Here is a 1,153,433-nt window from a genome sequence, read left to right as displayed (position 1 = left end):
TCCCCTGCTGTTTCTTTCCCTCTGTTTCTTGCCCTCTGTTTCTCCCCCTCTGTTTCAGCCCTCTGTTCTAGCCCCTCTGTTCTAGCCCCTCTGTTTCAGCCCCTCTGTTTCAGCCCCTCTGTTTCAGCCCCTCTGTTTCAGCCCCTCTGTTTCAGCCCCTCTGTTTCACCCCCTCTGTTTCTCCCCCTCTGTTTCAGCCCCTCTGTTTCAGCCCTCTGTTTCAGCCCCTCTGCTTCTTGCCCTCTGTTTGAGCCCCTCTGCTTCTCGCCCTCTGCTTCTCGCCCTCTGCTTCTCGCCCTCTGTTTCAGCCCCTCTGCTTCTCGCCCTCTGCTTCTCGACCTTTGTTTCAGCCCCTCTGTTTCAGCCCCTCTGTTTCAGCCCCTCTGTTTCTCCCCTCTGTTTCTCCCCTCTGTTTCTCTCCCTCTGTTTCAGCCCCTCTGCTTCTTGCCCTCTGTTTCAGCCCCTCTGCTTCTCGCCCTCTGCTTATCGACCTCTGTTTCAGCTCCTCTGTTTCAGCTCCTCTGTTTCAGCCCCTCTGTTTCAGCCCCGCTGATTCTACCCCTCTATTTCAGCCCTATGTGTCAGTCCCTCTGTTTCACACCCTCCGTTTCTGCCCCTCTGTTTCTCGTCCTCTGTGTCAGTCCCTCCATTTCTCCCCCTCTGTTTCTCCCCCTCTGTTTCTCCCCCTCTGTTTCTCCCCCTCTGTTTCTCCCCCTCTGTTTTTCCCCCTCTGTTTCTCCCCCTCTGTTTAGCCCCTTTCTTCCTCGCACTCTGTTTCTCCCCCTCTGTTTCTCCCCCTCTGTTTCTCCCCCTCTGTTTCTCCCCCTCTGTTTCAGCCCCTCTGTTTCAGCCCCTCTGTTTCTCCCCCTTTGTTTCTCCACTGCTGTTTCAGACCCACTGTTTCTCCCCCTCTGTTTCTCCCCCTCTGTTTCTCCCTCTCTCTTTCAGCCCCTCTGCTTCTCGCCCTCTGCTTCTCGACCTCTGTTTCAGCCCCTCTGTTTCAGCCCCTCTGTTTCAGCCCCTCTGCTTCTTGCCCTCTGTTTCAGCCCCTCTGCTTCTCGCCCACTGCTTTTCGACCTCTGTTTCTTCTCCTCTGTTTCAGCTCCTCTGTTTCAGCCCCTGTTTTTCCCCCTCTGTTTTTCCCCCTCTGTTTTTCCCCCTCTGTTTTTCCCCCTCTGTTTTTCCCCCTCTGTTTTTCCCCCTCTGTTTCTCCCCCTCTGTTTCTCCCCCTCTGTTTCTCCCCCTCTGTTTCTCCCCCTCTGTTTCTCCCCCTCTGTTTTAGCGCCTTTATTCCTCGCACTCTGTTTCAGCCCTTCTGTTTCTCGCCCTCTGTTTCTCGCCCTCTGTTTCACACCCTCTGTTTCACACCCTCTGTTTCACACCCTCTGTTTCTCCCCCTCTCTTTCAGCCCCTCTGTTTCTCCTCCTTTGTTTCTCCACCGCTGTTTCAGACCCACTGTTTCTCCCCCTCTGTTTCTCCCCCTCTGTTTCTCCCCCTCTCTTTCAGCCCCTCTCTTTCAGCCCCTCCATTTCAGACCTTCTCTTTCTCCCCTTTTGTTTCTCCCCTTTTGTTTCTCCCCTTTTGTTTCTCCCCCTCTGTTTCAGCGCCTCTGTTACAGCCCCTCTGTTTCGGCCCCTCTGTTTCTCCCCCTCTGTTTCTCCCCCTCTGTTTCAGCTCCTCTGTTTCAGTCCCTCTGTTTCTCGCCCGCTGTGTGAGCAAGTCTGTTTCTCAACCTCCGTTTCAGCCCCTTTATTTCAGCACCTCTGTGTTAGCCCCTCAGTTTCTACCCCTCTCTTTCAGCCCCTCTGTTTCAGTCCCTCTGTTGCTCACCCTCTGTTTCAGACCTTCTGTTTCTCGCCATCTGTTTCCGGCCCTCTGTGTCAGTTCTCTGTTTCAGCCCCTCTGTTTCAGCCACTCAGCTTACACCCCTCTGTGTGTCCCCCTCTGTGTCAGCCCCTCTGTGTCAGCCCCTCAGTTTCTCCCCCTCTGTTTCAGCCCCTCTGTTTCTCGCCCTCTGTGTCAGCCCCTCTGTTTCTCACCCTCTGTTTCTCACCCTCTGTTTCTCCCCCTCTGTTTCTCCCCCTCTGTTTCTCCCCCTCTGTTTCTCCCCATCTGTTTCTCCCCATCTGTTTCTCCCCCTCGGTTTCTCCCCCTCGGTTTCTCCCCCTCGCTTTCAGCTCCTCAGTTTCAGCCCCTCTGTTTCACTCCGTCTGTTTCACTCCCTCTGTTTCAGCCCCACTGTTTCTCCCCCTCTGTTTCAGCTCCGCTGTTTCAGCCCCTCTGTTTGTCGCCCTCTGTTTCTGGCCCTCTGTTTCAGCACCTCAGTTTCCCCACCTCTGTGTCTCCCCCTCTGTGTCTCCCCCTCTGTGTCTCCCCCTCTTTTTCAGCCCTTCTGTTTCTCCCCCTCTATTTCTCGCCTTCTGTTTCAGCCCCTCTGTTTCAGCGCCTCTGTTTCAGCCCATCCATTTCTGACCCTCTGTTTCTCCCCCTCTGTTTCTCCCCCTTTGTTTCTCCACCGCTGTTTCAGACCCACTGTTTCTCCCCCTCTGTTTCTCCCTCTCTATTTCAGCCCCTCTCTTTCAGCCCCTCTGTTTCTCCCCCTCTGTTTCTCCCCCTCTGTTTCTCCCCCTCTCTTTCAGCCCCTCTGCTTCTCGCCCTCTGTTTCAGCCCCTCCATTTCAGACCCTCTGTTTCTGCCCATCCATTTCAGACCCTCTATTTCTCCCCCGCTGTTTCTCCCCCTCTGTTTCTCCCCCTCTGTTTCTCCCCCTCTCTTTCAGCCCCTCTGCTTCTTGCCCTCTGTTTCAGCCCCTCCATTTCAGCCCCTCTGTTTCTCCCCCTCTGTTTCTCCCCCTCTGTTTCTCCCCCTCTCTTTCAGCGCCTCTGTTTCAGTCCCTCTGTTGCTCGCCCTCTGTTTCAGCCCTTCTGTTTCCCGCCATCTGTTTCCGGCGCTCTGTGTCAGTTCTCTGTTTCAGCCCCTCTGTTTCAGCCCCTGAGTTTACCCCCCTCTGTGTCTCCCCCTCTGTTTCAGCCCCTCTGTGTCAGCCCCTCAGTTTCTCCCCCTCTGCGTCTCCCCCTCTGCGTCTCCCCCTCTGCGTCTCCCCCTCTGTTTCTCCCCCTCTGTTTCTCCCCCTCGGTTTCTCCCCCTCGGTTTCTCCCCCTCGGTTTCTCCCCCTCGGTTTCAGCCCCTCGGTTTCAGCTCCTCTGTTTCACTCCGTCTGTTTCACTCCGTCTGTTTCACTCCGTCTGTTTCACTCCCTCTGTTTCAGCTCCTCTGTTTCTCACCCTCTGTTTCTCATCCTCTGTTTCTGGCTCTGTGCTTCAGCCCCTCTGTTTCAGCCCCTCTGTTTCTCGCCCTCTGTTTCTCGCCCTCTGTTTCTCGCCCTCTGTGTCTGCCCCTCTGTTTCACCCTTGTGTTTCATCCCCTCAGTATGTCCCTCTCTGTGTCTCCCCATCTGTTTCAGCCCCTTTGTTTCAGTCCCTCTGTTTCTCGTCCTCTGTGTCAGTCCCTCTGTTTCGCACCCACCGTTTCTGTCCCTCTCTGTCATCCCCTCTGTGTCAGCCCCTCAGTTTCTACCCCTCTTTTTCAGCCCCTCTGTTTCAGCCCCTCTGCTTCTCGCCCTCTGTTTGACACCCTCTGTTTGATCCCCTCTGTTTCAGCACCTGTTTCTCCCTCTCTGTTTCTTGCCCTCTGTTTCTGTGGCTCTGTTTCTCGCCTTCTGTTTTAGCCCCTCTGTTTCTCGCCCTCTGTTTCTGCCCCTTTGAATCAGCCCCTCTGTGTCTCATACTCTGTTTCTCCCCCTCTGTTTCAGCCCTTCTGTTTCAGCCCGTGTTTCAGCACCTCAATTTCCCCACCTCTGTGTCTCCCCCTCTGTGTCTCCCCCTCTGTGTCTCCCCCTCTGTGTCTCCCCCTCTTTTTCGGCCCTTCTGTTTCTCCCCCTCTATTTCTCGCCTTCTGTTTCAGCCCCTCTGTTTTAGCCCCTCTGTTTCTCCCCCTCTGTTTCTCCCCCTCTGTTTCTCCCCCTTTGTTTCTCCACCGCTGTTTCAGACCCACTGTTTCTCCCCCTCTGTTTCTCCCCCTCTGTTTCTCCCTCTCTATTTCAGCCCCTCTCTTTCAGCCCCTCTGTTTCTCCCCCTCTGTTTCTCCCCCTCTCTTTCAGCCCCTCTGCTTCTCGCCCTCTGTTTCAGCCCCTCCATTTCAAACCCTCTGTTTCTCCCCCTCTGTTTCTCCCCCTCTGTTTCAGTTCCTCTGTTTCAGCCCCTCTGTTTCTGCCCATCCATTTCAGACCCTCTGTTTCTCCCCCCCTGTTTCTCCCCCCCTGTTTCTCCCCCCCCTGTTTCTCCCCCTCTGTTTCTCCCCCTCTGTTTCTCCCCCTCTCTTTCAGCCCCTCTGCTTCTCGCCCTCTGTTTCAGCTCCTCCATTTCAGACCCTCTGTTTCTCCCCCTCTGTTTCTCCCCCTCTGTTTCTCCCCCTCTGTTTCTCCCCCTCTGTTTCTCCCCCTCTGTTTCTCCCCCTCTGTTTCAGTCCCTCTGTTTCTCGCCCGCTGTGTGAGCACCTCTGTTCCTCAACCTCCGTTTCAGCCCCTTTATTTCAGCCCCTCTGTGTTAGCCCCTCAATTTCTACCCCTCTCTTTCAGCCCCTCTGTTTCAGTCCCTCTGTTGCTCACCCTCTGTTTCAGCCCTTCTGTTTCTTGCCATCTGTTTCCGGCCCTCTGTGTCAGTTCTCTGTTTCAGCCCCTCTGTTTCAGCCCCTCAGTTTACCCCCCTCTGTGTCAGCCCCTCTGTGTCAGCCCCTCTGTGTCAGCCCCTCAGTTTCTCCCCCTCTGTTTCTCCCCCTCTGTTTCTCCCCCTCGGTTTCTCCCCCTCGGTTTCTCCCCCTCGGTTTCTCCCCCTCGGTTTCTCCCCCTCAGTTTCAGCCCCTCAGTTTCAGCTCCTCTGTTTCAGCCCCTCTGTTTCACTCCGTCTGTTTCACTCCGTCTGTTTCACTCCCTCTGTTTCAGCCCCACTGTTTCTCCCCCTCTGTTTCAGCTCCTCTGTTTCTCGCCCTCTGTTTCTCATCCTCTGTTTCTCCCTCTCTATTTCAGCCCCTATCTTTCAGCCCCTCTGTTTCACCCCCTCTGTTTCTCCCCCTCTCTTTCAGCCCCTCTGCTTCTCGCCCTCTGTTTCAGCCCCTCAGTTTCAGCTCCTCTGTTTCAGCCCCTCTGTTTCACTCCGTCTGTTTCACTCCGTCTGTTTCACTCCCTCTGTTTCAGCCCCACTGTTTCTCCCCCTCTGTTTCAGCTCCTCTGTTTCTCGCCCTCTGTTTCTCATCCTCTGTTTCTGGCTCTGTGCTTCAGCCCCTCTGTTTCAGCCCCTCTGTTTCTCGCCCTCTGTTTGACACCCTCTGTTTGATCCCCTCTGTTTCAGCACCTGTTTCTCCCTCTCTGTTTCTTGCCCTCTGTTTCTGTGGCTCTGTTTCTCGCCTTCTGTTTTAGCCCCTCTGTTTCTCGCCCTCTGTTTCTGCCACTTTGAATCAGCCCCTCTGTGTCTCATACTCTGTTTCTCCCCCTCTGTTTCAGCCCTTCTGTTTCAGCCCGTGTATCAGCACCTCAGTTTCCCCACCTCTGTGTCTCCCCCTCTGTGTCTCCCCCTCTGTGTCTCCCCCTCTGTGTCTCCCCCTCTTTTTCAGCCCTTCTGTTTCTCCCCCTCTATTTCTCGCCTTCTGTTTCAGCCCCTCTGTTTCAGCGCCTCTGTTTCAGCCCATCCATTTCTGACCCTCTGTTTCTCCCCCTCTGTTTCTCCACCGCTGTTTCAGACCCACTGTTTCTCCCCCTCTGTTTCTCCCTCTCTATTTCAGCCCCTCTCTTTCAGCCCCTCTGTTTCTCCCCCTCTGTTTCTCCCCCTCTCTTTCAGCCCCTCTGCTTCTCGCCCTCTGATTCAGCCCCTCCATTTCAGACCCTCTGTTTCTCCCCCTCTGTTTCTCCCCCTCTGTTTCTCCCCCTCTGTTTCAGTCCCTCTGTTTCTCGCCCGCTGTGTGAGCACCTCTGTTCCTCAACCTCCATTTCAGCCCCTTTATTTCAGCCCCTCTGTGTTAGCCCCTCAGTTTCTACCCCTCTCTTTCAGCCCCTCTGTTTCAGTCCCTCTGTTGCTCACCCTCTGTTTCAGCCCTTCTGTTTCTCCCCATCTGTTTCCGGCCCTCTGTGTCAGTTCTCTGTTTCAGCCCCTCTGTTTCTTGCCATCTGTTTCCGGCCCTCTGTGTCAGTTCTCTGTTTCAGCCCCTCTTTTTCAGCCCCTCAGTTTACCCCCCTCTGTGTCTCCCCCTCTCTGTCTCCCCCTCTGTGTCTCCCCCTCTGTGTCTCCCCCTCTGTGTCTCCCCCTCTGTGTCAGCCCCTCTGTGTCAGCCCCTCAGTTTCAGCCCCTCAGTTTCAGCCCCTCTGTTTCAGCCCCTCTGTTTCTCCCCCTCTGTTTCTCCCCCTCTGTTTCTCCCCCTCGGTTTCTCCCCCTCTGTTTCTCCCCCTCGGTTTCTCCCCCTCGGTTTCTCCCCCTCGGTTTCTCCCCCTCGGTTTCAGCCCCTCAGTTTCAGCCCCTCAGTTTCAGCTCCTCTGTTTCAGCCCCTCTGTTTCACTCCGTCTGTTTCACTCCCTCTGTTTCAGCCCTACTGTTTCTCCCCCTCTGTTTCAGCTCCTCTGTTTCTCGCCCTCTGTTTCTCATCCTCTGTTTCTGGCTCTGTGCTTCAGCCCCTCTGTTTCAGCCCCTCTGTTTCAGCCCCTCTGTTTCAGCCCCTCTGTTTCTCGCCCTCTGTTTCTCGCCCTCTGTTTCTCGCCCTCTGTTTCTCGCCCTCTGTTTCTCGCCCTCTGTTTCTCGCCCTCTGTTTCTTGCCCTCTGTTTCTCGCCCTCTGTTTCTCGCCCTCTGTTTCTCGCCCTCTGTTTCTGCCCCTTTGAATCAGCCCCTCTGTTTCTCATACCCTTTTTCTTGCCCTATGCTTCAGCCCCTCTGTTTCAGCTCCTCTGTTTCTCCCCCTCTGATTCTCGCCTTCTGTTTCAGCCCCTCTGTTTTAGCACCTCTGTTTCAGCCCATCCATTTCAGACCCTCTGTGTCTCCCCCTCTGTGTCTCCTCCGCTGTTTCTCGCCCTCTGTTTTAGCCCCTCTGTTTTAGCCCCTCTGTTTCTCTCTCTCTGTTTCTCGCCCTTTGCTTCAGCCCCTGTTTCTCACACTTTATCTCGTCCTCTGTTTCAGTTCCTCTGTTTCTCCCCTTCCGTTTCAGCCCCTCCGTTTAAGCCCCTGTGTTTCAGCCCCCGTGTTTCAGCCCCTGTGTTTCAGCCCCTCTGTTTCTCGCCCTCTGTTTCTTGGCCTCTGTTTCAGCCTCTCTGTTTCAGCCTCTTTGTTTCAGCCTCTCTGTTTCTGGCCCTCTGTTTCTGGCCCTCTGTTTCAGCCTCTCTGTTTCAGCCTCTCTGTTTCTGGCCCTGTGTTTCTCTTCCTCTGTTTCAGCCTCTCTGTTTCAGCCTCTCTGTTTCTGGCCCTCTGTTTCTGGCCCTCTGTGTCTGCCCCTCTGTTTCACCCCTGTGTTTCATCCCCTCAGTATGTCCCTCTCTGTGTCTCCCCATCTGTTTCAGCCCCTTTGTTTCAGTCCCTCTGTTTCTCGTCCTCTGTGTCAGTCCATCTGTTTCGCACCCTCCGTTTCTGCCCCTCTCTGTCATCCCCTCTGTGTCAGCCCCTAAGTTTCTACCCCTCTTTTTCAGCCCCTCTGTTTCAGCCCCTCTGTTTCTCCCCCTCTGTTTCTCCCCCTCTGTTTCTCCCCCTCTGTTTCAGCCCCCCTGTTTCAGCCCCCCTGTTTCTCCCCTTTTGTTTCTCCCCCTCTGTTTCTCCCCCTCTGTTTCTCCCCCTCTGTTTCAGCCCTTCTGTTTGAGCCCCTCGGCTTCAGCCCCTCTGTTTCTCACACTCTTTTTCTCCCCCTCTGTGTCTCACCCTCTGTGTCTACCCTGCTGTTTCTTTCCCTCTGTTTCTTGCCCTCTGTTTCTCCCCCTCTGTTTCAGACCCTCCGTTTCTCACCCTTTGCTTCAGCTCCTCTGTTTCTCACACTTTATCTCGCCCTCTGTTTCTTCCCTTCTGTTTCAACCCCTGTGTGTCGACCCCTGTGTGTCGACCCCTGTGTGTCGACCCCTGTGTGTCGACCCCTGTGTGTCGACCCCTGTGTGTCGACCCCTGTGTGTCGACCCCTGTGTGTCGACCCCTGTGTGTCGACCCCTGTGTGTCGACCCCTGTGTGTCAGCCCCTGTGTGTCAGCCCCTGTGTGTCAGCCCCTGTGTGTCAGCCCCTGTGTGTCAGCCCCTCTGTTTCTCGCCCTCTGTTTCAGCCCTTTTGTTTCAGCCCTTCAGTTTCTCCCCCTCTGTTTCAGCCCCACTGCCTCTCGCCCTCTGTTTGAGCCCTTCTGTTTGAGCCCCTCTGCTTCAGCCCCTCTGTTTCTCACACTCTTTTTCTCCCCCTGTGTTTCAGCCCGTCATCTTCTCCCCCTCTGTGTCTCCCCCTCTGTTTGAGCCCCTCAGTTTCAGCTTCTCTGTTTCAGCTCCTCTGTTTCACTCCGTCTGTTTCACTGCGTCTGTTTCACTCCCTCTGTTTCAGCCCCACTGTTTCTCACCCTCTGTTTCTGGCTCTGTGCTTCAGCCCCTCTGTTTCAGCCCCTCTGTTTCTCGCCCTCTGTTTCTCGCCCTCTGTTTCTCGCCCTCTGTTTCTCGCCCTCTGTTTCTCGCCCTCTGTTTCTCGCCCTCTGTGTCTGCCCCTCTGTTTCACTCCTGTGTTTCATCCCCTCAGTATGTCCCTCTCTGTGTCTCCCCATCAGTTTCAGCCCCTCTGTTTCAGCCCCTTTGTTTCAGTCCCTCTGTTTCTCGTCCTCTGTGTCAGTCCCTCTGTTTCGCACCCACCGTTTCTGCCCCTCTCTGTCATCCCCTCTCTGTCATCCCCTCTGTGTCAGCCCCTCAGTTTCTACCCCTCTTTTTCAGCCCCTCTGTTTCAGCCCCTCTGCTTCTCGCCCTCTGTTTGACACCCTCTGTTTGATCCCCTCTCTTTCAGCACCTGTTTCTCCCTCTCTGTTTCTTGCCCTCTGTTTCTGCGGCTCTGTTTCTCGCCTTCTGTTTTAGCCCTTCTGTTTCTCGCCCTCTGTTTCTGCCCCTTTGAATCAGCCCCTCTGTTTCTCATACTCTGTTTCTCCCCCTCTGTTTCAGCCCTTCGGTTTCAGCCCCTGCTTCAGCACCTCAGTTTCCCCACCTCTGTGTCTCCCCCTCTGTGTCTCCCCCTCTGTGTCTCCCCCTCTGTGTCTCCCCCTCTGTGTCTCCCCCTCTGTGTCTCCCCCTCTGTGTCTCCCCCTCTGTTTCTCGCCTTCTGTTTCAGCCCCTCTGTTTCTGTGCCTCTGTTTCAGCCCATCCATTTCAGACCCTCTGTTTCTCGCCCTCTGTTTCAGCCTCTCTGTTTCAGCCCCTCTGTTTCTCGCCCTCTGTTTCTCTCCCTCTGTTTCTGGCCCTGTGTTTCAGCCCCACTGTTTCAGCCCCACTGTTTCAGCCTCACTGTTTCAGCCCCACTGTTTCAGCCCCTCTGTTTCAGCCCCTCTGTTTCAGCCCCTCTGTTTCAGCCCCTCTGTTTCAGCCCCTCTGTTTCAGCCCCTCTGTTTCAGCCCCTCTGTTTCAGCTCCTCTGTTTTAGCCCCTCTGTTCTAGCCCCTCTGTTCTAGCCCCTCTGTTCTAGCCCCTCTGTTTCAGCTCCTCTGTTTCTCCCCCTCTGTTTCTCCCCCTCTGTTTCTCCCCCTCTGTTTCTCCCCCTCTGTTTCTCCCCCTCTGTTTCTCCCCCTCTGTTTCTCCCCCTCTGTTTCTCTCCCTCTGTTTCTCTCCCTCTGTTTCAGCCCCTCTGTTTCAGCCCTCTGTTTGAGCCCCTCTGCTTCTCGCCCTCTGTTTCAGCCCCTCTGTTTCAGCCCCTCTATTTCTCCCCCTCTGTCTCTCCCCCTCTGTTTCTCCCCTCTGTTTCTCGCCTTCTGTTTCAGCCCCTTTGTTTCTCGCCCTCTGCTTCAGCCCTCTGTTCCTCACACTCTTTTTCTCGCCCTATGCTTCAGCCCCTCTGTTTCAAATGCTCTGTTTCTCCCCCTCTGTTTCAGCCCTTCGGATTCCGCCACTGTTTCAGCACCTCAGTTTCCCCACCTCTGTGTCTCCCCCTCTGTTTCTTGCCTTCTGTTTCAGTAGCTCTGTTTAAGCGCCTCTGTTACAGCCCCTCTGTTTCTCGCCCTCTGTTTCTCGCCCTCTGTTTCTCGCCCTCTGTTTCAGCCCCCCTGTTTCAGCCCCCCTGTTTCAGCCCCCCTGTTTCAGCCCCCCTGTTTCAGCCCCCCTATTGCAGCCCCCCTGTTTCAGCCCCCCTGTTTCTCCCCTTTTGTTTCTCCCCCTCTGTTTCTCCCCCTCTGTTTCTCCCCCTCTGTTTCTCCCCCTCTGTTTCTTGCCCTCTATTTCAGCCCCTCTGTTTTTCGCGCTCTGTTTCAGCCCTTTTGTTTCAGCCCTTTTGTTTCAGCCCTTTTGTTTCAGCCCTTCAGTTTCTCCCCCTCTGTTTCAGCCCCTCCGTTTCAGCTCCTCTGTTTCTCCCCCTCTGTTTCAGCCCCTCTGCTACTCGCCCTCTGTTTGAGCCCCTCTGCTTCAGCCCCTCTGTTTCTCACACTCTTTTTCTCCCCCTGTGTTTCAGCCCCTCATCTTCCCCCCCTCTGTGTCTCCCCCTCTGTGTCTCCCCCTCTGTGTCTCCCCCTCTGTGTCTCCCCCTCTGTGTCTCCCCTGCTGTTTCAGCCCCTCTGTTTCAGCCCCTCTGTTTCAGCCCCTCTGTTTCTCCCCCTTTGTTTCTCCCCCTTTGTTTCTCCACCGCTGTTTCTCCCCCTCTGTTTCTCCCCCTCTGTTTCTCCCCCTCTGTTTCTCCCCCTCTGTTTCTCCCCCTCTGTTTCTCCCCCTCTGTTTCAGCCCCTCTGTTTCTTCCCCTCTGTTTCTCCCCCTTTGTTTCTCCAACGCTGTTTCTCCCCCTCTGTTTCTCCCCCTCTGTTTCTTCCCCTCTGTTTCTCCCCCTCTGTTTCTCCCCCTCTCTTTCAGCCCCTCTGCTTCTCGCCCTCTGTTTCAGCCCCTCCATTTCAGACCCTCTGTTTCTCCCCCTCTGTTTCTCCCCCTCTGTTTCAGCCCCTCTGTTTCAGCCCCTCTGTTTCAGCCCCTCTGTTTCAGCCCCTCTGTTTCAGCCCCTCTGTTTCTCCCCCTCTGTTTCTCCCCCTCTGTTTCAGCCCCTCTGTTTCTGCCCATCCATTTCAGACCCTCTGTTTCTCCCCCTCTGTTTCAGTCCCTCTGTTTCTCGCCCGCTGTGTGAGCACCTCTGTTTCTTAACCACCGTTTCAGCCCCTTTATTTCAGCCCCTCTGTGTTAGCCCCTCAGTTTCTACCCCTCTCTTTCAGCCCCTCTGTTTCAGTCCCTCTGTTGCTCACCCTCTCTTTCAGCCCCTCTGTTTCTCGCCATCTGTTTCCGGCCCTCTGTTTCAGTTCTCTGTTTCAGCCCCTCTGTTTCAGCCCCTCAGTTTACCCCCCACTGTGTCTCCCCCTCTGTTTCAGCCCCTCTGTGTCAGCCCCTCAGTTTCTCCCCCTCGGTTTCTCCCCCTCGGTTTCTCCCCCTCTGTTTCTCCCCCTCGGTTTCTCCCCCTCGGTTTCTCCCCCTCTGTTTCTCCCCCTCGGTTTCTCCCCCTCAGTTTCTCCCCCTCTGTTTCTCGCCCTCTGTTTCTCGCCCTCTGTTTCTCGCCCTCTGTGTCTGCCCCTCTGTTTCACTCCTGTGTTTCATCCCCTCAGTATGTCCCTCTCTGTGTCTCCCCATCTGTTTCAGCCCCTTTGTTTCAGTCCCTCTGTTTCTCGTCCTCTGTGTCAGTCCCTCTGTTTCGCGCCCACCGTTTCTGTCCCTCTCTGTCATCCCCTCTCTGTCATCCCCTCTGTGTCAGCCCCTCAGTTTCTACCCCTCTTTTTCAGCCCCTTTGTTTCAGCCCATCTGCTTCTCGCCCTCTGTTTGACACCCTCTGTTTGATCCCCTCTGTTTCAGCACCTGTTTCTCCCTCTCTGTTTCTTGCCCTCTGTTTCTGCGGCTGTGTTTCTCGCCTTCTGTTTTAGCCCCTCTGTTTCTCGCCCTCTGTTTCTGCCCCTTTGAATCAGCCCCTCTGTTTCTCATACTCTGTTTCTCCCCCTCTGTTTCAGCCCTTCGGTTTCAGCCCCTGTTTCAGCACCTCAGTTTCCCCACCTCTGTGTCTCCCCCTCTGTGTCTCCCCCTCTGTGTCTCCCCCTCTGTGTCTCCCCCTCTGTGTCTCCCCCTCTGTGTCTCCTCCTCTGTTTCTCCCCCTCTGTTTCTCCCCCTCTGTTTCTCCCCCTCGGTTTCTCCCCCTCGGTTTCTCCCCCTCGGTTTCTCCCCCTCGGTTTCGCCCCCTCAGTTTCTCCCCCTCTGTTTCAGCCCCTCAGTTTCAGCCCCGCAGTTTCAGCCCCTCTGTTTCAGCTCCTCTGTTTCACTCCGTCTGTTTCACTCCGTCTGTTTCACTCCGTCTGTTTCACTCCGTCTGTTTCACTCCGTCTGTTTCACTCCGTCTGTTTCACTCCGTCTGTTTCTCCCCCTCTGTTTCAGCTCCTCTGTTTCTCGCCCTCTGTTTCTCACCCTCTGTTTCTGCCTCTGTCCTTCAGCCCCTCTGTTTCAGCCCCTCTGCTTCTCGCCCTCTGTTTCTCGCCCTCTGTTTCTCGCCCTCTGTTCCTCGCTCTTTGTTTCTGGCTCTCTGTTTCTCGCCCTCTGTTTCTCGCCCTCTGTTTCTCGCCCTCTGTTTCTCGCCCTCTGTTTCTCGCCCTCTGTTTCTCGCCCTCTGTGTCTGCCCCTCTGTTTCACCCCTGTGTTTCATCCCCTCAGTATGTCCCTCTCTGTGTCTCCCCATCAGTTTCAGCCCCTCTGTTTCACTCCGTCTGTTTCACTCCGTCTGTTTCACTCCGTCTGTTTCACTCCGTCTGTTTCACTCCGTCTGTTTCACTCCGTCTGTTTCACTCCGTCTGTTTCACTCTGTCTGTTTCTCCCCCTCTGTTTCAGCCCCACTGTTTCTCCCCCTCTGTTTCAGCTCCTCTGTTTCTTGCCCTCTGTTTCTCATCCTCTGTTTCTGGCTCTGTGCTTCAGCCCCTCAGTTTCAGCCCCTCAGTTTCAGCCCCTCAGTTTCAGCCCCTCAGTTTCAGCCCCTCTGTTTCAGCCCCTCTGTTTCACTCCGTCAGTTTCACTCCGTCTGTTTCAGCCCCACTGTTTCTCCCCCTCTGTTTCTCCCCCTCTGTTTCTCGCCCTCTGTTTCTCACCCTCTGTTTCTGCCTCTGTGCTTCAGCCCCTCTGTTTCAGCCCCTCTGTTTCTCGCCCTCTGTTTCTCGCCCTCTGTTTCTCGCCCTCTGTTTCTCGCCCTCTGTTTCTCGCCCTCTGTGTCTGCCCCTCTGTTTCACTCCTGTGTTTCATCCCCTCAGTATGTCCCTCTCTGTGTCTCCCCATCAGTTTCAGCCCCTCTGTTTCAGCCCCTTTGTTTCAGTCCCTCTGTTTCTCGTCCTCTGTGTCAGTCCCTCTGTTTCGCACCCACCGTTTCTGCCCCTCTCTGTCATCCCCTCTCTGTCATCCCCTCTCTGTCATCCCCTCTGTGTCAGCCCCTCAGTTTCTACCCCTCTTTTTCAGCCCCTCTGTTTCAGCCCCTCTGCTTCTCGCCCTCTGTTTGACACCCTCTGTTTGATCCCCTCTCTTTCAGCACCTGTTTCTCCCTCTCTGTTTCTTGCCCTCTGTTTCTGCGGCTCTGTTTCTCGCCTTCTGTTTTAGCCCCTCTGTTTCTCGCCCTCTGTTTCTGCCCCTTTGAATCAGCCCCTCTGTTTCTCATACTCTGTTTCTCCCCCTCTGTTTCAGCCCTTCGGTTTCAGCCCCTTTTTCAGCACCTCAGTTTCCCCACCTCTGTGTCTCCCCCTCTGTGTCTCCCCCTCTGTGTCTCCCCCTCTGTGTCTCCCCCTCTGTGTCTCCCCCTCTGTGTCTCCCCCTCTGTGTCTCCCCCTCTGTTTCTCGCCTTCTGTTTCAGCCCCTCTGTTTCTGTGCCTCTGTTTCAGCCCCTCTGTTTCTCCCCCTCTGTTTCAGCCCTTCGGTTTCAGCCCCTTTTTCAGCACCTCAGTTTCCCCACCTCTGTGTCTCCCCCTCTGTGTCTCCCCCTCTGTGTCTCCCCCTCTGTGTCTCCCCCTCTGTGTCTCCCCCTCTGTGTCTCCCCCTCTGTTTCTCGCCTTCTGTTTCAGCCCCTCTGTTTCAGCCCCTCTGTTTCTCGCCCTCTGTTTCTCTCCCTCTGTTTCTGGCCCTGTGTTTCAGCCCCACTGTTTCAGCCTCACTGTTTCAGCCCCACTGTTTCAGCCCCTCTGTTTCAGCCCCTCTGTTTCAGCCCCTCTGTTTCAGCCCCTCTGTTTCAGCTCCTCTGTTTCAGCCCTCTGTTCTAGCCCCTCTGTTCTAGCCCCTCTGTTCTAGCCCCTCTGTTCTAGCCCCTCTGTTTCAGCTCCTCTGTTTCTCCCCCTCTGTTTCTCCCCCTCTGTTTCTCCCCCTCTGTTTCTCTCCCTCTGTTTCAGCCCCTCTGTTTCAGCCCTCTGTTTGAGCCCCTCTGCTTCTCGCCCTCTGTTTCAGCCCCTCTGTTTCAGCCCCTCTGTTTCAGCCCCTCTATTTCTCCCCCTCTGTCTCTCCCCCTCTGTTTCTCCCCTCTGTTTCTCGCCTTCTGTTTCAGCCCCTTTGTTTCTCGCCCTCTGCTTCAGCCCTCTGTTCCTCACACTCTTTTTCTCGCCCTATGCTTCAGCCCCTCTGTTTCAAATGCTCTGTTTCTCCCCCTCTGTTTCAGCCCTTCGGATTCCGCCACTGTTTCAGCACCTCAGTTTCCCCACCTCTGTGTCTCCCCCTCTGTTTCTTGCCTTCTGTTTCAGTAGCTCTGTTTAAGCGCCTCTGTTACAGCCCCTCTGTTTCTCGCCCTCTGTTTCTCGCCCTCTGTTTCTCGCCCTCTGTTTCTCGCCCTCTGTTTCAGCCCCCCTGTTTCAGCCCCCCTGTTTCAGCCCCCCTATTGCAGCCCTCCTGTTTCAGCCCCCCTGTTTCTCCCCTTTTGTTTCTCCCCCTCTGTTTCTCCCCCTCTGTTTCTCCCCCTCTGTTTCTCCCCCTCTGTTTCTTGCCCTCTATTTCAGCCCCTCTGTTTCTCGCGCTCTGTTTCAGCCCTTTTGTTTCAGCCCTTTTGTTTCAGCCCTTTTGTTTCAGCCCTTTTGTTTCAGCCCTTTTGTTTCAGCCCTTCAGTTTCTCCCCCTCTGTTTCAGCCCCTCCGTTTCAGCTCCTTTGTTTCTCCCCCTCTGTTTCAGCCCCTCTGCTACTCGCCCTCTGTTTGAGCCCCTCTGCTTCAGCCCCTCTGTTTCTCACACTCTTTTTCTCCCCCTGTGTTTCAGCCCCTCATCTTCCCCCCCTCTGTGTCTCCCCCTCTGTGTCTCCCCCTCTGTGTCTCCCCCTCTGTGTCTCCCCCTCTGTGTCTCCCCCTCTGTGTCTCCCCCTCTGTGTCTCCCCTGCTGTTTCAGCCCCTCTGTTTCAGCCCCTCTGTTTCAGCCCCTCTGTTTCAGCCCCTCTGTTTCAGCCCCTCTGTTTCAGCCCCTCTGTTTCTCCCCTCTGTTTCTCCCCCTCTGTTTCAGCCCCTATGTTTAAGCCCCTCTGTTTCTCCCCCTCTGTTTCTCCCCCTTTGTTTCTCCCCCTCTGTTTCTCCCCCTCTGTTTCTCCCCCTCTGTTTCTCCCCCTCTGTTTCTCCCCCTCTGTTTCTCCCCCTCTGTTTCTCCCCCTCTGTTTCAGCCCCTCTGTTTCTTCCCCTCTGTTTCTCCCCCTTTGTTTCTCCAACGCTGTTTCTCCCCCTCTGTTTCTCCCCCTCTGTTTCTTCCCCTCTGTTTCTCCCCCTCTGTTTCTCCCCCTCTCTTTCAGCCCCTCTGCTTCTCGCCCTCTGTTTCAGCCCCTCCATTTCAGACCCTCTGTTTCTCCCCCTCTGTTTCTCCCCCTCTGTTTCTCCCCCTCTGTTTCAGCCCCTCTGTTTCTGCCCCTCTGTTTCTCCCCCTCTGTTTCTCCCCCTCTGTTTCAGCCCCTCTGTTTCTGCCCATCCATTTCAGACCCTCTGTTTCTCCCCCTCTGTTTCAGTCCCTCTGTTTCTCGCCCGCTGTGTGAGCACCTCTGTTTCTTAACCACCGTTTCAGCCCCTTTATTTCAGCCCCTCTGTGTTAGCCCCTCAGTTTCTACCCCTCTCTTTCAGCCCCTCTGTTTCAGTCCCTCTGTTGCTCACCCTCTCTTTCAGCCCCTCTGTTTCTCGCCATCTGTTTCCGGCCCTCTGTTTCAGTTCTCTGTTTCAGCCCCTCTGTTTCAGCCCCTCAGTTTACCCCCCACTGTGTCTCCCCCTCTGTTTCAGCCCCTCTGTGTCAGCCCCTCAGTTTCTCCCCATCTGTGTCAGCCCCTCTGTTTCTCACCCTCTGTTTCAGCCCCTCTGTTTCAGCCCCTCTGTTTCTCCCCCTCTGTTTCTCCCCCTCTGTTTCTCCCCCTCTGTTTCACTCCCTCTGTTTCAGCCCCACTGTTTCTCCCCCTCTGTTTCAGCTCCTCTGTTTCTCACCCTCTGTTTCTCACCCTCTGTTTCTGGCTCTGTGCTTCAGCCCCTCAGTTTCAGCCCCTCTGTTTCTCGCCCTCTGTTTCTCGCCCTCTGTTTCTCGCCCTCTGTTTCTCGCCCTCTGTTTCTCGCCCTCTGTTTCTCGCCCTCTGTTTCTCGCCCTCTGTGTCTGCCCCTCTGTTTCACCCTTGTGTTTCATCCCCTCAGTATGTCCCTCTCTGTGTCTCCCCATCTGTTTCAGCCCCTTTGTTTCAGTCCCTCTGTTTCTCGTCCTCTGTGTCAGTCCCTCTGTTTCGCGCCCACCGTTTCTGTCCCTCTCTGTCATCCCCTCTCTGTCATCCCCTCTGTGTTAGCCCCTCAGTTTCTACCCCTCTTTTTCAGCCCCTTTGTTTCAGCCCCTCTGCTTCTCGCCCTCTGTTTGACACCCTCTGTTTGATCCCCTCTGTTTCAGCACCTGTTTCTCCCTCTCTGTTTCTTGCCCTCTGTTTCTGCGGCTGTGTTTCTCGCCTTCTGTTTTAGCCCCTCTGTTTCTCGCCCTCTGTTTCTGCCCCTTTGAATCAGCCCCTCTGTTTCTCATACTCTGTTTCTCCCCCTCTGTTTCAGCCCTTCGGTTTCAGCCCCTGTTTCAGCACCTCAGTTTCCCCACCTCTGTGTCTCCCCCTCTGTGTCTCCCCCTCTGTGTCTCCCCCTCTGTGTCTCCCCCTCTGTGTCTCCCCCTCTGTGTCTCCCCCTCTGTGTCTCCCCTGCTGTTTCTTGCCCTCTGTTTCTTGCACTCTGTTTCTCCCCCTCTGTTTCAGCCACTCCGTTTCTCGCCCTTTGCTTCAGCCCCTCTGTTTCTCACACTTTATCTCGCCCTCTGTTTCAGCTCCTCTGTTTCTTCCCTTCTGTTTCAGCCCCTGTGTGTCAGCCCCTGTGTGTCAGCCCCTGTGTGTCAGCCCCTGTGTGTCAGCCCCTGTGTGTCAGCCCCTGTGTTTCAGCGCCTCTGTTTCTCGCCCTCTGTTTCAGCCTCTCTGTTTCTGCCTCTCTGTTTCAGCCCCTCTGTTTCTCGCCCTCTGTTTCTCTCCCTCTGTTTCTCTCCTCTGTTTCTCTCCCTCTGTTTCTGGCCCTGTGTTTCAGCCCCACTGTTTCAGCCCCACTGTTTCAGCCCCACTGTTTCAGCCCCACTGTTTCAGCCTCACTGTTTCAGCCCCACTGTTTCAGCCCCATTGTTTCAGCCCCTCTGTTTCAGCCCCTCTGTTTCAGCCCCTCTGTTTCAGCCCCTCTGTTTCAGCCCTCTGTTCTAGCCCCTCTGTTCTAGCCCCTCTGTTCTAGCCCCTCTGTTCTAGCCCCTCTGTTCTAGCCCCTCTGTTCTAGCCCCTCTGTTTCAGCTCCTCTGTTTCAGCCCCTCTGTTTCAGCCCCTCTGTTTCAGCCCCTCTGTTTCAGCCCCTCTGTTTCAGCCCCTCTGTTTCTCCCCCTCTGTTTCTCCCCCTCTGTTTCTCCCCCACTGTTTCTCCCCCTCTGTTTCTCCCCCTCTGTTTCTCCCCCTCTGTTTCTCCCCCTCTGTTTCTTGCCCTCTATTTCAGCCCCTCTGTTTCTCGCCCTCTGTTTCAGCCCTTTTGTTTCAGCCCTTCAGTTTCTCCCTCTCTGTTTCAGCCCCTCCATTTCAGCTCCTCTGTTTCTCCCCCTCTGTTTCAGCCCCTCTGCTTCTCGCCCTCTGTTTGAGCCCATCTGTTTGAGCCCCTCTGCTTCAGCCCCTCTGCTTCAGCCCCTCTGTGTCTCCCCCTCTGTGTCTCCCCCTCTGTGTCTCCCCCTCTGTGTCTCCCCTGCTGTTTCTTGCCCTCTGTTTCTTGCACTCTGTTTCTCCCCCTCTGTTTCAGCCACTCCGTTTCTCGCCCTTTGCTTCAGCCCCTCTGTTTCTCACACTTTATCTCGCCCTCTGTTTCAGCTCCTCTGTTTCTTCCCTTCTGTTTCAGCCTCTCGGTTTCAGCCCCTGTGTGTCAGCCCCTGTGTGTCAGCCCCTGTGTGTCAGCCCCGGTGTGTCAGCCCCGGTGTGTCAGCCCCGGTGTGTCAGCCCCGGTGTGTCAGCCCCTGTGTGTCAGCCCCTGTGTGTCAGCGCCTCTGTTTCTCGCCCTCTGTTTCAGCCTCTCGGTTTCTGCCTCTCGGTTTCAGCCCCTCTGTTTCTCGCCCTCTGTTTCTCTCCCTCTGTTTCTCCCCCTCTGTTTCAGCCCCTCTGTTTCTCGCCCTCTGTTTCTCTCCCTCTGTTTCTCTCCTCTGTTTCTTTCCTCTGTTTCTCTCCCTCTGTTTCTGGCCCTGTGTTTCAGCCCCACTGTTTCAGCCTCACTGTTTCAGCCCCTCTGTTCTAGCCCCACTGTTTCAGCCCCACTGTTTCAGCCCCACTGTTTCAGCCCCACTGTTTCAGCCCCACTGTTTCAGCCCCACTGTTTCAGCCCCTCTGTTTCAGCCCCTCTGTTTCAGCCCCTCTGTTTCAGCTCCTCTGTTTCAGCCCTCTGTTCTAGCCCCTCTGTTCTAGCCCCTCTGTTCTAGCCCCTCTGTTCTAGCCCCTCTGTTCTAGCCCCTCTGTTTCTCCCCCTCTGTTTCTCCCCCTCTGTTTCTCCCCCTCTGTTTCAGCCCCTCTGTTTCAGCCCTCTGTTTCAGCCCCTCTGCTTCTCGCCCTCTGCTTCTCGCCCTCTGCTTCTCGCCCTCTGCTTCTCGCCCTCTGTTTCAGCCCCTCTGTTTCAGCCCCTCTATTTCTCCCCCTCTGTCTCTCCCCCTCTGTTTCTCCCCTCTGTTTCTCGCCTTCTGTTTCAGCCCCTTTGTTTCTCGCCCTCTGCTTCAGCCCTCTGTTCCTCACACTCTTTTTCTCGCCCTATGCTTCAGCCCCTCTGTTTCAAATGCTCTGTTTCTCCCCCTCTGTTTCAGCCCTTCGGATTCCGCCACTGTTTCAGCACCTCAGTTTCCCCACCTCTGTGTCTCCCCCTCTGTTTCTTGCCCTCTGTTTCAGTAGCTCTGTTTAAGCGCCTCTGTTACAGCCCCTCTGTTTCTCGCCCTCTGTTTCTCGCCCTCTGTTTCTCGCCCCCTGTTTCAACCCCCGTCTGTTTCAGCCCCCCTGTTTCAGCCCCCCTGTTTCAGCCCCCCTGTTTCAGCCCCCCTGTTTCAGCCCCCCTGTTTCAGCCCCCCTGTTCCAGCCCTTTTGTTTCTCCCCCTCTGTTTCTCCCCCTCTGTTTCAGCCCTTTTGTTTCAGCCCTTTTGTTTCAGCCCTTCAGTTTCTCCCCCTCTGTTTCAGCCCCTCCGTTTCAGCTCCTCTGTTTCTCCCCCTCTGTTTCAGCCCCTCTGCTTCTCGCCCTCTGTTTGAGCCCCTCTGCTTCAGCCCCTCTGTTTCTCACACTCTTTTTCTCCCCCTGTGTTTCAGCCTCTCATCTTCCCCCAATCTGTGTCTCCCCCTCTGTGTCTCCCCCTCTGTGTCTCCCCCTCTGTGTCTCCCCCTCTGTGTCTCCCCCTCTGTGTCTCCCCCTCTGTGTCTCCCCCTCTGTGTCGCCCCCTCTGTGTCTCCCCCTCTGTGTCTCCCCCTCTGTGTCTCCCCCTCTGTGTCTCCCCCTCTGTGTCTCCCCCTCTGTGTCTCCCCTGCTGTTTCTTGCCCTCTGTTTCTCCCCCTCTGTTCTAGCCCCTCTGTTCTAGCCCCTCTGTTCTAGCCCCTCTGTTCTAGCCCCTCTGTTTCAGCCCCTCTGTTTCAGCCCCTCTGTTTCAGCCCCTCTGTTTCAGCCCCTCTGTTTCTCCCCCTCTGTTTCTCCCCCTCTGTTTCATCCCCTCTGTTTCAGCCCTCTGTTTCAGCCCCTCTGCTTCTTGCCCTCTGTTTGAGCCCCTCTGCTTCTCGCCCTCTGCTTCTCGCCCTCTGCTTCTCGCCCTCTGTTTCAGCCCCTCTGCTTCTCGCCCTCTGCTTCTCGACCTTTGTTTCAGCCCCTCTGTTTCAGCCCCTCTGTTTCTCCCCTCTGTTTCTCCCCTCTGTTTCTCTCCCCCTGTTTCAGCCCCTCTGCTTCTTGCCCTCTGTTTCAGCCCCTCTGCTTCTCGCCCTCTGCTTTTCGACCTCTGTTTCTTCTCCTCTGTTTCTTCTCCTCTGTTTCAGCTCCTCTGTTTCAGCCCCTCTGTTTCAGCCCCGCTGATTCTACCCCTCTATTTCAGCCCCTATGTGTCAGTCCCTCTGTTTCACACCCTCCGTTTCTGCCCCTCTGTTTCTCGTCCTCTGTGTCAGTCCCTCCATTTCTCCCCCTCTGTTTCTCCCCCTCTGTTTCTCCCCCTCTGTTTCTCCCCCTCTGTTTCTCCCCCTCTGTTTCTCCCCCTCTGTTTCTCCCCCTCTGTTTAGCCCCTTTCTTCCTCGCACTCTGTTTCACACCCTCTGTTTCTCCCCCTCTGTTTCTCCCCCTCTGTTTCAGCCCCTCTGTTTCAGCCCCTCTGTTTCAGCCCCTCTGTTTCTCCCCCTTTGTTTCTCCACTGCTGTTTCAGACCCACTGTTTCTCCCCCTCTGTTTCTCCCCCTCTGTTTCTCCCTCTCTCTTTCAGCCCCTCTGCTTCTCGCCCTCTGCTTCTCGACCTCTGTTTCAGCCCCTCTGTTTCAGCTCCTCTGCTTCTTGCCCTCTGTTTCAGCCCCTCTGCTTCTCGCCCACTGCTTTTCGACCTCTGTTTCTTCTCCTCTGTTTCAGCTCCTCTGTTTCAGCCCCTGTTTTTCCCCCTCTGTTTTTCCCCCTCTGTTTTTCCCCCTCTGTTTTTCCCCCTCTGTTTTTCCCCCTCTGTTTTTCCCCCTCTGTTTTTCCCCCTCTGTTTCTCCCCCTCTGTTTCTCCCCCTCTGTTTCTCCCCCTCTGTTTTAGCGCCTTTATTCCTCGCACTCTGTTTCAGCCCTTCTGTTTCAGACCCTGTTTCTCGCCCTCTGTTTCTCGCCCTCTGTTTCACACCCACTGTTTCACACCCTCTGTTTCACACCCTCTGTTTCTCCCCCTCTGTTTCAGCCCCTCTGTTTCTCCTCCTTTGTTTCTCCACCGCTGTTTCAGACCCACTGTTTCTCCCCCTCTGTTTCTCCCCCTCTGTTTCTCCCTCTCTCTTTCAGCCCCTCTCTTTCAGCCCTTCTCTTTCAGCCCCTCTGTTTCTCCCCCTCTGTTTCTCCCCCTCTCTTTCAGCCCCTCCGTTTCAGACCCTCTCTTTCTCCCCTTTTGTTTCTCCCCTTTTGTTTCTCCCCTTTTGTTTCTCCCCCTCTGTTTCAGCGCCTCTGTTACAGCCCCTCTGTTTCGGCCCCTCTGTTTCTCCCCCTCTGTTTCTCCCCCTCTGTTTCAGCTCCTCTGTTTCAGTCCCTCTGTTTCTCGCCCGCTGTGTGAGCAACTCTGTTTCTCAACCTCCGTTTCAGCCCCTTTATTTCAGCACCTCTGTGTTAGCCCCTCAGTTTCTACCCCTCTCTTTCAGCCCCTCTGTTTCAGTCCCTCTGTTGCTCACCCTCTGTTTCAGACCTTCTGTTTCTCGCCATCTGTTTCCGGCCCTCTGTGTCAGTTCTCTGTTTCACCCCCTCTGTTTCAGCCACTCAGCTTACACCCCTCTGTGTGTCCCCCTCTGTGTGTCCCCCTCTGTGTCAGCCCCTCTGTGTCAGCCCCTCAGTTTCTCCCCCTCTGTTTCAGCCCCTCAGTTTCTCCCCCTCTGTTTCAGCCCCTCTGTTTCTCACCCTCTGTTTCTCACCCTCTGTTTCTCACCCTCTGTTTCAGCCCCTCGGTTTCTCCCCCTCTGTTTCTCCCCCTCTGTTTCTCCCCATCTGTTTCTCCCCCTCGGTTTCTCCCCCTCGGTTTCTCCCCCTCGCTTTCAGCTCCTCAGTTTCAGCCCCTCTGTTTCACTCCGTCTGTTTCACTCCCTCTGTTTCAGCCCCACTGTTTCTCCCCCTCTGTTTCAGCTCCGCTGTTTCAGCCCCTCTGTTTGTCGCCCTCTGTTTCTGGCCCTCTGTTTCAGCACCTCAGTTTCCCCACCTCTGTGTCTCCCCCTCTGTGTCTCCCCCTCTGTGTCTCCCCCTCTGTGTCTCCCCCTCTGTGTCTCCCCCTCTTTTTCAGCCCTTCTGTTTCTCCCCCTCTATTTCTCGCCTTCTGTTTTAGCCCCTCTGTTTCAGCGCCTCTGTTTCAGCCCATCCATTTCTGACCCTCTGTTTCTCCCCCTTTGTTTCTCCACCGCTGTTTCAGACCCACTGTTTCTCCCCCTCTGTTTCTCCCTCTCTATTTCAGCCCCTCTCTTTCAGCCCCTCTGTTTCTCCCCCTCTGTTTCTCCCCCTCTCTTTCAGCCCCTCTGCTTCTCGCCCTCTGTTTCAGCCCCTCCATTTCAGACCCTCTGTTTCTCCCCCTCTGTTTCTCCCCCTCTGTTTCTCCCCCTCTGTTTCTCCCCCTCTGTTTCTCCCCCTCTGTTTCTCCCCCTCTGTTTCAGTTCCTCTGTTTCAGCCCCTCTGTTTCTGCCCATCCATTTCAGACCCTCTATTTCTCCCCCGCTGTTTCTCCCCCTCTGTTTCTCCCCCTCTGTTTCTCCCCCTCTCTTTCAGCCCCTCTGCTTCTTGCCCTCTGTTTCAGCCCCTCCATTTCAGCCCCTCTGTTTCTCCCCCTCTGTTTCTCCCCCTCTGTTTCTCCCCCTCTCTTTCAGCCCCTCTGTTTCTCCCCCTCTGTTTCTCCCCCTCTTTTTCAGCCCCTCTGTTTCAGTCCCTCTGTTGCTCACCCTCTGTTTCAGCCCTTCTGTTTCTCGCCATCTGTTTCCGGCCCTCTGTGTCAGTTCTCTGTTTCAGCCCCTCTGTTTCAGCCCCTCAGTTTACCCCCCTCTGTGTCTCCCCCTCTGTTTCAGCCCCTCTGTGTCAGCCCCTCAGTTTCTCCCCCTCTGCGTCTCCCCCTCTGCGTCTCCCCCTCTGCGTCTCCCCCTCTGCGTCTCCCCCTCTGCGTCTCCCCCTCGGTTTCTCCCCCTCGGTTTCTCCCCCTCGGTTTCTCCCCCTCGGTTTCTCCCCCTCGGTTTCTCCCCCTCGGTTTCTCCCCCTCGGTTTCAGCCCCTCAGTTTCAGCTCCTCTGTTTCACTCCGTCTGTTTCACTCCGTCTGTTTCACTCCGTCTGTTTCAGCTCCTCTGTTTCTCACCCTCTGTTTCTCATCCTCTGTTTCTGGCTCTGTGCTTCAGCCCCTCTGTTTCAGCCCCTCTGTTTCTCGCCCTCTGTTTCTCGCCCTCTGTTTCTCGCTCTTTATTTCTGGCCCTCTGTGTCTGCCCCTCTGTTTCACCCTTGTGTTTCATCCCCTCAGTATGTCCCTCTCTGTGTCTCCCCATCTGTTTCAGCCCCTTTGTTTCAGTCCCTCTGTTTCTCGTCCTCTGTGTCAGTCCCTCTGTTTCGCACCCACCGTTTCTGTCCCTCTCTGTCATCCCCTCTCTGTCATCCCCTCTGTGTCAGCCCCTCAGTTTCTACCCCTCTTTTTCAGCCCCTCTGTTTCAGCCCCTCTGCTTCTCGCCCTCTGTTTGACACCCTCTGTTTGATCCCCTCTGTTTCAGCACCTGTTTCTCCCTCTCTGTTTCTTGCCCTCTGTTTCTGTGGCTCTGTTTCTCGCCTTCTGTTTTAGCCCCTCTGTTTCTCGCCCTCTGTTTCTGCCCCTTTGAATCAGCCCCTCTGTGTCTCATACTCTGTTTCTCCCCCTCTGTTTCAGCCCTTCTGTTTCAGCCCGTGTTTCAGCACCTCAGTTTCCCCACCTCTGTGTCTCCCCCTCTGTGTCTCCCCCTCTGTGTCTCCCCCTCTGTGTCTCCCCCTCTTTTTCGGCCCTTCTGTTTCTCCCCCTCTATTTCTCGCCTTCTGTTTCAGCCCCTCTGTTTTAGCCCCTCTGTTTCAGCGCCTCTGTTTCAGCCCATCCATTTCAGACCCTCTGTTTCTCCCCCTCTGTTTCTCCACCGCTGTTTCAGACCCACTGTTTCTCCCCCTCTGTTTCTCCCCCTCTGTTTCTCCCCCTCTGTTTCTCCCTCTCTATTTCAGCCCCTCTCTTTCAGCCCCTCTGTTTCTCCCCCTCTGTTTCTCCCCCTCTCTTTCAGCCCCTCTGCTTCTCGCCCTCTGTTTCAGCCCCTCCATTTCAGACCCTCTGTTTCTCCCCCTCTGTTTCTCCCCCTCTGTTTCAGTTCCTCTGTTTCAGCCCCTCTGTTTCTGCCCATCCATTTCAGACCCTCTGTTTCTCCCCCCCTGTTTCTCCCCCCCTGTTTCTCCCCCCCTGTTTCTCCCCCCCTGTTTCTCCCCCCCTGTTTCTCCCCCCCTGTTTCTCCCCCTCTGTTTCTCCCCCTCTCTTTCAGCCCCTCTGCTTCTCGCCCTCTGTTTCAGCCCCTCTGTTTCTCCCCCTCTGTTTCTCCCCCTCTGTTTCTCCCCCTCTGTTTCTCCCCCTCTGTTTCAGTTCCTCTGTTTCTCGCCCGCTGTGTGAGCACCTCTGTTCCTCAACCTCCGTTTCAGCCCCTTTATTTCAGCCCCTCTGTGTTAGCCCCTCAATTTCTACCCCTCTCTTTCAGCCCCTCTGTTTCAGTCCCTCTGTTGCTCACCCACTGTTTCAGCCCTTCTGTTTCTTGCCATCTGTTTCCGGCCCTCTGTGTCAGTTCTCTGTTTCAGCCCCTCTGTTTCAGCCCCTCAGTTTACCCCCCTCTGTGTCTCCCCCTCTGTGTCAGCCCCTCTGTGTCAGCCCCTCTGTGTCAGCCCCTCTGTGTCAGCCCCTCAGTTTCTCCCCCTCTGTTTCAGCCCCTCTGTTTCTCCCCCTCTGTTTCTCCCCCTCTGTTTCTCCCCCTCTGTTTCTCCCCCTCGGTTTCTCCCCCTCGGTTTCTCCCCCTCGGTTTCTCCCCCTCGGTTTCTCCCCCTCAGTTTCAGCCCCTCAGTTTCAGCTCCTCTGTTTCAGCCCCTCTGTTTCACTCCGTCTGTTTCACTCCGTCTGTTTCACTCCGTCTGTTTCACTCCCTCTGTTTCAGCCCCACTGTTTCTCCCCCTCTGTTTCTCCCCCTCTGTTTCTCCCCCTCTGTTTCTCCCTCTCTATTTCAGCCCCTCTCTTTCAGCCCCTCTGTTTCTCCCCCTCTGTTTCTCCCCCTCTCTTTCAGCCCCTCTGCTTCTCGCCCTCTGTTTCAGCCCCTCCATTTCAGACCCTCTGTTTCTCCCCCTCTGTTTCTCCCCCTCTGTTTCAGTTCCTCTGTTTCAGCCCCTCTGTTTCTGCCCATCCATTTCAGACCCTCTGTTTCTCCCCCCCTGTTTCTCCCCCCCTGTTTCTCCCCCCCTGTTTCTCCCCCCCTGTTTCTCCCCCCCTGTTTCTCCCCCCCTGTTTCTCCCCCTCTGTTTCTCCCCCTCTCTTTCAGCCCCTCTGCTTCTCGCCCTCTGTTTCAGCCCCTCTGTTTCTCCCCCTCTGTTTCTCCCCCTCTGTTTCTCCCCCTCTGTTTCTCCCCCTCTGTTTCAGTTCCTCTGTTTCTCGCCCGCTGTGTGAGCACCTCTGTTCCTCAACCTCCGTTTCAGCCCCTTTATTTCAGCCCCTCTGTGTTAGCCCCTCAATTTCTACCCCTCTCTTTCAGCCCCTCTGTTTCAGTCCCTCTGTTGCTCACCCTCTGTTTCAGCCCTTCTGTTTCTTGCCATCTGTTTCCGGCCCTCTGTGTCAGTTCTCTGTTTCAGCCCCTCTGTTTCAGCCCCTCAGTTTACCCCCCTCTGTGTCTCCCCCTCTGTGTCAGCCCCTCTGTGTCAGCCCCTCTGTGTCAGCCCCTCTGTGTCAGCCCCTCAGTTTCTCCCCCTCTGTTTCAGCCCCTCTGTTTCTCCCCCTCTGTTTCTCCCCCTCTGTTTCTCCCCCTCTGTTTCTCCCCCTCGGTTTCTCCCCCTCGGTTTCTCCCCCTCGGTTTCTCCCCCTCGGTTTCTCCCCCTCAGTTTCAGCCCCTCAGTTTCAGCTCCTCTGTTTCAGCCCCTCTGTTTCACTCCGTCTGTTTCACTCCGTCTGTTTCACTCCGTCTGTTTCACTCCCTCTGTTTCAGCCCCACTGTTTCTCCCCCTCTGTTTCAGCTCCTCTGTTTCTCGCCCTCTGTTTCTCATCCTCTGTTTCTCCCTCTCTATTTCAGCCCCTCTCTTTCAGCCCCTCTGTTTCTCCCCCTCTGTTTCTCCCCCTCTCTTTCAGCCCCTCTGCTTCTCGCCCTCTGTTTCAGCCCCTCAGTTTCAGCTCCTCTGTTTCAGCCCCTCTGTTTCACTCCGTCTGTTTCACTCCGTCTGTTTCACTCCCTCTGTTTCAGCCCCACTGTTTCTCCCCCTCTGTTTCAGCTCCTCTGTTTCTCGCCCTCTGTTTCTCATCCTCTGTTTCTGGCTCTGTGCTTCAGCCCCTCTGTTTCAGCCCCTCTGTTTCTCGCCCTCTGTTTGACACCCTCTGTTTGATCCCCTCTGTTTCAGCACCTGTTTCTCCCTCTCTGTTTCTTGCCCTCTGTTTCTGTGGCTCTGTTTCTCGCCTTCTGTTTTAGCCCCTCTGTTTCTCGCCCTCTGTTTCTGCCCCTTTGAATCAGCCCCTCTGTGTCTCATACTCTGTTTCTCCCCCTCTGTTTCAGCCCTTCTGTTTCAGCCCGTGTATCAGCACCTCAGTTTCCCCACCTCTGTGTCTCCCCCTCTGTTTCTCCACCGCTGTTTCAGACCCACTGTTTCTCCCCCTCTGTTTCTCCCCCTCTGTTTCTCCCCCTCTGTTTCTCCCCCTCTGTTTCTCCCCCTCTGTTTCTCCCTCTCTATTTCAGCCCCTCTCTTTCAGCCCCTCTGTTTCTCCCCCTCTGTTTCTCCCCCTCTCTTTCAGCCCCTCTGCTTCTCGCCCTCTGTTTCAGCCCCTCCATTTCAGACCCTCTGTTTCTCCCCCTCTGTTTCTCCCCCTCTGTTTCTCCCCCTCTGTTTCTCCCCCTCTCTTTCAGCCCCTCTGCTTCTCGCCCTCTGTTTCAGCTCCTCCATTTCAGACCCTCTGTTTCTCCCCCTCTGTTTCTCCCCCTCTGTTTCAGTCCCTCTGTTTCTCGCCCGCTGTGTGAGCACCTCTGTTCCTCAACCTCCGTTTCAGCCCCTTTATTTCAGCCCCTCTGTGTTAGCCCCTCAATTTCTACCCCTCTCTTTCAGCCCCTCTGTTTCAGTCCCTCTGTTGCTCACCCTCTGTTTCAGCCCTTCTGTTTCTTGCCATCTGTTTCCGGCCCTCTGTGTCAGTTCTCTGTTTCAGCCCCTCTGTTTCAGCCCCTCAGTTTACCCCCCTCTGTGTCTCCCCCTCTGTGTCTCCCCCTCTGTGTCAGCCCCTCTGTGTCAGCCCCTCTGTGTCAGCCCCTCTGTGTCAGCCCCTCTGTGTCAGCCCCTCAGTTTCTCCCCCTCTGTTTCAGCCCCTCTGTTTCTCCCCCTCTGTTTCTCCCCCTCTGTTTCTCCCCCTCTGTTTCTCCCCCTCGGTTTCTCCCCCTCGGTTTCTCCCCCTCAGTTTCAGCCCCTCAGTTTCAGCTCCTCTGTTTCAGCCCCTCTGTTTCACTCCGTCTGTTTCACTCCGTCTGTTTCACTCCCTCTGTTTCAGCCCCACTGTTTCTCCCCCTCTGTTTCTCCCCCTCTGTTTCTCCCCCTCTGTTTCTCCCTCTCTATTTCAGCCCCTCTCTTTCAGCCCCTCTGTTTCTCCCCCTCTGTTTCTCCCCCTCTCTTTCAGCCCCTCTGCTTCTCGCCCTCTGTTTCAGCCCCTCCATTTCAGACCCTCTGTTTCTCCCCCTCTGTTTCTCCCCCTCTGTTTCAGTTCCTCTGTTTCAGCCCCTCTGTTTCTGCCCATCCATTTCAGACCCTCTGTTTCTCCCCCCCTGTTTCTCCCCCCCTGTTTCTCCCCCCCTGTTTCTCCCCCCCTGTTTCTCCCCCCCTGTTTCTCCCCCTCTGTTTCTCCCCCTCTCTTTCAGCCCCTCTGCTTCTCGCCCTCTGTTTCAGCTCCTCCATTTCAGACCCTCTGTTTCTCCCCCTCTGTTTCTCCCCCTCTGTTTCTCCCCCTCTGTTTCTCCCCCTCTGTTTCAGTCCCTCTGTTTCTCGCCCGCTGTGTGAGCACCTCTGTTCCTCAACCTCCGTTTCAGCCCCTTTATTTCAGCCCCTCTGTGTTAGCCCCTCAATTTCTACCCCTCTCTTTCAGCCCCTCTGTTTCAGTCCCTCTGTTGCTCACCCTCTGTTTCAGCCCTTCTGTTTCTTGCCATCTGTTTCCGGCCCTCTGTGTCAGTTCTCTGTTTCAGCCCCTCTGTTTCAGCCCCTCAGTTTACCCCCCTCTGTGTCAGCCCCTCTGTGTCAGCCCCTCTGTGTCAGCCCCTCTGTGTCAGCCCCTCAGTTTCTCCCCCTCTGTTTCAGCCCCTCTGTTTCTCCCCCTCTGTTTCTCCCCCTCTGTTTCTCCCCCTCTGTTTCTCCCCCTCGGTTTCTCCCCCTCGGTTTCTCCCCCTCGGTTTCTCCCCCTCGGTTTCTCCCCCTCGGTTTCTCCCCCTCAGTTTCAGCCCCTCAGTTTCAGCTCCTCTGTTTCAGCCCCTCTGTTTCACTCCGTCTGTTTCACTCCGTCTGTTTCACTCCGTCTGTTTCACTCCCTCTGTTTCAGCCCCACTGTTTCTCCCCCTCTGTTTCAGCTCCTCTGTTTCTCGCCCTCTGTTTCTCATCCTCTGTTTCTCCCTCTCTATTTCAGCCCCTCTCTTTCAGCCCCTCTGTTTCTCCCCCTCTGTTTCTCCCCCTCTCTTTCAGCCCCTCTGCTTCTCGCCCTCTGTTTCAGCCCCTCAGTTTCAGCTCCTCTGTTTCAGCCCCTCTGTTTCACTCCGTCTGTTTCACTCCGTCTGTTTCACTCCCTCTGTTTCAGCCCCACTGTTTCTCCCCCTCTGTTTCAGCTCCTCTGTTTCTCGCCCTCTGTTTCTCATCCTCTGTTTCTGGCTCTGTGCTTCAGCCCCTCTGTTTCAGCCCCTCTGTTTCTCGCCCTCTGTTTGACACCCTCTGTTTGATCCCCTCTGTTTCAGCACCTGTTTCTCCCTCTCTGTTTCTTGCCCTCTGTTTCTGTGGCTCTGTTTCTCGCCTTCTGTTTTAGCCCCTCTGTTTCTCGCCCTCTGTTTCTGCCCCTTTGAATCAGCCCCTCTGTGTCTCATACTCTGTTTCTCCCCCTCTGTTTCAGCCCTTCTGTTTCAGCCCGTGTATCAGCACCTCAGTTTCCCCACCTCTGTGTCTCCCCCTCTGTTTCTCCACCGCTGTTTCAGACCCACTGTTTCTCCCCCTCTGTTTCTCCCCCTCTGTTTCTCCCCCTCTGTTTCTCCCCCTCTGTTTCTCCCTCTCTATTTCAGCCCCTCTCTTTCAGCCCCTCTGTTTCTCCCCCTCTGTTTCTCCCCCTCTCTTTCAGCCCCTCTGCTTCTCGCCCTCTGTTTCAGCCCCTCCATTTCAGACCCTCTGTTTCTCCCCCTCTGTTTCTCCCCCTCTGTTTCAGTTCCTCTGTTTCAGCCCCTCTGTTTCTGCCCATCCATTTCAGACCCTCTGTTTCTCCCCCCCGTTTCTCCCCCCCTGTTTCTCCCCCTCTGTTTCTCCCCCTCTGTTTCTCCCCCTCTCTTTCAGCCCCTCTGCTTCTCGCCCTCTGTTTCAGCTCCTCCATTTCAGACCCTCTGTTTCTCCCCCTCTGTTTCTCCCCCTCTGTTTCTCCCCCTCTGTTTCAGTCCCTCTGTTTCTCGCCCGCTGTGTGAGCACCTCTGTTCCTCAACCTCCGTTTCAGCCCCTTTATTTCAGCCCCTCTGTGTTAGCCCCTCAATTTCTACCCCTCTCTTTCAGCCCCTCTGTTTCAGTCCCTCTGTTGCTCACCCTCTGTTTCAGCCCTTCTGTTTCTTGCCATCTGTTTCCGGCCCTCTGTGTCAGTTCTCTGTTTCAGCCCCTCTGTTTCAGCCCCTCAGTTTACCCCCCTCTGTGTCTCCCCCTCTGTGTCTCCCCCTCTGTGTCAGCCCCTCTGTGTCAGCCCCTCTGTGTCAGCCCCTCTGTGTCAGCCCCTCAGTTTCTCCCCCTCTGTTTCAGCCCCTCTGTTTCTCCCCCTCTGTTTCTCCCCCTCTGTTTCTCCCCCTCTGTTTCTCCCCCTCGGTTTCTCCCCCTCGGTTTCTCCCCCTCAGTTTCAGCCCCTCAGTTTCAGCTCCTCTGTTTCAGCCCCTCTGTTTCACTCCGTCTGTTTCACTCCGTCTGTTTCACTCCCTCTGTTTCAGCCCCACTGTTTCTCCCCCTATGTTTCATCTCCTCTGTTTCTCGCCCTCTGTTTCTCATCCTCTGTTTCTCCCTCTCTATTTCAGCCCCTCTCTTTCAGCCCCTCTGCTTCTCGCCCTCTGTTTCAGCCCCTCAGTTTCAGCTCCTCTGTTTCAGCCCCTCTGTTTCACTCCGTCTGTTTCACTCCGTCTGTTTCACTCCCTCTGTTTCAGCCCCACTGTTTCTCCCCCTCTGTTTCAGCTCCTCTGTTTCTCGCCCTCTGTTTCTCATCCTCTGTTTCTGGCTCTGTGCTTCAGCCCCTCTGTTTCAGCCCCTCTGTTACTCGCCCTCTGTTTGACACCCTCTGTTTGATCCCCTCTGTTTCAGCACCTGTTTCTCCCTCTCTGTTTCTTGCCCTCTGTTTCTGTGGCTCTGTTTCTCGCCTTCTGTTTTAGCCCCTCTGTTTCTCGCCCTCTGTTTCTGCTCCTTTGAATCAGCCCCTCTGTGTCTCATACTCTGTTTCTCCCCCTCTGTTTCAGCCCTTCTGTTTCAGCCCGTGTATCAGCACCTCAGTTTCCCCACCTCTGTGTCTCCCCCTCTGTGTCTCCCCCTCTGTGTCTCCCCCTCTGTGTCTCCCCCTCTTTTTCAGCCCTTCTGTTTCTCCCCCTCTATTTCTCGCCTTCTGTTTCAGCCCCTCTGTTTCAGCGCCTCTGTTTCAGCCCATCCATTTCTGACCCTCTGTTTCTCCCCCTCTGTTTCTCCACCGCTGTTTCAGACCCACTGTTTCTCCCCCTCTGTTTCTCCCTCTCTATTTCAGCCCCTCTCTTTCAGCCCCTCTGTTTCTCCCCCTCTGTTTCTCCCCCTCTCTTTCAGCCCCTCTGCTTCTCGCCCTCTGTTTCAGCCCCTCCATTTCAGACCCTCTGTTTCTCCCCCTCTGTTTCTCCCCCTCTGTTTCTCCCCCTCTGTTTCTCGCCCGCTGTGTGAGCACCTCTGTTCCTCAACCTCCGTTTCAGCCCCTTTATTTCAGCCCCTCTGTGTTAGCCCCTCAGTTTCTACCCCTCTCTTTCAGCCCCTCTGTTTCAGTCCCTCTGTTGCTCACCCTCTGTTTCAGCCCTTCTGTTTCTCCCCATCTGTTTCCGGCCCTCTGTGTCAGTTCTCTGTTTCAGCCCCTCTGTTTCTTGCCATCTGTTTCCGGCCCTCTGTGTCAGTTCTCTGTTTCAGCCCCTCTGTTTCAGCCCCTCAGTTTACCCCCCTCTGTGTCTCCCCCTCTGTGTCTCCCCCTCTGTGTCTCCCCCTCTGTGTCAGCCCCTCAGTGTCAGCCCCTCAGTTTCAGCCCCTCAGTTTCAGCCCCTCAGTTTCAGCCCCTCTGTTTCAGCCCCTCTGTTTCAGCCCCTCTGTTTCTCCCCCTCTGTTTCTCCCCCTCGGTTTCTCCCCCTCGGTTTCTCCCCCTCGGTTTCAGCCCCTCAGTTTCAGCCCCTCAGTTTCAGCTCCTCTGTTTCAGCCCCTCTGTTTCACTCCGTCTGTTTCACTCCCTCTGTTTCAGCCCTACTGTTTCTCCCCCTCTGTTTCAGCTCCTCTGTTTTTCGCCCTCTGTTTCTCATCCTCTGTTTCTGGCTCTGTGCTTCAGCCCCTCTGTTTCAGCCCCTCTGTTTCAGCCCCTCTGTTTCTCGCCCTCTGTTTCTCGCCCTCTGTTTCTTGCCCTCTGTTTCTCGCCCTCTGTTTCTCGCCCTCTGTTTCTCGCCCTCTGTTTCTGCCCCTTTGAATCAGCCCCTCTGTTTCTCATACTCTTTTTCTTGCCCTATGCTTCAGCCCCTCTGTTTCAGCTCCTCTGTTTCTCCCCCTCTGATTCTCGCCTTCTGTTTCAGCCCCTCTGTTTTAGCACCTCTGTTTCAGCCCATCCATTTCAGACCCTCTGTGTCTCCCCCTCTGTGTCTCCTCCGCTGTTTCTCGCCCTCTGTTTTAGCCCCTCTGTTTTAGCCCCTCTGTTTCTCTCTCTCTGTTTCTCGCCCTTTGCTTCAGCCCCGTTTCTCACACTTTATCTCGTCCTCTGTTTCAGTTCCTCTGTTTCTCCCCTTCCGTTTCAGCCCCTCCGTTTAAGCCCCCGTGTTTCAGCCCCCGTGTTTCAGCCCCTGTGTTTCAGCCCCTCTGTTTCTCGCCCTCTGTTTCTTGGCCTCTGTTTCAGCCTCTCTGTTTCAGCCTCTTTGTTTCAGCCTCTCTGTTTCTGGCCCTCTGTTTCTGGCCCTCTGTTTCAGCCTCTCTGTTTCAGCCTCTCTGTTTCTGGCCCTGTGTTTCTCTTCCTCTGTTTCAGCCTCTCTGTTTCAGCCTCTCTGTTTCTGGCCCTCTGTTTCTGGCCCTCTGTGTCTGCCCCTCTGTTTCACCCCTGTGTTTCATCCCCTCAGTATGTCCCTCTCTGTGTCTCCCCATCTGTTTCAGCCCCTTTGTTTCAGTCCCTCTGTTTCTCGTCCTCTGTGTCAGTCCCTCTGTTTCGCACCCACCATTTCTGCCCCTCTCTGTCATCCCCTCTCTGTCATCCCCTCTGTGTCAGCCCCTCAGTTTCTACCCCTCTTTTTCAGCCCCTCTGTTTCAGCCCCTCTGCTTCTCGCCCTCTGTTTGACACCCTCTGTTTGATCCCCTCTGTTTCAGCACCTGTTTCTCCCTCTCTGTTTCTTGCCCTCTGTTTCTGCGGCTGTGTTTCTCGCCTTCTGTTTTAGCCCCTCTGTTTCTCGCCCTCTGTTTCTGCCCCTTTGAATCAGCCCCTCTGTTTCTCATACTCTGTTTCTCCCCCTCTGTTTCAGCCCTTCGGTTTCAGCCCCTGTTTCAGCACCTCAGTTTCCCCACCTCTGTGTCTCCCCCTCTGTGTCTCCCCCTCTGTGTCTCCCCCTCTGTGTCTCCCCCTCTGTGTCTCCTCCTCTGTTTCTCCCCCTCGGTTTCTCCCCCTCGGTTTCTCCCCCTCTGTTTCTCCCCCTCTGTTTCTCCCCCTCAGTTTCAGCCCCTCAGTTTCAGCCCCGCAGTTTCAGCCCCGCAGTTTCAGCCCCGCAGTTTCAGCCCCTCTGTTTCAGCTCCTCTGTTTCAGCCCCTCTATTTCACTCCGTCTGTTTCACTCCGTCTGTTTCACTCCGTCTGTTTCACTCCGTCTGTTTCTCCCCCTCTGTTTCAGCTCCTCTGTTTCTCGCCCTCTGTTTCTCGCCCTCTGTTTCTCACCCTCTGTTTCTGCCTCTGTCCTTCAGCCCCTCTGTTTCAGCCCCTCTGTTTCTCGCCCTCTGTTTCTCGCCCTCTGTTTCTCGCCCTCTGTTTCTCGCCCTCTGTTTCTCGCTCTTTGTTTCTGGCCCTCTGTTTCTGGCCCTCTGTTTCTGGCCCTCTGTTTCTGGCCCTCTGTTTCTGGCCCTCTGTTTCTCGCCCTCTGTTTCTCGCCCTCTGTTTCTCGCCCTCTGTTTCTCGCCCTCTGTTTCTCGCCCTCTGTTTCTCGCCCTCTGTGTCTGCCCCTCTGTTTCACCCCTGTGTTTCATCCCCTCAGTATGTCCCTCTCTGTGTCTCCCCATCAGTTTCAGCCCCTCTGTTTCACTCCGTCTGTTTCACTCTGTCTGTTTCACTCCGTCTGTTTCACTCTGTCTGTTTCTCCCCCTCTGTTTCAGCCCCACTGTTTCTCCCCCTCTGTTTCAGCTCCTCTGTTTCTTGCCCTCTGTTTCTCATCCTCTGTTTCTGGCTCTGTGCTTCAGCCCCTCAGTTTCAGCCCCTCAGTTTCAGCCCCTCTGTTTCAGCTCCTCTGTTTCACTCCCTCTGTTTCACTCCGTCTGTTTCAGCCCCACTGTTTCTCCCCCTCTGTTTCTCCCCCTCTGTTTCTCCCCCTCTCTTTCTCGCCCTCTGTTTCTCACCCTCTGTTTCTGCCTCTGTGCTTCAGCCCCTCTGTTTCAGCCCCTCTGTTTCTCGCCCTCTGTTTCTCGCCCTCTGTTTCTCGCCCTCTGTTTCTCGCCCTCTGTTTCTCGCCCTCTGTGTCTGCCCCTCTGTTTCACTCCTGTGTTTCATCCCCTCAGTATGTCCCTCTCTGTGTCTCCCCATCAGTTTCAGCCCCTCTGTTTCAGCCCCTTTGTTTCAGTCCCTCTGTTTCTCGTCCTCTGTGTCAGTCCCTCTGTTTCGCACCCACCGTTTCTGCCCCTCTCTGTCATCCCCTCTCTGTCATCCCCTCTGTGTCAGCCCCTCAGTTTCTACCCCTCTTTTTCAGCCCCTCTGTTTCAGCCCCTCTGCTTCTCGCCCTCTGTTTGACACCCTCTGTTTGATCCCCTCTGTTTCAGCACCTGTTTCTCCCTCTCTGTTTCTTGCCCTCTGTTTCTGCGGCTCTGTTTCTCGCCTTCTGTTTTAGCCCCTCTGTTTCTCGCCCTCTGTTTCTGCCCCTTTGAATCAGCCCCTCTGTTTCTCATACTCTGTTTCTCCCCCTCTGTTTCAGCCCTTCGGTTTCAGCCCCTGTTTCAGCACCTCAGTTTCCCCACCTCTGTGTCTCCCCCTCTGTGTCTCCCCCTCTGTGTCTCCCCCTCTGTGTCTCCCCCTCTGTGTCTCGCCTTCTGTTTCAGCCCCTCTGTTTCTGTGCCTCTGTTTCAGCCCATCCATTTCAGACCCTCTGTTTCTCGCCCTCTGTTTCAGCCTCTCTGTTTCAGCCCCTCTGTTTCTCGCCCTCTGTTTCTCTCCCTCTGTTTCTGGCCCTGTGTTTCAGCCCCACTGTTTCAGCCTCACTGTTTCAGCCCCACTGTTTCAGCCCCACTGTTTCAGCCCCACTGTTTCAGCCCCACTGTTTCAGCCCCACTGTTTCAGCCCCTCTGTTTCAGCCCCTCTGTTTCAGCCCCTCTGTTTCAGCCCTCTGTTCTAGCCCCTCTGTTCTAGCCCCTCTGTTCTAGCCCCTCTGTTCTAGCCCCTCTGTTCTAGCCCCTCTGTTTCTCCCCCTCTGTTTCTCCCCCTCTGTTTCTCCCCCTCTGTTTCTCCCCCTCTGTTTCTCCCCCTCTGTTTCAGCCCTCTGTTTGAGCCCCTCTGCTTCTCGCCCTCTGTTTCAGCCCCTCTGTTTCAGCCCCTCTATTTCTCCCCCTCTGTCTCTCCCCCTCTGTTTCTCCCCCTCTGTTTCTCCCCTCTGTTTCTCGCCTTCTGTTTCAGCCCCTTTGTTTCTCGCCCTCTGCTTCAGCCCTCTGTTCCTCACACTCTTTTTCTCGCCCTATGCTTCAGCCCCTCTGTTTCAAATGCTCTGTTTCTCCCCCTCTGTATCAGCCCTTCGGATTCCGCCACTGTTTCAGCACCTCAGTTTCCCCACCTCTGTGTCTCCCCCTCTGTTTCTTGCCTTCTGTTTCAGTAGCTCTGTTTAAGCGCCTCTGTTACAGCCCCTCTGTTTCTCGCCCTCTGTTTCTCGCCCTCTGTTTCTCGCCCTCTGTTTCTCGCCCTCTGTTTCTCGCCCTCTGTTTCAGCCCCCCTGTTTCAGCCCCCCTATTGCAGCCCCCCTGTTTTAGCCCCCCTGTTTCTCCCCTTTTGTTTCTCCCCCTCTGTTTCTCCCCCTCTGTTTCTCCCCCTCTGTTTCTTGCCCTCTATTTCAGCCCCTCTGTTTCTCGCCCTCTGTTTCAGCCCTTTTGTTTCAGCCCTTTTGTTTCAGCCCTTTTGTTTCAGCCCTTTTGTTTCAGCCCTTTTGTTTCAGCCCTTCAGTTTCTCCCCCTCTGTTTCAGCCCCTCCGTTTCAGCTCCTCTGTTTCTCCACCTCTGTTTCAGCCCCTCTGCTTCTCGCCCTCTGTTTGAGCCCCTCTGCTTCAGCCCCTCTGTTTCTCACACTCTTTTTCTCCCCCTGTGTTTCAGCCCCTCATCTTCCCCCCCTCTGTGTCTCCCCCTCTGTGTCTCCCCCTCTGTGTCTCCCCCTCTGTGTCTCCCCTGCTGTTTCAGCCCCTCTGTTTCAGCCCCTCTGTTTCAGCCCCTCTGTTTCTCCCCTCTGTTTCTCCCCCTCTGTTTCAGCCCCTATGTTTAAGCCCCTCTGTTTCTCCACCGCTGTTTCTCCCCCTCTGTTTCTCCCCCTCTGTTTCTCCCCCTCTGTTTCTCCCCCTCTGTTTCTCCCCCTCTGTTTCAGCCCCTCTGTTTCTTCCCCTCTGTTTCTCCCCCTTTGTTTCTCCAACGCTGTTTCTCCCCCTCTGTTTCTCCCCCTCTGTTTCTCCCCCTCTGTTTCTCCCCCTCTGTTTCTTCCCCTCTGTTTCTCCCCCTCTGTTTCAGCCCCTCTGCTTCTCGCCCTCTGTTTCAGCCCCTCCATTTCAGACCCTCTGTTTCTCCCCCTCTGTTTCTCCCCCTCTGTTTCTCCCCCTCTGTTTCTCCCCCTCTGTTTCAGCCCCTCTGTTTCTCCCCCTCTGTTTCTCCCCCTCTGTTTCAGTCCCTCTGTTTCTCGCCCGCTGTGTGAGCACCTCTGTTTCTTAACCACCGTTTCAGCCCCTTTATTTCAGCCCCTCTGTGTTAGCCCCTCAGTTTCTACCCCTCTCTTTCAGCCCCTCTGTTTCAGTCCCTCTGTTGCTCACCCTCTCTTTCAGCCCCTCTGTTTCTCGCCATCTGTTTCCGGCCCTCTGTGTCAGTTCTCTGTTTCAGCCCCTCTGTTTCAGCCCCTCAGTTTACCCCCCACTGTGTCTCCCCCTCTGTTTCAGCCCCTCTGTGTCAGCCCCTCAGTTTCTCCCCATCTGTGTCAGCCCCTCTGTTTCTCACCCTCTGGTTCAGCCCCTCTGTTTCTGCCCCTCTGTTTCTCCCCCTCTGTTTCTCCCCCTCTGTTTCTCCCCCTCTGTTTCTCCCCCTCTGTTTCTCCCCCTCTGTTTCTCCCCCTCGGTTTCTCCCCCTCGGTTTCTTCCCCTCGGTTTCAGCCCCTCAGTTTCACTCCGTCTGTTTCACTCCGTCTGTTTCACTCCGTCTGTTTCACTCCGTCTGTTTCACTCCCTCTGTTTCAGCCCCACTGTTTCTCCCCCTCTGTTTCAGCTCCTCTGTTTCTCACCCTCTGTTTCTCACCCTCTGTTTCTGGCTCTGTGCTTCAGCCCCTCTGTTTCTCGCCCTCTGTTTCTCGCCCTCTGTTTCTCGCCCTCTGTGTCTGCCCCTCTGTTTCACTCCTGTGTTTCATCCCCTCAGTATGTCCCTCTCTGTGTCTCCTCATCTGTTTCAGCCCCTTTGTTTCAGTCCCTCTGTTTCTCGTCCTCTGTGTCAGTCCCTCTGTTTCGCGCCCACCGTTTCTGTCCCTCTCTGTCATCCCCTCTCTGTCATCCCCTCTGTGTCAGCCCCTCAGTTTCTACCCCTCTTTTTCAGCCCCTTTGTTTCAGCCCCTCTGCTTCTCGCCCTCTGTTTGACACCCTCTGTTTGATCCCCTCTGTTTCAGCACCTGTTTCTCCCTCTCTGTTTCTTGCCCTCTGTTTCTGCGGCTGTGTTTCTCGCCTTCTGTTTTAGCCCCTCTGTTTCTCGCCCTCTGTTTCTGCCCCTTTGAATCAGCCCCTCTGTTTCTCATACTCTGTTTCTCCCCCTCTGTTTCAGCCCTTCGGTTTCAGCCCCTGTTTCAGCACCTCAGTTTCCCCACCTCTGTGTCTCCCCCTCTGTGTCTCCCCCTCTGTGTCTCCCCCTCTGTGTCTCCCCCTCTGTGTCTCCCCCTCTGTGTCTCCCCCTCGGTTTCTCCCCCTCGGTTTCTCCCCCTCGGTTTCTCCCCCTCAGTTTCAGCCCCTCAGTTTCAGCCCCTCTGTTTCAGCCCCTCTGTTTCAGCCCCTCTGTTTCAGCTCCTCTGTTTCATCCCCTCTGTTTCACTCCGTCTGTTTCACTCCGTCTGTTTCACTCCGTCTGTTTCACTCCGTCTGTTTCTCCCCCTCTGTTTCAGCTCCTCTGTTTCTCACCCTCTGTTTCTGCCTCTGTCCTTCAGCCCCTCTGTTTCTCGCCCTCTGTTTCTGGCCCTCTGTTTCTCGCCCTCTGTTTCTGGCCCTCTGTTTCTCGCCCTCTGTTTCTGGCCCTCTGTTTCTGGCCCTCTGTTTCTCGCCCTCTGTTTCTCGCCCTCTGTTTCACCCCTGTGTTTCATCCCCTCAGTATGTCCCTCTCTGTGTCTCCCCATCAGTTTCAGCCCCTCTGTTTCACTCCGTCTGTTTCACTCCGTCTGTTTCACTCCGTCTGTTTCTCCCCCTCTGTTTCAGCCCCACTGTTTCTCCCCCTCTGTTTCAGCTCCTCTGTTTCTTGCCCTCTGTTTCTCATCCTCTGTTTCTGGCTCTGTGCTTCAGCCCCTCAGTTTCAGCCCCTCTGTTTCAGCCCCTCTGTTTCAGCTCCTCTGTTTCAGCTCCTCTGTTTCACTCCGTCTGTTTCACTCCGTCTGTTTCACTCCGTCTGTTTCACTCCCTCTGTTTCAGCCCCACTGTTTCTCCCCCTCTGTTTCTCGCCCTCTGTTTCTCACCCTCTGTTTCTGGCTCTGTGCTTCAGCCCCTCTGTTTCAGCCCCTCTGTTTCAGCCCCTCTGTTTCAGCCCCTCTGTTTCTCGCCCTCTGTTTCTCGCCCTCTGTTTCTCGCCCTCTGTTTCTCGCCCTCTGTTTCTCGCCCTCTGTGTCTGCCCCTCTGTTTCACCCCTGTGTTTCATCCCCTCAGTATGTCCCTCTCTGTGTCTCCCCATCAGTTTCAGCCCCTTTGTTTCAGTCCCTCTGTTTCTCGTCCTCTGTGTCAGTCCCTCTGTTTCGCACCCACCGTTTCTGCCCCTCTCTGTCATCCCCTCTGTGTCATCCCCTCTGTGTCAGCCCCTCTGTGTCAGCCCCTCAGTTTCTACCCCTCTTTTTCAGCCCCTCTGTTTCAGCCCCTCTGCTTCTCGTCCTCTGTTTGATACCCTCTGTTTGATCCCCTCTGTTTCAGCACCTGTTTCTACCCCTCTGTTTCTTGCCCTCTGTTTCTGCGGCTGTGTTTCTCGCCTTCTGTTTTAGCCCCTCTGTTTCTCGCCCTCTGTTTCTGCCCCTTTGAATCAGCCCCTCTGTTTCTCATACTCTGTTTCTCCCCCTCTGTTTCAGCCCTTCGGTTTCAGCCCCTGTTTCAGCGCCTCAGTTTCCCCACCTCTGTGTCTCCCCCTCTGTGTCTCCCCCTCTGTGTCTCCCCCTCTGTGTCTCCCCCTCTGTGTCTCCCCCTCTGTGTCTCCCCCTCTGTGTCAGCCCCTCTGTGTCAGCCCCTCAGTTTCTCCCCCTCTGTTTCAGCCCCTCTGTTTCTCGCCCTCTGTGTCAGCCCCTCTGTTTCTCACCCTCTGTTTCAGCCCCTCTGTTTCAGCCCCTCTGTTTCAGCCCCTCTGTTTCTCCCCCTCTGTTTCTCCCCCTCTGTTTCTCCCCCTCGGTTTCTCCCCCTCGGTTTCTCCCCCTCGGTTTCTCCCCCTCGGTTTCAGCCCCTCAGTTTCAGCCCCTCAGTTTCAGCCCCTCAGTTTCAGCCCCTCAGTTTCAGCTCCTCTGTTTCAGCCCCTCTGTTTCAGCCCCTCTGTTTCACTCCGTCTGTTTCACTCCCTCTGTTTCAGCCCCACTGTTTCTCCCCCTCTGTTTCAGCTCCTCTGTTTCTTGCCCTCTGTTTCTCATCCTCTGTTTCTGGCTCTGTGCTTCAGCCCCTCTGTTTCAGCCCCTCTGTTTCAGCCCCTCTGTTTCTCTCCCTCTGTTTCTCGCCCTCTGTTTCTGCCCCTTTGAATCAGCCCCACTGTTTCTCATACCCTTTTTCTTGCCCTATGCTTCAGCCCCTCTCTTTCAGCTCCTCTGTTTCTCCCCCTCTGATTCTCGCCTTCTGTTTCAGCCCCTGTGTTTCAGCCCATCCATTTCAGACCCTCTGTGTCTCCCCCTCTGTGTCTCCCCCTCTGTGTCTCCCCCTCTGTGTCTCCCCCTCTGTGTCTCCTCCTCTGTTTCTCGCCCTCTGTTTTAGCCCCTATGTTTTAGCCCCTCTGTTTCTCTCTCTCTGTTTCTCGCCCTTTGCTTCAGCCCCTGTTTCTCACACTTTATCTCGTCCTCTGTTTCAGTTCCTCTGTTTCTCCCCTTCCGTTTCAGCCCCTCCATTTCAGCCCCCGTGTTTCAGCCCCCGTGTTTCAGCCCCCGTGTTTCAGCCCCCGTGTTTCAGCCCCCGTGTTTTAGCCCCTCTGTTTCTCGCCCTCTGTTTCGCACCCACCATTTCTGTCCCTCTCTGTCATCCCCTCTGTGTCATCCCCTCTGTGTCAGCCCCTCAGTTTCTACCCCTCTTTTACAGCCCCTCTGTTTCAGCCCCTCTGTTTCTCCCCCTCTGTTTCTCCCCCTCTGTTTCAGCGCCTCTGTTTCAGCCCCTCTGTTTCAGCCCCTCTGTTTCTGCCCATCCATTTCAGACCCTCTGTGTCTCCCCCTCTGTGTCTCCCCCTCTGTGTCTCCCCCTCTGTGTCTCCCCTGCTGTTTCTTGCCCTCTGTTTCTTGCACTCTGTTTCTCCCCCTCTGTTTCAGCCATTCCATTTCTCGCCCTTAGCTTCAGCCCCTCTGTTTATCACACTTTATCTCGCCCTCTGTTTCAAATCCTCTGTTTCTCCCCCTCTGTTTCAGCCCTTCGGATTCCGCCACTGTTTCAGCACCTCAGTTTCCCCACCTCTGTGTCTCCCCCTCTGTTTCTTGACTTCTGTTTCAGTAGCTTTGTTTAAGCGCCTCTGTTACAGCCCCTCTGTTTCTCGCCCTCTGTTTCTCACCCTCTGTTTCATCCCCCCTGTTTCATCCCCCCTGTTTCATCCCCCCTGTTTCAGCCCCCCTGTTTCAGCCCCCCTGTTTCAGCCCCCCTGTTTCAGCCCCCCTGTTTCTCCCCTTTTGTTTCTCCCCCTCTGTTTCTCCCCCTCTGTTTCTCCCCCTCTGTTTCTCCCCCTCTGTTTCTCCCCCTCTGTTTCTTGCCCTCTATTTCAGCCCCTCTGTTTCTCGCCCTCTGTTTCAGCCCTTTTGTTTCAGCCCTTCAATTTCTCCCTCTCTGTTTCAGCCCCTCCGTTTCAGCTCCTCTGTTTCTCCCCCTCTGTTTCAGCCCCTCTGCTTCTCGCCCTCTGTTTGAGCCCCTCTGCTTCAGCCCCTCTGTTTCTCACACTCTTTTTCTCCCCCTGTGTTTCAGCCCCTCATCTTCCCCCCCTCTGTGTCTCCCCCTCTGTGTCTCCCCCTCTGTGTCTCCCCCTCTGTGTCTCCCCCTCTGTGTCTCCCCTGCTGTTTCAGCCCCTCTGTTTCAGCCCCTCTGTTTCAGCCCCTCTGTTTCTCCCCTCTGTTTCTCCCCCTCTGTTTCAGCCCCTATGTTTAAGCCCCTCTGTTTCTCCCCCTTTGTTTCTCCACCGCTGTTTCTCCCCCTCTGTTTCTCCCCCTCTGTTTCAGCCCCTCTGTTTCAGCCCCTCTGTGTCTTCCCCTCTGTTTCTCCCCCTTTGTTTCTCCACCGCTGTTTCTTCCCCTCTGTTTCTTCCCCTCTGTTTCTTCCCCTCTGTTTCTTCCCCTCTGTTTCTCCCCCTCTGTTTCTCCCCCTCTCTTTCAGCCCCTCTGCTTCTCGCCCTCTGTTTCAGCTCCTCCATTTCAGACCCTCTGTTTCTCCCCCTCTGTTTCTCCCCCTCTGTTTCTCCCCCTCTGTTTCTCCCCCTCTGTTTCAGTCCCTCTGTTTCACGCCCGCTGTGTGAGCACCTCTGTTTCTCAACCTCCGTTTCAGCCCCTTTATTTCAGCCCCTCTGTGTTAGCCCCTCAGTTTCTACCCCTCTCTTTCAGCCCCTCTGTTTCAGTCCCTCTGTTGCTCACCCTCTGTTTCAGCCCTTCTGTTTCTCGCCATCTGTTTCCGGCCCTCTGTGTCAGTTCTCTGTTTCAGCCCCTCTGTTTCTCGCCATCTGTTTCCGGCCCTCTGTGTCAGTTCTCTGTTTCAGCCCCTCTGTTTCAGCCCCTCTGTTTCAGCCCCTCAGTTTACCCCCCTCTGTGTCTCCCCCTCTGTTTCAGCCCCTCTGTGTCAGCCCCTCTGTGTCAGCCCCTCAGTTTCTCCCCCTCTGTGTCAGCCCCTCTGTTTCTCAGCCTCTGTTTCAGCCCCTCGGTTTCTCCCCCTCGGTTTCTCCCCCTCGGTTTCTCCCCTTCGGTTTCTCCCCCTCGGTTTCTCCCCCTCGGTTTCAGCCCCTCGGTTTCAGCCCCTCGGTTTCAGCCCCTCAGTTTCAGCCCCTCAGTTTCAGCTCCTCTGTTTCAGCTCCTCTGTTTCACTCCGTCTGTTTCACTCCGTCTGTTTCACTCCGTCTGTTTCACTCCGTCTGTTTCACTCCCTCTGTTTCAGCCCCACTGTTTCTCCCCCTCTGTTTCAGCTCCTCTGTTTCTCACCCTCTGTTTCTCACCCTCTGTTTCTGGCTCTGTGCTTCAGCCCCTCTGTTTCAGCCCCTCTGTTTCTCGCCCTCTGTTTCTCGCCATCTGTGTCTGCCCCTCTGTTTCACCCTTGTGTTTCATCCCCTCAGTATGTCCCTCTCTGTGTCTCCCCATCTGTTTCAGCCCCTTTGTTTCAGTCCCTCTGTTTCTCGTCCTCTGTGTCAGTCCCTCTGTTTCGCACCCACCGTTTCTGTCCCTCTCTGTCATCCCCTCTCTGTCATCCCCTCTGTGTCAGCCCCTCAGTTTCTACCCCTCTTTTTCAGCCCCTTTGTTTCAGCCCCTCTGCTTCTCGCCCTCTGTTTGACACCCTCTGTTTGACACCCTCTGTTTGATCCCCTCTGTTTCAGCACCTGTTTCTCCCTCTCTGTTTCTTGCCCTCTGTTTCTGCGGCTGTGTTTCTCGCCTTCTGTTTTAGCCCCTCTGTTTCTCGCCCTCTGTTTCTGCCCCTTTGAATCAGCCCCTCTGTTTCTCATACTCTGTTTCTCCCCCTCTGTTTCAGCCCTTCGGTTTCAGCCCCTGTTTCAGCACCTCAGTTTCCCCACCTCTGTGTCTCCCCCTCTGTGTCTCCCCCTCTGTGTCTCCCCCTCTGTGTCTCCCCCTCTGTGTCTCCCCCTCTGTGTCTCCCCCTCTGTTTCTCCCCCTCTGTTTCTCCCCCTCTGTTTCTCCCCCTCTGTTTCTCCCCCTCGGTTTCAGCCCCTCAGTTTCAGCCCCGCAGTTTCAGCCCCTCTGTTTCAGCTCCTCTGTTTCACTCCGTCTGTTTCACTCCGTCTGTTTCTCCCCCTCTGTTTCTCGCCCTCTGTTTCTCACCCTCTGTTTCTGCCTCTGTGCTTCAGCCCCTCTGTTTCAGCCCCTCTGTTTCTCGCCCTCTGTTTCTCGCCCTCTGTTTCTCGCTCTTTGTTTCTGGCCCTCTGTTTCAGCCCCTCTGTTTCTCGCCCTCTGTTTCTCGCCCTCTGTTTCTCGCCCTCTGTTTCTCGCCCTCTGTGTCTGCCCCTCTGTTTCACCCCTGTGTTTCATCCCCACAGTATGTCCCTCTCTGTGTCTCCCCATCAGTTTCAGCCCCTCTGTTTCACTCCGTCTGTTTCACTCCGTCTGTTTCACTCCGTCTGTTTCACTCCGTCTGTTTCACTCCGTCTGTTTCACTCCGTCTGTTTCACTCCGTCTGTTTCTCCCCCTCTGTTTCAGCCCCACTGTTTCTCCCCCTCTGTTTCAGCTCCTCTGTTTCTTGCCCTCTGTTTCTCATCCTCTGTTTCTGGCTCTGTGCTTCAGCCCCTCAGTTTCAGCTCCTCTGTTTCAGCTCCTCTGTTTCACTCCGTCTGTTTCACTCCGTCTGTTTCACTCCCTCTGTTTCTGGCCCTCTGTGTCAGCCCCTCTGTTTCTCACCCTCTGTTTCAGCCCCTCTGTTTCAGCCCCTCTGCTTCTCCCCCTCGGTTTCTCCCCCTCGGTTTCTCCCCCTCGGTTTCAGCCCCTCAGTTTCAGCCCCTCAGTTTCAGCCCCTCAGTTTCAGCCCCTCAGTTTCAGCTCCTCTGTTTCACTCCATCTGTTTCACTCCCTCTGTTTCACTCCCACTGTTTCTCCCCCTCTGTTTCAGCTCCTCTGTTTCTTGCCCTCTGTTTCTCATCCTCTGTTTCTGGCTCTGTGCTTCAGCCCCTCTGTTTCAGCCCCTCTGTTTCTCTCCCTCTGTTTCTCGCCCTCTGTTTCTGCCCCTTTGAATCAGCCCCTCTGTTTCTCATACCCTTTTTCTTGCCCTATGCTTCAGCCCCTCTCTTTCAGCTCCTCTGTTTCTCCCCCTCTGATTCTCGCCTTCTGTTTCTGTGCCTCTGTTTCAGCCCATCCATTTCAGACCCTCTGTGTCTCCCCCTCTGTGTCTCCCCCTCTGTGTCTCCCCCTCTGTGTCTCCTCCGCTGTGTCTCCCCCTCTGTGTCTCCCCCTCTGTGTCTCCTCCTCTGTTTCTCGCCCTCTGTTTTAGCCCCTCTGTTTCTCTCTCTCTGTTTCTCGCCCTTTGCTTCAGCCCCTGTTTCTCACACTTTATCTCGTCCTCTGTTTCAGTTCCTCTGTTTCTCCCCTTCCGTTTCAGCCCCTCCGTTTCAGCCCCTCCGTTTCAGCCCCTCCATTTCAGCCCCTGTGTTTCAGCCCCCGTGTTTCAGCCCCCGTGTTTCAGCCCCCGTGTTTCAGCCCCCGTGTTTCAGCCCCCGTGTTTCAGCCCCCGTGTTTCAGCCCCTCTGTTTCTCGCCCTCTGTTTCTCGCCCTCTGTTTCTCGCCCTCTGTTTCAGCCTCTCTGTTTCAGCCTCTCTGTTTCAGCCTCTCTGTTTCAGCCTCTCTGTTTCTGGCCCTGTGTTTCTCTCCCTCTGTTTCAGCCTCTCTGTTTCAGCCTCTCTGTTTCAGCCTCTCTGTTTCTGGCCCTCTGTTTCTGGCCCTCTGTGTCTGCCCCTCTGTTTCACCCCTGTGTTTCATCCCCTCAGTATGTCCCTCTCTGTGTCTCCCCATCTGTTTCAGCCCCTTTGTTTCAGCCCCTCTGTTTCTCACACTCTTTTTCTCCCCCTGTGTTTCAGCCCCTCATCTTCCCCCCCTCTGTGTCTCCCCCTCTGTGTCTCCCCCTCTGTGTCTCCCCCTCTGTGTCTCCCCCGCTGTTTCAGCCCCTCTGTTTCAGCCCCTCTGTTTCAGCCCCTCTGTTTCTCCCCTCTGTTTCTCCCCCTCTGTTTCAGCCCCTATGTTTAAGCCCCTCTGTTTCTCCCCCTTTGTTTCTCCCCCTCTGTTTCTCCCCCTCTGTTTCTCCCCCTCTGTTTCTCCCCCTCTGTTTCAGCCACTCTGTTTCAGCCCCTCTGTTTCTTCCCCTCTGTTTCTTCCCCTCTGTTTCTTCCCCTCTGTTTCTTCCCCTCTGTTTCTCCCCCTTTGTTTCTCCACCGCTGTTTCTCCCCCTCTGTTTCTTCCCCTCTGTTTCTTCCCCTCTGTTTCTCCCCCTCTGTTTCTCCCCCTCTCTTTCAGCCCCTCTGCTTCTCGCCCTCTGTTTCAGCTCCTCCATTTCAGACCCTCTGTTTCTCCCCCTCTGTTTCTCCCCCTCTGTTTCTCCCCCTCTGTTTCTCCCCCTCTGTTTCTCCCCCTCTGTTTCTCCCCCTCTGTTTCAGTCCCTCTGTTTCTCGCCCGCTGTGTGAGCACCTCTGTTTCTCAACCTCCGTTTCAGCCCCTTTATTTCAGCCCCTCTGTGTTAGCCCCTCAGTTTCTACCCCTCTCTTTCAGCCCCTCTGTTTCAGTCCCTCTGTTGCTCACCCTCTCTTTCAGCCCTTCTGTTTCTCGCCATCTGTTTCCGGCCCTCTGTGTCAGTTCTCTGTTTCAGCCCCTCTGTTTCTCGCCATCTGTTTCCGGCCCTCTGTGTCAGTTCTCTGTTTCAGCCCCTCAGTTTACCCCCCTCTGTGTCTCCCCCTCTGTTTCAGCCCCTCTGTGTCAGCCCCTCTGTGTCAGCCCCTCAGTTTCTCCCCCTCGGTTTCTCCCCTTCGGTTTCTCCCCCTCGGTTTCTCCCCCTCGGTTTCAGCCCCTCGGTTTCAGCCCCTCAGTTTCAGCCCCTCAGTTTCAGCCCCTCTGTTTCACTCCGTCTGTTTCACTCCCTCTGTTTCACTCCCACTGTTTCTCCCCCTCTGTTTCAGCTCCTCTGTTTCTTGCCCTCTGTTTCTCATCCTCTGTTTCTGGCTCTGTGCTTCAGCCCCTCTGTTTCAGCCTCGGTTTCTCCCCCTCGGTTTCAGCCCCTCGGTTTCAGCCCCTCAGTTTCAGCCCCTCAGTTTCAGCCCCTCTGTTTCACTCCGTCTGTTTCACTCCCTCTGTTTCACTCCCACTGTGTCTCCCCCTCTGTTTCAGCCCCTCTGTTTCTCAGCCTCTGTTTCAGCCCCTCGGTTTCTCCCCCTCGGTTTCTCCCCTTCGGTTTCTCCCCCTCGGTTTCTCCCCCTCGGTTTCTCCCCCTCGGTTTCAGCCCCTCGGTTTCAGCCCCTCAGTTTCAGCCCCTCAGTTTCAGCTCCTCTGTTTCAGCTCCTCTGTTTCAGCTCCTCTGTTTCACTCCGTCTGTTTCACTCCCTCTGTTTCACTCCCTCTGTTTCAGCCCCACTGTTTCTCCCCCTCTGTTTCAGCTCCTCTGTTTCTCACCCTCTGTTTCTCACCCTCTGTTTCTGGCTCTGTGCTTCAGCCCCTCTGTTTCAGCCCCTCTGTTTCTCGCCCTCTGTTTCTCGCCCTCTGTTTCTCGCCATCTGTGTCTGCCCCTCTGTTTCACCCTTGTGTTTCATCCCCTCAGTATGTCCCTCTCTGTGTCTCCCCATCTGTTTCAGCCCCTTTGTTTCAGTCCCTCTGTTTCTCGTCCTCTGTGTCAGTCCCTCTGTTTCGCACCCACCGTTTCTGTCCCTCTCTGTCATCCCCTCTCTGTCATCCCCTCTGTGTCAGCCCCTCAGTTTCTACCCCTCTTTTTCAGCCCCTTTGTTTCAGCCCCTCTGCTTCTCGCCCTCTGTTTGACACCCTCTGTTTGACACCCTCTGTTTGATCCCCTCTGTTTCAGCACCTGTTTCTCCCTCTCTGTTTCTTGCCCTCTGTTTCTGCGGCTGTGTTTCTCGCCTTCTGTTTTAGCCCCTCTGTTTCTCGCCCTCTGTTTCTGCCCCTTTGAATCAGCCCCTCTGTTTCTCATACTCTGTTTCTCCCCCTCTGTTTCAGCCCTTCGGTTTCAGCCCCTGTTTCAGCACCTCAGTTTCCCCACCTCTGTGTCTCCCCCTCTGTGTCTCCCCCTCTGTGTCTCCCCCTCTGTGTCTCCCCCTCTGTGTCTCCCCCTCTGTGTCTCCCCCTCTGTGTCTCCCCCTCTGTGTCTCCCCCTCTGTGTCTCCCCCTCTGTGTCTCCCCCTCTGTTTCTCCCCCTCTGTTTCTCCCCCTCTGTTTCTCCCCCTCGGTTTCAGCCCCTCAGTTTCAGCCCCGCAGTTTCAGCCCCACTGTTTCAGCTCCTCTGTTTCACTCCGTCTGTTTCACTCCGTCTGTTTCTTGCCCTCTGTTTCTCGCCCTCTGTTTCTCACCCTGTGTTTCTGCCTCTGTGCTTCAGCCCCTCTGTTTCAGCCCCTCTGTTTCTCGCCCTCTGTTTCTCGCCCTCTGTTTCTCGCTCTTTGTTTCTGGCCCTCTGTTTCTGGCCCTCTGTTTCAGCCCCTCTGTTTCTCGCCCTCTGTTTCTCGCCCTCTGTTTTTCGCCCTCTGTGTCTGCCTCTGTGCTTCAGCCCCTCAGTTTCAGCCCCTCAGTTTCAGCCCCTCAGTTTCAGCCCCTCAGTTTCAGCTCCTCTGTTTCACTCCATCTGTTTCACTCCCTCTGTTTCACTCCCACTGTTTCTCCCCCTCTGTTTCAGCTCCTCTGTTTCTTGCCCTCTGTTTCTCATCCTCTGTTTCTGGCTCTGTGCTTCAGCCCCTCTGTTTCAGCCCCTCTGTTTCTCTCCCTCTGTTTCTCGCCCTCTGTTTCTGCCCCTTTGAATCAGCCCCTCTGTTTCTCATACCCTTTTTCTTGCCCTATGCTTCAGCCCCTCTCTTTCAGCTCCTCTGTTTCTCCCCCTCTGATTCTCGCCTTCTGTTTCTGTGCCTCTGTTTCAGCCCATCCATTTCAGACCCTCTGTGTCTCCCCCTCTGTGTCTCCCCCTCTGTGTCTCCCCCTCTGTGTCTCCTCCGCTGTGTCTCCCCCTCTGTGTCTCCCCCTCTGTGTCTCCTCCTCTGTTTCTCGCCCTCTGTTTTAGCCCCTCTGTTTCTCTCTCTCTGTTTCTCGCCCTTTGCTTCAGCCCCTGTTTCTCACACTTTATCTCGTCCTCTGTTTCAGTTCCTCTGTTTCTCCCCTTCCGTTTCAGCCCCTCCGTTTCAGCCCCTCCGTTTCAGCCCCTCCATTTCAGCCCCTGTGTTTCAGCCCCCGTGTTTCAGCCCCCGTGTTTCAGCCCCCGTGTTTCAGCCCCCGTGTTTCAGCCCCCGTGTTTCAGCCCCCGTGTTTCAGCCCCTCTGTTTCTCGCCCTCTGTTTCTCGCCCTCTGTTTCTCGCCCTCTGTTTCAGCCTCTCTGTTTCAGCCTCTCTGTTTCAGCCTCTCTGTTTCAGCCTCTCTGTTTCTGGCCCTGTGTTTCTCTCCCTCTGTTTCAGCCTCTCTGTTTCAGCCTCTCTGTTTCAGCCTCTCTGTTTCTGGCCCTCTGTTTCTGGCCCTCTGTGTCTGCCCCTCTGTTTCACCCCTGTGTTTCATCCCCTCAGTATGTCCCTCTCTGTGTCTCCCCATCTGTTTCAGCCCCTTTGTTTCAGCCCCTCTGTTTCTCACACTCTTTTTCTCCCCCTGTGTTTCAGCCCCTCATCTTCCCCCCCTCTGTGTCTCCCCCTCTGTGTCTCCCCCTCTGTGTCTCCCCCTCTGTGTCTCCCCCTCTGTGTCTCCCCCTCTGTGTCTCCCCCTCTGTGTCTCCCCCTCTGTGTCTCCCCCGCTGTTTCAGCCTCTCTGTTTCAGCCCCTCTGTTTCAGCCCCTCTGTTTCTCCCCTCTGTTTCTCCCCCTCTGTTTCAGCCCCTATGTTTAAGCCCCTCTGTTTCTCCCCCTTTGTTTCTCCCCCTCTGTTTCTCCCCCTCTGTTTCTCCCCCTCTGTTTCAGCCACTCTGTTTCAGCCCCTCTGTTTCTTCCCCTCTGTTTCTCCCCCTTTGTTTCTCCACCGCTGTTTCTCCCCCTCTGTTTCTCCCCCTCTGTTTCTTCCCCTCTGTTTCTTCCCCTCTGTTTCTCCCCCTCTGTTTCTCCCCCTCTCTTTCAGCCCCTCTGCTTCTCGCCCTCTGTTTCAGCTCCTCCATTTCAGACCCTCTGTTTCTCCCCCTCTGTTTCTCCCCCTCTGTTTCTCCCCCTCTGTTTCTCCCCCTCTGTTTCTCCCCCTCTGTTTCTCCCCCTCTGTTTCTCCCCCTCTGTTTCTCCCCCTCTGTTTCAGTCCCTCTGTTTCTCGCCCGCTGTGTGAGCACCTCTGTTTCTCAACCTCCGTTTCAGCCCCTTTATTTCAGCCCCTCTGTGTTAGCCCCTCAGTTTCTACCCCTCTCTTTCAGCCCCTCTGTTTCAGTCCCTCTGTTGCTCACCCTCTCTTTCAGCCCTTCTGTTTCTCGCCATCTGTTTCCGGCCCTCTGTGTCAGTTCTCTGTTTCAGCCCCTCTGTTTCTCGCCATCTGTTTCCGGCCCTCTGTGTCAGTTCTCTGTTTCAGCCCCTCAGTTTACCCCCCTCTGTGTCTCCCCCTCTGTTTCAGCCCCTCTGTGTCAGCCCCTCTGTGTCAGCCCCTCAGTTTCTCCCCCTCGGTTTCTCCCCTTCGGTTTCTCCCCCTCGGTTTCTCCCCCTCGGTTTCTCCCCCTCGGTTTCAGCCCCTCGGTTTCAGCCCCTCAGTTTCAGCCCCTCAGTTTCAGCCCCTCTGTTTCACTCCGTCTGTTTCACTCCCTCTGTTTCACTCCCACTGTTTCTCCCCCTCTGTTTCAGCTCCTCTGTTTCTTGCCCTCTGTTTCTCATCCTCTGTTTCTGGCTCTGTGCTTCAGCCCCTCTGTTTCAGCCTCGGTTTCTCCCCCTCGGTTTCAGCCCCTCGGTTTCAGCCCCTCAGTTTCAGCCCCTCAGTTTCAGCCCCTCTGTTTCACTCCGTCTGTTTCACTCCCTCTGTTTCACTCCCACTGTGTCTCCCCCTCTGTTTCAGCCCCTCTGTTTCTCAGCCTCTGTTTCAGCCCCTCGGTTTCTCCCCCTCGGTTTCTCCCCTTCGGTTTCTCCCCCTCGGTTTCTCCCCCTCGGTTTCTCCCCCTCGGTTTCAGCCCCTCGGTTTCAGCCCCTCGGTTTCAGCCCCTCAGTTTCAGCTCCTCTGTTTCAGCTCCTCTGTTTCAGCTCCTCTGTTTCACTCCGTCTGTTTCACTCCGTCTGTTTCACTCCCTCTGTTTCAGCCCCACTGTTTCTCCCCCTCTGTTTCAGCTCCTCTGTTTCTCACCCTCTGTTTCTCACCCTCTGTTTCTGGCTCTGTGCTTCAGCCCCTCTGTTTCAGCCCCTCTGTTTCTCGCCCTCTGTTTCTCGCCCTCTGTTTCTCGCCATCTGTTTCAGCCCCTTTGTTTCAGTCCCTCTGTTTCTCGTCCTCTGTGTCAGTCCCTCTGTTTCGCACCCACCGTTTCTGTCCCTCTCTGTCATCCCCTCTCTGTCATCCCCTCTCTGTCATCCCCTCTCTGTCATCCCCTCTGTGTCAGCCCCTCAGTTTCTACCCCTCTTTTTCAGCCCCTTTGTTTCAGCCCCTCTGCTTCTCGCCCTCTGTTTGACACCCTCTGTTTGACACCCTCTGTTTGATCCCCTCTGTTTCAGCACCTGTTTCTCCCTCTCTGTTTCTTGCCCTCTGTTTCTGCGGCTGTGTTTCTCGCCTTCTGTTTTAGCCCCTCTGTTTCTCGCCCTCTGTTTCTGCCCCTTTGAATCAGCCCCTCTGTTTCTCATACTCTGTTTCTCCCCCTCTGTTTCAGCCCTTCGGTTTCAGCCCCTGTTTCAGCACCTCAGTTTCCCCACCTCTGTGTCTCCCCCTCTGTGTCTCCCCCTCTGTGTCTCCCCCTCTGTGTCTCCCCCTCTGTGTCTCCCCCTCTGTGTCTCCCCCTCTGTGTCTCCCCCTCTGTGTCTCCCCCTCTGTTTCTCCCCCTCTGTTTCTCCCCCTCGGTTTCAGCCCCTCAGTTTCAGCCCCGCAGTTTCAGCCCCTCTGTTTCAGCTCCTCTGTTTCACTCCGTCTGTTTCACTCCGTCTGTTTCTCCCCCTCTGTTTCAGCTCCTCTGTTTCTCGCCCTCTGTTTCTCACCCTCTGTTTCTGCCTCTGTGCTTCAGCCCCTCTGTTTCAGCCCCTCTGTTTCAGCCCCTCTGTTTCTCGCCCTCTGTTTCTCGCCCTCTGTTTCTCGCTCTTTGTTTCTGGCCCTCTGTTTCTGGCCCTCTGTTTCAGCCCCTCTGTTTCTCGCCCTCTGTTTCTCGCCCTCTGTTTTTCGCCCTCTGTGTCTGCCCCTCTGTTTCACCCCTGTGTTTCATCCCCACAGTATGTCCCTCTCTGTGTCTCCCCATCAGTTTCAGCCCCTCTGTTTCACTCCGTCTGTTTCACTCCGTCTGTTTCACTCCGTCTGTTTCACTCCGTCTGTTTCACTCCGTCTGTTTCTCCCCCTCTGTTTCAGCCCCACTGTTTCTCCCCCTCTGTTTCAGCTCCTCTGTTTCAGCCCCTCTGCTTCTCCCCCTCTGTTTCTCCCCCTCGGTTTCTCCCCCTCAGTTTCAGCCCCTCAGTTTCAGCCCCTCAGTTTCAGCTCCTCTGTTTCAGCCCCTCTGTTTCACTCCGTCTGTTTCACTCCCTCTGTTTCACTCCCACTGTTTCTCCCCCTCTGTTTCAGCTCCTCTGTTTCTTGCCCTCTGTTTCTCATCCTCTGTTTCTGGCTCTGTGCTTCAGCCCCTCTGTTTCAGCCCCTCTGTTTCTCTCCCTCTGTTTCTCGCCCTCTGTTTCTGCCCCTTTGAATCAGCCCCTCTGTTTCTCATACCCTTTTTCTTGCCCTATGCTTCAGCCCCTCTCTTTCAGCTCCTCTGTTTCTCCCCCTCTGATTCTCGCCTTCTGTTTCTGTGCCTCTGTTTCAGTCCATCCATTTCAGACCCTCTGTGTCTCCCCCTCTGTGTCTCCCCCTCTGTGTCTCCCCCTCTGTGTCTCCCCCTCTGTGTCTCCCCCTCTGTGTCTCCCCCTCTGTGTCTCCTCCGCTGTGTCTCCCCCTCTGTGTCTCCCCCTCTGTGTCTCCTCCTCTGTTTCTCGCCCTCTGTTTTAGCCCCTCTGTTTCTCGCCCTTTGCTTCAGCCCCTGTTTCTCATACTTTATCTCGTCCTCTGTTTCAGTTCCTCTGTTTCTCCCCTTCCGTTTCAGCCCTTCCGTTTCAGCCCCTCCGTTACAGCCCCTCCATTTCAGCCCCTGTGTTTCAGCCCCTGTGTTTCAGCCCCCGTGTTTCAGCCCCCGTGTTTCAGCCCCCGTGTTTCAGCCCCCGTGTTTCAGCCCCCGTGTTTCAGCCCCCGTGTTTCAGCCCCTCTGTTTCTCGCCCTCTGTTTCTCGCCCTCTGTTTCAGCCTCTCTGTTTCAGCCTCTCTGTTTCAGCCTCTCTGTTTCTGGCCCTGTGTTTCTCTCGCTCTGTTTCAGCCTCTCTGTTTCAGCCTCTCTGTTTCAGCCTCTCTGTTTCAGCCTCTCTGTTTCTGGCCCTCTGTTTCTGGCCCTCTGTGTCTGCCCCTCTGTTTCACCCCTGTGTTTCATCCCCTCAGTATGTCCCTCTCTGTGTCTCCCCATCTGTTTCAGCCCCTTTGTTTCAGTCCCTCTGTTTCTCGTCCTCTGTGTCAGTCCATCTGTTTCGCACCCTCCGTTTCTGCCCCTCTCTGTCATCCCCTCTGTGTCAGCCCCTCAGTTTCTACCCCTCTTTTTCAGCCCCCCTGTTTGAGCCCCCCCTGTTTCAGCCCCCCTGTTTCAGCCCCCCTGTTTCTCCCCTTTTGTTTCTCCCCCTCTGTTTCTCCCCCTCTGTTTCTCCCCCTCTGTTTCTTGCCCTCCATTTCAGCCCCTCTGTTTCTCGCCCTCTGTTTCAGCCCTTTTGTTTCAGCCCTTCAGTTTCTCCCCCTCTGTTTCAACCCCTCCGTTTCAGCTCCTCTGTTTCTCCCCCTCTGTTTGAGCCCATCTGTTTGAGCCCCTCTGCTTCAGCCCCTCTGTGTCTCCCCCTCTGTGTCTCCCCCTCTGTGTCTCCCCCTCTGTGTCTCCCCCTCTGTGTCTCCCCTGCTGTTTCTTTCCCTCTGTTTCTTGCCCTCTGTTTCTCCCCCTCTGTTTCAGCTCCTCTGTTTCTTCCCTTCTGTTTCAGCCCCTGTGTGTCAGCCCCTGTGTGTCAGCCCCTGTGTGTCAGCCCCTGTGTGTCAGCCCCTGTGTGTCAGCCCCTGTGTGTCAGCCCCTCTGTTTCAGCCCCTCTGTTTCTCGCCCTCTGTTTCAGCCCTTTTGTTTCAGCCCTTCAGTTTCTCCCCCTCTGTTTCAGCCCCACTGCCTCTCGCCCTCTGTTTGAGCCCTTCTGTTTGAGCCCCTCTGCTTCAGCCCCTCTGTTTCTCACACTCTTTTTCTCCCCCTGTGTTTCAGCCTCTCATCTTCTCCCCCTCTGTGTCTCCCCCTCTGTTTGAGCCCCTCAGTTTCAGCTCCTCTGTTTCAGCTCCTCTGTTTCACTCCCTCTGTTTCACTCCCTCTGTTTCACTCCCTCTGTTTCAGCCCCACTGTTTCTCCCCCTCTGTTTCAGCTCCTCTGTTTCTCACCCTCTGTTTCTCACCCTCTGTTTCTGGCTCTGTGCTTCAGCACCTCTGTTTCAGCCCCTCTGTTTCAGCCCCTCTGTTTCTCGCCCTCTGTTTCTCGCCCTCTGTGTCTGCCCCTCTGTTTCACCCTTGTGTTTCATCCCCTCAGTATGTCCCTCTCTGTGTCTCCCCATCTGTTTCAGCCCCTTTGTTTCAGTCCCTCTGTTTCTCGTCCTCTGTGTCAGTCCCTCTGTTTCGCACCCACCGTTTCTGTCCCTCTCTGTCATCCCCTCTCTGTCATCCCCTCTGTGTCAGCCCCTCAGTTTCTACCCCTCTTTTACAGCCCCTCTGTTTCAGCCCCTCTGCTTCTCGCCCTCTGTTTGACACCCTCTGTTTGATCCCCTCTGTTTCAGCACCTGTTTCTCCCTCTCTGTTTCTTGCCCTCTGTTTCTGCGGCTGTGTTTCTCGCCTTCTGTTTTAGCCCCTCTGTTTCTCGCCCTCTGTTTCTGCCCCTTTGAATCAGCCCCTCTGTTTCTCATACTCTGTTTCTCCCCCTCTGTTTCAGCCCTTCGGTTTCAGCCCCTGTTTCAGCACCTCAGTTTCCCCACCTCTGTGTCTCCCCCTCTGTGTCTCCCCCTCTGTGTCTCCCCCTCTGTGTCTCCCCCTCTGTGTCTCCCCCTCGGTTTCTCCCCCTCGGTTTCTCCCCCTCGGTTTCAGCCCCTCGGTTTCAGCCCCTAAGTTTCAGCCCCTAAGTTTCAGCCCCTCTGTTTCAGCCCCTCTGTTTCAGCTCCTCTGTGTCAGCCCCTCTGTTTCACTCCGTCTGTTTCACTCCGTCTGTTTCACTCCGTCTGTTTCACTCCGTCTGTTTCACTCCGTCTGTTTCTCCCCCTCTGTTTCAGCTCCTCTGTTTCTCGCCCTCTGTTTCTCACCCTCTGTTTCTGCCTCTGTGCTTCAGCCCCTCTGTTTCAGCCCCTCTGTTTCAGCCCCTCTGTTTCAGCCCCTCTGTTTCTCGCCCTCTGTTTCTCGCCCTCTGTTTCTGGCCCTCTGTTTCTGGCCCTCTGTTTCTGGCCCTCTGATTCTGGCCCTCTGATTCTGGCCCTCTGTTTCTGGCCCTCTGTTTCTGGCCCTCTGTTTCTGGCCCTCTGTTTCAGCCCCTCTGTTTCTCGCCCTCTGTTTCTCGCCCTCTGTTTCTCGCCCTCTGTGTCTGCCCCTCTGTTTCACTCCTGTGTTTCATCCCCTCAGTATGTCCCTCTCTGTGTCTCCCCATCTGTTTCAGCCCCTTTGTTTCAGTCCCTCTGTTTCTCGTCCTCTGTGTCAGTCCCTCTGTTTCGCACCCACCATTTCTGCCCCTCTCTGTCATCCCCTCTCTGTCATCCCCTCTGTGTCAGCCCCTCAGTTTCTACCCCTCTTTTTCAGCCCCTCTGTTTCAGCCCCTCTGCTTCTCGCCCTCTGTTTGACACCCTCTGTTTGATCCCCTCTGTTTCAGCACCTGTTTCTCCCTCTCTGTTTCTTGCCCTCTGCTTCTGCGGCTGTGTTTCTCGCCTTCTGTTTTAGCCCCTCTGTGTCTCCCCCTCTGTTTCAGCCCTTCTGTTTCTCGCCTTCTGTTTCAGCCCCTCTGTTATAGCCCCTCTGTTTCTGTGCCTCTGGTTCTGTGCCTCTGTTTCAGCCCATCCATTTCAGACCCTCTGTTTCTCCCCCTCTGTTTCTCCCCCTCTGTTTCTCCCCCTCTGTTTCTCCCCCTCTGTTTCTCCCCCTCTGTTTCTCCCCCTCTGTTTCAGCCCCTCTGTTTCTGCCCATCCATTTCAGACCCTCTGTTTCTCCCCCTCTGTTTCTCCCCCTCTGTTTCTCCCCCTCTGGGTCTCCCCCTCTGTGTTTCCCCCTCTGTGTCTCCCCTGCTATTTCTTGCCCTCTGTTTCTTGCACTCTGTTTCTCCCCCTCTGTTTCAGCCACTCCGTTTCTCGCCCTTTGCTTCAGCCCCTCTGTTTCTCACCCTTTATCTCGCCCTCTGTTTCAGCTCCTCTGTTTCTTCCCTTCTGTTTCAGCCTCTCGGTTTCAGCCCCTGTGTGTCAGCCCCTGTGTGTCAGCCCCTGTGTGTCAGCCCCTGTGTGTCAGCCCCTGTGTGTCAGCGCCTCTGTTTCTCGCCCTCTGTTTCAGCCTCTCTGTTTCAGCCCCTCTGTTTCTCGCCCTCTGTTTCTCTCCCTCTGTTTCTGGCCCTGTGTTTCAGCCCCACTGTTTCAGCCCCACTGTTTCAGCCCCACTGTTTCAGCCTCACTGTTTCAGCCTCACTGTTTCAGCCCCACTGTTTCAGCCCCACTGTTTCAGCCCCACTGTTTCAGCCCCTCTGTTTCAGCCCCTCTGTTTCAGCTCCTCTGTTTCAGCCCTCTGTTCTAGCCCCTCTGTTCTAGCCCCTCTGTTCTAGCCCCTCTGTTCTAGCCCCTCTGTTTCAGCTCCTCTGTTTCAGCTCCTCTGTTTCAGCCCCTCTGTTTCAGCCCCTCTGTTTCAGCCCCTCTGTTTCAGCCCCTCTGTTTCAGCCCCTCTGTTTCTCCCCCTCTGTTTCTCCCCCTCTGTTTCTCCCCCTCTGTTTCTCCCCCTCTGTTTCTCCCCCTCTGTTTCTCTCCCTGTTTCAGCCCCTCTGTTTCAGCCCTCTGTTTCAGCCCCTCTGCTTCTTGCCCTCTGTTTGAGCCCCTCTGCTTCTCGCCCTCTGCTTCTCGCCTTCTGCTTCTCGCCCTCTGTTTCAGCCCCTCTGTTTCAGCCCCTCTATTTCTCCCCCTCTGTCTCTCCCCCTCTGTTTCTCCCCTCTGTTTCTCGCCTTCTGTTTCAGCCCCTTTGTTTCTCGCCCTCTGCTTCAGCCCTCTGTTCCTCACACTCTTTTTCTCGCCCTATGCTTCAGCCCCTCTGTTTCAAATGCTCTGTTTCTCCCCCTCTGTTTCAGCCCTTCGGATTCCGCCACTGTTTCAGCACCTCAGTTTCCCCACCTCTGTGTCTCCCCCTCTGTTTCTTGCCTTCTGTTTCAGTAGCTCTGTTTAAGCGCCTCTGTTACAGCCCCTCTGTTTCTCGCCCTCTGTTTCTCGCCCTCTGTTTCAGAACCCCTGTTTCAGCCCCCCTGTTTCTCCCCTTTTGTTTCTCTCCCTCTGTTTCTCCCCCTCTGTTTCTCCCCCTCTGTTTCTTGCCCTCTATTTCAGCCCCTCTGTTTCTCGCCCTCTGTTTCAGCCCTTTTGTTTCAGCCCTTTTGTTTCAGCCCTTCAGTTTCTCCCCCTCTGTTTCAGCCCCTCCGTTTCAGCTCCTCTGTTTCTCCCCCTCTGTTTCAGCCCCTCTGCTTCTCGCCCTCTGTTTGAGCCCCTCTGCTTCAGCCCCTCTGTTTCTCACACTCTTTTTCTCCCCCTGTGTTTCAGCCCCTCATCTTCCCCCCCTCTGTGTCTCCCCCTCTGTGTCTCCCCCTCTGTGTCTCCCCCTCTGTGTCTCCCCCTCTGTGTCTCCCCTGCTGTTTCTTTCCCTCTGTTTCAGCCCCTCTGTTTCAGCCCCTCTGTTTCAGCCCCTCTGTTTCTCCCCTCTGTTTCTCTCCCTCTGTTTCAGCCCCTCTGCTTCTTGCCCTCTGTTTCAGCCCCTCTGCTTCTCGCCCACTGCTTTTCGACCTCTGTTTCTTCTCCTCTGTTTCAGCCCCTCTGTTTCTCCCCCTCTGTTTCTCCCCCTCTGTTTCTCCCCCTCTGTTTTTCCCCCTCTGTTTTTCCCCCTCTGTTTCTCCCCCTCTGTTTTAGCCCCTTTCTTCCTCGCACTCTATTTCAGCCCTTCTGTTTCAGACCCTGTTTCTCGCCCTCTGTTTCTCGCCCTCTGTTTCTCGCCCTCTGTTTCACACCCTCTGTTTCACACCCTCTGTTTCACACCCTCTGTTTCACACCCTCTGTTTCTCCCCCTCTGTTTCTCCCCCTCTGTTTCAGCCCCTCTGTTTCTCCCCCTCTGTTTCTCCCCCTCTGTTTCTCCCCCTCTGTTTCTCCCCCTCTGTTTTTCCCCCTCTGTTTCTCCCCCTCTGTTTTAGCCCCTTTCTTCCTCGCACTCTGTTTCAGCCCTTCTGTTTCAGACCCTGTTTCTTGCCCTCTGTTTCACACCCTCTGTTTCACACCCTCTGTTTCACACCCTCTGTTTCACACCCTCTGTTTCACACCCTCTGTTTCTCCCCCTCTGTTTCAGCCCCTCTGTTTCAGTCCCTCTGTTTCTCCCCCTTTGTTTCTCCACCGCTGTTTCAGCCCCTCTGTTTTTCCCCCTCTGTTTCTCCCCCTCTGTTTCTCCCCCTCTCTTTCAGCCCCTCTGCTTCTCGCCCTCTGTTTCAGCCCCTCCATTTCAGACCCTCTGTGTCTCCCCCTCTGTGTCTCCCCCTCTGTGTCTCCCCCTCTGTGTCTCCCCTGCTGTTTCTTGCCCTCTGTTTCTTGCACTCTGTTTCTCCCCCTCTGTTTCAGCCATTCCGTTTCTCGCCCTTAGCTTCAGCCCCTCTGTTTCTCACACTTTATCTCGCCCTCTGCTTCAGCTCCTCTGTTTCTTCCCTTCTGTTTCAGCCTCTCGGTTTCAGCCCCTGTGTGTCAGCCCCTGTGTGTCAGCCCCTGTGTGTCAGCCCCTGTGTGTCAGCCCCTGTGTGTCAGCCCCTGTGTGTCAGCCCCTGTGTGTCAGCCCCTGTGTTTCAGCGCCTCTGTTTCTCGCCCTCTTGTTTCAGCCTCTCTGTTTCTCGCCCTCTGTTTCTGGCCCTGTGTTTCAGCCCCACTGTTTCAGCCCCACTGTTTCAGCCCCTCTGTTTCAGCCCCTCTGTTTCAGCTCCTCTGTTTCAGCCCTCTGTTCTAGCCCCTCTGTTCTAGCCCCTCTGTTCTAGCCCCTCTGTTCTAGCCCCTCTGTTCTAGCCCCTCTGTTTCAGCTCCTCTGTTTCAGCTCCTCTGTTTCAGCCCCTCTGTTTCAGCCCCTCTGTTTCAGCCCCTCTGTTTCTCCCCCTCTGTTTCTCCCCCTCTGTTTCTCTCCCTCTGTTTCAGCCCCTCTGTTTCAGCCCTCTGTTTCAGCCCCTCTGCTTCTTGCCCTCTGTTTGAGCCCCTCTGCTTCTCGCCCTCTGCTTCTCGCCTTCTGCTTCTCGCCCTCTGTTTCAGCCCCTCTGTTTCAGCCCCTCTATTTCTCCCCCTCTGTCTCTCCCCCTCTGTTTCTCCCCTCTGTTTCTCGCCTTCTGTTTCAGCCCCTTTGTTTCTTGCCCTCTGCTTCAGCCCTCTGTTCCTCACACTCTTTTTCTCGCCCTATGCTTCAGCCCCTCTGTTTCAAATCCTCTGTTTCTCCCCCTCTGTTTCAGCCCTTCGGATTCCGCCATTTTTTCAGCACCTCAGTTTCCCCACCTCTGTGTCTCCCCCTCTGTTTCTTGCCTTCTGTTTCAGTAGCTCTGTTTAAGCGCCTCTGTTACAGCCCCTCTGTTTCTCGCCCTCTGTTTCTCGCCCTCTGTTTCAGAACCCCTGTTTCAGCCCCCCTGTTTCTCCCCTTTTGTTTCTCCCCCTCTGTTTCTCCCCCTCTGTTTCTCCCCCTCTGTTTCTCCCCCTCTTTTTCTCCCCCTCTGTTTCTCCCCCTCTGTTTCTTGCCCTCTATTTCAGCCCCTCTGTTTCTCGCCCTCTGTTTCAGCCCTTTTGTTTCAGCCCTTTTGTTTCAGCCCTTCAGTTTCTCCACCTCTGTTTCAGCCCCTCTGTTTGAGCCCCTCTGCTTCAGCCCCTCTGTTTCTCACACTCTTTTTCTCCCCCTGTGTTTCAGCCCCTCATCTTCCCCCCCTCTGTGTCTCCCCCTCTGTGTCTCCCCCTCTGTGTCTCCCCCTCTGTGTCTCCCCTGCTGTTTCTTTCCCTCTGTTTCAGCCCCTCTGTTTCAGCCCCTCTGTTTCAGCCCCTCTGTTTCTCCCCTCTGTTTCTCTCCCTCTGTTTCAGCCCCTCTGCTTCTTGCCCTCTGTTTCAGCCCCTCTGCTTCTCGCCCACTGCTTTTCGACCTCTGTTTCTTCTCCTCTGTTTCAGCTCCTCTGTTTCAGCCCCTGTTTCTCCCCCTCTGTTTCTCCCCCTCTGTTTCTCCCCCTCTGTTTCTCCCCCTCTGTTTCTCCCCCTCTGTTTTTCCCCCTCTGTTTCTCCCCCTCTGTTTCTCCCCCTCTGTTTTAGCCCCTTTCTTCCTCGCACTCTGTTTCAGCCCTTCTGTTTCAGACCCTGTTTCTCGCCCTCTGTTTCACACCCTCTGTTTCACACCCTCTGTTTCACACCCTCTGTTTCACACCCTCTGTTTCACACCCTCTGTTTCTCCCCCTCTGTTTCTCCCCCTCTGTTTCAGCCCCTCTGTTTCAGCCCCTATGTTTCTCCCCCTTTGTTTCTCCACCGCTGTTTCAGCCCCTCTGTTTCAGCCCCTCTGTTTCAGCCCCTCTGTTTCTCCCCCTCTGTTTCTCCCCCTCTGTTTCTCCCCCTCTCTTTCAGCCCCTCTGCTTCTCGCCCTCTGTTTCAGCCCCTCCATTTCAGACCCTCTGTTTCTCCCACTCTGTTTCTCCCCCTCTGTTTCAGTCCCTTTGTTTCTCGCCCGCTGTGTGAGCACCTCTGTTCCTCAACCTCCGTTTCAGCCCCTTTATTTCAGCCCCTCTGTGTTAGCCCCTCAGTTTCTACCCCTCTCTTTCAGCCCCTCTGTTTCAGTCCCTCTGTTGCTCACCCTCTGTTTCAGCCCCTCTGTTTCTCGCCATCTGTTTCCGGCCCTCTGTGTCAGTTCTCTGTTTCAGCCCCTCTGTTTCTCGCCATCTGTTTCCGGCCCTCTGTGTCAGTTCTCTGTTTCAGCCCCTCTGTTTCAGCCCCTCTGTTTCAGCCCCTCAGCTTACACCCCTCTGTGTGTCCCCCTCTGTTTCAGCCCCTCTGTGTCAGCCCCTCAGTTTCTCCCCCTCTGTTTCAGCCCCTCTGTTTCTCGCCCTCTGTTTCAGCCCCTCTGTTTCTCCCCCTCTGTTTCTCCCCCTCTGTTTCTCCCCCTCTGTTTCTCCCCCTCTGTTTCAACCCCTCTGTTTCTCCCCCTCTGTTTCTCCCCCTCTGTTTCTCCCCCTCTGTTTCTCCCCCTCTCTTTCAGCCCCTCTCTTTCAGCCCCTCTCTTTCAGCCCCTCTGTTTCAGCCCCTATGTTTCAGCGCCTCTGTTTCTCCCCCTCTGTTTCTCCCCCTCTCTTTCAGCCCATCCATTTCAGACCCTCTGTTTCTCCCCTTTTCTTTCAGCCCCTCTGTTTCAGCCCCTCTGTTTCAGCCCCTATGTTTCAGCGCCTCTGTTTCTCGCCCTCTGTTTCAGCTACTCTGTTTCTCACCCTCTGTTTCTCCCCCTCGGTTTCAGCCCCTGTATTTCAGCCCCTCATTTTCTCCCCCTCTGTGTCTCCCCCTCTGTGTCTCCCCCTCTGTTTCTCCCCCTCTGTTTCTCCCCCTCTGTTTCTCCCCCTCTGTTTCTCCCCCTCTGTTTCAGCCCCTCTGTTTCTCCCCCTCTGTTTCTCCCCCTCTGTTTCTCCCCCTCTGTTTCTCCCCCTCTGTTGCTCCCCCTCTCTTTCAGCCCCTCTGTTTCAGCCCCTCTCTTTCAGCCCCTCTGTTTCTCGCCTCTGTTTCAGCCCATCCATTTCAGACCCTCTGTTTCTCCCCCTCTGTTTCTCCCCCTCTGTTTCTCCCCCTCTGTTGCTCCCCCTCTGTTTCAGCCCCTCTGTTTCAGCCCCTCTGTTTCCGGCCCTCTGTTTCAGCCCCTCTGTTTCTCCCCCTTTGTTTCTCCCCCTTTGTTTCTCCCCCTTTGTTTCTCCTCCTTTGTTTCTCCCCCTCTGTTTCAGCCCCTCTGTTTCAGTCCCTCAGTTTGCCCCTCTCTGTGTCTCCCCATCTGTTTCAGCCCCATTGTTTCAGTCCCTCTGTTTCTCGCCCTCAGTTTCAGCCCTTCAGTTTCTCCTCCTCTGTTTCTTGCCCTCTGTTTCTCTCCATCTGTTTCTCTCCCTCTGGTTTTCCCCCTCTGTTTCAGCCCCTCTGTTTCAGCCCATCTGTTTCTTACCCTCTGTTTCAGCCCCTCTCCTTCTTGCCCTCTGTTTCAGTCCCTCTGTTGTTCCCACTCCGTTTTTCCCCCTCTGTTTCAGACCCTCTGTTTCTCGCTCTCTGTCTCAGCCCCTCTGTTTCTACCCCTCTGTTTCTCCCCCTCTGTGTCAGCCCCTCTGTTTCAGCCCCTGAGTTTCAGTCCCTCAGTTTGCCCCTCTCTGTGTCTGCCCATCTGTTTCAGCCCCATTGTTTCAGTCCCTCTGTTTCTCGCCCTCTGTTTCAGCCCATCTGTTTCAGCCCTTCAGTTTCTCCTCCTCTCTTTCTTGCTCTCTGTCTCAGCCCCTCTGTTTCTCCCCCTCTGTTTCTCCCCCTCTGTTTCTCCCCCTCTGTTTCTCCCCCTCTGTTTCTCCCCCTCTGTTTCTCCCCCTCTGTTTCTCCCCCTCTGTTTCTCCCCCTCTGTTTCAGCCCCTCTGTTTCTCCCCCTCTGTTTCTACCCCTCCGTTTCAGCCCCTCTGTTTCTCGCCCTCCATTTCTCACCCTCTGTTTCAGTTCCCGTTTCAGCCGCTCTGTTTCTCCCCCTCTGTTTCTCCCCCTCTGTTTCTCCCCCTCTGTTTCTCCCCCTCTGTTTCTCCCCCTCTGTTTCTCTCCCTCTGTTTCTCTCCCTCTGTTTCTCTCCCTCTGTTTCTCTCCCTCTGTTTCTCTCCCTCTGTTTCTCTCCCTCTGTTTCAGCCCCTCTGTTTCAGCCCCTCTGCTTCTTGCCCTCTGCTTTTTGACCTCTGTTTCTCCTCCTCTGTTTGAGCCCCTCTGTTTCAGCCCCTCAGTTTCTCGTCCTCTGTGTCAGTCCCTCTGTTTCGCACCCTCCGTTTCTGCCCCTCTGTTTCTACCCCTCTATTTCAGTCCCTCTGTTTCAGCCTCTCTGTTTCTCCCTCTCTGTTTCTCCCCCTCTGTTTTAGCCCCTCGGTTTCAGCCTTTGTTTCAGCACCTCTGTGTCTCCCCCACTGTGCCTCCCCCCCTGTGCCTCCCCCCACTGTGCCTCCCCCCACTGTGCCTCCCCCCACTGTGCCTCCCCCCACTGTGCCTCCCCCCACTGTGCCTCCCCCCACTGTGCCTCCCCCTCTGTGTCTCCCCCTCTGTGTCTCCCCCTCTGTGTCTCGCACTCTGTTTCTCGCACTCTGTTTCAGGCCCTCTGTTTCTCTCCCTCTATTTCTCTCCCTCTGTTTCAGCCCCTCTGTTTCAGCCCCACTGTTTCAGCCCCTTTGTTTCAGCCCTTCAGTTTCTCCTCTGTTTCTCGCACTCTGTTTCTTTGTCCTCTGTTTCAGCCCCTCTGTTTCTCACACTCGGTTTCAGCCCTTCGGATCCCGCCACTGTTTCAGCACCTCAGTTTCCCCATCTCTGTGTCTCCCCCTCTGTGTCTCCCCCTCGGTGTTTCCCCTCTGTTTCAGCGCCTCTGTTTCAGCGCCTATGTTTCATCCCATCCATTTCAGCCCCTCTGTTTCTCCCCCTCTGTTTCAGCCCCTCTGCTTCTCGCCTCTGTTTCAGCCCATCCATTTCAGACCCTCTGTTTCTCCCCTTCTGTTTCTCCCCTTCTGTTTCTCCCCTTCTGTTTCTCCCCTTCTGTTTCTCGCCCTCTGTTTCTCCCCCTCTGTTTCTCCCCCTCTGTTTCAGCCCATCCATTTCAGACCCTCTGTTTCTCCCCTTTTGTTTCAGCCCCTCTGTTTCAGCCCCTCAGCTTCAGTGCCTCTGTTTGTCACAATCTGTTTCAGCTCCTCTGTTTCAGCCCCTCTGTTTCACCCCTGTTTCTTGCCCACTGGTTCTCCCCCTATGTTTCAGCCCCTCTGTTTCTCAAACTCTTTTTCTCGCCCTGTGTTTCAGCCCCTCTGTTTCAGCTACTCTGTGTCTCCCCCTCTGTGTCTCCCCCTCTGTGTCTCCCCCTCTGTGTCTCCCCCTCTGTGTCTCCCCCTCTGTGTCTCCCCCTCTGTGTCTCCCCCTCTGTTTCTCCCCCTCTGTTTCTCCCCCTCTGTTTCTACCCCTCTGTTTCTCCCCCTCTGTTTCTCCCCCTCTGTTTCAGCCCCTCTGCTTCTCGCCCTCTGTTTCAGCCCATCCATTTCAGACCCTCTGTTTCTCCCCTTTTGTTTCAGCCCCTCTGTTTCAGCCCCTCTGTTTCAGCTCTTCTGTTTCTCGCCCTCTATTTCTCGCCCTCTGTTTCTCACCCTCTGTGTCTGGCCCTGTGTTTCAGCCCCACTGTTTCTGCCCCTCTGTTTCTCACTCTCTGTTTCTCGCCTTCTGTTTCTGGCCCTCAGTGTCTGCCCCTCTGTTTCAGCCCCTGTGTTTCATCCCCTCAGTTTGCTCCTCTCTGTGTCTCCCCATCCGTTTCAGCCCCTTTGTTTCACTCTCTCTGTTTCTCGTCCTTTGTGTCAGTCCCTCCGTTTCTCGCCCTCTGTTTCTCCCCCTCTGTTTCTCCCCCTCTGTTTCTCCCCCTCTGTTTCACTCCCTCTGTTTCTACCCCTCTGTTTCTCCCCCTCTGTTTCAGCCCCTCTGCTTCTCGCCCTCTGTTTCAGCCCATCCATTTCAGACCCTCTGTTTCTCCCCTTTTGTTTCAGTCCCTCTGTTTCAGCCCCTCTGTTTCAGCTCTTCTGTTTCTCGCCCTCTATTTCTCGCCCTCTGTTTCTCACCCTCTGTGTCTGGCCCTGTGTTTCAGCCCCACTGTTTCTGCCCCTCTGTTTCTCACTCTCTGTTTCTCGCCTTCTGTTTCTGGCCCTCAGTGTCTGCCCCTCTGTTTCAGCCCCTGTGTTTCATCCCCTCAGTTTGCTCCTCTCTGTGTCTCCCCATCCGTTTCAGCCCCTTTGTTTCACTCTCTCTGTTTCTCGTCCTTTGTGTCAGTCCCTCCGTTTCTCGCCCTCCGTTTCTCGCCCTCCGTTTCTCCCCCTCTGTTTTTCTCCCTCTGTTTTTCTCCCTCTGTTTTAGCCCCTCTCTTCCTCGCACTCTGTTTCAGCCCTTCTGTTTCAGACCCTGTTTCTCGCCCTCTGTTTCACGCCCTCTGTTTCAGCGGCTCTGTTTCTCGCCTTCTGTTTCAGACCCTCTGTTTCAGACCCTGTGCTTCTCCCCTTCTGTTTCTCTCCTTCTGTTTCTCCCCTTCTGTTTCTCCCGTTCTATTTCTCCCCCTTTGTTTCTCCCCCTCTGTTTTAGCCCCTTTCTTCCTCGCACTCTGTTTCAGCCCTTCTGTTTCAGACCGTTTCTCGCCCTCTGTTTCTCGCCCTCTGTTTCTCCCCCTCTGTTTCTCCCCCTCTGTTTCTCCCCCTCTGTTTCTCCCCCTCTGTTTCAGCCCCTCTGTTTCAGCCCCTCTGTTTGAGCTCCTCTGTTTCAGCCCCTCTGTTTCAGCCCCTCTGTTTCAGCCCCTCTGTTTCAGCCCCTCTTTATCAGCCCCTCCATTTCAGACCCACTGTTTCTCCCCCTTTGTTTCTCCACCGCTGTTTCCGACCCAATGTTTCTCCCCCTCTGTTTCTCCCTCTCTCTTTCAGCCCCTCTGTTTCTCCCCCTCTGTTTCTCCCCCTCTTTTTCAGCCCGTCTGTTTCTACCCCTCTGTTTCAGCCACTCTGCTTCTCGCCCTCTGTTTCAGCCCCTCCATTTCAGACCCTCTGTTTCTCCCCTTTTGTTTCTCCCCTTTTGTTTCTCCCCCTCTGTTTCTTGCCCTCTGTTTCAGGCCCTCTGTTTCAGCCCCTCTGTTTCTCTCGCTCTGTTTCTCTCCCTCTGTTTCAGCTCCTCTGTTTCAGCTCCTCTGTTTCAGGCCCTCTGTTTCAGCGCCTCTGTTTCAGCGCCTCTGTGTCTCCCCCTCTGTGTCTCCCCCTCTGTTCCCGCCCCTCTGTTCCAGCCCCTCTGTTCCAGCCCCTCTGTTTCAGCCCCTCTTTTTCTCCCCCTCTGTTTCTTCCTCTCTCTTTCAGCCCCTCTGTTTCTCCCCCTCTGTTTCTCCCCCTCTTTTTCAGCCCCTCTGTTTCTACCCCTCTGTTTCTACCCCTCTGTTTCAGCCACTCTGCTTCTCGCCCTCTGTTTCAGACCCTCTGTTTCTCCCCTTTTGTTTCTCCCCCTCTGTTTCAGCCCCTCTGTTTCTCTCGCTCTGTTTCTCTCCCTCTGTTTCAGCTCCTCTGTTTCAGGCCCTCTGTTTCAGCGCCTCTGTTTCAGCGCCTCTGTGTCTCCCCCTCTGTGTCTCCCCCTCTGTTCCAGCCCCTCTTTTTCTCCCCCTCTGTTTCTCCCCCTCTGTTTCTCTCCCTCTGTTTCAGCCCCGCTGATTCAGCTCCTCTGTTTCTCCCCCTCTGTTTCAGCCCCTCTCTTTCTCCCCCTCTGTTTCAGCCCCTCGGTTTCAGCACCTCAGTTTCCCCACCTCTGTGTCTCCCCCCTCTGTTTCAGCCCCTCTGGTTCACTCCCTCTGTTTCTACCCCTCTCTTTCACTCCCTCTGTTTCAGCTCTTCTGTTTCTCGCCCTCTATTTCTCGCCCTCTGTTTCTCACCCTCTGTTTCAGCCCCACTGTTTCAGCCCCACTGTTTCAGCCCCACTGTTTCAGCCCCACTGTTTCAGCCCCACCATTTCAGCCCCACTGTTTCAGCCCCTCTGTTTCTCGCCTTCTGTTTCTCGCCTTCTGTTTCTGGCCCTCAGTGTCTGCCCCTCTGTTTCAGCCCCTGTGTTTCAGCCCCTCAGTTTGCCCCTCTCTGTGTCTCCCCATCCGTTTCAGCCCCTTTGTTTCACTCCCTCTTTTTCTCGTCCTTTGTGTCAGTCCCTCTGTTCCTCGCCCTCCGTTTCTCACCCTCCGTTTCTCCCCCTCTGTTTTTCCCCCTCTGTTTCTCCCCCTCTGTTTTAGCCCCTTTCTTCCTCGCACTCTGTTTCAGCCCTTCTGTTTCAGTCCCTGTTTCTCGCCCTCTGTTTCTCGCCCTCTGTTTCTCGCCCTCTGTTTCTCGCCCTCTGTTTCAGCCCCACTGTTTCAGCCCATCCATTTCAGACCCTCTGTTTCACACCCTCTGTTTCTCCCCCTTTGTTACAGCCCCTCTGTTCCAGCCCATCTGTTTCTCGCCCTCTGTTTCAGACCCTCTGTTTTTCCCCCTCTGTTTTACCCCCTCTGTTCCTCACACTCTGTTTCACCTTCTGTTTTAGACCCTTTTTCTCGCCCTCTGTTTCACGCCCTCTGTTTCTCGCCTTCTGTTTCAGCCCATCCATTTCAGACCCTCTGTTTCTCCCCCTCAGTTTTTTCCCCTCTGTTTCTCCCCCTTTGTTTCTCCCCCTTTGTTTCTCCCCCTCTGTTTCTTGCCCTCTGCTTCTCGCCCTCTGCTTCTCGCTCTCTGTTTCAGCCCCTCTGTTTCTCCCCCTTTGTTTCTCCACTCTGTTTCAGCCCGTCCGTTTCAGCTACTCTGTTTCTCGCCCTGTTTCTCGCTCTGTTTCTCCCCCTCAGTGTCTCCCCCTCAGTGTCTCCCCCTCAGTGTCTGCCCCTCTGTTTCAGTCCCTCAGTTTGCCACTCTCTGTGTCTCCCCATCTGTTTCAGCCCCATTGTTTCAGTCCCTCTGTTTCTCGCCCTCTGTTTCAGCCCATCTGTTTCAGCCCTTCAGTTTCACCTCCTCTGTTTCTTGCCCTCTCTTTCTCTCCATCTGTTTCTCTCCATCTGTTTCTCTCCCTCTGGTTTTCCCCCTCTGTTTGAGCGCCTCTGTTTCAGCCCCTCTGTTGCTCTCCCTCAGTTTTAGCCCCTCTGTTTCAGCCCATCTGTTTCTTACCCTCTGTTTCAGCCCCTCTCCTTCTTGCCCTCTGTTTCAGTCCCTCTGTTGTTCCCACTCCGTTTTTTCCCCCTCTGTTTCAGACCCTCTGTTTCTCGCTCTCTGTCTCAGCCCCTCTGTTTCTACCCCTCTGTTTCTCTCCCTCTGTTTCAGCCCCGCTGATTCAGCTCCTCTGTTTCTCCCCCTCTGTTTCTGCCCCTCTCTTTCTCCCCCTCTGTTTCAGCCCCTCGGTTTCAGCACCTCAGTTTCCCCACCTCTGTGTCTCCCCTTCTGTGTCTCCCCTTCTGTGTCTCCCCTTCTGTGTCTCCCCCTCTGTTTCTCGCCCTCTGTTTCAGCCCCTCTGTTTCTCACCCTCTGTTTCAGCCCCTCTGTTCCAGCCCCTCTGTTTCTCCCCCTCTGTTTCAACCCTCTTTTTCTCCCCCTCTGTTTCTCTCCCTCTGTTTCAGCCCCGCTGATTCAGCTCCTCTGTTTCTCCCCCTCTGTTTCTGCCCCTCTCTTTCTCCCCCTCTGTTTCAGCCCCTCGGTTTCAGCACCTCAGTTTCCCCACCTCTGTGTCTCCCCTTCTGTGTCTCCCCTTCTGTGTCTCCCCTTCTGTGTCTCCCCTTCTGTGTCTCCCCCTCTGTTTCTCGCCCTCTGTTTCAGCCCCTCTGTTTCAGCCCCTCTGTTTCAGCCCATCCACTTCAGACCCTCTGTTTCACACCCTGTGTTTCTCCCCTTCTGTTTCTCCCCTTCTGTTTCTCCCCTTCTGTTTCTCCCCCTTTGTTTCTCCCGTTCTGTTTCAGCCCCTCTGTTTCAGCCCCTCTGTTTCAGCCCCTTTGTTTCTTCCCCTGTGTTTCTCCCCCTTTGTTTCGCCCCCTCTGTTTCTTGCCCTCTGCTTCTCGCCCTCTGCTTCTCGCCTTCTGTTTCTCGCCTTCTGTTTCAGCCCATCCATTTCAGCCCCTCTGTTTCAGCCCCTCTGTTTCTTCCCCTTTGTTTCTCCCCCTTTGTTTCTCCCCCTTTGTTTCTCCCCCTTTGTTTCTCCCCCTCTGTTTCTCCCCCTCTGTTTCTCCCCCTCTGTTTCTCCCCCTCTGTTTCTCCCCCTCTGTTTCAGCCCCTCTGTTTCTCGCCCTCCGTTTCTCCCCCTCTGTTTTACCCCCTTTGTTCCTCACACTCTGTTTCACCTTCTGTTTTAGACCCTTTTTCTCGGCCTCTGTTTCACGCCCTCTGTTTCTCGCCTTCTGTTTCAGCCCATCCATTTCAGCCCCTCTGTTTCTCCCCCTCTGTTTCTTCCCCTCTGTTTCGCCCCCTTTGTTTCGCCCCCTTTGTTTCGCCCCCTTTGTTTCGCCCCCTCTGTTTCTTGCCCTCTGCTTCTCGCCCTCTGCTTCTCGCCCTCTGTTTCAGCCCCTTTGTTTCTCCCCCTTTGTTTCTCCCCCTTTGTTTCTCCCCTCCGTTTCAGCCCGTCCGTTTCAGCTACTCTGTTTCTCGCCCTGTTTCTCCCCCTCAGTGTCTGCCCCTCAGTGTCTGCCCCTCAGTGTCTGCCCCTCTGTTTCAGTCCCTCAGTTTGCCCCTCTCTGTGTCTCCCCATCTGTTTCAGCCCCATTGTTTCAGTCCCTCTGTTTCTCGCCCTCTGTTTCAGCCCATCTGTTTCAGCCCTTCAGTTTCTCCTCCTCTCTTTCTTGCTCTCTGTCTCAGCCCCTCTGTTTCTCCCCCTCTGTTTCTCCCCCTCTGTTTCTCCCCCTCTGTTTCTCCCCCTCTGTTTCTCCCCCTCTGTTTCTACCCCTCTGTTTCTACCCCTCCGTTTCAGCCCCTCTGTTTCTCGCCCTCCATTTCTCACCCTCTGTTTCAGTTCCCGTTTCAGCCGCTCTGTTTCTCCCCCTCTGTTTCTCCCCCTCTGTTTCTCCCCCTCTGTTTCTCTCCCTCTGTTTCTCTCCCTCTGTTTCTCTCCCTCTGTTTCTCTCCCTCTGTTTCAGCCCCTCTGCTTCTTGCCCTCTGCTTTTTGACCTCTGTTTCTCCTCCTCTGTTTGAGCCCCTCTGTTTCAGCCCCTCAGTTTCTCGTCCTCTGTGTCAGTCCCTCTGTTTCGCACCCTCCGTTTCTGCCCCTCTGTTTCTACCCCTCTATTTCAGCCCCTCTGTTTCAGCCTCTCTGTTTCTCCCTCTCTGTTTCTCCCCCTCTGTTTTAGCCCCTCGGTTTCAGCCTTTGTTTCAGCACCTCTGTGTCTCCCCCACTGTGCCTACCCCCCTGTGCCTCCCCCCACTGTGCCTCCCCCCACTGTGCCTCCCCCCACTGTGCCTCCCCCCACTGTGCCTCCCCCCACTGTGCCTCCCCCTCTGTGTCTCCCCCTCTGTGTCTCCCCCTCTGTGTCTCGCACTCTGTTTCTCGCACTCTGTTTCAGGCCCTCTGTTTCTCTCCCTCTATTTCTCTCCCTCTGTTTCAGCCCCTCTGTTTCAGCCCCACTGTTTCAGCCCCTTTGTTTCAGCCCTTCAGTTTCTCCTCTGTTTCTCGCACTCTGTTTCTTTGTCCTCTGTTTCAGCCCCTCTGTTTCTCACACTCGGTTTCAGCCCTTCGGATCCCGCCACTGTTTCAGCACCTCAGTTTCCCCATCTCTGTGTCTCCCCCTCTGTGTCTCCCCCTCGGTGTTTCCCCTCTGTTTCAGCGCCTCTGTTTCAGCGCCTATGTTTCATCCCATCCATTTCAGCCCCTCTGTTTCTCCCCCTCTGTTTCAGCCCCTCTGCTTCTCGCCTCTGTTTCAGCCCATCCATTTCAGACCCTCTGTGTCTCCCCCTCTGTTTCTCCCCCTCTGTTTCTCCCCCTCTGTTTCTCCCCCTCTGTTTCTCCCCCTCTGTTTCTCCCCCTCTGTTTCAGCCCCTCTGTTTCTCCCCCTCTGTTTCTCCCCTTTTGTTTCAGCCCCTCTGTTTCAGCCCCTCAGCTTCAGTGCCTCTGTTTGTCACAATCTGTTTCAGCTCCTCTGTTTCAGCCCCTCTGTTTCACCCCTGTTTCTTGCCCACTGGTTCTCCCCCTATGTTTCAGCCCCTCTGTTTCTCAAACTCTTTTTCTCGCCCTGTGTTTCAGCCCCTCTGTTTCAGCTACTCTGTGTCTCCCCCTCTGTGTCTCCCCCTCTGTGTCTCCCCCTCTGTGTCTCCCCCTCTGTGTCTCCCCCTCTGTGTCTCCCCCTCTGTGTCTCCTCCTCTGTTTCTCCCCCTCTGTTTCTCCCCCTCTGTTTCACTCCCTCTGTTTCTACCCCTCTGTTTCTCCCCCTCTGTTTCAGCCCCTCTGCTTCTCGCCCTCTGTTTCAGCCCATCCATTTCAGACCCTCTGTTTCTCCCCTTTTGTTTCAGCCCCTCTGTTTCAGCCCCTCTGTTTCAGCTCTTCTGTTTCTCGCCCTCTATTTCTCGCCCTCTGTTTCTCACCCTCTGTGTCTGGCCCTGTGTTTCAGCCCCACTGTTTCTGCCCCTCTGTTTCTCACTCTCTGTTTCTCGCCTTCTGTTTCTGGCCCTCAGTGTCTGCCCCTCTGTTTCAGCCCCTGTGTTTCATCCCCTCAGTTTGCTCCTCTCTGTGTCTCCCCATCCGTTTCAGCCCCTTTGTTTCACTCTCTCTGTTTCTCGTCCTTTGTGTCAGTCCCTCCGTTTCTCGCCCTCCGTTTCTCCCCCTCCGTTTCTCCCCCTCTGTTTCTCCCCCTCTGTTTCACTCCCTCTGTTTCTACCCCTCTGTTTCTCCCCCTCTGTTTCAGCCCCTCTGCTTCTCGCCCTCTGTTTCAGCCCATCCATTTCAGACCCTCTGTTTCTCCCCTTTTGTTTCAGTCCCTCTGTTTCAGCCCCTCTGTTTCAGCTCTTCTGTTTCTCGCCCTCTATTTCTCGCCCTCTGTTTCTCACCCTCTGTGTCTGGCCCTGTGTTTCAGCCCCACTGTTTCTGCCCCTCTGTTTCTCACTCTCTGTTTCTCGCCTTCTGTTTCTGGCCCTCAGTGTCTGCCCCTCTGTTTCAGCCCCTGTGTTTCATCCCCTCAGTTTGCTCCTCTCTGTGTCTCCCCATCCGTTTCAGCCCCTTTGTTTCACTCTCTCTGTTTCTCGTCCTTTGTGTCAGTCCCTCCGTTTCTCCCCCTCTGTTTTTCTCCCTCTGTTTTTCTCCCTCTGTTTTAGCCCCTCTCTTCCTCGCACTCTGTTTCAGCCCTTCTGTTTCAGACCCTGTTTCTCGCCCTCTGTTTCACGCCCTCTGTTTCAGCGGCTCTGTTTCTCGCCTTCTGTTTCAGACCCTCTGTTTCAGACCCTGTGCTTCTCCCCTTCTGTTTCTCTCCTTCTGTTTCTCCCCTTCTGTTTCTCCCGTTCTATTTCTCCCCCTTTGTTTCTCCCCCTCTGTTTTAGCCCCTTTCTTCCTCGCACTCTGTTTCAGCCCTTCTGTTTCAGACCCTGTTTCTCGCCCTCTGTTTCTCCCCCTCTGTTTCTCCCCCTCTGTTTCTCCCCCTCTGTTTCTCCCCCTCTGTTTCAGCCCCTCTGTTTCAGCCCCTCTGTTTCAGCCCCTCTGTTTGAGCCCCTCTGTTTGAGCCCCTCTGTTTCAGCCCCTCTGTTTCAGCCCCTCTGTTTCAGCCCCTCTTTATCAGCCCCTCCATTTCAGACCCACTGTTTCTCCCCCTTTGTTTCTCCACCGCTGTTTCCGACCCAATGTTTCTCCCCCTCTGTTTCTCCCTCTCTCTTTCAGCCCCTCTGTTTCTCCCCCTCTGTTTCTCCCCCTCTTTTTCAGCCCGTCTGTTTCTACCCCTCTGTTTCAGCCACTCTGCTTCTCGCCCTCTGTTTCAGCCCCTCCATTTCAGACCCTCTGTTTCTCCCCTTTTGTTTCTCCCCCTCTGTTTCTTGCCCTCTGTTTCAGGCCCTCTGTTTCAGCCCCTCTGTTTCTCTCGCTCTGTTTCTCTCCCTCTGTTTCAGCTCCTCTGTTTCAGCTCCTCTGTTTCAGGCCCTCTGTTTCAGCGCCTCTGTTTCAGCGCCTCTGTGTCTCCCCCTCTGTGTCTCCCCCTCTGTTCCCGCCCCTCTGTTCCAGCCCCTCTGTTCCAGCCCCTCTGTTTCAGCCCCTCTTTTTCTCCCCCTCTGTTTCTTCCTCTCTCTTTCAGCCCCTCTGTTTCTCCCCCTCTGTTTCTCCCCCTCTTTTTCAGCCCCTCTGTTTCTACCCCTCTGTTTCTACCCCTCTGTTTCAGCCCCTCTGTTTCTACCCCTCTGTTTCAGCCACTCTGCTTCTCGCCCTCTGTTTCAGACCCTCTGTTTCTCCCCTTTTGTTTCTCCCCCTCTGTTTCAGCCCCTCTGTTTCTCTCGCTCTGTTTCTCTCCCTCTGTTTCTGGCCCTCAGTGTCTGCCCCTCTGTTTCAGCCCCTGTGTTTCATCCCCTCAGTTTGCTCCTCTCTGTGTCTCCCCATCCGTTTCAGCCCCTTTGTTTCACTCTCTCTGTTTCTCGTCCTTTGTGTCAGTCCCTCCGTTTCTCGCCCTCCGTTTCTCCCCCTCTGTTTCTCCCCCTCTGTTTCTCCCCCTCTGTTTCTCCCCCTCTGTTTCACTCCCTCTGTTTCTACCCCTCTGTTTCTCCCCCTCTGTTTCAGCCCCTCTGCTTCTCGCCCTCTGTTTCAGCCCATCCATTTCAGACCCTCTGTTTCTCCCCTTTTGTTTCAGTCCCTCTGTTTCAGCCCCTCTGTTTCAGCTCTTCTGTTTCTCGCCCTCTATTTCTCGCCCTCTGTTTCTCACCCTCTGTGTCTGGCCCTGTGTTTCAGCCCCACTGTTTCTGCCCCTCTGTTTCTCACTCTCTGTTTCTCGCCTTCTGTTTCTGGCCCTCAGTGTCTGCCCCTCTGTTTCAGCCCCTGTGTTTCATCCCCTCAGTTTGCTCCTCTCTGTGTCTCCCCATCCGTTTCAGCCCCTTTGTTTCACTCTCTCTGTTTCTCGTCCTTTGTGTCAGTCCCTCCGTTTCTCGCCCTCCGTTTCTCGCCCTCCGTTTCTCCCCCTCTGTTTTTCTCCCTCTGTTTTTCTCCCTCTGTTTTAGCCCCTCTCTTCCTCGCACTCTGTTTCAGCCCTTCTGTTTCAGACCCTGTTTCTCGCCCTCTGTTTCACGCCCTCTGTTTCAGCGGCTCTGTTTCTCGCCTTCTGTTTCAGACCCTCTGTTTCAGACCCTGTGCTTCTCCCCTTCTGTTTCTCTCCTTCTGTTTCTCCCCTTCTGTTTCTCCCGTTCTATTTCTCCCCCTTTGTTTCTCCCCCTCTGTTTTAGCCCCTTTCTTCCTCGCACTCTGTTTCAGCCCTTCTGTTTCAGACCCTGTTTCTCGCCCTCTGTTTCTCGCCGTCTGTTTCTCCCCCTCTGTTTCTCCCCCTCTGTTTCAGCCCCTCTGTTTCAGCCCCTCTGTTTGAGCCCCTCTGTTTCAGCCCCTCTGTTTCAGCCCCTCTGTTTCAGCCCCTCTGTTTCAGCCCCACTGTTTCAGCCCATCCATTTCAGACCCTCTGTTTCACACCCTCTGTTTCTCCCCCTTTGTTACAGCCCCTCTGTTCCAGCCCATCTGTTTCTCGCCCTCTGTTTCAGACCCTCTGTTTTTCCCCCTCTGTTCCTCACACTCTGTTTCACCTTCTGTTTTAGACCCTTTTTCTCGCCCTCTGTTTCACGCCCTCTGTTTCTCGCCTTCTGTTTCAGCCCATCCATTTCAGACCCTCTGTTTCTCCCCCTCAGTTTTTTCCCCTCTGTTTCTCCCCCTTTGTTTCTCCCCCTTTGTTTCTCCCCCTCTGTTTCTTGCCCTCTGCTTCTCGCCCTCTGCTTCTCGCTCTCTGTTTCAGCCCCTCTGTTTCTCCCCCTTTGTTTCTCCACTCTGTTTCAGCCCGTCCGTTTCAGCTACTCTGTTTCTCGCCCTGTTTCTCGCTCTGTTTCTCCCCCTCAGTGTCTGCCCCTCTGTTTCAGTCCCTCAGTTTGCCACTCTCTGTGTCTCCCCATCTGTTTCAGCCCCATTGTTTCAGTCCCTCTGTTTCTCGCCCTCTGTTTCAGCCCATCTGTTTCAGCCCTTCAGTTTCTCCTCCTCTGTTTCTTGCCCTCTGTTTCTCTCCATCTGTTTCTCTCCCTCTGGTTTTCCCCCTCTGTTTGAGCGCCTCTGTTTCAGCCCCTCTGTTGCTCTCCCTCAGTTTTAGCCCCTCTGTTTCAGCCCATCTGTTTCTTACCCTCTGTTTCAGCCCCTCTCCTTCTTGCCCTCTGTTTCAGTCCCTCTGTTGTTCCCACTCCGTTTTTTCCCCCTCTGTTTCAGACCCTCTGTTTCTCGCTCTCTGTCTCAGCCCCTCTGTTTCTACCCCTCTGTTTCTCCCCCTCTGTGTCAGCCCCTCTGTTTCAGCCCCTGAGTTTCAGTCCCTCAGTTTGCCCCTCTCTGTGTCTCCCCATCTGTTTCAGCCCCATTGTTTCAGTCCCTCTGTTTCTCGCCCTCTGTTTCAGCCCATCTGTTTCAGCCCTTCAGTTTCTCCTCCTCTGTTTCTTGCCCTCTGTTTCTATCCAACTGTTTCTCTCCCTCTGGTTTTCAGCCCCTCTGTTTCAGCCCCTCTGTTTCAGCCCCTCTGTTTCTCCCCCTGTTTCTCCCCCTCCGTTTCAGCCCCTCTGTTTCTCGCCCTCCATTTCTCACCCTCTGTTTCAGCCGCTCTGTTTCAGCCCCTCTGTTTCTCGCCCTCTGTTTCAGCCCCTGTGTTTCAGCCCTTCAGTGTCCCCGTCTCTGTGTCTCCCCCTCTGTTTTAGCCCCTCTGTTTCTCATTCTCTGTTTCTCCCCCTCTGTTTCTGCCCCTCTGTTTCTCCCCCTCTGTTTCAGCCCCTCTCCTTCTTGCCCTCTGTGTCAGTCCCTCTGTTTCTCGCTCTCTGTCTCAGCCCCTCTGTTTCTCCCCCTCCGTTTCAGCCCCTCTGTTTCTCGCCCTCTGTTTCAGACCCTCTGTTTGCCACTCTCTTTCTCGCCCTCTTTTTCAGTCCCTCTGTTTCTCGCTCTCTGTCTCAGCTCCTCTGTTTCTCCCCCTCCGTTTCAGCCCCTCTGTTTCTCACCCTCTGTTTCAGCCCCTCTGTTTCAGCCCCTCAAGTTTCAGCCCCTCAGTTTCCACCACTCTGTCTCCCCCTCTGTTTCAGCCCCTCTGTTTCTCGACCTCTGTTCCTCCCCCTCTGTTTCAGCCCCTCTTAGCAGCTCCTCTGAGCTCGAAAACCAACAACTTAAGCACATTCATAGTATTATGCTGATTGTATAACAGGCCTAAAGGGCAGAACAAGCATTTACAAATGTGCATGTATGCAAATACTGCAAAGGGCTTCATACAAAGGAAAAGGAGGCATGTTCAGTGTAGGAAAAGCAGTATTCTCACTACATGGATCTGGCTACCGTTATATGGCTGGAATATACTAGTCAAAAAGTTTATCCTACTACACACTATATCATGCAGATGAACAGCCAATGACAATATGCACACATACAATGAAAGAAACCAATACAATTTAAAGATCAAGCGCAATGCATATGCAGAGAATGAAGAAAATAAATAACTTCTAATGCATGAGAAGAGTTGTGTGCCTAATGGGTAACTCAACATATACATGATAATGCATGTAATGTTTTTGTATTAAGAGGGGATGTTTGGGATAGAAAATACAATCTGTACCAATGCACCTCCCTGCTTACCAGTCAGGTGGCCTCAATCATGGGTGGGGGCTGCCATCTTAAGGCCTGTTTCAATAAAGTCACAGTATAGGCCAGACTAACGTTGTGAGACTTGTACAGTATTGATTTCTGTAATATAGCTCCATTGTATGGGTTGTTAAATCCTTTCCTCAGTATTTAATTAGCATGTGACTACTGAAGTCAGTATTACATTATATCATTAACATTTCTGTTCTCATTATGCTACAGGCATCTCATGATGAAGACTTACTTGGACAGTGTCACCTGCCCTTTGGCTACTTAATCTGGGGAATATGAATGATGGGTAATTGTTTCTCACACATATAGGTTATGAACCCAACCCAAAAACCAAAGATACACCATAAGTTTCTACTATGTGAAGAAGCTGCAATCAATTTACTTCATATGTTTCTGTACGTAGCTACCTTCACAATTTTTTTTAAAAGTCCAGAATTCATAAGAAAATGTAAGTGAAGGTCTTTGACATTTCTAGTAGCTAAAAGGCATGGAGCAGTCTCAGTTTATTTGCATCTCTCACTCTAACCGATGTTCCTCTGACTTGCAGCACTACCAACTCTCAGGTCCAATCCTAACACTGTATTTAAACCTGCTGACAAGTACAGCATTGCATTGTTAGGCAAAGACATTTACCTTGCAGAGGTTTAACATTTATCAATACCTCATCGTATTTCTCCAATTCCCCTCTCATCACTGATCACCAAACCTTCATTCCCCAGATAACATTCATTGCATAATCAACACTAGAGATTTTTCCTCACAAACTTTCAACTTTAGATTCCAACATCCCACTGCCCTCCTTCTGAAGATCCGCACATAGGATTGTTCTGGTCGATCCATGCTTTCAGCCTGATCTCGTCCTACAAAATTTCTTCCTTCCTAATTCACCATTGTTTTCCTCCACTTGTCTAGTCTTTCCTGACCAATGTACATGATTCTTACCACCCCATTCAAAACTTTACCAGCTTCTAGTTTTCTGCCTGGGGAAACCAGCCTTTCCTTCACACAAGCAGCCAGACACCCTTCATCTTCATTGCCTATAAAGAAAACTTGAGGTTTGTCTAAAACATTGCAGTAACAATTAAACTATGTACTGCAACACATGGACAGAGAACCATTACACCAATGACTCATTATTCATTTATGAAGAGAACAGTAAACAATCTCTTCATCTTTTAAAAAAATGTTCTATCAGTTTCCAGGACTACCGTGGGCTGCCTATGTATTATTAAATTGAACTTATATTGTAAATATTGAGAACTTGAAGCAGAGTGGTCTGACTTATAACATCAATTGGCTTCATGACCTTTGGGTATCTAACATCTGAATTCCCATGTTAAATTTTCATTGTTGATCTGAAAACATTCCCAAAAGAATAATCTTGTTTTTAAAACAATTCACTCCTTTTCATTCTTAAAAAGCAGAAGTTAAACAATCCATAAGTAATACATGTTTTGTAAATACACTAACAGTTAAATGAAAGCCTAGCTGCCATAAAAAAAATTGTCAAATTTATTTGGATATTTTGAAATATTTACAACAGTTCATTTTAAGTCACGTAACAGGGTAAATTCAAGTTTATCTGTGTCTGAAGTCACAAACTTTATACATTTACTTTTCACTGCATGCCTGTTGCTATTGTGTTGTACAGACTGAGGAATATTTTCTTCTCATTTATCACCAGGTGACTGCAAAAGGCATATATGTGAAAAAGCAGTATATTTTGAACTGCAATGGATGATACATAAAAGATGAGGCAGCACTGGCACCTTTGGAATACGACTATTCAGCTAAAGTGCCTGTCAAAAATGGTAGTGGGTTCAAATATTGCCAAAATCAAAATAAAATGCTCTCTTGAAAATTCCAGGTTCTGAACTTCAATCTGAGACATGGGAACAAGAAAGAAGCAGCTCTGTTGCAGTTTAATTGCAAGAACTCAGGATAACAAAATGATCCAAAGTTGATGGTGTAAGTTGAAGTAGCTACATTTCTGAAAATATTTGCATAGTCTCAGCATTACAAAGCACAGGAGCATCCAGTTGCACCATCATACAAAAACAGAGATTCTAAAAAGGAATATGTTTGATATGAAACAGCTTTGTGATTGTGGATAATTTGAAAAAAAATAAAGCTGACTCTGGAAAAAGGTCAAATCAATATAAACTAGGAGAACCATTTCTAAAAGTAAAACAACTTCAGAAAAAAATTAAATATCTATCGCATTATTATACAGAATGTGGAAAATAAATATTCCTTTTAACAGTATTACGAAGATCTGCCTCTTAGCAGTTAGTAAACCTTACAAACACTTTTTCAAAAACAAAGGAAATAAAAGTCAAATAGCAAGATGGCTGAAGAATAATTGGCATTACAAAATGACCTTAAAAAAACTAATCAGAAATCCATAAAAAGGGTATAATATGGAATATAACAACATTCGGGCAAAACGCTTGTTTTTGACATTAGAGTAATCCTTTTCCTGAAACTTCCTTTGTATATATTTGCAGGAGAGCAGAATTGAGGTGTGGGAAGTGCAGTTAATTGGATGGATCTCTTCCAAAACATACAAATCCTTCAGTAATCTGCTAAGGAACAAGAGCAGAACTCAATGGAAGGATATTTAGGTGGTAAAGGTCTATTGGCTGAGATTCTGTGAAGTATAATTTTCCGTCGCTCTTGCTGTAGCCAGAAGAGCATCTCCACTTTGTCCCGTTGCATTTTCTCTATATATGGCCGGCCCTATAATCAGAAGTTTGAGGAAACATTATTAAGAGGTAGGTAGCAGAATGCACGTCGTGCACAGGGATTATCACAACACTGCAAAACTGTAAGTAAACTAAAGTAAAAGAATGTCATTTTTAAAAAAAATTCCTTAAAAATATTAGTTTAACCTAACTATTAATCAGACTGTCTTAGAATTAACCTTACTGAATACAACTGGACTGGTTACCCAAAGACCCTGAAAATGCTCAGAAAAAGATTGTAATTATAAGTTTAACAATGACCATTAAACCATTGTTGATTATCATTGTAGGTTGCTAATATCCTTTAATGAAGGAAATGTGACCTCACCTAATCTAGCCTATATGAGACTCCAGACCCACAGTAATGTGGTTGATTCACAACTGTTTTCTGAAATGAACTACCAAGCCATTCAGTCTCAATTGCTAAACAGCCTCAAAAGGAATTATATTGGATCGATCACTTGGCAACATCCAAGAAACTGAAACCAATAATGGCAAACTCAGCCCTGCAAAGACCACCTTACTGACATCTGGGGGCTAGTGCTGAAATTGGGAGAGCTGTGTCTCGGACACTTCAGGCAACACGTGATATAGTCTAGGTGATCTGGGAATCCTCAAAATTGCCTCCAGACCCCATTAAATCTCATGGCATCAGGAGAAACATGGGCAAAGAAACTTCTGTTGATTACCATGTACCACTTGATCCCTCAGTTGATGAATCAGCACTCCTCCAAGTTGAAATATTGAGGGTAGCAATGGCACAGAATTTATTCCGGGTGGAGGACTTCAATATCCACCAACAAGAGTGGTTCAGCAGCACACTACTGATTGAGCTGATCGAGACCTGAAGGACGTAACTGCTTGGTTGGGTCCATGGCAGATGATGAGGGAACAATCTACCTGCCGCACATGCATCTGTCCTGACAGCAATGGTAGATGTCACGATTACAAAGACTTTGTGGAGGCCATCTTCACATTAAAGATATTCTCCATTGTCTTGTGTGTCACTACGAATGTGCTAAATGGGATAGATTTTGAACACATCTAGTAACTCAGACCTGAATCTATGAGGCATTATAAGTCATCAGCAACAACAAAACTTATACAAACACAAAAAAACCCAAAGAACTGCAGATGCTGGAAGTCAGAAATACAAACAAAAATTGCTAGAAAAGCTCAGCAAGTCTGGCAGCATCTATGGAGAGAAAGGTGAGTTAACATTTCAGGTCCGGTGATGCTTCTTCAGAACTTCAGAACAACAGTACAATCTGCAACCTCATGGCTTCATATATCCCCAATTTTACCATTATCATCAAATCAAGAATTAACTCTGGTTAAATGAAAAGTGCAGGACGGTATGCCTGAGCAGCACTAAATGAGCCAAACTGGTGAATCTATAACACAGGATGAGTTACCTGTCAAAAAACATAAGCAGCAAGTGATAGACAAAGATAAATTCCACAACCGATGGATCAGATCTAAGTTATGTAATTTGGCTGCATGCTATCATGAATGGTGTTGGACAATTAAACAACTCACTGCAGGAGGAAACTCTACAATTATCCCCATTCTCAGGTAATGGTGGAACCTAGCAGATCAGTGCAGAAGATAAGGCTGAACCATTTGCAACAACCTTCAACCAGAAGTGTTAAGCAGATGACTTATCTCAGCCGCTTCAGAATGTTCCAGCAGCACAGATGTTGTTGGGGGTTGAATAGCTCAATTGGCTGGACAGCTGGTTTGCTATACAGCGTAACACTAACAGCACAGGTTTAATTCCCACAGCAGTATAAGTTACCATGAAGGTCCTGGTTTCTCAACTTTGCTGTTGCTTGAGATTCGGTGACCCTCAAATTAAATTCAGAACCAGTTACATCTCTCTCTCTCATTTAGAAAGAAGCTCTATGGCCCTCTGAAACTAAGGTCTTCACCTATTCTGATTCATTCAAAGAAATGGCTAAGGAATTGGATGCTGTAAAGGCTATGGGCATTGGCAATATTCTGTCAATAATTTGGAAGATATATTCTGTGAATTTAGCCAAGCATACAGCAACATGCTGGCATCTACCTAGCAATGTATTCAGGTTTGATCTGCCATAAAAAAAGGCAGATACCATCTGATCAAGTATTGGTCAGTTAGTCTACTCTCAATCATCAATAAAGTGTTGGAAGGGATCATCAAGTGTGCTGTGAAGCAACACCTGCTTAGCAAAAAGCTGCTTACTGATGGTAAGTTTGCATTCTGCCGGGACCAGTCAGCTGATTATCGCCATACGGCCTTGGTTCAAATATGGACAGAACAGCTGACAGCAGAGGTGAGTTGAGAGTGACTACCCTTGACATCAAAGTAGCAATATATCATGTTGTAGCTAAACTAGAATACTGTAAAAATAGGAAGCCGGGGAAATGGCTGTGATTGTTGGAAGTCAGTCAGCTCAGTCTAAGAACATCGCTACAGGAATTCCTCAGGGTAGTATCCTAAGCCTAAACATTTTCAGCTGCCGGGTCCATGACCATTCCTCCATCCTTTCACTGTCACTGATTCAAAATCATGGAACTCACTCCCTACATCATTGGGCTGTATCCACACCAAATGGGCTCCACTAGTTTAAGAAAAAGCTCATCACCACCTTCTCAAATACAATTATGGACGGGCAATAAATGCTGGCACAGCCAGTGAAGTCCACACCCCTGAATGAATTACAAAGAAAAATTAGTTGAGTTTAAGTTCCACAAACTGAAAAAACAAAATTACTATGAAAAAAACTCATACACAGTTTAACTAAGATACTTAGCGGAAATAAAGATATATACAATAATATTGCATTTCTTATGTAAGTATCAAAACTAAAGTTAATGGGAATAGGTAGTTACCTCACCACTGGATGGAGTCATACCCTAGTACAAAGAAAGATGGTTGTGGTTGTTGGAGATCAGTCATCTCAGGTCTGGAAACTTTCAGCAGGAGTTTCTCAAAGTGGTTTCTTAGACCTAACCATTTTCAGCTATTCAAAAAAGACCTTCCCTCTATCATAAGGTCAGAAGTTGGGATGTCCTCCAGATTATTCCACAATGGTCAGCATTATCCACAACTCCTCATATGCTGAAACAGTCCATTTCCAAACACCCGGACAATATCTAGGTTCAGGCTGCCAAGTGACAAGTAACATGAATGCCATATTCTGCAGGTAATAACCATCTCCATCAAGAAAATCTACACATAGCTCATTGAAATTCAATGGCGCTACCATCACTGGATCCATCACTATCAAGATCTTGGTGTTACCAATGACTAGAAACTGAGCTGTACTAGCCATGTAAATCTGTGGCTACAAGATCAGGTCAGAAACCAGTAATGGAAATGAGTGATTCCTTACTCCCCAAAGCTCTTCCATCATCTACAAGGCACAAGTGAGAATTGTGATAGTAAAGTCCTCACCACATGAACGACTAAATCTTGAAAAACATTCAAGAAGCCATTCAGGACAACATTCAGGATAACGCAGCCTGTTTGATTGGCACCACATCCTCAAATGTTCACTCCTTCCACCATCAACACATTGTAGCAGTAGCATGTATCATAAAAGTACAAGATTTGAAGAAGCAGAATAGGCCATTCAGTCTATCAAGTCTGATCCACCATTCAATGAGATCATTGCAAATCTAATAATCCTCAACTCAATTTTCCTGCTTTTTCCCTGTTAACCCTTGATTCCCTTACTAACTAAAAATCTGCCTAAAACTAAATATCTCAGCACTGCATATACTTAAGACACCCTCTACATTTCTCTGTGGTAAAGAGTTCCACAGATTCAATAGCCTCTGAGAGAAGCAATTCCTCCACAGCTCTGTCTGAAATTGGCGAACCTTCATTTGGAGATTACTCCCTCTGGTCCCAGATTTTCCCACAAGAGAAAACAACATCTCTGCATCTAAAATGTCAAGTCCCCTAAGAATCTGGTATGTTTCACTATGGTGGCCTCTAAATCTTCTAGTTTCCAATGAGTACAGACCCAACCTACCTACCAACTTACTTAACTTCTCATTATAAGACAGTGCCTCCACACTCAGGACCAGCTAGTCAATTGTCTTTGGACTATCTTCAATGCAAGTATATCTTTTCTTCAAAAAGTGTCCACAACTGTTCACAGTATTCCAGCACGAGGTCTGACTAGTGTGTTGTGTAGTTATAGCAACTCCTGCTATAACTACACAACTCCATTCCCTTTGAAATAAAGGCCACCATTAATTTGCATTTCCTTTTACCTGCTGACCTTGTGTACTAGTTTTTAGTGATTTATGCATGAGGACTCCCAAATCTTACAGCGATACAGCTTTAAGAGGGTTTGAGCTATAGGGAGAAGCTGAATACAATGGAGCTGTTTTCCCTGGAGCATTGGAGACTGAGGGGTAACCTTATAGATGTTTATAAAATCATAAGAGGCATGGATAGGGTAAGTAGACAAGGTCTTTTCCCTTACTTGGGGGAGTTCAGAACTAGAGGACATAGGTTTAGGGTGAGAGGGAAAAGATTTAAAAGGGACCTAAGGGGCACTTTTATCACACAGAGGGTGGTGTGTGTATGGAATGAATTGCCAGAGGAAATGATGGAGGCTGGTACAATTACAACATTTAAAAGGCATCTGCTTGAGTATATAAATAAGAAGGGTTTCGAGGGATATGGGCCAAGTGCTCGGAAATGGGACTACATTAGTTTAGGAGTTGGACCAAAGGGTCTGTTTCCATGCTGTTTTTCTCAATGACTCTATGTCTCTAATAATTTGCTTCTTTATTCTTCCTGACAAAGTGCATAATCTAATTTTTCCACATTACATTCAATTTGTCAGATTTTTGCCAACTCACTTAAACTGTCTACCGTATGTACTCAAGTAATAATCAAAGATTTTATTGCTATCATAAATTGGTGTTTCTACCTTGAAGGTAACTACATCCTCAAAATTGTTTTTGATTTTCTTCAAAATTGTTGACAATTGATTTTCAATTTGTGCTATATCAGAGTAAAGCTTATCCCTCTCTTTGGACTCCCTTAATCTTGCGATTGAAGTACCCCAGTAACCTGTAACATAGAAAAATAGAAGAGACACAGCATTACCACCAAATTTATTCTTGAAGGGTCGAATGCACTGGGATATTTTTATAGGTTTAGACATATTGTGATGTACCTCTGTAGCAGGTCAGAATTGAACCCAGACCGCTTGGCTCAGAAATAGGGACACTACCACAAAAACCATGATGGCCATTTTTATATAAATAAAAATGTATATCCATAAAATTAATTAATCAATACCCGAAACCAGTTTCTCTTAATTGTTTCAGCTATTAGGTAGTTAATGTCCATTAACAGAACCTATTAGATTCTAATACTAGCAATGTATGTAGTCCACATTTTACCTGGATTTGATTATACCTGGATATCCACATTGCAGAATAATGTGGGTATCCAGGTATAATTACTAATTCTCAGCTCCTCCAGGAGAGTATGGTGTTGAGGTCCTCCATGAGTGCAATCCTGAAGAAATCAGTGAATTTATGAGAACTTTCAGTTTTATTGTTGAGTGCAATGTTTTTATCAGTGTGTCAAGCTTGTAATCAGAGCAAGACAACCTAACTAGCCCAGAAAGGCTAAATACATATTTATGCAATGTCAAATTTCTTCATTATGATAAAGAAAATTCCACATTAGTTAAAACAAATTTTGAAATGTTCGTTTATGATGATTAACTTGTCTTACCATTCTCTTATATTTAGCTATCTGAAAACTCCTGAGAAACTTAAAAATAACTTTTATGGATTAATTACCAAGTAGAATGCTGGTAAGTGTGATCCTTGATTTGAAGACATTATGCTTATAGAGTGGTAAAGACCAAAACATTGTTAGAAGGAACTTGGTTACTAGATGTCCATTTGTTGATACATGATTCATAAGATTTAATGAAGGAGATTCTGTTTAAAAGGACAATGAAAATTTCACCCTGGTGGGATGTGGAGAAGAGTTCTTGTTGAAGTGGAAGGAAGTTGGACTCTAAACACAAGACTATATTCTGCTGACATTGTAGTGTTTTTTAATGTATAATATGGAGCTTTCAATTTTGTTGAGTAGTTCATGGGGAATATGTTCTCTATAATTTAGTGTATTAGCTGTCTACTATGTAATATTTGGTCCATGTTGATTTTAATTTGTTTGTAACATTAAAAGTCTTAAAATGTGATATTTTGTTATGCAATTCACTATGTTGGTCATTAGGAAGTTGAATATTCTTTTAAGAGTTGTCATTTTCTGGAAGGATTTTAAAAATAATAATACATTCTTTGCTACAATAGTAAAAATTTATAAGTTTAGACACTTCATGACAACAATCCCGATGTTAAGTGGAAGCAAAATATACAACACTTCTTTCAGTTGAGCAATCAAAACCATCAATGACAACCTATTTACATCACTAAGAAAAAATGCCAACCTTAATCTCAACCAATTTAAGTTATTCACGTACACTCTCTTTAATACTCTGAAATTATTTATAAAGATAGAAAGACAGAAGATTGAATTATAACTGAATTCCTTGGCAAAACCCCACAATGCATACGGATCTGCTCAGTAAAATCTAACACGGTCAAAAAAAACAAATAATTCTTGGCAAACCACACTTACCTAGTACCACTCAAAACTGGAAAACACTTAGAAGTTTCAAAAGACTGATTCCCAATATAACTCAATCCAGGAATGTCACAAACATAATATAGTTCAAACAAAGTTGTTCAAATGCAATTGGAAACCTGTTTGTCACCAGATAGAACAAATCCTGTTTCTGCAGGGTAATGATTTTATGAGACTTTTCATCATTTGTCCTCTCCAAAGCCTACCTTTCACAAAAAATCGATTAGGGTTTGACGCAAATCTCTCAAATTGTTCAAGGTTACTCAAAATGCACTCTCGCTCTTTAATCAGCTTTACAGCTGCTTCCCAGGCCTCCAGAGCCTAAAACAAAGAAAGAAAGGGATGCAGTTCTTACTATTATACCAAATATACTGAATTTATGTATGACCAGTACTATGAATGAGGGAAATAAGTGTGATAATAGTTAGCTTCATTCTTTTTCAGTGTAGAATGTATTTTCGATCACCACGATCCCTGTAGCTACCTTAAAACATGGCCAACTCTCGCCGTTTCCTACCTTGAATTTTATTCTCTATTCTCTTAAAAAGCGCACCTTTGTGGCCTTTCAAGGTTTAATAAGAATGTATTGGGTTATTTCAAGGTTAAATGTGCTTGCTCAGCACAGTAGCACTGTTTTACAGAATCTAGATAAGGTTATGCAACTTTGCAAAAATAAAGTTTTTAATTAGTGAATTTGGTATCTGGACTGTATGATATTAAATTATATTATATCCAGAGTCACTATGGCAATTTCCATAGTGATAGGATACATGCTTAAAGCATTGAGGGCATACTAATTATTTTTGGCACTTAGCACAAAAGGCTTTTGTAACAGACATTTATCTTCCAGTGTCGAATGTGCAAATGCACTAATAAAAATAAATTTGTCTGTGCTCAAAATAAAATCACAATTTAAAATTATGGATCAGACAGTTCATCGCTATAAACGAAGTTATCATTGATCATTTTCCACAGCTCTTTTAACTGAAAGACAATGATGATGAGATTTAGAAGCACGCTAATATTAAACAAAGTCTTCATGACATTGCATACCATGTTCTAGTACCATCTTTGGGTCAAGTGTGGTCCGAATGAGAGGAAGAACTGCAACACTGGGTTCAGAAAAGTCTGAGAGAATATGAATATCAGAGCATTAGAGCACAGCGCTGAAGCAAAATGTAGGAATTTGCTTCGAGACAGGTGTTATAGCCTCAAAAGGAACAATGGTGTAAAGGGAGATTATAGCACACAGATGGCCTGAAAATCATGCAACAGGGATTCTATATTCCACAGGTATCAAATCTTTACAGCATGATGAGTAATTAAGGATAAACTTGGAAAATAGACATCTGGATTTTCAAATGGCCAGACAGTCGTTAAGCCAGTGTAAATAGTACCTTGGTGTTTTGATCGGGAGGGTTTGTGGCTACTGGACCAGATGTGTTGAGTGTGTCCTGCCCAGAGGCAGCTTGAACTTCTACAAGGCTGATGGTGGCATGCAGGATGGAAGTGGAATGTGCAGCAACATCTGGACCATTTTAAGAGGTACTTAAATGTGACTTCTCTTCTGGCTGAATGCCAACTGGAACAAACCTGTCTCTTTATGAGCAAGGAGCATCTGGAGTGAGGTCAAGATGCCTCGTTATGCTGATGTGTTACTGTTGGTGCCGTAATAGAATGTAGTCTGTACACATAACCAGCAGTTACCAAGTGTGCTTGACTTGCCTCTCCACAGCCACCAACTTGTCCACGGAGGAAGCACAGCACACGCAGTGTTGGTGACTCCTCCAATATTTACCCACTGCCTCTGTCAAACCTGCCTACTCCAGTGTCTTCTCGTGCATTTTAATGAAGTTGTTAATTGCCAAGATCAGGGGTCCTCATCTGCCTGAGGCTGAACAGGTGCCTGCTGTCTGGCAGTCCTCAGAGAATGCTCCTGACTGTAAGCAAGCTAAAAGGGAGCATGTCACTGGAGGAGTAGCCAGGGCAGGAGGTGGAAAACCTGTGGTTGGAGGAGCAATTTTGGAGGTTACCAAGGTCAGAGCAAATTAAGCGGAGATGTCACTCTGTCTGCTTGAGCGAGGTGACTGCCTAATAGGCTGTGCCCTGAGTTTCAGCTGGAAAGTTGGAGCAGAGGGTGTGAAGTGTGGCAGGATGGAGCAATCCAACTGGTGGGGAAGGTCCAGTACCAAGTCCAAGGGAAATATTCCCACCCTGACCCAGCTCCAGTTCCAGTTCCTCAGCTCCACCTTGGCCAGCTTCTCCATCTGCCCCAAAGTGGAAACGGACTTCAGAGAGACCACTGATTCCTTCGCCATATGGTGGATGAGACTGGCCAGGGGCTGGGATCTTGCGGCTACTCATGGGGTTTTCAGCCCCAAGTAATGATCACATTAGCTTGAAGCTGAGACATCACATACGAGGTGGTGGTCATTTGGAGCTGTGGTAGAGTTGGAAAGAATGGGCACAGTGCAGGCTAGCCTGGTTTTGAAGAAGGTTTCTGCAAACTACAGAATTAAAGGAACAATGTTGTGAGAATTAACCACTTTCCAGTTCATTACAACATGTCGTGGACAACTGTATTTCATCTCTGCCAATTGATGCTGGAGGTTGAGAAATTTAAAGTTTAGGATATAAGTTTTTTTAGGATATGATTTTTTTTGGAAACAAAATATTGATCAGCTACAATATTGTGAGGCAAAGTTTAGTTCTAAAAGTCCAAGGTAATTAACAGTGATGCAACAGAACAAATATTTTGTGCTAATAAAATTGAACATCGTTACATAACAATGCAGCTCAATATCTCATCAGTAAAGTACTTTACATTACATTGTGAAGAAGAATGCCCATTTGGGAAGTTTGAATAATACACAAAATAGCTTCCATTTTCAAAACATTGGAGAAGTGAACTAGTGTGGAATAATCAAATTCTAAACAGCTGAAATTCCATACAACATTTTGTGTTCCTTATATTGTAGTATAAGTCATTACTAGGGTCTACAATTTAAAGGACACAATGACTGAACACCCTGAATTTTTCAACTGAGAAGAAAAAAATTGTAACTGATAGATTAAACCTGACAAACCTCAATGCTTTTTGAAGTAGCAAATAAAGAGGTGAATAGGGGAGTATCTATGAATGTAAGTTACATAGACTTTCAGAAGGCATCTGATGAGGTTTCTCATAAGATACGGTTTGCTAAAGTTGAAGCTTGTGGGATTGAAGGCAAATTAGCAAGTTGTTGGTGGTAAGAGACAAAGTAGTAATGAGCAAGTGTTGTAAATGGATGGATGTGTCCAGCAGGGTCCACACGGTTTTCTACTATGTGCAATGAAAATGAAAAATTAGCCTGTAAGAAAATCTCAAAATTAACTCAAGAAAAAAAAAGTATTTTTTGGTAGCCAAAATGCATCAAGTTGGTTTTCCACCTCACGTGATCTGAATCTTCTCTAACCTTATGTTTATAAGCATGGCTGAGTTGCTGAGGGATAAGCTGACTAAACACGGTTTTTAATCAGCTCCCTGAAAAAAACTCAGAAGCAGAAACACCACAAGATTTTACAGTGTGTCTTTCAGGATCACAAGTGAGGATGGATTTGGTGAAGAAATCATGTCATAAATGTGATTAATTTGCAAAAGTTGGCAATATCTGATGGATAAACTCAGAATGAAAGAGATCAGTGACGGTGGAGATGGGGCAGGGCAGCCAATGGAAAAATCAGGTCAGATCACAGTGGAACTGTTGATCACAAAAATAGAATTATTTAGTGATGGTAGTGAGGCAGCCCAGCACATTAAGGAATATAAAGTGCTAAGAATGGACGTGTGGATACAGGAGAAGTACTGGATGAGGCAGTCCCATTAGGGTGTAGACACATGATCAAAGTCTGGCAGAACAGAGGAGGTCTTGGATGTCCAATAGCAAGCCTCAGGAAACTGGTACGGTTGCAAAACATTAGGAATGATAATTTTCAAAGTAGTATTTAGTTCTAACTGCTAACTGGCATACTGGAGGCCAAGAAATTTTAAACTCCTCCACAGCAACACTTGGTGGCTAAATCTTGCAACTGCGTGTGGAAGAGTTTATTAAAACCCACCGTCACTGCCAAAAGGCAGTTACTGCATTTCACACGTGTATGTGGCAGGTAAGTTGTGACACATTGAATATACTAGTTAGAGTGTCACCTACAGGTATTATAGATAGATAAGTTTCTTCTATGATGTGATTCTACATTGTATTGAAAAGATTAATGTCATCCAATGCATGTACACAAATTAAATATAAAATAGATAAGATCATTAGCACTCTACAGTTATTTCATTAACAAAACCTACATTTTGAGGTGAACAAATGGCAATTCAGATAGCATTAATAACTGGTATATTTGGAGCAACGGTACATAGATCCATTTCTTTAAATATGCTGTCGTTGACCTCTCCTCAAAGAGTCCCTCAACTCCACAGTCCTTCCAAACTACAGGCCCATCTGAAACATCCCAGGATTCTGCAAAATCATTGAATGTGCTGTCACTGCCCAAATCTACGCCCGTATTTCCTGAAATTCTCCATCCGAATTCACTTCATCAGATTTCCAGCTGTGCTGCAGTACCAAAATGACTCTTACTAAGATCATAAGAAATTTCAAACACAACTATGACAAGGATAAACTTTCCCTGCTCATCCTTCTGACCTGTCTGCAGTCTTTGACACATTGACTACACCATCCTCCTCCAACCCTTTGTCACTGCCATCCAGCTGAATGGATCTGCTCTCAAGTTCCAATCTTATCTATCTAAGTGTATTCAGAGTTTCCATTGCAATGATTTATCATTCTGCTCCTACACAATCACTTCTGTAGTCGACTCCTTGATACCCTGCTATTTCTCCCAAGAAAACACAGCATTAGTTTCATACACATGTTGATGAAACCAAGCTTAATCTCAACATTACTTCTCTAAGCACTTCCACTGCTGCTAAATGATCAATATTGACAATATTCTAATTTTAAAATTCTCATCTTCATTTCCAAGTCCCTCCTTGGCCTTGTCCTTCCCTCTCTCTGTAATCCCCTCCAGTCCCACAACACTCCAAGATATCTGTGCCTCTTGAGCACCCTGATTTTATTTTTGTTCTATTATTGCGGCTGCACATTTAGTCAATGAGTCCCCACGTTCTGGAATTCCCTTCTTATATTTCTCCACCTCATTATTTTGCGTTATTCTTTTCAGATTTCCTTAAAACCTATCCTTATAACTAAGGCCTTAGTCATCTGGCCTGTAGTTTGGTGCCATAATTTGTTTTACAATATTACTCTGAAGTACCTTGAAACGTTTTATCAGATTAAAGATATTAGATAATGCATAGCTGTCGTAATATCAAAAAAGTCAGGGCCCTGCACAAAGTCTTGGTGGCCCAAACAGTTTTGGATGCAGTGAGACTGACTGCAATTTGCTTAAGTATTGTATAGGATCCAGTTTTTAATAAATGCTTAGAAATGTGCAAAGATTTGTTATCAAATCCTAGAAGTCACAGTTGCAATCACATGACTTCAAACCACGCGGCACCAAACCTTAGGGGTAAAAATTTGCAACAACATATTATTTGCATTGTTCTGTCAGGATTTTAGGAGCATGGCGTAATCCCGTGTTGATGTCACAGAGTTGCTCCGCACTGGACATTAATAATACAATGAGTGGAGTTAGAGAGGAGTGAGAGAAAAACACACAGAGAGCTAGGCAGAAGCCTACAAGTCCAGCCATGAGAATGGCAGAAATATGTAGAGAGAAGCATGTGAAACAGACTGACAAGCACAGGTTATAGAATTTATGCAATAATCTTTCAATAACGTAACAGTAAGATTAGAATCTGGCATATGTCTGAATACCATTTAGCGTAGCGATTAGTTTTTGTATTTAATAACTAGTGGCATAAAGAAGCAGAAGTCTGAAGATAGTTCTTGACCTTGCTTTTTCCTTGATCACATTAAGCCACGTAACACGGTGTACAAATCTAGGAAATTTGTGTGTCAGACTTTTTCAGAGGAGCCATGATGTGGAGGTGCCAGTGTTGGACTGGAGTGGACAAAGTTATAAATCACACAACACCAGGTTATAGTTGGACTATAACCTGTTTGACTATTACCTGGTGTTGTGTGATTTATAACTTATTCAGGGGATACAGAGCTTTGTAAATGAGCATTAGAAGGTTCAGCAGATATACCTTAGAAATGCTTAGTGATGTTACACCATAAAACTATTAAAAGCTAGATACACACAAACTTCCTTCAAAAAGAATATATGTAAGCACACAATATTTATGGTAAAAGATGCTGAACCAACTTAAGCCTATTCTATCCACATACCTTTGAAACACGAATTTTGTGTTTAAATGAACTGTATTTAATAGCCATATCAAGACGTTCCGAATCAGGGATGTACAGAGTGGTCCAAATATGTTGCAGTCTATTCTGGATCTCCTCTAGATCTTCTAGGTAAGGTTTCTTCCCAAGCCGCTTCTGAACCTCTACATACTCCTATTATGAGAAGGGGGTGAGATGGGTTTGGAGGAATAATAAAAAAATGCAGATAGAGTTTGTCCTTTTTTTTACACGCACTTGAGGCATTTTTATTAAAGAAACCACAGCATCCTTCATTCAAAAGCTTGGGTTTATCAATTTTATCCCGTTCTGAGCCATTCGGTACTGTAGTTTAATTGAAAGTATTTCCTGCTTGCATTTAGGAGGTATACAGCATTCAATGTTGTAGGGAATGGGACAGGATAAGATTTTCTGATATTCCTTCCAGTGAGGCACCACTGGTGACAGTATGGTTGAGATTACAAATTCACAAATCAACAGTTCAACATGAAGTTACTGTGTATCTAGTTGAAGAAAAAACAATCAGAAATAGTTAAAAAGTCAAAAGGATTTCAGAAAGGAAAATCATATCTAACAAACCTGATGGGTGTTATTTTAACAGATATAGGTGGTAGAAAAAATGCAATCAATATGATGTGCATGATTTTTCACACAGGAGGCTATGAAGATTAAATGCATAATTAGGAAACAATGGAAAACTGGATGAAAACCTGGATTGAAGGAGGGAAAAGGGATACTATGGAGTTATTGGAGTTATTGGAAGCAGTGTGAAGGATTCTAAAGGGTTTGGTTTTCAACTTTATTTTTCATTGTTACATGATGATTTATAAGTTCAATCAGAAACAATGGATTCCATATTTGCAGATAATATTCAGTTTTTAAGAGGCAATGTTAATTATTCTGAAAACTAAAGGGAGGCACAAAACAATACAGGTGTATTGATATGAAGCCAATATTAAACATTGGAAGGTTGAATGAAATTGTTCCAGAGAACTTGTCTCCATTTATCTAAAGCCATAGCTTGCTAACAATCATCTATGTAGGTTTACAGACAATGATCTGTAAACTTAAAATCTGAACTAGCCATTGGGAAGACACATGACAAGAAGAATTCTCACTCATCTTTGGAGGTGATAAGGCAAGAAGTGAATGCTGTTAAAAATGTATATGATTTTATTATTAAAGGAATCCATATTGTAAGGGAATTACGTCAAAACTTTATAAGGTGAAGCCCGAGCTGGTATACTGTGTCAAACTATGTACTCCATATGTGGGAAAGAAAGTCAAGGCTATGTAGAGTGTAGAGGAGATTGACTCGAACACTAACAGAGATGAGGGATTTCAGTTATGTGGAAAGACTGGAGAAGTTAAGGTTGTTCTCCTTAGGTCTAAGATAAGATTTAATAGAAATATTCAAAGTTGTGAAAGATTTTGATTGAATAAATGAGGAGAAACTTTTCAATGACAGAAGGGTCTGTAACCAGAAGACACAGATGATAGGGAAGTCACTGCAGCCTTCCTTTAAAGATCCTTAAAGATACACAGTTTCTTTAAAGGTCCTTCTGTACTGTTCGATTCTATTTTATATACATATAACATGATTTGGAGAAATGTATAGGGTTATGGATTAATGACAATTGTTCACATGGCAAACAAATATCAAAATCTTCTTGTTAAATCTCTGGCCTGTTTTGATGTTATTTCTTTGTAATTCTCTGAGAAATAGCACTCCTAGAGTGCATCAAATGCGGAGTGTGGTGCCAAACAAATCTATTTCTTGAGAAAGCTCTTCTATTACGAAGTAGAGCCAAAATCCTTTCCAACTTTACAGGTCCTTGTTAAAAAATTGAATAGTCAAAACTACCTTAAATTAAGTGTTAATACAATCAAAGACAACAATGTCCCAATTTAATCAGCAAAGATGTAATAACATACATAGTAACAATCTTTGCCAATTACCTTTGACTGCAAACAATAATTTTGAGCAATTATGTATTTAATTGAAAATATAGATATTTTCTAATTAACCTGTTCAGAAATGTTAATACATTTGCTGCAAGTGGACAACTGCTTTTCAACTCTCATCTCTGAGAGTTGATCTTTAAGAACCTGTACCCAAGTACTCTAAGCTAAATGAAGAAAAATGCAGCCTTATGGAGAAAATATATACATATCCCATGAGGTTTACCTAAATTCTATTCCATTTTGTCCTCTTCATACGGATCATTTAGCAGTTTAATTTGAAGTCTCTTAGGGATAGCAACTTGTCGAAACACATATTCACACCTCAGAAAAACTCTACTAAAAACACCTTGATGATTAATTGATCCAACTGTAACTTCTAATTTATGAAAAATAAAAGAGTGCAAATAGCTTCAGCAGTAAGGAGAACGTTATTGATAACTTCAATTACAGCAATTTAAAATTCTTGCATGCTACTATGTTAGTAAGCATTCCCTGAAATGAGAAAGTTTATTAATATTCTGTGCTTGTCATGATTATGACATGTGCTTGAAATATATATAGATTTATTTTACTCTAGGTTATTTCAAGGCACTTAGACCTGCTGGTATATGACTATCTGCATTATAACAGGATGTAAAATGATATGACACAAAAGTCATTGTCTCTCACCTGCAGTGGACAACCTTACCTTGGCAACTGTAAAGGCAAAAGAAAAGAAAATGACCAAACCAATACTAAAATAAAACAATTCTATATTTCCTTTAGCCTTGAAGTTATATATCACAGGTAACTGCAGACAATAAAGAACAAATTTGTAAGGAGATCTCAGCTATCTGTAAGAATAATAGGGTGGTTATGGTAGGAGATTTTAACTTTCCATAGACTGGGACTGCCATAGTGTTAAAGGTTTAGATGGAGAGGAATTTCTTAAGTGCGTACAAGATAATTTTCTGATTTAGTATGTGGATGTACCTACTAGAGAAGGTGCAAACCTTGACCTACTCTTGGGAAATAAGGCAGGGCAGGTGACTGAGGTGTCCGTGGGGGAGCACTTTGAGGCCAGCGACCATAATTCTATTAGATTTTAAATAGTGATGGAAAAGGATAGACCAGATCTAAAAGTTGAAGTTCTAAATTGGAGAAAGTCCAATTTTGACGGTATTAGGCAAGAACTTTCGAAAGCTGATTGGGGGCAGATGTTCGCAGGTAAAGGGACAGCTGGAAAATGGGAAGCCTTCAGAAACAAGATAACGAGAATCCAGAGAAAGTATATTCCTGTTAGGGTGAAAGGAAAGGCTGGTAGGTATAGGGATTGCTGGGTGACTAAAGAAATTGAGGGATTGGTTAAGAAAAAGAAGGAAGCATACGTCAGGCATAGACAGGAAAGATCGAGTGAATCTTTAGAAGAGTATAAAGGAAGTAGGAGTATATTTAAAAGGGAAATCAGGAGGGCAAAAAGGGGACATGAGATAGCTTTGGCAAATAGAATTAAGGAGAATTCAAAAGGATTTTACAAATACATTAAGGACAAAAGGGTAACAAGGGAGAGAAGAAGGCCCCTCAAAAATCAGCAAGGTGGTCTTTGTGAGCTGCAGAAAATGGGGGAGATACTAAGTGAGTATTTTGCATCAGTATTTACTGTGGAAAAGGATTTGGAAGATATAGACTGTAGGGAAATGGATGGTGACATCTTGCAAAATGTCCAGATTTCAGAGGAGGAAGTGCTGGATGTCTTGAAATGCATAAAGGTGGATAAATCCCCAGGACCTGATCAGGTATACCCGAGAACTCTGTGGGAAGCTAGAGAAGTGATTGCTGGGCCTCTTGCTGAAATATTTGTATCATCGATAGTCACAGGTGAGGTGCTGGAAGACTGGAGGTTGGCAAACGTGGTGTCACTGTTTAAGAAGGGTGGTAAGGACAAGCCAGGGAACTATAGACCAGTGAACCTGACCTCGGTAGTAGGCAAGTTGTTGGAGGGAATCCTGAGGGACAGGATGTACATGTATTTGGAAAGGCAAGGACTGATTCGGGATAGTCAACATGGCTTTGTGCGTGGGAAATCATGTCTCGCAAACTTGATTGAGTTTTCTGAAGAAGTAACAAAGATGATTGATGAGGGCAGAGTGGTAGATGTGAGCTAAATGGACTTCAGTAAGGCGTTCGACAAGGTTCCCCATGGGAGACTGATTAGCAAGGTTAAATCTCATGGAATACAGGGAGAACTAGCCATTTGGATACAGAACTGGCTCAAAGGTGGTGGCGGAGAGTTGTTTTTCAGACTGGAGGCCTGTGACCAGTGGATTGCCACAAGGATCAGTGCTGGGGCCTCTATTTTTTGTCATTTACATAAATGATTTGGATGTGAGCATAAGAGATACAGTTAGTAAGTTTGCAGATAACACCAAAATTGGAGGTGTAGTGGACAGCGCAGAGGGTTACCTCAGATTACAACAGGATCTTGACCAGATGGGCCAATGTGCAGAGAAGAGGCAAATGGAGTTTAATTCAGATAAATGCGAGGTGCTGCATTTTGGGAAAGCAATTTTTAGCAGGACTTATACACTTAATGGTAAGGTCCTGGGGAGTGTTGCTGAACAAAGAGACCTTGGAGTGGAGGTTCATAGCTCCTTGAAAGTGGAGTAGCAAGTAGATAGGATAGTGAAGAAGGCATTTGGTATGCTTTCTTTTATTGGTCAGAGTATTGAGTACAGGAGTTGGGAGGTCATGTTGTGGCTGTACAGGACATTGGTTAGACCACTGTTGGAATATTGCATGCAATTCTGGTCTCCTTCCTATCGGAAAGATGTTGTGTAACTTGAAAGGGTTCAGAAAAGATTTACAAGGATGTTGCCAGGGTTGGAGGATCTGAGCTATAGGGAGAGGCTGAACAGGCTGGGTCTGTTTTCCCTGGAGCATCGGAGGCTGAGGGATGAACTTATAGAGGTTAACAAAATTATGAGGGGCATGAATAGGGTAAATAGGCAAAGTCGGGGAGTCCAGAACGAGAGGGCATACGTTTAGGGTGAGAGGGGAAAGATATAAAAGAGCCCTAAGGAGCAACATTTTTCACACAAAGGGTGGTACAAGTATGGAATGAGCTGCCAGAGGAAGTGGTGGAGGCTGGTACAATTGCAACATTAAAGAGGCATTTGGATGGGTATATGAATAGGAAGGGTTTGGAAGGATATGGGCCGGGTGCTGGCAGGTGGGACTAGATTGGGTTGGGATATCTGGTCGGCATGGACGGGTTGAACCAAAGCGTCTGTTTCCATGCTGCACATCTGTATGACTCTATGACACTAACCGGTAATTTAGACTCTTCAGAAATAACTCTTCCTCCATTGACAATTTAAAGATCAAAATTCTAATATTCAGAACAACTAAAACACAATGATATAAGAGTAGAGCCATACACAATGGAAACAAGTATTTACTTGAAATAAAGTGCCCAAATGCCACTGAATTTTCAGAAATCTGATTTTCTCAGTTTTATATCAAATAATATTTGTATGGTATCTGGAACTCAATCAAAGATCAACCTTACTTGATACCAATGGGCTTGGTGTTGTATTGTTGAGTGAGTATCTTATGTTTCAAAATAGACAGTTATCCAAATGGAAGAGTTCATATTGCAATATTTGTTGTACATCATTTTTAACTCACCTGTGGTTTTTTTTGCTCTTCAATGCAAATACATTATTCAAAATAATCATCCTTAACACCTACTTTCAGACATTCCACACACTCAGGTGTGCAACCATGCTTAATCCATAAGACATAGGAGCTGAAATTGGGCCATTCAGCCTATCAAATCTGCTCCACCATTCAATCTTGGCTGATAAAAGTTTCTCAAACCCAATTTTCCACTCTCAGCCCATAACCTTTCATTGCCTTTACAATCAGAACCTATCTATCTCTGTCTTAAATATACTCCATGACCTGGCTTCCACAGCCTTCTGTGGCAGTGAATTCCATAGATTCCAGCTGAAGATTCTCCTTATCTCCATTCTATAAGTTCTTCCCTTTATTTTAAGGCTGTGCCCTTGGGTTCAAGTCTATCCTACCAATGGAAATATCTTCCCGACATCCACTCGGGCCATTCAGAATTCTGTAAGTTTCAATTAGATTCCACCCGCCTCCCCACCACATCCCGCCACCAACCCCCACCCAATCCTTCTAAATTCCATACAGTATAGACCCAGAGTCCTCAAACATTCCTCTTATGTTAGGCTGTTCATTCCTGGTACCATTCTTGTGACTCTCTCCTCTGAAACTGCTCCAGAGGTAGTATATCCTTCCTGAGATATGGGGCCCAAGACTGCGCACAATACTCCAAATATGGCCTGACCAGAAAAGTCATTTGGTTTCATCTTATTGGAACATTTTTAGTAGCTCAAACGTAGTAGCCACCACGTATGTACAACATGGTTTATTCTGTAATATTCTGTGATGCGGTGTGCATACAGAGGAAAATGGTTGTAGAAATATATTGCTTTGAAACTTTTTGGTGCTGGATAAGAATCCAATGTGCCAGGTAGCATGGATATTCTTCTCATGCTCTGAAAATGCTGACCATAAAAGATTGAGTTCCTCCATAACTGTGTGCAGTATTCATACCAGAAATATTCTATTAAACACTTATAGGGTCCGACACATGGTAGTAATATCTGGATTACTCCCAGGGCTACAAGCTAGTTAGGACAGAGCAGATGAATGCATGGCTGAGGAGCTGGTGTATGGGAGAAGGATTCACATTTTTGGATCATTGGAATCTCTTTTGGGGTAGAAGTGACCTGTACAAAAAGGATGGATTGCACCTAAATTGGAAGGGGACTAATATACTGGCAGGGAAATTTGCTTGAACTGCTTGGATGGATTTAAACTAGTAAGGGTGGGGGGGGAGGTGGGACCCAGGGAGATAGTGAGGAAAGAGATCAATCTGAGACTGGTACAGTTGAGAACAGAAGTGAATCAAACAGTCAGGGCAGGCAGGGACAAGATAGGACTAATAAATTAAACTTCATTTATCTCAATGCAAGGGGCCTAACAGGGAAGGCAGATGAACTCAGGACACGGTTAGAAACATGGGACTGGGATATCATAGCAATTATAAAAACATGGCTCAGGGATGGGCAGGACTGGCAGCTTAATGTTCCAGGATACAAATGCTACAGGAATGATAGAAAGGGAGGCACGAGAGAAGGGGGAGTTGCATTTTTGATAAGGGATAACATTACAGCTGTGCTGAGGGAGGATATTCCCGAAAATACATCCAGGGAAGTTATTTGGGTGGAACTGAGAAATAAGAAAGGGATTGGGATTGTATTATAGACCCTCCCAATAGTCAGAGGGAGATTGAGGAACAAACTTGAAAGGAGATCTCAGCTATCTGTAAGAATAATAGGGTAATTATGGTCGGGGATTTTAACTTTCCAAACATCGAATGGGACTGCCATAGTGTTAAAAGTTTAGATGAAGAGGAATTTGTTAAATGCGTTCAAGAAAATTTTCTGATTCAGTATGTGGATGCACCTACTAGAGAAGTTGCAAAACTTGACCTGGCTATTGAGGGAGTGCAGCGTAGATTCACGAGGTCAATTCCTGAAATGGCGGAACTACCTTACGCTGAAAGACTGGAGCGATTGGGCTTGTATACCCTTGAGTTCAGAAGGCTGAGAGGGGATCTGATTAAGACATATAAGATTATTAAAGGATTGGACACCCTGGAGGCAGGAAACATGTTTCCACTGATGGGTGAGTGCCGAACCAGAGGACACAGCTTAAAAATACGGGGTAAACCATTTAGGACAGAGATTAGGAGAAACTTCTTCACCCAGAGTGGTGGCTGTGTGGAATGATCTGCCCCAGAGGGCAGTGGAGGCTCAGTCTCTGGATTCATTTAAGAAAGAGTTGGATAGAGCTCTCAACGATAGTGGAATCGAGGGTTATGGAGATAAGGCAGGAACAGGATACTGATTAAGAATGATCAGCCATGATCATATTGAATGGTGGTGCAGGCTCGAAGGGCAGAATGGCCTACTCCTGCACCTATTGTTTATTGTCTATTGTCTTAGGAAATAAGGCAAGGCAGGTGACTGAGGTGTCAGTGGGGGAGCACTTTGGGGCCAGCGACTATAATTCTATTCGTTTTAAAATCGTGATGGAAAAGGATAGACCAGATCTAAAAGTTGAAGTTCTAAACTGGAGAAAGGCCAATTTTGACAGTATTAGGCAAGAACTTTCGAAAGCTGATTGGTGGCAGATGTTCGCAAGTAAAGGGACGGCTGGAAAATGGGAAGCCTTCAGAAATGAGATCACAAGGATCCAGAGAAAGTATATTCCTGTCAGGGTGAAAGGGAAGGCTGGTAGGTATAGGGAATGCTGGATGACTAAAGAAATTGAGGTTTGTTTAAGAAAAAGAAGGAAGCATATGTCAGGTACAGACAGGATAGATCAAGTGAATCCTGAGAGGAGTATAAAGAAAGTAGGAGTGTACTTAAGAGGGAAATCAGGAAGGCAAAAAGGGTACATGAGATAGTGTTGGCATATAGAATTAATGAGAGTCCAAAGGGTTTTTACAAATATATTAAGGACAAAAGGGTAACTAGGGAGAGAATAGCGCCCCTCAAAGATCAGCAAGGCAGCCTTTGTGTGGAGCCACAGAAAATGGGGGAGATACTAAATAAATATTTTGCATCAGTATTTACTTTGGAAAAGGATATGGAAGATATAGACTGTAGGAAAATAGATGGTGACATCTTGCAAAATGTCCAGATTACAGAGGAGGAAGTGCTGGATGTCTTGAAACGCATAAAGTGGATAAATCCCCAGGACCTGATCAGGTATACCCGAGAACTCTGTGGGAAGCTAGAGAAGTGATTGCTCGGCCTCTTGCTGAGGTATTTGTATCATCGATAGTCACAGGTGAGGTGCTGGAAGACTGGAGGTTGGCAAATGTGGTGTCATTGTTTAAGAAGGGCAGTAAAGACAAGCCAGGGAACTATAGACCGGTGAGCCTGACCTCAGTGGTGGGCAAGTTGTTGGAGGGAACCCTGACGGATAGGATGTACATGTATTTGGAAAGGCAAGGACTGATTAGGGATAGTCAACATGGCTTTGTGCGTGGGAAATCATGTCTCACAAACTTGATTGAGTTCTTTGAAGAAGTAACAAAGGAGATTTATGAGGGCAGAGTGATAGATGTGATCTATATGGACTTCAGTAATGCGTTCGACAAGATTCCCCATGGGAGACTGATTAGCAAGGCTAAATCTCATGGAATAAAAGGAGAACTAATGATTTGGATACAGAACTGGCTTAAAGTTAGAAGACAGAGGATGGGGGTGGAGGGTTGTTTTTCAGACTGGAGGCCTGTGACCAGTGGAGTGCCACAAGGATCGGTGCTGGGCCCTCTACTTTTTTGTCATTTATGTAAATGATATAGATGTGAGCATAAGAGGTACAGTTAGTAGTTTGCAGACGACACCAAAATTGGAGATGTTGTTGACAGTGAAGAGGGGTACCTCAGATTACAACAGGATCTGGACCAGATGGGCCAATGGGCAGAGAAGTAGCAGATAGAGTTTAATTCAGATAAATGCGAGGTGCTGCATTTTGGGAAAGCAAATCTTAACTGGACTTATACACTTACTGGTAAGGTCCTAGGGAGTGTTGCTGAACAAAGAGATCTTGGAGTGCAGGTTCATAGCTCCTTGAAAGTGGAGTTGCAGGTAGATAGGATAGTGAAGAAGGTGTTTGGCATGCTTTCCTTTATTGGTCAGAGTATTGAGTACAGGAGTTGGGAGGTCATGTTGCGGATGTACAGGTTAGACCACTGTTGGAATATTGCGTGCAATTCTGGTCTCTTCCTATTGGAAAGATGTTGTGTAACTTGAAAGGGTTCAGAAAAGATTTACAAGGATGTTGCCGCCAGGGTTGGAAGATTTGAGCTATAGGGAGAGGCTGAACAGGCTGGGTCTGTTTTCCCTGGAGCATCGGAGGCTGAGGGGTGAGCTTATAGAGGTTTACAAAATTATGAGGGGCATGGATAGGGTAAATAGGCAAAGTCTTTTCCCTGGGGTCAGGGAGTCCAGAACTAGGGGGGCATACGTTTAGGGTGAGAGGGGAAAGATATAAAAGAGACCTAAGGGGCAACGTTTTCACGCAGAGGGTGGTACGTGTATGGAATGAGCTGCCAGAGGATGTAATGGAGGCTGGTACAACTGCAACATTTAAGAGGCATTTGGATGTGTATATGAATAGGAAGGGTTTAGAGGGATATGGGCTGGATGCTGGCAGGTGGGACTAGATTGGGTTGGGATATCTGGTCGGCATGGACAGGTTGGACCGAAGGGTCTGTTTCCATGCTGTACATCTCTATGACTGTATGACATGACATGCAATGAGATCCATGCTTCTATTAGAAGTGCATCCACTTTGCATTAAAGTCCCAAGTGCATATGCTGCATCCTTGAATGCTACATCACAAGTGACCAACCTCTACAGTTTATCAAAACTAATAAGGCAGGAGAGGTGCCAGGAGAGTGTTATGCATCATTGCAGACATTCACCCCAAGCATGGCGAAGAAGGAGAAATTGGCGATCTGCTTTACAGACAGGGATCTGGAGGTCAGTGGTGGATGATGTGGTATGGAGAAGGCCATGTCACAAGACTCTGCCAGCCTGGCCCAAGGGTGCCACCCAGGGCAGTGCAATCTCTATCGTCCAGAGGAATGCCCAGCGATAATGAAAGAAGGTTGATATATTTCTCTGTTCCACCAATATAAGTGCCACCACCAGCTTCTGCTACTGCACCCACCTCCCAACTCATGCTACCATGCTTACTATCTTCCCATATCAACATCTCTCATACATGCACATATCCAGCGCTCCCGTGCCATGAACCCTGCATGACCTCTGCACTGCCTACTCATTCATTCACCTGGATTACCGCACCACATTTCCCCCACCTGCACCAGCACAAGAAGTGTATCTCACTCAGACCCTCAATCAAAAGTTATTTTGCTCAATCCCTCACTTTCTCTCCTTTCAAGGGAAAACAGCCTTGAAAGGGCAAGCTGTACATTAACCTCCTCACTCACTATGAGGCGAGGATATTAGGGCAGACCAGAGAATGCTGAGACCACTCAATGTGGAAGCCTCCATGTCCTGGCACTGATGTTAACATGCCTCAACTTTTACCCCTGGGTTACAGCATTACTTCTTTTGGACAGGCCTCAGTGGGGTGTGTAGTGTTCATTGTCAAGAGGCCTGTCCAGCAAACATGCCTTCCTCCAGCTTAGAAGGAAACAGCACAAACACGTCAGAGGATACACCTTGTGAGCAATTCAGTGCCATGCCTCCACCAGCTGGTAAAGGGAAGAACCACACCAGGTAACTCGGAGGACTGTCAGAAACCAAAGACATGTTCAGCCCAAGTTGTTGGTGATTAAGAACTTGATTAAAATGCAGACAGGTTTGTCAGAGGCACTGGACAACCTGGTACAAATGCTGCAGGTTTGGCCCCACTCATTTGCACCATGCTGACTCTAGCATGCAAGCATCTGGCTGCCTCTATTGTCAGATTGGCAGTTGCTATGGACAGCCGGGTCCGGAACTCAGAGTTTGCTGGATTTACGCGTGCATCAGCACTCCATCATTCCACCTGTTGATGCTCAACACCAATGCAAGGAGATAGGGAGATGATGGCCCCAGAAATCTCCTCTTAGGATACACCAGAAGTAGCCAGGCTATCCATCTCCACTCTTCCTTCCACTCTGTGAGATGTCATGCTGAGGAGGGCATACTTCCCTCAAGGCAATACGTCTGGACCGTCCATATAAAAGGACTCCAAGGTCACCTGACCAAATTTCCAAGGCCAACAGCTCCAATGTAGGATAGGTTCCCTACATCCCAACTGCAGAACCTGGAATTGCACTGTGACATAGTGTGAGGGAAAGAAAGAAGATGACATTCTGAGGAACAGAGGATCCAAGGTGTGAAGTGAGCAGCTCCTGCAACCATGTGTAGGCAATGGATAAATCATCAGTTGCTGCTACTTTGGCAACTAGACTCCATTTTTCCAAGTAGGTAGAATTATGACTGCATCATATTTGGCTGATATTTTTGCATCATGGTTGGCCACGGGTGAAGTCCCAGAAGATTGGAGGGTAGCGAATGTTGTGCCATTATTCAAGGAGTGCTGCAAAGAAAAGAACTGTAGACCAGTAAGCTTAACACCTGTGGTGGGTAAGTTACTTGAGAAGATTCTGAGGAATAAGATGTACATGTATTTGGAAATACAGGGTTTGATTAGGAGTAGTCCACATGGCTTTGTGAGTGGGAGATCATGCCTCACAAATTTGTTAGAGTTCTTTGATGAAGTAACCAGGAAGGCTAATGAGGGCAGGGTGATAGAAGTAGTCTATATAGATTTCAGTAAGGCCTTTGATAAGGTTCCATATGATAAGCTGCACTGGAAGGTTAGTTCACATGGAATATTGGGCGAGCTAGCAAATTGGATACAAAATTGGCTTGATAGTAGGAAGCAGAGAGTAATAGTGGAAGGATGCTTGTCAGACTTGAGGTTTGTGACTAGTGGTGTACCTCAGGGATTGGTGTTGGGCCCATTGCTGTTTATTGTCTACATCAATAATTTGGATGAGAATGTACAAAGTAAGTTTGCTGATTGAAATTAAAATGGGCAGAATTGTGCATAGTGAAGAAGATCATCAGAAATTGCAGCAGGAGCTTGATCAGCTGGGGAAGTGGGCTGAGAAATGGCAAATAGACAATTGTGAGGTATTGCACTTTGTAACGTCAAATCAAGGTAGGAGGTTAATTGTGAATGGTAGGGGTTTAAGGAGTGTAATGGAACAGAGGGATTTTGGAGTTCAGGTTCATAGTTCTCTGAAAGTGGAGTCACAGGTATACAGGGTGGTGAAGAAGGCTTTTGACACACAAGTCTTTGTCAGTATGGGCACTGAACATAGAGGTTGGGAAGTTATGTTGCAGTTGTACAGGACTTTGATGAAGCCACACATGGAGTATTGAGTTCAGTTTTGGTCACCTTGTTATAGGAAGGATGTTATTAAACTGGAAATAGTGCAGAAGAAATGTACAAGGATGTTGCCAGGACTCAATGGTCTGAATTAAAAGGAGAGGTTGGACAAGCTAGCACTTTTTCTTTAGAGTGTAGGAGACTGAGGGAGGACCTTATAGATGTGTATAAGATCATGAGAGGCATGGAGATGATGAATGCATTCAGTCTTTTTCCTAGGGTTGGTGAATCGAGGACTAGAGGGCATCAGTTTAAGGTTAGAGGGGAAAGAATAAAAGGGAACCTGAGGGCAACCTTTTTACACAGAGGGTATTACACATATGGTATGTACTGTCAGCAGAAATGGTTGAAGTGGGTACATCATGGATTGAGGATTGGCTGTCTGACAGAAGGCAGAGAGTTGGGATAAAAGGTTCTTTTTCGGAATAGCAACCGGTGACGAGCGGTGTCCCGCAGGGTTCAGTGTTGGGGCCACAGCTGTTCACATTATATATTAATGATCTGGATGAAGGGACTGGGGACATTCTAGCGAAGTTTGCTGATGATACAAAGATAGGTGGACAGGCAGGTAGTACTGAGGAAATGGGGAGGCTGCAGAAGGATCTAGGCAGTTTGGGAGAGTCGTCCAGGAAATGGCTGATGGAATTCAATGTGAGCAAATGCGAGGTCTTGCACTTTGGAAAAAAGAATACAAGCATGGATTACTTTCTAAACAGTGAGAAAATTCATAAAGCCAAAGTACAAAGGGATCTGGGAGTGCTAGTCGAGGATTCGCTAAAGGTAAACATGCAGGTTGAGTCCATGACTAAGAAAGCGAATGCAATGTTGTCATTTATCTCAAGAGGGTTGGAATATAAAAGTACCGTTGTGCTACTGAGACTTTATAAAGCTCTGGTTAGGCCCCATTTGGAGTACTGTGTCCAGTTTTGGTCCCCACACCTCAGGAAGGACATACTGGCACTGGAGTGTGTCCAGCGGAGATTCACACAGATGATCCCTGGAATGGTAGGTCTAAGATACGAGGAACGGCTGAGAATCCTGGAATTGTATTCATTGGAGTTTAGAAGATTAAGGGGAGATCTAATAAAAACTTATAAGAGAATACATGGCTTTGAAAGGGTGGACACTAGGAAATTGTTTCCATTAGGCGGGGAGACTAGGACCCGTGGGCACAGACTTAGAATTAGAGGGGGTAAATTCAGAACAGAAATGCAGAGACATTTCTTCAGCCAGAGAGTGGTGGGCCTGTGGAATTCATTGCCGCGGAGTGCAGTGGAGGCCGAGACACTAAATGTCTTCAAGGCAGAGATTGATAAATTCTTGATGTCACAAGGAATTAAGGGCTATGGGGAGAATGCGGGTAAGTGGAGTTGAAATGCCCATCAACCATGATTGAATGGCGGAGTGGACTTGATGGGCCGAATGGCCTTACTTCCACTCCTATGTCTTATGGCCTTATTAACAAAAAGGCATTTCGACAAATACATGGATAAGAAAGGATTAGAAGGATATGGGCCAAGTACAGGGAAACGGGGTTAGTGTGGATGAACATTTTCATCAGCATGGACCAGTTTGGGCCAAAGGGCCTGTCTCTGTGCTGTAGGACTCTGACTTTATGACTCTATGACATGCATAAGTATGATTTACCTGTTAGTTTGCATTTGATCAGAATTTCTTAGACCAAAGATTTTCAATGCACACAGTTGGCTAATGCCAAAGGGTCACAAAGTGTGTAATGCTCACTGTGTATTTTATCTTCAGTGTATGAGTATTTGTGTGATGCTGTTGCCCTTTCGAGGGCCTCACATCACTTGAACTTAACGCTCCCTCCCTTACAGAATAAAACACATAACCCATCCACTTTGGTCACAGCCACCTTCATTTTCACTGCACATTTGTTATTGAAGCCCAATGGAGGTCAACAGAAGTTGGTCCTCAAACAATGAGTCTCAGGGTCTGCCTCTCTGTCTTGTATTGCCATATGTAAATAGTCCCTTCCTGGTAGCCCTCCCCATAGACCTTGCACTTCCCCAATTCCTGACAAAACTCATCTATCATGTCTCCCCATCTTGTCTTCATCTGCACATACCACCACCCCAGCCCCAGACATATAAAGTAACCATGCCAGTATTGTAATGCACTGTCTCCTTGTGGAAGCCAGGAGTCTTGCTCACCATCAATGACTCTGCTCTCTCGCATAACCCGTTTCCGTGCCATGCTCTATTGTTTCCGCCCCCTCCCCCAACTTTACATATTGAATTGGCCCCTTCAATATTGTAATCCTTTCTGTATTCCAGCAATATCATTCAAGTCAAAGTGGTTAAATACTTTAGCCTCTCTCCCACAGCAACAGCCCCTGACAAACCTTCTTGATTTTTAATGAATGGATCTAGGACTGACCATGATCCATTCTACTGAGTGACTTAGCCAAACAGTTCTGAATGATGAGTGGCAAGACCCCTGACTTTACATCTAACTATCTTCCCACAAAGGTCAGCACAGTGGTTAACACTGTTGCCTCACAGCCCTAGGGTTCAATTCCAGCCTTGGATGACTGTCCCTATGGAGCTTGCACATTCTCCGAGTGTTTACGTGGGTTTTTGGCAGGTCCTCTAGATTTCCCCCACAGCAAAAGATGAGCCAACTAGGTGGATTGTATATGGGAAATTGTCCTGTAGTGTCTAGGGATGTGCAGACTAGGTAAATGAGGGCTTACAGGGATAGGTTGGGGAGTTGGTCTGGGTGGGATTCTCTTTGGAGGTTCAGCGCAGACTCAATGAGCCAAATGGCCTCTCTCTGCACTATGGTGATTCTATGATTCTTCTGTGAACTCTCCTGCTAATTGTACCAGTCCCACATAGCTGACTGGGGCCCAGACCCCAGACTGCAGAGATACAGACACCTGATCTTGACCAATCTACTGACTTTGAGAACGGGTCATTAGTTTGCAGCATATGCAGTGTGTTTGGCATACACACAGCCATCATATGATGCAGGCATGGGACTACCTGCATTGTACGATGTAGCAATAAGTCCAGCCGTGTGACTGATGGCTGCTGACAAGCAGTCTGGTCTTGGGTCTGCGCTAAACTGTACGGTAAGATTGAAATACTGTGGGCCTTAAAAATGTGGTCAAGGGAGCAAAGTACTAGAAGGTGAAGTAGAGATAGTGTGAGCATTCAGGTAGCCACTGAAGTTTGGAGTTTGAGATGCAGTCTGGTCCAATTCATGGGCTGGGTGCCTGTCCCTGTTTGCAAAATGTCCTTGCAGTAGCATTCTAATGATAGGTGCCAATATAGTATTACATAAGTGTACTGTAAATGATATATACCATGATGATGAAAAGTGGCTGGCAAGTGCCTGATGCCTTTTGACCATACAGCATACCATGAGATGTTAGTATTGGGTGTTCAAGATGGAGAGGTGGAGGAGAAATGGTGAGCTGGAGTCACAGGTTCTCATTCTTGCTCTCATGTTGGGAATTATTAGCAACTAGCTTTTATCCAGCAGGTGGTAATATAAGTTAATGAGGTGAGATTAACTAATAATGAAGCTGATAATGAGTGATAAACTCTGTTAATGCATCTCTCACTGTTTGCTCAACATCTGGAATTTCGTTGGAAAATGTGACTTGCTGCTCTCTATGCAATAAAGGTCTCACTCAATTTATCATGCAATTCTTCCAAATTTCTCACAATATCCCACTTTGCTCAGGGCCTAGGAAGATTCTGTATCTTATTTAACCACAAAAACAAGCACCAATACCAAATAGCACTATATGATCCACGTTCAATGGTCTATCGAGCCCCATCAGCTGTTGGCTCTGAGCCATGATGCAGATTGCGAAGCAAACCAACATTTTCTGGTCAATACTCATTAGTCTTCCTCTGGAGGCTTGAGACTATGGAGTCAGCTCCCTAATCCCCTGGACTAGGTCAAGTATACAATCACTTCCTCTGGCTAGCTATCCTATTCCACTAGCTTTTCTTAATGCAATCCCAGCCCAATGTTCACATGGTTCTTGTCAATAGGAACATGCAACATTCTTTCTCAACCATGCTCAAACATACTAGGTTGTCACTTATAAAGCTATTTTAGGTAGCTCTCCTTGTATAAGATAGGCTACAATAAAAAAACGTTTACTGGAAATAAAAATGCTACCTTGTGATTGTGGTTCCTTTCCGAGGCCACCAAGCATTACAGAGTTAATATTCCATGATCCAGCAACAAACTCCTCCTTTTGTTGGCGAATTTCTGCAATTTCCATTTCTTGTTTCCTGTTATAGGAAAGGAAAAAGATAAATTAGATTCTTAGAGCCACAATAATGATTAAAAATAGAACCCATAACAGCCCAGATGTTGGAGTGACATTGTCGGCAAACATGTCAGCAGTCACTAGCATTACAACTCTGAAAAAGACAGCAATGTCAGCACTGTGCACATGGACAGTATAATAGCATTCACTCCCTAACAGCACTGTGGAACAACCTACAGCACATAGCCTGCAGCAGTTGAAGAATGTAGCTCACTGCCACCCTCTCAAGGGCAGCTAGGGATGGACTATAAACGTTAGTTATAGTCTCATTCATGAATAAAAATACAATCACCAGTTACTGTCAGTCATTCTATTCTCCCAAGGAGGGTGTACTAATGACGATCCCCCACAGAAAAAATGAAAGTGATCAGGGAATTCATGAAATCTTGCATTTTTTATTATGTTAATCTTGCTGTAAAACCTTTAAAAAGCTCAGGTGTATCTGGGATTTTAAGTGTACCAAGTTCAGTATTACTGCATTCAGTCTCAACTGTCCACATTTTATAATTATGTAGTGTCAACTTTCTCCATTATGAAAAAATCAGAACTAAATCTAATTATTCAACTAAATCCAATTATAATTATTTATTTTGTTGCAAGAAAATTTAAACTAAAATATGAAATTATTTACTGATTTGTTATTTGTGAGAATATTTCAATATTCAGCCTTTTTATATTCATTCATGGGGACATGGGAGTTGCTAGCACAACCAGCATTTATTGTCCACCCTCAAGAAGGTAATAATGACTGCTTTCTTGAATCACCACAGTCCTTGGGGTCTAGGTATACCGACAGTGCAATTAGGAAGTATCTAGGTTTTGATCTGCCGACAGTGAAATATTGGCAATATAGTCTCAAGTCAAGATGTTGTGTGGCTTGAGAGAATTTGTGGGTGGTGATGTTCCCATGTAACAGCTGCCCTTGTCCTTCTAGGTAGTAGTTTGAAATGCTGTTTAATGAATCTGAGTGAGTTGCTGGACTGCATCTTGGGGATGTATGCATTACATGTCAGTGCTGACTGGAGTCAGTGTTGATAGTAGCGGCTGGGATTGAAGCAAGTGGTTAGTATTCCGAAAACATGCCTGGCCTATGCCTTTCAATGGTAGACAGGCACTGGGAAATCAAGAAAGGAGTTACTCACAACCTCTGCCTGGCTCTTGTAGTCACAGTATTCAAATGGCTGGTCCTGTTGTTTTTGGTCAATGATATCATGCACACTGTTGATAGTGGGGTTCATAATGATGATGTAATGTAATGCCAAGGGGAAATAATCAGATTCTCTCAATTTGAAGATGGTTATTGCCTGGCATTTGCGTAATGCAGATATTAATTGCTACTATTAGTACAAGCCTGGATGCTGACCAGATCTTGCTAAATATGGATATAGGCTGCTTAAGTATCAATATCCAAGGAGCAGCAAATAGTGCTGAAAGCTATGCAATCATAGTGAATAGTTCCATCTCTGAACTTCTTATGAATGAAAGGCCACGAATGAAGCCACTTGAGAAGATTGGGCCCAACATACTATTCCGAGGACCTTCTGTGATGTCTTGAGATTGGGATGATTGACTTCTAACAACCAAAACCTTGCTCCATTGTGTTAGAATAATTTCATCCTAATATGCACTAACACCAATTTCCCAGGGGTTCCTTTTTGCCTTACTTCATCAAAAGCTGCTTTGGCATCAAAGAGAGTCAATCTTATCTTAACTCTGGAGTTCAGTGTTTTTGTTAGTGCTTAGATTAAAGCTGCAATAAGTTCAGGATATGAGTGGCCCTGCTGGAACCCAAATTGAGTGTTAGTTTGTAAGGTATTCCTGACCAAATACTGCTTTATAGTAGTGTCAATCAAAAGTCAACCAACTATACAACTAATTAATTTGGTTGGATTTACTTCTTTTTTTGTGGACAGGCCTTTCGTGAGCAATCTTCTATATTATTAGGTAGACATCAACATTATAGCTGTACTGATCAGCTTCGCTAGGGGCTTGAGCACTAATCTTTAGTAGAGTTGCTGAAATTTGTAAGGGCTCTTCACTTTTGCAATATTCAGTGTCGTCGGCTGTTCCTTGATATCATATGGAGTGAATTGAACTGGCTAAAGACTGACATCAGGAGTTGGCCAAAAAGCTGCTTGCAAACCTCAGCCTCATCTTTTGCACTGATGTGCTGGGCTCTACAATTATTGAGAATGGTAATCTGTGGGACCTGATCTTCGTGTTAATTGTTTAATTGTCCATCACGTTCCTAATTTGATGAGTTCAAAATAAGCACACTTCATAATGGAGAGTATCCTTAATGTGAAGACCACATGTTGCCTCCACAAGAATTGTGCAGTGGTAAATCCTACTAATATTGTCATGGACAGATGCAAATATAACAGATACATTAGCGAGGACAAGGTCAAGTAGGCTTTTCCCTCACCACCTATCGCAGATCCAGTCTAGCAACCCATGTTCTTAGTGACGTGTCCAGCTTTGTCAGCAGTATGGTGATGAGGCACTCTAGGCTATTGACAGTGAAGTCCCCCACCCAGAGTACATTCCTCAGTTCCCTCAACATTCCTTCTATTGGTGTTCAACATGAAGGAGATTGATTCATCAACAGAATGTTAAGGAATGGGTGGTAGGTGGTAATCAACAGATTTCTTTGTCCAGATTTAACTTGATGCCATTAGATAGTATGGTATCTGTCCATATATCACTGTGCCCCCACCAGTGAAGGATTTAACCTGCCAGTATGACACAGGAATGGCGATTGGTGTATCTGCAGCATGCTCTCTAATATATACTTCTGTGTGTCTGATTATGTCAAGCTGTTGCCTCAATGGTCTGTCTGACAGTTTTCCCAAACTGGCACAAGCCTCTACATGTTAGTAAGGAGAACTTAACAGGTTTAACATGGCTAGGTTTGTTCATGTAATTTCCAGTGCAGTGGAGAGAAATGTTTCATTTCTTCTCTTACACATAATGAGTTATATATAGTTATTGTTTATTTAGAGATCCACATTGCTGTGAGTCTGGAGTCATATGTAGCCAGAGCAGGGATGATGGACCATGTAAGACCTCTGTCCCTAAAGGGTATTAGTGATGCTGATGGGATCCTGCATGATTTTGTGGTCACCATTCCAGATTTATAAATTGAATTCAAATTTCACCATCTGCCGTGGCCTCACAGTTTTTGCCTCAGCCTCTGTGTTATTAGTTCAGTGGCATGGCCCCAATGCCATGACCTCACTTTGTGACATTATTTTCGATATTACAGCTGCTGCACACTATGTAATGACATAAGCTCATGTCAGGTTTAAAGTGATGTTGGGTAAGGGATAATCTGTACAAAAGAGATTGCTACATTTTTAGGTTTGTTTCTTCAAGTTCAAAGCTGTGTATCGCTGTTTTGTTTTTGACTGTACAATCTAGCCCGGTTTGATCAGTATTTATAAACAATGATAGTTAATTCTAATTTAAAATATTCTACATCTATGAAACAAATTCCCAACAGAAGCTATTTACTGTTTCAATTCTGTTTCTTGAGCAACAAGTAATTTTATTGCCTCATCTCCTTCGTCCTCGCTGTCATATAAATGAAAGGCAACTCTTAAGTAGTCTGTGCCCTGCAGAAACAAAAGATAAGATTAATTTTATTATATTCTAGCTGTTGACATACATTTCACTGTTTTGTTTCCTTTCTTAGGTGACTAAATGGTTCTGATGGAGGCTAGAGAATTGTCAATATCGAAAATTTGTACAGCTCTAAGAATGTAAACATGTAGAATGGACATAAATCCATTTTGACTGTATTAAGTAGAGTCAAAATTGCATAAAAATCTAATCACTGCCCTTATTATGCTTTAGAAAGTTTCAGTACTGTTATTAGACATGAAGTAGAAAGATTTTTAGAAGTACATCACTGATAATCTATAACGAAATCAGATGTCACACAAGGTGATGAAGGAGCAGTGCTCTAAAAGCTTGTAATTACAAATAAATCTGTCGGACTTTAACTCGGTGTTGTGTGACTTCTGACTTTGTCTACCCCAGTCCAACACTGGCACTTCCACATCAGGTTTATAATGAATGTCAACAAGATTGCATGTATTGCACAAATAATTTTTCATTAGAATGAGCCATGAGTTGTACACTTACAAAAAATTTATTTTGAATATAACAGATATTGTGCAGTACTGAGTGGAGCACAATGGAGTACAGTACTGGTTGTTCTGCTATAACGTGCATTTTGTTAACATGAATTCACTGTAACACGATTTACAAATTGGGGACATTGTTTCTAAATCACAACCTTTTAAAACATGTGTTGGCTGTAATGCGATTACATCGCCAACACTTTACATGCTGTTTCTAAAGCGCAATTTTTTTATAATGCGGAGTTGCACAAGAATGCAACCATCACGTATAGAAGAACTGACTGTACAGAATTACTAAGGACATCAAGTTCCCTTCCAAGCCACATATCACCCTGACTTTAGCCTGAAGTGCTGTTTCTTAACTGACATGGGGTTAAAATCCCTTCCTAAAGGTCATGTAGATATTTCAAAACCCCAAGGACTGCAGTAATTCAAAAAGGAAACTCATCACTAGCTTCTATAGGGCAACTGGAGATGGACAATAAATGCTGGCTCAACCAGCGATGCCCACATGGCATTAAAGGATTTTCACAAATTGAGTGAGTGCTGCACTGTGGAAGATGTCGAAAGAAAGATGTCCAATAAAATTCAATATGATCCAAAAATGGGCCGGGCGCTCATAATGTGCAGCTGAACTGTTCATTGTTTCTGATGCAGGTAGAAAGCAAACTGCACTGTCTGCTTATTCACATGATTGCAGTATGAAACAACCTGTAGAATGGCTGCATGTCTGAGAAGGGGGCTCAAAATCATGAACAGTTGCACAAGTTTAATCTAACCTGTACTACTTCAAACCAGTCTACACCGCCTAAAGGAAAGATATATTTTAATTGGAGCTAGTGCTGGGACTTGAAAACTGTAGCACTGATAAAGCACAGCAGGTCTGGCAGCATTTGAGGAGCTGGAGAATGTTCCTTATGCCCGAAACGTTGATTCTCCTACTCCTCGGATGCTGCCTGACCTGCTCTGCTTTTCCAGTGGCACACTTTTTGGTTCTGATCTCCAGGTTCTCCTTTCTCACTTTCTCCTAGTGCTGGGAGTGGCTGGCGAAGAAAATCTGTTGTGCAAGAAATATGTCAAAGATGCAACACGGGAGGGAGCAGTTCCGAGGTACAGGAGAGATGGTGGAGGATCTTGGGATTTGAGTTCAAATCCCACCACAGTGGGTGCAGTTTAAAATTTGATTCATACATTAGTACTGCTGACCAGGGACAAATCTTCCAGCTCTGAATAATGTAGGCATTAACAAAAAGGTTTGCAAAGAAATTAGAATCATGAGAAATTAGAATCGTGAGAGATTAGCATCATGAGAGATTAGAGTGAGGAACTTCCCGACATTTAAAGCAGAAAGTCACATTTTCCACCCAAAATGAGATCCTTGCTCATGAGACACAAGAGGCCTAATTACATGAATTAACATCTCATTATTAGTTAATCTTGCCTCTTTTAGAGTCATAGAGTCATGGAGCTGTACAGCACGGAAACAGGTCCATCGATCCAACTCAGCTATGCTGACCAGATATCCTAAATTAATCTAGTTCCATTTGCCAGCTTTTGGCTCAAATCCCTCTAAACCCTTCCTATTCATATTCCCATCCAGATGCCTTTTACATGCTGTAATTGTACCAGTCTCCACCACTTCTTCTGGCAGCTCATTCCATTGGTGCACCAGCCTGTGTGTGAAAAGGTTGCCCGTTAGGTCCCTTTTAAATCCTTCTCCTCTTACCTTAAATCTATGCCCTCTAGTTTTGGACTCCCCACCCTGGGGAAAACACCTTAGCTATTCACCCTATCCATGCCCCTCATGATTTAAAAAACTTCTATTAGGTCACCCTCAGCCTCCAATGCTATAGGGAAAATAGCCCCAGCCTTTTCAGCCTGTCCTCATAGTTCAAACACACAAAACTTGGCAACACCCTTACAAATCTTTTCTGAACACTTTCGTGTTTCACAACATCCTTCCGATAGCAGGGAGACCAGAATTGAACGCAGTATTCCAAAACTGGCCGAACCAATGTCCTGTACAGCCGCAACATGACCTCCCAACTCCTATAATCAATGTACTCACCAATAAAGGCAACCATACTAAATGCCTTCTTCACTATCCTGTCTACTTGGGTTTCCACATTCAAGGAACTATGAACCTGCACTCCAAGGTCTCTTTGTTCAGCAACTCTCCCCAGGGCCTTACCATTAAGTGTATAAAGTGAAAGTGAGGACTGCAGATGCTGGAGATTAGAGTCAAGATTAGAGTGGTGCTAGAAAAGCACAGCAGGTCAGGCAGCACCCGAGGAGCAGGAAAATCGACATTTCGGGCAGAAGCTCTTCCTGATGCTGCCTGACCTTCTGTGAGTTTCCATCACCACTCCAATCTTGACATTAAGTGTATAAGTCCTGTCTTAATTTGCCTTTCCAAAATGCAGCACCACACATTTATCTAAATTAAACTCCACCTGTTAAGCCTTGATGAAATTGGCCCATCTGATCAAGGTCCCGTTGTACTCTGAGGTAACCTTCTTGGCTGGCCATTACACCTCCAATCTTGGTATTATCTGAAAACTTAGTAACCATACCTCCTATGTTCACATACAAATCATTTACATAAATGACGAAAAGCAGTGGACCCAGCACCAAGCCTTGTGGCACATCGCTGATCACAGGCCTCCGGTCTGAAAACCTCTACCACCACCCTCTGTCTTCTACCTTTGAGTTAGTTCTGTATCCAAATCGCAAGTTCTGCCTGTATTTCATGAGCTCTAACCTTACTAACGTATTTATTTACAGGTTCTGATATTTCCCACCCGGCAAAAGAAAACTGGATGCCAGAAATTCCTGAAATGAAAGTCAGAGTGATTAAAGTGTCAACTCCAGCTCACCACATGGTCTTCTGGATCTCCACCTTGGATTGCAATCAACAATACCTCAGGGCATGCAACCCATGCTGCACCTTACACAGACTCTGGCATCCACATGTACCTGCCTTACCACAATGTGGTAAGCAGATCTCTGACCCATTTGCAAGATGGATCTGCATTTCAATGCTGCATTTTGGAGCACATGGCACAAGGACAGAAACCCATCTATGGATTGGATCAGGTAGCATCTCAGGGTTCCTCACTTACTCTCTCAGCATTCAATAATTTGTGAATGTGCACAACATCCCAGACTTGCCTTGCCTTTTTGTGCTTTATCACCTCAGCCAGAACTTAAAGATTCACTACTTCTGTCTTGCCTTGCTGTTTAAGTCAGGCAACTTGTCATAGTTAGTCAAAGGGAATAACATGCTGCTATACAGCAATGTGCTACGTCAATCTCATAATGGTGTCATGCGCCAGCACTGCACATAGCAAACATATTGCATGTGCATCAACCAAATGGCTGGATCATAAAATCTAAGATAAACAGTCCTTCAAATGGTAAGTCAAGGGTTTTGTCCACAATCTGTTCATGGGCATGGATAGCCAGCTGGCCACTTGTGGCGGTCAGCTTCAGGGGTCTGTATCACTACAGTCTAGGGAGTGCACCTCAATGAATCCTGCAGGTCTGGTTTAAACAGTCTGGAGAGTTCAGCACAGGCCAGTCAGAGATCTGGCAGTTATCATTTGGGGCTGTCTGTGCAAGTCAGTGAGGTGAGCAAGCAATCATCAGTCCTGGGGGTCTGTCCAACAAAAGTCAAGGGAAATTATTAGGGCCACTGCTGAGATAGAGAAGTGGGGAATCTGAATTCTGTGAATTAGAAGCAGCATCCCAAGATACAGATGGGACAATAATTGTGAAGATTTAAACGAGACTCCACATATGAGGGTGAGCTGTGGGGAGAGATGATTAGCATTATGGTTGGCTTGATTAAACTGTAGGGCTGGTACTCAGGGGGTAATGTTCAGACCTGGAGGTAAATCAAAGTGGTAACTTGCAGAGATTCAGTACTGATGGACTCAACAGGGCGAACTAGAAACAAAGGAGATTTGGCGTGGGGTCTGTGATTACTGATATGAACCCATGACTCACTGTGTCAAGTTCAACCTACATTGCTTTCCTTATTCATGCAATACGTGAATATGCAGTACACATGGAAAACGGCTACAATAACATGCAGTGGCGTCAGTCTTTTGAAAAATCTGTCCAAGCATTTACTTCTTGTAAATGACGAAGCCCTTCAAAAGTTAATTGCATTAATTAAGCACTTTCACTATAGTTGAAGTCATCTGCAATCAGCGCATCCTGCATTTGAAAAGGTTCAAGTCCTATCCACTCCAGAAGTCATAGACTCATAGAGATGTACAGCATGGAAACAGACCCTGGTCCAACTCATCCATGCCGACCAGATATCCCAACCCAATCTAGTCCCAGCTGCCAGCATCCGGCCCATATCCCTCCAAACCATTCCTATTCATATACACATCCAAATGCCTCTTAAATGTTGCAATTGTACCAGCCTCCACCACTTCCTCTGGCAGCTCATTCCATACACGTACCACCCTCTGCGTGAAAATGTTGCCCCTTAGGGCTCTTTTATATCTTTCCCCTCTCACCCTAAACCTATACCCTCTAGTTCTGGACTCCCCAAGCCCAGGGAAAAGACTTTGCCTATCTACCCTATCCATGCCCCTCATAATTTTGTAAACCTCTATAAGGTCACCCCTCAGCCTCCGACGCTCCAGGGAAAACAGCCCCAGCCTGTTCAGTCTCTCCCTATAATTAAAATCCTCCAACCCTGGCAACATCCTTGTAAATCTTTTCTGAACCCTTTCAAGTTTCGCAACATCTTTCCGATAGGAAGGAGATCAGAATTGCATGCAATATTCCAACTGTGGTTTAACCAATGTCCTGTACAGCCACAACATTACCTCCCAACTCCTGTACTCAATACTCTGACCAATAAAAGAAAGCATACCAAATGCCTTCTTCACTAACCTACCTACCTGCGACTGCACTTTCAAGGAGCTATGAACCTGCACTCCAAGGTCTCTTTGTTCAGCAACACTCCCTAGGACCTTACCGTTAAGTGTATAAGTCCTGCTAAGAATTGCTTTCCCAAAATGCAGCACCTTGTATTTATCTGAATTAAACTCCATTTGCGACTTGTCAGCCCATTGGCCCATCTGTCCAGATCCTGTTGTAATCTGAGGTAACCCTCTGCGCTGTCCACTACACCTCCAATTTGGTGTCATCTGCAAACTTACTAACTGTACCTCTTATGCTCGCATCCAAATCACTTATGTAAATGACAAAAAGTAGAGGACTCAGCACCGATCCTTGTGGCAATCCACTGTTCACAGGCCTCCAGTCTGAAAAACAACCCTCCACCACCACCCTCTGTCTTCTACCTTTGAGCCAGTTCTGTATCCAAATGGCTACTTCTCCCTGTATTCCATGAGATCCAACCTTGCTAATCAGTCTCCCATGGGGAACCTTGTCGAACGCCTTACTGAAGTCCATATAGATCACATCTACTGCTCTGCCCTCATCAATCCTCTTTGTTACTTCTTCAAAACACTCAATCAAGTTTGTGAGACATGATTTCCCACGCACAAAGCCATGTTGACTATCCCTAATCAGTCCTTGCCTTTCCAAATACATGTACACCCTGTTGATTCGAATCTGTGTGTGAATTGCATGCAGTTCCCAACTGTGAGAATTCTGATCACAAGCTATCTTGACCATGTCATTGGTCACTGCAGATTAAAGGTAGCCACTCTAATTTAACCGTAAGTGACCTTAACATGGCAACTGCTGACTATAATGCACAAAAATAGTGCAAGATCTCATAGGCTTCCCAGAGAATATCACCTTGAATTCGATGGAAGTGAGAGGCCAACCCAGCACCCGACAAGAAGAGCTACAGCTATACTCTACTCCAGCTCAAAGACAAGATACAATAGCTGGAAATGAAAAGAATAATCAATATAGTATCGAGTCCTGCATACTGGATTGGCAGCATGGTTGCAGTGAAAAAAACCTGGGAAAATAAGATTATGCTTGGGTCCAAAAGATCTCAATAAAGCTTTGAAGAGATCTCACTATCCCATGTCAGCCATGAAAAAAATGACCACGACTTGTCAAAGCAAAGGTCTTCATTACCCACAATGCAAAGGATGGTTACTGGCAAGTGAAGCTGGATGAAAGCAGCAGTTTTCTCACTACATTCTGGATACCATTCACTAGCTAAATTCTGGACACCATTTAGAAGATACAGATGGTTATCAATGCATTCAATATTTCCATTTCTCCAGAAGAGTATGAATGCAGGCAGCGGTTGTACAGGAATCTAAACTACTGTGGATGATCCGCTACTTTATGGATATCGAGCCACAATGAAATCAATATGTTGGCCTTCATAGTGCAAGGATTTGAGTACAGATAGCTTGCTGCAACTGTACAGGGCATTGATAAGACCACAACAGGGGTGTTGTATGCAGTTTTGGTCTCCTTATCTGAGAAGGGATGTTTTGGCAAAGAAGGTTTGCCAGACTGATTCCTGGGGGACTGATGTACAGGAAGTGACTGGATTGGTTAGGACTATATTCATTAGAGGTTAGAAAAACTAAGATCTCTTTGAAATCTATAGACAAGATTAGACAGAGTAGTAGGAATTTCGCAATCACCAGGGAGTCCAGAAGCAGGAATCACTGTCTATGGATAAAGGGCTGATGTTTTATTACAGAGTTGAGGAGGAATTTCTTCACCCGGTGAGCAGTGAGCCTGTGGAATTCTCTGCCACAGGAAACTGTCGAGGCCAAAACGTTGAAACTTTCAAGAAAGATGTTAATTTAGTTTGTAGGACTGAAGGGATCAAGGGATATGGTTAGAAAGCATGACAGGGTACTGAATTCAATGATCTTATTGAATGGTGAAGTTGGCTTGAAGGGCCAAATGGCCTACTCCTGCTCCTCTATTCTATGTTTCTATGAAAAAAGCCATTGCAGATCAAGATCAGTGTCTGTTGCAACTAATGTGAGAGCTTGTCAGATAAACTTGAAGCTGAACAAGAAAAGAAGGCAATTGAAAGGTTTCAAGTCAAGTACATGCACTGGTCAGGCAACTTTGGCCAGCTGGGCTACTCACAATGATGGATTTATGAAAAACCCTCAACAAATAAGGCATGCTGGGAAATTGAGACAAGCCTTGACCAAAGTGGCTGTGCTAATAAACATGCTGCAGAATCCAGACAGGCTGCAGCAACAGACAGACAGTATGTAATTGACCCAGCAGCTGCAGACAATACAATATTCACTCGAGTTTGGAACTGAATATTATCGACCAGAATGCCATCCGCAGACAATCAGAAACATTGAGTTGTTTACCAGACACGAATGGGCACCTTAGTCTCTTATTTGGAGAGGGCTACCTGACATACGTGCAACCAACACCACCAGGAATGGATGCCTAAGGACCATCCTGCCATCAACACGTCAATGCCTAGTTGGATCCGATTGATCAGGGTGACCAAGCCCTGATTGATCTATTGGTGGACAATGAGGACTCTCCCAAAATGATGCAAAGATGTCTAAGTATAAGAATCGTCGCAACACCACCCTCAGGAGCAGTGACTTGAGACTAACCACTGTGAAGAGAAGACACCCTGGAACCTCCCGAAGAAGACAACCAGATGATCATCACCAGGTGGATCAAGGCCAAGATCTAGTGTGGTGGTGTATGATCATCCAGAGTTAAGTTAAAGCACAAGATAATTGATTAGATTGATGGTGTCAATTGTTAGTTTATAGTGTATGTTGTTGTTATAGTACAGGTAGACATTCTTTATCTAAAATCACAAAATCCGAAATCTGAAGTTTTTTTCTCATTAACATGGTTGTTTGGCGTGCAGACAGTTAACTCAACTCCACACCTACTCGACCCACATCACTCAGATGTGACGTAGCAACGTGACCCAGCAGTAGCAGGCATCAGTTTTGTCTCAGTGCTTGTAGTAATCAAAAGTGGGTCTGCTGTCTGGTAATTTTTAAAATATTTTACTATGAAGTTATCATTTAATCCTTTATCGGAAAAATTCCAAAATCCGAAAGACAGCTGGTCCTGAGGATTTTGGATAAGGATTGTCTACCTGTATTAATTGTGGTAAATAAATAAATATTATCATTTTTTACTATTATTGAGAGTCTGCTTGCAGATATGTGTTATCACACTGTGTGGCAGGCACAACACAACTGACAGAAAAAGGGCTTCACCCAGATCTTAACAAGCTGAGTGCTTTGACAGAATGTGACAACCAAAATGTGTGAAAGCAGTGCAAGAAATGCATGAACCAATAGCGCATGAACTATTTAGCCAAGTTTAGATTAGATTAGATTAGATTACTTACAGTGTGGAAACAGGTCCTTCGGCCCAACAAGTCCACACCGACCCACCGAAGCGAAACCCACCCAGACCCATTCTCCTACATTTACCCCTTCACCTAACACTACGGGCAAGTTAGCATGGCCAATTCACTTAACCTGCACCTTTCTTCTCAAAATTGTCATCAGAACATGAACTTCTGTACAAGTTCAAGGCTAAGGCTGGGGAGCAGAATGAGAAACAGCTTCCTCTAGAATCAAGCAATGAGGTGACAACAAAACTAAGGTACATGCCAATGTTTAAGTCACATTGTCGTGTGATATCAGAGACCATATATGGAGAAGCCCTAATACAGGAAAGACAACTAATTGTATCTTCAACCAGGGCATTAACACAGACTGATGCCACACTCAGGCTTAGAATGAATGCTTGGTTATGGTCTTTAATTGTGAACATTTTAATCAATATCTATTTAGGAGAGACAAAATGACAGTGGAGTCTGAACACTTCAAAGTACCTTCCTCCACTTTTATCTGCTGCAAAATTTATGCAAAGAATGTTACTTTGTTTGCAGAGATACTATCTGGATATGAAATACAAACAAAGAATGTAGTTATCCATGTCAACATGCAGTTGAGAACAGCACTCCCTATGAAGACATCTGAGGATGCTAAGACAGCGTATGAAATATTCCACATTCAGCAAGAAGCAAAAGTTGAAATGCTCTAGATGTCATTAACCCAGCAGACATAATGAATTTGACAGAAAAGGTTATTGCTTAAATCAAGCAAATTATATAACTTCCCAAGTGCAACAGGAAACAATGCTGAAAGGATGTCCTCAAAGCATAAAGAACACTTCTGTTACTATAAGTGAGTGTTGGGCATACACAAGTGGGTAATAGAGTCATTATCCCGAAAAAGGTGATAAAAGAGATGCTGATACCTATCAATGTAAGCCATCATGGAAATGAGTTTAATCGGAGAAAGGCAAGAGAAGTGTTCTTTTAATACTTACACCTACTTCTTAGTAAGTAGGTTTTGCATAGTGAAAAATTAATTCACACAAAAACGTTGAGCATTACTGTTAAGCTTTGAATTGGCAAAGACCTTGCATGGTATAACTCAGCTGCTTCAGCCTGAACTGATTTTAAAGAAAAGTGGAATCTTACTTTGCTTCATTCCAATGTCAGATGAAAATTCATCTCCAAACTCAATAGATTTACCCTAAACCCGCATCATTGTTCCAATGAAGAACCTTAGATCTAAATACAAGCTTGTACATAAAACCAGGATTAAAAATTAGAAACTATGAAATTAAATGTTTACCATATTTAAACATATTTTAATTTAATAAATGATAATATTAAAATATCAAGGTTAAGTAAGTGAGTTTGGACATTAAATCTGGGAAAAAACATTTCTATTTTCCTTTGTTTATAATGCATGTATTGACTTGGTTGTAATAAATCTTTGTTTATCCAAAGTGTTTGAGGAAAATGAAATAATTTGGATGAAAGAATAGTCTGTTGTATGCAGGAGCCAACACATTGCAAAAGGACCAAAGTCAGAGATCGAAAGACAACAATACAGCCAATATTTTCCAATTAGTGCTTACATCCAATGAGGCTCTCGATCGAGGATATAGCTCTATAGGGTTTATTCTCTCAAGCATTGTGGCAGTGAAGTAAAAACAGAATACATATTAAAACATCAGTCAAAAATTGAATTTCATCACATTTGGGATTGGTTAGAGTTGTCATTAGTCCTTAATTAATGTTTACTGACATAGTTAAAGAAAAGAGATTTATCAGGGTCATCAGAACACTGAGAGAAGTCACAGAAAGAGAACAATCCTACTCTTTCAGTTATCTCACGTACTTAGCTGTATTTCTGGCACAAACAAAGCACTGTGAACTGCCTTGTTTGCTTTCTTTTCATGTAATGAATAAATCACAATAAAAGATCAGGCTATTTTCTATTTAATTCTGTAGTAATGGATTCTTACAAAAAAGAGTATATTCACTCAGAGCTGTCAAAAGATCATAATGAAGCAGAGTCAATAATTCAATAACATACCTGTATAGAAATGTAATTTAGATAATCTGACACTGAAACAGCATTTCTGGATTCATTCATAAATTTAGATACAGCACTTTCAGCTTCCTGCTTTATTAATAAATATCTGTAATACATTCAAAGAGATGATGTAAGCAAACATGTCAAATGCTTGACTCTCCTCAAATGTTAATTCAAAGTGGCTGCAACTTTTCATTTTTGTTACTTATAGCTACAGTTTTAGATCATTGAATTGTCCTGAAATACATACAGCATCTTAGATACATTCACAGTAATACTTATTAGATTAGATTAGATTACTTACAGTGTGGAAACAGGCCCTTCGGCCCAACAAGTCCACACCGACCCACCGAAGCGCAACCCACCCATACCCCTACGTCTACCCCTTACCTACGGGCAATTTAGCATGGCCAATTCATCTAACCTGCACATCTTTGGACTGTGGGAGGAAACCGGAGCACCCGGAGGAAACCCACGCAGACACGGGGAGAACGTGCAAACTCCACACAGACAGTCACCTGAGGTTGGAATTGAACCCGGGTCTCTGGCGCTGTGAGGCAGCAATGCTAACCACTGTGCCACCGTGCTTACCTTATTTTAGGTAAGATCCCAAGCACTTGATGCACTGACTGAAACTTTAGAATGCAAACATAGTAATTTCAGACTTAGAAGTAATGAGAGAGACAGCTTGTACTAATTCAAATGGGCCTTAAACCACATAGATTTTTTCTGTTCTTTCAAGTAGAATTTGAACATCGTTTGCTCTGAATGGCACATGTTGAACATGTGTGTCTGTTGTGGGTGCAAAAGGGTTGTTCCATCCATGGGAGATAATGATCATAGCCAGATCCTACATGTTGAATAACTTTGCTTTGCAAAGGTACACTATCATAGTGTTCCAGGGAGTAGGAAGCCCCAAATAATTAAATAGGAATCTTAATATGAACCATCCTACAATCTGTTGTTTGACACACTTTCTGTTCATTGTGTTAGTAGTCCCACCTTTCCATGCCTTCCACAACTATCTTTGTACTGATAGTGCCTTAAATCTATCAAACAACTTGTGACAATCACAAGCCTACCCTCAGATACCTGAGCCAGAAATCTCTGCACAGCTGTCCTACTTTGCTAAAGTAGCTTCAATGGAAGGGCAGCAGAAACACCATCTGCATGAAACATGGAATGCAGCCTCAGGATAAAGGAATATTATTCAGGACTGAGATAGAGAGAAATCATTCAGAGAGGTTGTGAATCTTTGGAATTCAGTACTAAAGTAGATTGTAGATGTTCATCATTGGGTATATTCAAGGCTAGGATCAATGGAGGTTGGATCTTTTGGAAATTCAAGGCACACAGTGAACAAGTGAAGTTTAGACTGAAAGTGGACTTCAACCATGATTGCAATCAATGGTAGATCTGGCTCACAAAGTTGAGTGCTCTACTCCTGCTCCTATCTCCAACGCTTGAAGATGCTGCAGACCTCTTGTAGCAGCAGCAATTTTCAACTGAGAAACTGTCAAGTTCCCAATCACAAGAGGCCTGGAACTCACAGAGTTTGTGCAATCATCTTTTTCTGAAAAACAGACCAGCGTCAGCAAACTAAGCAGGCAAATTCTCTTCATACAATATCCTAATTTCAGTGTTTTGATCTGTCAGAAAATCTGGGCTTTAGTATCATGAAAATTAAAGTACATTATACCTGTACCCCTACTAGTTCTTCAACTGTAGATATTCCCAATCCCATTTCCAACTATGTTACATTCTGTCTACTTAAATACATCATCAGATGTTTTTTGAATTATGGTATATAGCATTTGCTTCAATGGTCAGGTGGGATAAATAATTTCAAAGTGTGCTATGCTTCTGATGATGATTATCAACCTAGCCACCCTCATCTCCACAGCTTTGTTCTTGTGGTGATTATCTTCAGTCTATTACACTCATTATGGAGTACTTAATGACATGAAAAATCAACTTCCAAAGCCCTCCACCACCTACTATTCCTTTCCTGTCCCCTGTCCTCCCTCATCCACCAACCCCAACAGTTCAGAGCTCTGCCAGGGGTGCATTAGGATGAAGGTTCAGTGAGTATCGTTGTATTTCAGTTGACCGGTGTGTGAACTCTCATTTAAGACCCAGTAAAGTCAGCCCAAATATTCTGCATAACCAGGAATATGATGATTCATCTTCAGAATGTTACAGTGAGAATTGCTCTTCTACCCAGAATCCTGCAACATCAAACAGTATATAAGGACCAGCACTTTCCCATAGATAAATGGAAAAAGCTCCACTGGCCTGGACGACAGTGCTAGCTCAGATGAACAGCCAGCCAACCTCAGCGAACAACTTCAACCTGGTCAAACGGATCATGATAATATAGATTGGCAAAGAAACCAGGTTAAATACACTGGAAAAGCAACCACTGATATCAGATTGAATGGGGATACGAGGGATTATGGAAATAAGGAGGGTGGTTGTGGGAAGTTGCTGTGGCAGTGAGTCTGCTCTGTTTTCCTGTGGCTATAGCAGGCGTGGCTTGAACAACAGCTTCAGCGTCAGTGAAGGCAGCGTGTTAATTGAAAATCTGAACAGTCCCTGGGACTGGGACCCAGTAATCAGGAGTTGAGACAGTATCCTGGCTATGGCAGGAGCTATAGCAGCAGCGTCTTGATAGATGACTTCGGAGTCGTAAATTTGATGGGTCTTTTCCATTCTCCTGGCGGCAATGTGGTGGCATTGGCTTCGTTAGTGGTGGCATAGTGGGTCCTGTCGAAGATCCTTGTGGTGTCGGCAGTCGGCTGTTTCAGCAATGGCAGAAACATTGTTTTAACTTTTTATAATTTCTGTATTTAAAATGGCATCGGAATATGGTGACCTTTACATTTTTCACTGCTTTTATCAAAATTAAGTGACATAAAATTCCTATAAATAGAATATACTCATTACTGTAAATGATTTGTGCAAATACATAACAATCACAATTACACAAAAAATGATCAAATTTTACATTCAGTTTGAGGAAGAGAGGAGTGGGGCCATGACTAGTATTTTAACTTCATTAAGGACAATTACGAGGGCATTAAAGCAGAGCTACCTAAAGTGAACTGACAAATTAGCTATAGGGGCAAGTCAGGAGAAATGCAGTGGCAGACATTTTAAAGAGTTATTTCAACATACATGAGATATTGGAGAAGATTTGTAGCTCAGGTTGTAAGCTTGCTCACTGAGCTGCTGGGCTTGTTGTCAGATGATTTGTCATCATGCTAGGTAACATTATTAGGGAGCATTGGTGCACTGTCCCATTTGCTATTTATGCATCTTGGTTTGTTATGGTAGGTGATATCATTTCTGGTTCTGTTTCTGAGAGGTTGGTAAATAGATTCCAAATCTATATGTTTGTTTAATGGAGTTCCAGTTTTAATGCCAGGCTTCTAGGAATTCCCACGCAAGTCTTTGTTTAGTCTGTTCCAGGATGGATGTATTGTCCCAGTCAAACTGGTGTTCCTCTTTGTCTGTGTGTACGGACACAAGTGATAGTTGGTCATGTCTTTTGGTTACTAATATCAGGACTTCTAGCAGAAGTTGTTATGCAGAGGTTAGACTGAACGGGCCTTCCCACGATTCAGCCCAAGCTTTGGGTCCGCTATGCGGATGACACCTTTGTCATCAAGAAATGCAACAGAGTCGAAGAAACCCACAAGTATGTAAACAATTTATTTATGAGTATAAAGTTCACCAAAGATGAAGGGAATAATAACAGATTCCCCTTCCTCAACGTTACAGTAGAACAAAAAGCAAATGGAGAACTGCAGACCAGCGTTTACACACACTGACCAGATACTCAACTACAGGAACAGTCATTGCAACACCCACAAATGGAAGACATTATTTAAATAATATTGCAGCATATTGCAGCACCCAGGAACTACGAGAAGCTGAGAAAAAGCATCTACACAACGTATTCAAGAGTAACGGTTACCTGATAAGCACAATCTGCCAATTCCTACACAACAGACTTAAACAGGAAGACACAACACATCCAGAGAGTCTGGCCACCCAACCATACATGAAAGACATTTCAGAGATGATGACCAGACAACTCCTGCCCCGAGGTATCATGGTAGCCCACAAACCTACCATCACACTGAAACAGCTACTGATGAATTTAAAGGACCCCATATCCACAGCCAGCTGTGATGATGCTTCTCCTTTAAGATGGTTGTGTTGTCCTTGTTTTTTTTATCAGAGAGGTCATAAACAGAGATTCCAGGGGGTCTAGGTTTGAAGAATTTTAGGGTCAATTTGATTCTAGCTAACAGATACTGCCTCAGGCAAAAGTCTTTCAAGTTTTTTTAAAAACTTGTACAATGAAAGGGGAATGACCAGTTCTCCCAGCTCAGTTTTTCTCTGGTTTGGTTTGGTTTTAGCAAGCCATCAGTTGTGAAGCTGCTGGACCCAAAGAAGCAATCCATGCTGATCCTTCCCCTGTCTGACATCTCTCCTGTAAGACCCTGTGTTGGACTTTTCCCTTTTTTGCCAAGGGGTGTTTATAGGGGTTGTTGCAAGTATTTGGAACAGCATCATTAAGCTGGGATGAGTTGTTGGGTTTTCGGATAGGTTAAGCTGTTCTGCATTCTGTTTTCTTTTGTTTGTGTTTCATTTGGTAATCTTGTAAATAAATTCAGTTTTGTTTAAAACTAAGTGGTTGGGCCAGGTGCATCACTCCTGGAATATCCACACTGAACCTGCTTAAAACAAATAGCAAAGTTAGGGTATGGAATACTTTCTTTGAGAGCGTCTGGTCTGGTCCATAACACCGCAGAATGAATGTTATATACAAAATACCCTGTAAGGACTGCAACAAATGTTACATTGGACAAACAGGCAGGAAACTAGCCACCAGCATACATGAGCACCAACTGGCCACCAAAAGATGTGACCAACTATCACTTGGAATCCATACACACAGATAAAGAGGGACATTAGTTCGACTGGGACAATACATGCATCCTAGGACAGACTAAATAAAAGATATGTGCAGGAATTCCTAGAGGCCAGACATTCAAACTGGAACCCATTTACCAACCTCTCAGAAACAGAACCAGAAATGATATCACCTACCACAACAAACCAAGACACATAAATAGCAAGTGAAACAGAACACCAATGTTTCACTGGAGGCTCACAGATGACGTTACCTAGCATTGTGATGAAACATCTGAGAACAAACTCACCAGCTCAGCAAGCAAACATACAACCTGAATCAATATACATGGAATAGTGACATTGCAAAAAGATAAAGAAGTTTAAGCAAGGACACATCATGTGTGGTTAACTTAAAAGGTTAAAACTAGTATTAACCTTAAAGAAAAAGAATATAGTTCTACAAAAGTGGATGGCAGGTCAGAAGCCCCACAAAACCTGCAAACGAGGAATAAACAATGATCCATCAGGCAGTGGTGCCACTGACGTACTGTAGGGAAATACGGCAGTTAACATGTAAAATTCCAATCACTAAATCCCTAGCTTGCATCTGCCAGTACTTCTACTGGCCAAAGCTCCACATGGATGATGTAAAGGTTTAAAGAACTTTACACACATGCCAGGTAAACCCAACCCATATTAAAGCCTTGAACCAATGACTCCCATATCACACTGCTATGAATATCCGCATGATTGGGACAAAGGCTTTTTCCTATTTACCATCAGGAATCCCAATAATTCCACAGGTTTTGTTCAATCTGAATTAGTTAATGGGCCCCACGTACAAGGGCCTCTGAAACTATTCAACAAGAGATTTTTAGAAGAGAAGGAGGAAGTCTCCATGTTAGCCACTATAGTGGAGTTCTCAAAGTGACTCTTGTGAGCCTGTGAAATGGCTCAAAAACACGAAAAACTTCCAAATAGTGATTGAAACAAAAAACAGACAAACACGCTAGGATCAGAACTTTTCAACCAGGAATTCATGTGTTAATGCTCCTACTAACACTAGGTTCAGTAGCCCATACAGAGTAGCCAAGAAGCTTGGGAAGTGAATTAATTCAACAAAACCCAGACTGAGGAAAAAAGCAAAAAAGCAAAAGCTAAAAACAATACCATTGCTGAAAAGGAAACAAGCAGATAATCGACCTAGATGACAAAGGTCACAGCAGGAATAAATTAGAGGGAAATGTGAGTGAGGGTCTCACCAATATAAAAGTATTAGTAAACTTAGACTTCTTATTCACCCAAGTAGGTGCAGAATGGAAATTTAACAGGGCTGTTCACTGCCCTCAAGAATTTTTACAGAGACAAGGCAGACTGCACTATCCCAACTCTACCCAATGTGGGTGTGGGAGAGGCCTCTCCAATAAGGCAACATCCCTATTATAGACCAAGAGAACCTGACCCAAATAACATATCAAGGGCATATCGTCAGTCAAGGAGGAGTACTGTCTAGTGCTGCAAAAGTTGGAAGCAGTAGTATAGTTTCCCATTCCCTTAATAAAACGGGAAATCGTGTGTTTCTTGGGGGCATGTCAGTTCTACCAAAGGTCTGCCCCACTGCGCTGCTGACAAATCTATTATAGAAAAGCAGCAAGGATAGTATGGACTGAGAAACGTCAAACTGCTTTTGCAAAACAGAAGGTCACATTCACATTGGAGCCTTGGCTTGCAGCTCCAACCTTTAAACAAGCATTGAAAGTAACCATTGACGCTTGCAACATTGATGAATGTTCCCCTTCAGGAAGATGTATCTTCAAAAGAAAGACCATTCTGGAACTACTCCATTGTAGACAAGGAAACTGTAGATTTATTACTAGCTCTGAAACACTTCAAGATAATATTCCAAGTGGGTAGTGAGAGAATAAAGCCTATAATGACCACAGCTTTTGTTGAAAGATTTCAAGACCTAGAAGGCCAAGTTAATCTTGTTTTATTCATTTTTAATTCTTTCCTTCAACAATGTCACCTGAAAATTAACAACATTATAATGAAATCAAATCTGATTGCAGACAACTTGCCCAGAATCTAGAGACCCAGTTGGAACTGAAGAGGAATTGACCAAGATTCAGAGAATGAATGTGTGTTTGAAAGTGTGCTTATTGTTTTATATATTCATCTCTTTTTCACTCTTTGTAATTAAATGGAAATGAATCCCATTTAATTTTTTCTGGCACGAAAAGTGAGTGGATAATGGGTCAGAATTTCTAAATATGATGGACGTTTTAGTCCCTAATTCTAAAATGTGTTTTTTTAAAAAACAGGACTACTTCACAAATTAGATTTAGATTTATTGTAACGTATATAAAAGTACAGTGAAAAGTACTTTTTCGTGGACTATACATAAAATGTCACAATGCTCTGGCCTCATCTTGAAGCATTGAATATAATGCAAGATTTTACAGCAGTAGAGTTCATTTTATTCTCTTCTTCTTGATAATCACAGGTGCAAAAGAAAATTCTGTGTGGGACATAAGGGAAACACCAACTAAAGAAACTCAAAGAAAACTTTGAATAGGTTGAACAGTGAACTCTTGTGACCACAAAGGTAACAAGGGACTGATGAACCCGTACTCAACAGCAAGTCACCCCCTGCAGGTTATGTCCTAAACAGGAGTTATGTTTTGATTTTTGTCTTAAAGAATACATAAGGAGTGGGATTAAGAAGCCAGCTCCCACTCTACAGAAGTGTGCTAGTGGACCTGAAAATTCACACACGTACCAGTCTGTGTTCAAGCATTAGCATGCTGTGAAAGTCACAATTGAATCAATACTCCTAGTCAGCCATGTAGTATAGATAAAGACCCTGTTTCATTCTGAGTGCTAAAGGTCAGCTAGCCAGCAGGACAACAAAAGGAAGACTTTCTCACTCTAAGTGCTGCAAATGATTTAACAACGGAATCTGGGCAAAGGAACTTCAGACAGCCAACAAAACCAAGAAACCAGCTATTCAACTCCCAACGTTAACACTGCTAGTAACCTCCACTGTTACGGTTCCCAATGGCCAATTGTCTGATCCTTGTGGACAAGTCAGAGACTCATTTTTTAAAAACTTTTATTCTTTTGAACTCACCTCTTTCTAATGTGTGAGTCTATGTAGCATTATTAATTCTCCATACATTTAATGATTAATAAACTGATCTTTTTAATTGAGTCAAGAAAGCCAATTCAACTGGATTCTTTTATATCATAAGTTAATTTGGGCCTGAGACACAGGTGTCCATAAAGGAGGTGTCCTTGATGAAGTAACCTTGTTGCAACCAACTGAGGAGGTGAGTAAATAAAGAGGCACCAGTACATCCATCCTCACCCAAAAACTTAACATCTTATCTGGAATTGGAGAACCTTGCCCAGGGTCTGATCAAAACATGCATTGGTTTCAAATTTTCCAAAATTTCTAGGTACCGGAAGGATTGCATTAAAACTGAAATTGCTGAAAGTAGCAAATATAACTTGTTTATTCAAGTTATATTGCAAGTATTAGTCTACAAAACACAGTTTAAATGGTTTCCACTGTATTTATACTTTTCTTAAATGAGGACACCAATAGTATGCACAATACTCCAGATGTAGTATTACCAGTGTTCTGTATGACAGAAGCATAACTTTCTTCTATCCAGAGAAACAGAAAGCAGAAAACTACAGGACAGTTAGCTTAATATTTATCATAGGGAAAATGTTAGGAATGCTTAGAGAAGTTTAAGGTAATCAGGCAGAGTCAACATAATTTTCTGTAAGGGAAATCATGTTTAACTAATTAACTGCATCTCTTTTAAAGTGACATGCTGTAGATAAAGGAGAAGCAGTGGATATTGTGAACTTGGATTTCCAAAGGCATTTGGCAAAGTGCCACTTTAAAGGTGATTATGGAAATTAAAAGCTTATGCGATATGGGGTAACCTATTGGAATGGATAGAAGATTGGCTAGATGACAAGAAACAGAAAGTAGGCATAAATGGATAATTTTCTATTTGGCCAGATGTAGTGAGTGGCATGTCAGAGGAATCAATGCTGGGGTTTCCACTTCTTACAAATTTTTAGAAATAGGCTGGACAAAGGAACAAAATTCATGGTTACTAAATTTGTCGGTGAAAGATAGGTAAGTAATTAAATTTTGAAGAAGATATATAAGAAAGCTACAAAGGTCTGGTCAATGGACTGTAATTAGGGATAACTTGAAATTGTTAATTTCAGCAATTAGAATGAAAATAAATGGGCATTTTATCTCAACAGTGAGTGCATGAACATGGATCTGGGTATACAATTGCATGTTTGCAAATTACCTGTACACTAGTACAGCAAATAGTTAGGTAAGCTAACGGAATGTTTTATTTATTACTTGAGGAAATGAAAACAAAAGCAAGGAGGTTATGCTTCTGTCGTACAAACACCAGGAATACCACATCTGGAGTACGGTGCATAGTATTGGTCTCCTCATTTAAGAAAATATACAGTGGAAGCTATTTAGACTATGCTTTATAGACTAATACTTGCAATGGAAGGTTTGTCTTTGGAAGAAACTGCACTTTATTGCATTTAGTTCTGGTCTCCATACTATCAGAAGGATGTGGATGCTTTGGAAAGGGTACAGAAAGGTTTACCAGGATGATATCTGGAATGTGGGATTTTAGGTTTGGGAAAAGACTGGGTTCATTTTCACTGAAACACAGGAGATTGATGGGCAACCTGATAGAAGTTTGCAAGATTATGAATGGGATGGATAGCATGGGAAGTATGCAGCTTTTTCCCAGGGTGGATGGCTTAATTACTAGGGGATACGTGGGGGGGCAGTTGCGAGGCAAGATTTTCACACAAAGGGTGATTGCCTGGAATGTGCTGCCAGAAGAGGTAGTGGGAGCAAACACAATAGCAGCATTCAAGAGGTACCTGAACAAATACATGAATAGGAAGGGCTTAAAGAGATACAGAGCCTGTAAGTGAAGACAGTTTTAGAATGGAAGGGCAAAATGTGTCAGTGTAGGCTTGGCGGGCTGAAGGGCCTGGTCCTGCACTGTATTGTTCTCTGTTCTTTGAAAGACATTCTAACAAGGCATTTTAAAAAGTTCAAGATAATCAGGTAACAAGGAAATGTTGGAGAGGCTAGACTTGGATACTTATATTTTCTGGAGTTCAGAAGAGAATAAAGTGACTTGACTGAATCATGCTGAGAGGTATTGACTGGTTGGATGTGATAAGGATGTTTCCTTTTGAGGGAGGATTTAGCTCTAGGGTTACTGTTCAAAAATAAGGTGTCATCCATTTCAGAGAGAGATGAGAAGAAATCTTTCTGAGAAAAGACCATGTTCTTTGAGGGAGAAAGTCTTTGAATAATTTTAAAGCAAAGATAGTTATATTTTTGACACAAAAAAACCCAAAAGAACTGTAGATGCTGGAAATATAAAAAAAATAGTAATTGTTAGAAATTCTCAGCAGGTCTGGCAACATTTATGGAGAGAAATCAGAGTTAACGTTTCAGGTCCAGTGAGGGTTCTGAAGAAGGGCCATTGGACATGAAGTGTTAACTTTGATTTCTCTTCACAGATGCCACCAGACCTACTAAGATTTTCCAGCAATTTCTGTTTTTGTTCCAGGTATATTCTTGTTAAACGAGGAGATGAAAGGTTATCGGTGCTAGGTGGGTATATGGAGAAATTAGATCGGCAATGATCTTATTGAATGGTAGAGCAGGCTCAAGGGCCTAGTGACCTACATTTGCTCCGATTCATATGTCATATGTGTAGAAATATAGAGATAAAAAATTATACTATTTCAAGCGGATTCATGGATAGTAAATTCAAATTATTTTCCTTTGAAAAAATTTCTCCTGCAGTTTCCTAACACTGCAATATTAACACATTCATAATGACTTTTCAAGCCTGTATCCCTGAGTTTCAAAGCAAACTGAAATGACACCCAAACACTACCTTTCAGTCCCAAATTTAGGTTTCAATAATTTCAGTTCAGGATTAATGGCACGCTCCTCTTTGTTCTTGGACAGAATGTAGGATGCAAAACACTTGGAAGGGTGTACATCCACCGCTGGAGAAGTTACCATTGGATCCTAAAGAACAGAATGAAAACATGTCCTGTGATAAGTACCTTTGTACATTTGGATCCATTTTGGATCCATTTTGTAATACTGATTCACTCAAGTCCTTTAACTTTGAGATTACTACCAGTGAATTTCCAAAGCATAACTCTTCCAAGGCAAGCCAAATTTAGAAGTACAGATGTTCACAAAAATTGATTCCCTGCAAGATCTGCTAAATTTAAACTTTATGGCAGCTAGTATTAGTGAGCCACAGCGTACTTCCATGTAGCTGCGGCTCACTAATACTAGCTGCCATAAAATTTAAATTTAGCAGGTCTTGCAGGGAATCAATTTTCGTGAACATGGCCGACATGGAAGTACACTGACAAAAAAAAAATCAAGGAAAACCCAAATTTCACGACCACACAGGCACGTCTTCAGAGCAAATTGTGAACTACAAGTTTTGAGTACACTGATTTAGCCCTCTTTCAGTTTTTTTGAGTGCACCAATTTAAAAAGAGCTAACACCTAAATGTTTTAAAAAAGATTAGATTAGATTACTTACAGTGTGGAAACAGGCCCTTCGGCCCAACAAGTCCACACTGACCCACCGAAGCGCAACGTACCCAGACCCATTCCCCTATATTTACCCCTTCACCTTACACTACGGGCAATTTAGCATGGCTAATTCATCTAATCTGCACATTTTTGGACTGTGGGAGGAAACCGCAGCACCTGGTTGGTTTAATATACAACTATTGCTAAGTTAAAAAGTAAACAATGACAGTTATTAGCTAAAAGACAGATGCAAAGATTGAAAGTAGTTACAGATAAATATACTTATAAAGATAAAACTAAGATCAGTCTCTGTCATTTCAAACTTGGCTCGGTAGAAGATTTTTCTTTGAAGTGAAATGATTGGAGATTTGAAGTCAAAATTCTGCACATGAAATGGTTTTTGTAGTCAAATAATTGGGGAGGTTCTGCCACAGGTGGATTGAGCATACCAGGTTTTAGAATGGAACAAAGGCTCCTTTGTTATACTTTTATGGCATTGTAGGTTCCGGTGCTTGCCAGCCTACTTCAGTACAATAGTGCTTTCGCTGGATTCCCTTCCTCCACTTCTCTGTTGAGAACCCTCTCTCATAGCCAGTGTATTTCAAAATTCTTGTTGCAATTCCATCTAAAATGGTGACTCACAGCTTGTCATATCAGTACCAAAGCAAAATGGATGCTATGTCAATTACAAATGAACCATTGCTCTACAAGGCAAAGTTAATTGTGTTGGAACTTCCTTTTAAATTTGTGTTTGGAATCTCCCAGTTCCCTGTTCTCACAGAAGTTTTGAATTTTTAAACATTTAAACGTATTGTGTTGCCATGGATTAATTAAACTATATATATTTTCCTTTGTTATCAGTTCTGAGATAATATGGTTCAACAGCCTTTGAACCCTCAATGGAACCGACAGTTGTGTGCTGCGCCTACCATCTTGAAAGGACACTTAAGACTTAAAACAAAGAACTGCAGATGTTGGAAATCTGAAACAAAAACGCAGCAAATGTGGCAGCATCTGTGGAGAGAAAGCAGGTTCAATGTTTAAGCTCCTGTGAACATTTGGGACCCTATTGGGTCCAAAACTTTGACCTTGCTTTTTCTACACAGATACTGCCAGACCTGTTGAGTTTCTCCAGCTATTTCTGTTTTGTTTCACTTGAAACTTAATTTAAAGGGATTTTCTTTACAGGTTACAGAGTTTAAAACTCTTGTGACAGATTACTCCTAAAAATCTGCAATATCAGAATTTCACTAACATGTCACAACGTTGTTTTATAAATATGTAAAGATAAAGGAAAAACAAAGCCCTTTCAAGAGAAAAGAAAAATGTGTGTACAGAAAACTTGGAACAGATCATAATGAATATTTAACATTTGTCTTCCAAACAAAATATTTTGCATGCCTGGCGAGTTTGATGGTGAACTATCAGCATTCACCTCCATTAGTTCTACAAAACATACTGCAATGTCAAGACTTAGCAAAAAGATCAAATTAACATGAAAATCCTTAAGATGCAGCCTACTACTTAGTGTACTACCTTGTTCAGTACTGGGATTTCTACCATTGACCCCCCACCCAAATGGTAGCATTCATTTACAGCAATTCCCATGATGTAATTTTACCTTATTCCATTCTCGTGTTGCTGTTAGAAACCCCATAAAAAGTCATACCTTATTTAATCAAACACAACAGCTTTTAATGGCAACATAAATCGTAACTATTGTTGAAATTCCAGCTCTGAACAAAATAATTTTATTCTTGTAGAGTGCTGTTAAATTTTACCATTATGCTTAATTGCTAGACTTTTTTTTTGAAAAATGTATTTTCAGAATATTTTACTTCTATCTTTGCCTCTTGTCTGTGTCCTAATCTTTATTTTTCCTCTCCATGAAATTTTTTTAAAAATCTTTTGATTTTAGTGAAACTCATTTCCTGTTGGTTGTCAGTAAGAATGTTTTAATGTGATCAGCTACTTGGACAGCTTAATACATGCTAAGAATCCACATTAAAGGACGTTATAATTCACTGAATTCATACATAACAATAAATATTTCCTACCCGGTCAAATAATAGATAGTCTTCTGGAATTGTATTCAAAAGCTCCTTATAAATCTCTTGGAGTTCTTCCCCATGGGACAACCCGCTGTCCAGTTCTTTTACCATTTCTGAGTCAATCTTTAAGAAAATTACAAGAAATACACTTACCTCACTTAATTCTCACTTCTTTAACAAATAAACGCAATCAATACCAACAAGAACTTTGAACAGCCTGTTATGGTTATTGAAAAATCAGAGCATTTGCACATTTCAGGTACTGTTACTGCCATATGAAAACTATTATTTTCTCCTTAATTAACGAGATTTGAGAATTCAAAGAAAAAAACAAAAATGACAGAGAAAGAGTTCATAGACCATAAGATGTAGAAGCAGAAATAGGCCTTTCAGCACAATTCAATGAGATCATAGTTCATCTAATGATCCTCAACTTTTCTTTCCTATCTTTTTCCTATTATCTTACTAACTAAAATTCTCAGTCTTAAACATGCTTCATGACCCAAACCAAAATTCTTTGTAATAAATAATTCCTCAGATTTACTATTCTCCATGAGAAGAAATTGCTCCACATCACTATTAAATGGTGACCACTTACTCTGAAATTATGCCCTTTGATCCAAGATTCTTCCACAGAGAGAAATAATCTCTCAGCATCTGCCTCATCAAGTCCTCATCAGTTTCAATGGAACATTGGAACAGGAGTAGGCCATTCAGCCCCTTGAACCTGTCCCGCCATTCAAGGGCATTATGGCTAATCTGTGGTCTACCTCCATAATCAAGCCTTTGGCCAATACTCTTTAATGCCTTTACTTAATAAAAAATAGACTACCTCATATTTAAAATTAACATCTGATCCATCATCACTGTGATTTGTGGAAGAAAGTTCCAAGCATCTACCCCTTTGTGTGTAGAAGTGGTTCCTAACATCATTCCCGAATGGTCTGGGCCTAATTCTCAGATTATTCTAGAATCCCGAACCAGTGGAAATAATCTATTCAGCCTGTTTCTTTCCTGTTAATATCATTAAGACTTTGATCAGGTTACCCCTTAACCTTTTAAATTGTAGGGGAAAAAAAGGCTTAATTTGTATAAAAAATGTAAAGCAAAAACAAAAACTGAAATTGCTGGAAAAACTCAGCATGTTTGACAGCTTCTGTGGAGAGAAATCAGAGTTAACTTTTCTGGTGTATGACTCTTCTTCAGAACCCTTCCTCAGACTCCTCAGTTCTGCGGAAGGATCACTTGACCAGAAATGTTAACTCTGATTTCTCTCCACAGATGGTCTGAGTTTTTCCAACAATTTCTAGTTTTGTTTCTTAATTTGTATAAACCTCTCCTCATAACTTAACTCCTTAAGTCCCAGCGTCATTCTTGTAAACTTACATTGTACTCCTTCCAAGACCAACATTTCCTTCCTAATGTGTGATGCCCTGATCTGTTCGAAGTTCTCCAATTGGGAGTACTATCTGGAAAGTTACCTATCAATCTTTTTTCAGTTGAAATGGATAATCTCATATTTGCTTACATTAAACTCCATCTGCCACAATTTTACCCAGTCACATAGTCTATCAATTCACTTAGTCGATCAAAAGTTTCAGTGAGGTTGCCATTCATTTGTCTAAATGAATTTGTCCAATGAATACAGAACAATTTAACCTCTCCTCATAAGAAAATACTTGGGTTCAATTTGTTAAACATATTTTGGATTGTCTCCAATGCCAAAACATCTTTCATTAAATAAGGAAGTCAAAACTGTTCACAATATTCTAGGTGTAGTGTGACTAGTGCTTTGCATAGTTTTAGCAAGACTTCCCTATCTTTCTACTCTATTTTATACCATGTACTCTATACTTTCTTTTAAATAAAGCTTAGCATTCTATTTGTCTTCTCCATTACCTGTTGAACCTGTATGCGAGCATTTAGTGATTCTTGCATGAGGACACCCAAATGTCTCTATGCAGCTTTTGTACTCTTTCTTCACTCAAATGATATTCAGCTCTTGCATTCTTCATGCCGAATTTCCCACCATATTTTCCCACATTGTATTTCATTTGCCAAGTTTTTGCCCACACAGTTAACCTGTTTATATCTTTCTGCAGACTTTTTGTGTCATCCTCACTACTTGCCTTCTTAAGTGCATATTACAGCCAAATCAAGTACAGAAGATTAATAAAGAGAAGAAAACTTAGGTTAAGATAGTAAGAAAGTAGTAAGAACAAAAATATAACTTAAAAATTGACATTTTTAAACATTTCAAAAACAAGTTATCACCTGTAGGAATGAATCTGTACCAATTTCAGTCATGCCCTTTCTGGGTTAGAGCAGTGGATTTACATTACATTAAGAATTTGCACATTGTTAATAATCTTAACTTTGTGATAAGTACAATGGGCAATTAATGTTTAAATCAAACAAGCTCTTCAAAATATCAGGGAATTATGAATAAAATGTCACTTTCACAAAGCAAGAAATGAAGTAACCAACCAGCAAACTTGAAAATCCATATACATAATTTTTCCTAAACCCTGAACTTGCTGCATGATCTGTCCATTAATTAATGCACGCTTTATTAAATCATTGTTATTTGCTCAGCAAGATCTTATTTAATTACTTAATCAAAAACAATAATAGTTTTACAATGTACAAATACCTCTCCTTCAATGTGATTGTATACAGCAGGATATAGTTGAAGATAGGTTTTGTCAATAAACATTCTGTCTGAAAGTCGAATGTCTGCTGTTCGTGCTACCATCTTTTTGGACACCCTGACGTTGACAGTGGCAGGCTGTGCATGCTCTGTTCCCTTTCGTTGTATTCGCCGCTTTAGTTTTTGTTTTTTCTCTTCCTCCTCAAGTTCCTAAAAAAGACTCTTCTGTAGATTAATTTTCATCTCAACAAATGTAAGTATTCATGAAATTTGTATTAGAGTTTAAATTTCTTTGTTTTACCCTCACTTATAGGCAGGTTATTGAATTGAATCGATTAATTTGGTTTTGGGAAGTAAATTACAAATATATCTTGGGCAAATCAGAACAAATGAACAGATCTTGTACAATTTACTCCTTCAATGTTCATGCAGGGTAAATTATTAAAAATTATCTATTCAGAAGAATAATGCATTATCTTACTCAGTTTACGTCTTCATTTTTAAATATACATCTTGTTAAAATGCTGATTGTTTGGACACAATACATAAAGTAATGCATATAGCGTAAAAAAATTAAAATAACTATTATTTTTTAACTGCATTACACATTTGTCTTGGATATTAGGATCCAGAAATAGCTATTGATACAGATGATTTAGTGATGATTAAATACTTCACAAACCACAAAGTACCAGTTGCTAGGATCATTAAAAGTGCATAGTGTATCTGGCAAGGCTTAAATTAGTTAAGGAGTGAATAGAATTAGTGATGTGTACATGTGCATTAGGGACAAGCAAAACTTTTGCACTTAACTTGGTAAAGGACAATAGTGTTGCAAAGTGGACAAAAAATGCTGGGTCAGCCAGTCATATCTTCATGGCTTGAACAAATTAAAAAATAATTATCTTTTACATGGAACATTGATTCAAATCAGCTAAGATCATAGGAATGTAATATTCTCTCTGATGGTTACAAAGGGCCAATATGATGTGCACTTAGCATTCTCAAATCTGTTTCCAGGCAGTCCAAAACTCCAACATAAAACAGATCCCAGTCTGGCACAACCATCAATTTGCCTCAAGGCTGCAACAGCAATAATTGCTCTGTGGCAGTGGTCATGCCATGAGCACCAAGCCATCCCAAATTTGATGCTGATGGTAGGTAGGAGAATTTCAAGTATCACAATGCTCTTTTGCAAACACGCGTTCATAACTAAAGTACTGGTGGCAGAAAAATGTGCTCTGACTAAAACATTGCAGCAAATCAAAGCATTTAAAAGACATACCTGCAAATGGCACACTGATCTTTCATTAAATGCATCTAACATTTGTTTCTACCAGGTAATTTGCACGTATGTACTGTTATGATTCCTTAAGAGATGGATAACTTTTGAAATTATATTTAAATTTCCAATGATTGACTGCAAGATCACACAAGAATTCAAGATTGAAGACTTTTACTGTAACAAACAAACTAAAAGCAACATTGTTCAAACGCCAGTTAACTGGGAAATTTTAGTCTAAACCATAGAAGAGAAACTCCCCATTTAACTTTCAACATAACCAAAACTCCTAAGCCCTGGATATATGTTATGCTGTCCCTTCTTTATTTTCCTGGAACCTGTCCATATTTATGCTCAGTTCCTGATGGCTTTTCTTCTCTAGCCAGCCAGCTGCTCATCTCAGGAATAACTTCAGTTTACAAAGGAGAACATTTCACTCCAGCTCAAGTTAAGGCTACCAGCCTCCTTTGAATCTTCATTAATCTAGTCTCCTCAATCTGAATGTAAACTCCCAGCCAAGATCTGCATGTTGAAACAACAAACTCATATACTTTCTTTGCTTCAGGTGCAGGACTGGCTGCCTTATTTCCTGTTCTCTGTCTCTCAGATGGCTGCAGATTTACTTATATTTGTGAAGTTCAATGATTATAGATTTCTTACAATGATGTTGTAAGAAACCCATAATCCATCATGTAATTGTGTTTTGTTGACCTCTCTGCTCTCAAAGCCTATCTCCCTGACAATGTGAATCACATATCCTGGTAGAAATAATAATAGGCCATTTTCTTAACACCAAACTCATTCTCTCTTGGAATTAAACTTACAGCTGAAATCATACTTGTTTTTAAAACCTGACAAATTTTACACTTGCCTGTGAGTCTTGCAGACTAACCATTTTCCAACTAACTTTACTAATCTTCTCATTGCCTACAGGTGTGGACATCTTGCACCTTCTTCACACTAAGTCAACCAGGGCACTACTAGCTCATAGAAAGAAGGCGACTGTTAGTTGTTGAGTAGAATTCAGGGACTCCTTCATCCTTCCATCTTACCTTAAATTAAAGAGGCAGTTCCAACAACAAAACAATCTTACAAACATTTATTCATAACAGTACCATCAGTATTTTCTCTTGCGTGTATTTTTTAATTTCCTGAGTATGATCATATGTGAGTGCTTGAATCAGGGGAGGAAGACTTGTTTCAGGATCACTATCTTCTTCACCTGGAGTGGAAGTTTCCAACAGCCTGTATGAAGACAGTAAATATGTGACACAAATTATATTCATTGACGATAAAAATTAAAATGTTGATATTAGAGACATTATATTGGATCTCCTCATTTTTTGTTGACCCGATTACACCATCCTATGAAAGATATGGCAAGGATGTCTTCCCCAGTGCAAATGCAAAATGGGGTTTTTGGTGATGTCAGGTCACTAATTCCCATTGTTTTCTCTGGTCTATGAAACGTGTCTCTCAAACAAAAACATTGATCCAGGTCCAACAATGGCACAGATCAAATGTTGGAGAAGGACAGAATATTTAATCTTCATCCAGACAGAGGTGAAAGTGGTAGAAAGCTAAGAGAGAACATAATCCCAGGCTGAGGGGAAAAATGTTGGTCAGTGGAGAAATAAAGGCTAAGACCCCAACAACATCTCAGGCATGACCCCGAAAGACTTACACTCCATACCTAGCTCTGCCCCTTCCCAACCTGCTCCCATATAGTCATAACAAATGCAAGTACCTTACAAACTGTAAACGTACCCTGGAATGCCATATTCACAAAAATCCCATCCACCTAATAACGACATCATCAGTCAAACAAGATGTGACAATACCATAGCATTAAGAATATAGACAGGGTGGTTAAAAGGGTGTTTGACGTGCTTTCCTTTATTGCTCAGTCCTTTGAATATAGGAATTAGGAAATCATGTTGACTTGTACAGGACATTGGTGGAGCCTTTTCTGGATTACGATGTATAAAAGAAAATTATTAAGCTGCAGAGGGTTCAGAAGAGATTTACCAGGATGTTGCTGGGCATGGAAGATTTAAGTAACGAAGAAAGACTGAATAGACTTGGAGTTTTTTCACTGGAGCATAGGAGGTTGAGAGGCAATGTGATAGAAGTTTATAAAATAATGAGAGGTATAGATGGTATTTGTCTTTTCCCTAGGATCAGGATTTCATGATGAGGGGACACAATTTTAAGCTGAGAGGAGAGAGATTTTAAAAATGACATGAGAGCCAAAGTTTTTTACACAGAGAATTCACGTGTAGAATGAACTTCCCGAGGAAGTGGTGAATGTAGGTTCAATTACAACGTCTGGCTTGGAAGGGTATGGGCCAGAAGCAAGCAGGTGGGATTAATTTAGTTTGGGATCATGTGCAGCATAGATTGGTTGGACTGAAGGGTCTGTTTCCATGCTTTCTGAGTCTATGAAATGTATTTTGTCTTGGTTTCTTTTTATGAAGAAAGGATGAGACAGAATTGACTCGTGATCAGCTCAAAGCTAGTTAAGTAAACAGATTGTGAGGCCTTGGGCATTTTCTAAAATTGGATCAATAAAAGCAGCTTGAATGGGTGAAGTCAAGCTCCCGCAGAACCAGGATTTTTAGTTTTATCTTTCTGCAGTTGCTGGGGTCTTGAAGCTAGATGTGGACACTCTTATTGCTCTCTCGGTTACAGATGAAAGCTGGGGTTCACTTCTGGCTGCTAGAATAGCATGGCAGACAATCATTTTACTGAATTTGCCTTGTGTTTTTGGGATGCTACTATATTGGAACAGTTAATTAGTAATAGTTAATACGTAATTTTGTTAAGCATTTCAATTGAGTCACAGTAAAGCTGAATCTTTTATTTTTATCTGCATTTTAGCTATGGTGTACAAATAAAGTATGTTTTGCTTAAAGTCGAGGAGTTTGACCAATCAAATTGTGTCTAGAATGCTACGTGTTCAAATGAATCACACAGTTCAAGAGTGGGTAGGTGGCAATATTCAAATCTGTCCAACCATAGGGGGCAAGGCTAATTGCAAGGTTCCTAATAGGATTCTTTGGGGATCACTGAAGAAGAGTTCAAAGAAGACACACTTATGTTAAGGAGACAAAGAGTAGTCTCTGAAGTAAATCCACAGAGGCCGTATCCATCACCAAATAACCATTTACTTACACATAAACAGTCCTTGAGTTACTATGTGTTACTACCTCATTCAGAGTTAGCTCCCAGTGTCTCTCTCATGCCCCTTTTTATCTGTCAGCCAGGGCTCCCTGATTGGACTACATTAACAGCCCAATCTAGGAACTCATATTCTATCAGCTCCAGGAAAACATAGAAAAGTTCTAGATTGAAAAGCTGTCAGCGAAAAGCTGGAGCTGTGCCTATGCTATGCCTGTAATTAAGTACTGGAGTCAGGTTTTCAGGGTCCAGTGGAGTAGTGAACCAGAACAAGAGTTGTTAGTGAGATAATCATGATGGACAAACTCTTGAAATGGAGTTTCAAGCCCAGATCAGCAAACATGAAGAATTACAATCCCTTATGAAGTTTAATGAGACCTATGGCCCCCAACTTAGAACATAGAACATAGAACATAGAAGAATACAGCGCAGTACAGGCCCTTCAGCCCTCGATGTTGCGCCGATCAAAGCCCACCTAACCTACACTAACCCACTATCCTCCATATACCTATCCAATGCCCGCTTAAATACCCATAAAGAGGGAGAGTCCACTACTGCTACTGGCAGGGCATTCCATGAACTTACGACTCGCTGAGTGAAGAACCTACCCCTAACATCAGTCCTATATCTACCCCCCCTTAATTTAAAGCTATGCCCCCTTGTAATAGCTGACTCCATACATGGAAAAAGGTTCTCACTGTCAACCCTATCTAACCCCCTAATCATCTTGTACACCTCTATCAAATCACCCCTAAACCTTCTTTTCTCCAATGAAAACAACCCCAAGTGCCTCAGCCTTTCCTCATAGGATCTTCCTACCATACCAGGCAACATCCTGGTAAACTTCCTCTGCACCCACATCCTTCCTATAGTATGGCGACCAAAACTGCACACAATATTCCAGATGCGGCCGCACCAGAGTCTTATACAACTGCAGCATGACCTCAGGACTCCGGAACTCAATCCCTCTACCAATAAAAGCCAGTACGCCATATGCCTTCTTCACTGCACTATTTACCTGGGTGGCAACTTTCAGAGATCTGTGTACATGGACACCAAGATCCCTCTGCTCTTCCACACTACCAAGTAGTCTACCATTAGCCCAGTACCCCATCTTTTTATTACTCTTACCAAAGTGAATCACTTCACACTTAGCTACATTGAACTCCATTTGCCACCTTTCTGCCCAGCTCTGCAGCTTCTCTATATCCCGCTGTAACCTGCCATATCCTTCCTCACTGTCTACAACTCCTCCGACTTTCGTATCATCCGCAAACTTGCTCACCCAACCTTCTAACCCTTCCTCCAGGTCATTTATAAAAATGACAAACAGCAATGGTCCCAAAACAGATCCTTGCGGAACACCGCTAGTGACGGCACTCCAAGATGAACCTTTGCCATCAACTACTACCCTCTGTCTTCTTCCAGAGAGCCAATTCCTAATCCAAACCTCCAACTCACCCTCAATGCCATATCTCTGTATTTTCTGCAGTAGCCTACCATGGGGGACCTTATCAAACGCCTTACTAAAATCCATATATACCACATCTACCGCTTTCCCCTCATCTACCTCCTTTGTCACCTTCTCAAAGAATTCAATAAGGTTTGTGAGGCACGACCTGCCCTTCACAAAACCATGCTGACTATCCTTGATCACATTATTCTTATCCAGATGTGCATAAATCCTATCCCTTACAATTCTCTCTAAGACTTTGCCCACAACAGAAGTGAGACTCACTGGCCTATAGTTACTAGGATTATCCCTACTCCCCTTCTTGAACAAGGGAACCACGTTTGCTAGCCTCCAGTCCTCTGGCACTACTCCTGTCGACAAAGAGGACACAAAAATCAAGGCCAATGGCTCTGCAATCTCCTCCCTTGCTTCCCAGAGAATCCTAGGATAAATGCCATCAGGCCCAGGGGACTTATCTATTTTCACCCTTGCCAGAATTTCCAACACCTCTTCTCTACATATCTCAAAGCCATCCATTCTACTTATTCGTGCCTCAGTATTCATATCGACAACAATGTCCTGTTCCTGAGTGAATACTGACAAAAAGTATTCATTCAGCGCCTCCCCAATCTCTTCAGCCTCCACACGCAACTTCCCATTACTATCCTTGATTGGACCTATTCCTTCCCTAGTCATTCTTTTATTCCTAACATACCTATAGAAAGCCTTAGGGTTTTCCCTAATCCTACCAACTAAGGACCTTTCATGTCCCCTCCTTGCTGCTCTTAGCTCTCTCTTCAGGTCCTTCCGGGCTACCTTATAACTCTCAATTGCCCCTATTGAACCTTCACGCCTCATCTTTACAAAGGCCGCCCTCTTCCATTTAACAAGGGATTCCAACTCCTTATTAAACCACGGCTCCCTCACACGACCCTTTCCTCCCTGCCTGATAGGTACGTACTTATCAACGACACTCAATAGTTGCTCCTTGAACAAGTTCCACATATCAATTACGCTCTTGCCTTGGAATCTACTTTTCCAATCCACACATCCTAAATCATGCCTCAACGCATCATAATTTCCCTGCCCCCAGCTATAACTCTTGCCCTGTAGTACACACTTATCCCTCTCCATCACTAGAGTAAAAATCACCGAATTGTGGTCACTGTCCCCAAAGTGCTCACCTACCTCTAGTTCTAATACCTGGCCTGGTTCGTTACCCAGAACCAAATCCAGTATGGCCTCACCTCTTGTTGGCTTATCTACATATTGTGTCAGGAAACTCTCCTGCACACATTGCACAAACACTGACCCATCTAACGAACTTGAGCTATAGCTTTCCCAATCAATATCAGGAAAGTTAAAGTCTCCCATAACAATCACCCTATTACTGTCACTCTTCTCCTGAATCATCTTCGCAATCCTTTCTTCAACGATTCTAGGACTATTAGGAGGCCTGTAAAAGACTCCTAACAGGGTGACCTCACCTCTCCTATTCCTAACCTCAACCCAAACTACCTCAGATGGCAAATCTTCGTCCATCTTCCTTTCCACCGCTGTAATACTATCTTTGACAAGCAACTTGGTGAAGGCTTGCCCAGAGGAGCACAGCCAGAGACAAGTTTGTAGGACCATGAGAGGCTCAGCTATACAGGAGAAAAGGAAGAAGAAAGGAAAAGCAATAACAGTCAGTGATTCATTAATTAGGGGAATATTAGATGTTTCTGCAGCTATAGACATCACTCCAGTACAGTATGTTGCCTCCCTGGTATCAGAATCAAGGATCACAGATTGGCTTTATGGAGATGAGGAATAACCAGATGGTCCACATTGGTAACAATGTATTAGGTAAGAAGTGTGATGTTGGCCTGCAGACAGAACTTCAGAAGCAAGCTACTGAAAACAGGCAGCAGCAAAACTTCAAAAGTAATAATTCGAGAATAAAGCAGATAAATGCATAGTTGTAAAGCTGATGCAGGAGGAAGGGATTTAGAATGGACACTGGCAGTAAAGATATTGACTTCTGCACAAACCAGATGCATTGCAGCTAAACAGAGCATGGAGTGAATGCTTCTGGGCATTTGGCTAGTGCTGCTGGATACTTTAAGCTAACTCTGCAGGGTCTGAGACCAGGAAATAATATCAGGGAGGAGTATCAGGGTGCACAAAATACTAAGAGAAACAGGCAGCAGTAGAATAGACAATAGTAACATAACTGATGAAGTCTGAGTAAGGGAGAAAAAAATGAAATCTAAATCAGGCTAATATTGTAGGCATGTGAATGCACAGAATATAGTAAACATAATTTATTACCTGCAGGCATAGATTATCATGTGGACTTAGAACGTTGTGATGATAACATCGACTTGACTGAAGGAATGTCAAGTCTGGATGTTAAAAAATTCTGCGGACAAGATATTCAGAAAAAATTGGAAATAAAGAAAAGGAGGAGGTTGCAGTATTGGCTAAGGAGAGCTTTGCAGTGCTGGACAATGATGTCCCAGAGGGTTCAAGGACAGAATCAATTGGCTAAAGTATATAAAAAGTGTGCAATTACATTGCTCAACATACAGACAACCATCTATTAGGAATGTTGTAGAGGAACAAAAGTGCAGAAAAATTACATAAGTGGAAATATTTTAGAGTAGTTCTAATAGAGGATTTGAAACTACTGCAAAACAGATGGGGATAGTCGTAGTGTAAAAGGAAGAGTGGGGGGAGTGTTCATAGATTGTATTCAGGAGAATTCTCTATAGCAGTTCAACAAGAAAAGCAGGCACTGATGGATCAAAGTTCTTGGAAATTTGATTAGTTACGCACATGAAGTAGTAGTGGGGGCAGCACTCAACAGACAATGCTTATAAGGTCTTGGCCAATGGTCAGTGCCAAATCCAGAATAATGAAAATAAACTGGGAGAGCCAATTTCAATGGCACAAGAATGGAGCTAGGCTGGATCAACTGGAACCAAAGGTTGGTGGGTAAAACTGTAGCTGAAAAATGGGCTGCCTTCCTAAACAAAGAAACAGTTGAGGCAAAGTCAAGGAATACTCCCTCAAAAAGGAAAGATCAGGTAAAGAAATACTAATCTCCCTGGATAAGAAATTGATAAAGAAGAAAAGTCTGCTTACGATGCGTCACTTCAAAAATATAATTGAGAATCAAACTGAATACAAACATTTCTTAGGGGAGGTTTGAAAAAAAAACAACAGAAACAAAGAGAGATCATGAGTAGAGATTAACAGGGGACCCTACAGCCTAGTCTGCACCAAGCTCTCAGGCTCTGGGCTGCATCAAGGCCCTGTAGGGGGTATGGTCAATTTTATCATGCCTTGATAAACTCCAAAGAATTAATATGTTTCACATTTTTCAAGTTTTTGCCAAATATCTGAGACTATAATAACATTATAGGATTTAATAATATTTTGGCAAGGAAAGTTAAATAACTTTTTTTAAATTCTAAAATGCTCATCATTCACCTTTGGGTCTTTTCAACAGATGGAATGTCATAACAGAACATGGCAGGCTGAAGCACGTAAAAAGCTTTGACTTCATTGTGCTTCACATAATTATTCATAAAACAATTTTATAGTTTCATAACTAATACAAAAAAAGGATAATTTATAAAATACATATCAATAGTGAATGTTATTCAGGAACTAAAGCAAATGAAACAGATGTTCTAATTAGGTCGTTTTGAATTACCAATCCAACCCCACTCTGTAGCAAACTTAAATAAGCTGTCCCAGCAGCAGCCTCAATAACACAAGCTAACCAAAACCTTATAACATACATAGGGTTCTGAAGTGATTTTAGTGACCTAGTGAGCAGTGCACAGCCTGTTAGGGAAGAAGTAGAGACTCAAAGTTATGTTTTAAACTGATCTTATTGGGGCCAGGAAGAGGCACAATAGTATAGCTCCAGCCATATCTGGCCTTGAACTGCTTCACACAACTGTCCATGTTGACTCCCTGTATTGCACACTCTACCATCAATGTTTCCACTTGCTGGTGTGTAGTTTCTCATCATTGACAGCCAGCAATCATCTGTCATCTGCTTGATGAAGATCAGTGCAAAGCAAATTCAGTTAATCATTATTGAGGCCTGGAGTTCAGTGGAGTTGGGCTGGGGAGGAGTGAAGCCTGAGGATCAGGAGATCTTGTGAGGGAAGAATCAGAGGCAAGAGGAAGAATCAGAGGCAAGGGAAAGGGAGGTATGTGTTTGTTGGTGTCGGGGAGGGGGTCGACATCATGGAATCCCCACATTGTGGAAGCAGGCTATTCAGCCCATTGACTCAACCTTTTGAAGAGCATCCCACCCAGATCCAGCCTCGTATGCTACCCACCATCACCTCCCCCACTCCACCCTGCCAAACCCTGCATTTTCCATGGCTCACCTACCTAATCTGCACACCCCTGGACCCTATGGGACAATGTAGGAGGGCTAATCCTCCAACATGCATAGAACGGTGGGAGGAAACCAGAGCACCCAGAGGAAACCCATAAGACACAGGGAGAACATGCAAAGTCCACACAGACAGTCACCCAAGGCCGGAATTGAACCTAGGTCCTGGCGCTGTGATGCAGCAGTGCTAATCACTGAGCTACTGGAGAAGTGGAGTGGAACCCATGAGAAGGAGACTGAAGTCCAAAGAGGACTTTTGATAAGGGTGAAAGTGTTTTTTGGGACAGAGGAAGATGGACACTTGATGCATTTTGCAGGCTCCCTGTCTGCCAATTCCACTTCCAAATCTTTTTTCTATATATGAGATTAAATGTTCTATTTTTCCTCCCTAAAAGAAGTGAACTGCTTCAGCATATAACTTCGAGTACCAGAACCCTTCAACGTCCTCACCCAAGTCCCATTCTATGTTCACAAGAGTAAACTTGAGTATCAAGATATTCAGTGTTGGACCGTTTAACAAATGGCCAACTAACCTCTCCCAGAGATCCTTCTTAAATAACAGCAGCAATATGTGTGTTGGAGCCTTGTTAATTTTGTGGTTAAGCTTCAGCAAATAATGTGTTCAATATTAAAAGATTAATTAGAAAAAACATGATTCATCAATGCAACTTGCTATTTTTAAGGACTTATTTGATAGTTAAAGGTCAGACAGGTATTGTATATATAACATAAATTTGCTGATAGCTGAAATAAACTGAGGATAATACATACGAATCCTGGTGATGAGTTATAGATTAGAAGAGTCCGTGCTTTTAAAGTGTTTTGCATTTTGCTGAAGGAATGTGTGTGTGCTTATATAAGTGTTATGAGCTCTTATATAAATATCATACAGTTAACTGAATGGTATATAGGTAGTGAGCAGCCTGACAAGCTGGCCTGAGATCAAAGATTGCGAGGTCCAAGAGATAAGCCTTTTTCCAGGGAGACACAAGCAAGTCTTAATAAGCAATTAATCAAACTAGCTATGTGAAAGATAATATGTTTGTGATGTTTGACAGTGGTCATTTGCAGAAGAATAGACTGTGTAAAAGTGCACAGCTGATCTGTATGGAGATGTTGTGAAGTTAGCTAGCTCAGCAGGAGGTTGTCTGATCTCACTAGGTGAAGGTTGGGACAAAGCAGGCTGATCACATGTTTTTTTGTGACCTTCACACAAGTCCATGTAAATGAGATCACTTGACGGGTAAGATTATTGCAGCAGTTTTAAAGTGTACTTTGATTTAATAAACAAAATTTGGTTTAAAAAAATATCCCATAATCCTACTGTACTGTACAGCTGCTCTCTCATAAGGCAGAGAGAGAGAGAGAGAGGGGAGGGGAGTGGTATTGGTTCAACATCAGGGTTACCACACCTCAGACAAAGGGAAAGATTGAGGAGAGTTCTTTATGATAACCTTGGCTGGAACAGGAATTGAACCCAACTGTTGGCATCACTTTGCATTGCAAATGTGTCAGCCAGCCAACTGAGATAGCCATTAACATTAGGGATATGTTATTTTTAAAACTGCTTTGGCTTACTGATGTACAGAACAACCTCGGTCATCCAAACATCAGTTATCCGAATTTCGGATTATCTGAGCAAGATCTCAAAGTCCCATAAAAACACTATTCATTATCTGAACAATAAAGTCATCCAAACAAAATACTCCCCGCCCATTTCATTCAGATAATCAAGGCTGTTTTGTACATAGTAAATCTGGCGGACTACAAAAAAAGGGAATAAAAGTCTCCAATATTGCTGAGTAGGGCAAATTAGTCAATATAGTAGTGCTTACTTCTGGAGATCATCAGTAATTGATGAATATTTTTGATTATTTGTTTCAGATTTTGGGACTTTATCGAAGCTCTGCAAACCTGACGTATATCCATTGGCACCAAGATCCTCTGCAAAAGATGTTCCTGTTCTGAGATTTGGATTTGGTTGCAAACTCTGAAATATAAAAAGTGTACGTTGTGAATTACCCTATTTCTAATTGCTCCCATTTACCTACATTTTCTCTCTGCATATGGTCAAATTAACGGAAGTGATAAGCCTCTCACTATGAGACATTAATATGACATATTTAACTGCTACATTAGAATTTCTAAATCCCAGAAACAACAGGTCAAAACTCTTATAGAGTCATGCAGCATGGAAATAGAGCATTCAGCCCAACCAGTCTATGATGAACATAATCCCAAATTAAACTAGTCCCACCTGTCTGTTCCTGGCCCATATCCCTCCAAATCTTTTCTTTTCATGTACTTATCCAAGTGTTTCTCACCAAAACAAGCCAATTCTGTACCAGTTTTAAACCCCTGACATTTCACTGATTTCAATGATTCCAGAACTAAAAATAGCTGTGAATATGATTTAAATAGCTTCCCATAATGAATGTACCTTTAGATTTCTATGTTGCTCTTGCTGTAGTTCATTTTGCTCCTTTGAAAGATTAGAGGTTCGTACAGCAGCAACTATCAACAGGAGACAATATTAAACATGGTTAGATATTTGTAAAGCATTGAATCCCTACAGTGTGGAAGCAGGCCTTTTGGCCCATTGAGTCCACACCAATCCTTCAAAGTGCATCCCACCTAGACCCAGCCCCCAACCCCTGTAACCCGACATTTCCCATGGTTAACCACCTGGCTTGCACATCTATGGACACTGTGGACAATTTAGCATGGCCGATCCACCTAATCTGCACAATTTTGGACTGTGGGAGGAAACCAAAGCACCCCGAGGGAACCTACGGAGATACAAGGAGAATGTGCAAAGTCTACATGTACAGTCAGCTGAGGGTGGATTTGAACCCATGTCCCTGATGTTGTGAGGCTGCAGTGCTAACCACTGAACCAACATGCCATCCATGATGAACTATGCCTAGGCAGGGTGAAGCCAGAGGAAACTCGGTTGGAGGTCCGTAGTTGTCCTGATGTGCAAATCAGCAGTTCGACTTTGGTTTGGGGCGAAAGACTAATTGAAAGATAGTGCTTGAAAAATATTTCATCAACAGTCTGTTAGATCAGTCAGGCAATGAAGAATAGCTGAGATTTTTTTTAGCAGTTAAGATGTCCTATACCAGGACCAATTAGCAGGATGTGCAATTTCAGTATGGCCAGCATTTTACCAGCAGTAACCAGAAACCATTGTCCAATTAGGGCAGCAACCTGCCTCACAAAGCTACCAGCTGCAAGATGAAGAAAATAGTACTTCCATAATGATGCGTATTAAAAGACCAGGTATGTTTAGTGTAAGGAGACAGGGAGGCAGGCCCTCATGATCAGGGTCAGGATTTTAAATTCACCATCAAACAGCTGGGCCAGGCACATTCATGGTCTATGAAAGAGCTATAAAGAGGAACCATTCCACCCTGAGAACCTACTGGGAGAGAGTTTATGAGGGTAATTTAGTTGATGTACTGTAAGTGCATTTCAAAAAGACATTTTTAAAAATGGCATGTAATAAGCTTGCCAAGGAAATGACGCCCATGCAATAAAAAAAGCCAGGGGCAGCATGGATACAAATGTGGAAACAGACCATGTTGTTTTTGAACAAAAGGAAAAGTAAAGAAAAATGAATGGTGTAGACGTGAGCATACAGGACCTAATTTCAAAACCAAAACCTTAGAATATTGTTAATTATTTACATTGTCAACAGTTTGGAAATGAATGGGCTCCTGAAAGAAATAAAACCACATATCGCTAGGGATCAAGAGGGAAATGGGAGGGTTTGGATTGCTCCACTGGGAACCGGCATGGACTCAATGGGCTAAACAACCTTTTACTATTGTTGTCTGTGACTCCGATTCTGACTCTCATTACACTCCCTCATAAGGCAGAGTTGGGTACTGCAGATGCTAGAGATTAGAATCAAGATTAGAGTGGTGCTGGAAAAGCATAGCGGGTCAGGCAGCATCCGAGGGGCAGGAAAATCGACGTTTCGGGCAAAAGCTCTTCATCAGGAATTAATCACTCTTTAACTTTTAATTTATTTCTACAAAAATTATGTCTTCTCTACTTGGCGGTTTCCCTTTGGGTGACCAATACAGGTGATCCCTGATTCATGATCATCCAACTTACAAACAAAATCCCATATTAATATTAGTTTTAAGGATCCAACATGCAAATATTTGTTTGTACTTACAAATGACTATTTTGTATTGCATTGTATTGTTTTCCAACTTCTGGACAAAACAATTTATGAATGTACAGGAATGGAACCCATTCGTAAGCGGGAGACCGCCGTATTAAAATATTGTGTGTGCAATCCTCATAATGCTGATCATAGCACAGCTGTTAGAATGGAAGCACACTATATCACCACGTGAATTTAAACATCATTTTAAAAATACTTAGGCAGAATGATTGCTAATTGTATACTCATTGGATTTAATTATATCCAGTGGTGGACATATGGGCTTTCACTTGAGCAGATATAAAGTTCACAAACTACAATGGTAGATGAGGTAATGGAGATTTGGTGGCAGCATTGTTATAATGTTTCAGTCTGTAAATAAATATTAGACTAAAAAAAGATTGCCTCCTGTACTATCCAACAGGCTTTCTGGAATTTAAAACTAATCAAAATTCAGAAGAGTTGGGATAAAGATTAGAGTTAGAAAACAGCAATGGCACAGTTTTTGTGCTCAAGGATTTGCCACTGACCTCAAGAAAAGCTGACCACAAAACTTTAGTGATCTTTCCAGTGTGATGTCCCCCTTTCTGATAACAATTGAAATCTTGAGCCAAGACGCAGGGGATAGAACAAAAGCCAGCAGCAGTGGTTTTAGCAAGCAAGTAAGAAACCATTCACGTTGAGGTATTTGCACATGCAAACCAGTGAGTTAAATACATCTATATACATCTTATTTAATTTCTTGTGAAATAAATGATTATCATTGGACTACGGTAAGATTCCCAATCCTGATGGTTTCCCAATTATTATCATAGCAAATTTGAGCCATTGCTAAATGCTTACTTTCCATTTGCCTATGATCAACGGATGATTCAACTTGATGGGGGAACATATTATAAATTTGCGCTTTGTTCAGCTCTGGCATATTTTCATCGATCTGTTAAAAAAAATTATACCCATGTTGGAAGAAAATGGAGAATTCACCTTATATTTAGTTGAACAAAGATATACATTCATATTCTAATAAATGACTAACCTCTTGAAGATCTGTTTCTATAGTTTGCTCTTGCGGTGGTGGTATTTTCTTAGGTCGGCTGAGGTTGAAAAGCTGTTTCATTGAAAAGTTGGCTTCAGGAGACATTGATTTACTAACCATATGCTTATATCTTCTGAAATATTCAATTTTAGAATCTTCACCAACATCATCTATTAATTTGCGTGAAGCCTTGATTTCTCTAGATATCCAACGCTTTATAGTTGGTAAATTCAAACTTTAAAAAAAACATAAAAATACAGTTGAAAACAAACTAAAATCTACTATTTAAATCATTATTTCAATTATGTCAGACTTCTTCTCCTCTCTATAATTTTCTCATTATTCTGATCTGAGCCCATATTTTCAAAATATCAATATATCAAATTCAGTATACAGTAATATATGTAACTAGCAAAGTAATCCCAGTTTCTAGATTGGCAGAAAATCACATGCTGGTTCATTAAATCTTTCATCTAATGATTAGTGCTGCCAGTAACTAGTCTGAATTACAAGTGATTCATGTATCTAGCAGACTGACAACTTAACATTCTGAGAAGTAATTTTGCAAGATCTGTAATTGTACAGATTATAAACCAGTGGGGGAAGAAGGTTTATTAGCAGAGAACTGGCTGAAGGAGAACAAAAAAGATGAACAGATGGGAATTAAACAATAAATACAAGCATCTCTGATGTGAAAAGGAGAAATTCTTCTTACTCACTAAAGTACGTTATGCAGTTTCTGAATTACAGCAGTATTTCTCCCTCCCTGCACTTCTTCAATCTTCCATATTTGTTTATCAGATCCTCTATATTCCATCAACTGCCAATGTATTTAAGCTACCACACACCTTAAAAAATTATAACTCAAGCATCTTGAGTGAATGTTGCAAACAGCCAAACAGTTAGCACACAGTTGCCATGCAAATATGATCAATAAAATTAGAGGAGGAGGAAAGGAAAGGAAAAAAATGTACAGCATGAGTGTTTGAGATACTCATCTTCAGAAACATTAGCACCTCAACAATGATATAGCACAGACCTTTGCACACACTTACCTTATAAATGGTTTCCATCACTTGTGAAAGGCAAAAGCATAAATAGTAATGTTTCTAATTAATATTAAACAGATAACTAAGATTATCTTCAAACAAGCTCTGAGCTAAGATCATTTATTCAACACTCTAGTCACCAAAACCAAGGGAGACATCAAAGCACTTAGAAATTGGTGTCGAGAAGAGTGACAGGGCTCATTCTTGTTGACAATAAATTAAGTTACAAAGAAAGTTTGGAGAAATCTGGGTTTCTCTTCTTGAAAGAGAAGGAAGTACCTGAGGCACGATTTTACAGAAACATAGAATATAGTTAAAGGAATGTGAAAAGCAAATTTAAAATAATTAATTTTAGATTATGAATGGGGCAAAGGGGACAATGGTTCAGAATAGTACATTGTAAATTTAGCATTGGTATCAGAAAGGTCTTCATTAAAAAAAAGCCATGACGTGGAGGTGCCAGCGTTGAACTGAGGTGGACAAAGTTAAAAATTACACAACACCAGGTTATGGTCCAACAGGTTTATTTAGAAGTACAAGCTTTTGGAGTGCTGCTCCTTCATCAGGTAGCTGTGCAGCAGGATTATAAGACACAGATTTTATAGCAAAAGATCATGCATGCAACTGATACGATATATTGAACAAACCTAGATTGCTGTTAAGTCTTTGATCTTTTACAATGGTTTGCAGGTTTCAGTTCATTAATATGAAAATCCCACAGCTTCTCTCAAATCAGATTCTCGAGATAACTTAAGGTTTTATAAAAGGAAAGGGGACCTCTCAGCTCAGACAATGCTTTTCAGGTGTGAGGTTAGAGTCTGTCTGTAACTCAATCTTGAGTCAGATTGGTTCTATTTCCAAAGTAGGAATTTATGAAATGTTACATGGATTGACTTGCCTGCTTTTTGAGCAAAATAGAATGTGTCTGCAATCACTATTCTGCAAATGCAAATTTACCCCATTGACGTATATGTGTGTATGCATGCATGTGAGGGAGAGAGAGACAGAGAGAGAGAGAGTGTGTAAGTGCATATGACTGTGTGCATGTGAGAGTGTGTGTTTGAATGTGTGCGTCTCTTGGAGGTGTATGTGTGTGTGTCTGAGAGAGTGTGCATGAGTGTGTGAACATGCAAGAGTGTGCATGTACTTGTGTGAGTATGTCTCTCAGGAGAGACACAGGATGTGACTGATAGGGTACCCTTCATTGTCCAGTACTTTCCAGGAATGGAGAAATTACATCATATTATTCGCAGCCTGCAACACATTATCGGTGAGGATGAGTACCTCACCAAGACCTTCCCATGCCTCCACTTCTCACCTGTGAACAACCGCCAGACCACTGTTTATAGCAAACTGCCCAGCCTTCAGGACAACATCGATCACAACACTGTACAACCCTGTCATGGCAACCACTGCAAGACGTGTCAGAGTGTCGACACAAATACCTCTAACACACGAAGGGACACCACCCACCATGTGTGCAGCAGATACTCATTTGACTCGGTCAACATTATCTACCTCATAACCTGCAGTCAAGGTTGCCCTGGGACATGGTACACTGGTGAGACCAAGCAGACGTGACGACAACAGATGAATGGACACCGCGCAACAATCGCCAGTCAGGGATGTTCCTCAGTGGTCAGGGATATTCAGCCTCTGATCTTTGGGTGACTGTCCTCCAAGGCAGACTTCAGGATATGCAACAACACAGAATAGCCAAGCAAAGGCTGATAGCCAAGTTCTGTACCAATGATGATGGCCTCAACCGGAACCATGGGTTCATGTCACAGTACAGGTGATCCCACTGCATTATACACTCTCACATGCACACTCTTACATATTCACACACTCGCACAGACTCTCTCTCATACACATGTTCTCTCTCAGACACACACACATACACCCTCCGAGAGGCATGCACATGCCTCTCTCTCTCTCGCTCTCTCTCTCTCTCTGTCGCTCCCTCCCTCCCTCACATGCATGCATACACACACATAAGTCTATGGGACGAATTTGCACTTACAGAATTGTGATTGCACATACATTTTATTTTGGTCAAAAAGTACACAATCCACAGGCAGTCAATCCGTGTAACATTTTAAATATTCCTACTTTGGAAATAAAATCAGTCCGACTCAAGATTGGGTTACAGACAGACTCTAACCTCATACCTTAAAAGCATTGTCTGAGCTGAGATGTCCCCTTTTCTTTTATAAAACCTTAAGTTATGTTGAAAATCTGATTTGAAAGAAGTTGTGTGATTTACATATTAATGAACCGAAGCCTGGAAACCATTCTAAAAGATGAAAGACTAAATTTTTCAATATATCGTATCAGTTGCATGCATGACATTGTGATCTTTTGCTATAAATTCTGTGCCTTATGATCCTGCTGCACAGCTACTTGATGAAGGAGCAGCACTCCAAAAGCTAGTACTTCTAAGTAAACCTGTTGGACTACAACTTGGTGTTGTGTGATTTTTAGCTCCATAAAAAAGCATAATCAACATTTAATATTGAGTTTCAAAGTGGGTCATCAAGCTAATAATCTTGAAATCATTTTTAAAAACAATTAGATAGGACAATAAATGAAATGAATAGATCAATTATGATGATACAAATATGAGCTGTTTCACCCTAATCTGTAACATTGTATCAACTTAATTATTTGTTTTTGATTTGTAGAAATTGAACGTAAATAACTGCCAGCCATCATAAATTGTTAATTGTATTATAACAAAATGTTTTGCAATTTTCATATCTTATTATGAATTTACTAGTTATGCAAACTTTTGTTCCATTGTGTTCGCAAATTATTTTGTATAGTCTGACTTCATGTAACAACCTTATGTAACAAAGCAGAAAGGAATATAAAGAGGAGCATTAAAACAATAAAACTTTGCTTATTTAAGTTGAAAAACTTACTACTTAGTGCAGTCAACTGTGAGCTGAGCCTTCAGTCTACTAAGGTTAGCTTCATCAGTGAAAATGGAGCGCTGTCTCACTACATCCACCATTTGAAGATAGTGAAGGAATAACTGTTCACAGACTGTGATGATATGTGTAGTAATTCGTCGGCTGAGTTCTTTGTTTTCCACGTTTGTCAAAGTAATGTCATCAGATTGGTGCAAAAACTCCTCCCAAAGCATTTTTACATCTGCTAAAATCATTCCTCCCTAACAATAACAATTCCAACTTCAAATTAATCTGTTCAGAAGCACAGTATACTTTTAAAAATAATATTGCATAATTAGTTCAAAAGAGGTACAGCAAACGTTTTTATTAACTGGCACTCATGGGACCAATGTACTGGTTGATCAAATATTCAGGTATTATGCTTTATTCATTTCAATAATTTATTTCTCTTAAATAAACCTTACTGGCACAGAGTCTTCTCATTCGCACCCTCAACTGACAACTTAGACATCATGATAACACAGTAAACCTCCGTATTTTAGGTAAACTTGAGGCATTTGAGATAAATAATTTTTGCCGGTTTATCATAAATGCTGGTTCATATGATGCCAGTTAAAACAAAGTTTGCTGTATTTGCTTTTACTATATTAAAATTGCCCAAAAAATAAACTGGTAAATGCAACTTCTAATGTGACATGGTGAGAAACAAACCAGAAGTCCAATAATTGATCAATGGTTTGTAATGTATTTGCAAGTTTGAGCGATGCAAAATAGTGGAGGCTATGTGATTTCAGAGTTGCACAATGTTGACATTGGGTGAGGGAACACAAGATATTCCCAATCACTCCTGAAGAAGCTCTGAAGAATAGTTATATTAAACTTGAATTTCCCTCTCCATAGATGATGCCAGTATGAGTTTATCCAGCACTATTTGTTTTCATTCCTAATCATCATCCATGAGTCTTATGAGAAATCAATTTTATAGAATGATAACAGAAGGTTCAGCTGTGTTGGTTCTCAAACCCCAACAGCCGACCAACAGTGACAATTTATATTTAAAACTACACAGAAAGGACTGCTATTGATGAGCTGCCAGTACGCATCAACTGCATTATTACGTTCAGTTAAAAATGGAAAGGGGCTGAAGTAATAAGGTCACCAAAATCAAATGATAAAATGAATCTAACATGGAAAGTCAAACATTAAAAAATATGAATGGAATACAAAGACTGTAAAAGCTGGAAATTTGAGTCAGAAAACATAAAAATCAGTGTATGCAGAGAGATCAGGGAATTGATATCAGATTCATATTTTTAACAAGATTGTGATGAAAGACATCATTGGCTGCTGATGCCTATCTGCTCACTCAGCATATGAACATATCCCTTCTTAAAAATAGGAGCACTTACCAGCGCCTGTTGTGTAGCTAAAGAAACTGATGAAACTTCTGTTTTTGCACTGATCCTTCTTTGAATCAATTGACAGAGTTCCTTGAGAGTGGCCGGGGCCGACTGAACATTTTGATCAATAGGAGTTACTGGACGCTTTAACTGAAACACTTCAAGGACATAATCAAAAGTGGATACAAACAATAACAAATTACATGAATTAAGTCCTACAAAGCTGCTCTGCCTTTATGATAGCCTTTAAATACTGCATTTCTACTTGAGTACTTGTTTGATATTGGTACCTTTCAGTGAGTGTTTTTAGGTATTAGCATGTTATACTGCTCCACTTGTGTGTTCTTCATTCAAGCAAAGTCTGTGCATGCTTTCACAGATCATGGCTTAGCACACGAGAATTCAACAGAATACCTGACTCACAATGATTGCACGTGGTAATCTAAAATCATCTGTTCAATCAACTACCTTGAACAAACAATTTATCTCTCAATATAATGCAAAAGTTATTCATGATATAGTTGGCCTATAATTTTTAGGATTCCTATTTATATTTATATACCTTTAACAGGATGATAACTTTGGTTGGATATATTGTTGTCGAGAGTGTGGTGCTGGAAAAGCACAGCAGGTCAGGCAGCATCTGAGGAGCAGGAGAATCAACATTTCAGCCATAAGCTCTTCATCAGATGAAGAGCTTATGCCTGAAACGTCAATTCTGCTCCTCAGATGTTGCCTGACCTGCTGTGCTTTTTCAGCACCACACTCTCGATTCCTAATCATCATCCATGAGTCTTATGAGAAATCAATTTTATAGAATGATAACAGAAGGTTCAGCTGTGTTGGTTCTCAAACCCCAACAGCCGACCAACAGTGACAATTTATATTTAAAACTACACAGAAAGGACTGCTATTGATGAGCTGCCAGTCCTCTGCAGTCCTCACTTTCCCCTAGTTGGATATATTGTTGGAGGTTTCATTACATGAGATCTAATTACTCTGCCTCCAATACTCTTGATATTGGTGATCCAATATGGCCTTCTTCATGGTACTCTGGTTTTCAATAATCATCTCATTTCTGACTGCTTACTGCAAAAACACTCCACTGGCTGTCAAGTGCAGGCTAAGTGCATTAGCCATGCTAAATGTAGTGTAACAGAGATTGGGTCAGGGGTGGGTGGATCTGGGTGGGATGCTCTTCAAAGGGTTGGCGCAGACTCAATAGACTGAGTGGCATCTTTCTGCACGATAGAGATTCTACGATGCAGTTTACCTGTTGCCAAAGTCTAATTACATTTAATGAATAGTGATTCTCGTTCAGTACAGAAACTTGGTTTATATTTTCTATCAGGCTAGTTTGAAAGTCAGGTAAATTGGGAAACTTTATGTACTTCTTAAAATTTTTAACTCTTGCAACAACTCCAGGAAAGCAGGACATGATTTCCAGTGCACTACCCTAGTGAGTCTTAACATTATGACAACTTGCATGACCTCAAGACATCCTTTTAACATAATTTTTCATAATGCACACTTTGCATCTAGTTGTTAAGTTATCAATGATCCTCTTGACAATGACTTTAAAATGAAAACTCAGATTTAGTTGATTAATAAACTGTTCCCAAAAGTATTCCTGAAAATATATTACCTTCAATTCCAAATGTTCCAGTAACCTCAAAACTCCAAGCCTGCATTGTTTGAAATATTTGATAAGCTCAGAATTAGTCTTGGCTATGATGTCCCAATAATTCAATAACCTTTCTAATGATACAATGAGTCTCAATTTCATAATGAGCACTCAAAAATAAACAGCTTTCTTCCATGGCAGTTTTGAGGGGCTAATTTTAGGTAAAATTGCATTAGAATATGGAATGCTATTATAAAACACTTTGGGGCCAGGTTTTTACTGCCAACGCAGGTAGCTTAAGTCAGGGAGTTTTCCAACTTGGTAAACCTGCTCAGATTCCAAAGGTACCTTTGGATTCAATTGTGACTCTGGGGAGAGGGGCTGTGAGAAGGCTTCACTCAGTCCACTTTGTCCAGATGCTTTAGAAGCTATTGTGGCTTCTAGCGCTTGACTTTCATAACCCCTCACCACTCACAAACCTATGACCTCCATGGTTGTGCTTCGCACCCACCAATCACTCTACCACGACCCATCTTACTTCCATACCAGCTCATGCCCTTCATAACAATGCCACCTCTATGGCTACTCATGAATTCCAATCACCCCAATCCCCCATACTCCCCTGTCACTTCCATGCAAACTCAAGAATTTTAAGCTCTGATCGCACACCACCCTCCAGGATATCCCTCCAGACGTGGTGGGAATCACGGAGACTTGCTTGCAAGGCGATCAGGATTGGGAGCTGAATATTCACGGATATACATCCTATCGAAAAGATAGGCAGGTGGGCATACAGGGTGAGGTTGCCTTATTTGTAAGAAATGAAAGTAAATCAATAATAAGAAATGAAGTACAGTCAGGTGGTGTAGAATATTTGTGGGTAGAATTGAGGAACTGCAAAGGTTAAAACAAAACATAGTTGGAGTTATGTACAGGCCTCCAAATAGTAGTACGGAGCTGGGGCACAGAGTACACCAGGAGGTAGAAAAGACGTGTAGAAACGGCAAAGTTACAGCGATCATGGGGGATTTCGATATGTGGGTGGACTGGGAAAATCAGGTTGGTGGTAGACTGCAAGAAAAGGAATTTGTGGAATGTCTACAAGTTGGCTTTTTGGAGCAGTTTGTGGTGCAGCCCACTAGGGAACAGCCAATACTGGCTTTAGTGTTGTCCAATGAGGCAGACTTGATAAGGATGCTTAAGGTGAAGGAACACCTAGGAGGCAGTGATCATAATATGATTGAATTTACTCTGCAATTTGAGAGGGAGAAGATAGAATCAGAGGTAACGGTATTACAGCTGAATACAGGCAACGACAGAGTAATGAGGGAGGAGCTGGGTAGAACTGACTGGGAGAGGTGCCTAGCAGAAAAGACAATGGAACAGTAATGGCAGGAATTTCTGCGAGTAATTCAGGAGTCAGAGTAGAAATTCATCCTGAGGAAAAAGAAGCATGGGGCAAAAGGGATGAGGTAACCATGGTTGACGCAGGAAGTCAGGGATAGCATAAAAGCAAAAGAGAAAGCATATAATGTGGCAAATGGCAGTGGGAAACCAGAGGATTGGAAAGCTTACAAAGACCAACGGAAGGCAAAAAAGAATGGAGAGAGAAGATTAAATATGAGAGTAAGTTAGCCAGTAATGTAAAGGAAGACTGTAAGAGCTTCTTTAGATGTATGAAGGGCAAAAGAGAGGGAAAAGTAGACATTGGATCACTGGAAAATGATGCTTGAAAGATAGTAGTGGGAAAAAAGGAAATGAACTGAATAATTATTTTGCATCAGTCTTCACAGTGGAAGACATGAGCAATTTCCCAAAAATTCAAGGGAGTGAAGGTGCAGAACTGAGTATGGTGGCCATCACTAAGGAGAAGGTGCTAGAAAAACTGAATGGCTTGAAAGTAGATAAATCACCCGGACCAGATGGACGTCACCCCAGAGTTTTAAGGGAGATAACTGAAGAGATAGTGAAGGCGTTATGAAAGTGGTGATCGAGAATCAGGGAGGGTGCCAGAGGACTGAAAAATCAGCAATATGACATCCCTGTTTAAAAAGTGAGTAAGGCAAACAATGGAAAATTACAGACTGATTAGCCTAACCTGGATCATGGGTAAGATCCTGGAATCCATTGTGAAGGATGAGATTTCTGAATACTTGAAGTGTATGGTAAAATAGGACAAAGTCAGCATGGTTTCATCAAGGGGAGGTCATGACAAATCTGCTAGAATTATTTGAGGAAGTAACAAGCAGGTTAGACCAAGGAGAGCCAATGGCTGTTATCTATCTGGCATTCAAGAAGGCCTTTGACAAGATGCCGCACAGGAGACTCCTGAGTAAGATAAGGGCCCATAGTGATAGAGGTAGCATGGATAGAAGCTTGGCTGTCTGGCAGAAAGCAGAGAGTGGGGACAAAAGGGTCCTTCACACAATGGCAGCCAGCGACAAGTGGTGTTCAGCAAGGCTCAGTGTTGAAACCACAACTTTTCAAGATATATATAACAATCTAGATGAAAGAACTGAGGGGCATTCAGGCTACATTTGTAGACGATACACAGCTAGGTAGAGAGACGTAGCATTGAGGAGGTAAGGAAGCTACAGAAGATTTGGACAGGTTAGAAGACAGTGAAAAGAAGTGGCAGATGGAGTACAATGTGGGAAAGTGTAAGGTCATGCACTTTAGGAGGAAGAATAGAGGCGAGGACTATTTTCTAAATGGGGAGAGAATTCAGAAGTCTGAAGTACAAAGAGACTTGGGAGCTCTAGTCCAGGATTCTCGCAAGGTAGATTTGCAAGGTGAGTCAGTAGTTAGAAAGGAAGATGCAGTAATGGCATTTATTTTGAGAGGACTTGAATATGAAATCAGGGATGTACTTCTGAGGCTCCATAAGGCTCTGGCCAGACCACATTTGGAGTATTGTATGCAGTTTTGGGCTCCATATCTCAGGAAGGATGTACTGGCCTTGGAGCATGTTCACAGGAGGTTGACGAGAATGGTCCCAGGAATGAAAAGATGAAAAGCTTCACATATGAGGAACATTTGAAGACTCTGGGTTTATACTTGATGTAGTTTAGAAGAATGGGGAGGGGGATCTAATTGAAACATACAGAATACTGAATGGCCTGGACAGAGTAGATGTTGGGAAGCTGTTTCCATTGGAAGGAAAGACTAGGACCAGAGGGCATAGCCCTCAGGTAAAGGGAAGACCTTTTTGAACGGAGATAAGGAGAAACTTCTTCAGCCAGAGAGTGCTGAATCTATGAAATTTATTGCCACAGAAACTGTGGAGGCCAGGTTATTGAGTAAATTTAAGTCTGAGGTAGATAGGTTCTTGAGATACAAGGGGATCAAGGGTTACAGGCAGAAAGCGGGAGAACGGGGTTGAGAACCTTATCAGCCATGATTGAATAGTGGAGCAGACTCGATGGACTGAATGGCCTAGTGTCTGCTCCGATGTCTTAAGGTCTTTTTTAATTACTATTCATTCAGTATTCACCTGGAGCCATGGGATGGAAAAAATCCTTTTTATTTACTGGATGGGAGTGCTGCTGGCTCTGCCAGCATTTATTGCCCAATCCTAATTAGTTAGAACATAGAACATAGAACAATACAGCACAGAACAGGCCCTTTGGCCCACGATGTTGTGCCGAACTTCTAACCTAGATTAAGCACCCATCCATGTACCTATCCAAATGCCGCTTAAAGGTCGCCAATGATTCTGACTCTACCACTCCCACGGGCAGCGCATTCCATGCCCCCACCACTATCTGGGTAAAGAACCCACCCCTGACATCTCCCCTGTACCTTCCACCCTTCACCTTAAATTTATGTCCCCTTGTAACACTCTGTTGTACCCGGGGAAAAAGTTTCTGACTGTCTACTCTATCTATTCCTCTGATCATCTTATAAACCTCTATCAAGTCACCCCTCATCCTTCGCCGTTCCAACGAGAAAAGGCCGAGAACTCTCAACCTATCCTCGTACGACCTACTCTCCATTCCAGGCAACATCCTGGTAAATCTTCTCTGCACCCTCTCCAAAGCTTCCACATCTTTCCTAAAGTGAGGCGACCAGACTGCACACAGTACTCCAACTGTGGCCTAACCAAAGTCCTGTACAGCTGCAACATCACTTCACGACTCTTGAATTCAATCCCTCTGCTAATGAACGATAATACTCCATAGGCCTTCTTACAAACTCTATCCACCTGAGTGGCAACCTTCAAAGATCTATGTACATAGACCCCAAGATCCCTCTGTTCCTCCACCTGACTAAGAACCCTACCATTAACCCTGTATTCCGCATTCTTATTTGTTCTTCCAAAATGGACAACCTCACACTTGGCAGGGTTGAACTCCCATCTGCCACTCCTCAGCCCAGCTCTGCATCATATCTAAGTCCCTCTGCAGCCGACAACAGCCCTCCTCACTGTCCACAACTCCACCTATCTTCGTATCATCTGCAAATTTACTGACCCACCCTTCGACTCCCTCATCTAAGTCATTAATAAAAATTACAAACAGCAGAGGACCCAGAACTGATCCCTGCGGAACTCCACTTGTAACTGGGCTCCAGGCTGAATATTTACCATCTACCACCACTCTCTGCCTTCGACCGGTTAGCCAGTTTTCTATCCAATTGGCCAAATTTCCCTCTATCCCATGCCTCCTGACTTTCCGCATAAGCCTACCATGGGGAACCTTATCAAATGCCTTACTAAAATCCATGTACACTACATCCACTGCTCTACCCTCATCCACATGCTTGGTCACCTCCTCGAAGAATTCAATAAGACTTGTAAGGCAAGACCTACCCTTCACAAATCCGTGCTGGCTGTCCCTAATCAAGCAGTGTCTTTCCAGATACTCGTAAATCCTATCCTCAGTACCCTTTCCATTACTTTGCCTACCACAGAAGTAAGACTAACTGGCCTGTAATTCCCGGGGTTATCCCTATTCCCTTTTTTGAACAGGGGCACAACATTCGCTACTCTCCAGTCCCCTGGTACCACCCCCGTTGACAGTGAAGACGAGAAGATCATTGCCAACGGTACTGCAATTTCCTCTCTTGCTTCCCACATAATCCTAGGATATATCCCGTCAGGCCCGGGGGACTTGTCTATCCTCAGGTTGTTCAAAATGTCCAACACATCTTCCTTCCTAACAGGTATCTCTTCTAGCTTAACAGTCCGTTTCACAGTCTCCTCTTCAACAATACGGTCCCTCTCGTTCGTAAATACTGAAGAGAAGTACTTGTTCAAGACCTCTCCTATCTCTTCCGACTCAATACACAGTCTCCCACTCCTGTCCTTGATCGGACCTACCCTCGTTGTCGTCATTCTCAGGTTTCTCACATACGCATAAAATGCCTTGGGGTTATCCTTGATCCTATCCGCCAAGGATTTTTCATGCCCTCTCTTAGCTCTCCTAATCCCTTTCTTCAGGTCCCTTCTGGCTATCCTGTATCCCTCCACTGCTCTGTCTGAACCCTGTTTCCTCAACCTTATGTAAGCCTCCTTCTTCCTCTTTACTAGACATTCAACCTCCCTCGTCAACCAAGGCTCCCTCACACGACCATTTCTTTCCTGCCTGATAGGTACATACATATCATGGACACGTCGTATCTGCTCTTTGAAAAAGTTCCACATTTCCACCACATCCTTCCCTGACAGCCTATACTCCCAACGTATGCTCCTCAAATCCTGTCTTACAGCATCGTAATTTCCCTTCCCCCAATTGTAAAATCTACCTTGTTGTGCGCACCTATCTCTCTCCATAACCAAGGTGAAAGTCACAGAATCAGGTTCAGCTAAGAGTCAACTTAGTTGAGACTCAAAGGACCAAATGGCCTCTTTCTTCACTATAGGGTCTCTATGTTTTTAACTGTTTACCTGTAGCTTGAGTCTAATTACATTTATTGAAGAGTGATTCTTGTCCAGTACACAAACCTAGGGCCTGTACTTTCTATCGGGTACATTGTTGTTGGTGTGGAATCTCATGTAGGTCAGAGAAGGCAAGAGTGGCAGATTTCTTTTTCTAAAGAGCATTTTTTAAGCAAATGGGTTTTTATGACAATGTCTATATATTCATCATTGGGCCATTGTTCATACTAGATTTTATTGAATTTCAAAGTTCACTATCTTCCATGGTGGGATTTGAATCTTCGACTCCAGAACATCAATATGGGGATGTGGTTTGCAATCTACTGACATTATCACTACACTACCATCTCCTTCTGCCAACTGAATCCATCATTCATTCCTACACACCTCATAGTGAAAAAATCCTTCATTTAAGAAACCCATTCAAAGCTTTTAAATCTAAAATGATTGATCTTTTATTAAGAAAAACAACTCCATTCATTGTCTCTTTGAAGTATCAAAATGTGAACATAAAACCTCTAATGAGATCATTGTAACCAAGCATTCAAATGGAGAAATGTCAAAGAACTCCACTGAAACTTCATGACCAGATGGAAATGTTTTAATTTATCTAACTTATATATGCTGTATGAAGGCCACTCTTGTGGTGCAGTGGTAGTGAGCCTATCGCTGGACTGGCATACCTGGGTTCAAGGAGCAAGTGAGGACTGCAGATGCTGGAGATCAGAGTTGAAAATGTGTTGCTGGAAAAGTGCAGCAGGTCAGGCAGCATCCAAGGAGCAAGAGAATCGACGTTTCGGGCATGAGCCCTTCTTCAGATTTCTGAAGAAGGGCTCATGCCCAAAACGTCGATTCTCCTGCTCCTTGGACGCATACCTGGGTTCAAGTCTCATTCGTTCCAGAGGCATGTATTAACAACTCTGAACAGGTTCATTAGAAAAATGGGTTAACAAAAAAAAAAAGGCTGTATGAGTCTATATGATCAGAACTCTAAATGCCTTATGACTCTATAGCTCTACAGAAGACGGCCTGCCAATTAAAGAAGTCCAGCATAGGTTTTATTTTTAACTCTCGCCAGCAGTTTCAGCCTATTTTTCTAATATTTAAAGAATGGGTTAGATCAAAAAATCTTCAGATCATGGAAGTTACATATACCTTATTCACCTTTCAAGGGTGTTCTATGTGTTCCATCAATTCTTGACTTACACACTTCAGGTTGAAGTCTTTGCAACAGTCAAAATACAGTCTGTGTGAACTTACATAAGTTGGCAAGTTTAATCACAGAATCATGCAGTAAAGAAGAGGCCCTTTGGTCCATCAAGTCTGCACCAACCAAAACTAATAAGTCTACACTAGTCCCACATTCTAGCACTTGGTCCATTGCCTTGAATGATATTTCAAGTGCTCATTCAAGTACTTTGTTTAAGGTTGTGGGTTTCCCACTTCCCAGATAGTGCATTCCAATTCCCATCACTCTCTGGATGAAAAAAACATTTCCTCAAAACCCTACTAAACATGAAGTTATACCCCTTGTTATTGGCAATTCAGCAAAGGAAAACAGAGGGAAGGTGATGGCCTAGTGGTACTATCACTGAACTGTTTATCCAGAGATGCAGGTAATGATCCTGGATTTGAATTCCGCTATAGGAGATCGTAGAATTTTAGGGCCCTCTTATAGTGCAGTGGTAGTGTCCCTACCGGATTCAAATCCCACCTGCTCCAGAATTGTGTAATAATACCTTTGAACAAGTTGATTAGGAAAATGGTTAAATTGAAGAAAAGGGAAAACAGCTGCTTTCTATCCAGTCTGTTCATGCCCTCATAGTCTTACACATCTCATGTAGGTCCCCATATATTTTTTCTGTGCTAAATTTGCAATTTGAGAGGGAGTGGGTACAATCTGAAGTGACAATATTTCAGTTGAATAAAGGGAAATATGGAGCTATGAGGGAGCAACTGGCCAAAGTTCAATGGTTCAATACCTTAACAGGGAAGACCGTGGAGGAACAATGGCGGATATTTCTGTGTATAATGCAGAAGATGCAGGATCAGTTCATTCCTAAAAGGAAGAAAGATCCCAGGAGGAGACATGGGCGGCCGTGGCTGACGAGGGAAGTAAAGAAACATATAAGGTTAAAAGAGAAAAAGTATAACTTAGCGAAGATAAGCGGGAAAACGGAGGACTGGGAAGCTTTTAAAGAACAACAGAGGATTAGTAAGAAGGAAATACGCAGAGAAAAAATGAGGTACGAAGGTAAACTGGCCAAGAATATAAAGGAGGATAGTAAAAGCTTTTTTAGGTATGTCCAAGGCAAAAAAATGGTTAGGACAAAAATTGGGCCCTTGAAGACAGAAGCAGGGGAATATATTACTGGGAATGAAGAAATGGCAGAGAAATTAAATGGGTACTTCAGATCTGTGTTCACTGGGGAAGACACAAGCAATCTCCCTGAGGTAACAGTGGCTGAAGGACCTGAACTTAAGGGAATTTCTATTTGCCAGGATTTGGTGTTGGAGAGACTGTTAGGTCTGAAGGTTGATAAGTCTCCGGGACCTGATGGCCTGCATCCCAGGGTACTGAAGGAGGTGGCTCGGGAAATCGTGGATGCGCTGGTGATTATTTTCCAGAGTTCAATAGAATCGGGGTCGGTTCCTGAGGATTGGAGAGCGGCTAATGTTGTGCCACTTTTTAAGAAGGGTGGGCGGGAGAAAGCAGGAAATTATAGACCAGTTAGTCTGACCTCAGTGGTGGGAAAGATGCTGGAGTCTATTATAAAGGATGAAATTACGGCACATCTGGATAATAGTAACAGGATAGGACAGAGTCAGCATGGATTTATGAAGGGGAAATCATGCTTGACTAATCTTCTTGAATTTTTTGAGGATGTAACTCGGAAGATGGACGAGGGAGATCCAGTGGATGTAGTGTACCTGGACTTTCAGAAAGCTTTTGATAAAGTCCCACACAAGAGGTTAGTGAGTAAAATTAGGGCGCACAGGATTGGGGGCAAAGTACTAGATTGGATAGAGAATTGGTTGGCTAATAGGAAACAAAGGGTAGTGATTAACGGCTCCATTTTGGAATGGCAGGCAGTGACCAGTGGGGTACCGCAGGGATCCGTGCTGGGACCGCAGCTTTTTACAATATATGTAAATGATATAGAAGATGGTATCAGCAATAACATTAGCAAATTTGCTGATGACACAAAGCTAGGTGGTAGGGTGAAATGTGATGAGGATGTTAGGAGATTACAGGGTGACCTGGACAAGTTAGGTGAGTGGGCAGATGCATGGCAGATGCAGTTTAATGTGGATAAATGTCTGGTTATCCACTTTGGTGGCAAGAACAGGAAGGCAGATTACTACCTCAATGGTATCAAATTAGGTAAAGGGGCTGTTCAGAGAGATCTGGGTGTTCTTGTCCACCAGTCAATGAAAGCAAGCATGCAGGTACAGCAGGTCGTGAAGAAGGCTAATAGCATGCTGGCCTTCATAACAAGAGGGATTGAGTATAGAAGCAAAGAGGTGCTTCTGCAGCTGTACAGGGCCCTGGTGAGACCACACCTGGAGTACTGTGTACAGTTCTGGTCTCCAAATTTGAGGAAAGACATTCTGGCTATTGAGGGAGTGCAGCGTAGGTTCACGAGGTCAATTCCTGGAATGGCAGGATTGCCTTACACGGAAAGACTGAAGCGACTGGGCTTGTATACCCTTGAGTTTAGAAGACTGGGAGGGGATCTGATTGAAACGTATAGGATTATGAAAGGACTGGACACTCTGGCAGGAGGGAACATATTTCCGTTGATGGGGGAGTGCCGAACCAGAGGACACAACTTAAAAATACGGGGTAGACCATTTAGGACAGAGATGAGGAGAAACTACTTCACCCAGAGAGTGGTGGCTGTGTGGAATGCTCTGCCCCAGAGGGCAGTGGAGGCCCAGTCTCTGGATTCATTTAAGAAAGAATTGGATAGAGCTCTTAAAGATAGTGGAGTCAAGGGGTATGGAGATAAGGCTGGAACAGGATACTGATTAGGAACGATCAGCCATGATCATATTGAATGGCGGTGCAGGCTCGAAGGGCAGAATGGCCTACTCCTGCATCTATTGTCTATTGTCTACTGTCTATTGTCGAAAGAAAATACAATCTTAGCTTATCCACCCTTTCTTCATAGCTAAAATGCTCCACCTTCAGCAACTGAATCTCCTCTGCACCTTGTCCAGTACAATCATATCATCAGCTCACTGTCAGAGTCATACTTGCCTGCTTAGAGTCATAGAGTCATAGAGATGTACAGCATGGAAACAGATCCTTCGGTCCAACCCCTCCATGCCGACCAGATATCCCAACCCAATCTAGTCCCACCTGCCAGCACCCGGTCCATATCCCTCCAAACCCTGCCTATTCATTTACCCACGCAAATGCCTCTTAAATGTTGCAATTGTATCAGCTTCCACCACATCCTCTGGCAGCTCATTCCATACACGTACCACCCTCTGCGTGAAAAAGTTGCCCCTTAGGTCTCTTTTATATCTTTCCCCTCTCATCCTAAACCTCTAGTTATGGACTCCCCGACCCCAGGGAAAAGACTTTGAATATTTATCCTATCCATGCCCCTCACAATTTTGCAAACCTCTATAAGGTCACCCCACAGCCTCCGACGCTCCAAGGAAAACAGCCCCAGCCTGTTCAGCCTCTCCCTGTAGCTCAGATCCTCCAACTCTGGCAACATCCTTGTAAATCTTTTCTGAACCCTTTCAAGTTTCACAACATCTTTCTGATAAGAAGGAGACCAGAATTGCATGCAATATTCCAACAGTGGACTAATCAATGTCCTGTACAGCCGCAACATTACCTCCCAACTGCTGTACTCAATACTCTGACCAATAAAGGAAAGCATACCAAATGCCTTCTTCACTATCCGATCTATCTGCTACTCTACTTTCAAGGAGCTATGAACCTGCACTCCAAGGTATCTTTGTGCAGCAACACTCCCCAGGACCTTACCATTAAATGTATAAGTCCAGTTAAGATTTGCTTTCCCAAAATGCAGCACCTCGCATTTATCTGAATTAAACTCCATCTGCCACATCTCAGCCCATTGGCCCATCTGGTCCAGATCCTGTTGTAATCTGAGGTAACCCTCTTCGCTGTCCACTACACCTCCAATTTTGGTGTCATCTGCAAACTTACTAACTGTACCTCTTATGCTCGCATCCAAATCATTTATGTAACTGACAAAAAGTAGAGGGCCCAGCACCGATCCTTGTGGCATTCCACTGGTCACAGGCCTCCAGTCTGAAAAACAACCCTCCACCACCACCCTCTGTCTTCTACCTGTGAGCCAGTTCTGTATCCAAATGGCTAGTTCTCCCCGTATTCCATGAGATTTAACCTTGTTAATCAGTCTCCCGTGGGAAACCTTGTCGAACGCCTTACTGAAGTCCATATAGATCACATCTACTGCTCTGCCCTCATCAATCTTCTTTGTTACATCTTCAAAAAACTCAATCAAGTTTGTGAGACATGATTTCTCATGCACAAAGCCATGTTGACTATCCCAAATCAGTCCTTGCCTTTCCAAATACATGTACATCCTGTCCCTCAGGATTCCCTCCAACAACTTGCCCACCACCGAGGTCAGACTCACCGGTCTATAGTTCCCTGGCTTGTCTTTACCGCCCTTCTTAAACAGTTGCCAACCTCCAGTCTTCCAGCACCACACCTATATCTCAGCAAGAGGCCTAGCAATCACTTCTCTAGCTTCCCACAGAGTTCTCGGGTATACCTGATCAGGTCCTGGGGATTTATCCACTTTTAACCGTTTCAAGGCATCCAGCATTTCCTCCTCTGTAATCTGGACATTTTGCAAGATGTCACCATCTATTTCCCTACAGCCTATATCTTCCATAACCTTTTCCACAGTAAATACTGATGCAAAATATTCATTTAGTATCTCCCCCATTTTCTGTGGCTCCACACAAAGGCCGCCTTGCTGATCTTTAAGGGGCCCTATTCTCTCCCTAGTTACCCTTTTGTCCTTAAAATATTTGTAAAACTCCTTTGGATTCTCCTTAATTGTATTTGCCAAAGCTATCTCATGTCCCCGTTCTGCCCTCCTGATTTCCCTCGTAAGTATATTCCTACTTTCTTTATACTCTTCTAAGGATTCACTCGATCTATCCTGTGTATACCTGACATATGCTTCCTTCTTTTTCTTAACCAAACCCTCAATTTCTTTAGTCATCCAGCATTCCCTATACCTACCAGCCTTCCCTTTCACCCTGACAGGAATATACTTTCTCTGGATTCTTGTTATCTCACTTCTGAAGGTTTCCCATTTTCCAGCCTTCCCTTTACCTGCGAACATCTGCCTCCAATCAGCTTTTGAAAGTTCTTGTCTAATACCGTCAAAATTGGCCTTTCTCCAATTTAGAATTCAACTTTTAGATCTGGTCTATCCTTTTCCATCATTATTTTAAAATGAATAGAATTATGGTCGCTGGCCCCAAAGTGCTCCCCCACTGACACTTCAGTAACCTGCCCTGTCTTATTTCCCAAGAGTATGTCAAGTTTTGCACCTGCTCCAGTAGATACATCCACATACTGAATCAGAAAATTGTCTTGTACACACTTAAGAAATTCTTCTCCATCTAAACCTTTAACACTATGGCAGTCCCAGTCAATGTTTGGAAAGTTAAAATCCCCTACCATATCTACCCTATTATTCTTACAGATAGCTGAGATCTCCTTACAAGTTTGTTTCTCAATTTCCCTCTGACTGTTGGGGGTTACTCGCCATAGTAGTCCCAGCTTCTGACCTGCTCTTTCGGTAACAATATTTATATGGTGAGTCCAGTTCAGTTTCTGATCAACAGTAACCCCTAGAATTCCTTGTACTAGAAAAAACTGGATCTGTCAGAAATAATGTAGAACTCTGAAAATACAACCCTAGGTCTGTGCTTTTTCAACATGATTAAGTATTATGTATATCAGGGTACAGTTTCATGCATATATTCAAGGATGGCCTGCTAAATGCATAATGAGCTCATCTAAATGGGTGGGTTACAATCCTAGAACACTTCCTGTAAGTTCTACTCTGCAGCCACACAAGGATAACCAACAAATGATTTTTAATTCTTTTTTCACCTATCTGCATTACTCCAGCCATTGGACAAATTGTGCAAAATGTTTTTGCACAAACATAAATACTACAAGCAATGGGGATGCTTTATGAGGAAGGGTGTGGGAAATTCTCTTAAATGTCCTAATATCCATACTTCAACCAGCTTCATTAAAGTTGATACTTCGCCATTTTCTCACTACTGTTAGGGAAACTTACCATACACAAACTGCCTGCACATTTCCAATGTTACAACACTGACCATCAATGTCTCCTCTATTTTTTTCATTTGTTGTGTGTGACCCATTTGTTGCACTGCACTGTCCCTTAAAGTTTCCACAAAACCACACATCTTAAAGAAAATGTTTCTTGTGCATAACCTATTGTTCCCCAAATGGTACATTCTGGACTGTTGTGTGTTTGTGGTATACACAGTTTAGAAAGAACAGCTTCATAAGTGTTTCATTGCCTGCAAAATGCTTTGGGACATTCTGACGTCATGAGAAAGGCCAATACAATGTATTCTTTCTTTGTTCCTAACTTCATCTGTATTTTTGCATGCCTTACAGAAATAAAAGGGAATGAAGATACTTTTTGCCATACTACCAAAATATATTTCCATCACAAAGATGTAGGAAACAGTTGCAGAAACCAACATCTATTAAGCCTTACTATCATGTATGGGTACCTGGAGGTTGTTCTTCAACAGGAGCAGCTGGGAAGAGACTTAGAGGTTCCAGCATGTCTTTATATCGTTGGTGTAATACCTTAGCTGCAGCTGCGCTTCGCACCATAGTGCTTGAACCATTTTTATTTGATAGTTTCTTGCTTTTATTTTTCATAACAGTTCCACCAAGACCTTGAATCATCATTGTAGGAAATCACTGTCAAGAGAACATAACCAGAATGTACTTCACATATAAATTTCACTACTTGGCAATATAAAAAAATAAAATATGTAGCATCGTGTTCACACCATCTACAGGTATATCAATAATACTCAGCTCTGGCTATTTTTCACCATCCTCAACTTGAATTGCAATATATGACTATTGTTGAACTTTGTTATACCTGAATTCTATTGAACTACATAGCTCACACGGCAAGACTGAAGCACAATGTTAAGATCTGTTTCAGGTCTTGAACACATATCTAGGTTGATACTGCATGAGTGGTGCAATTTCTGAAGTGTTATTGTCTGAGAGAGGCTTTAAGCTGAGAACCATCTTATTGTTCATATGATATAAAATATTCTCTAAAATTATTGAATAAAAGTATGGGATAGCCACCACAGATCAGGCCAATGGCTATTTTTCCACATCTACCAAACAGATTAACTGGTCATGAATCCTTGCCATTTCTTGGTCCCAATGTATAACTTCAAAATTTCTCTCTTTGTAAACCTCACCATGACTTTGCCCCAGTCTATCTCTGCAACTTCTTCCAAAACATGCCCTGCAATCTTCTAACTGTAGTTTCCTTCTTTGTAGGACATTTGCCTACAGTTCTAGTATTGGATTCTTAATCTATTTTAACCACATTTGCTGAACTATGAAACATGCTTCTCAAATCCTTCAGTCTTATTACCATTCACCCCTCTTCTCAAAACCTACTACATTGACCTTATCTTCAATCAACACCAGATCTTACACTGCTATTTAGTATCTGTTCATAATACTGAGGAGTGCCTTGAGATGTTTACAACGTCAAAAGTAAATGCAAGTTGCAAGTGTTGGAAGCAAGAGAATTTTTTTTATTTGTCACTTCCAACCTTGTTTTTTCAAATCACAAATCATACATCAGTAAAGATGCATTCCCTAGCAATTCCACCAATGCCTCTTCTTTTGCAATGCCAATCTAGCTTTATGTTTCATGATATATGGGTGTCGCTGATAAGGACCGAATTTGCTGCTCATCCCAACTGCATTGAGAAGTGATGGAAGGCTGTCTTATTGAGTTGGTGCAGTACATACTGTAGAGTGCATGTACACCATGAGTGCTACTGGATAGCAAATTTCAAAATTTTGATCCCAAGACTGTGAAGGAATGCTGATATAGTTCTAACTCACTGATATGCTGCTTGAAAGGAAACTTGCAGATGGTGCTGTCATTGTCCTTCTTGGTGCTAGAGATCATGAGTGGTGCTGTCAAAAGAACCCAGCTAAAAAACATGATGAGTTGCTGCAGTGAATCTTAAACATTGTATAGCCAGCTGCCACCATGTGCAGTGGTAGAAAGCTAAATGACTGTTTCACTTGATGGATGGTGTTGATCAAGTTGGCTGCTTTGTCCTGAATGGTGTTAAGCTTTTTGAATATTTTTGGAGCCCAAGAGTATCACATTTTTGAATTCTGCCTTTTAGATTGCAGACAGGCTTTGGGAAAACAGGAGGTGAGTTACTCACCTTAGAATTCCTAATCTCTTGACCCGCTCTTTCAGCAGGTTCCAGTTCAAATTCTTGTCAAGATTTTGATTGTGGGGGATTCAGCAATGGTAACACAATTGAACATCAAGTTTGATTCTCTCTCGTTTGCCATTTGTCAGTCCAAATCTGAATGTGGTCCAGGTCATGTTGCATATTCGCATGGACTGCTTGAGTATCTGAGGATTTGTGAATAGTATGAAACGTTATGCAATCATCAGCAATCATCCCCATCTGAAAATGGATGACCTCACAGAATTTCTGCAACAGTGCCTTGGGCCTGATTTACATGGACTCCAACACTTCTGACCATTTTCCTCTGTCACAGATAGAATTCACTCCAGCGTAGAGCTTTCCCTCGTGATTCCTATTTTCTGCATTTTGCCAGGGCTCTTTAATTACATACTAAGTCAAATACTGCTTTGATGTGAATAACAGTAACTATCTCAGCTGGTGAGTTCAGCAAGTTAACTATTTTTCAATCAAGACATCACTGGACCTTGCAGCACTTGGTGAATCAGTGACCAGGCTATTCCTGTGTAAATGTCACTTGATAACACTATCAACAACACCTTCCATTACTTTGATAGTGATTGAGATGAGGCTGACAGGCTGTATTGGATTTGTTTTGCATTTGCTGGATAGGACACACCATAACAATTTTCCACAACTTCTGCGGCTTAATAATAAAACATGCACAGACCTTAGTTGTGACAACTAATTGTCCAATTTTGCTTCCAAAATCAATTAATGGACAATTAAACCAAAATATTATGAATGCTATTCAATAAACATGTTGTGTCTGAAATTTAGTTACTATGGTATTCTATGGTATTCCCACCATTTCAAAATCACTATTAATTTTGTAAAGCATAAAATGTGTGGTGTGTTTCTGAAAATCTAGGAAGTGGTCATGACTTTATAAATTCAAGGATCACAAAAGCATGGGAATCAATTTACAGTTTATATGCTGACTATATAAATTTATATAAACAGTGCACTGATGTGTGTATCAATCAATATACACACTTTATTACAGTCAATATAGAATTGACTGTTAATGATAGATAATAGGGTCGAAATGTTTATTCTTAGCAATCAAATTAAACTTGATCATTTACTATAATTGCAATTTACCAGACAAACTTCCAACTGTTTTTATTGCACAATGTGGACATCATTACAAAATAACTTTGGTGAGTTTCGTATTCCTCATTCATCCACACAGCTATATACAACTGAGAATAAAGATAGGAAATGACCCCCTCACCTGAGTGCATCTGAAACACACAGTCTTGGCTCTCAGTACTGACAACCCATGTTGCAAAGATGATGTTTCCTCCTTCTCCCTCTGCACTGAGGCAGGAACCTTTCACTCAGCTTTCTCCATCAGTCTCCCTCCGCCGCCCCATTCTCCGGGTATGCGGCGGAAGGATCCCAATCAGTGCGAGGCGCCCGGTTGCCAGGAGACGGCCGTATACAGAGCGCGAGGCTGCCAATCACTCTCACCGAAGGAAGGCCGCAGGTGAGAACCTGCCCGACAGGTAACACATGGAGACATGTCCTTGCTGGTGACACTGACAATCAATCCACTGCTCCGCACTCACACTTTGCGAAAGTCCAGTTTTAATGCGGCACAATACAGAGGGACCCGGACCTCCACCCGCATGCGCACCAACTGCCTTGGCCAGAAGAGGATTTGGGGTTTGGTTTTTTTGGGGGGAGACCTCATGTCCCATGGCGGTTCCTCAATGATCCATGTGCTTGAGTTGGGCCGTTGGGATCTCCTCCCTCTCTGACATTGGGCTGGCTCTTTTCCACGCAGGTCGATGTAGCAGATGGATAGCCTAACTCTACTGAGTATCTGGGTACCCCACTGTGTATAGACAATTACCTACACACCAACTATCTTTCTTGTGCACCTCAATATGCTTAACACTATTATATGCAAATAATTTAATACATAAATTGAGAATTAGCCATTATTTACGTACACCGGTTTGCCCTAAGTCTCTTTAGCAGCACTCAATAGCTTAAAATTCATACTGTACTACAGTTGCATAATCCTTTTGCGTTGTTGTTCGGATTCATTCATTTCTTGGCTCCCGCTGTAAGAGCATAGGGTCCATATTTCGTTTCTATGAGTTCCTTCTTCCAGTGGACGAATTTAACCGAGAGGACAGTGAGGTAAATCAAAATAAACAGGGTGAACACACAACCAGTTGTGACAGATAAATCTGCATGTTTGAGTCCCTGACCCAGAACCCATCCCATCAAATAGTCGATTTCCCGAATACCCTTTTGAATTTGCTCTGTCCGTTTAATAATGGTGGTAAAACCTTTAAGTGCATTTACCAATCATGTCTGGACCTGCTGTAATTTTTCTCGTAAGAGTTCAAAGCCAGTGTTGTAATTTTCCTAATAACCCCCAAAGTTTGTCTGAGACAAAGATCCCCCCCCCCCCCAATAAATGTGTGTGAACTTGACAAAAGGTGGTGTTTTGGATGTTACACGCGAAGGTGCCATACTGGAAGTGTTTTTGGAAAGCTCTGACGCAGTATTCTTCTTTCTCCCTATAGCTACCTGGTGATGTCTGTATTCAAGCTCTTGATTTCTACAGTACAATTTAGAGCGATATTTATCCAGAAACCACACAAGGCATTTTCTGTCATTCTGATGGCAGCTGTTTTGTGTGCAGCCTGTATATTTTCTAATGGAACTTTCACAGTTTTCTCATGGCAACCAGTCTATTAAGGTTTTGACACCTCTCATGGGCATCTGGTCATTAGAATGTGAGGGGTGAATCCAAGTGAGTGTAAGGTCTAAGTGTAAAACTATGTTCCAGGTTGAGTTGTTTTTCTGGATGACCTTTCACAGCATCTCTTTGCGAGCGCAATTCAATCTCTCTACAATCCTGCTGGATTGAGAATGGTAGGTGATGTGGAACCTTTGGCTAACACCAAATATAGTCATCACTGCCTGCATTACCTGGGCTGTGAAATAGGCTCCCTGGTCCAAATCTGCACAGCGGTATCTAGTGAAACGGTGTTGAATTAATGTCCACTGTTGCTTTTGCAGTGTTTATTCGAGTGGGGAATGCCTTGACCCATTTGCTAAAAATACCCCCAATGACCAGGATATACTTAGATCTCCATTTATAGGGTGATAGTTGGCCAGCGTAGATTATTTGAAGGTATGTTCACCATCTGGTTACTTACCCATCTGAACCCTCCTTCATTAGCATACTTTCTCAATTGTTCTGGACACAGATGACATTATTCTGAACATAATTTTTTATGTCTTTTCCCATTTTTGGCTACCTACACAATCCCTTCATTCTGTCAGTCATGGCATCTGTCCCTTGATATCCCTGAACATTGTGCCATTGTTAAATCCCTTGTTTTGGTCCGGGACTGGTACTGCTTACCATCCATTTTTGAAAAAGGGTCCATCCTTGATATTGTACTTGTTATACCAGGCTATACCACTTGCTATACCAGGCAGGGATCATTATCTCCTGTACTTGCTTTAACTCAGCATCACTGCTCTGAGCTTGTACCAGTCTTAGAACTTGGTTTGACTCACAGTGGCGGCATCTATTTATTCTGGAATGGACAGATGGGTGGTGGCTGCCTTGGTTCTCCTTCAAGTGCACCCTGCTTAGCCAATTCATCTCCCCTTATGTTTCCACTTGGGGAAGGTCAATGGTGGGCTGTCACCTTAAAAAACTGTGTATTTGTGGTCTTGGGCAATTTGCAGAATAAATTTGAACAGGGGGGCATACGGTAATGGTTTCACACCTGCCAAGATGAATCCTCTAGCTTCAAATAGTGACAGGAAGGCAGTTAAACCATTGCAGACATAACTGCTGTTTAGAGTGTATGTCTGCTGGTGGGGGAATGTTTTCAGGGTGGCTGACCACGTAGGCTATAACTACAAGCTCCAGCAGCCTGAGAGCTCATTTTGTTGCAGATCTTCAGTGCCAACTCTATTAGGGGTTTGCCTCTGTGGTTCTCCATGTATTTACCACATCCTGTCTTTCAGTCTCCATCCTTCACTGTAGAGGATCAATTTACACATATTCTTACTGGGGTGATGAGGGAAGAATGTCACTGTTCTACTCCCCAGGTTCCCTTGGATCTTCTCCCATTTTGTTTCAGAGCAAAACGTCCATTGGTCCCACTACATGATACTCATGGCGTTCTCCATAACTCAAATTGTTGACTAGGATGGTGGATACTTTGTTACAGGACCACAATATTGTGATCCTGTAACATAAGGGTCCTGTGCGCTTTGCAGTTTTACCTGAGCATACTGTCTTTAACCCTGCCATCCAGCATAAGTTGAATTGGGTATTCATCAGGATGGTTAGGGACTTCAAGCTGATTATGTAGTCAAAATGTTGTACTTCCCAAAACACAGCTAGCACATGGAGAAGCCCTGCTGTACCGGTGAAAGATTCCAACAGGCATGGCTACCAGTTCGAGTTTATTGTGTTGTTCTTGGCGAAGTACAGCTGCCAGTCTGCCATCCATAGCTGCAACTTTCAAAGCAAAGGGAAGTTCTGGGTCATGTATCTGTAGTGCAGGGGCCTCTGCTAGGGACTGCTGTAATTCAGCAATAGCATCTATGTGCTGTTCAGTCCATTCTCATGGGGCATTTCTTTTTAAGGAGGCCAGAAAATTGGGCAGCTTTATCAAAATAGTTCCGACAGTTTCCCAGTAAGCCCAGAAACAAATGCAATGACTTCACTTTCCCTGGGGAGGGGCAAATAGGCAATGGCCTCAATGGGCTTGCCTTCTAACTTGCATTTCCCCTGAGCTATCACAGTTCCCAGATCTCATACTTGTTCTTGGAGTTAACTTTTAGTGAAAGGGTGTTGGGGAGGGTTAACTGTTCCTTTAACAGTATCAAACATTCAGTCCTTGTTTCTTGTCTGCAGGTGGAGATCATCCACGTACTATACCAAAGTTTGGGAAAACTTCTCTAGCCCTGTGATTAGCCTCTGATGAAACATTGATGGAGAATTGTGAAAACCCTGAGGCAAACAAGTCCAAGTGTATTGCTGGCCCTGAAATGTGAAGGCAAATTTGTATTGGCAACATTGGTCTGTCATCTCCTCCACCAAAGTCCATTACTAACATCCAGTCTGGTGAAATGTTTTGCCCGTGAGACCTGCCTCATCATGGTTTTGGAGCTGGTTGCAACTGTTGGTACCACAATTCGGGTGATTTTATATAGTTTCCTGTAATTGATGGTGGGCCATCTGGTTTCTTAACCAGCCATATTGATGAAGTGTTGGTGACCTTGGCCACCTTCCCTTTGGGGAAAGTGTGACTTTGGGTCTGGTCCATTTATCACTCTCTTGCCCTCTATACAACCATTGTCATATTTGTAACTGGTGAACACACTGTTATGCTCTGTGAGAATTGCCTGTGCTGCTGGGTCCTTGGGGTACAAAAGACTCAGGCTAAGGTACAAAAAAATCTTTATTGGCATGGAATGCACAGGGATGTGATTAACTTTTGCCAAACATGTCATACATGCCAAATGGTAGGTAAGCCCCAGGCGGTAATTAAAACCAGCAGCTTTGTTGCCAAATCCCGCATTTGAAGAACCTTTCACATGGGTTATAACTGATTGTGTAGGTCCCCTCCTGAGAAATAAATGTGTGAACCGGTACTTGTTAACCGTAATGGCTGTGTCTATCAAATTTCCAGAGGCAATTCCATTACGGAGTATCAAGGCAAAAAGTGTACCAGAAGAGTTAGTAGCTTTCTTCACACGGTACGGGCTACCCAGAAAGATTCAGTTGGACCAAGGGTCAAATTTTACTGCTAGGCTATATAAGGAGGTTATGGATAGCTTAGGGTATACAACATGTTCAATCCAGTGCATATCATCCTGAATACCAGGCAGCTTTAGAAAGGTGGCATCAGACTTTGAAGACCATCTTGAGAGCATACTGTCAGGATTATCCAAATGATTGGAATAAAGGTATCCCATTCATATTGTTTGCCATTAGACATTCCCCAAACGAATCTACTCTATTCACTTCTTTTGAGTTAATGTGAGAGAGGCCCTTTGAAATTAAAGAAAAATTGACAAGACCAAAGTCCGAGATCTCACACTTAGATTATGTATCGGAGGGGAGGTAGTTCATGTGCTACCTGTCACACCTCCTGTCTGCATGCTACCGGCATCACAATCTGGTGCACTTTGGCCCATTTCTCTTCTGCACTAACCTGCTGTAGTCTCCATTTCTGCCTTGGGATTCTATCTTTCAGATCAAAACCCTCCGGAATATTCTCTGCCTCCTTTTTGGAGTACACATCCACATATATATCTTTTATCATTTTGTGTTGCTGTTGCAAGTCTCTTCACCTTTCACGAGTAAACACTTCTATCTGACCCTCTGCCTGTTCAGACTTTTCCTCCACCATTATGTCAAACAGGGAGTCCACTAACTAAACCTCAACTCCTTCATCTTTCTCTTTACTTTTCACTTCGTGCTGTGACTTATTATAGTGGGATCTGGTTACTACACAGTCTGGGAAAATACCAGGATATTTCTGTTTTAACTCCTCAGTTTCTTCTCCACAACTAGGGATGTCACTCCCACCTTGGATTCTGCCAAATCATTCCCAAAACAAACTGAATTCCTCAAACTGACACACTGTCAATCTCTCCCAGTGTAACTTCCCCAGTCTTGAGTTGGCACTCCAACCTGATCTTACATAGGGGAACGCTAAATTTCTATCTATCTATTCCATAAATTACCACACTCTCAGGTAACACATCAGAGAGAGTGCATATTCGCTCATCCCTTACTATCAGCAACTGTTTAGATCCTGAATATCTCAAAATTATAACTTCTTGTCCGTCTGTCCTTGTTCTTTCCGAGTAAACTTTTCCGACAGGTGTGAATTCTTTCATGAAATCTGCTACTAACTCCATACTCAGCCCCTGCCTAGGCTGCGCACTCTCCTGCAGCTCCTCAGCTCTTGTTGGGGTCTCCTTTACTAACTTCACTAATGCTACTGGCTTAGCTTCTTTTACCACATCTTTTTCCACAGTGCCTTTCTTTAATGACCAGCACTGTGATTTTACATGTCCCACTTTACCACAGTGGAAATACCTGAGGTCTTTCACCTTCTTTCCATTTTTTTGGGCTTTTTTTTAATCCTGTGGTAAATTCTTATCAGTGCTCTCTATTCTTGGTTTCATAACATAAGATGTCCCCTTCTCCCAACTTCTATCCTTCAGAGGACAAAATTCTGGCCGGAAGCTTGTCTTATGCACCAACATGTATTCATCTGCTAATTCTGCTGCCCTTCTCACTTCCTGAACTTTCTGTTCCTGAAATCTTACCATCTCTGGAAGTGAGTTTTTAAACTCCTCCAGCAGAATAATCTCTCAGATTCTTAATGGTCCTATCGATTTTCAAAGCATGCACCAATCTATCAAAATGACTGTGTTTAATTCTTTCGAACTCAGCGTAAGTCTGACCTGGTTCCTTCATAATGTTTCTGAACCACTGTCTATATGCTTCTCGTACCAGCTCATAAGCACTTAAAATAGCCTGTTTAACCTCTTCCTAATCTTGTGACCCCTCATCTGACATAGTGGCAAATACCTCACTAGCTCTGCCTACCAGTTTAGTGTGAACTAGCATTACCCATAAATCCTCAGACTACTCCATCTGCCCAGTCAATTTTTCTAATGAAATTAAGAAGGCTTCAACATCTTTCTCACTGAAATGTGGCAGAGTTTTGATATATTTGTATATATCACTGCCTTCTCTTTTAATCTCCATCCTGTTAACTTGACTTTGCTGACTCAGTTGCAACTTCTCAAGTTCAAATTCTCTCTTTCTGCTCTGATAAGAACCTTCTTTCCTTTTCCTCTCTGTCTTTCTCTCTCCCTCTCTTCTCAGCTAAGAAGCTTCTCTCTTTTTCCTCTCCCTCCCTCTCTCTCTCTGTTTATCTTCTAACTGCACTTTCCTCAATTGTAATTTAAATTTTTCTACCTCTACTGAACATGTCTGTTCCTCTGACACACCTAAGTGTTTGAGTAATTCTCTTACAATTTCAGATTTACTTTTGTGCTTGGTTAAACCCAAATCTAACTTATTTCCTAATTCTAAAAGTTTTTCTTTCCTTCTAAACTTCCTTTGCAAATTTGAGAATCATATTCAAATCCCAGAACTACTTTAGCAATTTTAAGACCCATTTCTCTCACTTTCAATTTAATCAACCACTGAAATTAAACAAATTGCCTCACCTACATTTTATTTAAAGATCTTGGACACTAGCCGCAAGTGTTTAAATATGCTGGGATTTTTCATACCCCCAAATCTATTCAAATCTGTCTAAACCAGTTCAAATCCAGATGACAAGCCCCCAAACTTTTAAGACACGGGTAAATTCTCCTGCTTAATTTAAACCAGCAACACGGAAAAGATTTATCTGTGAAAATCCGAAAAATGAACAACTTTATTTCTTAAAGTATAACAGAGAATAATTAACAAATAACTATTTATAACTCTTTCCTCTAATCTATCTTTTTCTTTCCCTTCTATAATATTAGTTCAATAAAAGCCCCGGTGAAGACTTACCAAAAATTCAAATTTAAAAACCAGCCAGCGGTCGAATCTTCTTGTTGTATCTTCCTCTGTAGATTTGTTCTCCAGGCCAGTGTTGATGTTTTCTCTGTGCAAACTCTTTCTCTAGACAGGTACCCCTCAGAGAGTTCTGACTAACAGCCTACATTTCTTTCGACATTTCTCCCCTAGCTGTTCAATTTTTCCTAGTCTTTTACCCCCAAAGCATCAGATTATGTCATTGGCTTTTAATATTGTCAATATACTAAATTCAAACTTGATTGGAATTTGGTATTTTTGGGAGGTATAATTTAAACTGATTGGCCTAATTCAAATTTGTTTTTGTCTGCAGGCAACCAGCTACCCTAGCTGCTGGACCACATTACATTGTATCTTATTCAGAACACTTGGTGCAGTCAGGTAGTTCTGCGAGCTTTTAACTCTCTTAAAGGTGCTGTACATCCACATCTTCATAACAACTTTCAAAGAACGATACACCTACACCCCTAAGTCTCTTTTTTCAGCAATACTCCCAGGGGCCCACCATTAAGTGTATAAACTTGCGGCTTGACTTACTTTTTCAAAATGTAACACCTCATATTTATCTACATTTAACTCCATCTGGCACTCCTGGTCCATTGGCCCATTTGAGGAAGGTCCCATTGTACTCTGAGAAAACCTTCTTCACTGTCCACTAACACCACCAATGTTGGTGTCATCTGCAAATTTACTAACCATCCCTCCTATATTCACATCCAAATCATTGAAATAAATGACAAAAAGCAGTGGAGCAAACATCAATCCTAGTAGTACATTACTGATCACAGACCTTCAGTTTGAAAAACAACCCTTCATCACTACCCTCTGTTTCCTACATTCAAGCCCATTTTGTGTCCAATTGGCTAGCTCCCCCAGGTTCCTATTTGGCTATAATATTGCTGAAAATTTATGGAAAGGTATTTTCGAGAATGCTTACCTCTGTTTGCAACTATTCCAGTGGCAATTATTTCTCATGTTTCGTTCTGCCTGTTTTACACAAGCGCCAATGTCAGCTGCTGTCAGACCATGAGAGAGATACAGTATATTGAACAGCTTAATCTCAAAAATTAAAATAATGAATGTTCATTGTTCTCCCTCTGAAACAAGAATATTCTTGCATAATTCCTATATAAGCCCTGCATAATTCCTGCTGGACTGCATTACTCTTAAACATATCTTTTGCCTTTCTAATTTGTTTTTGTCTCTGTACGTCACACAATGTAAACCAACCCCCAAGAAACAGTCAGAAGACAATCAACCACAGCCATCCACGTTTGCAATGACTCTCTGTCCCTGCATTGACAATATTTTTTCAATGTACTGTGTTAAATTTACTTTTGTTAATAAATAGGATTTAAAATCTTCATTCAGGCTGTGGTATACTTTGTGTTAGGCTTTTGGGTGATTTTTGAGTGAACGCGAGTGATATTTCTTGCTCGTCTGCCCCAGTGCCACTTTTCTCTTAGGTCCCATTATTTCTATTAAGCGATTTTCTATTCAATGAGATTTCACTCAAATGCAACTACCTATACTTCACAATGTTATTTGGGGGAATTGTACTGTTTCCCAAAGCAGTGTTTACATGGAGGATGACACATAAATAGAATGGGTGGTCAGCCTACTGCCTTCCTGCCAATCTTAACCTAAGTCCAGCCCAACACTTTGATGGCCACACAAGGCATCATCCAGTTTGCGCAACCTTAGGCCGGTTTCTCCTTCTGCTGCAACAGTGAGTGCTGGGGAAGGCAAAATGAAGAAGGCCAGCTCGACGTTCATAGCCTCGGGTTAAAAAGTGCAAATAACGGTAACTGCTTTGGATAGGTACTTTGTGCCCATTGGGCGCACCCTCCCCCCTCCCCATAATGATCGTTCCCCCAATACCCTCCAGACCCAGACAACTGAAGCTCCCCTCCCTAATTGCTTCCTGACCAAAGATTACAGTGACATGTACATTATATATGCATAGATCCTCTCTTCATTGGGGCTGTTTGTGGTATTGGCTGCTGCTAAAACGGAGTTTGCCTCATCCGAGAGCCAAACAGTTTGGCAAGCAGCTAGATGGTGGGAAATACTGTCCCTGAGGAACAACGATTCCACCCTCAGTTCATTAAGTCTGCAAACAATATTATCTGTATTGTGTGGCCACTTAAGTCTGTCTTGAGCCTACTGACTTTTTCAATGGGATAGAGGTTAGGTTTATGTTTAAAAGAGAAGGGAATATGTCCCCCCACTTCTACAAAATTCAGGTCCCACTGACATTTTTTTTAAGATTAAGCAAGAATATTTCCTAGACACAAGATAGTTGAGCAATGACTTTTACCAATTTAGGTAACTTAAGAGTGGAGTTGGGTCCTTTAGTCTAATTTTATTAGTAAAGATGACTCCCAGTATGTGTTACAAAATGTTAACAAATATTTTGACTATTTATTGCGATAGATTATCTGGTAACTAACACATTGTAGTTTGAGATCCCTAGTCTGTGCAAATAGGAAGCCACATTTACTACATTATGACAGCGAATACTTTATACAATATTGTTAAACTACTTTGTAGCCAAAGATCAGAAATGATATTAATGCTCATTAAAAATTAAAGATGTGATGCAGAAGTCAAATTCACAAGTTACTACATGTTCTCTGCCATCACTAAATTCAAAACAATGGCTTTCAAGATCGTTAAATATAAAATTTTGCAATAAAATACATTTTAGACCAGACTTCATTTGAGATTTTATTAAATATAAAACTTCATACTTCATATAAATTTTTATACACGTCAACAATGAAGAATTAAGGTGAGCTTTTAAGGACAGCAAATAGTATAACAACACTGTCACTTTCCATCCCATTTTTGAAAATATTTTAAAAGTTGCTTTCAACCTGACCATTAGCAACTTTTTTTCCTCTGCAAATGTACTGAAGACGACTTAGGTACCCACCCTACCAGTTTAAATTAATACCTTTGTCTAGGGGTTTGCACCTACCTCAGCCTCAAATGAATGCCAGTACAGTAACTGATAAACCCTGTATGGGGTATTGACCACTTCTGAAGTGAATATGTGGCTTGATAAAATATAATTTGGGCCATTTCTATTGTTCATTCCACACAACAACAGAAGCTCGTCATGTTTCTTAAATTCTGTTCAATCCAAGAAATAATGGTATAGATTTAGGGTAGAAGAAAAAATGTGGTTACAAGATATGCCCACAATGGATTCCATCTTAATCTGTTCTAATTGAATTAAATTGCTCCACTTTAAGCATGTAACTATGCACATTCAGGTTTTCTCTCTGCATGCCATCAAGCTGAGGTTTAAGTTCGAAATAGTAAGGATGAAAATCTATCCTATATTAAATAGGGAGATGCTGAATTGAGCTGCAAATTCTAAAAAGGAAAAATAAAACTGTGAATGATTTTAGACATGAATCTTCTACCCATTTCTGAAAAAATGTAAAGACCACAATTAAGTGAACTACGAGTGTTTAGTGAACATATGGAAAGTGGTGATGGGATGGGGTGATGATTAAGACACATTTTGCATTGGTGGGGAATATTCCACAAGGAGAGTCACAGATGAACAATAGCCAATGTTACTACTGCTTAGTCCCTCACAAAAAGTACAGTACTTCAGTATGTATAATTTGCAAGTTATTGGCCACAAACATACTACTGTAAAACAAGAAAAACTGTTTGATTTTAAAAACAGACTAGTCATGTCAGTTAACAGTAAACTTAGCACCAGTGTGACAGTCAGCAGTCTGCAGCAGAAATGAGATTAACAAATACAGCTTTGAAACACTGTTCCAACAAGCTTAAGTCTAAATGTTAAGCAAAACAAAAAAAAAGACATGCATGGATTAAATCTCCTGTAATGAAGAAAATACATAATCTACATCAAAGGTGAGCAGTAATCTACCTGCTGTAAATCACCAATTCTGTTCCAAGTAAGTGGAACATAAACTATATATACACACAAAATAAAATTTATGCAGCAAAACCAGACTAAACATACAGATAAAATGCATATAAAAATACAAACAATTAGTTCTACATTTTAAAACAATGTTGAAGCTATCTTCATGTTTCTACTAATTGTAAAATCCATGAATTGCTCCTGAAGCACCATTAAACCCAAATACAGAAAAGTGAACAGCAAAATATTACTTAGAGGGCCAATGAATACATGCAGTTTGCACAGCAAGGTGTTGCTGAAGATATCAAGTTCCTCACCTATTCTGAAACGGAATTCATTGTTTTTTTTCCTGCAGACATTAAACTCAATGGTTTACCTTCAGTCTTTGCAAACTCTCTCTTACGTTGGCATCCTATATAAAAGTATTCACGTTTTTCTTTTCAAATGTTTTGATTCTCACTTCATAGAAAAATACTAAACTATTTTATAATTCCCTTAAATTTATTTCTGAAATTAGGACAATTAAAACTGACGGCCAATTTAAAAAAAACTGAGCAAGGCCGCAATTATTTAGTAAAAATGCAATATAAATTTAGCTTCAAGTGATATTAAATAACTTCGTATAATTGGGTGGTTTTGACATTTTATATATATATGCGCAATTATTCAAATAGATTTAAGTGATGAACAAACTATTCTACACAGGCAACGTACAAAGATGCAATACAAAAACAAAACAAACACTACAAACCAAAAACATGTGTGCTCCTTTTATTAACCTTCTGCACTCAAGGAGCATGTGATGCTGTAGTACCTGCCGATGCTAGATTATTGAACAGAAGCTTTCGCAAAATGCCGGAATAAAATGGCCCATACACCTGTATATTGTAATTAATAATACAGACAAATTGGGATCCAATCTCCTCGAGTTCAACCTGAATAGGGGTAAGGCCTCCTGGAACAACTGAAACAGTCTTCCGCTGATTTGGCACACTGAGCAAATTTCTAATGTACTGTTCAATCCGATTATCTGAAAATTAAATAAAACAACCAACATAAATATGATAGAAACACAAAGTTGGACCATATTGAAAGACGTTGTTTGGATCACAATTTACACTCTGAATATAAGCTCAGTTGGCTGGTTTGCAAAGCAGAATGATACGAGCAGCACAGGTTCAATTCCTGCAACTCTGAAGTTACTGTGAAAGCCCTGTCTTGTCAACCTCACCCCTTGCCTGAGGTGTAGTGATGCCCAAGTTCTTTGAGACGGTGGCTAATTTCACTTTTGCCACTGACTATGTTGAAATCAAGCCCATTAGCTATTGTGCAAAATGTGCAAACTTAGATTGTTTTAGATTAGATATAATTATGCTTGCTTGTGCATTTGCTGAGTAACAATTTCTCCCTCATCTTCTATTCAGTGTACAGTAATATTACATTAGTAATCACAAAAAGGAAGTCCTACCCACAAAAGCCAAAATTTGCTTTCCTTCCCCCTCCCACTACATGATGTGTACCATTCTTACCATCACCCAACCCAGGCATGATCTTTTAAAATGTATTGTTTTATTTACAGCATTATATATAAAGTCAAAAATCTAATGCATTTCCATTCTCTTTTACTTTTTGATGGGTACGACTTACAGCTGTAGTTATTTTTCGAAAATATGAATGGAATTTTCCAACTTTGATCAAAATTCAGAGTAGGGATAATGTTAAGACATGGAGTTTACTCTGTTACTTAAACCCAAACACCATAAAAGCTTGCCTCGCCTCGTAATCTGTTAAAATATGAGTGACAGAGAACTCCCAAATTCCACTATTTAAAGAAAATAACATCAAGTTGTTTTTAAAACTTTAAAAGTGAACATGAAACAACAACTGTTCATAACTCTAAGGCCTGCTTTCTCTTAACTGCTTACTATCTACCTCCAACTCTGTAACAACATGCTGTTCCAATAAGACACTTATTAAAATGACATCAACTTAATTTCAAAATTCCGTTGTCATCTTCTGTGTCTTTCTTCTTCTGGCTGAAGATCTCCCTGGGTTGTCATCTTTTTTTTAAACTGAGTATGTTTCATATGAAGAAAGTACCTTTGAGAGAGAGTATTTCCTAATTTCCTGAAGAGCATGTTGTAAGCTCTCCCTGCACTTCTGTCGCAATGGCAGTTGCTCTCTGACCAAATTTCTAAATGTCTGTATTTTATACCCCCCAACATCAGATTGTCTCATTGAATTTATTGTTTTGCTAACATCAAACCAAACTCTATTAGGTTTTGGTATCCTGGGGCATAATTTAAACTGATTGGTTAAATTCAAATTGTTGTCAAAACAGAAACCAAAACTCAGGTATCCATTTCACAGCCAAATGTTACATATTTTCAATTTTGCAGTACACTCTGCGACTGCCACCTAGTCACATACAGAGATGCTTGTACTCTCAGTTCAGAACAGCATTCAGACTCTCTTAAAGGTACAGTACACACCTTCAACTTCATAACAATAAAGATTAGTGTAAACTTACACTGGATAGCAAGGTTTTGATTCATGGAGGTATTACAGTTGATCCCTTTTTGCAGTGCAAAAAAGTGTAGGTTTTTCTATTCCTTTTTGGGATGTAGGAGTTGCTGGCTGGCTAGCATTTTTGGCCTCTCCCTCATTGCCCTTGAGAGGGTGGTGGTGAGCTGCCCTTCTTGAAACACTGCAATTTATGTGCTGTAGGTTGACCCATAATGCCATTGGGGAGACAATTCCAGGATTTTGACCCATGATCTTTGAAGGAACAGCAATATATTTCCATGTTTGGATGATGAATGGCTTGGTGGGGAACTTGCAGGTGGTGGTGTTCTCATGTCTCTGCTGCCCTTGCCCTTCTAGATGCAAGAAGTTGAGAGTTTGGAAGGTGCTGTCCAAGGATTTTTGGCAAATTGCTGCAGTGCATTTTGTAGATAGTAGCAGCATTGTGTACTGAGCATTGATGGGGGAGGGAGTGGCTGTTTGTAGATGTGGAGCCAATCAAACAGGATGCTTTGTCCTGGATGCAGTTAAATTTCAAGTGTTGTTGGAGCTGCACCCATTCAGACAAGTGGGGAGTATTTTATTACACTTCTGATTTGTGCCTTGGGGAGTCAGGAGGTGAGTTACTCACTATATTATTCCTTGCCTCTGACCCACTCTTGTACGCACTGCATTTGTATGGCAAACCCAATTGAGTAACCTCATTGGTCAATGGTAACCTCATAAATGTTGATAATAAGAGATTCAATGATGGTAATACCATTGAATGTCAACGGGCAGTGGTTAGATAATCTTTTATTGGAGATGATCATTGCCTGGCATTCGTGTGGCATAAATGTTACTTGCCACTTGTCAGCCAAGCCTGGATATTTCCAGATCTTGTTGCATTTGAAAATGGACTGCTTCAGTGTCTGAGGAGTTGTGTTGAAATTATATAATCATCAGCAAATGCAAAATATACCCATGTCTGAGCGTGTGTGTGGAGGTTTAAACACCAAGTATGCATTTTGTTTATATCTACAGGGAATATCACAAATGTGAATCAGTTAGAAGCTTTGTAAAATCCTAGCTGAATATCAAACTTTGCATTGTTTCAATCATTTACAACATCTCTATTTATCACAGGCAGACTATATATTTTTTTTTAATTGTACTATCTCCTGATTATTTTGAGTATTCAAGTCATTTTAGAGAGATGATAAAGTTGAGAAATTTAGTGGAAATTTCTATTAATCATTTATAGAATGTGTTGCCAAATCCTAATTGCCTTGTAGAAGGTGGTGATGAGCTACCTTCATTATCCACTGCAGTCCTGGATTGTAGAGACACCCACACAGTCCTGTTGGGAAGCGAATTCCAAGGTTTTGACCCCACCAGTACTGAAGGAGTGGTGATGTAGTTGGAAGTCAGGATAGTGAGAGATTTGGAAGGGATTTACAGGTGCCATTGCTCTCAAGTATCCACTGCCCTTGGCTGAAGGGGAGTCATACTGGATTCAAATATGTTAACTTTGCTTCTCTCTCCACAGATGCTGCCAGACTTGCTGAGCTTCTCTAGCACTTTGTATTTGCAGCCATACTGACTTGCTATTCACGGCATTTCACTTCTGCCATGCCATCCTAGCTTACCATTCCATTTAGGTACAATTAGGTATTGCACCTCTTATGACCTCCTTCCCACTGGCATCCAATACTGATCATTTGAAATTTGATTCAGTGAGCTGAGGTAGAGAGCGTAAGAATGAACTGACCACTCAATTTCCATTCTGTCTCTCCCAACCCAGTGTAAAACAAAATCCTGTGACTGTAATTTGGAGTACACTACTTTAAAAGGGATCGTGGAAGTTTACTTGATAATAGCTTTCAAATGGAATTCAATAAATGCATTACATGGAAATTTTGCAGGTTTATGGAAAATAGCAGGGACCGGGACTAGTTAGTTAGTTCTTTTAAAGAGCTAAAGGACTGCCTTCTCTGCTGTAATAATCATGATATTAAAAAGTGTATTTCTTGATTGCTATTGTGGAGTCACCATAAAGAGAGTGAGCTTGGGTCAAGATCTGAATGGAAATTACAGAGCCAACAGTTCCTATAAAACAATGGGTTAAGTTTATTAAACCTTTATGACTTGAAATTGAACTTTCTCATTGCAAAAATGTGTTGTCATTATTCACTTTGATACTTTCAATAAATTCTAGGGCACAGTTAAACTGGGAATTAAAAATGTTTTTAAAATGTTCATATCATCACCCAGATAACATAAAATGTAACATATTAGCAAAATTAATTTTTGTACTTACTAATCAAGGTACGGACAGGATTGCTTTCTTCTGCAATGCTGCAGATCTGACCAGTAAGATTTGTTTGATTTTCATTTGTAAGCACAGAGTAACCCCTTTCTGTCAAAGATTGGTTTATTTCAGAGCAGATCTTTACACTTATAGTCTTGAGTGTTTCTTCAAGATTGAAATTTCTTCACAGCATGATCAAGAATGAAAAAGAGAGACACAGTGGGTCGGGTTAGTATTTTGTACATTGGTTATCAAAATGAATTAATTTATTCTTCAGGTGTTCCATACAGACCAAAATGTGATCTTATAGCGAAATAAATTCTCAAGAAGAGCAGAAAATATTTGGAACAGGGCAAACTAATATAATTCATTTTAATGTCATGCATTTGATCCTTTTAGAAAATCCCTGGATTTATATGAAAAAGCAAAACAAAACTTCCAAGCAGTTCGAAAAGCCAATCTAAAAGCAGGTTGAAGCATAGCTGAGGGGAATAAGGTGATGTGAAAACAGAATGCTACTAAGCAACCATTGCCATTTAGGTTTAACTATAGCATGACATGCATACAAGCAATTCCCAGTATAAAATGTGAATATAACATATACACAAGTGAAAAAGTCATATTTAGACAGTGTAAGAACTGTAATAATTTTAAAGTTGTAGATAGCTTGCTGTGACCAAATCAACCAATAGAATCTTTTGTACATCCTGGATGCTTCCTGTCTCTATTCCTGATGAATAGCACTGCTATTCACTGCTGCCTCACAGCACCAGAGACCTGGGTTCAATTCCCGCCTCAGGCGACTGTCTGTGTGGAGTTTGCACGTTCTCCCCGTGTCTGCGTGGGTTTTCTCCGGGTGCTCCGGTTTCCTCCCACAGTCCAAAGATGTGCAGGTCAGGTGAATTGGCCATGCTAAATTGCCCGTAGTGTTAGGTAAGGGGTAAATGTAGGGGTATGGGTGGGTTATGCTTCGGCTGGTCAGTGTGGACTTGTTGGGCCGAAGGGCCTGTTTCCACACTGTAATGTAATGTAATGTAATGAAGGGCTTTTGCCCAAAACGTCAATTTTCCCGCTCCTCGGATGCTGCCTGATCTGCTATGCTTTTCCAGTACCACTCTGATCTAAGCTCTGGTTTCCAGCATCTGCAGTCCTCACCTTTGCCCTCTTTTATACACCTGCCGAGACAAATTCTATGCACACACAACCTTGTGCATGTAGAATTAAAATGCATTCCAGCATTTAAAAATGCTATAGTTAACTTTATTTTAAGAAAAATAAAGTCCATAGGACATGCAAGGGACCCTTTTAAACCAGATACTTCATGCAGTCTTTGTGGTCTCCTCTCGAGACTTATTCAAAAATGTGCTCGAGATTTCAATTCCACTACTGTGGTATCAACAACCCCTTAATTCATAAAATTGTACTGAAAATAACAGCTTGGGAGCGCCTTATTGCAAAATCAGATTTTGTTTTTAAACAGATCGCTCCCGCCCACCCCCCCACCCCCAAATGTCTTAAATGTTGCATTTATAATCTTAAAAATGTGATTTATAATCTGAAATACCATTTAAAAAAGAAAAATCCCCACGTCAGAGTGGTTAGCAAGGTTAGAGCTCAGGGAATACAAGGAGAACTCACCATTTGGATACAGAACTGACTCAAAGGTAGAAGACAGAGTGTGGTGGTAAAAGGTTGTTTTTCAGACTGGAGGCCTGCGAGTGCCACAAGGATCAGTGCTGGGTCGACTATTTTTTATTGTTTACATAAATGATTTGGATGTGAGCATAGGAGATATTGTTAGTAAGTTTGCAGATGACACCAAAATTGAAGGTGTAGTGAACAGCGAAGACATTTTCCTCAGATTACAACAGGATCTTGATCAGATGGGCCAATGGGCTGAGAAGTGGCAGATGGAGTTTAATTTAGATAAGTGTGAGGTGCTTCATTTTGGGAAAGCAAATATTAGCAGGACTTATACACTTAATGGTAAGGTCTTAGGGAGTGTTGCTGAACAAAGAGACCTTGCAGCGCGGGTTCATAGCTCCTTGAAAGTGGAGTCACAGGTAGATAGGATAGTGAAGGTGGTAAAAACAATGACTGCAGATGCTGAAAACCAAATACTGGATTAGTGGTGCTGGAAGAGCACAGCAGTTCAGGCAGCACCCAAGTGAAGGTGGTGTTTGGCATGCTTTCCTTTATTGGTCAGAGTATTGAGTACAGGAACTTGGAGGTCATGTTGCGGCAGTACAGGACATTAGTTAGGCCACTGTTGGAATATTGCATGCAATTCTGGTCTCCTTCCTATTGGAAAGATGTTGTGAAACTTGAAAGGGTTCAGAAAAGATTTACAAGAATGTTGCCAGGGTTGGAGGATTTGAGCGACAGGGAGAGGTTGAATAGGCCGGGGCTGTTTTCCCTGGAGCTTCAAAGGCTGAGGGGTGACCTTATAGAGGGGTGTGGATAGGATGAATACACAAAGTCTTTTCTCTGGGGTGGCAGAGTCCAGAACTAGAGGGCATAGTTTTAGGGTGAGTGGGGAAAGATATAAAAGAGACCTAAGGGGCAACATTTTCATGCAGAGGGTGGTACGTGCATGGAATGAGCTGCCACAGGAAGTGGTAGAGGCTAGTACAATTGCAACATTTAAAAGGCATCTGGATGGGTATATGAATACAAAGGGTTTGGAGGGATATGTGTCAGGTGTTGGCAGGTGGGACTAGATTGGGTTGGCATATCTGGTTGGCATGGACAGGTTGGGCCGAAGGGTCTGAAGTGGTGTACAGGGATACAAAAGTTTAGAAGACATTAGGATAGATATATGAATAGGAAAGGTTTGGAAGGATATGGGCCAGGAGCAAGCAGGTGAGACTAGTTTAGTTTGGGATTATGTTCGGCTTGGACTGGTCAGACCAAAGGGTCTGTTTCCATGCTTTATGACTCTATGATCCAACTGTCAGAGTGAACAGAATGTCTGGGACTCTTGTTTATATCTGTCAGGCAGGGCTCCCTGATTGAGTATGTTAATCCAGTCCAATCGGGAACTCATTCTATGAGATCTAACTGACTGACCTTGTCATAATTAAATTTCCTAATACTGTTGTGATTCATTTTGTTGGAACATAAATGTTGAGATTCAGTCACTAAAGAGAATTTAACCCGCAAACCCCAATACCAACATATTGATCATATCTATTCTACTGTAAACACATTCAAAGGCAGTTTATGGGAACCAATGCATTCACTAGCCACTGTAATGCACCTCCCTGCATCAAACTCAACTAGAATCAATTGAGACATGAACGCAGATTTTTATCACATCACTAATTTTCCAACTTGAATGTTTAATTTGCAGGGAAAAGTAATTACAGGGTTAAAAGGTATAGATCAGTGTGTGTAGAACCATTTGGACAGCTCTACCAACTAAACATCATAGGAGTGACAAGCTGAATGGCCTTTCACTATGAAGATAACATTGCAGTGTTCAAATCGTGGGATGTGTTCTTTTCTAGCTGATCAAATTTTCATTATTTGCATTCAGATGTTGAAAATAAAAATGGTTGGAAACTTAACATTACTGAAAAGAATATCTGGGTAAAAAGAATAAAAACATGCAGCTTCACTTGTATAAATAGAAATATGTATTAAGAGCATTGGGAGGCCATTCAGTCCCTCGAGCCTGTTGTCATTCAAAAAGATGTTAGTTTCTTTTCCATCTACCCCCAATAACCTTGGACTCCCATGCCTAACAAGCATATATCTACAACTACCTTAAAAAAATATTCGATAACCCTGCCTCCGTTATCTTCTAAGACAGAGGTCCAAAGTTGCACAACCCTCAGGAAAAACATCTAATCAAGTATTCCCTGAAAAAGGTGGCCCCTAGTTCTTGACTGACCCACAAGAAGAAACATCCTATCCACATCCGCCTGGTCAATGCTGTGCAAGATCCTATTTAGTTCAACTAAATCTCCCTTCAATCTAGTGGAAACGAGCTTAGGCTGTTCAAGCTCTCCTTATAAGACAACCTGTTCTATCCAGGTATCAATCTAGTGACTCACCTGTGAAACATACATCTTTTCTAAGTAGAGGAGAGCAAAACTGCACACAGTGAGAGATATAGTCTCATTAATTACAAAACTAAAGTGTAACACCTTACTTTTTCATTCAGTTCCTCTCATAGTAAAGGATAGCATTCCATTAGCCTTCTTCATTACTTGCTGTACCTACATATTAACTTTTTTGTGACTTGTGCAATAGAAAAGCTAGATCACTCTGCACCTCAGAGTTCAACAATTGTTCGGTGTGTAGGCAAAACTCTGCGATTTCAGTCTTCCTGTCAAAGTGAAGACCTTTCCCACTTTATCCTCCACCTGCCAGACCTATGCCCATTTAACTCACCAAATCTGACTGAAACCTCCTGACGTCTTCACAGTATATATTCCTATCTATTTTCTGTGTCATCACAAATTTAGCTATTATGCCTTTGTTGCCCTCTTCATCTAAGTCAGTGGTATAAATTGTAAAAAGCCAGAGTACCACTCTTAGCAGGATTCCACTTGTCACATCTTGCCAATCAGCATCAAGTGCAGCTAGTACAGAATGAAGGCTTAGGGGTTTGTCAAGTATGAGAATTTTAATGGTTAATCTCTTTTTTTAATAAAAGGGTAAACTCGAAAAATACTGAAAGCAACTAATGCAATATTTAAGTAAGATTTTCTGTTTACGTTAAAACGTAGTTACTTTCAGGCTTAAAACCAGGAAGCTCTTTAAACGGATAGTGGCTGAGGTATAGCTCGCTAATTAAAGAGCTGCGTAAAACTAGCTCTTAAAAATAGAGCAAAGCCAACTCATCTCAGTCAAAAGTGGAATAAATACACAGCCTTTACTAGTGGAGCCAGTACTGGGCGTAGCTGGCAAAGTGGAAGACTTGGGTGTTTGATCGTGTGGGAGTTCAGTGAAGTGGGGGAAGGACACTTTTTCATTTCTCCCCTATTTGGAATGCACCACTTCAGTTGCAGGGTGGCAACACTGTTCCCTTTGAAAATCAAGAGTGGAAAAGAAGAATGACATCATAGACTTCATGTAAGCTGATCAACTGGTAAGTGCTTACATTAATTTTCAGTTGTAAGTTGAATCAGCATTTGATATAAATATAATAAATAATAAATTAAAAATAATAAATAATAAAGAACAAATAACTTTGTGACTAAATTAAAACTACATGTAACTAACACACAATGGGGAAATATGGACTACATTCTAGCTGTGTACGCTGGAACTTCTGGACCCAAAATAATCCAAGGGAAACACAGCTGTTGTAAGTGTTGAAAAGTACGAGATCCCTAACTCAGCATCATTATTTTTTAAGGCAGAATTGAAGACATTGTGATACATCAATGGAGAGCACAGCGATAGCTGGACAATTTGTTCCAGCAGGTGGATACACACCTTATGAAATCTGTCTGCCCTATCCTATGTAGTAAAGATGTAACCATAGACGAGTCAAGCAAGGGGTCAGAGAATACTGTAGTCCGGAACTTGAGCTGTTATACTTACCTACCAAGTTTGAGATGCTCACCTATGTGGGTGAAAGTGAATGTCTTTTGGAGGAGAAATTGACTGAGCAGGCATCTTTCAAGGTGAAAGGAGATAATAAAGGAATGCCCTGTGCAAGAATTATGTTTTCCTGTTGTGGTTCTGTTCGCCGAGCTGGGAATTTGTGTTACAGACGTTTCGTCCCCTGTCTAGGTGACATCCTCAGTGCTTGGGAGTTTCCTGTGAAGCGCTTCTGTGATCTTTCCTCCGGCATTTATAGTGGTTTGTCTCTGCCGCTTCCGGTTGTCAGTTCCAGCTGGCCGCTGCAGTGGTCGGTATATTGGGTCCAGGTCAATGTGCTTATTGATTTGAATCTGTGGATGAGTGCCATGCCTCTAGGAATTCCCTGGCTGTTCTCTGTTTGGCTTGTCCGATAATAGTAGTGTTGTCCCAGTTGAATTCATGTTGCTTGTCATCTGCGTGTGGGGCTACTAAGGATAGCTGGTCGTGTCATTTCGTGGCTAGTTGGTGTTCATGGATGCAGATCGTTAGCCGTCTTCCTATTTGTCCTATGTAGTGTTTTGTGCAGTTCTTGCATGGGAGTTTGTACACTACATTGGTTTTGCTCATGCTGGGTATTGGGTCCAAACTACTGGACCTATGACTCACAACACACTTCACATTCAACAGCCAAATATATGAACAAATCAACGGCACACCCATGGGCTCACCCATCTCTGGACTCATAGCAGAAGCGGTAATGCAGAGATTAGAACAAACAGGCTTACTGCAAATTCAAACCAAACTCTGGGTCAGATATGGAGATGACACCTTTGTAATCATTAAAAACACAGAAATAGAGAACACACACCGGCTTATCAACGCCACACTCACAGGAATCCGATTCACTAGAGAGGAAGAAAAGGACAACCAACTCCCATTCCTAGACGTAATGGTACAGAGAACACCGAACAGAGAATTCACCACAAAGGTATATAGGAAAGCCACACACACAGACCAAGTCCTAAACCAAGAAAGCAACCACCCCAACACACACAAAAGAAGTTGCATCAAGATACTATTCAAAAGGGCCACAACACACTGCAGCACACCAGAACTGCAAAAAGAGGAAGAAGAACACCTATACAATGTATTCACCAAAAACAGATACCCGCGCAATTTCATCAACAGATGACCTAAGGGAAAGACAACGGAACAAGGACATGCACCAACCCAAAGGACTAGCCACACTACCATACATCAAGAGCATTTCTGAACTGACAGCCAGAATACTGCAACCACTTGGACTCATAACAGCACACAAACCAACAGCCACTCTCAGACAACAACTCACCAGAACGAAGGACCCGATACCCAGCATGAGCAAAACCAATGTAGTGTACAAAATTCCATGCAAGGACTGCAAAAAACACTACATAGGACAAACAGGAAGACAGTTAACGATCCGCATCCATGAACACCAACTAGCCATGAAACGACACGACCAGCTATCCTTAGTAGCCACACACGCAGATGACAAGCAACATGAATTCGACTGGGACAACACTACTATTATAGGACAAGCCAAACAGAGAACAGCCAGGGAATCCCTAGAGGCATGGCACTCATCTACAGATTCAAATCAATAAGCACATCGACCTGGACCCAATATACCAACCACTGCAGCGGACAGCTGGAACTGACAACCGGAAGCAGCAGATTCAAACCTCTACAAATGCTGGAGGAAAGATCACAGAAGCACTTCACAGGAGGCTCCCAAGCACTGAGGATGTCACCTAGACAGGGGACGAAACGTCTGCAACACAAATTCCCAGCTCGGCGAACAGAACCACAACAACGAGCACCCAAGCTACAAATCTTCTCACAAACATTGAATTATGTTTTCCTCACAAGCACTGAATACTGTGTAAATTTCCAATACAAGACATTTGAAATCTGGACTTTAAAACAAATAAAAAGGATACGAAAAAACTGAATACAGTAATATTTCACTCCCAGAATTTTACTTCAAAAAGTACAAAAACAAGACCTCATCCTTGGCTTTGACCTGACATGAGTCAATGCAGTATCATAGAATACAACCTTAATTCTAGTAACTGATTGAAAGAAATTGATTTTCTACTATATGATAAAAGAGATGGATAGAAAAATCAAACTCACTTGTCATGCATGCCCTCAAGGAGAACTACAATAACTCGCTTTAATTTTTCTGCAAAGTCAGGTAGTCCTGAAATGGTTGCCCCCACCATGTTGTAGATGATCAACATTATATAGGCCACAAGCCTTTGCAGGTTCAGTCTTTGCTGCAGTTCTTGGAGTCGTGATCGATCAGTCATCAGAGTCTAAAATCAAATCAAAGATAGTTCATGGCATTCAAAATATCTTATGTCACTAGTAGTTTCTGTGATCATTTAGTACTACAGAAAAGATATTCTTCCATCTCATTACATGGTGAAATATTTGCAAATTTATTTTCTCCTTCCCACTTCATGATTTTTCCAGACCATTCACCAAATGTAGCTAACATACTATCTCCTGAATCTCTATCAATGCCTTTTGGATCAGCATACGTTCCTTCCTTCCATAAATTCTGCTGCATTGTAATTTGAAATAATTATACAAATAGGTTTGTTGTCTAACACCATGCCATTATGAGGGGGGATTAGGATCAATATTTGTAACTCCCAGACAGTCAACACCTGAACTCGCTTTCCATCCAAATTAGTTACTTATATAGGCAACATGATCGTGATTTGAAAAAAAAGTGCCTAACACTTCATATTGTTAAGACTGTGTTGGAGAAGTCATATTTTCAAAAATCCAAACAGCCAGCAATTAACTGATGAGACTATATTACAAACTTTATTGAAGATATGAAGAGAAATTAAACAAATCAAGCAGCATTAACACCATAGCATGCGTTTAAACTATTAACTCAGTTTTACTTTACAATTCCCTACAACCCCAGTCAAAGTGTTCTTTTATGTTACAAAACTCCTTGAAGCTTCATTCACATTTTCCGATTGAGCAGAAAAAGGTATGCCACAGTCCTCTGGAAGTTACTTTCATACTCCAGTTATTGTTTAACATCAAGTAATGGAAGGATCCCCATGCAATTGGTAAGGGAAGACACTCTGGCCCAATAATAATATGGCAAACCCATATCGCTGATTGTCTTTGTACTGCAACCTATGATCTTGTAAGATGAAACCATATTAGTTTTTAAATGCAATTAACTCCAAGCTTCTTTGTATTGTACACATGTCTAGGTTTCTCAACAATTTGAGAATCAGATGTTTCCCATTTGCCTACAATTAAATTTCTTAAAATTTTATTTCTTAAAATTAATTATATCCTGACAAGAATTATGAATCGGATATTTACAATCAAAATCTCCAAATGAGAATGGTACTACCAGGCACCTAGAAGCAAGTACAAAACGTAATATTTCTCCACAAGAGTGAAAATGAAAATATTTACTTTTAAATATTCTATACACATGATTTGGTCTTGTTAATTCTTTGAAAATAGCAAAATAAAAGCCACCCAGATAATTGGACTTTTTAAAAAACAAAATGCAGCTGTAGAGCCGTTGGTTTATATTGAATTTCTCTGGGTTTAATCTACCCATGCCAAATCCATTATTCAACCTTCATTTTGTTAGGGCCAGAGTACTGGCCCAATTCGATGAGTGATAGTTGGTTCCTCCATGTCACCCTTTCCCTCATGTTGCTACCTATTTCAGCTTTTTGTTCAGCTACGACAAGTGTCCTAGCCATCTCTTCTCATGAGGTATTCTCAGTTTCCAAACTCATCTTGCTGCTTTTTATCCCCCCAAATTGTTACGGTTAAACTTTTCTTAACACATGTATGCTGATCTGCAGCAGTTCAAGCAACAACTCACCACCACCTTCTGAAAAGGCAATTAGGATTAAGCAATAAATACTGGCCCATCCAATGAAGCACACATATCCTGATAAAATTTGAAATACAATTCAGTGGCAGACTGGAAACCAAGATGAACCTGCTCCAAAAGGTGACTGGTTTATTATAATGAATGACAAAGGATCATAGAGAACTGGTTGTGTTTTAATAGAAAGACTGACTGGTAATGGGTGTTCGTGGTGGTGGTGGTGGTGGGGGTGGGGTTGGACGGGGTGGCGGGGGAGAAGAGAGCAAGAAATGCTGAGTGATGCCTAATAACTATCTTTGTACCACCAAATAAATTTGATTGCTCTTTCATGATAGTTAAGTATTTATATTTTAATGACAGTCGTCATGTAAATAAAATCACAAAATGGCAGACTCAAAAAGGAGCAAAGAAGTGTAAGGAATGCTTTGCTATATTATGTGCTTTATATAAAAGACAAACCACCATCAATTGATCACATTTTATTGGAGAAAAATAAAATGCAAAATCAAAAAAAAATCCATCTGCATCTAGTAGATCAAGAGTTGAGCCCATTAGTGGTGTCAGCATAACCATCATAATGCAGGTGTTTGAAGATATTTAAATTACACTGGCACAACAGGAACAGCCAAATATGAATTCCCTTCTAAAGATATGAGAAGAATATTCAGCAAGTTTACAAGGCTAGAAATTTGACTTGGACCATGGCACAAAATGGAATATTAGGCATGGTGTACAATGGGCCTGAAGCAATTTTTCCCATTTTAGAGACAAATTTCTAATTGATAAAATTATTTGTGTAGAGGGAAGTACTTCTTCTACTTAATTTAATTACAATCTTTGCAAATGGATAGTTGAAAGTCTAAAATTTCCATTGCAGTCTGGCCTGGGATGAAGTATTCCTCTCTGGAGATTGCCAATTTGCTCGGTCTGATAAACAAATAGTTTTTATTTAGGATGCGTTCTATAAAATCAAGACTTGACAACCTCATCCCATATTCCAATGGATGGAAGATGATTATAGAAGTTGTGCTGTGACAAAGACACTGGAGAAAGTTTCTGCAGCACCACATGTCAGAGAGGGTATTTTCTCATGACAGCTGATTCCTTGCACATTATTCTTGGTTCCAAAACAATATTGTTTAATGGCAGACTCTCTGATCCCATGCTATTTAAAATGCTATTGCAATTCTCCCGCAAGAGACCGTTCCAATTTTTCTGTCTTCAGGATATCTTTAAAGGCAGCACAGTCTTTTCTTAATAAAATCGTGAACATTCTAATTGTCAAAAGATTTCCCCATAATGATCTGGCCTGATGAAACTTAAATTTTCATCCTCAAATCCTCTGTAAATTGTTGGACCTAAAAGTTCAAAAGATCCTGAAGAGCTCAAAATTTCAAACAGGTTGCTCAAACTCAGTTTCTACAACTTTGGAAAATGTTCCAAATTCACAAGAGTTTCAGAATCTCTTATACAAAAATCATAATATTTACCTCAGGTAAGGGCTTATTGTCGTAGTCCCATTGCAACAACTTCAAATAACCATTGCTTAGCACAGATGATGGACTGAGGGGAAGACTGGAACTCCCGTCAGTATCAGAAGGTGAGGTGTCTGAGGTGGTCATAGATGCCGATACTTCAGTAACAGACTCCTTTAACCACTGAGTTGTATAATCAAGAGCATCTATAAACAGAAATATAAATGTTTGTGGAGAATTAAATATTGCTCAAGTATGTAAATATCCTATAGAATTAAAATGATCTTTAAAGAAAAAAAAAATCACCACCAGCTTTATAGACAACAGTGCCATTTAGTTCAGAAGGGGGTAATGAAAACAATCATCATCAGTAGATTTCTGCCAATTTCTGCATTTCCCACACAGTCCATAAACGGAAATCAGAATGTGTAGAAGCCATCATATATAATAGGAATTAATATTCTGAGGAAGGGTCACTTGACCACAGACATTAACTCTGATTTCTCACCACAGATGCTGCCAGCTTTGCTGAGTTTTTCCAGCAATTTCTGCTTTTGTTCCATTTACAGCATCTGCTGCTTTTTTGGTTTTTACTTTGGAATTAATATCAGGTGGTTCAAAACATTTTCTGAATATTTATTCTTCCCACATCTGCATTATTTATATAGGGTCTATCATCCTGTAGCCTCTCAGCAACACTGGACCTATTAAATTCTGTGGGATATCTTCCCTTTGTACTTATACCAATCAATGTCCCACTTGTGTTTTAATGTCCTTCTATGTTACCTTAAAAATTATTTGCGTTCAAAGTTAGATGTCACTCCTTATCTGGAGGATGTCAAATGCTTTGTCCTTAAGATGAATCCGGCCACTTCCCAAACTTATACATATAAAATGTTCACTCAAATATCTCAAACAAAAATTCATTCTACACAATATTAGCAAGAACCAGAGAGGAAGGACCGAGCAGTGGGCCTTCTTATTTGGTTAAGTATTGTACATTTATCACACATCACTATTAAATCTACTAAAAACTTACAGGGCTGTTTATTGAGATAATCCTGGAACTTGCTTCGCTCGTAATCAACTGAACATTGTTGGATGTGTGGTCGGATATTTTGAATGGTGAAGTTGACCATATCCATTGCCATCAAATCAAGAACATGAAATATCTCTCTGGTAAAGAAATACAAAGCTCACTCACAAAATTAAGAAACAACGTTTTATTAGAAATGTATGTAAGAAAAAAAAAAGTAATGCTTTGGTCCGAAAATATATTGGTCCTCTTTTTAAAAATCAATAATGCTTATTGTGAAGTGGAAACTTTTCAATTTCCGGAATAAACTTAAAACACTTAAAAGAAGCAGCATCTAACTCTATCCTCCCCATTTCACCACCATGCAGACAAATAATTTACCTGAACAATGGAACTATCCCAGTAATTGATTTCAATTTTTTAACATCATCATCCCGAACTGGAGCACAGAACTTTCCCATTAATGTCACAATATATGCAGCCAGTTTATGGATATCAATAGCATTGTGCTCAGCCTGCTGTTTGATTAGATCCAAATCTAGAACCTCAGAGATCTGGTTTCGAAGTCGGTTTTGGCCAGGTAGCAGAAATGAGAGTAGAATCTAAACAATAAAAAAGGAGTTACATAAATTAGAAGGCTTGCTTCTATAATATTAGATGTTACACCAGCAATAAATAATTTCATTTTTTACTTTCAGTTAGGTGGCTTCAACACTTGCCCCACAACTGGACATACATTTGGTAATATTTTTTTTTCTATATTCCTATGCCTGAGCCATCTTCTTGACTAACTTCAGGGATAGTGTGCCATTGCCTTCACTTTGGTGCAGGTTTGGAATAGGAACACTGCTGAAGTAAGAAATGGAACAAAAAACTGGAGAAGTTTAAACATCGTAAGGTTATGCGAATTATGATGAACAAGGGAAGGTGACATCATTAGAGATAATGGAATAAAAAATGATGTGCTCAGAAGGAAATAGGCATCTCTTTGACATTCCCATCATTGCAGTTTATATTCTTACAAATTAACTCCAAATGAGAGACTGAAGGAAGACATTATAGAATTGAAAACCAAAATCAAACAGGAAAGTGGAAACAGCTATGTATTGTTATGGGAAATTAGACTGGCATTGTTGGAGAAGGAAGAAATGCCAAAGATGTAGGACCAAAAGTGACAAGGCAATGGGAGCGGATGAGATACATGTAAGGATTCTGAAGGGACAGCAGAAATTGCAGAGGTACTGGCCATAATCTTTCAGTCTTCCATGGAACCAAACAGCATGCCAGAAACTTGGAAGAATTGATAACTGACAGCACAACAGTGTGGAACTCCAAAAAGATTTGACAAGTTGGTGAAATGGGGTGATGAGGTTCAATGCAGAGAAGTGTAAGTTGACACATTCTGGTAAGAAGAGCACTGAAAGACATAAAACAGGGAGTACAATTCTAAATGGGGTGCAAGGGCAGAGACACCTGGGCCTGTGTGGACAGATTATTGAAGGTGGCAGATCAGGTGGAAAAGACAGCAGTTAAAGCTATAAAATATCCTCTTTATTAATTAGACATAGAGGCCAAGAGTAAGGAGGTGCTGTTGTACAAGATACTGCAAGCACAGAAGGAGGATTATTCAAACTACATAGAACATTACAGCACAGTCCAGACCCTTCAGCCCTCGATGTTGCGCCGAATTGTGAAACTAATCTGAAGCCCATCTAACCTATACTATTCCATTCTCGTCCATATGTCTATCCAATGACCATTTAAATGCCCATAAAGTTGGCGAGTCTACTATTGTTGCAGGCAGTGTGTTCCATACACCTACTACTGAGTAAGGAAATTACCTCTGACATCTGTTCTATATCTATCACCCTCAATTTGAAGCTATGCCCCCTCGTGCTAGTCATCACCATCCGAGGAAAAAGGCTCTCATTGTCAGCCAGTCTAACCCTCTGATTATCTTAAATGTCTCAATTAAGTCACCTCTCAACCTTTTTCTCTCTAATGAAAACAGCCTCAAGTCCCTCAACCTTTCCTCATAAGATCTTCCCTCCATATCAGGCAACATTCTAGTAAATCTCCTTTGAACCATTTCCAAAGCTTCCACATCCTTCCTGTAATGCGGTGCCAGAACTGCACGCAATACTCCAAGAGCAGCCGCACCAGAGTTTTGTACAGCTGCAGCATGACCTCATGGTTCCAAGACTTGATCCTTCTACTAACAAAAGCTAACACACTGTACACCTTCTTTACAGCCCGGTCAACCTCCCAGGCAACTTTGAGTGATCTATGTACATGGACACAGAGATCTCTCTGCTCACTACACTAAGAATCTTACCATTCGCCCAGTACTCCTTCCAAAGTGAATCACCTCACACTTTTCTGCATTAATCTCCATTTGCCATCTCTCAGCCCAGTTCTGCAGCTTATCTATGTCCCTCTGTAACTTACAACATCCTTCAGCACTATCCACAACTGTACCGACCTTCCCGTCATCTGCAAATTTACTAACGCATCCTTCTACGCCCTCATCCAGGTCACTTATAAAAATAACAAATAGCAATGGAGCCAAAACAGATCCTTGCGGTACACCACTTGAACTGAACTCCAGGATGAACATTTCCCATCAACTACCACCCTCTCTTCTTTCAGCTAGCCAATTTCTGATCCAAACAGCTAAATCGCCCTCAATCCCATGCCTCCGAATTTTTGCAATAGCCTACTATGGCGAACCTTATCAAATGCCTTACTGAAATCCATAAACACTACATCAACTACTTTAGCCCCATTCACCCATTTGATCACCTTCTCAAAGAACTGAATAAGGTTTGTAAGGCATGACCTACCCTTCACAAAACCATGTTGACTATCCTTAATCAATTTATTCCTATCGAGAGGATTATAAATCCTCTCTCTTAGAACATTTTCCAACACTTTACCCACAACTGAAGTAAGGGTCACTGGTCTATAATTGCCAGGGATGGGGTCTCTACTCCTTTCTTAAACAAGGGAACAACATTTGTTATCCTCCAGTCTTCTGGTTCTATTCCTGTACACAATGACGACACAAAGATCAAAACTAGTGGAAAGACTAATAACAGTAGGCATGAATTTGGAAGGAAGGTGATAATGGACAAAACCAAAAAGGGATGGATACCTCAAAAATCACCAAGATATACAATCAAAGAATCACCACAGTGTGGAAGGAGGCCATTCAGCCCACTGAATCCACACTGACTTTCCAAAGAGCATCCCATCCAGATCCACTGCCCTATTCCATCCTTGTCATGTTGCATTTCACATGGCTAATTCATCTAGCCTACACATCCCTAGATACTATGGGTAATTTAGCATTGCCAATCCACCTAACATCTTTGGTCTGTGGAAGTAAACCAGAACACCCAGGGAAAACCCACGCAGACATGGGGAGAAAGTCTGTGTGGCACTTGCACAGTTGAACCAGGTCCCTGGCACTATGAGGCAGCAGTGCTAATCATCGAGCCACTATGCCACTCTATATATTCCTACATCCACAAAACAAAATACATGCAAGAAGCGTGACTAAATCATCTGGTTTCTGGATCATTTCAGACCAGCTGCATGACAAAAAATGCATGTTGGAATCCCGCAGAGTTCCTGATATGTGAACCTACATAGAAATTGCCCAGAAGGCCTAAATTCCATGATGAGAAATTCCACTGTTCCCTACAACCCTTTGAATGTCTCTAACTAGGAATTAAAGTCGAAGACTTCAGCCAGACAATTGACATCTCTAACACCCAACCACTCAACTCCTCTCTCCCCGGTTGGCCTGAGCGACTATCTTCCTGACCCAAGCTAACTACTTTACCTTACTCTTCCTAACACTCAAGGACTGGGGACGAAACGTCTGCAACACAAATTCCCAGTTCGGTGAACAAAACCACAACGAGCACCCAAGCTACAAATCTTCTCCCAAACTTTGAACTCAAGGACTAGCTCAGGCCCTTTAAATCTTACCATACATCAGCTGGATGCCATAAACAGAGGGTGTGCCCTGTCTCCTTCCAATTCTATTCCATTCCAAAGGGAATTCTTAATGGACACTATGACCCATGATCAGAAGATCCTGGGTGAAAAAAGAAACTTACAGCAGCAATCTGTCTTCATTGTTGCTGTTCTGGACCTTTGGGCCCAAATGTTTAAAAATCATCATGGAAGATACGACAAATAAATAAGAACAATTGCAAATTGGAACTGCCACATTTGTTAAGATGTAACTGTCAATGGCTGTAAATATGGAAACAAGAACTTAGGGAAATAGTGATATCTTGAACAGTGTCCACATTACAGAGGTGGTGGTGCTGGCTGTGTTAAAATGCATACAAGATAGATAAATTACTGGGACCTGATCAGGTGTATCTCTGAACTTTGTGGGAAGCTAGGGAAGTGTTTGTTGGGCCCCTTGCTGAGATGTTTGCATCATCAATAGTCACAGGTGAGACGTCAGTAGACTGGAGATTGGCTAATCGATGCCATTATTTAAGAAAAGTGGTAAGGAAAAGCCACGGAACTATAGACTGGTGAGCCGGATATCAATGATGGGTATGTTTTTGGAAAGGAATTACATATATTTGGAAAGGCAAGGAATGAGTACACATAGCCAAAATGGCTTTGTACGAGGGAAATCATGTCTCACTAACTTGATTTTTATTTTGAAAAAGTTATAAAGAAGATTGATGCAAGCTGTACACACACATTGCTTATATGAAGTTCAGCATGGTTTTTGACAAAACTCCACATGGTGGACTGGTGATCAGATGAATCCAGGGAAAGGTAGCCAATTTGATATAAAATTAGCTTGCAGATAGGAGATAGGGTGGTGGTGGAGGGTTGCCTTTCTGGAGGCCTGTGACCCACGATATGCTGCTTTTTGTTGTTTATACAAGTGATTTGGATGTGAATATAGGAGGAATGGTTATAAGTTTGTAGTTGACATCAAAATTGGTGGTGTAATGGACGGTGAAGAAGGTTATCTCAGAGTACAATGGGACCTTGAGTTGATGGGCAAATGGTCCAAGGAGTGGCAGATGGAGTTTAATTTAGATAAATGTAAGGTGTTGCACTTTGGAAAAAGCAAATGAGGACAGGACCTATACACCTAAATGGTAAGGTCCTGGGTGTGTTGCCAAACAATGAGACCTTGGAGTGCAGGTTCATAGTTCCTTGAAGGTGGAATCACAGGTGCACAAGCTCATGAAGGCAGCATTTGGTATGCTTGCCTTTATTGGTCAGTGCATGGTGTATAGAAGTTGAGATGTCACAGTATGGCTGTATAAAGATATTGTTAAGCTACATCTCAAGTAGTGTATAAAATTCTGGTCACCCAGGAAGGAAGTTATTAACTGGAAAGGGTGCAAAAAAGATTTACAAGAATGTTATCGAGACTGCAGCATTAAAGTTATAAGAGGAAGTGAGATAGACTGGGACTTTTCCCCCCCGGCGGGAAGGAGGCTGAAGGTTTATAAAATCATGAGGGGCATAGAGAAGGTAAATAGGCAGGATCTTTTCCCCAGGGTCAGAGTATCCGAAACTAGTTCGAGTTAGAAAATCTGATCAGTATGGACGAGTCGGGCCAAAGGGTTTGTTTTCACGTTGTATGATTCTAGACAAAATAATCATGAGTATATGAAGTCAGGCTTAAGGTTTTATAGTTTTTGCTTGAAGTTGGAGTTTTGGAGTTGAAGCTGCCATACACAGTTTTCTCTTTGCTGTTGCAAAAGCTGGAGTTCTCTGTCTCCCTGCTGCTAGATTAGTTCTGTTGGTGTTCCATCTCCTGGACTGCAGGAGATAGCAAGTGAGCAAATCTGTTTCGCTTGATTTGCCTTTGCCAAAGGAGTGTTTACAGGATGCTGTTATATTGGAACAGTTGATGAGTAATAGTTAAATAATATTAATTTGTTAAGTATTTTGATAGAGTTAAAGTTATGCCAATTCTTCTGCTTTTGTTTGTATTTTAAACTGTGGTCTTGGAATAATGCATGTTTTGCTTAAAGCCTACCAATTTGGCCAACTGAATCACATCTGAAACATATCATTTTCCACTTGCCTTGAAGTAAAATAAAACTTAGGGTCTAGGTTATCTTCTTGGGATGTTTAGAGGTCTTTTTTTTTGAGACTGCTATGGACAAGAACAATTGAAGTATTCATTCCTTTACCTCTTTAATTTCTCCCAAAAGCACAAGGGCGTGATGGTATTCAGGTGGATCCTGGTTCAACTGAGCTTCCAGATGGTCCCAGAATGCCTTGTGAACTATTTCTTTCACTTTTCTTGGTAAACTGTATTTAAAAAAAAGTCAGTGGTCTAAGGTGTGATGGTTAACACAAATTTGCATTAATTATTCAGTAATATGTTTTGGCAGCTATGGTCATACAAGAATATTGGGAAGCTTAAATTTTCACCTTAGAAATTAAACAAAATAAAGAGAGAGATATATCAGTTTAGAAATTGGATTGTATTCAGACTGGAATGTAAGCCAGATGCCACGGATGCTGCAAAGAATAAAATGAGGCTGACATCAGAATCACAGCAAAAAAAACGCGCCAATTGTAAATGGGTGGAGAGAGAGAGTCAGGCACTGTTGATCTTCCTCTTCCCATCTGCAATGACTGAGAAGCACTGAAGAGTGGTTAGGTGATAAAATTGAAGGCAAGCTCAGAAATAATTTCAGATGGCAAATTAAAGAATAAAATTCAGCTAACAGACTGCATTTTGTAGCATTGTTTAGGAAAGATTGCACCGAAAGTTAGAAAAAGTTAGTAATAGCTCTTTTTAAAAATAAGCAATATTCAACAATGTCATATAGAAAAGATATATGTACAAAGTCACACTATGTTCAAGTTTTCACACCATGACACAGCAAGCTCGTTTACATTGTAGTAAATAAAAAGAGCTATTACGTCTCTAAGAAATCTCACAATAGCCATTAAATGGAGAAAACAACCTCACGATGTTGGTAAGAAATTAGGCATCAAGTAGCTATGTAGGCTCTGAAAGCAATTTTTAAAAAGAACATTTAATAAGTGGTGTCCATTGATGACAAATAAGCACAACATTAAGTTTCTAGAACGATGTAGTTGACTTCATTGTCAGTAAAATTCAGTCTTGAGACTTGCAAGCAGTTCTCCTCTATCCAGTCTCTGAAGCTTCAGTCACCTGTCACCAACTAGTTCAGAATTTGAAAGGTACAATCGCAGGTCCATACTAAACTAGTAGATAAACTGGCCACAGGTCCAAGGTTCCATAGTTTATGGATAGGATTTGTCCATTCACCATTCCTGTATCTTCAATCTATCATCCCAACTCCACAAGCACTCATCTTGTACATCAACCTTTTATGTGACACGTTAATGAATGCCTTTTGGAAATCCAAATACACTGTCTACTGTTTCCACTTTATCTACCCTATTAGTTATACCCTCAACAACCCTGCTGTATTTGTTGAACAGGTTGTTCTTTTATAAAACTATGTTGATTTATTCTATGGTGTTTTCTAGGTGCATTGCTAAGACTTCCTTAGCAACAGATTCCAGCACTTTCCCAGTGACTAATGCAAGATTAACTGGCCTATTGTTCCATATTTTCTCTCTCCCTCCTTTCTTGACTATCAGTCTTACATTTCCTAACATCCAATCAGCTGGCATCATTTCAGAATCTAGGGAATTTTGGAAAATCATAGCTGTAGACATAGAGCTCTTTTAGAGCTCTATTACATTTACTTTTTCAATATTAATTACCTTCATTTCCTCACTCACACGCATTTACTTCTGATATGTAACTATGTCTTGTGTTGTCAAAACAGCAAATATATATTGGTTGTCTCTGCCTTTTTCTAATTTCCCCTTGACAATTTGTCTTCTTTCTAAAAAGATCAACATTTACTTACCCACTCTTGTCCTTCTAACATACATGTACTAAAATCGTACCGCTTCTAAAAAAAGATTCCTGGCCAATTTACTCATTCTATTTCTTCCCTCTCAATTTTGAGGTGGCTCTTTGTTGGTTTCTCAAACACCCTCATATCCTCAGACTTATTACTATCATTTGCAACATTATAAGCCTCTAGTTTTAATCCAGTACTGTCTGTCTTTCCCCTCTTCAGTAGTTTTTGTTTCTCAGTGAAATGCATTTTCATTGAACACAAATTATATTCTTAAATGTTTTCCACTGTATATTTACTACCATACTTTTAGTCTATTTGTCCAATGAGGCTCAGCCAGCATATGGTTTTCTTTTTATAGATTTACGAAAAGCTGATCAGGCTTAGCATTTATTGGCACTGGTTTGCAGATTGTAGCTGATGGTAATGAGTTCATCACCTGTCATACTGCCGTGTAAAGTGAGAACAAAGTGAACTTCCATTATATAGATCAAGGTGTAGATTAGTAGTTGTTTTCTTGGTGCTATACTTCTGCAATCTTGGGACACTTTAGGAAATGATTTTGCATGGCATAAGGAGAAGCTACTGCAGGAGGAGATGGAGAAGAACAACAATTAAATACACACAAGGACATGGACGGTTTTACACCAGCAATATATTTAACTCAACCCTCTTATGACTCAAGCCAATAATTCTGGCAGCACTTCTCTCAATTTCATCACATAAACAAGAGATTCTTTAGCAAAGACAGCAAGGAGGAAAATGCCACTAATTGTATTTCCCCAGGAGGCAGACATGACCTAGTTATTCATTTATTTCAAAAAAATAAGCAAAAGGTTATTAAACTCTCTGATAAGGACTGTTGTTGTTGTCTGGTGTGCCAATCTTTACGTGGCAGAAGCTGAGCAACAACTCCTAGACACTTCCTTCCATCTCCCCCTGGATCATGACTCCACCGCTGCACATCAAGTCGTTGTTTCCAGGACTGTCACTGACCTCATCTCCTCTGGAGACCTCCCCTTCACAGCTTCTCACTTCAAAGTTCAATTCCCTCCTCCAAACCCAAACAGCCCGATTCTATCTTCTTTCCAAATCCACAAACAGGACTGCCCAGGCAGGCCCAATGTTTCAGCCTATTCCTGCCCTACTTGAACTTCTTTCTTCCTATTTTCACTCTACTTTGGCTGCCATTGACCCATCTTTTCCCTATTTACATTCATGGATCTTCAGATACTTTATGTCAGTTCCATATGTTTCAGTTTCCCTTCTAGTCACCTCCTCTTCACATCTTTATGTCCATCCCCCATCAGAATGGTCTTGTGGCTCACTGAATCTTCTTTGAAAAAAAGATATCTGAACACTCCCCATCCACCATCACTATCCTTCACTTGCAGAGGTGATTTTCACTCTTACTTTAATTCATCTAACCTCCAAGTCAAGGTTGTTGCTATGGCTACCCATCTGGATCCCAGTTATGCCCATCCCTTTGTGGAGTATGTGGAACATTCATTGTTTCAGTCCTACCGAGACTCCCACCCTCAACTCTTTCGCTGATAAGCTGATGATGTTGTCCATGCTGCTTCCTGTTCTTGACTGGAATGGAAAAATTAAAAATCAGTTTTGCTTCCCAATTTCTATTTCTCCCTAACCTACAACTAGTCCATCTTTGACTCTTCTCTCTGCATAACTACATTGTTTCCAGTTCTGGAGTTAGGTGGTCTACCAACCTCCACTATAAACCCACTGAGTCCCATAGTTACCTTGACTATGTTTTTCACAGGAGAAAGTGAGGTCACACCCTACTTCAACAATCACTCCATTCCATTCTCCCAGTTTCTCAGTTTCTGTTGTATTTGTTTCAATGATCCCTCTAACATGCGCTTTTTCCCCCTCAAGGTGCCCCCTTTATTACATATGAGGAGGCCCTCAGCTGTGTCCAACCTTGTTTCTACACTTCCTCCCTCATCCCCTTTCCTCCCTACCAGAATAATTATTGGGTTCCCCTCATCCTCAGCTTCCACACCATCTGTCACTACATTCAAAAAGAATCATCCTTTGCCATTTTGAGCACGTCTAGCAGGGTTCCATCACCCAGCACAAAAAGGACAGGGAAAGATTTAAAAAGGGTCCTAAGAGGCAAATTATTCACGCAAGGGGTGGTGCATGTATGAAATGAGCTGGAAACCGGTAGGATTCCAACATTTAAAAAGGCATATGGATGGGTATATGAATAGGAAGGGTTTACAAGGAATGGGCTAAGTGCTGGCAAATGGGACTAGATTAATTTAGGATATCTGGTCAGCATGGATGAGTTGGACCAAAGGGTCTGTTTACGTGATGCACATCTCGATGAGTGAAAATAATAGTAAAAGGAGAGACAGAAATAAATATTTAAAAAAACACTTCCACTGTCAGCACTGTGCAATGACTATTCTCTGTGACACCCTGGTCCATGCCAAACACTTCATCATTCCCTCTGGGCAACTTTCTATGTAATTGCAGAAAGCCACTTCACCTTCTCCCTCATATTCTCCAGCCCCAGGAAGACCTTCAGGTGAAGCAGTGGTTTACTTGTACTTCCCTCAATCCATTATACTGTATTCACTGCTCACAATATGGACTCCTTTACACTATGTCCAGAAGAATGCCCCAACATTCCAGCTGCTTGCCAATTCAATAAATCATCTTTCTCCCATGTTAACATGTCCACCTTGGCCTGATGCAGTGTTCCAATGAAGCTTAATGCAAGTTGGGAGAACAAAACCATGTTTTCCACTCAGGCACTTTATAACTTTCAGGCCTCAATATAGAGTTCAACAATTTCTCCATTTCTCCTTCAGAACCATTAGCACAGTCTTTTTGGTCTGGGCATCCTCACCATTCATTCCATTCACTGCTTCTCACCTTTTGTCACCAGCCTCCTTTAGTTCAGGAAGAAAACTATCAAACTCAAAAATGTTAAATTACTTTCTTTCTCCATAGATGTTGCTAGACCTGTCGAGTTTCTCCAGTGTTTGTTTTTATTACATTTAATTCTGTTGATTGCAGTCTTACAGGCACGCAGCTACAAATCAACAATGTTATAGATGAAGAACTATGTTTAACCACTAGTTACAGCCAGAAAGGTCATCAGAAAGAGGAGACATTTAATCTTTGGTGTCTGCTGGCTTAGTACCAAGGAATAATTGCTTCTGTGAGCTTCTATAAAAAGGAATGACACCAAAGAAGCACCGAAGTCCAACACACCATGTTCTTCTTTTAATGTTCTCCTGTAGGAGGAGAGAGTTGAGTCATACAGTGGTTTTAGTACTGAATGGCAGAAAAAGATGGAACTCACAGCTTCAAATTTGTACAATGCCAAGTTATATATGGAATAGATCGGTCAATAATAAACATGGCCAATAGGATTTTCAGCAAAGGGAACCTGTTACATTTACCTGGTCTAGGCTAGAAATGCAAATCCAATTCCACAATAAGCAAATGACAGTGGTAAAACAATTACTGTAGAACACAAAGATAAATAGTTGATGGATCTCACTAGTAGCAACCCAAGTACTGATCAATACACAACTCTGACAACCTGTTCATTGACATCAGGGAACTGGTGTGCAAGTTCAGACTAAGTCAACAGCCTTATGACATGGTCAAAGTCAACAGTCAATGCCAGGGTCCTAAGAGTTGTTCTACTCCAGTTGTAAGATAAATCCAACAAGGTGAAAATGTTATAAAGATCAGTAGGACCCCCCCCCAACAAATATTCTGGGCCCAAAGAAGTTTAAGTACCAAATTACAGCAGGCCACAAAGTTTCTGCTGCCTAGGGACTTGTATTCTATACCAATCCAGCCTCCTGGATCCATACTCAATGTTAACTGTCAGCTAGAGAAAGCAAGTTGGTAGCTGCTGACGTTCCAATGATATCGTTATCATAGGTGATCCCAACCATGGAGTCAGGCTCACTGGTCTATAGTTCCCTGGCTTGTCCTTACCACCCTTCTTAAACAGTGGCACCACGTTTGTCAACCTCCAGTCTTCCGGCACCTCACCTGTGACTATCAATGATACAAATACCTCAGCAAGAGGCCCAGTAATCACTTCTCTAGCTTCCCAGAGTTCTCGGGTACACCTGATCAGGTCCTGGGGATTTATCCACCTTTAACCGTTTCAAGACATCCAGCACATCCTCCTCTGTAATCTGAACATTTTGCAAGATGTCACCATCTATTTCCCTACAGCCTATATCTTCCATATCCTTTTCCACTGTAAATACTGATGCAAAATATTCATTTAGTATCTCCCCCATTTTCTGTGACTCCACACAAAGGCCGCCTTGCTGATCCTTGAGGGGCCCTATTCTCTCTCTAGTTACCTTTTTGTCCTTAATATATTTGTAAAACCCCTTTGGATTCTCCTTAATTCTATTTGCCAAAGCTATCTCATGTCCCCGTTTTGCCCTCCTGATTTCCCTATTAAGTATACTCCTACTTTCTTTATACTCTTCTAAGGATTCACTCGATCTATCCTGACTGTACCTGACATATGCTTCCTTCTTTTTCTTAACCAAACCCTCAATTTCTTTAGTCATCCAGCATTCCCTATACCTACCAGCCTTCCCTTTCACCCTGACAGGAATATACTTTCTCTGGATTCTTGTTATCTCATTTCTGAAGGCTTCCCATTTTACAGCCATCCCTTTACCTGCGAACATCTGCCTCCAATCAGCTTTTGGAAGTTCTTGCCCAATACTGTCAAAATTGGACTTTCTCCAATTTAGAACTTCAACTTTTAGATCTGGTCTATCCTTTTCCATCACTATTTTAAAACGAATAGAATTATTGTTGCTGGCCCCAAAGTGCTCCCCCACTGACACCTCAGTCACCTGCCCTACCTTATTTCCCAAGAGTAGGTCAAGTTTTGCACCTGCTCCAGTAGATACATCCACATACTGAATCAGAAAATTGTCTTGTATACACTTAATGAATTCCTCTCCATCTAAACCTTTAACACTATGGCAGTCCCAGTCTATGTTTGGAAAGTTAAAATCCCCTACCATAACCACTCTATTATTCTTACAGGTAGCTGAGATCTCCTGACAAGTTTGTTTCTCAATTTCCCTCTGACTATTGGGGGGTCTACAATACAATCCCAATAAGGTGATCAGCCCTTTCTTATTTCTCAGTTCCATCCAAAGAACTTCCCTGGATGTATTTCCGCGAATATCCTCCCTTAGCACAGCTGTCATGCTATCCCTTATCAAAAATGCCACTCCCCCTCCTCTTTTGCCTCCCTTTCTATCCTTCCTGTAGCATTTATATCCTAGAACATTAAGCTGTCAGTCCTGCCCATCCCTGAGCCATGTTTCCGTAATTGCTGTGATATCCCAGTCCCATGTTCCTAACCATGCCCTGTGTTCATCTGCCTTGCCTGTTCGGCCCCTTGCATTGAAATAAATGCAATTTAATTTATTAGTCCTACCTTGTTCCTGCCTGCCCTGACTGTTTGACTCACTTCTGTTCCCAGCTGTACCTATCTCAGATTGATCTCTTTCCTCACTATCTCCCTGGGTCCCATCCCAGCCCCCACCCTCCACCCTCCCCCCCCCCCACCCCCCCCCCCCCCACCCCCCCACCTCCCACCCCCCCACCTTACTAGTTAAAATCCTCCCAAGCAGTTCTAGCAAATTTCCCTGACAGTATATTGGTCCCCTTCCAATTTAGGTGCAATCTGTCCTTCTTGTACAGGTCACTTCTACCCCAAAAGAGATTCTAATGATCCAAAAATGAGAATCCTTCTCCCATACACCAGCTCCTCAGCCATGCATTCATCTGCTCTATCCTCCTATTCCTGCCCTCACTAGCTCATAGCACTGGGAGTAATCCAGATATTACTACCCTTGAGGACCTCCTTTTTAAAATTCTACCTAACTCGCTGTAATCTCCCTTCAGAGTCTCAACCTTTTCCCTTCCAATGTTGTTGGTTCCAAAGTGGATAATGACCTCCTGCTGGCCCCTCTCCCCTGTGAGAATATTCTGCACCTTCTCTGAGACATCCTTGATCCTGGCACCAGGGAAACAACACACCATTCTGCTTTTTCTCTGCTGGCCACAGAAACGTCTGTCTGTACCTCTGACTACAGAATCCCCTACACAATTGATCTCTTGGAAACCGACGTACCCCTTGTTACATTAGAGCCAATCTCAATACCAGAAACTTGGCTGTTTGTGCTACGTTCCCCTGAGAATCCATCACCATATTTTCCAAAACAGCATACCTGTTTGAAATGGGTATATCCACAAAAGACTTCTGCTCTAGCTGCCTACCTCTCTTACCCTTCCTGGAGGTAACCCATCTATGTGACTGTATCTGAGACTTTCCCCCCTTTCTATAACTGCCATCCATCACATACTGTAGCTGTTGCAAATTCCTCATCGCTTCTATTTGGTAGATAGCACATACTCGTGGCAAAAAGGTAATTATTGGATGCAGTGATCGAGAAACCGATCAAACATTTGTCCTAGATTATATTAATCTACAGGTGTTTTGACATCTTCCACCTCAGCAAGTGAGGAGAATTCTATTCTATTTCTGGTTTGTACCTTGTACATAGTCAAGAGGTTTTTTTTGGAGACTAACACATGAGCCAATCAGAAATATCAACCCTCTATCCTATCTTGAAACCATAATAATATGGATGACCTGATCTGAATTGCCTTCATGTTCAAGGGAAAAAAAAGCTTTAAACTCAAAACCTGAATTTGGATTTTGATATTTTTGGCTCAAATTGTAACAGTTACATGTTTGACCTTTTGCAAATATGAATTTCATTTTCAGAGAGAGAGAGAGAAATAAACCCAAACAGTATATTCAATTTTGATTTTAGCTGAATTGCTTCATAGAGAAAGCTAAACTTCAGTCAAAATGATATTCTAATACATGCTGTTGGGTTTAAACACTTGTGCTCAATCCTGTTAAAAAGCAACATCAATAAAACAAAATGGGATCCATTAGGGTTAAAGAAAGAGAGCAGTACTTAAAAACCAAAACATTTACCAGTTAACTTTAAATCAAGTAACATTTTAACTTTGTCAGGTTTTTCTTTGGAAGGAATTCTGCCTGATAATTTTACACTACTGGGAGCCTAGCTCTAGTGCAGTGTATCTTGTGTTGTCGGTTGCAAGCTAAATGCAAAACATTGAAATGATGCCCTCAAATTGATTTCTAGACACAAAACCACCAGCACGTTGCAGCGTTTGAGAATGAAACTAGTTGCACCACACCCGCACATTTGGCAACTGGTTGTAGTCATTATCTCCAAACTATTGAGACACGAGTCATCTCCGTCATCTAATTTTTGGACTGAAAATATCATCTCATCACAAGATTGTGAGTAACATATTCTGAAAGGAATGGATATGCTTAACATTTCAATTATTATTATTTCATGCCCCCTGAAGAAAACATTCATGTTCAAATCTGAAAATATGAATTTGGCCATTTTGACTTGGAGTGCAATGCTCCATCTATTAACCATTAACAATTTTACATGTAATCACTAGGTAATGACAAAGTAGAAACAGGACATTAAAAACAGTTCTTCTATGAATAGAAATGCATTTCCATCTTAAAACAGTCTTGGATCAACTGAAAAATTGATGTCACACCACTACTTTCCTGAGTTATAATTTACTTTGCTAAGGAGAAAACAAAATCAGAGAAATGTTCACTGAAGTTTTATTGCACTTTCAAATTTAAAAAATAAAAAGTCTGATTTTATTTTTGAAAGTGATTAGTGCAAACAAATAGGTAGTGCATCCACTAAGCAACATTGTGAGCTGCATTTAGACACAAGTTAGCTGCATGTGAAAAGCTGAAATCAATACTGACAAAGCCAGCAGGTCAAATCTAGAAGATGAAAGATCTCTAACTGGTCCCATTTGAATTATATTACAGATAGGTGAAGACATTTACATGCCCATTATCCCAGTTTATGAAAATAAGCAACTTTATTTACCTTTGAGGAGGAAGATCAATTTGCTTCATCTGAAAGTTGCTATTCATAACTATTTCATGAACCAGAGACATATTTGACAACCCTTTTGCAGTCTCCATTAGGACATCAAAAGAACCCGTTTTAGGAGGACTTGCTGCAGTGATAAAAAAAACAAACTATAACAATCCAGACTCAGGAAAATCTTCAGTTGCATATTTCAACTATTTGTATTTACCATTTGTGGAGGAAAACCTATCTTATTCCACTGTTGCCATCCATAATGTAACATTTGCCATTAAAACTTGGTAAGGAACAAGGTGTGGGAACACATATCAGACATGATATGGACTTATTGATTTTCTCCTTCCAAAGTACGTGCTAACTTTGTCTACTATGTGCGACATGTCCAAGAATAGACTTCACAGATCAATTTTCATTCTTCCCATGTTCTTCAGTTTCTCAAAATTCCATTCCTACTCACCACAGCAATGACATATTGTAAGTTTGCTCACTGAGCTGGCAGGTTTGCTTTAAGACATTCCGTCACCATGCTCGGTAAAATCATCAGTGAGCCTCCAGTGAAGCGGTGGTGTTCTGTCCCATTTTCTATGTGTATGTCTTGGTCTCCTAAGGTGGGTGATATTATTTCTAGTTCTTTTTCTCAGAGGTTGGTAAATGGGGTCCAAAGCGATCTGTTTATGGAGGGATTTATGGAGGCCTCTAGGAATTTCTATGCGTGTCTCTGTTTAGCTTGTCCCAGGTTGGATGTGTTGGCCCAGTTGAAGTGGTGTTCTTCTTTATCTGTATGTAATATTAGTGATAGTGGGTCATGTCTTTTGGTGGCTAGTTGGTGTTTATACATCCTGGTGGCTAGTTTTCTGCCTGTCTTTCTGATGTAAATGTTTGTTACAGTCCTTGTATGGCGTTTTGTAAAATGACATTAGTTTTTTTGGTTGTTGGTATAGGGTCCTTTAGGCTCATCAGTAGCTGTTTCACTGTGCTGTTAGGTTTGTGGGCTACCATGATGCCAAGGGGTTGGAGTGGTCTGGTAGTATCACCGAGATGTCCTTGACATACGGTAGTGTGGCTAGAGTTTCTGGGTGTGTTGTCTACTTGTTTGGGATTATTGTTGTGATACAACACACCCAGAAACTCTAGCCACACTACCATAAGTCAAAAACATTTCCTAGATGACTACCAGACTACTCCGACCCCTTGGCATCATGGTAGCCCACAAACAGCTACTGATGAACCTAAAGGACCCTAGACGAACAACCAGCAAAACAAATGTCATTTACAAAATACCATGCAAGGACTAGAACAAGCACTACATTGGACAGACAGAAAACTAGCCACCAGGATACATGAACACCAACTAGCCACCAAATGACGTGACCTACTATCACTAATATCCTTACATACAGACGAAGAAGGACACCACTTCGCCTGGGACAACACATCCATCCTAGGACAGGCTAAACAGAGACATGCACAGGAATTCCTGGAGGCCTTGCATTCAAACCAGACCTCCATCACTAAACACATCGATTTGGACTCCATTTACCAAACTCAGAGAAAAAAAAAGAAATGATATCACCCACCTTAAGAGACCAGGACACAAAAATAGAAAGCAGGACAGGACATCAACGCTTCATCGGAGACTCAATCATGTTACCTAGCATGGTGACAAAACATCTGAAAACAAACCTGCCAGGTCAGTGAGCAAACTTACAACCTGAACATCAACCTGTTACAAATTATCTCAAAAATCACAAATCTAAAAATGTCATTGCCGTTTATGACTAAATGCTCATCTACCCTATCTAAAACAATAAGGTGTGATAGTAGAAGGATTTAGAAAAAAAATCACATTTTTGTAACAGGTATCTGAATCCCACACAATTGGGTGGATCTGCAGCCTATAAGGCTCCCAGGTTAAATTAATATTAGGAAATAGCTCTGTTCCTGACTGCCAACTATCCATGTCAGAAAACTAGTCTCAATTACATAAAAGGAATATTATTCAAAAAAGGAAAATCAAGGTCTCATTGATAGTAGAAATAGTGATCCCAGGAGAGTATAGGGTATCCCTGCGAAGTTAAGATTAAGGCATTCTTAGCTGAGATAACAGGCACCTCATTTTTTAAAATTTGACTTACACTGAAAAGGTGCAAGATTTGGGTATTCTTCATATTGAGCAGAAGAAGAAATTATCCACTCAAGAGACTGGACACAATCAAAAATTCAGGCATTTAATGTTCTGACAACAATGCCAAAGCCCAAACAAATTATATTGAATGAAAAGGTAATTTGAAATTAAAATCCTCTTTGAATTCCAATTTGGCTCAAGTCTGATAATTGATCATATTCCCAAATTAACAGTACAGAGCAGGCAATTCTCTTCATATCTAGTAGGAAATTACAGCAGCACTTCAAATTTATGGGGCCCCTGCAACCTTCTATCCCAAGACAGAAACTGTTTTATTTCTTCTTGTACAGAATAGTTAATTAACTGGAGGATATCCACAGGAGAATATAAACATTAGGCCCCAATAAAAACAACCTTGCATTTTATTTTATACCTGTGTGTGCATTTTTGAAAAATATGCCTAGTTACTATCCGAATCAATGATGTGGTAGACAACATCAACTACATATATTCATGTCTTTCAAAATGTACTGCTCTAAGGTAACTACCATCACAGGGATCTTATGGTGCAGTGATAGTGTCCCTATGTTCCCAGGTTCAAGGTTCACTGCTCTGGAGATGTGTACATCTGTAGAAGATTGATAAGTTTTTTTTTAAAAACCTCTCCATTTACGAGTCAAGAGAGAATTAGATCACTTTAGACAGACTTGAAGAAATACTGGGTTCTCTTCAGTATGAGAATTCCATAACAATGACCTTCAGCCATGTTGGTCATTGAAATCTGAATACTGTTCAGTGACAAACATCTAGGACCTTGAAATAAAAATCAGAAAATGCTCAACATGTCAGGCAGCACCTGTTCAGGGAAAAACAGGGTTAACATTTCAGGTCAATGACCTTTCATCGTTCATATATTCCCCTTGCCATAGATGCTGTTTGATTTGCTGAGTATGTCCAGCATTTTCTGTTGTCATTCTGATTTTCAGCATCAGCGGTATTTTGCTTTTACATTCAGTTTCTTTAGCTACCTATACTGGGATAATTAAGTGGTGAAAATTGCAGAAGATAACAGACAAAGATTACAATTTGCAATATTACTGTTCCCTTAACCCATATGAATCCTATGACACTAATTGGCATTTTGGAGAAGAAATTAGATAAAATTCTTCAGATTTCAAAACCATTCAAAAACACACAGACTAATTGATGCAAACAGGAGTAGTCCAATGGCTAAAACGTATAGGCATGCAATCCGACTGGTTTCTATTGCACTTATATGGCACGGTGGCTCAGTGGCTAGCACTGCTGCCTCACAGCACTAGGGCCCCAGGTTCGACTCCAGCCTTGGGTGACTGTCCGTGTGGAGTTTGCACATTCTCCCATTGTCTGCGTGGGTTTCCTCCAGTTTCCTCCCACAGTCCAAAGATGTGCAGGTCAGGTGAATTGACATGCTAAATTGCCCATAGTGTTAGGTGCATTAGTCAGAGGGAAATGGGTCTGGGGGGTTACTCTTCGGATGGTCAGTATGGACTTATTGGGCTGAAAGGCCTGTTTCCACACTGTAGGGAATCTGATCTAATCTAACACCATAAGAAATAAGAATAGGAGTAGGTGGCCAGCACTTCAAGCCTGCTGCACCATTCAGTAGAATCATTGCTGATCTAACATTCCTCACATCCACTTCCCTGCCTTTACCAGTAACCCTAGACACTTGATCAGTAGAGGGAATCAATCTGTCTCAGCTTTAAATATACACAAGAACTCTGCTTCCACAGCTCTCTGTGGCAAGAAGTTTCAAAGACTCTCCATCCTCAGAGAGGAAATTCCTCCTTATCCCAGTATTAAATTGACACCCCTTAATTTGGAGACTATGCCCTCTGGTCCTAGACTCTCCCATGAGGGGAAACATCTTCTCAACATTTACCCTGTCAGGACCTTTAAGAATCCTATATGCTTCAAAGAAATTACCTCTCATTCTTCTAAATTCCAGTAAGCTGAGTCCCAACCTGTTTAGCCTTGTATGTTGAAAAAAAACTTGGTAAATGGACACCAACTACTTATTACTTAAGGTAAATATTAGGTGCTTCTGGCACAATAAATTAATACAAGTTTGCATTTAACTGAGTAATCACAGAATACATTTTGCAATTATTTTAAAAATGTTGGGATCAAAGACGTACAGGCTGGAGAGCTGGGTTTGCTAGAAGAATCACTACTGAAACTTTGTCGAGCATATTCATAATCACTGGAAGAGTTGACACTATCAGACCGCTCACAAGAGTCAGTGTCACTATTCAATGATTCATCATTCAAGGAATGTTTCTCATTACTGAAAGGCATTTCTCACTGTAAAAACAAAATGAGCTAACATTGAAATTCATTACTTAAAACTGTTCATGGGCAATTTAGATCCATCTTTAACACTTTTAATAGGGATTTTTAAAAATAAGTTGGAAAAAGTGATAAGCATTTGAAATAACATAGATGAATTTAACACAGAGTGGTAGGACAAAAAAAATGCAAAGTGTTACTTGGTCCTCAGGTAAAATATTAGCTTACCTTATGCAGAAGAGTTAGTAGACTTCTAAAATCTAAACAAATTAAATGTGTGAATAGACATGACCAGTATACAAGCAGTGTGAAGCAAAGCAGAAGTCTGACCAAATCATACCAAGTAAGAGGGCAAGTAAAATTATACTTTTCTTGATAAAATAAAAATTAACTTCCTGAGATAGTGTAGAAAACAAAGCACTTCTTTGTGGAACATTACATGAATTGCAGCAGTTCGCTAACATGGCGGCTCAGTGGTTAGCACTGTTGCCTCACAACGCCAGGGACCTGGGTTCAATTCCACCCTCCACCCTCAGGCAACTGTGTGTGTGTGTGTGTGTGTGTGTGTGTGTGTGTGTGTGTGTGTGTGTGTGTGTGTGTGTGTGTTACACATTCTCCCCGTGTCTGTGTGGGTTTCCTCCGGGTGCTCCAGTTTCTTCCCACAATCACAAAGATGTGCAGGTCAGGTGAATTGGCCGTGCTAAAGTGTCCATTGTGGTAGGTGCATTAATCAGAGGAAAAATGGGTCTGGGTGGGTTACTCTTTGGAGGTCGGTGTGGACTTGTAGGTCCGAAGGGCCCGTTTCCATACTGTAGGGAATCTAATCAAACACTGTATATAGGTCAATTCATGATGGTCATAACGACCAAGGTGCTAGTGACTCATGTACTAGGAACAAATTGGGTTTTTTCCTATCTCCCCATCTATTCATTTCCATTTACAGCACTGCATAAACATGTGTTGTCTGTCATTCCTTCCCCTACCACACCCCCATCCCATGACTTTCATTTTTTCTTCATTTTGAATAGCAGTTCTAGCTAATTTTAATTTAAAAGCCATAATCTAATAAATTAGAAAAAACCTAATCTGAGACAATGGGGAGGCAGCACTGAAGGTATTCTCATTCCTGCCATTTGATAGATTCAACGTATTCCCCCCATTTCCTAATACAGCATAGTCAGAACTTATTAAAACTTGCAGGCTTGCTTCTTATATACATACATTACATGAGAATAATAAGGTTGATCATCGGTTTGATCCAAGCATCACTACATTTTTCTCCTCCACAATAGGCCTGTGACAGCTGTTGTTTGTCTCAGTTTAGACTATTACGAATGGGACCAAAGGAAGCAGCCAACAAAATGTCAGAACTGAACATGGTGAACAGGTGAAAGCATGGGTTTGTCACTATCCATATTCTTCATTACAACATTGGAAGATCCTTGGGGCTGGACCAATTATTTTGAACTTTTCCCTTTTTAAACGTACCCAAAAGAACTAATTGTGACAGGATTTTTTAATGCACTAAGTGGTTCGGGTTGGAATGCACTGTATGTGTGTCACAGTGACAAATTTAATCGTGACTTTCAAGAGGAAATTGTATAAGAACCTAAAATAAAACAAATGCAGGGTTGCAGGAAGAGAACTCAGGTGAGGCTAACAGAATTGCAAAAAAAGCTGGCATCAGTTCAATAGGCTGAATAGCTTCCTTTTGTGCTCTACCTATTCTGTGGTTTATCTATTCAATGATGGATGCTACATCCCAAATGGAGAAATAAAGAAGTTATTTTTGCTAATACTGGTCCCTTTTTCCTGTTTGTTCCAGAATGAAAATAATGCTTACCTTTCAAGTTTAGCAGCTTTACAACGGAATAGCAAATCAGTTAAGTGCCTGAATTGAAGTACACCTTAAAAATAAACATAAAATTAATCAAAATACTAAGCCTTTAAATGAAAAGAAATCATATTTGACCATATGAATACAAGAACACAAAACACAGGAATTGCTAGTGGACATACAGACTATCAATAAAACCACAGATGATATAATCTTGGCCTCAAATCCATTTTTCAATTTGTTTCTAATCATCCTTGTCTCCCCTATAATTTAAGAATTTATCTCAGAAGACTGGAGGTTGGCTAACATGGTGCCACCATTTAATAAAAGGGGGAAGAAAACGGAACTATAGGCCAGTGAGCCTGACATCGGTAGTAGGCAGGTTGTTGGAAGGAATCCTGAAGAACAGGATGAACATGTACTTGGAAAGGCAAAGACTGATGAGGGATAGGCAGCCTAGGCCTCGTGCATGGGAAATCATGTCTCATGAACTTGATTGAGTTTTTTGAAGAAGCAACAAAGAGAATTGATATGAGCAGAGTGGTGGACATGATCTATATGGGCTTCAGTTAAATGTTCGACAAGGTTTCTCATGGGAGACTAGTTAGCAAGGTTAGATCTCATGGAGTACAGGGAGAACTAGCCATTTGATATGGAACTGGCTCAAAGGTAGAAGACAGAGGGTGTGGTGAAAGGTTGCTTTTCAGATTGAAGGCCTCTGACCAGTGGAGTGCAACAAGGATCGGTGTTGGGTCCACTATCTTTCATCATTGAAAGAAATGGTTTGGATGTGAACATAGAGACATAGTTAGTAAATTTGCAGATGATGTCAAAATTGGAGATATAGTGGACAGCGAATAAGGTTACCTCAGAGTACAATGGGATCTTGATCAGATGGGCCACTGGACTGATAGATTTTAATTTAGTGGCAGATAGATTTTAATTTAGATAAATGCGAGGTGCTGCCTTTTGGGAAAGCAAATCTTAGCAGGACTTAATGGTAAGGTCCTGGTAGTGTTGCTGAACAGAGAGACCTTGGAGTGCAGGTTCATAGTTCCTTGAAAGTGGAGTCGCAGGTAGTCAGGATCGTGAAGGTGGTGTTTGGTATGCTTTCTTTTATTTATCAGGTATTGAGTTTAGGAGTTAGAAGGTCTGCACACGACATTGATTAGGACACTTTTGGAATACTGCATGCAATTCTGGACACCGCGAAACTTGAAAAGGTTCAGAAAAGATTTACAAGGATGTTGCCAGGGTTGGAGGATTTGAGCTATAGGGAGAGGCTGTATAGGCTGGGACTGTTTTTTTCTGGATTGCCAGAGACTGAGGGGTGATCTTATAGAGGGCATGGATAGGATCGTCTTTTCCTTGGGGTAGGGGAGTCCAGAACTAGGCAACATAGGTTTAGGGTGAGAGGGGAAAGATTCAAAATGGACTGAAGGGGCAACTTCTTCATGCAGAGGATAGTGTGTATATGGAATGAGCTGCCAGTAGAAGTGGTGGAGGCTGATACAATTACAGCATTTAAAAGGCATGTGGATGGATATATGAATAGGAAGAGTTCAGAGGGATATGGGCTAAGTGCTGGCAAATGGGACTAGATTAGGTTAGGGTATCTGGTCAGCATGGATGTGATGGACCGAAGGGTCTGTTTCCATGCTGTACATCTACGTCTATGACTCTGCCTTAAATGTACTAATTTAAGATGTATCCACAGCTGTCAGGTAGTAAATTCCAAAATATGACAACCAGGGGAAATTCCTCTTCACCTCTTTTTTTTCCCCACAGGTAGACCCCTTATTCTGAAATTGTGCCACCCAGTCCTGGATTTCACTATGCACTGAAACATCTTTTCCGCACTACCCCAAAGTCATATATACTTTAATCAGAGTACTTTTCATTCTTCTAAAAATATCCAATAGATATAGCCTCAAGGCAACCCTTTCATCCAAGGACTCAACTCAGTGATACCAGTGATACTTCTGACTGCCTCCAATGCAAGTTCTTATATAAATTCTAAAGTTAAGGGGGCCAAAACTATAACCAGAACAACGTGTGAACTGAAGAAATGATGGTGGAACTAACTGAATGATAACACTAGTTAAAATTGTGGATGGAACATTGAAAATCTCTTGTAAACATGAAAAGTGATCAAAAGGACCATATCTGCATTGTATTTGTGTGCAGTGTAATTCATGATTGAATAACCTTGCCAGTTAGATTCAACTATGGTAGCTGTGCACCAGCTGGTAGAATTCTTTTCTCTGGGTCAGCGGTTAGTGGGTTCAAGTGATACTCCAGGACCTAATCATAAACATACAGGTCAGACCTTCCACTGCATACTGATGGGGTTTTAGATACAACAATGAAGATATTATTTAAAGGAACAGCAGGGAATTATTCTTGGTGTCCTAACAATATTTATTCCTCAAACAATACTAAATAATTGATTGTCCAGTTAGTAGCACATTTGTGTTTGTAGCAGCTTGCTGTGTGCAACTTTGTTGTAACATTTCTGAAAATACAGCTAATTTATGTACTTCTGAAATGCTGTCAATTACTTTGGGACAAACAGATTGTAAAGTGTGGTTTATAATTCTAGTTTTTATTTTTAAATTATGTAAATTCTGACTTATACAAAAACAGTTTAAATGATAGCACCTATCTTGTGTTATCTCCCTTCAGACTCCATCTCCATCAAGCTCGGCTCTTAATTAAGAAAGTGTGTGTACATTTTATGTTGTTTAGCATTCTAAACATTAAATATCCACCAATTTCAAATACTGTACTGCAGTATGGTTCACAAACACGTCAGTACATGCAATTTAGCGTCAGCTCAAGAGCAAATCAGATTGTGCCCACAAATGCAACCATAGCTACAATATCTCTATGTCCACTGGAGATCATATATTTCCAAATCAGGACATCAAGAATAAACATAAATCAAGACCCTGTCAATCTTTCACTGGCTAACTAGTGAGAATGAAAAGTAATGGTGTGATCATTACTGCTGCCCCAATGAACAGAGTTTAGGAAGTAATGATGAAATCAAGAAATCCAGTTTGAAATCCTTCAAGTCTTCTGATTTTTACCATATAATTTAGGAGGTTACTGAGAAACTGTTCATCTCATAGGTCAAGGTCAACAATTTTGAATAACAGACTTTATATGCAGGTGATGATAAAAGATCAACACATTTAAAAAGGGAACAGTTTATTCTTCCATTCCTGGGAATATCAGGCTAGTGTTCAAATGTTCCTGAGTACGCTTAAAGTACATTAAAACAAACATGCCTATGAATACTCATTACACAATATTGCCCCCCCCAAAAAAATTCTGAACGCCAGTCTTTTCACTGTGCCTCTCATCTCTAGTCATTTTAATTGTAAAACATTGTCGAATGCGTGTTTACAGTATTATTCTCTCCAGTTGATTTAATGGTACAGAATAAACATGGTATAAATAAACGAGGCCAGTCAAATTACACATCTTACATCAGCACGCAACTCTCACCATTAATTGATGCCTATATTTACATATTTAACTGCGGAAGAAAATATCATTTTATAATTTGACCTTCCCCCTAGTGAAAGCTAGAGTACCGCCACTGGCGAACTATGCAATTGCAAGACATTTTATAATAAACAGGATGGGTTTGTATTGTTATAAATTCCTAAAGACATTATGACTGACTTAAAGATGGGAACAGAGTAGTGTTTATATAGTGGCGTCTGATCCCCATCGCCCGACCCTTCTTTCTCCCAGACAGTACCCGGTGTTCAACCTGAAAAATACACTCAATATCCATCTGTAAATTTTACTGAAATTCGACTAACAGCAACATATACGATCACTTCCAAATCCGCGTTAAGTTAAAAGTTTAAAAATGACAGTTTTTGGAAGAAATATGCTCTTAACGCCAAATAAAACAGCAAACTGCTTTCGCCCACTCAAGCATGACCTCTGGGGTGTAGAATACTCAAAAGAATTTAACTTTAGAAAGCTGCATCTTGGGCCAACAAAAACTGCTGCAAAGACTGAGTGAAGAAAGGAAGCAAACCAGGATTACTGTAGAAAACCTTCGAGTAGTCGGAGGATTGGAAAAGGTCAGTAAAGGGATACAATGTCCTTTCTCTCTGTCTCTTCCTGCAGTCAGTGCAATAACACGGCCGTAGATGGAGAGCTGGATGGAGCTGTTTTTTAAAGCTCCTCTTTCCACGTCATGCAAACGCTCATGTGATCGGAGGGAGAGACCATAACAAGCCGGAAAAACACACACACATATCAGCAGCACAGCCAGCCTCCACCCAATGCACTTTCGGCGCCAGTGGTAGTGTCCCTCCCTCTGAGCCAGGCGGCCTGGGGTTCAATCTCCACCTGCTCCAGAGGTGTACCGTGACACCTCACCTTCCTCACTCGCTGCACACAGCAGCCTGCAAGGGTCTGGAGCCCGGTAACTCGGGGGTTACAGACGGAGCGCCTGGAACGGTGCAGCGCCGGCTATCGAGCCCGCTTCTGGGAAACCTGACCCGAGTACAATGGGAACGCCGGGCGTCGGAGGACTCATTTAAGGGTCCACTGGCATGGGGGGGGGGCAGACACTGCGGGCAAAAAGGAGACACACCGAATAAGAGGGGTCTCCGGATTAAAGGGAGACACTCAGAATGGGGGGATTCAGGATTAAAGGGTGACACTCAGAATGGGGGGATTCAGGATTAAAGGGTGACACTCAGAATGGGGGGGATTCAGGATTAAAGGGTCACACTCAGAATTGAGGGGGGTTGTAGAATGCGGGCCCCTCCGACTGCCGCTGCCCTGACCGCCCCCCTCCCGAGTGACAGACAATGGCTGACCCCCACCCTTGGCTCCCCTCTGCCAGTTGAGCTTTATCCCCCCCCGACCCCTCTTACCCTGATGCGGAGAGGTTTTCACCAGCACACCCCCCACCTCCCTACGCCCTCTCTGTACGGTGTGTGCTGCTCCTGCAGCTGATGATGATGCTCCTTGCCCCCGCGGGGGTTACCCCCTTCCCAATCCCCGCCCCAGGCTAGTCCTCACCCCCCCCCCCCCCCCCCCCGGAGAGGCAGCCCCTGTTTGTTGACGGATGTGACGTGTGGCTGAAGACGTTACATTGTTGCTAGGAGAGGGGGGCACGTGACGGCCGCCAGCCCCGTCTCCATGGGAACTGACAAACGCTACACACCTCCTCCCCCACCCACGCGCTGAGCTGCCCTCCTGAATCCATCAGCCTCACATCCCTCTCCGAACCAACTGCACCACCAGCCAGCCCTAACACAATGCCACCCACCGCATCCTCCACTAGCTGCCCTTTCGTGAGGACCACTGCCCTCCCATGACACTGTGGTTCCCCTCCTCAGTCACCCCGAGCACTCCCTTCCCATGTTGTAATCCATCTGCTACATTCTTTGTCCTGGTGACCTGTCCCTATCCCTTTGCAGACCTTCTCTTGACAACTTACTTTCTCACATATCTTGGAGACATTAGAAAATTTACATCTTACACACTCTAGCCCCTCACTCAAAATATTGATTTAGATTATACAGGGGGTGGGATCGTCGGCTCAGTTACCTGAATGGCTGGTCTACAATGCAGAGTGATGCCAACAAAGCGGGTGCAATTCACACACCAGTTATGGTTACCACGAAGGATTCTTCTTCTCAAAATCTCCACTCGTTTGAGACATGGTGGCCCTTGGATTCAACCACCAGCAGTCATCCCTCTCTTTCTCTCTCACTCTAATAAGAGAGCAGCTATATGGTCCAGTAGAACTAAAGCAACTTTATCTTTAATTGAGGACTCAGCAGTGGTCCCTGAGACACTCCACTCATTACAGTTTGCCAGCACATAAACTCACGTAATCCTACTCTCTGCTCCTGTTAGCTAATCAAAGCTAATATGCTACACCAGTACCACATGCTTTTATTTTGTTTAGCTACCCTTAATGTGGCCGTTTATCAAATGCAATTTATAAATCCAAGTAGAGAATATACACTGGGTTCCCTCCATTCACCATAGACATTACAGATACTTCACGAAAAACACGTTACTAGATTAATAAAATGTGATTTTCCCTTTCACAAAGTCAGATTGTCTCTGCTTGATCTATGTGATTTTCTAAGAATCCCACTAGAACCTTGTTAATAATGGATCTAGCACCTTCCCTGCAACTGACGTTAAGGCTCTCAAATCTATAGTTTCCTGCTTTCTGTGACTCTTTTTTTTCCTTTGGGGTTCTGCTTTTAATTTAGTCCCTTGCTGCTCACACTCCCTCATCAGAACCTCTTTCCTAGTTATACCTACATTGTTGATGGCTAAGGGGATCTTGACCAGTGCATCCTTCCCCTCCCAGTGAAAGTTTCCCTCTAGTCGAGAGCAGATGTCCCAAATGCACTTTTCTATGTAACAGTAGAAGATGTAACACTTATCTTTTCACCTCCTCCCTTACAAGTTGCCTCCAGCTCTCCACCTTCTCAAGGCAACTAATAATAAGGAATAAATGCTGGCCCAGCCAGTGACGCCCATATTCCATGTGAATAAATAAAAAGTGAAACAATGCTTGTTTTATACTTCTTCTAATGTAGCACATTGGATTTGCAGTTCAGGATGTACTGTCCTCTACACGAGGGGAACTGAACGTAATCAGAAAGGGTGGTGTTAGAAAAGCACAGCAGGTCAGGCAGCATCTGAGGAGCAGGAGAATTGATGTTTTGGGCATAAGCTCTTGATCAGGAATGTGGAGGGGGACTAAGAGATAAATGGGGGGCTTGGGCTGGGGGGAAGATAAGTGGGAAGGCAATAGGTGGATGCAGGTGAAAGGTAATAGTGATAGATCAGTGGTGAAGGTGGAGAAAATAGGTGGGAAGGAAGATGGACAGGTAGGACAGGTCAAGAGGGTGGTGCCGAGTTGGAGGGTTGGATCTGGAATGAGGTGTGCGGGGGATATTTGGATTCCTGAAGAAGGGCTTATGCCCGAAACGTCAATTCTCCTGCTCCTTGGATGCTGCCTGACCTGCTGCGCTTTTCCAACAACACATTTTTCAGGGGGAGATTTGGAAACTAGTGAAGTTGATGTTGATGCCGTGTGGTTGAAGGGTCCCAAGGCGGAAGATGAGGCGTTCTTCATTCAGTCGGTGGACAGCTTTGATTTGGCAGTGGAGGAGGCCCAGGACTTGCATGTCCTTAGGGGAGTTGGAGAGGGAAATGAAGTGGTTGGCCACAGGGTGGTAAAGCTGTTTGGTGCATGTGTCCCAGAGATGTTTCCTGAAACGCTCTGTGAGTTGGCGCCCTGTCTCCCCAATGTAGAGGAGACCACATCAAGAGCAATGGATGCAGTAGATGAGGTGGATAGATGTGCAGGAAAATCTCTATATGTGAAAAAATCCTTTTGGGTCTTGGACGGAAGTGAGGGTTGAGGTGTGGGCTCATGTTTTATACCTTCTTCACGGTAAGGGAAGATGCAGGGTGGGGAAGGTGGATTGGTGGGGTGCGTAGACCTAACAAGGGAGTTGCAGAGGGAATGGTCTCTGTGAATGCAGATAGTGGTGGGGTGGGAATAAGTCTCTGGTGGCAGGGTCTGACTATAGGTGGTGGAAATGATGGAGGTGGATAATTCACTGTATCCGAAGATTAGTGGGGTGGAAGGTGAAAACTAGGGTAGTTCTAGCTTTGTTATGGTAGGAGGGGTGGGGTTCGAGGGTGGAGATGCAGGAAGTGGAGGAGGTGCACTGGAGGGCATTGTTGACCACGTGGGAGGGGAAACTGCGGTCCCTGAAATAGGAGGCCATCTGGGATGTCTTGGAGTAGAATAGCTCCTCCTGTGAGTAGATACAGCAGTGGCGGAGAAATTGGGAGTAAAGGATAGTGTTTTTACAGGGAGGGGAGGAGGAGGTATTGTCAAGGTAGCTGTGGGAGTCGGTGGTGTGGTGCTGGAAAAGCACAGCAGATCAGGCAGCATCAGCGGTGCAGGAGAATCGATGTTTCTGGCATAGGCCCTTCATCAGCAAGGGCTAATGCCCGAAACGTTGATTCTCCTGCTCCTCAAATGCAGCCTGACATGTTGTTCTTTTCCAGCACTACAATCTTGAATCTGATCTCCAGCATCTGCAGTCCTCACTTTCTCCTATTGGGAGTCGGGGTGGGGGGAGGTTTGAAATAGATGTCCGTGTTGAGCCGGTCAGCAAAGATGGATACAGAGAGGTCCAGGAAGGAGAGGGAGGTGTCTGAAATGTGATTTTGAGGTCAGGGTGAAAGGTGTTGCTGAAGTTAATGAACTGTTCAACGTCATTTTGGGAGCATGAAGTGACGCCAATACAGTCATCTCTGTAGCAGAGGAAAAAGTGGGGGGCGGTGCCCGTGTAACTACGAAAGACGGACAATTTCATGTATCTTACAAAGAGGCTGCAGACTATGCAGGTGCCCGTGACTAGCCCTCTGGTCTAATGGAAACGGTAGGATTCAAAGGAGAAGTTGTTGAGGGTGAGGACCAGTTCTGCCAATCAAATGAGTATGTTTGTGGAGGGGAACTGGTTGGATTGGCAGAAGAGGAAGAAATGGAGAGCTTGGAGGCATTTGCTGTGGGGGATGGAGGTATCCATGGCGAAGATGAGGTGTTGGGGCCAGGGAATTGAAAGTTATGGAGGAGGTGGAGGGCATGGGCAGTGTCCCGAATGTAAGTGGGGAGTTACTGAACCAAGGGTTACAAACGGTGTCGAGATATGAGGAGATGAGTTCAGTGAAGCAGAAGCAAGCAGTGACAATAGGTCAACTGGGACAGTCAGGTTCGTGGATTTTGGTTAAGAGGTAGAATTGGGTGGTGTGGGGTTGGCAAACTATGAGGTTAGAGGCTGTGGATGGGAGACCGCCTGAGGTGATGAGGTTGTGGATGGTTTGGGAGATGATATTTTGGTCGGGTCGTGGCTGAGGGGGTGGAAGGAGGAGGTGGCTATAAGTTGGCATCAGGTTTCCGTGTAGATGTGGTGAGCACATTGACCACCTCAACCTGTCTACCCTCTCCCCCACTCCAACCTCTCACCCTCACAAAGTGCGGCCTTCCACTCCCTCTGTTCCAATCCCAACCTCACCATCAAACCAGCGGATAAAGGGGCGCAGTGGTAGTCTGGCACACTGACCTCTACACCGCTGAAGCCAGACGCCAACTCGAGTACACCTCCTCCTACCGCCCCCTCAAACATGACCCCACCCCCCATCACCAAACCATCATCTCCCAGACCATACACAATCTCAATACCTCAGGTGATCTCCCACCCACAGTTTTCAACCTCATAGTCCGGAACCCCGCACCGCCCGATTCTACCTCCTTTCCAAGATCCACAAGCCTGACCACTCTGGCTGACCCATTGTCTTAGCCTGCTCCTGCCCCACCGAACTCATCTTCACCTACCTCAATAATGTCCTATCAAACCCCCCCACCCCCCCCGCCCCCAAGTCCAGGAACTCCCCACATATGTTCCATCACCACCTCCAAGATTTCCGTTTCCCAGGCCCCCAATGCCTTATCTTCACCATGGATATATAATCCCTCTACATCTCCATCTGCCATGACCAGGGCCTCCAAGCACTCCGTTTCTTCCTCTCCCGATGTCCCCAACAGTACCCTTCCACCGACATTCTCATTCATTTGGCCAAACCGGTCGTCACCCTTAACAATTTCTCCTTCGAATCCTCCCACTTCCTCCAGACAAAAGGGGTAGCCATGGGCACACGCATGATCCCCAGCTATGCCTGTCTCTTTGTTGGCTACGTAGAACAGTCCATCTTCTGTAGTTACACCGGCACCACTCCCCACCTTTTCCTCCGCTACATTGATGACTGCATCAGTGCCACCTCGTGCTCCCGCGGGGAGGTTGAGCAATTCATTGGCTTCACCAACACATTCCACACCGACCTTAAATTCACCTGGATCATCTCTGACACCTCCCTCCCCTTCCTGGTCCTCTCCATCTCCATCAATGACGACCGACTTAACACTGACATTTTTTACAAACCGACTCCCACAGCTACTTGGATTATACCTCTTCCCACCCTACCTCCTGCAAAAATGTCATCCCGTATTCCTAATTCCTCCAACTCCATCATATCGGCTCCCAGGAGGACCAGTACCACCACAGAACACACAGATGACCTCTTTGTTTAAAGACCATAATTTCCTTTCCCACACGGTTGAAGATGCCCTCCAACGCATCTCATCCAGTCCCACACCTCCGCCCTCAAACCCCACCCCTCCAACCACAACAAGGACAGAACACCCCTGGGGTTCTCACCTTCCACTCTACCAACCTCCGCATAAACCACATCATCCGCCGACATTTCTGCCACCTTAACCAGGGATATATTTCCCTCCCCACCCATTTCTGCTTTCCGCAAAGACCGTTCCCTCTGTGACTACCTGGTCAGGTCCATGCCCAACAACCCAACAACCCACCCTCCCGTCCTGGCACCTTTCCCTGCCACCACAGGAATTGCAAAACCTGCACCCACACCTGCCCCCTCACCTCCATCCAAGGCTCCAGGGGCCTTCTACATCCATCAAAGTTTTACCTGCACATGCACCAATGTTGTTTACTGTATCCATTGCTCCCAATGCAGTCTCCTTTATATTGGGGAGACTGGAGCCTACTCGCAGAGTGCTTTAGGGAACATCTCTGGGACACCCGCACCAATCAACCCCACCGCTCCATGGCCAAACATTTCAACTCCTCCCCAAATCTGCCCAGGTGCTGGGCCTCCTCCACTACCACTCCTTCATCACCCGACGCCTGGAGGAAGAGCGCCTCATCTTCCGCCTCAGAGCACTTCAACCCCAGGACATCAATGTGGACTTCACCAGTTTCCTCATTTCCCCTCCCCCGGCCTTACCCCAGTTCCAACCCAACAGCTCAGCACCATCCTCATGACCTGTCCTACCTGCCAATCTTCCTTCCCACCTATCCCCTCCATCCTCCTCCCTGACCTATCAACTTTATCCCCACCTCCATCTACCTATTGTACTCTTGGCTACCTTCGCCCCGTCCCCACCCACCCTCCCCACCTCCCATTTATCTCTCCACCCCAGAGGCTCCCTGCCTCATTCCTGATAAAGGGCTTTTGTTCGAAATGTCAATTTTCCTGCTCCTCGGATGCTGCCTGACTTGCTGTGCTTTTCCAGCACCACTCTAAACTAGACTCTGATCTCCAGCATCTGCAGTCCTCACTTTCACCTAGTTGATCCTAATCTTAACACGACCTTTCTCTATTTGGATTTTGCATCTCAAAATCTTTTGTTCGTTAATCTCCCACTTTTTGCCCTATCTTAAACCCTAGTTTTTGTTCTTCCAGCCTCCTCTCCCACTTCTACTGGCTTTGAAACTTGTACATTTCTTTCCAGTTCTGATAAAGGTCATCAACTCAAAACATTAATTCTGTTTCTTTCAACTGATGCTGTTTGACATACTGACTACTTCCAGTATTTTTTATTCACACTTGCTCAAGAAATGCACATTAAATTCTAACAAAAATACAAACTATGAGTGGAACTGTACAAATTGCATCATGCATATAGGAAAGTAACATTCTGGGTTTTGTCATTACTCAGTGGACAGAAACTTCCAGATGACACTTGTTATATTTTGACAAATCTACATTAAATAAATTCAAGAGTTCATTTGGCAGCGCTGTCCACTTTATCCCACCCTTTTGTGACATTGAGATTCAAAAGCCACACATTACATGGATTGTATTACTAATAATAGAAGCTTACACATAGTTCACTCAAAAGAGGTCATTTTTATTATTTGCTCAGCTCTCGTAGCTGTAGGAAGGTCACCAAATCTCTGGTGGTGCTAAGCTAATAGTAATGTGTATAGTTCTTCCAAAAATACTGGAGCCAGCTTTGTCTTATAGCCCCTGTTGGCATATTAACATGCTTTCAGTTATGTGTATGTATATACAGTCATAGGAGTCATAGAGATTTACAGCATGGAAACAAACCCTTCAGTTCAACTCGTCCATGCTGACCAGATATCCCAACCCATCTAGTCCCACCTGCCAGCACTTGGCCCATATCCCTCCAAACCCCTCCTATTCAAATACTCATCCAGATGCCTTTTAAATGTTGTAATTGTACTAGCCTCCACCACTTCCACTAGCAGCTCATTCCATACACACACCACCTTCTATGTGAAAAAGTTGCCCCTTAGGTCTCTTTTATACCTTTCCAATCTCACCCTAAACCTATGCCCTCTAGTTCTGGACTCACCCACCCCAAGGAAAAGACCTTGTCTATTTATCCTATCCATGCCCCTCAGAATTTAATAAACCTCTATAAGGTCACCCATCAGCCTCCAATGCTCCAGGGAAAACAGCCCCAGCCTATTCAGCCTCTCCCTCTAGCTCAAATCTTCCAACCCTGGCAACATCCTTGTAAATCCTTTCTGAACCCTTTCAAGTTTCACAACATCCTTCCAATATGAAGTAGACCAGAATTGCACACAATATTCCAAAAGTGGCATAACCAATGTCCTGTACGGCTGCAATATGACCTCCCAACTCCTATATTCAACGCTCTGCAAATTTACTAACGATACCTCCTATTTTATATAGATGACAAAACATAGTGGACCCAGCACCGATCCTTGTGGCATTCCCCTGGTCAGAGGCCTCCAGTCTGAAAAGCAACCGTTTACCACCACCATCCTTTGTCTTCTACCTTCAAGTCAGTTCTGTATCCAAATGGCTAGTTCTCCCTGTATTCCATGAGATCTAACCTTGCTAACACCAGTTTTCATGAGGAACCTTGTCGAATGCCTTACTGAAGTCCATATAGATCACATTCACTGCTCTTCCCTCATCAGTTCTGTTTGTTACTTTTTCAAAAAACTCAATCAAGTTTCTGAGACATGATTTCCCACGCATAAATCCATGTTGACTATCCCTAATCAGTCCTTGCCTTTCCAAATATGTGTAAATCCTGTCTCGCAGGATTCCCTCCAACAACTTGCCCATCTCCAACATCAGGATTACCGGTCTATAGTTTCCTGGCTTGTCCTTACTACCTTTTTTTAAATAATGGTACCACGTTAGTCAACCTCCAGTCCTCTGGCACCTCACCTGTGACTATCGATGAAACAAATATCTTAGTAAGGGACGCCGAGCAATCACTTCTCTAGCTTCCCACAGAGTTCTTCCCCCGATCAAGTCCTGGGGATTTTTCCAACTTTATGCATTTCAAGACATCCAGCACTTCCTCTGTAATATGGATATTTTTCAAGATGTCACCATCTATTTCCCTACATTCCATGTCTTTCTCCACAGTCAACGCTGATGCAAAATACTCATTTAGTATCTTTCCCATCTCCTGCAGCTCCACACAAAGGCCGCCTTGCTGATCTTTGAGGGGCCCTATTCTCTCCCTAGTTACCCTTTTGTCCTTAATGTGTTTGTGAAAACCCTTTGGATTCTCCTTAATTGTATTTCCCAAAGCTATCTCATGTCCCCTTTTTTGTCCTCCAGATTTTCCTCTTAAGTATACTCCTGCTGCCTATATACTCTTCTAAGGATTCACCTGATCTCTCCTGTCTATACTCGACACATGCTTCCTTCTTTTTCTAATCTAAACGCTCAATTTCTCTAGTCACCCACCATTCCCTACACTTACCAGCCTTCACCCATTTGAATCAGCTGAAGATAGTTTGGCTCTCACATCAATACCCTGGGACTGAGACTGGCCTCCAAGAACCATAACAATTCTCCTTCGTACTAGGTATGACTCCAACCAACAGATAGTTTTCCCTGATTCCCAATGATTCTAGTTTTCCCAGGGCTTCTTGATGACACACTCAGGCAACTATGACCTTGGTGTTAAGGGTTGTCATTTTTACCTCACCTAGGAAGTCAAGCTCTCTTATCCATGTTTGGACTAAAGCTGTAATGAGATCAGGAGCTGAATGGCTCTTGCAGAACGCAAACAGCTAAGTATTACTCATAGTACAAAACTGACTGGCAAGAACCATCTCTGACAGAATCTATCCATCTCTCTCTTGAAATTCAATGGTATTACCATCACTGAATCCCCTGGCTCTCAATATCTTGATGGATCCCAATGATCAAAAACTGAACTGGGCTAACCCATAAATACAGGAGCTACAACAGTAGGTGCGAGTCTTGGAATTCTTCAGTGAGTAACTCCCCTCCTGACCTCCCAAAGTCTGCCATCAGCAGTAAGGCATAAGTCATGAAAGGAATGGAATACTCCCCACTTGTCTGAATGATTGCAGTTCCAACAACTTTCAAGAATCTTGACAAAATCGCCCACTTGATTGGCACTCCATTGAGTACCTTCACCAACAATGCACAACGACAGCAGTTTGTATCATCTACAAAAACTCACCAAATGCTCCCTCAACATTAATGATTTAGATGAGGGAATTAAATGTATTAACTTCAAGTTTGCAAGACCTCTAGTTCTAAACTCCCCCTATCATCAGGAGCACCCTTCCTGTATCTAACCTGTCTAATCAAGTTATAATTTTATAGGTTTCTTTGCAAGCCCCCCTCATTCTTTGAAACCCCAGTGAATACAATCCTAACCAACTCAATCTGTCCCTATACTTCATACCTACCATCCAGGAATCAATTTGGTGAATCTTTGCTGCACTCCCTCTAGAGCAAGAACATTCTTCGTTCATTAAGGAGCACCAAAACCGCATACAATATTCCAGCTGTGGTGTCACCAATGCCCTGTATAATTACAGCAAGACATCCTTGTTCCTGTACTCAACAGGAAGGCCAATAAGGCAGTCTGCAAGACCTGTAGATCCCTACCAGGAAAAAAGATGGTGGAAGCAAATCTACCAGATATGATCTACCAGCAGTGATGACCTATTTTCCCCCAACCATCTCCTTGCACATGAAATAGCCAACCTGACCTAAGCTCCCCCACACCAACCACTATCCCTCCTGATCATCACAACCAGCCACCACATCTCCCTTCTGCTGATCTAGACTCGTCCCAACATCTCTCAATTCTCCCCATTCCCCAAACCTACTCCCATCCAACCTTACCCACTCACCCCAGGCCTCACCCTACCTTTAGAATCATAGAATCCCTACAGTGTGGAAACAGGCCTTTTGGCCGAATAAAGTCCACACTGACCCTCTGAAGAGTATCCCACCCAAGCCCATTCCCTTACCCTATTACTCTACATTTAGCCCTGACTAATGCACCTAACCTACACTTTCCTAAACATTATGGGCAATTTAGCATGACCAATTCACCTAACCTGTACATGTTTGGTTTGTGTGAGGAAACTCACATAGACATTAGGAGAATGTGCAAACTCCACAGAGATATTCGCCCGAGGCTGGAATCAGAACCCAGGTCGCTGCCGCTGTGAGGCAGCAGTGCTGACCACTGAGCCACCGTGCCAACCTTCATTAGCTTATACTGTTATCCCCTAGCTGTATAAATATGGTTGTACAAGTAAATATCTCAGTTGCTATGGCTTCAGAGTCTTTAAAACCTGGAAGACAACAGGAATTGTCATGGAAATACAATGTGGTTTCGATGCTGATTCACGTCAATGCTGCTGCATGGGTCCCTAGTTTATGTTGATCTGCTTCAGCTGAGAAGGTTCCTGGTCTGTAAATTCTGATGGAGAACTTCTGTAAAGGTAAGTATATTTTTTTAATCTCTGATCAGGTTCAGAAAAAAAAGGTTTCCAAATGAGAAACCTGGGTTCTTATATTTACTGATCACTAATCAACTCAGTTTGTACCTTCAACTGGGAAAATACTCTCATTCTCCAGCTGCTGCTTAAACACAAAGGAGAATTGCTAGATTAATAATTTAGACACTAATAAATCTAATGTTTTGCCTAATGTGTTGCTGTGATGTGAAACTTTATACATTTTAGTTCTGGAGCTGTTAGTGTTCCTGGTTCATTCATTGATGCATTCTAGTCAATAGTTCACAGCAGGATCCTTTGACAGCACCTTCCAGACATGCAACCTTTAGCAACTAGAAGGACAAAGGTAGCAGGGAACACCATGACACACAACTTCCCCTTTGAGCCACACACCATCCTGCATTGGAACTATATCACCTTTCATTCAATGTTGCTGGGTCAAAATCCTAAAACTCCCTCCCTCACAATACTGACACATTACATGGACTGTAAAGGAGCAAGAAGGCAGCTCGCCATCTCCTAGTCTTGGGTAATTAGGGATGGGCAACAAATGCTTGTCAGCCAACAAACCTCATGTCCCACAGAAGAATGATTTTTTTAAAGCACTGGCAGTGATGTCAGCATTGGGTGAACCATGACCATAAGAGGTTCAGTTGTAAGCTGAGACAGTTCCTTTTTCCATCTACATAAACACAATCGCATGCTGACCATGAATGACAGAAAGTAACATGAAGTTCTACAAAGTTGAAGCCATGCAATAATCTGAAAGGCAATGAACCAATAAGACAACAATATCAATAGAATTCTTTCACTTGCATTCCAGATTAGGTAGCACCCTAGCTGCAAAATATATTCATGTTTTTCTTTTCATCTTGCATTAGAAATAAAAATGTATCAGAGGTCAAAACAGGAAATTACAGCTCTTGAACAGCCTGTATAAATAGCAGTCTGTGTGACATATAGACAGGGTGGTTAAAAAGGTGTTTGGTATGCTTGACTTCATTGCTCAGTCATAGATTGCTCAGTCGTACAGCATGGAAACAAACCATTCGGTACAACTTGTCTATGCCAACCTGATATCCCAATCCAATCTAGTCCCACCTGCCAGCACCCGGCCCATATCCCTCCAAACCCTTCCTATTCATATAACCATCCAAATGCCTTTTAAATGTTGCAATTGTACCAGCCTCTACCACTTCCTCTGGCAGCTCATTCCATACATGTACCACTCACTGTGTGAAAAAGTTGCCCCTTAGATCTCTCTTATATCTTTCCCCTCTCGCCCTAAACCTATGCCCTCTAGTTCTGGACTCGAACACCCCAGGGAAGAAACATTGTCTATTTATCCTATCCACGCCCCTCATGATTTATAAACCTCTATAAGGTCACCCCCTCAGTCTCCAACATTCCAGGGAAAACAGACCCAGCCTATTCAACCTCTTCCTGTAGCTCAAATTGTCCAACCCTGGCAACATTCTTGTAAATCTTTTCTGAACCCTTTCAAGTTTCACAACATCTTTCCGATAGGAAGGAGACCAGAATTGCATGCGATATTCCAACTGTGGCCCAACCAATGTCCAGTACAGCCACAACATGATCTCTCAATTCCTGTACTCAATACTCTGACCAATAAAGGAAAGCATGCCAAATGCCTTCTTCACTATCCTATCTATCTGCAACTCCACTTACAAGGAGCTATGAACCTGCACTCCAAGATCTCTTTGTTCAGCAACAATTCCTAGGACTTTACCATTAAGTGTATAAGTCCTGCTAAGATTTACTTTTCAAAAATGCAGCATCTCACATTTATCTAAATTAAACTCCATCTGCCACTTCTCAGTCCATTGGCCCATCTGATCAAATTCCTATTGTAATCTGAGGTAGACATCTCCGCTGTCCACTACACCTCCAATTTTGGTGTAATCTGCAAACTTATACATGTACGCATACCTCTTATGCTTACATCCTAATCATTTATATAAATGATGAAAAGTAGTGAACCCAGCACCGATCCTTGTGGCACTCCACTGTTCACAGGCCTCCAGTGTGAAAAACAACCCTCCACCACCACCTTCAAGTCAGTTCTGTATCAAAATGGCTAGTTCTCCCAGTATTCCATGAAATCTAACCTTGCTAACAGGTCTACCATGGGGAACTTTGTCGAACGCCTTTCTGAAGTCCATATAGATCACATCTACTGCTCTGCCCTCATCAATCCTCTTTGCTACTTCTTCAAAAAACTCAATCAAGTTTGTGAGACATGATTTCCCATGCACAAAGCCATGTTGATTATACCTAATCAGTCCTTGCCTTTCCAAATACATGTACATCCTATCCCTCAGGATTTCCTCCAATAACTTGCCCACTATCGATGTCAGGCTCACTGTTCTATAGTTTCCTGGCTTGTCCTTACCACCCTTCTTAAACAGAAGCATTATGTTAGCCAAGCTCCAGTCTTCTGGCACCTCACCTGTGACTATCGATGATGTAAGTATCTCAGCAAAGGGCCCAGCAATCACTTCCCTAGTTTCCCACCTGGGGATTTATCCACTCCTCTGTAATATGGACGTCTTTCAAGATGTTCTAGGAGAAAGTGAGGACTGCAGATGTATCTTCCATATCCTTTTCCACAGTAAATACTGATACAAAATACTCTTCTCCTGCGGCTCCACACAAAGGCCGCCTTGCTGATCCTTGAGGGGCCCTATTCTCTCCCTAGTTAGCCTTTTGTCCTTAATGTGTTTGTAAAAACCTTTTGGATTCTCCTTAACTCTATTTGCCAAAGCTATCTCATGTCCCCTTTCTGCCCTCCTGATTTCCCTCTTAAGTATACTCCTATTGCCTTTATACTCTTCTAAGGATTCATCTGTCTATATGCTTCCTTCTTTTTCTCAACCAAACCCTCAATTTCTTTAGTCATCCAGCATTCCCTATACCTACCAGCTTTTCCTTTCACCCTAAAAGGAATATACTTGATATACTCATTATCTCATTTCTGAAGACATTTTCCAGCCATTCATTTACCTGCGAACATCTGCTCCCAATCAGTTTTTTGAAAGTTGTTGTCTAATACCATCAAAATTGGCCTTCCTCCAATTTAGAACTTCAAATTTTAGATCTGGTCTATCCTTTTCCATCATTATTTTAAAACTAATAGAATTATGGTCGCTGGCCCCAAAGTGCTCTCTCACTGACACCTCAGTCCCCTGCCTTGTCTTATATCCCAAACGTTTTGCACCTTCTCTCGTAGGTACATCCACATACTGAATCAGAAAATGTTCTTGTACATGCTTAACAAACTCCTCTCCATCTAAACCCTTAACACTATGGCAGTCCCAGTCTATGTTTGGAAAGTTAAAATCCCTACCATAATCACCCTATTCTTCTTACAGAGAACTGAGATCTCCTTACAAATGTGTTTCTCAATTTCCTTCTGACTATTAGGGGGTCTATAATACAACCCCAAAAAAGCGATCATCCCTTTCTTATTTCTCAGTTCCACCCAAATAACTTCCCTGGATGTATTTCTGGGAATGTCCTCCCTCAGTACAGCTGTAATGCTATCCCTTATCAAAAGCGCCACTCACCCTCCTCACTTGCCTCCCTTTATGTCCTTGATGTAGCATTTTTATCCTGGAACATTAAGCTGCTAGTCCTGTCCATCCCTGAGCATGTTTCTGTAATTTCTATGATATCCCAGTCCCATGTTCCTAACCATGCCCTGAGTACATCTACCTTCCCTGTTAGGCCTCTTGCATTGAAATAAATGCAGTTTAATTTATTAGTCCTACCGTGTCACTGCCTGCCCTGACTGTTTGATTCACTTCTGTTCTCAACTATACCAGTCTCAGATTGATCTCCTTCCTCACTATCTCCCTGAGTCCCATCCCCCACCTTACTAGTTTAAATCCTCCCGAGCAGCCCGAGCAAATTTCCCTGCCAGTATATTAGTCACCTTTCAATTTAGGTGCAATCCGTCCTTCTTGTACAAGAAATTTTAATGATCCAAAAATGTGAATCCTTCTCCCATACACCAGCTCCTCAACCATGCGTTCACCTGCTCTATCCTCCTATTCCTGCCCTCACGAACTGTAGCACCAAGAGTAATCCAGATATTATTACTCTCGAGGACCTCCTTTTTAAATTCCTGCCTAACTGTCTGTAATCTCCCTTCAGAATCTAAACCTTTTCCCTTTCTATGTTGTAGGTTCCAATGTGGACAATGACCTCTTGCTGGCCCCTCCCCCGTGAGAACATCCTGCACCCTCTCTGAGACATCCTTGATCCTGACACCAGGGAAGCAACACACCATTCTGACTTTTTGTTGCTGACCACAGAAACATCTGTCTGTACCTCGGACTAGACAGTCCCCTAACACAATCAATCTCTTGGAACCTGACATGTCTCTCATTGCATTAGAGCCAGTCTCAATACCAGAGATTTGGCTGTTCGTGCTCCGTCCCCCTGAGAATCCATCACCCCCTACATTTTCCAAAACAGCATACTTGTTTGAAATGGGGATAGTCACAGAAGACTCCTGCACTAACTGCCTACCTCTCTTACCTTTCCTGGAGTTAACCCATCTAAGTATCTGCGACATTTCCCCCTTCCTATAACTGCCATCTATTACATCCCTTACTCTTGTAAATTTCTCAATTGCCTCTGACTGTCTCTACAACCGATCCAGTCAATCTGATAGGATTCGCAACCAATGGCATTTATTGCAGATATAATCCTCACTAACCTGTAAACTCTCCCTAAACTCCCACATCCGACAAAAAGAGCCTATCACCCTACTAAAGGCCAATTTTGCTTCTTTCAATCTACAGACACAGAAAATAGCACTGTCTTATTCCTCTACAAAAAACTGCTCCAGGTTAAATGAATACTTATGGCTAATATTTTAAATTTAATCAAGAGACATTTCTCAATAAAACATATAATCAAGAAAGAACCCACTCTACTCGTTACTGCAGACTTACTGAAAGCCACGCTTAAAATATCCCATTATCTGTTTCTGTGCTGTGACCTCTCCCAAACAGGTTCCTCCAAGATCAGTTGCGAATTTCAGTGTTTGTTCATTTTCCCAGATGCACTCTGATGTCCAGCGATACATGAATTCCAACAGCAAAGGCAGTAAGTGTGCAGGTTCACTGCTCTGTCAATTAGCAGTGTGGGTTTCTTTCTCCTCTGAGTATAGGAGTTGGGGAGTCATGTTGAGGTAGTACAGGACGTTGGCGAGGCCTCCTCTGGAATACTATGTTTAGTTCTTGTCACCCAGTTATAGGAAGGATATTATCAAGTTGGAGCGGGTTCAAAAGACATTTACTAGGATGTTGTTGGGTATGGAAAGTTTAAGTTAGAAAGAAAGGCTGGATAAGCTGGGACTTTTTTCATTGGAGTGTAGGACATTGAGAGGCAATCTGAAAGAAGCTTATAAAATAATGAGAGATATAGATAGAGTTAATGGTAGTTGTCTTTTCCACAGGATGGGAGATTTCAAAACTGAGGAGCACATTTTTAAGGTGAGAGGAGAGAGACTTACAAAAGACATAAGAGGCAGATTTCTTACTTAGAGAGAGATTCGCGTGTGGAATGAACTTCCTGAGAATGTAGTAGATGAAGGTACAATTACAATGTTTAAAAGACATTTGGTTAGATACATGAATAGGAAGGGTTTGGAGTGATATGGGCCAGGCGCAGGCAGGTGTACTAGTTTTGTTTGAGATTATGTTTGGCATGGACTGGTTGGATTGAAGGGTTGTTTCTGTGCTGTGTGACTTTATAACTCTATGAGTCTATGACAAGTGGCTTCTTCAGTCGCACACTAACATATATTGTTACCACACTGTTCTCTATGCTACTCTGCATTACTAGCAAAACTCTGACTTCATATCAGAAGCAAAGGATCTCAGTCTCACCATTGTCCAAAATGTTTCCAATTTAGTACGAAATGAATATGGATTTAAAATGGGAGGGGTCGCGACAGGAGATGTCCAGTTTGAAATATACACATCAAAATACTCACTATAAAATATATATGTTCATATGGCACAGCTGTAGCGTTCCTACCTCTGAGCTGGAGACCTGGGTTCAATCCAACCTGGTCCACAACTGTGTAAGCCCATCTGTGAGGTTGATTTTAAAAAAATCTTCAATAGACACCCCTCATTAAAATTAATTATTAACTTCTGCAGTATTTGAGGTTAGATTGAAATTAGAAAAGTTCAGAGCTTACAAACATGTTCTTTATATTTGAGCCTTCTATCACACATGCATACGTCTATCACATTGGCACATCTGGGTAATGCAGAACCATCAGGGAACGTCCTCCACTAATCTTGAAATACAAAGTTATACTAATACGTTTCCTTCCTCAAAAGCAAATAAACTTTCAAATATGAACACTGCATAATTATAGTCTAATTCATACACAGTAGCGCCTCGACATGCGAACGACTCCGTTCACAAACAAGTCAGTTTACGAACAGTATTGTACGCAAAATTTTGTTTCAATGTACATACGAAATTCAAGGTATGAACGCAAAAAGCCCGTGTGCGACCACGTGGTTTCATTGTTCTGTTTTGCTATGCGCTTGTTGAACGCAAAAGCTCTCGGGCCCCTGCGTGATCTCATTCAGTTCGTCTTTGGCATGTGCGCTTTGAATAGCTGTCCAAGCATTCTTACGCTATCCGAACAATGGGAAAAATTGATTCAGTTCGCGAACTGGGTCCCGGAACGGATTAAGTTCGTAAGTCGAGGCACTGCTGTACAAGTTATGTTCATCAGTTGTCATCCATCATCTACTTGTCACATGTCCTGTGACTATGGGTGTGCAATTTAGCAGCAGATGTGGATTCACTGGGAGCTGCAACCAAGACTTTGCACAGAAGTGCCTCAGACCAAAATGTTGCTTAAAGAAGTAGAAGTGTTGAACATCTCTTTTTTCAGGAATGCAACTCCCTAAAAATGAGGACAGGGGAGCAAAGATGGCCTAAAACTGTTCCATTTCACATCTTTAGCCAGCAGGTCACAGCTGGCAGGAATCCCATCAACATTGATATAAGCTAATCATGAAAAAAAAAGGGACATTGGTCATACACACCTTGAAAGACAATGCCAGAGTCAGTAGACCTGAGAGAAGAGCTGCTTGTCAGTAGAGAGCTGGCAGGGTGCAAAGTTCAGATGGAGGCCTTCAGTGAGGCTCACAAACCTGAGAAGGGTCACTTCGGAGCAGATTACTAATGATCACACATTCACTCGCAGTCACTGTGAAAAAGAACAGTGGAAAGTTGGCATAGGCTGATGAACCATCTCATCAGTAAATTGAATTACCTTCCAAAAGGTGTAATAATCATCTGATGATGTTTCAACTCCACCCCCACCCCCGCACAGCAACAAGCTCACAACTCTCATCAGTGTGTATGCCATCATCATGACCAACACTAATGAAATCAATGGATGACCTCCACTCCTGAATTGTTATTATGCCGAAGTCAGATAAGCTAATCATTTCCAGAGATTTTAATGTAAGACTTGGTGCAGATCACTGGATGTAGGACAGGATCTTTGGAAAGCAAATGATGGCAATTGCAACAGCAATGATCTGCTCTCGCTGAAGCTGAGCAATGAGCAATAGCTCTTAACCAACTACTCAGTTTTCAGTCTCCCCAGTCACAAATCATCCTGGATACACCTCAATTCTATGCAGTGGCATATCACGCACGATATTATAACTAGGTAGAAGGAGTGGTAGGATGTGCAAGGAATGAAAGCCATGTGCACGACACTAATCCTTGGACTGACCACTATATTATCATTTCAAAGTTAAACATCAAGATCTATCTCCTTAGACATTGCCAGATATGAAGGCCCAGAATGATCTCAACATTCAAATAGACGGTAATAGAGTCATACAGCATGAAAACAGATCCTTCTTCCACATGTTGACCATAATTCCAAAGTAATCTATTACTCTCTGCCCGCGTTTGGTCCATATCCCTCCAAATATTTCTTATTCTTGTACTTATTCTTTTAATTGTTGTAATTGTGCCTGCATGCACCGTTGTCTATGTAAAAAAAAGCCCCTTTTTTAAAAAGCTTTCTCTTCTCATCTTAAAGAACGTGGGAGATCATGTCTCACAAACTTGATTGAGTTTTTAGAAGAAGTAACAAAGAGGATTGATGAGGGCAGAGCAGTAGATGTGATTTACATGGACTTCAGTAAGGCATTCGACAAGGTTCCCCATGAGAGACTTGTTAGCAAGGTTAGATTTCACGGAATACAGAGAGAATTAGCCATTTGGGTACAGAACTGGCTCAAAGGTAGAAGAGGTGGTGGTGGAGGGTTTATTTCAGACTGGAGGCCTGTAACCAGTGGAATACCACAAGGATCAGTGCTGGGTCCTCCACTTTTTGTCATTTACATAAATTATTTGGATGCAAGCATAAGAGGTACAGTTATTAAATTTACAGATGACACCAAAATTGGAATTGTAGTGGAGAACAAAGAAGGTTACCTCAGATTACAATAGGATCTTGATCAGATGGGCCAATGGGCCGAGAAGTGGCAGATGGAGTTTAATTCAGATAAATGCGAGGTGCTACATTTTGGGAAAGCAAATCTTAGCATACACTTAATGGTAAGATCTGAGGTCTCTGAACAAAGAGGCCTTGGAGTGCAGGTTCATAGCTCCTTGAAAGTGGAGTTGCAGGTAGATAGGATAGTGAAGAAGGCGTTTGGTATGCTTTCTTTTATAGGTCAGAGTATTGAGTACAGGAGTTGGGATGTCATGTTACGGCTGTACAGGACATTGGTTAGGCCACTGTCGGAATATCACATGCAATTCTGGTCTCCTTCCTATCAGGGCATGGATAGGATAAATAGACAAAGTCTTTTCCCTGCGATGGGGGAGTCCAGAACTAGAGGGCATAGGTTTAGGGTGAGAGGGGAAAGATATAAAAGAGACCTAAGGGGCAACCTTTTCACATAGAAGCTGGTGTGTGTATGGAATGAGCTGCCAGAAGAGGTGGTGGAGGCTGGTACAATTGCAACATTTAAAAGGCATTTGGATGGGTATATGAATTGGAACGGTTTAGAGGGATATGGGCCAGGTGCTGGCAGGTGGGACTAGATTGGGTTGGGATATCTGGTCGGCATGGACTGGTTGGACCGGAGAGTCTGTTTCCATGCTGTACATTTCTATGACTCTATATGGCTCCTAGTTTTGAAATCCCCCATCCTATGGAAAAGACACCTGCCATTCACCTTATCTATACTTGTCAGGAGTTTATAAACCTCTATAAGTTCATCCCTCAACCTCCTATGCTCCAGTGAAAAATGTTCAAGCCTATTCAGCCTCTCCTTATAACTCAAATCCTCCATTCTTGGTAACATCCTGGTAAACATTTATGAACCCACTCCAGCTTAATAACATGCTTCCTATAATAGGTGATCAGAACTAGATACCGTACTGCAGAAGAGGTCTCACCAACATTCTGTACTACTTCAACATGACATATCAACTGCTATACTCAAAGGTCTGAGCAATGAAGGCAAGCAAGCTAAACACCTTCATAACCACCATGCGATGCAAACTTCAAAGAACTATGTACCTGAACCCTAGGTTTCTTCATTCTACATTACCCAAAGCCCTACTTTTAATTGCATAATTGTTTGTTTTATTAAAATGCAATACTTCACATTTATCCAAATTAAACTCCATCTGCCACTCCTCAGTCATTGACCCAATTGATCAAGATCCCTTTGTAATCTTAGGTAACCTTCTTGACTGTTCACTATACCACCAAATAATCTTTCTCAGAGAAACTTTGGAGTCACTTGTGCATAGAGTGCATACACTCTAAACAAGGAGTTGCACATTTTAGCATGATAAAAGGAACAATTTCTTCTCTGAGGATCATGAATCTGTGGGCTCCTTTCATGCAGAGGACTGCGGAGGTTGAATTGTTAACTATATTCAAGGCTGAGACAGAGTCAGGGAATCAAGGCTTAGAGGGAAAAGGCACCAAATAGGAGTTTAGGATTATCAGATCAGCCACAATCTCATTGAATGGCACAGGAGTCTCAATGAAGTTAACAGACCACTGCTCCTATGTTTTGTGGTCACAGCCTTTATGCCTCCCTTTTGTAACCATCAAGATTAGGTTCTGTCAGAGTTGCAGAGGTTGAGCTATGGCGGGGGGGGGGGGGGGGGGGAGGCTGATTATTGGCTGCAGTTGAGAATGTGGTGCTGGAAAAGCACAGCAGGTCAGGCAGCAACCGAGGAGCAAGGGAATTGACATTTTGGGCAAAAGCCCTTCATCAGGAAGGGCTTTTGCCTGAAACGTCAGTTCCCCTGCTCCCCGGAATGAGCTGCAAGAGGAAGTGTTGGAGGATGGGTACAATTACAACGTTTATAAGGCATCTGGGTGGTTCTTAAATAGGAAGGGTATTTTAGAGGGATATGGGCCAAATGGTGGCAAGTGGGACCGGATTAATTTAGCATATCTGCAAAGGGTCTGTTTCCATGCTGTACATCTCTATGACTCTAGGGAAAGCAATGAGGTGATTCAGAAAGCACAAGAAGAGAAACATCGCCTGGACAAGTTTTACTTCAACGTCAAATCATCACTATCCCCAATGACAATGCCTACCAACATCCGCAGGCTTGTCCAACGTGCAAGATCGCAGCGAATTACAATTTAAATTAATCAGACAGCTGGATATTTGAACTGTAAGGGCATAGGGACAGTCACAGCAAAACCAGGGCGTCTGGTGGATACATTTAAGGGGAAGCTAACTAAGTAGAGGAGAGGGAAGTGAATGAAAGGCTTTCATGTTCAATTCATACAAGTGTGGGAGGGAGCATGGATTGGATGGGCCGAATGATCTTTGCTCACACTGTCGCCTAAACTCGAAATCTGAATTCCCTCCGCTCCCAGACCCCGGAACAATGGGCACTGCGAGAGGGACGCTGATTGGCTGTACGGGGAAGCGACAGTGATTGGTTGGACTGGGAAAACATGTCGTCATTAGACGAACCCCGGTGACTGTAATTGGTTAGGCTGGGAAAGGCGACGGTGATTGGATGGACGGGGTGGGCAGCGTCTTTATTTGGTCTGGCTCGGAAGGGTGACGGTGATTGGGCGGAGAGGGGCGGCCTGTGACTGGTTGGACGGCGAGGCTGTGGTGTTGGGTTGCGCAGAGGGGCGGCCTGTGATTGGTTGGACGGCGAGGCTGCGTTTTTGGGTTGTGCAGAGAAGCGGCCTGTGATTGGTTGGACGGCGAGGCTGCGGTGTTGAGTTGAGCAGAGGGGCGGCCTGTGATTGGTTGGACGGCGAGGCTGCGTTGTTGGGTTGAGCAGAGGGACGGCCTGTGATTGGTTGGACGACGAGGCTGCGGTGTTGGGTTGAGCAGAGGGGCGGTAATGGAGACGCTGGTGCTGGATAATGGCGCGAGTACAGCGAAGATCGGCTTCAGTGACAAGCGAGTGAGGTGAGAGCGGTGGTGGAGAGAGGATAGGATGGGTGAAGGTGAGTGTAAGAGTGGGGATAGTGGTCAGGATGAGGTAGGGGTGACAGGGAGGAGGGTGGGGGTGTGGATGAGACTTGGAAGATGCTGGGGATGATGGTCAGAGTCACGTGGGTGAGCATGAGGGTGGGAGTGAGAGTGGGGATGGGAGTGAAGATGAGGTAAGGGTGACTGAGGGTGGGTATGGGGGTATGAGTGGGGATGATGGTAAGTATTCCTGATGAAGGGTTTTTGCCCGAAGCTTGGATTTCCCTGCTCCTCAGATGCTGCCTGACCTGCTCCTCAGATGCTGCCTGACCTGCTATGCTCTTTCGGCACCACTCTAATCTTGACTGCTCACTTTCGCCATGATGGTGAGGATGACAGTGAAGATACAGGTGGGAAGAGCGTTGGAGGGCTGAGTTATGGAGGTGAGTGGGTAGCGGATGGGGAGGGAACACAGACTCCAGCTCCATTAATCTCCTCTGCTGAAAGGCCCAACACATTCTGATCACATCTCCCTTTTCCTCCTGCAGTGTTTTGCCCAACTGCCAGTTCCGGTCCAGGACTGCACGTCTCAAAACCTTCACCTCCAACCAGATCGATGAGATCAAGGATCCCTCTGGCCTGTATTACATCCTCCCCTTCCAGAAGGTGGGTGCCTGGCTTAATTATACTGACGTGGGTTTGTTAATGTGTAAGATTGCAGTAAGCCTTGCTGTTGCATTGTGTTCCTGTGTGCCTGAATGAGGACGAACCTGGGAAGGGGTGGAGGGTGCTACTGGTAACTGCAGTGATTGAGTTAGCTTTTCCAGAGATGGAAAACTTTACTGGGCTCAGGTGGAAATTTAGTACTGGTAACTGGGCAGAGTAACATTCCTCTAGTTACTGGGAATGTGGTAATGCAACATCAGAATTTAAGCATGTAAATGTAATCTATTTCAAGGTAGTGATAACAGTCTAACCTTCACACACTCATCAGGGATTGATTAACTCTGAGTTAGTATATTTAAAACAGGAAAAATGTCATAGGTTAAAAAGCAGACATTGCAGCAAACCAAATTTTCTGTCTGCAACTTTCAAACACAACAGACTAACTGGCAGGTAGAATTTTAACATTGTATGCACACAGTATGTGGAGTCCTTAAAGCTGAGTCTTCTGAAAGGCAAGGTACACTTAGAACAGTCCGAACTTTATATTTGAATTTCCAAATGCCTAATGCTCTATCAAAAATGGGATTTAGATAGTGAGTTGTGTAGCTCAGAATATTGCTAAACACATGGTAGGTTTAATTTCTACTCTGTCTCAGGTAAACCTGGGACCTTACCTCTTCCCCTGGCCCTGAGAGTGGATGGGAATCGGAAACCACCACTGATGTAAACTGTCAAAAAAACTGATCAGATTGAAGCATTGTCAGTCAATGTGCCAAGGCCCTTTTTTCAGGCAAAGTAAACCTGAATCAACGAAAGCCAGCTGTTGATGACTTATTTATCATGTTGAATGTACGCAGAACAGGCCCTTCATCTTATTCAATTCATACTCTGTCAAACCTCCTCGTGTCCTTCTTGGGAGTGCCTCTGTGGAGTTTGCACCATCTCCCCATGTAAGTGTGGGTTTTTGGGTGTTCTGATTTCCTCCCATGTGTAGGTTATGTGGATTGGCCATGCTAAATTGTCCTTAGTGTCCAGGGATGTGCAAGCTACATAGATTAGCCAAGGTAAATGTGGATTTGCAGGTATTTGCTGAGTCTTAGTGGTATTTTCTTTGGAGGGTCTGTGCCAACTCATTCGCTGAATGACTTCTACCAGCATTGTAGGGATTCCATGATTTTGTGCAAAGAGAAGAAAAATGGGACGAGCTAAGTTGTTCCTGCAGAGAGCTGGTATGTTCTTAATAAGCCAGGAGGTCTTCCTTTCGGCTGTCATTGATAAAATATATAATCATTACACAATGTTTATTTAATTCACTTTCTTTTTTCTCTCTTTCATCTGGATAAAATTACTGCCTGAACTATTTTACTGACCATATTGGGTTGTGTAAAACTTTGGAGTATGAAAAGGCAACTTCTGACTTCAATGTCCAGAAATGCTGGTTTTTTTTCATCACTGCATGCACAGTTTACATTGTATTATCTTATAATTTCCCACCTTAAGGGCTACTTGGTGAATTGGGATGTACAGAGGCAAGTATGGGATCACCTATTTGGCAAAGAAATGTACAAGGTAGGTGCTTGCTCATGATTTGCATATTGTGGTGATTCTTACTTTGTGAACCTAACTTTTGATTCTTCCACACTCTGTTTTCCAAGTAACAGTCAATACCAGTGAGTGCCCTGGTGGCATCTGAGATTCCACCTTTGAAATGTAAAAGTCTCTTGCTTGACCACATTCAGCTGTCTTATTCAATAAAGAGTTGCTAATCATTATGTACAAGAATCTTTGTATTCCTTCAGATCCTCAAAGATATGCAACAGCAACAATAGTCTGCCTTAATGTAATGCTTTTAACATAGGAAAATTTCCCCAATGTGTTTCACAGGAGCCCGAGTCAGACAAAACTTGTCACCAATCTAAAAGAACCATTAATATTCAGGGATTTAAAACTTGGTCAATGGTAGGTTAAAAGGAGGTTGTAAAAGTGGAAAGGCACATAGATTTAAATAGAGCGCTGGAGAGTTATGGCAGATGGTATGGTAATTAGTGGTGAGGTGAAGTGAGTGAAGGATGTACAAGAGACCAATGTTAGAGAATTATAAAATTCTTGCGGAGTTGTATCGCTAGAGGAACTTAGCAAGATAGGAATAGTAGGAACGGGATGATTTGAATTAATGAAAAACAATTATAAAATGTTGCAGAGAAGCTAATAGCAATGAGGAAGGATGATGTGCCATGCATTGATATTGTACACTGTATTCTTCTCAAGTATTGTCTTCCTCCTCCTCAAGTCTCCAGTCACCACCCTGTCTCTCAGAACACTCCATACAAACTGCCCCTGAATCTCATTTCTCATCTCCAAAGTCCCTGATAATTGATAAAGATCCCTTTTTCATTGATAAAGATTGAGGAAAGTAATTTTAATATTGCTTTATTTAATATTTCAGAATCCTAGATTAGGTTAGTATCATAGAATCCGTACAGTATGGAAACAGGCTTGTCGGCCCCAAAGGGTCTGTTTCTCTGCTGTACATCTCTGACTCTATTTGCTTTTATTTTATTCACCCCTTAACATGTCGTGCATCTCTATATTCTTCTAGCACAGTCCAACTATTAGTGTTCATTAAGAGCAATACAGACATTTTACTTTGATCAGAAATTGACTAAACTTCAAAAGTATGTAACTGGATACGTACTTGTGAAGGAGATACATAAATGTAACTTCTAAATATCAGTGAAGTCTCCTGGGGAAGTGGGATGCGATCTTCAAGAGATTTCTTTTTCAAGTTAGTTGTATGTATCTTTGAACTTCTAGTTGTATGCTTACAACACCACAATATTTTCACAATAGAGAACCAAATTTATAAAGCTGATTTCTACAGCTGTGTCCATGTTAGTCTGGTGTTAGTCTACAGCTAGTCCGGTGCCTAGTTCTTCTATTGGTCTCTTGACATCTATCGACTCAGTAAGGTGACTGCATTAATTTTTACTGTAACAACCATTGTGTTACAATAGTGTTTTTCTCTCTCCCATTCTTGACAGGTTTTCAAACATGTAAATCAGAGCTAATTTCAGAGACTGTTCTTCACGTGATTTAAACAACTAATAGAGATTTGTCAGGTCATATTTAAATATTTTAAAATTTCTTTGCAGGTGGACTTTCCTGAAACCAATATAATCATCACTGAACCATATTTCAATTTTAACTCCATTCAAGAATCAATGAATGAAATTTTATTTGAAGAATACCAATTTCAAGCAGTCTACAGGACAAATGGTGACCATTTATACTTGCTTTTGTTTCTCTAATAGGGTCAGTTAGTCTCAGTAATAGATTATTTGATACAATTTTAAAACTAGTAATATGATTTTGATATTTTGAATGTATTTTTCAGCTGGGTCACTCAGTGCTTACAAGTATTTTGAAGAAAATAAATCTGAACTGTGCTGCCTTGTGGTGGATAGTGGTTACTCTTTCACACACATTGTTCCTTACTGTCAAGGAAAAAAGATGAATGAAGGTATTTGCAGGTAAATCAGAATAGTAAATCTGTATTTATATTTGTGCTGCTGAGTGACATTGTTAAAACTTTAAATTGTGTTCATTTCAGTAAAGTCAACACTGAAGGTTATTGCATAATATGAATTTTTTTTCCATATTAATTGGTTTCTCAGGTATTTAAAAATGCACAGAAATATAGCTAGTAACTATTGTGTATCTTCTCAGGAGCGGGAAGAGAGAGGTGAGTGGGTCCACTGGGATTGTAGTGACTTCAAAATAATTTTCTTGGGCTACTGAGAAATTGAAACAAAGGTCATCATTTATGCAGACTATAATCCAGCATGTCAATCAGCGATATTTGTGGTTGACCTGCCATTTTGGCTTATTGATGGAACTTGAGGGTCAATAGACATGTTGAAAGGGGAAAATTTAGCATTGTCATTACTGGTGCTATTTCTACTAAGCATATAAATGCATTGCAAGAAAGTATTTGCATTTTCATGGGCTACTACTTCAAGATATTCTTGCTTTATGGAGCCATTAACCTTTGTCAATTGTGGCTGCGATTTCTTTTTTTTTGTTGTTTGTTTCTAGTCTACCTAGCAAGCCCTAGCACTATAGGGTAGGACTTGCTGAATTTGGGGAATAGCTAGGTCTGAATGTTGGTAAGATGCCTGCTTTTGGTTTGTTGAATTCCAACATTGTCCCTCTGAATGTTCGGTGAATTTCTACAGTGTGTCTTGTAGATTGTACACACTGTTGCTACTGAGCATTCGTAGTGGAATGACTGAATGTGGTTATGTTGGATATATTACTGCCAATGGAAAACACAAAATAACTTAATTATATTCTTTTCTCCCTAGGATTAATGTAGGAGGGAAACTACTTTCTAACCATCTTAAGGAAATAATATCCTACAGGTATGGCTTTCAGAGTTATTAGCTTTAAAAAAGAGGTGATAGTGCGTAAATGTATACTGAATAGAGTGTTCTCTGATTTTGTGTTAGAAATTGTTTCAGTTGATAGTCACCAGAAAGATTGGTTGTGAGCAAAGGATTGCTTCCTTACAAAATACCTCAAAACTAATAGTATATTAAACTTATCTCCAAAACACTTTTTTTTTTAAATTTTGTGAAGTCTAAGTATTATACTAATTTGCTAACTAAATTTATAAAAGTCTGCTTTAGTTTGTTTTCTGGGGAATGGGAATGTTTTAAAGGGAAATTTGCTTTTTAGTTATTCATAGCATACCAAGCTAAGTTGTGAAAGGTTTATTATGGCTGTTTGAATAGAGACTTAATGGGTAATATTGTGCTGGAAGATTCTTGCTAATCTTAAAAAGGGATAATAATGAGTATATAAGTAATTGAAAATGACAAGCATATGATTCAATAAGAAATTAAACTAATTACGTAAAATGTCCCGCCTTCCATTGAATTAGAAAGGCGGCAAGTTAAATTTTGCATACCTTCAGTTTACGAATAGTCTCACCTATAATGGTGATGTGAAACCTGATGCACTAATCCTATCCTTGGCACAGTTACTTAGTTTAGTCATGCCTGGTCCTCTTTCTAAACCATAGCTTGGTTTGTAAGGTGCTTTGTTCTGAAGAATCTGACGCACAGAACAGGCAATTTTGTCCAACATGTCTTTACTAGTATTAAAGTTCTTTAGTCCGTAGAGAAGGCACTTTTCATTCATCTTCCATTGATCCTAAAGGCATATTGTTCTATTCCTTTCTCCCTCGTGTACCGACCTAGCATGCCCAATTGCTCTTTCACGTGAATGCCTCTGTGTGCAGTTTGGCCACTCATAGAACAAATTTCAATCTTCTTCTGCGGGCTTTGTTAGGTCTTTTCTAACTTGCAACCGAGGTAAAAGCTGATGATTAAGAGGGTGATTCAATGTGCCATTCCTCATCAATAGCTAATAGTGTGAGAGACAGTTTGCACCTATTGGTTCTCACTAGTTCCCTTGCTAAAGCTGACTACTGGAAGTGATCCACAGAAGAGATTTGGGTTGAGTTTTCATTTTGAGAAGATTTAAATGTGAATGGTTTGTGTGCATTATCAGACTGCAGTTAGGAGCTTTGCTTGTGTAGGTTATCCAGAAAGGCGTAGAGGTATGCAGTGTTCCAAAGGGGTTGTGATTAACGGCAATGCTTGATGTTCTTGAAATGTGTCAAGTCATGTTCTTTGTAAGCCCTGCACCCCTTCAACTGGATGTGTCAAGAAAACTCCAGGATACTATTTTTGAATGAAACACAAAAGTCTTCAGTTAGTTATGAAATAATTTGCTTGTTTTAAAAAAAACTGAGTTTTTGATATCAAGTTCCATGTTTGGCAAATTGAATTTTAAACACTTGCTTCAAAACGTGGTCCATGCAGTGTGTTTAGCACATTTCTGGGGTAGGATATTTTGATAGATCAAATATCCCAACAAATTGGGATCTGTTTTTTGTAATATATTCTATATGTAATGAATTATGTTCTATATTCTAAAATGTGTTTAAATATTTACAAAAGTACCTTTGTATAAATTTCCAATAAATCCGGCTTAAGAATCAAATTTTAGACTGGTAGCAAGTACTGGAGCCATATTATGGTCATGTTATGAATAAAACCAAATATTGTACTTCAGGAGTATTGTATTGCAGAGATATCTAGTAAAGAAGAAAAATAGAGTTTTTGAAAAGATTTGCAGCTTGATTGTAGATTCGTTTGCCAAGTTGGTGTGGTTTTCTGCAGACATTTTGTCACCTCACTAGGTGACATCGTCAGTGCATCTTCGATTTGGTATTGCTGGCCTGTCCAGCCTGGTATTTGTGTGTGTCTGTTTTTTGGTATTTCTGCTTCTAATTCTGAGTGGTTTGTATATGGGGTCCAGTTCAATGTGTTTACTGATTGAGTTCCGGTTGGAGTGCCAAGCTTCAAGGAATTCTCTCTCATGTCTCTGTTTAGACTGTGCTAAGATGGTTACATTGTCCCAGATGACTTTGTGTCCTTCATTGTCCATATGGTTGGAAATGAGAGAGCAGCTTTGAACTCTGTCATAGCAGAAAACCCCCAGGAAAACAGCAGAAACACTGCAGGCATATTCTCAATGCAACCTGGAAACAATCCAACTTTCCTAATGAGCTATGGGAGTCCTTGACATGTGACACGCCACACCTCCCCCATATATGGCCAGGTCTGCAGATCTCATACTGGATGTACTCAAAAGTCCTCATTGCTGTAGAGTGGAAGCAATTCATCCTTGAGTCTGAGGGATAACCTATGAAGAATCGCGTGGAGTCCAAACTAGAGGACATAGGTTTGAGGTGAGAGGGGAATGATTTTAAAAAAAGACCTGAGGGGCAATGTTTTCATGCAGAGGGTGTACTGAACTGCCTGAGGAAGTGGTGGAAATGGGCACAATTACAGCATTGAAAAGGCATCTGGATGAAAATGAAAGGAAGGGTTTAAAGGAGTACGGACCAAATGCTGGCAAATGGGATTCAGTCACATTGGGATGTTTGGCCGGTGTGAACAAATTGGACTGAAGGGTCTGTTTCTGTGTTTTATGCTTCTATCACTCTTTCATTGTTATAGCACGGTGGGAGGCCATTCAAGCCATCATAGCATGGAAACAGAACCTTTGGTCCAACCCGTCCATGCTGACCAGATATCCCAACCCAATCTATTCCCACCTGCCAGCACCCGGTCCATATCCCTCCAAACCCTTCCTATTCATATACCCATCCAGATGCCCTTTAAACGTTGCAATTGTACCAGCCTCCACCACATCCTCTGGCAGCTCATTCCACACACGTACCACCCTCTGCATGAGAAAGTTGCCCCTTAGGTTTTTTTTAATATATCTTTCCCCTCTCATCCTAAACCTATGCCCTCTAGTTCTGGACTCCCACGCCCCAGGGAAGTGACTTTGTTTATTTATCCTATCCATGCCCCTCATGATTTTATAAACCTCAATAAGGTCACCCCTCAGCCTCTTCACTCCAGGGAAACAGTCCCAGCATGTTCAGCCTCTCGCTTATAGCTCAAATCCTACAACCCTGTCAACATCCTTGTAAATCTTTTCTGAACCCTTTCAAGTTTCACAACATCTTTCCGATAGGAAGGGGACCAGAATTGCACACGATATTCCAATGGTGGCCTAACCAATGTCCTGTACAGCCGCAACATGATCTCCCAACTCCTGTACTCAATACTTTGACCAATAAACAAAAGCCGCCTTCACTATCCTATCTACCTGCGACTCCACTTTCAAGGAGCTATGAACCTGCACTCCAAGGTCTCTTTGTTCAGCAAACTCCCTAGGACCTTACCATTACGTGTATTTGTCTTGCTAAGGTTTGCTTTCCCAAAATGCAGCACCTCACACTTATCTAAATTAAACTCCATTTGCTACTTCTCAGCCCATTGGCCAATCTGATCAAGATCCTGTTGTAATCTGAGGTAACCTTCTTCGCTGTCCAGTATACCTCCAATTTTGGTGACATCTGCAAACTTACTAACTATATGCTCACATCCGATCCTTGTGGCACTCCACTGGTCACAGGCCTCCAGTCTGAAAAACAACCCTCCACCATCACCCTCTGTCTCCTACCTTTGAGCCAGTTCTGTGTCCAAATGGCTAGTTCTCCCTGTATTCCATGTGATCTAATCTTGCTAACCAGTCTCCCATGGGGAACCTTGTCGAATGCCTTACTGAAGTCCATATAGATCACATCTACTGTTCTGCCCTCATCAATTCTCTTTGTTACTTCTTCAAAAAATTCAATCAAGTTTGTGAGACATGATTTACCACTCACAAAGCCATGTTGACTATCCCTAATCAATCCTTGCCTTTCCAAATACATGTACATCCTGTCCCTCAGGATTCCATTGAACAACTTGCCCACCACCGAGGTCAGGCTTACCGGTCTATAGTTCCCTGGCTTGTCCTTACCACACTTCTCAAACAGTGGCATCACATTAGCCAACCTCCAGTCTTCTGGCACCTCACCTGTGGCCATCATTGATACAAATATCTCAGCAAGGGGTCCAGCAATCACTTCTCTAGCTTCCCACAAAGTTCTAGGGTACACCTGATCAGCTCCTGGGGATTTAACCACTTTTATGCGTTTCAAGACATCCAGCACTTCATCTTCTGTAATATGGGCATTTTTCAAGATGTCACCATCAATTTCTCTATGTTCTATATCTTCCATGCCCTTTTCTACAGCAAACGCTGATGCAAAATACTCATTTAGTATCTCCCCCATCTCCTGCAGCTCCACACACAGGCTGCCTTGCTGATCTTTGAGGGGCCCTATTCTCTCCCTAGTTAGCCTTTTGTCCTTAATGTATTTGTAAAAACCCTTTGGATTCTCCTTAACTCTATTTGCCAAAGCTATCTCATGTCCCCTTATTGCCCTCCTGATTTCCCTCTTAAGTATACTCCTACTGCCTTTATACTCTTATAAGGATTCACTCAATCTATCTTGTCTATATCTGACATGTGCTTCCTTTTTCTTAACCAAATCCTCAATTTCTTCAGTCATCCAGCATTCCCTGTACCCCTCAGCCTTTCCTTTCACCCTAACAGGAATATAGTGTCTGTGGACTCTTGTTGTCTCATTTCTAAAGGCATCCCATTTTCCAACCATCTGTTTATCTGCAAACACCTGCCCCCAATCGGTTTTCGAAAGCTCTTGCCTAATACTGTGTGCATGTCTGCAACCACTGTCAAAGCGAGTATCTCACCATTGCTATTTCTTGCAAACCCCTGGGGAACCCTGCTCATTCAAATACACCATAAACTGATCAACCTTCAGTCATCTTATCAAAAATCTCTAGCAAGTTAGTTAAACTGGAGATGGCATGGACTCCCTGAGGTGATCCAACACAGATTTATTAATTAACTGGTGTGCACTCTTGAAACTGTTTTGTTTTGTCCCAAATTATTGTTTCTAGATGTTTTCCAACCATTGAATTTAAACTGATTGATCTCTAGTTGTTCAGTTGATTCATATGTCTTTTTTGAATAAAGGGCATTCTGCAGTCCTCTAAAACTATCATAGTCTGAGGAAGTCTGAAAAATTATTGCAAGTGTCTTTGCAATTTTGTTCTCTCTTTCCTCCGTACCCTTGGTTCTTAATTGATGGCTGTGCCTTGTCACCTTTTAAGTGTAGATAGATAATTTGTTCAATGCTGCATCCTCGTTAATTTTAATAACAAGAGACTTTTAGATCTGGTCTATCCTTTTCCATCACTACTTTAAATTTAATAGAATTATGGTCGCTGGCCCCAAAGTGCTCCCCCCCCCCCCCCCCCCCCGCCAACTCCATATCCTGTAGCAGATGTGTAAGGCTACCAGCTTTCTCATAGTAGACATCGAAATATACAGGCCAATAAATTGAGCACAGGGTAGATTTGTTTAAACCATGTAAACCACACAACCTCTAAGAGTCCTGGAGAACACACTATTGTGGCATAGCAGTGAAATAGTACATTGTGTATGAAATGATATAACATTTCTCTCCTTAAAAACAATGCAGCAGCATAATAGAAGATCAAATAAATGTCATTTTCTTTATTATGTTGTTGCAACTCTTGTAATTAAATTTACTCCTGACTCTTAAATGGTAGGAGTGTTGCCTCTAAATCAAGCTACCAGCTGTGCCTCCAAAATATTTGATGCAGAACTGTTGATCATAAACTTGGCGTCTCTTAATGTCTGGAGCTCAGAAGCCCCTTCTGCCTCCTAGTTGCTATCTCTTGAGGTTCCTGCACACATGAGTTCCAACTCAACCTGCAAGCCCATATCTAAAAGAGTTTAAAAGAACCTTCGTAGTAAGCTTTTAGTCTGTACGTAAATAAGCAGAGTGAAGATCTGGTGACTGGAGAGATGGTAGATTTTTAGAGCATCTAAATGTAATTAAGTCTCTATAAAGTAATTAATTATGTATATTTAATACAATATTTCTTTGTGAATTAGCGTTAGCTGCAGCAAAAGAATTTCTGTGCACAGATAGGGAACAGATGACAAAACCCAGCTCCTTTAGTGCTATTATTGACAAATGGATGTAACTGCAATGAGATAAATCTGGTTTTGTTCCAGCCACACCATAGACCTTTCTAACACCAAGCGGGAAGAATGCAGAAAGAGAAGATTCTTAAACTGTGGTAGTACATTTCCTGTGATGTTTATTGGTCAGAGGATTTTCTGTTATATAATAATTAGATATTATAGCATGAAGACAGTTTTTTTTTCTAGTATTCATATTCAGTTAACATTTGTCTATGAACTTCATTTTTACCCATTCTGTTTTTAAAACACAGATAATGATGGTTTATGGTCTGTGTGAATTACAGTTGGGTATCTAGTATTTAACAGTGCAGTGGAGCAAAAGTGGTGGCATGTTGGTATTTGCACTGAGCATGGCTGTACCTTTTGGCATCCTTGACATTTGTCAGAACTGGAAGGAGGGTCCTTGAGTTTTGGCCGCATAAGATGTCCCTTATTCTTAAGGTACTGACAAGGAAGAACCCGAGAATCATTTTGAGTCTTTTTTTTTAAAGTAAGATGGGTTTTATCCAAATAAGGTTTTGAAATTTGTCCATTAACTTCATTTCCAGATTAATTTATAATAAACTGACCACCAGTTGCATGTTTCTAAAGCACCATTCTCAGGCAGTTCACTCATGGATGGGGAGGACTGGTGGCTTAATGTTCCAGGATGCAAATGCAACAGGAAGGATAGAAAGAGAGGAGGGGGAGTGGCGTTTTTGATAAAGGATAGCATTGCAGCTGTACTGTGGGAGGATATTCCTGGAAATACATCCAGGGAATTATTTGGGAGGAACTGAGAAATAAGAAAGGAATGATCACCATATTGGGATTGTATTATAGACCCCCTAACAGTTAGAGGGAAATTGAGAAACAAATTTGTAAGCGGATCTCAGTTATCTGTAAGAATAATAAGGTGGTTATGGTAGAGGATTCTAACTTTCCAAACATAGACTGGGACTGCCATAATGTAAAGGGTTTAGATGGAGAGGAATTTAAGTGCATGCAAGAAAGTTTTCTGATTCAGTATGTGGATGTACCTACTAGGGTAGGTGACTGAGGTGTCCGTGGGGGAGCACTTTGGGGCCAGCGACCATAATTCTATTAGATTTAAAGTAGTAATGGAAAAGGATAGATCAGTTCTAAATTGGAGAAAGGCCAATTTTGACGGTATTAGGCAAGAACTTTCAAAAGCTGATTGGGGGCAGATATTCGCAGGCAAAGAGACAGCTGGAAAATGGGAAGCCTTCAGAAGTGAGATAACAAGAATCTAAAAGTATATTCCTGTTAGGGTGAAAGACAAGGCTGGTAGCTATAGGGAATGCTGGATGACTAACAAAATTTGAGGGTTTGGTTAAGAAAAAGAAAGAAGCATATGTCAGGTACAGACAGGATAGATCGAGTGAATCCTTAGAGTATAAAGGCAGTAGGAGTATACTTAAGAGGGAAATCAGGAGGGTAAAAAGGGGACATGAGATAGCTTTGGCAAATAGTGTTAAAGAGAATCCAAAGGGTTTTTACAAATACATTAAGGACAAAAGGCTAACTAGGGAGAGAATAGGGCCCCTCAAAGATCAGCAAGGCGGCCTATGTGTGGAGCTGAAGAAAATGGGAGAGATACTAAATGAATATTTTGCATTAGTATTTACTGTGGAAAATGATATGAAGATATAGAAAGTAGCAAAATAGATGGTGACATCTTGCAAAATGTCCATATTACAGAAGAGGAAGTGCTGGATGTCTTGAAACGCATAAAGGTGCATAAATCCCCAGGACCTGATCATGTGTAACCTGGAACTCTGTGGAAAGCTAGAGAAGTGATTGCTGGGCCTCTTGCTGAGATATTTGTATCATCAATAGTCACAGGGGAGGTGCCGGAAGACTGGAGGTTGGCTAATGTGGTGCTACTGTTTAAGGGTGGTAAGGACAAGCCAGGGAACTATAGACCAGTGAGCCTGACCTCAGTGGTGGGCAAGTTGTTGGAGGGAATCCTGAGGACAGGATGTACATCTATTTAGAAAGGCAAGTACTGATTAAGGATAGTCAACGTGGCTTTGTGCATGGGAAATCTTGACTCCCAAACTTGATCGAGTTTTTTGAAGAAGTATCAAAGAGGATTGATGAGGGCAGAGCGACAGATGTGATCTATATGGACTTCAGTAAGGCGTTTGACAAGGTTCCCCATGGGAGACTGATTAGCAAGGTTAGATCTCATGGAATACAGGGAGAACTAGCCATTTAGATACAGAACTGGCTCAAAGATAAAAAACAGAGGGTATGGTGGAGGGTTGTTTTTCAGACTGGAGGCCTGTGATCAGTGGAGTACCACAAGGATCGGTGCTGGGTCCTCTACTTTTCATCATTTGTATAAATGATTTGGATGCGAGCATAAGAGGTACAGTTAGTAAGTTTGCAAATGACACCAAAATTGGAAGTGTTGTGGACAGCGAATAAGGTTACCTCAAATTAGAGCAGGAGTTTGACCAGATGGGCCAGTGGGCTGAGAAGTAGCAGATGGAGTTTAATTCAGATAAATGTGAGGTGCTGCATTTTGGGAAAGCAAATCAGATCAGAACTTATACACTTAATGGTGAGTTCCTAGGGAGTGTTGCTGAACAAAAAGACCTTGGAATGCTGGTTCATTGCTCCTTGAAAGTGGAGTCGCAGGTAGATAGGATAGTGAAGAAGGCTTTCCTTTATTGGTCAGAGTATTGAGTACAGGAGTTGGGAGGTCATGTTGTGGCTATACAGGACATTGGTTAGGCCACTGTTGGAATATTGCATTCAATTCTGGTCTCCTTCCTACCAGGCGGATGTTGTCAAACTTGAAAGGGTTCCGAAAAGATTTACAAGGATGTTGCCAGGGTTGGAGGATTTGAACTATAAGAAGAGGCTGAACAGGTTTGGGCTATTTTCTCTGGAGTGTCGATGGCTGAGAGGTGACCTTATAGAGATTTACATAATTATGAGGGGCATGGATAGGATAAATAGACAAAGACTTTTCGCTGGAGTGGAGCAGTCCGGAACTAGAGGATATAGGTTTCGGGTGAAAGGGGAAAGGTATAAAAGAGACATAAGGGGCGACGTTTTCACACAGTGGGTGGTACGTGTATGGAATGAGCTGCCTGAGGAAGTGGTGGAGGCTGGTACAATTGCAACATTTAAGAGGCATGTGGATAGGTATATGAATAGGAAGGGTTTGGAGGGATATGGGCCGGGTGCTGGCAGGTGGGACTAGATTGGGTTGGGATATCTGGTCAGCATGGACGGGTTGGACCGAAGGTTCTGTTTCCATGCTGTACATCTCTATGACTCTATGTCTCTCTAACTCAGTTCAGTGTCATCAGCCTGGACAAGCTGAAGCTCAGGCTTTTGGCAGTGGTTGAGAACTTCATGAACTTACTGAATGTAGTAAAATACACAATGACAGATCTGTCAAATTGCAAATGTAACTATGCTATTTTGAAATATGCAATTAAAAACAAAGTGGAGTCGCAGGTAGGTAGGATAGTGAAGAAGGCTTTCCTTTATTGGTCAGAGTATTGAGTACAGGAGTTGGGAGGTCATGTTGCGGCTTGAAGTTGCAATTATGGCTGCATGAGAACTTTTTTCTTGAGGGTTACTTGACGTCCAGCCCAGTTTCCTTTGAACTGATTTGTTTGACTTTTTTTATGGGATATCGGCATTGCTGGCAATGGCAACAATTTTGTCCATCTCTAATTGCTGTTGAACTGAATGGCTTGCTGGAAAGATACAGATGGGAATTAAGAGTCCACCACATGCTTAGAATATGGATCATATGTCGGCCAGACCACAGAATGATTTGTAATAGAATGAAGTAGTGGGATTTATGAAAACCAATGGTTCATGATCACAGTTACAGGGACTAGCTTTATTAATTTAAATTAAACCAATTGCTATGATGGAGTTTGAACCTATGGCTTAAGCACCTCTGGATGCTCGTGACATTACTATAACACCACTTTAATCAACTTAACAATTTGTAGGAACCTAGATCAGATTCTGTAGTTAGAGTTCAGATAAAACAAATTATAAATGTGGACTAAAAAATTCTGATGGAAAAAAAATGATAGAAGGATATTAAGCTTTGCCAACAGGAAGATTATTGTTAAAAAGTTGAGGTTTTTTATGATTACCATATTTTTGGGATTTAGGGTAAAATGGAGAACCTGTGTGGCTGGTTGTTGTTGGAGACCAAGGTTGTTTCGCTTTGAAGAAAGTGCAAGATTTCACACTTGGAAAGCAGGAACCAGGAATAGCTACACTGCTGTGAATTGATTATGGATCTCCAAGTCCCAGTGGGTTGCTAGGAAAGTTTAATTTTATAAATAATTATACTTTTAACTGCTTAGTTAATTTCAAGAATTCTGTTGCAAATCTAAATGATAGCTATTTCTACCTGGATAAAAATCCAAGGGATTCATGTCTTAGAGATGGAATTTGAGTGGAAAAGTCCATGGTCATTATGAATCAGGTGGCAAGGTGGCTTTCTAACAAGTATCACTGAAATTCACAGACAGGTTCAGTCCAAAAGAGAGCAGAGAGGGCTAGGGGTGGCAAGTCTCTTTTGGTTCTTGACACAAAAATGTTCCTATTGAAGAGATTGAAGTTGTAAACTTCACATATCTTTGACTAAAGGAAAGGATCTACAGGCTAACCCATAACATGCAAGTCAGTTCGAGGATTAGAAATTATCTGGCTAGAAAAGGAAAAGGTAGTTGAAAAAAAGTTCAGACCAGATCTGTGTGGAAGGGAGTGTCTCCTTGAGGGACAAAGTAAGATATGACTGGAGGAAGTTTTTTTTTGTTTTAAGTGTTAATTTGGAAGTTATTTTTGTAGAGTATTCATTGCCTATTAAGTACTGTTTATTCAATGCTGCTTTTCATTTCTTACAGTAAAAGTTGTAAAATATGAGAACTTGTGCGATTTCTTCAATAACTGAGGATTTCAGTGTTTTTTTTAAAGTGATGGTCTGTTTGGGGATCATGACATTAAAAGGTGGTAAATATAACTTGACATTTTAATAGGACATCTGTTTCTACTATCTAACAATTATCATCAAATATGTGATATCAGATACTCTAGTGATTTAGCACATTGTATCAAACAACTTATCAATATGCTAAATGAATAATTTGGATTGGTATTCATTCCCAAGAATATTTGATTGTTATATTGATGATCTATGCCTATTTCTGTTTAATTCAAATGGGGTAAATCAGCTGTGCAAACACTAAAATGTGTTGATTGAGATCTCTCTCTTTAGACAGTTGCATGTGATGGATGAGACGCATGTTATTAATCAAGTGAAGGAGGATGTGTGTTATGTTTCTCAAGACTTCTACAAAGACATGGAAATAGCACAGTAAGTAAATGCACTGGATCTGAGTTAAGCCAAAATATTAGTCAGTTCTGCAGCTTTTCATCTTCACAATTGATCTTAACTTCACCTCAGGGTTCTCATTAGAACTGTCTAATGAGAAATTGGCACAGACCAACCATTGGCACAAAACCACAAGCAAAAAAAAACTCAGCTGCTGGGTACCAACCAACTTAAATGCATTAACATTTGCAAATGCCATATGATCAATCCTTCAGGAATGCCTCTAACTGATGTTGAAGCCCTGTTCTATGATGCAGAGTCATCCCCTTCTGGTGGAGAAGTGGGAGTGTCATCATTAAACATCTACATGAGCAGAAGTCACATCTCCAGGTTATAGTCCAACAGGTTTATTTGAAATTTCAAACTTTTGGAGCATAGCCTCTTCATCAGATGAAATGAGTTTGACTTTGTCCACCCCTGTCCAACACTAGTACCTCCACGTCTACAAGGGAGATAGAGTGGTGGAGATAAACGTTTTGAAAATACATTAGAGGCAAACAATTTAAAAGTTTGTCTTCACCATTAAAAGTAACAGGCGGAATGCTAATTATTCAAAGTTTTGGATTGCTGTGTTTATTTGATGAAGAAGAATGTGATGTGTGTTTAGAAAGTGAGAGGTCATTATTTGTAAATTACTGTAAGCAGGTCAACTGGGTGAAACTGTAGTTGGCAAAAAGTGTTAGTTACTTGAGTTTGATGATTTGAAGACAGTCTCCCATGCAGATGATCCTGGCTGAAGGAAAAGAGAAACCTGTGCAAATTCTTAACACGGAAATATTGGTACCCTAATTAGAAAAGTGAAGACATTCCTTATTCCTTATGTCATTCATGAAATCAGATGAAAATATTTTATTAAATGCATCAGAAGAATAATTGGAATTTTAAAATTTTATCTAGGCTAAAAGGTAAAGCAAACACTGTTATGAGAGATTATGTGCTTCCAGACTTCAGCACAATCAAGAAGGGGTTCTGTAAGGTAAGTTATCTGAATAAGTCATTTTTAACTATCAGTGCACAGAGATGGAACTTTGACATTTCATCTAAACTCATTTCCATCACAACACCGTTCCACTGTTCACCTGAATTATTCACTAACTGCCACTGTTCATCCAGTGCTACTGCAGGGAAGCTAGGAAATGTAATATAATCTGTCAAGTTTAAAATATAAACTAATTAGCACATCAGTGTTTAGGTTGGAGTCCTGGAGACAGCAGTATTCAAAGCATGCAAATACATACAAAGTTTTGTGTGTACAGTTCCCTATTTGAATAATTTCAAATGAAAGCCTCAGAGATATAAGTTTTGTCTAACTTTGTTCATGTTTGTGATTTTTACAGTTGCATGTATGTCAATTACATAAGGATATTGCTATATTGCAGCAGCCATTTATTCATGTAAACATTTGAAAACTTCATCATTTTTCTGATTACTTTGGCTTTGTGTTGCAGACTTCATTTGGAAAATCACTTTTTGTCCTATATGGTTTGTTCACAATGGCGCAATAATACCACAACACAGGACTAATGACATGGTGAACCAGCATCTTGTTTACCAGGTCACACTGCAGATTGACAGAGCTTATATGAATAGCTGACTGCAGCACTATTGGGTCTCGAGCAATCGAACCCTTTTGATATCTGAATAATGTTTGTCTGCCATTGGTGCAACCTTCTTTTCTTGAAAGTGCTTGTAATATCTTGTTCTTGTACTTTAGGCTCACATCTCGATTTAGTGAGGGCTAAATTCCAAATGTTTTATCAGCAATCCATGTTCATTCAGAGAATGAGAAGCTTCAGTTATGGGGCAGATTGAACATGTTCAGTTTCTTTTTGAAGTTTAGATTAGATTAGATTAGATTAGATTACTTACAGTGTGGAAACAGGCCCTTCGGCCCAACAAGTCCACACCGCCCCGCCGAAGCGTAACCCACCCATACCCCTACATCTACATCTACCCCTTACCTAACACTACGGGCAATTTAGCATGGCCAATTCACCTGACCTGCACATCTTTGGAGTGTGGGAGGAAACCGGAGCACCCGGAGGAAACCCACGCAGACACGGGGAGAACGTGCAAACTCCACACAGTCAGTCGCCTGAGTGTTCAAAATCATGTTTTCTATCAAGTATGAACCTCACCTATGATGCTTGGAATCTAGTATTTAAAGTTTCTCAGATTCTTAAATTTATTTTTAAAAAATGTTTAAATTTCTCTCTCTGTGATGTTTACTTTGGTCTGACCTGGTCAGTCCAGACCCATTGTTATGAGTTGGCTGCCACTGCCACTCAGTTGAAGGACCATTAGCGATAGGCAACAAATACTTATCATGTTGGTGATGTTAACATCTCAGGAAAGATTTTAAAATGTTTCTCTCCCCACTCCTCTCACCGTAGTCCATGGTTCTGAGAAACTTTTACTTCTGCTGTTAATCTTTATTCAATTCCTTTTTAAAAACCATTGCCTAGATCTTGCAATACAGGAAGAGGCTTCCAATTCAACTTGCAATATGGATGCAACTTGGAGCCTTAAGGAAGTCCCAACATGTGCACAACCGTAGAAGTGAAATGTCTGAACAGTTTACTTTGCCTGTACTAGTCCATGATTGGTGAGAACCATACAGAATTGGGATTTTCATTGATACTCTAAAGCTGGCTGAACAGTGTAACTTTAAGTAAATTAGTGCGAGTTTAAAACTTGCAGAATTTCTCAGAAGCCACCCAAACTACAGGCAGTATGCACCCTCGCCCCAGCCAGTACCATAGGGCCAGGGAGGGAGGAGAATAGTGTCAGGTAGGGTGAGGCGTTGAATGTTGTGTGTAAAGGGGATTGAGTTGGAGTAGTTACTGTTGGGGAGTTGAGGTGTGATGATTACTGTTGTTGGTGGCATTATGAAGTTTCATAGTTGTGGGCGGTGTTCAAGGTGGGACTGATTACTGTGGAATTATTACTGTCAGGTGGGGATTGGCTGGTGTGATGAGTCAAAGTGGGGATGATCATTGTTCCATGGGTTGGTGATTGGATAGGGGTTCACATTCAGTAAAGAATTGCCACTCGCTGGAAAGTGAATAATAGAAGAATTTGGGACATTAAACTTAACAGAATGCAATCTTAATTGTCATCAAAAAAGGGAAAGGGTGTGGTTTGACTTCCCCCAATTATCCTGCACTGAAGTTGCATTTTGGGTTCATTCCTCATTTCTGAAGGAGCTGGGAGAAGAGGTGCCAGAGAGAAATGTGGAGCTTGGTCTGATCACAAAAATCCAATGGTATTTGCCACTTCTTGAAAGATGCAGTCTTTCATATGATTAGATCTGTCTGCTTCACACACTCATATTGCTTTCCAGATCCATATGTTGCAAATGGTTCTTTTTCCACTTACATTTAGATTGATATTCTGTAGTTCTTGGGAACATTTCCCTATCTACTTTGCCTAAATTCCCCATGATTTTGAACACTTCAAAAAAAAAACTGAACATGTTCAATCTGCCCCATAACTGAAGCTTCTCATTCTCTGAAATAATTTTGTAAACTATTCTGCACCCTCTCTAAATTGTTCATGACCTTCCTAAAATAGTGTTCAGATTGAGGGTTCAACCACACTTTTGTAAATGTTCACAGTCGTTTTGTGAACCAGTTGCTCATCCTGCCCTGTCACGTTCAAATGACTGCATGCATACTCTTGAGTCAGTCTATTCCATAACTCTTGCCATTTATTTTATATTCCTTTTCCTTGTTATTCCTACTAAAATATATCGCTTTACATATGCTGCATGACCACCTATTCCTCAGTCTGTGGCGTCATGACATTGATCATTATCTTTCTCAAAACTCAGTATTTGGAAGTTTCATGTCAACTGCAAATTTGAAGTTGTGTGCTGTATGTTGTCTGGGTCAATAAAATATATCAAAAAAAGCAGTGGATCGATTTGTAACTCCTGGGAAACCTTCATCTACACTGAAAATCAAACATTTGCCTGTACTGTTTGTTGCTAGTAAGAGAACGGTGTAATGTGTTTGAAACCTTCTTTGATATGGGAAATTCTTGAGTTAAGCATTGCAATTTGATCTTTTGAGGCTTGTAAATGCACATTGCTTCCATGGTTACGTAATAGACCTGGAATATTGTTCACCGGCAAATCAGTTTTTTGGGGGTGCAAAGTTAAACTGTTTGATGTAAGATGATCTTTTATGATTATGCTCTGGGCAACTTCTCCAGGATGCAGTGCAGACTAGTAATCAAATACAAAGCCACTGTGCAATTTGCCCATCATCAATCAGGATATTATTATGTTAAGTACTGGGTTTCCTTTAAGCCTTTGCTTACACATCCTCCCTACAGCTGCAAAGTCCTGTTTTGGATTGAATCGAGAGATAGACCATCTGCTCTGATTACCATTACTTTTACAACTCCAAATGGGCATTTCTGTTGCCTGAAGTTGGGATGGTTGCTTTAATATATAGTTTGTTAAATGTTTGAAATTTTAGATGAGAAACAAGATTTCTGATCTAGAAAATTCAAAATAAGTAAAGCATGTTTGATTTTTCAAGGCAAAGTTTAATCAATGATCCTATTCCAATTCATGTTCCCAGCAACCTGTAGCTTCTGATAAACATAACTCAGAACAGAGGCAAGAGGATGAGTTAACTGCTAGGAAAAATGCATGCAACTCAGAAGTAGGGACTCCTTTCTTTTTCATTTTTATTTTCCCTTTTTTAATAGACCAGTGTCTAGTTTGCTTTGACATTAACCTACCAAATGATGCAGCTGGGTCTAACACAACTGTGTGGCGATTTGGAAATTTCCAAATTTCCCAACATCTTTTAGGACTGCCCCCAATTAGTAACTTTGTGCCAGAATTCATTTCTGTAAAGAGCTACCTTATATGTCTTGTATTGTACATGCACATAATATTTTGAGGTTTACTTTAATAATATCTATTCATCTTTACACATAGCTACTATCAAATTCCTTTGACTGTGGCATCTCTACTCTTCAACTTTTCCTTCATCTCGTTTGCAGTTGTCTTCTGGTGTGTTAAGGCTTTGGTTCTTACTCTGCTCTGGATCATCTGAACCTCCTACCCTGTCTGCCTGTTTGCAATTCTCTCCCTTCCTGGACCTTTTATGGTAGTGTGGTAACCACCTCATGGGATGTATATTTAAGAAAACTTTTGGACTCCCGAATAGCTAGTTCAGTTCAGGATGTTGATAATGGATCCCGGATGCACAAGACTAAAGCTTATCCATTCCCTCCATGATGGTGAAGACACTTCTTGTGCTGCTTCATATTTCACATCCAGTTCATGCTGTTAACTGTTCTTGCTTTGGCTGATTCTTTACTTCCCATTCTCTCGCTTGTTTTCTTGCATTGCTTCCTCTAACCCTTGCTATCTTCAGTCTCCATTAGCTCCATTACTTAATGCAAATTATTTGAATAACATGCTTTTTAACTGTGGAAAAGTGCTCATGCTCAGATGCTGAACTTATTCATATTTCTATTTAGCTGTTGACAAATAGCCTGTAATAATCTTCCAAACAGGCAACGTTGCTTTTTTTAAAAATGAATCTTTAATTATATTATAGTTTCTTAATTTTTTTCTCATTTAGCCTCTGGAAGAGATGGTTTTCAGTGGAAAATACAAGACAAGTGAACAGATTCTGCGTCTAACTAATGAGAGATTTGCTGTTCCTGAAATTCTCTTTCATCCTTCTGACATTGGTATTCAGGAGATGGGAATACCAGAAGCAATAGTTCATTCAGTGCAAAGTTTACCTGAAGGTGAGTAGCTTCAGGAATGAAAACCATGTTTCACCTCACATTTTGCATATATATTGTCGGAGTCCTAATCTGCATTCAGGCAGCAGTGAAAGCCACCGGGGTTTAGATAATACCTTTTAACAGCTTAATGCCCTTAGGCACTTCACAGGAGTACTATCATTCAAAATTTGACACTGAGCTGCTTAAGAAGCGATTAGGATAGGATTTGGGCAAAGAGGTAGATTTTGAGAACATCTTAGAGAATAGAGAAACTGAAATGCTTAGGGAGGGTGTTCCAGGGCGCAGGACCTCACAATGGTGAAGCGATGAAAATTAAGGATGCTTAGGAGGCCATAATTGAAGGAGTGTAGGGATCTGAGTTACAAGGCTGTGGTGAAACTTGCAAACAGAGATTTTAATTTTTTTTTGATGTGCTCATCCAACTGCATTATTATAATTTGTATTCAGTATTTAGGTATCTATGATTTCCTTTCATCATGTTCATATCCTATTTTTAAGAAAAATCAAACCTGTTTTTTCTCAAAGCAGAAATGCACCCACATTTTTATAAGAACATCATTCTGACTGGTGGCAATACCCTCTTACCGGGATTCCGAGATCGTGTTTATGCTGATGTCCGATCTCTTACTCCGTGTGATTATGATGTATCTGTTCTGCTTCCTGAGAAGTAAGTTTTGTCGTCGATATACCATGAGTACTTTATTTTAAAAGCATTGCTTGAGCGTGTAGACTGCCTTCTGTGAACATTTTATGCACATTTTTTTTCCTGTTATACTATGCATTGTGTGTGCCAGTTATTGGAAGAACTACTTGACTTTGTCTTCCCACAGTATCTGCTGACACTACTCTATTAAGCTGAAATATAGCCCCAGTATAGGATCCTGTTAGGCTCATTTATAACTCTCACATTTTTCCTAATTTTAAATAGTTTTTAAACAATCCAGTTAGTAGCTCGTCAACATTGTAAAGTGTCTCCTGTGAACATTTTAAATTGTCCTACACTTTATTTTTGGGTAATTAGCTGTGAATTATCACAGAAGTGGGGTTATTACCTCACAGTCATAATGTTTTACAGGGAGATTGGAATGATTCTTACATAAAACAGAATAGCAATAAAACCCACATTCAAATTCTATAATACATGCTAACACAAATATATGAAGGAGATTTCAAGGCTGTATTTATTCTGTGTTATCACAAGTATATTTGCAAGTGTTTGATCCGTATCATTATTGTATACATTGTATAAAAGGTCATTAGCAGAAATATCTGGTGGGATGAAATTAGCTGACAACTTTACATTTTCAAAATGAATGCAGTGCACACTTGGTTGTTTGCCTGATTTTTGCGTTCAAATACCCCTTCATGCTACCTACCCTTCTCTTTTATGATGCTTCCTTGTTGTTTCACTCTAATGACACTGCTGGCTATTATATATACCTGCATCCAGGCACTATCAGTGAAAAGAATGCAGGGTTTCATTCATGGCTCCTTGAAGAACTCTCCCTCCCTCCAGCAAGTGAGTGTACTGGAGTAAAAGGAAAGGGTCATTAGGAAATCCCAGTGAGGAAATAAGGGCACCTGTAAGTGATCTCACTTCCTACAGTCCATATAAGCTTTGTCCCTTAATGCTTGGTATCATTTTGGGGTAAAATACAGTGCATTTCTAGCACTAGAATAGTTCAGTTCTTGAACTGGCAATTCTGCCTTAATGAAATATGCAATTTTCATACCTTTCTTACTGATTAGAGTTGTATTTTGCCAGGCTTAGAAATTTTGCTCTGAAAATGAGAGTCTCTTATGAAAGTCATGTGATTTCTATGATATCATTTCCATGTTTAATGAAGCAGTAACACAAAGTGGTTGTTCTTTCTTGCAGCCCTATCACATATTCTTGGGAAGGTGGAAAACTGCTGTCTGAAAGTTCAGATTTCATGGACTTGGTTGTGACCAAAGATGATTATGATGAAAGTGGGCATTGCATCTGTGAGGAGAAATTTGATATCTGAAACTAAAAGCTATGTAAATTAGAGACATTGAGTTGTTTTTAAAAAAAAGGTGCTGCAGATTGCACTACTGACACTTTGAATAGAGAAAAGGTGTTTCTTATGAAATGATGCTGTAATTATAACTGTTTTATAATAAATTTGAATAATTACCTTAACAGTGATGTGTGCTCATCTGACTGAGTCATTCATTGGGCTTATTCCTGATGGTTTGTCAAAGGCAGTTAATTTATTTGAAACAGAGGTGCCAAGAGTGGAGAGAGGCCATCAGTGAGAACTTCCTGTGTGTATTTTGGGTGAAAAAAACTTGTAATGTCATTCTTATATAAAGTATGTTTATAATTTCACTGCATACTGTAAAAAGTATTTTTTTAACTGTATATCTGACATTTAAAGAATTGTTGAAGTTTGTCCAAATACTGTGTTATAGCATTGCTTTTGAAAATGTGCATATTTTTTCTGTTGTGGTACTATTTTGACATAATAAACACTGTCTTCAAAGTCAAAGCAATGCTGCATTACCTATTTTGTCCTGTTAATATTGTCTACTAATAATTTTGATACATATTGTAAATATCCAGTGCAACTGCTCAGATTTGTTAGGATACATTTTTAACCATAGGAATATAATCCTACGTAATTTGTTGTGTTCCTTGACAGTACCTTCCCTTGGATCAATCAGAAGCTAACCGTTCTTAAAAGTTCCTAAAGTGCAATCTAGCATTTTTTAACTTGTATAAGAAATTCATATCAATGAGACATAAGGTGTGATATTATGTTATGTACAGTTAATTTAAAGTTATTTATAGGTAAGGCAATAGTTTAAACAAAGTGAAGTATTCAAAAAAAAAGTCATTACGTAATTGATGTGATTAGATTAGATTCCCTACAGTGTGGAAACAGGCCATTTGGCCTAAAATGTCCACACGAACCCTCTGAAGAGTAATCCACCCATTTCCCTCTGATTAATGCACCTAACACTATAGGCAATTTAGCATGGCCAATCCACCTGACCTGCACGCCATTGGATTGTGGGAGGAAGCCAGAGCATCTGGGGCGAATGTGCGAACTCCACAGACAGTTGTCCAATGCTGGAATCAAACCCAGGTCCCTAGTGCTGTGAGGCAGCAGTGCAACCCACTGAACCACTGTGCTGCCCATATACCACTAGGCCAATGCCTTTTTTTTTAAAATCTGGAGTCATTTTATACAAGAGCTCTACTTGTCTAGAAGAAAAGTGTTTTATTTGAATTAATTCAAGGGATGTAGCCATTGCTAGCCAGGTCTATATTTATTGCCCGTCCCAAAACATAGTTAAAAGTCAACCACAGTCCTTGAAGTCTGGTTTCATATCTAAATTAGACTGGGTAAAGGTGGTAGATTTCTCTCCATGAAGGACATTAATGAACCAGACACAGTTTAGTACCAATTAATAGTGGCTATGTAGTTATCATTAAGCTACCTTTTTATTCCAGATGGTTACTGAATTTTTGACTGAAGTTTTAAGAAACAGCAAATGAAGAAAAGTAGTATATATAAAGCAGGACAGGTTCTGGCTAATAGAAAAGACACACAGAAAGCAAGGGGTGCCAAAGCAAATTGTAAGTGCCACTGAAAAGAATATGCAGAGAGATTCACAAGGGATATCATTATGATATATGTAATTTTTACAATGTGTATTAAATTGTTTTGGAACTGTATTTATAAATTTTGGATTAATTGAAGCACTCATGTGACCTGTTTGAATGGTTTGATTATTAAAAGGTGGAAGGAAGGCTTTGATTGTTTTAGTGGAAAGGGATGTACAAGATATTTATTTATAGTTTGAGAGAAGATTTCTAGCTCGGGTGCCTGTTGTTGTGGTTCTGTTCGCCGAGCTGGAAATTTGTGTTGCAGATGTTTCGGCCCTGGTCTAGGTGACATCCTCAGTGCTTGGGAGCCTCCTGTGAAGCACTTCTGTGATCTTTCCTCTGGCATTTGTAGTGGTTTGAATCTGCCGCCTCCGGTTGTCAGTTCCAGCTGTCCAGGTCGATGTGCTTATTGATTGAATCTGTGGATGAGTGCCATGCCTCTAGGAATTCCCTGGCTGTTCTCTGTTTGGTTTGTCCTATAATAGTAGTGTTGGCCCAGTCGAACTCATGTTGCTTGTCATCTGCGTGTGTGGCTACTAAAGATAGCTGGTCGTGTAGTTTTGTGGCTAGTTGATGTTCATGGATATGGATCGTTGGCTGTCTTCCTGTTTTGTGCAGTCCTTGCATGGGATTTTGTACACTACGTTGGTTTTGCTCATGCTGGGTATCGGGTCCTTTGTCCTGGTGAGTTGTTGTCTGAGAGTGGCTGTTGGTTTGTGTGCTGTTATGAGTCCTAGTAGTCTGGCTGTCAGTTCAGAAATGTTCTTAATGTATGGTAACGTGGCCAATCCTTTGGGTTGTGGTATGTCCTCATTCCGTTGTCTTTCCCTTAGGCATCTGTTGATGAAATTGCGGAGGTATCAGTTTTTGGCAAATATATATATTCTTCCCCTTTTTTTTTTTTTTGCAGTTCAGGTGTGCTGTGGCCCTATTGAACAGTGTCTTGATGCAACTTTTTTGTGTGTTGGTAGTTGTTTTCGTAATTCAGGACTTGGTCTGTGTGTGTGGCTTTCCTGTATACCTTTGTGGTGAATTCTCCGTTCGGTGTTCTCTGTACCATCACGTCTAGGAATGGGAGTTGGTTGTCCTTTTCTTCCTCTCTAGTGAATCGGATTCCTGAGTGTGGCATTGATGATCCGATGTGTGTTCTCTATTTCTGTGTTTTTAATGATTACAAAGGTGTCATCCACATATCTGACCCAGAGTTTGGGTTGAATTTGCGGTAAGACTGTTTGTTCTAATCTTTGCATTACAGCTTCTGCTATGAGTCCAGAGATGGGTGAGCCCATGGGTGTGCCGTTGATTTGTTCATATATTTGGTTGTTGAATGTGAAGTGTGTTGTGAGGCACAGGTCCAGTAGTTTGAGTATGCCGTCTTTGTTGATAGGTTCAACGTCCTGTTGTCTGTTCTGTATGTCCAGCAGGTTGGCTATTGTTTCTCTGGCTAGGGTTTTGTCGATAGAGGTGAACAGTGCCGTTACATCAAATGAGACCATAGTTTCTTCCGTGTCTATGTCCAAGAATTCCTGTAAAGTGTCTGGATCCGCTGATCATGTGTTTGTTTCTGTTGTAGTTCTTTAGCCAGTTTGTGTGATGGTGTCCCTGGTTGCGATACGATGGGTCTGAGTGGGATGTCGTAGTCCATAGAATCTGGGGGTGGTGTTGCTTTCAGGTTTCATTCTCTGTAGGTCAAACCTGGTTATCTGTCTGTTTTTTGGTAGGTTCCTGTGTTGTTTATCCTATTGATGAGCTGTGGGGTGGGGTCAAACTCTCTCTTTTGGTTAGTGTTGGTATTTGCAAGTAGTTGCGCTTTCTGGATGTACTCTGCTTTGTCCAGGATGACCGTCATGCTGTCTTTGTCTGCTGGTAGTATGATCATGTTCTTATCATTTCTTAGTGTTTTTAGTGCTTCCCTCTCCTTGGTGTTGAGGTTGTGTGTTTGTCTTTTCCTTGTTATCAGGGGTACGATACTTTGTCTCACTGTTTGTTGTGTCTCTTCTGTCAGTCCATTATTTCTGAGTGTGCATTCTAGTGCTGCTAGGAAGTCTGCTGTCTTGGCGTGCCTGTGGTTATAGTCGAGTCCCTTGACCAGTATTGTTCCTTCCGTGTCTGTGGGAGAGGTTTCTAACCCAGGTATGTGTTGTGGTATCCGCTCTGTTGTGTGTTAGTTTGCCATTTTTTTTCTTTTAGTGACACCTTTGTAATCATTAAAAACACCAAAATAGAAAACACACACTGGATCATCAACGCCACACTCGCAGGAATCCGATTCACTAGAGAGGAAGAAAAGGATAACCAACTCCCATTCTTAAATGTGATGGTACAGAGAACATCGAACGGAGAATTCACCACAAAGGTATACAGGAAAGCCACACACACAGACCAAGTCCTGAACTACGAAAACAACCACCCCAATACACAAAAGTTGCATCAAGACACTGTTCAAAAGGGCCACAACACACTGCAGCACACCTGAACTGCAAAAAGAGGAAGAATATATATATTTGCCAAAAACGGATAGCTCTGCAATTTCATCAACAGATGCCTAAGGGAAAGACAACGGAATGAGGACATGCCACAACCCAAAGGACTAGCCACATTACCAAACATCAAGAACATTTCTGAACTGACAGCCAGACTACTACGACCACATGGACTCATAACAGCACACAAACCAACAGCCATTCTCAGACAACAACTCACCAGGACAAAGGATGAGCAAGCATGAGCAAAACCAATGTAGTATACAAAATTCCATGCAAGGACTGTACAAAACACTACATAGGACAAATAGGAAGACAGCTAACGATCCATATCCATGAACACCAACTAGCCACAAAACAATACGACCAGCTATCCTTAGTAGCCACACACGCAGATGACAAGCAACATGAGTTTGACTGAGACAACACTATTATTATAGGACAAGCCAAACAGAGAACAGCCAGGGAATTCCTAGAGGCATGGCACTCATCCACAGATTCTATCAACAAACACATCGACCTGGACCCAACATACGGGCCACTGCAGCGGACAGCTGGAACTGACAACCGGAAACGGCAGAGACAAACCACTATAAATGCTGGAGAAAACATCACAGAAGCGCTTCACAGGAGGCTCCCAAGCACTGAGGATGTCACCTAGACAGGGGACGAAATGTCTGCAATACAAATTTCCAGCTCAGCGAACAGAACCATAACATATTTATTTATACTTGGAAGCAATGGTAGAAGCCTGGGTTCACAGTGGAGATGTGAGTCTCCCAAAGCACCGGAGAAATGTAAACAGCTATAGTGTAAACTATTCGTGAAAAGAGTGTGTGTTGGGCTCAAGAATAACTAATGTATTTCACATTGCTATAGGGAAGAGTGCAGAAGATGCTATTATTGAGATCCGTTCAAAAATTTCCCGACAAATTAAGGAATATCAGAGAACATTTGTACGTAGATGGCAGAGATTTTGTGAACTACCACAATTCGGGTGGAAGAGGGCGACTGTCTGCCGCAGTCGAAGGATTCTTGGAAATTGAAGAGTTGCTTTAGAGGGGGAGAATCCACAGACCTGGCTTTCCTGCTGGCAATGAATATAGGAAATGCCAAAATCTATGGGATTCGCTCAAGGTGATCAAATGACTTTATTGCTCAGCAAAACAGATCAATACTGGATGCTGAGAGAAACTGGATTGTTTGCTATAAAGATTGTAATTTGGTGGAGAATATAGTGTAATGATAAATAGGGTATGCTCCTTTCTACAAAAATGCTTGGTCAGTATGTTTTCAGTAGTTACACTAAAAAAAAAATCTTGTCATCCTTTTCAACTATTAAAAAGAAATTTGAATATCCAGTTAAGTGTTCTATCTTCACAGAGAATGTAACAATATTCAGGAAAGTATGGCAGTCAGTAATAATGTGGATCTTTTGAAAAACGACAGTGATATTGTCAATGGAAATATAAAATGGTGAATGTGTTGAATAATAATGTTGAATCAGTATTTACATCGTGAAGTCAGTAAGCTAGACATTGCAAAGAAACTAATATTGAATTGGAAAGAGGTCCTAACCAAACTAATATATAGAAAAGACTGACTGATGAAAATAAATACACTGAAGGGTGACATTCCTAAGATCAGATCTTTTCTGTCCAATGACCAAAAAGAATTTGATCAGAACATTCTGAATGCCCTAACTACATTCTTCCAAAGTTCTCCTCATTCAGAAACATTACCTTTAGATTGGAATATTATGCAGACCACTCAGCCACATAAAGGTGAGAGAGTGCAGCCAGGTAATTATAGACCTGTTAGCCTAACATCTGTTGCCAGGAAATCAGTAGAGTCTATAATTAAGGATAAGGTGACTGAAAAGCTTTACACATTTCAGTTGATTGCAGTGAACCAACATGAATTTGTAAATGTTAGGTCATGCCTAAAACCTCATTTGAATTTTTTTTTGTACAGGTGACTAAGACATTGAATAGAGAATTCTGTACTGCAGGTGGATTATATGGACTTCCAGAAGATATTTGATAAAGTGCTTCAAAAACTTGTTAGATAAAGTTAAATGCCTTGGAATTGAAGGCTTGAGTAATGGAAGCAGAGAGGGTTAATCGTTTGGGACTCTTTAGTAGAATGTGGGCTACAAGGATCGGTGTTGTGGTGGCTAATTTTCACTATATTTAATCAATAACAGATAGAAGTCCTTGTATTCAAATTTGGCAAAACACAAAGATAGAGAGGACTCTAAGCAGTATAAACAGAAACAGATTTATTAAGGAATCCAGATTTGTCAGGGTGAATAAGTAAAACTAACAAACAATGAGATCATCCACCTTGAACCTAAAAATGATAGAACAGGATACTTTCAGATGCCAAAAAGCAAGAGAGGGTGAAAACCCAAAGAGGCTTGATGTCCATGCACATCAAAGAATCGATTCCTGGGATGGAGCGATTGTCTTGAGGGATGATTGAGCAAGTTGAACCTCTACTCAATCCAGTTTAGGGAAGAGATGTGATCTCATTTAAACATGAGATTGAGTGGTTTTGACAGGATAGACGCGAGAAAATGCTCAAAGCTTGTTATCTTTGGAATTCTGTTTTCCAGCAAGCGAGAGGGGCTTGATTACTGAATATATTCACAGCTGAATTACAGATATTTGATCTTTAGCGGTAGCAAGATGGGGAGTGGAATCAAGGCCACAATCTAACTATGATCTTATTGAAAAATGGAACAGGTTCAAGGGGCTGAATTGTCTATTCTTGTGCCCATTTCTTTCAACCTTAAATGTTCTCTGGTATATGTGAAGTTTAAAAATGCCACTGAGAAGAAAATGAGAGAATCTTTGAGGTGCAACTGCTTCATTTTGAGTTATTCCATAAAAGGTCGGCTTTCTCAGTGTTCTGTACTAATTATGTAAATATATGGGATTGATGTGGGTAAAGGTGAAACTTTTTGATGTTGGGTATTCCACTAATAATGTGAATTACATATATACTTAAATTATGAAATTTATGTATATTTAAGTATATATAAATGAGTTACTGAGTAATGTTTGGGCTGTGGCCAGCTCAGTGAACGTAAAAGCAGTAGACTGGATAGATTTTTATTGTCTTAAGGTACACAAAGACAGGATCTAGTATTGAGATGAATTGATGTGGTGTTCAGTTAGCACTGGGAACAGGAGTAGTACTTGTTTTTAAGGTGTAAGACAAACAGACTTTTACCTATCAATCAAGTAATAGAACAAAAAAAATTCCACTGGAATATAGTTAAATTATGGAAGAGCTGTTATGCTAGGATGTTGCACAATAATTTGATTTTGAAATTAGTACTGTTTTGTAATGATCTGAATCATTTTATCATGTGTACATAGCTAGAAAATAAGTACTTGAAATATAACTTGCCTCATTTATACTTGTTTATTACATCTGGTAAACTAACGGCTAAAAACAGTATTATATACTAAACCCCAGACATACACACGTATTTGGAATTATGATAGACATCAATTTTTTTTTTACTTGCTAATCACATTTGTGGATGTTTTGCACTATCTGAATACTAAATATTTCTGACAACAGATTTTAGAAATTGTCTCTACTTGAAGTCAATAATCTGTGATATGTTCAAGATAGAGTTCTGATTGTTGTATACAATGGAAAAATCAAGCAGTACGTGACAATTTCCAGAAACATGCTTCATGCTTTCCTGTTTTGTGTTAGGAGAAAACAGGTTCAAACTGCGTAATTAAAGCATCTTGCTGTAAAATGTGGGTCTACATGTTCTAAAGTGTTAAGCTTTTCGTTATTGCTTATGTAACTTGAGCGTTGTTGGATTTTAGGATAAGTTACTCCCAAATATAAAAGTCAAAGTGAGAATATTTTGTAGATATTATTCATGAGAATTTACACTTTTTTCAAAAAAAAAGCTTGGGAACATCTTTTACAGAAAGCTGACTTCAATGCACCTTATAGAGATAACCTTATCCTCTCATTTCCAGATCAGATGGATTTTGATTTCAACTTATATTCATCATAACTAAATTGTTTCTTTGGTTTAATTCTAATTAAACCAGAGTAGGAAGCTTACTTCCTCCTGTTCTCCACCTTTCTCCCATCTTCTGCACACATTGATTCTTGCTGACACAGTTCACTGGCGAGCATCTAGAAACTTATTAAACAGATCATTTTTACATAGAAAGTTTTTGATGAGCATGGATATCTATTCTTTTCAAAATATAGATAAACCAAAAATTGGTTGTCATACAGATCTATTCATACCACTGAATCATCTTCCACCACTAGCTGAAAACACAAACCAAACATCAAATTCTGGCAATATTCCTGGTCTGCATGATTCGCATATCTGTATGGTACTAGGGTACTGTGCTTACAGAATTCATCTATTTAGGAAGTTATATTATTTAACGTAAAAGAAGTGTACAAAGAATTTACCTTAAGTGTGTCCTTGCTGTTTCCTGATTACAATAGTGATTATGGTACTTGATTGGCTGGAAAGTGTTTCGAGGCATCTTGTGACTATGAAGTGTTCTATAAATGCAGGGTGTTTTTTGTTCAGTCTTTCTGTAATTGTAGGAACAAGTACTGAAACTGAGTGATACAATAATAAAATTAATTGAACTGATTATTTATACACATTCCTCATTAATTAGGAAGTCAACTCTTCAAACTACTTGGCCAAATACACTCTAAGAAGAATAGAAAGATGTGCTGAATTATTTTGACCCTTCTAATGCAAAGATTTCAGCAGCAAGGGACGAGCTGACCTGACATGTCTAGGTGCTGGGGTCACAAGTATTTGAATAGAAAATTGAGCCAATTTGGACTGGAAGGATTTGAACTTTAATATGTCACTCGGATTGATAAATAAGAATGCTTTTTAAAGAATGATATACAAGATGTTCTTTTCTTAACCAATAAAAGCTAAGTCTCCGGTCTTGGTTTTGTTCCAATTATCTTAGCCTTTGTTATAGTTATTGAGAGAAATTTGTTTCTAATATATGTGCAAAATTGAAACAAAGAATTATAAATCGAATAGGCACAAAGTCAATTACAGGTCATTGTGCTATAACACGTATCATGAACATGAATTTGCTGTAATGTGATTGATGAATTGGGGACACTGTTTCTAAAGTGCAAACTTTTAAAATGCGTGTTGGCTGTAATGTATTTCTAAAGCACAATTTTTCAATAATGCAGAATTGCAGAAGAGTATGACCATCACATTATAGAAGAACTACCTGGATGTCTATGTCAACCAAATAAAACTGTGCTTGTTAGATGTGCAAGGTTCCCTGAGATTATAACTTGAAACTTCCCATGTACAGCTGTCAGTGAAGTTGTCCAACAATATATAGCTCTAGAATGAATTAATAGTTCAACAGACAAAATCACCAGCCTCTCAGAGGATGTCTAGGAAACCCCTGTTCATCTATTACAATTAATACAAGTTCTGGAAAAAACACCAGCTACAAACATATAGACTTTAATGTGTAAAGTAAACTATCTAAAACTGTTAAACAAAACCAAACTGAAATTGCTGGAGCAACTCAACAGGTCTGGCAGCATCTGTAGAGAGAAGACAGTTAATATTTCTAGTCCAACGACCTTTCTTCAGAACTGATTGTAGAGAGGAAAAGGTGGGTTTGTTGAAGATGGGGTGGAGAGTAAATGATAAATTAATTTATCTTAGATACAGACTTGAATTGCAATTTTTTTTTAAAAAATCAAGCAATTAATATTGGGGATATAACATAGCTGTTAACATTTTATTGATTAACACTTTACAAATACTCACATTCCAAGTTTCACATTCCTTATGGTTAATATGTAATTGATAGTTCATGGCATTTGTTAATTATTGGCAAGACAGGGTTAATTCACTCATTGAGCAACTTGTGCCGATCCTGATGGGAAGTTAGTCATGTAAATGCAAATGCAATCCAAATTGATTGCTACACTGTCTTGATTCAATCACAAATTTAGACAATGAAAACTGAGATCTGCCCATGGTTAAGGGTTAATTTGCTGCTCTCAATAAATTTCCAGACATTTACTGCACATGGGGACATTGAAAACACATTTTACAGGGTATATTGTAACACACAACGTCACATTAAAAGTTTTTGCAATTTGGTGTAGAGATGCTAGAGACATAATTGCCAATAGGAGGCATCAATTTCATCTAATATTTCTACTTCCTGTCCTGTTTTCATTTTTACAACAGCTATCAGATGGGACCAGCATTCTTGTAGCTGTATTTGTTAATATTATGGGGAGAAAGTTAAACTGCTTCACAGGTGCAGAGGAATGTAGTGTTAGTACAACAAGGACACAGCATACTGGAGTGAAGGAAGCTGTCCTGTATGCCTTAACTATCCCATAAACCTGTCCTGTTGCCTACAGGAATCTGTGGATGAACACCAAAAGGTCCCCCAAGCTTAATGTTTTGCCACTGATTTAAATTTATTTCACTCGCCAGTATAGGAATTTAGCAATGTAAAATATTTCAGATTAAAACATATAATGATTTATGTTTGATCTTTTTGAAACCCAGCTACAGTTTTCACATTAGTTCCTACATGGCCAGTGTTGCATTTAGTCATTTCTATTTGCATGATTGCATTCAAAGCTTTAAATATGTCTGTAACTCCACATTGTTCTCTATATTGAAAGCCTTTTGTGCTTTCAGATTTGTTATTGTCTTCCAGTCTGCCATATCTTTCCACTTGCTATGAAGACAGCTCGTATGACAATAAAACCCAAGATTAAAGAGGGGGTGCGGGGGAATTAACGGATACATTCCCCACCAACTTTAATGGAAGCCAGTGAGATTTGGATGTTTTAGCCATTCCTGCTGAAAATCGCATGTGGAAATCTGCACCTGGCTTTTCAAATGCGATAATACTTTTAAAAAATTATTAGTAATTTTAAAATCACACTCTGGTCAAATGTTCTAACAGTCAGTTTACAAGGGCTTGCAACATGTTAGCACCTGCATGGCAGACAAGAGAATAATTACCTTCAATTTCTGAATCTGGTCAAGAAACAAAGAACAAATAGAAGCTTTTAGCCCACAAGTGAACTCTTTTTGTTATCTATCTTCCAAGTAATTGTTGACTCATTTTCTGCTCAGATTCAGCTGCAAGATATTGTGACTTCCAAACTTGAAATTGCTTGGTCTTATCTGCATCAGCTAAAAGGACAATTTTTTTTTAGGTTTAAGCACACAAAAACATTAATTTACTACAGTTGTACATTATCAAATATAACTGAAATGAAGGATTATGTTCAAACCTCTCCATCAATATTATGGGTCTACCCCATCTTCAACAGTGAACTTCACTTGAACTTTCTTCTTGAAGCAGAAATAGCCAAACACAGGACCATATGTTTTAGTCAGTATCCTGAAGCTTTGCTCACACTATGACTATAGTCATAAATATAGCCCAAGACAATTCTTTGCTATATTAGACTTTGCTATAAATAGACTTTACTGTCTATTCTATTGCTTGTGGGTTTTTCAGAAAACTCTGCCACATAACAAATATTTTCCCCAGCAATAAGTGTAATCCTCAACATTGACTCTGGATCCCAAGAAGTCTCAAGGCTTCACGTTTAACATGGACAAGGAAACCTCCTGTTGATTACCACGTACCATCCTCCCTCAGTTGATGAATCAGTTCTCCTCCAAGTGTAACAACACTTGGAAGAAGCAGTGGCAAGGGCACAAAATATACTCTGGTGGGGAGTCTCAGGTGTTCACCACCAAGACTGGCTCTATAGCAACACCACTGATAGAGTTGTTTGGGCCCTAGGCTAGACTGGGTCTGCGGCAGGTGGTGACGGAGCCAACAAGAGGAAGAGGCTTCATCTTTACCAATCTGCAGATGCGTCTGTCATGACAATATCAGTAAGAGTGACCACTGCACAGTCCACATGGAGACAAATTCCCACTTTTGCATCGAAAATAAATGCCATGTGTTGCACTATCACCACATTAAATGGGACAGACTTCAAACAGATGTAGCAACTTAAGACTGAGCATCCATGAGGTGCTGTGTGTCATTATCACCAGCAGAATTGTATTCCATCACAATCTGCAACCTTATGATCCAGCATATTTCCCACTCAATCATTACCATCAAGCCAAGGGATCAACCCGGTTCCGTGGAGCGTGTAGGAGGGGATGCCAGGAGCAGCACCAGGCATACTTGAAGGTAAAATGCCAATCTGGTGAAGCTGCCAAACAGCATAAGCAGCAAGTGATAGCCAGTGCTGTGGAAGGGCCTCTTTCCTTTACTCCGCACTCAGGCCGGGGTCCGGGTTCACAGATTACTGTGGTGGTCTCTCTCCAGCAGCCTCTGAAGCCCTGGAATGCCGCACTAGGGGAACTCCACTGGAGAGAGAGAGTGCGCGCTGAACCGAGCTCACTATTTATGGCCGGACCAGCGACCTGGAAGTTATCTCCACATAGTAATCACGACTACCCCCAGTGCCTGGGCGATTCCCTCTCTTGTTGGTGGGACAACAGCCACCTGGTAACTACCCATTTGGGCAGTAACCCCAAGAGAGAGAAAAAGAGAGATCCAGCTGCTTATCCTGGCCAGCAATCAGCCGAGTGGGCAGTTCAAATCACCCGGATGACACGAGAATTATAGTCTGGGATCAGCTGTGAATTCAGCCAGAATTGGTGTACACAGAAGGAACACAGATGGACTCGAATAGGAGTTCAAAATTACTAGTGAACTTTAGCATGGCCAATTCACCTGACCTGCACACCTTTGGACTGTGGAAGGAAACCGGAACACCTGGGGGAAACCCACACAGACACAGGGAGAACATGCAAACTCCACACAGACAGTCACCGGAGGCTGGAATTGAACCTGGGACCCTAGTGCTATGAGACAGCATTGCTAACCACTGAGCTACCATGTCACAATACTGGCAGGCCTGCTGGGAAATTCTGTCTGCACAGATGCCAGGTTGACCAGTTTTTCACAAAAGGTCATTTTCTTTTAAAACTGGTGATTGCCCTGAAACTGCTACACAGCTAAGAAATCCCTCAACCAACAGACCAGATCTGAGCTCTATAGTTCTGCCCACATCCACTTGTGGCTGATGGTGAACAATTAAATAACACTGGAGACATAGACTCCACAAATATCGCCATCCTCAATGATGGAAGAGCCCATCACATCAGTACATAAGGCTGTAGCATTCACAGTAATCTTCAACCACAAGTGCCAAGTGGATGATTCATCTCCGCCTCCTCCAGCAGTCCCCAGCATTACAAATACCAACCTCAGCCAATTCAATTCACTTCAGGTGATATCAAGCAACAGGTGGAGACATTGGATACTGTAAAGGCTATAGGCTCTGATGACATTCTGACAATAGTACTGAAACTTGTGCTTCAGAACTTGCTGCTCCCTTAGCCAAGCTGTTCCACTATAGGTATAACACTGGCATCTACCTGACAATGTAAAAAGTTGGCCAAGTATGTCCTGTACATTAAAAAAGACATATCCAACTTGACTAACTATAGTCTCATCAGTGTACTCTTGATCATCATCAACAGTGCTATCAAGCAGCATCTGTTCAGCCATACCCAGTTCTTTACCTCATTACAGCCTTGGTTCAAACATGGGAAAAAAATAAATTCCAAAAGGTAGACTGATAGTGACAGCTCTTGACATCAAGACCACATTTGACTGAGTGTAGTGTTAAGGACCCCTATCAAAACTGCAATCAATGGGACTCAATGGCAAGTTCTTCACTGGTTGGAGTCATACCTGACATATAGAAAAGATGGTTGTGGTCGTTGAAGGTCAGTCATCTCAGTTCCAGGAAGTGTCTGCAGGAGTCCCTGGCTCACCCATTTGCAGCAGCTTCATCAATGACCTTCCCTCATTCAAAAGGTCAGAAGTGGAGATATTTGCTGTTGATTGCACAATGTTCAGCACCATTCACAACTCCTAAGATATTGAAGTAGTCCAATTTCAAATGCAACAAGATCCAGACAATATCCAGGCTTGGGCTGACAAGTGATAAGTAACATGTGTGCTACACAAATTCCAGGGAAAACCCTGTCTCCAGTAAGGGACAATCTAACTGGCACTGAACCCCCACTATCAACATCCTGGACATTACCATTGACCAGAAACTCAACTGGATGCATTACATAAACAGTGGCTACAAAAGCAAGTCAGACGTTCAGAATACTGTAATGGGTATCTCACCTCCTGACTCAAAGTCTATCTACCATCTACAAGGCACATGTCAGGAACATGATGGAATATGCCCCACTTGCCTGGCTGGGTGCAGTGTCAACACTCTAGAAGCTTGACACCAACCAAAGACAAAGCAGCCCACTTGATTGGTATCATATCCACAAGCATCCACTCCCTCCTTCAATGCTCACTAGCAGCAATGTGTGTACTATCTACAAGATGTATTGCAGAAATTCCCCCAAAATCCTTAGGCAGCATGTTATAAATCCATGACCACATCAATCTAGAAGAACAAAGGCAGCAGATACATGGACCACCACCACTTGACAGTTCCCCTACATGCCACTCATCACCCTGACTAGGAATTATATCAGTGCTCTTTCACTGCCAGTGTGTCAAAATTTTCAAATTCCTTCTGTAAAGGCCACATGCAGCATGTAGTCTGCAATGGTTCAATCCACAAATGATTTTTTAAAAAGTTGCAGAGACCAAGGCAATTTTTTTTTAAAAAAGCATTTATTGCGCAATGATGTTTATGATGTCCATTTTATATATGATTTGAATGCAATAAATGTATTCAATACTGGCTACAATAAAGTTTGCTACCTTTTCCGGAGAACTTCATTTTCCACTAAGTTTAAAGAACAATAATATAAAAATACTGCCGGTGCTTGCAAATTGCATTTTATGGTTGCAACATTTGTTGCTAAACATTTAAAACACAGGTAGCTCTCCTATAACGCGTGTTTATAAATACAATATGGTTGCAAGGCAATTTGTGAATTGTTGAGAAAAACAAAGCGAACCCCTGTTCACTGTTACATGGATTCCATCCCCTGCTGGAGTTGAACAGCAAAACCCAGCCTCAGGATCCTACATCTGCAAAATGCAAATTCAGTGTGTTCAACTAAAACAGGAATGCAATCAGCTCTGCAAGCCTTGAAGCTTATTTTGAAACTGGGAATTGTAATCTACATTTAGGAGGAACTTTATTTCAAACTGTGGGAGAATCTTGGGGAGGACTGGACATCCGTGTCGGCATCACTTGGGCAGTTAGCTCGCGCACTTTCTGGTGAAGAGCATCTTGAAAAGGTACAATGCTGTAGTCGGTGATTTTTGTGTTACAATGTTAGATTTACTCTATTATTTAATTAAAATATATGATTTAAAGATGTACTTAGACTGCGCTATCATTTGTGTTATGCTAATTATTGTGCGTTTAATTTTTACTGATATTTTTAGCGGTTTGCCCGACCCCTGTTTTTTCCATCAGCCCTGTTATTTATATTATGTTATTTTCTACAAAAAGTTGTCACACGGGAACACAACTACTGCGTTATAGGAGAACTACGTGTAGAAATCAAAGTGCTTACAAATAATGTACCACTTTAAACAATGACTCAATAAATTTGCAAGCTTCCCTTTTAAAATATTGACTTGGCATGGATTGTTCTTCAGCTTAACAAGTAGAATATTAGGGACTGACAGGAAGGCAGCTTGAAGTATATAGTGTCAGTGAAGTGATTCTCATTATAAACAGGTACTGTAGATGGCAACCTTCTGGCTAATCGTTTGCAGCAATAAGCGCACATCTTCTTCCAGTTTTATTAACTTTTGGGCTTTTTCCTCCAAAGCTTTTTGGTTGTCTTCATAACTTTTTTCCAGTTCTGTAAGGAAACACAATGTCAACTTGCAATTCTTGAGCAGTTAGATATGAATACACAATTTCTGACAGCAGTCTTATCTCATCTGCTTTACGATTCAATTAGCTAAAATCTTTATTCATATTTAATATTTCAATGTATGAAGAGGAAGATATTGACATTGAAAATAAAATTTCCAAATTGTGCACGCAAGAACATCACCTTGTCAAAGCTATTCAGAGCTGGAGGATGTTAAATCAATGCTACAGATTCAGGTAGGGATCCCTTTTGCTGACACTTGTTAAGTAGTGTGATATGAACATGTGGTCAGATCAAAGTGCATGATCAATACTTGATTAATTTTAACCCTTGCTGACAATATACTTGCAGTACTTAGTGCAACTAATATCAAGTGATTTGCTTTCAATGGAATATAAATGAAAAAGTCACAAAAGCTACAGCTTGATCAAGTCATTTAACCAAACTGGGGAGGGCTTTAGGAGATAGAAAATTCACATCCATAACACAATGCATGGACTGTAGATAGATCAGCTTGTTCAGACTTACTTTATTCCAGAAGGTTCTGGTATTCATACCCTCGGTCCAACCTGTCCATGCTGACCAGATATCCCAACCCAATCTAGTTCCACCTGCCAGCACCCGGCCCATATCCCTCCAAACCCTTCCTATTCATATACCCATCCAAATGCCTTTTACAATGTTGCAATTGTACCAGCCTCCACCACTTCCTCTGGCAGCTCATTCCATATGCGTACCACCCTCTGTGTGAAAACGTTGCCCCTCAGGACTCTTTTATATCTTTCCCCTCTCACCCTAAACCTCTAGTTCCTCTAGTTCTGGACTTCCCGACCCCAGGGAAAAGACTTTGCCTATTTATCCTATCCATGCCCCTCAATTTTGGAAACCTCTATAAGGTCACCCCTCAGCCTCCGACGCTCCAGGGAAAACAGCCCCAGCCTGTTCAGCCTCTCCCTATAGCTCAAATCCTCCAACCCTGTCAACATCCTTGTAAATCTTTTCTGAACCCTTTCAAGTTTCATAACATCTTTCTGATAGGAAGATGCATTGCATTCTATCTTCCTGATAGAATTGCATGCAATATTCCAACAGTGGCCTAAACCAATGTCCTGTACAGCTGCAACAGACCTCCCAACTCCTGTACTCAATACTCTGACCAATAAAGAAAAGCATACCAAACACCTCCTTCACTATCCTACCTACCTGCGACTCCACTTTCAAGGAGCTATGAACCTGCACTCCAGTTACCAGCAGTACCAAGATTGGTATAACACTGAGCTCTGATCAGATGGGAAAAACTCTCTTTAAATCTAACTGCAACTAACATACACATAAAACTTGATTACTTAATTGTACTGCCAGAATAAGAGTAATTAATGTGAAGTTACCACAACAAAATTACTATCAACAAGACTGAGGAGATGGACATTCAGACTTGGCTGTGCTAAGAAAGACGATGTTAGCAGATGTAAGCATTGAAAATTCTAAAGAAATCCGGTGAACTTCACTAGCAATGGTCCAATTTTTGCTGAAATAAAGCATAAAGCACATCTTGCAAAGTCTACAACTCTTAAATCTAGGCACAATCAATTGAAACTACTAACGAACCACTAGATGGCACTTCCCTTTGAGTGTTATAACTGGCAATTTATCAATTTAACTTCAATCTATTGCAATCAAAATAAGATACATGCAAGTCAGAACACAAAACAGTTTTAGATGCATTTATATCGTTCCTTTAAAAGTCTCCTAATCTAATCAGAATGAACTGTTGCTGATAGTAAAAGAAAAAGATCTGTTGCTCATTCGCTCTTTGTGGACAATGTGAATCAGAAATTTTTGTTATGTTCCTGGCACAATGCCTTGTACTACTTTGTTGCTCACTCAGACCTGACCCCAAATTCAGTCCAAACAAAATTTAAACCCTCAATATCAATAGTCACGAAATAGTATCTTCCACTTACTCCAAACATTTTGATGACTGTCAACATCAATGAGTAATTGTTATGCTACTCAAACCAGAAGTAAACAGTACTGTGTTTCAGAATGTAAGGCTGTTGAACAGCTGGACTGAATTCCATCTTATTCTGGATTTGGTACAATACATTAAAAGGATTTTTAGCAATGAAACTGGAGTTTAAGCCATAAATACTTATAGAAGCAGCTTCAGTGTCTTGCTTGAGCATTTTCATATTGTTTGCCCACTGAATCATATAATCACCAGTTTACGTTCAATGTAATACTTACTCTTTAATAACTCAAGTTTCCGACTTGCATCTGATAACAAAGATTCAGCTTCGACCTGCAATAACTTGGCTTTTTTCCGAGCATCAGAAGCTGCATCAGATTTTTTGATGATGGTGTCTTCCACAACGGTGTACTTGCCTTTCAGGACAGTGTCGAGTACCTAGGTTAAAGACAGCACCTTTAAATATATGGTTAAGATCTCACAAAGGATGGGTTACCAACGTAATCTGCAGGATGGCTCTGTCTACTGTATTCATATACTGGAATCAAGAATTAAATGTATAGCACAATAATTAGATCAACAGCTCAAATGGCAGGACATATCTATGTTCAATGAACCTCCCACTCCTTATTTTACCTGGAACCATCCAGAAATGAAATGTAACATATTCACACAGCAATATGAGCTAAGCTCAGATGTTGAATTTCTACACAGGGTAGGAGTACAAAAGGAGAGAATTTTGGATAAGGCAGTGACTTAGAGCCTGAGGAACTGAGAGCAAAGGACTCCACCAGAATTAGGTACCCTCATCTAAAACTCATTAAGCCGCCGCCAGTGGAACAGTCAGGTCCTATCCCCTATCTTAAGGGAGTGTTAAAATCGTGAAGTGAAAAGTACCTGACATAGAACCAGATGCAAGAAATTAAAAGGATGGTGAACCTGCTATCTGCTTTATTTGAAAGCAAAAGGGCTTTCATTTATACAGTGCCAACCAGAATCTTTGAATGTTACAGCACAAAATCTTTCTTTTCCCACCACATACAGAATTTTCATGAGATTTCCTTAAAATCACATTTTGATTTCCAGTGGCTCCTTCCCAGGAACTTACTTATAATGAAGTACAGGGCAAATCAGAGCATCAGTATCCTCAATTATAAACCCTCAATTAAAATTTAAACCCACTAAACTCCAAAAAATTTCCTAGACACTTGTTTTTAAACTGACAAAATCACAGGCATACATTAGAAACAAAAGTTTTATTTTCCCCTCAGAATAAGAGACGAGACAATTCTAAACAAAATAAAAAGCTATCAGCATAAACACTACTTACTGGTGAAATCAAAGCTAATATATTTCCATAACATATTCCTAACAGCTGGAACATGCCAACTATGCATTTCTGATTTAAACTTAACAATTGACAGTGTTCATTACAGTATAATTGACTGCACTGCTCTTCGTAGAAGAGCTCCTGAACACGCACAGTTTTAACATGCAGATTCCAAATTTATTTGTAAGCAACCCATTACCTCAATGATTTTAAGTTTTCCTAGCCTCCAGTTAACAGTCTTCCTTTCATGTGCTTAAAACCGTTCTGTTCTTTCTGCAGCCTTCCTCTCTCTCGCACCTTCTCTCTATGCACCCTTATAACCTTCCTCCATCCAAGTCCACAACCTGCAGCCACTTGCTCTTCCCTACCCTATGCCCATTGTTTCTCTTTGGCATCCATCTCACAGAAGTCAAGGCCCAGAGCCTAGGATTGAAGAGCCTAGGATTACTTTTCCAGAAGATGAAAATGTTCTAGGCTGAAAATATTTAAATAAAGTCAAGACAAAATGAACTGGATTCTAAATTTCCTTTGAACGATCAAAAATGCCTACCTGTTTGGCTTCATCTGCAGTCTGCTTTATTTTATCTGCTGTGTCCCCAATGTTTTCTGCAGTGTGTGTGTTGTCAGTGGTCTTTTGTTTTATTTCATCAATGTCCTTTTCAATCTGTGCCAGGCGTTCAGTTGCATTGTTGAGGCTTTGTTCTGATGCTACTGTCTCGGATTCAATCTAAACAGCATTTAAAACAGCAAAGGTTTTTTTATACTGAAGTACAGGAGGTAAACCAAGAACAACTTATAGTCTTGAAATGCATTATCCAATAGCTTACAAGTCAGAAGTTCAACACAGGGGAAACATTTTCATTTAGACTATAAACCAATATCTTCACATACCCTATTTTGAAGTAGAAATTAGATGTCTAATTTCCTTGCCCATTAGACCACACCATATGAGAAAGAGTGTAATAGATGGTGTAAATGTACGCTAAGGGCCTGTCATAAATATAAACCTTAGCTGAACCACAGCAAAACTGGAAACTTCTTGAATGCTGAAGAAATTTCACCTCTATGAATTTGAGTTTTCTATTGATTAAAATAACGAATGTAAGAAACAACTTTGGCAACAAAATTAGAATGCGTAAGGATGAGAAACATTTATCACTAACACAAGACTGAAATGATTGAGATTGGCGTCTGGCTATAGGCTAGTCTGCACTCAACTAGCATGATTAGCTAATCAATCTTCCTTTTTTTCCTGTTGTACCAAACAAAATGGCACAACATACTAGCCAACTGCAATTTCTCAAGTATCATGGCTTGAGAGCAGTAAATTGATTTGCAATATATGTATACAAAGAGACATTTCAAATTCTTTAATGGTTGAATTTCTTTACTGTCAAACGCATTTGCTTTACATTTCACTGAGATGACAAGTTTAAACAAACAGGCATCCATCTATGAGCATGAAAGGATTACTGAAACAGACAAAACCGTGCTAAAACCAAGGATATGAGAGAGAGAGAGAGAGAGAGATAAAAGACCAGTCTAACTGCAACAGACTGTGCTGTGCATTCCCTGTCAAACAAATATGCACTTAGGAAACTGTAATAGTTAACTTTGCTCCAGTTCTTTGATCTAATCACAGGGGCTACTCTGACTTAGAGTGTGCACGGACTATTTTGTGATCTAAGTGGCGATACAGCTGAAGGCAACGGGTGAAATGCTGGCATTTTATCATGAAACATAAACCTGCACAGAGTAGTTCAAAGCATATGACATTAGCACCCTAATGCATTACTGCTCTGGGTTAGCTATAAATTCACAATTATCAGGTGAAAGCATCAGGGCAGCCTAATAACTACAATAGAATTTTTCAAACCTAAGTACAATCTTACAGAAGAACCTGAACAAAACAATAAGTGGAATAGTTTTGAACCCACAGCCATATTCAAAAAACTGCGAAATGTTTGTTGAAAGATAAGTTTTTAAATTTTTTTTCCCCCACAAATGGTGAGTAAATGCAACATCTTGTTTGGTGTTGCACAGAATGTGAAAATCTCCCAGTTCCTGGTTTGAATCTAGTTAGCTTATTTAGCTGGTGCACTGCAATAAGAGTGTAGAGGGGTTTCCTGTTTCACATCACTGTCTTGTAATCTTTCCATAAAAAGTGTGCACATTGAAACATTAACGAAGGGGTGAACCTGCTGCAATACCTAATACATTTAAATAGCTCGTGATGCCAAGTTCACATCTGAAGGATGGATATCTGCGCAAAGTACCAAAGCCTGCACTAAAATAGTATGATAGTATTTTCAGGGGCTAAGAGTGCAGGAGGGAGAGTGACAACAGTACATATTACACACAAATCAATTCCAATGGTCCAGCACCAAAGTCTTGGGTGGGGGGTTTAAGGGTGAGGGTCAATTTTACAGCAGATTAAAGCTAACATCAGAAACTAAAATAAACAAGCTATTGCAGCACATGCAAAGTTAAAACTATGACAGTTTCCCTACATGCAGAGGGCAATGGAAGAGTAAGGACATCAAAACCTCTATTTAGAGATTCCTTGCAAATGAAGTCCAACTTATCGATATAAGAACATACTGAGGTCAGAAGGTCCTGTGTTCCCTCAATGTCTTCGTTAGCTTGTTTAATTGCTTTCACAGCTGCGTTCTGTGCCTTTTCCGCTTCATCCAAGGCCTCCTTCACACGATCAGCTGCAACTTTAACATCTGTTGCATGGATTCTGCACCACAGGAGTAGCCACGTTAATATAATCAGCCTCTGAACTTAAATTCATTATGCAATTGGAGAAAATTAAAACAGGAGATTTTTCTAATCTAATTTCCATTAAAACATTTGACATTTTTAATTACTGGTGACAGCAATTATTGAGGATACTGACGGATGAAAATGTGAAGAAAATCAATATTGAAAGATTGATTTAGTAATATTTCCAAATTTAAGAAATATTTCATTACTCAGTGAATGAATATGGCTAATATATAGCAGTAAAATGAGAGGACAAATTGTTTCACTCAAATGAGTTCAAAAGGAGATATATATTTTAAAGTAAATAGCATCTACCAGCTGATATATTTTAAAGAAAAAGGATGACGCACTTGGCCTTCCTGGCTTCATCCAACAATGCTTCAGCCCGCTCAATATCTGCAGCACTCTGGTTTAGAATCACTTCCACGTCTGACAGACTCTCCACTCGGTCCCGAATGTCATTGGTCAGGTCCTGAAGCTGCTGAGGAGTGGTGGGCATTTCTAACTTCAGTACTTCATTGGCAACTGCCTCAATGCTCTCCAGATCAGCGCCGTCCTCTGCAGCATGTGCAAAACAACACGGTTGTCTTTTTGGATCAATTAATTTTTGGATAAAAGTAAAATGGATTTCAAAGTGCAACCAACAGAGAAAGGCCAGTGAATTTAAAACATTTTAATCTCAAATGTAATCAGGTTTAGAAACCTAACTTGTGCACACATACTTTGGAAGAGAAAAGTGATCATTTTATGAACTAATGGCTGCCCATGATATGCCAGCAAGACAGATAAGAGCACTTTACCTTATTTGATTGGTTCCTAGCACTGGGTTTGCACTGACAAGTACAATGTGGTTGTTAAACTGGACTGAAAGTTCTCCACAGAATGAGCACTGATGTTATTGAAATGGTTGCACCCAGAACAATAAACAAAACTAAGGAGGTCTGCAATGTTTATCTTTTAAATCTTATTTTCATGTTTTTTGCTACACTATAATTACTGAGATGTTTAATTTTGTTCTATCTTTCTACTTAAGATTCTTGCACCTAATGTGCCACATTGTGGGTGACATCCACATCTCACTGTACTGCTGAACTTTTGCACTGGAATATGCTTGACAATCAAAATTAAAAAGTCAAAATCAAAGAGGGAGTTTGTTTTCTTCCCAAAATATCCAAATGAGATCCATTTCATTGTATCACCTACTTGGTCCTCAATTCTCTCCTTATTTGAGAGGACACTACAACTGGATCAAATTTCCAAAGAGTATCTACCTGCCCAGGAATAGCATCACTATCTTGAGTTTGCTTAAAATACAAGTATGTACTTGATAAGTATGTACCGGTCAGGCAAGGAGGAAGTTGTTGAGCACGGGAGCCATGGTTTACTAAAGAAGTTGAATCTCTTGTCAAGTGGAAGGCAGCGGCTTGTGTGTTAGGGATGAGACATGAAGGCTCAGCTAGGGTGCTTGAGTTACAGGTTGGCCAGTAAAGACCTAAAGAGAGGGCTAAGAAGAGCCAGAAGGGCATATGAGAAGTTGTTGGCAGATAAGATCAAGGAAAACCCTAAGGCTTTCTATAGGTATTTCAAGAATAAAAGAACGACTAGTACAATATTAGGGCCAATCAAGGATAGTATCGGGAAGTTGTGTGTGGAGATAGGGGAAGCGCTAAATTAATATTTTTCATCAGTATTCACACTAGAAAATGACAATACTGTCGAGGAGAATACAGAGATACAGGTTATTAGACTAGATAGAATTGAAGTTCACAAGGAGGTGGTGTTAACAAATCTGGAAAGTGTAAAAATATGTAAGTCCCATGGGCCGGATGGGATTTATCCTCGGATTCTCTGGTAAGCCAGGAAGGAGATTGCTGAGACTTTGGCTTTGATCTTTATGTATTCATTGTCTATAGGAATAGTGCCAGAAGATTGGAGGATAGCAAATGTTACCCCTTTGTTTAAGAAGGGGAGTGGAGACAACTCTGGAAACTATAGACTTGTGAGCCTTCCTTCAGTTGTGGGTAAAGTGTTAGACTAGAAAGGAATAAGTTGATTCGGGACAGTCAACACTGTTTTGTGATGGGTAGGTCAGTCCTCACAAACCTCATTGAGTTCTTTGAGAAGGTGACCAAACAGGTCAATGAGGGTAAAGCAGCTGATGTGGTGCATATGGATTGCAGTAAAACGTTTGATAAAATTTCCCATGGTAGGCTATTGCAGAAAATACGGAGGCATGGGATTGAGGGTCATTTAGTGGTTTGGTTCAGAAATTGGCTAGCTGGAAGAAGATGGATGGTGGTGGCTGAAGAGAAATAGTCATCCTTGCGAACAGTTATTAGTGCTGTACCGCAAGGATTTGTTTTGGGTCCACTACTGTTTGTCATTTTTATAAATGACCTGGATGAGGGCGTAGAAGGATGGGTTAGTAAATTTGTGGATGACACTAAGGTTGGTAGAGTTGTGGATAGTGACGAAGGATGCTGTCGGTTACATAGGGACTTGTTGCAGCGCCAGGCTGAGAGGTGGCAAATGGAGTTTAATGCGGCAATGTGTGAAGTGATTCACTTTGGAAGGAATAACAAAAATGCAGAGTACTGGGCTCATGGTAAGATACTTGGGAGCGTTGATGAACAGAGCGATCTCGGTGTCATAGATCCTTGAAAGTTGCCACCCAGGTTGATAGGGTTGTTAAGGCAGTATACGGCATGTTAGCTTTTATTGGTAGAGGGATTGAGTTTCGGAACCAGGAGGTCATGCTGCAGCTGTACAAACCTCTGGTGCGGCCACACTTTGGAGTACTGCGTACGGTTCTGGTCACCGCATTATAGGAAGGATGTGGAAGCTTTGGAAAGGATTTAGAGGAGATTTACCAGGATGTTGCCTAGTATGGAGGGAGGGTCCTATGAGGAAAGACTGAGGGACTTGAGGCTGTTTTCATTAGAGAGAAGGAGGTTGAGAGGTGACAGTTGAGACATACAAGATAATCAGAGGGTTAGACAGGTTGGACAGTGAGAGTCTTTTTCCTCAGATGGTGATGGCTAGCACAAGGGAACATTGTTTAAAATTGAAGGATGATGGATAGAGGACAGAAGTCAGAGGTAGTTTCTTTACGCATTAGTGGGGACGTGGAACACATTGCCTGCAACAGTAGTAGACTTGTCAACTTCAAGGGTATTTAAATGGCCATTGGATAGGCATATGGATGGGAATGAAATAAAGTAAGTTAGATGGCCTTCAGATTAGTTTGACAGGTCAGCGCAACATCAAGGGTCGAAGGGCCTGTACTATGCTGTAATGCTCTATGAAAGGGGCTTTGATGAGGTTAATGATGGAAAGGCTTTCTGATTTTTGAAAGTACCACCAGAATAAAAAAGCCTTTCCCTTTGAAAGGGCCTCTACTGGCAATGGCACAGTAGTGACTTCAACTTGTTCAAAATCACTGCTTTCAGTTTGAAACATCCACTATTGGTAACAAGGCCATAGTGGATATAAATTTAAGATAAACAGCAAAAGAACAAAGACAGAAGTTAGCCCTGTTTATGCAAAGGATATCTAACACTTGCAAAGTCCCATCAGGAAATGGAATTAAAAGGTTTTGAATGGGAAAAGGGCAGTAGAGGTAAGAGTAACAAGAGTTGGCACAGATTAGGAAAAAATTCTGACCAATAAATTACTGACTACATTTGGCTACATGCCACTTTTTCAGCAACACTGTCCAGAGCGCAGCACTTTTCACTCTTGTAACTACAAACAGTAAGAAAACCAAAGATCCATTGTTACAATAGTAATGCTGAACTCCACTGGTTCCACATGCACAGTAAAAAACAAACCCAGTCCAAAAACATTCAAACTGATCCAGGCCCAAATATTAGTTGCTAGAGAAATTCAGTTTAAAATGGCCCACATAAACGCTATTATTTCAAGCCGGAAGACAAATGATAAATGCAGGAGATGTGCAAAGCACAGTTCTCGGCTCTGAAGTTTGTTTGACTAACACATGGAGAAAAGATTTATTATTCCTCCTTAACTGTTGAAACTATCAGTCAAGCTACCTTTCACCAGCTCAAATCATTAGAATTGTTTCGTTAATCTTCACTGAGAGGTTTCCAGAATGTGCATCAAGCAAGAACTGAGAATATAGAATATTGATCTTGCACAACAAATGCAGATTTTCAAAATACAGTTATGTAGAAAGTTTCGATGAAATCACTGATCTCACAACGGAATTCAGTTCAGTTGAACAGACACTTTGAGCACATCTGGTAATAATAGGTGACAAAAGTCTGTGTGAAGACTGTAGAAGGAGAAGTTGTCACAAAGTGAATGATGGAAGTGTCTTAATGAAACAAAATTTTTTGTCTCACTCATGGTCTGTTCAGTACAAGCATTTTACTTAAAACAACAACCAATGAGCAATGTACTCAGACCTGACTCATTACTCATTATCTGACAAGTTTGCCTTCTATGTACAGCCTAAGTGTGCTACAACATAAACTAGACTGAAAAGGCACCATGGAGAAAGTGAGGACTGCAGATGCTGGGGATCAGAGCTTAAAAATGTGTTGCTGGAAAAACGCAGCAGGTCAGGCAGCATCAAAGGAGAAGGAGAATCGACGTTTCGGGCATAAGGAATGAGGAGAGTGTGCCAAGCAGGCTAAGATAAAAGGTAGGGAGGAGGGACTTGGGGGAGGGGCGTTGGGAATGCGATAGGTGGAAGGAGGTTAAGGTGAGGGTGATAGGCCGGAGAGGGGTGGGGGCGGAGATGTCGGGAAGAAGATTGCAGGTCAAGAAGGCGGTGCTGAGTCTGAGGGTGGGGACTGAGAGAAGGTGGGGGGAGGGGAAATGAGGAAGCTGGAGAACAACCACAAGGGATGAATAATCTGAGCGCCAATTCTCAGATTCCTCCTCCTACCTTCCCCGGAGCATGACCACACCACTGAGAATCAAGCCATTGTCTCCAACACCGTGATTGACTTCATTTCCTCCAGATGTCTCCCCCCGCTCTCCCCTGCCCCCTCCCCCCCCACAGCTTCCAACCTCAGTCTCCCAACCCCGGACAGCCAGTTTCTACCTACTCCCCAAAATCCAAAATCCACAAGGAGGACTGTCCCAGCAGGCCCATTGTGTCAGCATGCTCCTGCCCCACTGAACTTATTTCCTCCTACCTTGACTTCATCCTTACTCCTCTGATTCACTCCCTCTCCACCTACATCCGGGATTCCTCTGATGCCCTGCGACACATTGACAGCTTTCAATTCACAGGCCCTAACCACCTTCTATGCACCATGGATGTGCAATCTCTTTACACCTCCATCCCACACCAAGACGGCTTGAAAGCTCTTTGCTTCTTTCTCAAAAAGCAGCCCGAACAATCGCCATCCACCACCACTCTCCTCCGCCTGGCTGAACTGGTTCTCTCTCTCTCAACAATTTCTCCTTTAATTCATCCCATTTTCTCCAAATCAAAGGTGTAGCAATGGGCACCTACATAAGTCCTAGCTATGCCTGCCTTTTCATGGAACATTTGTTGTTCCAGGCCTACCAGTGTCCCCTCCCAAAACTGCTTTATCGGTACATCGATGACTATTTCGGTTCGGCTTCCTGCTCTCATCCTGACCTAGAAAAATTCATAAACTTCGCTTCCAGTTTCCACCCCTCCATCACCTTCATCTGGTCCATCTCCAACACTTGCCTTCCTTTCCTTGACCTTTCGGTCTCCATTTCTGGCAAAAGTCTATCCACTAATATCCATTAGAAGCCCTGACTCCCACAGCTATCTGGACTACAGCTCTTCTCACCCTACGTCCTGTAAGGACTCTATCCCTTTCTCTCAGCTCCTTCACCTCCGCTGCATTTGTTCCGATGAGGCCACTTTCCAAAGTGGTGCTCTTAATATGTGCGCTCCTTCTCTAACTGTGGCTTCCCACCTACAGTTGACAGGGCTCTCGACAGCGTGTGGTCCATCTCCTGCATCACGACCCTCACTCCCTCCTTCCCCTCCCAGAACACGGATAGGGTCCCTCTTGTTCTCACCTTTTGCCCCACCAGCCTTCACATGCAAAGAATAATCCTCCGCCATTTTCGCCAACTCCAACACGACATCTTTCCTTCGCTCCCCCTGTCTGCATTCTGCAGAAAGCATTCCCTCCGCGACAACCTAGTCCACTCCTCCATCACACCTAACAACTCCCATCACACACGGCACCTTCCCATGCAATCGCAGAAGGTGCAACACCTGCCCCTTTACCTCTTCTATGCTCACCATCCAAGGCCTCAAAACACTCATTTCAGATTAATCAGCGTTTCACTTGTACCTCTTTCAATTTGGTCTATTGCATTCATTGCTCAGAATGTGGTCTCCTCTATATTGGAGAGACAAAACGCTGACTGGGTGATCGCTTTGCTGAGCGCCTTCGGTCTGTACGCAATCAGGTCCCTGATCTTCCCGTGGCTTGCCACTTCAACACACAATCCTGCTCCCACTCCCACATGTCTGTCCTTGGCCTGCTGCAATGGTCTAGTGCAGCTCAACGCGAACCGGAGGAACAGCATCTCATCTTCCGACTAGGCACGTTACAGCCTGCTGGTCTCAACATCGAATTCAACAACTTCAGATGATTATCCCATCTCGACCCCTCTGTTTTCATTCTGCATTGTAATTTTATTTATTTTACTTTTTCTTTTTAAAAATTTTTTCAATGTTCTGTACCTCTTCTTTCTTGATTGTCTCTCTTTCCCTCGCTCCCCACTCTCTCATCACATTTTTTCTCTCCTCTTCCCCCTTTGCTATCCTTCTCCCCTGTTTTCCATTTTGCCTCTGCTTTACCCATCCCCCACATATTTTGTCACATAGCACCACTTTCAGCCGTGGCCATTCACAGCTCCTAATCTCCCTATAATTTCTCTATGTGCTGTCATTATCACCTCTTTATTGCTACCTTTGCTTCTGGAGCCATGACTCACCTTCTCTCATACTGGATTAGTGGTGCTGGAAGAGCACAGCAGTTCAGGCAGCATCCAACGAGCAGCGAAATCAACGTTTCGGGCAAAAGCCCTTCATCAGGAATAAAGGCAGTGAGCCTGAAGCATGGAGAGATAAGCTAGAGGAGGGTGGGGGTGGGGAGAGAGTAGCATAGAGTACAATGGGTGAGTGGGGGAGGAGATGAAGGTGATAGGTCAAGGAGGAGAGGGTGGAGTGGATAGGTGGAAAAGAAGATAGGCAGGTCGGACAAGTCAAGGAGACAGTAACTGAGCTGGAAGTTTGAAACTAGGATGAGGTGGGGGAAGGGGAAATGAGGAAGCTGTTGAAGTCCACATTGATGCCCTGGGGTTGAAGTGTTCCGAGGCGGAAGATGAGGCGTTCTTCCTCCAGGCGTCGGGTGGTGAGGGAGCGGCGGTGAAGGAGGCCCAGGACCTCCATGTCCTCGGCAGAGTGGGAGGGAACCTTCTCTCAGCCTAGTATAAATATTTCTCCTTTTTGATTAGCTTTGACAAAGGGTCAGTTAGACTCAAAACGTCAGCTCTTCTTTTTTAGATCAGATAGATCAGATTAGATTACTTACAGATGCTGCCAGACCTGCTGAGATTTTCCAGCATTTTCTCTTTTGGTTTTTTGCTTTTATTTGATACAAAATATTCGTTTAGTATCTCCCCATCTCCTGTGCTCTGCACAAAGGCCACATATTTTATCAGCAAATCAAGCAGATTGGTGCAATTCAGGACAAAGCAAACCATGTGATTGGCATCACAACTACAAAATATTCATTCCTTCTGCTACCAATGCTCAGAAGCAACAGTCCCTTCCAAACCCACATCCACCACCATCTAGGAGGACAAAAGGTAACAAATACTTAGGAACACTACCACCTGCAAGATCCCTTCCAAGCCACACACCACCCTGACTTGGAAATATATTACCGTTCATTCAGTGTCACTGGGTCAAAATCTTGGCAATCCCTCCCTAATGATGACAGTGTCCCTGCCCAAATGGATTGCAACAGTTCATAAAGCCTGCTTCAATACCACCAGAGTGTGAAGACAGAAAAATTTGCAACTATAAACAACAATCGCAGAAAAAAGTATTTTAGTTAAAAATCACACAACAACAGGTTATAATCCAACAGGTTTAATTGGAAGCACTAGCTTTCGAAGCGCTGCTCCTTCATCAGGTGGTTGTGGAGGACACAATTCTAAGACACGGAATTTATAGCAAAAGTTCACAGTGTGATGTAACTGAAATTATACATTGAAAAATACCTTGATTGTTTTTTTGAGTCTCTCATCTGTTAGAATGACCATGATAGTTTCACTTCTTTCATGTGTAAATCACAAAACCTTTTTAAAAAAATGTTACATTCTTGGGTTAACTGTAACAATTGGCGTCTTCCAGATAAGATGTGAAGATGTTGAAGGTGTTAGCCCGTGTTCCTTGTCTGTGTCATAATGTTTAGGCTGATTCTAATCTTAAAAAGTGAGTTAAGAGTCTTACATGGATTCATGCAGTTTTTGAGCAATGTACAATGTAACTTGTAAAAAAGGTTTTGTGATTTACATATGAAAAAAGTGAAACCATCATGATCATCCTAACAGATGAGACTGAAAAATACCTTAATTGTTTGTTACAGATGAGAGACTTAACAAACAATTCAGGTATTTTTCAGTCTCATCTGTTAGGATGATCATGATGGTTTCACTTTTTTCATATGTAAATCACAAAACCTTTTTTACAAGTTACATTGTACATTGCTCAAAAACTGCATGAATCCATGTAAGACTCTTAACTCACTTTTTAAGATTAGAATCAGCCTAAACATTATGACACAAGGAACACGGGCTAACACCTTCAACATCTTCACATCTTATCTGGAAGACGCCAATTGTTACAGTTAACCCAAGAATGTAACATTTTTTTAAAAAGGTTTTGTGATTTACACATGAAAGAAGTGAAACTATCATGGTCATTCTAACAGATGAGAGACTCAAAAAAACAATCAAGGTATTTTTCAATGTATAATTTCAGTTACATCACACTGTGAACTTTTGCTTTAAATACTTCGTAATCACCTGATGAAGGAGCGGTGCTCCAAAAGCTAGTGCTTCCAATTAAACCTGTTTGACTATAACCTGGAGTTGTGCAATTTTTAACTTTGTACAGTCCAGTCCAATACCAGCATCTCCAAATCAGAAAAATTATTAATATGGTTGTAAATAGCAAAAGCAAATTTCAAATCATGCAACTCAAAAAAGCTTATCATTTGGATTCTACTTCACTGTTGATATTATTTGGTAAGTAATATTACAAAATTCTATTACATAACAGAAACACAGATGACAACAGTTAAAAGTTTAACCTCAATTCTTACGTGTAAGAAATTCTCTGATTTGTTTAATAAGATTTCTTAGGTCTTCATTGCTCTTGTCCACTTTGTCTTTTGTTGCGTTGGTTCTTAACAAGACCTTTTGTGCATTTAGTTTAGCTTCATCTGCTTTAACTTTTGCATCAGCAACCTTTAGAGACACAATATGAGCACTAATTAATGCCACATATAATCAATAAGTGTGTTCAGTGAAATTTCACTTAATTGCATCCACCCAAAACAGCAGCACAAACTATAATGAATCAGAACTGACTAAAGCCGGAAGCAACAAACTCAGATGCAGAAGCAGCAGGACTGAGATAACATCGGGTCTTGAGCTGATGTGTCAAGAAACAAAAATATAAATTGCTGGAAAAGCTCAGGTCTAGCAGCATCCGTTGAGAGAAATCAGAGTTAATGTTTTGGGTCCAGTGACCCTTCCTCAGAACTGTCAAGTAATACTTGTGCCACACAATTGCCAAGTAATGACCATCATCAATGAGAGGATCTAACAATCTCTCCTTGACATTCATTAGCATTGTTGCTGATGAAATCCTCATCAGCATTCTGGAGAGAAATACCATTAACCATAAACTGATCAGGACCAGCCATAAAAATACTGTCGCTACAAGTGCGGCTTAGAGGTTAGGAATTATGCAACAATTTCAACTCGCCTTGTAACTTTGGGGCAGCATGATGGCTCAGTGGTCAGCACTGTTGCCTCAAAGCACCAAGGACCTAGCCTCGGGCAACTGTCTGTGTGAAGTTTGCACATTCTCTCCGTGTCTGTGTGGGTTTCCTCTGGGTGCACTGGTTTCCTCCCACAGTCCAAAGATGTGCAGGTCAGGTGAATTGGTCATGCTAAACTGCCCATAGTATTAGGTGCGTTAGTTAGAGGGAAATGGGTCTGGGTGGATTACTCTTCGGAGGGTGTGTGTGGACTTGTTGGGCCGAAGGGCCTGTTTCCTTACCGTAGGGAATCTAGTCTAATGCCCTCACTGTCGTCTACAAAGGTAGAGTCAAGAGTGTGAAGGAATAATTGCCACTCATCTGGATGAGTGCAGCTCCAACTACACTAAAGAATTTATCCAAGTTAAATCTCCTGCTTGATTGCACCCCATCCAACACCAGTATTCACTCCTTCACCATCAATACAGTAGCAACAGTGTACCAACTCCAAGATCTTTTTTAGCAACTTACCAAGGAGTTCTCAAATTTTGTCCAGGGTTTCCCTCTCGAAACCACTCAATCGCTTTCCTCCTTCCATTCAGACAAGCTATCAAACCTTTGGGCATTTGCCCTATTAACGTCTGATTGACCAGCTGAATCTAATCGAAATAGCCCAAGTGTTTAGCAGGTGAGGAGTGGCGTTTTCTGATTCACTATGGGAATGGGTAAATTACTAATTTTATTGTTCTGTATAACCAAATTATAAAGTCACAGGCAGTGTTGTGGTGAGACTGAGATGGTATAGAGATTGTGTCCAAATCATTATCTGCTGCAATGAATGAGATCCCTAAAAAACAGCATTTATGTTTCAGAGTAAAATTGATTAGTATGATGACAGTACCTATACATTCATAGAATTGCACTGTAAAATGGTTAGACTAGATCAGAGATAGGAGGAGTCGGTCAGTCACCTTTCTCTCCCCCCTCACTGTTTTATAATTATAAAGGCCTGATTATTTAGCTGTCTTTGATAAGTCAACTCTTCCTCCCACAAATCAGGTGAGTCAATCTCTTTTGAACTGCCACCAATGCCAGTATATCCTTTTTAAAACGTGGAGACTAAAATTGCACACAGTACTTCACATGTAGCTTCATGGACACATGTTCAGTTGTAATAAAACTTTCCTGTTTTCAAGCTTCAACTCCCTAGCAACAAAGGCCAAAATTCCATTTGTCTTACTAATTACTTGCTGCAGCTAAATGCGAACACTCGGCATTTCCTGCATGAGAACGGCCCGATCCTCTCCACTGCAGTTTTTCTTTTAGAGAGTGTCTCTCTTCATTTAAGTAATAGTTTGACTCTTTCAACTGAAGTGCATGATCTCACACTTGCCTACTTTAAACTCCATCTGCCAAGTCTTTGCCCACATACTCAAATAAATTATATCCCCTGGCAGATTCCTTGTATCATCATCACAACACCTATTTTTGTATATTGGATATATTATACTCTGCCCCCTTCTCCAAATCATATGGCAAATAATTAAGGCCTGAGGACTGATCCTTTTGGCACTCCATTAATTATGCTTTACCAACCTCCATCCACATCAATTAATCCTGACTTGGTCTCTCATGTGTTGATCAACTCTCAATCCATGCTATCACAATATGGTATTTTCAATCTTTTCCAGTAACATTTTATGGGAGATCTTATCAAACGCTCTCAAAATCTAGATACTTCACCTCTAGTTTCCTCTTTATCAACTCTGCTGGTTATACTCTCAAAGGACTCTAGTAAGTTTGTCAAACATTGTTGAACCTGTTTGATTACATAAATATTTGCTAAATGTTTTGCTATCTCTTCCGAATAATGACCCCTGGCATTATCCCAATGGATGTTAGGCTAGTTTTGATGAAACATGATCACAGACTTGAAACGGGAACTATTTCATTCTGCAGAGATGTTGCCAGACCTGCTGAGTTTCTCCAGCATCTCCCGTTTTTATTTCAGACTTCCAGCAACTGCAGTATGTTGCTATTATTAGTATGATAAAATGAGAAACCATATTTAACAACTGTCACATATAGATTTTATTAAAGTGGCACAGTCAGCGGAAAGAAAAACTCTACAAGCAGAGGACAGCAGTTTTTATTTGGGATGGTGAAATGCCAAAGATCAGTATTGAAATATATTGCACAGTCTGTCAACTGTTTCAATGAGTGCTGTCATGAAGTGTCGGAATCCAGTTCCTAAAGTGAGTATTTGCATCTTCATTCACACATTATAATCACTTTGAGACTTTCGTTCCCTAAAAAAAAAGCAAGCAAGCAAAGCAACAAAATGCTTGATAAACTGCATGTTAGTTTACTTGGCAGCTAACATTTCCAAATGCAAAAACATACCATTTTTGAAAGCTGATCCACTTCTGCCAAAGCATTTAGAATCTCAGTGTCAAAAGCCATGGAATGCTGCCATGCATTATGGGCCAAAGTTACAAGTCCATCACAGCCAATGCCACCACACTTTCTGGTTCCATCATCAGCACGACAGTTTGGACCACCACACTCCGCTTCGGTACATGGCATTCCTGCAGGGCCACCACAAATCTGAGCAAAGAGAGTGAACAGCACAGGTCAGAACATGCACTTCAGAAAAACTGAGTTTTATTCGGTTATGGACAATTGAAGTGCTCTAGTCATATTTTGAAATCCAGGATACAGTCATCTAACACAACAAAACTTCTTTAAAAATGCAGCTTAGATGGAATGTTTTGGTGTTGCTATCAAATCAAATAATAGAAGCCTTGTTGTCAAATTCAACTTATTTTTAACCATACATATGTGATTACACATATTTTGCAAATGGACCACTAGAAATAGCCATTTAAAATAAAATGGCAGCTTAATATGGATCTATAATGCTCTTCTAATGTTAAATCGAACCGGACATATACCTTTTTGCTTAATGGTGAGAGGTCTAGACTTTGCAATTTGTCAGCTAGTTCTTCTAGACTTTGTGAATGTTCTTTTTGCTGTTGCTCAAAGTGATCCTGACTCTGTGAAATCATGTCATCCACCTTTTCACGAGTGCTCAAGGATTCCATCAGTATACTACCAGGATCAGTGGTTGAAGCATTAACTGTCATTTCAGCCTCGACAGATTGGTTAAAATATTTCTGGACACTGTCCAAGGCTCCTACAGAGTATTGCAGAGAATAGAAAACATTAAGTCATGCATTACTTTAAAAGGTGACATTACAAGATTCTGTAGGACAATAGAAAATTCAGTCCAGTAATTACAGTTGTAGAGGGCAGATCTAATCACATCCATTTAGAGTTATACTTAATAAATATATTGCCTTTTTATACTGATGCACTCAACAGAACATTACAGAAAGTGATTAACAAACTACTGAAGTTACACCAAAGCATTATGCAATACTTTCTGGAGCTCTATTTACAAAAGAGAGACATAGGAACACAACTGAGTAACTTATGAAATTGTAATTAACATCCAATAGGTGCTTTAAGTACATTCTCACTATTTTGAAATAGTATGAAGCACTTAACTGTTTACATGGTGTTGTGAAGTCACTTGTATTTCAACATTTCCCACCTCACCATTCAAAATCAGTAAAACCATAAAGTGTGAAGGAAAAAGATAACTAAGTTTTGATATTTGAGGTATCAATGAACTTGTAGATATTAATATATCAGCATTCAATTTTCAATTAACAATCAAATCCTCACCATGGACATCAGAGTTCTTAATGTATTCCAATTGTTCTGCTAACTCATTCACAACAGCTTTCAAACTCTCAGCATCTGTCTGAAGGACACTTATTTCTTGGTCTGTCACATTACTTCGGTCTGCTGTAGTTGCAAGATCTGATTCAATTACAGTAACCTTTTCTGCAAGGTCAAGTACTTTCTTCCTGAAATCAAAGGATTTTAAAACTTAATTTAATTAGCTTACTTCGGACAGCCACAGTATCTAAGACGAGGGTTACATTATCACAACATGCAACATTTAAAATGATGTTACACTTGATTAAATTAAGAAAGTCTGCTTGATAATGACCAAGTACCCATATCTAAATCACAAGAAATGTTTCTATCCCTTCCAAAAATAAACAAAGCTATCCAAAGATAATCCACATTCCATTCTTTACATACAATTATTGAAACTGGTATCCAACGGAGGAGACTCAGCGAAACCACAATATGTTGAATCTTTTAGAATACAAATCATGACACTTTTCATTATCCTATGAAAGATGGCAAATCCCAAATGTTACTAATTCTTTTCCCATGAGCAGCAACATCAACATTCAAGTACAAAAATATTGTGACATCTTGCATGCTAAATCTTACCCCTCAAAAGGGCAAACAGGCTGATCCAAATGAATGCAGCATATGTCAGATGCCCTACTCAAAACAATGAAACTATGTCTACACAACACTATGTAATATGGTGTGTAAACTAAGCTATATTTTTTAAAAATACAGATCGCTAGGCATTCAAAATGGACAAAACTATGACAATATTCCTCTGAGTAATCCTCTGGGATTACTTTTCTTTTTAACAGTGATAGTGTGGTCCAAACTGATATAAATAGCTAAGTAACAATGACTGCATCTGCATTGGGCAAATACAGAAATGGAGGCCAGTGAGTGGAATCAATATTGGTGGATCTTGAAAGAATGAAGATGACAACAGTGTAGATAATCTGATATTTCAAAATAATACATAAAACTCAGAATCAGTAGCTCTGATACAAGAGAAAATTGCTGGAGTAGTGCACCAAATGTGCGAGCTTCAATCGTCAAATTAAGCCAAAAAATATTTATTAAAGCATGAAATCAGCTTCACACAGCTGTCTTGCAGATGGTTATTAAACAACGTTTCCCAGCTGACCTGTTAGGAGTACAAAATAGCCTCAAACTTTCCCTGTTAATCACAACTAGATAAAGACCAATTTAATGAGATTAACTGTAGAGCACAGATGGCTAAACATGAACAAGAATTTTGTTGCCAAAGTGTCTGGCTCAATAAATATGTTCAGTTTCCAAGTCGTTCTTTTGGTCTTTTACCCATGGGAACATCCTCTGGTAGGCAAATGTTCAACTGTATGATTCCACTAGAAAAGAATCTTCATTATTCATTTTTGGCAATATGGCCATCATTAGGAGAAAGACTATGAAAAGAATTACAGAGTGGCCCCACCACTGTTATCTGGTACAAGACCAAAGATGAAGACATTTATTCATGTTTTATCATAGAGTTCATGCTATCAGTCATTTTGACCATAGGGCAAATCTGGCTACGTAAACCAATTGCAAATTCACATGAGTACAGCAACATTCAGATAGTCAAACATCCCCAATACTTGGTAATGCTAGACTCTGGTCTAGCTCTCCAGGCAGTTTTCTATTAAAATGGCAAATGTAAATGAAGTGCAGTCAGCAGCACTTTGTTCCAGTGTTAACAGCATGGAACAGGAAGTATTGGTGTACATAAGGGCAAAAGAAGAACTTAACTCAACCTTAATCTTACTTACTTGGCTTCATCCAAGAGGTTCCCAATACTGTCAAGTGGTTCAGTAGCAGGATTTTCAGCAAGTAGAGTTCGTATGTCATTAATTTTTTCCTGGACAGCACTAACAGTTTCTTGGTAAGGCCCAACTATTCCACTAGCTTTGACCTCATCAGCCTGAGCTACAAGTTGTTTGCTTTGATTAGTCAGCTCTTCAATTTCTTTATCCCACAGTCTGAAGCATGCATGACATGGTTCACAATGAGGGAATGTACCAGAGTACCCTCGAGCGCATTTATCACAACGTTCTCCTGCAATCCCTTCCCGACAGATGCAGTGACCATTGGCTTGGTTACACTGCTGGGTCTCAATACCAAATTCATTACAATCACATCCTGAAAAAAAAAACATAGTAGCAATTATATAAAAGGAGTACTGATAAAAATAAACAAATCAACTCAATGAGAAAGAAAGAGAGTTCTAATAAAACAAAGTCAAAGAGACACATGCAAAACACAATACTGCTCCTTAATCAAATACATAGTGTACACTGTCGTTATGCTCATCCAACCTGCTCCACATGCACCTACAGGAAGAAAATTGGACAGACACAGGATAGTACATCTGGGAAGAAAAAGCATGGTAATCTCAAAGTAAAATCAAAATCTCACTGCAGTCTATATAGGAAACCATTACTAAGACTTAATATGCCTACACTGGATCCGAAAACAAAAGCAAAATTCTGCAGATGTTGGAAATCTGAAGTGAAACAGCAAGTGTTGGGATCTGGAATGGAACTGGATCTGTAAAACCTGACTATCTTATGATTTCATTTCAAATACTAATCAAATTTCCAAAGCAGCGCTCTGAAAGATTGTTTTGATTAATCAACTCTCATTAATCAACCAAAAAGTAGTATTGTTTTAGATGAGAAACAGAAAATGGTTAAATGCAACGACAGCCCATGTGACTTAACTGAAAGTAAAATAGGATTAGAGAACCAGAATTAACATGGTCATTTCACATTTCCATCATAAAAAAAAAGCCTGCTATATTTTGTGTAAGTAATGTAATTTAAATTAGGAACCAGATTATATGTGCTCTACTTCTGGACATTTAATTCAGACTCAATTTAAAAATGGCCGATGAAATAATTGGAAGACACATTGATGGTAAAGGAGAAAGGGAGGACTGCAGATGTTGGAGATTGATGAAGGGCTTATGCCCAAAATGTCGATTCTTCTGCTCCTCAGATGCTGCCTGACCTGCTGTGCTTTTCCAGCACCACACACTCAACATTGATGGTAAAGCCATTTTATGATGTTTATAAACATTGGTATTTTAAACAGATTCCGGATTGAAATGAAAATGCTTGATTAAAATGACCATAGCACTTCACATATAAAGAAATCATACTTCATCTTGGTCTCCTCAACTTGCAATTGCAAGCAAAATCTTCTCTGCACTTCTCCTAGCACAAACAAAATATGATTCACGGAGAGATTACAGTAATATCACGCAATTTTGCAAAATATATTCCTGACCAACATGTGGAGTGGCACAGAAGAAATTCTAGGCTCCCCAAAACAATTAAGTTCTGATAACTAAACATTATGCAGTTTGAGGTCAAACAGTAAAACAGTACTAAAACTATCAACATCAAACAGCACCTATATAACAGTTAGAACAATTAGCAATTTTTGAGATTTGTAGCTCAGGATGATGAGAATTTTGTAAAATTTGTTAACTTGCTAACCTGGAAGGTTTGTTTTCAGACGTTTTGTCACCATATTAGGTAACATCATCAGTGCGAGTTTCCGATGAAGTGTTGTGGTATGTCCTGCCTCTCTGTTTTTAGGTCTTGGCATCTTAAGGTGGGTGATGTCATTTCCATTGTTTTTTCAAGGGAAGGTAGGTGGGATCTAAATTGATGTGTTTACTGATGGAGTTCCAATTAGAATGCCAGGCCTCTAATAATTTTCATGCGTGTCTTTGTTTAGCCTATCCTAGGATGTGTGTTGTTCCAGTCAAAGTGGTGTCCTTCTTTGTATGTAAGGAAACTAATGGTAGTGGGTGGTGTCTTTTGGTGGCTAGTTGGTGTTCATGTATCCTGGTGGCAAGTTTCCTGCTTGTTTGTCCAATGTAGTTTTTTTTCAAAACAGTTCTTGCATGGTATCTTGTAAATGACATTAATTTTGCTGGTGGTATCTAATGAATTCTTTAGGTTCATTAATCGCTGTTTCAGTGCATTAATGACAATAAGATGATCGCATTTCAATGTAGAGTGAGCATCAGAACAGCTCCCCAGTTGCACACAGTTGTTTATATTCACACTAATTACAAAATTCTAGCAATGTTTACTTATGCAAAAACATGCGAAAAGTTAAACCAGTAACTCACCTTTCTGGTCTCTCCTTGCCATGTATGCTATGGTTACCCAACTTGAAATCTACTTCTGTAGAAACTAGTAATCCCTCTCCCTAACTGCTGAGAGAGCAGCAAGAGTCAACCAGATTGTTGAGAGTCTGGAGTCCCATGTAGGCCAGACCAGGTAGGGATATCACATTACCTTCCCTCAAATACATGAGTTAACCAGATGAGTTTTTCCAACAATCAACAATGGTTTCATAGTCACTAGATTAATTCCAAAATTTTATTAAATGCAAATTCCCCTGTCTGTCAGGCCAGTATTTGAATCCAAGTCCCTAGAATATTACCTGGATTAATAGTCTAATGATCCTACCACTAACACCATCATCTCACTAAATAAAACATTTGTGAAGAGACTCGAGAGCATGGTGCTGGAAAAGCACAGGTCAGGCAGCATCTGAGGAGCAGGAGAATAGATGTTTCAGGCATAAGCCCTTCGTCAGGCAAAAGGTAACAGTAGTCACAGGTATAATTAATGCAACAATTATTCTGAAGGGTGTAATGTCATTTTGGTGAACAGCAAGTGGCCAATCAAACTATAAAGGGAATAAAAAGCATCTTAAAATGAAATTCTACTGCAAGACTAGTACTCCTAAACTAGCCTCTTGTTTCGCCATAATAAGAATCCTAAGAGCTCAAATATAGTAGTTTTCTATTAGAGAAGAAAGCTTAACAAAATCATATATAAACAAGATAGAATATACACAATTACAGTGAACACTAATTCATGGTTCTTAACATTAAGTTCAATTGTTACAGGACTACAAATTGTACATAGCATAATTATTGATTTAAATGTTAGGATAGCAAGAACCAACAAGGTAAGGAGGATAATGGGAAGGTTGTTACACAACTTTGGTGCTCTTGTACTGCTTTGAACTAACTCCAAATTTATATTGGAAATCCAAAATCATTGCTGGATCTCTGGCAGGAGTGAAGTCCAGAAAAAAGCTTTCCCAGAAATGATTGTCTTGCTTCACAATGATGGTAAATCCAAACAACAACAAATTAATCTCAAATCTGAACTATTTCAAATCTAACAGATGTTAACTTGAAAGGGAAGAAAGAGATTCTTTCCTCCCTATTCCACCCAGTTAAGCTTCTGACTATTGGATCAACTCTCTGTGCAGGATCCACAGAATTTAAGCCCGCTGCACCAACACAATGTAAATGTGTCGCCGCTTGATCAGAGACCAAACTCAAGCTGCTGGTCCTAAACCAACAATGTATCCAATAATGCTTTGCTGTAATTTAGTAATTATAGCCTCATTGCCTCTTTACTCTTCATAACACAGAGGTTCTAACACAAAACAACAGCAATTCATTATGGCTAAAACTATTGCATGTGTTCATGAATTAGTGTCAAGTAACACAAAAGCAGAATGTTCTGCTTGCTGGAAAGTTTGAAGTAGAAATAGAAAATGCTAAGAATAATTTGCAGGTCAGGTAGCATCTGTGGACAGAGAAAGGTTTAACAGTTCAGGCTGCTGACCTTTCAATAGTTTTAGAAACATAGAAACATAGAAAAATACAGCACAGTACAGGCCCTTTGGCCCTCGATGTTGCACCGATCCAAGCCCACCTAACCTACACTAGCCCACTATCCTCCATATGCCTATCCAATGCCCGTTTAAATGCCCATAAAGAGGGAGAGTCCACCACTGTTACTGGCAGGGCATTCCATGAACTCACGACTCTCTGAGTAAAGAATCTACCCCTAACATCTGTCCTATACCTATCACCCCTTAATTTAAAGCTATGCCCCCTCGTAATAGCTGACTCCAGTTTTGACAGCCTGAGATTTGCTCCCAATGCCGAACGATACCACTGCACTTTCTTGACTGCCCTTTTCAACAACGTCAACTCAGACATGCTCTCATCAGCTGTTTCATTTCAAACTTCTCAACCAGCACTCAGTCGTTAATGCTGCTTTTAGGTGGGAAGGGTTACAAGCTTCAACAGCTTGCAGACCAATGCTCTGCCATGTCCTCCTTCCCCTTCACTTCCCTGATCCCATTTCTGATTCCAAATGATCTGTCCTTTACAAAAGCTTCACCATCATCCAATTATATCCATTGCCACAATAAATTGAGCTCTTCCTCCTTCGGTTAGGATCCAATTACCCACTTCAATATTTCCCCTTCAACTGGACCCCTATCTTCTAGACTTTGCCTAATTAGCAAAGATCACAGCAAATCTCAACGTCTCTGTTCTTAATCATTACCAATCTGCCCCTGAACTTGCAGCGCTCAATTCTCTCAGGGCTTAAAGTTAGGATTGGACAGAGAAACAGTGACTATTTCCAACATTGTCTAAACCAGTTATTTTTGTAATCTTTTCTCGTTGCAGTAAGGCGATGGGGACAAATAGCACACTTTCAATGAGGTCAACCTTATAGTAGCAACACAAGTTGGAGACATGCCCATTATGCACAATCTTGCTGGTGTTGCACTATGTTTCTGACACCAGTGGAACAAATGAATTATGAACATTTACACAATTTCATTAGCAATTACAGCAATGTGACTTTCATCTTTCCTGCCTGGTTAAAGTTACTTCTAACTAGCTTTACCGATTTACAAACGTATGACCACCAGCATGGAATCCCCCAGAGCTCATTTAGGCACATTACAAAATCCACATCTCAGTCTTTGCCACTTATCAAGAAAAGGAAAATCTACATCAATAACTCATTTTATGAAGTGCTAATTAAAGCAAGGAATATTAATCCGAGGGAATAAAATACTTTCCATGACACTGATTGCAATGAATATTCCAAGGCCGAATATAGCTTGCTTAACTGTATTGTGAAGCTCCCTCCATAGCGAGTCTCCCTCAAATTTTACTTAATAGCTTCCTCAGCCTTCACATAAGACCCCCCATAAATTGCAGCGGCTTTTTTACATTTTTCAGACCAGCTACGAATTCACCATAAGAATACTACTTTGGTGTTCTTTTGTGTTGAGTGCTCATGGTCACTTCTGAAAATGGGTTCAATCTACCCGAAAGAATTTCCGTCTATTTGCATCGAAAATGAGTTTATCATGCGGATGTGAAAGCGTAGCATGATCTGCCAAATTTCTACTCACTTTTATGCAAACAATGTCAGCTTATCTATTAGCAAAATATTAACATTTCTCAAAAACGTCCCACACTATTATGTTGCATGATTTAACTTACTTTTGTAAAGAACAGCAGTAACATCGAGACCCGCGCCAATATTTCTTCCTCAACTAATCTAACACCAGAACAACAGGCATTTTTAATTGGTATTTAATTTCTAGGACTTTTTCTGCACAAGTAGTTGCATCATTGAACTCACATAATAAGTGCACTTCAAAATAACTAATTTTGGGTGAAAAACGTGATATGTTTCAATAAAGCATCATTAAACACCAGTTATTTTCATTCCAAATTACATAAAAGCTAGAAGTAAATGCTTCAGTACTTAAGCCAAAGCTGAACTGGAATCTAAAGCGTTTGGCACACTTGCCTTCATTGCTCAGTTTTTTGAGTATAGGAATTGGGAAGTCCTGTTGAGGTTGTACAAGACATTAGTGAGGTCTCTTCTGGAATAGTGTGTTCAGTTCTGGTTGCCCAGTTATAGGAAGGAAAGGGTTCAGAAGAGATTTACCAGGATGTTACTTGAAATGAAAGGTTTGAATGGTAAAGGCTGTGTCGAATCCCTACACTGTGGGAACAGGCCATTCAGCCCAACGAGTCCACATAGGCTGGGACTTTTATCACTGGAGTGTAGGAGGTTGAGAGGCAACCTACTAGAAGTCTATAAAATAATGAGGGGTATAGACTGAGTTAACGTTAGTTGACTTTTCACTAGGTTGGAGGATTTCAAGACTGGGGGCACATGTTTAAGGTGAGAGGAGAAGATTTAAAAAAGACAGGAGGGGCTAAGTTTCTACTCAGGGTGGTTTGCATGTGGAATGATCTTCCTCAGGAAGTGGTGGTTATGGGTACAATTACAATGTTTAAAAGACATTTGGATAAGTACATGAACAGGAAATTTTGGAGGCATATGGGCTGGGAACCGGCAGATGGGACTAGTTTAGTTTGGGATTAAGTTCGGCACATTAGACCGAAGGATCTGTTTCCTGTTGTACAACTCCATGGCTCTGTGACCCTGGACCTGGGCATAGTGCCCTACCAAAACCACATTTGTTTTAATCTAGAATCAAGGCAGTTCCAAAAATAAACAGCAAAAGGAACCAGAGAAGTGCAGGTAGAGGGAGAGTTTTTGCTGCGCTATTTTAAGTTTAAAAAGTGAATGTCGTTTAGATTTGTGCTGTACTTGAAATGGAATTATCACTATAAAATCAGTTAACCCTGTTTAATTATTTACCTCGCTTTCAAAGGAAAATGTGACAGACTTCTGAAAACATTCTAATTGAGAACATCTATGCTAGATTGGAAATTACATAGAACGTGCTAGGACTAAAGATTTTCCTTCCAAATTAGATTAGATTACCTACAGTGTGGAAACAAGTCCACACCAACCCTCTGAAGAGGAACCCACCTAGACCCATTTTCCCTCTGACTAATGCACCTAATACTATGGGCAATTTTAGCATGGCCAATTCACCTAACCTGCACATCTTTGGACTGTGGGAGGAAACCGGAGCACCTGGAGGAAACCCATGCAGACACTGGGAGAATGTGCAAACTCCACACAGACAGTGACCGGAGGCTGGAATCGAACCCGGGTCCCTGGTGCTGGAGGCTGCAGTGCTAACTACCACTGAGCACTGTGGAAAGAAATCGTAAATCGTAAAAATGCAAAATAAGAATTAATCACATTATGTGGGTGCACTTTGTTCTATTTATAACCAGTTTTATTTGTGCTTTTTTTGTCCTTTTTTATTAATCTATGACTACAGGGACAAAAACCCGACAGGAAACTAAACCAATTTTCTAAGAAAAGCAGCTAGTATGTGCACTAAATATTTCACTAATAACTGAAACACAAATAACTTTAACTCAATTACTTCTCTCCCTAAACACTATAGGTTTTGTGACCAAATTGGTAATTTGATCACATACCTGAAATGCTACGTGGTGGGGTTGACAGTGAATGAAGCATTGCAATTCAGCAAAGGGTTTTACAACTCCAGTTTGACCTTGGGGGATAAGTCAGTCTCCAGACTGGGAGGGGATTTTACCAAGCAGGAAAATACTGCTATTTAACAATGGAAAACCGATAAATGAGCAAAAGGAAGTAAGTTAGTCTGAAAGAAGTTCACAGTTTACGCAGATCATTACCATTATGTTGTGGCATTTTATTTGAATGCCTGTTCTACCAAATGTTCAACAGATCAAAGGTTTGTGCAGGAAATGACATCTAATTGTAACATACTTTAAATTTAACAAACCTTAAAAGATATCCCTACATCAGCGTGGGTCATCCGTAAAGGTTCATGTTATTTCTAAATCTTTCACGACATTAAATATCATGAACAGCTGGATATGTTACCACAAATTCACTGCATGGAACTTTAACTATGGGATAATGCTGAAAATTGCTTATTGTAAATGTGCTGCCCCAGTGGAGACAACCAGGGTCATCACGTAGTTAGCTACAAATTGGAATGCAGGGCCAGCTCCTCAGCTTCAAGCAGCCAACGTATGTCTGCAAAGTACCTGCCCTTTGGGAAAGACAAAAATATAGTACTTCTAGGCACACTGATTCAGGTACAAGTACTTGGATAACGGCTAATATGCGCTACCTCAACAAACAATTTAAAATGGGGCTGAGGGGAAAGGTAGGAGCATAGCTAAATTCAAGCAAGTGTATATTGAACATGTATCTATTTCAAAATGATCAATTCATGATTAATTTGGGAGGAAATTGTTTTTGTTAGTTAACTAACACACTGACTTACAGAAGAGATAAAGTCAATGTTGCTTTGTAAACCCCACCAGAATCAGTCAGGACTGCTTGTTTTGAATACTTTTACATGCCTTCACTGCAAACTTCAGGGTAGTATGAAAGCCAGATGTTGCGTGTTTGACCACAGGTCAATCTCTACCATCTGTAATCAAATTTAGTGACATAACACACACTAGGTGGGGATAGTTTGGATGGTATCAAGTCACTCAGAACAATTATAAATCGTCTAAAAGTCTTTTTTTTGTTTAAAAAACTAATAGACCAGGTAATGTGATTGCACATATCCATACATTTTATCAAGTCCAACTTCATTTGCATGTCCATTAAAACATCGTTATGCAGCTACAACTTTCCAAAAATATCAAATTCAAAAAATTTTCTTGTCCCTTAAAATCATCCCTCTAGGGATGATTTATTTGCTGTAAAATTTGATGTTTTTATTTGCTGTAAAAACATTTCAAGTATTACATTGTTGTTACTCATAACATGACAATTCTAGTGCCAAACCCACAATCGGCAAGCCTATCTCTGAAGTGCACAACTTCAGAACTATTTCCACTTTTATATTTTAATTTCAATATAGAAAATAGTATAAAAAGGCAAATTTGCAAATTAATCTTCACATTAACCCAAGAAAAGCAGCTAGTATGAAAGACCTGCAAGATTTTCAAGTATAGTTTTAGCTGAGTTGTTAAATGAATTTCTACTTTATGGAATTATTCTGAGGCAGCACTATTGCAAATGTGTGTGTGTGAAGTCACCTGTGGTGTACTTTAAATAAAGATCCACCAAAAGAATCATTTAAATAATTTTGCACAATGTTATAATGTCAATTTCTTACAAACTTTACAGAAACAGAAAATGGAAAATCTCAAGGTCTGGCTGCAGCTGCGCAGCAAAATCAGAGTTAATGTTTCGGGTGCAGTGACCCTTCCACAGAACTTCAGAAGTTCTGAACTTTTGAGTTTCAGACCTCCAGTTCTGAAGGAGAGTCACTGGATCCAAAATGTTAATTCTGATTGCACTCCACAGCTGCTGCCAGACCAGAGATTTTCCATTTTCTGTTTTTGTTTCTTATTTCCAGCATCTGCGGTTCTTTTGTTTATTTTTCTTCTAAACCTACCTTGTTTACAGCAAGAGAAGGAAGCCAGCTTAGTCTCAGAAGTGAATGGCCATTCCAAATCAGTAATAAAACAAACAAGATCCAACTCTGGTAAGAACAAATTACAGCAGATGCGAATCTGTACTGAAGACACCAAATGCTGGAGATCAGTGGGTCAGACATAATCTTGATGGATTTGAAATGTTAGCGTGCTGTCTCTCCATGGATACTGTCTGACCCACTGAGATCTCTTAAGATCCAGCACCAATATAAAACCAATAAAATTAACCCCATTCATTACTCTGAAGGATGCAGCTCTCCAGTGACCCAATAATGAAACAATATTTTGTTTCTGAAACCTTTTTGGTCTGCAAAGTGGTTTGCATTTATGTACAGATGTCACTAGGCTCAATAAATTAACGTGACCTGATTTTGTAGTCAGGAGTTGCAGCTGGTCATTAAATGGTGCTGTAGTGCACTACTACCTGCCTGTGTCTCTACTCTCTACAAATAAAGGAAAAGTTTGCTACTCAGCAGGCATAAATGCTTATACATTTATCGTGAATAAGGAACAATGCTATATTTGTTACCAAATGCCTTCATGAGAATTAAGTAACTTTCAACCTATGGAGATTGAAGAGGCAGACAGACAAGGGAGAAAAAGGAAGAAATAAGATGGGTGCAGTATAAGAACATCTAAGAAAGTAACCAAGAAAAGATAAATGATATAATCACCGTGAAAGATAGAAGGGGAAAACATGATGAGGTGAGCAATGGAGCTGAGACAGTCAAGAGGAAGGTGGGAGGGAGGACTGGGCCAAGACTAAGTGAATAAATACAGAGGCCAGAGATTACATGCAATGGGATTGGATAAGAAACAGGTGAATGGCAGGAGGATAAGAAAATACTCATCAGCATTGTAATGACTCAAGTATAAGAATCAATTTTGAATCAATTTGCATGTTGTACTGACTACAGAAAGTTCTGTCCTATGTCAATCTCTGAGCGACTGCAATTCTCCTTTAAGTTACTGTTTATTCTGTTTCTAGGTTTAGAAATTTTGGCTACTGTTCCATGATTAAGTAGATGGTATATTCATATCCATTCACAGAATTTTTCTTTGCTAATGGAGAATTATAGAATGTAAACAAGATATAGAAACGGGTGTAGTTCATAACTTATATTTCCCTAACTCATTTTAGAGGAGCTTAGGGTTAACCATACAGAAAAATCCAAATAAGTCTTCACTGACTTTGTGCTACACGTACTAATGTTGGTACATTATACTACAAACCGACAGACTCCCACAGCTACCTAGATTACACCTCCTCCCACCCTGCCCCCTGGAAAAACACCATCCCATATTTCCAATTCCTTCGCCTCCGCCGCATCTGCTCCCAGGAGGACCAATTCCACTACCGAACAACCCAAATGGCCTCCTTCTTCAAAGACTGCAATTTCCCCTCCGACGTGGTCAACGATGCTCTCCACCACATCTCCTCCACTTCTCGCACCTCCGCCCTTGAACCCTGCCCCTCCAATCACCACCAGGACAGAACCCCACTGGTCCTCACCTTCCACCCCACCAACCTCCAGATACATTGTATCATCCTCTGTCATTTCCGCCACCTCCAAACAGACCCCACCACCAGGGATATATTTCCCTCCCCACCCCTATCAGCGTTCCGGAGAGACCACTCCCTCTGCGACTCCCTCGTCAGGTCCATACCCCCCACCAACCCAACCTCCACTCCCGGCACCTTCCCCTGCAACCACAAGAAAGGCAAAACTTGCGCCCACACCTCCCCCCAAGGCCCCAATGGACCCTTACATATCCGTTGCAAATTCACCTGCACCTCCACACACATCATTTACTGTATCCGTTGCACCCGATGTGGTCTCCTCTACACTGGGGAGACAGGCCGCCTACTTGTGGAACGTTTCAGGGAACACCTCTGGGACACGCGCAACAACCAATCCAACTGCCCCGTGGCTGAACACTTTAACTCCCCCTCCCACTCCGCCAAGGACATGCAGGTCCTTGGCCTCCTCCATCGCCAGACCCTGACCACACGACGCCTGAAGGAAGAGCGCCTCATCTTCCGTCCAGGAACCCTCCAACCACACGGGATGAATGTAGATTTCTCCAGCTTCCTCATTTCCCCATCCCCCACCTTATCTCAGTCCCAATCCCTGGATTCAGCACCGCCCTTTTGACCTGCAATCTTCTTCCTAACCTCTCCGCCCCCACCCCCTCTCCGGCCTATCACCTTCACCCTCACCTCCTTCCACCTATCGTATTCCCAGCTCCCCCTCCCCCCCCCACCCTTTATTTCAGCCCGCTTGGCACACCAATCTCATCCCTGAAGAAGGGCTTACGCCCAAAACGTTGATTCTCCTGCTCCTCGGATACTGCCTGGCCTGCTGTGTTTTTCCAGCACCACATTTTTCAATTCTAGTCTCCAGAGTCTGCAGTCCTCACTTTCTCCTAGTTGACGTTATACAAGGAGTCAAATCATGTAATTATGACTTCTTACCCAATCTTATTTTTGCAATTTCAACAGGAAATTCTCTAGAATTCTGGCTTAAGCAGCTGTCTGGACTGAAACACATGGCTGACTCTAAAGTCATATCAAAAGATTTACAGAGATTAAATTTGCACTCTTTTTTTGTAGCTCTGCAGCTAACTAACTAACTAACTTTAAAAAACACAAATGAACTAGCATAATGATGTAACTGGATAATATCATTATTGACTGTTAAATAAAATGTATTACACAGAAAGTTACAATGATATACATTAATACTATAGGAGAAGGGGGGAATGGTAAGATCTTGTAATGTACAACAGAATACACAGAGGTTATTTATTGGCTGCAAAGAGATAAGAAATCCTGAGACAATACCAGGATTAACATTCACCTACCAGCAAAAGGAACGTGAATTTTGCAACAGAAAATGTTCATCTGTTGCATTTATATTGTTAACCTGGATCTTCAATTCCTGAAATTGCCCAACTCTATTTGGGCATAAATATGTCCTGATAGTTCTTGGTTTATGGACAAGGCTGGAAACTCATCTCTTCAGAATGGTATGCATCACCACAGATTTTCACATGGTATTAATTGCAATAAGGGAAAGTAGGATAGAAATCAAAAGTAGGCTAACATTTATCTAACAAAAAAAAAGTGTTATAATGTACATTATATTCCAGTGGATTTGAAATTTATGTCGAAACAAACCCATGCCATTAGCAGACCCCACTATACTCTTACAAACTGGATTTGTCTACCTATTCTCAGTTACACATGTTAACAATCTGAGGTCAGATATTTATGGCTTTGTGTGTAAACAGGACAGTTGGGTGATACTTGGCTGCAGAACATTTGACAAGGTTCACTCTTAAGGAGGATCAAAAAAGCCACTTTGGAGTGAAAAAAAAACACAATTTTATAATTTGGATGTCGATATTAGACCTGATGTGGAGGTGGCCAGTGTTGAACTAGGGTGGACAAAGTTAAAAATCACAACACCATCTCCAAAAGATCAGTGTCATGCAACTGATACACTATATTGAACAAACCTAGATTGCTATTAAGTATTTCACCTTTTAGAAATTGCTTTAGGTTTTGGTTCATTAATATATGAATCCCAGAACTTCTTTCAAATCACATTCTCAGAATAACTTAAAGCGTTTATAAAAAAAGTGACACCTCAACCCAGACAAAGTGTTAAAAGGTGAGAGATTAGTCCGTGTATGTATCCCAACCTGGAGTCAGACTGGTTCTACTTCCAAAGTAGGAATTTATAAAATGTTACATGGATTGACCTGCCTACAGATTGTGTGCTTGTTGAACAAAATAGAATTTATCTGAAATCACAATTCTGCATACACAAATTCTCTCAGACATTGTGCCCCGCCCCCCCCAAACAGGCTTATAATCTGTCACATTCATGCACACACTACCAAGCATACACACAAACACTCACGTGCATGCGCGTGCACACTCACATGCATTCGCACACAAGTCTATGGGTTAAATTTACATTTGCAAATACATTCTATTTTGTTCAAAAAGCACACAGTCAGTCCATGTAACATTTGTAAATACCTACTTTGGAAATAGAACCTGTCTGACTCAAGATTGGGATACAGACAGACTCTAATCTCACACATTTAATGCATTGTCTGGGCAGAGATGACACTTTTTTAAAAAATATAAAACCTTAAGTTATCTTGAGAACGTGGCTTGAAAGGAGTTTTGGGGTTTACATATCAATGATCTGAAACCCGCAACCCATTTTAAAAGAGACTTAACAGCAATCTAGGTTTGTTCAATATATCTTATCAGATGCACGCATGACACGGATCTTTTGCTATAAATTGGGTGTCTTATGATCCTGCTACCTGAAGGAGCAGTGCTGAAAGCTAGTACTTCCAAATAAACCTGTTGGACTATAACCTGGTGTTGTGACTTTTTAACCATATTAGACTGATCATGTACAAACAGAGATGGGCCACTCAGTGCAACTGTTGCTTTTAAACTGGAAGCTCTGGCTTTGAATCTGCCCCAGAACTTGATGGCCAAGAAAGGTGTGCACATAATGTGGCCAAGCAAATTTAGAAACAACTTGCAAACCATCCAACACACTGTAATGGCAGGCAATAAGAGCGCATTCTGGTTAGGCATGTGAAGGAGAGATTGGAGACTCTTATCAGCACTATCCACAGCTCCAGCCTACAACATGCAGATACAGTGCATATTGCTGCAGTGACTCTGACTTCATGAACAATAACAGTGCCACAGGATCGTAGAGAAAACAAAGACAATGTGTGGGGAAATTTTTTGGGGAATTTGCTTAGCTTTACCGGTCTTTCTCGGAAAGAAAGAATTTCTTCTCACCTCAAGTGAGATTGTCAACATCACATGTAGAGGCAAAATATTCTATCATCTGCCTTCTATTTTATTTCCAGTTTTATTCCAGGCAACATCTTTGAGAGCAAAGGAAAGTATTATCTATGGGAAAATGAGCAACATGCAACGTAATGAAGTTATAGCAATGCATAAGTGGTGTAGCATTTTCATTTGGTTCTCTAACATTCGATGGTATTGAGTGGGTGGGCATTGTTTATTTGGGAAAATCTTCCCATGGTCTCTGAACAGCTGTTAACACACAGCCTGACAACAGTTCACTTGCACTTTTGCTCTCAATGCTGAGAGGAGAATGAAAGTCAATGCAGTTAAGTAGGGACTTCCTCCTGACTGCCTTCCATCTCCATCACCCGTGATACCACTGCTAAGGACTGCTCTCAGTCTGCAGACTGACTTTGCAAGAGCAAGTCTCATGACCACAAATTGGAAAGGTTCGTTTTTGAGAGGCAGACAAAGAAACAGAGGAGAGGGAGGAGAGGGAATTGATGGTAAATCATAAGATCTTAAAGCTTCAATATCTCAAACTGTTTCTACGACAAATTTCTCTCAGTCTAACAAATTATTATTTTGCCAGATCTCACATTTGAATTTTGAAACCAGGCCAGGAGGGAAAGTTACAAACAAGAGCTGCTGGAACATTAAGATTCATGTCAAGTTGACACTACATACAAGTACATGTACAAGACAAGCAAATCAAGCAGGAGATGCCAACTATTATCATATTTACTGGAGTTTGACAAGTTTTTCAAAAAATGTAAATAACCCTTAAGATGCTGTAGTGCTGAGCACAGAAATGACCTTACTCGCTTGGTAACAAAACCAAAGGGTTTCAAACTAGAAACTACAAGGAGATCCCAGGGGTACGAAGGGTCAGATTTCTGTTTGTCCAGGCATACACTGAACTTATGGCCTTGAGAATTCTACATTCAAATTTGTTGCGGCTGATGAGAACATGGTTTCAGCCTGAAGTCCTTAGGTTCACGAGTGATTCAGGCTTGACACAGCTGTTACTACTTACATGTCAGAAGATTGAGTTCAAGTCCCTTCCAGAGCACAGACATTGACGATCCTACGTAGCATTGAGGATGCACTGTACTGTCAGAGGGGCCATCTTTTGGATGAGACTTTAAACCCAAAGTCCTGGCTGCTCCTTCGGTGGGACTGCAAAACAAGTCTCTTTTTTTTCAAGAGCAGAGGAGCTTTCCCATGTGTCCTAGTCAATATTCATTTCTCAATTTATTGTTTAAAAGGCTGCTTTTGTTGACACCTTGGAGCATTTCAGTAGCCTGTGCAGAGAGGTTTACATGTGTACTTTTGATTGAAAATCTTGTAGAGTGTCTATAACGCATCACATCTTAACTGGGCTGGCTGCCAATATCAGAAACCACATTTGCTATGACATTATGATGGCTGACATTTTGATTTCAGTGGTGGGGCCCAGTGTGTCAGGAGTTGTGGGGAGAGCCCAATGAATCTAACTGCCTTCTCGGTCAGCTTTGAGCACTTGGGCTCAGCATAGATAAACAGCAGCCGGGTAGGGGCCATCCCCTCAGCCAGACCACAAGGGAGAGGATAATGGAGGGACAAAGGGGTTGGTGGTGGAGGAGTAAAGAGCTCTGAAGAGTCATGCCCGCCTCAAATGATCTCTCTCTCTCTCTCTCCAGAGATGCTGTCAGACCTGCTGTCTCTCTCTAGCATTCTGTGCTTGTTGTGGAAGAGAGGTGGACTGACAAACAGCAGCTCGAGTCACAGTCTTCTTTTTAATGAAAATTGAGAAATGAATATTGATCAGGAGCCTGTGCATGTATGGCTGCAAGGGGCACGCTGGCTTATAAAAGAGATTATCTGGTCATTAACAATTTGCTACTGCAAAATGGATAAGTGCCATGCAAAACTTCCTCAACCACATCGAAGTATTTAAATGGCTGAGAAGTGCCATCCCATTTAAAATGCAAATCTAAAGTAAAAAGCATTTTTGACAATTTTCCATTCAGCAGCCAAGCGGATATCATCTCTGAAGCATCTTCTAACTCTACAGGTATCAAGGTAAATGTTATTAGCAATGGCACCAATGGTGTACATGTAAAAATCCAGTCTCGATGTTAATTTTACAACAAAATATCAAAGTTAGATATAGATGATAATATTAAAACTACTTTTGAACTCAAGCTACTTTGGAACATCAAAAAGGTACTCATCACTTCATTTCTTCCTTGATCCTATCAGATGTGGAAACTTGAAACAAGACCAAAGCACAGTAAAAACAGTGTAGCACAAAGAAACAAAAAGCCCTTTGATTTCTTAAAGATAGAATTTCAAAACCATACATCTTAGCAGAGTGTTTAATGTAAGCAGTTGTGCTGTGGGAAAACTACTGCATGCATCTCAATTACATAAACATCTTGTGGGTTCTTTTATAAATTGAGCTGAAGAAGCCAATTAAGTTTAGTCTACAGTTCAGCGTTGTCCAATGCATCCGACCACTAATCTCTGGAGGCAGGAGACAAGATTGATTCTCATAACAGTACAAAGACAACTCAAGTATTTCCTGTACCTGCAGGTTTTTTTTTCATGAAAAGCAAACATGAAATGTACTCTAAAACTTTGTGCACAATTACTTACTCATACACTCCACATCAGGATCTCCCCAGAAGAATTCTTGGCAGTCACTACATGTGCGCCCTCCAAATCCAGCCATGCACTGACACTGCCCGGTGAACTGTTTAAAAATTAAAATCAACAGCTGACATCATATCCTATTGATAATTATTACTTTTACCAAATTGAAGGAAAAAAGTACAAATTGAGTGAACTGCAAAATACAGGTCTTGATCAACTACTTTTTTTACCTCCATACTTCCACTGCTGACAGATTGTTAGCAATTAGTATCAAAGTTATGCTCAACCCTCGTGTTCCCCACTACTAAAGATTCAAATTCACTTCAGACAGAACCTCCTCATTCAAGCACAGATTGCCTCTAATACCTCAGTCCTTGACAGAGAACTTAAGGAGAAATCATTCCCACTTACAGAAGGATTAAGGAGCCAAGCATGAGGATCTTTAAAAAAAAGTAGTTGGCAAAAGAACTGGAGGTGACACAATGAGAATGTCGTGGTCATGCTGAGTCATGCTGGAATATGGGAAAGGCAAGTTCAAATGGACCTTTCAATAGAGAATTGGATAAGCACTGATGAGAAATCATTTGCAGAGCTATGAGAAGAAAGGTGGGAAAATGGGGCCAGCAGACCTGCTCTTGCAGAGACTGCACAAACATGACCAGCCAAATAGCCTCCTTTTGTGCTGTAATCAATTTGTGATTCTAGGAGATGCAATTCATATTGAGCCTCTGTGTGTAGACCGGGAGGAAAGGAGGAGAGAAGTAAAAAAAGAAAAGCAAATTTCTATCCTATCCTGCTTCCATGCCCACATGCACTCTATTTCTCAGACAAGAGTGATCCAGAAATTGAGCCACTAAGCAGAGTTTCTGCATGTACAGTTGCTACATCCAGGATCAAATAACTCCTTTCAATCCTGGATTAAAACTTTTTGGTCTTCCTGGACTACTCAGTCCTGGACACACTTGCTGAATAAAATTACTAAGCCACTCAAGGGAAGTTGCATTATATGTCTAGCACATAATCCTGAGCTGAATTTTGTGCATTCATTCCTAAATTAATCAAACATTGGAGTTGCAAGTAATTACATGGAGATAGAAGGTGACCTTTTCTCAAGGTCATTCGAAAACCACTTGGTTTGTTATGACATCACAGTAGATTCATGGATAACTCCTTCACTGCCCTCAGAAATTTTAACCATTCTCCATGAGAGAGAAAAGATGATTGATTACATGCAACTTGATATGTTCTATTCCACAGGCAAAGGGCAAAATGAGGAGGCTAACAAATGAACCCATACTGACAGCACCCTTCTACATCACACTTGAGCCATCCAGCTAGCTAACTGAGCTGACCAACCCCTGACATAAAGTGTTAAACATCAGTGATGAGTAAACAATATCATAGATGTGCATCATTAGGCACTGCACCATATCAACCAATCTCCTCACTAAGACATTTACAGGAGGGTTGTTGTGATGCTGCAGCAGTGTCCCTAGCTCGGGACCAGAAGGCCTAGGTTCAAGTCTCACCTGCATAAGACATGCATCAGAACACGTCTGAACACGTTGAATTAAAAACAATCTAAAAAAACTGTATAATTAAGCACTACGCTGTAGCACTGCAAGCCATAGGCATGTATTGTGGTATCGAGATCAACACATTAGAAAGAGTGGAAAATAATGGTGAAGGTACAAGGGCTTTGTCACAGTTTTCCACTTCTGGAGGTACTGGTGTTGGGATAGGGTGGACGAAGTTAAATATCACACACCAGGTTACAGTCCAACAGGTTTATTTGGAAGTACTGGCTTTCAGAGCGCTGCTCCATCATCAGGTAACTAGTTAACTAACTTCCAAGTGAACCTGTTGGAATATAACCTGACGTTGTGTGATATTTAACACAGTTTACACTGAGTGCATTCCTGTTGAGCTTAGAATGTGCAATTAAATGTACAGCTACATTTTCCTCTGAAGGCTACTGGATTATGATGCTACTCCAGAATAAATACTCATTATAAATACAAAATGCTCAGACTACACTTCAAGGATTAACTTTAAGTTATTATTCACTATAATTACTGGAGTGTCAAAAATTACAAGTTTGTGTGGTGATTCTTACTACGAAGAACAACAAAACTCCAGTAAAAATGTTCAACCTTTCAACCACATTTTCAAAACAAAATCCACCCAAGTAGCAATTTTCCAGGAATTTTCTCACCTCATTACAAGATGCTGCACGTGAGTGAATTTCATTACAGTTGCAGAGTTCACAGCCTGTTCCACTTGCTAGTTTCCAAGTATTAGGTGCACACTGATCACACATAAGACCAGTCACATTTGGAAGACACGGGCATTGACCAGTGGTTTGGTTACAATGGCATTCATCTGCAGAAGTGCATTGCTCCTTTACAGTACCCAAGTAATTGCAGACACATTCTAAAAAATAGAAGTTCACAGATATAGTTATTTTTCATTAAACAATTTGTGTATGTATGCTACTCTGAAAGGCAAAATTGCTCTGGAGAAACAAACCATAGATAATCAAACAACTAAGACTTATAAACTGGCAAAGGTTTTGCAGTCAACAATATTCACTGCCGATCTCAAAGAAAGCTGCCACAAATTCATGCAATCTTGGGATTTCCCTATTCCCAGTATCTGTTTGAATCTGACACCAAGCTGAGCACATCTCCAGGCATCAGAAACATCGTCGTCAACAAGTAGGTTAAGTGGTCCATCGCAGTGAATTACTCAGAGTGAATGTTATTTCTGGTCTTGCTGCCCGAGTTCCCAACCCACTATGCCCCTCACCACTTCATGAATCACTTGCAGATACACATGAGATTAAGATATATAAATTTGCCAATAAAATTTTCTAAACGTAATGAATTTAAAAATTTGATCACAAATGAGAAATTTGATATTTTGTAAATGAAAAAATGTTTTCTAAGGATAGTGATACTGTTAACAGTAATTATGAATGAGTACAGTATCAAAGAGTCATACGGATGTACAGCATGGAAACAGACCCTTCGGGCCAACTCGTCCGTGCTGACCAGATATCCCAACCCAATCTAGTCCCACCTGCCAGCACCTGGCCCACATCCCTCCAAACCCTTCCTATACATATACCTATCCAGTTGCCTCTTAAATGTTGCAATTGTACCAGCCCCCACCACTTCCTCTGGCAACTCATTCCATACACGCACCACCCTCTGCGTGAAAAAGTTGTCCGTTAGGTCTCCTTTATATCTTTCCCCTCTCACCCTAAAGCTATGCCCTCTATTCTGGACCCTCCCGACCCCAGGCAAAATACTTTATCTATTTATCCTATCCATGCCCCTCATGATTTTATAAACCACTCCAAGGGTTACCCCTCAGCCTCAGGGAAAACGTTCCCAACCTATTCAACCTCTCCCTATAGCTCAAATCTTCCAATCCTAGCAAAACCCCTGTAAGTCTTTTCTGAACCATTTTAAGTTTCACAACATCCTTCTGATAGGAAGGAGATCGGAATTGCATGCAATATTCTAAAAGTGGCCTAAGCAATGTATAGTTGCAACATGACCTCCCTATACTGTACTCAATACTCTGACCAATAAAGGAAAGCATTCCAAAAGCCTTCTTCACTATCCTATCTACCTGCGACTCTACTTTCAAGGAGCTATGAACCTGCACTCCAATGTCTCTTTGTTCAGCAACACTCCCTAGGACCTTACCATTAAGTGTATAAGTCCTGCTAAGATTTGCTTTCCCAAAATGCAGCACCTCGCATTTATCTAAACTACACTCCATCTGCCACTTCTCAGCCCATTGGCCCATCTGGCCAAGATCCTGTTGTAATCTGAGGTAACCTTCTTCGTGTCCACTACACCTCCAATTTTGGTGTTATTGGCAAACTTATTAACTATACCTCTTATGTTCACACCCAAATCTATCAGAAATCCTGTTACACCTTATCCAACAATGTGTAATTCCAAGGCTTTTGACAACATGGTTAAATGATGTAACTGGACAGGTTTTCGACAGTTCAGTTATTGATAGCAGTCTGGATGGACTTCAACAATGCAGCTGAATAGCAGAACAGATAGCAACATCTGGATTTCCGGGTTTAAATTGTGTGAACTCCAGAAGTTGGTATTAGTTTCAGAGAAATAATGATAGTGAATGTTAACAGTTCCACTATCATTACCACTAGAAAATCTGAGCTAATTATATTGATTATTTGACTTAACAAAAAACTTTAAAAAACATACAATATAATGAAGAACATTAATTTATCCACTTCAGAGTATTCTTGCCATTTAAAACAAACCTTGTGAACCAATGTCAGCCAAAAGTAAAATGTAGTTAAGGATGGTAGTACCCTTCCTGTAGAATATTAAAGGGAATATTGTTCATGTAGATGTTAAACTACAAGGTGTCCTCCTAACCACATTCCTCCCTCAACTAAGACCAAAAGCAAATTAGCTGGCCGTTCAATATTAGGTGAAAACTGATTCTCATGATAACTTAATTAAAAGTGCCTTTAGTTTACAGTAATTCATTTGATGTGAAATTTCTTGCCATTATTCTTGTAAATTAATGTTGATAAATGTAAAGGGTCTATGGTTGTTAGGAGCTAAATCACGAACTATTCTGGGAATGATGGCCATGATCTTCTTGGAGAGCCTCTCCACTTTGAACCAAAACCTGCAACTCATTCTAAAAGATGAAAGACTTAACAGCAATCTAGGTTCGTTCAATATATCATTTCAGTTGAGTGACACTGTAATCTTTTGCTATAAATTATGATCCTGCCCCACAGCTCCCTGATGAAGCAGCAGTGCTCTGAAAGCTTCCAAATAAACCTAATGGACTATAACCTGGTGTTGTGTGATTTTTAAATTTATTCTAGGAATAAAAACGATTGTTAATACCTGCGCTGTTTTTAAATATTTGCTTCTACTGTATTAAATCTGAAACGGTTTTGATGAAACATTGCTGGTTTTTCATGTTAATTAAGCTGATTTAAAAAAAAGGTACCTCACTATCTTTATACCCTCCAGCAGGATGGCTTTAGGTAGCATGCAATGTCTTCTTTTGTTAAACAGCTGATCAGTTTTATAGTGCTGTGTCTGGATTTTTTTATGTTTAACATCTCAAAATATTAAAATGAAATACCAATCAGGAAAAACAAATGAGTCAACCCTTCCAGAATTACCAAGAAATATCTACTGTTGCCAGATAGATTGCTATAGTCTTTCACTTCTATACATTGCAGTGTACTGCAGCATCCAACTATAAGTAAATAATTTCAGGAATCCTTCAGTATTACTCTAACAAAAAAAGGTGCTGATGATTTGCCTTTAAAGACATTTTCAAGCTGACTTCTTCACCCTATCCATTTGGAACCTGTATTAACTGTTAACCAGTATTTGTATTTCCCCCTTCCCTGTGTGTGCAACAGCCTGGGATATTCTGATATATATTAAGGGATTTATTAAATACAAGTTGATGATGCTTTTGAAGCAAATACTCAAGTTATTCCAAAAATGTATTTTATAGAACCTGTACTGACTTCAATTTATACAATTAGTAGCCACACAACACCAGGTTATAGCCCAACAGGTTTATTTGGAAGCACTAACTTTTGGAGCTCTTCTAATGCTTCCAAATAAACCTGTTGGACTATAACCACGTGTCATACGATTCTTAAACTTTGTCCACCCCATCCAACACTGGTTCCTCCACATCATAGCATCTATTTATACACAACTGCTTGAAGGCAAATCACAAAAGAAGATTGGGATCAGAACTGTAACTCAGGTCAAAACACAAGTCATTCAGCTCTTGATATGCACCAAAGCCACCAGAAAAAGACGATGACTAAGAATGGGTGGCATCTGGGGAGAAAACTCAAAAGGGGTCAGATGCCTGCTTGAGAATTACACCTCCAGCTGACCTTCAATTAAACTTTTCCTGAAACAATGACAATAATTAATCTCCTTAACCCCACCCGCACCCCACCTATGCATTTTGTTCTTGCATTTCACTAGTTAAATCGACACTGGGGAGAACAAATTAATGGGTGCTGACTGCTGCATAAGTGTCAACAAGAAAACCACCGAAGCAAACCTCATGTGGCCAGGAATCCTTTGTTAATTACTTTACCATTCTCTTCTGATGTGAAGATCGCCATGGAGTGTTTATGTAAACAAAGCTTTTGTTTTCCCCAGGTTTGTGAATCCATGGGGAACAAACATGTTGATCTGGTGATAAAGAGCAATGACTATTTGCAACTTTGACCTCAGGTTTGGTGGGGGGGGGGGGGGGGGGGAGAGAGATGGGGATGGGAATGGGGGATGGGAGAGGAGATGGTTAAGACTGTGGAAATACCTACCGTCTTCACATTCATTGGGAAAGCAATTTGTCCAGGATATTCAAGATATCACTAATGACATCAAGAAAGAAAATGAGTGGGTGAAGCAAAAATGTAAAAATCACAGACATTTATAGACACTAATAATGCCTCTTTCAGAACATGCATCTTTAACCTAAAAAAGACATGTTTCATTGTTGATTTCCCTGCGGTGGGGGAGCCCAGAACTAGAGGGCATAGGTTTAGGGTGAGAGGGGAAAGAATTTAAAAGGGGCAGAGGGCAATTTTTCCACTCAGAGGGTGGTACGTGTATGAACTGAGCTGCCAGAGGAAGTGGTGGAGGCTGGTACAATTACAACATTTTAAAAGGCATCTGGATGGGTATATGAATAGGAAGGATTTAGAGGGACATGGGCCAAGTGCTGGCAAATGGGACTAGATTAGTTTAGGATATCTGGTTGGCATGGACAAGTTGGACCGAAGAGTCTATTTCCATGCTGTGCATCACTATGACTCTAATTATGTTTTTTTTTAAATACTGCCAAATTGCCCCAGCTGTTGATCAGGACAAGAGAAACTATCGTCAGTTCTGATATAACATGGAGTTCTATTCTCATGCAATTTCCTGTTATAAGAAAATTGCACAATAGCTGTGCTATCTGAACTAATGGGGCTGGAGTCACATTAAAGCCAATACAGGTAGGAAAGTTCACATTCTCCAAATAACCGTCTAAATTCTTCAATTCCGTTAAAGCCAATTCATGTTGAAGAAACAGGCATTATAGCAGAACTGAGTGTACTTGATTAGTAATTTGCTTATTTGAGAAGATTGTTTCCAATGATAAACAAGCTTAATAATCATGTAAAATAAGGACATGATATCACAAACACTAAAACTGGGTGCAGTCTTGCTTTGCACTTTGTGTCAATTGCAAAGTACATGACCATCACTGGCAATACCCGATGCCGTGACCACCATTTAGTATTTCCATGTGAGCAGGTAGAGCTCACAGTTTGTTATTTACAGCAATATTATTTTCCGATTGCTGGATTTTATATGGATGACCATCTATTCAGTTTGGCCGAGATCTTTACTAACAGACCAAACACGATGTGGTACAAAAATCTGAAACATGCAAATCTTGCACGCAGACTGCTGCTCAATGTTACTTAAACCCTCATCAAGGTATAAACAAGGAAAATTTAGCACCAGTGCAATGGACATTCTTGACTGACCCATTACATAAACAGATGACAAAAAAAAACACAAGAGGCTAGAAAGGAATGGAATGAAATGACCACACACCACTGAAGGATCAGGATGTAACAAAATCCTTTAGAAAGTACATAATTCAGCCAAGAAATGCAAAAGCAAAATATGCATTTCATGATTCTTAAGTTCCTGTGTCATTGAAAACATGAAGTATTTCTTACTTTTACAATCCTGTTGCAGTGCCTTGCCATAATAACCAAGCTTGCAGAGTTCACAATGTTCACCCTCAGTGTGATATAGACACTTCAGGCAGGCTCCAGTTTGCTTGTCACATGATTCTGCATCAGTCATGTCAATGTTGTTGCTGCACTGGCACCCCTGACAATGCCCTCTTGTTTCATTCGGATTACCGTAAAATCCAGAAGCACATTCATCACATCGAGCACCTGGTAGAAGTGAAGTACAAGTTTACACAAAATAAAAGTTTGGGGCAATGATATTTAATGCAGATACACAAAAATTACAGCATGGAAGTAAAACAGTTGGTATTGCTGTTAATTTTTTTTAAAACTTCACAGGGGGTGGATATCACTAGCTTTTATTGCCCATGAGAAGGTGGGGAGCTGTCCTTCTGAACCACTTCAGCCTGCGTGACCTGGGTACACCTACAGTGCCATTAGGCAGGGAATTCCAGTATTTTGACAGTGACAATGAAGGGACACTGACATAGTACCAGTGAGGGATGTGTGGGACGTGTTGGCAAATTTGCAGGTGATAGGATGCCCAACTCTTTTGGGGCAGTAAAGATGTTTCGAAGGTGCTGTCAAACTTGTAGGTGGCATACACAGCAGTGCTGTATATGTGTGGTGGATGGAATGAACATTGAAGTTGTCAGATGATACACCAATCAAGCAGGTTACTTTCTCCTGAATGGCATCTGTGTGACACAACTTCAGTATCGAGGATGGTTCAGTGGTTAGCACTGCTGCCTTACAGTGCCAGGGACCCAGGTTCAAACCCAGCCTCGAACGAATGTGTGGAGTTTGCATATTCTCCTAGTGTCCACGTGAGTTTCCTCAAGGTGCTCTGGTTTCTTCCCACAGTCCAAAGCTGTGCAATTTGGGGGAATTGGCCAGGTTAAATTGCCCATAATGTTCAGGGATGTGTAGGTTAGGTGCATTAGTCAGGGATAAAAGTAAAGTAGGGAGAATGGGTCTGGGTGGGATACTCTTCAGAGAATTGGTGTTGACTTATTAGGCCAAATGGCCTGTTTCTACATTGCAGGGACTTTATGATTCAGACTCATCAATGTGTAATATTCAGCAGCAGTGGTGAATATTATCACTTCCAGCCACATGATTGAAAGAAAAGGCCAATCAATGATTAAGCAGTTGAAGATGATCCAACCGAGGACATGACCCTGAGGAATTCCTGCAGTACAATCCTGTGTCTGAACTGATTTGCCTTCAATGACCACAACCTATCCTCCTTTATTCTAAATTCAACTCCAACCAGAAGAGAAAATGCCACACCCCACACCCATAACCCCATTTCCCATACCCAGGTTCCCAATAACTCCAGTTTTTATTGGGTTCCTTCATGCCACATTTGGTTGAATGCTGATTTGATGTCATGGACAGTCAACCCTTATTTCCCTTCAGAAGGTCAACTCTTGTCAGCGTTTGGACCCAGGCTATAATGTGCTCAGGAATTGAGGGTCCTTGATCAAGTTAATCTGTAGCAAGTGTAGCTTTGCAGCACTATAGACAAAACCTTCCATCACTTTTGAAGTGATTGAGTGTAGATTGATGGAGCAGTAATTGGCTGGGTTAGATTCATGTTGCTTTTTTGGGCACAGGACATACCAGGGCAAATTTTTACATCGTCAGGTAGGGGCTAGTATTCTAAAAGCACTGGAACTACTTAGCAATAGTACTAAAGACCATAGCCAAGATGTTGTCAAGATTCACAGCCTTTGCAGTTTTTAGTGCCTCCAGTCATTTCTTGGTATCACAAAAAATAAGTCAAATTGGCTGAAGTCTGGGATCTGCAATGCGAGAGACCTCAGGAGAAGGCAGATAAGGAAAGTTCACTTGCATACGTGGCTGATGATTGTTGCAAATGCACCAACCTTATCTTTTATACTGATGAGGTGTGCTCCCATATTATGGAAGATATGGATAGATATGAAGTCTCCTCCTGGTGGCTTAATTGCTACCATTCAGGACTACACAGCATGGGTCTGACCTGTTGTTTGGTAGAAGTTGAAATGGTTTGCTTCAAGAATATAACTGAAAGGACATTTCACAGTGTCTCATACATCTGTACAATGAAAAGACTTTCTGCTCTATATATTAAACTATTTGCAATCTGGGTAAATTTAGCATAGCTTTACACCATCCTTACATACCTGTGTATCCATCTTGACAGAGGCACACAATATTTTGTGAACTAGGATCCTGGTAACAGCCAGAGGCAAACTGCCGTCCAGTATCTGGACCATCTGGGCAAGGACATGGGCGACAGTGATCACCGGACCCAAGTATAGGGTTCCCATAATAACCTGACATACAGCTACAACAGAAACAAGGAAGTTTTAACAATAGCAGTTTTCTTATTTTAATTTCAAGTAAAATTACTTTTTTTATGAACACTAGTAAGAGAGACAATACCTGTCACAATTATGTCCACTAGTGTGATCTCTGCAGCCCAAACATTCGCCACTTTCTAAGTCACAGTGATCCGTATGTCCATTGCACTGGCACGGACGACAGTTCGGAAATCCCCAGTAACCAGGCTGACACTGATCACACTGCCGACTATAGACCCCTTCTTTGCAGCGACACTGGCCAGTACCAGGGTTGCAAAATTCATTGACTGAACCTTCCAGATGACAATCACAAGCTAGAGCAAATTTTAAAATAAATGCAGTCAGAAATGGTATATATAACTGCCGATCACTTCATTGTCATAGAGTCACAGAGATGTACAGCACGGAAACAGACTCTTCAGTCTAATTTGTCCATGCTCACCAGACATCTCAACCCAATCTAGTCCCACCTGCCAGCACTTTGCCCTTATCCCTCCAAACCCTTCCTATTCATATACCCATCCAGATGCCTTTTAAAAGTTGCAATTGTACCAGCCTCCACCACTTCCTCTGGCACCTCATTCCATGTAAACACCACCTTCTGCGTGAAAAAGTTGCCCCTTAGGTCTCTTTTATATCTTTATCTTTCCCCTCTCATCCTAAACCTATGCCCTCTGGTCTCCCCCACCACAGGGAAAAGACTTTGTCTATTTATCCTATCTATGCCCCTCATGATTTTATAAACCTCTATAAGGTCACCCCACAGCCTTTGATACTCCAGGGAAATCAACATCACCCTATTCAACCTTTCCCTATAGCTCAAATCCTCCAACTCTGGCAACATTCTTGGAATTTTTTTCTGAACCCTTTCAAGTTTAACACCATCCAAGGTCTCTTTGTTCAGCAACACTCCCTAGGACCTTACCATTAAGTGCATAACTCCTGCTAAAATTTGCTTCTCCAAGATGCAGCACCTCGCATTTATCTGAATTAAACTCCATCTGCCACTTTTCAGCTCATTGGCCCATCTGATCAAGATCCCATTGTAATCTCAGGTAATCCTTGCTATCTACTACACCTCCAATTTTGGTGTCTGTAGGGAATTGAGATTAAATATTTTGCATGTACCTATGCAACAATTTTGCACATTTGTTAAAAATCACACTCAATGCCAGCAGTATCTTTGGGAAGCCTAATTAAGAATGGAGTTGAATGGTCCAGGTTCAATCTCATGACTGTTAAGTTAGACTTTCGCAGCCAGAAACATTGATTATTTCCATTTAAGTACCAATGGAGAAAAATCAGCAACTTATACAGAATAGCTAAAAGTGGTTCAGGGGGCAAAGTGACCAAAGAAAACTGATGCCAAGCTAAATAAATAAATAGCAGCCATGACCAAAGGCTAGGTTATATGAAGGACTACAAAGAGAGGAAGAGAAAGGGATGTAGGGGAAAATGGCCACTCAAGCAAGATCAGCAGCAGCAAGAAATTCACAGAAGTCAAGATAGAAGAATGCAAAGTTTTGAAGGAATTCGAAGCTCAAATGTATAAGAATTTAAGTTAAGAATTGGAAGCATTGTATAACTGGATAGAACTGTTGAATGGTGCTGGTTCAAAGGATAATAAAGCAAATTGAAAGTCCAACAACATCATTCCGATCTCTCTTCCTATTTTGACAACATTTTGTATACTCTATGCAGGAACCTTGAAAACAAATGGCAAACTTGGCTTACTGTGCAAGTGAATGCTTCCTCAGCACCACACACTGAACAGTTCCAAAATAACCCCAGGATTTCTGGTCAGGATAGGGATAATAGGATAAATCCTTCACCAATTACACCTGAAGACAGCGATGTTGTAAATGATTGAGGTGGATTATACGCACCATCACTCAACATTACTAGCTGGAGGAGGCACTCTTTTTATTGGAAAAAATACTGCTCTTATCATGATGGCAAATTTTATTTGTTGTATTCAGAGATTATCCTTAAAATCTGTAGACTCTGTAAATAAACTGCGTTCTGCAAAATAAACAGCTCGCTGCAAACTTTGCCTCCAACTTGGTCTCTTGACGCCACTGTGCTGGACTAAAATACAATAGTGATGCTTCGACACGTTACTCATAAAGGATGTCTAAAAAGGGCCTGATTTCACCAGCCCAATAAGATGGGGCAACAAGGGTGCAGAGATCTAAGATAATCAAAAATAAGTGCTTCCTTTCAAAAGTTCTCTGGAACACTTTCAAACGTGAAAGGAGAGCTCTGACCATACCCTTTTATAAAACTGTACTTACGCCGGCAGCCACTAGGACCAAAACCATAAGTTGCAGGAGCACACCGGTCACAGTTACGGCCAACTACACTGGAGCGGCATTGGCATTGTCCTCCATTGGGATTACAAACAGAACTGAGAGATCCCTGAGGATCACACTGGCATGCTAGAGAAACAGAGAATAAATCTACATTAGAATATGCAATTAGATGAAAACGTCACAAGTAGCCAAAGTTACATCTTCAAAACTAAATCCAAAAGTATTCTTCCTTATATTAAAATAAAAAAGGGTGATAAGAAGGGAAATTGGACCGATTAAAGACCTAAAGTACAAATCATGAGGCAGGGGTATGGGTGAAATATCGAGAGAGAACTCTGCATCTGTCTTTAGCAAGATGCTGCCTAACTCTACTGAAAAGGGATAGTTGAGGCACAAGACAGGAGAAAAATTAATAAAAAGGAAGCATAGACAGGTTGTTTTTACTTACTTTAAAAGTGACCTAGATTGGTAATTGCAGAGACTCTGACCAAAATCCTCTAATTCCTTGGTAGACTGGAGAATTACAAACTTTACAGTAACAAAGAAAGGGAGCAAGGATAAGACTCGCAACAACAGGCTTTTTTTAGTTCATTCACCCAGGTTGTGATTCTCATTGACCAGGCCACGGTGGCAGAGTGGTTAGCACTGCTGCCTCACAGTGTCAGAGACCCAAGTTAATTCCCACCTCAGGTGACTGTGTGGAGTTTGCACATTCTCCCCGTGTCTGCGTGGGTTTCCTCCCACAATCCAAAGATGTGGAGGTTAGGTAAATTGGCCATGCTAAATTGCCGGTAGTGTTAGGTGAAGGGGTAAATGTAGGGGAATGGGTCTGGGTAGGTTGCGCTTCGGCAGGTCGGTGTGGACTTGTTGGGCCGAAGAGCCTGTTTCCACACTGTAAATAATCTAATCTAAGTAATCTAATCTTATTGGCTCAGCCTTAATTACGCAGAGGATGGTTAAGAGTAGCAATAGCTCTGAAGTCACATGTAAGCCTGACTAGCTAAGGACAGCAGATTCCTTCCCTAAAAAAAGAAAAAAAAAGTGAACCAGATGGCTTTTCCAATAATAGCTAGACTCTTAATTCCAGACTTTTTGTTTTAAATACAGTCAATTCTGCTCTAATGTGTGTTTCTTCAATGCAAATTGGCTTTACTGCGATTGAAGAATTTACAGTTATTTGCAGAATGCCAATTTTTCTTACCTGTATTGGCTAAAACAGGACTCTGGCCCCACTAGTTTAAATGGAGATTCTCTTATATCGCGAGATTGAGAGAGAATGGGAGTATCACAATATATCAGAACTGACTATTGAATTTGCTTAAATCTGCCAAGGGGGATTTGAACACAGACCCCCAGAACATTACCCAAATTTCTGTACTAATAGTCTAGCGATTATAACACTAAGCAATTGTCTCCCCAGTATTTGTGTGAAAGCCTTCAGAAATTATTCTTTGGGCCAAAATTCATAGTTTTACAAACACAAATGAATGCAGCATTAGAAAAACTGTTTATCAAAGTAGCTTGAGAGTTTTTGATAAGGTAACAGAGGATTGTGTGTAAGGAACTGGGACCTTGCATTTATGTCACACTACAGGTGACCCCACTACACGATATATATATCACTCACACACACACACACACACACACACATCTAAAAGTTGGAAGTTCTACATTGGAGGAAGGCTAATTTTAACGGTATTAGGCAAGAACTTTCAAAAGCTGACTGGGGGCAGATGTTCACAGGTAAACAGACAGCTGGAAAATGGAAAGCTTTCAGAAATGAGACAATGAGAGTCCAGAGACAGTTTACTCCTGTTAGGGTGAAAGGGAAGGCTGGTAGGTGGAGGGAATGCTGGATGACGAGAGAAATTGAAGGTTCGGTTAAGAAAAAAAAGGAAACATATGTCAGGTTTCGACAAGATAGATTGAATGAATCCTAAGAAAAATAGGAGTATACATAAGAGGGAAATCAGGAGACCAAAAAGGAGACATGAGAAAGTTCTGGATTCTCCTTAACTCTATTTGCCAAAGGGTTTTTACAAATACATGAAGGACAAAAAGGGTAACTAGGGAGAGAATAGGGCTCCTCAAAAATCAGCAAGGCACCCTTTGTGTGGAGCCACAGGAGATAGGGGAGATACTAAACGAGTATTTTGTATCAGTATTTACTGTGGACATGGAGGATATAGAATGTAGGGAAATAGATGATGACATTTTGAAAAATGCCCATATTACAGGGAAGGAAGTGCTGAATGTCTCGAAACACATAAAAGTGGTTAAATCCCCAGGACCTGATCAGGTGTACCCTAGAACTCAGTGGGAAGCTAGGGAAGTGATTGCTGGGCTTCTTGCTGAGATATTTATATCATCGATAGTCACAGGTGAGGTGCCAGAAGACTAGAGGTTGGCCAACGTGGTGCCATGTTCAAGAAAGGTGGTAAGGACAAGCCAGGGAATTATAGACCAATGAGCAAGTTGTTGGAGGGAATCCAGAGGGAAAGGATGTACATGTATTTGGAAAGGCAAGGATTGATTAGAGATAATCAACATGGCTTTGTGCGTGGGAAATCATGTCTCACAAACTTGATTGAGTTTTCTGAAGATGTAACAAAGAGGATTGATAAGGGCAGAGTGGTGGACGTGATCTACATGGACTTCAGTAAGGTGTTCGAAAAGGTTCCCCATGGGAGACTAGTTAGCAAGTTTAGATCCCACGGAATATAGGGAGAACTATCCATTTGGATACAGAACTGGCTCAAAGGTAGAAGACAGAGGGTGGTGGTGGAGGGTTGTTTTTCAGACTGGAGGCCTGTGAACAATGGAGTGCCACAAGGATCGGTGCTGGGTCTACTATTTTTCATCACTTTTAAAAATGATTTGGATGTGAGCATAAGAGATATAGTTAGTTTGCAGATGACACCAAAATTGAAGTGGATAGCGAAGAAGGTTACCTCAGATTACAATGGGATCTTGATCAGGTGGGCCAATGGGCTGTAAAGTGGCAGATGGAGTTTGATTTAAATAAATGCGAGGTGCTGCATTTTGGGAAAGCAAATTTTAGCAGGACTTATACACTTAATGATAAGGTCTTGGGGAGTGTTGCTGAACAAAGAGACCTTGGAGAGCAGGTTCATAGCTCCTTGAAAGTGGAGTCGCAGGTAGATAGGATAGTGAAGGAGTAGTTTTGGTTGCTTTCCTTTATTGGTCAGAGTATTGAGTACAGGAGTTAGGAGGTCATGTTGCGGCTGTACAGGACATTGGTTAGGCCACTTTTGGAATATTGCATTCAATTCTGGTCTCCTTCCTATTGGAAAGATGTTGTGAAGCTTGAAAGGGTTCAGAAAAGATTTACAAGGATATTGCCAGGGTTGGAGGATTTGAGCTACAGGGAGAGGTTGAATAGGTAGGGGCTGTTTTGTCTGGACGTAAGAGAATGAGGGTTGACATTATAGAGGTTTACAAAATCATGAGGAGCATGGATAGGATAAATAGACAAAATGGGAACCATAAATAGACAAAGTCTCTTTCCTGGAGTGGGGAGTCCAGAACTATAGACCATAGGTTTAGGGTGAGAGGGAAAGATATAAAAGAGACCTAAGGGGCAATTTTTTCATGTAGAGGTGTGATACATGTATGGAATGAGTTGCCAAAGGAAGTGTTGGAGGCTAGTACAATTGCAACATTTAAAAGGCATTTGGATAGGTATATGAATAGGAAGGGTTTGGAGGGATATGTGCCAGGTGCTGGCAGGTGGGACTAGATTGGGTTGGGATATCTGGTCAGCATGGACAGGTTAGACCGAAGGGTCTGTTTCCGTGCTGTACGTTTCTATGACTACGGGGTGAATTTGCATTTGCAGAATTGTATTTGCAGATACAGTCTATTTTTGCTCAAAAAGCAACAACCTGCAGGCAGTCAGTCCATGTGACATTTTATCAATTCCTACTTTGGAAACAGAACCAGTCTGACTCAAGGTTGGGATACAGACAGACTCTAATCTCTCACCTTTAATGCATTGTCTGAGCTGAAATGTCACTTTTTTAAATTATAAAACCTTAAGTTATCTTGAGAACGTGACTTGAAAATAGTTCTGGGATTTCTACACTAATGAACCAAAAACCTGCAGCCCATTCTAAAAGATGAAAGACTTAACAGCAATCTAGGTTTGTTCAATATATGATTTAATTGTATGACACTGTGATCTTTTGCTATAAATTCTGCATCTTCTGATCGTACCGCACTAGCTACCTGATGAAGGAGAAGCACACTGAAAAGTAGTACCCTGTGCTTCCAAATAAACCTGTTGGACTATAGCCTGGTGCTGTGCAATTTTTGACTTTGCCCACTCCAGTCCAAACACCAGTACCTCCACATTATGTTCTTGTGTTCTAATAATTAATTGTCACTGTTTTGTATTCATTCTTTTAATTCAGTTTTACTTACCCTCTGGCAAACAATTTGAAATGCTTCTTGAAAATTTAAATCCATCCCAGACCAATAAAATCACTGATTCATTAATCTACAAAGCTCTTCAAAGCATTCCTCAAAGATCATGATCCAAAACTGTTCAACTATGCTCTTTAAACAAGCATTGATAACATGCTGATAAGACATCTGAATATTCTTTTCACTGAAAATGTCAAATTTACTGCCCTTAGTTGTCCTTCATGTATAACTTCTTGCTAAGCTTATAAATCAGTTTTATAAAATTAAAACTGCCATACCAAAGCAACTGGAACATAGAACATTACAGTGCAGTACAGGCTCCTCGATGTTGTGTCGACCTGTGAAAACAATCTGAAGCCCACCTAACCTATGCTATTCAATTCTCATCCACATGCCTATCCAATGACCACTTATATGTTTGTAAAGTTGGCAAGTCTACTAATGTTCCAAGCTGTGTATTCCATTCCCCTACTACTGAGTAAAGAAGCTCACACTGACATTTGTCCTATATCTATCACCCTCACAATTTAAAGCAATGTCCCCCTCATGCTCGCCATCACCATCCAAGGAAAAAGGCTCTCATTGTCCAAAATATCTAACCTTCTTATTATCTTATATGACTCAATTAAGTCATATCTCAACCACCTTCTCTAATGAAAACAGCCTCAAGTCCCTCAGCCTTTCAGTGTAGGGTCTTCCCCTCCATACCAGGCAGCATTATAGTAAAACTCCTCCTAGTAAATGTCATGACAATCCTGACCACAACTTTCTAATTAAGCTATTACACCCTTCAATACTGAATTATTTTTAAAAAGTACAAAGCCACAACAGAAGATAAATCACAAGTCGGTGTACCAGCAAAGAAATAAATTCTTCAAAAAAATACATACTCAGCATATTGAAGTGGATGTGAAAAACTACTTTTGAAAAAAACCATAGGTTACAATTTTGAAAGGGTACAATTTTGGCACCTTTTATATTCTTATTCAAATGCTTAACTATTCCATTGTTTGTCCTGACTTATCAAGAGCAATTTGCAGTAATACATTCCATATTCCCTTATCCTTTAAAGAAATGTTCAAAGCCACGATCATCTTCTTTAAGATTTCATGACCAGTCTTAAGTTTATGCCTTTTTGTTATTGATACACTAAACAGCAGAAATAAATCTTTCACTAGTTTTTCCTCCAATCCTTCAAAGTAAAGATGCAATTAAGTCTTCAAAGTCTATGTTTCAATGTCCTTTCTAAACTGTAAATGAGTTCAAACTGTGAACGAATGTTTATACCATATTTATTAAAATCTCTCTTGTTTTCAAATCTAAGTAATTACTGCTCTGGTTACCCCATATTTCTCAACCACCAGCCCACCATGATAAATATTTTGTAGAAAGAATGAAGATAAACATACGTAAAGCTCCTTCGTGGATTATGGAAGAAATGCTAGATAGGATGCCCTTACAGACATCAGTCATTGGAGTTTTAGTAACACTTTGACTGTTCTCCAAGCAGCGGTATCGTTGGAAGGTTTCCCAGGCTTTGTTTGTGACAATCTCACTCAATTCCCCTACAGAGAATATATCCAGTGACTTGCAGTGGGGCATGAGTACAAGCTGGAAAAATATTGAATTAAGAATCAGTTCCTTTGTCAAAATCCATTCTCTTTTAGAGAAGTTCAAAGTTTTACATTTTGTATCATTGGAGATTAAGACTTAAGAGCAATTTTACTTATCTCTGCTTTTCTACAAAACAGAATCTAATAGAACATGCTGACTTCAGCAGGAATTTCTGATTCAATTTAGAGTGAAAAGCTGTAATCTAGGCAAACATATTGTAAGACCTACCAGTTACTTTCACATACATCCGTAAACATTACAACCATACTGGCTTAAAGCTACAATTGTAACTTGTGGCACTTGTAAGTATTAAAATGGAAAAAGGGGTATTGGTACCTGGACATACCAATACATTTTCTGGATTAGTGGTGCTGGAAGAGCACAGCATTTAAGGCAGCATCCAAGGAGCTGCAAAATTGATGTTTCGGGCAAAAGCCCTTCATCAGGAATCCTGATGAAGGGCTTTTGCCCGAAACGTCGATTTTGCTGCCCCTTGGATGCTGCCTGAACTGCTGTGCTCTTCTAGCACCACTAATCCAGAATCTGGTTTCCGGCATCTACCACGCCAATACATTTATCAATTAGATTTACTGAAGTAAATTTTAGATAATATTTATTTATAGACATACATACCGAATCTATGAGTGTATAAGGAGTTTCCATTTCATCATCAGTTGAGTACTTTGTTAACTCTAAACGAATGGTGTAATTAAGTTCTTTCTCAAAGCATACAGGCCGAGGTAGGACCACATATCTAGAGAGGAACATTATGACCAACATTCATAGTTATTCCAATACTTTAGACTGGTGGCTTACTACAATTCACAACATTTTATTTACCTTAAGTTGGCTTTATCCTGTTACAAGTCCACTATGCTACTTCCTTCCAAATTTTGTCAAAGAATATGCAAAATCTAAAACAGTTAACAAGTAAAACAATTAAGTACTTTGATTCTAACCTTGATCCTGATGGCAGAGAAAAGACTTGGTTGTCATCAGCAGGTGTAGTATTCCCACATCGACTGCTGCTGTGAATTTTACCAGGACGGAACACAGTTATTTTTGCTTCTTCCCAGTTTTTTGGTAGCTGAACAGAAGGAGCACATTGCATTCATGTCAATATTACTAACAGTTCTATGAAAGTATTATGGAGACAGCTTACTGAATGAAGATTACTAACCTGAGGTTCATAACGTATCAGCAGATCATACTCCATGGAATATGGGATGTTGTGTACATGGAATTCTAGATACGCTCCTTCAGGAGCCTTTACCAATCCAATTCCTGTCCAGGTTGGAGAATGATTTTGCGGAGACTGGCGCTGTACTATTGTCGCTTCCTGCAATGAAGGAAAGTCATCACGAGTGTTTCAAAAAGTCAGAAAGGACCTCTATACAACTGTCCCTAATCAAAGCTAACTTACAGGACCCAAGGCAGCCTCCTCTGCCTCGTATGTGTAATGATCCAGGGCAATAAAATAAAACCCAGATTCAACTTCATTGCAGCGACGTCCAACCATATGATTTTTGCACGGGCACTGGCCTGTCTCTGCAGAACAGCTGTAAAAGCAAAACCAGTATTACTTCATTGCAACCTGAAACATGCGCATTGGGACTATGCTTAATGGGAGTATTTGGGGGCAAGGAGAAAAGACAGAAGACCGTGTGGAGTACTTTCTCCTAATGGGAGTTGTAGTCTGTTACATTTAAAATTATAATGTCTTTCCATTGGGCACTTCATTAGCAGCAGACATTAAAACAAAAGACAATTTTCCTCCCCCCATGAAAAGCTAACACACTTTTGTTACTATTAAACACACAAAGAAATGAGCACATACTGACATAATTTTTCTCCAACTTACATTAGGACACATGCACAAAATCATCATTTGAACAAAATATAACATCAGGGCTTCTGATAAACAAAGTGGTACAACATCAAGAGTTATCATCTCCAGAATCAGATAGGCATGAGGAGAAAATTAGAGGAACTGAAAGGGCAGCAGAGAGATGATCACATTGTTAAAGAAAACTTGTTTTATAAATCATCATTTTCATATAAGTAGCTATTGGAAAAAGAATATCATTTGGGAGCATTCTTTCAATTGCTATTCAACCACGAGGCAGTTGAACGAAAAGACACTTTTAGAAGCAACTCGCTGTTGCATTTATCACTACCTCCTTTCATCCAAACTGTTGTGGCATTTGAGTGTTCCCAGTTAATCAGTAATCATTTGAACATTTCTTCTGTATAATAAATGATTAAGAAGCCAGCCTTACTCATTGCTGTAGGATCCCCCCAAGTCACAGTCACAGGGGCGACACCCATCAAGATCACTGCTTAATCCCCAGTGCTGCGGCTGTAAAACAATAAATCGATATAGCTTTAAGTATCACATGACTACAGCCAAACTATTGAGAGACTAACTTAATTATGCATGGTCTTAAATCATGTGGTAAATCTAAATAGTCAGTTCATATTCTTCAACTTCATTAAAGTTTTTTTAATATAAAAATCACACTGCCACAAAAAACAAATCTGTGGACTCGGAAATAAACTAGAGAAGCTGTTTTCAGTGACAAATAATTTAAATCCCATGTTCATTATTCCAAAAATAGAGAATTAGCTCAATTTTCTTTTGAAAGGGGCTGAATACTTTCACCAGCTTTGTTGAACAAACTTTAGTAAGTTTTTCCCACCACATTCTGTAAAAAAAAAGTGGGCGGCACGGTGGCACAGTGGTTAGCACTGCTGCCTCACAGCGCCGGAGACCCGGGTTCAATTCCCGCCTCAGGCGACTAACTGTGTGGAGTTTGCACATTTTTCCCGTGTCTGCGTGGGTTTCCTCCGGTTTCCTCCCACAGTCCAAAGATGTGCAGGTCAGGTGAATTGGCCATGCTAAATTGCCTGTAGTGTTAGGTATGGGGTTGATGTAGATGTATGGGTGGGTACGCTTCGGTGGGGCGGTGTGGACTTGTTGGGCCGAAGGGCCTGTTTCCACACTGTAAGTAATCTAATCTAATCTAATCTAAGCTTCATGGAAGAATCAGGTCTCAGTTTAATTGCTGTACACCTCCTGGACACAATACATTTAGGGCTGGGAACTGATGTGTTCACTTACAGGAAAGTACGCTCAGTTTATTTTGATTCTTTGAATAAAATAGATAGGTTAAATCAAGCAAGGCCTTTAGTACTCTATCATTTAAGGAAACAAATTCTCTGGTTGACCTACCCAGATATCAAGAATAAATTTCTGTTAGCGCACTGGGATGAGGGCTCATATACAGAAATCAATGATGCCAGTAGAAAATAAGTATCTGCACTGTAGGTTGGCAAATTTGATGCTAGTTCAAAGATTTAGGATGATAAAACTAACCATGTGTTCCTTGAAAGGTTTAAATTAACTTCAACTCAAAAACCTTGAACAATTTTTGGCATTTTGTCCATTTCTGATTCTGTAGTTTTCTTACCAGACACTGATCACAGTTCCTTCCCGTCACTAGACGCTTACAGAAACAATTTCCCGTTACATCATCGCATGGAGTTCCGCCTGGATGAGTTCCCAAATGGTTACAGGTACATGCTAAGGTGACCAAAATGAAATGTGTCAGCAATGCTCTGTTTTAGTGATGCAGGAACGTTTAAAATTAATTTTGGAGGTGAGTATATGGTTTGTGGGTCATAGAATTTCAACTGCTGTCTGACCGTACCACACCGTAGGAATGAGTGATCAGAGGAAAATCCGGTAGATGTTTGAACTGGGCAGGTCATTAAATGGATCCCTAACACTTCTACCCACACACGCAGAAAGCTATTCAAAAAGAAGGCTTCTACAATGACTGTATGGCTCTGATTATAATTTTAATGTATAGAGCATATGCAATATATTCTTTCCCTAGTTACACTGGGTTTTGAGTGGTCTATCTCTACAGGGCTATTGAAATACCCTAAGCTGAGGCAAGCCTTTTAAGTTTAAGATGTACATGGGGTCAGAATTAACATCCCCAATTCTTCCTAACTTGCAATTTGAGGTGGAGACAGGAGTGGTTTACATCTGCTTGTTTCATCTGTACAGAAGTTAATTAAATTAGCAAAAGTGGTTCGGTCCCAAAGATTGCCATGATATTTGAATCAAACCTCAACCTGGAAACATGTGAGTTTCCTGATTATACCTGCAAACAAATATCATAGGCTCAACAGGCTTTCCATTAACTTCTGCTGAAATTTTTTGTTCAATGTAATTCATGGAATGTAAGCACTGCTGAGCCTGCATTTAGTACCCATCCCTCATCACCCTTGAGAATGCTGTGGTGAGCTGTGTGTTTGAACCACTGCAGTCCTCCTGCTGTAAGTGAATGCATAATACTGATGTGAATGCAGATGACACAAAGGTTGGAGGTGCCGTTGATAGCATCGAGGGCTATTGCAGGCTGCAGCACAACATTGACAAGATGCCGAGCTGGGCTGAGAAATGGCAAATGGAGTTCAACCTGGATAAATGCGAAGTGATGCATTTCAGAAGGTCAAACTTGAATGCTAAATATAGGATTAAAGACAGGATTCTTGAAAGTGTGGAGGAACAGAGGGATCTGGGCATGCAAGTACACAGATCCCTCAAAGTTGCCACCCAAGTGGATAGGGTTGTTAAGAAAGCATATGGTGTTTTGGCTTTGATTAACAGGGGGATCGAGTTTAAGAGCCTTGAGGTTTTGCTACAGCTCTACAAGTCCCTGGTGAGACCACACTTGGAATGCTGTGTCCAGTTCTGATCACCCTACTATAGGAAAGATACAGAGATTTTGGAGAGGGTGTAAAGAAGGTTTACCAGGACGCTGCTTGGACTGGAGAGCTTGCCTTATGAAGAAAGGTTGAAAAAGCTCAGACCTTTCTCTCTGGAGAGAAGGAGGAAGAGAGGAGACCTGATCTAGGTGTACCCCCAAGATAATGAGAGGAATAGATAGAGTCAATAGCCAGAGATTTTTCTCCAGGGCAGGATTGACTGGTACGAGGGGGTATAGTTTTAAGATATTAGGGGAAAGGTATTAAGGAGACGGCAGAAGTAGGTTCTTTACACAGAGAGTTGTGAAAGCATGGAATGTGTTGCCAGCAGTGGAAGCAGAGTCATTAGGGACATCTAAGCGACTGCTGGACATGTACATGGAGAGCAGTGAGTTGAGGGGTGTGTAGGTTAAGTATTAATATTTTACATTAGGATTACACCTCGACACAACATCGTGGGCCAAAGGGCCTGTTCTGTGGTATACTTTTCTACATTCTATGTTCTACTGTTAGGGAAGGAATTCCCAGCTTTTAATCTGGTGACACTGAATACACTGAATTCAAAGTCAGGATGGTGAGTGGCTTGGGCAGGAATTTCCAATTGGTGGTATTTCCACATGTTGCAGCCCTTGCAGATGGTGTTGTGGTGAATTTGGAAGAAGCGAAGAAGCCTTGTTGAAACACCACAGTGCATCTTGTAGATGGTACCCTTTGCTGTTACTGTGTGACAGTGGTGGTGGGAGTGAACGTTTGTGGATGTGCCTTGCCTTGGATCATGACAAGTTTTGTTTTAAGTGTTGTTGGAGCTGCACCATCCAGGCCACTGGGGAGTATTCCATCACACTCGTGTCTTATGGGTGATGAAATTACTTGATGCAGAATTCCTAGCCTCTGACCTGTCCTTCATATGGATAATCCCATTCATCTTTTGGTCAAAATTGAAACTTGGAAGTCATGAATAAAGTATGAGAAGTATGGTGTGTAGCACAATATCATCAGAAGGGTTCAGGATTTTCAGCTACTGCTTGAATAGAACAAACGTATTATACTGACAGGAGAAACTTGGATTCTGTGCTCGTAAGCCATTCAATTTATCAAAGGATATGCTATCAAAAAATTATACTGCTCACTTCTACCTGATTATACATCTTATATGCTTCCTGATCACTTCCAATTCCTTTTCCAGATTCCCAGCACCTACATAGCTCTTGTAAAACATTTAAAATATTTGCGTAGTTTGTGACAAAATGGCCCACATCTTAATTTAATTTCCCCACTAGAGTTATCATAGAAATTCACTGATAGAAATTTAATTAAGTCATTTAAGTCACCAAAGCACTTAACTTTTCATTTCTCTAAACTGATGAACAAACCATTGTATGCTGATCCAATTTCATATAAACACAATCCTACACTAAAATAGTATGATAGCTTATTCTCAATCACACTTGTAAACAGATTTCATGGGAGAAGATAAATAAAAAACATAAAACAAAGCACACAATGTGTATCAATTTTCAAAAATAGTCATCTACTTACACTGGCAACCCAATGGGTCATCTGCACTTAGGCCAAAGAAACCCTCTTTGCAGAGATCACAGCGTTCACCCTCAATGTTGAGTTTACAGCGGCACTGCCCCGCAATGAGATTAGCTGTCAAATCCGTGTAGCTGTCACAGATTCCACCATTTAATGATCCAGCAGGGTCACAGTTACAAGCTGCATTCGCAATAGATTCAAGTAATTTATATATCAAGAGTACAGAAAATTGCATTTCAATTTACTTAAACAAATGTCATCAGTTAATTATATTTTTAGCTCAAAAATGTTTTTGTTTTACCATGACCACTGTTTGCAAGAGTGAATTTGAGCCGAAAGGCCCACATTTGTAAGTTCATATTTGGTTCAGTTGCTATGAATTGTCAGCAAAGTGATAGTTTTCTTTTTTCTTTCTTGGGATGCAGACATCGCTGGCAAAGCCAGCATTTGTTCACCATTACTCATAGACCTTGAGCAGAGTGATTTGCTCGGCCATTTTAAAAGGCTCAAATGCATTATTGAACTCACATGTAGGACTGACTGGGTGGCAACGGTAGATTTCCTTTCCTGCAGGACATTAGTGAACTAAATTTGTTCTTACAACAATGATCGTTTCATAGTTACCATTAAGGAGAAATAACTTTATGTTCTATTTTAACTGCTGTGGTGGACTTTAAAGCTGGGTGTCTAGAGAAAGGCCAGTCAGCCTTGACAGGCCTCTTCACCATTCAGTAAAATCATGAATGATCTGATCGCAGCCTCAGCTCCACATTTCCTGCTAACCCCAAAAACATTTCATTCCTAGATTATCAAAAACCTATCTAGTTTTGCCAATACCTTGTATAACCGAAATATATCCTCTCTAAACAACAACATTCTATTAACTGTTTGAACGACAGAGTCAGAGACAGACTCTTCAGTCCAATTAGTCCATGCCAACCAAATATCCTAAAGTAATCTAGTGTCATTTTCCAACATTTGGCCCATATTCTTCTAAACCATTCTTACTCATGAACCCAGCCAGATGACCTTTAGACGTTGTAATTGTTGTACCTGGACACTAAACAATTGCAATCAATGTATTAGGACACCCAGATCACTCTGCATCTTAAAACTGTGCAATGTCTCACCATTTAGACAATTTTGAAAACACTTTCAGCCAAAATGGACAGTCACATTTTCCCAGATTATACTTCCCAGACCTTGACCCATTCTCATAACATACCTATATATTGTAGCCTCATCTCCCCCCACAACATAATTTTCTACCTTTGTCGCATCAGCAAATTTACCAACCATACTTTCATACCTGCATCCAAGTCATTTATACAAATTGTAATATGCTGAGACTTTGCACTGATTCCTGTTACATACCAGTCGTTACATTTTGCCAATCAGAAAATGACTAATCCTGCCTTTGTTTTCCTGTTAGCTAACTAATCTCCTATCCATATCAATAGGTTAGCCCCTCACAAAGTCAGATGACAGAAATCACAAGCTTTTGGAGTGTAGACCCTTTGTCAGGTGAAGTGAGAGAGAAGCACACAGAGCACAGTATTTATAGGCAGAGAGATCAAAAGATCATACAAATGGTGTGAGTGGAGTGTTAAATAAGAAGTCTCTGCAGGTGATCAAAAGTGTCAGATGGTGTGAGTAAAGTATCTACAGCTGAATAGCAAGTGAAGGTATGGTAATGATCTCTCTACTTCAATTAGTTTCTACAGTTTTGGATTACTGTGGTTATTTTGGTTCGGCCCACCGCATGTGAACCTTATACCTATCATGTTATTCCAGTCATTTGGTTTAACTCCAGCACCATCTTATTTTTTAATTTTTTGTAATCATCTCTCTGTCTCATTTAATCAGATTATAGGTTAACCCTTCGCTTGTTATTCAGCTGTAGACACTTTACTCACACGGCTGACACTTTTGATCACCTTTGGAGATTTATTACTTGGCACTCCACTTGCACCATTTGTATGATCTTTCGATCTCTCGGCCTATAAATTCTGGGTCTGTGCGCTTCTCTCTCACTTCACCTGACAAAGAGCTACATTCTGAAAGCTTGTGATTTCAAATAAATCTGTTGGATTATAACGGGTGTTGTGTGTTTTCTTACTTTGAACTAGGGTGGACAACCCCTCACACCAGCTCAATGACATTTACAGTGACATTAACATGACATCAGCATCTCATCCAGTCCTAATTGTAACAAATATGTGCTTCTTATCACATTGCAAATTTGTTTGTATCCAGATAATTTTGAATTAAGAGTAGGCTTTTTCAAATTCCTTCAGTTCAAAAGTAACGTTGAATTTTCTTAAAGAAAGCTGAACAAAGAAAGTAAACACCTTGAAGCATGTCCCATTCCAAACTCTTAAAAATGCCCTCAAAGAAAAGATCAAACAGATCAATGTCAACCACTCCTTTCACAGATTCTGGTATATCAAATAACAGAACTTACGTTCACAGATGTCACTGGCACGAATACTTCGTTCTGGATGCTGGTAGTAGAAAGGTTTACATTGTTCACAGTGTTGTCCCATTGTGTTATTCCGACAGCCATCACAAACACCACCACTAACGTTACCGGATGCTATATACACAGCCATGTCAAAGTGACATTTATCAGCATGTCCGTTGCAGCTACATCCTGAAATTGAAAATACAAAGCACAAGCTTGTCTTCTCATCTAAGTAGTTCATGGTTCAAGTTAGAATCATTATATATATATATATATATATCTATCTATCAAATTCTCATATGCTTTTAAGGATAAATGGTGGGCCTCTGGCAGCTATTCAGTGCCAGCACACTTGCTTGAGAAGTTTGTTGCCCTAAAAAAAACACAGCTGACAAGGACACACAGATTTACAAGAGAGTTGAAAGAAATGTTTTGGTCTGATCACACTTCTTTGAAGCATCTTAAAAGATTGTATTCTGTTAAAGGGGGAGACATTCAACCAGGATTTGGCAGCTTGAATGCTATTCCATTACAGATCATTATAAAAGTGGTTTTACCGAGAATGGGTGACTCTAGCTGGAATTTAACAGCCATATTTTACAATTTTGGAGAGGGTGTGGTTGGTTTAAGTGAAAGAGGGAGATCAAAACACTTAAGTAACTTTCAACATTCACCAGTGTAAAAATAGCCAAACATGCTCCACAAAATACATTTGTTGCTCATAGCGTGTTTTATTAATTTTTCTATTACCTTTATGTGGGATCTACTGCAAGAGGCACCTTCACGCTCTGGTATGCCACTGATGTAACGTTCATTACTCTGCAAGTCTCAACAGCAGATACCATCAAGTTATGGAAGTAAAATATCAAAGTCCAATGCAGACTTTGAAAGAAAGTCCCAATCATGGTTGCTGGTCAGCAATTGGGTGCAGGGACTAAATGCAACAAAGCATTGCACCAGTTTACTTCAAAATTGTAAAATTCCATCGTTCACAAGAAATTTTGAAGAGATAATTATATTAGAAACTTTGAGAACGCTCATGAGCTGTATTCTGAAACAGCCTATTTCAGTGAGAAAAACGTGACAGCTCATAAATCTAAACAAAATACTGAAAATAAAATACTGAAAATACTGAAAATAAAATAAAAACAGAAAATGCTGGAGAAACTCAGCAAGTCAGGAAGCATCCATCACTGTGGAGAGGGAAACAATTAATGCTTCAAGTCAGACAGGACTCTTTTTCAGTAAATACATAAATCTGTTTGAGATAATTGTATTTTAAGGGGAATGTGAGTGAATAATGTGGCTGGCTAATTGCCAACATCTAGGAAATAATGAGAAACTGCTTGTTTTTGATAAGATTATTGTTTATGAATTCAGTCTAAGAGCTGACTGTTGTGAGCAATATATTTATTTGAAGTGACAAAGATGCCCAACGTAGCTGAATTCCATCAACTGAAATATTCACACAATAACTAAAACTGACCGATAATAAAATATGGTTATGCGAGAGCATCCATTTGATCGGGTATCTAAAGTGAACTTATTTCTGAATCTCTGGGGATGCTCCAGTAAGTTCACTTTGGATAGCTAAATCAAGTGGATAACCATGTAATGATGGATCAGCCATCATGTGAGCATATTAAAAATGTGTCAGCTAAAATATTTACAAAAGTTAAAAACAAAAACAGAAATTGCTGGAAAAACTCAATAGATCTGGCAGAATCTGCGGAGAGAAATCAGAGTTAATGTTTCAGGTCCAGTGATCTTTCTTCAGAACTGATGTTAGCTAGGAAAATGTTTTTTTTTAATGCAAGTGATAGGGTGGTGGTGGTGGTGTTTGGGGACAGGGTGAGGGGGTAAGGATTAAACCATAAGTAGAGGTAGAGCCCATACAGAGAGGGGACAACTGGACAAAAGGAGTGGATAACAGCTCAGGAGAATGAATAGCTTCTAATGGAGCCTGTTCGCAGCTCACAATAGATTGTGTGTCATAGCAGACCATGTGATAGCAAGACCTGGTGCATGAGGTTTGGGTAAGGTTATGGGAGAAGGTGCATCAAGTTCTAAAATTGTAGAACTTGATATGGAGTCCAGAAGGCTGTACCAGTATCCAAGTGGAAAATGAGGTGCTGTTCATCCAGCTTGGACTGAAGTTTTGCTGGAGCACTGTAGCCAGCCCAAGACAGATGTCAATCAGCAAACAAGATGGTGTGTTGAAGTGGCAAGCAGCTGGAAAGTCAAGGACATTTTTGCAGACAGAACGTAGAACAAAGCCATCACCCAGTCTATGCTTCATTTCCCCAATGTAGAGACCACACTGTTAGCAGTGAAGGCAGTAAACTGGGTTGTGTGAAGTGCAGGTGATTTGCTGCTTCAGCTGGGAGGTATGTTTTGGCCCTGGATACTGAGGAGGAATTAAATGGGCAGGTGTTACATCCTTTGTGGTTGCAAGGGAAGGTGCTGTGGGGATGGCTGGGGGAGTTGGGAGTGAAGGACGAGTGGATCAGGGTTTCCTGGAGTAATCCCTTGTCGAAGGCTGACGAGGGAGCAGAGGTGAATGGGTGCCTGGTGGTGCTGTCCTGTTGGAGGTGGTAAAAATGGTGACGAATGATCCCTTGGATATGGATGCTGGGGGGGGATTGAAGGGGAGGACAAGGGGGACCCTATTGCTCTTTTGGGAGGGAAATCAGGGGATGAGGAGAGAAATGTGGGAGATGGGTTGGACCCGGCTGAGGGCCCTGTGAACTACAGTGCTGCGTAATCCTCGGTTGGGATGATATTTTGTCGAAGTTGGCATCATCAGAACACATACAATGGAGACAGAGAAACTGAGAAAATGGAATAAAGTCTTTAAAGGAAGCAGGGTGTGAGGATGTATCATCAAGGGAACTGTGGAAGTTGTTTGGTTGGTAGTGGATATTGGTGGCCAGCCTATCCCCAGAAATGGAAACATGTCAAGGAAGGGAAGGGAGGAGACAGAGATGGACTAGGCATAGGTGAGAACGGAGTGGAAATTAGAAGCAAAATTGATAAACCTTTCCAGTTCTGGATGAAAGATGGAAGCAGCATGGATCATATTATCAATACACTGGAGAAAGGAGTTGAGAGGGAGGGCTGGAGCAGAATTGGAACAAGGAATGTCCCACATACCCCACAAAGAGACAGTCCTGACTGCAGGTACACATGGCTACCCCTTTGACCTGAAGAAAGAGAGAGGAGTTAAAAGAGGAGCTGTTCAGGGTGAGGACGAACTCAGCCAGACAGAGGAACATCCGCAGTTCTTTTGGTTTTTACGTAAGTTAAAATATGTCCACGAAAAGAATGAAGTTTGAACACTACTTTATTCAAGGGATTTGTGGAAGCTAAACTGCAATTGTTGTGCAGCTTTAGCTTTTCAAATCAATCTTGTAGCCAAAATTTGATTTCTCATGTTGTCATTAAGAATCCAATAAAGTGATTATACTGCAATGTATTTCTGTGCATTCTGATTAAAGAAATGAATGGGAATTTATTGAACCTCAGATGTGAAATAGAATGGTAAAAATGATCATATATGTGGGATAGTGTTTCTTAATTGTGGGCTGTGGTTTAGATCACAAAAGGATGTTAGTCCCACAGAACCAAACCACAATAGGAAGAATGTTTGCGTCTTCCTTCAGCAATCTACAGGCAAGGTAGTTGATTACAACCAACTCTACTGTCACTTCACTTGAGGGTGAACTCCTGAGATTGACCCCAAGCCTTTTGGTCTGTACTCAGTGGCTAATGTTGCTGAGTTATGTGGACATGCTGCCTTTTGTTTTATTTTAATGATAAAGAAGGCTACAAGTATATGCTGCATGTAAAAAGGAAGTCCCAAAACGAAAGCATTCATCAACTTGCAAATATTTTGATGTGTGACCCACTTTGGCATGCATTGCTGTTGCGTCCTTCAGCAGGTTTCCAAGGCGCATTATGGTGGAAGTCCTGACATAGCTCACAGTTTAACCCCTTGGTGTTGTGACGACATACACACCGACCATGCACCTGGGAAACAAAATTGAATTGATCGCTTTATGAACTGTTACTTCAAATGACACTTCAGCAACATAAACATTGTGAACATGGCCAAGAACATCCACATTCACTTGACTTAAACACAAGTTAACCACAAACCCAATAATACACTAGATTTCCTGACTGAAAAAAATACTTGCAGCAACACACTCTGAAAGATGTGCTATGGAACCTCCAGATGCCCCAATACATCAATTAGACAGGCTATGTCCAGGAAATCGAAATTTCCAATGGTCAATTGCCTGGTGTCTAAAACCCTCTGAAAATACCCTTGTTATGGACCAGGCCAGACCCTCTTAAAATATTTCAAGAAAGCAGCCCAGACCCTAACTTTTCTCATTGTTTTAAACAGGTGTAACACAGATATTCCAGGAAAGATGCAGCTGGTCAAACCACTTAGTTTTAAACAAAACAGAATTTATTTACAAGATTACCAAGAACACAAACAAGAGAGAACAGAATACCGAATAACTTAACCCATCCGAAAACCCAATAGACTATCCCCACTTAATGATGCTGTTCCAAATACTTGCTACAATCCCCATAAACACCCCTTGGCACAACAGGGAAAATCAAACACAGGCTTTTACATGGAAGAAGGCAGAGAGAGAGAGAGTACCAGCCTGGACCTGCTCCTTTGGGTCCAGCAGTTTCAAAACTCTATTTCTTGCTAATGAAACCAAATCAGAGAAAAACTGAGCTGAGAGAAATGGCCATCCCCCTTTCATTGTACAAGTTCTTTTTTTCCAAAACCTGAAAGCCTTTTGCCTGAGGCAGTAAATGTTAGCTATAATCAAACTAGCCCTAAAACCCTTCAACTTAAGACTTTTCGGAAGCCGTATCTTTTACAACCTCTGAAGAAAAAGTCAAGGACACCATAACCTTATTAAAGATGCAGCATCACATGCTCAACTCTAACGCAGAGTTTGAGTTTTCAGAGGAATCTTGCTTACTTACCCAAATAATTCCAAAATAATAATAATATCCAGGAAGATTATTGTATTGTAAAATGTCCGAGGGATTCAAACCTGTTCCAAGAGTGAGAATTCTTACCATGAAATATGCAAAAGTTCTCTACTATCTGAGATCCTCTTGTATTGTAGAGTTGTTTGTAGCATACTTTTAACCTCAAGTATTATACAACTTGGACCATGATATCACACTGCTGTTGGCTGTGGACAGTGTTTCTACAATCACAGTATATGATCTGATAATATCATAGAATATAAACAGTTTATCTGTAAAGCAACAGGTCATTTTCAGAAAAAGTAGGACATCATACCAGAGCATCAACTCATCAAATAGATGCTCACAAGAAATTCATCAGATAAAGCAGACAACAGAAAAACCCACAGAAGGAAACATTTATGCTAATTAATATCTCATTAATTTTAAACTTGATACTGAGGCAACTGTCACTATAGTATTGGATCATATACCATGGCTGAGCTCACTGAATTATGTCAGTTAAAGATTCAGAATGTGACACAGTTTGGTGATCAAATAGTTTTAAATCTGATGTCAAGTGCTGAAGTGATTCAGAAGACAAGTTTGAATAGGTAACTTAGCTTCCTTCACAGAAACAGAAACTGCTGGAGAAGCTCATAGGTCTGGCAATATCTGTGGAGAGAAATCAGAGTTAATGTTTTGGGTCTGGTGACCCTTCCTCAGAACTCAGTGGTTGGGAGGAAGCGTCACTTGACCCAAAACATTAACTCTGATTTCTCTCCACAGATATTGCCAGACCTACTGAGCTTCTCCAGCAATTTGTATTGGTTTCTAATTTACCATATCCGCAGTTCTTTTGGTTTTTAAACTTAATTTCTTTTGCATCCTAGGAGGAATCCTCAGTACCAGTGAGAGATATCATGTCAAGCAAGAAGCAATCCTCAAACAGTACAACTGATACACTAAATCAGTTGGCTGGACGGCTAGTTTGTGATGCAGAGTGATGCCAATAGTGTAGGTTCAATTTCTACACTGGCTGAGGTTACTACGAAATCCTCTTCATGGTTAAGCAGTCACCAATTGTCTCCCTCTGTCACACAGCCTTCTGGTCCTCTGACTTTACCTTTATCTCAGTCTTTGTAACTATGGTGATTATATCAGTATAATGTCTATAGCTGTTAATATACAATAAACTACTTTTTTAGGAGTCTAAGAGAGAGATTAAGAGGTCTCCTCAACCACAGTAAACTAAACATGACCTTATCATGAAGGTGGATGGTGGCACCAAATCCACTTTCTGCAGAGCAATAATACATAGGAGCCCATACAACACTGATCAGTGGTTCAGATTGCTCATAATACAACCACAACATCCACCTACCCCCATGCCACCCACTTAGATAAGATGCTACTCCCTCACCTACCGACCTTACATATGTTCCTTCTCTCCATAGGTTTTTAATGAGACTTTGTGATATTTAAACTCTTCATTTACTGGAATACAGCACTGTAAAACAAAAGGGATGTGGCTGACCTCCCGCACAGATGCTAAACTAAAAAGGGTTCAACTGAACTGAAGGCACATTGCACATTCGCAAAATGTCTAGCATTGGAACTCAGGCCAAGAAATATAGAGAGTGGTGTGACAACTACAGATCATAATGTCTGATCGTTATGGACATGCTGAAATGTTAATTGCAGTTTTTAAAAAAGGAGATACAGCCAAAGGATGACTGTGATACCACCTGTCTGGAAAGAGACTCAAATGTCACACCTGAAGGTGCCAAGGAAGTTTCAAAAAGGAGAACTGCACTGCAAGCTAAAATATAATTTTGACTACCTCAGACAGTGCACACAATGGTAGAAAAGACAGAATTTGGGTGAGAGACATGTTCGCATCTTCCCCCTTGAATAATACAAGAGACAAAACAAGTTTCAGCCCTGGTCTGTTTTTGTTAGTATGCAGAAGTTCTTGCTTGTGCTGGCCTATGTACCCAATAAACTCATTCTTTCATTAACACAAGAATATCTGGGTGTATGGACCCTTGTAAAACAAATGCATTTGAACTGGGAGAAAAGTACCTCCACAAGGGGAGGGATCCTTCACTCCAATCCAAGGAGATAGGTGAATAAAGAAGGGGAGCCAGTTCAGCCTTCCAAACTCAGGAGCTCGACAATTGTGGGCACCCCACCTGGAACTCAAATAAGCTGGCGAGCCTGAAAATTAGTTGTTACAGGGGACAAAAAAGGGTAAGAAAGTAGGTGTGGGAACACCAAAATCTGGAAACTATTTGGGCCATTATTTTACTTACTATAATCATTAGGTTTCTAAACAAATGCTGTTTAGACTCACATGGGAACAGTTAGAGCAACAAAAGTTCAAAACTCTTACAGCTCTCTCAGTTAAGAGCACCATAAATATTAAACTACTTACCCTCTGCATGGATCAAAATCAAACTGCCAACCTCTATATACACACACTTTTAATAGGCCCAATACTTAAATTAAAAACCAAAATTAAAAATTACTTCTGAATCTTTGGGGAATAACATATTAGGAACAATATGCATTTCTGTACATTTCAGAAATTGACATCTTTTCCTATTTCACCTACAATCATACTGTGGAAGAGGGGAAATGCAGTTCATTCGTCGAAGTTGGAATGATAAGCATTACCAACAATTATTTTGCCTGAAAACTGAATGAGTGTGTATTCAATGTAACATTTCAGTACTACCAAACATCATGACAAAAAGCTGTACACTTTATCCTGAACTTCCCATCAGCAAAACTGGCTGAACAGCACAGTGGCTCAGCAGGCTAAAGCACTACAGTATACAACAACTACACGCAAGCATTGTGTTTTAAGTCACACCACGGAATTAATTATCTCTGCCTTTAAACAGGTGGGCAAACAGGAATCTGAGGCACCAAGAGGGAAGCGAGAAGCAGTTTCTGTCCAAGGGATCAGTATTTGCTCCATCCTATCAGCTGGATCAGGCTGTTAGTGAAGGACTGAAACAGGGTTGATGCCAGTTTTATTCTGCAGCTGGGATACAACTGGGGGTGGGGCGGTGAAGGAGGAGAAGGAAAAGTACAGAATTAAAAAAGGTATTAGTGAAATTACTGCAATGTGTCTTATCAGAAATGAATACATCCAGACTCTAATCTGACCTCTGTAACAGGAAACTGAAAAACTGAGACTTTGTGAACTCAAACTCAGTTTTTGTCTTAAGAACAGGAAATGGCAGAGTCAAGTCAAGGAAACTTTTCATCTGGGTTCAATTAAGCTCAGATAGGAGTTCCATCAAACTTCACTCTGGAGTGGGTCACATTCCCACTTCAAGGCTTGAAACAAAGTTGCAACACTTCACATTTCATAACAGCCAGCTTGAAAGTGCAAGTACGTGCTTTATTGCCATAAAGTAGAATGGAGAAGCCAAAACAGCAGCAAGTACTTAAATGACAGTTCAAGACTAAAGTTGAAAACAAATGTTTGCTTTAAATCAGTAAGTTCAATGTGATTGCAAGTGACTTTTGTACTCACCTTCCCATCCACATCCTGGTCATCAGAATCATGAACAGGAGCACACTCACTAGCATGTCCATAGCAGAAACAATTTCCTCGAACTACCATGTCATAGATAGCATAGTAATATTTTTCTTTGATTTCGATTCGAGAGTCTAGCAAATTGTCACCCAGAGTATGGAGTTTGGTGAACTTTATCCTTAGATTTGTGATCTTCAGCATATCTTCGAGACAAAATATATAATTAAATTGATATCCCTCATTAAAATTAGTATCTTAGAAATAATGAAATTCTTAATTTTCTCAAAAACAGTCAACTTTAATTTTACTAGCCTACATCCATTAATTCTGCAATTTCACTGTATTGCAAGGCTAACAAGAAGCTAAAAAGAAGCAGGTTTTCAAATCTGACAATTTTTATTATCTTGAAAAATGCCTAATGACAAATCAGTAGGTATAGAAATTGAAGTAGATTCGCTGCTCAAACTGAATGCAGCATTATAAATTTAATGCAAAATATACTGCCAATCTTTCCCAATAGTTCTTCAGTTGGCACCTTTGCATAATTTACAATACAAAATTAACAAGTCTGACATCTTCCACCTTTTTGATCAATCAGTCCCAAAATCTATTGAATCTCTAAAAAACTAGTGCAATTGAGGAATAAAAAAAACTGTAGCTTTCTTCCTGAATTCCACAAAGCCAATAAATTTCAAGCTGAAGAACCCCCGCAAGCAGGTCAAGCTGAGGGAAACTGCTGTGCAAGAGAAAAAGTCAACTTAGTCACAGCCAACGGAGCCCCTTTCTCGGTAGATTCAGAACCAGAGTGCTTCCATTGATCAGAAACAAATAGTTTGGATTGAAGTGTAAACCTGGGTGAATCTGTTGTTCATCCAACTCTCATGTATCCTCAAATTCAGTTGAGAGTGTCGGGGTGGGGTGAGGAGAGAGCGTGAGAGCGCGTATGAGAGACATGCAATGCTAGCATAAAAATCATTTTCTCTCTCCATCATGACCGGAATATGCTTATTGTTTCATTGAGATCATAAAAGGAACAGACAAAAATCAAACAGACGCCTGGAAGTTAACAAATTTTTAAAAATCTACAATTTCCAGTTTTCTGCCAAAAACAACATCCTGACGGGGAACATCCGACACTTCTTTACTGTAACCAGGTTATATTCAAGTCAACAGGAAGCATGTAGGGCAGACAGGAAATTATGATTAATACAGAATTATTTACCCAGTTACTACCATCAATAAAGAAACATTACCAGAAAAACAGTTGTTACAATGAAAAACATGTAGAGATCCATGTTAATATTAGCAGGAATATGAATAAATCATTGTTCTGTGTAAATCATTGACAGCAATCAAAAAATTACAGTAATGTTTAGTTCCCATTAAAAGTACTAAACTGTAGCAATATAAGCAAGTGTAGAAATAACACTTACTTTGTATTCTCTGGCTATATGGATCTTCAATTTTAAAGGCTGGATCCAACACACGATAGATAACCTAAAGACAGAAAAGTTGAACTGATAACACAAGTGACATTGTGAGCGCATCATGACCTTGATAATGGTTAGATGTAGGCAATGGAAAATGGAATTCAATGATCATTTTGGTACTTAGATCTGTACTAAGTTGAGCTATGCAGAAAGCACTGGCCAACAATCGCTTGTTGCTAAGCATTTGTTACAAACCTCTCCTTCAGTAGAAGGCTCAATATCAGAGTACCGAGTGTCACAGATAATGTCGTCCACTTTCTTTAATGATCCTGTTGGAATGCCTGGAAAGGACGACTCGCAATCATAAGCATAATACCGATAGACCTGCCAGGTTTTCCCAAAATCAGAAGATCGCTCTATCATCATAGCAGCTGGGCGGAAAGTCTAGAGAGAAAAAGATGCTTTATCTTATTAGCCAAACATATTCAATAATTTGCATGTGGGGAAACATAACTTCAGGACAGGAGTCAGGGTCTCCAACCTATTCAGCCATTTAATTAGATCTGGTCTAATTTCAACTCCATTTAGTTATCTTTAATCCATTTCCCTGATACCTTTACTCAACATGATTCACTGATCTATAGTGAAATTTGCAATGGACTCAACATCAGTTGGGAGAGAATTTCATGTACTTTATTGTCCTTTATACGAAAAACCACTTCGTGATTTTAAGAAAGACAGGTCCTGCTCCAATTTTAAGGTTAATTACATTATGGAATTTCTCTCGCAGGGATATTTATCTCAGAATCCTCTTATTAGATCACCTCTCACCCTTCTGAACAGGAAGAAATACAAAGTAAATATGTGTGAAATTGCTTTAGAATTCAACCCTCACCACCCATAGATGACTGCAAGGCAATGTGAAGAACTTGAACAGCTTTGAATTGGAAACGATCACTGACTAAAGAGCCATCGTTATTTAAGGAATGATACAGTCCTGCTTAGCCATTCTGCATTATCTTCCTTCTACTTTAAAAAAGTTCCATAGATACAGAAGAAAATCTCATTTTGTTCATAGCCACAATGTATGTTTAGACAAATACTTGGTAGATTAATAAACAAATAGTTTGCAAATAAACTGAGCATGCACAATTTTGTATGTAGGAACTTAGAGCCTCTATGGAGTTACATGTGCATCAATTAGTAAAGCAGATCAATAAATTGGTGAAGTTCACATTGATGATCTACAGTTGAAGTGTTCCGATTGAAGATGAGGATTTCTTCCTCCAGGCGTCGAGTGGTGAGGGAGCGGCGGCGGAGGAAGCCCAGGACCTGAACTCCTCGGCAGAGTGGGAGGGGGAGTTGAAATGTTGGGCCACGAGGGAGGAAAGAGGCTTCAGAAATTAACTTGTACTGATTTACTGTATGTGGTTTTGAAATGCTAGATTTCCATTTTGTACAATTCAATACTAATTATCTCACTTATGATCAAGGTATATTTCAAACTTTTTTTTTCAAATGCATTTTATATTGTTGAGATCTTGTTTTAAAATTGCAAAGCACAAGATATTCTCTTTAATAAAGAGAGAGATTAGATAGGCTTATTCCCATCATCTCTATTTAAAGCATCACAACGGAACTAGGGATCACTGTTTAAAGATCTGTGGTTGCCCATTGAAAATATTTCTCTCAAATTTTTGGAAAGGTGGTTGAAGCAGAGTCTTTGAATATTTTTAAGGCAGAGGTAGATAGATTCTTGTTAAAAGAGGTGTTAAAGGGCTATCAGCAGGAGGTAGGAATGTGGATTGGAGCTTAAATTCAGACTAGCCTTGGCCTTATTGAATAGCAAACTGGCTCAAGGGACTGTGTGACCTATTTCTGTTCCTGATTCCTACATGTGTATGCCTTACAGGCAGCTGTACATCAGGAAATGGAAGGAAGGGATTAGTTCATGAGAATTACAATCACTGCAGAAGTGGTAGCTGCAGGCTAGTAAACTTCATCTCAATTTTTAAAAATCAGCCAGTGAGTCAGTTGGCACATTGCTATTAATTTTTCAAAATTCCCTCCATTCAAGGAAGGTCTCATTAGATTGGTAGATGGCAAATGTAACTCTTAATTAAAACAGGAGGGAAACCGAAAGCAGGAAAATATAGGCTAGTTTGCTTAACAATAGACAATAGATGCAGGAGTAGGCCATTCAGCCCTTCGAGCCTGCACCGCCATTCAATATGATCATGGCTGATCATTCCTAATCAGTATCCTGTTCCAGCCTTATCTCCATAACCCTTGACTCCACTATCTTTAAGAGCTCTATCCAATTCTTCCTTAAATGAATGCAGAATCTAATAACATCTGTCATTAGAAAAATGTTAGAAGCTATTACTAAACAAGCTCTAGCAGGACATTTGGATAATTTCGGGGTAGCCGTAACATGGTTTTACAAATGGGGAATCATGCTTCACTAATTTTTTTAATTATTTGAAGAAGAATGTGCTGTGGATAAAGGAGATGTGGTGGGTGTATTGTATTTAGTTGTCCAGAAGGTATCTGATAAGGTGCCACAAAGATTACTGCAAAACAAAAAGTATCATTTTGGAATGAACAGATAATTGGTTGGTTTACAGGAAGCAGTGATAAGGAATAAATGTGTCTTCACCATTTTGGCAAGATTTAATAAATAATGTACCCTAGGGAAGTACCCCACTGGGACCTCAACTGTTTACAATTTATAAGAATGATTTCAATGAAGGCTTAGATGATAGGAGTGCCACACTTACTGCTGAGCTAACAACGGGTAGGAAAATAAGTTGTGAACTGATTAAATGGAGACTATTAAAAGGTAGCCGAAGTGAATGGACAAGGATCAGAGAAAAGATAGTTTCCCAATTGTCCATCTTGGCTAGAAAAATAAAAATAATAATTTTTAAAATAGTGAGAGAATGCAGAGCAAGTATTTTGGAAAGCCTACAGAATGTTATTCTTTATTGATCGAGGAATTGAATCTAAATGTATGAACATTCTGCTTCAGTTGTGCAACCATGTCCGGAGTATGTGGAGAGTATTTATGGAAGAAACCAAAAGGTGCTTGAAGCAATTCAGAGGATGTTTGCCAGGCTAATGTCTGAAAATTGGTGTGTTGTCTTATGAGGAAGGGCAGATGGAGCTAGGCTTGTATTCACTGACGTTTAGCAGAGTAGGTGGTGACTTGATCAAGGAGTCTTGACAGGGCAGATGTTGTTACCCCCAAAGGGAGAATCTGGAACTAAAAGGCCACCGCTTAAAACCAGGATTCATTTAAAATGGATGTTTTGTTTCTCCCTCTCAGAGGACTGAGAGTCTGTAGAATTCTACTTTAATAGCCTTTTCAGGAAGTGTGTCTTGGAATATTTTTACAACAGAGGCGGATAGATTTTTGGTGAGCGAGCTGGTGAAAGGACATCAGTGCAGGTGAATGTGTCAAGTTTGACATATAATTAAATTAGAAAAATGTGGTGCTGGAAAAACACAGCAGGCCAGGCAACATCTGAGCAGCAGGAGAATCGACGTTTCAGGCATAAGCCCTTCTTCAGGAATGAGGCTGGTGTGCCAAGCGGGCTGAGATAAAAGGTAGGGGGTAGGGGAACTGGGAATATGATAGATGGAAGGAGGTGAGGGTGAGGGTGATAGGCCAGAGAGGGGGTGGGGGTGGAGAGGTCGGGGGGTCTTCTTCCTGACCTCTCTGCCCCCGCCCCCACCCCCTCTCCGGCCTATCACCCTCACCTCCTTCCACTGCCCCTCCCCCAAATTCCCTCCCCCCTAACCTTTTATCTCAGCCCGCTTGGCACACCAGCCTCATTCCTGAAGAAGGGCTTATGCCCGAAACGTCGATTCTCCTGCTCCTCAGATGCTGCCTGGCCTGCTGTGTTTTTCCAGCACCACATTTTTCAACTCTGGTCCTCCAGCATCTGCAGTCCTCACTTTCTCCTATATAAGTAAATTAGCCAAGATCTTATTAAATAACAAAGCTGATAGACTTGAGGGGCTACATAACTCCTGCTCCTTGTTTATACATGTGTATGCAACACAGAGTATTCTGTTAAAAAAGAAATTTGGCAAAGAGGCAGTTAGGAAGGGCTGCCAAATTTTACTAAATTGTACTATTCTCAATGATACAGATGGGAAGTAACTAGAGAATATTGACCAGAAGGTCCCTCATTCAATCCCTAGCTGTATTGAAAGCTCCTATCATTTGGTAGAGTTACTATAATCAACATTATTACTTAGTACCAAGGCCAGTATTGGGCTTCTATCACAATTAGCCCACTTCATAAACAGTCTTCAGGCACTCATTGATTATGCAGACACAACAGCAGCCACTCGAGCAAAATATTGGAGAGTGGCCAAAGTCAAAAAGGTATTGAAAATCTACTTGGGAGTAGAAGCTAATAAAAGAACACTGCCACTGAGTTATAATTTACAGAAGAAGGTTTTAAACATCGTAACACCTCAATTCAAAAAAACTGCCCTATGCATGGGGAAAACGTTTTACCTAACATTTTCCCAGTATATTTTGGGAGGCATGCAGATCAAACTCTCAGCATAAGACGTACCCTCAGGATGACCAAAGGTAGCATGGCTGCAGATGTTTCCCCCAGGAGATAACAACAACAGTATGAACAGCACTGCATTGGATATCCACACTGATCTTTATGAGAATAGAATAAAATTAAATCCCTGCAGTGTGGAAACAGGCCCTTCAGCCCAGCAAGTCCACACCGACCCTACAAAGAGTATCCCACACAGACCCATTTTCATGTTAGATTAGATTAGATTAGATTACATTACATTACAGTGTGGAAACAGGCCCTTCGGCCCAACAAGTCTACACCGCCCCGCTGAAGCGCAACCCACCCATACCCATACATTTACCCCTTACCTAACACTACGGGAAATTTAGCATGGCCAATTCAGCTGACCTGCACATCTTTGGACTGTAGGAGGAAACCGGAGCACCCGGAGGAAACCCACGCAGACACAGGGAGAACGTGCAAACTCCACACAGTCAGTCACCTGAGGCGGGAATTGAACCCAGGTCTCTGGCGCTGTGAGGCAGCAGTGCCAACCACTGTGCCACCATGCCGCCCACAAATGTTACTCTACATTTATCCCTGACTAATGCACCTAACCTACACATCTCTGAACACTATAGGCAATTTAGCACGGCCAATCCATGGCATATCTTTGGACTGTAGGAGGAAACCAAAGCACTCCACACAGACACAGAGAACGTACAAATTCCATACAGACAGGCGCCAGAGAGTGGAATTGAACCCTGGTCCCTGGCATTGAGAGGCAGCATTGTTAACCTGATGAAGGGCTTTTGCCCGAAACGTCGATTTTCCTGCTTCTCAGATGCTGCCTGACCTGCTGTGCTTTTCCACCACCACTCTGATCTAAACTCTGGTTTCCCTCTTTTACCGAGCACTGCTAACCACTGAGCTGCCCCATAGTCAGAGATGTACAGCACATTCCAACTGGTCCATGCTGACCAGATATCCTAAACTAATCTAGTCCCATTTGCCAGCATATATCCAATATCCCTCTAAACCCTTCCTATTCATATACCCATCCAGATGTCTTTCAAATGCTGTAATTGTACCAGCCTTCACAAGTTCCTCTGCATGAAAAAGTTGCCCTTTAAATTCTTCCCCTCAGTTATGAAAAGACCCAGAGGACAATAAGCTTGCTTACAGGGAGGCACACTCAAACAAGAGATCTACTATAAGGACAACTAAGAAATAGCAATAAGTTACTTACCAATGTGACATCCTGAAAATGAATTTTTAATAAGTCGATGCCATACAAATACTAACTGAGATTAACAACTAAATTGCAATTGCTTTAGGTGCTTTACATGAAGTGGACTAGTCATCCAAATTATAGTGGCATAACATCACACTCATTTTCTAATTTCAATTTTCCACACTATAAATAACTGTTAAAAGCATTCTTCATGTTTTTCAGGTGGTTGTTTATACAGCAGTCTTTATAGAGTGACCAACTCAAATATAGGGGAGTCTCTACCAAACAGGTAGAAATCGAGCACAAGGTAGACATTTAAATTTATAAACAAACCAAATATTCCTTAAGTGGAGTTTTATAAAAAGGAAATGGAAAGGCTGAATGCCAGTGTAGTCAAGGGAAAGTAAAACTAAAAGCCTGGTAAAAAGGTTAGTAAGATCAACAAGCTCCCGAAATAAACTTCACTGCTCAAAGTAGCAATAACTTCCACAAGTTTAATGCATATAAGCAACTATTAAAAAGTCTGGAAACTCACGTATAGCCAATAATCATTCGTAACTCATTCACACCAAAACAATTCTACTGACGAGAGGTCATTCCATATATTCCTTCCGTTAGTAAATCTTACGAGCTTTTCACCACTAGGACCACTTGTGCAGAACTAACTGTTTACCTTGAAAGTCATGATGAGGTGGGTAAAATGGAACTCAGCTTCCAGATCCAGCTGAAGGGAAACATTTTCCACACCTATGGAAAGGCAAATTTTAAATAAAAAAAAAGACAAAGAAAATCAGGGAAAGCTCATCAGAGCAACTTAAACATGTTACTACTAACGTAAATGGCAAAAACAAGATGCAAATGATATAGAAACTGCAGTACAGAAAACAGACCTTTCAATGTAACTGTTTATACTAGAGTTTATGGTCCACAGAAACCTGCTCCCAAATAAAAACACTAGTAATAGAAGTACAGGAAGCAATAACTTCAAACACACTATAAAAATCAAAGCTGAATTTAAAAAGAAGTAATATCTGAGAAGTAAAGTGACAAAACGATAAAATTTTAAGATGAACAGATTTTGTACGAGTAATTTTCCAATTTCTTTTCCATAAGCACTGATTGACAGTTTTATAGAAACAGAACTTCCTTTGAAGGTGCCAAGAATGCCTCAACAAGCCAGAGTTTTAGTTCTGTGCATGTGTTCAAAAAGAGGGAATGAATGGGATCATGTTCACAATTCAACTGAGATTTAATCTATTCTTCAGAGATTCATTGTTGGAACAACAGGCAAGGGAGGAAAATATACTGTGAAAATATCATAGTGGTAAAGGAATAACTAAACCAAGCACAAATATTGTTGCATTGAAAAACATTTCTATTAAAGTCCTGTAGCACAAAAAGGTACATCATTTAAGATCAAACTTTGTACACTTGACAGAAAACTTATGGAGAGTTATATAAGATAGGCATTAAATCCAAACACAAGTCTGTTTGCTTAGGAACAAACCAGGAGCCATTTACTCAAACTTGCTTCATCGAAAGTTCTAGGTTAATGCTAATTACACAAATGCAGGTCTTTGCTGGTCTGCAATCAATTTAGACACTAAAAACATACATCTTGCTTTTGATTAATACATTTATGGATGCAGGTTTGCTTGCTGAGCTGCAAGGTTCATTTCCAGACATTTCATTACCCTACTAGGTAACATCTTCAGTGGGCCTTAGGTGAAGCTATGCTGAAAATTCCTGCTTTCTATTTATATGTTTGGGTTTCTTTGGGATGGTGATGTCATTTCCTGTGGTGAGGTCACTTCCTGTTCCTTTTCTCAGGGGCTGGTAGATGGGGTCTAACTCAATGTGTTTGTTGAGAGAGTTCCGGTTGGAATGCCATGCTTCTAGGAATTCTCATGCACGTCTTTGTTAGGCTCGTCCTAGGATGGATGTGTTGTCCCAGTTGAAATGGTGTCCTTCCTCATCCAAATGTGAGGATACTAGTGAGAGAGGGCCATGTCATTTTGTGGACAGTTGGTGTTCATGTATCCTGGTGGCTAGTTTTCTGCCCATTTGTCCAATGTAGTGTTTGTTACAGCCCTTGCATGGTATTTTGTAAATGACATTTATTTTGCTCGTCGTCTGTACTGGGGCTTTCAAGTTTATTAGCTGTTGTTTTAGTGTGTTGATGGGTTTATGGGCTACCATGATGCCGAGACCATCAATAATACCCTTCCTGGCATAAAATTCACTAAAGAGAAGGAAAACAACAATAAACTGCCATTCCTAGATGTCGCAGTAGAGCGAACAGCCAATGGGGAACTTCAAACCAGTGTCTACAGGAAAGCAACACATACAGACCAAATATTGGACTACAGAAGCAATCATCCCCACACCCACAAAACAAAGCTGCATCAGAACATTATTACAATGAGCCAACACACACTAGAGCACAGAGGAACTATGCAGAGCATAGGAAGATCACTGATACAGTGTATTCAAAAAGAATGGGTACCCAATTAACACAGTCCACCAATTTCTCAGCAACAAACCCCAACAAAATATATCCAGAAACCCTAGCCACTCTCACCTACATCAAAAGACATCTCGGAAGTGACTGCCAGACTATTCAGATCCCTTGGCATCATGGTAGCCCACCAACCCATCAACACACTAAAACAGCAGCTAATGAACTTGAAAGACCCTATACAGACATCAAGCAAAACTAATGTAATTTTTAAAAATACCGTGCAAGGACTGTAACAAACAATACATTGGACAAACAGGCAGAAAACTAGCCACCAGGACACATGAACACCAACTAGCCACAAAAAGACATGACCCTCTTTCACTAGTATACTCACATACGGATGAGGAAGGACACTACTTTGACTGGGACAACACATCCATCCTAGGACAAGCCAAACAAAGACATGTACAGGGATTCCTAGAAGCATGGCATTCCAACCAGAACTCCATTAACAAACACATTGAGTTAGACCCCATCTTCCACCCGCTGAAAAAAGGAACAAGAAGTGACCTCACCACAGGAAGTGACATCACTAACCCAAAGAAACCCAAAAAACATGAATAGAAAGCAAATATTTTCAGCATTGCTTCGCCTGAGGCCCACTGAAGATGTTACCGACTCGGGTAACGAAACATCTGGAAATGAACCTTGCAGCTCAGTGAGCAAACCTATATCCAAAACCTCAACTTGAGCTACTGATCTTCTCAAAACTCGCAAATATGTTTATATTTTCATACCAACCATACTCACCGTTTTCAGATTGCCACCAGGTATTTAGTCGATTGTGAGCAAATGTTGTGACAACATTCTCAATTCTATGACTTTTTGGATTTTCAGCAAAAACTGTGCGCGAATCACATGAAAAGCACTTTTTTTCTTCCTGAGAAAAAGAAATTGAACATTTTGTACGCTTTCTAGTTTCTTCATACTCAATACATCACAATCTAATTGTGAAATCTCGTCAACAAAATCTGATACATTTAGTATACATGTTTGTTCATATTTTATAGTGGAATATATACTCAGCACCAAATATATCTTGACCCATTGTAAAACAAACTCTCAGTGTGGACAGATGGATCAATGAGGTTTCTGGGGCTCAACTGTTCAGGAGATTTCATGTTTCAGTCATAGTCAATGGTGAGGTAGAAGATCAATTTGAGAGAGGGGGACAGAGACAGAGAGAGGGGGGACAGAGACAGAGAGAGGGGGGACAGAGACAAAGAGAGGGGGGACAGAGACAGAGAGAGGGGGGACAGAGACAGAGAGAGGGGGGACAGAGACAGAGAGAGGGGGGACAGAGACAGAGAGAGGGGGGACAGAGACAGAGAGAGGGGGGACAGAGACAGAGAGAGGGGGGACAGAGACAGAGAGAGGGGGGACAGAGACAGAGAGAGGGGGGACAGAGACACAGAAGTAAAGTTAGGGAAAAAGAGAAGCCAAAAATGAAGCAGCAGTGAAATTTGAAGGTGGGTAGCTTCAGAACCAAGGGAATAAACAGCCAAAGAACTGTGGATGCTGGAAATCAAACAAAAACAAAAATTGCTGGAAAAACTCAGCATGTCTAGCAGCATCTGTGGAGAGAAAGTACAGTTAACATTTCAGGTGAACAGGCCCTCAAATGTACTAACAGTTTGGCCAACCATGACTTTTTCCTACCTTTCTAATAGGTTATGAAAGGGGATCTGCAACTGATGTGTAGTAAAAGGCTACACTTGGCAGCTTGTACACCAAGAATAAGTTGTGTGTAAAGTTACAGAATAACTGTCATTAACCTTGCACTTTGTCACAATCCTGAATGGGAAATATATCTGAAAATAAACTTCTGGTGATTCTTTCATGATAAAGCATTCATAAAGAAGTAGAGTTGTATATCATTATTTTATGATAATGCCAGATACAAGTAACATGATGCCGTGCTTTCAAACTCATTACTCTTACATCTCATTTATAAACAAAACAAAAACACCAAAAGTCTTTTTAAAACAAAATGAAAGCACTTTGAAATCACAAATTATTCTTAGGTAATTGGTGCATGCCTTTTATAACTTTCAAATCACTACAATTTTTAAAAAATCATGAACATGGAAGCCAATTTATCCATCTGCAATCCATTATTGACTTTCCAGCAAATCACATACCATGCAGTTTTCATCTGTCCAGGGGGTAAAATTCAATTTTAGTCAGGGCTCATATTGGGCGGTTGTGGATCAGCTGCCTATTATGTATCCTACCTGATTTACATCTCTAAGGATTTTGATGTTTGATCAAAACAACTGTCTGAAAAGTAAATTAACTGATGTTGTCTATGGAACTTAGTAATTGTCAGGAAAATGTGTAAAATGCAAAATTATTTTGTACTGTCTTGTGCATTTCATTATATTTTTGCAAAACTAAATAAATGAGTCATGGAGTCATAGAGATGTACAGCATGGAAACAGAACCTTCGGTCCAACTAGTCTATGCTGACCAGATATCCCAACTTAATTTTGTCCCATTTGCCAGCACTTGGCCTATCTCCCTCCAACCCTTCCTATTCATATACCCATTCAGATGTCTTTTAAATGTTGTAATTGTACCAGCCTCCATAACCTCATCTGACAGCTCATTCCATACATGCACCACACTCTAGGTGAAAATGTTTCCCCTTAGGTCTCTTTTATGTTAGATTAGGTTAGGTTAGATTACTTACAGTGTGGAAACAGTCCCTTTGTCCCAACAAGTCCACAGTGCCCTGCAACCCACCCAAACCCATTCCCCTACATTTACCCCTTCACCTAACACTACGGGCAATTTAGCATGGCCAATTCACCTAACCTGCACATTTTTGGATTGTGGGAGGAAACCGGAGCACCCGGAGGAAACCCACACAGACACGGGGGAAATGTGCAAACTCCACACAGAGTTGCCTGAGGCAGGAATTGAACCTGGGTCTCTGGCATGAGAGGCAGCAGTGCTAACCACTGTGCCAATATCTTTCCCCTCTCATCTTAAACTTGCACCCTCTAGTTCTGGACTCCCCCACCCCAGGGAAAAGACTTTGTCTTTTTACCCTATCCATACCCTTCATGATTTTATAAATCTCTATGAGGTCACCCCTCAGCCTCTGATGCTTCAGGAAAAACAGCCTCAGTGTATTCAGCCTCTCCCTATAGCTCAAATCCTCCAACCCAAGCAACATCCTTGTAAATCTTTTCTGAACCTTCAAGTTTCACAACATCTTTCCGATAGGAAAGAGACCTGAATTGCACACAATATTCCAAAAGTGGCTGAACCAACATCCTGTACAACTGTAACATGACCTTCCAACTCATGTACTCAATACTCTAACCAATAAAGGAAAGCATACCAAACACCTTCTTCACTATCCTACCTACCTGCGACTCTGCTTTCAAGGAGCTATGAACCTGCACTCCAAGGTCTCTTTGTTCAGCAACACTCTCTAGGACCTTATCATTAAGTGTATAGGTCATGCTCTGATTTGCTTTTCCAAAATTCTTGGGGCGATGGAGATTAAAAGGCAAGGGGAATAAGCAGGAACAGGCGACTGAGTTGGATGATCAGCTGTGATGTATTGGATGACAGAGCTTTAACTAAGTAGGCTCAAAGGGCCGAATGGCCTCCTCATACATCTATTTCCTATGCTAATATAAACAGATCCCTTCTATCCAGGCCCCACAATGTTGCACACTTTTGAAATTGCCTCTCAATTTCCTACATTGCAAAAAAAAAGGCAAATTCTTCTGACCTTTTCTCCTCACAAATTCTTCAGTCCTGACAACAAACTCATTATTCTCCTCTATACCCTCTTTAGTCTTAACTCTCAGTAAATTGGTGACCAGAACTGCACACTAAACACTACCCACAGTCTAGTACTTGGTAAGCAATGGAAAACGTCTATCACCCAAGTTCACCTCTTCACTCTGTCTCCCTTAAGTTAGTGTGCTTGATCACCTATTTGCGAGTTCCACACAATTGATAGATCAGAAGAGGTTAGAAACACTGGATGGAGCTTCTGTGGTCTTGCTAAGCTACAATCTGTATTCCATCAGATTCAAGGACTTATGCAATTTGCTCCATGATCTTCCTTTACATTTGCACTTAGCTGATATAATGCCTTTCAAACTTTTGTTTTCCTATAAATTCTCACTACCTCCCAAGAATTCTTAATGCAAATGTTAAGAGTTTGGCCCCTCCAAGCTTCTTTTTATCGTACATCTGCTCTCCAGTTCTGTGTATCGGAATCCATTCCACCTGATCCCTCAATCAAAACTCTCAAATTCAGAGGGGTTTGGAGTGTTCGATTCTCCTGACATGCACAACCAACCACCATCGCTTCCACTTCTCTTGTCCTCTCACACTCTTCATTCTCCCCCAACCCCTCCCCACTACCAGCATTGCCACCCACTCTCTCTTCACATATCCCAACCAAAGCACCGTTTATGGTCTTTGATGGCTTGGACATACTCTAAACTCCATCTCCCCTCCAACACGTCAATGGTTTACATCTCCTACAATTTCTCCCCTCCATCTCACTCTTCAATCTCTCCCACTCTCCCACTCCTTTGCCTCCCCACTCCACCAAGACCCCCTTCAGCCTCCCCACCCCACCTGACTCCCCTTCAGCCCCCACTCCCTCAAGTCCCCTTTCAGCCTCCCCACCCCACCAAGCCCCCCTGCTCCATTCCCTTCAGTCTTCCCACCCCATCAACTTCAGGCTCCCTGCTCCATTCCTTTCAGCCTCCCCACCCCGCCGTCCTATTCCCATCCCCTCCTCACCCCCCAGCCTCCGCCCCATCCAGTCCCCACCCCTTCACCATTCTCCAGCCACCAGATTGGGTCAATGTAATCGCTGCCACTGCCGTTCATGTCAACCACTCTGTTGACAAAGTAAGAAAAGTGAGGCAGAGGCCACAGCGGCAGCTGCAGGCCCTAGAGGCTGGGACCTAGCTTGGCAATCTGCCTCGGACTCTCCCTTAGGCTCCGCACCTCACAACAAGCCCCCTGGCCATTACTCAAAGATTTCCTTTTTTATATACAAATAGATTTACTGAAGCAGTTCAGATCTATACAGTTTTTGCATACAGAGAAGAAAACAAACATTAGGAACTGATTTCTTTCAAAGTTACAACTCATTCACAGGCACTTCTTAATTATGCTAGGTACTAGGAACTACAGACATGTACCTGAGCCACCAAGTGGTGTCCGATAACTAAACGGACCCCCGTTGCACTTTGGCAGAGACACGTTGGATGGTGTCTTTCCCCACTGCATCTTGGTGGCAGCTGCTCCAAGCTTTAGTGTGTCCCTCAGCATATAGTGCTGGATCTTGGAATGGGCCAGTTGGCAACACTCAGTTGCGGTCAACACTTTCAACTGGAAGACCGACACGTTTTGAACAAACCAAAGAATTTTTTCCGCTAAGTTGGTGGTCTTCCAGATGTAGTTGATGTTTGTCTCAGTATGCATCCTGTGGTACAGACTGTAGAGCAGAGTCCTGCATCATGGAGCTCCTCTGGACAAACCCTGACACAAACTACTGCATCTTTCTCCAGACTTCTTTTGCATAGTGTCATTCCAGCAGCTGTGTGACCGCCTTGAAGGCTGTGTGAGGTGGCACAGAGTGTCCGGGCATTCATGAAGGTTGTCAAAGGTAGACTGCCCTTCTTCCCACCAGTTAAGTGATATCTTAGTGCTTGTTGGAAAGCTCTGGTGATGAGGCATTCTGCCAAATGGCTTGGTCAGTCTGTTCAGGGGCTGTATGGTGGTTCAGTGATTAGCACTGTATGCTCACAGCTCCAGGGAGCTGGGTTTGATTCCAACCTTGAGCAACTGTGAGGAGTTTGCACATTCTGCGTCTCCGTGGGTTTTCTCTGGGTGCTCCAGTTACCTCCCACAGTCCAAAGATGTGCAGGTTAGGTGAATTGGCCATGCTAAATTGCCCATAGAGTTCAGGAATGTGTACGTTAGGTGCATTAGTCAGGGTATATATAGGAAAGGGGAGTGGATCTGGGTGGGTTAATCTTCGGACGGTTGGTGTGGACTTGTTGGGCTGGAGGGCCTGCTTTCACACTGTCGGAATTCTATGACAGGATCCACCCTCTCTTTTTCCCCCCGCAGGGTTGAGGACACTACCTACTGACCACTGCCTGATAGACTTATGGTCAAGGGCGTTTTCTCTCACGACTTTCTCCATAGATGATATGGATGATTTTACTACTTGGAGTGTTCTGCAGCAATGAATCCAGTCCCATCCTTTCGAACATAGGGGACAGGTAGAGCCTCAGTGCATAGTGACACTTTGCATTTACATACCACAGCTTGATGCAGCAACACAGGGAAGTGGCCATCAGCATGAGGGTGGTGTTGCATACATTCTTCCCCACTTTGTCCAGTGCTTTATACATGGTATCCCTTTGGACCGATCCATCTTCAATCTCCAAATGAAATGGAAGATGATCCAGTTGATTACAGAGGCGCCTATTCAGGGAATAGGCCAGACCTGTGCCACACGCACAACACCAAGAGTACCTCTCACCTGATGACTAGGCTTTTACTCACAATGGAGAGGGAGTAGTGCTCCCATCTGCCCAGTTTCTGCCTCACCTTGGCGATATGCTCCTTCGCAGTTTTGGCACACGCCTCAGCACCGCACCCGTCCCCTCCCCTCCCAGTACCTTCAGTAATCTGGCCTGATGGCGAAGGGGATAAAGGATTGATCGGTCCAGTTACAGCAACTTTAAAAGTTGAAACAGATGTGCTTATGTGAAAACACATAGTACCCAGACAGAATTCAAATAACTTTCAGCTTATGTTGACTAGAAGTCTACAAGTGATGCTCAATGCATTGATAGTTATGGAACACCAATGAAAAAGGTTAGCATTGTGACCAGGTTACGGCTGTCAGTAACAATTAAGTGTAGTCATTTCTTCAGGGCATTATTTACATAGCTTCTTGAACAAAGTTTAAAACAGGCATTGTCAAAATTTTATGAGATTCCACCTACAAATAGACAATAAAACAGGAGTGCTGATTGTGTTTGGAAACAATGATTTAGATTAAAGTAGCTACCATATTCCAATTGATTAGACCTATTGCAAGTAAAGCTTTACTATGCAGTTCCTCGAGAAGTTTTTAAAACTGAGTCGCTTGTAAATTCCATGTTACTAAAAGCTTGTTAGTGCTTTAACTACTTTAAACCTGAATTGAAGAAACAAACTGTTTAAACTCAAGAGAAGCTGGACCAGTTTAATGTTTTCCTTCAAGAATTTGGAACTGAAGATTGAACAGCATTATGCAAGTGACTAAACCACAGCCAGCGAAAGGTGCAAATAATGAGGGTGAGGTTTACTTCAGCGAGGTTCGCTTAATACTGAAAAGGAAATAGAAATGTTGAGAATATTCACAACTATCTGCAAAGAGAGAAAAAGAGCTGGGGTTTCAAGGTGAAAACTTCTCTTTGGAAGAGACCAGACTCATTAGTATACAGACACACACTGTTCTTTGGAGCCAGTGCCCTTAATCTGATGAAAGAACTCCAGGCCCACATTTTTGTGGAGCTAGGAAGAAAGCTCATTGAACTGAAATATTAACTCCGCTCCTCCCTTCATTGAGGCTGCCAGATCAACTGAGTTTTTCTAGCACCTTCTAATTTTAGTTTAGATATCCAACATCTTACCGAAGCTGACTGATTGAAATAAAAAGATATATTCATTTATACCTTTGTGCATACAGAACTGGCTTGAAAGCAGGAGACAGAGAAGGGTGGGGGGAGGACAGTTTTTCAGACTGGAGGCCTGTGACAAAAAAAAAATCAGAGCTGGGACCACTGTTGTTTGTCATTTTTATAAATTATTTGCTTGATAACATAGGAGGTATGGTTAGTAAGTTTGCAGATGACACCAAAATTGGAGGTGTAGTGGAGTCAGAGTACAACAGGACTTTGAACAGATGGGCTGATAGACCAAGGAATGGCAGATGGTGTTTAATTTAGACAAATGTGAAGTGCTGCATTTTGGAAAGGCAAATCAGGGCAGGACTTCTAGACTTAATGGTAAGGTCCTGGAGAGTATCGCTGAATAAAAAGACCTTGGAGTGCAGGCTCATGGCTCCTTGAAAGTCAAATTGCAGGCAGAGAGGATTGTGAAGGCAGTGTTCGGTATGCTTTCCCATATTGGTAAGTGCATTGAGCATAGGAGTTGGGAGGTCATATTGCGGCTGTACAAGACATTGGTTAGGCCAATTTTATGAATATAGTGTTCAATTCTGATCTCCCTGCTACAGGAAGGATATTGTAAAACTTGAAAGGGTTCAGAAAAGATTGGCAGTGTTGGATGATTTGAGCTACAGGGAAAGGCTGAAGAGGCTGGGTCCGTTTTATCTGAACCATCGGAGGCTGAGGGGGTGACCCTACAGATCTTTATAAAATCATAGGGGCATGGATAGGGTGAACAGACAGTGTTTTCCACAGGGAAGGGAAGTTCAATACTAAGGGCTAGGTTTAAGGTGCGAGAGGAAAGATTTAAAAGGGACCTAAGGGGCAACTTTTTCAAGCAGACTGGTGTGTGTGTGTGTGGAATGAGCTACCAGAGGAAGTGGTGGAGGCTAGTACAACATTTAAAAGACATCTGGATGAGTATATAAACAGGAAGGGTTTAGAGGAAATGGAGAAAGTGAGGACTGCAGATGCTGGAGATCAGAGCTGAAAATGTGTTGCTGGAAAAGCGCAGCAGGTCAGACAGCATCCAAGGAGCAGGAGAATCGCCGTTTCGGGCAGGAGCCATTCCTGAAGAAGGGCTCATGCCCAAAACGTCGATTCTCCTTTTCCTTGGATGCTGCCTGACCTGCTGCGTTTTTCCAGCAACACATTTTCAGCTTTAGAGGAAATGGGTCAATTCTGGCAAATGGGACTAGATTAATTTGATTGGATTGGCATGGACGAGTTGGTCTGAAGGGTCTGTGTCCATGCTGTACATCTCTATGACTTTACTGTTTTGTATGTTTTAATTAGTTGGGAATCAAATGGAATTCCAATGTAGAGTTAGCACCGGGACAATTGGGCATGTCCTGACCCCTGTCTTCAGCAGTACACCTACAGACTCATTGCCCTCAACAGTCTCCCTGGGTTGTCGTTTTTGAATAAAGATGACAACTTTCAGCACAGAGAACAAGATTAGTACTGGTTCAGTTACTGCAGTAACCATTGGAGATAAACTTCTTTTCAGTTAAAATCATCCACTTAGATGACATCACTTCTCTATTTCCTTGCATGTTAAAAAGAGCAGTCTGCAGAGACAGAAGGCATTGTTACACTGCTTCTGTCTAGGGAGAATAGTCTAGATGTATTGTTCTTCCCCACCCCCCAAAAAACTCCCACTCACTCAGCTATTTGTCATACTTAGCTCAACCATATAATAGCCAGACCTGCTTGTAATTAAGGTGCTAGAACTCTGATTTTAAGAACTAATGGCTTTTATCTAGTAAAAGGTTTGAAGATCAATGTTTTTGCACAGCAATGATTCAATTGATTCTAGGTAATAAGCTGAAACGAAATAGTCACTATATGAAGGCTGGATGCCTTAGAAATTTATTAAATGCAGAGAAGAACTCTCTTCTTTGTAGATGTTATCAAAAGCAAAATTACTTCTACTTCTCGCTTAACAGGATCACTCAAAGATTTATGGTCCAACTCCTTCTTGGCTTCCCTGCCTCTTCTAACTGGAGGGGCATCTATATCATTTTCAACACAAAGCTTTTTTTCTTTCTTTCCACACACTTTACTGCCAAACAAATACAGTTCTGCCTCATAACCTCTCCTTTTGCTTACACTAGTCTGCCCAAATGCTTTCTTGTAGTTAAGTTCCACATCACTTCCTCAGCCAATTTTCCCTCCAACCCATAATTTTTTTTAAAGATCCTGGTTTGTATGAGAGCTACATGCACCATAAATAATTCTACGGATTTGTGCACATTCACCTGAGCAATGAGATGCCGGGGCGGCACAGTGGCTCAGTGGTTAGCACTGCTGACTCACAGCACCAGGGTTCCAGGTTCGGTGACTGTCTGTGTGGAGTTTGCACATTCTCCCCGCGCCTGCATGGGTTTCCACCGGGTGCTCTGGTTTCCTCCCACAGTCCAAAGATGTGCAGGTCACATGAGTTAGCCATGCTAAATTGCCCATAGTGTTAGGTGCATTAGTGAGAGGGAAATGGGACTAGGTGGTTTACTCTTCGGAGGGTCGGTGTGGACTTGTTGGGCCAAAGGGCCTGTTTCCACACTGTAGGGAATCTAATCTTAATGTTACATTCAAAAAGTGACACCTGAAAAAAAATGCAATCCTCTGTATTGCACTAAAGTAAGAGAACAGAAAGAAGTATTTCTATGTGAAGGAATTACTATTACACATCTATGAAAATGTATTTCCATTGTTGACAAACATTAACACTTGAGAAATGCAGATATAATTTTATACCGATCGGTTATTGACTTAATACCTATGAAACAGCTGTGAGTTACTGCCAAAAGCAATCAGCTATAGCAGCAATATCACATCATGCCATCAAACACAAGATCAACTGGAGACAAGTTCCTTTAGGACAAGTGAAGAAAATATCAATATAATCACCATCAAAAGCTGGAGATTTCCATTTCATCTGGCATTTTCAGGTTTAGCATTCCCCATTTAGTTTTCAGCCATAGTTTTCTATAAGCTAGCTATTATAAACTTGAATAAATTATCGCAGAGCATCAGTTTTGCACAAGGTCCACAATTTCATAGACTGATGGCATGAGTGCGAATCTCAGTGTAAAAGCATCTTAAAACTGCATTTACAGCTGCATGCATTGGTCTTTTTGATCAATGCAATTTGATCCACAGCACAATTACAATGCTTTCCACATGATCAGATACAGAAAACATTACAAAGCAATTTTCTTTAAAAGTGATTGTGCAACGGAAATAGCCTAGCAGGTCCTATCAAAGTAACATTTGTTGTATCCCAGACTTACCACGTTAGCACCTGTGCTACATGAACAGGCTAAAGACCAAGCTATTAACAACGACTGGTCATTTAATCTGCAGACAAAGCAAATTATAGGCCTGGCTCCAGTACACCAGTATATTTCTGTAATGTACAGACCTCTGTTTTTTTTCTCTTGCAACCACACTCAAGCCAATCATACCTGAAGGTGACTGACAATGCAGAAGGGCTCTGGCTTATGCAAACCACAGGTGGATGTTGCAGATAGTCTATCTGCACGCCCAATCAACAGGTCTCCTGTGGCTGGGTAACAGCTTCCCTCAGCACATCCATAGCTGAACTCTGGTCCCTGTGCAATAGCACAGTGCCAAAGTATGACTGAAAGACAAAAAGCATGGCAGGTTACAGCATACATTCGCTATTAGGATATATACCACCATAATAGAAGTATAGTGCTCAGAATGAGGCTATTCAGTCTATTATGCCTCTGCCAGCACTCAAAATGTCCAATTTCCATTCCCTCTAATTCCCACCTTCAGCTCAATATCTAGTTCAAAGCATTCAAATACACTAGCCTAAAATGAGACAACACTTTATGAAATTATTTTCCATAATGTACTGTGTTTCATTAAGATTTGTTTTATATTCTCATTAAGATTCCACAGTATGATAAAACACTTGACCATGAAAGCGTAAAGATCAACAGACAGGTTACATATGGAGACATGAGAATGAGTGTTTAAGGGAGGTATCAAAATGCAATGATATTTCTGAATCCCTCCCACAATGCCATCCAGTCAACCAAACTTTCACACAAGTGTGTTTTTTTTGGAAGTTCCAAATTCAGGTAAAATTTCAATATTGAAAGGAAATTGAAGGGATTGAGGGAGCTTTGTTGCTCCACAGTGCTGGTATGTGAGAAACTTCTGCTCTACAAGAGTATATTTTGTTGGTACTCTCATCTCACACATTTAGGACCAATGGGAATCACAGATTGCTAATGTGGCTGCCTTTAAAATAGCTCTTTAAAAATTCTAAAGCTCTGGGAAAGACAGAAGTCTATGAGATCTGTTAAAAGGTATGCTGACAACAGTATCAAACAGAGATACCATTAAAATTTAACTTTAAAAGCCAGTTTTATTACCCGACACCTCTTGAGGCGGGTAGAGGAGAATAGGTCGATCAGTATTTGCAGTTTTCGATGTAAACTTTTTTGAAGTCTCACAGTAAATTATAACTTGGTAGAAAAAGGTTATCGTTAAAATTATCTTGGATTCAGACAACTGATAGAGGGGAAATCCTTTGAACGTATTCAGTACTTGTTCCATTTGAACACAAAGTAAGCGGGATTGTGCGGAATTTATAACGAATAACCATTATGTCTTGCAATAATAATCGTCTGAAAGTTTACAAAAATAATTAGCACTCAGAACACGAGAAATTTATCACTTTAAGTTAACTGATGGGCACATTCCCTACAAATAAAATCTGCGAATTTGGCAGACAATACATTTTAAAACATTTCTTTGAGGAAATTCGCGCTTCGCACGAACTGATGGCTTTTTAAAAAAAATAAGTTAATTGATCTCAGCCGCATACAATAATTTTCTGCTCAATCTCGGAATGTTTCCTGGAGGAACCCACTTTGCCATGCACCATTTGAACGTTTTGAGGGAGAATTTTAAAATTTTTTTCTAAAAAAGACAAACTCACCTAAAACAGTTAAAATCCTGAAGTGGAACATGGTGTTCTAAGTGCCCTCTCTTCACAGGCAAGAAAGCTCTAACTAATAAACGATAAGGAGAGAGTTAACGAAGGAAAAGCGGGTTAAGAGAGAGAGAGAGCCTGGAGACATCCCCCAATAGGGCGAGGCTCCAGCCGCGGGACTCTCGCTAACTCCAAGTGACTCGGACTCTTTCCAACTCTAGCTCCACGAGGGGGGGGGGGGGGGGAGAGATACGCAATACGTGCACCACCCCCAACCAGATTGTCATCGCACCTTCCCATTCTTCCACACACACAGGAACCTCTTTGGTGCCTGAAGACATTTGGAACGTTGACTTCACTGAGTCGTTTTTAAAAAAAAATCAAGACAAAGAGAGTGACTGGAATAAGGGGAAAAGCTCACACTGAACATCAAAGGTTAAAGAAGATCTGGTGAATAACACGGGAAAGGGTCAGAGCTCAGGAGACCATTCAGCTCCCCCCACCCCCAGAAAGCCTAACATATTAAATGCAACATTTAAATCGTTCGCGAGTTCTGACCTTTGTAAGTTATTCACCGAGTCTGCAGCGTGTTGAAGTACTGACTAAATCTCTCCATTCAGTGCTGTTCTGGAATTTAACAATGCAACAGTGTGTCTGACTGGAGAGCCCAAAATGTTTAATGAAACCGAAAACACGAATGTTCGTGGGACACTATTTTCCAATTTTTGCCAGTCTGAGTAACTAGCACTGTATCCACCCCACCCCTCCTCTGATTTCTGTTTTACAGGCAACTAGCTGACCACTTTGATAATGTCTTTAATTATAAACCTCCTCTGTAGAAACATCAAAAGTTTACCAGGGAGGCAGTTCGGCCATTGTATCCGTGCCAACTGTATAACAGCAATCCAATTTTCCGGATCTTGATCTGTACCCTTGTGGATTTCAGCACGTTTTCAAGCATTTACTCGCGGGAATTGAGTTTCAGTGGCTGAATCAGCATTTATTGTCCATCCCTAGCAATGTTCTCTCTAAGCTGCCTGGCTATGCAGGCACACTGCCTCTCCAACTTCTGGCGATCGTGGTACAGGGTATTTACTGCCCCATGCAGACAGAGAAAAAAATTAGGGGGAATGCTGATCCCTAATTGCCCTTGAGACTGTGGTAGTCAGCCACCTTCTTGAACCACTTCACTCCATTTGATGTAGACCCACAATATCTATTAGATTGGGAGTTCTAGGCTTCTGAACCAAGAAGTGACACTGAAGGAACAGTGATGTATTTCCAATTCACGATGAGTTGGCTTGGGGGCGTGGGAGCCTGAAGATGATGAGTGTCTCATGTATCTGCTGATCTTGTCCTTCCAGATGGTAGTGATCTTTGGTTTGGATGGTTCTGTCGAAGGAGCCTTGGTGAGTTTCTGCAGTGCATCTCATAGATAATAAACACTGTTGCTACTGAGTGTACGTGGTGGAGGGAATGGATATTTGTGCATGAGGTGCCAGTCAAATGGGCTGCTTTGCCCGGGATTTCTCGAGTATTATTGGAGCTGTATTAATCTATTGCAATGTTCAATTGCAATCCTAACTTGTGCCTTGTGGACAAGGCTTGATTAGTCAGGAGGTAAATTTTTCACTGCAGGTTTCTTAGTCTCTGATGTGCTCTTGGAGCCACAGCAGATGACTGGTCCAGGTCAGCTTTGAGTTGATGGTCACCTCAGTATGCTGTTATTGGGGATTTCACTGATTGAATGGGGAGTGGTCTGATTCTCATGTTGAAGATTGCCATTGCCTGACACTTGTGTGACACAAATGTTACTTTCCATTTGTCATCCCTAGCCTGGATATTGTTGAGGTCTTGTTACATTTGGACATGGCCTGCTTTCGTCAATGAGGAATTGTGCTGGACATTATGCAATCAACATTCCCACTTCTGACCTTCGGATGGAAGGAAGATCATTTATGAAACAGCTGAAGATAGATGGACTGAGGAACACCTGCAGCTAAATGACTGACCTTCTACAACTACAACCTTCTTCCTTTTTGCCAGGTATGACTCCACAGTTTCTCCATGATACTCATTCACCCCAAGTTTGCTAAGATTTCATGATACCACACTCAGACAAATATAGCCTTCATGCCAAGGACATTTACTCTCACCTCATCTCTGGAGTTCAACCATTTGTCATATTCGAACTCCGGACTGTAATAAGGTCAAGAGCTGAGCGGCCTTAAAAGAAACCAAACGGAGTGTCAGTGAGCAGGTTGTTGCTAAACAAGTGCTGTCTGATAGTTATATCGATAATCCCTTCCATCACTTTACTGATTATTAATGGTAAAACTGATGGGAGCAGTAATTTCCTACTTTTTGTGTACAGGACATACCTGGGTAAATTTTCCACATAGTCTGGTAGGTGTCAGTGTTGTGATTGAACTAGGAAAGCTTTAGGTGCATGTCAAAGTTTGGCGCACACATCTTCAGAACTATTGCCAGAATTATGTGAGAACACACAGCCTTTGCAGCGTTCAGTGCTTCCAACTGTTTATTGATACCATGTGGAGCGAATTGATTTGGCTGAAGACTGGTATCTATGATGTTGGGGTGAATAGTAATTCTGGTTGAAGATTGTACTGACTGCTTCAGTCTCATCTTCTGGTCTGCCATGCTGGACTCCCCTGTCGTTGAGGATGGGGATATTTTGTGGACCCTCCTCCTCCAGTGAGTTGTTGAATTGGCTGCCACCAGTCACAACTGCATGTGGCAGGATTGCAAGGATCAAATCTGATCTGCTGCTTTTGCAACCACTTAGCCCTGTCCATCACTCGATGCAGTTTAGCACTTAATTAGTGTTATTTTGTAACTGCTTTGGACACTTTTCTACAGAAACTCTTTCTGATTGATTACTACACTTGTGAGACAAACAGAAAGGTCAGAGTTGACTTGCAATTCAATGCAATTTTATTCACAAAATACACAAAGACACAAAAAGGACCATTTAGCTCAATGTTACCTAACACCCTGCTCTTTGCAATAAAACTCCCCATTCATCATTAATTATTCTACCAATCACATTGTTAAAACTTTGACACAATCCTTATTTAAACTACTAGGACCAGGTCTTAGCCATGCAGTTAAACCTGGCCAGGCTGTATAGTTGGCTCTCATAAACTTGGTGAAAGTTGGAATTGCATAAAGTCACCTTCTTTCTCTTGCCATGTGTTCAGGGCTCCACTGTTGCGTCAGATTTCATCTTCACTGAAGGAATGGCCACCATTCATCCCTTATCCATCCCTGCTGCAACTTTCCAGAATGTTGTCTTGTTCCTCAGTCAATTGATCTCCCAGGTCAAGGCCACGGCATTCAAGGTAGCCACGGTGTGTCAAGGATGCATCTTTCCATACATGGTCATAGCAGAAGCTGAGGCTTCAGGGCTTATGTTCAAACATCGATTCTCCTGCTCCTCAGATGCTGCCTGACCAGCTGTGCTTTTCTGAAGCACACTCTTTGCTTCAGTGAGCCTGCTCACCATACTCGATTACACAAACCAATCCTCTTTTCGAGGCCACGTCTGGACTAGTCCTTGCCTGCCTTTGTCCTGTGCAGATGCTTTGTGCTTGACCTGTCCTGAAAATCCCATCAAGATAGGATAGTGAAGAAGGCATTTAGTATGCTTTCCTTTATTGGTCAGAGTATTGAGTACAGGAGTTGGGAGGTCATGTTGCGGCTGTACAGGACATTGGTTAGGCCACTGTTGGAATATTGCGTGCAATTCTGGTCTCCTTCCTATCGGAAAGATGTTGTGAAATTTGAAAGAGTTCAGAAAAGATTTACAAAGATGCTGCCAGGGTTGGAGGGTTTGAGCTACAGGGAGAGGCTGAATAAGCTGGGGCTGTTTTCCCTGGAGTGTCGGAGGCTGAGGGGTGACCTTATAGAGGTTTCCAAAATTATGAGGGGCATGGATAGGATAAATAGACAAAGTATTTTCCCTGGGGTCGGGGAGTCCAGAACTAGAGGGCATAGGTAGGGTGAGAGGGGAAAGATATAAAAGAGACCTAAGGGGCAACTTTTTCACACAGAGGGTGGTATATGTATGGAATGAGCTGCCAGAGGATGTGGTGGAGGCTGATACAATTGCAACATTTAAGAGGCATTTGGATGGATATACGAATAGGAAGGGTTTGGAGGGATATGGGCCGGGTGCTGGCAGGTGGGACTAGATTGGGTTGGGATATCTGGTTGGCATGGACGGGTTGGACCGAAGGGTCTGTTTCCATGCTGTACATCTCTATGACTCTAAGTCTGGCTACCCAAAGGTTGCCTCATTTCACGCCTGGCTGTTCAGGCCCTGGGCTATCTGGCCACATAACCTCACCAGGTTAACACCTCATCTTTAGGTCCACATGGTGGTGTTCTTGATTGAATTGGTTTGATCCCTTGCCTTGATCATAATTATAGAGTGGAGGATATGATATTGCAGACTGTCTTGGAGTATAATTCTGCTGCTGCTGATAGTCCACTGTAGATCATTGATGCAGGATGTTAAGTTGCTAAATCTGTTTGAGGTCTGTCCCATCCAACACAGTGGTAGTGCCACACAACATGATGGAGTGTATCTTCAACGAAAAGATGGGATATCTTCTCCAAAAGGTTGGTGTGGTGGTCATTCTTACTGATAAAATGGCAGCAGATTAGTGTGAATGTGGTCAAATATCTACCTTGTTGGTTTTCTCACCACCTGGCACAGAGCCAGTCTCGCAGCAATGTCTTTTAGGACTTAACCAACTCAGTCAGTCATTGAAATCCCCCATCCAGAGTACATTCTGTGCACTTGACACCCTCAGTGCTTCCTTCAAGTGGTGTTCAACGTGGATATATACTAATTCATTAACCCAGGAGGAGTCATACATGGTAGTCAGTAGGATTACCTATTGCCTATACGTAACCTCATATTTGGGACAAAAGTCAATGTTGAGGACTGTCAGGGCAACTCCTAAATAAATATGATGGCGCCAACACTTCTGCTAGGACTGTCTTACATGTGGAAAAGAATATACCCAGGAATGGGCATTGTGTTGTCTGGACAGTTATGTGTAGGGTATGTTTCTGTGGATGTGAGTATGTCATGGCTATGTTATTTGATAGCCCATACAATTTTAGCACTTGCCTCCAAATTTTGGTAAGAAGGACTTTGCAAGGTTGACAGGGCTCAATTTGTTGCTGTTGTTTCTAGTACCTAAGTAAGTTCTGGGTGGCCCTTCCAATTTCACTCTTTTTGAAACCTTTAATGGTTGGTACAACTACGTGGTTTGTTAGGCTGTTTCGGAGGGCATTTAAGAGTCAACCACAATGCTGTCAGTCTAGAGTTACGTGTAGGCCAGACCAAGTAAGGCTGGTACTTCTCCTTCCCAAAGGGGCATTTATAAACCAGATTGTTTTTTATTATTTCAAGAATATCATTAGACCTTTACTTTTACAATTCAATTTCCCCTATTTGCTATGGTGGGATTTAAATTTGGGTTTCTAGCATACTGGCTGGTTCCCTGGATTACTAGTCTTGTGACAATATCTCTACACCAATGAATTTCAGACCCCCACCATTGACCATTCCCCATTCCTTCAACATTCTCAGAAATCATCTGCATCTTTTCTAGTGAGATTGTCTCCTTCCTATAATGCAGTGGCGAGACTGTATGTAATGTTCTAGCTGTGACCTACTTGGTGTTTCTTTTAGGTTCTACATAGCCTTTCTCCTCCTCTATTTTGAGCCTCAGCTTATAAATCAACAGGTCCCAAATGCTTTGTCAATCACTTACTTACCTGTCAATCTTCAAGGGAAAAAAATGAGTACTGTCACTTTGTGCTTTGAAGTTATAAACATTCCAATTCGAAAGAGTTGTGAGACAGAACAAAAGCAGATGGAACAATAAACCATTAAAACATGTTTTGAAATTTGAAAGAAGAGGAAGTCTGAAAGGCATCGGTAAGTAAAAACAGGGAAAATCCAAAGATTCTTTATTTTCTTTCCTTCCTTCCTTTTAATTACGGCCCTGAAATTTGTCTACTTCTCAGCTTTCTGCAGTTTTCATAAACTGGACAAAATTTTGAAGGTAACAGGATAGTCGAACAACACAATTAACAAGGCATACAGAATCCTTGATTTTGTAAATATATACCAAAGGCAGGAGGTGGTGTTAAATCAACTTGTTGAACTTCAGCTGGAATAATATGTTCCATCTGAAGACCATGTCTTATGAATTGGCAGTGAAGGCTGTGGAGAAGTACAATTTGCTAATTAGAGATCGCAGTCTAGATTAGAGTAGTGCTGGAAAAGCACAGCCGGTCAGGCAGCATCTGAGGAGCAGGAAAATCGATGTTTTGGGCAAAAGCCCTTCATCAGGACTGAAGGCAGGGAGCCTCCAGGGTGGACAGATAAATGGGAGGTGGGGGGGGGGGAGCTGGAGAGAAGGTAGCAAAGAGTACAGTAGGTGGATGGGGGTGGGGATGAAGGTGATAGGTCAGAGAGGAGGGTGGAATGGATAGGTTGGAAGGAAAATCGGCAGATAGGATAGGTCATGAGGATGGTGCTAAGCTGGAAGGTTGGAACTGGGGTAAGGTGGGGAAGGGGAAATGAGGAAATTGATGAAGTCCGCATTAATGCCCTGGGGTTGAAGTGTTCCAAGGCAGAAGATGATCCTGGGTTGAATGCCTCATCTTCTGCCTCGGAACACTTCAACCCCAGGGCATCAATGTGGACTTCACCAGTTTCCTCATTTCCCCTCCCCCCCACCTTACCCTATTCCAATCTCCCAGTTCAGCACCATCCTCATGACCTGTCCTACCTGCCAATCTTCCTTCCCACCTATCAACTCCACCTTCCTCTCTGACCTATCACCTTCAACCCCACCTCCATCCACCTATTGTACTCTTTACTACCTTCTCCCCAGCCCCACCTACTTCCCATTTATCTCTCCACCCTGGAGGCTCCCTGCCTTCATTCCTGATGAAGGGCTTTTGCCCGAAATGTCAGTTTTCCTGCTCCTTGGATGCTGCCTGACCTGCTGTGCTTTTCCAGCACCACTCTAATCTAGACTCTGATTTCCAAAATCTGTAGTACTCACTTTCGCCTAATTAGAGATCACAGATACTTTGATAGACTGGAGAAGCTAGTTGGTTCTCCTTTAGTGCAGAGGAGATAAAGGTGAGATTTGCTGGAGGTGTTTACATTTTTGAAGGGTTTAGATTGAATAGACAAAGACAAGGCTGAATTTTACCAAAGTAGTAAGTGTTAGTTCCAAGAGTTTCATGGAAGGTTTCTGTGCATTAGTTTGAACACATTATCTCTGGAGCTCATGTCATTGAATATGTACCACTCAGAAGTGATGAAACACTCACCATTGCTTTCTGGCAGTCACACAGTGGGCATCAAGTTTAAACACCTGCTGTATGTCAAACACTGCCAGCCTGGTCTAAAGTAGCCACTCAATGTTAATGATATAGATGAGGGAACTAAATGTAGTATCTCTAAGTTTGCAGATGACACGAAACTGGGTGAGAGGTTGAACCATGAGGCGGATGCAGAGATAGTTCACTGTGACCTGGGCAAGTTGAGTATGTGGGCAAATACATGGCAGATGAAGTATAATGTGGGTAAATATGAGGTTATCCATTTTCATAGCAAAAACAACAAGACAGATTATTGTGTGAATAGTGATAGTTTGGGAAAGGGAGGGATGCTATGAGATCTGGGTATCCCTGTGCATTTGTAGCTGAAAGTACGTATTCATAGCGAGAGGATTTGAAAGCAGGAACAGGGTTGTCTTGCTGCAATTGTACAAGGTCTTTGTGAAACCACACCTGAATATTGTGTGCAGTTTTTGGTCTCCTTATCTGAGGAAGAATGTTCTGGCTATGGAGGGAATGCAATGAAGGTTTATCGAACTGATTCCTGAGATGGTAATACTTTTTAAAAATTGATTTGTGGAATGTGGGTGTCACTTGCTGGCCAGCATTTACTTGCCCATCCCTAGTTGCCCTTGAGATGGTGGTGGTGACCTGCCTTCCTGAACAGCTGCAGTCCATGTGCTATGGGTTGACTCATAATACCATTAGGGAGGGAATTCCAGGACTGATTTTTGAAGAGTGACTGATCAGTTTGGACTGTTCACTGGAGTTGAGAAGAACGAGGGGTGAAACTGATAGAAACCTATAAAATTCTCACAGAACTAGAAATTTCTTCACCTAGAAAGTAGTGAGTCTGTGTAATTCACTGCCATGATAAAGTGGTTAAGGCCAAAACATTAATGTTTTTAGAATAGTTCATGGGCTAAAAGAATCAAAAGGTATAGGGCAAAAAATGGGATTGGGGGCTGATTGAATGACCACCTATTATCATATTGAATGGTGGAACAGGCTTGAATGGCTGAATGACCGTTTGCTGATCCAATTCTCTATGTTTCTATGTCAGTGTATGGTCCACAGTCTGGAGGAATGGATAGCAATGCTACAAGAAGTTTAATGACTGTCTGCATTAAGAGCCACCACCTAATTAATGCTATTACACACTCTAACTATACTATTGTACCCACCTCCTATGAAACTTCATGGTCTACCACTCTCAGTATTGCACACAGCATTTTCCTTGAATGCTTCCATCCACCTCATTCTCCAAACTACCAACCGTTCATGTCCTCTGTGCTTCCTACTCAATCACTTAGGCCAAACCATAACCTTTCCTGATGACAAAGGACTGACTGACAATAGTCCCTTGTGACTGTCTGTTGCTTTCAATAAACTGCCTAGCTATCTGTCTATGCTTACAGGCAAGGCATGGGGAGGCAGAGATGCTGTGAAGGCGTCCAAAGTGAAGGGAGCATGAAAAAAGCAAGCTAACAGTCCTGAAGTACACACCTGTTTGATGCATGAGATGAGTGCCTGTCGCTGCATGAGAAATGGCCTAGCAGTAGCATTGTGATGTGCTACAATGTGTGGTATTTAAATGCCAAATCATGATAAAAGTGCACTCCAAATGTATCTTTATAATGAGGAGAGACTGGTGCTTTGTTGATGCCAAGTTCCATAGATGGAGAGTGAAAGCAGTCACTGTCCATGGAACATATCCGGAGGTGTTGGGGAATGCTAGTTAACTTAGATGCCTGGCAAAGAGGTGAGTGAGTTTCAGCCACATGCTCAGACTTTCATGTCAGGAGTTGCTGCCATCTATTTCCTCCCCACTGCCTGGGAAAATAGCAAATTGCATATAAATGAGAACATCCTAGAAAATAATGAGATATTAATACGTTCAAATAGGCCACTTGCTAGCTAGATTCTCATCTCAACATTAAAAATTGATGTGGAAATTCGGACTTCTTTCTCTCTGTTGAGAATTTCATTTTTCTGTTTTTGCCATGTTTTACCAACTGACTCACCATTGCCCATGTTGTTCAGGGGCCATGAATGTTCTCCCCATGATTCTGAAGGCTGAAAGGTTGATAATGAGAGTGATTGTAAAGTGAATGGTAAAGAAACCAGGGAAACATGAGGATTTTTGCTTCCACAAAACAAATGGTAGAATTTTGAATGCACTATCAGATAATGTGGTGGAAAACAGATTCAGTTGTAGCTTCCAATAATGGATTGGATAAAAAATGCGAAGGAGGAAAAATTGCTGGGACATAAAGAAGGAGTGGGGGTAACTGGATTTTTGTTGGAGCCAGCATGGATTAATTGAACTAAATGTCTTTGTTCTGCATTGTACTGTTCCATGATGACCTTTCCTTATGCATTTTTGGATTCTCTCGTGAGAACACAAAGAATGCTTACAAATTCGTCCAAAAGTGCATCTGTATGAGGCCTCCAATAGCCTCAGGAGAGGGGTGCCTGTGAAGGAATGGAGAAACTAATTTGTACAGTACTGCAACGTCCTAACTGTGGTACATTTTGTAGAAAATCATCCGACATAACAATGCCAAAAAAAAGTTGACTTCTGCAGTATCCTGGCTATATAGAAATATGAAACAAAACAAATATAAATAGCACAAGGAATGGTATTCATCAGAATTGAATTAACTTTCCCATCCCTTTGAATTGAAGTCAATTTATATAATACTAGTTCTCTCCCACAAAGAAACCAAACGCCACACATACCAAAGCTTTACTGCCTAAGAAACATCAACTAGCTGCATTACTAATCAATTCAAGATACAGATTAGGCATGCATGACATGGATTAACCATATAATTCGAATTGCAAAAACTGACAGCTACAACAGGAAAAGCAATTCATTCGTACGGCTGCAGTTCTCGATTTGAAGTTCACTCCCCATCAATAGCTTAATGTGCACTAAATTACATGTACTGGAATAATCCAAAATGTTTATCTGTATGGAACAGAAATAGGTCTGGCTTGAGTTATGTTGTCCATGTGTAAAGTTTAAATCAATGTTGCCATTAATTTGCCTGTATCTCACTAGCAGATCTTGATGTTTTATTTAGAATGTATTCACCAATGAGGAGATAGCATTAACACTGCTCTCCAGAAGTTCCAGATCCAGAAATTCAAAAGGACAAATCAACAAACAAGAAAGGAAACTTAAAAAGAGCTATCTGACCAATGCTGCCAGTACTTGAGGTCTGGAAATAATCAGCCAGTTGCACTTTGGACTGCCTTTTTCTATAGTGAAGCAGACAATGCACCTCACTGCCGCTTTCCAGGTAATATGTGCATGTGAATGCAAGTGAGTGACTGTAGCTAAATAGTGAAAAGTGAGCTCACTGTCATGATTTCCTGTTTATTCAAATGAATTAATTATGATATACCTTTTGTGCCACAACTGTATTGTTTGGTGACAGCAACTTGTGAATGGGTTCTATTGTGCACTGGGAAATGGTCCAATATTAATCAAGTGGGAGGTTCGGGAGAGGCAGAGACTGAGCATAAGGCCACATCTAATCAGACACGAATGAGGAAATGACAGAGGACAAAAATGGTGTTGCCTTTTTCTGTTATCAGCTGTGGTTCACCAGCAAATTTCATGCAGCTGGTGTTGTGCATGAGTATCTCCGTTGCATTATGGCATTACTGCAGAATTTACATTTTAGTTGGGGACTTAATGAGCCGAATGCACAATGTGTGTGCAGACATGCCACCCCCTTTTTGTTAGCAGTTCACATAGTGATGCATTAAGTGACCCGGTTCAGTGGTCCATTCCCAATAATACTGGGTATTCATTATCACTTTACCATCAATACCACTGTCACTCAGGTCTGTAAATCTGTTTATGATTGTTTGCAAGTGCACAGATATTTTCAGATTCAGGTTGCAACTTTTCGTCACTGTCTCTACCAGATCATTGCTTCTCTAAGTTCTTTTCTGGAACATTATTGAGGGGGGTGTCATGATAGAGTACCTCTGAGTGTGTCTTGATTTCACTTTGTAACATGTAATGCATTGTGTCTCCTCCTCCTCGGTTCCTGCTCTGCTTTCATCACAAGGACATCTATCTATGTGACTGTCCACAGGGAGGACAATTCAGGATGGAACAATGGGAGCAATGGGTTAACCAGCCTGAAAGACATCTTGCAGATTCCATTCTTTGTTGTGTGGTTCAGAAAAGATTTCTCTAATTGCTTCAACCAAAGCTGATGCTTTTGATAAAGTCTATGGATAAAGCTCAAGAACTTGCCCTTTCCATTGTGTAACAAATCATGTATCCACTCCTTTGTTTTCACAAGGCTAACTTAATTCGGGTCCAAGTCCAATTTAAATAAAAACATTTCTGGGATTGCAGCTTTTGTCATTTGGAGATGTGCATGGGGCCAGCAGTCAGAATTTATCGCTCAATTTGAGACGGGGTGTAACTCTGCATTTGCAACTATAAAGGCACTCCCCTGATGCAAGAACATATCACTTGTCACTTGTATAGTATTTGGTCAATTTGGTTAATTATGACATCATTAATGTATATGCTATATGTATTTGTTTACAGTACATTCCTATTTTATATTTTTCATTTTGTGTGAAAGCCATTTGCAAGGTAGCTGGCACTGACAATTTTATTTATTTTTTGACACATATATGCAGTGTTGACCTCTATTTGACATTTATAGAGTTTTTATTTTGGCTTTGCGTTCAGAGAACCAAACTGTGAATCATTTGCAACGAGACATTTGAATTTATCCTGGATTTGTTTTTTCACCTCCAACCACATATGTACATGATAAGGAGATGCAACTCCACTTCAAGCTGGTCTCTCCTTTCTTGCAAAGAGTGAAGAAATAATGAAGTTGGCATACACCATCTGATTTGTGGATTCCATACTGTCGGAACTGAGTTCCCATGGTAAGGTTCTGATTTCCTATCTCTGTCTGGAACTTAGGCAATGTTTGTTGGAGTTTCCTGTTATTTAGCAAAGCCCACGTCACCCTGTCTGACAAGCTCCATCTGCCTCCACTCTGCTCCTTGTAATATTCCAGTGTTGCAATGACTTAATTGTAACTTTTACATACTGGGATTTCAAATGTTCTGCTTTAATGTGGGAATTAATTAAACTATTTCCCATGATTATTCAACTGTTTCCATATAATATATGGGCAGAATGTTAAAAAAAAGTGATGACAAGAACTGCAGTAACAATTGTCTTCCAGAGTTTTTAACATGCTCTTCCCCTTCAGATTTATGATTTACTTGAAAATTATCATACATCCAGTTCACTTGGACGTAAGCAAAATATTAACCCCCAGTTTGTACTGCTAGGTATGTGCTTTGTTAAATTAAAGCACAAAAATTTAGAAACCCTGTCCACTATGTCATTGTGTGGGTTTATAAAATGAATCCACAACATTCAATTACTAATCTTAGGCAGGTCATAGAGAGGAGATACTGTGCTGCACAGTAGGAAGGAAGGAAGATGAAAGAAGGTGTTTTTTTTAAAATATAGAATCCCTCCAGTGTAGAAACAGGCTATTCGGTCCAACAAGCCCACACTGACTCTCCAAAAAGCATCCCATTCAGACTCATCCCCTGACCTAACCATGCAACTCTGCATTTCCCATGGCTAACCCATCTAACCTACACATTCCTGGACATTATGGGCAATTTAGCATGACTAATCCATCTAACCTGCCCATCTTTAGATTGTGGAAGGAAACCATAGCACCTGGGGGAAACCCATGCAGAGACGGCAAGAATGTGCAAACTCCACACAGACAGTCACCTGAGGCTGGAACTGAACATGACTCCCAAACACTATGAGGTAGTAGTGCTAACCACTAAGCTAGCGTGCAGGGTCGGAGAGTCCAGAACTAGAGGGCATAGGTTTAGGGTGAGAGTGGAAAGATGTAAAAGAGACCCTAGGGGCAACGTTTTCACACAGAGGGTGGTATGTGTATGGAATGAGCTGCCAGAGGAAATGGTGGAGGCTGGTACAATTGCAACATTTAAGAAGCATTTGGATGGGTATATGAATAGGAAGGGTTTGGAGGGATGTGGGCCGGGTGCTGGCAGGTGGGACTAGATTGGGTTGGGGTAACTGGTCGTCATGAATGGGTTGGACCGAAGGGTCTGTTTCCATGCTGTACATCTCTATGACTCTATATCTCAGGTGATTGGCTTGAAGTGGGAATTATTTCCCACTACCCCCTTCTATATGGGATGTGAATTATAAAGGGAAATAAAATGTGTTGCAAATACTGTGACTTTAACATAAAAACATAATATAGTTTTGCGAAGACCTAGGGAAGGCAAATATAAAGCTGAAGGAGGAATGTTCAAATGTCTGGCCTCTGGCATGATGCATGAAGTGAGTTTTGAAGATGGAGAATAAGTGACAGGGCAGAAATTTATTTTTTATACAGAATCCCCACAGTGTGGGATCAGGTCACATGGCCCAACAAGTCCACACCCACCCTCCCACCTAGACCCATCCCCCTACCCTCTCCCTGTAACCCTGCATTTCCCATGGCTAACACACCTAACATACACATCGCTGAACACTATGGCTAATTTAGCATTGCCAACCCACCTAACGTTATTAAGGAAAGTAATTTTCAACAAGATGATAACTTGTTGGATGTACAACTACAAAGTGGTGAAGGAAGAGAGGATGATACTCTAGACTAGAGCTTAGGGAGGGAAGCTACTTATGAATGTAAAGAGGTTCTGGAGAAAAGAAGGAGCAGCTTACACTGGAGGGAATCAAAGAGAAGGAGAAGAATTTTAAATGCAAAGTAACATGGAACCAAAAACCACTTTAGGTCAACAGGATTGACAGGACAATGAGCAAATAATTCCCATTACCGAATAACCTAGGGCAGCAGATGCTTAGACTAATCAGATTGTGTGGAGGGTGGAGGATGGGAGGACACTAAGAAGACCATTGACTCTAGAGATAAGAAAGGCATGTGTTAAAGTTTCAGCAGCTCAGCTAAGTATGGAGGCAAGCAATGTTGCTGGGTTGGAGGAAGGGGGATCTGACTGATAGGCAATCTTGTGTTGTTAACAGAATGTGAGCATTGTAAACTGTGGCCTTAGGGGTTATAGCCAGCGAGGAGAGTAGTTAATGGCAAGGGAGAAAAGCCTGTGATTGGAGTTAAAGCACTGGATTCAATCTTGCAAATGTTTAACTGGCAAAAAATAAAGAAAGAAAACTGAAGAAAAAAGAAATCTAAACAAGGACAGCTTGCCCTAAATTATGTTCAGAGGTATTTAATGAATACCTCTTTAGATTTTTGTGTGGGCAGAGCAACAAAGGAAATATTGTCTTCACAGATGTTTTCTATGTGTCTCAATTGTGCTGTCTAGTTCACCAACTTTATATGCTTTGAGTATAATAGATGTTTACAACAAAAAATGTTTTTAAAATATAAATATGTTATTAAGAATCCATAAAACTAATTAATGAAATGCAACAGGCATTTATGGAATGTTACACAATAGTACATGTTGTGCCTTGAACTTTCCAGTCTTTATAAAGCAGCAAGTCATCAAAAAATGACATTATTAATGGAGTATTAGTGCTGAACAGAATTTGCTGGTGCACACTTGCAGACATGGGCAGTGATGTGTCTGTAACAGCAGATGCTGCAGGATGCATCTGTGCACACACTGATGACATCACCATGTCACGTGTGGTGACATCATCACCAGCACCTGTTTCACAGACAAGGGGTTGAGGAGGAGGCAGAGGCTGGGATCCTGGCAGCCTTCAGGCAAAGGCCAGCACAGGGAATTGAGGCATGGTGCAGGCCGGGACTGCGAGTTTCGGGACAGAGGTCAGGATAGGACTCCTTAATTTGCTACCACCTAACCTTTTCCATCTGCAAACACTGCCTCACCACTTCATAGGCAGGTGGGCACTACTTGGAGCCACGTTGGACCCCAGCCCGCATTACTCACCTCCCTCCATCCTATATTAGTTCTGTGTCCTCCAGTGTCATTTCCTTTCATTGCTTCCGTGACACAGGGTTGAGACAAAGTGCATGTGAGCTCCTTGCACGATCTGTTCATGCTGTTTGAAATATGTCCACCATATAATTAAATTGATTAAGCCTTGGTCTTTTTGGGGAGCCTCAGCTCCTCTACCAAGTTCAGGAAGCTGTGACAAACTACAGTCCAGGCATTGAGTTCTTATTTGCTAATCGGGTAATTGGTTAATTTGGTGATGGGTTATTTTAAATAACGTAGAGCTGGGTTCCTACCCAGTGGAGTTGGCTTCCAGAAGGGAAAGGTGAAAATTGATGCTCATACTAAACTTGATTCACAATAAAACCCTTGCAAATCTCTGAGAGTGTTCTGCTGCCTGATTCAATATATGGATAGCTGTGGGTGAAAGATGGCAGCAGAGGATTAACCTTGATCTCTTTCTCGATTAAAGACAGCGGAAGAAAATTCCTGTTGGTGGCAGAAACCTGTTAAAGTTAGATGGCAGAGTCACATTACGGGATCGAGAATTATGATTATCTGTCAGTGTTTTTGGCATTAGAGCCATATAAACTGTAGAAGAATAAGGTGGAAATATTGCTTTGGGTCCCCTCCTATCAAGAAGAAACAAGATATGGTTTCAACCAGGAAAGAATACCTGAAGTATTTTTGAAACAGGATATAATAATCCTGGACAATGAAGGGAGACTGGAGTTTGTAATATGATTTATGGACAGAGTTTCCAAAAAGGATAACTTATTGAGTAAGATTGGCCATCAGTCCATTCAAGAAGATATCATGGCATTTGAGAGATTATATAAAAGGCTAGAAATTTGACATTTTGGACTGACACTTGACAGTTGGTGTGGAATTAACAAAGTGTCACTGAATTTGAAATTTTAACTCTGCTTTCTCTCGAGAAATGCTCCCAGGCCTGCTGAGTTTTTCCAGCAATTTCTGTTTCTGTTTTAGCTCTTCAGCATCCACAAGTCTTTGTTTTGTTTTAGAAATTCCAGAGTCTATTCTGGCATTTAAGCTGTCGGACTGCACACAAATCTCACAAAGACTTAGTATTTGGCCAGTGTTCAATTCCGCGATAATGCTGCTATCTTAAAATATTTTTGAGGAGACTTTAATTTCCAGATATCTTTACAGGACATGTTGGGGATTCTGCAGTGATACAGGGAGTTGCTATGATTATTGACCCTTGTAGGTTGAAGGCAGCCTAGCCACAGGCATCTGTATAAGGAAGAAATTGCAGAAAAATGTTTTGAGAGGGTCACGCCTCCAATAAATTTCTGAATACAAGAAAAATGTAGATTGGGTGAGAACCAACAATGCACAAATCTCAGAAATCCTCAGGGATAAAGGTTCATAGATAAGTAGATGTTTTCAGTGTGATTCTAACTAGCGCTATGTCAGGAATTGTCCAAGGATAAGGAGTCAACTATTTGATAAGAACGAATAGCAAGAAAATATTGCGTAAGTAGCCAAAGATTTAAGTTCTCCCAGGAGTATGTCAGTTACTGATTCATTCAATTGTGCTGTACTAGATAGTGGCTATATCTCAACTGTGTGTGGTATCACGCTGAACTGATATTTAGAAAACAAAGACAAAGTAAACAAAAGTAGGTTCAAAGAATTTGCATCTGCTTTCAATTCAAGGATGATAATTTGTTATCGTCTTCAAAGAGAGTGGTTCTCCTGTGTGAGATTGCAGGACTGCATCATTTCATAAGTACCATTATTATTCAGAGTGTAATATAGTTATTACTGAGTACATCTTTGAGAAAAAGTGAAAGTGCATTCGGACATTGAAAATGATAAAGCATTCATATTTTATAAAGTGGTAAAGTTGCAATTAACAGGATCCAGGCATTATTTTATTCCTTGGAAGAAACCTGGAGTTTCTGTCAAGAGGTCCAAACAGATTGACCTCTGCAGATAGGAGTCTGGCTAATAAGAAGAGGGTTATTTGGAAAGTGCAATTTTCCCATTAAAAAACTAAAGCTGCTGCAAAGCAAACCAGAGTTGTGGATATGAATAGAGATTGTTGATAGAACACATCACAGTGTGATATTGAAAGACAGCACCACACCTCCTTGTCAGTATTCCTTTAACCTGTGGATTTAATGAAGTAGTAGTCAGGGACCTGAAGATATGAAACGGAGATGAGAATGTCTGTTCTGACATTTTGTAGAAATGATGACCAGGTTTGGTATATCCATGGTGATAAGTAAAAAGGGCAGGTGGACTACATTGGACAAAGTCATGGAAAAGTGGATAGGCATAGTCCTTGTGCCACCAACAAAATTCTTAACAGATAATGCCGGTGAGGTTGCAAATACCAAATTTTGGGAGATGGGTGAGGAATTAAGTATTATTTTAAAGCTGCAGAACATCCATTCAGCAATGCTTAATGCAAAAGAAACCTGCAATAGTTGATGAGGTATTGCATTAGACACAATCAGAACCCTAGGTTACAAATAATGCTTGCAAGAGCAATGCAAAAAAAACCTTACAATTGATTGAGCAGTAAAGCCCATAACCATTAATATCAGGACTCAAAATTGCCTTTAATGTTGCAAAATAAACCTCCAGCACGAGAAGGAGCAATGCTCAGCTTGATTCTTTTACATAGCTCATTAGTCTAGAGCACATTCTACACACCTGCACACAGGATAAAACACACAAAACATGATAGAGCAGACCAATGTCATGTTGTATCATCTGCTTGTGAAGCATGTGAGTCAACACTTTTCACTGTGCTTAGGGACATGTGATATTAATAAATCAAATCAAATCTACTGCCTGAATAGCGCTGTATGCCACCTCTAAATTCACCCTCTAACTATATCCACCATTGCCTGGACTGGTTGCAGTTATTGGGCATCTGAAAGGGTAAAACCACATTGGTCGGGTTTTGCTTGGAGAGCAAAGTGGACTTCATTACAATTCTCCAGCTTGCAAATCAGAAGAAATATTAGCATTACTAGCAATTGGGATGTTAGAAGAAAGTCTCAGAGTAAGGATAAAGTCATGTTGATGTTTTCTTCTCTCCTGCTTATCCATGATTACTCTCATGACCACCACCTCTTCTCTGGAGATAAGGTCACATAGTGACCTCTGCCTGTTAGCTGCTGCTGACTCCTGGATTTCACCACTTGGCTTGCAAGTGAAAAGTATGTGGGCCAATTATATCTAAAATATGGCACTAAGGTGTACTACTGTGTGCGCAATGCCCTGTCAGAAATGCCACCTTGGCAGAAATATTAAACCGAGATTCCATCAGCCATACTCAGATTGACATAAAACATATCATTGTGCCATTCCAAAGAAGATCAATTGAGTTATTTACAGTGTGCCAACCAAGAGTTCATCCTCAAGCAATATAAAAAAAAACATTGGTTGATTTGTTGTTTTCAAGCATTTTCTTATGCATTTTTACTGCCACATTTCCAACATTGCAACTTCAGACTACACTTTAGAAAGTACTTCTTTGGCTGTCATATTCCTTAAATAACCGGTTGTCATGAAAAAGCACTATGTAAGTACAAGTCCGATTTCATTCAATATACAAAGCTGAGCTCAGCCAGAGGCCCTCATCCTCAGTCAAATATGTCATGATTGAATACCAGATATTGCGTACAACCTATGAGGCTTGGAATCAAGGTTTTTGAGTGTGCAAGATTGCAGTAAAGCATTTGAATATCAGATGTGAAACCTGACTGTGAGAACATGTTTGGGGTGTGGTGGATTTATCAATATATAAAACATAGAAACATAGAAACTAGTAGCAGGAGAAGACTACATGGCCCTTTGAGCCTGCTTTGCCATTCAGTATGATTTTGACTGACCATCCAGCCACTGCTTTCTCCTCATACACTTTGACCTCTTAAGCCTTATATCCAAATTCTCCTTGAAAACATTCAGTGGTTTGGCCTGAACTGCTTTGTGTAGCAAATAATTCCACAGGCTCACCACTGTCTAGGAGAAGAAATTTCACCTCGTCTCTGTCCAAAATTGCCTACCCCATATCCTCAAACATTGCTGGACACACTGGTCATTGGGAACATCATTTCTGCATTTGCTCTGTCCAGTCCAGTTAGGATTTTAAGGGTTTCTATGAAAATCCCCCTCAATCTTCTAAACTGTACTGGATATAGTCTAACTGATCCAGTCTCTCTTCATACATCAATCTGCCATCCCGGGAATCAGTCTGGTAAACTTTGTTCCACTTCCTTCATAGCCAGAACATCTTTCCTCAGATAAGGTGACCAAGACTTCACACAGTGTTCCAGCTGTGATCTCACAAAGACCCTGTAAAATTGCAGCAAGCCACCCCTGTTCCTGTATTCAAATCCTTTCACCACAAAGGTCAACATAGCATTTGCCTTCTTCACCACCTGCCTGTTCATTTTCAGTGACCAGTGTGCAAGGACATCAGGTCTCATTGCACCTCCCCCCTCTTTCCCAATCTCTCACCATTGATAATAATCTGCCTTCCTGTTTTTGCTACCAAAGTGGATATCCTCACATTTATCCACATTATTCTTCATCTGCCATGATTCTGCCTACGTACTCATCTTGTCCAAATCACAATGAAGTATCTCTGCATTTGACTCACAATTCATTCTCTCTCCCAATTCTGTGTCACCCCAAGATGTTGGGGAGTACTGACCATGTTGGATTCCCAGAGAAGACGCTGGAGAGCTGCAGCCACTCTAATTTTCATGGTGCGTATTAACAGCATCTAGTTTCTCTCTGCTACTAGAGAAATTTGCAACCTGCATATAAATGGGGTAAGATTAAATAATAGTGAGCTGTTAATACTTGCAAATAGGTCACTTCCTGCTCACCAGCGAGATTCTCATCTATGTGTTGATCCCTATTACAGAAAATTGGACTATTTGTCTCGATGTTGAAAATCAAATTTTTGCTATATTTTGACCATTGTCAACGTTGTTCAGGGGCTCGGAAAATTCATTCCCAAGAGTATGAAACTGCTCAGTGTTTCTGCCCTCTAGTGGAAAGGAAGAGCCAGCTAACTTTCCTGAATTATGTTAAAAATCACACAACACCAGGTTATAGTCCAACAGGTTTAATTGGAAGCACACTAGCTTTCGGAGCGACGCTCCTTCATCAGGTAATAATGGAGGGCTCAATCCTAACACAGAATTTATAGCAAAAATTTACAGTGTGATGTAACTGAAATTATACATTGAAAAATTGATTGTCTGTTAAGCCTTTCATCTGTTAGAATACAGTGATAGTTTCACTTTCATGTGTAAATCACAAAACATTTTGTTTAAAAAGTTGCATTCTCGGGTTAGCTGTTAACAATAGTGATAGCTAGACAATATGTCTCCAAATCATTCCTGAATTATGTATCACTTATTCATATGGATACCGATGTCCTTTCATGAACTGCACTGAGAATTTCCTCATGGGTTTTCGGTCACTATTACTTTCACAGAAACTTTCTTTAAACTTATATTCATCAGGATTTCTAATGATCTTCTGAAGCTTCAGTGGTCCAAAATAAAGACCCAATGGGAAATTCCTGGCTAAAATAAAGCAAAGAATATTTTTAAGATGAGAGTAGAAAGACTTAAAAAAAAATTGAGGGCAATTTTTTTACTTAGTGGTTCTTATCTGGAATAAACTTCCAGAGAAAGTGGTGGATGCGTGTACAGTTACAACATTTAAAATAACTCCTTGATAAGTACACAAATAAAAAATATTTAGAGGGATGTGGGCCAAGCACATTCAGTTTCATTCAGTTTGGGGTTATGGTCAGCATGGACTGGTTGGACTGAAGGGTCTGTTTCCATATTCTATGACTATTTAACTTCACACGGTGGAGATCTAAAACACACAAAAACATTCTGAAGGAGGGTCATTGGATTTGAAGCATTAACTCTGTTTTCACTTCAGAGATGCTGCTAGACCTGCTGAATTTCTCCAGCAATTTCTGTTTTTGTGTGTCTTAAGAAATTTCCAGCATTTAACTTTCCAGCATGAGAATGAAGTGGCTGCAAGGTGTTCTTATAGAACTATGAAAGATTGCGAAAGGATTGAAAAAAGTTAAAATCGCAGGAGAATAAGGACTGCAGCTTCAAACTAATGAAAAGATATTTTAAGACAGTGTATCAAAAGCATCTCTAAAAAATATGATAGTCAATACTTGGAACAAACTTCTCTAGGGAATTAGAGTCATAGGATCACTTTGGTCCAACTCGTTCATGCCGAAACGATATCTCAATCTAATCTAGTCCCACCTGCCAGCACCCAGCCCATATCTGTCCAAACCAGGGGTCAGCAATTAATTCTTCCAAGGGGCCACATGAGAAACCTGAGTTGTGTTGGACGGCCAAACCAACAATAAGTTGAACATAATTCTGCTCAGTATTAATTTTCTCCCATTGTAAAAAGTACTAAATTATATAGTTTTGCACTGAAACTTATAATCAAAAGAATAAGGATATTCTGTTACAATAAAGATATGAAATTATGGAGTAGGTCAAATCTAGAAGAAATAAACAGTATAAACAATAATTTCAGTATTTCATTTTATTTTTAACATGTTAATCTCACAAATCAATAATGAAAAGTTGTTTCATTATTGTTCAGTATTACAAACAACAAACAACTCTATACAAAAAACAATAAGTGCTTTTGATGTTTTTCACTTCATTTTACTTGTTTAGTGAGAAAAACCCAGTCTGTTTTGGGCTTGAACAAGTGACTGAAATCTGGGTGAATGTCTGAGGTGGATACGCGAAGGACAGCTGAGAGGTGATCATCAGTGATAGAGGATCTGTATTTGGATTTGTTGAACTTCATCACTGAGAATGTCTGTTCACATATAGAGGTAGATCCAAAGAGGACTAGAATCTTCTGAGCATGCCTCCTCATGTGTGGAAAGTTCTCCTCTTGGAGGGAAGAATAAAAATCAAGCAGTGAGACTGACCTAAGGTACTCTGCCAGAAGTGTGTCAGACTGCAGGTCAATGAGTTCAAGCTGAACATCACTAGGTGCATTCTCCACATCGCATGTAAATGGGGGGAAAAAATCATGTGCATTTTATTCTTAACCATTTTAAAGTCTTGAAATCGACTTGAAAATTCACCATGCAGTGCTTCTAACATAGATGAGTACTTATGGAGGTGATCAGCTGAAGGTGCGGCTTCCTTCAGTGTTGGCAAGTGGGTGAGAATGTTGTCCTCCATTTGGCTTAAGAGAAGCTGCAACTTTCTCATAAAAGCCTTCACCAAGTTGTACCTTTCATGCACTGCAGTTTCACATTTAGTTCATTCCTAAGTGCAGTCACATCAACAGCAAAACCAAGGTCTGCAATCCAGTCTGCATCTGAAAGCTGTGGAATGCCATTCCCTTTCTTCACACAGAAATCTTGAATCTCTTCTCTCAGGTCCCATACACTTTTCAGCACTTTGCCCAGGCTGAGCCACCTGACAGCTGTGTGGTAGCCTATGTCACGATGTTCAGTCTCATTTTCCTCCAAAAGTGCAACAAACTGCCTGTGATTCAAAGCTCTTGCCCTGATGAAGTTAACTATTTTAGTTACAACATCAACCACATGGCTAATTTTTAACACTGACTTACACAACACTTCCTGATGTACAATACAATGCAAAAAGACCAATTTCTGTTCAGGGTCAATTTCTGTCACTTTATCCTGCATTCTCTTTAAGAGTCCAACATTTTTTCCCGTTAGATTTGGACAACCATCTGTTGTCACACCCGCCAGCTTGTCCCATTTTAGTCCCAACGTGTACAAACATGCATTTACCTCCGTGAACAAGTCATTACCAGTTGTTGTTCCTTTCATTGACTGCATGGCTGCCAGCTCCTCTGTGATTTTAAAGTCCATGGTTATCCCATGTACGAAGATGAGTAGCTGGGCTGTGTCATGTACGTCGCAGCTCTCATCCAAAGCCAAGGAAAAAAAGTCAAAGTTGACCGCTCTGTGCTGCAGCTGAAGCTCCAGATTTCTCGCCATGTCCCCAGTCCTTCTCATTACAGTGCATCGGGAGAAGGGCGCATTCTCAAAAGACTCCTTTTTCTCCGGGCATATTAGTTCTGCAGAGTCTAACAAGCACTCCTTAATAAACTCTCCATCAGAAAACGGTTTACTGTTTCTGGCGATTTTGTGGGATATGACATAACTTGTCTTGGAGTGAGCTGACGTTTTGAGGGCTAACCAGCAAGCATCACTTTTAGCTGTTCACGCACGCACATTCACGCGCATGTGCGTCCATACATAAATAAAAAAAACATCCTTTCCAAAACAAAAGCGACACAGTTGTATTGCGTGCATGGCATAAATTTATGTTCTAATTTAAGATTGACCTCATGCAGACCGGACAGGAACGACCAAAGTGCCGGATATAGCCTGCGGGCCGTAAAATCCCAGGTCTGCTCCAAACTCTATCTATTCATATACCCATCCAGATGTCTTTTAAATGTTCCAAACGTATGGACCTCCACAACTTCCTCTGGCATCTCATTCCATACATGCACCACCCTCTGTGTGAAAAAGTTGCCCCTTAGATCACTTCTATATCTTTCCCATCTCACTCTAAACTTGGAAGAGACTTGGTCTATTTACCCTATCCATGCCCCTCATGATTTTATAAACTTCTATAAGGTCACTCCCCTCAGCCTCCGACATTCCAAGGAAAACAGCCCCAGCCTATTCAACCTCTCCCTGTAGCTCAAATCCTCCAATCTGGCAACATCCTTGTAAATCTTTTCTGAATGCTTTCAAGTTTCACAACATCCTTCTGATAGGATGGAGACCAGAACTGCACGCAATATTGCAAAAATGGCATAACCCATGTCGTGTACAGCCACAACATGACCTCCCATCTCCTGTACTCAATAAAGGAAAGCATACCAAATGCCTTCTTCACTGTCCTATCTACCTCCGACTCCACTTTCAAGGAGCTATGAACTTGCACTCTAAGGTCTCTTAGTTCAGCAACACTTCCTAGGACTTTATCATTAAGTGTATAAGTCTTGCTAAGATTTGCTTTCCCAAAATGCAGACCTCACATTTATCTAAATTAAACCCCATCTGCCACTTCTCAGCCCATTGGCCCATCTGTTCAAGATCCTGTTGTAATCTGAGGTAACTTTCTTCGCTGTCCACTACACCTCCAATTTTGGTGTCATCTGCAAACTTACTAACTAGACCTCTTATGCTTGCATCCAAATCATTTATATAAATGACGAAAAATAATGGACCCAGCACTGATCCTTGTGGCACTCCACTGGTTACAGGCCTCCAGTCTGAAAAACAACCTTCCACCACCACCCTCTGTCTTCTACCTTTGAGCCAGTTCTGTATCCAAATGGCTAGTTCTCCCTGTATTCCGTGAGATCTAACCTTACTCACCATTCTCCCATGGGGAACCTTGTCAAAAGCCTTACTGTGAAGTCCATATAGATCACATCTACCACTCTGCCCTCATCAATCCTCTTTGTTACTTCTTCAAAAAACTCAATCAAGTTTGTAAGATGCAATTTCCCATGCACAAAGCCATGTTGACTATCCCTAATCAGTCTTTGCCTTTCCAAATGCATGTACATCCTTGCCCTCAGGATTCCCTCCACAACTTGCCCACCACCGAGGTCAGGCACACTGGTCTAAAGTTCTCTGGCTTGTCTTTACCACCCTTCTTAAACAGTGGCACCACGTTAGCCAACCTCCAGTCTTCTGACATCTCACCTGTGACTGGGCAATCGCTTTCACTGAGTACACCTGATCAGGTCCTGGGGATTTAATCACTTTTATGTGTTTCAAGACATCCAGCACTTCCTCCGCTGTAATATGGGCATTTTTCAAGATGTCACCATCTATTTCTGTACATCCTATATCTTCCATGTCCTTTTCCACAGTAAATACTGATGCAAAATACTCGTTTAGTATCTCCCCCATTTACAGCGGCTCCTTACAAAGGCCACCTTGCTGATCTTTGAGAGGCCCTATTCTCTCCCTAGTTACCCTTTTGTCCTTAATGTGTTTGTAAAAATCTTTTGGATTCTTCTTTGCCAAAGGTATCTTATGTTCCCTTTTTGCCCTCCTGATTTCCTTCTTAAGTATAGTCCTACTGCCTTTATACACTTCTAAAGATTCATGCGATCTATCTCGTCTATACCTGACATATGCTTCCTTCTTTTTCTTAACCAAACCCTCAATTTCTTTAGTCATCCAGCAATCCCTATACCTACCAGCTTTCCTTTCATCCTAACAGGAATATACTTTCTCTGGACCCTTGTTATCTTATTTCTGAAGGCTTCCCATTTTACAGCCGTCCCTTTACCTGCGAACATCTGCCCCCCCAGTCAGCTTTCGAAAGTTCTTGCCTAATACCATCAAAATTGGCCTTTCCCCAATTTAGAACTTCAACTTTTAGATCTGGTCTATCCTCTTCCATCACTATTTTAAATCTAATAGAATTATGGTCGCTGACACCTCAGTCACCTACCCTGCCTTATTTCCCAAGAGTAGGTCAAGTTTTTTTTACCTTCTCTAGTAGGTACATCCACATATTGATTCAGAAAATGTTCTTGTACACACTTAACAAATTTCTCTCCATCTAAACCCTTAACACCATGGCAATCCCAGTCTCTGTTTGGAAAGTTAAAATCCCGTACCATAACTGCCCCATTCTTCTTACAGATAGCTGAGATCTCCTTAGAAGTTTGTTTCTCAATTTCCCTCTGACTATTGGGGGGTCAATAATACAATCCCAATAAGTTGATCATCCCTTTCTTATTTCTCAGTTCAACCCAAATAACCTTCCTGGATATATTTCCAGGAATATCCTCCCTCAGCACAGCTGTAATGCTATCCCTTATCAAAAATGCCACTCCCTCTCCTCTCTTGCTTCCCTTTCTGCCCTGCTTGTAGCATTTGTATCCTGGAACATTAAGCTGCCAGTCCTGTCCATCCTGTAATTACATTTCTGTAATTTCTATGATATCCCAGTCCCATGTTCCTAACTGAGTTCATCTGCCCTCCCTGTTAGGCCACTTGCACTGAAATAAATGCAGTTTATCAGTCCTACCTTGTTCTCTGCTTTGTCCCTGCCTGCCCTGACTGACTCACTTCTGTTCTCAACTGTACCGTCTCAGGTTAATCTCTTCCCTCACTATCTCCCTGAGTCCCACCCCCAACCTTACTAGTTTAAATCATCCCAAGCATCCCTAGCAAATCTCCCTGCCAGTATACCCAGAAGCGATTCCAGTGATCCAAAAATGTGAATCCTTCTCCCATACACCAGCTCCTTAGCCATGCATTTATTTGCTCTATCCTTCTATTCTTGCCCTCACTAGCTCATAGCGCTGTGAGTAATCTAGATATTACTACTCTCAAGGATCTCCTTTTTAAATTCCTGCCTAACTCTCTATAGTTTCCCTTCAGAATTTCATCCTTTTCCCTTCCTATGTCATTGGTTCCAATGTGTAAAATAACTGGGGCCTCTCCCCTTTGAAAACATTCTGCACCCTCTCTGAGACACCCTTGATTCTGGCACAAATGAGAAAACACATCATTCTGATTTTTTGCTGCAGTCCACAGAAACGCCTGTCTGTGCCTCGGACTAGAGAGTGCCCTAACACAGTTGATGTCTTGGAACCCGACATACCCTTCATTGCATTAGAGCTAGTCTCGATACCAGAAACTTGGCTGTTCGTGCTACGTTCCCCTGAGAATCCATCACCCCCTACATTTTCCAAAACAGCATACTTGTTTGAAATGGGGATAGCCACATAAGGCTCCTGCACTACCTGCCTGCCTCTATTACCTTTCCTGGAGTTAACCCATCTATGTGACAGTATCTGTAATTTTTCTCCCTTCTTATAACTGCCATCCATTACACCCTACTTGCTTTTGTAAATTCCTCATTGCCTCTGACTGTCTCTCCAACTGATCCATTCGATCTGATAGGATTCGCAACCAATGGCATTTATTGCAGATATAATCCTCAGTAACCCGTAAACTCTCCTTAAACTCCCACATCTGACAAGAAGAGCATATGACCCTACTAAAGGTCACTTTTGCTTCTTTCAATATATAACCCAGAAAATAGCACTGTCTTATTCCTCTACAAAACACAGCTCCAGGCTAACTTAATAATTATGGCTTATATTTTTAAGTTTAATCAAGAGACACAACTTAAAAAAACATATAATCAAGAAAGAACCCACTCTACTCACTACTGCAGACTTACTGTTAGGCTACACTTAAAAATATTCACTTATCTGTTTCTATGCTGGGACCTCTCCCAGACAGGTTCCTCCAAGGTTAGTTGTGAATTTCACTGTTTGTTAATTTTCCCAGACGCACTCCAATGTCCAGTTATACATGAATTCAAACAACAAAGGCAGTAATTGTGCAGGTTCACTGCTGTGTCAGTTAGCATTGTGGGTTTTTCTCTTTCACTCTCTCTCTCTCTCTCCTGCTTCCTTTGTCTGCTCCTCTCCCTTTGAAATTGCTGGGTTTTTTTCCAAAGTTCCAAAACAAGGCAATAGCATATAAAACAGTAATTGCTGCTCCTAGCATTTGAGGAAATCACCTCCAACACTGAAAATACCTCAAAAAAGGAGTAGCCTGTTACAGCCAGAAATTTTCCCCATCCTCCATCTTGGATTACCCAGACAATTAACTCTGCTAACTGCAAAATGCATCAAATGGTCTCATACATCTGGCAAAGAGGTTACATTTGTGACTTTGTATACATTGGTCCCTTGCATTGTGGGCTGCCTTATGCTTTTAAAGAAAAGGCAACAAGAAAGATAGATAGATATGACAGTTTAAGAAGAAATTCACCAAAGATCCTTGCACAGCACCTTCTGAAGCCATGACCACTTCCATCCAAAACAAGGACAGCAGAATCATTGGAGCACCATTAGCTTCGAGCTCCCCCAAGCTACTCACCCTCCTGACTTTGAAATACATCACTGTTCCTTCATTTTTGCTGGGTCAAAATCCTGGAATTCCCTTCCTACTAGTATTGTGGATCAACCTACAACACCTGGATTACAGCCGTTCAAGAAAGCAGCTCACCACCACCTTCTCCAGGGCAAACATGGATAGGTAATTAATGCTGGACAGTCAGTGATGCCCATGTCCCACAAATGAATTTTAAAAATTGCAAAGATTGTTAACAAGTAATCTTAAGGAAAGAGAGCAAAGTGCAAAGTCATTTTGTCAGGAAATTATGTCAGTTCATGGACATCACAATTGATTAGGGGTCCAATGCATTGACGATACGTTCCTTCTTGTGCCTTTGTAAATGGTTTATTAGCAATCAAATGGAATGTTAACTGTTTGCACGGTGCTCAAAATTGTTGTTTTTATTGCAACCTGTAACTGTACAACCTCCAAATAATGAACATGCTGAATGAATACTCAAGGAAACAACATCTGTAAGTTCAGTTTGTATAAATATTAGTGCTATATTGCTCCAGTGATTGGACTGTGAAGAGCAAAACATTCAAAAAATTTACAAGATATCACATTTCCACATCAATATTAGGATTTTGAAAAAGAATTATACACTTTACATTATGTAAGATTTAAAATCTTTTAATTTTAAAAGTTATAAGGATAAGTGATAATATTAAGGGACAAGATTGAAATTTTCTATGGAAAACAGTCAACATAGTGAGAGAGCTTGCTGTCAATAAATGCTTTAATGCTGGTCACATTTTGTTCAAGGTCAGACAAGTAATCTTCTTTCTCTTTTATTTTCTGATATCCATCTTGTAACTTCTTCTCCAAGGCTGTAAGTGCAGAGAACTAGATCATTTAGTATTGCAAGGTAAATCACTAGTTACAATGTATTGTTCTCGCGATTAGATTATCAGTCAACAGTTTTTATTTGGCCCCAATTGCTGCTGACATTAGTGATGCATTTCCTGTGTCACACCCTGATTGGAGATGGTTCAATCTTCAGAGATATTCATATGGTGCCTGTAGCATTATATGAGGCTATCCAAAGTCTTTGGAAATCCAAGCATTCAATTTTGTTTGCTATTCCTCTTCTTTTGGAAAATTAATAAAGTTTAATAAACTTTTAAGTAAAGCTTCAATCATCTCTGCAATATAGATTTGCATTATACTGTTGAAAATTACCAACATCTTTTCAAACAGCAGCTTGGACACAGCCTGAAGAAAAAGTGAATATTTTTGCAACTTTCACCAGTGAAAATTGAAAAACGGGACTCACAGAAATGAGCACCTCTGCTCATTAAGATACATCCCTAAGGCAATCTCCCACATTCAACTTTAATTCTCCAGTGCTGTTTAAGCTCCATTCGTGACCTAGGAATCCTTGCTCTTAGGTAAGTAGCTGTTTTAACACATGTTCTACCTTCTAAACAAAATGTCCCAGTCAAACTGGGGGAGAAAATAGTTTTGGTATGCTTTTCAAAGTTTATTTGTTTTGGTCCAAGCTTTATGTGTGACAGATAACTTCTAGTCATAGTGAACTATTGGGATCAATCAAATGTACATGGATACTGCTGCCCATTATTGCTGGTTTGATCGTCTTTAAAATGGTGAGAGAATGATTTCTTTAGAAAGAAATCTTGTGGGTGTGGGCTGCGCTGGCAATGCCAATGTTTTTAGATGAGATTACTTACAGTGTGGAAACAGGCCCTTCGGCCCAACAAGTCCACCCCCCCCCCCGCCGAAGCGCAACCCACCCATACCCCTACATTTACCCCTTACCAAACACTACGGGCAATTTAGCATGGCCAATTCACCTGACCTGCACATCTTTGGACTGTGGGAGGAAACCAGAGCACCTGGAGGAAACCCGCGCAGACACAGGGAGAACGTGCAAACTCCACACAGTCTGTTGCCTGAGGCAGGAATTGAACCCAGGTCTCTGGTGCTGTGAGGCAGCAGTGCTAACCACTGTGCCACTGTGCCGCCCCTAGGTGCATGAGCAGAAGATTGATTAAAATCCTAATTTTACATACAGGTCATTCTGCTATAATGCGTGTTTCATCAGTGTGAATTGGCTATAACGCGATTCATGAATTGTAGATGTTGTTTGGATAAGGCGAACTTTCTAGCAATTTTCTATTATCGATCTTCTACAGTGATATTGCATAGTGGGATTTCCTATAGCACAAAGCTGCAGAGGAACACAACTGTCACATTATAGCAGAAGGACCTGTATTATGTTGTCATGCGAACTCTCAGTAAAGATTAGTTAAACATTTCCATACATTACACTATTGTTTTGAAAAACCATTAAGAATGATAAGTCTAATTTTTCTGACATTTAGTATTAACTAAAAATTAAAAATAGATGTGAAGGCAAACAGTGAGAATGAGACAAAGAGTCTACAGAGAGATATAGACAGGTTAAGCGAGTGGGCAAAAACTTGGCAAATGGAATATGGAGGAGTGGAATATTATTTAAAAGGAGAAAGACTGTGGAAAACTGCAACACATGGATTTAGGAGTCCTTGTTCATGACTGACAAAATTCTAGAGTCCACTTTCAGTGGGTAATAGGGAAGGCAAATGGAATGTTGCCCTTTATTTCAAAAGGAGTGGAATATTAAAATAGGGAAGTCGTACTAAAACTATACAAGGCACTGATCACATCATATGTAGAATACTGTTAACAGTTTTGGCCATTATCTAAGGAAAGATACTCTCGAAATGGAGGTGGTTCAGGGATGGTTCGCTAGATTGGGAGGGATTGTCATATGTGGAGTGGTTGAATAGAAGGGGCCTGTACTCACTGGAGTTTAGAAAAATGAGAGGACACCTTATTAAAACATATACGATTTTTAAGGGGCTTGACAGGGCAGATGTGGAGAGTTCCAACTGAGGGAAAGTCTAGGACTAGAGGTCATAATCTCAGAGTAAGAGGTTATTCATTTAAGACATGAATGAGGATGCATTTATTTTCATAGAGGGTAGTGAATCTGGATTTCTTTACTGCAGAGAGCTGTAGAGAATGGATCATTAGAATATTCAAGGCTGAAAAAGACAAATTCTTAATCAATACAGGAATCGAGAGTAATGGGGAAAAGGCAAGAAAATGGCATTTAAGATTATCAGATGATCTCATTAAATGGTGGAGCTGAATGGCCTATGTCTTATTGTCTTACTGTTTAAAACATGTAAATTCTGTCTTTTTCCGCTCTTAGACTGGGGTATTCCCCAAAATCCTTAGCCAGCAATTTCCAAATGCGCATCCACTTCTAATTGGAAGGACAAGGGCAGCAGATATGTGAGAACACCATTAGAACATAGAACAATACAGCACAGAACAGGCCCTTCGGCCCACGATGTTGTGCCGAACTTCTATCCTAGATTAAGCACCCATCCATGTACCTATCCAAATGCCGCTTAAAGGTCGCCAATGATTCTGACTCTACAACTCCCATGGGCAGCGCATTCCATGCCCCCACCACTCTCTGGGTAAAGAACCCACCCCTGACATCTCCCCTATACCTTCCACCCTTCACCTTAAATTTATGTCCCCTTGTAACACTCTGTTGTACCTGGGGAAAAAGTTTCTGACTGTCTACTCTATCTATTCCTCTGATCATCTTATAAACCTCTATCAAGTCACCCCTCATCCTTCGCCGTTCCAACGAGAAAAGGCCGAGAACTCTCAACCTATCCTCGTACGACCTACTCTCCATTCCAGGCAACATCCTGGTAAATCTTCTCTGCAGCCTCTCCAAAGCTTCCACATCTTTCCTAAAGTGAGGCGACCAGAACTGCACACAGTACTCCAACTGTGGCCTAACCAAAGTCCTGTACAGCTGCAACATCACTTCACGACTCTTGAATTCAATCCCTCTGCTAATGAACGATAATACTCCATAGGCCTTCTTACAAACTCTATCCACCTGAGTGGCAACCTTCAAAGATCTATGTACATAGACCCCAAGATCCCTCTGTTCCTCCACCTGACTAAGAACCCTACCATTAACCCTGTATTCCGCATTCTTATTTGTTCTTCCAAAATGGACAACCTCACACTTGGCAGGGTTGAACTCCATCTGCCACTCCTCAGCCCAGGTCTGCATCATATCTAAGTCCCTCTGCAGCCGACAACAGCCCTCCTCACTGTCCACAACTCCACCTATCTTCGTATCATCTGCAAATTTACTGACCCACCCTTCGACTCCCTCATCTAAGTCATTAATAAAAATTACAAACAGCAGAGGACCCAGAACTGAACCGTGCGGAACTCCACTTGTAACTGGGCTCCAGGCTGAATATTTACGATCTACCACCACTCTCTGCCTTCGACCGGTTAACCAGTTTTCTATCCAATTGGCCAAATTTCCCTCTATCCCATGCCTCCTGACTTTCCGCATAAGCCTACCATGGGGAACCTTATCAAATGCCTTACTAAAATCCATGTACACTACATCCACTGCTCTACCCTCATCCACATGCTTGGTCACCTCCTCAAAGAATTCAATAAGACTTGTAAGGCAAGACCTACCCTTCACAAATCCGTGCTGGCTGTCCCTAATCAAGCAGTGTCTTTCCAGATACTCGTAAATCCTATCCCTCAGTACTCTTTCCATTACTTTGCCTACCACAGAAGTAAGACTAACTGGCCTGTAATTCCCGGGGTTATCCCTATTCCCTTTTTTGAACAGGGGCACAACATTCGCTACTCTCCAGTCCCCTGGTACCACCCCCGTTGCCAGTGAAGACGAGAAGATCATTGCCAATGGTACTGCAATTTCCTCTCTTGCTTCCCACATAATCCTAGGATATATCCCGTCAGGCCCAGGGGACTTGTCTATCCTCAAGTTGTTCAAAATGTCCAACACATCTTCCTTCCTAACAGGTATCTCTTCTAGCTTATCAGTCCGTTTCACACTCTCCTCTTCAACAATACGGTCCCTCTCGTTCGTAAATACTGAAGAGAAGTACTTGTTCAAGACCTCTCCTATCTCTTCCGACTCAATACACAGTCTCCCACTCCTGTCCTTGATCGGACCTACCCTTGTTCTCGTCATTCTCAGGTTTCTCACATACGCATAGAATGCCTTGGGGTTATCCTTGATCCTATCCGCCAAGGATTTTTCATGCCCTCTCTTAGCTCTCCTAATCCCTTTCTTCAGGTCCCTTCTGGCTATCCTGTATCCCTCCACTGCTCTGTCTGAACCCTGTTTCCTCAACCTTATGTAAGCCTCCTTCTTCCTCTTTACTAGACCTCTCTCGTCAACCAAGGCTCCCTCACACGACCATTTCTTTCCTGCCTGATCTGTACATACATATCAAGGACACGTCGTATCTGCTCCTTGAAAAAGTTCCACATTTCCACGACATCCTTCCCTGACAGCCTATGCTCCCAACGTATGCTCCTCAAATCCTGTCTTACAGCATCATAATTTCCCTTCCCCCAATTGTAAAATCTTCCTTGTTGTGCGCACCTATCTCTCGCCATAACCAAGGTGAAAGTCACAGAATTGTGGTCACCATCACCAAAATGTTCACCCACTAACAAGCCCACCACTTGTCCCGGTTCATTACCGAGTACCAAATCCAATATGGCCTCCCCTCTGGTTGGACACTCTACATACTGCGTTAGAAAAGCTTCCTGGACACACTGCACAAACACCGCCCCATCCAATCTACTTGATCTAAAGAGCTTCCAATCAATATTTGGGAAGTTGAAGTCGCCCATGACTACGACCCTGTGGCTTCTGCACCTTTCCAAAATCTGTTTCCCAATCTGTTTCTCCACATCTCTGCTGCTATTGGGGGGCCTATAATAAACACCCAACAAGGTGACTGCACCTTTCCTATTTCTGACTTCAGCCCATACTACCTCCAGAGGCAGATCCCCCTCAAACTTCCTTTCTGCAGCCGTTATACCATTTCTAATTAGCAATGCCACCCCCCCCTCCTTTTTTACCACCCTCCCTAATCTTACTGAAACATCTGTAACCAGGAACCTCCAATAGCCATTCCTGTCCCTCATCTATCCATGTTTCTGTGATGGCCACAACATCGTAGTCCCAAGTACCGATCCACGCCTTAAGTTCACCCACCTTATTTCTGATACTCCTTGCGTTGAAGTATACACACTTGAACCCATCTCTGTGTCCGCAAGTAGTCCCTGTCAGTGCTACCTTCTCCACAGGCTCCCTACAGTCTTGGGCATCCTGACACACAGCTAGCTTACTTGCTGGACTACAAGTCCGGATCCCATCCCCCTGCCAAATTAGTTTAAACCCCCCCCGAAGAGTGCTAGCAAACCTACCCCCCAGGATATTGGTGCCCTTCTGGTTCAGGTGCAACCCATCCTGTTTATACAGGTCCCACCTTCCCCAGAATGCAGTCCAATTGTCCAAATATCTGAAGCCCTCCCTCCTACACCATCCTTGCAGCCACGTGTTCAACTGCACTCTCTCCCTATTCTTTGCTTCTCTGTCACGTGGCACCGGCAACAACCCAGAGATGACGACTCTGTCTGTCCTAGCAAGTTCCCCTCCAACCCATTCACCATCCTGACTTGGAAATCTATCATTGTTCCTTCACTGTCACAAGATCAAATTCCTAAAAATCCCTCCTCAATGGCATTGTGGGTCAACCCACAGCTTTGTGGACTGCAATGGTTCAAGAGGTAACTCACCACCACCTTCTCAAGGGCAACTAGGAATGGGCAATAAATGCTGGCCCAGCCAGTAACACCCATGTCCCATGAGTTAATAAAAAAAACTCCACGAGGGCAGCTGTAACTACAGAGGAACCTCAATTATCCGAATGCCTTGGGCGGGGAGTACTTTGTTCAGATAATTGAATGCCGGAAAACACAGTTTAGCAATCTTGTCTGGATAATTGGTTTACACTGCTGGTGTCTTATTTAAAACCCAGCTGCACTCTATGTCAGAGTCAAGAATAGCCCTCATACTCAACCAATAAGGAGGACATAGCCACTTCAAAGAAAGCAAGCTGGAGATCTTCATGGATGATATGGGTGGAGGTGGGGGAGACAACCTCACAATGGCATGCCACTGGAACATGCCAGCCTGGATCCAAATCTCTACACACTTCAGGGCTGTGCCTCAGGTGAAGTGGGATGCATGGCATTCAGGAAGAAAGTCAGTGATCTTCTATGCTCCAGAATGGTAAGAGCCCATAATCTTTTCACTATTATCATACACTCACAGGGTCACTTACTCTGCCACTGCACTTGCCTCTCATCAAGGCTCAGGAACTGCAGCTCTCACTGTTGCATACATCATACGTACTCAACACCTCTCACCCACCTCAGCCCATGTAACTAGTTACCCATGCCTTCCTCTGCAATCCTACTCACTCACTGCGGATTGCAGTGGGTTTCTTTGATTAGGAAGGGAAACTGACATAATCAGGCTGGTGAGCCTGATGTCAGTGGTGGGGAAGCTGTTGGGAGAAAGTACTGAGAGATAGAATTTATTCAGATTTGGAAATGAATTGACTTGTTAATGATAGGCAGCATGGGTTTGTGCAAGAAAGGTCATGTCTGACCAATTTGATAGAGTGTTTTGAGGACGTGAAAAGAATGATTGATGAGGGACAGAATGTTGTCTACATGGACTTTAGTAAAGCTTTTGACCAGATACTGCATGGCAGGCTGGTACAGAAGGTACAGTTTCATGGAATTCGTGGTGAGCTGGCTAGATGGATACATAACTGGCTTGGTCATAGAAGATAGAGAATAATGGCGGTAAGGTGCTTATCAGAATGGAGATCAGTAACTAGCAATGTTCTGCAGGGATGTTATTTATAATATATCTAATTGATCTGCAGGAAAATATAGGTAGTCTGATTAGTAAGTTTGCAGATGATAGCAAAATTGGCAAAGTTGCAGATAGTGAGGAGGATTGTCAAAAGATACAGTGGGATATAGACAGATTGCAGATCTGGGCAGGGAAATATCAGATGGAGTTTAATCCAGACAAATGCATTTTGGAAGATCAAATTCAGGTATGAATTATACAACAAAATAGCAGAACCCTTCAGGGTATTGACATACAAAGGAATCTGGGCATATAGGTCCACAGATCCCTGCCTGCCTTCATTGGCTGGGGCATCAAGTATAAAAGTTGGCAAGTTATGTTAACAGCTGTACAAAACTTTAGTTAGGCCACATCTTCAATATTGCGTGTTGTTCGGGTCACCACACTACAGAAGGATGTGAATGCTTTGGAGAGGATGCAGAGAAGGTTTACTAGGATGTAGCCTGGTCTGGAGGGTTTTGGTTGTGAGGAGAGATTGCAGAGACTCGGATTCTTTTCACTGGAAAGACAGAGGCTGAGGCTCGACCTGATAGAAGTCCACAAAATTATGAGGGCTATTGATAGGGTGGGTAGTCAGAGGCTTTTTCCCAAGGTGGAAAGGTCAATTACAAAAGGGCATAGGTTCAAGGTGAGAGGGGCACAGTTTCTGAGAGATGTGCAGGTGTTGGATGTCTGGAATGCACTGACGTTGGAGATGGTAGAAACAAGCACGTTAGCAATGTTTAAAGTATATCTTGATAGACACATGAACACGAGGTGAACACAGGGATAGAAACCACACTTGAAGAATAAGTCGCGGGACTAAATAAGGAACAGGAATTAGTGCAAGCTGGGTGGGCCAAAGGGCCTGTTCCTGTGCTGTGTTATATTAGTGTATACCTGTAATTCTTTGTAGTTTTTCTTCCAGGTCTTTTGCTAAATCAGCAGCGTCTTGTTGTAGTTGTTCTGCTTTCTGTTTTCCATCAGGTGGAATCTCTTGAACATTGATGTTGCTTAATTTTACATAAGTCTCGTTCATTTTTTGAAATTCCTTCAGTAATCAAAACATAAACAAGCCCTCAAATAAACCGGGTCATTTACAAGTAGCAGATAAAAGTAAAAGACAGTTAAGTGAGAAAAATGGTTTAAATATAAGACAATAGAACCTTAAACAGGCTCCACTGAGCTTAAACATGCTCATTACGAGAGCAACTTAAAACCAATTTCATTGTTCTGTTCTTAATTTATACTCTTCTGCTTACCTTTGTTTCAAATGTTTACGCCTTTCCCCCAAAAGTGGTCTATCTGACTTTGGTCTAACTATTACTTTGTAATAAATTATCATTATTGCTTTTTCCTCCATATGAGTTCAACTTTGGTTTCTTTTCTGATAATTATCATCACTCCTCATTGCTGGCATTGGCCAAATGCACTATCCAGTTGTGAAAAGATAATATGCTAATTGGTTTTTTTATTTTGAATCAACCTTTTCAGACGTGTTAATACACAGCTCTGCCAGAGTAGGACTGAACCCAGATCCTGGGAATAAGAGTCCTCAAGCTTGTTTTGCCCAGATTTGAACAGGGGACCTGTATGCATCAGATGAACAAGATAACCACAGGATACTGAAAAACAATGTTAAATCAGAACTGTTACTTCTTCATCAAACAGAGTCACTGAAATAATGTCACACTGGTGCGATTCAAACCCATACCTCCAGACAAACTTAAACCTAGTCTCCTTAACCATTCAGCCAAACTGCCTGCCATACTGGCATGCTGTACTATTGGGTTTTTTGTATTAAGATTTGCTAATTGTCGGACATGTTCCTTACACACAAGTTAATAAACATCATTAAATAAAAATATAGCTTCTACACATAATATGACTTAATATCACATATTGAAGGTCGTAGCTCCATTGTCTGGACACCTCAGGCCTTTGATGGAGCAGAGAATTTGACAGATGACAGAAAGCCCCAAGTGCAATACAGTACCACACGCCATCCCCTCATCCAGCATGTCACCTGAGTGCCTGCTCCCACTGGCTAACTTGGCCTCAGCTCTGATATCTCAAAGAGGACGTTGTGCCAGTGCTGAAGGAAGACAACTTCAAAGATGCACTTCAGAATACCAGCACCTTCTGGTGGAGTTCTGTGAGTGACAAGAAGGAGGGGATCTAACCAGGATACCAAGTTGTAAAATTGATTTATCTCCAGCAATAAACTTTGCTGATAACTAAGTTTTGAACCTCTGACAAGAATTTCAAAATTGTACTGCTGAGAATAAAACAGAGGGCCTTCTTAAACTGGCCATATTGTGGATGCTGGACCAACACAGGTGACAAACTACAGAGGTCATCACATTAGAGATTGCTAGATATCGGAAGTACAATCTGTGCTTTAAGTGGAAAGTAGGCCATTGATCCAAGTCACTTTTTATGCTCTACACATCACCCTCTGCCTCATTTCACCTAATCTTATCAATGTATCTAACTATTCACTTTTCCTTACATGTTTTTCTAGCTTATTCCTAAATGTGTCAATGCTAGGTGCTTCACCCACTCCCTTTAGGACTCATTCATTGCATTATAACTTTGTCAGAGATAAGATTAAAATAATTACTTGCTCAGCTTCCTCTGCGTGAGCTTTTGCTCGGTTCGCTTTCTCCTTTGCCTTTTGCGCCATTATCTTGTTGTTATCCGTCTTGTTTTTCACTTCTTCAGCTTCATTTTGGAGCTTTGTTACATTGTTCATTAACTGCATTAGAGTCTCAAAAATTGACTCAATTTTCTTATTAATCTGTCATGAGGCGATTAATATATGAAAATATCAATATTATAAGTAGACAAAAATTGCAAATCAATGATTTTTTATTGATCTAAGTTTTAATCTTGCAGGACCTTCAAATTAAAACCTCATTTAAAGAGGTGTATTACAACACTAGCCTGGTAACACAAGAAAAAGTAATATATGGAGAACTGAGAAGAGGAACAAAGTGATTTTAAATGCTAAGAAGGTGTATAAAAAAATGTTGGCAGGTAAGATAAAAGTTAAATGAGAAAATAAAAGTTAAATGAGAAAGATTTCGAAAAGTAAAAAAGCAATAGAATGCTTTAAAATAGGGTGAAACGCATTATATATGGAAAAGTAAATCATTTGCAGAATGAAACAAGGACATATACTAAATGAGCATTTTGCTTCAATTTTCAAAGAAGAGTATTAAATAAGTGTGGAAACAAGTGTATAAGGGAAGAAGATACACTTTTGAGTAAGTTGACTATAGATAGGGGATATTATGGTGGGATTCACATTGGAAAGAACTTTGGGCTGGCTAGTATATATCATGGAGTTCTGGAAGAAATTAAAGAGAGAAGCAGTAATTGATCAGTTGATAGCTCTCTTACATCTGAGTTAGTAATTTGTAGAGTTGGTTCTCGTTCTAAGGGTTGATTGCAAAAAACAAGAATGAGAATCCAATGCAGTACTGAGAGAAGGTTGGACTATTAGAGGAGCTTTTTTTGGAAGTGAAACTGAGACCCCATCTGTTCTTCCAGGTGAATGTAAACAATCTTAAGACAAAATTATGATCCCTAGACTTTGACCATTGTCTTAATTTAGTTGAAACAGAACATTCTTGGATGAGGGATGGTGTGAATTTTTTAGTGGTTTGTTGACTATATTGGTAAAGATTATAATTGATGGGCAGTATTTGATTAAGGGCTGATATCACATATGTACAAAATAGGGAACAGTGAGGACTGGAGTGCATCATGGAGGCAGTGAAGCCCGCAGATGCTGGATGCCGGAGTCAATAGATGTGAAGCTGGAAAAGCACAACATGTCAGACAGTATATGAGAAGCAGGCAAATCAATGTTTAGGCTGAAACTCGTGGTCTGAAACATTGACTTTCCTGCTCCTTGGATGCTGTCTGACCTGCTGTGCCCTCTCAGCTTCACACCTATTGACTCTGGCATGCATCATGTTGCCAGAATCCAAGTTTTAATCTAAATTTGTTAAGTTTCTTGGAACCATTTGATTTTTTTGTTATTATGTCCCTTTGAAGGGCTGCTATGATTTAATTCACTTCATTAGATTTAGTTTGGACTAATTTATTTCAATTGGTCTCAAAAAGAATGTAAACAGGCTCATATGGAACATTGAGATATATAGTTAGGAGGTAGAGATCTGTAAGTTGCCTCCTCTGAATAAACCTACCAAGAGATAGGGGTTGTGACTTGGTCCAAACTTTGCCACTTAGCTTAGATCCATTTAACCTGAAGTTATACCAAACTCTGCTCAATGTGTGGCTGGGGATCTATGTCAAGCCCAACTGAAAATCAATTGTGAGCTTTCACAGCAAAACAGAGAGGAGAAGGCAGCCATTCCTGCTGTATGCAGACTCGGAGATTCTTCCAGGCTGTAAGTCTGAAAGTAGGTGCAACTGTTCCAGATAGAAGGAATGATTGCTTCCAAATCATGAAGTGGAATACTCGTGAGGCCAGAACTCGGCTCATAGGAATAAAGCTTTTTTGTGGTGATTTGAGATGAACAAATCACCAGTAGGTGCTATGCTGCTGAAAACCCATTCAGACATGCTCAGAAGATTGAATGAAGATGACTTTGTTTAGAAGGACACAGAAAGATTCACACTGGCATGGCACCGAGAATGGAAGCTAGATACAGAGATTCCTTACACTGTGGAAGCAGGCCATTCAGGCCATAGAGTCCACTGTTAAATTGCTGGTAGACATTTGCGACTTGTGATGTAGTTTTGTGTGATTTACATATATTTTAGCATAATCTATTTTTAGAGTTCGGGTTTTGTGGGGTGTGGGTTTTACATTTTGTGTGTAAAGGGATTTAATAACGATCTTGTCAGTATTTCTGGAGACTCTTAAACAAAAACTAGTATGCTAGAGATAATACATGGAGTGTTAATGAGAATTGTTTTGCACTGGGAAAATTTTATGAATGAACCGAGTAAATATTGAAGAACATTAGGCTGCTTTCAGTTGAAAAAGTCAGGATTTTTTCTTTGCCTAGGGGAAATACCCACAGCTTGAAAACATATTGGCTTCAATTTATACACATCCTGACTGGATGTGGATGTATGACACAGTTCTCCTGGAGCAAGGAGTTAGTTCAGATAAGTTAGAAATGGGTCCCTCACTAAAATGTTTTTAAAGTTTGAAGTTCCAGAACCTAAGTGTATGTTTAGAGTACTAAAGGGGTTATTTGAAGTTTAAGTTCAGATTTGTGAATATTAAAGGGAAAGGTTATCAAACCCTTAAGTCTAAGGATTGAAAGCACCAGTTAAGTCAAACCAATAGATCTCATGGAGAAGAGAACTCTCTGGTGTTTGAATATCGTAAAGGGATGTTATTGGGAAAGATGAAATTTTGTATTTTACTGTGTGTTTTGAAATTTTTAAAACTGTGTTATATGTAAATAGCTTGGTTTATTCTATTCGATTTTATATTTTCTTCTATTTTATTGTTAAAACCAAATATGCAGGATTGTGTGCTTATCATTCAGTGAGAGACCACTTTGATAAATTCGAAAAGAAAAACAAAATCAGATGTATCAAGCTGGATTTCAGTCTGAGATCTGACTTGTACAGTAATAGCGTCAGCTGGGATCGTAACAAACTTTAAATTCAAGGCTACATATATGCTAATAATATGTATAACTATGACACGAGGGTTTTTGGTTGTGTTAACAACTTAGTAGAGTAATAGTTTTTCTACAGTCACTAACAGTATTTTGTCAATATCAGTTTAACTTTGTTAATGTAAAAATCTTCAAAATATGAGATAATGATATGTGATTCCTTTGTTTTGCTCACTGGGAAATGTTATATTTTCTTAATTATAAATCTCTACAGGAATGAATACACTGATCTTTATCTGCAGTTCACATCACAAAAACAGGTTAATGATCATTATCACTTTACTGTTTATAGGCATTTGTGTTCAATTTGGCTGCCACAATTCCTACATTACACCAGTGCCTGCAGTTTGCAAGTGTTTTGTTGACTGTAAGGTGCATTGGGATGTGTAGTGGTTTTGAAGGACATTATATAACTGCAAATCTTCCTTACTTCATTACCAATGTAACCGAAATGCTCAAAATGTCTAAAGCCTAAGCAAAGATAGTTATAAACAAAAATCAAAATCAAAAACTGAATTGTTGAGCGGCAATTGAAATAATTATATGTAACCACACTATAAATGCATTGAAAAAGAATGTGTTATAATATTATTGCACTCAGTGACTTGAGAAATAATCCCTTAAAGGTCTATGTTAATCCACTCAGTTCTTTTAGAAACATGAAAAATTATTAACTACAGAACACTGTTTAACTTCCTTACTGGCCAAAGTGCTCCCTTGACAACCTTTCCCATTTCCTTAGTAGTTATTAAACAAGCAGTTATCTGCCACCAGTGAAAATGAATCTAATATATTGTTGCTATGACAGCATTGTGTAAAACGAGTCTTTCAAAAAGGGAAAGCAAATTAGAAACAAGACTGTATGGGCAGGACTTTTAGTTTTGGACCAGGAACTGACCTCAGGACCAAACTGGGAACTTGACCCTGTGATATATCAAGAGCCCATAGCGATTTTTGCCTAAATTGTCCAATTAGCACACACCCGTACAAACTAAGCGTTGCAGGCTGCTTCTCAAAGCTGAGAAATCAAGTCCTATGCTGATGGACAGAAGCCTGCTCTTACAGGTAGGGAACAAAAAGAAAACTCACCCATTTGCTTAGCAAATTTGGCAGAACTGAAGCAAAAGCATATGGTCACAATTGTTAGACCATCTTTACAACCAGGAAGGCACCAGGTCCTCAGAGCATCCTCTCCTGCTGACCGTTGATTTTTCTGTGCCCTAATCTGCTCCCAAAAAGCTACCTCCAGACAGCTTTCATGCTCCAACTGCTACTGAGGGCCAACAAGCTGACTGGAAAGTTCCATTCATCCTCTGACAATTGGTGCTTGTGAGTGAGTAGCTGTTCTGTCCCTGCACCAGGTCTCTCCAGGCTGGCTTGAAGGCAGGATGGTACCAATACACTGATGTGCAGTGCAAAGTTAGGTGCTTACCTATTACCATTGTCATCAGGGAAAGAAAATTCTGCCCTATATTTTAATAGAAACAGGAATGCATAAACAAAGTGATTCAGTTTATGTTCCTTTCTAAGAGGATTACAGATTTTTATCAGAATCTTAATCAAGTGGCATGTGCTAACATCTGTCATCATCCTTCCAAATGATAAATTTTGATTGAAAATTATTGCAACGTTTAATATTAAGCAATGGGGTCAACGCATGCTAATGCCTACCTGACTTTTAGTTTTGTCTCTGGGATGAGTGTCAATGACAAACTCAACATTTATTTCCCTTCTCTAATTGCCTTTGAACTCAATGGCTTCTTATACCATTTCAGAACATAGTGTGTTGACCTGGAGCTCATACGGAGTATGATAGGATATTACTAAACCAAATTCAGTAATGGTTTTGTGGTCAGATATTATTAACTGAACTTAAATTCTATCATCTGTCATGAACCTTTGTATTAGCCTGTGCCTTTGGAATACAAGTCCAATAACATATATGATGATAAAGAAATCAAACATCACTTTAAAATCTATACTTTTGTTGTTTATTAATTGAATTGAAGTCCATCCTCCTTACCTGTGAAATTGCAGTATCGGAATTATTTAGATTAACACGGATTCTCATTATTGCATCTGTGACATTTTTTTGCGCTTCTTTAATTTTGTCCAGATCCTCCTGCAGTTCCTCTGGATTTGGGATCTCTTCAGTCACTTTCCTAAGAACACAAACTTGATTGAGTTTTTTGAAGAAGTAACAAAGAGGATTGGTGAGGGCAGAGTGGTAGATGTGATCTATATGGACTTTAGTCAGGCGTTTGAAAAGGTCCCCCATGGGAGACTGGTTAGTAAGGTTAGATGTCATGGAATACAGGGAGAACTAGCCATTCGGATACAGAACTAGCTCAAAGGAAGAAGACAGAAGGTGGTGATGAAGGATTGTTTTTCAGGCTGGAAGCCTGTGAACAGTAGAGTGCCACAAAGATCGGTGCTGGGTCCATTACTTTTCATCATTTGTATAAATGATGTGGATGTGAGCATAAGAGGTACAGTTAGTAAGTTTGCAGATGACACCAAAATCAGAGGTGTAGTGGACAGCGAAGAAGGTTACCACAGATTACAATGGGATCTTGATCAGATGGGCCAATGGGCTGAGAAGTGGTAGATGGAGTTTAATTTAGATAAATGTGAGGTCTGCATTTTGGGAAGGCAAATCTTAGCAGGACTTATATACTTAATGGTAAGGTCCTAGGGAGTGTTGCTGAACAAACAGACCTTGGAGTGGAGGTTCATAGCTCCTTGAAAGTGGAGTCACAGGTAGATAGGATAGTGAAGAAGGCATTTCTTATGCTTTCCTTTATTGGTCAGAGTATTGAGTACAGGAGTTGGGAGGTCATGTTGTGGCTGTACAGGACATTGGTTTAGGCCACTGTTGGAATATTGCATGCATTTCTACTCTCCTTCCTATCGAAAAGATGTAAATCTTTTCTGAAGATTTACAAGGATGTTGCCAGGGTTGGAGGATTTAAGCTATAGGGAGAGGTTGAATAGGCTAGGGCTATTTTCCCTGGAGCGGAGGCAGAAGGGGGGGGGGGGCTTATAGAGGTTTATAAAATCATGAAGGCATGGATAGGGTAAATAGACAAGGTCTTTTTCTTGGGGTGGGGGAGTGCAAAACTTGAGGGCATAGGTTTAGAGTGAAAAGGGAAAGACATAAAAGAGACCTAAGGGGCAACTTTTCACGCAGAGGGTGGTACGTATATGGAATGAGCTGCCAGAGGAAGTGGTGGGGGCTAGTACAATTGCAACATGTAAAAGGTTGAGTATATGAAGAGGAAGGGTTTGGAGGGATATGGGCCAAGTGCTGGCAGGTGGGACTAGATTGGGTTGGGATATCTGGTTGACATGGACAAGTTGGACCGAAGGGTCTGTTTCCATGCTGTACATATTTATGATGTTTATAAGATTATATTTTTGTATTGTATCTGTTGGTCTACTGGATTAGTACATTTTGTGATTGAACAGAGGGGTATGTGACCTGTCTTACAGTCAGTCAGACAGTAAGTCTGAGTAGTTTGATGGTAGGAGGTCAAAGGAGGGATCCAGTTGTTTCACTGAGAGGAAGATGCAAGGGATTTATACTTTGTGACAATGACAGATGTTTAGGAGTCTACAATGGTCTGTGTGCCTCCTAAATTTGCAGAGAAGTGTTGAGTTATAAACAGCAGTGCTATAAGCTCTTGATTTGTTTCTATGATGAAAGGGAGTTGGGAGCAATGATAATTAATTTTCATTCTTACTTATGGCTAGACATGGCTAGATCAGGGACAGGATTGGCTGTTGCAGGTTCCAGGGTTTAAATGTTTTAGTAGGGTCAGAGGTGGGGGTAAAAGAGGGGGGGGTGTGGCTTTGCTTGTCAAAGATAGTATTACAGCGGTGGAAAGGAAGATGGATGAAGATTTGCCATCTGAGGTAGTTTGGGTTGAGGTTAGGAATAGGAGAGGTGAGGTCACCCTGTTAGGAGTCTTTTACAGGCCTCCTAATAGTCCTAGAATCGTTGAAGAAAGGATTGCGAAGATGATTCAGGAGAAGAGTGACAGTAATAGGGTGATTGTTATGGGAGACTTTAACTTTCCTGATATTGATTGGGAAAGCTATAGCTCAAGTTCGTTAGATGGGTCAGTGTTTGTGCAATGTGTGCAGGAGAGTTTCCTGACACAATATGTAGATAAGCCAACAAGAGGTGAGGCCATACTGGATTTGGTTCTGGGTAACGAACCAGGCCAGGTATTAGAACTAGAGGTAGGTGAGCACTTTGGGGACAGTGACCACAATTCGGTGATTTTTAGTCTAGTGATGGAGAGGGATAAGTGTGTACTACAGGGCAAGAGTTATAGCTGGGGGCAGGGAAATTATGATGCGTTGAGGCATGACTTAGGATGTGTGGATTGGAAAAGTAGATTCCAAGGCAAGAGCGTAATTGATATGTGGAACTTGTTCAAGGAGCAACTATTGAGTGTCCTTGATAAGTACGTACCTATCAGGCAGGGAGGAAAGGGTCGTGTGAGGGAGCCGTGGTTTAATAAGGAGTTGGAATCCCTTGTTAAATGGAAGAGGGCGGCCTTTGTAAAGATGAGGCGTGAAGGTTCAATAGGGGCGATTGAGAGTTATAAGGTAGCCCGGAAGGACCTGAAGAGAGAGCTAAGAGCAGCAAGGAGGGGACATGAAAGGTCCTTAGTTGGTAGGATGAGGGAAAACCCTAAGGCTTTCTATAGGTATGTTAGGAATAAAAGAATGACTAGGGAAGGAATAGGTCCAATCAAGGATAGTAATGGGAAGTTGCGTGTGGAGGCTGAAGAGATTGGGGAGGCACTGAATGAATACTTTTCGTCAGTATTCACTCAGGAACAGGACATTGTTGTCGATATGAATACTGAGGCACGAATAAGTAGAATGGATGGCTTTGAGATATGTAGAGAAGAGGTGTTGGAAATTCTGGCAAGGGTGAAAATAGATAAGTCCCCTGGGCCTGATGGCATTTATCCTAGGATTCTCTGGGAAGCAAGGGAGGAGATTGCAGAGCCATTGGCCTTGATTTTTGTGTCCTCTTTGTCGACAGGAGTAGTGCCAGAGGACTGGAGGCTAGCAAACATGGTTCCCTTGTTCAAGAAGGGGAGTAGGGATAATCCTAGTAACTATAGGCCAGTGAGTCTCACTTCTGTTGTGGGCAAAGTCTTAGAGAGAATTGTAAGGGATAGGATTTATGCACATCTGGATAAGAATGATGTGATCAAGGATAGTCAGCATGGTTTTGTGAAGGGCAGGTCGTGCCTCACAAACCTTATTGAATTCTTTGAGAAGGTGACTAAGGAGGTAGATGAGGGGAAAGCGGTAGATGTGGTATATATGGATTTTAGTAAGGCGTTTGATAAGGTCCCCCATGGTAGGCTACTGCAGAAAATACAGAGATATGGCATTGAGGGTGAGTTGGAGGTTTGGATTAGGAATTGGCTCTCTGGAAGAAGACAGAGGGTAGTAGTTGATGGCAAAGGTTCATCTTGGAGTGCCGTCACTAGCGGTGTTCCGCAAGGATCTGTTTTGGGACCATTGCTGTTTGTCATTTTTATAAATGACCTGGAGGAAGGGTTAGAAGGTTGGGTGAGCAAGTTTGCGGATGATACGAAAGTCGGAGGAGTTGTAGACAGTGAGGAAGGATATGGCAGGTTACAGCGGGATATAGAGAAGCTGCAGAGCTGGGCAGAAAGGTGGCAAATGGAGTTCAATGTAGCTAAGTGTGAAGTGATTCACTTTGGTAAGAGTAATAAAAAGATGGATTACTGTGCTAATGGTAGACTACTTGGTAGTGTGGAAGAGCAGAGGGATCTTGGTGTCCATGTACACAGATCTCTGAAAGTTGCCACCCAGGTAAATAGTGCAGTAAAGAAGGCATATGGCGTACTGGCTTTTATTGGTAGAGGAATTGAGTTCCGGAGTCCTGAGGTCATGCTGCAGTTGTATAAGACTCTGGTGCGGCCGCATCTGGAATATTGTGTGCAGTTTTGGTCGCCATACTATAGGAAGGATGTGGAGGCACTGGAACGGGTGCAGAGGAAGTTTACCAGGATGTTGCCTGGTATGGTAGGAAGATCCTATGAGGAAAGGCTGAGGCACTTGGGGTTGTTTTCATTGGAGAAAAGAAGGTTTAGGGGTGATTTGATAGAGGTGTACAAGATGATTAGGGGGTTAGATAGGGTTGACAGTGAGAACCTTTTTCCACGTATGGAGTCAGCTATTACAAGGGGGCATACCTTTAAATTAAGGGGGGGTAGATATAGGACTGATGTTAGGGGTAGGTTCTTCACTCAGCGAGTCGTAAGTTCATGGAATGCCCTGCCAGTAGCAGTAGTGGACTCTCCCTCTTTATGGGTATTTAAGCGGGCATTGGATAGGTATATGGAGGATAGTGGGTTAGTGTAGGTTAGGTGGGCTTTGATCGGCGCAACATCGAGGGCCGAAGGGCCTGTACTGCGCTGTATTCTTCTATGTTCTATGTTCTATGTACTGTGTTTTCTTTTGCAATGGGGAGCAGGAAGGAGGAAGTCATTGTTGAGTTCAGTTTACAGCCTTCCTTATAAATCCATGGCTATCACAGACAAACAAGAGTTTTTTCAAGTGTAGTTTGCAACCTTCTGAGAGGCAGACAGAGCAGAAAATCGAAGCAGCCAGACCTACATCTGAGGCAGAGATAAAACTAACTCTTGTTCACCATGCAGAGCATGGATAGGCAATTGCGCTCAGATAAAGGCCAAGTTCATGAGGATTTAAAGAAAACTGGAACATCTACTTGGCTAAAGGAAGGACTGTAGGTTGCCCAACTCGGAAAATAAGAAGCAATCAGCTGACAGATTGAGGCTGGGGACAACTAGGAATTATTTATTAAAGGAACTGGGGAGTGTGAAGTATGTGAATTTAAAATAAACTGTTTATTTCTGTAGTTTCAAGTGTAAGTTGCTAACTGCACGAAAATAATGTTTAGTCAATAGTAATTCTGTTGTCATTTGTTACACAAAAATTTTAAATCTTAAAATCTTGACAGTATTCTTTCAGTGAATATGTGAAAGTTCAAATCTCTTTTAAAAAGATATCTGTTTCTCCATAACAACTTACTTGAACATTTGTGAGCTGCTCATTTCAATTTTCATCGGATTTGCTCAATTTACATGGTGTGACTGAGTCCTTGTCCCATATTTGGCTTGTAGTTGGGAATTTCTCAGGTGGGGCTTTGAAATCACATGTAAACAGCCTTAAAGGACTAATTTTAGGTGAATTCTGGGTCTCTAATTCTACTCCTTTATCTTATTGTCTTAAGGCCTATTCCTTAGAGCTATCTGATCTAAGTGCTTTTCCCTCTGTTGTGAAATGCCTCATCATTTTGGCCAAACTTTTAGTCTGCTAGTAAGCTACAACATTTCTGCAAGATAAAACTTTAGATGGTTTCTGCTAAAATGACTATATTGCAAATTATTTAACTTGTTGTTGACATCTTTGAGCAATACTGGCTCTTTGAAGACATAACAGTTTTCCATGAATGACTCATCTATCTAAATGAGTAACAGGAAAACAAAATACCATTTGAAAAGTCATATTTTCTGTTTTCTATGCACCACATTCACAAAGAATTTTGCACAAAAACTTGGTAGTCGTCTTGTTGGTCTTGGAGCATGATTTTTGCTTTGGTGTATGTCGTATGTGGGAGATGCTGAGTTCAAATCCCAGACAGGCCCTCATGTAATTTCTCTCGCTTTCTGATTCACGGGTGAAGATTTTTATCTGTAGAATTCCTTACTGCAAAGGGCTCGCGAGGCTGGGTCAATAAGTATTTTCAAGGCTGAGATAGATTTTAATCAGTAGGACAATGAGGAGTTATGTGGAAAAGTCAGGACAGTGGGGTTGAGAATGTTCAAATCAGCCATGATCACATTGAAGAGTGGAGCAGACGATGGGCTGAATGAGATAACAAGGGAAACATACAACTCCTTTCCTCCCCATTCTTCTCTAGCTAAGGTTGGGATATCACTGTTTCAACAACTATGGGAATATGTACACAGTTTGGAGCAGAGGAATATTCTAAATAAAAAGTGAAGTGGCTATAAACTGTCAGTTGATGAATGCAGAATAACAACTAAACAAATGAGTTTAAAAAAATCTCTACATACACTGTTTTCATTGCACGTATCAAAAGTGTCTTTGCTTCTTCAGACCACCGGTTCAGATTTTCCAATTCTTTCTCAAGGTCTTTAATTTCAGAAATAATGTTCTGAATTTGTTTGCTTTTGTTCACCAGTTCTTCCCAACTGATGGGTAACTTGATGGAAAGAACATGATTTGCAATTTTTTCAAGATCTTCAGGAGAAACACCGTCAGCTTGAATAGGAAGAGGAAGTGCAAAAATACAAGTTGCTTTGCAAAAGAAATATGGAGGACACATTTCTTAAACAATTTGAAGCAGAATTATGACTTTAAACTGCACTGTCACTATTTGTAATCAATGGCCACTTTGACAGAGGGTCCACTTTGGTGTAATTCACACAAGCTTTTATTTTCTGCAGTGAATGAAGCTGGGCTGATATACCATGATATAATGACTGAAATACCAATTATGACAGAGCAGGCTTGCCAGTTAATAGACAAAGCAACTTTGCAAACTTACAAAATAGTGTAACATGTTCCACGCCTCCATTGAATACATTGAAACATAGATGAATTAGCCCAATTAGCCCATAAACCTTTTCCTTTCAACTTTTTACAAATTACAGAGCCTACTTGCTCCACTTAATCTGCAGAGCAAGTCAAACATTCCTCAGCCAAATGAAGGGGTGTACCATTTACTCATTGCAGAAAATTTGCCTTCCTTAGTTTGACATTTTTAATGCTGCAGCTGGAACCAAATTCTTCTCTATAACACTTGATTATCTCTGCAATTATTCTTTTCTCCTCTTCAATTTCAGCTTGTTGGTTCTCCTTGTCATCCTTTCTCCTGTCATTTTCACTTATCTCCCTCCTTTGACTACTTGACTACTGAGTACAGTTCCACAGGTATTCCTGCTTGTGATAACAATTGAGTGTTTTAATGTCAAGAAAAGGCAAAGACTGCAACAAGGAAGGAAAAGGATGAAGTACCTGAGAGAAACTCTTTCACTTTATCAATGATGGCTTTGGTTTCTTGCTTTTCCTTTTCAAGTTCATCTTTAGACGTAGCTACCTTATCAGATAATTTATTTGCCTTATCCTTAGTTTCCTGTGTCATGTTTCTGAGAGAGTCAATCTAGAGAAAACGAAAGGCTCATTATGAGTACAAACATTTAAAGTCTTTATGCTTACAGAAATGGTAACTATTTATTTTTAAATTAATTCATGGGATGTTGGCATTGCTGGCTTGGCCAGCATTTATAACTAGAGAATCAGCCATGTTGCTGCATCTTATGAGTCACACTTAGATCAGGATGGTACATTTGCTTTCCTAAAGGACATGAGTGAACCAGATGGGTTTTTAATAGCAGTCAAATATTGCATTCCATGGTTAACATTAGACTGGCCAGATTTATACTGAACTTCAATTTTAACATGATGGGATTTGAACTCAGAACTGCAGAATTTTAGCCTGCAGTTGTGGATTACTAATGCAGTGACATAACCACTTCACCATCACCTCCCCTTGAATATCAGGCAGTTCTTTATAAAAACCTGAAATTTTAAAGCATTTACCGTGCTTATTGCATTCTGCAATTTTTCTAAGAGATCATTCATCTGGTTTATTGTTTCATTATTTCGTGTGTGTGCAGAATTTGCCAGGGTCAGAATTCCAGTACAGTTTGAGGCATTGCATCTTTGATTTCCAAGCCTGTCACGGCATAGAGCTCCATCACATTGACTTTCATTACAAGATATATTCCCTTGTCCTCCACAAATCTACAAAATTAATGAGAGAAAATTTAAAACATGGTGTATCATATGGTAACTGAAAATGGAAATGAAGTTGGTGTCTTGAAACATAGTGTCACAAATATTCATTGTTGTTATTTCTGAGAAGGTGCCATAACAGATGGATTATGTCCAATAAGGTAGAATCTCAAAATGTCATCAATACTATCACAGTCAATCCTCTCCACTTCTACAGAAAATGTCTACACTTTCTTTTGTGCAGTCTAAAAGTAGTGTTTAAAACTCTTTTCTCAATCTGTATTTTACACATTATCTTGAAATAGTGCGGGCTTGATCACGCTGAACATTGAGAGTTAGAGAAAAACAAGAATGAAAGGCTAATGTGTCTTGTATGCATTTTTTTGGCACCTGGGAAAGGAATCACGAAGCATAACATAAACAACAAATATATTGGTGCATTGACAACTACTCAAAATTGGATAATAGTGTAATTTTAAAAAGAATTACCTTTCCATGTTACTTCAGTACTGATAATATTTGATATTATCAAATTCACAATTTATCACTGCAAAGAAAGGGTTTCTGCTATTTTGAGCATATTGACTACCTCGCCAAAATTGCTGAATCCAGGTTATCTTTGAATATTGCCCTATTAATACTTAAACTGGGATAATGTTTATGGATCAGGTTGCTAAAGTTAAGGAAAAGAGACATTGAAGGACTGAAGGGCAGAGAAGAGAGACAAGGTTAATTCCTTATTAAAAAAAAGGTCTGATTTATGAGAAAAGTGTTGGAGAAATAAAAGGATGTCAAATTAGAAATTGTTGGAGAGGTATGTAAGATTAAAGTGAATGGCAAAACTCCAGTAAGAATAATGCAAAAAAAATGGGAATGATAAACAGGGACACTACTCAGTCAGTTTGAGATAATTTCAAGACCGATATGAGGAAATTCCTCTTTGCAAGTACCAAGCAACATTTCCAAATAGAGCGCAGTCCTAAAAAGAAACAAGGATTGGATATATTCACAGATGCTCTGCAATGTTCTCAGAGAGAGTGCAAAAGTAGAATATATGTTTCAATGTACCATTCACAAAACTGTACCATAGTCATGAGAAAAGGGGAGCGAGGTGTCAGAGATGGTCCAGGTCCTCCCACTTCCTCCAGACCAAAGGCGTAGCCATGGGCACACATATGGGCCCCAGCTATGCCTGTCTCTTTGTTGGCTACGTAGAACAGTTGATCTTCCGTAATTACACCGGCACCACTCCCCACCTCTTCCTCCACTACATTGATGACTGCATTGGCGCCACCTCGTGCTCCCGCGAGGAGGTTGAGCAATTCATCAACTTCACCAACACATTCCACCCTGACCTTAAATTTACCTGGACCATCTCTGACACCTCGCTCCCCTTCCTGGACCTCACCATCTCCATTAGTGACGACCGACTTGACGCTGACATTTTTTACAAACCCACCGACTCCCACAGCTACCTGGATTACACCTCTTCCTCCTGTCTCTTGCAAAAATGCCATCCCGTATTCCCAATTCCTCCACCTCCGCCCAGGAGGACCAGTTCCACCATAGAACACACCAGATGGCCTCCTTCTTTAGAGACTGCAATTTCCCTTCCAACGTGGTTAAAGATGCCCTCCAACGCATCTCGTCCACATCCCGCACCTCCGCCCTCAGACCCTACCCCTCCAACCGTAACAAGGACAGAACGCCCCTGGTACTCACCTTCCACCCTACAAACCTTCGCATAAACCAAATCATCCGCCGACATTTCCTCCACCTCCAAAAAGATCCCACAACCAGGGATATATTTCCCTCCCACCCCTTTCCGTCTTCCGCAAAGACCGTTCCCTCCGTGACTACCTGGTCAGGTCCACATCCCCCTATGACCCACCCTCCCATTCTGGCACTTTCCCCTGCCACCGCAGGAACTGTAAAACCTGCGCCCACACCTCCTCCCTCACCTCTATCCAAGGCCCTAAAGGAGCCTTCCACATCCATCAAAGTTTTACCTGCACATCCACTAATATCGTTTATTGTATCCGTTGCTCCTGATGTGGTCTCCTCCACATTGGGGAGACTGGGCGCCTCCTAGCAGAGCGCTTTAGGGAACATCTCAGAGACACCTGCACCAATCAACCAAACCACCCCGTGGCCCAACATTTCAACTCCCCCTCCCACTCTGCCGAGGACATGGAGGTCCTGGGCCTCCTTCACCGCCGCTCCCTCACCACCAGATGCCTGGAGGAAGAACGCCTCATTTTCCGCCTCGGAACACTTCAACCCCAGGGCATCAATGTGGACTTCAACAGCTTCCTCATTTCCCCTTCCCCACCTCATCCTAGTTTCAAACTTCCAGCTCAGCACTGTCTCCTTGACTTGTCCGGACTTGTCCGACCTGCCTATCTCCTTTTCCACCTATCCACTCCACCTTCATCTCCTCCCCCACTCACCCATTGTACTCTATGCTACTCTCTCCGCACCCCCACCCTCCTCTAGCTTATCTCTCCACGCTTCAGGCTCACTGCCTTTATTCCTGATGAAGGGCTTTTGCCCGAAACGTCGATTTCGCTGCTCATTGGATGATGCCTGAACTGCTGTGCTCTTTCAGCACCACTAATCCAAATTTCCTTGTGTCCCATGCCTTCTTACTTTCAGAATGAGCTTACCATGGGGAACCTTATCAAAAGCCTTGTTAAAATCCATGCACACCACATCCACTGCTCTACCTTCATCAATGTGTTTTGTCACATCCTCAAAGAATTCAGTAAGGCTTTTGAAGTATGACCTATCCCTCTCAAAGCCATGCTGACTACCTCCAATCAAGCTATGCTATTCCAAATAATCATAAATCCTGTCTCTCAGAATCCCCTCCAATAATTTGCCTATCACTGACGTAAGACTGACTGGTCTGTAATTCCCAGGGTTATGTCTATTTACCTTCTTGATTAAGGAAATAACATGTGCCACCCTCCAATCAATGGGTACTACTCCAGTGGACAGTGAGGATGCAAAGACGTAGCAATCTCTTCCCTTGCTTCCTATAGTAACCTTGGATATATCCTGTCTGGCCGAGGGGTCTTATCTTCCAAACATTTCAGCACATCCTCCTTCTTAACATAAACCTGCTCAAGCATAGCAGCCTGTTTCATGCTGTCCTCACAAACGTCAATGTCCCTCACAAACGTCAAGGTCCTTTTTGAGAAATTCGCATTTTGGAGATTAAAAAGCCATTGTCTGTAATTATCAAACTCATAGATAATGAAGCCAGATGGGAGAATAGAAAAATTGTCTGTATTCAAATAAGTTGTGGCAGAACTGATGTTATGGATTTCTGACTAGAATGGAAAAGGTGCATTTGGACATGGACTGCTTCCCCATCTGAGGATTCTGATGGAGGGAAAGTAATTGACAGAATAGTTGACGATGGTTGAGCCAAGGACATTACCCTGAGGAACTCCTGCAGAAATGTCCTGGAACTGAGATGACTGATCTCCAACCACAACCATCTTCCTTTGTGTCAAGTATGATTCCAACCAGTATAGAATCTTCCCTCTGATTCCCACTGACAAGGGTCCTGAATCTAAATAAAGGGAACTATGAGTTATGAAGCAGAGAGTTGTAAACCTTACTAAAAGGGTTGACTGTGGATAAGCTATGTTTCATATTTTTTTTAAAAATGTGTGCATGAATTATTCATGTATAATCAATTATTCTCATTTGACACACAAAGATAGAGAATGGACCAAACATGGCTTCCAAAATAAGTTAGAGTAGTATTAGATTCACAGAGTGGACGATGTCAAATTTCAAGAAAAAATAGCAAGCCTGATAATTGGGAGGATTTTAGAATTCAGCTGAAGAGGACAAAAAGCTTGATCAAGAGGGGGAAACAAAGGATGACAGTAAAATTGCAGGGAACATAAATCTGACCATACGGGCTTCTACAAATGTGAAGAGAAAAAGATTAATAAAAATAAATATGTAACTTACACTCAAAAATAGTGGAAAATATAATAGGTGACAAAGAAATAGCAGAAGGTTTGAATGCATGTTTTGGTTCACAAACAGGACACATTTAATCTCCCAGAAATGTTAGGGAACCAAGAGTCTAATGAGAGGGCAGAATTGAAGGAAATTAGTATTATGGAAAAGAAATGATACTGAAGAAATTAATGGAATGAAAGGCTGACAAATCACCAGGGTCAGATAATCTACCTCTCAGAGTAGTAAAGTAAATGGCACTGGAAGTACTGGATACATTGGTGATTATCTTCCAAAATTCTACAGACTCTAAAGTGGTTCTGATAGATTGGAGGTTAGTAAAAGTTACCCTATTTCAAAAGGGACAGAAAGCACAAACAGAAAATTACACAAAAATTAGCTTAACATCAGTACTGAATAAAATGCTTGAATCTATTATAAAAGATGCATTGACATAACATTGAAAGCATCAGCAGGCCTGGACTAAAGCCATCATGGGTTTATGAAAGGCAAACCAGGTTCATCAAATCTACTGGAGTTTTTTGAGGATGCAACCAGTGGAATAGATAAGGGAGAACCAGTAGATGTGTTGTACTTAGATTTTTCAAAGGCTTTTGATAAGGTCCTTCATTAGAGGTTAGTGACTGTGGATCGAGAATTGATTAAGAGACAGGAAAGAGAGATTGAGAATAAATGGATCCTTTTCCAAGTGGCAGGCAATGACAATTGGGGTACCACAAAGATCATTATTTGGACTCATGCTATTAATAATATATAAATGACCTGCCCAAAAGAATCAAATGCAACTTTTCCTAGTTTTCTGATGACACCAAATTGAGTTAGATTGTAATTTGTGAAGAGAATGTAAAGAAGCTTTACGGTAATTTAGGAAAACTGAACAAATATGTGGCCGATGCAGTACACCATTCCTATGAGGTTATACACTTTGGTGTGAAAAAACAGAAAGGAAGAGTATTATTTATTTGGTGATGCTTTGGAAAGTGTGGATCTACAAAGGGATCTGGCAGTCCTTCTATTCCAGTCAGGAAAGTAGACAGGCAGGTGCAGAAAGCAATTAGGAAGGCACATGGTATATTGGGTCTCATTGCAAGAGGATTTCAGTTTAGAAGTAGGGCTATCTTACTGCAGTTATACAGGGACTTGGTGAGGCCACACCCAGAATATTTCATACAGTTTTAATTTCCCTATCTAAGAAATTATGTGCTTGCCACAGAGGAAGTGCAGGAGAAGTTCACTAGACTGATACCAGAAATGACAGGATTGTTTGATGAGGAGGGATTGCTTCAATTGGGTCTGTATTCACTAGGGTTTAGAAGGATGCAAGGGGATCAGGATGAAACACAAATTCAAATCTAGGTGTGCCTAGACTAGATGCAGGAAAGATGTTTTCCTTGGTTGGCAAGTCTAGAATCAGGGGACATAGTCTCAGGACATGTGATAGACCATTAAGACTGAGATAAGGAAAAGAATTTGTCACACAAAGGTAGTGAACCTGTGGAGTTCCTGAACATAGAGGCTCTGGCAGCCATGTTACTGCATATATTAAGGAAAGAAAAATAATGTTTTAGATTTTGAAGGTATAAATTGGCATGCAAAAAGAATTAGAGGATCATATTGAATGCAGGCATGAAGAGCTGAATGGCCTAACCCTGTATTTCTGTGTCTCTATGATTTCAATTTTGTTAGGGCACCTTGATGGCACATTTGGTCAAATGTTGTGTAAATGTCCAAGGCTGTCACTTTACCTCTGGAATTCTGGTCTTTTCTACAAGTTTGAACTAAAGCTGTAATGAGGTCAGAGGTTGAATGAGTCTGGTGAAATCCAAAGTCAGTGTATAATGGCTAAGCAAGTGTTGCTTGATAGCATTGCTTATGACACCTTCCATCACTTATATCCCTCATGGACTATGGCTAATTATCGTTCATTCAATTTGACATTTTAAAATGAATATTTTAAAACCATGGACCTAATTTTCCATTTCTGATGCTGAGTGAACCCAGGAGGTCCAAAAAGAAGACTCATGAGGCAATAATTTTTATCTTAACTGTTGATTCCTGACAGACACCCTGGTGTGACAAACATGGTAGATCATGACCTGATACTCATGGAGACTGGTGTCAAGCTTGCTGTTTAATTCAATATTCTATGACAATCCTCACTAATAGATGCAAGTCAACAGAAGTTGCTCACAGAGCAGTGGAAGAAATTATGTGCTTTGCTCGACAGTATATTTTATGAAAGGTTTTATTCTGAAAACTGTAATTACATTCATTCGTTTGATAAAACAGGTTAAGTGTTTTCTGAATAGCTGTTTATTTGACAAATTTGAGTACTTGACATAAAATCGTTTTTCAAAGCAAAGTTTAATAATTGTGTTTGATTGACAGTTTTATGAGCTTCTAGGAGATGTAAATTTTTCATTAGGAGCTTAAACAGCATTTTTCTTACTTTTCAAAGCATTTCAAAGAAAAAAAATTCCAATATTATAATATGACACGAGTTCTGTGTATAAGGTAAGTGGCATGGAGGGACAACGGGTGATATGGGAACATATGGAAAGAATGTAGCAGAAGCATAGATTATATAAGATGTTATTGAGGCTGCATGGAGCAGGCATCAGAGATTTGAGGAGGGTTGGAAAGGCCATGGGTTCGGAGAACTGCGTTGATGTCTCGTTTGTTTTCCAGCCGGTTATCCTTGATATCTAGCTGTCACTGTTCCTGCCTCAGACTTCTCATGGGCTGTGACCATGCCTCTAACCTACCTCCAATTCTGGAAGATCACATTTTAGATGAATGAATTTGAAACCATAACATCAGGAAATGACCAAACTCTTGCTTCCTGATTTGGAAGGGAAGATACTGTCCCATGCCTCATTGATGTACTTGATACAGGGGGAACATACTTGATTGCAATTATAACATTATTTCATTGCCATTAGCAGATGCCATTAGTGAAGACTAAATAATGTCAAATATCGATCTTAGATTTCAACATTTAAAGAACAGAACAAAAGTATTTGTACAAATTAATTTCTTCTTTTTTCAGATCATGTATAATTTAGTCCATGATGTATAAATGGGAGACTGGAACAACATGTCAAGGAATTAACCAAAGATTGAGTGTGTTATAATTGATTATTGTTTAATGAGACAGGGTCAATTGCTAATCTCATTCTATTGTATTTTGCGGAAGAGTGATCACAACATGATAACATTTTCTATTCAATTTGATATTTATTCTATTATTCAAGAATTTGAACACTTCTGTAAAATCTTCTCCTAAGCTTCTCTGTACTAAGGAGTAGAGCCCCAGCTCCTCCAGTCTTACCACATAACAGAAGTTTTATATCTCTGGCAATATTCAAATAAATCTCTTCTGTACCCTTAAATTATGGACCAGTGCATCTTTCCTGGAAATGTTTCTTTTAACAGAAGTAGAACTCACCTTTAGGATACTCAACTCCAGTAGTTTAGTCTTGTTGTTTAATGCATGGATTTCATCTCTATTGATCAACATTGTTTTGTTTAACAAGGCAGCTGCCTTTTCTCTTGTCATATTTGAGTTGTTCAACACCAGTTCTGAATCATTCACTTTCTGTTGTGAGGTTTTGGAATTCTGATAGTATTTGTTAATGTCTTCAAAGTTACCTGTGAACAAAAGGAAAAGATTCACCTCCATTTCTCGTACTGAACATAATCTTTGACCATACATTTTAAGACTTGTGTATAATCCGATGGAAATGATATGCTATTTGCTGAGTGAGCTGAATTATTTTAAGTTATTAAAAATTAGAAAATGCTTCTGTACTCTCTCACAGAGTTATGTTCTTGTGCACTTCAACTTAATGAGGTGTTTGATTACAGTGGTCTTCCCAAAGCTATTGTGCTCATCAAGGTAGATTTTTCACTTCACACTCTATATATTATTTGATCAGCACAGCGTAAGATATTTTAACTTCTAAATTTTGATGTTCCCTGAAACTTCAGTGCCTACTTTTAGGAAGATGCTTTATAATTAATATTATTTGGATGACTTGCGTTTTGAATGGTTGTGGAAAAAAAATTTTTTCTGCTTTGTGTACGTACCTGGAATGGTTTCTTAAAAGTTTAGGGCGGACACTGAGGATACTTTTTTTATCAAGGCTTTTTAGAAATCATACACGTAGTGATAACTGTTGCTTCGCTGTAGATCCTGCTGGGGTTATTTTTGAACAGTGACTGGTACGGAAATGTTTTTGTTTCATCTAGTTCAGGAGGAAGCCTGCTAAGAACAAGTTGGGTTGAGGGAAAGCTTCCTATGAACACATTGTTTAGCTGATCTCTCCTACTTCTGAAAAGTAAACCCTCTTTATCAGTTCAGGGTGCAAACTTTTGAAAGAGTAATTGAAAGAACATCTCAAGTCTCTATTGCCTGTGCAAGCAATGTCTGCAAGAATTCAGAGACATCTTTCTCTTGAATAATTTGACTACATATGTCAGAACATTAAGGCAACAGACTCTGGAACATTATAAGTTTTATGTTTTTACCTTCAAGAATAACCCATCAATCAAAGTGTTTTTTGTTTCAAATCCCAGTCTCTGCAGCCAAATCTATTTTCTTTTCCCTGTTTTCCTGAAGACTATCTGAGTGTGTGTTTGTGACTGTTTTGTATTTACAGGAGTAAGCATTTATACTTTTAAGTTACTGACTGTATCTTTATTAAAAAAGTTTTGTTTTTTAATAAACCATGATTGTATTTATTAAGAAACTCAGTTGATAGGTCTTTTTGTTTATAACCTAATATCGGCAAAGTATTTAATCAGTCACTTTGCTATCTGCATTTTCAATGTATGTTCCTATTATGAAGCAGTGGAGCTAGAGCAATGGTGAACTTCTCCAGCCTCCGTTCTAAAAATACAATCAATGAATACAGAAAGTAGGCAAATATGGCAAGTAATTAGGAAGGCAAATGACATGTTGATCTTCAGCATGACAAGATTGGTGTCCGTAAATAAGGAAGTCCTGCTACAGTTGTACAGGGCACTGGTGAAACCACATCTGGAATACAGCGTGCTGTTTTGGTCTCTATTTCAAAGGAAGAATGAGCTAACACTACAAATTGGATTATGAAGATTCACTAGATTGGTTCCTAAAATGAAAAGATCATTCTATAATGACAATACTGTGTAACTTGGATCTAAACTCTCCAGCACTTAGTCGAGTCATAGTGTCATCAAGATGTACAGCATGGAAACAGACATTTTAGTCCAAGTCTTCCATACTGACCAGATATCCTAACCTAATCTAATCACATTTGCCAGCATTTGGCCCATATCCCTCTCAACCCTTGCTATTCATATACCCATCCAGATGCCTTTTAAATGCTGTAATTGTACCAGCCTCCACCACTTCCTCTGGCAGCTCATTCCATACCACCTTCTGTGTGAAAAAAGTTTCCCCTCAGGTCCCTTTTAAATCTTTCCCCTCACCTTAAACCTATGCCCTCTAGTTTTGGACTCCACTACCCTAGGGAAAACACTTTGTCTATTTTCACTATCTATGCCCCTCATGATTTTATAAACTTTTACAAGGTCACCCCTCAGCCTCCAATGCTCCAGGGAAAATAGCCTCAGTCTCCCTATAGCTCAAACCCTCCAACCCTGGCAACATCCTTGTAAATCCTTTCTGAACTCTTTCAGGTTTAACAACATCCTTCTTGTAGCAGGGAGACCAGAACTGAATACAGCATTCCAAAAGTGCCCAACCAAATTCGGTACCAGCCATAACATGACCTCCTAACCCCTATTCACAATACTCTGACCAATAAAGGCAAGCATATCAAACACGTTCTTCACTATTCTGTCTACCTGTGACTCCACTTTCAAAGAATTATAAACCTGCACTCCAAGTTCTCTTTGTTCAGCAACACTTCCCAGGACCAGATGACCTCACTGAAACATATAATATTTAAGTTGGGCTTGCCAGGGTATACACTGTTACTGGGTAATTTAGAACTTAGATGCCCAGTTTCAGGGTAAAGAGTAAATTATTTATGTCTGAGATTAGGAGAAACTTCTTCAGTCAAAGCTTTGGAGTTTTCTGCCACAGAGGGTCATCTGTGTTACGTCATGGAAAATACTGAAGGCTGAAATAGACTTTTAATTTCTCAGAGAATCAAGGGATATGGGAAGGAGGTGAAAAAGTAGAGCTGTTGCACATGATTAGACATGATCACACTAATTAATGAAACAGTTTCAAGAGGCCATATACTCTACCCTGACCTCTTTTTATGTATTTATTTCTTTCCTTGTATCTAAGTGATTGGTTGTTCGTGATCAGATTTCTGTTCTTTTCCAGAGTCAAGAGACATGAATATTTGATGGAAATGACAGGGGACATTTCGCAAATTGGGAGCTTTGCTTTGATTTAGGGAAAGACATAGATTGCATGGGTCATTTTGCAGCAACTTTTATTACATGTTACTTTACATCAAATAAGCAATGGAGTTATGTATCCTGACCAAAGTTTCCCAAAGCATAAGGAAGAAAAATAATTTCATAGGTTCCCTGGTTTCCAATGGCATGACATTTGAACAGTGTGACAGTGGTGTCACATCAGGTATTGCCTTGATGATATAACCTTGATGACATCACCTTGACAGCTATACTGTATAAGCTGCATTTTAAAAGATTGGCAGACCTTTTTTGTAAATTAAGTAACCATCTTCTCTGCTTCATTGTGGGACAGGCTAAAAGTAGACAAGTCTCATTGACACCGTCATTATGGTTCGTTGATTTACTTTTCAAACACAGAGGCTCATTTTGGCTGGTTGAAACCACAGTGGGTAAAAAAGATTGCTTATTAGATTAACACAACACTGCATTTGGACAGTGACTCAACTTTTCATGGGGATCACATAAAGGGGGCCACCTTTGTACACTGAAAAATGAACAAAATGAACAAAAATCAAACAAGCTTTCACCAGAGTGAGTCCTGCAACTAAAGTCATCAGACTTAGCAATCAGCTAAGTATGGGTGGCACGGTGGCACAGTGGTTCGCACTGCTGCCTCACAGTGCCAGAGACTCAGGTTCAATTCTCGCCTCAGGCGACTAACTGTGTGGAGTTTGCACGTCCTCCCAGTGTCTGGGTGGGTTTCCTCCCACAGTCCAAAGATGTGCAGGTCAGGTGAATTAGCCATGCTAAATTGCCCGTAGTGTTAGGTAAGGGGTAAATGTAGGGATATGGGTGGGTTGCGCTTCGGCGGGGCGGTGTGGACTTGTTGGGCCGAAGGGCCTGTTTCCACACTAAGTAATCTAAGTAGCCAATTACCTAACTGTAAGGCCTTGCATTTCTTTTGGCCAACTATGGTACTCCTTTATGAAGCTGAAGTAACCCTCTAGATATTGCCTCAGGCCAGCTTTGTGGTGGGGTTAGGCACCCTTTGTTGGGAGGAGGGTCATCATATGCTATATCTTGTTCCATCTTCAAGTTCACCTGAGAAATTCATATCGGGTGTAAAGCAACTATAAGAACTTTCATGGTTTCTTAGAAATCTTATGTTTTCAAGACATTCACCGCAGCCAAAGGAACATCTCAACCAAGAAACATCAGGCCTGCACCCAAATAGAGAATGAGTTATAATTTTTATAATTTTTTTTACTATTACCTAATTTTCTGTGCAAGGGGCAATGTAGGTGCATTGACTATGTGAGACCACATTTTGTTCTAGTGTGTGAGAGAAAGAAAATAAGTTTATTTTTGAAATCCAAAAAGCTCCCCACTAGACTATTAAAATTGAATCAATCTCTCCAAGGGCAAAAAGATTTATTGACACATATATTGGTCATGGCCAAAAGAAAACAAACACCTAAAATTTACCCGTGATAATGAAGAATGTTTTAAATACATTAAATTAATATTAATATTAATATTAATTTTCATAGCAGTGAGTTTGCAATAATTAACCTTACAATGAAAGTACAATGCAAAATCAGCCAATTGAGACTGGTATTTTCTTGTGTTTGTATTCTGTGTGAACCTCCTACTGTCAGAAATCATCTGCATATCTTTCTATTCCTTTCCCTTTTATGAAATTATCTGTTTCCCTTCAAATGCATGAAGTAGTTCTTTAAAAGGGTAATGGCCAAGCCTCACAAAACTCTTAGAATTTGTGTTGCATTAGTCATTTAAAATATCATCAGCTGGAATACAGAAATAGCTGTAACTGTGGGACAAATTTTCCACAAATTCCAGAGCACACCACAGAGTATTTCTGTTGTGGAGAATATGATGGAAGAAGTTGAGGATCTCAATTTCTCCACCCAAACTCAACATTTCTCATTTTCATGGGAATGGGATCGGGGGTGGGCTGTAGTTTGCATAAACACAGTTCCCAGAGGCATTGTGCCTTTTAAATGACCACCTACTTCCATGAAATTGTACTTTGGTAACTGTCTGGAACCTGGAGTGTGGAGATTGGACCAGGTAAGAGCAGGTCCATTCTCATTTTGCATTTCTTTTGGCCAACTATGGTACTCCTTTATGAAGCTGAAGTAACCCTCTAGATAACCCTCAGGGCAGCTTTGTGATGGGGTTAGGCACCCTTTGTTGGGAGGAGAGTCATCATATGCTATTTAGGACTATTAACAATGGAAAGGATTCTGCATAACTCCCTTGGAACTGTCCAACTTGTGAAGTTATGAATGAAAATACATTTTTGAATGGAGTGCAATCTGTAATTAAGTATTAGAATGAATTTTCCTCCTACGTGGATGTATATTCAATTAGTTGGCATGACAGGTGAAGGGGAAATGGTAGTCGGTGGAACTAGGCTCTAAGTCGGCAGGGGGAGATAAGTTGGCATATGGATATAAGGGGACTATGGATTATATAAAGGGCATTAGTGTTGGTATAGTGGGACTAAGGGAGTGTGTGTGAGAGAGAGAGGCAATATCAGGGGTGTGCCTTGGATGAATGTTTAATTTGTTGCCAAGCCTTTATGACCATTATGACACCTTTTCAATCCACTTATAGGCTGCTCCGGAAACAGACATCGGCATTACAGGGCACACCTGCAACTAGTTGTGAAAGGCTGCTGCAAGGACACTTTGTACCCTTGGACAGGCAACCAAATGAAGAGTTGGATCAGGCAGCATCTCAGAGCTGCTCACTCACTCTCATAGTGTTTGCTCACTTAACATCTACCTCCATATTTGCAACATCCATATCTTGCATTGCCATCTCTGTCAGCTTGTTGGCACGACAGCTAGAGCCAAATTCACTGCTAATTTTATTAACCAAATAGCCATGTCAAAAACTGGTGGGGTCTAAATTTTGGACCAGTTAATGTTGGGTGGTTGTATTGTCTGTCAGGCGGTCCTAGTATTGTCAGTCATGGTCACAGTCTCCACACAATTCACGGGCTTGGCCACAATCAGTTATCTGCCTGGGACACTCATGATCAGGGAATCTATCTGAATGCAATCCAGGGAAATGGGGCAACAATCTGTCCTGTAGGTCTATACAAAGTCAACCACTGTTATGTGTCATCAGTCAGGGAGCTGCAAACATAGAGGTCTGGTTGGTCATGTCTAGCGGCTGCCTTTTGAAGTCAGACAGAGGTTTGGGGTGAATAAAATCCTGGGGTACATCTGTCCATCCTTCAGCAGGGCTTGAGTCTGGCTTGTGTGGGAAGTCGAGAGTTCTTTGCAAAAGAGGTGAGAAAGTACAGGCTGTGGAGTTTGAGGGGGGAAGGAGGAAGGTTAAGCACAGGTGATTGAAGGTGTTTAGGTGGGAATGTGGAGGAGAATTGGAGGGCCATGGGTAGGGGAGGAGGCATTGGTGGTAGTGGGGTTATTGGCCACGAATCCACTTTTAGCAACTAACTGATGGGATATGTTCAGAGCATGTCAGTGAAAGATCCAGTGGTTGGAAAACTAACACAGTAAAGAGACAAAGGTTCAAAACTAAGAAGAATGATAAGCAATTTGACCATTTTTTTTCTTTTACCCTCACCCATAGAGCATAAATGTCGCTTGCAGACTTCACCAAAGAAAGTACCTTGAAGCAACACAAAGTTCTGCAAACAATCAAAATTGACGTAAGCATTTCAGAGAAAACAAGATGGACCCAAATCTGATGAGCAATATATCTGAAGTACCTCTGAGATAAGATATGCTTCGTAAGTTAGCTTCTGTTCTGCACAGCTGATTTTCAAGGACATTGGTAAATAACACAGTTATGGTTTAACTACAGAATAAATCAAGTGTTTCGCCTGCCTGAGGCTTGTGACAGCTGTTTCATCCATGAGTGAGGTGTAAAGCAATTGTGAATATTTTACAACATCACACTACTCAACGTGCTGGTAGTTTGTTGTCAACTACTAGAATGGAAAAAATGTCTTGTCACAAATGGGTCTATAAAAATGCTATAAATATAATTCAGCTGCCAGAATTCATCTAAATGTGAGGCAGGATAGGAGGAAAGAACTATCTTATTTGCAATACTCAATGATAATTTCCATATCAATAGTCCATCCAAATCTCAATTTTGAAATTTGGTCATATTTTGCTTGCATCTAATTTACTAGGCCTTTCATTAGCAAAAACATTAACATGATTGAAGAAAGTACTGTTCAGTTATCATTTTAAAAAAAGATGGCATGTTAAGCTCCTTTCTTTGTGTCAGGAGTATCACATTTTGTTTTAAGGCTGATCTGGGGTAAATGCAGCTAACAATTTAATTAAAATGATTAAATGAACTTTAATAATTAAAAGGCAGACATTTCTGGGAATAGGTTTTAGCTAATCTCAATTTTCTCATTGGTGAGAGCAATGAACTAAAACAGGTATGTGTTCTATAATAATGTCTTCATACAAATGTTGCAGAGACACAATTTGTATGTGTTTTAGATAATTAGATTAAGTAAACCAATTTAAAAAGCTTGTTGATCACTTTCTCAGGTCAAAATCCCATAACTCCCTTTCTAATAGGACTTCAGAATACCTAACTGAAATGGACTGCAGTGCTTCAATCAAGTGGCTTACCACTAGCTTCTTCTATATTGAGAGATGGGCAAAAAGTACTGTACTGGCCAGCCAAGACTGTATATTGTGTAAAATAAATAAAAACATTTGTGTGATAACCATTGTTTTGCACTGCTCTAAGCAGACCTGGTTTACTTCAGGCAGTTAAAGAATGAACATCCCTTAAGGTTAATTACTTGGACATTTCAGCATACAATTGTAAAACATGTGGCTATTTCAATATATTACTTTAATTTTAATAATGATCATTTTAATCATCTAAATCCAGTATTCAGTTAACATGGGAACACAGCACAGGTATGTTATTTAAACGTCTCTTCCAATGGTACACTTACCACTTGCATTAGCTATTGTCCTGGAGTCGATTCTGAATCTATTCACTTTCTGACTGAGCTTGTCAATTTCTTCATTCAAATCATCAATATCTCGGTTATGCTGCTCAGTGTTATTTGAAATGTTCAAGTGTGTGTTGATCTGCATTTTGATTTCCCTGAATAACAAGTTTCAAAAAGATTAACACATTGTCTATAGTTTAGTTGTTGTTTAATAATTATCCAACTGTATTTTTATTTCATGGATGATAGTTTGGAATCTGTGTCACATTAGGACTATGTGCTATATTCTGTCACTAGTTTCTTTACATTCATCTGGGGCTGCTACCCAAAATCGTAGATTGGGATTGGAACCCAACTACAGTGGAATTTAATTTAACTAATAGCAAGAAAATTATTAAAGCTCATCTGATCTTCAACCATTTTCTCCAGCTTCCCCTCAATACGACAGCTGAATGGTTGATGTTTCTTATGGATATTTGAAGTGTAGGCAATAAATGGATTTTCACATGTGTTACTTTTAATGATATTTCTTTATGCTGATTTTGCTCCCCCCACAATTTGAAACAGGGAAAAATCCACCTGTACCAATTGAAAAATGATGGAATATGAATTTACCATTCACACTTTTATAATTATGTTTCTGTTCAAAAACTATTTTCCACTCCAATAGTGGAAGAATAGACTATTCCTGAAAACTCATGGGTCTTTGGTTCCAGTGTAAATACGATGTTCCTCCTGTAAATGATAGTCAGTGTTGACCCCACCGAAGTTTGTGGTCTCAGCAGGGGACGGGGTGGTGGTGAAAAAGCATGAATCTACATTGGCTAGGCAACCATCCAAGGTGCCTTCAAAACCCTGGGTGTGACTACATATGCTAGCTCACCAAGATCTTGAGCTGAGGAAAACTGGGTGATCCTGTGCAGTGGCCATGTCACAGACACTAGTTAGGGCGGAGGATTTCTCCAGCCCTCACACAGCCTTGGGCGTGTCAGTACTAGTTGTATTCGGGTCCCAGCCTAATATGTAGTGCTTCCACTGCACTCTGGCCTTATGTATAAGAAGGATTATGGATATTTGATTCTAGTTAATGTTATTGTCAAACAAAACTATATTCTTAAAACATTCAATGTAAATCATTTCATATTAACTGCTGAAGTATTGGCAGTTAGTTTGTCATCTCTAGCTCATACTTCACCTTTCTTTTTATATATTGAAACCATGTAGAACATTTCTCACAGCCTGCAAGTATTACAGAAAGATGCAATTACCTTTGCCTCCAATCTGAATTTATTAAAATACTCCACAAACCAACTGCTAGAGGGCTGACTTTTAACCACGAAGGTTTCTACCACATCACAACATTATGGTAGACAAAGTTCAAATGGAAAAATCAAAAGAACTTTGGGTTTTCCTGCTATGTTATAATGGAAAGATGCTGTTGCATGATGTATCCCAAATAAAACTGACAACTAGGTCAGAACTTGTCTGCAAATGCACCAGCATGTCAAACTGGGCTTCTATCCATTTCAGTCACTGGCATAGACACAAATGTTAAATTGCCTCTTGTTAAAGTTAAGATTGAAGTCTGTGATTTAAAATAGTCAAGTATCAATTATTGCGATCGGAAGTTAAAATAAATACTTTCTCCGTACAGCTAACTAAATTGAAGAAAATTACCTGATTTTGTCAAAGTAATCCTTTGTCTTTTCAAATTCATCCGGGGAAGCAACTGAGTCATTTAACTTGTTGGCAACTGCAGCAAATTTCTTTTCTAACTTTTTAAGCCTTTCATCATAGGAAGGCCCCGGAGTTTGTCCAGGCACGAAGTTGGTCTTGTTGATCAGACTTTCAGTGGCTCGGATGATGGAACATATCTCTTCATCTATCAGCTTAAAGCAAGGATGACACCCTGTGCAATTTGGAAACTCCTTGCAGTAACCCCATGCACACTTGTTGCACTGTTGCCCTGTTACGCCTTCACGGCATTTACAGGCACCTGTTGTCTTGTCACATGCAGGCCTTTCTGTCCCTTCCAAACTGCAGTTACAGGCTACATGGAGAATATTGAAAACATTTATTATTTAAATCCATTCACATCTTAAATAATTCTGAATAATGTTTTTTTTAAACAGCATTGCATTACGCTTTGACAATGAAATGCAGAATCCACCAGTTCTCATTAACTTGATTGAGTGTTTTGAAGAAGTAACTAAGAGGATTGATGAGGGCAGAGCAGTGGATGTGATCTATATGGACTTCAGCAAGACGTTCGACAAGGTTTCTCATGGTAGACTTATTAGCAAGGTTAGATCTCATGGAATACAAAGAGAACTAGCCATTTGGATACAGAACTGGCTCAAAGGTAAAAGATAAAGGGTGGTGATGGAGGGTTGTTTTTCAGAATGGAGGCCTGTGACCAATGGTGTGCCACAAGGTTTGATGCTAGGTCCACTGCTTTTCATTATTTATATAAATTATTTAGATATGAGGTATAGTTAGTAAGTTTGCAGATGACACCAAAATTTGACATGTAATGGATAACCAAGATTACAATGGGATCTTGATCAGATGGGTCAATGGGCTGAGGAGTGGCAGATGGAGTTTAATTTAGATAAATTTGAGGTGTTGCATTTTGGAAAGGCAAATCTTGGCAGGACTTATATATTTAATGGTAAGGTCCTGGGGAGTGTTGCTGAACAAAGAGACCTTGGTATGCAGCTTCATAGCTCCTTGAAAGTGGTAGATAGGATAGTGAAGAAGGTGTTTGGTATGCTTTCCTTTACTGGTCAGAACATTGAGTGTACGGGTTAGGAGGTCATGTTGCAGCTGAACAGGACATTGGTAAGGCCACTTTACAAAGATGCTGTCAGAGTTTGAGGCTTTGAACTATAGGGAGAGGTTGAATTGTTTTCCCTGCAGCGTCGGAGGCTGAGGGGTGACATTGTAGACGTGTATAAAGTCATGAGGGTCATGGATAGGATAAATAGACAACATCTTTTCCCTGGGGTGGAGAAGTCCAGAACCAGAGTATAGGTTTAGAGTGAGAGGGGAAAGGTTTAAAAGGGACCTAAGGGGCAACCTTTTCACACAGAGGACAACGCATGCACGGAATGCCAGAAGAAGTGGCGGAGGCTGGCACAATTACAACATTTACAAGGCATCTGGATGGTTATATGAATAGGAAGGTTGTGGAGGGTTTTGGCCCATGTCCTGGCAAATGGGACTAGATTAATTTAGGATATCTGGTCAGCATGGATGAGTTGGACTGAAGGGTCAGTTTCCCTGCTGCACGTCTCTATGACTCTAATTAGAGGAAACGGGTTGAGAACTGATACACATTTATCTTGGACAGCTAAAACTGCTAAAAAGTGATTGTGATATTTTGCAGGAGAGACAAGTACATGCATATGTTTTTCAAGTACCCAAACTGCGTAAGTTTATTCTGGTTTGCGTATATACATACTGTCCCAAATCAAAGGCATAGTCCACTGGAAATCAAGCCTTAATTTTGTTCCATTCATTCATGGGATGTGGGCATTGTGGGCAAGGCCCGTACATATTGCCCATTCCTAATTGCCCAGAAGGCTCAGCCACATTGCTGTGGGTTGGGAGTCACATGTAGGCAGTTTCCTTCCTTAAAGGACATGAGTGAACCAAATAGGTTTTTCCCACAATTGACAATGGATTCATGGTCATTATTACTTTCTTAATTCCAGATTTTTATTGAGTTCACATTCAATCATTTACCAATGCAGGAGACAAACCTGTGTACCCAGAACATTACCAGGGTCTCCAGATTGACAGTCCAGCCATAATACCACTTGGCCAGCACCTCCCCTTCCACAAAGTTTCCAAAATTGTGCTGAATGTGAAAGTTCCCAAAATCCCAATTTGCACCTGACTAACTGCTATCCGAGATAAAAGTGAAGCATACCAGGTTCCTTCAGTAACAACACAAAATAACTCTTTAGTGGGACACTTTTTAAACTTTATCAGGAACAGGAAAAGAACATGATTTCTATTTTATGTAAACTTTATCCCTTTAAAGACTCCCCTCTTTACACACACTGACACAAAAGAAAAAAGAATAAATATGTAGTGAAAAGAGAAAATGGTCAGAGGAATACAGATCTTTATCATTACTCCAATATTGGAGAACTAGATGTGGTGTTTTTACAATCTTTTGTTCTTTACTGAGGTGTCAATGTTACCAGCACAACAATCTGATCAGTCTATAATTTACTGGTTACTTGGTTGGATCAGGCTCTTTCTTCACATCTTTGCATTCTAGAATGATTGATTTCTTTCAGTGTCTCTGAATGTAGCTGTTCTGCTCTTTTTTTCAGGTCTCCTTGCTTGTCTCTGATTTCATCTCCTCAGAGTCTGTGCTGAACTGCCATTCGAACAATCAAGGCTTGTTACTACGCTGAGTTCTCCTGAACCCATAACAAATAATGCTACTTTGGCTGGACCCAATGTAACCTCAAAGTAACGTTCAACGTAACCTCAAAGTGACGTTGTTTCACAAGCACCAGTTAGATTTCCTCGTTTCCCCCAAATCTGCAAATAACTCCATATACTTACTATCTTTCTCAAAGCAGTGTTTTCATTTTCAGTCTGTCGACCAAAACTAAAAGGTGAGGTCTCTTACAATACATACACAAATGGCCACAAGAGGGTGCTATTACACTCCTACCTACTTTATGAAGAGGTTACATGTCAAGTTCCATACAACTTATTATACCTCTCTCATTTTTCATGGATTTACAAATCAAATTTAATGACTCGTTTCTTATTCCTCACAAACTTTCTGAAGGAAAGGAACTTAAGTAATCTAGGCTTGAATTTGAGGAGTTTTCTCTGACAAACACTGATTATGCCCTGACTTTTAACTAAAATTTCCACTTCATCAGAAACATTTGACTCTGATCTGAAATGGTTTCAGGTACAATTTGTGTTGGAGGAAATATTGGTATTTACTCATATCCAGCCATCAAATCATCAGACTAATTTGATTCTTCCAAACTCCTCCTTTTCCCTGGACCAGTGAAGGTAAATCATTATTCATATGTACAAATCTAGTCTCACCTCTATTAGATATATTGAGATAAATGTGTGCAAGGACCACATGCATTCATGATTCTTCAGGATTAGCCACTTCAATCAGTTTATGATCATGACCTTTTGGTGAAACCTCAGACCTATTTCTCTTACTCTCCCCCTATCATTGCTTTCTGGCTGGATTGTTTCTAGTCCACTGACAGTGCTAACTGTGGCTTCAGCAGTAGACACCTCTCATCTAATCAACAATTCAACTGGTGATCTGCCAATCACATAGTTAGGTGTGTTGCGATAATTAAATAATTATCATTTTGTGATTCAATAATATTCCTCCAAATTTGTTTAACCAGGACGTGCTCAACAATTTGCGCTGCGGGCTGTGCTGCATAACTTTCTCTGGGAACCAATAAGCAAGTAGCAAGAAAATCGTGCAAAATATCTTGGGCTTTGCTAATTGTTGTTCAATTCATTGGGAAACTCACATTGCTTTCTATCACAATGATTAGTCTAATCACTACAAATTCCCCTAACTCAGTCAATGTGCAGCGTCTAGGACACCCTGGTGGGACATTTGCAGGGTTGCGAAGCTATTTATGGCAGCTTCTAGTCTCGCTGTTTGACTGTACCTTCTATGTCCTTGTGTAACCCGAGCTGCCAAAGGGGACTCCTGGCTGGACTCTTTTTCAAGCACATCCCTAAATGTTGACCATCACATAGATCTTGGTGAGTTTTGAGAAGATTTGTAGCTCAGGTTGAGGTTCTGGATGTAGGTTTGCTCACTGAGCTGGAAGGTTTGTTTTCAGACATTTCGTCACCATACAAGGTAACATCTTCAGTGGGCCTCCGGATACTCACTGATAATGTTACCTAATATAGTGACGAAATGTCTGAAAACAAACTTTCCAGCTCAGCGAGCAAACCTACTTCCATTGCATAGATCTGTCCTTTTCAGGAATTACAAATTGATTCGTTACATAACTCAACATTTATCAACTGATAACTCATTCTTCGCTTTTACACAAAGTAGCCTAATCTCTAAAACTATCTGCAGAATAGATGCATACACCTTCTTCAATAAAACGTGTTAACAATAAACATATTGTTCTACTAATATCATCTGCTGGTTCTGGCAACTTAGATGAAAAGGATCCTACCTGTATTGAGGATAATCTGGGCATCTCAGTGATTACACTGGTGTTTCAATCACCAGTACTTCAGATCATGCTGATAAGCAGATAAAATCAACAACCTTTACAACAACTGAGTGTGTACTGAAGACTTTGGATTCAAGTTAGCCGTTTGTGGTTATGATCAGTTTTGACTGTAAACTATGACCATATAAGTATTTATGAACTGCCAAAAATTAAAGACAAGCCTTTAAATTCTTTCTTAATTTTGTCATTGGCTCTGAGGGTGCATGAGTCAAAGGCACGTGGTCTTTCCTCAGCATTCTCCAATATTTGGGAAAGCACAATACCTATTTATATGGAGAGGCATCACAGGCTAGATTAATCTTTTTGAGATACATTGTAATATCCAGGCATTTTGCCATGTACCAGTTCAATTTCATAGGACCAGAATCCTTTGTCAAATTCTATCTTCCAATTTCATGAAACGCTGCTCTTCAAAGTTTATTCAATGGGTGCAATAACGTTACTGGATTTCATACAATTTCACCATAATAATTCATTAAGTCCAACAATGTTATGATCGCAGAGATACTTGGAGGGTGTGGCACATTTCCTATTGCCTGTACGTTACTCTATGTGGCATGTAATCCATCTTTGAGACAAGAGTGTGGTGCTGGAAAAGCACAGCCGGTCAGGCAGCATCCGAGGAGCAGGAGAATCGAAGTTTCGAGCATAAGCCCTTCATCAGGAATGAGGCTTGTGGGTCGGGGCTGAGAGATAAATGGAAGGGGGCTAGGGTTGGTGGGGTAACTGGGAAACTGATAGGTGGATGAAGGGGAGGGAGAAGGTGATAGTTCAGAGGGGGGCAGTGATGGACGGGTCCGGAGGGCGGTATAATCCATCTTGACGTATCCTGTGACACAAACGCTCCACAGAGTTTTGAAACATTTCACATTTGACACACTGTGCCTGAACACCATGCTTTTCCAAAAGTTGGAGCACCTTTTTTGGTTATTAAGAGTCTACCTATTTGGACTGAAATAAGCACGTCATCCAAATAATTAACTGCTCCCTGAATTCCTAGCAAAGTTTGGTTTATTATTCCTTGAAATTTCAGGGGGAGTAAAGAAACACCAAATGGTGACTGATGAAATTGAAATAGACTCTTGCGTGTGCTATTATTTGAATATGACTAGATTCATCATTTAACTCAAGTTGTAAATTGGCTCAAGTCTTTTCAGTTCTTGCTCTACTTTGTGCCTTTGGATCATTCGGCACTGGACAAGAGCTGAAATAAACTGGTCTTGCTTTCCTATGATCCCTGCACAATGCTCTTGTATCCTTGAACTGGTTTACTGCTGTCACGAAATAACTGAGTGTTTTTAGCAATCACTTCTTTGTGAAAAACTTGGTCTAGTTGAATTTAAATGCTTTAACCTTCATCGGCTGTTTTCTAACCATTGCCACAGTTATGAGCATTTGGCTCCTTGTATGTGCTTAGAATGATCATAGCTCCTATTATAAGGATTTTCTTTCCTTCAAACTTTCAGAATTTTTTGTATGATTTCTTTGCTGATTTAACACCTAGTGCACCCTCCTTAACCTACATAGAGCTTCATCCAATGCTACTTGGAGTACATTCTGTGAATTTCCACAGGACATTCTGTGTTTTGAATCATATGGGTCTAAATTGACTCCTCATTGACCTGACGCTATGCGACCACCATACACCATACACAGTGACTGCCCTTTCCTCCAGCCAGCGGTTTCTGTGTTTAAAATTGTCTTGACATGACTTGACAAAAAGATCCTTCTTCTTGCAAGTGTAATGCTGTCCCTTCAGAATGTGACAATTTGGTGCCCAGTGTTGGCCTATAGACTGCAACAGGACTTTATTGTCTCACTGCTTTGACCAACCACCCTTGTTGGGGCTTTTAGCAGACTCAGCTACAGATACTTTACTTCAGCAGATGACCAGCAGTTGTCAAATCTGATTTCACTACCATCACATTCCATCATGCCCAAAGACAATGTCACCTAGTAACCTATGCTGGAAATTAACACTGGCACATTTAAACTGCACATAAGTCTATCCTCTGCGCTTTCTCTGGAAATTCTCCAAAGTTACAGTGAATGGACAGCTTTTTCAAAGCTTCAGTAAACTTTCCAATGTGCTAATTGGCCAACTGGTTCCAAATTAACAGCCTTCAGCAATTTTTAATGGACTTGTGACTATAGTACTGCTCAAGCTGACACAACTTAACTCAAAGTGGCATCTCTTTTAGCTCAGCGAATTCTTCAGTTTCTTTTTATCCACTTCACGGTACACTTTCTTCTAAAAATATTTCCCCTTTCCTTTCCCTATTGTCTGATCAACAGTTGACTCATCAGGATCTTTGAGGATATTATTAGCAGAGAGAAATATCTCGAACCATGCCACAAAAGCTTGGAAAGACTGCCAGTCAAGACTATACTGTTCCAGTCTCCCAGTCAAACGCGTTGATGAAACCATCTTTGAAGATCAGCTCACTAACATGTAACATCAGCTTTTTGTCTCTCAGCCTGAATTTTTAAAGCCTATTTCTCAAGGAAAAAAAAACTCACGTTGCTCTGCTGGTTTGCTGGAAGCTTCTCCAAAACAGATTTATCCAAGTAGGCTATTTATGATCCTATTCTCATGCACTAGACAGAGAAAGAGTGACTGATACATATACATGGATTTCAAGTGCCCCAGCTAAACAGGTTCATCCAACTTTGCTTATAAAATACATAATGTAAATACAATTTCATTTTTATTTTTGTACTTTCTAAAACTGTGGACTGAATTGAAAAGGAATTGTTTTGAAACCCAAGGACTTTTAAAGATGGCGACATGTTTTGAAAGTTAGGAATTTTGTGTACCCTGTTTGTGTAGGTGTAGATTCCAGCAATGTGCAGACAAGCTGGAGCTGAGTGGTTGTTTACAAGTGAAGCTGATTGATTTGTGGGCTAGGAACCAATTATTAATGATCAAGATGCTCAGTCTGTCAATGACAAAATGCCTGGTTGTCAAGTTGCTGAATAGCTTGGGCTGTGAGTAAGACAGAGAGAAGCTTTCTCATATCAGAAAACAAACCAGCAGGTCTCCAACAGCCAAACTCACTTTCTCTTTCTATACTTTCTGTGCAGTAAGCCACTTGAAACCTGAAGAGAACCATGTTATTGTTTCTTCAGTAGGTGCTGCAAGTTGTGATGTTGAATTGGACTAAGATAGAGACCTTTTCTAAGTGAAAAGGTCATGCAAACCAAAAGGAACACCGGAAAAAGGAAAGTCAAGGAGAAACCTCTGGATCAGCAAGAACCAAACCCAACAGAACTTGGGAACAAATACCGCGGAATAGTTCCCCCGTTTTTCCTCCAGCTATGTGTTTGTTCCTGTTGTTGCTTGTCTGTCTATGAAGTGTGTAAGGGGAGGAAAGGGTTTAGCGTTCAATTTGTTACATTTACTTAATTTAGTTTAATGGTTTACCATCTAATAACCAGCAAAACAAAAGTGCTTTTTTGTTAGGTCTGTGCTTGCTATCAACCTAGGTCTGAAAATCAGGGAAATCAGGGATGTTTTGTATTTTTTTTAGCAACTTTGGAACTTTTGTGATGCCCCTTGGAACAGTAGGGCTTGATTTGCAGCATGAATCTAGCGAGTTATAACCTTCACATGGGTACACAAATCCCCAAATTGTTCATCCCAGTTGAGGTGATGGACTGGCTCCTTTCTTCATTTAGTTATCCCTTAGATGCTTATGTCATAGAAGCTTACAGCACCGAAAATGGCCCTTTGGCCCATTGACTTGCCAAAAACTAGCACCTAACCACTCTAATCCCATTTTGCAGCACTTGGCCTTGTATGCCTTGGCATCACAAGTGTGTATCTAGATAATTAAATGCTCTGAGGTTTTCTGCCTCTACCACCCTTACGTAATGAATTCCAGATTCCTACCATCCTCTGGATGAAAATAATTTCCTCTCCACTCCTCCAAATGTTTTGCCCCTTTGTATGCCTCCTGGTCATTGATCCCTCCATCAAGATGAAAAGTTCCTTCCTGTCTAGTCTATTTATGCCCCACATAATTTTAAATATCTCAGTCATGACCCCGTCAGTCTCCTGTGCTCCAAGGATAACAACTCTGATGTCTGATGTTTCTTCATAATTAAAAACCTGCAGCCAAGGCAATGACCTGGTAAATCTCCTCTGCACCCTCTCCAATGTTATCACATCCCTCCCTAATGAAACCCTGTCAGGATACTGATGCTGTAAAATTCTGTGGGCTGTGCATTGTGAATTGAATTAGCCATTTGTGGGATCTGATCAACTTATTGCTACAATTTTCTTTTAGTAGTCCACTGTTATTCCTAAAGATGGCAATTTTCTGTTTCAAATTGTTTCATCAAACATTTGATTTTATGTGTGGAGGTGGTAGGCCTTAATAATTCAGTTTCTCTGCGATTAAAAGCATTTTTTAACATTTGTTTTATGAGGAATAGTCCCAAAAGCAAGACACATGCAGACAGATACAATCAAAATAAAGGTGAAGTTAGTCCTCAGAATACTATCCCAGAAGAGAAAAAGTATACTGGTGAATGAGACCTATTGGTTCTCATATAGTCAAAACAGATCCACTACTACTCATATATTTGTTTCAAAGTTTCACTGGCTTTTCCCTCTGGGATGGTTTTCAAAAGATCTGATGCAGCTGACACACTTTAATAATAGATTGTAGAGCGTAATAAGAATGGATTACTAATTAAAGCTCATCACCAATCTGCCATTACTCAAAAGCTACCTGACAGACCAATCAATCTTAGGAAATTAGTGATAAAACCTGCACTGATGTAGCATGTGCTGAAATACATCTCATAGGTTCTTGGTTACTAACTCATAACAAAATTAATTACAATTCCCTTTTTGATTTCTTGATTCAACAATGCCCTAAATCTTTGACATTTCACTGAACAATTCAAACTACCTGTAAAAAAAGACTGTTAGGGAAATAGATACTTACAGATACACTGTATTCTTGGGTTGCCATAATAATTATCCTGACATTCAGAACATGTTTTTCCACTGTAGCCAGCTTTGCATTGACATTGTCCAGTAACCTAAAATACGCAATTAAGAGATAGGTTAGAATGAAGTCTAATAAGCAGGCCCGTCTCCAGTCCTCATGCACCTCACCAGTAGTTATTGATTATACTGATCATTCTGCAAGGGGCCCTGCAATTTCCTCAGTCATGAAACTTGAAAGGGTTCAGAAAACATTTACAAGGATGTTGCCAGGGTTGGAGGATTCGAGCTATAGGGAGAGGCTGAACAGGCTGGGGTTGTTTTCCATGGAGCGTCAGAGGTTGAGGGTTGACCTTATAAAGGTTTATAAAATTAAGAGGGGCATAGACAGGATAAATAGACAAAGTCTTTTCTCTGGGGATGGGGAGTCCAGAACTATAGGGCATTGGTTTCGGGTGAGTGGGGAAAGATATAAAAGGGACCCAAGGATCAAGTTTTTCATGCAGATGGTGATGCATCTATGGAATGAGCTGCCAGAGGAAGTGGTGGAGGCTGGTACAATTGCAGAATGTAAAAGGCATCTGGATGGGTATATGAACAGAAAGGGAGATGGGCCAAATGCTGGCAAATGGGACTAGATTGGGTTGGGATACCTGGTCGGCATGGACAAGTTGGACCGAAGGGCTGTTTCCATGCTGTACGTCTCTGTGACTCTATGACACTATGGTGTGATGACACTCAATTGAATACTTTGTCCCATCACTTATAAATGGCAATGATTCCCTCTATTGGACAAACATGACATGTCCAAATCTATTGTTTCAGAAATGGCTCTGCACGTTTTGTTCAATATTAGAATTTTTTGATACTTTCAGTGATTTTGTATCTTTGATTAAATATACAAATTTCCTCCTTGCCTCGTCACATTGGGAGCTGACGGAGTTCTGAGGGTCACAATAACAAGGCTTACATCCTCTTCCACTGCGCAGATTCCAGAAACCAGGAGCACATTTCACACAGCTGTTCCCAACCACATTTGGTAAGCATGGACATTGACCAGTTGCTTGATCACACATACACAAACTATTGGGAACACAGCGCCCCCTATCGAGTCCAATGCCATTGCAAGTACATTCTGAAAAATAATTTCACGTCAGAGTAAATTAAACTGTTTTTAACTATAGTGACATTCATATTTAGTGCTTCATATCACATTAATTATTTTTGTCATATAGTCATTGCTATTCTATAGGATGACAGAATGATAATCAATTTATTTCATATACAGTATGTTAGCATTCTGCCACCAACTCTGTCTTTGCTAATTTATAGGCTTGAAAAACAAATGGGAACAGAAGTAGACCATTCAGCCCCTCGAGTCTGTTCCATCATTCAGTGAGATCCTGACTGATCCATAGCCTAACTCCATATAACTGCCTTTGGCCCTTATCTCTTAATATCTTCACTTAACAAAACATTATCTATCTCAGATTTAAAATTAACAACTTTGAAATTCTATGTAACTTATTTAAACCTTATTTAAACCTTATTTACTGGTAGCAGTACCAGTACAATAGCGGCATACACAATATAGATGTGCAGTGAAGTGAATGGGACAATAATAGATCATTGTTAAATGCCTTCTGGAAGTCCATATAAACAACATCCACAGACATTCCCCTGGACACTATGTAAGTCACCTCTTTAAAAAAATTCAGTAATGTTTGTCAGGCTTGATCTATCTGTCATGAATCCATGCTGGTTCTCCCTGATTAATTAAAAAATGTCAAGGTGTTCAGTTATATCATCCTTGATTCTGGACACCAACAATTCCCCCACAACAAAGTGTCCAGTTTTAGCAATGCACTATGATGTTCAGGAAGGGAACCATAATGATAACATAGTTGGTTCATCCAGAGGCCTCATGAATACTCTGGAATCCCCACAATGGATCTAGGGATTTTATCACCAAAGCACCATAAGATACAGGAGCAGAATTAGGATATTTTGGCCTATTGTGCCTGCTCTGCCACACAACCATGGCTGATATGTTTCTCAACCCCATACTCCTGCCTCGTCCCCGCAACCCTTGATCCCTTACTAATTAAGAACCTATCTACCTCTGTCTTAACTACACTCAATGACTTGGCCTCCACATCCCTCTGCAGCAATACTTTCCACAGATTCACCACCCTCTGGCTGAAGAAATTCCTCCTCATCTCATTTCTATAAAGTGATCCCTTTACTCTGAGGCTGAGCCCTTGGGTCCTAATGTTTCCTACGAGGGGAAACACCTTCTCCACATTCACTCTATCCAGGCTTCTCAGAATTGTGTGAGATTGATGGATTTCAATGAGATCCCTCCCCCCATTCTTACAAATTCCATTAAGTACAGAGCCTCAACTGTTCCTCAAATGACAAGCTCTTCGTCCAATTAATAAATCTCAAATTTAAAAGGTAGTCTCAGTGGCGATGATCATGAAATGGATCAGAAACCTTGGAGTGCAGATTCATAGCTCCTTGAAAGTGGAGTCGCATGTAGATAGGATAGTGAAGAAGGCATTTGGTATGCTTTCCTTTATTGGTCAGAGTATTGAGTAGAGGACTTGGGAGGTCATGTTGCGGCTGTACAGGACATTGGTTAGGCCACTTTTGGAATATTGCATGCAATTCTGATCTCCTTCCTACCAGAAGGATGTTGTGAAACTTGAAAGGGTTCAGATAAGGTTTACAAGGATGTTGCCAGGGTTGGAGGATTTGAGCTCTAGGGAGAAGCTGAACAGGCTGGGGCTGTTTTCCCTGCAGCGTCGGAGGCTGAGGGGTGACCTTATAGAGGTTTATAAAATCATGAGGGTCATGGATAGGGTAAATAGACAAAGTCTTTTCCCTGGGGTAGAGGAGTCCAGAACTAGAGGGCATAGGTTTAGGGCGAGAAGGAAAAGATATAAAAGGGATCTAAGGGGCAACTTCTTCGTGCAGAGAGTGGTGGAATTATGGAATGAGCTGCCAGAGGAAATGGTGGATGCTGGTACAATTATAACATTTAAAAGGCATTTGGGTGGGTATATGAATAGGAAGGGTTTAGAGGGATATGGGCCAAGTGCTGGCAAATGGGATTAGATTAATTTAGGATATCTGGTCAGCATGGATGGGTTGGACTGAAGGGTCTGTTTCTGTGCTGTACATCTCTCTGACTTTCTGACTCAGTTATCAAAAGAATATACCCGGTTCATAAAAACAAAGAACTGCAGATGCCAGATACATTGAAACAAAGGTTCTGTAGAAACTCAAAAGGTCTGGCAGCATCTGCACAGAGAAGAACAGAACAAACATTTCAACACAAAGGGTTTTGGTGGTGAGATTTAAACATTAAGCGCTCAATCGTCTGGAACCATGGTCTTGATGCATTATACATCTGCTAGAGTATGAATGGAGATTTGTTTTGCTGTGTGTGTTTAAGACTGGAGTGAGAAAACATCAAGTAATGAGCTTCCTAGAATCCAGGAAGAGCAAATTTAATTGAAAAGCTTCTGGGCAGTTTGAAAGAGAGCTGATTAAAGTCAGATGTCGAGTCTCTTTTAGAAAAAGGAAAATGTTTGGAGCAGTTAAGGAAATGTACCTCAGTGAAATTGTGTAGTTTGTCAAACTTGCAGATCTAGGAGTGTTTGTGTAAAAGTCTGCGGGTTATTAAAGACTGAAAAAGTCTAAACTCTGAGTTGTGCGAGTGGTCAAGGGAAAATGCCTCACAGCTTCCAAAACTGGAATTTCTCTGGATTCTTTGAGTAACTGTAATATGATGGTGTTGTGAAGGAGGTGGGATTGTATTTTGCCTTGTGTTTTTGAAATCTCTTAAACTGTGTTATATGTAAATAGCTTGGTTTGTTTTATGTCATTTTTGTTTTATTTCTTTTGCGTACTTAACTTCTATTTTATTGTTAAATCTAAATCTGCAGCCTGGCACACTTGTGTTTCAATTAATTTTGGCCATGCTAAATTTAAAAATACAAAATAGAAACTGTCAGCCCAGATTTCATCCAGGGATCTGACTGGTCCAGTAGTCACCTCGGCTGGGATTATACCATTTCTTTCAGGGAAGGAAATACTTATCCTGTCTGACCCAGTGTGTATCCAAATCATGGGAATGTAGTTAACTCTTAACTCCCTTCTAAAAAGGCCCAGAAAGTCACACAGAAGCACCTGGATTAATCATCCAGCATTGACTTCGGCAGCAGAAACTTAAATGAACACGTATCCCATCGATCCTGCACAGTCCTTCTCACTAACATCTCGACTCGTGACAAAACTCAGAGCGTTGTCCCTGAAACATTTGAGCAACAAGCTGACTATTACTGACTGCTGAACCTCCTTCTCTACGATAATTGAGGATGGACAATAAATGCTGGCTTTTCCATCAACAATCACATCAAATTAACAATTAATGAAAAAGGACAATTCTGAGAAGTTCATCAAAGTATGTAAGAATATATTTTTTTTATAAATTTACTAATCCAATCATGATCAATAGTGGAACAACTGAAAATGAAATTTAGATCTCATTTACTGTAAGCACCAAAGAAAATGGATTGCATTCATCCTTTCATAGATGCTGTTACGTAAATGCTGCTTTGTTAAAACCAACAACATTTAGCACAACAACATATAATTGCAAAAATCAAGGGTAAAACCAAACCAGTCTGGCCCATCAATGCTACTAAAGGACAAAATGGGACAATAAAATTCCAGATATTGAAAATCCAGTTGGCTATCATAAAGCTCATTACGGTGATTGGTTGAAGATTGTCACAGGTTGTTGTGGTGCTGCAAAGTTTCCTGAGTCAGACCACACTTCACTAGATAAATACTGCCGTTAGTTGAGAAATAGGGCAAAAATAGCACAATTTTGACAGTATTAGGCAGGAACTTTCAAATGTTGATTGAGGGAGGTTATTTGTGGGTAATAAAAATGGTTGGGAAGTCAGAAGCCTTTGAAAATGAGACAATGGGAGTTCAGAGACAGTGTGTTTCTGTTTGTGTGAAGGTAGGTGTAGGGAATGCTGAATGACTGGAGATATTGAGGGTCTGGTCAAAAACCAAGGAGGCATATATCAGGTATAGAGTCGGGATCGAGTGAAACCCTCAAGGTGTATAATGGTAGTAGGAAATCAGGTGGGCAAAAATGGGACATGAGATGGCCTTGGCAAATAGAGTTAAGAAAAATCAAAAGAGATTCTATAAGTACATTAAAAGAAAAAGTGTAACTAGGTAAATAATAGGGCCCCTTAAAGATCAACATGGCCATCTATGTGCAGAACTACAGAGGGGTGAGATTCTAAATGAGTATTTCGCATCACTATTTACTGTGGAGAAGGACAAGGAAGGTAGGGAAATGAGGGAATAAATAGTGATGTCTTGGAGAGTTCATATTACAGAGGAGGAGGTGCTGGATGTCTTAAAACACATAAAGGTAGATAACTCCCTGGGACCTCATCAAGTATTTCTCAGCTGTACAGGACATTGGTGAGGCCAGTTTTAGAATGCTGCATACAATTCTGGTTGCCCTTTTATAGGAAAGATGTTGTTAAATAGGAGAGGATGTTAAAAAGATTTACAAGCATGTTGCGAGGACTGGAGGATTTGAGTTACAGAGAGAGAATGAATTGACTGGGGAACTTTTCCCTGGAGCGTCAGAGGCTGCGGTGTGAACTTATAGAGGTTTATAAAATCATGAGGGGCATGGATAGGGTGAATGGCCAAGGTCTTTCTCCCGGGATAGGGAAATCCAAAAATAGAGGATTAAGATGAGAAGGGAAAGATTTAAAAAGGATCTGAGGGGTAACTTTTTCACACAGTGGGTAATGTGTGTGTGGAATGAACTGCTAGTGGAAGTGATGGAGGCAGGCACAATTAGAATACTTAAAGGGCACCTGGGATTGGTATATGAATAGGAAGGGTTTAGAGGAATATGGGCCAAGTGGTGGCAAATGAGACTGGGTCAGATTGGAATGTCTGGTCAGTGTGGACAAGTTGGATCAAAATGTGTGTTTCCGTGCTGTATGACTCTATGACTGGAAGTGCTATTTAAACAAGACTTTCAGCAAGTTACCTGTTATATAACTAGATACCTTAGCAGGTTATCAGTGACAAAACACATTTCAAAGCTGGTTCTGGTGCAAAAACACTGAAGTTCTGCATGTTAGAATTCTCATATTTTCACTGGATCTGTAAGTTTCAGTAATTGCTGTCAGTTACACAGGAATCCGCAAAATTTATCCTGAAGCTGACATTGCAAATATACTTATGAAATTCCACACTGAAACTTGCTTTAGGATACGCTGAGCCAGAACTTGAGCACTTATATACTATCTATAATGAAGATGTGAGTATTCCTTTAAGAGAGTTAAAAGCAGCAGAACTACCAGACGCAGCACCAAGTGTACTCAACAATGGTAACAATGTAGCACTGGTTCGAACCACTCGATTAGTTCGTTGCTTGGAGACAAAAACAAATTTGAATTCGGCCAATCAATTTGGATTATACCCGAAACATATCAAACTTCAATCAAGATTGAATTGAATATATTGACTATCTTAAAAGCCAATGACACAATCCGATGCGCTGGGATATAGGACCAGGGAAAATTGAACAGTTGAAGGGAGAACTGCCATGGCCCAGCATGCTTAAAAATAGCTCTCTTAAAAGTGCCTTTTCGATCAGTAACCTGTGACTCAGAAATTCCTAACAAGGAGAAAAGAAAACATTAAGATCCGAAGATAAGAACCAAAAGCTGCCTGGATTTGAGATAAGAAGCGTTGTTTCGTAAATCTTAATTGGGAATTTTATCAGCTAGTGTTACAGAAGGGAAGGTAAAAGATAGGTTAGAGAAAGAAATTTTAAATAGTGGTTAGTTAATTATTCTCTGTTATATTTTAAGAAATAAAGTTGTTAATTTTTACTTGAAGTAGTTTTTGGCCTCCTGACGTTTACAGATTACAGCACGGGATAAATCTTTTCTGTGTTGCTGGTTTTAAATTAAGCAGGAGGGTTTACCCCGTGTCGTAACAAATCTAACTGAAATGATTAACCTCCTGAGAATCTTACGTTTGCAGTCCTTGTTCAAAGCAGATCCATAATACCCTGGTTTGCAGTACTGACAATTTGGTCCATAGGTGTTATGCAGGCATTTCAAACACTTGCCCGTCTGCGGATCGCAAGCTCCTGGGTCTCTCCTGTCTATGTTATCATTGCAGCTGCAAGGCAAACAGTGATCTCCAATTCCTATCAGAGTACCGTAGAAACCAGGAGAACATCTCTCACAGTGACTTCCTGAACAGAAAGACACAAAAAATTTTAATAGCAGCACAGATATAGACTGGCTCCAATCCAATCAAATATAGTGACATGTCACCAAGGTGATAAACCTAGTGAACCACAGACTAAATACATTGTTCCAGCAAATAGATAGCCAACAAATTTATCAGAGCTGTGAAAATTAATAAGTTAACTATCAGACCACATTTTCCACTCAAAACCCTTTCCTCCATGTAACTTTCTGATCCTTGTATCACAGCAGGGATCCATAGTTGGGATCCATGGGGTGGAATAGTGGCTCAGTGGTTAGTACTGCTGCATCACAACCTCAGGAAACGGGTTCAATTCCAGCCTTGGGCAACTGTCTGTGTGGAGTTGGCAAATTCTCCCAGCGTCTGCGTGGGTTTCCTTCGGGTGCTCTGGTTTCCTCCCACAGTCCAAAGATGTGCAGGTTAGGTGGATTGGCCAATGGGAAATGCAGGGTTACAGGGATATTGTAGGGGAGTGGGTCTGGGTGGGATACTCTTTGGAGGTTCAATGGGTTGAATGACCTGCTTCCACACTGTAGGGACTCTATAGCTGCTGGGAATACAGGTTAGAAATGGGATTGTAACTGTACTGCCAACTGTCTGATCTACACTCTTGTTAAGTGTAAATTTGCTCCTATTCATTTATTTCATAAGTGTTCAATATCAAATATAAATTTTGTAAATTTATTCATCTTAGTTTCTCAGTTGGAACAATCACAACAAATTTAAATAACATACCAAACCAAATTACATTTGTATCACACCTTTTACTTGTAAAATATGTCAAGTCTTTTCACAACAGCTTTATCAATCACAATTTGACACTGAGCTACATAAGGAAATAACAGAGGCAATGACCACGTGCTTGCTAAGAGAGCTATGTTTTAAACAAAGTTTTGAATGAGAAATGAAAATTTATGTTGTTTATGGAGGACACTCCAAAATTTACTGCCCTTACAGCTGAAGGATAGCAACGGTGGATTGATTAAAATTGTTTATACTCAAAAGACCTGAAATGCAGGAGTGCAGATACCTATAGACCACATGCCCTCTAGTTTGTTTTTTCGAGTGCATGTTACGTTAAAGAGTGAACCTGTGCAACCTGGGCAGGGCTGGGAAGATTACAGAGAGTACAGGTTTTAAATTAGACAGACTTGCTTTTGTCAGGCGAAAGAATTAAGGGATAAACACTAAAGGTAGATTGTGTTCAGCCACAGATCAGCCATGATCTCATTGCATGGTGGTACAGGCTTGAGGGGCTATTCAGATGTTCCTGTGTTTCTTAAGTGGTCTGAGGCTATGGAGGAATTTGAAAACATGGATGAGAATGTTAAAATTATGATATTGTTTGGATGACTTCAGGGTTATGGAGAGTGGATGATGTAAGTCCAGCCATAGGTGCATTGCAATCACCATGTCCAATGGTAAAAACAGAAAGATGAGTTAGCAACAGATGAACTGAAATGAGGCAGATCCAAGTGATTACAGTGTGATGAAGCTGCCAACAATCACTCTTATGGATATCAGAGCTCCTCTCAGTATTAAATATACTTTGCAAGCTTGCAAAGATTCTGTTTTAGTGTCAGACAGTTGTCAGGAAGAGGTGTGGAGTTCATGATCAGGGAATGGTGTTTGTGCCAGGGCTCAAATATATTACTTTGAAGAGATTACCTCAGTAATCACTCCAGTAATGGAACACAACACAATATGCCCACACAGCTTTCCGATACCAGTATGATAATGCCATCTGCTCATGGTGTGTTGACCACATGTGGACAATAAAAACAGGTCAGGGTAACCAGGAGGGGAAAACATGCAGCTTAAAAGTTCCAAAAAGATAATTTTAAGCCAGTTAAACTACGTTGTATTATCAACATCTATAAACTAGAATACACTTAATAATCTTCACACCTGAATGGCCTTCAAGACAGGTACAAACCAATTGTTGAGTTCTTGAGTCTTTGTAACATGAATGAGCAAAATAGCGTCCACTGTTTGGAATGTCAGGACACTGACATGGTCGACAAGGTTCATTTAAACTCGGATTACCGAAGTAACCTTCACTACATCTGCCAAAACAGAAATAAAGGAACATTTGAAAAGATTCACTGACATGCCATGAAACAGGAATAACAATAAATATCATGCTGAATTTTTTGGTTTTGATTCATTCATGGAATGTGGGTGTGGCTGGCTGGAAGAATATTCGTACTTCTCCCCAACTGCCTTTGAAACTATGGTAGTGAGCTGGCTTCATGAACCAATGCAGTCCTTGGGGGTAGGTATTCAGAGGGTGCTATTGAGAAAACAGTTCCAGGATTTTAACCCAGGAACAGAGAAATAGCCACAATTTGGTTCCAAGTCAAGAACATGTGCAGCTTACATGTGCTATGTTCCTATACATCTGGTACTCTTGTGCTAGATAGTGGACACTGTTGCTTTGGAAGGTGCTGCCCTAGGAGTCTTGCTGAATTTCTGCTGTGCAGCTTATAAATGGTATTGTTAACTACTGTGCATTGGTGATGGAGTGAACTAATATTGAAGCTGGACATCCTGTCTTGGATGGTGTCAAGCTTTTTGAATGTTGGAGCTGCCCATGTCCACACAAATGGAAAGCATTCCACTGCACTACTGCATTGTGCCTTATGCATGATAGTTAGGCTTTGGGAATGTCAAATCAAATCAAAATTCGTAGCCTCTCACCTGCTCTTGTAGCCACAGTATTTATACGGCTGGCCTAGTTCAGTTTCTGGTCAATGGTAACTCCTAAGATGTTGTTGATGGGAGATTCAGCAATGGCATCGCTGATTCTCTTGTATTGGAGGTTATTATTGTCTGACACATGTGTGGCATGAGTATTGTTTCTGCCTGGGTATTGTGCCGGTCTTGTGGCAAGAATACTGTTTCAGTGTCTGAAGAATCACAGATGGTGTTGAACGTTATACATCATCAGGAACCATTCTCAGGGTTGCTCAAGTGTTTCAGCTCTCCATTGCCTGACTAATTTCTTAGCCTTGGCTAAGAGCCCAGCCAACCAGTGAATTACTAAAACAACTCTGTCCCTATTTGATTGCCAGCTCGGGCTGTGTGATCTCTATCAATTTCACAATCTTTGTTTGAACGGGATTGAGTGGTTTCATGTTTCTTGTGGTTTCAGCGTTTGAAAGTTAAAAAGTTTTTTTAACAGTAAGAACTTTAAGTGATTGACATTTTTCTCACATGCCCAACTGCCATTAAGGGTTATCTTCTTCTGTATAGTGTAAGGTTTTTGAATGAGCATGAAAGTGTTATATCTTTAAATGAGGGGGAGGAGGGCAGGTGTATGAAGGACCACGTGACCTATATCTTGCCATGAGGGGCATGCCCATCTTTTCAAAAGGTTCCCTCATACAGACTCTAATTCTGATGTGCTGTGAGCCATACTTCTTTTATATTGTGAGTTGCAGGCTAGGCCTATCTCTGCAAGGCAGTCAGCCACAGGGCAGTGCCAAGCATGGGCTCATGATTTGAACTATCCCCCATTGTTAAGAGACATTCTGAAAAACTGAGAACTCTGGGAATGGAGGGGAGAATGCCATTTTGAAAAGCGTCCCAAATCAACCCAAGTCTGTACCTATCCAATACATGATGACAGACCTGGAAATGTTAGAAGCAACAAAACACAGCCCAACAGGGCAATTTATGGACTAGATTTATCTTTTTGGTCCATCTTCCTGCCACAGCCGTTATTGCGTGAAGAAACAGAAGCATTTACATTATATCCTACTGGTGGTCAGACACCAGGTCAGCATTCTAACCTGGTAACTGCTAATAATGGAAACATTTTGATACTAGGATTGAAGTTGGCACAGCTAGAAATGTAACTGTCCAATTGACAGAAATCATATGATACTTTCAGATAGAGTGCAGAAGTAATACAAAGAAACTAGCATAGACCCAGAAAGCCGAATGGCATTTTTTCTGCACTATACACCACAAAACCATTAGTATACTGAGAGTGGCAAAGTCTTGTGCCGTCTGTGCCATTGATAGCGAGCACAGTTTGCTGACCACAGCTTTCTGTGTTATGTGGCATCATTGGCAATGACATTTATATAATAACCGTGTTTTCCATCACATCCAAAACAATCCACTTACAAGCAGGTACAACTGGCAATGCTGCCCGGATTGCATTTATAATTAATCATTAATCATTATTAAATCTGCAATAATGTTACAGCTCCATACCGCTCACAGTTATTTCCAGTGGCGAATGCTCTACAGTTCACACAGATTCCTGTTTGAGGATCACAGGATTCCGAATGACGATTACACTGACATGGACGACAGGTTGGGAATCCGTAATATCCGGGTCGGCAGCGGTCACAGGCATGGCCAACGGTATTTCTATGACAACGACATTGTCCAGTTCGCTGATCACAAATCGAATCGATGGCCCCTTGACGGTTACAGGAACAGGCTGGAAGAGGAAAGTTTAACAACATGAACTCAAAGCAAATTCCAATCAATGGAAATAAGAGCAGCAGGAGAAAGTGAGGACTGCAGATGCTGGAGATCGGAGCTGAAAATGTGTTGCTGCGCTTTTCCAGCAACACAAATTACAGCAGCACCCAGCTGTAAGAGACCACAATTCAGGTCAAAGCGTGCCTCAGTTCAGCACTCTCTCCCTACAACATTAACCTGTTAAGTTTTTAAATTTGACAACACATCATTTTTCTTTCTAGCCATAAGGGCATTAGAGTCACTATTAAATTGGCTCAGTCACAAAGCCACTGGTTACACTTGGTGAAAGCCCATGTTACAATTTCACTTTCAATTCAAGGACAACTATAAAACATTAATGCTTACCAGGTCTTACTATTGAACAAAATAACACGAGAGGGCAAGCTTTACTTTCCTACAGTAATTTTTCAGCTGAAAGAAAACCAATTTTGCTTACGCTAAGAGCTTTACTTGACTCAGATTTGCCAGCATTGATTTTTAATACATGGTTCAATTCTATTTTTTGCTAAAAGAATTCTCTAGTAGGGATAGAATAGATTCTGTCGTAAGAATATCATACAAGAGAAAAAAAAAATCTCCAAAAATCTAATTTATAACATTAACCATAATTTCAAACGAGTGGTCATGATATAGAAATGCATGGTGTAAGCTGCAGGAATGAAAAATCGATCATTCTAAAGAGTGCATTTTCATTGTATTTTGACCTCTTTCCAATATAACACATTTGTATTGTACTATACCTGTAGAAAAATGGGGAAGATCCTTGCCTTTAATCCACCATTAAGGGAATCCAAGAGCTGTATCTTGGAAATTCTAGGTAATTTATTTCAACATTATCAGGGGCAGCAGTGCCAGTACAGTAGCAGCAAGCAGCCACAATAGTGAAGTGAATTGGAGAATACTGAATCATTATGAAAAATGTCTCAAAGCAATGAAGGTTCTCATTTTATTCTCACACTTAAACTCATTTTTGAATGAACTTTAAAAAATGAAGCAGATTTTGTATAGTTTGGGGAAGTATCAAGAGCCAGGTTTATCATGTTCATTCCTTCTTCAGTGCATTTTACACAAATGAATAATCTGATTGCAAACTGTTGGTGCACTGCAAGCACCATCTCAGTGAGGGGTTTATCTTTAAAGAAAGAACACATGGTGTATGAGAGGGATGCTTGTAAATAATTGAGTGCAAGTGGTTGCCAGTTCAATAGACAAACAGTGAACCACTGGGATAATGAATTACAGTATCTCTCAGACTGATAACGAAAACAATCTACTGCCATCCAACCTAACGTCACGAGGAACAAATTGTAAAATGAGACAAGGTAAAATGCATTTGTGCAATCATAGATGTTGACTCATATTTGCAAAAAGCTGTTACATTATAAATAAAGAATTGGAATTGACAGTGGCAGAATGGTTGGGTCAGTGACTGTGTTTAAAGCTGGAATGGACAAATCTTTGTTCTTTCGGGGGGGGTCAAGAAATGTGTGGAATGGATGGAAAAGTGGAGTCCAAACAATAAGATCAACAATAATTGTACCAAGTGGTGGAACAGGCTAGGCAGACCTTACAATATACTCCTGCTCCTTTCTCTGTGTTCTCATATGAACAGATTGATCGCAAGGTAATTTATTCAAAATAAATGATTTGCAGGTTTAGACTCTAAATCAGACCATAAAGATGCACCATCCTCATAACTTTATGGAAACAAAAAATAATATTCTACGGGAAATAAACAGAAAATGGAATGCATCAAATAATAGGTGTGTGGTACATGATAGCAATTGGACTGTGTATTTAAGGAAATATGCCGAATATAAAGGTATTTTAGTTTGACAGGAAGCTGTGTCAGTTACATTCTGCTGAAATTACACAAAAACCGCTGCTAAACAGTTAATATCTTCAGGAAAACTTACCAGCAGGAACAGAAAAAGTTAATCTTTATCATAACACAAGGAGAACAATAAAAACATCATTTTGCTGAGAACTGATCTTTGTAAGTACTGGAAATCCTTGCAGCTTGAAAGGTTTATGGATTGTTAGATGAAGTTCTGAACTATTCAATAATTTTAGTGTATGATGGAACTGAAACAAGCTAAAATAAGAAAGTGAATATTCTGCACTTATACAATTACAAATGTTAAATAATGAACATTTGTATAACCATTAAAAATATTAATCAAACTTGCCTTTTATTAATCATTCCCATTCAGCCTGCATGAATAACTGACTTACGTGAACAGCTATTGGTACCAAATCCATAAAATCCTGGTGCACAGGAATCACAGCATCGTCCAATCACACCAGGCTTACATTGGCATTGGCCACCAAACTTGCTGCATATTCGACTGATTGATCCCTGAGGATTACAGCAGCAGGCTGTAGAATGTACATAAGAAACTCCAATCAGTTAGCAGAAAATGTACATAATTATAAATGTTATAATTATACAAAAATAGATTCCATTAGGTCTATAGTCTGAAAATTCAGACCAAATTATAGCACCTAATAATGTTACATATTTCATTAATTCCACCCATCTAATTTTCACGCTTTATAATGAAGCACTGAGGTCACTCTTAACTCAATGCAATATTGGGGAATAATGCAAGGGTAAGGTGCAAGGACAACAGTTGGTGTAATTTCATGGGTTTCCCACTTAGTAAGTTAAGTAAATCGACTCCCCATGGCCCCCATCAGGTCAACCATATCTTGCTTACAAAATGGGAGAGGGCTTTCACTTGCACAATGATAGCTCTGCACTGTTACTTTTCCTCATGTGTGATATTACATAGTAAGCACCTGGTTGACAATGTAGCCAAGAGTAATCCTATCTTTGCTAAGCACCCATATGTGCACAGAGATCAGGAATGAGGATGCTTGCTAATTTATCCCTTCCTTTGTTCAGACCAGGGATAGTCTGGTGAAATCAGTAGGAGACAGTGAGGTCTACAGATGCTTGAGATTAGAGCTGAGAGTGTGTTGCTGGAAAAGCACAGCAGATCAGGAATTCCACATGAAGGGTTCCGGCCCAAAACATCGATTTTCCTGCTCCTCGGATGCTGCCTGCTGTGCTCTTCCAGAAACACACTCTCAACTGAAACCAGCAGGATTCTACTTCACATCTACTGCTCTGTTTAATTTTATCCTTTTTTAAAATTCACTTAGAAATGCAAGCCTTGCTGATTTTTCCCCCCTAGATTAGATTCAATTCCCTACGGTATGGAAAGAGGCCATTTGGCCCAAGAAGTCCACACTGACCCTTCAAAGAGTAACCCACCCAGACCCATTTCCCTCTGGCTAATGCGATAGTCAATTTACCATGGCCAATTCATCTGGGCATGCACATCTTTGAACTGTGGGAGGAAATCCACACAGACATGGGGAGAATGTGCAAATTCCACCGAGACAGTCGCTGGAGGCTGGAATTGAACCCAGGTCCATGGGGCTGTGAGGCAGCAGTGCTAACCACTGAGCCACCATGCCACTCCTGACATGCAAGTTTATCTATTTGTTGTGCTGTGTATCTTGAACCTTGCTTCAGCAGCCAAATTGACATAAATATACAATGCAATGTTGACAATTTTTATCAGTGTTATTCAGGATTGTAAATTGTTCAGTATCATTTCACCAGAGTGCCAGTTCAATCTGGTGAAATGATACAGTACTCAAACAATGGCTTTTGAGAAATCGGAATGGTTTTGCAGTTCATGAATTAAATGAGAAGGTGATGGTTTAGTGATATTATCACTAAAACTGTTAATCCAGAAACTCAGGTAATCTGGGGACAGGGATTCAAGTCCCGCCATGGTAGATGGTGGAATTTGAATTCAATAAAAAATCTGGAATTCACAGTCTAACAATGACCATGAATCCAGTGTCAGAAAAAAACCATCTGGTTCACGAACATTCTTTACAAAAGGAAACTGCCATCCTTGCCTGGTCTGGCCTACATCTGACTCCATACCCACAGCAATGTGGTTGACTCTTAACTGCCCTCAGGGCAATAAATGCTGGCCTGCCCAGTGACACTCCCAGGTAAAAACAATGACTGCAGATGCTGGAAACCAGATTCTGGATTAGTGGTGCTGGAAGAGCACAGCAGTTCAGGCAGCATCCAAGGAGCTTCGAAATCGATGTTTCGGGAAAAAGCCCTTCATCGTGAAGGGCTTTTGCCCGAAACATCGATTCTGAACCTCTTTGAATGCTGCCTGAACTGCTGTGCTCTTCCAGCACCACTAATCCAGTGACACTCCCATCCTGTTAATGAATTTAAAAAGAGTATGTTATTAAATATGAAGCTGTCACTGTGTTTCTCCATGCAAGGACTGGGATGCTAATGTCAACTAAGAAAGCATCAAAGATACTCCAATAGGGTTTCTATTATTATCGGGGCTAATGCTGGAAGCTAGCATGGACATCTTTGCATCTGATTAAGTCAGTTTTGCTCAGGACAGCTATCTTCAAGTTAGCAATGAGGATCTTGTGGTGCAGTGGTAGTGTGTCTACCAGTAGGTCAGAAGGCTTTGATTCCAGTCTTATCTGCTCCAAAGGTGTGTCATAACATCTCTGAACAGATTGACTAGATTAGTAAATTGATCAGTGCATATTTAGATCTAAATACATAGGGAGGTCACAGTGTAGTGGTACTGTGAATCGACTTGTAATCCAGGCTAATGTTCTGAGGATGTGGATTTGAATCCTACAATGGTAGATTATGAAATTTAAATTTAATTTTAAAAAAAGAGTGCATGATTAAACAGCCAGTCTAACAGGACCATGTCACAATTGTCTAAAACTAGGGGGCATAGCCACAAAATAACGGGGAACCGATTTAGGACAGAGTTGAGGAGGAACTTCTTCACTCAAAGGGCTGTGAATCAGTGGAATTCCCTGCCCAGTGAAGCAGTAGAGGTTGCCTCATTGAATGTTTTTAAGGCAAAGATAGATAGAGTTTTGAACTGTAAAGGAATTAAAGGTGATGATAAGCAGGTGAATAAGTGGAACTGAATCTATGAAAAGATCAGCCATGATCTTATTAAAAGGCAGAGAGGCTCAAGGGGCCAGATGGTCTAGTCCTGCTCCTATTTCCTATGGTCTTATTGTCAATTGTCATTTAAAAAGTGGTCACTTATGTCCTTTAGGGAAGAAAATCTGCCTTCCTTACCTTGTCTGGTCTACATGTGACTCCAAACCCATAGCCGTGTGGTTGAGTCTTAAATCGTCTCTGGGCAATTAGGAATGGATAATAATTACAGGCTTGGCCAGTGATGCTCACGTCCCAAGAGAGAAGTAAAAGTATGATGGCCTTTTTCTTTAGTGTTGAGAACTCGTATAATTTGAATTTTTCTCTCCCTGGACCTCTAATACTCACGGATAGCTCCATTGTGGATTCGAGCAGACATACTGGCTATGAGTCTCTCACATACTTCTGGTATTGTCTGAGGTACCACTTGATAGGCAGCATCGACACATCGATATCGTCTGTACTCATCCAAATCTGTTTTACTGTTGAAATCCTCCAGAGAGTTAATCATTGGAATCAGACCTAGCTAAAGACAAAAGAAATAAAAATCTCATTAATTATCCAAATGTGCTCAGTGACTTGTGCAGCAGGTCTGTGAGGGAGTGGGCGTACTGTATACTCTCATGTAACATGGTGGAGTGCAGTGCACTGTTAGCAAGCTCTGTGTACCAATCCTGGTTAACAATAACAATCCTATGGCACTATCCTAAGTAATCCTTAACTAGGATGCTTTGGTGGCTGAATTTGTGCCAATCTCCAAGGAAGCTGGTTGTAATTATCCCAGTCCGTAAACATTGGTGGAAATGTTACACAGGGTGGCGTCTTCAGTTCAGCTATCATTAGCTGCTTCATTAATGGTCTGGCCTCTATAAAGTCAGGCAGAGTAGTTTGTTGATGATTGGCCCATTTAGAATAAATTATTCTAGACTCTCTGTGTGGCCAGACTGGGCAACATGCAAACATAAGCTCCTAAGCAGCAACTGTATTGGAACCATATCTAAGTGTCAGGCAATTTGCCTTTCCAACAAGAGGGAACCCAACTGCCTCTCCACGACATTCAATGGTAATGTTATTTTACAATCTCCTATTATCAATGTTTAGGGCCATTATTGACCAAAAACTTAACTAGACAATCATTTAAACACCATGCAAGGAGGCCTGATGCTGAGCATTCTCTGGTGAGTAACAACTCCTGACACACAAATCCTTGCCACTACCTACAAACTATCCTGAGAATGACATGCCAGTAATTGACAAAGAGACAAAGGTCGGTAAGGACCTGGAAATAATCATTATTAAAGGAAGAGGTAGTGTTGGGCAAGGTAATGGAGCTAAGAATGGACAAGTCTCCTGGCCCTGATGGAATGCATCCCAGGATACTAAAATAGGTGGTGGGAGAAATAGCATGTGCAGTTGTGGTAATTTTCCAAAATTTGCTGGATTCTGGGGCAGTCCCAGGAGATTGGAAACAACACATGTGACACCACTATTTAGAAAGAGAGGTAGACAAAAGATGGGGAATTATAGACCAGTTAGCTTAACCTCTGCAGTGGGGAAGATGCTTAAGTCTATTAACAAGGAAGAAATAGCAAGGGATCTCAATGGAAATTGTCCCGTTGGGCAGACGCAGCATGGGTTCATGAAGAGCAGAACATGCTTAACTAATCTTTTGGAATTCTATGAAGACATTACGAGCAAAGTGGCAAGGATTTGCATGTCAGGAGTTGTTACTCGCCAGAGAATGCTCAGCATCAGGCCTCCTTGCATGATTTTTTTAGTGATTGTTTAGTTAAGTTTTTGGTCAATAATAGCCCTGAATATTGATAATACGTGATTGTAAAATAGCATTACCATTGAATGTCGTGGAGAGGTAGTTGGGTTCCCTCTTGTTGAAAACGCAAATTGCCTGTGGATGTGATGTACCTAGATTTCCAAAATGCCTTTGACAAGGTGTCGCACATGAGGCTGTTGCATAAGATAAGAATGCATGGTGTTAGGGGTAGAGCATTAGCATTGGTTACTAACAGGAAGCAAAGAGTGGGGATAAATGAGTGCTATGGTGGACCTCAGTGATCGGTGTTGGGATCACAATTATTCACAATTTATATAGATGATTTGGAGTTGGGGACCACATGTCCGTTTTCAAAGTTTACGGATGAAACTAAGCTGAGTGGCAGAGCAAAGTGTGCAGACGACTGTGAAACTTTGCAGAGGAACATAGATATATTGAGTGAGTGGGCAAAGGTCTGGCAGATGGAGTACAATGTAAATAAATGTGAAGTCATACATTTTGGTAGGAATAATAATAATAATAAAAAGAATTATTACTTGAATGGTAAAATGTTGCAGCATGCTGCTCTGCAGAGGGACCTGGCTGTCCTTGTGCATGAATCACAGAGGGTTGGTTTGTAAGTACAACAGGTAATTAGGAAGGCAAATGGAACTTTGTCCTTTGTTGCGAAAGAGATTGCCTTTAAAAGCAGGGAGGTTATGTTGCAGCTGTACAAGACCACACCTGGAGTACTACGTGCAATTTTGGTCTCCTTACTTGAGAAAGGATGTACTGGCACTAAAGGGAGTGCAGAGGAGGTTCACTAGGTTGATTTCAGAGTTGAGGGGGTTGGCTTATGTGGAGAGTGGGATTATATTCATTGGAATTCAGAAGAATGAGGAGGGACCTTAGAGAACCATAGAAAATAATGAAGGGTATAGATAAGATAGAAGCAGAGAGATTGATTCCACTGGTGGGTGAAACTAGGAAAAGAGGGTATAGCCTCAAGATTAGAGCGAACAGGTTTAGGATTGAATTGAGAAGGAACTTCTTCACCCAGACGATTGTTAATCTATGGAATTCCTTGCCCAGGGAAGTACTTGATGCTACTTTAGTAAGCATTTTTAAAGCTAAGACAGATTTTGTTTTGAACAAGAAAGGGTTACGGTGAGAGTGTGGGTAAGTGAATCTAAGTCCATGAAAAAAATCGGCCATGATCTTATTGAATGGCGGAGCAGACTTGAAGGGTCAGATGGCCTACTCCTGCTCCTAGTTCTTATATTCTTATGTTTTTCTAATAGAAATTGAACAACCAATCTAAGAACTGGTGTTTCTAATGCCACATTCTTCTCCTCGAACTAAATATGAAATGTAAAACTGGTGGACATGTCTATTGGATTACAATTCACATGACAAATGGATTAGATAATTAATGAGATTCTTGGAAAATTCAATTAACCTTCAAAATATTCAATTTCTTGGTGTATAATTTTTAGATGGATTGGTAGCAATTTACATGAATCCACAAGTTTCCTCTTCCTATTGATTAATGTTACATGGCAAGTAATGTCCTTTTATTGCCAAGCTAAACACCTGAATATTTTCCTTATTTTATTTATTTAATGAGCTTGAATTTCTGGTAATAACAATCTAATAGCTGAGCTTAAGAGCTAACTGAGTTTATTATAAATGATTTCACAGTGTTCCAATATACTGTGTAAACAACAACGTTCAATTACTTAAATAGCAAATACTTTACTGTGTATATCATCTAGTCACCCCTTCTGTTATTGATGCCTCTTTTTAAAAGGAAATTAACTTGAGTTATCACACAACTCTTAGGTCATCCCATCTTGAGGAGGGCATCAATCCCTGATCTTTTGGCATGGAGATAGGGACACTAGCACTGTACCACAAGACCATGGTATCTGTGATTCTTGGTAATGTGTTCAGTGTCACCAGAATTGAAAATAACTGGCGCTATTGTATTGCTACTTTATGAATACACCTTAAGTTGCAACAAGAAAATTTAACTTTGCTTACAGAATCAATCAAGATGTGATCGCTGAACTGATTGTTCGGAGTAGGCAACGAATGGAAGTAAATCTCCACAATATACTGTATTGAGGGCTCCAGGCAAATTGGAGTATGAAGAAATGTGATCCTGTTTAAGAAGAAACACAAAGCTATTATTGTAGCATAATACATATAAAATTATTGCTAAGTATTTAATATGACTAGCCATGCAGTATAAAAAATCTCATCCTTCACTGGGTTATTGTTTCTATTGAATGGTAAGAATGTTTTTTTAAAAATATACTTTTCAACTCACTGTATTGGTTCATAGTAACTTAGAAGACTCATATCTCAGCTATCCTTTTATATGTCCACAATGTTAATTAACATACATGGATAATCCTGTTAATGTTGTACTCAATGGCAACTGACACTATTCTGTCATTCCATAATAATGAGTGCAAATATCTGCTGCTCACCTTAATTCAATGAATGATCACAATAATCAATGGAAATGGTTTATTTTATAAAGTCCAGCAAGTTAAAACCATCCAGAGACATTGTGATGTTGTGTGCTTTCTCTGTCTATAATGATACTACACTACTTATTGAATAGAATAGAATCTTAGTCAAGAATGTTCAATATGAGCTGATAAATATAGGGACACTCATTTCATGCTTATGAGGGGATACAACAAAAAAGAGGAAGCAGAAGACTTGTGTTCAGCATTGTCTCCAGTGGTTGATGAATGACAACAGACAAACCATGATCTTTCCTCTGGGGAAAATGTTTCATCACAGAGATTCAGAAGGTAATTGTTAATGCTGCAAAGATCAAAGTTTCAGGTGATATTTGGGCATGAGAGGACTCCAGAGGCAGAAATAACATGAGGCTTTATTCTGTGGAGATTTTAAGAGTTGATATAATTGAAGAATAATACATAATTGATACATTGAATTGAAATGACAAACTAATCTGTATGGCAGGGCTCCCCAAAGCAAAGCCCAATGGATTGTGAGCTCAAACGTTGTGGTTGCAAACTGCAAGGCAGCAATATAAACTTTCCTATTAAGTGAAGACAGTGGGGAGTGGAATTAGGGCTCTAAGATATCCAAACAGCCTGAGTGTTTCTTTTTAACATGGAAGAGGAGTAGTGCTTCTTTGGAGGAGTAAATTACTGCAGATGCTGCAATCTGCACTGAAAACAAAAAATGTAGGAAATCACAGTTGGTTAGGCAGCTTCAAGGAGAGAGAGCAGGCTAACATTTCAAATCTAGATAACCCATCAGAGCTGCTTTGGGTTGCATATGGAAATTTTGGGTTAATGAATAAGAGACCCTTTCAAAGTGGCTCTCAAAGCTGTACTTGGCAGCAACATGGTGTCAGCAGGCTGCTGTGCAATCTCCCACTGTCCTGTTTACTAACCTGCCTGTGAAAGAAATCAGCCGCCTCTATAACAGGTAAGGAGACAACTAACTCAGCAAGAATCATTTTATAACTAGAATTTTTTTAACAATTCTAGCGTTCTGAGATACATCTTCAGGATTTTAACTGCTAATGGCCATCCGGTGGGGATCATATTGGGGTTGGTAATTTTAATTTTTATCACTTGATGAAAAACAAGTAGTCAGCCAGCTACCTGTGTTAAATCCCACTGGATTTCATTCTATAATCTACTGCATACTGGGGGCTAGCTTGGATCATCATTTCTGCACTGGCCCAAAGAATAACCACTGACATGACCACCAAAATAGTGTGAACATTTATCTTAGCTAAATCCAAATATGATTTGTTGAAAAGACAGTGAAAAACAGCTGCAGATGTAAGAGAGACACTCACCTACAGATATCACACCTACAGATGTAAAGGGAATTTCAAACACCAGCCTTCAAAGAGGGAGAAGAGGCAAACCAAAACAGGCTGGAGTGTGATCACACTGTGGCTACAAAGATAACATGGGGCTGATGACTCCCTGCACAACTGCAAGCCACAGCCACGGTCGGATTATATCCCAAACTGCAGACTTAAATGAGTGGAATCTTCCCAGACCCTGAATGATGTGGTATTGGCAAAAAAATAGGGAAAGTTGAGTGAGATGCCCAGTGAGGAGCTTCTTAACATTGAGGGCAAGAAATCCCATTTTCCAACTGTGGTGATTGGAAGCAGGTGGACCTCATTGATTACAAGGTTCTTGTTAAAAATCACACAACACCAGGTTATAGTCCAACAGGTTTATTTGGAGGCACTAGCTTTCAAACTTAGGTGATGGTGAAGCAGCTGAAAATGTGTTGCTGGAAAAACGCAGCAGGTCAGGCAGCATCCAAGGAACAGGAAAATCGACGTTTCGGGCATAAGCCCTTCTTCAGGAATTTCTCCTGCTCCTTGGATGCTGCCTGACCTGCCGCGCTTTTCCAGCAACACATTTTCAGCTCTGATCTCCAGCATCTGCAGTCCTCACTTTCTCCCTGATTGTGAAGCAGGACCATAAGACACCTGATGAAGAAGCAGCACTTTGAAAACTAGTGCTTCCAAATAAACCTGGACTATAACTTGGTATGGTGTGATTGTTAATTTTGTCCACCCCAGTCCAACATCGGCACCTCCAAATATAAAGTTCTTGATTGGGTTATTAACCTGGACCATTCAGGAAATCCATGGCTGACCGATAGAACCAGGAGATTAGAATCATTTCAATTGAGGATTGACTCTGAGTTGGCTTGCCACAACCAGTGTACTGTGCACTAGTAAATAAAGGGTGACTTGGTGACGGGTCACTGGCCTGTGTGAAGTTATCTCATCAACTTACTGTTGAAAGTGAGACAAGATTCTCACTAGTTAGCAAAGTGAAACCCAGGTACATGTATTAACATCTCATTAATATGCAATTTTCCATTCTCCAACCCATCAGATGGAAATTAGAAGGTGATAATTGCTGACATCAAAGTTCAAGTGGTTACCAGGCTCCTGCAGTTTACCAGACACTCATCCAGTCCTCCATCTTGGATAACAGGCACTAAATCTTGGGGCACATGCACCCCCTGATCTTGGAATTCACCGTGTGTCAGCCTCAAGGAGGGAATTCCAAGTTAAAATTGCTTCTACTATAGCTTAGAAGAAAATCCCATTTTGATATGGTGCTTCCTAAGAGGCATTAATACTTAACAAAAATATGCAATGTAACCTTGAAAGAGCGGCTAAGTTATTTGCTGTTTGATCTCACCTGGAGGTAGCTGGCAAGCTAACTGTATAAGGCTCCCGTGAGGGCAGGTTATTGCGGCACTGGCTATTACTTGGTTGATTTGTTGGCCAAACTTGAATACTGGCCATCCAGTCACCTGCTGACTGCATCGTGGAATGGAAACATACAGTCATTTATTTTACAAATAAGTAGCACTTTTGATTTTATTTGTACCGTAAGAAACCTCAATGAAGAGCTGATGCCCATGGGACATCCTTGAATCGAAGAAAGAAAACAAAATCATAATTAGGTAAAGTCAAGTTCAGGTTTTAAACATGGTCATTGTAAGAGGGAAAAAGACTGAAGAGTGTCAGAATGTATATGGCAGTGACAGATTGAGAATCCCAATCAATGAAAAGAGACACAAAATTAAACGATCTTTGTAGTGAGTTGAACACAACTTATTAACATGAAGGATGAAGGAAGAGCTTGAAGAGTAGGTATTTTGCTTTATAAGCTACTATGATTCTGTTTGTCTCATGATATGCCAAATTACTTTCTGTTTTCTGTGATTCTTGAAACGTTCAATGTAAAATGGTGCATTTGCAGAATTGGAAAAGAAAAAGAAGGAAGCCCCAACGAGTACTTTGCCAAAAGCAGAATCCCAGGTAGACATGCTCGTGAAGAAGGCATTTGGTATGCTTGCTTTTATTGGTCAGAACATTGAGTACAGTAGTTGGGAGGTCATGTTGCGGCTGTACAAGAAATTGGTTAGGCCACTTTTGGAATATTGAGTTCAGTTCCGGTCTCTCTCCTATGGGAAGGATATTGTGAAATTTGAAAGGGTTCAGAAAAGATTTATAAGGATGTTGCCAGGGTTGGAAGGTTTGAACTATAGGAAGAGACTGAATAGACTGGGGCTATTTTCCCTGGAGCGCCAGAGTCTGAGGGATAATTTTATAGAGGTTTATAAAATCATGAGGGGTATGGATAGGATGAATAGCCAAGGTTTTTGCCCAGTGTGGCAGAGTCCAAAACTAGAGCGCATATGTTTAAGGTGAGGGGGAAAGATTTAAAAGGGACCTAAGGGGCAACTCTTTCATGCAGAGGGTGGTCTGGATATGGAATGAGCTGCCAGAGGAAGTGGTGGAAGCAGGTACAATTACAACATTTAATAGGCATCTGGATTGGTATAGGAATAGGAAGGATTCAGAGGGATATGGGCCAAATGCTGGTAAATGGAACTCAATTAATTCAGGATATCTGGTTGGTATGTACGAGTTGAACTGAATAGTCTATTTCCATGCTGAATAGCTCTAGGACTCTATAAATATTGGGAGAAGTACTGACTCTAGTAAAGTAAATAACATCAAATGTTGTGATAATAAAGAGAAGGAGGGAAGAGGATGAAAGAGAAAGCTTGGAGATTTGAGAGTTATTGCATTTTAGATAACTCTTCTTGTATCTCTTTTCTTGAGTGCAAGAGATATGTGTATTAAGTACTGAATGTACAGTGTGTACATAGTTAGATTTAAATGCCTGGAGAATGAAAACTGAAGAGGCAGCACTTTGAATACCTCTGACTCATAGCGAATGGCTGCTGTGAAGTCCATTGGGTATGGAATGTTGTCAACAATGAATCGCAGTCCTGTTCCACGTGGAACACGAGCAAACCCCAGACCTGTCCAAGTTGTAGATCCACCGGGAACATATTCTCTGGAAACAATCTGTACCTGGGATTCTGGATTCATGACTTGCTATAGAAAAGAAAGATGCCAATATAAGCCTTGCGTTATTTTACATGTTCTACAGTTTCCTAAACGAGAATCTCATGGGATTAGATTTAACAAACATGCCTCTCTAACATATATAACAATTATCCACAAGGCCTTTACCTTAACTATGTACTAAGGAGAAATCCACATTGTCTCAATAAGTACTGATATTCCTTAAACTGTACTTTCTGAGCCCCACATACAGCTTGCAACTGTATAGCATTCTTCACATGTAGGATGATTCTGTGTTAATCTATGGATAATCCATTCACTAACACAGAATTAACATTAAGCCTGATATCTTCATAACAAAGGGACAAGAAACACTGAGAATGGGATAGGAGGAAGAGGGTCAAGATGGTAGCGATCACAGCTGAGGAATTTGAGGAAATCTTTGAAAAAGAAAACGATGGCAAGTCTAATAAATTGGAGCACACTATTCGTGGGTGTAGCATTGGAGGCAATTTCTGTTTGAGACTATACCTTCAAGACTATCAAAAGATTGATCATGTCTGGTACCAGCAGCTTGTTTGTGGTACGCTGAATAATCAGAAAACAGGTTAACAACATAACCTCTGAAAGTACTCTTCTGCTGGAAAAAGGGAATAAAAAGAGAGAGAAATTGATGTTCAGGTTTACATTTATGACTTTCAGAAATTCAGATGTGCACACTGTGCAATTTTCTGATTTTAAAATTTAAATTCATGACTCCTGGAAGCATAAAGTTGTAAAATGGTCCTCACACAGCATTATGTAATCTCATTCTACCGTCACTAGCATTAACCATGAGGAGGCTCATTAATGTTCATAACCTTGCTTCTAATGAAATGAAAAAAAAAGCCTCTGCTGGATCCATGTTATGAAGAATAATAAACATCTGATATGCTTTAAGGCAACAGCTCAAACTTAATGTTGGTAAACTATTTGAGTTTTGTGTTGTAACTAAATAATTGTGTCATTATTACTCTACATGTAACCTGTCTGACAAATACAGGACTGGTCAGTCAATCCAATTCTCTCTTCTCTCAATTGAAACACCAAAAAGGGACAGTTCACAAATTATTTCATGTTTGGCGGTTGTGAAGCTCACAACATTGAGAAAATTTCACTACAGAAACTTTGCATACCCTCTTCCTCTGAAGTCGCATATGACGTTTAGTAATCCTTTGAAGTATCAATGTACCATGCTCCACTCGAAAATTATAGCCTTGTCTTTGTAAATACTCATCACATGGTGGCAGAGACGTGGGTCCTACCTGAAAGAAAAACTCATTTGATTATTTAAGAAACAAAGGAATATTAGCTTTTGAGTAGAATTCTCAACATAATGTTTATACATCTACAAGGCAAATTGTAGGTGAGGATAACAAGAAAAACATGAGGTTTGGTTGATGCAGGACAATTATAACTATTTCATAAAGTTATTTAGAAAGTATTATGTTTGCATGTTTATATCAGTGATGCCTTTTATTGGATAACTTTTTGGCATCCAGGATCTGTTTAGATGATGGTATTGTGATAATCTCATTAGATGATAATGTGAAGGTGCAGGTGTTCGATGGGATTGGTCACAGTCAGAAGTCACATGACGCCAGGTTATTGTCCAACAGGTTATTTGAAATCACAAGCTTTCAAAGTGCTGCTCCTTCATCAGGTGAAGACTTCTCTTGATGAAGGAGGAGCATTCTGAAAGCTTGTGATTTCAAATAAGCCTGTTGGATTATAACCTGGTGTTGTGTGACTTCTGACTTTGTCATTAGATTAGTAACACCAAGGCCAAAGTTAATGTTCTGAGGACAACGGTTCAAATTCCACAATGGCATCTAATGGAATTTAAATTAAATTGATTTTTGAAAAACCTAGAATTTGCAGCTAATCTCAGTGATAGTAAATATAAAACAGTCAATTGTTTTAATTCAAAAATCACCATGTCGTTAACTAATGTCCTCTAGACAAGGTATCTGCAATCTCTACTTGGTCTCACCAAGTGGGACTCCAAGATCCACAACAATGTGGTTGACTCTTATCTGCTTTCTGAAATGGCTCAGCAAGCTACTCACTTCAAGGCCAATTAAAGGTGGCCAACAATTGTTGGGCTTGCCAGCAACGCCCACATCTATGAAAGAATAAACAAAATAAATGACAAATTTAATGCATGCCATTCTTGTGAGGAGCCTCTTTTCTACCTCTGTTTCCTGAAACTCTTCACCACTGGGTGCTCTTTCTGTTATGTTTGCATCTGGTGCATACTAGAACATAGAACATAGAACAATACAGCACAGAACAGGCCCTTCGGCCCACGATGTTGTGCCGAACTTCTATCCTAGATTAAGCACCCATCCATGTACCTATCCAAATGCCGCTTAAAGGTCGCCAATGAATCTGACTCTACCACTCCCTCGGGCAGCGCATTCCATGCCCCCACCACTCTCTGGGTAAAGAACCCACCCCTGACATCTCCCCTATACCTTCCACCCTTCACCTTAAATTTATGTCCCCTTGTAACACTCTGTTGTACCCGGGGAAAAAGTTTCTGACTGTCTACTCTATCTATTCCTCTTATCATCTTATAAACCTCTATCAAGTCACCCCTCATCCTTCGCCGTTCCAACGAGAAAAGGCCGAGAACTCTCAACCTATCCTCGTACGACCTACTCTCCATTCCAGGCAACATCCTGGTAAATCTTCTCTGCACCCTCTCCAAAGCTTCCACATCTTTCCTAAAGTGAGGCGACCAGAACTGCACACAGTACTCCAAATGTGGCCTAACCAAAGTCCTGTACAGTTGCAACATCACCTCACGACTCTTGAATTCAATCCCTCTGCTAATGAACGATAATACTCCATAGGCCTTCTTACAAACTCTATCCACCTGAGTGGCAACCTTCAAAGATCTATGTACATAGACCCCAAGATCCCTCTGTTCCTCCACCTGACTAAGAACCCTACCATTATCCCTGTATTCCGCATTCTTATTTGTTCTTCCAAAATGGACAACCTTACACTTGGCAGGGTTGAACTCCATCTGCCACTCCTCAGCCCAGCTCTGCATCATATCTAAGTCCCTCTGCAGCCGACAACAGCCCTCCTCACTGTCCACAACTCCACCTATCTTTGTATCATCTGCAAATTTACTGACCCACCCTTCGACTCCCTCCTCTAAGTCATTAATAAAAATTACAAACAGCAGAGGACCCAGAACTGATCCCTGCGGAACTCCACTTGTAACTGGACTCCATGCTGAATATTTACCATCTACCACCACTCTCTGACTTCGACCGGTTAGCCAGTTTTCTATCCAATTGGCCAAATTTCCCTCTATCCCATGCCTCCTGACTTTCCGCATAAGCCTACCATGGGGAACCTTATCAAATGCCTTACTAAAATCCATGTACACTACATCCACTGCTCTACCCTCATCCACATGCTTGGTCACCTCCTCAAAGAATTCAATAAGACTTGTAAGGCAAGACCTACCCTTCACAAATCCGTGCTGGCTGTCCCTAATCAAGCAGTGTCTTTCCAGATACACGTAAATCCTATCCCTCAGTACCGTTTCCATTACTTTGCCTACCACAGAAGTAAGACTAACTGGCCTGTAATTCCCGGGGTTATCCCTATTCCCTTTTTTGAACAGGGGCACAACATTCGCTACTCTCCAGTCCCCTGGTACCACCCCAGTTGCCAGTGAAGACGAGAAGATCATTGCCAACGGTACTGCAATTTCCTCTCTTGCTTCCCACATAATTCTAGGATATATCCCGTCAGGCCCGGGGGACTTGTCTATCCTCAAGTTGTTCAAAATGTCCAACACATCTTCCTTCCTAACAGGTATCTCTTCTAGCTTATCAGTCCGTTTCACACTCTCCTCTTCAACAATACGGTCCCTCTCGTTCGTAAATACTGAAGAGAAGTACTTGTTCAAGACCTCTCCTATCTCTTCCGACTCAATACACAGCCTCCCACCACTGTCCTTGATCGGACCTACCCTCGTTCTCGTCATTCTCAGGTTTCTCACATACGCATAGAATGCCTTGGGGTTATCCTTGATCCTATCCGCCAGGGATTTTTCATGCCCTCTCTTAGCTCTCCTAATCCCTTTCTTCAGGTCCCGTCTGGCTATCCTGTATCCCTCCACTGCTCTGTCTGAACCTTGTTTCCTCAACCTTATGTAAGCCTCCTTCTTCCTCTTTACTAGACATTCAACCTCCCTCGTTAACCAAGGCTCCCTCACACGACCATTTCTTTCCTGCCTGATAGGTACATACATATCAAGGACACGTCGTATCTGCTCCTTGAAAAAGTCCCACATTTCCACCACATCCTTCCCTGACAGCCTATGCTCCCAACGTATGCTCCTCAAATCCTGTCTTACAGCATCGTAATTTCCCTTCCCCCAATTGTAAAAACTTCCTTGTTGTGCGCACCTATCTCTCTCCATAACCAAGGTGAAAGTCAGAGAATTGTGGTCGCCATCACCAAAATGTTCACCCACTAACAAGCCCACCACTTGTCCCGGTTCATTACCGAGTACCAAATCCAATATGGCCTCCCCTCTGGTTGGACAATCTACATACTGCGTTAGAAAAGCTTCCTGGACACACTGCACAAACACCGCCCCATTCAATCTACTTGATCTAAAGAGCTTCCAATCAATATTTGGGAAGTTGAAGTCGCCCATGACTACGACCCTGTGGCTTCTGCACCTTTCCAAAATCTGTTTCCCAATCTGTTTCTCCACATCTCTGCTGCTATTGGGGGGCATATAATAAACACCCAACAAGGTGACTGCACCTTTCCTATTTCTGACTTCAGCCCATACTACCTCCAGAGGCAGATCCCCCTCAAACTTCCTTTCTGCAGCCGTTATACCATTTCTAATTAGCAATGCCACCCCCCCTCCTTTTTTACCACCCTCCCTAATCTTACTGAAACATCTGTAACCAGGAACCTCCAACAGCCATTCCTGTCCCTCATCTATCCATGTTTCCGTGATGGCCACAACATCGTAGTCCCAGGTACCGATCCACGCCTTAAGTTCACCCACCTTATTTCTGATACTCCTTGCATTGAAGTATACGCACTTGAGCCCATCTCTGTGTCCGCAAGTAGTCCCTGTCAGTGCTACCTTCTCCACAGCCTCCCTACAGTCTTGGACATCCTGACACACAGCTAGCTTACTTGCTGGACTACAAGTCCGGATCCTATCCCCCTGCCATTGATAGAGACTGATTGCTACAATGTGTCAATAAGGAGAGTATCATAATACCATGTGTCTATCAGGTTGGTAGAAGGTGAGCTAGCTGGATTATGATCTCACTGATCTGTAATTGAAGAGTTGATGCATGGTGAGAGGCTCAATGTGGTGTTTTTACACTAATAATGTCACAGTTATGTAATACGCTAAAGTTAGGATTGTCATGCTGCATGAGATAGGCACAAGTAATATTTTGTTTCAGTCATGAAATACAGACTGGCTTATATTACTAAGGTTGCAGAATTACATGAGAAGCAATCAAATAATGTACCACCAGGTAGGCTTCAGTGTCCACATGCAAACCAGAAAAATGCATTCACATCTCTTGGTTTACAACACATTTATTTTTAAAAAGGATTAAGAATATATCAGATTTCCTGTTGGTCATAAACATTAATGATGCTCTTGATAGAGAAAAATTGCCTGCAGTTCAGAGCAGTTCTATTCATTTTAATGGAGGCCAAGGAACTAATTTGTCTCTGGTTCAAAGCTGATTAAACATGCATTATGTTCAGCCAGTGACTTTATTATTTAACTCTTATGTATTTAGGTTTGAGTGAAAGTATTTGAGTAAGCATGGTTATGCATTCAATGTCATTTTTGTGCTGGCAAAAATCTTAACTGAAAAATTAAAATAAAAGGAAACGTTTTAATGATACCAACCAAAGAACCACTATTCCCTATTGGTTTTGCAAGTTCAGCTTCATACAAATAGTAATCCAATGGAGCAAAGAAGTAGCCTGGAGCTGGTTCATTACACTGGCGCCTGATAATATTGGGTAGACAGCGACACTGTCCATCATGCAAGGAACAGCTGCAAAATATGGAAAATACATTCTGAGCTCACTGGCACGTAGAGGAAACAAACAATCTCACAATGACTATAGTGTAACACAGTTCCCTATTTCCTCAGTAGGTGAGCCGCCTCTGTGAAGATCTGTTTGTACCAGTTCAAGTTCACCAACCAGTTTCCCACAGGAGAGACATGACTTTGCAAATGTAATGGTAATTGCTCAAGAAAATCTATTCTGTTTTCCAGTTAGAAAGCAAAATTAAATCAATTAATGGTTATTACTAATATCCAGCAGCTTGGATTAAAGAAGTCAAAAGCAGACAAGTAAAATTGTTTGAAAATTTACATAATTGGTAGTGATTATGTTAGAAGCATTATTACCTTCCACTTAGAGTCTAAGAGATGTACAGCATAGGAACAGACCCTTTGGTCCGACTCATCCATGCTGACCAGATATCCTAAATTAATCTAGTCTCATTTGCCAGCACTTGGCCAAGATCCCTCTGAATCCATTCTATTCAGATGCCTTTTAAATGTTGTAATTGTACCAGCCTCCACCACTTCCTCTGGCAGCTTATTCCATACACGCATAACCATTTCCATGAAAAAGTTGCCCTTTAGATTCCTTTTAAGCTTCTCCTGTCTTGCTCTATGTATATTTTCACTGATTATCAGGAGACTATCAATAATCAGCCTTCATAGGGTTAAATGCTTTTTCACACTGACAGATTTCCTATGAAATAGCACATGGTAAACACAATACTGAATTGGTTTACAATGATGCGAGCACCACACTCTACAATATGCATACAACCGTTCTGCTGTGAAAGTAATGTTGTATTTTTAAGGTGGTCTGTACCCTTAAGGCCAGTGACATCACTAACAATTATACTTACAAATTATCATAAGCCCCTCCAATGTCACAGTCACAAGGGGAACAACCATAGTTAATGTTTCCAAGACCCCAGTAGCTTGGCTATAACAAGATAAAGTAACACGGTTAGGAGCAATATCACAAGGTAATTTAAATAAAACAATCCAATGACTACCTTCGGTCTGGGCCTTCATTTGTATGGGGACAGTCATTTCATCACACAGGATGTCATAACCGAGCCTGATACTGCACTTATCTGACATCCACAATCTGAGCAGGAGCTGGAACTTACACCATTTCCTTTTTTTAATCTCATTAGTCCAGACCTGCTGAAACCAATTACAGAGTCCTCAAATAAAATGAACAACTGTGGATGCAAACAAAGACAGAAGTTGCTGGTGAAATTCAGGGCCTGTGTTTTGAGTTAACAAAGGTCACTGGACTCAAAATTTTAACTCTGTTTTCCTTTCACAGATGCTGCCACTCCTGCTGGGTTTCTTCAGTAATTTCTGTTTTTGTTTGTAGATTCCTCAAACCTGCCTCATCCTATCATACAGCATTTTTGTTCAAATCAGTGGCACTCAGCCAAAGCCAAAGCCAAAGATCAAATCATGACATTTCTTTCTTCATTCATTCCTGGACTATGAAGTTAGATTCTGGATTAGTGGTGCTGGAAGAGCACAGCAGTTCAGGCAGCATCCAAGTAGCTTCGAAAACGACGTTTCGGGCAAAAGCCCTTCATCAGGAATAAAGCTTTATTCCTGATGAAGGGCTTTTGCCTGAAATGTCGATTTCAAAGCTACTTGGATGCTGCCTGAACTGCTGTGCTCTTCCAGCACCACTAATCCAGAATCTGGCTTCCAGCATCTGCAGTCATTGTTTTTACCCCTATGAATTTAGATTGCTGAGTTTGTTCCAGTTGTATGTCAAAATTTCTCTCCTCTGACTACTCAAACTGATCTTTTTAGTTCTATCTTTCCCTAAATTGACAGAGCTTGAAAATCTTGGGATTCAAGACTGAGAAGAAATACCTTATCTTCCGGAGAAGACTTAAGGCGGGGAGCCCCACCCACCCTCTGATCTAAGTACTCTCTCTATGAAACGTGTTTTCTGCCCTCCCGTAACAAAAGAGTGTGTCTCAGGGAGTTCCTAACCACCTTTTCGAATTTAACCTATTATGCCTTTGTGAGAGCTCAGTGAAAGACAGAGAATTGAAATGAGATCGATTCAGATCCTTGGAAAATCTTCAAATGCCATGAACAGAGTTGATAGACAGAGCATTCCAATTGAACGACTACTTTTCCAAAAGTGACAGCAAGTACTTGTTGGAGCATTTCCAAACAGGTTGGCATATTTCTCTTTAGTCCTTCCTGACCTTTTTCCAGGGCAGTTAACAATGGGCAACAAACATTGCCCTTGGTTGTGAAAAGCCAAGAAAAATCTACTGTATGGCAATTTGTTGCTGAATCAGGTGAAGTCACTGGTCATTATCACAAGTTGATCACTTAAATGGGTCAGTCCCTGTGAGAATGGTTTCCAATCTCTGGGGCTGGTGGGGGTTCAGGTTCATTTAGGCTAATAAACTTGCCCACGTGCACTAATGATGGTTTGAAGATATTTAATAAGGTGATATTTAATAAGGTGTAATGTAACATACCAGACACTGTTCACAGTTTTTCCCAGTGACATATCGATGGCAATGGCACTCCCCACTGATAGCATCACACACAGAATATGCTGACACACTGCCACGTGAATCACATCGACACTCTAAAATATACATTCAAAATCAGATTAGTTTTGTCAAACATAACAATACATTTTGCACCAAAAATCCAGTGGAGCAACATAGACATTTATTCGGTCTACAACTAATCCTTGATGTTCTTGACTTCACCCTCACCATTAATCACGTGTATGTCTTGCTTCTCTGTCGCTGAAACAACTTTCGAAAAGGTAAGTTTCCTCTTACTAGAGTTAATTTTCATAACAGAAGTACACTGTATTTGTCAGCATGAGACCAGTGCCGTTTTGCATCTTCAGATTTGTTCCTATTGTACTTACATTTTGTGGGCATCAAATGGGCTCCTCACTGTAGCTTGTTGGTCTGAGGGATTGAAAAATCATCTGTATTTTCTGCAATGAGTTACCCACAGGCTGGGGAAAGGGGGGAAATGCTGGGAGGGAATTTTGGGACAAACTGATTGCATGTCTCATGAGAAAGAAACAGAATTGTTTCTTTGTTTATTTGTAGAGCAGTTTCCAATGATCTCTGTGAGGATGGTCCAATGCCTGTTACAAATCATTGGAGCAAGGTGCAACACATACTTCACATACTTGTACCTCAAAATTATTAGAAATGGGCTCAGACTAGAAGCAGATTGGCACTCCAAACATCCTTCATAAATGGTGTCTGTCATGTTGGCAACCAAAATACCAATTTGGTAACTGTGCCAACGCCATTTTTGAGCGCAACAATTTTACTCTATTTGGAAAAAGGAAGTTAAAATCAGGTCTGACACTGAACTCCTTATAAAGCCAAATCCAATCTTGATTATGAGATTCCATATCCAGAGTGTCAAGTTTGCTACTTCCCACATATTCTTGGTTAGTGTATAGAGAACACCTGTTATTGATTTTCCACCTCTAGGCCAGAATCCTATGGCCGTGGAGATGGTGAGGGAGAAGATGTAGGAGGGGCAGGGTAATGTTGTACCCAAACCCTGCCTCCTTATTGCATTCCCACCTCTGTTGAAATTAGGTTCTGGCTAGAAAGGCCAATGGTACCCTCCCTCCTGCCCGCTGCCAGCTGAGATCCTTAAGAGGCCAATTGTGCAACACTTAAAGACCTGAGCCAAACAACTCAGCAACAGGTGGGCTTGCCAACATGTGGCATTCCCTGAGCAAGAAAGGGTGCAGGCTGCTTGTAAGCTGTTTGGTGAGGGTGTGGGTGGCAGGCTGAGTGGTCTTGATCAAAGGAACATATTGCCAGAGTCATAAAGACATACAGAATGGAAACAGACCCTTTAGTCAAACTCATTCATGCTGGCTAGATATCCTAAATTAATAGAGTTTGTTTTCCAGCATTTGGTCCATATCCCTGTAAACCCTTCCTATTCATGTACTCATGCAGATGCCATGGATATTGGGCTGGCAGCCACCCTCTGTCCTTGCTTTCAATGCCTCTGCATCCCCCCCACCCCCCTCCCTGCATACCTCCCCAATACATCACTAAGGTAGGTCTTGGGATTATGGAATTGCATTCTCTTGCTGCTGATCAGCATGGGAGTTGTCTACTTCAGATTGGGCGTCACTCTAATTGCAGATGAGGTCCTGCCAGAATTGTGGAATTGCTTATTGGAAAATATATAGTGGGCTTTTCTTAGAATAGGCAGCATTGGTCTCTCATTGTGTCTCCTGCTAACAGGCAAAAACCTCACCAAGGGGAGATTCCACCCACAGCATCTTCCATTTAAAAGAAATATGGACTCTCATTTTAATGACCTCACAGTTCTTCCTCTTGAACACTTTGTCAGATTGCCTTATCTTCATTCTGTGGAATAGGTGTTTTTGTGTGGTGGGATGACAGAGATTTTATATGTCTCATTCACGAGTTTTGAAAAGATTTGAGGTTCTGAATGTAGGTTTGCTCACTGAGTAGAAGGTTTATTTAGCAAACCTACATTTATAACTCATTCAGTTAATCAAACCACTGGTTAACAAGTTACACACATTGTTCACTCCAAAAAGGAGCGAAGGAAATCTTGTGAGACATTGAACGTTTAATTGTCTCCTTTCAAAGTAAGAATAAAATGACCTATTATTTTCTTGATTGTAAACTTATGACCTAAAGTGTTTTGCATGCAACAGTGCTGGAAACAGAAGTGAACAATTATTGCAAAAGGAGTTTGGAAGGGCACTTGAGGAAAGTCACTTGAAAGCCTCTCGGAATAGAGCAGGGCCAATGGGACTGGCTGGATTGCTCATCAGAGAGCCAGAATGGACTCACTGCACTGAATAGTCTTCTTTTTGTGCCCATTTGACTATTACTGCACATGGTGATGTCAGTGATATAATTTAATTAAAGATTGTATCAGTTAAGAAATTTAAAATATTTTGGCAGTAGGTAAAATGATGATTGTATCAAAGGTTATGGGCCGGGTTTTCTGGGGAGTGCAATCTTACACAGATTGCCCCTTCAACCCTTCATTTCAGAAAGGAGTTTCCACTCAGGTCTTCCTCAAAAATATGAAGCTGTCCTTCCATTTGGTAGCAAAGAAATGTCAGAGTGGAGTGTCAGGTGGGTAAGAGGGCAGGGTGCCAGATGGGTAAGAGAGGGCCAAGGTGAAAAAGTGAATGATGGAGTATTTAAGGGAGATTGAGGTGGAGGTGTGGGAACTGGGAGACCTCACATTGTTCAGATCCAGCAGCAGTTGGGGGTAAGGGGATTGGGTCAGTTTTGGTCGGTGGTGAAATAACTCCAAAGAGGCCGGTATCCCATCACTAGTTTAGCTTATTTTCCCTACTTTGTGGAAACAGGCCCTTCAGCCCAACCAGTCCACACTGACCCTCTGAAGAGCAACCCACCCAGACCCATTTCCCTCTGACAAATGCACTGAGACTATGGGCAATTTCGCATGGTCAATTCACCTGACCTGCACATCTTTGGACTGTGGGAGGAAACCGGAGCACCCGGAGGAAACCCACAGTCACGGGCAGAATGTGCAAACACCACACAGACAGTCACCCAAGGCTGGAATCGAACCTGGGACCCTGGTGCTGTAGGGCAGCAGTGCTAACCACTAAGCCACCATGCCGTCCCTTTATTAACACAAGAACAGTTCTTGACTATAGTATTGCCTCATTCAGAGTCAGGCATCAAAGTGTCAGCTTCTCTGATAATCCCCTTTATATTTGTCAGCCAGGGCTCCTTGATTGGGTCAGATTAACAGCCCCAATCAGGGAGCTTGTATTCTGTCAGGTTGAGTTGGCTCACCTTGTTACAATTACATCAGGTGGTAAACCAGGTCAGTTCCAGAAAACAGCTGGGATCAGATCTCTCAAATGGGAAGGGGTTTGAGCTGATCCTGTCCAGTAGTTGGAAACAGGCTGTTTGATCAGGGTATGGGAAATATAAGGGGAGTGGTGGAGGTGTAATGGGGATGTGTGAGGTAAATGAAAGGTCAGATTAATAATTACTTGGGGGTCAGACCATGTATTTCCTAATCTATTTTTCCCCGAGGAACTATTTTACTTAATTTCTTTGGAATTCTCTGATGTGTCTGATAAAAATGGAGACTTTCAGAGGTCTCCAGGCATGGAGGAATTGTCCAGGGGGATATCCAATTTCCTGGGCACTTCCTTCAGAGTGTGCTACGGTGTGGATTCTGCAGTGTCCCCATAAGCAACTCTTATCTGGAATAACAACTGGCTGGCCATCGGAAAATCCAGAGCAATGAAATTTCCACAGGCAGTCACAAGATAACACACCAAACTGACTGAGCCACTGATTTCTCAAAGACAGGGAAAAAAACCGTCTTGCAAAATGGGCAAAGATGTGGAGACTCTTATGTGCTAAATGGTAGCAATGTTACATTTGTTAAAACAGATGCAGTGGGACTCAATTTTAGGAACTGAAGTCATGCATCCAGAAACGTTGAAAATGGGGGCAATGTTAGGATTAAGGTTAAATTCCACTTTATGTGCATCCCAGTCACTTGCAAATATGTTAACGAAATGTTTTATAAACACTGTTTTTGGGATCCTTCAGTGGAAATTGGTCTGGTTTGACTGAATCAGGGACAAGCTCGCTTCTGCTGAGGTTTTTTAGATGTGGAGATGGTCTAGCCAGCATCCAGCACTGAATTGGATGTTTAGTTTTGAATTGATGTAGAGGGAGGAAAACCTCAAGTGCTATACTTATCATTTGCAAGTAGCTCCACCAACTGCTGCCTATCATCCCAACAATGTGGAAGGACGCCATTTGGCCCCTAAATCTGCACTGACCCTTTAAAGAGTATCTCACCCAGACCCATCGCCTCCATACTATCCCCATAACCTTGCATTTCCCATGGCTAATCTACACATCCCTGGGCACTCTGGGCAATTTAGCATGGCCGATCCACCTAACCTGCACATCTTTGGACTGTGGGAGGAAATCTGGACATCTGTAGGAGGAAATAAGAGCATCTAGCAGAAACCCATGCCAGAGAATATACAAACTCCACACAAATAGTCATCCAAGGCTGGAACTGAAGCCGAGTCCCAGGTGCTGTGAAGCAGCAGTGCTAACCACCGAGCCACCGTGCTGCCCTATCACTGGATAATGGTGTGAGGGTCAGTTCACTCACTGCTCTTTCAGTCAGGTGAGTTGCCATAGAGTAGAGGCAGTTTGCTTTCTTAATTTATTGCGACCTCCAGAACAATTTGTTGTGCAGGCAAAAGGATTCTTTCTAGAATCCATTTAGCAACTAATTTCCAGACCATCAAATTTTCAGTGCTGTGTATTGAATGTTTCAAGGGGAATCTTCAGCACATTGTTATTTCACCCTGATTAAAATTGTTATTTGATAGCACAAATTCGAGAGTGATGTAGATCAGATCTAAAGGGCAGGATCTTTCCCTGGGCAAAAATGGAGATACTGACATGGGGCTAAGTCGGCCTCTCAGTCCTGGAGCTTGACCAATGGAGTTATTTTGCTCTCATACTCACTGAGGGCTGGAGAAATGTACAAGCTACTTAGCCAATCCCAGGACTAGAACATCACTTGAAGAGCTACTGAGAGGCCACTCTCAGAACATGAAGGTCCTCAAACTTGAAGTGCTCCCCAAGGCAAGAACTTCAACTAAAACATCAGAAGGTTCAAGCAGGCAGAAGCAGAGAGAAAAAGCCATCAGTCAGTCATCCCTCAGTTAGGGCTACAAGTGTGGCTCTTCCTCATTGTGTCCCTCTCTTTGGGTGATGGATCCTCTGAATCTGAAACCACCGTCTCCCCCCCACCCCGCCCCACACACACACACACACACACACACACACACACACATACAGACACACACACATATAGACACACACAGAGACACACACACACTCATATAGACACACACACACACACACGCACACAGACACTTGGCCGTCAGAAAGAGATAGCCAGTGACTCCCCATGAAGCGGGCATCACTCAGTTATTCCTGGCTGCAAAATGCCAGTCAGCTGGCAAAATCCCCTTAAATTTATGTATTGGCCATCTGCCAGTGAGTATCTGAAAATGGATCAATTTCTCCTGGAAAGACCTCCTGTCAGTGAGAATGCATTGGAAGCAGCCTGAACACAGCTCCCCTAATTTTAGCTTTCACCCCCTCCTCCAGGCCAGCCATTATGGGCCAGGAAAACTCAGCTAATTCACATAAACTGAAATTCCCTTCTCTGGTGTCAACTAGTACAGTATTCCTTAACACACTTTCATTAGAGTCAGAGAGATGTACAGCATGGAAACAGACCCTTCGGTCCAACTCATCCATGCCGACCAGATATCCCAACCCAATCTAGTCCCACCTGCCAGCACCCGGCCCATATCCCTCCAAACCCTTCCTACTCATATACCCATCCAAGTGCCTCTTAAATGTTGCAATTGTACCAGCCTCCAACACATCCTCTGGCAGCTCATTCCATACATGTACCACCCTCTGCGTGAAAAAGTTGCCCCTTAGGTCTCTTTTATATCTTTCCCCTCTCACCCTAAACCTATGCCCTCTAGTTCTGGCCTCCCTGACCCCAGGGAAAAGACTTTGTCTATTTATCCTATCCATGCCCCTCATAATTTTGTAAACCTCCATAAGGTCACCCCTCAGCCTCCAACGCTCCAGGGAAAACAGCCCCAGCCTGTTCAACCTCTCCCTGTAGCTCAGATCCTCCAACCCTGGCAACATCCTTGTAAATCTTTTCTGAACCCTCAAGTTTCACAACATCTTTCTGATAGGAAGGAGACCAGAATTGCATGCAATATTCCAACAGTGGCCTAACCAATATCCTGTACAGCCACAACATGACCTCCCAACTCCTGTACTCAATACTCTGACCAATAAAGGAAAGCATAACCAACTGCTTCTTCACTATCCTATCTACCTGCGACTCCACTTTCAGGGAGCTATGAACCTGCACTCCAAGGTCTGTTTGTTCAGCAACACTCCCATAGACCTTACCATTCAGTGTATAATTCCTGCTTATTCTGTCAGTTTATGTTTAAACACACTTCTATCATGGGGACTTTGTGAACTCAACATTCCTGTTTCGATAAGTTCGTAATGGTTTGGTTAATTTTGCAGTTGCAGCATCAGAAGAAATTGAGAGGTAATAAATGGATAGTGAGAGCCTCAGTAAGCAATGAGCTGAGGCAGCAACACAGATGGGAGATTTACAGAGATGGAAATCATCAGTCTTCATTTTGGAGAGGATACAGGATTGAAACTCCATACAGGGTCAATTAGGACTAAGACATTACAAACTGGCTAGTCTGGCTAGTGACTAGCAAGAGGAATGTGGTTGGTGGCCAGAAAATGGAGGTTGAGTTGGGGATCAAAGACAGTAAGTGACAAAAGCTATGGGAGAATGGAAGGAAAACAATGCAAGCACAAAAAAGAAATAAAGAATTGTATTTATATATCATGTTTGATAACTTCAGGACTTCCACAAAACATTTTACTGGCCACTAACTACTTCTGAATGCATTTAGTGCAGTAATGTAGGATACAGAGCATTCAATTTGTGCACAACACATTTCCACGGTAGTGATATGATAATGACCAGATAGTCTGTTTTCATGGTGTTGGTTGATTGGTGTTGGTTGATTGGAAACTTCCATGCTTTTCTTCAACATAACACCATGAGATCCATGAGTTGACTAGAGCATCATAGAATGCCTACAGCATGGAAGGAGGCCATTTGGCCCATGTAGTCCACACTGACCCGCTGAAGAGCATCCCACCCAGACCCACCTTCCTAACTATATCATCCTGCATCTCCCATGGAAAACCTGCCTAGCCCACAGTCCTGGAGACTATAGGCAATTTACCATGGCCAATCCATTGAACCTGCACATCTTTGGACTGTGGGAAGAAACCGGAGCAAACCCACACCAACATGGGGATAAAGTCCAATCTCTTCACCGGCAATCACCTACGGGTGGAATTGAACCCGGGTCCCTGGTGCTATGAGGCAGCAGTGCTAACCACTGAGTCACCATGCTGCCCAGTGTACATGGTACATCTCATCTCCAAGATGACACCTCTGATTCCTTAAGAATTGACCAGGTGAGCAAGCCTAGATTGTGTGCTTAATTGCTTTGACTATGCCCTCAACCCATAACTTTCTGATTCAGAGGCGAGAGTGCTACTTTTGAGTCATGGCTGACAGAATATGTTAAAATATCCACATGTGGATTGCACATTATTAAGAATAGAAAATATCAAAAGTAAGAAAATGCTAGTATCCTAATAAGTAATAGAAGGATAAAACTTGTTCTTTTAGTTAAGACACACCTTCACATCCTTCAGGATTAACAGCACTTAGTCCAAAGTAGCCAGGTTTGCACTGGTCACATCTTGTCCCTTCAACATTTCTCTTACAAATGCAGCGTCCAGCGACTGTTCCAAGGCTTTGGTCTGTGTGACTTTCACACATCCCATTGTTTAGTGATCCTCCTGGATCACAGTTACAGGCTATGAATCAGAGAAGAGGCAATATGTCATATGTGATGCATTTCTAGGTACTTAAACAAGACTTATTTCTAGCATTATTTCAGGCTAATCTCTGAAGTAACACAATGTTGCCAATAAGGACTTAATAACTTTAAAAAATAATAATATTCACAAGTTTTGGAAAGCAAACTGAAGTGATCCACAACGCTTCATCTTCCAAAGCCATGTTGTGTTGTAGATGTGATGAATATTGAATTATTTTCTAGCATTTTCATGACTTAAAAATAGAGACTATCTCATATACTAATCAATTAAATCTTCTCTAAAAGTCCAGGTTGCTAGATATTTAGTTAAAAATGTGTAAGTATAGGGACATTAAGGAAATCATGTCATTAGACTTCATGGGTTCAAATGTATAATCATTGAACAAGGACATTGGCAGTCTCCATAAAATCTTTAGGATGCTCTCAATTCAATTGATTAGAAGAACTCTAAGTTGTGTTTTTTTAAGCAAGTAACTTTTAAGGTTATTAAAATAACTGAATTCATGTTTATCCTGAAATTGCCTGGTAAATTCATATTCTTTTCAACTGTTGAGGTTGGATAATATTTATAATTTATTAAAGCTTAATTTCAGGTTCATTACATTATGGAGGATTGTTTTGGCTAAAATCAATTTACAAACTTTTGATGTCAAAATTCTCACAATTGAAAGTAGTGTTGAAAGCAAAGCTTAAAAAAGACTAGCATTAACTTTTTTGCTCTGTTTTCTTCCCTTTGGAAGAGATAGAAACACGGGATTTGTATCCTGAGAAAATCTTACCATTTCTCAACATAGTTATCTTAAACCTTCTTTTCTATTGTATTAAATACTGTATTTTAGCACCTGATTTTATGTTTTTCAGATGCTGAATTCAATTCATAGTAATATTGTTTCTAAAAGTCTTTTACAGAGGTAAAGGCATTTGATTTCACATGGCATAGAGAGATTGAACTGTGTGAACTTCCCAAAGTACTACTTGTTATGTCTGCATTTTAAAAAATGATTTTACAGACTTTTGCTGAGTTAATATCTCAATCTGAAGAGAAGATTGCACCAAGATTACACAATCTGCTAAAACAACACATTTAATCTCAACAATAAATAGAAGATTCTTTTAAAACATTGTTCTCGCTGTTTTTACATTTTGCATAATTAATTTGTGTAGTGGTCACTTTGACTTTGACCATTAGTTTTTACAATGCCTCACTTATAGTCAGAATTAATCCCAAACTGTGATAGAAAGTAAGAAAGAAATCCTACCGACACATGCATATGGATCAGAAATCATTCTCACAGGATCCTGGTAGAAGAAAGGCTTGCATTGGTTACAGTTTTGACCCATTGTATTGTGTTGGCACTCGTCACAAATCCCACCACTGACTTCTCCGCTGGCCAAATATACTGCCATGTCAAAATGGCATTTTTCAGAATGTCCATTGCAGTTGCACCCTAAAAAGGAACAAGTATATAGTTAGACCTAAGGAAAAGGACAAATTGAAAGCTGATATGGGAACAGTTAAAAGTGATCTTCAGTGTTTGGTAACCATGTTAAAACACATACTTGATTCAAAACTCTTAAGCAAAATACAAAGCAAAGTAGTTTAAATTTGTCAGAGCATGAATTCCCTGTAATACTTTGAAGAGTGCTCTGGGGTCTCATGCATGCACAAGATTCAACTTGTCACCTCTGAGTCATTTAAAATTCTTTTAAACTTAAACTTGTTTTCACTTTCAAGAATACTAAAGTTACAAATTAAAACTTGCTAATTTAAAAAAAAAGAAAATCTAATGAAACTATTAAATTGTTTTAAATAACGTTGTTAAAATATTTTTCAGTTCGTGAAAACCAAATTGCTTACAAATGGCATACTAAATACTGATTAACTACTGCTTATATGTTGTGCTAGATCCAATTTCAGCAATATGGGTAATGCTCTTCCGATCTTAAATACACCAAGCAATATACTTAATGCAAAATTTTCAAAACAAAATCACATTCTAAAACATTGCTGAATTGCACTGATTCATGGAAGATATATGTTTGGTGATATGCAAGTCATTTCAAGTGAAAACATGAACAAAAGATCCCACAAACCCACTCATTAAAGCTAACACAGTTTTCACTTGATCACTGATTGTGTCCAAAGTGAAAACTCTAGTCCTGCATATTTTTCTGCTAGAATATTTGAAAATAGTTACTGTGTAAGCTTTCATTTTTCAGAATCCAAATCTGTTTTCAATTCTGTGTTTTAGGGAGTTATGAGGCAAGTTAAATTGATTATTAATAAGTGCAACAGTTCTTACTTCTGCATTCGTCTCTCTCTGATCCTCTTGCTGGTTGCCATGGTGAATCATTGTAAAAGTCCTTACATCTTTCGCAGTTTGCACCATCTGTATTGTGCTGACAGATACACCGTCCGTGAACCTATGGAAACATTTATATTTGAAACTGATTTGAATAATGGTTTTCACTAATATACAGCTATAAATTATAACTCTTTTATTTGTGAATTTGAAGTTCTATTTTAACATCAATCTCCAGAGGAAATGAAGTTAAGCCTTCTCCAGCAGAAGTAGTTTAGAATTTGCATTTACAATTCGTCTGTATCATTGGCCTACTCTTCCTAGTCCCTTACTTGATGCTGTGCTCCAACATCATTCCTCCTTCTAACACGAGACAGCTTGCAACTGTCTTGAATTTGTTAACCTTGCGGAGTATTTCCCACCACTTTCTTTTATCCTGTGAAGCAATTTACAGCATTTTCTACATTAAAAGCACTACACAACTTTCACTTAGTCCATGATATTTGGGTCTTCAGTTTGTTCGCAATCTTTGTCGGAGATTTGTTAAGCTTTAGTCCCAATGTGATTATCAGTAGATTTTCTTCTATTATGATGTGTTATTGAAGGGATATGCTAGCACTTTGACACACAATATGTATTCATAAGATACAAGATATTTAACAAGTGTTCCAGCACATGTTTGTTCTGTTATATTCATTTTATTGATTATTTTGTAACTCATTGGTTAGACCGCAGCTAAAGGATTACGTCCAAGCTTGGGCATCGCAATTTACAAAGAGTCTCAAGATTTTGAAGGGTGGACTGAAGAAACGTGCGTGAGGGATGATGGATTTAGCCATGCAGAGAGAAACTGGGACTGTTCTTTATAGCAAAATCATTAACGGAAGATTTCATTGAGGCTATCAGAATTCTTTCGGGTTTTTGATAGATCAGACAGGGAGGAAACCAGCAGGAGGGCTGGTAGTCAAGATAATAATTAAGATATTTCACAGAAATATCCAGCAGGCAAATAAGGAGTTTTTTTTTACATTGCAAATTGTTACCACTGGAATAGAGTGCTTGAAAGGGTGTGGACAGATATTTGGCGACAAAAGGAAAGTGGATGTATAGTTAAAAAGAAAGATTTACAGGGCCAGAAGGAAGCAATAAGGGTTTGAGACTTACATTGTATAGCTATTTCAAAGAGCCACTACTAATGCAATGCTGATAATGGCCTCTATCTATGTTGTGCCATTTTCATGTAGTCCATCCTTTGAGCCTGTTATCCTGACCCTGTGCTATGCCCTGTTCTTTGTTACTTCCAAATACAGGTGCCCCTGGTGGCAAGAATATCTACCTATAAACATGAAAAATCCATCAAGGTCAACCATAGATGTCCCCAGTGGCACATTTTCATCTTTATGGTCACTGTCTGTACTTAATTTTCTGAAAATAATTGCATTATGTGTGCTCTTGAAATTTATCATAGGGTAACTGAATTTTGGTGAAATTCTTACCATTCCTTGCTGGTCAAACACATCACCTCTTATATTTTCAAGAGGAATACACTGGCTGGCATGCCCATAGCAAAAGCAGCTCCCACGAACAACCATCTCATACAATGCGTAATAATATTTTTCATTAGCTCTGGCCTGTCTCCTCCGCAAACGTGTATCTCCAAGTGTGTGAAGCTGTGTGAAGTTTATCCGGAGATTGGTAAAAGTTATAAGCTCTGTGGAAGATACAGGATAAAAGCTTGAAACTGGAAGTATGGTTTGTTGTACTAAGTATCCAATTGTTCTTCCATTGGCTTCAATAGAAATCAAAACAATGGGGATTTTTAAAATGGGTGCCCAAATCACTATTGTCCATTTGGCGCTGAAATCAGTTTTACACCCACTGTGCAGCTTGTCATTGGTAAGTGAATCATTTAGCATTAATTACACATACCACAAAAACCTATGAACTACACAATCAATTGATTCCCCAATAAAGCCCTTAGAAACTCTTAACAACAACCATGTATCATCTTTTGTTTACTAATGGATAGGATGGAATAGCATTGACTATATTGCTAACAGTGAAGAGATTGCGTGGATCGTTTGACCATTAAGAACAATTGAACTTGAGGAAGAAACAGAACTTGAGTCAAAAACCATTTGTGGTTTGTGAATTAAGCTCATGATGTAAAATGTAACATATTGACATGGATAGGAGACTGGATAGTTAACAGGAAGCTGAAAATGGGTGTAAAAAGGTGGTGCACTTCAGAGATCAGCGCTGGGACCTCAACTGTTCACAATTTATATAAATCACTTAGATGATGGGATGGAAGGGATGGTTGCCAAATTTGCTGATGGCACAAAGATAGGTAGGAAACTTAGTTGTGAAGAGGACACGAAGAAGTTACAAAATTCTGGAAGGGATAGATAGGGTAAATACTTAAGCAAATGTGAAACAAAGACAGGAGTTACTGGAAAAGCTCAGCAGGTCTGGCAGCATCTGTGAAGAGAAATCATTGTTAATGTTTCAGAACCTGTGACCCTACTTCAGAAGGGTCTGAGGATGGGTCACCGGACCCAAAGCATGAATAATGATTTCTCTTCACAGGTGCCGTCAGACCTGCTGAGCTGTTCCAGCAACCTCTGTTTTTGTTTCTAATTTACTGCATCTGCAGTTCTTTTGGGTTTTTTGTTTCTGGTTAAAAAAAATGCCCTGGTTGGGAAGTTAAGAAACAGGCGCACAATTTAAAAGTAAGGGAGATGAGGAGATTTTATTTACTCAGAGAATTATGAACTCAATGGGCTGAAAGGCCTCCTCCTGCTCCTATATTCCTACTTTTGAATGGAGACTTGCCAGCCCTTTTTGTGTGTTCCTAAGTAACCATGACAGTGGAATGATTTCAAATTAGGGTACAACTAGTCCTGGCCGGACCCTTGAGACTCCATGTGATCCTGAGGGGACCAAATGTTCACTCACATGCTGCAAACAAGATCAGTGAACTCTCAACCACAGGAGTACCTACATCTCCGATTACTTCAATAATTGGAAACATGTGATGGCAAGACCACGTGCAATCAATGGTTGGAGGACAAATTGATTGGGGATCTAGGGAAAGGACCACAATCTGGATCTCCCAAAAGGGTTTTGGGCAATAATTCTACCCATTGATTAAATAAATGAGATTTAAACCCCCACACCTTTGCAAAAGGAACTGAAGGAGAAACCCTGTTAATTCTCCCTCAGATCTTGCTGATACAACACTCTTTATTTCCTGTGAAAGCAAGTAGGATCCAAGATGTGACCCTAGATGTGGGGGTATTCAAAACACAGAAACAGATATATATTAGGGAACTTCTTCATAATCTGAAAAATCTCAGGGTCACCAGTGAAGTTCGCTGTTGAAATATTCCCATAGCTATGTGGAGGTGCACCTGAACATTTCTATCTTCTTCATTCACCAGTTACACCTGAAGGTTTTCTGTTTGATTCATTTATGGACTGAGTTTTCACCATGGAGAATCAAATTTGTGCTTCGAGTTAGAGACCCATCTCTGATGAATGATCAGATTTTCACAGGGTTAGCACTGAATTGATTTGGAGAAGATTTCCTGTCCAGTTATAGCCAATGAGGATAGGAATGGACCAGATGAAGTTTTAGATTCATTTCGACATGCCATGGTAGAAAACGTTGAGGCTCTTGGTTGTCTTGAGGGAGGGATCTGCAATTTGTGCCTCCAGAGGAAAGTGAGATGCCACAGCAGAATTGGAGCTTAGCACCAATGGCAGGACACACCCTCACTGATACCAAGTTAGATCATATGCTGGATGCCACAAGGTAGAGGTGGGCGGTCCTTTTTCCAAGAGGGGTCGCAGGAGGAAGCAGTTGTGTAAGGTCTTTTATTCTGGAAGGGTTAATTTTGAGGAGTGCATCAGATTTTACCCCATTATTGATGCCATAAGGGTTTAGATGGCAGGAACAACTCAGGCTCACAATGGGGACAGATCTATCAATTAATCATCTCCCTCATAATATTAGTAACAGAGTTTATGATCCCAATGTAACTTGCTGCTGATTGCTTTCATACAGTAAACCCATATCTTGTTTATTCCTACAGAATTTTCTCATTAGATTACCTAATAGTTTTCATCTGTCAAACTAGACCTAAAAGTATGATGGTGCAACAAATCTACCTTACAATGACCGAGAATCCATCTAACTTATACAACATGGTGAACATTGGTGAAGATTGATCACGCAACATGGTACCAGTGCTGGGCATCTCTTCATCTTACAAGAGAGACCACTTTGTCATGCAGCTGGGATGTCTTTCTTTTCACCATTGTTTCCCTGTGCCTGGAATCATTCCATCCTCAATTCCTGCTTCTGCTTCTTCTCCCATGAACTGTCTCCTTCTAAGACCTCACTGTCTCCAAGGTCCACAACTCTCCGGAGGGCCACACAGTGGGAAGTGTATCAGAACAGCACAATGACCAATGCCCTTGCAGGATGGTAATGGAAGGCACCACCAGATACTGCAAATGGATCTTTAGAGCTCAGTGGTGTGCTCAATGGTAGTCATTTGGTCTGGGTGGCAGTGGTTCTATCACTTTGGACCTCTTTCTCGGGCACCTATAAGTGGCTGAGTCACCATCTCTTCAAGGGATACCCCTTTTCACCTAAAGTTCATGCATACAGTTAGGGGCTTGGTGTAAACATCTGAGGTTCTGTGGATTGGTAGAGGATGAAAGAGAAGCTCTAGGAAAATGAACACAGCCATAGAGGTAGTTCAGTTACAGACAGGTTGGACATTGAGAGTGTGGTAAGCATTCTTTCTGATGAGAGGTCAGTCAGTGCCTTGAAGACCGTCCGGGTATAACACATGCTATCCTTCACCTGATGGCAGCAAAACCCAGTGCCCACTGCAAGGCCCTATTCCCTGTTAAATGGATGTGCTGTCCAGCTCTGACAAAATGGACATCAGTAAACAGCAGGATGCAGTGGTGTGGAGTTACTTTTGAGATCTTGCTAAGATCCACAGCAGGTCCTTGAAAAGAACCAGAAATGAAGAAGCTGAATAGCACAGAGACTCTGATAGTTTCGTGCTGCAAGCTGAAAGGTTGCATTGTTAGAACATAGAACATAGAACAGTACAGAACAGAACAGGCCCTTCAGCCCACAATGTTGTGCCAACCACTGATCCTCATGTATGCATCCTCAAATTTCTGTGACCATATGCATGTCCAGTAGTCTCTTAAATGTCCCCAATGACCTTGCTTCCACAACTGCTGCTGGCAACGCATTCCATGCTCTCACAACTCTCTTTGTAAAGAACCCGCCTCTGACATCCCCTCTATACTTTCCTCCAACCAGCTTAAAACTATGACCCCTCATGTTAGTCATTTCTGAACTGGGAAATAGTCTCTGACTATCGACTCTATCTATGCCTCTCATTATCTTGTATACCTCAATTAGGTCCCCTCGCCTCCTCCTTTTCTCCAATGAAAAATGTCCGGGCTCAGTCAACCTCTCTTCATAAGATAAGCCCTCCAGTCCAGGCAGCATCCTGGTAAACCTCCTCTGAACCCTCTCCAAAGCATCCACATCTTTCCTATAATAGGGCGACCAGAACTGGATGCAGTATTCCAAGTGCGGTCTAACCAAAGTTTTATAGAGCTGTAACAAGATCTCATGACTCTTAAACTCAATCCCCTGTTAATGAAAGCCAAAACACCATATGCTTTCTTAACAACTCTGTCCACTTGGGGTGGCCATTTTAAGGGATCTATGTACCTGCACACCAAGAGCCCTCTGTTCCTCCACACTGCCAACAATCCTATTCTTAATCCTGTACTCAGCTTTCAAATTTGACCTTCCAAAATGCATCACCTCGCATTTATCCAGGTTGAACTCCATCTGCCACCTCTCAGCCCATCTCTGCATGCTGTCCCGCTGCAGCCTACAACAGCCCTCTATAATGTCAACGACACCTCCAATCTTTGTGTCGTCTGCAAACTTGCTGACCCATCCTTCAATCCCCTCATCCAAGTCATTAATAAAAATTACAAAGAGTAGAGGCCCCAGAACAGAGCCCTGTGGAACACCACTCACCAGACTTCCAGACAGAATATTTTCCTTCTACCACTCGCGGTCTTCGGTTGGCCAGCCAATTCTGTATCCAGACAGCTAAGCTCCCCTGTATCCCATTCCTCCTGACCTTCTGAATGAGCCTACCATGGGGAACTTTATCAAATGCCTTGCTGAAGTCCAGATACATCACATCCACAGCTCGACGCTCATCAACCTTTCTAGTCATATCCTCAAAGAACTTGATAAGGTTTGTGAGGCATGACCTGCCCCTCACAAAGCCGTGTTGACTGCATTTAATCAAGCCATGCTCTTCCAGATGGTCATAAATCCTATCCCTCAGAATCCTTTCTAACACCTTGCAGACGACAGACGTGAGACTTACTGGTCTGTAATTTCCGGGGATTTCCCTATTTCCTTTCTTGAAGAGAGGAATTACATTTGCATCTCTCCAGTCCTCAGGTATGACTCCGGTGGAGAGCGAGGATGCAAAGATCTTCGCAAGTGGCGAAGCAATTGCATTTCTCAATTTGAACATCCTCTAATGCAGCCGAGGACAAATCTGGTCCGGGCCTGGCGACTTGTCAATCTTAATGTTTGACAAAATTTTCAGCACATCAGTTTCTTCTATCTCTATCCATTCCAGCATGCACATCTGCTCTTCAAAGGTTTCATTCACTACAAAGTTCATTTCTTTCGTAAAGACATTGTTAGGACACAGATATCTGTGATCACCTGACTGGAAGGTCGCACTTTCCTGGGACATTGTTTCACAGTCATCTCCAGGTAGTTCTGTATTAGCCAGTCGATTTTGTGTTGAAGGTTTAACCTTTGTTGTTGCCCTTCCCCTCTCTCTTCTCTGTAACCACTCCCCCCTCCCCAATCCCAGAATTATGTCTTTGCTGTGGAGTGTGCTACTCTCATCATGGGCCATGGGGGCACAATCTGTTTGCTAACCCCCACCCCTATTGCCAGCTGAAAATGCTCAACTCTCCTGTTCTGTTCTGGTGATATCAGGGAGATGCCAACCCCATTCAACACCTGCATGCTTTAAATATATCATCGCAAACCCTTTAAACAACTTTCTAAAAGTCTTAATGACTCGGAATTCCAGGATTTCTCTTGTGCTTTTCTTTCACTCTGCTCCTTGTTGTTAGGTCTGGGATCGATGCCTTGATATTGACAAACTGCCTGGTATTTTTGCAATATTCCTCTACCTTTTCCTAGTTTCCTGCCATTCCTAAATATCCCGTGCCTGTCAAGATTCAAAACCTGCTCCATCTTAAAGCACCTGAACTCAGTTAATAAGTACAACAGAAGAGGTCAGAATTTGAAGATTGTAGGCTTGCAGGGGTTCAGACTCCTACACTCCAACCTCTGCAACAGTTGGCTGTTTACATACTTACTATAAATGGACATACCTCGTATCTCGTGGCTGTATGGATCATTGATTTGGAAGTGTGGGTCCAATGCTTTTAGAACAACCTACACAAATATTTTAAATAGAATTTTATTAAACCAGCAAGCTATTCCATTACTTTAAACTGTAACATTAAATATTTTTAAAAAGATCAATAATCAAATATCTGCATCAAATTTTCATGGTCAGGGCTGTGACGCACTGAAGGACTGTACCACATTCATGTAGGTCCAATTCACCGGTATAGCTAATTACTTTCAAGACGATTGTTTGAGTGTCACAAGTCTGTAGGTTATTAAGAGGTGCTGATTACTTTGTGATCCATAGAAGAGACTTCGTTAAATCATTAGTTTAGACAAAGCGTAGATTATAATCTGATTTTGAGAAATAAAATATGGTTGGGATTGGCTATAGAATGAGGAGTGAAAGAGGGGGTTTGGAATGTTTATTGCCTTTCTAACTCTCCCACTAATCAGTTAACGATCTGAACAGGGAAAGTTGGCCCAGAGACCAAGTAGCCACTGAATAGCCATTTAAGTGCCTCGTTCCATTTCTGGGATGTTACTATTTCCAAAATACCTTATGTCACACGGACAGGCTGATCAATAAAAGCTGGTGGTCTGCTTATAGACTGCAAGAGTTGATGGAGGCACCAAGGATACAGCACCCTGTGACCCATGGAAGACTACACCACACCTTCAAAATGCTTCCCTTTTCTCACTAATGACATAGCACATGCCCTGCTCTCCATGCTTACAGCATTGTAACAGCTCTGGGTTGTTGGCAGTACCCTCAGTGGCCAGCACGCCCAGCTGGGCTACTGAGATTGAAGAGCTGCCTTCCCTCTGATTGACTGGCAGCTCTTAAACACAGGTTCTATGCTCTTAAAGTGATGGCAGCCTCAACTACAGGCAGTTAATGATGTGACTGCCAGGCAATTGAGATGGGGCTTCCAGAAATGACCAAGGTGGAGCTGCTCCCAGCTTTCTGGCTGGTGGACAGATTGACAGCTATTCAATGGAATGCTAAGATGGTATCCACTCTTATGCGTGCTAATATTCGTACTGAAAATGTAGTAAAGAAATTAATTTTGACAACATACCTCTCCACCTGTTGAAGGTTCAAGGTCAGAATACTTTGAATCACAGATTACATCATCCACTTTCTGTCCAGGTCCATGGGGAATATTCGGGAAGGTGGATGCACAATCATAGGCAAAATATCGCAACACTCTCCATGTTTGACCAAAATCTGAGGATCTCTCAACCAACATTGCAGCTGGGCGGAATGTCTAGGTGAGGAAAGAGTAGGCTGATTAGAATCTTCTGTGTTAGAGGATGTTCAAATTGACTCTTTGTACTGCCCTCTTAACCCACACATTAACCTTAACTTGCACTCTTCAGTCCCTTTGGCTTTCAGATTTCCAAAGTCTTTCCCTATTTAGAAAATAGTCTATGCCTCTATTTTTCCTACCAAAGTTCATAACCTTATATTTTCCCACGTTGTATTCTATCTACCCCTTCTTTGCCCACTCTCCTTCTTCAGCCTCCCCAGCACCTCAATGCTACCTGTCCCTCTACCTCTTTGTGTCATCTGCAAACCGAGCAACAATGTCCTCAGTACGTTCGTCAAGATTGTTAATACAGAATGTGAATAGTTGTGGTTCCAACACAGACCCCTGTGGAAATCCATTAGTCACTGGTTGCCATCTTCAAACAGACCCATTTTATCTCTGCTATCTGCCACTTAGGCAATCCTCTATCCATGCTAGTACCTTGCTTCTAACATCATCTTATTTCGCAGCCTCTGAACCTCAGAACTTGGAGTCTTCTTTTATCTGACTGATTTATAACAGTGGAAGTGCTGTTTGGTGAATTCAACTCTAGTTGTTGACAGTTGTTAATTTGCTAACAGAAGTTGAAATCTCCTTCTTTGAAACCCCTTCCTACTTGCCACGGAACCTCAGCTCTAAACATCAATCCATTGTATCCATAGTCTATCAATGATCTCTTGTTTTTTGGACCTCATTCCTCCACTGCCTGCAAATGCTCACAGCCTGTTCGACTTCATTCCCAAGGTCCATGTGAGGTGAAGTCATTGTTTTGGTCTATTCTTGCCTCATGGAAATGACTTTTTAATCAACTGGACTCGACTTTATCTTCACTTGTTCGGTGTCTTCTCAACTGCTACAGGAATCTTTCAACACTTTCTGCCACTTTAACAGATCTAGTTCCTTGGCTCGAGCTTGTTTTTTGAATTGATTGGATTTGATTTATTGCTGTCAGGTGTACTAAGGAACAGTGAAAAATTATGTCTTACGGGCTCTACAGGCAGATCGTACTGTACAAGTGCATCAGGGTAACAGAACAGAGTGCAGGATATAGTGTTACAGCTGCTGAGAAGGTCCAGAGAGAGATCAACATTAACATTTGAGAGGTCCGTACAAACGTTTGATAACAGCAGGGACGAAGTTGTTCTTGAACCTGTTTTAACATGTGTATAACTACTTATATCTTCTGCCTGATGGAAGAGGGTGGAAAAGAGTGTAACTAGGGTGGGAGGAGTCTTTGATAAAGTTGGTTGCCTTCCCAAGAATAGATGAAGTCAATGGATGGATACACTTGCTTGCGTGATGGACTGGGCTGTGTTCACAACTCTCTGACCTTTCTTGCGGTCTTGGGAAGAGCAGCTGCCACCCACGCATGTTTGCATCCAGGCAGGATGCCTTCAATAGTGCAACTATAAAGATTTGTAAGAGTGTTTATGAGCATGGCAAATTTCCTTAACCTCCTGACGAAGTAGAAGCATAGTTGTACTTTCTTGACTGTAGTGTCAAAGTGGGTGGACCAGGACAGATTGTTGGCGGTCATCACTCCCAGGAACTTTCGAGCACCTCCACCTCAGCACTATTGATGCAGACAGGAGTCCTCCACTCCGCTTCCTGAAGTCAATGACCAACTCCATCATTTTGCTGACCTTGATGAAGAGGTTGTTGTCTTTACCTAATGCCACCAACTTACAATGGTGGTGTTGTCACCAAAGGCATAAATGAAGTGGTATGGAAGTTTGCCACACAGTTGAGAGTGTATAAGGAGTTTAGTAGGGGCTGATTACACTGCCTTGTGAGGCACTGAGGTTGAGGATTATCGTGGAGGAGGTGTTGTCATGTATCCTTATCGACTGTTGTCTATGCATCGGAAGTTTAGAATCCAGTTACAGAGAGGGGTGCAGATACCTAGGTCCCAGAGTTTGGAGATGTATTTGTTTGAAATTGTGATGTTGAAAGTGGAGCTGCAGTCAATAAGTAGGAGCCTGGTGTAGGTGTCCTTGTTGTCCAGATGTTCCAAGGATGAGTGTAGGGTCAGGGAGATGGTGTCAGCTATGGATCTGTTGCACTGGTAGATAACTTGTAAAGGATCAAGGCAGTCAGGGAGGCTGAATGTGAGTTATGACCAACCTTTCAAAGCACTTCATAATGATGGAGGTCATAACCACTGGGCGGTAGTCATTGAGGTATGCTGCACAATTTTCTTTGGCACTGGGATGATGGTGGTCTTTTTGAAGCAGGTGGGGACTTCAGATTGTAGTAAGGAGACATTAAAGATGTTCGTAAATACTCCCACCAGCTGGTCCATGCAGGATCAGAGTGCATGGCTGGGATTTCCATCTGGGTCAGTCACTTTATTATTGGCTTACATGTTCTCTACATGTTCATCCCTGCTGTGACTTTCAGAGGGTTTTCTCTGCTACTTTAAATAGAATTCCAACAGATCCCTATCCACCATGGCCTTCCTTTGCTGTATGAACCTGTTCTCACACTAAGAAATCTTATTTCACTCACCTCTTTAATCTTAAATAAAAAGTGTTGTGATGCGCACCAGCAGTGTCCTAGTGTTGCCAGTCTTTTCAAGCAATATATAGAGGGCGGCACGGTGGCACAGTGGTTAGCACTGCTGCCTCACAGCGCCAGAGACTTGGGTTCAATTCCTGCCTCAAGCGACTGACTGTGTGGAGTTTGCACATTCTCCCAGTGTCTGCGTGGGTTTGCTCTGGTTTCCTCCCACAGTCCAAAGATGTGCAGGTCAGGTGAATTGGCCATGCTAAATTGCCCGTAGTGTTAGGTAAGGGGTAAATGTAGGGGTATGGGTGGGTTGCGCTTCGGCGGGTCAATGTGGACTTGGTGGGCCGAAGGGCCTGTTTCCTCACTGTAATGTAATCTAGTTCTTGTCTTACTTCCTAACCTCCTTTCTGCATCACTTCCTGCGCTTGCCAAGTAGAAAATGTCATCAGCTTTTATTCCAGTTTCCACCCTTCCCTCATCGTTGCATGGTCTATTTCCAACACTTCACTTATTTCTTCAAATTCTCTGCCTCCATTTATTGGCCTTAGCCCATTGACTGATATCCATTATAAGTGCATTAACATTTATCTTGACTGCACTCACAATCTGTTTCCGGGGAGGGCTCTATCCCATTCATCCAGTTTCACCATCTGCTTTACAACTGGACTAACAATGTCACTATCTTCTCCCACATTTTTGAAATGCCTTCTCTTTTTCTCCAGTGACGGTTTTCCTTCACTGCAGTTAGTAGGATCCATCTCTTCTATTTGCCGCACTCCTGTTTTCACCCCTTTGTTTTCCTTCCCCAAACCATGATGGGGATCTCTTTACCTTCACCTTTTATCCAGCAGTCTCCATGATCAATACAACATTCACTGCCAGTTTTACCATCTCAAGTGTGATGTAACAACAAAACACTCTTTGTCTCTTTATACCATAGGCTTAGGTTAGCATCTGAAGGGCACAATATAATACAATGATGCTTGGAGTTTCTTTTGCTCCCTGTTTCTCATACTGACTTCAATAATAAAAGAGGATTACCTATAAGGACTTGGATGTGAGCACCCTTCACTCCCTCTTAAAAAAACCATTCACAAACCTTCTGGTGGTTTATTTTATGCATAACCTTGCACTAGGTTAGGGACAAACTACACTCAGTGTGAAGACCAAGCCCTGTTAGATTACTGACTGAGGAGGCCACAGTCTTTGAGCTATGATTTGTCAGTGAGTGCGATGGCCTCCTCACCTGTGTTTTCACTCTGTTGTTGATAAACTCCTGAAACAGTGTGGCATCGATGAAGAATCATTTGCACCGTGAAGAAATTCAACAAGAATGGTGACAAAATGTCACAAGCATCCTCATGGTTGCAAGAACAAACCACCTTGGTCTTGTGACCATGTCATAAGATGGATTTCTGCTTAGACATACAGAATACAGTGCAGCTTTATATCACTCAAGGGCTGTTAAAGAAGTTGCGACTGATGTTCTCGTCTCTTGATAAATATTGGGGGTGGGGAGTATTCATGCAAAAAGAAACCCATTGAAGGAAGACTGGTGGAGATAAAGATAAAGCTCACTTAACATGTTTGCCTGTTGTTAGTCATGGCTTCTACTTGAATAGGAGCTGACACGATAATTTGAAAATATTACCTTGAAGGAAAGGAAAAGGTGACTGAATTGAAAAAGGATTTCCAGATCCAGCCGAATGCTGACATGGTGCACACCTACAGCAACAAAGAAGTTCATTGTAATTCAGCAATGATGACAAGTTACAGATTGCCGATCTGTATAAACAAGATTAATAAAGTAGGGAATTACTGTCAGCTACAATATTGATTAAATGCTTAACATGTTTGTATGGCATTCCTCTGCCTGTTATTTTAACAGAAGATTAATCTTTATACTCTGACATTTTTTTCTGTATCTCCCCTCCCCTCTGATTTAATCAGATCACTTTTCTTTGATTCCTTTCCAGTTCACCCAGTTAATCTAGAGGCAACCCTCACATTTGTCTCTTCACCTTCGTCATAATAGCACATTAATTGATTGCATTTTCCCCTCATACTTCATGACGGTTCCCTTCTCTCATCTCTCTTTCTCTCCTCTCAGTACATATTGACACCATTTTGCCCAAGATCTCCCTACACCCTTATTTGAAGTTGTTGATCCAGGAGATTGAAACCCTGGTCCAAGCAGTGGACTGGATTTCCCAAATCTGCAAGAATGTGATGTAAACATGAATTTTTTACTCACAACATGGGGCTGCTTGTAAGTCGAATGATGTTAGCAGCATTATAGAAGGGTCTCCAATTCAGTTATGAAACACTATAATCAGTTCTGATTCCAAACAAGACTGGAAGCTGCTAACATGAGTGGGCTAGATTTAACTATTCACTCTTTAGACAAGGGTAGGGTTACCAACTCAGGTTGAACATGTTCCAGGACAATCCACGGAAGTGATGTCATGGATAGCGGGGGATGTAAGAGGACCACAGTTTCAGATAAAAAGCAGTGGAGAGCAGTATGGAGAGTAATTGTAGACAAGTGATAACTGAACCACGTGGAATTTACTTCATTCTAAGTTCTCCACTTGCATGCAGCTGCTTCAAACTCTTCAGTCATGGACTGGAGTGCCGCTCCCTGCCAAAAGAAATTAATACCAGAAGTGCACATTATTCTAAGCTGCAGTTCTAATCTAACCTGGTTTTGGGCGAAGTAGGCTCCCATCTATTCCTGTAAACTACCAACTCCAGGCCTGGCTGTCCTTAGATCAGTTAAAAGGCAGGAACAGCTGTCATCAATCAGAGCCACAGCACTACAGTGTTTCACTTTCCATTTGAATGTGAAGCAGCTACATTCAAGCAGTAGTGACAGGAGAGTCTGATAATCCTACTGCATTAGGCTATCACAGGTTCTGCACTTCAAGTGTCAATTACCTGCACTATGGTGGAGACTAAACAAACAAAGGAGAAAGAGAAGAGTTCTGCCTGCTTGCCTGCTCCCTTCGCTACTGGTATTGGAGTTTTAAATCTCAGAATGCTTTCATTGGCCACTAGGAGGTCGACGCCAATTCCATTAACTCCTGGCCATTTTAGGAGTGTTGGCAACACAACAAGTAGGTGTCGCTGACCAGTTTGAGATGGTGGTGTGAGGTGGTCCTTGGAATACTGTAATCCTAATCTTTGAAGTATTTTGATTCAACTGAGTGGCTTGCTACACTAAACATCAGGCAAGTAAACATCGAAAATATTAGTGTGAATCTGAAATCAGCATAAGCCATACTGTATAAGAGTGGTACGTACACATTATTTAGAGTCATAGAGATGTACAGCATGGAAACGTAACCTTCGGTCCAACCTGTCCATGCCGACCAGATATCCCAACCCAATCTAGTCCCACCTGCCAGCACCCGGCCCATATCCCTCCAAACCCTTCCTATTCATATACCTATCCAGATGCCTTTTAAATGTTGCAATTGTACCAGCCTCCACCACATCCTCTGTCAGCTCATTCCATACATGTACCACACTCTGTGTGAAAACGTTGCCGCTTAGGTCCCTTTTATATCTTCCTCCTCTCACCCTAAACTTATGCCCTCTAGTTCTGGACTCCCCCACCCCAAAAAAAAGACTTTGTCTGTTTATCCTATCCATGCCCCTCATGATTTTATAAACCTCTATAAGGTCATGCCTCAGCCTCTGACGCTCCAGGGAAAACAGCCCTAGCCTAATCAACCTCTCCCTCAACCTCAAATCCTCCAAAACTGGCAACATCCTTGTAAATCTTTACTGAACCCTTTCAGGTTTCACAACATCTTTCTGATAGGAAGGAGACCAGAATTGCATGCAATATTCCAACAGTGGCCTAAACCAATGTCCTGTACAGCCACAACATGACCTCCAAACTCCTGCACTCAATACTCTATACCAATAAAGGAAAGCAGACCAAACTGCTTCTTCACTATCCTATCTACCTGTGACTCCACTTTCAAGGAGCTATGAACCTGCACCCCAAGGTCTGTTCGTTTAGCAACACTCCCTAGGACCTTATCATTAAGTGTACAAATCCTGCTAAGATTTGCTTTCCCAAAATACAGCACCTCACATTTATCTAAATTAAACTCCATCTGCCACTTCTCAGCACATTGGCCCATCTGATCAAGATCCCGTTGTAATCTGAGGTAACCTTCTTCGCTGTCCACTACACCTCCAATTTTGGTGTCATCTGCAAACTTACTAACTGTATCTCTTATGCCCACATCCAAATCATTTATATAAATGATGAAAAGTAGTGGACCCAGCAATGATCCTTGTCACAGGCTTCTGGCCTGAAAAACAACCCTCCACCACCACCCTCTGTCTTCTAGATTTGAGCCAGGTCAGTTTCCAAATGGTGAGTTCTCTCTGTATTCTATGAGATCTAACCTTGCTCACCAGTCTCCCATGGGGAACCTTGTTTAACACCTTACTGAAGTCCATGTAGATCATATCTACCACTCTGCCCTCATCAATCCTCTGTATTACTTCTTAAAAAAACTTAAGTTTGTGAGACATGATTTCCCACACAAAAAGCCATGTTGACTATCCCTAATCAGTCCTTGCCTTTCCAAATACATGTACATCCGGTTCCTCAGGATTCCCTCCAACAATATGCCCACCACCGATGTCAGGCTCACTGGTCTATAGTTCCCTGGCTGGTCTTTACCAACTTTCTTAAACAGTGGCACCACGTTTGCCAACCTCCAGTCTTCCAGCACCTCACCTGTGACTATTGATGATACAAACATCTCAGCAAGAGGCCCAGCAATCACTTCCCTAGCTTGATCTATTTGAGGTTTTATGGGCAAAAATCTGCCACCAATATTAGTTTTTTTTAATAAATAAACTGAAATTCTCAAATTTGCACACTAGGGTTGAACCCACAATCTATGGATTACCAGTCTCTGATAACATAACTACTATGCTATTGTAAGCCAGTTTTAACACAAACAGACAAACTGGAAAAGTGTGCATTTGAATTTCTGTTGATGCTGAATTGTTTTTGCTTGCTTGTGACATAACCCTACATTATTGTAATCTCTTTCATCTTATTGTCTTTGCTTTTTATTAATAATTGGCATTTCAACATTAATAAAAGTCAGTAAATATGTAATATATAAGTGCTGACTGCTGTCCCCTGTCATACATTATAATACAAAGTCATTATCTTAATAAACTTAACATTTATTTTTAATAAGTAATGCAGATATTATCTTATATGCTAAAAGGACAAAGGCTCAGATTTAATATGCATGAGGCTGTTTGTATTCTAACATGAATGAAAAGATTAAGATATATTCTATCCCTTGCTAATACTATCCTGAGAAAAGCACAAGTGCAAATAAGCTCACTACATAGTAATGACTCCTGCGAGTGAAATTGTGATTAGTCTGTAAACTGATGTGAAATTATTGAGTATTATTTAATTCTGGGCAGCATCCAATGTGCTTGATTATTTAAAGAGAATTTGTGCATCCACTTGAAATGGAAAATAAAGAACAGGGTTATATAGGGAAAGAGCAGGAATATAAGATTTATTAGATAGCTTTTACAAATAGCCTGTGTGGGTACAATGGGTTAACTAGCCTCTCTCAATGCTGTAAGATTCCACGATTAATATTCTTGGTAGGAGCTGAACTGAAGTGTACTTAAGAGGTGTAATGGCTACAAAAAGATATAATATGGACAACTGTCCTGCTTAGAAAGTAAACATCAATGAGAAGCAACATATAGTAGCAGCATTGTGGTGATGCTTGTTTCAGTGAATGCACTGGGATAAAGGTGCAGTGGTGAATCTTTAATGGAACACCCTATGTTCCATTATCTCCCATATGTTGCAAAAAAGATTTGGAATTCAATTCTGACCTGAACACAGGATCACAGTCTCAGAATAAGGAATTAGCCAATGGGATGAGGAGAATTCCCTTAAGTCAAAGGGATTTAAATTTTGAAACCCTTTACCCAAGCTGTGGATACTGAGTTGTGGTGTAAATTTAAGACAGACGTCAGTCAAGTTTTGCTAATTTACGTTAAGAGATATGCGTATAGTACAGGAAAGTGGAATTGAGATAGAGGATCAGCTATGATCTTGAACAATAAGTTAGGCTCAAATGATGAAATGACCTTCGCCAGTTCCTATGTCTTATTTACCAACCTTTTCCGCTAACCTACCGTTTTTAGACTGCCACCATTTCCTTTTCCGATCTGGTTCAAAAGCAGTGATCACATTTTCAATGCGATGGCTGCTGGTAGAGCTGATATGGTTGTAAGGTAATCTTGAATCACAAGTAAAACACTTCTGTTCATCCTATTTAATAGAAACAGAAGATTCTTCAGCATGACATGTCTCATTTACATACATGAATATGAACACTAATTTATCTGAATGTCTATTATCCGAATTTCGGATTATCCAAATAAGATCTCAAGGTCCCCTAAAAACGTTATCCATTATCCGAACAATCAGTTGTCCAAACAAAATGCTCTCCGCCTGTATCATTTGTATAATCAAGGTTGTTCTGTTGTTTACTGTTATCAAAGCTGCTAATTCTTTCCTTCTGTAAAAACGTTGGGATGTTGCATTGATAATGCTTGTTGATACAGAAATGACAGTGAATCCCCTGACAATGTGAATTGACATCTCTTCGCATGTGATATCAATGAGGCTTCCAATGAGAGTACAGAAACTTGGTTTGTTGTTCTTCCAAAAATCAGAATCAGCAAATTACCAGCAGTAAATTGGCAGATTTTTATCCTCCTTGCTTTTGTCACAATCCTACCCCACTTACAGTTATACACAAGACATTTATGGGCGGCACGGTGGCACAACAGTTAGCACTGCTGCCTCACAGCACCAGAGACCCACGGTCAATTCCTGCCTCAGGCAACTGTCTGTGTGGAGTTTGCACATTCTCCCGGTGTCTATGTGGGTTTCCTCCAGGTGCTCCGGTTTCCTCCCACACTCCAAAGAATGTGCAGGTTAGGTGAATTGGCCATGTTAAATTTCCCGTAGTGTTAGGTGAAGGGGTAAATGTAGGGGAATGGGTCTTTGGAGGGTCGGTGTGGACTTGTTGGGCCGAAGTGCCTGTTTCCACACTAAGTAATCTAATTTGGACTTCAGGACATTGGCTATAATCCTTTGATACAAAGTTACTAGGGCAAAGTCAATCATCTAAACAACTCTTATACATTTGGTTTAACCACTTTGAGATGTTTATAAGCCACCAAAAGATGAAATATAATCTAATTGTTAAAAAAAGATAATTTTAAAGCTGATAATGGAAAAGAAATTATTTATCCACAAAGTATGAATTATTCTGATTATAAATGAAAACACATAATTTAAGTGAAAATGGATTGGACAGCTTTACTGATCTTTTGCCAACTAGTAATTAAACAAAATGATCCTACTTAACGAGACTTGAATCTGAATGAATATCATGCAGACAAACAAGCCTTCAGGCAGCTTATCTTAATTATTCACTGCAAAATAGAGACACTGAGCATTGTCATTAATTCTAGTTTTACAATCTGTTTTAAAGTATAAAAGATGTTTATCATGCTCAGAGCAATGAATTTAAATAAACATTGAAATAACAGGACTGGGGGAATCCAGTATATTAATGCTGAAGGAGAATTTATAAACATCACCATGGATTCACAAATGAATTACCATAACTTTTCTGCCTATTCACTCTTACCAAGTGATCAATATTTCTTTTTCTGTTAAAAAACAGAAAGAACTGCAGATGCTGTAAATCAGAAACAAAAACAGAAGTTGCTGGAAAAGCCTAGTAGGTCTGGCAGCATCTGTGAAGAGAAATCAGAGTTAACATTTTGGATTCGGTGACCCTTCCTCAGTTCTGATTTCTCTTCACAAATGCTGCCAGAACTGCTGAGCTTTGCTAGCAACATTGATTTTGTTTTTTCCATTGTTTGCTTACAGTCTCCACAGTCAAACTATCAATTAACTCATAGTAATTGAAATGAAATGTTCTTCAACTTTGCAGGAAATAATGATGTTGTGACAATACAGGCTTCAGACTTTTCTCCGAATGTGTTTTCATGCAAGTTTGTAGCATATCCTGGCTTGTCAGGTGCTTGTCTGCCCAGGAGTCCCTAGTGCATGATTAATGAAACATGAACTAACTTGTGCACAACAATTAAAAACCCATTTGACACCACAGTGCAAACATCTTTCACACTAAATTAAACATGCATTCAGGAATTTGTTATGCAGCTTTGAACAATGCACCATTAATGACAGGTTATGGCAATCCCTCCTCTTCTGAAGGACCTCCATAAAACACTTCTCAAGCTCTTTTAATACAATGTCTTATATTGACATGTAGAGAAAAACACATTCTTTCTAAGACACCCTCATTCTTTAATTTTACTTCAATGTTGAGCAATTTTGTGAACTTGCCTGGACAGAGCATTCTTGCATTTTGTAGGCAAAGACAGCAATTCATTTTGTCATGTTTATTTAAATTGTTTGCTTTAGTAGATCAGGTTGCAGGAAGTTTATCAAAGGCACACACAGTACTTCATTGTGAACCCCAACTACCTTTTTAATGTGTTTCAAGAGGGGAGGCGATGGCCTTGTGATATTATTGCTGATTGTTAATCCGAAGGCCCAGGTAATGTTCTGGGGATGTGGGTTTGAATCCCACCATGGCCGATGGTGGAATTTGAATTCAGTAAAAAAATCTAGAATTAAGAGGTTAATGATGACGGTGAAACCATTGGCAATTTCAGGAAAAAATCATCTGGTTCATTAATGTCCTTTAGAGAAGGAGACTGCAATCCTAACCTGGTCTGGCCTACTTGTGGTTGACTCTTAACTGCCCTCTGGGCAATTAGGGATGGGCAATAAATGCTGGCCAGGCCAGTGACACCCTCATCCCGAGAATGAATAAAAACATTAAATTATATTGGTCAAAGTCGAAAAACATTATGTTACCCACACATAAATAATCATCTGAGTTTTTCTCTGTATAACCATTCAGTGTGATGTGACAACCACTCAGTGAGGAAATAAAACTGCATTGGGATATGAATTCTGATTGGTACGGATCTCAAAGGAATAGATTGATTTTGCTACAAAGGAAAGCTCCAACTCCATGCTACCTCTAGAAATTCATCACACTAGAGTTTAAAGCTGATACTGAGAGAAATAATGGACTGTCTATACCCATTCTCTACATGCAGACCAGGGTTACAATTCAGCACTGATTGCCCACACCTCATGGCTCTGAAATAATCTGATGGTGTATCAGAGCGAGTGAAATTTGGAAGCTGTTTAAACCAAGTCCCTTGTACAATTTAATCAGAACATATGATGGCCTTGTTCCACTCTGTTTTTTTGCATTATTTCAGTAATTAGATATTACAATTTAAAAAAATCTTAAATTCACATACATAACCAGAAATTACTGGAAAATCTCAGCAGGTCTGGTAGCATCAGTGGTGAGAAATCAGAGTTAACATTTTAGGTTCTGTGACCTTCTTGGGAATTGATGGTAACTAGGAAAATGTTGTGTTTTGTGCAGAAGGTAGAGTGGGGGCAGGCAGGGGAAGGGAGTTAGCAGTAAACAGTAAGTGGGGCTAGAGCCAAAGAGAGAGAAGAACAGTTGGACAAAGTAATGGATAAAGATCAGCCAATACCCATCTCATAGAATCACAGAGTCATAGACTCATACAGCACAGAAATAGATCCTTCAGTCCAACCAGGCAATGTCAATCATAATCCCAAACTAAACTAGTCCCACCTGCCTGCGGTTGGCCCATATCCCTTCAAACATTTCTTATTCATGCATTTATCTAAATGTCTTTTAAATGTTGTAACTGTACCTGTATCTACCACTTCCTCTGGAAGTTCAACTTCAGATGCCGTCAGACCCACTGAGTTTCTCCAAAAATTTCTGTCTTTGTAGGAACCTGGTACAAGATATTTCTAATGAATCTGTTCAGAGATGTTATTCTACATCTCTAGGAGAAAGTGAGGACAGCAGATGCTGGAGATCAGAGATGCAGGAAAAGCACAGCAGGTCAGGCAGCATCCAAGGAGCAGGAGAATCAACATTTCAGGCATAAGCTCTTCATCAGGAATGAGGCTTGTGGGTTGGGGGCTGAGAGATAAATAGAAGGGGGGATGGGGTTGGCAGGAAGGTAGCTGAGAAAGCGATAGGTGGATGAAGGTGAGGGAGAAGGTGATAGGTCTGAGGGAGGAGTGATGGACAGGTCAGGAGGGTGGTGCTGAGTTGAAGGCTTGTGACTGGGATAATGTGAGGGGAGGGGAAATGAGGAAGTTGTTGAAATCCACATTTATCCCCTGTGGTTGCCAGGTCCAAAGATGGAAAATGAGGCATTTTCCCTCCAGGCATTGGGTGGTAACGGGTTGGAGATGGAGGAGGCCCAGGATTTGCAGGTCTTTGACAGAGTGGGAGGGGGAGTTGAAGTGTACAGCCATGGGCTGGTGGGGTTGGTGGGTGTGGGTGTCCCAGAGATGTTCTCTGAAATGATCCACAAGCAGGCATCCTGTCTCCATGATGTAGAGAAGACTACATTAGGTGCAATGGATGCAGTAGATGACATTTGTAGAGGTACAGGTAAATTTCTGTGGAATGTGGAAGGATCTCTTGGGACCTTGGATCATTTCAACCAACCCCTGGTGACATGGTGGCTCAGAGGTTAGCACTGCTGCCTCACAGCACCAGAGACTCATGTTTGATTCCAGTCTTGGGTGACTGTCTATGTGGAGTTTGCACATTTTCCCTGTGTCTGCATGGGTTTCCTTCAGGTGCTCCAGTTTCCTCCCACAGTCTGAAGATGTGCGGGTTAGGTGAATTGGCCATGCTAAATTGCCCATAGTGGTCAGGGATGTGTAGGTTAGGTGCATTAGTCAGGAGTAAATATAGAGTAGGGCGAATGGGTTTGGATGAGTTACTCTTTGGAGGTTGGTGTGGACTTGTTGGGCCAAAAGGCCTGTTTCTACACTGTAGGGATTCTGTGATTAATTGCCACTCACACAGATTGTCAATATTTTATCTCAATAGAATTGCTGAGACAAATCCAAGACAAATCTGCAATGGTCGTGATAGTGCTTCTGGATGTCCTCCTCGGCAATTAATCCATCCTCAAATCTAAAAATTACCTGTGGATGCACCTAATCAGGTACATTATTTGTGATATTTTACAGAATAAGTTTCATTTTAGAATCCTCAGCCAAACTGGGAATATGTCACTGTTAAATCTAAGCTTTCTGGATCCATACTCTTTATATTATTTGTTCATGGGATGCAGATATTAATAACAAAGTCCCCGTTTCTTGCCCATCCCTAATTAACCTTAAGAAGTTGGTGGTAACCCACCTTTGTGTCAAACTTCATTAATTTATTTATTACTCACTGTATGATTGTGGGCTAAAGTTGAATGGTAATGTACAGATTAACTTTAAAATTAATGTTTTTAAAAGTATGAACTAACCTGTAAGTGACTGAGGATACAATATTTTTCTGGCCTATTCAGACCACAGGTTGAGGAAGCAGATAGCTGACTGCTACGGCCCACAAGCAGATCTCCAAGAGGTGGGTAACAAGAACCAGCAGTGCAATCCCCTTGACCAGAGACAACCTTTAGCAACACTGTAAAGACATCATAAAAATTTTGATAAAACACATGTACTGTTAATTCTCATTGTAAGACAGTTATTAATCAAGATGTCTGGGGAAATAAAAAAAAATTAGATTGGTGTAGTAATTCTAACCAATCTGTGTTTGGTGGTTAATATTTAGATTTCTATCTCCATTTCAATTCCCTCCACAGTCTAGCCTTACTCTACGTTTGTAATTACTGTAATTTTGTCCAGCCTTACAACTGTCTAAAATCCTTGTGCTGCTCTATCTTTGGTCTCTTGCTTATCCCTGAGGGTGATCCCTCAATAATTAGTACGGTGGCTCAGTGGTTAGCACTGCTGCCTCACAGCACCAGCAACCTGGGTTCAATTCCAGCTTCGGGTGACTGTCTGTGTGGAGTTTACACATTGTCCCTGTGTCTGTGCGGGTCTTCTCCCACAATCCAAAGATGTGCAGGTTAGGTAGGGCCATGCTAAAATGCCCATAATGTTCATGGATGTGTGGGTTAGGTGCATTAGTCGGGGGTAAATGTAGGTGCATGAGTCTGGGTGGGTTACTCTTTGGAGGGTCAGTGTGGACCAGTTGGGCCAAATGGCCTGTTCCCACACTGCAGGCATTCTATGAAATTCTATCTGCCTCCACTCTCCAAGGTACTAAACTCCAGAATTGCCTTTCTACCTCTATTTCCTCCTTGATAATGTCCCTTAAAATCTACCTCTTCAGTCATATTTCTTTATGTGGCTTGGCGTCAAATTGTGTGAGGTTTTCCTTGTTTGAAATGCAATGGGCCGTTTTACTGAGCCAAAGAAATTCTTTGAATTGAAGTCAGTATAATGAAAGCCAAAAAAAAAATCAAAGTATAATGTTCAGGGCAGAGGAAAGAAACTTTATCTGCATCTGGCTTGTGCTCTCCCAGATTTGGAAATGTTTAACATTGAAATTAGTGAAAAGTATGTTAGTGTTCCACTTAACCTCACTGAGGCAGAACATAGGTGAGAGCCAAAAGCAGGTAAACTATAATAGCCCATGACTCTCGAGAGCAGTACAGTAATCATCATCAGATTACAGCTAAGTTGTTTAATGTTCTAGTTAGTCAGGAGTTAAGGCAGTTTTTAATTCCACTAAATTTTCCTGGCTAATTATTCAAGCCAACTAAGTCAGAACTCTCTGAATTCCTCTACTCAAAATCCCAGAATTGGGCAGTTTGTTCAAAGAGATCTCCACATTCTTCAGGCAATGAACGTACAGTCAGATCCTGGGGCACACATTTCAGGGTAAGTCCACTCTCCGACTGTTTGGAGACCAGAAGAGCCAATCAATATGAATGATCTGATCTGTAACTTTTTCAAATGCTACAGAAAAAGCATCATGAATCTGTGTGGTTGCATAAGACAGCGAGACTCCAGTTTTCTTTTAGAATGCACATTTTAATTTTAAATAGACGCACACCAGTCAGTTCAATTATAGTCAAAAAAGATAGGCATGAAAATGATTGAGAGACATTAGGCCATGAATGTCACAAAGACCTATTTCTATCAAATAATGATCCTTATCCACTGGCTGGAAACTTGAAATTAATTGTTGAAATACAGATGTTTAAAAAAAAAACATAAATTTAAAATAACTTCAGCACAATCAAGATGGCCACATAATTTACATTAACTGTACAATCCATATTAAACCCCATTGGAACAAAGGAAGAAGTCTGCAAAACCAAACATTCCTTGAAGTGCCCACACCTCCTGCATCACTAATAACACCATTCTAACAATAACTTGAGTATTCAACAGTTGAAAAAGGACCATTAAAAACTAATGACTGGGAGAACCAGGACCCTGATTTAAGCTAGCTCATTGATCATGAGCGAATCCAATAAGTTACAAGAGAAATGTGGCACCTGCATACCAATCGCACCCGCATTGCAGCAGGAAGTCTGCATGTTTGACATATTGATGTGCAACTGGAAATGGAAGCCTTTACTTACTATGCAGTGCCACTGGCAATTGCATGTCTGAAGAATGCCTGCACTACATTTGCATTCAATTTCCAGGTTTTTCCAATTTTCCTTTCAGTTTCAGCGTTGCTCTTGTCTCTGCCTTTCTGTTCATTGTCCCATTGAGCATTCCAGTGTTTTGTATTATACTGCACTGCTTTTGCATTCCAGCTCAAGATTACACTTCAGCCAATTTTTAGGTTTTAGTTTAATTAAGGCAGTATTAAATATTTCTTTTGTCTTGAAAGAACATGCATTCTAATCAAAAATAGATTAGCCCTGTTTTCTTGGTAGTTAATTCCTTATGCACACAGATCTGTCTAACTGACTATACTCACAGAAGCTGATAATGCAAACAGTGAGAAACTATCTCTTTGTCTGAATTCTCTGCCATTCCAAGTTGTTATTCTATTTAGTTTTCCAATATCTACCACCAAAATTACGGATGGCCACTGCGGGTACCAGCGTGCGAGTTTATCTTCTGCGGGGAATTTTACCTAATGTGGCCATACTTATGTTATCTCCCAATAACATAGGAAACTTGACATTGATGTTATGGTATTAAGGAATCCAAAAAACAACATTTACTACTGCCAACTATTAAGTACAAATGAGAGTCTTGGCTAATTGTCAACTATTCATTTACGTTACAGGAGCATACTTCTAGTAGAGTGTTAAGCTTCAAATGATTCTGATTAAGATGGAGAATGAGATCCTTAAACCCTCTAAGCAACTAAGTCTCACTGAATTAGTAAGTCTAACTTTTTCAAACAAAAACTCTCTTGCGGTTAAATGAAGAAAGGGAAAAGAGAAAAGAACGAAGAAAAAACAGAAATTACTAGAAAAAACTCAGCAGGTCTGGCAGCATCTGTGGAGATAAATCAGAGCTAATGCTTTGGGTCCAGTGACCCTTTCATGGAGGGTCTGTTCTGATTTCTCTCCACGGATGTTGCCAGACCTGCTGAACTTTTCCTGCAATTTCTGTTTTTGCTTTTGCTTCTGATTTCCAGCATTCATGGTTATTTCAGTTTTTTTGTTTAGTGAAAAGAGAGCAGACTTTGATCCTATCCTTACCTGGCTGTAACAGGGATTATAAATCACAATTAGTTTTTCTGACCTTTTTCAGCCCTTTCACTGAAATGTAAAACTGTTGCCCAAAGTATATAAGTTATGGGGATATTAAAAAGAGGAGAAAAGTGAAATGAAATAGTAAACTTTAGAAAAATTGTTTGGGAATGTGGAAGCGTGATTATCTTTGAAAATACAAAGTAGCGTTTTTTAACATTGTACAAAATAGACAAGAATAGACAGCCTTGCTATCTTTTATCTAATTCAGCTCACCTTCACAGTCAACTTTTCGACTCAGAAATTGAGTGTAACCAAGGGACTAATAAGAGTGAGGAACTTCCATGTATTTGATATCAATAGAGCAAAAATATTGGACAAATATAAAAGACTAAAAGCTGATAAATCCAGACCATACTTTATGCATTTGCCAACAGGTAAAATGTTGCCAATCAAGGGAATCATAGCTTGTTAATGGCACAATTTCCTTCATTAGTCCTGAATGTCCTCTCGAACCAAACATGCCAAACAAGTTCGGTGTCAACTTGGAAGTCAGAACATCAATTTGCTGCTTGCTCCAAAGGGCTTCTTTGTTGGGCACCAAGTATCAACATGCCAGGTGCACTCCATGGGCACCAGACATACATGCCCCACATCTGACATTGGCAGCCAATATGTGCCAGCTTCTTAAAAACTATCATGACCCGCCTCTGATCCACTTGCAGAATGCATCTGTACTTCAATACTGCACCTCGGGCTGCACTGATAACTATCATAGTTAACGCTGCTCCAAGGGCACTGTGCACTCAGTGACACACACACACTCAGCTCATTGAATGGACTAGGCTTAGTCTCTGGCCTGTTTGCTTACTGTCATATGCTGAATCTGCCTGGATGCTCATAACACTCTGCCTCAGCCAGACATACCCGTTTCACAGTACTGATGTATTACTGTAACCAGTTAGTGCAGGCACAAAGCCAGGAAATCTGTCATGGTTGTCAACATTCCTTAGTCAAGTCAAGAGAGATATCCTTTACTTAGGGCATCCCAGCACATTAAATCAAGGGCAGTCTCTGGTACCAGTCCAGGGGCTTGCAAATGGCTGTCAAAGGCTTAGGGTATTCAGAAATCTGGATGCTCTCCACAGAAGGGGTGGGGAAATCACACCTCAGTCAGCAAACTGCCCTCCTGACTCTTTCAGCCCTGATGTGGGTTGTCTTTGTCCTGGAACGAGAAAGAAGCAGATATTATGGGCAATGAACATGGGTGGCACAGTTGATATTTCTAGTGCAGGGCTCCTGACTGAGTGAGTAGGCAGCTCAGGAGGCATGCAGGGTTAGCAGTATTAGAGATTAAGGTGCATGAGAGTGAGTGAGGGATGATGTTGAATACAACTGTAACAGCAGCTTGGCAGCTATGGTATAAGAGCATGAGGCTTGACGGCTATGGTATTAGAGAAAGTGGATGTGTGAGTTATCAGAGAGAAGATGGTAGCACTTATGCTGTGGAGTGTGAAATAGGGTCAGATTTAAAGTGCTGGTTATTTCTGAAGCACACAGCCTTATTATAGTTATTTGAATTACAGCAACAACTCCTGCAAAATGTCAATTGTCAACTTCCCAGCCCACCTTGATTAAAACTTGAAATGAATGGGTCTCAGATTTTTACATCCCATTCAACTTAAGTCCCTCACTTTGGTGGTTAAAATCCCCATCTGATGTGTCATCAAGCTTAAAAAGTATTGAAATAAAGAAACCTTCAGGACAAAATGAATTGTGAGTCACAGGCAGTATAAGTCTAATGGGCATGCTTCACCAAGTTAAGGAATGCCTTGGGAAGCAGTCCATTGGTATCAATTCTCTTCAACATGGCTCAGCATGTTCAGAACACTGCAATTCATCAGCAAACAAATGCTATAAATGTAGGACTAACATAAGACTCCTGTAACGAGTTGGAAGGATTTTCATGAACATTCAGTAAACTAGAGCCCCAGACATCACTCAGTGTTGATTTTTAAAATCATGTTTAGACATATTAAGTGGGCTGGCATCTTAAGATGACTTTTCTGCTGGTTCCAGTTGCTTGTTTAGCTTGAGAGCAGGGAATTATGGGCAGGGCAGTAAGATAGCCACTGTAAGTTTTAATTTTTTTCCCCCAGAATGGGAGCGGGCATAACTAGTGACGCTATGCATCAACCAGATCCATGAACTTTAAAAAGAAGTCTGCACTTTCTTTATCAGCACCATAGAAGATATCATCTCCACAAGGCAAATTCATTTTAAGGATTATTGTAACCTCTATAGAGCAAATACAGACAAGCAGCTACTTAGAAAATGCCTGACCCCCGAGCAAAACCAAAAAAAAATTATCTCAGATTAGGATGCATTAGTTCTTCAAAATTAAGCTGGATTTTGCTATCAGCTGGGAAGTTTGTTATAATTTCATTTTTACAATGTGTTTCTGTGCTGCAAAAGTTCCTGTCAGTCAAATATATAAAACAACAGTGTCTTCTACTGGATGTCTGAGATCCATGTAAACAAGGCAAGAAGCAAATTGTCTCCCATCCAATCAATTTGAAGAATTGTAAACAAGCAGCATAAACTTCTCAGTTGCTGAATTCATTACCAAATGAGGCACAGAAAACCAAATGGAGGGGAAATAAAAAGGATTAAGAGAGATGAGACTCAGGCAAAAAAAAATGTAACTTTGCTTTTGAAGAATAAATGAAATGCTACACTTGTGGAAATTAATTTTCAGCAACACAAGTTGTTTGATAGGAATTGAGATTCACTACACCATTCAAAGGCTGATACTGAAATGGAAAAGCCCTAATATTTGTAAAGTGAGTGCAGCAATCTCAACTACATTGATGTGTTTGACTGGTGAATCCTTTGGCAGATGTTATTTTTGAGATGTTCATGAAAGAATGTTGTATGCTGGATAACAGCTGTCAGATTTCTATATTTAGATGCTGTGTGCAAATGCCACAAGTTGTTTGATTTGCATGGAAATTTTGTGCACATGATGATGGCCGTTGTTATTTCTATGTAAAGTTTGACCTCTAACTCATACTACCACCCCCATAACTCAGTGACTCCAATAGCTTTGCTCTTCCCTGTCTCTCTAAGCTCTTTCAGGCCTACTACCACTGACATTTCTGCACTTTGCCTAGTCTGACTTTTTCTACATTGCTGACCTTCTTCACTCAATCGTTAGTGGCACGCCTATAAGTTGCTTACGTTGTAAACTCTTGAATTTCCTTCTGAATCAATTGTCTCTTTTAACTCTGTCATGTCATTCCAACCTCTCTTCTTGATCAGGTTTGGTCATCTCTCCTTCTGCCTTTAATGCCTTGGTATTAAATTTAGTTTTGTAATACTTTGTTTTTATGAAACTGCTTACAAGGCTTTACTAATTTGAAGGTGCTATGTCACTGCTGTTGCCCATACCAGATGGTCATTGTTTATATAAAAACTAGAATATTTATTTCTCTTTTTGTTTGGAATGTCCAATTCAATATCCTCAGCACAGAATGGCTCTGAGTGTTGTCAATATTAATCTTCAATTTACCTATTCTTGCGGCCAAAATTACATGTCTGGGTGTTTATAAACTAACTACCAATAAAGTCTAATGTTAAATTTCTGAGCTATAAAATTTGTTTTCTGTTGCTACTGTCTTAAAGTCTTGTATATTAGTTAACCAAAGTGGGAAGCTTGCAAACTTCTGTCAGATCCAGGTTATTTCAAAACGTTTCAGTCCAACCTATTGGTATCCAATTATTATGAATGCTATGTTGTAAGATTATGGTTTGGACCATTTCTTTAATGCAAGATAAATAAAGGAATTAAGAGAGCCCATGTAATCTGCTATACGTTCTGCCTGACCACCCACCTGGGTTGGTTACTGTGGAATTTAAGATGGCTAGATTACTAGCTATTAAAATGTGTGTTCTGTGCTTCATATCTGAAAACAAAGGCATGAGTCTGACGGAGATTTTAAATCTCCAAGTTTTTTTTCTACATGGAGAGGTCCCAGTGAGACAAAAGGTTATAGCTGCTGTGGTCAGGTACAAGAATCTTGACTGAATCCCGAGGTACCGATTTCTCTGCACTTTAAGGAAAATGCTGCTTGATTGACAGCATTTTTTCACAGGCCTGTCAATTTTGCAATGTGTATTTGCAGGAGAGAGGTTTCAAGTACTTACAGTTTCTAATACTGATACCTTAAATGACCTGGATAATTTTGATACTTGCATGTAGTTTGTAATAAAAGCAATTCCTTTGAATGAATTGCTTTTATTTTTCAAAACAAAAAGCTCTTTCACACATACCGTCAATATTATAGATTTCACTGAATCTTTATAGAGTGCATACTGGGTGAATGGACATGGGAGTGCCATAGTTTGGCATTGAAAGTATCAGGGGCTATGAATGGGTGCAGTGACATGAGTTGATATGGGAAATGTGTAGGGTATGTGGCTAGACCACTGTTCTATCTCTCATTGACTTATTGCCCCTGGGATGAAGTTCCAGACTACAGAGACAGGCCTTTTAAACAGCTTGACTTGGCATTTGACCTCCCTTGTGGCTGACTCCAATCTCTTTCTGGTGAAGTGAGCCCATATCTGGTTACCTCCTGCTCCTATAGAACAAGAATCCTGTCTTTGCAAACAATTTCTTCTCTGATGGGTGTATTGAGCCTGGAAACTTTCCAACTCCCATGCTCCCTGCCTCAAAATGTGAAAATCCAGCTCACTAATGTAGAAACACTAAAAGAAATCTTTAAGAACTGACCAGATTATTACAGGAATATTCATGCGTTTTTACCAGCGATACTATTCCACCAACCAGTGTGTCCCTATCCTTGTGTGGAAGAGATTGCAGCATTGGCAGTAGATTCCCAACGTACCTTCTTTTGTTACTGATAATTCTTTCTTTCTGAGACATTATTGTGCTGCTGGGTCAGAAAAATATTGCACATCCGTAATTCAGGATGAAATGGCAGTTGCTGTAATGATTGATTTTAGTCTTAGCGAGTTCTGACCTGATTAAACAATAAAATCATGGTTGATATATCTGTGGTGAAATGTTAATATAATTAGGTAGGTATATATCACACCTTCTTCACAGATGAATTTATGTCAAAATAGTCCAAGAATAAGTAGTTATTTATAAATAATCATTTTTTTAAAAAAAATTTCGTGGAGCTAATTTCCATTTAAGTTCTTTCACATTACTTAGGATTTCATGATGGCTACATGAAGCTTGTTGTTGTACTCCTGTAAATGTTTTACTCTTTGATATTTTCCTTTCACTCTGCTTTGCAGTCTATTTAATTGAATTGAAGCATTTCCAGATATCCTGCCAAGATCATTTTGGTGGAACATGATTTTATTTCAGCAGCCAGGGTGGAGGGAGTGGTCATGCACTGAAAATTGGATTACTGTTCCTGACCTGCCTGCTGATTCCATACTTACCTCCCAGTCACATGATACCCATTAACAGATTTGTTGGATTGTCATCAGGTACGGGAACCTTGGCTAATTTTACTGCTCTTTATCCTGAAGTATTGAGGTCAATTCTTGTTACCAAACTGCTGCCCCAGTTATGCCCTGCGAAATCAGCATGCATTGGCAATCACACTGAGAACCTTCTGGATTATATTTGTGAAGATAAGGGCAGTGTCCTTACTCAGGCTTAGGAGAAGAGAGAGGAAAAAAATTCAATCATCACTTCAACACAGTGATTAAACATGCAGTAACACATATACCGATGATCTGTTGTCTAAATGTGGATAAAACTATTGCCAAACATTGTGAGATTTTTGCCATACTCACCAAGGATTGCGAAAATCTGTAGCATCATCCTTTTTTTGTGCAATCATAAATCGTGATACCTGTTCTGAATTGAATGCACAAAACAGATAATATTACTCGCCAACTAATATAATGTGATTTTATTTCATGCTATCGCCAAAAGCCATTCAAACTCTAATTGCTGTGCATGACTTGAATAAACACAGCTTGGCTGTGTGGAATGGAGAAATCTGTGCAATGCAAATGATCTTATATTCTGCCTCTAGCACAAGGAATCTGGGTTAGTACTGTAAGTATAACAGGCTAACCTTTGGATGTTGAGGAACTGAACTTCTGTCCATGTCTGTGTGGATTTCCTCTGGGTGTTCCAGTTTCCTTCCACAGTCCAAAGATGTGCAGGTTAGATTTCCTGTGTTAAATTGCCCTGTAGATGGGTTAGCCATGGGCAGTCATGGTTACAGGGATAGGACAAGTTAGTGGGTTAGTTTTGTCCTTGGAGGGTCAGAATGGACTTGATGGGCTGAATGGCATGTTTCCACACTGACGGGATTCTGTGACTTATGATCAGAACAAGTTGCGCTTGTAAAAGCAAAGAACATTTTAAAGAGAGGTAGAGATTCCAACTGATACCTGCGTAACTAGCCAGGTTCACAATAATCTAACAAACCTCATCAAGCCCTATGACTTAGTTTGAGGAAGACAGAGAAACCTGAAGTAAAGAGGATCCAAGATGTTTTTTTGGGGGGGGGGGGCTGGGCAGTGTGGGGAGGGTTGGAGTGTAGTCCTGTCTCCCTAGCCCTCCAGGAAACAAGAGGAAGTACCATCATCTTGCCTTTATGGAGCTCATCTGATTCCAAATCTGCTTGGCATCATGATGGCTTGGCAAAGTGTCTGTGATGGTTTCACCACTCAGTCCTCATTTTAAGATTGCTTCAGGGTTTGATAAATCAATTGAGCTTCAATCTCCAAACTTATAGAAGGACCGCAATAAATTCCGTGAACTGTCCAGATCACTTGTGCAAAAGAGGCTAAAATCATCTTCTGAGGTGTCCATGGAATTGATGGGAATAAGTTGCTGCCTCTTGAATGGTCTGCTGTGATTTTTCTGTTGGATTATCAGAGTTAATCTCAGACCTAAATATGTTTGCTAGTATTCCTAAAAGCATTTTAGTGGTTAGGAATCCTCTCATAAATTTTTAAATGCAGATGCTTTCTATTAAATTCTAATCATCCTTCTTTCATTATAGATGATAGTAAACTGAAGGCTACGTAGGTTAGTTTGATCCTGGAGTAGGGTAAAAGATTGGCACAACATCAAGGGCTGAAGGGGTTGTACTGTGCCGTATTGTTCTATGAAACCAGGAGACTACAGCTTCAGTTTATACATCATTTGTGGTAATCTGCTATGATCTCACTATTAACTGCAGGAATCGAGAAGTACAAGCTTTTAAAAACTGAGAATGCCTACTTCAAGATTTTTCAATGCACGCTCTGCAGAAACTATTTTCAGTAAAAGTATACACTTTTCCACATATTACCATCACCTCTTTATTTTGAGTTAGTTCATACTTTAAATAAACTGCATTTATGTCATTTATTGCATTTATTTTTAAATGAATTTTATACGACTCAATATCCCCAAGTCAGTCGGTCGTATGAAATATGACATGATGACAATCCAGATGCATGTGGAATTTTACAGATATTTACGATTTGATACTACAAAATTAGTTGATTTATTATTCTCTTATGGTGAAAGAGCAGCAGGAATGTATTAGCGATTAGTTTAGCTCGGGCTAACGAGAATCGATACCTTGTATGAGCCACTTATTTAAATATTGTGAAGAGAAACAGTCCAAACTAATGCAAGATAAATGCAAACCTAAAGCAAAACACCAGACTCAAGTTAACAGAAACATTCATTCTATTTAAAGGCTTAAAAACATAATTTTGTTCACCTACTTTGATTTCTCTGTACTCTTGTAAAATGTATGTCTTCACCAGAGGAGATGAAATTCAACAAGTAAAAGCAAACCTGAGATATGTTCAAATAAAACACAAAAAAATTGCCCTCAGGCACCTGGGTGTGGAGGGAAAAAGTATTTGATATCAGAATGTTGACTTGTGAAGAATTTGGCTGCATGCTGTCTCTTGTGGCAGTAGTTAACAATGTGAAGGAGCAATATATTTTATTGTATGTATTACATCAATTGTTTATTCATGAAATAAAACATTTAATCTCACTCACTATTAATGTTATCGTAATTTTATCCCATTAACAATACAGTAATATAACCTCCTTTTGAAGCATATTGGGTTATCAAAGTGTCATACACTATGTGTGGAGAAAGTAGGAGAGGCGACCAGAGGTTATTTATTTGTTGTGGGCATTGCTGGCTTAGACTAGGATTTATTGGCTTTTGAAGCTGATGGTGAATTGCTGTCTGAATCTGCAGCAATCTATAGGTTTCAGTGATATTAGGGAGGCAGCCGCACTATTCTGACCTAACCACAATGAAGAGATGCTGATACATTTCTAATTCAGGATGGTGTTTGACTTGAAGGAAAACTTGCTGGTGATGGTGATCCTATCTGACCTCTGTTCCTGTTTGAAGTCACTGATGTGGAATATGCTGTCAAAGGAGCCTTGGCAAGAATGGGCATAACGTAGGGTGGCTACCAAGATTGAACTCCTACATGACATACATCAGGTGATGTCACTCCACACAGAGTATTGACATTCTGTTCAGGGATTGCTTGTTTTTCATTGGAGTGAAAAGGGAGGGGTGGTGTGGAGGGGAGAGGTGAGCCGAAGGGAGTGTCAAGACAAACCTGACATTTGTCCTTATTGTTTTTACAGTTACTGTGGCTGGGCGATTTCGCTGAAGTAAGTGAAGTGCATGTTCAAATTTCAGATGTGCTACTGTGTGCTAATGTGCCAGATGGCCTGAAAACAGACCTTTGTTTATAACAGTGGGTCTTTGTACGGAGGTGATCAGAGGTTGACTTTTGAGGAGCGCTATCATGGAGAAATGTGCAGGTTGTTTTAGAGAGAAGCTTCCAGAAATTAAGGCCTTGGCAACAGACTGTATGGTCACAACAGCAGTGTGATGTTTAGCAAAAAGATAACATAGCAGAGGCCAGAATTGTTCAAGTGCAGAGATCATGGTGTTGCTGGACTAGAGACGGCTAAATGGAATGTAAGTCAGTGGGTGCAGTGGTGATGGATAAAAAGAACTGTGTGCGAGTTAGATTATGGGCAGTAAAATTTTGGATCAGCACAAGTTAATGTAACATGGAAGATGCAGGGCAAATCAAGACAACAACATGGGTGGGGGGGCTTCAGTTCCAGATATGGCAAGGCAGGGATAGAGGAGGCTTATGCTACTTAGGTGGAAACAGGCTGTTTAGTTGTAAGGTTTTGACAACCATTTGAATTTAACCAATTAGTTTAAATTACATTTTAACAAATTACAAGGCGAGGCAAACTTTTCTGGGTGTTTGGTTTTAATTAACAGAGGGGTTTGACCTCTCATCATAACACATGATTGTGGAATAGATTGCAGCAAGGATTGAAAAGGAATGGTTCTAATCTTTCAGATTTGATTGAAAAGCTCATATGAACATGAAACATGACAAACCTATGGAAGCGAATAAAGCAAGAAAGTTGAAGAAGTAAGACTGCTTATCAAGATGATGATGATAAAGGCAAGTTTTCCATTTGTTTTTCACAAAACCTGTTGAGAATTGTGGATTTAAATTGCTAAAAGATTCCCAGAGGGTCAAATGATAATGTTAAATGTTAATTAGTTCAGTTGTCTTAAATCTGTGGTGCTGACTCTTATTTGAAAGTGTGTATTAAATATTAAAATCTGTGACTACGCCACAACATTACTGCAGCCTTCTGTTTATAAGATGATGGGCATGCAGCAAATTTAATCTGTTTGGGGATGGGGTTATCACATACCTATTAGCTATAAGATACTATTGTGGGTTGTTGTTAATATCTCAAACATTAATGGCACATTCCAAACCCTAGGTGATGTTTCCGCCAGCCTCTTTCACCTTAGTGTCTCTCTGGTGTGAGAATTGTTTAGTGCCATCATATCATGTTTAAGCACCTCTAAAGTGGAGCTCTGGGTATCCTGCTGGTTATCTGATTTTTGGTTACCTTGGTATATAGAAAATCCTTAGGTAAGCAACAGTCCATTATCCTGGAAACATGCCCAAGCCAATAACAACATGTCTGCTTGAGTGCCAATTTTACTCAGTAGTTTTGACTTTGAGGGGACTGTAAACATTTGAGTTCTTCCTTTGAGGAGATACCTGGAATGTGCTGCAACCAACAGAGATGGGAGTTATGGAGTTTTCATTCTTGATGTAATTGTTCATCTTTCATGGTTATATAACAGGCCTCATTAACCAACATCTTACTCCTTCAATGACCACATCTTATTAATTTCCTTTTTATTTTCTGATGGTGGCCTATAAAAGGAAAACCATGTTTAAACCAAGAAGATTGTGCAAAGGGATGACTGCAGTTTCATAAATCTCGCTTTTTTGGAATACACTGAATTTTTGGAATACACTGAATTACGTACAATCTTGCTTTCATCTGGAGCATTAAGAACTAAAAGCAGACACCATGGAACCAATGAGATCTGCAATAACAAGGATAATGGCTTGACAACAACATATTTATTGGCTCCTGACCAGGTGACCATAGCTTGTGCGGTGCCAGTGCAGCAGAGAATCGCCTAACCTGCCAAGAAGTAGCATCAAGAAATCTCCATTTGTCTCTACCTGTTGTGTGGAGATCTAAAATATTTGCAGTAATAGCTGGCTGTCTTTCTCTAGAAATGCCCTGTTTAAGAATAAAAGGACTTTTAAAAACTAGGAAGGGACAAATTCTCATTCAACGAATGAAAGAGGCATTTATGTGCAAACTAAAAAAGGAATTGAAAGGAAGTAACGCATTGGGTTTTGTGGTACAGACATGAGCTATCAAATTTTTTTGCTGAATATCTTTTTCCCTCAATATCCATGTTTTGTTTACATTTTGAGACACTGAAGGGGGTGGGGGTATTTAAGAAGTGATCGAGTTTAACTTGTAGAGATAGAATCTCGGTGGCGATTGATATTTCCTAGTTGCTATTGGTTAAAGACAATATGTTTGTATACACAGTTATTTTCTTGCCCAGTGCAGTAACTGGTGGTGTTTCTCTTTTTAACCTGAGTTTGCCAGTCAGGTAAATTAGGGACTTGGATAGCTTAACCAAATATTTTCACATTTGTAATAACTCTGGGAATAGCAGGGTTTGGTTTCTAGTCCAGTACACCAGAGGAGTTTATGACTAAGTTTCTATGCTTGTGGATGGGATTTTGGAACAAAGACTGGGCATAAAGTTCATCAGTAATGAAAGGATAAAAGGAAACCAGATTTGGTAATGGAGATAAAAAGGGAATAGAACTTTAAAAGACTAAAGTTTGAAGAGAGAGAGAGAATGAGAATCATGGATTTACAAATGGGAATCATGTTTGATTAACTTGCAAGAGTTTTTTGCAGATGTTGCCAACAAAATTGATTTAAAGGAGAGCCAATAGATCTAGTGTACTTAGATTTTCAGAAGAATTTTGATAAAGTCCCCACAAGAGGTTAGTTTGAAAATATTGACTTGAAAAGAGGTATGTACTGATATGGACTAATTGTTTTCCATCGGATAGCCGAAGTAGGAATAAATGTGTCATTCTCTATAGCTCTATAGCTGTTCGCAATATATAACAATGATATTGGAGATGGGGCCAAAACGCATGTTCGCTAAATAAAGCTAAGTGGGAATTTGTGTCCTGAGAATGAGCACCTGGAGTACTCTCTACAATTTGATCTCCTTGTATCAGTCGTTCTGCTTTATCACAACAGTTGTGTTCCTTTGCAACCTCGCACTATAGAAAAGCATGCTATAGAAAACTGCTATGCTCATTCGGTAGAAAGTTAATGTTATCCAAACAACATCCACAATTTGTTAACTGCATTATAGCCAATTTGTGCTGATGAAACAACCTGTATTAGGAAAAATCCGATTGCCATAGACCGAGTACAAAGGAGGCTCACCAGACTTGTTCCTGAGATGAGAGGATTGTCCTATGTAGAAAGATTGAACAAACTGGGCCTCCCTTCTCCAGGGTTTCAAAGAATGAGACTGATTGTATTGTAACTTACAAAGTACATGAAGTTATAGACCGGGTAAATGCAGTGAAGATGTTTCCCAGGTTGTGGAACCGCCCTCTTGAACTGTCCTACCTTGGTCCATGAACTGTCCACAAAGGTCCAGGACACCACCCATCCCCTCCATAACTTTCATTTCCCTAGCCCCCAACACCTCATCTTCACCATGGATAGCCAGTCCCTAAATACCTCCATCTCCCATCACAAAGGTCTACAAGCCCTCCATTTCTTCCTCTCCCACTGACCCAACTGAAAAGTTCGCGAACTGAATCAATTTTTCCCATTGTTCAGATAGCGTAAGAATGCTTGGACGTAGCAAAGTATGCTGTTCACAGCGTACGCGCCAAAGACGAACTGAATGAGATCACGTGGGGCCCGAGAGCTTTTGCGTTCAACAAGCGTGTAGCAAAACAGAACAATGAAACCATGTGGTCACACACTGGCTTTTTGCGTTTGTACCTTGAATTTCGTACGTACGTTGAAGAAAAAATTTACGTACAACCCTGTTCGTTAACGGAGGCGCTACTGTATTGTACATATCTGCATTCTGAATCAGAACGAATGACGACTTCAAGTGAAACAAGTTAGCACAGGCAGCTCCTGCTGAATCTGAAGTGGATGGAGTTCCGGATTGCTGTTATATTAAGAATGGAGTTCTGACGAGGAAGTGGAGACATCCTCACAGGCCCAAAGTCGATCAGATGGTTGTTTATCAAAACATCCTACTGTCCAGATACTGGAAGGAGATATTGTGAGAAGCATGACAGGACATGCAGGAATACAGAAACTTGAGCATTGATTGTTAAATAGGCATTTTACCTGGCCAAGGCTTCATTAGGATGCTGTGAAGTTCTGTAAAACTTGTTATACATATCAGGTGGTAGGTAAACCCTAACACTTAATCAAACCAGCACTTTTTAATAGCTAAATCAGTTTTAAGAAACCATTCAGTTCACTGCGAGTAGATTGTTTAGTAGTTCATTATCCAAAATGAAAGCAAAACATCAGTATGTTCTTTCAGTAATGAATGTAGCAACACAAATTCCTGAATCAACTCATTTTTAAAAGACAATTACAGCTAAGGTTATTGTAATTCTTTACTTGCTTTGGCCTATGAATTGAAATACAATCTAACCAGCTTCTAACTTTTATGCCCAAAGTTTTCCAAAGCATAATCAGACGTTTTTTGGTAGCAAACTTCATATCTTGTGCAAATATAGGGAGCTTTGGAGAGAGAACCTCCAGACTTCCAAAACTATTCTTAAAGCATTTTGTTCATGAATACCCAACTGGAGTGGGATAAAGTGTTAAATTTATTTCTGACAGTTTCCTCATATTGGATTAAGTCCCTTCAAATTGACCTGTGGCCATGAGATAAGAGGTCCATTAGCAGTGATTTTTAAAAAATGCAGAAAGACAAATCCTCTGAGTTGGATTACATCTCCAAGTTTTTTGAGAGACTCCCAGTAGCAAGTAAGGTAGCACAAAACACTTTAAAAATAATTTACAAGCAAATTCAAAAGAATGGGTGCACAAACATGCTACAACTAAAGTCTCATGCAGGAGACCAAGTATTGAGGTTATTTACTATGCAGGATGGACCTTTTTGAAATGAAATGTAGTGGTCCATACAAGACATTTTGAAGGGTTAGTAAAGTGTCTTATCTGATAGATATTGCTGAGTACAGTCAAAGAATTGGTTACACCATATGAACACCTTTTTGAAGCAATACCAGCATCGGTAAAAGGATAAGAGGGAGATAGTATGTCAGCTGGTGAAAGTAAAAGTGCAGTAGGGGAAAGGGTAGACAGTTTACCAAGTAAACCTCCTGATATCCAACAATGTTAATATGGAAATACTGGGGCAGTTTGACACTTATGTTCTTTAGAGGAGGGGAGTGGGAAGAGCTAATTCGTTTACTGAGCACTTATAATTAACTCTCTAAAGGCAGAGTCTGCACTGATCATCTGAAGAACATCCCATCCAGATCCACTCACCCATCCTATCCCCAGAAACCTGCATTCCCCATTTTCTCCCTAGCCTGCACATCCCTAGACACGATTGATAATGCACCATGGCCGATCCAACTAACCTGCACATCATTGGATTGAGAAGAAATTGGAGAACTAGGTAGAGCCACTTGGAGAAAATGAAAACTCCACACAGACACAAGGCTGAAATCCAACCTGGGTCGCTGATCCTCTACGTTCTCGGTTAACTAGGTATTATATGGATGTAGGGGATTCTGTGTCAATAAAACTACATCCTTATTGGTTGAGCACAGAGAACAACAACAGGTAGAAACAGAAATTCAATACCTGCTGGAGAACTATTTGATTGAACTTAATCAAAGCACCTGGAGTTCACCAGTGGCACTTGTTCCTAAGCCAGATGGAACAATTATATTTTTGCATGGACTACAGAAATGTAAATGCCAGAATGAAAACTGATTCATGACCGATTCCTCAGTCAGAAGATTGTATTGACAGGGTTGGCATTGGTTTGCTTCTTTCTGATGTTCATCTGTTGAAGGGTTGATTAGATGTAGGGATCCTCTGTAGGTTATCCAACCTCATTGTGTGGCTTCCCATTCTCAAACTGACTAGAAAAACAAGACTATTCAGACCGGGAAGTCCGAGTTGGGAAAGTGGTGACTCCAGCTCACTGCTTGCTCCTCCAGCCCTCAATCTTGGGCACCTGTCATCAATATTGCAGGGCCATGGGCCACAATGGCACCCATACCCTGTCCACCAGTTCTTTCAGGTTCCCGTCAGGAAAGCAGGGTGCCAGTTGCCCTCTGGGTAATTGACAGGAACTGTGCAGGGCAGCTACAGACTGGCAATGCTCAACCAAGCGAACAGCTTGGCTTTAAAGATGGCACTGGTGCCAGGAATCTCAGGAGGTTCTGACAATGCCTTGTACTTCTACCTAAGGTGATTGGGAGAGTACAACTAGTTGGGTGGAGCAAAAGGGGCTGTGGTAATTATACCAAGTTTGAGAAGATAACGTAAACTTCAGGGCTCGTGAATTGAAATCTTCCACAAAAATCTCTAATGCTACTTTGCTGACTACTGATAGATTCAAGGAGAAAGTGAGGACAGCAGATGCTGTAGATCAGAGCTGAAAATGTGTTGCTGGAAAAGCGCAGCAGGTCAGGCAGCATCCAAGGAGCAGGAGAATCGACGTTTCTGGCATGAGCCCTTCTTCAGGAATGAGGAATGTGTGTCCAGCAGGCTAAGATAAAAGGTAGGGAAGAGAGACTTGGGGGAGGGGCGTTGGAAATGCGATAGGTGGAAGGAGGTTAAGGTGAGGGTGATAGACCAGAGTGGGGGTGGGGGTGGAGAGGTCAGGAAGAAGATTTGCAGGTTAGGAAGGTGGTGCTGAGTTCGAGGGTTGGGACTGAGACAAGGTAGGGGGAGGGGAAATGAGGAAACTGGAGAAATTTGAGTTCATCCCTAGCCCAATCATCCCGTGGCTCAACATTTCAACTCCCCCTCCCACTCCACCAAGGACATGCAGGTCCTTGGACTCGTCCATTGCCAGACCATAGCAACATGACGGCTGGCGCCTCATCTACCGCCTAGGAACCCTCCAACCACAAGGGATGAACTCAGATCATGTTGGTTCTTTGAAATATCTAATTGGTTCCATGCTGCTCCCTTTTCCCCTTAACTGTATATTTTTCCTCTCTTATGATTTACTTGATTCCCCTTTGAATGATGAAAATCACACAACACCAGTTATAGTCCAACAGGTTTATTTGGAAGCACTAGGTTTCAGAGCGCCAGTCTATCAACCACCTGATGAAGGAGCAGTGCTCCAAAAGCTAGTGCTGCCAAATAAACCTGTTGGACTATGACCTAGTGTTATGTGATTTTTAACTTTGTCCACCCCAATTCAATACCGGCACCTCCAAGTCCTTTAAATGATGGAAAGGAACATACTCAATCAACCAAGCCCTAGATTTTGTGGATCTCCAGAAGGCCATTGAATCATTATGTTGACTAAAGGTGTTTGTGACTTTCCAGTTTCTTTGCTGTTGTACCCTATTTCCACTCCTCTGCCTTTTTTTTCTTTCCCCTAGCTGTCTGTCTATCTGTCCATTTCCTCACTTACTCCCCTCCCAATTCCTTTCCTACCTCACCCGTTTCCCTTCAGTCAGGTGAGGTGAAGCCAGATAGAAATCAATTGTAGTGTAAATAAGTGAAGATTAGAATTCCAGTGATAAAACAAATCCCATTTACACGATCTAATCTCAAGACTTTCGTTGTGAATAATATGATGTGCATTGTCATGAACTAGCAATCTGTTAAATACTTGCCTGTATTACTTGCTAAAGAATGTCCCCTACTCCTGTTGGGTCCTTCCCTCTTTGACACAATCCTCAAAGGTAAATGTGTCCTTCAACATTTGATCAATTTTGTTAAGTTTGAATAATGAGCTGTTCCTGGTCATTCCTTCCCCTCTGCATGCTTCCAATCCAATCCCTTTTACTTCCCTCAATGCTCTTTTGAAGTAGAATAGTTAAAAGAAATGCTGTAATGAAGGATGGTTTGCTGAGATGTTTAGAATAATATTAATAATGCCAAGTTTAGTTGCTCACTCCTTTTTTACAGGTGGCACGGTGGCATAGTGGTTAGCACTGCTGCCTCACAGCGCCAGAGACCCGGGTTCAATTCCCGCCTCAGGCGACCGACTGTGTGCAGTTTGCACATTCTCCCCGTGTCTGTGCGGGTTTCCTCTGGGTGCTCCGGTTTCCTCCCACAGTCCAAAAATGTGCAGGTTAGGTGAATTGGCTATGCTAAATTGCCGGTAGTGTTAGGTGTAGGGGTAAATGTAGGGGAATGAGTGGGTTGTGCTTTGGTGGGTCGGTGTGGACATGTTGGGCCGAAGGGCCTGTTTCCACGCTGTAAGTAATCTAATCTAATCCTAGTAAATCTTTCCTGAACTCTTTCCAACCTAATTGTACCCTTCCTACAATAAGGTGATTGTACCTGGACACAGTACTCCAGGAGAGGCCTCACTAATATCCTGTACAATCCCAACTTCAAGACCGAAATGTCTGACCAATAAAGGCAAGGGTGCAAAACATCACTTTAGCCACCCTGTCTATGTGACGCAAACTTCAAAGAATGATGTACCTGAACCCCTTGGTGTCTCTGTTCTGTAACACTAGCCAAGGCCCTACATTTGTGTAACTCCTGCCCTTGTTCATTTTACCCAAATGCAATACCTCACATTTATTCAAAGTAAAATCCTTCAGCTACTCCTCAGCCCATTGATGTATTTGATCAAGATCTCTTTGTAATCTTAGATAACCTTCTTCACTATTACTATGCCACCACGTTTGGTTCCATGCCTTCTTTATTCTCATCTAAATATAAATGAGCGACAAAAGTGGATCCAGCACCGATCCCTGGGAACACTGCTGGTCTCAGGCCTCCAGTCCAAAAAACAACCTTTCACCACACTCTGGCTTTACAGCAGGAGCCAATTTTGTATCTAATTGGCAAGCTTACCCTGAATCTCGTGTGACCAAACTTTACTAATTAGTCCACCATGTGGAACCTTGTCAAAGGCTTTATTAAAGTCCAAATAAACAACGCCCAATGCTCTACCCTCATCGATCTTCTTGGTGACTTCCTCAAAAAAACTCAAGCAAGTTTTGTGAAAGACTCTGAGTCGCTCGCTCGCTCGCACACGCGCTCTCTCTCTCTCTCTCCCTTTGTTGCTCGGGCGCCCTACCTCTCTCTCACATGCTCCCTGTCTCTCTCGGGCGCCCTTACTCTCTCGCACGCTCTCTCTCCCTCTCGCTCTTGCTGTTGCTCGGGCGCGTGCTCTCTCTCTCTCTCTGTCGCTGTTGCTCTCTCACTCGCTGTTACTCGTGTGCTCTCTCTCTCTCACTTGCGTGCTCTCTCTCTCTCGCTGTCACACACACGCCTGCTCTCTCTCTGTCTCATTGTCGCTCGTGCGTGCTCGCTCTCTCGCGCTCTCTCTCTCTCGATGTTGCTTGCGGGTGCTCTCCCACTCGCGCACTCTGTCCCTCGCTGTCGTTCATGTGCGCTCTCTCTCTCTCGCGGTCTCTCTCGCTGTCGCTCGTGCACGCTCTCTTTCCCTCTGTTGCTCGGGCGCACGCTCTCTCTCTCTCGCTCGTGCACGCTCTCTCTCGGGCACACTCTCTCTCTACTGCTCTCTCACGTGCGTGCTCTCTGTCGATCTTGTGCGCGCTCTCGCTGTCGCTCGTGCGCTCTCTCTCTCGCTGTCACGTGTGCTCTCTCTCGCTGTCGCTCACGTGCGCTCTCTCTCTCGCGCTCTCTCTGTGTCGCTTGGGCGCTCTCTCTTTTTCTTTTTCTCTCTCTCTCTGTCGCTCGGTCTCTCACTCTCTGTCGCTCGGGTGCTCTCTTTTTCTCTCTCTCTCTCTCACTGTTGCTCGCGCACGCTCTCTCTCCCTCTGTCGCTCGGGTGTGCGCTCTCTCTCCCTCTCTCTGTCTTACTCGCACGCTCTCTCTCTCTCTCTCTCCCCCTCTGGCGTTCGGGCGCTCTCTCTCTCTCTCTGTCTGTCTCTCGGGCTCTCTCTCTCTCTCTCTCTCTGTCACTTGGGCGCTTTCTTTCTTTCTCTCTCTTTCTCTCGCATGTGCGCTCTCATGCTCTCTCTCGCTGTCGCTCGCGCACGCTCTCTCTCTCTGTCGCTCAGGCGCTCTCTCTTTCTTTCTCTCTCTCTCTCTCTGTTACTCGGTCTCTCTCTCTCTCTCTGTCTCACTCGAGCTCTCTCTCTCCCTCTCTGTCGCTCGGGCGTTCTCACTTTCTCTCTCTCTCTGTCACTCGGGCGCTCTCTTTCTTTCTCTCTCTCTCGCTGTCGCTCTCGCGTGCGTGCTCGCACGTGCTCTCTCTCGCTATTGCTTGCTCTGTCTCTTGGGCACTCTCTCTTTCTCTCTGTAGCTTGGGTGCTCTCTTTTTTTTTCTCTCTCTCTCTCTGTCGCTCTCTCTTTTGCGCGCTCTCTCTGTCGCTCGGGCGCTCTCTCTTTTTTTCCTCTCTCTGTCTCTCTCTCTCTGTCATTCGGGCGCTCGCTCTTTCTCTCTCTCTGTCGCTCGGGCTCTCTATCTCTCTCTCTCATGCACGGTTTTTCGCGCGCTCTCTCTTCTCTCTCGCTGTAGTTCACGCGTGCTCTCTCCCACGCTGTCTCGCAGTTGCTCGCATGCGCTCTCTCTCTCGGACGCACGCTCTCTCTCCCTCTCACTCGCAGTCACTCGCGCTCTCTCTCTGTCGCTTGGTCTCTCTCTCTCTCTCTCACATGTGCACGCTCTCTCTCTCGCTGTCGCTCGCTCGCGCGCGCTCTCTCTGTCGCTCGGTCTCTCTCTCTCTCTCGCTTGCGCGCTCTCTCTCTGTCGCTCGGGCGCGCGTGCGCTCTCTCTCCATCTCTCTCGCTGTTGCTCGCGCGCACTCTCTTGCGCTCTCTCTCCATCTCTCTCGCTTTCGCTTGCACGCGCACTCTCTCTTGTGCACGCTCTCTCCATCTCTCTCGCTGTCACTTGCAGCTCTCTCTCTCTTTCGCTCTCTCTCTCTCCATCTCTCTTGCTGTTGCTCGCGCTGTCGCTCGAGCACACTCTCTCTCTCTCTCTCCCACTCTCGCTGTTGCTCGGGCACGTGCTCTCTCTCCCTCTCTGTCGCGCGCTCACTCTCTCTCTCGCTGTTGCTCGGGCACGCTCTCTCTCTCCATCTCTCTCGTTGTCGCTCGCACTCCCTCTCTCCATCTCTCTCGCTGTTGCTCGCGCGGTCTCTCTCTCGTAGTTGCTCGCGTGCACTCTCTCCCTCCCTCTCTCACTGTCACTCGCGCGGTCTCTTTCTTGCTGTTGCTCTCGCGCGCTCTCTCTCTCTCGCTGTCGCTCGGGCGCGCGGTCTGTCTCCCTCTCTCTGACGCTCGGGCGCATGCTCTCTCTCTTGCTGTCGCTCGGGTGTGCTCTCTTTCTTGCGCTCTCTCTCCATCTCTGACTCTTGTGCGCGCTCTCTCTCTCCATCTCTCTCGCTATCGCTCGCGCGCACGCTCTCTCTTGTCGCTCGTGCACGCTTTCTCTCTCTCGTTGTCACTTGGGCACATGCTCTCTCTCTCGCTCGGGCGCGCGCGTGCGCTCTCTCTCTTGCACTCTCTCTCGCTGTCGCTCGCGCGCACTCTCGCTCTTGCAATCCCTCTTTTGCGCTCTCTCTCCATCTCTCACTGTCACTTGGGCGGGCGCTCTCTCTCTCTCATGCACTCTCTCTCTCCATCTCTCTCGCTGTCGCTTGCGCGGTGTCTCTCTCTTGCTGTCGCTCTCGCGCACGCTCTCTCTCTCGCTGTTGCTTGGGCGCGCGCTCTTTCTCCCTCTCTCTGTCGCTCGGGTGCATGCTCTCCCTCCATCTCTCTCGCACGCGCTCTCTTTCTTGCGCTCTCTTTCCATCTCTCACTCTTGCGCGCACTCTCTCTCTCCATCTATCGCTCACGCGCGCTCTCTCTTGCGCTCTCTCTCTCTCTCCACCTCTCTCGTTGTTTCTCATGCGCTCTCTCTCTCTCCCTCTGTCGCTCGGGCGCGTGTCCTCTCTCCCTCTGTTGCTTGTGCACGCTCTCTCTCTCTCTCTCTCTCTCTCTCGCTGTCGCTCAGGCTCGCGCTCTCTCTCTCTCTGTCACTTGCGCACGCTCTCTCTCCATCTCTCTCACTGTCGCTCACGCGCGCTCTCTCCATCTCTCTCGCTGTCACTTGGACACACGCTCTCTCTTCATCTCTCTCACTGTTGCTCCCGCGGTCTCTCTCTCTCTCTCACTGTTGCTCATGCGCTCCCTCTCTCTGTCGCTCGCGCGCTCTCTCTCTCGCTGGCTTGAGCTCCCTCTCTCTCGCTGTTGTTTCCACGAGCTCTCTCTCTCATGCGCTCTCTCTTTGTCTCGCTGCCGTTCTCGCTCTCTCTCACTCACTGTCGCTCACGCGTGCTATCACTCCCTCTGTTGCTTGTGAGCGCCCTCTCTCCCTCTGTCGCACGGGTGTGCGCCCTCTCGCCCTCTCTCTTGCTGGCGCGCTCTCTATCTCTCTCGCTGTTCCTTGTGTGAGCTCTCTCTTTCTCACGCTCTCTCTCTCTCTCTCTCGCTGTCACTCGCACGCACTCTCTCTCCCTCTATCGCTCGCGATCGCTTTCTCTCCTTCTGTTGCTCGGGCACGCACCCTCTCAACCTCTGTCGCGCGCCCCCTCTCCCTCGGTCGCACGGTCGCGCGCCCCCTCTCCCTCGGTCGCACGGTCGCGCGCCCCCTCTCCCTGGGTCGCGCGCCCCCTCTCCCTGGGTCGCGCGCCCCCTCTCCCTGGGTCGCGCGCCCCCTCTCCCTGGGTCGCGCGCCCCCTCTCCCTGGGTCGCGCGCCCCCTCTCCCTGGGTCGCGCGCCCCCTCTCCCTGGGTCGCGCGCCCCCTCTCCCTGGGTCGCGCGCCCCCTCTCCCTGGGTCGCGCGCCCCCTCTCCCTGGGTCGCGCGCCCCCTCTCCCTGGGTCGCGCGCCCCCTCTCCCTGGGTCGCGCGCCCCCTCTCCCTGGGTCGCGCGCCCCCTCTCCCTGGGTCGCGCGCCCCCTCTCCCTGGGTCGCGCGCCCCCTCTCCCTGGGTCGCGCGCCCCCTCTCCCTGGGTCGCGCGCCCCCTTTCCCTCGGTCGCACGGTTGTGCGCCCCCTCTCCCTGCGTCGCGCGCCCCCTCTCCCTCGGTCGCGCGCCCCCTCTCCCTCGGTCGCGCGCCCCCTCTCCCTCGGTCGCGCGCCCCCTCTCCCTCGGTCGCGCGCCCCCTTTCCCTCGGTCGCACGGTTGTGCGCCCCCTCTCCCTGCGTCGCGCGCCCCCTCTCCTTGGGTCGCGCGCCCCCTCTCCCTGGGTCGCGCGCCCCCTCTCCCTGGGTCGCGCGCCCCCTCTCCCTCGGTCGCACGGTTGTGCGCCCCCTCTCCCTCGGTCGCTCGCCCTCTCGCTCTCTCTCTCTTGCTGTCGCTCGGGCGCACGCCCCGCCCCCCCCCCCTCTGTTGCTCGGGCGCACGCCCCCCCCCCCCTCCCTCTGTCGCTCGGGCGCACGCCCCCCCCCCCTCTCCCTCTGTCGCTCGGGCGCACGCCCCCCCCCCCCCCCCCTCCCTCTGTCGCTCGGGCGCACGCCCCCCCCCCCCCCCCCCTCCCTCTGTCGCTCGGGCGCACGCCCCCCCCTCCCTCTGTCGCTCGGGCGCACGCCCCCCCCCTCCCTCCCTCCCTCTCTCCGTCGCTCGGGCGCACGCTCTCTCACTCGCTTTCTCTCTCTCTCTTTCTCACTGTCGCTCTCTCACTGTCGCTTGGGTGCGCGCTCTCACAGTTGCTCGCATGTGGTCTCTCTCTCTCTCTCTGTCTTGCTGTTGCTTGCGCATGCTCTCTCTTGCGCTCTCTCCACCTCTCCCACTATCGCTCACGCGCGCACTCTCTCTTGTGCATGCTCTCTCTCTCCATCTCTCTCGCTGTCGGTCGCGCGCGCTCTCTTGCACTCTCTCTTTTGTGCTCTCTCTCGCTGTCACTCGCGTGTGCACTCTCTCTTGCGATCCCTCTTTTGTGCTCTCTCTCTCCATCTCTCTCGCTGTTGCTTGTGTGGTCTCTCTCTCTCGCTGTCGCTTGGGTGCATGCTCTTTCTCCCATTCGCTGTCGCTCGGGCGCGCTCTCTCTCTCTCCATCTCTCTTGCTATCGCTCACGCGCGGTCTCTCTTTTGCGCTCTCTCTCTGTCACTCGGGCGCGCGCTCTCTCTCTTGATCTCTCTCGCTGTCGCTCGTGCGGTCTCTCTCTCTCTCGCTGTTGCTTGTGCGCGCTCTCTCTCTCCATCTCTCTCGCTGTCGCTTGTGCGCGCTCTTTCTTGCGCTCTCTTTCCATCTCTCACACTTGCGCGCGCTCTCTCTCCATCTCTCTCGCTGTCGCTTGCGTGCGCTCTCACTTGTGGTCTCTCCCTTGCGCTCTCTCTCTCCCTCTGTCGCTCGGGTGCTTGCCCTCTCTCCCTCTGTTGCTCGCGCCGCTCTCTCTCTCTCTCCCTCTCTCGCTGTCGCTCGGGCGCGTGCTCTCTCTCCCTCTCTCGGGCACGCGCTCTCTCTCCCTCTCTCGCTGTCGCTCGGGCGCGCGCTCTCTCTCCCTCTCTCACTGTCGCTCGGGCCGCTCTCTCTCTCCCTCTCTCACTGTTGCTCGGGTCGCTCTCTCTCCCTCTCTCACTGTCGCTCGCACGCTCTCTCTTTCTCTTGCTGTCACTCATGCGCTCTCATTCTCTGTCACTCGCGCACACTCTCTCTCTTGCGCTCTCTCTCTCACCGTCGCTCGCGCGCACTCTCTCTCTCCCTCTCTCACTGTTGCTCGCGCACTCGCTCTCTCTCTCTCTCTCTGTCGCTCGGGCACTCTCTCTCTCGTGCCCTCTCTCTGTCTATCGCTGGCGTGAGCTTCCTCTCTCTCGCTCTCTCTCTCTCGTGTCTCTCCCTCGCTGTTGCTTCCGCGAGCTCTCTCTCTCTCGCGCTGTCACTCTCGCTCTCTCCCTCTATCGCTCTCTGTCTCTTGCAAATGCTCTCTCTCTCTCCATCTCTCTTGTTGTCGCTCGCGTGCGCTCTCTCTCTCCATCTCACTCGCTGTCGCTCGCGCACGCTCTTGTGCTCTCTCACTCGCTGTCGCTCGCGCACGCTCTTGTGCTCTCTCACTTGCTGTCGCTCGCGCACGCTCTTGTGCTCTCTCTCTCTCCCTCGGGCGCGCGCGCTCTCTCCCTCTCTCGCTCGGGCGCTCTCTCCCTCTCTCGCTCGGGCGCTCTCTCCCTCTCTCGCTCTCTCCCTCTCTCGCTCGGGCGCTCTCTCCCTCGGGCGCTCTCTCCCTCTCTCGCTCTCTCCCTCGGGCGCTCTCTCCCTCTCTCGCTCTGGCTCGCGCGCTCTCTCCCTCTCTCGCTCTGGCTCGCGCGCTCTCTCCCTCTCTCGCTCTGGCTCGCGCGCTCTCTCCCTCTCTCGCTCTGGCTCGCGCGCTCTCTCCCTCTCTCTCGCTGGTGTGAGCTTCCTCTCTCTCGCTCTCTCTCTCGTGTCTCTCCCTCGCTGTTGCTTCCGTGAGCTCTCTCTCTTGCGCTCTTTCTCGCGCTCTCTCTCTCTCACTGTCGCTCTCTCCCTCTATCGCTTGGGCGCATGCTCTCTGTCTCTCTGTCGCTCGCAAACGCTCTCTCTCCATCTCTCTTGTTGTCGCTCACACACGCTTTCTCTCTCCATCTCTCTCGCTGTTGCTCGCGCGCGCGCTCTCTCTCTTGTGCTCTCTCTCCATCTCTCTCGCTGTCGGTCACGCATGCTCTCTCTCTCTCGTTGTTGCTCGTGTGTGTTCTCTCTCTTGCGCTCTCTCGCTGTTGCTTGCGCGGTCTTTCTCTCTCTCACTGTCGCTCACGCACACTCTCTCTCTCCCTCTCTCACTGTCGCTCGCGCTCTCTCCCTCTCTCGCTGCCGCTCTCGCGCGCTCCCTCTCTCGCTGCCGCTCTCGCGCGCTCCCTCTCTCGCTGCCGCTCTCGCGCGCTCCCTCTCTCGCTGCCGCTCTCGCGCGCTCCCTCTCTCGCTGTCGCTCTCGCGCGCTCCCTCTCTCGCTGTCGCTCTCGCGCGCTCCCTCTCTCGCTGTCGCTCTCGCGCGCTCCCTCTCTCGCTGTCGCTCTCGCGCGCTCCCTCTCTCGCTGTCGCTCTCGCGCGCTCCCTCTCTCGCTGTCGCTCTCGCGCGCTCCCTCTCTCGCTGTCGCACTCGCGCGCTCCCTCTCTCGCTGTCGCACTCGCGCGCTCCCTCTCTCGCTGTCGCACTCGCGCGCTCCCTCTCTCGCTGTCGCACTCGCGCGCTCCCTCTCTCGCTGTCGCACTCGCGCGCTCTCTCTCTCGCTGTCGCACTCGCGCGCTCTCTCTCTCGCACTCGCGCGCTCTCTCTCTCGCTGTCGCACTCGCGCGCTCTCTCTCTCGCTGTCGCACTCGCGCGCTCTCTCTCTCTTGCTGTCGCTCTCGCGCGCTCTCTCTCTCAGTCGCTCGCGCATGTTCTCTCTCTTGCGCTCTCTCTCTCCATCTCTCGTGGTTTTTTGCGCGCTCTCTCTCTTGCTGTTGCTCATGCGCGTTCTCTCTCTTGCACCCTCTCTCTCTCCATCTCTTTCGCTGTTGATCGCGCAGTCTCTCTCTCTCTGTCGTTCGCGTGGTTTCTCTCTTGCGCTCTTTCTCTCTCGCTGGCGTGAGCTCCCTCTCTCTCACTCTCTCTCTTGCTGTCTCTCTCTTGCTGTTGCTTCTGCGAGCTCTCTCTCTTATGCTCTCTCTCCCTCTGTCGCTCGCGAACGCTCTCTCTCCCTCTGTCGCTTGGGCTCGCGCCCTCTCGCTCGCTCTATCTCTCGCTCGCGCACACTCCCTCCCTCCGTCTCTCACTGTCGCTCGCACGCTCTCTCCCTTGCTGTTGCTCACGCGCTCTCTCTCACTGGCGTGAGCTCCCTCTCACTCTTGCTCTCTCGAGTGAGCGTTCTCGCTCTCTCGCGCCCTCTCTCACTCGCTGTTGCTCGTGCGCGCTCTCTCTCCCTCTGTCGCTCGGGTGCGCGCCCTCTCTCCCTCTGTCGCTCGGCCCTCTCATTCATTCTCTCTCGCTGTCGTTCGTGCACACTCTCTCTCTCGCTGGCGTGAGCTCCCTCTCTCTCGCTTTCGCTCTCGCTGTCGCACGCGCGCGCTCTCTCTCCATCTCTCTCACTGTTGATCGTGCGCGCTCTCTCTCTCTCGCTGTCACTTGCGCGCATTTTCTCTCTCCCTCTTTTGCTGTTGCTCCGGCGCGCGCGCTCTCCCTCTCTCGCTGTTGCTCGGGCGCGCGCTCTCTCTCCCTCTCTTGCTGTCGCTCAGGCGCACTGTCTCTCTTGCGCTCTCTCTCTCTCCATCTCTCTCGCTATTGCTCGCGTGTTTTCTCTCTCTTGCTGTCACTTGCGCACACTGTCTCTCCCCCTCTCTCGCTGTCGCTCGGGCGCGTGCTCTCTCTCCCTCTCTCGCTGTTGCTAGGGCGCTCGCTCTCTCTCCCTCTCTCGCTGTTGCTAGGGCGCTCGCTCTCTCTCCCTCTCTCGCTCGGGCGCACTCTCTCTCTCCCTCTCTCACTGTCGCTCGCGTGCTCTCTCTCTTGCTGTCACTCTCGCGTGCTCTCTCTCTCTCTCTCGCTGTTGTTCACGCGCTCTCTTTCTCTCTCTGTCGCTTGCGCGCACTCTCTCTCTTGCGCTCTCTCTCTCTCCATCTCTCGCTGTCGATTGTACGCTCTCTCTCGCTGTTCATTCTGCGAGCGCTCTCGCTCTCTCCCGCCCTCTCTCACTTGCTGTCGCTCGTGCGCGCTCTCTCTCCCTCTGTCGCTCGTGCGCGCTCTCTGTCTCGCGTGCACTCTCTCCATCTCTCTTACTGTCGCTCGCGCATGCTCTCTCTCGCTATCGCTCGTGCGCGTTCTCTCTCTTGCGCTCTCTCTCTCCATCTCTCTCGCTGTCGCTCGGGCGCACTCTCTCTCTTGCGCTCTCTCTCCATCTCTCTCGCTGTTGTTCGCGCGGTCTTCTCTCTCGCTGTCGCTCGCACGCACTCTCTCTCTCTCTCTCCCTCCCTCCCTCTCTCACTGTCACTCGCGCTCTCTCTCTCTTGCTGTCGCGCGCGCGCATTTTCTCTCGCGCTCTCTCTCCATCTCTCTCACTGTCGCTCGCACGCGTTCTCTCTCTTGCGCTCTCTCTCCATCTCTCTCACTGTCGCTCGCACGCACTCTCTCCATCTCTCTTGCTGTCGTTCGCGAACGCTCTCTCTCTCCATCTCTCTCGTTGTTGTTCGCGCGGTCTCTCTCTCGCTGTCGCTCACGCGCACTCTCTCTCTCCCTCTCTCGCTGTCGCTCGTGTTCTCTCTCTCTCTCTTGCTGTCACTCTTGCACGCTCTCTCTCTCGCTGTCACTCATGCGCTCTCTCTCTGTCGCTTGAGCGGTCTCTATCGCTGGTGTGAGCTCCATCTCTCTCACTCTCTCTCTTGCTCTCTCTCGCTGTTGCTTCCGCTCTCGCTCTCCCTCGCGCACTCTCTCGTGCTGTCGCTTTCGCTCTCTCTCACTCTCTGTCGCTCGCGAGCGCTCTCTCTCCCTCTGTCACTTGGGCACGCACCCTCTCGTTTTCTCTCTCTATCTCTCGCTGTCGCTCGCGCGCACTCTCTCTCTGTGTCGCTTGCGCGGTCTCTTTCTGTCGCTCGTGCGCTCTCTCTCTAGTGCCCTCTCTCTCTCGCTGGCGTGTGCTCCCTCTCTCGCTCCCTCTCTCTGTTCATTCCACGAGCTCTCTCTCTCGCGCTCTCTCTCTTGCGCTCTCCCGCCCTCTCACTTGCTGTCGCTCGTGCATGCTCTCTCTCTCGCTGGCGTGTGCTCCCTCTCTCGCTCCCTCTCTCTGTTCATTCCACGAGCTCTCTCTCTCGTGCTCTCTCTCGCGCTCTCTCTCTTGCGCTCTCCCGCCCTCTCACTTGCTGTCGCTCGTGCATGCTCTCTCTCCCTCTGTCACTCGTGCGCGCTCTCTATCCCTCTGTCGATCGGGCGCGCGCCCTCTCTCCCTCTGGCACGTGCCCTCTCGCTCTCTCTCGCACACGCTCTCTCACTCTCTCTCGCTGTCGCTCGCGCACGCTCTCTCTCTTGCTGGCGTGAGCTCCTTCTCTTTTGCTTTCTCTCTTGCTTTCTCTCTTTTGCTGTCACTCGCACGCGCTCTCTCTCTCATGCTCTCTTTCCATCTCTCTCAGTGTCGCTCGCACGTGCTCTCGTTCTTGCGCTCTCTCTCTCCATCTCTCTCTCCCTCGCTCACTGTCGCTCGGGCGCGCGCGCTCTCTCCTCCTCTCGCTGTCGTTCGTGCGCTCTCTCTCTCTCGCTGGCGTGAGCTCCCTCTCTCACTCTCTCTCGCTGTTGCATCCGCAAGCTCTCTCTCTCGCACTCTCTCTCTCACTGTTGCTCTCACTCTCTGTCGCTCGCGCACGCGCTCTCTCCCTCTGTCGCTCTGGCGCGCGCCCTTTCGCTCTCTCTCTATCGCTCGTGCGCACTCTCTCTCTCCCTCTCTCACTGTCGCTTGCGCGCTCTCTCTCTTGCTGTCGCTCACGTGTCCTCTCTCTCGCGCCCTCTCTCTCATTGTTGCTTCCGCGAGTTCTCTCGCTCTCTCTCTCCCTCTGTCGCTCACGAGCACTCTCTCTGTTGCTTGGGCGCTTGCTCTCTCTCTCTCTCTCTCTGTCACTCGCACATGCTCTGTCACTCTCTCTCACTGTCGGTTGCGCGCGCTCTATCTCTCTTGCTGGCGTGAGCTTCCTCTCTCTCACTTTCTCTCTTGCTCTCTCTCTCTCGAGATCCCTCTCACTGTCGCTCTACGCGCTCTCTCCATCTCTCTCTCCCTCTCTTGCTGTCGCTCGGGTACATGCTCTCGCTCCCTCTCTCGCTGTCACTCAGGTGCGCGCTCTCTCTCCCTCTCTCGCGCGCTCCCTCGCTCCCTCTCTTGCTGTTGCTTCCGCGAGCTCTCTCTCTCTCTCTCTCTCTCTGTCGCTCTCCCTTTCTCTTGCTCTTTCTCCCTCTGTCGCTCGCGCGCTCTCGCTCTCGCTTGTGCGCAATCTCGCTCGCGCGCTCTCTATCTCTCGCATTCGCTCGCGCACGCTCTCTCTATCGCTGTCGCTCACGTGCGCTCTTTCTTGCTCTCGTGCTCCCGCTCTGTCGCGCGCGCACTTGCGCTCTCCCTGTCTCTCTCTCGTGCGCTCTCTGTCAAAGTAAGCAGGCAGGAGCAAGTTAGCATGCCTGCGGATTGTAATTTAGACAATATGGTCATGTTGCATTATTTGTCACTTTGCAAATTGGTGAATTACAACCTCATAAACCTCAATGGTTTATGCCCTAGGCATCTTCCCTAAACCGACAAACCTAAGGTGTTCCCATCATGAATACAATAGTGATGGCCAGGTGAGTGTTCTGTAATGTTAATAAACATGCCAGTGTGGAATGCAGTTGGTTGTGTGTAGAACATTGCGCAGAGCTAACAATAGCGAGCTTTTACTTCGGTAAGTTTCTTAAATACAAGGCACAGCATTAAACCAAAGTATTTTAATTGTTCGCTTTGGTTTGCAAAAGCTTGCCTTTTTATTTTTTTCCCATCACCCTCTCCACCTGCCAACAAGACACCTCTGCTCGTGCCCTTGCTGGTTTTCAGGCAGCCAGCCAGCCTGATCACTGCTGTTTTTGCTGAGGCAGTGCACTCCACAGTTCTGGGCCTAGAACTGCACCTCCATAGCCAGCAGTGGTCTCACTCAGTGAAAACCATTCTGGAACCATTGACTGGCAATGATAAGTAGCAAGAGAAAGTGAGGACTGCAGATGGTAAGTAGCAGACAGGAAATAAGGGATGACACAACAATGATAGCTTTTGGATACAGTTTTGGCATGGGTTCATGTTTTGTTTTGGTTTAGAATGTTTGTTTTCTGTTGGTTTGTTTTTATTTTGGCTGAAAATGTGTTGCTGGAAAAGCGCAGCAGGTCAGGCAGCATCCAAGGTACAGGAGAATCGACTTTTTGGGCATAAGCAACACATTTTCAGCTCTGATCTCCAGCATCTGCAGTCCTCACTTCCTCCTTGTTTTTATTTTTGTCTTGTTGCCAAATGATTGTCAATGGGTGTGATACTGGTGAACAATTTGTGGTGACTGTTATCATAAACAAATCTGTAACGAGAGACAGCCCAGCCAGTAAATGGCAATCTGCCTGATCCTCCCTCCCTTCCTCCTGCTCCTCGCCTGTGCTAGCTGTATACCTGGTATTATCTGTTGTATGGAAGTGAGGTTAATGCAGGATGATACCACCTCTGCCAACTATTACTGAATTCAATTTAGTGATTCAAGCAGTGGAAGTTTTGGGCAAAACATTACTATTTCTGGAAGCAGGAATAGAGATAGGAGTGCTGGTTAAATGGTATGGGCTCACAGCAAGGCAATCCCCTAATGTTTTCTGGCTGCCAACTAATTTTACCAGATACGGGCCCTGGGACAAATCAATGACTGACTGTTGATTTAGGTATTTAAAGCCAATGTGCAACCAATATTATCCTTTGCATCAGTTTTCAGTGCTGAACAGAATGCACAGAGGCACAAAGTTTCACCAACTCAAACAAAGCAAGTTTTTGTTGGTAGCTGAGCTGTGGAGGGAAACACCAAGGGCATTGTAAATCAGATGACCGACTGCATCTTGAACAAGCAACAGAGGAGATGGTGCCAAAGTGAAAGGCAGAAAACTGTGTTCCACAGCAGCCCCTGCAGGCAGGGCAAGGCTCTCTGGAGGCTCAGCAAAGTGTTGGGTTCAATGCTTTTAGTCATTGACTCCTTCGGGAAAGAGCGAAATGGCAGAAATGGGGATACAGCCACATGGAATGTCTGTGCAGTGGCCAGAGGAGCCTCCAAGTGGCTGGAAATGCTGTTGGATGTGAATGAGCAAAGCTTATGGAGGCAAGAGTTATACCTCATGGTTGCTAAAGTATTATGCACTTAAGAGTGAATAACAGTCAGAGGGATGGCATTGTGGAGGTGTTCCAGTACCAAAGTCTGCAAACAATATCTACCTCATAGGAGGTGGTGAGGGAACTGTGCAGTAGCTGGAGCATGTATGAACGCCAAAAGGGGGAGACATTGCTAATACCAATAGCCTTCAAAGGAACCCTCATACTCCATACTCCACATGTGCTTCATTTTGGAGATCAATATGGCATCTGTCAGCTGGTGGCCCATCACTGAATGAAGAAGGGTATAGATTCTGTGTGCCATTATGGTGGCCAATACATCAAACCCAAGCTAGTCTGTTTGAGAGAACAGTTGGTTTCGAGGTCATGGCTAGATTTTTTTCCCCCCAGATGTAGGAGCCATGGGAGTCTCCCCCGAGCAGCCAGGTGTATCTGTAAACATGGAGAGGTCTTCTGCGTGAATGTTCAAGTTATCTATGATTACCAAAAGTGGATTAATGTACACAAGGTTTCCAGTATGCTGTCATGATTCCTACTTCCTGAGGCAGTCCCAATTGTCTTATCCCATCAAACCAGTCTAATGACTTTGTGGTTAGATCTGAGTGGACAAGGGATATCTGGTGCGGTTACTTTAGTGAGGACATTCTCACTCCACTATGCCAGGCAGTGAAGGATAGAACTGGTACTAATTTTTTTAAAAAAGCTTTTATTTTCTCAGATATCCATTACAAACTCAGACTTTGTTTTAACTCTGCATTACTTTCAAGTGTGATAGCATACAGGAGTAGACATGTACTACTGAGACTGTATAAGGCAGTAAGACAGTAAGAAAGTAAGACAGTATTTGGAATATTGTGAGCAGTTTTGGACCCTTTACCTAAGGAAGGGCATGCTGGCCTTGGAGGGGATCTAGAGGAGGTTTACGAGAATGATCCCAGAGATATGTGGAGTAGTTGAGGACTCTGGGTCTATACTTGATGGAATTTATAAGGTGGAGGAGAGATCTCATCGCAACTTGCGGAATAATAAGAGGCCTGGATAGGGTGGGCTTGGAGAAGATGTTTCACTGATAGGACAGAGTAGAACCCTAGGGAACAGCCTCTGTGTGGAGAGAGGACCCTTGAGAACAGAGATGAAGAGGAATTTCTTCAGTCAGAGGATGGTGGAGTTCTGTGGAACTTGTTGCCACAGAAGGCTGTAGAGAGCAAGTCATTGAGTGTATTTAAGACAAAGATTCTTGATTAGTAGGGGAATCAAAGATGCTGGGGACACAGCAAGAGAATGGGATTGAGAAGCCAATCTGCCTTGATTGAACGGTAGAACGCACCCAACCCTGTCTCTGTCTTATGGTCTTATGCAATGTGAACATTGAACATTGTGCAACCTTTGGTGAACTTTCCCATTTCTGTCCTTACAATGGAGGGAAGGTGATTGATCGAGTGGTTGAAAATGTCCAAGACACTACCCTGAGGAATTCCGACAGAAATTTCTTGGAACTGAGATGAGTGACCCACAAAACCACAGTATTCCTTCACACCAGGTATGAATTCAATCTGCACAGAATTTTCCTCCTGATTCCATTGTTTTGCTAGGGCTCTTTGATGTCACGAATGGTCCAATGCAATCATCCCCACATCTCCCCTTTGGAATTCAGCTCTTTTTGTCTATGTTTGAACCAAAGCTGGAATGAGGAATGAAGCTAACTGGCCCTGGCAGCACCCAAACTGAGTAAGTGAATGGGTTATGGTGAGCAAGTGCTGCTTGACAACACTGTTAATGACCCTAAGTATGATGACCAATCGTGCCAAAATGATTGTCTGTAAATGTTGCAATTTCTCTATCCAAATATGGACGTGGATTAAGTGCTGAAAATCTGTCAATGGGGAGAAGGATCTAATGACTCAGGAATCTGACAGAAGCACAAATTATAGATAGAAAAGCAAACTGTCATGGATATGAGTTATGGGAAATTTTAACAAAAAAATTGTCTGTACTCAGCAAGTCTGTCAGCATCTGTCAAGGGTGAACCAGATTAAAATAGCAGGTTCTTGACATTTTCAACAGAGCTGTGAAAGTGAGATGCCGGTCATCACTAGGGGTTGAATTTTCAGGGCTCCTCCTAAAGGTGCGCGTGGAGATGGGTGCAGTTTTGAAAGTACACATGCCAGGTGGTGTGTTAATTACAAGGTGCAGAACCTGGCTCTGGCAATAATCACCACCAGAACTGGAAGAGGTCAGCAGAGGAATCTCATACGCCTCCTAATCTAGGCTGATTACATTAACTGAAATGCGTGTGGAATATTTTTAAAACAGTGAACAGATTTCAGAAACCTTCAATTTCTGAATCGAACTGAAAGAAAGTAACTTTGGAGTGGGAAGCCAATCAATGTTTTCACCTTGACTCCAAAAAAAAACCTGAATTGAGTCTTCTTTTTTTATAATGTGGTAAGTGGGTACCCTTGGTACTGCCCAGCTGGCATTCCATGTCCAAGCTTTGAGTGGGATTGGCACTGCTTAGGAAAATGAGGGCAGAAAGGCTGGGATTGAAGACACCAATCGCCATGGCTACCTCCATAAAAGAAAAGCTGCTGTTGAGGATACCGGCTGTCCGAGTTCAGGTCCATTGGCATCAAGGGTCAACAACACCCAGTTCAAGGACAGAAACCCCTGACATCAGGAGGGCATAGGTGGGGAAGAAGGGCAGTAAGACAATGGAGGTCAAGCCTCCACACAGGATCCACCACTGAAAGCAGAGCCACTTGGAGATGCTGCAGGACACTCTGCCTCACTGGCCAGATCTTCCACTGCGTCTATAATCCTAATTGTGAAAGAGCTCACAGCTTGTGCAGTTGTGTTATCCTGCAAGTAGCTGTCAAAGTCAATGTGGCCTTAAACTACTTCATTTCTGGCACCTTCCAAAGCTCATTGAACATTGGTGGCATGTGATTGGTCAATGCTACCTTCACGCAAGGTAGATGACCTGTAATAGGGCAGACAGAACCAGACTGGGTGGTAGGAGCCTGACCCCTATTTCCTCACCATCCAAAAGGAGCCCATTATAGTACTGCCCAGAGAGGACTGGGTCTGCTCCTGTGGGGTTGATGAAACAAAATCCAATGTGCCTTTCAATGCAACTCCCACATTTTAATTCCGCTGTCAGTGTTGTATTCCCTTATCCTACTGATAATCGTTGGCTGCAATGCATCTGCTCTCTTATGTCTTGCAGGCACCAGCAACACACATGGTACTCCAGGGCAAGAGGGTTTCTCTGCTGCCTCAGAGGAAGAAAGGATGGGTGCCTCAGAGGACACACTGGTAAGGCTGCCATCTGACACTTCAGTGACTATCTTAGCTCAGGTCAGGAGCACTTGCTGGTGAACCCTGCACTGCCACATCCCTACAGCTGGCTGAGGAAGAACCACACCAGATCGCTGGTGCTCAGGGAACTGCCAGAGAGCAGGGACTCGCTCAGCTCCAGGCAGGAGACCCATGATGTTGGCAACTGGGAGCTTCATATAAAAATACAAGCAGACACAAGAGGTATGGTGAGAGGCACAGTCCCTGGTTTGGGGTCAGAAGGTGGTTCAAGTCCCACCTCCCCAGAGGTATTTCATAGCATGTCTGTTTAAACATATCCACAAGCAAACACAGAAATGCCAGGCAGATTTTTGAGTGCTGCCGTGGGGCACCAGTTGCAGGATATAGCCATTGTTTGGGAGCTAGGAAGACTTCACTCTATGGTTGGTTACTGGTTGAAATTGCCCAAGTTATCAATCGGAGAAACAATTTCAAATTGAGTTAAAGGACATGAGGAGTTTCAGGGTGGATGGATTTGAATCATGGATTGATTTGTAACCTTAGAATCCTTACAGTGTAGAAGCAGGCCCTTCGGCCTATCGAGCGCACACCAACTCTCTGAACAGCATCCTAGCCAGATCCACCCCTCCTATCCTCTGCGTGTAACCCTGCACCAATTGTTGATAAGAATGTGGTTTTAAATCCAGAGCACCAGCTGGTGAAGGTCAAGATCAGAATGATTGTCAGGTATAATTTTTGGAATTTGGGTGATGGAGTTTTCAAAGGGATTGGAATTTGTGTTGGGTGGAACTCAGCAAAATGGTTAACAAGATAAGAAAAGTCTTACAGGCATAGGCGATAGGGTTATAGAATGTGCCAGAAATTATTGCCTGTCACTCATTGCTCTTTCAAGAGGGATTCTGAACCATCTTAAACAGTAGTGGTCCATGTGGTTAAAAATATTTCCAAAGTATACCATGACTAACAGATGTACTGGTTTGTTATCCCAGTGTTTCTTTCTTTGTGAAGGAAATTAATATTAATTCATTGCTGCTTCTTGTTCTTAATAGCAGACAATTCTATTTTAACCTGTTTGTGTCTATAATTCTGGGTTTGGAAACTGTTTAAACAATATTTTGCAGAAACATGTTTTAAGAATGTGTCACTAAAACAACATCAACAAAGTTGTATGCCAAATCACTTTGGTTGCTCTTCCATGGCAGTGCACATTAAAATACCAAATCTGGAAGTCTGCTCTATGCAACAGTTGTCTTGTGTACTGGCACTACCAGACCTTCTGGTGACATTACTCGAACTCTGCCCTTTCCGGAGTTAAAGCTCATCACCTAGCCATGGTGGGGCTTCATAGTGACTCCCCAGTGAGACTGAGGAAACTTTGCAGCAGGGATGTCGCTGGCGTAGGGAGAACGAAGTAAGGGGAGAAACAGAGTGAAACTGAATGGGAACAACAAAGATGAATAGGACTGCACACATTCTCTTATTCTCAGTTTCATGTCACAAGACCTCCACTGCAAGTTTAGTGTGGAGATTGAACATTAGGTGAGTATTGATAGTGCAGTAAGTGAGCATGACAAGAAAATGTTTGACTGCTCCCAAGAAGTTCTAATTGCAATTCAATTGAATAAAAGCTGCTGCACAGCTACAGATAAATCTCTCAACTGTAAAAGAATGTTGCAAAGAGACTTTGTAATTGCATCGGCTCACATCAGATCCACTCCTTTAACTGGTATGTGCAAGTGAAGTTTCATGAGTCATAGGTTTGATTAGCTGACAGTGCGATAATTAATTTGAAAAATTTTAAGTTGGTTGGTATGCTGTCCAACATCAGAATAGAAGATTGACACAGCCTAATGAACAAAGGGATTGAAGGGGTTACAGAAGAGAAATATGTGAGACTAACTTTAAATCATGACTGTACACTAGTTGGATCAAACCTTTGTATGATTAATATAGGAATATGCTGCAATTGAAATGGATGTGAAAAAATACATAAATTACTTTTAGAATCAGCATTTAGTCTTGCTTCCTTGTCAGTTTTCTACTTACTTTTAGTGGATGTTTTACAATAATAAATCAGTTAGCAGGACACTCAATTCACCTAAGATTACGATTTCTTATCAGGTATTCAACCCAATTCATGATTAATAGCTCTATGATCATTTTACCTTTGTTACATTGTCTATCCAGGACTGTTTCTTGAGAACAAAATGTTGCATTGAGTTCATTGTCTTAAAAGGCTACAGCAGGTAACACATTGACACAATTCTCAATCTTAACTGGGAGACAGTGTTTTAACATCCTGTCTTGACAGTCCAATTTTGTGAAGCTCTATTTAAGCCCCTTAATATGTGATAAAATTCACTTAGTCTGTTCTTGGGCAGAGATGCTGCTTTGAAGACAAAATCTTTTAAAAACCAGCTGCTCAAAGAATGATTGAAATCCGTTCCTTAGCATAGTTTAAGTAACAGGTGATATAGTGATGGTGATCAATCCTCCATTAGGAACCTGCCAGATGATGAATGGCAATTGTGGTCATTGGAGATGAAATTCCTGGCATCCTTTTGGGACTTAAAAGGATGCTTCCACTTGGAGGAGGGGCTAGAATTAGGGGACGTAGTTTAAAAATACGGAGATGCCCATTTATGAGGAGACTATATTTCTCTCGGAGGGTCTTGACTTTTTGGAACTTTTGTGCCCAGAGAACAGTGCAGACAAGGTCAATTGAATATCTTTAAGGCAGAGGTTAATAGCCTCTTGACTGATAAAGGAGTTAAAGGTTACCAGGGTAGATTGAAATGGATAGCTTTGGTAACAATCAGATTAGCCATGATCTTACCATGTATTCAAATAAACCTTTAGGACTATAATCTGGTGTCCTTTTGATTTTTGACTGTGATCTTACTAAATGATAGAGCAGGCTCCATTGTTGTTGTGTTGCCATAGTCTTACCAGATCATTGGGGCTGCTCTCTCTTTGGAGAGAAGCGATTGGTGGTGACTTAACCTGAAGGCCAGCAGCCCTCAGATGATGGAAGAGGTTGAGAAGGCGAGTCCTTCCTGTTAACCTCAAACTGGTGATGGGAATTGAAGCCACTCTGTTGAGATTAAGGAACTGAATGAATGGCCTACTCCTGCTCCTAATTTGCACATTCATGTGTTATCTCTCCAAGTGATCCTTTAAGACACTGCAGAGCATGATGAAAATAGTTCTATTTTTGGTGACCTCTCACTTAAATAGCACAATCCATAGAAACTCCTATGCATCTGATTACAACTGTCCTGATATGCCCATTTGCTTCTGTATGTCTCCACTGAGCTGAAATTACATACACACGTCAGTTATGATTATAAAATCAAGGTTGCATATATAACCTACTAAAGAGCCAGACAGCAGCTTGGAAATGAAGCAATTAAAGTTAATTTGTGCACAGTTGCATGAGTAGCTCTAGTTTTTGATGTCCTTTACAATCGAAGACCTTCATGGTGACTTGTCCTTTTCGGGTTGCTGCATGTAATGAAAGGACAGTAATCAGCTCAAAGTCTGGCTGACACCAACAATGTTTATTGCAAGTGATTGTGAAGAATCCACCCCACAGCAATTGAGAATCACAGTCCTGGGTAATACCAATGAATAGTAGACTGCGTCACCATCGTAGGGATCAGTGATGAGTCCCCACTGATCCACAGTACATGCTCTCTGTGTAAGTGTTGATCATTTCCCAAAATCCATGTATGTTATTCTGCTCTGGTAAACTCATTAAGGCACACAGTTTCTCCACGCATCACCCATGAGGCTACAAGACACAGGAGAAGAACCAAGCCAGTAGGCCCATTGAACCAACTCTGTCATTCAATGAGGTCATGGCTGACCTGATAATTCTCAACTTCACTTGCCTGCCATTTCTCCCTGTAACCTTTGAAAACCTGATGAAAAATCTGTCCATCCTCAGCCCTTTATATTCTTAATGAATTCCACAGATTCACTACTCTCTGAGAGAAGAAATACCTCTTTACATGGGTGACTTCTCCCTTTGAGATTATGTCCTTTGGTTATAGACTCTACCACAATGTGTGGAATGACCTTCCACAGGTACAGTTACAATGTTTAAAAGACACTTAGGTAAGTACATGAATAAGAAACCTTTTACAAGGATATTAGCTAAGTGTAGGCAGGTAAGGCTACTTTAGTTTGGGATTATAGTTGGCATAGACTAGTTGGATTGAAGGGTCTATCTGCAGCTACCCTGGCAAGCTCCCTAAGAATCTTGTGTTTCTTTAAGGTGTCCCCTCACTCTTTTAAACTCCAATGAGCACAAACCCAACCTATTCAACTTCTCCTCGTAAGAAAGTCCTTCCCTACCCAAAATCAATTGAGTGACCCTTCACTGGGCTTCTTCCATTGCCAGTATTCCTCCCCTTCTGTAAGGGGACATGTGTTTCATGCCTAAACTGTAATCCAAAAAAAGATAAGTTTCTTCAGTTGTTTCCCAAGTTGCACTATGATCAATTTTGGGCAGTTTTTCATTTATTGCATCTTGTCTTGCACGTGCCTGACCCAGAACTTAGAACAATCGCAGTTTGAAGTAAATGTGAGTGCTGTGTTGTTTTGTAAGCTGAATCCATAAGTTGGATGTGTCTGTTTTATACAAGTGGAAAAAGATCTGCATGTGTCAGTAGTTTGGAGAATTAGGAACATGGAGTATTATTCTGTTCCACACTCCTGTTGTGTGTAATTTTGAATAGAAATTGGCACATACTCAATGTAATAGTGTAATCTTTTGAGTTCAAGGTGATTATACTGCATTCTTTAACAAGGCAGTTCTGGTAGAATCGGGCATCAGCAAGTTTGTTGGCAGGGTGCTGAATACGTGAGTGAGGAATAATGCTTGCCTCTCAGCTAGAATGTGGGCGGCACGGTGGCACAGTGGTTAGCACTGCTGCCTCACAGCGCCAGAGACCCGGGCAACTGTCTGTGTGGAGTTTGCACGTTCTGCCTGTGTCTGCATGGGTTTCCTCCGGGTGCTCCGGTTTCCTCCCACAGTCCAAAAAATGTGCAGGTTAGGTAAATTGGCTATGCCAAATTGCCCATAGTGTTAGGTGAAGGGGTAAATGTAGGGGAATGGGTCTGGGTGAGTTGCTCTTCAGAGGGTCGGTGTGGACTTGTTGGACAGTGTGGGCCTGTTTCCACACTGTAAGTAATCTAATCTTAAAAAAAAAGAATCTATTTATTCATTTCATCAGTCTTTTCTTGAATCCTTGCAAGCGTACTGGCAGTAGGTGCAATTAAAGAGGGTGCTATAATTTCAACACCTTGAAGAGATCTCATTGATCATTGGGGATGGTGATAGCTGGATCGGAATATGAAAGGTAATGTCAGAACTTCAATTGTGGGAAGATATGGTGTGTGGGTTGGAGGTGAGAATTTGCCAGTGGTATACATTAAGGGAAACCGTGAAAGACCTTTGTAGACATGCTTTTTTCCTGATGAAGGGCTTTTGCCCAAAACGTCGATTTCGCTGTTCATTGGATGCTACCTGAACTGCTGTGCTCTTCCAGCACCACTAATCCAGTATGTAGACAAAAGGCCTATAAAAGACACACATTGCCAATGAAGCAACAACATTTTTCTACCTTTTTAAAAACTCAATTTTTGCCTGTTTCGTCCACAAAAGAGCTTCATCATTTCTAGATTCGATTACCTACAGTGTGGAAACAGGCCCTTTGGCCCAACAAGTCCACACTGACCCTCCGAAGAGCAACCCACCCAGACCCATTCCCCTATATTTACCCCTGACTAACCCACCTAACACTATAGGCAATTTAGCATGGCCAATTCACCTGACCTGCACATCTTTGGACTGTGGGAGGAAACTGGAACACCCAGAGGGAACCTGCACAGACACGAGGAGAATGTGCAAACACCACACAGACAGTTGTCCGAGGTGGGATTCGAACTCAGGTGCTGTGAGGCAGCAGTGCTAACCGTTGAGCCACCATGCTGTCCAACTTACTCTGAGTGCACTGTGAATATATATAAAAAAAACCAAGGAACTTACAGCTGAAGTACCAGTGGTTCTCATTTATGATAAATCTAAATGAGCGATGTCTGGACTGCTTGGCTGATTTGTGGCAAGAACACACCAGAAGCTAATTTTGCAGGAAATATCACAAATAACTAATATTCCTGTCACAGAACATCACTTGATCTGATTAATCATTAGATTTGTGCTACAAATGAAAGGATGATCTCCCCAGTTCTGTTACATGCACAGAGTGCTGGAGAAACCCACCAGGTCTGGAAGTCTCTGTGGGGACAAAACCAGAGATAATGTTTTGGGTTCAGTACGACTCTTCTTCAGAATCTTCTCCCAAGTTACATGCAGTGTAGACCATGGATGGGTGAAAACTGTTCTGTTATCTATGCACCTCAAGATTCCTTTGAATAGAAAGTAATGGGCCTTTCAGAATTGGCACAATTGTGGACCTGATCTGTTTCAGATTCTAGGATTTGAATTTAAATGATAATGAGAATTGATATTTTGGATCTGACTAGCTGAGATTCTTAGCTTTGATTTGACGAAAGGTTATCGTACTCTGGGTTTGTCATTTGATTCAATGGGATCCTATGACAACATGATCACAGTGAAGCATTCTCATAGCTAAAGATGTTTAATAATGATTTATGTAATTGATTATGTAATCAATTGTGTAAATGATTTATATACAATGATTGTAATGTATTTTACATATGTATAAAGTACTAAGCCATTTGAGAAGCACTAGTTAATTTTAAGGTGTTAGCTGATTAGGACTGAGAAAACAAAATTTGTTTTGGTGAAGTTTCAAAAGCTTGCCTATATAACCCGTCCAAATTCTGTCACCTAGTTGACCAGCGGCTTCTATATTTGTTCCTGTGCAAAGAAAGGAATTATGCCAATGCATAGATTGTGATGTTAAACTCTAAGATCACACAATATATAAAACAACAGCATACGACTTGCCTTGGACTATCCCTAATTGCATACTATACTTCAATAGACAAGGGAAACATTGTCATGGCAAAACAGAAAAGTTGCTGGCATATGCACCAATTGTGAAACATTCTGTTTTTTTCTTCTATTATTTCAGAGATTGTTGTATTTTGTGAATTTTAGATTAAATTCTGTTTGGTTCATTTACTGTAAAGAAGGATCATATTTTGTGTAGGGAATGCGAAACAATATGTGAAATGTGTACAGAGAAAGCTGTGGTTTGTGGTTAGGGTGCTGAATGGACTTCCTTTTTAATCAGGGATTGCCATGATGTGGTAGTCAGCGGGAAATTCATGGGGCAATGCTGCACCTAATCTATGATGGCCAGAGTCTCAGTTACAACTTTGACGTTCTAGGACAGTTTGAATTGTTTTGTGAGTCAAGTGTCGAATTGTTGAATTGCTTTTGCCACTGTGCAATAATAAAATCATGTAAATAAGTTCAACTAATTTCTATCAAAAAATATTTCTCCTGTAAGCTTCTCTGATGCATAAAGATGCACATTTTGGGATGATACCAAATGTTGAATTGCCAAGGGAAACTGCAAACTTCACAAATTGAGGGGGAATAAATCCAAATTTTATTTTGAATCTCAAGTATCGGCCCATTGGTTCAGTGGTTAGCTCTGCTGCCTCACAGCGCCAGGGACCTGAGATCAATTTCATTCCCGGGCTGTTGCGTGGAGTTTGCATGTTCTCCCTGTGTCTGTGTGGGTTTCTGTCGGATGCTTTGATTTCCTCCCACAGTTGAAAGATGTGCAAGTTAGGTGGATTGGCCATGTTAAATTGCCCCATAGTGCTCAGGGGTATAGGTGGATTAACCATGGGAGATGTAGAATCAGGCAGGGGAGCATGGATCTGCTGGGATGCTGTTCAGAGGTTCAGTGTGGACTCATTATGCCAAATGGCCTATTTCCACTGTAGGGATTCTGTGTTGATCCACCTTGTCTATATCCTAAAAGGTTGTAGCTAAATGTAGGAATTCCTAAGGATTATAAACTGAAACCATTTGGATATGAAATGACTCTGAGATCCAGTTTGATTCTTGTGACTCAACACTATCTTTTTCTTATATTGTTGAATAACAACTTCAGGGCAGTTACAATGTGACTCAGTTGATGAAATATAATCACTGAATTCCGACTGGTGTGTTCAAAAAGGGAAGTCAAACAATAACTAAAAACATGAATTTATATTTTACTGATCAACCCTATTTTATAACATTGGATCCAATGTTTTCTTCAAATTAAGTCATTGATGTCAAAACTCGAGTAATTTATATGATCCAGGTTGTTGTAAAAGGGATTACATTCAGTTCTCTTGATCTATTAAATAACTTAGACTCTGAAGCAGACTTTAATTCAATGAAAGACAATTGTAACCAAACTGATGGAACTCTTTGACATGCCGTGCAGGTGTGTTCACAAGTATCTTGCTTTGTTACTGAATGAGTCATTTTACAATTATTTGTATGTATGTATGTTCAATATGCAAATGTTCTGAGTAGAGAAGGAGCAAAACTTTGGCCATGAGACAGGGCAAGCGACTGAAGAAATATTAGGGGAACACTTTGAATCTAGTGATTTATAATTCTATTTATTTTAAAAATATTTATGGAAAAGTTTGGGTAGCACAGTGTCTAATGATTAGCACTGCAGCCTCCCCATACCACAAACCTGGGTTCAATTCCACATTTGGGCAACTGTCTATGTGGCATTTGCACATTCTACTCGTGTATTCATGGTTTTCAGCAAGGTGGTTTCCTCCCACAGTCCAAAGCAGTGCAGGATTAGCCACGCTAAATTGCCCATAATGTTCAGGGATGTGCAGGCTGGGTGCATTAGCCATGGGAAATACAGGGTTACAGGGATAGGGCAGCGGGGTAGGTCAGCGTAGGATGGTCCTCGCAGAGGTCAGTGTGAACTCAGTGGGCTGAATGGCCTGCTTACACACTGTGGGGTCTCAATGATAAAGTCTTTCATTAAAAATTAAATTGGAGTAAGGCAATTTTTAATCGTATGAAACAAGAACTTTTGAAAGTTGACGATTGAAGCAGGTGAAAGGGCATCTGATAAATGGAAAGCTTTCAAAAATGTGTTAGAGCATTCAGATTGCTCATGTTCCTGTTAGTGAAAGGTAAAGTTGGTAGGATTAGACAAAGATATTGAGGTTTTATTCAAGAATTTTAAAAAAGTCCTATATTCGATCAAGAAATGTGTGTGTTTAAATGTATCTTTAATAGTATAAAGAGTATAGGGGCATTCTTAAGATGGAGATGAGGAAGACAGAGAAAGGCTATGCTGTAGCATTGGCAAATAAGGTTATGGATAACCCAAAGAGACTCTACAAGGTAAGAGCAAGAGAGCAGCACTCCTTTAAAGGTCAAAGAGGCCATCTTTGTGTTAACCCCAGGTGATGGGGGAGATAGGAAATGATTAGTTTATGTCAGTTTTTACCATGGAGAAAGAGATGGACTCTAGAGAACTCAGAAATAAATATTGATGGTTTGAAAACAGTTCACATTACTGAATAGAAAATGCTGAGGTCTTAGAAAATGTAACAGTGGGTCCATCTCCAGGACCTGATCTAGTGTTGTGAGGATGTTGTGAGAAGTTAGGGAGGAAATTGTGAGACCCTTGCAGAACTTTTTGTGTATCATTTATAACTATGGGTGAGGTGCTGGATGACTGGAGATGGCTAATGTTGTGCCTTTGCTGAAGAAAAGATGAAAGCAGAAGTGTGGAAACTAAAGACCTGTGAAGTCTATCCCTTGATCATCTCTTTTATAGACAGCTGTGTTCAATAATGCCTTTTACTGTTTACTTGCCTGAGCACAGACCTGATCTTACTACATCCACTAGGTCCTGGGACAGGAATTTGGAATACTAGTTGTTGTTTGAACCTGGTAGAGGTGGAGGGAAGATCAAGCTAAATGTCATCCAAAATTTTTTTCGTCCCTTTCAAAACATCTGAATCTTGTCCCATTGTTGCCTTATGTCACAAAACCCCAGCATCAGCAACCTGCTAGCTTTATTTCCTACTTATTCAAGCATTGGGGTTTACAGTTTTGTATTATTCAAGTTATTGGACAGAAATTCCTTGGAACAAAAGAAGTAGGAACAGGATTAGGCTATTCAGCTCCTCGTACTGTCCTGCCATTCTATAATAACTCGACTTAGCCAAACAAGACACTCATATGTTCACCGTTCCTCTTTCCTGGATATTGAACTTGCAAAACACAATCGCTATGGCTATATGAAAGCCCTTGTTAGTGTGGCAGATAAATCTGTGTCCAGATATTCCAAAAAGGGCTGCCATGTCTTATAAAGATTCTCAGTTTTGTGATGTACCATACTTGTGAGAAAATCCAAGGAAATATGCTATATAACAATCTTCCGCCAACCTGATGGGTCTGGGGGCTTTTCGGACACCCAACCTAGCAAGATATTCTTTCCTGCGCAAAAAATGAGGATATTGAAAATTTCTTTCTTATGCGCATCTGGGCAGGCCCAGAAGAAGAGAAATTTGGTTCTTCTCCACCCTTACACCCAAAACCCTCTTCATTGCACCCGCTACAGCACTCCAGCATGTTTTGAAGCCTACCATAACACCAGAGACAACGGCTAAGTGTGCCCGTATAGACCTTGTACTTGGGAAATGTTGAAGATGCCCCTGGTTTAAATTTTGACAAATAGTCCAGAGCCAAGTGGACCATGTGGAGAATCTTTTAACTGTAAAGCATGGGTCCTATTGCAAATGGATATCTTTCTTACCTTTTCCTCAAATACATTCCCATGCCTCTGAGGAGACTTCAACACCTAGCTCTCTCTCCCACACCCTGCAGTTGATCTGAGGAGGCACCCCCAATTGATGACATAAAGTGCTAAAAAAATGTACTCTTAGCACTGAGAACCCTCCTCTCTATGTTGGATTTATAGGGATCAGTCAGAAGTGTAGTCTTTTTTTGAATAAAATCTGAAAATGTGTTGCTGGAAAAGCGCAGCAGGTCAGGCAGCATCCAAGGAGCAGGAGGATCGACATTTCAGGCATGAACCCTTCTTCAGGAATGAGGAAAGTGTGTCCAGCAGGCTAAGATAAAAGGTAGGGAGGAGGGACTTGGGGGAGGGGGGTTGGAAATGCAATAGGTGGAAGGAGTTCAAGAGGACGGTGATAGGCCAGAGTGGGGGTGGGGTCGGAGAGGCCAGGAAGAAGATTGCAGGTTAGGAAGGCGGTGCTGAGTTCGAGGGATTTGACTGAGACAAGGTGGGGGGAGGGGAAATGAGGAAACTGGAGAAATCTGAGTTCATCCCTTGTGGTTGGAGGGTTCCTAGGCGGAAGATGAGGGGTTCTTCCTCCAACTGTCGTGTTGCTATGGTGTGGCGATGGAGGAGTCCAAGGACTTGCATGTCCTTGGTGGAGTGGGAGGGGGAGTTGAAGTGTTGAGCTACGGGGTGGTTGGGTTGTTGGTCTGGGTGTCCCAGAGGTGTTCTCTGAAACGTTCCGCAAGTTGGCGGTCTGTCTCCCCAATATAGAGGAGGTCACATCTTTTGAATAAAATCCCCAACTTGGGGAAAAAAATGAAAGAGGTCCCTGTTAGATAGCTAGTATTTCTACGCTAACTGATTGAACGACATCATTGTGTCCCTTAAATAAATTGCCCATGCAAGATACACCCCTAGCTGCCCAACATTTGAATCCTGAATCTATCATCCCCAGTTGAAATCCTGGCATTCCCACGAAAGGCATAAAATTAAATGTTTTGCCAATATTGTCTTCCCTCTGCCAAATTGCCCTCCATGCTTTACCAGTATCGATAACTATTGGGTGATGGCAATGTTCCTTGACTGTCCTCATTTTGTCCAAAAACACCAAGCTAGTCAGGGGGCACTTTGCCTGGGAGGCTTCGATATCTAACCATATTGAAAGAGGGTCCCCACAAGCCCAATCACTCACATAGGATAAAAGTGAACTTAAGTGGTAGCTTATAATGTCTGGACGGTCACTCGCCCCCCCCCCAAATCAGTGAGGTAGTTGCATTTGAGCTAATTTACTGAGGGGCTACTTAGTTTGCCAAATAAAGGAGCTGAACCAGCCGTTCAATCTCCTGAATATTTGCTTATTGAAAATCAGGGAGTGCATCCAGATAGGGTATAGCAAAGGGGGGAGAATAATCATCTTAATAAGTGCTATCTGACCCAACCACTAGACTCGAAGTGCCTCCCATCTTTGAAGGTCTTGTTTGATTTTTGTCAAATAATTGAACAAAATTGGCTTTGAACAGCTGATCCAGAACTGGAGTAATGAATATGCCCAAATATACACCCCCCCCCCCCCCCCCCACCGAAGTGACCACTCAAATGGGAATCAATATTCATCCTGAAGACCTTTCACAAGACCACCCATAGGCATAGCCTCTGATTTTACAAAATTAATTTTGTACCCCGAAAAGCCGCAAAGTGCGCAGATGCATTGTATCAGGTGAAGCACTGAAACTGCTGGATTTGACAAAAAAAATTTAGGACATCGTCCACACACAACGAAATCTTATGTAATTTTGACCCCACTTCTGGAGCTGATATATTAGGATCCCTATGAATGGCCTCTGCCAATGGTTCAGACACCAGTTTAAAAAGCAGTGGCGAAAGGGGACAGCCTGCTGGCTGCCCTAAAAATATTAAAATTGCTTGATCGTACCCATTGGTGATGACCGCAGCGACAGGGTCACTGTAGAGAACCCTCACCCATCTTATGAAGACTTTGCCCAAACCAAACCACTCCAGAATATAGAAAAGGTACAGCCACTCAACTCAGTCAAATGTCTTCTCTGCATCGAGAGAAATCACCAATCCCTGCATTGACTGTTGTTGACACACTTGAATTACATTAAGCAGCCTCCTAACATTATTTTAGGATCTGTGGCCCATTTATGAAGCCCGTCTGATCCTCTTTAACGATAGTGAGTAACACAGTATCCAGCCTTAACGCGAGAGTCTGAAAGAGGATTTTAAATTCCACATTTCAGAGTGAAATGGGCCTGTACAAAGCAGAGTCCTCCAGGACCTTCCCTTTTTTAAGAATAAGTGAAATATTAGTCTCTCTCAGAGGTGGTGAAAGATAATCATGGGTGTATGAGTCATTGAACATATTGAGCATTGGGCTGACAATATATTTATAAATTCTGATAGAATTTGCTAGGAAGTGGGAAAGTAGGATGAGATCCAAGTCTGTCGTATGCCAGAGATATCCTCACTTATCATCCCTTGTATAAAATTCTGTTTAATTAACTTGTTGTTAATGCTATTGGTAGCAAACTTGATCTTACGATATCTGCTCGGCCCCCAGGTCAGGAATTTGTCATGTTAGTTGTTGTATTCTGAAATGTGATTGCAAATGGAGGTGATTGCTGGTTCAAACAAGACAACCTGTTTATTCATTATGTGTACATGGGGAAACAGCATTCTGAGAGATTGCTTTGCCAATTGTAACTGGAGTCATATTAATACATCTTGCGATCAAAAGTGTTCCTCAGGTTACAAGATAAATGTAGAAATTAGCGTTTCACATTACTGCGTGAATCCAGACTGGTCATGGTTCTACACATTATAAAGTTAATCATCCCTGTCCCAGTGTACATTTCACAACCACAAGGCTCTTTGCCCTACTAATCAGCTTCTGAACAGCATACAGTTGCCATGGTGGCTGCTTTTTGAGTTTTGAAACAATTTTGCACCTCATCTATGCATGGCAGTGATCTCATTTCCAGGCTGAATTCTCCTTAGGGTTTTATAAGACCACCATGGTCCCTTTTCCTTTTGTGTCACAGAATAGTTTAGTTGATCTGTTAATTACCATTTGCCCTTTACAAGATTCTTCCTAGTATCTGCAGGTATTACAGTGTGTGTTAAGGTGATTTACTTTTCCTCTCAAACTATTTGTTCAGTCTGGCTTGCAGGTTAAATGATTTAATTACAGCATACAATACTGTTATTTTTCCTACTTGTCAGCATCTTCATCTATCTTACTTCATTGATGTACAGTTTCTCACTCTTTCACTGGATAGAAAGCAGACAGTGACAATTCCCAACATGAAAGCCAGAGCGGTCCCCTGGCAGCTGCAGATTGCTTTGCTGGGCCTCTGGTTTTGATACCAGTCATCAAAATCACAGAGCATGCTCCATGCACCCCCTTTCTACGGATGCTTACATCTAATAGTAGCAGGCTCTCCGCATCCATCTCCAGTCCATTTGCAGTGCCGTCCAGCACTTCAATGCTTCACTTTACTCTAAACTTGCCCCTTTCGTTGAAATAATGCTGCCAGCCTGTTTTGCATGCAGGCTCAGACACTTCTGTCATGGATTGGACCAGGATGCGTCTCAGAGATTCACGTTTGCTCTCTCAGTGCTTGCTTGCTTCAAGATACTCAGCAACCCTTCATTGCCTTGCCTTTCTGAGCTTTCCCCCTCAATCAGAGCTTACAGGCACATAGCACTTGTGTTTTGACTTGCCTTTTAGTACAGACACAAAGCCTGGCACCTTCTGTTAGTTGTCTGCATTCTTCAGGTGAGAGGATGGCCATGTTGCTGTATGGCACCATGCTATGTCCATCTCAAACCCACACCATGAGTCATAAGTGTACGTGACAATCACACAACAAATGACCTATATTTCAAAGTCTGAGGAAGTAATCTTCCCTTATGAAAAGGCTGGGTAAAGGGCTTCTGGCACAGTGTGTCATGGGAAATCTGGAGTTGGTCAGGAGGTTGGGGAACGGGCCACGGTCAGGGATTGGCACGAAGTAAGTTGAGGAACCATACACACTTCAGCTGGGGATCTAGTTACTGGTCAAAGCCATGAGCCACAGTCCATCCTGGGTGTCAATTCACTAAAATTAAAGGGGTGGGGACGTAGGAGTTATCAGGCCACTGTTGCAGGAGAGAACCTGGGCAACTGATTTGTTGGAATTAGAGACATCTGGTTGACATACAAAGGATATAATGATTGTGGGGTTGGGGGGGATTGGGGAGACAACTCAAATATTTAAGGAGGGGAAAGACAATAGGCTATTGGAATGGAAGAGATAATGAGGGAAACAGAGGGTCATTGACAGTCAGCACCAGCAGGGCTTAAGTGGTTGTGGAGGTTAGTGGATAATTATGTTTTGTATGATGGGGGTCAGGGGATAAACGGTGTTGATGAACAATTTAAATAATAGAGTTGGGTGGAAAAGCGGGGACGATCAAAGTCAGTGGGGTTGGCAGAAAGCCAATTAAGCAGGTAATATGAAAACGTGTGGGATCACCTAGTCTCAGCTAGTGTGACCACTGTTTCCTCTCGTTGCGATGTAAATAATAAAGTTGTGGTGATGACAAATCTGCCACCGCAACCAGAATGGGAGGGGTCAGTGTTTCAATCTGCAGTGGAAGGAGCTCTACATTTGTGTGATGTCAGGTTAGGGTAACAGCATTAAGGAGATGTCCACACTCTACAGGTGAAAGACATCCAGGAGCACTAAATGAACCTCAGGCATTAACTCACCGTGTGGGTTTCAAAACATAGCCCCAAGCACTTAACCACAACATACAGCAACGGGAATCCATCTCATAAGCAATGTATTGCACACTGGAAATATCACCTTAGACACTGTAGTAGCAATCACCTTTTAAAGTTCACATAGCCTGCACAAGGTGCAAGAAGTGCTCACTTCACTTGAGGAGAATTAGCAGACATTATAAAAAAAATTCATGGTTCACAACAACAATTTATCCCAGTGAGAAAGAGGGATTGTTGGAAAAGAATAAGCCAATCATGGTTAACCGAGGAAATTAAGGACAGCAACAAAATTGAAAGAGAACAGAGGTACAATGTGGCAAAGATTAGTGGTGAGCCAGAGGATTTGTAAAGTTTTTTTTAAAACAACACCACCAAAAAATAAGGGAGAAAATAAACTTTTGAGGGTAAACTTGCAAGTAATAACATGATAGCATCAAAGAGCTTCTTTAGATATATAAAGTGGGAGAGAAGCCAATTTAAACAGAGGCTGCTTAGAAAATGAGATGAGAGTGTGGTGCTGGAAAAGCACAGCAGGTCAGGCAGCGTCTGAGGAGCAGGAGAATCAACGTTTCAGGCATAAGCCCTGTATTTTCCTGATGAAGGACTTATGCCTAAAGTGAAAATTCCCCTGTTTGTCAGATGCTGCCTGACCTGCTGTGCTTTTGCAGCACCACACTCTCGACTCTGATCTCCAGCATCGGCAGTCCTCACTTTCTCCCTGCTTAGAAAATGATGCTGGGGAAATAATATTGTGGAACCAGGAAATGGCTGGAGAGTTGAATAAACTCTTTGCATCAAACTTCATTGTAGAAGACACTAATAACACTCCAACCTGGCTATATCAAGTCAAGTTGCCATAGTCTTACCAGACCATTGGGCTGCTCTCTGGTTAGAGAGAGAGTACTGGTGGTGCTTTAACCTGAGGGTCACCATACTTCAGGTGAGGAGAAAGGTTGTGAAGGAGAGTCCTTTACAGTAATCTTAGTCGGTGAGGAATTGAACCAATACTGTTGGCATCACACTGCTTTGTAAACCAATAAATGAGTAGTAAAATGTGAGGTTATGCATTTTGGCCAACAGAATACAGGAGTTGAATATTATTTGAATGGGGAAAGATGCAGAAATCTATGGAACAGAGGGATTTTGGAGTCCTCATCTAGGTTCAGTAGGTGATAGAGAAGGCAGATGGAATGGAATATAAAAGTTGGGAGCTTTTGCTAAACCTTTACAAGGCATTCGTTAGACTACAGTTGGAATAGTGGCCCCCCTAAGTGAGGAAAGGTACAAAGGTACACTGACTTTGGAAGAAGTCCAGGAAAGGTTGACCAGGCTAAGACCAGATATTGAGGGACTGGTTTATGAGGAGAGGTTGAGTAGGTTGGGCCTGTGCTTATCTTTTTAAAGTCTAGATTAAAGTGGTGCTGGGAAAGCACAGCAGTTCAGGCAGCATCCGAGGAGCAGTAAAATCGACGTTTCGGGCAAAAGCCCTTCATCAGGAATACAGGAAAGCAACTTGTAGTAATATACTTCTTTCCAGAACAACATTTGCATGCCAACAGCTGATTATTATTTGGTTTCTTGATTACTTATATCAGAATTCTGTTGTAAGCTCTTCATTCTCCATTCAAGTGAATATAATTCCTGGGATTTTGCAGCCAGTAGCTCAGCTACAGCACTTGCCACTGATCCACAAGAAAGCTGTGCTAAAAGATCCAGTGATCTCTGTGGGAAGAATTTTCCCTGTATCAACGTGCAATTGATTGCAATATTGTTAAATTGTTACATTTAGTGGTGAACTGTTGCATCAAGCTGTTCAAACGTAATTCTCACAGACAGCTAATCAGGAAATAAAAATAACAAAAACCAAATCACTTTTTAAAAACTTTAAAAACAGAGTGATATTGAGGCTGGGTCATATGTATGAAGTGAAGGTAGAATTGAAATATTGTGAATGAACTTTTTAAAAAATCCAATTATCTTTTAAAAGACTGGATTTATGAAATAGTAATTAATCATAATGGAGGTAATGAATACTATTCCTTTAACAAAATTACTTTCTCTTGACTAGATCAGTTGTTCAGCAGCATTTGTTCAGATTGTAATTAAAAACTCAATTACATCTGATTGAACAGGAGTTAATTTTTGATGGGGTTTCTAAAAATGATATCAAAACAGAAAGTGTAAATTTGTTTTGCCAACTTGAAATGGCAGTTGTGGAATCCTTTAGAGCTGCACTGAATGACAGACATCAACTTAAAGATTTGTATATTCATTTAAAAGCCAGAAGTTGTGACCACTTTCCTAAAGGTAATGATACTGAATGATGACAGTTCAGAAGAGAAGCTTCCACCCATTCTGCATTCTGCACTAATTCTATAGTCTGATTTTGAATAAAGGACTAAAATCAAATTTGGACTTGTATTGAGGTACACGTGAAACATAAGCTAAAGTAAATAAGTTCCCAAAATTGGACAATCAAATAGAAATGGTAAGACAATGCATGCAAAAAATGTAATCATTTAAAAGAGATGTTTGCATTTTACTGAATTGACATCTTGAAAGGCAACTATGTTCCACAATATATAAATATATGAAAACAAATTTCTTTACAATGCATTTTTACAACAAGCATCTCACTGATTGACTGTATTTTGTTGAGCAGCTGGAAAACTTTGTTTTTAGTGAAATTGAAAGGAATCCTATGGAGCTGGAAAGACCAGTCAGGACACTCTTGCAACATAGTTCATTGACAATAGAAAAGCAGCCAATGTGGGAAGTGCAACAATATTCTGAAGAGTTGCCTTGAAAGAAAGGTACATTGGGAGTAAAGGAAAAAGAGAATTTGTATTTATGTTGTATCTTATTATCATATGTCAAATTTCTTGTGATGAAACAAAATCAGAAATTGTGGAGAAACTCAGCAGGCCTGGCAGCATCTATGGAGAGAAAGCAACATTAATGTTCCGAGCCAAGTGACCCTTCTTCAGAACAATTTTTTTCTAATTAAAAACTGGAAGAATTGCAGATGCTGGAAGTCAGAAATAAAAACAGAAATTGCTGGAAAAGCTCAGCAGGTTTTGCATCAGAGTTAATGGGTCCAGTACCCCTTCTTCAGAAAATTTCTTCTAATATTTCTTATGCAAACAAACCTGGTATCAAACCCTCACTCAAAATATTAAACAGATACGAAAATGAACAACCAGTTAACATTTAATCAGTTATGTGTTTTAACGCATACTGGCCTAGATTTTGCATTTGAAGTAAAAATGAGCCAATCACTGCATTCTGTTATTGAGTAGCTAAGCGTGAGAGTTGCTGTACAAGTTGATCTGCACTGTTAAACATTAAAGGTTAGTTAGACAGAGTGCGGGTATATACCTTTCTACTCAGAATTTTATTTCAACTTATGAGTCACAAATCTCTAAAATATTGACTACTTATTTGCTATCTATACCTAGTTCTCGCTCTATTATCCCTGCCAAACCCTACTAAATGATAAACATGCTGCACTATGTCACCAATCACGGACAAGGAATACCAGGAGTCTGGATCACTTACAGACTGTGAATTGGATTAGCTCAGTTGGCTGGATTGTTAGTTTGCAGAGCAGTGTGATGCCAACAGCGTGGGTTTGATTCCCATCATCAGTTTGCGGTTAAATCGCCACCATTCGCTTCTCTCTGTAATAAGAGAGCAGCCCCTATGGTCTGGTACGACAATGGCAACACAACAACTTACAAACTAGAAACTCTTTGCATTTACCAGATAATGTTGGGCCTTGTCCAGTCAAGTGTAAGTGAGTTTTAATGGAGTGATAAATCATAACTGCAGTCAAAAAGTTGAAGATTTACATTTGAATTCATTTCATCAAATTTTAAATATTATTGAAGATTTTTAAAAATATTATATTTTCTTCAGCATTGTCTTTTGAATTTTGTCTTAAAGCTATTTTTTTTGTATGTTATTTGCTGTTTAATTAGGTATCTTAGCTACTTTCAACTTTGTACTTCAATGAGGATTTTCAGTCTGATTGATTAAAGAGGTATTTTGTTGCTTACTCCATTCTCCCAGTTCTGCTTTCTCTGTAAAGAATGTTGCACTGTTGTGACCCTCATTACCACAAATTGTGTAAATGGTATAAAAAGTCTTTAGACAAAATGCAAGTGTAAAGAAGAGATACTTTTGATGCTGTAAGATCTCAGGGCAGTATGGTGGCTCAGTGGCTAGCACTACCTCACAGCACCAGGGATCTTAGTTGACCCCACCCTTGGGTGACTACCTGTGTGGAGTTTACACACATTCTCCCTGTGTCTGCATGGGTTTCCTCTGAGTGCTCTGGTTTCCTCACACAGTCCAAAGATGTGTGGATTAGATGGATCGGCCATGCTAAATTGCCTGTAGTGACCAGGGCTGTGCAGGTTAGGTGAATTAGCCATGGGAAATGCAGGGTTACAAGGATAGGGTAGAGGGATGGGTCTGGGTAGGATGTTGTTTGGAGGAACGATGTGTGCTTGATGAGTGAATGGTCTGCTTCCACATTGTAGAGTTTGCATTATATTTTCTGGTGAGGCTTATTTGTCAAAATGACTTTCACATAAAATGATTATTCCTTGCACCTCCATTAACTCGATTACGTTCTTCAATTTGGGCCCATTTGTTATTGATTCACTAAGTGGTGCAAATAGCTTTTCTCCATTTACTTCATCAAAACATTTGAATAAATGGAGACTTATTTAAAGGCCATTTCTTTTCACTTTTTACTGTAAATTGAAAATGAAGAAAAAAGAACACTGCTTTTAAACAAAGTGCTATGTTACTTTCTTGCAACAGTGAGTTGACATTGTGTCCAGACAAAATGGCATTACTTATTGTCTGCTCATGGGAACTCTGCCTTGAGACGTTGTTTCTATTGACAATCTTCACAGATGTGTGAGGTTACCAGGAGAAAACCTCAAAAAGCCTGCAGAGAAAACATCCCTCTTTACCACTCCATGTCAAAAGAGCAGGAAAAGCTACATCCAGAGACACTGAAGGAAAGAGCTCCAAAACATAATGGAAAAAGGAAAACCCCTTTTTCCCCCTTGGGGGCAGCATGGCGGCTCAGTGGTTAGCACTGCTGCCTCACAGCGCCAAGGACCCAGGTTCAATCCCAGTCTCTGGTGACTGTATGTGTGGAGTTTGCACATTGTGGGTTTCCTCCCACAATCCAAAGATGTACAGGTTAGGTGAATTGGCCAAGCTAAATGATCCATAATTCAGGGATGTGTAGGTTAGGCACATTAGTCAGGGGTAAATGTAGGGTAGGGCATTGGGTCTGGATGGATTGCTCTTTGGAAGGTCAGTGTGGACTTGTTGGGCTGAATGGCCTGTTTCCACACTGTAGGGATTCTACATAAAAAAACCCCCCAGGATCTACTGATCAATCGGTAAATTATAGACTGTCAATTGCTTTGCAGACAACATTGTGCCATCATCAATAAGAATCAATAACAGTGTTGAAAAAGCTCATATATAGTCAGGTCTTCGGATAGAAAACTGGGTTTGTTTTTCTTATCTATATATTTTTATACAGCCCATAATATCTGTGTCAAACTGTCATTTTTGCATGTTATTTATGAATGACTATGTATTTGTAGTAAGAGGGGCAAAATTTAAGTTGATAATTATCATTAATAATCCACTTTGGTATTTTTGGTAAAGAATAAGTTTTAATTTTTTTTTCTGTTCATGCAAACCTTGAGACAGTATATAGGGTTTGGGTACCAAATTGCAGTCATTTGGCCAGGTGCATTGTCTTTTGTGCTCCAACTAGATTCATACATATTCGTCATAGTTGAGCCTTATTATTCCACAAACTATTTGCGTGTGATCTCCCTAATTCAGTTGTGACGTTATTTAACCTTTTGAGATTGTTTTCAAGTAGATCATGGCTGACTTGTACCTCAACTCTTCTTACATGCCTTTAGTCAAATCATAGAACTGCTGCAGTGTGGAAGCAGGACATTTGGTGTATTGAGTCCACATCAATCCACTCAGACCCACCACCGTCCTCTCCCATAATCCTGTGTTTCCCATGGCTAACCTGCCTAACCTACACATCCCTTGGACACCATGGGCTAAGTAGCTTTAGTCAATCCACCTAAATGTAAACTTTGATGGACTGTGGCGGATACCAGAGCACCTGGAGGAAACCCACACAGACACAGAGTGAATGTGCAGACTCCACAGCAGACAGTCACCTGACGGTGGACTTGAACCTGGATCCCTGGTGCTGTGAGGCAGCAGAGCTAGCCACTGGGCCTCCCCAGTACTTTGGAATCTGTCCTTGATGAAAAAAAACTGATCAATCTCAGTCTTACAGCTATCAATTGATTCAGCTTTCTGGGGGAGAGAATTCTTTGGTTCTGCTATCCTCAATGTGAAAAAAGTAATTCTTGACCTACCCTAAATAGTTTAGCTTTAGTTTTGAGACTGTAGACCCCTATACTGGATTCTTCCACTTCAGGCAACAGCTTCTGTGTATATACTTGATTGGATCATACTAAAAGACACAATTAGATCATCTCTTAACCTTCCAAACTTGAGATTACAAGCCAAATTTAGGCAAGCTATACTCTTGATTCAGCACTTTGACTTGCTTTCTTTCTGGTGAATCTGTACTGTTCTCACTGTAAGATTAATAGATCCTTTTTGAGATGAAGTCATCAAAACAACAGAGTCTGATCAAAGCTCTCCCTTTGTGTATTCCAGTCCTTAGATAATAACTTTACTGAATTCTTTTAAAAAAAACACAATGTTTTGGGTCCACGATCTGGTTTTTAATGACCTGTGTGTCTGTACATCTGAAACTCTTTGTTCCCTAACAGTTCCAAGCCTGTACCCACAATGAAAGCACTCACCCAGGTTCTTACAGTGACTGAGAGCCTCTCCACCATGTGCATATGGCACAACGTGTCAGGAATCCTAAAGCCTGCCCCTAAATTTGGCATTTCTCATTTTCTCAGGGGCAGGATTGGGGGCTGTCTGTGGTCCATGCACACATGCTTTGTGGAAGCATATGACCATTTAAATAATGACCTGCCTCCATTAACATCCTCTTTGGTGAATGGAATGGGAAGTGTGGAGTTTAGATCAAGAAACATCGACCTATTTGCAGTGCGAATCTTTAGGTTGGTCTGGCTTTACCTTTTGGAGAGATGTGGTTCCCTGTAGATATGAGCCTAGGACACCTTAGGAGAAGGGATAGTAATTGCTCAATTGGGAGGATCAGGGATCATCTCAGGGGATGCAAGGTGCCATTTATGTTTGTTAATTGTGGAGAGGAATGTGTGTAAAAGATGAGTACACCCCTTGAAACTATCCAACTTTTCAAGAACTGTTGAGAGATGCCAAGACCTGGTGCATGCTGAGTGAGTTGGCAAGGTAGATGAAGTGAGTAAGGTTGGCAAATGGAAATAGATAGTCCATTGGCGAGGGGGTATGAGGGGGCTGTAGCGGTTGGGTTAATGGTCACGGAGTAGCGGAGGGATTATGAAGGGTGCACCTACACAAATTAGAGGGAATGTTGGTAGTGAGGTGAGTGAGTAGGAAAGAAAGAGCAGCAAAGGTTCCTACTTTAGGAGAATGAAATGGGTGAGCATTATTGAATGAACATGATGTAGACTATAGTAAGACAGTGAAATTGTAGTGAGTAACTCCTCTCCTAACTCCCCAAAGACTGTCCACTAGCTACAAGGCCCAAGTCTTGATGGAATGCTCCCCAGTTGCCTGGATGAGTCTGGCTCTAAAATGCAGCCCCTTTTGATAGGCACCACATTCATAATCATTCACTCCCTCCACCACCCATGCTGAGTAACAGTAGTGTGCACCCATTTATAAGATGCATTGCAGAAACTCACAGTTAGAAATCTAAATTTTTGGAAAAGGCAATGCAAAATCTATTTTCAAATTGAGCAGAACTTGGCAGGCACCATTTAAAAGATGCAGAGTTCTCACCTGAGAATGGAATACAATGGACTGTCTGCATAACAATCTAGAAAACCTTTCAAACCAGGCATTTGAATCATTGTTAACACAGGAGTAGATGATAGGAGAATATGACAGTAGAAAGACCACACCCCATCACACAGCTATTGATCGTCTCAAACAGTTTTGACTCATACTCAACATTTATTGCTTCATTTCATCTTCATGGAGCACACCCACATCCCTAGTGCTAGCCGCATCTCATGCCAATTGACACATTTCCTTTTTCTTATGGAGCAAAGTGGTCCTTTGCTAACTGGTCCTGAGGATACTTTTAGCCCAGTACAGGAGATAGTGCAAGGCATTATCTTCCAAAAGGTGAATGCATTCAGACTCCCGTCTTTGCCAATCCAGCAATTATACAGCTGACCAACCCAAACTGCTGCTTGACCATGACTGGATCATTCCTTCTAGGATCAAGGCTGCTCAAAGTCATCATGTAAGGCCATCATCCTTCACTAAACGTCACTAGGTTTCCACCAACTGTGTTGCAGCCTGTTGGGATGCACCGTGCTATAGCATGAGGTCAGGGAAGGACACGTAGGTGACTGACATTAAAGGAACACATGGGCATGATTGCTTTACTTTTGATGTGTAATATTGATCTGGAATATTGTTTTACTTTCAGTTTAAATCAGATATTAACTGGAGGCTGTAATAGTCAAAACCGAGAGAAGGGATGGCTGATGAATGGAGAATTAGCGTTGCAGTTGCCGGTAGTGCAGTTGGATGTGGCACAGACAGCTGCCCAGAAAGGGTCCAAGTTGGTTACATCCTCTATTGCTTTTCCTCCTCTTTCTGTTGCTCCTCAGCCTCTTATTGTATAGCTAGTGGGAAAGGGCTCTTCCCTCAGCAGGCTGAAATTTCCCTCTGTACAACTCCAATGAATCTTGATATTTTCTCTATTGAGAACTGTAGGGAAATCCAGGCAGCCAAAGTATTGAATCATTACATCAATGGTCTGCTGATTCATTTTTATTTTGTGTAGAAGTATGGCTGTCAATACGCTGACATTTTATTTGGTTATATGTGGGGCTTGTTATTAGGAAGTAGCCATTGTCATCCCATGAGCACTGTTTTGTTTATGGTGATGGTTCAAACACAGATGGTACAATGGATTGTTGTCGATAAGGGTGTTGTGACTGCTTCCACTGACCTGCATCATTTCTTGCATTTGGTCACACTCCACACGAAAGCTGAGACCCTGGAATCCATTTTAATTAGATACATCTCAGAGATGCTATGCGTCAGCTGTAGCATGACATATGTGTGTTCAATGGTCAACTTCTGTCTTGTGTAAACCTTGTGGAACTGTGTGCACACTTCACCTGCCCTTCTCCAGCAGGAGAGCATGCCATGTCGACACTGTACTGGGATACAGGATGTCGGTGACCTTCCTGTGCTGATGTAGGCAAATATTGACTGCTCCAGCCTGGAATGACTGAAGCACAAAGACTCACAGCAACAATCCCCTTCACTTCCACTGGGAATGAAATTCTCACTTGGTTCTTTTGCTGCAATTGAAGTTGATTTCAGAGAAGTGTAATTATCTGACACATTTTTCCTCATACAGGTTCAGCCAGAGGGTTTCCTTCAACATGTTGGGTGGCTATGGCTTGCTGTTGAGAGTCTGTCTCCCCTCTCTTCCATCTTCCAGAAGCTTGTGTTGCTCTCATATAACCTCTGGTCTGCTCATCGACACTGTCATTCTGAATTCAAAGGAAATGCCTCCTAGTGCATTATTGCCTGGAAACAGGTGATTTATGCAGAATCATCGAAGCTAGCTGTATTCTTCAGGAACAGTGGACTCCACAAAGCACCTCTATCATCACAACAATCACCAATAGAAATTAATTAGCTGCTAACTGAAAAGTAATTAATGGTTCCTTTAAATAACTCCACCGGAGCTGTTCCTCCCTTTTGTGGAACACTTTTCTCAATAGTTCAGTTTGGGTTCGAAAGTGACAATGTAGCATCAAAAAATTACCACTTGATCTGAACACTCCGCACCCCTGTTCACGTGCTAATACGCTGACCAATATACCTCTGTAGCGACCAATTGAATTGCATAAGCAGTATAGAGTCATAGAGTCACAGAGATGTACAGCATGGAAACAGACCCTTCGGTCCAACCCATCCATGCCGACCAGATATCCCAACCCAATCTAGTCCCACCTGCCACCACCCGGCCCAAATCCCTCCAAACCCTTCCTATTCATATACCCATCCAAATGCCTCTTAAACGTTTTTAGATTTTTAGATTACATTAGATTAGATTACATTACAGTGTGGAAACAGGCCCTTCGGCCCAACAAGTCCACACCGACCCGCCGAAGCGTAACCCACCCATACCCCTACATTTACCCCTTACCTAACACTAAGGGCAATTTAGCATGGCCAATTCACCTGACCTGCACATCTTTGGACTGTGGGAGGAAACCGGAGCACCTGGAGGAAACCCACGCAGACACGGGGAGAACGTGCAAACTCCACACAGTCAGTCGCCTGAGGCGGGAATTGAACCCGGGTCTCTGGCGCTGTTGCAATTGTACCAGCCTCCACCACATCCTCTGGCAGCTCATTCCATACACGTACCACCCTCTGCGTGGAAAAAGTTGCCCCGTAGATTCCATTTTGGAGGCAAAGTGGCTCTGATAGTGTGAAATCATGGGGATGATGGGGCCAGATTTTGAGGTCTTCATTGTTCTCCTTTTCTAAAAAGAACAAGTGGCTCCAGTTGCTTCAGAGCTTTGGTGCAACAATGTTAACCTCAATAAATTACAGCACGCTGGTTGTCAAGGAGTTGTTGGGCTCTGAGCGAGGCTGCTGTTATGTTTAAGATAAACTAATGCACCATGAAATTTTATTGAAAGTTTGAGTTTTTAGAAGTGTATACAGAGTAGCTATGACTGACAATTTACTTGAGACATGAGTAAGGTAAAGAAAATTCTGACGGAAGTAGCTAGGTCTAAAAATATTTTGTCATTCGGCCAAGATTGAAGGATTCTCTATTAAAGTATGCCTTTCATAAGATACGCTAAAGTTTCATGAATAGGTAAGAAATGCTAACAGACTATTTAATTGGCAGAATGTAAATGCCAATAGTTATATTGAACTGGAAGAACTGGTCACATACATACCTACTATTTGGCTCAATACACTGAACAAAGAAAATATGACCCAACCCAAGTGATTCACTTTGAAGGTGAAATTTTCCATCAGGACATTTGAGATTAAGCAGGTGAGCAGAACAAGAAAATAAACCAAAGAACTGCGGATGATGGAAATCAGAAACAAAAACCAGAAATTGCTGGATAAACTCAGTAGGTCTGGCAATATTTGTGGAGAGAAATCAGAGTCCGTGTTTCAGGTCCAACGACCCTTGCTCAGAACGCCAACTGAACAAGTATTCAGTGAAACAACTTCACAGTTCCGCTCTGAAGATTGGAGCCAGATCCCAGGCACATGCCTCAGTGCTGTAGAGAGTTACTAGGAGAAAGTGAGGTCTGCAGATGCTGGAGGTCAGTGTCGAGAATGTGTTGCTGGAGAAGCACAGCAGGTCAGGCAGCATCTGAGGAGCAGGAGAACCGAGAGCTCTGGCCTGAAATGTCAATTCTCCTGCTCCTCTGATGCATACCAAATGCCTTCTTCATTATCCTATCTACCTGCAACTCCACTTTCAAGGAGCTATGAACCTGCATTCCAAGGTCTGTTTGTTAAGCAACACTTCCCAGAACCTTACCACTAAGTGTATAAGTCCTGCTAAGATTTGCTTTCCCAAAATGTAGCACCTCGCATTTATCTAACTTAAACTCCAGCTGCTACTCCTCAGCCTATTGGCCCATCTGATCAAGATCCCATTGTACTCTGAGATAACTTTCTTTGCTGTCCACTACACCTCCAATTCTGGTGTCATTTGTAAACTTACTAACAATACCTTATATGATCTCATCCAAATCGTTTATATACATGACAAAAAGAGGGACCCAGCACCGATCCCTGTGGCACTCCACTGGTCACAGGCCTCCAGTCTGAAAAACAACTCCCCACCACCACGCTCTGTCTCCTACCTTCAAGCCAGTTCTGTATCCAAATGGCTAGGTCTCCCTGTATTCCATGTGATCTAACCTTGCTGACCAGTCTCCCATGGGGAACCTTGTTGAATAGCTTACTGAAGTTCATGTAGATCATGTCCACTGCTCTGCCCTCATCAATCCTCTTTGTTACTTCTTCAAAGGACTCAATCAAGTTTGTGAGACATGATTTCCCATGCACAAAGCCATATTGACTATCCCTAATCAGTCCTTGCCTTTCCAAATACATGTACATCCTGTCCATCAGGGTTTCCTCCAACAAACTTCCCACCACCAATATCAGGTTCACTGGTCCACAGTTGCCTGGCTTTTTCTTACAATCTTTCTTAAATTGTGGCACCACGTTAGCCAACCTTCTGTCATCTCATCTGTAACTATAAATGGGTAAAGTGTTTTTAATACATGAACTGGTTTATGTGTCTGAGGCACAGACAACACACTTTTCAAAGACCAAAGGATTTCACCTAGAATCCTGGTCAATATCTATTCCTCAAAATGTAATATTGATTCTTTCATCCTTCTCTGTGGGACCTCACTAGGCAGAAGTTGACTGTCACTTATCAGGACTTTGCAACCGTGAGTGTCCTCCATTGGCTGGCAAAGCTGAAGTCCTGAGGTCATGAATAGGAATGGATAAGTGCAAATTTCTTACTTCTCTAATTAGTCTTTTTATAGACTTTAATAATTAAACCAAAAGAGGCTCTTTCTCTCTTCCCAGTGTGTTTAACAACCGAATGGTGTAATTAGATTTTTCCATCTCTGCAAATATTTCCCATTCAGCTCTCCCTGCAGTTTTGTCCTGGATCTTGCACAGGAACCATTGTTGGATGCTTCAAACTCTGAATAACGTGTTGTTCAGAACACAAGCCTCAAAATGTGGCGGGCTTAATTAATCAGCTGTACACCACAACATGAGGATCTTCATTTGCTAATCCCCATGATCACGCTTATTTAAACATTTGTTACCAGTTCTGCAGCATATAAAAATGGGAGTAGTGTGGAATAGACACTTGAAAATCAGAGTGCAGCTTGTAGATGGTTACTTGCAGCTGAACAGTGTAGCTCCAGAGTGGAGAACTAACAGGTACATAAGTTACTGAGTTGACTTTCAAATTTAATTAAGTGGCAATTAAGAACTTGTGCAGTGAAGCAGAACTAGAAGAACAGAGCAGATACATCTGTAACATAACAGATGATCCGTGTTACAACAGAGCAAGTATGGGAAAGATTTCATTTCAACTCACTGATCAGCTTTTAATGATATGAGAATGGGCTAAAGAGAAGATGAGTTGATAGATCAAATGGCCTATTCTTATTGCATATTCTTGTTGTGCATATCTCTTGTCATGGGGTCTTTGAGCTTACGTCCACCTGTACAGATTGGATACGTCCAACTGTTTACCCTACAGTTATAAGTGCTTAATTTGTGCTTAAGAAACTGTGTCAGTCTAATTGGAAGATCTGAAAGAAGCAGTGAAGTGAAGAAGGCATTACTGGAGGGAGAAAAGAAGAGGCCATAGCTTTATTATCACCAATGTATAAACTCTCCTGTATGAAACTGACAAATAAGGGTTGATGGCAAAAACAGAGTATGTCTCGCATCTTACGAAGAGCTGTACAATACCACAAAGTGACTAGGCAAGAACAGGCAAGGCGATACAATAAGACAGCAAGGAAGGTCAACCCAATAGGAGCAGGTTCAGAGTTCCTTGAAAGTGGAGTCGTGGGTAAATAGGATAGTGAAGAAGGCATTTTGTATGCTTTTTTTTATTGGACAGAGCATTGAGTATAGGAGTTGAGAGGTCATGTCATGCCTGCACAGGACATTGGTTAGGCCATGTTTGGAAAATTGTGTGCAGTTCTGGTCTCTCTCCTATAGGAAGGATGTTTTGAAACTTGAAAGGTTCAGAAAAGATTTACAAGAGCGTTGCCAGGATTGCACAGTTTGAGATATAGGAAGAGGCTGAATAGGCTGGGGCTGTTTTCCCTGAAGTGTCAGAGGCTGAGGGGTGACCTTCAGAGGTTTATAAAATCACGAAGGGCATGTATGGTTATGGTAAATAGACAAGGTCTTTTCTTGGGCATGGGGGAGTCTAGAACTGGAGGGCATAGATTTAAGGTGAGAGGGGAAAGATTTAAATGGGAGCTAAGGGGCAATTCTTTCACACAGATTGTGGTGCATGTATGGAATGAGCTGCCAGAGAAAGTGGTGGAGGCTGGTACAATTACAACGTTTAAAAGGCATCTGGATGTGTATATGAATAGGAAGGGTTTGGAGGGATATGGGCCAAATACTAGATTTATTTAGGATATTTGGTTGGCATGGACGAGCTGGAGTGAAGGATCTATTTCCATGCTGTACATCTCTCTGACTCTATGACTCTATGTTGGTGAGGCAGACAAAAAGTTTGGTTTGCGGATCAGTGCCTAATATTGTGCCATTGCTTAAGAAGGGATCTAAGGAGAAGCCTGGGACTTATAGACCTGAGACTCTGACTTTGATGACAGTATTTTGAAAAATAGGGTTTAATAGTATTTGGAGAGGTAAGGAATGATTAGAGATAGTCAACATGGTTTTGTGTGAGGAAAATTGTCTCTCTCACACTTGATTGAGATTTTTGAGGAAGTAACTGAGAAAATCGATGAGGGCAGAGCAGTAGTTGTTGTTTACTGGACTTTAGTAAAGTACTCTCCACATGGTAGACTGATTAGTTAACTTAGATCTCATGGGATTCAGGTGAGCTTGACAATTGAATACAAAATTGGCCTAATGGCAGGAGACAGAGTGGTGGTGAGGGTTGTTTTTCGGACTGGAGGACTTTTACTAATGGTGTTCCACAGGGATCAGTGTTGGGTCCACTCTTGTTTGTCATCTATGTAAATCATTTAGTTACGAATATAGAAGGCATTAAGTTTGGTTAGTAAGTTTGCAGATGACATCAAAATTGATGGTATAGTAGACAAGTGAAGAAGGTTATCTAAGATTGTGATCAATTGTGTCAATGGACTGAAGATTGGCAGATGGAATTTAATTTGGATGAATGCGAGGTATTGCATTTTGGTAAAATAAGCATGGGCAGGGGTTTTACAATTAAAAGTAGGGCCTTGTATCATGCTGCAGAATAGAGAAACATAGTGGGCTCATGTACATAATTCTTTGAAGTTTGCAGCACATGGAGACAAGGTGGTTAAGGCATTTAGCACACTTGCCTTCATTGCTCAATCTTTTGAGTATAGCAATTGGGACATCATGTTGAGGTTATACAGGACATTGGTGAGGCCACTTCTGGAGTACTGTGTACAGTTCTGATTACCCTGTTATAGGAAGGATATTCTTAAGCTGGAGAGGGGTTAAAAGATATGTACCAGGATGTTGCCATAAATGGAGGGTTTAAGCTTTAAGGAGAGTCTGGATAGGTTTGGACTTTTTTTGCTGAAGCGTAGAATGTTGGGGGGTGACCTTGTAGAAGTTTATAAAATCATGAGGAGTATAGATAAAGTCAATGGCAGCTGTCTTTTCCATGTGATGGGAGATTTCAAGACTAAGGGGCCATATTTTCAAGGTGAGTGGAGAAAGATTTGCAAGAAGACATGAGGGGATCTTATTTTCACAGGGAATGGTTCATGTGTGTGATACACCTCCAGAGGAAGTGGTGGATGTGGGTACAATTACAACATTTAAAAGTCATTTGGTTAGGTACATGAATAAGAAATGTTTGGAGGGATATGGGCCAAGTGCAGGCAGGAGGAACTAGTTTAGTTTGAGCTTATGTCTTCCGTGCTGTATGACTCCATGACTCTATAAATCAATTTTATGAACAAAATATTACTTATTGAAAGACCATGTAGGCTTTTCAGAAATTCCCACAATATTTACTCTTTATCTAGTTCTATCTGTTTGAAAAAGGGTATTACCTGCAATTATTCAAATGTTTGAACCAGGCAATTGGAAATCCCTTTCTCTCTGATGTAGGACTGGCTCTCTTCTACAAAAGTTGCAGGTCAGGGCCCAGGTTCTCATGGATCTCACTGGGTTGCCAAATGGTTTTCTGCCACGAGTCTTGTTGCAAATTTTCCCTGTGAGTCTTCACTGAGCCTTTGTTGAGGGGGTGTCGTTCACATACGTGTTCTTAACTGCCCTTTCTCCTGACTTCCAGAATGTACCATGGCCTTTGACCAATGGGGTCATGAGCTGGGTTCACATCATCCATTGGAGTCACACCAACACCTTTCACTGTTGCCGCGCCGGGAGGTATAACATACTCAGGCAGTCAAGATGCAGAATGTCTGATCGATACTTCTCTAAACACAACCTTTGGGCTGGTTGTAAGTGGTTCCCCCTGAAGCTTTATGACCTCATTTATCTTGGTTTCCACTATTCTGTGTAGCCAATAGCTGCTGGCTGGCTGCTGTGTAATTTAGTTTAGCTAATTTTCTGTCAGGCCTGATTTCTCTGACTGTGGGACAAATTGAAATGTGCAATTTTGGGCCCATGGTCGCTTGACCCCCCCAAGTGTCATTTTTAAAATTTGATCACCTCTAGGAGCAGGCAGTCTTGGCTTGATGCCTCATCTGAAGGGTGCAACCTTCAGACAATCCAGCCCTCATCCAGGAACAAGTGTTTTACAAGATTATCCGCTCAGTTCCCTGAAGGAACCTTTGGAATGCAAATTGTCAGATTTACATATGAAACAAGGCTGACTTATAGATGAGTAAACAGAAAGAAACTGCTAAACTCTTTGATCTTTTCATTCATTTGTTGAAAGAGTTGCAAAGATACTTTCTCATAAACGCATGGTCTATTGTGTTATTGTTGCTGTTTTCATCATTACTATAATACTTTATAATCAATGATCTGTCTAAAATGACAGTGAAACGGAACTGGAAGAACAGGGTAAATTCACCTGTAACAAGCCAGTTTTTTCAGGTTAAAATAGTGAAAATATTGGAAAGATTTCAACTCCCTGATCAGTCTTAAAGATATGTGAACTGGCTAATGTTAAGCTGAGTTAATGGGTCAAATGTCCTATTCTGTTGAAGCCTTATTTTCTTGTCATGGGCGGCTTGAGACTATAGATTGTGTAGATTTGTTTCCCCTTCAGTCATAAGTTCTTAAACAGCGTCCAATACAATTTTATTCAAATTTTCCACATTTCGATGGTAAAATTAGTCTGATTTAGAGAGATTATAGAGGTGGCAATGGTGGAAAAATTGAAAAATTGCTATTTTGTTGTAGGGTAACATTAATCAATCTCTTTCACATGTGGAAAAATGGACATTATGTGTCATGAGATAGATGCATCCTTCCACCACTCCCAATAATTAGTGCCATGCCTGAAATATTTGCAACAAAAAAGACAGTTTGAGTGACCTTCACGGTGATTGGCTATATTGTGCAGATGATGAGAACTGGTTGCTGGGTAAGTCTCTGTGATAGATTGACATTGATGAATGAAAACATTTGCAGTTGGAAGGACCAGGGTTATTTCCTGAGAGTAGAAAAGTATGTGATAAGGAGCGTAGACAGGGTAGGCAGGAAGAAACATTTCCCTTTGGTGGAGGGATCATGACCAGGAGGTGTAGATTTTACTGTAGGGGCAGAAGAAGGTTTACAGGGATGAAGAATTTTCTTATCCAGAGGATGGTGGGAATCTTAAATTCACTTCATGTAGATGTGATAGAGCAGAGACCCTCATTACATTTAAAAAGTACTTAGATGTGCACTTGTGTGGGCGGCACGGTGGCACAGTGGTTAGCACTGCTGCCTCACAGTGCCAGTGACCCGGGTTCAATTCCCGCCCTAGGCGACTGACTGTGTGGAGTTTGCACATTCTCCCCGTGTCTGCGTGGGTTTCCTTCGGGTGCTCCGGTTTCCTCCCACAGTCCAAAGATGTGCAGGTCAGGTGAATTGGCCATGCTAAATTGCCTGTAGTGTTAGGTAAGGGGTAGATGTAGGGGTATGGGTGGGTTGCGCTTCGGCGGGGTGGTGTGGACTTGTTGGGCCGAAGGGCCTGTTTCCACACTGTAAGTAATCTAATCTAATCTAATCTTGTAATGCCAAGGCATATAAGGCTATGGGTCAATAAAATGTGGAGCTAGAGAAAGCATGGCAGGTCAAGCAGCATTAGAATACCCTGATGAAGGGTTCTGCCTGAAATGTTGATTCTTCTGATTATCCTCTGTACTCACTGTATACCCATTACTATGTCGCCAAATACCAGGCGAATGCCATTTACAAATTCGCCGATGACACCACCATAGTCGGTCAAATCTCAGATGGCGACAAAACAGACTACAGACGGGACGTGGAAGACCTGGAAAAATGGTGTACTGAGAACAACCTAGCTCTCAATGCCAGGAAAACCAAGGAACTCATTATTGACTTTCAGGGATGTTACTCATGCCCCCCTACACATTAACAGCACAGAGGTGGAACGAGTGGAGAGTATCAAGCTCCTGGGTGTGGTCATCCACAACAAGCTTTCTTGGACTATTCATGTGGATGCACTGGTTACAGAGGCCCAACAACATCTCTTCCTCCTCAGGCAGCTGAGGAAATTTGGCATGACGGCGGATACCCTTACTAACTTTTATAGGTGCGCTATCGAGAGTATTCTGTCTGGATGTATCACTACCTGGTATGGCAACTGTGCCATTCAAGATTGGAGATGGTTACAGAGAGTGACGAACTTGGCCCAGACAATCACAAAGTCCAACCTCACATCGATAAAATCCATCTACCAAGCCCGCTGTCAGTATTCGCAAAGATCCATCCCACCCTGGCAATGTTTTTCTATAATCTCTACCATCAGTGAGAAGGTACAGAAGCCTGAACACATGCACCAGCTGGTTTCGAAACAGTTTCTACCCTACTGTTGTTAGAATACTGAATGGACTCTCAAACTCTTAACATTCACCTATACCTGCGTTTTTGTTTTTGCTGCTGATCACCTATTATTTACTTATCTATGCTATTTAATTCTGTCATGCCTGTATTGCTCACAAGTCAAAACCTTTTCACTGTACCTCGGTACACGAGACAATAAATTCAATTCAATTCACCATCTGCAGTCCTCACTATCTCCATATAAGGCTAAGGACCAAGTGCTACAAATGGGATTAGAATAGTTCGGTGGTTGCTTTTGATTGGGGCACACTTGATGGGGTGAAGGAATTTGTTTTGCATTGTAGATTTCTGTGACTTTATTGCCAGCCCCTCAGGTTATGTACATGGTGGCAGCTGGGCATTGCTCTCAGCTTTTATTAACAAGGTTTAGTTGCCCAAAAAAGTTGGTGGTAAATCACCACTTTGAACCACTGCAGTCCATCTTACCCAATGCTATTAGACTAGAAGTTCTAGGAATTTGCTGAACAATAATGAATGAATGGTATAGCGGCTCAGTGGTTAGCACTGCTGCCTCACAGCGTCAGGGACCCGCATTTGATTCCTGCCTCTGGGGACTGTCTATGTGGAGTTTGCACCTTCTCCCCGTGTCTGCATGGGTTTCCTCCCGGATGCTCCAGTTTCCTCCCACAATCCAAAGATTTGCAGGCCAGGTGAATTGGCCATGCGAAGTTGCATTAGTCAGGGGTAAATATAGGGTAGGGGAATGGGTCTGTGTGGGTTACTCTTCGGAGGGTTGGTGTGGACTTGTTGGGCTGAAGGGCCTGTTTCCATACTATAGGGAATCTAATCTAATGGCCTGATTTCAAATAAAAGTAGATAAAAGTAAATGCATTTTTGCTCATCTTTTACAGCTCATAATGTTTCTAATTGTGTATATTTTGGGGAGCTATAGCAATTGTATCTTAAGCAAAAAGCAGTAATTTCCTAACAACAGGAACATTATATGGATTTGTCCTCTTCAGTTCTCAGCCCAAAGACAGATTCCAACCATATCTCCATCATAAGGAGGCAGCTCCTGAATGCACCTCAGTCAGAACAAGGATCAAACTACGTGTCATAGGTGGATTAGTGGTGCTGGAAGAGCACAGCAGTTCAGGCAGCATCCAACGAGCAGCGAAATCAACGTTTCGGGCAAAAGCCCTTCATCAGGATGAAGCCCTTCCTGATGAAGGGCTTTTGCCCGAAACGTTGATTTCGCTGCTCGTTGGATGCTGCCTGAACTGCTGTGCTCTTCCAGCACCACTAATCCAGTATTTGATTTTCAGCATCTGCAGTCATTGTTTTTACCTACATGTCATAGGTGCCAATTTGAACCATACTGTCTAGCTGTCCAGCCAACAGCCCTCCAAGGACTCCAAATTGTTGTGGCAACATTCTTTTCTCTATCTGTGTGATAAACTGGGTAGTGGAAACTCCACTATTCTTTCCATTACATGACTGACCAGGAATCTCTTCAGTGTTCACTGCCCGGCATTTGCATCTGTTAGAAGGATTTATAAGTTGATACTCAGTCTGTTTAGCTATTTAGTAAATGCATTTACCTTCCTAGGAGGGGAACCTCCTGTTCATCCAGTCCTGTTAGTTGAATAAGCAGCCTGATAATTTCAATACCGTGAAAGGGTTGAGAGAGTTGGGATTGAGTTCATGCTGGGTGTTATCAGCGTACATGTTAAAAATGACACCATTTTGACAAAGTCACTGAGAGGCATCATGTAGATTAAAAGTCAAAGGAAAATATTGTCTGCTTTGTCTCAAAGATATGCAGGGATGATACACAAGGTTTTTAATGTATATACTTACAGTACGTTTTTGAAATGTCCACTGAGATAAACCTCCAGTTTACCTTTAGTCTCTCTTGTTCTGTAACATCACCCATAGGTTTGTCCAATGATGCAACATGCAACGGAAGCACACAGTCAAACACCAAACCAGTGAACATTACAGAGGTAACAGAGGAATGGGAAGGGAAGCCACTGCCATTGATTCTTTGGCTAAGAATAAAAATGGAAACAGGTGTTTATAAGTCCAAAATGGATGACCGGAGAGGTATTGGAGGAGGAATGTGTAGACATATGTATCAAAGGCTGGATGTAAGCAGATGAAGAAAGTTGAGGGGTATTCGTTTCCCTTTGCCGCAACCACAAAAGATAACAAGCACAGAAAGTATGAAATTAATTTTGATTTCTAGGGTGGCATGGTAATTCTATGGTTAGCACAGTTGCCTTATGGCACCAGGGACCTAGGTTCAAGCCCACCTTCTGGTGACTGTCTGTGTGGAGTTTACACATTCTTCCTGTGTCTGTGTGGGTTTCCTCCCACACTCTAAAGATGTGCAGGATAAGTGGATGGGCATGCTAAATTGCCTGTAGTGTGCAAGGGTATTCAGGCTTGGTGGTTTAGCCAGGGGAAATGTTGAGTTCTGGGGTTGGGGAAGTGGGTCTGGTGGAATGCTCTTCAGAGGTTTGGTATGGGCTAGGTGGACTGAATGATCATCTTCTACAGTGTTATTTAATGGATATAGTATCCTTCACTGATTCCAGTCACTAATATTTAAAGCTGGATTTTTCTTTTGGGGCCATGATGCTGCTGTTCTGATCAAATGCAAGTGCTGACCATATGATGCATCGTTAATTGTCACCTCTGAACAATTTTAAAGGATTGACCAGCTATAAGCCAGAGAATGCACTTGCTACCCAGCTGAGCATGGTGTATGTCTCCTAACCTTGAAGATTCTCCTCTAAAGCTGCATAGCTGCATCCCTAAGATGGGTGTTGTTTATTTTTGCATATAGAGGGCACCTCAATGGAGGCACCAACAACACAGTAAAATTTAAATTGAGGGAAGCCACAAAAAGCTTGACGATGATGGTTGAGGGTCAATTCCCCCCCCCACTGGACAGCAAGTGGCTGCAGCTGTGGTCCAACAACCGTGCCAGCCCACCTCACACTTTCACTATCCCATAATGAGGTTGCTTTGATAAGCTGGTTACGCTTTGGTTAAAGTGTAGAATCTGTTTGTTGACTAGAAAATTAATCTCTTCACGAAGTGGTCATTTTAATCCCTGAACTAGATTAACTGGTTACCAGCAACATGCAGGTTGGTAGTCACCACCCACCACGCTTTCTTCAACACAGCTCCTTTCACAGGGACAGTGCTGGCAAAATGCCAAGAGACCAAGCAGTGGGAAATTCCAAGGCCACCTACCCCTGATCCTACTGTCCACAAATCCCAAAGATCCACTCCTTAACGTCAGTATGATACATAATAACGCTGAATTTTGGAATCATTTTGAAAAAGATTAATTCAGAAACCCCTCATGAATAAATGCCGGGATTACTGTGAAGAGGAGTGAGGTTTAGAACTGGTTCTGGCCAATGTGCAGAAATACTTTTAAAATAACTTTGCAAGACATTTTATTTATCTTACTTTCGTGTTTTAAAAAAAGACCTCGATGAATTAAGAGGCTATAACAATGTTTTAAAATCTAAAGGGTTAAATTCACCATCAAAAGGAAAATGCTTATCAAATAAATGCTTTCAACTTCCTTGTTCTATTCAAATGAGCTAAGAGAGCAGAGCTATATAAATGGACTGAAGAAGTGGTATGCACTGGTGAGTGTAGTTCACTAGGATGAGTGTAGTGCCTACTCACATTCAAAACTAATACAATGGAAAAGCTTGTATTAGTCGTCCTCTGGGGTCTGTCCCTGTGCAAAGGTAAGTAACATCACATATTATTTTGTTCTATATTTGATTTTGAAATAAAATAGCTGATGTCTTTTTAGATTTATGCAAACTGTTATATGTAATAAAATCGTATTATCATATATTGGTTTTCTTCAAGATGAGTCTTTGTAATGGGGCCTTGCATAATCACTTATTTGAATTCTACGAAACTTAATATGAATGGTTCTTTGAACATGTAAAATCTCAAATGGCTGTCACTGTGCGGGTAGATGGGACTGAAAGCAATACCAATTCCATCAGTCAAAAGAAAATGACAAGTTCTTCTCTTTGACTGCATGAGAGAAACTGTTGTTTGCAGCAGTAATATACATTTAATCTATAAAGATCATTTAAAAATTCTTCTTTTTGTGGGCAATGGGCATTGCAAGGGCAGCCTCTGTTGCCCATCCTCACTCTCCCTTGAACTGAACTGAATAGTTTGTTATGCTTCTTCAGGTGGCATTTAGGGTGTCTGGGATACGTAAGCCATTCTGAGTGAGGAGAGCAGATCTCCCTCCCTGAATGATAGTCGTGAACTGGATGGATTTTATTTAAGACCAATCAATAATAGGCTGCATGATCACCATAACTCAGTTGAATTTTATAATTCTAGGGTTATAAATTGAATTCACAATGCTGCCATGTAATTTGAAAGCATGTTCATTAGTTTGGGGCATCTCAATTACTAGTCCAGTGATATTATCATTGTGCCACTATCTCCCTGTAATCTGTTCAATTTTAAGTACTCTTAAATTGTATTTACTATCTCCCTGGCTAAAAAAAATCCTTCAATATAACATATTTCATATCTGAGATAAAGTTGAAGAGAAATTAAAATCTGTAGAATTGAATTCCTACCTCAGTATGTCAGTACCATCATCCATAGACATTGACAATGTAGCCAGAGACCATTCATCTATTGTGACTGTGCTGATATTTTGTTACATAATCCCAGGACTAATTTTATTGCTTCATGTTCTTCTGACTGTCTTGTAGCTTTCTCTTTCAAATAGATTTCGTTTAAAGTATGGAATGGTATTTGCTTCAACCACTCCCTGTGATGAAACATTCCAGGTTTACTGAAATTTCTTCTAATCTCTCTCCCCATTCTCTATGATCTAAGTGACTGTATCAAAAAATAGGGTTTGAAAATTAAAGCTTGCCTGTTAACTATTTCTGATGAATTTGTTCAAAGATGACATTTTTATTTTTATTAAAGAGTGGCTGGAAGCATTTAGTCAAGTTTTCTTACTGGCATTAGACTAAAAATAGCTTCCCATTTTTTAAGTTTATATGTAATTTCTATACAAAAATAGGGCTCTTGCATTGTATCAATCAGATTATTAGCTCAATCTGAAGGGCTCATGTTTTTAGTGCTGTTACTGGAAGATAAAAATAGATTTGTTACTGTCCACCGTTGGCTTCCTTTGATAAAGTTACATCTTCTCTGAAGATACAGCATGGTGACTCAATAGTTAGGACTGCTACCTCACAGCACCAGGGACCTAGGTTCAATTCCAGCATCTGATGACTGTATGTGGAGTTTCCTCCAGGTGCTCCAATTTCCTCCCACAGTCCAAAGATGTGCACGCGAGTGGATTAGCCATGGGAAATGCAGTGTTACAGGGAAAGGGTGGGTCTGGGTGGAATGCTGTTCAGAAGATCATTGAGGACTCAATGGGCTGAATGGCCTGTTTCCACACCATAAGGATTCTATGATTCATTTCTACAATTCATTAGATACACTGATACAAGTCCAGCATTTTAGAAAAGCCACCCCAATGTTGGACTGAAATTTTGACTTAACAAATTTTTGCTGCAATACCAATCATTTTTTACACTGGTATGCAGGAGAATTCATTTGCAGCAACAATTACCTTTCAAAATGACTGTCAGTCCTAATCCCTTTAGAATAAAAGTTTGTGTACAAGGCAGCCAGGAACATCTTGTTGAGCCTGATTGATAACCTATTTCAAATTACTGCCTTGCTCCTAACAGCCTAAGACCTGAGGCAATTGGTCCCTTTATCTCCATTCACACATACTTTTGATTTGTGGACTGAAAACCGAATAAAGCTGTGCAGGTCTTGCATTTATAAATAAATATCTGACCATTGCCTAAATATGTTTATGCAATACTAAGAATAACAATCCCTTTAGAATACATTTGCTTTCGATTTTCTCATCTTCTACAAAAATGTTGTGGCATTGAAATGGTCCAAGAGCTTTTCAGAAACACCTTCTGAACTGACTGGTTTCAACAGTAGTTTGCATTTATGGAGTGCCTTTCATGCAGTAAAAGAGGGCAAAAGCATTTCACATGAATGTTATCAATCAGAATTTGACACTGGGCCATGGAAGGAGGAACTAAGATAAGTGGTCAAAAATTTGGCAAACAAGGTAAACTTTAAGGAGTGACCCAAAGGAGGAGAAAGAAATGGTCCAGGGAGCAGTTTAGAATCTGAGGACGGAGGGATCTGAAGGCACAACCATCACTGATGAATGAATGAAAACAGGAATGAGCAAGAAGCCAGAATTGGAGCACTACAGCATTGCTCGAGAGTTGTCATGATGGACACAGTTTCAGAGATAGAACACTGACAATCTCTCCAATTGTTTATTGAAGAAAACCTTTTTTTTAAAAAAAGTGCACATACTGTAGAAAGTGGCTATTAACCGGTCTGTAACTCTCTCAGGAACATTTGCAAGCTATCCAGACTGGTTAAATGCTCAAAGCCAAATTCTCTTTAATACTGTCCTCTGAAATGCTTTTGGGATGTGTTTCTTTTTTAAAGACTCTATATAAATGTTTTTGATATAAGTTACATAAGAACAGTTCTCTGAAAATTCTTGGAGCATCTCAAGTTTACAATATTTTCACAGACAATGAGATGAAAACAATTGTGCTCTAAAGAAATTGCTGCTATTGGTAATTCATAAAGGTGCTGAGACAGTGATGATCACTTATGTAATTCTGAACACAAGAGCATCTAGCTTTGTAAGGTTATCATAACATAAGAATTATTTACTCCATGTTTCCAATAAAACATAAACTATTCAATTTTGAAACCTGGATATATTAGAACCATATTTTGAAATGATTTTTTGGACCAGATTAAACAACCTGAATAATCATGTGATCATTAATCAGTGTAACACAAAACAAAAAGGAGCAAGGATCAAGATTGTGTAATTTACTCAAGTGTGGGATGTTATTATTTACTTTGCTGAGGGACAGATTTATTGAATTAATCGAGCAAGCTGCAAAATATTTATTCACTCCTTATTCCCAACTCCCTTCCTACTTATGTTGCAAACTCATCACAGGAGCATTTGTTAAAGTTTTAAGATTAATATGATTAACGAAGACTGGTAACCCAAGGATTGTTTCCAAGAATTGTTCCAATGAATTTATGATATAATGTAGAAAGGGATAATACCCCAATGTTACATGGTGAGGTTCACATTTAACTATTGGCTTTGCAGATTCCCAAACTGTGCAACTGGAATATCCAGGAGCACTAGAACCTTTGGGATTGAATACATAATTCCCTGAAAATTGCTAGGCAAGTTGAAACAGTTGGTAAGAAGGCTGACAGGATCCTTGAGTTTATAAATAGATGCACGGAATAAAAAGCAAGGAAGTGATGCTACATTTCTACAAATTATTGATCAGACGTATATGGAGTGTTATGTTCAGTTCTGGCACCTTGTTCAAGGAAGGATGTTAAAGCCCTGGAGAGGGTTCAAGCAGATTTACTAGAATGACCCCAGCAATGAGGAATTTTAGGTACCAGATATTTAGAGAAATCTGGCTTTTTTTCCTCTGCCTGTCTAGGTGGAGCTGCAGCTGCAAATTGGCATTGGGAAGGCTTTTATCAATGCCACCCCACACCCCCCTTTCTCTCCCCATTAGTGGCACTTGGGTGCAAAAGTGTTTGCTAAATTGGAACTTTAAAAAAACTCAGAAAAGGGCTGCCTGGATTTTGAAGCACTCTTTCACCTATCTGCACTGGCACCCTGCTCCCAATTTCAAGCTGGAAGAGTACTGATTGGTTGAGCCAGGAAGGCTCAGACTGGATGACTGCTTCCCAAATCTGCCGCCCTCTAATGCCTATTTGAAGGTAGTACTGAGTTTCAGAAGACCACAGACAGGAACTTGTGTGACATTTCAGTCTGAAGGTCTTTTGTCAGAACTGAGTTATAGAGTCATAAAGTTATACAGCATGGAACCAGATGCTTCAGTTCAACTCGTCCATGCCGACCAGATATCCTAAATTGTTCCAGTTCCATTTGCCAACATTTGGCCCATGTCCCTCAAAGTCCTTCCTATTCACATACCCATCCAGATGCCTTTTAACTGTGATTGTACCAAGCTCCTCCAACTCCCCAGGCAGCTTGTTCCATATGGGCACCACTTTCTGTGTGAAAGAGTTAGCCCTCAAGTCCTTTTAAATATTGCCTTAAAGCTATGCTGTTAGTTTTGGACTCCTCTATCCTGGGTTAAAGGCCTTGGCTATTCACCCAATCCATGCCTCTCCTGATTCTATAAACTTCTATAAAGTCACCCCTCAGCCTCCAACACGCCAGGGGCAAACAAAAGCCCCAGTCTATTCAGCTTCTACCGATAGGTCAAAGCCTCCAATCATGGCGACATCCTTGTAAATCTTTCCTGAGCCTGTTCAAGTTTAGCAACATCTTCCCTCTAACAGGAAGACCAGAATGGAATGAATTAACCCAATAGTGGCTTAAACAATGTACAACCGCAACATGATGACCTAACTTGTATACCCAATGCACTGACCAATGAAGGCAAGCATGCAAAATGCCTTCTGAACTACCCTACAACTCCAATTACAAGGAACTATGCTCCTGAACCTCAGACCTTTTTGTTAGGTAGCACTCCCCAGAGCCCTACTACTAACTGTGTAACAGATAAAAGATTAGCAAACATTGGGCTCGATTTTATTCTTTTTGGTAAATGAATGACAGTTTCTATTCAGTACATATAGACTTGGCCACAAACCTTCTATGGGGTTAAAGTGTAACTGTATTTAGTGAACTTTCACAGCACAGGGTCTTCTACTCGGAATCTGGAACTTGCATGAACAGAGTTAGATTGAATGATCTTTAATGAACACACAGATTGGAATTTGGCAAGTGCCAGATAGAAATCAAATGTTAAATCATGTACGGAGTATGACAGAAAGAGTGGGGGAAAAAAATGAGACTAACACCGATATAAAAGCAGACAAGAAGAAAAGTTTAAAAATGCTAATTTTCCAACGAAAATCAAAAACTGAAGCATACTTGTAAAAATTAATGTTTGGTTGCAGAAAGGTTGTTAGCCATGAATTAAAGATGGCATTTTCTCCTATTTGATACTATGGATGGAAGTCAGCCTGTTTATTGGCCACACACATGCCAACTCCCACTATAGAGAGAACTCAATCGATGGCATTCCCATCAGGCCTCAAAAATGTTGGCCTAGGTTGCTAGAAGTTGCAGGCCATTCAGAGGCCAGCAGGTTCTGTGCCATAAATACCACAAATTGAAGCCTACTCCTTGGGCAATCCAGCAGTGATGTTTGGGCGTTGTAGGAGGTGGGGACTGTGTTGGAGGCAATAGCAAAGGGTGACTTTGAGAGTCCACCCTCTTGCACTCCATCTGTACCTTTTGATTGCCTCCAGACTGGGCAGGCCCACAATCTGCCCCACCTTCGTAAGCAGGTTGCTCTCGTTTCCAGTTTACCATTTTTCTCACGCACTGGGAAGGCATGGCATTAATCAACATGTTGAGGTCTTTAAATGGCCATTTATTTGGTGTCAGATTGAGAAAGTTGAGTGTGGACTTTATCACCTGGAACTTAATTAGTGAGGTAGCTATAAAGGGGCAAATGTTTCTCCAGGGCTAACATGCTCAATTAGATTAGATTAGATTACTTACAGTGTGGAAACAGGCCCTTCGGCCCAACAAGTCCACACCGCCCCGCTGAAGCGCAACCCACCCATACCCCTACATCTAACCCTTACCTAACACTACGGGCAATTTAGCATGGCCAATTCACCTGACCTGCACATCTTTGGACTGTGGGAGGAAACCGGAGCACCTGGAGGAAACCCACGCAGACACGGGGAGAACGTGCAAACTCCACACAGTCAGTCGCCTGAGGCGGGATTTGAACCCGGGTCTCTGGCGCTGTGAGGCAGCAGTGCTAACCACTGTACCACCGTGCCGCCCACAATTATTTCCCTTTGTCATCATCTCTGGAGAAGGAGCATTTTTATTCTGAGAATTTTTACATTGTTACACTGGAAAGGACAAGCCAAAACATTTTCAGGCTTGTTCAGTAATCAGCTAAAAATCATGTTGGGTTTTATGGAGTGAAGCTGTTAATAAATATATATATACATACACATATATTTAGATTGCTTCAGGCTATTGCTGTTAAGGTGTCTCACTGGACTGCTGGGACTGTTGAGCAATTGGTTTTGTCAACAATGTTAATTCTTTTGCTAATTTTCATAATTTTGTGGGCGGCACGGTGGCACAGTGGTTAGCACTGCTGCCTCACAGTGCCGGAGACCCGGGTTCAATTCCCGCCTCAGGCGACTGACTGTGTGGAGTTTGCACGTTCTCCCCGTGTCTGCGTGGGTTTCCTCCAGGTGCTCTGGTTTCCTCCCACAGTCCAAAGATGTGCAGGTCAGGTGAATTGGCCATGCTAAATTGCCCGTAGTGTTAGGTTAGGGGTATGGGTGGGTACGCTTCGGCGGGGCGGTGTGGACTTGTTGGGCCGAAGGGCCTGTTTCCACACTGTAAGTAATCTAATAATGAGACCTATATTTTACAAAATGCATCACAGAATTGTTCCAAAGGATAAACGTGTAGAAATGGCATTACCTCACAATTTTCAAACCATGGTTCAGGATAATAATGGAAGAGGGCAGCAAGGATCTGAGAATACATGATAATAACATACATCTATATTCATTCTATTCCCTGTTCGGGTAGTGTTGTACTTGCCATTGCTTCATGCTGTTTTTTGTTATTTTAGCCTGGGCAAATGTCCTCTGCTAGAAACCCAGGTGTGATTTCCCACTGGCAAGGTCAGTGCTAACGCTGGTGTGAATTTCAAAATGATTGGAATACAGGAAATCTGGATCGAGTTTTGTCCTTCGTTTCAGACAAGATTAGATTGTATTTAGGGATGGAATAGACTAACAGAGTGACTAAAGCCTTACATGCCTTATAAAGCCATCTTGTGTTTCCATGGCTCCTCTCCTGAAGTAACAACGGCAAGTGATAAAACACAATGGAAAGTACCCATGTTACTTGTACATCTAAATCAAATGTAATAGAAATATTTTCTTTTGAACCAGGTTTGGATAGCTTATCTGAGAAACATGTCCCCGTATCTTTGGAGGAAACAATACTGGGCCGAAACCGTGGTAAGTGTGCATTTATGCTCTTATAGAGAAATACGAAATTTTAAAATTATTATTTACAAAGCATGTACCGGGAAGATGATGTTGAGAACAATAATAGGTTTTCTACTCTGGTATGTCAGGTATCAAACATATCTAAATTTATTAGAGTAGCATCAATTATGGTCAAATTACTGAAATGTCAGGGAAAGTCTCCTAGTGCACCACAATCTTTAAATTTTCTTTCAAGCTATATTTAGAAACATAGAAAGGAGACTGGTTAGTTCGCTCAGCATCTATTAACCCAAAATGCCACTGGTCTTTTTTTTAATAACTTTCTTATTCTCACTTTTATTGAGCATGAAAGAGACACCATTAAAAAACAAACAGAATAGTCACCCCTCAAGTCTGTCCAGCTTCCTAATTTCACTCCTGAATGGACTAGCTCCATTTTTAAGACTGCTCTTCCATATTCTGGATTATTTCATTAGACAAAATGAGTTCTCTTTGATACTTCTCAATTGAGTACTTCCATTGTTTTAAATGCATCAATCTGATCATTGATTACTACTTAAATCCTAGATTTCCCTGTTCATCTGCACTTTTGTGTGACACTACAAAATATATTATCTCATCCCAATATACATCAGCCACTCACTTTGGCCAATTGTCTGGAAGGTACATTTATCTTAGATGATGGGACAATGGACAGTATGGGGTCAGATACTTGTTATACTTTATGTCTAACATTTGAGTTTCTTTACAGTCTGAAACAATGCAGCCTGTTTTGCATCACTACCTGAGACAAATTTCTCCCCTTCTGTTTTCCCAGTGTCTTTTACCCATTGATTATTAAATTTGGCTATTGAACCATGGAGGTTATGGACAATTGTTTGGAGGTGTCTCCTAATCTGTGTTGTGCCTGTTAACCAACCAGTATAATAGTTTTTCTTACTGATCAACTCATTCCTATTGTGGAGAGTTGGGATACTGGGATTCCTCAATGAGAAAATAACAGATCAAGAATAATATCTGAATTTGAGTGCACCACGATTAGGTTACTGAGACCCATTGTCAGGCCACTTCCTTCCATCATTATCTGATGGGATCTCAACTGTTTTTCCAGGCTTTTGCAGCACATGGGGAAATGGCGCATTCAGGACGTTTGATGACAAGTTTTATCATTTTACATCAACCTGCAACTACATTCTGAGTCGCCACTGCACAAGTGCCGCAGAGGATTTCAACATCCAGATCCGTCGAGGGTCAGATATTAAACTGGAACACGTATTCATCAAGATAGAAGGGGTCAAAATTCTTCTGGTGAATGGGACAATTTTAGTTCAAGATGCAGTGTAAGTTTTTTTTTTCTGTACCTGCCCTTAACTTACTTAATGTAAACAAATCATATTGTATATCTCGTGCTCAAAATCATAAATTTTTGTTCCCTAGTACTATTGGCCATAGGAACAGAGTTTCTTTGTTTAAAGCTGTCATAACCTTGGCATTTTCCCTAAAATGTTATGCCTAGAATTTAACACAATTCTGCAGTCAAAGCATATTTAGTATTTTACGAAGGTTTTCACACACCAGTAAAGTTAAGGATCTAATGTGCTTTTTTTTTAAATTGCTTGCTCAATATACCCTGCCGCCATTAAAGATTTGTGCACATGTACCCCAAGAACTTAATGTTCCAGCACACTTGTACTACTCAGTATCTTTCAGCTCCTCTTGCTCCCTCTTCCTGCCAAAATATATCGCAAGCATTTTTCTATGTTAAATTTCAGCTGCTGTGTGTATACTTATTTTTACCAGTCTTTTTGTGTCCTTCTGATTTTTTACCATTATCCCTAGCTTGACTTGAGAATAAGTCATCTTATTGAGCTATTGCAGTCTAGCTGTTGAAGGTGCATTCACAGAGCTGTTAGAGAAGAAATTGCAGGATTTTGTTTCAGTGACAGTGAAGGAAGGTGAACAAAGTTCAACATCAGGAGTGTATGGTGCTTGCAGGGTGTTCTGCATTCGTCGACCTTATCCTTCACGGGGCTATAGGGTATGGGTTTTGAAGTTGCCACCAAAGGAGCATTGATGAGTTATTGGTGTGCACCTTTGGCAAAACCACAGGGAGCCACTTATTACAGAATTCTCAGCCACTGAATTTTTATAGCCATTGTGCAGGCAGTTCTCATTTAACGTCGTGGTTCCATTCATCAAAATCACAGTTTTAATTGCAACAACTTTATGTGATTCATGGGTTACCAGAGAAATTAATATTAAAACTTGAGTTAGATTCCTTTTGAAAATTTTCTTGCCCAGAAAAAACAACAAATAAATTGAAATATTTTACTGGACATGTGCAGCACTGTGCAGTCCTCACTGAAATAGCTTGCAAACTAAAATAAATCACTGAATATAACAAATATTGCACAATTATTGCTACAGGTTCTGCACCTATTTTAATGATAATTTAACTGAAGTGTTCATCATAGTGTCATGGTGCACATTATTTCACTCGATGAACAAGGCCAACAGTTATGCACAAAATACTGCATCTTGTGGAATATTCCCTATATCACAAGTCACTGAATTTTGAAGTATTGAAGAGTATCTTGGTATAATTATTACTTGTAATACAGCTTCTTCATAACAAACTGCCACTGCAAACAGAACTTCTGCTTCTGTCTAATGTTGAAAGAGGTTTGCATGGGTGCAAACAATAAATTCTACTCCACTCATTTCTCTTTGGCTTTTCAGTTGTGTGATGTAAATATTACATGACAATGTATCAGCCTAATCCTGGATGTAGTTCAGGTCTTGCTGTAAATTGACATGGACTGGGTAGTACCTGAGGATTCATAAATGGTGCTGAACATCGTGCATTCGTCAACAACGTCTCCAATTTTTATGTTATGTTGATGAAGCAGCTGAAGATGGTTATATTTTGGACACCACTCTGAGGAACTTCTGCAGTTATCTTCGGAGGACAGGATAATTAGCCTCCAAAACCACTACCATCTTTCTGTTGGTATGACTCCAAATAGTGGAGAATATTCCCCTGAATTGTGTTTAATTCAATTTTTATGGACTCCTTGACACTTGATCAAATACTGACTTGCTGTTGAGAGCAGTAATTGCTCCCTCAGCTCTAGATACTCTGTCTCTTTATCCCATGTTTAGACCAACGCTGAAATGAGATCAGGAAAAACCTAAACTAAGTGTCAGTGAGCGGGTTGTTCCTGTATACATTTCTCTTCATAGTCCTGTCAACTATGCTTTCCATCACTTTGCTGATTGAGAGCAGATTAATATGATGTTCATGCAAAGGATTGGTAGTGCTTTGAGTGTATGTAATGAGCCAACATCTTGCTCCAAGTTACGTATACACAAGCTAATTTGAAAATGATCTTAGTCTTCTAAAGTTGAATCTTGAGGTGTACATTCCTTGTATGAGTTGAGAGTTTAATGTCTTCCCAGTTTAGCTTGGAATAACAGCTTCATTCATAAGTAACTTCAATTTACAGGGTACGTCTACCATATCATGACAAAGTAATTGGCATCTATAAAATTGGAATTTACACACAACTTTCAAACAGAAAGCACACTATATCTGTGAACTGGAATAATGAAGATGCATTATGGGTGAGTCAGCGTTATCCAATAGTTTCATTCATTTTTACTTTTATTTTTTGATCCAGATACATTTATAATTCTGATATTCTTCCGAGGAGAATAATTTGTATCCTTTGGAAAAACATTTAAATCTGTGAATGTGTTCATGTATGTCTGTTTCTCAGTGATTTCTTTGTTATTGGTCGATAATTGTTCCCTGAAATAACAATGACCTTGAATGAATATTTAGAAGTCAGGCAAAGAAAATTTTCTAAAATTGCCAACAATAGTCTACATAAGTCAGTAGTAGATTAGATTTAAATAGTCTTCCTCATATATATTCATGTAGGGATTAATACATCTGTGAATTGATAAATGATTTGGATGATGGTCTAATGACAAGTGCAAAGGTTTAACTCTGTTCCCCTGTCATTCAAACTTTTGTTGCCTGGTTACATTCTGGTAGCTTGTTGTGGATTTATAAAGGGTATGTATCAGTTAGTATTTAGCCAAGTTGAACGTTTGGAGTAAGCAGAAGCATCATGTTTCAAAACAATGATATTTGATCAGATGATTTTTTTTGTAGAAATGTTTCTTAGCTTGAGCAATTCCTTGGATCTGGAGAGTAGGAAACCCTTTAATTGTGTGTGCTGAGGACCAGTATCAAGTACTCCAAAACACAAAGAAACTGAGTCTAAATTTCCTGCTGCTCAACTGAAATTTCAGTGCTCTGTCAGCATGATGTTGTCAATTGTTAGTCATTTGATGACATTTACTGTTAGATTCATTCTCAGATGGCAGCATTGTTTAATTCCCAGTTGCCCTTGCCAGGCCATTTCAGGGGGCAGTTATGAGTCAAACACAATTCTATGGGTCTGAAGTCCCATTCTGGCCAGACCGAAGATTTCCTCTCCTGAACAAGTTTGGTGTACCACATGTGATTCTCTGACAATTCAGTAAGGCCAATTCATGATGATCACTAATGAAATTAGGATTTTATGACAGAATTATTAACTAATTGAATTTAAATGCTCGCAGCTGCTGTACTGGGAATTGAACTTATGCCGTTTGAGTCTTAGTACTGGCCTCTGGATTAATTGTTCTGTAACATTGCCACTACATGATCATCTCTGGGGATTGTTGGTTTAATAGATATAAGTATGACAGAGATAGAAACCCATAATGTCTTGCATATTCTTTGTATAAGTTAAAACTGTCAAGCAATGGTTTTTCAAATACATGCCTAATACTTTGCAATTACTTTTTATTGTAGATAACTATCGATGATAAATATCAAGGACAATTGTGTGGCCTTTGTGGGAACTTTGACAAAAACAGCAGCAGCAATTATGGTAAAACAAATACAAGGTTGTTTTCCTTGTTAGGTTCGGATTGTTTTAGTTGCTCAGTGTTGTTATCAAGCAATTGCTGACATGGGGATTCTCATTCCTGGTCAATATCATGCAGTGAGTTCAAATTTTATACTTTTTTATTACAGATTCAAGTTTTTTAAATGCAAACAAACTGGATGTTTTGGGCCACACGTGTCATAGCAACCCCCATTCAAGCCACTCATGTGAAGAGAGTTCTGTAAGTTTACAATCAGACATATCTTTTAGAAGTAATGATAACTAAACCTTTAATCTGATGGTCACAGCTGTAGAGATTCAACCATCATGTGGGTTAACCACAGATACATGTTTATTCCTTATCAAAGGTAGGGCAAAGTAATAATGTTACACATATACACACAGATTATAGATGAGGGGTGAGTCCCAGCAAAACATAAAAGTTTGAATTTGGACAAATCAGTCTTTGTAGGTCATTCGCAAGGAGTAGATTGTTGAATGTTGTGGCCGTTTAAGTGGATGTCACTGGTAACATTGAGATTGGTAGTTTGATAATAGATTTTGAGATTCTTTGCTTTGCAGGTTATTTGAAGTTCTTGTGTCCTGGTTTCTTTCAATAAGTACCTGGCTGACAGACACTTAGTGAGAGGGAGCCTGTTCCCTTTCTTTAACCTGCAGTAAACTGACGTTGTAATGGTTGGTTTCAAAACTGTGATCTTTATAGTGCATCAGTCCACGTTTTCAAACATTCGGTCATTAACAAACAGAGTAGGATTGAACTAGTGTTTAACGCCTGTTCCTGTGAATTCTTTAAAGAGGAACATAGGAACAAGTCTTTTGCCCAAACTATTGTCTTTTCTTTAAACCGTGTTCACTATTTTGGTTCTAATTGTTTATGGGTATCTGGGTACGGGTTTATGATCAACTTTTCAAGTGAGTGCAGGGACAGTATTCTCTAGACTAGCTCAAAAAAATTCTGCAGAATACAAAATGATTTCATTGTCCTTATATTGTTTCATTCATGTAGGCATCTCATTAAATTCATCAAGTCCAAATTCGTCATGTACAGATGGATAAGAAGCAAACCCAAGTTAATATCTTTGTGACACAGATAGAAACTACTAATTTCACCCTAGTTTGGCTTTACCCTGGTATCTGGCTCTTTACCTATTTATTCCCTTTATCTCCGAATACCTGATGACTCACAAAGCCTCTCTGCAGAGTTCTGTTGACACTGGCACTTATGGTCCCCAAGGAAGTCTTCACCTGGAAAGTTTGCTAAAGGTGAACATAGAGATCAATGTTTAACCCTCACATTCCAACAAAGTCTTACAAACACACATCAGATTGCAGTTCAGTTTGCAGGGTATATGCCCCTTTTATCTCAATCCCTTTGAAGCTTCCTTGACATTTCATCAGGTTTGATGTTGCAGGCTCTTTCTCTCCAGACAGTTAATTAAGTTAACCCACAGCGAGTTTGGCTGTATCTGTACTTTTCAAAATAAAAGCTCATGTTGGAAATAAAGTTTGATATGTCCATAGGTTACTGCCTGTTATGACATGTATCACTGTCCCAGCTTGCCCACTTTTTGCCTGTGTTTGGCAACTGGTAATTTCACGATGTTGATTAGAAACAGATTTAAAGCTGAGCCATGGTTATCAGGGAAGGACAACTTTGTTGATTGTGGGACTGGCGGCCAAACATGGCCCTCTAACGAAATGAAGGTGAAACCCACCATTATGAGGGTATCATGGATGGGATTGTGCATTTCTGTTGGAGCTCTGTTTGCATGAAATTCTTAATCCTCACCTTCCTGCTTCAAAAAGGCTTTGAATCCATCTATTCTCATGGTTCAGTCCTCCTTGCTATATAGAGTTGTGCAGGGTGCTGGACATTACTATCATTCTGGAGTCAATGCTGGTGCATATTGGACCTTCAGATCCGTCTAAAGCTCAGATATTGGCATCTTCAGTATGCTAACTGCTGGTTGAATGAAACATCTCATTGTTACATGGCTGGGAATCTAGTTATTTTAAATTTCATTGTTTGGTTCCTTCATAGCCATATTTGAAGCAGCAATGCTTATAGCTAGCTGATCTATTTATTTCAAGGTGTGAGATGCTCAGTGAGGTTGGGCTGGAACATTATTTTATCATGGAAACTCCCTCGTAATTTTGCACACAGATACATAATTGTGTTTGCAGACCAGGTGGAAAAGAATCCCTGACAAACGTTCCTGGGTGATCTGCGGGTGATTTGATTGCCCCTTGAGTGTAGTCAATTACCTCATTGCGCTTCAGAGAGGTCAATCAAAGATAGAAACCTGTCTCTCTCAAGACAATTTCTCTCTCAGATCTGAATGCGCTGCATCCCAAATTAAAGTTAATGTAATGTCCTTCTCCATTCAACCTGTTCAGAAATATCATTACATATCTCTGACACAGGTGAGACTTGAACCTAGGCTACCTGATCCAGACGTAGGGACACTGCCACTGTAACATGAGACCTCCTAAAATGTGCTTTTAATTTTTATTAAATCATTTTTCTAATCAACCTATTCAGAAATGTTATTACACACCTCTGGGGCAGGTGGGACTTGAACCTGGGTGTCTCAGTCCAAGGGTAGGGACACAACCCTTGTGCCCAAAATGTAAAAAAAAATTTGACCTACTTTTCAAATCAACCTGTTCAGAGATGTTGTTATATACCTCAAGAGCAGGTACGCCTTGAACTGGGGCCTTTCAGTCCAGAGGTAGGTTCACTACCACTCCACTACAAGGTGGCCCAAAATGTGCCTTTAATTTTGACATTTTTAACTCTTTTCACTTGCTTCTCGCAATCTGCTTCCAAACCTATTTTCTCTTGGAAGACAAAATTGAACTTCTATCCATTTTTGTGCATGCAACATTAACATTAAATGGGTCAATATCTAAAAAGGAAACAAAGGGACCTTATCGTGAACTTGCCTGTGATCGTGAATTAATTTTATAGGAAAAGTAAAGAATAAATAAACTATGATAATTGCTCTTTAGAACCCACTGCCCACTTGCAATATTTGAGAATTCAGATTCATTTGGGTCATAGTAATCCAAAACTGTCAAGAAGTATTTCTCGTTACCAACTTCCCAGACAAGTAATGCTGGATTTTTTAGAGTCAATTGTGTAAAGGTATGTCAACATTTTGGTCCTTAAAGGATGACTGATAGGTTGATTTACTTTCTGGTTATTGTTGTGAACATGGCTGGGGAATGACTCAGTTTAGCAGATTTTCAGAAGTACAGCTGGATCAGTGTTTTGGTTACAGCAGCGAACTCTCGAAAAGGACTCTTTCTCTAAAAGCTTTCTGCCCCTCAGCAGGCTACACTGAAATGAACTCCGAATGTTATCTGAGCCAAGACATAAACATGAGGCTGAGGTCCAGTAAATCTGACTTGAGGCTTGGCTGCATAGTTAGCTTAAACTCTGTGATCTCTATGAAAAAAGGTGTCCTATTGTCCTTTTCATGACTGTCAAAAACATATCCAGGCACGGTTTCTTCTGAGAACTCTAAATGAACCAATTATTTTGACAGGCGTCCTGAAAAAAATGAATAATGAAGCATCTTCATGTCATTATCTTAATCTACCTGTCACCCCTGTCCTGTGACCTGACACAAGCTCCTCTCCTAGATTTGGCTCCTCAATCCTCATCTTCCACCTGGGTAGTGGACCCAATCTTCACCCCATTCTCCACCATCACCTGAACCTCCATGGGACTCAACCACACCCAAACCCTGAAGAGATACATGCATATCTTCTTTGGAAGTATGTGGCAACTAATTTCTCTTGTTATGAATGTTTATTTTCAGCAGTGTGAGGCAATTTCATCTCTATTCTTATCGTGCTTTGACAACAACATGATTGGGCAATACTGGAAGCTTTGTCAGGCAGATGTTTGCAGCTGTAAAGGACCAGGGTGTCAATGCGCAACTTTTGCGGAAATTGCACGGCATTGTAATAAAGCTGTCTTTACGCATTGGGAAAACTGGAGGACACAGACACAGTGTAGTAAGTAGTTTCTGTCCAATGTAAATAAAAGATTGATCAAGTTTTACTCTCAAATCAAACCTGATCTAATGAGTTAGTGTTGCGATAATAACATTTCAATAGTCAAATTAATAAAACTTAAACATTTTATCTTCAGCATTCCCCACCTGTCCAGGGAATCAAACATACAAGGAGTGTGGCCCTTCCTGTATTCCAACATGTACTGATCCGAATCCCCAACAACAGTCCAATGTGTGTGTGAATACTTGTAGCTGTCCAGAAGGTAACTACATGCTAAAGATATTGATGGTCCTGTTGATTTGCCTGTATTATTCAATTATTTAACTACTGCTCAATTCTTGTGACATTGTGTATTAACTGAAGAAATCTGAATTTATTCTGATTGAAAACGAAATGCGAAAGGGCAAAACAATAGCAGAAGCAACTAATGATGGAGATGGAGAAAGACTTTTGTGCAAAACCAAGATATAAAGTGCAAACCCATGGTTATAATGGGAAGACAGCATGCTTGACATTTAAATGTCACCAAAATTAAGTTATACAGCGCCAAACGCAGGGAATAATACAAATGTTGCTATTGAAAACCTCTGGCAAGTCTCCTCTTCCTCCTGGGAGACAGATAGTCTCAATTGTACTTTTTTTGTACTGAAGACACCAGGAGAGGTCCAATAGTAACATTATGTCTGATTTGACACAAATGTTCATAACTCAATGTTGCAGGTTCAGAGAACATATGTGTGAACCTGGGGCAGGGATGGAGATCACGGGTCTCAATGTTGCTTTTGTCTCCAGCCCGTGTGATATCCCTGACCCCCAACCAACACATAAGAGACCTCCTCATAGCAGACCTCCTCGTGCCCCCAGACCTTGGTTACTGGGCCTGGATAGACCTCCTCTATCCTGGTCAACTCCTGGTGCGAATTAAAAAGCACCTTTCTCTAACACTGGTTTAAAAGGTGACAACTCAACTTTTAGAGGAAGTGTTTTTGACTTTACATTTCCTGTTTTGAAGTTTCTGGAAGTACTACTGTTTTCATGTCTAATAGTGAACTGGTGCATCCATCAGTGAGGTCAGGGGATTTGGTAACTGGGAGACACCATGTCATTACATATGGGACGGATGTTCCAGTGTTTCTTGGTCTGCTATATTACTGAGAAACACGGTGGAGGTTGGCTAGCACAGAGGGTCATATCCAACATGTATTTTCAGAGAACACTCCTCATACCTTGGGATCACTGGGAACAAGCAGTAACACGGGCAGACACCAGGGAAACCTGCCTGATCCCTGGACCTCAAGTCTTGTAACACTTTCAGAATGGGAGGCAAAGAAAAACAATGAAAACATGGATTCATAGTTATACAGTACAGAAAACGTCCTTTGACTCATTGAGTCTGCACTGACATCACGACCAGTAAAAGTATGCAAATCCCAATTTCCTGCATTTGTCCCATATCCTTTTAATGTTATGATATTTGAAGTATTCATCCAAATATTCTTTAAAGGTTGGAGGGTTTCCAGCCTCCACTACCTTCCCAGGAAGTGTGTTCTAAATTCTGTAAAGTGAAAATGAATTTCCTCAAATCCCTTTGAATTTCCTGTCCCTTATTCAAAAACCATGCCCTCTCACGATTGACTCCTGAAACAAGTGGAACAGCTGCTCTGTACTCACCCTGTCCATACCCGTTGTAATTTTATACACTTCTGTCACATCCCTTTCTCGTCTTCTCTGCCCTAGAGAAAACAGTCCAAGCCTGTTTAGTCTCTCAATGGCTTAATTTCTCCACCCCAGGCAATATCCTCGTGAACCACCTCTATAATGCTATCACATCCTTTCTGTAATGAGGTGACCAGAACTGCACACAGTACTCCAGCTGTGGCCTGACCAATGCTCCAGCATTACCTACTTGCGCTTATACTCCATGCTATGATGAAAGCAAGTGTCCCATATATCTTCTTAACTATCCTATTCACATACTCCAATGACTTCAGGAAATAACTACCCCAAGATCCCTCTGTTCCTCTAAGCTACCCTGTGTCCTATCATTCACTACATACTCCCTCATCTTGTTTTTTTCTTCTGAAGTGCATCACTTCACATTATCAGGGTTAAATACCATCTGGTTTGCACATCTGACCAACCCATCTATATCTTCCTGCAGCTTACAACCATCTTCTTTACTATTAATCACTCTACCAATTTTGGTGTCTTTGGTAAGTTTGCTTAACATTCCCCCACATTTTCATCCATATCTTTTATGTATATAACAAACAATAAGGTTCTAGTACTGATCTTTGTGGTACATTGCTGGACACTGGCCTCCAGTCACTCCAACAGCTTTCCACACTACCCTTTGTGTCCTGTTACTAAGCCAGCTCCTGATACATCTCGTCAAGTTTCTGTCTATTTGAAGTGTTTTAATCTCCTCAATCAGTCTCCCATTTGGAACTTTGTCAAAAGCCTTGCTAAAAACTACATAAAAACTACATCGACTGAACTTCCCTCATTCACCCACTTGATCACATTTTTGAAAAATTCTAACAAATTTGTTAGGCATGACCTCTGTCTCACAAAGCCATGCTGACTCTGCATAACTAACATGGGCCTTTTCAAGTAGATTGACTTACCTGTAAGCACCTGTTCCCAGTTACTGTAACCAGATCCTGCTCTATTTTAACAAATCCCCCAATCCAAAGCCATCATTTACAGGCCATCTTTTTGTATGTCCAGAACAAATTTGAACCATACTGTCTTGTGGTCAGCATTGCCTAAATGTTCCCCCACTGTTGCATCAAATACTGCCAACATCACAAAGGGTGGAGGTGGGGTGGGTTAGAATTGGAATTTTTTTTATAATGCATGTTTCCTACCTTATTTTGACCAGAAAAGAAAAGAAAACTCCAAACAGCAAAGTTAACGCAGTGATCTAATAAGTTTATTGTGACACAGTAGAGTTTGCACTGTATTCTCATTATCTTGCTCAGGTCTTCCCAGAACTTTGAAGGAGATGCAAATAGGAAATGGAAACTTCAACAATGCAATGAATGGAAAATCAGTGGGTGAAACTATTGAGACCATTTTCAGTGAAAATCCTGTGCTAATGTTTCAAAACCCTTCTTGACCAATGCTGACAGTATGACACTTGCTTATTTTCACCCAAGAAGGGAAAATTAGATGCAGAGATAATCCAAAATGGTAAAATTTTAGCGAAATGGAGATGGAAATATGTGAACCTGCAGACACTCCTCTAAGTTATGCATGATTCTGATGGGGAAATATATCATGCTGCTTCATAACTGCTGGATCAAAGCTCTGAAATTCCCTTGGTGCAGCCTCCTCATTGCAGACTGTAGTCATTCAAAATGGCAGGTCACCAGCACTTTCTCAATCAGAGGTGGGCAGTAAATGCTAGCCTTGTCAAAGCATCCATATCCCATGAATGAATTTTTAAAGAGTAAGCATCTACATGTATATACAATTTTGCTGTGTGTTGCGTGACCCTTCCTCCTAACACCTGAGTTCTGAGAAAGGGTCACTGGACCTGAAATTTAACTCTGATTTCTCTCCACAGTTAGAACATTACAGCACAGTACTGGCCCTTTGGCCCTCGATGTTGCACTGAACTGTGGAACCGAATTAAAGCCCATCTATCCGACACTATTCCACTTTCACCCATATGCTTATCCAATGACCATTTAAATGCCCTAAACTTTGGCAAGTCTACTACTGTTACAGGCAGGATGTATCATGCTGCTACTACTCTCTGAGTAAGAAACTACCTCTGACATCTGTCCTATGTCTAACACCCCTCAATTTAAAGCTATATCCTATCATGCTAGCCATTACCATCCAATGAAAAAGGCTCTCATTGTCCACCCTATCTAACCCTCTGATTATCTTATATGTCTCAATTAAGTCACCTCTCAAACTTCTTCTCTCTAATGAAACAGTCTCAAGTACCTCAGCCTTTCCTCATAAGACCTTCCCTCCATACCAGGCAACATCCTAGTAAATCACCTCTGAACCCTTTCCAAAGCTTCCGCATCCTTCCTTTAATGCAGTGACCAGAACTGTACATAATGCACCAGAGTTTTGTACAGCTGCAACATGACCTCATGGCTCCAAAACTCAATCACTCTACCAATAAAAGCTAACATATCATATGCCTTCTTAACACTCCCGTCAACCTGGCTTGGCAACTTTCAGGGATTTGTGTACATGGACCCCGAGATCTTTCTGCTCATCTAAACAGCCAAGAATCTTACCATTAGCCCAGTACTCTTTATTTCTGCCAGACCTGCTGAGCTTTTCAGCAATTTCTATTTTTGTTTCTGATTTATACAATTTGCAGTTCTTTTGGTTTTTATTTATATTTTCTCTGACATTAAAATTTCTGCAGTACTGTTGAAACTGTACCCATAATAAGAGTATTGCAACATTTTGCCTCCTTAAACAAAAAGTGTGTACATTGCCTTGTGAATTAATGTTCTTGTATATTAATGTTTACTTCTTTAAGGGAAAGTTCTGGATAATGTAAGAGGCACTAACAGGTGCATTACAGAGAGTGTATGTCCTTGTGAATACAGTGGGCAGATCTATCAAGTTGGAGAGATCAGAAACACTTCGTGCCAGTCATGGTATGGTTTTCAGTCCATTTACTATCTATTGCCCTAAGTGTGCCTGTATTTCTGTGGAACTACAATTATTTTGTTGTTGCTTCTTCTTTTCAATCACAGCGTTTGTGAAAGTGGAAAATGGACATGCTCTTACCGCCACTGTCCTGGGAGGTGTACCATTGAAGAAGCAACATATTTTACAACATTCGATAACACCTTCTACAGTTTGGTCGGAGATTGTTCATACTATGCAGTTTTAGTACGTGTGGCATATTAACTGTTGAAAATTAAGTTTACAATGTTAAATCAATTAGTTTTATTTTAACCATTTTCCTTTCCCAACAAAAACAGACAAATGACTGGAATATCGAGGTAACGATCCATCAGTGTCAAGCAGCATTTAAGCAGGCATGCTTGCAGCGTGTTACCCTAATGAAGAATCAGGTGAGAATTTGTCCAGACATTTCTTTTTATTCTTCATTTCCATCAATATTATCGCTAAACTGCTGAATTAACATGTCTATCTTTTTTATAGACCAACATTGTCTTCAACAATGATGGCAATATATACTTAGATGGAAATGAAGTTGCAAGTCCTCTGAGAACAGGTTAAAAAAAATCTTTGCTCCATTTTATAAGATAAATAACTAAATGATTAAAGTGAATTAAAAATGTACTTTTTCTATTCAACAGGAGAAATAATAATATTTTGGCAGTCCTCACACTTCATTCAAGTAGCAACAACATTTGGCCTGAAAATGCAAGTGCAGATTGATCCAGTTATGCAGCTTTACATCTCGTTGTCTGACGATGCGAAAGGAAGCACCAAAGGTTTGGCTCAGAAAGAGGTTCTCGTTGATAAAAGACTCAGTTTACAGCTCTGCCTTCAAAGGGAAAAACTCAGAGTTGAATTGGCTCCACACATTAAACAGCTTGATGACATTTACACAAAGCTCCTTAGCTAATACTTTGAGTGAAGAGAAAACTTTGCCTGGCATAATTAATAGGCTGAGAGCAAAGTGCACATTAATACGGCAAAGCCCCCATTTCCAGTTGCAACCTCATGAGATCCATGGGATTAAAAGAAGGGGCCAATGTTTTCCATGCTTACTCCATTCAGAATATAAGATTTAACCATAAATAATAGTAAATTAAGCAATTATATAAGCTTTAGATACAAAATAAGATATACTTTGCACCTTTCACCTCTTTTCTTCATGCTATACATTGTAACAGTTGCATTCCAAACCTTCTGAGCCTCTTCTGCCTTCCCCTTCTTTCCTCTTTACTATGAATAGATTAGCAAAATTGCAGCTTGCTGCTGTATTCTGCTCTCTTCCCCAGATATGGCAGGCTCTCATTGGTGATACTACTCAGCCTCTATTGGCCATGGCCCATTCTCCATTCAGTTGCTCTGCCTCCAATGGTTACTTTGTGTACAGCCCATTTTGTGACCATTCCAACTCCTTTACTCTGTGTCCTGGTTTTCCACCACGTTTATGGGCAAAGGATTGGGAAGTTTCAAAGGGATTGCTCAATATAATATGATTACAATAAATGATTTTGCAAATGAGGTTTGGCAGTCCTCAAAGTTCATTCAAGTGGCAACAACATTTGGCCTGAAAATGCAAGTGCAGATTAATCCTGGCAAACGTCCTAACACAGCCATGTTAAACACAGACATAGATGTAAACTGCCATAATATATTGATATTTCTGAAATTTGAACTCAATTTTGCTTCACAAAGCTATATGAGTCTGATTAAGTTTCCTTATCTCCCAATTAAATATTGTAGAACTTTGAAAGTGGTCAGAGTGGATGTGATGTAACTGCTCTCTTGAGATGATCTGTACTGTTTGTTTCCCAGGTTTATGTGGCACTTTCAATGATGATGCCGATGACGACTTCCTTTCTGCACAGGGCATTGTGGAGAGTACACCCATTACTTTTGCGAACTCCTGGGAGACTGAAGACAGTTGTCCTGAAGCAACAATACCTTCTCCTTGCATCAGTTCAGAAAATGGTAACGATCCATTACAGTAATAGTCAGTTTACTTTGGAATTTTAAAAAATTAAGACATCAAAGTAAATCATTTGAAATTCAAGTTTGATAATGAGGTGATTTAGGAAAGTGCTCTTTCAACTACTGTTGGAATTTCAACCTGGTGCAACCAAATGGAAAGGTCTTTTCTCTATTGACTACAAGGAGTTTTTTTCAACAATGTTGCATTGATTTTAGGTTACTAAAGCATTGTCTTCAAGAAACAAACCCACAGCATAAAGTTGCTCACAATCCTTTATACATTTCGCAATGACCAGCAGTATCATTAAAAGAAGATGGTTGATTTTGGATATGGAACCATTCAAATTTGGCCTGTGTAGTGTTGACATCCAGGCACATTGTTGAGGCAAACTACTGTTTCCACTGCTTAATGAATTGATTACATGAAAGTATAAACTCAAGGTGGTCACTAGAAGCATATTGTGGGAAATCTGTAGTAACATTTTGTGTCAAAATGAATTTAATACTCAGGAGACCTTAATATAAATGATATTGGAGAAGAGGCAATCCAAGCAATTAAGAGAAATTTGGATACATAGCTGAATCAAAAAATAATCAGAAAAGGAAAAGAGTCTCCCAATGTATCAATGCTCTACAATGCTTATCAACTGGCATTGGTAATGTTTCCTTAATAAATATGCTTTTTAAACACCTCAATAGAATTGATTCTTAAGTAGATAAGGTAATAATTTTATCAAATTGTCTCTTGAATAACTCATATACATAATTTATAAATTTCTTAGTTGAGGTGAGTTTTGACACCTCCAGTTTTGAACCACATCGACCTAACAAATGTCTTAATTCTTAATCCATGATATAACAGTTCTATTTTAGCTTTTTCATATCTAAAACATTATCTATATTTGTCGCCCTTGTGTGTCCTGCTCAAGTCCTCTTTGAGACAGAAATGCAGGCTAACTTACTCTTTGCTCAGTCCTTGTAACTGAATGGTAGAGCCCTTTTATATCAGTGCTCAACCCTGCATTCCAACCCTGCCAGCTGGTGAGAGCAATGGAAGATCAGGGACCGCAGTGCACTAAAGGCACTTGAGAACTAGATTCAGTTGGTCAGAAACTGGTTTCAGGGAAGGGTGTGAGGAATGAAGGTGGGGACATAAAATCATTGAGAATGGAGACTGGAGGTAGGCTGGTTTTGAGTAAATCAGAGACTGGGAGGTACTCAATTTGGGAATTGGCAGGATTGAAAGTTGAAGGTCTGGGAGTTGGCAGGCACATTCCTGTTCCTCCTGGTTTCGCATTCATATAACTGCAACAAAGTCATACCTGGTGACCCCAAGACCTGGTACACATAATCAGGTGTGGTATACCCAGTATACCTATTTAAACCCTGCACAAAGACTTACAGATTATATTGGAAGAAGGTAAGAGTGAAACATTACCTTCACGGGCGGCACGGTGGCACAGTGGTTAGCACTGCTGCCTCACAGCGCCAGAGACCCGGGTTCATTTCCCGCCTCAGGCGACTGACTGTGTGGAGTTTGCACGTTCTCCCCGTGTCTGCGTGGGTTTCCTCCGGGTGCTCCGGTTTCCTCCCACAGTCCAAAGATGTGCAGGTCAGGTGAATTGGCCATGCTAAATTGTCCGTAGTGTTAGGTAAGGGGTAAATGTAGGGGTATGGGTGGGTTGCGCTTCGGCGGGGTGGTGTGGACTTGTTGGGCCGAAGGGCCTGTTTCCACACTGTAAGTAATCTAAATCTAATCTAAAAAAAAAAATTCCTGATCTTTGTTGTACTGCCATGGTCTTACTTTGTTACATAAAAATGGATCTTCAACGATCACAACACATTCAGATTCGCAAAGCTAATTTGACAGGGACAGTGTTAAGACATTCGTTTTAACAACTGGATTATAGATTCGAGTACCTCAGGAAATCTGAAGGATGCTACTGCATCTAACTCTATTGTACACCCCCAGATGTGGGCCATTCATCCAGGGAAAATATCAGCCATTATCTCTTCCAGTACTTTTTCTTTATTGCTATTAATTTCTCTCCCTCATAAGAAACTCAATTTCCCACAGTTCATAGGATATTCTTTGTGCCCTCAGCTATGAAGATGAACAAAAAAACACATTGCATGACATGCCCACCATATTCTTATTCCTCATTATAATGTTCTGTGTCTCTGACGTGGAAATGTTCAGTTTCACTGTCACTAACCTCTTTCTTTTCACTGATGTAGGTGTTTTTTTAATGTAGATAATAAAACGTGATTCGATATTACAGGTGTCAAAACTCACCTTTACTAAGGAATTTATAAATTCTGCATTTGGGGAATTCAAAAGACAATAATAAAATTATTTCCTTATCTACCTAAGAATCAATTCCACAGAATTGTTTAAAAAGTATATTTCTTGGACTCAATATAGAATCAATGGTACAATTTCTTGCTTTGATTTTTATTTACCAACTGACAAGCATTTCTCCTCAGAAAGTAGAACTCTAAGCTGGCATACAGGTGGTTCTACTGTAATGTATGTTCCATCAATGCAAATTCAATATAACATGATTGACAAATTGGGGACACTATTTCTAAAGCACAAACTTTTAAAATGGGTGTTGGCTCTAAAGCAATTACATCACCAATACTTTAAACGCTATCACTAAAGCATGATTTTTCTATAACATGGGGTTACACAAGAACTATGGAACAACTCTTCGTGAACAAGAGATATGAAAGTGTCTTTTAGTCTGAGAATAAATAAGAAGACTCCATTATACATGTTAATGTTTGGATACAACCATTAAAAAATAATGACACTTTGAAACTTGATTACAGAAATCTACGCCAAGCTGCATTGCTCCCATTTAAAAGATCCAGCAGGTGTATTCTCTATTTGCCATTCGACAGTGGATTACATGAAATACTATCAAGTAAGAGTTCAATCTTATAAATTCTGTCAGTTGTTATCACTTGGTCATAGACGCAAGTCACACTCCAGAGACCTCACCGTATAATTTAGGTTGCTACTTCATTGCAGTAGAGAGGGTGTGCTGTATTATCAGGCATCATTACCCTTCACAGGTGAACATTTCAAATAGGAATGGATCCTCATAGAGGCAGGGAGACTCATGGAGGTGTGAAAATGGTAGCCAGGACCCAAATGTGAGATTCCTATTTCCTGCTGCCTCAGTTGTCTTCAGAGCAGGTGAAGGTTGTGAGCTGATATCCTGTTTCCCTAATTGGCTGGCTCCGTTGCAGGGTAGGCATGTTAATGATAGGAATGGCAGAATGTAGAGAAGCATATCTTAGAATGGAAGATATGAAATGCCAGTGAAGTGGGTAGAGGGACATAGCATGGTGTAGCAGTAATGAGAGGACATGAGATTTGCTGCATGTGGGTTATGGAGGTTGGGCTCATTAGATGACAGGGATAGGGCATGTGTGTATGGGGAGGGCTAAAGGATCCTACTATTATAGGTGGGAGGAATTTCTTTCACACTGATATGGGCCTTTTAATCAACCTGCTTCTGTATCCAACAGCCCATGTGCTGCTTATAAACTTGTTCTGGGGACACAAGGCCAACCCATCCTTCTCCAGAATGGAAATGCCCTCTTGGCAGATGGTTTCTCCCGAAGTGGGTGCATCAATCCAGGAAATACCCTGACTCCTAGTAACCAGCTTGAAGGTGAAAATTCAGTCCATGAATTTCCTAATGGTGCTGGCCAGCAGTTAGCCCTCAAACAGCATCACGAATGCATTTAGTCTGATAATTTATGGTATCATTTGTGAAATCTTACTGTGTGGAAAGTGCTTGGCGCTCTTAACAAAATTACAGCAACACACTTAATTGGCTATAAAATGCTTTTAAACATCCCAAATTAAAGAAGTGCTTTATAAATGCAAGTATGATTGCTTTCTTTCTAGTTAGAAATTATGCATAAAGTCTTGATAATTGTGATAATTGATGGAAAGTCAATCAGCTGAAGTTTTATTAATTTGATCAAGGGATGTGTGTGTGATAGGCCAGGCCAGCATTTATAGCCCATCCCTAATTGTCCTTGAGAAAATGGTGAAAAGTTGCTTTTGTGAACCACTGCATTCCATGATGTGGGGTCATTATGCTCCCAGTAATGTTGGGAAGAAGGTAAATGAATTGTGGCCTAGTGATATGGTTCCAAATCAGCATGGTGTGGGGCTTGGAGAGGAACATGCAGGAGATGGTGATTTCATTTCACTTGCTACCATTGTCCTCCGAGGTGGCAGAGGTTGCAGGTTTGGAAGGTGCTGTCAAAGTAATGCTCCAGAATAAACTATAATGCAGTACATCTCATGTACTCTCTGTTGAGTATTAATAAAGAATAAGACAGCACGGTGGCTCAGTGTTTAGCACTGTTGCCTCACAGCACCAGGGACCTAGGTTTGATTCCACACTCGGGTAACTGTCTCTGTGGACTTTGCATGTTCTCCCCGTGTCTGTGTCCTCTGGGTGCTCCAGTTTCCTTCTGCAGTCCCAAGATCTACATGTGAGGAGGATTGGGCAATCTAAAGTGCCTGCAGTGTCCAGTGATATGCAGACAGGTGAATTAGCCTTGGAAAATGCAGGGTTAAAGGGAAAGGATGAATCTGGGTGGGATGCTCTTTGGAGGGTTGGTGAGGACTTTATGGACCGAATGGCCTGTTACCACCGTGTAGGCCTTTTATGATTCTATAATGAACAGAAGTTTATTACAGAATAACTCACACAGAAACAACACATCAAAATCTACAAAACTGAATTACGATCATGTGTACCATACGTTGTGAATGGAAATTAAAAATAGAATTTTATTACACAAATATTTCAAATAAAGTATGATTGTTTTAACAATTAGCTTTATTTACTCAGATGTGTGTAGCTGCTACCTGTGCCTGTGAGAACATCATTGACTGCCTGTGTGCAGGATTGGGAGCGTATGTTCATGAGTGTGCAGTTCATGGTCTCATCATCAGAAATTGGAGAAAAGACATCTGTGGTATGCTATGATTTTGCTTATGTTTAGTAAAATGAAATAAGGAAATTAAAAATACAGGGGCAACTTGATCTTGGTGGATTCTCAAAAAAAGGTAGAATTGCTTTCGTTATCTTTTACATAGGGCTGCAAGGTTTTGTGGTCCAGCAGTAGTACCTCTGTCTGTGGTCTGAAAGGCCTGTGTCAAGTCGCACCTGCCCTAGGGTATGCCATAACAAAACTGAACAGGTTGATTAAAGTAACTGCATTAGGCCTATACTCAATGGAACTGAATACTGTGCAGAGTATTTAATGAACAATTGCTGTGACACTGACTATCACACTCTCTAAAAGTTTCATATATTTTTTTGATGAGGTCACATCTCTTCGAAGCTCCAGAGAATATAGACCTATTTCATATAAACTCCCCACATTTTCTTAGCAATTTCCCACCTGCTGATGTCAGCCTAACTGACCTGTTGTTCCCTGTTTTCTCTGGGCTCCTTTTCATGAACAACTGGATTATAGATTCTAGTACCTCAGGAAATCTGAAGGATGCCACTGCATCCATCTCTAATATACACCCCCAGATGTGGACCATCCATCCAGGGAAGATATCAGCCATTACCTCTTTCAGTACTTTTTCTATATTGCTATTAATTTTTCTCTCAAATAAGAAACTCAATTTCCCACAGTTCACAGGAACTTTGCACCCTCAGCTGTGAAGATGAACAAAAAACTAATTGCACAACACCTCCACCATTTTCTTATTCCTCATTATAGTGTCCTGCGTCTCTGACTTGGAAATGTTCAGATTCACTGTCACTAACCTTTTCCTTTTCACTCATAAAAATGTTATTTTTCATTTAGATAAGCCATGTCCTAACACTCAGGTGTTTGAGAATGATATGAGGACCTGTAACCGTACCTGTCGATCATTATCCCATTACGATTATACCTGTGATGTTAGAGATGTACCAGTTTATGGCTGTGGCTGTCCTGTGGGGAAGTACATGGATAATTCTGGAGAATGTATTGATAAAGCAGACTGCTCCTGTTACATGGGTGCAACAGTTATCAAAAAAGGACAAAGCGTGACTCTGAATGGTAGAATCTGGTAAGTATATTAGATCATATTCTGCAAACTTTGAGTAAGCTATCAATTAAAGATATATAAAAGTATGATCCTGTTTTATTTCTATTTAGCACATGTGAAAATGGGAAACTTTCCTGTCCTCTCATTCCTACCACCACCCAGCCAGGTGAGCTGTTGCTTCCATTTCTTATAATGTTATCAGGAGGAACTGAGATTAAAAGTTCAATCAAAACTGATGATAATGGGATTTTCTTTCTTAGGATGTCTGAATGGGAAGGTGTACAATGATTGCACCAAAATCATTGTCCCTGGAAAGAGCAAAGCAAAGACATGCAGAAGTCGAAATGTCCCATCGGTAAGTGACAATTGAGCATTCATCAATGTCTTGTTTTGTGGGCTTTAATTTTACACAACTGTTGTCCCAATGAGAACTGATTTTGGATGGCACGACAGAATGAAATTAGTAATGTGATGAGGAACTGTGATCGACGCTTTGATTTTAACTGACTGAAGCCTAGCAATCTGAGAGCACCTCAGGTATAGTCTCACATTAGAGTTTCGTAACTGGTGCAAAACCAGTGGTTTATTGCAAATTACCCAGAAGACAGCTAAGACTCAGTTACATTTCTTTGTGTCTGGAGTAGGTATAGGCCAGCACAGATGGGGATGGGCGATGTGCTTGCCTGTAAGGCATTTTTAAAATTCATTTGTGGAATGTGGCGTCACTGGCTGGTCAGCATTTATTGCCCATCCCTAGTTGCCCTTTGGAAAGTGGTGGTGAGCTGCCTTCTTGAACTGCAGCAGTCCACCTGCTGTGGGTTGACCCACAATGCCATTAGGGAGGCAATTCCAGGATTTTGACTCAGCAACTTTAGTGCATTAAATGCACTACATTAACATAGATGCATAGTCACCATCAAGTTAGCACTTTGTTCCAGATTCAAATGTCAATTTCTCCTGTGTGGTGGTTCAAAGCCATATCCTCATTTTGGGTAGCATGCAATGCTATGGGCCAAGTGCTGGAAAATGGGACTAGAGTAGATAAGTGCTTGCTGACTGGTGCACACATGATGGGCTGAAGGGCCTTTTCCATGCTATTTAACTCTGTGACTCTCCGATTCTATCAGGAGGTGCAGCTTCTGTGTGTATCAGAATCTGTTTCTGATGATCATACATTACATCGTACAGTAGCTGTAATATAGCACCATAAGTAGAGTCATAGAGTCATACGGCATGGAAACAAGCCCCTTGGCTGAACTTGTCCATGCCGACCAGCTTTCTTAAACCAAACCAGTCCCATTTTCCTGCATTTGACCCATATCACTCTAAAATTTTCTTATCTATGTACCTGTCAAATGTCTTTTAAATGTTGTAATTGTGTCTGCTTCTACCAGTTCCTCTGGCAGATCGTATGCATCACCCTCTGAGTGAAAAAGTTGCCCCTCGGATCACTTTTAAATCCTTCCCCTCTCACTTTAAACCTATATGCTCTCATTTTGGACTCCCGTATCCCAGGGAAAAGACTTTGGCTATTCATCCTAACCATGTTCCTTATGATTTTATTAACCTCTATAAGGTCGCCTTCAGGCACCTATGCTCCAGGCAAAAAAGGTCTTAGCCTATCTGGCCTCTCCTTATAACTCAAACCTTCTAGTCTCTGTAACATGCTTGTAAATGTTTTTATGAATTCATTTTAATATGTAAATATTCTTTGTTGTTGCCTTGTTACACAATTTCAAACATACGCTAACAAACCTAACTTTTCAATTCAGGTATAGATTATATATTTTAATTTTCATATTCCTGAAACAATATAATACTTAGCTTAGGGATAATAATTGTGTAAAATTAATAATTGCACATTTTTGCAAATCTATATTGTTTATTTCCGAATGAATTTAACAAACCAAACTAAAAAAAAATTGTTCCCTTTGATGAAAGTCAAATAGTTTGTGTGTCCCTGGCTGTGTCTGTCCTGGTAATCTTGTGGAAGATGACTCTGGAAGATGTATTGATCCTGAACAGTGTCCTTGTTTATTTGGAGGAGAAAGTCACAAAGCTGGTACAACAATCAAGAGGGACTGCAATAAATGGTGAGATTACATAATTGTCAATATTAAAAGAAAAGGTCTACCCCTCTTGTAGGATTTTGGACCATGTGAGTGTTGCAATTTTCCAATGGCCTGGATTGAGTCTGTCTACATTTCTATATTCCATTTAGTCTGAAGGAATACCACTATCAACAATTTTAAAATGGCTTGCTTGTTGCTGGCCAATTTAGCTGGCCTCTGGTGACACTTCATTCATTGTAATGAATGTTTAAAATAATTTCAAAAGGCCAAGAAGATGAAATGTAAATTTGGGTTAGGAATTTAGAGAAAATAAAACAAAATAGACTACATATTTTGGTGCAAATTTAAGGAAATCAAAATACCTAAGACTGACTTGAACAGCACAATCATATTTCTAGACTTGATTGTTAGAAACGTGACAAAGTACCAAAATGGGCATCTCAAGCCCTTCTCAATGGCAGTGGAGATGGGGAATCAAAATTGCCTTTGCCAACACTGCTCAGAAAGAATAAAAAGAAAAGCTGATACCGTAGGGATAGGAGAAATATGATTTAATCCAGGGTACAATAAGCAAAAATACATTATACCAGAGAGAAAATTATCAATGGTAAAAGGAGAGGAGGGGAGTTCTTTTTTTACAGGATTGATTGGATGCCATAATATGTCTCTGAAAAACAGCAAACAGGCGATTGTGTAACTGGCTTATGAACCTGGTACACAGGGATGTCTGAAACCAATAGTTGAGAATAACCAAAATAACTTCTTGTTACAACATTTAGTGCTGAGGTGACATACTGGCACTATGAGAAATGTAAGAAAACTTCATTGCATTAGTATTTGGAGGGTTTGTGGACTACTTCCTCTTTTTGAATTTATCTTGTTCCTTTAAGCACCAGACTATACAGGCACAAACAGTTTGAACATTGCAATTTCAGATCTGATACTCCCTTCCTAACACCACATGACTGCAGCAATTCAAAAAGGCTATTCCCTACCACCTTTAGGGCAACTAAGGATCTTCAATAAATGCTGCAATAACTAGGTATTGACATCCAAATCCTGTGAACAAATAAACAAAAGTATGTGATTTAAGCAATTGAAGTAAGTAGCTAAAAAAAAACACAAAGCAACATTGTTCCCATTTAAAAATCCCCATGCACCTTGCCCTAGTTACTTTGCATCAATTAATTCTAAAGCATTTCTTGTAAGCACTCATGATCACTCTAGATTACTGAAGACATTATTGAATTTTACTGTTAGGTATTGAATCATTTTAAAATATGTGGATATACCTGTTCTCTGTGTATTTCCTCGCAATGCATGGGATTTACAGATCGTCTCTGCAAGATCAATGTCATACTCTATATTTTAGCTCTGAGTGGTGATTCTAATTTAATTAGAGTTGGCCATGCATGCTGCCCACGACAGTATAGTAACTCTTTTCAGAATGGCATACTTTGACCATAATGTCTACTTTTAGTTCTGTGCCTTTCAAGTCCTAGAAATTATTTGGAGCATTGCTCAGGAGTGGCTTTTTGATTCTTGGGATTCACATTGGTTAAAATAGTACATTAGTTTATTTATTTTAATAGTATAACACCCTTTTGAAAATAGCATGCTTAAGGATTTTCATGCAAATTTATAACTGTTTATGATTAATATTAATATTGCCCGGCAGAAAAAGATACTCTTTGTGAATTAAATCCGTAACCATTTATCTTTGCAATGAAAACGGAGCAATCGTTCTGTTTGGTCACTAATTTTGTCACTATTCAGCGCTACAGTCCTGGAAAAATTAACAAAACATAAAAGCATACTGTACATTTGGGCAAAACCATATTGTGTGATGTGTAGATATTTGCCTGGTTCAGAAACATGATTCATAACTTTCAAATAATGAAATAAATCTAGCAATTTGGGTTGGAGCAGTCATCAGAAGTAGAGCTTTCATCCACTTGTAGAGAGGTTCTCTGTGGTTACAATGGCCAAGACTGTAACAGTAATGTTTTTAACAAAGTATTTTTCTTGCAGTCTGTTTAAGTCAGTTCAAGTCAGTTCTCCAGCTTAAGTGACATCCTTACTCGGGAGCTATTCAATAGGAAAGTAATTTAACTTGTAAGCATTCAAAGGTTGAATTGCTCATGAGTAATTTGACTTTCCCTCAAACACAACTCCCATTAATATAAAACATTTAACAGCACAAAACGTTTTATAATGAGAGATTAATTTGTCATACGTTTTGTATAAACATCTGAACTGTATTACAAAACAATATTACTTGTGTTTTATATTACAGCACTTGTCGAGCTGGAGTATGGGATTGTACCACCAAGTCTTGTCCAAAGACCTGCCATGTTCATGGAGATGGTCAATATCTAACCTTTGATGGAAAGAGATATATGTTTGATGGCAACTGTGAATATATTTTTGTTGAGGTAACTGGATAAGAGCAAATGCTGCCCCTGTCTTTGTAGTTTACTATATTCAATCAGGTGGGATTTCTGTATTTCTTCTAAACCACATTGATATAGATTTCACATGGGAATTTTGTCTTATGAAATGGTAATACATACATGGATATCCCTATGCTTCAAATGCTGGTGGAGATTTTATTACCTTTAACTTTTTCAGGTTATATCATTTATTATTTGTATTCTCTCATCATTCAATTCATGCGGAACAATTCCCTCCTTTCCCTTTTTGAGTTCAGGATATAGAAAAAAATTTAAACATTAAACATTAAGCCATTTGTGTCAAGACTTTGCCAGCTCATCAAAATTAAATGACAGTGGTGTAGCATGGAATAGAATGAGTTTGGATTGTGATTAAAGAGATCTTTCTGTGTGTTTGGTTGCTTCTATTCTTTCTCAAAACATTAATCCAATTATCTGCCTTTCCCTTTTCCCTTTATTACCACCTATTTTGCCTTCATAACATCAGCATCCAGTAAATTGCATTTCCATTGCTATTGGTTTCTCTTTCCATTTCCCATTTATTTTGTACTTTTTATTTTCCTTTGCTGCTATTGTTTACCACTGCCATCCACTTTCTCTTCTCCTCCCCACCACCAGTGTCGAGAATGCGGTGCTGGAACAGCAGGATAGGCAGCATCTGAGGAGTAGGAGAATCGACGTTTTGGGCATAAGCCCTTCATCAGGAATGAGGCTTGTGGGCTGCGGGGCTGAGAGATAAATGGAAGGGAGGTGGGACTGGAGGGGCGAATGTAGCTGAGAATGCAATAGGTAGATGAAGATGGGGGTGAAGGTGACAGGTAGGAGAGGAGGGTGGAGCGGATAGATGGGAAGGATGATGATTAAGTCAAGAGGGCGATGCTGAGTTGGAAGGTTGGGACTGGGATGAAATAGTTGGAGGGGAAATGGGAAACTGGTGAAATCCACATTAATCTAGTGTGGTTGCAGTGTCCCAAGGTGGAAGATGAGGCATTCCTCCTCCAGGTGTTTGGGTGGTTAGGGTTTGGTGATGGAGGACGCCCAGGACCTGTATGTCCTTGGTGGAGTGGGGGGTGTCTGCTCCCCTCTTTTTATTGTGTTGCACCCTCTTCTTTGCCTTGAATTGCTATACACACGTTCTCTCATCTAATTTATTCTGTTTGTATCTATCCTGGTAGTTAATGAACTGGGCAATTCTCACTCCTTTTCCTGAGACCTCTATGGCTACCTCTCTAGATGGTTGACCCAATCCTATTTCCATGTATTAGATCCAGCCCTCTACTGGGCATTCAAGGAAAATGCAGTGTCCAGCATACCTGCTGCCTCCCTACCCATCCCTGTCTTGTCCCCATTTTACCTGGAAACATTGAAAGGTTCAGGTGTCCTTTATATGGCAAATTGATGTAATCATGCTCATGGCTGTGGGAGATCCATATGAAGGAAGTTGCTCAGCTGGTTTCTGGTTAGCAAAAATATTCATTATTCAATAAATATCTATCGGTAGATTACAAAGCAATTCAAATTGGATTTTGTAGAAAATATAATGCAGTATTACATTTCTCACTTGAGCACTCCTTGGTGCCTCAATCCAGTTGCAAAATTGCAACATTTACTAAACATGACAAGAACTATAGATGTTCAAAACAAGCACACGTGCCGAGGGGTTCTGTATGTTAACAGATCCTCAGTACATTATGGCAGATAAACCTTTGATGACCTTTCCCCACTGCTCCTTTGCAGTGGCTGCATCAGTTTTAATGTGTTCCTCAGCACGGTCTTGGACCTTGGACTTTGTCAGTCTGCCATACTCTGTCAAGGACAACTCCTTGCACTAGAAGATCGACAAATTCCAGGTGGGCCAAAGTGAATCAATAACGGAGTAAATCGGCATCCAGTCACAGTTGATGTTTGTCTTGGTGTGCATCCTAGGGAACTCCTGTACAGCACAATCCTGTGTCACTGAGCAGCTCAGGATCAACCTGGACAGCAACAAAAAAACACTGCATCTCTCTACAGATTTCCTTTGCAAAGGCACTTTCTAGAAGGAGATGTGAGATGGGCTCTTCACCACTGCTGTCATCGTGAGGGCAGTGTGCAGTGACACGGACAGCCTCAGTATGCATGAATGGTCTGACTGGGAGTGCCCTTCTTATCAGCAGCCAAGCTACGTCCTGGTGCTTGTTAGAGTGGATGCCTTGACAGGTTTTACTGGGTAAGCCTGTATTGGGCAAGTTGGGGTGGGAAGATGAACCACTCTTGGGAATATCTTCTGCCAATGGAGGGATCCTTCTTCACGATCACGCTCCTCAATTTGCCCTACCACTCAGTCCCTCAAACTCATTGGCCCAGTATGGCTTTCACATTCTCCTCTTCTTTGGGTACTTCCTGTATAGCCAGTGGTATCCATTGGCTGGTAATAGTGCTGCCATGGCTACCGAGCTGCTGGCCAATCTGAACAGTTGGCATCTTTCGAAGGTGTGACTCCCTTTATATATTGGGGAAAATCCAGTAAAACGTGCAGGTGACCTATCCCAGGGGTTTGACCTGTTTTGGATACCTCAATATGGAGTTCCAGTACAATGACTACATTCCTCTTCATACATTACGTGGTATTTTACTGTTTCTTTTCCCCCTCTGGAAAGTCTTTCTTTTATTCTGAGCATCCCTCCGAGAATAAAGTGGCTGTGGGACAGCTAGCTTTCTCAAAGGTAGGTTTCAAAGCCCCTTTTCTTGAGTGGGTGTAATTGAAAGGTAAATGGTACTTCATTAAATACAGCTTGAGAAATCCAGTCCTCTGTGTTGGCAACAGTATGGTGCGGGAGCCTACACCTTATAGGCCTCACTGGACCTGCTATTCACCCATAACTGTAATCCTCAGAAACCATCAACTTGAAGCTCTCCTAGCTTAATCTTTGGGTAACTTGAAGTGTGAGAGGTCATTGCATCTGTCAGCTCCCATTCTGCATTAATCGGTTTTGACAATCTCCAACATGTGAAGAATGAACAAGGTGACGTGCCAGTGGAAAACGTGACTGTCAACATCAAAAGCTGAATCTTCACTTATGCTGGTGCAAGATAGGAAGGGCTGAAGGCATATTATCATGCCAAGCTTCCTTATGCCTTTACTTTTATGTTTCTTTTCAGGATTATTGCAATCAAGGAACTGGAACATTCCAAATATTAACAGAAAGTGTTCCGTGTTGTGAAAATGGTGTGACATGCTCAAGAAATATCAAAATCTTACTTGTGGTCAGTATTTTTAACACATTGATTTTGAACCATTGTCACAGCATCCCAACCTTTTTAATCTATAGTGTGTGGAGAAATGACATATCTGTCGGTCCATGTGGTGTAAAGTTTTTTTTGGCTGAAACTTTGCAGAAGCTCAAGTCACATTATGTGTTCACCTGACCCACATTATCTCCATATCGCTGCTGCATAATATCTTCTTCAGCTGACACAAAGAAGAATCTGTAACACAAAGCCATAGTAACAAGCTCATTTTTCAAACAGTCCCCAATCATAGCACTGAAGTTTATTCCAGTTGCCTATTTGACTTCGTCACAATCAAGTATTTTTACAAATGTACCGTTGAAGAATTCCTACAGGTTACTTTTGAAGTGATTTTTGTCACCCCCCTACCTGTGTGGAGGAGAGAAGTTTCCTAAAAACACACTGGCTAGTGAATCCAGAACATGTTCCCAGACTCCAGGCACCAGCTCCTGCTTTGTGCCAACTTATACCTTTGACTTCCTCTCTCACCCATCCAAGTCAGACAGTTTCGATGTCAGATCCCTCTACCTGCTCCACATTCTCTACACCTACATGATGCCATCGTGCTGCATGCCCTTAACCTACCAAAAATCGATAAAAAAATGTTGCAAGTATGTCAAAATGTATTTCAAAATTAAATAAGTATTCAAAAAACATAGTAGCAAAATGGACTGAAAGATAACAATGAGGCAGACAAGAATGAAGGTAGGAAGTGACTTGATTGAAAATATTCAAAGTTTATGGAATGTATTCAATAATTTGAATTGTAAAGAACAAAAGCACTGGGGGACAGTTTTTGCTTTTGTATCAATAAGCATATTAACTAATATTATATCTTCAATATACCTGTTTCAAAACAAATTTAACTTTTAATTTTAGGGCAAAGAATTCAGTCTAACAGATGGTAGAATAATTCAGTCTGACAAATCTCGGGAGACCAAGTGCATTGATAGTTCCTACTCACTTCACACTGTTGGACTCTATTTAATCCTTAAATTTTCCAACGGGATCACTGTGATATGGGACAAACGCACCAAAGTATCAATCACATTGGATCCAAGATGGAAGGTAAGCACAATCTGAATGTCAGATGTTTCTATTTATATAACTTACTAATGTGGTCATTAGTGAGCATGAATTAATCAATTTATAATTAATGATTTAATAACTTGGAGAAATTAATATTGTAGTGTTTGTAACGAGGTCAGCCAGTGGACCTCAGAATATGAGATTCCTGATTGAGGCTGTTAATCTGGTCCAATCAGGGAGCCCTGGCTAATAGATAAGAACAAACATGTCAGACATCCTGTTCACTCTGAGAATTGGCTCTGAGGGAGCTAGATCAGTGACAAGGACTCTCCATGTGTAAATAAAGGGTGATGGATAACTCTTTGTGGAGTTATTTCTAATAAGTTGTATTCCAAATTATAAATGTGTCATGCATTTGCTAAACTTATAGACTAAATTGTTTTATTTTAAATGTGTTAAACTTCCAGATGGATAGGTCAGGAAGATTTATTGTGTGCATGTGTGAATATTTTTGGGTATTGGTTGAATAAATGTAATCAACATCATATTTTGCAGTTGATATACTGAAATAATTTATTTTCATCTTAAATAGGCCTTTGGTGTAAAACATTGAAAATAGCTGAAAGAATCCACTTGGCTCTTACAGCAAGTGATTGTTTGTTTGAATTTCTAAGTCAGTTAAATAGAATAAATAATCTGAGAAGTTAGTGAATAATGAAAAATCCAGGACTGAACAAATTCGGAATGGATTGAAACCATCACCTCAAGATACATATAGGCTGTAGTGACAGATCTGCTCTTGACTCCAGATTCCAGCTCTAGCTGCAGATTCAATGGCTGAGATTGCAGAGTGTAAAATTGTAATGCTTTTATTTGTGCTGAGTTAGCCATAGTCTGTTGTGCTGATAGTGAATGAACCACAGCTGTTTCTCCAAATAATGCAAGAGTTTCATTCGATTTCTGGCCAGAGAGCCAAAGGTATTGAAGTTAACAAGCAGAGCAGTCAGATTAGTTCAAGCAGAGGGGATTCTCAAAGGTAAAGGCTGAGAAGCTGGTGTGTGCAAAACAGATAAAACAGGTTATTCATATGAATACAAAACAAGGATTCAGGGTAAGATAGAAGAATTCATAACAGGAAATTGTGACATCAATAATTAACATTTTGTTGACTGGAAACAGGACACTAAAATTCCATAGAGGTCTTTCTGCTCTAATTCCAATGGGACTGTGGTGGAGGTCCCAAAGAAATGGAAGAAAATCCAATCTCCTTTGTTCTCCTTGGAGGATTTCACAGTCTCTGAACAAAGTTACAACAAAGGAGCAGAACTCCCCTTTGAACTTTTCAGGGAGATGGATTTTTAAAAATAATATATCAACGCATTTTCTATTACAGAACAAAGTATGTGGTCTATGCGGGAATTTCAATGATGATGTTGCAGACGATCTAACAACTAAGGGGAACTCTGTGGTGACTAATGCCTTAAAGTTTGGAAGCAGCTGGAAATCATCGCTGTCTTGTTCGGATGCAATGAATCAAACATTCCCTTGTGACAGAAACCCCTACTGCTTAGCATGGGCCCAGAGAAAATGCAGCATTATCAAGGATGCTGTCTTTCAAAAATGCCACAAAAAAGTGAGTTAGTGTTTCTTGTCGAAACCAATAAAATCATTTTAAAGCAGTTTGTAAAGCCCATTTTCTGATCTTGTGGTGTCTTTTACCAGGTTGATCCTACACCATTCTATGACGCTTGTGTCCATGAAGCTTGTGCCTGTGACTTGGAAGGGAAATATCTGGGTTTCTGTACTGCTGTAGCAGTGTATGCAGAAGCTTGTAATAAAGCTGGTGTTTGTGTTAACTGGAGAACCCCAGATTTATGCCGTAAGTGTTATTTTGACACCTGATACGTAATTATAATAATTATTAAAATAATGGAAGAAAATGAATGGGTATCAGTAATTAAGCAAAAGTCTGTATGGAGTTTGCACATTCTCCCTGTGTCTGCATGGGTTGCCTCCGGGTGCTCCAGTTTCCTCCTACAGTCCAAAGATGTGCAGGTTAGATGAATTGGCCATGCTAGATTGCCTGTGGTGTTCAGGGATGTGTAGGCTAGGTGCATTAGTCAGGGGCATATGTAGAGTTATAAGGTGGGGAAATGGGTCTGGGTGGTTACTCTTTGGAGGGTCAGTGTGGACCTGTTGGGCCAAATGGCCTGTTTCTATGATTCTATGCTCATTACAAATTATGGTCCAAAACCTTCCTGAAAATTTACAATAAAATGTAGAGTTTCAAAAGAAATGTGTTTTCTTTTGTACTTTATTTGACATTACTTTTGTTTATATTCCATCTTGTTTATGAAGGACATATATCAAATATCAGATCTGCTCTGGGTGTTCTCTTGGGTTTTGGATTTGCAATTGAACTTTACTGTTCGGTACAGAAATGCAATATTAGCACACTGGGTTGTAACAACGTAGCCCTTATTACATCAGTAAAGACTAACAACTCAGAAGTAGAATGGTTGGTACAGAAGTGTCTACCATATTGCCTCATCTCCTCATCTCCTGATAATCCCAATGCCTCACCTGAACTGCTCATTGTTTTTCCTCCTGATCTTCATCATGGCCTGCCCATGACCAAAAAAAAAACCTCCGTACTCTAAGTCCTGACAGGAGCATAAGAAATGTCTTTAGTTTCTTTAACTTAGGAAAAAAGTCAAACCATTAAACTCTCTTTCTCAGTACCTATCTGGAACTTCAAACACACTGTCCAATGATGAACCCATCCAATACTCGTCTCAAAGATGTCAAGCTCCTTTAATATAATCTTGCGTTAGATGTGAGCAAGACCTGGTAAAGACTGCAGATATCCTTCTTAAGGGCGACAGAGGAATCAAGTGGGTTTACACATTTGGCAGTTTTCATGGTCATTATTATTGAGGTTAGCTTTTCCACTCCAGACGTCTTAATTACATTTACATTCTACTCACTGCTGTGACTGGCTTCTAGACCATGTCCCCTGAACACTAGGCTTAACCTCTAAGTTTACAATCTAGAGACATTGTCACTACACCCCCAACTCTCCCAAATGGCATCACCAATATCCCAAGTCCACCCATTACCGTTTCCACATTCCAGCACAAACTGGAACCCTTTATTTTCATGAAATCTACAGAGTCACGCATCTTTTATTCCAAACCTCCCAATCCTCCCAATTCACCTTAATCCGAACCATTCTCCTTTCCCTTATTCCTGCAGACCTTCCAAATTAAAAAAAACCTGAAGTTTAGTGTCGAACCAAACAAGCATTTAATAATAGCTGAAAATGTGTTGCTGGAAAAGCGCAGCAGGTCAGGCAGCATCCAAGGAACAGGAGAATCGATGTTTCGGGCATAAGCCCTTCTTCAGGAAGATGCCCGAAACGTCGATTCTCCTGTTCCTTGGATGCTGCCTGACCTGCTGCGCTTTTCCAGCAACACATTTTCAGCTCTGATCTCCAGCATCTGCAGTCCTCACTTTCTCCTCGAAGCATTTAATAATAATCAAGGTAACGTAAAATATGAATATGATGATGTAATGACATGTCACAATAAAATGAACATGTTTCTACTGCTGCCAAATCGAAACAAAATTCTGTTATTCAGCCATATTTAAGTCATGATCCTGAGAGTACATTGTACATCGGATAGACTAAAGCATTGGTCTGAATTATGTGCTCATTGAAGAATGAATGGTTAACTACTGAGGACAGATTTTTTGTGGATGTTTGTACTACAAATTGCAGTAATAGGGAAGCCATTTCAGCTTGGTATCCTTTACAGAGCATCGGTGACATTATGCACAACTAACTGTATGTCTCTCTTACCAAAATGCATTGATAAATCCTTACTTAATCACAGAGTCAAAATCAGAAAGTGCGATTTAAAATACTTAATTGGAAGTTAAGTCATGTACAGAAAACCAAATAAAGAGAGGAACAAGATATTAAGAAAGTGAGAGAAAAAGGTCAGAACAAAAGTGTTAAGATTTTTAAAAAACTTCAACAATAATTAAACTCTGAGTGAGACTCCACACATGTAAAGTTAATTTTGATGTTAAAGATGCTATCTGGCAGTAATTAAAAATTCACTTGCAATGAAATGGCTAAGCTTTAATCATTTTTAGAGAAGAAAGTGGACATCTAGTAACACAAATTCACATCCTTCATGTATTTCAATGTCATGCCTCTCATACAAGACATTCTTTGAACTAAGTTTCTGAAGCACGAGGACAAGTCATTATTCCTATATTTAATTATGTCAGAATGGATGCTGGAAGATGCTGTCTAATTTATATCTCAATAAATGGTACCACCAATGGTCACAATATTGTTCTTACCACAAAGCCAGAGCCAGTTTGGCTTCTGATTTGTCACAAACAGCACCATGGAAAATAAAATAATCATGTACAGCAAAGTAATGGATTGATAAAGTTGAAAGAAATCACTGATGGTTATAGATAACAATCTTTATTGTATCTTGTAGCTGTATATTGTGACTATTATAACACTCCTGGAGAATGCAGCTGGCATTATCAACCTTGTGGTACCTTAACAACGAAAACCTGCTCAGACCATCACATTGGAAAGAAGTTCTCTGCAATACTTGAAGGTTCTGCTTCATTATTACTTTTTCCCTAATCATTGATTGTACATGAATTGGAGGAGCCGGTGTTGGACTGGGGTGGACAACGTTAAAAGTCACCCAACACCAAGTTACAGTCCAACAGGTTTATTTGGAAGCATCAGTTTTCGGAGCACTGCTCCTTCATCAGGTGTCGGTATGGTCCTGCTTCACAACCACCTGATAAAGGAGCAGCACTCTGAAGGCTAGTGCTTCCAAATAAACTGGTTGGACTACAACCTGATGTGTGATTTTTTTAAACTTTGCATATAAAGGTTGATTTGCAAATGCCAATTTGAGTTTACACCATTTTCTACTTATGAAATGTGTTTACAATCTATGTGACAAAATATTGATTTAAAAAATATTAACTGGTGAGGTTTAATATATTTAAGAGGTTGTTGTTTTTACTACCATTGGAAAAAATGTAACTAGAGTTTGAAATGTTTTTCTGAAGCCTTCTAACAAATTTTAAAATATTCATATTATCACTTTTTAAAATTAACAATAGGTTGCTATGCAAGATGTCCAGAGAATGCTCCTTATCTGGATGAAAATAAAATGAAATGTGTAAATTTAACTCAATGCACTTGTTATTACAATGGGATAATACTGCAACCAGATGAAACAACAAGCAATGACTGTGAAGAATGGTATGTGTTAAATGAATTCAACTTTTAGCTTACATTGGCAATGAATGAAAGGATGTTTTATCGAATGAACTTGATGTTTTGTTTTTCTTCCATTAAAACAAAAATCTGTAAAAAAAAAAAAGTCACAAGGGAATGATTGTTTAAGTATTCAATTAGATAACGTTATTGGTTATTAAGCTAGTACCAGATATCAGAAATTCAATACAGCTCTGAGTCCTTACGAGGCTGTAGAGGTTGGAGATCAAGCATTCCATTGGCAAAATGGAAATAGCACTTTTCTGGGAAAAGCTGCAAGCATCAAGAATTTGAGAAAAGTTTGATTGTAAAATGGCAAGTTTGTAACACCAAGGAATAGGAGGTATAATTAGTGAGTTTGTAGATGACACCAAAATTGGAGGTGTAGTGGACCCAAAGAAAGTAACCTCACATTACAACGGGATCTTTATAAGATGGGCCAATGGGCCGATGAGTAGCACATGGGGTTTAAGTGAGATAAGTGTGAGATGCTGCATTTTAGAAATGCAAATCAGGGCAGGACTTATACACTTAATGGTAAGGTCCTGGGGAGTGTTGCTGAACAAAAAGACCTTGGAGTGTGGGTTCATAGTTCTTTGAAAGTGGAGTCATAGGTAGTGAGGAAGGCATTTGGTCTGCTTTCCTTTTATTAGTCAGAGCACTCAGTATAGGAGTTGGGATGTCATGCTATGGCTATACAGGACATTGGTTAGGTCACCTTTGAACTACTTTGTGCAATTCTGGTCTCCCTCCTATCAGAAGGATGCTGTGAAACTCGAAAGGATTTGCAAGGATGTTGCCAGGGTTGGAGGATTTGAGCTATAGGGAGAAGCTAAATAGGCTAGGGCTATTTTCCCTGGAGTGTTGGAGGCTGAGGGATGACCTTCTAGAGGTTTATAAAATCATGAGGCACATGGATAGGGTAAATAGACAAGGTGTTTCCCCTGGGGTAGGGGAGTCCAGAACTAGAAGGCATGGGTTTAAGGTGAACGGGGAAAGATTTAAAAGGGACTGAAGGAGCAACTCTTTCACGCAAAGGTTGCTGTGTGTATGGAATGAGTTGTCTGAGGAAGTGGTGGAGGTTGGTACAATTACAACATTTAAAAGGACGGATCCATGATAAGGGAGGGTTTAGAGGGATATGGGCCAAGTGCTGACAAATGGGACTAGATTATTTTAGGATATCTGGTCGGTATGGACAAGTTGATCCAAAGATGTTTTGCTGTACATCACTATGACTCTATGAAATGTCCACTTGATGTAACAGATTTAAGAATTTTTGAGACAATAACCCTGAACATGTAAAATAATAAGACATCTGCTAAATAAATAATTCTAATGGTAATTATCAGGTGAAACAAATAAGAACCTTATCCAGTTTGTATCAGTCTACTTAATCTACTTTGCAATCTTTTTCTAGTGAATGTAAGAATGGAAAAGTCACATGCCGAGGTTGGTAAATCTTAAAATATTTAATGTGTAATAAAGTGAATAGCCCATGGGCTAATGACCTCTGATGTTGCTGAAATTGGCAGAGTCAAACACTGTCAGTAAAATAAACCCTTTAAGGAGTTTCAGGCTTACCTTGCCAGGCTCAGGGTTCAAGGAGGAGAACTTGGTACATGTGACATCCATTGATTAAACAGGGTGGCGAGGGGGATCTGTGGTAAAATAAGCGGGTTAGGGCTGCAATGTACTATCCCTAAGAGCACTTAAACATTCTGAATTGTTGGGCCATCTAACCAGTGATATAGAAAAGGGTCTGTCAAGGCTTCAAACAAAAAAAAAGGATTTCAATCTTTCACAATTTGTTTTCACGTGGAGCTGGGAGAAGTGATGATACTCATCCAGTTCTATTGCACTGTTGTGGATCAGTGACAGCCCACATTCAAGATTTAAAATTGTGGAATACATACATTTGTTGCATATTTTACAAAAGTAATTACAATGACAGAAAGAACAACATTTTCAGATGCATCATCATTTGTGACAACATTTACAGATACTACTCCAGGTAGTGGAGTAATAGCTTTTCTTGTCGTTTAAAAACAATCAAGGGAGTTTAATTTTCTGTAGTTTTTTTGCATACCTTCTTTCTTGAAGATGTTAACTATGATTTATTTAAGTTTTAAAGAGGTATTATTTTGGAATGACATTTTTGGATTCAAAACAATGAAGACTTACTCGGCACTCAGTCCCCAGCATCAGTATCATGTATCAGCTGAACAATACAGTACAGGAAAGATGCAAACTAAAGTCCTTTATAACTATGCAATACTTGAACAATCAAATTGGATCCATGTGAAGACACATTATTTGTATCTTTATTGTATTTAACATTTGGTGAATCATTAATTCTTACCTGTTAATTAATTTATAATGCAAATGCTCTTAGTATAATCAAGTATTATAGAAGCCCTTGGGCCATTCAGAAATTAACTGCATAAAATGACAGTATGTTATTGTAATAAATGAAATAGTCTGTGAAATGGATCATTTTCATTAGTATGAACTACAACAAAGGTGAGAGAAGAATATCTACTTTATTTGTTAAACTTAAATATTTGAAATATTGTTTTCTTGCCCCTGAAAAGTTGTGTGTGTCAACATTGAGTTAACCACCCACAGTTAGGTGAATAAAAGAGACACTTCAGATCCACTGTGTTTGGGAAGATAAAATTGATCAGCATTGTTGTTCCAGATCATAATCTGAATGCTCCTGTTGGAAGGACATGCAGGTGAACATTGCCAAAGATAGGCTTAAGCTCTCCAAAGATAACTCCAATTATTAAATATTGTGCACTACTAATTTTTGCAGTTCATTTATGAAGAGTTAGACCAGGTTCTTTAAATATATTGAAATTGTTTATCACCCTTGAGAAGAAAGTAAGAAATCAGAATTATAAAAAGTATTAATAAATAGAGAAGTTAAGGAATGTTGCTCCAGTAACTGGAAAGATGCTCACCATTTTGCTATCCCAGGCCACTTATGTGGCTCAGGGTGGATTACTATTGTGGGCCTGCAATCAGGCTTTCACTTCAAAGCTGTAACGACTTGCTATAAAAATGTAGCTAATCATTTTTCTTTCTGTTGCTGTTTAGCATCATCTAAAACAACAGTGAAGCCAACACTTCCATTAACTACAACCAACAGAATTGGTAAATAATGATTAAGTTCTCTATTTTGAGTTGAAGACAACACATTTACCTTGAAACTATACCCTGTAGTATCAATAACTATACCCCATAGTATCAATAACTTTTGTATGATTGCTACATTTCAAATATTAAACTTCTTATTTTGAAGTTACTATTTTCATTTTATTGATGGAATTTATGTTCATTTCTATAGATTTATGCAAACAATCTGTTCCTTTAAGTATTCTCAATGGAAGTCAGATGAAGGCTGGTATCCATCCCTTATGGATACATTCATTCTAACAATGAGAATGTATTAAAGCTGCTATTTTCTCTGTTGTATTGATCGCACTGTTGCACTAATAGTGTGACTATTTGAAAACAGTTTGTCAATGCTCCATGATAACAGTTACGGGCTATTAGCCTATCTTGGATGTTCTGGACCAGAAATTCTGCAGATTCTTCACCAGATCAGATTTGCAAAGACGTTTTTAAAAAAAAATGTATTCATTTGTGGGGTGAGAGCATCGCTTACCGGTCAGCATTTATTGTCCATCACTAATTGCCCTTGAGAAGGTGGTGGTGAGCTGCTTCTTGAACCGCTGCAGTTCATCTGCTGTGGGTTGACCACAATGCCATGAGGGAAGGAATTCCAGGATTTTCACCCAGTGACAGTTAAGGAATGGTTTATTTCCAAGTCAGAATGGTGAGTGGCTTGGAGGAGAACTTGAAGGTAATGGTGTTTCCATACATCTGCTGCCCTTGTCCTTTTGGATGGAACTGGTCATGGTTTGGATGGTGCTGTCTAAGGATCTTTGTTGAATTTCTGCAGTGCATCTTGTAGATATTGCACACTGTTGCTACTGACTATTGGTAGTGGAGGGAGTGGATGCTTGTGGATGTAATGCCAATCAAGTGGGCTCCTTTGTCCTGGATGGTATCAAGCTGCTTATGTGCTGTTAGGGCTGCACTCATCCAATGATCTTCCTTTCTGCGATTTTAAGTTTCGATGGGACCATGGCCCAAATTGCAGAAATTGACTCGTTTGAATAATCAGTTGGTTAACCTATACCTGTATTCATAATGGGGTAACAGTGACACATGCTGTTATACATCAGAACATTCTTGAAGCCCTCATGCATTGAAGCTTGAGATGAATACTTGTTTTTGGCATTTCTTCCACAGAGTGGAAGTTAGAAGTTTATATTTGAGAAAATATTGAATTGAATTGAATTAGCTTTATTGTCACGTGCTCAAATGAGGGCAGTGAAAAGTTTACAAGTTGCCACATTACAGTGCCATCTTAGGTACAAAAGTACCTCAGTACAGATTCTTAAGAACAAATTCTGAGGAAAAGCACATAGAAAAGTAAATAAATTGTTTGGAGACAATAAAACTGGAGATGCTGTAAATCTGAAATATTATTAGAAAATTCTGTAAGTATTCAGCCCATTGGGTGGTGGAGACAGAAATTCTCACAGTTTATACATAACATTTATTATAATGTTTGACAAATGTTCTGAAACTTTTCAGTGTTTCTAGGTTATACTTTTGGAAGAAATAAAGAAATCTAGTTGGTAGCAGATGTGTGTACCCTTATCAGTTGTGTGTACAGGTGAGACCCTCTCAGTGTATGCATTTCAAGTTGGACTTAATGGTTAAGAATGCATTTTTCTTTCTTCAGAAGAGACAACTACAAGAATAATATGGGAAACAACTTCAACAGGTAAGTGATGTCTTTCTTCATGGAATCTTGGACTACCAGAGCACCTAGGAGACTTATAATTCATCAGGTTGGATTTTCTCTCTGGGTTGGAAATGGAGGTAAGGAGTATTTCTGAGGTTTGGGCCTATCCACGGAAGGAAGCAGTCATTCATCTTTGATTTGCCCAAGATGGTCAATTAATAAGCTCGAGGGCAGTTTCAGTGTCCAGTTAAGGATTGTGGTTGGGTTGTTTGTTGGAAGACCAATCAGAGCTGTTCCAGCTTCAAAGGAACATCAGGCTGTAATTGTAGTTAGGGATAGGGACACATCAAAATCCTGCTTTTGAATTTTTAAAATTGTTAATTTGTGGTCAGGCTCCTATTTGGAGAGAAAAGAGAGACGCTTTTCCAGAGAAAGTTATGATTTGGTCCTGCAGCCAAAAAGACAGAGGGTGTTTAGGGTTGTTTGGAAAGTTGATCTCTCAGCCTGTATGACTGCCGATCTCAACTGGGGGTGATAGTAGTATCACAGTAATATTACTGGACTGATAATATAGGGAGCTAACTAATTTTAAGGATACGGACTCAGTTACCACACTAGCTACTGTAATTGAATTTAAATTCAATGAATAAAATTTGGAATTTGATAGCTAATGTTACAGAAACTACCATCATAAAACATAGAACAGTACAGCACAGAACAGGCCCTTTGGCCCTCGTTGTTGTGCTGACCTTTTATCCTTCATTGTACTATCATGCATGTGTCTATCCATGAGTCACTTAAATGTCCCTAATGTATCTGGTAGAGCATTCTACACACCCACCACACTCTATGTAAAGAATCAAATTCTGTCGTCTCCTCTGAACCTTCCTCCAATCACCTTAAAATTATATCTCGTCATAATGGCTGTTTCCGCCCTGGGAAAAAAGTCTACGGCTATCCACTCTATCTATGCCTCTTATCATCTTGTACAACTCTATCAAGTCATCTCGAATCCTTCTTCGGTCCAATGAGAAAAGCCCTAGCACCCTCAACCTTTCTTCATAAGACATGCTCTCCAGTCCAGGCAGCATCTTGGTAAATCTCCTCTGCACCCCCTCTAAAGCCCCCCATCCTTCCTGTAATGAGGTGCCAGAACTGAACACAATACTCAAAGTGTGGTCTAACCAGGGATTTATAGAGCTGCAGCATAACCTCACAACTCTTAAACTCGCTCTCCCTGCTAATGAAAGCAAATACACGATACACCTTCTTAACAGCCCTATCAAATTAGATGGCAACTTCGAGGGCTCTATGGATGTGGGCTCCAAGATCCCTCTGTTTCTACACACTACCAAGAATCCTGCCTTTAACCCTATAATCTGCATTCAAGTTCAACCTTTCAAAGTGAATCACTTCACACTTTTCCGGCTTGAACTCCATCTGCCACTAATCAGCTCAGTTCTGCTTCCTGTCAATGACCTGTTGCAACCTACAACAGCCCTCCACACTACCCATAACTCCACCTAACTTCATGTCATTGGCAAACTTACTAATCTGCCCTTCTATTTCCTCATCCAAATTACTTACAAAAATCACAAAGAGCAGTGTTCCCAGAACCAATCTCTGTGGAACACCACTGGTCACTAAGCTCCAGGCTGAATACTTTCCATTTACTACCACCTTTTGTCTTCTATGAGTCATCCAATTCTGTATCCAGATAGCTAAAATTTCCTGTATCCCACTTTCTGAATGAGCCTACCATGGGGAACCTTATCAAATGTCTCACTAAAATACATATATATCACATGCACTGCTCTACCTTCATCAGTGTGTTTTGTCACATCCTCAAAGCATTCAATATGGTTTGTAAGACATGACCTGTCCCTCACAAAGCCATGCTGACTATCTCTAATCAAACTATGGTTTTCCAAGTAATCATAAGTCCTGTCTCTCAGAATCCTCTCCAATAATTTGCCCACGACAGAATTAAGACTGACTGCTCTGTAATTCCTAGGATTATCCCCATTCCCTTTCTTCAACAAGGGAATAACATTTGCCACCCTCTAATCATCTGGCACTATTCCAGTGGACAGTGAGGACACAAAAGTTATCGCCAAAGGTGCAATAACCTCTTCCCTCACTTCCTGTAGTTACCATTAGTATATCCCATTTAGCCCAGGGGATTTGTCTATCCCTATGTTTTTCAAAGTTTTCAGCATATCCTCTTTCCTAACATCAACCTGTTTGAGATATCAGTTTGTTTCATGCTGTCTTCAGAAACGTCAAAGTCCCTCTCAGTAGCATAGTAAAGTATTCATTAAGGACCTCCCCCACCTCCTTTCATTCTAGGTGCAAGTTCCCTCCATTATCCCTGATCAGCCCAACCCTCACTTTGGCCATCCATTTGTTCCACAGAAGAATGTAGAATGCTTCAGGATTTTACTTAATACTGTCCACTAAAGCTTTCACATGCCCCCTTCTTGCTTTCCTATGCCCATTCTTCAGTTCCTTCCTCGCTACCTTGCAACCCTCTAGAGCCCTGTCTGATCCTTGGCTCTTCAACCTTAAGTAAACTTCCTTCTTCCTTTTGACTAGATGTTCCAAATCCCTTATCACACAAGGTTCCTTCACCTGACCATCCGTTCCTTGCCTCAGTGGGACAAACCTATCCAGCATTTGCAGCAACTGTTTCTTTATTAACCTCCACATTTCTGATGTGCATTTCCCTGAGGACATCTGTTCCCAATTTAAGCGCCCCAGTTCCTGTCTAATAGCATTGTAATTCCCCCTCCCACAATAAAATACTTTCCCATACCGAATGCTCCAATCCCTCTCCATGGCTATAGTAAAGGTCAGCAAGTTGTGATCACTATCACCGAAGTGGTTTCCCACTGGGAGATCTGACACCTGGCATAGTTCCTTTCCAAGCACCGTATCTAATATGGCCTCCCTTCTAGTTGGCCTATCTACATATTGAGCCAGGAGCCCTTCCTGGACATGCCTATTCAAACTATTTGAACTAAAGAGGTCCCAATTGATATTAGGGATGTAAATGTCACCCATGACAATATCCTGTTCTGCACCTTTCCAAAATCTGCTGTCCAATCTGCTTCTCTGTGTCTTTTGCTAATGGGAGGACTCTGTAGAAAAGTCCCAATAAAGTGACTGCTCTTTTCCTGTTTCTGACTTCCACCTACACTGACTCCTCTGTAGACAAATCCTCCTTGATGACATTCCTTTCTGCAGGTGTGATGTTATCTCTGATTAAGAATGCCACTCCTCCACCTCTTTTACCCCTGCTCCATTCCACCTGAAACATCTAAAGCCTGGAACATCCAACAGCCATTCCTGCCCCTCTCTAATGGCCATAACATCATATTTCCAAGTGCTGATCCATGCTCTAAGTTCATCACCCTTATTCCTGATACTTCTTGCATTAAAATAGACACACTTCAACCCATCATTGTGATGCACCTTTGACCTATCAAGTGCCTAACCCTCCTCACAGACTCTTTGCATGCTATATCTAGCTGTTCACTACCTTCTCCACCATCTGATCCGTTGCACCATTCACACCCTCCTGCCAATCTAATTTAGATCAATTCAAAGTCATTCAAAACCCATCAGAGTGTATTAGTTTCCTTTCAGGGCAAGAAATTTGCAGGCTTGCATGTGACTTCAGATCCACAGCAATATGATTGATTCTAAAGTGCCCTCTGATGTGGATCGGTAAGCCATTTAGTTCAAGGGAATTGGAGGTGGGTAATAAACACTGGCCAGCAAGACCCACACTTCATCAAAGAATAAAAAAAAAATTCTTTTTGCATATCAGCTATACAGTGTGTGCAGCTGGGTAGACTTTTTGGTTTCCAATTTTATATCATAAAAATGGCCTGCAGGTGGGGATGGGGCTGAAGAACTGTGAGGCAGGATGGATAACATTTAGCTCCCATTCAATCCTGAAAATCCAGAGAATCATATTTGTGTTAGCTTTTTGAATGAGCTGATCAGTTATTCCCAGTGACCTGCTGTATTTTCCATATCTCCACTGTTCATTTTACTTCAAGCATTTATCTAATTTCCTTTGGAAACTTCAATCAAACATGCTTTCATGATATTTTCAAGTACTAGGTTCCAGATTGTTGCTACTCGGTGTGTATACTGACTTTCAAAATACTTGAAAAGCAATTTGGCAGAATTGTTCTTTTTACATCATTGGCTTACAGCCTTACTCCCTTGACTGGTTCTGCATGAGTCAATATAACAATTGGTCTGGGCAATCTTCTCTTAGCCCCTGACAGTTATAAATTAAATCCAAACTAAAATTATCGGTCAGCACACCCTAAATGATGCCAACAGTTTTGTAGGCCATGGTCCATCAGTTTGGCAATAAAAACAAGGAGCTGCCTTCTTAGGTAATCTGTGAGCAAATGGAGAACACTGTAACCTGCTACAAGGGCATTTGATCCAACCATGAAAGACAGATCTGTCATGTTCAGAAATAGTAAGAAAATAGGCTGTGACATGAAGCAAAAGTGCACATTCTTTAAGCAATAGTACAATTAGAGGGATGGTCTGATGGAGTGTTGAAGGGGCCATCTCCATCCCTTTTCATAATGACTTCATATATGACTGTCAGATTTGAGCGGTTGTCAAATTTGTTCCGTTGTTTGTCAAAAAGCTTTTCCCCCATCAGGATCCTCTTTCCCTTTGTGTAGGCCTGTCATGTCATCTGCTTGTTATTACATTGTGGTTTGTGGACCCTGCTGTTTACAAATTGATGATTGTATTTTCTGGATTATGATTGTGACTACATTTTGAAAAAAATGTACTTAATTGTCTGTAAAGCACTTTGGGATGCCTTGTGGTCCTAAATGTGCTGTTGTAAATGCAAGTCTTTCTTTCTTGTACTTTTTTTCTCTGACAAAGATTGGACAATCTTGTTGCTTGCATATGAGCAGAAAAGCATTATAACCTTACAAAATCTTTGATGTGATCTCACGCTGTGACAATTGTTATTCTGTGTATGACTAATGGGAAAGTACAGAGCGACCTCCGTATCCACGGGTCCGGTTTCCGCGGTTTTAATTACCCGCGGTTTACCACAGCCCGAACATATTATAGGAAACGTTCCAAAACCAGGAACCAGGAGGCTGCTGGGTAGGTACGTTTCCCATTGAAACAAATGGGTTCGCACCTATCCGCCGTTTTGGGCTTCTGCGGTAGGTCTTGGAATGTATCCCTCACGGATACGGGGGGTGGGGGACACTACTGTGCTGCGAGTTGGCTACTATACAAACAAAATACAATCTTTTGCAATTTGTCTAGAAGCACAAGCCTTGAAGTGCTGTATCCTTGTGTGTACTTCCTGATAAGTATCAAACTTAAAGATGGATTAAAAATTAAATTCTTTCTGCTGCAGAATTGCCTTGTAATGGCATTTGGTCTTCTTGGTCTGATGACTACATAATAATAAATGTAGATCCAAATGATTCTGCATCACTTGACTATATACGCAATGAACTGTGTCCTACCACATTTTATAAGATTGGTAATATTGAGTGTCAATGCATCATAAATCCTGAGCCACTAAGTGAATCAGAAGTCAATAAAACCTGTGAAGAAGATGTGGGACCTATTCCTTCCGACAATGATGATGATTTACTGGATGCCAACCAATGTTCTTACATCAGAATTCGTGCTTGCTGTGAGCCTGCTACAGGATCCCTCACGACTGGCCTGCCTACAACCTCCGGTAATTTCAAATTGCCAGCTATTTATCTTGAGGAGAACATGCTTACCTGTATTAAGCTGTATGTGGCAATCAATAATACTGATAAGTAGTTGAAGCTTTTGAAATGAATATGCTTTTGTCACATTGGAGAAAAATATGCTTAACTGAGAGAAAAAATATAGCAAAAGGAAATACATCATCATCTTTTACAAAAGTGACATCGTAGTGCTGTCACCTATAAATTGGATAGAGAAGAAAGATTTTTCTTAATCAAATGTACTACCAGGTTAAAGCACTCCTAACATTAGTGAATATGTTAACAATAATGTGACCATATCAGGATCCATCAGCTAAATGTATTGAGAATCATTGTGCTCAGAACAATATTGTTTTTCAAGTTTGAGTTTTTAATCTTGGACGAATACTATAGGGGCCTGAATGACCTGGGCCATGCTGAGAAATCTGGGAAACATGAATGAGAAAACCAGCAAGGCCTTTTCCAACTTGGTGAGGATCTTGTTCTGGGTGTTGAAACATGTTTCTCACAAGGGAGCAGTGAGTTGCCTATTAACAGATTGTTTGTTGTCAACCTCATTAACTGCAAATCTCATTTCATTAATATACAACTTCCTGTCCTTTCCTACCACATCTTGAGGAAACTGGAATTTGAGAGTTCCTGACCTGAAAGTCAAAGCAGGTACATGGTAACTTCAGCTCACTCTTTGCTCCTTTGGGCTGCCATTACGGATATTCAGTAACAACTTCTGAGGACACATTTCAGGAATCCAGCTGCATGTATCCACATTTATGGATGCTGGTATCTGACTGTTGCCAGCCTCCCAATCCCCTCATGGCGCTTTTCCATCATACCATAAACCATAGGAACAGATGTAGGCCATTCAGTCCATCAAGTCTGCTCCACCATTCAGTGAGGTCATAGCTAATCTAATAACTCCACTTTGTTGCCTAATCCCTGGAACATTTGAACCCTTGCTGACTTAAAAATCTGTCAATCTCAGCCTTGAATACTCTTAAACAATCTAATCTTGAAAATTTACTGTGGTAAAGAATTCCACAGATTCACTCTTGTGAAAGAATTCCTTCTCATCTTTGTCTTCAATGTGTGACCCTTTATTCTGAGATTATGTCCTGTACTCCTAGTGTCTCCCACAACAGGAAATACCCTCTCTGTTAAGCCTCCTAAGAATTGTGTTTGTTTCAATAAGGTCACCTGTCATTATTCTAATCTTCAATGTGTACAGACCACATATGCAAAATCACCTTATAAGATAGTCTCTCCATACCTGGAATCAACCTAAATGAACCTTCTCTGGACTGCCTTCAATGCCAGTCTATCTTTGCTTACCTAATGACCAAAACTCTTCATAATGTTCTGGGTGTGGTCTGACTAGTGCCTTGCATAGTTTTAGCAAGACTTTTCTCTTTTTATACCTCATTCTCTTTGAAATGAGGCCAATGGTTCATTGGTCTTCTCTATTCTCTGTGAACTTCAATGCTAGTTTTCTGTGATTCATACATGACGATCCCAAATGTCTCCAAACAGCTGCTTTCTGTAGTTTTTCTCCATTTAAATAATATTCAGCTCCTGTATTCTTCCTGAAAAGTGAATGACCTTGCATTTCCACACACATTAGATTCTATCTGTTTTACCCATCCACTCAATCTCTTTATATTCCTCTGGACAACTCGCATGTTAAACTCAGTGCTTGTCTTTCCACCTCTTTTCTAATCCAGCTAGAAGACGTTTCTGCACTTTGGAGATGTACTAAGGGGCATCAGTAACTAATATTGAAGTGCCAGTTCAAGAATACTTTGCACACTGGGACAGGCACCCAGCTCACAGACTGGACCAAGCTGCACCTCCGGGAAGTTCACTTGCTCTCTTGCTGCTCACTCATCTTGGCTCCCACCTGGATGTTGACAACATCCTGCTTCGCCTCACCTTTCCTTTGCCTTTTCACACTTTGCCTCCTTAACTAGAGCTACCGGGCTCACATTGCTTTTATGTTGCCTTGTCATTAAGCTCAGGAAAAAGAGCTGGGAAGCTTGTCCATTGCTGTCAGCACTCCTCTGTCACATCAAGGGAAGGGAAACAACGTCATGTCTCACCATTGCTTTCGGTCCAGAGGCTTGAACATGGTCAGTCTGCCACTCGGCAGTCAAGGTCCTCTTTCCACAGGGCTGAGGAGCAAAATGTTGGGCAACACACCACATGTGTTGACTCTTACTGTCCTATTTTTGGGCTGTTTTCTCCTGGAATGACAGAAAGATAGGGATTGAGTGAAATGAAAGTGTGTAACACTGCTGTTAGTTCAAGGAAATGTGTAGGGAGTGTACAGGGCATGCAGATTTGGTGGTGTCTGGTCTAGGGGTGTGTGATTGTGATTGAGGAATGAATGATGTATTGAGAGTGAAAAAGCACAAATGTTGGAGGGAAGTGTGCGCAGTGGTAAAGAGAGACTGATGGAGAGGAAGCTCTTTCCTTGGTGGAGTGGAGAAGCTCATTGATCATCTTACCCCATTTCTGGGCATTCCTCTAGATAGTTGAGACCATAATGACCCAAGGGCAGGCTGGCAGTATCTGGCCTCTACTGTTGTCAAGATGGAATGGGTAGCAAATGGCCTTATGGTATTATTACTGGAATATTAATCCAGAGACCCAGGTAATGTTCTGGGGGCCTGTGTTCAAATCCTACCATGGCAGATGGTATAATTTGAATTAATAATAATCTGGAAATAAAAGTTCAATAATGACCATTGTTGATTGTCAGGAAAAACCCACCTGGTTCACTAATGTTGTTGAGGAAGGAAATTTGCCATCTTTACATGGTCTGACCTATATGTGACTCCAGGTTGACTCTTAACTGTGCTTTTGGCTATTGAGATGAGCAGTAAATGCTCATCCAGCCAGTGACACACACAAATGAATAAAAGCTAAAGGACAGCTCTTTCCTCAGCTGCCAATAGGGATTAGGAGGGTAGTTAATGAGATGTATTTGAGACAATATGGCTGGAAATACCATAGATTCAGAGAGTCATAGAGATGTACAGCATGGAAACAGACCCTTTGGTCCAACCCCTCCATGCCGACCAGATATCCCAACCCAATCTAGTCCCACCTGCCAGCACCCGGTCCATATCCCTCCAAACCCTTCCTATTCATATACCCATCCAAATGCATCTTAAATGTTGCAATTGTATCAGCCTCCACCACATCCTCTGGCAGCTCATTCCATACACGTACCACCCTCTGCATGAAAATGTTGCCCCTTCAGTCTCTTTTATATCTTTTTATGCTATTCATAATTATGCTATTCATAATTTATCACTGTATTTTACATCTCAGTCACCCAGCTGACTTTTGTCAAAAGTCAATAGTATTTTTTGATGTATTTTAAAGCACAAGGTGGGGGTGGTAGTAGAGTGAGAATGGTAATCCACAACTCCTGCTTAATGTTCAAGGGAAATGAGTTTGATTCCCACCACAACAGGTTCTGAAATGTGATTTCAAAAAAAAAGCTCGTCTAGTGATGAGCAGGTACCCATTGTTAATTGTTGTAAAATCCCCTTCTGGCTCAGTAGTGAGGAGGACATCTGTCCTAACCTCAGCTGGCTGGCATGTGACTCCAGACTCTCAGTTGCGATTGATTCTTAACTGCCCTCTGAAATGGCCCTCACATGCCATTCAAAACAAGGGGCAATAGTAGTGGGCATTAGACGCTGACCAGCAATTCCCACATCCCATGACAAATTTAATAAAAATACTTTTTTTACCAGAAATTAATAATAATCAGAGATTCATAGTAGCTCATTCTATGTTCCTTGGTTAAAGCAAATCCGGGGGATCAAAAATCACTCAAATGGTATACTGCTCTCAACTCTGAGAGTAGCAAAAGGTTCATAAATCAGGCCATGAAATGGCTTCTGCTGGAAGTTCAAAAATGGCATTATAATTGGGGAAAGCTTCACTTGACACTTACAAGGCCAGAGGAGGGGACAGCGTTGGCATAAAGAGTTGGTACACTGAGAGTCCCCACTGCCTTGGCCTTGCAGATAGATGATGTTTATTTGGAGGCTGGTACACAAAGAGAAAAGCGCATGGATCTTACATCCATGATCATCACATTTCTTTCCAATGTGTTTGCCTGAATATTTTCAAAACCACAATTTATCTGGGCAAATCAGGTCAATGTGGCTCTGACTATTGATTCCACTAGACACTTGGAAGTAATATTACAGAACTGACACCCCAACCTACCTGACAATTCCAGGAAGTCTTTTTCAGGAATTAATAATCTGAATGTAAGGGACATTGAGCGTAGTTTAGTGAAAAGTGAATGATAAAAGTGAATAGATTTCAGATTTGCAAATCTTTTTTTAGTGGGCTACATGTGTTGAGAAGTCTTCAGTAAAACAGGAAATTTTGGTGATGCTTCACATTTCAGGAAACACCAGGTGGATTGAAACCACAATGTACCTTTCAGATAGCTGAACTTTCTCATGGAATATTTTCCTCTTTTATAGAAACAACACAGCTACCAGTGATACCATCTACAACCAAATCTACCACCAGCTACATACTAGGTAAGTTATAGGGCTTTTATATTTTCCATTATCCCGTTTCCACAAGTGAATTGTTATTCAGCATGTGGTCCCTCATTCAATAGGCAACAAACTATACCCTCCACACTTTAATTGTCAAGTTTCCTTTCTAATTTTTTACTTTAAAAAATGTTTATGCCTTTACTATTTACTAACTTATGGAAATTGTGTTTCTGTCATGACATTTGGCAGAACAGGATACAAGTCAGGAATCTGATACCTGTTGATGAATTATTTATCAACATGCATCAAATTCCATGACCATTAACACATTTTAGACAAGAAAATCTGCTGTCCTCACCTGGTGACTCCAGACTAACAGCAATGTGGATGATTCTTAATTGCACTTTGGGAATTAGGGATAGGAAATAAATGCTGGTTTAGCCATTAACGTAAACATTCCATGAATGGTTAAAAAAACATTCCTTATGAAATAACTCCACAGAGACTGGCATCCTGTCACCAAGTCACCCTTTCTTTACATGTGCCCAGTCCGCGGACTCTGACCAGCTAGCTAAGAACTAATCCTTAGAATGAGGAGAATCTCTGAGACTCCTGTTTTTTTTCTTTTAAGGAAACACCCAAGTGGTCAGTGACAAGTAGTGCCCTTCTCAAAGAGCAATGCTGCGTGATCAAACCGTGAAGGGGAGGGCAGGAATTAAATCAAAGAGACTTCTGTTTTTATCTGTCAGCCAGGCTCCCTGATTGGCTCCAGGTTAACAACAGGCTGTATTCTATGAGGTCCACCTGGCCCTCATTCCAGTCACTACACCTTATATGCCCCTGGCATATAAAGCTCCAAGTGAGAATGGTGTATTATAATATATTCTTACTAAATGATACATTTTCAGCTTTCAAGCATATGGTAGGTGTTGGGTGAGGGGGTAATACATAATTGTACTCTGCATGTGTATCTTCAGGACCATTATTTATCACTCCAGTACACACCTGTCTAACGTGAGGATGTGCCACTGGCTAATGCAGACTAACATTTCCAGCAACTCTTGTATAGATGGTATGTTATACTGAGTATAAGGGTTATTGATTAGTTGTGGTTAGCTAAAATAATTTTATTGAGCAGAATACAATAGAAGAGAACAATTTCAAATTTACAATTGCTGGAGTTGGCTACATGCAAAGGAAAGAAAGTTTTTAAGATTTGACTCTGTTTAGCCTCAGTGTATTGTGTAACCGGTTGAAATGTTTTCTCTGCTGCATAGAAACAACAACACCACCACCAGAGAGACCGACGACAATGACATCTACCACCACCTACATACCTGGTAAGGAACAGTGTTTTTATACTGAGGATCAAGTTTCTGAATAAAGATGTTGTCTTTGAACTCCATTGCTAAATGAACTTACAAATAAGGAACAGCAATAGGCTATTCTGTCCCTCGTCTTGCTCGGTTACTTCACAATAGGATGGCTGTTCTGATTGTAACCTTAAATCCATATTCCCCACCCCCCTCAACTCCTGACAACTTTTCACCCATCTGTATATTAAGAATTACCTTTGCCTTATTCAAGAACTCTGCTTCCGCCACTTCCTCAAAAAGTGAATTTCAAAGACTCACAGCCTGGTATGAGATAAAAAAAACTTGTCTTTGTTTTAAATTCCTTATTGTTAAGCAGGACCCCTAATTTTAAATTCTTCTTCAAAAAGAAACATCCCCTGTCACAACCCCTCAGGATCTTATCATTTCAATCAAGTTGCATCTCATTCTTCTAAATGGCAAAAGATACCAGCCTATCTATTTATATTGATTAAATAAGACGACTGCTCCTGTACACAGTACTGTAAATATGGTTTTGCTGGTATATTAAAGCTTATTCCCTCCTTTTCTATTCAATATCAATGCAATAAATGATAACATTTTTATTAGCTTTCTGAATTACTTGCTGTCCTTACATTCATGCACTATGAAACCTAGATCCCTTTGCATCTCAGAGCTCTGTAATTTCTCACTATGAAGGTAATATGCTGCTTATTCTTTCTGCTAAAATGTATAATTTCATATTTTCACACATAAGCCTCCATTTTCTAGATCTTTTCCCATTCAGTTTTAATATAGTTTTGTAACTCCCTTATGTCCTCTTCATAAATCACTTTCCTATCCATCTTTGTGTTTATCAAGAAATTTTGGCAACTGCATCTTTGTCCCTTCATCCAAATCATTTTGAGGTCCCAGCACTGATTCCTGTGACACACCACTCAATACATTCTGTCAACCTGAATAAAGACTAGCACATGCCTATTTTCTGCTTCCTATTAGCCAGATAATCTTATAACCATTCCTGATTCCTGATGAAGAGATTATGCTCGAAATATTGATTTTCCTGTTCCTCGGATGCTGCCTGACCGGCTGTGCTTTTCCACACTCTTGACTCTAATCTCCAGCATCTGCGGTCTTCACTTTCTCCTAATCTTATCACGATGTCAATATGCTACCCCAAAACCATGAGTTTCATTTTCAGCATTAATCTCTGACGTGGCATTTTATCAAAACCCTTCAGGAGTTCTAAGTGCATTACATCCACTAGTTCCTCTTTCTGAAGATACTTCCCCTACAGAACTCCAATAGATCAGTTGAAGGTGATTTCCCCTTTTAAAAACATCATGTTAATTCTGCCTGATTACTTTGATCTTATCTAAAAATTCTGCTGCAATGTTTTGTTTAATAACGGCTCCTAACATATCCCCTTTAACAGATATTGAAACAATATCCTGCAGTTTCCTGCTTTCTGACTTCTGCTCTTTTGAACAAAGGAGTTACATTTGCTATCTTCTAAAAGAACATAATAAAGCACAGGAAAAGGACCTTCTAAAATCCCACCTGCCTGCACATGGTCCGAATTGCTGTATTCCCTGCCGGGTCATCTGTCTGTCTAACTGCCTCTTGAACATTGCTATCATATCTGCTTGTATCAGATCTTATAGCAGTGCATTCCACCCACTCACTACCCTCTATGTAAAACCGTTGTCTAGCAACTATAAAATTTCCCTTTGTCACCTTTAAAGCTCAGCCCGCTATAATTTAACATTATTACCCTGGGAAAAAGACTCTGACTATCCACTTGATCCATGCCTCTCATGTTTTATATACATCTTATAGGTTGGCCCTTAACTTCTGACCAAGTTTGTCTGACCTCTCCTTATAGCTAATACACTCCAATCCAGACAACATCCTGGTAAATCTCTTTCATATCTTCTCCAATGCTTCCAAATCCTTTCAATAGTGTGGCAACCAGAACTGCACACAATACTCCAAATGTGGCCTAACTAAAGTTTTATACAGTTGCAACATGACCTACCAACGTTTGTACTCAATGTCCTCCCTGATGCCTTCTTTACTACCTTATCCACTTGTATTGGTACTTTCTGAGACCTATAGACTTGCACCCTGAGATCCATCTATATATCAATGCTCCTGTCATTTTCTGTATACTTCCCTCTTGCATTTGACACTCCAAAATGTATCACCTTAATCTTGTCCAGATTAAATTCCATCTGCCATTTCCCTGCCCTACTTTCCAACCAATCTATATTTTGCTGTATCCTTTGACAACCTTTCTCACTATCCACAACTCCAACAATTTTTGTGCCATGTGCAAACTTACTAATCAGGCCACCGACATTTCCATCCAGGTCAGTTATATATATCACAAGCAACAAGGATCTCAGCACTGATCATTGTGGAACACTGCTGGCCACAGACCTCCAGTCAGAGAAACACCTCTCCACAACTACCTCTGTCTTTGAGCAAGCCTTGATGGGAGACCTTGTCAAATGCTTTAGTAAAGTCCATGTAGACAACATTATTGCCCCACACTCATCAACTATCTTCGCCACTTCCTTAAAAAACTCAATCAAATTTCTGAGACAAGACCTTCCCGCATAATGCCATGCTAATTATCCTTAATACTTCCATTCTTTTCAAATGCAAATAAATCCTGTCTCTAAAAGTCTTTTCCAATAATTTCCCTACCAGTGATGTAAGGCTCAATGTCTAAAATTTCCTGGTTTGTCCCATCTGCTCTTCTTAAATAAAGGAACAACATTGGCTATTCTCCAGTCTTCTGGGACTTCACCTGTGGCTAAAGAAGATATAAATATCTCTGTCAAGGTCGCAGCAATTTCGTTCCTTGCCTCCCTCAGTAACCTGGGATAGATCCCATTAGGTACCTGGGAATTTATCTATCTTAACATTTTTAAAGATACCCAACACCACCTCCTCCTTGTTATCGACATGCCCTAGAATATCAACATACCCCTTCCCTAATCTTACTATCATCCATGTCTCTCTCCTTGGTGAATAATGCTGCAAATTACTCACAAAGGACCTCACACACTTGATTTGTCTCAACCATAAATTTCTCCTTTTTCCTTGAGTGGAACTATACTTTCCCTAGCTACCCTCTCTTTCTCCTAACTTTTGCTAAATCCAGAGTGTTTTGCAAAATTAAAACCAATTCATTAACTAGTTCACGAGCTACTTATTTTAAGAGGCTAGGATGAGGTGTATCAGAACCCAAACATTTAATAACCTGCAGCTCAAACAATTTACTCAGTATCACTTCTCCAATGATTGTAACGCATCTGAATTTGTCCCTCTATGTCTCCTGATTTTGCAATACTTCTCAGATGTTACTTGTATTCTGTATGTCTTATACTCTAAATTTTGCCTGCTTATTAATTTTCTATACTTTTTAATGTTTTGTCCAATCTTCTAACCTACCACTTGTCTTTGCGCTATGTTATACATTTTCTTTATGGTCAATGCCATGTTAGACCTTTTTAGTTATCCATCGATGGTTTATCTTTTAGAGTTTTTCTTGTTAGATTGCGTAAGACTGTAAGAAGTAGGCCATTCTGCCCATCAAGTCTGCTCTGCCATTTAATAAGATCATTGGCTCATCTGGTAAGCCTAAACTCCATTTTTGTCCTTTTCCCTATATGCCTTGATTCTCTTATTGGTTAAAGATCTGTCTAACTCAGACTTAATGACGCAGCCTTTACATACAGCCTTCTGCGGTAAAGAATGCCACAGATTCACTACCCTCTGACTAAAGGAATTTCTCAACATCTCTACCTTTTATGGGTGACCCCTCATTCTGAGATTATGCGCTCTGGTCTGGGACTCTCCTGCTGAGTGAAATAATCTCTCCACTTCTACCCTGTCAAATCCCCTAAGAATCTTGGATATTTCAATAAGGTCACCTCTCATTTTTCTACATTGTACTCCCAAAGACTACAGGTATAGCCTACTCAACCTCTCCTTGTAACGAGGTTAACCCTCTATATCCGAACTCAACAATGTGAACCTCTTCTGGACTGCCCCTGATGCCTGTATATCCCTCCTTATTTTTTGAATTCTGAAATATCCCCTTAAATGCCAGCCATTGCATTTATACTGAGCTATCCTGCAACCAAATTTGCTTATTCACTCCAACCAACTCTGCTTTCATGTCCATATTGCTTTTATTTATGCTTTTAAATTAGTATTGGACCCATTCTTCTTTTCCTCAGACTGATCTTGATAGCTGTTACATAAGGGCAGTCTCTCTTTTTGAGGGCACTAATTAATGTCATTGCACAGTACCAGGTCTACTGTAGCCTGATCTGGTTGTGTTCAGAACATGCTATTCTAAGAAACTATTCTGAAAGCATTTTATGAATTCTTCATCTGGGCTACTTTTGCTGACCTGGATCTTCTGGTCTATATCATGATTAAAATCCCCCTTGATCAACACCATTCCTTTCAGACAAGCTGCCATTATCTCTCCCTTTATGTTACATCCTATTGTTATCTACAGTAGTAGGTTCTGGCAAGTATACCTGCGACTGAATGGATCGAGAGCACAGGTAATGGTTGTATGTTAATTAATGGGGTGACAATTGGGTGTGTATATGTGAAGAGCAAGAAATCAGTGTTTTGGTTTTGTGGTGTGCATACGGAATAAATCTCTGATTAGAAAATCATTTACCTGGACTCTGTCTGGCAAATCATTTTCTCATTAGTACGTAACACACCCAACGTGGGTGTTAGGTTCTTATACAACGCTCCCACAAATGACTTATTGCTTTTTTCTTATCTGTGCCCAAATCATTTCAACATTTTTTTTATGAACTTAGCTGATACCTCTCTATTGTGTAAATGCTATCATCTAGTAACAGAGTCATCCTTACAGCATTTCCTAGCTTCCTTTTCTTTCTTAATGTCCTGAAGCTTTCAGTATTCTGGAAGCAACCAAACTAATCTTGCAGCTCTGTCTCTGTTATGGTTTCAGGTCAAACTTGTTTATTTCTGTTTGTGCTCTCAGTTCATCTGTTTACTTTTAAATGCATGTGCATTCATGTGCACAGTCCTTAGTTTCACTTTTGAATTTCATTTTAACCTTTAGCCTTAACTGTTGACTTACTCTGAGTTCGTAGTGTCTGTCCCTTCTTGTCATGGTCTATTTATCATTTCCTGCATTTATGTGTTTCTCTTCTAACGGTCTCTACTCTTTGATTTACTGTACCTTGCCATATTGGATCCCCTGCTCTCACTATATTGTTTATAACCCTCTCTTCTTCCCTAGTTAGACAGCTCAAGAATATTCTGGATTAGAGGTGCTGGAAGAGCACAGCAGTTCAGGCAGCATCCAAGTAGCTTCAAAATCACTTGGATGCTGCCTGAACTGCTGTGCTCTTCCAGCACCACTAATCCAGAATCTGGTTTCCAGCATCTGCAGCCATTGTTTTTAGCTCAAGAATATTGGTCTCTCTGTGGTTCAGGTGGAAACAGACCCAACAATACCATGGGCGGCACGGTGGTTCAGTGGTTAACACTGCTGCCTCACTGCACCAGGGTCCCAGGTTTGGCTCCAGCCTCAGGCGACTGTGTCTGTGTGGGGTTTGCACATTCTCCGTGTCTGCATGGGTTTCTTCCGGGTGCTCTGGTTTCCTTCCACATTCCAAAGATATGCAGGTCAATTGGCCGTGCTAAATTGCCCATAGTGTTAGCCGCATTAGTCAGAGGGAAATGGGTCTGGGTGGGTTACTGTTCAGAAGGTTGGTGTGGCCTTGTTGGGCCAAAGGGTCTGTTTCCGCACTGTAGAGAATCTAATCTAAAAAAAATACAGTCCCCACTTTCCCCAGCACTGATACCAATGACCCACGAACTGGAACTCACTTCTTCAAAACCAGTTTTTGAGCAATGCATTTATCTCTCTCATTTATATTTTTGCCCTTTGCCAATTTTCATGTGGCTCAGATAATAATCTTGGGATTATGACCATTGATATTCTGCTTCTTAATTTGTTGCCTCACTCCTCCCACTGACTATGCAGAACCTTCCCTTATGTCTTGCTTTTATCATTGCTCCAGACGTGGAGCATGTTGACAGGAATTCTAACCCTGGTGTTGGGAAGTCAATATAGTGCTGAACTCATGCTGTTTTCTATGCAGAATGGTATCAATCCCTCTGACTGGATGGTTCCTTTCTACCACTACATACTCTTTTCTTATTATCATTCACAAGACTTCCTGCACCATGCTGTACTCGTCAGTTATGTCAATCCTGCTGCAGACCCCTCTCACAGTGATACAAGCTGAAAGAATTTCAAAGCTGTTGGACAACTGCAAAGACTGAGAATCTGACCCACTGGGACCCATGTGCTGTCTCACTTACTGTCACACTCACCTGTCCCTGGACACTGAGCAAATCAGAACACAGCACCCAAAGGGGTATTATTGCCTCTTGGTACAACAAATCCAGACAATTTGCACACTCCCTGATGCTTAAAAACTTGTTTGCTTCTCTTCTCATTTTAAGTTGCAACCTTTATGACAAATTTCCCAAATATGGGAAATTGTGTTCCTATTTTCCGTTAATGGGAACAGAATGGAAATTGAAAGTTGGCATGGATTAATGGATGATTTTGCTGAGAGCATTACCATCCACACCCATATCCCTCATTTGCCACCACAACAAGCTAGGCCTCAATTGAAATGGGTATGGTTTAACATAATAAATAATATAATCTCATTAAGTAATGCACTTTCAGGGATCAGTTATATTTATTACACATAGGTAACACTGAGGTTGTAAAGTCATATCAAGCAACTTGTGGAAGGCATGCTGTTACTCTCTGTGACTGAATCATACAGAAATAAGTGGTTATCAAGGTCCATCAAGCAGTCAAATATTGTGTAGAATTTTTATTTTTGGCTCTAAGGTAATGCAATATTTTAGAGAAATTGTGAGGAAACAACTCAAGGATTATAAAGAAATAGAAACAAATTTCTTTGTCTTTCTTGTTAAGTGAATTGATTATGGAATAGAATCATTAAGTCTAATGTCCTTATTTTACAGAGGAGAAATGTAATGGTAAATGGTCCCCTTGGTTTAATGACAACACACCTTCTGAGATCGGTCCAGGGGACTTTGAATTATTAGATCCATTACGCGATGAATTGTGTCCCTACTCTTCTGATACAATTAATAAAAGTCAGTGCCAATTTGTTGATTTCCCCAAGTGGCCAGTGAGTCAATCAATAGACAATGTGACCTGTGATATAGACACAGGACTTGTCTGTACATTCAATGAAAGTGGTTTGGGAGGAAGAAGGTTTTGCTACGACTATCAAATTCGAGTTTGCTGTGAACCACACACAGTAATAGAATGGACAACAACAAGTCTGCCAGAAACCATCTCTACCACCACTATTCCAGGCAAATATGATAGTTACATGCAGGGAATTAATCTTTGAGAACAAATGTAGTTAGGACTAATGCTGTTTAAATGAAAATTCTACTTCCAGGAGGATTAATACATTGACAAATAATACAGTAGCCAAGGTTAGAATTGACCTTCAATTAGCTCCCAGCCATTCCCGATGTCAGGAAGGTTATAAGGTGCTGTGTACCATCAAATGACCACCAACCGGGAACCCTTAGGTACTGCTAGTGGAGTGGATTGTCTTTCTTCTTGGGTCAAAAGCTCCTGCTCACCAGTGGCTTAATAACAGCAGTATTGGTAAGCTGGGCAGTAATTACCTGAGTACCTTCAGAAACATCCATAATCAGTTGAGTAAGTAGCTGTCCAATGTTAGAAGTTACCTGTGGAGATTGAAAACCAACAAAGAAAATATTATTGAGCTGAGTGAGGTAGGAGCAAAAATTTACTTTTGCAAATATTATGCCAATTGGACAGAAACAAAGAAATTTCTTAGATTTGATGCTGTTGAACCTCCAGGGTGCTGTGTAACCGATTGAAATGTTTTCTCTGCACCATAGAAACAACAACACCATCAGAGAGACTGACTACAACGAAATCTACCACCAGCTACATACCTAGTAAGGGATAGTAATTTTATACTGAGGACCAAGTTGTTCTCAACAAGAGAATTTTCTAACTCGAGGTGGTGTGGTATCAACTAAATGATAAGATATCGATTTAATTTTTAGATCCAAATTTAACTTTCTTATATAATATTCTAAACATATTTGCATCTCATTAAGATGCAATATTCAGGCAATGCTTTAGAAATTGTATTCCTTTTCATTTCTCATTGGCTATTTATATCCCTGGTTAGACCAGCATTTATTGCCCATCCCTAAGTGCCCTCAAGAAAGTGCTGCTGAGCTATCATCTTAAATGGTTGCAGTCCATGTGGTGTAGGTACATACACAGTGAGGTAACTGAAAGAGAATTCCAGGATTTTGACCCAGCAATAGTGAATTGATGATCATATAGTTAAGATATGATTTGGTGTCCTGTTCACAGTATATCTTTGTAAATAATTTAATGGAAAAGAAATATACGTGAAAAATGGACATAAATTCAGCAAATGAGCAATAACCTCCACAACTTCTTCCTTTTTATATATGACTGAAGCATATAAGTTTGTCAAACATGATTTACAATTCACAAATCTGTGCTGAAAATGCCCAATCAGATCATTATCACCCAGGCTTCTATGTATCCCATGCTTAGAATAGATTCTAGCAAGCAGCTACTCACAGCCTGCCATCGTGAGAATGATCTACATATTCCTACTCTCTGCTTTTCATTTGTTAGCCAATTTTAAAACAAAGCTCATACATTACCTCCTACTCCACAAACTTGAATAAATTTACCTAGTCCTTCAGGGGACTTTATCAAAAATCTTCCAAAGATCTGAATATATAATGTCGACAAGCTGTCCTTTATCAATTTTGTTTGTGAAATGTTCAGAAATACCAACAGGCTTGTTAAACATAATTTCCAATTCATAAATCTCTTATGACAATGCCCAAATGGATTATTATCAACCAGGTTTCTATTTATCCCATTCTTTACAATAATTTCCAGCATTTTCCCTAGTACTGGTATAAGGTTAACAGGGTTATACTTCCATGTTTTGTCTTAGACTCTTTTCTTAAATAGTGTGGTGATATTTGCTAGCTTCAGATCTGCAGGAATCATTCAAAAACCAATGGGTTTTGGAAGATAATCACCAATGCATTGATTATCCCTATAGCATTTACTTCTCCATCATGGCATGTAGAACATCAGGTCCTGGGGATTAATCAGTTCAGAAATTGACAACTGAGCAGGAGTCCTTGTGACATGGACCTAATTGGTGTGGTGGCAAGAAGTGAGGTGATCACCCACTATTGTGCAGCACAATTAATTGCCCCAGCACCACTGAACCCATCACAGAAAGGAGGGTGCTGAATTCCTCCCAATGAGTGGAATGAGACTGAGAACCAACGGGCTACTCGTGGACTCATGTATTTAACATTCTGCTGTCTTGATACTCATTGCACCATATAGCGACATTGAGTAATGAGAACATGACTAAGATTCTCACGTCTGTATGGAATTGTCAAACTAATGAGGAGCTGTTATGCATTTACATATTCCAGACTTCCATACTGGTATTCTTATTAAGAAGCAGTCTGCTGTCTGCAATCATCGTGAAAACAATTATGTTGACATGGCCAGCAAACTAATCTCTTTAAATATCTCTTGAGCAGCATTGCCAAGTATTTGAATATGTTGAACATGAGGATCTCCAGCTCACTCTCTGTTCTCTGTTCTGTACAGGATTACACACAAGGTGCTCCCAATTGCTGAGATTGTTGCTTGACTATTTTCAGTACCATTCTTTATCAGTTTGGTTTGCATCTCTCTCATGTGAGAATGTGCCACAGGCTGTTGCAAACCACAGATCTGAATAACAGTCATTATCAGCCTTGAAATATTAACTGTGTTTCTTTCTCACCGGGTGCTGCCAGACCTGCTGAGTTTCTGCAGCATCCACATATTTTTAACATTTACAGAAACTCCATCAAATCCACGTGATCATTCCAGTAACACTGATACTGTAGCAATGTTACAATGAAGTATGAGTTATTAAATAGTATGGTCTCTCTGGACTGAAATAATTTTATTGATAGACTGAGTTACAAGAGAATAATTTCTGTTTTGATATTGTATCACGTGGCTACATGCAAAAAGAAAGACAATTTTTCAATTTGAATCTGCTGAGTGTGAGGGTGCAGTGTAACACATTGAAATGTTTTCTCTGATCCATAGAAACAACAACACCATCAGAGACACCAACTACAAGGACATCTAGCACCAGCTACATACTTGGTAAGGGACAATGGTTTTATACTGAGAATTAAGTTATGCTCAATAAGTGTATTATTTCTTTAAATATGTGGTCTGTAATAGACACAATAACAAGATATGAAATTTATTTTTACATGCAAATTTACTTCTCTTGTTTCTCATCTTTGCATCTGTATTCATTAAAATGCAATCTTCAGGCAATGCTTTAGTAATTGTATTTCTTTTGTTTCTTATTAACTGGTTGTGGGTGTTGGTGACTAGACCAGAATTTATTGCCCATCTCTAATTGTCCTCAACAAGGTTCTGCTGAGCTATCATCTTAACTGGGTATGGACCACATGGTGTAGGTACACACACAGGGCTGTAACTGAGAGAGAGAGAGAGAGAGAGAGAGAGACAATTCCAGGATTTTGATACAGCTGTGGTGAATCACTCATCATATAATTCCAATATATGTTTGAGTACAGTATATCTGTATAGAATTTATTGGAAAATGAATGTATGTGAAAAATTGATGTAGATTTACAAATTATTTTGCAATGAATGATAACCTCCACACACACATCCCTTATGTATGAATGAAGCACACTAGACTCCAAATGGAAAGGCAGCATCTGAGGAGCAGGAAAATCGACGTTTCAGGCAAAGGATGAAGGGCTTTTGCCCGAAACGTCGATTTTCCTGCTTCTCGGATGCTGCCTGAACTGCTGTGCTTTTCCAGCACCACTCTAATCCAGAATCTGGTTTTCAGCATCTGCAGTCATTGTTTTTACCATCCAAATGGAAAGGAATAATCTCACTGAGTAACATGCTTTCGATGACCAATATATTTGTCATCCCTAGACAAGCTCATACAGCTCCAAGAGTAAATCCAGTTAGTCAGCCTTTGGATTTATTCTTGGACCTTTATTTCAACATGTTCACTCTGTGAGCAGTTAATTATCACTGCCTTAATCTTTGATATTATGAGTAGAATCCTACTTTGACAAGTAATTTGATACTACATCAGTCCCAACAGTCAAATACTACACTGAACTAATGCTCAGTAGTAGTGAAATTATTTGATGAAACTATGATGTGGCAATTCACCCATCTAACAGAAATTCTACAGCCATTTTCTTTTTTCAGTTTCTTGTTAACTAAGTTGATTAAGGAAGTTTCATCAAGACTTCTCTCCTTATTTTGCAGAGGAGGAATGTAATGGTGAATGGTCCACTTGGGTTAATGACAATACACCTTCTGAGATCAACCCAGAGGACTTTGAATTATTGGATTTAATGCGCGATGAGCTGTGTCCTTCCTTGTCCGATACAATTAATAAAATTCAGTGCCAATTTGTTGATTTCCCCGAGTGGCCAGTGAGTCAATCAATAGACAATGTGACCTGTGATATAGACACAGGACTTGTCTGTACATTCAATGAAAGTGGTTTGGGAGGAAGAAGATTTTGCTACGACTATCAAATTCGAGTTTGCTGTGAGCCACACGTAACAACAGAATGGACAACAACAAGTCTTCCAGAAACCACCTCTACAACCATCATTCCAGGTAAATATGACAGTTGTGGACAAGTAAAAGATATTTTTACTGCAAAAACAGTGAGAACCCTTAGGTCCGACTTTCGGTTTTGAGAACAAGTGAAGAGGGCTATCAGCTCCCGTCTTTTGAAGCTTTTGTAGTAAATTAAAACAAGTACATTTTTTTCGTTTACAATGCAGCAAACAATTTTCAATTAAACGTAATCTGTTGGAAAATGAGGGAATCATAGAGTTTTACTGTGCGCAAGAGAGTCAAATTCTAGTACCTACTATCCCGGAGAAAGAAGAAATGACTAAGTGACAAAATGAGTTTTGAGAAGATTTATAGCTCAGATTGAGGTTCTGGATGTAGATTTGCTCGCTGAGCTGGAAGGTTCATTTCCAGATGTTTCGTCACCCTACTAGGTGACATCTTCAGTGGGCCTCCGGGTGAAGCACTGCTGATCATTCCTGCTTTCTATTTATCTGTTTGTGTTTCTTTGGGTTGGTGAATAAATAGAAATACATATGAAAGTAAATATAACATATAAATAGAAAGCAGGAGTGATCAGCAGTGCTTCACCCGGAGGCCCACTGAAGATGTCACCTAGTAGAGTGACGAAACATCTGGAAATGAACCTTCCAGTTCAGCAAGCAAACCTACATCCAGAATAAGTGACATCAAACACATGCACAATCTCAGGTGATAAATCTAAAGGGGAGAGTTTCTGATGTCGTCTCGAAGAATAAAGGTTACATGGTTAACAGATTCTCAGAATTGCCTTGATGTTCAATGATGAACTTGAGATGACAGTTGTTTAATTGCTGATTTGCATCCTCAGCAGTAGCAAGTTCTATATTTGAGTTGTCAGTGAATGACTGTTTGCCAATTTGCTTTTTGCCCAGGTCCTGTCTTCTGAGTTGATTAAATAAACTGGCACGGAAAGAGGATGAATTGTCCATTTCTTGCTTTCAGCACCATTTTTCCTTTCATCTACTTTTTTGGATTTAAGCAAACGGTTTTGCAGGGTTGGAGGAAGCTTTGAAAATGCCCAGGCAGTTACTTCAGAATTTGGCATGATGGGTTACAACTCTTCCAAATCAATTGCCTGATCATTAAAAAAAAATGGGACCATTGCTTTAGCCTGCAGTAGGTATGAGATAGGTTCTTGATTACCAAGGGGATCAAAAGTTATGGGGAGAAAACGGGAAATTGACATTGAAATATCAGCCCTGATTGACTGGCGGAGCAGACTCGATTGGTTGAATGTCCGACTTTCTGCTCCTATGTCTTATGGTGTTATGACTCTATGTGCAGGTTGCACATTCAATAATCATTTACATGGAGTGGACAGTACACATTATTTTCTTTGATACTATTTACCACCTCTCCGTTTTAGCCCAGGTATGTAGATGCACATACTTGTAAAACTGCCACATAGATAAGATAAGGAATATGAGATGAACTTTTCAAACTTCAATGTAAATCCATGTAATGCATCTGAATGTTGATAAAAATGGATTTATATGATGCGATACAGACCTTTCATTTCTATTGCTGAACTTGTTTTGTTCACTTGTGTAATTTCATGACTAGTTTATCCAATTTTTTGCCATTCCTTATCTCTCCAAAGTTTGCTAGTCTACCGAACTCCTAATTGTCCTGAAGGTTTCTCTGTCTGGATGAGGGATCCCAGTAAATGTCTAAACAGATTCCTGTAGAATTGCCAGGGTTGCTTCACTGGTATTTTCAGATCCATTGCTTATCTGGAAATGTTGAGGTCAACCTGGATGAGTATCTCAATCAGAGATCCCATCGTTAATAAAAAACTAATTTGCAAGAAATCCATTATTAATGTGGTTACGCCTACATGACAATGAGAACAATTGTTACATATAGGACATCATTTGCACCATTTTAAGGAGCATTAATATAACTACATACTCTCTGCTTCAATTACTTTTACTGAACAGACTAAGAGCGATACATGCTGCATGAAAGTTAATGTCAACCTGACTCCAAGAACCTCAGTGTACATTGTAGCTGATTCAAATGTTTTCATATTCTCAATAGAAACTACTCTCCCAATACGGACTACTACCATCTCCATACCCAGTAAATAACAGTGGTTTGCCACTCTGTTCTTGAACTGTCTTGACACGTAGATTGTAACCTACTCAATGACAGGCCACAGAGAGTTACTGAACAAAGCTTGGCTTTAATTTGTACCCACACGTACTCTTTTATAATGATATACTGAAATATTGCTTGTAGCTTTGGTCATTATGCTGTACCTTTTTGGGCAATATTTGTCTTGAAGTAGTGCTCCTGACGTAGGTTTTTGTTAGAAGTGAAATGTGAGTCAGAAGTTGGTGATAATTGATTTACGAGTTGCTGTCACACAGTGTTCCTCATGATGGAACTCCATCTGTGCATCACCATTTGAGAAAAGCATATTATAATAGTGTTATAAAATAACATCTACTTGGTTGTCATAAATAATTGTCACATATTACGAAAACTGGTGATCTATCACCATATCAAGGGATGAGAGAAGGTCATGAGAGCAGTCAGTCTCACTCTGTCATGCAGGCCCGACTGTAAGATCCTTTGTATCTATTCCTCACTGACCTGAACCTTTGTTCCACTCTCTCTATGGCAATAACATCTTTTCTGAGGTGAGGAGATCAAAACTGCAGACACTGCTCAAGATGCAGTTGAACCAGGCTCCTACACAACTGAAGCAAGATTTCACTTTATCTGTGTTCAAATCCTCTTGTGATTAACACTGACATTCCATAACACTGGCTGCCACTGCATGTTAGTCTTCAGTGATTTACTGCTTAAAAATGTGTTGCTGGAAAAGCGCAGCAGGTCAGGCAGCATCAAAGGAGCTGCCTGACCTGCTGCGCTTTTCCAGCAACACATTTTTAAGCTCTGATCTCCAGCATCTGCAATCCTCATTTTCTTCAGTGACTTACTGACAAGAACTCCTCATTCCCTATGAGCATCTACACTTTCCATTGTCTCTCCTTGATAGTAATACACTGCACATTTGTTTCTCGTCACAAATGAGATAATTTCACATTTGCACATTATGCCCTATGCCATGTTCTTGCCTATTCAATAAGTCTGTCCAAATCCTTCTGAAAGCTCTTTATATCTTTGCCACAGCACATATTCTTACTTAGGTTTGCAGTGCCTGCTAATTTGCCAATATTATATTTGGTTCCCACCTGTTAATAGCTGGGGTCCAGTTACTGACCCTTGCAGTAACCCATTACTCAGAGCCCACCAACGTGAGGATGATCCATATATTTCTCCTCTCTTTGTTAGCTAATTATTAATCAATGGTAGTAGATCATGCCTATTTCACGTGCTTGAATACTGTAGTTATAACCAGCCTCACTTAGGGAAACCTTTTGATAGAGTACTCAAATCTTGCAAAGACTATGTCCATTGTCTCTCTTTTATCAACTTTGTTCAGAACAAGCTCAAAAATGCCATCAAATTTGTCAAATACTATTTCTAATTCATAAATCCATACTGAGAATGCCCAATCGGATCATTATCTATCTCTAGGTTTCTATATCTGCCTGCCTTTAGAATACATTCTAAAACTTTCCCTACTACTGATGTAAGGTTGGCAGGTCTGTCTGTCTCTATTTGTCTCTCTCTCGCTTCTTAAATAATGGGGTGACATTTGCAGGAATCATTCAAAAGCCTATGAGTCTTGAAAGCATTGAATGTCCCTGTCACACCTCCTTCTACACTCTGGGATGTGGGGATTTATTAACTTGCAACCACTTTTATTTCTACAGTAAAGCATCTGACTGATGCTTATTTCCTTCAAATCCTCATTGTCCCTCAACTCTTACCTTCCAGCAAGAAAGCATTTTATGACAAAAGTAAAATGCTGCTCGTATTGAATGAAATAACTCCACCCGGGCCAGTATCCCGTCATATTTAGTCATCCTTTATTTACACATGGAGAGTCCTTGCCACTGATCCAACTCCGTCAGAGCCAGCTCTGAATGAACAGAAGTTCTGTCACTCCTGTCTATATCTGTCAGCCAGGGCTCTCTGAAAGCGCTGATAATCTGATCCAATCAGGGAACTCAGATTCTATGAATTCCACCTGTCTAACCTCATTCCAATCACTACCGTGGCGATGGAAAATAAAAACTGATCTGGTAGCAGTTGTGGGGAGAGAGAGAGAGAGAGAGTGCGAGTCAATGTTTTAAATTCAGTGCCTCTTCTTCAGAAACAGTTCTTTGCTTTCGTAGGCTATATAATGTTAGTTATCAAACATACTTTGCACACTTTGGTAACACAGAGATTATAGATTGAAAATGCGATGGGGTGAGAGATGTTCATGAAGCTGAACCATTGCACTCCATCAGACACATCAGTGGAACATTGTATCGGACTAATACTCACTGATCAGAGTCTGGGGACAAGGCTTGTTAGGTTTTCTCATTTCATGGATCTTAAGGAAGTGTTATCTGGCAGTCATTGTGGGCATGGAATTTAATTTCCCTCAATTCCCCCATCCCCTCATGTAGGCAGCTGAAGATCACTGCCTTGATCTTTCAAATGTTGGCTATAATTTATGGTAATGCTGGAGATTAATAGACAATGGGTGCAGGATTAGGCCATTCTGCCCTTTGAGCCGACACCACCATTCACTATGATCATGGCTGATCATCCTCAATCAGTATCCTGTTCCTGCCTTATCCCCATAACCCTTGATTCCACTATCCTTAAGAGCTCTATCCAACTCTTTCTCCAAAGTATCCAGAGACTTGGCCTCCACAGCCTTCTGGGGCAGAGCATTCCATAGACCCACCATTCTCTAGGTGAAGACGTTTCTCCTCAACTCTGTTCTAAGTGGCCTTCACCTTATTTTTAAACTGTGTCCTCTGGTTCGGGATTTATCCATCAGCGGAAACATGCTTCCTGCCTCCAGAGTGTTCAATCCATTAATAATCTTACAAGTCTCAATCAGATCCCTCTCAGCCTTCTAAACTCAAGGGTATACAAGCCCAGTCACTCCAATCATTCAGCGTAATAGTTCAGCCATTCCGGGAATTGATCCTAACTGTTATCCCTATCACTGAGAGACCACCACTGGTGGGAGACATGAGGGTGTTTTAGTGGATGTTAGTTACCCTCAGGGAGCTCCATTGACAACCGGGCAGGAGCCTTTGTGATGTGGACTTAATTGGGGTGAAGACAAGAAGGCAGTGGGGCATCATTCACCATAATCCAATATGAAATATTGCCCCCCAACATCGAACCCACCACAGGGGAGCACATTGAATTCCTCCCTGTGATTGGAACGAGACTGAGAAACAACAGGTTTCGTGTTATTCCATGTTGTGTTGTCTTGATATAAAAAGAACATGATAAAGAATCTCAAGTCTGCACAGAATCGGCAAACTATAGAAAAACTGTTTTGCATTTGCCTCTTCCAGTCTTGCACACATGAAACCTGCATTAAAAGCAATCTGTGAACCACCAATATGAAAATGATTGCTGATTATATTGACATGGCCAGTAATCTAATCGCTTAAGTCAACTCATGAACAGGAACAGCAGCATTGCCAAGTATCGGGATACGTTGAATATGAGGATGTGCAGCTCACTTTCTGTCTCTGGTTCTGTACAGGAGTACAAACAAGGTGCTCCCACTGTATAAGTGCTGAGATTGTTGCTCAACTGTCTTCAGAAACACTCTCTATCAGTTCGGTTTGCATCTCCCTCACATGAGAATGAGCCACAGGCTATTGCCAACTACAGATCTGAACAACAGCCACATCAGACTTGAAACATAAACTCTGTAACTTTTATCAGAGAAATGATAATGAATTATAAGTCATTAAATAGTGTGGTCTCTCTTGACAAAATAATTTTGTTGAGCAGACTGAGATCAAAGAGAATTATTTCACTTTTGCAATCGTTTAATATGGCTACATGCAACAGGAGAGAAACGTTTTAGATTTGATTCTGTTGAGCCTCAGGGTGCAGTGTAACGGGTTGAAATGTTTTCTCTGATCCATAGAAACAACAACACCATCAGAGAGACTGACTACAAGAACATCTACCACCAGCTACATACCTGGTAAGGGACAATGGTTATATAGTGAGGACCAATCTGTTCTCGATAAGAGTTTAACTTTCTAAGTCTGTGAACATTTATTAAGATGACAATAAGGCATGCCTTTATTTTTACAGGCAAATATTTTATTTTTCATTCTAAACGTCTTTGTATCTCCACGCATTTGGATGGAATATTTGGACAATGCTTTAGACATTGTATTTCTTTTTGTTTCTCATTAACTGGTTGTGGGTGTTGCTGGCTAGATCAGCATTTATTGCCCATCCCAAACTGCCCTCAGGAAGGTGCTGCTGAGCTATATTTCTGAACAGCTCCATGAGTTGTAGGTACAGACACAGGACTGTAACAGGCAGTGAATTCCAGGAGTTTGATAAAGGAATGCATTTTTCTGCAACAGTTACAAGATGACTTTATGTATAATTTGCACAATCCGTAATTATTTACATCATGTATAGATTTGCATTATTTTCTTTGATACTATTTACCATCTCTCAGCTTTGGACTAGTTATGTAGACGTACAAACTTGTAAAACTGCCACATAAATAGAATAAGGAGATGAGATTACATTTTTAAACTTCAATGTAAGTACATGGAGTGCACATGAACGTGGGTATAAATGAATTTATATGAGAAGATGTGGACTTTGCATTTCTACTGCTGAAATTGTTTTGTTCACTTATGTAGTTTCATGACCAGTTTATTCAAATTTTTGCCATCCCTAATCCCTCCAAATTTTGTCACTCTACTGAACTCCTAATTGACCTGAAGGTTTCCTTGTCCTGGGTGAGGATCCCAGTAAATATCCAATCAGCATTGGATGGCTTTTTAGGTATGGTTCCTGTAGAATGGATGGGATTGGTGCAGTGGTATTTTCAGATCCATTGCTTATCTGGAAAAGTTGAGGTCAACCTGAATGAGTACCTCATTCAGAAATCCTACAGTTAATTTACAACTCATATTTGCAGGAACTCCATTATTAATATGGTTCCAGTTATATGACAATGAGAGGAATTGTTACATATAGGACATCATTTGCACCAGTATAAGGAGCATTAATAACGACATGCTGTTCTCTTCGACTACTTTTACTGAGCAGACTAAGAACGATACATGCTGCATGAAAGTTAATGTTATCCTGACTCCAAGAGCCTCAGTGTACATTGTAGCTGATTGAAATGTTTTCATATTCTCAATAGAAACTACTCTCCCAATACGGACGACAACTGAATCAACCACCATCTACATCCCCGGTAAGTAACAGTGGTTTGCCACTCTGTCCTTGAACTGTCTCGACACATAGGTTGTTTAGTGGCATGTCATTGAGTAGGTTACAAAGCTTGGCTTTAGTTTGTACCCACACATACTCTTTTCTAATGATATACTGAAATATTGCTTGTAGCTTTGGTCATTATGCTGTAACTTTTCAGGCAATATTTGTCTTGAAGTAGTGCTCCTGACGTAGATTTTTGTTGGAAGTGAAATGTGAGTCAGAAGTTGGTGATAATTGATTTACGAGTTGCTGTCACACAATGTTCCTCATGATGGTATTCCATCTGTGCATCACCATTTGAGAAAAGCATATCATAATAGTGTTATAAAATAACATCTACCACCTTGGTTGTCATAAATAATTGTCACATATTACCAAAACTGGTGATCTATCACAATATCAAGGGATGAGAGAAGGTTATGAGGACAGTCAGTCTCACTCGGTCATGCCGGCCCAACTGTAAAACTCTTTGTATCTATTCCTCACTGACATGAACCTTTGCTCCACTCCTTTATGGCAATAATATCTTTTCTGAGGTGAGGAGATCAAAACTGCAGACACTGCTCCAGATGCAGTCGAACCAGGCTGCTACACAACTGAAGCAAGATTTCACTTTAGCTGTGTCCAAATCCTGTTGTGATTAACACTGACATTCCATAACAGCAGGCTGTCCCTGCATGTTAGTCTTCAGTGATGTATTGACAAGGACACTGCATTCCTATCAGGATCTGCACTTTACAACCCCTCCTCTTGAAAGTAATACATTGCACGTTTGTTTCTCGTCACAAATTAGATAATTTCACGTTTCAACATTATATTCCATTTGCCATGTTCTTGCGTATTCAATAAGCCTGTCCAAATCCTCCTGAAAGCTCATTATATCTTTGCCACAGCACACATTCTCACTTAGCTTTGCAGTACCTGCTAATTTGCCAATATTATATTTGGTTCCCAACTGCATATCATTGTTGCGTATTGTGAACAGCTGGTGTCCAGTTAGTGACCCTTGCAGTAACCCATTACTCAGAGCCCGTGAGGGTGATCCATATATTCCTACTCTCTGCTTTCTCTCTGTTAGCTATTTATTAATCAATGGCAGTAGATTATTTGACTCCATGTGCTTGCACAGCTATAACCAGCCTCACTGAGGGAAACCTTTTGATAGTGTATGCGGTTCTCCTTCATTAACTTTGTTCAGAACATGCTCAAAAACACCATTAAGTTTGTCAAAAACATTGGGACATCATCATAAAACATTGCCTCCCACCACCACCAAACCCATCACAGGTGAGGACATCGAATTCCTCCCAACAAGTGGAATGAGACTGAGAGAAACAGCAGGTTGCTCTTGGACTCATTATTGTACATTCTGTTGCCTTGATGTAACAATGGCATGATAAAGAATTTCAAGTGTGTATAGAATTGTCTAACTATAGAAGAACTGTTATGGACCTGCCTATTCCAGAGTAACACACAGGACATCTGCATTACACTCGACCTGCCATCCACCAATACCATGAAAATGATTGATGATTATATTGGCATGGCCAGTAATCTAATCACTTTAATTAACTCATGAGCAAGAACAGCAGCATTGCCAAGTATCTGAATATGTTGAACACGAGGATCTGCAGCTCACTCTTGATCTCTGGTTCTGTACAGGAGTACACACCAGGTGCTCCCACTGTGTAATTGCTGATGTTGTTGCTTGACTGCCTTCAGAACCCTTCTTTATCATTTTAGTTTGTGTCTCCCTCATGTGAGACTGTTCCACAGGTTATTGCCAACTACAGATCTGAACAACACTCACATCAAACTTGAAACATAAATTCTGTTTTTCTTTCCACTAATGTTGGCAGGCCTGAGGTTTTCCACCATCCAGAGTATTTTACTTTATATTTACAGGAAGTCCAATAAATCGACATGGCATTTCCAGTAGCTCTTACATCATAGAAATGTTATACTGAATTATGTGTTCAAAAATAGTGTGGTGTCTCTTGACTAAAGTATTTTTATTGACAGAATAAGATAGAGAATAATTTTAATTTTGCAATTGCTTAACTTGACTATATACAACAGGAAAGAAAGTTTTTAGGTTTGATTCTTTTGAGCCTCAGGGTGATGTGTAACAAGTTGAAATGTTTTCTTTGATCCATAGAAACAACAACACCATCAGAGAGGCCGACTACAACGACATCTACCACCAGCGATATACCTGGTAAGGGACAATGATTTTATACTGAGGGCTATGTTTGTCTCAATCAGAGTTTTACTTTCCAACTCTGTGATCTGTTATTGAGATGACAATAAGAGATGGATTTTATTTTTACATGCATATATTTTACATTTCATGCTAAACATGTTTGCACTTCCACTCATTTAGATGGAATATTTGGAGAATGCTTTAGACGTTGTATTTCCTTTTGTTTCTCATTAACTGGTTGTGGGTGTCACTGGGTAGACCAGCATTTATTGCCCATCCCAAACTGCCCTTAGGAAGGTGCTGCTGAACTATCTTCCTGGACGGCTACAGTTCATGTGGTGTAGGTATAGACAGTGCTGTAACAGAGAGTTTTTGACACAGCGATGATGAATTGATGGGCATATATTTTAATACATGATTTGGTGTCCCGTATCTTTGTCTTTCTTTGTATATCTTTGTCCAGTATTTTATGGAAGAGAGATATATATTAGAAATAGATGTGAATTAATGGATCACTTTGTAATGAACAACGTCCTCATCCATATCCCTGATATTTGAATTAAGCATACTTGACTCCAGTAGAAAAGGATGCATTATAAAATCTATTCTCATTAAATAACATGTTTTCAGTGACCAAATATATTTATCACTCATTGAGGAGCTCCTAGAGCTCACTAATTATTCAAGTCAATCTCTGGATTCCTTCTTAGATTTTTATTTCACCATGTTCACTCCTTTGGCAGTTGACAATCACTGCCTTGATGTTTGATATTATGAGTGGAATCCTACGACGACAAAATAATCTGACACTAGATCAGTCTGACAGTGAAATATTGTGCTTTTTTTTAGTTAATGTTCAACCATGGGGAAATTTCACTGTCATTTGCCCTTTTCAGATTTCTTGAGAACTAAGTTGATTACAAACAGATTTAATAAGTCCAGTCTCCTTATTTTGCAGAGGAGGAATGTAATGGTGAATGGTCCTTTTGGATTAATGACAACACACCTTCTGAGATCAACCCAGAGGACTTTGAATTATTGGATTCAATGCGCGATGAACTGTGTCCTTCCTTGTCTGATACAATTAATAAAATTCAGTGCCAATTTGTTAATTTCCCCGAGTGGCCAGTGAGTCAATCAATAGACAATGTGACCTGTGATATAGACACAGGACTTGTCTGTACATTCAATGAAAGTGGTTTGGGAGGAAGAAGATTTTGCTACGACTATCAAATTCGAGTTTGCTGTCAACCACACACAGTAACAGAATGGACAACAACAAGTCTTCCAGAAACCACTTCTACAACCATCATTCCAGGTAAATATGATAGTTATGCACTAGAGAAAAATATTTTCACTGCAAAAGCAATGAGAACTCATAGGTCCTATTTTGGGTTTCAGGAGCAAGTGAGGAAGGGAATCAGCTCCTGTCTTTTGAAGCTTCTTGCAGTATATTGCAACAAGTATTATATTTTCTTTTACAATGCAGCAAACATGTTTCATTTAAAACATAATTTGTTGGAAAATGAAGGTACTATATAACAACGTTGTTTTGTCTGCAAAAACATCAAATCTTAGAGCCTACTACCTCTGCTAAAGAAATAATGAATTAGTGACATCAAACACATGCACAAACCCAAGTGATACATCTGTAGCGGAGAATTTCTGATATCGACTATAGAATAAAGGTTATAGGGTTTACAAGTTTTAGAGGTGCCTTGATATTTGATGCTGAACTTGAAACTACAGTTATTTAATTGTTGATTTGTATCTGCAGTATTAGCACATTCTATCTTTGAGTTATAGAGTAATACAGCACGGAAACAGACCTTTCAGTCCAATTTGTCCATGCCGACCAGATACCCCAACCCAATCTAGTCCCACCTGCCAGCACCTGGCTCATATCCCTCCAAACCCTTCCTATTCATATACCCATCCAAATGCTTTTTAAATGTTGCAATTGTACCAGCCTCCACCACTTCTTCTGGCAGCTCGTTCCATACACGCACCACCTTCTGTGTGATTTGCCAATTTACTCTTTGCCCTGGTCCTGTGTTCTGAATTGTTGAAATAAACTGGCAAGGCGAGAGGATGAGTTGTCCATCTCTTACAACTCCATTTTTCGTTTATGTCTTCTCATCTGGATTTAAGCAAATAGTTTTGTAGGGTTTCAGGTGGCATTGAAAATTCCCAGGAAATTTCTCCAGAGCTTGGCACGATGGGAATTCCCATCAACTCCTATCTGCATTTCAAAATTGATTAGTCATCGAACAATGGGGGCCATTGTGTTTTCCTGTAGCCGTTACAAGATGACTTTATGTGCATTTTGCACAATCGATGATCATTTAGAGTTTTATTTAGATAGTTTTACATATCTTTCTTTGATAGTAATTACCACATCTCAATTTTGGACTTGTTGTATAAATGTACAAACTTGTAAAATAGCCGTATAAACATAATGACGAATATAATATGAAATTTTCAAACTACAATGTAAATACATGAAGTGTCCATGAATGTCAGTAAAAGTAGAATCCTATCAGGAGTTATTATTGCCACTGCTGAACTTTGTTCATCGATGCAGTTTCATGGCTAGTTCACTCAACGTTTTGCCATCACTTATCCTTCCAAATTTTGCCAGTCTACTGAACATCTTGCTGGCCTGAAGGCTTCCCTATTCTGGATAAGGGGTCCCAGCAAATGCCCAAACAGCACTGGATGGATTTAGGAGGCACGACGCCTATGTAATTGCCAGGATTGTTTCTCTAGTATTTTCTGGTCTGTTGGTAATGCGGAAGAGTATCTCTTTGTTTGACTGTTTATTAAAACCTAATGTTTGCAGGAACTCCATTATCAATGTGATTAAATCTATACAACAGTTTCCTCAACTGCTATATATTGGATATCATTTCTACAAGTATAAGGACCATTAAAAACTTCATACTCTTTTCTTAAACTACATTTATTGAGCAGATTCAGAAGTGCCTAAATTTCAACCTCTGTGTGAAGCTACATGCTGCTGCATGAAAGTTAATGATCAAGTTTCATTCTAACTCAAACAACACCAGTGTAAATTGTAGCTGATTAAAATGTTTTCCCATTCTCTACAGAAACTACTCAACCCATACAGACTACAACTGCATCAACCACCAAATACATACCTGGTAAGTAACAGTGGTTTGATGCTCTGCCCTAGAATCCTCTCCACAAGGAACTCCGTATGGTCTGTCATTGAGTAGGTAACAACCCCTGCCTTTCATTTGTAATTCCAAATACTCTTGTTTAGTTACTGGAAAAGTGCTTGAAGTTTGGTTATTATGCTGAAAATTATAGAGCAATACTTGTTGTGAAATTGTGCTCCTGACATTGATAGAACATAGAACATAGAAAAGTACAGCACAGTACAGGCCCTTCAGCCCTCGATGTTGCACCGACCGAAGCCTACCTAACCTACACTAGCCCAATAACCTCCATATGCTTGTCCAATGCCCGCTTAAATAACCCTAAAGAGGGAGAGTCCACCACTGCTACTGGCAGGGCATTCCATGAACTCACAACCTGCTGAGTAAAAAATCTACCCCTAACATCTGTCCTATACCTACCACCCCTTAATTTAAAGCTGTGTCCCCTAGTAACAGCTGACTCCATACGCGGAAAAAGGTTCTCACCCTAAATCTAAACCCCTAATCATCTTGTACATCTCTATCAAATCTCCCCTAAACCTTCTTTTCTCCAATGAGAAAAGTCCCAAGTGCCTCAGCCTTTCCTCATACAATCTTCCTACCATACCAGGCAACATCCTGGTAAACCTCTTCTGCATCCGTTCCAATGCCTCCACATCCTTCCTGTAGTATGGCGACCAAAACTGCACACAATACTCCAGATGAGGCCGCACCAGAGTCTTATACAACTGCAACATGACCTCAGGACTCTGGAACTCAATTCCTCTACCAATAAAGCCCAGTACACCATATGCCTTCTTCACAGCACTATTTACCTGGGTGGCAACTTTCAAAGATCTGTGTACATGGACACCAAGATCCCTCTGCTCATCCACACTACCAAGTAGTCTACCATTAGCCCAGTAATCCATCTTCTTGTTACTCCTACCAAAGTGAATGACTTCACACTTAGCTACATTGAATTCCATTTGCCACCTTACTGCCCAGCTCTGCAACTTATCTATATCGCGCTGTAACCTGCCACATCCTTCTTCGCTGTCCACAACTCCACCGACTTTCGTGTCATCCGCAAACTTGCTCACCCAGCCTTCAAGCCCCTCCTCCAGGTCATTTATAAAAATGACAAACAGCAATGGTCCCAAAACAGATCCTTGTGGAACACCGCTAGTAACTGCACTCCAAGATGAACCTATACCATCAACCACTACCCTCTGTCTCCTTCCAGCCAGCCAATTCCTAATCCAAACCTCTAATACACCCTCAATGCCATACCTCTGTAGTTTTTGCATTAGCCTGCCATGGGGTACCTTATCGAACGCCTTGCTAAAATCCATATACACCACATCTACTGCTTTACCCTCGTCCACTTCCTTGGTCACCTTCTCAAAGAATTCAATAAGGTTTGTGAGGCACAACCTGCCCTTCACAAAACCATGCTGACTATCCTTGATCACATTATTCCTATCCAGATGTTCATAAATCCTATCCCTTACAATTCTCTCTAAGACTTTTCCCAAAAAAGAAGTGAGACTGACTGGCCTATAGTTACTCGGGCTATCCCTGCTCCCTTTCTTGAACAAGGGGACCACATTCGCTATCCTCCAGTCTTCTGGCACTGTCCCCGAAGACAACGACGACCTAAAAATCAAGGCCAATGGCTCCGCTACCTCCTCCCTAGCTTCCCAGAGGATCCTAGGATAAATGCCATCATGCCCAGGGGACTTATCTATTTTCATCCTTTCCAGTATTCCCCAGACCTCTTCCCTACGTACCTCAAGGCCATCCATTCTAATCACTTGTGACTCAATATTCACATCAGCAACAATGTCCTGTTCCTGAGTGAATACTGACGTAAAGTATTGATTTAGTGTCTCACCAATCTCCTCCGCCTCCACACACAACTTCCCACTCCTATCCTTGACTGGACCGATACCTACCCTAGTCATCCTTTTATTCCTGACATACCTATAGAAGGCCATGGGTTTTCCCTAATCCTACCAACTAAGGACTTTTCATGTCCCCTTCTCGCTGCTCTTAGCTCTCTCTTTAGATCCTTCCTGTCTACCTTATAACTCTCAATCGCCCCAACTGAACCTTCACGCCTCATCTTTACATAGGCTCCCCTCTTCCCTTTAACAATGGATTCCAATTCCTTATTAAACCACGGCTTCCTCACAAGACCCTTTCCTCCCTGCCTGACTGGTACATACTTATCAAGGACACCCATTAGCTGTTCCTTGAACAATCTCCACATATCATTTGTGTTCTTCCCTTGAAGCCTATTTTTCCAATCCACCCATCCTAAGTCATGACTCACCGCATCATAATTTCCCTGCCCCCAGCTATAACTGTTGCCCTGCAGTGCACACTTATCCCCCTCCATCACTAGAGTAAAAGTCACCGAGTTGTGGTCACTGCCCCCGAAGTGCTCACCTACCTCTAAGTCTAACACCTGGCCTGGTTCATTACCTAGAACCTAAATCCAGTATAGCCTCACCTCTTGTTGGCCTGTCTACATATTGTGTCAGGAAACCCTCCTGCACACATTGGACAAACACCGACCCATCTAACGAACTCGAGCTATAGCTTTCCCAGTCAATATCTGGGAAGTTAAAGTCCCCCATAACAACCACCCTGCTACTTTCACTCTTCTCCTGAATCATCCTCGCAATACTTTCCTCTACTTCTCTCGGACTATTAGGAGGCCTGTAGAAAACTCCTAACAGGGTGACCTCACCTTTCCTATTTCTAACCTCTGCCCACACTACCTCAGATGGCAAGTCTTCCTCCATCACCCTTTCTACTGCTGTAATACTATCCTTGACAAGCAATGCCACACCTCCCCCTCTTTTACCGACATCTCTGACCCGACTAAAACATTTAAACCCTGGAACCTGCAACAGCCATTCCTGTCCCTGTTCTACCCACGTCTCTGTAATGGCCACAACATCGAAGTCCCAGGTACCAACCCATGCTGCAAGCTCACCTACCTTATTTCTTATACTTCTGGCATTGAAGTATACACACTTCAAGCCACCTTCCTGTTTACAGGCACCCTCCTTCGATATCGATGCCATGTTCCTAACCTCCCTACACTCAAGGTCCTGTACCCTAAAGTTACAATCCAGGTTCCCATGCCCCTGCAGAGTTAGTTTAAACCCTCCCAAAGAGCACTAGCAAACCTCCCCCCAAGGATACTGGTGCCCCTCAGGTTCAGGTGTAGACCATCCTGTTTATAGAGGTCCCACCTTCCCCAGAAAGAACCCCAGTTATCCAGATACCGGAATCCCTCCCTCCTGCACCATCCCTGTAGCCACGCATTTAACTCTTCTCTCTCCCTATTCCTCGACTCTCTATCACGTGGCACAGGTAACAAACCAGAGACAACGACTATTTTCGTTCTAGCTCTGAGCTTCCAACCTAGCTCCCTGAAAGCAACTGATCAAATCAACAATATTCTCAGTAAGATAATTGTCTGACTTCATTAGAAATACAGACTAAATAAGCAAAATCTGAGAGACTGAGCTAATCATGTTTCCTAACCTGGAAGAATGGATATCAGGAGCTGACCATTTATCACCTTGTCAATCCAAATTCAATCATGCACTGCATCTTTTATTGGAACTGGATTTGCATCAGAAGTTGATGATAGTTGATTGATTGATTAGTTGCTGTTTAACTGTCACATCATGTTCCTCATATTTGCCCTGGATCGATGTGGCACCATAGAGAAATATTGCTACAAAATAACATACTTTTATTTATCAGAAATAATTGACACATATTGCCAACACTGAGGATGTATGACGAACTCAAAGGAGGAGAGAAGGTCATGTGAGCAGTCTGTCTCATTCTAACATGCAGGTCCAGCTATTAAACCCTACCTAGCTATTCCTCATTGTCTTCAACCCTGATACATTGTTCTGCAATTCTGAAATCCACTTTAACACCAATTGTCAGACACTGATTCTGACTAAATACAAAACTACTCTGGCTGTGAGTGTTTTTAGATAAGGTTCACAAATGTATTACCTCATCAAAACAATAGAGCAGAAAGGACACTTTACAAGGCAATGGACTCAACAGGTTAACAATGAAATACCAATTCACTATTGGCTGGGTGTGCTGCCTCGACGGAAATTCTTCTTTGGTCGTCTCTCAACACACTATGGTACTGAAAAGTGAGCCTCCTTAAGGTGCCTTAACTCTTTCCAAATCACCACCAGAGCCTCACCAATGACATTCCTGAACTTTGATTGATCCAGGCAGTGCATGATTGAATTTGGATTGACAAGGTGATACATGGTCAGCTCCTGATATCCAATCTTCCAGGTTAGGAAACATGATTAGCTCAGTCTCTCCGATTTTGCTTATTTAGACTGTATTTCTAATCAAGTCAGACAATTATCTTACTGAGTATATTGTTGATTTGATCAGTTGCTTTTAATTTGTTTTTTGGAGGTGTCCTACTGGATATGTTTTATTGTCGCTGTTATGTTTGCAATTGCTGTTTTATTTTTAAAAATTGATTGCAAATTATAACTTTAACCAAAGCAATATCAAATTAATACAAAGAAGCACATAGTGGGCAATACTTATAAATCTGTACAAACTATGTGCAGCTTGTGTAGATCGAAATCCTCAGTATTTACAAATTATTAAAAATTGTTTAAATATATTCAGTTGGTATATTCACGAGTCAGAAAAGTCAAAAAGGATTGCACAGTTCTTAACGTTTATACAAAGAGTATCCTTAGGTTATTTCATCCTGTGCTACAACTACATTAAATTTCTAACTTATCAGTTTTTGTTTTGATGCCTACTAGAGAATTGTATAGGCTCATTTGTAGATTTTAACTTTCCTTCACCATGTCATCTCCACTGGAAGGCAATAGAACATTATCCCCTATGATTTTTAGGATGACGTGTAAAAGGTAAATCAGTCACACAGTCAAATTCGGTGCTGGGTTGATATTCTATGCACCATTGTGGTGAAACTATGCAATTAGAATGTGATAAATTATCTGCGGTCTATCTGAAAATGCATTAAATTAAGAATAGCTATGCCATCTTCAACTCTCCCAGTCTAGGGGTCTTCTGCATCATAATCTGTCTCAAGAAAAGAACTAATTCATAGGTTGAGAAAGTTAGCATTGTAACCACAATTCATGATGGACAGTAACAGCAGCATTGCATATGTTTCAGTGTGATGGTTCAGCTTCCTGTGATTGCTAAATGACACTGAATAGTGACATCAACTCCGATTTGGAGGGTACTGTGAGGTGTCAATAATATTCTAGTCAACCAGTTCACCTCTGGAACAGTGGAACTTAAACTGGGGACTTCTAGTCCAGAGGCAGGGATGTTGTCTTTACACCATTGAAAATGGAAACCAATTTATTGCAAATGATTGCTGTACAATTATTTTTAGACTTGGTGTTTTTCGGGAGAACTCCACTTAATATGGATCTAACCTGATATCAAGCGAATTAAAACCAATGTTGGCTGCAGTTCCAAAATCATTGCAATCAGATATACACGGCAGTTTCAAACAAGCTTGTATTTACCTACTGATTTTCTGAACGCAAGGGCCAGTTCGCTGGTTTATTCTCTCTATCTGCTGATATATTAGATTAAGTTAGAATAGGTTGTAATTTTACAAATTTTTAGAACATGCAGCAGAATCTTGTTAGGTTTTAATCAGAATGAAGGAGCCTCAGTGTACAGGTCAGCAGATTGACATGTTTTTCCTGCTCTACAGAAACAACAACAACAGCAACAAGCACAATGACTACAACTACACCTTTCAGTAAGTACATCCCTGGCAAGTGACAAACCTTTTATACCTTGTACCAAGTCTTTTTCTGAAGGTCAATGTTTTCAAACTTGTTTACGCTGAAGCGTAGGTAAGTAAAGGCAACATTTCCTTTCTAATTGCTCTGAAAATGTCTGTATCACTGTTCGGTATGTTGTAACTCAGGGTAGCTTTTAGAGAATTGTACTCATGAGATTAATAGTTAGTGGAAAGGGCTAGCATACCAGGAATTTAGCATCAATTAGTGGGCAATTTGAATAGGCTGTGATCTTTCCGGAGTCTAGATTAGAGTGGTGCTGGAAAAGCACAGCAGGTCAGGCAGCATCGGAGGAGCAGGAAATCCGATGTGATCTTTCCAACCTTGTGTTCTGGATTGTTGAAGCTGGTATGTATGTTTCCATGGAAGAAGGCAACATTACAGCATATAGCCTTTGTAAATAATACATTTGTCAATTATCAACATATTTTCCCTCAATGCCAACGCTGAGGGAGTAAAGTAATATCAGGGAATGAGAGAAAGAGATGTAGCCAATCTGTGTCACTCTAGTATAAACTACAAATTTCTGTCCAGATATTGCCACTTTTCTGAGGACTGTACAGGCACTAAGTTTTTATTTCTCCATCTGCTATCAGTTGATTTTATTGACTTCCGGACAGTGGGTTCCTCCTTGGAATATCCTTACTCCACCCCTGCCATAACTGACAGCTGAAAATTACCTGCCCAATCGTTGAAATGGTAGTGGAATACTACCATTGTAAACCAACCTGATGTTGGATTAATCATGAAGCAACAGCAGAGATAAAAACGTAGTGCTGAAAAATCAAAGAGCTGAATGTAAAGATCATTAAACAATTGTATTATTTCACTGATGCAATAATGTATTGAGTAGACTGATGCAGAGGTGTCTAGATTTTTGCAATCTTTCTGCTTGGCTACCTGCAACAGAAGGGTAAACCAGGTACAGACAAGCCTTAGTGTGTAGCATAGCTCGTAGAATTTTTTTTTGCCTTATAGAAACAACACCACAAATCCGGAAAACAACCTCAACTACACCTACCAACAGCTACATACCTGGTAAATGACAGTCGTTTCATAAATTACACCAAATCTGTCTCCACAAATGGATTATTTCGCTGAGTTGGTGACAAAATACAGCCATTTTCCTAACAAAGAGCTTTCCACGTATTTGATTTGCAAATGTTTGTCTCACTTTTTCACTATATTGTGATTTTTGGGCAATTGTTATAAAATTGTGTTCCAAACACAGCACATAGCAAATTAAGATATAAGTTAGTAATTTGGCACTGGCTGAGGTAAAATCCTCCAACTGACTTTCATGATCTGAGTGCATCCCTGTTGTTCAAAGCCAATAAAAAAAGCGGTCATTATACTATATTGTTACATCTTTAGATATCAAGTTTATTTGTCACATGTTCCACTAAGGAGAAGGATAGTCATACAGCACGGAAAACGACCATTCAAAAAACTCATCCATGCCAACCAGACATCCCAGTCTCATCTAGTCCTGTTTGCCAGCACTTGGCCCATATCCCTCTAAGCCTTTCCTATTCACGTATCCATCCAGATGCCTTTTAAATGTTGAAATTGTATCAGCTTCCACCACTTCCTCTGGCAGCTTATTCCATACATGCACCACCCTCTGCGTGAAAACATTACCCCTCAGGTCCTTTTAAATCTTTCCTGTCTCACCTTAAACCTATGCCCCCTAATTTTGGACTCCCCTATCCTGGCTATTCACCCTATCCATGCCCCACGTGATTATATAAACATCTATTTGGTCGTCCCTCAGCCTCTGATGTTCCAGGGGAAAGAAACCCAAACTATTAGGAGTTGAAAGGCCATGTCCCAGCAGTAGTGGACAACTGACCTTGATCAGATTGTCAAATGGACTGAGGGAAGGATGTTGTGAAGCTTGAAATGGTTCAAGGATGTTGCCAGGGTTGGAGGATTTAAGCTATAAGGAGAGGAGAGGATGAATAAGCTAGGGCTGTTTTCCCTGGAGCTGAGGGATGACCTTATCGAGGTTTATAAAATCATGAGGGGCATGGATATGTTAAATAGACAGGGTCTTTTCCCTGGGGTGGGGGAGTCCAGGACTAGAGGGCATAGGTTTAGGGTGAGAGGGGTAAGAAATAAAAGGGACCTAACGAGCAGCTTTTTCACACAGAGGGTGATGTGTGTATGGAATGAGCTGCCAGAAGAAGTGGTGGAGGCTGGTACAATTACAGCATTTATAAAGGCATCTGGGTGGGTACATGATTAGGAAAGGTTTAGAGGGATATGTGTCAATGGTTGGCAAATGAATCAAGAACAGTTTCGGCCATCTGGTCAGCATGGATGAGTTGGACCGAAGGGTACATCTCTATGTATCTACCTATCTATTCAGTCTCCCTGTAGCTCAAACCCTCTAGGCTCATCAACATCCTTGTAAACCTTTTCTGTACCCTCTCAAGTTTAGCGACATCTTTCCTATACAAGAGTGATAAGACTTGTTCATAATTTTCTAAAAGTGTCCTAACCAATGCTCTGTATATCCAGAATGTGACATCCCAACTCCTATACTACATGTTCGGATGAATAAAGGCAAGCACACCAAACATCTCTTTCACCGCCATGCCAACTTGCAACTCCACTTTCAAGGAGCTGTGTAGCTGCACCCCTCTATCTTTTTGTGCGGCAACCCTCCCCAGGGCTCGATCATTAACTGTGTATGTCCTGCCCTAAATTGCCTTATCAACATGCAACACCTTACGTTTATCTAAATTAAACTCCATCTGTCACTCCTCAGTCCATTTGTCAATCTGATCAAGGTCAGTTGTACTCTGAGATAATCTTCTTTACTGTTCACTACACCGCATATTTTGGTGTCATCTGCAAACTTACGAACCATACCTCCTATATTCACATCTGAATCATTTATATAAATGATGAAATGCAGTTTGATCCTTGCAGCATGCTGCTGGTCACAGGCCTTCAGTCTGAAAAGCATCCCTCCACCATCCTCTGTCTCCTACTTTCAAGTCAATTTTGTATCCAATTGGCTAACTCCTCCTAGATCCCATGTGTCTCACCTTATTAACCAGTCTACCATGCGGAGCTTTGTCAAATGCTTTGCTGAAGTCCATATAGACAACATGTTCTGACCAATAAAGGCAAGCGTACCAAACGTTTCCTTCATCAACCTGCCCCTCTGCAACTCCACTTTCAAGGAACTGTGTAGCTGCCCCTTGGGTGTACCATTCAGCCTTCATCGATCTTCTTTAACACCTCTTCAAAAACTCAATCAAGTGAGTAACCCATGATTTTCCACATGTTAACTATTTCTAATCAGTCCTTGTCTTTCCAAATGCACGTAAATTCTGTCTCTCAGAAACCCATCCAACAACTTACCCACCACTGACATAGATGGCCACGTTGGCCTTTAAGGGGCCCTCTCCTTTTGCTAGTTACTCTGTTGACTTGAAGGCAAGTTGACAGAATCTCTTTGGATATAAATATTGAGAGAAATCATACAGGCCATCATCTTATATTATGTAGATTGGATCAGTAAAACCTATCTATTATTTAGTTTCTGATTTTCAGATTCAGGATTCACCAATCACAGAGGAACCTCGATTATCTGAATGAGATGGGCGGACACTATTTTGTTCAGATAAATGATTATTTGGTTAATTGATTTCCTCTGGGGTTCGGAAATTTCTGTGAAGTCTGCTTCCTGTTCAGGAGACTAGGCAAAAGCACACGACACACGAGACCCTGCACCCCACCACCCCCCATCCGCTCCCAGCCCCAATCCCACTCCCCCGTCCATCTCCACCCACCGTCCGACCCATTGTACACCAACAGTAAGTCTGCTGCTACCTTTATGGAGTAAGTCTCCAAAAGCATATGCATGCACACACACATACACACACACACACACACACAACTTTTTGTCAGAACAGGTTCCACCTCTGCCCTGTCCAGGACAATGTTGGAGAGATCTGGGGAAGGGGAGGTTTAGGGTACATGCCTGTATCGAACACTAGGGAAACTGTGGGGAGAGACAGAGAGAGGGGGCAAGAGGTCAGTCATTTAGGTATGGTACCCGGACTGCTGAGGACTGTTCTCGGCAGCATTTCAGTGAGCTGAGTTCGTTTTTAATCATTGTACCTGTCAACGAAAGATTCGATCAGGGTTGAAACAGCTCTTTGATGTAATGTTTCTATCAGGACCTTGAGATCCCCTTTGGATAATCAGATATTTGGACAATCGAGGTTCCTCTGTACTTTTTGATAACTGTTAGAAAATCAAGTTTGTTGGGCAATGAATTCTACTGAGTTTTTCACTTCCTTCTACTCCATGTATACACAACTGAGAGTCAATTTGTGATCTTTAAAATGAGTGGACTCTGAATAAGAAAAAGGAAATAGTGCCAGAGCAATCATGTAGCGAAACATTTGGCTGAATTGCCATTGTTTACAGTGAAATTGTGTAAAACTGGAAGATGATCAATTATCACACAAGACTTCATGAAAATGCCATCAAACCTGGAATAGCCCATTTCAGGTTAGCATTGGGGTTTCTTATATTTTAAACCAATATGGTGAACACACCCAAACAAAACAAATGCATTGGTTAAAGTGGCAATCTGTTTAACTTTTATTCACATTAACTCAAAAAAGTAATATAGCATGTGCCCGATTAAGGTAGGGCAGATTCCTAGCATATGTATCTCAACAAGATGACCTTCCAGTATCTTCATACATTTCAGATAGATTAGTGCAATAAACTCTTGGGGAACATGACCCTGGTATAATTTCCAGGATAGATGCCCAAATACTTTCAGAAGCAGTGTTTATCTGGTCTGTCGGAACCACTACAGACCTATCCATTTTAAAGGAGTTTTCTCTGATTATTGGAAACTCAGATTTGACACTTGTGTTTTACAAGTATGCATGACAATTCTAAAAACTCTCATTTTTTTTAAACAGTGGACTGAACATATGGATCACTAAATAGTTGTAATCTCAGTTCGTCAAGTTGACTGCTGGAGTAGGCTATGATAGGAGTGAATGGATGCAATTGTCAGAGTTTTTTATGCACTTTGTTAGACACAGCAGAAAAGTAACTTGATAAACCTGCTACATTTGAACTTTAGTGTGCAGCGCATTTGATTGAAATATTTTTCTACTCCGTAGAAACGACACCACTGATTGCGACAACAACTTCAACTACAACTCCCACCAGCTCTGTACCTGGTAAGTGGGAGGTGTTATATACTTTGCAGGAGGTGTATCTCCACAAGTGGGTTGTGTATAGTGAACTGTTACTCTATAGGTAACACAATATGGCCTTCATATTTCTACATGAATTTTCCTTTCTAGCTATTTACTTTTGAAAATGTTTGTATCACTAGTCATTAGATTGTAACTGAGAACTAGGTCGGTTTTTATTAACCTGTACCCATGAGGTGCAGTTAGGGATGTGTGTGTTAAGCATGGGATCAGCATTTAATAGCTACTCCAGTGTTAGGCCATGTATTTAATAGTCTCACTTTTCCTGACTAACTTTTCTTAAAGTTTAATTGAATTGTAACTCTCTGAAGTCTCGGATTTTAATGCAGACTTTTGGAGGGTTCCAGATGTAGAGAAATTGTCCAAGGGAGAATCCAATTTCCTGAGCAATTCCTTTGGAGTCTGCTATGATGAAGATTCTGCAGTCTTTCCATGTGTAGTTCTACTGGAATAACAACTGTTAGGCCATGAGAAAATCCGGGCCAAAGAGTTTGCAACAACAAAAAACAAAATTGCTGGAAAAAGTCAGCAGGTTGGACAGCATCTGTGGAGAGAAATCAGTTAATGCTTTGGGTTCATTGACCCTCCCTCAGAACTTCTGTCCACAGATGTTGCCAAACCTGCTGAGTTTTTCCAGTAACTTCTGTTTTTGTTTCTGATTTCCGCCATCTGCATTTCTCTCGTTTTTCTGAGGAGTTTATAGATGGATTTAGATCAGTTAATTGAGTGGGAATAATCTTGAGGATAGATTGGACATGCTAGGCTTGTTTCCACTAGAATTTAGAAAGATAAGAGATGATTTGATTGAACTCTATAAGACCCTGAATAATCTTCATAATGTGGACATGGAAAAAATGTTTCCCCATATCAGAACTAAAGGACACTGGTTTATAATTATGGCTCTTCCTTTAGGACAGAATCCTTACAGTGCAGAAAGAGGCCATTTGGTCCATCGGGTCTGCACTAACCTCTGAAAAACATCCCACCCAGACTTACCCCATGGCTAAACCACCTAACCTTCACATCCCTGGACACTACAGACAATTTAGCATGGCCAATTCACCTAACCTGCACATCTTTGAACTGAGAGGGGAAACCGGGCACCCAGAGGAAACCCATATAGGCCTGAGAAGCGCATGCAAACTTCACACAGTCACCCAAAGGTGGAATTGAACCTGGGTCCCTGTCACTGTGAGATAGCAGTGCTTATCACTGAGCCAACATGCCGTCCACGCCTACAGAGATTAAAAGAATGTCTTTTCTCTGAGGGTTGTGTGACAGTGGAATTTTCTACCTCAGAAAGAAATGGGGTCTTTGAATATTGAATCATTCTAATGTTAGGCAAGGAAATCAAAGATTATTGTGGATAGATGAGAATGTGGAACTCGGAAGAGATCAGCCAGGATTTTATAGAACGGCAGAGGAGTCACAAAGGGCTGAATGGTCCACTTCAGTTCCTATCATGTGTTCATATTAGCTGATGTGTGTATCAGCCTGGCTGGTAATTTAATTTCTATGCCTTGTGTTTAGTAATAGCACATGGCACATATCCGAGTATGATGGTGCAGGTTCCTGTCATAAATACTTGAACACTCACTGACTCATATACTTAGACATAATCATAATGTAGGATCCTGCTAGCGATGTTTCAAGTCCTCGCTCAACTTTGCAGCCCCACAGCCACACGGAATATTCCTGCACAGCCTGGATACTCCAATTAAATGCAGAGGTTACGTTGATTATGACATTGGTATAATTTCTGCCAGATATTTTCACTGAAACTGTTTATTTGGACAGGCAATGTCAAATAGATCAATATATTAGAAGCTGTTCTCACTATTTATTAAAAATGAATATTTGTGAGATTTGCATGACCTCTTGCAAAAACCAGTGTGACAGTTGTAGCATTTTGAGGAATACTTGAAGATTTGATGCACTGCACACAGGTGTTATTGTTTCTATTCTCTCTCTCTACTAAAATAATTCCAACTCGAGTAAGATAGAAACAAATTGATTTTTGCAGTTATGGTGTTTGTCTACATGCAGCTGGAAGGCATGTTTTTACACAAGACACACGTGAGTTTGAGTCTGTAAAGTAACAGGTTGAAATGTTTTCTTGCTCTATAGAAACTATACCACCGATACAGACAACTACAACTACGTCTACCACCAGCTCCGCACCTGGTAAGTGACAGCCAAGCCTACAGAGTCAGAGGCTGCTCTCCTCTACAGGTTTCCCCTAGTGCTGGCTATCAAAGTAGCTGAGGAAACATTGCAAGGAATTTCGCTCATTAAACATGCACCTAGTACGTGACCACAAGGGAAATATTCTGCAGGTTTGTGCATGATATCCTGAGAATAATGACTTCTGCATCTTAAGATATTCCCAGGTGCCACGGTTCTTCACCCGCAGCACTGAAACCGAATGGGCGATATTTGGTAACACAGTAGCTTATCTCATTAAATAGGAAATCTCAGCCATTCTCACCACATATTTCTATCTGTTCACCCTCCATTCCTACCAGAGAGGACTGGGCTCATGGTAGAGAGTGTCGGTGTCTCATTGGCCCCTCACTGTGGTGCTGGATGCTTGATTCCAGAAGAAAGGCTGATAATCTGCAGTTTAGCACAGATCTCTGGCAACGCCTGACTAGCTTGCTGGAGGTGACTCTCCATGAGAGTCCCTGTTCTCCCAATGCAAGAGGCTATGTGTGCACTAAATATTAAGATTGCAGCATTCATGGAGCAGGTCCAGGCATGCCTGCATTGTCTTTAAGTGAGGACCAAGGTGTTCTTGATAAGAGTTTAACTATCTAAATCTGTGATGACAACAAGGCATGCCTTTATTTTTACAGGCAAACATTTTATTTTTCATTCTAAACGTCTTTGTATCTCCACGCATTTGGATGGAATATTTGGACAATGCTTTAGACATTGTATTTCTTTTTGTTTCTCATTAACTGGTTGTGGGTGTTGCTGGCTAGATCAGCATTTATTGCCCATCCCAAACTGCCCTCAGGAAGGTGCTGCTGAGCTATATTTCTGAACAGCTCCATGAGTTGTAGGTACAGACACAGGACTGTAACAGGCAGTGAATTCCAGGAGTTTGATAAAGGAATGCATTTTTCTGCAACAGTTACAAGATGACTTTATGTATAATTTGCACAATCCGTAATTATTTACATCATGTATAGATTTGCATTATTTTCTTTGATACTATTTACCATCTCTCAGCTTTGGACTAGTTATGTAGACGTACAAACTTGTAAAACTGCCACATAAATAGAATAAGGAGATGAGATTACATTTTTAAACTTCAATGTAAGTACATGGGGTGCACATGAACGTGGGTATAAATGAATTTATATGAGAAGATGTGGACTTTGCATTTCTACTGCTGAAATTGTTTTGTTCACTTATGTAGTTTCATGACTAGTTTATTCAAATTTTTGCCATCCCTAATCCCTCCAAATTTTGTCACTCTACTGAACTCCTATTTGACCTGAAGTTTTCCTTGTTCTGGGTGAGGATCCCAGTAAATGTCCAATCAGCATTGGATGGCTTTTTAGGTATGGTTCCTGTAGAATGGATGGGATTGGTGCAGTGGTATTTTCAGATCCATTGCTTATCTGGAAAAGTTGAGGTCAACCTGAATGAGTACCTCATTCAGAAATCCTACAGTTAATTTATAACTAATATTTGCAGGAACTCCATTATTAATATGGTTACAGTTATATGACAATGAGAGGAATTGTTACATATAGGACATTATTTGCACCAGTATAAGGAGCATTAATAACGACATGCTGTTCTCTTCGACTACTTTTACTGAGCAGACTAAGAACGATACATGCTGCATGAAAGTTAATGTTATCCTGACTCCAAGAGCCTCAGTGTACATTGTAGCTGATTGAAATGTTTTCATATTCTCAATAGAAACTACTCTCCCAATACGGACGACAACTGAATCAACCACCATCTACATCCCCGGTAAGTAACAGTGGTTTGCCACTCTGTCCTTGAACTGTCTCGACACATAGGTTGTTTAGTGGCATGTCATTGAGTAGGTTACAAAGCTTGGCTTTAGTTTGTACCCACACATACTCTTTTCTAATGATATACTGAAATATTGCTTGTAGCTTTGGTCATTATGCTGTAACTTTTCAGGCAATATTTGTCTTGAAGTAGTGCTCCTGACGTAGATTTTTGTTGGAAGTGAAATGTGAGTCAGAAGTTGGTGATAATTGATTTACGAGTTGCTGTCACACAATGTTCCTCATGATGGAACTCCATCTGTGCATCACCATTTGAGAAAAGCATATTATAATAGTGTTATAAAATAACATCTACTTGGTTGTCATAAATAAGTGTCACATATTATCAAAACTGGTGATCTATCACAATAGGATGAGAGAAGGTCATGAGGACAGTCAGTCTCACTCGGTCATGCCGGCCCAACTCTTTGTATTTATTCTTCACTGACCTGAACCTTTGTTCCACTCTCTCTTAGGCAACAATATCTTTTCTGAGGAGATCAAAACTGCAGACACTGCTCCAGATGCAGTCGAACCAGGCTGCTACACAACTGAAGCAAGATTTCACTTCAGCTGTGTCCAAATCCTGTTGTGATTAACACTGACATTCCATAACAGCAGGCTGTCTCTGCATGTTAGTCTTCAGTGATGTATTGACAAGGACACTGCATTCCTATCAGGATCTGCACTTTACAACCCGTCTCCTTGAAAGTAATACATTGCACGTTTGTTTCTCGTCACAAATTAGATAATTTCATGTTTCAGCATTATATTCCATTTGCCATGTTCATGCCTATTCAATAAGCCTGTCCAAATCCTCCTGAAAGCTCATTATATCTTTGCCACAGCACACATTCTCACTTAGCTTTGCAGTACCTGCTAATTTGCCAATATTATATTTGGTTCCCACCTGCATATCATTGTTGCGTATTGTGAACAGCTGGTGTCCAGTTACTGACCCTTGCAGTAACCCATTACTCAGAGCCCGTGAGGTGATCCGTATATTCCTACTCTCTGCTTTCTCTCTGTTAGCTAATTACTAATCAATGGCAGCAGATTATTGGACTCCATGTACTTGAACAGCTATAACCAGCCTCACTTAGGGAAACATTTTGATAGTGTATGCGAATGTTTTGAAGGATAAGTCCATCGGTTCTCCTTTATCAAATTTACTCATAACATGCTCAAAGACACTGTTAAGTTTGTCAAATACTATTCTCAATTCACAAATCCATGCTGAGATTGCCCAATCAGATCAATATCAATCAGGTCTCTATCTACGCCCGCCTTTAGACTGCCCAATCGGATCATTATCTATCTCTAGGTTTCTATATCTGCCCACCTTTAGAATACATTGTAAAACTTTCCCTACTACTGATGTAAGGTTGACAGCTCTGTCTGTCTCTATTTGTCTCTCTCTTGCTTCTTAAATAATGGGGTGACATTTGCTCCTGTCAGATCTGCAGGAATCATTCAAAAGCCTATGAGTCTTGAATGCATTGAATGTCCCTGTCACACCTCCTTCTACACTCTGGGATGTGGAGCATCAGGTTGTGGGGATTTATTAACTTGCAGCCACTTTTATTTCTCCAGTAAAGCATCTGACTGATGCATATTTCCTTCAAATCCTCATTGTCCCTTAACTCTTATCTTTCCGCAAGAAAACATTTTATGACAAAAGCAAAATGCTGCTGGTATTGAATGAAATAACTCCACCCGGGCCAGTATCCCATCACATTTACACATGGAGAGTTCTTGCCACTGATCCAGCTCCGTCAGAGCCAGCTCTGAATGAACAGAAGTTCTGTCACTCCTGTCTATATCTGTCAGCCAGGGCTCTCTGATAGGGCTGTTAATCTGATCCAATCAGGGTACTCAGATTCTACGAATTCCACCTGTCTAACCTCATTCCAATCACTACCGTGGCGATGGAAAATAAAAATGGATCTGGTAGCAGTTGTGGGGAGAGAGAGAGAGAGAGAGTGCGAGTCAATGTTTTAAATTCAGTGCATCTTCTTCAGAAAAAGCTCTTTGCTCTTGTAGGCTATATAATATTAATTATCAAACATACTTGGCACACTTTGGTAACACAGAGATTATAGATTGAAATTGCTAAGGGCTGAGAGATGTTCATGAAGCTGAACCATTACTCTCCATCAGACACATCAGTGGAACATTGTATCGGACTAATACTCACTGATCAGAGTCTGGGGACAAGGCTTGTTAGGTTTTCTCATTTCATGGATCTTTAGGAAATGTTATCTGGCAGTCATTGTGGACATGTAATTTAATTTCCCTCAATTCCCCCATCCCCTCACGTAGGCAGCCTTGATCTTTCAAAAAGGGCGGCACGGTGGCACAGTGGTTAGCACTGCTGCCTCACAGCACCAGATACCTGGGTTCAATTCCCACCTCAGGCGACTGTCTGTGTGGAGTTTGCACGTTCTCCCCGTGTCTGCGTGGGTATCCTCCGGGTGCTCCGGTTTCCTCCCACAGTCCAAAGATGTGCAGGTCAGGTGAATTGGCCATTCTAAATTGCCCGTAGTGTTAGGTAAGGGGTAAATGTAGGGGTATGGGTGGGTTGCGCTTCGGCGGGGCGGTGTGGACTTGTTGGGCCGAAGGGCCTGTTTCCACACTGTAAGTAATCTAATCTAATCTAATCTAATAATTCATGGTAATGCTGGAGATCTCTCCTGATATCCCCCGTTGCCCCTTTGCAGCAATGGCCTGGCTGATGGAGAGCTAAAACAGCACTCAGTGGGGGCAGTAACAGGCCCTGCCCAGAATTGGGAAGAACAAGGTGTGTAGTAAAATCTGTTGGCCAATCCGAGAGTTTACTTTCCAGGTTTTCATCCCGATAAGTTCCTCATCCATCACTGAGAGACCACCACTGATGGGGGCATGAGTGCCGGGTGGTGGATGTTAATTGCCCTGAGGGATCTCAATTGACAATTTGGCAGGAGTCTTTGCCACTTAAGTGGTGTTGAAGCAAGAAAATATTGGGACATCATCCACCGTGGACCAGCATAAAACATTGCCTCCCACCACCACCAAACCCATCACAGGGAAGGACATTGAATTCCTCCCAACAAGTGGAATGAGACTGAGAGAAACAGCAGGTTGCTCTTGGACTCATTATTGTACATTCTGTTGCCTTGATGTAACAATGGCATGATAAAGAATTTCAAGTTTGTATAGAATTGTCTAACTATAGAAGAACTGTTATGGACCTGCCTATTCCAGAGTAACACACAGGACATCTGCATTACACTCGACCTGCCATCCACCAATACCATGAAAATGGTTGATGATTATATTGGCATGGCCAGTAATCTAATCACTTTAATTAACTCATGATCAAGAACAGCAGCATTGCCAAGTATCTGAATATGTTGAACACGAGGATCTGCAGCTCACTCTTGATCTCTGGTTCTGTACAGGAGTACACACCAGTGCTCCCACTGTATAATTGCTGATGTTGTTGCTTGACTGCCTTCAGAACCCTTCTTTATCATTTTAGTTTGTGTCTCCCTCATGTGAGACTGTTCCACAGGTTATTGCCAACTACAGATCTGAACAACACTCACATCAAACTTGAAACATAAATTCTGTTTTTCTTTCCACTAATGTTGGCAGGCCTGAGGTTTTCCACCATCCAGAGTATTTTACTTTATATTTACAGGAAGTCCAATAAATCGACATGGCATTTCCAGTAGCTCTTACATCATAGAAATGTTATACTGAATTATGAGTTCAAAAATAGTGTGGTGTCTCTTGACTAAAGTAATTTTATTGACAGAATGAGATAGAGAATAATTTTAATTTTACAATTGCTTAACTTGACTATATGCAACAGGAAAGAAAGTTTTTAGGTTTGATTCTGTTGAGCCTCAGGGTGATGTGTAACAAGTTGAAATGTTTTCTTTGATCCATAGAAACAACAACACCATCAGAGAGGCCGACTACAACGACATCTACCACCAGCTACATACCTGGTAAGGGACAATGATTTTATACTGAGGACTATGTTTGTCTCAATCAGAGTTTTACTTTCCAACTCTGTGATCTGTTATTGAGATGACAATAAGAGATGGATTTTATTTTTACATGCATATATTTTACATTTCATGCTAAACATGTTTGCACTTCCACTCATTTAGATGGAATATTTGGAGAATGCTTTAGACGTTGTATTTCCTTTTGTTTCTCATTAACTGGTTGTGGGTGTCACTGGGTAGACCAGCATTTATTGCCCATCCCAAACTGCCCTTAGGAAGGTGCTGCTGAACTATCTTCCTGGACGGCTGCAGTTCATGTGGTGTAGGTACAGACAGTGCTGTAACAGAGAGTTTTTGACACAGCGATGATGAATTGATGAGCATATATTTTAATACATGATTTGGTGTCCCGTATCTTTGTCTTTCTTTGTATATCTTTGTCCAGTATTTTATGGAAGAGAGATATATATTAGAAATAGATGTGAATTAATGGATCACTTTGTAATGAACAAAAACGTCCTCATCCATATCCCTGATATTTGAATTAAGCATACTTGACTCCAGTAGGAAAGGATGCATTATAAAATCTATTCTCATTAAATAACATGTTTTCAGTGACCAAATATATTTATCACACATTGAGGAGCTCCTAGAGCTCACTAATTATTCAAGTCAATCTCTGGATTCCTTCTTAGATTTTTATTTCACCATGTTCACTCCTTTGGCAGTTGACAATCACTGCCTTGATGTTTGATATTATGAGTGGAATCCTACAACGACAAAATAATCCGACACTAGATCAGTCTGACAGTGAAGTATTGTGCTTTTTTTTAGTTAATGTTCAACCATGGGAAAATTTCACTGTCATTTGCCCTTTTCAGATTTCTTGAGAACTAAGTTGATTACAAACAGATTTAGTAAGTCCAGTCTCCTTATTTTGCAGAGGAGGAATGTAATGGTGAATGGTCCCTTTGGATTAATGACAACACACCTTCTGAGATCAACCCAGAGGACTTTGAATTATTGGATTCAATGCGCGATGAACTGTGTCCTTCCTTGTCTGATACAATTAATAAAATTCAGTGCCAATTTGTTAATTTCCCCGAGTGGCCAGTGAGTCAATCAATAGACAATGTGACCTGTGATATAGACACAGGACTTGTCTGTACATTCAATGAAAGTGGTTTGGGAGGAAGAAGATTTTGCTACGACTATCAAATTCGAGTTTGCTGTCAACCACACACAGTAACAGAATGGACAACAACAAGTCTTCCAGAAACCACTTCTACAACCATCATTCCAGGTAAATATGATAGTTATGCACTAGGGAAAAATATTTTCACTGCAAAAGCAATGAGAACTCATAGGTCCTATTTTGGGTTTCAGGAGCAAGTGAGGAAGGGAATCAGCTCCTGTCTTTTGAAGCTTCTTGCAGTATATTGCAACAAGTATTATATTTTCTTTTACAATGCAGCAAACATGTTTCATTTAAAACATAATTTGTTGGAAAATGAAGGTACTATATAACAACGTTGTTTTGTCTGCAAAAACATCAAATCTTAGAGCCTACTACCTCTGCTAAAGAAATAATGAATTAGTGACATCAAACACATGCACAAACCCAAGTGATACATCTGTAGCGGAGAATTTCTGATATCGACTATAGAATAAAGGTTATAGGGTTTACAAGTTTTAGAGGTGCCTTGATATTTGATGCTGAACTTGAAACTACAGTTATTTAATTGTTGATTTGTATCTGCAGTATTAGCACATTCTATCTTTGAGTTATAGAGTAATACAGCACGGAAACAGACCTTTCAGTCCAATTTGTCCATGCCGACCAGATACCCCAACCCAATCTAGTCCCACCTGCCAGCACCTGGCTCATATCCCTCCAAACCCTTCCTATTCATATACCCATCCAAATGCTTTTTAAATGTTGCAATTGTACCAGCCTCCACCACTTCTTCTGGCAGCTCGTTCCATACACGCACCACCTTCTGTGTGATTTGCCAATTTACTCTTTGCCCTGGTCCTGTGTTCTGAATTGTTGAAATAAACTGGCAAGGCGAGAGGATGAGTTGTCCATCTCTTACAACTCCATTTTTCGTTTATGTCTTCTCATCTGGATTTAAGCAAATAGTTTTGTAGGGTTTCAGGTGGCTTTGAAAATTCCCAGGAAATTTCTCCAGAGCTTGGCATGATGGGAATTCCCATCAACTCCTATCTGCATTTCAAAATTGATTAGTCATTGAACAATGAGGGCCATTGTGTTTTCCTGCAGCCATTACAAGATGACTTTATGTGCATTTTGCACAATCGATGATCATTTAGAGTTTTATTTAGATAGTTTTACATATCTTTCTTTGATAGTAATTACTACATCTCAATTTTGGACTAGTTGTATAAATGTACAAACTTGTAAAATAGCCGTATAAACACAATGACGAATATAATATGAAATTTTCAAACTACGATGTAAATACATGAAGTGTCCATGAATGTCAGTAAAAGTAGAATCCTATCAGGAGTTATTATTGCCACTGCTGAACTTTGTTCATCGATGCAGTTTCATGGCTAGTTCACTCAACGTTTTGCCATCACTTATCCTTCCAAATTTTGCCAGTCTACTGAACATCTTGCTGGCCTGAAGGCTTCCCTATTCTGGATAAGGGGTCCCAGCAAATGCCCAAACAGCACTGGATGGATTTAGGAGGCACGACGCCTATGTAATTGCCAGGATTGCTTCTCTAGTATTTTCTTGTCCGTTGGTAATGCGGAGGATTATCTCTTTGTTTGACTGTTTATTAAAACCTAATGTTTGCAGGAACTCCATTATCAATGCGATTAAATCTATACAACAATTTCCTCAACTGCTATATATTGGATATCATTTCTACAAGTATAAGGACCATTAAAAACTTAATACTCTTTTCTTAAACTACATTTATTGAGCAGATTCAGAAGTGCCTAAATTTCAACCTCAGTGTGAAGCTACATGCTGCTGCATGAAAGTTAATGATCAAGTTTCATTCTAACTCAAACAACATCAGTGTAAATTGTAGCTGATTAAAATGTTTTCCCATTCTCTACAGAAACTACTCAACCCATACAGACTACAACTGCATCAACCACCAAATACATACCTGGTAAGTGACAGTGGTTTGATGCTCTGCCCTAGAATCCTCTCCACAAGTTCCTCCGTATGGTCCATTATGCTGAAAATTATAGAGCAGTTGTGCTCCTGACATTGATCTTTTATTGGAATTTGATTTGCATCAGAAGTTGATGATAGTTGATTGATTGATTAGTTGCTGTTTAACTGTCACATTATGTTCCTCATATTTGCCCTAAATCGATGAGGCACCATAGAGAAATATTGTTACAAAATAACATACTTTTATTTATCAGAAATAATTGACACATATTGCCAACACTGAGGATGTTTGACGAACTCAAAGGAGGAGAGAAGATCATGTGAGCAGTCTGTCTCATTCTAACATGCAGGTCCAGCTGTTAAACCCTACCTAGCTATTCCTCATTGTCTTCAACCCTGATACATTGTTCTGCAATTCTGAAATCCACTTTAACACTAATTGTCAGACACTGATTCTGACTAAATACAAAACTACTCTGGCTGTGAGTGTTTTTAGATAAGGTTCACAAATGTATTACCTCATCAAAACAATAGAGCAGAAAGGACACTTTACAAGGCAATGGACTCAACAGGTTAACAATGAAATACCAATTCACTATTGGCTGGGTGTGCTGCCTCGATGGAAATTCTTCTTTGGTCGTCTCTCAACACACTATGGTACTGAAAAGTGAGCCTTCTTAAGGTGCCTTAACTCTTTCCAAATCACCACCAGAGCCTCACCAATGACAATCCTGCACTTTGATTGATCCAGGCAGTGCATGATTGAATTTGGATTGACAAGGTGATACATGGTCAGCTCCTGATATCCATTCTTCCAGGTTAGGAAACATGATTAGCTCAGTCTCTCAGATTTTGCTTATTTAGTCTGTATTTCTAATCAAGTCAGACAATTATCTTACTGAGTATATTGTTGATTTGATCAGTTGCTTTTAATTTGTTTTTTGGAGGTGTCCTACTGAATATGTTTGCAATTGCTGTTTTATTTTTAAAAATCGATTGCAAATTATAACTTTAACCAAAGCAATATCAAATTAATACAAAGAAGCACATAGTGGGCAATACTTATAAATCTGTACAAACTATGTGTAGCTTGTGTAGATCGAAATCCTCAGTATTTACAAATTATTAAAAATTGTTTAAATATATTCAGTTGGTATATTCACGAGTCAGAAAAGTCAAAAAGGATTGCACAGTTCTTAACGTTTATACAAAGAGTATCCTTAGGTTATTTCATCCTGTGCTACAACTACATTAAATTTCTAACTTATCAGTTTTTGTTTTGATGCCTACTAGAGAATTGTATAGGCTCATTTGTAGATTTTAACTTTCCTTCACCATGTCATCTCCACTGGAAGGCAATAGAACATTATCCCCTATGATTTTTAGGATGACGTGTAAAAGGTAAATCAGTCACACAGTCAAATTCGGTGCTGGGTTGATATTCTATGCACCATTGTGGTGAAACTATGCAATTAGAATGTGATAAATTATCTTTGATCTATCTGAAAATGCATTAAATTAAGAATAGCTATGCCATCTTCAACTCTCCCAGTCTAGGGGTCTTCTGCATCATAATCTGTCTCAAGAAAAGAACTAATTCATAGGTTGAGAAAGTTAGCATTGTAACCACAATTCATGATGGACAGTAACAGCAGCATTGCATATGTTTCAGTGTGATGGTTCAGCTTCCTGTGATTGCTAAATGACACTGAATAGTGACATCAACTCCGATTTGGAGGGTACTGTGAGGTGTCAATAATATTCTAGTCAACCAGTTCACCTCTGGAACAGTGGAACTTAAACTGGGGACTTCTAGTCCAGAGGCAGGGATGTTGTCTTTACACCATTGAAAATGGAAACCAATTTTATTGCAAATGATTGCTGTACAATTATTTTTAGACTTGGTGTTTTTCTGGAGAACTCCACTTAATATGGATCTAACCTGATATCAAGCGAATTAAAACCAATGTTGGCTGCAGTTCCAAAATCATTGCAATCAGATATACACGGCAGTTTCAAACAAGCTTGTATTTACCTACTGATTTTCTGAACGCAAAGGCCAGTTCGCTGGTTTATTCTCTCTCTGCTGATATATTAGATTAAGTTAGAATAGGTTGTAATTTTACAAATTTTTAGAACATGCAGCAGAATTTTGTTAGGTTTTAATCAGAATGAAGGAGCCTCAGTGTACAGGTCAGCAGATTGACATGTTTTTCCTGCTCTACAGAAACAACAACAACAGCAACAAGCACAATGACTACAACTACACCTTTCAGTAAGTACATCCCTGGCAAGTGACAAACCTTTTATACATTGCACCAAGTCTTTTTCTGAAGGTCAATGTTTTCAAACTTGTTTACGCTGAAGCGTAGGTAAGTAAAGGCAACATTTCCTTTCTAATTGCTCTGAAAATGTCTGTATCACTGTTCGGAATGTTGTAACTCAGGGTAGCTTTTAGAGAATTGTACTCATGAGATTAATAGTTAGGGGAAAGGGCTAGCATACCAGGAATTTAGCATCAATTAGTCGGCAATTTGAATAGGCTGTGATCCTTCTGGAGTCTAGATTAGAGTGGTGCTGGAAAAGCCCAGCAGGTCAGGCAGCATCGGAGGAGCAGGAATTCCGATGTGATCTTTCCAACCTTGTGTTCTGGATTGTTGAAGCTGGTATGTATATTTCCATGGAAGAAGGCAACATTACAGCATATAGCCTTTGTAAATAATACATTTGTCAATTATCAACATATTTTCCCTCAATGCCAACGCTGAGGGAGTAAAGTAATATCAGGGAATGAGAGAAAGAGATGTAGCCAATCTGTGTCACTCTAGTATAAACTACAAATTTCTGTCCAGATATTGCCACTTTTCTGAGGATTGTACAGGCACTAAGTTTTTATTTCTCCATCTGCTATCAGTTGATTTTATTGACTTCCGGACAGTGGGTTCCTCCTTGGAATATCCTTACTCCACCCCTGCCATAACTGACAGCTGAAAATTACCTGCCCAATCGTTGAAATGGTAATGGAATACTACCATTGTAAACCAACCTGATGTTGGATTAATCATGAAGCAACAGCAGAGATAAAAACTTAGTGCTTATGGAATCAAAGAGCTGAATGTAAAGATCATTAAACAATTGTTTTATTTCACTGATGCAATAATGTATTGAGTAGACTGATGCAGAGGTGTCTAGATTTTTGCAATCTTTCTGCTTGGCTACCTGCAACAGAAGGGTAAACCAGGTACAGACAAGCCTTAGTGTGTAGCATAGCTCGTAGAATTTTTTTTTGCCTTATAGAAACAACACCACAAATCCGGAAAACCACCTCAACTACACCTACCAGCAGCTACATACCTGGTAAATGACAGTCATTTCATAAATTACACCAAATCTGTCTCCACAAATGGATTATTTCGCTGAGTTGGTGACAAAATACTGCCATTTTCCTAACAAAAAGCTTTCCACATATTTGATTTGCAAATGTTTGTCTCACTTTTTCACTATATTGTGATTTTTGGGCAATTGTTATAAAATTGTGTTCCAAACACAGCACATAGCAAACTAAGATATAAGTTAGTAATTTGGCACTGGCTAAGGTAAAATCCTCCAACTGACTTCCATGATCTGAGTGCATCCCTGTTGTTGAAAGCCAATAAAAAAAGCGGTCAATATACTATATTGTTACATCTTTAGATATCAAGTTTATTTGTCACATGTTCCACTAAGGAGAAGGATAGTCATACAGCACGGAAAACGACCATTCAAAAAAGTCATCCATGCCAACCAGACATCCCAGTCTCATCTAGTCCCGTTTGCCAGCACTTGGCCCATATCCCTCTAAGCCTTTCCTATTCACGTATCCATCCAGATGCCTTTTAAATGTTGAAATTGTATCAGCTTCCACCACTTCCTCTGGCAGCTTATTCCATACATGCACCACCCTCTGCGTGTAAACATTACCCCTCAGGTCCTTTTAAATCTTTCCTGTCTCACCTTAAACCTATGCCCCCTAATTTTGGACTCCCCTATCCTGGCTATTCACCCTATCCATGCCCCACGTGATTATATAAACATCTATTTGGTCGTCCCTCAGCCTCTGATGGTCCAGGGGAAAGAAACCCAAACTATTAGGAGTTGAAAGGCCATGTCCCAGCAGTAGTGGACAACTGACCTTGATCAGATTGACAAATGGACTGAGGGAAGGATGTTGTGAAGCGTGAAATGGTTCAAGGATGTTGCCAGGGTTGGAGGATTTAAGCTATAAGGAGAGGATGAATAAGCTAGGGCTGTTTTCCCTGGAGCTGAGGGATGACCTTATCGAGGTTTATAAAATCATGAGGGGCATGGATATGTTAAATAGACAGGGTCTTTTCCCTGGGGTGGGGGAGTACAGGACGAGAGGGCATAGGTTTAGGGTGAGAGGGGTAAGAAATAAAAGGGACCTAACGAGCAGCTTTTCACACAGAGGGTGATGTGTGTATGGAATGAGCTGCCAGAAGAAGTGGTGGAGGCTGGTACAATTACAGCATTTATAAAGGCATCTGGGTGGGTACATGATTAGGAAGGGTTTAGAGGGATATGTGTCAATGGTTGGCAAATGAATCAAGAACAGTTTCGGCCATCTGGTCAGCATGGATGAGTTGGACCGAAGGGTACATCTCTATGTATCTACCTATCTATTCAGTCTCCCTGTAGCTCAAACCCTCTAGGCTCATCAACATCCTTGTAAACCTTTTCTGTACCCTCTCAAGTTTAGCGACATCTTTCCTATACAAGAGTGATAAGACTTGTTCATAATTTTCTAAAGTGTCCTAACCAATGCTCTGTATAGACAATAGACAATAGACAGTAGATGCAGGAGTAGGCCATTCTGCCCTTCGAGCCTGCACCGCCATTCAGTATGATCATGGCTGATCATTCCTAATCAGTATCCTGTTCCAGCCTTATCTCCATACCCCTTGACTCCACTATCTTTAAGAGCTCTATCCAATTCTTTCTTAAAAGAATCCAGAGACTGGGCCTCCACTGCCCTCTGGGGCAGAGCATTCCACACAGCCACCACTCTCTGGGTGAAGTAGTTTCTCCTCATCTCTGTCCTAAATGGTCTACCCCGTATTTTTAAGTTGTGTCCTCTGGTTCGGCTCCCCCATCAACGGAAATATGTTCCACTCCTGCCAGAGTGTCCAGTCCTTTCATAAGCCTATATGTTTCAATCAGATCCCCTCTCAGTATAGCCAGAATGTGACATCCCAACTCCTATACTACATGTTCGGATGAATAAAGGCAAGCACACCAAACATCTCTTTCACCGCCATGCCAACTTGCAACTCCACTTTCAAGGAGCTGTGTAGCTGCACCCCTCTATCTTTTTGTGCGGCAACCCTCCCCAGGGCTCGATCATTAACTGTGTACGTCCTGCCCTAAAATTGCCTTATCAACATGCAACACCTTACGTTTATCTAAATTAAACTCCATCTGCCACTCCTCAGTCCATTTGTCAATCTGATCAAGGTCAGTTGTACTCTGAGATAATCTTCTTTACTGAACTGTGTAGCTGCACCTCGGGTGTACCATTCAGCCTTCATCGATCTTCTTTAACACCTCTTCAAAAACTCAGTCAAGTGAGTAACCCATGATTTTCCACATACAAAGCCATGTTAACTATTTCCAATCAGTCCTTGTCTTTCCAAATGCACGTAAATTCTGTCTCTCAGAAACCCATCCAACAACTTACCCACCACTGACATAGATGGCCACGTTGGCCTTTAAGGGACCCTCTCCTTTTGCTAGTTACTCTGTTGACTTGAAGGCACTGACAGAATCTCTTTGGATATAAATATTGAGAGAAATCATACAGGCTATCATCTTATATTATGTAGATTGGATCAGTAAAACCTATCTATTATTTAGTTTCTGATTTTCAGATTCAGGATTCACCAATCACAGAGGAACCTAGATTATCTGAATGAGATGGGCGGACACTATTTTGTTCAGATAAATGATTATTTGGTTAATTGATTTCCTCTGGGGTTCGGAAATTTCTGTGAAGTCTGCTTTCTGTTCAGGAGACTAGGCAAAAGCACACGACACACGAGACCCTGCACCCCCCCCCCCCCCCCCCCCCCCCCCCAAGCCATCCACTCCCAGCCCCAAACCCACTCCCCCGTCCATGTCCACCGACCGTCCGACCAAAATAGTGTCCGCCCATCTCATTCAGATAATCTAGGTTCCTCTGTGATTGGTGAATCCTGAATCTGAAAATCAGAAACTAAATAATAGATAGGTTTTACTGATCCAATCTACATAATATAAGATGATAGCCTGTATGATTTCTCTCAATATTTATATCCAAAGAGATTCTGTCAGTGCCTTCAAGTCAACAGAGTAACTAGCAAAAGGAGAGGGTCCCTTAAAGGCCAACGTGGCCATCTATGTCAGTGGTGGGTAAGTTGTTGGATGGGTTTCTGAGAGACAGAATTTACGTGCATTTGGAAAGACAAGGACTGATTGGAAATAGTTAACATGGCTTTGTATGTGGAAAATCATGGGTTACTCACTTGACTGAGTTTTTGAAGAGGTGTTAAAGAAGATCGATGAAGGCTGAATGGTACACCCGAGGTGCAGCTACACAGTTCAGTAAAGAAGATTATCTCAGAGTACAACTGACCTTGATCAGATTGACAAATGGACTGAGGAGTGGCAGATGGAGTTTAATTTAGATAAACGTAAGGTGTTGCATGTTGATAAGGCAATTTAGGGCAGGACGTACACAGTTAATGATCGAGCCCTGGGGAGGGTTGCCGCACAAAAAGATAGAGGGGTGCAGCTACACAGCTCCTTGAAAGTGGAGTTGCAAGTTGGCATGGCGGTGAAAGAGATGTTTGGTGTGCTTGCCTTTATTCATCCGAACATGTAGTATAGGAGTTGGGATGTCACATTCTGGCTATACTGAGAGGGGATCTGATTGAAACATATAGGCTTATGAAAGGACTGGACACTCTGGCAGGAGGGAACATATTTCCGTTGATGGGGGAGCCGAACCAGAGGACACAACTTAAAAATACGGGGTAGACCATTTAGGACAGAGATGAGGAGAAACTACTTCACCCAGAGAGTGGTGGCTGTGTGGAATGCTCTGCCCCAGAGGGCAGTGGAGGCCCAGTCTCTGGATTCTTTTAAGAAAGAATTGGATAGAGCTCTTAAAGATAGTGGAGTCAAGGGGTATGGAGATAAGGCTGGAACAGGATACTGATTAGGAATGATCAGCCATGATCATACTGAATGGCGGTGCAGGCTCGAAGGGCAGAATGGCCTACTCCTGCATCTACTGTCTATTGTCTATTGTCTATAGTCTGCTGCTACCTTTATGGAGTAAGTCTCCAAAAGCATATGCATGCACACACACACACACACACAACTTTTTGTCAGAACAGGTTCCACCTCTGCCCTGTCCAGGACAATGTTGGAGAGATCTGGGGAAGGGGAGGTTTAGGGTACATGCCTGTATCGAACACCAGGGAAACTGGGGAGAGACAGAGAGAGGGGGCAAGAGGTCAGTCATTTAGGTATGGTACCCGGACTGCTGAGGACTGTTCTCGGCAGCATTTCAGTGAGCTGAGTTCGTTTTTAATCATTGTACCTGTCAACGAAAGATTCGATCAGGGTTGAAACAGCTCTTTGATGTAATGTTTCTATCAGGACCTTGAGATCCCCTTTGGATAATCAGATATTTGGATAATCGAGGTTCCTCTGTACTTTTTGATAACTGTTAGAAAATCAAATTTGTTGGGCAATGAATTCTACTGAGTTTTTCACTTCCTTCCACTCCATGTATACACAACTGAGAGTCAATTTGTGATCTTTAAAATGAGTGGACTATGAATAAGAAAAAGGAAATAGTGCCAGAGCAATCATGTAGTGAAACATTTGGCTGAATTGCCATTGTTTACAGTGAAATTGTGTAAAACTGGAAGATGATCAATTATCACACAAGACTTCATGAAAATGCCATCAAACCTGGAATAGCCCATTTCAGGTTAGCATTGGGGTTTCTTATATTTTAAACCAATATGGTGAACACACCCAAACATTTCAGATAAATTAGTGCAATAAAGTCTTGGGGAACATGACCCTGGTATAATTTCCAGGATAGATGCCCAAATACTTTCAGAAGCAGTGTTTATCTGGTCTGTCGGAACCACTACAGACCTATCCATTTTAAAGGAGTTTTCTCTGATTATTGGAAACTCAGATTTGAAACTTGTGTTTTACAAGTATGCATGACAATTCTAAAAACTCTCATTTTTTTTAAACAGTGGACTGAACATATGGATCACTAAATAGTTGTAGGCTAAGATAGGAGTGAATGGATGCAATTGTCAGAGTTTTTTATGCACTTTGTTAGACACAGCAGAAAAGTAACTTGATAAACCTGCTACATTTGAACTTTAGTGTGCAGCGCATTTGATTGAAATATTTTTCTACTCCGTAGAAACGACACCACTGATTGCGACAACAACTTCAACTACAACTCCCACCAGCTCTGTACCTGGTAAGTGGGAGGTGTTACATACTTTGCAGGAGGTGTATCTCCACAAGTGGGTTGTGTATAGTGAACTGTTACTCTATAGGTAACACAATATGGCCTTCATATTTCTACATGAATTTTCCTTTCTAGCTATTTACTTTTGAAAATGTTTGTATCACTAGTCATTAGATTGTAACTGAGAACTAGGTCGGTTTTTATTAACCTGTACCCATGAGGTGCAGTTAGGGATGTGTGTGTTAAGCATGGGATCAGCATTTAATAGCTACTCCAGTGTTAGGCCATTTATTTAATAGTCTCACTTTTCCTGACTAACTTTTCTTAAAGTTTAATTTAATTGTAACTCTCTGAAGTGTTGGATTTTAATGCAGACTTTTGGAGGGTTCCAGATGTAGAGAAATTGTCCAAGGGAGAATCCAATTTCCTGAGCAATTCCTTTGGAGTCTGCTATGATGAAGATTCTGCAGTCTTTCCATGTGTAGTTCTATTGGAATAACAACTGTTAGGCCATTAGAAAATCCGGGCCAAAGAGTTTGCAACAACAAAAAACAAAATTGCTGGAAAAAGTCAGCAGGTTGGACAGCATCTGTGGAGAGAAATCAGTTAATGCTTTGGGTTCATTGACCCTCCCTCAGAACCTCTGTCCACAGATGTTGCCAAACCTGCTGAGTTTTTCCAGTAACTTCTGTTTTTGTTTCTAATTTCCGCCATCTGCATTTCTCTTGTTTTTCTGAGGAGTTTGTAGATGGATTTAGATCAGTTAATTGAGTGGGAATAATCTTGAGGATAGATTGGACATGCTAGGCTTGTTTCCACTAGAATTTAGAAAGATAAGAGATGATTTGATTGAACTGTATAAGACCCTGAATAATCTTCATAATGTGGACATGGAAAAAATGTTTCCCCATATCAGAACTAAAGGACACTGGTTTATAATTATGGCTCTTCCTTTAGGACAGAATCCTTACAGTGCAGAAAGAGGCCATTTGGTCCATCGGGTCTGCATTAACCTCTGAAAAGCATCCCACCCAGACTTACCCCATGGCTAAACCACCTAACCTTCACATCCCTGGACACTACAGACAATTTAGCATGGCCAATTCACCTAACCTGCACATCTTTGAACTGAGAGGGGAAACTGGGCACCCAGAGGAAACCCATATAGGCCTGAGAAGCGCATGCAAACTTCACACAGTCACCCAAAGGTGGAATTGAACCTGGGTCCCTGTCACTGTGAGATAGCAGTGCTTATCACTGAGCCAACATGCCATCCACGCCTACAGAGATAAAGAGAATGTCTTTTCTCTGAGGGTTGTGTGACAGTGGAATTTTCTACCTCAGAAAGAAGTGGGGTCTTTGAATATTGAATCTTTCTAATGTTAGGCAAGGAAATCAAAGATTATTGTGGATAGATGAGAATGTGGAACTCGGAAGAGATCAGCCAGGATTTTATAGAACGGCAGAGGAGTCACAAAGGGCTGAATGGTCCACTTCAGTTCCTATCATGTGTTCATATTAGCTGATGTGTGTATCAGCCTGGCTGGTAATTTAATTTCTATGCCTTGTGTTTAGTAATAGCACATGGCACATATCCGAGTATGATGGTGCAGGTTCCTGTCATAAATACTTGAACACTCACTGACTCATATACTTAGACATAATCATAATGTAGGATCCTGCTAGCGATGTTTCAAGTCCTCACTCAACTTTGCACCACACGGAATATTCCTGCACAGCCTGTATATTCCAATTAAATTCAGAGGTTACGTTGATTATGACATTGGTATAATTTCTGCCAGATATTTTCACTGAAACTGTTTATTTGGACAGGCAATGTCAAATAGATCAATATATTAGAAGCTGTTCTCACTATTTATTAAAAATGAATATTTGTGAGATTTGCATGACCTCTTGCAAAAACCAGTGTGACAGTTGTAGCATTTTGAGGAATACTTGAAGATTTGATGCACTGCACACAGGTGTTATTGTTTCTATTCTCTCTCTCTACTAAAATAATTCCAACTCGAGTAAGATAGAAACAAATTGATTTTTGCAGTTATGGTGTTTGTCTACATGCAGCTGGAAGGCATGTTTTTACACAAGACACACGTGAGTTTGAGTCTGTAAAGTAACAGGTTGAAATGTTTTCTTGCTCTATAGAAACTATACCACCGATACAGACAACTACAACTACGTCTACCACCAGCTCCGCACCTGGTAAGTGACAGCCAAGCCTACAGAGTCAGAGGCTGCTCTCCTCTACAGGTTTCCCCTAGTGCTGGCTATCAAAGTAGCTGAGGAACCATTGCAAGGAATTTCGCTCATTAAACATGCACCTAGTACGTGACCACAAGGGAAATATTCTGCAGGTTTGTGCATGATATCCTGAGAATAATGACTTCTACATCTTAAGATATTCCCAGGTGCCACGGTTCTTCACCCGCAGCACTGAAACCGAATGGGCGATATTTGGTAACACAGTAGCTTATCTCATTAAATAGGAAATCTCAGCCATTCTCACCACATATTTCTATCTGTTCACCCTCCGTTCCTACCAGAGAGGACTGAGCTCCTGGTAGAGTGTGTCGGTGTCTCATTGGCCCCTCACATTGGTGCTGGATGCTTGATTCCAGAAGAAAGGCTGATAATCTGCAGTTTAGCACAGATCTCTGGCAACGCCTGACTAGCTTGCTGGAGTTGACTCTCCATGAGAGTCCCTGGTCTCCCATTGCAAGAGGCTATGTGTGCACTAAATATTAAGATTTCAGCATTCATGGAGCAGGTACAGGCATGCCTGCATTGTCTTTAATTGTCAGTTGTGTGCTGTATCTCATCTATCTGCTAGCTTTTTGTGCTTCCTTACTAATGGCTCCAGAGTCTTGTCTTTAGCCTGGCATTCAGGCTTTCCCACTCCTCCTGAGTGTTGAATTCCTGGGCTGACACAGTGTACAATATCTGCTCTGTTACTATTGGTTGGTCCTGAACCAAGTGATCCAAATACTTGAGATGTGTGCAGTCTCAACAACCTCACTGCATCCCTCTGTCATGACCCCCATACCACCCTCCCTCACCTGAAGCCTGGGTTACCTGCTGCTGCTAGAACTCTGATGCCAGAAGCTGGCACCACATGGCTGGTGCTGCTTGCAAGAACTACCTCTGAGAGGCCAGCAGCTCTCGGGCACTTGATTTTCAAAGGGTCATAGAATTCCTACAGTGTGGAAGCAGACCATTCAGCCCATCAAAGCCCACCTCTGAAGAGCATCCTACCCAGAACCACCCCGACCCACCCCATCCCTGTAGCCCTGCATTTCCTGTGGCTAATCCACCTGACCTGCACATCTTTGGACTGTGGGAGGAAATCGAGCACCCGGAGGAAATTCACACTGACACAGGGAGATTGTGCAAACTCCGCACAGACAATCGCCCAAGTCCATCGGTTCTCCTTTATTAACTGTGCTCATAAACACCGTTAAGTTTGTCAAATACTATTCTCAATTCACAAATCCATGCTGAGAATGCCCAATCAGATCAATATCATTCAGGTCTCTATCTATGCCCGCCTTTAGAATGCCCAATCGGATCATTATCTATCTCTAGGTTTCTATATCTGCCCACCTTTAGAATACATTCTAAAACTTTTATCAGAGAAATGATAATGAATTATAAGTCATTAAATAGTGTGGTCTCTCTTGACAAAATAATTTTGTTGAGCAGACTGAGATCAAAGAGAATTATTTCACTTTTGCAATTCTTTAATATGGCTACATGCAACAGGAAAGAAACGTTTTAGATTTGATTCTGTTGAGCCTCAGGGTGCAGTGTAACAGGTTGAAATGTTTTCTCTAATCCATAGAAACAACAACACCATCAGAGAGACTGACTACAAGGACATCTACCACCAGCTACATACCTGGTAAGGGACAATGGTTATATAGTGAGGACCAAGCTGTTCTCGATAAGAGTTTAACTTTCTAAGTCTGTGAACATTTATTAAGATGACAATAAGGCAAACATTTTATTTTTCATTCTAAATGTCTTTGTATCTCCACACATTTGGATGGTATATTTGGATAATGCTTTAGACATTGTATTTCTTTTTGTTTCTCATTAACTGGTTGTGGGTGTTGCTGGCTAGATCAGCATTTATTGCCCATCCCAAACTGCCCTCAGGAAGGTGCTGCTGAGCTATATTTCTGAACAGCTCCATGAGTTGTAGGTACAGACACAGGACTGTAACAGGCAGTGAATTCCAGGAGTTTGATAAAGGAATGCATTTTTCTGCAACAGTTACAAGATGACTTTACGTATAATTTGCACAATCAGTAATTATTTACATCATGTATAGATTTACATTATTTTCTTTGATACTATTTACCTTCTCTCAGCTTTGGACTAGTTATGTAGACGTACAAACTTGTAAAACTGCCACATAAATAGAATAAGGAGATGAGATTACATTTTTAAACTTCAATGTAAGTACATGGGGTGCACATGAACGTGGGTATAAATGAATTTATATGAGAAGATGTGGACTTTGCATTTCTACTGCTGAAATTGTTTTGTTCACTTATGTAGTTTCATGACCAGTTTATTCAAATTTTTGCCATCCCTAATCCCTCCAAATTTTGTCACTCTACTGAACTCCTAATTGACCTGAAGGTTTCCTTGTCCTGGGTGAGGATCCCAGTACATGTCCAATCAGCATTGGATTGCTCTTTAGGTATGGTTCCTGTAGAATGGATGGGATTGGTGCAGTGGTATTTTCAGATCCATTGCTTATCTGGAAAAGTTGAGGTCAACCTGAATGAGTACCTCATTCAGAAATCCTTCCATTATTTTACAACTAATATTTGCAGGAACTCCATTATTAATATGGTTACGGTTATATGACAATGAGAGCAGTTGTTACATATAGGACATCATTTGCACCAGTATAAGGAGCATTAATAACGACATGCTGTTCTCTTCGACTACTTTTACTGAGCAGACTAAGAACGATACATGCTGCATGAAAGTTAATGTTATCCTGACTCCAAGAGCCTCAGTGTACATTGTAGCTGATTGAAATGTTTTCATATTCTCAATAGAAACTACTCTCCCAATACGGACGACAACTGAATCAACCACCATCTACATCCCCGGTAAGTAACAGTGGTTTGCCACTCTGTCCTTGAACTGTCTCGACATGTAGATTATTTAATACCTCTCTGTGGCCTGCCATTGAGTAGGTTTGTACTCATACGTACTCTTTTCTAATGATATACTGAAATATTGCTTGTAGTTTTGGTCATTATGCTGTACCTTTTCAGGCAATATTTGTCTTGAAGTAGTGCTCCTGACGTAGGTTTTTGTTAGAAGTGAAATGTGAGTCAGAAGTTGGTGATAATTGATTTACGAGTTGCTGTCACACAATGTTCCTCATGATGGAACTCCATCTGTGCATCACCATTTGAGAAAAGCATATCATAATAGTGTTATAAAATAACATCTACTTGGTTGTCATAAATAATTCTCACATATTACCAAAACTGGTGATCTATCACAATAGGATGAGAGAAGGTCATGAGGACAGTCAGTCTCACTCGGTCATGCCGGCCCAACTGTAAAACGCTTTGTATTTATTCTTCACTGACCTGAACCTTTGTTCCACTCTCTCTTTGGCAACAATGTCTTTTCTGAGGAGATCAAAACTGCAGACACTGCTCCAGATGCAGTCGAACCAGGCTGCTGCACAACTGAAGCAAGATTTCACTTCTGCTGTGTCCAAATCCTGTTGTGATTATCACTGACATTCCATAACAGCAGGCTGTCCCTGCATGTTAGTCTCCAGTGATATATTGACAAGGACACTGCATTCCTATCAGGATCTGCACTTTACAACCCCTCTCCTTGAAAGTAATACATTGCACGTTTGTTTCTCGTCACAAATTAGATAATTTCACGTTTCAAAGTTATATTCCATTTGCCATGTTCTTGCCTATTCAATAAGCCTGTCCAAATCCTCCTGAAAGCTCATTATATCTTTGCCACAGCACACATTCTCACTTAGCTTTGCTGTACCTGCTAATTTGCTAATATTATATTTGGTTCCCACCTGCATATCATTGTTGCGTATTGTGAACAGCTGGAGTCTACTTACTGACCCTTGCAGTAACCCATTACTCAGAGCCCGTGAGGGTGATCCATATATTCCTACTCTCTGCTTTCTCTCTGTTAGCTAATTACTAATCAATGGCAGCAGATTATTTGACTCCATGTGCTTGAACAGCTATAACCAGCCTCACTTAGGGAAACATTTTGATAGTGTATGCGAATGTTTTGAAGGATAAGTCCATCGGTTCTCCTTTATCAAATTTATTCATAACATGCTCAAAGACACTGTCAAGTTTGTCAAATACTATTCTCAATTCACAAATCCATGCTGAGATTGCCCAATCAGATCAATATCAATCAGGTCTCTATCTACGCCTGCCTTTAGACTGCCCAACCGGATCATTATCTATCTCTAGGTTTCTATATCTGCCCACCTTTAGAATACATTGTAAAACTTTCCCTACTACTGATGTAAGGTTGACAGCTCTGTCTGTCTCTATTTGTCTCTCTCTTGCTTCTTAAATAATGGGGTGACATTTGCTCCTGTCAGATCTGCAGGAATCATTCAAAAGCCTATGAGTCTTGAATGCATTGAATGTCCCTGTCACACCTCCTTCTACACTCTGGAATGTGGAGCATCAGGTTGTGGGGATTTATTAACTTGCAGCCACTTTTATTTCTCCAGTAAAGCATCTGACTGATGCATATTTCCTTCAAATCCTCATTGTCCCTCAACTCTTATCTTTCAGCAAGAAAACATTTTATGACAAAAGCAAAATGCTGCTGGTATTGAATGAAATAACTCCACCCAGGCCAGTATCCCATCACATTTACACATGGAGAGTTCTTGCCACTGATCCAGCTCCGTCAGAGCCAGCTCTGAATGAACAGAAGTTCTGTCACTCCTGTCTATATCTGTCAGCCAGGGCTCTCTGATAGGGCTGTTAATCTGATCCAATCAGGGAACTCAGATTCTACGAATTCCACCTGTCTAACCTCATTCCAATCACTACCGTGGCGATGGAAAATAAAAATGGATCTGGTAGCAGTTGTGGGGAGAGAGAGAGAGAGAGAGAGTGCGAGTCAATGTTTTAAATTCAGTGCCTCTTCTTCAGAAACAGTTCTTTGCTTTCGTAGGCTATATAATGTTAGTTATCAAACATACTTGGCACACTTTGGTAACACAGAGATTAAAGATTGAAAATGCTAAGGGCTGAGAGATGTTCATGAAGCTGAACCATTGCATTCCATCAGACACATCAGTGGAACATTGTATCGGACTAATACTCACTGATCAGAGTCTGGGGACAAGGCTTGTTAGGTTTTCTCATTTCATGGATCTCTAGGAAATGTTATCTGGCGGTCATTGTTGCAATGGAATTTAATTTCCCTCAATTCCCCCATCCCCTCATGTAGGCAGCTGAAGACCACTGCCTTGATCTTTGAAATGTTGGCTATAATTCATGGTAATGCTGGAGATCCCTCCTGATACCCCCCGTTGCCCCTTTGCAGCAATGGCCTGGCTGATGGAGAGCTAAAACAGCACTCAGTTGGGCAGTAACAGGCCCTGCCCAGAATTGGGAAGAACAAGGTGTGTAGTAAAAGCTGTTGGCCAATCCGAGAGTTTCCTTTCCAGGTTTTCATCCCGATAAGTTCCTCATCCATCACTGAGAGACCACCACTGATGGGGGCATGAGTGCCGGGTGATTAGATTAGATTAGATTACTTACAGTGTGGAAACAGGCCCTTCGGCCCAACAAGTCCACACCGCCCCGCCGAAGCGTAACCCACCCATACCCCTACATCTACCCCTTACCTAACACTATGGGCAATTTAGCATGGCCAATTCACCTGGCCTGCACATCTTTGGACTGTGGGAGGAAACCGGAGCACCCGGAGGAAACCCACGCAGACACGGGGTGGTGAATGTTAATTGCCCTGAGGGATCTCAATTGACAATTGGGCAGGAATCTTTGCCACTTAAGTGGTGTTGAAGCAAGAAAACATTGGGACATCATCCACTGTGGACCAGCATAAAACATTGCCTCCCACCACCACCAAACCCATCACAGGTGAGGACATTGAATTCCTCCCAACAAGTGGAATGAGACTGAGAAAAACACCAGGTTGCTCTTGGACTCACATTATTGTACATTCTGTTGCCTTGATGTAACAATGGCATGATAAAGAATTTCAAGTCTGCATAGAATTGTCAAACTATAGAAGAACTGTTATGGACCTGCCTATTCCAGAGTAACACACAGGACATCTGCATTACACTCGACCTGCCATCCACCAATACCATGAAAATGATTGATGATTATATTGGCATGGCCAGTAATCTAATCACTTTAATTAACTCATGATCAAGAACAGCAGCATTGCCAAGTATCTGAATATGTTGAACACGAGGATCTGCAGCTCACTCTTGATCTCTGGTTCTGTACAGGAGTACACACCAGGTGCTCCCACTGTATAATTGCTGATGTTGTTGCTTGACTGCCTTCAGAACCCTTCTTTATCATTTTAGTTTGTGTCTCCCTCATGTGAGACTGTTCCACAGGCTATTGCCAACTACAGATCTGAACAACACTCACATCAAACTTGAAACATAAATTCTGTTTTTCTTTCCACTAACGTTGGCAGGCCTGAGGTTTTCCACCATCCAGAGTATTTTACTTTATATTTACAGGAAGTCCAATAAATCGACATGGCATTTCCAGTAGCTCTTACATCATAGAAATGTTATACTGAATTATGAGTTCAAAAATAGTGTGGTGTCTCTTGACTAAAGTAATTTTATTGACAGAATGAGATAGAGAATAATTTTAATTTTGCAATTGCTTAACTTGACTATATGCAACAGGAAAGAAAGTTTTTAGGTTTGATTCTGTTGAGCCTCAGGGTGATGTGTAACAAGTTGAAATGTTTTCTTTGATCCATAGAAACAACAACACCATCAGAGAAGCCGACTACAACGACATCTACCACCAGCTACATACCTGGTAAGGGACAATGATTTTATGCTGAGGACTATGTTTGTCTCAATCAGAGTTTTACTTTCCAACTCTGTGATCTGTTATTGAGATGACAATAAGAGATGGATTTTATTTTTACATGCATATATTTTACATTTCATGCTAAACATGTTTGCACTTCCACTCATTTAGATGGAATATTTGGAGAATGCTTTAGACATTGTATTTCTTTTTGTTTCTCATTAACTGGTTGTGGGTGTCACTGGGTAGACCAGCATTTATTGCCCATCCCAAACTGCCCTTAGGAAGGTGCTGCTGAACTATCTTCCTGGACGGCTGCAGTTCATGTGGTGTAGGTACAGACAGTGCTGTAACAGAGAGTTTTTGACACAGCGATGATGAATTGATGAGCATATATTTTAATACATGATTTGGTGTCCCGTATCTTTGTCTTTCTTTGTATATCTTTGTCCAGTATTTTATGGAAGAGAGATATATATTAGAAATAGATGTGAATTAATGGATCACTTTGTAATGAACAAAAACGTCCTCATCCATATCCCTGATATTTGAATTAAGCATACTTGACTCCAGTAGGAAAGGATGCATTATAAAATCTATTCTCATTAAATAACATGTTTTCAGTGACCAAATATATTTATCACACATTGAGGAGCTCCTAGAGCTCACTAATTATTCAAGTCAATCTCTGGATTCCTTCTTAGATTTTTATTTCACCATGTTCACTCCTTTGGCAGTTGACAATCACTGCCTTGATGTTTGATATTATGAGTGGAATCCTACAACGACAAAATAATCCGACACTAGATCAGTCTGACAGTGAAGTATTGTGCTTTTTTTTAGTTAATGTTCAACCATGGGAAAATTTCACTGTCATTTGCCCTTTTCAGATTTCTTGAGAACTAAGTTGATTACAAACAGATTTAGTAAGTCCAGTCTCCTTATTTTGCAGAGGAGGAATGTAATGGTGAATGGTCCCTTTGGATTAATGACAACACACCTTCTGAGATCAACCCAGAGGACTTTGAATTATTGGATTCAATGCGCGATGAACTGTGTCCTTCCTTGTCTGATACAATTAATAAAATTCAGTGCCAATTTGTTAATTTCCCCGAGTGGCCAGTGAGTCAATCAATAGACAATGTGACCTGTGATATAGACACAGGACTTGTCTGTACATTCAATGAAAGTGGTTTGGGAGGAAGAAGATTTTGCTACGACTATCAAATTCGAGTTTGCTGTCAACCACACACAGTAACAGAATGGACAACAACAAGTCTTCCAGAAACCACTTCTACAACCATCATTCCAGGTAAATATGATAGTTATGCACTAGGGAAAAATATTTTCACTGCAAAAGCAATGAGAACTCATAGGTCCTATTTTGGGTTTCAGGAGCAAGTGAGGAAGGGAATCAGCTCTTGTCTTTTGAAGCTTCTTGCAGTATTTTGCAACAAGTATTATATTTTCTTTTACAATGCAGCAAACATGTTTCATTTAAAACATAATTTGTTGGAAAATGAAGGTACTATATAACAACGTTGTTTTGTCTGCAAAAACATCAAATCTTAGAGCCTACTACCTCTGCTAAAGAAATAATGAATTAGTGACATCAAACACATGCACAAACCCAAGTGATACATCTGTAGCGGAGAATTTCTGATATCGACTATAGAATAAAGGTTACAGGGTTTACAAGTTTTAGAGGTGCCTTGATATTTGATGCTGAACTTGAAACTACAGTTATTTAATTGTTGATTTGTATCTGCAGTATTAGCACATTCTATCTTTGAGTTGTGGAGTCATAGAGATGTACAGCACGGAAACAGACCTTTCAGTCCAATTTGTCCACGCCGACCAGATACCCCAACCCAATCTAGTCCCACGTGCCAGCACCTGGCCCATAACCCACCAAACCCTTCTTATTCATATACCCATCCAAATGCCTTTTAAATGTTGCAATTGTACCAGCCTCCACCACTTCTTCTGGCAGCTCGTTCCATACACGCACCACCTTCTGTGTGATTTGCCAATTTACTCTTTGCCCTGGTCCTGTGTTCTGAATTGTTGAAATAAACTGGCAAGGCGAGAGGATGAGTTGTCCATCTCTTACAACTCCATTTTTCGTTTATGTCTTCTCATCTGGATTTAAGCAAATAGTTTTGTAGGGTTTCAGGTGGCATTGAAAATTCCCAGGAAATTTCTCCAGAGCTTGGCACGATGGGAATTCCCATCAACTCCTATCTGCATTTCAAAATTGATTAGTCATCGAACAATGGGGGCCATTGTGTTTCCTGCAGCCGTTACAAGATGACTTTATGTGCATTTTGCACAATCGATGATCATTTAGAGTTTTATTTAGATAGTTTTACATATCTTTCTTTGATAGTAATTACCACATCTCAATTTTGGACTAGTTGTATAAATGTACAAACTTGTAAAATAGCCGTATAAACATAATGACGAATATAATATGAAATTTTCAAACTACAATGTAAATACATGAAGTGTCCATGAATGTCAGTAAAAGTAGAATCCTATCAGGAGTTATTATTGCCACTGCTGAACTTTGTTCATCGATGCAGTTTCATGGCTAGTTCACTCAACGTTTTGCCATCACTTATCCTTCCAAATTTTGCCAGTCTACTGAACATCTTGCTGGCCTGAAGGCTTCCCTATTCTGGATAAGGGGTCCCAGCAAATGCCCAAACAGCACTGGATGGATTTAGGAGGCACGACGCCTATGTAATTGCCAGGATTGCTTCTCTAGTATTTTCTTGTCCGTTGGTAATGCGGAGGATTATCTCTTTGTTTGACTGTTTATTAAAACCTAATGTTTGCAGGAACTCCATTATTAATGCGATTAAATCTATACAACAGTTTCCTCAACTGCTATATATTGGATATCATTTCTACAAGTATAAGGACCATTAAAAACTTCATACTCTTTTCTTAAACTACATTTATTGAGCAGATTCAGAAGTGCCTAAATTTCAACCTCTGTGTGAAGCTACATGCTGCTGCATGAAAGTTAATGATCAAGTTTCATTCTAACTCTAACAACACCAGTGTAAATTGTAGCTGATTAAAATGTTTTCCCATTCTCTACAGAAACTACTCGACCCATACAGACTACAACTGCATCAACCACCAAATACATACCTGGTAAGTGACAGTGGTTTGATGCTCTGCCCTAGAATCCTCTCCACAAGTTCCTCCGTATGGTCCATTATGCTGAAAATTATAGAGCAGTTGTGCTCCTGACATTGATCTTTTATTGGAATTTGATTTGCATCAGAAGTTGATGATAGTTGATTGATTGATTAGTTGCTGTTTAACTGTCACATTATGTTCCTCATATTTGCCCTAAATCGATGAGGCACCATAGAGAAATATTGTTACAAAATAACATACTTTTATTTATCAGAAATAATTGACACATATTGCCAACACTGAGGATGTTTGACGAACTCAAAGGAGGAGAGAAGGTCATGTGAGCAGTCTGTCTCATTCAAACATGCAGGTCCAGCTGTTAAACCCTACCTAGCTATTCCTCATTGTCTTCAACCCTGATACATTGTTCTGCAATTCTGAAATCCACTTTAACACCAATTGTCAGACACTGATTCTGACTAAATACAAAACTACTCTGGCTGTGAGTGTTTTTAGATAAGGTTCACAAATGTATTACCTCATCAAAACAATAGAGCAGAAAGGACATTTTACAAGGCAATGGACTCAACAGGTTAACAATGAAATACCAATTCACTATTGGCTGGGTGTGCTGCCTCGACGGAAATTCTTCTTTGGTCGTCTCTCAACACAGTATGGTACTGAAAAGTGAGCCTTCTTAAGGTGCCTTAACTCTTTGCAAATCACCGCCAATGACATTCCTGCACTTTGATTGATCCAGGCAGTGCATGATTGAATTTGGATTGACAAGGTGATACATGGTCAGCTCCTGATATCCATTCTTCCAGGTTAGGAAACATGATTAGCTCAGTCTCTCAGATTTTGCTTATTTAGTCTGTATTTCTAATCAAGTCAGACAATTATCTTACTGAGTATATTGTTGATTTGATCAGTTGCTTTTAATTTGTTTTTTGGAGGTGTCCTACTGGATATGTTTTATTGTCGCTGTTATGTTTGCAATTGCTGTTTTATTTTTAAAAATTGATTGCAAATTATAACTTTAACCAAAGCAATATCAAATTAATACAAAGAAGCACATAGTGGGCAATACTTATAAATCTGTACAAACTATGTGCAGCTTGTGTAGATCGAAATCCTCAGTATTTACAAATTATTAAAAATTGTTTAAATATATTCAGTTGATATATTCACGAGTCAGAAAAGTCAAAAAGGATTGCACAGTTCTTAACGTTTATACAAAGAGTATCCTTAGGTTATTTCATCCTGTGCTACAACTACATTAAATTTCTAACTTATCAGTTTTTGTTTTGATGCCTACTAGAGAATTGTATAGGCTCATTTGTAGATTTTAACTTTCCTTCACCATGTCATCTCCACTGGAAGGCAATAGAACATTATCCCCTATGATTTTTAGGATGACGTGTAAAAGGTAAATCAGTCACACAGTCAAATTCGGTGCTGGGTTGTTATTCTATGCACCATTGTGGTGAAACTATGCAATTAGAATGTGATAAATTATCTTTGATCTATCTGAAAATGCATTAAATTAAGAATAGCTATGCCATCTTCAACTCTCCCAGTCTAGGGGTCTTCTGCATCATAATCTGTCTCAAGAAAAGAACTAATTCATAGGTTGAGAGAGTTAGCATTGTAACCACAATTCATGATGGACAGTAACAGCAGCATTGCATATGTTTCAGTGTGATGGTTCAGCTTCCTGTGATTGCTAAATGACACTGAATAGTGACATCAACTCCGATTTGGAGGGTACTGTGAGGTGTCAATAATATTCTAGTCAACCAGTTCACCTCTGGAACAGTGGAACTTAAACTGGGGACTTCTAGTCCAGAGGCAGGGATGTTGTCTTTACACCATTGAAAATGGAAACCAATTTTATTGCAAATGATTGCTGTACAATTATTTTTAGACTTGGTGTTTTTCTGGAGAACTCCACTTAATATGGATCTAACCTGATATCAAGCGAATTAAAACCGATGTTGGCTGCAGTTCCAAAATCATTGCAATCAGATATACACGGCAGTTTCAAACAAGCTTGTATTTACCTACTGATTTTCTGAACGTAAGGGTCAGTTCGCTGGTTTATTCTCTCTCTCTGCTGATATATTAGATTAAGTTAGAATAGGTTGTAATTTTACAAATGTTTAGAACATGCAGCAGAATCTTGTTAGGTTTTAATCAGAATGAAGGAGCCTCAGGGTACAGGTCAGCAGATTGACATGTTTTTCCTGCTCTACAGAAACAACAACAACAGCAACAAGCACAATGACTACAACTACACCTTTCAGTAAGTACATCCCTGGCAAGTGACAAACCTTTTATACCTTGCACCAAGTCTTTTTCTGAAGGTCAATGTTTTCAAACTTGTTTACGCTGAAGCGTAGGTAAGTAAAGGCAACATTTCCTTTCTAATTGCTCTGAAAATGTCTGTATCACTGTTCGGTATGTTATAACTCAGGGTAGCTTTTAGAGAATTGTACTCATGAGATTAATAGTTAGTGGAAAGGGCTAGCATACCAGGAATTTAGCATCAATTAGTGGGCAATTTGAATAGGCTGTGATCTTTCCGGAGTCTAGATTAGAGTGGTGCTGGAAAAGCCCAGCAGGTCAGGCAGCATCGGAGGAGCAGGAATTCCGATGTGATCTTTCCAACCTTGTGTTCTGGATTGTTGAAGCTGGTATGTATATTTCCATGGAAGAAGGCAACATTACAGCATATAGCCTTTGTAAATAATACATTTGTCAATTATCAACATATTTTCCCTCAATGCCAACGCTGAGGGAGTAAAGTAATATCAGGGAATGAGAGAAAGAGATGTAGCCAATCTGTGTCACTCTAGTATAAACTACAAATTTCTGTCCAGATATTGCCACTTTTCTGAGGACTGTACAGGCACTAAGTTTTTATTTCTCCATCTGCTATCAGTTGATTTTATTGACTTCCGGACAGTGGGTTCCTCTTTACTCCACCCCTGCCATAACTGACAGCTGAAAATTACCTGCCCAATCGTTGAAATGGTAGTGGAATACTACCATTGTAAACCAACCTGATGTTGGATTAATCATGAAGCAACAGCAGAGATAAAAATTTAGTGCTTATGGAATCAAAGAGCTGAATGTAAAGATCATTAAACAATTGTATTATTTCACTGATGCAATAATGTATTGAGTAGACTGATGCAGAGGTGTCTAGATTTTTGCAATCTTTCTGCTTGGCTACCTGCAACAAAAGGGTAAACCTGGTACAGACAAGCCTTAGTGTGTAGCATAGCTCGTAGAATTTTTTTTTGCCTTATAGAAACAACACCACAAATCCGGAAAACCACCTCAACTACACCTACCAGCAGCTACATACCTGGTAAATGACAGTCATTTCATAAATTACACCAAATCTGTCTCCACAAATGGATTATTTCGCTGAGTTGGTGACAAAATACTGCCATTTTCCTAACAAAGAGCTTTCCACGTATTTGATTTGCAAATGTTTGTCTCACTTTTTCACTATATTGTGATTTTTGGGCAATTGTTATAAAATTGTGTTCCAAACACAGCACATAGCAAACTAAGATATAAGTTAGTAATTTGGCACTGGCTGAGGTAAAATCCTCCAACTGACTTTCATGATCTGAGTGCATCCCTGTTGTTCAAAGCCAATAAAAAAAAGGGGTTATTATACTATATTGTTACATCTTTAGATATCAAGTTCATTTGTCACATATTCCACTACGGAGAAGGATAGTCATACAGCACGGAAAACGACCATTCAAAAAACTCATCCATGCCAACCAGACATCCCAGTCTCATCTAGTCCCGTTTGCCAGCACTTAGCCCATATCCCTCTAAGCCCTTCCTATTCACATATCCATCCAGATGCTTTTTAAATGTTGAAATTGTATCAGCTTCCATCACTTCCTCTGGCAGCTTATTCCCAAACTATTAGGAGTTGAAAGGCCATGTCCCAGCAGTAGTGGACAACTGACCTTGATCAGATTGTCAAATGGACTGAGGGAAGGATGTTGTGAAGCTTGAAATGGTTCAAGGATGTTGCCAGGGTTGGAGGATTTAAGCTATAAGGAGAGGAGAGGATGAATAAGCTAGGGCTGTTTTCCCTGGAGCTGAGGGATGACCTTATCGAGGTTTATAAAATCATGAGGGGCATGGATATGTTAAATAGACAGGGTCTTTTCCCTGGGGTGGGGGAGTCCAGGACTAGAGGGCATAGGTTTAGGGTGAGAGGGGTAAGAAATAAAAGGGACCTAACGAGCAGCTTTTTCACACAGAGGGTGATGTGTGTATGGAATGAGCTGCCAGAAGAAGTGGTGGAGGCTGGTACAATTACAGCATTTATAAAGGCATCTGGGTGGGTACATGATTAGGAAAGGTTTAGAGGGATATGTGTCAATGGTTGGCAAATGAATCAAGAACAGTTTCGGCCATCTGGTCAGCATGGATGAGTTGGACCGAAGGGTACATCTCTATGTATCTACCTATCTATTCAGTCTCCCTGTAGCTCAAACCCTCTAGGCTCATCAACATCCTTGTAAACCTTTTCTGTACCCTCTCAAGTTTAGCGACATCTTTCCTATACAAGAGTGATAAGACTTGTTCATAATTTTCTAAAAGTGTCCTAACCAATGCTCTGTATATCCAGAATGTGACATCCCAACTCCTATACTACATGTTCGGATGAATAAAGGCAAGCACACCAAACATCTCTTTCACCGCCATGCCAACTTGCAACTCCACTTTCAAGGAGCTGTGTAGCTGCACCCCTCTATCTTTTTGTGCGGCAACCCTCCCCAGGGCTCGATCATTAACTGTGTATGTCCTGCCCTAAATTGCCTTATCAACATGCAACACCTTACGTTTATCTAAATTAAACTCCATCTGTCACTCCTCAGTCCATTTGTCAATCTGATCAAGGTCAGTTGTACTCTGAGATAATCTTCTTTACTGTTCACTACACCGCATATTTTGGTGTCATCTGCAAACTTACGAACCATACCTCCTATATTCACATCTGAATCATTTATATAAATGATGAAATGCAGTTTGATCCTTGCAGCATGCTGCTGGTCACAGGCCTTCAGTCTGAAAAGCATCCCTCCACCATCCTCTGTCTCCTACTTTCAAGTCAATTTTGTATCCAATTGGCTAACTCCTCCTAGATCCCATGTGTCTCACCTTATTAACCAGTCTACCATGCGGAGCTTTGTCAAATGCTTTGCTGAAGTCCATATAGACAACATGTTCTGACCAATAAAGGCAAGCGTACCAAACGTTTCCTTCATCAACCTGCCCCTCTGCAACTCCACTTTCAAGGAACTGTGTAGCTGCCCCTTGGGTGTACCATTCAGCCTTCATCGATCTTCTTTAACACCTCTTCAAAAACTCAATCAAGTGAGTAACCCATGATTTTCCACATGTTAACTATTTCTAATCAGTCCTTGTCTTTCCAAATGCACGTAAATTCTGTCTCTCAGAAACCCATCCAACAACTTACCCACCACTGACATAGATGGCCACGTTGGCCTTTAAGGGGCCCTCTCCTTTTGCTAGTTACTCTGTTGACTTGAAGGCAAGTTGACAGAATCTCTTTGGATATAAATATTGAGAGAAATCATACAGGCCATCATCTTATATTATGTAGATTGGATCAGTAAAACCTATCTATTATTTAGTTTCTGATTTTCAGATTCAGGATTCACCAATCACAGAGGAACCTCGATTATCTGAATGAGATGGGCGGACACTATTTTGTTCAGATAAATGATTATTTGGTTAATTGATTTCCTCTGGGGTTCGGAAATTTCTGTGAAGTCTGCTTCCTGTTCAGGAGACTAGGCAAAAGCACACGACACACGAGACCCTGCACCCCACCACCCCCCATCCGCTCCCAGCCCCAATCCCACTCCCCCGTCCATCTCCACCCACCGTCCGACTCATTGTACACCAACAGTAAGTCTGCTGCTACCTTTATGGAGTAAGTCTCCAAAAGCATATGCATGCACACACACATACACACACACACACACACACAACTTTTTGTCAGAACAGGTTCCACCTCTGCCCTGTCCAGGACAATGTTGGAGAGATCTGGGGAAGGGGAGGTTTAGGGTACATGCCTGTATCGAACACTAGGGAAACTGTGGGGAGAGACAGAGAGAGGGGGCAAGAGGTCAGTCATTTAGGTATGGTACCCGGACTGCTGAGGACTGTTCTCGGCAGCATTTCAGTGAGCTGAGTTCGTTTTTAATCATTGTACCTGTCAACGAAAGATTCGATCAGGGTTGAAACAGCTCTTTGATGTAATGTTTCTATCAGGACCTTGAGATCCCCTTTGGATAATCAGATATTTGGACAATCGAGGTTCCTCTGTACTTTTTGATAACTGTTAGAAAATCAAGTTTGTTGGGCAATGAATTCTACTGAGTTTTTCACTTCCTTCTACTCCATGTATACACAACTGAGAGTCAATTTGTGATCTTTAAAATGAGTGGACTCTGAATAAGAAAAAGGAAATAGTGCCAGAGCAATCATGTAGCGAAACATTTGGCTGAATTGCCATTGTTTACAGAAGAAGTGGTGGACGCTGGTACAATTACAGCATTTATAAAGGCATCTGGGTGGGTACATAATTAGGAAGGGTTTAGAGGGATATGTGTCAATGGTTGGTCAATGAATCAAGAACTGTTTCGGACATCTTGTCAGCATGGATGATTTGGACCGAAGGGTACATCTCTATGTATCTACCTATCTATTCAGTCTCCCTGTAGCTCAAACCCTCTAGGCTCATCAATCTGATCAAGGTCAGTTGTACTCTGAGATAATCTTCTTTACTGTTCACTACACTGCACATTTTGGTGTCATCTGCAAACTTACGAACCATACCTCCTATATTCACATCTGAATCATTTATATAAATGATGAAATGCAGTTTGATCCTTGCAGCATGCTGCTGGTCACAGACCTTCAGTCTGAAAAGCATCCCTCCACCATCCTCTGTCTCCTACTTTCAAGTCAATTTTGTATCCAATTGGCTAACTCCTCCTAGATCCCATGTGTCTCACCTTATTAACCAGTCTACCATGCGGAGCTTTGTCAAATGCTTTGCTGAAGTCCATATAGACAACATGTTCTGACCGATAAAGGCAAGTGTACCAAACGTTTCCTTCACCAACCTGCCCCTCTGCAACTCCACTTTCAAGGAACTGTGTAGCTGCACCCCGGGTGTACCATTCAGCCTTCATCGATCTTCTTTAACACCTCTTCAAAAACTCAGTCAAGTGAGTAACCCATGATTTTCCACATACAAAGCCATGTTAACTCTTTCTCCTCAGTCCTTGTCTTTCCAAATGCACGTAAATTCTGTCTCTCAGAAACCCATCCAACAATTTACCCACCACTGACATAGATGGCCACGCTGGTCTTTAAGGGTCCCTCTCCTTTTGCGAGTTACTCTGTTGACTTTAACGCACTGACAGAATCTCTTTCGATATAAATATTAAGAGAAATCATACAGGCCATCATCTTATATTATGTAGATTGGATCAGTAAAACCTATCTATTATTTCGTTTCTGATTTTCAGATTCAGGATTCACCAATCACAGAGGAACCTAGATTATCTGAATGAGATGGGCGGACACTATTTTGTTCAGATAAATGATTATTTTGTTAATTGATTTCCTCTGGGGCTCGGAAATTTCTGTGAGGTCGGCTCCCTGTTCAGGAGAGTAGGCAAAAGCACACTACCTTTATGGAGTAAGTCTCCAAATAGCATATGCGCACACACACACACACACACACAACCTTTTGTCAGAACAGGTTCCGCCTCTGCCCTGTACAGGACAATGTTGGAGAGATTTTCTGGGGAAGGGGAGGTTTAGGGTTCATGCCTGTATAGAACACCGGGGAAACTGTGGGGAGAGACAGAGAGAGGGGGCAACAGGTCATTCATTGTGATATGGTACCCGGACTGCTGAGGACTGTTTTCGGCAGCATTTCAGTGAGCTGAGTTCGTTTTTAATTATTGTACCTGTCAACAAAAGATGCGATCAGGGTTGAAACAGCTCATTGATGTAATGTTTCTATCAGGACCTAGAGATCCCCTTTGGATAATCAGATATTTGGATAATCGAGGTTCCTCTGTATTTTTTGATAACTGTTAGAAAATCAAGTTTGTTGGGCAATGAATTCTACTGAGTTTTCACTTCCTTCTACTCCATGTATACACAACTGAGTGGTCTATGAATATCAATAAGATCACATTTTGTGATCTTGCCATTGTTTACAGTGAAATTGTGTAAAACTGGAAGATGATCAATTATCACACAAGACTTCATGAAAATGCCATCAAACCTGGAATAGCCCATTTCAGGTTAGCATTGGGGTTTCATATATTTTAAACCAATATGGTGAACACACCCAAACAAAACAAATGCATTGGTTAAAGTGGCAATCTGTTTAACTTTTATTCACATTAACTCAAAAAAGTAATATAGCATGTGCCCGATTAAGGTAGGGCAGATTCCTAGCATATGTATCTCAACAAGGTGACCTTCCAGTATCTTCATACATTTCAGATAGATTAGTGCAATAAACTCTTGGGGAACATGACCCTGGTATAATTTCCAGGATAGATGCCCAAATACTTTCAGAAGCAGTGTTTATCTGGTCTGTCGGAACCACTACAGACCTATCCATTTTAAAGGAGTTTTCTCTGGTTATTGGAAACTCAGATTTGAAACTTGTGTTTTACAAGTATGCATGACAATTCTAGCAACTCTCATTTTTTAAACAGTGGACTGAACATATGGATCACTAAATAGTTGTAATCTCAGTTCATCAAGTTGACTGCTGGAGTAGGCTAAGATAGGAGTGAATGGATGCAATTGTCAGTTTTTTATGCACTTTGTTAGACACAGCAGAAAAGTAACTTGATAAACCTGCTACATTTAAACTTTAGTGTGCAGCGCATTTGATTGAAATATTTTTCTACTCCGTAGAAACGACACCACTGATTGCGACAACAACTTCAACTACAACTCCCACCAGCTCTGTACCTGGTAAGTGGGAGGTGTTACATACTTTGCAGGAGGTGTATCTCCACAAGTGGGTTGTGTATAGTGAACTGTTACTCTATAGGTAACACAATATGGCCTTCATATTTCTACATGAATTTTCCTTTCTAGCTATTTACTTTTGAAAATGTTTGTATCACTAGTCATTAGATTGTAACTGAGAACTAGGTCGGTTTTTATTAACCTGTACCCATGAGGTGCAGTTAGGGATGTGTGTGTTAAGCATGGGATCAGCATTTAATAGCTACTCCAGTGTTAGGCCATGTATTTAATAGTCTCACTTTTCCTGACTAACTTTTCTTAAAGTTTAATTGAATTGTAACTCTCTGAAGTCTCGGATTTTAATGCAGACTTTTGGAGGGTTCCAGATGTAGAGAAATTGTCCAAGGGAGAATCCAATTTCCTGAGCAATTCCTTTGGAGTCTGCTATGATGATGATTCTGCAGTCTTTCCATGTGTAGTTCTACTGGAATAACAACTGTTAGGCCATTAGAAAATCCGGGCCAAAGAGTTTGCAACAACAAAAAACAAAATTGCTGGAAAAAGTCAGCAGGTTGGACAGCATCTGTGGAGAGAAATCAGTTAATGCTTTGGGTTCATTGACCCTCCCTCAGAACTTCTGTCCACAGATGTTGCCAAACCTGCTGAGGTTTTCCAGTAACTTCTGTTTTTGTTTCTGATTTCCGCCATCTGCATTTCTCTCGTTTTTCCGAGGAGTTTATAGATGGATTTAGATCAGTTAATTGAGTGGGAATAATCTTGAGGATAGATTGGACATGCTAGGCTTGTTTCCACTAGAATTTAGAAAGATAAGAGATGATTTGATTGAACTCTATCAGACCCTGAATAATCTTCATAATGTGGACATGGAAAAAATGTTTCCCCATATCAGAACTAAAGGATACTGGTTTATAATTATGGCTCATCCTTTAGGACAGAATCCTTACAGTGCAGAAAGAGGCCATTTTGTCCATCGGGTCTGCATTAACCTCTGAAAAACATCCCACCCAGACTTACCCCATGGCTAAACCACCTAACCTTCACATCCCTGGACACTACAGACAATTTAGCATGGCCAATTCACCTAACCTGCACATCTTTGAACTGAGAGGGGAAACCGGGCACCCAGAGGAAACCCATATAGGCCTGAGAACCGCATGTAAACTTCACACAGTCACCCAAAGGTGGAATTGAACCTGGGTCCCTGTCACCGTGAGATAGCAGTGCTTATCACTGAGCCAACATGCCGTCCATGCCTACAGAGATGAAGAGAATGTCTTTTCTCTGAGGGTTGTGTGACAGTGGAATTTTCTGCCTCAGAAAGAAGTGGGGTCATTGAATATTGAATCTTTCTAATGTTAGGCAAGGAAATCAAAGATTATTGTGGGTAGATGAGAATGTGGAAGTCGGAAGAGATCAGCCAGGATTTTATAGAACGGCAGAGGAGTCACAAAGGGCTGAATGGTCCACTTCAGTTCCTATCATGTGTTCATATTAGCTGATGTGTGTATCAGCCTGGCTGGTAATTTAATTTCTATGCCTTGTGTTTAGTAATAGCACATGGCACATATCCGAGTATGATGGTGCAGGTTCCTGTCATAAATACTTGAACACTCACTGACTCATATACTTAGACATAATCATAATGTAGGATCCTGCTAGCGATGTTTCAAGTCCTCACTCAACTTTGCAGCCCCACAGCCACACGGAATATTCCTGCACAGCCTGGATACTCCAATTAAATTCAGAGGTTACGTTGATTATGACATTGGTATAATTTCTGCCAGATATTTTCACTGAAACTGTTTATTTGGACAGACAATGTCAAATAGATCAATATATTAGAAGCTGTTCTCACTATTTATTAAAAATGAATATTTGTGAGATTTGCATGACCTCATGCAAAAACCAGTCTGACAGTTGTAGCATTTTGAGGAATACTTGAAGAATTGATGCACTGCACACAGGTGTTATTGTTTCTATTCTCTCTCTCTACTAAAATAATTCCAACTCGAGTAAGATAGAAACAAATTGATTTTTGCAGTTATGGTGTTTGTCTACATGCAGCTGGAAGGCATGTTTTTACACAAGACACACGTGAGTTTGAGTCTGTAAAGTAACAGGTTGAAATGTTTTCTTGCTCTATAGAAACTATACCACCAATACAGACAACTACAACTACATCTACCACCAGCTCCGCACCTGGTAAGTGACAGCCAAGCCTACAGAGTCAGAGGCTTCGCTCCTCTACAGGTTTCCCCTAGTGCTGGCTATCAAAGTAGCTGAGGAACCATTGCAAGGAATTTCGCTCATTAAACATGCACCTAGTACGTGACCACAAGGGAAATATTCTGCAGGTTTGTGCATGATATCCTGAGAATAATGACTTCTGCATCTTAAGATATTCCCAGGTGCCACGGTTCTTCACCCGCAGCACTGAACCGAATGGGCGATATTTGGTAACACAGTAGCTTACCTCATTAAATAGGAAATCTCAGCCATTCTCACCACATATTTCTATCTGTTCACCCTCCGTTCCTACCAGAGAGGACTGAGCTCCTGGTAGAGAGTGTCGGTGTCTCATTGGCCCCTCACTGTGGTGCTGGATGCTTGATTCCAGAAGAAAGGCTGATAATCTGCAGTTTAGCACAGATTTCTGGCAACGCCTGACTAGCTTGCTGGAGTTGACTCTCCATGAGAGTCCCTGGTCTCCCAATGCAAGAGGCTATGTGTGCACTAAATATTAAGATTTCAGCATTCATGGAGCAGGTACAGGCATGCCTGCATTGTCTTTAATTGTCAGTTGTGTGCTGTATCTCATCTATCTGCTAGCTTTTTGTGCTTCCTTACTAATGGCTCCAGAGTCTTGTCTTTAGCCTGGCATTCAGGCTTTCCCACTCCTCCTGAGTGTTGAATTCCTGGGCTGACACAGTGTACAATATCTGCTCTGTTACTATTGGTTGGTCCTGAACCAAGTGATCCAAATACTTGAGATGTGTGCAGTCTCAACAACCTCACTGCATCCCTCTGTCATGACCCCCATACCACCCTCCCTCACCTGAAGCCTGGGTTACCTGCTGCTGCTAGAACTCTGATGCCAGAAGCTGGCACCACATGGCTGGTGCTGCTTGCAAGAACTACCTCTGAGAGGCCAGCAGCTCTCGGGCACTTGATTTTCAAAGGGTCATAGAATTCCTACAGTGTGGAAGCAGACCATTCAGCCCATCGAAGCCCACCTCTGAAGAGCATCCCACCCAGACCCACCCCATCCCTGTAACCCTGCATTTCCTGTGGCTAATCCACCTGCCCTGCACATCTTTGGACTGTGGGAGGAAACCGAGCACCCGGAGAAAACTCACACGGACACAGGGAGATTGTGCAAACTCTGCACAGTCACCCAAGTGTGGATTCAAATCTGGGTCCCTGGTACTGTGAGACAGCAGTGCTAACCACTGAGCCACTGTGTCTTGGAGAAGGCCTGTTGCTGGACACTTAAGTTGCCTATATCAGCACACAATACATACAGCCTTCCCCAAAGGAGGTGAAATGGGGCTTTCAACAACTCCCCAGTCTGGGTGTTTGGTATCTCTCGATTCAACGTATGCTCCAGTTGTTGCTCAGATCCCCACAAAATGTCAATTGTCAATACCATACATAATGAGTGTCATTCCTTCACAACTGACTGAAAAATCGGGGTCAAAGTTTGTTCTGAGTGTTTGTGTGAGCTCAGGCTTTGTAAATCATGAAAATAAATTCAAAACTGACTTCTTCATTTCGTGCCTTCACTGTAGTGTTCTCAGCATTTCTCTTCCTTTACACTACAAATCCAGTGACAACATCCACAACTGAGCCTTTCACCACACCTGGTAACCAATGGCTTTTATAGTTATCTCAGGAGCAAGTGATTGTGATAGATATGAAAAATCTCTCTCTGGTATTTTGTAAGGTGTTGGTTTTGTTAGGTCTGTTCTGATACACAGTGAGTAAAGATAACAGAACTATGACATCCATGCAAAAGTGGAGAGCAAACTATTCAATTTAAGTAGACTTTTTTTGGCTTTATTGCAAAGTATATTTATTGGCTGTTTTTCCAAAATGCATGTGTTTTGGCACTTTTCAATACAAAAGCAATTTAAAGCTATGGTCTGATCATAGGCTTTATTTGTGAAGTTAGTTGTCAGTTTATTTTTGAAGTGTTCCAGTTCTGTCTGTAATGATGAAGTAATTGTCTCAATGTAGATGCTAAGGAAGTCTTAAAAATTGCCCTGGAACTTACGTGGTAGCGGCAAGCTATTTATAATTTTCGTCAACAGGAGGAACTAGATCGCAATTATGACAATCATTGTTGCTGTAATTGTTAACTTTCTACTTAATAAATTGTTTGGCAGCTACATTTATTCCAAAATCTTCTTTCTTTAGAAGATGAGGGATTGATAATAAAGTCAGGAGCTGAAGTAAGCTATGGAGCATTTATTTGTTCTTGAACATATTCCAAATCCACCTAGATTTCTGGACAAGTGAAAACACACCTTTTCAATGCAGGATGCTCGCCTGAACTATGGAAGTATTTTAGCTTTTTAAAAAATAAGGTAAAGAAATTCCAAGGAAATAGTCTTGCTATTGTAATCTATTTGCTGGAGCTGTTCTGGGTAATGACTTCTTGCTTATGTCACTTTCCTTTTAGTTTCAGATATTTATTTGAAATTATTTCCTCTGAATTTGCGTGCGGTTAGCAATGAGCGTTATAATGGTGTGGCATTGTGTGGTTCATGTGTTTCAGAATGGTAACTTGCGAGTTGAGGTGATTTCAATATATTCAATTTTTTAGGCATTTTAGTCAAGTTTAGGTTCCCTAATGCCTCAATGTCAATGTAGGAACAGGATTCATAAAGACCTTCTGTCAGAGCAGCTGAGACTTAGTGGCTGATGGATATGCTGATTTTTTTTTGTACAGCATTAATCAGAAGGATGGTATGAATAGGACTTTCAGCTTTTGTCCATGGGAGTCGTTAGGGACTGCAGTGTCATTGGACTTGGGCGTATGATAAAAGTGTGGTCAGAAAGCAACCAGCAGAAAAAGGATGGCCTGCTTGTAGGTGGGTGACTGAAGTGGAAAGGACTGCAGCAACACCTTAACTGGGAAGCACAGAAGTGCCAGGTGTCATAGAGATGTACAGCATGGAAACAGACCCTTCGGTCCAACCCGTCCATGCCGATCAGAAATCCCAACCAAATCTAATCCCACCTGCCAGCACCCGGCCCATATCCCTCCAAACCCTTCCTATTCATATACCCATCCAAATGCCTCTTAAATATTGCAGTTGTACCAGCCTCCACCACATCCTCTGGCAGCTCATTCCATACACACACCACCCTCTGCGTGAAAAGGTTGCCCCTTAGGTCTCTTTTATATCTTTCCCCTCTCACCCTAAACCTATGCCGTCTAGTCCTGGACTCCCCAATCCCAGGGAAAAGACTTTGTCTATTTATCCTATCCATGCCACTCATAATTTTGTAAACCTCTAAGGTCACCCCTCAGCCTCTGATGCTCCAGGGAAAACAGCCCCAGTCTGTTCAGCCTCTCACTATACCTCAAATCCTCCAAGCCTGGCAACATCCTTGTAAATCTTTTCTGAACCATTTCAAGTTTCACACCATCTTTCCGACAGGAAGGAGACTAGAATTACATGCAATATTCCAACAGTGGCCGAACCAATGTCCTGTACAGTCGCAGCATGACCTCCCAACTCCTGTACTCAATACTCTGACCAATAAAGGAAAGCACACCAAACGCCTTCTTCACTATCCTATCTACCTACAACTCCACTTTCAAGGAGCTATGAACCTGTACTCCAAGATCTCTTTGTTCAGCAACATTCCCAAGGACCTTATCATTAAGTGTATAAGTCCTGCTAAGATTTGCTTTCCCAAAATTCAGCACCTTGCATTTATCTGAATTAAACTCCATCTGCCACTTCTCAGCTCATTGGCCCATTGGGTCCTGATCCTGTTGTAATCTGAGTTAACCCTCTTCGCTGTCCAGTACTCCTCCAATTTTGGTGTCATCTGCAACCTTACGAACTGTACCTCTTATGCTTGCATCCAAATCATTTATGTAAATGACAAAAAGGAGAGGACCCAGCACCGATCCTTGTGGCACTCCACTGGTCACAGGCCTCCAGTCTGAAAAACAACCCTCTTCTACCACCCTCTGTCTTCTACCTTTGAGCCAGTTCTGTATCCAAATGGCTAGTTCTCCCTGTATGCCATGAGATCTAACCTTGCTAATCAGTCTCCCATGGGGAACCTTGTTGAATGCCTTACTGAAGTCCATATAGATCACATCTACTGCTCTGCCCTCATCAATCTTCTTTGTTACTTCATCAAAAAACTCAATCAAGTTTGTGAGACATGATTTCTCACGCACAAAGCCATATTGACTATCCCGAAACAGTCCTTGCCTTTCCAAATACATGTACATCCTGTCCCTCAGGATTCCCTCCAACAACTTGCCCACCACTGAGGTCAGGCTCACCGGTCTATAGTTCCCTAGCTTGTCTTTACCACCCTTCTTAAACAGTGGAACCACATTTGCCAACCTTCAGTCTTCTGGCACCTCACCTGTGACTATTGATGATACAAATAACTCAGCAAGAGGCCCAGCAATCACTTCTCTAGCTTCCCACAGAGTTCTCGGGTACACCTGATCAGGTCCGGGGGACTTATCCACCTTTAACCATTTCAAGACATCCAGCACTTCCTCTTCTGTAATCTGGACATTTGGCAAGATGTTGCCATCTATTTCCCTACAGTCTATATCTTCCATATCCTTTTCCACAATAAATACTGATGCAAAATATTCATTTAGTATCTCCCCCATTTTGTGTGGCTCCACACAAAGGCCGCCTTGCTGAAATTTGAGGGGCCCTATTCTCTCCCTAGTTATCCTTTTGTCCTTAATATATTTGTAAAAACCCTTTGGATTCTCCTTAATTGTATTTGCCAATGCTTCTCATGTCCCCTTTTTGCCCTCCTGATTTCTCTCTTAAGTATACTCCTACTTCCTTTATACTCTTCTAAGGATTCACTCGATCTATCCTGTCTATACCTGACACATGCTTCCTTCTTTTTCTTAACCAAACCCTCAATTTCTTTAGCCATCTCGTAGCAATCCCTATACCTACCAGCCTTCCCTTTCACCCTGACATGAATATACTTTCTCTGGATTCTTGTTATCTCATTTCTGAAGGCTTCCCATTTTCCAGCCATCCCTTTACCTGCGAACATCTGCCTCTAATCAGCACAGCCAGCAGTGTGAATAATCTACAGAAACAAGGATATGCAATGTGACTTCTTCAAGTCTTCAAATCCAGAAGTAAATGCAATCTAATGTTTATTTATTCATTCATGTCATGTGACTGTTTTGATAGGAACCCATCCGAATAAGTTATATCATGTCTCATTAATTGATTGACTAGAATACTTAAATGTTTGATTTTCCTTTATCATTCCTTCTAATAGTCCTTGGGTGAGGTTCCACAGCTGGGGTTACATTTCCCACCAAGATATCCCAAATTATTAAGGTCCCATGTGAACAGAGGTGAACTGGTTCCCTTTGTTATTTAGCAAACCCCTTATTGGTTGCAATAGCATTAATTTTAAAAGAATCACCTCCCTCGTCAATAGCTTTCTCCCAGATGAAATTAACTTATGGGTTTAAAAGGAGCCAATTTAATCAGGATTTCTTGAATTAACAGAAAGTTAATAAATTGGAGAAGAAATAGTAACACAACATGCATACACAAACACTATCATTACAAATAAGAGGTGAGCTTAAAATTATAAATCTATAAAAAAAATCACATCAGTCTTTGAATTGCTTGCAGCAAGTGAATAGTTAAATGGTGCAGCTGTTGCAGTGGATATTACTGATAGTGTTGGTTTTGGGATTTGAACAGTTGGTTTCAACATTCTTGGCTTTGTAGATTGATTGAAACTCTTGTCTTACCCCCTTTTTGCAATGGCTGACTCTTGAGTGAGATGAAATATTTCCCTTTCTTTTACTTGCACTGTTGGGATGTTCAACTGGCTGTTCTCAGAGCTGAGGCGCTCACAGCATATTAGTCGATACGCTAGAATGACAGTCACTAACATTGAGTTTGCTTTTAACCCTTTTGTTTTGAACATAACTAGAAGTGTAAAACACAAACATATCTGCAGGAGATGCCTCACTGCTGAGGCGGGGGGGGGGTTCGATGGTCGACCTTCCTTCAGGTTTATGTTGTAAATAAAGTTCAACATTTTAATAGGAAATCTGGAGTTACGACCTACGGTCAGGACAGTTGTCCTCTCAGAATCACTGATTTAATTTCTTTGTGTTTTAACTAGGAGAATCTCCGACAACCAGAACTTCGACTATCGGAACCACCACTACAGGTAACAACAAACACATTGTGTATGACCATACCATTCACTGAAATTTAAAATATTAGATAAAATGAGCTCAGTTAAGTGGCCTCAGTATTTGAGAAAAGTCTTCTCCAATGCCAAAACTTCAAATGATATTATCTCTTTAAATGTAATTGACAACGCCAGCTTTTGATTAGTCACTGCCCTTCCCAAGTTTTCACTACACTCTGCACAAACCTAATATTTCACAAGGTACTATGAATAATTGTGAAAATGAATTGACCAAAGAAATGTTAAGTTCATCCATATATGGAATAGGCAGACAGATCGGCCCATTTTGAAGGAGGCATTAGTTCCTTATTGACTGAGATAGGAAATGAATCTGTAGCAAATCAATAAAACTTGGGAGTTAACATGGCTTACTATGTTAACCATGTGTGAGTTTAAAAATAAATCACACAACCCATCTGTTCAGATGTAATGTCAGGCATTTAATATTTCCAATTAAATGGATGAACATAGGAGCAGGAGTAGGTCATTCACTCCAACAAACCAACTCCACCATTCAAGCAGACCATGGCTAATCATTCACTTCAATGCCACTTGCCCATATTATCTCCATGTCCCTTGATATCATTTGTGTTCATTGACTTGTGTCTTCTTAAATATTGTCTGCTTAAAGATTGAGCTTCCATTGCCCTCTCCAAAGATTTACGATGCTGTGAAGAAATTCCTCCTCATTTCGGTCTTAGTCTGGGATTAGTCTGGTGACCCCCTCATTGCACTCCATCTATGACAAGTATATCCTTCTTCACATGTGGAAACCAAGACTGTATGTAATAATCCGGGTGCTGTCATACTAATGCTATATACAAATGCAGCAAGGCATCTTAACTTCTATGCTCAAATTCACTTGTGAAGAAAGCCAATATACCATTTGCCTTCCTAATCGCTTGTGACACTTGCACGCTACCTTTTAGTGATTCACACTTGTCCATCCGCAAGGATATCAACATTTCCCAAACACTCCTAATTAAAGGATTACTTTCCTCTATTGAATGGATAACATTACACCTATGCACATTGTGTTCCATTTGCTATGCACTCGTTCATTCACCTAATCTTACCAAGCCTCCTTGCATCCTTCTCACAACTTACTATCTCATCTAGCTTTGTGTCATCAGCAAATTTAGAAATACATATATGGATACAGCTTGTTAACAGCTGTGGCACCAGTACTGTTCCTTGTGATATTGCACTTGTAACGGATTGTCATCTTACGAATTACCCATTTACTCCTACTGTTCACCGTCTGTTCACCAGTTTTCAATCCACACGAGTGTAGTATCTCCAACACTGCATCCCTCCATTCCACATGCTTTAATGTGTTTACTAATGTTCTGTATGGGACACAATCAAAAACATTCTGAAAATCCAAATGCACCTCAACCCCTAATTCTCTTTCATCTGTGCTCCAAATAATACCCATTAAAAAACTCAAATAGGCTTGTCAAACATGATATTCTTCTTATGAATGCATGTTGACTCTTTGCAAATATATTGTTATTTGAGCATCTACTTATCACATCCTTTGTAATAGATTCTAACACTTGCCTGATACTGACGTCAAGTTAACAAGTCTATGGTTCTCTGTTTTCTATCTACCTCTTGCTAATTTCCAATCTGCAGGAAACATTCCAGAATCTGTAGAATTTTGAAGGATAGTTGATGCATTGGTAGCTATCTCCACAGCCACTTCCTACAACACTCTGGTCCAGGGAATGTATTAACCCAGTTAACTTTTCAAGTATTACCTCTCATTTAACACTAATTTCTTTCAGTTTCCTTTATTCTGATTTAAGTCTCTAGCTTCAAAATAAACTATAACTCTTTCAAACTTGATGTAAAGTCCTATTATATTGTGGTCACTGTTTCCCGAGGGCTCATTACAGCAAACTTGTTAATTTGTCCTTGCTCAATTCATAATGTTAAATCTGAAAAAACATCTGATCCCAACTTGGTTCTTCAGCTTTCTTCGTTAGAGGCCCAAACTGTACACACTCCAGGAATTCCTCCTCCACACCACAGTACTGATTCTGTTTACCAGTTTATATCTAAATTGAAGCTGCCCATTATTTGTGTGCTATTCAGGTAACATGTCATTCTAATTTCTTGATTAATACCAAATCCATCATTACCACTTCTTCTGGTGAACTAATAACTATTCCCATAAGATTGGTTGTCTTTTGTTGTTTCTTTGCTCCACCTAAACTGATTCACCATCTTGATTCTTTGTTCCCAATATAATAAACTTGTCCCTTTATTAAGATGATATGCCACCTCCTCTTTCTTTTTGCTTATCCATTCAAAATGACGTATTTTTGAATATTCATTTCTTCGGCTTGTCATCCTGTGACCACATCTCTAAACTGACAATTAAATCATCCCTATTTACCTCTATTTGGACGTTCAAGTCATCTACCTTATGGTGATCTAGGAGGGAGAGAGGCAGATTGAATGCAAATTAACATCCACTCAACTTTCCTATAAACTATCATCTACTCACCCATACCTTTTGAGTATAGAAGTTGGGATGTCATGTTGAAGCTGTACAGGACATGGTGAGGCCTGTTTTGGAGTATTGTGGACAGTTATGCTCACCCTATTAAAGGAAATATATTATTAAGCTGGAGAGGGTTCAGAAAAGACTTAGCAGGATGTTTCCAGAAATGGAGGGCTTGAGTTACAAAGAGAGGCTGGCAAGGCTGGAATACTTTTCAAGGGAGAGTGGGAGGTTGCGAGGTGACCTCATAGAGGTTTATAAAATCATGAGTATAGATAAGGTATAGAACAGGTACCTTTTCCCTAGGATGGGGGATTTCAAGACTAAGGTGGCATATTTTTAAGATGAGGGGAGAAAGATTTTAAAAAAGACATGACGAGCAACATTTTTAGACTGAGAATGGTCTTGCGTAGAATGAACATCCAGAGGAAGTGATGGATGTGGTGCAGTTACAGTGTTTCAAAGACATTTGGATAGTACGTGAATAAGAAATATTTGGTGAGCTATAGGCAGGTGGGACTAATCTAGTTTGGGATTATGGTTGGATTGAACAGTCTGATTCTGTGCTTTGTCTGTATGATTCTACTCCAGCAAAGTATAATTGTGCCAAACTCAAAATAGGACTACCTTCATTGCTGATTTGAAATTTGATTTGTTTTCAGTAGTTATAATTCTCATTGCATGTTTCAATGAGATTGCCAGTTCATACTGAATTGTCTTATTTCATGTGAAGATATACTCATTAAAGAATTGAGTTGATATAACCTGAACTCTTTTACACAGGATTCTTCCAGCTACAAGAGAAATATGGTTTTCCTCTAACTCACTATGAGCTAGATTCAAAGCCAAGATTTAGATATCACTGTGTCCTCTCTCTGAATTTCTGCTTAAATGTTTTTGTTTATGACAAAGTTAATAAGCTTGTCTCCTTTTATTTCACAGAACCATATTGCAATGGTATATGGTCACCTTGGTTTAATGAAAATACACCAACTATTCAGAACAAAGGGGATTCTGAGTTATTGGAGACAATTCGCTATAAACTGTGTCCTTTCTCCCCTTACCAAATAAATGACATTGCTTGTGAAGCTGTCAAGTTCCCACAACGACCAATAAGTGAAACAAAGGATAATGTTTCTTGTGATATAAACAAAGGACTGATTTGTAATTACAATGAACAGACACCGAAGAATCACCTCATGTGTTTGGATTATAGAATTAGGGTGTGCTGTGAGCCAATATTAACATCACAAATTACATCCACAGCCATTGTGCCTATAATACATTCTACAGTCTATGAGTCTCCAATTATCCATCTCACAGAGAAACCTCTAGAATCTTGTCGGTGCAATTCAAACCCACCAAGGGAGGTAAGTAAATATGATTCATTTTTTCTAATGTAAAGAATATCTTGAGTGAACACTTGAGTCAATAGGTTTTATCATGTTAAGAGATCTACAGGATGTTTCAAATTGGGCACAAGTTTTCGATTAGGAAATAATCCAGTGGCAATGGAATTTCCCTCTGGCAAATCATGACAATAATTCAAAGCTCATATTTCTGGTGAGACAAGACACAACAAAATTAAATGTTTTATTGTAATCACCCAACGATGGAACATTGCAGCTATTTTCATAGACTTCAGAGTGTCTTCATCTCTTGGTCTTTAGACTCTACCAAGTATAAAGCCATGTGTAGTAACAGATAGGAGAAATATGGCACCAAATAGATGTAACTACTTCTACGAAAGTTATGGTCAAACCTAAAATGTAACTGTGTCTGGACATTAATTGACACTTAGTTACATTTCCAAAAATATACAAAACATGGCACATTCTGAATTGATCCTGTAAATGTACACATTTCCAACAGCAAGTCTCATCAACTGAGAATCACATATGAAATCTGAGTGTGTACTCTTAATAGTTGCATAAAATTAAGTCATGATTGGAATATCAATGATCACTGCCAAGAATGGCACGTGTGAAATGATGCCACGAGTATTGGTATGATAGTTTCAATGAGACAGCATATGGACTTAGCACAAGCCAACTGAATGAATTTTGTTCAGTATGGTTATGTATCTGATTCACCTGTGGCACAACAGCAGAATATATGACGACTTATAACATTCTCTTCAAAATATTTGTTTTAATAAATCCTATTTTTATGCTCAGTGGAATAATACATGTGTGCACATTAATTCCAAATTTCCACATTTCCTAACTTATATAAAGTTGAATACAAATGCTTCAACATTGTTTTTGCAGTGATATTCTGGGCAATCCCATCACTGGGGATCGGATTGTATATGGCTCCTCCTGCTCCTCCTTCTCCTATTAGTTCTTCAGGACTGGATGTTGCTGGGATTGCAGAGCATAGATCTTATCCATTGGTTATATAATCACTTAGCCCTGTCATGTTCCTTACTGCTTATGCAGTTTGCACAAAATAATCCAGTGTTGGAGCTTAACTAGTTTCCCACCTCAATTTTACACATGTTTGGCATGCTCAACTGCATTCTTCATTGAACTAAGGTTGATGTCCTGGCTTGATGGCAATGGCCAATTGGGGACATAATGCGCGATGAGATTGCAGATTGTGTTTGAATATAATTTAACAGCTGTTGATGTATCATATTGCCTCATAGATACCAGCCTTGTAATGCTATAGCTGATTGAAGTCAATCCCATTCAGCATGGTAGTAATGCCACACAACATCAAAGTAACATGGGATTGATCTTCTCAAAGACTGTACACCCCTACCAATATTGTCATGGACAGATTGTATTGGTGACTGATTGATAAAGCAACAATAAATTATTAAACGAAACTTATCTGCAAAATTCTGGAAAGCTAAAACTTATCAGTTTACTGATTCAGTGAAGCGATTTTTCCAGTTGTTATGAAATAAAGATTGTTTACTTAAAAGATAAATTGTTTGCATTAAATACTGATTACTTTCACCTTTATATGTTTACCTGCATTGAACAGGTCAATGTTAGAGTGATGAATTTGTTTTTAATTTTCTTTTTAGTGCTTGGAGACATGGAAGGAAAACTGCACAATGATTACTTGCATCAAAGGAGATACTTTTAAACTGGATCAAATTACCTGTCCTACATTAATTAAACCAAAATGTATCAACAACATTGAGCCTGTGAAAGTTCACACTGCAGATGGATGTTGTGAGAAATGGGAATGTGACTGTGAGTATCACTGACTTGTTCAAATTGCTGTCATTTTGATTATTGTTTAAAATGATGGCAACAGTTTTCAGCTTTGTGTGGGCCATAACATGGACAGGCTAGTTTCATTGCTTATCGTACATTCCTGCGAATTTTCCTTTCAATTGATATCAATGGAAAGGAAAACCAGGCAGGATGGGTCATGGGCAGTAATATTACTCCAAAGCACTAATAATCCTCTGAAATTCTGTTTTTGATTTAATTTTAGGTGAATGTGAAATATGGGGAGACCCACACTATAGCACATTTGATGGTACATGGTATGACTTCTTTGAGAACTGTACATACACCCTGGTGGAAGAACGGGTTCCAAAATACAATTTCTCTATTCTATTGGATAATTATTTTTGCTTCTCATTTGTAAAGAAGTCTTGTCCAAGGGGCCTAATTATTTCTTACAATGGAAATGTTGTACATATTTCAACTGGAGGAACATATGTGGTAAGTGCTTTAATATTCTATTGTGAAACTAGATTGACAATTTATTATACTTATTATACCAGTAAAACCAACCAATATATAGCTTAAGTAACGATGATACATCCATTAACTAATACACTCATTGCCTGTGAACCAACCATTGCCCTAACTTTCAGTGAAAAATCCTACGGAGACACATCAATCTATGAATGTAACCGTCCCCATCCCTTCTGCTCTACACAGTTCACCATTCCATCTTCCATATTCTTATGATTCCTTTCACCCTTCAAATCCTATCTGTTTACTTTCATTAGTTTTGTGGAAGATAATATTAGTATAAAAATTATTAGTACTTGCTAAGCACCTGTCCTAATCCCTGGCTGGCAGAATGGACTTCTTCATGGATTTCCAAATGATCAGCCTAACTGTTGTTGTGGTTCTGTTCGCCGAGCTGGGAATTTGTCTTGCAAACGTTTCGTCCCCTGTCTAGGTGACAGCCTCAGTGCTTGGGAGCCTCCTGTGAAGCGCCTCTGTGCTGTTTCCTCCGGCATTTATAGTGGCCTGTCTCTGCCGCTTCCGGTTGTCAGTTTGAGCTGTCCGCTGTAGTGGCCGGTATATTGGGTCCAGGTCGATGTGTTTGTTGATAGAGTCTGTGGATGAGTGCCATGCCTCTAGGAATTCCCTGGCTGTTCTCTGTTTGGCTTGCCCTATAATGGTAGTGTTGTCCCAGTCGAATTCATGTTGCTTGTCGTCTGTGTGTCATTACCTAACTACAATGTATACTTCTGAAATTTTACCTTTCTAAATTTTAATTTATTATTTATTTTGTTATTACTTTGAACATTTTTGTCATTTGATAAGATTGTATTCCGTTTCATTTTCCATTTTATTCACTACTTACATATGCAGATCATCTTAAGATGCTACACAGCTAATGAAATACTTCTGAAATATTATTACTGTTATGTAGACAAATGAGGCTTTTGGACTGTGCTCCAAACAACATACATACATAAAATTAAGAATTTGAGTCTGTTCTACCATTTAATAAGGTTATGGCTGATCTATTTGGGTTTGAATTCCATGTTCTCACCTACTCTCAATAACCTTTGATTCCTTGCTTAATAAGAATCTGTTTACCTCTGTTTTAACAACTGATCATGTCTCCACAGCCTTATAAGGCAAGGAGTTCCAAAATCTCTCAAACTTCAGATTTTTTCAAAGTTCTCCACACCAAGTTTTTAACCAGTCCTCCTTAGTTCTGAACTCACCCACCATGAACTAGAAAAAAAACAGCCAAACGTGTACTTTTTTGGATAGAAATGATGGCGTACTTATTGTTGTGACGTGGAGGTGCCTGTGTTGGACTGGGTTGAACATAGTCAGAGGTCACACAACACCAGGTTATAGTCCACCAGGTTTATTAGAAATCACAAGCTTTTGGAGCGTTGTTCCCTCGTCAGGTGAAATGCAGATATATGTGAGGTTACACATTTTGGCAGGAAGAAAATTTAAAGATAATACAGTAAATCCTCCGTACCTGCAAAATCATGAATCCTGAATTCACCTATCTGCGCCCCAAAAAAAGTAACAACAAAAATCAACATCTGCAAGCAAAAGTAGTGTATCTGCAATTATTAACCTATTTTTAACTTGAGCTCCAAACTTGTGAATGTCATCATTCACAAAATGTTTCTCAGGAACAGAACCATGTGGATATGGAGGAATGAGTGTATAAAAAGGAGGTGCATGAGTAGAGGGAGCAGGTATGTGCATTGATCATTGAAAGTGGCAGAGTAAGTAGAGAGAGAAGTAGTGTTTGCAGTATCCTCTGCTTTATTAAGAGAAGCAAAGAGTACAAGAGCAAGGAGGTGATATTGAACTTGCATTAATGCACTTTTTAGATGTTAGTTGGAAATTGTGAATAATTCTGGGCAACACAATGTTGGAAGGATGTGAATGCATTGGAGAGAGTGCAGAAACGATTCACTAGAATTGTTCCTGGGAAAAGGAAACTCAGTTATGCTAGATTGAAGAAGTTGTGACTGTAATTCCTGGAGGGAAGAAGGCAAAGAGAAGATCTGATAGAGATTCTCAAAATCACAAGTGGGCCACACAGAACAAATAGGTAGAAACTGTTCCCAATGGTAAAAGGAACAAGAGGGCATAAATTTAGGATGATTTGCAATAGAACAAGCCAGGGTGAAGCGAGGAAAAACATTTTCACTCAGCGATAGGTGGATTAAATAATGTACTGTCGGGAGGAGACAGGTTTAATTGCAGCATTCAAGTGGACATTGTAAGATTGTTTGGATAAAAATGATATGCAAAGTCATGGGGCAGAAAGCAGGTGATTGGTACTTTGTAATGATGTTCATTTAATGATCTAGTGCAGGCAAGAGAGGCTGAACCTCCTCCTTCTGTGCCGTAACACTTCCATCACTTTGTAAATCTATAATCAATATTTTATTGGGAGGATAATGGTTTCTTAGTTTCAAGATTATCCAAGCCCATTGAGTGAAACTTCTTTTGGGTAGCAAAAGAGAGAGAGAGAGAGAGAGACTTGAGCAATAGAGACCAAATTCACCTGCTGCTCTGGGGAGCAGATAGTATATTCGTCAATGGGACCATCCTGAGCTCCTGTAACCTGAACAATGTAAAATAACTCTGAGACAAACAAAACACCAAAATAGCAGAGAAATAAAAACAGCTTAAATGTCCTTTTAGTTTAAAAAAGTTTCAAATTAGAAATTAATTACAACATACAAATGCTTTGTGGTTTGGGACAGATTTCAAAGATGTGTTTTTTTTTCACAGTTAACTGTCAACGGAAATAATGTGAATCCTCCCTACAATGCAAATGACTTTATCATTACTAAACTGGGCATCAGCACATATATTTCTATTCCTGGTATTCGAACAACTATTACTGCTTACCCTAATGCCTTTAAAATCAGGGTACCAGAACAATACTTTCTTGACAACACTCAAGGCCAATGTGGTATGTGTACTGATTACGTGCAATTATATAACTTTATATATCGATAAGATTGGATTCAGGGATAATAATGCCATTGAATATCAAGGGGAAATAACTAACTTCTCTCACTGAAGCTGGTTCAACAAGTGCCAGGCATTGACTATCTCCAAGAAGAGACCATTTAACCACCTCTCCTTGACATTCAATGGCAGCATCATTATTGAGCCAATGTTCTTGGGTTAGTATTGAGCAGTAACTGAACTCAATCAGCCATGTGGAGATTGTGGCTGCAAGACAGGTCAGAGGTTTGGAATTTTGTCACCAGTAACTCATCTCTTGAGTCTGTGATTCCCCATCCACCATCTACAAGGCACAAGAGGGGAGGGTGATGGAATACTTGCTGTATGAGTGCAGCTCTAGCAACTCTCAAAAAGTTGACACCATCCACTACAAAGCAACCCATTTGATTGTTAACTCATCTACCACCACAAACATTCGCCCTCAAACATTCACCACCTCCACCATGAAGGAATCTCCTCAGCCACGCTCCCTGCCTGAGGCATAGTGACCCTCAGGTTAAACCACCACTACTCATCTAACTCTAATGAGAGAGTAGTTCTATGGTTTGGTAAGATTATGGCAACCTTTTAACCACCATTGAGACAAAGAGTGGCTCAATGTGTACTGGCTACAAGATGAGCAAAAATACCTAGAGCTTTCTTCAACAGAATCTCAAACCTGTGATCTCTAAGACTGAGACGGTCAAGAGCAATTGCTGCCCAGGAACACAATCACCTTTTAAGCTCCCCTCAGAGCCACTTACCATCTGACTTGGAACTATATTGTGGTGTCTTCTCTGTCTCTGGGTCCATGTCCAGGAACTCCCTTCCTGAAGCACTGCTGGTGTACCCTCACCCCAAGCTCTGCTGTGGACTCCCCACTACCTTCTCAAGGTTTATAGGGATGGACAATAACTAGTGGCCTAGCAAAAGACACTCTGAGATTGTCGATAAACCAAAAAAATAAACAAAATGTCATTGGTAAATGTCGTAAGTTTTGATTGGTACTTAATGCAATTCCTTTGTTTTTCTGATTTTAGGATCCTGTTCACACTCCCCACCCCAATGCATAAGAAAGAATGGAAAGGCTGAGCCAAATGACTGCTGTCACAGAACTGCATTTGATTGGAGAGTTCAAGATTCCAGAAAGCCTTACTGTCAATCAGCTCCTACAAATGTGCCTTGTACCCCAATTCCCCCTCCTCCAACATGCAAACCTGAAAAAACAATCTGTGATCTTATTCAAAGCCAGTAAGTGAATTCATTCTTCATATTTCATTTCTTTTGCTGTAATAATTGAAAAAAATGACTTACACTGCCATTTATATTCTATATTTTCACCAAATTTTACTTTGTTCACAGAATGTTAATGTTCTTGTCAAGACCAGCATTTATTGCCCATTCCTAAACTTCCCTTGGGTAGATAGTGGTGAGCTGCCTTCATAGACTACTGCAGGGGCTTTTGTTGCATAATGATAGTGTCCCCACCTCTGAGATAGGAGGCCTCGGTTCAAGCCCATCTATTCCAGAGATACATAATAAGATTGCAAAACAGATTCTTTGAAAAATATCTATTCAGCTGCAGTAATACCAACACTCTGGTGCAGGTTCATCCACAAGTCCTGTTCGGAAGGGAGATCCAGGATTGTGACAAACTAATCGTCAGCTACAAAGGTGGTCCTAAGACAGACATCAGAGGCAGGTTCTTTACTCAGAGAGTGGCAAGGGCGTGCATTGCCCTGTCTGTCAATGTCTAATATAGAGTTATATATTATGGAAACTGATCCTTAGGTCCAACGCATCCATGCCAACCAGATATGGTTTAGTCCCATTTGCCAGCATTTGGCCCATTTCTCTTTAAACCCTTCCAATTCATGTGCCCATCCTGATGACTTTTAAAAGTTGTAATTGTAACAGCATCCACCACTTCCTGTGGCAGCTCGAATAATACATGCATCCTCTGTGTGAAAATGTTGCCTCTTGGGTCCCTTTTAAATCTTTCCTGTTTCACTTTAAACCTATACCCTCTAGTTTTGGACTCCCTTACCTTGAAAAAGACCTTGGCTATTCACCCTATCCACGCCCCTCATAATTTCATAAACCTCTATAAGGTCACCCCTCTGCCTCCGACGCTCCAGGGAAAACAGCCCCAGCCTATTCAGCCTCCCCCTACAGCTCAAACCCTCCAATCCTGGCAACATCCTTGTAAATCTTTTTCTGAACCCTTTCAAGTTTAGCAATATCTATTCTATAGAAGGGAGACCAGAATTGAAGGCAGTATTCCAAAAGTGGCCTCACTAATGTCCTATACAGCCATAACATGACATCCCAACATGACATGACCAATTGAAGGCAAGTGTGCCAAATACCTTCAGCACCCTATCTACCTGCAATTCCACTTTCAAGAAAGTATACACCTGCACCCCCAGATCTTTGTTCAGCAACACTCCTTAGTGCCCTAACATGAACTGTACAAATCCTGCCTCGTTTGCCTTACCAAAATACAACAGCTCAGATCTCTGATGTGTATTTAATTGTACCCTGGTAACTTGCTCCTTCTCTTGGAATTATCTGCTAATATTGGCTGGTGTTCCAATGATTGATCTTTCATGTTACCTGCCCCAACCCATGATCAGCAATTTGTTTGTAGGGTCATGCTTGCTGCCAATAAATCACTGGTAATAAACAAATAAGGCTGATGGATCAATTTGTCCTGGTTCTACCATTGGTCTCTTTTAGTATTTGTAGCAATCGCTGCCTCTGTATCACATTATGGTGAATAGAATCTGAATTTTGGGCTCAGTTCATGTCCCACCTGCTTCAGAAATGTGAAATAACATAGTTACAGTATGGAAGGAGGCCATTTAGCCTATCGTATCCTAGACTCCTCTCTGCAAGAGCAATTCACCTAGTTTCACACCCCTGGTTTTTGCCTTGTTTTGAAAATGTTTTATCTTCAGAAAGATCTGGTTGCTGCGAAGTTAAGACCTGCATCTCAAAGTGATCTAATGGATCACAAATTTTTCACAAGAATTAAATTACAATAGAAAGTAAGAGAAAACAATATGAATGTATTAGTCTCTATACAGAAATGTAATTGAGATGCTATTTTGCACTTTAAATTAATTTTAAGTCATCTATTTTTCATGATGTAGGCCATTTAAACAATGCAGAGAAAAGATCAACCTCAATAAGTACTTCAAGACTTGTACCTTTGACCATTGTGTGATAAATTCTACAATTGACTGTACCAGCTTGGAAGCTGCTGCTTCGGCCTGTGCAAGTGTTGGCGTATGTGTTTACTGGAGGCCTTTCACCAACGGCATATGCAGTAAGTATTAGAATTTTGGATATTGGCCAAGTCCATTAAAAATGCAAAGGATTTCTTCCACGTACAGGAGCTGTTCAACAAGATGAAAACTAACCAAACTATTTTTAGTAACTAAAATGGTGACAGTGAGATTCTGATTTTGTACAAATATGTAGTCAGAAAATTTTGTGTTAAATTTATAGAGACAATAAAAGCCCCAAAATGGGAACAATTTTATGATGATTGGAGTGTTATCTGTGTGATGCGAGATCATAAGGAATTGGAGCAACTGTAGGCCATTCGGCTCATTTGAGCCTCCTCCAATCACTGAACAGCTTGTGGCATTAACTTTACTTTCCCACCTCCCTCTCCCCCCACACCCCCATTACTCTTACCTCTCTTGTAGATCAGAGCTCTGACCAAAGGTAGACTATTTGAGTTATTAAAGTCTTCTTGAGAGCCATTGAAGGAGGCAAACTGGACCAGACTATGACAATAGCTGCAGGCCAACTTCTTGAAAATTTCCTTTTTGACTGTCATGCTTTGAAGATCTATTCAATGTCTTTTCATTGGATGGTGAACCTGCCTCTGATCACTAACTGACCAATTCAGCGGCTAACACAGATGAGGGACTATGCTCCGCACTGTTTACGAGGTTTTGATTCCCATTTGAGTCTGATGGCAGGGTTCTAGGTCTCAGGAAACCTGTGTCTACTATACACTACCTACTTCATAGTCTACATTGTTAATAAATCTCTTTTGGTAACTGTTTATGATAAACCTACAACATATTTCTGTCTGTTTATCTGTTGTAGTGCTAAAACCATTCCTGGTAAAAGTCACACTCTACCAAACAAGCTAGGCATTTGCTGACCTTTGCAGGGCTTTATTTGGTTATACCATGTTTAAAGTCAGATACTTTGCCTATGTTTGTATCTAACATATTATTTTGTACTAAAGATTATACCTGCAACCACGGTTTTGTGTACAAGCCATGTCAAAGCAAGGAAGATGATCAGTGTAAGAATGCGTAAGTATGTTTTCTCTATTCAAATACAAAATTCAACTCTGTTATCTAAATGCACCCATTATTTGTGATATGATTAATAAGTCCATAATGCTACAAACGTAACTTTGAATAAAATGTTTTATTCTTCAGTACATTGATAGCTGGGGAGGCATTAACTCCCACTGAGGAAGGTTGCTTTTGTCCAGATGGAATGCTCCTATCTGAAGATAAATCCAGATGTGTTGCTTTTTGTCAAAGTAGGTTATTTTGTTTTTCTTCTCATATGGACATTATTTATCAATTTGTTAAAAGGACCACTGCACAAAATACACGACTGATTTAGTCATGATTTAGTACTTGTGTCTTCGATAGAATATATAACTCAAATGAATAGGAATGCAAACTGCTCAAGATTATACAAAGTTATTTAAAAATGCAGTCGGTCACTCCCTGTTATATTTGTCTGCCCACAATCTTGCTGCCTTAATAATTGTCTCATGAAGACTTCTGGCAGAAATACTTTATGTGCATCTTGACTAAAAACAGAGGGACTTGCTTCTCCACACACTTCTGCCAGATAATACTTGATGTGATTTCTTAAGGAATTAAGGGGCCTTTAAATTTTATAGCAATATATAAATTTTGGCCTCCCATTGGACATGACCTATGACCTCAATCCCAGGGACTGCACACAGCATACATTTGCAAATTGCAAGTGGCTTGAAGTCGAACCTATGATTTGGCTCAGGCCTGATCAAATTGGGTACATTTAGCAACTGAGCTTGGGTGACAGGAGGAGGAATATTAGTTTCCTTTCCTTTTGTACAAATTAGAAATAAAAATGAATTTATTTTTGACATTTCTGGGAATGTCTCTCGGCCTTTGTTTAGGAGCACTGTTCACTAGGACAAGGTGGAGATCAGAAAGTTGGGGTAGTTGAAATCCACACTAAAAAAGGAATTCATCCAATATTATTGTGCCTTAAATCCAAGAAATATCTGTTCTCATCCATACCTAGCATGAAGATAATCGCAATACCTATAATGGCTTTGCAGCTAAACAGGTTAAAGAAAAAACATGTCAATAGTATTGTGGAGATTCTTCAGTTGCTGCAACAACCATTACACAAGTCAATAGGTTATGGTGTAAAATACTGTTCTTATTCTCTTCAAAGATGGCACAATCAGCCTGTTACAACAAACAATTAAAAGATACCCAATTTGTTTCTGAGAAACTGAGCAAGTTCACAGGAACTTCACTAATTAACCAATAAATCAAATGTTTTGTGTGCATATTACAATGAAAACAAGCATATTAATAAACAATTTCTTTTGTTTTTTCTAGATTGCCGTGACCAGTTTGGACATCCAAGAAAGGTGAGTGTTCCTAATCTCCGATAATGGTTTTATTAAGAAACTTGTAGACCGAATCAATTACTTATTTAACTGCCTTTTAAGATTAATGAGTGATAAAAAGAGGAAATCTATCAAGAACATATGGTATTACAATGCAGATTCAAGTAAATTGAGAACTTTTAAAGTTGAAATCGTACTGTATAATATTGGCACCGCAATCACACATGAAGTTTCTATATTTGTGTTCTTTTTTTTATTTTGTGGGTCATTGAAGTAGATGATTAAAGAGAGAATTGTGATCATTCTGATATCACTATCTTACAATTTCAACTTCACAATAAAGTATGGATATCTCCAAAAGAGCTTTTGGCTGCATGCCTCACTCTGTCCCCAGTTTATTGAACAAAAAGATGATAGGAAAAACCAGCATTAGGGATACACCTGATTGCACAACTTCTTAAAGTTTTGCAATGTGTTAGCCTGGTGAATGTAGTTCAAAAGTGCCCCACCTCTGTTTTGCCGAGGCCAGAGATGGGGAATAATATCAATGCCATATTATTTCTTTATTTTGCCAGACACACAATAAATTTATGCTGTTGCATAAGTATGGGCAAAGTGCTGCATTATCATTTTTCAGGATAATAGTTAAAAAAAAACCTTTCTGCACTATTAATAGCACAAAAGCTTAAATCGATGGACAAAGTATCAGTTGGGCCTGGAAATGAAATGTCAATATCGTTATTGTATTTGTGTGCTTTCACTCACAGGAGGGTGATGCATGGGAGGATGCCAATAATCCATGCATTTCATATATATGTACTGAGTTTGGAATTGTAATCAGAAATATGTCCTGCAATCAGGATGAAAGCTGCCCTGAGGTATGTGGTGATTATTACTATCATGTGTCTCATCCCCTTTGTGTATTTTTCTATTACTCTAGTTATTATTATTCTATTACAATGTTCATTTAATTGAGGAAACTCTTCTAAATACAGCCCTGGCTCTGTATTTATAAACAGCATGAACAGTTTACATTTTGAATTTAATTAATTTATTCAGCAAACTTACCAGTTCACTTAACACCCTCAGACTCCCATCAAACACCTGCAGGCATGAGAAATATTTTAAGTGGATCTGTGCCAACACCACCAGACAGGCAGGTAGCAAATTGGGAACAGCAACTCATTTGAGCCTCTCTTTCATTTTTATTTAGTTTCAAATTTAAAATCATCTTCATATTTTCCACATCAATGGAAAATAGGCAGTGTGAAAAATCAGCTGCTAATAAATTTGATAAATTTATTGACTTAGACGAATTTTATCTATGAAGTGGAGATGCCAGTGTTGGACTAGGTTAAAAATCTCACAACACCAGGTTATAGTCCAACAGGTTATTTGGAAGCTAGTAATTCCAAGTAATTCTGTTGGACTATAACCTGGTGTTGTGTGATTTTTAACTAATTTTACCTAGTTAGATTAAGTTTAGTATTTTGATTTTAAAAAAAACAATTTGGTGTTATTTTGATTCCTTCAATAAAGTTTCCTATTCTGTATTACACTGACCGTACTGTTTTCCATCACTCTCATTGCAAGTCAAATAAATATATTGTGGGCCTATCAGGTCTAAGGTAAGATGTATTCTGTCTATCAATATGTTGTTGTATTAAGGTATGTTCTTACATTTAATTTATCCCATTAAAAGAAAAATAGATAACAATGCAAATGGCATGGTTATACGAATAAACATGACAATATTTCAAAAAGGAATTTGTTTTTATTATATGCTGTTTATATTTTAGAAATAACAACCTATACTAATGATTCAATATTTTCTTGATTTATTTTTAGTCTGACAGAGTTTACCTCAATCGTTGTTGTTTTGCATGCCAATTAACACAAGGTACCCATTTAACATGCTTACATAAATTTTAATTGTTCTTTGTCACAATATTTGTTGAAATCTATTGAAATTTAAGACTTGAGTGTAAAATTAGAATAGCTGAAAACTGTGGCATCAACTTGAACAAGAGTCAAATTTCTGTTTGTCAATATTATTGCCAGAGATTTCTTCCTGATCAGCCACCGTAACTTTGGTAGAAACCCCTGTGGAAATGATGGCTTCTGATCAGGGGAACATATGAATATTTCCTGCTGTGTGTTTTGAGTATTTTTTGTAAAAGGAATGGCAGCATTCTTTCAATCTGATGCAAATTAATCTCCATTTTCAATATGTACTCTAGCATGACGTTGAAGATTTCCAACTCCCTTTCACTGCTGAAATGTTATTTCCATTCTAGGATATGGGTCTATTCATACTGTTGCTCTGTTTGCATTTTATCGCATTGGTAGTCTTTCATATTGTGACTAGGAAAAGGTGAGGACTGCAGATGCTGGAGATCAGAGTTGAAAAGTGTGGTGCTGGAAAGTACAGTAGGTCATGCAGCAGCCGAGGAGCATGAGTATCGATGTTTTAGGCATAAGTCTTTCATCAAGTTTGTGGAGGTGGAAGGAGGCTGAGAGATAAATAGGCGGGGGAGGTGGGACTTGGAGAGGTAGCCAGGAAAGCGATAGGTGGATGTAGTGGGGGGTGATTTTGACAGGTCAGAGCAGATTGCTGGGAAGGAAGATGGACAGGTAGGACTGATTAAAGAGGCCAGTGTTGAATTATATGGTTGGATCTCTGATGAGATGGGGGGAAGGGAGATGTGGAAACTGGTGAAACCGACATTGATGTCATCTGTTTGGAAGGTCCCAAGGTAGAAGAAGAAGAGAGAGGTGAAATTGACCTCTCTCCGTTCTGACCTATCGCCTTCCCAACTGCCCTCACCCAGTCCCCACCTCCCCTCCTAGTTCTTTCTCAGCCCCCTTCCTGCTCCTCCTGCCCCACATTTCTGATGAAGGGCATATGCCCGAAACGTCAACTTTTCTGCTTCTTGGATATTTCCTGACCTGCTGCGCTTTTCCAGCATCATACATTTTGACTTTCATATTGTGAATCTACATCATGTACTTTAATAGATTGTTAGTTGCATCTGCAGGTGATTTCCAGTCAGTCACAGGCCAGTACAGGAGTCAGCAACTATGCTATGTGTTTTGCGCAGCTGCCAGTTTCTGTGTTCGACAATGGATGCATTTCAGACACTAATTAAAGATGCTCAATGTATTTCTGTTGGGAGTCACATTAAGAACTTGTAATCAGAAAAGTGTTCCTGTTACTTTTGGGTTTGTCAGACTACTTTATCTTAAAGATGCACAAGCAGAGGTAAGTCATATGGCCCATCGAATCTGCTTCATTTTTCTATGTTGGGTTTTTAATAAACAAAAGAGCTGGAGTTAGGATAAGTGGAACAACTTCAGGATGACAGTCTGTAACTAGTGGTTTGCTGTGGTGATGGAGCCACAATTATTCACAATATATATCAATGACAAGTGAATAGGCAAGTGAATGCACTATAGCCAAGTTTGCAGAGGACACAAAGCTTGGTGGGATTGCTTGTGCTGAGGATGACACAAGGAATTCACAGAGGGATATAGTGAGCATAAACTTAGCAGATAGAATTTAATGTTAGAAAATGTGAGACTATGCACTTTGGCAGGAAGAATAGAAAAGCTGAATATTACTAAAATGGAGAAAGACTATAGAAAGCTGTAGGACAGAAGGATTTGGTAGCCCTCATCTCAAAGAGCTGACATACAACTTCAGGAGGTGGTAGGGAAGGCAAATGAAATACTGACTTATATTTCAAAGGGAACTGAGATAATAATAAGGAAAACTCTACAAGACACTCGTCAGACCGCATATGAAATAATGTGAAGAGTCCTTGGCTTCTTATCTAAGGAAAGATATATTTGCATTCAAAACAGTCTGAAGGAAGTTCACTTGGCTGATCTTTAGCATGGCGGGATTATCTTATGAGGAGCAGTTATGTATCCTGCACCTATACTAACTGTAGTTTAGGAAAGTGTCTTATGCTGAGGTAGATTAAATAATCTTCCTTAATTCTAACTCCCACAGTAATTTATTTTCCCTATTTTAGGTGAATGTAAAGTTAATAAATTCAATGAAACAATCAGAAGGGGATATTGTGAAGCAACTTTTGAAGCAACACAATGTCTCGGGCATTGTTCATCAGCTACACGGTAAGCAGGGTTTTGATATGTTAAAACACACAAGGCTATAATTACTGCAATGCATTCAAAAGCTGTATTTTACTTCTGAATTCTGGGTTCACATCTAACTGAGGAGGTGAAACTAAACCCCTTTCCCTTCAATGAGAAGTTAACATTAATGTTATAGTCTCTATTCCCTCTAAGATCACCCATTTTTCTGTCTATATCTATTATTACATCTGATTATGATTAAATATAATTTGTTTCACTGATCTCATTGTCATTTAAATTAATTTATAATAAGCAAATGCTTTGAGGAGAAATTTATCTCTGTCATGCAGCAGAAATGTGGCTTGAAGATTGTTGAAATCGGATAGACAATAGCCACTCCATTCCTGATTTCAAACCAATGTGTACATTTGATGATTTGTATATTCAAATCAGTTCCCTGGCCCCTTTAAAACTGTGATAAAGAGAAAGATGCCGTCTGTATCTGCGTCACCAATCACAAACAGGGCTTGGGACCAATGTGGTAACTCCAGATAATTTGGAAATTCCCTTTTTCGTGTGTATGACAAGACAAGTTCCTGTCAGACTTGCATATATGTGGGTGTTCAGCCTCCTTGAGGTATCCTGCAAATCCACAGAGCCCCATCAGCCTCCTACCCAACCTAGCAATGTGCCCCTCCCTCACCTTCCAGTTACAGTCACTCTATTTGCCTGGTGCCTGGCAACTGGTCGGGAGTCTATAATTCACGCAATTTTCCAGAGCTTCCAACTGACCTCTGTCTTCTTTTGGGTATCAAGTTAGCAGTTATTGCATTGATGAAGCCTAGTTATTACTATCACTGTGACCTTCTGTTTCCCCACTCAGACAGCCCATGAGGATCATTTGCGGCTTTTCAACTGTAGGTTAAAATGCTCACCATTGGCTTCTGTATCTAAAGTTACATCTTTAGTTAATTGTCTAAATCGATCAGTTTAACGTGTGCCTTTCAGAACTGTTGTGATTGTTTCTGACACAAATGACATGGGGGAAAGTAATCATTTCTATTTCTTCCTTTTCCAACTCCTGACCACTCAATATGACACATTATCTTCCAAGGATTCATTGTTAATCTCCTCGTATGGAAATATGTCAGGAATGCACAATGAGAAAAAAAATGCTTTGTTATTTGGTAAAATTTTTATTTTCTTCAGCTGTAAACAACGGCAATGGAATAGCACAGGAAGAGATTGTTTTCCTTGAGGTGATATCTCAAATATTTTGTGTGTTGATTACACATTTGGGAAACTCAGGGAGGCGACAGAATTGCTGTGCTGTGATCACCCCACTGCTGTTTTGTCCAGGAATATCTTTCGGGTTCTACATTGTATGTCTGAGTCTCAGGTGGAAGCTTCATTGGTGCCAAAAGGGGGACCCAAAGACATATTTAATGCCTAGTGGTTGGAATGGTGCTGTAAACAGATTGCATTGGAAAATGTGGTGGTGCAATAGGGAAATGATGTGTTGAAATGGTTTGTAAGGGAAAAGTAGATTCAGGAGAGCACGTCTGGGTTCCACAAAAATAATGTAGGTCACTGCCTCTAGGTTCCTCTCTCCCCTAATTGCAACACAACCCAGTTGGGTTAGCTAGCTGTGGGATGCTTCATTATGCCAAGTCACAATTGTACAGCTGTAAAGGCAACCATAGCTCAATTGGGTAAATGCCCACACAGGTGGAAATAGTTTCTATTTTATTAGTACAGAAAATGGAACATTAATAGTTGTGGGAATAACAATATTCTACAGCCACATACATTGGTATTGGTCCTTTTGTCAGTAACAATATCCCATGCTGGATGTAGGAGCATTCCCAAAGAAACGCTTGACACCAAGTTGCATAGCGATACTAAGACAGTTGGCCAAACTCTTGATCAAAGACATAGGCTTTGAGGAGGAGAGGGAAGCAAACACCAAAGAGGCATATGGAGTGAACCCCAGAACTTTGTGCTGACTCAGCTGAATGATGACATTCTGGAGATCTAGGATTCACAAGAAGCCTGGTTTGAAAAAGAACAGAGACCTCAGAGGATTGTAGGGTTGGAAGAGTTTAAAAGGAAGACACAAAAAGGTAAGGTCATAGAGAGAGCTGAACACAAGGCTGGCAGATTAGGAGACAAAATGGGTCAGCAGATAATGGGTGTCAAGGCACTGGCAGTAATATTCTGTTTATAATAATTCACGAGAAACAGCTTCTTTAATTCTTTTATGATATGTGTCACGAGCTAGGTAGCATTCGATGTTCATTCCTAATTATGACTGAGAAAATGATAGTGACCACCATTCTTGAACTATAGTTGATCTGGTGTAGATACGCTTCATTGCTGTCAAGAATAGAATTCCAGGATTTTGACCGATGACCAAACGAAGGAATGGCCATATAATTCCAAATGAGGATGTTGTGTGGCTTAGAGTGAACGTTTCAAATGCTGTTGGTCCCATGCGTTTGCTGCCCTTGCCCTTTTACGTTTATGTAGATCACAGGCTTGGAAGGTGCTGTCAAAGGCAGCTTAGTGACTACACATTGCATTGATATGTCAACACATTTATCATGTGTCTTGTATAATTATGTTTCTAGGTATGACCCCAAAAGGCACCGCATGGAGTCTGATTGCCAGTGCTGCCATGAAGACAAGACCAAAAGCATGTCAGTGGAACTGCAATGTAAAAATGGAAAGATTACGAGAGTCGAATATATCAGTATCAAGTCCTGCAAATGCAAAGATTGTGGAAACACATTCCAAAATATGATAAATAAGTACCGAAAGCCGAAGCCCAAGTACCGAAAGCCGAAGCCCAAGTACCGAAAGCCAAAGCCCAAGTACAAAAAGGCAAAACCAAAAACCAAAACATAAAAAACAAATACCAAAAGCCGTTATCTAGTCTCAAAAGCCTAGTTTCAAAACAAGCAGATCAACTGAACTAAATGGCATGATCTTAACAACTTAATTTTCCAAATCTGATTTTGATTTTATTCTCATGCTGTCTTGACTGATTTCTTTCAATTGAATTTCATAACATGAAAAATTATTTTTAAAAAAATGCTGGATCTTGTTTTCGATAAAGGGTATGGTTTTGTGGTGGGAGGTGTTGGAATATTTACAATTCTGTCCTGTACTTATTGTGCATTTGGGACTTATGTGATTTGAAATGATAATAAAAAAAATCTGCTGAGGACTGACTGAATTTTTGCTTCCAATTACTTACAAAACAAAATATTTCAAATTTCTAATATTTACAGGTATCAAGCTCAAATAACGTAGTCACCTAGAGCTGCATTGTTATTAGACAGAGATGATAGTGGTGAGTTTTTAACCTGAGGATTATCAAAGATATTCAAGATTGCGGTGGAAGAAGGTTTCAAAGCCACAGTTCGTCCACTCTATTTCTTTTCTTTTTTAATTTTTTTTCTTTTCTCTCTACTTTCCTCCATTCCATGGACAGATGTAATGGACTCCTGGCCTCGAATAATCCCAACAGGGACTCCCAGCCTCAAGGTGAAGTCAGTACCTCGCTTTGGAACTTTAGGACTGTAATGCTAAACTTTTACCTTTATTTCTTTATTTTCCTAATTTACACCTAAGATTTTGTACCTGGGTACCTTTGTACCTAAGACGGTGCCAGAATGGCAACTTTGTACACTTTTTGCTGTCCTCATTCCTACTGAACGACTTTTGTCCAAAACATCGATTTTCCTGCTCCTCGGATGCTGCCTGACCTGCTGTGCTTTTCCAGCACCACCCTCTCGACTCTGATCTCCAGCATCTGGAGTACTCACTTTCTCCCTGTACTCATGTATCCCTATATTTGACAATAAACCAAATTCTAATTATATTTCCAAGCCTTGGGTGAGGGTCTAGGTTGAGAAGGTGGGATCATTACAGAGATCTTTGCCTGAACAGGAATTGAATCTGTGCTGTTGGTGTCATTCTGCATTACTGATCAGCCATGCAGCTAACTGAACTCCCAGGCTCAAACAATTATAGGGTCAACAATGCTTAATTAATTTATAGAGTCATTGACCCACATAGCATGGAAACAGATCCTTCTTCCAACTCATCCATGTCAACCAAGTTTCCTAAACTAAACTAGTCCCATTTGCATGGGTTTGGCCCATATTCCTCTAAAGCTTTCCTATTCATGTATCTGTCCAAATGTCTTTTAAATACTGTAACTGTACCTAAATTTACCACTTCCTCTGGCAATTTGCAAGTTACAAAGAGAAACAAATTTTTCCACTGTGGCATCAGGTGCGACGTTAGTCTGAGCCCTCTGACTTAGCAGGAATGTTCCTCTCCTTTTTATTCTTTAAGTTCTTTGAAAAGATGTGTGTGATCCTCACATTCTCCACTTTGGTCAGTAAAAGAATGCTTATGTCAGAGGTTGGTGAAGATAATATGGCACTCACCGCTGCAATAAGAATAACACATTGTACTTCAATGCTCAATGTCAAGACTATTATCACATTATTAATATTAGCCACTTCAGTGAAGGACCAGAGAGTGAACAATGTCTGTTGAAGAGCAATCCAGTAAGGGGGTTATACTTTGAGGAAGTGGGAGAGGCCGATATTAAATTGTATACAAAACACACAAAAACTAATCATTTTTACTATAGTCTTCAACCTTAATAACTAACACAAAATGGCTCCAAAAACTGAACACAACTTAAGTTTAAGCAAATCAAACCCAGAATGAAATTAGATGATTTAATACTCTCCGATCTATCAAGTATAGCCCTGGATAAATTTTCAGACAGTAATCAATCAACACATTAATGGCATCTAAGAAAGTGTGAAAGATGAATGTCAGATAATGACATACAGCAGGTGCCATTCAATGTACAACCACCATTTTTTTGCAGGGGAATGCACATAGCATCATGATGCAAAATGTCTTCATAGCCAACCAACTGCCGCCGCGACATTAACCGCCTCAACCTCTCCACCCCTCTCACCCACTCCAACCTCTCACCCTTGGAACATGCAGCCCTCCACTCCCTCCGTTCCAACCCCAACCTCACTATCAAACCGGCAGATAAGGGAGGTGCGGTGGTAGTTTGGCACACTGACCTTTACACCGCTGAGGCTAAACGCCAACTCGCGGACACCTCTTCCTACTGCCCCCTTGATCATGATGACCCGACCTCCCACCACCAAACCATCATCTCCCAAACCATCCATAACCTCATCTCCTCAGGGGATCTCCCATCCACCACCTCCAACCTCATAGTCGCACCGCCCGTTTCTACCTCCTGCCCAAAATCCACTAAACCTGACTGCTCCGGCTGACCCATTGTCTCAGCCTGCTCCTGCCCCACCGAACTCAGCTCTGCATACCTCGATACGGTCCTGTCCCCCTTAGTCCAAGAACTCCCCACCTACTTTCGGGACACCACCCATGCCCTCCACCTCCTCCATGATTTTCACTTCCCCGGCCCCCAACACCTTATCTTCACCATGGACATCCAATCCCTGTACACCTCCATACCCCATCATGAAGGACTCAAAGCCCTCCGCTTCTTCCTTTCCCGCCGTACCAACCAGTACCCTTCCACTGACACCCTCCTTCGACTGACTGAACTGGTCCTCACCCTGAACAACTTTTCTTTCCAATCCTCCCACTTCCTCCAAACCAAAGGAGTAGCCATGGGCACCCGCATGGGCCCCAGCTATGCCTGACTCTTCGTAGGATATATGGAACAGTCCACCTTCCGCAGCTACAGTGGCACCACCCCCCACCTTTTCCTCCGCTACATCAATGACTGTACTGGCACTGCCTCGTGCTCCCACGAGGAGTTTGAACAGTTCATCCGCTTTACTAACACCATCCACCCTGACCTCAAATTTACCTGGACCATCTCAGACTCCTCCCTCCCTCAGTCCCAACCCTCGAACTCAGCACCACCTTCCTAACCTACAATCCTCTTCCTGACCTCTCCGCCCCCGCCCCCACCCCCACTCCAGCCTATCAACCTCACCTTATCACCCTCACCTCCTTCCACCTATTGCATTTCCAATGCCCCTCCCCCAAGTCCCTCCTCCCTACCTTTTATCTTCGCCTGCTTGGCACACTTTTCTCATTCCTGAAGAAGGGCTCATGCCCGAAACGTCGATTCTCCTGCTCCTTGGATGCTGCCTGACCTGCTGCGCTTTTCCAGCAACACATTTTCAGCAAAATTTACAAGGGCCTTTACATGAACACATGGTGCACCCATTGAAACAGAGTGACAAATGATGAAAGTTATTGCCCTATGACATTTTACGATGGTGATTATTGTAGAGTTTGGCTAAAAATGAGTGGAAGGAATGTCATTCATAATCCACCTATTAGGCAGTGAAGAGGAAGTAGCCTAATATGGTAATTGACTGAAGAAGCAAGAATAATACAGATGATATCCAATTACAGAATCACATCTAATGATAGATATTGTGATGCAAGTTTTACAATTAAGGCCGGTTTGGTGCAGTCACTCTTGATTGTTGGGTACATGCTGTTTGATATGATCTGCCGGTCTTTGGGGTGCTTGGCATTCAGACCTGACTTCACAATGGCACTGAAATTTATCTACCACATTACTCACTTGTGTGATAGGCAGAAAGTTTATTTGGCTCGATGGCAGCATACTGTCACGCAGCATGGAAACAGACCCTTTGGTCCATCTAGTCTACACCGACCATATTCCCAAACTAAACTAATCCCACTTGCATGCATTTGGCACATATCCTCCCAGACCTTTCCTATTCATGCACTTATCCTAATATCTTTTAAATGTTGCAACTGTACCTGTATCCACTACTTCTTTTGGCAGTTCGTTCCACACGCAAATCACTCCCTGTGTAAAGTGTCTGCCCTCAAGTACTTTTTAAAATTGTCTCCTCTCACTTTACAAATATGCCTTCTACTTTTGAACTCCCCCACTCTAGGGAAAAGACCTTTGCAATCCACCACTATAACCCTCATGATTTTATAAATCTCTCAAGTTCCCCTCAATCCCTACACTCCAGTGACAAAGGTCCCAGCCTATTCTGCCTATTTTTTATAAAACAAACCCTCTATTCCTGGCAACATCCTAGTAAATCTTTTCTGAACACTCTCAAATTTAATAATATCCTTTCGATAACACGGTGACCAGAACTACACAAAGTACTGCAGAACAGCCCTCACCAATGTTCTGTATAACCTCAACATGACGTCACAACTCCTATACGCAAAGATCTGAGCAATGAAGACAAGTGTGCTAAACCCCTTCCTAAGCACCCTGTCTACCTGTGATGCAAATTTCAAAGAATTATGCATCTGAACTCCTACATCTGTCTGTTTTACAACACTACCCAAGGTTTCACCATTATTTGTATAAGTATTGGCCTTGTTTGTTTTACTTATGTGCAATACCTTGCAATTATCCAAATTAAATTCCATCTTCCACTCCTCAGCCCATTGATCCAATTGATCAAAATCTCCTTGCAATCTTAGATAACCTTCTTCACTGTCCACAATTCAACCAATTTTGGAATCATCTACAAACTTACTAACCATGCCTTCTGTATTCTCATCCAAACTATTTGTTCATATAAATGACAAAAAAAGTGGACCCTGTACCGATCCCACTGGTCACAGGTCTCCAGACTGTCCAACAACCCTCCACCATCACCCTCTGTTTCCTACCATTAAGCCAATTTTGTATCCAACTGGTAAGCTCACCCTGAATCCCATGAGAACTAACTTTAGTAAAGTCTTTGACAATTAATTAGTAAAGTCCAAATAAACAATATCTACCCCTCTGTCATCATTAGTCTTTTGGGTTACTACCTCAGAAAACTCAATCAAGTTTGTGAGAAACAATTTCCCTCGCAAATAACCATGCTGACTATTCCTAATCAGTACTTGCCTCTCCAAATGAATGTAAATCTTATCTTTCAGAATCCTAACAACTTACCTACCACCAATGTCAGGCTTAAGTGGCAAACAACAGACATGTTGCTACTGCCTTGAAACAGCTAGCTTAACCTTTGTTCAGATGTTTGAAATACCGCGAGTCTAATCTGAGATGCCCTGTCTACTTTTCAGGATAAAGAGTGACCACCTTAGGGCCTTCCATGAGTTTGCATCATATATATAGAGTGAGAACTTAGGGTGATCACTATCCTGCAAATAAGATTTAAACATTAGGTTTGCACAGTGAACAAATAACCATTCATAGAGTTCCACAGAATCCCTACAGTGTGGAAACAGGCCCTCCGCACTAACACATCCACAACGACCCTCCGAATGGAAACCCACCCAGACTAATTCCCCCTACCCTACATTTATCCCTGACTAATGCACCTAACCTACACATCACTGAACACTATGGGCAATCTAGCATAGCCAATTCACCTAACCTGCACATCTTAGGACTGTGGGAGGAAACCAGAACACCCAGAGGAAACCAAAGCAGACATGGGGAGAATGTGCAAACTCCACAGAGACAGTCACCCAAGGCTGGAACCAAACCCAAGTCCCTGGCACTGTGAGGCAGCAGTGCTACTGTGCCACCCCTTCATTCAATGGAATTCCCATCACTGAATCCCCCACTATCAACATCCTGGAGTTGTTGGACTAGCCATATAAATACTGTCATTGCAAGAGCAAACCAGAGGGAGTCCTGCAATGATTAACCCACCTCCTGACCCCACAAAGCCTGTCCACCATTGACAAGTCACAAGTCAGCAGTGAATTGGAAATTGGTCCACTTGCCTTTTGATGAAGTTGCCAATAGGCCAACATGTACACTGACCCCAGAAGGTAGGCTTACAGTTAACAGTAGCAGAGAGCTCCCTACTTTAGGACCTTTGCTCAATCTACCAATTTACTTTCTTCTATGTGTGAGCCGAGTCCTGCGTGTTCTTTTAAATGAAGCAATAGGAGAAGATATTCAGTCTCACACTCTTAATTTATTTTAAACAGTAAGTGGACAAAGCATTCAGAGCTCTGGGTCTAACCCTTTTTCCCTGACAAACTACCACGTGTGCCAGTTCAAAAAGTAAGACCTCGTTCTGTCCCTGCTCCAGTCTTTTATACAATAAAAAACGTCATACAAACACTGAGGTATTGGCTGTTGATCTAACTCCATTCCCCGCCTCCTCGCATTCCTGGATGTCCGACCCCATGTGACCTCCTTGGCCCGCTTCTGGGGCGCGAAACGGAATGTCACGTGACCGCCTCGCACTCTTCCGAGCGCGAAACGGAATGTCACGTGACCGCCTCGCACTCTTCCGAGCGCGAAACGGAATGTCACGTGACCGCCTCCTGCGTGGGTTACACAGCGCCTCCACAGGCTTCTAACTGCTGCATAGATTCACAGTCGCAGCCAGCCTTCAGTTTTTCGAGACAGCCATATATTTACAAGTCCCCCTTTTGGTCTCATAAAAATGAGACCAACCAACCAACCAGTTCTATACATCACATTCGCTCTCCGATGCATAGTCTTCCCCTCGTGCCAAAGCCATGGTTTCCGTCTCCATCCGTGACATCTGATAGGGCGGGGGAGCCTTCCCTTCAATTGCTGTAATAATTACCCTGTTTAACAAAGATCTAATACAGGGAATACAACAACATCCACACAATACTAACACAATAATCATACCACCGAGGGACATAAACACCGAGGGACATAAGCAATTAATCCTTTCCATTTCCCAAACCATGAGTCAAAAATACCTCCTAAAGGGTTGTCAATACCGGAATGTTCATGTATTTCTTCAGACAAAGTTCTTAGTCTTTCCAGGGCTCTGGTTACCGAGCTATCAGGTGCCGTATTATTGGGGATAAACGTACAACATTGGTCCTCGAACATAGAGCACACTCCCCCCTTCTCTGCTAACAACATATCTAAAGCCATTCTATTTTGGACTGTCATCAATGAAGTCGCTGCCAATTGTTCAGAGAGTCCTGCCACCGCACCTCTAGTTCTATTAGCTAGCCTAAGTACATTGTAATGTACATAATTAATTCGGTCAACGTTTTTATTCAGCATAACTGGGAATAGAATACTGATAATTGGGAAATTCTCAAATCCTGCTGCTATCTGGTCTGCCAATTTATATTCATCAGGTACACCGCGGGGAACACCTATTGCATCTATGTAAGTGGTTGAGCCGGATGTGATATCAAACAAATCCCTACGAATTCGTGTATACGGATTTATTCCCTGTCGTCGTTCTCCTAAAAGAAATAAGGGTACTCCTAACCTGACCATTGCAAAGGTTCCAGACCAATCTGGAGGTAGACTAATATGCAGTGTTCTATCTCCACAGTACCAAAAAAGATCAGCTCTGGCCCAAACCATTGTGCAAGCATTCTGCCAGCCGGTTACATTAATTGTATCCTGACACCAGTCAGCAGGCATGCCTCCCAAGATTATATTAGACCCTCGAACAAAGCACGTATAATTGTTGTCCCTTGGTGTAAACACTGGAGGTAACGTGGAATTCTTTACAGGTGGAAAAATAGCACTTAATGTTACCACATTAAGTGCTATTTTTCCACCTGTAAAGAATTTGGAGGGTCCACCTGTATAGTAAGGGCCATCATACAATGAAATCCTATTGGGTCTATATTTGGGAACAATGGAGCTGGGATAGTAAACAGAGTTGGTCTTGCCGAAGAACACGCGACGCAATTACTCATATTCATCGAAGTTGCTGTCGCTGTCATCCAGTCTAGCCATAAGTTCTTATCCCCATACCCGGTAGCTAATTTAGTAATATCCCTTCTCGTAAGGTTGTTGTGGTCTATTACCACAACTCCTGAACTTGGTTCTACCTCCATGCTTGTATTTTTAGTTTGTGGCTGGCGCATAGGAGGGTCCACTAAGGTTACCTTCAATAATCCCATGGTATCCATTCCAGATTGATCTACACCTATTACAAGATAAAAGCTTCTGTCATCACTCCCACAGTAAATCTGTACCTCTTTTGGACTAGGATTAATGTCAAATTTCGTCAGGGTTAACAAAAGTGGATTTCTTAACTCTGAAGAATGATCAAGTTGCCCCTTTGCCAGGCTCACTTGATCTCGAATGTTCCATCTATTATCCGAAAGTGGGGGTCCATTGCACCCCAGTCCATGTTAGTACATTATCCCACGATGGGCATGGGTCATAGTAAATGGCATAGAAGCAAAGATATACATCATAGTCCCTCCAGCTCCCTGTATCTTGACCACAATCAATTACTTGGCATAAATCAAACTGGTATGTTGTACTATGATTTCTATCGTGTCTGATGTGTACCTTGCTCCTCGTCTCCCTTAAACATTTATCTGCCTCTTGTCCTGTTGATCTTTTATTCCTGAATCTTCCTCCCTCGCCTGTGTGTTTGTCCCTCGTGGTTAATACTCCTATTAACAGTAGCGTAATACTTATACATAAAACAATAACAAAGACTCCCAACCTCCACAGCCTAAGGTAATGTGGGCTGCTTACAAAGATAGACATTATATCCCTCACACAACTTTGCTTAGAAACTTTGAGGACCTCTCCCCCCTTTTTCCAGAACCTTCTTCCTACAAACATTAGAAGTTTAAGACCCTTCTACTCTTTTTCTGTTCTTATTTGTTCTAGAGTTCTCGTTGGCGGTTCCGTAGCTGCACACTGGCTTCAATGGTACCAGTTTTCTCCTTTCCCCTGTAATCTGACCGCATGAGATGTCCTCTCCACCACCTTATAAGGTCCTGTCCACCTCGGCTCCGACCACTTCCGTTTGATGACCTTCAACAGGACCCAGTCTATAGTAGATGGCGTCTGAGTCTGTAGTTCCCCCTTTTCCGATCCAACCTGTTTGGAGAAAGCTGACACCAGAGCTGTTAGTTGGTCATAGAAAGGTTTGTACCTTAGAGAGGCTCCTCCCCCCTCTAAGATCTGTACTCCCGCTCCTGGTCCCGGGAACTGCTGCCCTGTTGTTAACTCATACGGAGTGAACCCTGTAATAGAGTTTACTGAGCTCCTAATGGACATTAAAGCTAAAGATAGGGCATCCACCCAACTTAACTTTGTTTGTGCACACACTTTTCCTATTTTTTCTTTTATGGACCGATTCATTCTTTCCACTTTTTCCTGTGACTGAGGATGATACACTGTCCCAAACGCATGTTTCAGTCCTAAAGCTGCTTCAACTTCTTGCAGGTCTTTGTTCTTGAAATGTGTGCCATTATCTGACCTGACTCTCTTTGGAAACCCATGCGTTGGAATATATTGGTTTATCAAGAATTTAATCACTTTCTGGCCAACCAGTGTATGCATCCACTGCTACCAAAAGGTACCGGTATCCGTTTACTCTCTCTATCATGTCAGTGTAGTCGATCACTATTTCCTGACCTGGCATTCTTGGGAGAGGGAATTTTCCCTCATGTGGTTTCGCTGTTGGTCTCACATTGTATTCTGTACACATTCTACATTCCCCGATGTAATTTTCAATCATTGCTGGCAAGAACGGATGCCACCAATGTGTCAGATACCTCTGCATCTGTGTTTTTCCACAATGAGTCAATCCATGAGCTTCCTGGAGCATGGAGGCTATCAACCCTGGGGGTAGGACTGGTCTACCGTCCGGTGACCTCCAAATCCCTTCTGACTCTGTGGCCCCTCTCTCTCTCCATACTGTCAGTTCATGAGGAGAGGCTTTCTGCTGCTCTTTGATCAACACGTTCGCTTCACAGGCAGGCAGCAGGTCATACACTGTTCTCTCTGTTTGCATCATTATATACTGTGCTGTATACCCTGCTGCTTTCTTTGCTGCTAAGTCTGCTTCCTGATTACCCTTCGCTACTACTGTGTCTGCTTTGTCATGTCCTCTACACTTGACCACCGCCACTTCTGCAGGTTTCATTAGGACCTCCTCTAATCTTTTCATATCTTTTTCATGTTTAATTGGGGTTTTTGCTGCTGTGAAGAATCCTGGCCTGATCCATTGACTAAGTTCTACCTGTATAGCCCCTGCCACATATGCAGAGCCGGTGTAGATATTTACTCTTTTTCCCTCTGACCATTCTAACGCAACTATCATTGCCTGTAGTTCAGCCAACTGGGCTGATTCTTTGCCTGTCACTTTTCCTGTCAACACTTCCTCAAATCCCTCACTTGTCCATTGCACCACTGCATAGGCTGCTTTAAGTCCTTCCGTTGGATGTCTGTAGCAACAACCATCTGTGAACAGCATTTCTTCTGGGTCTACTAATGGAACTGCCTGTAAATCTGCCCTAACTTTGGTATCTCTCTGTACCCTTTCTTCACACATGTGTGGCTCTCCTTCTCCCATGTTGTCAGCCATGTTAATTCCTTCATGTGTAAAAATTATATGTGGTGCATTCAAAATTTTCTCTAACCTGGTTTGCCGCAGTGATGCCATTGTAAAGGCCGTTAAGTTCACATAGGCCACTATATTATGTGTCGTCAGTACTGTTAGTGTATGGCCCATGACTATATGTGCTACCTTTTGGAGAATTTTTGCTACCCCTGCCACATGTCTTGTACATGGTGGGTGTTTGTCCTCTATTGGGTCAAGGGTAACACTTACATACATCAGCACCTGCCTGCCTCCCCCTTTTTTCTGAAAAAGAACACCATTTATTGTGTGTAATTTTTCAGAAATATCGAGGAAAAATGTCTCTTTGTAATCTGGGACCGCTAAATCAGCAGCCCGCGTTAGGGCCTGTTTAAGAGATATAAAACTTTCGTCTGCCTCCGTGGTCCACTGCAAATGGACTCCACTGCAAATTTCTCATGCCTTGTTCGTTTACCATGGCCCTGAGAGGGAAAGTGAGCTCCCCATATGATGCAACGAATTGTCTACTGTACCCGGCCAACCCAAGAAATGAGAGCATGTCTTTTACAGTGACTGGTTTGGTATAATGCAGAATGGAGGATTATGGGACGGAGACACCTGTTCCCTCAGCAGAAATAATTCTACCCAAAAAAGACACCGTTTGTCTGCAGCATTGCAATTTAACCCGTGACACTTTGAAACCGACACTATACAGGTGAAACAGCAACGACTTTGTGGCTTCCAAACAAGAAACATGGTCGGGTGCTGCCAAAAGAATGTCATCCACATACTGGATCAATATCACCCCCTTTGGGAGTGTCAGATCCTTGAGCTGCTGTTTTAATACCTGATTAAACACCCCAGGTGACAAAATAAACCCTTGAGGGACCCATGTATAACGTAATTGTTGGCCTTTGTAAGTAAACGAAAGAATGTCCCTCAAATGATCAGCTAGGGGCAAACAGAAGAACGCGTTGGCCAGATCAATGCACAAGAACCACTTATGGTCAGGTGTCAGCACAGACATTGCAGTGTAAGGGTTTGGGACTGGAACTGTTGGAGTAGAAACGACACTATTAATCCGTCTCAGATCATGCGCCATCCTATATTTGCCTGTATTCTGCTTCTCTACAGGTAAGATAGGAGCGTTCCAGGCTGACTGGGAGGGTTCCAGCACCCCTGCTGCTAACAATCCTTAAATTGTGTCGGCGATGCAGGCTTCAGCCTCTGGTTTATGTGAATATTGTCTCTGCCAAATCGGAGTGTGGTCTATTAAATCAAATGTGATTGGTGTGACGTATTTGCACTGATCAATCCTGGACCTCCCTGGGGTCCCCACAACAGGGGACAAGTTCTTCTCCAATGCCCAGGTTGGCCACATTCAAAACAGGTGTTGGATGGCTGACCTCTGAATCCCCCGCGGCCCCTTCCTCTACCACGTATTCCTCAAGGAACACCTATAGGCCTGCCCCCATATTGGGGGTAGGGTGGCATCCAATCAAATGTTGGGTCTGAACTCGGCAAGTTGTTTTGTGGCGACGGTTGCTGAACCAACTGACTTGTCGTCTTTTGGGAGGCCTTCTTTATATCATTAACCTTCCTCCTAGCCTCATCGAGCTGTAACTTTAACAACTGCACTTGAGCTGACTCATTACTCTGTTTATCTTCATCCTGTTTCGTCTTGTAATGATTCATGTGGTGCGTCAAGTGTTTCTCCCACTGTTCTGTAGAACAACCTGGGATATCGGGATTACTTTCTATTGCCTCTTTTACTTCCTTAGGCATCCCTGCCATAACGGCATTCCTAAATAATGTGGTCTGTAGCTGACCCGACCATGGATGGCTCCCCGCAGTATCTGTCCACTTGTCCTTACACCTAGCCAAAAAGGTAGACATATCCTCACCCTCCTTCATTGTGAAGGTGAGTGAGTGCATCGCTCCCGGTGGAATCGGGAATCTCTCCCTCATTGCCCTTCCCACACAGGTGACATGCTGTGCAAATGGGTCAGAATCAGGTAATAAGGTGGTCCCCGCAGACACTTCAATCTGCTGTATTTCCCACATACTCGATTGCTTACCCAACAATGCTCTCCAGTCACCCATAGCTAACTTGTAGCCTAATGTATATTGGGAAAATTTAGTCATCCAGGGCCCACCTCCCTCCATGGGTGGGGGCATTTTATCCAGGATGCAGTTCATATCAGTATATGTGAAGGGCTGATAAACATTCCCCAGATAACAGCCTTTGTAAATCAATGGCATTTGGTGGTGCTGATACTTTATAGGTTGTCGTAATGTGTCCCTTTGACTCAGGTTGTAACTTGATTCAGGTAGGGACTTCAGTGAAGGGCCATGTTCGGTATGCATTGTGAGTGAGCCTTTCAAAGTGACTGGATAGGTGTTTGGATAATCGTCTGTCAAGGATTCTTCATCCTCAATATCTATACTACTTTTGGACTCCTCCCCATCCAATCTCTCTCTATCCCATTCTTCCCTCAAATCTCTCCATCTTCTGGCTGAGAACCCATCATCCAATAACTGACCTGAATCATGTAATCTTCCCCTCTTCTCATTCTCAGCACTATATGATGTCGAATGAGCCTCTGGCTCCTGTACTGCTAAACATCTCCCCTGTTTTGGCTGTTCTTTATTTCTACTGTGCGTCATCATCACCCTATTTGCCTCCTCTGCTTCCTTAAACCTCTGATCAACTTCTAATGTTAACTTTTTTACTTTTCTGATACTTTCTTCTACAGCTTCCGCCAGTCTCTGTTTTACTACGTTATACTCTCTTGTTCCTACTTCTTGCACATCTAACACCCCTTCTTGAACATACATAAGTGGCATTTGTATTACAGGATTTGGGGGCGGTGATTGTACAACGGGCAATTTAGGATATATTGGCGCAGATGGTCCTGCCTTCTCTGTCTCCTTTGTCAATTCTATTGTAGAGGTACCACCTACTCTCTTTTGTAATATTTCTACTGCCATACAGGCTAACGTCATGTTATGCAGATGAATCCTCCTCTCTTCTTTCTCCTCACCTTCTTTTGTCCACTTTCTTCTAAGTAATATTGACCCTTTCTTTCCCTTCATATGCTCTTCTACTTCTAATTTAGCTTGCTCTTCTACTTTTCCCAAAAACAGTGACAATTTCTTCCTCTCCTCATCCTTAGGGACTTTGCCCTGTTTCTGTAATTCCTCCCAAATCTTATCATATTTCTCCATCATTGTTTTTTGTTTGTTCCTTGCAAGCCCACTGACTAACTGACTTCTGGCTTTTCCCCATTGCTATTTTACGGGCAACTTTAAATCGGAAGAACACCCTCCGTATTCTTCATACTCTTTATCAAACTCCCCTTCCATTTTATGTATTTTTGTTTTAATCTTCCCGTCCAGTAGTCAGTTGGTTTAGATATAAATATAATCAAGCAACCAACCCAATTCTCTCTCACTGACACACCACCATCTGTCTTCAAAACACTACTGGCTTTTATACCACCCTCTGTACATTCCCCAATATAATTCTTAAAACTTACAACACATCAATCATAAACCAAAATTTGTGAGCGTTGCTTTTATGAGATCCTGCTCAATGGACTTTAAACCTCCTCACCCATACATACCTTGTTGCTTTTATGGGGACTCTAACCCCAAGGGACTTTAAACCCGTACGTACCTTGTTGCTTTTATGAGGACTCTAACCCCAAGGGACTTTAAACCTGTACGTACTATAATCAATACTTTGTCCACTTACTCTTACTAGGACACTTGCAGTACAATGACAACAATCAATTTAGTATCTCCAATTGCAGAACTTCGATATAAACAGGTGTCTGCTCACCTTTTTTTATGCGGCGCCGCTTATTGTTGTCATCAGATGTCAGTTGTCCATTGTTTCTATTTTTCTCTCTTTACGTCACTTCTCCGTCTTCATCACATCAGGCTCACCAAATTGTAGGACCTTGGCTCAATCTACCAATTTACTTTCTTCTATGTGTGAGCCGAGTCCTGCGTGTTCTTTTAAATGAAGCAATAGGAGAAGATATTCAGTCTCACACTCTTAATTTATTTTAAACAGTAAGTGGACAAAGCATTCTGAGCGCTGGATCTAAACCCTTTTTCCCTGACAAACTACCACGTGTGCCAGTTCAAAAAGTAAGACCTCGTTCTGTCCCTGCCCCAGTCTTTTATACAATAAAAAGCGTCATACAAACACTGAGATAGAATTATCTTCTCATTGGCTGTTGATATGACTCCATTCCCCACCTCCTCGCATTCCCGGATGTCCGACCCCAAGTGAGCTTCTTTTGCGCGCGAAACGGAGCATCACGTGACCTCCTTGGCCCGCTTCCGGGGCGTGAAACGGAACGTCACGTGACCGCCTCGCACTCTTCCGAGTGCGAAACGGAACGTCACGTGACCACCTCGCACTCTTCCGGGGCGCGAAACGGAACGTCACGTGACCGCCTCCTGCGTGGGTTACACAGCGTCTTCACAGGCTTCTGAATGCTGAATACATTCACAGTCGCAGCCAGCCTTCAGTTTTTCGAGTAAGCCATATATTTACACTACCAATTTATCAACTACAACACCAATGAAAGGAAATTCATTGTTCCATTTCAAATGTGAATTTGAACACTGGATCGAGCCTTTGAAAACATGTAAGAAAATTCTTACCTGCAGCTAACACACTTATTCTGTTGTCATAATCTTCTCTGGACCTATTCCTCCATCAAATAATTCTTCATTCTTCTAACACTGACTTCCCAAGTCAATGAGAATGAAAAGATATCTTATTGCTGCATTGAATAATTTTTTACTGTCAGAAATAGGTATATTCTTGGCTGTTTGGCCTCTTGAACCTGCTTTGCCATTCAAAAGGCTCATGGCTGATCCAACACTCTTCATGTCCACTTCCTTGCAGTTTCCTTGTAAGCATTGATCGAGAATTTATATTGAGTCAGTTTTTGGTCAGAGGTAATCTCCAGGATGTTGACAGTGGGGGAATTCAGTGATGGTAGCATCATGGCCATTGTGCGGAAAGAACACCGTAGAACAGAGCAAGGGACAGATCTTTAAAGGTATAATTAGGCAACTGACAACATACAACACATAAAACATACAACAAAAAAATTAGGTCAAATGACCTGAATGTGTTCCTGCAGGAGCCTTCTAAATGTATTGATAAAGTGGGTCCACCTGACCCACAAGCAGCCTTTATAAGAGTTAAAAATCACACAACACCAGATTATAGTCCAACAGGTTTAATTGGAAGCACACTAACCTGTTGGACTATAATCTGGTGTTGTGTGATTTTTAACTTTGTCCACCCCAGTCCAAGGCATCTCCAATATATAAGAGTTGACTGTCACAGTGATACCTCAAACCAAGATTGTATGGAATGAGCTGCCAGAGGAAGTGGTGGAGGCTGGTACAATTAGAACAATTACAATTAAAAAGCATCTTCATGGGTATATTAAGAGGAAGGGTTTAGAGGGACATGGGACAAATGGGACGAGGTTAATTTAGGATATCGGATCGGCATGGACGAATTGGACCGAAGATTCTATTTCCGCGCTAAGTCTCTTACAATTGCTGGAAAAACTCAGCAGGTAACGTTTCGAGTCCAGTTACCCTGCTTCAGACTTGCTTAGCCTCTTCAGCAGTTTGTTGTTTTGCTTCAAGTTTTCAGCATTTACTGTTATTTGTTTTATTCTGAATGCTACCAGTTGCCACACAAGCAACTGTGAACGGGATGCACGGCACGGGATGCACGGCCAAGGGATACATTCTGGGGGGCGTGGTTACAAACGTCACAATGCAGAAGAGAGCTGATTGGACGGGAATCCGCATTGGTGACAGAAGATGATGGAGACCAGGCTGGTACTGGCCTGTGATTGGTGAGGAGCTGCCGGTGTGACTCCTTCCCGGGGAAGTAAGCACGAATGAGGAGTGGGTTGCAGGAGGTGCTTGGGTCCTATTTGCCTGTTCTTGGCTTCGGGCTGGGTGCTGACCCAGAAGCCCGGTACAGCGCTGTAGCTTTTAAAGAGTCGGCATGACGCCGTGAGGCAAACAGCTTCTCCTTCCAAATTAACACCGTTCACTGTCCTGACTTGCCTCTGCCTGAATGCGTTTATGTGTCTCCTGGTTTCGGTGAGTATTTCATGATTTGAGAGAATCTTTTTCAATTAAGGCATGAAGAGCAACCCATCTTGCTTCAGGCTAAATTACTCATTTTCATACAGCGGCTGCCTTTTACAGATTGTGCTGTTCTGTGGCTCCACATCCCATATAGGACACAGATTTGAAATGAAGATTTATCTCTCCCTCATCACTGTGTAGGACGTATTTTAATTCCCATACCATTGAAAACTTATAATTTTCTAATGTTCACTGGCAGCTAGTTTCCCTGCTGGCTGAAGAATTGTTCTTGGTGATTGCCATTAGCAATAGGAAAAGCCGAATATACTCCATCTGTACTGTAAAATTAAATGATTGAGCTCAAAGTGAGAAATGTTACTAAGATAACCGAGCAGAGCTGCTATTTGAGCGTGGTGAAACATTTGGTCAAAGGATGTGGAATAAAAAAATATTTTTTCAAAGAGGGACAGAAGTCTTGGGGTCTATATACCCTCTGTACCAGATTTCAAAGATTGCATTTAACCCACAGTCCAACGATGTGCAGGTTAGGTGAATTGGCCATGCTAAATTGCCCGTAGTGTTAGGTGCAGGGGTAAACTGTAGGGGAATGGGTCTGGGTGGATTGCTCTTCGGAGGGTTGGTGTGGACTTGTCGGGCCGAAGGGTCTGTTTCCACACTGTGGGGAACCTAATCTAATCTAAAAAAACTGAAAAGACTGTGCACAAATGTTGTAGTTATTGTTTGCTAACACTGGATGAATTAATTAATTAATTTATGTTTGTAGACCTTTGTATACCTCTGAAGAACTAAATCAGCAAATCAATCTTGGATCATACAAACGTGATGAAGGGTGTCAGTCGTATCTGGATAAATTTGATCAAAGCGATTATTGAAGGCCAGACACCAAATTCAAAAGTTGTCAAGTTATACATGTTTGGAGCACTTTTGACACTCTTCACTGCTTTCCTGGCAGTGACAGAGATGGTACATTCAATATTGCTTCCCGCAGATAAGGATGATGCTTTGAAACCAACGAATGGTGTATTTGCCAGACGATCAAGAGCTACACGAAGTTGTCTTCTAAGTAAAAGGCAGAACCCATGCAGATTGCATGCCTCCTAATTGGGCTGAAATTTGGTTCCAAATCTAAGTATGAATAACTATTGTATACATGTCCCATTTGTGTTTGTGTTTTTTTTTGGAAAAAGCCACAGTTTAATGTTTGGAATTTAACAATACTATACATTCCTTGCCTAGAGAATACAATAAAGTTGGGAAACATATTTGTTAATTGTTCCAGAAGATTTACCTTTGAGACATTGATAGTTTAAATACTGGTTGGGGGGTGCAGTAAGGGGAAACTGGTGCTTTGTGATAATTTACAACAAATCAGTGATAGACTTGATGTGATTTGTTACAGCACTTTTCTGGCTGGTTTAGCAATTTCTGTAAACTTAGGTTCTCAAAATTGCTGTTAAGTTTGCAGATAATCATGAACTGTGAAAAATCCCTTGAATGTACACAGTTTCAGGCTGATGCTGGTCAAGGATATCTTGCTCTGGATCAAAATCACAAGAACCCTGTCATATTGATCCAAGAATAAATGTATTTGAATTGCAACCTTTTGTTAATAGTGATTTTTTTTATATTTCTGGAGGTGATTGAACTTACTATCTTTGAACATGTTCATATAACGAGGAGGAGAAAGTGAGGACTGCAGCTGCTGGAGATCAGAGTCAGAAAAACAGCTGCTCAGGCAGCACCTGAGGAGCAGGAGAATCGACATTTCAGGCATATAACAAGGAGATGTACTTTGTGCCATACATAGATGCATGAGCTGATTGTTGAATAATTGTATTTTGGGTTTTCAGTTTTCTTGTTGAGCTCTTGATATTATGAGCTGTTCTTTAGTTAAGTCATCTTTAAATACACAATGTACAGTACTAAACAAATTAAGTGAGAGCTTTCAGTTAGTATTAAGGAAATCCAGTAGGAAGTACAGCACTTTAAGTGAGAATTAAAGCTGGCTATGTAAACTTTTGCATTTGTGGGTCACATTAGGTACATGGAACATTGCAGCCAATTATAAACCTTAAATTCATATTTCTATTCACTTGCAAATATTGCATATCGCTAACTCCAACATATCTCGGAATTTTGGTTTCAGAATTGTTCATGGAAGTAATTGCATGAAAAGATTATTTTCCAATATATGAAATTACTATAATTCTGTTGCTTATCAGATTACTTTGATGAAATGTTTACTAAAAATATGTAAAATTCATTACATCACCAAAATGTAGTTGATTTTTTTTCAAAAATCACTGCTCACAATTTAATTTATGCAAGTGATTGCTAACACTTGATAGTTTCAAGCAGGTGGCACTTCTGCAATTTTTAAATTTTTGACAACTCTTCTGACAGTGATTTTCTATGGACGACAAACAAAAAGAATTGTAGTATGTTTTTCAAAAACTGCAAAACAGGGTTACTAAATTTGAAGTGCAAGGGAGGAGTATCAGAGTACTAACTGAAAAAGACAGGATAATTAATATAGATTATTCTAAAAAGAAACATAGTGGTGGCACGGTGGTACAGTGGTTAGCACTGCTGCCTCACAGCGCCAGAGACCCGGGTTCAATTCCTGCCTGACTGTGTGGAGTTTGCACGTTCTCCCCGTGGCTGCGTGGGTTTCTTCCGGTTTCCTCCCACAGTCCAAAGATGTGCAGGTCAGGTGAATTGGCCATGCTAAATTGCCCGTAGTGTTAGGTAAGGGGTAGATGTAGGGGTATGGGTGGGTTGCGCTTCGGCGGGGTGGTGTGGACTTGTTGGGCCGAAGGGCCTGTTTCCACACTGTAAGTAATCTAATCTAATCTAAAAGTTGGTCTAAGACCATAATATGTAGCAGCAGAAATAGGCCATTCAGCTCATTGAATCTGCTCTGCATTTCAATGAGATCAAGACCAATCAGATAATCCTCAAATCCACCATCTTGCCTTTCCCCTATGATGTTTGATTCCCATACTGATTAATAATATGTTTATATCAGCCTTGAATATGCTAAAAAAAATCAGTCTCAACAGCCCTCTGAGATAAAATAATACCTACAGATTCTCCAGCTTTTCAAAGAAAAGAAAATCCTCCTCACCTGCGTATGAAATGCATAAACTCATATTCTGAAACTATGCCCTCTGATCCTAAGCATTCCCAGAAGGGGAAACAATTTTTCCACAACTAGCCTGTCAAGACTCCTAGGAAATTTTATATGTTTCAATAGCGATGCTTCTCATTCTTTCAATTCCAACTGTACAGACTCAATTTACACAATCTCTCCTCAAAATACAGTCTCCTGTTAGACAGTCACTCAGGTTCAACTTTTGGTTGTTTGCAATGTTGCTATATCTTTCCTTAGATAAGGGTCCCAAAACTGTTCATCGTATTCCAGCACAGTATTTAGCAAACTTCCCTACTTTTATAGTCCGGTTCCCTTTCAAATAAAGGCCAACCGTTTTTTTTTTCTGCAAGTTTTTTTTGTGATTTCATGGATGAGGAGACCAAATCCCCTCTGTTCCATAGTTTTCTGCGAGTTTTCACTAGTTAAATATTATTCTCTTTCTGTATTCTCTCTGCCAAAATGCATCATCACATTTTTCCACATTGTATTCCATCTGCCAAGTTTTTGCCCATTTGCTTAACCCATCCACATCCATCTGTAAACTCTTTGGGTCATCATCACCACTTGCCTTTTCACCTAAATTTGTCATCTGCTAATTTGGCTATAGTACATTAAATTTCCTCAACCAAATCAGTAATATATATTCAAATAATCATGGTCTCAGCACTAATTCCAATGGCGCTTCACTAGTTACAGGTTGCCATCCTGAAAATTCCCCAGTTATCCTAACTCTCTGTTTTCTGTTAGGCAGCCACTCCTCAATTCATGCAAATATACTGCACCTAATACCATGTACTCTTATTAATATCCCATCCAACAAATTGTGCCAACTAGTAGTAAACAGAACAAAGCAAGATGGCGCCAGATGTGGTCCTTGCAAGCTCCTGCATGCAGGTCTCGGTTTCCTATTTCCTACAATTGTTCTACACTCTTTAAACTTAATGGCATACCTGTTATTTACTTATCTACGCTACTTAACTCTATGATCTGCCTGGATTAGTGGTGCTAGAAGAGCACGGCAGTTCAGGCAGCATCTAACGAGCAGTGAAATCAACGTTTCGGGCAAAAGCCCTTCATCAGGAATGAAGGGCTTTTGCCCGAAACGTTGATTTCGCTGCTCGTTGGATGCTGCCTGAACTGCTGTGCTCTTCCAGCACCACTAATCCAGTATTTGATTTTCAGCATCTGCAGTCATTGTTTTTACCTTGTTTTTACCTCTGTGATCTGCCTGTCATGCTCAGAAGATGAAGCTTTTCACTGTGCCTTGGTACACATAACAACAATTCAATTCAATTCACTTCAGCTGTAAACTTGACTTTTATGCTTAGGTCCTATAGGGGTCTTGAATTCTCAAATGTTGGAGGCAAACATGCTACCATATCAGTATTATGTTACTACCTCCTATTGGACAGTATCAAGTTTGGTGTTCAATTTTAAAAAAACAAAGAATTGCAGATGCTGGAAAACAAAAACAAATTGCTGGAGAAATTCAGTAGGTCTGGCAGCATATGTGAAGAGAAAATAGAGACAACGTTTGGGGTTCAGTGACCCTCCTTCAGAATGGTTCTGCCAAATTGTTCCAGTAATTTCTGTTTTTGTTTCTAATTAGTTGTTTCGTCACCTAGGCGACAGAGGTTTCAGTTTTGGAAGGTACTGTTGAAGGAAGCTTTCCAGAGTTTCCGCATAAATCTTACAGATGAGGGCCATTGCTGCTCCTGTGCGGTAGTAATAGACAAGATTAACGTTTAAGGAAGTGGATGGGATGCCAATTAAGTAAGTTGCTTTGTCTGGATGGTGCTTAAAAATGTGTTGCTGGAAAAGCGCAGCAGGTCAAGCAGCATCAAAGAAGGGCTTATGCCTGAAATGTCAATTCTCCTGCTCCTTTGATGCTGCCTCACCTGCTGTGCTTTTCCAGCAACACATTTTTAAGCTCTGATCTCTAGCATCTGCAGTCCTCACTTTCTCCTTTGTCTGGATGGTGTTAAGTTTGGAGTGTTGCTGGATCTGTACTCATCCAGACAGGTGAAGTGTATTCCATCAAGGTTGCTCTTGCAGCTCGTTTTGGAAGACAGAAGGTAATTTATAACATCTGATTTTCTCCTGTAGACACTGTCCACATCAAGTTCAGATTCAAATCAATAGCAAACCCTAAGATGTTGAGGGTGGGAAATTCAGTTAGATTCCCTCTTGACTGAAACAAAAAATGCTGGAGAACACAGCGGGTTAGGCAGCAGTCATGGAGAGAGAGCAAGTTAATGTTACATGTCTAGATGACTCTTCATCAGAGATAATGTGAGGTGTGGATGAGGCAGCATTTATGCAATAGTGTGGGGTTGAAGTCCTGGGGGAGAAAGGGTGCTGAGAGAGTAGCTTAAGTGATCAGAATGTGAGAATAGTAGAACAATGGTGTGTCCAACTGACAAACTGGAAAGAGCAGATAGTCTCACTGGAGTGGGGAAAGAGGACATGGTGACAGAGAATCTAACAAATAAAGCTAAAAGAAAGAAATGGGTTCACAATGTGAAGGTGTTGAACTCAATATTAATTTCAGAAGGCTGTAAAGTGCTGAGTCTGAAAATGTGCTATTCCTTCAGTTTGTGCTATGATTCACTGGAACACTGCAGCATGCTGAGGACAGACACGTGGGCATGCGAGTAGGATGCTGGTTTAAAAGGACCGGCTATGGGAGGGTCGGGAGACTGGAGACTGGAGGTGATCTGCAGAGTGGTCACCCAGTCCATGTTTGGTTTCACCAATGTAGAGTAGGTCACATTGGGTGCAGCGAATACAATGCACAACATTGGAGGTGATACAAGTGAAATGTTGCTTCACCTGGATAGACTGTTTAGGCCGTTGGATGGTGAGCAAGGAGGAGGTGAAGGGGCAGGTGTTGCACCTTCTGCGGTTACATGGGAAGGTGGCGTGGGAATGGGGCGTGGTGTTGGTGGTCATTGAAGATTGGATTAGGAAGTCCCAGAGGGAATGGTCGCTTATTGGAAATGACCATTGTCTGGGGTTTGTAATGCGTGAATATTGCTCACCATTTATTAATCCAAGCCTGAGTGTTGTCTAGATGTTTCCTCATGCTGACATAATCGGAATATATGTGTCCGGTCATTTTAAAATTGCACTTTAATTGTTTATCTTTATAAAGTTGTACTTAGCTTTTGTTTAGTTTGAAATAACTTTCAACTTTCTGTCCTGCAAGGGCAAATCAGCTAGTCCCATGTCCCTGTCTTTTCCTCATAATCTTGCAATTTTTTTAGACTTTTTATCCAAATTCCCTTTTTAAATTCCAGTTGTATCTGTTTACATCCTTTCGAGCCATTCCAGTTCTTAACCAATCATTGCACTTCTTGATCAATAAAGATTCATCAGAACCTCATTTCAATCTGTGTTGCCAACTTTTGTGATTTGTGTGCATTTACCTGAGTCTCTTGGTTTTTGCAAACTCTTCAGAATTATGCTCTTTAGTTTACATTGTCTCATTCTCCTACCAATGCAGAGCACTTCACACTTTGTTGCATAGCGTTTAATCTGCCCTGTGTTTGCCCATTCCAGAAGCATGTACCCTTTTAAAGTCTATTGGAAATTACCAATGCCTTTTGTTTATGAAAAATGAGATATACAAACCCATTACAGTTCAAATATCTTGCACAGGCTAATACAAATAGTTGGGTCTGTATACTTTGTATAACAAACATTGGCACTTATCTAGAATACAGTCTCAGCAATTTTGTATGAACTTTCTCGGTATGAACTTTTACAGTATTTACTTAAAGCAGTTGAACTTACAACCTTTTAGGAGGCACGTAACAGCACATACTTGGCTAAATAGCTGTGTAATGTTCTGTCTGTGTAAAACAAGTGAATCCTCTGTCTTAATGTGAGTAGTGCCACAGGTCATTCTTTAGGGTGTGAATGCACATTTGGACTGACAATACCCAGAGTTGTTGCTGCAGGGTATATTGGATGTGCACATCGGCAGCTTGCTGACATCCCGATGCAGATGACTAAGAGAGTTTCCCAAGAAAATGAAAATTTTGATTGGCAATTTTCATTGAAGTCCCTTAAAATTGGATAATTCTGAGATGTTTCTTAATTTATTTAAAGTGAATAGTTACTCAGGAAAATTTAGAGTATTGAAAAGCTTTCACTCTTGGGGTAAGTGAATCACTAATTCACCACAGAATCCCACTGGTACCATAGCTCTGGCTGAGCCTTGACATTCCTGATCTGACTCCCTCCCTGCAGACCTGAGTACCTGCTGTTGATCCAACACAACACTCATCCTGATCCGTAGAGTCACACAGCACAGAAGCAGACCCTTCAGTCCAACCAGTTCATGCCAACCACAACCCTAAACAAAACTAGTACCATGTGCCTACTTCTGGCCCATATCCCTCCGAACCTTTCCTATTCAGGGACTTATCTAAATGTATTTTAAACATTGAAACTGCCTGCATCCTACTTCCTCTGGAAATTCATTCCTCACACGAACTACCCTCTGTGTAAAAGAAAAAATTGCCCCTCGTATCTCTTTTTAAATCTCTCCTCTCACCTTAAAAATGCGCCCCGGACTTAAAATCCCATGTCCTAGAGAAAAAAACCCCTCCATTAATCTTATCTATACCCTTCATGATTTTATAAACTTCTAGACTGGACCAGACACTACTGCAGAAGAGGCCTCACTGACGTTGTGTACAACCTCAACATAACTTCCCAACTCCTATACTCAAAAGGACTGAGCAATGAAGACAAGCATGTAAATGCCTTTTTAACCGTCCTAACTACCTGGGATGCAAACTTCAAAGAATTATGTACCTGAACCCTTAGGTCCCCCTGTTCTACAATAATACCCAAGGCCTTTCCATTACTTGTATAAGTCCTGCCTCTATCATTCCATATCCAGAATCAAGCCACAGTCGTACCCAATACCAACATGTATATTTCCTTAGATAAGGAAACCAAAACTGTTCATAGTACCTCAGGTGTGGCCTGACTAGTGCCTGATGTTAATATAAAGCAATGAATTGTAGATGATGGAGATGTGAAGCAAACAAAAATGGAAATTTCTGGAGAAACTCAGCAGGTCTGACAGCATCTCTGGAGAATCGAAAAGTGTGGCCCTGGAAAAGCACAGCAGGCAGCATTCAAGGAGCAGGAGAGTTGACATTTTGGGCATAAGCCCAGAAGGAGTTATGCCTGAAACATCAACTCTCCTGCTTTTCAGGTGCAGCCTGACCTGCTGTGCTTTTCCAGTGCCACACTTTTCGACTGACTCTCCAGCATCTGCAGTCCTCACTTTCTCTCAGCATCTCTGGACAGAAAGCAGAGTTAATGTTTCAAGTCCTGTGACCATTATTCTCAGGCCTCCTTATTTTTCTATTCCATTCCCATTGAAATAAAGCTCAACGTTTCATTTGCCTTCCCTATTACATGTTGAAATAGTGTGTTAGCTTTGAATGATTTCTATACAAGGACTCCCAAATCTTTCTGTACTGTAGCTTTCTGCACTCTTTTCCTCATTTAAATGGTATTCAGCTCCTCTATTCTTCCTAATAAAGTACATAAATTCACATTTTCCTACAACATATTCCATCTGCCAAGACTTTTCTCATTTGCTTATCCCTGTACAGAATCATTATTATCGACAGCACTTGCCTTGTCACTTATTTTTGTATCATCTGCAAACATAGCCACAATGCATTCAGTTTTCTCATCTATGTCATTAATAATGGCTCAAGCAGTGATCCCTGTGAGACCCCATTAGTTACAGCTTGTCATCCTGAAAATGCATCCCTTATCTTCGATCAAATCTATCTTCGATTTGTTTACCAATCCTCTATCTATGCTAATATACTACCTCCAATACCCTGTGCTCTTATTAAGTTGTCTACTATATGGTACCTTATAAAATGCCTTTTGAAGATCAAAATACACTGTTTCCCCTTTATATATCTAATCAATTTGTCAGGCTTGAAGTCATGTTTTTCTAAATGATCTCCTGTTATATTATTTGTAATAGATTAACCTTCTGTCAATAACAGCTGTCTAGCTAACTGACAAGACATCACCCACCTTAAGAAACCAAGACCTATAAATAGAGAGGCAGGACATACCACCAGTTCTTCACCAGAGACTCTCACCATGAAAACAAACCTTCCAGCTCAGTGAGCTAACTTACATCAGCCTGAGCTACAAATCTCAAAAATTGCTATCTTTTCTTGTCTCCTTCCTTTTTTTTACAATGAAGGTGTTACATTTACAGTTCCTCTAACCTCTAAGACATTTACAGCATCTAAAGAGTCTTGAAAGATCTGGTGCATCAAATACTTCCATACTTACTTCTTTTAATATCCTAAGGTGAATCCTACGAGGTTCAGGGCCCTATTGGTTTTTAGACCCATTAGTTTTCCTAGCACCTTTTTGATATTGATCGGTATTGTATTTAATTCTTCTCCTTTTGCCCCTTGAATATTTAGTAATTTTGGAATGCTATTGTAAAGCCTGATGCAAAATATTCCTTCAACTGCTGTGTCATTTCCTGGTTCCCCATTGTTCTCTCAGCTTCATTTTCTAAGAAGTCTGAGTTTACTTTGACTTCTCCCTTCATTTTATATATCGAAAGGAGCTCTTGATGTCCATCCTGCTATTACTTGCAAGTTTATATTCAAAGACTTTATTTCCATTATTATTTTTCAATTACTCTTTGTTGGTTTTTAAAATTTTCCCAATCCATTGTCTTATTACCAATCTTTGCCTTAATTTTCCTGGTTAAGCATGATTTGAGTATCCCCTTTCTGATATCCTTCTTTCTCACTCTTTAACTATTTTCTTAAACCATTATTCCTCCACCCTGTTGGCTGCCAAGCTCCTTCCCCAGTCCATTCCAGCCAGGTCTGGTCACATTTCTTCCTCTACCAATCTAACTATTCCAATCTACATGAAGATTAAAGTAATGTAGTGTCTTTTTTGCATGCTGCCATTATGTCTTGATTTATTCCTTGTCCCACCATATTGACATAAAAGGAGCTGAAGACTAATTCTAGCAGTGTGTTTTTCCCCTTTTTATTTCTTAACCACACCCATATGAATCCAAATTAATTTCTTGCTATCATACTAATTCTGATGATGGCCATCATAACTCTAAAAGAGAAGGTAAATAATTTAAAGCAAAATCAAAGAACTGCAGATCCTGGCATTATGAAGCAAAAACAGAAATTGCCGGAGAAGTTCAGCCGGTCTGGCAGAAAGTAGAGTCAAGACTTTGTCCAGTGACCTTTCTTCATAACTCGACCCAAAACATTAACTCTACTGTCTCTCCACAGAAGTGTCCAGATCTGCTGAGTTTCTCCAGTAATTTCTGTTTTATTTAAGGTAAATAAGTTGCTGTCCTTCAAATCAGCTAATGCTTTTTAATATTATTATCTTTCTTTAATTTTCTCTTCTTTTGTAAAATATACTTCCATCTTATTAATTGTTAATAGCCAATCTAAAACAAGTGCACTTGGTTGTACCAGTGAAGCTTTGACATTCATTCATCTTATTAAAAGAAACTATGAATATTGTACTACACATCCAAGTGATAGGTATTTAGAAATAGTACAAATATCATGCGTATGTAGAGGGTGTGTAAATACCACAATCCTAGGCAGAATTTCATTCCATACAATTTCTAAAACATTAGATAAAAACTTAGATACTGGTTTGGATATAGGATGAGTTGTTTGCATTTGTGTTAGAGGTCACTTTGCTGTGTCCGAACCAAAGAGAATAACCACTTCAGCAATGGTCAGTGAAGACTGTTGTAGGAATTATGTTCACTGTAGTTTAGAAGAATGAGGGGGATCTCATAGAAGTGTTAAAAATTCTGTCAGGACTGCATAGAGTAAATTCAGGAAGCATGTTTCTGATGACCGGGGAATCCACAACCAAGGGTTACTGTCTAAGTATATGGGGTAAGCCATTTGGGACTGAGATGAGATATTTCTTCACCCAGAGAATGGTGAGCCTGTGGAATTCTCTGCCACAGAAAGTGGTTGTAGCCAAAACAGTGAATGTTTTCAAGGAGGAGTTAGATATGGTACTTAGAGCTAAAGGGATGAAAGGCTATCAATGAGAAGGCAGGAATGATGGGTGTTAGAGAATAAGCTCTGATCAAGTTAAATGGCAGAATACTCTCAGGGCTGAGTACTCCTATTCTCTATGCTTTTATTTTCTCTTTCTAAGACATTGGAACACCCCCCCCATACAGCATTAAATAAAGAACTATAAAAAATTCTGTAAGTGATCAGGGACTGAGGAAGCATATTTTCTAATAGTGATTGATATAACTGAGAAAAATAGCTGAGGAGTAAACTATCTTAATCGGATTCTAGGATGGAAAGAACAAATGTATATTTTGTAATGTAAAAACTGAAAGGTTTAGTGCAGGAAAAGATAACTAATGTCTTAAACTTGTGTTTTAAAATGATGGATTGATAATATCACATTTCAACTTTTTGTAAGGTGTATCAATCATGTGGTCTAGAAAACAAGCTGAGTCTATGACTATTTGTCAGGAAGGTCTCAGGAACTCTCCTGATCCATATTAAAGCATTAGAGGTGTGACAATACCAGGGCTTTAAGAGGCGCCTTTGGTCTTGGTTTTTTATTATATGAAGAAATGTTGGGACAGAGGTGCCCATGTGAGGTAAACAGCTTATCAGGTCTTTTTTTTTTCCGAAAGTTGGAACATTAGAAGCAGCCTGAATTGGTGGGGTCAAGCCCCCAAAGAACCAGGATTTTGTTTTAGTATCAGCATTCAGTAGTATTGCTGCTGGGGTCTTGAAGCTGTTTTTTTTCCTCTCTTTATTACAGCTAAAAGCTGGGGGTTCTCTTCCTGCTGCTAGAATTGTATGTAAGACAATCTTTTTGACTAAATTTGCCTTTGCCAAGGATGTTTTTATGGGATGTTACCATATTGGGAAAGTCATTGCTTAGTAGTTAAATAATCTATTATTCTGTTAAGTTTTCCAATTGTGTTCTTTTATTATACTTTACGTATAATAAAGCGTATGAATAAAGTGTTTTTCTTCAAGAGTAGTAGTTTGATCAATTGAATTGCATCTGGATCATGATGCCTGGCACTTGCCTTTAAAATAAGAAAAAGTTAGGGTCTAGACTATCTTTTTTGAGGGTGTCTGGTATGATTCATAACAGTAGAGATTACAAGCAGGAACAAGAGCAGGACAGCATAGATTTAAAGTGATCTGCAAAAGAAGCAAAGGTGAAATAAAGAAAAATATTCATCCAGCAGGTAATTAGGGAATGGAATGTATTGCCTGGAACTGTGGTGGAACCAGGCACAGTGAATGGATTCGAGAGAGGATGGATGATTATTTGGATAGAAATGATGTGTAAGGATATTGGTAAATGGCAGGAGATTTGCATTAGATAATGATGATCATTTAGCACACCAGTGCAGGCATGATGGGCTGGATATGTCAGAACACCGCTGTGATTAACCACTTTCATTCATTGATCCATTCATTGAGTTGAAACTTTAAAGTCATAACATTCACTAGGAGGCAAAGCTGGTCTGCTTATGGTTTCAGTGATATGAAAGAGGCGAGATCTTTCTCATTCTCGTGCTGGATGAATCCAGCAACAAGACCTTTGGTTTAGTGTATAGTCAAGCTTCCCATGTTTTATGCTTACTTGATATGCAACTGCAGAAATGAACTGCTTTTGTGTCAAAATGTATATGTACAAATTGTAATATCTGAATAAAGTACATTTTTGAAATTAAAAAGAATGCACTAAAGCTTGGGGCAACTGCCGCTAAGGTGCAGTGGGGAAAGACCACAATCTGACGTATTCCTGTTGTAGGTAAATGGGGGTCCATTCAGTTATCTGACCGTCCTAGTGTGTCAAATATATGCAAATATTGGTATAGTTTGTGTTAGAGAGATCTTTGGTTTTGTGTATAGTTTTGTGTTTACTTGGTAAGCAACTGTACAGAACTGAACTGCTTTTGTGTGAGTGTAAATATACAAGAACTTTTTAATGAATCAAGTATATTCTGAAAGTTAAAAAAGCCAATGTGCAGTTGCATAGCAAAAGTAACTTGTAAAAGGAGCTATTGAGGATTTTAACAACTGTAGCTGGACAATAAAAACTGAACCAGTTATGCCTGAACCAAACCTATTTTAAATAGCTGGGAATCCAAGCTAAAGATTTGTGATTTGTAATCTCTTATGATTAATTTAAAAACTAAAGGAAATAGAGTGAGTAAGTTAAAATAACCAATTTTTTGGCAAATTTATGTTAAATTTATAGAAATTATAGTCAACGTCCCGTTTTGTTCTTTTCTGTTTTCTCCTTGCTGCTAACAATAAGTTGACCTCATTTAAAACTATTGGTTAAAATTAGTGATTGATATGCATAATATTTATTCAGGGAGCAATACAGTGTTTGTGAAATCTAGTATTTCTGCAGCAGACACAGTTTCAGTCCCAGCAATAATTGCAAAAGCTTGTTGATCAAACAAAACCTGTCCTCAAGAAACCTTTTGCTCACATTGCTGTTCTTCTGCTCTATAAACAGTTTTAATATATTTGCTAGTATATCGTATTCCTGGTGTATATTTACTTTCCATCTTTATTGATAATGTCTAGACAGGTGAAGAAGATTAATAATTAACAATTTTTAGAATCTGCCTTATAAATGTTTATCATCTGTTTGAAAGTTTGCCTACCATTTGCTAGTTCAGACCAGATACCTCAATGATTTTTGATAGTTTATTTCTCAAAAGTTAAATTAGATATTAACTCCTCTCCTATCTCTCATGGTAGACATCTTTACTAATCTGAGTTCAAATGTTTTTCTTCAAAGTTGGCTTCCCCTCCATGGTCATAATTCCTGACAAGCATATTTGATTGTAAATTACTAAACAGTGTGTTTGCTCTTCCTCCCCCTGACCTCTCATTTGGGTTCAATAAAACAGCGTGCAGTATTGGCAGGCTGTTCAACTCAAGAGTTGTGTTTCAAATCCCAAATTCTCCCATGACCAAGACTGTGTAGGTTTGCCTGTTGACCATTCCCAGTCTCCAACCCATTTTGACTCCCAGCTTGTTAAACTTTAAATCCTCGTCCAACCTTCAGAGGTTTTTCCCCATCCTGTGTCTGCTGCCTCCTCCTAAACTGTTCTCAATCCCCACACGCATCTATCTTTTTCTTCATTTGAAAAAAAAATTGTCTTAGATTGCATTTTGATATTCAGACTTTCAGTCACTCTTTGCTGAGTTTGCTGGTGGGAGGTGCAATGAAACAAGAAGGAGGATGGTGGGGTTGGGGTTGAGGAGTGAGCACCACCATTTAGCTGTCTCCTCCTTGACTAAATCTCAGGAAAAAACTGCAGTTGCTGTAAATCAGAACAGCAAAACAGAAAATAGCTGGGAAAGCTCAAGGTGCTCTTGCAGCATCTGTGACGAGAAATCAGAGTTGACACTTCGGGTCGAGTGAATTCTGAGGAAGGGTCACTTGACGTGAAACGTTAACTCTGATCTCCCACTGCAGGTTTGCCAGACCTGGTGAGCTTCTTCAGTCATTCCTGGTTTTGTTCCGCCCTGATTATGTTCATGGTGGTTGGACTCTCTGCTCCATTGTCAAGGGAGCCCCCATTCCCCATGAGAACAGCTAATGCTCACTTCAGGGCCTCATCCTGCTGCAGATGGTTGTAGACTGGCAACTGGCCATGTCTTGCCATGCAAAATGCACGATGGGCAAGTCTGTGCCAGCTTCCTTACAGGCCTCTGTGGGGGTGGTGGGGGCTGGGGGCCGGGGAGAGGGAATGTGGTGGTTGGGTTTGTTCAAAGGCCTGATCGGGAAACCTGGCATTGCAAAGATGATGGTCAGAGCAACCCTTACTGCCAACCTCTTACCAGTGCCTGCATGGTCATGTTCATGACCATGTTTTACCAACTGCAGGCACTGCTTGCATAGCACCACTGCTGTTCCACACATACTGGCATCTGCTCATGGTGTTCTTGATCCCAGTTTAAGTGCCTGCTTTTAATTTGGCAGACAACTCTTCAGCCAGTGGGGAAACACCTTATGGTCTCCATTAAATACCAACCAGTGTTTCTATTCCCCTTACAACTTTTCAGATAAAATGCCTCAGGATATTTTATATTTTAAACACCTCATATGAATGAAGTTTTCACTGAGAATGCCACAACACCCAAACCTTACTATCTAATGCATCAAAGTAAAATGTAGACATTGGTAAGCTGGAATGATATTGGTAAAACAGAAAGAGACTTTATCAACCAAGACTTGTAACAGGTCATTTACAGCTGGCCAATGTTGGTGGAAATCTGTGGAGATCTTGTATTAATAGAGGTAATGCTCTGCATCTTGTTATGAATGTTTGAAAGTGGGATATCTTAAGATGCTCTACAAGAGGTGTGCAGGTAAAAATAAGGCACATAGTATTGAAGAGAGGGTGGGAATTTACTGAGCCATGGGGAGATAGGGACAGTTGTCCCCACCAGATGTGGAGAGGCTAACTGACGAATGTAGGTAGGCAACCAAATTAAATAATCAGAAACTGTATTAAATGTGCCTGGCTCTTCAGGATTTTGCCTGTGGTGAAGCAGCCTCTATCTTCACTTGCCCGATTAACTGTAGTAGCTGACAGTTTAAAAAAATGCCTATATGTTTGTGAGATTGCGACATTGGCATGAGTGGTCTGGACATGAGCAGGACAGCGCAGACGAAGTTAGGCAGTGGTGTTTTATATTGCTTAAACACTTAACGTGCAAACTCTACAATTGGAATGGTGACAGGGGTTCAGCTCTACAGGCACAATAATCAATGAAGCAAATAATGTTGAATTATATGGTGAAATCAGCACTAAATACATGTTCAAAGATCTTCTGCTGAAACTGTGTAGTGTTCTGGTCAGATTACCTTGGTTTCGCCACTGAAAACAGAAGAGATACTAGAGTAGGGGAGAGTTGTGAGGCTAAAGTTCAGTGAGAGATCATTTAATTCTGAAAAGATGTTAAAAACCTGGGGCTGAATCTCACTTTTATTTTGTCCAGATATTTTACCGGACTCACCTCATTTAAATATCTTCCCCACTCCTATGGTGTCCCTCTCATGCAATTCTAGCCCCATGCTATGACCTGATGTTCCTGGAAGAACTGGCTACTCATTCAATAGCCTCCAGCAGACTGGCATCCCTGGCCGTCATGCCACATTTAAAAGAGCTGGGATGAGCACTGGCATTTACCAGCTGTCTTGCTCATTGAAGGAGCTTCTTTCTGAATTATGATTTCACTCATGCCAATGTGGCAATCTCATAAATACATAGCCATGTTTTTTTAAGCTGTCAGCCATCAAAGTTAACAGGGAAAGTGGGGATAGAGTCTGCTTCATCACAGGCAAAATGTTGAAGAGTCAGGAAAATCATTTAATACAGTTTCTGATGATTTACTTTGACTGCCTACCTCCATTCTGTCAGAAAGGGAAAATGGTGCCACATATTTTCGACATGAAACTTGGAAGTCCTAGTGGATAGGGTGGTCTGCACAAAGAGAACCTGGAGGCTGGCAGAGGAGGTCACGCCATCCCTGTGTATGTCAAATTTCTTGATAAAAGCACCAACATTTCTGAACTATCTGTTGTAAGAGTTTAAGACGCAAGGACAAAATTTTCAAGCTTCTCCATACAAATCGGTCCACCATTTGCAGTTTGTTCTTCAAGAGGTCTTAATTTATTCTCCCAAGTCCTTATAACATCTTTATAGTAAGCGGGACTAATTAAATTCAATCAAGTATTTAATCTGTTCAGATTTTTGCAGATGCATATACATCATATGAAGTCCATCATATTACTGCCTGCATAGGCTAACACAAAGCTCGTACGTGCTACATCAAGAACTTGTTTGCAGTTCTGTTTTGAAGAAGGGTCACTGGATCCAAAACTCCAATTTTTCTTCACTGATGCCGAGTTTTTCCAGCAATTTGTGTTTTTGTTTCTGATTTCCAGCATTGGCGGTTCTTTTGGTTTTTGTTTGGGTGAATTGTTTGCTCTGTCTGCTTCAGTAAAGTTTCCTGCTCAACGCTCAATCTACAGTTTTGCCTGTGTGTTCCAATCTTTATAAGGTGTTCTGTCTTACTATCTAACAGCAAAGTTAAAAATCACATAACACCAGGTTATAGTCCGACAGGTTTAATTGGAAGCACTAGCTATAGCAGTGCTGCTCCTTCATCAGGTGGTTGTGAAAGCACCTGATGAAGGAGCAGCACTCCAATAGCTAGTGCTTCCAATTAAACCTGTTGGACTATAACTTGGTGTTGTGTGATTTTTAACTTTGTGCACCCCAGTCCAACACTGGCATTTCCAAATCATATCTAACAGCAATGATTGTAGCAATTGAAGAAAAAGTGTGTGAAATTCATTAATTCACCCAGTGTCCATACTCATTCAGAAATCAGCTACAATAGAATTCTTAAAATGCCCTATCTACCACTTCATATGATCATTGTTTAATCAAATAAAAAGCAAGGTTTATGTTTAAAAATGATAAATATCAGTATCTATCAGAAGTTAAGTTTTAACTTTTATTATTGCAGTGTTAAAATGTGCAAGTCACTTGCTCCAAAGGCATTAATTCCCACAGAGAGAATACAATTATCAACTATATCTGATTCCAAAAGATGTATTAATTGAGGAACTCATTGTTTGGCTGTGTAAGCAAGATTTAAAGAAACAATCTCAAAATAATTGGGATTATGAAGACACTATTATGTGTTTCAGCTGTAGCTCAGTGGAGCACATTTGCTACTTCATAGACTTGAGCATAAAATCTAGGCTGACCCTTTAAGGTGATGATGAGACAGTACTGCTCTGTGATGTGTGATGGGTCTAGGGAGTTGGGGTGTAGGCAAGGGGCCTGTTGCCTTTCACATGAGATATTAAACCCAAGCATCCATCCTCTCTGCCCTCTAAAATACATGTAAAGATCCCATAGCAATTGCCTAAGAAATGCAGGGGAGTTCTCCCTATGGCCTGACAAATATTTGTCCTCAGGCTAACATGACTTTGAAACAAATTATTTGATTATTATCTAATTGCTTCATCCAGAAAGCTTGCAGTTGTTATGTTTCCTGTTATAACAATGACTATACTTCAAAAATGCTTTCAAGATCTGCCAGAACACTTTGGTTTGGCCTGAAGCCATGGAAGGTATTATATAAATGCTAGTCTTTCACATATAGTTAAGGAATTAATTGAATTTGACTCATTGCTCATTATTAAATCTAAAATTGCCTGTCACAACTCATTCATTGTAGAATCACAGGCAACTTGTTGGAATAATAGATGTGCATTATCTTTGTCAGCCATATATCTCTTGCATAAAAAATGAGAACTACACTTCAGAATTTTTATGCCAGCTTTTAGACTTGGGGGTGCTTTGGGCGCCACCTCCTTTATAGTTGTAAAATCCGAGGTATAAAAATGGTTGTGATGGAGTTAAAAGTTTAATATTTGGTGTCACCTTACTTGAGAAAATGATTCAGACTTTTTCCTATATTGTTTGATCGACATGCAAATTCTTAATTTGCTTAAAGGCAGTACAACATTACTGAACCATTTTTTTCACTGATCTGTTCCCCTGAAATACTACACAATGTCACTATTAACCACAGACAATAGAATAACACTTGCATCATGCCACCAGAGTTTTATCAGTCAAGTTTGTGGGCGGCACAGTGGCACAGTGGTTAACACTGCTGCCTCACAGTGCCAGAGACCCGGGTTCAATTCCCGCCTCAGGCGACTGACTGTGTGGAGTTTGCACATTCTCCCCGTGTCTGCGTGCATTTCCTCCGTGTGCTCCGGTTTCCTCCCACAGTCCAAAGATGGGCAGGTCAGGTGAATTGACCATGCTAAATTGTCTGTAGTGTTAGGTAAGGGATAAATGTAGGGGTAAGAATGAGTTGCGATTCGGCGGGGCGGTATGGACTTGTTGGGCCGAAGGGCCTGTTTCCACACTGTAAGTAATCTAATCTAATCTAGAAAGTGTTTATCACAAAATTTAAACTTGTATGCAGTGAAAAATTAGTTCACCCATCTGGGGCAACACAGTGACTAGCATTGCTGTCTCACAGCGCCAGGGATGGGTTCGATTCCACCCTTGAGTAACTGTGTTGCCCGTGTCTGCATGGGTTTTCTCAGGGTGCTCCAGTTTCCTCCGATAGTCCGAGATGTGCAGATTAGATGGATTGACCGTGCTAAAATGCCCATTCTATCAAGGGGTATGTAGGGCAGGTGGGTTGGCAATGTTGGATGTGGGGTTATAGGGATAGGGGGATCTGTCTGGGTGGGATTCTCTTTGAAGGGTTGGTGCATTCTCAATGGGCTGAATGATCTGCTGTGATATGGAAGTTTGATTAGCATTTTTAATCTTGTAATGCTTGGGAAATGCAATCTACGTTCTACTAAAGGTGGGCCTCAGAGCAATTATGCCTGAAAAGTTTTTAAAAATGAATCACATTTTGAAATAACTGACTTCATAGATGAAGTAATTGTTTGCAATTCTTGACTTTAATTTCTCAAAAGCTGGCTGGTTTATAATGTATGATAGAAATATTGCAAAATCCCACAATACCTTAATAAAAAGCAGTTCTGTAACATTTCTACCAAGGCGTTTCTTGTACACAGAGAAAATCATTATGATGAGAACGGAAAGCTTGATTTAATTTTAGTTTTGAAGAGCAATAGATTTTTAAAATGCAGGTACATTGATATAATCAATGTTCCATCTGAACTATGCAACTGCACTCTAAGCAGCAAGTGTCTGTTCTATCTAAGCACAAACCAGCCACGTATATTAAAAGGTGTTGGTGTCTATCCAAATGAAAACAATGGAGCTGCACCCTTAAGGCTGCACCCAACAACAAAATTAATTAGACAGAGAATGGGTTATTGCAAGTCTTGCCAATGCATTTGCATGCCGTAAAATAAGCATAAGTATATGGGATGCTGTCTCCATCTTCACAATCAAGGTTCACTGTCATATTTTGAATATTTGTAGGCTGGCAGCAGCTGCACTCATTTATCATGGTGTTTGTAACAGTGTCAAATCTGGAAAATAAGAAGCCAGCAGTAAAAAAAATGTCAGTCCAAATGCTTCAACTCAACAGGGACTACATGTATGTATGTTAATTAACATAGGAATCAAAGAGGAGAGTACATTGAATGCATTATGAGATCAGTAATGCATATTGACAACGTGATTAGTAGTGAATGAAACCACATCTTGCAATTTGCGACAGTAATAACAGCGAAACTGATAGCATTCGCTCACTTTTCTCCTTCACAACCATCAGCAGTTTCTGTGTGCACGTGCACACAGAGAGATGTTGCCCTCAATGATTAGCTTAAACAGAGGTTACACTGTTGAGGTTTCTCCTGAATGTAATCGATTAGAATTCATGAACTGTCGAGAGTTTTCACTTTTAAGCCCTTTGCCATGCTGTAAAAACGTTTGAAACACCTACATCTTGTTGAATAATGTGTTACTGGGTTTGCAAAAGTGTGCAATGTTCATAATTGCTACCAAAGAGCTTCACTGACTCTGGAAAGATATTTTCATGTTTATTGAACATGCATCATGATTAGAAACTATGCATGTTTTGAAACAGTAAAATGTAATGTATTTATATATCATTAAGGACTCAACATCAAATTTTGAGCCTCATTCCATTCTTCCATGTTTATTACCCACTTCACACCCAGTGCAGGTATGACCTGAGTTGCTTTTAGTACAATTACCCATTCTCTCAATCTCCTAGGCCTGTTATCACATTGTATGGAGTGCATTCATTACAGCTCACCCGTTTTGCTCTTATTACCCCTTATTCAGCTTTCCTGCTGTCCTATCCCACTATCAATAATCTCCTTGTTTACCTACCCCTTTCATATATCTCTTTCCCAGGGCTCCATCTCCATCTATCCGCTCACTTCTCTCCTTCCACTCTCCTCCCAACTTAAGCTTCAGCATAAATTCAACTTTTTTATAGCTGGTAACAGTTCTGATGAAGAGTCACTGGACTCGAAATGTTAACTCTGCTTTCTTCCCATAGATGCTGCCAGCCCTGCTGAATTTCTCCAGCAATTTCTGTTTTTGTTTCAGATCTCCAGCATCTGTAATTCTCTGTTTTATTTATATATTTTAATCTTCTTCCATAATCCCATCTGTATGTCCCAATCTAATAAAAAATGGTAAAAGTGAAAGGTTTAATTCTTTTTTACTCTTGCTTTGTTTGGTGAGAGAATATTTTAATGCGATTGTCTGTCTGTCCTGCAGGATGACATTGCTGTTGCTGGATATCTAGTGAGCCCCTCAACTTGGCTTCTGAAAGGGGAGGTCTGCACTGCAGAAAATATTAGGTCTTTGTGGGCAGCTTTCCTAGTGGTCTTCAGTAAGACAGGCATGTTATCATTGATGGCAGAATCCAGCATATATCTGTGTGACATTTTGATAACCACTTTCATTAAATATAACATTTTTCGGTGTTGGATTCTAGTTTTTGTACAGTATGGATCAATTTTGAGGTGCACTGTTGTCTGCAACCCCATATCATTTCAAGCTTTATTTTGAACACAGAGAAGATTCCAGAAACCCAGAAACAAGTAAATATCATTCCTATATTTGAATGTACCTCAAGATCCAGTTAGTCTCTTGGGATAACTGGGAAAACTAAATGCAATTGTCATCAGAAATGAAATTAAAGTGAACATTTTATGACAATAATTTAGTAAATTGATAACCTGCAACGCATTGGAGGGCTTTACTTTGCCTGACTGAACTTGCTGACCAAAATTGAAGAGGGAGCAGAACCACATTATAGAATGTTAACTTTCTTCCTCAGGACATTTTAATGTTATTTTCATATAGATTAGCATTAACAGATGACAGATAATGGAAGAAATAGTGAATACTAGAATAATTGTGCCTAGAAGTAACAAAATAGTGGATGAGATTTCTGTTGCAGTGGGTGAGGATTTGGATCTGAGGTAGTGACTGAGGCAAGCATTGATAAGTCATCTTATAATAGTAAGGACATGGAATAGGAAGGTCAGGCAATGGCATTAAAACAGTGTTGTGAACAAAGCGCACACTACACAGGACTACCTCGCTACATTAGTTGTGTTCAAATGTTGAGATGTTATTTCTGAAGGTTTATATAGAGTGCCAGTCATATACAAGCTGGAGGACTGATGCAGTTCTGGTTGTTAAAGCAGAAGAAGGCATGCAGGCTGAAGATGAGGGAAACGCCAGTTATTCAAGAGAAAACGTTTAGAGGATAACTTGATAATTGGGCTCTTCAGCATCAGAAAAAGAGTTCTGAGCAGGGCTGTGGAATACTTCATTGGATTGAGGGAGTTGGATCAAGGAGATGCATTGACATAACTGACTAAGATTGTAAATATTCATGGCTGTAATGGCCATAATTAGAACAGACCTCAGGATGGAACAGTTGCTGAAATGTGTGTTATAAGCTGGGATATAGGAGAGATGCAACAACTAGAAGCCAAATTCAGAAAAATGGTGAATGGTCCTTTTCGTTTACATCAGTCTTTGCTTTGAGAATCCTGGTAAATCCTTAATCTTGATTATTATTATATTAGCCTGCATTATTTATTAGACCCATAATATTCCATGAGTCTTAATTATATGAATAATATTACATGAAAGCACTTACTCAAAATGTCCAGGACAGTTTCCTTCACATTTTGTCATCGTAACTTCTGCTGAACAGCTTGAATTTTCAGATGTGACGTTTTTGGAAATAAATGACATTTTACAATAGTCTATGAAAAAAGAATGGTAACAGCAAAATTAAAACTAAATTCAGAGGAATATAAATGAAATTTCCACTGTTTAGAATTTGCTAAGAGAGTTAGTAAGAAGTTAGATGATTCAGGCATCATACTGTTAGGTCATTGAGTAGACATATCTCTACTTATTATTATATGGTAATACAGAACTTGAGTTTGCTGAAAAAAGATTTTCCTGATTTTTTTTGTCTTGTGCTCACCAAGATAATTTACAAGAAAAGTAGAAATGACATTTATCCTGAATGTGAGGACATGGCTGATTTGTTAGTAATTCACTTTTGACTGGTCATTGACATGGAGAATGTACCAGTTAGAGATGACTGACAATAAACTGCCAAGTTTTGTTTACATTTTAAGTCAGGCAGGATTCTAATTGGTTAAGTCATTGCTCTGAGAAATAAACCAGAGAATGGCTATTGACTGTTGTGTGCAGTTGCAATAGGTTCAGTCTCTCTATATATTCTGTCTGTATGGAAAGAACAGGCCAATTAGTATTGATGCATGCAGCTTCCATGCAGGTGCACCACACAGCAAGCTGACTGGCAATCCAAAATGAGTTATCAGCATAATCCTTTATAGACTTAGGGTTGTTTAGCAAATGTTGTTCCAATGCAAATTCACGTCTAATGTTGGACACTATTCCAAGTTCTGAAGGCATGACCAGGTAGAGTATGGTCAGTACCTTTGCTTATCGCAAACTGTCAAAGGGATACAGCATTGTTACAATCCATCAATCTTTGGAACATATGGTCTACATCCCTAACCATCACATGAGTACTGAAATTCATATACCATGTCACCCACTAGTGTGGTAGGCAGAATGTCTTCTTGAGTTGATGGCAGCAGCCTATTACTGGTGAATTCCATTCATGTTGCTACTTCAGAAAAGCAAAGTTAAACAGCTATATTTACCTGTTGCTCAAACTTTTCAAGACACCTTACCCTTCCAAGGTAACCTGGGCATTTTCCAGCACCAAATGCTTTAGGCCTTTTGATAAATCTGTATGATTTACTGTGAAACATCATCTGATTAGGGTAACCATTAACTTGCAGAATGGCTACTATAACATGGTTACTGATGGCACTCCATTACCTTCCAGTAAGGGATTAGCTGTTAGCAGAGTTCGGCTTTCACACTGGAGATATCCCCTCTCAGTGCCCAGAAATTGCTGAGATTGAGGAGCTGAAGGTGGGAATGGAACCCACTCTGAGTGTTGGTGGTTAACCAGACACTGGCAGCTCTCCATTGCCATCAATGCCTTTGGGAGCAGTGGCATCTGCTGGAAATGCATCAACAAGAGGCCCAACATCAAAGGGGGATCCAGAGCAAAGAAGAGTGAAGGTGGGATGGAAATGGTAGGGTGGGGCCACTGAAGGGGGCCTATGTATTTTGGGGGTGGGAGATGTCCGTAGGGATGAAAGATAGGAATTGGACATAAACGGAAGGGAGTGGCTGCACCCATCTCCCATTTCTGATGCCAGATCCCTCAAATAGGCAACAAGAGCCTCTGAATGAGGACAGCACCCCCATCCCCACACCCTGCCCCCAACCTCCCGCTGGGATCCTCAGGTTTGTATTTTGGGTTACCTGTATAACAACGCTGCTACCCATCATTGGATGAATCCCAGAGGTGAAAGGATATCATCCTTAAGTGGTCATTAAATTTTGCCCTGTGTGTCTGTACCATTCTGGTCAATCACTAAGTGAAACCAGAAGTCTGAGCCCAATTTCCTTCTTATAAAGTCATTATTGGAGCATTGATTTAAACACAAAGTGGAAAAGAATATTCAATAAGCAACCAAGAAAAGAAAAAAAGTCTGAAACAAGTAAAAACTGAAATTGGTGGAGAAAACTGACAGGTCTGGCAGCATCTGTGGAGAGAGAAAAACAGAGTTAATGTTTTGAGACCAGTGACCCTTCTTCAGAACTGGTCGAAGGATTCAAAACATTCTCTCTGTTTCTTCTCCAAAGCTGTTGCCAGACCTGTCAGTTTTCTCCAACAATTTCTGTTTTTATTTGTTTCATATTTCTGCAGTTCTTTGCTTTACTGGAAAGAAGTCAGTGATTACCAGGGGTTTCTTTGCGACACCAATGTGAGCAGTAATCTTCCTCCCAGATACTTTCTTTCTAAATAAACAAAATTAATGTCATATAGTTACTGCTGTGAAGATTATCTGAATATGAAAAAGACAGAGCAATCATGCAAAACCCTGGAAATGTTTGTAATATTTGCAGTTATCTGATTTTCTGCTGAAATAGGAGTCTGTTTTGCTTCAAGTTCCTGGAAAATGCGTTAATACATCCCCCCCCCCCCTTTACACGATTATGAACTGAGCAGAAAAATTAATTCCATTATTTATACTAATAATAATAACAAAAGGTATGCAGGCAATTCCATATATTTATTATACATCGTTTCCCATTTAATGGATAATAAATCATGCAAAAGTAATTTTGTACCAATCAAATCACAGGCCAAAATCTAAATGCCAAGAGATAATGACTGATAGTTTTTGTTTACTGATATATATTTGAAATAGAATATTATCCTTTCTGCTACTGAAACAACTGTGTGCTTCATCAACTTCAATTTCTTCCATTGTTTCCCTCTCTGGCTGCCTTTATATTCTTTAAACCCTAAACAGTGAAAGGTTGCCAACATATCCTGTTGTAAGCACCATCATCCATCTCCTTACTGATCTACAATAATTCTTTAACCCCTCAGCTGACTTTGTACATTTGTGATCTTTTTCCATTTATCAGCTTGCTTCCCTTGACTCTGCAACTATCAGCCACCTGGTCCTTCTCTCAGCTCGCTGCCTTATAGCATCTATATTTACAACTTCTGAAAAATGTTCTTGACCCATCCCTTCAAACAGTTCTGGTCAGCCATCCTAATTTTTCCCTTTCTGGCTCAGTATTGATTTTCCTTTCACTTGCGTTGGGTGAGATTTACATCCAATATATTAGGAATGAAGGTTTATGAATTTCAGAATATTTTCAACAACATGAAAAATGATATAAATGATCCATATATGAGGATATCTTCCTTTGCCTGAAATTCTTTTAAAATAACATGCACTTATCCAAAAATGACCATTACAATAAATCCATTTTAAATATCTTAGTTGAACCAGTGTTCTGTGTTTAGCAATGTCCCACAAGATTGAGACACCTGGTCGATAGAAACAAAAAGCTATACCAACCTCACAAGAGCACGGTCTCTCTGTAATTACAACTTGAAAGTTAGAGCATGTGAAGACAATGCATGAATTTGTTGGATGAGGCCATGTTTCTCCTTCCTAGGAAGGAAACACACAAATAATAATGTAACCAACAAGACATCTACAAATGTATTAACCATCTTAGTTTTTGTTAGTGATCACAGGAATGCAGGTAATTTCTGAAACAGCAGTCATTTTTTTTGTAAGTTGTTACTTTCACCTCCTGACTGTCCAATTATTTTGAAAAACAAGGAGAAGCAGAAAAATCTTCCCAGAATGAATTCTTTTGGGTAGCTGACTCAATCGTACAATCCTTAAAGTGTGGAAATAGGCTCTTCGGCCCAACAAGTCCACACCGACAAGTCCTCTGAAGAGCAATCCACCCAGACCCTTAGCCCTATTACTTTACATTTATCACTAACTAATGCACCTGACCTACACATCCCTGAACACGATGGGCAATTTAGCATGGCCAATTCACCTAATCTGCACTTTTTTTTTGAATTGTGGGAGGAAACTGGAGCACCCAGAGGAACCCCACATCTCACCTATTGGAAGTGAGTGTTAATCAGGTTCTATGTGGCATTTGCGCCCGATGCAGCTGAACATGATCATGGACCAGGAGAACTTCCTCCATCCCAATGTCCTTATCCTCCTCAGCTCTCATTCCCCCAGTTCCTCAGCACCTAACCCATCAGCTCATTGCCTGCTTTAACTGTGCAAAGCACAGCAAATCAACATAATGCATCACACTTTGATCTCAGAGTGACGGTGGTCATAGGTAGCAGCAATCAAAATTTGGCTGAATTTTACATTCAGGAGTTATTCTGAAACTTTTGCTAAATAAAGGCTATGAAAGCAGAGCTGGCTAAAGTAAACTGCAAACTGGGTTAAAGAATGGATCAATAGAGATGCATTGCAGGGAATATTTCAGAACATGCAAAGTAGGTGCATTGCAAAGAGTAAGAAAAATTTCAGGGGTAATGATAGAGGCTGTATCCATGTAAAGAAAAAGTAGAAATTTGTACAAAAAAGCAGGTGGCAGGTCAGAAAATTGGATAGAATATAGTAAAACAGAATGGAATGGCTAAAAATTAATAAAGAGAAAAAAATGGTACAACAGAATGCTGAACAAACTTAAAAGCAGACAGTAAAGGTTTCTCTAAATTATTAAAAGTTAACAGAGTGAGCATTGGTCCGACAGAAATGAGACTACATATGTAATGGAAAATAAGGAGGTGACAGATGATTTAAACAGGTATGCTGTTATCAGTCTGCATTGAGGATATAAGTCACTTCCCAGAAGCAGCATTAAATCTGGAAATGGAAGGAATGAACTCAGGAAAATCAGAATCATCAATGAGGTAGCACTGAGTAAATTGTTGGAGCTATGAGTAAATAAGTGCATAGGTCCTGATGGAAATGAAGTGGTTGCTGAGAAAATTGGTGCATTGGTTTTAATTTTCCAAAATGTCTGACATTCAGGTAAGGTGCCATTCAATCAGGTCGCAAATGTAAGTTGTTTAATCAAAAAGAGGCAGAGTCAGGAAGTAGAATACTATGGGTGAATTAACCTAACATCTGTTGTTGGGAAATTTTTGGAAGCTGTTACTAAAGAAGTTATTGCAAGGAATCATAGAAATATAGAAAGATCGAAAATAGAAGCTGGACTAGACTATTCAGCCCTTTGAGCCTGCTCTGCTATTCAATATGATCATGACTTATCATCCAACTCAAGATGTTGTTCCTGATTTCTTCCCCATAACCTTTGATCCCTTTAGCCCTAAATAATCAGGCTGAGTCAATTTTCTTTTGTTTTGAAAGTAAAATCATGTTCAACTAATTTATAACTGTACTTTGATGAAGTTGAGAAAACCTAGTTTGGAGGATGCTTGGATAAAGAGGAAATGAGGCAGTGTCTGATTTTAATCTAACCAACAGAACACAGGAGGCTCCCTATTAATGAGATATATGTGGCAAGTTGATTATGGTTAGATTTTGTTCAGTTAAACTTAGAACAGTCTTTCCTGTATTTTTTAGACATCTAACTTGAGGCTTTATGTAAAAGGCCAGACATGAAAGTGTCATATAATAAGGGAACATGATCTAGGTGTAGATTGATCTTGATGTGTTGAATGGATTTCTTTTTAAGAGCTTGCATTGGAGTTTTAATTACCACTTGTCTATTTGTGCTTATAGGATAATGGAGCTGGAGCTTTGGTCTTAATTGGAATTTAATTACAAAAAGTAGATGATCAACAGAATAAGCTTAAGATGCTGTTGTAGTTCCTGGTGTATTAAATAGACAGTTTTAGAAAAATATTATAACGTGCAAACTGCTGATGAACCACTTGATTGCAGCCCGTTTGATAAATCATATCCTCATAGTGGTATTTAACAGATGATGACAGATTATAAATCCAATGCAATAAAATAGATATGATGTGATTGCCTAAAATTTATTAAGCCCCTGGCATCATCTGTCAAACTACATAGGCCTGATAACAATGTATCAGTTAATAAACACTTACTTCTCTGAGATTTCCTGAATTGTCAATGCAACCTATAAAAATGAAGGTTAAACTTACTATCAGTACATTTTTTCCACAAATAACAGGTTAAATAAATTGCTGATGAAATCTGAGTTGCTTTAATTTCTATTCATATTTATCAAATAGGTTCATGTCTAAATAAACGAAGACAACTTACATGAGCTAACGCATGTGGTCTTGTTTTCAGAAAATATCATTCCTTTTGGACAAAAACAGCTTTCTGACAAAGGATATAATTTCTGGCCAGGGATCAGCATGCTGAAAATCAAGTTTATTTTTAACAATGAAGCCAACATATCAGAATCCTGTTCACATAACTTCAATAACGTTGCTTATGTTATGAGCAACTGGTAATTTGTTTGTGATTTGTATTCAAGGATGGTCCAGTTCACCACTGAAAGTATTGTGGAGAAACGTGGTGAGCAGCTCAAGTTGCCCAAGTGTTTGTTATTGGGTATGCAAAAGCACGCAAGTAATAATATCCATGCCCACATGGGAAAACATGGGTTCCCCTCACTTGGGGCATATGTCAAAATGGCTGCAAGTGTCAAAGGGAGCAGCTTTTTTGGCCAGACTATCAATTATATAGTCAGTTAAATTTAATTCGCATTAAATATTTTAGGGAAGACACATTTGCAAGTCAGATCCATCATTGATATATTTTACCATTGGCCAGAAACTTCACTGATGAGACATATAACTACTTTGGCTGCAAGAACAGATCAGAGGCAAAGGATATAATGCCCTGTGGACATAACTTCTTGAGAATTCTGCAGTGAGCAACTCATCTCCTGACTTTCCAAAGAATGTCCACCATCTACAGGTCAAAAATCAGGAATTGGATGGAATATTCTGCCCTTGTATGAATGAGTGCAGCTCAAACAACATGGAGGTATTTTACACCTTTGAGGACAAAGCAGCCTGCATGTTTGCTAGCTGGTCCACGACCTTCAGTATTCACCCAACCCCCTTGCTGGTGCACAGTAGCAACAGTGTGTGCCATCTACCAGATGCACAGTGGAAATTCACCAACACTACCACTTGCAGGTTTCTTTCCAAGACACACACCATCCTGATTTGTAAGTATATTGCTGCTTCTTCACTGTTGCTGGGTCCTGGACTTCCCTTCCTAAAGTTCGGAAGTCACACAACACCAGATGATAGTCCAAACAGGTTTATTTGGAAGCACAAGCTTTCAGAGCTGCTCCTTTGTCAGGTGAAAGCTTACAACAGTGCGATGAAAACTCTGGTCATGCATCCAATGGTGAAAGTGAGAAAGTGAAGACTGCGGATGCTGGAGATTAGAGTCGAGAGTTTGGTGTTAGAAAAGGACAGCAGGTCAGGCAGCATTCGTGGAGCAGGAGAAACAATGTTTTAGGCATAAGCCCATCATCAGGAATGAAGCTGGGACCCTTGGGAGCGGAGAGATAAATGGAAGTTGGGGGGGGGCTGAGGAGAAGGTAGCTGAGGGTGTGATAGGTGGATGGAGTTGGGGGTAAATGGGGGTAATGGTGATAAGTTGGAGAGGAGGCTGGAGTGGATAGGTGAGAAAGAAGATGGACAGGTAGGACAGGTCATGAGGGTGGTGCTGAGCTGGAAGGTTGGAACTGGGATAAGGTGGGGTGACGGGAAATGAGGAAACTAGTGAAATCCACCTTGATGCCCTGGAGTTGGAGGGTCAGGACCTGCATCTTTGGTTTCTTCCTTGAGGCATCAGTTGGTTAGGGAGTGGAGATGGAGGAGGTCCAGGATCTGCATGTCCTTGGGGCCCACCTCAAGGACATGCAGGTCCTGAGCCTCCTCCATTGCCACTCCCTAATCACCCAATGCCTGGAGGACGAACACCTCATCTTCCGCTTTGCGACCTCCAACCCCATGGCATCAATGTGGATTTCACCAGGTTCTTCATTTCCCCTCCATCCACCTTATCCCAGATCCAACCTGCTATCTCTCATGACCTGTCCCACCTACCAATTTTCCTTCCCACCTATCTGCTCCACCCTCCCCTCCAACCTATCACCTTTATCGTCACCTCCATCCACCTATTGCACTCTCAGATATCTTCCCCACAGCCACGTGCCCCCTTTTATTTATCTCTCCACCTCTGAGGTTCCCAGCCTCTTTCCTGATGAAAGGCTTTTGCATGAAACGTTAATTTTCCTGCTCCTCGGATGCTGCCTGGCCTGCTGTGCTTTTCCAGCACCACAATCTCGACACATGTATCCAATGCCTGAGTGTCATGACAATTAATCTTTGTTCATCACATCATGTCCTCAGTGTGTGACAAGTGGAAATACTTACTTATTCTTACACTGATCATTTTCCCAAGTTTCACACGCTTTATAAATGAAACCTTCAGGGCAGGTATAATCTTGAAAAGCAAGCAAACACATTAGATTACTTACAGTGTGGAAACAGGCCCTTTGGCCTAACAAGTCCACACCGCCCCGCCGAAGCGCAACCCACCCATACCCCTACATCTACCCCTTACCTACACTACAGGCAATTTAGGATGGCCAATTCACCTGACCTGCACATCTTTGGACTGTGGGAGGAAACCGGAGCAAACCCACGCAGACACGGGGAGAACGTGCAAACTCCACACAGTCAGTCGCCTGAGGCGGGAATTGAACCCGGGTCTCTGGCGCTGTGAAGCAACAGTGCTAACCACTGTGCCACCGTGCCGCCCATATGAGGTAGGAATGCAAAATAACAAACTTTTTTCTAGAAATTAAAACCTGTGAACAAATGACCATGAAAAACCAGAGCAACACTTCTAAAATTTCATTACAATTTGTGAATGAAAATAGACCAAAGAACATCCTGGATTGTCATATAAGTATTTTATAATTAATTATTTAACTATATAACAGGCATTCCTTTCTGAATGACACTGCTTTAGAACAAAAGCTTTGTCGGATTGAGCAAAATATCTCCATATTGTGAAATATTGGACCAAAACCCTGAACTTTTCAAATAACTTTTAAAAGTAAAAGAACAAGACAATCAGCTGGGCAATGCTCTGGGAAAATAGACAAGACACAAAGATAGCTGCTTGGAAATATTGTTCAGCCCCAAAACCCATTACACACATTTTCTCTAAAAGAACAATCAACAAGGCCTAAACCCCATCCAACTCAGACTGAATGGCGCAACTCAATCAATACTCATGCACAGACATACCGGACAGGGCAAAGTGAGGACTGCAGGTGCTGGAGATCAGAGTAAAAAAAAATGTGGCGCTGGAAAAGCACAGTCAGTCAGGTAGCATCCGAGGAGCAGGAGAGTCAAGTAACTCCCAATTCCTCTGCCTCCGCCACATCTGCTCCCAGGAGGATCAGTTCCACTCCAGAACATCCCAGATGGCCTCCTAATTCAAGGACCGCAATTTCCCCTCCCATGTGGCCAACAATACCCTCCAGCGCATTTCCTCCACCATTGAACCCCACCCCTCCAACTGCAACAAGGACAGAACTGTCCTGGTCCTCACCTTCCACCCCACCAATCTCCAATACAATGCATCATGCTCTACCATTTCTGCCACCTACAGTCAGACCCCACACCAAAGATATATTTCTCTCCCCATCCCTATCAGCATTCCGCAGAGACCATGCCCTCCACAACTCTCTTGTTAGGTCCATGCACCTCCCCTCCCCCCCCCCCCCCCCCCCACCGCCATCAACACATCCTCCACTCCCGGCACCTTCCCCTGCCACGGCAAGAGATGTAAAACCTGCATCACATCTTCCCCCCCTCACCTCCATCCAAAGCCCCAAATAATCCTTCCACATCCGGCAGAGATTTTCCTGCACATCCAAACACCTCATCTACAGTGTCGGTTGCTCTTGATATGGTCTCCACTGCAGTGGGGAGATACAAAGGTATACTTACCTTTTGAAGTTAACTAAATTCTTTTGCCCTCAATTACCTGTCTACCGTCTTTTGCATTTCACATTCCCTTTTGCATTTCACAAATAAGTCCAGTGTCAGAACCAGGGATCTCGGAGTGATTCGAACCATCTAAAAATCAAACCAAACACCCTACAGCGTCTTAAATTGTTCTTAAATTGCTTAATGAAGCATCTCTATCATTCTTTATGATGATCCTTAAACCTACCTTTTTGACAAAACTTTTGATTATCTACTTCATCTCCTTTGATTTGAAGTCCAATTTTGTTTCATAATATTCCTGTGCTGCATTTTGGGATTTGATTGTTTCAGGGTTTTATTTTGCATGAATATGATGGCCCTATCCCTGAAAACTGGGACACAATGAGTGGCTTTTACAATGGTTTGGCTGTTCAATGGATCAGAACAGGCTTCAGCTCTGAGCTGGAGGAAGATGAGCCTGTGAATGGGAGCTGGAAAATGATTGTGGTTGTTGGAGGTCAATCACCTCAGACCCACATCATCACTGCAAGAAGTCTTCAGTGCAATTTCCTTGGCCCAAATACCATCGGCTGCTTCATCAAGACCATGTCCAACATGAGTTCAGAAATAGACACGTTCACTGATGGTGGCACCACGTTCAGCACTATTCCCAGCAGCTCAGATATTGCAGCATTCCATGCCCATATGCAGCAAAACCTTGAGAACATCCAGGTCTGGGCTGATAAGTGTCAAGTAACATTTATGCAACATTTGGGCCACACAAGGACAGCCTCCAATGAGAGAAAATCTAACTATCACTCCTTTTAATTCAGTAGCATTACCATCACTGAATTCCCCACCATCAACATCCTGGGATTTACCATGGAGCAGAAACAGATTTGGATCAACCATATACATACTGCTGTTTAAGAACAGGTTAAAGGCTAGAAATTTTGCGGTAAGTAACTCACCTCCTGATTCCTCTCTCTTCTCAACTATCTACAAAGTTCAAGCTTATTTAGGAGCCTTAATAGACCCAAAGACATACTTGTTGGAGATAGCCTTGGCTCCAGGGCTGGAGCCTGGGATAAAATTCCACCCTGAGGTACACCTCATTTTGCATCTATTGAAACTACTTCCTAGAAAACTGTGGGAAGTGCATGTTCAAAGTCCAGTGGCTATTATGCACTCCTGGTTTCTGTGTTGGGGATGCAAGAGATAAATGTAGTCCTATCAGTCAGGTTCTAAGTGATACTGCCAGCAATTTGGTTTTAATCATGATAAAACAGATCTGAAATGCTCAAATCCCAAACAGAGCTATGATAGAGCAATTCTGGAATGTTCACAGATTATGACAGATTTGTGAAAAGTTGACTGAAAATGATGTCTGCCTTTTCTTGGACCTGCATCTCTTGGCATTCTGGAGATTTAAGAACATTAACAGTCTCTGTTTTTGGCCCTTAATTTTTGCTCTCGCCCACAAGTGGAAATATATCTTTTTACATCTGATCGATCAAACACTTTATATTCTTTAGTCTATTTTTTTCATGGGAAGTAGCCACAGTCATTTCAACCTCTCCAGATAAGATTAGTCTCTTAGTTCTGGCAAAAAAAAAGCATAATTATCCTTACTGCAATATCCGTCTGTAAAGTTTCTCCAGTCGACACATACACCCCTATCATTACAAGCAATAGCAGCAGCTTCCAGGCTGGAACAATCAAATTCTGTTTTGTTTGTATGGCAATGGTCAAAGAGACAAGTCTGGTAATAGCGATCTACATCTTCACTGTAGTGTTTCCTGCAATCTTCAAATGGTCTACGTGGTAAACAATAAAAAGAAGAAAATTAAAGTACAAAGACATTTATTCTTTTATAGCGCAATATAATCTCACAGATTAAATTTATGTTTCTGGGCAATATAAACTCTTTTAGACTCATGTATCTTCTAACCAAACACTTCTAGTCTGGAATTTTCAAACCAAATTGTTTCCACTAAGGTAACCTATTTTCTTACTATTCTGAACTAGCTTATTTCACAAAGAAAAAATATTTCTTACATTTAATCTCAGCTCAGTCTTCTACAAATTGTATCTGAAACCTTTCCAATCTATGATATTGTTTTCTTCAGCAAAAATCTTGATTCTTCAAAGTAAGATCACGAATTTCAATGTTGCGATTGTAAAGCTCCCAGAATACAAATAAAGAAACGTCACTTCAATTTAACTTCAAGAGAGCCCAGTTCTCTGTTCTCTGAACTACACTGATTTTAAGTCATGGCTCCAGAAAGGCTGACAAGTCAATCATTAAACCTTCTTTTGTACAGAGATCAAAACCCACATGCCACTGTTTCAACATCCAAAACCTAAAATAAATGATATTAACATATAATACATATATGTGTGTGTATCATATACTTTTTTCACAACACAAACACCAGGAATAGCTGAAATATTGTTACATCTGGAGCAATGAATTCTCCAAATCATCAATTATGCCTTGAGGTATAAGTGAGACAGCAGACTATGAAATTCAAAATATCTGTGGACCAACCAATTTTCTCTTGCTATATATATTCTCTTCATAAATGCAAATTGCATTTTGTCAGTCCATCTTTATCTTTACAATTTACTTTCTTGTATTTATTTAGATAAAAGTAAAATATGAATGAAAACATTCACATACTTTCCCAAAAGTAGCATGCAAATTGTTTTTTCTGGGGTACATGTTGGAGGGGGAGTTGGATCAGTGCAAAGGTCTTTTGAGTTAGTTTTAGGAGTTAGTTGACAGTACGGCTTATTTGGGTCAGGAAATTTCCAGTCATTTGCAGCAATGTGGCAGCAGTGTTTTGGCATGACCTCCCTATCCCTTGTTATACAATCATCACCAGCATCCACGCAAGAACCTTTGAGAGAAAAAAAATCCATTGTCATTTACAAGTATCTGTAGTGTCTCTGAAAGAAATAGTATGATTATCTCATCTTTCAGGAATACATATAGTTGAAAATGAGGTACACATACCACACTGTCCTTGAGTATTGTTCAGGAAGTATTGTTGTGACAATCTAATTTGAAAGGAATCTCCAAAAGCAATTATGATTGCTTGTATTTCAGGAATAGAAATATATATACTGTGGTGTGTAGAATATATGTCAATTCCATTCAAACTGTAGGGAACAGTCACAATGGCTCCATCAAATGTTATCTGTAAAGGTGAATAATGGTTTAAAATCCTAAATAACTGGACCATTTCAGTGAAAAATCACATAATATTTTCTGATGATTGAAGCACATAGTACCTCTGTTTTCCGTTTCTCATTACTTCTTCTTCATCCATTGCCACTGTTTTTGCTCACTTACAATGATTTTTTTGTTGCCCAATGGCTTTTTCACATATTTATTTCCTTTTTAATTATCCATCTGCTTAACCCTCTGCCCAGCTCTGAAAGCCCATTATTCCAGCTCTTCTCTTTAGTACCTGTACATTGGGTGGCACAATGGTTAGCACTGCTGCCTCACAGTGCCAAGGAGCTGTGTTCGAATCCACCCTTGGGTGACTGTCTGTGTGGAGTTTGCACATTCTCCCTATGTCTGAGTGGGTTTCCTTTGGGTGTTCTGGTTTCCTCCCACAGTCCAAAGATGTGCAGGTCAGGTAAATTGCCCTTAGTGTTAGATGCATTAGTCAGAGGGAAATGGGTCTGGGTCGGTTACTCTTCGGAGGGTTGACGTGGACTGGTTGGGCCAAAGGGCCTGTTTCCACATGGTAGGGAATCTAATCTAGCCTCAGTGCTTTCCTCTGTTGATCAGAAAGCCCTCAGTCACCAGGATTCTAAAACTCTCTCTAGTTCTATTATCTCAATTTCCTGCACTAAAAGCCCCCTTCTTAAAACTCAGTAATCCTTGCCAAACTTCTCATTTCTCCCCCTTTCTCAAAAGCGTTAAACGAATGCTATGTCATAGCAAATGTCTCACAGTAAGAAAGAGTGATTGTAGATCAGTGTCAGTGAGAAGAGAAAGGAATCGCAGAACTCATGAAAGATAAGATCGTGAGAAAGGGAAGCATATTGAGGTAAGGAGCTAAGGTAAAGAATTAGAGTTATTAAAACATGTTTTGTATTTTAAGTTTGTTTTTAAAGTCTTAAGTTTTATTTACACCAGATTAATTTAGTAGTCCAATAAATAGAGATGTGGCAGGTCACTGCTGTTCCATTAGAGGCACACCCTACTCCACATGGGAACCTCAGGGCAGTTCTTCTGTCCTGGACAGTAACTATTACCAGCTCGACCACTGGGCTTGAGCTGTGGCTGGAGTCACTGCAATGCATCCACAAACTAAGAGCTATGTAAAGAGCAGATTTCAAGATAGTGTGAAGGCAGAAAGGGAATATAATAACTGCTGAAATATCAAGTCGGTTCAGGCATGTAGTGTAGGGGTTCCATGAGTACAAACCATTTCAAACCATTATTAATTTGGTAATGTGGACAATTTGTTAGGGGAGTGTAACTAGAGTCAGGTCCATGGTCGTCTGGGCAGTGGAGCTATATGGACATTGCCAGAATTACAAGCACGACTTAGCAAGAAGTGTCTCAGAAACAATAACCTCTGGACTACTGTTGGTATCTTGCATGAATGAGAACAGGAACAAGAGGATTGAGCAGATTACTGCATGGCTGTAGAGATGGTAGAGGAGGTAGGAGTTTAGATTTCTGTGTCATTGAAATTGGTCTTGAGGCAGGTGAGACCTCAATAGTAACAACTCTAATGCCTTCATGTTCATGAGTGCTGTTATATTCTATGTAAAAAATGCATGAAGCAAGGTAGGTTCAGTTTGTGAATTACAGAAGAAAATAATGACATAATGTGGCATAAAAGCTTGGTTCTGAATATCTTGAGATAGAAGATGCTCAGGAAAGACAGAAATTTAAAGAAAGGAAGAGTAGGGTTTGCAATTACTTGCAATACTAATGGAGAATATAATGATGCGGCAGAGAGAAGATGGGCAGGAATCACATGGAGGCAGTTGTACCTACCCTGGCTGAAAGGTTGGAGTGAACGCACCTCCACTTGTTTAGGTCAGTTGTATGAGCAATTGGCTCAGGGAGAGGACCACGGGGGAGAAAGTCAAGCCCTGAATGGTTAGCAGCTATCCAGTCACAGCAGCACGCTTGAGGTAGTGGCCAATATAGGGACAGTTGGAAGGTCCCAATGTTGAGGAGCCATGGAGTTGGATTTGAAGGTCAACAGGGTATGGGGGAGACCGTGGTTTACCTGGGTCTATCTGTTGGGCTGTAGCAAGCAGTATTGAGCATCACATTTGTGAATGGAAGATCATGCGAGGGCATGTGCATGCTCCCTTTTGAGCACAGGGAGTCCAGATAGGATAGGTCTCCTCAGATCACAAAAAAAGCCATCAGGTTTCACCTCTTATATGCTGTGCAACCCCTTGTCATGGTTTAAATACCAACAGAGATAGGAGAAGGTCCTTAGGATGCCAATGGTCACTTCAAGCCTTCAATGAATAATATGATTGGTGGGGCAGCCAATAGCCTGGTAAAATACCAGAATATCAGGAGATGTAGGTGGGTAATGACCTTTGTCTTCAACATGACACTCAATTTTGCACCAAGCCTTATGACCTGCCAGCCTAATCTCAGATGATCAGTGGTAGTACATAAAAATCCATCTGGTATTCTGAAAAGGCCGATGGCAGACCTATTTAGTCATAGAGTCATAGAGATGTACTTATGGAAACAGACCCTTTGGTCCAAATCGTCCATGCTGACCAGATATCCCAACCTAATCTAGTCCACTTGCCAGCACTCAGCCCAAAACCTTCCTATTCATATACCCATCCAGATGCCTTTTAAATACTGCAATTGTACCAGTCTCCACCACATCCTCTGGCAGCTCATTCCATACACGTACCACCCTCTGCGTGAAAAGGTTTCTCCTTAGGTCTCTTTTATATCTTTCCCCTCTCACCCTAAGCCTATGCCCTCTAGTTCTGGACTCCCCAACCCCAGGGAAAAGACTTTGTCTATTTACCCTGTCCATGCCCCTCATAGTTTTAAAAACCTCTATAATGTCACCCCTCAGCCTCTGATGCTCCAGCGACAACAGCCCTAGCCTATTCAACCTCTCCCTATAGCTCAAATCCTTCAACCCTGGCAACATCCTTGTAAATCTTTTTGGAACCCTTTCAAGTTTCACAACGTCTTTCTGATAGAAAGCAGACCAGAATTGCACGCAATATTCCAACAACGGCCTAACTGATGTCCTGTACAGCCGCAACATGACCGCCCAACTCCAAAACTCAATACTCTGATCAATAAAGGAAAGTATGCCAAATGCCTTCTTCACTATCCTATCTACCTGCAACTCCACTTTCAAAGAACTATGAACTTGCACTCCAAGGTACCTTTGTTCAGCAACACTACCTAGGACCTTACCATTAAGTGTATAAGTCCTGCTAAGATTTGCTTTCCCAAAATGCATCACCTTTGTTATGGTTCTGTGCGCCGAGCCAGGAATTTGTGTTGCAGACGTTTCGTCCCCTGTCTAGGTGACATCCTCAGTGCTTGGGAGCCTCCTGTGAAGCACTTCTGTGATCTTTCCTCTGGCATTTGTAATGGTTTGAATATGTCGCTTCCGGTTGTCAGTTCCAGCTGTCCGCTGCAGTGGTTGGTATATTGGATCCAGGTCGATGTGCTTGTTGATTGAATCTGTGGATGAGTGCCATGCCTCTAGGAATTCCTTGGCTGTTCTCTGTTTGGCTTGACCTATAATAGTCCTATAATTGTCCTGTAATATAACTCTCAGACAACAACTCACCACAACGAAGGACCCGATACCCAGCATGAGCAAAACCAATGTAGTATACAAAATCCCATGCAAGGACTGCACAAAACACTACATAGGACAAACAGGAAGACAGCTAATGATCCGCATCCATGAGCACCAACTAGACATGAAACAACACGACCAGCTATCCATAGTAGCCACACACGCAGATGACAAGCAACATGAATTCGACTGGGACAACACTACTATTATAGGACAAGCCAAACAGAGAACAGCCAGGGAATTCCTAGAGGCATGGCATTCATCCACAGATTCAATCAATAAGCACACCGACCTGGACCCAATATACCAACCACTACAACGGACAGCTGGAACTGACAACCGGAAGCGGCAGATTCAAACCACTACAAATGCCTGAGGAAAGATCACAGAAGCGCTTCACAGGAGGCTCCCAAGCACTGAGGATGTCACCTAGACCAGGGCCGAAACATCTGCAACACAAATTCCCGGCTCGGCGAACAGAACCACAACAACGAGCACCCGAGCTACAAATCTTCTCACAAACTTTGAATGCAGCACCTTTCATTTATCTAAATTAAACTCCATCTGCCACTCTTCAGCCCATTGGCCCATCTGATCAAGATCCCATTGTAATCAGAGATAACTTTCTTTGCTGTCCACTACACCTCCAATTTTGTTGTCATCTGCAAACTTACGAATGATATCTCTTATGCTCACATCCAAATCATTTATGGACCCAGCACCGATCCTTGTGGCACTCCACTGGTCACAGACCTCCAGTCTGAAAAACAATCCTCCACCACCACCTTCTGTCTTCTACCTTTGAGTCAGTTCTGTATCCAAATGGCTAGTTCTCCCTGTATTCCATGAGATCTATCCTTGCTAATCAGTCTCCCATGGGGAACCTTGTCGAACACTTTACTGAAGTTCATATGGATCACGTCTACCACTTTGTCCTTATCAATCCTCTTTGATACTTCTTCAAAAAACTCAATCAAGTTTGTGGGACATGATTTCCCATGCACAAAACCATGATGACTATTCCATAAACAATCCTTGCCTTGCCAAATACATGTAGTCCTGTCCATCAGGATTCCCTCTAACAAATTGCCCACAAATTGCTTTCTCATGTCCTCTTTTTGCCCTCCTGATTTCCCTCTTAAGTATACTCCTACTACCTTTATACTCTTCTAAGGATTTACTCGATCTATCCAGTCTACACCTGATATATGTTTCCTTCTTTTTCTTAACCAAACCCTCAATTTCTCTAGTCATTCAGCATACCCTACATTTACCAGCCTTTCCTTTCACCCTAACAGGAATATACATCTCTGGACTCTCATTATCTCATTTCTTAAGGCTTCCCAATTTCCAGCTGTCACTATTCCTGCAAATGTCTGCCCCTAATCAGCTTTTGAAAGTCCTTTTCTAATATCGTCAAAATTAGCCTTTCTCCAATTTAGAACTTCAACTTTTAGATGTGTTCTGTACTTTTCCATCACTATTTTAAAACTAATAGAATTATGGTCGCTGGCCCCAAAGTGCTCCCCCATTGACACCTCAGTCACCTGCCCTGTCTATTTCAAGGTGACTAAGTGGTTAGCACTGCTGCCTCACAGCGTCAGGGACCCAGGTTCGATTCCCGCCTCGGGTGACTGTGTGGAGTTCGCACATTCTCCCCATGTCTGGGTGCATTTCCTCCAGGTGCTCCGGTTTACTCCCACAATCCAAAAAATGTGCAGGTCAGGTGAATTGGCCATGCTAAATTACCCATAGTGTTAGGTGCATTAGTCATGGGTTAACATGGGGTGGGTAATGGGTCTGGGTGGGTTGCTCTTCAGATGGTCAGTGTGGACTTGTTGGGCTGAAGGGCCTGTTTCCATACTGTGGGGAATCTAATCTAATCTAATTTCCCAGGAGTAGGTCATATTTTGCACCTTCTCTAGTGGGTTCATCCACATACTGAATCAGAACATTTTCTTGGACACACATAACAAATAACCTAGTTACTACGGGTGCTAACTGGGGTAATACTATCCAGCAGCAAAAGTGTAGGGTACTAGAGAAAGGCACAAACACTTTAAAGCATTAGAATTGGGGCTTATTTATCATAATATGGGCTGAGACAGTAATGGTGTAAAAGAAGGAGATCTGTTTCTGAAATGATTCTATGAAATGAATGGACCAATTGTCAGGATGAGAACATTTTGGCAATAGTGATCATAATATCATAAAGTTTAGGTTATGTGGAGCATCATAGGATTAATATATCTAATCTGAGGGAAGCAAATTTCATTGGGGTGAGAATACATCTTTTTCTAGAACAATGGAACACCTTTAACGAAGGAATGATTCAGGAATTTCAATGCACAGTTGAATGACAGGTCAACTCAGGACAACCATAGGCAGAGCCCCTTGATGATGAAGGAGATAGCATGTAAGCTGAAGCAGAAAAAAGAGCAAGTGTGATACATGTCAAGTTAATGTAAATGAGAACTAGGCTACACTTAGTCTGATCACAGTGGAAGTAAGAAAGGAAAAAAATGGCAAAGTATAAGAAGACTCTAGCAGCTTAAACAAAAAAAGATCCAGCAGTCCTCTATGGGCATGTATAATTGGAAAGAGAGTAGGAGAAGCACTGGGGCTAAAACTCAAGTCTGCAGCTGGAGGCACGAGAATTAGCCAAAGAACTAAATTAATACTTTGCATTTGTTGTTAACAAGCAAGCTGCTCCTGCTCCTGTCTTATATCTTTCTAATTGCAAAAGAGATGCACAAACAGAGATTAGGAAAAATATGTGCAGAAATTTCTGAAGGTGACAATGTGGTATCTTGGGTTTCATAAATGGAGAATGCAGAACCAATAAAGTTATGATTAATCGCCATAAAACTATGTATTTGATGATTATGTTCAATTTTTTGTATCATACTTTAAGAAGGATGTGAAGTTTTTAGGGAGAATGCAGAAATGTTTTAATAGAATGATTCCAGGGATGAGGTACTTTAGTTTGTGAGTAGATGGGCTGCTGTCCATAGTGAAAAGAAGATTGAAAGAAGACAGAAATTACTTTCATCAGCACTATCTTGTTTTTTGACTCAATGCCTCTATAATCCAAACCCAAGGATCCTATATGCCCACATAAACATGTTCTTAATCTGCACTGCCAACTTCTATAATTTGTGCACAAAATGCCCCTAGGTTCCTGTACCTGCATCTCCTTTGTCTGTGATGATCAATGGCCAATGATCTGACCTTGTTTCTCTCCATATATGCCATCTGACCTATTGAGAATTTCCAGCAGTTGCTGTTTTTGTTCAAGATTTACAGCAACTTTAGTATTTTGGGTTTACAGTTATGTTAAGACACGATTTATAGAGTGTTTAAAATCCAGGTGATCATTTTGACAAAGACCATTTCCACTGGTGGAAGGGTAACAAACCAGGGGACACCACATTAAGGAGATTAAAGCAAAAGAATCCTATCGCAAGACCAAAGACAATGGGGAGGAGTGCCCATACAGACCTTGCACTGGGACATGCTGAAGATATCCATGGTTTAAATTTTGACAAATGGTCCAAAACAAGTCCTGTTTTGAATTGTATTGTTTTGTATTTGTAATATTAAAAAATCTATTTGTTCAATAAAAACAAAAATTTTAGAAAAAGCAAAAGAATCAATATGACAGAAGTAATAATTACAGGAAAAGTAGTGAAGGTTTGAATTTCAATGTCGAACAATGTGATGGAGCAAGATGCAAACGTGGCGTTCAAAAGAGAGGTGGATAATTGTCTGTAGAAAGAAAAAATAATTTTGCTTTGGGAAAAGAACAAGGGAACTAACTCCATTACCCTTTCAGAGTCGTTATAGACATAAAATACCAACTGTTCTCTGATTGATTCACACTGCAACAATTCTGATTTTACAACTTTCTATGTTTATGTCCTATTATATCCCATGAACAATATTTTTTATTAAAGGGCACAATTTTAACCATTTCAAAAGGTCACTTCTCACACAGTTAATGATGATAAACAATCCAAATTTACTGTTTATTCTGTTGTACATACCAGATGCTGACGTCCAGTTGTAATAGTTACAACACTTTCCTTGTAAGATACAACTATCCCTCTCGCACAAGACATAGGAAGGCCCTCGAAACAGTAATAATTATCGACGAGAACTGAGAAATTGTATTTGGGAACTTGTTCTTCAACAAGTGTGTATGTGCAATTTTCAAAGAAATCATACTGTGTACCACCGAAAGTGAGATAGTGGGGGTCTCCCCATACTTGACATTGGCCTGAAAGAAGATAGAGACCAGGGCAAAAGGAGACTCATTAATCATGTTTAAAGAGTTTTGAATAAAAATAATCAATTCCAAAAATAAATGATACTTACAATAGCAATACCATTTCTCACATCCATTTTCATCGAGAAATTTCGCTGATTTTGGACATTTGGGTTTTGGATCTGGTAAACATTGCGTTGTCAGCGGTGTTGTGTGTGAGGTAATAAATGTTGGGATGTTTGTCAGTGTGGTTCTTGGCCATTCTTTGGTCATTGTGGATGTCGGTGCTGTTGGAACTGTTGTATGTGTGGATGTGGGTGTTGTTGCAATTGGGGTAGTTGTGGATGTGTGTGTTGTTGGAACTGTGGTAGTTGTGGATACGGGTGTTGTGGGAACTGTTGTAGGTGTGGATGTGGGTGTAGAGGGAACTGTTGTAATTGTGGATGTGGATGTTGTTGGAACTATTGTAGTTGTGGATGTGGGTGTTGTTGCAACTGTGATAGTTGTGGATGTGGGTGTTGTTGGAACTATTGTAGTTGTGGATGTGGGTGTTGTTGCAACTGTGATAGTTGTGGATGTGGGTGTTGTTGGAACTGTGGTAGTTGTGGATGTGGATGTTGTGGGAACAGTGGTAGATGTGAATGTGGGTGTTGTGGGAACTGTGGTAGTTATGGATGTGGGTGTTGTGGGAACTGTGGAGGGTGAGGATGTGGGTGTTGTTGGAACTGTTGTAGTTGTGGATGTGTGTGTTGTGGGAACTGTGACAGATGTGGATGTGGGTGTTGTTGGAACTGTGGTAGTTGTGGATGTGGGTATTGTGGGAACTATGGTAGTTGTGGATGTGGATGTTGTGGGAACTGTGGTAGTTGTGGATGTGAGTGTTGTTGGAACTGTGGTATATGCAGATGTCGGTGTTGTAGGAACTGTGGTAGTTGTGGATGTGGGTGTTGTTGGAACTGTGGTAGTTGTGGATGTGAGTGTTGTTGGAACTGTGGTAGTTGAGGATGTGAGTGTTGTTGGAACTGTGGTAGTTGTGGATGTGGGTGTTGTTGGAACTGTGGTATATGCAGATGTGGGTGTTGTAGGAACTGTGGTAGTTGTGGATGTGGGTGTTGTTGGAACTGTGGTAGTTGTGGATGTGAGTGTTGTTGGAACTGTGGTAGTTGAGGATGTGAGTGTTGTTGGAACTGTGGTAGTTGTGGATGTGAGTGTTGTTGGAACTATGGTCGTTGTAGATGTGAGTGTTGTTGGAACTGTGGTAGATGCGGATGTGGATGTTGTGGGAACTGTGGTCGTTGTAGATGTGGGTGTTGTTGAAACTGTGGTAGTTGTGGATGTGAGTGTTGTTGTAACTGTGGTAGTTGTGGATGTGAGTGTTGTTGGAACTGTGGTAGTTGTTGATGTGGGTGTTGGAAATGTGGTAGATGTGGATGTGAGTGTTGTGGGAACTGTGGTAGTTGTGGATGTGGGTGTTGTGGGAACTGTGGTAGTTGTGGATGTGAGTGTTGTTGGAACTGTAGTAGATGCGGATGTGGGTGTTGTGGGAACTGTGGTAGTTGTGGATGTGGGTGTTGTGGGAACTGTGGTAGTTGTGGATGTGAGTGTTGTGGGAACTGTGGTAGTTGTGGATGTGAGTGTTGTGGGAACTGTGGTAGTTGAGGATGTGGATGTGGGAACTGTGGTAGTTGTGGATGTGGGTGTTGTGGGAACTGTGGTAGTTGTGGATGTGAGTGTTGTGGGAACTGTGGTAGTTGAGGATGTGGATGTTGTGGGAACTGTGGTAGTTGAGGATGTGGATGTTGTGGGAACTGTGGTAGTTGTGGATGTGGGTGTTGTTGGAACTGTGGTAGTTGTGGATGTGGGTGTTGGAACTGTGGTAGTTGTAGATGTGAGTGTTGTTGGAACTGTGGTAGTTGTGGATGTGGGTGTTGTGGGAACTGTGGTAGTTGTGGATGCGAGTGTTGTGGGAACTGTGATAGATGTGGATGTGGGTGTTGTGGGAACTGTGGTAGTTGTGGATGTGAGTGTTGTGGGAACTGTGGTAGATGTGGATGTGGGTATTGTTGGAACTGTGGTAGTTGTGGATGTGAGTGTTGTGGGAAATGTGGTAGTTGTGGATGTGAGTGTTGTTGGAACTGTGGTAGTTGTGGATGTGAGTGTTGTTGGAACTATGGTCGTTGTAGATGTGAGTGTTGTTGGAACTGTGGTAGATGCGGATGTGGATGTTGTGGGAACTGTGGTCGTTGTAGATGTGGGTGTTGTTGAAACTGTGGTAGTTGTGGATGTGGGTGTTGTGGGAACTGTGGTAGTTGTGGATGTGAGTGTTGTGGGAACTGTGGTAGTTGTGGATGTGAGTGTTGTGGGAACTGTGGTAGTTGAGGATGTGGATGTGGGAACTGTGGTAGTTGTGGATGTGGGTGTTGTTGGAACTGTGGTAGGTGTGGATGTGAGTGTTGTTGGAACTGTGGTAGTTGTGGATGTGGGTGTTGTTGGAACTGTGGTAGTTTTGGATGTGGGTGTTGTGGGAACTGTGGTAGATGTGGATGTGGGTGTTGTTGGAACTGTGGTAGTTGTGGATGTGGGTGTTGGAACTGTGGTAGTTGTAGATGTGAGTGTTGTTGGAACTGTGGTAGTTGTGGATGTGGGTGTTGTGGGAACTGTGGTAGTTGTGGATGCGAGTGTTGTGGGAACTGTGATAGATGTGGATGTGGGTGTTGTGGGAACTGTGGTAGTTGTGGATGTGAGTGTTGTGGGAACTGTGGTAGATGTGGATGTGGGTATTGTTGGAACTGTGGTAGTTGTGGATGTGAGTGTTGTGGGAAATGTGGTAGTTGTGGATGTGAGTGTTGTGGGAACTGTGGTAGATGTGGATGTGGGTGTTGTTGGAACTGTGGTAGTTGTGGATGTGAGTGTTGGAACTGTGGTAGTTGTAGATGTGAGTGTTGTTGGAACTGTGGTAGTTGTGGATGTGGGTATTGTGGGAACTGTGGAAGTTGTGGATGTGAGTGTTGTGGGAACTGTGGTAGATGTGGATGTGGGTGTTGGAACTGTGGTAGTTGTGGATGTGAGTGTTGTGGGAACTGTGGTAGATGTGGATGTGGGTGTTGTTGGAACTGTGGTAGTTGTGGATGTGAGTGTTGTGGGAACTGTGGTAGTTGTGGATGTGAGTGTTGTGGGAACTGTGGTAGTTGTGGATGTGGGTGTTGTGGGAACTGTGGTAGTTGTGGATGTGAGTGTTGTTGGAACTGTGGTAGATGTGGATGTGAGTGTTGTGGGAACTGTGGAGGGTGAGGATGTCGGTGTTGTTGGAACTGTTGTAGTTGTGGATGTGTGTGTTGTGGGAACTGTGGTAGTTGTAGATGTGAGTGTTGTGGGAACTGTGGTAGATGTGGATGTGAGTGTTGTTGGAACTGTGGTATATGTGGATGTGAGTGTTGTGGGAACAGTGGTAGATGTGGATGTGAGTGTTGTTGGAACTGTGGTAGTTGTGGATGTGAGTGTTGTTGGAACTGTGGTAGATGTGGATGTGAGTGTTGTTGGAACTGTGGAGGGTGAGGATGTGGGTGTTGTTGGAACTGTTGTAGTTGTGGATGTGTGTGTTGTGGGAACTGTGACAGATGTGGATGTGGGTGTTGTTGGAACTGTGGAGGGTGAGGATGTGGGTGTTGTTGGAACTGTTGTAGTTGTGGATGTGTGTGTTGTGGGAACTGTGACAGATGTGGATGTGAGTGTTGTTGGAACTGTGGTAGTTGAGGATGTGGATGTTGTGGGAACTGTGGTAGGTGAGGATGTGGATGTTGTGGGAACTGTGGTAGTTGTGGATGTGAGTGTTGTTGGAACTGTGGTAGTTGTGGATGTGAGTGTTGTTGGAACTGTGGTAGTTGTGGATGTGGGTGTTGTTGGAAATGTGGTAGTTTTGGATGTGGGTGTTGTTGGAACTGTGGTAGTTGTGGATGTGAGTGTTGTGGGAAATGTGGTCGTTGTGGATGTAGGTATTGTTGGAAGTGTTTTAGTTGTGGTTGTTACTGATGTTTTTGGGGTAACTCTTGTGCTGGGTGAGGGGTGCTGACAGCAAACTCTTATCCTGTAGTCCAAACACATTAAACTGCTTTCGGATGCCTGATGACTGTAAGTACAAACAAGTCCTGTTTCTTTATCGCACGTCACGTTATCTTTCATCTCATTGATTGGGCGCTGGGGAAATTTGAGAGCCTCACACTGAATGTCTGTAATTTGATAGGGATAGAATGGACACAGAGAACTTGACACTTGGTTTAATAACTCGGTGTCTGCTCTGTTTTGCAGAGTTGGTGTGTTTTCATTAAACCATGGAGACCATTCGCCTTTACACCCATCTGTAAGGTAAAAATACGACAGAAAACAACACAATCAGAAACAAATCCATTATTACAGAATGTGTTTCCAGTCTTTGCCGAGTATTAGACAATGCCAATTTATCATGGAATTGAAGGACATTTTGTACTAACTTTAAGTCTAAAAGCAATCTCTCGAATCCAAAAGAGTTTTATGAGTCACTGCCATAGAGTTTTGTTCATTAAGTTTTTTCTTTGGATGTGGGCATTGATGGGAAGGCCAGAATTTGTTGTCAATTTTTTCCTTGAATTGAATGGTTTACTAGATCATTTCAAAGGACAGTTAACAGTCAACCAACAAATTGCTGTGGATCTGGAGTCACGTGTAGGCCAGACCTGAGAAGGTTGGAGGATTTCCTTCCTTAAAATATATTAGTGACTTGGATGGGCCTTTTAACAATAGTTTCACCATGGTTGAGACAAGCTTTTCATTCCAGATATATTAATAATTTAAATTCCAAGAGCTATTTTGGTGCAATTTAAACCTGGGTCATCAATGTAGTAGGCTACCACTACAATAATGCAATGACATTACCATCAGGCTAAATTCTCTCCAACAAGCATGAAGAATTAGTTGGTTTTCTTGCAATCACATGATTCCCTTTTTTGGGAGTGATAGCTCATTTCGAGCTGTGCCCATATGAATCAAAGAACCCTGAAACCAAACTATTTGCAGAGGTGTTTTCCTTGCACAAAAGTTAATTGAATCTATTTTATAACTCAAGATTCAAACCACCACACTCTCTGTGCAATCCACACATTTGACTATAAGGCCATTGCAATCACCTCCAATTTGTCCACAGAATCAGGCCACTCCTCATTTGCTTGTCCTGGATAGAGTCTTTATCTCCATTCATGGGAGACTTTACCCGGAAACAGCGGAAAGTTTTTTCAGGGATAGGAAAGTGCATCAGTATTTTGTTTTATTGTGAATAGGCAGGCCAATAGTTATTTTATTCTCTAGGTCTGGTAACACTATTTCCTTGCAAGGCCACTTTGTCAACTAACACATTATTAATTACGTTTGTTCATTCAAGGGATTGGAGATTGCTAGCCAAGCCAGCATTTGTCCCTCAGTCCTAATCATTCTTGAGTGGTTGGTGATGGGCCACCTTCCTGAGTTGTTCTAGTCCATCTTGGAGATGCCATCAGGAAGACAGTGAAGCAGTGCTCTCCTTGCACTTGCTGTAATCTAGTCTAATGCATTCGCTGCTCACAATGTGGTATCCTCAACGTTGGGGAAACAAAATGTAGATTGAGTGACCACTTCACAGAACCTCAAAAAAGACTCTGAGTTTCCAGTTACCTGCCACTTCAACACACCACCCTTTACCCTGACCATTATCTCAGACTTAGGCTTGCTATAATGCTCCAGAGAAGCTTAGTGCAAGCTGGAAGAACAGCATCTCATTCTTCATTTGGAAACTCTGCAGCTATCTGGACTCAATACAGTATCTAGTCTAACAACTTTATGGCTTGAGCTCTCCCAATTCTTTACTCCATTCCCCACACACCAGGTCTTGTTAACCATTATCAGTCCCCATTAATGACTATCCAATCTCCTAGCCAGTTTGTTACCCATTCCTTTGTCTGTCCAATTACCCTTCTCTCTTTGGGCTCTATCCCCACCTATCGTTGAGAGTAGTAGAATAATAGAGACCTATAGCATGGAAACAGACCATTCAGTCAAACTTGTCCAATGCTGACCAGATATCCCATATTTTCCCCGGAGTAGGGGAGCCCAGGACTCGAGGGCATAAGTTTAGGGTGAGAGGGGAAAGACTTAAAAGGGACCGAAGGGTCAATATTCTCTGAGGGGGGTGCGTGTATGGAATGAGCTGTCAGAGGAAGTGGTGGAGTCTGGGACAATTACAACTTTTTAAATGCTAACAAATGGGACCAGATTAGGTTAGGATATCTGGTCAGCATGGACGAGTTGGACTGAGGGGTTTGTTTCCGTGCTGTGCATCTCTGTGTCTCAATGATTCTTATTAGTCCCATTTGCTAGCATTTTAACTGATGTAATTGTAACTGCCGACCAGATATCCTAACCTAATCTGTTCCTATTTGGCAGCATTTGGCTCATAAACCTTTCCTATTTGCATACAAATCCAGATGTCTTTCAAATGCTGTAATTGTACCAGTTTCCTCTGGCAGCTCATTCCATACATGCACCACCCTCTGCATGAAAACGTTGCCCCTCAGGTCCTTTTCATATTTTTCCACTTTCACCGTAAACCTCTGCCTCTAGTTTTGGACACTCCCATCCCGGGGTAAAGTCATTGTCTATTTACCCTGTCTTTGCTCCTCATGATTTTATAAAAATCTACAAGGTCACCCCTCAGTCTCCGACATCCCAGCCAATTCAGCCTCTCACTATAGCTCAAATCCTTCAACCATCCTTGTAAATCTTTTCTGAACCCTTTCTGTTTTTACAACTTTATTGCTAAAGCAGGGTGACCAGAATTTCATACAATACTCCAAAAATGGCAGAACCAGCGAATTGGAAAACAGCAAATGTGACACCTGGGATTAAAAGGGGCAGTAGACGAAAGATGGGGAATTATAGATTGGTTGGTTTAACGTCTTTAGTGGGGAAGTTGCTTGAGTCAATTATCAAAGAAGGAATAGCAAGGCATCTAGATAGAAATTGTCCCATTGGGCAGATGCAGCATGGGTTCATAGAATCCTTACAGTGTGGAAACAAGCTCTTCAGCCCAACAAATCCTCACTGACCCTCTGAAGAGTATTCTACCCAAATCCATTCCTCTACCGTATTACTTTACATTTACACCTGACTAATACAGCTAACCTTCATATCCCTGAACTCTATGGCCAAGTCACTTAATCTGCACATCTTTAGATTGCGGGAGGAAACAGGAGCACCCGGAGGAAACCCACTCAGACACGGGGAGAATGTAGAAAATCCACACAGACCACTGCCCGCGGCTGGAATTAAACCTGGGTCTCTGACGCTTAACTAGTCTTTTGGCATTCTATGAAGACATTACGGACACTGGACAATGGGGAGCCGGTGGATGAGGTGTGCCTAGATTTCCAATGAGATCATCCATTTTGGTTGGAATATCAGTAAAAATGGCCTATTACTTGAATGGTAAGAAGTTGCAGCATGCTGCTCTGCAGAGGGACCTGGGTGTCTTTGTGCATGACTCACAGAGGGTTGTTCTGCAAGTACAACAGGTAATTAGGAAAGCAAATCGAATTGTGTCCTTAGTTGCTAATGAGATTGTGTTTAAATGCATGGAGGTTATGTTGCAGCTATATGGTATGCTGGTGAGGCCACACCTGGAGTGTTTTAGTCTCCTTACTTGAGAAAGGATGTACTGGCACTGGAGGGGGTGAAGAGGAGGTTCACTAGGTTGATTTCAGAGGTGAGGGGTTGGCTTATGAGGACAGACTGAGTAGACTGGGATTATATTCACTGGAATTTAGAAGAATGAGGGGGAATCTTAGAGAAACGTAAACCAATGAAGGGAATAGATAAGATAGACGTAGAGTGGATGTTTCCACTGGCAGGTGAAACTAAGACAAGAGAGCATAACCTCAAAATTAAGGGGAGCAGATTTTGGACTGAGTTGAGAAGGAACATTTTCACCCAGAGGGTTGTGAATCTATGGAATTCCTTGCCCAGGCAGGTGGTTGATGCTGCTTCAATAAATGATAGATTTTTTTTTGAACAATGAAGGAATTAAGGGTTACGGTGAGAGGCGGATAACTGGAACTGAGGCCACAAAAAGATCAGCCATGATCTTATTGAATGGTGGAGCAGGCTCAAAGGACCAGATGGCCTACACTAGCTCCTGGTTCTTATGTTCTTATGAACCAATGTACTAGACATCTGCAACCTGATGTCCCAACTCCTATACTCAATGCACTGACCAATAAAAGCAAGCAAACCAAATGCCTTCTTCCTCCCCCCACCCTATCTTCTGCATAAAAACCAACATCTTCCGAGCTATCATCAGTTCTGAAGAAGGGTCACTTGACCAAACATGTTAAATCTGATTTCTCTTCACTGATGCTGCCAGAACTGCTGAGCTTTTCCAGCAATTTCTGTTCTTTCTGATTTCTAGCATCCACATTTCTTTTGGTTTTTATTTGGTGATCGGTAGTATACCCATAGTATTTTTAGGAAGAGATTTCCAGTGTTTTGACTCAGTTACAGGAAAAGAACAGTGATGTAATTTCAAGTCAGGATAGTATAGGGTTTTCAGGCGGTCGTCTTTCTGTACCCTTGTCCTTCTAGCTGGTAGACGTTGTGGGTTTAGAAAGTGCTGTTGGACGAGCCTTGATGGCTTGTTGCATTCCTATATACAATACACAATGCTGCCACTGTGCATTGGTGATAGACAGAGTGAATGGCTAAGGTGGTAGGTTTGCTGGCAATCAACTAGGCTTTGTCCTGGATTGTATTGTGTTTCTTGACTGTTGCACTCATTCAGCCAAGTGAAGAGAATCCATCACATGTCAAACTTGTGACTTATAGATGGTGGGAGAAAGTGAGGACTGCAGATGCTGGAGATCAAAGTCAAAAAGTGGTGCTAGAAAAGCACAGCTGGTTAGGCAACATTCAAGGAGCACAATGTTTCAGGCATAAGCTCTTCTTCAGGAATGTTTCTGATGAAGGGCTTATGTTCGAAACATAAACTCTCCTGCTCCTCGGATGATGCCTGACCGGCTGTGCTTTTCCAGCACCACACTTTTTGACTTCTCGATGGTGGACAGATTTGGGGAATTGATCGATGAGTAATGCAGTGCAGAATTTCCAACTTCTGATCATGTAAAGTATGAGCAGCAGCAGAACATTTGGCCTAATGAACCTACATTGCTTTTTAATAAGATCAAAGCTGATCTGATTGGCAGCCTTTATGCTCTTATCCTGTGTGTCTCCCATAATCCTTAACTTCTGTGTCAATCAAAAATCTAACTCAGCCTTCAATATAGTTAATGAGCCAGCCTTCACCATTCTCTGTGGAAGACATTTCCAAAGACTATTGATTCTCTGAGATTCCTCCTCATCTCTGTCTAAAATTGCAGACAGCTTTTTAAAAACTGTCCTCTCTAGTTCCAGGTTCCTCCAAGGAAGGAAAGATTCTTCCAGTATTTACCCTGTCAAATCCACTCAGAATCTTGAATGCTGGAAGAAGATTGCCTCACATTCTTCTTCACTGCAGTGAATATAGTGCCAAACATTCTTTATTGGACAACCTCTTCATCCCAGGAACCAGCCAAGGGACCTTCCCTGACCTGCTTCCACATAAGTGTATCCCTCAGTAAGTAGATTTCTAAAAGGAATGTCATGTTTAAGTAATGAACTGTTGTTCTTCTGACGAGATAACAGAAAGAGTCAATGAGGGTAAGGCGTACATTGATTTCCAGAAGGTGTTTGATACAATGCCACACAGAGACGTGTGAGCAAAGCTATAGGTCATTGAATACAAGGGATAGTGACACTGTAAATAAAAACTTGTCTGAATGATAGAAAATAAAGAGTAACATCAGGGATACAAATCTAAAGGAGGCATGGATGTATAAGGACTTGGGTACACATGTGCACATATCATTAAAGGTGGCAGGATAGGTAGAGACAGCTATTAATCAAGTTGATACTGTACTTGCTGTGTTAATAATAGGAAGAATAGAGTACAAGAACAAGGAGGTTGTGCTGAACTTGTATAAAATGTTTTTCAACTTCAGCTGAAGCATTGTGTAAAGTTCTGGCTGCCACACTTTTGGAAGGATGTGAATGCATTGGAGAGAGAGTAGGAGAGACTTACAAGAATGCTTCCAGAGATGAGAAACTTCAGGAATAAGGACAGATTGGAGAGATTGGGCAGTTGTCCTTAGAGAGAAGAAGGCTAAGGCAAGATTGATGGAGTTTTTCAAAAACTAAGAGGTGCTTAGACTGAGTAGATATTAAAAAATGGTAAATGAAAAGCTGAAAGAGCTGTGGATGCTGGAAATCGAAACAAATACAAAAACAGAAATTGCCGAAAAACTCAGCAGGTCTGGCAGCTTCCTTGGACAGAAGTTTTAATGACAAAAAGAGAAGTTACTGGAAAAGCTCAGCAGGTTTGGCAGACTGAAGAGTCACTGGACCTGAAACGTTAACTCTGATTTCCACAGAAGCTGTTAGACCTGCTGAGCTTTTCCAGCAATTTCTCTTTTTGTCATAAAAAAAGGTTCCTCGTTGCAAAATGATTAAGAATATGAGGGCACAGATTTAAAGTGACTAGCAATAGAAGCAAATATGAAGGGAGGTAAATTTCTCCAGGGGAGTGGTTCAGGTCAGGAAATGTGCTGGCTGGACATCTGGTAGAGGTGAGTTCAATCAAGGCATTCAAGGGACCATTGGATATTTATTCAAATAGAGACACTAAGTAAGGGTACACGGGAAAGGTAGGGGAAATGCCCCCAAGTCATGATGATGCTCGTTTGGAGAGCGAGTGCAGAAACAATAGGCCAAATTGCCTCTTTCTGCACTATAATACTTCTGCCAGTCTGTAAAGTAAGTACATACAATTCAGATGCAGTCTCACCATTACCTGTAGAGCTTCATTGAGATTTCCCTACTTTTGTACTCCACCCCCACCCTCATGCAATAAAGACCAACATTCCATTTACTTTCTGAATTACTTGGGCATTGATGTGGTAATTATTTGTGATTCTTGTACAAGAACAACCATATCCATCTGCATTATAATTTTCCAAAGCCTCTCTCCATTTAAATATTAAGCTTCTGTGTACTTCCTCACATCTTCCACTGCTGCCTCACAGCGCCAGAGACCCGGATTCAATTCCCGCCTCAGACTCTCTGTGTGGAGTTTGCACATTCTCCCCGTGTCTGCGTGGGTTTCCTCCGGGTGCTCCGGTTTCCTCCCACAATCCAAAAATGTGCAGGTTAGGTGAATTGGCCATGCTAAATTGCCTGTAGTGTTAGGTGAAGGGGTAAATTTAGCGGAATGGGTCTGCTTGCGCTTTGGCGGGTCGGTGTAGACTTGTTGGGCCGAAGGGCCTGTTTCCACACTGTAAGCAATCTAATCTAATATACTTGGCCAGCTTACATCAATATTTGCAAAACTCCCTCACAATCTCTCATTGTATCCTCCTCACAGCAAGCTTATAGTCACCAAATGCAGCTACAATACAAGTCATTGAAGCTCAGTATTGATTTCTGTAGTTATCCACTAGTTGCAGTCCCATTTTCCACCCAACCCAACTATCAATACCATCACCTCTGATATTTTGCCGTAACCTTTTATGAGGAATCTTATTAAATGTCTTTTCGAAATCCAAGTGCACTGCATCTCCTGCATGCTGCTTGTTGCATCTTCAAAGAACTCTAATAACTATCTAAAACACAACTTTCCTTTCATAAAACCATGTTGTCTCTGCCTTACTATACAGTGGTTAATGATTTTCTAAGCCTCCTTGAAAAATCGATCCTAGCATTTTCCCAACAATAAACATTAAACTAACTATTAGAACATAGAACAATACAACGCAGAACAGGCCCTTTGGCCCTCAATGTTGCGCCAACCTGTGAACTATTCTCAGCTCATCCCCCTACACTATCTCATCATCATCCATGTGCTTATACAAGGATTGTTTAAATCTCCCTAATGTGGCTGAATTAACTACACTGTAGGGCATTCCACACTCTTACCACTCTGTTCAGCTCTTTGACATTTCAGAGAATGTGTAACTTTTTTGAGCATCTTTTCTTAATTGGTCAATGGATTTGTTTTTATATATTAAGTGGTTTGGTGCAGGTAGATATAATGGCCATTAAACATTGGGCTCATTACAGCCTTCAGGGTTTTCCATCTGTGAAGGTTAGTTATGAGCAGTGCATTGATCTCTGTGCCTGAATTTCTGATATCCAGATTTATCTTGCAAAGTTGCTGTCTGTAAGTTCAAGTTATGAAATCAACACTGTTTTTATGTGAAATGACTATTACACAATAACTTCCCAAGAAAGGTTATGGATGATCAATAAATAGTTAGTAAACCTCAAATCCCATGAATGAATAGTGATGATGCTGGACAAAATTGAAGTTGCCAGTTTTGTTCGATGCTCTAAATGTACCTTAAAAAATAAAAAGCATTATATTTCTGAAATATGTCATGATGCTATCTTGAGGAGAAAGGAGATTAACTTGGATTTGCTGGTAATGGATAATTATTGTGTTTCTCAACTCTATTTTTGTTGTATTTAATTTTAAAGATAAAAATAAAATATTACTGACTTTTCATTTTAAAAAGCAATAAAGAGAATATGTGAGATTTTGCTTCTGCAATTTTCCATTCATTATTGTAAATTTGCAATTCTTACTGCACTTTTCATAGGAGCTGCTAGGTTGGTTTGGACTAACAGCTCAATGAAATGATCAACCTTCTACAATAGTAATCCTGATATCTCTTACAGGTACAACATTTAGACAAGTGTTCAATTTGATATTTCATCTGAAGAGTTAACCTCCAATAAGGCTGCACGCAAAAACAGAAGTGCAGTTGAAACCCGCAATTATCTAATCCTCAGGATGAGCATAGAGTGACAATCATTCAGCAAAAAGGAAGAAATATAGCTCTGAAGTTCATGTGATGGAAAGAATTTCAGTCTCTACCATCATTATCCCTAGCTTCATGCTACAACATGTATATAAAATAATGTAGCTTATTGCTACATTATTTTGGACTCCTTGGTGGATGGCTCTGTTGGTTAGACAGCTGGATTAGATCAGACTGGTGGCAACACATGGGGTTTGATGCCTATTCTGGCTGGGATGAATTCAGTACCTGCCTTTTTGCCCAATTCATGATGGAGGTCATGGTGCTGTGCTTTGATCTGCCTTTGGACAGAGAAAGCAAGGAAATCATAACCACTATGCTGCCACACCTGTTGTATAATATGCATATATATGCCTGACTATGCCTGAAACTCATTAAGTGTGTTTAAATTTTGGGTGCTACTGACTGAGATGAAGTGACAAGTGGTATTTATATGTAATAATTCAAGAAACAAATGCAAAATATTAAAAAAAAGTAATTCTAATGTTTGTTCACATTGCTGAGATCAGTTAATGCTCAACTCCATGGACTGTCTATTCCCAGTCTTCCTCATTGCGTATTGAGGGGCTCACATGCTCACCACATTTAATTCTAAACTTCATCATTCTAGAATTAGACAATGAAAGTTAATTATTTACCTTTCTGCCTTTGGTGCCATAATACTCTGTAATTCATTGATAATAAACTTGAAATTGTTCAATCACTTGTTTCATTAAGGTGGCCAGAATTTGAACCTTTCTACACAAGTAATAGATTAGATTACTTACAGTGTGGAAACAGGCCCTTCGGCCCAACAAGTCCACACCGACCTGCTGAAGCGCAACCCACCCATACCCCTACATTTACCCCTTACCTAACACTACGGGGAATTTAGCACAGCCAATTCACCTGACCTGCATATCTTTGGACTATGGGAGGAAACCCACACAGACACGGGGAGAATGTGCAAACTCCACACAGACAGTTGCCTGAGGCTGGAATTGAACCCGGCTCTATGGTGCTGTGAGGCAGCAGTGCTAACCACTGTGCCACCGAGAAATTGTCTAATCAACATTTAATTTAGTTTTGCATTGAAGGTACAATATAATGGGCCAAATCAATAAACCGTACAAATCAGCTTCTTCTATAGAATCTATGTTCCTCAAAAATTGCACTAAAATTAGTTTTACAATTATTTCTAAAAGATTGTTAGAAATTGTAATAACTTTCTAGCTGATTAAATGCTGTTCATTAATTGGAAGTATTACATTCATAAGATTGCAGTTGTTTAACTATGAACACTAATGTCAATTTACTGATCCTGAAGATTATTTTATTTTTTGCAATAGTTATGTGCTTGTTAGTCCATGAAAAGAATGGGAGAAATTGCCAATTGCAAGACAAAGTGAAATCTGTATATCTTAAGTCACATGCTCATCTGAAATCATAATTTCTAGATATGGATGTCCATGGCACATTACACACAAAGGGGACTAAGTTATCTTGTTTATTTATGCACTTCCTTTCAATGTTTGTTTAGTGACTTTTTTTTAAAAAAAGGCTTTGGAAAAAGTGGAATTGCTCATTTCATCTACTTTTCTTTGCTGAAGATTATGTCTCTGTGTAAGTATCAGTTCCATGGAATACCCACTGTACATTATCTGTAAGGCTGGTCAGTGGATGCTATTGTTTGATAAAAATACACATGCATGCCTAACAATACATGTTGAACCATAGCAACTAGAAACTAACTTTATCTGCCTAACCTATCAATGCATTAATCAACTGCGTACCTATGTTGATTATGTTCATTTAGTAATTAATTTGGCTGCTTCACTTCCTGTAATGCAATTGTTTGCTGTTTAAATCTAATGAGCCAGCAGCAATTACACACACAACGTTTGATAACATTCACAACTTGCCATCAAGATGAAACCACAGACAATGTTAACAGAATTGTAACTTCAAACACCTTGTGTGCACTTTAGTACATTAAGTATTGTACTAAGATTTGTAGCAATAATTTATACCAATTTTGTAGCCATTGCAAGTGTTAATGTTGCTGTAGACTTAATAAAGGACACAGTTACCTATACAGATAATTTTTCCATCAACGCAGGCACTGTAACAGAAAAAAACAGTTTAAGTATCATAGTTTCAGACTCCACTACAGCATTTCTTTAGTTTGTTTTACTATATTCCAATTGAGCAAAGTGTTTAAAGTTATAAATAATGCCTCACAATTGTGTTTTTAAATTCCCATTAAAAAAATCGAAAGAATAAAAATACCTTGCTGCTTAACAGCAGTGCAGAATTTATTTTGATGTGTAAAGATAGAGTTTAATGAAAATATAGATACGTTTTGGAGGTGTGAGCTCCAAATGTCACTGTGACTTTTGTGTTCTGCTAAGAGATTGGGTACAGTACAGCATGGAGCATGCTGACCTATCACCTTACCATCACGAACAGTGTATTATTAGATGTTGTTTAACAATAGTATCTCAATCTAGCCTGAACTTCTTAAAAAAAACCCAAAGAAACCCCAAGAGGAACAATATTTTTAATCAGAATATGACAATATTTAAGATTCTTGACATTTCTGTCTGATCACCAATGTTTAATAAGGTTTCAAGGAACTCTACTGGGGTGGATTTAAATTGATTTGGGTTCAAATTATTAAGGTAATGAGAATCTATTGAAATACTTCCCTGACTACTCATTTTATAAAGTTCAAGCATTATTTAAACATTACATTGTTCCACAAGCTGTCTACCTGCCAATCAACTTCATTAAATTTTCAATATTGTATTGATTAGTAAGAATGTGTCTTAAATATATCTGTATGGACATCATACCAATTACTGCAGTCATTGCTTTTTTCACCAGGTTCCAGTATTTTTCCATTATAATAGCAAGTGCAGTCAGACATGTTCACACACTTCATTTTGTTTTCATCCAGATAAGGAGCATTTTCTGGACATTTTGCATAACAACCTACATTAAACAGAAAGTAAAAACATCAGTGTAATGCACTGCCTGTACTGTTTTCCAATCCAAGATGACCATAAGAAAACCTACTAATGATAAAAACCTGAAAGTAAATAAGTAACAGTAACCTGGCCATTTTCTGTTTCAGATGCTGGCTCATCTGTTGCACATCAACCATTTTCAGCTTTCATATCTGAATTATATCTGCATTTACTGGTTGTTACATATGTTATTATAAAGATTTTAAAGTTTTCTCAAATACTATTTTGCTCGCAATTTTTAAAAGACAAAATCTTTCTTTCTACATTATTTGAAAAAGTACTTTGTATTATGCAGAATGCACTGGATGTTTGGAAATATGGGTTACTGACAGTTATATATGATTAATAAGTGAGTAAACTTTTCCACAATTGTTAAGCATGAATGCATTTTTCGATAAAAGTAACTTATGCATTTTGTCACACACCATAGTGGTTACAATGTCTGTCCTAATCAAATATAAATGATACCAATAGTAGCTGAATGGTTCTTTGATTATCCAGCTTGCTGTGTGATTACAATGCTGGCAAGGAAGGGTGCTATTTCGTATGGTGAAAAATACCTTTAATGGGATCCTAACTTGCATGGTTTATGGCATTCTGAGACATCAAATAAAGAAATAAGGTGGTTTCCATGAGAAATGTTAGTATGCCCGTGGCTACAATCATGTTTTGCTCATCCCTCACCTTTTCGGTGGCCATATTGCTTTGTATGGATTCAGTTGAAGAAAATTCAAAAAGGGACATCTGCCATTCAGGTCAGTGATGAAGTGCTAGATTTCCAAGCTGCATGCATAATTGCACCTGGAGTGTTGCTTGATACCAACTGCAGTAATAGTATAAGCTGTTTACTAGAATGTTAGGTGTGATTTTAGGAACATTCTTGATTTGTTTCTCAGCTGCATTTTGGGAAAGCAAATCTTAGCAGGATTTATACACTTAATGGTAAGGTCCTAGGGAGTGTTGCCGAACAAAGAGACCTTGGAGTGCAGATTCATAGCTCCTAGAAAGTGGATTCGCGGGTAGATAGGATAGTGAAGAAGGCATTTGGTATGCTTTCCTTTATTGGTCAGAGTATTGAGTTTCGGAGTTAGGAGGTCATATTGTGGTTGTACAGGACATTGGTTAGGCCACTGTTGGAATATTGCATGCAATTCTGGTCTTCTTCCTATCGGAAAGATGTTGTGAAACTTGAAAGGGCTCAGAAAAGATTTACAAGGATGTTGCCAGGGTTGGAGGATTTGAGCTATAGGGAGAGGCGGAACAGGCCAGGGCTGTTTTCCCTGGAGCGTCGGAGGCTGAGGAGTGACCTTACAGAGGGTTTACAAAATTATGAGGGATATGGATAAGATAAATAGGCAAAGTCTATTCCCTGAGGTCAGGGAGTCCAGAACTAGAGGGCATAGGTTTAGGGTGAGAGGTGAAAGATATAAAAAAGACCTAAGGGGCAACTTTTTCATGCAGAGTATGTTACGTGTATGGAATGAACTGCCAGAGGAAGTTGTGGAGGCTGGTACAATTGCAACATTCAAAAGGCATTTGGATGGGTATATGAATAGGAAGAGTTTGGAGGGATATGGGCCGGGTGCTGGCAGCTGGGACTAGATTGGGTTGGGATAGCTGGTCGACATGGATGGATTGGACTGATGGGTCTGTTTCCATGCTGTTCATCTCTATGACTCTATGAGGCTCTGCAAATGGGAATGTTGGAAACATGAAAGCATTAAACATCTGCAAGGTGGTATTTAATTTACGTTAAATGAGAAATTTAGTTCTCAAATAAATCAACTACTGGTGCATTGCTAATTTGAAGGGAAAACAGATTGGAAGTATTATTGAGTCCTGCATAAGTTCCTTACTTCTTGGTTGCAGAGAAAATGTACAAATCCTAGCTTAAAGTACACCGGGATAATCAACTTTCAAAGCTGAAGTCCCATATACCTTTCTGTAGAGGAAATGCGAAATATCACTTTCTTGTCACCGATGGGTTTTAGCTTCCTACACAATCAGGTCTTAAAAGAATAGGATTTTGAAAATACTGTGTGCTTTTTTTGTATACCTAAGCAGTTATGTAGAATACATTTGGTGCCAAATATCAATATCCTCAGATATGATCAATCAAGCGCTAAATGCAAAAGCATAAAGACAGTCATAGGAGTTTAAGGAGGCTTCTTAACTAATTGACTCACATATACTGCTTTCAGCCTCACAGTGCTAGGGACACAGGTTCAATTCCAACCTCAGACCACTGTTTGTGTGGAGTTTGCATATTCTCCTCGCGTCTGTGTGGGTTTCCTCCGGGTGCTCTGGTTCCCTCCCACAATCCAAAGATGTGCAGATCAGGTGAATTGTCCATGCTAAATTGCCCATTGTGTTAGGTCCATTAGTCAGGGGTAAATGTTGGGGAATAGCCTGGTTAGATTACTCTTCAGATGGTCAATATGGACTTGTTGGGCCAAATGGCCTGTTTCCACACTGTAGGGAATCCAATCTAATTAATATGCAGAAAAGAGAGGGACAAGAAATCCTATAGTTTGGAAGATTCCTGGTGCTCAGTGAAAGTTTCAGATTGGCGGATTGATTTAATGTGGGGGATACTTCAGGGATTCAATTTGGATTTGAGGTTTAGATCCTTGAGATGGTTCCCACATGAAGTTTTGTGTATGTGCCTGACAGTCCTTCTGGCCTGGGTATTAATGCCATAATTAATGCTACAATTTCACAGTCTGCTGTATTAGGTGAGCACTTCCTGAGGGCTGGCCAATTAAATGACTGTGCTCCGAATCCACTGACTTCAGTTGGGTCACCAATAGAAATGACCAGTGTCTTTACCAGAGGTCAATTGGAGCAAGGATTGCTAACTCATAGGGACTTTCTCATTGCTTTGTGTAATGTGAATGAAGAATAATGAAGAATGAAGAATACCCTTCGTCTAAACTCTTAGATAATATCATAGAGAATAGCCATTAACCAAAAGAAGGAAATATAGGCTAGAGTTCAAACACAACCTTCAAGAATTGCAGAGTACTTCTTTCCAACGCTATGTTCTGAGCATGTTTTTTGTGTTAATGTTCCACATGGCTGATAGTGCCAACTCCATTCACCAGGTGTGTTATAGTAGTCACAATACACAGCTACAATATAAAAAGGAAATACATTAGCAGCAATTAATTCAATCTGAAATATAATTGCCATTCATATAATGTCTGATCAAAACATGTAAGAAAGTCATCACTGTGTCTTACTATAAGTTGAAATAAATCATAAACAATCATAATTTATGACTCAAACATCACTTAGACATTTGCTGTTATAAAACATATTGAATTCGACACAATCGTTGATAATACAATTAAATAACAAGTGCCTTCCATCATTGCACAGTTAATAGATTTTTTTAACTTACGACATCGTTCTGGGGTTCTCCAGTCAACACAAACGCCAGCTTTATTACAAGCTTCTGCATACACTGCGACAGCGGTACAGAAACCCAGATATTTCCCTTCCAAGTCACATGCACAAGCCTCCTGGACACAGGCGTCATAGAATGGAGTTGGGTCAACCTGATAAATAAATGTCAATTTAATATAAAAACAGGAAAGAAAGGATGAATTAGAACAATTGTTGAAGTGTTTGCAGGAATGGAGAGAGAAAATCCAAAGTCTACTGTGGATTTTTAATGTAGTTGAGCTAGGTGGGAGAGATATTGCAATAAACAGAGATATGCTTGCATGATGCTGGCCTTGGTTCATTGATGGTACTGAGGTCTGTCAGGGAAAAGATTGTGTGTTCAAAACCCATTCCAATGGCCTGAGTACATAAGCAGGGCTAACACTGTGATACAGTCCTGGGAAGTGCTACGTTGTATAGAGTTTTGGATGAGACATATTGACACCCTTTATTTCCTTTCAGGTGGACCTAAATGATTGCATGCATTATTTGAGGAAGAGTAGGTGAGTTTCTTTTATGGTTTCAGATACTCTTTATCCCTGAATGTATATCGTTGGAGAGAAACAGAATAACAGGCAGTGCATCTTGTTTCTGTAGTATTAAGCTATTTTGAAATAATGAACAGTTTTGACCTGATGAAACAAGTAAGGAATTAAATTCTATTATATTTAATTGAGCTAATGATCAAACAGTCTTGTTAGGAAACAAATCACACAGCCCAGATCAAAAGGAAAGTCAGAGGTTCATGGTTTTGTTACCCTTTTATGGTTTAGGCTAATGTGAATTTAGGCTAACACATGAGAATATTTTGAGATAAAATAACTTTATTCAAGGTAATTCCTCTGGTAGCACCATACATTCCATACATGTACCACCTTTTGTCTGTAAAAGTTGCCCCTTAAGTTCCTATTAAATATTTCCCTCCTTAACCTAAACCTATACCTTTTAGTTCTTGACTCCCCAACACAGGGAAAAATATCTTGTCTATTTATCCTATCCATGCCCCTCATGATTTTGTAAACCTCTATAAAGTCACCCCTCAGTCTCCAACATTTTAAGGAAAACAGCCCCAGCCTATTCAGCCTCTCCCTATAGCTCATACCCTCTAACCTGGCAGCATTCATAAAAATCTTTTCTGAACCTTTTCAAGTTTCGCAGCATCCTTCCAATCGGAGGGAGACCAGAATTGCATGCACTATTCCAAATGTAGCCTGACCATTGTCCTGCAGAGCCACAACATGACCTCCCAACTCCTATACTCAATTCTCTGACAAACAACATACTAAATGTGATGAAGGGCTTTTGCCTGAAACGTCGATTTGAAAGTCCTTGGATGCTGCCTGAACTGCTAAGCTCTTCCAGCACCACTAATCCAGAATTCTTCACTATCCTATCTACCTGAGATTCTCCTTTCAAGGAACAATGAACCTGCACTCTAAGGTCTGTTTGTTCAGCATCACTCCTCAGGTCCTTACCATTAAATGAATAAGTCCAGTCCTGATTTACCTTTCCAAAATGCAGCACCTCACATTTATCTAAATTAAACTCCTCAGACCATTGGCCCATCTGAACAAGATCCCGTTGTAATCTGAGGTAAACTTCTTCAATGTCCACTACACCTCCAATTTTGGTGTTGTCTGCATACTTACTAACCATACCTCCTATTGTCACATCCAAATCATTTATGTAAATGACAAAAAGCAGTGGACCCAGCACCGATCCTTGTGGCACTCCACTGATCACAGGCCTCCAGTCTGAAAAACAACCTGCCACCACCACCCTTTGTCTTCTACCTTTGAGTCAGTTATGTATCTAAATGGCTAGTTCTCCCTGTATTCCATGTGATCTAACCTTGCTAACCAGTCTCCCATGACGAACCTTACTAAATGCCTTACTGAAGTCGATAAAGATCACGACCAGCCTGCTCTGCCTTCATCAATCCTCTTCATTACTTCTTCAAAAAACTCTGTCAAGTTAGTGAGGCATGATTTCCCAGGTACAAAACCCATGTTGACTATCCCTAATCAATCCTGGCTTTTCCAAATACATGTAAATCCTGTCCCAAACAATTTCCTCCAACACCTTGCCCACCACTGATGTCAGGCTCACTGATCTATAGTTCCCTGGCTTTTCCCTGGAATGAGTTGCCAGAGGAAGTGGTGGAGGCTGGTACAATTACAACATTTAAAAGGCATCTGGATGGGTACATGAATAGTAAGGGTTTAGAGGGATATGGGCCTTGTGCTGGCAAATGTGACTAGATTAATTTATAATATTGGTTGGCATGGATGAATTGGACCGAAGGGTCTATTTCCAAGCAGTACATGTCTATGACTCTCTAACACAACTATGATTTAAAATAGTATACTTTTGTAAGTTTGAGTGTGTGCCAGGACTATGGGGTATATATGGATATATATTTTGAAAATAGGTTCTGAATTGAAGTTGCATTGATCTTTTCAGATGTTTTAGGATGATAGTTAATAACTAGGAGGTGACACGCCATAATCACAGGCAGACGCAGATTGAATCCATATTGTTGCCATTTTATTTTGCTAAAGAACTGTAGCATTGGTAAGCTAAGAGGTACACATGGTCATAAGAGAATGTATCAAAGAATGTATCAGGAGAGAGTAGGAAAATGTCAGTAAGGTGATCATTGCTTTTAAACAAACCAATCAGGAATTGAGCATAAACTAGCTAGGCAATCCAAAATTAAGCCTTAACTGCCTATACGTTAGAGTTCAGTATATCTCTGATCGTGCACAGGGTGTAGTGGTTAGTAAGAATTACTGAGGCCTGTTTCTAAGCACAATAAGGAAGACTGGGGATTAAAAAAATTTAAAATAAAAGAACATGAGACATGTGTTTAGTCCATAAGTGTCACACACTGGTTTCCCAAAGTGAATGAACTGAAAATTATTCCTTTTATTAAGTACAGGTTCTTTTGTACTTGTTTTGATTAAACTTCTATAAAACTCCATAAAAATTGCGAACACCTATTTATACTTGGAATAGGGCTAGTAACCAATCAGGACTAGTGAACCTTTTAAGTTGGGTCTATTAAATTCAGCATGAAATTATAATTGGCTTGGGTCTTGCCACTAAAGTTAAAGTGCACTCTAAATACTGAAGCAATCTTGTTGTGTTTAAACTCATAACTGTGATTTCCTACCCTACAACAATGATTAAATAGTTGAACATTTAAGCTGTTCTATGGAGCATTATAGAGATGCAAGCTTTAATTTCTTCATGGAAAAGGCCAATCTTAAATGAACTTTATGCAAGTGTTTGAATCTTTACTTGAGCTGCCAGTGTATTCGATGTCCATTACAAATGATGTAGATCCCATCAGGAGAGTTACCTTTCTATGGCATGCTTGAAACTCGACAGTTTTAATTATGCCACACTTCCTCTGTGCATATGCTAAACAATAAGGGTTTCGATCACATGGTGATGTTTGATTGACTGTATCTGAGCAGGCCATACATTTCCAACTGTTTCCAAATTCCACTGCACTGGTCACCAAGGAATTGCCTTTTGTAGTTAGATCATCTGAAACATCATCATTGAAGTTCCCACACAGACCACATACATTGTTCTGTAAAAAACAGGGAATCATGGGAAAACAAAAGTCCTGTAGCATTATCCGATTCATATGAAAAGAGATGCATGCTTTCTTCAGAGCACTGTATTTTTAAAAATCCAATATTGTACACAGATTTACTTCAAAAAAATTACAAAAACTAGTTTATACAATTTCAGAGCAAATTACTGTAGATGCTGGAATCTGTACTGAAAACAAAAAGATGCTGGAGATCACAGCAGGTCAGACAGCATCCATGGAGAGAGAGCATGCTAATGTTTTGAGTCTAGATGACTCTTCATCAGAGCTCTGACTTGAAACATTAGCTTGCTTTCTCTCCATGGATGCTGCCTGACCTGCTGTGATCTTCAGCATTTTTTTGTTTTCAGTGTATACAGTTCTTATTTTGCAAGTTATTAGTGAGAAAGCCTGTGCTTATAACAGATTTGCAAGTTTATGGTTGGAAGTAGATCTTCATTAGAAATAAATGAGGATTGTAAATAAATTAAACTTCCTGAGGTCCTCTGACAGTTTTGAGGGTGGAAAGAGTTTGGTTGGCTCATATTGAAGTATGTGATCGAGAGTGTGTTGCTGCAAAAGCACAGCAGGTCAGGCAGCATCCGAGGAGCAGGAGAATTGACGTTTCGGACATAAGCCCTTCATCAGGAAATATCCGTATTGAAGTGTATTGATTTGAATTTTCTCCTGCTCTAATTGCAAACGGAAACAACCATTTTAAAAGTTTACACAAAACTGGAGAATCATGCTAAATAAAATGCCATACTTCCTCTGTGCCCCTGCTAAACAATAAGGGTTTCGATCACATAACGATGTTTGATTGACTGTATCTGAGCAGGCCATAGATTTCCAACTGTTTCCAAATTCCACTGTGCTCCACCATGGTGGCTCAGTGGTTAGCACTGCAGCCTGACAGTGCCAGGGACCTGGGTTCAATCCCTGCCTTTGGTGACTGTCTATGTGGAGTTTGCACATTCTCCCCATTTTTGTATGGGTTTCCTCCCACAATCCAAAGATGTGCAGGTTAGGTGGATTGGTTAGGCTAACTTGCCCATGGTGTTAGGTGCATTAGTCAAGGGTAAATATAGGTCTGGGTGGGTTACTCTTTGGAGGGTTGGTGTGGATTTGTTGGGCCAAAGGACCTGTTGAGTAGTATGGGGATTTTAATCTAAAAATGTTATGCGTAATTGTAAGATATGTAAAATAAACTTCAGAAGCAGTTCTTTATTGATGAAATGACTCCAATATATTTTCTGCTAATGGTCAATAGAGACAAATATGGATATGATGATTTTCAAACTTACTTTCTTTCAAACATACTTACTTTCCATCTTGAATCCAGTGTGATTGAAAACCTAGTGCTTTTGTCCCATATCACGGTGATTCCATGAGAAAATTGCAGGATCAAATACAGCCCAACAGTATGGTGAGAATAGAACTCATTTGTGCACTGGGTTTGATTTGTAAACTTCTCAACTGTTTTCACATGGTTATCAGTTAGAATGAGTTGCTTACCCTGTACAAATACACATGAAAACAGAATGCTCTAGAAGGTGTCTGGGGGTTTTATGTTTGCAGTCACTACAGGTTGCACGTATTTAAAGTCTTATTCCAAAACAGAAAGAGATAAACTAAAATTAGTGAAGCAAATCACCTCAAATAAAATCCTGATATTTCTTGAACAAGTCATTCCCCTTTCACAACAGGGGACACTTTCAATGAGTATTTGGAATGTGCCTTTTCGATGATTACATTGGTCCTGAGAACAAAACAATGAATTCAGGATTGGATTAGACAACGCAAGTTGGATGATACTTATTCAGTTTGTATTTATTAAACCTGCAACACAATGCTGTTTGAAGAAACACAAGACTCTGGTATAACTAGTGATTGTCTATTTTCCGTTACCTGGCTTGCAGGTGGACTGTGATGCCATTGAAAGAGACCCCAAATGTAATGGATTATTTTCTGTAATCTAGTCTGAGGGAAGCATTTGAAGAGAAAGTGAGGACTGCAAATGTTGGAGATCAGAGTCGAAGAGTGTGGTACTGGAAAAGCACAGCCGGTCAGGCAGCATCTGAGAAGCAGGAGAATCGATGTTTCGAGCATGAGGTCTTCATCAGGAATCAAGCTTCCTGTTGAAGAGTTTATGCTTGAAACCTCGACTCACCTGCTCCTTGGATGCTGCCTGACCTGCTATACTTTTCCAGCATCACACTCTTCAAGAGGAAAGTATTTTTTGTTTTCTGCATGCACATGATTAGTATGCGAATACTGCTGGAGTAACTGAGTTGATTTTGCTGGTTTTTTTCCCAGTGGCAATTACATTGTTGTGATAAAATCATGCACAATTTTAACATTTTGAGTTTATGCACACCTCAACAAAAATATATTCACAGTTTCCATCATAGACATATCTTTTTCCATCAAAAGTTACATAGTGGCCATCGCCATAAACTTCACAGGTCTTCGGGCATTCCTTGTGAGTACAATTCCACATTCCTGCCTGGCATGTGCTGCAATATTAAGAGCAGGGTGCAATATCATTATTCAGTGACACAAATAGATTTTGATATATAATTGTGCTTTGGGTTAACATTTGTTTAATCTTACCATTTATTGCAATCTCTTTGAATTTGTCTGCCATGACTGTAAACTTCACCACTAAATAAACAAGAACAGTTTTCACGAGCAATGCAGCTTCCATCATAATCTTCCACAAGACCAGGGGGACAGACACAGCCAGACACACATGGACTCTAATTGTGGAAAAGACCAAAATAGCTTCAAAGTGTTTTCACGGAGGTCTTTAAAATCTACTTAAATCTTTGTCTATAAAATGTTTGGCCCCAAATGACTTAAACTTCAAGCCTCTGTATTGCGTTTAGAATTCGTAGGTCATCAGAACAAAATGGCCAAATTTGTCAACATTAGTGTGTTATATGTCCGACTTGCACTACAACTGTAGAACGAGAAAGCGATTATTCAGCCCATTGTAACTATATGGCAGAAAAGACATCATGGAACTTACTCCATTTGTTATATAGTTTTGATTAGATTACATTACAGTGTGGAAACAGGCCCTTCGGCCCAACAAGTCCACACTGACTCGCCGAAGCGCAACCCACCCATACCCCTACATTTACCCCTTACCTAACACTATGGGCAATTTAGCATGGCCAATTCACCTGACCTGCACATCTTTGGACTGTGGGAGGAAACCGGAGCACCCGGAGGAAACCCACGCAGACACGGGGAGAACGTGCAAACTCCACACAGTCAGTCGCCTGGAGGTGATGCACTTGTATACTTTTTTAAATGTGCTGAAAGTTTCTACTTCTGCCAAACATTCAGGAAATGAATTTCGGAATTGAGCAAAATTAATCCTCAATTCCCCTCTGGACATTAAATAATTTATTAATATTAGACACATTTTGTGTGATTGTCCAGTTCCGTGTTCTGCAAATGGAAACAAATGTGAGTCACGTTTGGAATGATGGAAGTCACTCACGCATGGTGTATTCAGAGTTCGACATGTTCGCTCACACAAGTTTTCAGCAGAAAGAGCAGTTTCACTGTTGCAGTTAATGAACACTTTCCCCTGTGGACAATCTGAAAAAAGCAATATGTGAAAACAGCTTGTAAAATGACCATTCATCAATGCACTATGGAGTTCAATTCATGTGCTATTTAGTATAGGGAGAGCTTGTGTAATTCTTAGTTACCTGGAGGACGGGAAGTCGTTATTACTGGAGAGCAATGAAGTTTTCCAACTTGGCAAATGCTGAGTGTGAAATAATAATTAAAATAGATTTTGCATGTAATTACCTTTTACATTTTTGTAAAAGTATGAGAATATACTTACCAAGATCGGCCGTGCATATTAATACTCTGCCCTTTCTCCAGAAACCGCCCTGCTGCATAACATAAGCAGTCAGGCCTGTCCACACAGGCTCCGTTTTCATCCATGTACTTTCCCACAGGACAGCCACATCCATAAACTGGAACATCATGAACACCACAGGTATAATCATTCTCTGATAATGATCTGCACGTGCGGTTACATGTTCTCATGTCGTTCTCAAAAACCTGAGAGTAACTGCATGAGTTATCTAGAAACAAATAAACAAGCAATCATTCATGAAATATCTTTGAAAAAGAATAATGCATTTTGCATGTCATAACATTTGACTGAATGAGGATATGATTGTTAATACCAAGACATTATATTGCATTTTAGAGTTCTCCACTGCAATTCCTCTATACACAGCAGGATTTTGATGTTCAAAAAAAAATCAAAGAACTGCAGATGTTGGAAAAAAAAACAGAAATTGCTGGAAAAACTCAGCAGGTCTGGTAGCATCTGTGGAAAGAATTCAGAATTAATGTTTCAGGTCCAGTAACCCTTCCTTTGAAACATTAGTTCTGCTTTCTCTCCACAGATGCTGCTGGAACTGCTGAGTTTTTCCAGGCTTTTGCTGTTGTTACCTTTTGTTAAAACTGTGAACCTTTGACCATACTTTCAATAAAGAATGCTTATAACCTGCTTAAAATGTGATGTAAGTAATGCTCCCCTGGGGCTTTTTAAAGTATTTTCACACATTGGTGAGTTTAAGGATTTGTTTTTCAATCAGATGTAGTGTAACAAAACCATTATGAATCAAATTTAGAAGGAATGATCATTAAGTTCTGATATTTGTTTTCTTAATTGTACACCATGTAGATAGACAGCATTATAAATGTACGTTTAAATAATTTGAACATTTTGCTATAGGAAGGATGTTGTTATACTCAAGAGGATGCAGAAAAGATTGACAATGATGTTGTCAGGATTGGAGAGTTAGAGTTATAGGGAGAGGCTAAGTAGGCTGGGGCATTTTTTCCCTGGAGCGTTGAAGGCTGTGGGGTGACCACATTGAGGTTTATAAAATAATGAGGGGCATGGATAAGGTGAATAGCCAAGATCCTTTCCCAAAACTGGAAGGCGTAGGTTTAATGTGAGAGGGGAAAGATTTAAAAAGGACCCGAGCAATAACTTTTTCATACAGAGGATGGTACATGTATGGAACTTTCTGCCAGAGGAAGTGGTGGAGGCAGGTATAATTGCAACATTTAAAAAGCATCTGATAGTTATATGAGGTTTTAGAGGGCTATGGAGCAGGATGTCTGATTGACATGGACTAATTGGACTGAAAGGCCTGTTTCTGTGTTGTATGAGTCTATGACTGTATAAGTAGGCTTCTATTTAAATTTAGCATTGCATGAGTTGAAAATTCTAACATTAATTTTAAATTAAATATTTAAATTGGCTCATGCATTATTTTCACTTTCTCCAAGTGTAATATGCTTTCAAGAAAGCCAATGACTTTTAAATGTTAACTGTTTCCTCTAAGGTGCCATAAAGAAAGTGCAGCAATATTTTTACATTCATCAACGTATTTCTAATCAGCTAAAATTTAAGATCAATAAAATTCAAGAATTTCATAATAAATGTAAGCATTGGAAGAACATACTGCAAATGCCTTTCTTCCAGTTTCTGACCATAATACCATATGCAGCACATTCATGAACATACGCTCCCAATCCTGCACACAGACAGTCATTGATATTCTCACAGGCACAGGTAGCAGTTACACACATCTAGAAAAATGGAATTAAGAAAGTTAGTGTTTTATATCACAGATATGTCACACTGATAAACAACCTAGATTTAGATGAATAAATAAGAAGACTAAATAAACAAATCACTGCAACTCATTGTTGCTTCAATAGTTACTCTATAGTCAATGAATACATAGAGCAATGGCAATTGCAATCTAAAATATAAAGCCAATATTGATAAAGGATCATACCTTCTGGTGAACTGCAAACACATGTGTTACACAATACATTTAGTTTTTGATTAAATGCGTACATTTGATTATTCAGCATTTCATTATTTTCTGAGACCCCAGTACTACTAAAGCCACATTAAAATAATTTTAAGTCAATTGTCTCTACTGATAAGCCCAAGATATTGGCATCTACCCAATATTGTATGTTCTGCTGATAACAGTTATTAACTGTTTTTCAGCATTCTTATTGGGATTCCGTTAACTATTTAATGGCTACAGACTCCATGTTCAGTTGATTGGCTGGCATTCTTTCAATTGACCAATATCCTTCAGGTCATGAATCCACCAAAGTACTGTTGTGTTCTTTGCTGTGTGTTCCAAAGAATCCATCTCTGAGTTATCTTCAGTTTTCCTGGCTTCCTTGGGTATCCAGTTGTCCAAGAACTTCTGTTCTTTTCGGGATATCCCAAATATATTTTTGATTGGTGTTTCTTTTCCCAGCTTCACCTTACCATTTCAAATTCATTCTTAACTGCTTTGTGAGAAACACTCTGAAACATGATAATATCACTGACAGCACATAAAAGTGGCACTACTCTTATAGCTTTTCTAGAATTTTGTTCATCCCCATTTCTTGTTTGTAAATTGTGATCTCTCCAAACCAAATGTTCATGGTCACCTGGAATTTGTCTGAGAAAATCTAAACAACCTAACATGCCATCATGTTAGCACAACACTTTGGATGTAAAAACTTGGAAGATACAATATTTAGATTGTTAAAAACTATTCATGCTACAGCTTTATACTTTGCAGTCACTGTTTTATGTTTCAGGTAAATATTCATATCTATCTTGTCTTCTGGTTCCACACACTTCTGTTTAGGCATATTAATATCATTCTAATTCCCAGAAAATTCCAAATTTCAGGAATGACTTGGTCCCAAGCAGCCCAGGTTGGAGGGGGCTATAAAAGCTTAGTCTTTTTTGCAATCAATGTTGTAATCATCTTCACAGTTTAGCAGTCCCCAGAGCAGTCAGAGAAGGAGATGGAAGTCCTGAGAGGCTCCAGAAACCGACGGTTATAAATGAAAAGTTTAGGAATCACATGCAAGGCATAAGAGAGCTGTGTTGGCATATAGTTTAAGGGTCTCAGGAAGAGACAATAACTAAAGAAGATGACATAAAATTTTGCAGACATTTGCTGGAATAAAATACAGCTGTGCCAACTAAACAAGAAAACTTAAAGTGGAAAGAGGGTGATCACTGACGTCTGAATATCTGTAAGATCATTGTTCAAGACAAAACATCAATTTTTTTTTTGTTGCTGTTTGTAATCTGAGCATTTGAAATAATTCTTACAGAGTGAAAATTAGAAATATTCCTTTCGTGTGTGATAATTTTTGATGTTCTTTTGTTCAAAGTGTTATGGCAGCCTCTTAGTATGTTCAGTGACTGACCACCACGCTAACCAAACTGCGAATATAAAAGCTATTATCTATCAAAACAGGTTTCACTCTGGAATATGTCTTATCTAGTTTTACCATCAGCTGGGATCACATCATCATTAATTAACATTATATTTTGACTTTAAATTTCTCTGAAGGCATTCAGATTTTTGTAGAATTCTTACTTCATAATATTTCGTGTAATCCACTGTTGAGTGACACACAGCGAAAGCATCCATTGGATCTTTTAATTTGGAACAGTGCTGCTTTGCATAGTGTTCTGCAAGCCACATTTAATAACATGTCAGTTTTCATCAGTATACGATTTAAAAAGTAATACAAATTTAAGCAATACAATAAAATAATGTGCATTTATAATATGTCGAAATAAAACTTAGCGTATATTCATTCCATATCCGACTCATGTAGATTTGTTTCAGCATTTTTGTTCCAAATTGTGTTGACATTTTCCACTTCATAAATTCATACATTAATATATTTGCAAGATACATCTTCATTGAAACTAGCCACATTGTGGTTTTCTCCTCTCTTCTGCTTTATGTTCCAGCTCAAATTTCACGTATGATGTGGTAAATTTAATAATTCAATATGAAAAGCTGGGGTCAGCTTGGTTACATAACAATGAGATCAGGGAAAGACAGAAAAAGGCAGATCAAGTGGAGGAAGAAGCATTAAGAAAGAGTGAGAAGATCCAGAGAATTAGGGAGGAAATAAAGACCCACAGATTTTGGAAACATCAGAACAAAAACTGAGGGATTCGCCATATGGACACATGCGAGGACAGGATATTGATTTAAAAAGACTACAAGTAATTAGATAAAAGAAGGTTTCAGGTACTTTATAACATTGCAATACCCTGTTCCTAGAACTTTCCAAATACAGATAACATACACTCATTCTTTTTCACAGTCCAACAATCAACCTTTTACTAGTCCATTACATAATCTTTATATTCATTCTCTCTTTAAGTGCATTACCTTTGAGTCCAGTACAAAGGTCAGCTGGGCATTTAGGCTCATGTTTGTAATGCAAATTAAACAAGTAAGCTTTTCATGTAAATTTCTGTCATTTTGTTATGTTTATGCTTACTTAAGAACAAAATTCCCTACCACAGAAAGCAGTTGAAGCCAAAACATCTTCAAGAAGGAATGAGATATAGTTCTTAGGGCTAAAGGAGTCAAAGTGCATGGTGAGAAATTTGTAACAGGGTACTAAACTGGATGATTAGCCATGGGATGGCATGGGGTAGCACAGCGGTTAGTGCTGCTGCCTCATAGTGGTAGGGACCTAGATTCAATTCCAGCCTTGGGTTACTGTATGGTGTTTGCACTTTCTCCCTGTATCTGCATGAGCTCCCTCTGGGTGCTCCGGGTTCTTCCCGCAGTTCAAGTATATAGGTGGATTGGCCATCCTAAGTTGCCCAGGAATGTGCAAGTTAGGTGGATTAGTCATGGGAAATACAGGGTTGGGAGGTTAAGGTGAGGTGGTAGGGTCCGGATAGGGTATTCTTTGGATGGTCAGTGTAGACTTGATGGACCCAATGGTCTCTTTCTGCACTGAGGGATTCTATGATTGAATGGCAAAGCAGGTTTGAAGGGCCTAAAGACCTACATTTCTTATTATCTATGTTGTTTCTATTATAGATCCTTTTCCTCAAGACTAATCTCTCTACCTTTGGAATCAAGATAATGCAGTTACTAAATAAAAGCTAAAGTACAATGTTTGAGCAACAATATACAATATTGCAGATTGATGTCAAACTCTGACTGCTCAAACCCCATTCCCTAAGATGTTACAATGAGCACGTGCTTGGTGAGCTGTTTCTCCTTATTGAAGCAGGTCCTGGGTCCATTTGTTTACCCTTGCAAACATTAACTGAGAGTAACATTTGTGGTAGAGTGCCCTCACTTAACCTTCTTTTTACTGTTGGAAATCAGAAAACTGTAGAAAAGGAGAGACACAGAGACTCTAACCACAAGCAAATTATTTTAAAATCAAATTCAATCAGCCTATTTATCAGATTGTTTTGCAGGATAATATTTGTCACATTGAATTGGTTGACAGTTTGCAACTTTATTTGACCATTTTTCAGACATTTAAATAATTGCAGAGAATATGAAAAAATCATTTAGTATAACTTTAAGTGATTATGTCTTCAAATTCTAAATATGGGATAATTCACAAATCATAGCATTGCCTCAAAATGTTTATTGCATGCGCAGACACATGACTCCTTTATATAAAAACATTTTCCATCTATCTGGTCCCTCTATTCCCAGCCTATTCTTGTGTCTGTCAAGATGTCTTTTAAATGTTATTACTGTATCTGCTTCTAATTTATAGTCACAATATCACCATGGCAATCTGTACCTGCCACTCAGGAATTTTATTGACCATACTCCAAGTATTCACAAATGTACAGTGTATTTAGACAGGAATTCTTTCTTCCCTTTGCAAATCTACCCACCATCCTAGTATTCTAATGCTATCTGTGTCTCCTAGTGTTTTGAAAACTCTTGTATTGCTCTCTAATACAATGTCCTGGTTTTCACCCCATTGCCAGGTTTGTTTGAAGATTTCCTTCTCCAAATGAAAGGGAAGTATGAGCAAAATATCCACAGGAGCTCATGCCTGGTTCTGTTCAGGTGCAACTTGTCCAGTTTGTACAGGTGCCATCTCCCCCGAATCTCCCAGGAGTTCCACACCATCTTTCCAGCCACACATTCATCTCTTTTATTCTCTTATTTTGGTGCTCTCTACACCATTTGTACAGTGCCAGCTTGTAATGAAACAAGACCAGATGACAAAGACAAGTTTTGGAATACTGACATAATCTCCCTCTCCAACAGCCACACTGCTCGAGTGCACTCTGGCAATATGGGCAGCATGTCCTTCCAGAATTCCTAATGAACATGTGTCCCAAAAAACAAACATTCACATCGTGGCCAAATAAAAAAAACTATAAACCAAACATATACTCAATCTTAATTGTTTTTGGTGTTAATTTCATAGAAAGTAACCTGATTGAAAAATGCATCAAGAATGATTTCAGCAACAGGCAAATTTGTGAGTACATTTTATGAAATATTTAAGGACTGAAGTATTTCTTTAAGGATGGTCATTAGTAGGCTTGTCACTACTTGATTGGATCATTAAAACAGAATAGTTTATGGTGATGGAATTCTTTACATAAGAGATGAGAAATTTATTATATCAATTCAGAACTCGTGTCTTACATGTTTTACCCAAATAAAACAATGTCTGTTATAGTAAGGATTAGCCATTCTATATTACCATTATCTGAACTAACACATGGATCAAATATGGATGCTCCAGGGCAATTGCTTTCCGCTTCCCAGGAATTAGCAAACGTAACAGGTGCATTTTCCACAATGTTTTGTGCAGATAGAAAGTCGTCATTTGCATTGTCATTAAAAATGCCACACAGTCCTGTGAAACAGAAAATACACATCATTAAATGAAGGTATCAAGCTGATATCTGTCTTCTGATTTTTTTTTACTTCATTAATTCAAACCATTCTTGATTTGTAGTGCAAATGTCAGTTATAGCTTAGTTTATAACATAGCATAATAGAATATGTAAATGATAATGTTGCTCTGATATCGCAAAGCACAGTAGAACAGAAGGACAGACCAGATAAAGAGATGTAGTGGAACAGAAGGGGGCTGTAGTCGGTAAACTGGAGATACCTCCAGTATAAACAAGGAGAATCCAGGAGAATCGATGTTTCTGTGTAAACAAAGAGTGTTTCCGTGCTTCAGAGAGTAAATGTCTCACCATTGGATAGGGGTGAATTAGGAATGAAAATACCAACACTATTAAAGGTGATAGATTTGAGATGAGATGATAAACCAATGCTTATCCCACGAGTGGAACAGTGGTTCAGTTGTTAGTACTGCTGCCTCACAGCACTAGGGACTTGGATTCAATTCCACCCTCAGGCAGCTGCCTGCGTGGAGTTTGCACATTCTCCCCATGTCTACATGGGTTAGTTACCTCCCACAGTCCAAAAATGTGAAGGTTATGTGGGTAGGCCATGCCAAGTTGCCCCCCAGTGTGCAGGCAAGGTGGGTTAGCCATGGGAAATGGCAGGGGTCTGGGTAGGATGCTCTGTGGAGGGGTTGTATGCGATGAATGGCCTGCTTCCATACTGTAGGCTTTCTAAAAGCAATATTAATTTGACAAAGGTATTGCTGTTTATGAGGCAGTATACTGAGCCATGTCTCTTATGATCCAGCAGTGACTACTTCTAAAAGAAAGTAGTGCTTTATGATGTCATAATATCAGGCAAGGTGTTTTGTATAATGGAATTCATGTTTCATAAAATGCATAAGCCAGAATGAATTATCTTTAAATCCACACTAAAAGCCAAAAGCGCTGGATATCTATTGCCGTGCAACTCATAAATGGTAATTGGAAGTGTTTTTAGCATTGAAATACAAATTTGAATTATAAAAGAATCAGGAATGAGAACAAGAGAGAGGAAGAATGATGTGACATTTGTGCTATATATAGCATTTGGGCTATAAATGTTAATACTTCAGAAATGTGGGTCCCTGGAGAACATGGTGCTGGTTGGGCCAATCACTGCCAAACACCAGCCCTTTACAGCCAATCAGAGCAAAGTCATGCTGTGGGTGATGGAGACAGAATTTGTGAGAAGTTGCTGCACCACTTGGAGCTTCTGTGTCTCTCAAGTTCAGGCAATCACAGGCTGTTTTGGTCCTCAGGTGGGTTCACCTGTGTAGCTTGAGGCATTGTAGTGTGGGATTGCCAATGTTGCTCCGGGCTGAGGGGACTGGTACCTGCATGACCCAGCCTTGGGTTGTGCCCAATGCAGGACCCTGCTCTTGGGGATTACTGAGTGCACCTCAGTGGTAGACATGTGTAGGAACAGGCCTTGGAGACTGTGGAGACCAGATGTTTGGGTTTCTGTCAGTCAGATCTAGGGGATGCCTCATGTTGCCGTGACAGACAAGGTGTGGAAAGCATGGAGGAGCATTTGGGGTGGGGGCTGCCAAGGGAAGCCGCAAGCAGTTGGAGGATGAAGGAGGAGGCTGCAATGGACGTGCAGAAGGAGTCTGTAAAGATAATTGAGAATGAATGAAGCTGCAGTGGCAGATGGGGTGTGGGGCAGCAGAAAGAGATTGGAAAGGGACGGGCAAATGAAGAGGCTGCAAGAAGAGATAACCGCTTTAAGCCTGTCAAGAATGGGATACACAACTACCTCAGAGCCAGGAAAACTTGAACTCATTGGAGCAGTAGATGTGGAATATCTAACTTAAGCTACAATATCAGGATTTACTATTTGGAAAAAAATATGGTGGATGCTATTGCAATGAATATTGTCAATTGGTGCATTTAAATTTGCAATTGTGATTGGAAATGCAATGAATGTTTTGGTAATTGCTTGGTTAAAATGCTTCAGCTTATTCTTATGCACCAGGAATTCATTAGCTCTGACCTCACCAGTCTGTCGCAGTTGTGACCAGGGTGATGTAGAAGTATGCCAACTATTTTGAAAAAAAACTTTTGTTACTAATGAGTGCCTATGGTCTTATGCCAATTTGAACACTGCATCTAGGTAATGAATGTTTTCCTTACATGTTGGGACTAGGAGAAAGTGAGGACTGCAGATGCTGGAGATCAGTGTCGAGAGTGTGGTGCTGGAAAAGCACAGCAGGTCAGGCAGCATCCGAGGAGCAGGAGAATCGACTCCCAGACCATCCACAACCTCATCACCTCTGGGGATCTCTCATGCACAGCCTCCAAATTCATTGTCCGTGAACTCCGCACCGCTCGATTCTACCTCTTATCGAAGATTCACAAACCTGACTGTCCCGGTCGACCCATTGTCTCAGACTGTGCCTATCCCATCGAACTCATCTCTTCCTACCTTGACACCATCTTGTCCCCCTTAGTGCACAAGCTACATTCGTGAAACCACACATGCCCTTCATTCCTTCAAGATTTTCATTTCCCTTATCTTCATCATGGACATCCAGTCCCTGTACACATCGTTCCACCATGACAAAGGTCTCCAAGCCCTCCATTTCTCCCTCTCACGCCATCCCCAACCAGTACGCTTCCACCGACACCCTCATCCATTTGGCTGAACTGGTTCTCACCCTCAACAACTTCTCCTTCCAATCCTTCCACTTCCTCCAAACCAAAAGGGTAGTCATGGGCACCCGCATAAGACCCAGCTATGCCTGCTTGTTTATAGGATATGTGGAACAGTCCATCTTCCGCAGTTACACTGGCACAACTCCCCACCTGTTCCTCCGCTACAGCGATGACTGTATCGGTTCTGCCTCATGCTCCCCAGCTTTACCAACACCTTCCACCCTGAGCTCAAAATCACCTGGACCATCTCGGAAACCTCCCTCCCCTTCCTAGACCTCTCCATCACCATCATCTGGTGATCAGCTAACCACAGACATATGCTACAAACACACCGACTCCCACAGCTACCTAGACTACACCTCCTCCCAACCCACCTCCTGTAAAAACACCATCCCTTATTCCCAATTCCTCCGTCTCTGCTGCATCTGTTCCCAGAACAACCAATTCCACCTCAGAAAGTCCCATATGGCCTCCTTCTTCCATGATCATGACTTCCCTTCCCATGTGGTTGACGCTGCCTTCCAGCACATCTCCTCCACTTCACGCACCACCACCTTGAACCCTACCTCTCCCAATGCAACAAGGACAGAACCCCACCCCGGTCCTTACCTTCCACCCCACCAATCTCCGCAAACAACTCATCATCCTCCGGCACTTCCGCCGCCTCCAAGTGGATCCCACAGCAGAGATATATTTCCCTCCCCACCCTTATCAGTGTTCTGAAAAGGCCATTCCCTCAGTGACTCACTCATCAGGTCCACACCCCACTCCTGGCAACTTTCCCTGGCACCACAGGAAGTGCAAAACCTGTGCCCACACCACTCCCCTCACCTCCATCCAAGGCCCCAAGGAATCCTTTCACATCCGTCAGAAATTTACCTGTACCTCGACCAATGTCATCTACTGCATCCATTGTACCTAGTGTGGTCTCCTCTACATCAGGGAGACAGGATGCCTTCTTGCTGATCATTTCAGAGAACATCTCTGGGACACCTGCACCCACCAATCACACCGCCCCATGGCTGAACACTTCAACTCCCCCTCCCATCCATCAAGGACATGCAGGTCCTGAGCCTCCTCCACCGCCTAACTGTTATCACCCGATGCCTGCTAGAGTAAAACCTCATATTCTGCCTTGGGACCCTGCAACCACATGGGATCAATGTGGATTTCAACAGCTTCCTCATTTCCCCTCTCCTCACATTATCTCAGTCCCAAGCCTCCAACTCAGCACCATCCTCCGGACCTATCACCTTCTCCCTCACCTTCATCCACCTATCGCTTTCTTAGCTACCTTCCCACCAAACCCCGCCCCCCCCCCCCCCCCCCCCCACCCCACCATTTATCTCTCAGCCCCGACCCACAAGCCTCATTCCTGATGAAAGGCTGAAACGTCGATTCTCCTGCTCCTTGGAAGCTGCCTGACCTGCTATGCTCTTCCTTACATGTTGGGACTGTAAGTTTAATGTAGAATCAATAGCTATTGATGATACTGTGTGAGCCTAGCTATCTCTTGTATGCCAATTCAAATACACAAGATAATGCTACTATGTGTCAGCATTACCTAATAAACGAATTTGTGAAAATGAAAATTTAAATTCAGAAAACCAGCAAGAAGCGTCACAAATTGTAAAATTGAGAAATTGTTAAACAGCCCTCTTGAAAAATCTCAAAAAGAAGATTTGGGGACAAGTGTTTATTTTTGTTTATGTTGGTGCCACTTGCATGGCCAACATTTATTGATCTTCCCTAACTGCTCAGAAGGTATTTACTACCTGTCTGGATTCACATGTAGGTCAAACCGGGTGAGAACAGCGATTTCTTTCCCGAAAAGGCATTATGAACTAGATGATTTACTTTTTCCCCCAACAATTGACAGTGATTACATGGTCACCATTGGATTAGATTTTTTTAATTCTATGGCTTCGAACCTATGACATCAGAGCCTTAATTTGGGCCTTCAGATCACTAGCTCAGAGATAAGACCAATATGCCACCGCATCCACCTGATAAGTTCAAAGAGGTGGAACTGATTGCACAATACACAATACACATTGAACATAACAATGTTATGTTCAATGTTCTGACAAAGTAGTGGGTGTAACATGTATCATACTGAAACCTGAGATTATGATAGCTTTTATAAATAGAAGCCTAGAATGTAAAAGTCAACCCACTTTAAAAACTCTTTCCAATGGCTGAAAGATCGATAGTCTACACAGGACCGATTTAATTTCATTTAAATTGATTGGCTAAAGGCTTTTTTACAAAAGTACTGGTTAGGATTTGGAATGAATTCCTTTCCTGAAACTGAGATCAAAATAGTTTAAAATTACAGTTTAAAATTAGTGTTCAATAGGAGAATGAATAACGATTTTCAGAAAACAAATGTGAAAATAATGGATGTGGGGATTTGTGGCAAGACTGACTGGTTCACTCTTTGAAAGAACTGGTACAAACATGATGGGCTGAAGGGCCTCATGTACACTGCTATTCTAACCTATTGGGAAAGCACTTGAATAAAGCTATTGAGGGTTATAAGGGGGTCAGGAGAGGTATGGGACCTGGAAACAGGAGGCACCATCATGACCATTGCCCTTGCATAAATACAAAATCACAAAACACAAGAGAAGTGTGAATCAGATTGATTCATGGGCACAAGTGTAATACAATGGGTAAACAATAAATTAAATACATTGTTTGTTCGGGCATTAAACACCCACCTTTTGTACTTCCCTGGGCAGTTTCAGGCAGTGAGATGTAAAGCTGCATGATGGGAGATGTCTGTATTTGCATCTTCATACCAGAATCCATTGCTACTTGAATGAACATTGAGGATTGTTGAAATATTATCACATCACCTGTGAAAAGAAAATAAGCACAGATTAATATCATTGCTACTTGCCAATTTGGTATTTAGAATGAGATGATGTCTTTTACCTTTTGCTAGGGGAAGTCCAACTTTATTCCCTTCAGAATACACATTACCATCATTATTGAATGTATATGAGGTCTGCGGAAAAGATAAAAAAGAATCCTTCTTTGCATAATTTCTGGCTCAAATGCACCACTCTAAAGCATCTGAATAACAAGATTACATATCATGCTGACAAAACAGAGGTTGCTAAAAGATTTTATCTTGCATTCATCACAAGAATGCCAAACTTTACACAATTAGGACAATTTATATTGCAGGAAAAAAAGGATGTTGATTAATTTGCAAGTCAATTCTGGGTGGTTGAGATATTGCCATCAAGAAAATAACAGGGACTACAGACTCCCCAAGCTCTTAGGTAATTTAGAAAGACACAAGGCTTGAATACTTTCTTTCTGTTTTCAGAGAATTGAGTCCATGGTTATGGGTGTATTTTGCTTCTAGCAAGCACAAAATACACATGGTATGCTCTTGACTAACTATCTTGAATTGGGTTTTGTACCTATAGTGCACCTATTAGAGCACTCAGGATTGATCAGCATGTGTTGTCCAATTGCAGAATCACATTTAATAGTAGGAAGTTTGTTTGTTTTTTCTCCAGAGCAATGCTTTAGCTGATCAGAGATGACTTGCCAAACAACCAGCTTTCTTTCTTCCTGTATTATAAACCCTAGTGACTGTTTGAAGTTTGGCATTCTTGTGTTTGTCTTGATGAATGGAATACACAAAAGCTTTTGCAACATATCTCTCTTTAGAAAAATATTTAGGCCTATACTTCCCAAGTGACTGATTATAAAATCTCACCTGATTGTTGGTGAACACCACACGCTGTAAACATGTTTGTTTAAATGCGATCTGACATGGCCGCAACTCAACCTTCACACTCCAAGCTTTTGTCTGTGGATAACAAGTTACTAAATATGAGTCTGAACTCTGTCAAATAGATATATAAGAATCATACACTAACCAAAATACCAATCTGATCTAATATGAATTCCTGTGGGTCAGTTAAATTGATGCAAAGTCATTCCTGAATGATCTTCTAATGTTCTCATCTTCAGGTCTATAAAATGGAGTGCAAAATGCCAATTATTAACATTGGAACTTTTGCACCTTTTACATTTAGTCAAAACATTAATTAAGTAGAATGTACAACACTGAAACAGGGTATTGGATTCACTAGCTCTGTGTCGTTGCTGGTGCTCCATCTGAGTCTTCTCCCATTGGAAAACATTGTGTCTGGTCAACATTACTCTAATTTCTTTCTCCCTCATGGACTTAACTAACATTATCTTAAATACATCATGTTATTCATCCCATCAACTCCATGTGGCAGCAAGTTTCAAGTTCTAACTATTCTCTGGGTAAAAAGGTTTTCCTGAATTACTTATTATTTATTTGTTACTATATTCCATTTGCGATCTAGATTTGGATTCCAATATTGTTTTTCTTTGCTTGCTCCCAACGAATTTTTCTTCATATTAATTATGTCTGAAAACATGTCAACACTATTTCCTTTGTGTCTATCCCTAACATATGCTTGGAGTTTTACATATCAGTCACAACATCATTCAACTCTAATTTATGTATTTCTAGCCATTGAAATAAATGGGTAGGAGGTGTCAAATATGCTGCCAGGATTTATTACATTTGAAGCCTTTTTTTGTTATTTATAAGATTGCCATGATGTGCCTTATATGGTCCAAAAGTGACAAGAATGGTATTTTTGCACTACACAACCTCAATATGTTTTCACTCTCTTCCCAACATTAAATCCATTGAAGTCCAACTTACAACAACAGCATAGTAGAGACAATCTCCCTTCAATGTGTAATACTTATTATCAAATGTTGTAAAATGCGTTCCTTCTTCAATTTTGCATCTTCCAGGGCAACTGATATCGAAGCATTCCCACATTCCGCTCTGACAAACACTAGCAAAGAAATATAATTATCAGGCAAGCAACTCAATATGTCAGTATTGATGTCAAAGTTTTGACAGCTGAGTTGAAAAAGGTGTGTGATCTGAATAGATATAATTACCATGAATGGCAGGACATGTTTCGTATTTGTCCAGAGTTATAAATCATTCCACTGTATTCACAAGGACATGCTGTTTTGTCAATGCACTTGCCTGTGTCTCTTATATCATCAAGGACAGTGCCTGAAGCGCAATATAAATATTAAATTAATCTATCTAATACAAAGGCAGAGAATATGACATTTATTTAAAATAATCGCTTGTTAGAAAACTGTAGTCCTTGTGCTGTCACAACAAAAGCCAAATGTAAATGAATGTGCAATTGATCAAATCTGCGGTTAGTTCTCTTTAAAAGAATGCACAAAGTTTTGACAAATTGATTAACAAAACAGCTTGTGTCGAGTGTTAGATAATAGTGTGTAAAATAAAAGCCTGAACTGAGGACCCTACCTCTCATTCCAATCTCACCCCTGATTTTAGACATCCATCAAACTGATTTAGTTTGAAATTTTGTGTTTTATAACCTCTTGTTCCATAATGTTTCCTATCTACACTGTCCATTTGCATGGACTTCTTTATTTGACGGTATATAGTGATGTGGAGGAGCTGGTGTTGGACTAAGGTGGACAAAAATCACACAGCACCAGGTTATAGTCCACCAGGTGTATTTGGAAGTACAAGCTTTTGGAGTACTGCTCCTTCGTCAGGTAGCTAGCTAGGTATTGTTGTGTGATTTTTAACTCTGACTATAATGAGCAAGTTGCATTGATAACAATGCACCTCCTATAAGTTCTGGTGGCTGTACTTTGTAGACTGTAATTGTTTACTCAACAGCATTTATTTAATTCAAAACAGTACTAGTAAGAATTTATACTATTTCATTGGGCAATATCCTTCTTTAAACCTTAGCACTTAACACAAGAAACAAATAGGCCCCAGTTTAATCAATGTCCAGCACACTTGATAACAGCATTACCTTCAGCATTGAATCTGAATATGCACAAGAGTTACACTAAAGGTCTGATAACTGTCTTTCTTATTATAATTACCTTCTGGACATTCACAGGTATTCACACACTGATCACATTGTTGCTGTGTTTCTGGGTCAGAACAGGTTGGGATACATGCTGCACCACATTCCTGGTAGAACTGATTTTCAGGACAATCAGGACTTACTGAAAGAGAGGTTACACATCCATGTAATTCTCAAATTTAGCTGAGAATAGAACTAAGAATTTCAGTAATTTAGTAACACTTCTTACCACAACTAACTTTAGAGCTCCACTCCTTCCAATCTATCCCGTAGAAGAAGTCTTCATTATCACTGCAAGCAGTAATGATTTTCAATTAACGGAGTCTCACAGCGAGTAAGAACAACTAAGTCTTAAAATTGTGATGGGTATAGATTAGAGTAGACAGGAAGAAACTTTTTCCCCCGTTGGAGGGATCAATAACTAGGGGACATCGATTTAAGATAAGGGCAGAATGCGTAGAGGGGATGTGAGGGAAAATGGTGTCACCCAGAGATTATTGGGAACTGGAACTCACTGTGTGTAAGGGTGGTAGAGAAACCCTTATATATTTAAGAAGTATTTGTGCATTTGTTCAAATGCTCAAAAATGAGATTCAAATAACTAGAATAACAAGGATGTGATGAGTTGAAGGGTCTTTCTCAGTTTTATCGATCACAATGACAGCAAAAGTGAACCGTCGCATTTAAGAATTGTTTCCTTTTCTTTAATGTTGATATTTTAAGGCTTGTTCGAGTTTATGAAAAAAAACAGAATTCACATTGATTTTCCTTTTACAAACTCTCATTTGCAATGCTACCCAGACTAATCCATGCATGTGAAGCATTAAAATTTCAAGCAATTGTCTGTATGTCTCTGTTTGTATGCATACACCAGAAACAACAGAGTACAGTTTCCATGTGGTAGGAAAAGCAAAACTCCAAACAAGGTTCACACAAATTATGCTATTCAAATGGCTCACGTCTGTCATGTTGTGAGAGGGATGCCTCCAGCCATTTATCTGGATTGTCAGAATCACAGCTGTAAATATCTGCTGTCTATTTTGTTCGAAGGAAATCTCCAAACATTTTAAGAGGTCAACAAAAGATCACAGTAGTACAGATACCATTTCAATGAATTGCAAATGTCATAGAGGATGAGAGAAACTGGGATTGTTCTCCTTGCACCAGAGAAGATTAAAGGGAGATTGAATAGAGATATTCAAATAAATGAAAGATTTAGAGAGATCAACCTGCTGCCACTGATGGGTGTGTTGGCAACCTGAGGATACAGATTAATGGTAAAAGAATTAGAGGGCGATGAGAAGCTTTTCAAAATCCAGTTAGTTGTTATGATGTGTACTGCATTGCTTGAAAGAGAGGCGGAAGTGGATTCAATTGTAACTTGGCTCTAAATGAAACATTTGCAAAGCTACGGAGACGGAGAATATGAGTGGAATCAATTGGATAGCTTTTTCAACTAACAGGCACAAGGATCAATGGACTGGAAGGTTTCTAGTACTGTAAATTTCCATGTTTCTGATAGCCTAAAAATTACACTGGACAAATTATTTCAATAATGTTAAATTTTGGTATGAAACTTCTCTCTATACCATTTTAGCAAAGAAACAAACTGATTGGCAAATAGCTATGTTCACATTGCTGATTGTAATTTTTAATTTCCAGTGAGCTCAAAATCTCACTTAGAGATGTACTGTTTATATTATTGGTGAAATAAATCTCCTTCTCTAAAAACAGAAAACATGCTCCTGAGTTCAGTGAGCAACTGCAGCAGAAACACTGTATACTTATAGAACATTTTAATGCAGTAAAACATCCCAAGGTGCTTCACAGGAGTAACATGGAACAAAGCAGAGCACTGAACTACACAGCTACACATCTTCCGCTTAGGAACCCTCCAACCACAAGGGATGAACGCAGATTTCTCCAGCTTCCTCATTTCCCCTCCCCCCCACCATATCTCAGTCCCAACTCTTGGACTCAGCACCGCCTTCATGACCTGCAATCTTCTTCCCGACCTCTCCGCCCCCACCCCCTCTCCAGCCTATCACCCTCACCTTAACCTCCTTCCACTTATCGCATTCCCAACGCCCCCCCCCCAAGTCCCTTCTCACTACCTTTTATCTTAGCCTGCTTGGCACACCTTCGTCATTCCTGAAGAAGGGCTTATGCCCGAAACGTCGATTCTCCTGCTCCTTGGATGCTGCCTGACCTGCTGCGCTTTTCCAGCAACACATTTTTCAGCTTCATTGAAGTGCTAGGTTTGAAGGAGCATTTCAATGGAGGAAAGCAAACTAGTGAAATGGAGGGATGTATAGACAGTAATCCAGATATTAGGGCACTGGCAATTGAGGGCTTAGCTACTAATGGTGGAGCAGTGACTTCCCCCCCTTACCTGGTTAATATTCATTCTCAATGAAAACACAATGGACTAAATTCATCTTACAGTTAACTGAGGCACCCTGCTGCCAATATATTTACAGCTGCAGTTGAGACTTTGACAAAAATACTTCATTTCCCATGAAATATGGGGTAATCCTGATGCTATGGAAATTACTGTATAAACACATGAGCAGCTACATTCACAGCCATCTGTAGGCAAACAGAAGGCCAATGTTCACCTGTCGGCAACAGAAAGTCCTGCTTTAGGGGCCAATCAGAGCCTGATAGCACTCTAATAGCACTGTGCCACCTGAAGAATAACTGGTATTACAATGCAGTATTCACCAGGGACCATCATCAGAGACAGGCAAGTGTGACAGGATGCAGTAGCCTGGAGGAGAGTACTGGAAGGATAGGCTTGGAGTCTGGCTGTAGCACTGGGTGAAATGGCAATGTGGTAGGGAGCAGGGAGACAGTATATTATCAGTTCAGGGAAATGCTAGGTTTGCCCCTTACATGGACATCTCATACTACTGGTTAAATCCCAATGGTGGCAGATGAGGCTCTGTAATTCAATCCATTGTAGGTCAATTGAACCACTGGTGGGCAGGCTGCTGAAGTACTCTCCAAACACAGGTATAATATTGTGTGGACAAGGCCATTGTGTAGATGACAGGCAGGCTGTTTGATGGAATGAACATGTCCCTGTCTTTAAACCTACTGAGATGGGAGTGCAACATCCAGCCTATGATGATGTCCAATATAACCCATCAGTATAGAACATAGAACATAGAAGAATACAGCGCAGTACAGGCCCTTCAGCCCTCGATGTTGCGCCGATCAAAGCCCACCTAACCTACACTAACCCACTATCCTCCATATACCTATCCAATGCCCGCTTAAATACCCATAAAGAGGGAGAGTCCACTACTGCTACTGGCAGGGCATTCCATGAACTTACGACTCGCTGAGTGAAGAACCTACCCCTAACATCAGTCCTATATCTACCCCCCCTTAATTTAAAGCTATGCCCCCTTGTAATAGCTGACTCCATACGTGGAAAAAGGTTCTCACTGTCAACCCTATCTAACCCCCTAATCATCTTGTACACTTCTATCAAATCACCCCTAAACCTTCTTTTCTCCAATGAAAACAACCCCAAGTGCCTCAGCCTTTCCTCATAGGATTTTCCTACCATACCAGGCAACATCCTGGTAAACTTCCTCTGCACCCGTTCCAGTGCCTCCACATCCTTCCTATAGTATGGCGACCAAAACTGCACACAATATTCCAGATGCGGCCGCACCAGAGTCTTATACAACTGCAGCATGACCTCAGGACTCCGGAACTCAATTCCTCTACCAATAAAAGCCAGTACGCCATATGCCTTCTTCACTGCACTATTTACCTGGGTGGCAACTTTCAGAGATCTGTGTACATGGACACCAAGATCCCTCTGCTCTTCCACACTACCAAGTAGTCTACCATTAGCACAGTAATCCATCTTTTTATTACTCTTACCAAAGTGAATCACTTCACACTTAGCTACATTGAACTCCATTTGCCACCTTTCTGCCCAGCTCTGCAGCTTCTCTATATCCCGCTGTAACCTGCCATATCCTTCCTCACTGTCTACAACTCCTCCGACTTTCGTATCATCCGCAAACTTGCTCACCCAACCTTCTAACCCTTCCTCCAGGTCATTTATAAAAATGACAAACAGCAATGGTCCCAAAACAGATCCTTGCGGAACACCGCTAGTGACGGCACTCCAAGATGAACCTTTGCCATCAACTACTACCCTCTGTCTTCTTCCAGAGAGCCAATTCCTAATCCAAACCTCCAACTCACCCTCAATGCCATATCTCTGTATTTTCTGCAGTAGCCTACCATGGGGGACCTTATCAAACGCCTTACTAAAATCCATATATACCACATCTACCGCTTTCCCCTCATCTACCTCCTTAGTCACCTTCTCAAAGAATTCAATAAGGTTTGTGAGGCACGACCTGCCCTTCACAAAACCATGCTGACTATCCTTGATCACATCATTCTTATCCAGATGTGCATAAATCCTATCCCTTACAATTCTCTCTAAGACTTTGCCCACAACAGAAGTGAGACTCACTGGCCTATAGTTACTAGGATTATCCCTACTCCCCTTCTTGAACAAGGGAACCACGTTTGCTAGCCTCCAGTCCTCTGGCACTACTCCTGTCGACAAAGAGGACACAAAAATCAAGGCCAATGGCTCTGCAATCTCCTCCCTTGCTTCCCAGAGAATCCTGGGATAAATGCCATCAGGTATGTTAGTGATCTGCCTGGATGTCATACAGTCACAGTGTCATAGAGATGTACAGCATGGAAACAGACCCTTTGGTCCAACCTGTCCATGCTGACCAGATATCCCAACCCAATCTAGTCCCACCTGCCAGCACTCGGCCCATATCCCTCCAAATCCTTCCTATTCATATACCCATCCAAATGGCTTTTAAATGTTGCAATTGTACCAGCCTCCACCACATCCTCTGGCAGCTCATTCCATACACGTACCACCCTCTGAGAGAAAAAGTTGCCCCTTAGGTCATTTTTATATCTTTCCCCTCTCACCCTAAACCTATGTCCTTTAGTTCTGGATCCCCGACCCCAGGGAAAAGACTTTGTCTATTAATCCTATCCATGCCCTTCATAATTTTGTAAACCTCTATAAGGCTCACCCCTCAGTCTCCGACGATCCAGGGAAAACAGCCCCAGCCTATTCAACCTCTCCCGATAGCTCAAATCCTCCAACCCTGGCAACATCCTTGTAAATCTTTTCTGAACCCTTTCAAGTTTCACAACATCTTTCCGATAGGAAGGAGACCAGAATTGCACACAATATTCCAACAGTGGCCTAACCAATGTCCTGTACAGCCGCAGCATGACCTCCCAACTCCTGTACTCAATACTCTGACCAATAAAGGAAAGCATACCAAACGCCTTCTTCACTATCCTATCTACCTGTGACTCCACTTTCAAGGAGTCTGATTATCAAGGTGTTGTTTTCCTTTACTGACTCTTTCAGCAATTATTATTCAAATTGATCAACCATATCACCAATTAATAAAACATTTACCTTCTTATAGGTAGATTTGTACATTGCCGTGATAGTTCTTCAAATGTTGCACATGCACACTCTTCCTTATTTCCACAAGCACATACATCCTTCTTGCATAATTTTAAGTATTCATTAGTGAAGGTGGGATTTGCAAAGCATATTGAAAAATACATCGAAAGTGGGTGGATGCAACTCTGAAAGTAGAAAAGCAAAAGGGTGAATCAGAAAATTTGTGTTCATATTCTTTCATTCCATGGCTCCAACTATTGGTAGCAATTCCCTAATATACTTACATAGGATATGATTTGCCTAGGTAGCACGCAAAGCAATACTTTTCACTGTATTGAGATACATGTGACAATAATAAGTCAAATAAAATAGCCATTGACAGTAAATGTTCCAATGAATGGAATTTCTGCTGTCTTGTCAAACAGTTCCTTCACATATCTTCAACACCAACACAAGATAAAATATTTCACTGAATTGCAGTATGCTCAAGTAGATTAGAATCATAGATTTAGGAAATTGCAGTAGGTTTGTTCAAATGTGAATACTCAAGTATATTAGCCCTTAACAGTATGAGTACCCTGAAATTTGGCATGTTGATTGATCCTTTGATAACTGAATGCCCTGTTGCAATATTTCCTCCTCTCGATTTTAACATTATTTTTAAAATAAAGCTGATCTCCAGCAAATTTACAAAAAGAGAAGGACTCAGTTATGTCAGAGAGTTGAAGTATCATTTTATAATTTTTTGTTGTGAGGTTGTAATGTTGTGCCACTGAGACCTGAAGTTATTTGGCTGGATTGCAATTTGTCAGTGGGGGACTAATTAGCAGGTTAGTGCTGAATGGTTGACTGATACTGAACAGATTAACCTCTGTTCACTATCTGCATATTGCAGCTCTAAATATGATGAGCAATTTCCTTAAAATTAGTCCTTTTCTGTCACCATAATTTCACTGCAAAACCCATTTCTGTAGGTCCTCAGAATTTCTGCTTGATCTCTGCCAAAGTTACTGTAGAAAATAGGGAGCAGGTTTGGGGACAGCCCTTACTGAGTGTTGGACAAAGAGTGCAGATGGAATTGGTGAAATAGGTGCAGGATTGAACATGGAGGTGATGAAATTGTTGTGTTTGGGGAAAAAAGGCTTTGGGAAAGAATGAGAATCATTTATGTTTGACATTTAAGAATGACAGTAATCAGCATTGCTGGTCTAGAATTCCCCACTTTCTGCCTTCCTCCTTGTCTCAAGTCAAAAAATGTACCACTCTGCCTGCGCTCTGCTGTTCTCATGTGACTAACATTTCGTATAATGTTGCTACTCTGTGTGTGTGCATGCTGTGCTCAAAGGTCAGTCTATGAATGCATGGAATATTGGCCTCTGAAAAGCAGTCAGTTTGAAGGAGGATGCATACAGTACAAAAGTAGGCAAGAAATTATGAAATCAGATGACTTTTCCAAGAAATGTATTGCAATAACTAATCTGCCCAGTCTTGCATTGGCAGCCAGAAGTTATGAATTCTCACCTTGGCAGGTTGTGGAATGAAACGTTGGTATTTTGTAGATGATTGTGAGATAAAATGACAATGGAAGTTGCCAAGTTGTCATCAATAGTTGTAATTCCCTTTCAAATCATATCTGCCTATCACATTTGCCTATAAAACCATGCAATCAATTGACTCATTGCTCACTCATGAATAACCAGTAAATGGTACCTTTGCAGTGTAATCCACAAGTGAAAATCATATTGAATTATTTGGATTCTCCCACAGTTTTGATCCACCCATTAGGACATACAATAAAACACACTTAATATGAGAAGTTAATTTATTGGAGATTGTCAACTTTTAGATTCATATTGATAATCAAAAATGTATCAGTAAGAGAAGATGACACATATCTACTATTGCTGTGAAAAAAAATTGATTATAAAGAACTTACCGAAGCTGCTGAACATGTTGAACTTGTAGGTTCGTTGTTAACACATACTTGACCCAGAACATCCAGCTGATTCGCAACCATGATGTTATATACAGCATTATCAGAGTCTGCAAAAGCAAAGAAGGGAAATATACCATGAGATAGTAGCTGTTCAAAATCAGTGAAATGCTAAAAACAATGGTATATTATTTCGGCAGTGATGACAAATCAACTTCATTATCTATTTATAATCAATTTAAATTATTGTACATCTGCAAACTGTCTCTTTATATAATTTAACATCTTAATATCATTTTTAATGTTTTATATCACATATCCATGTTTATTATAAACTTTGCTGATAAACATATCTGTCTTTGCACATTGTGCCCACTGTATGGCCAATGCAGTACATAATGCACAGGTTGCATTTCTAAAAATGTCCATTTGGCATTATCATAGATATTTTTTTAAGATTACTGACAATGTGGAAACAGGCCATTTAGCCCAACAAGCCCACACCGACCCTCCGGAGAATAACCCATTCACTCCCATTCCCCTACACTATATTTACCCCTGACCAATGCACTTAACACCACAGGCAATTTACCATGGCCAATTCACGTGGCGCACACAGCTTTGGATTGTGGGAGGAAACTAAAGCACCGGGAGGAAACTCACGCAGACACAGGGAAAAACCACACACAGTCACCCGAAGCAGGAATTAAACCCAGGTCCCTACGCTGTGAGGTAACAGTGCTAACCACTGAGCCACCATACCACTGACTTTTATCAGGTCAAAATCTTTTCTTTGGGTGAGGTCTTTAGCTTTAGCTTTAGCTTTCTTCCACACCAAAATATATTTATTGATTGATGATGATCTTAACTACTGATATATCATTTCAATAAATATACTCAAATTAGAAAAAAATATATCTTTGTCCTCTAAAGCAAGTTATCCTGCTGTGAATAACATTGACGAAAGTCTCCAAAAGGAGTAGCATGGTGGCTCAGTGGTTAACACTGCTGCCTTACAGTGCCAAGGATCTGGGTTCAATTTCCAGACTCTGTCTGTGTGAGTTTGCACATTTTGCATGGGTTTTATCTGAATGATCTGGTTTCCTTCCACAGTCCAAAGATGTGCCGATTTGGCATGGATTGCCCATGCCAAATTGCCCATTATGACTAGGGATGTGTGGGTTAGGTGGATTAGCCATGGGAAATGCAAGGTTACAGGGTTGGGATGAGTTTGGATGGGATGCTATGTGGGGAATCAGTATAGACAAGTTGGGCCAAATGGCCTGTTTCCACACTGTAGGAATTCTATTAAAAAAAGCTTGGTGTTTTTATTTACCGGTATTGATGTCAGTTCCTTCTTGAAAACTCCCACAAAGGCCACAGGTTTGATTTTTGTATTTAGTGTCAAGAGTTACCTGTAAATTAAAGATAACAAATTCCAAATATCTAATGAAAATGTACATATTTGATAATTGAACCCATTTCAGAAATGGTTCAACAAACCACAGTCAAGTAATGTATCTTGTGGACCAAATGATAGGATTTGAATTGAAAGAATTATGTAGTTAGTGATGAAGTGAAATCACAATGGCACAATCTGAAATGAACAGTTATGATTCAGTTGGTAACACTTTGCCTCTATGTCAGAAGATTTTGCATTCATGTCTGCTGCTGTGCTTTGAGCATAAAATCAAATCAGAAGCTCTACTTCAGTACGGAGAGAGTGCTGCATTGTTAGGGGTATTTATTTTAGACGAGACTTTAAACCATGAGACCATCTTCCTTCGCAGGAAGACGTGTAATAATCTGTGACACTATTGTGAAGAAGAAAAGGGGGCTTCTCCCTATTAACCTGGGAAATAATTATCTCTCATTTCAGACTGAATAACAAATATACCTGGTCATTATCTCATTGCTGTATGTGGAAACATATCTAATTAACATTGAAATTACGTTGGAATGTCTCAAGATCTTGAAAGATTCCCTAGAAATGGAACTCTTTATTTATGTGGATTAAATTTTGAATATTAGTTTAAAACCAGTGGAATTTCCTTTCACTCTAAGCAATAAATATATGTACAATCATGTATACCAGTAAATCTACTTTCTGTTACAGCACCACCATAGTTAACTAACATGACAAACATTGGACCTACCAAAGCTAGGTTTCTTGACTTTAGGAAAACAAGCTGACAATTGGTAGCCATATCAGGTCATAACAAATCAAAATGCAGTAATTGTAATAACAGGAAACCTGAGCTTTTGTTGAAGATTATCTTAGCATCGGTTTCAGCACATGCAGCATTAGAGACAAGCAAATGTTTAGGTGACAATGTGATATACAATGAGTAGAAAGTTGTCTTGGGAAACCATGCGAAACAAGGCATTCTCACATTAGAACACTCTCACCCAAAAAAGAGCTTCCTCTTTGAATGCTCATGTAAATATACTGATGCTGTAAAAATTCAATCTGAAATTGCTGCTTGCTTCACTTTGCAGAAATGGACCGGCTGATTGCCAGAACATTCCACAATCAGAGGATCAAAGAAGAAAACAATTTTTAAATAAAGAGGTTGGTAAAGTAATTTAAGCCAGCAGCATTGTGCAAACCAGCTTTCTAGTAATTGTTAAGAGCATGCTCACAGGGAGAGTCTTACATGATGCATGTTGGAGATGAATTTCACTTCAAATATGCATATGGCAGGGGGGGTTGTTTCCATCACCTCAGTACCTGTGCTTACCTCCATAAACAGGGCATGGGGCTTATGGGGATAAATAGCTCGCATTTAAAAAATGTACGTACACAGTGCCATGATAATACAGATAAAATCCATCTAATTTTGAATTTTTGAATTCCATCTTTGCAGGTGCAATTAGGCTCAATGGCTTTCTTCTGCATTCCAACAGTCTGTTATCATCCAATTTAATACCTAGGACTTACATGGACAAAAATGGTTTGATATAGGAACCAACTTAAAATGGACATAGGCATCATATGACCACACAAGTGGATTAGACAACAGACAGCCGGTCTGAAGTTAATATTTTATCAAAGACAATTAAATTTGGTCAGGCATGAAAAGATTCTCATCTGCTAATTTGATTTACCCCTTTATAGGAGTGTTCACATATTAGAGGTAGAACCTTTTATACTGTCGGCACAGCATACACAATGAAGTTACTACTTTAAGGATTGCTTTGGCAATCAGGAGGTGAACTACAGATACAGTACAGAACAAGGGATCAGAACTTTATTTGCCTCTAGAGAAGAAAAACATGCCCAGTGACTATGTGTTACTGCTATAAGAGCTGAGTTCATTAATGAATCAAGGACCTGGATTACAGCATTTGTAAGAAAACATATAAATTAAGCTAAATTACTGGACAGGTTAAAAAGAAAAAGAACTGAGAATGCTAGAAATCTGAAACATAGAACATAGAATATTGAACATAGATAATTACAGCACAGAACAGTCCCTTTGGCCCACAACGTTGTGCCAAGGTTTATTCATAATGTAAAATATAATAACTTAACCTACGCACCCCTCAGCTCACTGCTATCCATGTGCATGTTCCAGCAGGTGCTTAAATGTCTCTAATGACTCTGCTTCCACCACCACTGCTGACAATGCATTCCATGCATTCACAACTCTCTGTGAAGAACCTTCATTTGACATCCCCTTTATACCTTTCTCCTAGTATCTTAAACTATGACCCCTTGTACCAGTCAGTCCTGCCCTGGGGAAAAGTCTCTGGCTATTGACTCTATCTATTCCTCTCATTATTTTGCATACCTCAATTCAGGTCTCCTCTCTTCCTCCTTCTCTCCAGAGACAAAAGTCTGAGGTTATTCAAACTTTCTTCATGAGGCAAGCCCTCCAGTCCAGGCAGCATCCTGGTAAACCTTCTTTGCACCCTCTCCAAAGCCTCTGTATCTTTCCTATATTAGGGCGACCAGAGCTAGACACAATATTCCAAGTGTGGTCTCATCAGGGACTTGTGGGTTAACACAGAGTTATCATTTCAGATCTAGTGATCCTTCTTCAGAGCTCAGAATGCTATGAAGAAGGATCAGTGGACTTGAAATGTTAATTCTACTTTTACTCCACAAATGCTGCCAGACCTGCTGAGTTTTCAGAGCAATTTCTGCTTTTGACTAGATTGGTAACCTGAGGAATCACTGAAGTGTTCACTCAGCTGAGTTTTTCTAACAAAAGGACAGGCCAGGGATCATAAGCATGTTTAGCTCAGAGATAAGCAGGAGGGCAGTTTAATTTTGGCAGTCTCCAGGCCATCAGAGGTAGAAATAAGTTTTAAGCTGTTTTTGCAGTCCAAGTAGGCAGAAAAGATCCTAAGCTTTCCTTAGAGATTAGTAAGAAAAAAGTTATTACCTTGTGACTGTTTGTCTCTGGGAGAGATGAAGAGAATTTATAGTTGATGAATGTGCAGAAAACCATTGAAAGGAAGCATTTGTAAACTTGTCAGTTGAAGAAGAAACTTGAAAGTGAAGTTTGGTGTGGTACATCACTAGGTTTGAGTTTCGATAAAAGAGATTCCTGGGAAATTAGGTTCCATCTTCCTTTCATTGTTCACAACAAAATCTTTCCAAATTGCTGTATATTTGTATATCGTTTATTTTCCTATTCTTTTGTTGAATAAAATTATGTTCTTTTATGAAAAGTACATTGGTAGTCTTTTGTGAAGTTGTTCAGTGACTAACCACCAGGTAACCAAATTGCAAAACTGAATCTTATGGTCTATCAAACCATGTTTCACTCCAGAATCTGACTTGTTCAGTGTTTCCATTACCTGGGAACATAACAATGTCAGAGCATTTATCTGACAATGGGCACATCTTAGAGACTTTTGAAGGATATTTGTGCCAAATGAGGTGTGGATCTTGGACGGAACCTTTGAGCCCATCTGTAGCTTTTAGAAAGGTGGCTGGAATTCATTGGGAATGAAGCAATATTCAGTTTTTTAAAGGTGGATTGAAGTTTTCATATTACATTCTCAGAAGCAGTTTGTTGGTTTAATGGTCAGGAACCTCTGTTGTATTCATTAGCATGCCATGAAAGCAGATTGACAACCCATTCTGCTAGAATCACATTCATAGCTGCAATAATGTTAGTCAAAAGCAGGAAACATGTATGTCTTTATATCAATCCCTCTCAGAGGGATGCTGAGCTTCTCCAACAACCTGAATAGTTCTGACAACATATCTCTATTCTTAAACTCCAAACTCTGACCAAAGGATAACTGCATCATTTGCTACTGTCAATAATCCAAACCACCAACTGTGTGTGTATTTGTTCCTTTTTTGTGAACTTGTTAGTTTATCTGTTTGATTGTGCATGTGTTGTTTGCGTGTACCAATGTGATTTTACAGAGAGTTGATGTTGTGTTTTATCATGTTTTCTTGGGCTTATTATATAATAAACAGGGGTCTTTTTAAACTCAAGGGAATGTCATAAGTGAATCTTTTTTTTGTGAAATCAATTAACTACAGTTTGGGGAAGGGTACAGTCACAATAGAGTATAGCACAGCCTTAAAAAGAATAGAAATCTCTGTTGTAGCCAACGAGGGAGATTGAAACATTGAGAAATGATTCAAACTTCCGCACACCTCGTTGTAACAAGAATGCAGTTAAGAGCATTCTCAGTCTCTTTCTTCAAGAAGAGTGCAGGTTCATAGCTCCTTGTAAGTGGAGTCACAGGTAGATAGAATAGTGATGAAGATGTTTAGTATGCTTTCCTTTATTGGTCAGAGTATTGAGTGCAGGAGTTGGGAGGTCATGTTGCGGCTGTACAGGACATTGGTTAGGCCACTGTTGGAATATTGTGTGCAATTCTGGTCTCCTTCCTATTGGTAAGATGTTGTGAAACTTGAAAGGGTTCAGAAACGATTTACAAGGATGTTGCCAGGGTTGAAGGATTTGAGCTACAGGGAGAGGCTGAACAGGCTGGGGCTGTTTTCCCTGGAGCATCGGAGGCTGAGAGGTGACCTTAGAGGTTTACAAAATTATGAGGGGCATGGGTAGGATAAATAGACAAAGTCTTTCCCCTGGGATCGGGAAGACCAGAACTAGAGGGCATAGGTTTAGGGTGAGAGAGGAAAGATATAAAAAAGACCTAAGGGGCAACATTTTCACACAGAGGGTGGTATGTGTATGGAATGACCTGCCAGAGGATGTGGTGGAGGCTGGTACAATTGCAACATTTAAGCGGCTTTTGGATGGGTATATGAATAGGAAGGGTTTGGAGGGATGTGGGCCGGGTGCTGGCAGGTTGGACTAGATTGGGTTGGGTTTATCTGGTTGGCATGGACGGGTTGGACCGAAGGGTCTGTTTCCATGCTGTACATCTCTATGACTGTATGACTCTAAGAGCTTATTTGTTTGCATCTGCACTTCCACCTTTGATGCCCTTGTCCCCAATAGAAAATTACTCTTCCTCACTCTGCCCATAATAGCCTCCATCCCCACTTCAATACATTTAATAGTTGCAGACTTTAAAGAATATGGAGCTCAGTTGGCTTGTACTAGGTCAGACTGGACCACACAAATCATTATCAGGCCCTGTACTCTATCCTGGGATCATAATGGAATGCAATACAGTTGCTTAACTGAGAGTCATAGAGTCAGAGAGGTCTAGAGCATGGACACAGGTCCTTCAACCCAACTCAGAGTCATAGAGATGTACAACATGGAAACAGACCATTCAGTCCAACTCATCCATGCCGACCAGATATCCCAACCTAATCTAGTCCCATTTGCCAGCACTTGGCCCATATCCCCCTCAACCCCTCCTATTCATATATCCATCAAGATGGCTTTTAAATGCTGTAGTTGTACCAGCCCCAAACCACTTCCTCTGGCAGCTCATTTATACACCCTCTATGTGAAAATGTTACCCCCTTAGGTGCCTTTTATATCTTTCTCCCCTCACCCTATACCTATGCTCTTTAGGTCTGGACTCCCCCACCCCAGGGAAAAGACCTTGTCTGTTTATACTATCTATGCCCCTCATGATATTATAAACCTCAGACTCCAACGCTCTGGGGAAAATAGCTCCAGACTATTCAGCCTCTCCCTATAGCTCACATCCTCCAACACCAGCAAACGTGAGGAATTGCGAGGTCTTGCAATTTGGAAAAAAGAATACAGGCATGGACTATTTTCTGAACAGTGAGAAAATTCATAAAAGCCAAAGTACAAAGCGATCTGGGAGTGCTAGTCTGGGATTGTCTAACCGTTGATTAAGTCCATGATTAAGAAAGCAGATGTAACATTGTCATTTATCTCAAAAGGGTTGGAATAGAAAAGTAGTTATATGCTTCTGAGACTTTATAAAGCTCTAGTTAGGCCCCATTTGGAGTACTGTGTCCAGTTTTGGGCCCCACACCTCAGGAAGGACATACTGGCACTGGAGCGTGTCCAGCAGAGATTCACACAGATGATCCCTGGAATGGTAGGCCTAACATAAGATGAATGGCTGAGGATCCTGGGATTGTATTCATTAGAGTTTAGAAGGTTGAGGAAATAGAAACTTTCAAGATAATGCATGGCTTAGAAAGGTTGGACGCTGGGAGTTTGTGTCCATTAGGCAGGGTGACTAGGACCTGCGGGCACAGCCCTAGAATTAGAGAGGGTCAATTTAGAACAGAAATAAGGAGGCATTTCTTCAGTCAGTGAGTAGTGGGCCTGTGGAATTCCCTGCCCACAGATCGCAGTAGAGGCAGGGACATTTAATGTCTTCAAGGCAGAGATTGATAAATTCTTGACCTCGCAAGGAATTAAGGGCTAAGGGGAGAGTGTTAGATCACAATTTTTTTCTGAACCCTTACAAGTTTCACAATATCCTTCCGATAGGAAGGAGACCAGAATTGCAAGCAATATTCCAAAGGTGGCCTGTACAGCTGCAACATGAGCTCCCAACTCCTCTATTCAACAGTCTCTGACCAATAAAGGAGAGCATTCCAAATGCCTTCTTCACTATCTTATCTACCTGCGACTCTACGTTCAAGAAACTATGAACCTGCACTGCAAGGTCTCTTTGTTCAGCAACACTCCCAGAGACCTTAAGTCCTATTCTGATTTGCTTTTCCAGCATACGGCATCTCACATTTATCTAAATTAAGCTCCATCTGCCACTTCTCAGCCTATTGGCCCATCTGATCAAGATCCCGTTGTTATCTGAGATAACTTTTTTCGCTGTCCACTAAGCCTCTGATTTTGGTGTCATCTGCAAACTTCCTACGTTAATTTCCAACTTGTGCATTCTCTAGCTACCAATTTCATTCTTCTCATTTTGAGATTAAATCAGTATTATATTTGACCCTGAGATTCCAATAAAAACCAAGGTGGCTTTTCAAAAAATTCTATTGACGCTGAAGCCATCTTCCTAAGGTATCTATGCTTCAATTTTGGCCACTTGCATATCCCTGATTTTAATCACTCTGTTCTCAGTTACCATGATTTCAGCTCTCTTGGTCCTAATTCAAATGTTCCCTCTTCTCTCTTCCTTCCTTTCCTTTTGTAAGAGATCTCTTAAAACTTGTCTCTTTGACAAAGGTTTCAGACTAGGTATTCGAGGTATCTCCTCATGTTGCTTGGTTTTGAATTTTGTTTGATAATGTTTCTGTGAAATTGGGATGTTTTAACTGCATTCGAGGTGCCAGCAGGTAATGTTTTGTTGGTCTTTGCTTTTGCTGTATTGCCAGATGTGTTGTACTTTGGGTGAAAAATCAAACGTAGACTCTGTCCTCAAATAGCTTGCTGGCATCAGCAATTTACATTCAATTAGATTGAGTTACTAGAGGGATGATCCATGGAATTGTGCAACACGTGATGCTTCATGTGTAGGAAGATCAACATATACCAAATCTCTACTTGATTGTCTACACCTCCTGTAACAATAATCTGCATCAATCTCTTTCCATAACCTTACCGACAATGCATCCCGATGATTCCACATAACAGATATTGTATGCTTCCTGTTGTAAATCCTTGTGTAAATTCCATATTTCTGGATAGCAATGATCTTATCATCATATGGCAGTTTTATACTAGAAAACAAATGAATGGAGTCAATAATTTATAAAGAAGCCTCATATTTAAGATTTTATTTGAAGACTTAATTTTTGCGGATGTAATGATTGTAACGAAGTCAGCCAGGTATAGCTCAGAGAATATGGGTTCCCTGATGGGGCTGTTAATCAGGTCCAATCAGGGAGCCTCAATTGATAGATAGAAACAGGAATATTAGGGTTCTGTTCACTTGGAGGGCTGGGTCTGAGGAAGCAGACCAATGTCAAGTACTATACATGTGTAAATGAAGGATAGCTTCGTGACCTCTGTGAAGTTATTTCAGTGGAAAAATTCAATTCTTTCAATTTTTCGGGAGATACCTGGATTAGTTTCTTTAAAAAGTCATTGAAAATTCACTGTGGATATGAGACTTTTTTTTTCTAAGCCCAGCTAGAAATCACATGACTTGTGCAAACTGTTTGCTTTACTGGAAACCTCTTGCTACTGCTCTTTCGAGCAATGTTTAGCTTGGAGTTTGTTCTGGTCTTCACTTATGGAAAATGCCTGTGAGGAAGGGACTGCCCATAAGACCATAAGATATACCAGCAGATGTCTGCCAGTAACGTAGATCATGGCTAATCTAATAATCCTCAACTCCACTTCCCTGTCTTTTCCCCTTGACCATTGATTCCCTTATTGATTCAACATCTATGTATCTCAGCCCTGAATATACTTAACAACCCAGTCTGCTTAACTGTCCTGTTTCTGATATATATACAAAACTCATCCCATTAACAGCTCAAGAAGAAACATGCTTGTGCTTCCGTATTTCTTGAGCAAATTATGCTTATTAAGACATGCTTGGTGATCTGTTGATGATTACCAGGCTATTGGACTGGAAAATACTGTGAACATTCCACACCTGCACCTTTTCCTCTTCTAGGACTAAAACTCTTTGGCCAAAGCATTTTCCTTTCAGAAAGGCGAATCATTTTATATCCTTTTCCTGGTGTGCATGTGCATGTTATCGCTTGTGCGTTTTGGGTTTCTTAGAAGGATAAACATTGATGCTTCCAAATTACAAACTGTATAAACCAATTGTTTTGTGTTTATTCAAGAAACTGGGTTGATAAATATGCTTATTTAAAACTTAAAATGCACAAGATATTTAACTAGCCATTTCAGTAACTGGAAAAGTTATATTTTATGTGATGTTGTGACTCATGAAATAGCAGAACGTGAATAACAATGCCCTCTTCCAACCTTTGGCATGACATGTATTAGAAGCTAAAAGGAGAGTCTGACATAGTTCCAAAAAGAAAACTCCATAGTAAACAAACAAATACATGAAATTGGTATTTTGCTTTAAGTGTTTGCTTTTGTTCAGTAGACAATAAACACTAGTGAGTTTTGAGAAGATTTGTAGCTCAGGTTGAGGTTCTGGATGTAGGTTTGCTTGCTGAGCTGGAAACAAACAAAAACGAACCTTCCAGCTCAGCGACCAAACCTACATCCTCAATAAAGACTCTCCTGATATTTTATAAATTCTGTGTGACTACATTTCAATGAAGAGACAGGAGTTTTCAGGCTTTGGATATTTATTCGATACTCAACATTCATAAAAGTATATTGAAGAATAGAAAATTTGGGGCGATTGTTCTCTAACTAACTTCACAATAGATCTCACTTACGTCACATCTTTAACTCTCACTGTTTCATTCGCTGTAACAACAGAGACACCTTCGATCAGCATGTGGATGGTTTCCAGGTTGCCATTTGTTCCCCTGCGGATCTGGATGTTAAAATCCTCTCCGGGACCCTTGCACTGACGGCTCAGTATGAAGTTGCACTTGGATGCAAAATAAAAAAAGTCATCTTGGAAAGTTCTAAACGCTCCTCGCCCCCATGTGTAACAGTTCCCTTGAAGCAAGGAAGAAAAGAATATTGGCGTATTGATACGACAGGGATAAGAATTTCTACATGAATAACATTAAGTCAGATGCACAAATACATTAAAAGAATGAGCACTAACCAACACTGCTCTGTGGTGGTGTATCATCTCCAGCCCCGGGAAGAAGGGAATGCACTGAGCCATCCAAGGCTAATTTAGAAAGAGACATATAATTTGTAAGAGTGAAGTACAAAATAATGTTTTATTTTGGCAAAGAATACATCATTATCTAAAGGGATTCCCATGAAGCGTCATGTCCTGTATCAATATTTTCTCCTTACAATCACAAAGCATTTCAGAGTATTTGATGAATAGAGCCAGAAATCTGTTCTTTGCTGTCACTTCCACATTAAATCAGTAAGTGTGGTCCAAAGAGAAATTGAAACTAACCAAAACAAGTGACTCTATTGAAGACATGTACCTTAGAAATGTGAATATTCAGAGGAAGCAATTGAAGAAGTTCTGGGTCTTGTTTTAATCTCTCAAATAACCTTAATGGCCTATGGTGAGATCTGTGACAGAACTGGGTAAGAACTCCAGTGAGGCCTAACTTAATGTCAGCAACATTTCGCATCTTTTTTGCATTTACTGGGAGATATGGTGAGTTTCCCAGCATTCCATGGTGTGGTTCATTAGCACCAACCACATACACCCCATGACTATGGACATTGCCATTCATCATGTGCTGAAATCCCAAAAACCTTTATGGTACTTTGATCTTCCAATTTAGACTGCCAGCTTTCATTGTTATGTTACTGTCAGGTAACACATTTGTGCTGAAGGTCACACACCCAGCTCATGGACTGGACCAGTTATGTCTCCAGGCTCTTCTTGATGCGAAGTCCATCCCTATATTGCCTTTTTATGTTTTGTCACTTCTGCCAGATATACAAGGCTTCTCTGACATCACTCTGACTTTGCTGTTTAGTACACGCACAAAGCCAGGATGCTTGCCGTTGTTATCAGCAGGTAAGAGAGATAGCTTTTGCTTAGTGAGTCCTGTCAGACTCAATGAAGGACAGCTTTCGATACCAGGCCAGAGGCTTTGGCGCAGTCAGTCAGCCATGTGGGGCAATCGGAGCCAGGATGCTATCCACATGAGGGACAAGGAGCAGAATGTCAGGCAGCCAACAGCCTACTTTAAGACCTTTTGTGCCATTGTGGTCTACTTTCCTCCTGGAATGAGAGACAGGGGTGGATATTATGGAAGATTAAAGTGGGTGACATAGCCTTAGCATTCGGTGTTGTTGGGGAAGGGTCTCAGATTAGTAAGTAGCAGCACAGACGACATTCATGTTGGTGAGGGCTGGGGCAATACAGTGAGTGGGGAGGAAGTCTCAGGAAATAGTGAGAGTGATAGTCTACATTCCATCTAATGTATCATGCGTTGGCCTGCAATTTCCATACATGGCAGCAGATTCCAGAACTGGAAATCAATGTGTCTGTGTGCCAGTCAGAATGTGGGGTAACCTCCACCTGTCTGTGTGGCTTTGAGGGAACATTGGTAGGAGAGCAGGAGCCTTGATTGGAATTATGTTCAGTAGCAGACAGCGAGTGAGTCTGCAGCATTGAAGAGAAGATGGTAACACCTATATTGAGGGGGTGGAGAAAGTCATTGACCTTCTTCCTTCACTGCTAGGCCTGCATCCAGCTGGTTGAGGTGGCAATCGCTAAGGTTTCTTGCGTCAAGGCCTACTGGTTCGGAGGAAAGAGGACATCTTGTGTCTGTGCCAGCTGAAAGACCTCCAGGAACCTGCCTCCAAAGCAAGGTGCCAATTTCCCCCAGTCTGCCCCATCTGGACTGATGGCACTTCTCCATATGTACAATGACTTTTTCAAGATGGGGAGGGGGCAGATACCTGGTGAGTGGTCAGTTGTTTTGGCAATGGCCTGTGGTTAAGATGGGGTTAGAATTGGATGTGAAGGATGCCACAGGGGCAGGATAGGTAGCTAAGGGGGTGAGTTGAGAAAGATCCAGTTGGGGCCTCAAGTGAAAAACTCAGCACAATGTTCATTTAACTGAAACAAAAAGATTGAGCCTAATATTTTTATTGAGGTTCAGTCTTATGCTATTCCGTGTCAAAATAGAGTGCACATGGGATGCCTTCAAAATGAACGCATCTAAGGAAGACAGTGTTGAATTGTGTAATTCATTACTCTTATAATATTGTTTAGATGTGTTGATGCCAAAGTCTGAGCGATTGAGTTTCTTCTCTTCTTTCCCTTCTAACTGGTCATTATCAATATATAATTTGGTGCACCCTTCTGCATTTTCAATTTTCCCCTTTGTTGTTTTCCAGCAAAGTGGTATAGAGTTCACAACCAAAATCCCAAGGCCACTCACGGGACTCCAGCTGCAGTTCTAGCAGAGGTCAGCAAATCGGCACGGATAAGAAGTAAACATGCCTATGGATTCTCTGAGGATATCATAGTATTAACTTTTGTAGTTCAGCCTCTTTATAAGCAAACACAGCTTCATATGCCAAGTGTAATAAATTGTCAGATCTAGTGTCAGATAGAATGTCACATAGAAGTACAATGAAAACAAAAATCTCTGATACTCAGTTTCAGTTTCAACAGGGGTACTCAGTTCTGAGCTGACTTCCAGAGATGAGGTGAGAATGACAGTCCGCATGTGGCATCAAGGAGCCCTAGCCAAACTGATATCAATGTGAATTCTGTCAGTCTTTTCAGCTTCAGGATATCTCTGCAGGGGTTCCTCAGGGCAACTTCTTAGTTTGAATCATCTTCAACTGCTTCATCAATAATCTTCCCTCCATGTTGGTTGACTATTGAACAAAGTTTCATACCATTCATGACTCCTTGGATACTGAAAGAGTCATTGTCCATGTGTAGTAAGACCTGGACAATATAGAGGCTTTTAAGTGGCTAGTTACATTTGCATCACACATGTGAGAGTCAGTGACCATCTCCAACAACAGAGAAACCATCTCTGCTTGATATTCACTGACATTACCATTGTTAAATCTTCACTATTACCATCCTGGGCCTTACTACTGATGAGGAACTGAGTGAATAAGTACAGTGGCAACAAAAGCAAGTTAAATACCAAGAATTTGAAGTGAGGAACTCACCACCTGGCTCTCCAAATTCTGCCCACCATATATCAGGCACAAATCAAGAACGTGTTAGAATATCTTGCATTTGCTTGGATGTGTAGAGTTTCAACATCATTCAAGAAGCTCAATACTATCCAGGAAAAAGCAGTCTGCTTGCTTGGCACTCCAGCCACAACCCCCACATTCTCTCCCTCCGCCATGAAGAACCGTGGCAGAAGTGTGTGCCATCTACAGAAAGCCTTGCAATAACTCACCTAAGTTCCTTTGAAACAATTTCCAAATCACAACTTTGACTATCTAGAAGGACAAGGCAGTAAACGTATGGGAAGACCTCCGTTTGTAAGTTTCCCTCTAAGCCACTCACCACCCTGATTTGGAACCATTTTGCTTCACTGTCATTGGGTCAAAGTTCTGAAATGCACTCCACGGTGCACTTACACTCCAACAACTACAACATTTCAAACATGCAATTTACCTCCACCTTCTCAAGGGCAATTAGAGATGGTCAATAAATCCAGCAATGCCCATCCCGTAAACAAATGGAGGTCAGTCTAAATCTATTTTCACAAGAGAAATTAACTGTATCAAAGATAGAATCATTTGTCTGGTGGTACACCATGCCTTTGATTCTAATCTTATTGCCATGTTCCAAACTGAGTAGCATGAACCTTTACAGCTTTTTAGACAGGCAAAGAATTGTAACGCTGCAGATTGTTCTTCGCTGGATTATATTGGCTGTTAACTTTTAAAAATTTCCTTGAATGAGACCTAATGATTAAGTGTCTCATTCCTATAGGTAGGTTATAGTTGAGGCTTACACTCAATTGTTTCCCGAATGCAAGGTGAAGCTATTAATGTTTCAGAGGCCAGTGTACAGCACCAATGTCACAGTGCTCCAGCACACATTAAGTCTGCCTTATCTACATTGTAAGATTAACCTGCTCCAGCTCAGGCTGATGGATACAGATCAGTGCATCAAACTTTGTTCACTGTTCACTAAGGCATTTGAGATACTTTTGAGTGTATTCATGGAATGACTTTGAGAAACAAATGACCCAAATTTGGACTGAATAATTTTGGATTTTTGATCCAAATTCAGATTTAAAGCATCCTAAATTTGGATTTCCTCCAAAGAAAATCTGGTGACATACAGTGCAAATACATTATGGAAATTACACCAACTTAAGTTAAAAAAAAGCTTGGATCCTACAGCAACTTAGTAGCATATCAGCAAGTGACAATTGTTTTGTTCTTTCATGGAAAATGAGTGTGATAGGCAAGGCTAGTATCTATTGCCTAAAATGGCCCTCAACAAGGTGATTATGAGTCACTTTTTTTGAACTATTGCAATGTAAGATAATGCAAAGATTTACATTTTGCATGAGCATTCTGAATTAGTGACATTGATTGAGAATATTTGCCATTGATCACAAGAGCTCACTAATCCCCTGTCACCCTTAAATTGTTTCATTTGCCATTGTGTATCATCTCTTTTGCAGATATGCAATGCTTTAGCTTTATGCAGAGTGGAGATAAGTTATAAAGAACAATTAGTGTTAAGATTTAAGTTGTACAACATATACATAGTTTTATTGATTTTTGAATTTTGAACTAGTGGCTTACAGGTTTTCTGTATACCTCAAGGGGTTTAATGATTAACTTGTAAATATTTCTCTAACAATGGTGAGTTATTTTGAAACACCGTATTATGAACTTCCTGGAGAATAATGGGGGTTTGTTTACATTTGGAGAGTTTACAAGTGAACAAAGTATGCAGTATAGTGTATTAGGCTATCAGAGTGAAGGTTCTCCAGTTTTGTTTTCAGCTTACACATACAGCTTTGAAGAAAACTTTTTATTTTCAGTTTGGGACAGTTTGCAGAAGTCTTGGCCAAAGCTGTACATGCAAAACAATTATTTCTTAAAAAGGAAGTTACTTTAGGATTGGCAAGAAGGACAGTATCTCAGTGTAAGGAGTTTAGTTTAAATGTTCCAGATGAGAAGGGCTTGATTAAAACCCTGAAGCTGAGAAAGTCTAAGATTAGTTGTATCAAAGCTCTTAGGATGGGGAATTGAGGGCACAGTTAAAATTAAGCACTATAACTGTGAAATAGAAAGGAAGTATCTCTGACTACTGTAAAAGAATGCTTTGGGATTATCCAATAATACACCACTATGATCTTAAATAGACATTTATGTCTTTCTTGCATACAGTTATAGACTCACAGAGTCATACAAATGTACAGCATGGAAACAGACCCTTCAGTCCAACTCACCTATGCCGACCAAATATCCTAAACTAATCTAATTTGCCAGCACTTGGCCCATTTCCTTCTAATCCCTTCTTATTCATATATCCATCCAGATGCCTTATAAATGTTGTAATTATACCAGCCTCCACTACTTCCTCTGGTAGCTCATTCCATACACACACCATTCTCTGCATAAAACAGTTGTCCCTTAGAACCCTTCTAAATTTTTCTCCTCTCACCCTAAACCTATACCCTCTAGTTCTGGACTCCTCCACCACAGGGAAGAGACTTTGTCTAGTTATCCTATCCATGCCTCTCATTATTTTATAAACCTCTATCAAGTCACCCCTCAGCCTCCAATGCTTCCCGCAAAACAGCCCCAGCCCTTTCAGCCTCTCCCTATAGCTCAAACCCTCCAGCCCTGGCAACATCCTTGTAAATCTTTTCTGAATCCTTTCAAGTTTCACAACATCCTTCCAATAAGAGGGAGACCAGAATTGCACGCAGTATTCCAAAAGTGGCCTCACCAATGTCCTTAAATTTCTTGAAGAACTTGAGAAAATACTTCAAGGTCAGCAATGCTTTGGTCAGTTGCTATTTCTCACAAAAAGCTAATGTACAGGATAGCACATGTATTCAGATTATTTTTAAAATTGTGATTATGTGACCTTTCTCAATAAAACAATAAAATGAATATAATATGTGTCCATGGGTAATGAATACGCATTTGAGTTCATGCTCAATATCAGAGCCTGACCAAAATATTACACACAACTTAAAGCTGCTACTTTAAAAATAACCTTGCAGCCTTCTGCTGACATTCACACTGCAAGGTCTTTGGGCAGTCAGCCCAGAAACAGAGTTTGGGATCACCAGAAGATAAAATCCACCTTTGGCAGTTGCCTTGCTGACCTTTTCAGATGTACCAATGCCAACTACTGGAAGGTCTGGGAGAAGGAATCAGTGAACAAAAGGATCTGATCATTAGAACCTGGGGATGGTTTGTGCTGTTTTGACAGTCTCCATCTGAGGTTATGACAGGAATTTGCTGGGAAAAGTGCGGAAATCCAATGCCAAAATTGTGCCTTATGGGTCTGACAGAAATTACAGCCAATCCAAATTCCAACAAAACCAATATTTAAACATTTACAACATTTCAACAAAGCATGTTATACTTCTTATTCAGACCTAATAGAAATGCAGGTTTTGGAATAGACATTGTTCAAAGTTAAAAACAAAGGATATTGATATGCGTTCACCATTTTAATTCAGAAGTTTGAATATTAACTTGTATTGATCATTTATATTTTTTCCTTTTAGTCTATCATTTTGGCAAGAATAGGACCTTAAAAATCAAACTTCGGTAGCCTTTCCAATCAGACAACATATTGATTCATTTAATGGATGCAACTGAGATTTTTTTGAATATTAAAATTCACAAAGTTTCTTTCCAGTCTTTACATTAGGTTTATATTAAAAACAACAGACCATAAAGCCATCATTTTGTAAAGTTTTATTAAATAAATTGCTCTATCAAGTCCAGTAAGGGAACACAAGTATGTTTGCATTAAAAATATCTGAAATATATTGGAAAACTTTTTTAAAAATTGGAATATTTAAATACGGTGTACAGACCTGAAATAGACACAATTCAAAGCTTCATTAATGTACCATTGTTAAATAAATCATTTATGTATAGTATAAATATTTACAAGTGTAATATATAGTATTAAAAGGCAACTTCAAGTAATTTTAGTTTCTCAATTATCAAATTTTGCTATCCATTTTGCATTTCACTATTGCATAAGAGCAAAATATATAAATTTCAGAATATACAGCAACAGTCTCTGCAGCACAGTTAATACATGGTTCGCATGTAGATGGAGGAAACACATAGAATCCCTACAGTGCAGAAAGAGGTCATGCAGCCCATAGACTCTGTACTGACCCTCTGAAGAGCATCCTATCCAGACCCCACCCTATTCCCTATTACCCTGCATTTATCATGGCTAATCCACCTAGCCTGCAAATCCCTGTTCACTCTAGGGCAATTTAACATGGCAAGTTCACCTATCCTACACTTTTTTTACTGTGGAGAAAACCAGGGCACTCAGCAGAAACCCATGCAAAGAACATGTAAACTCCACATAGACAGTCATCGAAGGTTGGAATTGTACATATGTCCCTGGGCTGTGAGGCAGCAGTGCTAACCACTGATGCACCATGCCTTAAGAAAATGTATAAATACAAGTAAATTCCTTGTAAAACCCACTAAATATTTGTCCTCAGCTCCATAACTTCAAAATTGCAGACTATTCAATAAAGACCAAATTCCTTATCTAAAATGATGTTTTCACAAACTAATGTATGTATTGATGAAAATATGCCAATTGGCACTAATTATAGTATGATGCATGCAATCACAAACTCACATATGTAATATCAGCAAACACCTACCATACACTGAATTTTTCTTCACTGGACCTCCAGAAGGATTTGTATGGGATCCTGCATGGAAAAGATAGCTTACCTTTGATTTGCATCAGGACCAAAATAACAAGCGATAAAGAGTATTTCATTGCAGATGTTGAAGCTGAGAAATTATCATTCTAATGACTTGCTCCCATTACCTGAGGTTCCTCATTGCAGTCATTTATATTCCTGTGGGTGTTCGCCCAATAGGAAAAGAATGAGGAAGTTAAAAAAAAATACTGATTTTGGAGACTATTTCCATTCTATAGATGTTTTATTGTGGGCAATTAATCATCTACTTGAGATAAACAGGTTTTTAAAAATTTTTAAATGGACTAGGAACCTTAAAGATACATTGTGTAAACACTAAAGATGCAGTTTTGGAATTTGCCTTTGGTAGGGATTGCAGATAATTGTAGGAGTTTCAATGACACACTTAAAATTTAGTGAATGACCTGGAGATTGTTGATTTATTTCCATTCCGACATTGATTATATTTTGGTGATGAAATAATCCATTTATTGCAGTCAATTAAGTTTGCAAGCATCTCTATAATTCCCAGAGTATTGTTGATACATCCTACATACTTGTTTTAGTTTTTCTATTCGGTTTGATTCCAATGTCAACCATCTATCTAAAATATTCATACATGGAGCAGTGCATCCAAGCAGTTAAGTATTAGGTTTTTGTTTGGAAAGTAGTTTTAGGAAATTTTCCTGAAAAATATCAGTTCCAGACTCAAATTGTTTCCAAGTAGATGCTTTGCGGAAGTGTTTTATCTGTAACATTGTGAACATATCAGATTATTGAAGATGATAATGTAACTGTTCTGAGCTCATTTGCCATCTTTTTTCCCTATTTCCTTCATGTATTATTGTCAAAACATGCACAAATGCCAGAATCCTGTTTGTAAGATTCATAGTGGTAGCAAAGGGCAGTAATTTGATTTTTAAGGTTGAAAGCTCAGGTAATCATTAGCGTATCCCATGGTGAATTTGTAAACCTGAATTTTATGGATCATGGACACTTAGTCCCATAATCCTGTTCTTTAATTGAATCATATCACAGTTTTCAATATCTCAACTCCATCTAAATGTTTAGACATTGCAATCGCTAATACTTTGGCTCAACAAACTCTTATCAAACCGTTCATTGATGTCCAGCCGTAAGAATGTTTTGGAAAATAAGAGTTCAAGACTTTCATATCCTTTGTAGGAGAATTGAATTTAGTAAGCTTGTTCATTGTTAAAAGTATTCTAAATCACTCCACTTCAGCAGCTTGCTAATTGGACTTTGCCTTGTAAATGGCTGAACATTTGTCAGCTCGGTCAAGCATTAATTGGTTCTCATGCTGAATCCTGGGATCATTAATTGTGTTACAGGGTCAGGCAACAATCAATTGTACACTGAGTTAAGAGTGTCATTGTGGTCTTGGAAATCCCCTGCCCATATGTAGACCACAAGAAACTACTGGGATGGCAAAAAGCAGAGTTGAGAAAACAAGGATGTCATGATGCAGCAAAAAATTATATCACCTGGACTTCCCACAAGCAAATTGGGAACTTGGAGAAGAAACAGATAAGATGAATACATCAAGGAAGATGCCAGAATGTGAGAGCTTTCTACTGGTCTATAAGTTCAGATACTCAACTACTGTGTGAGTCTACTCCATCACCAGAAGACCGATGACTGAGTGGTACATATAGAGATCTCATGCAATTGTAGAATTTGTATTATGTTTTTTAGGAACAATGAATTATATATTGATTAAACTAATTCACCCTGTGAAGTCTACATTTGCTCCTATGTTGATCGTAATTCTAGTGTCCAAGATCATATGGAGCATGTTGGTCTCTACTTTTGCATGTGAAACCATATCCTTACATCAATAGCTTAGTTCTAATTAGGAATGAATACTCCTAAACTGTGGACTTCACATGAGAAGATATTCTTTTATCTACCCTATCAATTCCTTAAGTTACTTAAGCACTTCATTTGACTTCTCCCCAAAGAATGGATAAAATGAGTCTAGTTAGACAAATAGCAGTATGATTATTGGTGCTGTATGTCTGTTAAATACCAGTGCTTGCGCTGCACATACTCTGGCATTCCCAACTCTTAATATTCCCAACCTTTACCTGTGTTGATTGGACTTTGTCTGTATGGGTTGTTAGTGTAGTCTAATATTTGATCAGATAGAAATGTTTCTGATCAACATAAATTGACCTGAAATGTTGGGCAGAAATTAATATGGTGGATGGGGTCTCTCCTATCAAGCAGGGAATCAACTGGTTTCCGAAGCCCTCCACTGGAGAAGCCTAATTGAAATTAATTGGCCGTCAAGTGCTTGACTGGTCAGTAGCAGACTTTTCCCAGAATTTAGGATCCAGGACAGGTGCTTAACTGGTCAGTAGCAGACTTTTCCCAGGATTTAGGATCCATGACTGATGGCTGCTGCTGGCCCAGAATTATTGAGAGACCTGAGGTCATGGTGAATGAAGGATGGAGTATGCGAGGATAGTGTCACTGGTTAGTGGGACAACAGAAAAAATGAAAGAAGAGGCAGTGGCTATCAGCATGTCACCTTTATAATGTTGGATTCCTTGGTCAGGTACTGAGTGCCTTTCAACATGAAACATTCCTAAAAATGAGCAAATAAATCCAGCAAGTCCATAACTAACTCTCAATCAATCATCGATTTGAGAATAATTGTCATGGATAGGCGACATGTGCTGGTCTTCCCAGTGATACCTACATCCCATGGAAATTTTTAAAAAAGTAATTACTGCACCCTCAGTGGTCTGATCTTGTGGAACAATGTTTTGTATGTCACCTTATCAAGTGCTTTATGGAAATTTAAACTAAATTCATTGCTTCCCCTTAACTAACCTGTTTGTTATTCCTTAAAAAAATGCAAACGTAATTGCCTTTTCATAGATAAATACTTTGACCCTGCCTAAAAAAGATGGCTGTGCCAGCACAGGAGATAGTGTTTGGGCTTATTGGAGCAGTCTACTCCACCCTTTTCCTTATGTACTTTTCATCTTCTCTTTTCTATTTTCTTCATCTTCAAGGCCAGAGCGGTGTTTGCGAGGAAGTGGCTGCAATGTCAGAGATCTGGATTGTGACTCCTTGCGGCAGTGACAGTGCCCATAGCCTGGATGCTAGGCAGTACTGGCCAGTGTGAGACCCCCGGTGACAGTAAGTCCAGAGCTTTGGCGCTTCTCAGTGGCTGGGCCTGGATCAGGACCTCCTGGTGACAGTAGGGCCAGAGCCTGGACTCTTATCGGTGGCTGAATTCAGAGCTGGGCCACCTCGTGATGATAGGCTCAGAGCCGGACTCTTGTCAGTGGCTGGGCCCAGAGCCAGGACTCTGTGGTGTTGGATGGCAGCGGGAGCAGGGTCTTTTGGGACATTGCTTTTTCCAGAGTGGGACTCCGTGAGGACAGGAACATTTTGCAGAGATCCAATTTGAGCAGAAGATGAATTCTTATTTAATGAATTCTTAATTTCTTTTTGGCATTCAAAATGGTACCAGATTGTGACAACAAATCACTTTACATTGTATCGTCAAGATATATGGGCGGCACGGTGGCACAGTGGTTAGCACTGCTGCCTCACAGCGCCTGAGACCCGGGTTCATTTCCCGCCTCAGGCGACTGACTGTGTGGAGTTTGCACGTTCTCCCCGTGTCTGCGTGGGTTTCCTCCGGGTGCTCCGGTTTCCTCCCACAGTCCAAAGATGTGCAGGCCAGGTGAATTGGCCATGCTAAATTGCCCATAGTGTTAGGTAAGGGGTAAATGTAGATGTAGGGGTATGGGTGGGTTACGCTTCGGCGGGGCGGTGTGGACTTGTTGGGCCGAAGGGCCTGTTTCCACACTGTAAAGTAATCTAATCTAATCTAATATGTGACAATTCATTCTTTTTTTAATTTTCCAAGTACTCTGTTATCACATTCCTAATACTAAATAACAACTTTTTTTTAACAATTGGTGTCAGATTAACCAACCACCAGCTCCCTATTCTACTTTCCCTCCCCACTGAATAGAGATATTATTGGTATGTGTGTCACAGTTCAACATGCTGGAACTGTTCTAGAAACTAGAGAATTCTCGGAATCGAAGGAGATACATGCAGTGTTGGTACACTGATTGCTTTGTTTGACCTCGGGAATCTTAAGGCTGTTACTTTCATTAATTTCCCCAGTATTTTCCTTTTATTGTTATTAACTGCTTTAAGATTCTTATTTTCATTACAACTTTCAATTCCACCTTTTCTGGTATGATTTTTATGGAGTCTACTATGAACAAAAAGTATTTGTTCAGTATCTTTTTCAATTGGTTATGCCCTGATATAGTAATGCCTGTCTCTGTTTCTAAAGGCAACTACATTTACTTTTGCTAATCTTGTCATTTTCACACACTTAGGGAAGCTCTTATGATCTGTTTCTGTTTTTCTTGCTCATTCACTCTCACATTTTTTTTTAACCTTGCCATCAATTTCTTAGCTTTCCATTGCTGACATTTTAAAACCTTTCCAATTTAAGTGTTATTACCTTTACACCATTGCAAATTTTTTCATCCAATTTTTTAAACTTTGCTAATTGATCATAATTTTACCGTGTCAACAATGGAGTTTTTATTCCTCAAGGGAATGTTCATCTTTTCTGTGCATGTTTGTTGATTGTGCATTCTCTCACAAACAGAAGTCAAAATGTTGGGCTGGCTTTTCTGTTTCTCTTAACATCTGGCACCAGCAGAGAGTCTTGGCGTAAGTCACATTCCAGTAGCAAACTTTTCATTTCACCCAACACACTGAATGGCTATAAAAACACCTGTCAAGGCAGGGAATTAGGTTTGGACCCTTTCTCATATTGAATTGAAAATTTGCTTGATCTATTTGGAGATCTGGGCATGTGTGCTGTGAAAGATCTATTAGTGAATCCAGTTCACTTGGTATATACATTGGTATGCTACTTCAATACTGTATACTTTCTACTCTGCAAAGAATGGTTATGGGGATGGTTCAAGTGGTCTTCTAACAAATTGTTGAAAGCAACCTGTGAAAATATTGGCACAGTCCTGGACTAACTTCAAAATGATAGTGTCAGCTGACCAAAAGGAACTTTGCAGAAGATGTGTGATGAGTGCACAGCAACACATTGAACTTGTCGTAAGCCAGCTATTACAGGAAAGCCCTGAAAAAATTTATGGTGGGTTAAAGGATCTCTTGATCTTCCTTTCATTGTCTGGGGACAAATTTCAGAAATCTAACTTAAAAACCTATGGAAATGATTCAGGGCAGATAAGATTCCAACTTTTACTCCCTAGGTTGATTAATTACCAAATGTAACAAATATGTCAAATGCAACACTAATTAATTTTTCAAAATCAGTAAAGTAGCCTTAATGATCTGTGGATAGATGTTTTCTTCATTAATCTTGTAGCTTGTTATTTGTTTATTATATTTTTTTTCCAGCCAAAAATCATAATGACTAAAGGTGACCTTGAGTGCTACAGATGATGGCACAAACGGAAATCAAGGAGATTTATGTTGGAACTAGTCATGCATTGAGAGAAAGTCCAGGTAAATTGAATTTTTAGAGATCATTAACTATGAAACTAGATTTAGTTCCTCAACTTATAATTAATTTTCAATTCTTTAATCGCTTGGGCTTAACACGGAAATAAGTCTTATAGTTTATGTGGAAATAACAAAATATAATTTATGACTATAACGAAGATATTTTTGGCAATATGGAAGTCCAGTCATGGTGAAAGATCAACCTCAAGTTTTTTTGACTGTTCTATACCATTCAATTCCTTTTCCATAATCCAAACAATCGATTATGCAGCAGTGAACTGCAGTCATCTTTATTTTTAAATAAAAATCATTTCATAAGTACTTGCAAAAAAACTCCGCGTTAAACCTAAACTAAATATAGGTACTAAATTGCTCTTCGAAGCACACTTAGAATGATTTGATTTATAAGATCCAATTTTGAAGTATAATGTTAAGCAAAGTGTTTCTGTTACTTTTCATGAAGGCTTCAGTGGTATTTAATGCCACAAGATTTATTATTGTAGTTTTTATCAATGTTGGTAAATACAGTTCTTGAAACTATTGGCAATGAATCTGAATTAATATCAACATGGAATTTTGCCTAGCACAACTTCTGCAAATTTTCTTCTGTAGTTGTACAATCAAACAAATAGTTTCAAAGTCTCCAATCTGCTGTACCTACACGTCTCTTGATGCAAAAAAACAGAAATTGCTGGAAAACCTCAACAGGTTTGGCAGCATCTGTGGAGAGAAAGTACAGTTAACCTTTCGAGTTGAATGACCCTTCCTCAGAACTAATGGTTCCTGGGAAAATATTAGTTTATATGCAGAAGATTAGGATGGGGGGAGGTGCAGTAAACAATACGTAAGGATAGAACCCAAAGAGAGAAAAGAACAGTTGGACAGACAAAGGAATAGATATCCATCTGGCTAGGACGGTGAATAACTATTAATGGGAACTGTTAGTCGTTAATAATGGATTGTGTGTATTAGCAGTTTATGTGAAAACAAGGCCTGGTGTGTGGGGTCTGGGGTAAGTACATTGAAGAGCTCAAGCCCCAGAGTTGTTGAACTCGATTTAAGTCCGGAAGCCTGTAGATTTTCCAAGTGGAAAATAAGGTGCTGTTCTTCAAGCTTACGCTGTGCTTTGCTGGAGCACTGAAGCAAGCCTGAGACAGAAATGTTGGCCAGTGAGCAGGGTGATATGTTAAAGTGGCAGGCAACTGAAAGCTCAGGCTGTTTAGGACAGAAGAATGTGTTCTGCGAAGTGGTCACTGAGTGTACGCTTCGTTTCCCCAGTGTAGAGGAGACCATATTGTGAAAAGCGAATGCAGTAGACTAGATTGGTTGAAATGCAGGTAAAGCGACGCTTGACTTGGAAAGTATGTTTGGGCCCTTGGATACTGAGGAGGGAGGAAGTAAACAGGCAGGTGTTCTACCTTCTATCGTTTTTGGGGAAGGTGCCGTGGGGCTGTGCAGGATTGTTAGGAGTGAAGGAAGAGTGGATGAGGGTATCCACGAGGGGCCAGTCCCTGTGGAAGGTTAACAAGGGAGTGGAGAGAAATATGTGTTTGATGGTGGCATCTCACTTGAGGTGCAGAGATGGCAGCTAATGATCCTCTGGATGTTGATGCTGGTGGGACAGTAGGTAAGGACAAAGGTTACCTTATTGCTGTTGCGTGAGGGAAGAGAGGGGGGTGAGGGCTGAAGTGCAGGGGATGGGTCAGACTCAGCTGAGAGCCCTGTCAACAATGGTGCTGAGGAATCCTTGGTTGAGGAAGAAGGTAGACATTTTGGAAGACCCCTTGTCAAATTTGGCATCATTGGAACAGATACCTACTTGTTATCCTTTGTCTGTCCAACTGTTCTTTTGTCTCTTTGGGCTGTATCTCAACCTATTGTTTACTCCTTACCCAAGCCACCCACACTATGTTCTGCAGAAACTGATATTTTCCTAACTACCTTCAGTTCTGAGGAAGGGTCAGAACTCGGATTTCTCTCTACACACACTGCCAGACCTGCTGAGCTTTTCCAACAAATTCTGTTTTTGTTTCTGGTTTACAGCATGTGCAGTTTTGGTTTTTACATCTCTTGATGCATCTGTTTCTCTTTGTCCATGCTTAGCCCTTTGCGATTCTCTCTGGTTCCTTCCTCACTCCTGCTAATATAATCCCTGCTGAAAGTAATATCAATCGATCCTGGTGGGGAGCTCAGCTTGATAGATGGGAAGTTTTCTTTTTGTTTACCATGAATGCCAGTCTCTGAACGATTTCACAAGATGCTGCCAGTGGACTTTTACCGAAAGAACATATATGTTTCTTACACAAAAGAAGAACACAAACTATAATAGACTATATTAGAACTATTGGAGCCATCTCATTCCAAACATCAGCAAGAAATGTTTATCGTTTTTATCCCAGATAACCTGATAGCCATTCAGACCTGTGAAGAGTATCTCATATCTCCATGAATAAAATTCTCACCCACTTTACCAGGATTAATTGTGCTGTAAAGGGGCAATGATGTAATTTCTATTAGCAGCTTTCAGGACATAATTTTTATTGTAAGAAGCAGAGAGCAAGACTGTTTCTAACTGGCTCTGTTAGACCAGAATATACCAGTATGTTAAATGATTCTCATACAATTGTTATCCTTCACATCAATGTTAGAGAAGTAGGAATACCACACAGGAAAACCCAATATAGGTGGAAATGTGTTAATTAGTACAGCGATACAGGAATATAGTGAAAAGTATGCAAAATTGCCATTCCTGGCACCATCTTAGTTACAAAAATGCGAAGGTACAAAATCTTAGGTATAAAGTAGAAAATAACGAAATGAGTGAAATGTTCAACCTTACCTTTTCATTACCATTTCTTTCATCATTAATTGGCCTGTGCTGGTAGTTCAGAGAGTGCATACATCTAGTTTTCTGACTGAAATTATATTTCTTATTTTGAACTGACTACTGGCACACAGAGTAAGGGGATATTTGGTGTAAGTAACATACATAGAACATTGAAGAGTACAGCACAGTACAGGCCATTCGGCCCTCGATGTTGTGTTGACCTTTTCTCTTACTCTAAGATCAAACTGACCTACATACCCATCATTTCACTATCATCCATGTGCCTTATCCAAGTGTCCCTAATGTATCTACTACCACTGCTGGCAGTGTATTCCATGCACCCACCATACTCTGTGTAAAGAACCGAACTCTGACATCCCCCCTAACTCTTTCTCCAATCACCTTAAAATTATGCCCCAGCAAGATAGCCATTTCCGTCCTTGGAAAAAGTCTCTGATTATCCATTTTATCAATGCCTCATCATCTTGTACACCTCTAAGAAGTCACTTCTCATCCTTCTTCGCTCCAATGAGAAAAGCGTTAGATCCCTCAAACCTTCTTCATAAGACATCCAGTCCAGGCAGCATCCTGGTAAATCGCCTCTGCAACCTCTTTAAAGCTTCCACATCCTTCCTATAATGAGGTAACTGGAACTGAACACAATGTTCCAAGTGTATCCTAACCAGAGCTTTATAGGAATGCAGCATAACCTCGTGGCTCTTAAACTCACTCCCCCACTAATGAAAGCCAATACAACAAAAGTGTTCTTAACAACCCCATTAACTTGATGACAACTTTGAGGGATTTATGGATATGGACCACAAGATCCCTCTGTTCCTCCACACTGCCAAATTCTTGCCTTTAACCCTGTAATCTGCATTCAAATTTGACCTTCCACAATGAATTACTTCACATATTTCCAGGTTGAACTCCATCTTCCACTTCTCAGGCCAGTTCTGCTTCCTGTCAATGTCTTGCTGCAACCTACAACAGTCCTCCACACTATTCATAACTCCACCAACCATCATGTCATCGACAAACTTCCTAACCCACCATTCCACTTCCTCATCCAGGTCATTTATAAAATCACAAAGAGCAGAGGTTCCAGAACTGATTCCTGTGGAACACCACTGGTCACCAAGCTCCAGGCTGGTTACTTTCCATCTACTATCACCCTCTGTCTTCTACAGGTCAGCCAATTCTGTATCCAGAATAGCTAGCTTTCTCTGTACCCCATGCCTCCTTACTTTCTTAATGAGTCTGCCATGGAGAACCTTATCAAATGTCTTGCTAAAATCCATGTACACCACATCCATTGTGCCACCTTCATCAATGTGTTTTGTCACATCCTCAAAGAATTCAATAAGACTTGTGAGGCATGACCTGCTCCTCAAAAAGCCATGCTGACTATCTTTAATCAAACTATGATTTTCCAAATAATCATAAATGCTGTGTCTCAGACTCCTCTCCAATAATTTGCCCACCACAGATGTAAGATGACTGGTCTGTAATTCCCTTTCTTGAACAAGGGAATAATATTTGCCACGCTCCAAACATCTAGTACTACTCCTGTAGACAATGAGGATGCAAAGATTATCACCAAAGGCGCAGCAATCTCTTCCCTCGCTTCCCCTAGTCTCCTTGTGTATATCCGTCTGGTCCAGGGAACTTATCTATTCTCATGAGTTTCAAAATTTTCATCACATCCTCTTTCTTAACATTGACATGTTCAAGTATATCAGCCTGTTTCATGTTATCCTCATAAACAGCAATGTCCTGCTTAGTACTGAATACTGAAACAAAATATTCATTAAGGACCTGTCCTACCTCCTCCAACTCCAGGCACAAGTTCCCTCCACTATCCCTGATTGGCCCTACCCTCACTCTGGCTATTCTTTTGTTCCTTACATAAGTGTAGAATGCCTGGGGATTTTCCTTAATCCTACCCATCAAGGATTTTTCATGCCTCCTCTAGCTCTCCTAAGTCCATTCTTCAGTTCCTTCCTGGCTACCTTGTAACTCTCTAAAATCCTGGTTAATCCTTGCCTCCTTAACCTTAAGTAAGCTTCCTTCTACCTCTTTCCAAGGTGTTCCACATCTCTGGTTCTTTCACCCTACCATCCCTTCCTTGCCTCAATGGGACAGACCTATCCACCACTTGCAGCAAGTGCTCCACATTTCTGTCATGCATTTCCCTGAGAATATCTGTTCTCAATTTATGCTCCACAGTTCCTGCTTAATAGCATTGTAATTCTCCCTCCCCCAATTAAATACTTTCCCATACCATCTGCTTCTATTCCTCGCCATCACTATAGTAAAAGTCAGGGAGTTGTGATCATTATCAGCACAATGTTCTCCCACTGAGAGATATGACACCTGACCTGATTTGTTGTCAAGCATCAAATCCAATATGGCCTCCCCTCTAGTCAGCCTATCTACATATTGAGTCAGGAATCCTCCTGGACACACCTGACAAAATTTGCTCCATCAAAACTATTTGCACTAAGGAGGTTCCAATCAATATTAGGGAAGTTGAAGTCACTCATAACAACAACCGTGTTACTTCTGCACCCTTCCAAAATCTGCCTCCTAATCTGCTCCTCTGTATCTCTGTTACTATTGGGGGGGGGAGACAATAAAGTGACTGCTCCTTTTCTGTTTCTGACTTCCACCTACTGACTTAGTGGACAAACCCTCCTAAACGACCTCCCTTTCTGCAATTGTGATACGATCTTTCATTAGCAATGCCACTCCTCCACCTCTTTTACCTCCCTCTCTATTCACTTTGAAACATCTAAACTCCAGAACATCCCAATAACCATTCCTACCCTGTGGTATCCAAGTCTCTGTACTGGCCATAGCATCGTAGCTCCAAGTACTGATCCACGCTCTAAGTTCATCACCCATACACCCTGAGAGGCTTGGAATTAGATTAAATTCCTTACAGTGTAGAAACAGGCCCTTCGGCCCAACAAGTCCACACCGAACCTCTGAAGAGTAACCCCCCCAGACCCATCTCCCCACATTTATCCCTGACTAATGCACCTAACATTATGGGCAATTTAGCATGGCCAATTTACCTAATCTGCACATTTTTTCAACTGTGGGAGGAAACCAGAGCACTCAGAGGAAACCCACGCAGGCACAAGAAGAATGTGCAAACTCCACACAGTCAGTCACCCGAGCTGGGAATCGAACCTGGATCACTAGCGCTGTGAGGCAGCAGTGCTAACCACTGAGCCACCATGCCGCTCCCATTGCAAACATCGCTACAGCAGATAAATATGAGCAGTGTAACATTTGATGCTAAATGAATGGATGTTTGGCTGTGGCAAGCTCCTAAGAGAGATGGAGGCATTTGAGCTTGAGCTTGTGGCATTGTCAATGCTTAGGTACTTGGCTGCCTACTCAGTCCATACAGTCACCCAAATCTTTGCAGCACAGAAGAAAATTGCAATCAGATCACAGATACTGGAAATCTGAAATAAAAACTGACAATGCTGAATACACTCAGCAGACCTGGCACACTCAGTGAAGAGAGAAACAGAATTCAGATTTCCGACTGATAATCTTTCATTACTTTTGGTTCACTTTCCATAGATGATGCCTGATGATGTTTCTTACATTTTCTGTAAAGAAAGAAATAAGCTGGTTTTGGGAGAAAGAGAAGGATGGATGTGATGTAGAACTTTGCTCACAATTCTTATGGGAGCCATCACCTTTGAATGAGATGAAGTCTTTGTGAGCGCTCAAGAGAAATTCTTTCTCTCTAAGAACTTGATCTTTGGACAGATTGTGAATCATTGTATGCGTGGATAATTTTCCTCAGGGGTGACTTCCACACAAGATTATTATTAGCTTATACATTTAATATCTGGGTCTCCTCGATATCCCAGGATATATACAGACAATTCCTTAATTCAGTCACCACATTGTGAGGCAACATTACACCAGTGGGAGTTGTTGCTGAGGGTTTTCTGCATACTAGTAATAAAAGAAATGACAAAGTGCTCTGGGCTTGTGCAATTTATGTACATTATTTTATAATTTGTTTTAATATTTTGAAGATGGTTTAGCAGAAAAATACATGCTGCAATGATTAGATTCTGAAGTCTGCAGAGATGCTCTTCTCTGAATTAACTTCAGTAGCATTCTCATAGTTTTCTCTGAATTAGGTTCTGAGTCAAGATTTGAGAAAGTTGGTCACCTGTTTTATAGAGTCATACAGTCATAGAGATGTACGGCACGGAAACAGACCCTTCCGTCCAACCCGTCCATGCCGACCAGATATCCCAACCCAATCTAGTCCCACCTGCCAGCACCCGGCCCATATCCCTCCAAACCCTTCCTATTCATATACCCATCCAAATGCCTCTTAAATGTTGCAATTGTACCAGCCTCCACCACATCCTCTGGCAGGTCATTCCATACACATACCACCCTCTGCATGAAAAAGTTGCCCCTTAGGTCTCTTTTATATCTTTCCCCTCTCACCCTGAACCTATGCTCTCTAGTTCTGGACTCCCTGACCCCAGGGAAAAGACTTTGCCTCTTTGTCTTATCCATGCCCCTCATAATTTTGTAAACCTCTATAAGGTCACCCTTCAGCCTCTGACGATCCAGGGAAAACAGCCCCAGCCTGTTCAGCCTCTCCCTGTAGCTCAGATCCTCCAGCCCTGGCAACATCCTTGTAAATCTTTTCTGAACCCTTTCAAGTTTCACAACATCCTTCCGATAGGAAGGAGACTAGAATTGCATGCAATATTCCAACAGTGGCCTAACCAATGTCCTGTACAGTCGCAACATGACCTCCCAACTCCTGTACTCAATACCCTGACCAATAAAGGAAAGCATACCAAACGCCTTCTTCATTATCCTATCTACCGGCGACTCCACTTTCAAGGAGCTATGAACCTGCACTCCAAGGTCTCTTTGTTCAGCAACACTCCCGAGGACTTACCATTAAGTATATAAGTCCTGCTAAGATTTGCTTTCCCAAAATGCAGCACCTTGCATTTATCTGAATTAAACTCCATCTGCCACTTCTCAGCCCATTGGCCCACCTGGTCCAGATCCTGTTGTAACCTGTGGTAACCCTCTTCGCTGTTCGACTACACCTCCAATTTTGGTGTCATCTGCAAACTTACTAACTGCACCTCTTATTCTCGCATCCAAATCATTTATGTAAATGACAAAAAGTAGAGATCCCAGGACCGATCCTTGTGGCACATCACTGGTCACAGGCCTCTAGTCTGAAAAACAACCCTCCACCACCACCCTCTGTCTTCTACCTTTGAGCCAGTTCTGTATCCAAATGGCTAGTTCTCCCTGTATGCCATGAGATCTAACCTTGCTAATCAGTCTCCCATGGGGAACCTTGTTGAACGCCTTACTCAAGTCCATATAGATCACATCTACTGCTCTGCCCTCATCAATCTTCTTTGTTACTTCATCAAAAAACTCAATCAAGTTTGTGAGACATGACTTCCCATGCACAAAGCCATGTTGACTATCCCTAATCAGTCCTAGCCTTTCCAAATGCATGTACATCCTGTCCCTCAACAACTTGCCCACCACCGAGGTCAGGCTCACTGGTCTATAGTTCCCTGGCTTATCCTTAACGCCCTTCTTAAACAGTGGCACCACGTTTGCCAACCTCCAGTCTTCCGGCACCTCACCTGTGTCTATCGATGATACAAATATCTCAGCAAGAGGCCAAGCAATCACTTCTCTAGCTTCCCACAGAGTTCTCGGGTACACCTGATCAGGTCCTGGGGATGTATGCACCTTTAATCGTTTCAAGACATCTAGCACTTCCTCCTCTGTAATCTGGACATTTTGCAAGTTGTCACCATAGAACATAGAATATAGAACAGTACAGCACAGAACAGGCCCTTCAGCCCACGATGTTGTGCCAACCACTGATCCTCATGTATGCACCGTCAAATTTCTGTGATCATATGCATGTCCAGTAGTCTCTTAAATGTCCCCAATGACCTTGCTTCCACAACTGTTGCTGGCAACGTATTCCATGCTCTCACAACTCTCTGTGTAAATAACCCGCCTCTGACATCCCCTCTATACTTTCCTCCAACCAGCCTAAAATTATGACCCCTCGTGTTAGTCATTTCTGCCCTGGGAAATAGTCTCTGGCTATCAACTCTATCTATGCCTCTCATTATCTTGTATACCTCAATTAGGTCCCCTCTTCTCCTCCTTTTCTCCAATGAAAAAAGTCCGAGCTCAGTCAACCTCTCTTCATAAGATAAGCCCTCCAGTCCAGGCAGCATCCTGGTAAACTTCCTCTGAACCCTCTCAAATAGAACCATCTATTTCCCTACAGTCTATATCTTCCATATCCTTTTCCATAGTAAATACTGATGCAAAATATTCATTTAGTATCTCCCCCATTTTCTGTGGCTCCACACAAAGGCCGCCTTGCTGATCTTTGAGGGGCCCTATTCTCTCCCTAGTTACCCTTTTGTCCTTAATATATTTGTAAAACCCCTTTGGATTCTCCTTAATTGTATTTGTGAAAGCTATCTCATGTCCCCATTTTGCCCTCCTGATTTCCCTCTTAAGTATACTCTTACTTTCTTTATACTCTTCTAGATTCACTAGATCTATCCTGTCTATACCTGACATATGCTTCCTTCTTTTCCTTAACCAAACCCTCAATTTCTTTCGTCATCCAGCATTCCCTATAGCTACCAGCCTTCCCTTTCACCCTGACAGGAATATACTTTCTCTGGATTCTTGTTATCTCATTTCTGAAGGCTTCCCATTTTCCAGCCATCCCTTTACCTGCGAACATCTGCCTCCAATCAGCTTTTGAAAGTTCTTGCCTAATACCGTCAAAATTGGCCTTCCTTCAATTTAGAACTTCAACTTTTAGATCTGGTCTATCCTTTTCCATCACTATTTTAAAACGAATAGAATTATGGTCACTGGCCACAAAGTGCTCCCCCACTGACACTTCAGTCACCTGCCCTATCTTATTTTCCAAGAGTAGGTCATGTTTTGCACCTTCTCTAGTAGGTACATCCACATACTGAATCAGAAAATTGTCTTGTACGCACTTAAGAAATTCCTCTCCATCTAAACCTTTAACACTATGGCAGTCCCAGCCTATGTTTGGAAAGTTGAAATCCCCTACCATAACTACCCTATTATTCTTACAGATAGCTGAGATCTCCTTACAAGTTTGTTTCTCAATTTCCCTCTGACTACTGGGGGGGTCTAGAATACAATCCCAATAAGGTGATCATCCCTTTCTTATTTCTCAGTTCCACCCAAATAACCTCCCTGGATGTATTTCCGGGAATATCCTCCCTTAGCACAGCTGTAATGCTATCCCTAATCAAAAATGCCACTCCCCCTCCTCTTTTGCCTCCCTTTCTATCCTTCCTGTAGCATTTGTATCCTGGAATATTAAGCTGCCAGTCCTGCCCATCCCTGAGCCATGTTTCTGTAATTGCGATGATATCCCAGTCCCATGTTCCTAATCATGTCCTGAGTTCATCTGCCTTCCCTGTTAGGCCCCTTGCATTGAAATAAACGCAGTTTAATTTATTAGTCCTACCTTGTCCCTGCCTGCCCTGACTGTTTGACTCACTTCTGTTCTCAGCTGTACCCGTCTCAGATCGATCTCTTTCCTCACTATCTCCCTGGGTCCCACCCACCCCCCCACCTTACTAGTTAAAATCCTCCCAAGCAGTTTTAGCAAATATTCCTGCCAATATATTAGTCCCCTTCCAATTTAGGTGCAATCCGTCCTTCTTGTACAGAGCACTTCTACCCCAAAAGAGATTTCAATGATCCAAAAATGTGAATCCTTCTCCCATACATCAGCTCCTCAGCCATGCATTCATCTGCTCTATCCTCCTATTCCTGCCCTCACTAGCTCGCAGCACTGGGAGTAATCCAGATATTACTACCCTTGAGAACCTCCTTTTTAAATTTCTACCTAACTCACTGTAATCTCCCTTCAGAGTCTCAACGTTTTCCCTTCCAATGTCGTTGGTTCCAATGTGGACAATGACCTCCTGCTGGCCCCTCTCCCCCGTGAGAACATTCTGCTCCCTCTCTGACACATCCTTGATCCTGGCACCAAGGGAACAACACACCATTCTGCTTTTTCTCTGCTGGCTACAGGAAACGTCTGTCTGTATCTCTGACTACAGAATCCCCTAACACAATTGATCTCTTGGAAGCCGACGTACCCCTCGTTGCATTAGAGCCAATCTCAATACCAGAAATGTGGCTGTTCGTGCTACGTTCCCCTGAGAATCCATCACATTTTCCAAAACAGCATACCTGTTTGAAATAGGTATATCCACAAAAGAATCCTCCTCTAGCTGCCTACCTCTCTTACCCTTCCTGGAGTTAACGCATCTATGTGACTGTATCTGTGACTTTCCCCCCTTTCTATAACTGCCATCCATCGCATGCTGTTGCTGTTGCAAATTCCTCATTGCTTCTATTTGTCTCTCCAACCGATCCACTTGATCTGATAAGATTCACATCCAACAGCATTTATGGCAGATATAATCCGCAGTAACCCTTAAACTCTCTTTAAACTCCCACATCTGACAAGAAGTACATATCACTGCACTAAAGGCCATTTTTGCTCCTTCACAATCTACAGACTCAGAAAATAACACTGTCTTATTTCTCTGCAAACACTGCCCCAGGTTAAATTAATAGCTATGGCTTATATTTTAAGTTTAATCAAGAGACTTATCTCCAAAAACATATAATCAAGAAAGAATCCACTGTACCCACTACTGCAGCCTTTCTCTTGGACAGACTTAAAACAACAATTTACTTATCTGATTCTGTGCTGTGAACTTCGCCCAACAGTTCCTCTAAGATTAGTTGTGAATTTCACTGTTTGTTAATTTTCCCAGATGCACTCCGATGTCCAGCGATACACAAATTCAAACAGCAAAGGCGGGAACTGTACAGGTTTTCTCTCTCTCTCTCTCTCTCTCTTTCTCTCTCTCTCCTGCATTGTCCTCACCATATTTTTCCTCTGTAACAGGATGTTCATATCTTTATTTTCCTGCATCTCTATTTGTTGGCAGGTTTTACACTTATTAAATGAATAACACATGAACTGCAGCGGTTCAGAAAGACAGCTCACCATCATCTTCTTAAGGGCAACTAGGGTCAGGCAATAAATGCTGGCATAGCCAGTGATTTAATTTCATTTATTGTTGTCACATGTTCCTGAGTTCAGTAAAAAGCTTTGTTTAGCGAGCAGTACAGGCAGATCATAACAAACAAGGACATGCAGATCATAGGGTGTTTAGACAGTGAGGAATATAAGGTTACGGCTGCATAGGAGTTGTACAAAGCATGATCAACATTAGATTTGAAGTTAGAGAGATCTATTCAGCAGTCTACAGCGGGGAAGAAGCTGTTCTTGAACCTGTTGGTTCATGTGTTCAAGTTTCTGTATCTTCTACCTGATGGAAGAGGTTGGAAGAGAATTTTAGAGGGGGGGAGAGATGATGCCCACTTCATATAAAAAGTAGACTTCACTGCAGCAGAAGAGTTTTCTGTTGATTTATTGGATGTCCTGATTTGCCACTAGGACAGACTAATTTGTCGTTTTGCAACAATGGTGCTGGAGTGGTTGATGTTCCAGCACTGAATATATTCAAGATTGAGATAGATAAACTTTTGATGCCTCAGGGAAATAATGGGTACTTGGGAAAGTAGCATAAAAGAAGGGAGTCACTCATTGTAATGAATAACAGCTTTGAGGGGTGGATAGTCTACTACAGCTCATATTTCTTCGAGCTTCTGAAGGAATTTACCTCCCCATTGCATGTTTTTTGCCAAGAGTTCATTGAGATTGTCTAAGATGTGGGAAATTAAATACTGCAATCAGAGTACATCTCTCCCTTCTGGCATTTTTAATTTTTCCATCAGCTTTTGATTTTATAGATATGACTTCTTCATCAGTGTTACCTGATCAGAGAGAAATGTTGGCTTATTCTCAACAATAACCATAATCAATGATTTTATCAGGAGGAGTGGTTGCCAGTTAAAATATTTGGACAGAATAATTCCTTTAAATCTATTTCTAGATTAATATTTGCTGATAAGGATATCACATCACTGCCAACTGATCAAATTGAGGAAGTTGGCTCTGTTTATTTTGTTATTCTTGCTATTGTTCTTTTTAAATGGTAACAAATATCTTTCAGTGTATCAGAATCCTGATCAAGGGTGTTGCTTTAAAGCAAAGCAGTTCAGTATGACAATGTAAGTTATTATCCCAGTTAATTCCACAATTTCACAATATTCCATTAATTGAAAGTACAACAAAGGGCTAAACATTAAAAGTACTTCACCATGGACTGAGTTACATAGTGCCATGACTAATTGTTAATAGAAATGTTCTTTAGCCCGAAAGATCCAGTTAAAAATAATAGTGTACAATCACCGATTGAAGGGAGGAGAAATTCCCTACCTTCAATTATTAAAAAAGAATCCTTCAGCTTAGATGTTGAATGAAGGTTAAAATGTTCACATAGCTCTTCAGCTTAAAGCAAGGTGTGGGCCATCTTCCTCCATCTCTTCCCAGGAACCAGTAATATTAGAAATGATAGTAAAAGATTCTTTCAATACATAAGAAACAAACGAGAGGCAAAAGTAGAAATTGGGCCGTTCCAAATTGATGCAGGAAGGCTAGTGATGGGAGATAAGGAAATAACTGAAGAACTTAATAAATACTTAGTGTCAATCTTCACAGGGGAAGACATGAGTAATATCCCAACAATGAAGGAAAGTCAAAAGACAGAGTTGAGTATGGTTGCCATTACAAAAGAAAAAGTGCTAGAAAAGCTAAAAGGTCTAAAAATTGATAAATTTCCTGGCCCCAATGGGCTACATACTAGAGTTCTGAGGGAGGTGGCTAAGGAAATAGCGGAGGCATTGGTTGTGCTCTTTCAAAAATCACTGGAGTCCGGAAAAGTCCCAGATAATTGGAAAATCACTGTTGTAACCCCCTTGTTCAACAAATGATCAAGATAAAAAGTGGAAAATTATAGGACGATTAGCCTAACCTCGGTTGTTGGTAAAATTCTAGAATTCATCATTCAAGATGAGATTTCTAAATTCTTGGAAGTGTAAGGTCACATTAGAACAAGTCAGCATGGATTTAGTGAGGTGAGGTCATGCCTGACAAACCTGTTAGAATTCTTTGAAGAGGTAACAAGTAGGTTAGACCAGGGAAACCCAGTGGATGTTATCTACCTAGACTTCCAAAAGGCCTTAATAAGGTGCCTCAAGGGAGGCTGCTGAGTAACGTGAGGGCCCATGCTGTTTGAAGTGAGCTACTGGCATGGATTGAGAATTGGCTGTCTGACAGAAGGCAGAGAGTTGGGATAAAAGGTTCATTTTTGGAATTGGAAGTGGTGTCCCACAGAGTTCAATGTCGGGGCTGTAGCTGTTCACTTTATATATTAATGATCTGGATGAAGGGACTGGGGGCATTCTGGCGAAGTTTGCCAATGATACAGTTAGGCGGACAGGCAGGTAGTTCTGAGGTGGTGGGGAGGTTGCAGAGAGATTTGGACAGTTTAGGAAAGTAGTTCAAGAAATGGCTGATGAAATTCAACGTGAGCAAATGCGAGGTCTTGCACTTTAGAAAAATGAATACAGGCATGGACTATTTTTTAAATGGTGAGAAAATTCATAAAGCCAAAGTACAAAGGGATCTGGGAGTGCTAGTCCAGGATTCTCTAAAGGTTAAGAAAGCAAATGTAATGTTGTCACTTATCTCAAGAGGGTTGGAAGGTAAAAGCATTAATGTGCTGATGAGACTTTATAAAGGTCTAGTTAGGCCCCATTTAGAATACTGTGTCCAATTTTGGGCCCCACACCTCAGGAAGGACATACTGGCACTGGAGCATGTCCAGCGGAGATTCACATGGATGATCCCTGGAATGGTAGACCTAACATACGATGAACGGCTGAGGATCCTGGAATTGTATTCATTAGAGTTTAGAAGGTTGAGGGGAGATCTAATAGAAACTTACAAGATAATGCATGGCTGAGAAAGGGTGGACACTGGGAATTTGTTTCTGTTAGGCAGGGATACTGGGATGCCTGGGCACAGCCTTAGAATTAGAGAGGGTCAATTTAGAACAAAAGTGAGGAGATATTTCATTAAGCCAGAGAAAGATAGGCCCGTGGAATTCATTTCTACAGAGCGCAGTGGAGGCCAGGACGTTAAATGTCTTCAAGGTAGAGATTGATAAATTCTTGATCGCGCAAGGAATTAAGAGCTACGGGGAGAGTGAGGGTAAGTGGCGTTGAAATGCCCATCAGCCATGTTTGAATGGTGGAGTGGATGTGATGGGCTAAATGGCCTTACTCCCACTCCTATGTCATATGGTCTTATGGTCTTACCTCCTCTTGCATCATTGTTGATATCAATGCATGATTACTCTGCATCTTTCCATGTAATATTAAGAAGTCCCTGACTGGACTGGACATAGAATATTGTACAGAATTTGACAGCATCGGATTTGCAGTGCTGAAGAGCTGCTCATCAGAACATGTTGTCCCCTTAATTCATGTGCTTCTGTGGAACTTTGTGCTGTGCTTTGGGTTTCTTTAAGCAATTGGACTTATTATAACATAAGGTCCTCTTGTGAATTAGAATTAGCTTAGAATTTAGAAAAATGAGGAAGGATCTTGTAGAAACATAAAATTATGAAGGGAATAGATAAGATAGAAGCAGGGAGATGGATTCCACTGGCGAGTGAAACTAGAACTATAGGGCATTGCCTCAAAATTCGGTGGAGCAGATTTAGGACTGAGTTGAGGAGGAACCTCTTCACCCAAAGGGTTGTGAATCTGTGGAATTCCCTGCCCAATGAACCAGTTGAGGCTTCCTTATTGAATGTTTTTAAAGCAAAGATAGATAGATATTTGAACAATAAAGAAATTAAGGGTTATGGTGAGAGGGCAGGTAAGTAAAGCTGAGTCCACAAAAAGATCAGCCATGATCTGATTGAATGATGGTGCAGCTCAAGGGGCCAGATGGCCTACTCCTGCTCCTCTTTCTGATCCTCTTATGTTCTTATGAACTGGTATCCTTTTCCTACTGGAGATTCATACTTGTTAGATGTATGTTGCTGGAGGTGTGATTGGCATAAAGTCAAATAACAGTCCAAAAACCTTTCAGTTCAGTTAAATTGGTCATAATTTGGACCAGTGCTGATCTATATTCTTCTATTAGCATCTACTATTAACATGTACTCTGGTTTACTGCATTGTTTCTTCCTTACAACCATGACTGCTCCCTTCATTGTTTGTTCGGTAACATCTTTGATCTCTCATCTGCCTCACCCTCTATCGATTCTGTTCCACTTGGTTCTCCCCAACATTTTCAACAGTATGGAAACTGTCAGTTTTCCTCCTCTTTTCAGTATTGAGGAAAAGCTAGATTAGATCTGAAACAGTAACTCTGCTTGTTTCTTCATAGAAACTGACAGATCTGCCAAATTTCTCTAATGCTCCACATTTCTAATACAGTGTAAATGTTCACTTTGTGTAAACAGAGACATTAACAGAGAGCTTTCTTTTGGCAGAGTAAGGTGTTATTGATTTGAAGTAAATTAATAGCTAACAGATATAAGCAAGGAAATCAATTACTATGTACTTGAAGCAGCGATCTCATAGTTCAGTAGGTACCTGACAATCACAAGAGCTGGTTTCATGTCCCACCATAGGATGTTTCAAGCATAGAAAGAGTGCTTTCAATGGCTAGGTCCTGCTACTCTTTCCACTACTTAAGTATTATTTAAGTATTAAGTATTATCAATGGCCAATAATGTGCGCAACAAAGACATCAAACAAGTTACTTCTTTGTGGAAGATAACCTTTTTAAGTAACATATGCCAGTCTATTCTAAGTGTGAATTTAATAGACTTGATGCAATGGAATTATGAACATTTTAAGATAATAAAGCTGCATTTTGAGTTTATTTCTCAATATTGAGAATTGGCTGTTATATTACAGCATTATTATAAACAGAAAAAAGGATGATATGAAGGAAAAAAATCTTTTCGCACAGCAAATAATTAAGGTTATGGAATGCATTGCCTGGTAATCTGGCAAATTTGATATTTGGATGAAAGTATAGATGGTGGACATGGAGATTGGCACAAGGTAACAGAAAAGGTGCCAGGCTTTCGTCTAGACTGTCACAATTCTGTGATTCTGAGAAAAAGTTGGGAATAGTCATCAGGTCAGTCCAGTGTCTGTGTAGAAAGAAACAGTATTACATTTTCACATCCAATTTTCTTCATCAACTTGAAACTTTTACTACTGTTCCCTCTTTGGATGTTGCCAGGCAGAATCCAGAGTTTTCTGTTTATACTTATTATTTCCATCATCTGGACCATTTCATTTTTTTACAAGTGTGATTATTGGATTTATATTTTCCATGCTAATACTTTATATGGCATGGCTCCTGAAAAGTTTGGATACCCGAAGGGTTACACTTCTTTTGGCGCCATTTACCCTCCTACCCAAACTGCCATGATTCACTTGTGAGCTGCCAATGAGTTTGGGGTACCTTGCTTTTATTTTCAGTGCACTCAATGAGCAGAATGGTTGTGCCCTTGTGCATTGCTAACAGATGCATTAGATTGCAACTTGGAGAACAGACACTGTTCTATATCTCTTCTCCATTCCCTAAGGACACCCCCTTGACAATGGTTAGGACATCTTATTATAGATTCAACTCATTCAACTGATTCAGTTAATCGTGAATCTGTCCTACTTTTCTTTGTTCAGTAACCACTAGCTAGCTCACCCAGCCAATGAGGGCACCTTTCACATGAATTCTGCAATTATAGCAAAGTTCAGCTATAATGTGACTGAGTTGCAACATGCTTTCATTTCTTAGAAACTAACTCTTCAATTATTCATCCATAATGATAAACATTAGCATGCAAAATAATATTCTTCATTGAAAGGGATGCTTTCATATATATAGTACAGTAACATTTCAAAACACAAGGAAGAAAACTTCTTTTGGATTAGCTTGGCCTGACATGGCTTGTAAGAGACTATGAATGATTTACTTACTGCAAGTCCTTTTATGAAGAGGCAATTTGAGATCAGCATGTTCAATAGTCAAATATCAACAATATCTAATACATATCTATGTATTAGAAACAATGTATCATATCTAATATATAGATATGTATTAGATATTGTTGATATTTGAGTATTGAAACATGCTGATCTCAAATTACCTCTTCATAAAAAACAGCTGCAGTGTTGAAGTGCTGACCAACTTTCTGAAATCCATTAGTTACAATACATTGTATCTAAGGGATTTCAGAAAGTTGGTCAGCATTTCAAAAAAGGTAAACAGTTTTTATTTTAAAATCAACTTTAAAGGATAAATACTGTGCCAGTAAGCTACTCACATAATTTCAGGTGAAATTGTTGCAATCCAGCAAACACAGTTGTATTTTGCCTCAGTAACATGGAACCGTCTAGATGGACTACAGTGGTCTTCTCCCACCCTGTAGATACTTGTATTGGTAGCAATTTTAACACATAGTGTTCTAACATTCGCATTAATTCCCCAGGAATCTGTAATAAAATCACATAAACACGGAAAACTGTTGTGGCATAGACACTTTGGCACACCGATACAGTTAAAAGTAAATGTTACAAACTAAATCCATTAAAAGTAGTCTCAGTTAAATATACTGATTAAGATATGGATGACTTGAAAATCACCGCCAGAGGTTTCTGATACAAAAACAGACTGGCTCATCTTTTCAGGCTCCATGGGGGGACAAAAAAAAGCAGGTCCCAGGAACACAAGAGAAAGCAACAAATTAACAATAAAACAAATAGAACTATGTCATCAATCTTCAGAATTCCCAGTGCCAGGACAAGATTCTGAGGCTGCTTTTTGTTCATTTTTGCTTTTCTAAAGGACACCACCAATGGGTATATGGGGATTGAAGTAGAAGTGAAGTAAATGAGAGATTCTATTCATTGTGGGTGAACAGTGACTAGAAAAACACTCTTAACAAACACAGAGAATGCATCCCAACTGTTCCAAACATCATACTTACACGTTTGAGTCCAAAGAAGAATCTCATTGGATTTGAAACATGAATTCTGTTTCTCTGTTCCATGATGCAGCCAGACCAGCTTAATTTTCCCTGCACTTTCAGCTGTTTGCATCAAAATAAACAAGAACCCAAAGAAAGCTTGGTTATTTGTTATTAAGTTTATTGATTCACATTTCTAATACTAAAACCACTGCCAGATTTCATGTGGTAAAAATGAAAGGTGTTACTATCATTACTGAAACAGCACTGGTATCAGGAGAAGATAATTCAGATTTCTAATTTGCTCTTTGGTAATATTTCATGTTCTGGACCAGACCAAACCCCCTCAAAATATATTAAGGAGAGAGTGTAGACCCTAACTTTCATTTATTTTAGGGCAAGTGCCAGGCATTGTGTTCTGGATGCAATTTGATTAGTTAAACTACCTGTCTTGCAGCAAAGCACACTTTATTCATACTCTTTAGTTAAAATACACCAAAAGAAAGAAGAAGTTGGAAAAAACATAACTCCATTAGAAAACTTAACACAATAGAAGATTATTTAACTACTAAACAGTAACTAAAACAATAACATCCCATAAACACACCTCTAGCAAAGGCAAATTCGGTAAAATAGATTGTCTCATATGCAATTCTCCAGTACAGGAGGAAAATGACCAGAAGAAAACACAGAGAGAGAGAATAGTATGGAGAGATGTACTGCAGCTTCCAAACACAACTTCAAGACCCCAGTAATTGCTAGTGAAAAACCAAAGCTAAAAATCCTGGTCCTGTGGGGGCTTGACCCCATCTATTCAGGCTGCTTCTATTATTCTGACTATAACACAAAAGAATCCAAGGCCTCACAAACTGTTTACTTTATTGGATCCAAATCAACAGCTCACCATCTCTGTCTTAAAACCATTCTTCAAAACAAAAATAAAATATACCTCTTAAAGCCATAATCTCATCACATTCATTTAATGCTATTAAATTTAAATTGAGATAGCTTTCTCAATAGGCTGCAAAAATCATGAACATTTGTCATGACTTCTTTCTTCATAATTGATATCTATTCTAATTCTCATCACCTTGGTATGAGGTTTACTTGATGTCAATATGCTGGTATGTCATCATGGTTCCATCCTTCCATTGCAGTTTAAATGACTGTTCTTCTGTCTCTCTTTCATGATAACACTGACAATTATGTGTCTAAGCATCATTATCAAATATAAACCTGACAGGCGAATTTCCAAAACAGTTTTCTACTGTTTTGAATGCATTATGGGAAAGTGTTGTCATGCTTGGCAAACCCTACACAACATGTGGGCAATAAAACAGTCAGGTTACCTTTGCAGGAGAGAGCTTATAATGAATCACTGCAGTAAGAATATGTTTCATTTTTTGATAAACCACTTTTACGTATTAAAACAGAAAGGACTTTATTTTTGTATTTCAAGTCCTTCAGTGAAGGAATTCTAGGAGTAGTTGACATCTTTTGTTGTTCTCCACTTAGGTCGGGGGATTCTCATGATGCAAGACTTCTCTGATGCATCAGGAATCGCATCTTGTACTAAAACACACCTGACTCCAAAAAAACAATGAGTCATCCTAAACATCCACACCCCTAGAGGAGCAGGCAAGAGTGGAGTCACTACATGTCGGCCATAAAAATCCCACACAATAAAATTGATGAATGGAATTGTGTCCCACTCATTATTTCAAAACCTCTCTGACATCCATTCTGGATATTAAAGAACACATGAAAACCCAGTCCCATGTTCTATCAGATCAGAATCTATGGTTATACATAGTTCTGCCATCAAATTTGAAGCTGATACCTGCTGAAGTTCTCAGAATATCAGGATTAAAAATGTTCCATCAAGGATGGAAATGGAGAGGTATTGACTTTCATCAAGATAAAAGATGTTCCTGGCCTTTGGTAAATCATAAAGCATGTGAACCTTGTAACCTTTAATAAATAGCTGTTTCCACCTTTAACCTGTATTAGTATAAAGTATGTTTAACCCCATTTCAGAGATGTTAGAAAGTGCTTAAAGATTTCTGCATTTATTTAGCTGTCATGGCAGAGGTAGTGAAATGTGTTTAATGTTGTACTTCCATGCTTATGTAGGAGATTGTATGTGGTTAGAATCCGATCAAACTTCCTTTATTATTATTTGTTATGTATCATGTATCAAGTATTGGTTTTCAGGAAGCTGAAATACACAAGTTAGGAATGTTTGAGGAAATACATTTCAGTTCAGAAACATTTAAAGACTATAAAGTGTAACTTAAGTAAACATTTTTATTTAGAAGCACAAAATAGACTTTGAAAAATTGGTCTTAGTTATGGTTTATTCTCTAAATTCTGGTGTTTCCTCCCTAAACCCACTCGTCAGTCCTCCTTTAAGACACTCAATTAGAACAATCTCTTCAACCAAGCTTTAAGTCACCTGAACTAACATCACCTCATGTACTTCATGTCAAAGAGTATTTGAGAATGCAGCTGTGAAGGTCCTTGAGACATTTTACTGCATTCACGATGCTCTATAAATTTAACTTAAGAGAGTTAAATAAGCGAGATCATGAATAAATAATATCACCCTTCCTGAAAATAAACTCACTTACCTTCACCTATAGTAAGACCGTAAGACCATAAGACATAGGAGCAGAAATTAGGCCATTCAACCCATCGAGTCTGCTCCACCATTCAATCATGGCTGACAAGTTTCTCAACCCCATTCTCCTGCTTTCTCCCCATAACCCTTGATCCCCTTGGTACTCAAGAATCTATTTATCTCGGTCTTAAATATACTTAATGACTTGGCCTCCACAGCCTTCTGTGTATGAATTCCATTGATTCACCACTCTCTGGCTGAAGAAATTTCTCCTTATCTCCTTTCTAAAAGGTCTTCTCTTTACTTTAAGGCTATGCCCTTGGGTCCTAGTCTCGCCTACTAATGGAAACATCTTTCCAACATCAGAGGGTGACTGAGAGTCATCACAGTGGAATTCTGGGAGACATCGCCACAGCCATCATGACTGTACAGGAGATCTCTGCAAGACATCCTCCCTCATTGAATCAGAGTGCAGCAAAGACATTACAGAGTCTTGAAGAAGGGTAACACTTGAAACGTTAACTGTGCCACCTCCTGATACTGCCTGGCCTTCTGTGTTCCTCCAGCCTCCTGCTTGTCTACCTGAAACGTCACTGAAAGGCATTCTGGGAAACAGCATGTAGTCACCATGACTAGTCTGGACATCACAGAGTGACTGGAATCAGTAAGTGGTTAAGCCTGAAACACTACATCAGTAGTGATTCCCCCCTCCCACCTCCTCTAACCAAAAAAAGAGAATACTTTGAGGAGGACAGGAAAGATTTTCATTTCAGGAACGGCCATGCTGAGGGATGGTGCTGTGTGAGGAAAAGTGCCAAAACATTATGTTGAGAGACTTTGGTGAGAGGGGGCTACAGTGAGGGTTTTTGTTTCTTTTTTTAAAGAGCAGTGGGGACAGAAGCTAGAGTAGTTGCACATTCCTCTTGCAAGATGTGGGAGATCAGGGCCACTACCAATGTCACTGCTGACATTACCTGCGAGAAGTTACCCAGCCTAAGCTCCTCACAAACTGCATTAGGGAACTGGAGTTGGATGAACTCCAGATCATTTGGGAGACTGAGGAGTTGATAGAGAGGAGTTACAGGAAGGTTACAAGATGAAGCTAGTTGAGTGACTGTCAGGAGAGGAAAAGGGAATAGGCAGTCAGTGCAGGGCCCTCTTGGGGCCATTCCCATCAATAACAGGTATACTGGGGAGTAGGGGTCGGGAGTACCAGGGGAAAGCCACAGTGGCCAGGCGTCTGGCACTGAGTCTGGCCTCTGACTCAGAAGGAAAGGGAGGAGAGGAGGAGAGCAATAGTGATAAGGGATTCATTGGCTTGGAGAAAAGACAGGAGATTCTGTGGACAAACACGAGACTCCCAGATAATATAATCCCTCCCGGGTACCAGAGTTTCGGCATCAAGTCTACGGCATTCTTAAAAGGGAGGGTGAGTGGTCAGAAGTCATGATACACATTGGTACCAATGACATACCTAGGAATAGGGATGCCGTGATGAAAAGTGAATTTAAGGACTTAGGAAGGAAGCTAAAAAGATGGACCTGAAAGGTAATAATCTCTGGGTTGCTGCCTGTGCTACATGCTAGTGAGGGCAAGAATAGAAAGATATGGCAGACAATTGAAGAGTTGGTGCAGGGGGTCAGAGTTTCAGATTTGTGGTTCATTGGGTTCTTTTCTGGGGAAGGTATGACCTGTACAAAAGGGATGAGTTACACCTGAACTTGAGAGGGACCAATATCCTTGTGGACAGGTTTGCTAGAGCTGTTGGGAAGCTTTAAACTAGGTTGACAGGGGGATTGGAACCAGAGCGTCAAGTCCGAAGATGCAGCAGTTGCTTTGTAGGTAGAATCAATAAGCAGAGAGACTCGGAGGAAGGGTAGACTAAAATGGCCAGAGGATGGGAGACCAGGCAGAAAGGCAGAAGGAAGCAATGCAGACACCAGAGCAAAAGTTAGAAAAGAAAAAAAGTAAAAATGGGCGACATGATCATATGCAAACGGCAGGGAGATTGTGCCTTTTGAATCTAGCAATGAGTATAGGGGCACTTTATCTGAATGCCCGTAGTATTCAAAACAAAGTCAATGAACTTGTTGTGTAAATCAGTACAAAAGGGTATGATTTATTGCCATTACAGAAATGTAGTTGCAGGGTGATGATGACTGGGTGATGATGATGATTACATATCCAAGGGTAGCAGGTAATTAGGAAGGATAGGCAGGAAGTTAAGGGAGTTGGGTTGTGCTCTTAATTACGAATGAGATTAAGGTGATAGGGAGAGACGATATAAGATGTAAGGAGCAAAATGTTAAATCTATTTGAGCGGAGATCAGGAATAGTAAGGGAAGAAGTCACTGGTGGGAGTAATCTATAGGCTTTCAGTAATAATGGTACTGGGGCACAGGTGATCATATCGATCACATGTAAGAATGGAATGGCAGGAGTCATGGGGGACTTTAACACGTGCATTAATTGGCCTAATCAAGTCGCTAGATGCAGTCTTGAAGAGGAATACATAGAATTCATCCGTGATAACTTTCTTGAACAGCATGTTACTGAACCTTCAAGGGAGCGTGCAATCTTAGATCTGGTCCTGTGTAATGAGACCGGTAAAATTATTGATCTCATAGTTAAGGATCCTCTCAGAAAGCGTGATCACAGTATGATTGAATTTTGGATACAAATGGAGGGTGAAATAGTATCATCTAAAACTAGGGTGTTATGCTTAAACAAGGGAGACTATAATGGGATGAAGAAGGAGTTGCCTAAGTTAGACTGGGAACACAAATTATGTGGTGGAACAGTTGAGGAACAGTGGAGGACTTTCAAAGAGATTTTTCACAATGCTCAAGGGAAGTATATTCTAGTCAAAAACAAGGATAGCAAGGGTAGGAAGAGCCAGCCTTGGATAACCAAAGAAATAAAGGAAGGCACCAACTAAGAGCTCAGTCTTACAAAGTAGCCAAGAGCAGTGGGAAACAGGAGGATTGGGAAAACTTTAAAAAGCAACAAAGATCTACAAAACAAGCAATAAAGAAAGGAAAGATAGATTACGAAAGCAAGCTATCACAGAATATAAAAACAAGTAGGAAAAGTTTTTATAAATATATAAAATGGAAAAAGGTGACTAAAGTGGACATAGGTCCCTTGTAGGATGAGAAAGGAGAATTAATATTGGGCAATGTTGAAACAGCTGAGGCCTTGAACAATTATTTTGTATCAGTCTTCACAGTGGAAGATGTGTCTTAACATGCCAAAGAATGAGGTTAAGGATACAATGGGAGGTGAGGACCGCAATTCAATTATTATCATGAAAGGGGCAGTGTTGAGCAAACTTGAGGTGGTAGATAAGTCCCCTAGTCCTGATGGAATGCTTTCCAGGATGCTGAAAGAAATAGCCGAAGTTATAGCAGATGTGTTAATGGTAATTTACCAAAATTCACTGGACTCCAGGCAGGTCCCAGCAGACTGGAAGTCAGCAAATTTCACACCGCTGTTTAAAAAAGAGTGTAAGCAAAAGGCTATTGGTCAGTTAGCTTAACATCTGTAATTGGGAAAATGCTGGAGGCTATCATTAAAGAAGAAATTAGGAGATATCTGGATGAAAAGGGTTCCATCAGGCAGACACAGCATGGATTCAGGAAGGGAAGGTCATGTTTGACAAACTTATTGGAGATCTCTGAAGATGTAACAATGTGGTAGATGGAGGGGAACAGGTGGATGTTGTATACTTGGATTTCCAGAAGGTGTTCGATAAGGTGCCATGTAAAAGACTCGTACATAAGATAAGAATGCATGGAGTTGCAGGGAATGTACTAGTATGGATAGAGGACTGGTTAACCGATAGAAAGCAGAGAATTGGGATAAATGTGTGTTTCTCTGGTTGGTGATCAGTGGTGCCATAGGGGTACCACAGGTGTCGGTGTTAGGCCTGCAACTAGCCAGAATGCCCTCAGTTCCTTCATCTAGTTTGTTAATGCATAAAGTGAAAAGTTGTGGTCCAAACACTGAGCCTCTTGTCACCGACTGCCATCTTGAGGAGGACATATTTATTCCCACTCTCTGCTTTCTGCCAGACAGCCAAGCTTCTATCCATGCTCGCAACTTGTCTCTGACACTGTGGGCCTTTATCTTACTCAGTAGCCTTCATGCAGCATCTTGTCAAAGGCCTTCTTGAAGTCCAACTAGATAACATCCATTGGCTCTCCTTGGTCTAATCTGCTCATTACTTCCTCGAAAAGGTTTAGCAGATTTGTCAGGCATGACTTCCCCTTGATGAAGCCATTATGAGTTTGCCCCATTTTACCATACACTTCCAAATATTCAGAAATCTCATCCTTCAAAATGGATTCTAGGATCTTACCCATGACCGAGGTTTGGCTAATCGGTGTGTAATTTTCCATCTTTTGCCTTACTCCCTTTTTAAAACAGGGGTGTTGTCATGTTAGCGATTTTCCAGTCCTTTCAGAACCTCTCTGATTCTAGCAATTCTGTAACAATCACCACTAACGCCGTCACTATCTCTTCAGTTATTACCCTTAAAGCTCTGGGGTGTAGTCCATCTGGTCCAGGTGATTTATCCACCTTCAAGCCATTCAGTTTTTCTAGCACTTTCTCCGTGGCCACCATACACAAGCTCTGCCCCCTCAATCTGTTGAATGTTTGGGATATTACTCATGCCTTCCACCATGAAGACTGACACAACATAATTATTCAGTTCCTCAGCTATTTCCTTTCTCCCCACTACTACCTCTCCAGCATAATTTTCCAGCAGCCCAAGGTCCACCTTTGCCTTTCTTTTGCCCCTTATATATCTAAAGAAACTTTTGCAGTCTTCCTCTATATTACTGATGAGATTATCCTCATACTTGATCTTCTCCCTCATTATTTTCTTTTTTGTTGGTCTTTGTAAGCTTTCTAATCCGTTGGTTTCCCATTGCCCTTCGCCATATTATATGCTTTCTCCTTTGCTTTTATGCTATCCCTGACTTCGTTAGTCAGCCATGATTGCCTCATCCTCCCTGCCCCATGTTTCTTTTTCCACAGGATGAATCTTTGCTGTGACTCCTGAATTACTCCCAGAAACTCCTGCTATTGCTGTTCCACTGTCTTTCCTGCCAGGCACCTCTCCCAGTGAATTCTACCCAGCTCCTCCCTCTGTAGTTGCTTTTATTCAACTGTAATACCGTTACCTCTGATTCGATCTTCTCCCTCTCAAATTGCAGAGTAAATTAAATCATAACATGACCACTGCCTCCTCAGGTTTCCTTCACCTTAAGCTCCCTTATCAAGTCCGCCTTATTGCACAACACTAAATCCAGTATTGGTTGTTCCCTTGTGGGCTCCACCATAAACTGCTCCAAAAAGCCATCTTGTAGACATTCCACAAGTACTTTTTCTTGCAGTCTACCAACCCGATTTTCCAAGTCCACCTGAAATTCCCCATGATCACTGTAACTTTGCCTTTTTCACACATCTTTTCTATCTCCTAGTGTAGCTTGTGCCCAAGCTCCTGACTACTGTTTGAGGCTTGTACATAACTCCAACTTTGTTTCTTTTTCCGTTTCCTCAATTGTACCCTCACAGGTCCTATATCAGCTGACCCCACTTTGTTTCTAACTCTTGATTTAATTTCATTTCTTGCTAATAAGGCAATCCCACCTGCTCTGCTCACCTGCTTATCTTTTCAATAGGATGTCTATCCTTGAATATTCAGCTCCCAATCCTGATCCCATTGGAGCCATGTCTCCATGTTACTACCACATTATACCTGACAACTGATCTGCGCCACAAACTCATTTACCATATTCCTTACACTGTTTGCATGCAGATATAACGCTTTCAGTCCCATATTAACCATTCCACTTTTCATTGTCATTTGTTTGTTGAAGTTTGATTGCTAACCCTTTCCATATACTCCATCTTATTTAGATTTTCCAATTACCCCATAACCAAGCACCCATCTTTCTTCCCTCCTCCTCCATTTAGTTTAAAGCCCTGTCTACTGTCACAGTTATGTGATTCACTAGGGGTCTGCTCCCAGCACCATTCAGATGAAGACCATGCCATCAGAACAGGTCACTTCGCCCCAGTACTGGTGCCAATGTCTCAATAATTCAAACCCACTTCTCCCACACTAATCCTTGAGCTACGCATTTATCTACTTAATCTTATTGACCCTGTGCAATTAACTCTTGGCTCAGGTAGTCATCCAGAGATGATTACCTTCTCGGTTCTGTTAGTGACACATCTTGTATCATGTTCTGCCAACATCATTCCAACTGGATGACAGCATCCTTCTTTTACAGAGGTAAAATGTATCCCAGTAGCACCCTGCTGAAAAATAAATCAACTATTTGATTTAAAATTACCAATTACCTTAAATTATTATGTAAATTTTAGCTTTAAAGTGAATTGTTTCAAGCAGTCTATGTATACTTGGTAAACTGTTTCGTAAAGCAATAATTTCCCATTTTCTGGTGTGGCCTATAAACTAAATCTTGACGACAGGTATAATCTTGAATTTAAAGAAAACATTAAGTCTAGAAATTATTAAACAAAGCTTCTGCATAAAACATCCAGTTGCCAGTTGAAAGAATGACAATTTTTTTGTGTATTGCTCACTTATTAAAATTAGGTAAAAACAATGACTGCAGATGCTGGAAACCAGATTCTGGATTAGTGGTGCTGGAAGAGCACAGCAGTTCAGGCAGCATCCGAGGAGCAGCAAAAGCCCTTCATCAGGAATACAGGCAGAGAGCCTGAAGGGTGGAGAGATAAGTGAGAGGAGGCCACTTATTAAAATTCCAGAGTCTTTTTAGCTTATCTTAATTCGATGTGGTGATCCTCAGATTGAAGCCATCACTTGTCATCTCTTTCCAATGACAGTCCGGTAGGATTTTAAAATTATGTACTTTGAAAAATCCTTTCATGTTTCTTGAGGAATGATGTATCAGTAATTCACAGATAAAGTTACAAACTAGGAATCATACTAATCATGTAAATCACTTGATCATGTAAATCAGTAACCAGGGGATAGAAAGACTGCCATACAGACAACGATGAAGAAGCTTTAGCTCAGTTGACTGGACAGCGAGCTTGTAATGCAGAGTGATCCCAACAGTATGGGAACAGCCATGAAGTTCCTACCTTCTCAACTTTGCCCTTTGCCTGAAGTGTTTGAGACCCTCGGTTAAATTCACTGCCAGTCATCTCTCTCTCTGATGAGAGAGCATGCCTTAAGGACTAGAGCAACTTTAGTATGATGAAGAACCTATCAGAATATTGGATCTAGAACATTCATTGACCATCAAACAGAAGCTTTCAAATTTCTCATATTGCTTCAATTTTCTGTCAGTTTAAGTTGGATAAACAGAGATCAGGATTGATTTATTGTTTGATATTTGGGTTATGAGTAAAATTGTTACATTATTGGAAGAACTAAACTCCCTACTACCTTATTTCACAAACAAAAGGAACACTTCCTGAATTTTAGTCATGATCTTTCAAAACTCTAAGAGTCACCATTTCTTCAGTAAGGCTTTTGCTCAGACACTGTCAGGTCCTGGAGATTTATTTATCTAATTATTTTGCCCACTGCATTCTTTTTTACATAAAATGTGTGGGGGGGTGAACTTAGGACTTAATATTAGTTTTTCTTATATCCCTGATACCTTATCCTGATTATCTACTAGTTAAACATGAAAAAATAATCCCTGCTGGATTCCTCCTGTGGGTCCTGACCTCTATCTTGGAGGCAGGAAAGTTTGACATTGCCTGCAGGGCCTCTCCAAGAAGTTTACGCAAAGAGTGAACAATACTTTGATTTTACTGTTGCAAATATTTGATTATAAATGTTCTTATGTTAACAACCAATTGCACCAGAGATACTTATTTCAATAAGATTAAAAATGCATGACGAATTCATGATGCAAGACATTGGTATGTATCTTTCAAATATCTGAAATTATTCTAAAGAAATTCAGGTTTGCTAAGTAAGCACAAGAGGGAGAAAGGAATAAAAAGTTAAATTTAGAGGGATGTAATGAGCATATTTGTAAATGGAGTTTCCACTCATGGGAGTACAAGGAGTATAGTAAGGGGCACTGGTCTTGAGGATTTTCGTGGAGGAGGTGTTGTTGCCTATCCATACTGATTGCAGTCTGCAGGTCAGGATGTCAAGGATCCAGTTGTAAAGTGGGGAGCATCATTCTAGGTTTTGAAGAAGAGTTAGGTTGGAATTATGGTGTTGAAGATGGAGCTAAAGTCAATTAATAGTCTGACATTTCTTGAATCTATCATAAAGGATCTTGAATCTATCATAAATGTTCATTAGATTAAAAAGAATCCTGATTTGAGCATAGATTAGCCAAATGGGAAATCCTGTTTGGCAAATGAGTTGGAGCTTCTTTAAAGATGTTAGCAACAAATTGATGAAGGCGGAATTGATAAATATTGGATATTGGATTTTCAGATGCTTTTGATAATGTCTCCTATAGGAGGTTGGTTTGCACACTTAAAGCACATGGGATAGGAAGTAACGTGCTGGCATGAATTAATGATTAACTATCAGGCAAAAAACAGAGTCAGAATAAACAGGTAATTCTAACAATGACAAGCCATGACTAGGGGAGTTCTGTCAAGATCAATACTTTGGCCCCAACTGTTTTCTATCTATACACTGGAAACCAGATTAGAACCAAACTAGAAACTAGATTAGAGTAGTCCTGGAAAAGCACAGCAGGTCAGGCAGCATCCGAGGAGCAGGAAAATCGATGTTTCGGGCAAAAGCCCTTCATCAGGAATGGAGGCAGGGAGCCTCCAGGGTGGAGAGATAAATGAGAGTGGGGGGTGGAGGGGAGGGGGGCGGGGAAAGTAGCAAAGAGTACAATAGGTGGATGGAGGTGGGGATGGAGGTGATAGGTCAGAGAGGAGGGTGGGGGAAGGTAGCAAAGAGTAAGAGCTTCACGGCAGAGGAGGTGACCTGGGGATTGCAGTGAGCAAGATACTCATTGAGATTCTTGTGGAGAGAGGAAGAGAACTTCTTCAAGGTAGGCATCCTTGCAAGAGGATTTGCAGTAAGGTTAAAATCAACTGGGCAAAAGTGAGGACTGCAGATGCTGGAGATCAGAGTCTCCTCTTTGACCTATCACCTCCATCCTCACCCCCATTCACCTATTGTACTCTTTGCCACATGTGGGGAGTGTAATATTTTCAAGTTATCAGAAGATAGAAAGCTAAGTTGGAATGTGTGTTGTGAGGAAGATGTAAAGCTCCTCCTGAGGAGCTGGACAGGTATTGACTTGAGTATGCAGAAGGAATATAATGTGGAAAAATTGTGCAGTTATATATGCAGGTAAGAAGATGTGCAGAGTATTGCTTACATAGTACAGAAATGGTACACATAGAAAGTATAGACGTCCAAAAGTATTTGAGTGTTCTTGTCCATACAGCAATGGAGGCTAACATAAAAGTGCAGCAAGCCAATAGGACCACTAATGTAATGTCAGTCGTCATCATGAGAAGATTTGAATACATGACTACAGATGCCAATCTGTAATTATACAGGAGCTTGGTTAGACTGTCCTTGGAATACTATGTGCAGTTTTAGTCCTTTATCACAGGAAGGACATTATTGGGAGGGAGTGCTATGAAAGTTCACCTGACTTGTTTCCAGGGTGGTGGGAGAGTCTTGTCAAGAAAGATGAGGTAAACTGGGCCTGTATTCATTAGGGTTTAGAAAAATGAGAGATGATCTCATTGGGTGAGGGAATTGAATGTACTATCGCCAAGTGTGCAGATGAAACAAAAAAGAGAAATTGGTGAGGAATGCACAAAAGTTCTACAGAGGGATATGGACAGATTAAGTGAGTGGGCAAAAACATGGCAGATGAAAGACAATGTGAGGTTATGCATGAAGAATAGAGGAGCCTGAATATAGCTTAAATGGAGAAAAATCGCAGCACAGAATGATTTGGAGTCCTTATCGAGATTCAAGTAAAGGTAGCATCCAGGCATAGTACGTATGAGCGAAGGTGAATAGAATTTTCACGTTCACTTCAAAGAGAAAGGAGAAGTAAAATAGGAAATCTTGCTAAAACTTTGTGACACACGTTTCAGAACATACATAGAACCTAGAATACGATGGACTGTGTTAACCCCTAATCTAAGGGAAGATATACAGGCATTGGAAGCCTGTATATTGATCCCAGGATGGAGGGACTGTTATGAGGAGAAGTTGAGTTAGCTGGGCTTGTACTCAATGAGAAAAATTAGAAAAATATGAGGTGACCTTATTGAAACATACAAGCTTCTTAGAGGGCTTGACAAAATAGCTGCTTTCAGGTTGTTTCACCTTGTATGAGTGTCTAGGGATATTCACAAGGATATTCAAGACTGAGGTAGACAGATTTTTTTAATCAGCCATGATCTCATTGTAAGGTGGAACAAGGCTGATAGGCCCAAGGGCCTACTCCTGCTCTTATGGATGTCTTATAGATATCTATAAAATGCTTAAAGGGAAAGACAGGGCAGACATAGCAACACGACGGTTGGAGGAAGAGCACCTCATCTTCCGCCTAGGAACCCTCCAACCACAAGGGATGAACTCAGATTTCTCCAGTTTCCTTATTTCCCCTCCCCCCACCTTGTCTCAGTCAAATCCCTCAAACTCAGCACTGCCTTCCTAACCTGCAATCTTCTTCCTGACCTCTCCACCCCCACCCCACTCTGGCCTATCACCCTCACCTTGACCTCCTTCCACCTATCGCATTTCCAACACCCCTTCCCCAAGTCCCTCCTCCCTACCTTTTATCTTAGCCTGCTGGACACACTTTCCTCATTCCTGAAGAAGGGCTCATGCCTGAAATGTCGATTCTCCTGCTCCTTGGATGCTGCGCTTTTCCAGCAACACATTTTCAGCTCTGATCTCCAGCATCTTTCACCTCGGAGTAAACAGGTGTCAATTTAAGGCTGCAATGAAGAAATTTTTTGAATCTTTGGAATTCTTTGCCACAGACAGCTGTGTGGACAGAGACCTTGTGTGTATTTGATTCTTGATTGGCAGAAGGATCAAGGGTTATGGGGAAAATGTGGACAAGTGGTTGTGAGGAATGCTGGATCAGTCCCAATCTTAATGAATGGCAGTCCAGGCTTTAAGAGCTGAATGGCATATGCTTGTTCTTATTTCCTATCATCTTATCTCTCTAGCCTTCATACTTCCTTACACTTCCTGTGTCATATCCATATCAATACATGCCATCTCATGCACTGTTCTACTCTTAATTATCCCTCATACTTCCGAAACACTCCCTATAACCCATCACATCATCCATATCTACCTGACCTCCTTTATGTATTTTACCTCTGCCCATAATTCTCTCCACCCACCACCATGGACTTTTATAGCACTGTACCAACTCATGCTAACTCACATGTCTTCTGACCTCCTTTTGTCCTTACAAGTAACATACCAATTACCCAGTATCTACTATGGCACACTCAAGACCCATGCTGAGATAAAATTATAAGTTTTCATTGTCGACTTTATTTAAAAAGAATTCTGTCATTTGTGAAGAAACTTTGTTAAAGTTCATTTCATCCAACTATGTATTACTTTATAACCAAACACATTTGAACAGAATACATAATCCCTTATAATAATTGCACTAAAATTCATAGTCCCACTTCACTGAGTTTAAATTATGCGCAGTTGTCATTCAAATTGTGAAATGACAGGTGCCTGACTATGATAGAGAAAGGTTGTGAAATCAGCCATGCAACACTAATTAAAGAATAATAACCCTCAGGCTTTTTAAGGGATTGCTTCCTTCAATGATTTTTTTCACAGACTAAACATTTTTCTCAAAGATTTAAAAGGTAAGGCTTTACAGATGGCAGCACCTTTATCAATTGCTTGACATTTTCACTTCGCAGCTCTGATAAACACATTTGGCTTGTCTTGACATTTTTTGACTGATGTTTTTGACACTTCCAAAGAGTTTCAGATATTCAGTGAGTATATGACACATTCCTCACCACTTTTAACAATCTCAACAATCAAGTTGTTTCTCCAGAAGAACAGACTACTTTCCCAAGTATCATTTTATCCTTTAGGTGTGATCTCCCTAAATATGCCCTAGGGCCATTTCCAAAGGGGTAACTTACCCATTCATGTGGATAGTATGGCTATTCAAACAAACTCTCAAATTTAAGATCTGCTTCTAGCAATCAGTGGAAGCAGCTGCTGTATAAGACAGTGAGCTGCCTTCACACATAAAGCATGTGTAGAACACCCAACTCCAGTCCACACATGTGGTAGATGCTATGTTATGGGGTAGGACTTTGATTTTCATGCTTGAACACAGTTACTGCATTGTGAAGCCCACTTTTGTTATGAAAATCGAGGCCTGATTCTTTTTCCAGTTATTAGAAGTTATTTTTTCCAGCATTGGATAATGCTTTTTTCTCTGTCCTAGAGATCATTAAACTACACTTGAGAATGATTCCCAAATGCCCCTTATAGCCCTATTCTATCTTATCTAAACAACTCTTGATCCATTAATGCATTGTCAGTTAACGTTTTACTTAGCTGTGTGTGCATCACAATTTAGTCCATTCTTAATCTAAAACTCAAAAACCTAAACTCTCTCGTGGGGTTCATTGATGGCAATCAGACACAGGGCATCCTGACTGTGACTTGGAAAGATATTGCTGTTCATTCACTGTTGCTGGGTCAAAATCCAAGAACTCAACATCTCTCCCCCATGGCATTATGGGTGTACCAACATCAAATGGACTGCAGTGATTCAAAGAAGGCAGTTCATTATTACCTTCTCAAGGGAAACAAGGGACAAGCAGTAAATGCTGGCTTAACCAGCTGAGCCCACATCCCATGAATACATGTAACAGAAACACTGAATACCCATTTCCTTTCTCTAGCCATTTTACCAGCATCTAAGACCAGCTAACCAGAGGATTTATGATTATGTGCCTCAAATGATCAAGCTTCTCCAAAGGATCTTTTCTCCCGTCCTAAGAGATTATAACTGTATATTTCAGACAGCTTGATCGATACATTTTTTTTTCAGAAAACTTACAGGCTTATCCATTACTACACCCGAAAAGGCAGTGATGAATGTACAAACTTATGCATTTTAAAGTGTATTAGCTTTGGATTATAGATTGAATTGGGAACATCTATTAATAGTAATTATGCAAGTTAGCTTGCTGAGCTTGAAGGTTTGTTTTCAGATATTTTGTTATCATAGTAGGTAACATCATCAGTGAGAGTCTCTGGTGAAGCGCTGGTGGTATGTCCAACCTCTTTATTTATAGGTGTTAGTTTCTTAAGGTGGGTGATGTTATCTTCATTTTTTTTCAAGGCAGGGTACATAGGTTCTAAATCTGTGTGTTTAATTTTAGAATGCCATGCCTCTAAAATTTCTCGATCGTGTCTTTGTTTCGCCCATCCTGGGATTTATGTGTTAGAACATAGAACATAGAACATAGAACAATACAGCACAGAACAGGCCCTTCGGCCCACGATGTTGTGCCGAACTTCTAACCTAGATTAAGCACCCATCCATGTACCTATCCAAATGCCGCTTAAAGGTCGCCAATGATTCTGACTCTACCACTCCCACGGGCAGCGCATTCCATGCCCCCACCACTCTCTGGGTAAAGAACCCACCCCTGACATCTCCCCTATACCTTCCACCCTTCACCTTAAATTTATGTCCCCTTGTAACACTCTCTTGTACCCGGGGAAAAAGTTTCTGACTGTCTACTCTATCTATTCCTCTGATCATCTTATAAACCTCTATCAAGTCACCCCTCATCCTTCGCCGTTCCAACGAGAAAAGGCCGAGAACTCTCAACCTATCCTCGTACGACCTACTCTCCATTCCAGGCAACATCCTGGTAAATCTTCTCTGCACCCTCTCCAAAGCTTCCACATCTTTCCTAAAGTGAGGCGACCAGAACTGCACACAGTACTTCAACTGTGGCCTAACCAAAGTCCTGTACAGCTGCAACATCACTTCACGACTCTTGAATTCAATCCCTCTGCTAATGAACGATAATACTCCATAGGCCTTCTTACAAACTCTATCCACCTGAGTGGCAACCTTCAAAGATCTATGTACATAGACCCCAAGATCCCTCTGTTCCTCCACCTGACTAAGAACCCTACCATTAACCCTGTATTCCGCATTCTTATTTGTTCTTCCAAAATGGACAACCTCACACTTGGCAGGGTTTAACTCCATCTGCCACTCCTCAGCCCAGTTCTGCATCATATCTAAGTCCCTCTGCAGCCGACAACAGCCCTCCTCACTGTCCACAACTCCACCTATCTTCGTATCATCTGCAAATTTACTGACCCACCCTTCGACTCCCTCATCTAAGTCATTAATAAAAATTACAAACAGCAGAGGATCCAGAACTGAACCCTGCGGAACTCCACTTGTAACTGGGCTCCAGGCTGAATATTTACCATCTACCACCACTCTCTGCCTTCGACCGGTTAGCCAGTTTTCTATCCAATTGGCCAAATTTCCCTCTATCCCATGCCTTCTGACTTTCCGCATAAGCCTACCATGGGGAACCTTATCAAATGCCTTACTAAAATCCATGTACACTACATCCACTGCTCTACCCTCATCCACATGCTTGGTCACCTCCTCGAAGAATTCAATAAGACTTGTAAGGCAAGACCTACCCTTCACAAATCCGTGCTGGCTGTCCCTAATCAAGCAGTGTCTTTCCAGATACTCGTAAATCCTATCCCTCAGTACACTTTCCATTACTTTGCCTACCACAGAAGTAAGACTAACTGGCCTAATTCCCGGGGTTATCCCTATTCCCTTTTTTGAACAGGGGCACAACATTCGCTACTCTCCAGTCCCCTAGTACCACCCCCGTTGCCAGTGAAGACGAGAAGATCATTGCCAACGGTACTGCAATTTCCTCTCTTGCTTCCCACATAATCCTAGGATATATCCCGTCAGGCCCGGGGGACTTGTCTATCCTCAAGTTGTTCAAAATGTCCAACACATCTTCCTTCCTAACAGGTATCTCTTCTAGCTTAACAGTCCGTTTCACACTCTCCTCTTCAACAATACGGTCCCTCTCGTTCGTAAATACTGAAGAAAAGTACTTGTTCAAGACCTCTCCTATCTCTTCCAACTCAATACACAGTCTCCCACTACTGTCCTTGATCGGACCTACCCTCGTTCTCGTCATTCTCAGGTTTCTCACATACGCATAAAATGCCTTGGGGTTATCCTTGATCCTATCCGCCAAGGATTTTTCATGCCCTCTCTTAGCTCTCCTAATCCCTTTCTTCAGATCCCTTCTGGCTATCCTGTATCCCTCCACTGCTCTGTCTGAACCCTGTTTCCTCAACCTTATGTAAGCCTCCTTCTTCCTCTTTACTAGACATTCAACCTCCCTCGTCAACCAAGGCTCCCTCACACGACCATTTCTTTCCTGCCTGATAGGTACATACATATCAAGGACACGTCGTATCTGCTCCTTGAAAAAGTTCCACATTTCCACCACATCCTTCCCTGACAGCCTATGCTCCCAACGTATGCTCCTCAAATCCTGTCTTACAGCATCGTAATTTCCCTTCCCCCAATTGTAAAATCTACCTTGTTGTGCGCACCTATCTCTCTCCATAACCAAGGTGAAAGTCACAGAATTGTGGTCACCATCACCAAAATTTTCACCCACGAACAAGCCCACCACTTGTCCCGGTTCATTACCGAGTACCAAATCCAATATGGCCTCCCCTCTGGTTGGACACTCTACATACTGCATTAGAAAAGCTTCCTGGACACACTGCACAAACACCGCCCCATCCAATCTCCTTGATCTAAAGAGCTTCCAATCAATATTTGGGAAGTTGAAGTCGCCCATGACTACGACCCTGTGGCTTCTGCACCTTTCCAAAATCTGTTTCCCAATCTGTTTCTCCACATCTCTGCTGCTATTGGGGGGCCTATAATAAACACCCAACAAGGTGACTGCACCTTTCCTATTTCTGACTTCAGCCCATACTACCTCCAGAGGCAGATCCCCCTCAAACTTGCATTCTGCAGCCGTTATACCATTTCTAATTAGCAATGCCACCCCCCCTCCTTTTTTACCACCCTCCCTAATCTTACTGAAACATCTGTAACCAGGAACCTCCAACAGCCATTCCTGTCCCTCATCTATCCACGTTTCCGTGATGGCCACAGCAATCGTAGTCCCAGGTACCGATCCAAGCCTTAAGTTCACCCACCTTATTTCTGATACTCCTTGCATTGAAGTATACGCACTTGAGCCCATCTCTGTTTCTGCAAGTAGTCCCTGTCAGTGCTACCTTCTCCACAGCCTCCCTACAGTCTTGGGCATCCTGACACACAGCTAGCTTACTTGCTGGACTATAAGTCCGGATCCCATCCCCCTGCCAAATTAGTTTAAACCCCCCCGAAGAGTGCTACCCCCCAGGATATTGGTGCCCTTCTGGTTCAGGTGCAACCCGTCCTGTTTATACAGGTCCCACCTTCCCCAGAATGCAGTCCAATTGTCCAAATATCTGAAGCCCTCCCTCCTACACCATCCTTGCAGCCTTGTTCAACTGCACTCTCTCCCTATTCTTTGCCTCACTGTCACGTGGCACCGGCAACAACCCAGAGATGACGACTCTGTCTGTCCTAGCTTTTAGCTTCCAGCCTAACTCCTTGAGCTCTTGAATGACCTTCCCACCCCTCTTCCTACCTATGTCGTTGGTGCCAATGTGTACCACGACTTCTGGCTGCACACCCTCCCCCTTAAGGATTCTGAAGACACGGTCCGAGACGTCTCGGACCCTAGCACCCGGGAGGCAACAAACCATCCGAGAGTCTCGCCCATGTCCACAGAACCGCCTGTCCGTCCCTCTAACTAGAGAGTCCCCTATAACTAGCGCTCTCCTCCTCTCCCCCTTTCCCTTCTGAGTCTCAGAGCCACAGACCCCTTCACTGCAGCTTACACCTGCAAGGCTGTCCCCCCCAACAGTTTCCAAAGCTGTATACTTATTATTTAGGGGAACGACCACAGGGGAACCCTGCACTGCCTGCTTCTTCCCCTTCCCACCTCTAACTGTTACCCAGCTACCTCTGTTCTCCGGCGTAACTATGTCCCTGTAGCTTCTATCAATCACCCTCTCAGCCTCTCGAATAATCCTCAGTTCATCCAGCTCCAGTTCCAGTTCCCTAACTCGTTCGGTGAGGATCAGGATCTGACTGCATTTCCTGCAGACGAAGTCAGCAGGAGTATCGGTGGTCACCTCTACCTCATACATCCTGCAGGAGGAACATTCCACCACCTGCGCTGCCATGACTGTACACTTTGTCTCCAAAAACAAGAACACTGAGTCAATAACACTGAGTCACTTACCTGTGGACTTTAAAGTTAGGTTAGAGGAGGAGGGTGGGAGGGAGGCCCTACGAAAGTAGGACCTGGGGTCTAGAACACACCCACTCAAATACTAATCACTTACCTTCCCGCCCAGCTATGCGCTCCAACCTCACTTCCGCTGCCCGCTACAGGTAAGTAATTTTGAAACAAACTGTCTTACCTTAGCTGTAGTCTCCCGGGTTCGCTTTTCCTCGGCCGCTGCTCCCACTCAAATGACCGTTGGTGATTAAAGGGTGAGTATTTATACTCACAGTTCTCCTTCCCGGCTGCCCCTCTGTTTGCCGTCACTTCCTCTGCTGCTCCCGCTCTTTTTGTGAAGAGAGAAAAAAATCACCACTGCCCGCTACAGGTAAGTAATTTTGAAACAAACTGTCTTACCTTAGCTGTAGTCTCCCGGGTTCGCTTTTCCAAGTCAAAGTGATGTCCTTTTTTGTCTGCATATATGGAAACTAGTGATAGTGGGCCGTGTCTTTTGGTGGCCAGTATCATGTATCATGGTGGCAGATTTCCTGCTACTTTGTCTGATGTAGTGTTTTTTGTAGTTCTTGCATGGTATCTTGTAAATAGCATTAGTTTTGCTGGCGGTATCTATTGGATCCTTTAGGTTCATTAATCGCTGTTTAAGTTTATTGGTAGGTTTGTGGGCTACCATGATGCCAAGAGGCCTGAGTAGTCTGGAAGTCATTTCTGATATGGTAGCCCACAAACCTACCAATACACATTAATCACTAAAAATCACTAATTAATAGTAATTTGCAATAGGATAAGGCACTTGCCAAATATGTATAGCCAGTTGAAATAGTTGCAAGGCTTTTCTTGTAGATAAATAAAGCCTTTTTGGACATGGTTTAGATATTCCAAGCAATCCACTTGAACTTTGAAACTGTGTTTTGGAACTCACTGTACAACAAGAATGTACAATTCTCAAATTGGTGGCATTGTAAGCCATCAAACGTCTTGCCATATGTTACATTCAACTAAAATTAGACAAAGATAGAATTTCATTGTAACAATAAAGTAAGATTGCTACAATTCTCCAAACTGGTGATTAACGTAAATTATTGAACAGAGAAGGATACCAACAATCGCATCCCCATGGCTCACAACAGCTAATTTTCATTTTAACTTTCACAGGCTGGACATCATTCCTGCAGATTTTGTTAGAAGTGGACATGAATAATTTTTTTATCATAGAGTAGTTTTCTTGCAAACAAGTAAATTCGAAGCAATTTTCCTCCCACATTTCCTTGCATTAGAAAGAAAATGAAGAAAATTCCTAGTAAGCACCTAGTAGGCTTTACTATTAAATATAGAAAATACTTGTCACTGCATATACTCTAGCCAGCAACATCAATAGTTTATGCACAAGAGTAAAAGCTGCCTTTGCTTGCTTAATAATATTAATAATATTTTCAGAATGTCTGAAATAATCTTGATCAGATGAACCAATCTGAGGAGTGGCAGATGTAGATTAATTTAGATAAATGTGAGGTGCATTTTAGTAAGGCACATCAGGGCAGGACTTATATACTTAATCTTAGGGCCCTGGAGATGGTTGTCGATCAAAGAGATTGAAGGGTGCAAATGCATAGTTCCTCGGAAGTGGAGTCACAGGTAGACAGGGTGGTGGAGAATGCATTTGGTATGTTTGCCTTCATTGGTCAGTAAACTAAGTATATGGGTTGTGGTGTCATTTTGCAGCTGGAAGGAGCATTGGTGAGGCCACTGTTAGCATACCGTGTTTAATTCTGTTCTCCTTTCTATAGAAGTGATGTTGTTCCACTTGGAAGGATTCAGAAAAAAATTACAAGGAGGATTACAGCTGTTGGAGGATTTGAGTTTAGGGAGTGGTTGATTAAGCTAGGGCTAATGGAGCATTGGAGGATGAGGGGTGACCGTATAGAGGTTTATAAAATAATGAGGGCATGTACAGGGTGAACAGCCTTTTTCTCCAGACTGGGTCAGTCCAAACTCGAGGGCATAGGTTGGAGGTGAGAGGGGAAAGTTTTAAAAAGGACCTGAGAGGCAACTTTTTCAAACAGTGGGTGGTTCATGCATGGAACCAGCTACCAGAGGAAGTGGTGGAGGCAGGTACAATTACAACGTTTAAAGGCGTCTAGATGGGTACATGAATAGGAAGAATTTAGACAGGTATGGGTTAAATGCAGACAAACGGGACGAGATCAGATTAGGATATCTGATTGGTATGGGCATGTTGGACTCAAGGGTCTGTTTCTGTGCTGTATACGCTTTGACTCTATAACTGAACAAATATCATCATTATCTGAAACATTTTCTGCCTGTCTCATGAAACATTTTCATTTTTAAATAAGTTATTTTGACCCAGTGACTCCTGTAATTTCATTCTTCCTGCTTAATTATTATTTTCCCTGCTACTCCATGTATTGTTTGGCAACTACAGTCATGCTGTCTTGTGGCAGATGTCGGTACTGCTCCCACATCTATTAACTGAGCGAGAAGAGGGACTTGCAACAACATTAATTGTTTGGTGGGAAATATAACAGATGTGTAAATCCTCTGGCCAAGATATATGAATTGAACAACATACCATTCTTCATCCAAGGTGGGCCAGATAAAGATACAGCCCTTCCCTCCAATGGGATCTTTTATTTAATATTCTCGAACCTTTTTGGTCATTTTATCTAGGTTGCAACTGGAAATGTGCCAATAACGTGTAATAAGATATTCAATTAAACTTGCTGTTAGGAATATCTGGGCATCTTGGTGGAGCGGTGCTATATGTTTTATTTACCAGCAACCCTCTGAAAGAAAAAATGGTGGCAATTTCCTTTTGGAGAATTCTTGAAGAGATGTTCTATTTTCCAATTGATCACTTGTTCACATGTGTTGTACTAGCACACATTGGGTTGGATAGGATTTGAATCCAGATGTGAGGATACTGCTACAAGATCCTGCTTCATTTTATGTATTTTAAAATATTTATCTTCAGTTTGTTAATGCTGAATGAAATAAACTCTTGCAACAAACTCACTTTTCTATGTAGCACTTTATGACTATAACATTCTGATTCACCTGTAGTTGTGGGAATTACTATTGTTGAATAGGCTATGGTTAGTCTCAGGATTGGAGTAAATACAGACTCACAGCTCACTCAAATTCCATAGTCTAAGAACATTGTTGTATTCAGAGATACAAGATTAAGACAAGATTATATACCTAACATGAAACATAAACAGACAACTATCAAAACAACCTCCAAAACTTATTGAGTGTGATGGATGGACCGGTAGAGGGGACAAAGATGAAAGGCAGAGGAAGAAAATACACTTGTTAGGCCTGGTTACATTACAATATTAATTAAAACAATTATGACTAGTGTAGCTGACAGTAGACCTAATTGGGAGAGAAGAAGGACTGTACTTGCAATGTGCGCTACTTTGTCCCTTATTCACAGGGGCGCAGAGGAGTGTAAATTGCATTACAGAATTCTTTGGTTGGAGTATACTACCTGTCTTTGTAATCTTGTGGGCAATCCTCAGTTAAATCTTTCCAAGCAATATTCCATTTTTTCCCTGTGGCTTCATGCTGTTTTGACATTGACATTATTGACCAAGGCCAACTCTACTGAATATAAAGTGCTTTTGGAATATCGATTTCTGATGCAAATACAGTTACGTGATTTAAGACATTTGACAGACACACGAACAGGAAAGGTTTAAAGGGTTATGGGCCAAAAACAAGGAAATGGGACAGGTTTGGGAAATTTGGTCAGCATGATCGAGTTGGACCGAAAAGTCTGTTTTTGTGCTGTGTGTCTCAGACTCTGAGCCTAACTGCAGCTTCAGAGCTCCTGAAATGTTTAGACATTTTCATCCTGAGGAAAGCGTCTGCAAAGGTGAACTATTGAACTGACATACTGGATTAGTGGTGCTGGAAGAGCACAGCAGTTCTGGCAGCATCCAACGAGCAGCGAAATCGACGTTTCGGGCAAAAGCCCTTAATCAGGAACCGATGAAGGGCTTTTGCCCGAAACGTCGATTTCGCTGCTCGTTGGATGCTGCCTGAACTGCTGTGATCTTCCAGCATCACTAATCCAGTATTTGGTTTTCAGCATCTGCAGTCATTGTTTTTACCTTATTGAACTGACATTTCTAGGCAATGTTCAAATGTGTTACAATCTTGTTCATAGGTATTGGCCCAGATCTTCCAATAGGTACTGAGTTGTTGCAAGAGCATGGGCAGGAATTGTGCATTGTGATCATGTAGATGCCCTTACTGACTCCTTTTGAAATTGAAAGGTAGACATTTACCCAGCATCTGGTGACCTTGAAAAAGTCAACAACTCTGAGATCATTTGGAGGAACGTGGCTGATGTAGATGAATAGTTTCCCAGGAAACATCAGAGGAAGTAAACCCTATTTTAACTGTTAGGTAACTATTAAAACTGACTATTTTGGGGGCAGAGAGACAATGTTGAAACTCTTTCAATGTCCCATTGACAGCCAATCTCAACTCCTAGACCTGATCTGATCCCCGAATCCCTCCTGACCTGACTCTGCTGTCTATTGGATCCTAGCCAGCCTAGTTCTTCTAGTCCTGTCTGGAAACAGCATCACTCTGACTCAGCCCCTCTTTTAGTCCTCAGTGGACATCTGACATTCCTATCTCGGAATCAAACATCCCCACATGACTCCCGGCTGTTCTCCAAGGACCCAAACGCTCTGACATGACCAGACCCAACACAACATCCTCACTCCTAACCCCCAACTCAACTTTTCCACTCCAGCCTGACTTCCATCCAACCTGCTCTAACATGCAACAACATACGTGGCCCCTTACCCTCTCGCTTATTTTACACTTTACCATTACCAACAACCCTCTGAAAGAAAAATGGTGGCAATAACCTTTTGGAGAATTCTTGAAGAGATGTTTTATTTTCCAGTTGATCAATTGTTCACATGTGTTGTACTAGTACAAATTGGGTTGGGTAGGATTTGAATCCAGACGTGAGGTCACTATCACAAGATCCTGCTTCATGTTATTATCTATTTTTAAATATTAATCTTGATTCTGAGTTATTCAGAGCATTTGTTCTTATTCTGTTCACTAGTGTTCTGTCTTAATTCTTTCATTCATATTATGTCCTCTAACAGTATCATTTTCTTTATCTAGCATTTCACCACTTCTTTCTTTATAATCCAATAATGCTTTCTCCCTATTCATTTCAAAACCTTCTGCTGCTGTGATATCAACTTAATAATTCTTTACTTGGTCCCTCCATCCAGTCGGTACTCATTTACTCTCGCAGTATTTATGGGGAGGTGCTGGTGTAGTGATAATGTCATTGGATTAATGATTCAGACCCTCAGGCAAATTTCTGGCTATGAATCTAATCAAGGCAGATGGTCAAACTTGACTTCACTAAGGAACTTCTAGAATTAAGAGTGAGCCTAATGGTGGCAGTGTAACCATGGTTAATTGTTGTTACAAAAAAAGAACAATCTGGTTCACTAATGCCATTTAGAGAAGGAAGTCTGTTCTAAATATCACTCCAGACCCACAGCAATGTGATTGCTTCTTATCTGTTGTCTGGGCAATTAGGTCCAGGCAATGAATCCTGTCTGGTGGATTTTAGGTGTCTACTTTATGATGGGGGAATATTAAATCCAGCCCCAACCCACAACATTCTCCTTAGTCAGACTTCCCTGATGCAACTTTTCTTCGGTAAAATGTTTAAGCTATGACGCATTAGCCTCCGCAAGGAAGACTAAATGTTTACAAGCATAATGATCAATGACTGGCTGTGTGTTATTACAATAACATGGTTTGTGTCTATTATCCTGGTACCATATATCAGAAAATATATCATATACCATATAATCACCCACCTGCTGGTAGTTGGTTTCACTGTCATAGTGAGTCCTTCTGAAGAACAAGAAAAATAACCTGAGCCAGTTTCCATGAAACTAAATACAAAGTTATTCCAGCAAAGGATCACATGAAGTCTTTTTAAAATATATTTTGATGGCAAATAAAGCTGAAGAATCTAGTTGGAGATTCAGATGTCTTTAATTTTCCTGCTTGTTCACTCCTACTCTAATTTCAAAACTTTTAGAACTGAGAATTACACCAGTAAGTAATTTGATTGATAATAAAATGCTAAGAATGACTAAAAGATTTTTTTGAACCTCAGCAGTAAGTAATCAATTGTTCTCTCCTTTTCCAGTGGTGAAAGAGCATTTAATTATTTCTGCAATGGTTACATTTCAATAAAATCATTTAAAATTTCTGAATAAAGTGGGGAGAGAGAAGACAATCACAACCTCTCAAGGGAACATCCTTTGCTAATAATCAAGAATTGTCCCACTGGCAATTGAAAATAAGTCACCAATCACAATTAACATGAAATGAGTATTTTATATTGCATTCAAATATCAGGATGTTATTTCAAAAATTGGTAACTAAATAGAGACTATTGTATACAAACATGGACACAAGGTTTAGAAGAGATTTACCAGGATGTTACGAGTTATGGAAGGTTTGACTTACAAAGAAAAGCTGGATAGAGTGTGACATTTTTCACTGGTGCATGGGTGGTTGAGAAGTGGATTATAAAATCATGAAGAGTATAGATAGGGTGGTATCTTTTCCCAAGGATAGGGGTATTCAAGACCATGGGGCATATTTTTAAGGTGAGAGGAGAAAGAATTTAAAAAGACACAACAACTTTTTTACAGAGTGGGTGGCTCGCATGTGGAATGAACTTCCTGAGGCAGCGATGGATATCGGCACAATTACGTTTAAAGCCACTTAGGTATGTGCATGAAGACAGGTTTGGCGGGATATGGGCCTGGAGCTAGGTGGGACTAGTTTAGTTTGGGATTATATTCAGCATGGACAAGTTGGACCGAAAGGTCTGTTTCCATGCCATAGGATTGTATGGCTCTATGTAATTTAGACTGTAATTTAGCTTCATCTAATATTCAGTTTTTCAATCAGTTTCCTCTAGAAGAAATGGGCACAATATTTACAAATGTTAGCGAAAAATCTTTCACTGTCTGGGAGATATTGAAGCAGAATGTTTATTTCCACAGGCCCTGCTATTGTATTGCACAGGACCCCATCACTCACCTGATAATAAACCCAAATGCTTTCAATGTTGTAGTGGCTTCTGAAGAACAAGAGAAATGGCAGAAATCACTACACCACAGTGTACATTCCAGATCATCATTCAACACAACAATTGCATCTTGGCCTCAATTTACTGCCTACTCTCCATAACATTTTAACACATCACAAATTTGTGAATCTACGCCTTTAATTTACTGATTGTCCCAGCAGTCACCACACTCTGGGTTCATGAATTCGATAAATTCACAATCCTTTGAGAGAAATCATTTCTCCTCAGCACCTTCGTTAATCTAGTACCTCTTATCCGAAAACCATGATGTCTCATTTTGGATTGCCCCAAAATGGAAAAATCCATTCTATGTTGACTTTGATCTCATTTAATATCTCATACACCTCGATTAGATTCCACTTTTTCTTCTCAACAAAAGTGAGTTTCTACTAAAGAGCTCAATCTCTGGAATCAGTCAATCCAGTGAACTTCCCCTGAACTGCCTCAATGCAACCACATATCTCCTCAGGTAAAGGGAACAAAACTGTAGGAAATACAAACCCCATCTTACTAATTCCTTCACCAGTTGCAGTACCAGTACCCTACTTCTGTACTTTCTTTCTTTGGCAAAAAACTCCAAAATTCAATTTGCCTTCCTTATATCAACAAGTCTTTTCACAAGTCTGAATTTCAGCCTTCAGAATTTGAGGAAATTGTTAACTAAGTCTGCTCACTCATTATCATGAATTTCTGATTGGCTTGATGTAAATGGACAATTTTGATAGAACACATTGACAATAGAGTCGTAGAGTACAGAAACAGACCCTTCGGTCCAACTCGTCCACTCTGACCAGATATCCGAATCTAATATGTTCCCATTTGCCAGCACTTTGCCCATATCCCTCTAAAACCTTCCTATTCATATACCCATCCAGCCTTTAAATGCTGTAATTGTACCAGCCTCCACCACTTCCTCTGGCAGCTCATTCCATACACACACCATCCTCTGTGTGAAAAAGTTGCCCCTTAGGTCCCTTTTATATCTTTCCCCTCTCACCCTAAACCTATGCCCTCTAGTTTTGGACACTCCCACCGCAGGGAAAAGACTTTGTTTATTTATCCTATCCATGCCCCTCAAGATTTGATAAACCTCTATGATGTCACCCCACAGCCTCCGACGCTCCAGGGAAAACAGCCTGTTCAGCCTCTCTCTGTAGCTCAAATCCTCCAACTCTGGCAACATCCTTGTAAATCTTTCCTGAACCCTTTCAAGTTTCACAACATCCTTCCGATAGAAAGGAGACCAGATTGCAAGCAATATTCCAAAAGTGGCCTAACCAATGTCCTGTACAGCCGCAACATGACCTCCCAACTCCTGTACTCAGTACTCTGACCAATAAAGGAAAGCATACCAAATGCCTTCTTCACTGTCCTATCTTGCAAGGAAATATGAACCTGCACTCCAAGGTCTCTTTGTTCAGCAACACTCCCTAGGACCTTGCCACTAAGTGTACAAGTCCTACTCTGATTTGATTTTCCAAAATGCAGTGCTTCACATTTATCTAAATTAAACTCCAGCTGCCACTCCTCAATCCATTGCCCATTTGATCAAGATCCCATTGTACTCAGAGGTAACCTTCTTCACTATCCACTACACCTCCAATTTTGTCATCTGCAAACTTACTAACTATAACCCCTATGATCACATCCAAATCGCTTATATAAATGATGGAAAGTAGAGGACGCAGCACCAATCCTTCTGGCACTCCATTGGTCACAGGTTTCCAATCTGAAAAAGAACCTTCCACCACCACCTTCAGTCTTTGAGCTAGTTCTCGTTCTCCCTGTATTCCAAGCAATCTAACCTTGCTAATTAGTCTCCCATGGGGAACCTTGTTGAATGCCTTACTGAAGTCCATATAGACCACATCTACTGCTCTGCCCTCATCAAACCTCTTTGTTACTTCTTCAAAAAACTCAATCAAGTTTTTGAGACATGACTATCCCGAATCAGTCCTTGCCTTTCCAAATACATATAAATCCTGTCCCTCAGCATTCCCTCCAAAAACTTGCCCACCACTGATGTTGGGCTCACTGATCTATAGTTCCCTGGCTTGTCCTTAAACACGTTTGCCAACCTCCAGTCTTCTGGCACCTCATGTGTGATCATCAATGATACAAATAGTTCAGCAACTGCCCAGCAATCACTCCTCTAGCATCCCACAGAGTTCTCGGAGTACACCTGATCAGGTCCTGGCGATTTACCCACTTTTATGTGTTTCAAGACATCCACACTTCCTCCTCTGTAACATGGAAATTTTTCAAGATGTCACCATATGTTTCCTCACATTCTACATCTTCATGTCCTTCTCTACAGTAATCACTGATGCAAAATACTCGTTTAGTATCTCCTCCATCTCCTGCAGCTTCACACATAGGCTGCCTTGCTGATCTTTGAGGGACCGTATTCTCTCCCTCGTTACCCTTTTGTCATTAATGTATTGATAAAACCAGTTTGGATTCTCCTTAACTCTATTTGCCAAAGCGTCTCATGTCCCCTTTTTGCCCTCCTGACTTCCTTCTTAAGTATATTCCTACTGCCTCTAGACTCTTCTAAGGATTCACTCGATCTATCCTGTCTACACCTGACATATGCTTCCTTCTTTTTCTTAACCAAACCCTCAATTTCTCTAATCATTCAGCATTGCCTACACTTACCAGCCTTTCCTTTCACCCTGACAGGAATATACTGTCTCGAGACTCACGCTATCCCATTTCTTTGAAGGCTTCCCAATTTCCAGCTGTCCCTTTATCTGTCAACATCTGCGCCCAGTCAACTTTTGAAAGTTCTTGCCTAATACTGTCAATATTAATTTTCCTCCTATTTAGAATTTCAACTTTTAGATCCCGTCTATACTTTTCCATCACTATTTTAAAACTAATAAAATGATGGTTGCTGGCCTCAAAGTACTTACCCACTGACACCTTAGTCACCTGCCCTGCTTTATTCCCCAAGAGTAGGTCAGGTTTTGCACCTTTCCTGGTAGGTACATCCACATACTGAATCAGAAAATTCTCTTGTGCACACTTAACAAATTCCTCTCCACCTAAACCGTTAACACAATGGATATTGTGAACTCGTAAATAAATCTCGACCCTTCCAGTAGGTGGGGTTGTAGTTCTGGCTGTTACTGACTCACAGCAAATTCCAAATTGGTAACGGAACAATTTCTTTTCTCCTCAACAGTACTTGAGAGACTGTACACGTGTGTTCTTTGACCTTGTCACATGTCACATTCACTGATCAGTGACTCACTCTGAATTTGATTGAGCAATTAACACTATATGTGAGTAATTATTAGAGTAGGGGGTGAACAGTGTTAATTATCTGCCGCATTGAGCAATTGAAATTCACTGGGTCATTTCTCAGAATGGTCACCCTGGGTTCATTAACCCAGGGTGACCATTCATCACGATAGATAGCCTCTGGACCAAAAAAGGAGTAAAGTAAGAGAAGGTATGAGATCCTTGTGAACCAACTGAAAATAGGAATCATAAAATTCAGAGCAGAAATTCAACATTTGGAAATGCTTCAAGTGCAGATATGACTGAACTGATGGATGAATCCAAAAGTGATAAAGGCACATTGGGAGCAATATGGTCTATATATGTGCATATCAGAGTGTAGGCATTCGCTGGCCTGGTTAGCATTTATTACCCCTCCGTAATTGCCCAGAGGACCTTGAAGAGTCGACCACATTGCTGTGGGTCTGAAATTGGCCAGCGCTGATCATGAAGGCAGTTTCCTACCCTAAAAGTTAGGAGATAAACAGTTATTATTTTCCTTCAGAAATTGATAATCATTTCATTGCCATCACAAGACTCTTAGTTCCAGCTGTTTTACTGAACTGGAATTCCACCATCTGCTATGGCACGTTTTGGTCTCAGCTCCTCACAATATGAGTACACCAAGTGCTAACAGCCACAGTGTTTGAGAATGAGCTGTTGTTGACACCTCCAATAGAGCTGCTTTGTTAGAAGAACATGACACAAACTTGGTGGTACCCAGCTCAGAAGGAAGCCAGAAGTATTAGGAGAAAGTGAGGGCTGCAGATGCTGGAGATCAGACTCAAAGAGTGTGGTGCTAGGTCAGGCAGCATCTGAGGAGCAGAAGAGTTGACGTTTTGAGCATAAGCTTTTCATCAGGAATCTACCTCCAAATATAGCAAGTAGTCACCTCATTGCATCTTTGTGCCCTTGCTCGATGTTTTTATTGGACACAAGTCACAGAATCTTCGAGAAGGGTGCAAAAAGGGGGATAAATGAGGCAGCCTGTAGTGCCAATATTCTCTGCTTTTCACACCTTCTTCAACAGCATTTCCAGAGAGGTCACCTGAGGACTTGTAGATAGGGCATGGTGAACCCTTAGACACGCATGGCTGGAACCTCCCTTGACTCCTGTCTCCTCTGTCTATCTTACTGCATTTTGTACCTGAATTAAACAGGGATATTGCAAACTGGTCAAGATTTGTCAGGGTGCGATTGCCCACCTTTATCACTTTACAATATGTTACAATAAACTGACAGGATATTACTGTCAAGAGAAAACAGACATTTTGCCTAATACGCAGAGGAAGAGTGGTATATATGAGTGTCAGTGCCACGGTGATGCCAGGCTGTCATCATCCACTTGGAAAAGTGCACTGATACTTGAATCCCACTCTCCAGTGTGATCACAGAAGTTAAAGATTTAATTAGACCATCCCAAGCTCCAAATTTACCAGCCTGATTGACTCAGGTTAGAAGAAGTATTCAGTCCTAATATTAACAGTACATTGCAATTGAACCTAAAGTATAATATACCAGACTATAACTAACCCCCTTCTGAAAACACTACTCACACACATTCAGACACACACAGGATGTACAAATAAACATGGATATAATGGTGGATAAAAACAAAAATCACTGGTGAAATAGCACCAGTCCTCAGGATTTGATGAGATGTTTCATTTGCTTCTTCTAAGACATGCTGTTCTCTGATCACCCTTATTTCCAGATTCCTGCAGTTATTTGCCAAAGATACAAAGCAGTTGGCAGACTAATTGTACTGTCTTTCTATCACTGGTTAGAGGCAAAAGCCAACAGCAACTTGTGGAAGAAAGTGGCTGGCAAATTTCCAGGTTTTGGTTATTCTAACCCTGTTTTCAACCCCTAGGCACACACATATAAACAAACACACAAAATCTGAAAGCATATGTCATGTCATCTTTCACACCCACCAACAAGTTGAGCTACCTGGGAACCAATCAGAACACTTTTGTCAGATTACTGACCTTTGGCATTTATGACTATTCAAAATTATACAAACCAATCAGCTGCTTGTTGCTGGCTAAATCTTACTCTGCACTCACACCCTGGTGCCAGGTCATCTCCAAGCAGCTTGTCCCCCACTGATGCAATACCATGCCCTGAAGCAGTAATGTAAACACCATGCATAAAACACAATGAGCTTCAATTACTTGTTTTTAAAAGTCCAACAATTCCTTGGTTTGACAACCATCTCTTTTTTTCATTTCAGTACATCAAAAGTATAGAAAATAAAATGACACTTTTTTTTCAGCACAGAGGTCCCTATGTAAATTTGTCTCCACATAACACTTTCTCTCTTAGCAATTATTCTTGCTCTCTTTTAATCTGACTTTTTGTGTGCTTAATTTGGCAGTAAATTCAATATTCTTAATTGCACTTTCTGCTTAGACTTTGGGGGCATTGGTGAAAGTGGGGGTAGGAGTGGGTAGACCAGAGATAGTGATTAAAAATGGATACAGTGTTAGTGAGGCATTGAGATGGAGTTGAAGACATTTTAGATCAGTAATTATCTTGAAGTTATTTTGCTTTGAGAAAGAAAGGATTAATGTAAACATTTCCATTTTTTCAACAACTCTGCCCAGTGTGACAATGTTGCCTCTTGAACAACATTGTGTTGCCCTTGGTTTTTTTCAAGAGGGTTCGTAAAGGCAGAGGTTCAACATGTCTGGATATATCTACTTGAAAAGGCTTTTAAGTTTGCTTTTAAAACTTATGAAACTTTATAAACTTTTAAAAATAATGAGTGGCCAGTGATCCCAATTCAGGGTTTTTTTTCTAGTTTGGTTTTAGCAAGCAGTCTGTTTGAAGCTGTTGGTCAAGGGAAGCTGCTTGGGGAGAAGCTCCCTGATCCAACAGAGGCTTTCAGGCTGACTCTGTCTCTCTGTAGTCTCCCTCCTGAAAGAAACTGTGCTTAAATTTACCTTTTTGCCAAGGGTTTATGGAATGTTGCAGGAAATCAGAACAGCGCTTTGATAAGTTGCATTTTCAAGTTGGTTGGGCTTTCAAATCGTTATGTTATTCTGAATTCGGGTTTTGTTTGTGTACAAATAAATTCTGTTGTGTTTAAAGCTGAATGGTTTGACCAGCTGCATCTCTCCTTGAATCCTCACTTTAAAACAATAATGAAAGTTAGGTTCCGGGCTCCCTTCTTAAAATATTGTGAGTGGATCTGGCCTGGTCCATAACAGATTGGGGCCTCTTTGCGGGATTTGTTCTATTGTTCCAATTTGTGATTAGAGTTCCTGGACTCAAAGGCAGTGAGCGGTAAGTGTTAATTTCTTTTGTTCTGGGTGTTGAATTTGGTTGGTTTAAACAGTGTTTGGTGTGGTAATGGTTCTTTCAGTCATTAATAGCTTTCTGGTGGTGAAAGAAGTGACTTTGGGAGTTTTACAAAAGGTAAACAGACAAAGCTGCTGGAATTGGCAGACAAGCTGGAGTTGGAGTTACCTTATAAGGAAAGGAGAGATCATTACAACATCAGCTCAGCATTTACATTTGCTAGATATGCCATTGGAATCTTTGGAGATGGCTAAAATTCAAATGAGAATGAAGCAGCTTGAGTTAGAGGCAAAAGAAACGAAACTGTTTGAATTACAATTAAAAGCAGAGGAAAGAGAAAAAGAACAAAAGGTCCCAAGCAAAACAAAAAGAAAAGGGCAGAATTGCTTCAGTAGACCAAAAAGTAAAAAGAGAGCGAGGAAAGGAAGAAATAGAATGAGTTTGAATGTCATTAATTGCTATTTAGACAAGAAAGCCTGCTTAAAAGGATTGAGATGAAGGCTGAAGGTAAGCATACTGAGGAAGAGAGTGAGGATGAGCAAACCCATGGGAACCAAAGGCCTGATGAGAAATTGTTTAAATATATTCAAGCATTGCCCAAATTTGATGAGAAGGATGTAGGAGACTTTTTAAACAATCATTTGAGAAGGTGGCTAAACAAATGCAGTAGAAAAGTGTGATGCTGGAAAGGCGTAACTGATCAGGCAGCATCTGAGGAGCAGGAGAGTTGATGTTTTGAGCATAAGCTCTTCATTAGGAATGGTGGGGAAGGGGGTGCAAGGGGACTGAAAGATAAATGGGAGGGGGTGGAGCAGGGGGGAAGGTAGCTGGGAATGCATTAGGTAGTTGAAGATAGGTTGGAGTGAAGCCTCCAGGTAGGTGGAAAGAAAGATGGACAGGTAGGGCATTTTAAGGGGATGGTGCCAAGTTGAGGGATTGGATTTGGGATAAGGTGGGGAGGGAGGGAAAATGAGGAAACTGGTGAAATTGACGTTGATGGCATGTGGTTAGAGGGTCCCAAGGCCGAAGATGTGACATTCTTTCTCCAAGCGTCGGGTGGCTGGAATTTGGCAGTGGAGGAGGCCCTGCACTTGCATGTCCTTGGTGGAGTGGGACAGTGAATTGAAGTGTTACACATCCATTTTCCATGATGAAAGCCTCTAAGCCCTCAGTTTCTTCCACTCCCGCTGACTCAACCAGTCTCCTACCACTGACACACTTATTTGATTCGCTGAACTTGTCCTCACCCTCAACAATTTCCCCTTTGAATCCTCCCACTTCCTTCAGACCAAATGGGTAGCCATGGGCACCCGCTTTGGCCCCAGCTAGGCCTGCCTCTTCGTTGGGTACATGGAACAGTCTATTTTCTGCAGTACTACAATTCCTGTTATTGAGTAGATTTTATTGACAATTCATGCCAAATGTAAAGTGTGGCTGTCCCACTCACTGATTTACTAAAGAAAGGCAAGAAGTTTCAGTGGACAGCGGACTGTCAGAAGGCATTTGACCACCTGAAAGCTGTGCTAACCACGGCCCCGATATTAGCTGCACCTAATTATACAAAGCCATTCAAGGTGGCTATTGATGCAAGTGATGTGAGTACCAGTGTTGTTGTCTTAGAGGAAGATGAAGAGAAGTCACAAAGACCTATTGGATATTTCTCCAGGAAATTGAACATACATCAGCAGAAATATTTGACAATTGAGAAGGAGACTTTGAGCTTGGTGTTTGCATTAAAACATTTCAATATTTATGTTAACAGTAATATATTTGAGGATCCTATGTAAACGTTCACTCAATGTAGTCCACTGTCTCCTTGCAATTATTCTCTGTCTCATTTTATCTGACTTTCTGCATTTAATTTTGATTTGGAGATGTCGGTATTGGATTGGGGTAGGCAAAGTTAAAAATCACACAACATCAGGTTATAGTCCAACAGGTTTATTTGGAAGCATTAGCGTTTGGAGCACTGCTCTTTCATCAGGTGGTTGTGGAGTATGCGGAGTATCTTACAATCTTTTAATCCACAACCACATGATGAAGGAGCAGCACTCTGAAAGCTAGTGCTTCCAAATAAACCTGCTGGACAATAACCTGGTGTCGTGTGATTTTTAACTGCATTTAATGTGTTGGTGAATTTAATATTGTAATATCACTTTCAGGTTAGACTTTGGAACATGGATGGGGTGGAAATGGCTTTACAAAAGACAGCAGGTAAAAATGGATCAACTGTTCACTGAACAACAAGTAGACCTTGAGGTGGAGTTGTGGGTGTTTTAAATCAGCAATGATCTTGATATCTTGCTTTGAGACAGGAAAGATTGATTTAATAGTTTCAGTTTTTTCAGCAGTTCTGATCTCCCACTAGAAGGAATATTGATTTCACCGGGACACAGAGAGAAATCAATGGACAGTGTCTTGGAATCTAGAATAAATACATTAATTCCCCCACTGCTGGTGTGTTATCCAAAAGCAGAACAGGAATTTAAAGTGTAAACTTATTAAATATTTCTTGCAAGTACATTTGCAGTTAAAGTAATGAGAGATTAATGCACAAATTGCAATATTCATTCATGCAGAAAATGTTTTATTGATTTAAATTTGCTGTCAAACAAGAAATTAAAGGTTTCCAACAGACAAAAGAATACAATTCCACATTTTAAAGGGAGCAATTGGGAGGAAATCAAATTCACAAATTATCTCATTACCAAGTAAAACCAAGCAAATAGAAATTATGAAGAATAATGTTTCAGATTTTAACATCTACGTTTGTTGCACAAATTATATCCAGTTGTCAGGCTTTGAGATCACAATGTTAAGCGTTTTCACCTTCACAGATTTTGCATTTGCATGATTTGGCAGAAATGTAGGTGTATGTTCGAGATCCTCCAAAGGAGCATTTCAGACTTATTTGTTTTTCCTCAGTTTTTTCCTCCTGGCAGCACTCACATGTTTGTTTCATGCCATTTGTTTTGGGATCAAATCTGAAAAACAACCAGATCATGCAAGTCAAATCTTATTATATTACCCATTTTATTCACAAAGCTATGAAACCATGATGGTGTCAAAGTAGTTACCATGTGAGACACACAAGAGAAACAAAAGAAAATAATATAAATTGTAGTAAGGAGCACATTAAAATTTCTCAAAATAATAGAAATTCAAAGCGCTCAATTGAATAAACTGGGCTTATAACTACCTACCAAATTTGATGGCTAGCACTGTCATTGGATGATCATTACAAGGCTCACAAACACCATAAAACAATTAACAGACTTCCTGCAATTCCCCTTACAAGTAGCACCCATCCATCTCATAGTTAGGTAATGCATTGGGTATAACAGGCATGTAGCATAGAGATTGTGGCTGTAAGAGCTGCTCCTTTTTTGAGATATTTTAGGTATTGGAGGTGATTTCCTTGAATTCCAGGAACAGCAGTTACTTTTTTATATGATGCTGCATCGTTTTTGAACTTTGGGGGAAGAAAAGATAAAAACAATGGCATTTTAAAAAGGAGGAAGACAGATAAAGGCAATAACCACATGGTCAGAGAAAGAAACCTTTGTTGCTGTCTGACACAGCAGTGAATTTGAACAGTTACTACCTTTACTGTTTGAATTCGGGTGTCTCTGGATATCGGAGTGCATCGAGGAAAAATTAGCAAACAGCGAAGTTCACAGCTGACCTTGGAGGAACCTGTGTGGGAGAGCTCACAGCACAGGAACAGATAGGTGTATGGTTTTTAAAATGGAAACTTATAGGTCTGCAGCAGTGAGTGAAGTGGGTTCTTTCTTGCTTATATATTTTATTGAAATCTGTCTCTTGATTAAATTTTAAAAATTAAAAACCGTAAGTATTAAGTTAGCCTGGAGCACTGCTTTTTAGAGCAAAAGGATGGTACTATTTTCTGGGTTGGCACATTGTAAAGGAGCAAAGATGACCTTTAGTAGAGTGATATGCTCCCCTTGTTGAATGTGGGAGTTTAGGGAGAGTTTTCATGTTACTGATGATTATGTCTGCAGGAAGTGTCTTTGAATGTGGATTCTATTAAATCGCATGGATCGATTGGAGCGACAGTTAGAGGCGATGAGGAATTCACAAGAGCTAGGGGGGTGTGATAGATGGCAGTTATAGGAAGTGAGAAAAGCCATAGATACAGTCAGGTAGATGGGTTATTGTCAGGAAAGGTAAGAGGTTAGGCATAGCAGTGTGGGAGTCTCCTGTGGCTATCCCCATCTCAAACAAATATGCTGTTTTGGAAAACATAGGGGGTGATGGACTCTCAGGAATGTAGCACAAACAGGCAAGTTTCTAATACAGAGACTGGCTCTAATGTAAGGAGGGGTATGTCAGGCTCCAATCGATCGATTGTGATGGGGACTCTAGCAGGTTCCTCCAAGGTCAGCACAGAGAGATGTTTCTGTGAAAAACCAGAATGGTATGTTGCCTCAAGGATATCTTGGAAAGGGTGCAGAATATTCTCAGCGAAGAGAAGGAGGAGCAGGAGGTCATTGTACACATTATAACCAATGACATAAGAAGGGAAAAGGATGACCTTCTGAAGGGAGGAATTTAAAAAGGAAGTCCTCGAGGGGAGTAATATTTGGATAACTTGTGGTGCTATGAGTGAGTGAGGGTAGGAACAGGAGGAGAGAGCAGATGAATGCATGGCTAATGAGCTGGTGCAGGGAAGAAGGGTTCACATTTTTGGATCATTAGAATCTTTTCTGGAGTAGAATTGACCGGAACAAAAAGGATGGATTGGACCTGAATTGGAAATGGATGAATTTACTGGCAGAGAGATTGCTAGAGCTGCTCGGGATGTATTAAATTAGTAAGGTGGAGTTGGAGTCCAGGAAATAGTGAGGAAAGAGATCAATCTGAGAGTGGTACATTTGGGAAAGAGATTGAGTCAAATAGTCAGGGCAGGCAAGAACAAAGCAAAGACCAAGATAGGTCTGATAAATTAAACTGCATTTATTTCAATGCAAGAGGCCTAACAGGGAAGGCAGATGAACTCAGGGCATGGTTAGGAACATGGGATTGAGATATCATAGCAATTACAGAAATATAGCTCAGGGAATGTTCCAGGGTACAAATGCTACAGTAAGGACAGAAAGGGAGGCAAGAGAGGAGGGGGTGTTTTTGATAAGGGATAGCATTACAGCTGTGCTGAGGGAAGGTATACCTGGCCATACATCCAGGGAAGTTATTTGGTAGAACTGAGAAATAAGAAAGGGATGATCACCTTATTGGGATTGTATTATAGACCTCCTAATAGTCAGAGGGAAATTGAGAAACAAATTGTATGGAGATTTCAGTTTATCTGTAAGAATAAGAGGGTGGTTATGGTCAGGGATTTTAACTTTACAAACTCAGACTGGGACTGCCATAGTGTTAAAAGATCAAATGGAGAGGAATTTGTTAAGTGCGTACAAGAAAATTTTCTGATTCAGTATGTGGATGTACCTACTAGAGAAGATGCAAAACTTGACCTAATCTTGGGAAATAAGGCAGGGCAGGTGACTGAGGTGTCAGTGGGGGAGCACTCTGGGGCCAGTGACCATAATTCTACTGGTTTTTAAATAGTGATGGAAAAGGATAGACCAGGTCTAAAAGTCGAAGGTCTAAATGTGAGGAAGGCTAATTTTGATGGTATTAGGCAAGAACTTTCAAAAGCTGATTGGGGACAGATATTTGCAGATAAAGGGACAGCTGGAAATCAGGAAGTCTTCAAAAATGAAATAACGAGAGTCCAGAGGCAATATTAGGATGAAGGGAAAGGCTGGTAGGTGTAGGGAATGCTGGATGACTTGAGAAATTGAGATTTTTGTCAAGAAAAAGAAGGAAGCAAATGTCAGGAATAGACAGCAGAGACTGAGTGAATATCTTAGAAGAATATGAAGTATACTTAAAAAGGAAATCAGGAGGGCAAAAAGGGGACATGAGATAGCTTTGGCAAATAGGGTTAAAGAGAATCAAAAGGATTTTTACAAATACATTAAGGACAAAAGGGTAACTCGAGAGAGAATAGGGCCCCTCAAAGTTCAACAAGGCAGCCTATGTGTGGAGCTGCAGGAGATGGGGGAGATACTAAACAAGTATTTTACTGTATTTACTGTCGAGAAGAAATTGGATGATGCAGAATGTGGGGAAATAGATGGTGACATCTTGAAAAATTCCATGTTACAGAGGAGGAAGTGCTGGATGTCTTGAAACATATAAAAGTGGATAAGTCCCCAGGACCTGATCAGGTGTACCCATGAACTCTGTGGGAAGCTAGGGAAGTGATTACTGGGTCCCTTGCTGAGATATTTGTATCATCGATAGTCACAGGTGAGGTGCCAGAAGACTGGAGGTTGGCAAACATGGTGCCACTATTTAAGAAAGGTGGTAAAGAAGAGCCAAGGACTGGTGAGCCTGACATCAGTGATGGGCAAGTTATTGGAGGGAATCCTGAGGGATAGGATTTACATGTATTTGGAAAGGCAAGGACTGATTACGGATATTCAACATGTCTTTGTACATGGGAAATCATGTCTCACAAACTTGATTAAGTTTTTTTGAAGGAGTAACAAAGAGGATTGATGAGGGCAGAGTGGTGGACGTGATCTATATGGACTTCAATAAGATGTTCAACAAGATTCCTCATGGGAGGCTGGTTAACAAGGGTAGATCGCTTGGGATACAAGGAGAACTAGAACTGGCTCAAAGGTAGAAGACAGAGGGTTGTGGTGGAGGATTGCTTTTCAGACTCGAGACAGTGGTGTGCCACAAGAATCGGTGCTGAGTCATTTATATAAATGACTCATCATTTATATAAATGATTTAGATGTGCACATAGGAGGTAAGTTTGCAGATGACATCAAACTTGGAGGTACTGTGGACAGTGAAGAAGGTTCCCTCTGATTACAATGGGATCTTGATTAGATGGGCCAATGGGCTGAGGAATGGCAGATAGAGTTTAATTTAGATAAATGCAAGGTGCAGCATTTTGGGAAAGCAAATCTCAGCAGGACTTTAGCACTTAATGGTAAGGTCCTAGGGAGTGTTACTGAACAAAGACCTTGGAGTGTGGGTTCATAATTCCTTGAAAGTGGAGTTGCAGGTAGATAGGATAGTGAAGAAGGCATTTGTTCTGCTTTCTGTTATTGGTCAGAGCGTTGAGTATAGGAGTTGGGAGGTCATGCTGTAGCTATACAGGACATCAGTTAGGCCACGGTTGGAAGATTGCGTACAATTCTGGTCTTCTTCCTATCAGAAAGATGTTGTGAAATTAGAAAGGGTTCAGAAAAGATTTACAAGGATGTTGCCAGGGTTCGAGGTTTTTAACTATAGGGAGAGACTGAATAGGCTGGGGCTATTTTCACTGGAGCATCAGAGGCTGAAGGGTGACCTTACAGAGGTTTATAAAATCATGAGGGGCATGGATAGGATAAATAGACAATGTCTCTTCCATGGTGTGGGGGAGTCCAGAACTAGATGGCCTAGGTTTAGGGTGAGATCAGAAAGGTTTAAAAGGACCTAAGGGGCAACTTTTCACACAGAGGGTGGTGCGTGTATGGATTGAGCTGCCAGAGGAAGTGGTGGAGGCTGGTACAATTACAGCATTTAAAAGATATTTGGATGAGTATATGAATAGGAAAGCTTTAGAGAGATATGGGCCAAGTGCTGGCAAATGGGTTTGGATTAGGTTAGGATATCTGGTCAGCATGGACAGGTTGGAGTGAAGGGTCTGTTTTTGAGTGGTACAACTCTCTGACTCTATGACATATTCCTGGCTCCTCCATCCCCCACCTCCGTCATTGGGTAAGTGGTTATGTCACTTGATGGAAGAAAGGAAATTTCCAATTATAATCAGCAAGGAAATGAAAAAGCCACTAGGTTTCTCCACACAGATATAGGCCAAAAGATTACAAGCCAGAGACTCTTCAGAGACTCATGATTGGATTATTTAAAGTTGCTGAAAAGAGGAGTTCATCATCTCTGGCATTGTCCCTGTACATGGTGCACAGTCAAAAGCTATCATCAAAAGAAGAATTACAGAAAGAAGTAGAAACCTGTTTTGTGCGTTAGCGACTTGATTCCTTCCATTGGTTAACTACTGGAATTGACAACAGAGTCTAACAATCATCCCATCCCTTAGTTCATTTGTCTTATGCTTTCTCCATTTTTAAATTTCTCTTGATGTACTACCCATCTCCTGAAAGGCTACAAGTCCAAACTATTCTGTGTCCCTTCACTACAAGAGTGCTCATTGATCTGCTGTACATTTCATGCTTCTGATTATTCACCATTCTGTTTTAAGGATCAAAATATTAAATAAAGGTACTTACATGGCAGATGAGTTACAATATCCTTCACATGCTTTCACCTCAATGGTCGCTGAACATGAACCTTCTCTGATGCTAATCATTTTACGTTTCACCTTGCATTGTCTCACTGTCGAGGTTGGAGGAATCAAGTTATTTTCAAAACTATTTTAAGTTGCATCACATGTGATTAGTACAGATAGATTAAATGGACATAAAAATGGAGGGGGCAACAGGCTTTCTTCATCTGAGTATAATCTTGAAGTAATTGACAAGAGGTATCAACAGAAGAGATTTTCCTTTGATTTTCTTCATATAAAATAAGTTAAACCCATCATCTATAAGGAAATAATTGAAATAAACATGGACCTGTTAACTGGTATAGAAAATGCTACGCAATCTTTGCACAAGTGTTTGTGGAGTGATCTGTGCAGAGGTCAAAGTGTCAGCTGAGAAAGAGTTCTGCCAGGTGATGTACTGCTGACACCCCTTTAATGCATACGGTCAGCTCATTTGCTTAACACAATTTGGGTCTGGTGTAAAATGGTGTGCAAAAGCACAGACAAATGCTGAGAGGTCAAAATGCCTTTTTTTAAAAAGATGAACTGCACTGTATTGTCCAAATGTTTTTGTTTTGCTTCAATAGTTTGCTGATCATGTATTGGAGCAATTACTTCAACACAGCTTCAGTATCTGAACTGTAGGAAAGCTGAAGCACAGACCTCACAAGTTCAAAGTTGGGCAGAAACCTGTCAGTCACATTCCCTGTCTCAGTAAGTGTTGATATAGAAAAAAAAACATACAGATTGTAAATATCCTTCATGATATCACACACCATAATGCAGTTTGTAGCCAAATTCAATTTTTTTCTGAAATAGTCATTTTTGTAAGATAGAAATCCATAATGTCCAAAGATAATGAAATCCAGTTGCAACAATTTAAAGTTATTAGAGACATTACAGAGATAAATAAGCAATACACAAAATGAAACACTTACGTCTGTCAGGACAGGAATAGCAGCATCGATATTCGTCCCATGTTTTGTCAGCCTAAATACAGAAAAACTTCAATTGTCATTGTTTTAAGATCATTTGTTCTAGAGATTTTGCCACTGTTGAGAGTGATGCATGCATAAATTATGCAGATAATGAAAATAAAAAGTGGCTACATTTTCCAATGTGCTCCTGAAATGACTCATTTTGTTTTGTTTGGCGTGTTTACTTTCACAGTAAATACAGGAATATTAGTTTCAAAAATGCTCACCAATACTAGGGCATTGATCAGACATAGGAACAGGATGAGTAACAGTACTTAGAATTGTTTGCCTAAATGTTGTTATGGACTACAAATTTAACATAGTGACTTCTGTATGGTTTAATATTTGTCTGTTACATTTGAACACAGCAGTTATAACTGTCATTCTTGACAATCAACATAAATTCATGAGAGTACTTTATAATTCCCTTTCCATTTTATCTTAATTTTCAAACAGCTTATCGTAGGTCTTTTGTAAATGACTCTGAATGTGTATTTTGATCAACTTTACATCAAGATGGATAGCTTTGGGCCAGATGCAGCCATGAAGACTCCTTGCTCACTTTGACAGATGACCATTGTGGCATAACCTCTGTCTTTTTAATTCTATCTGTTTTGTTGAACTTCAGAATTGTGATGGACAACAACAATGTACATTTTTGAGGAATATTGTGGGATTTTATTTTGGTATTGGAGACCATATTGCCAGAATTGAAATGAACGAACTCAACTTATTTGAATCGAACTAATTGTCAAATACTGGAGGCTATCCTTCACTCAGAGTGAGCTGCACATAGCAAGGGACTCACCCAGGTCAAATGGTCATATTCAGAAGTAGAGTAAAACTCTCCCTATTCTGTCCCAATAACTTCCATAACTCCAAACTCACAATATGTTTTATTGTAGTTGAGAGGAATTTAGGACAGTTTTGTATAATGGATCCAAAATTCCTGAAGAACTACCTTGAAGATTGCCTAACCAGAATCGGGGTAAACTCTTCCTTCAAACAGAAGAAGGGCTATTTCTGCACCTGTCTAGCCTGAATTAAAATGTGGGTTTCTGAGGTGGAAGAAAAGCTTGATGATATTTTGCATCATTCAAATTTTGTAAGAGTAAAATTTGGCAAGTCATCCAACATTCAATAAAATTTCATTTTGTATTAATAGGGATTTTGAATAGTGCTCTTCATAAGTGCAGAATGCGTTTTCCTCTAATTTAGGTCATCTCTCTTATTATGATAATTTTAAGCATATTAACTGTTAGTCACTTCATCACACGTATTAGAGTAATAGAAAAACAAATGAATATTTCAGTATGAAAACACATCATGCCAACCAAAAGGCCAAGTACAGGCCAAGTACTAACCTCATCACAGCCTGGACGAGATGAACATGTTATTTGTGTCTCTGTTACTGCACCTTCTACACATCTGTAATGGATGCATGTATCATTGGGATGAGACCAATGGTCACCTTCCTGTAATGAGAACATATAGAAATGTTAATGTAATGTTAAAACAAAGAAGTTAGGAATCTCTTCCAAGTGGTTCAGCTGGTTATGGCAGTGAGTGGTTAAATCATGTCATCCAGGAAAATCATGAGAGTCCATTAAGACAAGCAACTCCAAGTGGCAGAACATTTGGACTGTTGTAATTTCTCTCAATGGCACAGGATTGGGCTGACATAATCAGCTAAGATTCCTAGTTCAGATTTTGATTGAGCAACTCTTGCCAGACTGGATCATGTGGATGTCAGGTACCATCTGATATCTCAGGTAGAATCCCTCACACTATTTGTTGTACACCTTGCAACAACTTAGTGTCAGTGCTCACACTGCTATGATGACCAGAGCTGAGATGCACTGGAGGATAGCACCTGACAGTAAATAATGGCACAACCTAAAAGAGTGGAATCTAAAAACTTGACAGAAGGGAAGAGAAAAATCTTGCATTATTTTAACTCATATTTTTTGTGGAAATCAAATATTAGTAAGGTTATTTGATTCAACACATACTGACAAATGATGCCAATCTTTGAAAACAATTTCCCTTTGTTCCAAAAATCAGTCACTGATATGAAAGACATATAATCATGGGAACGAGCTGGCAGGGTTAAGCATACATAGTGTATGGCTCATCGATTCTAAAGTTCATCTTTAACTGTTTTAAGGGCATTGTGGAAGTGACAATTCTTTGTGTGTGATCCAAGCAGTGAATTGCAACAGAATATGTCAACTATACCATATTATTGGAGACAACCAGGAATTGTCCACCTTTGGATTTCCAATGTGAATAATCCTAGTTGATTCATTGGTCTGTTTGCTTGGGTAAAAATAAGTTAACGTAGCACAAAACAGGAATTTAACTGGCCAGTTTCTCAATCTGTGAGTCATTTAAATTGAAGGGATTTGCATGGCGACAGCTATAATTTAAAATATTGATACTGAAGCATTGTTCAAAGCATCAACAGCAAGTCCAGCCTTCAGTAATGCTGGGTAAACTTTTAACAAATACACTGTGATCAGTTCCTTTGTAAGTAACTTTACTGCAAGCAAAGGCAATTTTAAAACCAATTGTCAAAAATGAGAAAAACATTGTTTTATTGCAATATGGAATGATAGAAGAAAATAGTGATGGAAAGAATGGATTGAAGGAGATCGTTGCATAACGGACTAAACTGACAGATAAACACAGAATTCTGGATTAGTGATGCTGGAAGAGCACAGCAGTTCGGGTAGCATCCAATGAGCAGCGAAATCGATGTTTCATCAGGATGAAGGGCTTTTGCCCGAAACGTCGATTTCGCTGCTCGTTGGATGCTGCCTGAACTGCTGTGCTCTTCCAGCACCACTAATCCAGAATTTGGTTTCCAGCATCTGCAGTTATTGTTTTTACCTAGATAAACACAGAAGCCTTATAAAAATTACAGATGTATGTGAGGGTATTCTGGAATCAGATTGGGAGTTAATTGCCAATTAAGTTCACAATTTGTATCCACCCACAGTGAAACAGCATTGCATCCATACAGAAGTGACAATAAAGAAAGAATGACAACAATAGGAATGATTTGATAGAAGAGGTGTAAGAACATTGTTTTCACTGCCCGAAAAGTCAGTAACCAGTAGATACAGGAATAAAATAATTGGCAACAGAAAGAGGGAGTAATGAGAAAACATTTCTTGCAATAAATTCATTAGATCTGACATGCATGACTTCAAAGGTGACTGAAATCAAATTCAATTTATGAAAGGGGTTTGGATATATGTTTAAAGAAGGAAACCTTTGTAAGACCATGAGGAAATGCAGGGAAGTGGAACTAATTGGATAATAATTCTAAAACGTCTGGGTGGGCAGATGGCTTCCTTCAGTACTATGTGTTTCAAACTAACCTTGTACAATTGGTACAGCACAATTCTACAAAAGTGCCACATAATATCATGGATTAGTTGATGAGATTTTACAAATAAACCATGGTCCCAGATCAATAACATCTTGAAAAATTAATGAAGTGATTCAAATTTAATGAATGCATGCTCTGTGAAATTCTGGTCTGATACTAGCAGGACGCTATTTTATTGCTGAATTATTTTAGTTTGAAATGTAGAAATTGGTAAAAACAATAAAGAGGAGACACTCACATATCGTATGTTTCCTGCATAGTCTTTGCATCCTGTGGAAATGAGAAGTGTCACATTGTTAAATGAGTGCCATCTTTCCAGTGATGACACTGGATAAAAGCAAATTACTGTGGATGCTGGAATCTGAAACCAAAAGAGAAAATGCTGGAAAATCTCAGCAAGTCTGGCAGCATCTGTAAAGCTTTGACAAAGGGTCAGTTAGACTCAAAATGTCAGCTCTTTTCTCTCCTTACAGATGATGACTAGTGATGACACTTGTGCACAGTATTTATCAATATTTTAGATCTAATTTATAAGTATAGGTCATTATGCTGGAACACCCATTTTATTAATATAAATTCACTATAACACGATTAACGAACTGGGGACACTGTTTCTAAAGCACAAACCTTTACAGTGTGTATTGGTTATAATGCAATTCCAGCTGCGATAGTTTAAATGGTGCTGCTCTTACATGATTTTCATATGACACAGGATTGCATGAGAACGGAGTGACTGCATTATAGCAGAACCGACTGTCGTGGTGCATTTTCAGAGTTACTCACTAGCACATGAAGAAACACATCGGGTTCCATCCTCAGACAGCATTAATCCATTTTCACAAAAGCAGCCTTCAATGTGTTCAGGAAATCTCTCCCCAGATTTCTTCTCACTGAAAAGAAAGATTGTAGTTGTATGTCAAGTTTATGCAAAGGTGACGGAACTAAAGGCATGGCAGGATTTTTTAAAAAACATTTCTCAAAACTGATACTTCAAAATATTGACATCTGCTGCTAAAAGCAATGATCCCAATTTGGATAATTCAGAATGTGTGACAAATACCTACCCGACCTTACAATAATCATGGTCGTATCTGGTGCAGGCTTTATAGATGAATCCCTCTGTGCAGTTGTGTGCTTAAAGTAAAATGCAAGAACAAGTTAGATAGGGACATTCAAAATACTGATGTTAATTACAATTGTCAAAAACAGTGTGGCTGTTTGGATCATAATTAGGTTTGGAATAGGAGTACTGCTTTGATCTTTCTGCTCGTTCATCTCAAATTGACCCTTCCTGTTCATGCTCGGAAGACAGGAACTCTCCTTTTACAGTGCACGACCTCATGGGTTTGCCCATCAATAGCCCTCAGCTGTTGATTTATGCTGTTACAGAGATCAGTAGCCTCCTGAGAGTAAGCATCAGCAAATGCACTCTCATAGCAGGATCTCTTAGCCTTAACACAATCCTATATCATTACAATTATCCTTCAGTTGTCAAAGCTCAGAAGGTTCAGCTTGTAGTCATGTAATGATGCAAACTCTCCCTCTCTTCCTGTGTGCTACTGTTAACCCAAATAATGCATAAATTATATTAGTTGAGTGCTCAAAATGGGTCTTCAAGGCCTTAAAAAGTTCACAAAGCTTGCTTTTCTTCTCATAAGTGACATCTAGGCGCAAAATGCTTCTAGCACTCCCTCTCCATTAACGAGAACAGAGTTGTGACTTATCCATTTGTGATTCTTATCCAATTCTGGAAAAATCTCATCATCTCACCATTGAGAACAGAAGAACTGTTAATTCCCTCCCAAATCTTTCTTCATGTTGAAATGAGTTGATACTAAAAACTGAAAGCAATCATTTCATACCCAACCATTGATTCATTGTAGGAAACAGTAGACAAGTGTCTTAGAACCTGGCTCCTGTGTAAAATGCAGACAATGAGCAAATGAGCTTGACCACACTCTAACAGGGCAAACTTCTGCTTCAAAACTGCTCTGAAACATTTCCAGCCAGAAGCCTATGGGACTTGGCTGTGTTGTGATGGATCATTGCTCATCTATTGGCTGTCTTCAACCTGTCAATCCAAAGGCTGCTGAAAGGGCCGATCAGGCGCTTTCCTAATGAAAATGATTTCTGCCTGAATCCAATCACTAATCCTGTGGGATTAATGATAAAAAAATTCAGTTCAGACTCAGTTTTCTGGCTCATGAAACATTCTGATCACTTCCATGTTAACAAATCATACCAAGACAAATCAATGGGAACATAACTTTACCAGTTTCTTTGTTCCATCTCTTTAATCTAAATAATGTGGATACAAATTTAATATATAGGTATTTAATTTGAAGTTTTAACAATCATTTTATAGGTTCATAGCACTCACGACATAATCCGTTTGTCGAGTTTCTCCAGTCAACACAGTTCCGTTCTGCACTACAAGTCTTGGCAGCAGCTTCCAGGCTAGAACAGTCTGTCTCAGTGGAATTCGCGTCACAATGATCATCCTGACATGCCTTGATATAATCACTCAGTTTTATTTCTTCGCTGCATTTTTTGAAAGCCCTGTAGAATGGGAGTGTAAAACCAATTAAATATCAGTAACAGCCAAAATAATTCCCCTCCTAAGAAAGCTTTGAGGCTTTATTCTAAGTATGAATTAGGCCTGTAATGCCCAATATATGGATAAGCACATGGATGATGATGGGATTGGATAAGCACATGGATGATGATGGGATAGAGTAGGGGGATGAGCTGAGAATAGTTCACAGGTCAGCGCGACCTCGAGGGCTAAGGGGCCTGTTCTGCGCTGTATTGTTGTATGTCCTATGTCCTATGTTCCAATGCACCGGTATATAAAATTCGGTGCAACATCGAGGGCCGAAGTGCCTGTTCTGTGCTGTATTGTCCTATGTCCTATGTCCTATGTTCCAATGCACCGGTATATAAAATTCGGTGCAACATCGAGGGCCGAAGGGCCTATTCTGCGCTGTATATAAAATTCTTTCTCATGTTATCTTAGCAGCAATAAGACTATGTCAAAAAGAATTAACGTCTGTATTGAATAGTCATGATTTGAAGTCTGTAGTGTTGCGACAGAACCTGGGGGTTCCCTGTATAAAGGGTTTCAAGATGCTTTCGACATAGCTAGAGAGGTTCTCACATAGGGTCCCATTGCCTGATACGATGGGACATCCAGGGATATTGGCTTTGTGTATCTTCGGAAGGCAGTAGAAGTCGCCTACGTGAGAAGTACGTGGGATGAGGGCACCTAGGGAACTCTGAAGGACGGGATCCAAAGTCCTGATCAATGTGTTTAGTTCACGGGTTGGATCGGCTGGTAGTTGCCTGTAGTGTTCCTGGTTGTTCAGTTGTTGGTACACTTCCTTGCAGTAATCTGTTGTATTTTAAATGACAATGGCTCCTTCTTTATCTGCTGATTTGATGACAATGTTGCAATTGGTTTTGAGAGCATGGATGGCATTCCATTATGATCAGGTGATATTTTGGTCTACTTTATGGGTGCGGCTGATGAATCTGGCATTTACATACTTCCTGATAGTTTGAGCTTACATGTCAAGCTCAGCGGCCCTCTGGCTGAATAGGCAAGAGAAGAACTCAAAGTGATATGTATGCCATTGCATAATTTCACAATTACCTATTGATGCAAAGCTGATTTATATTGTGTAATTCAAAATAATTAATATAATTATTTTAGTGTTTATAACAAAAGTATTAGGCGTGGATACTCCAAGAGAATTATCAAGGTTGTTTCTAAAATAAAGTGGTAATGGCTTAATTCTTCAATTATGTTTAAAATCCACTGGTCATGTGTCTATCAGACAATCAGTTGAACAAATCACAGGGGGTTGTTTTTATTCAAAATAGCATAGCTATACAAAATCAAACTTTTGTGTTGATCAGCTGAGAATCATTCAGCTTTTCTTTCAAATCCTCCTGATTGGTCACCTTGTCTGAATTAATGAAACTTTATCAATCTACAAAAGGACAACACCATTCCATTTATGTTGTTAACATCAAAATAGTATTTCCCAAAATGATTCACAAATAAATTGCAAGAAGGTGCACGTCAACGATGCTCCTGAAACACTCTTCCACCTTTTAATGAGTTATGAGCAATACTGGATGCTTCTCTCAAATGAATGGAAACGGCAAACAAGGCAAGTAGGTCACAAAGGGAGAGGAATGGCTGGCATCCTGGAAGCAAAGCAACATTCAGAGACGGGCAAGTCATTTCCATGGCCATTCTAAAAAGGACCTGGTTAAAAAGTGGACAGTTAGCCATCACAATGAAATTCTATTGCATTTTCTATTTACCAAACAATCTAAAACACTTGGTGGGAAAAAAAAGTATGACTGTAATATTTGCATAAAAACAAGTTGTCTTGCTGAGGAGATTGACCAGTGGCTCTGACGAGATGACAGGACAGGATGCCTCCATAGTTAAGCATAGGGGAAGAGGATTAGTCTCTACAAATAGTAAAAGGTGGCAAATAGATGGTCATTACCAGCAGAGGCCCCTTTAAATGGGTCATGCTATGGCCACATTTAGACCATAGACAACTGGATAAAGGAGCAAAATTAGGCCATTCAGCCCATTAGGTCTGCTGTACCATTTTGTCATGGCTGATATATTTCTCAACCTCTTCTACCTGTAATCTTTGATCCCCTATCTAGTTCTGTCTTAAATACATTCATTATCATGGCCTCCACAGCCTTTTATGGCAATGAGTTCCACAGATCCACCACCCTCAAACTGAAGAAATTCCTCCTCATCCCAGTTGTAAAGGGTCATCCCTTTACTTTGAGACTGTACCCTCAGTTCCTAGTCTGTCCTATTAGTGGGCACAGGTTCCCAACCTCCACTCTATCCAGGCCCCTCTGTGTTCTGTAAGTTTCAATGAGATCACCCATATTCTTCCAGAATCCTTCAAGTACAGATCCAGAGTTTTCAAACTTTTCTCATACAACAAGCCCTTCATTCCTGGAATAATTCTCTGGACACCCTCTAAGACCAGGCAAAAGTGAAGACTGCAGATGCTGGAAATTGTGGTGAGAATGTGGTGAGTCGAAATTGTGAGACAAGAGTGTGGTGCTGAGAAAGCACAACAGGTCAAGCAGCATCCGAGGATCAGGCCAATCAACATTTCAGGCATAAGCCTTTCATCAGGAATGAGGGTCCTTCATTCCAGATGAAGGGCTTTTGCCCGAAATGTTGACTCTCCTGTTTCCCAGATGCTGCCTCCCTCAGACCAGCACATCTTCTTTGAATACATGACCTAAAACTGCTTGCAATATTCCATAAGTGGTCTGACCAGAGCCTTATACAGTCTCAGCAGTATATCTCTGTTCTTGTACTCTAACCCCTCGAAATGAATGCTAAAATTATATCTGTCTTCCTAACTTCGAACTGAATCCACAGGACTGAAAGATCTCCATCCTACTGGGAAACTGCTGGCAGCATGGATGACCCTGGCAGTTGTTTCATGTGGCAGCCCTCTCTACCACATGCTGCTGGTGAAGTGCCAGTAATGGCCACACACTTTCTGGTCACCAGGTTTCTGCAAACTAGAGCTTCCTGCCTCTGGTCGAATTAGTCAAGCTCACTTCCTGAGGCCTTCTGCCATGATTTACAATGGCCTCCAGCCTCCCTTGGCCTCCAGCCTATGACTTTCTCCTTGACATAATAAGCATTCATTAAAAAAGAGTTATGTGAAATGAATATCTGGATAAATTTGATCACATTAATAAAACACAAAAAATGTACGTACATTCCTGATAGGACATCACACACAGTTTTCCCAGATTCACATGGAGGGACAGTAGGAGGCACTTCACAAGACACATTTGTAGGAGCTGCTTGACAATGTGGATCATCAACTTTCCAATCCAATGCAGTTTTGTGACAGCAGTCATCTGGTTCTATCTTTCCATTCTTTCTTACACATTCATCCTTTATATTTCTAGAACAAGAACCTGTGAAATGGAAAATATTCCACATTGATAATATTAAAAATCACCCGGCACCAGGTTATGGTCCAAAAGGTTTATTTAGAAGTACTAGCTTTCGGAGTGCTGCTCCTTCATTAGTACACCGTGGTTCACATCAATTAATATGGTCTATTATTCCAAAATTCACATTTTTGTTGCTTTCAATCCACACTCCAAACCCTGTTGCCTAGCATCCATCAAATTCTCTCCATGCCAGCAGTCTGAGACTAAACCAGACAACAGTTTTTAGTCTGGGTATTGAGAATGACCCAGTGGTGAACTGCTGATCATTACAAAGACTCACTATTTCCACATGGATAACACTAACTGATCTTATCCTATCTTTATTAACTGATCTGATCCTGCTGCTGAATCCTTGTTCATATCATCAGAATCTCCAGACTTGATTCCCTCACTGCACACTGAGCTGGTCCCATCTCATGCTTTTACATGCACCAACTCCTTGTGTCTGGTCATCCCTGCGTTCACTGACAAAGATTGATTTGCAATTAAGCAGCAGCCTGTGACTAACATTTTAGGTTTTGTTCTAAAGTCCCTTCATGAGCCCCCACAGAATCACTGTAAACTCCTGCAGTTGCAGAGCCCCTCTAAATATTTGTGTTTATTGGAATTTGACCTCTTGAGAATCCTGGCACCATTACTGGGCATGGCTTCAGCTGGCAAAGCCGCAAGTTCTGAAACTTCCCCCAAACACCTCTTCCTTCTCACTTTCCTCTTTTAAAACACCCTGAAAAACTCCTTCTTTGTTCAAAGGTTTTGATCAACTGATGTAAGACCTCTTCATGTGGTTTGGTGTCAAACTTTGTTTTGTAATGTTGATGTGAAAAGCTTTGGAAGCTCTCAAAATTCAAAAGGCACAATATAAGGATAACTGATTACTGTAGTGTATACTACTGTTCTGTCACACATAAACATACCACATTGTCCTTGGGTGTTGTCGAAGAAGTACTGTTCTGGCACTTGAATCTGGAAGTTGTTTTTTTTGCAAGTGATTGTGGTTCGAATACCAGGAATAGAAATGGTTACTGTTTTGCAATTTTTTGTAATATTAAATCCTTCTGCATGATATGGAAGACTCACTTTTACTTCATCGACAGTTACCTGTAAGAAAATTGACAAGAATTCTATTCACACACCATTTGAAAAGTTTATTGCCAAATCGTGCAAAGACAATGACAGTACGACCAGAGATAAATATTTATGAAGAAATTACTAGGTCCATTTTGCACTGGGGACAAGCTTTTACTCGGTTTAATGCCAGTTCTACAGTCAACGGATGCAGCAAAATAAAAACGCTTGATTGAAAATGCATGATGCTTGGGTGAAGCTATCCAAATATTATCTGCAACCATAAACTTGAGAGGAAACCTCTTTTGGGCTGGGTATGAAAACAATTCTAATAATTCACTGCATTTTCCTCACACATCAATGTTTATGTCATGATAGAATAAAGAAACAAGACATTGATCCTGATAATGATTAATGGCTGTCATATTACACAGGAATACTTACTCTGGGGTTTGGTTTGGTTCTACCTGAAAACTTAATGATATGTCCGCTGTAGTTAATAATGAGTGATTTACGGCAGGGCGTGGATCTTTCTTTATTGCAGTCATAGTTATCAAGTATCACAGAGAAATTGTATCTTGGAACCTTTTCTTCTACGAGAACATATGTACAACCTTCGAGGAATTTATAGTATATTCCATCAAAGGTATGATAATGTTTTCTCCCCCATATTTCACAGTTACCTAAAATTAAAAAGAAAATGCTATTTATCTTTAGATAAAAATGATGTGATATGAATATTATTTATGAACAGAAATTCAGAAACAATGAATAAAGCTACCTACAATTACAGTCCCATGTCGAACAGCAGCCATCTTCAGTTGGGACACGGATGGGTTCTAAGTTATTGAAACATTCAGGTTTCGTGAGCACCATACAGGGAACCTGTGTAATGTTATATGTTTGTGCCATAACACAGGTAATGGTCGCACAGTTCTCTTTCCAGGTTTCATTGCACTAGGATAGAGTAACAAGTAAATTAATACATCAGCAAACATTCCGATTGGTTGAACTGTTCTGATATTGATTTTACATTATTGATTAGGAAAAGAAACAGCTTTCTCTCTTTCTGGTCTAGATGTTCAATGATAACAATTTCACTGAAGCCACAGCACCACATCAGCGAGGTTGTTCTAATTCTTGATTTTTGCTGAATATAATGTTGCTCTTGGAATGCATGCACTGTTTTCTGTATCAATGTTTGTATCATATGAAAAACGTTGAGGTGAAGTGTAAAATGTAAATCAGACATGTCAAGAAGCTATAGCTCTAGACTGCCTTCTCTAATTCAAGAAGGTGATGTGCATTAGAAGGTCAAGGAACAAAACATCTCAATTTGTTCCATCCGTTCATCAGCTTCACCCTGTTATACTCTCAGAATTGGAAATGTTGATTGTGAGGGGTGGTGCAGAAGCAAGGTGAAAGATTTGAGCTAGCAGTAGGAGACGGGCAGTTTTAGCTTCAGAAACAAGGATCTCCTCAAAAGAAAATGTATGAAAAAGAGTGAAGAAATGGTTATGTATGTTGTTTAGAGAAGGAAGGCATCCAAATGGCATTACTTCCATCACTGCAAATGATCCAAAGTGTCAACCTCAACTTGACCATTTAAATTAAACTTAATCTAAGAAATAGATGCTCAAAGTGCTTCGCTTGAGAGATGTGTAATTGGACACAAGTTGACACTGTAATGAGATGGGTTTAATACAGACTTGGATAAAGATATGGTCTTTAGTGTCCCTCTTTTGTGAGACAAGGATGGAATTCCCAACATGGGATCCAGAGAGCTGAAGGTGTAGCTCCTTACAATCAGAGCAAGGGAATGTGGCTAAGAGCCAAGAGCTGGTGGCATGTGAAGCAAATTGACACAGAGCTGGAGGGGTTTGCAGAGATAGAAAGGAGTGAGAGTCAGGGAGGAACAGTGTGACGAGGTTGAGAATCTTATCACTGAGGCACAAGTCAAGCAGGAGCCAATGGAGAGTCAGTATGACAGGAATGTTGGGAAACAGGACTTGATGTGAGGTGGGTATGGGAAAGAGAGATTTCGATGTTTTTCAGGTTCCTGGAAGGTCAGATGTCCATCAGGGTGATGTTGAAATAGACAAGCCTGGATGTAATAAAAATGTGAGTGAGAGTTTACGCAATCAAATTGAAGCAGAAACACAGCAATTGATGTAATAAATGTAGGTTTGCTCACTGAGCTGGAAAGTTCATTTTCAGACATTTCATCACTATACTCAGTAACGGCTTCAGTGATGGATTCTGGATTAGTGGTGCTGGAAGAGCACAGCAGTTCAGGCAGCATCCAAATAGCTTCGAAATCGACGTTTCGGGTAAAAGCCCTTCATCAGGAATAAAGGCAGTGAGCCTGAAGTGTGGAGAGATAAGCTAGAGGAGGGTGGGGGTGAGAGAAAGTAGCATAGAGTACAATGGGTGAGTAGGCGAGGGGATGAAGATGATAGATCAAGGAGGAGAGGGTGGAGTGGATAGGTGGAAAAGAAGATAGGCAGGTAGGACAAGTCCGGACAAGTCAAGGGGACAGTTACTGAGCTGGAAGTTTAGAACTAGGGTGAGGTGGGGGAAGGGGAAATTAGGAAACTGTTGAAGTCCACGAAGCGTTATCCGGAGGGTCACTAAAGCTGTTACCTAGTACGATGACGAAATGTCTGAAAATGAACCTTCCAGCTCAGCGAGCAAACCTGTATCCAGAACCTCAACCTGAGCTACAAATCTTCTCAAAACTCGCTGATGTTATAAAGGCAGCAGTTAATAATCTGGATCCTGGAGAAGAAATGGTTTTAGAAGATTAGGGGAGGTCACATTGGTTGTGGAGGATGTGAACTGATGGGTTCGGTCTGAGCTGGTGGTGACGGACAGACAAAGAAAATGCAAGAAACTGCAAGTTTCCTGACTGCTGTGAAAAGTGCTGAAATCCATTTATCAGAAATATAATGATTTAAGTATTAACTTACTAAGTGTTAAATTTATTAGTAATTCTATGCAACTTGATTACCTTTCTTGGTGGGTCTGAACTACAGTAACATTCTTCAGGTGGAGTAGTGCTGGAGACAGGGATAGTCATGGTTGGAAGTGTTGTTGTTTCAAATGGTTCACAGCACACTCTAATCTGATAGTCCAAACATGGAAGGCCATCACCAGCTGGTTTAGTGCAGCTTAATCCACTGTTTAAATCACATGTCACTGTATCATTGGTTATACTGATCGGAGATCCTGGAAACGTGATAGCTTCACACTGAATATTTGTTATCTGGTTCCCATAAAATTGACACACAGTATCTCGAATTGGATCCAATGGTTCTTTATCGTCCTTTTGCTCATCATTTGGAGTGTTGTTATTAATCCAGTCAGACCACATTCCATTGCAAGGAACCGCTGCAAAATCGAGCAACAGTCACCAATTAATATTGATATAAAATATCCATAATTGGCAACAGAATGGTCAGTAGTATCGTCCAGAAAGCTATGAAATAATTGGATCAGCTGGAGAACCTAAAATACTTGTGACTATTTCCTTTAATTACTAAGTTAACACCATGATATGTTAGCATGTAATGGACTCTAATCAAAATGTCAATCCAACAGCACTGTCTTAAAGCTTCTCCTGCTGGTGTTTTAATGGTTTCCTGTCTTTCCTCCTGTCCTTGCATTTGTAAAAATCTTAGGCCAAGAACTTCCAGTGGATCGATTCAAGTCAGTTGGCAAAATGCTGAATGGTTTGCCATTGTCTCGGAGTCAATGTCTTGGAGGCTTTGAAATGAGATTTGATCACATCATCTTCTGAAGTGAGAGGGAGACTCTTGAACCAAAGCTGAGAAGAAGTTTTCAGTGACCAGGAGATTAAGTGAAATTACAATCTGGTTTGATATTAGTTGCTGGTGTTTAACATAAGAAAACATGACTCATAAATTGTTGATCTGGTGGTAGACCTACCTGTGGTAGTTATCACTGTTGTTGTAGTTGTTTCTTCTGAAAATAAATGCCTCGCATTTAATACATGCAACTTGAAATGATACAGTTTAGAAAGAGAGAGACTTCACAGTTGGGAATACACATTTTAATAAAACAGTAATAAAATAAAATTAAACAGATGGGCTTGAAAAACATCGCTATTGTTGTCTGATCAATGTCCTGCCATGATAAAGCTTGTATATTCCACGTGTAAAATGAAAATGCTCTCCTTCAAAAGACAGTCATTGTGAAAGTTCAAAGTTGAGACACCAGGCCAAATATTCTGAAACATGGCAATCACAGGCAGATTCACTCACTCCTATTTTCTCTGTTACTGCTGAATTCTGCAATTTTGCTGGGAATGCCTCCTTTAGAGTTGCAGCATAGAGCTGGAAATAACAGTTACTTCATAGTGTTGGACAATCAGGAGAATTAAATCCACCCACTCTATAGCAACGGATTTCTAAAGAAGACATATTAGTCTCGAAACATTAATTCTTGGATTGTTTTCACTCGAGCATGGTAGGGTGTGTGGACAACCTGACAGAAATATATAAAATTATGAGAGGCAGGTGGATGATAAGATGGAAAATTGCTAATGTGACACCCCTGTTTAAAAAGGGAGTGAGGCAAAAGATGGAAAACTACAGACTGATTAGCCTAACCTTAGTCATGGATAAATTCTTGAAGTCCATTGTGAAAGATGAGATTTCTGAACACTTGGAAGTGTATGGTAAAATAGGGTAAATCAGCATGGTTTCATCAAGGGGAGGTCATTCCTGACAAATCTGCTCGAATTCTTTGAGGAACTAATGAGTAGGTAGGACCAAGGAGAGCCAATGGATGTTATATACCTGAACCCCAAGAAGGCCTTTGATAAAGTGTTTTCTGAACAAGATGATGGTGCCAGAGGTGAGGTGCTAGCATGGATGGAAGCTTGGCTGTCTGGCAGAAAGCAGAGAGTAAAGATAAAAGGGTCATTATCATAATGGCAATCGGTGACAAGTGGTGTTCCGCAAGGCTCAGTGTTGGGACCACAACTTTTCACTTTATACATTAATGATTTAAATGAAGGAATTGAGGGCATTCTGACTAAGTTTGCAGATGATACATAGATTGGTAGAGGTAGCATTGAGGAGGCGTGGAGGCTGCAGAAGGAGATGGACAGATTAGGAAAGTGGGCAAAGAAGCGGCAGATGGAGTACAACATGGGAAAGTGTGAGGTCATGCACCTTCATAGGAAGAATAGAGGCATGGACTATTTTCTAATTCATAGATCTGAAGTGCAAAGAGACTTGGGAGTTCTAGCCCAAGATTGTCTCAAGATAAACTTGCAGCTTCAGTCAGTAGTTAGGGATGCAAATGCGATGATGGCATTTATTTTGAGAGGAACTGAATATAAAAGCAGGAATGTACTTCTAAGGTGCATTAAGGCCCTGGTCAGACCACATTTGAAGTATTGTGCACAGATCTGGGTCCCATATCTCAGGAAGGATGTACTGACCCTGGAACGTGTTCAGAGAAAGTTCACAAGAATGATCTCAGGAATGAAAAGCTTAACATATGAGGAATGTTTGAAGACTCTGGGTTTGAATTTGATGGAGTTTAGAAGAATAAGGGGGGAGTCCAATTGAAACATACAGAATACTGAATGGCCTGGACAGAGTGGATATTGGGAAGATGTTTCCATTGTCAAGGAGAGTCTGGGACCTGAGAGCATAGCTTTAGAGTAAAGGGAAGACCTTTTAGAATCGAGATAAGGAGAAACTTCCTCAGCCAGAGAATGCTAAATCTATGAAATTCATTGCCAATTAAGGCTGTAGAGGCCCAGTCATTGAGTATATTCACGACTGAGACAGATACGTTCTTGAATAGGAAGGGGATCAAGGGTTATGGGGAGAAAGCAGGAGAATGGGATTGAGAAACTTATCAGTCTTAGGGTCTCTTATAGTCTGAGAATCTTTTCCCCAGGTTGGATACATCAAATACTAGGAGTTTAGGTTTCAGGTGAGAGGAGATAAGTTTCAAGGAGATGTACAAGGAGTTTTTTTTATTATTTAGAGGATGCTAGGTTCCTGGAACACGCTGGAAGAAAGTGAGGACTGCAGATGCTGGAGATCAGAGCTGAAAAATGTGTTGCTGGAAAAGCGCAGCAGGTCAGGCAGCATCCAAGGAGCAGGAGAATCAACGTTTCGGGCATAAGCCCTTCTTCAGGAACATGCTGCCAGGAAAGGTGGTAGAGGCAGATACAATAGCAGTGTTTAAGAGGCAGTTAGACACACACATGAACAGGGACCATGTACAAGCAGATGGTGGCTGATGGGCCTGTTTCTGTACCTGTTTTCTGTTAATCTCTAAATAGATGCTGCCAGATGGTTCAGCATTTTGTGTTTGTTTCAAATTTCCAGCCTCTGCAGTGTACTTTATTGAAGCACAGAGCAGGCTTTTTGAGAAAGGCTATGGCTCATAGAACTAAAATGAACAGTTGTAAGATGGACGCAAAACAGTTGTCACCGGGACATTTAAATGCACTTCATTCAGAAAATATCAAAAATTCAGAGGGTTCTCAGGAAAACAGCTACATCGGTATTTCAGTTTGCACATTGGACTCTCCAAAAGAGAAAGGCCCAGGGTGAGCTGAGTAGCTTCTCTCTACCAACAGCTCTACCCCAACCATGATGTGGAGGTGCCAGTGTTGGGCTGGGGTGGACAAGGTCAGAAGGAGCAGTGCTCCAAAAGCTTGTAATTTCAAATAAACCTGTTGGACTATCACCTGGTGTCATGTGACTTCTGATCTTGTGTACCCTAACTAGGCACCAATATCCAAAACCAAGCTGAAAAAACCAGGCCAACGATTTCAGGTGAAAAAGACTATGCAATCAGACCAACCCATATGGCTTCCAATTCCTTCAAAGAAAATATCCCAATGACCTTTCAATGATGCCTTGTTTAAAAAAGTTTTCAGGTGTCCAAATGCACCATTGTCCACAATGCTGAACTCTCAAAAATGTGAATAGATGAAGTAACTTCTTAACAATGTGGTGGCACGGTGGTTAGCACTGCTGCTTCACAGCGCCAGAGACCTGGGTTCAATTCACGCCTCAGCTGTCTGTGTGGAGTTTGCACATTTTCCCCGTGTCTGCGTGGGTTTCCTCCGGGTGCTCTGGCTTCCTCCCACAGTCCAAAAATGTGCAGGTTAGGTGACTTGGCCACGCTAAATTGTCCACAGTGTTAGATGAAGGGGTAAATGTAGAGGAATGGGTCTGGGTGGGTTGCTCTTCAGAGGGACGTGTTGGGCCAAAGGGCCTGTTTCCACACTGTAAGTAATCTATTCTAATCAAACCAGTGTGAATAGACTTACTGGAAGAAGATAATAGTTACCTGTTGTAGCTGTTTCAGCAATAACTGTTGTAATTGTTGTTTCCTTTGGTATAGTTGTCACTTCTGAAAAAGAATGAAAGTAATCAAAATTATTGATCTCCCATTTGAAATCATGCAGCATTGAGAATTTCCCCAGTGGTTTTTGTATTGAAATTAGAGCATCAGGAATTCAGGGAACTATACTTTACCAAAGCAATAAAAATGAACTTTATTCATTAAAATACATATTTTATGCAAGGAATATCTAATCTCAAATTAATTGTGAATTTGAAGAACAGCTACAAGCTTCTTGAATAATGTAGAAAAGGGAAAAATGTTAATAATTCAAAATATTGAGAATTGTGATTCGACTAGATGTGATGTTTCTTTGATGGGAATTTGAAAACAAAAATCAGCATAACATTCAAATGTTGGGAGGATCAGTAAATCTTTGGAAATCAATAGTGCCTGAAAGAGCCAGATCTTTACAAACATAGACACAACATTTCTTCTCAGGCTTACACTCTCAAGAGCTTCATTCAACCCTCTGGAAGGTCCACATTCAATATCTATGGGGAGTGTTATAATGTCCCTCTACTCCCTGGGAACTGGAAGAACAAGATAATTTTTGTCACTGGTCTTACGATTGTGAATCAAAAGATGTATCACTTACCTGATGTGGAATGGGTTGTGGACATGGTTGTAGTTGGTTTCACTATTGTGGTGACTCCTTTGGGAGAACAAGAGCAATCAAACACTGCAACTTAAAAATCGACCTATTCTTCACAACTTTTGCATCAGACTTTTTTTGTGTGTTTCTTTTTCAACTCATAATGCTAGAAGAGTCAACTGTGGATGGCAATGTCTTCAAATATCAAACATTTGAACTCATAGATAATAATGAACTAATGGATTGTCATTGTTGCTAACTTGAATTGGCAGAAAGTGTATGAGTGTGAAAAGAAATGCTGTCTTCTATTCATAAAGGATCTCACTCACCCGTTGTAGTGGATTCAGCAGTAACTGCTGTGGTAGTTGTTTCTTTTGGTGAAGTTGTCACTTCTGAAGAAGAAGGAATCAAAATTATTGATATCCGATTTTGAATTCTGCAGTTTTGAGAATAATCACCACATGGTATTTTATTAAAACTACAGCATCAGGAAAGAGGAAAGCATTATTATTGCTGCAGTAAAATTAAAAGTTGAACTCACTCATTTCATTTTACATTCAAGAAAATGGAAGAAGATGGCAAAGTGTGCCAAATTTATTTGTGTTTGATGGAAATAATTTCACCAAATGGTCAAAAGCAGAGAAGCAAAAATACTATTACTACATTATGTCAACACACAGGCAATGAAAATGATATGAAACAAATTTGAAGTTACATGCATATTGCCTTCATTCAAAACATCACAACTGACATTTCACTTCGACACTAGGGCATTGTTTCTCAAAAATTGCAGGAAATGAGTACAATCCAAGATACACGGAAGTATGCACAAATATGGACATAACATTTCCTTTCATGCTTAAACTCGGATTCGACTTTATTCAAGTAACTCTCAACCTGCTCACTCTGGAAGGATTAGTGTAAGTATCTACAAGGAACTAAATAATCACCTTTTGCTATTTGGGCATTGTTGAAATAAAATTAGTTTTGTCACTCATCGTGTTGCTGTATATTAAAAGAAGCCATTACTGACCTGGTGTGGAGCCAGTTGTAGTTTCCTTCATTCTGGTAGTAACTTCTAATGAAAAGAGGAAGAATTGTGAAAATCAACGCAATACAATCTAAACACTTAATTACTCATGTGGATTTCCATTATTTGACTCTCATGACTAATTATTTCTGAAGTTTCAAATATTCCTACTCAAAGGAAAGGATCTCCAAGACTGAACAAGTGAACTGACATTGTTTGAAAAGCAATTTTGAGAATAATTTATTGATCACATTCAACCAATTCATCCTACAAGGACTGAGCTAAATAACAGAGGAACCTCGATTAACCAAAGGGCAGTATTTCATTCCATTAATCAAATTCTGTATAATCGAATACTGGATGACAGTTTAGCTGAGCATCGTGAACTTGCGATCTTGTCGGATAATCCGATATTTGGATAATTGAATGCCAGATAATCGAGGTTCCTCTGTACTAATGCGAAGTAATAGACTTCACGTCTGTCTGGGAAGTACAGCAACACAATGACTGTGAAATCCTGATACAGTTTAGTAGAGGTAGCCCTCACTCACCCAGTGTGGAACTGGTTGTTGATTCTGTTGGAGTTGGTTTCACTGGTGTAGTGAACCCTTCTAAAGCAAAAAAAATCCAGTTAATTGCCTCATGATAAAATGTTAACATTTGAATATCTTCAATGTTTCAAACTTTTCTATCCAAAGGCAAGGTCTGCAAGAATGAGCTAATAGATTTTTCATTGCTGGAGACCCGAAGTTATGGAAAGTGAACTGGTGTGAACAGACTCTGGGGTTTATTCATAGAGGATCTCACTCACCCGTTGTAGTGGTTTCAGTAATAACTGTTGTGGTTGTTTCTTTTGGTGTAACAGTAACTTCTAAAGAAGGGAAAGAAAGAATGAAAGTTATGTTTTCCATTTTCAAATCCTGCAGCACTGAAAAGGTCATCCACAGGGTGTTTTATAAAACTGAAACATCAGGAATCCAGGGAAGTATACATTACAAAACCAATAAAGATAGATATGGTTCTCTTTCTATTCACCTAAGCTTAAATTACTTGTGAATTTGAAAAATGGTTACAAGTTCCTTGAAAATTTAGAAAAGGCAAAATTATCAATAAGCCAAGGGAATTGTCAAGGGAATTGTGCTGTTGACAAGATGTGATGTTTCTTCTATGGGAATTTAAAAATTGATCATGAACATCAAATGCACATTTTACATTTCATTCAAATGTTGGGGCATTCTTTCAAAACTATCAGTAAATTTTGGGAATTAAACAGTGTCTAAAAGAGGCAAAACACAAATATAGAGACAACCTTTCTCCTCATGTTCACACTCTGACTGAGCTTCATTCAACCCTCTGCAAGGTCGAGCAGTTAAATATCTAAGCGGGAGTGATATCATGTCTCTCTGCTCTGGGAACTGGGAAACAAGACGATTCTTGTCACTGATTTTAGAATTGTATTTTGAAAGAAGCCATCACTGACCTGATGTGGATTGGGTTGTGGATGTGGTTGTAGTTGGTTTTGGTGTTGCTGTAACTCCTTTGGGAGAACAAGAGCAAACATCAAACACATTGTACTGCAGCTTCAAAATCTAGCTATTGTTCACAAAACTTTGCATCTGAATATTTTTCTTCTTTTTCCAATACATGATGCTGCAAATGTTAACTGTATATTGCAATGTCTTCAATGTTTCAAGGAAAAATCAAACATATTGCAAAGCGACTTCAAGATCTACACAGCACTGATGCATTTTGTCATTAGAGTGTTTACTGTGGTTTTCCAAAAATGTGTTCAAATGTCTTCAATTTTTTTGAATCTTTCTACACAAAGCCAGCATCTATGAGAATGAGCAAATAGATTGTTATTGCAGGAATCTGCACTGGGAAAAAGTGCACTGGTGTGACCAGACTCACTGGAATTTTTTTCATAGAGAGCATCACTCACCCATTGTGATGGTTTCAGCAATAACTGTTGCTTTGGTTGTTCCTTTTGGTGAAGTTGTCAGTTCAGAAGAAAGTAATGAACGTTATTGATAACAATTTCACACTTGCAATTCCAGAATTTTACAAGACAAGGATCTTATTCAATCTAGAGTGTTCAGAATGAAGGATGTCTTCTTTTATTGCAGCTTTTTAAATGTTGCCATCTCCAATTTGGAAATTTTACCCCGTTCTAAGATTGTCCATTTCACATTGAAGGTAAGTACCTTTATGATCACCACCATGTGCAAAATGATTACCCGCTGTGACTTAAATCAGCTGCTCAGATTCCAAAACTAAATTCAAAATTGCAGCTGCTTTTATTGGTGCTGTCACATGCTGGCTGACAATGTATTCCTCAATATGCAGGACAAATGCTTGTGCCCTTTGTGTCTCTCATATTGTATGTATTTCATGTTGTATTTGTATACTCCAACTCCCCAATTAAGAATAGCTTTTTTCCCACACTAAGGTTCGCTGATATTTTGATTCTTTTTATCTTTGTCAGAGAGATGTTGAAATAAAGAATAATAGCTTCAGATATTATGAAGGATTTATCATATTGACACAATAAAACCATGCACAAGGCAAAATGGAGGGGGTGAAAGTACTAGCAACCTGAATTTGGGAAAAGTGCACAGGTGTCAACAGACCAACTGGTGTTTATTCATACAGGATCTCACTCACTCAGTGCAATGGTTTCAGCAATAACTATTGGGGTGGTCGCTTGCTTTGGCGCAGTTGTCACTTTTGAAGAAGTAGAAAAGCAATCAAAATTATTCATTTCTAATTTCAAAACATGCAACTTTGGGAATATTACCAAAGTGAATATTATTAAAACTACAGCTTGAGGAATCAAGGAGGTATTATAACTGCTGCAGTAAAAGAAAAAACATTGAACTTATTCATGTTACTTTGCATCAAAAATATGCAACAGGGCGTCACAGAGAATATGTGCAAATACTGTTCATTTTTTCAGGAAATAATTTCAGGCAACTGGTCAAAAGCAGAAATGCAAAAATTGCAAAGAATACAACATGTCAAAACAGACATCCTTTGACATGATTTGATAATGATCTAACAGGAATTTTAAAATTTACACTCCATCGCCATCAACCAAGAGTGAACAATTTACATTTCCTCCAAATATGAGAATATTGCTTCTAAGGTGTTCAGGGGGCAAATATATTCTCAGAGAGATGGAGGCTTAATGGAACTGCATTTGTCCTTATGACCATGATTCCTCATGACTCTGATGAAGTTTTATTCAAGAAGTTATCTTCTCAAAATGTTCATTTTGGAAACAATGGACTAAATATCTGCAATTAATTAAATAATCAGATTTCCACTATTTGGGGGCTGTACCAACAAAATGGCTTTTGTCAGTCACTGATCTTGCTTCTGTACATTGCTGACCTGGTGTGTAGCTTCCTTCACTGATGTGGTGACCTCTAATGATAAGAGGGAGAATTCAATAAATTCCTATAAGATAACCTAAAACATTTACCTATTTTGTGGATTTCAATCATTCCACTCTCAAGGTAACTTACCTCTGAAGTGTTACATTTATCCTCACAGACGTAAGCTATGAAGTTATGAATAAATTGCCAATATTTGTAAAGTATCTGTGCATAATGCATCAATCAGCTTTCAACCAATTCATTCAATGGGTTAAATAATTATGACTGTGAAGTAATAGATTTCAAAGTATCTGGGAGCAACTGCAACATAATGATGTCACATGTCCTGGTACAGTTCAGTAGAGACAAAGTGATTGATTTCTAATTTTAAATTCTCCATCGTCAGCAATATCACCAAAGTGAATTTTACGAAAACTACAGCATATTTAATCAACGAAGCAATGCAATCAGTGCAATAAAATTAAAAACTAGAACTTGTACATCTTAGATTGTGTCAAAACAGTTTGCAAAAGAATGGCAAAGAGAACATGTGGAAAACTTTTCATGTTTTCAGGAAATAACTTCAGGCAACTGATCCAAAGCAGAAACATCATGAAAACAAAGATCACAACCTTTCAAGAGAGAAATCCTTTGACCAGTTCCGATAACGATGGAGGGGTCCATAACCATAGTCACCACATTTGTTTTCATATACATGAGACCTCATGACTCTGATTGAATTCTATACAAGGAATTATTTTCTCAACTCACTCACGTTATTAAGGTTGGATGCATTATGTGTGAGGAATTAAATATCACCTTAGCTTTACCTGGATTTTATGGCAACAAAATCGTTTTTGATCTTGATGCTGTACACTGAACAAAGCCATTACTGACCTGGTGTGGAGCCAGCTGTAGTTTCCTTCACTGTTGTCATGAGCTCTAATGAAAAATTGGAGGAATCGTGAAATTCGCTACAATACAACTTAAAGACTTATTCATTTTTGTGAATTTCTATCATTTCACTCACCCGGTTTGATACTGGTTGTGGATCCTGTGGGTGTTGGCTTCACTGTTGTAGTGAGTTTTTCTGAAGTTAAAAAAATCCAATTAATGCCTCACGACATATAAATCTTCTTATTGTTAGAAAGTTCCAAGTCGGATCATTTCTCTGGTATTTCTAGAGAAGGTGATATTGTTGTGTGAAGAGAATTGCTGGTGTACACTGGAAGAAGACAATAGTTACCTGTTGGAGTGGTTGCAGCAATAACTGTTGTGCCTGTTGTTTCCTTTGGTGTCGCAGTCACCTCTGAAGAAGAGAAGGGAAATAATCAAAATGACGGATTTCTGATTTCAAATGCTGCAGCAGTGAGAATTTCAATAAGAGTTTGTTATATTGTAATTGGAGATTTAGATAAGGTGAAGTACATTTTATCAAAGTAATTAAAAAGAATGTTACATTTTTGAAAAAGCATATTGAAGTGAATAGCAAAGTAAGGGTTTGATTACATTAGGATAGAAGAAGAGAACATTTCATGACAAACAAAACAACGGGAAATGTATTTGCATACTAACATCGCAACAGAATCATTCTTTCACAAGAACTAACTTTGATCTTTAAGATTCTGACAATTAGCATCTTGAAATGTACATTGTTCATTTGTTTTAAATATGTGGACATTGTTAGAAAACGGATCAGCAAATTTTGGGAAGTGTGCAGTGTCTCAAATAAGTAGAGACATTTACAAAGATGAAACATAACTCTGCTTGCACTCTGTTCGAGCATAATTCAACTCTCTGCAAGGTCTGGGATAGCTATCTATGGATAGAGGTATCATGTTCCTCTAAGGTCTGGGAAATGGGAAACGATTATTAATGTTCATGAGTCGACAATTGGTTATCAAAAGAATCGTCACTGACCTGATGTGGATTGGGTGGTGGACGTGGTTGTACTTGGTTTTGCTGTTGCTGTGAGTCCTGTGGGAGAACAAGACCAAACATCAAACACATTGTACTGCAGCTTCAAAATCTACCTATTACTGCAATGGTTTGTCATTAGACTATTTCACTGTGGGTTTCTCAAATGGAACACTGCATTGTAAAATGATCAATGTTTTAAAACATTTTACCAAGAGGCAGTGTCTACAAGAATAGCTAAACAGATGATTGTTGGTGGAAATCTGAGTTGGTGGAAAGTGAACAGACTCACTGAGGTTTATTCATAGAGGATCTCACTCACCCTTTGTGGTGGTTTCAGCAATAACTATTGTGGTGGTTGTTCCTTTTGGTGAAAATGTCACTTCTGAATAAGAATGAAACAATGCATGTTATTTCCCAACATTTCAGAATTTTTGCAACGAATTTCTCTAAATCAAACTAGAGTATCAGGAGTGAAAGTTGCTTTCTTTGATTGTAGCTTTATAAATTTTCCGATCTCTCGTTTGGATGTTTTATGCATGTTCAAATTTGATCCTTTTCACATTGAAGACAATTTCAACTTTATGATCACAACAATGTCCAAAATGGTTACCCACTGTGACTGAAAGCAACTGCTCAGATTAATGTTCCAAAAGAAAATTCAGAACAGTAGCTGTTTTTATTGGTTCTGTCACATGCTGGCTAGATATGTATTCCTGAATGCAGGAAAATGCTTTTGCCCTCTGTGCCTTTCATATTGTATGTTTTGCACTTCGTATTTGTATACTCCAATTCCCCAATCATTACGAGCTTTTTCCCCCACCACGATTTAGTGATATTTCTGTTTATTTTGTTGGGATACAGATGCTATTTAAAGAGTATTCAGTTCAGAGGTCATGAACTGAGAAACCATACTGATCCAGCAGAAGACACAAATGCAGAAGACACAACTGAGATGAAAACCTGAACAGGGAGAATGTGCACTGGTGTGTATTCATACAGAATCTCACTCACCTGTTGTGGTGCTTTCAGTAGTAACTGTCGGGGTAGTCATTTCTTTTGGTGAAGTTGTCACTTTTGAAGAAGGAAAAACATGAATCAATGTGATTGATTTCCAATTTCAAATCCCTCAGCTTGTGCAAGACCAACACAGTGAATTTTATTACACCTACAGAAGGACTAATCAAGGAAGCATTTCAACTGGTGCAGTAAAATTAAAAACTTGAAAAAGTTTGCAAAAGAATGACAAAGTGAACATGTGGAAAACGTTTCATGTTTTCAGGAAATAACTTCAGGCAACTGGTCCAAAGTAGAAACATTGTGAAAACAAAGAACACAACTTTTCAAGAGAGAAATCCTTTGACAAGTTCCGATAACTATGCAGGCGACCATAACCATGGTCATCACATTTGTCCTCATGTACATGAGACCTCATGACTCTGATTGAGCATTATACAAATTATTATTTTCTCAACTCAGTTTATTAAGATTGGATGCATTAGATATGAGGAATTAAGTATCAACTTAGGTTTACCCAGATTTTATGGCAACAAAATAGTTTTTGATCTTGATGCTGTACACAGATCAAAGCCATTACTGACCTGGTGTGGAGCCAGCTGTAGTTTCCTTCACTGTTGTCGTGAGTTCTTATGAAAAATTGGAGGAATCGTGAAATTCGCTACAATACAACCTAAAGACTTATTCATTTTTGTGAATTTCTATCGGTTCACTCACCCGGTTTGATACTGGTTGCGGATCCTGTTGGTGTTGGCTTCACTGTTGTAGTGAGTTTTTCTGAAGTTAAAATAAATCCAATTAATGCCTCATAACATATAAATCTTCTTATTGTCAGAAAGATTCAAGTCAGATCATTTCTCTGATATTTCTAGAGAAGGTGACATTGTTGTGTGAAGAGAATGGCTGGTGTATACTGGATGCCATGGTCGTCCCTGCTGATTACACTTGCAGGAAGTGCACCCATCTTCAGCTCCTCCAAGACCGTGTTCGGGAACTGGAGCTGGAGTTGGATGAACTTAGGATCATTTGGGAGGCAGAGGGGGTCATTGATCGGAGCTTTAGGGAAGTAGTAACTTCAAAGATTGCAGACAGATGGGTGACAGTGAGGGGGACTGGGAGGAAGCAGCCAGTGCAGGGACCCCCTGTGGTCGTTCCCCTCAAGAACAAGTATACCGTTTTGGATACTTGTAGGGGGGACGACTTACCAGGGGTAAGCAATGGGGTTCCGGCCTCTGGCATGGAGCCTGTCTCCGTTGCTCAGAAGGAAAGGATGGAGAAGAGCAAAGCAATAGTTATTGGGGACTTGATAGTTCGGGGCACAGATAGGCGGTTTTGTGGGGGCGAGAGAGACTCACGTTTGGTATGTTGCCTCCCAGGTGCAAGTGTACGTGACGTCTCTGATTGTGTTTTCCAGGTTGTTAAGGGAGAGGGGGAGCAGCCCGAAGTCGTGGTCCACATTGGCACCAACGACATAGGTAGGAGGAGTGCTGAGGATGTTAGGCAGGCTTTCAGGGAGCTAGGTTGGAAGCTCAGAGTTAGAACAAACAGAGTTGTTGTCTCTGGTTTGTTACCCGTGCCACGTGACAGACAGTCAAGGAATAGGGAGAGAGAACAGTTAAATGCGTGGCTATAGGGATGGTGCAGGAGGGAGGGATTCTGGTATCTGGATAACTGGGGTTCTTTCTGGGGAAGGTGGGACCTCTATAAACAGGATGGTCTACACCTGAACCTGAGGGGCACCAGTATCCTTGGGGGGAGGTTTGCTAGTGCTCTTGGGGGGGGTGTTTAAAATAACTCTGCAGGGGCATGGGAACCTAGACTGTAGCTTTAGGGTGCAGGATCTGGAGTGTAGGGAGGTTAGGAACATGGCATAAATTTCAAAAGAGGGTGCGTGTAAACAGGAAAGTGGCTTGAAGTGTGTATACTTCAATGCAAGAAGTATACGAAATAAGGAAGGTGAACTTGCAGCATGGGTTGGTACCTGGGACTTCGATGTTGTGGCTACTACGGAGACATGGGTAGAACAGGGACAGGAACGGCTGTTGCAGGTTCCAGGATTTAAATGTTTTAGTAGGGTCAGAGGTGGGGGTAAAAGAGGGGGAGGTGTGGCATTGCTTGTCAAAGATAGTATTACAGCGGTGGAAAGGACGATGGATGAAGACTCGCCATCTGAGGTAGTTTGGGCTGAGGTTAGGAATAGGAAAGGTGAGGTCACCCTGTTAGGAGTTTTCTACAGGCCTCCTAATAGTCCGAGAGATGTAGAAGAAAGTATTGCAAGGATGATTCAGGAGAAGAGTGAAAGTAATAGGGTGGTTGTTATGGGGGACTTTAAGTTTCCTGATATTGATTGGGCAAGCTATTGCTCAAGTTCGTTAGATAGTCAAATGTGTGCAGGAGGGTTTCCTGACACAATATGTAGACAGGCCAACAAGAGGTGAGGCCATACTGAATTTGGTTCTGGGGAACGAACCAGGCCAGGTGTTAGAATTGGAGGTAGGTGAGCACTTTGGGGACAGTGACCACAATTCGGTGACTTTTACTCTCGTGATGGAGAGGGATAAGTGTGCATTGCAGGGCAAGAGTTATAGCTGGGGGGTAGGGAAATTATGACGCGGTGAGGCATGACTTAGGATGCGTGGCTTGGAAAAGTAGGCTTCAAGGCAAGGGTGCAATTGATATGTGGAGCTTGTTCAAGGAGCAACTATTGAGTGTCCTTGATAAGTATGTACCTGTCAGGCAGGGAGGAAAGGGTCGTGTGAGGAAGCCGTGGTTTAATAAGGAATTGGAATCCCTTGTTAAAGGGAAGAGGGCGGCCTATGTAAAGATGAGCCGTGAAGGTTCAATTGGGGCGATTGAGAATTATGAGGTAGCCAGGAAGGATCTCAAGAGAGAGCTAAGAGCAGCAAGGAGGGGACATGAAAAGTCCTTAGTTGGTAGGATTAGGGAAAACCCAAAGGATTTCTATAGGTATGTCAGGAATAAAAGAATGACTAGGGTAGGAATAGGTCCAGTCAAGGATAGTAGTGGTAAGTTGCGTGTGGAGGCTAAAGAGATTGGGGAGACACTGAATGAATACTTTTCGTCAGTATTCACTCAGGAACAGGACATTGTTGCCGATGTGAATACTGAGTCACAATTAATTAGAATGGACGGCTTTGAGGTATGTAGGGAAGAGGTGTTGGAAATTCTGGAAAGGGTGAAAATAGATAAGTCCCCTGGGCCTGATGGCATTTATCCTAGGATTCTCTGGGAAGCAAGGGAGGAGATTGATTTTTATGTCCTCGTTGTCTACAGGAATAGTGCCAGAAGACTGGAGGATAGCAAATGTGGTTCACTTGTTCAAGAAGGGGAATAGGGATAACCCTAGTAACTATAGGCCGGTGAGCCTCACTTCTGTTGTGGGCAAAGTCTTAGAGAGAATTGTAAGGGATAGGATTTATGAACATCTGGATAGGAATAATGTGATCAAGGATAGTCAGCATGGTTTTGTGAAGGGCAGATCATGCCTCACAAACCTTATTGAATTCTTTGAGAAGGTGACTAAGGAGGTGGATGAGGGTAAAGCGGTAGATGTGGTGTATATGGATTTTAGTTTGATAAGGTTCCCCACGGTCGGCTACTGCAAAAAATATGGAGGTATGGCATTGAGGGTGAGTTGGAGGTTTGGATTAGGAATTGGCTGGCTGGAAGAAGACAGAGGGTAGTAGTTGATGGTAAAGGTTCATCTTGGAGTGCAGTTACTAGCGGTGTTCCGCAAGGATCTGTTTTGGGACCATTGCTGTTTGTCATTTTTATAAATGACCTGGAGGAGGGGCTAGAAGGTTGGGTGAGCAAGTTAGCGGATGATACAAAAGTCGGTGGAGTTGTTGATAGTGATGAAGGATGTGTCAGGTTACAGCGGGATATAGATAAGCTGCAGAGCTGGGCAGAAAGGTGGCAAATGGAGTTCAATGTGCGTAAGTGTGAGGTGATTCACTTTGGTATGAGTAACAAAACGATGGGGTACTGGGCTAATGGTCGGATACTTGGTAGTGTGGATGAGCAGAGGGATCTTGTTGTCCATGTACACAGATCTCTGAAAGTTGCCACCCAGGTAAATAGTGCGGTGAAGAAGGCATATGGCGTACTGGCTTTTATTGGTAGAGGAATTGAGTTCTGGAGTCCTGAGGTCATGATGCAGTTGTATAAGACTCTGGTGCGGCCGTATCTGGTGTAATGTGTGCAGTTTTGGTTGCCGTACTATAGGAAGGATGTGGAGGCACTGGAATGGGTGCAGAGGAGGTTTACCAGGATGTTGCCTGGTATGGTAGGAAGATCGTATGATGAAAGGCTGAGGCACTTGGGGCTGTTTTCATTGGAGAAAAGAAGGTTTAGGGGTGACTTGATAGAGGTGTACAAGATGATTAGGGGTTTCGATAGGGTTGATCTTGAGAACCTTTTTTCCACATATGGAGTCAGCTATTATGAGGGGGCATAGCTTTAAATTAAGGGGTGGTAGGTATAGGACAGATGTTCGGGGTAGATTCTTTACTCAGCGAGTCGTGAGTTCATGGAATGCCCTGCCAGTAGCAGTGGTAGACTCTCCCTCTTTATTGGTATTTAAACGGGCATTGGATAGGCATATGGAGGATAGTGGGCTAGTGTAGGTGAGGTGGGCTTGGATCGGCGCAACATCAAGGGCCAAAGGGCCTGTACTGCGCTGTATTTTTCTATGTTCGATGTTCTATATTCTATGTTTGAAGACAATAGTTAGCTGTTGTAGTGGTTGCAGCAATAACTGTTGTGCCTGTTGTTTCCTTAGGTGTTGCAGTCACCTCTGAAGAAGAGAAGGGAAACAATCAAAATGACGGATTTCTGATTTCAAATGCTGCAGCACTGAGAATTTCAATAAGAGTTTGTTTTATTGGTTCTGGAGATTTAGGTAAGGTGAAGTACATTTTACCAAAGCAATTAAAATCAATGTTCCATTTTTGAAAGAGCATATTGAAATGAATTGCAAAGTAAGGGTTTAATTACATTAGTAAAGAAGAAGAAAACATTTCATGACAAACACAACAACAGGAAACGTAAAAGAAACCTAACTTGGCATCAGAATCATTCTTTCACAAGAACAAACATTGCATCTTTCAGATTCTGACAATTAGCATCTTGAAATGTACATTGTTCATTTGTTTTAAATGTTTCAAAAGTGTTTCAAAACTGATCAGCAAATTTTGGCAATTGAGCACTGTCACAAATAAGCAGAGACATTTACAAAAATGAAACATAACAATTCTCCTCTTGCTTACACTCTGTTCGAGCATAATTCAACTCTTTGCAAGGTCTCGGAAAACTATCTGCGGACAGTAGTATCATGTCCCACTGAGCTCTGGGAACTGGGAAACATTGATTAATGTTCATGATTCTACAACTGGTTATCTAATGCAGCCATCACTGACCTGATGTGGATTGGGTTGTGGATGTGGTTGTACTTGGTTTTGGTGTTGCCATGAGTCCTTTGGAGAGCACAAGAGCAAACATCAAACACATTGTACGGCCACTTTAAAATCTACCTATTACTGCAGTGGTTTGTCATTCGACTGTTTTACTGTGTGTTTCGCAAATGGAACACTGCATTGTAATGTGATCAATGTTTTAAAACATTCAACCAATACACAGTGTCTTCAAGAATGGCTAAACAGATGATCGTTGGTGGAAATCTGAATTGGTGGAAAGTGAACACTCACTGAAGTTTATTCATAGAGGATCTCACTCACCCTTTGTGGTGGTTTCAGCAATAACTGTTGTGGTGGTTGTTCCTTTTAGTGAAAAGGTCACTTCTGAATAAGAATGAAACAATGCATGTTATTTCCCAGCAATTTCAGAATTTTACAACAAATCTCTCTAAATCAAACTGTCGTATTCAGAGTGAAAGTTGCTATCTTTGATGGTATCATTATAATTTTGAAGATCTCTCATTTGAAAGTTTTACTCCTGTTCAATGTTGATCCTTTCACATTGAAGGGAATTACAATTTTTGGTCACCACCATGTCAAAAATGTTTACCCAATGTGACTGAAAGCAACTGCTCAGATTCATGATCCAAAAGAAAATACAGAATTGCAGCTGTTTTTATTGGTTCTGTCACGTGCTGGCTGGATATGTATTCCTGAATGCAGGATTTATGAATGCTTTTGCCCTCTGTGCCATTTATATTGTACGTATTCCACTTCGTATTTGTGTACTCCAATTCCCCAATTATTACGAGCTTTTTTCCCACACTATGACTTCGTGATATATTTGATAATTTTGTTGACAAATAGATTCTCTTTAAAGAGTAGTAGGTTCAGAGGTCATGAACGGAGACACCATACTGATCCAAAAGGCACAACTGAGGGGAAAACCTGAACTGGGAGAATGTGCACTGGTGTGTATTCATACAGAATCTCACTCACCTGATGTGGTGCTTTCAGTAGTAACTGTCGGCGTAGTCATTTCTTTTGGTGAAGTTGTCACTTTTGAAGAAGGAAAAACATGAATCAATGTGATTGATTTCCAATTTCAAATCCCTCAGCTTGGGCAAGACCAACACAGTAAATTTGTTTACACCGACAGAATGAGTAATCAAGGATGCATCTCAACTAGTGCAGTTAAATTAAAAACTTGAAAATGTTTGCAAAAGAATGGCAAAGGGAACATGTGGAAAACTTTTCATGTTTTCAGGAAATAACTTCAGGCAACTGGTCCAGAGTAGAAACATCATAAAAACAAAGAACACAACCTTTCAAGAGAGAAATCCTTTGACAAGTTCCGATAACTATGCAGGCGTCCATAACCATGGTCATCACATTTGTCCTCATGTACATGAGACCTCATGACGCTGATTGAGCTTAATACAAGTTATTATTTTCTCAACTCACTCACGTTATTAAGATTGGATGCATTATATATGAAGAATTAAGTATCACCTTAGCTTTGCCTGGATTTTATTGCAACACAATAGTTTTTGATCTTGATTTTGTACACAGATCAAAGCCATTACTGACCTGGTGTGGAGCCAGCTTTAATTTCTTTCACTTCTGTCGTGAGCTCTAATGAAAAATTGGAGGAATCGTGAAATTTGCTACAAGACAACCAAAAGATTTATTCATTTTTGTGAATTTCTATTGCTTCACTCACCTGGCTTGATACTGGTTGTGGATCCTGTTGGTGTTGTCTTCACTGTTGTCGTGAGTTTTTCTGAAGTTAAAAAAAAATCCAATTAATGCCTCATATTGTTGTCAAAGAGTTTCAAGTCGGATCATTTCTCAGGTATTTCTAGAGAAGGTGATATTGTTGTGTGAAGAGAATTGCTGGTGTACACTGGAAGAAGACAATAGTTACCTGTTGGAGTGGTTGCAGCGATAACTGTTGTGCCTGTTGTTTCCTTTGGTGTTGCAGTCACCTCTGAAGAAGAAAAGGGAAATAACCAAAATGACGGATTTCTGATTTCAAATGCTGCAGCAGTGAGAATTTCAATAACAGTTTGTTTTAATGGATCTGGCGATTTAGGTAAGGTGAAGTACATTTTACCAAAGCAATAAAAATCAATATTCCATTTTTGAAAGAGAATATTCAAGTGAATAGCAAAGTAAGGGTTTAATTACATTAGTAAAGAAGAAGAAAACATTTCATGACAAACACAACAACAGGAAATGTAAAAGCAACCCAAAAAGGCACCAGAATCATTCTTTCACAAGAACATACATTGCATCTTTAAGATTCTGACAATTAGCATCTTGAAATGTACATTGTTCATTTGTTTTAAATGTGTGGACATTGTTTCAAAACTAAACAACAAATTTTGGGAATTGAGCACTGTCTCAAATATGCAGAGACATTTACAAAAATGAAACATAACAATTCTCCTCTTGCTTACACTAAGTTCGAGCATAATTCAACTCTCTGCGAGGTCTGGGAAAACTATCTGCGGACAGTAGTATAATGTCCCACTGAGCTCTGGGAACTGGGAAACAATGATTAATGTTCATGATTCTACAATTGGTTATCAAAAGAAGCCATCACTGACCTGATGTGGATTGGGTTGTGGATGTGGTTGTACTTGGTTTTGGTGTTGCTGTGAGTCCTTTGGGAGAACAAGAGCAAACATCAAACACATTGCACGGCCACTTCAAAATCTACCTATTACTGCAGTGGTTTGTCATTAGACTGTTTTACTGTGTGTTTCTCAAATGGAACACTGCATTGTAATGTGATCAATGTTTTAAAACATTCAACCAATAGACAGTGTCTTCAAGAATGGCTAAACAGATGATCGTTGGTGGAACTCTGAATTGGTGGAAAGTGAACAGACTCACTGAGGTTTATTCATAGAGGATCTCACTCACCCTTTGTGGTGGTTTCAGCAATAACTGTTGTGGTGGTTGTTCCTTTTGGTGAAAATGTCACTTCTGAATAAGAATGAAACAATGCATGTTATTTCCCAAAATTTTCAGAATTTTACAACAAATCTCTCTAAATCAAACTAGAGTATCAGGAGAGAAAGTTGCTTTCTTTGATTGTAGCTTTTTAAATTTTCCGATCTCTCATTTGGAAGTTTGATGCAAGTTCAAAGTTGATACTTTTCACATTGAAGACAATTACAACTTCATGATCACAATCATGTCCAAAATGGTTCCCCATTGTGATTGAAAAGAACTGCTCAGATTAATGTTTCAAATGAAAATTCAGAATTGTAGCTGTTTTTATTGGTGCTGTCACATGCTGGCTGGATATGGATTCCTGAATGCAGGAGAAATGCTGTTGCCCTCTGTGCCTTTCATATTGTATGTATTCCACTCTATATTTGTATACTCCAATGCCCCAATTATTACGAGCTTCTTCCCCACCACGATTTAGTGATATTTTTGTTTATTTTGTTGGGATACAGATGCTATTTAAAGAGTATTCAGTTCAGAGGTCATGAACTGAAAAACCATACTGTTCCAACAGAACCAGGCAGAAGACCCAACTGAGGGGAAAACCTGAACTGGGAGAATGTGCACTGGTGTGTATTCATACAGAATCTCACTCACCTGTTGTGGTGCTTTCAGTAGTAACTGTCGGGGTAGTCATTTCTTTTGGTGAAGTTGTCACTTTTGAAGAAGGAAAAACATGAATCAATGTGATTGATTTCCAATTTCAAATCCCTCAGCTTGGGCAAGACCAACAAAGTGAATTTTATTACACCTACAGAATGAGTAATCAAGGATGCATTTCAACTGGTGCAGTAAAATTAAAAACTTGAAAAAGTTTGCAAAAGAATGACAAAGAGAACATGTGGAAAACTTTTCATATTTCCAGGACATAACTTCAGGCAACTGATCCAAAGCAGAAATGTCATGAAAACAAAGAACACATTGTCAAGAGAGAAATCTTTTAACAACATACGGAAACGATGGAGGGGTTCATAAACATGGACACCACAGTTGTCCTCATGTACATGAGACCTCATGACTCTGATTGAGCATTATACAAGTAATTTCTCTCTCAACTCACTCATGTTATTAAGATTGGATGCATTATATATGAGGAATTAAGTATCACCTGAGCTTTGCCTGGATTTCATGGCAACAAAATCGTTTTTGATCTTGATGCTGTACACTGAACAAAGCCATTACTGACCTGGTGTGGAGCCAGCTGTAGTTTCCTTCACTGTTGTCGTGAGCTCTAATGAAAAATTGGAGGAATCGTGAAATTCGCTACAAGACAACCTAAAGATTTTTTCATTTTTGTAAATTTCTATCATTTCACTCACCCGGTTTGATACTGGTTGTGGATCCTGTTGGTGTTGGCTTCACTGTTGTAGTGAGTTTTTCTGAAGTTAAAAAAAATCCAGTTAATGCCTCATAACATATAAATTGTCTTATTGTCAGAAAGTTTCAAGTCGGTTTATTACTCTGGTATTTCTAGAGAAGGTGACATTGTTGGGTGAAGAGAATTGCTGGTGTATACTGGAAGAAGACAATAGTTACCTGTTGGAGTGGTTGCAGCAATAACTGTTGTGCCTGTTGTTTCCTTTGGTTTCGCAGTCACCTCTGAAGAAGAGAAGGGAAATAATCAAAATGACAGATTTCTGATTTCAAATGCTGCAGCACTGAGAAATTCAATAAGAGTTTGTTTTAATGGATCTGGAGATTTAGGTAAGGTGAAGTACATTTTACCAAAGCAATTAAAATCAATGTTCCATTTTTGAAAGAGAATCTTCAAGTGAATAACCAAGTAAGGGTTTAATTACATTAGTAAAGAAGAAGAAAACATTTCATGACAAACACAACAACAGGAAATGTAAAATCAACCCAAAAAGGCAACAGAATCATTCTTTCACAAGAACAAACATTGCATCTTTAAGATTCTGACAATTTGCTTCTTGAATTGTACATTGTTCATTTGTTTCAAATCTTTCAAAACTGTTTCAAAACTGATCAGCAAATTTGGTGAATTGAGTACTGTCTCAAATAAACAGAGACATTTACAAAAATGAAACATAACAATTCTCCTCTTGCTTACACTCTGTTCGAGCATAATTCAACTCTTTGCAAGGTCTGGGAAAACTATCTGCGGACAGTAGAATCAGGTCCCACTGAGCTCTGGGAACTGGGAAACGATGATTAATGTTCATGATTCTACAACTGGTTATCTAATGCAGCCATCACTGACCTGATGTGGATTGGGTTGTGGATGTGGTTGTACTTGGTTTTGGTGTTGCCGTGAGTCCTTTGGAGAGCACAAGAGCAAACATCAAACACATTGTACGGCCACTTTAAAATCTTCGTATTACTGCAGTGGTTTGTCAGTAGACTGTTTCACTGTGTGTTTCGCAAATGGAACACTGCATTGTAATGTGATCAATGTTTAAAAACATTCTACCAAGAGACAGTGTCTTCAAGATTGTTGAAACAGATGCTCGTTGATGGAAATCTGAATTGGTGGAAAGTGAACAGACTCACTGAGGTTTATTCATAGAGGATCTCACTCACCCTTTGTGGTGGTTTCAGCAATAACTGTTGTGGTGGTTGTTCCTTTTGGTGAAACGGTCACTTCTGAATAAGAATGAAACAATGCATGTTATTTCCCAGCAATTTCAGAATTTTACAACAAATCTCTCTAAATCAAACTGTAGTATTCAGAGTGAAAGTTGCTATCTTTGATTGTATCATTATAATTTTGAAGATCTCTCATTTAAAAATTTTACTCCTGTTCAAAGTTGATCCTTTCACATTGAAGGGAATTACAATTTTTGGTCACCACCATGTCAAAAATGTTTACCCAATGTGACTGAAAGCAACTGCTCAGATTAATGATCCAAAAGAAAATACAGAATTGCAGCTGTTTTTATTGGTTCTGTCACGTGCTGGCTGAATATGTATTCCTGAATGCAGGAGAAATGCTTTTGTCCTCTATGCCATTCATATTGTACGTATTCCACTTCGTATTTGTGTACTCCAATTCCCCAATTATTACGAGCTTTTTTCCCACACTATGACTTCGTGATATATTTGTTAATTTTGTTGATATAGATTCTCTTTAAAGAGTAGGAGGTTCAGAGGTCATGAACGGAGACACCATACTGATCCAACAGGCACAACTGAGGGGAAAACCTGAACTGGGAGAATGTGCACTGGTGTGTATTCATACAGAATCTCACTCACCTGTTGTGGTGCTTTCAGTAGTAACTGTCGGGGTAGTCATTTCTTTTGGTGAAGTTGTCACTTTTGAAGAAGGAAAAACATGAATGAATGTGATTGATTTCCAATTTCAAATCCCTCAGCTTGGGCAAGACTAACACAGTGAATTTTATTACACCTACAGAATGAGTAATCAAGGATGCATCTCAATTGGTGCAGTAAAATTAAAAACTTGAAAATGTTTGCAAAAGAATGTCAAAGTGAACATGTGGAAAACTTTTCATGTTTTCAGCAAATAGCTTCAGGCAACTGGTCCAAAGTAGAAACCTTGTGAAAACAAAGAACACAACCTTTTAATAGAGAAATCCTTTGACAAGTTCCGATAATTGTGCAGGCATCCATAACCATGGTCACCACATTTGTCCTCATGTACATGAGACCTCATGACGCTGATTGAGCTTAATACAAGTTATTATTTTCTCAACTCACTCACGTTATTAAGATTGGATGCATTATATATGAGGAATTAAGTATCACCTTAGCTTTGCCTGGATTTCATGGCAACAAAATAGGTTTTGATATTGATGCTGTACACAGATCAAAGCCATTACTGACTAGGTGTGGAGCCAGCTGTAATTTCTTTCACTGTTGTCGTGAGCTCTAATGAAAAATTGGAGGAATCGTGAAATTCGCGACAATACACCCTAAAGACTTATTCATTTTTGTGAATTTCTATTGTTTCACTCACCCGGTTTGATACTGGTTGTGGATCCTGTTGGAGTTGGCTTCAATGTTGTAGTGAGTTTTTCTGAAGTTAAAAAAAAATCCAATTAATGCCTCATAACATAATCTTATTGTCAAAGAGTTTCAAGTCGGATCATTTCTCTGGTATTTCTAGAGAAGGTAATATTGTTGTGTGAAGAGAATTGCTGGTGTACACTGGAAGAAGACAATAGTTACCTGTTGTAGTGGTTGCAGCAATAACTGTTGTGCCTGTTGTTTCCTTTGGTGTCGCAGTCACCTCTGAAGAAGAGAAGGGAAATAATCAAAATGACAGATTCCTGATTTCAAATGCTGCAGCACTGAGAAATTACAATAAGAGTTTGTTTTAATGGATCTGGAGATTTAGGGAAGGTGAAGTATATTTTACCAAAGCAATTAAAATCAATGTTCCATTTTTGAAAGAGAATCTTCAAGTGAATAACCAAGTAAGGGTTTAATTACATTAGTAAAGAAGAAGAAAACATTTCATGACAAACACAACAACAGGAAATGTAAAATCAACCCAAAAAGGCAACAGAATCATTCTTTCACAAGAACAAACATTGCATCTTTAAGATTCTGACAATTTGCTTCTTGAATTGTACATTGTTCATTTGTTTTAAATCTTTCAAAAGTGTTTCAAAACTGATCAGCAAATTTTGGGAAGGGAGCACAGCCTCAAATAAGCAGAGACATTTACATAAATGAAACATAACAATTCTCCTCTTGCTTACACTCTGTTTGAGCATAATTCAACTCTCTGCGAGTTCTGGGAAAACTATCTGCGGACAGTAGTATCATGTCCCACTGAGCTCTGGGAACTGGGAAACAATGATTAATGATCATGATTCTTCAATTGGTTATCAAAAGAAGCCATCACTGACCTGATGTGGATTGGGTTGTGGATGTGGTTGTACTTGGTTTTGGTGTTGCTGTGAGTCCTTTGGGAGAACAAGAGCAAACATCAAACACATTGCACGGCCACTTCAAAATCTACCTATTACTGCAGTGGGTGGTCATTAGACTGTTTTATTGTGTGTTTCTCAAATGGAACACTGCATTGTAATGTGATCAATGTTTTAAAACATTCGACCAATAGACAGTGTCTTCAAGAATGGCTAAACAGATGATCGTTGGTGGAACTCTGAATTGGTGGAAAGTAAACAGACTCACTGAGGTTTATTCATAGAGGATCTCACTCACCCTTTGTGGTGGTTTCAGCAATAACTGTTGTGGTGGTTGTTCCTTTTGGTGAAACGGTCACTTCTGAATAAGAATGAAACAATGCATGTTATTTCCCAGCATTTTCAGAATTTTACAACAAATCTCTCCAAATCAAACTAGAGTATCTGGAGTGAAAGTTGCTTTCTTTGATTGTAGCTTTATAAATTTTCCGATCCCTCGTTTGGATGTTTTACTCCTGTTCAAAATTGATCCTTTTCACATTGAAGACAATTACAACTTCATGATCACAACCATGTCCAAAATGGTTACTCACTGTGACTGAAGCAACTGCTCAGATTAATGTTCCAAAAGAAACTTCAGAATTGCAGCTGTTTTTATTGGTGCTGTCACATGCTGGCTGGATATGTATTCCTGAATGCAGGAAAATGCTTTTGCCCTCTGTGCCTTTCATATTGTATGTTTTGCACTTCGTATTTGGATACTCCAATTCCCCAATCATTACGAGCTTTGTCCCCCACCACGATTTAGTGATATATTTGTTTATTTTGTTGGGATACAGATGCTATTTAAAGAGTATTCAGTTCAGAGGTCATGAACTGAAAAACCATACTGATTCAACAGAACCATGCAGAAGACCCAACTGAGATGAAAACCTGAACAGGGAGAATGTGCACTGGTGTGTATTCATACAGAATCTCACTCACCTGTTGTGGTGCTTTCAGTAGTAACTGTCGGGGTAGTCATTTCTTTGGGTGAAGTTGTCACTTTTGAAGAAGGAAAAACATGAATGAATGTGATTGATTTCCAATTTCAAATCCCTCAGCTTGGGCAAGACCAACAAAATGAATTTTATTACACCTGCAGAAGGGTTAATCAAGGATGCATTTCAATTGGTGCAGTAAAATTAAAAACTTGAAAAAGTTTGCAAAAGAATGACAAAGAGAACATGTGGAAAACTTTTCATATTTCCAGGACATAACTTCAGGCAACTGATCGAAAGCAGAAATGTGATGAAAACAAAGAACACATTGTCAAGAGAGAAATCTTTTAACAACATACGGAAACGATGGAGGGGTTCATAAACATGGACACCACAGTTGTCCTCATGTACATGAGACCTCATGACTCTGATTGAGCATTATACAAGTAATTTCTCTCTCAACTCACTCATGTTATTAAGATTGGATGCATTATATATCAGGAATTAAGTATTACCTGAGCTTTACCTGGATTTTATGGCATCAAATTCATTTTTGATCTTGATGCTGTACACTGAACAAAGCCATTACTGACCTGGTGTGGAGCCAGCTGTAGTTTCCTTCACTGTTGTCGTGAGCTCTAATGAAAAATTGGAGGAATCGTGAAATTCGCTACAATACAACCTAAAGATTTTTTCATTTTTGTAAATTTCTATCATTTCACTCACCCGGTTTGACACTGGTTGTGGATCCTGTTGGTGTTGGCTTCACTGCTGTAGTGAATTTTTCTGAAGTTAAAAAAAAATCCAGTTAATGCCTCATAACATATAAATTGTCTTTTTGTCAGAAAGTTTCAAGTCGGTTTATTTCTCTGGTATTTCTAGAGAAGGTGACATTGTTGTGTGAAGAGAATTGCTGGTGTACACTGGAAGAAGACAACAGTTACCTGTTGGAGTGCTTGCAGCAATAACTGTTGTGCCTGTTGTTTCCTTTGGTGTCGCAGTCACCTCTGAAGAAGAGAAGGGAAATAATCAAAATGACAGATTTCTGATTTCAAATGCTGCAGCACTGAGAAATTCAATAAGAGTTTGTTTTAATGGATCTGGAGATTTAGGTAAGGTGAAGTACATTTTACCAAAGCAATTAAAATCAATGTTCCATTTTTGAAAGAGAATATTCAAGTGAATAACCAAGTAAGGGTTTAATTACATTAGTAAAGAAGAAGAAAACAGTTCATGACAAACACAACAACAGGAAATGTAAAATCAACCCAAAAAGGCAACAGAATCATTCTTTCACAAGAACAAACATTGCATCTTTCAGATTCTGACAATTCGCTTCTTGAAATGTACATTGTTCATTTATTTTAAATGTTTCAAAACTGATCAGCAAATTTTGGGAATTGAGCACTGTCTCAAATAAGCAGAGACATTTACAAAAATGAAACATAACAATTCTCCTCTTGCTTACACTCTGTTCGAGCATAATTCAACTCTTTGCAAGGTCTGGGAAAACTATCTGCGGACAGTAGTATCATGTCCCACTGAACTCTGGGAACTGGGAAACGATGATTAATGTTCATGATTCTACAACTGGTTATCTAATGCAGCCATCACTGACCTGATGTGGATTGGGTTGTGGATGTGGTTGTACTTGGTGTTGGTGTTGCCGTGAGTCCTTTGGAGAGCACAAGAGCAAACATCAAACACATTGTACGGCCACTTTAAAATCTACGTATTACTGCAGTGGTTTATCATTAGACTGTTTCACTGTGTGTTTCACAAATGGAACACTGCATTGTAATGTGATCAATGTTTAAAAACATTCTACCAAGAGACAGTGTCTTCAAGATTGTTGAAACAGATGCTCGTTGATGGAAATCTGAATTGGTGGAAAGTGAACAGACTCACTGAGGTTTATTCATAGAGGATCTCACTCACCCTTTGTGGTGGATTCAGCAATAACTGTTGTGGTGGTTGTTCCTTTTGGTGAAAAGGTCACTTCTGAATAAGAATGAAACAATGCATGTTATTTCCCAGCAATTTCAGAATTTTACAACAAATCTCTCTAAATCAAACTGTAGTATTCAGAGTGAAAGTTGCTATCTTTGATTGTATCATTATAATTTTGAAGATCTCTCATTTGAAAATTTTACTCCTTTTCAAAGTTGATCCTTTCACATTGAAGGGAATTACAATTTTTGGTCACCACCATGTCAAAAATGTTTACCCAATGTGACTGAAAGCAACTGCTCAGATTAATGATCCAAAAGAAAATACAGAATTGCAGCTGTTTTTATTGGTTCTGTCACGTGCTGGCTGAATATGTATTCCTGAATGCAGGAGAAATGCTTTTGTCCTCTGTGCCATTCATATTGTACGTATTCCACTTCGTATTTGTGTACTCCAATTCCCCAATTATTACGAACTTTTTTCCCACACTGTGACTTCGTGATATATTTGTTAATTTTGTTGATATAGATTCTCTTTAAAGAGTAGGAGGTTCAGAGGTCATGAACGGAGACACCATACTGATCCAACAGGCACAACTGAGGGGAAAACCTGAACTGGGAGAATGTGCACTGGTGTGTATTCATACAGAATCTCACTCACCTGTTGTGGTGCTTTCAGTAGTAACTGTCGGGGTAGTCATTTCTTTTGGTGAAGTTGTCACTTTTGAAGAAGGAAAAACATGAATGAATGTGATTGATTTCCAATTTCAAATCCCTCAGCTTGGGCAAGACCAACTCAGTGAATTTTATTACACCTACAGAATGAGTTATCAAGGATGCATCTCAACTGATTCAGTTAAATTAAAAACTTGAAAATGTTTTCAAAAGAATGTCAAAGTGAAACATGTGGAAAACTTTTCATGTTTTCAGCAAATAACTTCAGGCAACTGGTCCATAGTAGAAACCTTGTGAAAACAAAGAACACAACCTTTCAATAGAGAAATCCTTTGACAAGTTCCGATAATTTAGCAGGCGTCCATAACCATGGTCACCACATTTGTCCTCATGTACATGAGACCTCATGACGCTGATTGAGCTTAATACAAGTTATTATTTTCACAACTCACTCACGTTATTAAGATTGGATGCATTATATATGAGGAATTAAGTATCACGTTAGCTTTGCCTGGATTTTATGGGAACAAAATAGTTTTTGATCTTGATGCTGTACACTGAACAAACCTATTACTGACCTGGTGTGGAGCCAGCTGTAATTTCTTTCACTGTTGTCGTGAGCTCTAATGTAAAATTGGAGGAATCGTGAAATTCGCTACAATACAACCTAAAGACTTATTCATTTTTGTGAATTTCTATTATTTCACTCACCCGGTTTGATACTGGTTGTGGATCCTGTTGGTGTTGGCTTCACTGTTGTAGTGAGTTTTTCTGAAGTTAAAGAAAAATCCAATTAATGCCTGATAACATAATCTTATTGTCAAAGAGTTTCAAGTCGGATCATTTCTCTGGTATTTCTAGAGAAGGTGATATTGTTGTGTGAAGAGAATTGCTAGTGTACACTGGAAGAAGACAATAGTTACCTGTTGGAGTGGTTGCAGCAATAACTGTTGTGCCTGTTGTTTCCTTTGGTGTCGCAGTCACCTCTGAAGAAGAGAAGGGAAATAATCAAAATGACAGATTCCTGATTTCAAATGCTGCAGCACTGAGAAATTCAATAAGAGTTTGTTTTAATGGATCTGGAGATTTAGGTAAGGTGAAGTACATTTTACCAAAGCAATTAAAATCAATGTTCCATTTTTGAAAGAGAATATTCAAGTGAATAACCAAGTAAGGGTTTAATTACATTAGTAAAGAAGAAGAAAACATTTCATGACAAACACAACAACAGGAAATGTAAAATCAACCCAAAAAGGCAACAGAATCATTCTTTCACAAGAACATACATTGCATCTTTAAGATTCTGACAATTAGCATCTTGAAATGTACATTGTTCATTTGTTTGAAATGTGTGGACATTGTTTCAAAACTAATCAACAAATTTTGGGAAGGGAGCACTGCCTCAAATAAGCAGAGACATTTACAAAAATGAAACATAACAATTCTCCTCTTGCTTACACTCTGTTCGAGCATAATTCAACTCTCTGCGAGGTCTGGGAAAACTATCTGCGGACAGTAGTATCATGTCCCACTGAGCTCTGGGAACTGGGAAACATTGATTAATGTTCATGATTCTACAAATGGTTATCAAAAGAAGCCATCACTGACCTGATGTGGATTGGGTTGTGGATGTGGGTGTACTTGGTTTTGATGTTGCTGTGAGTCCTTTGGGAGAACAAGAGCAAACATCATTGTACGACCACTTCAAAATCTACCTATGACTGCAGTGGTTGGTCATTAGACTGTTTTACTGTGTGTTTCTCAAATGGAACACTGCATTGTAATGTGATCAATGTTTTAAAACATTCAACCAATAGACAGTGTTTTCAAGAATGGCTAAACAGATGATCGTTGGTGGAAATCTGAATTGGTGGAAAGTGAACAGACTCACTGAGGTTTATTCATAGAGGATCTCACTCACCCTTTGTGGTGGTTTCAGCAATAACTGTTGTGGTGGTTGTTCCTTTTGGTGAAAATGTCACTTCTGAATAAGAATGAAACAATGCATGTTATTTCCCAGTATTTTCAGAATTTTACAACAAATCTCTCCAAATCAAACTAGAGTATCAGGAGTGAAAGTTGCTTTCTTTGATTGTAGCTTTATAAATTTTCCGATCTCTCATTTGGATGTTTTACTCCTGTTCAAAATTCATCCTTTTCACATTGAAGACAAATACAACTTCATGATCACAACCATGTCCAAAATGGTTACCCACTGTGACTGAAAGCAACTGCTCAGATTAATGTTCCAAAAGAAACTTCAGAATTGCAGCTGTTTTTATTGGTGCTGTCACATGCTGGCTGGATATGTATTCCTGAATGCAGGAAAATGCTGTTGCCCTCTGTGACTTTCATATTGTATGTTTTGCACTTTGTATTTGTATACTCCAATTCCCCAATCATTACGAGCTTTGTCCCCCACCACGATTTAGTGATATTTCTGTTTATTTTGTTGGGATACGGATGCCAATTAAAGAGTATTCAGTTGAGAGGTCATGAACTGAAAAACGATACTGATCCAACAGAACCATGCAGAAGACCCAACTGAGATGAAAACCTGAACAGGGAGAATGTGCACTGGTGTGTATTCATACAGAATCTCACTCACCTGTTGTGGTGCTTTCAGTAGTAACTGTCGGGGTAGTCATTTCTTTTGGTGAAGTTGTCACTTTTCAAGAAGGAAAAACATGAATGAATGTGATTGATTTCCAATTTCAAATGCATCAGCTTGGGCAAGACCAACACAGTGAATTTTATTACACCTCCAGAATGAGTAATCAAGGTTAAATTTCAACTGGTGCAGTGAAATTAAAAACTTGAAAATGTTTGCAAAAGAATGGCAAAGTGAACATGTGGAAAACTTTTCATGTTTTCAGGAAATAACTTCAGGCAACTGGTCCGAAGTAGAAACCTTGTGAAAACAAAGAACACAACCTTTCAAGAGAGAAATCCTTTGACAAGTTCCAATAATTGTGCAGGCATCCATAACATTTGTCCTAATGTGCATGAGACCTCATGACGCTGATTGAGCTTTATACAAGTTAGTATTTTCTCAACTCACTCACATTATTAAGATTGGATGCATTACATATGAGGAATTAAGTAACACGTTCGATTTGCCTGGATTTTATGGGAACAAAATAGTTTTTGATCTTGATGCTGTACACTGAACAAACCTATTACTGACCTGGTGTGGAGCCAGCTGAAATTTCTTTCACTTTTGTCGTCAGCTCTAATGAAAAATTGGAGGAATCATGAAATTCGCTACAATACAACCTAAACACTTATTCATTTTTGTGAATTTCTATTGCTTCACTCACCCGGTTTGATACTGGTTGTGGATCCTGATGGTGTTGGCTTCACTGTTGTAGTGAGTTTTTCTGAAGTTAAAAAAAATCCAATTAATGCCTCATATTGTTGTCAAACAGTTTCAAGTCGTATCATTTCTCTGGTATTTCTAGAGAAGGTGATATTGTTGTGTGAAGAGAATTGCTGGTGGATACCGGAAGAAGACAATAGTTACCTGTTGTAGTGGTTGCAGCAATAACTGTTGTGCCTGTTGTTTCCTTTGGTGTCGCAGTCACCTCTGAAGAAGAGAAGGGAAATAATCAAAATGACAGATTTCTGATTTCAAATGCTGCAGCACTGAGAAATTCAATAAGAGTTTGTTTTAATGGATCTGGAGATTTAGGTAAGGTGAAGTACATTTTACCAAAGCAATTAAAATCAATGTTCCATTTTTGAAAGAGAATCTTCAAGTGAATAGCAAAGTAAGGGTTTAATTACATTAGTAAAGAAGAAGAAAACATTTCATGACAAACACAACAACAGGAAATGTAAAATCAACCCAAAAAGGCAACAGAATCATTCTTTCACAAAAACATACATTGCAACTTTAAGATTCTGACAAATAGCATCGTGAAAAGTACATTGTTCATTTGTTTTAAATGTGTGGACATTGTTTCAAAACTAAACAACAAATTTTGGGAAGGGAGCACTGCCTCAAATAAGCAGAGACATTTACAAAAATGAAACATAACAATTCTCCTCTTGCTTACACTCTGTTCGAGCATAATTCAACTCTCTGCGAGGTCTGGGAAAACTATCTGCGGACAGTAGTATCATGTCCCACTGAGCTCTGGGAACTGGGAAACAATGATTAATGTTCATGATTCTACAATTGGTTATCAAAAGAAGCCATCACTGACCTGATGTGGATTGGGTTGTGGATGTGGTTGTACTTGGTTTTGGTGTTGCTGTGAGTCCTTTGGGAGAACAAGAGCAAACATCAAACACATTGCACGGCCACTTCAAAATCTACCTATTACTGCAGTGGTTTGTCATTAGACTGTTTTACTGTGTGTTTCTCAAATGGAACACTGCATTGTAATGTGATCAATGTTTTAAAACATTCAACCAATACACAGTGTCTTCAAGAATGGCTAAACAGATGATCGTTGGTGGAACTCTGAATTGGTGGAAAGTGAACAGACTCACTGAGGTTTATTCATAGAGGATCTCACTCACCCTTTGTGGTGGTTTCAGCAATAACTGTTGTGGTGGTTGTTCCTTTTGGTGAAAATGTCACTTCTGAATAAGAATGAAACAATGCATGTTATTTCCCAGTATTTTCAGAATTTTACAACAAATCTTTCTAAATCAAACTAGAGTATCAGGAGTGAAAGTTGCTTTCTTTGATTGTAGCTTTATAAATTTTCCGATCTCTCGTTTGGATGTTTTACTCCTGTTCAAAATTGATCCTTTTCACATTGAAGACAATTACAACTTTACGATCACAACCATGTCCAAAATGGTTACCTACTGTGATTGAAAGCAACTGCTCAGATTAATGTTCCAAAAGAAAATTCAGAATTGCATCTGTTTGTATTGGTGCTGTCACATGCTGGCTGGATATGTATTCCTGAATGCAAGAGAAATGCTGTTGCCCTCTGTGCCTTTCATATTGTATGTATTCCACTCTATATTTGTATACTCCAATGCCCCAATTATTACAAGCTTTTTCCCTAGCACGATCTAGTTTTATTTCTGTTTATTTTGTCAGGATATGGATGTTGTTTAAAGAGTATTCAGTTCAGAGGTCATGAACTGAGAAACCATACTGATCCAACAGAACCATGCAGAAGACCCAACTGAGGGGAAAACCTGAACTGGGAGAATGTGCACTGGTGTGTATTCATACAGAATCTCACTCACCTGTTGTGGTGCTTTCAGTAGTAACTGTCTGGGTAGTCATTTCTTTGGGTGAAGTTGTCACTTTTGAAGAAGGAAAAACATGAATCAATGTGATTGATTTCCAATTTCAAATCCCTCAGCTTGGGCAAGACCAACACAGTGAATTTTATTACACCTACAGAATGAGTAATCAAGGATGCATCTCAACTGGTGCAGTAAAATTAAAAACTTGAAAATGTTTGCAAAAGAATGTCAAAGTGAACATGTGGAAAACTTTTCATGTTTTCAGCAAATAACTTCAGGCAACTGGTCCAAAGTAGAAACATTGTGAAAACAAAGAACACAACCTTTCAATAGAGAAATCCTTTGACAAGTTCCGAAAATTGTGCAGGCGTCCATAACCATGGTCACCACATTTGTCCTCATGTACATGAGACCTCATGACGCTGATTGAGCTTAATACAAGTTATTATTTTCTCAACTCCCTCACGTTATTAAGATTGGATGCATTATATATGAGGAATTAAGTATCACCTTAGCTTTGCCTGAATTTTATGGCAACAAAATAGGTTTTGATCTTGATGCTGTACACAGATCAAAGCCATTACTGACCTGGTGTGGAGCCAGCTGTAATTTCTTTCACTGTTGTCGTGAGCTCTAATGAAAAATTGGAGGAATCGTGAAATTCGTCGACAATACAATCTAAAGACTAATTCATTTTTGTGAATTTCTATTGTTACACTCACCCGGTTTGATACTGGTTGTGGATCCTGTTGGTGTTGGCTTCACTGTTGTAGTGAGTTTTTCTGAAGTTAAAAAAAAAATCCAATTAATGCCTCATAACATATAAATTGTCTTATTGTCAGAAAGTTTCAAGTCGGTTTATTTCTCTGGTATTTCTAGAGAAGGTGACATTGTTGTGTGAAGAGAATTGCTGGTGTATACTGGAAGAAGACAATAGTTACCTGTTGGAGTGGTTGCAGCAATAACTGTTGTGCCTGTTGTTTCCTTTGGTGTCGCAGTCACCTCTGAAGAAGAGACGGGAAATAATCAAAATGACAGATTTCTGATTTCAAATGCTGCAGCACTGAGAAATTCAATAAGAGTTTGTTTTAATGGATCTGGAGATTTAGGTAAGGTGAAGTACATTTTACCAAAGCAATTAAAATCAATGTTCCATTTTTGAAAGAGAATCTTCAAGTGAATAACCAAGTAAGGGTTTAATTACATTAGTAAAGAAGAAGAAAACATTTCATGACAAACACAACGACAGGAAATGTAAAATCAACCCAAAAAGGCAACAGAATCATTCTTGCACAAGAACATACATTGCATCTTTAAGATTCTGACAATTAGCATCTTGAAATGTACATTGTTCATTTGTTTTAAATGTTTCAAAACTGTTTCAAAACTGATCAGCATATTTTGGGAATTGAGCACTGTCTCAAATAAGCAGAGACATTTACAAAAATGAAACATAACAATTCTCCTCTTGCTTACACTCTGTTCGAGCATAATTCAACTCTCTGCGAGGTCTGGGAAAACTATCTGCGGACAGTAGTATCATGTCCCACTGAGCTCTGGGAACTGGGAAACAATGATTAATGTTCATGATTCTTCAATTGGTTATCAAAAGAAGCCATCACTGACCTGATGTGGATTGGGTTGTGGATGTGGTTGTACTTGGTTTTGGTGTTGCTGTGAGTCCTTTGGGAGAACAAGAGCAAACATCAAACACATTGCACGGCCACTTCAAAATCTACCTATTACTGCAGTGGTTTGTCATTAGACTGTTTTACTGTGTGTTTCTCAAATGGAACACTGCATTGTAATGTGATCAATGTTTTAAAACATTCAACCAATAGACAGTGTCTTCAAGAATGGCTAAACAGATGATCGTTGGTAGAACTCTGAATTGGTGGAAAGTGAACAGACTCACTGAGGTTTATTCATAGAGGATCTCACTCACCCTTTGTGGTGGTTTCAGCAATAACTGTTGTGGTGGTTGTTCCTTTTGGTGAAAATGTCACTTCTGAATAGGAATGAAACAATGCATGTTATTTCCCAGCATTTTCAGAATTTTACAACAAATCTCTCCAAATCAAACTAGAGTATCAGGAGTGAAAGTTGCTTTCTTTGATTGTAGCTTTATAAATTTTCCGATCTCTCGTTTGGATGTTTTACTCCTGTTCAAAATTCATCCTTTTCACATTGAAGACAATTATAACTTCATGATCACAACCATGTCCAAAATGGTTACCCACTGTGACTGAAAGCAACTGCTCAGATTAATGTTCCAAAAGAAACATCAGAATTGCAGCTGTTTTTATTGTTGCTGTCACATGCTGGCTGGATATGTATTCCTGAATGCAGGAAAATGCTTTTGCCCTCTGTGCCTTTCATATTGTATGTTTTGCACTTCGTATTTGGATACTCCAATTCCCCAATCATTACGAGCTTTGTCCCCCACCACGATTTAGTGATATTTTTGTTTATTTTGTTGGGATACAGATGCTATTTAAAGAGTATTCAGTTCAGAGGACATGAACTGAAAAACCATACTGATCCAACAGAACCATGCAGAAGACCCAACTGAGGGGGAAAGCAGAACTGGGAGAATGTGCACTGGTGTGTATTCATACAGAATCTCACTCACTTGTTGTGGTGCTTTCAGTAGTAACTGTCGGGGTAGTCATTTCTTTTGGTGAAGTTGTCACTTTTGAAGAAGGAAAAACATGAATCAATGTGATTGATTTCCAATTTCAAATCCCTCAGCTTGGGCAAGACCAACAAAATGAATTTTATTACACCTACAGAAGGAGTAATCAAGGATGCATTTCAACTGGTGCAGTAAAATTAAAAACTTGAAAAAGTTTGCAAAAGAATGACAAAGAGAACATGTGGAAAACTTTTCATATTTCCAGGACATAACTTCAGGCAACTGATCCAAAGCAGAAATGTCATGAAAACAAAGAACACATTGTCAAGAGAGAAATCTTTTAACAACATACGGAAACGATGGAGGGGTTCATAAACATGGACACCACAGTTGTCCTCATGTACATGAGACCTCATGACTCTGATTGAGCATTATACAAGTAATTTCTCTCTCAACTCACTCATGTTATTAAGATTGGATGCATTATATATCAGGAATTAAGTATCACCTGAGCTTTACCTGGATTTTATGGCAACAAAATCGTTTTTGATCTTGATGCTGTACACTGAACAAAGCCATTACTGACCTGGTGTGGAGCCAGCTGTAGTTTCCTTCACTGTTGTCGTGAGCTCTAATGAAAAATTGGAGGAATCGTGAAATTCGCTACAATACAACCTAAAGATTTTTTCATTTTTGTAAATTTCTATCATTTCACTCACCCGGTTTGATACTGGTTGTGGATCCTGTTGGTGTTGGCTTCACTGCTGTAGTGAATTTTTCTGAAGTTAAAAAAAATCCAGTTAATGCCTCATAACATATAAATTGTCTTATTGTCAGAAAGTTTCAAGTCGGTTTATTTCTCTGGTATTTCTAGAGAAGGTGACATTGTTGTGTGAAGAGAATATCTGGTGTACACTGGAAGAAGACAATAGTTACCTGTTGGAGTGGTTGCAGCAATAACTGTTGTGCCTGTTGTTTCCTTTGGTGTCGCAGTCACCTCTGAAGAAGAGAAGGGAAATAATCAAAATGACAGATTTCTGATTTCAAATGCTGCAGCACTGAGAAATTCAATAAGAGTTTGTTTTAATGGATCTGGAGATTTAGGTAAGGTGAAGTACATTTTACCAAAGCAATTAAAATCAATGTTCCATTTTTGAAAGAGAATCTTCAAATGAATAACCAAGTAAGGATTTAATTACATTAGTAAAGAAGAAGAAAACATTTCATGACAAACACAACGACAGGAAATGTAAAATCAACCCAAAAAGGCAACAGAATCATTCTTGCACAAGAACATACATTGCATCTTTAAGATTCTGACAATTAGCATCTTGAAATGTACATTGTTCATTTGTTTTAAATGTTTCAAAACTGTTTCAAAACTGATCAGCATATTTTGGGAATTGAGCACTGTCTCAAATAAGCAGAGACATTTACAAAAATGAAACATAACAATTCTCCTCTTGCTTACACTCTGTTCGAGCATAATTCAACTCTCTGCGAGGTCTGGGAAAACTATCTGCGGACAGTAGTATCATGTCCCACTGAGCTCTGGGAACTGGGAAACAATGATTAATGTTCATGATTCTTCAATTGGTTATCAAAAGAAGCCATCACTGACCTGATGTGGATTGGGTTGTGGATGTGGTTGTACTTGGTTTTGGTGTTGCTGTGAGTCCTTTGGGAGAACAAGAGCAAACATCAAACACATTGCACGGCCACTTCAAAATCTACCTATTACTGCAGTGGTTTGTCATTAGACTGTTTTACTGTGTGTTTCTCAAATGGAACACTGCATTGTAATGTGATCAATGTTTTAAAACATTCAACCAATAGACAGTGTCTTCAAGAATGGCTAAACAGATGATCGTTGGTGGAACTCTGAATTGGTGGAAAGTGAACAGACTCACTGAGGTTTATTCATAGAGGATCTCACTCACCCTTTGTGGTGGTTTCAGCAATAACTGTTGTGGTGGTTGTTCCTTTTGGTGAAAATGTCACTTCTGAATAGGAATGAAACAATGCATGTTATTTCCCAGCATTTTCAGAATTTTACAACAAATCTCTCCAAATCAAACTAGAGTATCAGGAGTGAAAGTTGCTTTCTTTGATTGTAGCTTTATAAATTTTCCGATCTCTCGTTTGGATGTTTTACTCCTGTTCAAAATTCATCCTTTTCACATTGAAGACAATTATAACTTCATGATCACAACCATGTCCAAAATGGTTACCCACTGTGACTGAAAGCAACTGCTCAGATTAATGTTCCAAAAGAAACATCAGAATTGCAGCTGTTTTTATTGTTGCTGTCACATGCTGGCTGGATATGTATTCCTGAATGCAGGAAAATGCTTTTGCCCTCTGTGCCTTTCATATTGTATGTTTTGCACTTCGTATTTGGATACTCCAATTCCCCAATCATTACGAGCTTTGTCCCCCACCACGATTTAGTGATATTTTTGTTTATTTTGTTGGGATACAGATGCTATTTAAAGAGTATTCAGTTCAGAGGTCATGAACTGAAAAACCATACTGATCCAACAGAACCATGCAGAAGACCCAACTGAGGGGGAAAGCTGAACTGGGAGAATGTGCACTGATGTGTATTCATACAGAATCTCACTCACTTGTTGTGGTGCTTTCAGTAGTAACTGTCGGGGTAGTCATTTCTTTTGGTGAAGTTGTCACTTTTGAAGAAGGAAAAACATGAATCAATGTGATTGATTTCCAATTTCAAATCCCTCAGCTTGGGCAAGACCAACAAAATGAATTTTATTACACCTACAGAAGGAGTAATCAAGGATGCATTTCAACTGGTGCAGTAAAATTAAAAACTTGAAAAAGTTTGCAAAAGAATGACAAAGAGAACATGTGGAAAACTTTTCATATTTCCAGGACATAACTTCAGGCAACTGATCCAAAGCAGAAATGTCATGAAAACAAAGAACACATTGTCAAGAGAGAAATCTTTCAACAACATACGGAAACGATGGAGGGGTTCATAAACATGGACACCACAGTTGTCCTCATGTACATGAGACCTCATGACTCTGATTGAGCATTATACAAGTAATTTCTCTCTCAACTCACTCATGTTATTAAGATTGGATGCATTATATATCAGGAATTAAGTATCACCTGAGCTTTACCTGGATTTTATGGCAACAAAATCGTTTTTGATCTTGATGCTGTACACTGAACAAAGCCATTACTGACCTGGTGTGGAGCCAGCTGTAGTTTCCTTCACTGTTGTCGTGAGCTCTAATGAAAAATTGGAGGAATCGTGAAATTCGCTACAATACAACCTAAAGATTTTTTCATTTTTGTAAATTTCTATCATTTCACTCACCCGGTTTGATACTGGTTGTGGATCCTGTTGGTGTTGGCTTCACTGCTGTAGTGAATTTTTCTGAAGTTAAAAAAAATCCAGTTAATGCCTCATAACATATAAATTGTCTTATTGTCAGAAAGTTTCAAGTCGGTTTATTTCTCTGGTATTTCTAGAGAAGGTGACATTGTTGTGTGAAGAGAATATCTGGTGTACACTGGAAGAAGACAATAGTTACCTGTTGGAGTGGTTGCAGCAATAACTGTTGTGCCTGTTGTTTCCTTTGGTGTCGCAGTCACCTCTGAAGAAGAGAAGGGAAATAATCAAAATGACAGATTTCTGATTTCAAATGCTGCAGCACTGAGAAATTCAATAAGAGTTTGTTTTAATGGATCTGGAGATTTAGGTAAGGTGAAGTACATTTTACCAAAGCAATTAAAATCAATGTTCCATTTTTGAAAGAGAATCTTCAAATGAATAACCAAGTAAGGATTTAATTACATTAGTAAAGAAGAAGAAAACATTTCATGACAAACACAACGACAGGAAATGTAAAATCAACCCAAAAAGGCAACAGAATCATTCTTGCACAAGAACATACATTGCATCTTTAAGATTCTGACAATTAGCATCTTGAAATGTACATTGTTCATTTGTTTTAAATGTTTCAAAACTGTTTCAAAACTGATCAGCATATTTTGGGAATTGAGCACTGTCTCAAATAAGCAGAGACATTTACAAAAATGAAACATAACAATTCTCCTCTTGCTTACACTCTGTTCGAGCATAATTCAACTCTCTGCGAGGTCTGGGAAAACTATCTGCGGACAGTAGTATCATGTCCCACTGAGCTCTGGGAACTGGGAAACAATGATTAATGTTCATGATTCTTCAATTGGTTATCAAAAGAAGCCATCACTGACCTGATGTGGATTGGGTTGTGGATGTGGTTGTACTTGGTTTTGGTGTTGCTGTGAGTCCTTTGGGAGAACAAGAGCAAACATCAAACACATTGCACGGCCACTTCAAAATCTACCTATAACTGCAGTGGTTTGTCATTAGACTGTTTTACTGTGTGTTTCTCAAATGGAACACTGCATTGTAATGTGATCAATGTTTTAAAACATTCAACCAATAGACAGTGTCTTCAAGAATGGCTAAACAGATGATCGTTGGTGGAACTCTGAATTGGTGGAAAGTGAACAGACTCACTGAGGTTTATTCATAGAGGATCTCACTCACCCTTTGTGGTGGTTTCAGCAATAACTGTTGTGGTGGTTGTTCCTTTTGGTGAAAATGTCACTTCTGAATAGGAATGAAACAATGCATGTTATTTCCCAGCATTTTCAGAATTTTACAACAAATCTCTCCAAATCAAACTAGAGTATCTGGAGTGAAAGTTGCTTTCTTTGATTGTAGCTTTATAAATTTTCCGATCTCTCGTTTGGATGTTTTACTCCTGTTCAAAATTGATCCTTTTCACATTGAAGACAATTACAACTTCATGATCACAACCATGTCCAAAATGGTTACCCACTGTGACTGAAAGCAACTGTTCAGATTAATGTTCCAAAAGAAACTTCAGAATTGCAGCTGTTTTTATTGGTGCTGTCATATGCTGGCTGGATATGTATTCCTGAATGCAGGAAAATGCTTTTGCCCTCTGTGCCTTTCATATTGTATGTTTTGCACTTCGTATTTGTATACTCCAATTCCCCAATCATTACGAGCTTTGTCCCCCACCACGATTTAGTGATATTTTTGTTTATTTTGTTGGGATACAGATGCTATTTAAAGAGTATTCAGTTCAGAGGTCATGAACTGAAAAACCATACTGATCCAACAGAACCATGCAGAAGACCCAACTGAGGGGGAAACCTGAACTGGGAGAATGTGCACTGGTGTGTATTCATACAGAATCTCACTCACCTGTTGTGGTGCTTTCAGTAGTAACTGTCGGGGTAGTCATTTCTTTTGGTGAAGTTGTCACTTTTGAAGAAGGAAAAACATGAATCAATGTGATTGATTTCCAATTTCAAATCCCTCAGCTTGGGCAAGACCAACAAAATGAATTTTATTACACCTACAGAAGGAGTAATCAAGGATGCATTTCAACTGGTGCAGTAAAATTAAAAACTTGAAAAAGTTTGCAAAAGAATGACAAAGAGAACATGTGGAAAACTTTTCATATTTCCAGGACATAACTTCAGGCAACTGATCCAAAGCAGAAATGTCATGAAAACAAAGAACACATTGTCAAGAGAGAAATCTTTTAACAACATATGGAAACGATGGAGGGGTTCATAAACATGGACACCACAGTTGTCCTCATGTACATGACACCTCATGACTCTGATTGAGCATTATACAAGTAATTTCTCTCTCAACTCACTCATGTTATTAAGATTGGATGCATTATATATCAAGAATTAAGTATCACCTGAGCTTTACCTGGATTTTATGGCAACAAAATTGTTTTTGACCTTGATGCTGTACACTGAACATAGCCATTACTGACCTGGTGTGGAGCCAGCTGTAGTTTCCTTCACTGTTGTCGTGAGCTCTAATGAAAAATTGGAGGAATTGTCAAATTCGCTACACTACAACCTAAAGATTTTTTCATTTTTGTAAATTTCTATCATTTCACTCACCCGGTTTGATACTGGTTGTGGATCCTGTTGGTGTTGGCTTCACTGCTGTAGTGAATTTTTCTGAAGTTAAAAAAAATCCAGTTAATGCCTCATAACATATAAATTGTCTTATTGTCAGAAAGTTTCAAGTCGGTTTATTTCTCTGGTATTTCTAGAGATGGTGACATTGTTGTGTGAGGAGAATTGCTGGTGTACACTGGAAGAAGACAATAGTTACCTGTTGGAGTGGTTGCAGCAATAACTGTTGTGCCTGTTGTTTCCTTTGGTGTCGCAGTCACCTCTGAAGAAGAGAAGGGAAATAATCAAAATGACAGATTTCTGATTTCAAATGCTGCAGCACTGAGAAATTCAATAAGAGTTTGTTTTAATGGATCTGGAGATTTAGGTAAGGTGAAGTACATTTTACCAAAGCAATTAAAATCAATGTTCCATTTTTGAAAGAGAATCTTCAAGTGAATAACCAAGTAAGGGTTTAATTACATTAGTAAAGAAGAAGAAAACATTTCATGACAAACACAACAACAGGAAATGTAAAATCAACCCAAAAAGGCAACAGAATCATTCTTGCACAAGAACATACATTGCATCTTTAAGATTCTGACAATTAGCATCTTGAAATGTACATTGTTCATTTGTTTTAAATGTTTCAAAACTGTTTCAAAACTGATCAGCATATTTTGGGAATTGAGCACTGTCTCAAATAAGCAGAGACATTTACAAAAATGAAACATAACAATTCTCCTCTTGCTTACACTCTGTTCGAGCATAATTCAACTCTCTGCGAGGTCTGGGAAAACTATCTGCGGACAGTAGTATCATGTCCCACTGAGCTCTGGGAACTGGGAAACAATGATTAATGTTCATGATTCTTCAATTGGTTATCAAAAGAAGCCATCACTGACCTGATGTGGATTGGGTTGTGGATGTGGTTGTACTTGGTTTTGGTGTTGCTGTGAGTCCTTTGGGAGAACAAGAGCAAACATCAAACACATTGCACGGCCACTTCAAAATCTACCTATAACTGCAGTGGTTTGTCATTAGACTGTTTTACTGTGTGTTTCTCAAATGGAACACTGCATTGTAATGTGATCAATGTTTTAAAACATTCAACCAATAGACAGTGTCTTCAAGAATGGCTAAACAGATGATCGTTGGTGGAACTCTGAATTGGTGGAAAGTGAACAGACTCACTGAGGTTTATTCATAGAGAATCTCACTCACCCTTTGTGGTGGTTTCAGCAATAACTGTTGTGGTGGTTGTTCCTTTTGGTGAAAATGTCACTTCTGAATAGGAATGAAACAATGCATGTTATTTCCCAGCATTTTCAGAATTTTACAACAAATCTCTCCAAATCAAACTAGAGTATCTGGAGTGAAAGTTGCTTTCTTTGATTGTAGCTTTATAAATTTTCCGATCTCTCGTTTGGATGTTTTACTCCTGTTCAAAATTGATCCTTTTCACATTGAAGACAATTACAACTTCATGATCACAACCATGTCCAAAATGGTTACCCACTGTGACTGAAAGCAACTGTTCAGATTAATGTTCCAAAAGAAACTTCAGAATTGCAGCTGTTTTTATTGGTGCTGTCATATGCTGGCTGGATATGTATTCCTGAATGCAGGAAAATGCTTTTGCCCTCTGTGCCTTTCATATTGTATGTTTTGCACTTCGTATTTGTATACTCCAATTCCCCAATCATTACGAGCTTTGTCCCCCACCACGATTTAGTGATATTTTTGTTTATTTTGTTGGGATACAGATGCTATTTAAAGAGTATTCAGTTCAGAGGTCATGAACTGAAAAACCATACTGATCCAACAGAACCATGCAGAAGACCCAACTGAGGGGGAAACCTGAACTGGGAGAATGTGCACTGGTGTGTATTCATACAGAATCTCACTCACCTGTTGTGGTGCTTTCAGTAGTAACTGTCGGGGTAGTCATTTCTTTTGGTGAAGTTGTCACTTTTGAAGAAGGAAAAACATGAATCAATGTGATTGATTTCCAATTTCAAATCCCTCAGCTTGGGCAAGACCAACAAAATGAATTTTATTACACCTACAGAAGGAGTAATCAAGGATGCATTTCAACTGGTGCAGTAAAATTAAAAACTTGAAAAAGTTTGCAAAAGAATGACAAAGAGAACATGTGGAAAACTTTTCATATTTCCAGGACATAACTTCAGGCAACTGATCCAAAGCAGAAATGTCATGAAAACAAAGAACACATTGTCAAGAGAGAAATCTTTTAACAACATATGGAAACGATGGAGGGGTTCATAAACATGGACACCACAGTTGTCCTCATGTACATGACACCTCATGACTCTGATTGAGCATTATACAAGTAATTTCTCTCTCAACTCACTCATGTTATTAAGATTGGATGCATTATATATCAGGAATTAAGTATCACCTGAGCTTTACCTGGATTTTATGGCAACAAAATTGTTTTTGACCTTGATGCTGTACACTGAACATAGCCATTACTGACCTGGTGTGGAGCCAGCTGTAGTTTCCTTCACTGTTGTCGTGAGCTCTAATGAAAAATTGGAGGAATTGTCAAATTCGCTACACTACAACCTAAAGATTTTTTCATTTTTGTAAATTTCTATCATTTCACTCACCCGGTTTGATACTGGTTGTGGATCCTGTTGGTGTTGGCTTCACTGCTGTAGTGAATTTTTCTGAAGTTAAAAAAAATCCAGTTAATGCCTCATAACATATAAATTGTCTTATTGTCAGAAAGTTTCAAGTCGGTTTATTTCTCTGGAATTTCTAGAGATGGTGACATTGTTGTGTGAGGAGAATTGCTGGTGTACACTGGAAGAAGACAATAGTTACCTGTTGGAGTGGTTGCAGCAATAACTGTTGTGCCTGTTGTTTCCTTTGGTGTCGCAATCACCTCTGAAGAAGAGAAGGGAAATAATCAAAATGACAGATTTCTGATTTCAAATGCTGCAGCACTGAGAAATTCAATAAGAGTTTGTTTTAATGGATCTGGAGATTTAGGTAAGGTGAAGTACATTTTACCAAAGCAATTAAAATCAATGTTCCATTTTTGAAAGGGAATCTTCAAGTGAATAACCAAGTAAGGGTTTAATTACATTAGTAAAGAAGAAGAAAACATTTCATGACAAACACAACAACAGGAAATGTAAAATCAACCCAAAAAGGCAACAGAATCATTCTTTCACAAGAACATACATTGCATCTTTAAGATTCTGACAATTAGCATCTTGAAATGTACATTGTTCATTTGTTTTAAATGTTTCAAAACTGTTTCAAAACTGATCAGCATATTTTGGGAATTGAGCACTGTCTCAAATAAGCAGAGACATTTACAAAAATGAAACATAACAATTCTCCTCTTGCTTACACTCTGTTCGAGCATAATTCAACTCTCTGCGAGGTCTGGGAAAACTATCTGCGGACAGTAGTATCATGTCCCACTGAGCTCTGGGAACTGGGAAACAATGATTAATGTTCATGATTCTTCAATTGGTTATCAAAAGAAGCCATCACTGACCTGATGTGGATTGGGTTGTGGATGTGGTTGTACTTGGTTTTGGTGTTGCTGTGAGTCCTTTGGGAGAACAAGAGCAAACATCAAACACATTGCACGGCCACTTCAAAATCTACCTATAACTGCAGTGGTTTGTCATTAGACTGTTTTACTGTGTGTTTCTCAAATGGAACACTGCATTGTAATGTGATCAATGTTTTAAAACATTCAACCAATAGACAGTGTCTTCAAGAATGGCTAAACAGATGATCGTTGGTGGAACTCTGAATTGGTGGAAAGTGAACAGACTCACTGAGGTTTATTCATAGAGGATCTCACTCACCCTTTGTGGTGGTTTCAGCAATAACTGTTGTGGTGGTTGTTCCTTTTGGTGAAAATGTCACTTCTGAATAGGAATGAAACAATGCATGTTATTTCCCAGCATTTTCAGAATTTTACAACAAATCTCTCCAAATCAAACTAGAGTATCTGGAGTGAAAGTTGCTTTCTTTGATTGTAGCTTTATAAATTTTCCGATCTCTCGTTTGGATGTTTTACTCCTGTTCAAAATTGATCCTTTTCACATTGAAGACAATTACAACTTCATGATCACAACCATGTCCAAAATGGTTACCCACTGTGACTGAAAGCAACTGTTCAGATTAATGTTCCAAAAGAAACTTCAGAATTGCAGCTGTTTTTATTGGTGCTGTCATATGCTGGCTGGATATGTATTCCTGAATGCAGGAAAATGCTTTTGCCCTCTGTGCCTTTCATATTGTATGTTTTGCACTTCGTATTTGTATACTCCAATTCCCCAATCATTACGAGCTTTGTCCCCCACCACGATTTAGTGATATTTTTGTTTATTTTGTTGGGATACAGATGCTATTTAAAGAGTATTCAGTTCAGAGGTCATGAACTGAAAAACCATACTGATCCAACAGAACCATGCAGAAGACCCAACTGAGGGGGAAACCTGAACTGGGAGAATGTGCACTGGTGTGTATTCATACAGAATCTCACTCACCTGTTGTGGTGCTTTCAGTAGTAACTGTCGGGGTAGTCATTTCTTTTGGTGAAGTTGTCACTTTTGAAGAAGGAAAAACATGAATCAATGTGATTGATTTCCAATTTCAAATCCCTCAGCTTGGGCAAGACCAACAAAATGAATTTTATTACACCTACAGAAGGAGTAATCAAGGATGCATTTCAACTGGTGCAGTAAAATTAAAAACTTGAAAAAGTTTGCAAAAGAATGACAAAGAGAACATGTGGAAAACTTTTCATATTTCCAGGACATAACTTCAGGCAACTGATCCAAAGCAGAAATGTCATGAAAACAAAGAACACATTGTCAAGAGAGAAATCTTTTAACAACATATGGAAACGATGGAGGGGTTCATAAACATGGACACCACAGTTGTCCTCATGTACATGACACCTCATGACTCTGATTGAGCATTATACAAGTAATTTCTCTCTCAACTCACTCATGTTATTAAGATTGGATGCATTATATATCAGGAATTAAGTATCACCTGAGCTTTACCTGGATTTTATGGCAACAAAATTGTTTTTGACCTTGATGCTGTACACTGAACATAGCCATTACTGACCTGGTGTGGAGCCAGCTGTAGTTTCCTTCACTGTTGTCGTGAGCTCTAATGAAAAATTGGAGGAATTGTCAAATTCGCTACACTACAACCTAAAGATTTTTTCATTTTTGTAAATTTCTATCATTTCACTCACCCGGTTTGATACTGGTTGTGGATCCTGTTGGTGTTGGCTTCACTGCTGTAGTGAATTTTTCTGAAGTTAAAAAAAATCCAGTTAATGCCTCATAACATATAAATTGTCTTATTGTCAGAAAGTTTCAAGTCGGTTTATTTCTCTGGAATTTCTAGAGATGGTGACATTGTTGTGTGAGGAGAATTGCTGGTGTACACTGGAAGAAGACAATAGTTACCTGTTGGAGTGGTTGCAGCAATAACTGTTGTGCCTGTTGTTTCCTTTGGTGTCGCAGTCACCTCTGAAGAAGAGAAGGGAAATAATCAAAATGACAGATTTCTGATTTCAAATGCTGCAGCACTGAGAAATTCAATAAGAGTTTGTTTTAATGGATCTGGAGATTTAGGTAAGGTGAAGTACATTTTACCAAAGCAATTAAAATCAATGTTCCATTTTTGAAAGGGAATCTTCAAGTGAATAACCAAGTAAGGGTTTAATTACATTAGTAAAGAAGAAGAAAACATTTCATGACAAACACAACAACAGGAAATGTAAAATCAACCCAAAAAGGCAACAGAATCATTCTTTCACAAGAACATACATTGCATCTTTAAGATTCTGACAATTAGCATCTTGAAATGTACATTGTTCATTTGTTTTAAATGTTTCAAAACTGTTTCAAAACTGATCAGCATATTTTGGGAATTGAGCACTGTCTCAAATAAGCAGAGACATTTACAAAAATGAAACATAACAATTCTCCTCTTGCTTACACTCTGTTCGAGCATAATTCAACTCTCTGCGAGGTCTGGGAAAACTATCTGCGGACAGTAGTATCATGTCCCACTGAGCTCTGGGAACTGGGAAACAATGATTAATGTTCATGATTCTTCAATTGGTTATCAAAAGAAGCCATCACTGACCTGATGTGGATTGGGTTGTGGATGTGGTTGTACTTGGTTTTGGTGTTGCTGTGAGTCCTTTGGGAGAACAAGAGCAAACATCAAACACATTGCACGGCCACTTCAAAATCTACCTATAACTGCAGTGGTTTGTCATTAGACTGTTTTACTGTGTGTTTCTCAAATGGAACACTGCATTGTAATGTGATCAATGTTTTAAAACATTCAACCAATAGACAGTGTCTTCAAGAATGGCTAAACAGATGATCGTTGGTGGAACTCTGAATTGGTGGAAAGTGAACAGACTCACTGAGGTTTATTCATAGAGGATCTCACTCACCCTTTGTGGTGGTTTCAGCAATAACTGTTGTGGTGGTTGTTCCTTTTGGTGAAAATGTCACTTCTGAATAGGAATGAAACAATGCATGTTATTTCCCAGCATTTTCAGAATTTTACAACAAATCTCTCCAAATCAAACTAGAGTATCTGGAGTGAAAGTTGCTTTCTTTGATTGTAGCTTTATAAATTTTCCGATCTCTCGTTTGGATGTTTTACTCCTGTTCAAAATTGATCCTTTTCACATTGAAGACAATTACAACTTCATGATCACAACCATGTCCAAAATGGTTACCCACTGTGACTGAAAGCAACTGTTCAGATTAATGTTCCAAAAGAAACTTCAGAATTGCAGCTGTTTTTATTGGTGCTGTCATATGCTGGCTGGATATGTATTCCTGAATGCAGGAAAATGCTTTTGCCCTCTGTGCCTTTCATATTGTATGTTTTGCACTTCGTATTTGTATACTCCAATTCCCCAATCATTACGAGCTTTGTCCCCCACCACGATTTAGTGATATTTTTGTTTATTTTGTTGGGATACAGATGCTATTTAAAGAGTATTCAGTTCAGAGGTCATGAACTGAAAAACCATACTGATCCAACAGAACCATGCAGAAGACCCAACTGAGGGGGAAACCTGAACTGGGAGAATGTGCACTGGTGTGTATTCATACAGAATCTCACTCACCTGTTGTGGTGCTTTCAGTAGTAACTGTCGGGGTAGTCATTTCTTTTGGTGAAGTTGTCACTTTTGAAGAAGGAAAAACATGAATCAATGTGATTGATTTCCAATTTCAAATCCCTCAGCTTGGGCAAGACCAACAAAATGAATTTTATTACACCTACAGAAGGAGTAATCAAGGATGCATTTCAACTGGTGCAGTAAAATTAAAAACTTGAAAAAGTTTGCAAAAGAATGACAAAGAGAACATGTGGAAAACTTTTCATATTTCCAGGACATAACTTCAGGCAACTGATCCAAAGCAGAAATGTCATGAAAACAAAGAACACATTGTCAAGAGAGAAATCTTTTAACAACATATGGAAACGATGGAGGGGTTCATAAACATGGACACCACAGTTGTCCTCATGTACATGACACCTCATGACTCTGATTGAGCATTATACAAGTAATTTCTCTCTCAACTCACTCATGTTATTAAGATTGGATGCATTATATATCAGGAATTAAGTATCACCTGAGCTTTACCTGGATTTTATGGCAACAAAATTGTTTTTGACCTTGATGCTGTACACTGAACATAGCCATTACTGACCTGGTGTGGAGCCAGCTGTAGTTTCCTTCACTGTTGTCGTGAGCTCTAATGAAAAATTGGAGGAATTGTCAAATTCGCTACACTACAACCTAAAGATTTTTTCATTTTTGTAAATTTCTATCATTTCACTCACCCGGTTTGATACTGGTTGTGGATCCTGTTGGTGTTGGCTTCACTGCTGTAGTGAATTTTTCTGAAGTTAAAAAAAATCCAGTTAATGCCTCATAACATATAAATTGTCTTATTGTCAGAAAGTTTCAAGTCGGTTTATTTCTCTGGAATTTCTAGAGATGGTGACATTGTTGTGTGAGGAGAATTGCTGGTGTACACTGGAAGAAGACAATAGTTACCTGTTGGAGTAGTTGCAGCAATAACTGTTGTGCCTGTTGTTTCCTTTGGTGTCGCAGTCACCTCTGAAGAAGAGAAGGGAAATAATCAAAATGACAGATTTCTGATTTCAAATGCTGCAGCACTGAGAAATTCAATAAGAGTTTGTTTTAATGGATCTGGAGATTTAGGTAAGGTGAAGTACATTTTACCAAAGCAATTAAAATCAATGTTCCATTTTTGAAAGGGAATCTTCAAGTGAATAACCAAGTAAGGGTTTAATTACATTAGTAAAGCAGAAGAAAACATTTAATGACAAACACAACGACAGGAAATGTAAAATCAACCCAAAAAGGCAACAGAATCATTCTTGCACAAGAACATACATTGCATCTTTAAGATTCTGACAATTAGCATCTTGAAATGTACATTGTTCATTTGTTTTAAATGTTTCAAAACTGTTTCAAAACTGATCAGCATATTTTGGGAATTGAGCACTGTCTCAAATAAGCAGAGACATTTACAAAAATGAAACATAACAATTCTCCTCTTGCTTACACTCTGTTCGAGCATAATTCAACTCTCTGCGAGGTCTGGGAAAACTATCTGCGGACAGTAGTATCATGTCCCACTGAGCTCTGGGAACTGGGAAACAATGATTAATGTTCATGATTCTTCAATTGGTTATCAAAAGAAGCCATCACTGACCTGATGTGGATTGGGTTGTGGATGTGGTTGTACTTGGTTTTGGTGTTGCTGTGAGTCCTTTGGGAGAACAAGAGCAAACATCAAACACATTGCACGGCCACTTCAAAATCTACCTATAACTGCAGTGGTTTGTCATTAGACTGTTTTACTGTGTGTTTCTCAAATGGAACACTGCATTGTAATGTGATCAATGTTTTAAAACATTCAACCAATAGACAGTGTCTTCAAGAATGGCTAAACAGATGATCGTTGGTGGAACTCTGAATTGGTGGAAAGTGAACAGACTCACTGAGGTTTATTCATAGAGGATCTCACTCACCCTTTGTGGTGGTTTCAGCAATAACTGTTGTGGTGGTTGTTCCTTTTGGTGAAAATGTCACTTCTGAATAGGAATGAAACAATGCATGTTATTTCCCAGCATTTTCAGAATTTTACAACAAATCTCTCCAAATCAAACTAGAGTATCTGGAGTGAAAGTTGCTTTCTTTGATTGTAGCTTTATAAATTTTCCGATCTCTCGTTTGGATGTTTTACTCCTGTTCAAAATTGATCCTTTTCACATTGAAGACAATTACAACTTCATGATCACAACCATGTCCAAAATGGTTACCCACTGTGACTGAAAGCAACTGTTCAGATTAATGTTCCAAAAGAAACTTCAGAATTGCAGCTGTTTTTATTGGTGCTGTCATATGCTGGCTGGATATGTATTCCTGAATGCAGGAAAATGCTTTTGCCCTCTGTGCCTTTCATATTGTATGTTTTGCACTTCGTATTTGTATACTCCAATTCCCCAATCATTACGAGCTTTGTCCCCCACCACGATTTAGTGATATTTTTGTTTATTTTGTTGGGATACAGATGCTATTTAAAGAGTATTCAGTTCAGAGGTCATGAACTGAAAAACCATACTGATCCAACAGAACCATGCAGAAGACCCAACTGAGGGGGAAACCTGAACTGGGAGAATGTGCACTGGTGTGTATTCATACAGAATCTCACTCACCTGTTGTGGTGCTTTCAGTAGTAACTGTCGGGGTAGTCATTTCTTTTGGTGAAGTTGTCACTTTTGAAGAAGGAAAAACATGAATCAATGTGATTGATTTCCAATTTCAAATCCCTCAGCTTGGGCAAGACCAACAAAATGAATTTTATTACACCTACAGAAGGAGTAATCAAGGATGCATTTCAACTGGTGCAGTAAAATTAAAAACTTGAAAAAGTTTGCAAAAGAATGACAAAGAGAACATGTGGAAAACTTTTCATATTTCCAGGACATAACTTCAGGCAACTGATCCAAAGCAGAAATGTCATGAAAACAAAGAACACATTGTCAAGAGAGAAATCTTTTAACAACATATGGAAACGATGGAGGGGTTCATAAACATGGACACCACAGTTGTCCTCATGTACATGACACCTCATGACTCTGATTGAGCATTATACAAGTAATTTCTCTCTCAACTCACTCATGTTATTAAGATTGGATGCATTATATATCAGGAATTAAGTATCACCTGAGCTTTACCTGGATTTTATGGCAACAAAATTGTTTTTGACCTTGATGCTGTACACTGAACATAGCCATTACTGACCTGGTGTGGAGCCAGCTGTAGTTTCCTTCACTGTTGTCGTGAGCTCTAATGAAAAATTGGAGGAATTGTCAAATTCGCTACACTACAACCTAAAGATTTTTTCATTTTTGTAAATTTCTATCATTTCACTCACCCGGTTTGATACTGGTTGTGGATCCTGTTGGTGTTGGCTTCACTGCTGTAGTGAATTTTTCTGAAGTTAAAAAAAATCCAGTTAATGCCTCATAACATATAAATTGTCTTATTGTCAGAAAGTTTCAAGTCGGTTTATTTCTCTGGAATTTCTAGAGATGGTGACATTGTTGTGTGAGGAGAATTGCTGGTGTACACTGGAAGAAGACAATAGTTACCTGTTGGAGTAGTTGCAGCAATAACTGTTGTGCCTGTTGTTTCCTTTGGTGTCGCAGTCACCTCTGAAGAAGAGAAGGGAAATAATCAAAATGACAGATTTCTGATTTCAAATGCTGCAGCACTGAGAAATTCAATAAGAGTTTGTTTTAATGGATCTGGAGATTTAGGTAAGGTGAAGTACATTTTACCAAAGCAATTAAAATCAATGTTCCATTTTTGAAAGGGAATCTTCAAGTGAATAACCAAGTAAGGGTTTAATTACATTAGTAAAGCAGAAGAAAACATTTAATGACAAACACAACGACAGGAAATGTAAAATCAACCCAAAAAGGCAACAGAATCATTCTTGCACAAGAACATACATTGCATCTTTAAGATTCTGACAATTAGCATCTTGAAATGTACATTGTTCATTTGTTTTAAATGTTTCAAAACTGTTTCAAAACTGATCAGCATATTTTGGGAATTGAGCACTGTCTCAAATAAGCAGAGACATTTACAAAAATGAAACATAACAATTCTCCTCTTGCTTACACTCTGTTCGAGCATAATTCAACTCTCTGCGAGGTCTGGGAAAACTATCTGCGGACAGTAGTATCATGTCCCACTGAGCTCTGGGAACTGGGAAACAATGATTAATGTTCATGATTCTTCAATTGGTTATCAAAAGAAGCCATCACTGACCTGATGTGGATTGGGTTGTGGATGTGGTTGTACTTGGTTTTGGTGTTGCTGTGAGTCCTTTGGGAGAACAAGAGCAAACATCAAACACATTGCACGGCCACTTCAAAATCTACCTATAACTGCAGTGGTTTGTCATTAGACTGTTTTACTGTGTGTTTCTCAAATGGAACACTGCATTGTAATGTGATCAATGTTTTAAAACATTCAACCAATAGACAGTGTCTTCAAGAATGGCTAAACAGATGATCGTTGGTGGAACTCTGAATTGGTGGAAAGTGAACAGACTCACTGAGGTTTATTCATAGAGGATCTCACTCACCCTTTGTGGTGGTTTCAGCAATAACTGTTGTGGTGGTTGTTCCTTTTGGTGAAAATGTCACTTCTGAATAGGAATGAAACAATGCATGTTATTTCCCAGCATTTTCAGAATTTTACAACAAATCTCTCCAAATCAAACTAGAGTATCTGGAGTGAAAGTTGCTTTCTTTGATTGTAGCTTTATAAATTTTCCGATCTCTCGTTTGGATGTTTTACTCCTGTTCAAAATTGATCCTTTTCACATTGAAGACAATTACAACTTCATGATCACAACCATGTCCAAAATGGTTACCCACTGTGACTGAAAGCAACTGTTCAGATTAATGTTCCAAAAGAAACTTCAGAATTGCAGCTGTTTTTATTGGTGCTGTCATATGCTGGCTGGATATGTATTCCTGAATGCAGGAAAATGCTTTTGCCCTCTGTGCCTTTCATATTGTATGTTTTGCACTTCGTATTTGTATACTCCAATTCCCCAATCATTACGAGCTTTGTCCCCCACCACGATTTAGTGATATTTTTGTTTATTTTGTTGGGATACAGATGCTATTTAAAGAGTATTCAGTTCAGAGGTCATGAACTGAAAAACCATACTGATCCAACAGAACCATGCAGAAGACCCAACTGAGGGGGAAACCTGAACTGGGAGAATGTGCACTGGTGTGTATTCATACAGAATCTCACTCACCTGTTGTGGTGCTTTCAGTAGTAACTGTCGGGGTAGTCATTTCTTTTGGTGAAGTTGTCACTTTTGAAGAAGGAAAAACATGAATCAATGTGATTGATTTCCAATTTCAAATCCCTCAGCTTGGGCAAGACCAACAAAATGAATTTTATTACACCTACAGAAGGAGTAATCAAGGATGCATTTCAACTGGTGCAGTAAAATTAAAAACTTGAAAAAGTTTGCAAAAGAATGACAAAGAGAACATGTGGAAAACTTTTCATATTTCCAGGACATAACTTCAGGCAACTGATCCAAAGCAGAAATGTCATGAAAACAAAGAACACATTGTCAAGAGAGAAATCTTTTAACAACATATGGAAACGATGGAGGGGTTCATAAACATGGACACCACAGTTGTCCTCATGTACATGACACCTCATGACTCTGATTGAGCATTATACAAGTAATTTCTCTCTCAACTCACTCATGTTATTAAGATTGGATGCATTATATATCAGGAATTAAGTATCACCTGAGCTTTACCTGGATTTTATGGCAACAAAATTGTTTTTGACCTTGATGCTGTACACTGAACATAGCCATTACTGACCTGGTGTGGAGCCAGCTGTAGTTTCCTTCACTGTTGTCGTGAGCTCTAATGAAAAATTGGAGGAATTGTCAAATTCGCTACACTACAACCTAAAGATTTTTTCATTTTTGTAAATTTCTATCATTTCACTCACCCGGTTTGATACTGGTTGTGGATCCTGTTGGTGTTGGCTTCACTGCTGTAGTGAATTTTTCTGAAGTTAAAAAAAATCCAGTTAATGCCTCATAACATATAAATTGTCTTATTGTCAGAAAGTTTCAAGTCGGTTTATTTCTCTGGAATTTCTAGAGATGGTGACATTGTTGTGTGAGGAGAATTGCTGGTGTACACTGGAAGAAGACAATAGTTACCTGTTGGAGTGGTTGCAGCAATAACTGTTGTGCCTGTTGTTTCCTTTGGTGTCGCAGTCACCTCTGAAGAAGAGAAGGGAAATAATCAAAATGACAGATTTCTGATTTCAAATGCTGCAGCACTGAGAAATTCAATAAGAGTTTGTTTTAATGGATCTGGAGATTTAGGTAAGGTGAAGTACATTTTACCAAAGCAATTAAAATCAATGTTCCATTTTTGAAAGGGAATCTTCAAGTGAATAACCAAGTAAGGGTTTAATTACATTAGTAAAGAAGAAGAAAACATTTCATGACAAACACAACAACAGGAAATGTAAAATCAACCCAAAAAGGCAACAGAATCATTCTTGCACAAGAACATACATTGCATCTTTAAGATTCTGACAATTAGCATCTTGAAATGTACATTGTTCATTTGTTTTAAATGTTTCAAAACTGTTTCAAAACTGATCAGCATATTTTGGGAATTGAGCACTGTCTCAAATAAGCAGAGACATTTACAAAAATGAAACATAACAATTCTCCTCTTGCTTACACTCTGTTCGAGCATAATTCAACTCTCTGCGAGGTCTGGGAAAACTATCTGCGGACAGTAGTATCATGTCCCACTGAGCTCTGGGAACTGGGAAACAATGATTAATGTTCATGATTCTTCAATTGGTTATCAAAAGAAGCCATCACTGACCTGATGTGGATTGGGTTGTGGATGTGGTTGTACTTGGTTTTGGTGTTGCTGTGAGTCCTTTGGGAGAACAAGAGCAAACATCAAACACATTGCACGGCCACTTCAAAATCTACCTATAACTGCAGTGGTTTGTCATTAGACTGTTTTACTGTGTGTTTCTCAAATGGAACACTGCATTGTAATGTGATCAATGTTTTAAAACATTCAACCAATAGACAGTGTCTTCAAGAATGGCTAAACAGATGATCGTTGGTAGAACTCTGAATTGGTGGAAAGTGAACAGACTCACTGAGGTTTATTCATAGAGGATCTCACTCACCCTTTGTGGTGGTTTCAGCAATAACTGTTGTGGTGGTTGTTCCTTTTGGTGAAAATGTCACTTCTGAATAGGAATGAAACAATGCATGTTATTTCCCAGCATTTTCAGAATTTTACAACAAATCTCTCCAAATCAAACTAGAGTATCTGGAGTGAAAGTTGCTTTCTTTGATTGTAGCTTTATAAATTTTCCGATCTCTCGTTTGGATGTTTTACTCCTGTTCAAAATTCATCCTTTTCACATTGAAGACAATTACAACTTTATGATCACAACCATGTCCAAAATGGTTACCCACTGTGACTGAAAGCAACTGCTCAGATTAATGTTCCAAAAGAAACTTCAGAATTGCAGCTGTTTTTATTGGTGCTGTCACATGCTGGCTGGATATGTATTCCTGAATGTAGGAAAATGCTTTTGCCCTCTGTGCCTTTCATACTGTATGTTTTGCACTTCGTATTTGTATACTCCAATTCCCCAATCATTACGAGCTTTGTCCCCCACCACGATGTAGTGATATTTTTGTTTATTTTGTTGGGATACAGATGCTATTTAAAGAGTATTCAGTTCAGAGGTCATGAACTGAAAAACCATACTGATCCAACAGAACCATGCAGAAGACCCAACTGAGGGGGAAAGCTGAACTGGGAGAATGTGCACTGGTGTGTATTCATACAGAATCTCACTCACCTGTTGTGGTGCTTTCAGTAGTAACTGTCGGGGTAGTCATTTCTTTTGGTGAAGTTGTCACTTTTGAAGAAGGAAAAACATGAATCAATGTGATTGATTTCCAATTTCAAATCCCTCAGCTTGGGCAAGACCAATAAAATGAATTTTATTACACCTACAGAAGGAGTAATCAAGGATGCATTTCAACTGGTGCAGTAAAATTAAAAACTTGAAAAAGTTTGCAAAAGAATGACAAAGAGAACATGTGGAAAACTTTTCATATTTCCAGGACATAACTTCAGGCAACTGATCCAAAGCAGAAATGTCATGAAAACAAAGAACACATTGTCAAGAGAGAAATCTTTTAACAACATATGGAAACGATGGAGGGGTTCATCAACATGGACACCACAGTTGTCCTCATGTACATGAGACCTCATGACTCTGATTGAGCATTATACAAGTAATTTCTCTCTCAACTCACTCATGTTATTAAGATTGGATGCATTATATATCAGGAATTAAGTATCACCTGAGCTTTACCTGGATTTTATGTCAACAAAATTGTTTTTGACCTTGATGCTGTACACTGAACAAAGCCATTACTGACCTGGTGTGGAGCCAGCTGTCGTTTCCTTCACTGTTGTCGTGAGCTCTAATGAAAAATTGGAGGAATTGTCAAATTCGCTACAATACAACCTAAAGATTTTTTCATTTTTGTAAATTTATATCATTTCACTCACCCGGTTTGATACTGGTTGTGGATCCTGTTGGTGTTGGCTTCACTGCTGTAGTGAATTTTTCTGAAGTTAAAAAAATCCAGTTAATGCCTCATAACATATAAATTGTCTTATTGTCAGAAAGTTTCAAGTCGGTTTATTTCTCTGGTATTTCTAGAGAAGGTGACATTGTTGTGTGAAGAGAATTGCTGGTGTACACTGGAAGAAGACAATAGTTACCTGTTGGAGTGGTTGCAGCAATAACTGTTGTGCCTGTTGTTTCCTTTGGTGTCGCAGTCACCTCTGAAGAAGGGAAGGGAAATAATCAAAATGACAGATTTCTGATTTCAAATGCTGCAGCACTGAGAAATTCAATAAGAGTTTGTTTTAATGGATCTGGAGATTTAGGTAAGGTGAAGTACATTTTACCAAAGCAATTAAAATCAATGTTCCATTTTTGAAAGAGAATCTTCAAGTGAATAACCAAGTAAGGGTTTAATTACATTAGTAAAGAAGAAGAAAACATTTCATGACAAACACAACAACAGGAAATGTAAAATCAACCCAAAAAGGCAACAGAATCATTCTTTCACAAGAACATACATTGCATCTTTAAGATTCTGACAATTAGCATCTTGAAATGTACATTGTTCATTTGTTTTAAATGTTTCAAAACTGTTTCAAAACTGATCAGCATATTTTGGGAATTGAGCACTGTCTCAATAAGCAGAGACACTTAAAAAAATGAAACATAACAATTCTCCTCTTGCTTACACTCTGTTCGAGCATAATTCAACTCTCTGCGAGGTCTGGGAAAACTATCTGCGGACAGTAGTATCATGTCCCACTGAGCTCTGGGAACTGGGAAACAATGATTAATGTTCATGATTCTTCAATTGGTTATCAAAAGAAGCCATCACTGACCTGATGTGGATTGGGTTGTGGATGTGGTTGTACTTGGTTTTGGTGTTGCTGTGAGTCCTTTGGGAGAACAAGAGCAAACATCAAACACATTGCACGGCCACTTCAAAATCTACCTATGACTGCACTGGTTTGTCATTAGACTGTTTTACTGTTTGTTTCTCAAATGGATCACTGCATTGTAATGTGATCAATGTTTTAAAACATTCAACCAATCGACAGTGTCTTCAAGAATGGCTAAACAGATGATCGTTGGTGGAACTCTGAATTGGTGGAAAGTGAACAGACTCACTGAGGTTTATTCATAGAGGATCTCACTCACCCTTTGTGGTGGTTTCAGCAATAACTGTTGTGGTGGTTGTTCCTTTTGGTGAAAATGTCACTTCTGAATAGGAATGAAACAATGCATGTTATTTCCCAGCATTTTCAGAATTTTACAACAAATCTATCCAAATCAAACTAGAGTATCTGGAGTGAAAGTTGCTTTCTTTGATTGTAGCTTTATAAATTTTCCGATCTCTCGTTTGGATGTTTTACTCCTGTTCAAAATTCATCCTTTTCACATTGAAGACAATTACAACTTCATGATCACAACCATGTCCAAAATGGTTACCCACTGTGACTGAAAGCAACTGCTCAGATTAATGTTCCAAAAGAAACTTCAGAATTGCAGCTGTTTTTATTGGTGCTGTCACATGCTGGCTGGATATGTATTCCTGAATGCAGGAAAATGCTTTTGCCCTCTGTGCCTTTCATATTGTATGTTTTGCACTTCGTATTTGTATACTCCAATTCCCCAATCATTACGAGCTTTGTCCCCCACCACGATTTAGTGATATTTTTGTTTATTTTGTTGGGATACAGATGCTATTTAAAGAGTATTCAGTTCAGAGGTCATGAACTGAAAAACCATACTGATCCAACAGAACCATGCAGAAGACCCAACTGAGGGGGAAAGCTGAACTGGGAGAATGTGCACTGGTGTGTATTCATACAGAATCTCACTCACCTGTTGTGGTGCTTTCAGTAGTAACTGTCGGGGTAGTCATTTCTTTTGGTGAAGTTGTCACTTTTGAAGAAGGAAAAACATGAATCAATGTGATTGATTTCCAATTTCAAATCCCTCAGCTTGGGCAAGACCAACACAGTGAATTTTATTACACCTACAGAAGGAGTAATCAAGGATGCATTTCAACTGGTGTAGTAAAATTAAAAACTTGAAAAAGTTTGCAAAAGAATGACAAAGAGAACATGTAGAAAACTTTTCATATTTCCAGGACATAACTTCAGGCAACTGATCCAAAGCAGAAATGTCATGAAAACAAAGAACACATTGTCAAGAGAGAAATCTTTTAACAACATACGGAAACGATGGAGGGGTTCATAAACATGGACACCACAGTTGTCCTCATGTACATGAGACCTCATGACTCTGATTGAGCATTATACAAGTAATTTCTCTCTCAACTCACTCATTTTATTAAGATTGGATGCATTATATATGAGGAATTATGTATCACCTGAGCTTTACCTGGATTTTATGGCAACAAAATTGTTTTTGATCTTGATCCTGTACACTGAACAAAGCCATTACTGACCTGGTGTGGAGCCAGCTGTAGTTTCCTTCACTGTTGTCGTGAGCTCTAATAAAAAATTGGAGGAATCCTGAAATTCGCTACAATACAACCTAAAGATTTTTTCATTTTTGTAAATTTCTATTGTTACACTCACCCGGTTTGATACTGGTTGTGGATCCTGTTGGTGTTGGCTTCACTGCTGTAGTGAATTTTTCTGAAGTTAAAAAAAATCCAGTTAATGCCTCATAACATATAAATTGTCTTATTGTCAGAAAGTTTCAAGTCGGTTTATTTCTCTGGTATTTCTAGAGAAGGTGACATTGTTGTGTGAAGAGAATTGCTGGTGTACACTGGAAGAAGACAATAGTTACCTGTTGGAGTGGTTGCAGCAATAACTGTTGTGCCTGTTGTTTCCTTTGGTGTCGCAGTCACCTCTGAAGAAGGGAAGGGAAATAATCAAAATGACAGATTTCTGATTTCAAATGCTGCAGCACTGAGAAATTCAATAAGAGTTTGTTTTAATGGATCTGGAGATTTAGGTAAGGTGAAGTACATTTTACCAAAGCAATTAAAATCAATGTTCCATTTTTGAAAGAGAATCTTCAAGTGAATAACCAAGTAAGGGTTTAATTACATTAGTAAAGAAGAAGAAAACATTTCATGACAAACACAACAACAGGAAATGTAAAATCAACCCAAAAAGGCAACAGAATCATTCTTGCACAAGAACATACATTGCATCTTTAAGATTCTGACAATTAGCATCTTGAAATGTACATTGTTCATTTGTTTTAAATGTTTCAAAACTGTTTCAAAACTGATCAGCATATTTTGGGAATTGAGCACTGTCTCAAATAAGCAGAGACATTTACAAAAATGAAACATAACAATTCTCCTCTTGCTTACACTCTGTTCGAGCATAATTCAACTCTCTGCGAGGTCTGGGAAAACTATCTGCGGACAGTAGTATCATGTCCCACTGAGCTCTGGGAACTGGGAAACAATGATTAATGTTCATGATTCTTCAATTGGTTATCAAAAGAAGCCATCACTGACCTGATGTGGATTGGGTTGTGGATGTGGTTGTACTTGGTTTTGGTGTTGCTGTGAGTCCTTTGGGAGAACAAGAGCAAACATCAAACAAATTGCACGGCCACTTCAAAATCTACCTATTACTGCAGTGGTTTGTCATTAGACTGTTTTACTGTGTGTTTCTCAAATGGAACACTGCATTGTAATGTGATCAATGTTTTAAAACATTCAACCAATAGACAGTGTCTTCAAGAATGGCTAAACAGATGATCGTTGGTAGAACTCTGAATTGGTGGAAAGTGAACAGACTCACTGAGGTTTATTCATAGAGGATCTCACTCACCCTTTGTGGTGGTTTCAGCAATAACTGTTGTGGTGGTTGTTCCTTTTGGTGAAAATGTCACTTCTGAATAGGAATGAAACAATGCATGTTATTTCCCAGCATTTTCAGAATTTTACAACAAATCTATCCAAATCAAACTAGAGTATCTGGAGTGAAAGTTGCTTTCTTTGATTGTAGCTTTATAAATTTTCCGATCTCTCGTTTGGATGTTTTACTCCTGTTCAAAATTCATCCTTTTCACATTGAAGACAATTACAACTTCATGATCACAACCATGTCCAAAATGGTTACCCACTGTGACTGAAAGCAACTGTTCAGATTAATGTTCCAAAAGAAACTTCAGAATTGCAGCTGTTTTTATTGGTGCTGTCACATGCTGGCTGGATATGTATTCCTGAATGCAGGAAAATGCTTTTGCCTTCTGTGCCTTTCATATTGTATGTTTTGCACTTCGTATTTGTATACTCCAATTCCCCAATCATTACTAGCTTTGTCCCCCACCACGATTTAGTGATATTTTTGTTTATTTTGTTGGGATACAGATGCTATTTAAAGAGTATTCAGTTCAGAGGTCATGAACTGAAAAACCATACTGATCCAACAGAACCATGCAGAAGACCCAACTGAGGGGGAAACCTGAACTGGGAGAATGTGCACTGGTGTGTATTCATACAGAATCTCACTCACCTGTTGTGGTGCTTTCAGTAGTAACTGTCGGGGTAGTCATTTCTTTTGGTGAAGTTGTCACTTTTGAAGAAGGAAAAACATGAATCAATGTGATTGATTTCCAATTTCAAATCCCTCAGCTTGGGCAAGACCAACAAAATGAATTTTATTACACCTACAGAAGGAGTAATCAAGGATGCATTTCAACTGGTGCAGTAAAATTAAAAACTTGAAAAAGTTTGCAAAAGAATGTCAAAGAGAACATGTGGAAAACTTTTCATGTTTTCAGGAAATAGCTTCAGGCAACTGGTCCAAAGTAGAAACATTGTGAAAACAAAGAACACGTCCTTTCAAGAGAGAAATCCTTTGTGGGCGGCACGGTGGCACAGTGGGCGGCACGGTGTCACAGTGGGTGGGCGGCACGGTGGCACAGTGGTTAGCACTGTTGCCTCACAGCGCCTGAGACCCGGGTTCAATTCCCGCCTCAGGCGACTGACTGTGTGGAGTTTGCACGTTCTCCCCGTGTCTGCGTCGGTTTCCTCCGTATGCTCCGGTTTCCTCCCACAGTCCAAAGATGTGCAGGCCAGGTGAATTGGCCATGTTAAATTACCCGTAGTGTTAGGTAAGGGGTAAATGTAAAAAATGTAGATGTAGGGGTATGGGTGGGTTACGCTTCGGCGGGGCGGTGTGGACTTGTTGGGCCGAGGGGCCTGTTTCCACACTGTAAGTAATCTAATCTAATCTAAAAAAAGATCCGATAATTGTGCAGGCGTCCATAACCATGGTCACCACATTTTTCCTCATGTACATGAGACCTCATGACGCTGATTGAGCTTAATACAAGTTATTATTTTCTCAACTCACTCACGTTATTAAGATTGGATGCATTATATATGAGCTATTAAGTATCACCTGAGCTTTACCTGGATTTTATGGCAACAAGATAGGTTTTGATCTTGATGCTGTACACAGATCAAAGCCATTACTGACCTGGTGTGGAGCCAGCTGTAATTTCTTTCACTGTTGTCGTGAGCTCTAATGAAAAATTGGAGGAATCGTGAAATGCGCTACAATACAACCTAAAGACGTATTCATTTTTGTGAATTTCTATTGTTTCACTCACCCGGTTTGATACTGGTTGTGGATCCTGTTGGTGTTGGCTTCACTGTTGTAGTGAGTTTTTCTGAAGTTAAAAAAAAATCCAATTAATGCCTCATAACATAATCTTATTGTCAAAGAGTTTCAAGTCGGATCATTTCTCTGGTATTTCTAGAGAAGGTGATATTGTTGTGTGAAGAGAATTGCTGGATTATACTGGAAGAAGACAATAGTTACCTGTTGTAGTGGTTGCAGCAATAACTGTTGTGCCTGTTGTTTGCTTTGGTGTCGCAGTCACCTCTGAAGAAGAGAAGGGTAATAATCAAAACGACGGATTTCTGATTTCAAATGCTGCAGCAGTGAGAATTTCAATAACAGTTTCTTTAAATGGATCTGGAGATTTAGGTAAGGTGAAGTACATTTTACCAAAGCAATTAATATGTTCCATTTTTGAAAGTGAATATTGAAGTGAATAGCAAAGTAAGGGTTTAATTACATTAGTAAAGAAGAAGAAAACATTTCATGACAAACACAACAACAGGAAATGTAACATCAACCCAAAAAGGCAACAGAATCATTCTTTCACAAGAACATACATTGCATCTTTAAGATTCTGATAATTAGCATCTTGAAATGTACATTGTTCATTTGTTTTAAATGTGTGGACATTGTTTCAAAACTAATCAACAAATTTTGGGAAGGGAGCATTGCCTCAAATAAGCAGAGACATTTACAAAAATGAAACAAAACAATTCTCCTCTTGCTTACACTCTGTTCGAGCATAATTCAACTCTCTGCGAGGTCTGGGAAAACTATCTGCGGACAGTAGTATCATGTCCCACTGAGCTCTGGGAACTGGGAAACAATGATTAATGTTCATGATTCTTCAATTGGTTATCAAAAGAAGCCATCACTGACCTGATGTGGATTGGGTTGTGGATGTGGTTGTACTTGGTTTTGGTGTTGCTGTGAGTCCTTTGGGAGAACAAGAGCAAACATCAAACACATTGTACGACCACTTCAAAATCTACCTATTACTGCAGTGGTTTGTCATTAGACTGTTTTACTGTGTGTTTCTCAAATGATACACTGCATTGTAATGTGATCAATGTTTTAAAACATTCAACCAATAGACAGTGTCTTCAAGAATGGCTAAACAGATGATCGTTGGTGGAAATCTGAATTGGTGGAAAGTGAACAAACTCACTGAGGTTTATTCATAGAGGATCTCACTCACCCTTTGTGGTGGTTTCAGCAATAACTGTTGTGGTGGTTGTTCCTTTTGGTGAAAATGTCACTTCTGAATAAGAATGAAATAATGCATGTTATTTCCCAGCAATTTCAGAATTTTACAACAAATTTCTCTAAATCGAATTAGAGTTTTTGGAGTGAAAGTGGCTTTCTTTAATTGTAGCTTTATAAATTTTCCGATCTCTCGTTTGGATGTTTTACTCCTGTTCAAAATTCATCCTTTTCACATTGAAGACAAATACAACTTCATGATCACAACCATGTCCAAAATGGTTACTCCCTGTGACTGAAAGCAACTGCTCAGATTAATGTTCCAAAAGAAACTTCAGAATTGCAGCTGCTTTTACTGGTGCTGTCACATGCTGGCTGGATATGTATTCCTGAATGCAGGAAAATGCTGTTGCCCTCTGTGCCTTTCATATTGTATGTTTTGCACTTTGTATTTGTATACTCCAATTCCCTAATCATTACGAGCTTTGTCCCCCACCACGATTTAGTGATATTTCTGTTTATTTTGTTGGGATACGGATGTTATTTAAAGAGTATTCAGTTCAGAGGTCATGAACTGAAAAACCATACTGATCCAACAGAACCATGCAGAAGACCCAACTGAGGGGGAAACCTGAACTGGGAGAATGTGCACTGGTGTGTATTCATACAGAATCTCACTCACCTGTTGTGGTGCTTTCAGTAGTAACTGTCGGGGTAGTCATTTCTTTTGGTGAAGTTGTCACTTTTGAAGAAGGAAAAACATGAATCAATGTGATTGATTTCCAATTTCAAATGCATCAGCTTGGGCAAAACCAACACAGTGAATTTTATTACACCTACAGAATGAGTAATCAAGGTTAAATTTCAACTGGTGCAGTGAAATTAAAAATTGAAAATGTTTGCAAAAGAATGGCAAAGAGAACATGTGGAAAACTTTTCATGTTTTCAGGAAATAACTTCAGGCAACTGGTCCGAAGTAGAAACATCGTGAAAACAAAGAACACAACCTTTCAAGAGAGAAATCCTTTGACAAGTTCCGATAATTGTGCAGGCAACCATAACATTTGTCCTCATGTACATGAGACCTCATGACGCTGATTGAGCTTTATACAAGTTATTATTTTCTCAACTCACTCATGTTATTAAGATTGGATGCATCACGTACGAGGAATTATGTATCACGTTAGCTTTGCCTGGATTTTATGGCAACAAAATAGTTTTTGAATCTTGATGCTGTACACTGAACAAACCTATTACTGACCTGGTGTGGAGCCAGCTGAAATTTCTTTCACTTTGGTCGTCAGCTCTAATGAAAAATTGGAGGAATCGTGAAATTCGCTACAATACAACCTAAAGACTTATTCATTTTTGTGAATTTCTATTGCTTCACTCACCCGGTTTGATACTGGTTGTGGATCCTGTTGGTGTTGGCTTCACTGTTGTAGTGAGTTTTTCTGAAGTTAAAAAAAAATCCAATTAATGCCTCATATTGTTGTCAAACAGTTTCAAGTCGGATCATTTCTCTGGTATTTCTAGAGAAGGTGATATTGTTGTGTGAAGAGAATTGCTGGTAGATACTGGAAGAAGACAATAGTTACCTGTTGTAGTGGTTGCAGCAATAACTGTTGTGCCTGTTGTTTCCTTTGGTGTCGCAGTCACCTCTGAAGAAGAGAAGGGAAATAATCAAAATGACAGATTTCTGATTTCAAATGCTGCAGCACTGAGAAATTCAATAAGAGTTTGTTTTAATGGATCTGGAGATTTAGGTAAGGTGAAGTATATTTTACCAAAGCATTTAAAATCAATGTTCCATTTTTGAAAGAGAATATTGAAGTGATTAACCAAGTAAGGGTTTAATTACATTAGTAAAGAAGAAGAAAACATTTCATGACAAACACAACAACAGGAAATGTAAAATCAACCCAAAAAGGCAACAGAATCATTCTTTCACAAGAACATGCATTGCATCTTTAAGATTCTGACAATTAGCATCTTGAAATGTACATTGTTCATTTGTTTTAAACGTGTGGACATTGTTTCAAAACTAAACAACAAATTTTGGGAAGGGAGCACTGCCTCAAATAAGCAGAGCCATTTCCAAAAATGAAACATAACAATTCTCCTCTTGCTTGCACTCTGTTTGTGCATAATTCAACTCTCTGCGAGATCTGGGAAAACTATCTACGGACAGTAGTATCATGTCCTACTGAGCTCTGGGACTGGGAAACAATGATTAATGTTCATGATTCTACAATTGGTTATCAAAAGAAGCCATCACTGACCTGATGTGGATTGGGTTGTGGATGTGGTTGTACTTGGTTTTGGTGTTGCTGTGAGTCCTTTGGGAGAACAAGAGCAAACATCAAACACATTGCACGGCCACTTCAAAATCTACCTATTACTGCAGTGGTTTGTCATTAGACTGTTTTACTGTGTTTTTCTCAAATGGAACACTGCATTGTAATGTGATCAATGTTTTAAAACATCCAACCAATAGACAGTGTCTTCAAGAATGGCTAAACAGATGATCGTTGGTGGAACTCTGAATTGGTGGAAAGTGAACAGACTCACTGAGGTTTATTCATAGAGGATCTCACTCACCCTTTGTGGTGGTTTCAGCAATAACTGTTGTGGTGGTTGTTCCTTTTGGTGAAAATGTCACTTCTGAATAAGAATGAAACAATGCATGTTATTTCCCAAAATTTTCAGAATTTTACAACAAATCTCTCGAAATCAAACTAGAGTATCAGGAGTGAAAGTTGCTTTCTTTGATTGTAGCTTGAAAAATTTTCCGATCTCTCATTTCGAAGTTTGATGCAAGTTCAAAGTTGATACTTTTCACATTGAAGACAATTACAACTTCATGATCACAATCATGTCCAAAATGGTTCCCCATTGTGATTGAAAAGAACTGCTCAAAAGAAAATTCAGAATTATAGCTGTTTTTATTGGTGCTGTCACATGCTGGCTGGAAATGGATTCCTGAATGCAGGAGAAATGCTGTTGCCCTCTGTGCCTTTCATCTTGTATGTATTCCACTCTATATTTGTATACTCCAATGCCCCAATTATTACGAGCTTTTTCCCCACCACGATTTAGTGATATTTTTGTTTAATTTGTTGGGATACAGATGCTATTTAAAGAGTATTCAGTTCAGAGGTCATGAACTGAAAAACCATACTGATCCAACAGAACCATGCAGAAGACCCAACTGAGGGGAAAACCTGAACTGGGAGAATGTGCACTGGTGTGTATTCATACAGAATCTCACTCACCTGTTGTGGTGCTTTCAGTAGTAACTGTCGGGGTAGTCATTTCTTTTGGTGAAGTTGTCACTTTTGAAGAAGGAAAAACATGAATCAATGTGATTGATTTCCAATTTCAAATCCCTCAGCTTGGGCAAGACCAACACAGTGAATTTTATTACACCTACAGAATGAGTAATCAAGGATGCATCTCAACTGGTGCAGTTAAATTAAAAACTTGAAAATGTTTGCAAAAGAATGTCAAAGTGAACATGTGGAAAACTTTTCATGTTTTCAGGAAATAACTTCAGGCAACTGGTCCAAAGTAGAAACATTGTGAAAACAAAGAACACAACCTTTCAATAGAGAAATCCTTTGACAAGTTCCGATAATTGTGCTGGCGTCCACAACCATGGTCACCACATTTGTCCTCATGTACATGAGACCTTATGACGCTGATTGAGCTTAATACAAGTTATTATTTTCTCAACTCACTCACGTTATTAAGATTGGATGCATTATATATGAGGAATTAAGTATCACCTTAGCTTTGCCTGGATTTTACGGCAACAAAATAGGTTTTGATCTTGATGCTGTACACAGATCAAAGCCATTACTGACCTGGTGTGGAGCCAGCTGTAATTTCTTTCACTGTTGTCGTGAGCTCTAATGAAAAATTGGAGGAATCGTGAAATTCGCTACAATACAATCTAAAGACTAATTCATTTTTGTGAATTTCTATTGTTTCACTCACCCGGTTTGATACTGGTTGTGGATCCTGTTGGTGTTGGCTTCACTGTTGTAGTGAGTTTTTCTGAAGTTAAAAAAAATCCAATTAATGCCTCATAACATAATCTTATTGTCAAAGAGTTTCAAGTCGGATCATTTCTCTGGTATTTCTAGAGAAGGTGATATTGTTGTGTGAAGAGAATTGCTGGTGTACACTGGAAGAAGACAATAGTTACCTGTTGGAGTGGTTGCAGCAATAACTGTTGTGCCTGTTGTTTCCTTTGGTGTCGCAGTCACCTCTGAAGAAGAGAAGGGAAATAATCAAAATGACGGATTTCTGATTTCAAACGCTGCAGCAGTGAGAATTTCAATAACAGTTTCTTTAAATGGATCTGGAGATTTAGGTAAGGTGAAGTACATTTTACCAAAGCAATTAAAATCAATGTTCCATTTTTGAAAGAGAATATTGAAGTGAATAGCAAAGTAAGGATTTAATTACATTAGTAAAGAAGAAGAAAACATTTCATGACAAACACAACAACAGGAAATGTAAAACCAACCCAAAAAGGCAACAGAATCATTCTTTCACAAGAACATACATTGCATCTTTAAGATTCTGATAATTAGCATCTTGAAATGTACATTGTTCATTCGTTTTAAATGTGTGGACATTGTTTCAAAACTAAACAACAAATTTTGGGAAGGGAGCACAGCCTCAAATAAGCAGAGACATTTACAAAAATGAAACATAACAATTCTCCTCTTCTCTCTCTCGCACACTGTTCGAGCATAATTCAAGTCTCTGCGAGGTCTGGGAAAACTATCTACGGACAGTAGTATCATGTCCTACTGAGGTCTGGGAACTGGGAAACATTGATTAATGTTCATGATTCTACAATTGGTTATCAAAAGAAGCCATCACTGACCTGATGTGGATTGAGTTGTGGACGTGGTTGTACTTGGTTTTGGTTTTGCTGTGAGTCCTTTGGGAGAACAAGAGCAAACATCAAACACATTGTCCATCCACTTCAAAATCTACCTATTACTGCAGTGGTTTGTCATTAGACTGTTCTACTGTGTGTTTCTCAAATGGAACACTGCATTGTAATGTGAATCAATGTTTGAAAACATTCAACCAATACACAGTGTCTTCCAGAATGGCTAAACAGATGATCGTTGATGGAAATCTGAATTGGTGGAAAGTGAACAAACTCACTGAAGTTTATTCATAGAGGATCTCACTCACCCTTTGTGGTGGTTTCAGCAATAACTGTTGTGGTGGTTGTTCCTTTTGGTGAAAATGTCACTTCTGAATAAGAATGAAACAATGCATGTTATTTCCCAGCATTTTCAGAATTTTACAACAAATCTCTCGAAATCGAACTGGAGTTTTCGGAGTGAAAGTTGCTTTCTTTGATTGTAGCTTTATAAATTTTCCGATCCCTCGTTTGGATGTTTTACTCCTGTTCAAAATTCATCCTTTTCACATTGAAGACAATTACAGCTTTATGATCACAACCATGTCCAAAATGGTTACTCCCTGTGACTGAAAGCAACTGCTCAGATTAATGTTCCAAAAGAAACTTCAGAATTGCAGCTGTTTTTATTGGTGCTGTCACGTGCTGGCTGGATATGTATTCCTGAATGCAGGAGAAATGCTGTTGCCCTCTGTGCCTTTCATATTGTATGTATTCCACTCTATATTTGTATACTCCAATGCCCCAATTATTACGAGCTTTTTCCCCAGCACGATCTAGGTCTATTTCTGTTTATTTTGTTGGGATACAGATGCTATTTAAAGAGTATTCAGTTCAGAGGTCATGAACTGAGAAACCATACTGATCCAACAGAACCATGCAGAAGACCCAACTGAGGGGGAAAGCTGAACTGGGAGAATGTGCACTGGTGTGTATTCATACAGAATCTCACTCACCTGTTGTGGTGCTTTCAGTAGTAACTGTCGGGGTAGTCATTTCTTTTGGTGAAGTTGTCACTTTTGAAGAAGGAAAAACATGAATCAATGTGATTGATTTCCAATTTCAAATCCCTCAGCTTGGGCAAGACCAACACAGTGAATTTTATTAAACCTACAGAATGAGTAATCATGGATGCATCTCAACTGGTGCAGTTAAATTAAAAACTTGAAAATGTTTGCAAAAGAATATCAAAGTGAACATGTGGAAAACTTTTTATGTTTTCAGGAAATAACTTCAGGCAACTGGTCCAAAGTAGAAACATTGTGAAAATAAAGAACACAACCTTTCAATAGAGAAATCCTTTGACAAGTTCCGATAATTGTGCAGGCATCCATAACCATGGTCACCACATTTGTCCTCATGTACATGAGACCTTATGACGCTGATTGAGCTTAATACAAGTTATTATTTTCTCAACTCACTCACGTTATTAAGATTGGATGCATTATATATGAAGAATTAAGTATCACCTTAGCTTTACCTGGATTTTACGGCAACACAAATAGGTTTTGATCTTGATGCTGTACACAGATCAAAGCCATTACTGACCTGGTGTGGAGCCAGCTGTAATTTCTTTCACTGTTGTCGTGAGCTCTAATGAAAAATTGGAGGAATCGTGAAATTCGCTACAATACAATCTAAAGACTAATTCATTTTTGTGAATTTCTATTGTTTCACTCACCCGGTTTGATACTGGTTGTGGATCCTGTTGGTGTTGGCTTCACTGTTGTAGTGAGTTTTTCTGAAGTTAAAAAAAATCCAATTAATGCCTCATAACATAATCTTATTGTCAAAGAGTTTCAAGTCGGATCATTTCTCTGGTATTTCTAGAGAAGGTGATATTGTTGTGTGAAGACAATTGCTGGTGTACACTGGAAGAAGACAACAGTTACCTGCTGGAGTGGTTGCAGCAATAACTGTTGTGCCTGTTGTTTCCTTTGGTGTCGCAGTCACCTCTGAAGAAGAGAAGGGAAATAATCAAAATGACGGATTTCTGATTTCAAACGCTGCAGCAGTGAGAATTTCAATAAGAGTTTGTTATATTGTAACTGGAGATTTAGGTAAAGTGAAATACATTTAACCAAAGCAATTAAAATGAAAGCATATTGAAATGATTGGCAAAGTAACGGTTTCATTACATTAGTAACGAATAAGTAAACATTCCATGACAAACGTAACAATGGGACTGAACATGGCTACAAAATCATTCTTTCACATGAACTAACTTTGCATCTTTAAGATTCTGACAATTAGCATCTTTTCATGTGTTTTAAATGTGTGGACATTGTTTCAAAACTGATCAGCAACTTGGTTTGTGGACATGGTTGTAGTTGGTTTTGGTGTTGCTGTGAGTCCTTTGGAAGAACAAGAGCAAACATCAGTACTGCAGCTTCAAAATCAACCTATTACTGCAGTGATTTGTCATTAGACTGTTTCACTGTGTGTTTCTCAAATGGAACACTGCATTGTAATGTGATCAATGTTTTAAAACATTCTACCAAGAAACAGTGTCTTCAAGATTGGCGAAACAGATGATCGTTGGTGGAACTCTGAATTGGTGGAAAGTGAACAGTCTCACTGAGGTTTATTCATAGAGGATCTCACTCACCCTTTGTGGTGGTTTCAGCAATAACTGTTGTGGTGGTTGTTCCTTTTGGTGAAAAGGTCACTTCTGAATAAGAATGAAACAATGCATGTTATTTCCCAGCAATTTCAGAATTTTACAACAAATCTGTCTAAATCAAACTAGAGTATTAGGAAAAAATGTTGCTTTCTTTGATTGTAGCTTCATAAATTTTCCAATCTCTCATTTGGAAATTTTACTCCTGTTCAAAGTTGATCATTTTCACAGTACAACTTTATGATCACAACCATGTCCAAAATGGTTACCCACCGTGATCGAAATCAACTGCTCAGATTAATGTTCCAATAGAATATTCAGATTAGGGAGGCACGGTGGCACAGTGGTTAGCACTGCTGCCTCACAGCGCCAGAGACCCGGGTTCAATTCCCACCTTGGGCAACTGTCTGTGTGGAGTTTGCACGTTCTCCCCGTGTCTGCGTGGGTTTCCTCCGGGTGCTCCGGTTTCCTCCCAAAATCCAAAGATGTGCAGGTCAGGTGAATTGGCCATGCTAAATTGCCCATAGTGTTAGGTAAGGGGTAGATAAAGGGGTATGGGTGGGTTGCGCTTCGGCGGGGCAGTGTGGACTTGTTGGGCCGAAGGGCCTGTTTCCACACTGTAAGTAATCTAATCTAATTGCAGCTGTTTTTATTGGTGCTGTCACATGCTGGCTGGATATGTATTCCTGAATGCAGGAGAAATGCTTTTACCCTCTGTGTCTATCATATTGTATGTATTCCACTTCATATTTGTGTACTCCAATTCCCCAATTATTACGAGCTTTTTTCCCACACTATGATTTAGTGACATTTTTGTTTATTTTGCTGGGATGCAGATGATAAGCAAAGAGTAATAGGTACAGAAGTCATGAACTGAGAAACCATACTGATCCAACAGAACCATGCTCAAGACATAACCGAGAGGGTCACCATAATGGAAACCTGAACTGTGGGGAATTTGCACTTGTGTCAACAGATTCACTGGTGTCTATTCATTCAGGATCTCACTCACCTTTTGTGGTGGTTTCAGCAGTAACTGTTGGAGTCATCATTTCTTTTGCTGAAGTTTTCACTTTTGAGGAAGGCAAAAAAGAATTCAAAGTGATTGTTTTCCCATTTCAAATCCTCCGTCTTCGGCAATATCAACAATGTGAATTCTATTAAAACTACAACATGAGCATTCAATGGAGCATTCCAATTGGTGCGTTAAAATTAAAAACTTTAACATTTTCATCTTCGATTGCATCAAAAATATTTGCAAAAGAATGGCAAAAAGAACATGTGCAAAACATTTCATGTTTTCAGGAAATAATTTCAGGCAACTGATCCTAAGCATGAAAACAAGAGAGAAATCCTTTGACAAGGTCCGGTAATGATGGAGGGGTCCATAACCATGGACACCACATTTGTCCTCATGTATATGAGACTTCGTGACTCTGATTGAGCTATTTTCTCAATTCACTCATGGTATTAAAAATGGATGCATTGTGTTTGGGGAATTAAATATCACCCTAGCTTTACCTGGGTTTTATGGCAACAAAATAGGTTTGGATCTTGATGCTGTATGCTGAACAAAGCCATTACTGACCTGGTGTGGAGCCAGCTGTAGTTTCCTTCACTGTTGTAGTGAGCTCTAAAGAAAAGTTGGAGGAATTGTGAAATTCGCTGGAATAGAACCTATCATTCCTATGGATTTTAAACATTCCATTCTCAGAATAAATTATGTTTGAACTTTTAAATATTTCATCATGAAGCAAAAGCTCTACAATGTATTAAGCAATGAATAAATTGTTAATGCTTGAAAGGAAACTTTGCAAAGAATGCATTGATCAGTTTCTAACCGATAAATCCAACGTCCCAAACAATTACTACTGTGAAGTATTAGACTTTAAATATCTGGGGTCAACTGGAATCTGTTGCCCTGCAATAATTTCAGACGTCACATGACACCAGGTTCTAGTCCAACAGGATTATTTGAAACCACAAGCTTTCGAAGCGCTACCTTTTTATCAGACGAAGCGGCTGTGCTCCAAAACTTGTGATGTCAAATAAATCTGTTGGAGTATAAGGTGATGTCATGTTACTTCTGACTTTGTCCAACACTGGTACCTCCAAACACTGGTATAGTTTAGCAGTCAGTATCTTCACCCACCTGGTTTGGAGCTGGTAGTGAATCCGGTTGTACTGATTCCTTCTGGAAAACAGAAGTAAAACAAATCAATGTCATTGCTTTACTAGGTATAACTTCCTTTTTCCTGTAGAGTTTCTCACTCAACCATTTTGGCGTTATTTCAACAAATGTGTTATTGCAAGATTAACTGTGAGTTCAGTTGTTTTGCCTTGCATCTATTAGTGGAGTTTCTGTAAATTTCAGCTGCATGAATTTCAGGGCATTTTATGGATAGTTTTGCTGTCTCTGATTTTAAGTACGTTAATTTCTGCAATAATCTACTGCTTGCTTCATTATAATGTGTCATGTCTTTATGGCATTGCACTCATAGTATGGTGCTCTCACCAGTAATAGAGTTCATATTAGACACCTTTATTGTTATTTCTACTGCTTTTCTTTCTCCAAATTGATGTTGCAAAGGTGTACTGTAGATTCACCTTCACTTGATGAAGGAGCAGCTCTCCGAAAGCTTGTGATTTTAAATAAACCTGTTGGACTATAACCTGATGTCATGTGACTTTTGACTTTGTCCAACCCAGTTAAACACTGGTACCTCCACATCATAGATTCTGATGGTTTCAAGGTTTCAAACATTTCCACAGAATGGCAAGGTCTACAATAATGAATAAATAGATTGTCATTGCTAGAAACACTAAATTCATGGAAAATGCACTGGTGCGAACAGACTGGTTGGAGAATGTCACTCACCTATTGTAATGGTTCCAGCAATGACTGTTGTGGTGGTTCTTTCTTTTGGTGAAGTTGTCACTTCTGAAGAAGGGGAAAAATCAAGCCTATTGATTTCCAATTTCAAATTCTGTAGTATTGAGAATTATCAAGGAAGAGAAATGTTTATTGCAAGAAAACAAGTGAGTTTCTTGCTCTTTCTCTCCATCAGACATAATGTATGCAAGTTCATAGTCAAGAGAACATTAACATAATTTCAACCTTCTGCACAACGCAATAAAAGGAAAATATACTAACAATTCATCATGCCAAGAATCATCCTTTGACAGGATATCATATCAATTCTTTAGCAATTTGAAAATCTGAAGCATATTATCAACTTACAATGCATATTTCCATTTCATTCAACTATTACAGCGTATGTAAAATAATGTTCAGTAAATACTGGATGGCAAGTACAGTCTAAGAGAGATGGAATTGTACAAAAACATAGACCCAAAATTACCTTTCTTTCTCACACTTCAAATCGCTTTCATAAAGTCGTTAACTCTCAACCTATTCACTCTGGAAAAAATGGTCGAGATATCTACAAGGAATGAAATAATATCCTTCCACGATCTGATGCTTTGTAGCAATATGACTTTTTCACTGCTTTTGCTCCTGTCTGTCTATGTGCTAAATGAGCCAACTCTCCCCTAATATGGAGTCAATTGTTTCCTTCACTGTTGTAATGACCCCCAATGAAGTGTAGGAACAGTAATGAAAGCCATTACAATCAATCCTGAATACCTATTTGGTCTTCTAGAGTTTCATCATGATGAAGAATCAATAGCAGAAACAATTGCATTTACATATTTAAATATTTCCATACAAGAGGAAGGGTCTCAAATACTGAACTAATAACTTCATTGTCTGAAAACTGAATTTGCAAAAGAGTGCACTGATCTGTTTTCACCCAGTTCACCCTGGATAGAATGGGCTAGATAATTCCAACAATGAAGTAGTAGACTTGTACTCTGACATCAATGACAACAGGATGATTGTAACTGAACCTGCTATAATATACTGTAAATAGCCAACACTTACCCAGTGTGGAGCTGGTTGTGGATCTGGTTGTAGTTGGTTTTATGGTTGTACTGACACCTGAGAAAGATAAGAAAACCAATCAAATCAATTGCTTTGCACCCAAATAATTTTGTTCCCTTGCAGTTTGGACATTAAATAACTTCCTTGGTTTTATTTTGTGCAAATGTCATGTTGCAGAATTTCACTGTAAGTTCAAATGTCTTTAACGTTACAACTGTCTCACCCATTGGCAAGACTGAACTAATTGAGTGACATTGTCGAACTGCTGACTTTGGGGAGAGTGGACTGGTGTGAACATGCCTGATGGTGTCTACTCAGAGAGGATTTAACTCACCCGGTGTAGTGGTTTCAGCAATAACTGTTGCGGAGGTTGTTTCTTTTGGAGTAGTTGTCACTTTTTAAGAAAAATAAAAACAAAATTATTGATCTCCAATTTGAAATCTTGCAGAATTGAGAATTTCACCAAAACATTATTTGTAATGAATCGTTAATTGTGAAAAAGAAGAAAATGATTTATTCTAATAATACAACTTGTCAAAAGAATTATTATTTAGAAACATGATAATAATTCTATGGGACTCTGAAAAAGTGCAGAATAACCCCACGAATTTAAAGTACGCATTTTAGATTTCAATCAAACATTAGGTCATTGGGCATAAATGCTCAGTACATGTTGGAAAACAAGTACAGTTTAAGACAAACACGGATCAACACTATATATAAACACTGTATATTTCTGCTCATGGTCACAATTTGACTGAGCTTCATTCGAGTTTGTAATATTTTAATCAACTCAGTCTGGAAGTCAGGGATTAAAAGCCTGCAAAGAGTGAAATAGTCTCTTTCCACTATCTGGGTGTTGTTGAAACAAATTTTGTTTTTTTCTCATTGGTCTTAACTGCCGTCTATTTTAAAAAAGCCATCACTCACTCACCTGATATGGAGACAGTAGTGGAGATGGTTGTTGTTGGCTTCACTGTTGTAGTGACCCCTTCTGAAGATTAAAATGAACAATGAAAATGATGACTCTACATAAGCTTTATAAATGTCTACTTATTCTTGTGGACTTCCATCAGTGAATTATTTTGCTGTCCTTGCTTCAAATTAACAACTGCAGAATTAATGACCTTTACATTTTCAGTACTTTTCACTCAAAAGAACAGGCTGACCAGACTGAACTTATGAGCTGACATTGCTCTGAAAGCTGAATTTGGAAAAAATGTACTTATGATTTTTGAATGATTTTATGCTGGAAGGAATGATTTAAATATTTACAAGGGTTACGTTATGGTTTTCATATTCCCAGGAACAATTCCAACAGGATAATTGCATCACTGCTCCTGCTACTTTTGTCAAAAGAAGCTATTGCTCACTTGGAGCCAGTTGTGGCCCCAGTTTTGGTTGTTTGTATTGCTGTAGTGACACTTTCTGAAGTGTAAGCTAAAATCAAAACTGTGGCACTTGAATGCTGAATCGTGTCAGTTCAGTTTTAACATGCCAATTGTGACATTGTCAAATCTGTTTGTAGATTTGGCTGACTTTCCAATGACTTCTGCCTAAAGACACAGATGATTTCATTGGTATATTGGCCAAATTGATGCCTATTGTATCTGAGCATTCCCTTTTCCTCTATCCCTGGAGTTAACATAATAAACTCTCTGCAAGGCTTTAGAGGCAATAGGCCTTGGTTCAAACCATACATCTTGCTGATCTCCAAGACTAGTCTTTGGGATTGCTGGGTTATAGGACAGTCATAAAGAGAGTTGTGAAATGCCAGTGAAAGAGACATTGTCCTTTGTGAGTGTATCACAATGTCCTTGAAATCTGCCGAGCAACTGCCTGCCTCAGTACCATGAAGCTAGGACCAGACTTTCACTGAGAGATACTGTTGTGACGAAGGATTATTAACCTAAAATGTGGATTCTGTTTCTCTACATAAATTCTACTGATCTACAGAGTATTTCCATCATTTCCTGCTTTTATTTCAACAGATACAGCACTGTTTTTGACCTGCGCAGGGGTTTACTGCTCTGTAGGTCTCTATGATTCTGTGATTCCATGTTTTCCTTTACAACTGTGATGCAAGGACCTTGCTATGAGAGGGAGGCAAACTTTGAATAACTTGTTCCTTTTGAAAGTGATGTATATGGCCCATACAGACTGCTACTCTATGTCAATGCTAGTAGTTTTCTCCAAGTTGAGCTTGGAGCTTACTCATTTTTAAGGCATCATTATTCTTTTATTTATGAAGCATTCAGATACAAATCTGCAATTGCCAGTGGTAAAACTTGATATGAAAATACATTTGGTACTTTTTGCCCACTATTTGTACTGAATATGATGTAAATAATTATTCTTTAGGATACCAGCATTTACAAATATCTTGACACACTGAAGCTAACATTTTAACTCTTTACAAAAGCAAACTTACTTACTTCTACATGTAACAGTTCCATTGTCACATTTACTGTAAAACAAAGGAAAATATTTTCATTTTCTCAACTCTTTGTCAACTCAGTTCTCTGGGCAAACATTCACACCAAAAACCTGGCAATTTCAACACACTCACACAACATAATGGAATCAAATGGCTTTGTAAAGTTGATAATCAATCATGCAATGTATTTGTCTGTTATTTCATAAACTTAAAAAGATGAGAAATTGAACATATTTGCTTTAATTCCTACAAAAAAGCAAAGTAAATTATTTTCATTAGAATTACTTCTTTAAAAATAATTGAATTGCAGTGATTAGGACATCTGTAAATGTTGCTGATATTGTCCTGCCATTTGATAAAAATGCTTGCTTCAAATTCATAAAGTTTTATGAAGTCCCTCTGTCTCTGGGTCCTTAAGAACAAATTGAACTGGACCTGCCCTGAGCTGATCCTTTTGGAATTTAAAAGTCACGTTATCAGCAGAGTGACAATGTGCTCCTGACCAGTTTCTGTACCCAGAACAAGAGATGGAATGTCACTGCTTTAGAAATCAGGAGATGAATAGCAGCAGGATTGGGCATCAGCTCACCACTTTCTGGCTTCTGTCAAAGACACGAGATAGAATTTAGTGCCTCACTGTGAAGAAAGTAGAACTGATTTCTAGGCCTCATTGAACAGGTTCTCTCAGTCCCTTTGGTACAATGGAAGTAGTGTTTCTGAGGTTCTCTTCAGTTGTAACTCCATATGGTTGTCTTGTCAAAAATCCTAGACTGAAATATGGCTTAAATGTCATTAGTACCAATACCCAATTCATGCCCAATTCAACACATATCCTGCGCATCTGTAAGTGAAGACTCCTCACATCGCTGTGGAAACTGTGGAAATCTGAAAGCAATCAATAGTAGACATAGAACCATATCTGGGTTTCTGCCTCTTTTCCTTCGCTTTCGTAGTTTTGAACTCAACAGCTCCCTGTGCACATGGGGAGAAATAGCACTCACATAAATGATGCTACAAAACCTTGCAGTCAGGACAGAAAAAGCAATGTTTATCCTTTTAAGTCACTAAGTAGTTGACTTTGGAAAAACAGTGTGACCAATGTTATTGTCATGAGCAGGGATTGGTAAAATAAGAAAATGATTGATGAGGTACTTTACCATTCTTCACAGACATTCCAAATTACTTCACCCGGTTGCAAAATCTTCCCATTGTGGTAACATGTGCAATCAGCCAACTTAACACATTTCATTATATTTTCATCCAAATAAGGAGCACTCACTGGGCACTTCGCATAACAGCCTGTATTAACAAAAAGCAATATACAATGCTAAGAAGCTTCAAATTACACAGTCACCGCTGGATCTATCTATGTTTATGGTTTGCATTTCATGACATCCATGTTCACATTAAGTCTGGCAATCGCAACAAGTGTTCTTTCATGATTCTTTCATATCTATTATATATATGAAATAACTATTCAAAGTGGAAATCAGAATGGTTAAATCTATTGCGTTTTGAACAAATCAAAGTTAGTTTCACAGAAGTTGTCAGAAAACCCTTTTGCATCTTAATTAAGTTTTAGAACATCTATGAAACCATGATGGCATCACAATGTTCACCTCAAGATCTACACTTAAAGTATAAATGTAAAGTATCTAAACATAAGAACATGAATACTAAATTCAATAAAAAGGGTAACAATGTTGTTTAAACCTTCAAGTTTTGCAGAGAACTTCTTTCCAACATAATGATCTGAGCAGGTTTTTGTTGTCAGTGTTCCACATGGATGATAATGCCAACTGCATTCTTCAGGAGCATTGTAATAGTCACAATATACAGCTGCAAAATAAGAGTCAAATTGTAATCATATTTATTCGGTTTACTCAACTAAAGCAAGTTTATGAAAGATTCACAGAAAATGCTGTTTTAATTGGATAGCATAGTAACAGGCCATTGGGCTACAGAAACAGAAGCTATTTGGTCCAAAAGAGCTGAGTGCATATTTTTGTTGGAAATAGCGAACTTTTTACTTTACTCTTCCTTGTTATTTGTGGCAAAGAAAATGCTGGAAAAGCTCAGCAGGTCTGGCATCACCTGTGGAAAGAAATCAATGTGTCGGGTCAAGTGACCTTTCCTCAGAACTCAGAAATTGTCAGAAAATCCTTTTACAGCTTCTGAGGAAGAGTCAACTGACCTGAAGCGTTAATTCTGATTCCTCTCCACAGATGCTGCCAGATCTGCTAAGTTTTTCCAACAATTTATTTTTTGTCTCTGATTTATAGCATCACATCTTTTGATTTTCCTTGTTATTTATCTTCATCTTTTATATACTTTAAGTATTTCTCTCCCTTTTAAAATCCTTAATTGATCTTAAAAATATAACCTTCTGGGATAGTACCTTCCATATTCTCAAAACCCTGAGAGAAGAAACTTTTTTGCGTTCACTTAGCCTAAGTCAGTTTTAATTTTTCTTCTGTTTCATTCCAAATTTCTGAACAAGAAGCATCATTTCTGACCTCCCTCATCGATTCTCTTGAGTGCCATGATTGAATCATTCCTAAAATAACCTAGTGTCTGGGCAATGTACCATCCTTTGTTCCATGAACCTCGCCAAGGTTTACTGCATCCTTCCCAACATTGGCCCCCGTATCTGAACAGCAGGGCTAAATTTTAGCTGCAAGAGATAGGTGGGTTTGAGTCTGACAAGAGGTATGTTAAAGTGTCAGAACTCTGTCTATCAACCAAAACTGGCCTCTCACCCCCTATTCAAGAAGATGGAATGCCATGTTTTCTCACAAGGCTGCCAGCCTCTCAGTCCTGCAGGTTTTGAACTTTAACAGCTGAGTCCTGACGCCTGACTCAAGGTGAGGACAGTGGATTCTGGAGGTTCGCGCCTTCAGACTTGCATCCTGGAGTCAGGTGTCTCCCAGAGGAGCCCCGATGGTCAGAGGCCCTTAATCTCGTAAAGCAGTGGCACCCTCTTGAATTCTCTGATTTCCTCATCACCTTCAGAACCTAATTCTTCCACTTCCATTGGATCTCATTCTGCTCCCCCATCTGTCCACCAGAAGGTGTCAGCTTTCAACTTCTCAAAAGGTATCATCCATCACCAAGATCATAAACCCCCACCTCCCCCTTAACATTATGATCAATCCAGCACTGTTACCTTTCTTGCACTAATTTTTCTTTATTCATTCACAGGATGAGTGAGTCACTGACTAGGCAGCATTTCTTGCCCAACTCTAATTTCCCAGAAGGCAGCTTGGGTCTGGAGTCACATATAGGCCAGAGCAGATAAGAATGGCAGCCTCCCTCCCTGAAGGACATCAGTGAACCAGGCGGGTTTTCCCAACAATCCACAAATAACTTTCAAACACTGCTCTAGACAGAACAACCTCGGTTATCCGAACATCAATTGTCCGAATTTCAGCTTATCTGAACAAGATCTCAAGGTCCCGTAAATGCTTCCTTTCTTTATGAATAGGTCAGTTATCCAAACAAGCAGTTATTTGAACAAAATACTCCCGACCAATCTCATTTGGATAATCGAGGTTCTTCTGTACATATCTCATGGCCACCTTGAGTCTTATCTATCTCAATCTCAATCTTTGCTTTTGCCAAAAGTATATCCTATTTCTTCTTTTGCTGACAAAGTCCTTTTTTTTTCAAACTGCATCCTTCAAAACCACAATTAGCTAAATATATGTCAGTATAGAATTGGGAATACATTCATCATTTCCTAATAATGAAAATACTTACGGCACAAGTCTGGGGTTCTCCAGTCAATACAAACACCAGCTTTATTACAGGCTTCTGCATACACTGCTATAGATGTACAGAAACTCAGATACCTCCCTTCCAAGTCACAGGAACAAGTCTCCTGGACACAGGTATCATAGAATGGAGTTGGGTCAACCTGATAAGATCAATATAGACAGAGTCAGAAATACATACCATGAAAGGGGATTCATTCCACTTACCAGTTACATCAAATAACATGCTTGACAATAATTTTACCTTGCTGTGGCAGCTTTGAAAGACAGTAGTCTTGATAATGCTACACTTCCTTTGAGCCCATGCTGAACAGTAGGGATTTCTTTCACACGGGAATGTTTGATTCATTACATTGGAACAGAACACTGAGGACTTCCAGCTGTTTCCAAACTCCAACGTGCTTGTCACTAAACAGTTTCCTTGTGTTGTTAAATCATCTGCGATATCGCCATTGAAGTTTCCACACAGACCACATACTTTGTTCTGAAACAAGTGTGTACTCAAATATTAATACATCGTAAAACATATGTTTCAATCCAGATCATGATGATGCTGAGAAATTTAAGGCATTGAATGGAATGCGGCAACTTATAAGTCAATGTTAAGATGTATATGAAAACTGCAGCACAGCAGCTCCCTATACCCACTGGTTCCAATCCAAGGGCATTTTGAGACTGGGTCAAATGTCACCAACAAATGTTGGGCATCCAACCAACAGTTGATACTTTCTAGTTCAAAGGGAGTGAGTAGCAGCAGCAGGAAATTGTTCAGTTCCAACACTGGCTTGAATAATAGGATGAGCCTCAAAACAGTTAACAGCACACTCTTCCATTCTCAGCCACCAGATCCTTGCATGCAATACCTTGAGCCAGAGTACAAAGGTGGAACATTTGCCTTTATGTTCTTTCAACCAACCAGCCACAAGGTTGGGAATGATGATTGGTTGTATGTAGTTAGAATCAAACATACTGACCGGCAACAGGAATGCTCATGGCAATGACTATCTACATGGTCTAAAGCTACACCAGGGAAAATACATTGAAAGAGTAACCAATTACATAATGTTCAAATGTTCCTCCTTCAACTATCCAAAAACACTATCATAACTCCCATGTTTTGCTAGAATCGATAAAAAGCTTTGATACACATTTACTGGTAGATTAGCTTTATTTTAACATATTTAATGATGCCAGTTACAATTCAACATCACATTCCAAAGAAAAACAAGTTAATTAGAATTTTTTATTTTTCTTTAAATCAGCCCCACACTGAGTTAAACATTCTTCATCATCTTCATCAATAATGAACTGAAGTACTATTGTACTGAACAGGGGACAAACCACATTAGTGTTTGCAAACAAATAAGTCCTTAATACCTACAATCTTTGCTTCTCTGTATTAATTTCTACACTAAAGAAATAATCCAAATGAGGAAATATTAATATTTGAAACATGTGCTTACCTTCCATCTTGGATCTAATGTGATTGAAACTCTTGTTCGTTTGTCCCATATCACAGTGATCCCATTGGAAAATTTAATGATTAAATAGAGTCCAACTGTGTGAAGTGAATAGGAATTATCTGTGCATTGGGTTTGACCAAAAGATTTTTCAATTCTTGTCATTCGGCCATCATGTAGTTTGAATTCTTTAGCCTGAAGAAATCCCAATGATTTAGAATATTTATAAGAGAATGTATAATCACAGTAAACTGTTTAGAAATAAATTCAAATAGTATCATACAATGTCAAAAAGTGTGGCACTGGAAAAGCACAGCAGGTCAGGCAACATCTGAGGAGGAGGAGAGTTGATGTTTTGGGCCTTCATCAGGGCTTATGCCCAAAACGTTGATTCTTCCGCTCCTCGGATGCTTGAGTGCCACACTTTTCAACTCTGATCTCCAGCATCTGCAGTCCTCACTTTCTCCTATTATCATACAACGTCAATTAGAACATATTAATGGTTGCAGATTGATGAATATACAAATCCAGAGCAGAAGTAACCCATTTAGCCCCGATTCCTTTTTAGTATTCAATTAGATTGTGACTGATGCTTGCTTTTAAACTTCCATGTTCCCAATCTTACCTTGCCTAACAAGAATCTATTTACTTTTGCCAAAAACATCCAATGACCCTGCCTCTGCCACCTCATGAGAAAATGAGTTCCAAAGTTATACAACACTTTGAGAGTAGAAAATCCATCTCTGTCCTAAAAAGGCAGCATCCAATTTTATTAAAAAAGTGCCCTCTGTTCTGCACTCACCCAAAAGAGAAAGCATCCTTTTAATCCCCACCTTATTCAAGATTTTGAATGACCTAGGCACTTCAACCTAGTTATGAACTGAAAACAGATACCTCAGTAAAAATTCTGATAATTCTCGAGCATATCACTCCATTTTCACAACATGGGACACTCTCCACCAGGATTTGAAAGGTGCCATTTTCTTGACTGCATTGATCCTGAAACAAATCAGGAATGGAATATGTGTGCTGGCACTCTAACATCATTTAACAATCAAATTCATTCAGTAACGTGGATGTTAAAACCATACAAGAATAGTTGACACTACAATCATCATCAATATTTTCATATTCACAATCATTGAAGTTACCGGCTAAATGAAAATAAAACACAAATATAACCTATTTGTACAAAATTAAGATGTCTTCTCTTCCATCATGTACAATTACTGTGATCTACTAGAGGTTAAATGCAAATACAAATAAATAACTTCAAGTGAAGATGAATTAGTCATTACAATACAGTTTAGATGCCTTGAAACTTTATAAAATGGCTATGCACAAAATCAGGGACAAAATAAATTCATGTTATGTCCCAGGTTCAAGGAGAGAATTCAAAAGAATGTCTTTTCCAACATTTGAGAATACGATCAAATATTTTACCACACAATATGGATTCTGTAAGTATTTAAAATTCGTTGTTGGTTGTTTACAATAGCACAATAGCTATGGTCTGTGATTTCTGACTGTAATGGCGGTAACAATGGTAGTGTCAGTATCTGTATAAATATCAAACTAACTGCGCTATCTGGAGTCAGCACATTTGGAGTTAAAATGCAGAAATCCAGAGGTTACTGCAATAATTTCTTTACAGCATGTGATGTTGAAGTCCCCACAGAAGGCAACCTGTAGAAATCAGTTAACTGGACCATCCACATAAATCTTGTGATGACAAGTGCACACCAGAGGCTGGGAATTTTACAATGGATAACACACCTCCTGATTCCCCAGATTTAGTCCAGTATTTGGAATGGACAAGACAAAAGCGTGAAGGTGTACTGTCCATCAGTGTGTGGAACCAAAATTCATAGCAAGATCTTTAAGGATTACTTTGCATCTGTATTCAATGTAGAGGAGTATGATGTAGATCTTGAAATTAGGCAGAGGGACTGTCAGATACCTAAACAAATTAGCATTGAGAGAGGGGAGGCATTAATGATTTTAACAGATTTGAAAGTGAATGAATCCTGAGGTCCAGATGAGATGTATCCCAGGTTGCTGTGGGAGACAAGGGAAGAAATTTCAGTGAATCTGACATTAGTTTTCAAATCCTCTCTGGCTGCAGAGAGGAGTCAAATGCCAATATAGGGATTAGAATAGATGGATGTTTGGTGAGAGACACAGACATAATGGACTGAAGGGTCTCTATGAGCCTATGAATGTCCACTTGCCTGGATGAGTGTTGCTCCAATAATATGCAAGAAGCACAGCACAATTGAGGGCAAAGCAGTCCACTTGACTGGCATCTCATCTATCACCTTAAATACTCTCTTCCTCCATCATTAACACTCAATAGTCACAAATATCAAGAAGGACAAAGGCAGCAGGTATGTGGGAACACCACCCCTTCAAATTCCCCTTCAAATCAAACACAGTGCCCTGACTTCGAACTATTTCACAATATCTTCAACTCCTCCTTCCCAAATGCACTGTGGATGTACCTATGCCAAATGGACAGCAGCAATTCAAAAAGCAGCTCACCACCACCATTGCAATTGGTGATAGGCAATAATTGCAGGTCTTGCTGGCGCTGCCCAGGTCCGATGAATGAATGATTACAACAAAAGTCTGTATCTACCTTTTATATTTTTGTCATGGTTAAAGTAAGCCAACTAATAATAATAAAATTACCTGTAATGCTCTAAGCAATGGACTTAAATCCTTTACGCTGTTATATCCTTGGACTAAAAGGATGCCTCAAATGGCTAGTGTAGAAATGTATTCATCTAGTGTAATACTAAACCTTACAGAGCAATTGGTTTCCTGGCAATTTGCCTGATCTGGTTGTCAGCTCTGCAAGGACTAATGCACCTCATTCCTACCGTAACATACCTCAACCAAAACATATTCACAGTTGCCATCATAGAGGTATCTTTTTCCATCAAAGGTTACATAGTGGCCTTCTCCATGAACGAGGCAGTCCTTTGGACATGGATTGTTGGTGCACTCCCAGTATCCTGCCTTGCATGTGCTACAATATAAAAGAGAACAGCTTCAGGTTCTGATCTCAGTTCTGAGGAGTGACTGAAGACTTTGGGACTTTTGTCCTTGGAGAAACAAAGGTTAAGAGGAGAATTGATGGAGGTTTTCAAAAGCGTGAGTGAGCAGGATGCAATAGACAGGGAGAAGTTGTTTCTGCTTGTAAAAGAAAACAGAATGATAAGGCATAGATTTTAAAATGATATACAAACCAAACAAGTGTGATTAGAGGAATAAAAACTCTTTCACGCGGTAAATCGTTATGGTATCGAATGCACTGCCTGGAATTGTGGTGGAGGCAATTTCAATTGAGGCAATCAAGAGGGCATTGGGTGACTATTTGGATAGAAATGGTATGGAAGGATATGGGGAAAAAGCGGGAGTTTAGCATGAGGAGTTGCAGTAAGAAATATGCAAACCAAACCTATATGGCTGATAATCAGAACTGAGAGATTAAAATGAAAGGCAACTGAATAGTTGACCTCTTTTGCCTCTAGAAAAGTGAAAAGTCTGATGGTGGTCCAACTGAGATTTTTAAAATTAGGAAGAATGATTCCATCTGTGGGGAGTCAGTATCTGGGATGAAACCCTGTAATCTCTCATCAATCCTGTCATCAATCCAACAGGAAATACAAGAAAAACATTGTTATTCACAATGTGGTAAATTTTGAAACTTTCTTTAACACAGAGTGACTTACAGAAATAACACAGATGCTGATAAGAAGAACAATGGATATGGCAATGTAAGAATAGAATGAGATGAGGTCAGATGGGGGATAGGTAACTACTAAGGCCCAGATATTCCCTGCAACCAGAACCCGTGTATCCTGGTGAAAATCCCTGAGAGTCAGAAGCCCGGCACCCGAATATGTCACATCAGATTTTCGGAGGGATGGATTTGGGGATGGTCACACATGCATGGCTCACAGACATAGCTGAAGAATTAGGTATCCCAACTTTCTGGAACCCACAGTGTGCAGGGAGGACCAGGTGAAAACAGGTCGAGTTCAGCAAATTTATTTTGGAGAGTCAGAGGTGATTGGAAGAACTTATGGATACGCTCTCGGGATTCTCTGAAATGGAGGGGTGGGTGGGTAGGGGGGAGGTGATGGTGGGAGTGAGGGTGATGTGGTCACTTACCCTTAGAAAGAGAGCCATGCGTCCTGAGTGGGGAATGACTGAGGGAGGGTCAGGAATTACATAAACCCATTGAAATATCAAAGATCTATAAAATTGTCAAGGGTGGTTGGGTCAAATTTTATCATGAGATGGCACAAAGTTGTCATAGGGGTCATACAGAGCCAAGGTAGTGCGTATAGGAGCACAGGTAAGCAAAGAGGTTAGAAAGGGTGGTAGGCGCAAGGATCTGAAGGGCTATGGCTGAAGAGCATGCATTTGGTAGTATGGAGCATTTGAAGTGGCATACATTGTCATGAATAGATTGCAGTGTGAGGGGTGACTACTGAGGGATGTGTTCATTCTCGTTGAAACTGCAGTATCATGCCAGCACACAGAGGCAGGCCTTGCACTCAGCACTGTCTTATAGCCAAAGAACCCTACAAACTCAAACTGAATATCCGATCTTCTACGCTGGTATTTTCCAGGTCAGATTTGAATGGTCAACGAATGACTCTCTCTGTGCTCCCAACCCATAAATTAAAAGTATGGCCTCACGTATACCAGGGGGACTAACTGTTTTGTGTTTGCACTGCAAGTTCTATTTAAGAGTATCATGCAATATCATGCAAAAACACGAGCACTTCATTTGTTTAGTAATGCTAGTTTTGTGTACTTCCAGTTGTTGAATCTCACCAGTTATTACAATCCTTTTGGATGGTGCTTCCTGAAGTATAGGTTTCTCCTCCAAATGAGCAAGGACATTTCTCAGGAAGAATACATCTTCCATTGTCATCTGCCACAAGATGACTAGGGCAGACACAGCCTGGGACACAGTAACTGTTGGAGTTCTGTCAAAAAAAGAAATTAATTATGTTATGGACAAGACCAAACCTCAGCAAAATATACTCAGAAGATAGGCTAGAGCCTAACTTCTTAAAAATTTTAACGGTAAGGCATTGTGTTCCGGATGCAATTCGATTGATTAAACTATCAGGCTTGAAACAACGCTCACTTTATTCATACATTATAATTAAAATGCAAACAAATTAAAAAGAAACAAAAAGAATTGGTTAGACTGTAACATGTAACAAAATAAGAGACATATTAGCTACTACTAATTAACTGTTCCAATATAGTAACATCCCATAAACACATCTTGGCAATTGGAATTCAGTAAAATAGATTGTTTCACATATAAAAGTAGCAGCAGGAAGACCACCCCAGCTTTTAGGCGTAACAGAGAGAGGAATAAAAGCTTCCACACTTAGCTTCAAGACTTCAGCAACTGAGACTGTAGGCTAAAGCTAAAAAGCCTCTGTGGGAGGCTTACCTCACCCATTCAGGCTGCTTATATTATTCTAACTTTAAAAAGAAAAAGGCCTGACGAGCTGATTACTTTATTGGTTTTGGTGCATGCTGCTCTACACCTCTGTCTCAAACTCTTTCATTAAAAAAAAGGACAAAATGTACTTCTTAAAGTCATAGTATCATTACTATTCCTTTCAACTATATATAAAACCCACTCCATATATAGAGATACAGTCTAACCAATGTAAATTTGCAAAATCTCAAGTCTTTGGTTTTAAACAGCAATCCTTATTCAGCGATTAATTATTATAGGATTGGTAGAACAGCTTCCTTCACAATCTATATATTGCGCATTTAGACCATCAATGATGCAAATAATAATTGATATTGCACTTAAATTTACGGTATAAGAAAGCATTTTGTAATGGAAGATATTTAAGGAATTTTTTGTGTTTGATATTAACATTTTGGAGTAACTGCACATTAAAAAAATTGCAAGTAAGCGTGAAAGATGATGTTGAACAGATGAATGTTACTTACACATTGTTTATTACGTCTTCTACATGTCTTTGCACAAAATGTATCCACACTGCTGCAGTCAAAATATACTTTGTCATTCTGACATACTAGAAAAGAAAAATTCCAAATCTTTGTTTAGAAATGAAGGCCCAGTTTAATTCAAAGTTAACGTAGATTCATCTTTCTGACACTGGAAATATATAAGTAATCGCTCACCTGGAGTGGTGGTTGTAGGATCCGTCGAGCACAGAAGCTTGCCATTTTCACAAAAGCTGAATTGCACAACAAAGTTATATTTTTACACACATTTTATCTGTTTTATTTTATTCACTTTTTCAAATAATGTATCAATTCATGGTCAGCATTGATTCTCCATTGCAAACGGACCTGGAGAAGGCAGGCTGCTCCATATGCTGTCAGTAGGCCCACCACAGAATTCTTCATCTCTGATCTTCACTTATAGCTAGAGTACTTACATAGTTTGTCCATTTCTGTTTTTAGTTAACAGTAACCTCCAGGCTGTTAATTGTTGGGCTATTCATGGATGATAGTGTCATTGGATTACAAGGGGAGATGGTTAGACTCTAGCTAGTTGGAGACAGTCATTGCCTGACACTTATGTGGTACAAATATTACTTGCCATCTATCAGCCCAGACCTATATGTTATCTAGGGATGGCTGCATATGGACACAAACTGGTTTAGTCACTGAAGGCGGACATAGTGCTAAACATTGCGGAATCAATAGGAAACATCCTCATGATGGTAGGAAGGTCATTGCTGAAGCAAATGAATATAATTTAGCCAAGAATTCTACCCTTAGGAGTTCTCATTGTGCATGTGATCAACCTGGGTAATTTTCCAAATTGGTACATAGATGCCTGTATTATAGTTATACTGGAATAGTTTGCTGAGAAGTGCAGTGAGTTCTGAAGCACAATTCTTCAGTACTATATCCAGAATATTGTCAGGACCAAAGATTTTTTAGTATTCAGTGCGTACAACGATTATCACATGGACGGAATCAAATTGATGGAATTTCCCTATTTGTGAAGAGTTGGGGGTATTTGTCATTTTTCTTGTTTAATTGTTGACCAGTCGTCATAACTGGAAATGACAGCATTGTAAGATACAGTAGAGGTACTTACCAGGTTTGATCATTCAGAGTCACGCTTTGTCCTTTTTCGATAACTGTTTCACCCATGTAACAGGAGCAGTCTACTTTATCAATACATTCTCCAGAATTATCCATGTACTTCCCCTCAGGACAGCCACAGCCATAAACTGGTGTATCTTTAACATCACAGGTATAATCGTAATGGGATAATGATTGACAGGTACGGTTACAGGTCCTCATGTCATTCTCAAACACCTGAGTTTTGGGACATGGCTTAACTGGATGGAGAAACAACATAAGTTATAATAAAATAGAGAAACACCATAGATTATACTAAAATGTATGATGCCCCTCAATCTCAATAAACATATTTCACCTTAAATGGTCCTAAATGGCATGAGAATAGATAAATAATAGAATACAGCAAAATAAGTGTTGAAGCCACACAATCCTAAAATTTATCTCCTCCCAGAAGTTTATTTTGCTTTAAATTCAACCCTATCAATAATTGTTTTTCCTTCCCTCAATCATACCTTTAACTCCTGTAAGTTTGTGAAACAATGTGCCAATTACAGATGATCCTAGTTTTGACCAGCTAGTATCTCAATTTTGCCTTGCTGTTTTGATTGCTGGCATTCCATGTTACCATTTGTTTCAAATACATTTGGATTAAAAAGCTAGCATTAGCAACAGTAGACCATCAAACTACTAGATCATGTTAAAAACACATCTGGTTCACTCTGAAAATCTGCCATCTTTAATCAGCCTGACCTAGATATTGCTCCCAATTTGCATGAATCTGCATGACTGCTAACTGTGCCTGAAATGGCTGAATAAATTTAGTTGTGCTCAAGAAATTTAGTTGTCCACAACACAGGGGCAGTTGGGGATGGACAATAAATGTTGGCCTTCCTTGTGATGCCCATATCCCATGAGTCTATTTCCATGTGCTTGCACTACATATGGCTTATGTACTCATTCTGGGTAATATACATAGTCTTAGAATCATAAAGTATAGATCTTTAATGGTGGACACTTGTGATAAAGGAGTAAGGATTCATGATCATAACATCTTTTCTTTGATGCACAGATGGTAATTAGTTTACAATCCTTGAAATTGTTGTACTTAGTCATCTGTAAGATTTGAATAATTGAAAATGTTTATTTCAAAATTTGCCTTGTGCTTTACCTTTGTTGATGAAGTGGAGCTGCTGGTGTTGGACTGGGGTGTACAAAGTTAAAAACTACACAACACCAGGTTATAGTCCAACAGATTTATTTGGAAGCACTAGCTTTCAGACTGCTGCTCCTTCATCAGGTCGTTGTCAACCTGGTGTTGTGTGATTTTTAACTGTATTAATGATTGCGCACAGAATTCTTGGAATAAATTGAAATAATAACACAGCAAATGAGAAATTGCATGGCTTTTGAACCAGAACACATTTTAGTAGAGACTTATTTCCATATAATGAGGTATAAGAGCAATCTGAAGTTGTGACATTGCTCACGCGATCTTGCTTTAGATTGGCATTCATTCTTGTTTAGAATTTAGGGATCAAATCAAAGGGACTGACTGGGTTTACTGATGTGGGTTGTGCCTGTTGTTGTTTTACCAAGCAACAATGCTTATATTATCCCTCATAATGTTAAAAAAAGAGTTGTAGACAACATGGTAATAAAGAATCCAATATATATTTGTTACAGCTTACTAATATATACAAATATTACATTCATGTCAGTGTCAGGTTAACATTAAGCTATGAGATTACTACTGAGGAGCTACTTGTAGTCTTACCAGACCATATGGATTGCTCTCTCATATGAGAGAAGTGACTGGTGGTGATTTAACCTGAGGGCCATGAGCCCTCAGATGAGGGAAGAGGCTGAGAAGAAGACTCCTTCATGGTAACCTCAAACTGGTGATGGGAATTGAAATCACACGTAGTTAGCATCATACTGCTCTGCAAACCCAACAATCCAGCCAACTGAGCTGAACCGATTCCCAATGATATCATGAGTATGCCACTTGAAGATAGCTTGACACATTGACCATGAGACATTTTGTGATGCCTGACACTCAGCTTTCCAGAAAAAGGGAAAGAATTTGGAATTATGAAGCAAATCTTGTGACATCCAGATGCCTCACTGCACTTTGTAGCCAATCAATTACTTTTGTAATCTAATCACTATAGATTGTCAATTTGTATAATGCTGATTCGACCAAGAACAATAAGATGAATGAATGATTCCTCTATCTTGGTGATCTCGATTGAGGGATAACTAATGGTCAGTGCACCAGTGCACTGAAGAGTGTGGTTTGTGTGGAAGGAAGAAGATGGTCCTACCAGCTAGCCAACAGAGGACAAATAGTTAAGAAGTGATTAGAATGGTGAAATGGCACTTCCTGGAGTTGGAGCAATTCCTATATCCTGCATTCCCAGTGATTTGGACTGGTACCTACTGACCAGCTCAAAGGAAGGAGGGAGGTTGCAAAAGGGGGACGACAGGAAATGTGTAGAGATCACTGGGCCTAGGAAAACCTACATGATTGGAGGCAACAGAAAAGTGTCTCAGATTTCAGTAGCTGAACTTGGACTGACTTCTGCCTCCAGTGGCTGTCAGGAGCTGTACCTTCCTTACATGATCCCTGCTCCCCCCTCCCCTCAGTCCTGATGTAGAGCTTATTGCCAAAATATTGATTCTCCTGCTCCTTGGATGCTCCTGACCTGCTGTGTATTTCCAGCACCACACTCTCAACCCTGCTCCCTCCTTCCTAGTGAATGCCCAAGCTGCAGTCATTCTGATTTTGCACTGCTTTATTGAAACTTGGTTGCCCTTTCATAAACATAGATCCTTCTTAAAGTGGTAACCGGCTGAGTGAGTCAGAGGAATGTCTGCTCCTTTAACTCTGATTCTATTCTCCTAAAAGATGAACAACATTGAAACGTACTGCAACTGCCTTCCATCCAGTTTCTCACAATGACACCATGAACTGCACACTCATGAACATACGCTCCCAGTCCGGCACAACGGCAGTCGTTGGTGTTCTCACAGGCACACCTGGCAGCTACACACATCTAAGTAAATAAAATGTGAAAATTAAAGTAGTAATATTTTGTAGCAAGGTAAAATGAATTGTGACAATATATCTAATATATTAAACACATCTCTGCCATGTAGAGTCAAGTAATACAACCTTATACAATCCACAGAACTAATCACGGTTAAATTTCCTCTCCTTAAATTGGAGATACTGGAGAAAATCTCAAGTCATTGTTCAATAAAAACATATTTTATACAAAATAATGATTTTTAATCTATCAGCGAGAATCCATATCGAACATTTAAAACAGATACTACAGCATACCTCCAACTCATATCCAAAGATGACTACATGATTTGCATGATTATCTCTCTCTCTGTCTCTCTTTGTCTCTCTCTCGCTCGCTCTCTCCCCTACCTAAGTTGCATGCTTTGCAACCCTACCTCTGTAGACAAAGACTTCTTGGCTGAACTAAAACCGCACCATTATCTCCAGAAAAATCGACTGCTTACATTATTATATTGCTGAGGGAAAGCATCAGGAACACCAAACTGTGTGTGTTTAAATATGAGACACAAAGTCATAGGGATTATGTATGCCATTATTTTAACTAAACAAAATTAAGAACAATTGACTCCTTTCTTTGTTAAAATTCAAGAGTAACCTGTCTGTCTCTTTTATAATAGTTTTGTGCGCATTTAAATACTACTGAATCCTCAAAACAAAAATCAAGCCCTTGGCAGTCAAAGGAGAGTGAAAGAGGGTAGTCAAATGACCCTTCCTGACCTGATAGTAAAAGCAATATCACCCTGTTTAAAATCAGCTTAACTCTATGCAGAATGTGCATTGCTTATGGTATCTTTCTGTTGCCTATGGCTCGATTACTCAATGGATAAACTCAACTAACCCTGGGGGAAAGCACCATGGCATTCTTACTTTGACAAATTTGACTTCATATTAAAAATGAAACATCTTGACTCGTAACATCAACTCCCAATGATTACTTACTGCATAATATGACTCATAGCTGACTGAAGAGTGGCACACAGAGAAAGAACCTTTTGGATCTTTTATGGAGTCACAGTAATCTTTTATATATATATCTGAAATAAATTTTTAAAAATCTTTAATTGTAAGAAAACAAAGTACTTGATTAAAAGATATTTTGTAAAGTGGTCACAAATGTTCATAAGCAGTGTCAAATTTTCTCAAAACAACAATAATGGAATCAGTGTCATTCCCTCTCAGATATTGCATATGAAACAGTAACATATGATTAAAAAAATTAGAAATTTGTAGGTCAACATTGGCAAGTTGATTTTTGACAATTAATAAATTCTTGGGTCTTGACAGTTGATTGCACTCGTGGATGTGTGTTGTGCGGCAAGCAACTGGGATACGTCAAGGTCATCTCATGGAGGTAGAAGTGGTAAGCACCAATATCACTATGGCTGGTTATTAACAATATGCCACAAGGGCAGCGAGTCAGGAAAAACCGTACCAGAAAACCATTTGCTGAGTTTCCAGGAAGGGAACCTTTTCTTAACATCAAGTTCCAAGTAGAACTGAAATGTCTAACGAGACGTGTTTGTCTCATTGCAGGACAAGCTCCACATAATGTAATCATTCCCCACTGTGCAGGCCTGTATGCAGGTTACACAATTGCACAGAGACTGAGGTTGAAGGAAGACCTAGTAAGGGAGCTTCATTCCACTGAGGAATTCCTGGCTTTCACTGTGAACTGGTGTATTTGGGTGTTAACTAGTTTTCCTTTCTCCTTCCATACTCCTTGCTGATCTAGCCTACTAGAGTACTATTGGGTATGCAGAAATTCAGGGACTTTACATAAACTGGGGTAGTCTAACATAAAAAAAACCTGGCACAGTCTTAAAAAAACAGGACTCATATTGTCTCAGTAAGTTGGGCAAAATCTTTCGAAAAAACATTGAGTAATATAGTTTATTGATTCTCAAACAAATGGCTAGATGGGGAAATTTAATCCAAGTGCTTACATGAGCAATTTGATTGTTAAACATTGGCAAAATGGCATAACACTAAGAGCATAGTATTTTAAACTTCATGTTTTCATTTAATTCAAGATTTTAAATTTGAAATAGTCATCAATGCATTTAATGAGTGTCATCTGAGAGGTCAGGTCTTCGGGCTGGATCAGTTTAAATTGAAATAATTTTTGATCCAGTTGGAAACATTGCAGAATTTTGATTCATTCTGAATGAAACTTACATATTGATTGTCATGATCTGGTTTGACTGATTTAGCCAATAAAACGAACTGACACTTTAATGTCTTTATGTTTTCTGAGCACGCCTCTATATAAATTAATTGTAATCATAATTATGGTCTTGTGAATGGAAATACAAAGTATTTTCTGAAAGAAAAAAGCATACCTGTTTCAGAACTAAGACAAGAAGGAGGTTGTTCTGCAACTTGGCAATTGTCTTCAACCGTCCAGGAATCAGCAAACGTAATTGGTGTGCTCTCCACAATCCCCTTTTGAGATAGAAAGTCATCCGTTGCATCATCATTGAAGGTGCCACATAAACCTGATGAACAAAAAGAATCAACAAAGATCATTAGAAGAGAACAGTTACTTCAGGTATAACTTCTTGTTGGTTAAAGGATGGTCTAATAGTGCATTTCATTAAGGGGTGTAGATAAGCTATTCAGGTTCTGAGTTAATGTTGCCCATATTATTTCAAGCAGAGGCATAGTGTCATGGAGTTGTACAGTATGGAAGCAGACCCTTCGGTCCAACTAGTCCATGCCCGATCAGATATCCGAACCTAACCTAGTCCCATTTGCCAGCACTTGGCTCATATCTCTCCAAACCCTTCCTATTTATATACCCAACCAGATGCCTTCTAAATGTACAATTAGAGTAAGAGTGATTTCCATAATTTTATTCACAGTGATCTCTTTTGCAATTATGTATCTTATGTTTTCATGTAACTTTACTGATTGTGAAAGCAATTATAAGTATTGCTATTCAAATTGATATACTTTGTACCAGAACCATTACATAGGAGCTAATAGTCAGTATAGCATTATTAAATATACTACTATTTTACTCTGATTTTAATTCTGTTTTCTAAGTATGTTACATGAGACAAGCATGCTTGTGTAACATTGGGTTCACATATACAAAATACCACAAGCATTTTTTTTTGTACTACATAGCCAACTTGTACAAACACACCCAGGGATCTCTTGTGCTTTTTCTCATAAAGGGTTACACCAGGGCATTCCAAAGTGTGGTTTATGATTTTGCGGGTGCAATCTCTGAAGCAGCAACACATGCTGCAGAGTGTGGACTGAGTGCTAACAGCCACAATTCTCCTTTAAGTCATCTTATTTAAATCCTGATAGGTTTGGCCTTAAATGCAGATATTTGAAGTCTGATTATTGCTGAATGAAAGCTTGTGATAAATTTATTTTTTAAAAAACTCTGCAGTGTAAACAACACCCACTATGCTAAATTTCTCTACACTGGTAAATTTACAGAACTTTTATAACTGACCCAGATCTATGCCTCATGGGATTGGAATCTCTTCTCCAATGGAAGGGCAGATTTCCTTAATTGAGATGGATATTCGTTAGACAATCACTCACATTATGCTTTAATGTTTACCTTTTATATGTGGATAATGAATTTGTCATTTTGTTCAAAATGTTTTTCCTGCTTGGAGCTTTTGCTGATTTTTGCCATTTTGTCTGTTTTAGTTAGCTCATATACAAAGACTGCTTTCCAGTCATCTCCTTCCTCAAAGGTTTGTATGCCATTGTTTGTGCTCCTTTCTTATCCCTTTTTTGGTAGGGATGTGTGGGTTTGCCAAAAACAGGTGACACTTTCTGATTTAGGCCAAATCTACTGACAGCTACTTTTGCAGTTATTCATTGTTCAGCCTGTCCTTACAGAGTTGTAACATGGGTTGTCATTACTAGTCCAAACAGATACTCTCCACCCACAAGAAAAAGGTTAGTGGGTGAGGGGAAAAAAATGAATGTCAATTATTTTTTAAATACGCTCTGTCCACTGCCTGCAATATTATGGAATCTACTTTAATGGATTCCATTCCTAGTTGGTGATGTCAGGATAATTACTGAAGCACATCCACTGGAAGATGTAGTTTTGAATGTCATGTAGCTTTATTAAGTATGCATTTTAAAAAAAATTCACCTTAGACGTACCTTTTGTGCTGTTTTTTAAATGTTCAGAAAGTGAGATGTACAGCTGCATAACAGGAAATATCTGCACTTGCAATTTCAGGCTGAATGTTGTTCCGACTTGAATGAACATTGAGGATTGCCAAAAAATTGTTATTCCACCTGATTCAAAGAAAAAGTATTTCTTTACTCACATTTAATAATTTGATTAAATAGTCTCTGCTTTACTGAATTGTTAAGAAAGATTGGGAGAGGTGTTGGATCAAACCTGACACAATTTGCATTCTAACCAACAATTAGAATTACAGAAGCATGGTGTGCTGAGAGGGTAGTAAATGCAAAAATCTTCATCATATCTAAACCGTACTTGGCTAGGTGCTGCAACCTACAAGAATGTAAATAAAAGCTGGATGTGGTTATTTTTCAGCTGGGCAAAAGCACCATGGCTAACTAAACAACTTCTCTGTTGTAACTATCTATAATGTACTTGGATGGAACAAAACATTTTTTACCTGCTTTTAGAGGAATTGCTACCTGATTTCCATCAATATAAACATTGCCTTCACTGTTGAAAACAAATGAGGTCTGTAAAAGAAAGAAAACTGGATATGTATCATTTTAGTGACAGAACTGAAGTATACAAAATGAACTGCTATGCAAATTCTCACCTGGTTCTTAGTTAGGGTAACACGTTTCAAACATATCTGTTGATTTGCCTCTTGACATTTATGGAAGTCTACCTTGATGTTCCAGTTCTCTGTCTGTAGGAAGGACATTAAGAAATGGAGAAATCAGAAATCATTCAGGTGGATACAATTATGCCTAGAACCACAAATTTTGAATTTGCTTCTTAGAAAATGGTTTTAAATGAGTTTGAAACATACAAAAACAGCATAATATGAGCAATCTTCAGTTATGCGATAATTATTATTATCAAATGTTGTGATGAAAGTTGTTGCTTCAATTTTACATCTTCTAGAGCAATTCAGATGGATACATGACCAGGCTCCAGATTTACAAGTGCTAAAATGAAAAGACAAAATGACATATTTGAGATTTTGTTCTAAAATATTTGAATGTTTTTAATGTAAATACTACATATGAGGTCTATAACGCAGAGCATACCATAACTGACAGAAAGCTGGCCTTCTTTCTCCCGACTCATAGATCTGCCCATCATATTCACAAGGACAATCCACTTTCTGGATGCAGCTATTTGATTTCCTTATGTTATCAAGGACAGTGCCTGAGACACATTCAAAACACATTTATAAGTATGTATCTGTGTTCATATAAAAAACTAAAAATAGATTTTGTGCTGCAACTAATCCAATAAAACCATTAATTTGAAAAAAAAGGACTGCGGATGCTGTAAATCAGAAATAAATAGAAGTAGCTGACAAAGCTTAGCAGGTCTGGCAGCATCTGTGGAGGGAAATCAGAGTTAACATTCTGGGTCTGATGACCCTTCATCAGAACACCTCAGTTCTGCGGAAGGTGCACCAGACCCGAAACATTCTTTGGTGATATGTTTGTTCTAACATTCTTTCATTGCAACTAAAGCAAAATAATGATGATGCTGGAAATCTGTAATAATCACAGAAAATGTTGGAGAAACTCAGCATGTCTGACAACATTCTGAAGAACAGTCATACTGCACCTGAAATATTAACTTCGATTCTCTCTCCACAGATACTAGTTATGTTGTGGTTAGTGTCTTTTGCTACAAATTCTGTGTCTTATGGTTCTACTCCACAATTACCTGATGGAGCAGCAACACTCTGAAAGCTAATGTTTCCAAATGCACTTGTTGGACTATAACCTGGTGTTATGTGATTTTTAAGTTTGTCAACAGACACTATCTGACCTGCTGAGTTTCTCCAGAATTCTGTGTTTGTTTATTTTACTATAGCTTGTTTTGCTTCACTGCTGAGTCAATCAGGAAAATAAGAAATTTTCACAAATCACTATTTCTAAAATTATTTGTAGTTTGTGTCATTTGTTCATGATCAACTGTAGAAGCAGTAGGTATTGGCTCCTTGCTATGTATTCAATTGTTGATTTGTACAGGACAGTAGCATAATTAAAAGCAGATTCAGCACTGACTCTTTTCTCATACCCTTTCGGGGAAAATGACCTTTTTGTCACACTTCCATAATGCAGCAATTACAGAGGTTAAAGGTAAAGGTGACGACCAAAGGTTTAAAATCATCTCTATGGGGTCAAAATCCCTTACAATATGATTAATGCTCAGCAATGCCCTCTAGTATTGTCCATGCTGTTTAACGTTGCAGGGTTAATGGAAATGCACTTAATTAGCATGGAGAGGTCTCTCATAGCACTGTGGAAGATTGTCTGCCATTTATCCAAAATGAAGAAACCTTCAGCAGCAATCCCACAATTTTAACACTGCATGTAAAAAGGTCTTTAAAAAACATTCTTTACTTTTCTTTGAGATACCAGGTGAAATAACTCCACAGAGGCTGGTATTCCATGACCAAATCCCTCTTTCTTTACACATAAGGAGTCCCTGACTCTAGTTCTACCTCCTTCAAAGCCAGTTTTCAAAGTGCCAGCATCTCCAACAATACCGTCCCCCCCCTTTTTTTTCTTTAGAAGATCATTGCCCTTCACATCTTCTGGTTATTTTACTCCCCCCTTTTTGTTTGTCAATCAGGGCTTTCTGATTGGACCAAATTAACAGCCCCAATCAGGGAACTGATATTCTATGTGGGCCAGCTGGTTAACCTCATTACAGTCACTATATTCCTCCCATTCTGAGGTCATAGATATAAATGGTCCTTTTTAAGCAAACAAAGCAGGGGTTTGTGGTATTTGATTATCACCCATTTTTTGTCCATAAAGATATTGGTGGACCTTCCTAACTCCAAATATAACCACCAATCCTTCCTTCTTTATATGGAGATATTTTAGCTCTGCATTAGCCAAAGTCCTGGCTGCATATACTGTTGTGTGTTTCTCTCCATTGGGCCACTTATGAGCTAATACTACCCCAATGCTATATGGGAGGCATCACACGTCACCGCCAGATTTTTTTTTAAGGATCATAGTGTGCCAACACCTTAGAGAATGATAGCTGTTTCTTTACTTCACTGATAGCTAGGACTTGGCTACTTAACCATTTCCAAGATGACCAAAGTTACAACTTTTTAGGACTTGATGCAAAGGTGTCAGGATGATGGCCACGTTATATATGAATCGTCCATAATAATTCACCTGCCCTAGGAAAAGCCTAAGATCCAGTACAGACGTGGGAGCTAGGGCACTCTGATTGCCCTCACTTTATCTTCCAGCAAGTGTAACCTGGTCTTGTTGACTTGGTAACCTAAGTTGGTCATTTGGGATGCATGGGACATGCATTGTTTCCTTCTATTGTGTGCACCCACCTTGGAAAAATGCCAAATTCTCTAAGTGCTCCTTTTTGATCTTTTCTGTTATTAGAACTTCATATAGGTAAATGGCCTGGGATAGATCTTGCAAAGTGTTTTCCACTATCTGCTGAAAAATTGAAGAGGCTGATATTACCCCAAATGGCAGTCTGATATATTGGTCAAACCCTTATGGGTATTAATTGTAGTGTACTTCTGGGAATTCTCATCCAATTGCAAATGCAAGTAAGTGTGGCTCATGTCCAGCTTCACGATGAACAGTCCCTTGCCAGTTTTGCGTACCCAGTCTTCGAGGGACTGGGTATTTATCCAAATGTGAAAAGTGGTTTACCATATGTTTAAAATCCGCTCAAAGGTGAACCCAACCCATCGGACTTTCAAATTGGTGCTATCGATGCTTCCTATTCCACAAACTGGACTGGTTTAATGATTCTCTCACTTTCTAGCCTTCTGATTTCTGCCTTTACTTTTGCCTGTAAGGCAAATGGCACTGGACTAGTCTTGCAGGATCATGGAACTGCTTCCCTGTCAACATTCAAGATGGCCTTGGCTTCATTGATAGCCCCAGACCCTCCTGAAAAACCGCCTGGGACTTAATTAAGACTTCACTCAGGCAGCCATTTTCGAACTGAAAAATGTTGAGCCAATCTCAGTGAATCTTTTTCAATCAATTCTGCCCCATCAAGCTTGGGCCTGAGCCTTTTAGGACAATCACTGGTAATTGAACCAGTTGCTTTTCATTAGAGACCCTTAATCTGAAAAGGTTGCCCGATATAGATTCTCAGACTAGCCAAGGTCTTGCGCAAATTTAAGGACTGGAATCCTGGAAGAATCCTGGAACAACTGGTTCTACAATCATTTATGCAACTGTGTCGGTGTTGACCTCCACTAGAAGCTGATGAACATTTAACCAGACATTTATTTTCATTGGTTCTGATTTGGATGCTGCCAAGCAATTTGTCAATTCCAAACCAGCTGTAGGTGGACTTTCCAAGGTATACACTCTTCTGGATACTGGCCTATGAGTTAGCCTATTAGATCTAGTAGGAAATTTTAGCTGTCTCAAGTCTGCATATTGGCAGCAACTACAATGGCTTGCCAGCCAGGATCTTGGAGAAAGATCTCGTATGACATCAGATGCAAACCTGTACATCATATGCTGGCATTAGCTCATATGTGGCCCAATGGAAAGGAACGTGCCATAGTGCAGGTATGCATCCAGGGCTGAAGCTAATGCAGTGTGTAAATACACCCAGAAAAATAAAGAAGGATTGGCGGTTATCTTTAGCGTCAGGAAGTTCCACCAGTACCTTTATGGATAAAAATTATAAATATTATGTACAAAAACCTTGACTTTGCCTGCTTCAAAAGGACTGGCCTATGTCCTCGGACTCAGAGGGAGAGGGATGTAGTGATTGCAATGAGGTCAGCCATGTGGACCTTGACACAGATACTTCCCAAGCTTGGAGCCTAGGGAACTTACAATCACCGATCTGAAGTCGGAAGTGCCTCAACCCATTGTGCAATCTTCACACATATTACATGTCTGGGGGAACCAATGCGTTGGGGGAAATCAGTACTGGAGAACTCCATGTTTGTGTCCTCCCCTGACAATATTTCTTTTGACCTCAAAGAAAGTTGCTGTATTTGAATTATTTTCCTAACCAACCCATTTGGAGATGTTATTGACATACGCCTGGAGCAATTGGGACTTGAACCTGGGCCTCCTGGGTTAAAGGTAAGGACATTACCACTGCAATGCAGAACCCCATGACAACATTGACCTTTTTTTAAATTAAAACTGTTTTCTAATCAACCTGTGCTGAGATGTTATTACACACCTCTGGAAGAGGTAGGACTTGAACCCAGACCTCCTTGGTCAAAGGTATGCATATTGCCATTGCACCACAACAGCCCCTTGACTTTGATTTTTTTACTTAACCTAGTTTTCAAAACAACCTGTTTGAAGATGTTATTGCACATCCCTGGAGCAGATAGGACTTGTACCTGGGTCTCCTGGTCTGGGGTAGGGACACTACAACAGTGCAATAAAAGTACTTGCCCCCCCCCCCCCCCAATATGGCTTTGAACCTATTTTCCTAAGTAACCTGTTTGGAGATAAATTCCATACAGTGTGGAAACAGGTCACTTGGCCCAATAAGTTCCTACCAACCCTCCGAAGAGTAACCCATCCAGACCCATTCCCCTACCTTATTACTCTACATTTACTCCTGACTAATGCATCTAACACTTTGGGCAATTCACCTAACCTGCACATCTTTGAATGGTGGGAGGAAACCGGAACAGCTGGAGGAAACCCATGCAGACACGGACAGAATGTGCAAACTCCACATAGACAGTCGCCCAAGGCTGGAATCGAACCTGTGTCCGTGGCACTGTGAGGCAGCAGTGCTAACCACTAAGCCACTATGCGCTGTTCCCATTCCCCCACCATGAGCTACTGTACTGCCCAATATAATTACACAACTCTGAAGCAAGTTGGACTTGAACACAGGCCTCCTAGTTCGGGATAGGGACAGTAGTTCCACAATTGCTTCTTCCCTCCCCCTCCTTGGCTTTGAAGACTAACCGAGATAATATGGAACAGGTTCTATTTAGTTGGGGTAGGAGGGGCTTTCTGATTTCCAAAACAATTTCCTTTTAGCCCCTCCACACCTCAGTATTCTGCTACTGTCAAAGCTTCACTAAACCTTTCGTCGATCTTATATCTAGCGAACACTGAAAAACAAGTTCTCTTTGGAAACAGTATGATGGCATGAAAGATAAACTAATTGTATGTTTGATAAGCTAACAATAGTTTATAAATTACAGTAGATTGTTTCCATGTACATTTGATGTAAAAAAAATCTTTCGGTCTAAGTAAAGATGACATGAGTTTTCAATGAATGAGCATGATTACCCTCTGGACACTGGCAGGTATTCACACATTGATCACATTGGAGCTGAGGTTTTGGACTGGAGCAGGTTGCAACACAAGTCGTTCCACATTGCTTATAGATCTGACCTGCAGGACATGTGGGCTCTTCTGAAATAAAAAAAAATTCTTGTCTTTTTTATTCCATTTTCATCATTGGATGGCATTAATGCAATGAAAAGCAGACACAAATGACCTGGTTTGCTTCAGATGTTTAATTAATCGACAGTATTTTAATGAATGAAGGTCTGCTCGCAGAGCTGTAAGGTTCGTTTTCAGATGTTTCATCACCGTACTAGGTAACATCTTCAGTGAGCCTCCGAATGAAATACTGGTGGTGTAGCCCACTTCCTATGTATATGTTTGTTTCCTCGGGTTGGTAATGTCATTTCCTGTGGTAACATCATTTCCTATGGTGATGTCATTTCCTCTTCTTTTTCTCAGGGGTGGTAAATGAGATCCAAGTCAATATGTTTGTTGATAGAGTTCTGGTTGGAATTTCATAGTCCTAGGAATTCTCTTGCATGTCTATGTTTGGTTTGTCCTAGGATCAATGTGTTGTCCCAGTCGAAGTGGTGTCCTTCCTCATCTTGTATGGAAGGATACTAGTGAGAGTGGGTCCTGTCATTTTGTGGCTAGTTGATGTTCATGAATCCTGGTGGCAACTCATTAACTTCATTCGGAGGCTCACTAAGATGTTACCTAGTATGGTGATGAAACGTCTGAAAACGAACCTTCCAGCTCAGTGAGCAAACTTATATCCAGAACCTCAACCTGAGCTGCAAATCTTCTCAAAATTCGCTAGTATTTTAATGACTGGCTCTAATTTCATGACATGTATTCTTATTAGCATATTTCATTGGATTGATAACTTACTGCAATTGGGTGTTGTCTCTAAATCACTGCTGGATCTAAGAAAATCTTTATTACATTGCCGGACCACCTCTGCAAGAGTTAAACATGCAAACGTCGATTTGTTACATCTGCAAGTGTCTTCCTCACACATTCTCCAGTACTCGTAAAAAGTGTTGTTGGCAAAACAGGATGCAAACTTGGAGAGATCTTGACATTGCTAAAAATGAAGATATAAATGCAGTAATGGCTTTGCACAGAAAGTATCATGGCTCTGCCATCTGGTAACTGAGTAATCTACCACAAGAACATTTAAACTAGGAGCTATAAACAACTTTAAAAACTACTGTAATACTTAGAGATACTGCGATTACCTGAGCTCTATTTTGAAGTATATAAGATGACTCAGACCAGTAGGTATCATCCATAACTTTTACTGGTTTTTCATTACAATATTGTGAAAGGAGTACTCAATGAATGGCAGACCTCTAGGAAACAGAGGGATTTTGGGATTTTTGTCCACAGATCCCTGGAGGTAGTAGGATTGCTCGATAGGGTGATTTAAAAAGGTGTATTAGACACTTGCATTTATCACAGGCTCATAGAGATGTACAACATGGAAACAGACCCTTCGGTCCGAAACGTCCATGCTGACTAGATATCCTAATCTAATCTAGTCCCATTTGCTAGCACTTGGCCTATATCCCTCTAAACCCTTCCTATTCATATACCCATCCAGATGCCTTTTAAATGCTGTAATTGTACCAGCCTCCACCACTTCCTCTGGCAGCTCATTCCATACAAGCTCTGCCCACTACATGAAAAAGTTGCTCCTTGGGTCCCTTTTATATCTTTTCCCTCTCACCCTAAACCTATGCCCTCTAGTTCTATATTCTCCCAATTCAGGGAAAAGACAAAGTCAATTTACCCTATCCTATGCCCCTCATGATTTTATAAACCTCTCTAATGTCTCCCACAATCTCCGATGCTCCATCGAAAACAGCTGCAGCCTATTCAGCTTCTCCCTATAGCTCAAATCCTCCAACCCTGGCAACATCCCTGTAAATCTTTTCTGAACCCTTTCAAGTTTCACAATATTCTTCCGATAGGAAGCAGACTAGAATTGTACACAATATTCCAAAAGTGGCCTAACTAATGTCCTATATAGCCACAACATGACCTCCCAACTCCTGTACTCAGTGCTCTGACCAATAAAGGAAAGCATACCAAACGCCTTCTTCACTATCCTGTCTACCTGTGACTCTACTTTCAAGGAACCATGAACCTGCATACCAAGGTCTCTTTTTTCAGAAACACGCTCTAGGACCTTACCATTAAGTGTATAGATTATTACATACATTAAAAGAGAAAAGGTTATGTTGGGTCGGTACAACTCTGCTTAGAACATAGCTGGAGTATTATGTGCACCACATAACAACAAGGATATGATTGGACTGGGCAGGGTGCACAGGAAGTTCACCCGGGAGTTGCCTGGGATGGAATATTTGAAGAGGTGTGAAGAGAGGCTGGATTGGCCAGGGTTGTTTACTTTTTGAGCTGAGAAGGTTGGTGGGGGGTAGGTGGGGGGTGGGGGGGGAGGATATGGGGGGAGTGTGGAACTGATTGAGATGTATAAGATTACGAGGGCCATGGACAGGGTGGATAGACAGCAGCTGTTCCCCTTAGTTGAAGATTCAATAACAATGGAATGGGAGTGGGAGAGCAGCAGAACTCTATTTGGACATTTGGAGATCTGATGTTTTCTCTTTAGCAGAATGTAAGAAAATGACACTCTTTCAAAATTTACATCCTCTCCCCTCAATAAATGCACAGTAAATAAGGTAACATGCTAAATGTGTGTCCAAAGATCAAAGTTGCTCAATTACCTTCCTGCAAGTGTCTCTGGTTATAAACTTACCGTATTTTGTTCACACAATTCAGCTTCATGCAAGTTGCTACTACATTTGAGATCTGAAACCTCTATCTTATTTTCCTTAAAGCGATCTGTAAAACAAATATGTGACAAAAGAATTCAATAAATTATAGAAAACCTGTTAGCAATTACTCCATAACTCCATTGCAAGGAATTTCATTCGTTCTAACAAGAAAAATAAGTTAGTTGTTTCAACACTTTACCATTTTGGGATTTGTTATTGTCATCAAATGTTCCACATAGGCCACAGAGTTCTCCTTTGTATTTCTTGTCTACAGTTAGCTGCAAACAAAAGTAACATAAAACTTTAGAAATAGCTATATCTAGAACACCCAGCATGATGATTAGAAGTCTTCACTGGAGCAATACAAATTGCAGTTCACTATTATGAAAGGAAGTATTTTTGTAAACAATGCTCCCTTTCATTAAATCAAGTTTGCATGAAATTACATATTCCTGGGAGGAATGTTTTGATTGATTTACTTTGCTCATCTAGTAAAATCATCACATTTTCCAACACCGAAATGGACATACGGAGAATTTTGAAGTTCATACAAATGATTGTGAAATTATTCTGCTCCTTCTAATTTCCTCAGTGGTGTCAATGCTGCTCTCTTCCATATTGGACCTCCTTGGTTACTTGTAGACCTGTTCTGGTAACAATTTTTCCTTTACCTCAAAGAAAATATGCACTTTACTAAAAATGCTGCAGATACTTAAACTCTGCAGCAGTTTCCAGTTTCCTTTTGTATCCATCATTGGCATACTCCCAATGAGTAGCCATGTTTCTTGCTTGGAATCTGAGATATTCGCACAAAGCACATGTTCAACTCTCCAAATGAAGGTAAATATGTGGAAATAAAATATACAGTTTCCCACTTATTTATGCTGATTGTAGTATGTACACAAGCAATGTTCTGAAGAAGGGTGACTGGATTCGAAACTTTAGCTGATTTCTCTCCGTGGATGCTGCCTGACTGGCTGAGTTTCACTAGCAATTTCTGGTTTTGTATACACAAGCTATTATACATTAAACAAAATTGACAAAATCTTGCATAATAATTTTACCGATAATGCATCTTGATGGTTCCAAATCAAAGATATAGTTTGCTTCTTGTTCTGAATCTTTGTGTAAATTCCATATGGCTGAATACTTATTAGCTTCTCATAGGATGGTACTGTACCTCTGTAAAGTGAATATTGAATGATCGTAGTATTGAGAACAGTATTTATAATTCAATAAGAAATGCTTTCACTTAAAGTAATGTAATTGATTTTATGACAATGATAGATAATAATTTCATAGACCAATAATTCCCGACATTGCCAAGATTTTGATTTCATACTTGTAATTGTAGTTTATTTTCTCTCTTGAAGTTTATTTCTTGTCCATGAATACTTCCATACATTTGCAAATGTTAGGTACGATGGTGAGAAAAGGTATCTCAATGCAAAAGAAGTTTGGAATGAGTAACGCAATAGGAAAATGTTGGCTAATTGTGTTTGGAAGGGTTCAACTACACTAGTAATTCATTAGAATGTCTTGGCATGGTACTTCCAGAACCCTATTCTGATGTGACCACCTTTTCATTGCTTAGATGTCATGTTACCCTAGGGGTAGCTGTGGTGGTGTCAGAGGGGAAAGTGACAGCCATTAAATGGGCAGGTGATTTCTACAGTAGATTTGGTGTCAAGTTCAGCATGGTGGGAGTTGTTTGAACTGTAGGGCTTTTTGTTCAAAAACAAAAATATTTCTCCTCAGGTTTTCTTCACAGCAGCAATCAGGCCTCAAAAACTGGCTGTTGGGCCATACCCACAAGGAATAAGATGCAAAGATTATAAGGGCTTTACAGCTGTTAGAAACATGCCAGGGTCTTGCAATGCCAAAATATTGACTTGCGGCCCGACTGGTGTCAGGATCCACAATTTGAAAAGCCCTGCCTCAGCAAATTGTGGTGACACACAAACCAGAAGGATAAATTGGAGAAATAGGAAAGGAAGCAGTACAGGTCTTTGGAGGGTGGGGTGGGAGGAGTTTGCAAGCCAAGAAACAATAGGGGTGTGATAGAATGGTCGATAAATAAATTGTACACTTTTTGTTACCATCCTGTTCAAAGCTGATCAATACTAAAAATCAAATTGATCTTCAATGAAAAATGACAGCAAAATAGTTTGATTTCCAGGATGACACAACAAGCTTTTATATTTTAAAATGTTTACAGGAATCTAGAATTATCATGAGTCACCCCAATCAATCTGAATAACACAGCAGACAGACAGAATTACAAAAAAAAATTTACACAGAGCTTGAACCACAATATAATTGCTGTGAGTGCATCTTTAACAAGGTGGATTGGCCATGCTAAAATGCCTGTGGTGTCCAGGGAGGTGGATTAGCCATGGGAAATGCAGTGTTATAGGGATAGAATAGGGGCAGTGGGCAAGGGTGAGATGCTTCTCCAAGGATTGGTGTGGGTATGATGGGCAAAATGGCTTGTTTCCACGCTAAATCATGACTAGAAAGTATTTGGAGGGAAATCATCATTTAAAAATTGCAATCAGCCTCTTGCACTTGGGATTTTGAATTATTTGCAAATATTACATTAATAGCAGATTTATAGAACAAAGAATAGTGGCTATGGACAACTACAAAGTATTAAAGGTACTTAGTTATATTTAAGTGTGGATGTATGAAACTGAATGTGCTTCTGGGCATTTACATTGATTCTGATAATTTAAATATTGGACTGCTATTTTGAGTTTTTTTTAAATCTTCAAAAAAGACCTCAGCATTTTAATAAAACAGAGAAACATAAATTTTTAATTGAAAAACAGATACTAAAGCTTACACCACATTTTGAAATGAAATTGTCCCATTCACCAAAAGAATTTTGGCCCCTTCTATCTTGATGAATACGTGTTCCAGTTTACCATCTGACCCTCGACGGATCTGGATGTTGAATTCCTCTACATCATTTGAGCAGTGGCGACTCAGAACGTACTGACAGGTCGATGTAAAATGATAAAACGTATCATCAAATGTCCTGAATGCTCCACATCCCCATGTGCTGCAAAAACCTGAAAAAACATTTGAGATTCCATCTTATATATCGTAGTAGATCACTATTGCAGGTGGTTCAATAGGATAGCAATTTTAAAACTTTGTTTAATCTCATTTATGTTTGTATGTTTGAAATACAACAATAAATAACTGACTTCATCCCACCTGGGAGCTAGATTGTGGGCAATTATAATAGGTTGGGTAGTTTACTTGTTAGAATCCCCTGCCCACTATTTTACTGTGCTACTGACCCAAAGCTGGTGAGGATCTTCTTTATATAAGCATGTCCAAATGGTTACCATCTCAGGCCAGGCAAAGAATTGACTATGTCTCTCCCACCATGTTGTATTACCCAAGAAGTAGATCACCCTCCAGAAAAATCTAATGCATCATTTTTCTTTCTATGTTTAATGATCTGAAGGGATCCAAGCCATTAATCCAACTTAGGCATTCCCCTTGGGCCTTCCCTGCAGGTACCCAATTACCCTCTCTCCAGAACTCTATCCAGAGCACAATATCTTTGTGAGGCACTCACAATATCAGATACCTATGTTGGGGCAGGACTTTTTCCACCTCTTACCATCTTGAATGGGTGAGATTTTGGACGGGTTTAAATGAAGCCTGAGGCCATCAAAATAGGCTGGGCCTCATTTCTGCAGGAGATGGTGACAGACTGTAGCTCATCCAACCAAAGCCCAACAAGAATTAAAATCTGGACAAATAGCTTTCATGAAGGATATAATTCAGGACTTACCATTCCTGTCATCTGTGTCTGTGTATTGCAGAGCTTGGCGCGTAAAATAATGAGAAGTATTTTCGGATTCTGGTTGAGAATAAACCATTCATACCCAAGTTAGTTCTGTTAAAACACATTTACTTGTACTTTTAAGATCAATTTCTATTATCAATTATCAAAAGTAAATGAGACAGATAGGTCTAGCTGCAGTTATTTCGAGAAATAACTAAACTAAAATAACTAAAAAAGAACCAAACATGTTTTATGATTTTTGAGGTTTAACTAAAAAAAAGTGCTGGTCTTCATATCTAGAGGAATATGAAACAAGTGGTGGAAGTCATTCTTCAGCTTTACAAAGGCCTGCTGAGAGGAGACCAGGATACCTGAGATCATCTCTGAGCACCACACTTTAGGACGGATGAATTAGCTTCGAACTTCTTCAGCAAAAGTCCAAGGGTTAAGTTATGAAGAGAGAATGTAGAAACTGGGATCATATTGCCTGGAGTCTAAAAGGCTAATATGAGATTTGACCAAAGTTTTAAAGTTACTTTGGGGATCAGTCTGTGATGTACACAGATGCTACTTCCAGTTGGAATGTATGATGGGAGACACATACTCTAAAAATTAGAGATAGTTGAACAAAAGTGAGATTAGGAAACATTTTTACACACATGGCTGGGAAAAGTTAGGACTCCTTTTTGCAAATGTCTATTGATGCTGGATTAATGATATATTTAAATCTGATTTCAATAAGATTTGGTTAACTAAAGATATTAAGGAACATTTGGTAAAGGTTGGTATCATGTACGAACAGCACAGGCTCCAGGGACTCACTGCCTACTTCGGTTTCTGTGTTCCTATAACGCAGAAGTTGGGAGTCTGAGTGTTTAAAGCAGGATGTCCCAAAATAAGGTGAGGACCCCACATGGGCTTGTGAACTCCAAGATAGCGTTGCCTGCCACGACGCTCTGCCCCCTTCCACCCCACTCTCACAGGGTCTTTGTGCCCTGATATCTCCTTTCTAGTCTTCTTTCTCCACTTCCACCTGATCCTTACTGAGGAATCATGACAGTTTTCAAGTCTTGAAATGGGGTCATGGTGCAAAACAGTTGGGGAAACTCTAGGCCAAAGATTTTAGAGACCAGGGCTCTAACTGCTTTTACTGCATCCCTGATGGGAAATGGTAGCTCAGTGGTTAGAACTGCTGCTGCACAACATCAGGGACCTGGGTTCAAATCCACCACTGAGAGACTGCCATGTGTCGAGACTGTCTGTCTGCCTGGGTTTCCTCTGGGTCCTCTGGTTTCTTCCCATAGTCCAAAGGTGTGCAGGTTAGGAGGATTGGCCATGCTAAATTGCCCCAAAGTGTCCAGAGATGTGCAAGCTAAATGGGTGAGTTAAGGGAATTGCAGGGTTACAAGGATAGGGTGGACCTGGGTGACCTGTTTCCAAATTGTAGGAATTCTGTGATCTCAGGGGTATTACTCCCTACCACTGATTTATGTTTAAGTTGTTAAATCGAAGCGCTTAAAGTACATTGCACAGTTCAGAATATTATTTCCTGCAGTCTTCATCTAGTTGATTGTAAAGGCTTAGCTGGGAAAGAAAGATATCTCAGAAATGGTCAATCTTGAATTGAACTAACTCAAATTCACTCTTGAAATTGCAGCCTCAATCAGAATGGTTAAAGTAAATGTGTAGAAACCAAAACCTTCTACAGTGGCTAGTGGAATTGAAAATCCTGTTCTGGGTTAATCCTGGGGAACTATAATAATGGAAGAGTACAGTTATCTGGCTTTGGCATTGCTTTTGTGCACTTCTGTGTCACAAATGCCAGGCATTCATTTATTTTGTCCCATCTCTTTCCAAGTAAAATAGCAAATGCTGTTCCTGCTCTTTATTCTTACAGCTTTTTCCTGTATGATGTATAGATATTGGTTTAAATTGTTGGCTACCTACATCGTGCTCTGAAGCTTATTTGAATTATGTTATGTTAGGATTAATAATTAATTTGCACACTTAATCACACTTAATTAATTGGCTTGAATCCACAGTGATTACATTACCACAGACCAAATATAAAAACTTAATAATACCTCTGATTTTAAAAACAGATCACTAACGATATACTGAAATTATTTGTTGAAATCGGGTCTTTCCTGAACTTTCATACATTTATACTTTTTCTTTTTGTTTTTCCTCCTCAGGAGTAAGCTCTTTTATCATAAGCCCCACAAAGCAAACGCTGCTGGACAGCAGCAGCCATTTTAAGTGGACAGAGTTGTATGTTGGGAACAAGCAGCCATTTTTTGGAAATGTACAGTCCAAGAAATCGATTAAGCATTAATCAAAATGGCTAAACTTGATAAAAGACTGAAAAAGCATTCAATTTAAATAATCTACCAAGCAATGTAAATGAGAGTTAAACTGATAACATCTTGTTTCAGGATCTGTAATGACAAGTTTTGTTATGCAATCAATTAATCTGGTAAACATAACCCCTAGAAAGTAAATAAGACATTTTCATCATTGTAAAAAGGCTTTCAAAACCAAAAACACTGCACGTAATGAAACATAACTTTTTGTGATATCACTGCTCTGGTTTATGCTTTACTTTGTGAGAACACTTACTTTGTAAGTAAAATTGGACTAGATTGTAAATATCAACCTACCCTTACTGGTACTAAACCTTCGTTTTATATGTTTTGAGGCCAAGATGTCCCCTTGAAATTGATGAACATTGTTATTTAATATCAACATAAACACTTAATGAAGCAGCCATGCTTTTTAAAAACAATACAAAATCCCCGAGCTTTAGTTATACCGTGCAGAGTTATTTGGATGTCAGCTACCTGTATTACATCACTTTGTTGGGTTAAAACAATTTGTTGGAAAATAATTAGTAAAGGGAATTAAAATATCATAGAGTATGAGGTTGACATATTGCCTTGGTGCTGCCAGATATTGCAGAAAAGGGCAAGGGAAAATGTGCCAATTTACACAGCAGGGATGGAAACTTAAAGGCTGAGTGAAGTGGATAGTTGTAGCCCAATTATAGAGTCATAGAACTGTACAGCATAGAAAAAGATCCTTCAGGCCAACTCATCCGTGTTTATCAAAAATCTTAAGTTAATCTAGTGCCATTTGCCAGCACTTGGCCCATACCCCTCTAAGCACTTCCTATTCATATACTCATCCAGATGCCTTTTAAATGCTATAATACCAGCCTCAACCACTTCGTCTGGTAGCTCATTCCATACACGCACCACCACCTGTGTGAAAAACTTACCCCTTAGGTCCCTTTTAAATCTTTCCCCTTTAAGTTTGAACTTATGCCCTCTGGTTTTGGATTTGTCTATTTACCCAATCCATACCCCTCATGATTTTATAAACCTCTATGAGGTCACCCCTTAGCCTCCAACATTCCATAGAAAACAGTCCCAGCCTATTCAGTCTCTCTCTTGAATCCTGGCAATATTCTTATAAATCTTTTCTGAACCCTTTCAAGTTTAACAACATCTTTCATTTAAAAGATGGCCAGAATTGAACACAGTTTTCAAAAAGTGCCCTATCCGCTTTACAGCCACAATATGACATCCCAACTGTTGTACTCAATACACTGCCCAATAAAGGAAAACATACCAAATGCTTCTACACTATCCTATCTATCTGCAGCTCCATTTTCAAAGAACCTGCACCCCAAGATCTCTTTGTTTGGCAACACTGCCCAGGATCTTACCATTAAGTGTATAAGTCCTGCCCTGTTTTGTGTTTCCAAAATGCAAGAATTCACAATCCTCCAAATTATACTCTACCTGCCACTCCTCAGAACATTAACCCATCAAATCAAGGTCCTGTTGTATTGCCTCACTGACCACTTCACCACTAAGTTTGGTGTTATCTGCATTCAAATCATTTATATAAGAGATAAAAAGTATTGGACCCAGCACTGATTCATGTGACACACCACTGGTTACAGGCCTCCAATCCAAAATAAAATCCCTACACTAACACTCTCCTGCCTTCAAGCCAATCTTGATTGAAGTGGCTAGGTTTTCCCTGGGTTCCATGTGATTTAACCTTGTTAACCACTCTATTATGCGGAACCTTGTTGCATGTTTTGCTGAAGTCCAAATAGACAGCATCCTATTACTCTGCTTTTATCAATCTTCTTTGTCACTTTTTCAAAAATATCAATCAAGTTCTTTGTACTTTATTTCATGAACTGTACAGAAACCTGCAAGGGGTTCATGTGTCAGTTCTCAGTAGGAGAGTGAGACAAGGATGACCATTATATTGCTTTTCAGCATAACTTGGCTATTATTTTGCTTTTTAAGTAAAATGAATATTTAAATGTTGCAAATGAGTGAGAAACACTTGCATATCCAGGATTTGGAAGAAGACTTATTGACAAAATAAAAAATTTCTATTTCTAGCTAACATTGGACAGCAGACCATAGAAAATGATTCGCAGAAAAATGTACCAGTTGCTCCACATGCTGTTTATCTGAGATGTTTCCATATATTTTAGCATAGGAAAAATGAATTAATGCTCAGTGATCTTGGCAAAGTATATAATATGTAGATAGCATTAAATGTAAAGCCAGTGTGATTGTGTAGATTTATGTAAGCCAAACTACAGCGATTTTAAAATGCTTTAAAATGTTTCAATTGTACTCACCTGTGCAGAGAGAGAGAGCCCAGAGGATACCGAAAACCAACCTTCCCATTGTATTAGTTTGGGAGTAGCATGGAAACCAAAGTCACCCCAGTAATCTACTCTCTTCAATAAATAGCTTCTTCCCTTGATCTATTTATATATATCTTCTCTGCACTCTCATTTAAATAGAATAAGGAAGTTGAAAGCCATTGTTTGCTGACCTTTTTTGAGGATTTTACACGTTGAGGCATTTAACCCTTTGGGCACTGTAATATTCTCTCAGGCATTACATATTTTCATATTGAATGTTGTGCTGAATTTTAGATGTTTTGGCTCAATTTATCTTCTACTGAATATCCTCTTTAATGCTAAATCGAATTTTCTTTGTATGTCTTTGAACATATTCCTGTGCTTCTGTTGCTGTTGTAAGAGGTGCTTCAGATAGTCCAGACTCAGGATCCTCTTTGCATTATGTTACCCCATGTTCTGTAACAATTGAGCTCATTGCTCAGTCAAAACCAAGATGACTACCAGCTCAGATGTATTTTCCGACAGCATTTGAAAAGGATGGAGGTTGATTTAATTCTTTACAGGGAATTGGATAATTGACACAACACTGTGTGATAAATTATTCCTAAAACATTGAGGATGGGGTGTAAGGTGAAGAAAGATGGTTATTGGTAGCGACTAAGGGCCCCTGAAATGCAGCTTGGCCCAATCTATGACAGTGTCAGCAGAGTGTCCTCACAGGGACTTTGCAATGAAAGATCCTGCTGTGTTTCAGAATGCAACATTTCATAGAGAACCGTATTGTAAACGTATCAACGATGTGCCATTAGGGTGTAGTGAAACTGAATTTTGCCCAATGCCACTGTTAGTGAATGAGTAGATGCAATTGATCACTGCCATGGAGCATGCTCTGAGAGTTTAATGACTGCTCTCCAAGATGGAGGAGTTGAGTCACAAGGTAACTGACCAGTCTCTCATATTGGGAATTGTTGTGTAATCTCTGTCAGATGGGAGAATGGGAAACTATGTCAACGAAGTTTCATGACGGCACGATGAGATGTTAATGCATGTGAGCATTTGTAAATTCCCGCTCACTCATGAGATTCCTGTCTGGTTGTTGAACACTTGGCTGCAGAATCAGACATTTTGTTCTTGAAGTTGAGAATCTCATGACTGCTGATCTCTCCCCAATTTTCCCAATTTTCTCTTCAATACCCAAATCAGTCAGGGACTGGAAAGATTCTGTCTGTTTTGTTCTTGCATAACAATACTAATCTTAACACTTTTAGAAATGACTAAGATTTGTAAGCACCTTGATTGCTTAACAATACACTCAAATTGAATAGAAGCCAGTCTATACTGCACTATCACCCATCTTCTTTCTAGAAATCTCTCCTGACATTTTCTTTCTCCTATTCCAATACCTTTCTGCTGTTCTCTAATTGAGGGCAAGTATTCTATTGGTGAAATAGAACACAGAACAGTATACCACAGTACCTCGTGTTGTACTGACCTTGTATCCTACTCTAAGACCAAACTAACTTTCACATCCCACATTTTACTATCATCCAAGCATTGGTTAAAGGTCCCCAATGGATCTGACTCTACTACCAGTGTATTCCACACACCCACCACTCTCTGAGTAAAGAATCTATCACTGACATCTTCCCAAACCTTCCTCCAATCACCTTAAAATTATACCCCTCATGATAGATATTCCCACCCTAGAAAACATCTTGCTATCCACTCTATCTATGCCTCTCATCATTTTGTCCACATCTAACAAGTCACCTCTCATCCTTCTTCACTCCAATGAGAATAGGCTTAGCTCCCTCAACCTCTCTGAATAAGACATGCCCTCCAGTCTAGGCAGCATACTGGTAAGTCTCCTCTGCACCCCCTTTAAAGCTTCCACATCCTTCCTGTAATGAGGCAACCACAACTGAACGCAATATTCCAAGTGTACTCTAACCCGAGCTTTATAGAGCTGCAGCATAACCTTGTGGCTCTTAAACTCAGTCACCCTGCTAATGAAAACCAACACACCATATACCTTCTTAACAACCCTATCAAGTTGAGTGGCAACTTTGAGTGATCTCTGGATGTGGACCACAAGATCCCTTTGTCCCTCCCCACTGCCAAGCATCCCGCCTTTAAACCTGTATTCTGCATTCAAATGCGACCTTCCAAAATGAATTGAATCACACTTTTCTAGGTTGAACGCCATCTGTCACTCCTCAGCCCAACTCTTCTTTCTGTCAATGTCCATTGCAACCTATGACAGCTCTCCACACTATCCACAACTCCACCGACTATCGTGTCATTGGCAATCTTATAAACCCACCAGCCCACTTTCTCAGTAATTTATAAAAATCACAAAAAGCAGAGGTCTCAGAACAGATCCCTGCAGAACACCATTGGTCACCAAGCTCCAGGTGAATATTTCGCATTTACGACCACTCTCTGTCTTCTATGGCCCAGCCAAATCTGTATCCAGACAGCCAAATTTCTCTATATCCCTTGACTCCTTACCTTCTGAATGAGCCAACCATGGGGAAACTTATCAAATGCTTTCCTAAAATCCATATACACTACATCCACTGCTCTATCTTCATCAATGTGTTGTGTCACATCTTCAAAGAATTCAGTAAGGCCTGTGAGGCATGACCTGTCCCTCACAAATCCATGCTGACTATTTCTAATCAAATTATGCTTTCCAAATAATCATAAATCCTGTCTCTCAGAGTCCTGTCCAATACTTTGCCCACCACAGACGTATGACTGACTGGTCTATAATTTCCAGGATTATCCCTATTCCCTTTCTTGAGTGAGGAAATAACAACTGGCACCCTCCAGTCACCTGGTACTACTCCCGTGGACAATGAGGATGCAAAGATCATCATCAAAGGTGCAACAATCTCTTCCCTCGCTTCCTGTATTAACCTTGGGTACATCCCACCTGGCCCAGGAGACCTATTTATCCTCATGCATTTCAAAAGTTCCAGCAGATCCTCCTCCTTATCATCAACCTGTTTGAGCATATCAGCCTGTCTTATGCTGTCCTCACAAACAACAAGGTCCCTCTCGGTAGTGAATAACTGAATTAAAGCATTCATTAAGGACCTCCCCTTCCTCTTCCAACTCCAGGCACAAGTTCCCTCCACTATCCCTGATCGGCCTTTCCCTCACTCTGGCTATCCTCTTGTTTCTCACAGGAGTGGAGAATGCCTTGGGATTTTCTTTAATCCTACCCGCCAAGGCTTTTTCATGCTCCCTTTTAGCTCTCCTAAGTCCATTCTTCATTTCTTTCCTGGCTACCTTGTAACCCTCTAGAGCCCTATCTAATCCTTGGCTCCTCAACCTTAAGTAAGCTTTCTTCTTCCTCTTGACTAGATGTTCCACATCCCTTGTCATCCAAGGTCCCTTCACCCTACCATCTCTTCCTTGCCTCAGTGGGACAAACCTATCCAGCACTTGCAGCGAGTGCTCCACATTTCTGTTGTGCATTTCTCTGAGAATATCTGCTCCCAATTTATGCTCCACATTTCCTGCCTTAACAGCATTGTAATTCCCCCTGCCCCAATTAAATACTTTCCCATACCATCTGCTCCTGTCCCTCTCCATGAGTAAAGCAAAATTCAGAGAGTTTTGATCACATTCACCAAAATGCTCTCCCACCGAAAGATTTGATACTTGACCTGGTTTATTGCCAAACACCATATCCAATATGCCCGACTGGCCGATCTCCATATTGAGTCAGGAATCCTTCCTGGACACGAATGACAAAATCTGCCCCATCCAAACTAAGGAAGTTCCAATCAATAATAGAGAAGTTGAAGTCACCGATAACAACAACCACGTTACTTCTGCAACTTTTTAAAATCTGCCATCCAATCTGCTCCTCCATGTCCTTTTTTGTATTGAGGGGTCTATAAAAAGCTTCCAATAAAGAGACTGCTCCTTTCCTGTTTCTAACTTCCACCCATAGTGGCTCAGTAGACAAACCCTCCTCAGCGATCTCCCTTTCTTCAGCTGTGGTACTATCCCTGATTAGCAATGACACTCTCCAACCTCTTTTGCCAGCCTCCCTATTCCTTCCGAAATATCTAAATCCTGGAATATGTAACAGCCATTCCTGCCCCTGTGATATCTAAGTCTCTGTAATGGCCACAATATTGTAGCTCCAAGTATTGATCCATGCTCTAAGTTCATCAACCTTATTCCTGACACTTCTTGCGTTAAAATAGACACACTTCACCCATCACACTGACTGAAAATTTGCCCTGTCAACTGCTTTTTCCTTTCTCACAGATTCTCTGCATGCTGTATCTGCCTGTTCACCAACTACTCCATTTTCTGATCCATAGATCCGCTTCCCATCCCCCTGCCAATCTAGTTTAAACACTCCTGAAGAGATCTAGGAAATATCCTGCCCAAGATATTGGTACCCCTCCAGTTCAGGTGCAAGCCATCCTTCTTGTACAGGTCTCACCTTCCCCAGAAGGTATCCCAATGATCCACATATCTGAAACCCTCCCTCCTACACCAGCCATGTGTTCAGCTGCGCTTGCGCTCTGTTCCTAGCCTCACTAGCCCATGACACTGGTAGCAATTCTGAGATTACTATTTTGCTCATCCTGCCTTTCAGCTTCCAACCTAAATCCCTATATTCAGTTTTCAGGTCCTCATCCCTTGCCCTATCCCTGTCATTGAAACCAATATATACCACGACATCTGGCTGCTCACCCTACTCCTTAAGAATCCTACAGACTTGATCTGAGACATACCTGACCCTGGTACCTGGAAGCCAACCACCATCCAGCAGTCTCATTTGTGGCCACATAATTTCCTGTTTGTTTCTCAAACCATTGAATCTCCTATCACTATTGCTCTCCTATTCTCCCCTCTTCCCTTCTGAGCCACAGGGCCAGGCTCAGTACCAGAGACCTGGCTGCTACAGTTTTTCCCTGGTGGGTCCCCACCCCCACAAGTATCCAAAATGTTACACTTATTATTGAGAGGCACAGCCACAGGGGAATCGCTGCACTGTCTGCCTATCTCACTTCCCTCTCCTGGTAATCACGCAGCTACCTATATCCTGTAACTTAGGTGTGACTTCCTCCCTCTACTTCCTCCCTATCACCCCCTCAGCCTCCTGAAAGATCTGAAGTTCATCTAGCTCCAATTCCAGTTCCCAAAAGTGGTCTGTGAGGAGCCGGTCTGTGAGGAGTTGATTGCACTCCTCACAGGTAAGCAGCAGGGACATTAATGGTGACCTTACCTCCCACATCCTGCAACAGGAGCATGCAACTACCCTCGCTTCCATCCTCTCTGCACTAAATTGCTAAATTACCTCACCAACTTTCCACACAGAGTCTTTTTTTTGGTGACAGGAGGAGGATGGGTGGGAGACACTACACAAGTAGTGTTTCGAGTTTAGCCACTGCTCGAATATATGAGTTCAGCATATACCCAGCAGTCCCCATGTCGGTTTCCACTCCTATTCAGCCTTTGCTCCATTGATAGATTATGATTAATTGGATGCTTTTCAGAATATCAATGTAGGCATGATTTTTTTTGTGAGATCAATGAATAAGAATACATACCCAAGAAATTCTCTTTCGCAATAAAAGTGCTTTGAATCAACACTTGTCTTTATCATATGGGGAAGCCCATTTATTCTTTCTTCTTACCTTTGATGGAGCCAATCTCATTGATTTTAACTATGGGTTAGACCAACTGATTGTACATCCTTTTAACTAATTGCGTTCCAATTTACTTAGTATTCATGTCCTTCAGGGGAAAGAGCATTACAAATTTATTTGATTGTTGAGTTGCTTTAATGATCAAAAGACCACATGGGTGATGGGAATCTGGTGAACGTTGCTTATGTATCTTTGCATTGTATCTACTGCTACAAAGAATGCAGCTGATTAAAAAATATGGTTCCTGCTCACATCCGAATGCATTCTGAGCTCATACACCCTTCTTCAGCGCAGCATCAAGTCTCATCAATATTTTTGCTCTTTTCCCTCCTTTTCTCTTGCCTTCTTCTCTTCAATTTGGAGAACTAAAGGTACTCTATGTGCAAATGAAAATGCTCTGACCAACACACAGAGCTTATTCTGATACTCAGAAGGGCAGGGTTAACCCAACCGCAGAACATTGTCTTGGCTGTAGTCAGTACAGAGTAAAACTAAGCAATAGAAATAACAACATGTGAATTATCAGATGGAAGTCCTGGGGAAGGAGTTTATGATTCACATTCACATCTGTTTGTAAAGAAAAATGTTTTGTAATAAAGTCGCTATTTTAAATAAAGAATGCTCCTAAAAGTACAAGCAAAGTGGGAACAATCTAGGAAAGGGAGGCATTTAGCTCAGAAATAAGGCTTTCTTGAAGATCTTGCAGGATTTAACAGTGGGAGATGAAGAAAAACTTCAAAAATGCTGTTTGCAGCAGGTACCAATTTGTTTGCATGCTGGTTGACTGTTTGGATATTGCAGTCTGTGGCTTTAGGGTGTTTCCAGGGATCTGTTATCAGAAGGGGTAGATCTTCTGGTAGGCCAGTCTCTGAGTGTGAGGATTGGACAAGATAGGTGGTCAGACAGACTTTGAGAAAGGTGGAAGGGGTCAACGAGTTCATTTTTAAAGAAGACATGGAAGTAGGTGGGTTGGTTTTTTAATTTTCCTTTCTCTTTTAATATTAACTCCCAACCAACAATCCCTTTAAGATGATCAGCTGCATGCACAGCCACTCCAATGTTCCACATGCTGATGCAATTACAGGATTGACTTTATGATCATGAAGTTGCTGCTTCACACGTGCCTCAGAGGTCCATGCAGAAAATACAGGAAAACTGCTCCCATGCTACTAGTTCAGGTGGATTAAATTGCCCCCAGATATCTTCTAATCCAGAAGTTACACTCAAAGGAACAGAAAATTCTGGAGAACTCAACCTACACCTGTGGTGACAGAAATTGATTACACGTTTTGAGATTGAATTGATTATTAAAACAATGGGATCCATATAGTGCAGAAAGGTGCCATTTGGCCATATCAGGTCTGTACTGACCCTTCAGATCAGTCCCTACTCCCTTAACCCCACATATGCCATATCCAATCTACAAATCCCTGGGCACTATAGATAATTTAGCACGGCCAGTCTGCTTAACCTGCACATCTTCGGGCTGTGTGAGGAAACCAGTGTCAGCCCATCCAGACATGGGGAGAATGTGCACACTCTACACAGTCATCCGAGGCTGGAATTGAACTCGGGTCCCAGGTGCTGTGTAGCACCATTGTGCCACTTCAGAAGTTACACCAAACTTGCAATGTTTCTGGATTCTGCAGGAAAGACAAAGTCAGATTGAATGGATATTTCTTGAAGAGAACTAACTGAAAGTGATATTCCTAATTATCACTTTTTGCATGTGAGTGAGCTGAGAAACTTAAACAAGCAATTTAACAATGGAAGAAAACACCCAAGTAGGTCATGTTTAATGTTTAGTTAAACAACTGCAATTTTGTTTTGTACAGTCATAAGTTAACTCCCATTTGGGTGAGTCGAATTTGTAAAAAGAAAGTCTTTGATATTATAATATTTTTCAACAGAAAAGGCAGAAAATAAATATTGAACTGCAATGAGATGTAATATTTGACTATGAACAAAATGGGTGTTTCTGATTTGCTTGTTTGAATTGATCATTTATGCAAACTGTTCTCAATGCACAATGTGTGTAGAGAATATTGTATTTCAAATGATTAATCTTTCATCCGGTTTTAGATTTTTTTTCATTTGAATGACCTCAGATAATTTATTCAATCTTACTAAAGAAAGGTGATCATGTTTACTTTGTATATGAAGTATGCATGCTAGTTTTATTTAAACATGCCTCTGTTTCTTTACATTTGATACATTTATTTGCATTGATGTTGGTAGGAAACAAAAGCAAGGTTTGCATTGATATAGTGCAAATAATGTTTTTCACCACCTCAGGACAAGTCAGTGCACTTTACAGCCAAATAAGTGTTTCTGAAATTTTGTAGTTGAGGTAATTTGTAAGTGCCACAAGGAATGAAATGCAATTTATTTCAGTGTTGTTTATTGAGAGATAAATCTTATGCAGGAAACTGGGAAAAGCTCTCTTGCTCTTTTATTTTTAAAATATTGCTTTGGAATATTGCTTTACATCCACCTGAGATGGCAAATGGTTCTCTGAAAGATGACACATCTGACAGTGCAGCATTCCCTGAATATTGCCCTGAATGTCAGTCAACATTTGTTACTCAAGTATTTTGAGTAGTGGTCAACTTAACAAATCAAGCATCGCTGATTGCCTAATATCTCTACTTCTCATTTCATCCCTTAATCTAAGCACATTCTCCAAGATGCTCAGACAGCAATTGCCATTCCAAACCATGTGAAATCTGAGATGAGAGTGGCTACTGCAGATGCTGGAGATTAGAGTCAAGATTAGAGTACTGCTGGAAAAGCACAGCAGGTCAGGCAGCATCCGAGAAGCAGGAAAGTTGACATTTTGGGCAAAACCTGATGTTAATGCTGCAGCAGTTACTGGATCTAGAACCAGTTGGCACTAAGCTCTGGCAAGCTAAGCACTTCCTTCATCTTAGGGCTCTTGTGGAGGCTGTCATGGATCCATGCATAGGCTGGATGATCAAGCTCTGAGAATCAGGAAACAGTCTGTAAACCATTAGAGGAGGTCAAGTTTGGAGGCAACTGATACTTAGATAAGGTTAGTGGTAGAGGTAAATTTCTATGACATTACTCGATAGAAGTAAGTAGTCCTTTTGTTGGATAAAGGTCTAAGGTTAACATGTACATCAAGATCAAACAGAATATCAAGATTATTGTTAAGTCAGTTTAGCCTGGTAGAGAAGCAATGAAGACTGTAAATGATGGCTTTTATTTCTCCAATGTTTAATTGGAGGAAGTTTTAGCTCTTTAGCATCTAGACATTTTCGAATAATATAATAAAGCAGAATTGCTAATGATAGTGAAGAGACAGCATTAGGATTTATCAACATACAACAATATTTGCACTTGGGAAAATACAGAGAAAAACAGAGGAAAGACTATTGTTGTGCATGACTAACTCTTATTAAACAAGAGATGGAGTGGTTAACTGTATCAAAAATACAGCAACCCAAAGGAATTGAATCAAGGATAATGATTGATTGCGATCAGATTCAATGTCATGGATCCCTGTGGGAATGGCACTAACTAAATGAAATAGTTCAAATGATCAAAGCATTGACCATGAACTGGATGCAACTATTGTTGAAGAGCAAGGTGCTGAGAAGAACAATGTTAATAGATGAAAGAAAGATTGCTGTGACAAAGGAACTATTAATTATATTAATAAGCATATTCAAAGAAGGCAGTTAAGTGATCAAGAGTTATTTGGGACTCGAATTGAAACAGAAAGAGAAGATCAGCATGATCTCAATATATGGAGCGAAGCTATAAACTGGATTCTGGAAATTAGAATGAGGGGGGCACTATTGTTTGGGGCATATGTGCAGATAGATACTATCTTAAAAATGAAAAAACATATAGGTGTTTTGAGCTGAATGACAAGTAAACAGGTTAGAATAGATCAAACGTTCTTTACCCCTATTACCACAGTCGTAGGGTTTGGTCCTGATGAGAGATGCATGTTATTGTTTGATATTGTAAATTGAGATCTAGCAGTGGATAGTCAAGCTAGTGACATGTCAGATGTACATGAATCTGCAGTGATTCAGTTTAATTATGGGGCGGCAACACTTGTGGTTGGACAGATGATCAGTGATAATGGAAACTTCAGGAAGTTTGTCAATGTGGCTGAGGTAAGAATGGCTGCATGGATTGATCAAGGGATTGATATAAGGTTTAAATTGAGTGTGAGTAATTTAGATAAACATTGAAGTTAACAAAGACTATCAAGCATTCAGTGAAAACTCCATGGGAATACACAGGCCAGTATAGGATGTTATTAAAACCAATAAGTTCAAACATCCTATCAAAATCAAAAATGCCAGAAAGAACAGTTCACAAATAACCCCCAAATATCAAAACAAACAGTTACGGCTTTTAAAGTCATAGTCATAGAGATGTACAGCATGGAAACTGGTCATATGCACAATAATCTTACACCTGTAGCAGAGGAATAAGTATCCTGAAGGATAAAAACATCTATTTCTTGCCTCTTCATCCTCTTGTCGTACATTCCACTATCTTTCTTTGCTGTCACCCTTCTTCCACTTGCATTGTTTCTATTGTTTCCTCCCTCTAGACTTCTGTCAGCATTTCACTTTCTCTCATCCTCTTTTCTCTTCTCTTCCTCCCTTTTCTCCCTCTTTCTCAACACCACCTATCACTCCCCCTATCTTTGTGTCAACCATGTCCTCAGTTCCTTCATTCAGTTAGTTGGAATTAAGTTCTCCCTGAATTAGCCGTATGTGCCTTCCAATTCCTGACTGTGTTTAAGAGGTATGCAGTTGTGGAGATGATGTACATGTTAGATTTTGGAGTGAGTGACTGCTGCTTTGACACTTTGGATGTAACAAGACTGATATCTAATAACAGAATCTACGTTGGTTGGATTACAGGCTGGAATGTAATGGACATAGGTCAGTAAGGCTGGCCACGAAAGCCAGGCTGACAGGGCAATGGTGCAAGGACCAGAATGTTTAGCTGCAGATGCTCACTTGGATAGTGCAAGTGATGCTTTGGCTTGTGGGGAATGTAAGTCTATCTGTTTGTCCTTTAAGTATGATGCCTGAAATTTTGACCCCAGATTGTAGCAGCTGAGGCTTCCTGTCTGCCCAGCATAAGATTCCATGAGGTACTCATATCCTCATATATATTGAGCTGCAAACCACGAGAAAAGTCTGTCCATCTATGAGTGGAAATGATTTTCACAGCTGATGCTGAATTTCAACTTCATCACATGAGGTTCTACCGTTGGTGTGAGATGCATAGCAACCGTAGAATTTTCATTGAGCTAATGTTTATGGAGCTAATAATGCGTGCCTGGTGGGCAGTGGGAGAAATAAAAATGTCTGAAGGAGGAAAGACATGGATGAAAGCATCAGCAATGTGGTTGAAGAAGTGCACAAAATACTCATATCACAGTAGAGGAAGAAATTTGGAGGAAGGATATGGGATACAATGCTTAGCCTGGCCTTCGCGCATCAAATTATGAAGCGTTCAATTGCCCTGAGACAAAGCAAATAGAATTCTGAGCTATATATAATTAAAAATTTACAGTGTCCCATTCAGATTACTTTGGATACTGAAAGTATTAAATAAAATTTGGAGAATGGAGAGTCAGTCCCAAGGCTCTGTGTAATGTTGTGTTGTGTCCCACCATCAGTACGTCAGGGTACCTTTAAGATCATGCTCATGATATCCTTGTTGCATCATTGCATTGACTCTGAGGGTACATAGGTCTCAGACACCATCTTATTGAGAATCACTAGAAACATGACACATGCAGCATTGTACCATCTTAATACGACCTCAGACCATCATTCCTCTACCCTGTCAGTGTGCAATATCACCTTCCTCAAACAGTGAGAGGATATGGAGCCTCGAGAAATGGGCTAAACTCTGACAGCACATCCAGCAGATATTTACTATTCTTCTGTATCTGGCAGCTAACACCTGGACTATGGAAGAAGCCATGCACTCACATATTGGAGCCACAAGACCAAATAGAACTTGGGCAAACTCTAGACTGCACCTCTGTCAGAGATTTTGCCTGCCTGACTCTGCATCTCCTTTAGCTCATTAACAACCAAGTCCAGAGGCTTATCACCTGTACCAGACTCAGCAGAGGTTTGATCTCTGGCGGTCCTTTGATTTTTAGAAACCAAGACTGTTTCTTTCACCTCTGCCAGTGTTATGTTCACCATATCGTGGCCACTACTCTTGACAATTGAATGCCTCACTGCTGGTGAAGAATCGAGTGAAATGCCTTGATGAAGTGCTCTGTGAGTATCGGTGCTGTTTCTCTTGCAGAGGTGACTTCTATCAAACCAGCATGTTGATGTTTGATATGTAGATGACAGTAGCTTGTTGGTGACTTTTGCAATAGTTGGTTGAGAGTATCCAACTTCCATGCAAAACACGCACTCACTCATTCACTCACTCACTTATTCACTCACTCACTCATTCATTCACTCACTTATTCACTCACTCACTCATTCACTCACTCACTTATTCACTCACTCACTCATTTATTCACTCACTCACTCATTCACTCACTCACTCACTCACTCGCTCTCCTGCTAGTTCGATATGACAGCTCCACACCTCAGAAGTGACAAGTCCACCCAGTGTATTGATTTTCTCGATCTTTAGCTGGAGGGAATTTCTGTTCATTTAATATTGTGTGTTGGACAAGCAGCTCGATCATTTGTAGTCAGTAAAAGCTTCAGAAGAGGGTAAGGGATTTTTCACTCAAAAATGATCAATGTGATAAAGAATATTATGAAGAGGGGACACCAGACCTGAAACATTAGCGCTGCTTTCTCTCCACAGATGCTAGGAGAAAGTGAGGACTGCAGATGCTGGAGATCAGAGTCAAGAGTGTGTTGCTTTGAAAACACAGCAGGCCAGGCAGCATTTGAGGAGCAGGAGAATCAATGTCTTGAGCATAAGCCCTTCATCCCGAAACGTTAATTCTCCTGCTCCTCAGATGCTGCCTGACCTGCTGTGCTTTCCCAGTAACACACTCTTGACTCTCCAGAGATGCTGCTTGACCTGCTGTGTTTTATTCCAGCAATTTCTCTTTTTGCTTGGAACATTTTCAGTGTTGGAGGCAAAATGTGGAATTGTTTCGCATTCAATTGTCTGAAGGAACTACTGATTTCTTCAAGTGGAGAATTACCTTTATATTCTTCCTAGTGAATGATTCACAAAGCAGATCTAGTGGCAAGTTTAACAGCCCATTGGCTCAAAATAGCCCATTGGAAGGGAAGAAATCTGAACAAAATCTAGGCTTGCATGACCAGAAAAAGTTAAACATTGGGCCAGTTGAAGTCAGGAACGAGTTGGAAAAACAAATATAGCATTGATCGTACTCTGGAGCTTCCTGCATCCATGCTACAGCGCATAAGTGTGTTGAGGTAACTGACACGTTTCAAGGGTGTGCAGGAAATCACTGTGCATTTTGACATGATAAATAGATATATGTTTTCAATGTTGAAATGCTTTCTGTCTATTATATTTGAATATGGAAGAAGGAAACTGACAGGAACAGGGGTTGGACCAACAATCACTCGAGTAAATATAACCAGAATTACTACTAACGCCAGTGAGCAATTTTGAAGCACAATTATACAGCTGTCTGGAAAGGGTTGAAAGGTCACAGTAATTAAAGCAGGCATGTAGAAAGTAGGTTAATTTTGATTAATTGGAAGTCCTGTGCTAACTTCCTCAATTGAATTGGTTTTGCTAGAATCCCATGATTAGGACGGAGTATTTTTAAATATGATTCAGCCAATATAATTTGTCCGCCTGCCTTTACATTTCTTTCTTCACATGGAATTTTCAGCAAGAAATGGTAATTTGGCCCAACGTATCCATTCCAGTGTTTCTGAATTGTTTGTTGAATTTCTTACTGACTGACATATACTTAAGACCTGCCAAGTTTAGTTATCTCAACGAGTACATACATGTTCCCTACATTGATCCTAAAATGTGACTGTAAAGAAAATTACTAGATTAATCCACCAACTAAAGCATTAAATGTAACGCAGAATTAGACAGTATGAAAATCTGAGTAAATCTTGAATATTGGAAAGATAATCTTTGGTACAGACATATCCAGGAAAGAAATATGTTTTTGACTCAAAATGCTAATCAATGAACAGACAAAGCAAATAATTTTCATTGTTGTTTTCAAAGTGGCAAGCATATTTCATCAAGCAAGATTGTTCATGAGCAAGCAGTTCAGACTAGCTATCTATGGACTGCATGTAGGGTTGAGGTCCGACAAGATCTTCTCTTAAATTATTCATAAAGAAAGGTTAAGACAAAAGCACATCTACACATTGCACCAAGTTTCAACATGACATTGCAATTACCTTGACATATCCACTTAATCATCCAGTTGGCTTGAGATGGATTTGAAGTTTCTGTTAAGATTTAAAGTAAATTTACATGTTGTAACAATCTTTGGTTGAATATATCACCAATGCACCTTGTTAAATAGAAATATTGTTGAATATTTATTCTCAGGTAGATCAGTGTAAATGAATTGACAATCTTTAATCCTCCATGTTGCATATCACAAACATTAATGTAATGTAATGCAGAATTCTTTAAAAAAATATTCTTCACTTGTTAGAGCCTCATTTTTAACTCCTCAGCAAACCAAACAAAGAAAATGTTCAAATCCATAACTTTGGATAATGCACAACGATATTACTTAGTTTAGGTGAGTTGTTTCTTATAATATACCTGCAGAAATATTGTATCCTGAGTTAAAAGTCACACAACATAGCTATCTTGAGAATTTTGCGAAACTGGAAAATCCTAACAGGGAGGACATTTCCTTCAAGGACCAGATCAAGAACTGTTGATGCTGACTATGTTCATTTAATGATCTGGAACCTCTCCTGGTTGAGAATTTCATCTAATAATAACTTTAACTGGACTAGTTGATCATGAAGGGATGGTGTGGGTAGTGAGTACACAGATAATAGAATCATTGACAAGATCACTGCTTTGTCTTTACTTAAACATTGAAAATTGTTCACTTTCCTTGTTATTTATAACCAATGTTCTTTCTCATGTCCAAAATCAAGACATTGTGGTTGTTCAAGATCTGAAATAATGAGATAAATGTGGAACATACTCCTCAAATTTGGCATCTTCTGTACAAAAAGAAAGAGTAAAGTAAGCATTAACTGATGATATGATGGGTAACATTTAACAGACCCAAAATATTGGGCAGAATCTTCAATCCTCTCTTGTTGGTGCATCTGGAAGAGGAAATAACATTTGATCAAATGATTTTGTCAGATGGGAATTCTGCCATCTTTATAATGCTACCCCCACCCTGACCAAGTCCATGGCAGAAGGACCTGTGGTTAGCCATCCGGCTCCATGCCCATAAAGAGCAATTAGTCTAGTAGCAAGCAAGCCTATCACTATCTGGGGAGCACATCCAGGATGCTTATTGTAATAGGGTCAGGGAGAAGAGACTCCATCACTGACAGCCATTAGGAAGTGGGCCGTACTGAGAGCTGACATTTCTCCCTTTGTGCTTTCCTCCCACTGCCCCACCTCCCCCACGCCCCTTGTCCCCGGATTTGCAACCTGCAGAGCCTCTGTAGCTGCCATCTACCCTTCTCCATTATCTTCAACCTCGTGTGGTTGCCATTCTGACAGAAGGCATTACCTCTCCACTGGTGCTGCAGGGCAACAGAGCTGCCCATGTCCAAACGCACTTCCCAGGGTACTAATGCTGTGGCAGGCATCCAGGTGGCATTTCAACTGCTTGCTTGGCTTGTGATTTGGTGGGCCTTTTGTAAAGGAAGCAACCTCAGATCTCTGGTTGGCTTGTCAGCCACCATGTGAGATTCACTTTGCCATCCCCATCCCACCCCGCCAAGAGATTTCGTCCACTAATTCTGTTTGTCTCCCTCAGACCTACTGTCTTTCAACCATTTTCCACTTTTATTTCCTTTAATGCATCTTTGCTGTTTAAGACCTATTTGTTGGATTGTATGGTCTTTTCATGTTTGTTGCATGGCTGCATACAAGCCCACCTCAAAGGGTTCTGTTCTAAACATCCAGGTAGTTCACTAACCAGCACATCTCCAATTGCTGCATCATGGGACACCAAAGCAATATGGTTGCCTTCTTCTGCACAATTCTTTTGCCACCTTTGTAATTTTGTTTTTCTTCATTTTCTTTAGTGTCTTGAGTTTCTTCTATAATAATGGGAGCAGACTTCTGTGCAGTTTTCCCAAGGTTCATGGAGTCAGCTGTCTAAGCTTACGTCATTAAAGTTATGACTCATTATTAGGAAGGAATATCCATGGTTCATTGACAGTTGTGTGAAAAAAATTTCTCCAGGCAAATCAATAAACATTGACACATATGATAATGACAAATCTTCAGTTGAGTCAAGTATTACAACAGAGACTTACGCTGTTTGTCTGTCTCTCTCATCCCATTAATCTAGGGGCCACAACACACATTTAACCAGTTCCCAATATGGCCAATTGTATGTTTTCCTTAGTTTAGCTAAAAATCACACAACACCGGATTATAGTCTAACAGACTATGTCCTGGTGTTGTGTGATGTTTCACTTTGTCCATCCCAATCCACAACGACACCTCCACGTCATGGCTTCTCTATTTTAGGCTTAGAAAATAAAGAGCATCAATCCAGTTTCATTAAAACACAAATTATATTTATTTATTATAACAAAACTTATTCCAAAAAGGTGCAAATTACACACAGATTGTAATTTGAAAATACGAATATTTACTCCTCTAAGTTATCCGAATTGTACATAAATTTGGATAACAAAAAAAAGACTAAAATTTTTCCATGCAGTTCTTAACTTTGGGAGTTAAGTAAAATTTGAAGTATTCATTACACAAACAACAAAATTCACAATTTTCAAAGGGTGAGGTTTTGATTTGAACTTGGCTGCCACAATGTCAACAGAATGGATGCATTGATTGCATTGTTTCCTATTCACTGTTGCTTTTACATTGATTGAAAGTAAAAGTTGTGACAATATATGACAAACATTTCAGATCCTGATGGGAACTAATGGGGTGGATCTGTGGTGCTGTTTCCCTTATAAGAGAAAATAATTTAAAAATAAACAATCTTCCATTTAAGATGGAACTCGGGAGATTTCCTTCTCTCAGAAGGTTGTCCATATCAATATTTTTAAATCAATAGAAAAATTAGAGCGTAAAATTGGTGAAACATCACCCAGTTGTTAAAAATTTGTTTCACACTGCTCGCTTCGACTAATTTCACCTCTATGAAGTTTTACTTGAGCACTTCCAGGTAAAGATTGTAAAGACAGTCTGCAAAATGCTGTAACAAATGTAAAGGAACATCAGAAACTTGAAAGGATTCAGAAAAGATTTACAAGGATTTTGCCAGGGTTGGAAAAATATTAAATTCGGTTGGAGGGTTTGAGCTATAGGGAGAGGCTGAATAGGCTGGGGCTGTTTTCCTGGAGTGTCAGGGGCTGAGGGGTGACCTTATAGAGGTTTACAAGATCCTGAGGGGCATGGATAGAATAAACAGGCAAAGTCTTTTCCCTGGAGTGGGGGGAGTCCAGAACTAGATGGCATAGGTTTAAGTGGTAAAAACAATGACTGCAGATGCTAGAAACCAGATTCTGGATTAGTGGTGCTGGAAGAGCACAGCAGTTCATGCAGCATCCAAGAAGGAGGGAAATCGACGTTTCGAGCAAAAGCCCTTCATCAGGAATAAAGGCAGAGAGCCTGAAGGGTGGAGAGATAAGCTAGGGGAGGGTGGGGGGTGGGGAGAAAGTAGCATAGAGTATAATAGGTGAGTGGGGGAGGGGATGAAGGTGATAGGTCAGGAAGGAGAGGGTGGAGTGGATCGGTGGAAAAGGAGATAGGCAGGTAGGACAAGTCTAGACAAGTTATGGGGACAGTGCTGAGCTGGAAGTTTAGAACTAGGGTGAGGTGGGGGAAGGGGAAATGAGGAAACTGTTGAAGTCCACATTGATGCCCTGGGGTTGAAGTGTTCCAAGGCGGAAGATGAGGCATTCTTCCTCCAGGCGTCTGGTGGTGAGGGAGCGGTGGTGAAGGAGGCCCAGGACCTCCATGTTCTCGGCAGAGTGGGAGGGGGAGTTGAAATGTTGGGCCTCAGGGCGGTTTGGTTGATTGGTGCGGGTGTCCTGGAGATGTTCCCTAAAGCGCTCTGCTAGGAGGCGCCCAGTCTCCCCAGTGTAGTGGAGACTGCATCGGGAGCAACGGATACAATAAATGATATTAGTGTGCAGGTAAAACTTTGATGGATGTGGAAGGCTCCTTTAGGGCCTTGGATAGGGGTGAGGGAGGAGGTTTTACAGTTCTTGCGGCGGCAGGGGAAGGTGCCAGGATAGGACGGTGGGTTGTAGGGGGGCATGGACCTGACCAGGTAGTCACGGAGGGAACGGTCTTTGCGTAAGGCGGAAAGGGGTGGGAAGGGAAATATATCCCTGGTGGTGGGGACTTTTTGGAGGTGGCGGAAATGTCGGCGGATGATTTGGTTTATGCAAAGGTTGGTAGGGTGGAAGGTGAGCACCAGGGGTGTTCTGTCCTTGTTACGGTTGGAGGGGTGGGGTCTGAGGGCGGAGGTGCGGGATATGGACGAGATGCGTTGGAGGGCATCTTTAACCATGTGGGAAGGGAAATTGTGGTCTCTAAAGAAGGAGGCCATCTGGTGTGTTCTGTCGTGGAACTGGTCCTCCTGGGAGCAGATACGGCGGAGGCAGAGGAATTGGGAATACGAGATGGCATTTTTGCAAGAGGTAGGGTGGGAAGAGGTGTAATCCAGGTAGCTGTGGGAGTCGGTGGGTTTGTAAAAAATGTCGGTGTCAAGTTGGTCGTCACTAATGGAGATGGAGAGGTCCAGGAAGGGGAGGGAGGTGTCAGAGGTGGTCCAGGTAAATTTAAGGTCAGGGTGGAATGTGTTGGTGAAGTTGATGAATTGGTCAACCTCCTCACTGGAGCACGAAGTGGCGCCAATGCAGTCATCAATGTAGCGGAGGAAGAGGTGGGGAGTGGTGCCGGTGTAATTATGGAAGATCAACTGTTCTATGTAGCCAACAAAGAGACAGGCATAGCTGGGGCCCATATATGTGCCCATGGCTATCCCTTTGGTCTGGAGGAAGTGGGAGGATTCGAAGGAGAAACTGTTAAGGGTGAGGACCAGTTCGGCCAAACGAATGAGAGTGTCAGTGGAAGGGTACTGTTGGGGATGTCTGGAGAGTAAAAAACGGAGGGCTTGGAGGCCCTGGTCATGGTGGATGGAGGTGTAGAGGGATCCATGGTGAAGATGAGGTGTTGGGGGCTGGGGAAATGGAAGTCTTGGAAGAGGTGGGGGACGTGGGTGGTGTCTCGAATGTATGTGGGGAGTTCTTGGACTGGGGAGATAGGACAGTGTCAAGGTAGGTAGAGATGAGTTCAGTGTGGCAGGAGCATGCTGAGACAATGGGTCAGCCAGGGTGGTCAGGCTTGTGGATCTTGGGAAGGAGGTAGAACCGGGCAGTGCAGGGTTCCTGGACTATGAGGTTGGAAGCTGTGGGTGGGAGATCTCCTGAGGTGATGAGGTTCTGTATGGTCTGGGAGATGATGGTTTGGTGATGGGGGGGTGGGGCCATGGTGGAGGGGGCAGTACGAAGAAGTGTCCTCGAGTTGGCGTTTGGCTTCAGCGGTGTAGAGGTCAGTGCGCCAGACTACCACTACACCCCCTTTATCCACTGGCTTGATGGTGAGGTTGGGATTGGAGCAGAGGGATTGGAGGGCTGCGTGTTGTGAGGGTGAGAAGTTGGAGTGGGGGAGGGGGGTAGACAGGTTGAGGCAGTTAATGTCCCAGCAGCAGTTGGAAATTAAGAGGTCGAGGGCGGGTAATAGGCCAGTGCGGAGTGTCCAGGTGGATGCAGTGAGCTGGAGGTGGGCGAAGGGGTCCTCGGAAGGTGGGCGGGAATCCTGATTGTGAAAGTAAGCTCGGAGGCGGAGGCGACAGAAGAATTGTTCATCGTCACGGTGTGTATTAAATTCATTGATGCGTATAGGGAGGGGGATGAAAGTGAGTCCTTTGCTGAGGGCTGATCGTTCGTCCTCAGTGAGGGGGAGGTCTGGAGGGATGGTGAAAACTCGGCAGGGCTGGGAGCTGGGATCTGGTGTGGGTGTGGAGCTGGGAGTGGGTGAGGAACCTGTAACTGGAGTGGGTGTGGTGGTGGGGGGAATGGGGATGGAGTCATGAGCAGGGGTAATGTTCCCCTCGGGGTTCTGGGGGGGTGGGGATAGTGACAGTGGGGGGCGTGTCAGCAGAATGCAGGTGAATGGCACTGGAAGTGGCATAGGTTAAGGGTCAGAGGATAAAAAATTAAAAGGAACCTCAGGGGCAACATTTTCACACAGACAGTGGTGTGTGTGTGTGTGTGTGTGTGTGTGTGGAATGAGCTGCCAGGGGACATGATAGACAGGCAGGGTGCTGAAAGAACACAGCAAGCCAGGCAACATCAGGAAGTGGAGAAGTCCTTCTTCAGGACTGAGGATGGATATGGGGGGAGCTGCAGATAAAGTTAAAGTTTCAGGGGCAGGGCCTTGAAGTGGGGATAGGTGAAGACAGGTAGAGGGTATGACCTGGTTGGTCAATGGGAGAAACGAGTCCAGTTGGTGGCAGGGAGCAGTGGAAGGGAGGGGGAGGGGCTGGGAATGGAGTTGGGGGATGGGAAGGGAGGTTATTTGAATTTGGAGAACTCAATATTGAGGAGGCTGCCCAGGCAGAAGATGAGATGTTGTTCCTCCAATTTGTGTTGTGGTTCGTTATGGCAATGGAGGAGGTCAAGAATGGTCATGTTGGGAAGGGAGTGGTTGGGGAATTGAAATGGGTGATGACTGGGACATTCACACTAACCAACCTCAGTGCCCTGTGGCTGACCACTTTAACTCCCCCTCCCACTCCACCAAGGGCATGCAGGTCCTGGGCATGCTCCATTGCCAAACCCTAACCACCTAATGCTCGGAGGAAGAACGCCTCATCTTCCATCTTGGGACCCTCCAACCACACAGGATCAATGTGGATTTCACCAGTTTTCCCATTTCCCCACCTCCCCACCTTATCTCAGTCCCAACCTTCCAACTCAACACTGCCCACTAGAATGGTCCTATCCATCCATCTTCCTACCCTCCTATCTGCTCTACCCTCCTCTCCAACCTATCATTTTCACCCCCACCTTCATCTACCAATCGTTTTTGAGCTACCTTCCCTCCATCCCCACTCCCTTCGCATTTATCTATCAGCCCCCTTGGCCCACAAGCTTTATTCCTGATGAAGGGTTATGCCTGAAATGTTGATTCTTCTGCTTCTCGAATGCTGCCTGACCTGCTGTGCTTTTCCAGCGACACACTCTTCAACTTTGTTCACTGTGTGCAAGCTAACAATTGCTCCAACATAACAACAGATACTATATGTTCTACAAGCTTCTACATGCAACACTGTTAACACTTACCATTTTGGAATTTTAAGGCCATTTATAGCTCTCAAACAATGGGCCCTACAAATCTCCATTTTCCACCAGGATCTCTTTCAATGGAATTTTGACTGGGTAAGAGTTCAGAGCTCCCATGTGCTTCACTCCTGATTGTATTTTAATGAGATGGTCACATACCACTGGATGGTTGGTTGCATAAACAAATACTGAGTAACCGTGTTGACAACTCATTTCAGTGCCGGCAGTACTAAATTGTTAGAGTCAGCACTATAAACTTTCAATGTTTGGTTATTATTGCGTTAGCGTTGCAGTATCTTTAAAAGAGACTGTCAGCTCCTTTAGAGATCTCATAAGGCCTTCACTTTCACTTGTTATTTAGAGTTCTGTGACATTGAGAGGTCTCTGATAAAATATCAAGGTGCCCATGAGCAGAGCTCCGTCTGTCAATTAATACAGGCAATGAGTGCCGTATTCAACCACAGTCTTAGAATGCTTACTGCAGGTCTCTTCAAGGCTAGGTAAGTTCCCAATAGTAATGTATAGACAAGATTAACATAGTTCCCATCAATCTGTTAGAATGACTTACATTCATCAAGTTTTAACTGTGTCATTCAGTTCTGGTTCTGGCAGGGGCGGCACAGTGGTTAGCACTGCTGCCTCACAGCACCAGAGACCTGGGTTCAATTCCTGCCTCAGGCGACTGACTGTGTGGAGTTTGCACATTCTCCCCATGTCTGCGTGGGTTTGCTCCGGTTTCCTCCCACAGTCCAAAGATGTGCAGGTCAGGTGAATTGGCCATGCTAAATTGCCCGTAGTGTTAGGTAAGGGGTAGATGTAGGGGTAGGGGTATGGGTGGGTTGCGCTTTGGTGGGGCGGTGTGGACTTGTTGGGCCGAAGGGCCTGTTTCCACACTGTAAGTAATCTAATCATGTGGGGAAAGACTTTGGGCATGCTCAATGGTTTGTTTTAGATTATGCCATATTGTACAGACTGGTCTCTCTTTTGCATTCGTATATAATATTTCCTGGAGATTAACAAAAAGACAAATTTAATAAAATAATGTTCATGCAAAAGTTTTTTTTTATATAAATGAGTTTTCTATTTTAAGAAAGTTTGTTTGAGTTAAACCCTTTGTTTATTTTGTAGCTCTATCAATGGTTGTGTTTCTGCTCGAAATGCAGCTGACAAAAGTCATCATGTGCTTCCCAACCTCTATTCACTCTGGTCTTCAAACACCCTGATTTTAAAATTCTCATTGATAGGTGAAGGGATGAGGGGACAATGCATTGGATGGCATAGGCTATAGATGGGGACTTTATTAACTGTAACCAGCATCATGACCTCCACAGAGGGAACATAAAAGAACAGAATGGTTATCCTTAAGTTGTGACATTGGAGTTTGGGGGGCAGGGAGGACAATTTGTAACTGAAATTAATGTGATTGGTCTGAACATGAGGGTAATTGGAACTAATGGAAATGGCACATCAAGGTAGTAGGCCACATGGAGGCTCTGTGGTTGGGGGGGGTTATTCCTGACACTGAAATAGAGCCTAATGCCGATATTGTCCACAATGAACTGCATTCCCCATCATCACTGTCCTTTCTCTAGGTTTTAAGTGAGGTTAGAAAGGTGACCAGGGTGGGTGGAGTCAAAATGAGTTTGACGGGCCAAACAATGGGTTTCATGTTTTCTGGATGTCACATCATTGTAGCAAAAAAAGACATGAAAGTAATTACAAAGCCCAGCACCATTGAATTTGCAACCATTGGCTATACCTACAGAGGGTGCTTAGGGGTCAAATGCTGATCAAATGCTGATTTGTTATTGGTGTTGCAAATTCACGTCAAGAATTTCAATACTGTGGAAGTTATCAGCAACAACATTATGAAAGGCTACTGCTGGCTGGAGGAGAACTATTATTCTTCCAGGGGTCCTTGTGAGTCTTACAAGTTATCTGTCATGTGAATATTACAATAGTCTGTACTGAATAGAGTGAGTTTTTTTTAATTTTATTCATTCATGGGATGTAGGCTGGCCAGTATTTATTGCTCATCTCTAGTAACCCCTGAGAAGGTGGTGCCTTGAACCTCTGCAATCCACCTGCTGTGGGTTGACCCACACTGATATTAGGGAGGGAATTTGAGGATTTAGACCCAGTGACAATGAAGGAATTAATATATTTCCAAGTCAGGATTGTGAGTGGCTTGGAGAAAAACTTTCAGATGGTGGTGTTCCCATACACCCTTGTCCTTCTGGATGGAAGTGGTCGTGGGTTTGGAAGGTGCTGTCTGAGAATCTTAGCTGAATTTTTGCAGTGCATCTTGTGGATATACACACAGCTGCAACTGACCATCAGTGGATGTTTTTGTGGGCGTGGTGCCAAACAAGTAAGCTGTTTTGTCCTGAAAGATGTCAAGCTTCTCCTGTGCAATTGAAGCTGTAGCTATCCAAGTAAGTGGAGAGTATTCCACCACAATCCTGAATTGTAATTTGTAGATGATGGGCAGGTTTTGGGGAGTCAGGTGAGTTACTAGCCACAGTATTACCAACCTCTGATCTGGTCTTGTAGTCACCGTGTTTTTCTGGACAATGGTAACCAAAGGATGTTGACAGTGAAGCATTCAGTGATGGTTTCCTCCCACAGTCCAAAAATGTGCAGGTCAGGTGAATTGGCCATGCTAAATTGCCCATAGTGTTAGGTAAGGGGTAAATGTAGGGGTATGGGTGGGTTGCGCTTCGGCGGGTCGGTGTGGACTTGTTGGGCCGAAGGGCCTGTTTCCACACTGTAAGTAATCTAATCTAATCTAAATATGCTCTGTTATCTATATCTAGGATGCCTCTGTTTGTGCTGAAGTGCTCAGCACTCAACTGCAGGCTTCACATTGATGCCAGTTATGATGTCTGAGAAACTGTTTCACTCCTTCTCTGTCCAATTTCACTCCTTTCAGCCACAGTCCTATGCCCTGCTTCTGGTAACATGTTGGTCACTCTGGCTGCTTTCCTAAGAAAGTGGCTATGGATTCAGGAGGAGCAGGGCTGGCAACAAGCACAGCATCAACAGCAGGCTCCCGCAGAGGAGAATAAGCACCTAGTTCCGAGTGAGGTGACAAAAACAAGGATCCTCAAGATTCATGGTGTGTATAGGAGGCCCAGAGATTTCCAGACAAGACTCCATTTCCTGGGGATGAGTGAGGCACAGTAAAAATACAGGTTTCATATGTTGTAGGATGTGGTGATGGAGCTGTGTGGATGCTGGAGCTGGAACTGAGGCCTGCAGTCGTGGGAGGATATCCTTCTCCTGTGTCGGTAAAGATCACTGCGATGCTAAGCAACTGGCCCCTTCCAGGGAGCAATGTGTGATGTGTGGGATCTCTCAGTCATACACCAAAATACATCAAGACAGAGGAAACAAAAACCGAAATGGCTGGAGAAACCCAGCAGGTCTGTCAGCATCTGTGAAGAGAGAAAACAGAATTAGGTTTCATGTCCAGTGAGCCTTTTTCAGAACTCAATGACCAAAGCCTATTTGCTATGAGGAGATCAGGGCTGCAGCCTGGACAGTAGGATTTGGGAAAATCACTGCGATCCTCCAGGTACAGGATGCCAACAACTGAGAGGACAGCATCACAGCACTGTAGAAATCAACAAGAGAAATGGGTTCCATTCTGTTAATGTTCAGGTGAGCTGTGATCACTGCTGCCACTTCCTAGAGTTGTGTGCCCACTACCCTGGGAGCTACCACAACCCCTTTATCCTGGTGTGTTCCCATGTACCTGGTATGTTTGAAGGTCCAGATGCCTTAAAAAGGCTGATTACTGAGGAATATGAGTTACGCATTGTGACTGTGGCTCCAGCACTGATGCAGCACACAGAAACAGTGCTGCCTATGCCTCGACCAGGGCCGCATTGGAGATGTGGTTCTGCTGCTTAGCCCAGTCTGGGGATGTGCTCCAGTTTAGACAGGTTGTGGCATGCTGTGCACTGCACAGTTGGAGAATAACGTGCTGAATGCTGAGGAACTGACCTAGGGAAAGCACAAAGTCTTCGAAGGAGGAAGATTGGATACTACTGGGGAGTAGGGAGCTGTTGTTGTCCTTGATAGCGCTCAGCAGTCGTGGGTGTTAGAAGCCAGACAGATCCTGAATGATACCTCTTTGTAGTGGGTAAGAGCATTCGAATTTTGTTTGATAACTAATCTTTGATCACGATGCCGATATCTGTGATATTATGGGAGTGTAGTTCAGCCTCAGTTAGCTTTATTTTTGTTTCAAGCGTGTGGTGCTGGGAAACCACAGCAGGTCAGGCAGCAGCCGAGGAACAGGAGAATTGATGTTTCGGGCAAAAGTGTGATGAAGGCTTTTGCATCACCACATTCCAGATGAAGGGCTTTTGCCCGAAATGTAGGGCTTTTGCCCTTTGTGCTCCTCAAATGCTGGCTGACCTGCTGAGATTTTCCAGCAACACACTCTCAACTCTGATCTCCTGCATTTGCAGTCCTCACTGTCTCCTAGATGATTTTAACCTTACTGTGAAGTCTCTTCCAAGGATGCCTACCTTGAAGAAGTTATCCTCCTCTTTCTGCAAGGACCTCAATATGCTTCTCTCTCACTGCACCTCCAGGTCATCAACTGTGACCTGAAGCTCTTCAGCCATGCCCTGAAGCAGACTTGCTACCACAGCCACATCTACCACAGCCATTCGGCCCATCGAGTCCACTCCACTATTTAAACATGGCTGATGTGTATTCAACTCCACTTACCAGCACATTACCCATGGCTCTTCATTCCTTGTGAGATCAAGCATTTATCAATCTCTGCCTTGAAGACATTTAATATCCTGGCTTCCATTGCGCTTTATGGTAATGAATTCCAGTATGCCCTTCCTGAAATGTGGGGCCCAAAATTGGACACAGTATTCCAAATGAGGCCTAACTAGAGAGCTTTATAAAGTCTCAGAAGCACATTGCAGCTTTTATATTCCAACCCTCTTGAGATAAATGACAACATTACATTTGCTTTCTTAATCATGGCCTCAACCTACAAGTTAACCTTTACAGAATCCTGGACTAGCACTCCCAGATCCCTTGTGAATTCACTTTATGAATTTTCTCACCGTTTGGAAAATAGTCTGTGCCTGTATATTTTTTTCCAAAGTGCAAGACCTCACATTTGCTCATATTGAATTTCATCAGCCATTTACTGGACCACTCTCCTAAACTGTCTCAATCTTTCTGCAGCCTCCCTGACTCCTCAGTATTACCTGCCTGTCCACATAACTTGGTATCATCAGCGAACTTCGCCAGAAGGCCCCCAGTCCCTTCATCCAACTCATTAATATATAAAGTGAACAGCTGCGGCCCCAACACTGAACCCTGCAGGACACCATTTGTCACCAGCTGCCATTCTGAAAAAGAACGTTTTATCCCAACTCTCCACCTTCTGTCAGACAGCCAATCCTCAATCCATGGCAGTCGCTCACCTTGAACACCTTGGGCCCTCACCTTACTCAGCAGCCTCCCGTGAGGCACCTTATCACAGGCCTTTTGGAAATCTAGATAGATAACATCCACTGGGTTTCCCTGGTCTAACCTATTTGTTACCTCTTCAAAGAATTCTAACAGATTTGTCAGACACGACCTCACCTTACTAAATCCATGCTGACTTGTTCTAATCTGAGCCTGTACTTTCAAGAATTTAGAAATCTCATCCTTAACGATGGATTCTAGAATTTTACCTACAACCGAGATTAGGCTAATTGGTTACAACAGTAATTTTCCAATCATCTGGAACTTTCCCTGACTCCAGTGATTTTTGAAAGAGCACAACCAATGCCTCCGCTATTTCCTCAGCCACCTCCCTCAGAACTCTAGGATGTAGCCCATCAGGGCCAGGAGATTTATCAATTTTTAGATCTTTTAGCTTTTCTAGCACTTTCCCTTTTGTAATGGCTACTATATTCAACACTGACCCCTGACTCTTCTTAATTGTTGGGATATTATTCCTGTTTTCCACTGTGAAGGCTGACACAAAGTACTTATTAAGTTCTTCAGCCATTTCCTTATCTCCCAGTATGAATTTTCCTGCATCAAGTTGGAGCAGCCCAATGTCTACTTTTGCCTCTTGTTTGTCTTGAAAGAAACTTTTACTATCATTTCTAATATTATTGGCTAGCCTACCTTCATATTTGATCCTCTTCTTCCTTATTTCTCTCTTTGTTATCTTCTGTTTGTTTTTGTAGCCTTCGCAATCTTCTGATTTCCCAATGCTCTTGGCCACTTTATACACTCTCTCTTTATCTTTGATACTTTTCCTGACTTCCTTTGTCAGCCATAGCTATCTAATCACACCCCTTGCCCCCACCCTCCTCACCAGCCCCCTGATAATCTTTATTTTCTTTGGGATGAATCTCTATACTGTGTCCTGAATTACACCGAAAAACTCCTGCCATTGTTGCTCTCCTGTCTTCCCCACTCGACTCTGCTTCAGTCCATTTTCATTAGTTCCTCTCTCCTGTCCCTGCAATTACCTTAATTTAACAGTCACACCATTACATCTGATTTTGCCTTCTCTCTTTCAAACTGCAGACTGAACTCTACTGTACTATGATCACTGCCTCCTAAGTGTATCCATCGTTTACGATCTTTTATAAAATCTGGCTCATTACAAAGCACTAAGTCCAGAATAGCCTGCTCCCTTGTGTGCTCCATCATAAGCTGTTCCAAATAGACATCCTGTCAGCATTCCATGAATTCCCTCTCTTTGGATACACTGGCAACATTATTCAACCAGTTCACCTGTATATTGAAGTCCCCCATGATCACCGTGACCTTGCCTTTCTGACGTGCCCTGCCTATTTCCCAGTACATCTTGTGCCCCTGGTCCTGACCACTGTTAGGAAGTCTGTACTTAACTCCCATTATGGTATTTTTTTGCCTTTGTGGATACGCTACTCCACCCATACAGACTCCACATCGTCTGACCCTCTGTCATTCAATGCCATAGATTTAATTTCATTCTTAACTAACAAGGAAATCCCACCCCTTGCTCACTCCCTGTCTTTTCAATAAGTTGTAAATCCTTGAACGTTTAACTGCCAGTCCTGAACCCCCTGCAATCACGATTCTATGATGCCTACCACGTCATAATCATTCACAATGATTTGTGCTATTAATTCATCTACTTTATTACAAATACTGCGAGCATTCAGGTAAAGCGCCATAATGTTAATTTTCTTATCTTCATAATTCTTATCTCTAGTAATATGTCTGTTATCCTTCCTTTTTGCTTCATTCCTAATTTGCGTGGAACTTAAACCCTGCACACATGCTAACCTGATGAAGAGATTTTTGCCTGAAATGTTGACTTTCCTGCTCCTCAGAAGCTGCCTGATGTGCTGTGCTTTTCCAGCACCACACTCTCGACTCTGATCTCCAGTTGATTTTTGTTTGCTTTTGTTTTCAATAAGTAAAATGTCACATTTTTCTCCTTGCCTGTATGTGATGTTCCTCTTCTGGATAATGACAAGATTCAATGCTACAGTGGGCAGTCGAGAAAGGGTAGCATTGAATTGGAGAGCTTTCTCAGGCAGGATGTCGCTAAAGAAATTTCAATAGGCCTTGCAGTGAACACCTCTTAAAGGTTCCATACAATTTTGACTTCGCCAAAGACTGGAAGACCCAGCCCACTTTGTTTCTCCAATTCTCTCCTCACTTACATTATCCTCACATTGGCAGCCATGTCTACAGACATCAGCACTCGAATGCTCTGAAATTGCTTTCCAAAGCCTTTTGACCCACATCCCTCCTTTAAGATGTTCCTAGAGTTCTATTTTTGACTAATCTTTTGATTATTTCCTCTAATTTCTCCCATCTTTTGTCAAATTATGCTCTTCCAAAGAGCTTTGATTTTATTTTAATTTATTCTTTCATGAGCTGTTGGTGGACTGGCTAGATAAAAATTTACTACACTTCCCTGTGTGCCCAGGAGAAGATGATGGTGGGCTGCCTTCTCAAACTGCTGCAATCCATGTGCTGGAAACTCGACCACAGTGCTGTTTGGAAAGGAGTTTTCGGATTTTAATCTTCTGCCAGTGAAGGAGCAGTGATTTAGTTCCAGGTCAGGATGGTGTCTGGCTTTGAAGGGAATGTGCAAATGGTGGTGTCCTGTGCATTTGTTGCCATTGTCGTTCTGTGTGATGGAGATTGTAGGTTTATAAAGTGCTTTCGACAGTGTTGACCATCTTAACTGTTGCTTGAGATGTACTCATCAAGGCAAATGAGAAGTTCTTCTGCTTTGTAGATGGTGGACAGTCTTTGGAGCCTCAGGTAATGAATTTCTCATCACAGACCTTCTTCTCAAAAGACCATGCCTGATTCTCCTTGACACTTTAGACTGAGAAAAGTTAGTCAGAAAATGAGATTGCGCCAGCTGTCTATTCAACTGCATGTTGGCAGTGACTGGTATCAAATGATCATATAACAGTCTCATAGTCATTATTACTGAGACTAATTTCTATTCTAGCGATGGTGGGAGCTGAGACCCTTTCCCCAGAGCATTAGCCTGGACATTGAGATTATTATAACAAGTTCTATGCCATTTTCTCCTGCTATTGATTTCATACAACTAAAGCACTATATTTAATGCAAGCTGTAATTGTTGCAAAGAGCTATATAATCTGTATTTTTTTTATTCACGGGATGAGGGCATCACTGGTTAGGCATATTTTACTGTCCATCCCTAATTGCCCAGAGGGCAGTTAAAAGTCAACTGCATTGCTATGGGTCTGGAGTCACATGTAGTCTAGACAAGGTAAGGATGATCCAGATGGGTTTTTCCAACAAGCGACAAAAGATTCATTAGACTCTTAATTCCAGATTTCTATTGAATATGTGTTAATGCAGCTTAATTAATTTATACAAACAACAATATTTCTCTCCATTACAGAACTTGTTAACTTGTTAATAACAAACTTGATGATGAATAAGTCTACTATAAAGCATGACTATACGAAAGAGAAAATAAATGTATAGCGTTGGAAAAGCAGTTGCAAAATTATCAAGCATCATACAGAGACACAGAATTTTCAAAGGCCTAGTTTTCATTACACATTGTATTTCCCAGAAACTCAGAAGGGTTAGCTAGAAGAAAATGGAATTGGAAACTGGACCAGTGTGCTAAGCAAAGGTACAGATTGCAGGAGTCTTTTGTGGATATACCAATTTCAAACAGGTATGCTGTTTTGGAAAATGTAGGGGGTTATGGATTCTCAGGGGAACATAGCACGAACAGCCAAGTTTCTGGGACTGAGACTGGCTCTAGTGCAACGAGGGGTACGTCGGCTTCCAAGAGATCAATTGTGTTAGGGGATTCTGTAGTCAGAGGTACAGACGTTTCTGTGGCCAGCAGAGAAAAAGCAGAATGGTATGTTGTTCCCCTGGTGCCAGGATCAAGAATGTCTCGGAGAGGGTGCAGAATATTCTCACGGGGGAGAGGGGCCAGCAGGAGGTCATTGTCCACATTGGAACCAACGACATTGGAAGGGTAAAGGTTGAGACTCTGAAGGAAGAATACAGAGAGTTAGGCAGAAATTTAAAAAGGAGGTCCTCAACGGTAGTAATATCTGGATTACTCCCAGTGCTATGAGCTAGTGAGGGCAGGAATAGGAGAATTATGCAGATGAATGCATGGCTGAGAAGCTGGTGTATGGGAGAAGGATTCACATTTTTCGATCATTGGAATCTCTTTTGGGGTAGAAGTGACCTGTACAAGAAGGACAGATTGCACCTAAATTGGAAGGGGACTAATATACTGGCAGAGAAATTTGCTAGAACTGCTTGGGAGGATTTAAACTAGTAAGGTGGGGGGGTGGGGGGGAGGGGGGGGGGGGGTGGGGGAGGGTGGGGGGTGGGATGGGACCCAGGGAGATAGTGAGGAAAGAGATCGATCTGAGATGGGTATAGCTGAGAACAGAAGTGAGTCAAACAGTCAGGGCAGGCAGGGACAAGGTAGGACTAATAAATTAACCTGCATTTATTTCAATGCAAGGGGCCGAACAGGCAAGGCAGATGAACTCAGGGCATGGTTAGAAACATGGGACTGGGATATCATAGCAATTACGGAAGCATGGCTCAGGAATAGGCAGGACTGGCAGCTGAATGTTCCAGGATACAAATGCTACAGGAAGGATAGAAAGGGAGGCAAGAGAGTAGGGGGAGTGGCATTTTTGATAAGGGATAGTATTACAGCTGTGCTGAGGGAGGATATTCCCAGAAATACATCCAGGGAAGTTATTTGGGTGGAACTGAGAAATAAGAAAGGGATGATCACCTTAATGGGATTGTATTATAGACCCCCTAATAATCAGAGGGAAATTGAGAAACAAACTTGTAAGGAGATCTCAGCTATCTGTAAGACTAATAGGGAATTTTAACTTTCCAAACATCGACTGGTACTGCCATAGTGTTAAAGGTTTAGAGGAGAGGAATTTCTTAAGTATATACAAGACAATTTTCTGATTCAGTATGTGGATGTACCTACGAAAGAAGGTGCAAAACTTGACCTACTCTTGGGAAATAAGGCAGGGCAGGTGACTGAGGTGTCAGTGGGGGAGCACTTTGGGGACAGCGACCATAATTCTATTTGTTTTAAACGAGTGATGGAAAAGGATAGACCAGATCTAAAAGTTGAAGTTCTAAAATGGAGAAAGGCCAATTTTGACGGTATTAGGCAAGAACTTTCGAAAGCTGATTGGAGGCAGATGTTCGCAGGTAAAGGGACGGCTGGAAAATGGGAGGCCTTCAGAAATGAGATAACAAGAATCCAGAGAAAGTATATTCCTGCCAGGGTGAAAGGGAAGGCTGGTAGGTATGGGGATTAATGGATGACTAAAGAAATTGAGGGTTTGGTAAAGAAAAAAAAGGAAGCATATGTCAGGTATAGACAAGATAGATCGAGTGAATCCTTAGAAGAGTATAAAGAAAGTAGGAGTATACTTAATAGGGAAATCAGGAGGGCAAAAAGGGGACATGAGAAATCTTTGGCAAATAGAATTAAGGAGAATCCAAAGGGTTTTTGAAATTTATTAAGGGCAAAAGGGTAACTAGGGAGAGAATAGCGCCCCTCAAAGGCGGCCATTTTTGTGGAGCCACAGCAAATGGGGGAGATACTAAATGAATATTTTGCATCAGTATTTACTGTGGAAAAGGATATGGAAGATATAGACTGTAGGGAAATAGATGGTGACATCTTGCAAAATGTTCAGGTTACAGAGGAGGAAGTGCTGGATGTCTTGAAACGGTTAAAGGTGGATAAATCCCCAGGACCTGATCAGGTGTACCCGAGAACTCTGTGGGAAGCTAGAGAAGTGATTGCTGGGCCTCTTGCTGAGATATTTGAATCATCGATAGTCACAGGTGAAGTGCCGGAAGACTGGAGGTTGGCAAACGTGGTGTCACTGTTTAAGAAGGGTGGTAAGGACAAGCCAGGGAACTATAGACCGGTGAGCCTGACCTCAGTGGTGGGCAAGTTGTTGGAGGGAATCCTGAGGGACAGGATGAACATGTATTTGGAAAGGCAAGGACTGATTCGGGATAGTCAACATGGCTTTGTGCATGGGAAATCATGTCTCACAAACTTGATTGAGTTTTTTGAAGAAGTAACAAAGAAGATTGATGAGGGTAGATGTGATCTATATGGACTTCAGTAAGGTGTTCGACAAGGTTCCCCATGGGAGACTGATTAGCAGGTTAGATCTCATCAATTACAGGGAGAACTAGCCATTTGGATACAGAACTGGCTCAAAGGTAGAAGACAGAGGGTGGTGGTGGAGGGTTGTTTTTCAGACTGGAGGCCTGTGACCAGTGGAGTGCCCAAGGATCAGTGCTGGGCCATCTACTTTTTGTCATTTACATAAATGATTTGGATGCAAGCATAAGAGGTACAGTTAGTAAGCTTGCAGATGACACCAAATTTGGAGGTGTAGTGGACAGTGAAGAGGGTTAACTCAGATTACAACAGGATCTTGACGAGATGGGCCAATGGGCTGAGAAGTGGCAGATGGAGTTTAATTCAGATAAATGTGAGGTGATGCATTTCGGGAAAGCAAATCTTACCAGGAGTTATACACTTAATGGTAAGGTCCTAGGGAATGTTGCTGAACAAAGAGACCAGTTTCATAGCTCCTTGAAAGTGGAGTCTCAGTTAGATCGGATAGTGAAGAAGGCATTTGGTATGCTTTCCTTTATTGGTCAGAGTATTGAGTACAGGCATTGGAGGTCATGTTGTGGCTATACAGGACATTAGTTAGGCCACTGTCGGAATATTGCAATTCTGGTCTCCTTCCTATCGGAAAGATGTTGTGAAACTTGAAAGCGTTCAGAAAAGATTTACAAGGATGTTGCCAGGATTGGAGGATCTGAGCTACAGGGAGAGGCTGAACGGGCTGGGGCTGTTTTCCCTGGAGCATCAGAGGTTGAGGGTGACCTTATAGAAGTTTACAAAATTATGAGGGGCATGGATAGGATGAATAGGCAAAGTCTTTTCCCTGGGGTCGGGGAGTCCAGAACTAGAGGGCATAGTTTTAGGGTGAGAGGGGAAAGATATAAAAGAGACCTAAAGGGCAACTTTTTCACGCAGAGGGTGGTACGTGAATGGAATGAGCTGCCAGAGGATGTGGTGGAGGCTGGTACAATTGCAACATTTAAGAGGCATTTGGATGGGTATATGAATAGGAAGGGTTTGGAGAAATATGGGCCGGGTACTGGCAGGTGGGACTAGATTGGGTTGGGATATCTGGTTGGCATGGACAGGTTGGACCGAAGGGTCTGTTTCCATGCTGTACATCTCTATGACTCTATGACTCTAAATGGTCGAGACATTTGTTCTAAATCTAGGTAATATTGTGCTGAAACTCAATATTTAGGATATTTCCTGGAAGTGACCAATGGCATCAGTACATGTTCTTCGCTTTGATTACATTGGCAAACAAAATATTTAAGAAACAATGTCCAATGACTGTTTTTTCGTGAAAAATGGAAATCAAATTAAAAATACATCCTGACTGATTGCGTGAAACATGGCCTAGGAGGATGTAAGAAACCTATTTCTGTGAAAATGGTTGGTGTATTTGCCCAGTGGGTGAGTTTAAAGACGTATTTCATAGCAATCAAAAGGCTTAACAAGGGGTTAGTCGTTTCTTTACTTGAGGATTGACTCATTTGCAGTAGGTGGTTAAATATTAATCTGCCTGGGATGTATAAATCCTGGAATGAATGGGAGTGGTGACAGCTAACTTTCTTGTCTGACTCCCTTGCCAGTGGCACTGTCTTAACTTCACGTAAACCCATCACATAATTGGCATGTTTGTAAAATCTTTGAAAGAGCCATATTCAGTAATGTGTATGTTTAAATCACACTTAGGGATCTCCATAGCTCTGCAGGCTGGATGGAATCAAAGGCCTCTCTCTAGACTGCAAAGAGTACCCACAATTCCTTGATATTTACTTTTTATCACTCTTCTCATGTGTTACACAGGAATGGCCTCTGATGTCCTCTTACTGTAGTGAATCAGACCTGATCCTTGAATATTTCTGGCTAAGGTATGATGGCCTTTCTCTGATCTCTGAATCTCATACTATCGACATCCAGTGAGTTACCATTGACCAGAAACTGAACTGAACAATCTAGAAAAATACTGTGGCTACAAGAGCAGTTCAAAGACTAGATAAGTATCTCACCTCTTGACTCCTCAAAGCTTTCCAATCATCAAGTCACAAGTTGTGGAATATTCACCAATTGCCTGAATGGCTACTGTTGCCAAAGCACTCAAGATGATTGGCACCAACCTGAATGAAGGAACACATTTTATCGGCATTCCATCCAAAACCTTCAATAGTCTTTGTTTTCATTGTCAATATTCTTTGGCAGTGGTGCATAGTGCACACAAAATCTGCTATTGATAGTGAATATACTGTCGTAACATGTAGTGATAACACCTTCCAAACATAGTACACCCATCATCTAAATGGAAAAGGTCAGCAGATGCATCACAAGCTTCAAGTCTCACAGAATTCTGACTTGGAACTTGATAAATGTTCTTTTGCTGTAACAGGGATGAAATTCTGAAATTCCCTTCTGAGCGGCTTCTCAATCAGTGCTGCCCATTCCACAACCTGGACTGGTTTCATGATTCCTTTGCTTTCCAACCACCTGATATTTGCCTCTACCTTTGCCCATAACACAAACGGCTCTGGGCGGGCCTTGCAAAGTTGTGTATTTGCTTCCTGGCCAACTCATAAAATGGCCTTGACTCCATTAATAGTCCTGAGACCTTCCTGAGAAACTTTAAATAGGACTTCAATCAGGCAGCTATTCACTCATCAAAAATGTTCAGGCAATCAAGGAGAATCGTTCTCAACCAATTTGAGCCCATCAAGCTTGGATCCAATCCTTTCCTTTTACTACAATCAGCGGTAACTGAACCAGCTACTTCTTGAGACTGGAACCAAAGTTGTACCCTTAATCTGTAAAGGCTCCCCAGCATAAATTGTGCAAACCTAAGGGTTGGAATCTAAAGGGAATTTTGTTTAATGCTGGTTTGGTGATTATGGAAATGATGTCGACTTCTATTTTTTTAAAAAACCCCCACACGACCGCCTAACTGCGGTAGTGCTTATTTTTTCCCCAGCACCCATGGTGTGTGTGTGTGCAGGTGTGAGACACAGTGAAGGACACAAAGTGCACGAATCTTTATTCAATTTCCATCACCAGGAAGATATGAAAAACACCCGAGTGGCCAGTGACAAGCACTGCCCTTCACATCAAAGGGCAATGCTGTGTGGTCAAAAACAGTGGAGGGGAGGGTAGGGACTAAATCAAAATAGAGTTGGAGGGGGAAATAATGCACTCCACTCCCTGCGGCACCCACCTCTCCCTGAACGACTCCAGGGTGTTGGTGGACATCGCGTGCTCCTTCTCCAAGGACACCCGGGCTCTAAAGTAACCGTGGAAGAGGGGCAGGCAGTCGGCCCTAACGACCCCCTCCACAGCCCGCTGCCTGGACCTGTTGATGGCAAGTTTGGCCAGGCCCAGGAGCAGACCCACAAGGAGGTCTTTGGACCTGCCCTCCCTCCTCCGTACCGGGTGCCCGAAGATCAGGAGCGTGGGACTGAAGTGCAACCAAAAGCAGAGGAAGAGGTTTAAGAAAATCAAAAAGGGAGTGCAAACGCCCGCACCCAATATATACATGGTCCATGGACTCCACAGCACCACAGAACAAGCAGTTGGGCTGGGAGTCCGTGAACCACCGCAATCTGCTGTTGCAGGGGACTGCTGAGTGCAGCACCCTCCACCCCAGATCCCCGAGAGAAATGGGGAGGACTCCCGCGTAGAGAGCCCTCCACTGGGATCCCCACCGGCCGGTAGGAAATGGGCACGCCAAGGCGTGTCCAGACGGTGGATGAGGGAGAAGAGGTGGACGGTGTGCAGTAGTAGTAGTAATATATACAGGGCCCTCCTTTTTACATCCTTGAAAGAAACAAAATTAAAATTCCGGAGGCGGATCAGGTTGTGGGGCACAGGCTCCCGCGGGAAGTAAGGGACCTTGGGGCCAATGTGAAATTCCGTCCGGGCTGGAGTGAGCGCGGACGGGATTCCACCGCACACCTGAGCGTCCTCCAACTGGTCCACTACGTCGGGACCGAGCACCGCCGTTTTAAGGTGTCGGATTGGGGCGGCCACGTACCGGACATCTACCGCTGCCCTGCTAGCTATGTCCTGCGGCAGCGTCCAGCCCAGGCCACCGGCACCCAGCACTTCCCCAACCCTGGTCACCCTCGCCGCCCCAGCCCTCCCCTCCGACAGCCACTCAAACCCGCGAGTACGGAGGTGTGGATTCCTAAGCAACGGCTCCCTGACGACAGCTGCTACTCCAGCCGGAGGGTAGGCGCAACGCGATTCGACCATGTTCCAAACAGTGATCAGGTCCTGGTAAAAGACAGGCAGCGTCTTGAGGGCGACCTCCAAACCATCACAGTCAATGAACAGGAGCGGTGTGTCGTAGTGGAGGTTACGCACCTGGCAGAAAAAATACCTAGGAGGAGGCTCGACGAAAAGTATCGCCGCAAGGTCTGAAGGTGGAACGTCACAACCTGGGTGCGGACGCACACCAGCGACTCACCGCCCTCCTCAATAGGGAGACTCAGAACCTGCGCGGCGACCCAGTGCATCTTTTTGTCCCAGAAGAAGTCGACCAACATTCTCTGGATGTCAGCGACAAAGCCAGGAGGAGGGACTAAAGTGACCAGCCGATACCACAGCATGGCGGCCACCAGCTGGTTTATGATCAGCACTCGACTCCTGTAAGATAGCACTCGGAGCAGTCCTGTCCAGCGGCCTAGGCGAGCCGAGACTTTGGCCTCCTGCTCCTGCCAGTTGGCCGGCCAGGATTCTGCAGCCAGGCTGACGTAGACCCCCAGGTAGAGGAGATGGGTGGTACTCCAGCTGAACCCCCGTAACTCCTCTGGCAGAGAGTCCACCCGCCACGGATCAAGCAGTAGTACAGAACATTTGGCCCAGTTGATCCTGGCAGAAGACGCCGCCGAGTACACGGCCTGGCACTCGCGCATCCGCCCCAGGTCAGCGAAAGTGAGGAGCACGTCTTCGGCGTAGGCCGAGAGGACCACCCCCGTGCCCACGCCACACAGAACCAGCCCCGACAACCTCCTCCGCAAGAGGCGCAGGAAAGGCTCCACGCACAGGGAATACAGCTGGCCGGACAGGGAGCAGCCTTGACGCACTCCTCTCCCGCAGCTAAGGGGCGCCGTCAGGGACCCGTTAACTTTAACCAGACACACTGCGGCAGCGTACAAAAGTCGGATCCGGGCGACGAACCGCGTCCCGAACCAGAATGCCCGCAGAGTCCTGAGCAGGTACTCGTGATCAACCCTGTCGAACGCCTTCTGCTGGTCGAGAGACAGGAAGGCGCTCGGCAGACCAGCCCGTCGACAGAAATGGATCAGGTCCCGGAACAGATGGACGTTGTCGTGTATCCTCCAGCCCGGGACCGTGTAGGACTCGTCTGGGTGAATCAAGTTGGCCCACACGGAAGCCAGGCGAGAAGATAACACCCTGGCGAAGATTTTGTAGTCCATGCTAAGGAACGAAGGTCCCCCTTCCTTGGCAGCAGGACGATGACCGCCCTGCACCAAGAAAGGAGCAGATGTGCGGCAATTAGACACTCCCCCACGACCTGTGCATCGCCGCTCCCCAGGATGTCCCACAACGCCCTGAGGAACTCCACAGTCAGGCCGTCCAGCCCCGGGGTTTTGCCCCTCGAGCGCGCCGGTCAGCTCCTCTAAAGTGACGGGAGCGTCGAGCCTTCCAGCGTCCTCCGGGCTGAGATGCGGCAGATCCTCCCACAGAACTCTGCGAGCATCCTCGCTGGACGGATCCGGAGAGAACAGAGCCGTGTCATCGTTCCAGACGTGGGCCCTGATGCCCTCTGTATCCGAGATGAGGGACCCGTCTTCGGCCAGCAGCACAAGGAGCTGCTGACGGGTGCCACGCCTTTTTTCCAGCGAGTAGAAGGGGGAGCCGCGGTCCAGGTCCTGGAGGAGCTGGATCCACAACCTCACGTACGCGCCCCGAGCCCCGACGAGCTGCAGGTCCTGGAGCGTGGCCGCCTTCTCTTCGTACGCCCTGCGCAGGGCCGGGTCTGTGTCGGGCTGACCGAGGCGTGACTCCAGGTCGAGCATCTCCTTCTCCAACTCCCCGATCCTGGATTTCCGCCTCTGGGTCGACCCCCTTGCGTACACCAGACAGAAGACGTGGACGTGAGCCTTGCTCACGTCCCACTGTAGCCTCAGAGTGGGGAAGCTTCCCCGCTTCCTTCACCAGCCGGCCCAGAAAAAGACAAAACGTTTCCCAGAACCGCTCATCCTCCAGCAGCAGGTTGTTAAAGTGCCAGTACGCGGAGCCGAGCCTGGCACCGAATGGAAGGAGTTCCGCCCACACCAGGTGATGGTCCGTGCACGACACCTGCCGCATGGAGGCCTTCGGAAAACAGGAGGCGTACGCTCGCGAAACGTACAGGCGGTCGCTTCTGGACACTCCAACCCCAGGCCTCACGAAGGTGAAGGTGATGGAGTCGGGATGGAGATTCTGCCAGACGTCCACCAGGTCGAAGGTCTTGGCCAAGTCCACCAACCTCTTCCCCGACACCCAGCCAGTGCCGGCACCGCCGTGGTCCCTGCCCTCGAGGACACAGTTAAAATCTCCTCAAGGACGACGCACTGGTTCTCGTCGATGGAAGCGAGATGAGCGGACACTTCTTCAAAGAAGCTGCTTGCCTCGGCCCGGCCAGGGGAGCGTAGACGTTCACCAAGTGAAGCACCGCGCCCCCCCAGCCGAACCGTCAGGTGAAGCAAACGGCCTGGCACTGGCTCCCTGACCCCCAAGATCTCCGGCTGAAAATGCGGGGCCAACAGGATAGCCACCCCGCCAGATCTGCGGGTGAGGTGACTCATGTAGACCCGCCCCCCCCCCACCTTGCCATTCCAGGAGCCAGGTGGCTTCGTCTCCCGGGGTAGTGTGGGTTTCTTGCAGGAAGCACACCGCATACCTCCCGTCCTGGAGGACCGAGGGGGTCTGGAATCTGCGCTGTGACTCCCTGCTGCCATTGATGTTGAGGCTGGCTATAGTTGTCACCCTGTCGGAAGCGTTGTGCAACCACCACCAGTACAGCTAAAAACCTATATACACATTTACAGGGAGGATGAGGGAGGGGCACAGAATCCCCTCGCCCTCACCAGGAGTGCCCCCAGGAAGTTCCTGACTCGCTTTCGCTCGTTGATGCCAAGCCCAGGTGCCTGGCGAGCAGCGTGGGCCGACCAGTAAACTCTTTCAAAAGAGCTCCAGCGGTCGAGCGCCAGTTGGGCTCTAACCTGGCAACCCCGAGTTTCCTCGACAAATTCCCGGAGTTCCTCGAGGGGGATAAGGGGGAGATCAGTGTGTGCAGTTTTGGTCGCCATACTATAGGAAGGATGTGGAGGCACTGGAACGGGTGCAGAGGAAGTTTACCAGGATGTTGCCTGGTATGGTAGGAAAATCCTATGAGGAAAGGCTGAGGCACTTGGGGTTGTTTTCATTGGAGAAAAGAAGGTTTAGGGGTGATTTGATAGAGGTGTACAAGATGATTAGGGGGTTAGATAGGGTTGACAGTGAGAACCTTTTTCCACGTATGGAGTCAGCTATTACAAGGGGGCATAGCTTTAAATTAAGGGGGGGTAGATATAGGACTGATGTTAGGGGTAGGTTCTTCACTCAGCGAGTCGTAAGTTCATGGAATGCCCTGCCAGTAGCAGTAGTGGACTCTCCCTCTTTATGGGTATTTAAGCGGGCATTGGATAGGTATATGGAGGATAGTGGGTTAGTGTAGGTTAGGTGGGCTTTGATCGGCGCAACATCGAGGGCTGAAGGGCCTGTACTGCGCTGTATTCTTCTATGTTCTATGTTCTATCAGTGGGGGGCACCTGGGACTCGAAAATCTCGCTGCAGACAGAGTCTGCGTCGTCCCCAGTGTCCGCCACCGATTCCAAACCCTCCTCCGGGAGGTCGCCCTCGGTCACCGACCCCTCCCCCACCAAGAGGATGGGGGCTGGCATGGCCGCAGGGGCACCAACCGGCCTCGAATCCCCAGTGACCCCACCCCCAGGGTCACCAGCGGTACCTTCCTCGGCGCACCCCATCCCAGAACGCCCCGAGTTCAGGTCATCGGACGGCGGAGGCTCGGGGCCCCGCTCCTCTCCCAACACCGGGACGCCTGGCTCCTCGGGGAAAAGGACATCCCCCAGGAAAAGGTCATCCCCCAGGGCCAAGGCCCCCGGAAAAACAGTCCAGGAGGGAGGAGCGAGGATAACACTGCCCTGCAACCCAGCAAAGGGTCCTCTGTCATCGCCTACACCACGGCCCTCATGGTTGTTAAAGTCCTCCCCAGGGCCAGAGTAGTCAAGGCAGCAGGAAGCCCTGCTGTAGCCCTTGGGGGTACAGGACAGTTGGGTGGGGGGGCACCATTGGCTCATCTCCTAGAGAGGGGCAGCGCCGCTGGCATGTCTCCCCTCTCCAAGGGCCAGCCTCTCTTCCCCAGAGAGACAGGGGGGAAATTTATGGGCCTTTCCCTCCCCGTCCACCTTGGTGGTCATGGGGCCTGAGGCCCCACCTCCCCCCCCCGCGCCTCCCAGCCTTTTCTGGAATACGATTGGCTGGGGGAAGACAGGGGGCATGGCCAGGGTAGGGAGGGTCAGCTGTGTCATTTCCTGCCCCGCCCCTGGTTTATCAGGTGATGGCAGGCAGGTCAGGGGCCCGGTGACACGGTCGCTGCAGGAGGTTGGGCAGCGGTGGTTCCCCTCAGGTTAGTGCCAGGGTGTGGCTGGGTGGAACGGGGCTCGGGCTCGGGCTCGGGCTCGGGCTCGGGCTTGGGGGCCCGCAGGCCAGGTGTTGCAGCGGCAGGAGCGGGCGTCGAAGCCCCAGGGGTTTCTCTATGGGGGTCGGGGGTAGATGTGGGGTCAGTGGGGCAAGGGTCAGGTACGGGTTTGGGGGTCAGGGTTCCCACGCCGGGGCGACGCTGGCATGGCCGCAGGGGCATTGTCGTGCCGGGGCGGGGCAGGTTGTGGGCTAGGTGTCGGGGAAGTGGATAGAGTGGTCTCCCCTTGGGCCGGCCTGACGCGTCGCGTCTTCTTCAGCGCCTTCTGGCCGGCTGGACGCTCACCCCCCTCCCTGCCAGAGTCTGGAACATTGGAAGCCTCCGGCTTAGTCGCCGGTGCCTGGGCTTAAGGTGTTGACTTCGGGGGACGGGGGATGGGTGCGGTGGCACCACCATCAGCTGTCGGCAGGGGCTGGGCAGCCTTCTGGGTGGGGCAGTTTTTTCTTACGTGCCCCACCTTGCGGCACAGGTGGCACTGCACGCTGTCCGCCGTCCAGAAGGCCGTGCCCTCATGGAGAAGGGTGAATGAGCCCTCTGTGACCTCCTCCCGGGCCAGGCAAATGAACACCTGGCGTCGGAAGGAGTATACGTGTCGGAGGGCGGGGTCCTTAAGACCAAGCAGGAGTGGTTGGATTCCTGACCAGATCTCCCCCAAGGTGGTGAGGTGGGGAAGAAGGAGCTCACTAGAAATGAAGGGTGGGACATTAGAGATCACGACCCTCTGGGCCGTAACCTCCAGAGGGTCGACGGGCAAACGTGTCCCGCCCACAGTGAGCCCCCTCTCCACGGCCAGGTGGACCGCCTGCTCAGTCTTAAGAAGAAAGACGGCCTTCCCGTACATTCAGGCCGCAGCGACGATGGCCAGTGGGCCGACCACACTAGCCATGGCCTTGCTGCAGGCCTCGATGGTCATATTGGGGTGGGGATAGGCCTTTACCCCCAGGCGTTTGGTTAGGTGCCTGAAGGGTGTTGACGTTGCAGCTGGGGTTGGGACAGCCGAGCCTAAGGCAGCGGCTACCCCGGCGTAGGTGCGGCTGGGCCCCGTGATCTTCGGGCTCGCCATACTCTGCTGCTGGATGTTAGGCCTCAGGCAGCAGCAGTGGAGGTGGGCCTCTGGCAGCAGCAGTGGTGGAAGTGCTGGCCTCAGGAAACAGCAGCGATTGAAACAGGCCTCGGGTGAGTCCCAGGTAGGCCCTCGGTCGCAGCAGTTGGGGGCAGACCTGTTGGGGAGGGTCCCCAATGCAGCTGTAGTGGAGGTGGGCCTCCAGAAGTGGCAGTGGTGAAGGTCCTGGGGAGGGGACAAGGCGAGTCCCAGGCAGTGGTGGTGGTGGTGGAGGCAGGCCTCAGGCAAGTCCTAGGCCGCAGCGGTGGGGCTGACCTGTTCGGGAGGGTCCCTAAGGCAAGTTCCAGGCAGCCCCCAAAATTGTATCCCAGGCAGCAGCAGCAGTAGTGGTGGAGGTTATAGGGAGGGGCCCAAGGTAAGTCCCAGGCAGCGGTGGTGGAGGCAGGCCTCAGACAACAGGAGCAGTGGAGGCAGGCCTCTGGCAAGTCCTGGCCAGTTCCCTGGTTGCAGCAGTGGTGGGGGCAGGCCTGTTGGGTAGGGTCCCCAAGGCAAGTCCCAGGCAGCCCCAAAATTGAGTCCCAGGCAGCGGCAGTAGAGGTGGGCCTCAGGCAACAGCAGCAGTGGTGGAGGTCCTGGGGAGGGGCACTAAGGCAAGCCCCAGGCAACAGCAGTGAGGCAGGCCCCAAGCAGCAACAGGGAGAGTCCTTGCGCGTGTGCACACACAGTCACACACTGATCCAATATCCA

The 1,153,433-nt window shown here is 41.4% G+C and overlaps 8 protein-coding genes, 8 long non-coding RNA genes and 1 pseudogene across 34 annotated transcripts; 5 read left to right on the top strand and 12 right to left on the bottom strand.

Moving 5' to 3' along the window:
* Window positions 1-78,268: 78,268 nt before the first annotated feature.
* Window positions 78,269-179,988, bottom strand: LOC140466814 (coiled-coil domain-containing protein 87-like). 3 transcript variants are annotated; one of them, XM_072562466.1, is made up of 21 exons: window positions 179,885-179,983; window positions 178,597-178,793; window positions 176,881-177,076; window positions 161,576-161,724; window positions 160,176-160,426; window positions 156,203-156,437; window positions 156,010-156,103; window positions 153,430-153,503; window positions 152,825-152,979; window positions 143,070-143,199; window positions 140,676-140,882; window positions 138,029-138,145; window positions 135,307-135,443; window positions 124,400-124,505; window positions 113,392-113,492; window positions 109,725-109,840; window positions 95,171-95,197; window positions 92,522-92,692; window positions 86,366-86,480; window positions 84,418-84,560; window positions 78,269-79,478 (listed from the first exon to the last, which is right to left on the bottom strand). In XM_072562466.1, the coding sequence occupies exons 3-18, from the start codon at window positions 177,062-177,064 to the stop codon at window positions 92,622-92,624; spliced, it is 2,154 nt and encodes a 717-aa protein (XP_072418567.1). In that variant the 5' UTR covers window positions 177,065-177,076; window positions 178,597-178,793; window positions 179,885-179,983; the 3' UTR covers window positions 78,269-79,478; window positions 84,418-84,560; window positions 86,366-86,480; window positions 92,522-92,621. The 3 variants fall into 3 exon arrangements, with proteins under 3 accessions (XP_072418567.1, XP_072418566.1, XP_072418568.1); XM_072562465.1 differs by lacking the exon at window positions 178,597-178,793 and having other exon boundaries at window positions 179,885-179,988; XM_072562467.1 differs by lacking the exons at window positions 78,269-79,478; window positions 84,418-84,560; window positions 86,366-86,480; ... (2 more) ...; window positions 124,400-124,505; window positions 178,597-178,793 and having other exon boundaries at window positions 109,737-109,840; window positions 179,885-179,988.
* Window positions 179,989-189,972: 9,984 nt separating this feature from the next.
* Window positions 189,973-234,954, bottom strand: LOC140466813 (T-complex protein 11-like protein 2). 3 transcript variants are annotated; one of them, XM_072562463.1, is made up of 12 exons: window positions 234,262-234,954; window positions 230,189-230,252; window positions 228,574-228,605; window positions 228,195-228,360; window positions 223,887-224,019; window positions 214,156-214,276; window positions 208,343-208,563; window positions 207,965-208,101; window positions 206,941-207,131; window positions 203,698-203,879; window positions 195,991-196,163; window positions 189,973-192,198 (listed from the first exon to the last, which is right to left on the bottom strand). In XM_072562463.1, exons 4-12 carry the CDS (start codon window positions 228,352-228,354, stop codon window positions 191,957-191,959), a joined length of 1,560 nt encoding a protein of 519 aa, XP_072418564.1. In that variant the 5' UTR covers window positions 228,355-228,360; window positions 228,574-228,605; window positions 230,189-230,252; window positions 234,262-234,954; the 3' UTR covers window positions 189,973-191,956. The 3 variants fall into 3 exon arrangements, with proteins under 3 accessions (XP_072418564.1, XP_072418563.1, XP_072418565.1); XM_072562462.1 differs by lacking the exon at window positions 228,574-228,605; XM_072562464.1 differs by lacking the exons at window positions 228,574-228,605; window positions 234,262-234,954 and adding an exon at window positions 232,396-232,711.
* A 22,278-nt stretch (window positions 234,955-257,232) lies between these two features.
* On the top strand, window positions 257,233-282,299 carry LOC140466812 (actin-related protein 6). 2 transcript variants are annotated; one of them, XM_072562460.1, is made up of 11 exons: window positions 257,233-257,381; window positions 257,933-258,050; window positions 259,551-259,619; window positions 261,203-261,326; window positions 261,445-261,580; window positions 262,415-262,471; window positions 273,892-273,990; window positions 274,906-274,984; window positions 279,615-279,786; window positions 280,315-280,453; window positions 281,666-282,299. In XM_072562460.1, exons 1-11 carry the CDS (start codon window positions 257,314-257,316, stop codon window positions 281,793-281,795), a joined length of 1,191 nt encoding a protein of 396 aa, XP_072418561.1. In that variant the 5' UTR covers window positions 257,233-257,313; the 3' UTR covers window positions 281,796-282,299. The 2 variants fall into 2 exon arrangements, with proteins under 2 accessions (XP_072418561.1, XP_072418562.1); XM_072562461.1 differs by lacking the exon at window positions 259,551-259,619.
* Window positions 282,300-296,668: 14,369 nt separating this feature from the next.
* LOC140466810 (laminin subunit beta-1-like) lies at window positions 296,669-394,979 on the bottom strand. The gene is made up of 33 exons (XM_072562458.1): window positions 394,770-394,979; window positions 393,259-393,434; window positions 382,827-382,956; window positions 380,229-380,302; window positions 374,027-374,215; window positions 373,775-373,838; window positions 372,339-372,544; window positions 367,693-367,813; window positions 363,785-363,973; window positions 361,321-361,500; window positions 358,473-358,585; window positions 357,282-357,361; window positions 356,426-356,561; window positions 356,183-356,341; window positions 355,962-356,089; window positions 355,636-355,756; window positions 354,798-354,999; window positions 348,925-349,068; window positions 346,713-346,944; window positions 346,451-346,614; window positions 344,262-344,486; window positions 338,685-338,902; window positions 336,473-336,569; window positions 319,508-319,877; window positions 317,697-317,881; window positions 316,901-317,142; window positions 316,350-316,553; window positions 313,284-313,428; window positions 304,272-304,479; window positions 303,754-303,895; window positions 301,703-301,879; window positions 300,101-300,260; window positions 296,669-297,838 (listed from the first exon to the last, which is right to left on the bottom strand). The coding sequence occupies exons 1-33, from the start codon at window positions 394,798-394,800 to the stop codon at window positions 297,702-297,704; spliced, it is 5,349 nt and encodes a 1,782-aa protein (XP_072418559.1). The 5' UTR covers window positions 394,801-394,979; the 3' UTR covers window positions 296,669-297,701.
* Window positions 394,980-395,034: 55 nt separating this feature from the next.
* On the top strand, window positions 395,035-407,224 carry LOC140466811 (uncharacterized). The gene is made up of 5 exons (XR_011955289.1): window positions 395,035-395,325; window positions 396,128-396,172; window positions 396,599-396,809; window positions 405,251-405,469; window positions 406,250-407,224. It is a non-coding gene; the product is annotated as an uncharacterized lncRNA (long non-coding RNA).
* Window positions 407,225-415,568: 8,344 nt separating this feature from the next.
* Window positions 415,569-418,197, bottom strand: LOC140466603 (general transcription factor II-I repeat domain-containing protein 2A-like; annotated as a pseudogene).
* A 5,336-nt stretch (window positions 418,198-423,533) lies between these two features.
* LOC140466808 (laminin subunit beta-4-like) lies at window positions 423,534-616,822 on the bottom strand. 3 transcript variants are annotated; one of them, XM_072562457.1, is made up of 36 exons: window positions 616,790-616,822; window positions 553,921-554,079; window positions 549,616-549,679; window positions 540,571-540,728; window positions 535,255-535,390; window positions 530,696-530,769; window positions 526,306-526,494; window positions 525,205-525,268; window positions 519,213-519,427; window positions 517,717-517,837; window positions 516,673-516,861; window positions 515,211-515,390; window positions 507,336-507,448; window positions 505,701-505,780; window positions 504,675-504,825; window positions 499,882-500,010; window positions 498,557-498,736; window positions 497,022-497,143; window positions 493,828-493,948; window positions 490,362-490,539; window positions 487,223-487,366; window positions 484,712-484,943; window positions 482,396-482,553; window positions 480,246-480,470; window positions 474,064-474,281; window positions 473,145-473,241; window positions 463,592-463,964; window positions 461,915-462,069; window positions 453,998-454,200; window positions 446,353-446,556; window positions 445,768-445,912; window positions 444,804-445,011; window positions 438,668-438,806; window positions 433,596-433,772; window positions 431,873-432,023; window positions 423,534-423,989 (listed from the first exon to the last, which is right to left on the bottom strand). In XM_072562457.1, the coding sequence occupies exons 3-36, from the start codon at window positions 549,641-549,643 to the stop codon at window positions 423,850-423,852; spliced, it is 5,397 nt and encodes a 1,798-aa protein (XP_072418558.1). In that variant the 5' UTR covers window positions 549,644-549,679; window positions 553,921-554,079; window positions 616,790-616,822; the 3' UTR covers window positions 423,534-423,849. The 3 variants fall into 3 exon arrangements, with proteins under 3 accessions (XP_072418558.1, XP_072418557.1, XP_072418556.1); XM_072562456.1 differs by lacking the exons at window positions 553,921-554,079; window positions 616,790-616,822 and adding an exon at window positions 561,567-561,686; XM_072562455.1 differs by lacking the exons at window positions 553,921-554,079; window positions 616,790-616,822 and adding an exon at window positions 551,557-551,670.
* On the top strand, window positions 552,788-612,332 carry LOC140466601 (uncharacterized). Its single transcript, XM_072562052.1, has 4 exons — window positions 552,788-552,794; window positions 571,458-572,740; window positions 577,510-577,598; window positions 611,521-612,332. Exons 1-2 carry the CDS (start codon window positions 552,788-552,790, stop codon window positions 572,552-572,554), a joined length of 1,104 nt encoding a protein of 367 aa, XP_072418153.1. The 3' UTR covers window positions 572,555-572,740; window positions 577,510-577,598; window positions 611,521-612,332.
* On the top strand, window positions 615,791-783,198 carry LOC140466807 (mucin-5AC-like). 12 transcript variants are annotated; one of them, XM_072562442.1, is made up of 75 exons: window positions 615,791-615,922; window positions 623,310-623,378; window positions 624,481-624,709; window positions 626,876-626,993; window positions 628,237-628,315; window positions 628,462-628,553; window positions 632,161-632,359; window positions 632,496-632,621; window positions 636,876-636,996; window positions 637,096-637,234; window positions 637,327-637,419; window positions 637,511-637,583; window positions 637,669-637,806; window positions 638,843-638,998; window positions 641,834-641,928; window positions 643,885-644,011; window positions 644,858-645,104; window positions 645,194-645,249; window positions 645,344-645,438; window positions 647,025-647,176; window positions 649,452-649,590; window positions 652,750-652,854; window positions 653,758-653,946; window positions 655,301-655,540; window positions 655,630-655,786; window positions 658,428-658,553; window positions 659,077-659,218; window positions 660,654-660,685; window positions 662,336-662,392; window positions 664,056-664,097; window positions 674,338-674,397; window positions 675,636-675,698; window positions 683,700-683,759; window positions 685,987-686,046; window positions 687,214-687,573; window positions 693,608-693,667; window positions 694,862-694,915; window positions 697,094-697,153; window positions 698,097-698,456; window positions 700,249-700,302; window positions 706,082-706,129; window positions 707,151-707,210; window positions 711,338-711,397; window positions 713,561-713,617; window positions 715,370-715,423; window positions 719,403-719,462; window positions 720,409-720,768; window positions 722,561-722,614; window positions 724,850-724,897; window positions 725,920-725,979; window positions 731,114-731,173; window positions 733,328-733,384; window positions 735,021-735,080; window positions 736,255-736,308; window positions 740,206-740,265; window positions 741,212-741,571; window positions 743,371-743,424; window positions 745,670-745,717; window positions 746,729-746,788; window positions 752,437-752,496; window positions 754,660-754,716; window positions 760,900-760,947; window positions 764,426-764,853; window positions 766,521-766,692; window positions 766,940-767,172; window positions 769,969-770,152; window positions 771,231-771,441; window positions 773,346-773,521; window positions 774,461-774,530; window positions 774,660-774,766; window positions 775,854-775,885; window positions 776,632-776,742; window positions 777,713-777,764; window positions 779,902-780,004; window positions 782,596-783,198. In XM_072562442.1, the coding sequence occupies exons 1-75, from the start codon at window positions 615,874-615,876 to the stop codon at window positions 782,870-782,872; spliced, it is 8,868 nt and encodes a 2,955-aa protein (XP_072418543.1). In that variant the 5' UTR covers window positions 615,791-615,873; the 3' UTR covers window positions 782,873-783,198. The 12 variants fall into 12 exon arrangements, with proteins under 12 accessions (XP_072418543.1, XP_072418550.1, XP_072418545.1 ...); XM_072562454.1 differs by having other exon boundaries at window positions 615,792-615,922; window positions 764,750-764,853; XM_072562449.1 differs by lacking the exon at window positions 683,700-683,759.
* Window positions 783,199-799,196: 15,998 nt separating this feature from the next.
* On the top strand, window positions 799,197-801,084 carry LOC140466806 (uncharacterized). The gene is made up of 2 exons (XR_011955288.1): window positions 799,197-799,476; window positions 800,249-801,084. It is a non-coding gene; the product is annotated as an uncharacterized lncRNA (long non-coding RNA).
* Window positions 801,085-819,230: 18,146 nt separating this feature from the next.
* LOC140466799 (uncharacterized) lies at window positions 819,231-912,064 on the bottom strand. Its single transcript, XM_072562440.1, has 41 exons — window positions 911,977-912,064; window positions 904,196-904,264; window positions 903,855-904,083; window positions 902,084-902,201; window positions 894,471-894,549; window positions 893,138-893,244; window positions 891,211-891,386; window positions 885,946-886,007; window positions 885,733-885,858; window positions 884,746-884,866; window positions 884,498-884,636; window positions 883,508-883,600; window positions 882,709-882,781; window positions 882,492-882,629; window positions 876,915-877,070; window positions 873,785-873,879; window positions 871,835-871,961; window positions 870,187-870,433; window positions 870,047-870,105; window positions 869,833-869,933; window positions 868,935-869,080; window positions 868,699-868,837; window positions 867,976-868,080; window positions 867,646-867,837; window positions 866,082-866,318; window positions 862,674-862,830; window positions 862,276-862,401; window positions 859,097-859,235; window positions 858,332-858,363; window positions 843,408-847,652; window positions 843,077-843,309; window positions 835,208-835,391; window positions 834,872-835,091; window positions 833,821-834,005; window positions 830,620-830,689; window positions 828,476-828,576; window positions 828,298-828,329; window positions 825,749-825,844; window positions 824,612-824,669; window positions 822,406-822,514; window positions 819,231-819,781 (listed from the first exon to the last, which is right to left on the bottom strand). Exons 1-41 carry the CDS (start codon window positions 912,023-912,025, stop codon window positions 819,604-819,606), a joined length of 9,348 nt encoding a protein of 3,115 aa, XP_072418541.1. The 5' UTR covers window positions 912,026-912,064; the 3' UTR covers window positions 819,231-819,603.
* Window positions 912,065-1,011,217: 99,153 nt separating this feature from the next.
* LOC140466802 (uncharacterized) lies at window positions 1,011,218-1,012,648 on the bottom strand. Its single transcript, XR_011955284.1, has 4 exons — window positions 1,012,588-1,012,648; window positions 1,012,455-1,012,499; window positions 1,011,864-1,011,923; window positions 1,011,218-1,011,248 (listed from the first exon to the last, which is right to left on the bottom strand). It is a non-coding gene; the product is annotated as an uncharacterized lncRNA (long non-coding RNA).
* Window positions 1,012,649-1,013,493: 845 nt separating this feature from the next.
* Window positions 1,013,494-1,015,117, bottom strand: LOC140466803 (uncharacterized). Its single transcript, XR_011955285.1, has 4 exons — window positions 1,015,072-1,015,117; window positions 1,014,483-1,014,542; window positions 1,013,796-1,013,858; window positions 1,013,494-1,013,533 (listed from the first exon to the last, which is right to left on the bottom strand). It is a non-coding gene; the product is annotated as an uncharacterized lncRNA (long non-coding RNA).
* A 10,782-nt stretch (window positions 1,015,118-1,025,899) lies between these two features.
* Window positions 1,025,900-1,026,938, bottom strand: LOC140466804 (uncharacterized). Its single transcript, XR_011955286.1, has 3 exons — window positions 1,026,873-1,026,938; window positions 1,026,554-1,026,610; window positions 1,025,900-1,025,931 (listed from the first exon to the last, which is right to left on the bottom strand). It is a non-coding gene; the product is annotated as an uncharacterized lncRNA (long non-coding RNA).
* Window positions 1,026,939-1,044,314: 17,376 nt separating this feature from the next.
* On the bottom strand, window positions 1,044,315-1,046,759 carry LOC140466800 (uncharacterized). The gene is made up of 6 exons (XR_011955282.1): window positions 1,046,697-1,046,759; window positions 1,046,564-1,046,608; window positions 1,045,975-1,046,034; window positions 1,045,288-1,045,350; window positions 1,044,969-1,045,025; window positions 1,044,315-1,044,346 (listed from the first exon to the last, which is right to left on the bottom strand). It is a non-coding gene; the product is annotated as an uncharacterized lncRNA (long non-coding RNA).
* Window positions 1,046,760-1,058,504: 11,745 nt separating this feature from the next.
* Window positions 1,058,505-1,059,548, bottom strand: LOC140466805 (uncharacterized). Its single transcript, XR_011955287.1, has 3 exons — window positions 1,059,494-1,059,548; window positions 1,058,807-1,058,869; window positions 1,058,505-1,058,544 (listed from the first exon to the last, which is right to left on the bottom strand). It is a non-coding gene; the product is annotated as an uncharacterized lncRNA (long non-coding RNA).
* Window positions 1,059,549-1,060,440: 892 nt separating this feature from the next.
* On the bottom strand, window positions 1,060,441-1,062,141 carry LOC140466801 (uncharacterized). The gene is made up of 4 exons (XR_011955283.1): window positions 1,062,087-1,062,141; window positions 1,061,413-1,061,475; window positions 1,061,094-1,061,150; window positions 1,060,441-1,060,472 (listed from the first exon to the last, which is right to left on the bottom strand). It is a non-coding gene; the product is annotated as an uncharacterized lncRNA (long non-coding RNA).
* Window positions 1,062,142-1,153,433: the final 91,292 nt, after the last annotated feature.

Source organism: Chiloscyllium punctatum, chromosome 44 (assembly GCF_047496795.1).
Source record: "Chiloscyllium punctatum isolate Juve2018m chromosome 44, sChiPun1.3, whole genome shotgun sequence".
In the NCBI taxonomy this organism is placed as follows: Eukaryota; Metazoa; Chordata; class Chondrichthyes; order Orectolobiformes; family Hemiscylliidae; genus Chiloscyllium; species Chiloscyllium punctatum.
This window is presented reverse-complemented; position numbering and strand designations above follow the sequence as displayed.

Bases quoted from the DNA above. Each gene is read 5' to 3' on its own strand.
- LOC140466814 (XM_072562465.1), bottom strand. From the start codon at position 177,064: ATGATGATTCAAGGTCTTGGTGGAACTGTTATGAAAAATAAAAGCAAG. The intron at 156,104-156,202 runs GTTAGTCATTTA...TTTTTTTAACAG, and splicing joins TAGAAACAGATCTTCAAGAG to ATCGATGAAAATATGCCAGA. The intron at 135,444-138,028 runs GTAGGAAATATT...TCTGTTCTTTAG, and splicing joins ACTATCTATTATTTGACCGG to GATCCAATGGTAACTTCTCC.
- LOC140466813 (XM_072562463.1), bottom strand. From the start codon at position 228,354: ATGCCTTTCAGTAATGAGAAACATTCCTTGAATGATGAATCATTGAAT. The intron at 224,020-228,194 runs GTACGTCTTTGA...TTATCACTGCAG, and splicing joins CAAACCCAGCTCTCCAGCCT to CAAGTCCTCCTAAAACGGGT. The intron at 207,132-207,964 runs GTAAGTTTTTAG...TTCTGTTTATAG, and splicing joins TTATCTCAATAAACAGCCCT to ATGCTCTTGATTATACAACT.
- LOC140466812 (XM_072562460.1), top strand. From the start codon at position 257,314: ATGGAGACGCTGGTGCTGGATAATGGCGCGAGTACAGCGAAGATCGGC. The intron at 273,991-274,905 runs GTAAGTAAATGC...AATTTTATCTAG, and splicing joins AAAGACATGGAAATAGCACA to GCTAAAAGGTAAAGCAAACA. The intron at 280,454-281,665 runs GTAAGTTTTGTC...TCTTTCTTGCAG, and splicing joins TCTGTTCTGCTTCCTGAGAA to CCCTATCACATATTCTTGGG.
- LOC140466810 (XM_072562458.1), bottom strand. From the start codon at position 394,800: ATGTTCCACTTCAGGATTTTAACTGTTTTAG. The intron at 382,957-393,258 runs GTATGATTGGCT...TCTTTTTCTCAG, and splicing joins GCATTGTCAGTCACCTTCAG to GAAGAAAAAAAGTGCTTTTC. The intron at 338,903-344,261 runs GTAAGAAATACT...TCTATTTTTTAG, and splicing joins ACTGCAACAGGATTGTAAAA to AATGTGTCTGCAATTACTTG.
- LOC140466808 (XM_072562457.1), bottom strand. From the start codon at position 549,643: ATGATGCTACAGATTTTCGCAATCCTTG. The intron at 497,144-498,556 runs GTATTCAAAGTG...TCCACGATGCAG, and splicing joins CCATTCGCTATGAGTCAGAG to TCAGCAGGTGACTGGATGGC. The intron at 433,773-438,667 runs GTAAGGAGGATG...GCCTCATGACAG, and splicing joins CCGATACTGCAATTTCACAG to ATTAATAAGAAAATTGAGTC.
- LOC140466807 (XM_072562442.1), top strand. From the start codon at position 615,874: ATGGAAAAGCTTGTATTAGTCGTCCTCTGGGGTCTGTCCCTGTGCAAA. The intron at 664,098-674,337 runs GTAAGTGATGTC...CCTCTTTTATAG, and splicing joins ATGGGAAACAACTTCAACAG to AAACAACACAGCTACCAGTG. The intron at 745,718-746,728 runs GTAAGTACATCC...TTTGCCTTATAG, and splicing joins GACTACAACTACACCTTTCA to AAACAACACCACAAATCCGG.
- LOC140466799 (XM_072562440.1), bottom strand. From the start codon at position 912,025: ATGAAATACTCTTTATCGCTTGTTATTTTGGTCCTGATGCAAATCAAA. The intron at 835,392-843,076 runs GTATGTACAACA...TCACCTTTACAG, and splicing joins CAACTGGACGTCAGCATCTG to ATAACATTTGATGGAGCCAT. The intron at 835,092-835,207 runs GTATGTGTACCT...TTTCTCTCAAAG, and splicing joins CAATACTCAAGGACAGTGTG to GTTCTTGCGTGGATGCTGGT.